Source organism: Fusarium flagelliforme (assembly GCF_020744385.1).
Source record: "Fusarium flagelliforme strain FIESC 12 MPI-CAGE-AA-0113 chromosome Unknown B0J16scaffold_1, whole genome shotgun sequence".
Classification (NCBI taxonomy): Eukaryota; Fungi; Ascomycota; class Sordariomycetes; order Hypocreales; family Nectriaceae; genus Fusarium; species Fusarium flagelliforme.
Genome location: NW_025763503.1, coordinates 4,251,686 through 5,180,301, shown reverse-complemented (window position 1 = coordinate 5,180,301; position 928,616 = coordinate 4,251,686). Strand labels below are relative to the sequence as shown.

Below are 928,616 nucleotides of genomic sequence, written 5' to 3'. Positions count from 1 at the left end.
CGGTTAGTTATTTTAGGGGATACACGTATTTATTCAGTATGTAAGTGTTAAGTAAGAGTTCCCGAATCTTCTTCGTGAGTACGACCTGGTTTCCCCGTGATATCTAGTTTCAGTGGGTGAACCAAGATTCTCCATTCTCGGGGATCCGCTAAACCCCAGTAAACCCTTTTTTTCTTTCTGGGGATGGATCCTGTTAACGTCAGCAAAGTCAAAATTGCAATTTGTCCCAATCATTTTATTCAACATCAGGCATTTTGAATTAATGAACTAAGTTAATGAATGCCAATCCCCTGAAACGGAATGCACTTTTTTACTCCAACATCCTTGGATCCGGGGCCCGATCAATCTTGAGCCTAGCCTAGAACTAACCTCGTAAAGGGAGGTGTATTTCCTGACAACTAACCCCACGAATCATGCAAACGATGTCATAGGCCACGAGGAATTGATTTCCCCTTGGGGCAAGGCGAGGTTAACAAGAAGGCTTAAAGGCATGCTCCGGCTAAAGGTTGATCAGGTCACCGGGGCATGGCAACTTTTACGGTTCGGTTGACAGCAGTAGTGACAGCTGTTAAAGTTGCTGATGCTCAAGCCCACGTGAGTTGTGCTCTACACTTGCTCTGATGTCAGCCATGGCTTGCGTCTCCAGATCTCTCGGCATTCCTTTCGATTCAGGTACTTTGGTGTGCTGAGCTGTTAAACTCTGCAAGTGACCTCGGGACACTACAGTGCCGTAGTTGGCAGAAATGGACGAGAGGGATCGACAGCTATTTTCGGTCGGTTGACATGAATTCCTCTTGCCCGTACATCTCATCAGATGTCAAAACTCACTCACTCAAATATAGATACCGAAAGGAAAAGCACGCAATTGTTATCAGGCGGTGAATCAATGAGCGGCATTAAACACATGCACGAAAGACGGTCAAGGTCGAGTTCAGCTGAATATTGAGCAGAGCATGCAAGAAAGACCTAAGGACCCTCGGTAGGCGCCATGAAAACAAGACCCTTGTTGCATTTGCGTCTGCTTTGACTGTCCTGTTCTGTCCTGTCCTTATGGTCCGTTCTTTCCTTTGCTTCGCCTTCATGTGCGCCATAAAATTCCCCAGGTTTCCGAGAACAGCGCGCGGAGAAATACCCGAAGTGGCCCCCACAAAAGGTTAGGTAGTCTCAGACTCAGCGGGCGGAAGGCTTGAAAACCTCAAAGAGTCAGTCAGTCATGAGAAAGAACCAAAAGATCCCGCGGGTAAAATGTCACTGTTTGGTCGCCATTGAAAGTGGCTGCCTGGTCTGACAAGATTTACAATAGCCGCGTTACGGTCACAATCGGTATAGAGCTTGGAGCTTCAAAATGGCCCTGAAGGAATACCTTGGCTCAACAGTCCAGGCCGGTTGGGTTTGAATAGGCTTTGCAAACACAATTGAGGGAACATTCTTGAAGGTGCGCGTGCTGTACTGTAAAATATGATATCTCAGCTATTAGTGATAAACCTTAGATGCTGGGTGCTTCGAAACATGGCTCAAACCAATACAATGACAGTTTAGAGCCGGAGGGTGTCAGAAAAGTTGACTCTTTCAAGCTGGCTGACAAAGGTTGACAACCATCTATGGCGAGTTTTGGTGATGAGTCTGGTCTTGTATTTCTGTCGAGAGCGGGTCGGTAGTCGACCTTTTTCGTTTCCCCAATGGCCAAAATGCAGGGTCCTTCCTCTCCGAGATGTTTGCCGATCGGTAATTGAGCCACCCCAACTTGTCTTATTCCCGCTCACTCCCCCTCAGAAAAATAATTTATTTCCTAAAATATGATTGGACAGGAACTGATTTTACCCGTGATTTTCTTCGGGGTGTTTTTTGGTCTAGATTTTATCAATATCAGGTTTAGCCTAAACGACCTACAGTTTCCTTCTTTCTTCTCAGGTGGCAGTCTTATTTTTTAAACGTGGTCGACATCTGTCACTTTTTATGGTATTGCCCTTGACTCAGAAGAAGCATTTAGGAGCTGCACCCTGGGTGTTGAAGAAAAGCAAAGTCTTGAAATGACAGAGTAAAGACCCGACGATGCGAAATTCTGTCTCACGCCCCCTTGGGCTCGTCTCTAATTGGTTTAGTGGCGTTTTCTCCATCGCCAGAATGAGATCCTTAAAACTCCAAGCGCACTCATCGCAAAAAGCAAGCAAATACCTATCAAATTGCTCAATGCAGGAAGGGATATCTCTTTAGTTCCATGTGACCTCTTTGTCTTCTCTTCTCTCTTTGCCTCCTTCTAGATTCTACGACTCAATTCGCTATCAAGACGGAGGCAAATTCTTATGCGGAGATGGATAGTCAGTGTCTAAAACTGATCACACGGATGACCACAGAAAATACTCCAGATTCTCCGCAACCGACTAACATTTGATGGGCAATAACTTACGCAACATGTGGTTCTTTTCTGGGGAATTGGACACGTCAAAGCTCTAAATCAATCGATCAATTGATTAAATACGTCTTTATTGCATTACGATTCTTTTCCTGTACAAACGCCATTGACGCTGAAGAAATAGCAACTGCAGTAGTCTGAGCTCAGGCTTACTACTGTACTTACTCTGTACACCCATGATGATTATGCAGCTATTCATGCGGTGCACTGACTGATGAGTGTGCCTTGACGATGAGATGATATACTTTCTTTTCCCCCAGATTAAACGGGAGAGGCGTCGTTGACTCTTCTCTTCTGAGTCGTTCTGATCTGATTCATTCCCCCACACGCAAGGGAGGTAATTGAGGGCAACAATTGACTGGCTGTGATTCAATCTCTGCTACATATAAGATGTCACAAATGACTGATTTCAAACATATGTACAGCACATTATCCAGCCCTCCTTTTTCCTCCCTATTCACTGCAACTGTCTTGAAACAGCCGATTCAATTCACAGACCTTCATCATCATCATCATCATCATCATCACCATCCTCTCATTTTCCTACCAATGTCAGAAACTAGGTGGCGCTTAGCTCGATATCGCCCCGAGTGCGGCTCCGCACGTATAGAGGGCCCTCTCCTCCACAATTTGGCCGTAGACAGACTGGATCTTCGGTCCTTGCCAGCTGACTTGACTGCTGGCAGTGCTTTTGATAGACAGGCACGCAAGAGACCGAGACCGAGGACGCGGAGAAATTTGTCAAGCGAGTTCTGGACTGTCAAGATGTGTCCAGACCAACTACCCAGAGTTCATCTGACCAGATAATATCAATCAATTATTGCAGTAGGTTCGGTATAATACGAGGAAATGCACGTTGGGTTGCTTTTATCATATGTCAATAGTTCAGTATCTTAATCAGAGTAGTAATTTAAGCCATGCGTGGTAACCGAAAACTAAAAAATTACTGCCCGAGTAGAGACGGTATTACTCAGTTCGCAGGTCATATCGCATCGTGGCTTGTCGCTGTAACCCAAGCATCACCGCCTCCGAGACCCTTAATTCCCACTTATGCTTACCTACAGCATCTTACCATCCATACATGGAAACGGTGAAGACGAAGTTTTAGATAAGGGTATGCCCAGGAATCTTCCAAGGAACAAAACCCCCGAGGGTCTTGGGTTTTCTGTAGGTTTGGCCGAGTTGCGGAGATGGTCCGTCTGCAGGTTCAGGTCAGGGGAGATTGGATTGAACAAGAGGTTTACGCGTTCTGTGATCTTGTTAGCGTAGGCACTGGCTCTATTCTCTTTCAACACCCCCTCTTCTCAATATTGCAATGCAACTTCTTAGTCAAGACTTTTCAAGCCATCTCAGCTCCGGTGGTTGGGATTGGTTTTGAATACCGTGTTGACGGGTACGGTACTTGTTGGACAACACCCACTCTTTCTTCCCAATTACACAAGATTGGATGAAAAAGGGTGACACCCTTGTAACGTGAAAAACTCAATGGCGTGTGGTGTCGCAGAGTCAGGCAGACAGACAGAGTATCCCATTGCCAAGTAATCCTTTGTAAAACGCAACGTTTTTTCTCCTTGTTCCTGAAGCGGCTCAAGACGGCTTGACCTTGACTCTTGTATCCATCTGTTGGGGATCTGCAAGAAGTGCTGTACTAAAATAAAGACCAACAGACCAGACACAAAGACAGACGCACTGCCGTATGCTAAAGTAGCTGCATTTGCATCGCATACACAACAACAGTTCAGTTCCATTTTGAATTGACCGCCTGATGAACTAGATACTAGACACTGAAGACTACGGGAATTATCGCAAACTCCCCCATGTTCTTTTTGTTTTCTAGTGACTCATGCCCGCAATTACCGACAGTTTGGGACTGAACATCAGTTACTTTTATTCGCTTCAGTTTACATGTGAAGTTACTCAACATCTCTTAACTCAAGCTGATGATCATTTTGACATGTGCTCACTTTGACTTTGACTCTCAACTCTTGACTCTTGACTCTTGACTCTCCCCCTCTTTCTTACCACAAAATTCAAAGCCAATTGATCAAGTCACGAGCCCTGCAAGACCTGGTCTGTGTCTCGTCTGGGCTGCCACACCAAAAATGAGCCTTGAAGCCTTGAGGCTTGAGGGCTTCTCATCCCCGGTCCAATAGGAATTCAACCTGTCAGCATCAAACGGCCGCTATCAAATTCGGTTGGTTCGTGGTTGTTTACAGGCAGCCCTCAGCTTCTGAAGCCTGCCAAGCATGGCTGATTGTCTCCCTAAAACCCAGCAATTGATGACGTCCATTCTGGGTCATGTCCTGGTTCATTCAGGAACCTTGGAAACTCCTCCGACAACTCACACCTCAACATTCCGAACCAATGCATGTTACCACAACTTTACACAGCTATTACTTCACGATGTTTTGAGAGACTTGCATTGCAGATTGTATAGTATAGTTCCATGGGAAATTTTATTCATGTTTTTGCGGAAACCTCTTTGGTAGACAATTCGCCCTTTTTGCGAGTTTTTTTCATGAGCAACTCGTTTGATCTTCTTTTTTACTTTTCCATTCCAATTCTCCTCACTCTGTCATCTTCAAGATCTTGTGTAGACCTTTTTTCGCTTTGTTCCTCCGCTGCTGACTTTTCTTTTCGCCTTATGCGCTTGCTCGAGTAGAAGTAATCAATGACCGTGTCGTATATCCCGGCCCATGCTCCGCCCCGCTCTCCACCTCGATAAAAAAAACCCTTTCATAGCGAATTCATATCCTCAGGTTGCCCTTTAATATCTTCCCCCGTATGAGAAATACTAGTACACGTGCCCCGAGCCTGGTGATTGGCGAGAAAAGAGCCGTTCGCAGCCCTGATAAAAAAACACGATTTCATGGTATCATAACGTTATGGGTTCCCGCCATGAGTGGTAAAAAAACAATAAAAATTGACTTCAGTTCCGTTTCGCTAAATGAGTTTGTAAAACAAATGCTGCTAACCGCAGCCAATCGCTCAATGCTGATGTGTTGATGTGTTGATGCCTGTCGTGCGCCGTCCAATGCACAATCGTAGTGGGTATAATTGTGTCGGTGTGATGTGGTATAAGGTATAGTATGGTATGGGTATCATTGTTTACCACCCCTTGGAGTGGTATCCGTCGCTGGCCTCCTTGGAGAAGTATTGGTTCCAGCTGCTCGCATTCACGTCCTCGCTCTTCTTCATACAAGGCTTCTCAGGGAATTGCTTCAGGTTGGCCACATCATGTGATGTGTGTCGTCGCTTAAGGACGGCATTCGCTGTTGAGGACTTCTGTTGTCGCTCCCAGAGGAGGTGACGTCGAAGTGACTCAGTCAACTCAGTCGCCAACATGTTACGGCGGGTAGTACGAGGTGACAGCGCAGCTTGGGGTTGGAGATGGTTGGGGCCGGTCATGATGGGCTGAGCAGTAGACCTGGGTACCTCATGAATAGGCTTGAGGCCAGGACCACGCATGCCCTTCATCATCAAGGGTGCCTCATCAGAATCATTAGGCGAGGCACCCAGTGAAGGGCCATGGGCCAGACGAGATCGGGGAATTGCTGATGTTGATTGGGAAGCGTGACCGCCGAGGTTGCGTGCACGATCATTCTGGGCAAGCATGAGAGTAATGAGGGATCGGCGGGAAGTCAGGTTGGGCTTGGAGTCAACTCGCTGGAAGAATCTGTCGTCCATGCTAGACTTGCCACTCTCCTCCATAGAGTCCTCCCAGTCAGAAGAGTCGTCATCGTCATCAATGGCGCTCTCGTCAATGTAGTCGTCGGTGTCAGAGTCCACAGCAGCCTCATCATCAATGGTTCGAGTCATGACATTGTTGGCGAAAGAAGCTTGCTTCTTGCGCGCAGACAGAAGTGAGCCGGGTCGTGGGGAAGCCATGGCGCTCTTGAGGGATCCATCCTCTTCAGATGAACCACCAATTTGGAACACGGGCTTCTTGATGATAGGGATGATGGGCTTGCTGTTGCTAAGACTCTGGTCCTGTTCACTAGACGAACAAGAGCCACCAAGCGCAAAGCGGGCGGGCTTCTTTGACTGCACTACCTTGGCGGCAGGCGAGGACTTGGGCTCGGGGATCGCATCTGATGATTGGGTACCGGAGATGGTTCGAGGAGTAGGGATTTGGGAAGGCGAGAAGCCGCGCACAACAGTGGTGCGGGAGATGCTCTGAGGCGAAGGCTGTGGCGAACCCTCAGAAGTAATGGACTTAGCAGGCGATTGCGACTCGGTAGTGGTAGAACCGGATCGCTCGAATGCAGGAGGGACGGGCAGGGACTCCTTGGCGACAGGCGCAACGTGAGGAGGGGCAGAGAGAGGACCCTTGTCCTTAACGATGGAGACAATCATCTTCTCGAAGTCGTCGGAGCTGATGTGGCGTTCGCGTTTGCTTCGGGTGCTGGCGCAAGAATCTTGACGTCGTACACGAGGGCGGGCAATCTCAAGTGGTGCTGATACTGGTGCGAAGTCGACGGCTTCCTCGTCTACAAGGGAGTCGACACTGCCGGATAGTTGAGGAAGATCGGATATCCTCGACTCGGAGGGGATGTTCTGGGGGAGGGTCTCGGTGGCAGGGGCGGTCTTCTCCTCGTTGTCAACGACAAAGGTTTCTCTTTGCCAAAGTCGCCAGCTGAGGTTCTCTAGTCTTCGGCCTTGTTCAACAGAGTCTGCGCAGCGAGAAAAGACTAGCTGGTCAGCATATAAGCGGTCGACGCTCTCAAGAAGTGACTTACCAGTCCACATGCTATATAAGTTAGCGGGATTGCCAGTGTCGACCTTGTGGATGACGTTTGCATCCACTGTCAAGACGTGAGTGTCTAGGCGATAGGGCATAATGTGTGCTGAGTGTGTCGATTAAGGATTGGTGATAAGTCGGGTTGAAGTTTTATGCAATCGGATGAGATTCGTAGGTAGCCGGCCAAGTAGATCGAGATTAAAGCCGACAATGCGCCAGAGCGTAGTACAAGTTGATCTTCGAGGTGGAGTTGAGTTAATCGCGGGCGGTGAGTTCAGGTCAATGCAAGCGATTTTGGTGGATGAGAGTGATGTCGAGATGGATACTGCCTTTCATGGGGATCCTCGAGTAGACATGTACTGTAAGTGTAAAAGCGAGATCAAGTCGGCGTCTTTGATCCAAAGATCCTTTTACAAAACAAAGGATGTTGGATGTTTGGTGTTAACAACTTTGGTGTATGTGTATGTGTATGTGGAGGAGGACGAACAAAGTCCGGGGGCATCAAGTAGATATTCTGTTTGGGCCTGTGGGAAGAAAGACGGATTGGGGGAAGGGAGTCGCGGTGAATGGAGTCTAGGTAGTAACAAGCACGAGCGCCGCCAGGTTCTAGGGGGTGTGTCGGACCGTAGGGGCGTGTCCAGAGGGGGTGCGAATTATGTAGCGGGGGGCGTCGGATACATAGAGAGGGGGCCTTGAATTAGCGGGTACTACCCGAAAAGCACAAGTTCAAGTCTCTCTCGTCTCTTTCTCTCAGTACAAGCCGGACGTACCGCGGCGCAGTAGAATTTTCGCTGGCAATGGGCTAAAGAGTCCAGTGATTGATTCCAGTGGGGTAGGATCTTGATGTATGTATGTACTCATGTATGGATTGCAGCATGTACAGCGCAGCGCAGCACAGCACAGCACAACACAGAGGCGTGACCAGACGAATTCTAAATGCGGAGGTTAAAGTGTAATTGTACCCAAGTACCAGAGCACTCTTAGAGGCGGTATATTGATCATTTGTAGCTGTAGCCGTATCTTTGTTACCAAGTCAAAGGGATCCATTCTCTCTCCTCTCGGCCAAAAAAAAAAAGAACCTGTCAATGTCATGTCCTTACCAGGGAAGAGGTGAAGGAGCATCAGGGTATCAGAAAACTTGACCGTCAAGTACATCAGAGACGAAATAAGCTGGTCACGTTGCCCCAGCTTAGACCAGTCTCTGGACCATTTATTTCCGTCGCCTCAAATCCTCAATGACAAGTTTTCTGACACAAGCGAGGGAGTGGAGGAGGGAGCAGGCCCTGTTCGGCGACACAGCAGACAAGGACAGGCCTTCTGTCAGGGGAGAGGAACGCGGGTGGAGGTGGCAGAGAGGGGGAGGCAAAAAACTGCCTGCTGACCGTTCCACGGGTCTTTACCTGAAGAGGCACTTGTTCTGCTTGAGCAGCGGGTCACTACATCCCCAAAAGAGTTTGGATCCTCGCGGTCTGGTCCAGTCCTTTTCGGGTTATATCTTGACTACTCTTTTAAGTAACAGGTGGATCCAAGACGGTAACGGAGTGAGCACAGACGAAGGCAGAGCGAAAACGGTCTCTTCTCGGCCTTGGTTTTTAGAGCGGCGTCCCGAACGGAAAAGCACGTATCGGTCTCCGTTTAGACGACGTTCTGGAACGTTGACTTTCCTCTTGGCTCCGTTCCGAACTGAGACTGAATCGGTCCAGAACTGAGGACGACCCTGATTGTTTGCTTGTTTGCCTTGCCATTGCCATAGCCAGGCCCAAAAGGCCCAAAAGGCCCAATCTCCCCCACCTCTTCCAATGCTTTTCCCGCGGATGAGGTCCCCTGTAAGCCGCTGCTATTCATCAGGCCCAGGGACTGGTCTGAGGCCCCATCACGAGTCACGATGGTGAGCGCAGCCTCGCTTTGTTCTGTTCTGGCCCGGATTAACCGCGGTCTTAACGCGCTCAAGACAGAGCATACTCAGACTCGTGAGACTCGCCCAGGAAGAAAGGGTCCATTAGATGCCTCTAGTTTGATATCTTCCAAGGCACATGACGATGGACCCTGAAGGGGTTTTTGTTGCCGAGAATCATGTTCAAGACCCCTGAGCGTTCATAGACATGTTTACGGTGTTTTTGGAATTGAGCTTCAATTCCAATGGATCCCAACCCGGACATCGCCAATGTCGCCTACGTTGTAGCGTCAATTGGTCCGCTTGCAGTTCAGGCTCCAACTTCAACGGCGAATTGACGTGATTCTCGATGATCCGGGATTGGAAATGAGACTCTTGCTAGTGACTCTCGCCCTGGAAACCCCAGAGGATTCGTGGGGATCCGTCCATTGACTTGTCTTGACCCAAAGGTCCGGTGACCCCGTGATAACAACGACCCCCAGGTTTTGCTCCATGTCATCCGCTCACTGTACCTCACCTCGCCTCCGCAAGCGGCCACGGACCTTTGAGTGATCTTGCCTGGCCTGGAAACTCATTTGGTGACAAAGGTCATTAGAAGGTATACGTAGGTACGGTATATTGCTGTTACGGTGGTGGAAGCACAGGCGGGTAACGACTGATGGTTGATGACTGCGTTTCTGCTCTGCGCCTGACCACGGAGCTCTTCCCGACGGGACGGGCTCGAGTTGAGGCACTTGAGGGGTTCTCGAGCTGTAGCCATCCGTCTTCAACAACCCAAATCAGTCGGCCCAGGCGTCGCCTCCGTTATGCCGTGTTGAGGCGTCCGGTATCATGGAAAAGCGTGATCACGGGCATATGCCGAGGAGATCAGACGAGAATCTTGCTGCCGGCTTCAATTGTTTATCCCGAGGTTTCAGTGACGATATGTCTGGGGTACCAAGGTCACCTGGGCTGAAGCTCCTGGATCCTCTGCGCCACTTGTTATTCACAGGCTTCAACTTCACATCCATCGCAATCGCGGGGAGGCAGACTCTCATGCATTGCATCCATTGAAATGAGCCTTGTTTGACCCGTTGTCCTGGGTTAAGATGACGACAATGGCCTCAGCAGGGCCTCAGCTCATGTTCAGGGGCGCTTCTTCAGGGTCCTAACGACTCAGCGCTTGGCGCTCTATGTCACCAGACGCGCTCTGCCGTCCCATCAGGCCAACCACTGCTTCTCAAACGCCATGAAGTGACGACCTTTGACAGCGCATAAAACAGCATCTGCAGCCGCATGACTCTCCTGAAGGACCTCTATTTTCGCATCTTTGGCGTTTTACTCCTCTGCCTGCACCGCCGGGCCGCAATTACAGGGCTTCAGTGGTAGACGCCTCGATGATCTTCGCTGCAATCATGGCAACCTGCCTGTCTCGGTTTTCAACTTATCCAGCCTTTTTGCTTGATGACATGTCAATTTTCAGGGTGCTGACAATTTGGTCGCCCTGGAGTTTACATCACTGCTTGCCTAAGCTACGTTCTTGGGAATTATTGAGACTAGTCCAAATACCATGGTATTTGTGTAATGCCCAGAAGATTCACGGAATTTGTCTCGAACGGTTGTAATAAATCATGGCGATGAATCATATTAGCCTAGACATACAGGGCTGCTGAACCGATATTATTAGCTATTGCCTTGTACGCCCTCACCATCACAGCCACACGAAACTCTAGGGTATGGTAATGAGTAGTTGGACCAAGACCAGATCGCCATTGTGAACCAGCACCCCTTTCCCCTGTGTTGGCGTTGAATTTGGGACTATAATCATGCAATACTTTCGCCCTTTCACTTCGGCGTCAGTTTAATGAGTTGAAGATGAGGCGTATGAGGCCAGCAAGGCTGAGGGTTGCGTTGCGGCATGCTGATGAAGTGAATGGCGTGGTAAGAAATTGCACACGATGCGATGTAGCCATCCATGTTGGAGCCCCCTGACAGTTGATAAATATCGACATCTCGATCGTCTTGGGATGCTCGATCTTGCAGTCAAGCCTGTCTGATTAATCGTCTGCCCTGCCTTGCAGGATCTGGTTACCGTTGCTCTCCCTTGAGCCCCACGAACCGCTGCATGCCAGCCAGTAGCTAAAGTAGCAGATCACGGTAGAACCAGGATGGCGATCATATCAAAATTTCTGGCGTGTCGGTAGTTGGTTGTGTATGTAAATGTGAGGTGAGCCTACATGGGAAAGTGAGGTGACCGTGTCTTTCTAAATACCAAAACACAACCCTTGAGTTAATTTAATATTCATGACCTGGTCAAACACATAAAAGACCTCCTCTTGTCCGGGTTGGTCAAGGCCTTATGACGTCTCATGGTAGGGCGTCGTCCCACCGTGATGCTGTGTCATTGCATCCAATGCCGCCGAAACGTGGACCTCTACACCAAAATAGCATGCGTTATTATTCCAAAAGCTTCGATTGTGTTTGTGCGTGGGAAGAGAAGAGGGTCCAGAGAGAAGCAGGCTACTGACCAGCATAAAGCACCGAGACTAGGAAAGAGGTGAAATAAATTGAATCGTAACATTCAATGAATCACATCATACTGGAACCCAGTAAACCTCGCTAAGCTCACCTTGGTTTTACTGTACCTGTACCTACAGTAGAAGACCTAAAAACAGTGAAAAAAATCACCCCGCGGCGGGCCGATAAGCGATAAGAGCTCTTTTCACACATCATAGCCCTCCACTACTGCGTCAGTCAAAGTCTTGGCTTCCCTGCCCCTCCATCTTATCGTTATCCTATCCTGACCTGCGTCACCGACTGGAACCTCTTGTCTCTTTGCCCGGACCATGAAGCTGGCGCCATAATAATTGGATTTTCCCCCATCCATCTCATCTCTGGTGACACGATATTCTATCAACATCATCCGTTAGAGCCGGCGCTTCTATTCTTTTCTCCTATTTCTGCTGTAAGTATCGCCTTATCCCCCCAATTGCTGCTTCTGTTTCTGTCTTGTACTGTTTCTCATCATATCTTCTCTCTGCTAGACTAGAGTTGAGCTGAGCTATATTGCCCCGCCGCGTTTTTCTTTCTCCGAACGGCTTGGCTATAACCTAAAGTTGCGCAACGCAACGTCTTACCTGATTTAAGCTCTGGCAAAGCTTGATCGATCGACGCCTACCTAAAACCTTTCTTCCTCCGTCATCATCGAAATCACAATCATGGCTCCCAAGAAGAAGATCGCTGTCATGACCTCGGGAGGTGACTCCCCAGGCATGAACGCTGCTGTCCGAGCTGTCGTGCGCATGTCCCTGCACATGGGCTGTGACGCCTACTGTGTCTACGAGGGTTATGAGGGTCTGGTCCAGGGCGGCGACTTCATTCGAAAGATGGAGTGGGATGATGTCCGAGGCTACCTTGGAGAGGGTGGTACACTCATTGGTACTGCCCGTTGTATGGCTTTCTACGAGCGTCCCGGTCGATTGACAGCCGCCAAGAACATGGTTCTTTCCGGCATTGATGCTCTGATTATCTGCGGTGGTGACGGCTCATTGACTGGTGCTGACAGATTCCGAGATGAGTGGCCTTCTCTCCTGGAGGAGCTTGTTTCCAAGGGCGAGTTGAAGGAGGAGCAAATCGCGCCCTACAAGCATCTTAACATTGTCGGTCTTGTCGGTTCTATCGACAACGATCTCACAGGAACCGATGCCACTATCGGCTGCTACTCAGCTCTCGCCCGTATTTGCGAGATGGTTGATTACGTCGAGGCTACAGCTTCCTCACACTCGCGCGCTTTCGTTGTTGAGGTTATGGGACGACACTGTGGTTGGTTGGCTCTCATGGCTGGTGTCGCGACTGGCGCAGACTTTGTCTTCATTCCCGAGAGACCTCGTCAGAATGACTGGCAAGAGGAGATGAAGGTTGTTGTTAGAAGAGTGAGTTTTATGTGATGGTCATGAGCTATAAGACCCCTGCGCTAACGACTTATAGCACCGAGACCTCGGAAAGCGCAAGACAATTGTCATTGTCGCTGAGGGTGCCCGCGACAATAACGGAACCAAGATCAGCGCCGAAGAAATCAAGGACATCCTGGCCGACAAGAGTGAGGGCGGTCTTGCTCTCGACACCCGTATTACTACTCTCGGTCACGTTCAGCGAGGTGGTACTGCCGTCGCCTACGACCGAATGCTCGCTACCCTGCAGGGTGTTGAAGCTGTCAAGGCTGTCCTCGAGGCCACCCCCGAGACCGAGACTCCTTTTATCGCTATTAACGAGAACAAGATTGTCCGTAAGCCTCTGATGCAAGCTGTTGCCGAGACCAAGGAGCTCGCAAAGGCTGTTGACGCAAAGGACTTCGAGAAGGCCATGTCTCTAAGAGATGCTGAATTTGCCGATCAATGGAACTCTTATATGTTGACTACCAACGTTATGGTTGACGAGGAGAAGTTGCCCGAGAGAGAAGTAAGTTTCATATTCAGGCCCATTCTCTACTCCGCTAACTTGAATACGTAGCGCATGCGAATTGGTTTCATCAACGTTGGTGCCCCTGCTGGTGGCATGAACGCCGCAGTACGTGCGGCTGTCGCATACTGTCTTTCAAAGGGCCACGAGCCTCTTGCCATCCACAACGGTTTCGCTGGATTTGCTCGACACCACGATGATAAGCCTCTTGGTGCCGTTCGTCCATTCGACTGGCTCGAGGTTGATGGCTGGGCCAGCAAGGGTGGTTCCGAGATTGGCACAAACCGAGAGCTCCCTGGCGAGTCCGGTATGGAGCTGATTGCCAACTTGATCGAGGAGCACAACTTTGATGCTTTGTTCCTTGTTGGTGGTTTCGAGGCTTTCCACTCTGTCACACAGATGCGCAAGGCTAGGGCGCAATTCCCTTCCCTGTGCATCCCCATGGTCCTTCTCCCTGCCACCATCTCCAACAACGTTCCCGGAACAGAATACTCTCTGGGATCTGATACATGCTTGAACGAGCTTGTCAACTACTGTGACAAGATCAAGCAGTCTGCCTCTGCCACCCGTCGTCGTGTCTTTGTTATCGAGACACAGGGAGGCCGTTCCGGTTATATCGCTACCTTGGCAGGTCTCGACGTCGGCGCTTCGGCCGTGTACATTCCCGAAGAAGGTATCTCCCTGGAGATGCTCAACTCCGACGTCAACCACCTCAAGGAAGTATTCCGAAAGGACAAGGGCCAGACTCGTGCTGGACGTCTTATTCTCGTCAACGAGAAGGCCAGCAAGGTCTACAGCGCAAAGCTGATTGCCGATATCATCCGAGAGGAGGCTCACGATAGATTCGAGAGCCGAGAGAGCATTCCTGGTCACGTCCAACAGGGTGGTGTTCCTTCCCCTATGGATCGTTGCCGAGCCGTTCGTCTGGCCATCAAGTGTATCCAACACCTCGAAGGATACGGACGCAATGCTCACAACCACGTCAAGAAGGACCCCAAGAGTGCCTCCGTCATTGGTATTCAGGGTTCCGAGGTTGTGTTCTCTGGAGTGGAAGACCTCGAGTTGAACGGCACAGACTGGCCCAACCGACGACCCAAGACTGCCCACTGGATGGGCCTGTCCGAGACCGTAGATATGTTGGCGGGCCGTCCCGATTATCCCAAGCCCGAAAAGAGCTTGACAGGGTTGATCGCCAAGGACACAAAACGTGGTCTGTAAGGGAATGGAAGCTACTGGTTGGATATAACGACATTCCTAAGTTTGCACCGCTTCAATTTTCTTACTTCTTTATTCTTAATGATAGCTCAGTATGAATGAAATCAGTTTAGGCGTTCAAATAACGATTTTTTATCTTGAATCTGTACAACAATAGCGATGTTCTCTTTTTATGTACGTTTGGTAATGAAGTTAGTTATAAGGGGAAACAACGACAACAGGTATGTACAATTGGGGAAACATATTGAAGTGTTGATGATCGTAAAGTGCCCACGACAAGTTGAATGTCAACTCTCAACCAGTGCCTTCTGTTTTGGCGAAGGGTTTAGCGAGGGGCATTTACTTGTCAGTATAACTTCGAATAGTATGGGGTCTATAGACATATTCATGCTCAATGTATCTCAATGACATTCTAGAGTTTCTCGTCCACATTTAGCTTCGATCAAGACAAGGGCGAAATCAGTGAGCTGAACCATGCCTGCCAGTTTGTTCAAGCCGAGACGCACAAGTATTCACCTCATTTCTAGGCCTGAAGATCTACTGATACGATTACTGTCTGTCTTGTAGACTTCAGTCTACTGGGTGTCTACTGAAGATGGGACCTAGATCTTGTCCTCAAGTTGATATATCTTGCTCTAGGGTAAGACCTTCGAGTCTGAGATATGGTGCCAGTGAGACTCATTTTGCGGTCTTGAACTGACACAGATATCCAATGCTATCTTATCTCTGTCATTAGAAACAACCCGATATCTATGTTTAGGTAGTCGCAAGCGAATGCCGAGGTATCCAGTGGCGGTGAAGCTCGCTTTCGAACTATTCGCATGCGAGCCGTAGGTCTCTGTCCAGCCATTATTTAACAGCTGATCTTCCAAAACAATCTGGCTCTAGACATCTGAACATACTCAGACGAAAAGCAGAAGTTGGTTGTTGTCGGTCTAAGAAATGTTTCCATGTGTTCCTGCACGCAAAGGAGCATAGAGCCCTTGAGTCTTACTGGAGAGTAGTTATTTCCAGGTCGTCTATATTCACCTTCCTCAGACACTAAGTCTCTGGCAATGAATAGCCTTTCTAGTACTTGAGTAATTATAGAGAGCCGTGTACCGATTGTTCCGAGGCCACTTTCACCCAAACAAGTCATGTACTTTACGTGAGAGAGAGAGGCTGTCTCGGCAGTGTTGTCCCGATTTAACGTCACTTGCATATTAGACTCTATTTGTTCTATGAATAGCAGCGTCAAAGTTAGCAAAAAACGTTTAGACGACAACGGCCATTTCACTTAATGGATGCAGTATGTAGTTCGCACTTCAGGATGGATGGTTGATTAGTTTAGGCAAAGAACCGAGGAATGTCCCGTGTTAATAATATGTGCTATAAAGCCTCACTACCTGGGTAAAATGTGTCCCTAGCTGCAGTGAATGCAGTCAAAAAGAAACCTGCTTTCTCTGCGGTTATATAGGCCAAAAAGCAAAAATACGAATCGGAAGGCGTTGGGATTGCTCCCGCCAGGGCTTGAACCTGAGACCTTCGCATTACCGGATACTCGGAATGAAGTATTAGTACGACGCTCTAACCAACTGAGCTACGGAAGCCGTCCAATTCGATGGTGTTAGCGTTTGAATTTTGTCACTATGATTTGTACTCAAAAACAGTAAGAGTATCTCGCCGTGTAAACTCCTTCCCCAGCTTGGACCTGATGCTTGACATCAAATTTGGCAGGTCAATATCCAGTTCGAAGAACATACAAGACATCTTTCCCTTCTCTAATTCTTTCACTGATACCAAGTTTCGGGAGAACAATCTAGATTAATTCAACACCGCCCAGTTATGAACCCTGTCTTACGCTCTCCAACAAGTACCGGGGTCTGGTCTGGTCTGTGCAGCATGTGACAGCGACAGTGACAAACAAACAGACAGTCATAGAACCTTGGAATAACGGCAGATGCTCCAGGCAGGCCCCGGCGCTGACAGCTGAAAATGGCTGCTTATGAAGTTCAAGCCTAGACGCCTCATCAGGCTCGCAGCGTGGCTTTGGAATTTTGACTTCAGATGGATCAAGTACGATACGATGCGGATGTTCAGGGATTTGATTCTTTGTTTGAAGACCCAGTCCTAGTCGATGACGGCTCGTTTCGAAGCTGAATGCCCAACCCGACGGAACGATATTTTGGACTCTGACTCCATCGCCGATCACAAGGGCAATGATTTGCATGCAACACAATGCGAAAGAGATAGACCTGCAGCAACATTCTCAATGCTTATCACATTCGTCCTCTCTTCGACCAGTTTAACATCGCTACGGTCCTTTTCATTCGACTTGACCGAGTGTGCGAGCGATTAGCTGCAAGCGGGCATCGTGGCGCTGCAGGGGGCAGTTCTGAGAGCCTTGTTCTGGCTTCCGTCTCGCAATGCACTGGACCAAGGACCCAAAGATGCTGGGGTGAGGTAGTGTGAGCTGCTGCACTATTGCGTCAGTCGATCTCCACACCACAGCCTGCTTGGATGCAGGAGAAACAAGCCTTGGAGGGTTTCGACAGAGAAGCGAACAGAAATACACAAATTGAAACGACCTAAAATTTGCCCAACGGATGCCAGAATTACAAGATGCGATGGGGATAAACTCTATAATGGGGAGATGGATCATCAAGAATGGGGCCTTGGGCAGAGACAATTTCGGATCAAAGTTCGTCAGGTTGGCAGGTCTCATGTCCTTTTGGCTGCGCGCTTGACCCTCCATCTGAGGGCTTCGCGTGGGAGAAGGCTCCGTCCTATTGGGCCGCCATGAGAAACTCATTGCGTTTGGGGTCGTAAAGTAGGCAGACTGACTCCCTCTGGTACTTCATGGGTCATTGGATAGGCATACAATCCAGTCTATTGTGGTCAGTTGTTCGGTTGGCCTCTTCGCCAAAGGAGAGGTCTTTGAGGCAGTCAATTTCACGATTCAACACAAGTCGCACATTCAATCAAACTCACCACATGCTATTCGACGAAGCTTCAAAAGAAAGAAAGATCATCGTCCATATTTAGTTCTCCCGTCGCGGACCGCTGCCACCATCCATCCATCTTGCACCGACTCTGTCCCATACCAGGCTGCCTAGATATCATTATCCCCGCTTTTGCCCACTACAACGGCACCTTACCGGGTCTCTTTACTTTACTTAGAAGCAGCGCAGCCAGCAGGTAACTCACTCCGTACCTTATTCAGCCCAGCCCAAGCCCAGACAGCCGAGAACCCAGCCCCTCCATTAAGGTCACGGCTGACACCCTATTGTTTGGCGGGGGGTTCCCTCTCATCATTGCTGTCGGATGACGACGTTTTGCTTTGCTTCCATGTTCCGTCCTTGGTCGTCTGGGGCCTGATTCTTGCGGCGCTTTGGCTTGCGCGCCATTAAACCCACCTGACACTCTCAAACTCTTTTTCTTTCTCTTCCATTCTTCTTGGCTGTTGCTTCTTCTTCTTCCTTCATCTCCTCTCCCCTCCTTCAATAATAAGTATCGCATTCTTTTGGTTTGCGTGACAAGACCTCATTTGAGTCTGAGGCTTATCGCCAGAAGAACCCCGCCTTGTAGTGTGACGCAATAGCTATATCGTGCTCTTTGTCGCAACGCAACCGTCAAAGTAATTGAGTTGGCGCCATCAACATCGCACCAAAGCCAGTACGAACCACCAGGAAACAACCTTTTATTACACCAAATCAAAATGTCCCGTGTAAGGGCCACCGATTTCGAGGAGAGGGATTACTACCCCGCCCCTCGACGATCTGCTCCTGAGGGACTTGACGAAGTCGACTATCGTCGTCGCACCGTTACAATCAGCCCTCCTCCACGAGAGGAGTCTCGCACACCCGCATTTCTGCGAGATGATGGTCGCCGACCCGAAGCTGGTCCTATGGTTCTGCGCCAGCGTCAAGTAGAGACCATCGACCGACACCGTCCCAGAAGCCCCAGCCCAGTTGCTCGCGTTCGAGAGGAGCGCATCATTCGAAGGCCTCGCAGCATCTCACCTAGTACTCACCACTCTTCACACGATCATGACCATGAGCACGAGCACGAGCGTTCTCGCACTAGAGTTTACGAGCGAGAGCGAGTTCGGGAGCCTTCTCAACCACCCCCCAAACGAGCTCCCTCGCCAGCCCGTGTTGTGCGATATGTTGAGCGACCCAAGTCGCCTTCTCCTCCTCCCCCTCCGCCAGTTGAAGAGCGGGAGCGCATTCGCACCCGCATCATTGAGCGTGAAAGAGCACCTTCGCCTCCCCCTGCTCCTAAGCCTTCGCCTCCACCCGCTCCGCCCCAGACTATCCGCGGACCAACAATTGAGCGAGAGGTTATCACGCACTACCGTGATATCGACCATGGTAAGTACATCAAAACCCTAACAGGAAAACAGTTCAAGGCGTTAACCATTACAGGCATGATCAAAGCTAGACCTCCTACACCTCCTCCTCAGCCCAAGCCTCAGCCTCCACCTCGTGCCCCGTCTCGAATCCGAGAGCGGGAGACTGACATTGACATTTCTCTCTCAAGAAATAGGACTGAGGTGGACATTTCTCGCACATCTCGTACTCGATCGCAGAGCCAGGAACGACGGTCCGATTTCCGTGATGACGAGCTCGTGATTCGACGAGAATCCGATTCCCGTCGCCGAGCGCATTCCGCTGCTCCGCTGCCCACACCCAGTGCCGTCGATGAAGAGGGCGACTACCTCACCGGCAAGATTGACTCTCGAGGCAAAATGGGCGAGGCCTGGGGTGGTGCAACCAAGGACTGGACTCTTGTGGACGTTCCGCCAGGCACTGAGCGCATCCGAATGGATGGAATCGGTGGCGGCAGCACCGAGACAAACTGGACGCGGTACAGTGGTAGCAGAAAGAGCAAGTTCATCCCCGAGAGAGATGGCCAGCCTGCCCCAGCCCCTGTGCCATCCCCCAAACCAGCTCTTAGAGAACCCTCTCCTCCCCCAAGCCGTGACACACGAGTCAACGTTTCAATTTACGACCGCGAGAGAGAAATCGACATTGAGAGGACTCGATCGCGTTCTCGACCTGCTCCTCCACCACCCAAGGATATGTGGACCGAGGTTACCAAGGACCTCGTTGTCCGCGAGGCCATCGAGAGCTCAGGATATGAGTATGAGGAGACCAAGGAGTTCTATTATATCATGGACTATCTCAAATACGTAAGTTTGCAGTCAATGTGGATTTTGATCACGATATTAACATGTTCCAGGACGATGTTCTCCGCCTAGTTGATATTTCAGACGAGATCCGACGATCTCGAAAGCAGCGCGCACGAGAGCTTGAATATGAGAGAGAATACCAATTTGATTATGAGCGTGACCGTCACCGACACAGCCACCCTCGCTGGGACGACGTGACGGAACGCGAGACGTTCTACGATAGCCGCCCTCCCCGGGGCTATCTGCGTTAATTTGTTTCTGTTTGCTGGCGTTCTTGTTCAAGGTCATTTTCAGAAGGACAACCGCGTGTTGGATAATGGATACCTCTTGCAACTACAGACATGTTGGTGTCGCGAGTGGGCTTTCAGTTCATGCTGGACAACTGTGGTTGTACGAATTTACGAAATCATATACAGCGGATGAAGTGGAACGGATTGGAATGATATGAAATGAAATGTATGTAGATGCTTGGTTGGTACGCACATTTACGATTTATGACAAGAAATAAACAAATATACGTTCTTAACAATGAATATTGCTCTTGAAACGGTGCTATGTGGTATTCCTGGAACATACCTACCAACCAGCTTAGGTGCAGGACCTTGAGGAGGGGGTGACCTCATTAGTCTCGGCTCAGCCGTCCATGACTGAGGGGTCCAAAAGCCTGATGGACCACCACCAGAAAGGAAAGATGCTACATCAATACAGGTTCTCGATAAGACACTGCAAGGTATATGAGCAAATTCTTGTTTATTTTCTTCCCGATCTATGCTTGAGAAACGACTTGTCCTGTCCTATCCTTGGTCTTTTCTTCCTTCCTGCTATCCGGTTAAAAGCTCTTTGAACATTATTGCAATATTTCACTTGGGACCGAAGAGGACATGGATCTAAATGGGATTCCAGACGGCAGTCAGAAGCTTCGAGGAAAACCGGTACAGTCATGGTTGTTTGTCAATGATGATCATAACCGTTAAAAACATTGAGCACATATGACTTTGAGGTTATCGCAAAATCATGACTAATTCATAAGTGCTCCAATTGTCTTTGTGCGATACAGTCATGACTTTTCAGTATAGTTTTCGGTAGGTACAATGGAAAGATTACGGTCATGACAGATTGTGTCATTTCTGGCTACCCAGTGTCGAACTCAACGTTCCAATCACAACTCACTGCCTAGGTAGGTAATAGAAGAGATATCTTCTAAGGTTTAGGCTACTAAATAAAATAACATAAACGCCCATCTAAACTAACATAAGATAACTAAACTATTTCGTCTCTTATGCTTATGACGGTCAATTCTTCTGATACTGTACCCTGCGGAGTTCCATTTCTGTCTGGTAAGGTTGATACTGGAGTTTAACATGTGACCTATATAGTTGCTGACTAACACAGTGTTACACCAACCTTTGACTGTCTTCCCACCCACTGAGCACGACTTGATTATTGGCCTTTGGTAGATAGCCTGAAAAGACTGTAGAATAAATCTGTAGATGACGCTCCAGATAGCCTGGAATTGTTAGGGATGACAGTATCCTGATGAAGTAGTCCCTCATATTCATTGATGCTGACACTCACTGTAGGTGCTGTGGAGAGCATGCAGCGCCCATCAGCACAACATCTTCTCTCGGTGTAATGATGCATTCAGCTTTCAATGCGACTACGGGGTGATACAGGGATTGAGATTTGGCGAGTGAAAAGAGAACTGTGGGATTGATTTGTTAGTTTATTGGCGAATCTTGGTGATAGCGAGCAGTGTTCGTGTTCCCTCCTGAGGAATCAGCGCGGGCAAGGGAGTTGGAATGTTTACTTCTACTGCGACAGTGCCAGGTAGGTCAAAGAAAAAGCGAGATTTAGTTAAGGATATTGTAAATATTAGGATAGTTTACTCTAAGTTAATACCTAGGCTTCTGTATCCTGGTTATCTTCCGGACCGCCTGAGTATGTCTAGGCGGTTGCTTGATAGATCAATGGGAAAACTACAGATAAGAAGCTTGAAAGTCTACTACATAGACAGCTTATAGGTAATCCGGTCAAGACGTCTGAATAGCCAGGTGGGTAGCAGAAGAACTGTCCTCTGAGGTTTAGGGCTACTATAATAAAGTACCCTAAGTGCTGGTCTAAGCTAGCATAAAGTAACCAAATGATTTCGTCTCTTATGCCTCCGGGGGCTAATTCTTCTGATAACTTGAGGATAGCTTACTCTACTCCGCTCAAGGTAGACGGCTTGTAGTAAACCTAACAGCTCAAGAGGCAGACCAATAAAGAGTCCCCAAGTGCTGCAGGTGTGCGTGCAGTGCAAACCGGCTGCAAGATTTAAGCTGTGGTCACTTCCATAGGTAGTTAGTTATTCACCTGCGATGCCTAAACTCCTGCTCCTGCTCCTGCTCCTGCTCCTGCTCCTGCTCCTGCTCCTGCTCCTGCTCCTTTCCCCTTTCTCTTCACATCCTTACACATAAATTACTTTTTGGGGGTTGGGGTATCTGTAGGCGCATCAGATGAAAACCGTCCCTGCCCTTCGACTACGTTGTCTCCTGGGTAACTCCTAGGTTGGTCGTTGGGGTTTATTTCTCCCTCGTCGCCAGTGCAAGCCGGCTGCAATATCCTCCAGACAAGTTCAAGCTGTGGTCACCTAGTCAGCCGTTCTCCTGCGATACCTCAACTCCTGCTCCTTTTCTTTTTCCTTTTTCTCTTTCTTTCTCTTTTCTCTTCACATCCTTACATACAAACTACTTGCTGGCGGCTTGATTGAATCTTTCATATAACGTTAATTCTCCCCCCCTCTCTCCCTCCTCAAACACAACGTCGACCATCTCGCGCGCCTTCATCGCGTTTTGGTGCTATCCAAAAAGTCTGTCGTGTCTTTTTGGGGACTGGGGCATCTGTAGGCGCATCAGATGAAGATCGTCCCCGCCGTTCGACTGTGTTGTTGCCTGGGTAATTCCTAGGTCGGTAGTTGGGGTTTATCCTCTCTCCTCCTTCGCTCCTCTCACCACATCCTTACATACAAACTACTTGCTGGCGGCTTGATTGAATCTTTCATATAACGTTAATTCTCCCCCTCTCTCTCCCTCCTCAAACACAACACAGGCTGACTCGCGCGCACTCATTTTAAGAAAGCGTTTCAGTACTCTTCCAGTTAGTCACGTGTGGCTTTCTCGGGAGATTGGGCAGTTGTGAGCGCAACAACTGGATTACGTCCCGCCTCTTCGAGCAAGTTGTTGCCTAGATGATCTAGGTTGATCGTTGGGATCTTTGCTTACTTGCTAGCTGTAAGCGGCTGCAAAGAAAAGGAAGGGGGGGGAGGGGGGGGGAAAGAAGAAAGACAATCTCTCCCCCTCTCTCTTCAAACACAACATCGGCCAACTCGCGCGCCCTCGTCGCGTTTTGGTGCTCGGGCTCCTTAAAGTCTGTCGTGGCTTTTTGGGGATTGGGGCATCTGTAGGCGCAATAGATGAAAACCGTCCCCGCCCTTCGACTGAGTTGTTGCCTAGGTAATCTAGGTCGATCGTTGAGTTCTTTTTTCTTTTCATCGCCAGCGTTGAACAGCTGAAACAAAAGACATCTTCTATTCACTTCTATTCACCTCTACCCCTCTTTCATACTCGGTCTCCCTCCTTCTCCATCACAAATCATCACACTTCTACTCTCCCAAACACCATCTATCACTCGAACACTATCATCATGGCCAGTCCCCCGATGATACCTGCCAATGCCCCTGACTGGATCAAGGGGTGGGCAAAAGAGAACGCTGAATTCGTAAGTTTCTTAGCTATCCGTGGCTATTTTCAAACCTCAACCTCGTATGCTGATACGTTATTGCTAGGTTCCTTCAACGCCCCAAGTGCTTCTGAAGCGTCAAGAGTTGCTGAAGCTCCCGTCTTGAAACAAGATGCAGTTCCTTTCACCAACTCGCGAAGCTTTTCTGAAGTGTCATCGGTCCCTCGAGATCCCGCCTATCACTATGCGCCTACCACTCCTCCCGCTGCTGAGACTGCATCAGGTATCTCTCCAGACACTGATACCATCGGTCAACTTGGCGGACCTCATAAAGACTTCGGTATGGCTGATCAGGAATTATCAGAGTCTAGCTAGACGCAGGCTCTGGTTGATCTGAATGATCATGTCCCGCCGGCTCCGCAACTCCCATCTGGATGTGAAAACGAACCAGTTGAGCCAGTTGCGCATAACCCAGACGTCGCATGGGTTGCAGCTGAAGACCAATTGTGCGATGACGCAAAAGTCAGACTGTCTGCCAAGGAACCTGACGTCCTCACTCTTAGAGCGCGAACTTGGAACTGCGAGATGGACAACATATTCTCTCCCCGCAGGGTATCAGAACAATTAATCGCCGAAAGCACAAGAGACGAAATAATTAGGTCACTTTATGCCAGCTTAGGCTAGGATTTAGGCTACTTTATTTCTGTAGCCTAAGTCTTAGAGAACATTTCTTCTGTTACTCACCTAGTCTCCGTCAGACAGATAGCCTGATCTCATATCGACCGGTGGTGAACCTTCTGCTACGCATCATGACAAGCTTCTGGTTGAGCATATCAACCATCAGAGACAGGCCCATTTTGACAAGGCGTCAGCATCGCGTGGTCCCACTACCATCTCGGAATATGCCAAGCGGGTTGCTCAGGACAATCCGAATGACTGGGCTGAATATCTCCAAGCATACCGACAAAAGTTTCTGGAACCCGACATGTTCGCTCTCGATTATGCCAAGAATGTCGAACTTGCTCGCGACTTGCTCACTCATGTGTTGAGAGACAGGGTCAAGATTATTTGCTGCACCCCCATCGCTCTTGAACAGATTGTGAGCCATACCGGCTTGCAAGGGGACTTTGTCGCTATAGATGAAGCCCATCGAATGACCGAAGCTATGTCTGCTGTTGTCATGTCTAAGTGCCCGCGTGCATCCTTCCTCTTGATGGGCGACACCGAGCAATCCAATCCACAGGGCCCAACTAGCCTGCTCGGACGCATGGAGCGTGCCGGTGCCACTCTATATCACCTAAAGTCGAACTATCGATCAGGTTAATAGGTTGACCGCCAAGAGTATGAGAGACAGAATAGTTCAGTTGCTTTATGCAAGCTTAGATATGCCTGTCTGGGAAAGGTTCTACGAGGGTCAATAGATACTGCTAATAAAGTTATCTGCATATCCCACAACGGTTGACAATAAAAGTTTGTGATTGTTGACTCTGAAGAAGGTGAAGTTTGGCTAGTCCCAATATTGAGTGAAGCCCGAGCTGCGGGATGTTGAAAGAGTCTCGAAAGACTTAGAAAAGAGAAAGAAAGCTGCCAAATTGACTCCAGTATCCACGGTTACTGGGCAGCAGAACAGTTATCCTCTAGCCTTTAAGGAGACGAAAGTGAATGGCCGAATTGTAGTTCATACCTGTGTATAATGTCCAAGTTACTTCGTCTCTTATGCTTTTGGCGGACTCGACAGAAGCCCTCTTTGTTACGAGCCCTCAGGGTGTCAGAAGAAATGACCGCTCAAAGCATAAGGGACGAAATAGTTTAGGTATCTTATGCCAGTTTAGACCTGCTCTTAAGCGACTTTATTTTGGCAACCGAAGCCTTAGAGGACAAGTCTTCTGTTACCCACCTGCGAGCGTCCTAATAAACAGACTACACTACGTGATCCAGTTTAGCTGAAACCTCTCTGCCTGCTCCGCAGAGCTGCATGTAGCCAATCCGTTGGTAAAGATATCTTTGCCTCAGTGGTCCTCTCGTAACGAATCTAATCGACGCAGACATCGTCAAGGGCTAGAATATGAATGGGTCTATGGGGGTCAACAAGCGTCAACGGGGGCAAGAAGACAACCCAAGCAATATGGGCATTGTGGAGCTGAGAAAAGAGCCAGCATGGAGGTGTTGACAACTCACGACAAAGCCTATCGACCTTTCCGATAGTAAAACGTTCAAGGTTGCAAAGAGATATCGTTATTCTATTCGGCACTGGTTATGATGTGCATTACATGGCCTGTGAGTCGCAGGACAGGGCGTTTCCCCAGACTGGACCCCTGGAAACACATGGAAGACGAGTAACCAAGACGAAGCGAACAAGGGGCCCTCATTTTGACAAGTCAGCTTCAGTTTAACGCTGCACTATAGCGGCCCAAGATGCGTTGATAAATGAGTTATCCATCAGCGGCGTTGGTTGCTATGGAAGGGTGGACCTATTTACTTTGAAAGAATCAACACAAACAGAGGAAAAAAAAAAATTGGCAAAAAGGGATTTGAGGTGGGAGAAAGGGGTTGTTGTGTATCAGCTAGACAAAGTGATAATTTCAAACATGAAATGAGAGCCGTTAGTTTCAGACCATTTCTCCCATCATTCAAAGGACATGTTTGTGCTGTGCTGTACCTGGATTAAATTCTCTAACCGTCGTTAGCCAGGGCACTGTCGTCTCGTAAACTTAGATGGCCTTTGCTCTGCTCTGTCTTTTCATGTGAGATTGGCGGTACTTGATGTTGGAGGGGAGATACTTGCCGAAGTCAGGCACTGACCCTGCACTGTGCAATGGAAGGTCCAGACCTGTGTCAATTTCCCAGCGTCGCGGGGCACTGTGAAGGATACAGTGCGGTTGCAAATTAAGCGAGATTCTTCCACCTAGCAGAGAGATTATGCGTTCATAGCGGAGGTTTCGTAGCAGATCAGGTGCCTGGAACTAACAGGGCATTCGGGCTTGGAATCAAGATAGACGAGTGGCCAACAGACTTGACGGGTCTGAGAATAAAGACTTTTCATAGGGTGCAGCTTAAGTTTATGAGTCAAGCAGACGATGCTCTCTTTTAGGCAAACGAACTTGAAAACTCCTTTGACGTAGGTATTCGGTAGTTTGCAGCGAAATGGTATGGCCGTCGGTGTGGAGGGGCTCTTTGAAGCTTAAGGCAGTGAATCATTGCTGCAATGATGAGAGACCTCTAGGCAGTGGAAGGCTCTGTTTTTGAAGTAAGCAGATAGAACCTCAGTATAGAACTGAAGCCAATGGAGCACTTTACCTCGAATCCAGGCAGACTCACAATGCTGTACTGTCAAGTTCAACAACAGGCAAAGACGACCCTCCGGCTTGTATGATCAACACTGCACAGTGCTTCACAGTGCATCTCTCTTCAAGTGGCGGTAGCAGACTTCACAGGTGCAAACGTAGGTGCTGCGCTGCGGTTGCCCGACTGCCTTGATTCAGCCTTCAATCCAAAGAGGTCACCTCCATCTTTGCTCTCTCCTTCAATTTTTTGCAACATCAAATCAAAGAAAAATAACGTCTTCTCTTGCAACAAATAAAGCCTTTTTCCCTTTCAAACTCTCGATAAACTGCTTTTTCTTTGGTACCTGCCTATCAAACTCCTCGCCCTAAAGGCAGGCATCAAATCAAACCAAACAAGGCGCCCCGTCCCGTCCGTCGTTTGGCCCGCCAAGCTCGTTCGACCCTCATACCCGTTCTTTTCCTCTCCTGGCCTGAGCCCCCGTCGTGGAAAAAACCCCCGCCTCTCCGCCTCATCTAAACAGTTCTCTCTTCCATCTAAACTTATCGACACGTTCGCCTAACGACCTCAAGGCTCTATTCTTTTCCTTTCTTATTCTTCATTCTCCCACCTTTACGCCTATTTGCGCCTTGATAATCATTATTGACACTCGCCGAAACCGCATGACGAGACGTTCCTAAGCAGTCAAAATGTCGAGCTCAGAGATAAACCAAGTGCTCGCAAATTCGCTTTCGCCTGGTGAGTTTTCCTCGCCTTTTCTCACCGATCGAACCTCTCGGACGCTCGACACGAATTCAATATGCTAATCTGCAACAGATGCGAACCTGCGAAATGCTGCTGAGCAGCAACTCACCCAAGCTGCCGAGAGCAACTTTGTATGCCACCCCTGATCCTCCCTTCCTTTTTCGAACACTGGCTGACGATTCATTAGCCCCTATACCTCGCAACCCTCGTACAAGAGCTAGCAAACGACTCCGCCGATGGCTCTATCCGAGCCGCCGCCGGTATCGCCCTCAAGAACGCCTTCACAACCCGAGATTTTGCTCGTCACCAAGAATTGCAAGCAAAGTGGTTGCAGCAAACAGATGATGAGACCAAGAACCGAGTCAAGGAGCTCACCCTCCAGACTCTGAACTCCTCCAACACCCAGGCCGGCACTGCTGCTGCCCAGGTTATCTCTTCTATCGCCGCCATCGAGTTGCCCCGTGGCCAGTGGAACGACCTGCTACCTTATCTCGTCAAGAATGTCAGCGAGGGTGCCGACCACCAGAAGCAGTCTTCTTTGACCACTATTGGCTACATCTGCGAAAGCCAAGACCCAGAACTGCGCATGGCTCTTGTAACACACTCAAATGCTATCCTGACCGCTGTTGTGCAGGGTGCCCGAAAGGAGGAAACTAACATTGAAGTTCGACTTGCGGCCATTACCGCTCTGGGTGACTCACTCGAATTCGTCGGTAATAACTTCAAGCACGAGGGCGAGCGAAACTACATCATGCAGGTCGTCTGCGAGGCTACACAGGCCGATGATTCCAGGATACAGCAGGGTGCCTTTGGCTGCCTGAACCGAATTATGGCCCTCTACTACGAGAACATGCGATTCTACATGGAGAAGGCTCTGTTTGGCCTTACTATTCTTGGCATGAAGTCTGAGGACGAGGATGTTGCTAAATTGGCTGTCGAGTTCTGGAGCACTGTTTGTGAAGAGGAGATCTCTATCGAGGACGACAATGCTCAGGTCGAGAGCTCCGATCAAATGCGCCCTTTCTACAACTTCGCTCGCGTCGCTGCCAACGAGGTCGTGCCAGTCCTTCTGATGCTTCTCACCAAGCAGGACGAGGACGCCACCGACGACGAGTACAACCTGTCGCGCGCCGCTTACCAGTGTCTGCAGCTGTACGCCCAAGCCGTTGGTGCTACCATCATCAGCCCTGTGCTGCAGTTTGTTGAGAGCAACCTGCGCCACGAAGACTGGCACAACCGAGATGCCGCTGTCTCCGCTTTCGGTGCTATTATGGAAGGTCCCGATGAGAAGGTCCTAGACCCTATCGTGAAGCAAGCTCTGCCCATTTTGATCACCATGATGGACGATCAGTCTCTGCACGTCAAGGATTCGACCGCCTACGCTCTTGGCAGAATCACAGAGGCCTGCTCCGAGGCCATTGACCCCCAGACACAACTGCCCACATTGATTGAGTCTCTCTTCAAGGGTCTACTCAGCAGTGCCAAGATGGCACCATCATGCTGCTGGGCCCTGATGAACTTGGCTGAGCGTTTCGCTGGCGATTTCGGCGCTTCTTCCAACGCCATCACCCCTCACTTCAACAACGCTGTCAGCTCTTTGCTTGACGTGACTGCCCGCACAGACGCCGAGACATCGGTGCGAACTGCTGCCTATGAGGTGCTCAACGTTTTTGTCCAGAACGCCGCGTCCGAGAGCTTGCAGCCTATCGCCTCCCTCTCTGACGTTATCATCAAGCGTCTTGAAGAGACCGTGCCTCTGCAGAGCCAGGTTGTTAGCGTTGAGGATAAGATGACTCTCGAGGAGATGCAGAACAGTTTGTGCACTGTCCTCCAGGCTATCATCTCTCGACTTGACAAGGAGATCATTCCCCAGGGTGACCGCATCATGCAGATCCTCCTCGCCATTCTCAACAGCGTTGGTGGAAAGTCTAGTGTTCCTGACGCCGTCTTTGCTACCATCAGCACCCTTTCGACTGCGATGGAGGAGGATTTCGTCAAGTATATGGACGCCTTTGCTCCCTTCTTGTACAACGCCCTTGGAAACCAGGAGGAGCCCAGTCTCTGCTCCATGGCTATTGGCCTGGTCAGCGATATTACTCGATCCCTTGGCGAGCAAAGCCAACCTTACTGCGATAACTTCATGAACTACCTTCTTAACAACCTTAGAGTATGCTCATCCCCTGCCCCCGCCCCTGAGCTTCAGACATCTAACCAGTTACAGAGTACCGCCCTTGCCAACCAGTTCAAGCCTGCCATCCTGCAATGCTTCGGTGATATTGCTGGCGCTATCGGTGGTCACTTCGAGACTTACCTGTCTGTGGTCGCCCAGGTTCTGGAGCAGGCCTCGACTGTTACCGCTTCTCCTGATGGCCCCTACGAGATGTACGACTATGTCGTCTCTCTCCGCGAAGGTATTATGGATGCCTGGGGTGGCATTATTGGCGCCATGAAGGTCAGCCAGAAGAGTAAGTTAATTCAGTCTGGAGTTCTGTAGCCATTACTAACTACTCCCAGCCCAAGCCCTGCAGCAATATGTGCCTGCCATTTTCAATGTCCTGAACCTCATTGCCAATGACACAAACCGAAGCGAGTCATTGATGCGAGCTTCTATGGGCGTTATTGGGTAAGTCGTCCATGACTCTATTTCTCTGGACTAAACTAACATAAACAGCGACCTTGCTGATGCATACCCCAATGGCGAATTGGTTGATGCTTTCCGTCAGGAATGGGTCACTGCTATGATCAAGGAGACCAAGACCAACCGAGAGTTCCAGCCTAGAACCATTGAAACCGCCCGCTGGGCCCGCGAGCAGGTCAAGCGCCAGCTAGGTGGTACCCAGACTGTTATGGCTAACTAGTCTGGCACACGAGATTCCCAATCTCATGGCGAGCGATTGCCGCCCGAAACAACGATATCCCCTTCCCCCTCCCCCAATCATAGCACGATCCCCATGACCCTTGCATGTATATAGACCCCATATGACACTACAGTAATTCAAATACCCCATCACTACGCTTCACCTACCATATTATCGCCACACGATGTATTCACAATCCCCTTATCACGTCACATCACTACACTACACATCACTACACATTGCAAAATGCACCCTTTTGTCTATTTATTAAGATGCAACGAAGGAATAGAGAAGTCATGTATGCCCTGCACGGATGGAAAGCGGCGGCGATTCAAAACTCATGTAGAGGATAGGGGAGTCAAGGCGGCCGGTTTATTACTCTATTTTTTCTGCTTTTGCGATATTGGTTGTTTCGGCCCATGGAGTCTGTCTTGGATTCCCTTTCAAGTGTTAGGGAAGGTTGAAGACGGCGTACTCGGACAGGCCACTCTTGTGGAACTCGGTGGAATTCTTGAGGAGTGGCTTCAAAACTAGGAGTGTGTAGGGGACTTTTAGAGATGAGCGAAAAGACATGTTGAAACGAAACTTTCCGGACTAGAGCATCAAGTGAGCTCGTCTGTAGCTGTCGATAGTCAAAACAATCGTCGGCTCATATTTCTCGTATTGCGAATCAGTTGATTCTTGCCGTGATATGTTTGTGATGTCTTATAAATGTCTTAAAACGGACACTGATCTTTCTGATCGGATGTCGAGGTCTATTCGGTGAGATACTCTATCCAAACGCCCGGCGGCGATTTAAGTTTATTATCCATTCGTGGGCTTCGTGCTGTTGCGTTATAGTAAAACATCGCGCACAAAGTATGCGACGTTTCCTCTATTCTATTGGGATATCTTCCTTCTTCCTGTCTGCCAAAACTAATGCAAAACCTTTCCATCTGAGTAGACATTCTTCTACACCAGCTGCGACTCCAGTTCCAAGTAAAATATAATAAATGAATAATATGCGTAAAATACTCTCTGTAATAGTACAAATCAATGTTTCGATGTAGACGGACTACAAATGTTCTGCGGGTATATGTGACATATTGTTTGTTGGTAGGCGTCTCGATGTTCAAGATGGAATTTAGTTATAGCCATCAAACACGTTACTTGAAGGCAACCAGTCGTGAGATCCATAAGAGTAAAAGTTCAGTTCGTTCTCGTAGCCGTCTGCAGGAGCGCTGTGCGGTACAGGTGGGATAGCCGCAACTGTTGGGATTGTGGAAGCCAATGGAGGATTGCACTGTGGCGCCATCTGGTAACCTTGCATAGCGCCCTGATCAAATGTTCCCATAACCATGTCGAGATTAGCAATTTCATTGGGACTCATGTACAGCTGAGGCTGGAGCTGATGGGGAGCAAACGACTGATGTTGCGTAATTATCGGCGCTGGCGGTTGATGATGCTGATGGTGCTGGTGGTGCTGGTGATGTTGATGAACTTGAAGCTGATGCTGCTGCATTTGGGGCTGTTGTTGGATTTGAGGCGGGGGGAAATGGGATGGCAGTATATGTGTTGCCGATAGAGTAGCAGATATACCATGCGGAGATGGAGATTGCAGAGAAGAAGGGCCTGGTTCTATGGAACTGGCTTGTCGGCTGTAGATGGATGAAGCAGGCGATGTACCGGAGGACGCGGGAGTTACAGCAGGAATGTCAATTACTGGATGAGGAACAGGATCTCTCCCGTCCGCCATGCCGGTTTCCGATGTAAGAGCGCCAGTGGGATCTTGAGCGAATCGTTCAAGGGCATCTGCCCAACGGGATGCGAGAGGCCAGACTTCTTTGCATTCCAACAGGATGGATAGGGTTCTCTGGTACATCATATGTCCGTCGCGGCTGATGTTAGGGTCTGGGCAGACTGAAAGAAACTAATTAATCCACGTCCCAGTGAAGAGAGACAAATGTACTAACTGCTTGGATAATGACACAAGTATGTGGAAAGAAGGCCGCATGTGTAGACACAGAACGCCGCCATTTGAGCACCAACGCTTTCATCAGAAGAACGTCCCGTGAACTGGGCGTCGATTTGTGTGTAAAGAGCACGGACGTTGGAGAAAAGTTCGTACGCAATTTTCGTGAAAGCTGCCGGTCGTTGTTTGTATTCAGGAGAAAACGTTAAGATGCTGCAAGGGTCAGTCATGGTAGCGTAGAGGAGATCTTAGACTCACTCCACTAAGTAGGGACGCCTGAGGACGATATTGCAAAGGCGTGGTATCATAGTCACTCCTAGATATGCCTGAAAAGTCAATATTTTAGTTTACAGCCGGGAAATGCACTTACTAGGTCTTGTGCTTTCGCTTTGTGTTCACCAAGCGTGACCTCGTTCCATCGATGGTTCTGGGGTAGGCTATTTTCCCAATCGTCGAGTTTTCTTGAGACAGTTGCAAATTTGCTCTCTGGCTCCCACGGATAAGAACTGCGGGTAAAACTAACAGCACGCCGAGTAATAACGCCCCAGAAACCATGAGCTTGGATGAGGGATGCAAAGAGTGACCGGTTGGGATCACAGATGAGTGCTGGGTTACTGATGGACGGCGGAGAGCCTTCAAGAGCAGCTCGTGAAGGAGGTTCTCGCCCCAAGGCAAAGTCATTCTCATTACACGGGAGAAGAGCAGTAATGTCCGATGCAGAAAGAGATATAGGTGAGTGAGGACCCGAGTGTAACTGGTCCTGGCTATGTAACATCCACTAGCAATGATGTTCAGCAAATTTACTGATTCGCAATGTGACTCGAATAACTTACTAGAGTTCGACGAGCAGATTCCCCACGAATTACAGTATCGGGTGTCGGGTCCGCGATGTCGTACGTTTCTTCCAAGTGTAGGCGTAGCGCGGATGCCATCCGAAGAGCAATGCCCATATTCATCTGTTGGTCAGCAATGAACATATCCCTCATCTTGGACTTTGTACATACATGACTTTCGTTCCTGATTCCACTGCCTTGCTGCGCAATACTGAGTAGGTAAAATGCTTGGCAGCTCTCTAACGTGTACTTGGACACAAAGATCTCACTGGGTGCGATGGCTGCCGCACGTTCCATAAAGAACTCAGCTGCTTTCATGCCGGATCCATATCGGGTCGAAAGAGGAGGGCTGAGGCGTGCTGAAATGCTGAGGATGCTAACAACGAGAAAGACGCTAACGGATTGGTGATCTTGAAGAAGGCGTCTCGAGAATTGCTCCTTGGGGATGAAACCAAGTTGAAAGTAATGTCGCGTAAATCGATTCACGCCGTCGATAATTTCTGGCAATGGAGGCAAATGATCCCACTCGCTGGTTGATCTGTTTGAAGGTTTTACGGGGGCGTCAAGAATGTCACGCCGTGCTTTGGCTGGGTCTCGTCGACCTGACTTATCTGCTCGGACACGAGGGTGACGAAAGTCACGATCATGATCTGGTTGACCTCGCTCCAAGAATGTGCTATTGAATAAGTGTTAGCCCGAATAACAAAAGTGCACTTTCGCAGCTTTACCATTCATCGGCACCATACCCGGCCTCAGCACAGGCCTTACACGGAGGTTGAGCGCGATCGTGGATACATTTGCTTCTCATTCGCCGGCACCTATGAAATGTTGTCAGATACAAACAGAGTCTATAAGGAATGAACAAAGTAATTTACCGTCGGCAGGCAATTGGGGCTCGTCGTTTGACGGCCGGGGTAGAAGACTCGGATTCAGCCATATGCCCAGCCGCCGTGCTACGCAGCTGGAAGTTTGAATAGTTCCGGTATAGATGTGCGACTTGGTTGGTATCTGGCGCTCTTGCAAGGGGAGTTGCTGCAACAGGGACCTTAAAAGCTGCCGAAGGTCAAAGTACACGTATTGTGAAAGCCCGTGACGGGGTTCGACCTGTAATAGGCGTATCCCAGTAGTCGTGGAACTGGGGCCTTATACCGCGATGAAGACCAGATTTGATTTAGCCTCGAGCTGTACGATATATGTAAAATGAGCGGTAGATGGTGTGGGAGCGGGAGCGGAGCAGCAGATTAACTGCCGGGTGACAGGCGGACGTGTTGTACACGGTCCAGGCCGGCTTGACAGTACGGGGCGCTTCCGCCTTTTTGGGCAGGTATCAACAGGGTCCTATTGCGCCGGTGTTTGTATGCAAAAGAAGGGAAGGCAGAACAACCAACTGTTAACATGTGTCTGTCGGTGCTTCAGAGCAGCTATGCTAAAGGCGATTGGCTCATAAGACGAGGGGCTCATAAAGTACAGAGTAGATTATCTGTATGACGTTAAGGTAAGTAAGTAGTGATAGAGTGCAGCTTTCAGCAAGTCCTTTGATAGCACGGGCTTAAACTCCTCAGCCCGGTACTCTCGTATTTGCTTCAAGCAGGGTACTTGTAAGTACGTAATGTGCTTCCAGGTCCTCGGTCCGTGTTGAATTTGCTGGTGCAGTTTGAACAATGGAGGGGGGACTGGCGCTTTTGTTCAGTGCAGAGTCGGGGTGGGACGCCAGAAAGAATGGCAGGATATAAGCGGAGACGGGTTGAGACAGCGACGATGAGTGGGCATCACAGCGATATTTGATAAAGATGGATGGATATTGGTAAGTTATCCCCCAGGAACAGGGCACAGAGCGTCTATGCTGCTAGCCGCGATGCAAGTGAAGCCACTGGCGTTGGCACGGTCTTGGCCATACAAAACCCTGGCGAGTAGGTAGGCTATCAGGTTGCAGGCAGATATGGAGGGAGAAAGACGGCGCAAACCCAAAATGATAATTGAGAAAAGTTGGAAGACAGGAGCGGAAGTTTAGGTGATGATGCGCTCTACCTTGTACTAGTAGGGGCATATACAGTGGTAAGGCAGGCACTGCCTAAGCTCGAGTACGCGGTCGCTGCTTCCACATATTCTCTTCAGCATATGGGAAGGCAAAACCAATGGAGGGAGGCAAGACACACTCGAGGGCTCCTGCAGCAAGGCCTAAGACATGTAAATGGCAATTGCACGTTGAGCTATCAAATCATGATTGGACAAAGAACGAGACCGCAACCTAGTGGCCATGAAATGCAAGGGACAGGGATGACGGGAGGGGCCGGTTTTACTTCTTTCATGACGATACCTGTGCGTGCTCAATAAATACTACCTTACGAAAATACATTACCACTATTGTTACCTAGGTAGGTTAGTAGTCTAGTGGTCTAGGTGGAAGGCTAATTGCAATTGTTTCTCTTGCACCAAGGATATATCCATGGGCTCTGCTACGACCGAAACCTACGTGGACAAACAATGCAATATATATCAAACCCAATAGCTGACTATCTTAGCCTTGTTAAGACATCAGCTGTGCACTACCCGCTTAGGTGCTTTCGAACCAACACTTGCAATCTGACGGGTCGTTTCTTTGCTAGCATGCCCAGACTGCCTACATGACTTGCACGTCCCTCCTGCCATACAGATCAACATGGCTAATCTCAACGCTTTCCTGCCAAGGCTGAAAGAACACGACCCTGGAATCCAACTCGAGATTGCGCGGTCGAACCCATGTTCCCACTTTGACGACGATACTCTTGCAGTGCAACACTATATCCACCTCTTGGTCACAGCTGATCCACCGCGGTCTACTCTACAGAACTCACCGACAGGAACTCGGAAGAAACTTTACAGATGCGAAGCGCGAGATCCGAATTGAATCGAAAACTGAAATTTATCGATACCTTGGAAAATGGCGTTCTGTTAGGGCTCCACATGGAACGGCTGCTGTCGATCTAGTCTCAAGCTAGGGCTGGTATTGACTCGCTGAGACTTTGGGGCTACCAGTATCCGGTGACCACAAAATCATGCAGACTTTTCTTTGCCCAAGCCACCGAATCCAATATCTCGAGTCTTTTTGTGTTGTAGACCGATTTTCGACTCAAGTCGCTCAAGTCTTCGTATACGTGTCCAACCACGACTGCTGTGCGAAGATCGTCCTTGCCAAATATGGCGTACACAATCTCTTGGTACTGGCTGTGGGCCCAGCGGACTCGTGCGAGTCATGATGTTATGCCTGTAGGGCTACCACTGCCTGGCTTTACTCATGTATGTATGGGGATGGCCATGGATGGGTGTGAAGAGCAACTACCGGGACCGGATGGATATCAATTCCCGAGCAAGAGCCGCAGATACCTTCCTTGACAAGGTCTGGGTCAGTGGAACGTTGATATCGTCAGATTAGTCCCTCGAATCGCTACTTAGTAGCAGGATCGTAGATACGACAGGACATTGGTGAATTCGAACATGGAGGAAACGAGGGAGGTCCAGAAAGAGATCACAACGTAGCATGCCAATCGAGTAGATGAGTAATCAGAGTAAGTCAAGCACTGGAGCAAAGAAGTCTAGGCCAAGGAAATGAAGGACCGTTTTATTTATGTCTAGGTAGGATAGGTAATTCAGGTTACATCGAAGAGAAATCTTTGTCATACAGCGTCGTATCAACAAAGCAGTGTGAATAGGCATGGATCTAAGAATAAGATGTCCGATCGTCATGTCCATTTTCCTTGAGGTGCTTGATGTGCAACCGGGGTAACCTTGCCTTACCCTGCCTTTGATCCACAACAAGGGCTTGATTCTTAGACTGGGAGAGACATGTAGGCACTGAGTACGTTGTAGCACATCTGATTCGATAGCATACGGTTGGGCAGGGCAAGCTGTGTTAGTGAATATTAATGCATTAACATCCAAACTCACTATCGAGGCCTGCTTATTTAGCTCAGGAAAGATACATACAAGCTAGAAAGGGTCCAGGCTTGATAACAACAAGCAAGGATTATCCTAAGGAAATTCGGGAAAGAATTTCCGAACAATTACACATGCACTTCCCTTGCGAGTCGATGATAGGTGGAAATAGACCGACTTCCCAACCTTGAATCCGGGGACACATCATCCGCATTACCATGGATGGATATCTTTCGGATTGGAAAGCTTTTACAAACACGGAGTACGGGTCGGAAATCGTTAAGCCGTCAAGGAGCACGGAAAACTAATCTCGGACATCAAAACTAGCCGTCCCTACGGTGCATCAGTCGCATCTCACGTGATGCTGTCACGATAAAATTTGCCGACCTAATAAAGATCAAGGTACGCAAAGAACCACATTACCAGAGGTATTGCCTGCCGCGGAGTCAACTATAGTGCCTATACGATGGAATGATGATTGTGATATGTCTGAATCCTAATGAGATCTGCTAAACGATTCAAGCTTAATCAGCATGTTCATAAATAGAAACAATAACGTTAGCGAGATCATGGCCGAGGCTCACGGAGTTTTTTTGCTGTCAATTGACCCCAGAAGTGAGCAGAGATATAAAGAATGTATTATAATAAATTTTATCTGGTATATCAGACTCTGCTTGAAAGTGCATATCGATGGTTGTTAGTAGTGTTGAAGCTGCAGTATGGGTGTCGTGTAGGACGCATGTTGTCAGTTTCACGTGAGTGAGTTGTTGAGCCGCATTTGGCAACGACAGGCTGAGACCACTGCATCAATCAATCGTGTAACTTGGTTTATTTATTGGTTCTCTTTCATACCGTAATAAATGCAGGGTGTTGACCAACCAGAACTTTGATATTCAGAAAGTTGATATCTCAGCCTCTTGTTAGGCTTCACACCGCGGCTATTGTTTGCCACGGTTGCAGAACGGACGTTAGAGAGACCTATTAACGAACAGTGTTACATTAAATAAACTAGTCTAAAAAGGCTATTTGAACGTCTGCAATAACCGTTGCGACGAATAATGTCAGTGCGTTCTTACAGACATCTGATGTAACTCTTACGTAGGCCAAGCAGGGTTTTGTCAACATCGCCAAAAACTCCAGTATTTTTTGTCGAACTGAAATGGCATCATTCGGGCTCTTCATTTGATTTATTCTGCGCAACGATGAAAAATCAGCAGTTTGTTCGGTATCTTTGTTGTTCTGCTGACGGCAACTCCTTGCCCGATCACGGTTCTAATGATATAAGATAATTGAGGCTGCCGCCATAATTCTGTAAAATGGTGTATGTACTAGTCTAGAAAGAATCAAAAAGGATTTTTACAAGCCCATATGCATTGAAACCCAAGATAAATGCTAGAAATCTGCTTGTTTGTGATTCCAACCATATGAATGGTACCCTTTCAGGACTATAGCAGCGAAACAGCAAGGCTATTGTCTCGCAACATGACCCAACCCCTACCCTGTGGCATTACCAAACGTCCTGGATGTATATCTGTCGCTATATATGAACATAAAGGCTTATAGATATGTCTCGCCCACGATACCGCGGCGCTGAACATAGGTCTGCCTTTCTACAACACCCTGATAGCGGTCAAGCATGCTTGATCTCCCGTCATACAAGATGAGAGGAGAAAGAGCCTGGCTTTCTGAATACTGTAAGACGTATTAGTATGTAGGTAAGTTCTCGACTAGAACCCCCCGTTCCCACTGAACTATGAGGATCATGGCATTACTCAGTTTTGGACTTCCATCCACATAAGCTTCCATGCATTTATATACAGATCATGCATCTCTATTACAGGATTAAACGTGTGACTCATAGCTAAGTAACCTTTTTTGCCAGTGCTCAGACTTCCTTCTGTGATAATGACTTGTTACAGTTGGTTAAGTTACTCATGAACACTCGTCAGTAACCATTGGGACGGTATATTACCACCGATTGATCTGAGGTCGCAATATGATAGAGACAACGATTTAATTCGCATGCCTAGGTAACTACCTATATAGATGGATTTCCGAGACAATAAAAGAACATACATGTCCAGCTCAATATTTGACGCTTGATCGATCTTGAGAAAAGGCGTTGTGGCAGTGGAGGCTTGTGATACCGTACAACGAGTGCGTGTCCATACTGTGGCGCACTGTGCACGACTCGCTCCGAAGCCCCTGTCATTATGCGAGACGAGTTTGTGTACTCGTATCCTGACGTTGAAGAAGGCTTCAAATGTGAAAGACGTGGCTTCTTATTGATAAACTTTGGCCAGCCACCTCAAAATGCCGAAATCGCAATGGGATTCGTGACTCAGTGGAGAAACTTTTGCACGCTGCATCGAGTGATCGGCTAAATTTTTCTCCTCACTCTTTCGTCACCTTCGTCCTCAATTCTTCTCTCTCGAATAATATCACATCGCGAGGCTTCTCCTGGTGATAGTTACGAATTGACTTCATCTCTGCCACGGCTTTAACCAGATTCGCTCAGAATTGTCAAATACCGCCACAATGTCTGCCTTGACGGAAATCTCCCTGCCCAGCTTTCAAAAGATTGCTTCCGGCAAAGTGCGCGATCTTTTTGAGCTCCCCGACAAGGATACGCTTCTTTTCGTGGCCTCTGATCGCGTCTCAGCTTACGATGCTGTTCTCAAGAACGCAATTCCCGACAAGGGCAAGATTCTGACCATCCTTTCGGCCCACTGGTTCAAGGTTTTGACGGAGCGCATTCCTGACCTGCGAACCCATTTCATCAGCCTCGATGTTCCTGAAGGTGTTTCTGCTGAGGAGGCCCAGATCATTAAGAACAGATCTATGGTTGTCAAGAAGCTTTCTGTTATCAAGATCGAATCCATTGTGTACGGCCTCCCTCCCATGTCGGAAGCACCCCGCAAAGTCATTTGCTGGACGTGAAATGGCGCACATTGCTCGTGCTTTGTATGAGCATCAAGACACTAACATACTGACAGACGAGGCTACCTGACCGGTTCTGCTTACAAGGAGTACAAGAAGAACGGCACTGTTCATGGTATCACTGTCGAGCCTGGTATGGAGGAGGCATCAAAGTTCAAGCAACCCCTGTGGACACCTAGCACCAAGGCCGATGCTGGAGAGCATGACGAGAACATCCACCCCGACGATGCTTGGAAGGAGGTTGGTGATCGTGAGACTGCAGACCGTGTAAAGGAGCTGTCCTTGAAGATTTACGAGGAGGCATCCAAGTACGCCGAAGAGCGAGGCATCCTTCTGGCCGACACCAAATTTGAATTCGCTAAGGATGGAGAGGGTAACATATACCTAGTCGATGAGGTACTGACCCCTGACTCTTCCCGATTCTGGCCCGCAGCTGGCTACATGCCCGGCCGTGACCAGGACAGCTTCGACAAACAGTTCATCCGAAACTGGCTTACCAAGGAAGGGCTCAAGGGCAAGGAGGGTGTTGAACTTCCCCAGGATATCGTCCAGGCTACATCTGACCGCTACCGAGAGGCTTTCCTCATGTTGACCGGTAAGAAGTTCGAGGATGCCCTTAGCCAGTAGGCGACAGGTACAAAAGCGCGTCAAGAATAAGCTATCAGTATCGTCATCTGAACTGAAGATTGATTTCCAGCTTGATTTCAACGTTGCAACGGCATACGGCTTTACGTGTGATGGCTGATTACTCTGCTCCTCTCGTCTATCTTTGAATTTCTTCACCCCTGCTTGACTTTGCCAGTCGTGGGTTTAGATATCCCTACCCTCAACACCCACATCACAAAATTGCCTTTCTGATCCTGGGAACCATTAGCATTTCCACCACATATGAAAAAGGGAAGGTACCTTTGTAGCCCTTCGGTCACGGTTCTTGGGTCTTGCGTGTACACTATTCGAAACCACCCTGGCTCTTGCGAATGCTCCTCTCGGGGATGCAGAAAAACACCAGCCTGGCGCAATCTTTTGGCGAGAGCGAAGTCCTGATTTAACTCTCCATCCAAATCAATTGAAAGGTACGGAGATAAGTCAATCCAGACAAAGAAGCCCGCGTTGCTTCCCGGTAAGTATTCGATGCCCATGCCCTTGAGCTGCGAAGTGACGTGTCGATGAGCTTGTGCAATCTTTGATCTCGATGAATCCACAAAAGATCGACACCACACTCTATCCTCAAGCATTGCGCTTCCTATGGCCAGACTAGCGCCGGAAGGGTTGTGAAAACGCATCGCTGCCTGGATTGCACGAAGGACTGGTCGACTTCGAGTAATTATAGCGCCTAGACGAAGCCCCGCGGCGCCAAAATCCTTGCTGAGACCGTAGGTGACGTGGAGGAGATCTGGGTCAATGACCCCTGTGGAATCTATTGATAGTATCGAGGTAAAAGGAGTTGCAGGTTCATCGGTATCAAAGACCGAACAGGCATAAATCTCGTCACTTAGGAGATGTAGTCTATGCTTCTGGCAAAACTGCATGATCTTGATGAGGGTCGGCCTAGGATAACATCGCCCTGAGTATCGTTAACCACTGGATAGAGAATGGACGGGCATTTCTTACCAAGAGGGTTATGAGGATTGACGATCAGCACCATCTTGACGTGTATACCAGCCTTTTTGGATCTCATTAAAGCTTCCTCAAACATCTCGACAATATCGTCCTGGAAAGCCTCCTCGGTCTTGTTGTCGGAGTACACAACTCTCACTTGGGATTTATTCCCGAAATCAAGCTCGAACCGACCGTAAACGGGCCTACTGGTCAATACACCATCGCCAGGGTCCGCAACTCCCCACGCAAGGATGTCATGCATTGCAGTAGCGGCACCGACACACTGGATCATATCTGGGGTAATGGGGCTGTGAGGAGTCAAGTACTCGTTGAGATGGGCAGCTAGAGCTGAGGGGAATCGAGAGCCCCCTGCATGGCTACCACGGTACAGAAAGTCCTCGTGTGAAATAGTGACCTGAACTTGTAAGTTGAGGGAGCTTTAGATTCTCGGGTGTATGAACACATACGTTTTGGTCCGTAAATTCCTTGAGCTGGTCTGTCACCAATGCCTGGTGAAATGTTAGTATTCACAGTTGTTACAAAGGAGCATCTTACATTTTCAGCTGTGCCAAACGATATCAGTCCCGAAGGATTATGGTCAGGATCGTAATCTCCCCTTGGTGCGAACCTCCATGGCAAATCTAGCCCACCCACAGCCTCTGTGGCTCGTTGTGACAGAGTGCCCATGGTTTCGTCTGAGAAGTGGAGGTGTATCAACATGGCGAAAGCTTCACTTCAATGATGATAACTTTTCAATAGCGGAGCGAGGAGGGGCTGATGAGTCAGCTCGCTGGGATGAGATGTCAGATACTTGCTCACAGTAATTCTTCGTGCTCTTGGTTGAGATTTCACAAGCTGGGTTGAGAAAACGAATAAGTTTAGCAGGTGAGGCATAGGGTGAATGTAAGTGTAAAATAAACACATCTTTCGACAACAGCATTGTTGATCACCCCAAAGCATGGGGAATTGCGGTATGACGAAACAACCTTGATGGGCAATTCAAGATAGGCTATGGTCGGAGCCTCTATTTTCATCATTTTGATGTTAACCGAAGATATTCTTCTTGTTGACATTGGAACTGCAGTGCTACCAGCTCCTTCCTTCTCTAATATGAATAGCGAGGGTCAGTAGGTACCTACCGGTAGGTAGGTAGATAGATAGGTACATAGGCATGTATAGGGAAAGATCAAAGGCAGCTGTATTCTGCACGCTCCTTCCTTGAAACCTACGAACATCTTTTTGATGCAGAATTATCTCAACACTTTCACCATATTCAAATCCTTTGTTCATCATATTGATGATCATCGAAGACCCATGCTGTTTGTTGCTCGTTGCTTTTTACACTTTACAGGGGGCCATGGCGCGTCTCGCCTACGCGAACCACTTTACGAACGGACCGTTACGATCATGGTGAGCATCTAACCTCCCTTTACATCAATTTGCAACAAATCGTCATGACCCCGTCTGTGGGCGGAGATGCCTACAATAGCACGATGGGTTATGGATATTCTTGCCCATACGACAACAGACTGTGCCAGGAATAGGAGCCCTGGAAAGAATCGCTTTTTGACGCTCTGCAGTCCATCCGACCACAAGGGCAGATAGCAACCAATTGTCATCAATTATTCGTCAACCCAGGCTTCAGCATCAAGGATCATCCAATTGTGCCCCTGCCACTCACAGAGTTCTATGCACAAGCTATCAAGCAGCTTGGTTCTTCGAATTCCTCTTCTAAAAATGTGTGGCAGCTTAACCATACACAATTCAGTTTGACAAACCCAGCTTGGCTGTCATTCTTTAACAAGATTACTTTCGATATAGTCAAAGATTTTGAATTCTGTCATGTTGAAATAGGTTGCCCAAGATTGACTTTATACGGGCCCGGATCTTTCGTGGAGCAAGAGAATAGGTGTGGGTATGATGCTTGGACAGGCTTTCAAAGTTCATCCAAAGGATATGGATTTGAAGGACATGGCACGCAATGCCATGCAATCGCTCTGGGCTTACAGACTCAAGGAAAGCGCCGATGACAAGTGAATTTCTTGGTACATACATCGCTCGATACGCCGCGACCCGACAGAACTCAGCGTTGACATTACCTACGATGACTTCTTATACGAAACCTCATGGAAGACTGCCCCAAGGTGCACAGCAAACGTAATAGCGAATTATCTTTCTTCAACATTTGATGGCAACGAGAATACCATTGATTGGAAGAGATGGTGAGTGCCCGATTAGACGTCAATTCGGAGTGTTTGCATCACAACCTTGCAGAAGTACCTAACTAATATCTCGTACGTGTAAGGCTCAAATTCATTTATGAAGAGACTATTTCAGCTTTCAGCACCAGATCCGACAGTGTCGTAGGCATCAGTGAGTCTGTCAGTAGTCTTTTAGCAGGATCTCTCAAATCTTGGGTCGAAGAAACTATAGACTCAAAGATAGAATCTCAGCAAGCCTGGACCGATGAAGATCTGGACCAGATCCTGGTGTTTATTGAAGAACGAACGGATAGGCCAGACTGAGTCGTCACCAAGTGAGTCCCTTGAACGCGATACACTGATCTCTTTGGCTGATCTTCACAACCTTCAGGTTCCTTCCCAGAGTTGCCGCTAAAGACCAGAGCCCAGCAAAAAGTTGTTTTCTGCACAGACTCCTTAAAAGCATCTATGCACGGAGACACAAGCCAACATTCGCCAATGTCAAGGAAATGTTTCAAAGCATAATCAAAAACAGTGGTGCCCGACTAAGGCTTTCGCCCCTCGCCTTTGAACCACGAGGGCCATATTACGATTGGAACCATAGAAACTATGGTAACAAGCGTAAAGGCGAAGAATTCCTGGATTTCGTCGAGCGTTGCTGTAGCGCTGGTGTCTCTGATGAGCTAGACAGGGTGATAGAAGAAACCTTTAATGGGCTGCTCAAGGCACAGTCTACGTGGATTCTTGTTCAGAACCAGGCCGGAATTATCACTTACACCCTAGCTCCTATCATCCGGATGTTCCAAGGCGGTCAATTAAAACCAGTGCCAGCTTGAGGGAACGTTCTCGAACTATCGGCGCGTATCGTCATCAAATATGATCTTCCTCAATCGCCACACACCAGGAGGGAGTGGGAGTTCAGCCCGCGTGGCTGTCATGCCTGCGCTGATTGCGCAGACATGAACCGGTTTCTAACCTCGCCTACCCAGCTCGTCTGGAAGTTTACGGCACCTGGTAAGCGGAGGACTCATATTTAGCATGCGCTTAAAATGGACAGCTCCATGAGCATCGTCCTAAAACAGGAACCTGATCGAGGCAGGTGTCCCACCCTTACAGTCACGAAGGAAAAGGCTCAACCGTCTCCTATTCTAGAATGGTGGCAACAAACGTTTCGACAGTTGAAGGACGCAGTGTAGCCTCTTGAAGGTGACTGGATGAAAGAGTTTCTCGGAGAGCAGCGTTACCGTGAAATCATTCTTCTAGAGGGCGTAACCCCGTACGCAAATCCTCCTAGCATGGCTGGTACAAGAAGGCCAGCGCCCTAAGACGAGATACAGCTCAACAAGAGGCATTGTACATCTTTGCAGGCATCCGAAACTGGGACTGGACCCACGATCAAACAAGAAGTTATCGTCATCGACGATTAAAGTGCGTCCAATTGTTTGGTGCTTCAGAATCGGTACTGCTGAACAAGAAGGATCCCGGCAATTGTCTGGTTACAGAATGGCATCGTCAACGTCGAACCTTCCATATAACATCGCTTTTTCTTTTTCTTTCTTTTCTTTTGCTTGGTGTGAACCTTTTGTCAACATCTCCCTGGAGACCAACCAAGGTTACAAAGCTAAAAAAACACACTTTTTCAATATCAACATTAAAACCATGACAATATCACTTATTCTTTTATCATTTCTTTTTCGTCATGGTCGACAGAGGCACCTCCATACTTACAAACAGGAACGCGACTGCTTGAAACCGTGACCCCCTCCTCCAGCCTCATAGAAGAAACACGACGTCAACAGGGAAAAGCTTACACGGGCTACAAAAGCCAACATGGAACAAATGTTCGATCCACCATCGGCAGTGGTAGGCATCAGCGATGATGAATATGACGATGATGCCATTGTATCAGAACACCCTGCTGCTCTTGTGATCGAACAAAACGATGGGCTGTTGCAGGCGCTCAACTCAATCGAATCGACAGGCAACATTGCGACATTTAGCCACTATCCCGTATTTCCGAACCCGGGCCTTACAATCGAGGGCGACAACCTTATTCCTCTACCACTCAAAAAAGATGATGCACAAATCATCAAGGCCGCATGCCGCCAGGCGCCCTTTGGCCATGGTGACAAGACCATCGTGGATACATCGGTACGCAACACATGTGAGCTTGACGCATCCAAATTCGATCTGAAGAACCCTGAATGGGCTGCTTTTCTTGATAAGATGCTCCTGAGTACGGCTGCAGGATTGGGCTTAGGAGATGTTGTTGCCGGCCCGTATAAACTTCTCCTTTATGAGTCTGGCTCGTTCTTCAAGCCGCACAAGGATTCAGAGAAGGAAAAGGGTATGATCGGAACTTTCATTGTATGCTTACCATCTCAGCATGAAGGTGGCGATGTATTACTATCATTTGGCTCGCAAGTCAACCTCGCTTCGACTGCTTCTACTTCCAAGTTTGAACTTACAACGATTGCCTGGTTCTCGGATGTGACGCATGAAGTCACGAAGCTGACAAATGGTTATCGCCTCGTCCTTACCTACAAACTCTTCGTTACCACAGATGCCTCTCTTTCCGCTTCCATCGTCTTGGAGGAGACCGAGCGGCTGAAGTACCAGTTGAGCAGGTGGAAACCACGATCATCTGACTCTGACAAAATCATGTACCCCTTGGATCATCTCTACACGGAGACAAGCTTATGCTTGGCAAACCTAAAAGGTCGTGATCGGGCTGTCGCTTACTCTCTGGACAAGATATGTTCGGAGGCTGGATTCTATCTCATGTTAGGTCATACGACCCATGCCCGCACAGAAGAGGATAGCAACAACGCTTACGATGAAGAGGAGCAAGACCATGACACAACATTGAGATCACTATATACTCCCATAGGAGAACAAGTTGCCTCAGGTGTCACCATAGATACCGATGAGATCCTCGGGTACAGTATCGACAACGAGTATCCAGATAGCGAAGACGGGGGTGAATACACTGGCAATGAGAACATGCCGGCTCTGTTCCGCTATCACAAGACGGTCGTCGTGCTTGTACCGAAGGATCGGCTGCGAAAATATCTTTTTGAAAACAGCAGATTCACCAATTTAGGCGCAACAGTCAAAAATGAGAGCTTGGCTGAAATGGTTTTTCAGGATCTTTCCGATAACGAAAATGACCCGTACACGACACAGGCTGCCACGGCCTTCATGGGTGATCTCCTAGGCTCCAGCATAAAACCTACAGGGCCAACTGTCGGACTAATATCGAAGTGGGCATTGAAACTCGACGATATAGCAATATTCCGTGCCTGTATCAGAGCCACATACGCGCCCCTAGATTCTGGGTCGCCACACATCAACGATCCTCTATTGGTTGTGTACAGAAAAGCAGTTAGCGACGAACTCTCAAGCTACCTCGAAACGATCTCTAATGGCCAGGAACAAAGCATTGACTGGAACTACTGGTCAGTTAAACTTAGTCCCGCCGGCATGCACCTTTTACGCTGACACCAGTTTTAGGCTTCAGGATCTTGATCAAGCCAACAACATAGCCACGGAGTTTGATGCCTTTTGTACTACTTTCAAGTCTTCTACAGAACATCAGCCCCTCCTTGCAAGTTTCAAAGCATGGGTAGACCCCATCTGTGATAGAAAGCTGGAAACGCAGTCTCAATGGACCCTTTCGGATCAAGATTATCTTGTCAGCACTCTCAAGTCACGCCGTGCGGACAGTGAGTGGGTTTTACAGAAGTAAGATACCTCGTTGCTCAATCGATACCACGAGACCATCAAATGACTGACTTGTTCAATTAGCTTTCTTCCAATAGCTGTGCCCCGTTTCGATCGTTTCCTTCTTTGGGAACTCTTACACAGCATCTCACAGGAGCGACATGGAGCTTTCAAGAATTCCAAAGAGCTTTACAAATGTATGATCGAACACGGGAGAGGACAGCTGAGCCTCTTCGGAAGCGATATCATCGCCGAGCCATCTTACAGCGATCGTGGCTATGGCTACTGGAATCCTTGCAAAAGGTTTGTTAAGTTGTTGGAAGAGAGCTACATGAATGGCGCTGGGCAAGAAGCCCTGGGATTGCTTGAACAAAGCTGCAAGAGACTCGTCGACGAAAGGCAGACTTGGTCGTCAGTGCACCCTCATGACCTCAGAGCGACCTTTCTCGAGCCTTTGACCATGGCTCTGGAATAACACAGCGTGCCTCCAGTGCCTCCTGTTCAAGATTTCTTCGAGGTTGCGTTAAGAGATGTTTTCCACCGTTCTATCAGGACTCGGCCAGTCCAGCTTAATGGGTGGGCTCACGAAAAAGTCGCCTGTTCTATGGGACTTAACTGCAGTACATGCCGGGAGTTGAATTCCTTTCTCGAAGATCCGAATCAAAAAGAGTGGCATTTCCCAGCCGAGGAGCGCTGGTGACAACACGTTGAGGGTCAATTGAGGGATCCGATCTACTCACTCCAAACACTCAAGGACAGATCGCCGCATACATTGGTGGTGACGAAACTAGGAACAAACTACGATGAGGCATTGCGATTGTGGAATCAAGCGGTTCAACAAGTTGATCACAGTGTCTCCTGGATGAGACGCGACTACCTGAAATGCTTATTGGGCGATGACAAGTATAGCGAGCTTATCATGCTTGAAACACCAAGCCCGGAAAACACTGGGACCAGGAGGCAAGAGGACGAGCATTCTGAACAGCCAGACGCGAAACGTATGCGACCATCGTGACAGATCCAAGGCAAGTTATTACCAGGACAGCGAGTGTCTTGACCAGAGGTTTCGTGGATGAACGTACAGTTGGGGAACTAAATTGGGAATACCAGGATACGATCAAGAATTGACAATTTTCTGTTAATATGCTTTTCGATTTTCGCCAACTCGAATTATACTCAAATTCATGTCTATCGATTAACACGCATCTATGGGAGATGGTTGACTCACTGCATTGGACGCCCATGAGTTGACATCTTTCTGCAAAGGGCTCCTCTTGTCAATTTTGGCTCACGGTTTCCAACAACAGTTGATCGGCTTCCGTAGCTCAGTTGGTTAGAGCGTCGTACTAATACTTCATTCCGAGTATCCGGTAATGCGAAGGTCTCAGGTTCAAGCCCTGGCGGGAGCAAAATAAGTCTCTCAGTGCCTATCAACTATCTTTTTGCATTCTTTAATAAATCTTAAGATCATCTGAGTCTGGCAGTCTTGGTGTTGGGCATGCTTTTTGTTCTTGGGCTTATGAATTTGTCAGAGGTTGCGGCATTAGTAAGAGGAAAGTTTGGGAACCCTGGTACTCAGAAAAACGTGGTCAAGAACGATGGCAAGTTTGTAACAGGCATTTGTATGTCAATATTCTCGTCATAAGGTTAAATGTTTGCAAATCTAGCCCAACTCCAGTCATGCATCGTCGCTATGTCTACCCAAACCCAAACTCCCAAGTAAATTCTAAAGTCAAATGTTGTAAGCTCATGCTTGCAATGCCTCTAGTCCGACTGTGAAGTCCTCTATTTCCATTCCTCTAAATCCTTCCTCCGTCACCCAGGCTCGCCCCTTCTCAGGCGTGAAGAGGGTTTCACAGGATCGGCCTACTACCAGGAGACCCGGTGGGCGACTACCCTCTGTCTCGATAGCCTCAGCAACGTGCTCGAGAGTTGTTCGGATAACTCGTTGATCAGGGCAACTGGCACGCTCGATGACAGCGCAAGGTGTGTTGCGCGGCCACAGAACTCGTTTGCTCTCGCCAGTTGTAGGGGAGACTTGAGTGGGCTCTGGGGGAGGAGGAGGTTGTGCCGAAGCAGCCTCCTCGTTGGCTGGGGCCAATGGCTCAAGCTCGATATGTGTGGTGAGTTCACGGATCAGACCGTTGATACGGTGCAAAGCCATAAGGAAAACCACTGTTCGGCTTGGCACATACTCAGGTGGTGAAGGTGCCTTACCCTTCTTTCCTGTACCAGTGCAGATGAGGATTTGATCGGCGACATCACGCTGTGTGGGAGGGATTGCAGCGAACAAGGGAGCGCTCAGAGCACTGGTGACACCAGGGAGAACAGACACTCTATCACCATAGCCGTGCTGGCGGAAGTAGGCAACCTCCTCACCACCACGTCCGTACACATAAGGATCTCCCTGCTTGAGACGCAAGACAGTCTTGCCCTCTTGGACTCCAGCAAGAGCCATTTCAAGAAGCTCTTCTTGAGCACGATCGGCGTTTCCAGGGAACTTGCGAGCAATTTGAACGGGAGTACGACGGGGAATAAGGTCCAAGACACCAGAAGGTACAAGCTTATCGGCAAGAATAAGATCCGCAGACTTGATAGCCTTGTGTGTAGCCTGTGTAAGGAGATCAGGGTGGCCAGGTCCGCTACCAGCCAAGATAATTGTACCAACACGCTTCTCGGTAGTGCCAGGATCACGTTTGATATCGGGACCATTTCCGGGGTATGACTTGAGAACTGTCTCAACATCATCGTCGGTAATAGCGGCCAGGCGCTTAAGAGGCCAATATTCGCAGACTTGGCTGAGCCATCTCACTCTTCGGTTCTTAGCATCTTCTTCTGTAATAAGGCGGTTGAAGTGGGCGTCCTGGTCGAAAGAGTCGTCGGGGGAGGCGGGGTCGTCTTCAGCCACAAGGGCGTCTTCAGTGTGGATGCGACGGCGAACGTCTCCGAGTCGTGTACAGGCAGCGCCGAGATTTACGGGGAGTGAGGCGGCGATATCACGGCGAATTCGAGAGGCCAGCTTACAGCCTCGACCGTTCGTGGTTACGCCGATTTGAAGAGGACCATCGCTATGTGTCGAAAGGAGGGAGAATGTGCAAAGTTGAGGAGCGTCGACGACGTTTATGGGAATGCGTTTGCGTTTGCAGAGAGCAGAGATATGAATTGCTAATTTGTTAGTTGATTGCATAAAAAGTCAATTCTCAGTAACTTACTCTGAGGGTCTCGTGCCGCCGAAGTGACAAAGACAGCGTCCACTACTCCATCAACCTCCTCGCGACCAAGTGATAGTAGATCTGAATCTTCAAACTGCTTCTTGTGCCGTTGGACACTTCCGTCGTCTATCTTCTTCTGTAGAGCGTAATGAAGCTCAGCACCCTCGGGGGCAATAAGAATTGGCTGTGCGCCAGAACCCAGAGATTGGCCGCATCGAGTCGCAGCGAGTGGGTTTGTACCAATAACGAGGTGGATGTTGCCTCTACAGTTGAGCGCTGTAAGAAGCGAAGTCGGTATTGTTGAATCCATCTTTGATAATTCGAATCTGCTTATACAGAATGAAGGAAAGGAAACAGTATTTGACTCAACCAAAAAGTCAACGACAATGTCGCCATTGCGAGATTCGGCCGACTTATAAATGAGCTACCCTACCATGTCTAGACCCTTTCCCGCACTATTTACGTCCCACCCTTGCTCCTTCCCTCATGGGGTGATGGAAAAAAAAGTTACCCCATTGCCCCTCCCCCTCCATACTCCAAATAGCACTTCTATGATTGGCCTAAACTCACGCCATTTCTCTTTATCGGTCTGTCGGGGGAGACCAAAAGTATCTTCCGATAACGCAATCGCCGACTTCCGCGGGCCGCAAGCGGAGATGTCAGAATTGCGATAGAGCACGTTATTTCTGTGCAGCGATAAGATGATCTGAAGCATGGAATTCCGTGGTGGTGGTTCGTGGAGCGGAGATGCGAAATTCCAGAAAACCATCTGATGTTTGAACACGTGATGATAGGCACCCTGGCCACCACTAGTCATGATGAGTTCTCGTATGATAGTTCATTCGGTGTCATGATGAGCGACAAAACCTGGTTTGCTACGGTCTGCCACCATTGAACATGTATGATACTGTCATAAAAGGCCGATTGATCATTGTTATAATAGATTCTCCTATAAAGGGACGGAAATGGCCTAACTATCCATGATCATCTATTTTATTAACCGCCTACTATAGCCCATTTCCACACACCTATCCGTAATCCAAACCAGCAAAAGAATCAACTCATGCTTACTTACTACAGGGTCAGAAACTCACGATAGCTTCTCCCATCAATTCACAAAAATGCGAAAAAGAAATGCCACGATGATTGCAATCGTACTTATAGGAACAGCCCGATGCGGGGGTCGAACCCGCAACCTTGAGATCGCGTACTCGTAAGAGTCTCACGCTCTACCGATTGAGCTAACCGGGCGTGGCTCTTATTGTTGAGACGGGTGGTCCCTGATAGTATCCAAGAAGCTGGCACAGCTGTAGTGGCATGATCTAAAGTCCAGTCTCTCTACTGTTATAGTTAAAAGCATTCTTCACACAGTCTATATGATTCAATTGCGTTAAAATCATTTATTGTTCGGTGTTGAGATATATCGTCATGTCCAACGCCTTCATGTCATGTCATGTCCGGCCCGTTATCATCCTTTGTACAATATCTATTTTACATCAATAATACACCCGATCCTCAAGGTCGGCTTCTTCTATCAGACTCGTCCGCCAACTCAGCTTCAACTTCCTCGTCCATCTGCTTGGCAATCATCCTCTCCTCCTCTTCTTCCGCCTCCATAATCTCCTGGAGCAGACGACCCTTCTTGTCCAGCTTGTTCCTGCCACGACGCTCGCGGGGTGCGTTCTTCTCGCTGGCGCTGATACCTCCGGGACCCATGGTAATCTCGACCTTTCTTGGCTTCTTGCCCTGCCCAGCTCGCTTACCACCATCGTCGGGACCCTTACCAGCACGGACGGTTCGCTGCACTCGAGTCTTGGCTCCTAAAGCCCAAAGATCGCCCCATCGTGACTTGCGAGCATCGTGATATGCCAGCTTGCTGAAACTCTTGGGCACCGTCCATCGCTCAAGCTTGCCATCCGGTGTGCACAGGTCAAGCGTGACATGGCCCTTTCGCTTCAGAGGAGGCATGATCGCTCGTGGAAGACTCTGCATGTCGGGTTTCTCATCCGAGTTCTCGTATCCCTCGAAAGCCTGCTTTGTCGCTTCCTTTCCGGTCACAGTTCTTTCCTTGGGAACACCACGTCTGATTGCGACGTAACTAAACTCAACCTCACCTTGGTTGTTTGAGCTGCTTCCAAGCATTCGAGTGTAGAACATGGGACGGACGAAGCGCTGACTGAAATGGCAGTAGTCCTTGCGGCCGACACTCTTGCCAGGTGTCTGGTACATGGGGCATAGGCCTTGGTTGGTACAGGGAGCGACAATGTATCCAGGTTCCTTTTCACGTTCGAAAGCAGGGTTGAAATCTTCGGGAAGAAGCTCGGGCTCTCCAGACTGAGGAAGAAGGAATTGCTTAATGACTGTGTCGCGAACGTGAGCCACAGCCTCAAATCCTCGTGGGTGAGCCTTCTCCAACACAATCAAGACGCCGCCATCCTTATTTAGTAGGGTCCAAAGGTTGTTTAGAACGGCTTGTCGGTAGTGGTCCTGTTCTTCTTTCAGGAAAAGATGCGAGGCGATAATAACATCGTAGCTCTTTCGAGCCTGTGGCTTGTCTCCGGCATCGAGACGTTCACCCTTCATCTCTCCTGAATGTTCGTAATCGGGGAGTCTGGGGAGGAAAGTTGTATTTTCAAGGAATGCTTTGGTGCGGTGTCGTAGTCGATCAGAGCCGATAACGACTGTTCGCTTGCCTGGGATCTTGTCGCCCTCAACTTCACCTTTCTCCTTCAGCAAATCCCATTCTGCTCGCACAATCTCATCCCATGCGACCAGGCCTGCGCCACCAGATCCAGCATCAAGAACACTAATTCCACTTCCATCCTTAAGCTTGGATTGGAGCCACTCGGTTCCAACTCGCTTACGGACCTCTCGTAGAGTGGCCATGACAGAAGCGTAGGCCGGTGGCAAGAATCCTGCAAGGAAAGCATCACCCTCAATCTCAGTCATATGTCGCTGATCTGCTGGAAGACCAACTCCATGCATGTTTCCGTTCCTCTTGGCTTCAGGTGTCGCTGGAGATAAAGGGAGACCAGGACCACCGAAAGCACTTTCAGCGGCACTCTTAACGTGATCAAGATGTGTTCGTTGCAAAAGGTCACGAATTGGCATGATCAGTTCGTCCCGTGGCAAAGAAATTTCGACAGGACTATCGTAGAAGCGACCCTCGATGGACAACGGGTGAAATCGGCCAGCCTCGCCAGCTGGTCGTTCGCCATGCTCGTACTCCTCTGGCCAGTATGGTTGTTCGTTCTCTTGTTCCTCCATAGCAAGCTCCTCGGCGGCGGCAGCCTCGTCTTCCGCCTCTTGTTGCTGCTTTTGTGTGATCTTGAAGTCCTCTGAAAGCTTCTGCAGTGCATCGTACTCTCGTTGACTTCTGGCGACCAAATCGACATAGCCCGGGACCTGGTGTGCTAATTGTTCCATTTTCAGATCTGCCAAACCAGCTTCAGGTATCGTCTCGTCCATCTCTTCCATGGTTTCATTGGGTGGGATTTCGTAGGTAATTTCTTCAAATTCGCCCCCCTCTAGCTGTCGCAGAAGAATACCCTCGTTATCCGGTCTGGGAGCTTCGGGTCCCATATCGGCATGCTCTGGAATACCAACATCTTCAGGTCTCGTCTCACGCAATGGCGCTCCGTACAGTCGTTCGTAAACAGCATATTCTTCGTCATTTAAATACCCTTTAGGTAGAGTATCTCGAAATCTTTGCTTGGCATCTCGAACGATTTGTTCAATTTCCTCCGGGGACGCTGGTGTTTCCGATTGAGATTCTTGTCGCAAACATCTTGAAGTCGAAAATGCCTGTGTAATTGCTGCGTTTCTATTGGACTGTGCCTTGAGGAAGGGAGAAATCCGTCGTGAACGAAGTAAATGAGTGGAAGAAGAGTAAAACCGTGAAGATACTGTTAAAGAAGTATTACATCTCGGACAAGCATGTCGAATTCCCCTGGCCGACAACATTTTCGCTATTGTACAAATTTGAGGTATGGAGATGGAAAATTGTCGAACTTCATCAGGACGTTTTTGTCCGAACGCGTCCCCACGTGACTTAAAGTGGCAATTACACTCAGTTCAAGTCCAGCTTATGACTACCTTAGGTAGGAGAAGGCGAATGGAGGATTTTACCAGATCATAGAAATGGAAATGATTGAAACATGGTTATAAAATTACTCCGCTAGTATAGTATAATCGGGCAGCCATACCCGAAGAGATCCCAGAACCCAGAAACGCCATTACCTGTCAATCCCACCTAAACGGTAGCAGAAAGCTTGAGTTCAAGCATAAGAAGCAAAAAGAATGTAGCCCAAGAGCTAGTCTGAGCGGGTAAAAAGTGACTCGACCATTTTTTCGCTCAAGCCATCAGTCAAGCTTCCTGCTGCCTCGAAGCCTGCTTAATCGCCACCCAGATCTGCCAATGTCTTAAAAGAAGATCGCGGAGGAGCTCTAGCACCTCCAGCCCCTTGGCTGGGACCACCAGTGCCTCTCGGTGCTGGTTTTCGGTGGACGTTGAATGGGCTGTTCTCTGCCGACTTGTAGGGGTCAAACTGACAACGTTAGTTAACTGCATCGTTCCAAAGTCTCTCGTATAGCATACCGTAAACAAAGAAACAAAGTATAGTCCAAAGAACGTTATTAAAGCATCAAAGATGCCCTTCAAGTTCCACTGCTTCGACAACGGAGCCGACCGCGAATCACCACCTAGTGTTCTACCAGGAGTCTTGAATACATCGCCAGTAGCAGGGCCGCCGAGCTTGACAGCATTCTTGATTGCCGCTGTCAGAGCAGGGGGGTTGGCGCCCTTGATAGTCTCGATGCAAGTGCCGTTGTGGAAGATCTTGAAGGTCGGCATGGCGGAAACGCTCTGGGCTCGCGCAATACCGGACTGGCTATCGACGTTGACTTTGGCGAAGGCAACCTTCTTCGGGGCCGAGTGCTCTTTGGCAAGAGCTTCGAAAGTGGGCGCGATCGCCTTGCAAGGGCCGCACCAGTCGGCGTAGACTACACGGTGTTAGTGATCATGACGGTAGCCGTGGGGTTCTGTGCACGTACAATCCGCGATAACCACATTAGTGCCTGCGAGGAGGCTACTCCATTCGGATTCGGAGCCGATGCTAATAGGGCCGCTCATGGTTGCGATTTCGTTATTGTTGGATTTGTTTATTTGAGGATGAAAGGCCACATCTGTCGCATACTGCTGTTGGCCGTGACGCTGACCAAGCGCCGGAGTGGCATGTAGGCTTGAGCTGCAATAGGTAGGCGGTGGCAAAGGCGGACTGATTCTGCCGGACAATCAGTTCCACTTTCTCAACTTTTTGTTCAGAGCTAGGTAGGTAACTTCCATTCATGATATCAGATTATTCGACTTATCACCATCAAAATGTCTTACAACGAGCGCAATTCTAAGGTTAGTACATTGCAGCAGTACTACTTCCAATTACCATTCTAACAATTACTAGAAGAGAAAGACCAACCACAATGGTGGTGGCCAGGATACAACATCCTTCAAGCCTTCTGCGACTTTCAACCCCACTGAAGGAGGTCGACCATGGACTCTCTCTGTCGCAATTCCCAGCAGTATTCTCTCAAAGTGTGTAATTGAATCGCAAGGATGTTTTCACTACTAACAAACCCCAGCCTTGCTACTGCCGACCAGCGAATGACCCAGCCCGCGCGAATTGCTCGTGCCCTCGCCGTCTTCTCTGTTGATGAAGTCGTAGTCTTTGACGATTCACCTCCCGCTACCAGACCTCGTCACACAGACCCAAACAGCTACACAGGCGACACCGACCCATGCCACTTCCTTTCGCATATTCTGTCCTTCCTTGAGGCTCCTCCGTTTATGCGCAAGACTCTTTTCCCTCTCCACCCCAACTTGCGACTCACTGCCATGCTGCCCAGTCTCGACATGCCGCATCACCCGAACCCCAGGGACTACCTCCCTTACGCCGAGGGAGTTACTGTTGCTGGTCAGACCAGTACAGGATCCGGTACTCTTGTCGAATGTGGCCTCGACGCTCCTGTCGAGATTGAAGCTGAGATTCCACCCAAGACAAGAATAACACTCAAGTTTTCTGAGGATGAAAATCAATACCCCGAGCCTGTTCACCCTGCTGCACCAAGAACAGAGGGCGGCTACTACTGGGGTTACACTGTTAGAAAGGCCAACTCTCTATCCAACGTCTTCACCGAGAGTCCCTACGAGAATGGCTATGACGTTAGCATTGGTACTTCTGAGCGTGGTGTTCCGGCTTCGAAGGCATTCCCACCAAGCAAGAGAGTCAACTTCAACCATCTTCTTCTTGTCTTTGGTGGTCCCCGTGGTCTCGAGTTCGCGGCGATGAATGATGAAGAGCTCAGCAAGATGGACATCCAGGGCTCCAAGACAAAAGAGCTATTTGATCACTGGATCAATGTTTTGCCAAACCAGGGCAGCCGAACTATCAGAACGGATGAGGCCGTTTTTATTGCTTTAACTTCATTGAGAGGTATTTGGGATTCTAATTAGGTGACTGGTATAGCAATTGATACCCCTGCTTGAGCTTGCCTCCTCCTGTGCCTTACATTAGAGTTAGTATATCAACCGTTCATGATACATACAAAGCCAAAGTGTCTGCAAATGTGCTGTTGTTTTCAACCGCCTGGGCCAAATCTACCCCATCACGTTCCACCATGATTCTGGTGCCCACTGTGCTCAATCCTAAGATCTTCAGACCGGTGCTGCGACCTCGTATACTTAAACTCCTTTCCTGGCAAAACAATGGTGATGTGTTACTGGCGCACGTATCGTTGTAGTTGATAAAGAATGAATACAGCCCTGCGCCATAGGTGGCAATATTGCTCGAGTCAATGATCCTCATCGCCCAACCCATGTTGCATCTAGGATCACTGTTTCCCTGGCAGTCTTTCTTAAAATCCGGATCATGGAGAGCGGACACAGCTGGGAATGGGTACTGGGCCGGAGGTAGTGGTTGAAAATACGCTTGTTCGGTCTGTGCATGGCCAATGTACACATCCTTGGTGTTGACGAACTGATACTGGTACAAAACGTGGTGTTCTGAACCAGTGGCACTGAGCCAAATGCGACCCCTCTGTGCTTCCACAAGCACACCTCGGCCTGCAAATAGGGAAATCCGCTCATACTTCTGATTCTCGAGGTCATGATCTGCGACCCAAAACCAGCAGTTTTCTGTAAACAGTCCCCCAGCATATGCTGTTACGTGAAAGCTCATATAAGCTGCCAGACATCGTGGGTTTATTATGATGTTCTCTTTGATAGCAGGACATTCAGGGACTTGGAGATATGTTCCTGCAAAACCACCTATCCGAGTGTGCACGTCCCACATGCCCGATGGACTTCCGGGGCTGAATAGATTGTACTCGATAAGAACTGCACCTGCTGCTGCTCCCCTGGTTGAGACAAGAGTATCAGACCATTCAATCTGACCAACATCTCCGGGGTGGCCAACTTGAACAATTGGGCGAGGATTGTTGATGTCTCCGAACTTTTGCCCCGTACCCATGATGATCGATGCCAGAGCTTCGCCAACTATCTTAGCATTCGGAGGGATGTAGACGGTATCCGTAACCATGTAGTATCCAGCATCAAGATATGCAATGAGGTTATTCTCTGCTGTGTACTTGAACAGATTGTTAAGTACTTGTGTATCATCATGTGCTGCATCTCCATATGCTCCACTAGCCTTGGCTGAAATGAAGTCCTTGCTCGGAACATTTTCATACTGTGGCTTAGATCGCTCGTAGTAGATATTACGATCGAGAAGGATTTCACTCCGAGGTAATGGGACCGGGTAGAATGCGGTTGCATCGAAGTTGCCCTTCGAATTAGCATAATGTCCCTGAATCTGTTAGTAGTTTTCACGTTTCTAGATGGTAGACCTACCATGATGAAAACGGAATCTTTCCCTGGTTCCAGAGCTGAACGTGCATGATCGACGCCTTCTGTGTCTAGCAGGACATTTTTCACATTCTGAAACTTGACGTTCTCGAAAGCCAAAGACGCTGCACCACTTATAGCCTGTGAGCGGTTGCGTGTTGTAGCGATGGCGATATCAAGATTTTCGAACCAACTGTCAAGCATCGTAATAGATCCAACACTATACGATGCAGGATCCATCTTTATACCAACTCGGCAGTTTTTTAATACGACACTTTTGAAAGTCCATCCCCAGTCCCAAGGCATCCATATCGCGACATCAGCCCCGACGAACCATATATTGCGTGCTGTGAACTGCTGATTCCCGAGAACAGTGGCATTTCCGCCGCCGTAGAAGTACAGGTCATTGAGGAGACCGCCGGATCCCTCCTCAATGAAAAGACCAGTGTGTCTGTTTCCCTGAATGGTCGACAGTCTGAACTCACAACTTGAAATGGACGTTGCTTGCGACGATGGCCAATGGATTCCGATAGCTGGGAACTGAGGGGGCAGCGCACTTGTGTCCAGGACTATGTTGCGAATCTGGCGAAAGAAAACATTGGTTGAATTATATGAAAGAGTTCCGCTGGACAGATAGGGGTTTGAGTCGATCAGCGCAAAGCTTTGGTTGTTGAAGGACGCGGAGGCTTTGATCACAGGACGGTTGGTAGGGTCACCAATGATTTGAGTATAGTACAGGTCAATGATGGAATCGCTTATGAGGTACGTTCTGATTGCATTAGCAGTTGGCATGTAGCAGTTGCTTCTCTGACACTTACCCGGAAGGAATATACACAGTCGCTGGCGAAATTGTGCTTCCTCTGCAGACACCGGGAATGCACCGAGTGCCAGCGCTGATTGCAGCGTTGATCGCATTTGTATCATCAGTGACTGATCCGTTAGCTAGGAGGGTGACGATAGGACATGAAGTAACCTACTTCCGTCACCAACAGCGCCAAAGTCCTTGACGTTCCGAAACACGCGATATTGAGCATCAGGGTAATAGGGGGAAGTGCCACGATGTTCAATCTCCTCGAGCCAGTACTTGCATCTCACGATACTCGCAATAGCGAGGAGAAGGAAGGCTTCGAGCCTCATAGCACAGACTTGATGTGAGGGCTCGGTTGATGAACAGTTCAAGTTCAAGGTGTAATCGCTTCTTTAAAGTATTTTTGTAGTAGAAGAAGGAAGCTTGGAAGTCACGCAGGTCAATAGCCTGGCACTTTGGTGAGAATCGGAAGGAGTGTCCTGTTCTTTATGTACTCCTGCTCTTTAAAAGTTGAGGCTCACAGTTGCACCTTCCTCGTCGTGACTGGCAGGTGCGTCACCAATAACACGACATCAGAACTTCATCCCATCTCCCCTGCATATCGAATCAAAACTCAGTCATTGTCTTATGAAGTAACCTTCAGTGGTGGAACGAAGTTAAAGCAGTGACTGAGTGAGGGCGTCGCAAAGTACCCCTGAACAATACATATATGCATGCAAACCCCTCAACCCCGCGATGTAGTGTCTAACCTTGAATTCATCATATGTATATGCCGTGATTTAGTTACATCACGCAGAGGTACTGGGGAGAATTTCATTAAAAAAAAAATGACCATCACATTGATCTGCAGATGATCGATGTACAACCCTCTAGGGGTAAGTGATTGTATTTGGCCATGCGACAATGTCGCGGCAGTCTTGTTGAAGACCATGCTTTTCTAGTTGAATATCTGACCCTATCCCAAAACGCCATCCGATACGGTCATAGCCCATGATTATATAGTTGTAGTATGGTTTGAGGTGAATGTAGGAGTACAATGATCTAAGTTTAGATCGAAGATTGAGTTGAATCGAGGGCAACGGTCTGTCCAAGGTTTCCACTCGCCATGGCCTTCTCGCCAGAGCGCTTACGGAGAACGTTCTCAATGAAGGCCTCACCAGCCTTGTACGAGGAGCGCACAAGAGGACCACTGGCGCAGTACAGGAAGCCCATATCCAGAGCACGCTTGCGCCACATCTCAAACTCATCGGGAGTCACATACTTCTCTACCTTGAGGTGACGCTTGGTTGGTCGCATGTACTGACCGAATGTGACAACATCAACATCTGCCTTTCGGAGCTCTGAAAAGGGGTTAGCTAGAATCATAGAATCACTGAAATAGAGTTCTTACCCTCGAGCGCGGACATAATCTCACGCTCCTGCTCACCAAGACCAAGCATCAGACTGGTCTTGGTGATGGGACCATCCTTGCCCATAACATCCTTGACGTGCTTCAAGACAGCCAAACTCTGTCGGAAAGTAGCACGTCGGTCTCGCACATAAGGAGTAAGGTCCTCAACGGTCTCAACATTATGCGCATACACATCAAGTCCACTCTCAGCCACAACCTTGACCATATCCAAATCTCCACGGAAGTCACCGGTCAAAGCCTCGACGAGCAATGAAGGCTTCTTCTGCTTAATTCTTCGGATCGTCTCGGCGAAATGGTGCGCGCCACCGTCTGCCAGATCATCACGGTCGACGCTGGTCAAGACAACATATCCCAGACCCCACCTGGCCAAGGCCTCTGCAGTGTTCTCAGGTTCGTGGGGATCCAATGCAGCAGGGTTTCGGTTTGTCTTTACACTGCAGAAGCGGCAACCTCGGGTGCATGTATCTCCCATCAGCATAATAGTAGCTGTCGCAGCGTTCTTATCTGAACCACCCCAACACTCAGAAATGTTGGGACATCGAGCCTCCTCGCAGACGGTGTGCAGTCCCAGTCCTCTCAGATCCTTCTTGATACTCTTGAAGTTATCGTTACCGGCGGGAATTGGTGTCTTGAGCCATTCGGGCAGTCGTGTGATCGTTCGCTTCTTGCCCTCGGGGCCGACCTCGGCGGTCTTGAGAGAGTAGGCCTCTGCTGGTGACAGTGGTTGAGCGGGAGATGAAGTACCAAGGAAATCGGAGAAGTCGGACACTGTTGTATCCTTGAAATAACTCTTTCGTTGAGGTTTGGCGGGCTCGCTGCCGGTCGGAGGTACAGTGGCGAAAGCTCGAAGGGTAGAAGTTGCGCTCAACGCTTTACGAAGAGGGGCATGCGCCCGCTTGAGCGAAGGAGCAAGAGATGCCATGATAACTGTATAAAGAAGGACTAACTCCTTTCCCTCCAAGAAAAATAAGAGAGAGAGAAGGAAGTATATCGGAGGGGTCGTGTGGATATGGAGTAGACTCAACGTTGAGCAAAAGCTGGCGGCAGCTTCAAATGGAACTCAAAATCGCAAATTCGGGGGCAAAGGCCGATGTGACCCGCACACTCCCGGCCGCCGCCCGATATCTTAGCCAATGAGGGACCCGCGCATTATCCTTATTCAGCTCCATCAACTTTTCTCCAACGGAACGATGCGGGGACAGAAGAATAAGAGAATTGCTCTTATACAAGTATCAGAATAATACAATATGGAAGAATAATAGGTTACTATGAGTAGTGCCATTCAAAAGCCTGCATCTCCGGTTATCGATGTATCTACTCATTGTCTTATGGTGACATTATTATAGAAGACACTCTATGTAACAAAATATTTTATACTCCGGACTTTTTTCTTTCACTTACACGCGAATAACAAGGGTCCTCTGACGCCTTTTTCCGTTAGTCATCGGACGTTGAGTTCCATTCCGAGGAACGAGTTACCCGGCAATTGGGGCCTAGTCTGTGCTGGAGACATTCATTACATTCACTTCTTTTTCAAGTCCAAAACAAGTCATTGAGCGTGACAAAGTCTATTGCTCTCGCTACTATCTACTAGCCATCCATCGTGGCTCATCTCATAATCGTGAGCCTGTTCTCATCAGACACTTAAAAATCACCAATCCTCCTTTTTTCGTGTAAATCGTATCACAACCCCTATCCGAATCAAATCAAAGCCATACTCCAAGCTGCAAACCGTCCTCCAGAGGTCAAAGCACATAGGCTACTAGTACCTCGGATCACCTGCGCCGTCGTAAAAAGGGGTATCGCCAAAAAGAGAAGTATAGTAAAACCAGTCCATGCAAGAAGCAGAGTTACTGAAGTGAACATGTATTGTTTCCGCGTCGCCGACGTCGTCCCCGTCTCTTTGGTCATCGACTCTCTTTGTGGCAGCAGAGTTGAGTGAAGAGATGTTGAGTGAATAATAATGGTAAAGAGGGTTTCTACCAGTAGCATACACCAGTTGTCATGGGTAACAAAGGGGGTGATCTCAAAGCCATTGTGGTTACGATGACTACCCTTTGATATCAACAACTCGGGGTAAAAGTGTGCACGGCGCAATCAACGCGCCAGGGTGCATGCTGCTGGAGAAGAAAGAAACGGCAAGTTTTGAAAGCCCGTGTGTGTTGACAAAGACGAGCGCGATGAAGCGTAAGAAGCGATCAAGCTTCTGTGAAGGCAAAGTCCCAAGACTTATCAAGTGTGAAGCAGGCGACAAGTGTCATCCTGCAAGTGGTATCGTGGCGTTTCATCATGAAGAAGTAGGCCGCGCTGGTGGCCAGGGTATAAGGGGTAAATGGACAAGCAATGGAAGACATCTGGTTGCGTCGACATGAGTCGACAGTCGTGAGATCCTTGAAGGGATACTCTTTCCATACAACGCGCGCTTACAGAAGAGCAGCGGCGACCATACCAGCAACACCAACCATGGCGAACTTGCCAACAGCGACGGCAGCTCCAGCGTTCTCGGGGACCTTGGAAGGCTCAGATGAGCCACCAGTGGTACCGGCAGTACCAGTGGCCTTGGGGGTGGACACAGCAGGAGTGGTGTTGTTGTGGTGAACAGGCAAGAAGGTGGTCTTCTCCTCAACGACAGCAGTGGAGAAGATCTCGGCCGAGGTCTCGACAGCAGTGGTGCTCTCACCAGTGGCGGTGATAGTGCGGACCGAAGAGAGGTAGTAGGTCTTGGTCACGACGGCGGTAGACGTCTGAGTAGTGGTCTCATCAGCGAGAGCGAGAGCAGGCAGAATAGCCAGGATGAACTTGGAGAAGTGCATGATGTCGGTTTGGTTGTTGTATGAAGTTTGTTTGTGTGCAAGTGAATGAGTGCTTTCAAAGCTAGCTCAGAATATTGTTGCAAGTGAGTGTAAGTGAGTTGGGTTGGGAACAAAAACAGTAAGATGCTTTGTATCCGGACAGCGAGAAGCACAAGATATGTAGTCAGTGGAAGAAATGTACGAGCGATAGACTCTGCCAACGAAGTCTGTGGACCGAGAAGAAGTTGTTTCGAAGCGTAGAAGGGTGGCCTGTCAAGTTCGGGGGGGAGGATCCATATGAAATACTACAACGGCGAGGGAAAAGCAATTTGCAAACAACACACAGACGGGAAACAACACAGCACAGCTTCATGGTGCATAACATTAAAACCAGAATCCACAGGCTGCCACACCCTTCGTCTGGGGCCAAGGCGCTGGCAGACCAAGCGGAAAAGACGTTTGGTGATGGTGGGATGGGAGGGGCGGACTAGGCCCGAGCCCATTAAACTAGTACTGGTAACACGACCAGGCCCCTATCCCTTGGTTGTGTCCTAAGTACTCGTGACCTAGACAAGGCTACTACTGGCCTGTCATGCTCCTCGAGGGAAATTACAGCGCTTCTCTTGACAGCTTCTGGCAGTCCGACCGAACCAGGCCTGTCAATAACAAAGTGCTGAAACTTGGGCTTGGGCCATGTCTATACCAGACCCTTTATCCAGTCCCTTGTTGTCGCACGTTCTCTCCTTGGACCTCTTTGTGCACCAGAATCGATATTTGAGACTCTGGACGCACAAAGACGGTTTCACCGGGGATCTTTGACCCTGGTTTCCTGTCCCTAGTTCGCGATGGAGCAACCCAAGGATGAACGGACAGGAAAAACTCTGCATTGTTCCTGTTGGCTGCCAGTAAAGAGACGAGCTGACAGAAGAGAAGGTCTTGACCGGTGGCGATGATTTCATCCTGCAGCCCACTAATAAGTGACTGGGAGATGAGGGAATTAAAAGAGAATAGAGAGAAAAAGACGCCGTGTCTTAGCTTGTGCTCAGTAAAGTAGCAGAAACCAATTAATAACGAGTCTGCCTCATCAGTGGCGCTGCTTGCCGCTACTCATGGCCATGAGCCGGTTGAGAAGCCCGTAAGTAGAACAAGGCATTGTCGAATCAAAGGTCGTCTGAGTTGTCTCTGACCAATGTCATCAATTGAGTGACTTAATGACTCTCTCTGTCGTGACTCGTCGGTGCTATACCCATTTCATAAGAAGGGCAAAAATAAAATTTGCATAATTTCCCTCACCGGTGCAGTTGCCCGAGCCCAAGTCGATTGGTCACCCATCAAAAACAAAAAGGAAGGAGCCAGGCACACCCGCTTTCTCGGAAGTGGTTCCTGCATCGCTTGTGCCTGGCGCTTTACCTTAATTGGTCCTTAGCTGGTCTCTCCTCCTCCTTCCTTCACAAGCTTGGAGAGACAAGTAGGCGCCAAGTTGAACAAAAGATCAATTAACAGCGTCGATCATTGTTGTCAACCTTCCTTTGCAGCGGCAAAAGCCTTAATATGACGCTAATGTAGGGAGAAAAGTTAAATGAGTCTATTTTCTTTTGGAAGTTTTCCGTAATTACTTCCAGAGCAAAATCATTGAGTCAGAAGCCGTCAGTCAGTCAGCGTCATACAGGCTGTACCTAATCAAGTCAGGCAGTAGGTGAGCTGGTGAGGCACCGGACACCTACAGTATTACGCGCAGCAGTGGACTCTGACACTCAACAAACTCAATGCAAGGCCTATTCATACTTTGTGCTTTGTGCTTTGTGTTTTATTCTCTTTCTTCTTTCCTTTCTTCTTTTAATTATTCGCTTCGTCTCGGTCAAGCTGAAACTCGCCAATCCTGGTCAAACTCAACGGTTTTTGAAAGAAACCTTGTCGGTGGTAAAATGACATCCATTCTCCTGGTGGACATGGAATAATTAAGCCCCGTCGGCTATGGAATAAAGCCTGACCTGGTCTGGCTGTCACTGAGTGAGTGATCGGCTACCCGCCCCGGATTTGCTCTGATAACCGCATGGTGGTCGTGCTACTGTACGCACTCTAATTGCCGTGCATAACTTCGTGTTTATTCTTCAATGGCTTTATCTCTGCCGTGTTCTTTGTTTCTATTTTGGCCATCACACCGCTCACTGTGCTGGCTTCTCTTTGGTCCAACCATTCTCATCACTGGCCAGTCTATTCTCTCATCAGGCAAAAATTGACGTGGCCGCGCTGTGCAACGCCAACGCAAAAGGATCCAATGCCTTATTGGCATAGCGCTTCTCTGTCGTCCTCCACGAGGTTTTGTTGGATATTACTGGTGGGTCGCGTGTGTCTCCTCGAAGCGGCAGCTTTCCGTGGCCTGCCACCGCTAATGAGTCGGGCCTTGATCCCTGAACCTGGTTCTGCTGCTCAGCCCTGCAAGGGCGGTTTTCACCCAAGACATGCGTCCATGGAAGGCAAGACAATCCATCAGTTAACTTAGTTGCATTGACGTCAAGGTTAGGTTTCTCCGTAGCAACGCAACCAGAAACCAGAAACCAAACCAAACTATTTCAAAACTATCGGCAAACAAAGCTGGTCGATTAAGAAACATGCTTAAGAACGAGGGTACGGATACACTACAAAACACGGATTGTGATGTCAGAACGCAAGCCTTATTTGCTGAGTTATTACAACCAAGTAAGTTCAAACACCTTGCATCGAGTCCGAGCGAGAGCTGGTGTTTGCATCTGCTGCTGATACGAGGTTGCCTTGCATGTTATGACGTTGATGTGTCCCAGTGAGCTGTGAGCTTTAACCATTGCAGCAATCTATTCCATCCCAATCATCCATTATACGCTTTAGTCTCCAACTTGAAGCTTTGCATCGGCCATGCACGACGTCAACGAAGCAAAGTTGACCTTATAGGCTTGACTGGCCTAGATGGACAGCAGGAGAATTGCCCTCTAATGCTTAGGCTATCGAATAAATGAGTCTAAGTGCTTGTCTAAACTGGCATGAATGACCAAACTATTTCGCCTTTATGCTTTTGGCGGCCATTTTTTTCTGACATCCTGCGGCTTACCAGAACCTAATCACTACTGTGGTGATGGGGTGAGCGAGCTCAAGCTTTCTGTCACAATACACTATTTGCAACCGAGCCTTTGGCTGGAACAGATACATGTCATCCAGGCTGGATATACCAAAGCCAGAGAGTTCTTCTGGAAATGCTGTCTGATACAATGGATGAAGTGACGATAGTGTTGACAAGAGGCTTACCCTAGAGCCACGGCGAGATGATGCACTTGGAAGCATTCAACACACTTTCCTTCCAAATATTACCTCCGCATCGTATTCAAGGCAGTTTTGCTTGAACTGTGATAGACGACGATTGCTTTACCACATATGTATTGAGAGGCAAATACAAATCCTTTACGGATACTGAATACATACTATTGAAGCTGCTGCTGGTGGAATATCATGGAGACATGCCTAAAAAGTGGAGAACCAACCGCGTCCACCAAAGCTCGCTCGTGACGTCGCGATGAGCTCCAGCCTCTTTTAGGCAGTTTCTTCAACAATCAAAATCATCAACCCCAGCTCAACGCTTTCTCTCCACAGCCAAAACAGTACCAAACCATTCGCGACGGGCGAAGCGCAACTCAGAACTCGCAATTCTACATAATAAAAAAGCTCTCTATAATCACAGAATCGCCGTCGCAAGCCCATCACAGTCATGACAGACTCACCACCTGCAGAACCCCGAGCTCGCTCAAAATCACCCGCCCCCAGAGACAGAGACGACCGAAAGGGTCGCGAAGACTCATTCCGCGAAAACAACGAGCGTCGCCAGCGCAGAGATCGCAGCTGGTCGCGCGATCGCAACCAGAACCGCGATCGCAGAGACTCTCCTCCACGCAGACCCAGAGAACGATCAAGATCGCCAGTGCGAAAACCCAGAGGCTCAGGTGGCTTTAGATTTAAAGGAGACCGCCGGGATAACGATCGAAACCGCGACTTCCGCAGACGGTCGCCGCAGCGACATCGGGATCGCGACGGGGGCAGGGATCGCAACTATCGCCGAGACGACCGTGATGGTGATCGTGGTGGACGAGATAGGCCTCGGGATGGGGATAGAGATCAACGGAGAGAGAGGAAGGAAAAGAAAGAAGAGAGGCCCAAGCCTGCTGTTGCCCAGGGAGGTGAAGAGATGATCATCGTCAACGTCAATGACCGTCTGGGCACGAAGGCTGCTGTGCCCTGTTTAGAATCGGATACCGTGGGTCAGTTGAAGCTCATGGTTGCTGCGCGAATTGGTCGTGACCCTGGCCAGATTATCTTGAAGCGACAGAGTGAGAGGCCGTTCAAGGATCATATTACTCTTGGAGATTACGGTATCTCAAACGGCGTGCAGCTGGACCTGGAGATTGATACCCGGGACTAAAGGTCTGAGATAAATTTTCTGCATGAAATGAACCAAAAACCAACAAGTTCGAGAAAGTCGTGGCGAGCGATACAGTCGTTTGCATTTGAGGATTAAAATAAACCTATAAAACGAGGTTGTATGATACGCTCCGGCATATGATGGGAAAAAATATAATAATAACTGAACGTGATTTGCGTGTGCAACTATGTATATCGCGCGACGTGAAAGGATCATAAGTCGTTCTAATGATGATACTCCCCTCTCAGCATGACAAACAGACATGCATGCAATAAGAATGGTATACTATAATGGAAATAACGCCTTACAACCGACAAACCATCATAAGAAGAATGCAAGTATCTAAGTCAAAATATTTTCAAGTATGCCAATGTAGATACCCACGATAGCGCCGACTTTTGAAAGAGAAAGAGAACGATGCTAGAAAATAGGGGCCTTCAGGAGAATATCTCTTTCTCATCATCCCATTCCATATCATGGAAGGCATCTGAGTGGTAAGCCGAATCCTTTTCCACAGCAGCTTGTTGTACAGTAAGCAAACCGCTGTTTGGGTTTGAGTCTTCAAGGCGTTGCTGGGATTGGATAGTCGGGGGGTCGCCTACTTCAACAGACTCCTGAAGCTGTGGGTGAGATCCAACTGTTCCCATATTCAGCCAGTCCGAGCTGTTATCATAGCCAAAGTCGTCATTAAACAACCACATTGATCCTTCAATATTGGGTGACTGCAGAAGGTCCATAGACTCTCCTGCAGTAGACGGCACCCTGGAAGGACTGGATTGCACATGTGACAAGCCGCCGGATAATGATATGGTTGCGTCTAAATCGTCCATTGCTGGTACTTGTAGCTGTAACTGGGGAGTTTTCGGATGATGGAGGAGATGTGAGCTCCCATTGTTGTAGGCGGACAAGTTCGCTCTACCCGGCGATTGTTGCTGGTTCCTCTCAGAAAGAGAGTCTTGCAGGGAATACTGGCTGGATGAAAGTTGGGGATGCTGGGGCTGTGACAAAGATTGCAGTGAGAACTGATCAAATGAGTTGTCTCGAACACCCCGACGCGAAGTTTGACCTAATGTTTGCAAGAAGGGCTGGGACAGTGTTTGCGGAACTTGGAGAAACTGTTGATGCCAATTCTGGTACTGGCCAGGTAGTCGCGTTGTGTTTTGCGCTTGTAACTGTGTTTGGTATTGGAATCCGTTATCGAACATTGTACCCTCTAGTTTAACGTTTTCGAGGGAAATTGGATGAGTTGTGGACGGGTATGTATATCTATTAGCACTTTGCTGCTCGTTTCTCTGAACCGCTTCGTAGTTGCCGACATTATATTCTGATGCAGTATCTGGGTATGTCAACGGGATGGGATGACGGTTTGGTCGACGCGTGGATGAGGTCTCAGAAACTGGCTGTCTAGTTTCTGATTCATGAGACTCACGAGAGCTGGACGTATCCCTTTTTATGGAGGACTGAATCTTGGACGGTGTAGAGAGAGAATGTTGGAAGGAGAAATGTTGGCTATGACTAGAAGGCGGGCGTGAAAGAGGTGGCTCAAGAGTTTGAGAGGCATCTGTTGGAGCAGGGCGGCGATTTATGCGAGAACTCGCTTGCTGTCTTGCATTGCGGCGACTATGTTTCCTTGGTGCAGCTCGATGATTTGCCTTGCGTGGCTGCATGTCCCTAGGAGGCGGGCTGGGTGGCTTGTCGTTGGAACAAAAAGTGGTATATAATATGCACATTTTCTTTGGCTTTGGTTGTTCCGCTTTGTAGGGACACAGTGGCCCGGCCAGGTGGTCTTGCATTCCATCTTTATCAAATTTAGACCAGCAACGCATGCAAAGCACAACACCATTATGCCTAGGGTCTACCGGGCCTGAGTCTTTCCACTGGTGTAATGAACTGCATTTCAGACAATTTCCTTTTGCCTTGACAGACGGGCTGTAAGTTTGACAGCTTGCCAAGTATTTGCGAGACGCATTCTTCGGATCGTTTCCACGGACAAGGCCGTGATGATCGATAAGGTGTGTAATGATATGGGACATTTCTTCCTTGCGGTTAGAGCAAGCTGGCCTCTCGATGTTTGAGAACTGGACAGGATTAAGAAGCCAAAAAGGACAGATCTCGCATACATCGTTGAAATCATCATGCGAGAGCTCTTTGTCTGCACGATCAGATAGTGGCCCATTACGTTGTGTTGTTTGCAGACTGGTACACTCAGAACTGAGCGATGATGTGTTATTACCAAGTCGGTGATGTGAACCTCGCATACCCTCGATTGATGTCTGTAGCAAAGGATTTCCATCTGAGGAGGTCACTTGGGCAGGACCAGATATTGATGGCGAAGGACGTCGGCAAGACAGATTGTTGATTTTGGACACATTTCGCCCTGAGAACGTACGTTTGCTGCTTGTCTCATCATCGGCGGATCGGCTGCTCTGACGTTTGGGCGGTTTCTTCGAACCAGTGGATGTATCCGTACCTGTGACCGACCAGTTTGATTGCGGAAGGGATGGACCTAAAACTTGGCTATGGCGTCCGCGAGTCTGATATCCATATGATGTGATTGGAAAAGCTGAGCGGCTTTGAGAGACCGATGTTCCCGAATCCCATCCGCTGTGATAGCCATTGCCATAGTATGTTGTCCCTCGATCGGAAGCAGATGAGCATAAGAGAGGCTGCGCTGAAAACGCAGACTTTGTCAATGACGGCTGGTCGGTCGAAATGGTGTCAATGTTTAGCGTGGCAGGGTTTCGAGAAGCCTGAGTTGTCGTGTTGATGGAAGACTTTGCTGCATGAGCAGATAACGACTTGTTGCCTCCCAGTACATTATCTATATGACCGAGAAGTTTCTGGGTCTCACGTTTGCGTTGAGACGACGATTGTGAGTTGAAGTATGTGTTTTGTGCAGGTCGGGAATTGCCTTGGCCCTGAAGCCATTGCTGAACCGATAAGCTGTTTTCGCGCTCTAGGTCGAGCTCGTCCTCCCTCAACTCCCAGGGAGTAAGGTCGGTCTGTTGCCATGGCTGATAGTCGCCGAGGATGATATCATCAGGGCCGTCAATATTTCGAGAGCCACTCTCCTCATTCAAACCCTGACCTGGGAATGAATCCATGGTGATCCCTGGCCGGGCCCGAGGCCTCTCCCAATAATGTTGCAGGGTGATGAGAGGCGCTTTTAGTATCACCCCGCCTCAAGAGGAACGAAGATGATGGATGTTGGCTTTAACGAGTTTTAAATTAAAGACTGGTGGCGGAAGATTGGTGATGTCTTAACAATCATGAAAGAATAGGGAAATGAGTTGCGAGGCGCAGGGAACCAGATTAAGAGGCCAGGCAATCGAATTGCACAAACGTTGGTAACACATCGCGAGGGTATCTTTGTACCAAATAAGGCTGCGCAAATGCCATCATGATTGGCAGTGGAAGGTTGAAAAAGGCAACCTTTCAAGCGAACCATGCGCATTTTCAACCCCCATGTGATACATCGCCCGGCAATTCGTTCGACACGCGAAAATTCATCTTTGGTACAATTGGGCCCGGAGATTGAGAGAAAATGTGTTAGGAATTTGCATCAGCGGATAAGATAATGGGCTTCCAGAATGGTGAAGTCTTGGGTAAGAAGCTGATTATGATGATGGAAGTGATTACAGTCAGTGGTTCGCCCGATTTGATAGGCGTCGACATATTAGGAAGGAGGGGTTCCAGCGCCTGCCCTGCGCGTTCCTCCCGTTCTGTGGAAGGAGACACCAGAAACAAACGACCAAGGGAAAGATGAGTCAGATTGGGTGTCAATGGAATTGGACCATGTCAAACATTGGGTTTGTGTTCGTGTCTTAGGTAATTATCATAAAATTGAATGTTAAGCACTTGGGCGTTCGAACACAATGACTTGCATATTGTTAATACATGAAGCGACCAATCTAAGGCTCTCTGGATCCAAACTAGTGAGATCAAAACCTGGAGCAAAAGATATCGTACTAGAACGCAGTGTAGGTAGATGAGGCGGTTAGAAATGCAGACGGTGACCGAGCAGGTCAAGGAACAGGGCAAAGCCAAGATCTACGCCCGATCAAGATCGAGGCAAAGATTCTGGTCCAATAGATCCACGAAGCCAGGGATAATTACAGTATTCGTTGGCTGTTAAGGAATAGACATAATTGCTGCTTGTGGAAGCCACCTTTGGAGTGTCTGTGTCTTGGTAAATGCTTCCTGGGCAAATAGTTGATGAATCTTTCAACCGTTCCCAGCTAGGTAGATTGTAGTTAATGAACATGAGGTCATAAATGATCTGGTGTTGTTTCTATCCTCTAGTGAACTCGCTGCTAGATAACAGTCACGGCGCTGTGATATGGACTCTAGATCTGATCTCCCACAACCATCCAGACATGTCTAAACCTCCCAGCTTCGGCAATAGCATCTCACGAACCGCACAAAAAATATTTGGAATGACTCAAAAAGTAATCTTATTGTTTTCTCCAGGGCAGGGTAACCAGCCAGTGATATCATGCATTTTCTATAGTTTAATTGACCTTCTACATCCCAACCTCATGACCCCATTCATCCATAACCATAAACATTCCCAATACCGAAACACCATAATGCAATTTTGTTTTAAATCTAAGCAACCCACTTGCGAGCATTCAAGAACAGTTGGAACCAAGGACCGAATTGACCCCATTCGGCCAACTGGCCCTCTGGCTTCCACGAACCAACATCAGCCATGATGGTTCGCTCAGGATGAGGCATCATAGCAACGACGCGGCCGTCCCTGCTCTTCACACCGGCGATACCCTGAGGGCTACCGTTGGGGTTGAAGGGGTATCTCTCAGTAACGGAACCATAGTTGTCGATGTAGCGGAGGGGAATAAGACCGGAATCATTGATAGAAGACAGGTCACTGCCAGAGGAGAATTCAGCTCGGCCCTCACCGTGGGAGACGACAATGGGGAATGAGGATCCGTTCAGGCCGTTGAAGAAGACAGAGTTCTCGGACTTGTCCTCGATGGTGACCATAGAGTATCGGCCCTCGAATTGTGTGCTAGCGTTCTCAACGAATGTTGGCCAGTGGTCGGCTCCAGGAATAAGCTCCTTGAGTCGGGTCAACATCTGACAACCGTTGCATACACCGAATGAGAAGGTATCGGGACGGTTGAAGAAAGCCTCGAACGTCTTGCGAGCACCATCGTGCATCAAGATGGACTGGGCCCAACCGTTGCCGGCACCAAGAACATCACCGTAGGAGAAGCCACCGCAGGCAGCAAGACCTCGGAAACCCTCCAAGGAAAGACCGCCAAGGATATCAGACATGTGAACATCGACTGCATCGAAGCCAGCAGCTCGGAAGGCGAAAGCCATCTCGGCATGACCGTTGACACCTTGCTCTCGGAGAATGGCAACCCTAGGCTTCTTGACAAGACTCTTGAGGCTGGTCATAGCTGGCAAACTGACATCAGCAGGGTCAAACTTCAGCTTGTAATGCAGACCAGGATCCTTGTTGTCCTGGATGGCCTCGAACTCGGAGTTGGCACAGTCGGGGTTGTCTCGCAGCTTCTGCATCTCGTAAGAAGTGCTGGTCCACCACTGTTGGATCTTGGCGCGCTCCAGGTCAACAATCGTCTTGGATCTGTACTTGACCAAAAGCGACTGCTTGCTGGTGGGGCGGACGTAACCGATAGTCTTGATAAGACCATGAGGAGGACCACATGTGGCGAAGCATCTCTTGAATCTGGTCTCTTCACCTCGGCGGATCTGGAAAACAGCACCCAACTCCTCGTTGAACAGGGCATCGAGCACCTTGTCCTCAGACTCAGCAAGGTCGTCCAATGAGATATCAGCGCCGACTCGGCCGGCAAACATCATCTCAGCGACAGTAGTGAGTAGACCACCGTCGGATCGGTCGTGGTAGGCAAGAACAATGTTCTCCTGGTGAAGCTGCCACAGGGCGTCGAAGTAGTCACGGATGATCTGGACGTCGCGGACATCAGGAGACTCGTCTCCAATCTGGCCAAGAGTCTGGGCAAGAGCAGAGCCACCCATAGCACGGAAGCCCTGAGCAAGGTCGACAAAGACAAGCACAGTCTCGCCAACCTCCTCAACACGGCGAAGCTGAGGTGTCCAAGTGCTGCGCACATCCTCAACCAAGCTGAAGGCCGAGATGACCAGTGACACAGGGGCAGTGACGGTATGGGAGTCAGAGGTCTCCTTGTCCTTCCAGGAGGCCTTCATTGACAAAGAGTCCTTGCCGACAGGAATAGAAACACCAAGCTGGGGGCAAAGCTCCATACCGATAGCCTGGACAGCTTCATAAAGAGCAGCGCCCTCTCCAGGGTGACCAACAGCAGCCATCCAGTTGGCGGAAAGCTTGACGCGCTTGAGATCTCCATTGACAGGACCGGGCTTGATGTCGGCAGCGCCGAGGTTCATCAGACTCTCAACAACGGCCATGCGAGCGGAGGCAGCAGCCGAGATAAGAGCAAGGTTAGGCTTCTCGCCCATGGCCATGGCTTCACCTCGTCGTTTCTTGTCATCGAGACTGAAGCTGGTGAGGGTGACAGCAACATCAGCAACAGGGGTCTGCCAAGGACCAACAAGCTGATCACGGACGGAGAGACCGCCAACGGTACGGTCACCGATGGTGATAAGGAAGTTCTTCGACCCGACTGAAGGAAGGTTGAAAACCAGTTCAGTGGCTTTGGTGACCATCTCGCCGATGTCAGAGCTGCCACATTGCTCGCTGAGACTCTTGACGGCATCGAAAGGTCGGAGGTTCTTCTGGACGCGCTGAACGTCCTTGGAGATTCGTCGTCCAGGAGGGAAAAGGACATCCATGGGAAGATTGATGGGATCAGTGGGAGGTTGAACTGTGGGCTCCCGATCTGTCAGGACAAGCTTGGAAACCCCGCTCTCGTCCTTAGTGACAGCAGTTCCAACAACGGAGAAACCACAACGCTCTCGTCGGCAGATGCTTGTAAAGCGGTTGAGGCCGTCCTTGTTCACGAGAAGAACATATCGCTCCTGCGCCTCGTTGCACCAAATTTGGAGAGGAGACATGGAGTTGTCGGCACTCTCAACTTGTCGAAGCTCGAAGTTGCCACCGAAACCGGCATCCTTAACAAGCTCAGGCAGAGCGTTGGAAAGACCACCGGCACCAACATCATGGATGAAGGCAATGGGACTTTCTGGTCCAAGAGCAACGCAGGTGTTGATCACCATCTGGGCACGACGTTCCATCTCAGGGTTGCCACGCTGAACGCTGTCAAAGTCGAGGTCAGCTGTAGCCTCGCTGCCGGCATTTGAGGATGCAGCGCCACCACCAAGACCAATCAACATGGCAGGGCCACCAAGAACGATGACATGAGCACCCTCCTCGACATGACTCTCTTCCTTGAGAGCATGTTGAGGTCGAACGCTGCCGATACCACCAGCAATCATAATAGGCTTGTGGTATCCCCTGAACTCAGTGGCGTCAGAGCCAGGCTCGTTAGTGAGCAGAGTCCTGAAAGTGCCAGTCAACGCAGGGCGACCGAATTCGTTGTTGAAGCGGGCGGAGCCAATGGGGGCTTCCAACATGATATCAAGACTGGAAGCGTAGTGAGAGGGGCGCCCAATGTCCAGCTCCCAAGGCCTCTTGTTCCCAGGAATCAGGAGATCAGAGACCCAGAAACCAGCAAGTCCAGCCTTGGGTGAAGAACCTCGTCCAACGGCACCTTCATCACGAATCTCACCTCCGCTACCAGTTGCAGCACCTGGGAAGGGGGAGATGGCTGTTGGGTGGTTGTGGGTTTCAACCTTGATGAGAGGCTGAACAACCTCGCGAGTAAGCTTCCAACTTCCGGTAGAATAATCCGGAGCCCAGAAGTTACCCTCATCACCAGATAGGCTATAAATAGTCAGCAATTATGTTTACCCCTTCGCCCAGCATACACTGTGATATAACACTTACACAGCAGCGTTATCCGAGTAGGCACTGATGACATATTCGGGGTTTGATTTATGAGTGTTCTTGATCATACCGAACAGACTGTTCTCCTGGGCAACACCGTCAATAGTCCATGAGGCATTAAAGACGTGATGTCTGCAGTGCTCGGAGTTGACCTGAGCAAACATGAACAGCTCGACGTCGTTCTACTGAAATCAGTATTTGATTTTCAAAGTCGGACTTGTGAGTCATACAGGAGATCGACCAAGCGCAGTGTACTGCTTGACCAGGTACTCCATGTTAGGCTGGTCAAGACCAAGTCCAGCCTGCTTGTTATGGTCCTGGAGTGCGGCCAATGGGCCTCGTTCGTCGGAGAAGATGTCGACCACAACAAGTGGGTTTCGGGTGCCATGAGCGAACATGGTATCGAGGGCGGGGGGTGAAAGGCTGAAGAACTCTGTCATGCGATCATGGAGAACGTCGCGGAAGGCAAGGTCCTCCTCTCCCTTTAAAGATTCTTCAAATTCGATATGGATGACTCGACCTCGCTCGATGCGGTTAACGGTCTTTAGGTCACAGACCAGCGCAATGCTGGTTGCCTTGGAGCTCCATGGAGAAACGTTTCGAGGGCTGACGTAGATATCGATGGCCCTGTCGTTGCTGTCGGCTGACGAAGTGTTTGCGGGCTCCTCAATGGCCTCGAGAATTTTCTTGATGCTGCCGAGAACGGCGGCATCTTCGGTCTCGAGGTCGAGGTAGTATTGCCAGGAGCCCGTGAGCTTGGCAACCTTGACGGGACTCTGATCGTTGATACGCTGCACAAGCTTCTGAATTTCAGAAGCCGTGTAGCACGACTCACCGACCAGAACGTGGTGCATGATGAATGGAATTGGGGGTTCAAAGCAAGATACGCCTTGACGCTTGTACGCCAACGTCCTGTAGTGGGAAGAAAAAAAAATTGGCGGGGTTCCGATAAAGGCGGCAGCATGTCCGGATGCGGGGCAACGTTACTCCGCCGTCAAGCTAACAGTGGTCCAATGCAAGGAATGATCTTTGCAAGTATTCTTGTATGTTATTCATTTCTAGTTCTTTCGCAGCTTTTATTCGTCATCTTTTACTTGAAGGCAGCTTCTGAACTTTCGTGTACGTCCGCCCGAAGTATTTGCAGTTTACCACAACCACAAAGCACGTGCCATCAATTATCTATCATCGCGGGGCAATGGCGGGGGTCCGCGGGGCACCTTGCAGCTATTGTCCCGCCTTGAATGACGGAGGAGCAACATGGATACATGGATCTTGTGGGAGTGAATACCGTGCTGCAAATTATACCTGTTCTACTCTAGACAACAGATATAAAACGCATTTAAACTGTTCTATAAGGCTTACACATGTATCTGTTTTACCTTTACTCTGTTCGTGCAAGTTGCTATAACAAGGCACACCTCTTAGTTACCTTATGTGCAACCCACATGTAGTCAGAAAGCAACAAAACAGAAGCTATTGACACAAGGATCTTAAGATTAAACAAGAATCCATTATAACGTAATGATACAAATACGCAGTAATAAAATTATCTCAAATTCAATGTTTATTGCTTTCTCGTCATAGGTAGGTACGCATTGCCATTCAACGGGAGGTATTATTCCCTAAAAGTCGCCTTTTTACATAGAGAGATGTTTCAAGCAATGCCTACCTAAGTAGAGTGAAGCAAGATTGTTTCCAGCAACCTCGCTCGTTGTAATAATTGATGATGATATAATTGATTTCCGGCTCCAGGCAAGAGGCGATATAAGATATGTCCATATAGATATTTTCCGTCTTCAGTCAATTGCAATCCTGCTGCGTCAGTCGCGTTGCCAGGGCTCATTCTAAAACCAGACGTCACGTACATAACTATAGGTTGACAAAGATCTATGTGATCTAGATTTCCCTGTATTCCCACATTACTCCGAATCATATGAAACACTGTTTCACTTTATGTCTCACGGCTATTTCGTGTGGCTGGGTAACGCCTTTAGCTTTCAGGGACCTAGACCCAGTGCAAAGGCTGCTACAAAGGCAAACAAGCCGTTGCCAGAGAAAGAATGTCTTAGTTGATTCAGGCGAAACGTTACCGCTTGACAATCACAGATTATGCAAGCGGAATTAGAATGTCATTGACATCTTTAACTTCTGACTCTATCTACCCTATAGAATACCTAGAGAATGGATTTTATACTACATAGTAAACGATTATGTTAAATACAAGCATATAGCTTAAGTATTAATCTAAAGAGTTGCAAAAGAGAATATCTTGGGAATTATATGTATCCTTATAAGAAAGCCGGTCATAGTTTTAATTTGTACGTAGAGATAGCATTGCTACGTACCTAGGTAGCTAACGTCGTCTCCGGATTATAATTCAACTTCATGGACGAGTGACTAAGCAAAAAGGCGCAGTGGCAGAGTGGTCTAATGCGATAGACTAGAAATCTATTCTCTTCGGAGGCGTCTGTTCAAATCAGGCCTGCGTCGCATCTATCTTTTTTTACTTTGCGTGTACTTACTCTACTTTTTTATCGTTTAAGGTTAGTTAGATCTGGAGATTGCATCAAATCAACATTAGAGGGAGATGATTAACGTTTAGACGTTATTGAAATCATAGTGACAGTTACACCAGAAAGTAATTTTTAGCACGTTTTTTAAAACGTCCTTAAGTGTAGTAATGTTTATTTTGGACCAAATCGTTTAATATGCAGGCATTGTCTATCTACCACGAAACACAAATCTTCCTAGAATGTAATTGAGATTTCATGGCCCAGAAAAAGCTCGCCACATGTAATGACAACGGTAAAAAGAGAACCTTCGCCGAAACAAGGAAATAGAGTTAAGCTACAGAGCGGGTGTCAAGCGGGTGCAATGAAGCTCCCATTGAGGCGTTAAATTTCCATCAAATAATAGTCTACCCGATAACCGACCGATGGCGCCCCATTGGAGGAGTCGAGTCGAGACTCATGAGTCTCTCGCGTGCCTGGATATGATAACTTGGACAGCTGTCAGAGAGACTTGTAGATGAATTGATTTTCGGGCTCGATAAGGTTTGCACAACGATACTGTACGACAGCTACCTAGCAATTCCGTGGAGTCAATTTGTAATAAGCTAGTTGCCACATGTGAATAATGTAATTGTCAACGGGCGAGATCTGCCGCTCAAGAGGACACAATAAGCCTGGATCGGATAGAATCCCTGGCCGAGACATGGGGCGTGATCGAGATGCTCATGAAGACCATTATGGGAAATGAAACAATCCTATGTGACTCAGCCATGAACCAGGGGAACAAAGATGCTAGAACGCAAATGTCTTTGAAAAGTGCACCGAATTTAAGCGGTTAACCTGACGATCACGTTCCTTGGACCCAACTTTCAGAGTCCAGCATGGGTGCGATCGTCAATCATCAGCCTAGGGAAATGACGGCATCTTGGGATCGGTGATTTTCAGTAGAGGTAGGTATTGTGATGGAACCAACGTGCGCGATGTCGATGGTGAGGAATCCATTTGATAGCCTTTTATGGTAAGTGTCGCAATACAGTTTTCTCAAGATTGTGCCTGACCCGGATATCAACCAATCACTCACTTCCATCATATTGACAAACTCTTTTTCATGACGTTGTCTATCGGATGAGAATAAGTAATCTGATTGAAAATGATATAAAACGGCCGCAAAAGGTTAGAGTGAAGGGGCTTGGCATTCAGGCCCAAATGCAAACTTTAAAGGAAAAGGCAACTCTAACAACCTAACGTGGAAGTGCTTGCAGTCCAGATCGCGAATAAACGCACGCGGTGCCTGGACCATCGACAGCGCCCCCACGAGGCCTTAGTGAAGGTGGATAGTGTGTGGCGCATGTGGCGCTTGCGGCTTGCTGTAGCCGCTTTCACCCAAGACAAACGCAAAAAGACCAGGGCATCCCCCCCAGGCCCACGATCTACGCCTAGCCTAGGATCTCTATCCCGATCGGTCCGGCGCGTTCCAGTCAATAGCTCTAAATCGATTAGACCCAAGATCTCTAAGACATGACCCAATCACGACTCGTCGCATGCAGGTCCCATCCAGGGCGACATTCTTCGGGCCTGGCTCTCCACACAAGCAAGCTGCAAAGATCGTCACGAAAAGCCTTCGCGAGCGACATGAGTCCCCAGCTTCATGACGACATTCCTGGCTTGTCTGGAGCGTTTTTGGGAGGGAATGCGGACGTGTGGGCGAGAACAGCCTATCGTGGAGGTAGCGCACCTGTGAACCATGGCAACTCTAATAGCGACGAAAACAGACAGGCCGGTAGGAGTGGAGGATGAAGCCACACAATATGGCCATGCTAGATGATCGTGCCAATCTCTGAGGTTCTTATAAATGATCATGGTACGTCGGGAATGAAGTTTGGAAGCCTCATACAGATTTTCTTCAACACCAAACTAACCTTGCTAGCTACGTCTCTAGCGACAACTTGCACCATGTGGTTGTCACGAGGGCTGCTAGCCTCTACACTCATTCTCGCCGTTAAGGCCCAAGATGGAATTGAAGATGCAGCGATGCGTATTGCGACTGGTTTTGCAGAGTCTCTCATTCAGCACGCAGTGACCACACTGTCGGGAGAAGCTGGAGGTGCTGGCGATACCGGTGATACTGTGAACGCTGGAGATCAAGGAAATCAAGGGAACCAAGGCCAAGGATTATTCGATGCGAGTCTAATTGACGCAGCCACCGTCACTCATATGGTCGGTGACCAAGCTATAGTCGAAACATACACACGTCCCGGAGGACAACTTTTCCCCGTCACGCTTCTTCCACACCCAAGGATTACGATTGCGCCTACGAGCGACGACCCCTACGAGAGGATTATTCAAGCTTATACTGGTGGCGCCGACGCTACTACAAACCAAGAAATAACAATTGCCGAGCCCACAGGAACCAAGCCTGGCACAATCATCGTCGACGTGCCTGGTTCCGCTTATTCGTCTTTCTCATCGGGCCAAGCTGGCGCGTTGACTATTCCACCTTCAAACGACCACCCGACAGCGACAATTATCTCAGCTTTGCCAAGCGGTGTTGGCATTACCGGTGAAGCCACAAGGACAATTCCTGCGGCAGGAGGTGCTTCGGCCACAGTTGTCATTCAAACACCATGGGAAGACGTGCCACCAAGCACACCTGGTGCCGGCGCCGGCGTTGGCGGTGGTGCTGGAGGTGTCGGCGGCAATGCTGGCGGCAGCACATCCAACGTTTTGGTTATTCAGACCTACACCGGAACTGAGTATATCACCGAGGCCCGAGTTACAACTGTTGCTGGTGCCGGAGGTGATCAGGGCACAGTTGTCGTTCAAGTTCCGCCAGGCAACCAGATCCCCGGCGGTGCCCTTACTATTCCTCCCAGTGGCGACAGCCATTACACCACCATCGTCAGGGAGTACACTGGTGCTGTTCCGATCTCAACACCTATCACTCGCCTTGTTCCTACATCAGGAAATCAAGATGGAACAATTATCATTGAGACACCTGGTAGCTCCTCGAGCCCGACCGGTGGCAGTGGTAACCAGGGTGGTAACTCGCCCGAGAACCAGCCCCAAGTTATCCCACCCAGCGGTGATAGCCCCTACTCTACTATCCTACGACCTCATGCTGGATCTGATGAGATCACTGAGCCCGTGACTTACACTATCCCACCAACTGGTACAAACCCCGGGACCGTTATTATTGAGACCCCGGCCGTCCGTGTTGGACAGTCAGTCATTACTCTCCCATCCGATCCTGGCAGTGGCTATATCACCATCGTCAGACCGCCCTCTGGCACGGGGATTATCACAGCACCCACCACCATCACGATTCCTCCCAGCAACGGTCAACCAGGCACGATTGTCATTGAGACTCCTGCTCCCCAACCTGGTGGTGGTGAGATTACTATCCCTGCTGGTGCAGATGGTTCCTTCATCACAGTCATCAGGGGTCCTACTGGAACAGACGCGGTCAATGTGCCCACCACAATCACGATTCCTCCCAGCAATGGTCAACCAGGAACGGTCATCATCGAGACTCCTGTTGGCTCTGGTGGTCAAACCACTCGAGGTCCTGGTGATCCTTTTACCATTACCAATGCCCCTGGTGGCCAGTATGTCACCGTGTTCCGTCCTCATAGTGGTGATCCCATCTCTGTCCCTATTACCCTCACCCAACCAGGACAGAATGGCCAGCCAGGCACAATCATTATTGAGACACCTGCTCCCACCACTTCCGCCCCCGGTAGTGGACCCATCACTATTCCCGCTGGCGGTGACAGCCCTTATGTGACTGTTTACAGACCTCACTCTGGCAGCCCCATCACCAAGCCTATTACAATCACTGTCCCTCCCAGTGGCGGTCAACCTGGAACCATCATCGTGGAAACGCCTTTTGAGACCCCCAAGGGCCAAAACGCGGTCACTTCAGCGGAGTCGGGTGGTCAACAGATCACTATTCCTCCCAGCAAGAACAACCCTTATGTAACAATCTATCGACCTCACACTGGAGACCCAATTACTGCGCCTATCACCATTACGCAGTCTCCGTCGAACGGTCAGCCCGGAACCATCATTATTGAGACTCCAGCCCCACCAGCTCAGACTGTCACTCAGACTGCTCCAGGTGCGACAGTAACTGTCCAGCCCGATACTCCTGGTGGATACACAACGATCTACCGACCGCACACGGGCGAACCGATTACCGAGCCTATTACAGTCACAACTATTAGTGGTTCCAACGGCCAACCAGGAACTGTTATCATCGAGACACAAGGCCCGATCACTGTTACAGCCACTGGACCCGGAGGCACTGCAACCATCTACACCCCAGGTACAGATGTCAGTACTACAGTTACGAAGACTGTTGTTTCGACCGCTCCGGGTGGTCAGCCAACAACCGTTGTCGTCATTGAGACTCCTCCACCGGTGAAGGTGCAACCTACCTCGTCTCAAGTTACAGGACCAGATGGCTTTGTTACAGTGACGGAGCAGTATACTGGTACTGGCGTGATCACTGCTATATTTACCACTACGGTGATTGCATCCGGAACAGGACCTGGAACTGTCTACATTGAGACCCCGCCACCAGTCAAGTTCGTCCCAACGACAAGCGCTCCGGAAACAACGGTTACTGGCAACGACAACTACGTTACAGTATTCAAGCCATTCCCTGGCCCCGGAATCATCACTGCTCCTATCACCATCACAGAGGTTCCTCCTTCTGGTGGCCGGCCTGGCACAGTTGTTGTTCAGACTCCTGTTTCGGAGAATCCCACGACAACACCTTTGCCTCAGCCCAGTACGACACAGGGAACAGACGGCTATGTAACAGTGTTCCTTCCATTCCCCGGCCCTGGCGTGATCACTCAGCCCTACACAAGAACTCAGGCTCCTTCAGGAGGCAACCCTGGAACTGTATTTATTACTACTCCTGCCCCTCTGCCTGCGACTAGCACTGCTTTGCCTGAGCCAAGCACCACACAAGGCGCTGATGGTTACGTCACCGTCTATCTTCCTTATTCCGGCCCTGGCGTTATCACTCAGCCCTACACGCGTACACAACCACCATCAGGCGGAAACCCAGGAACTGTGTTTATCACTACCCCAGCGCCTGTTGCCCAGACCACTTCCCAGCAGAACCTGCCAAGTACTACGTCAGGTACAGATGGTTATGTGACAGTTTTCATCCCCTATCCGGGACCGGGCGAGATCACTGCGCCCATCACCAGCACGCAGCCGCCTTCTGGTGGCATGCCTGGTACTGTCTTTATTACCACTCCTGTGCCGGCGTTTTCAACTCCTAAGCAGGCGAATGCACTGACCAGCACCTCATCAGGTGTGGACGGGTATGTGACGGTGTTTATGCCTTACACTGGTACTGGAGTCATTACTGCACCAATCACCAGCACGCAGGCGCCTGCCAACGGCCAGCCTGGCACTGTCTTTGTTACTACTCCTGCGCCAGCGTTCTCGACTCCTAAGCAGGCGAACGCTCAGACTAGCACTTCATCAGGTGCGGATGGGTACGTGACGGTGTTTATGCCTTACACTGGTACTGGAGTCATTACTGTACCAATCACCAGCACACAGGCGCCTGCCAACGGCCAGCCTGGCACCGTCTTTGTTACTACTCCTGCGGCTTTGGAGACACCAAATCAGCAGAATGGCGTTACCAGTACTTCTGCTGGCGCTGATGGCTACGTCACCGTATTCCTGCCTTTCCCAGGCCCAGGAGTTATCACGGCCCCGATCACTAGCACTGAATTACCTGCAAATGGTCAGCCTGGTACTGTCTACATTACAACGCCTGCGCCTTTGACCTCTCAACAGGGCGCCCCTACCACTGCACAAGGTGCTGGCGATTATGTGACAGTCTTCCTCCCATATACAGGCCCTGGTGTGATTACTGCGCCTATTACTAGCACGCAGGCACCTGCGGGCGGTAACCCAGGCACTGTGTTCATTACGACACCAGCTGCCCAGACTCCAACCCAGTCTCAGTCCCCTGCGTTGACTACAGACAACTATATCACCATGTACACGCCCTTCCCAGGGCCAGGTGTTATCACAGCCCCCATTACTATTACAAAGCCACCATCTAATGGGCAGCCGGGAACCGTTCTCATTCAGACACCTGCACCAGCCAGCTCCAGTGCTGACACTTATGTCACGGTTTACAGACCATACCCAGGTCCTGGTACTATTGCTGCGCCAATCACCTTGACACAAGCTCCAGCAAACGGCCAACCTGGGACAGTCTTCATTGAGACCCAACCCACAAGTGAGCCTACTTCTACTGCCACTAGTGGTGAATCTGTTCCACCCGTCACTATACCCCCGGAGCCGACTGGTTCGTACGTGACCATATTCAGGCCTTACCCTGGCCCAGGGAAGATCTCGACTCCAGTGACCTACACTCAATCTCCTGCTTCTGGGCAGCCTGGAACCGTCATCATCGAGACCCCCAACCCCGATGCTCCCACAGACATCCAGACAGGCCCTGTTACAGTGCCCACTGGTAGCAATAACCCGTACGTTACGGTCTATAGGCCATACCCTGGCCCAGGCAACATTGATAAACCTATCACAATCACCTCTGTCACAGCCTCTGGAGACCAGCCAGGAACGATTGTTATCGAGACGCCTACTATCGATGTTAACACCAAGTTTGCACCTTCGCCTACTTCGTCGCCTCCCGTCACGATTCCTGCGGATGATAACAACTATGTCACTGTGTATAGACCACACACTGGTTCCCCAATCACTGCACCCATCACTGTCACTACCATTGCACCTTCGGGAGGACAGCCGGGTACTGTGATCATTGAGACTCCAGGACCTGAGTCCCAACCAACTAGCACGGACAGCCCACCAGTTACCATTCCTCAAGGCCAAGATGGATATGTCACAGTTTATCAACCATATCCCGGACCAGGCACCATAACCGAGCCTGTCACTGTTTCTACCATTGCGCCAACCAATGGCCAACCTGGCACAGTTATTATTCAAACTCCTGCTCCTGCATCTTCGGCATCGTCTACTGAAGCGCAGACGACCGTTGCTTCAGCCGTCACGATTCCTGCTGATAACGGTGGTTATGTGACAGTATACAGACCCTTCCCAGGGCCTGGAACTATCACTGCGCCTCGCACCGTTGGTACCGTCGCTGGAACCTCAGGCCAGCCTGGTACGGTTATCATCGAGACACCCGTCCCCCAAGCCACTGCAGATGAGACTAGTTCTGCACCTGCTCCGGATATCACTTCAGCTCAAGGCAATGATGGATACGTCACCATATTCAAGCCTTACACCGGTACAGGCGCCTACACTGGGCCTGTTACTGTCTCCAGCATTCCTCCTGCGAATGGACAGCCCGGAACCATTGTTGTCGAGACGCTTGCTGACCAGGTCCCTACTTCAACCCAAGCTGGTGATAATGCACCTGTGACTATCCCACCTAGCCCCGAGAACTCTTATGTGACGGTCTATAGACCTCATATAGGAGCTGATGTCATCACGGCTCCGATTACCGTGACCACCATACAGGGCGAGAACGGCCAGCCAGGAACCATTATCATTGAAACACCTGCTGCTCAGGCCCCTTCCACGACGGAAGAGAGCACCGGAGCACCAGTCACCATCCCACCTGGCCCGAACAACTCTTATGTAACGGTGTATAGACCTCATACAGGCGCAGATGCTATCACGGCCCCAGTGACCGTGACTACTATTGAAGGTGTCAACGGTCAGCCAGGAACTATTATCATCGAGACGCCCGAACCGATGGCTCAGACTCCAACCTCATCCGATGCAGCTTTGGGAGCGCCTTCAACTGTCCCTCCCAGTCCTGGTGCCTCGTACATAACGGTCTACAGACCGTACACCGGCACTGAGACTATCACAACCCCGGTGACCAGTACTATCGAGGGCACGAATGGTCAACCCGGGACTGTCATCATCGAGACTCCCGTGCCTGCGACTGCGGATACTGGTGCTACTACCACAGGTCCTCCTGGTCCCGATAGCTCATACGTAACGTTCTACAGACCCTACACCGGCACTGAGACTATTACAACCCCTTTGACTAGTACGATCGAGGGCACGAACGGTCAGCCCGGAACTGTCATCATTGAGACTCCTGTCCCTGCGACTCCGGATACTGGTGCTACTACCACAGTTCCTCCTGGCCCTGATAGCTCATACGTAACGTTCTACAGACCCTACACCGGCACTGAGACTATTACAACCCCTTTGACTAGTACGATCGAGGGCACGAACGGTCAGCCCGGAACTGTCATCATTGAGACTCCTGTCCCTGCGACTCCGGATACTGGTGCTACTACCACAGTTCCTCCTGGCCCTGATAGCTCATACGTAACGTTCTACAGACCCTACACCGGCACTGAGACTATTACAACCCCTTTGACTAGTACGATCGAGGGCACGAACGGTCAGCCCGGAACTGTCATCATTGAGACTCCTGTCCCTGCGACTCCGGATACTGGTGCTACTACCACAGTTCCTCCTGGCCCTGATAGCTCATACGTAACGGTTTATAGACCTTACACCGGCACTGAGACTATTACAACCCCTTTGACTAGTACGATCGAGGGCACGAACGGTCAGCCTGGAACTATCATTATTGAGACTCCTATGCCTGCAACTCCGGGCAATGACGCTCCCAGCACTGCCCCGGCTGGTCCAGGTGCTACCTATGTCACAGTTTACCAACCTTATCCTGGACCTGATAAGATCGACCAACCCATTACAGTCACAACTGTCGAGCCTTCGAACGGCAATCCAGGCACAGTCATCATTCAAACGCCCGGACTTGAGACTGGGGGTAAGGTTGTCATTCCTCCAGTTACTGTCGATCCCGCACCAGGTGAACAGTACACCACTGTGTACAGACCTCACACTGGCACCGACGTTATTACTGCCCCGGTCACAGTCACCACTATTGCACCTGCAGGTGGCCAGCCAGGAACAGTAATCATCGAGACTCCGGAGCCAGAGACACCTGGTCCCAACCCTACCGTTACTCTACCTCCTGGACCCAATGAGTCTTATGTAACTGTTTTCCAACCACACACTGGAACTGATATAATCACTGGCCCTGTCGTTCTTACGACTATTGCTCCAGTTAACGGCCAGCCTGGCACTGTTATCATTGAGACCCCTGTCGCATCTGAGCCTGCTTCGACTCCTGTTCCCGCAGATTCAGCTACCGGTGCTGCTCCTCCAACAACTCCTACCTATGTCACCGTCTATCGTCCCCATACTGGCTCTGACAAGATTACGGCTCCAGTCACCATAGCTACCGTAGAGCCCAGTGGTAGTCAGCCTGGAACGGTCATAATTGAGACACCGGATCAGGACCTACCACCAATGACAACATCTGCTGGCCCCGCTGCCTCTTATGTTACGGTCTATCAACCCCATACGGGAACAGACAGAATCACTGAACCCGTCACTATCACGACCATCGAGCCTGCTAACGGCCAACCTGGTACAGTTATTATTGAGACTCCGGGACAGCAAGCGCCACCCGTGACATCTACTCCTGCCCCTGCTTCGTACGTAACCATCACTAGACTTTACACTGGCACAGAAAAGATCAATGAACCGATCACAACTACTGTCCCCCCCCAGGGTGACCAACCTGGTACAGTAATCGTCGAGACCCCTGGGCAACCGCCTCTCGACACAGCTGTCACCACTCCGTCGTATGTTACGGTCACGAGACCTTACACCGGCAGCGATCAGATCACAGCACCCATTGTCACCACTGTCTTCCCTCAAGGTGGACAGCCTGGAACAGTCATTTATGAAACCCAGGCTCCGTTTGTGACTGTTTACCGCCCTCACACTGGACCAGAACAGATTACAGGTCCAGTAACAGTCTCAACAATTGCTCCATCCGGAGACCAGCCCGGTACAATTATCGTCGAAACACCCGGCGCAGGTCCCGCAGTAACTACTACACCACCAGCGCCCTCTTACGTTACGATCACAAATCTTTACACCGGAACAGAGATGCTAACTGAGCCAACTACGGTGACAACTATCCCTCCCCAAGGCGATCAGCCTGGTACTATCATTGTCGAAACCCAAGGTGCTTATGCAACCATTTCGACGCTGTATACCGGTACTGGTGTCATCACTGGCCCAGTCCCTCTTACTACGATTCCTCCCCAGGGAAACCAGCCTGGAACTGTCGTTGTAGGTACGCTTGGATCCTATGTTACGATCACCACGCAATACACCGGAACGGATTTAATCTCTGGCCCAACGCCGATCACCACTATCCTTCCCCAAGGAGACCAGCCCGGTACTGTGGTTATTGCGACACCTCCTTCTTATGTCACTACCACAGTTCCTTATACTGGCGTTGATCAGATCACTGCACCGATCACTGCGACCACTATCCCTCCCCAAGGAGATCAGCCAGGAACAGTTGTTGTCCAGACACAAGCTCCTTTCGCGACCGTGTACCGCCCTCACACAGGACCCGACAGAATCACCGCTCCAGTCACAGTGTCCACCATTGCACCCAATGGTGGCCAGCCTGGTACTGTAATTGTAGAGACCCCCGGCTCAGAGCCTCCTGTTACTACAACACCCCCAGCTCCTTCATACACATCAGTCTATGAGGAATATACTGGCACGGATGACATGACTGAGCCTCGAGCAAGAACTACCATAGAACCACAAGGTGACCAGCCAGGCACCATCATTTTCGATACTCCTGGCGTTCGAATCATTTCTACCAGTGGTACTCAGGCGACTTATACTACTTCCTATCGTCCCCATTCTGGCCCAGATAGTATCACTGCACCTATTACAGTTACTACCGTGGCACCCCAAGGTAACCAGCCTGGAACTGTGATTATTGAAACCCCTGGACCGGCCCTTCAGGTTCCAGACCCCGCCCCTCTGCCCACGTACGTCACGGTCTACCAGCCGCATTCTGGCCCTGATAGAATTACTGCGCCCGTCACGGTTACAACAATTCCTCCCCAGGGCGATCAACCCGGTACTGTAATCATCGAGACGCCAGGATCAGAGCCTCCTATGACAACAGGTTCAGCCCCCGAACCCTCTTATGTGACAGTCTATCAACCTCATAGCGGTCCTGACAGGATTACCGAGCCAGTTACAGTCACTACTGTAGCACCTCAAGGCGATCAACCCGGTACTGTCATCATCGAGACGCCAGGATCTGAACCTGCCATTACAACAGGCCCAGGTGCCGAACCTTCTTACGTAACAGTCTATCAGCCTTATACTGGTCCGGACAGGATCACCGAGCCTGTCACGATCACCACCGTAGCACCTCAAGGCGATCAACCCGGTACTGTCATCATCGAGACGCCAGGATCTGAACCTGCCATAACAACAGGCCCAGGTGTCGAACCTTCTTACGTGACAATCTACCAGCCCCATGCTGGACCTGATAGAATCACTGAGCCCGTCACGGTTACTACAATTCCTCCTCAAGGTGATCAACCTGGAACAGTCATAATTGAGACTCCTGGCTCTGAGCCACCTGTGACTTCAGGACCTGCGGCGCAGCCTTCTTATGTTACGGTTTATCGACCTCACACGGGCGTGGACCAAATCACGGCACCGGTCACCATTACAACAATTGAGCCGCAGGGTGATCAACCCGGAACTGTCATTATTGAGACGCCCGGTTCTGAGCCACCTGTGACTTCAGGACCTGCGGCGCAGCCTTCTTATGTTACGGTTTATCGACCTCACACAGGTGCGGATCAGATCACAGCTCCGATCACCATTACAACGAATGAGCCCCAAGGTGGCCAGCCCGGTACGATAATTATTGAGACACCTGGTTCTGAACCACCGGTTACAGCTACTCCCGAGCCTGCTCCATCGCCTCAAGCCTCGTATGTGACCGTGTACCAACCTCACACAGGTGCAGATCAGATCACAGCTCCGGTAACCCTTACAACGATTGAGCCTCAAGGTGGCCAGCCCGGCACGATAATCATCGAGACACCTGGTTCTGAGCCACCTGTCACATCAGCTGCTGCTCCAGCACCCGAGGTATCCTACGTGACCGTATTTAGGCCTCACACGGGCGCTGATCAGATTACGGCGCCAGTCACAATCACAACGATTGAGCCCCAAGGTGGTCAACCCGGCACTGTGATCATCGAGACACCCGGCTCTGAGCCACCTGTCACATCAGCTCCTGGTCCGGCACCTGAAGCAACTTATGTGACCGTATTCAGACCTCACACAGGTACTGGAACTATCAATGCCCCAGTGACTGTCACGACTATCGAGCCTCAAGGAGGCCAGCCCGGCACTGTGGTTGTAGAAACACCGGGATCAGAGGAGCCTATCACCTCGACACCTGCTCCTTCTTACACTACCATATACGAGGCTCACACTGGTACTGGTGACTTCACTGGTGAGGTTACCCGAACCATCGCTTCCCCCCAGGGTGGCCAACCTGGCACGGTTGTTATCGAAACCCCCGGACTAGAAACTGGCAATAAGGGTGCAAACCCTCCAATGACTATTCCTGCCGGAGATGACAATTACGTGACAGTTTTCCAACCCCACACAGGAACACCGGAGATCACAGCACCTGTGACATTGACTACCATTGCACCCGCGAACGGTCAACCCGGTACCGTCATCATTGAGACTCCAGTGCCCAAGACCGCTGCCAGCAGTGATTCTAGCAACCCCCCTGTGACGCTTCCTGCTGGTGATGATAAGTACGTTACGATCTTCAGGCCTCATACTGGTGCTGATATAATAACCGCACCTGTCACTATCACCACCATTGCTCCCTCTGGAGGACAGCCAGGCACTGTTATCATTGAGACCCCCGAGCCAGCTACTCAGGCTGCACCAACAAGTGCTGCCCCTGAAGATGTGTTTGTGACCATCTACAGGCCGTACACTGGTACCGACCAGATCACAGCACCTGTCACGGTTACGACAATTGCTCCGGTTTCTGGAACAGGAACTGTTATCATTGAGACTTTTGCGCCACAAACTGCCAGCGATGTCTATGTAACTATCTTCAGACCGTACACTGGCACCGGACGTATTACAGAGCCAACCACAGTAACAACCATTGCTCCAGTGGCTGGTACGGGAACTGTGATTGTTGAGACGCCCACCCCAGAGCCTACTACCAACGCCGAGTCTTCTTCTCCAGTAATCACTATCCCGTCACAGGACGAGAGCCGCAATGTGACTGTCATCAGACCTTATCCGGGCCCTGGCGCGATTACGGCCCCTGTCACCAACTACGTCCCCCCGACTGCGGCAGGCGAGCCGGGAACCGTCATTATCGAAACTCCAGTTGAGCAGCCGACGACAGAAGCTCAGCCTCAGAGCCAGCCAACTTCAGCCGCTGCCGTAACAATCCCCCCAAGTGATGGTAGTCCGAACATTACTGTTGTTCGCGAGTACCCTGGGCCAGGTGTTATTACCGCTCCTGTTACTTCGTACGAGCCACCAAGCACACCGGGCCAGCCTGGAACCGTTATCATCGAGACTCCCGCGGCATCTCATGAGACTAGTTCAGGACCAGACGGTAGATTGTCGGAACCTGCTGGCACTAACGTTACCTTCTACACTCTGGCACCACCTGGCGTCAAAACTCCTATAACGAGCTACGCTCCTCCGCAAACACCTGGGCAGACCGGAACTGTTTTCATCCAGACAGTTGCCCCTGAACCTGGAATGAGTGCTGATGATGGAAGGAACGTGACCATCATGACCGATGGTCCAGCCTCTCTCACGGCCCCTCAAACCAGATACCAGCCTCCTGGATCATCCGGTGATCCTGGCACTGTTATCATCGAGACTCCAGGACCTGCCGGTCCAGTTGGCCAAGGCGACAGGAACGTGACCATTATGACCCAAGGGCCTGGTACACTTACGGCACCGTACACGAGATACCAACCCCCCGGGTCATCTGGCGATCCTGGCACTATTTACATTGAGACACCTGGTCCTGCTGGCCAAGATGAACGAAACGTAACTATCACTCGTGAAGGCCCAAGTGCCTTTACCACATACTCACCACCAGGTAATGCTGGAGATCCAGGAACCATCATCATAGACACCCCTCCTGCGCAATCTGCAGAAGTAACCTCGGATGCAGGAGTCACCATTCCTGCCCACGCCGGTAGCCCTAATGTTACTGTTATCAGAGGTGGCCCAGGCAAGGAAGCCACGACGATATATGTTCCTCCAACTGGCACTGAGCCAGGAACAATTATCATCGAGACACCTACCGATGTGGCCACGACTTCTGGAGAGAAGCCTACGTCTGAGGACCAGAAGACAAACGATGAGCCAGCTGTCACTATCCCTCCTAGTTCCAACAGTCCCAATACTACGGTTATTCGACCCTATCCTGGACCTGGCTCGATCACAGAGCCTCTAACCAGATATGTCCCACCGACTGCACCTGGTGAGCCTGGCACTGTTATCATCGAAACCCAAACCTCGGATGAACCAGCTCCTACCACGGCCAACGCAGAGATTACTTTGCCCCCCAGTTCACAGAGCCCCAATGTCACGGTCATCAGACCTTATCCTGGACCAGGTTCAATCACCGAGCCTGTCACAAGATATGTTCCTCCCACTGCTGTTGGAGAGCCTGGAACAGTGATTATTGAGACTCAGGCAACCGACTACGACTCCGACTCAACCAAGGCAGCTTCCAGCGCTCCTACCGAGAAACAAGCAACAAGCGAACCTGCTGGTATTACCATTCCGGCAAATTCTGGAAGCCCCAATGTCACCATTTTCAGACCATACACCGGCCCTGGATCAATTGATACTCCCATCACGAGCTATATCCCACCTGCCAATCCTGGAGAGCCAGGAACCGTCGTTATTGAGACGCCTGCTTCTCTTCAGTCGGACAGTGCTGTTCAATCAGAGCCCGCGTCGACCCCTGGCCCAGCCTCAGTTTCCGCAGACCCTACTGCCAATGACTCCATGGGTGGTTCTACAACACCGATGTCGCCCGTCTCAAGCAACCCCGACGCTGTCACCCTTACACCTAGTGATTCGCGCGATGACTTCACCATCATTGAGCCAAACACCAAGTTTGCAGGTGCCACCGAGAATGTCACGCAGGTTATCCCACCTTCGGATGGAGCTGCTGGAACGAAGATTATCTACACACCTTTGGATACGTCTGACGCATCGTCGCAGGGCGCCACGGACACGGACACCTATGTTACAATCAGCGCAACAGTCACTATTCCGGGAGATCCCTCCACGCGGCCCGGCCTCAAGTCCGATGTTGGAAGCGAGGCGGGTACCACTGGCGCAGAAACTAATGTCATTATCATTCCGCCTAGTGGAACTGAGCCAGGAACTGTTCTTTCACAGACCAGTGTTTATCTAGACCAGACCTTGGCCCAACATGGCAATGTCACCATCACCCGAGCTGCTCCCGCGGGCGTTACTACTCCCTTCACTACCTATTCACCGCCTGCTCATTCTACTGATCCAGGAACCATCATCATTGAGGTTCCTGACCACAACGTCACGATCACCAGAGCCGGCCCACCTGAGATTACAAGAACGATGACAACGTACTCGCCTCCTGCTTCCCCCGGTGATCCAGGAACAGTTATCGTGGAGACCCCTGACTACAATGTCACCATCACAACAGAAGCTCCTAAGACTGTTACCGCTTTGCGTTCGACATATATGCCACCTGGTAAGCCAGGTGATCCAGGTACCGTCATTATCGAGACACCAGTCGGCCCTTACAATGTGACCACCACTCGTGGTGCCTCCATTACAGCACCGTTCACCACCTACTCTCCTCCAGGCTCTCCTGGAGATCCAGGAACTGTCATTGTCGAAACACCCGACTATAACGTTACAGTTACAAGACTGGGACCCAAGACGGCAACTGCGGCATTCACGACTTACTCGCCGCCTGGAAAGATTGGCGATCCTGGCACAGTTATTGTCGAGACACCCGCCGATGCCTACAATGTGACCACTACTCGGGGCGCATCAACCATTACGGCACCTTTCACCACCTACTCGCCTCCAGGTGAGCCTGGCGACCCGGGCACCATCATCATCGAGACGCCCGATTACAACGTCACGATTACAAGACAGGCTCCCAATTCGGTAACGTCGTTGGTCTCTATATACTCGCCGCCTGGTAGCCCTGGGGACCCCGGCACTGTTATCATTGAGACGCCCATCGGTCCATACAACGTCACCACAACCCGAGGGGCTTCATCGGTTACAGCTCCGCTTACGACCTACCTACCTCCCGGACAGGCTGGTGATCCTGGAACTGTGTTAATTGAGACTCCGGAATACAATGTCACTGTCACCAGCGAGGCCACAGATTCTGTCTCGGAGACCGTAACAAGGTATAACCCTCCAGCTACTCCTGGAGACCCAGGAACTGTCGCCATCATAATGCCGAACCAAAAGGCTGCATCAAGCTCGCCAAACCCATCCATCACTGATGCACCTGGGCAAAACGTCACTGTGTATCGACCTGGCCCAAGGACACTCACTGGTCCTGTCACTTCGTATATCCCGCCCGCGAGCAGCGGGGCTAATGGTACCGTTATCATTGAAACTCCTGGCCCTGCGTCTCATTTCAACGTCACCACAACACAGACAGTCAGCACCATCACTGCGATTTACACAACGTATCTACCAGCTGGTGGTGAGGACGATCCTGGCACTATACTCGTGGAGGTTCCTGTTGAGCGAAACGTGACAGTTACAAAACAGGATGATACTGTCACAGCACCTTATACAAGCTACTCGCCACCTGGTACTGCTGGTGACCCTGGCACTGTCTTCATCGGTGTTCCTGCTGATCGTAATGTGTCTGTCACTTCTGTTGTCAGTACTCGTACTGCTCCATACACGACATATTCCCCTCCTGCCAATCGCGGGGATCCTGGTACTGTCGTCGTCGAATTACCCCCTGACTCGAACGTCACAACTACCAAGACAGTCAGCGATAGAACTGCCCCCTACACTACCTTTTCAGCCCCGGCGAACAAGGGAGATCCTGGTACAATCATTGTTGAGGTGCCCCCGGAGCGTAACGTCACCGTTACTGAGGTTATCAGCACCATCACATCTCCTTACACAAGCTACTCATCGCCTGCCAAGCAAGGCGATCCCGGTACAGTTTTCATCGGATTGCCCCCTGATTCTAATGTCACGATTACAACTGAGGTAGAAAGCCGAACTGCTCCTTATACCACTTATTCTCCCCCTGCGAATAAGGGAGATCCTGGCACTGTTATTGTTGAACTGCCCCCTGGCCGCAACGTAACTGTTACAACTGAAGTGGCAAGCCGGACTGCACCTTATACAACATACTCATCCCCGGCTAACAGAGGTGATCCCGGTACTGTTATCATTGAGATGCCGCCAGACAGTAATGTGACGATCACAACTGAGGTTGCCAGCCGTACGAAGCCTTTCACAACATACTCCGCTCCTGCGAATAAGGGTGATCCTGGAACTATCATTATTGAGATGCCGCCAGACAACAACGTTACCATCACGACCGAGGTTGCTAGCCGTACGAAGCCTTTTACAACATATGCTGCTCCCGCAAGCAAGGGTGATCCAGGAACTGTTATCGTGGAGATGCCACCTGACAGTAATACTACGATCACAACCGAAGTCGCCACTCGCACTAAGCCTTACACCACTTTTGCGGCCCCTGCCAACAAGGGGGATCCGGGCACTGTTATTGTGGAAATGCCACCAGACAGCAATACTACGATCACAACTGAGGTCGCAAGCCGCACCAAGCCATACACTACATTCGCTTCCCCTGCAAACAAGGGTGATCCAGGAACTGTCATTGTGGAGATGCCGCCAAACAGAAACGTTACCATTACGACTGAAGTGCCCACTCGAACTGCTCCGTATACGACATATTCCTCTCCTGGTGCACAGGGCGACCCGGGAACCATTGTTATTGAACTACCCCCAGATCGCAATGTGACTGTCACCACCGAGATTGCTAGTCTGACTGCGCCATACACCAGTTACATTTCTCCCGGTAACAGAGGTGACCCAGGCACGGTCATCATTGGAACTCCTCCAGATCGAAACGTCACTACTACGGAAGAGGTCCCTACATTGACCCAGGCCTATACCACCTATTCACCGCCAGGAAGCCGTGGCGACCCAGGTACTGTCATTGTTAGACTCCCACCTGACAGGAACGTAACCAGGACAACTGAGATCGGTACAATTACGGCTGCTCAAACACTCTATTCTCCGCCTGCTACCAAGGGCGATGCAGGCACTGTTATTATCGCATTGCCTCCCGCGAGAAACGTGACAACTACCGAAGTCGTCAACACGATCACTCGAGCCACTACTACCTATGCACCCCCTGCGAACCAAGGCGATCCTGGTACTGTTATTGTGCAGGAACCTCCTGAGACTAACACAACTATCGTTGAGGTTATCCCCACAATCACACGTCCAGCGACTCGGTTTGTTCCAGCCGCCACAAAGGGTGATCCGGGTACTGTATTCATCGACGTGCCTCCAAACCACAATGTTACGATCACAACAACAGTCAGCACTATCACTCGACCAAGCACAACCTTTGCATCCCCCGCTACCGAGGGTGATGCAGGCACCGTGCTCGTGCAGATGCCTCCTGAGTATAACGTTACTACAACTCAGACCGTCCAGACGATTAGTAGGCCAGTTACTCGTTACTCCTCGCCTGCCGAGATTGGCGACCCTGGTACTGTCTACCTTGATTTACCTCCGGAGTTCAATGTTACCGTTACAACAACAGTCCCAACTATCACAAGACAATCCACAACCTTTGCATCCCCCGCTACCCAAGGAGACCCAGGAACCGTCATTATCGAGATGCCACCTGAGTATAACATCACAACAACCCAGACGGTCAGCACAATCAGCAGACCAGTCACACGGTATTCGAAGCCCGGCGAGGTCGGCGACCCTGGCACAATCTATGTCGACTTACCACCGCAGTATAATGTCACCATTACAACAACAGTCCCAACAATCACCAGACAATCCACAACCTTTGCTCCCGCTGGAGAACAAGGCGACCCTGGCACTGTTATTATCCAGATGCCGCCGGAGACTAATGTCACGACAACCCAGACTGTACAGACAATCACTAGGCCAGTCACAAGGTACTCGAAACCGGGCGAGATCGGTGATCCTGGTACTGTTTATGTTGATCTGCCCCCGGAGTACAATGTCACGAGAACTACAACCGTGGCTACAATCACAAAACCATCAACTACCTTTGTTCCAGCTGGTGAGCAAGGCGACCCTGGCACTGTTATTATCCAGATGCCGCCGGAGACTAATGTCACGACAACCCAGACTGTACAGACAATCACTAGGCCAGTCACAAGGTACTCGAAACCGGGCGAGATCGGTGATCCTGGTACTGTTTATGTTGATCTGCCCCCGGAGTACAATGTCACGAGAACTACAACCGTGGCTACAATCACAAAACCATCAACTACCTTTGTTCCAGCTGGTGAGCAAGGCGATGCTGGCACGATTCTTGTCCAGATGCCGCCGGACACCAATGTCACGACAACTCAAACGGTCTCGACAATCAGCAGACCTGCTACTAGGTATTCTAAACCTGGCAGCCCCGGAGACCCTGGTACTGTGTATGTTGATCTTCCACCGGAGTATAACGTTACCCGTACTACTACTGTTGCAACAATCACCCGAGCTTCAACTACGTTTGCCCCAGCTGGCGAGCAGGGTGACCCTGGCACATTTATCGTACAACTTCCTCCAAGTGTCAATGTTACGGTATCGTCAACAGTCCCCACCATTACCCGCCCTGCTACACGCTTTGCAACTCCAGCAACTGTAGGAGATCCAGGTACCGTCTTCGTCGATCTGCCGCCGGAATACAATGTAACTACCACTGCAACCGTCAGCACGATCAGCAGGGCAAGGACAACCTATAACCCTGCCGGCGAACAGGGTGATCCAGGCACTATCCTCGTCCAAGTTCCTCCCGATTACAATGTCACAACAACTGAGACTGTCAGCACAATCAGCCGGGTTAGAACCACCTATAACCCAGCTGCCACTCAGGGTGACCCCAACACTGTTCTTGTACAGGTTCCTGTCGACTATACGATAACCACAACACAAACAGTCAGCACAATCAGCCGTGCTAGGACAACCTATAACCCTGCCGCGGAACAGGGTGACCCGAACACGGTACTTGTAGAGGTCCCTGCCGATTACAATGTAACCACCACCGAGACTGTCAGCACAATCAGCCGAGTTAGAACTACGTATAACCCTGCGGGTGAACAAGGTGATCCAAACACGGTACTCATACAGGTTCCTGTTGATTATACCATAACCACTACCGAGACGGTCAGCACTATCAGCCGCGCCAGAACCACATACATGCCGGCTGGTGAACAAGGTGATGCAAACACGGTCCTTGTAGAGGTTCCTCCCGACTACACCATCACTACAACTGAGACGGTTAGCACTATCAGTCGCGCCAGAACCACATACATGCCAGCCGGTGAACAGGGCGACCCGAATACAGTACTTGTAGAGGTCCCTGTCGACTACAACGTAACGACAACCGAGACTGTTGCTACTATCACCCGCGCCAGAACAACATTCAATCCAGGAGGGACTCAAGGCGACCCAGGAACTGTTCTTGTTCAACTTCCTCCCAACGTAACTACGACGCAGACAGTCGCTACCATTACTGAGGCTACCACAACGTTCATTCCCGCCGGTACTCCAGGTGATCCAGGAACTGTACTTGTCGAGGTCCCTGGTGTAAAGCTTGCGCCATCAGCACCTATCAGTGGCCCTTCAGCTAGTCTTCCTTCCGCTGGTCTACCATCTGCAACTGGTATTCCTCCTAGCTCCATCGATCTTCCTGGCGTAAAGGTCGCATCCTCATTGAGCGACCCTCAGCCCTCTGCACCTTCATCTGGACTTCCTTCTGTGCCTTTGACTGGTGCATCAGTACCTCTCAGTGCACCTTCTGCCAGCTTGCCCTCTGCGCCGGCAGTTAGTGCGCCTTCTGCTAGCCTACCCTCAGCTAGCTTGCCTTCTGCGCCGGCAGTGAGTGCACCCTCTGCCAGTGTACCTACAGTTGGTCTTCCTTCCTCTACTTTACCTGTCGCTGTGCCACCGGTACCAGTGTTGAGTTCCTCTTCCACTATTCAAGCGCCTGCCCCGGCAACCAGTACCAGCACCAGCAGCAAGATGCCTCAAGCTTCCTTTGGCCCAACCTTTGACTGTGATGCTACTGGCAACTCTGCTTACACTATCTCAACCCTGCTCGGCAATACTCTCACCCGAGTGAATCTTATTACAGGTGCCCGCACTGTTATCAAGTCAGGTGTAGGCCCTGGTGGTGTCCTCCTCAATTTGGCTGGTACCACGGGAGCCATCAACAGTATCGGATTCAACCCTCTCGACTACTACATCTATGGTTTCATCAACCAAGGTATTGTTGGTGGTGTCCTCGGTGTCCTCACAGGCACTCCCAAATCCCAACTGATCCGTATCGCTTCCAACGGTGCTTACGAACTGTTGCCACTTACCATTCCTTCGACTACCCTTGATATGGGTGATGTCGATGACCAGGGACGCCTTTGGGTGTCTGAGAGCGGAGGAAAGTGGTGGTCCATTGACCTGAACCCTAAGTCCGCCAATTTTGGTAAGCTCATCAACAGCGGTACATCTGCTACAAACCTTCTCTCTGGTGTTGGAGATTGGGCCTATGTTCCTGGTGGAGGTGATTACCTTTACGCGGTCCAGGCCTCCATCATTGAGAATGGCCTCATGCGAACCAACGTTGTCCGATGGTCACGCACAACTCATGTGTGGGAGCGCTATCAGACATACCCCAACCTCGTCCTTACAGCGCTCAACCTCGTCTGGGGCGCTGTCATGGCAGGTCCAGGTGGCACTCTGTATGCTCAAGAGAACCTTCTCGGTCAGACATGGAAGTTCACTTTGGGAAGCAATGTCAACCCTACAGCCATTCCAGGAGGATCCATCGCCAACTTGCAAGGCGACGGTGCCAGATGTATTGCCCTGGATTCTTCTACTACCATCCCGGCGCCCACTACCACGGCGCCTATTACCCTCACACTTACTGTTCCAAACATTCTTTCACTTGTAACTCAAGTTCTTCCTGGAACCGTCTTGGTACAGGTGCCGACCAAGTCTACCGTGACAACTACACAGACAGTCGGCACGATCACTGCGCCTACAACAACTACTCACATTGTGACAGACCTGGGCCAACCCGACACAGTTCTCGTCCAATTCCCCACTCCCTACAACGTCACGATCACTACAGCTGGTCCTACCACGCTGGCTTCCACCGCTACTACATACGTACCACCTGGCGCGCCAGGCAATCCTGGTACAGTCATCGTTCAGAGACCACCTGTAACTGTTACTACAAACGGTGGTACCTCGATTTCCGTTCCTTACACTACTTACTTACCTCCCGGTGCTAGCGGTGATGCCGGCACCGTGGTCATCGCGACACCTGCTCCTCGTTCCACGTCCTCATCCACCACATCTCGCTCGACTAGCTCTACGTCAACCGTGGCACCTCAAGCCACAGTCGCGTTCAGCTGTGATATCTATGGCTACCTCATGCAAAAGACGGCCCTATACCGTGTTGAAATCGCCACGGGTAAGACAACTCTTATCAAGAGCAATGTCGGTCCTGGTGGATGGATCAACGGTATCGGTTACAACAAGTTCGACAACTACATCTACGGTATGCACATGGACGACACGGGTACCCAACTTATCCGTATCGGTGGCGATGGTGGCTGGACTCTGCTCCCCGCTCGAACCAACGACCGCACCATCAACATGGGAGACATCGACAACCAAGGTCGTTTCTGGATCTCCAACCAGGGCGAGGCCTGGTGGGCCATCGATCTTATGCCTGGCTCGTCAACTTATGGTAAAATTATTCTGAGCGGTACTGCTCAGAATAGTCTTAACTGCGCTGATTGGGCATTTGTACCTGGAGGCGGCGACTACATGTACGCAGTCATGTACGACGACAACGGCACCTCGTCTACTCTGTGTCGATTCAGCCGTACTACATACACATGGCAAACGCTCAAGGCATATGGAAATCTCGCTGGTAACAACTTGTGGGGAGCCGCTTACGCCTCGCAAGACGGTAGTCTCTACGGTTCTGAGAATGCCAGCGGACAGATCTTCAAGTTCCCTATTGCGCCAACCATCGGCACGCCCAAGTTCATTGCGGCAGGTCCAGTATCATCTTGGAACGATGGTGCCAGGTGTATCGACAGTCAATCCCTCTAGTAAGAGGAACTCGATCCCTCATACTTTTTCTATGTATATCCACCACAGTCAGACGCTCGATGTCTAAGACTAAAAGGGAACCAACCCTTATCTCCTCTATTTTCCTATGTTCCCGACAGTCAAGCACTCCAGCGTCAAGAACACGAGTGCTTTGGCACCTGATTTCTCTCCTATGTATAGCGACAGTCAGACCCTCGCCGTCTAAGACTGAGGGGGTCTTGACCTTTATTTGTCTCTTATGTCTGTATAATATGTATAATTAGTTAGTTATTATCGAGATTGCCAGAGTGTTTTTGTACACAAATTGATATTACTTGTTTACTTCAACCTTGACCGCCTCAACGTGACTTCTCTCTGCCGACATAGATATTGGTCTCTATTTTCCTTTCGCCCATGATGTAAGAACATGCTCATTTAATGCCCCATCCGTAGCCTAAATAATGACATGTTTTTACCTCTTCTTTTGCATCATTTCTGCATAATTTGTCTACCAAATTGATCCACTCAATCGATTGTTGAAATACCTTAGTCACTGGCTGGTATTTCCCTCATGTCGTTCTATTTTACCCATCTCCTATACCTTTTCTAGACCATTTCTGAAGCATAACACCTCGATATCATTCATCTTTGGTTTTTCGTACCATAGCCATTGTCATCTTCTGTTTCTCAACTTACCTGGTCATTTTAAAAATGGCGTCCCATTTCCTCCGTTTTCCTGATCTCCCTCCTGAGATACGAGATCGAATTTGGGAACTCGCAATCCGCTCAGACCAACCAGGGGTGCATTACTTCACAATATCCGCCAACGAATCTCGAACACCGTCGGAGGACCTCCCTCATGGAGTGATTCCTGGTGTGAGAATATCTGGTCTTACTCTTTCATCACCAAGTTGGATGGTGAAATCTGTTGACGACATTCCTTTAATCGGAACCAAAAGAAAACAAGAAAAGATTTCTTGGTTCTCCCTGAACCCGTCGACGTGTATGCTCGACAGCGGCCTTTGGACAGCTTGTAGAGAATCCAGTATCATAATACGGAACCATTATCGTTGGAATCAACGGCAAACAGTACGACGAAACACGCGTCTCACGCAACCACTTTCAATGATGCCAGAGATGCTTCGCTTCAGGGATGGCAATTCAAAAGATCATTATACTATGATACGTCCATACAGAGATCTATTCATTCTGCAACCAGACCGGTGGAACTTCATCTGGTACGGCCTGCGACACCACACTCTGGCATCACGACAAGGAGGAGAAGATGGGTTTGTGAACTTGGCCATAGAGTACAATCCTAGTTGGAGAGAATCTGGCCCCGGAATGGTTCAGATGGCGCAAAGGATTATCGAAGCCATTGTCAATACGCATGCCTTCCCTGTCTGGATAATCGATTACAGCATCAAGAAGTCCCATGGTCATGGTCATACTATACCTGGATCAGAACAGAATCAAGATGGCATTGCAGTATTCTACGGGCAAGGCCGTAGATTTGTCCAAGTTGATTCTCGTATGGATATTGTTACGGAGAGAGGCAATGCTACCAGTCATTATCCATGCTCCGAGAGTTTTGTTAAAGACCTTGAAGCCGCAATATACAAACAGTGGGAGCATTATCCTTTGCGAGGCGACAAACACATGCCCAGTCCAACTATTGGCCTCTTGGCGTGCGAGGACTATTGATGGGTGACGCGATCATCTTGAATTCGCTGGGAACGAGGGAGGTCCCGCAGTACTAGCAGCCGCATCATCATATTGAAATTTCAATCTTCTCACAATAATTTGGTGGGCGAATCTTTGTACCGCCTTAGTCTACCTCTCAGAACCCAGGGATAGAAAGAAGCAATCACACCAATCTCACATCGAATTCATCTCCCACTCACAAAAGAACTTGCACCTCAGTGGTTATCCCGGACACTTAGTTCATTAAGATTCGAGACAACTATGTAATTATCAAACGCATTGACCGGTCAAGCATCTTCAACCTCGCTAGGTTACCAGAAACACCTCTTCGGGTGCCCAACACAGGCCATTCGGCCATTCGACGCTTTGATATTATGCTTGAACAACACTATATCAAGCGGACCAAACCGTCCGTTGGAAGGTCTACGCCCTTCATAGGAAGTCCAGGGGCTGGACATACCGATACACTCACTCACTTTCAACTCCATGAGGAAATAATCATCGAGCAGAATTGGATCACACGTACGCCCAGGCTTCTCCGTAATCTTATTGACAGGACAGTGAGTCACAAACAAGGCTCTGTCGGTGTTCTCTCTCATTCTGTACCAGTACATGGTGAGTGTTTTTCAAATACAGTTGTCTGTCACTATCGCAGCGATGCGGCCTGACAGTGTATTGCCTCAACAACGCCTGCAGGCTTTTGCCTCTCCTTTCAGAATCTGACAAGTGTCTTCTTCTCGCTCTAGATGGAGTGAGTATACGCAATATATGGTCATAGTCAACTGATTCCGCATGCTTGTCCCCATCAGCCGCGCAATGCTTCTTCTCGCGATGTGTCGTGCTCTTCCTAGTTCCCTGCCAGACTAGTGAGTTCTCGCCCTACAACATGTCTAGCTTATAGTATTGCCCGAGACGCATCCACTTTAGGCATATCATTAGATGATACAGCGTTCATTGCCCAATGGTCCGCAACACGGGCCTGACCTTCCATGGGGTTGATATCATCAACAGCGTCTGATCCCAAGATGACTAACCCCCACTGCTCGAAGCGTGACGACAAGTACCTAGGCACAGCAATATCTGGATATTGAGGAGAGATAGCTCCGAAAACAGTCAAGGACCCGCCCTCGGTGTCTGTGACGAGGTTGATGAATACCTAGGCGAGACTGGCGGTTGGAAATTTCGCGGATCTTAGCATCGAAGGGCTCACTCTATGGGGTCCAAGAGCTGTCGTAACATTAGATGCCATGGCGTGTCTTGGCAACTCAATAAGGCGACAGAGGCGAGTGACGTTGCGTGTACCTACATCCTATTATAGGACTGGTCATGCATGCAGTCATGCAGGTAAAGTATAGCTGAGTGGCTCTATACTCAGAATGGGATGGTTAGCCGTTGAAGGTGGGCAGGCGGGTTGCGAATTGAAGCGAAGCCATGTCGCTATGGCGATGCGCTATTAGCTACTTAGCTAGATTGGCCGAGTCTAAACAACCCTCGGGCCGGCAAGGATTCTTCAGCATCTTCTAGTTTATTCTTTGATCAGTTCGATGGATTGTGATGTTGCAATAAAGGACCAGAACATTCTTCTGTGTAGAATCTTCTAGTAAGCGGCAGTTGACGACTATGACGTCAATGAGGCAACTCGGGATCATCGCCAACTAAGGCAATTGACGAACACGAGAAAGGTACTCACTGGGCCAAACAGTGAAACACAGTATGAGTACCGCTACATTTAGGCCTCTGTGGCTTATTTGCCAGTGAATAATTCAGTGGGCCGCGCCAGTCAGATGCCCCTAAGAACCGGAGTCACCTCCGGTCGGTTTTTCCGGTCACAATTGGGCTCGTGGGCTGTGAAGGAGGAAACACTCCGCCTGGAGAGAAGGACCCTGAGATCTAATTATTCAAGCCTCCATGATACCCTTTGCAATTCGCATATCGCATCCATGGCTGATATGCATCGTCTGCTAGGGCAATGATGCATTCCCCATCCATCAACAACGTTTTGCTCCACCCCGGAAAACCCTCTCCGACTCAACTTTGACCGCTGAGGCCGGCGTGGTGTCCGTACACCAAGCAGGGGTCGGCCTTATCCAACACGACTCATACAATCGACCAGTGGTATCAGGGGGAACCCCTCCGCTGCCAGAATATTGTACTATAGCCATTCTCACCGCTCACCCGATGCTTTACCTGGTTTGCGGGTACCCGAATGTCCAACGGTCTCCATCTGTCATCGTAAATAAGGGCCAACATCCAAGTCATTAGCTCGAATACGGAGCATCTGGGGCAGAACCCAATGACCAGGTATTGTTTCATCTCGAGATCTATTGCAGGGGTCTGCTTGAGTGTCGCTATCCTCCGCGTTGTATCCGTAAAATGGTCGCAAATGTAATTCACAAGCCAGACAGAAATTCCATTTATGCATGCGAGGCATTGGTTTCCGAATCTTGAGCCGCGGAAGGGGGGAAGCTGGCCACTAACGCAGTATTCTCTAATCCGTTTTGATAACATGATCCCTGCTGGCAGCTGAGAGTGGCTCTGGCCAAGGACTTTCAGATGTACGGGTGTGCCGGCATTAGGAGCCAAAAAAGCGCAAGATCTTCGAGATGCAGCTTTATCTTCCACAAGCTTGCGACCGTGCCTACACACTGGCCCAATTGACTTTTTCTAGGGCTTCAAGAGGACGACGCACTCAAAGTTACGCCACAGCCACCTCGTGGGAGAAACGCTGCCCGTTCACCACTGCCGAACCCAACTGGAGTAATACTGTTGAAGCAATGCATGATTGCTAGTGATGTTCTCTCCTCAGGGCACAAAGGCTGTGTATCCTGTAGTTCTTCCCCGATCTTGAAACAATCTGTCTGCAGTCTGCGGGTGTCATGATCGGGTAACAAAGCCGCAGGGTCAGGTTGTCTCGACGTTCTCGACCTCATTCTCGACTCCGCGACCGGGGTGCCGGTACGGGGGGCTTGAAAAGCTGACTGAAAATCTCACACGTCCAAAAGCCATTCCTTGACAGGGGTAGATGCTCAAAGGCCGTGCACAGAATTCCGAGGAGAGGGACGCAATTAGTGGCCGTATTGAAGATTCGGAAACTTTATCCCTGGTCCCTTGAACCGTGGAGAGTCGTGTCGTGATACCCGACCCTGTCGTCGTACCTGACCTGACCTAACCTGACTTGTGGCGCAGCTCATCTGACGGGGGTTTTACGGTTGATAGCACGTCAATTAATGAACCGTACACTGTGCCGCAAGAGATAAATTTTCTTAGCTTCAGTGCAGCGCAGCTGGGGTAGTATGAGCTGAGTTGGAGTGTGATTTGGCTCCGTTGACTTGAGGACTAGCTTACAGTCAGCCAGTCAGATTCGAGGCATGACGGGACGCCGTTCGATCTACCGCGACAATGCTCCATTTGCGATCGTGGGTCCCGAGATCGTGGGCCACCACAAGGACCCTGACGGTTGTAGCGTCGGGATCTTTTAGTTCAGGTCAACCTAATTCGAAATCGATTCTTGCACTTCGCTGCATCCTCTAACCGTTGGTAGTACAAGACTGCGAAGCCCAACTTTCGATATATAACCACTAGTCAGCGGCGCCATTCCACGTTCTCGCACCGATTCCGAGGACAAGTCCACAGTTCCCGAATCATTGAGACTCTCAAGCACTCGAGTTTTTACTTTTTTGGAGCCTCGTTCCAACTTCCGTCAGGTCCTGAGTCAATGGCGCAAGTGTGACGGACGAGTCGGAGAGACATGTCCGTCCTTTCAGGGCTGATCAACAACAACGGCCCCGTTGAAGTTGTCGGCCGACATCAGCGAACGGGGTCAATGACAATGAATGTCAATGCTTACAACGTCGCTGAAAACACAAATCGAAATCCAAACACCGTTAGAGAGGTAGGCACAGCAGCAGCCTTCGATCTGGTTCATGAAGCAACTGGTTACCTCTGCATAGAAAAGAGCGGGCCCAGGTGAGGTGCGTTTGTCCGTACAGTACGGTTTTTGTAAGCGCCGCATTACGGACCCCGCCTACCATGCGGGTCGAGGAGCAAATGCTCCGGCTCCTTGACTCTCTCATCAGACAAGCGTAAGAGTAGAGTAGTGTTTTCCACCAAAAGTTGCTGCTCGGCGGACGCACAGGATTTTAATATCGCTTTCTTCAAAATGCCTCGTGGTCGCATGCTTTTGTTCCTTTTCTATTTCGTACCTGTACCATCAGTGCGGCACCATCCGAGAGTCGTCATGTCCCTCTTTTGCCACGACTCTTCCAGGTAACGTCGCCGGGGCCGAGACAACCAACCTGACGTGGACTCGTCTTTGCAATTTTTAAGCTCCGGCTGGGTCCCTGTAACCCCCCTAAAGCCCCCTGGATATACTGGACTCACTGGACACACTGGGCCTCGGTGGCAACCGGCAACTACGTCTGTACTCTGTTAGACAGCACATCTGTTTCGACGCCACATTCTTTATATCAGCCCTATCCAGCTACCTTGAACGAGCTTTCTGTTTCACGACGACTGCTGATCCATTCACCGTTATTATATTCCGCCTATGCGAACCGTCAGCTTGTCTTTGTTTCCCCTTACCCATACGCCAGTCTTCAACGTCACTGTCCATGTCGTTGGTGCGGGTCTACCCTTTCTCAATCGACGACATCGATCATCACCTATTCGAACTTTAAGACAAAGCTCGAGCTCACAATAAATGTGCACGCAGCATTCGGCTGCATGCCACGTCTGCGGGAAAGAGTATCTCGTTTATGTTGAATTTTGTCAATTCTTTCGTCCGCCATTGCTTGTATGTCCCCAAGGCATCACATTCCTCAAAAACATGATGCGAGACGGACAGTGTCCAAGTCCAGTCTGTCCAAATAGTTTGAGGGGAGGCTGTCGGATCATGTGATACGTTTGCTATTCAAAAGATCGACAAAGGGTGGTGACTGGAGCCCCCTGTTTTCGAATCGCAAGCAATCCGACCGTTTTTAGAGTTTCTGCCCGGACACTTCAACCTCAACGACCTGATCAATACCTTTGTACTCCGGGACTTCGAAGTCGAATTTCTTGGCGATGGATGGAGTTACAAACCTAATTCGGGAGTCAGTTACCTCGAGCCAACCATATTGTACCGGTACGTACCGTCCGCCAATAAAGTGTCGGCCTTTGAAGTGCTTCACTAGTGGCTTTGGCGCTGTTAGGCTAATAAGTGCAGTAGGCATAAAGGAGCTACCAAGTCCAGACTGGGGCGGCCCATCTTCGATATCCCACGATGATGGAGCATCGACTGATGTGACCGGCAATTTGGTGTCTTGGAGTGCTTGAATCACTGCAGGGAAAGGCTCTCGAACTTCTCCCGAAAAACTAAAACCTAGATCAACGGTCAGACGCTGTCGCCATAAAGCATGAACAACATACCAAAGATCGCATCGACAATATGATCTGTCGAATTCAGTGCAGAAGAGAAATCGTCCACGAAAGGGACCTCGAGGTCTTCGAGTTGTTTTGCGAGTCGCTAGGAATAGGATCAGCGACTTTTCGGCTTCCGGGCATGGAAACGAGACGAGACATGAGGAAAGGCTGGATACACCAATTTCACGATACGCCAGTTGTTGCCATTCAACGATTCCCGCAGAACTGGTAGAAAACAGACGAAAAATGAATTATAAAAAGCGTACAACTGCAAGATCGCGACGTTTTGCGAGACAGGACGGTCCACGATACCGTCCATTGTGAAATGATGGTGAAAACCAGATGAAGCCGCCAACTTACCTGGTAGAGATCGTTCTTGCTTCTTTTGGGGTAGAAGACGGTCGGGCTGTAGCCATACTGTCGGAGATGGCGAGCAGCCACCAGTCCGTCACCACCTAAAGCTCCTTAGTTATGTGCACTCATGAGTTGCTGAGAGACATACCGTTGTTTCCTGGCCCACAAGCAACCAGAATCCGGCGACCACTTTCGAGAGGCTGAAGACGGTACACTGGTGATGTTAGTAGGCCGAATACCGTGGCAGGCTGTTATAGGCCTTGCGAAACAGCCAGAAATGATACAAGAGTGCTCAAAAGTGATATGTAAGACGTAGCCGAGCTATCAAGCAACTCACCGGCTTGAGAGACAGCAAGACCAGCAAGCTCCATGAGCTGGTCAAGTGAGAATGCACCAGTGCTCATAAGCTCCTGATCAAGAGCGGCAGCAGCTTTGGCTCCGAGTGTCTGGAACAGTTAGTAACCAACCTCAAAGATAGCTCTCATCACTTACCTTAATCGCCATTTTGTATTTTTGAATCTTTCAATCTGTGTAGAATCTGATCTTCTCTCGTTAGAATCTCAATGATGACGGATTAGTGGAAGAGTTTAGATGACGTGAAAGCCGCGTGGTTTCTATATGTCGTCAGTGAGTAATGTTGCAAGGTCCAGGGGACTGACATCACTCAGCAGGTTGCTGCTTCCCTCGCTAGATATGAGAGCCACACTATTCCCGTCGTACTCCACCCTTGTCGGCGCACCAGCCACATCGGCGAAACTAGGTTCCGATTCCGATTCGAAATTGTTCCAACCTTCAGGATACTAGCATTTGCCAGCCGATTGCTATTATCGTGGTCGTCAAGTTCCCCATATCGCCGCCATGGTTGTCAAGATCCGTCTCGCCCGCTTCGGGCGTCGAAACCAGCCCTTTTACAACATCGTCATTGCCCACGCACGGTTCGTTCGCCCGTCAATACGCACCAATTGAACGCACCACTGACCACCACCTAGGACGGCTCGTAACTCCCGCCCGCTCGAAGTCATCGGTACATACGACCCGATCCCCAAAGCCGACCCTTACGACACTTCTGGAAAGCTACACAAGGATATCAAGCTCGATAGTCAACGCGCGAGGTACTGGATCGGTGTTGGTGCACAGCCTACGGACACAGCGTGGAGGTTACTCTCAATGGTGGGCATTCTGCCAAAGAAGCAGTTCGGCCCCAAGCAAGACGAGATAAAGGGTGTCTTGAACAAGAATGAGGTCAAGATTCGTTAAGAAGGTCCGGAAAGCTGTATGATATGTATGAAAAGGCATTTCGGGGCGTTGGTTTGGGGTTCGATATCACCCGATCTTGAATGATCAGCAATTTAGAGAGCAGGGTCAACACCAAAAATGATGGGGATCTTTAGCAGGCATTGAGGGCCCGTTCTGCTCGAAAAGAGACTGTACGATATACGTTTGCAACGGCTCAAACCATTTAGAGTCATGTCATTTGTCGCTATTAATAACTACTGTATTGAAGCGCTACCCAATACCATGTCTAAACACGTTTAAGTAGTCTATGGAAAATGAGTCGCTCGGAAAACATGGATAACCAACATATGCCCCCGTCTTAACAACGCCTTTATCCAACATACGTCATCCCGATAAGGCCGTAAGAAAAAGATGATACAGTTTAATGAGTGACAATGAAGAAAATGTTGAGAGCAAGACACACAGACATGACAACAGCTCCGTAGATTGCGAGACCAAGTGCCATTCTGCGTAGGTGATGGTGTTCAATATGTTCAAGGTCCCATCGCCACTTACGGCGCCATCGCCAGGAGTTTCGATTGCTGTGTGTGCTTGCGTTGCTAGCGAGGCTTACACCACTGCGAACGCTAGTTGTGCTCTGCGCCAGAGCAGCAGAGTCTTCCACGTCAGAAGTGGAAGAATCTCCATCAATATCGTCATCCTCCTTGACCAAGCGCTGATGATAGGTGCTATCCGGGTTGCTGATCTTATAGTAGAAGAGGCCAGGAAGAATGAAGCTGATAGAAGTCGACCCTGTGCTGCCAACAAAGGCCAGGACACGATCAAGACTGGTGACTGAAAGAGCAGTCATATAAGCGAAAGTTAGAATAAAAGTGGTGATGACTGCGAAGCGAAGGTCGGACATCGGAGCAGTGCTCCCATGGTCTCCAGCTGGAGCAGTGGGTAGGAGCGGCGTCGCAGTTCGGCCATTGTTCGACGAATTGCGGTTTGGTCGCCATTTTAGGACGGCATCTAATGAAGCACGGCAAGGATGCACTTGCAACGGGACCGAGAACGTAACGAGGACAACGATAGCGGCCTTTCCGATTGTTGAAGCAGCTCCAGTAGGGTCTATTCATATTAGTGGAGGTCCTAACATTCCCAGGGCAAACGGTGAAAAGACTTACACATAGACACAATGTTGCCAACAACGGCATTTCCAAAGGTAAGGTAACCAGTGATAGCCACGACAATGTAAATGGAAGCGGCAGAGCCAATGCTGGAACCGACAACGCCAACAACACTCCTAGGGGAGTTGTCCTTTAGTTCGTTCAGGATAGAGAACATCTGCATAAGTTAGCTAGGCTCAACGACCGTCTGTGATTTACGTACGTTTTGGTGGCAAGTATAAGCAAAGACCACAACGGGCAGAGCGCTCAATGTCTCGACAGCTCCACCCCATTGAATTACTCTGATACTTCCTGGATCGGCATGTTTATCAGATGCGAAGTGATAAATCACCAGCACAATGAGATATCCAATAGAAACCAGCGCAACAATGCTGGTGTACTTTAGGGAGTCCAACCTCCGTAGGAAGCTGAGAGGGATAATAATGAGCATAAACGCAGTGATCCAAAAGTTACGATCAACCAGATACGGAGCGCTATTGGCATTGCTCAAGAAGCCCAACACTACACCAGGCATGAGGTCCCCAATAATAATCATGTATGATACGCCAACTCCAAAACACTTGATCGCAATTGCAGCATCGAAGATAACCGCGGCGTTGGGGTAGGTGATTTGCGACAGGGCAAAGAAAGAGGCCGTTCCTCGTTCGAGATATCGGGCGCATCGAGACTGAAGATAGAGGCCGAAAGCTGCAGTTAATCCAGACCATACGATCAGGATAACACCGAGCATGATTCCCATATGGGACATAACAGAGGGCATGGCAAGGGTGCCAGCTCCAACAACTTGACAACCTATATCAGCACCATACGAGTCGGTCAATGGACGTCTAACATACTTGTGTTTAGCAGATTTACGACACTGCTGATCGTGGTGGCTTGGCCGCCATGGCCGCCATCCTTATGACCGCGACGTCGAGGTCTGGGAAGTCTGTTGTGAGCAACGATGATAATCATAGCCGGTGTCGGCGGGTCTCCTCACCTTGACATGTCGTCGGCACTTCCTGATGCAGAAGCGTTTCCATCAGATATTGTAGAGTAGTTCGTCATTAACGGCGAAAAGATGTAGGGTCGTCGATTGTTCGGCGCGATCGCAAGGAATATAGTGTACTGTATGGGTTTCGAAGGTTGCTTTGTAGGTAGATAAAGTACTGATAGTGTTGATGTCGCAAGTCGGAATGCAGGTATATGCAAGTTCGTTATCGCTGCGTTCCTCGGGATTCAAGTCCGATAAGTTGCTGACTAGGCACGAGGCGGAAAGGCGGAAAGTTGGTAGGCCGGCAGGCCTAGACCGTATTGCGTCAGTCAATCCGATCAGTGAGTGCGTGCTTGCGCTTGCACTTGCACCGTCCCACGGCACAAAGGCCCCTGGAAAACAGACAAACGGTTGAACACTCCGATCACGACAGCCCAGGTCACGAGCGAAGCGCCAACGAGGCTGTTGTGGTTGATAGAGATGCAGGAGGAGGAAGAAACAGTCAGGAGATGGTTTAGTACGAATTCCTGACACAGACTCCTGCCACGATCCTTGGAAATAAAACTATGGGGAGCTGTTGGAGCGTAATGCCGAACTCGTGTAGCCAATAGTCGTGCGCCAAGGAGATGAGATAACCAATCAGGAAGGTTTCTAGACAAGCCATGATCCTGATCTGGGGAATAGCTTCAGGGCTTTCCAGGGGGTTGGACAGCCAGACAACATTGGATGTTCGTCAGAACGTCCTCATGATGGGCAGCGTTTCACAGAAACGTTCGTGAAAAGCACATTCCAAATACTGGCAATCAGATTCTATTTTACCGTTGCACCTCGTCGATTCTCTTTGAACCGACAATGCCAAAACATGTACCATACTTCCCAGCAGATATAATCATGATTCTGCAGGTCTCACAAGTTCATGATATCTCCTTGAGCCCCCTGTTGTGCACATCCCGCACCTCCATCGTCATGTAATCATAAATACTTCGGTTTCTTGGCAAAATCTTAGCAAATTTAGTATATGTTTTCATCTATTAGGCTTCTGATTAGTTGGGTAGGCAATTGGAGGTGCGGGATGTGTACAGCTGGGGGCTCAGGAGATGTACTGTACTGTATCCTCCTGACCCCCCACTTTCGCCCTTGACCGCATCCACTCTTTCATTCAAACCAATACCTTACTTACCGTACCTTACCTTGAGGTCCCGCGCTTGTGCCGCGCGCTCGCTGTCACGATGGCCACCACTATGGACGATACAACTCTCTCTACACTCGATTTGTTGGAGTCGCGACTCCTTCGTGTCGAGCACCTCCTCTATGGCCAGCCCCAAACACCGGCACTGGCCCAGGATCGATCAGCGACCGATCAAATCGGCCAACTGGAGCGGCGCTTCTCCAAGCTCTTGGACAGTTTCCGCGTTTATCATGAGCTCATGAAGATATGTATGTTGTATTAAAGCTTATCACCTGAATCTATGCTGACTTGTCTTTGACAGACCGCGCCCATCCTGATTTCTTTCATGCGCCCGACCCATCAGAACCTCCGTCGCAACTCGACATCGATGCCGTCCAATCCATTGTTCTAGCCTCGGCTTCAGCCTTCCCCGCCATCCTGTCATCTCTTACCGCTATCAAGGACAGTCCGATCCCGGATGTAGCAGAGAGTGCAGCTCTTGTAGCTCTACAGGACCGAATGAAGGCCATCGAGGCGACGCAGGTTGCACAAGCTGCCGAGATAGCAGACCTTCGACAGCGAAGTGAAACGGCCGTGCGAGCATGGTACGAGACAGGAGTCCTCAACAATTCGAGAGCGATGGCGGATATAGAGTCCCGCGTAGAGGTTGTCGAGCGCCAGGTGAGGAGAGCAGAGCGGGAGCAAGAGGCTGAAGACGAGTTATGAAGACATATTTGAAGATACCCTAGAATCGACGTTGCTTGGCAGAGGTCGCCTATCCCAAGACAGTCCAGTACTTTTTTTTATAGCGAATTATATAAAGAACTATATTTTCCGGAACATATATCAGCATAAAGGACTTTGAATGCAGTCCCGAATTGCTCGTGGGTGTCTAGGTCTATCATTTTCTGGGCAGTGATAAGCTCATTATCCTCAGCTGGGCAACGGGTACAAGATTAACCCAGACTAGATGGTTATCTTTCAACCTGTTTCTTTACTTCTCCTCAACCACCCCATAATTCAGGAAATTGCAATGAGTAATCATCGTGTTTCTCCGCTATGGCTTGTGCTTGTTGTTTCTCGCTCAGACCTTTCCTCTCCTCGATTACCAAGTCGAGAATGCTCACATAGGCACTACAATAATTTATGCAATTATTCTTGCATGGCTCAGTTAGTCTAAACTGCCTTTCTTGCAAGGCAACTTTTGGGAGTTATATTGTTTAATTTTACATATAGTTAGGTGGGAGTACAATCTTTCATCTTTTGAGAAGTGATCCTTGTGGTGGTTTCTTTGTTTCTTAACAAACCTTCTCCGACTTTCTTTCCTTTCCCTTCCTTTCCTTTTCTTTGTTACTTTCCCTTTCTTATAGTATGTAGCTTGGCAAGATCATCTTCAATTCATTTCAATTAGTTGTACAAAACAGATCAAATTCAACAGATGGGAGGACGTGCTTTGATCTACTACAAGCATCGGCAGGCCATATCCGCGGGACATGTGATAACACTTATGCTGAGAAACTCAAACGTCATAAAGCTCACAATGGCAGATGTATGAGGTTGGTTTCGGAACATGAGATGCCGACTTGGTTTCACCCTACCTCGTAACCTCATCCAGCATGCGTTTCCTCCACCAGAAAACGAGTCACACCTGTGTTTTGAAACCCGGGCAGAAACAAGTCTTTATCACTTTATCTTGCATACATCTCTTGTGATTTCAGATCTTGTCAAGATGATGTTATCAAGCTCTTCGTTGCCCCGGATATCATCTGATCCATGTTTCAACGGCGTCTCGGTTGCGTCAGTGAAGAAACCTGAATCATAGGGGCTTCAGATACAACCTGAATTCAAAGTGGATGGAAAATGAAATAATCATTTCTACTTTCACTTAAATATTAGTAATACACATGACTTGGTTATCAACTTAGTGTTAAGTATACCGGCAGTTGGAGATAGATCTGGTCACTAGGAGGACAAACTATATATAAGTACCTTAACTTTACGATGTCTTCGTAATCATATCAATACGCTATAGATCGATTTATAGAGAAATCTTTCAATAAGACTATCTCATTGCTGAGTGTTCTAGCTATATCAAAATCCTAAAACGGAGTAAAGCTGTATCAGAAGTGTTTATAAACTTCTACGCAGAACACACTGTTCAAGCTATGACCTGCTTTGCGGTTCTCAATCTGGATAGTATGCATAGAGACTTATCAATCCTCCCCATGGTGTAATCAAGATCACCATACATAGCCTGTGTGTCCATATCAAGTAAACTCTTAGTCGCCGCTGTTGACTCACACCTGACGCTAACTGCATAGTCCAGTTTCACGTCATGTCATGAGGGCCATCGTCTTGGAAACTCACATGATGAAAGACGAACTACAAACATGCTGCAGAATATCTGCAGTTCGCCCTGCATGTTCCTGTTTCTTAAAAGGTACAAAACATCACTTGCTTCACTACGAGCCTCCATCTGCAACAGCCACACTGGGCGAGGAACTCAAATGATCAGCGACGCACCAACGACCGTTTGAACAAGGCCTCAGCCCAAGCTTTTTCAGTGAATGGAGCATTCTCCACAAGCAATGCTGCGCTGTCAGTGTCAATTTCAAAGCCATAACGATCAACCTAGTCGATCTCTGAGAACAAAGACAAGCCACGCGTCGATTCAAATTGACCGAGGTCATCAGTAATACGTACCTTGGTCATCGTAAAGATCGAGCTAAAATGGCTGTGCGATTCGTAGTTGAGTTTTGACGGCTCCAGGGGTAAGGACCCGCTGGGAGGACAGGGGCAGAGGCAGTTTCAAAGAAAAGCCCTGTAGTGACATTGACCTCTGCCTTTCCACGATAGTTACAGGCTCAGGCAGAAGCACAGACTGTGTGCACAACATGGGATGAAAATGTGTTTCTAGGGCTGTGAGAGCCAAGCGGGTAAAGAGGCAGCCGGTCACAAGTCGGGTTCAAGACTTGTAGCGTACTACACCAACTGCTACGGATGAAAGAGTTGCGGTTTGAGATCCATTGGCAGCCAAGCCACAACGAAGAACTAAATCATGATAACCTCATAGAAGACTTGGCCAACGTGACAGAGAGTAGGCGATTACTCATTGCTGCCATAAGATGCGTACAATATGCACTCTGTAGACTAGTTGTCGCATGGATCCATGGCCGAATTAAGCTGTGCCGATCTGACGGAACCGTTGTGAACGATCAGCTGCCGTCACTGGGATCTTATGCAGGCAATCGTGGACCGATAAGCTAAGCCGGATCTTTTGAGAATAAAACGCTCATATATACAATGGATGGGGATATCCATGTTGCTCTCTGAAGGGTCGTCAAGAAAGAGTGAGAAGGCGGCAGTTCATGTCTTGAAGTAGCGCCTCGTTTGTGTTAAACACCAGCCACTCAGTAGTCAAGAAAAATGTCTGACATCTTTCCAAGAGGCGCACGCGAGCAAGAGTCTGGTATGTTAATACGGTATGTCAAGGAAAATATTGGGGAGCTGTGGCCCTGTGCTTGGGCGGCCAGGATTGCAGCGATGAAACTCCCGCGATGGAGTCAAGACCACCTCTTTTGCCCATGCAGCCAGCCAATAGATGACCTTTGTTTCACCCTGGTCAAACTTCAAACAGCACGGGGTTAAAGAGAATCCATCCGGTATCCGCCAACGTTAAATGGATTTGATCTTGCAGTTGAATATCTGGTTATCCTATCGCGAGTCAGGGAAAATTCCTGGCAAAGGCGCCTCTCTCTTTTAAAGTTGGAGATGCAGGTCGGGAGGGTGTCACTGGGCCAAGGCTGGGCGTCCAAGACAGTATCTTGCACTGCTTTATTCATTCCTGTGAATGTCTGGATACATGTAGATAAGTTGAAGGGCATCCATCCATCAAGACAGCTCCAGCTGTTCCCATTTAGTCTACCATCTTACACTCTACTCTTGAGAAAGCACTGCTACGAATGACTTTTATTTACCAACACTCAATACCAATAAATCACGATCGAAACGAAACAACTGCAAAGCATCAAATACTATTATCCAATTCCGGACTCGGCTTCTTAAAGACATCCGCAACATCCACCCTGTCACGGTCACGACAGGACCCCCTTCAAGCCTATTTTGAATTCAATCCAATCTATTTTATCGATAGTCGCCAAAGAACAGACGAAGCGCCACAATTTACAGAAACAGGGGTCGTCGGGCGTCATTTGATTTGCTCAGAGCATTCTGGGCCAGTAGCCGCCTTTCATTTCCCGACCCATAGCTCCAGCTTGTTCCTGGACTGACTGCCCTGAGCCTGAGTTACCGTTACCGTCCATCGGTCGAACAGTCAGTTCAGTTCAGTTCCTGCAGTCTCGACTGACTCCTCACATCTTCTATCACGGCTGTTTACTTCTTTTCCCAACACCAACCATTCTTTTCTCAACTTGCACTGTATCATTGATTGATATATTTGTTTCTTCCTGTTGCACAATCACCAAATACGAACAGACCCTAGCTGCTGGATCAGGTCTTGGCTGTGCTTCAATTCCCCTGATTCCGTGTCCATCCCGTCTTTGCTTGTGACCGCGTCACATAAACTCCGTTACCACCTTACCTTAGGTACCTTACCTTTTTCTTACAGTAACATTTTTACTGGTCTGGTCTGGTTACCAGAAAGGATCTGGTCCTATTCCTATTCGCTACAAGACTGCGGTGGCTTTTGTTCAGCCCTGAGAACTGAACCCGACAGCCACTCACTGGTTGCGCTGTGCTGGCGGGCTGTGCTGCAGTGCGTTGTATTGTTTTTATTACCAACCGCGCGCATTTCTCGCGAGTTGCACAGCTTGTTATTATCATCATTACCGCTTGTTTCTCAAGCATTCTCAACCTCACAACTCATTCAATAGTCTTGCATCACATCAACGCTGCAATACTGTATCTGTATCAAGCACCTTGCAGCTTCTGTGCCCGTTGGTAGACAAGACCCCCTGCCCTGGTCTTTCACTGGGCTAGAGCCTAGACTGGGACTGGACTGGACTGGGTTGCCCCTTGTCTCCGCGTTTTTCCCCCTTCTCACCCGCAGCCATTGCATTTCGCCCATCCAATCTGTCCATTCTCTTCCCATTTCAAACCGTTCCATTCAGTTCAGTTCAATTCAGTCATTTCCATCCACCCTCTCCTTCTTTTCTTCCTTCCCACTGAACCGAACCGCTTACCTTAAGATAATCCTCTTTTATCTCATCCGCGCGGGCTTGGGTCATTCCACTCTTTTTTCTCTTCCTTAACTTGATTCTATTATTACACATTATTTCTGATCCATCGGCTCTACTCGACTTTCTGCGACCGTCGCCTACCGAATTCATACAGACGATCGACACTGATTCGCTTGGCTTTGCACCGCAACGCACCGAAACGGCTCGCCTCGAACACAGCCTCTTCCTTTTTCCATCACATCGCATTTCTTCCGCCGAATGCTCCGGTAGCAATCGAATCTTCGCCATACCTGATTGTCAATCGATCGCTCCAACGAAAGAGAAGCGCCTTCTCCTCTCTCACACTCAGCCTTCATCGCCATTCGGGCTGGTATCATTCTTATGCAATCGTACTCCCTCGACTCTCCCTCGCTTCAGAAGATGGACAACTCAAGAATGTACGGCCAGCGCAAGGGCATCCAAATGAGCAATATTCTTGGCGACCCCTTTGCTCTAGCCACTCTATCTATCGCCTCGGTGCGTCTCTTCCTGGTGCCTCGTCACGACTTGTGTACTAATCTCTCTCTCTCTAGCTTGCCTGGTTCATGACCTTTATTGCCTGTATCTTTGGCAGGATAGAGCAAAACAACAATTCTACGCTTGCCAAGGAGGACCCTTTCCCAACGTTGGCCTGGTGGAGCTGTATGTACAGCCTCTGCTTGATTGTCGGCGTCTTTGTTGTAATCGCAAGTGATGTTGTCCATACATATCACGTTGCTGTCACCGGTTATCTCTCTGCAGGAATTGTCTTGGTCTCGTCTGGTGTTAATTCATTGGTTTATTCGAACCGCGGTGCACGCGAGGCTGCCGCTGCTGGCTTCATTTTGCTCGCTGTCGTTATAGTAAGTTGCGCTTGAGCTTGGATAAGTGCCCGACTAACAGCCTGCAGGTCCAATGGACTTTCTACTTCGGTTCCAGCCCTTCTTCAACTCCCAGAGCTTTCCTTGACTCATTCGCCCTCGCCAAAGAATCCACCACCATTCACCGATCTACGATGAACGCTTATGGCGGTCGCCCCGAGACTTCCAACTCTGTCCAACCTCCCCAAATGTACACTTCCGCCCAGCTCAACGGTTTTGAGAACCCCTCGCCCGTTGGCGGTATCTCTGGAGCACGTGGCTCTGCCGTTCCTCAAAGCTACACCAACTCTGTTATGCAACAACAACCACCGCAATCTAAGCCAGGTCACTCCCCAGGCAACGACACCGCGGTCGTGCCACCTACCGAATATCCTTACCGGGCCAAGGCTATCTACAGTTACGAGGCCAACCCTGACGATGCCAACGAGATTTCATTCTCCAAACACGAAATTCTGGAGGTGTCGGATGTCAGCGGAAGATGGTGGCAGGCACGCAAAGAAAGCGGCGAGACGGGTATTGCGCCCAGCAATTACCTCATCCTGTTATGAGCAACGATCCATGCATGGATTCCCTGGGATACCCGTTTGATGAGACGCGAGATTACGTCCGTCGAACACCGTCAGACCCACGTACGGGCTGCTCGTTCATTGTTTGTCGCATTTTAACGTTTTTAGAGTCACGACTCGGCGATTTGGTTTCAGCACTGGGATGGGAAATATGTTGGATGGAGTATATTTGGGACGAAAAACCTCCTTGTCTTATAAACCGGACCACGACGCCTGCTACAGGCAGTTCTTTCTCATTTTGAATGTCTTGTTTTCTACTGTCTTCACTTATTATTCATCGTTTTCTCTATCATCCTCGAAGAATTCACAAGACGTGAATTGGTCCAAAGCTTACCTACCGCCTCTTGTCTTGGCGAAGGAATGACATGACCGCTGGCAGCGTCGAGTCAAAGGGCTGGTACGGTTGCGAGCCCACACAGGCTACGGGTAGTACAAAGAGTGGTATCTGTAGAGCAGCAGGCAGGCTCCGCTCTGTATGGAAGAGGTTTTACCTTGTTCGCAGATCCGGTGGCCAAGTGCAGATATGAAGAGTACCAAGCGAGCTATAGCTATAACGAGGGGGTGTCAAAGCACTCTCTTTGACCTAGTAAACACGATGATTATTGGAATGCAAATTGAATCTTGCTGTGTTAATCAATTGTGACTTGGGCTAAATTTAGGATCTGCATCTGGCGGGGACCACTGGGTCCTTCGCTTGAGGAGTTTAAGTTTTACTCAGGAACGCGTGGCAGATTCGTGGGAGTAAAAATGGGGTATTGCAACAGATCCTCAACTAGCCTATCTGAGACTAGACAGGTACAGCTCTTGTGCACATTGATCCATCCATTGGACTTCTGCTTTTATCGTCCCGAACTCAGCGCACAATGCTCCGGTCTGCGAACTCCGATCATAGCTTGTCGCTATCGGGATCGACATCTTCAAATGTCAATGGAGCCGGTACATATCCGGTGCCGATCGCATTTAGATTGCGCGTCGATCAATGCGATGCGGCTTTTATGTCTCGGATATGATGCGTCGCCTCCACCAAAGAAGATCTTTGAGCCGCATGAATCCAACTTCTGTCAAGATGAATCTTGGTTGGGGTTGCTTTCCATATCGGTTGTTCTTTATGGTTCATCATCCTTCCAACCTCTTCCTGAGCTCTCTCTCCTTCTGTAGCACCTCGAGCTCCAATCGTTCCACACCGTACCGCAGAGCTTCCTTGCGCTGGCGAACCGCCCGCGCGCGGAGCTTCTCCTCTGTTGTGAGCTTACGACTGCCGGTTTTCTGCTTCTTAGACTTGCTACCATATTCGTCGTAGTTGTCGTCTGGACGCTGCAGACGGCCCTGCTGCAGCTCCGCGCGGGCTTTGAGGGTCTCGATGCGGCGTTCCTGGCGCTCGATTTGGGAGTCTGCGCGGGCGAGTAGCAGAGCGATATAAGGACCTATTTCGTCGCGGAGGGATGTTTCGGCTGCTGTGAGTGTGGGTTGGGGGATGAGTTCGTAGTGCTGAGCTGTGTGAGCGGAAGGATCGAGACATGAGGTAGGTGAAACTTACGCGGACCGTCTTTAGGACGTTGACTAGACGAGGGAAGTCAGACACGCCATTGTCGAGCGTTTCAACGGATGATTCAAGGAATTTGAGAGATGTTCGTAGTGAGGAGACACAGTCGGAGTATGTCGATAGGTGGGCGGCAGCCATGATGATTGATCGTGGGGTGGTTCTGGTGTTGTTGTCGCGAGGTACACTTTGAGACAAATGATCCAATTAATGTGCTGTTGTTTGGAACCCAGTTCCCCTGCCTTCAAGTTTGATGTCGCGTGGTAGTTTCCGACAGAAAGTTATTATGTATCGTCGTTGTCGTAAGTGTCTGCTTGATTGTTTTGATTCGACCTGTCGATGCGGAGCGCGAAAGTTGATAAACAACGGCCAAGTGACGATTGACGCACGGGCCAGTCGCTTAATTGGTCTTCAGCTTGGCTGCCGAACTTCGTCCGATAATAACTTCAACCTCATTCCATCGTCAATACCTCTACTCTTTCAATTTGCAATTCGTGTTATCAATTTGTGTCTCAAGTTCAGGATTACATTAGACCTTATTGTTGATCGCTGAACTACCGGCTGAAGCCTCTCACTGTCATATTCAGTGAATGTGACTTCGAAAGTTGGTCGGCATCATGACCTTTGTTTCGTAAACCAGTAGTTATTGCGCAATACTGACTTTACCCTATATCCATGCATCAATGGCAATATTCGGTAACACAGGCCTCCGCTAGGGAGCGTCTGTGAAATTTGCCTGGTACCAAAATTATACAGGGTTGCAAATTAACATACAAAGATGTTGCTACCGGGTGGGAAAGCTCCATGATAATTTGGAGGTGCTGGCTTTCGTGAGCTGATTACAAACTCACGTAGGGCTTAAAGCTACTTCACCTTTGAAGGCTCGCTTTCAAGTTGTACGGAGTTTCCTTTATTCGCAGAGGCGTGTCCTTGCATCGTTGTGAGGTCCCCATTCTCCTAGAAACTGGTTTGATTTACTGGGATATATCGAGTTCTCCATCTCTTAAGTCTTCTGACACATGCTTTTCCCCCACTGTCTTCTTCACCAAGGATTATGAGATCCTTTCTAAGTTTAGGGCATTTTGACTCTTGTCCTGCCGAGACCTACAGAGTGAAAATGAGCATCTCATTGTGAGACTCAAAAGCCAATGTCGATCTCATTGTTCTTTGCACAATAGGCTTGATGGGCATGTTTGTGTCCCTTCAATATGAGATTTTCAAGCGACCTTTACCAGTCCTACTGGAACTCAATAAACTTGATGCCCTAAGGCAAAGCGTCCAGATAGGGCTCCATTATATCTCCACCCAATGACAGTACCTGTACGTCTTGTTTATAATAGAGCTTAGTTTCCTGGGTCTGGTTGAGACCTTGAACCGATCTATTAGGAAGCGATGTCTTATGACATTTAAAAGCTTCTATAGAGTTTGAATATCAACATGGTAAGAGAAGGGCCATCCTTATATCAGACAACAGCTGATGACAGTCTATGCAGCAGTATTTTAGTAGCGTGTATACTAACCTTTATTGGTGATAATCGATACTTTTTACGACAGCCTCCTATGGTCCATGAAGACGGAGAGCACAAGTTTCCTATCTTTGTTCAGGCCGAGTGGTCACTACACATTCTTAATCATACTTATGTCTCTGTGTCTACTTCGCTCAAACTGCGGGGACAGTCTCGATTATATTGTAACTTGAACGGGTTCTCGTTGCTTTGCAACAGTCTCACTATCAATGAGCCGGTGCTAAGACTTTAAGTTACTCGAAACACAGAACTGGCTTGGTAAATCAGTCAACACATCATGCATATACCATGTTGAATAATGAACTGGCTGTTTGCCGACTAAATTTCAACACCTAGGTTGAAGTATCATACTTAAGTCTCAGCAGATTGTACCTGACGCTCAATCAAAGCAATACATAGCTCTTGGGAACAGATCATGTACCATCACGTCGAGCAAATCCCCGTCTCTGGTCTCAAGTGACAATCTTTGCTATAAACCCAGACAAATCAAAAGAGCGCCACTTATCGACTGGACGTGCTGATGTGCTAGTATACAATATGAGTTGTAGATATGAGTCTCTCATGCCTAGTTTATTACATGTAAGCAACCTCTGGGTTAGCTATTACTATTTCAACAATGTCTACAAGTGTTCAAGCATCTTAGCTACCAAAACTCGTTCACTCCCCATGTAGCATGGTACAACTATGAGAGTCGTAAAGATTTCAAAAACTAGTTAATTACAATTGGTGTCAATCAATTCATGAACCACAAAATTTCATGGCTAGTTAGTTTGCTAAAAGTAGCACAAGGAAAACCCGTCACTGGATGAAAACACTCAAGCACTGGCAAGAATATAGTATTTATGTAATTGAAACAACACTCAAGGAACCATCTGGGTACTGTTTACATTTTCAAGTGTATCCTTGAAACTAGAAAGCTAATTGAAATCACATACGTACCTATTTAATCATAAACGAATTTGCTGTCAAACTATATAGTTATCCAATGTGAATTAATGGTTGCATTTTGAGTTTTACCTACCCTGTATGCTCAAGCCCGTTTCTAAGTTAAATTATGTATTCCTTCAACATTTGCTAACGTTACGCACTCAAAGTAGTAATTCAAGACAATCACGGAGAGACATTAAGACTTGATAAATTTCTTCATCCAAAAGTTATTCAAATATTATAGTTGAGTACCTGTATTGTAGTTCAATTGGAGCTGTTAGCGAAGGTCATGTGACCACAAAGTTGGATGACGAAGGTTTCGGAGCCGGTCCCACTAAATTCCAGCTTGAGCGATGCTGGCCTTGGTGGGGACCTAAGGAAGGCAGGCAGGAGCCTCTTGCGTGAGCCTCGTCACTGAATCGACCAGCTTGGACTAAATAACACACCCCATAGCATCAACACTACATACCACCGATTCTCGAACCCGACTTCCTCAACACCAGATATTACCAAAAACCACGTATCTCGAGGGAATAAAAACGCGAGAATAGCCATAATGTCTGACGGAGTTTTGAAGCCCGAGAAGGACTTCTCGAAGGAGGTCGACCAGCAGCTTCCCGAAGCTGAGAAGCTGGCTGCGGTAGGTGGTTGAGCTCCGAATTGCAAAATTGAGCTTTGGCTGATAGTATCTCTAGTCAAACAACCTTCAAGGCGCCATTGAGAAGCTTGCTGCTCTCGAGAAGCAAACCCGACAAGTACGCCCTTGCGCTCTCGACCCTCTTCTCCGCTAATCCAGTACTAGGCCTCCGATCTTGCGTCGACATCACGAGTACTGATCGCAATCGTCACACTATGTAAAAATGCGGGTGACTGGAGTCTTTTGAACGATCAGACCTTGGTCATGTCCAAGAAGCACAGCCAGCTCAAGCAGGCCATCACCAAGATGGTTCAGACTGTCATGGGCTTCCTCGACGACACCCCCGACCTCCAGACCAAGCTCTCCGTCATCGAAACCCTACGAACAGTAACAGAGGGCAAGATCTTTGTCGAAGTTGAGCGAGCTCGTGTTACAAAGATCCTTTCCGACATCAAGAAGAAGCAGGGTGATCTCAAGTCTGCTACTGAGATTCTTTGCGAGTTGCAAGTTGAAACTTTTGGATCAATGGACCGAAGGGAAAAGACCGAGTTTATTCTGGCCCAGGTTGAGCTATGCATTGAGAGTGAGGATTGGACACAGGCTGCCATTCTCGGCCGCAAGATCAGCACCCGCTACCTCTCACGCAAGCCCAAGAAGACAGCTGAGCAGCTTGAGAAGGAGCAAAAGGAGCGAGAGAAGAAGAAGGCCCGAGGCGAGGAGGTGCCCGAGGAGAAAGAGGACGACACAACCGATCTTAAGCTGCGATACTATGAGCAGCAAATCATTCTTGCCAAGCACGAGGAGAAGTACCTCGAAGTCTGCAAGCACTACCGCCAGGTGTTGGACACAGAAGCCGTTGAGGAGGATTCGGCTAAGCTTCGCCCCGTAGGTCAATCACTTCTGAAGCGCCGATTAAGTTTACTAACATCCACCTCAGGTCCTTCAACGCATTATTTACTTTGTCATCCTGGCTCCCTATGACAACGAACAGCACGATCTCCTCCACCGAATTCACAAAGACAGTCGCAACTCAGAAGTCCCAGCGGAAGCCGAGCTTCTGCGACTTTTTACCGTGCATGAGTTGATGCGATGGCCAGAGATTTCTAAGAGATTTGGACCTCACCTCTGCAGTACCGACGTCTTTGATGTGCAGGCTGGTCAATCTTCGGACGACAAGGCACACCAGCGATGGCAAGATCTCCGAAAGCGAGTGATCGAACACAACGTGCGAGTCATCGCGAAGTACTACACTCGCATCCAAATGAGCCGTCTTACTCAACTATTGGATCTTACCGAGGACGAGACTGAGAAGTACATCAGCGAGCTTGTAACCTCCAAGACCGTTTATGCCAAGATTGACCGACCTGCAAGAATTGTTAGCTTTGCTAAGCCTCGAGATGCTGACGATGTTCTCAACGAGTGGAGTCACAACATGAAGAGCCTTCTGGGCCTCTTGGAGAGAATTGATCATCTTATCACCAAGGAAGAGATGATGGCACGGATTCAGCCTGCCAAATAAGGGTTTGGAGTAATGGATAGAGCGGTTCATCATCACGACGGTATGGGTGTTCTGTATTATACAGGTTAGATAGTCCTCAGGATGAGGATATGTGACATGGCATTCGGTCTATTGAGTCTATCTTTTTATTCGTGTGTTGTAATCTATGTGTATCATTCAACCAGCCCAACCTTACAGCTCCGACTTGGGCTCCTTATCTTGGCCATGCTGCTTGATGAACCCCGCCAATGGTGCTGCCCATTGTTTGTTGACGGGTACGTGATGACCGCCGGGGTGGACAAGTACAAGAGGGTCTTCACAGCGATCTGTCAGTGCACGACTTCGGTTTTCATCAACCACTGTGTCGAGACTGCCCAGAAAGTGAAGCGTAGGAGTCTTGATCTTGGGCTCAAAGCAGAACTGCAGTGAGTCGGGAGTCGCCAAGAAGCCCGAGTAACACACAGCGAACTTGAGCGGGTTTCCAGAGTTTGCCTCCCTCAAGCCTCTCGCCCAGTCTCCTTGCTTGCCTTCTGGTAGAGCGCGCTCTGGCTCCAACGCAGCGGCAACAAGAGCAGCCATGGCACCACCTTGACTAAAGCCGCAAACCGCATCGATACCCTCCGAGTCTCGGATAGCCTGTGCGACGGTAGCCATTCCCTCATCTAACAGGCGGTAGTTGCCTGTAGCTTCATCTTTGCGCCACCAAGCCCAAGTGTCAGGCTGGTAATCCTCGGGCTGTGGCTCCTCAGGAGGTTGATAGCCGGGGATGTCTTCCGGGCTGAGCCGGCTGGGACCCGTAGCGTAAAGAAAGACGGGGAGAAGTGAGATAGGGTTAAGGAGCTTGACGATGGTCTTCTCTAGAGCGCGGGTCTTGGCCCGGAAGAGAGCGCCTGATTGTGTAAAGCCTGGTGAATGTCAGTGAGTGAGTTTTGAGATGTTTATGAGCTAGTCTGAAGAATGACGAATGACATGCATTAAGGCTATGTAATGCTGCATCTCTCATAGATGCATCTTTAACTTACCGTGAAGCATAAGAATCTTGACCTCCTTCTTTCCTTCATTGCCGTTAGGCTTTGATGCTGGCGCAGCAGTCATTGTAGATAAGCAAACTCTGTATGAAGACGAAGGGATTCTAAAAGATGAGGTTCTTCTGGCAGCAGTCGGAATAGCAATTGGTCTAGTGGCAGAAAAGATGCCGATGAGAAGACGCATCTATAAGGGAAAAGACGGAATGTAGCGAAGTGAGGCGGACTTATATCGGTATTGTTGTATGGTTGTTGGCCGTATGAGTCGACGACGTGGAGTGAGTTTGAGTGAAGCGTCAACAATGATTTGTCAGGACAGAGATCATTCTAAGGGCGTCGGGCCGTTGCTTGAACACGACTACACTTCATCCCCACCGCATCAACTTTCGACTTTAAATAGGCATGGTCAAGGCTTGTTTATGATATTCACTTGTTCCATAGATTGAGTTATTCATGAAGATATATTATGACATGCTTTTAATCCCGATTTCATACCCACTGATGTCACTGCATGCATGACGTTAAGACGGATTAAACTTTGTTATATAAAGCGAACCAATTCATCTATATAATGGAAAGAAATAGCCCTGCACGAAAATCACATTAATCACAGAGGAGCAGGACAAAGTAAATCATGTGGCCATGATGATGGACCGCTACGTCCACAAGAGCTTAACAGCCAGTACGTCGCGGTGAGTATTGGGCCTTGATTGATCTTCCTTGCACAAAAATAGAAATAAACCACGGAGCATGATGGCAGATTTCAGAGTGAGTCAAGGGTTTTCACATATCACATAACCAGACTGAATCCTGGCTCCCAGCACGTTCGAATATCCGGATTTTTGAGCGCATTCGTGGTTGTCAACTGCACCCATGGGCAAGTTGTACAGATCGTTGTGTAGGTCAATTAAGCCCCTTTTGCGATTCTATGATACAATTCCATCTCGTGAACCCTAGCCTCGCGGTCGAGCGGATCGATTATGCTTGCTGGCTTGAACGAAATCCCATTTTCCATTTCCAATATCTTAGTGACCACCGGACTTGGCGTTGGGGTTGCGGGGGTCGTTCTTGAACTCGGCGGCTGTTATATATGGTCAATCGTCGTTCTGGGTACTCATTTGATAGGGATCGTACAGTTCATCATGGCGTTCTGAGCGGAGTTGACACCGTAGGCAATGACAACACCTGCATCCTGTGTTAACTGCTGTCCAAATATCATCGACGCATCAATCGAAATCGGGAACGTGGGGGAAGGCTCGAGGGGAGAGCGAATTCGTCGGTCGAGCTGCGCAATTAGACGTACCGGCGGCGAAGAAAGGCCAGTAAGGCTTCACTGTGGGAGGAGTCAGCGGGACAGATTCGCGATGGCGCAGACGGAAGAGTCGCAATTGAACGTACAGAAGGGAGCGTTGAACTTCTTGAGGGGTTGAACACCGAGCCAAGACATGATGACGGATTTCGTGGGTATCGCGGGAGGAAGGTTCGGTTTGATGGACTTGGACGTCGGCAACGGGTGCTTTGAGATTGAGATTGCTACAGAACGAGCCTTTTTCCGAACGACAGACCCAACAAAGCTCCGAGCGGGTTCTGCCGAAGCCGAGCCCGGATCGTTTTCTGTGTGCCTAAAGTTTAAGGCGAGTAATTTTGAGGTTGGCTGAGTAAGAAGGTACGTACTCCTGCCAGAGCTGAGGAACAGCAGGCCCAACCGAACCCCGCATTCTATGGCGCGCTAAGCTTTTACACGTGATGCCTAATCTGGGGTGACATCATCAGATAGCTCCTTGAGCTCCAGCTTTAAGAAGGTAGTGTACGTACTGTTGAACCTTCTTGCCTTATCCCTCTTGTTTTCCTCATAAAATCAGCCTATTTTGCCCTTGTTATTGTCGTACTCATAGAGTCAGTACTCGTCATAAACAATACGACCGAAAAACTCACCTAAAAAGTGCGGGGTGAAGTCAATTATACATTCCTGGGCGTGCAACCGAAAAGCCGTTCCGTCCCTCCAACTCTCGGTTGCCCAATCGTCCTTCTGCTTCGCCCTCCTCATTTTGCCAGGGCAATCTCGACCCAAGACTGTTTTCGATACCACCTTTGCGCTTAAACGCCTACCTTCCCGCTTCTGCTGTGCTCTGCCCGCACCAAGCACCAGCTTTTGATTGCCACCAATTGTGCCGCATCTGACCTTCTGCTTCCGCTTTACTATACTTTCTCGTCTAAATCCTCGGTGTATTTCCTTGTTTCAGCATCTCCCCTGTCTCTCACACGACTCCAAACGTTGATCTCCGACGTTGTTGCTCCCTGAAAGATCGCCCGCATTCTCCCCGCGCCCGTGTCAGCTTTATTAGACACGCATTGCGCCTCGTTCGAATAAAGAGACTTTACACCTTCATTCCTCAATTCCAACCCATCTCCCACCACCGAAAATGCTCAGTCGTCAGTTCGCACGCGCCGCTGCCGTCACCCCGCGCGCAGGTGTGCGAGCTCTGAGCTCGACTGCTGTTCTCAACGGTCGCACACCTTCTCTTGGAGATGTCAACCCTACACACGCAGAGGTCGATAAGTTCAGTCAGAAGCAGAAGGAATTTCGCGAGCACTTGGTAGAAGCACAGAAGAAGCGAGAAGCCAGTGCGTTATCCTCCCATTCGCAGCCAGCTAACGTTCCGTTCGAAAAGTCCGCCGAAGGCTCACAGAATGACCCTGTAGGACGAACCGAAGAGGCCAAGGAGCCCGAGCCATCCCGCAAGGCAGGTCCCTTGACCAACCTCATTTACGGCACCAAGGAGGGTCGCGAGCTTGACGCCCAACTCGAAGCAAGCTTCAGTCAGGTCCTTGCCCGTGGCAAGTACGTCCACTCGATTGTTCTTCACGAAGTCAAGCCTGACAAGGTTGACGAGTATGTCGAACTTGTCGGCAAGTGGTATCCCAAGATGGCGAATGCCCCAGAGAACAAGGTGAATTTGGTCGGAAGTTGGAGGACAGAGGTTGGCGACTGCGATACCTTCGGTATGTATAAGCTCATTTCACCAAGCCTTTTTGTTGCTGACCATTGCAACAGTCCACATTTGGGAATACCAAAAGTACGAGGGTTACCACCAATCTCGACACAACATCACCCACCACCCTGAGTTTTCTGAGTTCGACAACAAATTGAAGGGCCTAATCAACTCCAAGAACGTTTCGCTTATGCAAGAGTTCTCTTTCTGGCCAACAACACCTCCACGATCGCTGGGCGGCATCTTTGAACTGCGCTCCTACACATTGCACCCAGGTAACCTGCTCGAGTGGGAGACACACTGGCGACGAGGCCTCAAGGCCCGCCGTGAGGTCATGGAAGGCGTCGGTGCTTGGTTTGTCCAAATTGGTGACCTTAACACTGTCCACCACCTGTGGCAATTTGCAAACTTGGAGGAGCGCCGCGGTCGCCGCGAGCAGAGTTGGCAGGTTGAGGGCTGGAGCGACACCGTACACAAGACCGTGCCTCTTATTCAGAGCATGAAGTCAAGGATTCTTGTCCCTATGCCTTGGTCTCCTGTCCGATAAATGCTCAACAGTCATGTCGGCAATGTCTTGATGGAAATATCTGGCTAATGGAGCGTTGTTTACCCACCTGAATTTGACATATTGGAACGCACCTCCTGCACGAGATTAGACGTCGTGCTTTTACGTGTTTACTGCATAGTTCATTTCTGTCAAATTGGTAATTCGTTGCGTTTCAGCGGAGGAGCGAGGAAATGTGGATTATGGATGCATGTACAAACGTATTCTCTATTTCTACAATTCAAGAAACAGGAATCACTTCCAAGATTGATGATCCGAATGCCATTGCCCGTAAAACGCCCATGAAATTTCGAAATAAACAAAGTTAAGAAACAATAAGCTGTAATAGTCGCTCTCACAACAACGCCAGGGTATCCAATCAATTTACATGCAGAGCTGCTCACATGGCCTTTCCCCTCACTGCTACGAGTCCACGTTAAGGACCTCAGCAATGTTCCTTCGTGCTTGGCCAAGCATGTGACTCAGGTAACTAAGCTTGGACTGAATGGATATGAGACTCGGATCTGCACTCTCGACGCGCACCTTTTCCCGGACATAGACTTCCTGAATATCATTGCTATCCACGCCAGCAGCCGATGATCCTGGTTCCGGGGTATGGCGGGCACTGCCCCGCTTCGAGCTACCAGTATCAGACCCCTGTGTGTTGTAGCGGAATACAGTGTCCATCTCGTCATGCTCCAAACGGCGGACAGTACCGAATGCTAGGCCAAGTTTGGTACCAAAATGAACATGGGCATGGACGGGCTCGAGAGCACGTAGCCATAGGATTATACAGCTTTCTTGCAGGCCAAGGTAGAAGCTGAGATTTGGTCCAAGTGGCGGAGTAAAGTGGTATGGTGGAGATGAGCACATCTGCCAAGCAGGATCGGAGTCTGTTAGGGGAGGGCCTTTGAGGAGAGCCGAAGACTCGTGGATGGAATCGGCGAGAATGCTCAGAGTAGAGGAGAGAGAGCGAGCGTCCTGTGGTTTGGACAAGGTTATGGCGAGTAAGTCAATGGATTGGTTAAGATGATTGTGCAGAGCATCAAGACCCTGGATATGAATGGCATCGTTATGCGATAGCGAGAGCGTCTGTGGGGGTATCGTTCGAAGCTGGAGATGGATACTCTGCGATCACAAGGCGTTAGCATGCCGAACGAGGCTGGCGCATCATGCGGACAGGAGCATGAGCTCAATGGACAGACTTACGCCTTTTACGATGCGAGTTCCGACACGCGTGAGTGTCCCCTTGACTTTTTCATTGCGCGGCGTGCTCATGACGAGAGTGCTGCCCGGATCGATAGGCGCGAGGAGCGCATAACAATCCTCAAGGCCATGTTTGAGATCGCGACACAGCTCGAGCGTTTCGTTGACGATCCAATCCAACTCGCGCGCCTTATCAAAGTAGATCAGCATGATATCCCGTGTTTTAATTCCTTGGTTTTGCTCGGGTTGCGATGTACCTGGGTTTCGGACGCTTTAAGCCTGAGCTCCTCGGGCGAGATGGGAGGCCAGATTGCAATGGACATGGTGAACGGACGCCTAGCTATTGAATACTGCGCGGTTAATGGTGTAGGCAGCCATCAAGGCTGTTGTTGTTTGGTGGAGTGATGTCGAAGGTATGGACGAGTTGGAGTTGGAGGAATAGCTCGAAAGGGATTCAGCACAGGTGAGCTTTGCGCCTGGAGGTGACGTCTTACTGTAGCGGGCCGTTGATGCGCTAGAGAATTAAGGGTGCATGCGACTGCGCCACATGTGGCGTTCAAGAACTTCCCTTGAATCTTGAGATGAATCTGAGATTCATAACTCAGAAGTGTTGAATGAATTCTTTCATGAAATCAAAATTAACTTATTCTAATCTCATATATAGTGCACTTTGGAAGGTCAAAGCCATTAATTTGGCTCTGCGCTCCTTGGGTACGAAGAGTGACTCTTGTGGTAGTGGGGTGAGCCTATCTCAAGAAACTTTCTCCTTCATGAGATTTCTTTCTTGTAACCATCACATCAATTATTACTCAAAACACGCTAATACCACTGAACCCATTCTCCATTATAAACCGAAAGCCTCAATCCTCCAGGACTATTGAAAAATATCTGTCCTCAAATTACAGACTTTGAGATTGCCTAAGCTCTTTTTAATATTCACCGGGCTACCTGTTACTCATTTCAGGCAACGATATCTCACAATAAACCGACACGATGTCTCCGAATGAGTCTTCAACAGCTCCAAGAAAGGTGTATGGCACACTAAACAAGCTACCATCCATCTCAGAAGGTAAGATTCTCATGACGTGCGACATGCAATAGAACTAACAGTTCTGCAGGCTCCCGTGTCGAAAAGCGCCCCTTGACCAGGCGCCAGCCTCCAGCATCGTCCAAGTCCCGCATCATCTACGTGTCTTCAAAAACACCATTTATGGCCGCTGTCAAGCGCGCCCGTAAACAACTCGATGCCTCACTAAAGACTACCGATGCGGCACCCAGAGGCGCGCCTCTGCACTCGCGCGTGGAGAATCTTAAGAAGACTGCCGGCGGAGCTGTGGAGAGCGCTGTTGTAACAGTCATGGGTACTGGAAAGGCTATCGAGAAGACCCTTGCAGTTGCAGGGTGGTTTGAGCAGGAGGGTGACTGTGAGGTTGAGATCAAAACAGGCACCGTTGGCACGGTGGACGATGTAGTGGCTGAGGGGGACGAGGAGGACGAGACTCGCTTGAGGAAACTCGGGTGCTTGGAGGTACGGATTAAGCTCAAGTGAGGTAGGTCCGCAGGTACGGCGATAAGGATGTAGGTGCACGACATCATGAGCGTGTCGCATCCGATCTACAAGGTCAGTTACCTTGCATATGCAAATCCCTGCTTTACTAGCATTATACTCTTGCTGACACTTTATCTAGAACGGGAAAAGGATACAAACTCCACGGCATCCGAGTCGGAAGTCACGGAAATGCAGCATGATCCACTGGAACGTGGTCAAATCTGACAGTATCGAGATTTGAAACTGAGTCGGCGAAGGAGTTAAAGAAGGGCCTTTTGGACAACCGCCGATCCGGATGATCTGGGTCAGCTTTTCGAGACGGTGATTATGAATCAATCAAATCAGAGGCCGTCTGACATATAGCCAAAGTCCGAATGGCTGATAGGAGTTTGGCGCGATTGGTTTGGAATTATGCATCGAATATTTGACCCAAAATAGCCGCCAAGGAGAAGATGGATGGAGTCTGCTTGATAATCCAGCGATCTATATTTCTCGATCCAGTTAATACATTCAAGCTAGGTAGTGGACAAGGTCAAGATTCTGGGCTCTTGTGATCGTGTGGTATTATTGTTTTGCGAAGCTTGACGCTAAATATATATGATTTTAAATAGGCAGAGGATTTGGTTCATCGTCATACCCCAGAGTGGAAGAAGAGATGATCAAAACACAAAATTTCTACGCCTCTCAATGCATCATCATCCAGTCCTAGTCCTATTCATTCCTTTCCACGTGCCGGTCAAAACTTGACACGGATGATAAAAAATCCCAACTCCTGTGCCCTGTGCTGCGCCGGGGGATCCGCTATCCAGTCATGATCCCCTATGCGATGCTAAATAATTCATCCCGGAGAGTCTCGTCCTTTTGTCTGTATGGAGATTTTATGTAACACGGTAGGCACTGCGTGTCATGATTAGCTATGTTGGTGTCCATGTGAACTGTGAGTCAACGACTTACTCAATAACCAAGTGTTCGCCACGCCAGGCACCACTGGCCACCCATAATCCACAGTTGACAATCTCGGCGTATCGCTTGTCAGAAGTCTTGAAAGTCGCAAACATGCGGAAGCCGTAGCGACGTGGGTCGATATCCTTTGGTGTCTTTGGGCTTAATAAAGTGTCGAGAACATCCGCAGGCCCCGAGAGGGAACCACGTGTGCGCATTTCGAGTCTGGCGAGCTAGTCAATACCCGTCCTGTCACAATGGCTCATGAAGATGATAGACTTACAATGCGGGTTGTTCGTCACTTGTTTGGACGACAAAAGCGCCCTCAACGAGCCTCATGGGCCTAAAACCTCGTGCCTGACCAAGATCATAACCACCTGCCTATAAGCCACACACAACATCCTCCTCAGTCAGCCATGAATTGGTAAAAAGCGCAGGATCCATCAAGTTTGGGGGGTTTAAGGAAAATGAGTACGTACAATGACGCGGCCGTGGCCAAATGATCCGGACCAAACTCCGGCTGCAACGGTAGTGATTTCCTTGGTGTTGCCTGAATCAACACGGACAGCCTCCTGGTTTAACCGGACAGCAATTCGAAAGTCGAAATCAAGAGCCGGCATCGGAAAGGCGAGTCCTGGGCAGGGAAAGTGGTTGAGAGAGCGTTGGCAAGCCTCTTCGACGGTTCTAAAAGCAACCAAATCATAGTCAGCAACTCACCATCTACCAGCAATTGGTGTAATTGGCAAATACTATACTTACTTGCCAGGTCCCTCTCGACACTCGCGCTCAGCCTGAACCTTGTATAAAAGACCTCCATCATTGAAACAGCCGTTTCCATTTCCTGAGTTCTCGCCGCAGAATTGTTGGGCGTGTGTCGCTGGTGTTTGTAATGGTGGTATTCTGGTATCCCACTCGGCGGGTATGTTCTGTGGATATGCCGAGGGTGAGGGTTGTTGGAGGAAGGGCGTAGAGTGAGGCATGCATGTCGACTCAGAGAGGTCGGTGGGCGCGGTGCTCGTCGGTAGTGAGAAGGATAGAGTATCGGTTTCGGTGGCCATTTTCGATGTATTTATTTATATGTAGTGTATTTGATTTGAGTATTTGTTGACTGAGACGCACTCGGGCTGTCTTGTATCGCTATTCGTAAGTTGAGAGTATTGGTGATTTATGATATCATCTGAATATTCTGGTCGATCAATTTGAGTATATATGAGTCTCAGGTCAAATTGAAGAGGTAATCAATCAAGTGGTCGTGGCTATTTATTTATTGAACGGATTGATGGCGGGAGGCGGCGACTAATAAATGGTGCCCCCGTCGGCTCCTCTTTGCTTGGCTTGTGTAAGCGGTTTGTGATGGAGTCCAGTCCGGTCGTGTCGTGTCGTCGTAGTTCCCGAACACCGAAGGCAAAAGTTTATTAATGATATTAATAACTCGTCAACTTTCTTTTTCTGTCGAATATTGATGGTTTCCTGTAGCTAAAGTAAAGAGGCGATAAAAAGACGAAGAGACAAATTGGGAGAGAGGACTGGGACAAGGTAGGATGGAGGGTAAGGTATTTAAATCAACTGAGTCGGGTAACGAGATCCAAGTACAGTACAGCTGGGGTGTATAAGGCGCGCGCCAGATGGATACAATTACATCCATCTCAGTCAGGTACAGCTACAATCCAACAAGGGCGTGGGCAGTCTTGTCATGCTTGCAAATCTCCCGAAGCCGTGGCACGGCTTTAGACCCTGGAGATTGTACAGTCCAGCACTGCACTGCACTATACGGGACAGCCAGCCAAGTCACTGTACAGTACTCTGGAGCAAGTGTGGCTGACTCGACCCGACCTCTGCCAAGAACCCAATTACAGATCAATTCTTTGATTATATCCGCGGCTTTAGAGGGCGCGCCCCCCGGACAAAGGACATGAGAAGGTGGGTAATCGCCGATCCGAGTGGGGATTCTTGTTAATGACAAGACCCGACCGAGCGGACGATTACTCGATTTACAGTTAGTGCACTAACCGTTACTCTTTCCTACAGTACTTCACTGTACATGTACTTTCCAAATCTTGATATCACGAGTCAATCTATAATCGGAAACATTTCATATTCCATACCTGATCGGAAATTCCTAATGTCAAGTCCCTTACAAATGGTGGCAGTCCAAGGCAGGTTCCATGTCTTTGATTATGTATTCGCTGGGACTTTACAGGGCTTAAGTCCGCCAACGAGCGGGGCTTTTCCACTACAGCGCTGTATCCGTACTATCGGCAGCCTCGGACAATCTACAGCAGCCCGAGAGCCCGGAGGTGTGGCAAGCTTGAGCTTCTTAGCTTCAGCTTCAGAGGGCATTATTAAAACATTCTACAGCTCTGAAATGGCTCACCTTCATGTTGCCAATCAACATTGATTTCCAAATGTCTATTCCTTGGAAGTTATTGCTGCTGTGGCTGTTGACAAGTCCGCATCCGTAGTATCGGAGGTAGAACGGGGCTGACAAATTGAATCGTGGGCCAACGTTAATTTAATCGCGTTTTACTACCCGAAGTGGAATTAAGAATGGACATGATGCAGATGCCCCAGTCCCGTCATCATGAGCTGTTCCAAACTGCAGACTACAGACTACAGACAGCCTCCAACTCGTGTGAGATGAGATGATCTACACTCATGATACACAAAATCAACTCGTTGTTTACATTCTTGCCCATGTTGTTTACATTATGCACATCAGAGCTTCTCGAGTGCTACAACAGCTTCCTTCGGCACTGCACAAGATGCGGGGGCCGAGTTGTCATGGCTGGTTGGGCTCATCATGATTACTTTGGTGTGTGCCAAGAAAAGGGCTTCCCCTCCATCAGGCTTGACAGCTATGCATCCATTCAACAAGGTACAGACATCGAAAATAGCGTTCGGTTCGATTAGATAAGAATCCGCGGACTTTCCAGGAGATATGGCGCTCGAGCAACACAATAGATTATAAGCGAAAGGTGACTAAGGTAGCGAAAGAAAGTAGTCCGACCCGCGCGCGCGCCCTATGTAATGCCACAATACCAACAGTTAGAGCGAGTGACATTAGCGTATGCCCTCTCGGTTCGCGGTTCTGAATTCCGAATTCCTCGGAACCTTTAGCTTCGTAGAGCTGTATGTGAGCGTGGTGCTTAAATCTTGACTACAACCTCAAATACTCTCAAGCTGACTGAGGAAGCTTTGTTCGGATTGCTTCTGTGCATGATTGATTCTTATCTCCGTATGCAGTAATCTGCTGAAAAGCATCAATCACTCCTGTGCTTCGTCAGCAAATGTTAGTCTTTCGAAATCACCATGGATTCTTGCTGACAGCTGCTTCTGAAGGATTTGCAGCATTCGACAGGGCATGGAATTAAGTGAGATGGGCAGTTCCGAATTGACCAGTGAGATTTCTCATCAATTGCCGTTGGGATACTACTGTAAGTTGATATGTCAGCAGTCCATGATGCAGCAGCAAAACCAACAGCACTTCTGAACCATTCAATCGGGTTGTCAAAAGACTTGTCACAAATGCTCCAGATGAAGAATTCATTCCCTTTTGATAACAACAAGACTTGGCAATGACTCGACAGCGCCAACCAGTTCACTTAGACATGACTTATTCTGTACTCTTATACTTTCACATGAACTACGACCTCACAACACAGATTTTGGATGACGTCTCTTTAACATCCTAGCAATAATAGTCAATAACACGCAACACACCCATATCGAAATTGCTAAGTGCCGATATCCGTCAGCAATGGAACCAAACAACTCGGCACTTGAGACCGAGAGGCGAGGACTGTAGATTGTTTGCTTGGGTATTCCTGCGAAACACAAACCAAATCGCGAGTCGCTGCCATATCCGCTGCTACACAAGTTCGAGAACTGCCACCAGTACGCCCATGTCATGTCAGAAGCCAAAAACTTCCCTTTTCCTCTCATGGCGACAACCTCAGGGGTGCCAGGACCCCCTTACAAAGTGCTCCGCTCTTTACAGATGATCGTGCACTCCTTTGATCGCCGACACGCAAGCTGGTATCCATTATTTGCAACAGGCACGTTTCGAGAGATGCTGTAACAGAGAAGATCCGCCAATGTTTGGTCTCGAAACCCCTGCTCAGCGCCTGTTTCGGGTTCTTCGACGCAACGCTAGAAAAGGCTTGTTCGAATGCTTGTTCTACCACTTTATTTCCTGACTGGTCGACCAGATATTTCGAGATCAGCCAGGTGAGACGAATTGTGATCCAGGAGGGATGTACGTCGAGGGGAGAGCAGCTTGCGCACCCTGCTGGGCTTGAAGTGTAAATTTGGATAGTCTAGCTCTGAGTAGCAGGTAAGGCTATCACACCATTTTGGTTTCTCTGTGCGTCAGTGAGTATATTTTGATCGAGATGTACCGTAACTTGACTCGAGTCAAATGAGTTGGCGGCACACTGTCATGCCAATTCATCCTGAAGTTTAGCTTGGTGGACAGACGAATTGGTCGAAGCTCAGTAATTTGGTCTCCCTTCTATTTTCCTTGGCGATTTCATCTTCTTAATTACCTAGGTGCTGTCATACCCGTTAAAGGCTAAAAAGTCCGTATTAGTTTAGAGGCGTTCAAGATCCGACTCCCTACCGCGCACTAAAACTGCGGCTTGTACGTTACAGCGTCCATGCGTTCTAAGAAAAGGAGCGGCTCTTTCCACTTGCTGACTCCTTTACAGATCGCGGGAACTCAATGGTGAGATGAAAGTATCATCTCGTTTCAGGGGTAGTTCGACATCGAGTATACTTGGCAATTGCGCGCAAGAGAGCGGGGCATTCCTGTTACTTTCATTGTTAGTTACCTTCTCGAATCTGCAGGTTTGTCGTCCAGTCCTTCCCCATGATACAGTACTGGCCGTGTATCCGACCATTCTCCGTGCTTTCCTCAGGTCAGCGATTGTCCAGTCAGGGTCTCTCCACGTTCCACGTAATTGAGTGCGTGGAGGCGAGACCAGACCCATTTCTCAGATAAATTACCTGGGTACGGATATCTTCTCTGCCTCTTTATCTTCAACATCATCACCCTAACTACTACTGAACAGTACTCACCTACCACATTCGAATACTACACCACGAGCCTAAACTACCTACGGATAGTAAACTGCAGCGGGCACCTACTGTACCTGACCTGAAGTACCAAGATAACGGTCTGTCATCTTGGACCTTTTCGCTTATTGGCTGAATCGATATCCAACATCTCGGCAGCTCCGCTTTGCGACAGCGCCGTTGGTGAGCTTGCTGCGCAGCTACAGTAGCATACCCAAAAATAATTGGATTGCGCCGCGACCTCATTTTGTCCAGGGTCCATCTACAGTCCTTAACTTAAAATCTATTCGCTGCAACGTGCACTATTCTACAGCAAAGAGTGCACTAACTCCCAAGTTCCTGATTGCTGCCCTGCGCTCCAGCTCCACCGTCTCCAACTACGGTACCCCTGCGCATTGGGGATTCTAATTCATCCCTCGCCCGCCTCAATTTGACAGCAGGGAAATTCTCGAGCACATCTTTTTCTGCTTCTTTGCAACTCTGTCGCATAGACTATTTGGCTGTTGCCATTTACTTCTTCTCTTCTTCACTCCAGTTCTTGTCTGGCCACTTTCACTTTCTCTATGCTGCTATAGCTTACTCCTTTCGTTTCACGACTTTCGCTTCCTACCCCTGTCCCTTATCCTGGACACTTCGCTCCTTATCAACGAATTTCCAAAAAAGACAGCGACTTCGTACATACCTGGCAAGACCACAGTCGAATTCCAAGAGCAGCCGTCGCCATGCTCAACTCTCGCCGCGCCATCGTGGCAGCGGTTTTTATACTCACCGTATTCTTCCTTATGACACGGTCTCACTCTTCGACACCCGTCGTTCCAGCTGCTCAGAATGCTGCCGCTACCACCGATACAACCAAGAATGACGCCCCTGCCTCGAACGAAGCCGTGTCACCACCGCCCGAAGAACAAAAGGAGATGGAGGTCAAGGAGCGTCGCACGCGGCCTCGCATCGACATGTCGGGAATGACGACCTATGAGAAGCTCGAATACGCTTATCCTTACGACGTTACCTCCAAGTTTCCCGCCTACATCTGGCAGACCTGGAAGCAGAGCCCCGATCAGGGCGATTTCCAATTCAAGGACCACCATGCTTCCTGGAGAGAAGAGCACCCCAATTTCGTCCACGAAGTCGTCACTGACGACGTTGCTATCAATCTGATTCGCCTACTTTACGCTACCGTTCCTGAGGTCGTCGAGGCCTACCGAAGCCTCCCCATGCCCGTCCTGAAGGCTGACTTCTTCCGCTATCTTATTCTGTTCGCGCGCGGTGGCATCTACTCTGACATTGATACCTATGCTATTCAGAGCTCTGTCAGGTGGTTGCCCGACCAGATCGCTCGCGACACTATCGGCTTGGTCATTGGTATCGAGGCAGACCCTGATCGTCCTGATTGGGCTCAGTGGTACAGTCGCCGTATCCAGTTCTGCCAATGGACGATTCAGGCCAAGCCTGGACACCCAGTGCTCCGCGACATCATTACCCGAATCACTCAAAAGACATTGGACGAAAAGCGCAAGGGCAGTTTGGATAAGTTCCTTGACCGTAACGTTGTTGAGTTCACAGGCCCGGCTGTATGGACAGATGCCATAATTGACTACTTCAATGACGCGCGATTCTTCGATATGTCGCAAAGCAAGGGATCGATTGATTACAAGAACTTTACTGGCATGGAGACAAGTAAGCGAGTGGGTGATGTGGTTGTGTTGCCCATCACAAGCTTCTCACCTGGAGTGGGACAGATGGGCTCAAAGGAGCCTGACGACCCCATGGCTTTCGTCAAACATGACTTTGAAGGTAAGCACTATTTGAAGTTTAAGTCAGGAATCGATTGAAACTAACCCTCATCAGGAACATGGAAGCCAGAGAGCGAGCGTCATATGGGCGAGCAACAGCAGCAAGAAGGACAACAAGCACCCTTGCAGCAAGAGGGACAGCAGCAGCAGCCGCCGGCTGAGCAACAACAACAGCCACCAGCTCAGCAGCAACCTCAGCAATAACACCATGATGCGAGACCCAACGATAACTACAACCATAACCATAACCCATGATACCTAATGTTTTGGCAACGACTTTAAAGATTTACTTCTCCTACATGTATATTTGAGCCGTTTTTCTTTACTTTTTTCTAATGACACGATTTGTGTCCGTCTGATTCTGGGGCTGGTATCCGCATGATAGTGGTTCCTAGCCGAGGTCTGCTGTACTCTGGCAGTTGCATTGCGATGGAAGAAATATAAAAGTTCGAGGGGAACGGTACTAGACTCTGTTTTTGTGTGCAAGGCATCGCATGGAAGTCATTGTTGTTTTTTCTGCGCTCTGGTATAGACCCGCTTAGACCTGATCTTGTCTCATGACAACAGTGCCTACTATGAAGGCCGCGTTATAGCGTGTGGAGGACAAGTTTCCCTGCACCGATAATTAAGAGACAAATGTACAATCATACGACACAATTTGTCAGATACAATCGCCAAATCTCTTCAAGACACTGTATTTTGTGAAGCAAAGTCAGAAGGCTTGACTGGTTGATGTCGAGATAGCTATGCTTCAAGCATGGGTGACGAAAACAAACGGACTAAACATTGACCTTGCCCGTGACCTTTATAACCCACCTAACCAGTATCAACTTACATCGGCTTCATAAGAGCAATCTGTAACATCGCCAGTACTTGTACGAGCATGGCCTTCAATCTCCAGGCATTGGTATAAGAGATTGGGAGATGTAGAACTGTATTGCAGGAGCTATGAACAGATTAGTGACAACCGAACGGAATTAGTAACGGATGAATCTACCTAATTACCGTGATCGACCATTGATTCAGTGATCAAATTCGGCTTAAATATAACCGAAGTGCGTTCCGCGGTTTTGAAGCTTCAACTAGACCAACCAATTCAACGCTAAAAGCTAAAGCCAAAAAACACGGCATTCAAGGACATCCAAGCCGCCCCCACATTTCCCCAGGTTCTGAGCGGCGGCTGTCAGCTACAATTGGACAAAGCAGAGCCGCTGAGGGGTTCGGCCTCCCGCTGCCGCTGTGGAGAGCAACAGCTAACAAGAAGGAGCGATTCTAGGAGCGAAATCAAGGAGGGAAGGTCGTTGCGATGATAGCCGAGGATACATCATAAGGTATTTATCTATCATGGTATCCGTACTGCAGTATGTTTCAACTGTTGGTCCATCTTCAGAACCACTTATAGCACAGACGCTTTTGCATATATCCTTGTTGCTTGACCGGCATCATAATCGGATCGTTTGCTCCTGATTCTGATTCATAACACTCACCTCCTTTAACATATCTTATTCATCTTCACCAGATTTCTCGACAAGGTGGTGGCTCAGTTCACAATGCAGACCGTGATACGACAAAGCTTGAGAAAGACACATTTAGCAACAAGGATATCCTTCAGAACATGTCAACTCAGGCGACTCTCCTCATCTAACCTCAGTATTCGATGGGGTCCTAAAGAAGTACGTCAACTTCATAAGATTAATCTGTTCTAAGAACTAATACATCTCAGCCTCCTCTTTACAATGGAACGATCCCAGAACATTTTGCCTCAGTCGTCTCAGCTCACGGCGACCGCGAAGCTGTCATTGCCCGCTCTCCAACCCCTCACTCTCACGAGTCCACACTAACATACTACGCCCTGGACTCTCTATCCAATGGCCTCGCCCACTCACTCTCCTCACTGGGCGTGCGCAAAGGCCACCGCGTTGCTATTTCTCTCGGCAACGGACCTGAGTTCGCTGCTCTGACATATGCGTGCTTCAAACTCGGCGCTATTCTTGTACCGCTGAATCCAGGATTTAATGAGCGCCAGGTGATAGCGGCGCTTAAGCACTTGGCTGTTGAGACGCTCATTATAGGTGCTGTGACGGATCTGGCGTATAAGCCTGGGCGGGGAAGAAGTAATGAGCATCTTCTTCAGAGCGTGGTGGGGGATGTTTCTGCTTCCAAGATCCAGAGCGAGGCTGTCCCCTCTTTGCGTAACGTCGTGGTATTCGATAACCTCGCAAGCCATCCGGACGTCAAGTTCGACCTCAAGGCGTGTCGAGCTTATACCCCTTATTCTTCGCTAGCCGACGGCTCTGTACAGACAGTGAAACCAGATTCTCCTCTATCACCGAGCGATGTTATCAATATCCAGTTCACGTCGGGAACTACCTCACTTCCCAAGGCGGCCATGCTTTCACATCGTGCTATTCTCAACAATGGTGCTCTGATAGCGCATCGGATGGGTCTTCATGCGGACGATCGGATCGTGGTGCCTCCTCCGTTGTTTCATTGCTTCGGCTGTGTTTTGGGATATATGGCGACCGCTACTACAGGCGCGAGTATTCTCTTCCCTAGTCCAGCTTTCGACCCTGAAGCTACTGCACGCATGGTTGTTGATCATGAAGCAACTGGTCTTTATGGAGTGAACACCATGCTGGTTGCCATTCTCGAAGCTCTCGACCGAGGAGACGTTGTTCCCCACGACCCTAAACATCTACGCAAAGGAATCGTCGCTGGTAGCAGCGTACCGCCATCACTCATGAGTACTTTACATAAACGTCTTGGTCTTGAGGATCTCGTCATCTGCTATGGCATGACCGAGACAGCGCCTGTGAGCTGCATGACTAGTCCGTCGGACCCAATCGAGAAGCGCACCTCATCTATCGGCAAAGTCATGCCTCATACAGGACTCAAGATCGTGGACCCCTTAGATCATAGCAGGATTCTCCCCATCGGTGAACGAGGCGAGCTGGCAGCAGCAGGATACCTGGTTATGGAGGGCTACTACGGTGATGAAGTCCGCACAAATGAGGTCCGCGTACCTGATCCCAAAGATGGAACAATATGGATGTACTCCGGTGACGAAGCAGAGATGGACGAGCAAGGCTACGTGCAAATTACAGGCCGAATCAAAGATCTCATCATCCGAGGTGGAGAGAACATTCATCCGCTGGAAGTAGAAGACTGCCTGCTCACCCATGAAGGTGTTCGAGAAGCCAGCGTGATAGGCGTCCCCGACGAGCGATACGGCGAAGCAGTCGCTGCCTTTATCATCCCTGCGCGTGGATGGACGCCGCTGGATCACATGGAAGACGTGCCTCTAGATAGAGCGGGGGCTGATGAGGCTGGTACCCTGACGAGAGACGGGTTGAGGCAGTGGGTTGCGACGAAGTTGTCCAAGCACCTCGTACCCAAGTACGTTTTCTGGATCGACGAGTATCCCAAGACGCCCAGTGGAAAGGTGCAGAAGTTCAAGTTGAAGGAGTATGCAAAGGAAATCTTGGGAGACGAGGGCAAGGCATAGTGATATATAGCGTTTGTTAATTAATGACATTGGATCTACCTTGAACTGGGCGTTATATAATTCATCACAATGCCAAATGAACTTATTCTGAACTTTCAAGCCATGTTAGCACCACTGTAACAAGAACCGAGATAGTTTAACAAATTGTATTGCCAGCATTAATCGAGGTATCATTCGCATAACTATAGGGCTATCTTTCGTCTGCTGGGCATCCAAGCAGACAAATAGATGATCAAAGTAATTCCCATTCAAAGCCCTTGAAATCATCACCAAAAAAAAAAAGAACTTTTTTTCTGTCTTCGTTGCAAAAGAAGCAATCGTCATCTCTAGTGGCGGCCGTCTATCTTCAGCGGAATTCTCCAATGCAAAAGCCGTGAGGTCTCCAGCCTCGATCGTTCACCGATCATTCTCTACCAGCCAGGTCGTTGCGACAAGAAAAAAAGACCAGGGGAAAACATCCCCTCCAAATGCAAGCCCAAAATAATAAGAAAAAGTCGCGGAAAAGGTTCAAAATGCGAGCATCCTCGGGGTGTGAAACGAGGAATATGTGACGTGGAATGCCGTTAAACTCCCAACTCATTTCTTCATTTAGTCGACCTGCTTCTCACAGCCAATGCGACCCAGCAACTCCTTGCGATCGCTGTGGCCGGGTAGGCTGACTCCAGAACTGCTGGCTTGCTTCTTGACACCTGATCGGCGCTCCCAGTTACGGAGGTCGAGGGCCTCGACACCAACTTCCTCTTCCAAGGGTTGGGCCTCTTCGTAGATGAATTCCTCTTCCTCTTCTTCCTCCTCGCCACCCTCGTCATCGCTTCGGACATCCTCAGCATCGCCTCCCTTGAGCACCTTGATGATGACGCGGACAATCATGGTGAACCAGCCGATGGTGATGGCCTGGAGGAAGAGAAGAGGAGCGAGGAAGCTCCATTTGACAGTCTCGTTGTAGCATACAAGACCCTCAGGGTTGATGAATGGTTCGACGAGATAGCCCCAGCCAGCTGGAGGGTCGAGAGGGCCAACCATGTTGTCATTGTTTCCCTTGAAGCAGCCCGTGGGCATGACTCGGGGGGTGTCGGAGTAGATTGACCAGCAGACCGCAATGTACAAGACGTGGCGAGCGAAAAACCAAGAAAGAACAAACAGACCGAACATGACATCGCAGATCTTCGAGTAACCACAATACTTCAGACACTTGGCAAGCTGTTTTCTGTTAGTCAGGCCATCGATTTTGGCAACCCAGGGCGACTTACAGGAAGGAAGAGGTCAACAACATCCATAATAACAAGGATGAAGTTTCCAACGCGAGAATGGTGGTAGGCGTAGCAAGCAAAGATAAGAGCAGTGGTGATGATATGGTGTGTGAACATCTGCCAATGATCCTTGCGGCGCTCTTCAATGTTAATGACAATCATCTGCTGTAGCCAGAAAGCCCACTGGCACAGGAGGTAGGCCTTCATGATTCCATCGAGCTCGCGGTTGGGCCAGTCGGTCCACATGTTCTCCATGTTCATGTAGTGAGGAGATGTGCAGTAAATGTACTGTATCGATGTCAGTGCATAATTCTTGCTACGTAGCTAAACCCAAGCTTACCACTCCCCAAGGCCAGAAAACGGTATAGTAGACCATGAGCCAAGCCTGCTCGCTGAAGCGAGTCAAGTTCTTGCGGTTGTCGATGCCCTGCCATCTGCCAATGGGCGCGAGGACGTATTCCATGGTGGCGGCACGGAGACCAGTGAAAAGGATGATACAAAAGGTAATAAAGTAGGCATCGTCGAAGCCGATGCGGTACTGGCCGGATTGAGAGTTGTGGTAGCTGAGGTGGAAGAACTTCTGAGTGTAGTCGCGAGCTTTGGGGATGAAAGTCTGGGCGAGGAAGATGAGAGCGAGGAGGTTGAAAGAGAGACCTAAAATAGAGGTACCACGTCAGCTCGAGTTCATCCAAACAAGATAAGATGATCAGATCGGTGCACACACTCGGATGCACCTCGCCATGCGATCAGCCTGTCAAGAAGCGCCGCTATCTGGTAGCGTAGCAGGACCCTGAAAGCTGGACTGGTAGGGATGTAGTGCCACGCGGGGTGCCGCTTCAAGTGCGACAGCCATTCCCGAAATGTCTTTTAGCCAGACTAGGTCCAGAATCTACCCGACCTGACACCCTTACCCTATCCTGACACTTCGACCACCCACGGCATTTATTCGCAATCCCAGGATTGGCAAGAAAGGGGAGAGGCTGGTTGGTTAAGAAAAAAACGTACCGATTTGGTTCTCAACAAACCAGCGCGAGAGATGCTTCCAGGTGCTCTCCTCCTTGCGCTTAAGTCGGCGGACAAGCACCGTCTTGTTACCAGCGGTCTGCATGTAAAGGGGTCCGTTCATGTTGGGCGTGCTGTTGTCCTTCTTAAGTCGTGGTCGCGAGGGAGCACCAGTAGTAGGTGAAGTAGCGACGCTCGCGTTACCATTTGAGGCTGCATGAAGCTCATCTTCTGTTGTTCTAATGACAGTGGCTTCTTGGAGAATGATTCTCTCTTCTGCGACCGGCTTCTCGCTGGTGACAGAAGGGCCGGGGACAATCTTGTCCTCGACCTGCATGACGGGGTCGCTGCTCATGATTGAGCGAGCAAGATTGAAGTTCTTTTCGTGCGTTTTCGTTCGGGCTCGTATAAAAGGCTGCCGTGTCCTTTTCTTCTTTCTTGGCTAGCGAGCGTTGGCTGTGGCTGAACAAGTGTGTGGGCGGAAGGAGGGAGGGGTCCCTATGCTAGGTCCGCGAGTCGGGGACACACAAGATGCAAAATTTGGAGAGAGAGAAGACGATCAGGGGGTACAGTTTATAGAAGAAAAGCCTTTGTTTTGTGTTGCTTTTTACTTTTTTCGTGCAAAAGTATGAGACCGGCGAAAAGATGTAGCGATGCAAGGTAAATCGAGATGCAAGTCCAAAAGTCAAGGCTTCGTTGTCCGTCGCTGGGTTCGCTGTGAGGGTCGCGGTAGGTATTGAAGGTATGAATGATATCGAGCAAAGGCCGTTGGAGTTTACCAAAGCTCGGGCTCTCTTCTCTGGTCCTCAGCTTGCAAGACTGAACAGAACAATGGACAGAGCTGATGCCGGAAGCAATGCGTGAAGAGGAGAAGAAGAAGGAGGAGGAGAGGTGAGGAGGAGAGGTGAGGAGGAGAAAGGGAGAAGTAGGAGAAGGTCCAAGGATCGGGTAGCCAAAGAAAGAAAATGGGATCCCGATGAATTTTGAAGGAACCCCCATGAATGTTTGGCTCTAAAAAGAGATCGGTAGCCCAAGGTTTAGGGGGTAGCGTGCTGTACTGGTGCAGTAGCGGGGGGGCACTCTACGGGGAGTAGTCGGGTGCAGTGCCAGGGTGTCCAGTCCACTGTATTTTAGGTACGTACATCAGTATGTTGAGGGAGGATTGCCCCACAGCGGGCATTACCCAAGGCGGTGAGCAAGCGATCAAGAAGTGAAGTGCAGTGCAGCTGAGCTCCATTGGCTATTGTTGATCGAAAGGAGAAGCAAACGAAGCTGATTCAATGATGGATATATATTCTATTCGCAGTGAAAGATGTGAATACAATGTTTTCTACAGCTTCGCTGATAGCACTTCTATTCGTAGGAGTTTAATTGGCCTTTGGAATTGCTTTTTCAGGTCCTCAATCGCCATGACAAGAATATTTCGTCTTGTTTTATCACCAATCTCAGATCAGATTGGATGTGCAGCATCCTATTTCTTCAGGCGGCGACTACATGCTTTTCTCCAATCCCTGTCACTGCAGCAAGGTAGACCACCTGTTCCGAATAAGAACAAGGTGTGTGGATGTCACCCTCCTTCAGTGCTGCAGAAACACATGGTCTAGCACTCAATCAATTCATTAACAAGTGACAGACAGGCCTGGCTGGTTTGTTCCAAGGAACCTGAATTTCAAAATTCTAGATGGCACTGGACTAAATGGAACGGCCCTAGCTCCAGGGGATGAAGGCGGAAGGCCAAACAAGGGTCGTCCAGCCAAGCCACCGTTGCTCAAAGCTTTTCCATTTCGTTGAGACGGGTTAAAGCGGGAAGAGGCCAATAGGAAGAGTCCATTCTGTAGTCCCCTTATTCCAACTGCCCCTCTCTGTCTTGTTCTCTTATTGACAGCCCAGGCCCTCTTAAGCTTTTAGCTTAGCTCGCTCCCTAGGCCCAAGTACCTAATCTGCGGCGTATACCGTCAGAAATACACTGCACCGTAGATCTCTATTGCCAAGTTACCCCTTTTCTTTTCTTTCTGCCAATGGTGATCAAGCTAAGGGGGAGTAGAGGGGCGGCTGGTTCCCGGAAACCCCTAGTTTTCGCATTGACATGAAGTGAAGAAGAAATAGACAAGGGAAGATATTCCTGTTATAAGATATCATCCTCGTTCGATACTGGCAAATGTTAAGCAATGTACCTGATAGGTACAGTACGGATTAATAGTGCAGCATGCTAATGGAAGCGCTGCAGAAATGTCTACAGCCAGGGAAGAGAAATGCCGCCGCATGGTCCAGGATCAGGTCTTTGTCTTTGATTGTTTTTTTAAGGTGTTCCCCCGCTATATGGAGCTGCAAGCCAGCATTGACTGGGCTGATGATGACTCTCGTGCAATCGATTGGTCAATTCCGCTCATGGATTGCTGCAACCTCGGTAGGGAAGCACGGGCTGGACTTGGGCGAGATGATTTGGCTTGGACCGTCTTCGCTTCTGTTAAGACATTTTAAACTAATTAAAGTTTTGCTTTAATTGATATGGATGTTTCCAAACAACAATCATCTAAATCCGAAGAACGGATAGATTGATAGTCTTGACATCCAATGCAATACGGATATACAGTACGTACATGCAGTACTAGCAGCTTCTAGATCCACCATCGAAACCGTCTCCTCCACCGTCTTTTCAACACGAGACGACTTGATCTGTTGGATTTGTTTCAAGTTATCATAACGAGCTGGACAGCCCCTCTCAGCAAAAGAACAAAGCCAAAATAGTTCATTTAGCCGCTGACAAGGCATAGCTTTCTTGCTTCTCCGCAGATGTCGAGATTTATGCCTCGTCAAGCTCATGTCGTTGCAACATGAATCTCCAGTCTCAGTCCATGGATACCAATTACTGGGCAAGATAACATAAACCTGTGTGCTGATCTGATCTGATCTGCAACCCAATATCACTTGCTGGCTTCAGTACAACGCGCGACTTGCGCATACATTTAGACTCACGCGGAGCAATGCTCCACCATCAAGCGCAGTAGTTTGCTTTCATCACATCCTCGTGCCCCGCAATGCCGCTTCTTTATCATGATATGCCAGGGTAATCTGGCACCGATTGTTGCTATTGTAGATACTTCGATACTTCGATACTTCGTTTGTCTTCCAAGTGCAGCGTTTGACAAGGTTCGCAGGAGAAGTGCAGAATATACGCAGGCAAACCATCTTCAACTCATTCACTAACCCTGGCCTCAAATGACTTACACACTCCACTAATAAGGATTTAAGGATTTCGGTTCAAGTTGCACTTCACTCTCATAAGAACCTGATCGTGCTAAGATCTTTCGGTATAAGACTGGTGATCATGGCCTTGAGTTTGAGCTCCAGTCATTTTAACCCAAATAGTTTCAGCTCTATGCATTATATAGATAACTTCATTTATCATCTGGCGTAATTGTTAACCTCAGTATCCGTACCTGTGTCTGTTGATCTAACTTTGACGTATTGCGTCAAGAGAAAACCAGTGTATCCGTGGAGCTGCATCAAGCTGACGCCATACTTTGCACCGCCACTGGTTCTTGCGCTGCCTAAAACGCCACACCTTCCTCATTTGGTCCCCCACATGACCGACCTGAGCGCATCCCTTGAGCGCCTCGCATCATCGATGGTTGTCCCGAACTTTCCATCAGCAAAAGCACTTCAACCTCGAGGCAACCCTTCTGCAGCCCGCATCATCTTCGTCCTCACCACACTTTCGACCCATCGGTAACCGGAAGATCTATACTTGTGAGCGCAGTTATCGCCATCATGTCTTCCAAGACCAAGTATCAGGCGGCGCCCCAGAGCGACCCAGACGATTACACCCACGCGCCCCCCGCCTACGCTGAGGGTTCTGCATCTCGCGATGAGACACAGGGTCTTTTCGGTGCGCCCCGCGATAGCGAGGATAATCTCCCTGATGATTTCAAGGTAGGGATAGATGATATGCGCACGAAAGTTGATGAGTAACTGACAGTTGCTATAGTTTGGTGGCTCCGTAGCTGAGGCTACTGTCGATATCCGCAACCAGTTCGTCCGCAAGGTCTACACCATTCTCACTGTTCAGCTCCTTGCCACCGCTGGAGTGAGCAGCCTCACATTCTTCAGCACTGGCTACAAGGACTGGATCCAGGGCCATCCTGGTGTCGTTTGGGCCTCGGTATGTTCTCATCGAACCTTCAGAACCGCAACATGAACCACTAACACGACCATAGCTCTTTGGTTCCATGATCTTTATGGGTCTCACCTACTGGAAGCGCAAGTCGTACCCTACCAACCTTCTCTTCCTCTCACTCTTTACTCTTGCCGAAGCCTACACCATTTCCGTTATAGTGTCCTTCTACAAGACGTCCATCGTACTCAACGCCGTTGTCCTTACTGCCGGAATCTTCGTTTTCCTTACTCTTTTCGCCTGCCAGACAAAGTACGACTTCACCTCATGGATGCCCTACCTCTTCGGCGCTCTCTGGGGTCTCGTCATCTTCGGCTTCATGGCCATGTTTTTCCCCTACAGCTCGACCGGTGAACTCATCTATGGCGGCCTCGCGGCTCTTATTTTCAGTGGCTATATCCTCGTCGACACACAACTTGTCTTGCGCCATCACCATGTTGAGGAGGAAATTGCAGCCGCCATCAGCCTTTACCTCGACATCATCAACCTCTTCCTTGCCATTCTGCGCATCCTCAACAGTCAGTCTAACAACTAAGCACTGATGTGTAAAGTTTGACCAAGTCGTGGAGTCAAAGAAATGTCAATAGCTGGCCACTCAATTTCTCTTTTTGTGCCTGTTTTCCAAAGATTGGTATCTCTTTTTGCTTGTTGCCAATGATTTTCCGTTTTCAGACCTGTCAAGGCGTTATTGGAGAAGGATTCAATGTTTTAAACATCCACTGTGGAGGCAATTTTTGCCCTGGTTAGATCGGCCTCAATAATAGCTCAGTAAAGGCATCAATTGCTTTCAACAATTTGAATACGATCCCTACACTTCAAGACTGACATTATGGCCTGTTCTTAAGAAGAATTGGCATACTAGTGAGTGGTATTACAAAAAATATTGAATTTATTTGATATCAGGATTAGAAGGCCACTAGAAAAAAGAAACAATCAAGGTTGTGTCGTCCAACACGGATAACAGTGTATGCCCGACACAAGTCTAATATGACCACAAGATGGCACCAGGACACGGCAATGAGTCCTATCCGCCAGTCACCTGCATGTATCGTATCGTAGCACACGGGTGTCTTCATCCCCAAGATCGTCCCGACAAGCTGCGTCCCTACAACAGCCGCATGCATGATAACTCTCCTCCCTTGAGAATGCTTCTAATCAGGGAGCCGCCCACCATCAGGCTTCCACTGAAAGATGCCTCCACGGCATCTCCACCATCGTTTTGAGAATAGGAGGCCGGGCGGCGATGAAAAAAAGAAAACAACAACTCAATTGTTCAGCAGCAGGGGGAATATTCTCATCGTTCTCTTGAGTCATAGGAGAGGAAAACCAACGCCAGTAATAGACAATAGTCCAACGTCGCATTTTGAAGAACCGCAAAAGACCTAGAGGGTCAAGCGAGAGGCTTAGTTGAGCTGCTCCTCGCCGCCATTGGGCTCGGGTGTGCCAGCGTTCTGGGCAGCAGCCTCTCGTTGCATGCGGGCCTCGATTTCGCGAAGCTGCGACTCGCGAGCCAGCAACTCTTGTCGCTTCTCGTTGATCTCGCGCTGCACCTTGAGTTCGATCTCGCGGAGCTTCTCCTCCTCTCGTCGGAGTTGCTCCTCCTTGAGGCGGACCGACTGGGAAGCGAGGTCCTCGGGGTTCATTGAGCTGTCGGCACTAGAAGGGGTCAGCATTTGTATGTTGTGCTAAGTTTCGGTTAAACTCACTTTCCAGAAGCACCCTCGACGCTCTTAGACAGCTTCTCGGTACGGTAGTTCTCGTACAGGAAGTCGTGGGTGATTTCCTTCAGATCAGCCAAGTGGCTGTGGAGGAGCGCAGATCGAATAGCGAGGAAATCGGAGTGACGAGGGTTGTCAACCTCGACGACACCCCAGGGGTAGTGGCGGGCGCGAACCTTGCGGCCACCGATCTCGACAACATCCTCAGATCCGACAATAGCAAAAGGCATGAGGCCACGGAGCTCGGCGTTCTCCTCAACGGTATCCTCATCGTCCTCCTCAATGTCGTAGGGGAAGTTGTAGACAGGAATGCGGTAGTGCTCAATATCCTCCATAACCAGCTTCTTAGATTCGGCAAGCTCAGCAGGGGTGAGCGAATCGGCGCGGCCAATGACGGGGATAACGTTAACGCGGGGGGCGAGGCGCTTCATGAGCTCGATGTCGAGTTCTCGGAGGCTACAATTGTCAGTAGGGTTGGAAACCGGAGGAAATTCAAGACATACCCATGGCCAGTGGGAGTGATAAAGTAAAGCATAGCATGGACTCGGTTGTCTCTGAATCGAGGGTTACGCTTGATACGGGACTCCTCGGCGAGAATGTCGTCGTATTGTCTCTCGAGGTAGCCAACAATCTCTGAAAAGCTAGCTTCGTTGTCAATCTGGTCACCAAAGCCGGGGGTGTCGACAATGGTCAGAGAGATACGGGTACCCTCCTCATCAAGCTCAAGCTCTGGTCGCAAGTCAGTAACGTGTATGCAACCAATAAACGACGTTGCACCTACCAACGGTAATGGGCTTAATCTTGACACCATCCTCAACGTGCGCGCTGCCAGCATCGTCGGATTCCTTGTGCTCGAGCACACTCTTTCCGCAGAGTGTGTTGACGAAGGTAGTACGGCCTGTCAAATATGAGCTTGTTGTTCATGTTCGATCGCAAGGAAGTGTGCAGTTGCAGCATCTCCCGTGGGGTAACGTACCAGTGCCTGAAGCACCGCAGACCATCAGGCAAAATTGAATACCCTTCTTGACATTCTTCTTTCGGCGGATCATCTTCTATTGGGGAGTAGGTGTCAGCGGGCTGTAACAATTATGCGGCAGACGTGTCAAAGTTTTGATCCCGTGAACCATGTGGAAACGGTAGCTTTATCGGCGAAAGCATCCAACATAACGAACGGGGTCGAAGGGAGGTGGAACATACGCCCATGGACGACATTTTGAAGATCGGATTCGGGGGTGACGAGCTGGAACTGAAGGTGAAGCTGAGCGGCAACGGTAAGAATAGGTCGAGAACACCAAGGTCGAGCAACGACTCAAATCGAGTATGGTTTTGCGGTGGTTGAAGTGGAAACTTGGGGAACCTGAACCAAGGGGAAAATGTTAAAGGAGGCTAGGAGCCAGGAGAGAAGGATACGGGTCGTGTTGGACTTGGTTGCTCAAGGGGTATGGCCAATTTCACACCTGGCCAATCGCTCCTGCGCTGGCATTCAGGGGAAGTGCCTAAGCTAGAGAGCCAGTGTCCATTATTACCAGAGGGGGACGGCAGGTGCACCCCTACAAAATCCACACTTTGCGTGCCCCCGACGCCCTGTCAAGCCAGACCGCCTTCCCGCTCAAGGGACCACTTAGCGGACCCTCACAACCTGAAGCCTTGTTGTGGCGCTTGCTTGCAATCAAAGCTCGTCGTTTCGTTTCATCACGTGAGTGTCTCTGTAACTCTCATTGTTACTCCGGCCCAGCCACAGCATCCGTGGAAGGAACCCATCAGTGGCTGACTGCATCTCGTGGCTGCATGGTACCGTGACGCGGTAAGTTCGATGCCCAGAACAAGTCAAGCAAGAGAGGCATCTTTCTCTTACATCAAACATTGTCTTTTGTATGTTTCCGTTATTTTACATGAAATACTTGCATCGTGATACTGCTTCTCTTATTCTCGATTATTCTTTAGCTCAGTCTTGACCGGCGCATTCCGAACCCCATCTTCTTTTATAATATAAAAGCCCATCGGTTACGCAGGTACCAGCTGCATTCACCAAACAGGTGGATCTGTAAGCGGCATCGGATACATTGGCAACCCTCCAAGCTTTTTTGGGTGTATCAGGCTTCGCAATGCTTTTCTATTTGCAATAACTCTATCCAAATCATCTTCCTTAAGTTTCATCTGATCCCGAACTTGGACGTGAGCAACGGAGGTCTTTAGCCTTACCCCTCCCGGTTCTCACGCCGACCTGCCTTGACCTATACATGTTACAGTACTTGTACACATCAAGTCACTCACCATGAACACACGGCCACCGATTGAGGCTTCGCCCTCAGAAGCTGTCTTATCTGTCTCTTTCAACAATGACGCAAGTTGCTTCGCCGTTGGACTTGACTCTGGGATGTGTGGTAAGTCATACCTGCGATCATTGTGGATGGCTTTACTGACCGTTATGTCCCAGTCTTTCATACCAAGTCAGGTCTTCTCAAAGCCACAAGAGGTATTTATATTCAATCGAACTCTTTTGAACCGTTCTAACAGTTCTGCAGATTTCAATGCCGGCATCGGCCTTGTTCAAATGATGGGCACCACCAATTACTTGGCTCTGGTCGGTGGTGGCAGATCGCCCAAGTTTGCTATGAACAAAGTACATTGAGTATTGAATCTTACTATGACCATGGCTAACCGTTCTCCAGGCTATCATTTGGGATGACTTGAAAGGCAAGGTTGCTTTAGAGATTACGGCTCTCACAGCAGTACGCGGTGTTCAACTTGGTAGAGAGCGTGTCGCTGTTGTGTTGCAAAACAGTGTCCGGCTTTATTCCTTCACCAAACCCCCAGATTTGCTACATATATACGAAACTGCCGACAATATCCCTGGATTATGTTGTCTCTCAGCAAAGAAGCTCGCTTTTCCCGGTCGAACTGCTGGACAAATACAACTCGTTGAGTTGTCGACTGGTAATGTCAGCATCATTCCAGCACATTCTTCTGCACTGAAGGCAATTGCTTTGAGTCCGGATGGGGAGCTTTTGGCGAGTGCAAGCGAAAAGGGTACTCTCATCCGCGTTTATTCTACAAGCAGCTGTGGAAAGCTTGCCGAGCTTCGTCGTGGTATTGATCCTGCAACGATATTTTCTCTTGCCTTCTCTCACTGCGGTACTATGCTCGCCTGCACTTCCGATAAATCCACTCTCCACGTGTTTGACGTGCCTCACCCACGAAAGCCAGGGATGAACCGAAGTCAACAGCTTGGCACTTCAGCAACTGACTCTGGAGATGGGAAGTGGGGTATACTTAGCAAGATTCCCTTAATGCCTCGGATGTTTTCCGATGTGTACTCCTTCAGCTCGACGCATTTCGAGGCTGGAGATGAAGCTGCGATAGGAGGAATCCCATTTTCAGAAAGCGCTGTTTTGGGAACATCCCGACCACCAAAGGGTGTCATTGGGTGGATCGGTGATGACAGTCTGGTGGTCATAGGTGCAGGACATGACGCGCGATGGGAGAAGTTCGTCATTGTCAAAGGTGAAGATGGAAAGCGACACTGCGTAAGAGAAGGATGGAAACGGTATCTGGGCAACACATGAGTCAATAGACGTTATGCCACGGAGCAAGCCGCCGACGGCAAGGAATATGAATTTTAATGTTGGGCAAATGGAACAGGCGTTTGAGTGGTTCAGAATAACTAGAGTTGTTTTGGTTTGTGTAGCGTATTGCATTAGATAGTGTTCTGCTTTAATCATCGCGGCGTCTTGGTGATTGACTGCGACTTCGTCGTCTTGACCTTTTATCGGGATCTTCGTCTCTGCGTCTCTTATGCCGCGACTCCTCATGATCCCTATGTCTGCGATGCTCTTGGTCCCGGTCTTTTCTTCGCTCCCGATGACGGTCGCGATCCTCGCCGTCTTCAGTCCTCTCTCTCCGCCTGTCTCTGTCTCTGCCTCCATCTCGTCTTCTCTCTCGATCATCGTTATCGTCTCTATGCCGACGAGAATCTCTATCCCGGTGGCGCTCCTCCCTGTCTGCGGGACTCTCATGTCGTCTTGATCTATGGTGCCTGTCCTCATCGCCCCCCTCCCGCCGTGATCGATGCGATCTGTGGTGCCTGTGCTTGTCTTTGCGATCCTTTTTATCTGCCTTGCGCCGTGCCTCTTCGACTTCTTTCTTCTTCTCTTCGATCAGGAATCCCTTCATAGGATCGTCGTCATCGTGTTCCTGCATTAGAAGTGCAAGTTCCCTTTCTTCTGGCAGCATTGGTCGTTGAACTTCTTCTTCGCTGCTCTCATCTTCTGACAAAACTTGACCTTCTCGCTTTAGCATCTCCTCCCAGCCGACCTTGAACTCATCTGGGTCCTCATCGTCCCGCGCCTTGTACCGTGCATGATCGACACGAACGAGGCGACCGCTAATATCTGCTCCACCAAGGTTGTCAACCGCCAAGTCGGTGCTTCTCTGGTCCTCATATTTTAGCCATCCAAAACCTTTTGACTTGCCCGTCTCCTTATCACGGGACAATTTTAGCCAAACAGGTTCTCCGAATTGTGAGAAAATCGTAATAACATCGCCTTCTGAAAGTTCGTAAGGTAGACCGCCGAAATAAACGTAGGCAGTGTCGCGATAGTCCGTATGCCAGGAAGCTTCTGGGGTACTGAGCGCGTGTTAGCAGTGTGCAAAGGGTGATTCCAAGATACCGCATTATGTACTCACATTCCATTTTCAATCTCCTTTTTGTTCAGCGCCTGGATCGCGCGTATTTGATTCATTGTGTGGTTTCAGTTGCTGTCGGCGCAACTTTGTGAAGGGTCAAAAATAATTGATGTTCGAAGTCGCATTCAACGTCAGAACCAGTAGAAACATCACTGAAGCTCTGGGGGACCGTGCGCTAAGTTGTAGCGCGCAGTTCTTTCTTGGCGGGACAATTTCCGGACCGAGCTAAATGGACGGGGTAACTTATTGACCAAGTGCCAATGAGGGACGAATTGGTACCTGGCAACCTTGAGCTGGCCACGTTCGGGCTTTTTGATGAAGGACAGCGGTCGACGATATCTACGTACCACAAACCACCAAGAGCGTTGAAACACGACCTTTTACCTGCATCTGACATTATACAGCTGAGATAAACGACTGTCGAGACCAACACCAATTCCACCTGCACTTTCGGGGCTGCTGTATGCAGAGTGGAAGATGCACCAACGGCAACTCTAATCCCCTGTCAACCTCCTTTAATATTATCAAGACCACCCCAAACGCGTATCTACCAGAACTTCGATTCGAGACAGTTCTACCAGCAATCCCAGACCCTAGTTCCGACGGAAACCGATCCATGATCTGAATATTACAGATTCGTCCTATAACAGACTCCCGGCGAGCTCGTTGAGCTAAACACCGGAGCCATGGCCAACAGACTATCGGTGTATACAACGGGTTCAGGTGATTCAGAAGGTCGCGATGGCGAGCAAAAGAAGGATCTTTGGACGTCTATGCTGGAATCCGTCGCAAGTGGCAAGCGACTACCAGAGAAGAACCTCATTGTTCTAGGTATGCAGAGACGAGCCAGCAATATCAACGAGCTCGATTAGCTGATCACGACCCTATGAATCCAGGCGGTACCCCCGAACATCAAAGAGACTTTCTCGAATCTTTGTCCAACTCCGAGTCAAAGCGCAATACGGATCGGCTTAAGATACCACCAATTGCCAACAACTTTGCGCTGGGTTACACATACTACGATGTGCTTGATGCCGACCAAGATGGTTTGTAAACACGCTCAGTATAGCTTCAAGCACCGTACTGACATATTCAGATACCCTGGCACGAGTCTCGCTCTACTTTCTTTCCCAACCATCTACCGAGTTCGCTTCTTTAGTTGCGCCCCTCCTTACCCCAGAGACGATCCCCAACACCTCTCTCATTATCCTGTTGGACTGGTCACAACCTCACCTGTGGTTGCGACAAATATGGACATGGGTTCAAATGATACAAGAGGTTCTCAAGAGAGTCGACAGTGATCAACGCGACCTTATGCAAGAGGTTATGGCGACCTGGAAGGAGAGAGGTCGGGGAGGCGCGGCGACCAATCTCGACGGCACACCATCAGCTACAGCCACTGGTGGCGATGGAGACAGTTCACTGCCTTTGGGACCAGGAGAATGGGAGGAACCTTTGGGCCTGCCACTCTGTGTAGTGTGCCAGAATGTAAGACGCCAACCACTAAGCAAATTGATGATGAGGTTACTAACATAAGCAGGCACAAAAAATGGAGTTTCTCGAAAAGAACCAGGCTTGGAAAGAACCTGATTTTGATAAAGTTTTGCAATACTTGCGAACAGTTTTGTTGAGACGTCAGTTTACTTTGCCATCTACTTATCTGGTCAGGCTGCTAACATTCTACAGATGGTGCTTCTCTGATTTACACTTCACAAAATGCACCCTCTCAGCTACCCTCTCTCATTCATTCCACTCTTGGAATCACATCTCTTCTCAAACGCCACCCACTCAAGCATAATGTTATCGATCGCGACAAGATTGTCGTTCCTACCAACTGGGACTCGTGGGGCAAGATTCGTGTTCTTGGCGGCTCATTTGACGCCGAGCAGGTTTCTAATTCATGGTCTGATGACATCAACACTCCCCGCAAGGATATGCACTTTAACGACGATGACCAAGCAGGCGAGGTGGATGATGCAGAGTTGGAGAAGCGACAACAAAAGAGTGCGATCGCGCGTTATGAGGGTTGGTGCCGTGATCCCAACAGCGGCGGTCTGGCAGTTGTTGAAAATGCCATGCATGGCGAGAAGTGGATCAACGTGAATAGCGACGAGACTCAAGACTTCCTTGCGAAGCAACTCAAGATTCTCGAGGCTTTCAAGGCCAAGCACCCAGAGAAGGCACCCGACAACGCGATCGCTCGCAGCGCCCGTCATATTGAGTATGGCGATGAGAAGAGCATCAGTGAACATATTGGCCCCGTGCAGTTCAACATGGGCGGTATCCAGGTCGACGCCGATGATATGCTACAGCGCCTTAAGGTGAGCCGATCCCGCCATCAATATGTAATGCGTGCAGGGACTGACATGAACAGGATCGCAATGCATTTTCCTCCTCGCCTAGTAACGAAGAGGAGGAAGCAGAAACGCAAACGCCTGCTGCAAATATGGCCAAGGACTTTGACAATGAGCAACTGCAGAGCTTCTTTACTGGTTTGATGAACCGCAAAGGCACAGCAGATTCCCGTTCTTAAGCCAGCCATCAGTAAATAACCAGACTAAAGAAATACTGCTGAGCCATACTTTGTTCACGAGTTAGTTCACCGCATAAGTTGAAGTGCTCGATAAGTGTAATGGACCATGGGGGGGAGAAGGGGCGGTGGCCGATGTAGAATAGATACCCCTGAAATGACAAATTTGATCACATCTCGAATGCGCACATTTGGAACTCTACAGAGTAAAGTGCATATGCGTGGCACCAAGCTTTTTGGTCTGGAGGGTTGTTAAATTATGCTGCAAAAGTCTAGGATTCTCCAGTTCTCCTTCGTCTTTCTGATCCATCATCCCTTTCCTTTAGACCCGGCTTGTGCGAGCTGTTTCTGCTCAGCTAGCCTATTTTAAGTTGTCAACCTGGCTGGCTTGTATGTCACCTTAACTGATGGCTTCTGGCTGCCCAACCTCGCAGTAACAACGCTTCCAAGCATGCCAGGGAACAGCCAAGGGTGTTGCCCAACTTCGACTTCAAATGCATTTATGGTCTGACGAGCCTTGACAGCAAGATCCTCATCTGACAATAAGCTTGCAAGACGGAAAAGGTTAGAAACGCTAACAGCATTCGTTGATGGAAGCGATGAATCCATGCCTTCCTTCAGGCGGAGAATTATATGTGGGCTATTGGCCTTCGTCATGAAGAAAGCACCATCAATATCGTAGAACATGGAAATTTGGGTTTCTGCAAGAATTAGCGGGACGATACACGAATGAGGGGGTTAGTATATCTTACGTTGCAACACATCAGCAAATTCGAGATACTGCTGATTCTCTGTCAACTCGAAAAGATCCAGCAGGCCTTGGATAAAGTAAGCATAGTCATCTGCAAAAGCAGCGTTTCCCCTTCCCCCAGACCATATTCTGTGAAGGACCTTTTCATTGGCGTCCCAAAGCTTCTCTTTGATGCAGGCAGCGGCCCGCTCTGCTGTAGATCGGCACTTTGAACTTTGCTCTGGCTTCAACGTTTTCAACGCAGATGCTGCCTTGCAGAGTGCCGATATCACAAGACCGTTCCATCCCGCAACAATCTTGTCATCTATTGCAGGGCGTACACGCTCTTGTTCTCGCTTTTTCCTCAGGGCAGCTTTTCCTGTCTCGATGTACTCTCGAATCTTTTCCACGGGCGTGCTGAAGTGGTTGCTAAGCTGCTCGGCGGTACTCTTGACACACAGAATATTTTGATCGATAAAGTCGTCATTGGGGTCGAGTTCCTCACCAACGTTTCCGTCCTTCTTGACGTTCCAATACGCCGCCAGCACGGGGCTCATATGGCTATCAATGTCGTCCAGCACAGATTCGAACTCGCGCCATGTCCAGACGTAGTAGGCGCCCTCCCGCTTCTCCTTGTCGCCCTGTCTGTAATAAGAATCAGCTGCCTCAGTTGAGGCAAATCCTCCCTCAGGAAGGGCAATCGGAGACGTGGTAAGATATTCGACAAGCTCCATAACAACGTCCAAAAACTCGTCCTGCTCACCCCCACCGCTTGCCTTCCACGCATCTATATATAGGGAAAGCAATTGCGCATTATCCGTTACCAGCTTCTCAAAGTTAGGGATGCTCCAGTCCGCTGTGACTGAGCAGCGGGAGAAGCCAGTCGCTCCAATATGATCGCGCAGCGCCCCATCGCGGATCTGTCGCAGTGTGTATAAGGTGATTTTGGTGGCATGTTTGCATTCGTCTTCTCCAACAACATCTTGAACGGCCTCGGGGGCTGTCAAGAGTGAAAGCAAAAACGCCATTTTGGGCGGGACTAGAAACTTGGGTGCCAAACCAAACCCCCCATAAACTGGATCGAAGGTGCCGACAATATTCCTGTAGGCTTGTTCCAGCTGATCCAGGTCCAGTTCCTCCGAGACACTTATGTTCTTTGCCTTAGTATCGCTCGAGTGGGTAGGAGGTGGTGCGCCCCAGCCAGCAGGACCTATAGCTGAGGGTGCTGAGATACTCCTTGTACCCAAAGTACCCTCAGCTGCAAATTCCTTGAGCTGAGCAACAATCTCAGTTGCCTCTTTTCGGCATCGAGATTCTTGATCAGTCCAGATGTCGCGTAGTTTCTTAAAAATAGTGAGGGAATCGAGGATCTCTTCGTTACTATCACTGTTGTGGCGGCGTCGTCCTGCGGGCCCAAACCAATAAGTCCCACCAAATACCGGCTCCAGGTTGGGTGTAAGAAACACGTTCAAAGGCCACCCACCAACATTGTGGACGGCTTGGGTATAGTTGATATAGATGGCTTCTATATCGGGACGCTCCTCGCGGTCAACTATGACAGGTACAAAAGACTCGTTAAGTACAGAAGCCGACTCATGGTTAGAGAAAGTCTCAGTTGACATTAATCGACAAACTTGAACCGTTAGCCATTGAAACAGCAAAGCTAATCCTAGGATGATCACACGACTTACAGTGGCATGCCTTGTAACCGATATGGAGGAAAATGAGTTTGTTCTCTTTGCGTGCACGTTCAACTGCCTCATCGTCGAGGAGTTGCCATGCGACCAAGTCTTTAGCATGCTCCTGGATGTACGGGCTGTGGCTGGCGGCTGCACGGTTTTGCAAAGGCGAGAGGGGCTTTGGTAAGCTCGAACCCGACTCATCGCTGCTTACAGGCGTGGAGCGCATGGCTCTCGCAGACGCGGTGAGCTCTGAAGCTACCATGGTGAGTGTCGTGGCGGATGTTGGTATTGGTGACTGGGTTGTTGTAGTCGTCAAGCTGCGCAAAAAGCGACTCGCGTCTACGACTGTGGTGGGGAGGGCTACAGCTGTCCGTAGCTAAAGGCTAGAGGGGCTGGGTTTATTGTACGAATAGCGATAAGGTATCTGATGATGTAAGAGCTCTATGTAGCTCCTACGAGATATTGACAGAGCTATAGCTCGATATGATGTTGTAATGGTGTTGTGGTCGGTATGGGATAGATAAGCGAGACGCATCCATGCAGATGGTTACAGTTGGAAGGTCAAAAAAAGAAAAGACAGTTTGAATTAATAATCACTCGTTAAGGCAGTTTTTATCAATGGGGGAAGCTTCCCGACTTTTGGCTGGAGACGGATCAAAGCCAAGTCACAACTGCCCAGTGGTGAGGCAAAGACAATTCAGCGGGGTCGTTCAGGCAGGTCAATGGCATGGCAGTCGCGGGGCACCGTCGTTTCCGTTTTGGGAAAAGCCGGGATCCTCTTTGCATCGGCTTTCGTGAGTCAAGCATCAGCAATGCCGTGTTCATGAGTCGTGCAGACACGCTTTCACCTCGGTCCAGGGGTTTTATTAAGTGACACTAGAGCCTAGCTACAGCTAACATTGATTCCATAATCCTCCCAGCAATGCCGAACAGTGGATGCGTTTAATGCCTATCAGTTATTGCAACAGTAGCAACGAAGATCGGCATTTACTGGTGGGTATCTGCAAGTCAACTACCCTAGACTTAGAACATACATTTTACAGACAATGTATTCCATGATGTCTATGCAGGTAGTTCGAAAGTCAACGATATACAAGAACAATGTCGTTGCCAGTGCGTGAAGCAAGTGAGTTGGTTGAGCAAAAAAAGGATCTCTTTCATCTGATGTGGTCCAAGATTGTGTTCATAGACGATTCTCAGCCATGATAAAGGCAATGTCGATGACAGGAAACACATATAAGTATTACACAAAACGAAAAGGATACCGATTCATGGTAGAGTCTGTAAACAGTTATAACTCATCACCTAATGCAAGTGATTACTCCGTAAACGGTATGGAATGTTTGTGGAACGTCTCGGGCCAACTACAATTCTAAACCCTATTCACAAGTCTACAAGAACTCAATCATCTTTCCTGTTGATAATTTGCAACATGTCTAGTTTTGATCCATCCGTCGTCAAGGCTGGTGAGAATCAGACCACCATCGAAGAAACAGAAACCCAAGTCAGCTTGGCATATGGAATGGCTATCCATGAACTCGATATCATCCTTGAGTTGGTCAATTTTATCCAGAAACCACCAGAAGACGACTATGAAGCACTCAAATCGTACCGCGACCAGATGAACAAGGACGTCCGGAGGCTACTTGCGAGAGTCAACATCAGCAGCGAGATATTGAAAGCCCGTGATGCTCAGTTCCACTACCACGCCAAACGTCTACGCACCACAGACCGAATTGATCGACTTCGCCTTTGGAACCGAGAAAAGAAACAAGAATTGGAGGCGGCAAGACTACGAGATGGAGAGAGAGGCTTTGAAGCTGCTAGCAAACGACTTGAAGAGCAGAAGCGGGTGATGATCAAGTGCTACAAACTGGAGAGTTTATGGGGGAAAGCTATGCAGCGGGAAGAATCTGCCAGTATCCATGGCGATGACTTGTCAAGCGATTGCGAGACAAGCATGGAGGAATAAGTGTCGGTTGACAAGGTGCTTGCTTTAGTGTGAGGAACATAACGGCATCTTGTTCGGCATAGCGGGAGCTGTCATACTCTGTACGCAGGTACCCATTCAGGAACCAGGGATATCACTTCTCAGTAATATTAGACCTGCGAAAAGAATCTTAACGCGGTTATTGAGTGGGCGTACAAGTGGAATTGACCAAGCACTGACGGGTAGAGATGTATGACATGATACGAGTGAATGCCAGAACAAAACAAGCATAACAGAGATTGTTTCATAAGCCAGAACTATCTCCTCAGGAGACAGAAGAGAGAAATACTGAGTGTAGGTGGTTATGCGCATCATTGAGTAGGGGCATTAAGCTGTTATACCAAGACTGACCGTCATCAGATATTGCATGGACGATGATTGTTGTCAACAGTCGAGTCTCCCTAGTAAGAACTAATATATTTGATAAGACATCGTAGGGAATGATCATGTCCTTGCTTTGTTTGGCTGAACAATGGTTCCTTTGACGTTGTGTTGTTGAGAAGTGCTTTTGATGGTGGATTCTCTTAGACTTGAGTGGACCAGGATATCTTGGCTGTCTCACCCCTCCAACTTCGCATGCTAAAACGGCAACTAGTACCTTATCGATAAGCCGATCGCGGAACCCTTGCAACAGCTCTCTAGGACCAAGAGCTTCGTCTTGGTTGCCTACTTTACTTCTTTCATCCTTTTCATCTATTAATCTCTTTAATATTCATCGACGGATCATGAGCGAACCTACATATACCGTCTTTGTACGGGTACCCATGCCTCGGGGCGACTTTGTTGACCCTCCACCGGTAAGAAGTTCCCCAGATCCGGTCATCTTAAAGGCTATCATGCGCGCGCATCTGAGTAGTCATGGTGAGGCTAACTCGAAGCATGACAGGTGAACTGGGATCCTGTCAAAGATGAGGCTTTATGGAAGATCCTTTCCGGAGCTGCAAAGAAACAAATTGACTGTAAGGATCACACCATTCTCGTAAATTCATTGGAGCTGACTTGAACCAGGGGACGAAATGTAGGTGTCGATCTTCTGTTGCAGAATATCGTGCAGGTGATACTTACTGAGATGCAGCGCCGATCGGTTTGAAGTCCCTGTAGACTTCCTTCTTCAGCAAGTTGCCTGGCTTACCGAACGACATGCTTCGCAAGTTCGCGCTCAAGTTCGCAAAGCTACCGCCGCTGTTCGTGGCTCAGGTCCCTCTCCCGTACCAAGCGGCGAGTCCGCTGGCCCCGGCCATCAACGAACGCAATCCGCCTTATCTTTTCGACGAGAATCGCCCATGCTGCGCGCTGATGTTGGGAGCGGCACTGGCACACCTCTTCATTCATCGATGCGACCGTTAGTCACACGAAATACATCAACCAATACCACAGTCTTGCGTGATATGACAGGAGCGCCGGCATCTCCACGACCAGGTGTTGGATTAGCATCGCGGACTAGCGAACGACGTCGCCTCTCATCTCTCCCCATCGCATCTGTTCCCGCCAAATCTCCCGAACAAGCAGCCCAGCCAGAGCCTTCACCAGAAGAACGAAGCCCGTCACCAGGCCCAGCAGAGGATAGTTCGGCGACATCATCTGATGATGAATCAGTCCCTGCCCAGTCTCGCATCATTCGCCGGCCCCCAAGATTCCAGCAGCCTGAAGGTGGACAATATGATGAGGATGAGGATGATGAATCTGAACCCGCTTTCCAGCCATATACATCTCCTTCCAGCAAAACTTCGGCCCAGGACCTTGGCTCAACTCTTAGGGGGGACGGGCGCAGTTCCGGCAAGCGACATCACAGGAGTCATGGAAAACCTGCTATCCATCAATCCAACACATCCGACTCTTCAGCTAGCTCTGCTGCCATGATACAAAAGCCGGACAAACTCGATAAATCAGCTGAGCAGAGGACACCTGGACCTCTCTCACCACGTCGGACTGCTGAATTGGCCGGACGTAGCCCAGGAAGTAAGAACAGGGGCTACTCTCGCGAAGGCAGCGACGGAACCCCTAGCATGGGTAGCAGTTATAGTGATCTTGACGGTAAGTTCCTTGAACCCTCTCGCTACCACCAAGGTTGCTAATCACACAGTGTTAGATGCCTCTGTTACCCAATCCGCATTGGAGGAAGCATTGGCGAGTCATATGAATAGGGGAGCGGGAAGCCGCTTTAGTATAAGCCAGGCTTTCCGCAGCCGCTATAATCCCAGCTCTAACCAGTGATTGGAATGAGAATTGTTTGTGACATTGTTTTCCTTTGGAGATGCTTATTTGGCATGGCGTTTAGGAAATTCAGGGATGATTGCATGCATCAAGAATGGCGTTTGCTGTAAGACGTAAGCATTGTGTTTTGTTTAATACTGGAGTTGAACATCCCACCTCTACTGTTTGGCAGGGTACAAAAGAAGCAGGTTTTCGATTACGATTAGTGTCTGAAGAATTGTGTATCGTGATTGTCGTAATTCGCTTTGATACACCATACCTAGGCTTGGTGATGCGGCATGTTGCGACCAAAGAGGGCAGTGAGAAAAACCGCTATTTATCCTATCAGTATTTTGTATTCCTGAAATCTGCTGTTCACCTATGCAAACAAACGAAAACGTGAGCACAATCTTACGAGTGTCAGAGATCTGGCGTGCCCGCTGTCGGCTGCCTGCAGCTGCCATGACCCTCTCTAATACTTCTCAGGGTACTTAATCGCAGGCACTGAGAAATTGCGTTCCTTCTCTTCCTCCTCCCTCCATCATACAAATATCTTGATTTTCTACAATCCAAAGACTTCAATCCCTAGCGCGCGACTTTCTTGTTCTTCATCATGTTTCGCCGGCACTGGTCCGGTCTTCCTAAGGATGTCTCCTTTCCAAAGGACCTCGCTGGCCTTGGGTTTGTTACTTCGAGTCACTTCAGAATACACCTCTAATTGTTGTCAGATATTTTGTAAATGACCAAGATGAGGTCCGCTCAATCAAGAACCCGGATTGCTACTACAAGTTCTTCGTCAACAAGAACTCTCGTGTCAACGATCGCCAGAGGTTCAACTTCAATCGTACAGTAACACCACGCTATGTATTAAGTTAGCTTTACTGACTAGATCCAGACGCATTGGAAGATGTCATCCACGAGCGGCTAGAGAAAGAAGGCCTCCAGAAATTCCAACTCCTGCCTGGCAACAAGAAACAGTGCCCTATTTTCTTGAGCCCTAATATCGCCAAAACCGCACGCATTGTCATCATCTTCGGCGAACTTACTCACGGCCTAGGGATCATCGCGGGTCGTGTTATCAACGGACCTGACGGCATTACCAAGGGTAGTATGATCTCTGTTGTGCAAGCACTTGCCAAGCAGCGTGCCGGCCCCGATGACCTTGAGCCTCCGTGCGTGCTCCTCGCCAATATGGGTCAGAGATTCTGGTGGCCCGAGGAAGAGCGCGCTATCACCGTCGAAGATGCCGCGGACATCCCTCTTCCAAGCCTGGTGCATGCCGGCCGAAAGTACAGTAAGGAACTGAACGAGATTCCTGGAAGTGAAACTCCCATTGCCCATATGACCACAGTCCTCAACAAAGTTCGCGACGTGAACAAGGATGCGAAGATCGATATCATCGCCATCGGACAAAGCTGTGAGGTAGCCCTGAAGTTCTTCGAGAACAACGACAACTGGGCTCAATGGGGCCCTCGTTTGGGCGGTATGCTTTTCATGGGAACTGCGTTTCGTGCAGACTCACTCGTCAATGCTGAGTTTCAAGACTTCCTAGCCAAGGTAATTCTCTTTCCACCATCCCCATACTGATCAAAGGCTAACTATTACAGCGTACCCGCGGCTACCTTGTCTCCGATGAACCTCTTGACACTCCCCTGGCCATGCCTGGCGGTAACCCATCACTCATGATCGACCCCCATGGTTGTCCCTGTTTCTCTTCCGGGGATCACCAGTACGTCGAGATGACACTCATCAAGGCTCTTGAGCCAGCGCTCGCCTACTTGCAGGAAGTTGCCTTGAACCCCGATTTTGTGAATCCGGAAATGCCTGTTGCAGAGCGCCTCCCAACTGACATCACGGAAGAGCAATGGAGCGAGCTTCCGGACGAGGTCAGACCCGAAATCGACACTGTGAGTCCCGAGTGGATCAAGGAAGAGGTCAAGCAGCTCAGACGTTGGAAGTACTTTGAGAAGCATGGCGTGGCACCTCCTGAAGACTTTGATGAGGAACAGGACGAGATCTGAGATATGGCCAAGAATTTCGGAAACTGGGCAACGCTGGTTCATTTGTGGTGGAAAGATAGACAGCATCACAAGTTGCTTTATGATACGGTGTTGAAAAAGGGATATCTTGATCACTAAAAAGACTAGAGTCAGGCTCAAGTCTTGAGCAGTAGCCAAATAAGATACACAACAAGATCTTTTGCAGCTCCTAGCGTATACCCGCATTATACATGTTTTTACATTTTTACATTCTTTTACGCTTTGAACAGCGAGGCGAGGTTTGGTCCTGCTGGTGTCAGATCCTCAATAAGCTCTCTCGTCCTGCGCACACGCTCCTTCACCACAGCATCTTCTGCAGTCCATCGGTCTTCGGCATTTGCTGGGGTACCGCTCCAGAAAGAAAAGACACCAGATTGCGTGGAAGCCTTTTCTTGGCGTAACTCCTCCTCTCTGGCGAGCTTGGCGACCATTTTGCCCCAGTTGTTGAGACCTGCGCTCAAGCATTCACGGCAGGTCTTCTTAGCCGCCTTGTCGGCCGCCAGAAGATCCATGTTGCGTAGCTGCTCTTCTGCAACGTCCACACTGTCGCGTGTCCATGACAGTCCGTCGTCCTTTGATGATGAGGAAAATAGAATTTCACCAATCCAGAGGCTCAAAGAAGCCTCTTGACAACGCTCATGGGCGCTACGCCAAGGGGGCTGGGTGCCATCTGGCGGAGGAGGTGGGTAGTCAGCTTGTGAGAAAGTCTTAACCACCTTATCAAAGACTGAGCTAGATTTCGCCTCTAAGCGAGCAGCAAAGGGAGGTTCGTTGGAGAGGTAACGACGGGCCTTGAGGAGGGAGAGATAGACGGGGAGGGCGGCATCAACCTTTCCGCTGCGCGCCTTGAAGTTTGCCATAGCTGTGATGGCATCAAGAACATTTTGAGAGGGCGGTCCGGCCTTCTCGTTGAGAACAAATGTCTTGGGGTTGTAAGGGGGGTTTGACATGTCGACCCCTTGAGTAGCTTCCGCAAGGGCTAGGTTGTACAGAGCCTCAGCGCCCTCAGGCTGCTTCTTGAACTCCATATAGCTGGCATACTCAAGTGTCGCCTCGAGCTTCTGTCGTGAAGTCAAGCCCTTTGTGCCTAATATCTTCATGTAAAAGTTATCGGCGCTAGGATAGGCGACTTCACAGTCCTCTTCGCGAGGGGCGTGGGGTTGTCCTGGGGGAATTGGCGCAGGTCTGGGGTTAGATGGCCCAATGACAAATTCGGGAGGTGAGATAATGTTGCGCGAAAGGTCGCGCACCCAGCTGTCGACATGTTCCGCGCCCTTAGCAGCAAGCATAATAGCCTCAAAGTATCCTCTCCTCCATTCCTCGCTCTTGCCAGAGATATCGCAAGGGTTGAACTCCCCAGCAATCTCCGCTTCAGGATCAACTCTATCCGTAAGTTTCGTAACGCCTTGTCCATCGACCTTTGGGTCCTCCAACCTCAATACCAATCCTCGTGCCAATTCGAAAGACCATGGCCAATTGATCTCGCCGTTCTTCGGATCCTTGCTGTTATTTGAATCCCTTAAGAATTTCCTCGTCATCCATCCCCACTCGTGCGGTGTGGGATATTCCTGTTCCAGCTTCTCTTCATTGACGAAGAACAAAATGACGCCCACACATGCTAATAAACCCCAGAACGAAGCTGTGTATCGGACTGCCAACTTGGCTTCGTGCTTAAGCCATTTTCGTCGCTCAGTGGTGAAGTATCGAACACTATTTGAAGTTACTGGTATCGTGAGGAAAGGGAGATTCGGTCGTGATTTTGTGGTGAGTTGAGTGTGGTGTGTAAAGGTTCGGAGGAGGCATGGAGATCGGGTTCGAAGAGTTGGCACTCGGGATGTGACAACCCGGACACGGCGACCGACAAGCCGAGGACGCATGGCGCCGGCGTTGCAACTAACCCAGCGTTCCCCTTGAACTCGGTCGGTCGTGTTCTCGTTCGTTGCTGATTAAGGGAATGTCGCCAAGATGATGCTATATTGAGTCGCTGGATGATGAAGATCTCAAAGTGACGATATGAAAATTGAGCCAATTGGAATCTTGAAAAGCTGACTAAGGCGGCATATTCTGTGTGCCAAGACTTTTGCAAAAACCGGAGGAAGTTGAATGAGCACATCAACTTCAAGATCTCTTAATTGGAAAGGACAAAGAACATTTTTTGTTCTGCAAGTTTCTTAAAAATGTCCTCCTTCTTGTCCTCGGATATACTTTCAAATCCTAGGTTCCAATTGTTTGCGACAGCAGTTTTCTCTGGAGCTACAGCTGCATCTCTAATACTAGGTTACCAAGCATTGGAGCGGGAAGAGAGAGTATATGAACTCAAGAACTCAATCCCTGAGAATGACCCTAATCTTCAACTCGTACTGTTCCCAAGTCAATGTTGTGGTGAAGTTACTAACTCGCTGCAGTTGAACAACTTTGGTGGCTCATCAGCACCACCAGTGGATAAGGAAGATGCCAGGAACCAAGCAATGGCTCGTCGCGCACAAGCGGGAGACTTCGATGAAGAGCTTATTCTCGAGCAACTAGCACGAAACCGTGTATTTCTGACTGATGAGGGTCTCGACAAGCTTCGAAATTCTTTCGTTATTGTAGTCGGTTGTGGTGGTGTGGGATCTCACTGCACGGCCGCTCTCGCCCGCTCTGGTGTATCAAAAATTCGTCTAATCGACTTCGATCAAGTGACTTTGAGCTCGCTGAATCGCCATGCGGTTGCTACTCTGGCAGATGTCGGTATTCCCAAGGTGCAGTGCTTGGAAAGGCGCTTGATGGCTATCGCACCCTGGGTCAAGTTCGATTTGCGACAAGAGCAGTTCAACGAGAACGTTGCGGAACGACTGCTTCGACCCTGGAGCGAGGGTGGACGTGCCCCTGACTTTGTTATTGATGCTATCGACAATATTGAGACCAAGGTTTCACTTCTCGAGTACTGCCATAAGAACAACCTACCTGTCATCAGCGCCATGGGGGCTGGTTGCAAGTCGGATCCCACCCGCATCATTGTAGGCGATATCGGATCCAGCAAGGACGATGGTCTTTCGCGCGCGACTCGAAGAAAGCTCAAGCTCAAGGGTATCACAAGCGGTATCCCCGTTGTCTACTCCACAGAAACCTCGGGTGCTGGCAAGGCTGAGCTGCTTCCTCTACCCGAAGAGGAGTTCCAGAAGGGCTCTGTCGGCGACCTCGCAGCTATGCCCAACTTCCGCGTGCGAATTCTACCTGTACTTGGTACAATGCCTGCTATCTTTGGTCTTACTGTTGCCAACCATGTCATCTTGAGCATTACAGGCTACCCCCTTGATTACGTCCCTGCTAAGGGTCGTGAGAAGATGTATGAGGGTATGTTGGCAACGATACAGAACTACGAAGAGAAGCTGGCACGTATGACCTTTGAAGGCGATACGGTCGGCCTCAAGGTACCTATCACTACTGGTGACGTGGCTTTCCTTTCTGAGGAGCTGTACCGTGGCCGAAGTGCTATCAGCGGTATCCCTACAAAGCTGGTTCTTATCCGATGGGCGAAGCCTGAGGGCTCCAGTATGACGACCTTGGGCGAGGGCAAGGATACTCAGAAGTGCTCAACAGTGAAGCTGAGGGACCTTGTATTGATGACCAAGGAGGAGGCGACGAGACACGAAAAGGAGATCTTTAAGGGTGGCAAGTCTCTTGAGGATGTGTATGACGCGGAAACTCTTGCCCGCGTCGAGGAGAAAAGGACTACGGCTGAGAAGTATGAGGCCTTCCGATCATGAAAAGGGGCGCTGTTCGAGTAGTGTATATTGATTATAGCTGGGACAAACATGTTAGAGATACATGATCACATCGGATGCTGCCTCAGGGAGCAGCCTGGGATATCTGTTGATATGCTTCACGAATTGACGAGTATTGCAAGACCAACACCTTTTCTACTCAAACTGCCCATCTACGCATTCATTTTAGGAAGCATGATCATGAACTAACATTTCCCGACTCCTTGGTGTCTCCATCTTGCTTCTCCAGGATTCCTTCGAATAAGTCGTGCTTCTGGGGCCATCAGACAACAGTACGCCCCCAACAGAACCCCACGGATATTGGCCCTCTTGTCGATAAGAACATTTCCTTTCGATGCCTCTATCTGATACCAGGCGACAATCAGGATTAAAGTGAGGCTCGGGAGCCAGCCCTGAATCTTGGTGAGGCGGCCCAATTGGCTTGCGCTAATGATCACCAAGAGCTGGCTGGGTTTAGTTTGCGAGATCGACGTCGGCCATGCCATTGAAACCCTGCATATGTTTCAGCGATAATCTGAGCCCCGTGATACGTAACCGGCTACATATTGGCACACCACTGTCCAAAATTCACTTTCAATATTCATCAGCTGTCCTTTTCCTTGTAATTTCGGTGTAGTTTGGTCGAAGGCCTCAAGCCTTAGGATATCGTAAGCTTCGTTAAGTATGACAACACCGTCGATGAAAACTGTAGTCACTTCGTAGCATTCGCATTCGCATCGCATGAACTACCTCAGACAACTGATACACCTCCGAATTCTGCCTTCTGTTGCCTTGCAAGGCTTGTCATGAATAAGGCCCTATCGCGAGTTGTGTACAGTCCGGATGGATTATCATGCAACCTTGAGCACTCAGCATAAGCGGCTATTTACCTACCCTTGACAACGCCCGCTGACTTACACTTGTGAGGCAAGTGTGATCACAATGACTGACCACCAACAGACGTCCGTTCAAATTCCAGCAAATACAACCAACCCTTCCTGATGCTTCTACAAGGCAACAGCATCTTGCATGCATGTCGCCGTTGAAAATGCGACCGGACAGGAAGCCGTCGGGTAGTAAAGCCGGGCAGCAGCATTGAGGAAGGATGCACATGAGCTTGAGCTGTTTGTCTCAGGATGAACAAGTTTTCGAAAACTGTTGGCTCTCACGGCAAACATAGCCAGGCCTTGAGAGGGCAAACCTGTGTTGGGTTGGTCCTTGTGTTGTAGACCGCTATTATGACTCCCAGGTAACTTGCAACAAACTTCAAAGAAGGCATTGATGAGAGCCCGATCTGGGGTAACTGGCGCCAGTTGTCTCGAGATTATATGAGATCTTATCTATGATCGTAAGATGGCAAATGAATCCATTCTTGTAACCAAGATGTCAGTTGGGGGCGTCAGAGCCTCACCTATCAAAAAAGCAAATATGTGACTACTCACCCAGGGCTGAGAGGCCCTCATCTAAATCTCATTTACGACAACTGATGAGAGAAGACGATTTGCCATTCTGCCAGATTCTCAGGGCTCAAATCAACGGCTGCAGTTATCCGCCTTCAATGCATCTGCAGAAGATAGCCCTTACAGCAGCAATATGTCGTTGCCTTACACTGATGCAAGGCGATTTCTGATAGGGATAAGCCATAGATGCGAGAGGTTGAAGATCTGGATCAAAACCACATTATTTGAGATTTCTAGCTGGTAAAGTGCAGAGGAAATATGTCGATAACAAGGAATCCGAACGAAAATGCAACAAACTCGCTGCAGTTTGTTGTGGAGGCTGTCAGAGCTTCATGGTCGTTGGATAATCCGGTACCAAGTGCGTATGCAACACGTTACACCGCTGGTATGCGAGAGTAATGACGCGAAAGCCATAGATGAGCGTGAGGAGTTGAGAGAGACAAGAGAGAAGGGGCTTCGTTAATTTGTTACTGAGAGTATACAACGGACGGCAACTATCCCAGCCAGGTTACACAGGACGTGATTCTCGATGAAATTGTTGCGAATGATAGAGTGAGTGTAAAATTGACACATTGTGATGACCGCAGATACAGTGCCTATATATATGCAACTTGATGCCAACACCCGAGGTACATGAATATGGCCTGACTTTTCTCTTGTGTAACTGTTAAGTAGGGGAGCCTCATTTGCATTTACAACGAGCGACCAGTCGTTCTGTATATCCGAATGCATGCTGTACATACAATGGCGTCGTTGCGTACCTAGGAAAAGGTACGACCAGCACTGCCATGTACCAAGTTGCACCACAGCGAAAATATGTAGCCACGCAAGATGTGTCATTTATGTTAAACATCGAACATGACCTAGGTCATCTGGTCGATTACTATGGCCTGAAATCGATGTGTTACTTTACTCGGAGAACATTATTACACATTCCTCTCAGCCAATGCTTGCCTCGTTCCATGCACAATGTTAAAGCATTACACAAGATACGTTGTCTGTCATGAGACATGATTCTGAAAAGAACGAGTCCTTCTATCGTTGTCACCTTTGAAACAAAGCTCGCTTTGCAGGTAGTACAGACAGAATTGATGGGGGCACAAGATGTCGTTCTGTTTGCGGCTCCAATAAAGCTGCGAACTTGGGAACAAGGCGACTGAGGCATCCAAGTTTGCTGTTTCGTGGATGTACCTGCGTTACAACGAGCCGTCCGATGATTGATCCATATGTATTCTTTATTGACTACATGTCTTGCCGTGAATTTCATTAACATGCCATCGCGGAAGGAGTCTTTCAATATAAAACAAGGCAGAAGAAGGCAAAAGGCCCATTCCAGCTATAAATTGAGCATGACAACCAACAGCACAAGAGGCTTGAAGCTGAAAAACATCTGACACATTATCACATTATGTTTGAACTCTGTATTCCAATTGCTCATGCCATACGAGAGAGGCTGAAGTCTGACGTCTAGATAGTCTAGGACTCTGCTGCCTGTAAGAAATGATGTACTCATGAACGATGTTTCACTGGCCGCCTTGGTGGGTGGTGTGGCTGCGGCCTGTGGGAAAGCATAAAGCTACTGTAAAGGGATGTAAACCCGATATGGAAGACGGGATGACCATGTCAAAAGTTCTTTGGGGTATGGAAATTAGTGGTTGGCTAGCCTCTCTCTTTTCGCAGAAAAGCTGTTTATTAGGCAGACAAACAAGCAATAGCTTTGATCTTACCATAAGGCAACGACCGCGCTTATCGTTGTAGTTCGAAAGGCGGGATGATGCGCGGATAAAATAGTGGGGGCTAACCGAAGAAGTAAGAACAGGTTCCAGGCGAGTTCCAGACAAGTTCCAGGTAAGTTCCAGCGGGAGCTATCAAATGCATATCGGTTACCTCAAGTCCATACCTATGGAACTGCAGGCTATACAATTAACATCCTCTTTGTACTTGTATCTCGCCTTAAGTAACTACCTACTAAATGATATATATAAATGTGGCATCCAAGATTGACTATACTTTTGGTTTCACTGTTTACTTTATTAATAGTAGCTCTTAAAGGCCTTTATATCATACCATTTACCGTGTGCTATATTCTCTCTTTTCCCGCCCCGATGCTCGGGAATGTTGTCGTTCATGCTAGGCTCCAGCCTGAAATAGGGATGAATGCCAGAGTTCTTCTCGGCACATTGCAAGAAATGGGTCGGCAGTCTCAATATGGCGTCTTGGGGCAATTTGCTCGAGCTTCATACAGACTTCACGTATTCGTGCCAGACAGGAGGGGACATCATCACCTAGACCACGATACATAATGTGCAGAAGACGTGGCAATCGTCTCTGGCGGGCCTTAAAGAGGCCCTTCCCCCCGTCTCTGAGTCAACGAAGGCTGCTTCTCCCTTTTCAATCCCCATCTAATCGATTTGAATTGTGCATCGCATCCTGGCGGGCACTTCGGCCGCCGTCAACCGCTTCTGCCTATAATCTCCACTGGGGCGAAACTGCTTCATCATGACTGCTACCTGATCGATCGAAGAGTCATTACAATCACGGGTTCCGTGAAGAAAGGGCCTTGGCTTTCGGTCCTTGCGGGTTGAAGCCTGGCGACAGCGTGCAAGAAGACAATTGGGCTTGGCCTGTTGAATGACAAAGGACTCCGTTGCTCTGTTCAACCAGGGCCCGCAAGCTAATATAGCTGTATGACCCATTTGCCATTACTCCGTTCAAGTGTCGAGAGGAAATGACAAGTCTTTTGGATAACCAGTGGTGTTCCTGGGACAGCAATTGTCTCAATAATGAGGCTGGCTCCGTTGGTCTCGCGAGTCACGAAGAAAAGGGGTTCGTCCCAATCTAATGATGTTAGTGACATTTGATCATGTTTATCAGGCAAAAGCTGGGTCTACCGAATGTCATTGCTCCCAGCATCTCGAGAGGATGGCTCACAGGTAATAATATGATGCCTAATCACAGGTTCTTGGCCTTCGAGTTCAGCTTTGCCGACAGCCGCCAGGTTGTCAATATTTACCCATATCAAGAATATAGCTATCGTTGAAACTGCATGGATTGGTACACACGGAATGGCCGCTCACGATTACGAGCACAGCCATTGCCTTGATTACCAACCGAGCCACCTGACTACGAACTCTTCTGCGTATAGGGAACGCCGTTGTCTGGAAAGTTCGATGCTGTAGCAGAGAGTGAGTACGATGGAAGTTGGAGGAGAATGAGGTTGTTCCCCCAAGTCAAAATCCTATTGACAGCAAGTGGGTTTTGCGAACCATTAGTCAGGTAGGTATCTATTGCTAAGTATTTCTACTTGAAGAGGGTTGAAAATAGGTAGTCAATGTATTAAGCCAACGATTGTCTTGCACTTCCTCTATTAAACCCTTGTTTCCGCCCGGTTCTGTGCTCGATCCTTTCACTGCAAATTTACCGGATTTAGGCGGACCTGTGCGAACCGAAGCAAAATTTATATATAGAGTGCATGGGAAAACTTCTCAAATCTAGATATTCGATTCCATTTTCACAGTCTTGCTCACCCTGTACTCCGCATGACATTACATCACATCACACAAATCTATCACCATTCATCTGCTCTATTTTCTTTCTTTAGTCATTGGGTCTGAGGAACATTACCTATTCCATCTCCCCCCGAGTGGTGTCATACGTTCATCTCACACTAAGCTACGGGCTTGTTTGAGCAATACACATACATATACATGGTTATGTTGTCGTTAAGAATATATTTTTAATCATAATAAAGATAAAGAGGCTATCCTACTGGTAAGTTCTTCCTCAGAAAATGAAAGCGAGATGATGGGGTTTCAAGATGACGGGCGCTAAGGTCACAGCAGCAGAGCCTCATCCCTTCACGATAAGGCAACCGGGCGAACCACTCACCCACTGGCGGCCTATCCCTCAATCTCGTCATATCAAACTTTGCAACAAAGACAAGCATCGTTCTGAGACGTTGTAATCTAAGCGGTAAGTGAATTTCTGCTTCACATTCTTTGCAAGGGATCTACCTCATTGAGTATGATGCTTGCATGGCTTTGGCTTTTGCGAACCACTTCCCTTCATGCCAGATAGGGCAGTTGGGCTCCTCCCACTATTTTCTGTTCTTGCCCCTCTTATGGCGCGTCAACGAAAAATACACCGGGCAGCCTTTGTGGATATCGGCAGCAACAAGATTTCCCTCTTTCCTTCCTTCCCTTATGATTGCTTCCCTTCAGCTAGCCACCCCATTTTCTTTTTGGCTCTTGCGTTGCTGCTTCATATCCACGTTCGCGCTGTGGACAATTGATCAACCCTATCAAAATAATGGATGACTGAGTTTTTTCTTTTCTGTTGCAGACTTAATTCTCTCGTGTGATTTCCCTCTCATACACACCCCTCAGTCTTTGCCGACCGGTCCCGGTACGGTCTCTATGCTTTGTTCCAACAAAGGATGGCGGACATCACAAACAAATGGGTTCGACATCTCAGGACGCAAGACCGACATGATAAGGACAAAGATAGGGACAAGGCAGAGCCTCAGTCCTTTACTTGCGATATCTGCGGCAATGAATCCAAGACGATAGAAGCATGGCGCGAACACGCTCAGGTTGACCCTGAGCACCGTAGCAAGTGGCCAACTCCGCAAGCAGCGGAAGAATACGTTAAAGGGTGAGCTCATCTCCCATCCAACTGGTATGCATCTGCTCACACTTATTCGTATCTTCTCAGTAGTTCCAATAGACCCAACAGTCAGGACTCCAGTAGTAAGAAACGCCGGGCAGACACGAATTTTGGAACCACAGAGGATCAACCTCCTTCAGGGACAACGGCCGATGAGTCCGACAGCCACCGGGATAAGCGTTGCTCACCCCCGCCTGCACCTCCGGCCACCAGTAGTCCGCAGACCAGTGTTAGCCGCAGCCGCGCCCGCAATGACCCCCGGAGCGAGTTCGAGCGGCGGCCCCACAAGAATACTTCAGGTCGGCAGCTATGGTCCGAAGATAATGTCCAGTCAAAGTCAATCAGCCAAGGGCGTGCTGTCTCTTTAAGCTCGCCCCGGCAAGGGCCTCCTTCCAAGTCTAATAGACCCCCTCAACCTACCACGAGACCTTCTCATGCCACAGAGCCTTTTCAACCTGCCACAGGTCCCTTCCAACCTCCAACCGGCGATGATGAGTCCTTGCCAAGAATGATGCGTCAACCAGAGACAAGGCCAATCTCCCAAGACCAGCTCGTCGCGGAGGTTAAGGGTATATATGCCGGACTGGTCATGGTTGAGACCAAATGCATCGAAGTTGATAATGCGCAATCATCCAATACCGATGCCAACTCAAAGCTCAACAATGAACAGTGGCAGGCGTTAATTGCATTGCACCGGACACTACTTCATGAGCATCACGACTTCTTCCTCGCAAGCCAACATCCCTCTGCCAGTCCCGCATTGCGCAGGCTAGCTTCCAAGTATGCTATGCCTGCCCGTATGTGGCGACACGGCATTCATTCGTTCCTTGAGCTCCTGAGACATCGATTGCCAGCGTCTCTCGAGCATATGCTTACGTTCCTGTACCTCGCATATAGCATGATGGCCTTGCTATATGAAACGGTCCCTGCTTTCGAAGATACATGGATTGAGTGCCTCGGTGACCTCGGCCGATATCGCATGGCCATTGAGGATGACGACATTCGTGACCGTGAGGTATGGACTGGTGTAAGTCGCCATTGGTATAGCAAAGCGTCAGACAAGAGCCCTACAACCGGTAGACTATACCATCATCTGGCTATCTTGGCGCGACCCAATGCACTTCAACAGCTATACTACTATACGAAATCGCTGTGTGTCCCTATTCCGTTTTCGAGCGCCCGGGAAAGTATCATGACGTTGTTTGATCCTCTCCTGAACGGCAGCACCACCCGTCTTTCTCCAACCGATGCTTCCTTCGTTCGTGCTCATGGCATTCTATTTTCTGGCAAGTCTAGGGAGCAGCTTCCGGGGTCTATGAAAAGTTTCAATGATGGATTGGATGGCCATATCGCTCGGTCCACCAAGAGATGGTTGGAAGCAGGGTTAGTCGGTATTGACAAGTTTAACGATTTAATGCTAATATCCACAGGTACCACACTGGCATTGCTATGACTTGTTCACTTCTCGGCTATGGTGCCGAGTCCAATGTTCTCATGCGTGCCATATCTAAGAAGCCTGAGGAAACTGACGTTCCCATGGATGGAAGCACGATCCCTGAAAGCACCCCGGACGAGACTTTTAACCTTGCTTTGACCTTTGCCATTGACACAATCGAGATTGTACTTCGTCGATGGGGCGATACCAATACTTGGCCGTTCTTGCATACCATCCTGGTATTCATGAATTACATGACTCAATATCCAGCGGCTATCTCGCATTTGGAAGAGAAATATCCTTGGAAGCTCACTTCTCTGATGCTCAACTCACTACTAGGCTCGCAAGAGCCTGGAAATGAGGTAAAAGGCCAGTTCCACCTATGGCAAGAGGACCAACACCCACGCCCACTGCCAGAAGATTTTGCGTTGCGGGGCTTGCTTCATTCAGAGGACTACTTCCCCAATGACTGGTTCCAGAACGACAAGATTGACGAGGACGAAAAGTACTTTGAATTGCCATCCATGTCGGAAAAACGCAAGGATCGAATTCTATCTCTGGGTTGCAAGATTGCTACTTCAGGCAGCTGGTTGATTTGGAACGAGGACACCTGCAAGTTTACAGTCCCAGACAAATATGACGTTCAACTGGACAACATCCCTGCGTGAGACAGATTTCTGTTTGATGCCATTTGGACCTTCTCAGAATGACCACGTTGCAAGATGCCTGCCAGGGTATTGGGACAAGGGTCATTGCAAGGCTTTCCTACTTACACGGCTCCTGGTAGCCAACAGCGTAGCGTCCGAGCTCTTGAAGGATCTCTTGTCTGTCGCGTGCACTTCCGCGGGTGCACATGTAAATCAAGAACCATGGATACAGTATCGTCAGCATTTTACGTGGTAGAACAAGCCATTCGGGGATCCTTCCGGTCATTCCAACTTTGGCCATATTCTTTCGGACGACTGGGTCGATGATTCCATGGATACCCTTCTGATTCAACAACGGGTGGGTATTGATACTCTGAGCTTCATTGAGAGCTTCTCTTTGTTGAAACCAACATGCTCTTGGATCAAGCTAGATCCTTTGCGAACAGATCACAGAGCATTGCTCAATATTTGGAACCGACACATCTTCAACCGTGGCGGAACGGACTATCCCAATGATGAATTATCACGGATCAGCCCAAGCCACATCAACATGATGCTGCCGCTTCACAAATGGTTATGCAAACTTTCACAAGCAGGTAAAGTGGGATATTGCATCTCCGCGACATGAATACGTTGTAAGCTCGGCTCAGGCGTTCATAGGCTCGCCAGTCGCTATATATTATTTTTCTTGTCTCTTTTTGTACGGTGCCTTCTTGTAAATTTTCAACACCCCTTCGGCCTCAGACTGTCAATGTCATTGGGGCTTGTACATAAACGTTTTTCTTTTGTATGTTTTTGTTTTCGTTGTTTCGAGATCTGTGTCTGGGTGGCTATCTGTGGAATGCTCAGGCGTTGGGGAGTCCTGATGGAAACGAGGGTAAAGTGCATTGTTGATTGTTTAGAAAGATGATGGTGACAAAAGTGTGCACCGGAGGAAGAGGAGAATTGATACCAATAGTTAGTTACCTATACAGAAATAATTGACACATTAAAAATTACAGTACAATGCACTGAGAATGGCATTTCAGACACGAGCGGGAGGGAAGTGGAGTCTCCCGCCCCCGCATCCATTCCAGACACGACACTTGCATTAGGCGTACCGAATTGTCGGGTCACTTGGGGGCCAAAAAAGTGAGACTTGGCCACATTTTCAGGCCTCGTTGGTACCGTAAAGGGTATCCAGAAAATGGCCAGGTCTGAACACAGAAGGTAAAACATGTTTGATTTTTATCAGATGGTTATAATGGCTACAGACACCAAACCAAGTGTCGCATTTTCTATGGAAGCGGGGAAGATGCCGACAAAAAGTCTTGTTTGGTGTTGTCAAATCATCATTGGTCTAGCGCCCGGTGACGAATCGGAAAATAAATGACGTTTGAGCATCTTTATGCATTGATAGCTCTTGACAGGTTGGACGGCATTGGTCAAGTCCAGTTTCAGATAGGTTGGGACGTGTAAGTGGTGTTTATTGGGCTGCTTAGGTGCGATTGGGCATCATAGTAAAGGCGTAATTAGTGCCTGTTATCTACAATTGTTTCTGTGATGGCCAAGGCTCTTTGAAACAATGCTGCCCAACTTATTCCTTGCTAGCCATTTCGGTGAGTAAACGTTTCCCTTGGCATTAATTCTTCTATGTTCTCAGCGAGATGTCGAGATGCTGGTCTCCATTAAGAGAAACTTTGTTGTCTGCGCTAGGTATTGTTCAGGATATGTTAGGCGAGCACCAGACTTTCAGTTGCATTCGGCAGTTGCAAATCATATGTTTAATCTTGGAGGCCTTCAACTCCTGAATGGTTGATCTGGCTTTAGGCTTGCATGTTAAAACCCAATGGGCTCAGTGGTGGCGATGTATCAATGAGAGATTATTCACTGATATTCATGATACCAGAAGACCCGAGGCTTACTTACCATCGAGATAGCATGATGATCAGATGGTTGCAGAAGCAGACACATGTGGTTGTAAGAGAAGAGCTCCGACATAACCCGATTCAGCACAAGAGCTGAAGAAGGAAGGAGGTCGAAAGCTTGTGATATCGTTCAACAAGGAGGCTTAGCTACTAGTCAAAGTGGCATGATAGGATCATAACCTCGTCGACGGTTACGTCCCCCTAGCGAGATGACACCGAGGATCACGATAATGCACATGAAGTTGTATGTAATTACAATCGATCCTCATTGCTCATCTCTTGAGAAACCATACCAAAACGGAAGGTAGTAGCTTAGTTTGACTGTACTGTACAAGATCCTGCAAGCGAGGGATATAGTATAATCGATGAGTAACAGTGAAGGGTGTCGTTGGTGTTTGTGAAGCATTACTGACTTGAGCATGTGATATCAATTCAGCCTTGTATTTGTAGTCATCTCCACTGTGGGAAATGTTGTAGAACTTCTAGAATTTCTAGAAGGCTTCTAAAACCCTTTCTAGAACAATTTTACCGGACGACAGTTGATGCCTGTGATACCTTACAGAACTCCTGCGGTTGCCTTACCCGTAAGATTCGGGACCCGATACCCTGAATATCTACAGATGCGGAATGTCCACAGGTCCGAACGAACAAAGCCGCTTACCCGGTCAAGACCTACGGCTTAATTCCGAGATCCAAGAATTCCGAAAGTCCCGCGTATTTGTTTACGTTCAATTTCAATTACAAAATTGCGTTGACTAATACTCGGCATGGATGATATAAGTGCCCCCAAACATACAAGGAAGGTTAGTTGCCTTGTTGATAACAAATTCTCGCCTGAAAAAGGCAGCCACTATTGCAGCTAGCGACGGGCGGGACAGGCCACGATACCCGCTGGAAACCCATTAACCTGCAGTAGCGAGTGAGCATGTGATTGATCAGCGAATTGAAGTTAAAAATGACTCGTCGTCATTGTGAATTCCAGTTGGGGGTCGAGGCGGTGATGTGGGATCCGCGTAATATTAATGGTGTAAATCGGTCAAATCCTCGTAAAAGGATACCCTGTTCCAAATTTTGTCAAAGCCACCGGATGGCTGTCTACGGTAATCGCGCTTATTTTCTTGCTTTGGCGGTAAGATGTACATGGTGTCTTGGGTGTATCTGAGCAATGACCATGAAGCTGGTCAGAAGTCAACATCCATGTGAATGTTGCTTCATGAGATTGCCATTGAGGCCTTCAAGTGCACATTACCTTTGCAACAAGACTACATAAACAACTGAGTTTGAGGCCACCCAAATATGTGCTGTGGGATCAAATCTAGGGTAGGATTAGTGAAACGTACCTGAGGAATCCAATCAGTGGGTTGTATCCGAGACTTGAGGCCTTAGATAATAAGCTTCAGCCTTCTCGGGCCGTCTTTCGATGGGGAAAAAGGCGCCCGCATAGCACCTTGATAGATGCAGGATCAATGTTCTGCAGGTCTCGATGTTGTATGTCTATGTCACGCGGGACGTCCCGGGACTGAATGACTAGTATGGCTTGCAGACAGAATATGCGCTGTCAGAGTCTGTCACTCATGCGTTTTTATCTGCTGTTCTGAAGCAAGCCATGAGTCGGTCTCATGTGCAAAGCAAAAAGACGGTCTATAGGAAACAGAAGTTCCTATACTGAAGCAGGCAACCAGCAGCCTTAGTATACGACGTCGGTCAGAAGAGGAGATCGAATGGGGAAGCTGAGTCTCAGCCTGTTGAAACCATATGATGACAAGGAGATTTTGGCGTAAAGTCGTGAGCTCAGCATTACATGAGAATGAATCTTCTCTTGTGCAGGTGTGCCGAGCTGAGTTGGTGGGGAGATGTCAAGTTTTTCTGCCTTTTTATCATGGTTCGCTGCTTTGAGGCTCTGCTTTCAGCGAAAGAATGTGGGGGACTGCGTTGATCCTCGTGCTTCTGCCCTGTTTTGTTTCATTGCTGATACAACCCTGGAATCTTTGTATCTGGTTATATAAGTCAGTCAGATCTTTTCAACCTCAATGTAAGACGATACCGTAAAGGGGAAACCTTGAGTAACACCAACACCAATTGGACCATTATAGACGAGATCTCGGGAAACGTGTTCCGCGTCACTCAATATGTTGAATTGTGCGATACCCCTCAATCATCTGCGGCTGAATTGAACTGCGGGCGCCTTATTTAAATGTGACCGTCTGGTGGAGGGGTAAGTCTTACTGCAGAGCCGCAGTGAATCATGCAGGTAGGACATGGATAACGACAACCAATCGAGGATTAAGGCAACGGGTGCCTTCAAGACAATGGACGTCATTGCGCTCGATTAAGTTCCTTGCAGAAAGGCAGGTCAAAAGAGAGGGACCTGCAGCGAATCATTCCTACCTCATTCTTTCCTCAAAGGCAAAGGCTGCATCCTCCATATTAATATGACCTTCCTCCGGTAGAAAAACATAAGATAGGGCAATTGAAAAGTCGGTTCAGCCTTCCTATTTTAATGCTTATTGTAATTCTACTTTGTAACTGTGATGTAATCTGCGCACACTTTTCGAGAAAATGGTAATCTGTGTGTGCACTTTGTCAGGAAGGTGTCAAGGTGACGATGAAGCGATCATCATATGATGTTCAAGTCTGTTCACAAGCCTTAATTGCGATATTCTTGCATGACTGTCAAGGACTATCATCAAGTCTGGGGTTGAAAGTCTGGCCTGGTCTTATCTTCTGAGACCTGCAGCGCCAGGTAGGCTCAGCATGTGATATCAACGTGAAATTTGATCTTTCGACGTGATGCAGTGTCTCTTTGCATGGAGCTCATTGTCATGGCTCAGATAGAGGTCTATAGAGTAGCATTATACCAAGTCCATCTGGTATCGCATCATATGCTATAGAATGCAACATATCGATGGCTAGCTTGGCTATGAAGGAGTCCATCGTTGACTTTCACTTGACGAGTAGTCACCAGCTGGCGATACCGTTCCACACATAGCTTCAACGACATGTTAGAGTAATATCTCCAGAGAGCTACAATCTCCAATACACTTGTATTCATATACACAGGCCAGAACTTGGTATGTAAACATACTCTAAGCATAAGCTTCGATGTGGTGCTTTAAGAACGAGCTTGAGCCCTAAGCAAGCCCACATGGCCACCATTGAACATGGAAACCCTCTTTAATTACTGCCCATATATCTCAGGAACATATATTGGTTTCTTGTGATATTGTATTTATCCTCAAAAGTCCACCAAGTTGTAGTTGTGAGCATCTACCATCCCTTGCCAAGAGCGACTCGATCATTTACTAAGAGACCGGAGACACTAATTTCGGGCATTGCAAAACCATTCAAAGCTTATAATGAGTATCTGTTAGTTGTCTGTTCCATTGTATCTTTATGTAATTGTAGAAGAGGCACAAATATACTGTCGAGTTCACCATGCTGTCACAAGTCATGCTCGTTGAGTGAGCATACAAGTAAACAATAGAACTAATTCTCTCTCTAGCAGCCTTTATGTTCTCCTTCTAGTCTAGTAATTACAAATTTTGTCCTATCTTAGAGTAGTTTCATAAAAGTTATGGTAATTCTTTACTCAGTGACGCCTGGAAGACAATGAAGAACAACCCCTATTAATCCCATACCGGTCTAAAACACCATCAAAAACTCACCATTAATCTCAATAAATATTCGAAATCTCTACTAGTGCACTCTCCGTACATGCTCTTTGATTTATGATTGGCTTTCATCACGACAAGGCTGCCGTGTTCCGTTGGTGTCTCGTTTCGGCAAGGAACGACAAGGAACGACAAGGCTCCGAGTACTCACCAACAGCGTTCCCTCAACACAAGATAACCCACAAGAACAAGACAATAAAGCACATACGACCAAAGCTCGAAGAAAATACGGGATCCCGTCCGCTCTCCCATAGTCAAGCTTCGAAGCGCTGGATTAGTAGTTGGGTCGGTGACGACCAGCGAATCCCCGGTGTTGTATGTATTTCTTTTTTGCCTCTGCTTTCTTTTTGCCTCTTTCTTTATTAAGTTGGAGATTTTTCTAATTATATATTGTTTTCGGGCCTACTCACGTTCTTCCGAGTTTGCTGGCGGCCGGTCTTCGTACATGGTATCTGTTGTTCAATATCACTTTTGCGCCGCTTCTGTGGAGTTTGAGTTCAAAGCATCATACGCAAGTGGTTGTATCATATCAACTCCTAATTACTCTACCTAAGACTGAGATCTTGGTGGTGAACGCTTGGGTTTATCGACTGTTCTTGTGAAGCAGAAATATGGTGGCCTCGTCGCCTATTCGACAAGTCTTGGTCAACTACCCGATATCCGGAGTTTATTGGTCAACGCGGCTATCTCTCATAACTTAGTCTTGATTTGAACGAGGAATGCCTGGTACAAGCGCCTGGTTGCTGTGCTATCATATTGTTTCGCAAACTTTATCCAGACTGAACCCGTTAGCAGTCCCGATTCTGCCAACAGGGCTTCAAGCCATGCTCTTTCTCGGGAAGATATAGACTTTTGTGAACAAGTCATTGGATTAACCGTCTAATTAGACAATACCTTTCCCAGAGAGCTGGTCATACCATCGGAATCACCGAGTAGACAGAGAGCCGTTGACGTTTTTTAGCAAACTGCTCCATCGTCCCGACTCAGTTACCTGTCCGTCACCCCTTTTACTACCTTGGGCCATTCAGAAAGGGAATATATATTTCTTGGTCGTGTGACTCAAGTTGTGGCTCGTTTGAGTTGATCCTACACTCCATGCGATTGGCCATACTTCCGCGCAAGGAGACGACACAGAACTACAATGCCGCCATTACTTGATACACTCACTCATTTGCCTCATATTTTAGCCATTGTAACCTTTCTCTTGTGTTTGGTTGAATGTAGCGAGCCACTCTTTCATTGACGACTGAGTTAATTCTCTGCCAGTTCCGTACAAGGACCGTCAGGCACCACTCGGCTGGACAGTAGTGCCTGCCACGAACGACATTACCATTGAAGCCTTGCGAATGGCTGGGATGGCCGGCGAGGCTTGTATCTCAGGAACTATTTAAACCGAGACTTTCTCCCTTTTAAATACATTATATCCAACAAGCATAGTTGCTGATGGGCAGAATATCGGTTCCCTTCCATTGCTATACTAGCTCAATCACATCATCACCACTCAGGATAACAGTTTATACTGCCTTGACCATCTTTCCTGTGCCCCATTCAACATATCTACCTCTATTACCATTGACATTGCCCTTTGCTCTTGGTCATTCAGCTCGTCGGTCCGAACATGGCTGGTCCACGGCTCCCTCGGGAGCACTGTTACATGTCCCTGAAGTATGTCGAACAAGCAGTCCCATAGTTCTGTGCATGTGTTAACACTCGTAGGAATCAATTGCAAGATTTTATTCAACGATCTTTCTCAAGGTATTCCCCGTCGTACACCAAGCTAAACAAAGCGCAGCCTCCCAAAACACTCATCGAGGTATCGGTCAAAGAAAGAGATGTGTTCCTTCATTGCCATCTCTTGGAACACTTCATCCTCATCAAGTCCAAAGTCAATGCATGGGCAGTGAGAAATGAGGTTGATGAGGAAGCAGCATGGACGTGCTATATCAATGCGAGCATTCGTCGAATGATACAATGGTTTGAAGCATCGTTTTCGGGTCGTGTCGATCTTAACACGCATACTCCTCCGCTCGATGTCCTTCTCGTATGGCACACGTTTCTCCAAGACCCAGTCGAATGGACAGTCTTCGTTGACGCAACTAAACTTGAATTTTCTCGGTGGAATTCCGATGCGTTGGTGAGTCTTGTCGACTTTGTTGTCATACCAGTGTCTGACTCTGTTGTAGTCGAATGCCCTCCAGAGTGATGAATCTGGAGAATTCCATCCCTCATGGGATTGCATGAGTAAAATTCATCAGGTCTACAACGGGGCAGATGTTCTCACCTTTATGAATATGGCGGTCGACTATGTCTCCAACCGACAGGACACTGATGACACTACGCAAAAAGTGATCGATATATTCTACAATAAGCGGATATCACATATGATCACAAGGCCGGACGGTGAATGGAATTTCCATTATAACTTCCATTTAGCTGTGCAGCGTCAATTCGATCTGGCGGGGCGGGTTCTTCAGTTCTCCTGGCATCGGATGCACACGTCTTCTCTAGACAATGAACGCGGATTCAGGCCCTCTGTCAAACGCTACAGGAGGCTCATGACTCTAGCGCAGTGTCTAGGGCCAATCGAAGAGTCGGAAGCAGCTTGTTTAGGCTTCACATATCTCGACATCGATCTTGTATGGAGAACACACATGCTGGCGCCTAGGGAGTGCCGTCGGTTCTGCAGTGACACATTCGGGGGCCTAGTGCTGAACATTCCAAGTCCCTCTCACATTCCCAGGGAAGAGACCGCCTTTCACGATCACACATCTCTGGTATACAAGCAGGCATTTCGGGAGTCGTATGCTGTATGCCTTTGCTGGCCATGCGTCGATGGAAGGCGAACAGCTGGTCCAGGCTCTTGGGTCTTTAAGTGGCTTACAAGGCCTGTATTCAGGAAACGGAGAGCAGTAGAAGTCAACCCTCGTCGATCTGCAGCTGTGAACATTCCTCTCGCATTCACAGGCAAACAGTGTTCCAGATGTGGTTCGCACCCGCGGAGACTCTGTCGAGAGAGGGATATTGCTAGAGGCCTAGAATATGAGCCGCTACTCCTTCAACGCCCTACCTTCCTTGGCCTGTTGAGGGATGTGGTATTCACCACTTACCCAACACCTCCTGACCCGACTGAGCATGCCGCCCCTGCTGAGTCCAGAGATCCAGGAACATTTCTGTTTCGTTCTGCGATCTCACACCGGCACCCCTCACAGTCATCATCCTCATCGACGGGCTCGAAGGTTTCAGAACCAGACATTTGGGACGGTAACATCGACACAACCGGGGAGTCCCACGAAGGTAACCGTCACAGTCCTGTGACCCCTGATCTTACAGGCGGCTCTACATGTTCTTGTCACGGCGATGACGAAGAGGTTCCCCTCAACTACACCTCCGATGAGCGCACGAACTTGTAATACTGTATCAGACATCTCGCGCGGAACGCACATCTACTCCCCGTACCATTCCAGAACCCGGAGTGTGGTTGGGCGGCCAGACTGAGCAGTAAGCGACGAGCCAAGACTGAGACTATTTGCTATGAACGATTGAGTAGCATTGCTGGGGATTGTTGCAGCCGGCAGAGATAGACCTGGAAGATTTTGTGCTAGTTCACGAGCTGGGTTCCTGATATAGCACTCGTGTTTCTGGCCCCAGCTCGTAATAAACGAGCTTGAGTCTAGGTGAAACTACGAAGGAACGTAGAATGTTGACTGATCAAACTATTTGTTTCTCGTCCCACGCATCAAAGATCCAGTCTAAAGTCAATGATGGGTCTTGACTCAGCGCCGTTGCATTTTGTCTGTCAGACTAACAGTCTCGACTCCTGTTCCTTGCCTGTCTTCAACCTCGCATTCGCTGCAAGCTGCATTAGTGTAGGTATATGTGACAGCTGGGGGGCTATAATGCAGTACTTCTCAAAACGTACACATCATTTAAGATCTACATAAAGAGTCTCAAGGGGAATAATCATCGCAACTAGTACTGTAGACTAGCCAACGGTTTAGGTCATCCCCGCCCCTTCTTTCTCTGCTCCCTCACAGGTCCATGTGATATCTGAGACATGCAGGCCGCCGAGGCAGCATCACCACGCATAAGAGCTGGACTATCGATCGGTAGGGCACAAGGCCCGGCCCATCAGCGGAAAGTATCACACACATAAACGTTAAGTATATGTAGAAGGGTCAATGCGTGCCGTGTGCTACATAGCAGCACAGACGGCTCCCAAGGCGCGGTAAAAAGCAATATCGTGCATCTTACCAGGGTAGAATAGAGTACAGTAGTCCTCTGTGTGGGCGGCTGCACCGTTTCATTTCACCCGCAGAGCGTTGCGGATCGGTCTTCTTTTCTTTTGCGTTTTCCCTTTTTCGTTTTTCGTCGTCCAATTCGTGACATGTATCTTTGTACTCCATGCTGACAACGACAGACCGGCAAAAAGCAATGCGAGATGGTCGTACGATGGGGGCCGACGATCGGATATGAATCAACAGGAAGCGACGCACCCGACAAAAGCAAACATCGTCGCTTACCCTTTGGCTTGAACATGGGTTTTCTCCATCAATTTGCCATTGTGATGAGACCTTGTGGCTTGTTCTCTCCTCACGTCCTTTGGTGCTTATGTACGAATTTGATCGTGCCTTTGGAATGTGTCTGAGACGTAAATGTGATGATCGACGGCTATGAATAGTAGTCGGCGCTAAGCATGTATGCATGTATGCACATACTGTATCAAGAAGTTACATCCGGTCCATCACCACATTCCTCTGGAGTCGTCATTTTGATGGCACTCCACAGAATTTTGCCACGCCCTGCCATGAGGTGGCTGGCTAACTAGCAACAAGCCTCAATTGCTGTGGTCGAGATTGCATTGTCTCAAAACCATGTTTTTTCTTTCGTGTAAATGTCTCTGGTTGATAGTGACTGCATGGGAAGCCACATGGAGAAAATCCCAGTACTAACGAAGCAAGGGGGACTCGCTCAACGGTTCCGGAACATACCCGTTGACGGACCGTGGCAATCACAGGTAAACACCGTCCTCCCTTGCCGAGTTGGGATAACCGCAAGAACGTACTGTACATACAGTCAGGCTGTCGTTACGGGCATCGTATTGCAGCAGAAATTATCGGGTCACAGGTCCGATATCCGTTCAGTGTCCAGGGCTTCACCAGGACCTGGCAGGTGTAATTTCAAACAAATATTGTTTGGAAACTTTAATAAGTAACCAAATTCCCGAAAACCGTGGTCGATACTACATAAGTCGGTGGGTTTTGAAACACCAGGATCCAAGTCAACAGGTGGGTTTGTACTCAGGCAGGGTTACAGAACCGTTACCCTTTAGCAAAGGGTATCCTTGAGGCGCTTAAAAAAAAACACGGGGAGCTTGAAGCTACCCCTATAGCTTATGGCAACGATACGCACATAATTCGCAGGTATGCGGCTATGCTTAGACCGGTGAGTGGCTGTTGTTACGGACAAAAGGTGCGGCCTGCAGGTCTTGCCAGTCATGATCCAAGGTCTGAGAAGCTGTCGGTTCTGGCCACGTCTCCCTCGAATGAATCAATGGGTGTCAGCAAGGAGGCATCTGAAATGTGATAGTGCTGAACATCCGAACGTTCCCCATCCCCGATCGTCCCTGCCCTCCCTCCTGTTTGGCCTGCCCTGTCTGTTAGCCTAGTAAGATCAACGTGTCTCCGCCATAATGGCACATCAAGAGATCATCTAAAGCTCCAGTGGGACATCCTCTTGCGCGAAGATGATCCAGTGTGCATCTTTCGAAAGAACGGGTTGGCATCAAGATCATACATCCCCACGCGATCTTTGCCCTCTATGACAGCCCCGGGCCGTGATCCTATTTAGCCGTCAGGCTCAAGTTAATAAAAAAAAACGACACATGACATTCGTCACAGCCACCAGCAGTGTCTCCGTGTAGCATCAGCATGTAATATCCCACTTCAGAAGGAGGATATGTGCTTGGCAACTCATCTGGGCTCTCCACGATTCTCGATCCTCATTGCCATAGGGGAATCCTTGGATTTTGGCAGTGCACTCGTGTTTATTGACTCCTCTGGTCCCGCCACGCCCGGGTAGTGTTGTCATTTGGAAACTGGGACGTCAGTTATCGTTTCAAAGCTGGAGACGCTCATCTGAATCATTACTTGTGATGTTTGGAGCAAGATTCTCGGCGTACAATATGACGTGAAAGGTCACTGTCTTTCCAAAAACGTTTCTCAAGATGTACCCCCTGATCCTGATCCTGATCCTGATCCTGATCCTGCTGCAAAGGGGATCACAGAATGTCGCACGCCCACTAGTGATGCTATGGTAAGCTCAACGGCCCGAGTTTGAGCGTTTGGGGATTGGCAACAAGGGCAATAACTGGAACCGGTTCGAGGAAACTATTCTCAAACGAGCCAGTTGAGGAGAGCCTAATGCAGTGTCCCTGTTCGGTCATTTTCTTGAAGTTGACAGTAAGAACCTTGACATATTCTTCACGAAAACAAGTCGCAGCGCCCGCGACGACTAATCCAAGGCCCTTCCTCAACAGATCAGATCCCGAGTCGGCAAAGCTGGGTTAAGGGTCTGACGTCCCGGCGATCCTTGAGTAATGAACTGATTTGAGGAAGAACAATAACAAAGTTACGACGGGAAGTTCCGGTCATGGAGACCCTTGACAATAAAGGCTTATGTTGCGCTTTATAACATGGGATGAAGTCGATCAAGTTTCCCTGACACGGACCAGAGTTACCCAAAGGGGCAATCTCATCGTCGTGTGGGGAGTGATAACGGTCGCCAGGTTTAGGGGCGCCAGACTCTCGGGCCAGGGATCGAAAGCTGGCAGATGGTAACAGAACAAACTGTAGCATCAAATCTGGAAGAAAGACCAGAACGGAAGAAGCCGTGGTGAGGAAATGAATCTATCCTCGAACCGGGATCCTGCTCGCCATAATGGAGTTAGTAAAGTGGATGAAGCCTGGCGATGATGGTGTTGATGCACTGCTTAATCGGAGGATGCAGACAAGAGGCGTAGTATGTACTCCTGTGCGTGCAGTGCTTCGCTTCTGCTGACTTAACGCTCTGTGTATGTATGCAAACAATAGCCCCAGGTAGAATAGGTACCCTGCCACGATGGCCATGTAATGACAGGTGCTTTGAGTTTGAAGGGGTCTGGCGCTGTCGGTCCGTTAGTCACTGATCAACCTCGGCAGTCGTGCTAGCGCAGCCAATTCACAAGCCAGAAGCCCAGCCGAACGTGGAAGCAGAATGCTAAAGCGGTTCACAGTTGGTTGTTAGTGACTTTAGTCTTGTGAATAAGCCTCAACCCCAATAACGCGCCCGCGTCTCTTTGGGCAGGCTAGGAGCAAGTACCAGAGGCGGAACTTACACCCTCGACAAGTTTAGCAGGTACGCAAGAGATTAAAATCAGGCCATCATGACGAGTGGAGGCAGGGCGGAGGAGGGGTGTGAGGGGCGTGGTGCCGCCAAATCGAGTATAAATCCATCTCGCGTGGCCAGCGCCTTGGGATAGCTAGGCAAGGGTAGCCCCTGCTGATCGCCGCCGTCTCTGAAGATCACTGGAAAATCCTCGTGGGACGGTTGGTGCTTGGGTATTCTTTTCCCAAACAAGATGTCAGGTTGATCGTTTGAAGGCACTGGCCAATTATAACCCGGAGATATCCGTCAGGGTTGTTGATGCAAACGAGTTCATGGGTATATTCGTAGATGGGCATGCGATATGATGCCTCGTTGCGTACAGTACATATGTCGTCGATAAACGTCGAGGCTGCGATGGAAATGCCTAGAAGGTGCTTGCAGCGATCTCGATAGTGGCTGGAGGGCGTATTTCGTCCGAACTTCTTGAGCGGGAGAGGCGGTTGTCAAACAAGGAAGTACCTGATATCGAGCGGACGTGACTGAAGCTGCGAACGAGTTCAGGCAGCATGCTGGTAGAGATTCAATCTGTGAGGCTGTTTCGGGGTCCGTGTTAGTATCTTGCCGTCTCCCAAACTTCGTGTTGTATTGACTTAGTATTGCTCTACCAAGGAGCATCCCATCATGTTTTAGGTTTAGGTATCTGAGCAGGTGCCAATAGAGCCGAAAAAAGCATGGACGATCGTTTTCGATGTCGTAAGGCCTGACTAATAACATAAAGGTGATCCGAATCTCATTTCGCATCAACCCGAGTTGGAGTGTTAGAGGGGTCAATATTGTCCGTCAGCTAAGACAAAACGCTGTACTACAGGAGCATTACTGTAATACAGTAGGGGCTCGCTCCGTCCCCCTAGAGGCCAGCGTTTCAGGGCGTAAGCTCGCTTAATTTTCGGGCGAGACATGGCGTGTCCCAAAATGGTAGGCAAGATGTGGATGTCGAGTGGTCAGTGCCTGCCTCCGCAGTCGAGCGGCATTTCTGCACGCATCTCCTTTTGGTTGTGGTGTTGATGATGGGAAAGAGCTCTGTCATGCATGCATTCCCATGATTCAATGCCGTCTGTACTCTGCGCACCTTCCACAACTCGATGCATGCAATGCACAGAAAGAAGGTGCAATGAGCAGGTTCATCCAATCTCGAGCTGAATTATAGGTACTTCGGGTAGGCAGGTGCTTCCCTCGATTTTGGCTTACCAATGATGCAATAGACTACCGCCTGACACCAGCGATCCACTATCTGTCTGTCATCTCGAGACCGTTTGTTCTCTTTCGTCCTTTTCAAATGACCACCCAGGCAGGTAACAGAAGAATTATCCTCTAAGGCTTAGGTTGCCAAAATAAAATAACCTAAGAGCATGTCTAAGCAGGCATAAACTGGCTAAACTATTTCGTCTCTTATGCTTTTAGCGGTCATTTCTTCTGACACCCTATACCATAGGAGCTGCTCAACACTACCTCGATGAGCCTTGCACGAGGCTGGATGTACCGATCGACGGATTCTCCTCAAGCCAAAACCTTGTTCTGTTATTAAGAAGTTCTGGAAAGGATCCTGGCGAGTTACATGGCCCTTCTTCACCAATCAGAACTCAATCAGCGACCCAGATCCCACCATTATCATCATCCCGCTATGCTTGCCGGTCGGCTGGTACCCAGCTAATTTCGGTACATACGTAATCGGTGTGTTCTGTGCGCTTAGACTAATGCGCCAATTTGTTCATTACTGACCATCAAGTGATAGCTTCCTAGACCCCCAAAACAAATGCCGAATGCGCCCTTAATGAACATTTTGGGTCTCCGCTGATGGAGATTGAGGTTGGTTGGTAGACCGCCAGTAGATTCCCGTCAAACATGAGATTCAGGTGGACCGATTTACATTGTTTCCCCAGCTGATGCCTTGATACCAGACGACACTAACTATGGACGTGCCCTGATAGTATACGACCCGAATACTCAGTCCGGCCAGCCCGTGTCTTTGCCCTATCTCGAATCTCAATATGTCATGCGATAAGGCAGCACTATGCAGGTATCACCGCCTGTGTCTGTATAGACCATATGGCCAAAACTTGACATCGGCGCAAACCCCTCCGCTAGATCTTAGTTAAGATTCTCGCACGTTCATAACATCGCGTCCACCGAATCTCGAATCAAACTCCGCCATTTCGATGGTCTGTCGAGAACTCAGAGACTTAAACGTTTCCAAGTGGGGAGATCTTGAGATCACGATGCTCAAGTTCGAGGCGCTTCAGTCACTCTGCAACTTTCTATCAACGCAGGAATCATAGCTGGAAATCATAGCTGGCATATGATGTCCCGTTGATCATTAGCCATCCCATATCCCACAGACCACCGACGGCTGAGCCGACTGTGTCTCGCAACTGCCGTGGTTTTGAAGATGAGTAGCATTGTCATATGGTCCGGAAAAGGTAATGAGGATCAAGCAGTGCAGGAATTGATGATGACGTCGTTTGGGTCAATGGAACTCAAAAGATGCTAATTCCAACAGCCAAGAAAGCCATGTCGAGCATGTGGACAGCTGCCCGGGATAGGATCTGTGTTGCAGCTGCCAGATAGCACCTGGGAACAGTAAGCAATCACACTGGCCGTAGAGAGATACTGGCGAACCAATCGACCTAGTTGGAAAAGCATGCACAGCCGTATCGACTATGCATATCAGATATCTTGCTCAAATTGTGTCATCATCCAATCCGAGAAAGGCGTTCAGAGGAACTGCTACTCTAGGCGAATGACTACACCATTTCATCAGCATCCTTAGTAAGGCTGCGCTATTCTGCCGAGAACAAGACGATTGTCCCAAAGCTGTGGGCAAATTGACGAAAGCCCTTTTTCGGCCAATACTGCATCATACAATTATGACTCGACCCAGCCGTGGCTTGCAGCAGCGTGGCTGTTAATCGCATGGCAAAAGCAACGAAAGGGACTTGGCACGTGTTGTCGCTTAAAGTTTGACACGCGCGGTCTTGGACGGCTTGTCTTGTTTTGTCTCAGCAACATTTGCCAAGTTTATTATGTACTCACCACCAATTAGTCAAGCTGGATAAATGTTCCTCGAACCGGCAGGTTCAAGTTTTTGGTGTCACTCTGGATTTCAGACGAAACACTTTCGAAGGCCTGACTCTATGGCCAGGGATCTGAAAGTTACACGCACCAGCAGCGATACTCATGACTCGCGAACCGGGAATCTTGGTTGTCGCTCTGAACCAACTGCCTGGAGAAGCCAACAGGCCAGGGCAGGGTAAGGGCAGGGCACTGAACGCTTGGCTTCATCCCCTGTCCCCTCATGAAGAAGCTTGGTCGATCGCTAGCAACTACACACCCACCTCCTGAACCCTACGCCAAGCAATCCCGCCAGTGTAAGCGAGGAAGGGGAGGCGCCCGCTAAAACGACGATCATCCAAATTAGCCTGCTTACCAGTGACGACAGAGGTGAAAACGAAAAGGTCACTGGAAACGTGGCTGCTGCCCAAACGACAATCGCACCAATACCACCACCTTAATTCAGTGCCGGCACGCCATTGTTGCGCCAGCCAACTTTGCTTGCTTCACGAACCATGGAGAATTCATAACGATCAAAGATTTGGATTTTCGGCGTTTCAACAACGTAGTAACGAGGAAATTCCTCCACTGTTGCTCGCACCAAATCGTCGGGATCACTGAAAGCGGCAATTGATGATTGGATCAGGGGGCCATTCGGCGTGATTTGAAACGGCCCCGAGTATGAACCAAGGGAGCGTAGGAATGAGGGTACGGTACTTGGTGACTGAGCGGTCAGCCAGCAAACCGCAGAAATAAAACGATTCCATAGGACCGGCTGCCATATATTGCTCGAAATCTCAATATTTGTCGATTCAATCATCAACATGCAAGAAATTGAAATACAACCCAAATACATATATGAAGAAGCGCTGAGTGTCTGCCAATCAATTTGGACGGGTGTTGGACAAGCTCTGGGGTAAGCGATTGGAAGCATCTGCACCTTCTACACGCAGGATGGCCACAGACGAAACCAGGATGGAACGAGAGTTGAGCACTAAGAACGGTTCTGACACCGAATAGGGAAACGGTGCCCGGGAGTCGCTGCAGCGCGGCGCCCGGGATGGCACACTTGGCCGAGGTTTAGGAGGACGCCCTATCTCGGCCGGGCGCGTGGGAGTCCCGGCGCCGGAAAATGACTTCTGCGTGAGTTGGGGCTAAGGTCGCGACGCACAAACACTACCGCCTTGTTCGGCGAACTTAATGCACGATCCATTTGAGATGAGAGGGTAGAGATTTTGGAGCGGAAAGGGCACGGTCGTTGAGCGCCAGGGGAGAGAATAGTTACGGAACATGTAATTGTCTTCGATGGCATCGACACAGGCAAATGAGACCTCACGAAAGCCATGTCGAGACAGCAGGGATGAAGGTTCACAGCCAGTCGGCATGTACGTACCTCCTCTTCCCTCTGGGTACGTACCAATCTATCGACCGTTTGACCACGGGGCGATCCACGATTATCCTGGCGCATGGCCAAGCCTTCTCGCACACACACTTGCTCGTGGATCTCACTCACACCCACACGCAGATGCGTAGTTGAGTTTCTCCCACTCCCCCCCTTGGATCCGACGTCGACTTGCAAGCCGCCCCTCCCCTGCTCGAGATCACCATCAGAGTCGTCACAGCATTTCCTCTATGAGTGGATACTGTACATGACTGCCGGAACAGTTACTCGACACAAACTCAAGAGGTTAGACCCATCGAGCGGCATCAGGGAACCTCCCGTCAGTATCTTTCAGCCCCTGCCCTTGTTTATCGTCCCCTTTGCGACCCTGTTCCGTTGCCAACGATTCCCTTCAATCCCAGGATTTGAATGCACCGGTTTGGCTCCACTCTCAATTTTGTGACAGCTGCGCTCGAAAGGCCCTTTTGGAGGGGGCGTATGCGCATGAAAACAAGTCTACGGTCCTCAGATCTGATAGACGGGTCTCCTCCACCCTTTGACAGGTTCCTTTCCCACACCAAAGACTTACTTAAGTTCCCAAGCCCCCGACTATTTCACATTTAGCAGGAGCTTCTTATACAACTCTTCATATCGAACACGACTTTGAAAACATCAACAGGCTTACATTAATTCCCATACGTGCCTTTTCCATCACAACATTTTAATACCAACGGCCTTCACCAGATCGACACTCTACTTGTCTTAATAAACTGGTCACCGCCGACTCAACTGCTTCGATTACGTCTACAAGCAAAGTCTTAATAATCCCGAGACAACTTGCCAATGCGTTCCGCAACTGCATCTTATATGCCTAACCACTACACACAACAAGAAACCCGACACAATTTGTATTCACCTCCCTCGCCCCCAATGGAGGAACAAAAGTGCTCTCTGCCTTCCATCTCAAACCTTTTGGGTTTGGCCGATGCCGGCTCACCTACTAGCGAGTCCTCTCCCACTTCAAGACAACACTCTCCTCGATTTGAAGGTTAGTCATATTATCAAATTATTCGCACGCATAGTTGGCTTACGATCAAACAGTTGCCCCTTCACACAGCCGAGGTGGATCAGAATGGGCCAGGTCATCGCATCGAGGACTTCCCCCAACACCACCTATGAGCACAGATACTTCATTCGAAAGTTACAGCTCTCCTCCCAGAAAACACGCCAGCCAGCCATACCAAGGCGCCACTCCAAGGGCATACTACTACGAGACCACCCCTCCACTAGAAGCCGATGCTCAACGTCAAGCACCAGTTCCAAGTATCCCTCGAGCAACGCCTCCCGCCCCAGCTCCTTATACTCACCAGCCTCATCCCGCGACTTACGCCAACCCTCCGCCAGTAGGCGCTTACTACCCTCCGGCTCAGGCACCTACTTCCGCCGCTCAGCCTCCTGAGCTCAACCCATACTACCAGCGCCCTCTTCCTCAAGCATACCCTCCTTCAGTGACCATGCCAGCACCTGCTCCATCAGGCTCCAACCCATGGCAACATCACCACTACCTCAACCCAACTGGTGCTGCTGCTTTCCCACAAAGCCAGGATCGATATATCTGCCCGACTTGCAACAAGGCCTTCAGCCGACCCAGCAGTCTCAGGATCCACAGCCACTCCCACACCGGAGAGAAGCCTTTCAAGTGCCCGCATGCCGGTTGCGGCAAGGCTTTCAGTGTACGCAGCAACATGAAGCGTCACGAGAGGGGCTGCCACAGCTTCGAGTTCAACGGATCGGTGATTAGAGGATGAGGGATTTTGTCTCCACACGACGAGATGGTTAAACGAAGAGGGACGAATTTGAAGAAAAGCTCAGCGGGCACTTTTCCGACCCGACCTGAATGAATCTGGTCTGCAAAGTGTCATGGGAACACTGTAGACCTGTGTATAAAGGACTTTACTGGCTTGGCGTCGCGGATAACTGGAGAAAAGTGGGAGGAAAGGGATATCCACTTTCCTCCATGGCGATAGTTTGTATTTCTGGAAGTACGGTGTATCATGTTTTTACTACTACTACTTATCGGCGGAACTTGTCATTATTTTTTGGGAGAAGCTGTGGACATTTTATAAGGCGCAGAGGTGGAAACCGGCTTGAGAATCTAGCGAAGCATCTTGCACGGCGTTTAGTATTATTTTATTTTCCTCGAGGAAAGAGGATGGATCGACTATTTTGAGTCGAGGCGGGAACGCCAAAGAAACTACAATTCAATACAATGCAGGCCTCGAAGCCGCGAATATCCAAACATGACAATAATCTTTGCTCCCACAAACCGTGATTCACAAGCCGATCCGGATGCATGTAACCTGCTACAGCGCAGTAAATTAGCTCGGGCAAATGCTTTACCGATATTTCTGATATTAGCGTACATTGACCAATGGTGGGTGGAGGAGATGCCGGAGACGGGGACATCTAGACTGGACAGCATGGACATTGAGTGGTATTTTGCGGTAATAACACCGGCTGATAGGGTATACAGGGACAAGATGGGACGGCAAAATAGAGAAGAGGATGGCAACCTTGAATGCGGGGGTTCAATTTGCTTGTGCTTGTTGGTAATTTTGGTTATTTAGGTTGGCTAGGTACTAGGTATGTTGGTTATGTCGGTTTATCGAGTCAAATCAACTTACGAATACATACAGAAACCGTTGGTAGGACTCGGACCCCACGAGAAGAATGCAAAGTGTCAGCAGTTACTATAGTTATGCTGACCGCTGAAGCGATGACCAGGACGCCTCCATCTCTAGCGACTCTTTGACTGGAACTAGGACCACAATCAGAACCGAGCAACAACTGCATCGACAGACAAGATTTATCTACAATACAACAAGTCTGCCTAGTCTGCACTGCATCTGCATTTGCATTTGCACTTGCATCGGCATCTGCGGCGGTAGGCAACTAGACAGGCGGCAGGGCAGGTAAGGGTCTTTGACGCATGAACGGATCATGTCTCACTCATTCAAAAGGGACCCATATTGTCGAGCGAAGTGACGTCGTTGACTCGCGTGTGTTGTTTTATTTGTTTATCATATCATTGCAATGCAACCTTAGGTACAGTACAGTACAGTACAGTACAGTAGTTGACGGATACCCGTTGAAGGACAGGAGGATCCCAGCAGGGCGGCACAGTCTAGTCTAGCACAAGGTCCGATTACGAAGGAATTAAAAACAAAAAGTGCCCCGAGAGATTGGGTCCCTTTGTCGATGAAAGAGTGTTGGCGGAACATGAGCCTGACCAGAAGAGTAGCAAGTCGCCCAAAATGGAATGCGGCGGTAGGGGTAAACCTGGGGTTGTGTTACTCATGCTCATGTCAAGACTGGGCAGACCGGTTCGGGTTGTTACTCCGCCTGCCTCGTGTCTTTTTTGGTCTATGTCCCAGGATAGGAGAGGATTAACATTGACATTGACATCCATCCATTTTGACATCCGCGACATGGACATGGACATGGACATGGACAAGGGCTCAAATGATCGACTGGTTGGATCGTTGACAGGGCACCTGCATAGCGGATGGTACGTACTGGAGATAGATCATATTATTAGGTAGGTATTTTGAGCAACTGCTCATATTAAATTACATGGCTGCATGAGAAGGAGAAAGGATTTGCAGTGATGAATGTAAGCGAGGTGATATAGGACAGGAGTCGTACAATTATTAATGATAGATCTAATGGATCTTGCTTTATCGCCGAAGTTAAGGGATTCCGCCTGAGACATTTGGCTTGCTGGCTGATGTTGGCGCTGATTTACTAGACCTAGCATCCATCCATCCACCATAAAATCCGTCGGGAGAAATAACACGGTACTTTAAAACTGAACTGGGCTGGCCTGGGTAAGGGGCCACGAGGAGGATTCCTAACAAAGGAAAGCGCAGATCTGTTAGTTGACGGAATGTCAACGCTACCTACTAACGTACGCTACGTACGCTACAGTGACTGACTGAGTACTAAGGTAGCCTTGTAACGGCACAGACCATAGTGAAGGAATCGTGGGATCTTTGAGTGGGCGATGGATACTGTACTAACTAATGTCAGAATAGACTTTTCCTTCTTCTTTACGAGCTGGGATGGGACGGAGGAGGCTGAACCGACGTGACCAGTCGGGTTGGGCTGACACGACTCGACTGACCCGACCTGATCTGATCTGATCTGACGATAGCCTCAATCCGAGCTTTTCTGACTTGAAGTGTCCCGTGTACGCGCACGCGTCAATGCACGTGTCACAGAACAAACTTATACACTCGGTGCATATTAATAACACGGCAAACCCGTAATTACATAAACATGCAAAAAAGGGAAATGCTTAGAAACTTGGTATTCTTCTTTGATGCTTCTACGCTTTGACTCTACAGTGTCTGTCTAGAGGTACTCAAGGTTCCCTTGAGAAGCGTTGTCGATAGTACCACGGAGATATTCATCGAGGAGCCACGTTCTCTCCCTGTCTGCAACGGGAGGGAGTGGGGAGCTTTTCGAGTCGAACTGCGACGGTTGAATTGTAACGGGCGCAGGGGGCAAAGAAGGAAAGAAAGACGTTGGGTCAATTGAAGGAATGATGAAAGAACATGGTCCTCTCCCAGGGTGATGCTTGTCTGGAGAGCACCGAAGCTGTGGAAGGGAAGGATGAGATCTATTGTTTACGAACAACAGGCAACGGATACTTGAAGGGTACGTAAGACGCCATTCATATTTTAGGGTAGTGTAAGGTATTGTCAGGGTATTTCTATCGTCGATTCGATTGATTTAGACATGTTACAATAATTAACTGCAAGCTTGGATCAGGACCACGCACGCATCCCGTCCCAAGAGTGAGGATTAACGCCCAGACGTTTGACAATAGTTGCACTCCCCCCAGCCCCAGCCCAAGCCCCGGCTCCGAGGGCGCTTCTAGAGATTCCAAGGGTGCTGGCCTTTAGCGCCTTGACGCTAAACCACAATGGGTGACCAAACTGGGAGGGTGTGTCGCGGTGATCATGATCCCTGGGCTCGCTGGGAGATCCCCGCCCCGCGTCGCTGGGCCACACCCCTCCATGTCCTTTCACTGACTGCCGTAGCGTAACGTACTTTGTACCTCTGTACCTCGATGCTAACTTAGTCCAGATTTCCAATCCACGCCAGTCCAGTCCTAAATCGGGTAGAGAAGCGATGTCATTGGACCTAAACACATGGTCTATCAGGATCAAGCTTGTTCAACAACACCAGGCCACAACAACAACAAACTCATGATATCCATGCTTGGTTTCTATGGTCTTTGCTTTGATTAAAGATGGGCTCTTTTGTTATTGTATGTAGTCAGAAGATCACAAGTTGGCCGAGTCTTCCGAATAATTACTACTTGCACTGATAAATCTTCATCCAAGGTTCGAGGCACTGTGCTACCGTAATTACCACAGATGATCTTTCGCCTTATAGTTCAGACGACAGTGATATCGACGGGGCATCCCTACCTTCTAGCACCTTAGCCTGTTATCTATCGTATTATATCGAGTCGCATCGTGGAAGGTGCGTCCAATCTCATCGGCCAACTAATTTTATGTCTCAGAATTAGGAAGGAAGGGTAAAGAGAAGGAGAAGGGGAAGGAACCTGAGGGGAGAAGGCAGGAGAGCAGGTACCAAGGACTTGTCATCGTCTGATGTTACCTTTGCCGATATTGGTCCGCCGGATCTACTCGTAACTCATCTCACACACGCACGCGACTCCATCACCAACCAAATCTATCCCTTCCAATGCAATGCATGCACTGGAAACTAGTCTACTGTACTGTACTGCACCTTGCAGTATATTCGTCATCGTTTTCATCCTCATCATCACCAAAAACATCATCGTACTCGCTACGCTGCACGCATGGGCCAACCTGTACACAACTGCCGGGACAGACCTTGACAACCTTGATTCCTCTCTCCCACTCATTTTCCTGTTCTCCCACTCTCTCTTGCTCCCCCTGAGATCGCCCACTGATACTCTGATTGCTGCGTCTCATCTCGCGGCCTCTTGGCGTCCCGATGGCGGCAATACAGCAGCCAGGAGGAGTATCACTCCATTCTGTCACCCACTCACGATGGTACTGCAACGGCGGATGCCAACAAGGGACTACCTCGTCTCGCTTCTCATCGAGTCAGGAAACCGTTGCATCTTGCCTTCACCGTCTTTACATTACACTATGATTTACTCCGTGACCAAACTCAGCTAAGCCTCGTCTTGTGTCAGCTGTCATATCGCCTTTGAGCCAAGTTTGGTCGATTCTAGTTTCCCCTTTGGTCTGGTAGATGGACAGAAAGAGGATGTCAGTATTAAGTGGATATGACTTATCACGGCAGTTCAAGCAAAAACAAATACAGCTTGCAGACATGTCACACTTTGCAATAGCTATGCGGTTAGCGAGTCATCAACTTGAGACGCTGGCTGACACGGGGGATCAAAACAGTCACTACCCGTGTGTACGATCATCTGTAAGGCTGTGGACACCTCGTGGGAGATGTGACACAAGGTCTTGTTCCATTCCCTGTTGCACATTGTCGATCTACTACCCATTCTCTTGGAAACGATAATTAATTATGGGATATCTTCGGGCGACTTACTCTTCGTACTTGCACATGGATCTCCCGCGGAGCAAGCACCATGGTCACCGCAAGGCCAATCCACAATCCACAGTCCCTCTCTCCGTTCTTCGCCCAACCCAAACCCTTGATCCATCTCGTAGTACCTCAAACACTCCGAGATCACAGCTGAGGCGTTGAGGGTGGCACATCGATGGCGTGTCCCGCGGGAAACTCCGTTGTCTGTTCTGTCCCTTTCCTCTCAAGGTTATGCCGACGGCTTCTTGGAGATCCACCTGTCCACCGTTGACAAAGGGGCGATTCATCCCTTCTATCAATCAAGGATATTGATCGACAAGGACCCTGTTCCACGAGGGTTTCTATCGCTTCCCTGCCACCATGCAAACGTTAAGCTCCGCCGAAACCCACCTTGCCCGGACTGTCAGACAGCCCTTACTGGAAGCAACTGCTTTTCCGTGATCCCTATTTGCTTTTGCCGCCCAACCGAGCATTATCCTAACGTTCCCCAGCTTCAATCTGACCAGGCTGCCAACTTTCTGCGGCAAACTGACTCAGGAGAGGCAAAGAAACTTTTGACGATACAGCGTCCTGCATGTAAGATATTATCACTAGACAGGGTCATTGCCAGGCTTCTCGACATTTGGTAGTCAGCCTTTGCTTTAGGTCATGTCACATCGTGAGCGCCGTAACGAGTACACTGAGTTCACTGAGTCAAGCTTGATACAACCAGCACTGGAGTTGTGGAAATGAGCTCTTGGATATCCCACACCCTGATCTGCTGGGTCAGTCTGGAAACAACTTGGAAATCGCCCTGCTCTTTCTCGGTCACATTGCCACGTTAGGCCTTGGTGAGAACGGGATCGACTTCGGGAATCGATATAGGTCAGCTGAAGAGTGGTGGAAACTGAACATCAATCACTCAATCTCATCATCTTCGGTTCCCTCTGGTCGGTGTTGCATTACAAACTAGCCCTCATTGGCCTCATTCATACGCTGCAGGTATCGAAAGTCCCATTAATCGGTCATGCTATTGACGGATCTTCCAATCATACCCTCTGGCAAGGGCCAAATGGCATGTCGTTGTGGTTTGCTGCTTGAATCGGTACGTACTCTTTTTGCCCGTTGAGACGCTTTATCATCTTCACATAAGCAGATTTCACACAGCCTGTGCCCCCAAAAAGCAAAAAAAGAAACTAAGCCCTGGCTCATAAAAGGCCCACGCCGAACCGAGGCGTCTCAGGTCTCGGGAGCAGGGGCCAGCTTCTGGTCAAGCGTCCATCGCTTCAAAAGCAAGAAAGCCCGAAATGTAAAGACAAGACGCGATGTTACACTACGCCAAAAGTGACAGATAACCCCTGATCAACGCCTTATACTGCGATCGTCGTCTAGGGCCCATCGCTGGACGTGGTACGTTCTACACGGAGAAGGAAACTAAACTACCACTGAGGTTCCAGTGCAGAAGATAAAAAGCAAACACTATGTAAAATGCCTCGGAGGCCTGTACATACTGATCGAACTATTGTCTCTAGTACTTACGTCTGACACGCATTCTAGGGAATCAAGCTTAAAGCTGTCCCAGGAATTGCTCCAGAACCCTTACGGATATTTGACCCCAGACAAGTAAGCTGTGCGTGCAGATACATAGTACGCAGCACAAGCCTCAGCTAAAAGCTCGGACTGTTTACGTCTTTTATCCCGATGTTCTTTTTGCTTTTTCTTTTTCTTTTTGGTGAGGTTGCTGAAGGGAACGTTTTGTTTCATTCTGCAGGAGACATGGCTGCTCTGGGGATTCCCGCCCGTCTCCCTTTTTTGCTATTATTCTTTTCTTTTTATTTCCCTTTTTGCTAACCGAGCTCGAAATAATAGACTATTGTCTCGGTTGCGTGTTTATTCATCGAACCGACATAGTCCGCTGTTTCGGTTTGAGACCTTTTCCCTGCTCCATTCCTAGCCTCTTTGAACCTCAAGCCTCACAGGAGGCTATCGTCAGGCTGAATCACAGATCTAGTCAGTGCTAGTTCGAGAGTCTTTCGTATTGTAGAGACACACAGTGGATTTATCTTCAAAGGTCGCGATTGGGTGCTTAGACCTGTCTGCACTGGCGTTTTATGTCTCGTGTTAATAGGCGATCGCCGCTACTAGTCAGCACAGGCGCTGGATATTGTATGTGATATAGACTTTAGCTGCATAGTTACAGGTGACGATATCAAAACACCAGACCGGTCAAGAAAGTAGGGACCAGGCAGGATCGTCATGATATGAGTGAGGGTGTTCATTAAGTGATGGTAGGTGCTGTTGACACGGAACGTGATCCCGAAGTGTTCTAGATTAATGTGTTGGTAGCTGTGTTGTTCACGCGCACGTTCGGTGGAGAAGCAAGTTGTCTCAAGGGAGTCTGAGAGAAGGATTGAACTTCGCCGATATGAACTCAGGCTAGAGTCTGAGCTCGAGATAGGACACCTGGGCTGCCCAGAGTTGGTCGAGAGTGTATTCTCACAAGTGACTGTGATCGAAGTTATCAGCGATACCCCGGCCAACTCAAAGGCGAAGACACGGAAGGGAATGAGGGTGTTACTCTAGAATGGTGTTATTAGTATGCTTCCAGTGTGATAGTTATCTGTATACCAACGAGAGCTTCTGTCAGAGGTTATACGTGTTTGGGTGGTGGTCTTCATGTCGCAACATAGAGACCTCTACAATCATGACACTCGCTCGTGGTTCACCCACAATAGCTTAGATACCCTATTCAACTGCTGCGATATGAACTATAAACCATTTAATATCTTATACGACTAGAGAATGTAAATTTACTCTTAGACACAATGTTTAAGACGTACGTGACGGCTCGTTGTGGTGTGATAGGCTACCCTAAACCACAACTTTGGATACATCGACAAGAACGAAATCTCTTGATAGATGTCATGTCATATACGTCGCATCTTTTATGTGATATGTAGTTGACTAGGCTGTGTATGTGTCTTAAAGTGACTGGAAAGCTTGCCATATGTTAGAACATGTAGTCGTTTCGGGCATTCAACATCGCTTGTCGCTCGTCGCCAACCACGCAACGAAACAACACAAGATCACGCAACAATTGCACCTATATTTTAAAGACTCATTCACAGTAGTTCCTCATGTAGCAAGATATTTGAGCTTCTGTAGGGTTCACGATGGATTGGTCGACATAACACGCAGGAAGCCCATTATCTTTAGCGATAACAAGGTATGCGACGATGAAGAGACATGGTAAGTACCGACGAGGATCGCACGGTTATTGCTTAAGGAGTGCAAGATTTGTAGTAGAAGCTGTACAGGAGCATAATTCTTTGTTCAGTTGACGCACGTAAGATCGACCAGTGCCCGTTGGCCCAGATGCAGAAGATGACCCGGAAGTAGAACCAAAAGCATAGGATTGAGAACAACCATCTGCTTGTATTTGAACGACGTATTGAATACGCCATGAAGGAACTCCAGGTGGATAACAGAAGAATTGTTCTCTAAGGCTTAGGCTACCACAATAAAGTAGTTTAACTCCTAGTCTAAGCTAGCATAAAGTGACCGAACTATTTCGTCTCTTATGCCTCCAGGGGCCAATTCTTCTGATACCCTGAGGACTCCTATCATGGCTAAGGGAAGAGTGTCGGACATATCTTCCCACAGGGGCGCAAGAGGCTACATAGACAGCAATGTGTGAACCACGAATGCAGTTGATCGAGAGGTCTAGCTTAGAAGTAGCGAAAAGAAGATATTGGGATCACAACGACGATTCCAGTAATGGACATCTATCCTGGTGGCTATCTGGGGGTTTCTAATCAGCCCGGTGGCCGAGTCAGAGACTTAGGGCTGCACTGCGTTCTTGATGTCATTGGGGAAGAAGCAAATAAAAGACAAGAAGTGGACGGTAAGAAGTAACCAAATCGCAGTTCTCTACCTAGGTAATAAGTCCCAATAGCTCTCGCACGACTTTTCATTCACCAGTCACGGGCCTTACCTTGGAGTGGCAGAGAACTTGAAGGACGAGGACATCTAGTAAGACATTTTAGGGAGAACCAATATTAGCTCTTAGGTTACATATAACTATTACATGTTAAAGTCAAATCTAAACCTGCCGGCCGACTTTTTGAAAGCGGTAGTATTGACAGCCGGAGTCTGGTGTTAGATGCGAATGTCGATGCATTATTACGGATGTGACTATCATAGAGGCACTCCGCATAGTTACAGGTGGTTATATACCATTAAAAGAGACAATGCAGTATTTCTAGCCGTTGTTTGGAGAGGGCAATAGCGAGTATCTATGAAAGACTAACTGTAACTTCATGTCGAACCGAGAAACGACGGAGGAGGCGAACAAGGTCATAAGTCATACCTAAGAACATACCGATCACCGACAATATATATGTAAGTTAAGTTGAATTCTCTCTGACTGAACATTAACATGAAATGAAGATGGTAGCAGGCTTTGGCTGTCACTGGGATGATGAACGAATGTGCTAATGTCTTTAAGTAGGCCACCATCGACACTATTTGAAGTAAGGACCAACCGACTGTTTCTCTTCAGTTAGTTCTCTGGAGTCCAAGAGATATGTGTCTCAACACAGACAAATAGTAGATTATATCAGCATTGTTGATTCTCTGATTCTCTGACCTTGGACTAAATCCTATTTTCCTGAAGCCAAGGAGACGTTCATTTCTTGACTAGTTAGGTAGGCAGGTATGAGGCATAGACATGCCCAAGTCTCTGGAAACGTGACAAAGCAAATACCTGATGTGAAAGCTTGCTACTATATCTAATGTTTTGATGTCATAGGAAAGTGAGTATGTGGTTTCCTGGAACAAGTGCGTCTGAAAGAGTAGCTACAGTCAGACAACCTGAGGTTAGCAGGTAAGTAAGAGGAGCGCATATATAACTGACTTCAAGTTAGCATATCCTGAATGCTACAAAGGAAGATACAAAGGTTTCACAGGAATGGAAGCTACACATACAACTAGCTGCCGTTGTGAATATTAGGAACACAACATATGCTACCTCAGGGGAAGATGTATCTCAAGTATGGAATGTGTTGTACCATACCAATTTTGTTTCTTTATTCTCACATATTAGTGCCCCCACCATCTCTATACAAAATCTATATAGGCGTTGAGGAAACACCTTCCTCTTTCCAAGTTGTGGTATGTTTGAATGCTTGATTTTGTACACACAAGCAATTCAATCACTAACGCAAAGTGAAGTGCCGAAAGCCTGAGACCCCGGCGACAAAATGGCCACCGGCATCATCGCAGAAATCATTGTCACAGTAGGGTGTTTCACCGTAGCAGTCCCCATCGCCACGGCACCCGATACAGTTGCCTGAAGTAGAACAGAAAGGAGCGTCGCCTCCATAAAGGATCAAGCACTCTGAGTTGGTAGAACACTCGACGTTGGGGTCTGTAGCAACGCATGTTCCTGCATCACAGAAGGGAGTCGCCCCATCACAGTCGGCGTTGGTGGTGCATTCGGCAGCAGCTGCCGAAGTAGTGGCAGAGGCAGCGACTGATGAAGTTGGTTCTTCAGTTGTTGTGGTGAGCAATGTTGTGGAAGTACCGAGGGCAGTTGAAGTCTCGGCCGAGGTAGAGAAAGAGTTGATAGTCTCAGTCGAGCCAAGACTAGTGAAAGCCTCAGTAAACGACACACTGACTGTGGCAGACGAGATCTCAGTCGCGGTGGTTTCCACAGTGGTCGTTGTGTAGACGGTAGTAGAAGATGGAGAAGGTTTGCAAGGCCCGGCGCTGACAGCGTTGGCGGCGAGCAACGCCAGCACGCCAGTGAGGAATTGAGTTGAAACCATTGGATGTTTAATAAACGAGCGACAAAGGTTGAATGCGAAACGAGTGACAACAACAACTTCTGTGTCTGTATGTCAGTGGGCGATAAAGCAATTTTATTCCATAGAGTCCCCTAATGATCAACACCCGACCTCGTGGCTTTGGGTAATTTATGGGCCGGGCCGGGTGATGCTATTTAGCACTATTGTATTTGGTATTGGAGCTAAACTGTTAGACTGTTGACGCTGGCTGATAATTGGCAGGCACTGACTACCTTATGGAGAGTTATTTAATTATATTTACGGATATAACAAACATGAACAAAGGGGGTCCAACAATAAGGGTTGCGCTACTCACAGACAGACATCTTGACAAGGAGGAGCCAGTCCGCGGACATGAATAAATCAGATTGTGAGATTCCTGTTTCCTCAGAGCTTTACAGCCGGTTTGATATTTCATTTGTACTAGAAGAGTGAGAAGATCCTGTTTGTATTCATCTGGGCGAGGACGCCACGGCCACAGCCCGTACTCAACTCATCACAGCAACCAACATGATTTAGCTATGGTATGACAACCGGTGTAAGTGATAGTCTAAGCTCTGTCATCGTTAGAATGAGAAACCGTAAAGTAATCGGCGCTGAGTAGATGCTAACATGGAAGAGATTGAATATCTGGACGACATTCACTTTACGTCCGGTTAAACTGTAGAGGATTCTCTCGTCAGCTCTACAGTTACAGGAGTTCAGAGTAACACATTGTGTTACAATGGCACCAAACGCCCTCTACAGGAGCGATTGTAACACAGCAGCCATCTTTAGCGGATCTACGGACGATTGCTCAGCTAAGGAGGACGGAGTTCATGTTCATGGGCGCACACAACAGACAGAGCAAGGGTGGTATTACTTGCAGCGGCAAGCTGCATTTGACATGGATGATCCTTTGAATGTCCTCGTGCCACTTGATGCGACGCAAATTGAGAACAGGCAAAATGTGATAGAAGAAGGATGCTTGGACTCGGAATGAGAGTGAAAGGACGACGGGTCTGACTCTGGGTGATGCACGTGAAGGAGGGGGAGGCACAAAGAGATACGGCAAGATCCCGAGATGGAAAGTATATTGGAACCTGGGCTTCTATGAGATTTCCAACCCAGAAATAGATGTCATGTTGAGGCTGAAGAGGAGCTGCAGGTCAGCGGTAGGTTAGATGCATTATGCAGATGCAGATGTAGATGCGCCTAGTATCTGCATGCACTGTAAGTTGGAATCAATGCATCAACATGGGAAGAATTTGAAGAACGGGTAAATAGATTAATTGACGTTGGAGTTCCTTTCCTCTTGTTTGGTGTGCCAGATGATTGCTAAACTACCAGGGATGTGTGTTTCAACTGGCGCGCGCCACAGATATATCACCCAATAGCCAAGTTTCTGGTCTCATGTTTCGGGGAAGATGGATGCCGATTCCCGGATCGACGGAGCAGAATCGATGTACGACAAAAAAGAGGGAGGAATAGTTTCTTATTGTTTTTGTATGAGACATAAAAGACGAGGATTGTGTGATGATGGATGGTTTCAGGCTGAGTCAACAGGTCTGGATTTATGCACAATACTGAATCTATTGATACTGTTACTTGTATTTGTTATAGAAGTGAGTTGCAGAGATAAGCTGGGCTCAATATCTTGGATCGATAGAGATTAAAGTACTTGCATCTCAACCTAGTGAGTGGGGAGATGGACTGGGGATACACGTGCGCATTACAAGGCTTAGGGCGCCAAAATAAATACTGTCTAAATGCTGATCCAAGATGGCATAAAGTGACTGAGTTGCTTTGTCTCTCCCTGATCGTTAGCACCTACCGATTTTGGATAGAGCTCAAGTACTGTAGGGCTGGTGGTGTAGAGCATATCAAGACCATACAGAGACTTTATGTGTACATTTTATCCCTCATCATTAGTCTGATACTGCTCTGCTATGCTATCCTCTGGCATGCTAAATATCCCGCGGCTTCTCAATTTCATCCCCGCGGTGGCTGCCTCCACCAGCTTGTGGTTCACTGAACTGAACCGAACTGAACATGGATCACAGACTGGGATGAACCCTACATCTTTCGTGGTCAGCAGAGTCATAATGAGAAAGAGGCACAGAAACTTAACATCATGCACGAAAATCTGCCAAAGGAAGCGGTCAATATGACTAGATCTTATGCCAGATTAGTACAGACATGGAAGTTCAACCGAGGTTTTACTGTACTCTTGACCGAGTAGAGACTCACTTATATGGACGGGCCTTGATCCGAGTCCCCGGAGATGATGGTCTTTTCATGTTTCCGCCCGTTTGTCATGGGCAAATTTGCTATGTCGTATGTTTGATTGATGGTGATACAGTCTATCTCGGCAGGTTTTTACCATGATTAGACGCAATCTCCTGACCAGATTTGACCCGACACTCTGATCTTGTACAGACCAAGGGAGGACCTTTGTCTCTTGTTAAAAGAAGCCTCTCTTTTCTTTTGTCTCTCTCCGTCGTACAGCAATGTTCTCCTGCCGTTTCTTTGCTTTTTCTTCTCTCATCCCCCTTCAACTCTTCGACTCATCGAGATCTCTCAACTGTGACTTGTTTCGGAGTCCAGAGACCGTCAAAGTTATCTCACCAACCCTTGGTGACCACTGTTGATGCTGTTACGGTACATTGCAGTACGTACCCTTTTAGACCCGAGTGCAGCTGGTCCTTCAACTGAACACTATTGATCCTGTGGGCGTCTTGTTTGCTTCTTTTACTATTTTGTCTCGTCGTTTCCCAGCTGATCGAAAAGAGTCAAGCCCGGCAAAGCAGGTTGAGAAAAAGTAAAGAGAAGAAAAGAGGCAGCTCTTTGACCTTCTGTGATCGTCATTCTAATGACATGACAGGGAGCTCCAATTAGCGCGCGCTACCAATCGCATGCGCTGGGGAATTTAAGAGCTCCAGGTCCAGGTCCAGCTCAAGCTCCATCAGCGTCCATTCTGTCGGGACAGCATTTTATCAATCAATCAATCAGTCGATCAGAGCAGATCAAATCAATCAGTTGAAGTCATCTTGTTTTTGACCGCGGCTTGATCAATTGACTGCTGAATCAATCAATTGCACGTGCAACTCTACCTAAAGGTCCATCCTACCTTCCTTACGCAAATTGTGCAACCACCTCTCAGTTATCCTCCTTCCCAATCTCATCCACGGGCTGCCCCCATCTTACCTTCCTGTCTATCCCCCTCCCGCTTGCGCCTGCGCTCGCTCATCACGCTACCGACTCAAGACAGTGGAGGTTAGTTTCTTTTCTTCTTCTTATTCAACACCATCACCTAATTAACAAACAAAGACACTATCAATTTAACTACTAATTTATCAAACATCGCTAATATTAAGAATCTAGGTCATCACCTTTCTGGCTCCATCGCATCATCACAGCATCTCGCTTCGCTTTCACATTGCAGTGCATTACATTACATTACATCTTACCATCAAACCGAAGAAACCACCATTTTGGGTCATTTTGGGTCGCAATTCTCATGTAAACACCCTCGTCAAATCATCCCTGCTTCTTTCACCGAAAACTACCTTCCCACGAAACGATACGTACCCGATCCATTACTACTAGCAGCTACCGGCAGTACTGTACAGTAAGGTACTGTATTGCATCCGGCGGCTGCTTCAAGTTCGAGTCCGAGTCCCCCACCCTCCACATCCAAGCCCAAGCTTACCTAATTCCCGTCTTCTTGGGTTCCTCCCCCGATTCTCCAATCACACCTCTTGTGTCTATTCCCCAAAAGAGACCCAACTCCCTCTACCGCTCTCTTTCCCTCTCCTCTTCTTCTTTTGGGTGCTCCGAGGTCTGGGAGCCTCCAGATATACTACAAGCTACTCCGAAATATCACCAAACTCAACTGAACTCGACTCGATCCGACCCGACAAATATCCACTATACAAACTCCAGCTCCGGAGCAACTCAACTCCACCTTGAACCTACACCGATGATGCTCATGATCGTATTGGTCTCGATATCATGATGCTCTGCGCAGCAGACCATTCACCTATTCTACCATCGTCGCATCTGATATCATCCTCACATTCGCCATCATTGTCAATCTTGAATACGTTGCCCTCTCGTGGTTACTCTTATACGCCCTTACCCCTCCGATCACAATCGACACCGACACAGTCGCCTTCGATCAATCGCCTCGACAGGCTCTATTCGGCCTATCGGCCACTTTTCGTTCAACATAGTCCATGTCCCGAGTCGCCGCAGACGTTCTATACACCAAGAGAATCTCGCCCCGCCCGCCTGCTCGACCCATATCGCATCTTCAATCCACCTACTGTCTTGCGACGATTCCGAAACCCAAAACCTTCAGGTGACCCCCCGAACATCGATCTCAACCGCCTGGTCTGCGACTTACCTGGTCTCCTCGTGCCATAGCTAGCAGCCCTTCCAGCTGCTGCCCGCCATGTCTTCACAGGCTGTCCCGGACACCCAGCTAGGGCTCACCAACGAGGAGATCCAGCTGCTTCGCCAGGGGCAGGCGGCACTGGGAGGGGGGTCCAGCAGCTCGCGCGCCGCTAGTCGCGCCAGTAGCCAAGGCCTTCTATTACTTGACAGCACCTCACTTTCTGCATTGGGTCGCTACTTTGATCACCTCATGGCCAGTATCGAGCAGCGTATCAACTACCTGAGTCATGAAGCGCAGCGTTTTACTCAACTACAGTACGATGAAGCCGATGGGATAATTGGTGGCGCTGACGCAGAGATTGCCCGTTATACTGAGATTCTTCAGCAGCTTGATGAGCTCGAGGTGGATTTTGATCGTATCGCTCACATCAAGGAGATTGTCAAGGGTTACAGGTCGAGAGTCGAAAGCTTGGAGCGGGATCTCGAGAGCAGTGGAAGCTCCAGCCGACATCATTCTCATCGGCATTCCTCATCACACCATTCCTCGTCCCATCGCAGCCATGGCCACTCCCACCGTCACGGCAGCTCTCACCGCTCAAGGCACTGAACATCCCCTCTCCCCAAAGACAGCAAATCGTGGTTAGAGACCGCTCATTTACAATTCTTGGTACAGTAAAACACTTAAAAAAGACGAAAAGTTTTAAAAAAGGAAGATAGGAAAATGTTGGAAAAGAGACAAAAAGTCCTGCGCGGGTTACACAGGACCGCCATGCTCATTCTACATCGCGATAAGGCTTTTGCTCAGGCTTAGTCTTGCATCATGATGATACAAAGATCGGGGAGGGCGCCTGGAACGTGGGAATTTTTCGGAAGATGATAAGCCTCACGGCTACAATACGCTACGCTACGTCTACGCAAGATGGAATCGGCCTCGCGGCCTGGCCTATTTTAATGTTTTTTTGTTGTTTTTGTTATCATTCATGTCCTTTTGATTTGGGTTGGATTGGTGCTGCTCGGCGTTGAATAGCGCCCGTTTTTGACAATATGTATGCATATACGTGTGCTTTCAGTTTTTGGTTGATTGCTTCAGTCTTTTTTTTACCTTACTCTGACAAACCTAGTCTTAAAGCTTGCGCACGGAGAAAATACCCCTTTGGATCTGGCTTAGCATTGCAATTTTTACTACAGCATCTTGCTGCGTTTCTTGGAACTGCCGTTAAACCTATTCTCATGATTTGATGTCAAGATCAGAAGGCATGGATGTCCCTGCCAATGACGATGTCCATCCAAAGCCTCTCACCGCAACCTGACTTTTTTGGATCACCCTAACTCGTGTCCTTGCGCAGTTGAACGCCTCGTTTGCACGAGTGGCTCTGGGGTGCAGCGCTGAACACGCATATGCAAGGCGGGATAAAGCATTGAAGATGGGGGAGACGCAGTGATGCCCAACACTAAAGCCTATAGTTAATAGCTGCTTACGTGTGTGAGGAAAAGGGCCGGCCTTGAAGCCGGATCGAAATATGATTTATGATCCGATATGAGGGTAACATTGGAGAAATTGGTCCATTGGGCTTTGGGAAATGAGGCGACAAGAGAATAATAGGTGTAGCAGTTGGGTTCTGGTGTAAGTTGGGTACCTCATGCATCCATTGTCATCATGATTGATTGACCAATGACGCTCTCTTGCATGTATAGACAAGGGTTCATCTGTAAAAGATGATGTAGTTTAACGGTTCATCATCTTATTGGATACTCAGAACTCGATATGTTGATGCGTTCCTATGAGAAGCCTGACACTTGGGGGCCAAATCCATTCCTGACCGCTGTCACTACAGACACCAAATCAAATGAAAGTATTTCTGAGTATCATTGTCTTTTTGTACAACGTCTAAGAGCAAACATACGTAAAAGTAAAAGAAGGAACAATCCAATCCGAAACCCCAAAATGAATCCAATCGCAGACGATTAACGCCCCATGATCATCAAATCAACTTAATCCTCCAATCAATGAATCATGATAACAATGCCAAACATGCTCGTTTATATACAGTAAACAAGTACGCACTTGGACAGAGCATTCATTAAAATAAAGAAGAACCCATTCCATGCAAGTCGTGCCATGCCATGCCATGACATGATCCCTTTGTGTTTCGCGCCCAAAACGCCGATAAGTGTTTTCCATGTTTCGTTTCCAAACCCTCACGTATGAGGGAGGAAGAATGTGCAACGGAATCAAAACGAAAACGAAGGGTAAAAGAGGTATGTAAGGCAAGGGTAATGCAGACCCTGAAAAGCAATATCATCATGCTCGCCTCTAATGCGTGAAAAACAAAACAAACCCATAAAAACACTACTCCTCTTTCATCATTACTTCTTTTATGCGACTGGTAACAGAGGCGGCCTACACCCGGGCAATGCGTCGCTGTCGGACCAGGAAAGGACTCGGCATCTCGTCTCGCTCCGGGTCCCAGACAGCGACTGGCTCGTCGCCGCTTGACTTGCGCTCAGCGCCCATGCGATCCCGGAATGCTCTCTTAGGGCTGACGTTCTCGCCTGTGCTGGGCATGACAATAGCGCTCATGGGGCGTCCGCCGGCACGAGCTTGCTGGAGCTCAACAAGGGTACGGCCTCGAATGTTGTTCTTAGCAGCGACCTTGCCCAAGCCATCGTCTGAGTGGTTGTTCTTCCTGTTAAGGGAGTTTTGGCGTGTCAAGCCTCCTCCGTTTGTGTTGTTGCTCTCAGCCTGGAGATTTGCCGCTGAAGGAATCTTGCTCAGGCGACGAGTGGGTGACCTAGGAGCTTCAGGTTGAGAAACCTGCTTGGAAACGAAGCCCGATGTTGAAGGCTGAGACTTCTGACGGTTAATGGGGGCTGACTTCTGAGAAGTCAAGACAGGACGCGTCTTAGAAGTGAAGGGGTTCTTGGAGGACTTGATGTTGCGCGTAGGCGATGGCATGATGTCCTCATCCTCAGAATCAGATAGGGTGTCGCGAAGATCCCATCGAGAGTTGTCAGCACTTCGGTTGGCATTAACAGCGAAGATATTGCCAGATGTGGCAGTGGGTGCCTTGGTGTTCACGTTGCGACGCGGTGAGAGAGAAAGCGATGCGATCGCAATAGGGCTGGGTGAGTTCATCTCAATATCCATGGGGGTACCGGCGCCCACAAACATTGTTTGCGCACGGCTAAAAGGTGTGCGAGCTGTCTTCTTGGTCTCTCGAGTCGCCTCGGGGCTATCGATGGAGTACTCGGTGAGATCCGTTGTTGAGGGAAACTCAACTTCGCTGCCGCCGAGGGATGAGTGAGGATAGTCGGACTTGGAATCCGACTTGCCCATCGACGTCGCATATTCATCCTCTCGACTGTTAGGTCTTGAGCCGGCATATGATGCTGCCTTCTTCTGCAATTCGGCCTCGACGCGCGCTTGGACTTCCTCCTCGAATCGGTTCTGGAGCTGCTCAATCTCTGCATTGGCAAGACGATCGATCTCGAGGCGTGCCTTGACCTCCCATTCTCTCCGTAGTGATGAGTCCAGCTCCTCTCGGATGTGTTCCTTCTCCCTCTCCATGTTGGCAAGTCTCTCGTTAAGATCTCTTTCCTTCTTACGGAGAGCATCTTCCCTGAGACGAATGGCCTTGTTCAGGTCAACAACCTCCTTCTCCTTCCTCATCAGCTTGACCACTGGTAGGTTCAAGAGTTCCGAAGTGTCGGGTCGTCGGTCAGGGTTAACGCGGAGGCAGTCCTTGATAACCTGGTAAAGTTCGGGAGAGTAGACATCGGGCAAGGCAGGGAACTTGCCATCCTTGATCTTTTGCACTAATTGGAAGTGTGTCTTGGCGTTGAAAGGAGGTTCGCGTGCGCAGAGTTCGTAGATGATGCAGCCTAATGACCAGATGTCGGACTTGAGGGTGTACTTTTCGGCAGCACAGATCTCAGGAGACATATAAAAAGGAGTACCGACATAAGTCGAGGCAAAGTCGTGGGACTTGATCATCTTGGAGAGACCAAAGTCTCCGAGCTTGACAGAGTTATCCTCACCGAGGAAGACTGAGAATTGTTAGCCATGCTGTACCATGAAAAAGAGCATCAGGTTTGTCTCACCGTTTTCAGGCTTCAAGTCACGGTGTAGAATCGTCATGGTTCCAGCAGGAACCTTGGGTCCAGCATTGCCTTGTGTCAAGCCAAGAACATTGGAGCCAACCTCTGGGGGGTCGACACCGTAGTGACACCGGTAGAGAGCCATGACCAACTGGCTGAAGATGCTCCAGACAAAGCTTTCCTGAGCTCTCTGGCCCTTCAGGGCGAGGTCCTTGATGACACGACCCAGATCGCCATTGCCACAGTACTCCATGTAGAGATGCAAGTCCTGACTGACTTTAAGGTGTTCTCGGTGGTAGTAAGCGACGATGTTGGGGTGGCGCAGGTGCGACAAGATCTGGAATTCGGCGTGGAGCTGCTCGCGCTCCTTTTGCGACATGCGGAGGTAGGAGATTTCTTTGCGGCACATGATGAAGCCATCTGTCCTGCGGCGGACTTTGCGGATGATGCCAAACGAGCCATGGCCTACAAGAAGACGGTGAGTTAGAATTGTGTCTCAATTGAGAGTACAAGTCGAGCGACTTGAACAATGGCAATCGCATTGACTGCTCTCGCCTGAATAGACTCACCAATCTTCTCCAACGTTTCGTACTTGTCCTCGGAAGACATGATGAAGTTATTCACGGTCGAATATTGAGCTCAACCCATGCAACCAGATAAATTATCGCTAGGCCGTGAAAGTGTGAATGCGAATGCGACTGTAAATGCAACAAAGAGACGAGAAAGCACAAAGACAACCTGCTTTGGTTAGTAAGGCGATTGGTTAGACAACGTGGAAGATGAAGAAGAGAGGAGGAAGGAGGAGGAGGGAAAAGGGAAGCTTCAAGTAAACGGATCTATTTTGCGTTGTTCGTGCAACTTGCAGCTTAGACCCAAATAATCCCGGCCACTCGTCCCACGGCCTCGGCTCTGATTGGAAGTAAACAGTCCTGCGTTGCTACCATGGCAACCGTGGTCAAAGCTGATCTCAACGGGGGATAGCCCGGTAAGGTCTTATCGATAAGGCTTCGCAGAGTGACGTCGTTCTGTTTTGTTTGCGGGCTTCAGAGACTAGAACTTGGTCTTTCAAATGATAATAAGAAACGGAATTGATTGATGCATTTACTATGTATCACATTAACTGTGCTCTTGTTCTATTTCTCCTTGTATCTTGATGCTTGGAGGCTAAGCTTTGAATAACCCGGTACAGTCCAGGTGGGTTTCGATGTGATCTGCGCTTCAAACGTACAGCTTCCAAGCTTTCACGAGGTGAAAAACAAGTAGGTGACACAAAAACAGTCATTCGGACTTCTGGGATATCTTATAGTCTAGTAATGTCTCCCAACATTGTCGGTACCTTCTATCGTGTTGCGATAGCATATTCAATCTGTGTTTTGGGTTATGCGTATAAGCAGATTCATACTCTGGATAAGTGAATACCACTTCAGCAAATGACTGTCTGGCACGTGAACGCGCGATGGGTCCCGACGCGAAGCTTCTATTCGTGTCACTTACACACAAAGGATGTTGAAGCCGCAGGCGGCGTTATGCCTTTGAAAGAAACTCAACCCGCTTCTTTGTCTGTTAAAATCCTTTCATATTGCCTTCATCTCGTTTTGTGCTGCAGCGCGTCAAACTTCAAGAAATCTAACGTGATCCTCTCTTTTCTCGGCGAGCAGGGTGCATTCCTTTGTAAGCTATAAAGACAACGCATACTCGCCATCATGGCCTCGACGGTGACATACAATGGAGTTGGAAATGCTGAGGGTGGAACAATATTCAAAGATGTCAAGTTCTGGATGGCACAACGAGTACCCCAGAGATCTCGCTGGATAGACCTAATCAAGGTATGTCGGAATCATCCACTGTTCCTTCATTATTGTTTCTAACAATGAATAGCAAAATGGCGGCGTTGTAGTGCTTCTAGAAAAGCAAGCCGATATGCTTATCGCGGATCATGCCAGAGCAAAGAAAGATGCTCCACATGGGTCATATTCGTGGCAGTTCATCGACGACTCCGTCAAGAATGGCATTATACAACTAAAAGATAGGTATCTAATAGGCCCTCCTCCAAATGCGCCGAGGCCTGTAGGCAGTGGCCAGCCCACAAAATCAACTCGTACTCCTTTCACTCGGGAGGACGATGCAAGAATTGCGAGATGGGTTCTACAGCATCCAACTGATCAAAAGGGAAACGAGATCTGGAAAGAATACGCATGCATTGTAGGTTCACTGAATTGTCAGCAGGATCTAAACTAACAATCCTAAGAATACTCGACATACTGCACAGTCGTGGCGCGATCGCTACGTCAAGAAGTTGGCAAATCTCGACAGGGGCGACCTGGAGCGTATGGCAGCCTCTGCACCAGAAGAAACTCTGCCAGACAACCACGATGCAGACCAGGCGGAGCAGTCGCCCAAAGCGGCTGAACAAAACCCGCCACAAGCTGCTGCTCAGCAAATCCCCAAACAGAAACAACGGACTGGTACTCGAGAAGACCGCCGGCAGTTGAGCACAGCACGACAACATCAGCATGAAACACCACTGTCGCCAGCAGGACATCAAATTCAATCTGGTCCAGTCGACACTCCAGAAGAGGACGATGCAAGAGATACATTTTATCGTGACCTCGACGACTGGATCGCTTCCACAGACAGAGACATCAAAAGATATCTCAAAATCGAAGGAATTTCTTTTGAGCTGTTTGACCTCGCGTTAGCTGCTCAAGCCGTCCTCCACGAAATTGGGAGTTGTGACTGGAATAAAATTGCCGAAAAGTTAGGCTTTGTCAGTCCCACCGAGCATATGCTCAACGAACTGCACCTTTGTTATCAAGAAAATCTCGATGACTTTTTGGCTCAAATCCAAAATTTCGAAGACGAACCTGTCCCAGACTCAGAAGCCATAGCCCCTGAGTTGGATTTTAGTCAGGACATCAAATGGGAAGATGACCAAGACGACCAAGACGGTTCGCCGCAAACCTACGAGCGGTCTTCGCCCCCTGTTGTTGCTACTGGCTTGAAACGATCCACAGCGCATCGTCCGCTCACTTCATCTGGCAATGTACATAAAAAGAGGCGTCATCGCTCAGATGATGACACTCCGTCAACACCAGATGCTGACCTGGCTCTCGGAGTCCTTCCCACTCGGGAACCCTCTCCCAGCGCTCGTGTGAGCTCTCAGTGGCTTGACTATGTTGGCGAAAGTGAAGCCTCGCAGCATCTCCCTCCTCTTCCTCCCCAGCAAGACGAATCGCAAGACTCGAGGACAACAGCAGTTCCTCCCCAAGAAACTCGCCAGCAATCTTTGGACGTCGATCCACTTCCAGATAACGAATCACTCGATTCCACGCCAATACCATTCCATCTGAATAAGACAGGCCAGGACAGGCCATCAGCTACGAAACGACGGCAATTACAAACCGAACCATCAAAGGGGAATCGTCACAATAGTTTGACACATGTAACAAACCCCAGGCGAGCTGTTTCCTCGGTCACTCAAAACCAGAGACCGGCTGCTGAAGCAGTGCGGCGCTCTCTTCCTGCCTCGTATAATTCTTCCCGGAACCGGGCCCCTCAGAATCCACCGGCCAGGAGCAGCCAGCCCCGTGATCCGGATAGTTCCAATTCTCGTGAGATTCAAGAACGAATTTCGTACTACGAATCGATGGGATTCCCACGTCGTATCGTTATTGAAGGCCTTAAGCGGACGACTCTCACACCTGGGAAACTGGCTCTTCTTGTTATGCAATACCTCAACTCAGGCCGCGGAGTGCCCTCCCGTCATGAGGGCATATGGACAGATCGTGATGATGAAGACTTACGATTCTCATCGAGCGTGGATTTCGGCCAGTTGCCCGCCGATGACGAGGAGGAACAGGAGCAGGAGCTTGCCCAGAAAGCACACAACCGTCTTGTCAAGAAACATGGCAAGCAGAGGTTTGAATTAAGGAAGGCCTTTCTGGAAGCCCAGACAACAGAGGGAAAGCACGGCGCGAATATTTAGGAAATTTCTCAATGGCTTCGCTCTGTTTCACGGGTCAGAGAAAGAAATGATTGATAGCAACGTGCTACATAGGGATACTAGGAGTAGGCGCACATTGATTACAACGACTTGGGCATGGAAATGGAAATATATACTCCATAAGATATAATTTACGAGGCTTGGCGTAGCGCAGTGCCTATATACTTTGATTCGAATTTTGCAACACATCATTCACAAAATCATCACAAAAGTCGGATCATGACAAGTCCTGGAATGATATCGTGATGAATACAACCCAATAGCTGCCTGTACACCCATTATCTCTCATTGCATGCCTTTCTGGCTCCCCTGCGCGTTTTGGATACGATGCCGCGCTCCTAACGCCCAAAAAAATGCAAATACCAATGCCTTCCGTTTCCTATACTGAGTACTTAAACACCCTTCAATAAAGGACTACCATTTTCTGCCGCCCTTTCATTCTACGTTCAAAACTGGTTTCTCGGTCTCTTGCTCGCATAATTCCATGGTCCAACCCACGCATCCCTCTGGATCGGATGTAATTGCCACTTCCTCCCTCAACGCTGCTACAACTAGCGACTCTGGGTACGTTGAATGGCTGAAAAGTGAAGTATCATGTGCCTCTTTCTAAGGAGCTGGCGGCGGTGGTGGATTCGACTTTCTGATAATCTTAATCTTCGGCCTTTGAGTGAGTGGTGGTGCCCCTGGAGGTGGCGTGTTCGCCGCAGGACTTGCAGATTTGGGCTTCGGCGTCGAGTTGGAATGGGCGTTCAACGATATCTTTCTTTCTGGTGGTGGTTGCGGTGATCCTGCGGGACCCCCAGGCAAAGGCCTTCGTGCCGCATCACCCGATGGAAGTGGTTTCCTCGCAGGCTTGGCCGTAATAGAATCCGACCTGGAGTTTGAAGGAATTAGAGGGTCTCGAGAGTTACCTGACGGCAGAGATGTCCGACCATTGATACTGGGTTTCTTCTGGTCTTTCATCAAGCTGGCAAGGCGACTTGGCGAAACCTTGAGCCTGACCATACGTCTCTTTTTCTTCTTGATACCAGAATCGGCCCCGAAGGGTTTTTCCACCTTCGGACGCTTTGGTGCAGGAGTGTGATGTTCATCCTTGTCTGGGCGAGGTCGCTTGATATTAGATGCAGATGAAGGCTCAGATGGCCAAGAAGGCTTCGAGCCTGATGAAGATGAAACACTTGGCTGTCGAGAAAGAACAGGAGAGGCAACGATAGTATCTCTTTCCTGCTTTGTTGGGCCTGGCTTTGGACTCTGAACCGGAGTGGCAACGCTTGGGCGTTGGGGTGGCACACTCGGTCGCTGAGGGGGAACCGCCTTGTGAGTATTGATCTTTATAGAAGAGGCCTTTTGCAGAGGCGCGGGCCTCTTTGGCTCTGTAGGTACAGGAACAGTGGCAGCAGGTACGGGAGGTGGAAGGGATGGTGCTTGAACGACAGGCTCCTTAGGTTTCGTCTTATAATGAGCCTTGAACTTCACAACCAACTGTGTTTGGTCAGTATTAAAGCTTTTGACGGGATGGACAACTACAATACTTACGCGATTTTGAAGTTGCTGCAGCGGCCGCTCTACTGACCAGGCCTTTGGCAAAGGAATCGTAATAACCCAATCGCCAGCCTCCTCGAACATCATCGCAGCCAAGTCCAGCATGCTTTCCATCTCGCTTCGCCCAAGACTTGGGTGATCCAGGGCTTTGCGCATCGCAATACTATAATGACGCTCGTCGCCGCCGTAGGTTTCCTCCATTTCCCTCCGGAGAGCCTTGAGCGCTGCATCTAGGTTCTCCTTTCTTGCGAACATCTCCTTTCGTGCCTCAATCTCCTGGGCACTATCTTGCACAAGCAAGAGATCACCCTCTTCGTCTTCTGGAGGAGGTTCATTCTTAGTGACCTTGGTGTGCTCCCCGAAAGCGATAGCTGCCAGACCGGAGGCAGAGGCCTCAATGAGTTTGTTTCGAACGTACGGTGATCGATCAGTAATAAGAGAGTATGTCAGGAACGAGAATACTGTCGGGTCCAGCATGGCCCCCAAGTCAATCAGTGCTTCGAACGCCTTGATACGGATAAGATCTCTTGTTCCGTCAAGAAGGTACTGGCCAAAGTCACTATACTTTTTCGGGATCACCTCTGCTTTCATGAGCCGCTGCTTAGCACTGAGGCCAGCAATGGTCCAAACATTTTGGTATGAGTTTGTCCACTCATCTCGGCGAAGAACTCTCTCGATTTGCTCGATAGCCTTGTCTAGGAACTGCTTCTCCTCGGGGTTGGGAATCTTGTTCTGCATAGCAAACCAATCGTCCTGTTTGGAAGGAATAAGGGAGGTCGCAAGAGCTTCCACAAGAGTGGCGATATAGAAATGGTCGGAGAAAGGGTTGTCTTCATTGTTGTTGAAGAGAAGCTGGTCAAGGATAAATTGACGTGCGAAAAGTGGACACTTGTAAGTGTCTGCTTCTCTGACCTGTGCAATGGCCTTGATAATGGCACACTGAACATTGTACTGCTTCTTGTCCGAGAAGTCATTTGGCTTGGGTTGGGTTGTTCCCTTGTGGCAGAACATCTCGCTGAAAGCCTTTATCAACTGTCGAAGGCCGAGGTTTGACAGGTCTTTGATGTTGGCTTGTCTTGGCAGTGCCTCGGCCGCCATAGTTCGAATGCCATGAAAGTAACGGCGATCAACAAGAGTCCTGGTAAGGAAACCTGAAGCGATGGGATGCAGAGGACCGTGTGTGAGATACAGCATAGCATCCTGCTGGGCAACAACATCTCTATCCTGTTGTAGCTGCGACACGTACATGTACGGTTCTAGTGTCCTCTTCATGTCGCAAGACCACTCAAAGTCAGCATCTACACGTATCCACTCGTAAGATTCCTGGTCCATCTTGCGCTCAGTCTCTGGATCCCAATCAATCAACTCCCATTGGGCCTGTTCTTCGGGTGTTTGGAGAACGTCACCCAAACAGTACAGTAGAGTGTCATCCAGGTTCTCTGCGTCCATGCTGGCGCCAACGTTCTGCTTCTCCTTCATGCGTCGAGTCCTTTTAAGTCTTTTGTATTTCGTGTTGTATGGGATTTCGAACTTGGTGGACCTTGTAGCATCTTCACGAATCTCCAGTATGTGCTCGTAGGGAGTTCCATCAGCTTCGTGGATTCGAACAGTCATTGGGCCTGTAAATAATGGCTGTACTTCACCAGCTTTAACACCGGATCGGCGCTCCTTGACAACGCGGAGAAAATCGTCTTTCTCCAGAGGAGGCTTCTTTGCTGTATGCAACTGGATTTGGTTGAGGGTGAGCTCAACGCACAACCTCTTCTTGTTAAACTTCGCCTTAACATCGAACCGAGGACAGCCTGAACCATACACCCACTGATTCCAGAAACTCTCCAGCCGGTACTTTGCTCCTTTCTCGCATGTTGCCCTGAATTTCTCTGTTTCAAGAATGGTAGCCTTGTCGGAAGCCTCAATTTGAACCTTTGTCAGCATCTTTGAGAGGATGCGGGTCAGGCCATGTCCTCCTGAGGCCTTGATGAGCCGCTTATCCAAGATGAAGAAGATCACTGGAGCTTTGAGAACCATGAAGTCCATCTCAAACTCTCCCAAATGAAGATAGGCACCAAGATCATAGAGGGAAGGTCGGTCGACGTCCACCTGAACAAGCTTGTCGGATAGAGTCTTCATCCGGAATCGGTACTCGTTGTTTCCGCACAACTTCTTCATGAAAAGGTCAGTCATGTAATGTGCAATGCCGACAATGAGCCACATGTCATTCCTCGTATTGGGAATCATGTTGATACCAATCCATTGGTAAGCTAATGTCTGGACGATCTTTCTAGTGACGTCGATTTCGGTATCGATAATGTCATCTGGAAATAGCAGTCGATTGCTGATGAAGGCCATAGAGTAAAACGCAACCGTGTCTTGGACCATGTCGTCAAGGAAACACAGCTTGAAGTTGCCAAAGGGGTATCGGGCGAACGTAAATGTAAAGAAATCAGCCGCCATGGTGATGGCTGCTGCTGTGTTGCGAACCCAGTCGGCACGATTCGGTAGGCAATAGGCGTGCACTTTAAGCGCGTTCATGCCAAGCTTGACCTCGTCTTCTTCTGTTCGAAATTCGGAGGACAGATCGATATGCTCAAAGGGTCCGACAGCGAAACCAAGCTTCTGCGAGGATACTTTCTTCTCGGGCTCAAAAGTCATGATCTTTTTGTGGTCATCATCAGGGTCCACTGTCTCCTCCATGAGAAAACCTGAGCATACGACTGACATCTCCCGGAGCTTATCTTCTTCAGCAAGGTTGAGGGCTCGCTCTTGGCCATCAATTTGCATCTTGTCTGGATTGTTGCCATTCTGCTGCGTGGCAAGCGCCTGCTGTAAAGCATCACCTAATGTGCGGGGGTACTTGATCGATATCCTCCAGTCACACCGTGATCCATGGTCATCCACACATGGGAAGATACAAGATGCGGTTCCAGGATGTATTGAGCTTCGGGTATACATATGCGTGAATCGATTATCCAGGGGGTCTACACCGACGAACTGTGTTCCATCCCGCGGGTTATCGTTGACAAAGGGTATTGTGATTTTGTACTGCTTGTTGGTCTTTTCTGCCGGATCAATACCTAACATCGATTTCCTAATGATGAGCCTCGGGCGATCTGGCTCGGCCTTACCGCGCAAGTTCACCTTGAGCGATCGATAGACGGGGGTGCACCCCGCGAACTCTCTATGCTCGGCGGGGACATCTTTCTTTCGGCTGCTGAACAGAGACTGGGCCCGTTTGCGGCGAATATCGTGATGGCCGGCCCTCAGACTCCAGCTTGCGGGATGTGATAGCTTCGCATACGGGTCGTTATAGGTCGCAGTTGTCTTCCGCTTCTGGCCCTCGACGATATCACCATTAATTTCTCGAAGTTCGGCAACGTAGACGTTTTCGGTGTCGATCTCGCAGTCTGCAGCATCCAATACTATATCGTCGACCTTATCGTTAAATGTCACTAGGAAAATGTCCGTTGTTCCCTCAATGCGCTTGTCGCGAAAGTTGACCTCGAGGTTGACTTCTTGCTTGAGAACGAAATACTCAAGAACTGGTCCATCATCCGCAGAAGCTACTCCATCATCTGCATCCAGGAGAGAGTGATTCAGAGGCTCAGAAGCCTGCGGCATGGCAAGGGTAGCCATTTCGACTGATGGTACGCAGGGTATAGGAAAGACGGCCAGAGGGGCCCCTTTGAGCTCGTTTTATGAATGCTGCATCGATAGAAATACCGGCCTCTTGCACAAGGCAGTAGAATGTTGGAACTCGCTGAGTGTATTTGTAATCGGTATCGAATTCGTCGCGCGGTCGCAGGTTTCGTTGGTGGCTTTGGCGCAATCTGAACAGGGACAACGGAGACAATCCAGTGAAGTGCGTCAAGAAGGTTGTAATTAAGAAGGCGGTGTGAAGGATTAACAGAGCAAAGAAGTGAGTTCAGAAAGCCAAAGACTGTAGAAGCGCAAACACGCGCAAACCTAGAAAAAAAAAGACCGTCGGGTGCCTCTCGCCGTGCACTTTGCAAAGAAGGAAGACAGCTCGCGGCGCGTTGCAGGAAGCTTCTGTGCACGGACCACTCATCCGCTCAACTCCCATTCGACCCACTTAACAACTGCCAACATTGATTGAATGACTTCAGAACAATAGATGATAGGTCTTTACAATACTACAACAATACGTGACTTATTACTTGGAGACGGGATGAAAGACCATATCAGTTACTTCCCTGCCAGTGATACAGAATCAGTTCTTTCTTATCAAAAGATTTACTAAATGACCGTTACAGTCGTGATCATCACACATCTCAACCTCCACCAAGCCAAACTCCAGTACCACCAAAAGACGTCACACATCAGTGGCATCAGGATATGTTGCTGTTTGCAAAGGATATTATTTCCATCACTGTCTGATGATAACTACCTATCAAGACCACATAAAATCCACACCCAAAAACTGCAATACCTTTGCTCCTACCAGGACAGCTCGATCCTTCCTTTCCTGAACGCCAAACCATGTATATAACAACTGACTTCCACAGCTTCTTTGCCTTGCGTATATTACAAGCAGCCAAGTGAGTGACCATCACTTCTTGCTGCGTCTTCGGTCCCGGCGCTTCTTCCTCGCCCGGACCTTGAGGGTATCTTCATCACGGTATTCCTCCGGCAAATCAAAATCAACCTCGGGTATCTCAGGTATGGGTAGACCCCATGCCAGTACCTTCCTCCCCGTACGCCTGTTCCTATTTAGAGCGGTATCGCGCTCGTACCTCTTAGTGAAAAACGACTTGAACTCTCTGGGTGGTTCTGGAGGCTTTGGAGCCGGCGGTGCCTTCACAGGACGTGGAGCTCTGGCTGTAGCTGGTTGAGGCGTCGCTTTGCGGTTCTTTGACCCTTTGGAGGCCTTGGATCTCGCCATTGCTTCTTCTTGAAGCTGCTTTGCCGGCGATGCCAGATCGCTGGCATTACTATCATCCGCCTCATCGCCGGTTTCATCTTCACCAACACTCGAGTCTTCCTCGTGCTCTTTCTCGGCTCTGGCTCGATCTTTTTCCATCTTGCGTCTCTTCTCTTCCAAAACATAGTTTCGATACTTGTTCAAGACGGCCTGGCAGCCCTTGATAAAGTGGTTGCGAGCGGGCTCGAACGTCTTCTTTTTTGTTTCTGTTACGCCACTCACACCCATTACTCTTAACCAGTCGTGACCTTGCAGGCCTTCGAGAAGTCGGATGATGTGGTCTTTTTCATGCTGAGCCCGACCTTTTTCAGCATTGCGGACCGATCTTTCCAGTCGTTCAGCTCGACGATGGATCGGCTGAAATAGTTTATCTGGTAAAGGATCTTCGACTGTCTTATTGGACCGTGATTGAAAGAATCCCAAGTCGACTAGCTGACAATCAAAGACGTTATAAAATAGTGCATCGCCATATCCTCGTACGGGATACTCAGTTGCGGGGTTGGGAATAGCGCGTTGGTTGTCTGAAACTGCGCGTCGTGGATCAGAATCGACTATAACTATTGGCGTATCGACATTGAACAGTTCTAAAAAGAAAGGTCAGAAAATACTGCAGTGTAGAGATGGTGAAGCACAGGTGAGCGACAGGAATTTCATTCACGTACGCTGTTCTTTGGGCTCGTTGCCAATCACCTCATCGTAATCGGAAAAATAGGCAGAAAGCTCGCTCTTGAACCTGTTGGCTTCCTGGGAGCGAAGCTTCCGGCCTTGTTCCTTGGTATTGGTATCGCTCGGCTGAGGCTGTAGCCGATCGAGTTCGTGTTTTATGCCATTGATAACTTTACTCTGGTGTTTTGTAAGGGTCTGTTCTTGCTTCGGCTTCGATGTCGCGTTGTCGGTCGAGGTAGGAGGGATGTTTGGTGTCGTCGCACTCGCCACTGTGGGCGTCGCAGCAGGTTGTCGCGTGGGTGGTGGCGCTTCACTGTTGTCGATGTCGGCGACACGGAGTTTTTGAGAGCCCCTCGCGGGAATCTCGACTGTTATACGCGATTTCTTGGGCTTGATCGCATCAAAGTCGCGATCGTGGGCGTCGAGTGCCCTCTTGTTGCGCCCTGCCCCTGACGCTCCTCCTGCTCCTACTCCTCCGCCCTGGGCGTGGGCGAATACGCTTGCTGGGGAGGGCAGGTGGTGGTGCGAGTGATGATGCTGGTGCGGAACTTCAGCGCGCCGCGAGGAACGGGTGACGGAAGCCATTGGAATATGTTGAGATGCCTTGCATGTTTTCAAGGCTGTGTTCCTTTCAATCCGCCGGCTCAGTTTGGCGATGGCGCCTCGACTTTTGATGGGTTTTTTCGATGGGTTTGCTGGGCGCCTTCGGTACGAGTGCGACTGCACGTTTGCAGTCAAATGGAAGCTGAGGTGGGCTCCAGACGGGATGCCCCCTACGCCTAAGCTTTTGTAATGCTGTGTTTTAGGGAGGTGGCGCTGCAAAAACCGCTGCAGCGCATTGATGAGCCCAGCTTACAGGGCATATGCGCGCTAAAGTCACCCAACCTAAAACACCGGGCTAGGCTTCCATGAAACTCGATTCGTCTTTAGACCAACTCCAGCAATTTATAAATATTAAATTTTGGTGCTTTGCCTATCTACACGTCATTGGATTATCAGTCTGGTTGAGCTTCACATAGAAACACAAGCATCAGCTAGCATATTATGGAAGTAGCGACAATGGAGATATAGACTGTGGTTGAGATTGTGACTCCGCGACAGCATACTGGTATGGAAGTGCACCTCTACTAACAGCAACCTCACGAAATGGTGTTGGAATGATTGGCCTATCAACTAACATGATCAGTTAACCTCAAGAAAATGTCTACAACTAGCCAGGCTGGTATTATAATTCGATTGAACTCTAGTATCTAAAAGGATATCATAAAAGACTTTAGGTATTTGTGCTTAAGGTCGTGAATCATAACTCGAGCACTGCTCTATGCTTGGGGTATTATATCAGGAAACAAAAACATCGTACCGCCCACGAACCTTCTCTCACACATGCATCTGTTCGACATCCTCCTTCTGCTCTCTCTTAGCAGCCTGCTTCTCCTCCTTTGTTGGCTTGATGCCGAGCTTCTTCAGGACCTTCTTCACCGGTCTACCCTCTTGTTTCTCCTCCTCTTCTCGTTGGAGCAGCTCTCTTTCCTTGGCTGCGCTCTCACTCTTGTCTCTTGCCTCCTCTTCTCTCCGTGCAGCCTCTTCAGGAGACAAGATTTTGTCTTTTCTGTGTCCCACACGCTGCGCCAAGTCCTTGCCCTTGCGTTTTGTTTTGAGATATGATTCTAGTCCGATGAGTACCACATATGACTTTGAGATGGAGACGTGGCTCATGTCTACTTCTGACTGGCGAAGACTGTGAACAAAGGCTCGGAAATTGCTTGCTGGAGGACGGTAGTGTCCGCTCAACGGAGAGAGGGATGACAGTCTGCCATTCTTGATCTTGATGAGACCAGCAGCAGAAATTCGGCTACCCTGGAGAAAGGACGAATGTTGAAAAGCGCCTGAATCCTTGATGCCAATGTACATTCGAAAGTTTGTGTCTGCGACAAATATCCAAGTGTTTTTTCTGACTGACTTGCGCATCATCTTGTTGAATATTGTTGACGCTGAAATTTGCGACACCTTGTGCATACCCTGACTGTTGTCGTAGCCAGGAGTTGCATACTTAGCCGCCAGATCTGCTTCCCGTTCTGATTCCAGTGAAGATTGGGAACTTGAGCTGCTGATTGATCCCGTATATTGAGAATCCACTGGTTGAGCGGCGGCATTGAAGGCCGGTGTGGAGTCATTCAGAGGCACGATGCCGTGCATGCTATCCTTGAACTGCTCCGTTGTATCAATACGCTCGCCGTTCTTTGCCCAGCATAACCTCCCTTCACTGTCTACCTCAACCAGATAGTACTGACGCTCCTCGCGGGACAGATAGCGGACCTGCTCTCTGTCAAGTCTGTCTCGTGGACAGCCTTCAACCTCAACATTGCGACCCTCGCCATAGTCGAGCCAGTAGAAATAGTTCTCATGTGTATCCGCTTTCTTCCAGACCTCATGGTATCTGCAAAGGTTACTTCCATATCGGTGTTTCTGATCGACCATTTCGAGAAAGTATCGGATACCCATCATGCGAGCTTCGTGCCTGCGATCCGCAGTGGCTTTCTCACGTCGAGCTCGTGCAACGGCTCGTTCTTCGGGCGAGGCATCTTCATCTGAGGATTCTGAGGAGGAGGAATCAGAGAGGAGGTCATCGTGACCAGCTCGTCGTGCGATTGCACTAGCCTTCTTCCATTTCGCACGAGCATTTGCTGATCTATGTTGCGCAACAGCGTCCGCTTCTGGCTCGTCAGCAGCATCGAGTTCGGTTTCCGACTTTGGTCGTGGTCTAGTTGCATTCCGAAATTGCGCTTCTCGCACAGCCGTAACCCATCGTGTGCTTGCATCTAAGCCAAATCCTTCCATTTCTCTTCGTGCGCGATAGCCCCGAAACGTCTTTTGTATAGTGCGGGCAGCTTGCGCATGCGCCTGGTCACTTTGACTGTCTGTCGACATGCTTGCTGCTCTTTCGCGCTGACGCTGGGCTTCGCGCGACCAGCGCCTGCGTTCACGATCTCTGCGCTTTGTTTCTTGTTCGCGCTGCTGTTGAATAGATGCAATTCGTTCGAACTCTTTTGGCGAAGGGGGCCGTAAAGAGTCCATGTATTCTCTTGTCTTAGCTTTGGTCGCTAAAGAGTAACCACTAATAGATGCAGTAGAGGGGGACAATGACGCAGTGCTGACGACTGAGAATTTGGAGTCGGCACGGGTACGGGGTGGTAATTGTACTGGCGATTGTCGCGGGGTCGTCCCCTCCATATTGTCTGAGACTGGTACTAAAACCGGTAACATCAAACAACGTTGTTCTAGAATATCGAGTTGCGTCATGTTCGTGGGGTTGCTTGGATCAAGTGTGGGGGTGGAAACTGAAGTTGGCATAAATGACTGACTATAGATAGAAAAGAAGAATAAAAACTTGCTTGTGATCTAATGCATCATCTCCGAGTCGAACATCTGGCTCTATAATCTGGATTATCTCGTTCTTATACATGTGCTTCTGTCACTGACGCAGGCATAGGGCGATGCCCAGAAAACCAACAAGATCTTGCCCCGGAAGAACGGCACTTGGCAAACCTGTGAGAGATCCAAGATTATTGGCATAATCGTATCCCCTCCGGCCTCTAAACAGCTCAGCCTTGTGTCCCTGCCCTTTATCAACCAAAGTCCCGACGTCTTAAACGGTCTAAGGCTCATTTCGTAAAGTATACGGATGCTGTGCCTATCTTGAAACGTTAAATTCAAGAACCTGGCTATGCCTTGTGGACCCTTCCCCCAGCTACTAACGCTCGTGATTGGCATAAGCGTAAATAAGCATCTAGACTCTGCGCTTGAATCGTCCACCGGTACTTGAAGATATGCACGTACGTACTTGTGGTGAGTTTTATTGGGTCTCTAGTAAACTATTCGAGCCTTCTTTCGTTGACCGTTAGCCGGCTGGGAAGCAGGTAAATAGAACAGGGAAACTCATCTCTTACTTCAATAGATAGATACAAGCATTCATTATTCCTGCTAGGCCATGACATCGCTTCCATAAGACGCTTGGTTTGGTATAGGAGCACTGTAGCTTCGCCGCGACTGTGACCGAATTCATAAAGACTGAAGGGATCGAAATTTCATGCGGATTTCTGAGGCTGTGCTCGACCCCCTCAGTCACGATATCTCAAACCCCTAGCGATGACATGCCGCTGAAGATGCCGCCTTGGCAGACAATTGGTATATATCCGATAATTAGAGTCTTGACTGTTTTTTCTCCATCGGTGCCAGGTCTTGGCAATATCATGGCCTCCCAATGGGCAAAGTCTCATTGTCGCAAGGCTGGCTCTGGTCAACAATCAATATGTTGGACAATTGCGAGACGTTAAGAAGTAGTAAGTCATCCAACTCATTATCATTAATCTTGGTTGCTGGCCTGTGCATGTGTGCACGACCAGACCTAGCAATATATATCGTGTGTACAAAGGGGGCTCATATTCGAGACCGAAAGGTAAACATATGTGAAGAAGAGAATATGCTAAAAAAGATAGTGGCGCTATGCAAAGAGGAACTCTTTGAGTACAGGTGACCCAGAAAACTCGGGATTTAGTAATATGCAACTAATAAGGTCAGTATAATCTTGGGGAAGGGGTGACCAGTATACTCACTTGAGGAAGTATTGTAAACCAGCCCGTCTCTTCTCCAGAAAACGGGGTCGGAATTTGGATATGACACTTTTAGGCGGAAGCGCCGGAACAGCTGCCTCGAACCCGGGGAAGGTCTGAACCAACCGATATCGAAAGTCGTCAAACTCCGAATACCGTTTTCGAATGTTCATATAACTTCCCTGCCGTATCAGTCAGTTTATTGTCAAGCCAAAAACGCCACCACCAGAATGCCCGATCACTTACATTGAGAGTTTCGACACGTATATTCCAGACCACAAACGCTCCGATATTTGTCGCACTACCGTTGACGATGGTATAGTTGACGATCTCAACACTCTTGGCCCAGCAAGCGCTATTGCGATCGTCGTAGTCGCTCGCTTCATTGTCACGGAGGGTGATGGCACCGGCTGGAAGGACAGACTCGGTCGACATGTTTGAGATCGTCCGCTGATGGCCGCCACGTGTATTGAGCCAATATGGTGGGGAGGTCACCGGGGAGAGAGGAGACGAGGTAGAGAGATGTCGTGGGTTATTGTCATTGTTTCGGTCGTGATCGAGGGATGTGCGTGGTGTCTCAAATACGTCGGTAGAAATCGTCTGTGTCTCGATGTTGTCCGAAACCGAGGCGCCGGCGCCCAAAGTGCCATTGCTGGGCACTTGATCTACCGCAGTCGCCATTCAACCATGCGGTGACCACTACAGTTGTGGATATCAAAAGTCGCTGATGGGAGAAAAATGTCGATGCGCGGAAGTCGGGAGTATCAGGTGATGGGCGGCAATGTTAGAGATGAAAGGAATCGGATTGTGAAATATCGAAACAGTGATTCAGTTGATTCAGCTGGGTGATGTTGATGAATGGTCAAGGTCGTCTTGCGAGTCAGGATAATAACAGCCCATGAATTGCAGCCCTGCTTTTTTTCCCTAGTACTGTGCAGTAGTCGATACCTCGGGCGCAAAGATTTGATTATGATCAGTATGTTTAATTGATTATCCAATTCATGAGAAGACAATGATGGCTTCAATAAGAAAGGTGAGCGAGAGATCTAAACAGAGACATGGTTCTTTGAATGGAGGTGGCGATAACTCGTTTCAATTGATGGAAAGGATGGGAGTGATGTCGTGGAAATTCTACCCAACTGTACCTTCCTTTTCCTGTATGGACGGCGCCGTTGACGGGCCGTCCGTGCAGCTTGCCTTTTTCCGGTTGATGGAGGGGCCGGCGCCCCGGTCGATGGTAACTCATAGTCCGTGAGCACAACGCCCCGGTAGAGTTTGTCACCTCTAAATTTCAGGTCATGATCTCTGGTTAGCAGGCGCCAAGGTGTCGGGAAAATTGACCGTTGAGCACGAGGACTGATATAATATGGTCACTTTAAGCAAGTTTAGACCGGCCATTCAATAATGCGATAACATGATCTGGCTCGAGGAATAGTATGTCCACCTACACAATTCCGCTCTCATGCCGCTATTCGAACGAAAGTTATAGCAAATGGTAAATGCTCGGTGAAAGAAGGAAGCAGTTTCGTCAACAGGTCCACGACCAACATCGTATACTTATCACTCCGGAGTTCAGCAAGCCACGTCCGTTCCATGCCGGACAGAAAGAGGCCCGGGTCGGATGCCGAATGTCTAAGGTTCCGGGATGTTGTGGAGCAAGGTAGATGAGAGATGGAAGTATCATGAGGCCCTGGCAGCTTTATTCCAGGCTGCAAACTCTCATGCTATCATGAGACATTGCCATCGGTCCAGACCGAACTGTAAACCCACTCGCAGACTCCCAGTGGAATGCAGAGAAATGGAGAGGCTGGTGGCTGAGTAAGAAATCTCATGGCGTTTTGGCAGGAATCGACTGTATTGGAGAATTAGAATGCTCATCGAGGTCGCCCTCGATAGCCCAGATCGGATACGACATGCTAGTAGTAACTTCGTGATGACCTTGATACGATGCTTGTGCCGCGCACGTCAGTGTCTCGAATTCTTGTCCATGCGGCTAGCCACCCATACTACGTAGATAGAGTTATCCACCATATTTTAAGCATGGGTAAGCATAGATCCTGCAATCACCCTAACTCGACAGGTGTCAAGAGCCAGTCATCACGGATAACAGGATAGGCAGACGATAGGACATTGTATCCGTACTCGATTGACAAATCGAGTCTTGATAACCCAAGTCCCAGGGTTCCCCGATTTTTTTTTCAAATGTCTCAGCCCACAGAAATGGTGAAACCACCTACGATATTGGGAATAATTGGGTGTCTAAATCATGATTCACAGACTTTGGTGTCTGATATCTCATAAAAAGCGTAGCGTACACAGAAGCGCCTCAACAAGTTTGCAATCACGGCACACGCCAAGTGTTTCTCTGGCCGCGTCAGCACCACTGAGGAGCAAAACAAAGATACTCTCAACACCAACTATTGGCGCGATATCAAGCATCATGTCTTCGTCGGCTTGCATTGTGCATTGCGCGGGGTTGAGGAAAAAAGGGTTCAGTGACATGCCCCGCTTACATGCAAGAAATACGAAGGGTATCGGCTGGTCCAGATGCCTAGCACAAAAACAGAGTTACCCTTTACGGGAAGAGTTGGACACCATTCTCGCATCCGAGTGGCCAATTCTCCGTAACGAATCCTCCGACGTGCTCATGGTGGGCTCGTACTTTGTTGTGAACAACCTCAACCACCAACTGGAACGCGTCGTTGGCGTGATTCAAGATGCACTTGTTGGCGTACGATGAGCAAGACCCTCATAACAAATGTGCATGTGCAGCAGTGGGCTCATGATTATGTGGAGTCTTTAGTCGTCCTCGGCCGTTCGCGCCACCAAGCCAAGAAAGATTGAATGATGAGACAGGTGGTTCAAAGGAAACGAGGGAATACTCGCGTGGCCATGAGAGACATGGAACTGATCGAAATGATCACCAAATGTTATCGTAAAATAAGCTGAATGAGATCTCCATTGGGATCTGCGGAAGATCAGAGAGAAAGAGACAGGGCTATTGGGAATCAGATCAATAAAATCGACTCCTTTTAATCGTGTCTGTTAAAACCAAGGGCCCTGGAGATTACAATCATGGAACTTCAGGCCAAGCTCCCCAGACCGCCCTAAAACGCCCAAGCTTCAGCGGCGAGCCGTGCTAGTTGGAGTCGATGTGGCATAGCTTGGAGCGGATGCTAGGATGCTCTGCGCACGAAATGCGCCGAGTGGCGGGCGATATGGAGCAAATAACCTCCCATGCCTGTTGGTATGAAGCTGAGCTAAACCCAATATCGACTTTTCACTGCTGAGGTCCCCTGCTCCCTGCCAAAAGTAACGAGGAAGATTGGTGCTGCTGGTGCAACTCCGTGGTCATGATATTGCCCAGCCTCGGGTCTCGCCCTGAACTTGCTCCAGATCATTTCTCTTAACGCTGTAACGCGGTGGTAGCGAGAAGCTGGGGTCAGGTCTTATGGGTTCATGGCTTACCGCTTACAGCGCTGGTTTGTGGTCTGTGGTATCGTTGATATGTCTCGGACCTCCTCGACCTTTTTCTTCATCTTCTTCCTTCCTCTCCTCAACTGTATTTGATACACTCGCTATATCAGACAGTCGTTAATTCTCCATCTTGATCTTCTATTCATTCTGTCGCTCCTCGTTTAGAATTTGCTACTGTCTACCTATTTGTAAGTCAAACAGCGGCAAGGTGACACTTCCTTCTTTGGTTGTCTTAGTGATAGCCTCTTGCATACCTACCTCTTCCTCACAATCACTTCAATCTCCCCAGTCTAAGAAGAACCGAGCGCCAGTTCTCGAATAGAATAAGACCGCTGACCCCCTACAGAAGCAAACCACCTTCCATCAATATTCATCGTTTGCGAACAGTCGACACGAAACCGACACACATACCTACCAGCATAAAACACGGTCAATTTTCATTACAAACCAACGATACGCCATCATAATGCCTTCTCTTCGAACAATCGTTCTCGCAGCTGCTGCTTCAGCTGTCACCCTTGTCAATGCCGACTATGTGATCGACCCTGAGAGTGTGCCCATCGCTCAACGCCGTGAGTAGACATTCTCCATGTCTAGGACAAACCCTTCTAACAGCAATGCAGGTGTGTGGTGCATGAACGAGAAGGAGACATGCCCCATGATCTGTGAGCAGACTAGTAAGGGAGATGCTAAGGTCAACGAATGTGACCCTGTAAGTCCTGTCTTCAAACTTTTTAATAGTTCGGCATAGACTAACATTCTTTCTCAGAAAACTCTTACATACGGATGTATCTGCAGTGACGGCAAACAGCCCAACATCTCCGAATACTCGCTCACTCTGCCTTTCTACGTCTGCCAAGAATGGGGAAACCAGTGTGTTGAGGATTGTAAGGGCAGCGCCTCTTGTGCTTCCTCCTGCCGAGAGGACAACCCTTGTGGTGCCAGCAACCCTAAGAAGTACAACACCACATCAACAGCTACCGACAGTGCTGCTGTTAAGGCTACAGCTAGTGCCACCGATGACCCCAACACAGTCTATACCGGCACCCCTGGAAGCGAGGATGACGACTCTGAGTCGGCCGAGTCAAAAAAGAGCAACGGTGCTGCTGCCATCGAGGTTGGTCGAACATGGGGCCTGACTATTGTCTTGGGCACCATCTTCACCGGCTTTGCCATGCTATAAGTGCGTAAGAGCATAATGTCGGCTTCTTGCACTATTGCGATGGACGGACATGGACTTCGTGTCCGATTTTTGCATTTGTTCACTTCTCATTTATTGCGCATACATTCCTTGAAAGCCTTGGACGTCTAGGTGTTTGGTTGTCTTTTTGGCGGTACATTATTGGTTTCATGATTTCGATATACTAGGGAACGCCCTCCCGCAGCATTAATAGGGGTAATGTCGAAAGACAGCTAAAAGGAAACGAGTGGTTAGCAAAGGACACAATACAATGTCATTGACTGCTTTCCTGCAGTCAAGCCACCACACTGAGTTGCAACTATTGAATCCGACGTGATCTATCAGCTGTACTATCTAGTCAGAGAAACGTAACCTTTCTTCAGTTTGAGGTTAGGCGCCACCCCTATTGATGAGTTTGCTAACAATCGATTGAGTTTCACTCCACATTCCAGTTCTACAGGACCGTTGGGACGTTCTAGACGCCTCATCGGGCCATCGGATCAACCAAGCCGCCGGTGTACAGTGCTGTTTGCTGACTCGCACTCCAATCCTTCTTCGAATGGCGCTAGAATGGCCAGTTCTCGTATCCATGTTACTTGTTGACAGTGTGCTCACGCGCTCATGAGCCTGAATGGGCATGTGAAAGTCAATGCAGGATAAACGGGACCCATCTTCTCGGCTCTGACGGATGAACACGAGTGTCACATACAGTACCAACGCAAGGCCGTTTATAGACATGCGACTCCTGTTCATTTATATGGGATTAACACTATGAGAGTCCCAGCAAGAGGTCACTCAGCTCTCGAGTCAGGAAAGGGGCTATTGAAAGCCGACAGAAACTATCTCGTTAGCTGTCAGACTGAATTTTTTTGGACCGGTCGAGTTCTAATACGTAAATGAGCCGCTAATTGCCCAATTTTAGACGTCTAATTCCCCTGTAGGCGGAGTCGTCCAGTGGATCTGATCGCTCCTTTACGCATGGGGCGTTTACGACCCAGGGGGCTTGACTGGTACGAGTGGACGATACCTTACCAGTGCGAAAGTCCAAGTTCCAATTTCGAGTCCACGTCCGTCTTGAGTGAGCAGAACCTGCCCCCTTTAAACCTTCTTCAGCCCTCTCTTTTCTTAAAAACAACAAAGCCCTTTGGCGACAATTGTCCATCGACACATATTCTGTATTATAATAATCCATTGTTGCGCACTTCACCGCTATTCTGGGACTGTTTTACTCTGTCTCAGCCCTCCCGATCGTTTGCGCAAATCAGCTCTGTCGCATATTCCTTGGCTTGAAACTCATCTGTCATTGTCGATAAGAATCGCCCGCCTATTGTCAACCTATTTACAGCCCACGTGCTACGCTGCTCGTCTCTTTCAGGGTTACTTATCTAAGAAAGAACCGAGGATCTTCTAGCTCTTGTCCAGTACTGTACCCTGTCACTGCAAGAAATATTCTCGCGCGTGCACGCTGCTGCAGGTCCAATCTTTGGGGGTTTATCGCCGACGCGTTTTCCCTCCTTCTGTTTAAAAGAGACCCCCATTTTGCCCCTCCTCCTCCGGCCCCTCTCTTTTCACCATGTCTACAAGCGAGACTCTCCCGCTCTACAACCCAACGGCCACCGACCCGGATGGTATTGATATGGCTCCTAATACGAGTAAGTTGAGAAGTCCCATGAGAAGCATTCTAACTATTTGGATTGCTTGAGCTTGTGGAAGTGCGCTGGAAGCTAATTGACATGTTCAATAGAAAAAAATGTTGCCGAGTGCATCTCTGATGACGCACTTGTGCACTTCAAGTCATACAAGTACTCAAGTGTCGACATGTCGCCAGTCTCGAAATACGTTCTCGGTCCCTTCGTATGTGCTTCCCCAACCTCGAACTAGTCTATCCGCATTCCTATCGTTTTCCTTGGAGCTTCAGTCGCCAGATTGGCGTAGCGAAAGCAATTCGTCCATATCCTGCCAAGTTTTTAAAGCTCACGATAGCTAACCCGCATTTTGTCATAGTGGAACGCCTCTGTCAACCTCCTGCCACTATGGATCGCGCCCAACATGGTCACCCTTTTGGGTTTCTGCTTCATTCTCATAAACGTTGTTTTCTGTGCAATCTGGATGCCTGATCTGGTTGGACCGGTATGTTTGAACCATTGACTTGTTTGGAACCAGGAACTAATATTGGTGTAGGCTCCATCATGGCTCTACTTCAGTTTCGCATTCGGTCTCTTCATGTATCAAACAATGGATAACCTCGACGGAAAGCAAGCACGACGAACCGGAACCTCCAGCGGCCTCGGCGAACTCTTCGACCACGGTATTGACTCTCTGAACTGCACGCTCGGCAGTCTGCTCGGAACCGCTTCCATGGGCCTGGGAACCTCTACGGCTGGTATTGTCACGGCTCTCTGCCCTTGCCTGCCTATGTTCTTCTCGACATGGGAGACCTACCACACGCACACGCTCTTCCTCGGTTATATCAACGGACCTACCGAGGGTATCCTTATTGCCTGCGCGATCATGATCATCTCTGGAATTTGGGGACCTGGTGTCTGGGCTATTCCTCTGGCTAATGGCATCAAGGACCGCCTCCCCGGCCTCGCTGAGCTCCTTGGTGAGACCAGTTTCAAGGACGTTTGGGTCGGCTTGATCATTGGCTCCCTTGTCTTCACACAGATCCCCTTCTGTGTTCTCAACGTTGCCAAGGCTCGCAGATCTCGAGGAGAGCCTGTCCTCCCTGTCTTCCTTGAGTGGATTCCCATGGGCGTTTACACCGTCTCGATCGCTGCTTGGATCTTCTCCCCTTACAGCACTATTCGATCTGAGAACCACCTCATGCTCTTCTGCTTCATTATGTCATTTGTCTTCGGTCGTTTGACAACCAAGATCATTCTCGCCCACTTGACCCGCCAACCTTTCCCCTGGTGGACCGCCATGCTGTACCCCCTCATTGGTGGTGCTATCCTCGGAAACTTGCCTCGTCTCGGATTCCCTCAAATCAGCGCTCAGTTCGAGCTTTTCTACCTGTGGGCTTATCTGCTCTTTTCCATGGTCATCTACTTCCGCTGGGCCTGGCTCGTTGTCACCAGCATTTGCAACTACCTCGGCATCAACGCCCTCACCATTCCCAAGGAGAAGCAGATCGCCAACAAGGCGGCTCAGGCTGCCAACAAGCTGCATTAAGCCGGAAATAGCCGCTCTGGTTCTTTCAGAACTTGGTTGAAAGCAAAAACGATGCCTGATAGATCGAAGCGATGAATATACTATCACCTAATCGGCATTCTCCTACAAAGGCGCAGCATTTGAGACAGAGAACATGGAAAAATTATCGGTGTCGCAATACAGGCGAAAGAACAAAGCATGATGATGGGCGTTTGGTGTTTACTTAGCGGGTTACCGCATTCTTTTGACGCCAGGATAAAGATCTTATGTCCAGTCAAGAACCTTTGGAGTATAACTTTTAATAGATCTCAACGAGGAGTATGTGTAGATGACAGGGGAATCATGGCCTTTTGGATAAGGCCCGGCTTTGGCGCATAGCACGCGAGTCGAAATTCAATATGACAGCATTATAATCACTTATATTTTATCTCTGCGCTTTTCTTTCCTTCTGCCGCCTTGTGATACGTTACCATGCTAGTTCGCTATGCTCCCGTTCTTGAGGGATGGTGTGAGCGGGATGACGTAGCCTGCGCTAGCTCATCTGTTGATTGAGTTGCTGCGATTACGAACTGATCTTATTGGGAGAGGATATCTTGTTGGATGTTGTTGAGATTCTGATTGGTGTCCTACAACAGCATCTTTCAATAGCCTTTTTTTACGTACCAGATAGAGCTAGTGGGCTTCTCAAATAGGTTGTCAATCAAGAGATTCTATCAAAGAACTCACTAAAGTACCTAGGTAGATTGATCACCTGTGCAAGCAAATCCATAAACACTGGCTGAAGCTTAACACCATCAACTGGCCTAGATCCAGTGTAGACGGAAGCGCAGCATTCTTCCGTCTCCTCTGGCCTTTCTTTACACACGAACTAACATAAGGAAACTTCGGCAGTGTGTGTCCCAAAGCGAGCATGGTTGCTTCTAAAATAGAAGTAATAATTGACATTTTTGGAAACCCAAATGAGTAGGTTCCTAGGTCTTGTTCGGGCATCCAATATCGGTGAGGTTATTCGGCATTTAGCCGTGCAATTATTATCATGGACCAATTAGACTCTAGTATTCAGCCCCTGCCTGTGATTTATTAGAGTGACTGATGTGATCAAGGGTCTTGTGTCTTCCCCGCCATTTAGCATGAAGGAGGCGGTCTCTGCCCACAAGGATGGGCACAAAATTCCATTGTTGTGTCTTGCTATTTGATCTTGTATTACAGTGGCTTGACAGGTATTCTATTGTTCTAACCAACTGATGAGAAGTGCAGACCATCAAGATATAGAATAATAGTACGCTTTGACCTGCTACATCTGGGGTTCCATGTGGTTCGCTCCATACATGCTAGTTCAAGGTACACATTTTTGGCTGCAGCAGTAGGTTTGATTTAGAGTACCACAGCGCTGTCGTCTCCCCCACTTCAGCCGGTCTTGTCGTACCTGTCCTTATACTCATCCCTTGCATGGTCTGGATTGGAGAGCTTCACAACTCCTGACACGAAGCGGTTTGTTTGTTCCAATTGCTTTGTCCACGACATTTACGTTCGCTGCTTCGCCTTGCCGCCAGTTTGCTCGACGTCGAATTACAATCCTTCGGACGGAATGAGCTAGTTTTGCGCCCCACGATAAATCGACCCAAAACCCGCTCCTTGTTGGTTTAAAGTAGTATTTATTGGTGTCCGTCCTTCCTATGGCTGCATCCTCAACAATGCCTCGAGTGCCATCCTCGCTGCCATTCTTTGCAAAGCTACTCCTTTTCGCCTGTCTCCTCGTATCGACGGTTGCCGAGTCCATGACGCTTTCCGACGATGTCCTCCAGAGCATTCCTTCGCCCGGCGACGACTTCGATATCAAGAATGGCAAGCTGCTTGCTCCTATTCTGATCCCTCGTGTCCCCGGCACCGAAGGGCAGTTGCGCACTCAAAAGCACTTTGTCGACTTCTTTACGGAGAACCTTCCTGAATGGACACTCGAGTGGCAGAATTCTACCTCCAAGACTCCTGTGACTGGAAACAAGCAGGTTCCCTTCTCGAACCTCATCTTTCGACGAGACCCCCCATGGGCGCAGAAGGGAGATGTCAGTCGACTTACGCTGGTCGCACACTACGACAGCAAGTACGAGCCGGAGGGGTTCATCGGCGCAATCGATAGCGCTGCGCCATGTGCCATGTTGATGCATGTCGCGAGAAGTATTGAGGAGCCCCTGAAGGCCAAGTGGAACAAGATGCAGAAGGATGGCGATATAGACGATAGCCTTGAGGAGACACAGGGAATCCAAATCATTTTTCTAGACGGTGAAGAGGCGTTCAAGCACTGGACTGATGAAGACTCACTTTACGGGGCAAGGTAAGTCACGGCATGCAATACGGAAAGTGGATGAATTGTCTAACATTGTTTCAAGATCACTTGCTGCGGAGTGGGAGTCCCAGTTCCACGGCTCTCTAGCAACTTATAGGACACCTCTCGACTCTATCAGTCTGTTTGTTCTGCTCGACCTTCTTGGTTCTCCAAACCCTAACATTCCTTCGTACTTTCTCACCACGCATTGGGCGTATAAGGCTATGGCTGGCCTGGAGGAGCGAATGCGACAACTCGGCGTTCTTGAGACTAAGCCCAAGGTCAACTTCATGCCAGAGAGCAACAAGTCTGCCAATCGTTTCACACGCAGCTACATCGACGACGACCACCGACCCTTTATGCAGCGCGGCGTTGATATTTTGCACCTTATTCCAACGCCATTCCCTGATGTCTGGCATGAGATGACGGATGACGGTGAGCACCTCGATCTGCCAACTGTGCGGGACTGGGCGAGGATCACGACTGCGTTTGTAGTGGATTGGATGGGCATTCAAGACTTTATGCCTAAGTTGGCAGGGACTAAAGCGAAGAGGAATGGTGCAGCAGTCACAACGACATCAAGCAAGAGGACGGAACTTTAGAAGACATTGAAGTACATACTCACACCAGTGAGAGAAATGTCGGTGGGTTTCTTGGGCTTGGCTTGGCGTTAAAGGCGCGATGTGATGGGAAGAGTCATGTAATGAATGAATGGTTCTTGTTAGAAATACCGGAGTCAGGGCATCTTTGATCTACAAAGACATGCGAATTTACTCTTTTGGCTGAGTCACATTTGATACCACGTACTTGATCCTTCAACGTCAAAAGGACCCTGAGAAAACGCTCATAACCCTCGTGGGTACCGTACAAGACGGACCGAGGACGCAGAGGCATTTCTTACCGATCAGACTAACATAGAACATCCGAAGTAGACGCCAAAATTGTCCTGATTGGCCGTTTCTATCGTGAACCCTGGCAGCGTCTGTCTAAAGAGGGCGCATGTAGATTTTGGCTTTTGAATGATTCGTTCGTCTCCATGTTTGAGCCCCGGACCGTTTTTATGGAGTCTGGAGAGATAACGAGGTTCGTGATACGTTACGGCCAACTTCCACGACGGCTTTTGCGTGACATACGAGTAAGGTAGTTATCATGTTTGTAATTCAATTCGACGTCGCCTTGTTTTGAGCCATCTTGACTCATTGGTAAGTTTACCTGGCTAGGTAGTTAGTTTCTCTATTTAAATGATAGCTTTTCCCAACTTCGTTCTTTGAAGTCTTGATCCTTTGAACTGAGACATCAACTCAATATTCCCACTATACCTTCATCATGTCGGCCATATACTCTGAAGCCCAGGTCGCCAAGTTTCTCAAGCATCTCCAAATACCGCAAGAATTCTACGTCGACAATGAGCCAATACTAGATCATGCCTTTCTCACTGTGCTGCATCAGCATATGATTGCAACGATTCCCTATGATAACATGACGTTGCATTACTCGTCGCATCGCAACATTACTCTTGAGCCTCAGGCTCTGTATCAGAAGTTTGTGCTTGATGGGCGCGGAAGAGGAGGTTATTGTATGGAGAGCAATCTGTTCTTCTGCTACATGCTTCGAGCTCTTGGTTTTCAGGTGTATCCTGTTGGTGTACGAGTCCGTCTTCGAAAAGATGGTGTTCCTCATGGCGGATATCCTGGGTGGTAAGTTGAAGCTGTGTAATTGCTTTCTTCCAAGTCCTGTTTTCTAATCTGCAAACAGGGTTCACATTGTCAACATCGTGACACTACCTGACAACTCCCGCTGGGTGATGGATGCCTCTTTTGGCGGCGATGGCCCTACAAAGCCCATGCCTCTGGTTGAGGGCGCCGAGTGGCGCAACATGGGAACCCAAGACGCCCGTCTCATCAAGGACTTCATTCCCGGTCAAACAGAGCTCACAGCCGGTCGCCGCCTCTGGATCTACCAATGTCGCAACTCTCCCGATCAGTCATGGACCAGCTTCTACGCTTTCAGCCACTCTGTCGAGTGGCTACCTGCCGATTTCGAGATCTCCAACTGCTACACAGGCACGAGCCCTCGAAGTTTCCAAACACACACCGTTCTGGTTGTGAAGTTCATGCTGAGGGAAAGCAAGACGTCACCGACGGGCGAGGAGATTTATGGAAAGCGCATGTTGGTTAACGACGTAGTCAAGGAGAACCCTGGAGGCAAGACGATAGTGCTTAAAGAGTTGAAGAGTGAGGGTGAGAGAGTGGAGGCGTTAAAGGAGTATTTCGGGATCGAGTTGACGATGGAGGAGAGAGAGGCCATCAAGGGCTTTGAGACTGAGATTAAGAGCGAGTAGAATGCGTATACCATTGGTTATTTGTCTTTTAGGTTGGTTTTTCATAACAGAAATGGATCCTATATTTGTTTGCTCTTGCTCACGGTCAGTAGAGCTGTCTTTTCTATATTTCTAATTCTAGACTGAATGTTCATTAGCAACTGGTGACCCAGATTCGTTTTGCCGCTACCGTGTTCGTGTCATTTCGTCTATTCTCGACTTCTGAGGAAGTAAGATGAACAAAGTACAACTAAATGCGATTTGGGAGTTTGAAGCTGTAAACTTATAGAGCCCTAGAAGGAAAGATCAAGTTGATAAATTCGCAGTGGTTCCTTCTCCATCCAGTCTCTTGCAAGTTACACTTACCCTAAAGTAGGAGCTCGATTCTCATCCCCACTCTACATATAGCTTTGACCAATAAAATAATCCCACTTCCACCACGTAACGCACCTTAAGCTGCGCTACTGTTTCGAGCGAGGTCCATTCTCAAGCTGTCCTGTCCCATCCACTTGGCCTCAACTCTCGAACCCAATCGACCTGCGATAACGTCGATATCATGCGCTTCTCAATCGCATCGTCCCTTGTTTTCTTGACGAGTGTAGCTAGCGCTGCCTCCTCTTGGAGCTTCAAAGATGGCTCTGTTACTGTCGCCTCCAAAATAGGACACGGCGCTACTGCCAAGTAAGCTAGCTGTCCCGTTCCTCCAGAGTTGCCATGATGGTGTTGCATCATGCGGAAGCGATTGCAGAAGAATGCGTGCTGACAGCTCTTAACTGTATAGGTTCAGCAGCCAGAAGCCCGTGGATAAGACTCTTATTCTTGGAGAGAAAGATTCTATCAAACTCTCATTGACTACGACCGAAGGTGACGAGGCGAAGCGTCCTCACCAGGCCTTTGTTACTATTACCGAGTCGACCGGCCTCGAGATCTCCCTGCCTTTAGACATCAAGTCTTCTGGAAAGGGCAGTGTCACTATTGTATGCGATCGCAGAATCCTCCATAAACGACCCAGCTAATCAAGTTCCCAGTCGCACAAGGATCTCCCTACTGTGTTCATCCTTTCGGACGAACCTCTCAAGGCCAACCTCGTGCTGGGCTCCTTCGGCTCCTCCAGCCCTCTCATCTCTCCCATCTTCGACATCGAGATCTACCACGTACCCAACGCTCCTCGTCCCTCATTCGAGCGTCCTCTACGATACGGACCTCGAGCCGAGATCCACCACATCTTCAGGGTCGGCGACTCGAGCCCTCCCAAGATCCTCTCAATTGCGGCCGTGCTTAGCATTGCGTTCTTTTTCCCTGGTCTTATCGTCGCAGTATGTGCATCTACCTTTATAACAAAAAATCAAACTAATATTTATATAGTGGCGTGTGAACGGCGCCAACCTGGACCATCTACCCGAGGCTTTCAAAAAGGCACCCATCTCCCATGCTCTCTTCGGTGGCTCTATTGTCGCTCTTGAGGGATCTCTTCTTCTCTACTACCTGAAGTGGAACCTTTTCGAGGCACTGCCCGTTTTTGCAGGCCTTGGTGTTGTGTGCTTTTTGAGCGGCGTTAAGGCTCTGAGCGAGGTACAGGGTCGCCGCCTCGACCGCAAGAGATGAGCGGGTTGACAAGATATGTCTAAGGCTTAGGTTACCGAAATAAAGTATCCTTAGTGCTGACCGAAACTACCATAAGGTGAATAAATTATTTCGTTTCTTATGCCTTCGGCGGCCGACACTTCGTAAGTGGATTATGAGAAGATACATCTACACATACGAATTTATCTACCCCAACATGAGCTCTGGAGACATGCATGGTGTTGGCAAAACCAGGAACTACTGTAACATCAAACGTTAACGACGGGGGTTTCGAGGGGTAACTTATCTGAGAGGACGATTTCGATTCGACAGCTTAAAATAGATGTACAGTAGAATAGAAGCAAAACCTAGAGTCAAATCTAATGGCTCTGAATGATTGATAGGCTCTAATAAGCGAATTTGTGTCATGAATGCATCTACTTGCTAACTTAGGTATTCTCGGATTAAAGACATGTGAAACCCCTTTGTTTATAACCATTATAATTCCTACACATTCTCACCTGTTCTCATTCACACAAACCAATCACCCTGCAAGATTACTCATATCTCCAAAATGCTGCCCACTCTCATTCCTCCTTCGGCTTTTCCCACATACTCAGCTGTTCCTCCAAGACACTGTTGAACCATTGTGACCGCTCTAGGATAGGAGCATGTCCCATATCCTCCACGATGTGTACAGTAGCTGGCTTCATAACCTTGATAAGTCTCTCGCCGTTGGGGAGCGTGATCATGTTGTCGCGCTTCCCATGCATAATGAGAAGACGCTCAGAACCAACAGCATCTGCTATCTGACGCAGTTGGTCGTCTGACTTGTTATGTAAGGCCGCTGCTGCGAGTTGACACATGAGCATAGTGGAGCTGAATACTTCGGGGTTCCGTTTCTTGGTAAGTTCCTGAGCTTGGAAACGCTGGAAGTTGGATTCGAATAGACGGTATGTTGGACCAGCCTCTGCTGGCGGTGGACCACATCTTGGAGTGACGCCGGGCTCGGGTAGTTCGTCATCATCTGGTGCGACGAGCCACTCTGGTGTGAAGAGCTTGAGCGATGTGTCGACGATAGTGCGCTCCATGGTCTTAGGAACAAGCCAGCCCATGCGCTCTGTCACTGTAGCCAAGAAGCCCGTTGTATTCTGGACACGCGCTGAGGTACAGATGAGGGTAAGGGATTGCAGACGCTCAGGGATGCGAATAGCAATCTCCTGGCAGATCATGCCACCCATGGAGATACCTACGAGGTTGATGTCACGTTCAGCTGTCCAACCAACATGATCAATAACCTCGATGATATCGAGGGCCATGCCGCTGGTAGAATAGACACCAAATGGCTTGTCGCTAGCGCCCATCCCTCGGTTATCAATGATTAGAACCGAGTACTTGTCGCCACGATCATGGCCGAAATACTTTGTTTGACGCTGCCACGAAGTCTTGACGCTTGCTAGGCCCATAACAAGCTACTTATGTCGTTAGTGGACTCATCCCAACCGTTTACTCGAAGTCATTGAGGACGAATGTAACAAGGCAAAAGCGGTAAAAGCGTAATACATGGACGGAGAGATTGAGGAGATTTGACGGAAGAAACGTACCACAAGCTTGACGGGTCCTTCGCCGTGAATTTCCCATGCAATGCCAACTGGACCACCGCGACCTTCGGCAACAGAAACTTTGCCTTGAGAGTGAGGCTCCAGCGCCCATAGGGTAGTTGGGTAGGCTGGGTGGTTGAGGGTCTCCTCAATGGAGGGAAGCGAGCGAGTTCTAGGATGACGCATTGCGTGTAAGTGACCTTTGAAACCACACATGAGAACAAGTGAAATGAAAAAAGAATGCAGGTAAAGAAAATAACAATGTAGTAGAAAATAAGACGATTAGGATGAAGGTGATGATGATGATGGAGGACTCACATGTCAGACGCCATTATAGATACTTGAAGTTGTTTGCTTTTATACCACTGGTTCCTTCTGCGCAAACACGGTTGTGTAGCTCACAGGAAGGTCTGAGCTGAGCTGTCTTGTCGCAAGAAGAGCAACGACGCTGTCGGATAGTATCTGCAGGTTGCGGGTATCGTATTCAATCTAAGAATGTCACCAAACTAAGATAGACTAGCCTACGCGAGGAGTTGAAGAAGATGAGAGAATAAGAAAAGAGGTGATGAGTTTTGCAGTATGTATTGTGATATATCTAACGCAAAAAGCAATTAATCACTTGTCAGGAGCAGTTGGACCAGGGGTCCAAAGTGGAGAGGGGGGGAAGAGAAGAAAATAGCCCGAGATCTCCAGCTATGAATCACAGCTCGTCCCTTTCGTTATTGTGACGTTGTTCCTGACCTCGGCACTAGACTAGGTAGACTAACTAACAACTAACGCCACGTGCCAAGAGAGATATGTAGAGAGATCCGAACAAGGATGCTATGGGCTAAGGCTACTGCAAAGCCGCTCGTTACATTCCAGTCTCTTCAAGATAGTGACCATGGCGAGAATGATGTGGAAAACTCTCAAGCCTCGAGAGAGAGAGCTATATATATATAGTATCCATTAGTCGAGGAGTTTAAAATGTCAGCTTTATGTGCGGTGCATTCATCATTAATCAGTGCTTTGCTGATACAAGTGCATACATAGTTGTGAGAGGATTCGCAGAAACCAATTTGTGATTGATCGTGCCCGCTAAATCTGAAATTATTTTTCATCTCATCATTTCTCACTTGTCCATTTCTCTTTTCTTATATATGGAGACCCCTCTATCGTCCCAGTTCCAACTGAATCATCCACCATTCTACGCACAGTCTCTCAGCCTCCGCCTCAGGGCATCACCAGTCCGATACCACTCAGGTTTTCCTCGTCGAGTTGGTTCTTGCGATCAACACCGCCGGCGATGGGGTTAACACGGTAGTTGAACAGGTAGTAGTGAAGCTGACCATCACCAGCGCCAAACTTCTGCTGCTCGAGGAAGAGCGCGTTATCCATCAGCGTCAAAGCGTTAAACACATCAAACTTGTAGCGCTTGGAGATGATGAGGGCATCGTGCACCAGTTCGTTGAGGCGCTTCTTCAAAGCAGCCTTGTCGAACTTATCTTGTAGAGCCACCTCTGTACCATAGTAAAACATGTATGCCACCTTGATAACGTTGTGCTTGGAGTTACCGATAGCAGTGGACTCAATACAGAAGAAAGAGAAGAAGTCAGTGATCTTGTTGTTCTCATCCTGTGTGGTGCATTAGCATCGGTGCGTGTATGTATCGTTATTAATTCAACTTACCTCAACAACGTAGGTCCATACAGCCTGCTGCTCATTGGGTCCGGTCTTGGGCAGGAACCAATGCAGAGCTTCCTCACGCGTCATTTGTGGTGTCATATCGAAGCGCGTGTTGTAGCGATGGTACAAGTCCATAACAGCCTCGATATCCTTCTCTTGTAGCGGACGTAGACCTCTAATAGCGGTGTCGTCGGGCAGCGCATACTTGCGAACCTGATATTGAGGCTTGCTGTTGGCAGGAAGAGGGCTAAAACCGCACTCGTAGAGCTTCTGCCAGTTAATCGCACGATGGAAGTATCTGCAGGTGCTGACAGGCTTGGGAAGGACCACGCCAGCAGTGTAGAGACCTTGCCAGATACCATCGAGGTTACTGCGGCGGGTGATTTCCTTGATAAGCACTGGTGTGAGACGCTTGCCTCGAAGCTTCTTGTGAATGGCCAGGAAGTTGACCTCAGAGCAAGTGACTACGTTTTCGCGAACTCGCAGGTGAACAGGAATGGCGGAGATGAAGGCGCAAAGCAGACCAGATTGAGAGGCGCGCACACCAACGTGGTATTCCTTCTTCCAGCCAGGAGGCATCATAGCCCTGCACATGTTAGTACGAGCCGTTCTACGATAGTGGTCTTTTCATGGATCATTGGTGAGTACAACTTACCATCGCAGGATAGTTGGCGAGTAGTTGAAGCGGAACATAGCCTCGTCGTCCTCAACGTAGTGCTTGTTGAGAAGCTCATAGACCTCCTTGATCTCCTCCTCCTTTGTCAAGTCCATGGTAACCCATTCGAAACCAGGAATCAAAGCCGAAGGCTCCTTGTCGACCTCCTCGACCTTTTGAATGCGCAGGGGACCCTCCTTCAAGTTGTTATCCTCTCCGAACTTGGGCACAGGCTGCGTCTGCCAAAACTTGTATGAGCCCATATCCTTGGCGTTCTTTCCACCGGCAGCAAGACCAGTCATGATATCCTGGAGGGACATCTTCTTGAGCATATCGGCGGCCTGGTCGGCGGAGGGGTTGTCGCTCTTGGAGGCCTTGGACACCTCCTGGGCGAGGGCCGGGTTGAGAGCGAGGAACTCCTTGACCTGTTGAGGAGTGAGGCCATCGAGGGCCTTGTGGAAATCGGCATCGGTAGGGGCGGACTTTGAGCCAGTCAGAGCATCCTTGACCTTGGAACGCTTCGACTTCTTCTTCTTCTTTTTCTTCTTGTCGCTTGATCCCTCGGCAGCGTGCTCCTCCTCGTGCTCTTCCTCGGATCCGGATTCGGCGTGGTCGTCGGCTTCGGCGTCAGCTTGTGCGATTGCCTTGCCCTTGAGCTCAGCGTTCGTCTCGTCGACGACGGGCTCAACTGGTTTGGACTCCTCGGACATGGCTGGTTCGAGATGGACCTTTGGTGTAGCAGGTGATGTAGGTGCCAACAAGTGTACTTACGTGGGGTGGGGGGTTGAACGAGAGCTCTTTGGTGGGGTAATTATTAGTGGGAGATGTGCGAAACATGTGCCTGGCATCCACTATTACAGAAGTGGCTCTTGGCTCTTCAAACAGTACATGAATAAGCTAGAAGCTAAGAATTCGACAAACAAAGAAGAAAACAGTAGTCTTTTAGCTGAGAACTTAAGTTGGGTTTGGTAAATAGGTTCATGGGTTATTCGATTCTTATGTAGATGCAAGCTACTTGAGTACATCTCAGAGCTAGATGACAATGAAGCCAGCGATATCTATATATGACGAGTGAGCAACTCCTGTGACTGGGTACTAACCCCCGGGAGTTACTGGAAACAGTATCTAGTAGTGTAGAGGTATCTAACCAAGACTTAATGCGAAACTGGATTTCCTTGGTACTTCGTCGATTCAAGCCAACTCAAATGAATCAAGCGATTCGAATGGAGGTACTCCTAGTCAAGATAAGACGTCGAAAACAGATACTCACCCAAACAGCCATAATAGTCATGGAGTTGGATGAGGAACACAACGTGCATGTCAGTTCTGGTTCTACCAATGCTACTCAATCAACTTTCACTTAGAAATAGGCTCATCGTCATTGTTATAAGTCGTCCCATGGAGATCAAAGGCTCTCATGATAGCAAGCGCAACTGGCGCATAGCCCATGATATCGTTGTGACCTATCGACACATTAGTTGATGTCTCAACTTGGATTAATTTTACATACCTCCATATGGGAAAAGTTCTTGTCGGATAATCATGTTAGGTTCGGCTTTCCATGTGGTCACAAATCCATCCTTTCCTTTACGAATGGTGCGTTCTTCTTTCCAAGCTGCAAACTCATCGTCGTCCATAATTCCCACCATCTCCTGGGCAGCGGCTCGGAACAGCTTATTGTCTTCGGTCCATGGGATGTCTTTGTCATTCTTAGCGTGGATCAGATTGAGTCTGAGCCTTGTTTTCGTGTGCCGCACAACATTAGCCAAACGCTCATCTGAACGCCATTTGTCGACGACGAATCGGTGAATGAATCGTATAAGCGTAGGCCACATTCGGAAGGGTGCGAGGACGGGGACAACACCTCCAATACGGTAACCCAACAAGAGATTGGCCAGATCGCTGAAACCTGCAACAATGGTGACTCCAGCGAATTCGACGCCTTGGAGGGCGTACTTTTCGGCGACTGCGCTGACGACGGCTGTACCTAAGCTCTGTCCAAGGAGAACGATGCGACTGGCTGGGATACCTGCGACCTTGGTAGCCCAATCCACAAGTGTCGCAGCATCTTGAATCACCCCAGTCTCAGTAGGTGAGCCTGTGGAGTGACCAAATCCTCGGTAATCAATAGCAATGACATGGTATGAGGAGGTATCGGTCAACGAATGATAGCTGAGTGGACGAATAGCTTGTGCGATATGACCAGCGTTCTGTGTGTGACGTCAGTCGATGCTGCTGACATTTTGAGACAACCACTTACACCGTGAACTGAAAAAGATGTGAGCTGTGAGCGGGCGACAGTATATATGATTGGGACTTACAGTAAAGGACCAGTCGGGATTCTGGGTCTTCTTTTAGTAGGCGAAAAGACTCGGTTTGGGTGAAATCGGCTGAAAACCCTGGTTCCTGGGATTCGATTTTGGCTTCATTCTGAAGATAAAGTGGCAGAGGAAGAATATGCCAAGCATATATCTTTTCTCCATCGGGAGTCTTGAGTGAGAAAGGGGTAACTTGGTTTCCTGATGAGATGTCGATAAGTCGTCGTCATCATCATAAGCTTGATCGCTATATGAGCGATGTATTCAACTTACGAGCGAAGCCCCATCGTTCTGGTTGATTTACATTATTCCATAATAGCGTATTGATTTTGTGAGCGTAAAGAAAACTGTATATGAAATGTCAGTCAGAGAAATACAAGTTGAAACTCCGTACCCTTACTGTCTCTGAAAGAAAGGCGTCATACCCAGCCCAAGAAAGACGCAATACAGACCCAGTGGCGCCGCGACCACTGCAATTACAGCCCGTACAGCGGGATGTAGAGACGTCATGATTGGGCAGGCAATCGCGAGGACAAACAAGCCAAGGAATTTATAAAGAGAAAATGTTTAGGTAAAAAGAAAATAAAAAAGAAATACAGGGATTAATGCAAGTGATATCCCTAACTGTCACTGTCGCAGGATGTACAGTCATCAACTGCAGGATTCTTGGAGGACTGAGGTTGAGCAGACGTTGCTTTGTTCGCGCTAAGCATCGGTGATCAGCAGCGGAACTTATCACGCGGGGAAAATTACGAGTGCATCCAAGTACCCTTCCTGCCCTTGAGGCGCGTCTGATGCGGCTCGGGCTGTGGCTCCACCCCTTGAACAGCAAGAAAGAGCCGCGGACCTGACAACATCTCTGGTTGATGATCTCGATTGCATGGGATTGAGTATTGAGCTGTGTATGATTTATACCAGTGAAGCATTCTCGTTGAAGCCACTGTGTACACAGGCATTTAAAATCAACTGGCGTTATGATTTTCCTTGCTTATCGCTCATCTGGCTCTATTCCATGAATATCACGGTCACTTTTGCGGCGCTTCCAGAAAAAACGGCCGAGCGGGCCTTGACAGGCTGTAAAGTCCCCTGAGCCCCAGCTTCTTATTTGACTCTAGGCGCTGCAGTGCTAGATTCATAGGCCCGCGCCCAGTCCAGAATTGGCAGTGCTTGGCTCCTCCGCCTTTTTTGACCAATAGCGTCTCTGCGTTTACTCTCCATTCTCCATCATGAAGGTGTGTCGGACCTGCACCACTGAGCCTCGGATTTCTGGCCGTGGCTGTTACTTTACTATTACCTTTCTCTTTCCAATGGGAGTCTCCATTCCCATCTTCCATCTTCCACCTCCATGCTCCCTCGACCTGCCCTCGTGACCCAACTTCAGCTTCACGTCACCAACCGATCATTTTTTATGCGAAAATAACCGAATATTAAGCTCTACACGTTCATATTGCATCCAGACGCGCCTTGCATGGTCTTTATATATAATGATTGGCTTCCGCTTTACAGTATAATTTTGTTGCGCTTTCTTTAGTTTGTCTACTGGACGAGCTGTCATATGGAACGAAAGCGCAAATTGCCTGCGCGGGCAGCTGCTCGAGGAGAAACCGCTGCTAAAAAGCGCAATGTTACACCCCGAGAGCGCTCTGCAACACCCGCTGCTCCCCCGCCAGCGCCAGTCCCAGCCCCAGATCCGGAGCCAGAAGAGCCTCCGCCGCCGCCGCTGCCCAAGTCGGTCCAGGCTGGCAAACCGCTCCCTACGGTCGAAGTCGCGCAGCCTGAGGATCTCTCCTCCAAGGAGTATCAGTCTGTTGGCGAAAGGTACGTCGTGTTAGAGTGCGGCATGAGGGAATGACACAAACTAACGCGTGGCTCTAGCGGCGTACTCGCCGAATCGCTCTCACGATCCCGTCACAAATGGATTAGCGAAGGTCTTTTTGCTAAATATTGGACGAAACCGCACAAGCGCAAGGGTGTGCTCAACGAAGACCCCAAGAACCCGCCCAAGGAGACCATGTCAAAGGTCGGCAATGTGACAATCACAATTGAGCCGCATATAATCGAAGCGACGATGTACGTGGTCAAGGATCCAAAACCGAAAGTCCAACCATTACCACAACAACAACCGCAGCAACGCCCGATTATTCAATATGGCCCTCCAAATGGCTCGATGCCTCCACCAGTCGCACCTCCAACACCGACAGCTGGCACCCCCAACCAGAACAAGGCAGCTACGCCAAAATCTGTACCGCCTAGTCCAGGCCTGGGTGCGGCTCAGAGTCCGGCGCAACCACCTCAACCTATTCCTCGGGCTCCCCAAGTTCAGACTGCCTCCCCGTCAACAGCTCAAAAGCCTGGAAATGCTCCGCCATCCAACATGACACCACCTACAAACCCGACCTACCAACAGAGACCACAAGCTGTAGGAGGACCTGCAGCACCATCTCCAACCCCTCCGCCAGTCGGACATCCGTCACCCAATGTTGCTGGGCCGGCTGCACCGATTACAGCACCGGCGCCAGCTGGCCCAATGGCCGCTCCTGCAATGTCTACAGCGCCGAGGCCACCGCCAAATGCTCAAGCACCCGCAGGTGGCCTCGCGAAGCCCGCCCCAGCTCCAGGACCTGCAGCGCCAGGGTCCGCTCCTGCGGCGAAACCTTCGGCAAATGACCCTGTTATTGCTTTGCTCGCGCAGAAAGCATCAGGAGACGCAGAGCTTCGTGATCTCATGAAGAGAGTGGCCGTGGGACAGGCAAAAGAGGGCGAATTGGCGCATTTCCAAAAGATAATTGATCAATTGAATGCGGAATATCGAAGCAGAGGAGGGCAACAAGGACCATCAGCAGACCGACTTTTAGTGGATGGTCGAACGGTACAATATTTCGCTACTGAGGTTCGGACCATTCTTGACATTGTTCTGGCTTCAAACCCCAATCAGAAATCGACCGACTTGCGGCCACCACAAGGAAGTGATCCACTCGTCGTTCAGCTTGTCAAAACTGCCTTGGATGATACAAAGACTCGAGACATGATCCGCAGGATTGCAGAAAGCCGACCGGGCTTCACTGATGCTACAGATCTAAAGGAAATCTTGGATAGGCTGCACCGCGATATGAAAAGTGCGCCACAAGCTTCTGCTCCGGTACAAAATCGACAGCCAGCTCCGAATGGCATGCCAAATGGTCAGGCTAAAGCGCCACAAACTTCGGCCTATCCTGGGGTTCAGGCTCTACGATCCAAGGGGCCTCCACCTGCTCCCAAGCAAGATGTCACGGCAGTGGTATTCGACTTTGGGAGTGGAGATCGATATCTTTTCCCCAAGTTTAGCATCTTGGAATATTTACCTACATCATCCGGCCAGCAAGTCGTCGCTTCATTCCTGATTGTTCGTAAGGGAAGCACGTCAGAATATGGAGGAGACCCCAAACTTGATTATTACCAGCCTGTCACGATACGCCTTTTCACGCAGACTGGTCGCCAGTTGGATAATCTGGCACGAGTTGTTGCTCCTCAGGATGAGGTTCGGCGTTATATGGATGATGTGATGGACAACATGACAAGGGCTGAGTACGTGCTTTTGGCCATGAGGCTTCCAAAAACCTCACCGGATGGCGAGAAGGATGGTACAGCTTCGGAGGAACCCAGAACCAACGGATCTACACCAAAACCCGACGTGGCAACTGAAACAAAGGCGGCTCCGAAACCTGGTGTCCTCTGGATATCCAAAGGAAACTCAGAAACGCCATCAGTGGAAGGGCGGTTGTCTAAGCCTGCTCGGGATGCTGAGCAGGAAGCGGAGGCCAGATATCAGCGTTTGATCAACCAGGTGTCTGCCAAAGATACTGGAGCTTAACATGTCCAGTTCTCTGTGCGGTTCTTTTTTTTTGTATAAACTTATATTTTTTTTATCGGTGCGAATTCATCGGGATTGGGGCTTTGGCGAAGTCGGGAGCGTGGAGTAGGTCATTTTTTCTATATGGGCAGGGGGCATGCTCGTCTTTGTTTTTTTTGTATTGGAATAGATTATAAGGAATCAAACAAGGACTGTACGAGCCCAATCTGGATGGTATATTTGCCTGAAGAGCACTTGCGTGTGGTAACCCAATGTCCAGGTGAATCCGGCTCGAATTGAGTTTTACACACCGCCTTTGTTTGTGGCAAATATCTATCATTATTGCATCTTGTACTGCTTTTCACAGATTCTGCGCCCGTGATCGAACTCAAGGTTTGCTGAGCCTCGCTTGAAATCGCCAGTGACCAAGTAGATACGCACACATGCATCCATTGACAGTTATCCTGCTATCCTTGAAGATCGCTACATTATCATGCTGCGCGAACTTCACATCGGCCATAGATATAGAGTGTGAGGTTGTTATGCAGATAGGTGACTGTCGTCCAAGTACGAGGGGTGATATGAAGCTGTATGCATATCGGCCGTTTCAAGACACGGCGAGAAGTAAAGTCCAACCTGAGCAACGGTCACAAGTGGAATTTTGCCATTCCCGTGGAAACGCCGCCTAGGAGAACTCCGAGGTAGGCTTGAGTCTGATGATAAGTGGCATTTACGAAATGAATGAGAGGAAGGCCACCATTTCTCAAGACCAGGTTGTGGCGAGAACACAATACGTGAGGAGGCCGAATCGGATTGACCACTAGACATGACCGTAAGGGCTTAGTGATGACATCGCAGTTAATATCCATCCAGTTAAGGGAACTCCAGGAAGTTAATTAATCTTGTCGTAATGATAGCCTACCCCTCAGCTCAGTGATGCTTCTATAGTACTATCTTGGATATCATTGACTAGTATTGACCAACAGGGCGCTCCACCAAAGACGAATAGTATTGCTGAAGCGACTAGATGAGATATGGCCTCATGTAAGTGTCATCCACGCCGAGAGAAACAGGTCAGTAGGATAGCCATGAAACCATATGTACCCGAGCAGCCAATGGTTTGGGTGGACCGGGACATATCCCCAATCCAATGTAGAAGAATATTGCGCCATGGCACCATGTGGAAGAGGAGAAGTTGAGGCCATTCCTCATGACCGGCGGTAATCCCGTGGCCCCCTCTCAGGTATAAGTTGGCCCCAATATCTGGTTTGGGACCTTTTCTGTTTCTCTTCTTCGATTCAAAGCTCAGTCAAGAACATCTCGTGTATCGTTTGACTTACTCATCTACTCTCCTAGAGAGCGAGTATCTCATCATGAGGTTTTCTACAACCGTCCTCGTTGCCGTCCAGGCATCGATGGGCCTGGCTCATGCTATTCCGCCTCCTTCTACCAAGTATCTCGACAAGATCCATCAGTGGATCGGAGAAGACCATGAGAAGCGAGGCTCCCTCACTGAATCCCGCAAGAAGTTCCTCAAGGGATACGAGGTGGCCAAGTCGACTACCCGTCACACATTTCTCGTTCCCGAGGACAACGAGTACGAGTCCAAGAAACACCACCACGACAATGAACATGGCACCACAAACCATCATCCCCATGATCATGAGTCTGAAGACAGATACGGCATGAAGAACAAGTATGAACCTCAGAGACATCATGTCTCCGAGAAGCCCCATTTCAAGACGCACCATCCTGAAAAAGACTACAACCACGAGGAACACTACCACCATAGTGAGAGTTATGACAACCCCAAAACAGGACATCATCACAACGACTACAACGACGAGACTGAGTACCCTGGAAAGGAGCACGAGTATAAGAAGGATTATCTGACAGAGGCCTTTGGCCCGTCAGACGATCATTACCGTCTCAACGAACATGATTTCGATAAGTACTTCATCAAGGATCATGACGCCTCCTCAAAAGACCATGAGTCGGACGATATTGGGGATTCTCAGGGAAGTCCCTTCAAGCGATGGACCTCTAAGGGAGACGTGATGGGGCAGTGGTGGCACCCTGGCCAATCTAAGGAGTATAATAGGGATCCCAACAAAGAGCATACTCACTCCTACAAGTATAAGGTGGAACCTAGATTGCCTGACACCACCGGATCTCGAAAATTCAAGTACAACGCCAAGGAGATACATGACCTCAACGAGGCAAAGGAGCATCATTCGCACATGTTCAAGCCTGGTTATCACCCACCTGAGCAGTATGAGGCTGAACTCGAGGATCAAAAGTACTCCCACTTCAACAAGCACGAGCAGGAGAACGACAACCTTCCCTACTTCGACAAGTACCCTGAAAAGTACCTCCCCAAGCAGCCTTTTGAGGAAAAGAGGAAATCCGTCCCCAAGGCAGAGTATGGTGGAGAAGACAACACTCATCACTCTTCTGAGCTCAAGCATGACTATGCCAAGGAACACTACAAGAAGCCCAACTATGAGAAGGAGGATGAAAAGAAGTACGGACCTGAATCTGAAGAGAAGTACCACAAGGAGGAGTACTCCGAGAGGAAAGAGAGCAAGTCTAAGCTGAAGGGATTCTACGACTTCAACTTTGGGCACAACCCTGAAGAAGGAAAGTTCCTTGATGATGAGTCCTATACAACCAAGCATGGTGGTTCAGGCGAGCCTGAAGAGATCGCTTTCAAGAAGTACTACCCCAAGAAGAGCGACAAGGAAGACAAAGAAGGCGACCCCAACACGGCCAGGAAGTATGGCTACAGAAAGTATCATCCTAAGCAGCACAGCTCCTCCCATGAGGAGAAGAAGCATGGCCACAAAGAAGAAGACAAGAAGCATGGATACAAGAAGGTGTATTACCCAACCCAGTATGAGCCGAAGGAAAACACCAAGTTCTATCGCAAGCAGGAGGTTGGCGATGAAGATCGTGACTTCAAGGCGAAACCCCACCACGTGGAGCACCACACACACTACTACGATGAGCCCGGCTACGAGAACGTCGTCCCGGGCTTCATGTGGGCTGGTCCTGGAACTGTAACCAAGACTCCCTGTGCCTCCAAGGAGGGATGTCCTTATGGGCATTGGCATATGTTGGAACCCAAGGACGGCGAGCATAGACGCATTGGAATCACTGGAACCAACATCGTCGTCGAGCCCGACTACTCGAGGCCTGACTACAAGGAGGACACGGTGAACCACGTCTTGCCCGGCTACGAGAAGGTCATCCCCGGCTTTGAGTGGGCAGGACCTGGCCGCGTCACTGAAGTTCCCTGCCCCAGCGTCACGGATTGTCCTCAGGGAGGCTGGTTCATGCTGGCGCCCAGATATGGTGAACATAGACGTGTTGCCATGAACTATCCCAAGGCCACATCTACACCCCATCCTCATCCTCATCCTCATCCTCAGCCCCACTCCACTATGCATTTTCACCAGCCTGGCTATAAGCCTCGCTCGCCTGTCGGATATGAGGGCAGACCGCAGGATAAGGACCACGATGAAAACGAGAGAGAATACAAACTGATCCATCGCCATTCAAGCAGCATGGGGAAGAGGAGCATTGAAGCGAGAACCCCTTGCGGTAAGAAGAAGGATGCAAAGAAGGGGGCCGAGGAGAAGAAGAAGCTTGGCCCCAACAAACCAGTCCCCAGGCTCCCAATGACAGCTTTATTGAATTTTGAAGGACTCAGCGCTGAGAGACGAGCAGAGATCGTGGGGAGGTTCCCCTGGATGGATGAAGAGCTCAAGAAGGAGTTTCCTACATACAAGGAATTGACTCCTCGGTTGATCACTAAACTCAACGAGTTCTGGGCTACACTTCACCAGGACTTGACCGCCAACCAGTTGTTCATAGAACTTATGAAGAGAAAGCCTAAATTCATCGATAGGAAGAGAGCAACACCAGAACTCAGCGAGGAGGAAAGTAACAAGATCGAGGCCCTGTCGAAGCGAGCAGACCCCGTACTCAGCGAAGATCAAATCAAGCAGATCGAGGGATCGGCCGGTTGGCTCCGGAGAATGGCTGCAAGAAAACTCGACTTTGACCCAAAGGTCACAGAAGAACTGGCCACTGCCCGCGGCAAGTTCTCTGCCGATCTTATTGCGAAGCTCAACAAAGAATATGCTCGTGTCATGAGTGATCCCAAATATAAGGATGTCCGCGATACGTACCTACCCAAAGAGAAGAGAGGGCAGAAGAAGTACTACCTCGACAAAGAACAAATCAAGACGATCGAGGATACGAGTCCTCTGCTCCGCAGAACATTGTGCGAGTACTGCGATGTTAACATGAGGCTCACATCAGAACTGGTCAATGCCCCAACCCCGTTCTCTAAAGAGCTTATCAAGAAGCTTAACGTCGAGTATACTCGTGTCATGAATGGTTTCCATTGGTCCCGGATGCGTGAGAGGTTCGTGGATGCCCCGAGGTTCCAAAAAGCCCAAAAAGCCAAAAAGGCTAAAGAAGCCGCAGAGGCGTGCAAAGCCTGCAAAGCCAAAGAAGCCAAAGAGGCCCAAACCTTCTGCAAAACCAAAGAAGCCAAAGACGCTAAAGAAGCCAGAAGAGCCAGAAAAGTCAAAGAAGCCAGAGAGGCCCAAGCCTTCTGCAAAGCCAAAGAAGCCAAAGAAGCCAAAGAAGCCAAAGAAGCCGAAGAGGTCCAAAAGGCCTCCACATTCAATTCGAAGAGATCAGAGCCACAACTCAGCGAAAAGGCAATCAAGAAGATCGAGGGACTATCTTATTCAGTCCGCGGAATAGTTGCCAAGAAGCTCGACCTTGACCCTAAGCTCACAGCGGAACTGGTTAAAACCGATAAGCTGTCTGACGAGCTTATTGCGAAGCTCAATGTTGAATATGCTCGTGTCAAGAGTGATCCAAAATACAACGATATCCTCGAAAAGTTCTTCTCCAGCTCAAAGAGATCAGAGATCCAACTTAGCGAAAAGGCTATCAAGAAGATCGAGGGGTTATCTTCCACAGTCCGCGGAATAGTTGCACAGAAGCTCGACTTAGATCCTAAGCTTACAGACGAACTTGTTAAATCCGATAAGCTATCTGACAAGCTCATTGAGAAGCTCAACGTGGAGTATAGTCGCATCAAAAATGACCCCAAGTACAAGGATATTCTCGACAAGTTCCTATCTAACTCCAAGAGAGCAGAGCCCCAACTTAGCGGGGCAATGATCAGCAAGGTTCAGCGTATGAGCCCAAGGATGCGCGGAATGGCTGCTGAGATGCTTGATATGGATCCCAAGCTCACAAAGGAACTGGTTAACGCTGAGAAGCTTACCCCTGAATTGCTTAAGAAGCTTAATCGGGAGTATGCTCGAGTCCAGAACGATCCTAAATACGCGAGTATCCTCCGAAGGTTGGGATCCATTTACAAGCGAAGAGGAAATGGGAAAGACTATTTCGGATGTTCTGTGGACGATTTCTACGAATTCACCGACCAGTCTTACGAGGAGCGCAAGAAGTGGTTAATACTGAGGGGTACGAAAGAAAAGACTGCAGAGGAGCTTGCCAGTATCGAACGGTGGACGCAAGAAGATCTTGAGAAGCTTGAAGTGGAGTATATACGCTTCAAGGGTATTACTAAGTATAGGCGACTTCACTACAAAAACCCTTACATAGACAATGGTAAAGGCAGGAAAATCAAGCGAGAGAGCGAGACTCCCGGCATCACTCAAGAACAACTGGAAAAGATCATAGGCATGAGCTCTTCGGCGCGCAAGATAGCCGCGCTACAGCTTGGCATAAGCCAAGAGCTCTCAGAGGAGGTGGCCTACGCTGACAAGTTCTCTCCTGAGTTGATTGAGAAGCTTGATAAGGAGTACAAACGCATCAAGAGCGATCCCAAGTATAATGCTGTCCTCGAGAAGTTTGGTAACAACAAGACCAAGCGGGACTCATACCACAAGGAACTCACGGAACAGCAACTTGATAAGATCCTGCACATGCAAAAGTCTGAACGTCGACTGATTGCGGAAACGCTCAATTTCAAAAAGGACTTGGCCGAGGAGTTCGTCAACTGCGAGGAATTCACCCCTCATCTTGTCAAGACGCTCAACGAGGTGTACTCCCAGGTTAAGGGAGGCCGCAAGTACAACAAGCTTTTGGAGTTTTTCAGTGATCACGAAAACAATCATCTTGCAGACAGCAATCATGGAAAGCGCCAACTTGTCCCAAGCACGACGGACATTCCGCAAACTGACCGAGACCCGGACTGGGAAGTGGACCTCAGCCCCCAGTTCAAGTACGCTCAGGCGCTCACAGAGCAGTTCATCGAGAGGTTCGGCGAGATGATTCATGACAAGGTTGAAGGGGCCAAGAAGCAGAAGAAACAACAGAAGGCCACTCCAAGCTTCAATGCAACCAAGGCGCTTGACGAGTTGATCGCCGGTAACAGTAATGAGACAGTGAGCAGCCAGAACGCGACAGACTTGATAGCGCCCCAGGCAATCAGCAACCTGAATACGACCGAGTTGTTAGAGCCACAGGACGCTGCCGGCCAGAACGTGACCGAGATCGCAGCGGATCAACCTGCCAGCAACCAGACTTCAACAGATGGCGATCTGCAAGACAAGCTTGAGCAGTCGAAGAAGAATGGATGGTGCAACGAGTTTCTTGGTGAGCTCAAGGACACTTTGAAGGAGACTGCAAAGGCGGCGCAAGAGGAGGTTGCAGAGGCAGCGCAACAGAAGGTTACAAAAGCTGCAGAGGCGGCGTAAGAGGAGATTGCAGAGGCCGCAGAGAAGGATGCTCAGAATGAGACATAGCGGTTGGAGAAGCTAGAGAAGATGTTAGAAATTGTTTGAAGGGAGAAGGTAAAGGTGATTTGTTAAGTTCAGCTAGCTAAGAGTAGGAGATGCTACGATTCTCCTCGCGTTCGATTCTCTTAGATATGCAATGAACATTAATTGCCTAGATTGACAAAATGTCACCGTGACCTTGTGATTGTAATCTGGGAATAGCTTCAAATCCAACGAACCTCTCAACTTTCAGCTGCTCGGGCCGATCATCTCGCCGATTCACGTGTCAATCAATTGGAACTTTGGAAGGCAGCACCGTCATTGATGCTTGGCGCAAGATAGAGCGACAGGGGAAGGAGCGAATCATTACGCATAGGTACGTACCTGCCCTGTCAGCAAGTTCACCCACCCCCAGATGGAATGTCATGAAATCGTCCAGGCAGGCTCTCATCTTGATCTGATCATATCATCAACAATTGCTGAATTGTTTCAATCAGAAGCCAATAACAGTTCTGAAGTGATGAGAACACAGTGGCCCTTACAAAATGGGTCAGAATCTTTCGGATGAGCATCCGCAACGGCGGTCGCATGAAGAATTAACCCATCAACTTGTCAGTCGCTATCACCATATGCTCCACCGCCAGAAGCAATTCACCATTGACTAACACAATTTAATAGGCTGAGAAATTCAAGAAGAAATGCTTCACTTCTCTCGAATTGTACTCTCTCAGAGATGTCTTCAAAAGTCTTGCAGACCAGCAGGACTCTATCAAGTACCTGAAGGAGGATACCATTGCCCGGTACTTGGAGATACCAGATATTCTCGGCACCTCGCCAGTGATATTTCAGATGGTATCTTACATTGGAGCATTTCCTTTTCTACAGGAAGCACCAGTAGTTCTGGAACTCCAGCGGATGATCATGGTTGTGGTCATCATGACTGAGCGCTACCGGACTGTTTTGGCGCGTGGCTCAGCAGATAGGACTAAGCTTCTATTCAAAAGCTTAGCCGTATTTGACCGCAAGGTATCTGAAGCAGGCTTTCGACCAGATGCAAAGACCTTGGATTCCCCCGAAACAAAAGACCATCATGAAGAGCCCAAGTCGCAAGCAACTGGCTTCGCTGTCGACGCAGCTGGTGAGGATGATGAAGAAGACGACGAAGACGATGATCTTGTCCTGACAGCTTTCGAATTGCTGGACGTCAAGGACGCAGTGGACCAGGGCCATGCGCCAATCTTTCATGGCGCAACAATCCCGACAGACAACTTTCGGAAGCTCGTCATGCTTCTCTTATTGGCGGCCCCGTTGGATCCCCAGGAGAGTCTGTCGATGTATTCACACCGCGTGGTCGGTGAAGAACTCGAAGGTCTTCGCGGAGCTGCCGAGTGCATTCTTGCCTCTTTCGTGAATGCCGAAACGTCGACTGGCATCAAGTACCACCATTTCAGAACTATCATACCTGTGATTTCGCCTAATCTTTTCCGTGGCTTCAATGGTTTATTTGAGCGTTTCCTCTTCTCCCAGAATCTAGACTTTTCTAAACACCAAAATGATACCCCGTCAGCAAATTCACCACCCAAAACAGCACAGCCTCTACTGACCGATACTGGCGATATATTGAACCAGAACACCCTTTCGCAGATTTCACTATTCCTCCCTGGTACGGATCTTTTCCGACGAGTCAGGTTACTGTATTCGGGCAATGATGCGGGCTTCTCTATGGGAAGTTTCCAGACAAAGGTGTTCAACTGGCAAGCCCCTACACTGTTGCTGGTAAGTGGAACGAGACTAGGAGATGAGCCCGATGGTGGCCAGGAGGCAAGCTTCGCAGCATCCCTACCTCCAAAACGTTTCCCTCATGGAAGCAAGTCTGACAGACTCACGTTCGGTGTTTATGTTCGAGAACCTTGGAAACATACCCATCGAGAATGCTTCGGAGACTCTGAAACCACTCTCTTTCAACTAGAACCAATTCATGACGTCTTCCCGGCCTCAACCATCAACAAGGACTATGTCACTTTCACGAAAGCACCAGCACACCATCCTATGTTGTCATTTGGCTGTCCTCACCCACATCCCTCTCAAGCTCACAGAAAGCCCGACATGCTACACCTTGGACCTGTGTCACTATTACTTGACGATTCTTTCGAATTTGGAGTTTTTAACCATGACCATACTTCTCGGGGCGGTGCATTCCATTCAAGTGTAGTGAGAAAGCACGATTTCCAAGACCGTTTCCAGATTGAGAGTCTTGAAGTTTGGGGCTGCGGCGGCGATAAGGAAGCACAAGCTCAAGCCGAGAAATGGGCTTGGGAGGAACGAGAAGCAGAAGCCCGCCGCAAGATCAATTTAGGCTCCGGAGATATAGAGGCTGATCGAGCATTGCTGGAGATGGCAGGGCTGATTGGAGGAAACCGAAGTGGAGGTTCAATGACATAGGGCTACTGCCTTTTTAGAAAGTCCTATACTAAAACTGCTGTCCTGCCTCCATGTTGGGCGCAATGGCATATAGCTACAAGTTGATCGACTTTGAATACTACCACATTGTACGATGAACTGCTCTCAATAACTCGAAAGCAACTAGAATACGTGAATAAACATAAAAGAGCAGCATATTTAGTCCAACATCGCAATCATTGAAGTTGCCTAACTTCAAAGCATGGATCCTTCTTGTATTCGAAGGTGCTATTCATCCACTATCATACATGATGTGCTTCTGCCATAAATCAGCACATGAAACTTTTGTACAAACCTCCCTTATGGCCAATCGTTTGATATACAATCTCAATATTTAATCTTTTCTCTTGGAGATGATCTCGCCAAGATCACCGAGTGAGCTCTTGGGGTTCTTCTTCTTTTGCTTGGCGTTTTCCTCATCCACAACCTCGTCGACAGCCTTCTCGATGCCCTTCTTCTCCTCATTGCTGCCCTGGGGCCACAGACCAATTCGGCTCAGAATTCCTCCATTGCTGGACGTCTCAGCGCCCTCAGGCTTCAGCTCGGTGGGCGCAGCGGTTGGTTGAGCATCCTCGGCCCGCTGAGCCTGGACCTGTTGTCTCCTCTTCTCGAGTCTTGCGCGCATGGCCTTCTCTTCGTCGTCTCGAGCCTCGAGCTCGCGAATCCACTTCTGACGCTTCTCTTCGGCGTCCTTCTGTTCCTGGAGCTGGCGGAGTTCCTTGCTCTTCTCTCGATCCTTCTGGTAGTACATGCTGCCGGCAAGCATGGCGAAAACGGTGAATCCCTGGGCTGCGACACGAGCTCGGAACATGCGGTTTGCCTGCTTTGAATCGCCGCGACGGAGGGCTCGGTAGGCGTTGACGAAGGCAAGAGTAGTCAGACCGATTCCTATATCGCAAAAGCGAGCTATTAGAAGCTATCCCATGCATGACGATCGCTTGAAGGGAATATTACCGAGAGGGATCAGAGGCTCCTCCTTAATCTTTCGAACAACCTTTTGCATAGGACGTTCATTATGGAATTCCCTATACTATCGCATGAGCGGGGACTCAAAGACATAGCAAGCTGGGGTCAATGAAGCATACGAGTCGCCATCGAAAGATGAGGGCATAGGGCCCGGGAGTGAAGGAGGGGCGTCAGCCATTATGTTGACAGACAATGCGATTGAAGGTGTGGGTTCTCAATTGGTAGCTTGGGGGAAGTAAAATCGAAGCTCTAGATAGTGGGCTGAGGATTTACAAAAGCGCCCATGATGGCTCCATTACACAAATCCACCCACATCCGTACAAGCATCATCACTTTTCTCGCTGACGGCGAGCCCCACTTCAGTTCGGAGGGTACGTACCAACAGCTATCGATCGTCTTTCCATGTTTGGTCTAGCTTCTGCTCCATCAAAACCTCACAGCTTCCATCTCATTGCTTCAACTTAAATGTATAGAAGCTTTGTCATCACCAGAAACAACTTATGATTCACTCGTTTATAGCAGTTTCTCAAAGCCAGCTTACCAAAATCCCGATATTCCAATTAACGCGATAATCAATCGAATCAGCACGACATATTCGAAGCCCGCTTCCACAACCACCCGCTTCCCCTGACACGTCTAGCTTTAACATCATGCGACACACATGATATAGCCCACAATGTGGTTGCCGACGCCGTCCGTCGAGAGTATAACGCGGCCACGGCTGGCTGTGGCCGTAGTCTCTGCAGTGGCTGCGCTCACAGCCGGATACTACGCATACCAGGTCCGATCGCAAAGTTTCGAAACCCTGCCAGGTGGTGGTCTGCACAGGAGCAATGCCGTACGACGTCAACGTCGGAGTCGGAGAACCGAAGACGGCTCAAGCTCATCGTCGGAGGCTGCGGGAGATGAGAATGCCAACGCAGATACGGCTCAACCTTTAGGCGACGGCGAGACGATTGTAGAAGGCGGAGATGAATGGTGGAACGACCCGAATTCTTTCCCTGCGAACCAACGAACTGGACATAATATCGTCACCCTTCTCTTTCGTGTCTCAGAAGATAATGCCCGCAGAAACGGATGCGTTCATAGGGGTTGCCAGTGTAACTCCTGTGGCATGGTCCCCATTCGAGGGGTTCGTTATCGATGCGCAAACTGTGCCGACTTTGATCTGTGCGAAACATGCGAAGCCCAGGGTGTTCACATCAAGACTCATATATTCTACAAGATCCGGATCCCAGCACCACCATTTGGTCCTAGACAGATGCAAGCAGTCTGGTACACAGGGGATCCAGATACTTGCAGGCGAACTTTACCCCGCAGTCTCATACCCAAGTTGTCGCAGGATACCGGTTTCGAGAGACCAGAGCTGGAAGCATTTTGGGAACAATGGACATTCATGGCTAACTCAGAATGGAGAGATGATCCTGACGAACTTTGCGTTGCAATGGATCGTAAGACGTTCGAGCGATGCCTCGTTCCTACAGGAGGCTCCCGTCATGCTGAACCAAACCTTATTCATGATCGAATGTTTTCCTTCTACGACTCCAATAACGACGACTTGATTGGCTTCACTGAGTTTCTTCACGGATTATCGTATCGAAAGCGAAAGGATAAGCTGCGAAAGATTTTTACTGGCTATGATTTGGATGGCGATGGATATGTTGACCGAAAAGACTTTTTACGTATGTTCCGGGCATATTACGTGCTTTACAAGCAGATGCACAAGGATATTCTAGATGGTCTACAAGATCAATTGCTTGCCAGCACCGAAGCCCAGCAACTTGTCACCAGTCGACAGCCGCTAAGCAGTCTGTTTGGACGAGAAGGCAGAGTCCCTCCTGGCGACAGCCAGTTCCGCCATGAAGGCAAGACATATCATCGAGACGGCAGCGTTGACATCGCTGATGGATTTGAGCATGTCGTTGCGCCAGATCGTGGGGATACGGCTGCGCGAGGAGATATCTTGACCAACTTATTCGCTTACGATACGGATCGTCGATTTGGTTCCCGAAGGCAGTTCATCGCCAGAAATGACACAGATAGCAACTGGAGAACAGTGCGTCGGATAAGTGACAGCGACGTCGACCGTGCATACTGGGTTACGCTTTTAGAACCGCCGTCAACGCTGGAGGAACTCCCAGGGCTTATTATGGATGCTTTGAACCCAGAGATTGAGGAGCCTTCGGACGACGATGACGATGAAGAAGATGCCACTGACGGTATCAACGGTATCCGCAATGGTGATAATGACACTGGAGGCCCTTCAAGGACGGAAAGTGAAATGAGAGCAGAGACAATCGCCAAGGATCGTAGCCGAGTCCCTAGACTGGATAAGCGAAAGAAAGACATGGCGAGGAAACAACTACACGAGCGATGGCGCAGACGGCAGTTCTATCTTGACGAAGAAGAGGGTGGCTTTGCACCAGATGACTGGGAAGGCAGTGAGGACATTCTTAATGATTTCCGTCAAGCAGATGAGGGATCTAGCAAGGACCACGAACGCCATTCTACGGCGGCACAGAACGGTTCAAAGGCCCGTTTCACCAACGGCGATATGTCGGATGAGGGTTACCATAACAAGACATTTTCACCTAGTAGTGCTTCCGACGACATTCCAAGATGGAGAATACCCCACGCTGAACGGGACGCGGGTAAGGAGATCCTTTACCAGGTTACTCAACAAGCCTTCAATGAATTACTTGATACCATTTTCAAGCCAGCGGAGGATCTCGCTATAGAAGCAGCTGAAACAAAAGATCAGCGACAAAGGTACAAAGATGTACTAGATACCATCGAACTCGGCGACGATGAGAGTGTCAAGCCCACAGGCGAGAGTGACACCAAGGTCAGGTCCGCTACGGATAAGACACTTGAGGAACTCCTGTCTGAGACTGGATATACCATCGCTTTGCCTGAAGGACGAAATGCCGTGGAAATCGATACCACAGTCGAGATTATCCACGAAGACGGAACAGCAGAACCTGCTCCCAAGCCAGAAACCGAGACAGTCGAGCCAGTCTTTGAGGATCGTAGCTACGATCCCACTTTGCCCCAGTATCGGCCCAACACGACCCACGATGCGCCTTCTTCTTCCGCTCGAATCTACTATCCAATTACACAGCCTCTTTCTGATAATTCCGATGGCGATAGCACAAACGATGAAGAAACAGACAGTGCTCCTACATCAGACATGCTACGACATTGGAAACGTCTGAGTATCGCAGAAGCTCAGGCTTCCAAGAGAGGCGGATGGGGCAAGCTAAGTTTCGATGAGTTCGAAGCTATTTACAAGAGCCAAGAGCACCAGGGCAACAGACTAGACTATCTCGGAAGTTGGATAGACTTTTGTATTCCTTAGGGATGGAATAACAGATACGGGAGTTTTTATGACTGGCCGTAGGGGGGCCCCGCGACAATGGGAAAAGGTCACATGGCTTATAGGAATGTTGTACAGCGAGGAGGACGGTAAAAGCGCTATGTACCAGGCATAGGATAGCGATTAGATTAAGAGATGGAATGGTCCAATCAAATTATACTTGTTGAAACTGATGATTATGCTTATTTCTTCCTTCATCATGAACTCGGCTGTCAACTTTCTGCTGTCAAGTATCAAGTATTACATAGATAATGTATGCAACAGACAATGCAATTAAGGTCATGCCAGTATTTCCAGTATTGAGTTTAAGTAATTACTAGATATTGGGTCGGATGTAGTTTTCTCTTAGACCTTTCGTCACATACTTGTAGTCTAGCAGTATGTGTCGTATCATTAATGACTACTGTTGATGCAGTCTTTGACTTGAAATCACAAAGGAACAACAGAGTTGGGTATACCATGATTGAATTAAATTAAGCTAAAACTAGTATCATGCGACCATCGTCACTCAAGCCTCCCCTCAGACCCATTGTCTCATGACCAGCATGCATTTATCTCCTACGCCCCTTTTCCTTCTTAAACCTGCTGTTGCGTAGAGTCGGCACCAGCGAAACCAAGTAGAGCGTTCCATGTGTCGGCAGTGCTCTGGTCGCGAGTTCCCAAAGCCTCAATCTCAGCCTGGGCACTCTCACAAGCTGCAACAGCATCCTCGCTAGCATTGCAGACGTTGGTAAGCTGGTCGCAAATGCGGTTGGTGATGATGTTGGGGTTGAGAGCTTCTTGTTGACCGTCGGCAATGAGGGGGTCTTGGGGAATGAAGGTCAACTCATCAGCAGGGCGACCGTTGAGACCACCGATGCGGGCCATAGTGGGCTGGCAGACACCGAAGTCGAGAGCACCAGCATTGCCGTTTCCAGCATTTCCACCGGCGTTGTTACCGTTGTCGGCATCAGCAGCATCATCAGCATCATCAGCATTGTCATTGCCATTGCCATTGTTGTTGTTGTTACCATTGTTTCCATTGTTGCCGTTCTGGTTGCCATTGTTGTTGCCATTGTTGTTATCGTTCTGGTTATCGTTCTGGTTGTCATTCTGGTTGTCATTCTGGTTGTCGTTGCCATTGTTGTTGTTGTTACCATTGTTTCCATTGTTGCCGTTCTGGTTGCCATTGTTGTTGTTCTGGTTGTTGCCGTTGTCATTAGCGGTGTCATCCTCCTCGCAGTCCTCATCCTGGTTATCATTCTGGTTGTCGTTTCCATCAGCAGGAGCGGTACCGTTGTTGGCTCCTCCGTTGTCTGCACCGGCATCGGCACCGGCACCGGCATCAGCTCCAGCACCAGCTCCAGCTCCAGCACCGGCACCGGCACCAGCACCGCCTCCAGCAGCGCCGTCCTGGCCAGCGAGCTCGATGTTGTCGCCGTTGGCATCAACAGCTTGGAAGGTGCTGAATCCCTGAGCAATCATGACCTCGGCCTGTGAAAGACCCGTAGCATCAAAGGGGGTGGCGACTGAGGCGGCCGAGTTGGCATTCTGGGTGTCGGCGCCATCGACAGCTGGGTCAACGAGGGGGATGATTCCTCGGAGAGCAGCGGTGGCTGGGAGAGCAGGGTCGGCACAGACAAATGGTCTGTCGACAGCCGAAGGGTTGAAGTTGGTCTCAGCAGCGACGAGGCCAATGGCTGCATCGATAACTTCTTGGTCATCTCCAAGCTCATCGATCATCTGATCAGCGATGGTGAGCTGTGATATGTCAGTACATGGCTCTTCCTCATAACTCGAGTTATCCTTACCTTGTCACAGGGGCTAGCAGCGGCAAGCAGAGCACTGGGGATGCTACCAGCAATGGTGGCAGCAGCACCAGGGTCACCGAAAGAGCCATCAAGTGCCTGAACAGCAGCAACAGGTTCCTGCTCCTGTCCGAATCGAGCCTCGGCGTAAGCCAAAAGAGCGGCAAGGATGAAAGTCTTGGAAAAAGCCATTGTGAATGGTTTGTCGGTTAGATAATAGTGAGAGGTAGAGAGGATTGCTTGGAGATTAGAGAGCAGTGAAGCAACCAACCAGCGGTGCAAAAAGAAGGTATTAAAATAGAAGGAGTGGTAGAAGCGAATGCGTTCACAGAACAGCAGAAGAAGCAAGAAAAGACGAAGGTGAAGGAGATGCTGAGAAGAGGCTTGTGTGAGTGATGATGATGAAAAAAGAAAGGATGAATTCGAGGACAAACGCTCTGACTTATATAGATGTTTCCTATTTCAAAGATTGAATAGCTAAATCCGAATAAGCTCGTGTCAATGCAACATCTGGACAAGCTTGAACCCCGTCATGGCGATCACACACAACTTGCTACCATAGAGTTTGAAGAAACCATATCTGTAAGCGCCCTTGACACTCTGAGGTGCGACCCAAGCCGGGACGAAACTCTTGCGAACTGGGGTTCAGGCTTCACTATCGTGGTGTTTTGCAAGATTAGACTATAGCAAGTATGGTTGTATAGATGCTTAGTTGAGATACGCTATAGTCTCGAACATCTTGGCCATGCTAAGTGACAGGCATCCGTCGCAAAAAGGCTCCTCCGACGGTCCGAAGCATGGTAGGTCTCGGATACGCAACTCCCGTCCCCTTTGACGCACAGCAGGTCGCAAAAGTGTAGACTGTGGTCTTGAGGCTGAGATGACTTCTGAGGCTGGTACAATTGAACAGGATGAAATCCGTAGTTAAAAGGCATTTGAAGAAATGCTCAATGTGGAAACCACAAATCACTTCGGATCACGATATTCAATTCAGCCTTTTCGTTGTTGAAAGCAGTCGTTGATACGAAAACGATCGAGTACACCAGTCTCTTTGCTCCATCTCTTTCAACTTCCTGCCAAATTGGTTCTTAGTTGATATTACCGCCTCCTCGTCCAATATTATCTCCGTGCAGCAACTGCGACCGGCAACGAAGAATCCCGATGAATTTGGAGTTTCGGTAAAGGGCCCGCTTCAGGACCCCTGTAAATAGTATAACCATATGTGCGGGAAAGGTGAAACGCTACCGAAACTTTCCACTTTCTGTTTAGGCAACTAGAAACAACATGAAGGTCCCAGAAACGTAGTTGAAGTGTAAACACCACTAAAACTGGTTGGTATGTTTATTGGCGATAGTTGTTCATAACCGATTCGCATAATGCTTTGAATTTTCGCAAGATTTCAACGCATAACTCATTATGCCAGCGCTGAAGATTGTTCAAGTCAGGGAGGTATCTTGTGCAATTGGCAATTGATTCTTTTCTGGCCATATTAAGAATTCGTCGATGGACCAAGGGTTATCGCCAAGTGTTGTTGATGGTGTTTCTGTGGTCGCATACCCTGAACAAGCAACAGATTCGTCCCAAGTTCGTGTGTCATAGTCTTGGCTTAGAGTTTCAAAGTCAAACTTGTCAACCGAACTTGTTTCTGCTGTTTGCAACAAATTCTGGAGGCAGAGCCCCTGTCGTTTTACCCGCAGGTATTCGGTTGGCGTCACACCAACACATTTCTTAAACACTCGATGGAAGTGCCACTTGGATAGTCCAGTTTGCCTCGCCATCTGACTCAAACTTAATCGGACTTCCGTATCGTCCTGTCTCTCTGCATGCTGTTGCACAAAAGCTCGGATCTTTCGTACAGCAGCCTCTTCAGGCATGGCCCCTGCTACCTCAGGCTTGCAGCGTTTACAGGCACGGAAACCAGCCTGTTGAGCCTCATGACCGTTGGTGAAGAAGGAAACATTTGCGCGACGGGGAAGTCGGGCTTTGCAGATAGGACGACAGAATATCTTTGTAGTGCGCACTGCGTAGACGAATAAGCCATCAGCGGTGGTATTCCTTGAGGTAACCGCATCCCATCGAGATGTGTCATCATCGAAAGAAGCAATAATGGTTAAGAATTCGCCAGAGGCAGGAGTATAGTTGTAGCTATCCATAGTGACTCGACTCGTATTTTTCCGGAATTATGCTGGAGGTAAGTATTACAGAGATCGAAGTTGATGTTGACGGTTGCTTCCCATTGATTCGAAGGCAGGTACCGTTAGTGGAGCATTGCTATCAATATGACCAATGAAACAACACGAGAGTAACAGAAGGAAAGCAAGAACAACTTCCATAGTACGGCTACAATATTAATCATCTTCACCTTCCGCCACCATAAACGAATCAATGTTAGGCTTCAATCGTCTAGGCATTCAATACCATTTCTCAAAAGGCCATCTAAACATTATGCATTTTTCCAAAGCATACCCCCACTGCAAGAATCCAACATCCATCAACTTATACATTCATCAAATATGGATACCCTAAACTGGTTCAAGTTTACGTCCAGGGGAGCAGGAACAATGTGAAGATCACCATCTTTATTTCGTCTCGTCTCTATGTGCTCGGACAGTCAATCATACAAGACCAGACCAGACCAGACCAGACCAGAACATACTGTCTGTGCAAGTGATACACACTTTATTTTACGCGCCCAATATGTCATGTTGTACAATTATCCTTGTCGCTGGATCATCCAATCAAGAACCATGATGCCAGACATGAAAGGATTCATGGCGATTGCGCCAACGAACATGCACAAGGCATACTCAGGGACAAAATCAATGCCTCTTTTCTTGGTTGCTTCGCGATGAATTCAGTTTCCAAACGATTCATCTCATTTTCATCAAGTTTATACTCTGGATAACTATCATGGAAGCTTTAGGCGGTGCAGCTAGCGTTGCCCAGTTTGTCCTGCTGTCTCTCAAGTGCGTCAAAGAGACCCACGAAGCTCTATCGACATTTAAAGATGGCCCAGATATTCTGAAACTGCTTTCAGATGACTTCCTACGCGTGCAGGACATCTTAGAACGACTTCATCAGTCAACATCTACATCAGCCGATTCAGCTCTAGATGCACATATTCAACAAAGTATACAGGCTCTTTGTTCAAGAGCAGTGTCACTTGTGAGCTTGCAAGCTACGCCCGGAGACAGTGGTGGCAAGCGCTTCTGGAAGCAACTCAAAACAGTTGTGAGCGAGAGTGATGTGAATCGTGTAAGAGATGAGCTGGGGCAGCTTGTTATCATTCTTAACTTAAGATTATCTGGATTATCATGGTTGGTGCTTTCACCTACATTATCTCTCATCCGACAAGCTAACATATCTACGCAGGAACATAGTTTCTGAAGTCAAGGACGATACGAGACATATTCGGCAGCACATCCAAACGCTGGATATTACGCTACAGTCTCAAGATCAATTACAAAGGGCAACCTTACAGGCTTTCGAGAAACACCTCTTAACCACATACAAAGAGAATCATTCAAATGTCCAAGACGAGTTGTCATCGATTGAACAGAAAATTGAATCGAAAGCTTCCATCTCCATGAAGGACTCGGCCACCTTCATCGCGCAACTAAACGAGCTTAAGAATCTTGTTATCTCAGAAGGCAAAGCGACCAGAGAAGTATCAGCCAGCAGCAATGTCAACAGGGAAGATACCACAAACCAGTCTCCAAACCAGGCTGTGTTGGAGAGCATCGAGCGTCTCTGCACCTTGATCGACAAAAAGCGTGAAGCGGTCGATGTCTACACCGAAGAAGATGAACTCGCAGAATCAGCCATAGAAGATCTGCGCAGCATGATAACTGCTGTTCGAAGCAGGAAACATCTCAGGTTGGAGAAAGAGTTGGACAAGGGGCTGCGTCGATTCGGCCGATCTTTTGGACAGAACAAAATATCTATCAACGCCCAAAGTCAGTTGCCTATCACCCCAAATGCACATTAGTTATTAACTGGGAAGGTAATGAGAACTGTCGAATTGTCGGTCGAGTCCTAAACCAAGACAGAGGCCACAAAGAGGCCGATATTGGAATAGGGAAAGTGAGCTTCAGGTTTCTCAAACGAAAACGGACGAGATTCGCAACAAACCTAAAGAGCTCGACAACATCAAACGAAGGACATCTGACCGATTATATCATGTCACTGACGTTCTTACCCGACAACCGATCCCATCATATGTTGGTGGCTTCCGTAGTAACGAACGAAGTTATAGCAGGCAGCGTCTCATCTATCTCACGTCTGCAAGTGAACAGAGTTCTCCCAAGACAATCTCCAGTATTCACCCTCGTGAAGCAAGGTAGAGTACAAGATCTTTTGCGGATGTTACAAAATGGCGAAGCTTCTCTACGAGACCATGATGAAAGAGGTGCATCCTTGTTGTTTGTAAGTGTGGCCTATACTTAACATCGCACGAGCAGTCTATGATCTGACAAGTCATTTTCGAGTATTCAATGAGACAGCCAGAGATGTGTAAATTCTTGATTGAGCAGGGACTAGACGTTGATCATGTAGCGTTGCGGTGGTCACCAAAAGGGCTCACGTAAGTCAACGCGTTGCTTTTATATACGATTGGATCACTAATAATGCAGGAATTGCTTGAAAGCGGACCACGCGGTTTTGGATTCGCAAATCTCCAAGACGGCTCTCAAGCCCATAAATGCATGCCGCAGGCTACTTTTGACGGCCGGAGCTGACCCAACTTACAAAGTGGGTTTGGAAAGCTTTCTCGAATCTATCGCAACTTATTCGAATGACGTAGTAAGTCACACATCATGTTTAATGTCCCATCTGTATCGTGTACTCAGAAAACTTTAGGAGACTCATTCATTGGTCTGGCAATCTGGACTTATTGCTCCATATGCGTCGTTTCTGGGCTGGCGTAACTACCTTGGCTTGTCACCATTCCAAAGAGCCTGTACAGGTCTGAACATTGACAAAAAGATTCTTGAACGTCACGTAGAAATGGGCGCTGTCATCAACGGCCGGGCACCTGGCGGAGAGTCATGCCTTCACTTGGTATTGGAATTCGTCGGCTCTACCTTCGTTTGCTTTGAACGTCTTTTATTCCTTCTCCAGAGTGGGGCAGACCCTCATGCAAAAGACAACCAAGGGAGATCAGTTTCGGATGTTGCATATAACCAGTTGGGTCTCAGAGATGAGATAGAGGGTAGTTACGGAGACATTTGGGATGCAGCGCTGCATATTTCTGGCTGGAACATCGTCTTGTTTCGTCGCCAAAATCGACGCCGTAAACCGAGATATGACTCGTTTTATACGCGCGAAGATTTCGAGAAGCTGTGGAAAGGAAGGGAAAACGAATGTCCTTATTGGGACGACAAACCATGGCCGCCTTTGGAACCTGGGGAAGAAGATAGCGACCTCGATAGCGACTTCGATCGTGATGACATATCATGCTTTGCTGTCTCGGACTATGATACATCAGAAGAGGAAGATGGATTTGAAGAAGACAGTCGGATACAGGACGCTTGGCCTGATTCCGAGGATGAAGACGGTGGTGCTCTATTATGAGAGCGTCACACAGATAAGGATGTCAGCCAAGAAAATACAAAATGTAGGCAAGGAAAATGTCCCGAATAGAGTTCAACGTCTAAGAGGAAGAAAAAAAAAGACATGTAAACTGTGACCATTAGGTCACAGCCCGCATGACGGGACGCCTTGGCCGGCAATAGTACAAAAGACTAACCTGGTATATAACTTCCAATACCAAAAGGCTATTTACTTGGAGAAAGTATGAATGTGAGTCACGGGATAATGGTATCGAACTTGTTATTTAACTGCACCTCGTTTTCTATATCAGGAATCTCAGTGTAATCAGCTCGAGAAAACAGATGGCAATGTGAGATTACATTCCAGCCTTGCATTGACTTCCCGTTCACTGTGAATTCCAATCCTCCAGTATTCTTCCCAGGACATGCTAGCAAATTTGATCGTACCAAAATCGTCCACATACTCAGAGGCATTCGATAACCTTAATCTCACTTGGGACTTGCTTTCGTTTGCGGCTGCGACAGTACGGGAATATCCGTATCGAGATTATAACTGAGAGGGTTCATGGATTGTCTCGGCGCAGGAGATGGACTGGGAGGTGTCATCTGTGGCAACCCGCCAAATTGATTTTGTCCCCGGCTACCAAAACCTGCGAATGACTCCAGAGGGGTGAAAGGGGGAGCATTACCCATCATACTCATCGGTCTCTCGATTGGAGTTGAAGTTGAGATTGGCTTGAATTCTCCTGCGAAATTCACTGGAGGGGTATGTCCTAGTTGCCCAAGATACGGGATCTGTTGCTGCGAATACGACATGATAGGGCGGTGGATTTGGCTTGTCATGGAAGGTGTGTATTCCAAGCCAGATGTAAAACGACTTGGATGGCTCATGGTCATTGCAGCGATGCTTTCCTCAGCGGTTCCGGTCGAACACTCGAATCGAGCTGTAGTGTGAGTGTTGTTGTAAGTATAACTACGCTGGTTTTCTCTATGAGCCGAGCTGAGTCGCTGTCCGAAGGATAGCCCGTCTGTCAGATCTTTCGGATGGTCATGGAAAGGATCGGAAGCTTGCCCAAAGGCTGTAAGCCCAAATGCAGGGCTCCCTAAAGGAGACCGTATACTTCTTTCTGCCTGTTGTCGCAGTTGAGAGGGTCCTCCTGTTGGATGACTGTGTCCCACCAAGGAGAGGCCAGGTATATTCTGACCCATGGGCGAAGGCATGTGTTGCTGTTGAGGTGTTGTGGAAATTCGTTGCCCACGCGGCAGTCGCCCCTCCTTGGGAGCCTTTTGGATCTGCAGTTGTATCGTGGCAGGGGTGGGGGGCTGGGTAGATGCCGTAGTTGGAATATCTAATCGAGCTCGTTTGTGTGGCCCTTCGATCGGACGGCTTTCTGCTACTTCAGGGCTCAGGATCTGAGGTGTTGCTAGAGCGGGTGCTTCAATCGGCTCATTATCCGCCGGCTGGGTGTTTGTACATTTCTCTGGTTTGGGTGGTTGCAAATTGCAAGCCAGGACAGGAGGCGAATCCTTCTTCTGAGCTTGTTCAATCATCTCAGCAACATCGGCTTGCTCTGGCAACGTGACTTTGTCCATCGTCTCCGAAAAGGACTTTGGGAGTACGTTCCTTTGGATCCAACCAAGCAACACTTGAGCAATCTCATCGCTGTTGGTCTCGAGGAACATCAGATGTCCATTGCCTTCGATACCCACATCCCCAAGCTTGACCCATTCGGTCGTAACACCAGCTTGCATCAGGAATGCCACTGTTGCCCAGTCGTACATAGCATGCGAGCTGGCGTGCGCGGTAAGAACGAAATTGGGAACCTTCTTGAGATTGATAAGCTGCCGGACTTTGTTGTTCACTTTGCCGTTAGCACTGCGTTGCATATAGCATTCGCTCTTTCCATCGGGCGCTACGGCCTTGATCAAGTCTAGAGGATCCTTCGCGGGAGGGTCGAAGCCTTCATGAGGGTGAGTGGGGGGATCATATGTGACGGGTATATCAGCCAGCCCATAAATTCTCATTCCCTCCTGTCTTTCAATAAAGGGACTGTACTCGCGATACGGATTTGCTCCTTTCGGGCATGCTGTCCCAAAAGGAGGTCCCACAGGCTCGACAGCCATGACTCCTGCGACAAGATCGGGCTCAACGTCGGCTGCTAGCCAAGTCATGGTTCCTCCGGATCCTTCTCCAATAAGTATTGACTTCCCGACATGGCGTAGAAGGGCCTGCAGAGCGTTCTGGGCGAGTGACTGTCGTTCGACTTTATTCAGATGTAGCGTGACTAGAGAAGCGCAATACTTGGCAAAGATGGGATCTCCACGTTGTCCAGTCTGTTCTTGATTAGCAAGTGCATAATAACAAGGTTAATAGATATTTGCTTACGCCTGGCCATTTGTTGTGGAGGATTGCCTTTTCGTACTGAAGAGGTATATGGGGCGCTCTCCGTTTACCGGGTGCAGTAAGTGTGGTTTCCACGGCCTGTGCTTTCAATGAACTCGAAGTGACTCCCACGTCTCTATGAAGATAGTGAGAAGTCGTCAAAAAGTTGGAGCGACCCGAGGGAGGTAAGTCGACTATCAACACTTGAAACCCTTTCTTCAGAAAAAACGAGGCCCAACCGGGTTGACCATCTGGCTTGGTCGTCTAGACCTACTGGGGGTTAGTTTCGGCCGGTCTCGAGAAGGTATCGGTTCAGAATTACCTGACCAGTGTGGAAATCCCCGTGGATAAGGACAATCGGATATGGGTACAGCCTGTCGACAGGCTCGAGGCACTCGACATACATCTGGCCCACTATGTTTGTGGCCGTCGCCAGTGTTGCCCCCATTCGCCAGTCGACATTCACGAAGAATGTCGTTCGGCGACATAACGGTTCTTTGCTTTCGGTCGGGTTTTCCATTTCTGATGATTCGTTCATTGTGATTTGAGTCCCACGAAAACAAACTCCTGGATCCGACGAAGCCTGCTCAAGACGCCGAACTGCGACTATGATTGGCAAGGTGCGCGATATGATAGTGAGACGAGATCAGACGAAAACTACCCGGCACAGGTTGTTCCCCGTGCTTGCAGGTGAGAGGTAGAATTCTGTAGACGAAAATCGCTGTGATGCGTGTTGGTGAGGGAGGGGAAATGAAATGATTTTGTAGAAGTGCCTGAAAAGGCAGGCAGTGAAGTAATAATTTCGAGCCGCTATCGGCGCATTCAAAGACTTAATTATGCCTTTGTGATTCTTTGTAGAAACAATATTTGATGCAAGATGACATTTGATCCTAGTTTTGTTCCTGCGCGATTGAGGTGAAAGGGGAACGCCGTGGTGGATGAGGAACAGGCAGAGGGAGGAAAGACAAAGAGGGGAGATGAAAGAGGAGCGTGAATGAAGTAGAACGCACACCAAGATATCCAGGCAGGCAGTTTGTCACTCACTCAGTTCAGAATAATTAACAATGGTCTTTCTGGCTTGTCGCTGCTCTCATTAGCCGTTATGAATCGGTTGGCAGCTCAGTGCCAGTCACGGACAGCAGCAGTTATTGCCTGCAAACACCAGCGAACAATACTTATCAAGTTTTTGTATTTTTCCGGTTTCTATTGTAAACTCTGATTCAATGAGAAATGACCGCTTACCAAGGATACCCAGCAAGTATATCTTCCTTGGCTGTCTATCATGAGGTGACTCCAACCAATCTAACCTTGAAGCCTGGCTTGGATGATCAAAGATTTCGGCACAATCTGTTCATGGAACATGATTTTCTTTTCTTTTGACATGAAGCTATTTGTTTTTCTTATTCTTTAGCAACGGTGGTGGCCCGATAGGTCAAGCGAGACATCCCTTAACATCAGAGCAATCAGCTCTAGCAATTCAACCACACAGCATACGATGTCTCCCACAATAGTCCGTCTTTCCCACTTGCCAGCGCACCAAGTCGTAATCTCCATCATCATGGCGACGCAGGAGCATCGTCCTTCATATCCGGCACCCAACCCTTGGGCCTCTCACTCCCTCTCACCACAAGTCCATAGCCCAGCTTCTCAACCTTCTTAACACTCTGTCTCATCGCACCCATCTTGCCTCTCCAATCCTTGGTAGGCACATCCGGAAGAATCTCAAACGCGCATCCAAGCTCTTGAATATCACCCATGATGTTTCGCTCCCCATTTCCAGCCAGCTCACCCGTCTGGGCTGTCGTGACAGTCGCGAAGCGCATCAGCTCGCCAAAGAGATCGAAGATACCGTACATGTAGTCATTTGGCGTTAGAGCAATCTCCATTGGCATGGCAGCTTGGGCCTGTGTGGGCGTGATGAGGGTTTGGTGGCGGAGGTAGTGTGCGAAAGAGAGGGCCTCGACGAATTCTTCAAGGCATCGGAGAGGAGAAGTGTAGCGGTAGCGGTTGACGTTTTGCAGATCGGGGGCGATACCGCTGAGAAGTTTGGCGATTTCTTCAAGACGAGTGTCTATGTCTTGTTGGATGTGAGGTGGGAAGTCTTTGTTGAGATGCTTGACTCTGTGATATGTGAGCAGACATTCACTGATATTAATCGATAATAGAAGCTCACCTCTGAAGGGTGAAAATACTGAGAATTGGTTAGCATTTGTTCAATTAAAAGTAAAAATCCTGCTTTGGTATCTTACATCTTCTTACTCATCGCCGTAACATCTCGTGAAGCCTTCACGATCCTCTCCCGTCGATCATGATGCTCATCGAGCTCATCGCGAAAACCTTCGAACATATCATGAAACCTCCCCCTAGGTCCAGCCTGCTTCGGCGCGCCCGTGTTCTTAGCACGGGCGTTACCATCACGATCTCTCTTAACTCCTCCTGACATTTTGACTGTAGAAATGATTTCCTTAGTAGAGACGACTAAAGTGAAGCTCTTTTGGTGATGATGTCGGAGGTTGGTTTGAAGGCGGGTCCTGATTTGTTAGTGCGGGCTTGCAGGGATGACGTGAAATTGTTAAGCTAGCTCTCCATTTTTGGCAGTCACCTCAAGGTCCGTCACCTCACAAGCAGGAAGGAACTTCATCGTTTGTAACCTGCCATTGACTGGCACACAACAACAGCTCTGACCACATAAAATTGAGCCAAGCTGAGAAAACCTCATACAGATCGTCCTATCTATAAGATATGGTCTATTAAAATCTCGCCAACTCTGCATACTCGCTCATCTCACGCACATACACCGCCAACTGTCATCTTTCACAATGCCTTCAATAGCCCCATTCTTGCGCACAACGCCGCTCTTCACGATATCTCTCATCTTGCGTCTGGGTCTTCTCTTCTACGGTATCTATCAAGATGCAAACTCAGCTCTAAAGTACACGGACATCGACTATCTCGTCTTCACCGACGCTTCGCGCTTCGTCGCAGAGGGTCTATCGCCGTACGCCCGTGACACATACCGTTACACGCCTCTTCTCGCCTGGCTGCTCCTACCAACCGTCCACTTTCCCGCCTTTGGAAAGCTTGTCTTTGCTGGGGCGGATCTGCTCGCAGGATGGCTCATTTTGCGCGTGCTCAGAAGGCGGGGCATGGATGAGGCTACAGCTGGAGGATTTTCTGCTTTATGGTTGTGGAACCCAATGGTTGCGACTATCAGCACCCGAGGAAGCTCAGAGGGTTTGTTGGGTGTCTTGACGATGGGTTTGCTGTGGGCTGTTGAGAGGCGAAAGCTCAGCCTTGCAGCTATCATTCTAGGAGTGTCGGTTCACTTCAAGATTTACCCTTTCATCTATGCGCCAGCGATCATTTGGTGGATGGACGATGCACGTTTGGGCAAGGAGACAAAACCTGCCCGTCAGCCTTCATCTGTTAAGGAAACAGTCTCAAATTTCTTTACACCGGACCGTCTCAAGTTTGGCCTTCTCAGTCTCATCACCTTCATGATCCTCAACCTCATCATGTTCGCCATCTATGAGACTCCCTTCCTTGTTCACACTTACTTCCACCACGTTACAAGGATTGATCATCGTCACAACTTCTCGCCTTACAATGTCTTGCTGTATCTTACTTCCGCAACACCCGCTCACGCTGCGCCTACGTTCCGCGTCGAATCGTTTGCTTTCTTCCCTCAACTGCTTCTCTCATGTGTTCTCATCCCTCTCGCCCTTGCCAAGCGCGATCTTGCAACATCCATGATGGCTCAAACCTTTGCTTTTGTTACATTCAACAAGGTCTGCACTTCTCAGGTAAGAAGCCTCACTACTTGCTTGACTTCCACTTACTGACATTGATAATCAGTACTTCCTGTGGTACATGATTTTCCTGCCAATTTACCTCCCTAACTCGTCCTTTTTGCGAAATGGCAAACTCGGCATCTCTGCTCTGTTACTCTGGATCGTTTCTCAAGCCGCTTGGTTGCAGCAAGGATATGAGCTCGAGTTTCTGGGTGTTAGCACGTTCTACCCTGGTCTCTGGCTTGCCTCGCTTGGATTTTTCTTGGTCAACTGCTGGATTTTGGGTGTCATCATCAGCGATGGTGCAAGTCAGTCGACTAGATCAACTGTCAAGTTCCACGTTGAGTAGAGGACCTTTAATGTGTGCTGTTCACCTGGACAGCATTAACGGCAGCGGGCAACAGACGTCACTGGTTCACTGTCGATACATATAAACTAAATGCCAAACAATTTATTCACCAATTATAGCATCGCCAGTATCGTATGGTATATGAAAGCCACGTTAGAAGCTCGCTACACTTTATTCCATTCTTCATCATTTTTTTGACAAATCCCAAGCAAATTCTTCTCAAAGCCAAGTCCGCATTCCCATATGTCCATGCGCCCTCAAAACTCCCACCTCCTGGGTATGTGGTTCGATTAACAGCTTACCATTCAACCAAAGTCCAATCCTTCAACGCCTGCTCAAAAATAAAAACAATGATGCGGAACGAAGTAATTCGCGAGTTTTGAGGATCTCTCAAATTCTTTCTCCGTTGCAGTATGGCGACTTATCTGCTTACTGGATGGTAATGCCTGTCGCAAGAGATTGGTAGTTTGATAACTTTAGTGACGTTATCCTCGTCTTCGGAGGTTCGGGTGTGATGACCATTCTTCCATCCTTATTGTATACAATGTTGCCAAATGACTCGCTCAATTCTGTGAATTGGACGTCTGGGCGGACGCGTCCCATCTCGGCTATGATTCTCTCACTCCATACGCCGGAGCATGCACCGTTGCGCATGATGAAGAAGGGGTTAAGAGGTGGAAGCACAGAATCTACAAGTGTGTTAGTCAATGACGAAGGGTCGAGTTACCAGAGAAACGAACCGAGATCAACAAATCGAATCCTCAAGTAGACCACCCCACTGAGCTTTTCCAGTGACCGGATTGCCGACAACACCAGTCTCTCAAATGCATCGATGAATCCCATATCTTGAATGCCGGAACCAGCCTCATGGAAGGCAGTGTTGTAGCGGCAGCAATTCTTGACAGTCAAGTCCAGTGTCTTGAGTCGGGAGTTTCGTGGGTCTGTAGATCGCATGGCTATGTCAAAGAATTGGTGGCAGACACGGCCAGTATAGGCCAAATGCTCCAGTGAGGGCAGTGCTTCGGCCATTCTCGCGCAGATGTGCGTCTTCTGGACAACCTTTGAGTAGAATGGAGGCATGACCCCCTCCCTTCGATAATCGCTCTCAAGGCAAAGGCTTAAATTCGTAATGTGGCGTGGAAGCTGTGGAAGGAACTCGGCCATGGTGATGTAGCTTTTAGACTTCGGTTTACTATACGAACCCTGCCACTCGTAAAGACCTGGTAGCGCGTTCAAAATTGTCGCAAAGTCCTGGTTGTCCCTCATCAGATTCCACTGGCCCCTCGTTACCAGGGTCTGTACCGAGTGAAGTGTCGGTAGCGATTTATAGATAGCTGGGTCGATCCTTTGTTCGGGAAAGTGAAGAACTCTAGGCGCCTTGCGTCGCTCACCTCCTTCCAAAGTCAAAACTCTCGCCTGTGGCAGAGTCTGTCCAACAAACTGGAAAACCTGCTCAAGTGTGCAGTTATTGCCTGGTAGAGTGTATGTCGCGTTGGTTAATCCTTCCATCGTCACTGTAGGCAGCGTCAAACTGTTAGAGAGAGCGACTGGTCCGTACGTAGGTTGGAAAACAGGAAACCAAATCTCAATATGCTTCACATAAACTTGCAAATGCTCATGCATGGCCAAGTGCACCATGGCATCTTCAAGACAATCCACAGTCGCTTTGAGTTTAATATGGCGATAGAGCCGTTGCTGAACGAGAACTCGCCAAACACCACTCACAAGCGCCAGCGCTGTCAGTTCCCTTCTTCTAGAGTGTCTAAGCGCTGTTCCCCAACTCTTAGTGATACACGACACGGCCATCGAACTCCGGGATGTAGCGGAAACTCGATATCCAAAAAGGTGGTCCAAGATGGCTTCATGAACTTCAATCGGCAGATCGTTGAAATTGGTTTCTGGATGTGAGACCACCGGCTCAGCGTCAAGCGAAGCTGTAGAATCTGTCGCAGGGTTCTCATCGGCGCCGTGCGAGAAGCCGCTCAAACAGCATGGCTTGGAGTGTCGTCGATCGGGATGAGGGAAAGGTGTGCTGCTCGGTCTCGTGGGAGGTACAAAATCGGATGTCTTGGCTTGATCGTGAGAAGGGCTGGAAGAGCCAGGAGAGACGGGGTTGGATGCGGTGTTGTGAATGCCGGTTAACATGGACGAAACCATGATGGAGGCGAATTCAGTATCGGAATCCGCATCGTCGTCTCGATTGTCGTTAAAGTCGTTTCTACGTGGTGAATAGCCATCTCGGATAGGCAGAAGGGCAGATGCAGTAATAGAGGTAGGACAAGGCGCACGAGGGCCAGTATGGCCGTCATCGGCGGTGTCCATGGGTTCGCTGATAGAGTCTCCCATATCGATATCGTTATCGGGCTGCAGTTTAAGGTGCTCTATAAGATGCCTCCAAGGCCGGCTCGTATTGCATCTCAGAGGGCTGGAGTTACGTTGACGGTAATTGGCAGACGATGGCACGGCGGTTGTTGGATGATTGAGGAAGGTTCAGGAGGAATAAAATGAGGCGACGAAGCGAATTCTGTTGTTGGCAGATGCAAATGAAGAGGGCTGGAGTTTGAGTCCAAGGTAAGGTAGGGCTGTGTATGTACAGTACGCAGAAACAGGAACCACAAGGGAACGAACGGGAGGGATGGGAAGGAGAACAGGCGACTGGTGGCCTGGACCTTGGGCGTTTCCAGGGAGGGGAAGAATGGGCAGGTAGTAATAAAAAAAGGAAATGTGACGAATAAATACGATACGATACGACACGAGACAAGACCCGATGGGATGGAAACCCCGAAACCAGGGTTGAACAATCAATAATTTTGATTCCTAGGATATCTTATGGAAGGGAAGAAGAAAAAAGAAAGGAAAAAAAAGGGAAGGGGGAAAATATGGATGGATGAGAAGGAATTAGATTGGCATTAGAATTGAGATTGGGGGGATTGGGAGGCGTTGATTAGCACCATCTCTCAGCGCAGAAGAGCCTGAACAGCGCAAATGCGACTTAACTGACTGACGGGAGTGTACCTCTACCTTACCCCTCCCTCCCTCACTTCGGGCAGTTATAAAGTCCTGTGCTGTCCTCTGTCCTGTCCTTGGAAGTTATGGACTGTATGGAAACTATTCTGACCTTGTTTATTCTAACCTACTCTGCCAATTGGAAATACCCCGAACCAAACTTTGTGATGAATCTTTCTTTTTAGTCTGTCACTGCCTAGCCCAGCGCGCGGTTACGTGTAACCTGGGTATGGATGCTTTGTTTATGTTTCCAAAGTGGCAGTGAAAGATCTCGTGTGTGCGTGTGTGATCTCTCAGGTGACGACGTGGCCGTGATTATCGGCATCTTATCTTGAGTCTCAGTACTGCACTGTACTGTAGTATTCCGGTCAACAAACTGCCGCTGCCATTGTCCCAAGATGGATCACATCGTTATCAAAGAACCTAAGTGAGTGGAGGTCGCGTGCTTATTAGCGGCAACGGGGAGTCTTACTCCACTGTTCTGCAGCCTAGGACTGGGTAGAGGATCCATCCATCCATCCAAGACCAAGAGGCAGGCATGTGGAAGTGCAAGAGGAATTTTGCTTGTAACGACGTCTGGGTAACCAGGCAATGAAAGCTAAGCTTCTATGGTAACAAGGAAATTACTATGAGTTCTTTGTCATGTTGATCCCTTCTCATCGTCTGCTCGGTCTTCTCCGTCTAGGTACTGACAAACCTTGGACCTCCACTCTTCGCTGTACTGTAACTGTAACTGTAACCACAACCGCAGCAAAATGCAGTGGACAGGCGATCATAGAGTGGACACCCAAGCCTACATAAGCCGAACAAGAGGGACGCCTCACTTTGTGCCAGCTCCTCAGTCTCAGCCCAGGTTTCTTGGATGCTAATGCACCAACTGAATCAGCAACTTTTATCACGTCATTGGGCACAAGACACCTTCAAACTTTAACTATCAATTCCCAACCTCCATCTGCCCAGTTGTTTTCCAGTCTAGTCTAGTCTAGTCTAATCCCCTCACATTCTCTCTCGTCTAGAAGCAAAGGAACCGCATCTTCTCGCCAATTCTTGACCCCCTGCAAGACCCTGAAGATGGAACCACCTGTTAGCGCCGCGCCATGCTCCATCTGTTTGCTTATTCCCCGTCTCTTTTCCTGTTGACGGGTTATCCGCATCGACTCGCTAGTCTTAGACACTATCGATGATTCATTCCAGAAGCACATTGTGAATAGACAGTTGGACGGAGCAACCAGATGAACCTTGAATCTGAAACATGGCTAATTGTTCTTGAAATGAGTCGATTAAGTCCCATTCTTATTGCACATTGGTCATCGTAATCCCAGACTTGCGCATAAGATTTCGATCTTCGTGGCAGAGTTACCCTATATCGTAACACTGGTCGAGCGTTAAACGTCACATTTTGTCCAAAACAAATGATTTTCCAAATGAAGCTGGGCTTGATGTGATTGACACCATGCTTTCAGACATGTCACGACCCGTATAATTCATGATCTTCATCAATTGCCGATGATCTTCCTGCTGCATGATGATCCCTGTCATAATATTGAAAACTGATAGCGTCTCCATACATGACCAAATGCCGAACCCACCTTCAGTGACAGAGATCACGGTTAGAACATGTGACTACATTGACAACCACCTCACTCAGGAAACTGCGCGCAAGAGTGCCATCGACAACAAAAATATGCCATTGAATCTTAGGAGTTTAGCTACCAACGTGATATTATCAGTTGGTATCACTAGTCGGACACTCAGAGTAGCAAATCCGGGCAAGCTTCTCGAGTAGAGAAGTTCAATGTTGCTGTGATAAGATAAGCTTATAAAGAGTTGACAGCCTATGAAGAAAGACTAATCCCCATCATCAAATCTCTTGACTGCAGTGGCGGGTTATCTAGTTCCCAACATAGACAGCCATTAAGAGACCTCCGGAATATGGAATCGTCGAGAGCTTGAAGCCATTCGCAGAGTCGTTCAAGTAAGCCATGAGATCCTTATAACCCGACTTGGCAGCCTCCGTGTTATCTACCACAACCGTAGCACCTGGCTTCATACGAGGCTGAACCAGCTTAAGCGTAGGCAGAGCCAGCGGGGTCCAAACTATAACTCGATCAGCAACATTTTTCAAACAGAAACTTTTAATAGATAAGAACTCACTGTCGAGAAGCAAGAAGTCTACTTCATCCGGCAAGTCCGCCTTGAGCGTCTCGCGCAAGTCTCCCTCTCGCAATTCAATAAACTTTTCGATATCATCACCTGCTTGACTCCAATACTCGCGAGCCCGACCAGCCTTGGTGGGTTCGTTCTCTGTAGCAATGACCTTGCCTGGCTGCGAACCAGAGTTCTGTGCAACTGCTAGAGCTAAATAAATGGTGCTGAGGCCAAAGGATGTTCCTGCTTCGACGACGAAGCGGGCCTTCATGGAACGTAGCAGGAGATATACGAAGGCACACTTGTCAGGATCAAGGGCGACAAACTTGTCAAGAGCGGTAGATGCTGGGCCATCTGTGCTGACGTAGGCTGGTTCATCGAGAGCTTGCTTGTGGAGATTGCGAAGGAGATCGATGGTCTTTGAGCTCGCGGCTGTAGAAGCCAGAGTCGTCTCGATAACAGAGTAGTCAGGCATTGTGCGTGTTGACACTAGAGGTGAAGTCTGATATTGAAATCAGAGATACTATCCAGACTCGGAGTAAAGGCTGAACTTTATATAATTCAATGATAGCACTGTCAGACAAGATGCAGTGCCTGCTTTGATATTGATATCAAAATGTGGATCGGAAGTCTTGAAGAGGAGAAGAGTTAACCCCGCTCCTCGGCCTCAAGAACACTCATCGGCTTATAGAGTCATTCAAACCCGAAGTCTCCGATGTTGTACCATCCTGTGACTCACTTCGGCCTCAAACTCCACAAGATGATTCCTTGAAAATAAACCCGAACTTCGGGTATTCCATAATACCGACATATCGGTAATGTTGGTCAAGAGAGTTTGATATTCTTGGCGGCGACTTGAGTAGAATTTGTGAATATTGTCTATTGAACAGACTAGAGAACTCCAGGAATGGTCGAGATTCTTAGATAAGTCAATCTCCTGGGGTCACTATATCTCTCCTTTAATCTGACTGGGTGTTGTCAGGAAGCCATTACTCAATTTGCTCTTGTCAAGCGGGACTATGTACTGAGAACGATATATCATCTTGAAACATTGAATAACGATCCAAGATATCTGCCCTTAGAAGTTTTGCTCTTCTTGTAGAATGCGGTCACAATAAACATAGGAAGGTTCCTGGAGAACAGCGAACCAGTCTTTGATAGGAGCACCATGCTTGGTTGGATTGGAGTCGATGCGTTGAAGCCTTTCTGTGACGTTAGTCCGTCCAATGCATCAAATCACTGAAAGATGTGGCCTTGGTTAGTCTCCTTTTGTTGGAACCGCGAGACTGCACCAAGAACCTAAATCGGTCGTCGTAGAGCCGTGACTCGATAGGAAATGCTGCCGCCTGCCGAGAGTAAAAGGGCAGAAACTATCCAGTCATGCCCATCACTAGCCAAAATTGCATTCGTATCTTGGCCCGGTATTTGAGACGCTAGTAGGTAACTGAGGGCATTGGCAAAAAGGGTGACATGGGACAGAGGCGTAATGGAAGCGGCTTGTGGGAGGACTTCCTCGGAGAACTCATTGCAAGAGCGGTCGAGACCATCGCGGCTATAACATTGGCATCTTGGCTTTCAATGCTAGCTCCTATTACTGTAAGAAAATATAGATGTACGGACAATAGACCAGAATTGCGACCTCTTGGCCGAAAAAGGGGCGCATGAAGAAGGCTACGGTTGAGCCTGCCCAGCCTTGAAGTATCACGGTCAAGGCCGCTTCTAGACAAAAGAAAGCCTCGGGACTCAAGGTTGAGGAGTTGTGTGCCACATCGAGCTAGCTGTTTGAGATCTCTTGACGTTATATGTGTCAGTGTCTTCTCCTGTTTCCAGACAATTCATCCAGTTTGTGGAGGATAATAGCCGCCGTATAATCTATTGGCGCGCCTGCCTTTTCGACATAGAAGAAACATTTACAGCGGACTTGGTGTTCCAAGTCACAGGCGAAAGCCGTGATATATTCTAGGATAGAAACCACCTGCTGTTGTCGGTCCTGCGACCCCTGTTCGTCTTGTCCTTCATTTCTCGTCCCTAGGCATAGTCTCAGGTACGGAGTACCCCATATAGACTTGGCACGAAGACATATAGAACTGTGTAGACCAATAGAGTGAAACTATAGTCTATTGAACGCGTATATACTCAAGCCCAGGGTGCTGATGTGGTCTTAATATCCGTTGATCTCCGCCCCGAGCCGACTTAGGGAAGGGAACTGTGACACATCACACGCACGCAATACTAGCTGAAGACAAGTAAACACATCATGTTAATTATGTAGCATCGTTTGACGGGAAAATTAAACAGGTTTACATATGATCGAAACAGCTGCGCAATCACTTGCCGCTTTTCCGACTTCTCATGTCACTTTGGTGGTGGGAATCACTGGGCTTTTTGTGGGCGAAGTTAAGAGGGTATGTTATAGGACAAGGATCACTCTGTGTCAAGTGCTTCTTGAGACGATCCAGACTGTAGAGATGAGATTCTGCAGGTTTCAAAGCGTCATCGTTCTAAAACAAGAAGCCTCGATCGTCTTTGTGAGTGTCTGTTGTGCCAAATTGGTGCATTGTTTTTGTATCTGTGTCAAGATACGAAGAGAGGCAAAAGTGAATGAATGTTGATGGCAAGAACCTGGAAAATGATTTGTCGTCTGAATAAACTTGGCAATCTATTAGACTTTACTCGACGGCTCCACGTTGTGAAATCAGTACGTAAGTTGCTTTTTTGGAGTCGCTCCTTCCCTGGTTCACCACCGTTGACAGTAACTGAATCATGTTTCTGAGAATGGAAGGCAGGTGACGTGACTTCCTCGCTCCCACCTACCGAAGTGCAAATCGCTTCAGCAAGTAAACAAACCATTGAGTTGCAACGCTACTGAAACATCCAACGTCGACAATGGAACAGAGGTTATTCCCGAACCAATTCATCAGTGATCAAGTAACAGTCGCTTCGATTTGCCTTACGTTTCAACGGCGCACAATCCACCCTGGCCTTATCTAGTGTCATCTCGTCACAGAAATACCCGTCTAAAAGTAACGACAGCAGACGAATTCCACTTTAATGCTGGTCTTGTTAGAGAAGGTCGATTTCTCCGAGCTGTCTCAAGATCGCTAATCACCCAGGGCCTTGAGGATTTGCCTTGCTTTAACGTCGAGCCACACCAAATCTCGACGCGAAAAACCCTGCCCTGGCCATCTTCGAGACACTATGGGCCCGTGACCTGCATAGAAACTTACCTATTCTATCCCCGACAGCCCGGGGTTGTTAACCCCCGCGATGTTCATCATCTGGTGTGTTCGGCCATCAGATACCCCTTCAGGAATGTCCATGTCCAGACAGCCCCTGGGTCATTTGTTAACGGTGAGTCTTCCATACGCTAGACCGACTTGACCCTGAACAGATGCAAAACTTTTCTCCGACCAGGACAAACAGCACAAAGATACTGTCTTGCCTTGGACACGTACCACTCCAAATTCGGCCACAGATGGCGTTTGTCACCACCGGGCGCTTGGAGTAAGGGCTGTTTGAACACCAGACGCCGCGTGGTAAAAGCCTTCATGGACCAACCGAATCGACTTGTACCTTGCAGGTGCAGACGCCAAAGACTAGCGTTGCTGTTTCAAACTTGAGATTGACAGGGGTAGTCCAGGGGCTACCAAGCGCCGATTCTTGCTTGGGTGGCTTGAAAGGCGAGATGGGCTTGGCTGGTTTCCAATGGGTGGATACTCGGTAATGATGTGACATTGGGGTTTTGTGTTGGCCGCCAATTGCACTGCATTATCGAGGTTTTCTCCAACGAGGGACAAAACAGTTGTGTTTTTTGATGGCTACGATGCGCAGTAATGTTTCTCGGTGTCGTCCTTGGCTTGAGGCTTGGCCTTGTTGGTGCGGCTTCATCTTGAGATGCAGATATCTGGGGTTGAACTGCAAAGACCAGCTGACAACACAAGCTAGCCAAGATCACGACTATCCTGAGGGAGGCACTTGGTTTTCGCTACTGACTACCCCTTGCTCAGGCCATCAAGATTAGCTCATCACTAATCTTGCCGCTTCAGGCACTGAGAGTACCGAACTGAATTGCTGGCCATCTACCGTAACAGGCGACGCGCCAACTATCAACTTTACAGTGGAGGCGGGTTTAGTTCTCTGCCATTGGTGGTGGTGATTGGGGCTGCCGTTTTTCGGCAACAGTAACGGTTCTTCTCGCCCAACGCTTTGCGGACGAGAGAAAGGGCCGCGCTGTTGTTGCGGGCTACTTCGGTGTTTCTGAGAAACAACAGTCAAACGCCAATCTTCGGTGTACCAATCAATCATGACCTTTGATCAGATGCCCTTACAGTTACAAACGCCGTTATGACTTCTTCAAAGCAAATATGGTTTCGTCCTCGATTCACTGCCGCTATAAGTGTGCCAGATATTTGTCTATATTCAGCTGATTCGAATAAAGAAGATGGGCGAACAGGCATATGCATTGACAAACCCACCTAGAAGAGAAAATCCTGAGGGTTCCAAGGGGTTCTTGGAGTCAGGCACTGGTGTTTGACTTGGCGACTATCGTCGTACATGCTTCTATACACTAATACTAAACAACGCTTGGGGCCCTGGTCCCTGACGCCGAAAGCTTGGGCCCACGGCCCCTAGCGCCTCATCCCCGCCATGGATCTTGCGGCTCCCTCCTGAAGCTTGATCTGAAATATCCAAGCCACCAGTCAGAAGCCTAGATGCTATTGTTGGATTTTCTCCTATTAAACCCACATCTCCCACCCATTGTTAGCTGCTGGACGGCCATTCTCATTCTATTGTTCGGGTTATTCATTGTTCGAAGACTTCTTTTTTGAGTCTTTTATTATTTTCTCATTCTTCCTTTCCCTATTTCCCTTTGCCTCTTTGTACTGCTAGTCAGTGTAAATTGGATTTAATCACTCTCATTTCATTGTTTATCCTGAACAGTGTATCGCGAGTTTGTGAACACTCTCACGACCAGTCCTTATTCAGACAACACGAGAGGAGCGTTGATCGCCTCACTCCTCTTACAGCACTCTTTTATTGCTTTGTTTGCTAATTCAAGGCTCACCTTCCTTAAAATCCGAGTTCGATTTATACTATCGAGTTCCCAACTGAGTGAAACGGCTGGAACCACTTCACATTTCTCTCACTTTAGAACAACTTTTCAAACAACTTCAAACATAAACCGAACATTCAATTCATCATGGCTTTCCTAAAGACTTTCCTCGCCTCGCTGCTCGTTGCGGCCCCCTTGGCCACCGCCGCCCCCACTGGTATCGCCGACTCCCTCGGCGACATGGCCAACGCTGTTGGCAGCGACATTGGTAAAGGCCTTGGCGATGAACTCGACAAGAAGATGGGAATCAGCGCTTTCCTTCGACCTATGCTTAGCAACCCCGATGCTCTTAACATCGTTCCTAACTCATACATTGTTGTCTACAATGACACCTTCGACGAGGAGACTATCAGTGCCAAGGAGTTCTCCATCTCCTCCGCTATCAAGAAGCGAAACCTCAACAAGCGAAGCTCTGTCGGCAAGGCTATGTCCACTACCATCAAGTCCTTCCGCCTCAACACCTGGCGTGCTATGGCCCTTGATGCCGACGACATGATGGTCCAGGATCTCTGGAACTCTGACGAGGTTGCCTACATCGAGGCCGACACACGTGTTCAGCTCAACGCCGCTATTGCTCAAGTCAACGCTCCCCCTGGCCTCGACCGCCTCTCTTCCTCCAAGGCCAACGCTGAGACCTACGTCTTCGACGACTCAGCTGGTGAGGGCATCACTGCCTACGTTGTTGATACTGGTATCAAGGTCGACCACAGCGAATTTGAGGGCCGTGCCACTTTCGGCGGCAACTTCATTAACAATGTTGTAAGTAGAGCCCTGACTGCTTGATTTCCACAAGAAGCATGATATTGACCGAATACAGGATGACGACGAGAACGGCCACGGTAGCCACGTTGCTGGAACCATTGGTGGTGCTACTTTCGGTGTTGCCAAGAAGGTCGACCTTGTTGCCGTCAAGGTCCTTGACGCCTCAGGCGGTGGTAGCAACTCTGGTGTTCTTCAGGGCATGCAGTTCGTCGTCGACGATGTGAAGAAGAACAACCGTGCTGGCAAGGCTGTTATGAACATGTCCCTTGGTGGTGACAAGTCCGAAGCTATCAACCGTGCTATTGAGGCCCTTTTCAAGGCCGGTGTTGTCCCCGTTGTGGCTGCCGGTAACGAGAACGTGAGTCAACATCAACTCCCCAATGTCTCCATCATAACTAACAATCTTTATAGCGGGCTACTTCCCTGACTTCTCCTGGCTCTGCCCCCAACGCTATCACTGTCGGTGCCATCGATGCTACTACCGACGAGCGTGCCAACTTCTCCAACTTTGGTCCTGAGGTCGACGTTTACGCCCCCGGTGTCGATGTCCTTAGTGTTGGTATCAAGTCTAACACTGACACTGCTACTCTTAGCGGTACCAGCATGGGTATGTTTTGCTTTCTAATCTTCCGAGACAAGTCTCATGCTAATATTTATCACAGCTTCTCCTCACGTTGCCGGTCTCGCTGCCTACCTCATGGGCTTCCAGCAGCTCGAGGGCCCCCAGCAGGTTGCCAGCCTTATCAAGAGCCTCGCCGCCGAGAGCGGCGCCAAGGTCCGCAACAACGCCCGTGGCACCACCGACGGCATCGCCAACAACGGCAACCAATAGAAGCAGCATCTCAGCATCAATTAGGGAATTAGGGTTGAGGGAGAGCGACAATTTTTCTTTATATCATAAAACATATTTCAGGATACTTGGATTTAGTTAACCACACATACCTGACCTATCTACCCCTCCTGTGTGTATGTGTGGGATGTAATACAGGGTGCATTTATGAATGGCCTCATGTCATGCATCAGGAGTTTTCATTTTGAAACGAGCGCATTTGTTACTATAGACGGATGGTACGTAACGATATCATAGACCTTCTGAATAACCACTTTGGAATCTCCAAACAAAACGTGATACACTATGTAACAGTTTGACTTTCGGGAATCAGAGATCCCGCGGATTAACAAAGCGGAAAACCGTTCCTGCAGCAGCCCGTGCCTCAAAAATAGCACGATGTAACCTTTGGCGCTAGATACCCCTGAATGATGGGAAGGCCCGTCAACAGCAGATCAGTCAAGGCATGGGTCAGCTATACGTAGTGTCACATCACGTCGCACCAAGACGGTAAAGATGAAACCATGCCCGAACGCATGTCATGCCTTATAAGTTACGCTAGGGTCCCCAAAGAAGGAAGAATCGTCAAACACCATTTTCATGGATATATATTAAAATTTTTACAAGTAGATATTGAAATGTATGCCCGCCACCACCGGCCTATTGCGCTGTTAAAAGTCGCGATAGACTTGTGGCGTTGACGTCGCCTCGCGGCGGAAACCAAGAGCAAGAGATTTAATTTACGCACTTCTTCGGCGCAACCATAGTCATGAAAAGACTAGATTGTAATTTGACATCCGTGCGGGTGTTTTTGGGATAAGAAACAGTCACCATAAGTGTTAGGAACGGGGGACAAGACTGAAATGGCAACGCGGGCTGTATCGCGCGTTGCCGGTAGTATTAACAATAGTGTAAGGCCCAGCACTGCGCTCAATGGGCTGGTCCCATCAAAAAGGACTTGTGCTAAAGGGGGTATGTACGTTAGGATATCGTTAAAAAAGGTAGGTGCCGTGAAAGAAACATAAACAAGTCGGCGCGCATTATACTACAATTCTTCGTGACCCGTGATGATGGGAGTGGCCTTCTCGCCACCCGGTAGGAAAACGCTGGCTTCCTTAAAGATATGATCGAACCTGGCTCCAAAGAACCAAGCGGTACCAAGCTGGAGAAGGAATGTCAGTTCAGTCCGGCTCTAGGAGCAAGAGGATTGCGTACCATGATACCCGCAATGCAGACCAGAGCTGCCATGACAACACCGAAGAGAACAACGGCCTCGCCAGCATCCATAGTGGGCTCCTTGTTTTGTGCTTGGTTTTGCACAAGAGTAAGCTTCTTGGGATCTTGTTTGGGGAAAAGAGTCTCAATAAATTGCTCAATCTATTGTTTGTTAGCAAGGAAAGCTCATGGTTAGAGTCAGATACATACCTTTGCACATTGCGCACTGATGGCAAGGAAGTTGGGGTCGCGGGGGTCGTTCTTCTTGGCGATTATTCGAGCATATCGCTTGAAGACCTCGCAAACGGTGTAGAGGTTTTGTGTGCACTCGAACATGATCTTGCAGGCGTCACCCTTTGTGATCTTGACGTTTCTCTTAAGCACATCAGGGTTGCGGAAGACAAGTTCGAGTGTCGCAATAGCCATACCCTGAGGAATAGCAACGAAGTTGAAAACACTTTGGTCCTTGATGCCAGCCATGTAGAAGAGACACTCTTCACTGTGCTTCAGTGCGTCGAGCACCATGTGGGAAACACACTCAAGAGCCTTAGTTTCTTGCTTGGGATCGAATAAATCTTCCCACTTATCCACGTGCTGGCTCCAGATCTCCTTGGGGTACCATCTTCGACCATCTTGCCAATCCTCGTGAATGTCTCGGATGATGTTCGTCTTCTGGAGGAACTGACCCATCGACTCGGTAAGAGAAGGTCGCTCGGCAAGCTTAGGGTTGGCAAGCTCGGACTCGACGAAAAGGCGTGTTAGACCTTCGCCGACAAGACCGGCAACGTAATGGCAGTACAGTTCGTACTCCTCAATCGTTTGCACGCCGTTCTTAATCATCTCCTCGTTCTCAGCGTAGTCAGCCATACCGTTGCCCATCTTGCGAGTCATATCATTGATGATCTCACGATAGGGGGCCTTGATCTTCTTGAGCTCGGTGATAACGACATCGAAGTGTTCCAACAGCTCCTTGTCCTTCTCTTGACTCTCGTGGAATTGCCAACCGTCCTCTTCCATGGTAATATGGAAGTTTCGCAGAAGGGGAACCTTCTTGCTCAGGGGTAGGGTCATATCATCCTCGATGGTGTCCAGACCACGGAGGCAGAGGTAGAAGAGGGTGATGGGGACGAGGAGTTCGTGGTTAAGCTCTTGAATGACAGCCGCAAAACTGCGACTTGTCAGGTTGAGGTAACGGAAGCATTCTTGCAGCTCTGGTGACTCTGTGCTGGGATCGCGCTCGTGGACGGGATCATGCCAGACCTTCCTAAGGCGCTATTAGTCAAATTCTTTGTAGGCGAGGGCCAGAGCAGTATAGACTTACCATTGAATAATGGACCGGAGCTGGTAAGGGTGTAGGAGGTAGTAGAGGTAACCCATCTTGGCGGCGGCGTGAGGGGGTAGGGGGTTAAGGTAGAGAGGTAAAGGTTGAGCGCGTGAGAGAATGGAGAAACAGTGCACGTCTTATTACAGTCGTGCAGAGTCTTGAAAACGGGAGGTAGAAAAGGTTATATACCAATTCAGTTACGACCAGGTCCCGGAAACGTCTTGTGGTGTTTTTGCTACCACAAGATGATTGGAAGAAGAGAAAAAGAAAGAAGACAGATAGATGTGAGAAGCAAAATGGACTGGTTGACCTCCGCTCCGGATAAATCCACAATATGCAAGAGCTCAATTTCTCACCTTGGACTGTGGATGAGGCTGATCCTTGTAGAGCGATACGAGTGAGGCCCAAGCGCCCCGTTATATGCATTTCCCGTCGTATTCGGATTCTATATCCATTAGCAATTTAGCAGAGTTCCCTACACCCAACTCAATTCCAAGTTAAATTAAGGTAACTTATGCAACAACTGAGAATAACGAAAGATCTTGATCGGATCCCGAGCTTGCTATCGACCGGTTTGTGATATCGATATTGCCCGGATTCTCTTTGACTGCCGGTCCGGACACCGCAGTTTTGACAACCGACCCGAAGAGAAACATCCAAGCGAGCTAACTTTACCCTGGTCAGACAGACCCTGAAAATTGAAACATTCCAAGCATAAACATTTGTCTGTAATGATGTCTTCTGCATCGATACGATTGCTTTATACACATCTTAGCAAGTTCTGTATTTCCTACTGCTGAATGACCCATACTACAAGGAGGATACACTGCTAGACATGTATAATGTATAATACGAAGGATCTTAATGGCTTGGGTCCTATCATATACAGTAGCCTGGTCTGAGAAGCGACCTATTAAGTTTTGAGGCAACTGACAACGGACCCCTATGCATGTAGACGATCCGGCCGCCCTGACCGCCCTCCCGGATTTACCCAAGCACAGTCTGCGCGCCTTGACTAGACTATCTAGCTAGGTTCGTTAGGATTGGATGCTTTCGAGATGGCATTTGGTAATCTCGATTCTGGAAGAGGTTGCAGTGGTCACGGGAAATTACGCTACCAAATGCTTGTCATCTACCACTTGGAAAGAAACAAGGGCCAGTTAGACACAACCCTTGATCGAACTTGTATGCCAAAGCTTTGGTTTGTATTTGTATCATACTGTACTCTGTACACGTTCGTTGATCTCTTAGCTGCCGCTGTCATTCGAGTCTCATATTGCAATGTATATGAGTACATGAACCGGCGATGGAAAGCCAGAGCTCATCGTAACTGACGTACTCTTTCATGAAACCTGTGTCTGTCATGGAGGTTTGCGCTGACTAGAGGTCGTGATAGAGAGCTTGGGATATCACCCGACAGCCATGCAATACAGTTGTGATAAGTAGCTTTATCAGTAAGATTTGCTCGCTAGCTTCAGTAAGGAAGGGTAACCATAATATTTTGTCAACTTTCCCTTTATTTATGGTCTTGATCACTCTTCTTCAAAGTCGTTGTATTCACTTACACCTGGGCCTGTGATATAGTCCTGCCGGAGCTCTGGGTTATTATGTATTATCGGCTCATGAAACCAAAAGACAAAAAAACCCATTATAATTTAAAATTGTGGAAAATCATGAATATGACGATTGGGTATATGTAATTGGATATGCCGTATTGTCACAAGATAGTTTCTTGTTTAATAAGTGTATCCTTGAATGTTGACGTGGTAAAAAGAGGCGCTGCTTTAACTGCCCAGACACTGCCCCACCATTACGTAGACCCTAATGACACCAAGACCCCTCCCTTCTACTAACTCGACCTAAAGCTAGACTGGGCTGCGCTGGGCATGAAGCCTGTAAAGAAGCCCAGAGAAGGGAAAGTTTCTTAGGTCAAGTCAGGTTCATACCAGGAAATTTCCGCCAAGCCAAGACTGAGCGGGCAGGCGGTCATTTTAGGCAATCCGACGCCATCATCAATCGACATTTCCATTTCTTGCTTGTTACAGTGACTGGGATTACTCTTTTTTTCTTCCCTTCCATACTAAAATACCCAAATCACCACCTACCTACCCAAGGTATCTAGTTCATATCCAAATATCAGTCTAGAACCTGGAAACACCATCCATCATGGTTGTCGATACCGCCTATTACGACACCTTGGGCGTCCAGCCCACAGCCACCGAGCTGGAGATCAAGAAGGCTTATCGAAAGAAGGCTATTGTCCATCACCCAGGTTCGTCGGCCTTGCGATTTGCTTACTGCTCCCGAAATTGACCATACGGCGCTCGACAGATAAGAATCCCGATGATCCTACCGCACACGAAAAGTTCCAGGCCATCGGTGAGGCCTATCAGGTCTTGTCCGATTCCGACTTACGAGCAGCATACGACAAATTCGGAAAGGAGTCTGCCAGGCCGCAGGAAGGCTTCGCCGATCCTGCTGAGTTCTTCAGCTCCATTTTCGGAGGCGAGGCCTTCGTCGACTGGATCGGCGAGATTAGTCTCATGAAGGACCTTACGGCGACTATGGACATCACAATGCAAGAGGAGGAGGCTGCTGCCGCTGAAGCTGCTGCTGAAGAAGCCGCTGCCGCCGAGGCCGCTGGAGAGGACTTCCCCGGAACCGAAGAGGCCAAGAAGGAGAGCATGAAGGACCAGGAGAAGAAGGCTGAGGAGAAGACCGCCGCTGAAGCTGAGCAACAGGCTGGCGCGCCTCCCCCGCCTTACACTGCTGCTTCTGTCAGCGACGATAAGGAAACTAAGCCTGCTTCACCTGCTGCTGCTCCCGCGGCGGCCGCTGCTCCTCCTCCTCCTGCCGCTGGCCTCTCTGCCGACGCTCCCCAACGATCCGATGCCACATCACCCACCCCCTCGTCGAGCTCTCGTAACCGAACCCAGATCCCCCTCCGACCTGCATTGATGGATAAGTCCCATGAGGACCTTCTCGACGCCGAGACTAAGCGCGAACTGACAGAGGAGGAGCTTCAGCAGAAGGAGAAGAAGAAGGGTGGCCTGACCAAGGAGCAGCGAGAGCAACTTGCAGCCTACGAGAAGGAACGCGCTAAGATCCGACAGGAGCGTGTCGATACACTCGCCCGGAAGCTCCTCGACCGACTTAGCGTTTGGACAGAGACTGACAAGGGACCCGATGTGACCAGGGCATTCCAGGAGAAGATGCGTCTTGAAGTTGAGAACTTGAAGATGGAGTCTTTCGGTATTGATATTCTGCATGCCATCGGTCAAACTTACGTCTCAAAAGCCTCTGGCCTCCTCCGCAGCCAAAAGTTCTTCGGTATCGGCGGTTTCTTCAGCAGACTTCGTGACAAGGGCACACTTGTCAAAGAGACATGGAACACTATCAGCAGCGCTATCGACGCTCAGCAGACTATGGAGGACATGGCCAAGATGGAGCAGAAGGGTGGCGAGGACTGGACCGATGAGAAGCGTGCTGAGTACGAGAGACGTGTGACTGGCAAGATTCTTACCGCCGCATGGAGGGGAAGCAAGTTTGAGATTCAGAGCGTGTTGCGTGAGGTTTGCGACAGCATTCTGAACGATAAGAAGGTTCACCTCAACAAACGACTAGAGCGCGCACAAGCTTTGGTTCTTATTGGTGATGTCTTTGTCAGGGTATGTCGAAGAATTCCCAACTTTTACTTGATTCTGACTAACAATCTCTAGGCTGAACGATCCCCTGAAGAGGAAGGCGACTACCTGGTGTTCGAGCAACTGGTCGCTGAGGCCGCTATGAAGAAGGATAAAGAGGAGGACCATAAGAAGAAGAAGGACCGCAAGTCTTTCCACAGCCACAGGGACAAGGAGCAAAAGGATAAGGAACCTGCTGCCGCGACACCTTGAGCTGCAGCAAAAGACTGTTAAAACTTGCGATTCAGACAGGATCGTGTGAAAACAAAATCACACAGCAGGGGAACAGGACACCTGCGTGGCTGAGAAACCTCGAGAAGGGTAGTAGATATCAATTTGATGGAGGTTTACTTGATGATTGGCGGATGGACGATGGGTATAGATGAGGACAACTGGCACTGGTTTAGATACAATTTTCATAACGCTATTCCCCCTTTGTTAATATGATCTTACAGCCATTTTGAGCCTTTTCTTGATGAGCCCATAATGGGTATAATTGTTTTCATTCTACATGTCGAGGGGAACATCGATGTGAATGGTCACTCGGTATAGAGGTACACCGCGCGTGTATACAAAGTCAATATGTGATGTGATGAGAGCTTTAAAGTTGAGTTGAAGATTGGAGCCATCTCCTGAAATTCTATGACCATTTCCTATTCTGACTACTTGATTTCTCAATTCCCTCTTTTCCAGTACATGAGAAGACACTATCACAAGGAGCCTAAAAAGCGATCCCCATGGCAGGCTCTCGTTTCTGTAATGTCCTCCAATGATTCCATCTCAGACTCGCCGGTTCTGGCGTGAAAACTTCCTCCGGGGTATCTGTTATACATAGTATGTATTCAAAAGCAAAAACAATTGAAGCAAAAATCTCTGCGACAAATGAAAAATTCAAAAAGTACCCAATTCTCTGAAGGGCGTATGTGTATAATTGTCCAGGCCGATTGTTGTTTTGTGGTGGGGCTTCTCGTGGGAGAAGACGGGCGCATAAGATCGATTTGAAAGGTGGAATTGATGGTGCATAGTCATGGAGCCGCTGGCAAGCAAATCGCTGTTGAAAGAAACAAAAGAAAAACAAAAACGATCGCTTGCTTGCTCAACGCCTATTATGCATGCATGTTCTCATTCCATTGACTTCGTTGATCTTGAGATGGTGTTGTTGTTTGTCGTGGCGCCCTGAGGCTTGGCTGGTGTGTATAGTCGAAAGAAAAGAAACAAATCCGATGTTTTGTTAAATGCGAACTGCCGATCTTGAAATGCTGTAATGGGTATTGAGGCTAATTATAAATGTCAAAGTGGTGTTGAGCGGCACTAATTGCTGTCCGGCTGCAATTCGATGCCACTATCACGATCCTGGGAGTTCTTTTCCCAAGGCAGAGGAGGTTCATCTACTGGACTGCCAGGATCGGTTCCGAAATCGTCAACCTCGGACAGATCTTCATCGTCGTCATCGTTCAGAGGAGGCAATATTTGGCCTCCAAACTCAACGTCTGTGACACGGACCTTGTATTCCAAAGCCTTCTGGCCTTCCTTGATAAGAACCTCAGTCCAGTTGAGGCATCGCTTGATGCTCTGATTGATCTTTTGACTATCGACGAGAATATCGCGATGTTTAGACAAGTCGAGCTGGAGGCGATCCTCGTCCTTCTTCCGTCGCGCCATAGCCTTCTCCATAGCTTTCTCGTCACTGGGATCGAGAGCCTCGGGAGCTGAAATCGAATCAGTTGACAGGTCAGATTCGTCAAGCGAGTCCTCTTCTTCGTCTTCAGAAGGAGGTGCTGAGTCGTCCTCCTCACTAAGATCGGAAAGACTGATAGGGGCATCCGTCAATGCTGCAGAAGTAACTCGGCTAGAGGCAGCTGAAGCAACGGCAGAAAGCCGACCTGACCTGGATAGTCGCCTGAACCGGCGAATCTCGGCCTGCTGCTTCCGCATTTGCCTTTCTAGCGTGCGATTTATAGCTTCGAGAGAGGCATTGGTGATTTCCAAGTCTTGCACCTTTCGTTCCCTTCGAGCATTAGCTACCAGATCGTTCACAGGCTCACCATGGCTGGACTTGGTAGGGCTTTGAAGGTCGGGCTGGGATCCCTCGTCTTGAGTGTCCTTTTCTTCCTCCTCTTCCTCTTCATCACTGATATCCTCAGCCATTTGGAGAATCGACGCCATAGTGAAAGCTGGCTGTATCCCACCAGGGCTTACGGGAGGCGAGAATTCATGCTGCCTTCGGCCCGGCGACATGGGCAGCCTAGGCGAATTAGAGTGATCAAAATTCGGAACACTACCAGCTCTCGCATGGCCTCTCTTTCTAGGGGCCGACTCGATGCTGACCCGTCTGTTGGAGGTGATAGATGCCGGGGGAGCTAATGGCGGTGGAGAAGCTATCTGAGGCGGTGACGCTACTTGCGGTCTGCCGCTGAGTCCAGTTGCGCCAGGGTTCTTAAGAATAGAGGGATTTGGCTGAGCAATCTTGATGGGAGAGTGTGGTCTCGAAGTTTGCGAGCTGATCGAGTGCTCATTTGTTGAGCTGCTGGTACTTGGACGTTTGGACTGGAGTCTCGTGCTGGATGCGTTGGCTGATGTAGGTTTTAGCTCAAGATCAGTGCCATTTGCATAAAAGAACTTTGAAGCTGAAGGCTCGGGTGCGGCATTGGATGCTGAAATATGCGGCGCAGTAGAAGGACTGGTAGCCTTTTTGAATTCCGAACTGGCTTTACTGGCATGGAAGAAGTTGTTCGATTTTTGAGAGCCTAGCGAAGGACGGCCGGATGGTTGTGATGAAGGCGGTTTGTCGCTAGCACGGAAGAATTTGGCATCTGGATCAGCAGGAGATTCAGCTCGAGATTCACTTCGAGACAGAGATTGCCTCCCTGTTGAAGTCCAGGAGTTTCGAGGGTTCCAGCCCTCCTGGTCTAAACTTGGGGTCCCATTGGGAGTAGTAGTATTGCTATTGTGACGGCTTTGTCGACTACCGGTTCGAGGAGTTACAGCACTTTCATCTCGATGAGATGTGCCTGCGGACAGTCCTTGGGTCGATCTTCGAACTAAAGGAGGTGCACCTAACGTAGGACCCTTGGCTGCCGAAGCAATCTTGGGAGTCAAGGGCGTTCGTCCGACCGACTTTGCAGCAGCGGCGCTGAGTTGCGGGGGGCGGTGTCTCGATTCGCTAGGGGCCATTTTGGCGGTAGGAGGTGCGGAACTCGACGAGGTTGAACGAGTCGAGGTGATTGTAGCGGTTACTGAAAGAACATGTTGTTGGTTCGGATCGTGGAAGCCAAGGGATGGCGACGTGCGAGTGTTGCCAGCCGAGGAGAATCGGGGACGAGCCTGAGCCTGAGCTTGTGCCTGAGCCTGGGTCTTTCCGGCAGGGGCCTGGGATCTTGTCTTTGGGAGTGGTTTAGAAGAAGTGACTAGTTTTTCGTTTGTCGAAGGAGTAAGAGGACGTCGAGTATGAGGCTGAGAGGCTGTAAGACCCGGAGATGTAGGACGAGAGGATGACGAGTTGATGGTGTTTAGAGTGCGCATCCTGTCCGGTCCACGAGTTGGGTACAAGTCGGAAACGAGCGCCTCGAACTTCTGGGCGGGCTGGCTCAGGCTGAGATGACTGGTAGCGGGACGGAGCGGTAAACTCTCATTGGCTGTGAGGTGAAACCGAAGCGAATCAGGTTTAGGGGACCTTCAGTAAATTGTGCTGGGCAATGGCCTGGAGCGCCTATGTCGCAGCGCTGATGATCACTAAAGCACTAGTGGTCTCTGGCTAATTAGAGTTCCAGTTCCAGTGTCGAGGCGACCACGTCAAAAAAGTAAACAAACAGCTCGAGAAATCAGAGACAAGGCAAGACCAGAGGCGGTGGGGTCAGTCGATTGTTGGATAAATGAAGTCTGGTGGCTTTCCTGTCCGAGGAACAAAGCGGGGGACGTTTTTCTTTTCTGTCTTGTGCTGCATGCAGGTGAGAGGATCCTGTTTCTGTGCAGCGAGCGTATAGAAATAAAGACGTTGTTCACCGCTAACGAGGAACCGCGGTAGAAACAGAGATTGTCACAGTGGAGGTTTGATAGGTATGTATATAATTGGAGGAGTAATGTCAATGAGGCGAACGCAGGAGGAGAAAAAGGGAAGAGAAGGGAGAGAAGAGTCACAATACGACAAAAAGGACGGAGATGCTAGGGATATTGCTCCATAGATGCCTTGACGAGAGACTAGCGGGATGAACGGATTGTGGTCATTCATCTCAGCCATGGGCAAGGTCAGGATGGGACCATCCTTGCTCAAGTTTCCTGCTCCTATTGCTCTCTTCATGAATCCGATCATGCTTACCGATTTCTGAATATTATTTTCATATGCCTTGCATTCATTTGTATGCCGGGTTACATCTGTATGTCATGCTATTGAAACACGTCTCATATGTGCTTCAATTGAGGACTTTGACTGGCTCTTATCATCACGAAACATACCTGGCGGTCTGCATATGCCATGATAGGTTAGCTGCACAAGATTCAATTGTTTGTCTTTCACAAAGATTCAAATTCTTTATCAACCTGATCATAACTGTAGAATTACCTCGGGACAATAGTTATTCAAATTCCCCTTTCTCATAACCCACTCTTATTACATTCTCATGCCAACCGAGAACATTGATCATGGAATGACCCCTGCTCGTGAGGTCCTCATCTCGTCCCCCGAAGGCCCTGGCCCCTGCCAAATACTTATGCTAGCTCTACGGCTGTCGATCGCAGGTCTGGTGGTATGACTGTGAGGGAACCGGTTTATTAACGTCAACATCGCTGTTATGCTTGAGTTAAAAGGTAATAAGAAGCGGGCGTTTGTTGCTCTCTAACATTTACAGATGAGGCTGCTGCATATGTTAGCAAAAGTATATAATTGGCGTTCTGGAATTATTCTAGCTTTCCCCATCCATCTGATACCCGTGTTATTCACATGGATACCATATTTCGGCTGTCTTTTTTTAGACTCGGGAGGCGTTACAGATATTTGAGGTTCCGAACATGGCTGAAGTTATGCAAAGCTCTTTTCCGAGCGTGTCTGGTTCTATTACAGAAATCACAGATATCGTGTTGACGAGAAAGCTACCATTAGAAGACTTCCATATCTCCTGTTGATACAGGCAGACAGGCTCGTGATTGTAAGAGACTCCGCTAAATATTCCCGGGGATTCGTACCTGAGGGGCACTAAAGGACCCTAGAATTCAAGCTCCTCGACCAATCAACGCCATGCCGTTGCAAGGCTCCAGCTCTGTTTCGGACATCCATTTTCAGCTTGTCGGAAAGTCTGGACTTTTTGCCTCCACCTTTCTTTTTCCTTTGTCCGCTGACAAGTTTAATAATTACAAACGTTGGAGGCGCATCGCAAAGTGGCTCGATGATTCTGCAATAACCATTCCACAACCCACTCTCTCGCCAATCGACCCCAACTCTACAAGTCACCTGGGGAAGAACTTCATTTCGTCCTCACTTTGTTTCATTCTCTTTCTCTTTTAGGAGAGTGTCGTCATGGGTTACATTGGCATATCGCTCATCGTCGCTTCGGTCGTTTGGGTCATGATTCGCCCGCCATCATGGATGCCAGAGCCGCTGCAGGTCCTTCTCCGCTGGAGAGGCGATGGACGTCCCGCTGTTGCAGCTAAGGATGAGGCTGAGGCTGAAGCTGAGCGTGATTCTGATCCCGGACCCCGTATCATGGTGTCGGATCACGAGGTGGAACCGGGCCCTCGACTCCGGGCTCGTCCGGCCGATAACCGTACCACTCAAGACAACGACCAACGCCTCAATCAAGGGAAGGCTACCACTACAGCCACCAGTGCCGCACACTCGTTGAAGACCGCGAAGAGCGATGTTTCGTCTATGCCGCCGCCTCCCCTGCCAAAGGTTGCGCCTCCACCACCGACCATCGCCGAACCAGAGGAACAGACAACTCCCAAGGCTGTCGCATCCAACCCTCCATCTATTGCTGTCCCAAGTTTCAGCCTCGATAATGCTCCTATTGCGCCTAGTTCCCACCCCGCTCCGCGCAGAGACCCCACAGCGCCGGGTCCCGCTCCCGCTCTCGGCCTTCCTAATATGAACCAGTCCTCTATGATGCCTCCGCCTCCCGCTCCGGGACGTCTTCCTCCTCCAACTTCCACCGCCAACCCTCCGGCCGGCCGCCTGCCTACACTATCCCAGTTCCCCGCTGTCAACTCGCCGCAACGAGCTCGTGGTCCTGTCCCGAACCGAGGTCCTCCATCATCTGGTGGTCTTGCGCCGCCGCCGACACACTCTTCTAAGCCCAATAAGCCGAATCGCAAGGTTCTTCTTACCCCAGGACACTCTCCTCTCGACTGGGCTCGCATCTCAGGACCCAATGCCGATCTTCGTGGAGTCGCGCCCTCAACACCATATCTGCGCGTCACTCCCTCCATGCTGAAGCGCATGACGGGTCGCAAGGGCAAGGATGCTTGGATGGCGCTTAACGGCAAGGTGTACAATGTTACACCCTATGCTGACTTTCACCCCGGTGGTGTTCCCGAGCTGATGCGCGCTGCTGGACGTGATGGTACCAAACTGTTTGGTGAGGTTCATCCTTGGGTTAACTACGAGACTATGCTTTCTGCTTGTCTGGTAGGACTCCTTGTCGAGGAATCTGAAGGTGCCCAGAGTCAGATGGATCAGATGGATTAGGCTGTTCGTGTTGAGAGCCAACTCCAAACATAGAATTGCAACAGTTAGATCATTCATAATGCGGGAGAATGAGTTATTGAATGTATTAGACCGCCATCTTTACGCCATAGAAGCTCCTACCGGAACAGATAGATATATATGTACACTAGCTAGAAAGATACCCCATAGAGACCGGCGTCTACCGTCTCTTTCCGAATCGAAACTTGAGCTCATCATCACTGTCACTATCGGCGATTTCGACAGCCCTTCTCGTTGGTCGTGCCCGCTTTGCAGGCTGCTGTCCTGCAGCAGGCTCTGCTGCAGCTCGTTTGCTACCTTGGCTACTGGTGGACCGTGATGTCTGACTTTTTGTGTTGGCTTGGGATTGCGACGCTGTAGCTTGTGCCCCTCTTGTCCGTGTTGCTGGTGCTGATGATTGCTGTGTAACTCGACTGTCCTCTTCGTCACTACTGTCAGACAAAACAGTAGCAACTGTTCGCTTTTGAGGGCGCGTGGGGATAGAAACAGGAGTTGGAGTTGGATCCGTAGGCTGTGTCTCTCTGGTCGATGGTAGGTTTGAATTGCTCTTTCCGCGGGTTGTTTCCTCGTCTTCGAGCCAGTAGTCGTCGCCAACGCCAAACTCCTTTGTCTTGACTTGCGTCAGGGGCACGATAGTCCTTGCTGGCTGTCGTCCTGTCGCCTCGCCCCTTTGTCTAAACTTCTTGAAGTTCTTCATGCCATTCCATTTAGGATTCCATCTGCCATCACGGATGTCTTGTTCCCGGGTTCGGCCATTACTCGGCTGTCGCACTTCTATCTCTTCTACTATGTTGAGTCTGCGAATTTCGGAAAGATCGACATCGTCAGGTAGATTCGCCAGGTCTTCCTTTTCTGCTCGAGCACGAGCTTCTTCTTGTTCTCTGTTCTGAGCAGCCATTGCCAGAATATCGAATTCTTTCTTAATCTTCTTCTTTGGTTCTGGAACAGGCTCTGCTTTTTGGGTCTCCATCTGTTGGGGTGGCTCACCCATGTCTTCGCCTCTCTCTATTCGCTGACGCTTGAACCTTTCTGCTGCAGTCGTCATGCCGTCCATGAGGTCATCTTCAGGCAATGGTGAGTGTCGCCTTTTTCTCTGCGACGAGCGAGTATTGCTAGATGGTTGAGGCTCGGGTGGAATGTCAGGTTCTTGGGAAACAAATAACCCCCCTTCTTCTGGTTGCATCTGCGTAGCAGGCTGATGAGTCGCAGGCTGGGGCACAGGTGCCGGGGCTGGGGCGGGAAGAATATCATCCATATCAATGTCGGGTTCATCATCGAAGCCTGCGAATCGTCTCTTGATGGGTCTCCTAGTTCGCCCTCGTCGAGGCGCGGTCTGTGTCTCTTCGGCTGACATTGATGTCTGAGCTTGCGTGTTCAGATTTTGTGAGCCACCTGATACTTCGGCTTCTTGCTGATTATGACTCTGCTCTGGAGTGTTATGCGAAGACTCCACCTCCAGGGGCCGTCGAAGGATACTCGCATCCTTTATAAGTATTGCCTCTAAGAACTCACTCTGTTCAATAGGGCGATGGTCCAGTCTCACGGACACCGTTCTGAAGAACTCAACATACCAGTCGACGGTTGTTCCCTTGGAGGGCACGAAGCGTACAACCACAACACCTTTACCCTCGCTGCCATCATCAAAAGCGCCAAGGCCTTTCTCTCCAGCGACGCCTTTGACATATTGCACAAACTCATCCACTTGAGTTTCATGAGGTGTAACGTCTCGTAACAATGCCTTGCCGCCGCCATTCGTAATGGGCGCCAACAAGTTGTTGTACTGCACAGGGTCATAAAAAATAAAAGTGTATCCTTCAAAAATGTCTTTTCGTCCTGGGTCCGGAGCATATGTCGAGTCTGGATGTTGTACAGGTTCACCACCTCTTGGGGGCAAATGCTGCAGAGCATCGGGCCAGTTTTTGTTGAAGTCTTGCTCCAAAGGACTTAGCTCAGTGGCTTGAGCACCTTCTGGCAGAGTTCCAGCTTCCACCACGGCATCGATAAAGGTTTCAGTCACTATGTATTTCCCATTTATTAAAGCTTGCAGTCCTTTGGCAGTATTTCGCTTCTTTGAAACGACATGCGTGGTGGAATTGACATATTCGTGTACGATTTTGATATCGAGCTGCTCGAATCGTTCTCGAAGTGTCGCCAGGGGGTCTGTTTGAAGTTCTTTACTGGTAAAAGAGAATGCGAAGATGACTGGTTCCCATGTAATACTGCAGATTGTAAGCAAAGCAACACCAAGGTCGGATGGAACGGGTTACCAAAACTTGTTTGGGCATTTACCCATGGTAAACTCGGCCTTGTCTCCCTCGACCACTTTTTTGTTGCCCTTGATCTTTTCTCCATTGACGACGGTGCCTATTTTCGTTGCCAGGTCCTCGATCGTAAGCGTAGAGCGACTCGAGGGGTTATGCGCCTGGCCTGATTCGACAGGGCTGACTGTGATGGTTAGATGCTTGCGCGAGATGGTGTTGTGCGATATAGCCAATTGGCCGGCTGTTCCACATATCAGTTCGAGGCCATATTCTATAGGACTATGTTCCTTACGCTCTGCTGCTGTTCGCCCAAAGAGATATGTTTTCCCTGGTCGCAACCACAGCCTTCGGCCTAGGGATGATTAGACTAGGTTTCCCAAAGTTGAAAGAGCCCTTTCTCACCGTCAAAGGCCTCGGAATTCTCCAAGATCCACATCTCCTTGCGCCAAGTGCGACGCGACGTCGCTCACAATCCCATAGAAGTTTTTGGCGAAGTAGGATTATGACGTGAGGTTGAGACCGCGAATCTTGCGGGGCGATGGACGCGTTGAAGCAGGCAGGCGCGACGCCTGATCACGTGCCTACCCTGGTGTAATTCATCTGCTTCAATGAGAATAAAGACTGATACTAAAGGACTTCTCTTTACAAAAATGAATACAACCAAGGGGCCAATTAGTATCTACACTATTTTCTAAGGTAGTTAGCAAATGTTCTCTCAAACAGTACACGAGAAGAATCACCCCACACATATTAAGATTCAGCAGTCGTCTTTTTAGGAAACATGTTCAACTGCATAATGGAGCTGTTCTGTGTGTTCGTATGTAGGTCGAATTTCAAGCGACATTTCAAGATGAGGGTATTTCCGGATTCTGGTACAATGTAGCTACCTATACATATGTTCAACACACTTGGGTGATGTCTGCAACTCGGGCTTCATTTCGATGCAGCTCTGTAGTTGACACTCGGCCAGTACAAAGGTGACTGCTAATGTGTCATATCAAGTTTTACGACTCTCGCAAGCCAAGTCATCTGCTCCTTAAGAGAACTGCCATGACTTTCCATGTGATACATTGTTGGGTAATCTCAAGCTGATACAAGTGAGGATCATATGCCATAACGATATGAATGTATGTATATGGACAAACCAATATATTGACTGATACCGTATGCTTATATACTGAACGCCGAAGTTTTGACTCTAGGTCGGTATATACATTTGCTTTTAAATACAACTGATATAAAGTCTTTGTTTGATACCACCGGCAAGCCACCTAGACTTGCCCAGGCTTATAGCATTCAGCCAGCATCCTCTTCCTTCCAACCCTTCTGCTCTTAATGCTAATAGCTCCGCTCGCTTGAGATCTAACCCTAGTAATCTCATCGGGATCGTGATTCGTAGCTCGAGATATCTCGGCCAGCTCACCGATCTTCCATCCACGAAGGAAGAATAGACATAGCCCTCCAGCGATGTACATGAAGCCGACAAAAACTTGGGCTCCGATGTACTTTCCTGTTCCTGCGACGATTTGTAGTGCAATGGGTGTGCTGAATGTGCAGGGCAAGCTGATAACAAGCCATGTCAAGTTGAGTGCCGCAGGGACATCAGCAAGACCGACGACTTCGACTGTGACTGGTGCGACCGTTGCCCAATACGTTCCAGCCATACCGCCCCCGATGATAGTGAAGAAGAGCAACAGACCATATGAGTTGGCGTTAATCCAAATTGCAAAGACAAGAATTGCTGCTAGCCAAGTAGTTCCGCAGGCCATGTTGATGCGTCCCGTTCGATCACTAAAGTATCCGATAAAAGGACGACCAAGGCCCTGTCCCAAGTTAAAAATGGCGCTGACCATGGCTGCTTGCGATGCATCAAGACCGATGAAGTTGGCGTAGTTGGCAAGACTGAAGATAAGGACGACATAGCCCAGCATACTGAACCAACCGTAGCCAAGAAGCAGGACGAATTCGGGGCGTTTGAAGAGACTAAGGTCGAAAGGAACTTGTCGTGAGCCAATGATCTTGTTACGGTCTTTGACAAGGATGGTGCAGATGATGTTGACGACGAAGACAAGGATACCGAGGATCCTGTATGCCCATTGAAGACTGATGTTTCGGATGATTGCTCCCGCTGCCAAGGAGTAAAGAAGACCACCGAGGCCTGAGCCAGCAGCCGAGATACCATTTGCCAGAGATCGACGGGTAGTAAACCACTGAGGTACAATACCAACACTTGGAACAAACAAAAACCCCATTCCAAGACCGAACAAAACACCCTGAGTCAGGAACAGCTGGTAGATCTTGGAGGCAAAGCTAGCACATATCAAACTAGCAGTCTCGAGAATAATGCCAAGGAAAAGAGTCGGTTTCGTGCCGAACTCGCGAACACAGAGCGTAGCAACGGGTGATATAAGCATAGCACAAGCAATACTCAGCGACCCAACAAAGGCGTAATGAAGAGATGTTGCACCAGGGAAAGTGTCGTTCTGGATATAATGCGCGAGAAAGACCCCGTAACTCGAATTGAGACCCCATGTATGAGCGTTGATGATAGCGACACAGGCGCAACATACCCATCCATAACCTCCATTCGGCGGTGGAGGAGGAGCATCGTTTTGAGGAGGGAACATATCGCCATCATGCTTTTCCGAGGTTGACGTCTGTTGGATCTGGTGCGCAGGAGTGATGACATCGCCTTCTTCTGTGGTAGTAGAATCCTGACTCCTCCTCGCTGCCGTCTCCTGGTTTGGAGTCTGGTCTGTCTTTTTCTCTTCAGGATCAGCCATTTTAATGATCAATTGGAAAAAGAGGAGGAGAGGAGAAAAAAAAAGGGACCCAAGTCTTTCTTATTACCCCGGCTTAGAGGATATGGAGAGCCGGAAATGGCGTCCGGATATAAAACGGACCCAGTTTTGATGCATCTTGGCTACAGTCTTTCGGATGACGGCGCAGAAAGCCACGCGGGGGGGCTTAAGCCATTATTAATGATGAATGACCTATCATGAAGTCCTTGTTTCGAGTCTCAAGCCCATTTTCTCGGCTCCTTGATGATTGGCTATTCTGTCTTATAACTTCTCGGCTCGAATCTTGTCTCCTTTTTGCTTCCTTTTCGGGGTCAGTAAGATCTCGGTCTGGGGATAAAGCGGGGGAAAGACATCAAGCTTCAATCTCGGCCGATCAGATCGGCTATTACCCGCTCCCTCATCCGCCTAAGTTATTCTATCCCGACCGACTTATTCGCGGGGTAGTTTAGTAAAGTCAATTAAAGATCGACAGTCATTGCAGTAGCAATTGATTACATATCAAGTACCGAGGCATGAATTGACCAAGGGTGCTACTTATGCATTGTCGTCTGTTATAGGATGGAATCACATCACGATGCTTCACTTGTCACAAGACTGTAGTCTGTACCTATCCAGTTGAGCACGTTCCCACGATACAGCATATCTTCTATCTCATGTAGTCTGTGCTATGAACATACCGTTTATAACAAGCACATCAATGCCCAACACTATTGTCCAAGTGTTCAATTGCTAACAAGACAATGCCTTTGTCGTAGCTCAAATTCGCATAGGATCCCAACTAATATATAAACCCATAGTCTCTCCGATCTCTGTGTGCTTTTCTTTTCGTTCTGTATCATCCTTTCCCAGAAAGCTCACAGAGAGTCTGTTCACTTACCACAATTCTTTTAGGCTTTTTGTTGTTACCCATCACCCTAACGCCGAGTTCATCATGTGGGATTCATTCCTAGATAAGAAGGGCGCTCTCGCCTTGGCTATCGTCCTAATCATCATCTACTTCCCCCGGTGCTTTGGGCTGGTCCTGCACCACTTTGGTCGAGCGAAATACCGTTCGACCCCTCGAACTCAATACCCAGGGACCATCGACCTCTACAAAATCGCCGTCATTCTCCCTGTCGTGGACCACAAGAATGACAACTTATTGTCTACCATCGAAAGCATCCTGATCAATCGCCCCCAACAGCTCTATGTCATGGTCACCGGCCAAGAAGCTTTCGATAAAGTCGAGGCAGAAATGGATCCCCTACGAGAGAAGTTTGGATATACTCAGATCAACGTCGGTCCTGTGAACAAAACTAACAAACGTCGCCAGATCGCTCACGCCTTGAAAACTATCGACCATAGAGTTCATTCTATGACCGTCATTGCTGAACAGGGCACCTACTGGCCTTCCCGCTTCCTCATGTCCGCTTGTTGTCCCTTCGATGACCCTGAAGTCGCTGCAGTTACTGTCCCCAAGCGAGCGCACCTACGACCTTCGAACTGCATCTGGGATAAAGTCAAGGCACACCTCTTCTCCTTCTACTACAGTGTCCAGGCTGAGGATAACCGGGCTGTTAACAGCTTCGATGGCTCTGCTCTGTTTGGCGGCGGTGCCACCCTGGTTCGAACTCACTATCTGAAGGACGATAGATTCAAGAGAGAATTCGAGCACGAGAAGTGGTTCTTTGGACGATCGGGTGTTCTGAAGGGTGATGAGCACTTCTTCTTGAACCGCTATTTCCTGAGTGGTAACAAGCATGTCTACTTCCAGGACAGCCCTGAGGCAACTGTTTCCGTTGAGATGAACACTGTTGGTCATTTCATCAGTGAGTTCCTGCGAGAAACCCGGAACCACTGGAGAACGTGCTGGAATATGGTTATTACTTCCCACTGGCTGCTGATTCGGAGAAACCATGTCATCTATCCTGCCGCAGCTTTCATGACCTGGTGGCCAAACATCTTCTCCTTCGTTCTCCTTGCAGACATTCTCAGTGTGATCATGGCGTTCAACTATGATCTCCTCAACGACGAATTTCTACATGCATGGCTCGCAGTTCATGGCACAGTGCTCGGCCTTCAAGCTATGGTAGGTCTATTCGTGACTATCCGTATGCACCGCAGCGATGGAAGCGACTTTAACATCGTCGTTACCCTCTTGTGCCTACTGCTGAGTCTTCCCTTCCAGTATGCTCTTGAGTTTGTTAAGATCGCTGCTATCTTGACCTTCTGGAAGGCGGACACCGAAGAGCGCGCTTCGGATGACATTGAGACGACTGGCGATAGTGAGCTCCCCTGGAGCTGGGGCTGGGAGTTTGATCATGACGATAATGAATTCTTGAATCCCGCCACTTGGTTCATGATTACAATGGTTGATGAGGATGATGGCATTGAAATGCATGAGCACGCCGAGAAGTAGATCTTCCAGGCGGTTTGTTAGTGACATGCGGGTAATGTCAAACAGGTAAGTAGAAAGAATGAATTGACTACTATTTGGTGCACCACCCTTTCGTCCTCAGTGACTACTATGTTCCCTTTCCAATTATGCCAAATCTCTATACTGTGATTTCACACTATGTAAGAATTCCCATCACAGGGATACCTAGATAATACAAACCTCCAAGAGGATAAATCTTGAGCACTAGCATGTCTCTCGTCTAATAGTTTTCGCTCCAATGTTGTGGTGACAAGTCGCAATATGCTTCCGGGATGAACACACTCAGGAGTGGGACTCGGATATGACGGCAAGTGGCAAGAGATAAGATCTCAGATTTGACAAAACCGTGCTCTGGAAGCATTCTGGGGTGCTTTGCCCCGTGGGGATGGACTCATGGACATGTCTGTGCTTACGGATGTGAAGATCAGCGTTGGATCTTAGATCAAGTGGCATGATTGCGGAACCGATGCCATTCGTAAGGTGAGCTGGACAGTTAGTTCTCAGGGAGTATGGGAGTCTGGGGAAGTGTTGCGAGGATTAGAGAGTGAAGCTTAGCGCACTCCTCTACTACGATAGAACAACAGCAGTGATTGAGTGTACTGCAAAGTACTCATAATAGAACAAAGCGTACAACGGCATGTGTTTGAATCGCCTTCAAGTCCCCTTTACGATTCAACATTCCATCGTCAACAAGGCTAGTTACAGCTACCGGTAACACTCAGGTTGCTGGCCTGGCGAACCTCATTACTAGTATGGTCACAGACATGCTGTGATCTTCCACAACACATCAAGTTCTCAACATCAAGCGGAGCCGCCTCCGCAAGTTAATACTGATTATAAGAGCCCCTCCGTACGTGGTTCATGGCTAAACTTGCCTCTCCAAGTGAACATACTCATGATTACCACGCGTCCTGAGATGGGATGCAGTAGCATCAGCCATACTGCAGTACCACCAGCTCGACGTACTCAGGAGTTGGAGTCAGGGACTCTGCAAAAGTTCACAACTCGCATCGGTTGAGGTTCTTCGATGCCGGTCCATCCGGATACTGGAGACTCTCATGTCGCTTAGGCCAGGGGAACTTTTCTCAGCATCAGACCCAACCAGCGCTTTACGAAATGTAATGCGCGTATTCAGGGGAAGAGCGAGGGCCGAGGTTATGTTCTGCGAGCAGAGTGTCCGCAATGCTTAATAGCGAGTTCGCGAAGTCTTAGCACACAATTCTGAGAAGACCAACTCAACAACACCACAAATACCGCACGGAGAAAAGGAAGTTACCTAAAAGGGATGTGAAAATCTTTCAATTATTCTCCATTGATTACAAAAGGTCTTTATCCAACCGAGGATATCGTGTTATACAAGCACTACCCTACCCTCTGCAAATCAGGGGAAACAGTAGTGGGTTAATGAGCGTCGAACTGCATGCGACCCTCGTAGTGGACACGGATATTGAAATCCGATATGCGTAGTGGGCTGCACTTGTACAGTATTGGACGGCATCTTTGCTGCCGACGTGAAGAGCAGATCTGATCCTGAACAAACTTAGCTCTTCAGGTCAAAGACAGTGGGCCTGTGCTTTTATCCGTTCCGTTTGAGAATGATGAGGTTTTCCGTGATCGGAGGATAACTTTATGAGACTCTCTCTGCGTAGTTTCTCTCTCTCTTCCTGTCTATTGCTTCATATATATTCACAGACACTTTCATTGTAACTTCGGATCCGCAGTTGTCCGCAAAAAGGACAAAAACACAAACAAAAACTGAGTGAATAGAATGCATGGTATTTCCGCCTGCGGAATACAAGTCTCGCCACTGATGGGGCATGGCTCATACGATTCAAGGATTGAACAGTGGGACCTTGTCAGGTTATGATGATGGGGGCAAATTTTGCTGCACTCTGTGTCTGCATTGCCATAATAAGCTGAATGCGTACTGAATAAAGCGATGACGGCTACAGATGAAGCTGATGGTCAATAATGAAGACCAGCTACGAGGTGAGAACAGAGTGTTTCTGTTCAGTTGAATTCAGTGAGAATCAAGGAGTGGCGTCATCAGAAAGTGACTTCAGTTCCTGCAGCTAAGGCAGGAGCTACTAAAAACATGAACGACAGATCCCTGGTAATTGGATGAGATTGTTCTCGAAGGGAAGGTCTGTCTTTGTCTCTGAGATTCTAACGCATAGCGAGTCAGAATAATACTTAACTTCACCATAATCAGCACATCTCGACTCAGCTGCAGAGAAAAGAAAGAAAAAAATCTCTGACCAAGTCTCCGAAAAGAGCCGCTTACCGCCAAGCCCTGGAATGCCGAACGCTATCAGTACCCCTGCTTAGCGGCCAGGAGGCTCTTTTCAGTGAGACTCTGTCATTCGATGGACAGTACCCGTCTTGTAGCCGACTGAGAACCGAGGGTAATTGAATGGGGAGCTTGGACTGTTGTTCTAATTAACCAGACATGCAGTAAACGGCCCTTTTACTCTCGTGTTCTTATACACTGTTAGTCACGTCCACTGACCTTTACACTGTTGGGGCTCAAGTTGAGGCTTGGTTCTACGGTTATTGTTATTCCCGCTCTTCATCCAAGACTTCTCCAAATCATGAGGAGAACCCTACCTTAGACACTACAATTTGGAGAAATCAGCCTTGGCCAATGTCATAACGAAACGCTGTCAATCAAGGGTCTTTCGTGCTCGCCACAGTGATGTAGCGATCATCTTGATTCACTTATCCTCAGTCAAGATCAACTGTAAATCTCCTGTACGGATACGTCGGCGTAATTATGTACTGTACATGTACAGTCGATATAAACTGGGTCGTGACGATATTGGATCTCTCAAGTCCCACTCAACCCTTCGGTCATCGTCCATCTTTCATGCTTGAGACAGAGTCGAAAAAGACAATCGGATAGAATCGGATTCGACCCCAGAATCTGGCATGTCCCCCAGAATTGTTTATTTCAAGTTTAAATTCTCCAGGTTTCTTAATCTGTTTCTTATCTTAATTTTCTGCATCAAAGTCAAGATCTGAAGAGGGGAGGTTTTTGATGATGTTGTCATGGGGGTGGCACAGCTCTTCTTGTTAACCACACCCCTGCTTATTTTCTCCAATTGTCCCTCACAGCCTCTTTTGCTCAGGTCACTCACGTTTTCTCTTGGGTAGTATTTCGGCCGTAGCCGTCGGAGAGTATTAGCAACCACAGTTGCTTCTGCCCCTGCCGCACGCTTTGCATCATGGCTTGCAACTCAATTTTGTAGTGGAAGAAACCACGTGCCCTTCAAGTTTCTTTCATCACCGTAGACAAGTTTGTAGGCACAGATCATCAGCGCTAGGCGGTAATTCCGCGTGGTCTCTCCACGTTGGATCGCCCTGAATTTTGAGCATCAGCGCTTGCTTTGGAGACTATTCTGCTAAGTTGGTGTTTTTGGTCTAAGATCTCGTGGGGTTGTTTCAATGAGATGAGATGAGTTTTGGGTATAGGCCATCTTTGCGGAGAGAATTCTCCGTCTAGTGTTGAAGTGAGCCAAGTTAATATCGCCAGTCTTTGGAGTGCAGTTTCTATGTTGATGGACAAACAGTATGTTAAACAAAGAGTTGTTCTTCTTTTACTAATTCAAATCTTGTAATGGGACCCTCTAAAAGATCTGCTATCTCAGAGAATGATTGACATTCACTTGTCCCAGATACTTGGAACTGGAACAAGTATCCACGATCTTCAACAACTGATCATCAAATCCCACCTGAAGCACTTGCCTCAACCCCATTAATCTTCATCTAGACTATTTGATCTCTGCCGACATTAATTCCCGAATCCTTTTTGATCCCTATACAACCGCCCTTCTTCTCCGCAGAATAAAGGGATCACCCCAGCACTAACCTGCATGCAACACCCTCACTTGACTCTGGAAGTCAATGGCCGAAGGCATCTCGGACGACCGTGCGTATTGTATTTCTAATAGATCATCAAATTGGAAGCTCTCTCCACATTAAGTTGTTTCCCCGCGGGCTTTGATGTTCTCCGGATTTGTTTGTTCTGCTTGTGAGGGTCTTTTGTTTGAGTACCAATTAGATTGTTCAGATTGATGGCCATCTGTTTGTATTTCTTGTTTTATACCGGAGATGTCTTTTATCAGGAGACAATGGACAATCCGGGCCGCTGAGCCTTTTGAGTCACCTCTCACCTCATACTACTACCTAGATAGACCACAACAACAAAGAGATTGTCGTCACAAACAGTCTTGTTTCTTGCTTATTGACTATGTGTTTACTGGAATATATCATTTGTCATGTCTATTCCCCAATTTCTACTGCATCAACCGTGCAGTGCAGTTCTGACTGGGGTACCTTTCTTCTCCCCACGCCCTCTCTTCCCCTCGGGGCACTCCACTCCACTTAGACTCAAGTCACTCCACTCAAGTCTCCATATCACTCCACGGGACATATCCCAGTCCAGGTCCCCAGTCCCCATCCCCATTCCCAACTCTTTTTCCTCTATAAGATATTCTCATCAATTTTTCTTTTGCCCTGGTCCCCTTTTTTGCTTTATAAACCTCATCTTCTTCCCCGTTGCCTTTCTTCTTCCTCCCGTCATCTCTACTCTTTACCTGTGGTTATAGACTCTTTGCTGTACATCACTTAGACGATACATCCAACACATCAAAATGGCTGAACAAAACCAAATGCCCGACTTTCGAAAGTCGTACACAAACGACCACCACGATTCAGACCAGACTCTTGAGCGTCAAACCACCGCTGCTCACCAAGCAGCCCATCCTCATCTCTACGCAAACCCTAACCAGATCCAGGCCGCCTTCGGTGGTGCTCTTCAGCCTGGTCTATGGAAGCCTACAGAGCATCGCAAGTTCGCCAACCCTGCGCCTCTTGGACTGAGCGCTTTCGCTCTTACTACCTTTGTTCTGTCATGCATCAACATGCACGCTCGCGGTGAAACTTCACCCGCTATTGCTATTCCTGTTGCTTTTGGCTATGGTGGTCTCGTTCAGCTTCTGGCTGGCATGTGGTATGTCTCGCGTCCAAACCTGCATTTACTATATACTGACTGAAACAGGGAAATGGCTGTTGGAAACACCTTTGGTGCTACTGCCCTGTCATCCTACGGAGGCTTCTGGATCGCCTACGGTCTCCTCCAGACTCCCACATGGAACGTCCTCGGTGCTGATGGCCCCTACGAGGGTGAGACCGGCTCAGTCATGGGTTTCTTCCTTACCGGCTGGTTCATCTTCACCACTCTTCTCCTCATCTGCACCCTCAGATCCACTGTTGCCTTCTTCTCGCTCTTCTTCTTCCTCGACATCTGCTTCCTTCTGCTCGCTTGTGAGAACTACGCTCATGATCTGGGCAACCACGCCGCTCAGATCGCTCTGCAGAAGGCAGCTGGATTCTTTGGATTCTTGGCTGCTTTTATGGCTTGGTACAATGCCCTTGCCGGTCTCCAGGACAGCAGGTACGTCTTCTCCCTCAACCAATATGAATCTCAGATACTAACATTCTTCAGCAACTCTTTCTTCCAAGTTCCCGTCATCCACTTCCCCTGGTCTGATGAGGGCCGAGCCCACCGCCACCAAAAGACTGAGAGCAACCTGGCTTAGACTAGAGCCTGATCATTTTGCATTTCACGCGTTACGACATGATTTCTTGTAAAAATGGGAGGCATCTGACGAAAAGTTCATTTCGTCTGCATTGAAGGAGTTTAGAAGGTCATTTTCGCTGTTCCAGCCGGCGATGGTCGGCTTTTTGTTTCACAGCCGTTGCTGCTTGGATAAGGCGGCGAGTATAGAGGCTGATGACTATGGATGTTATATAATATGCTGGAGGACGTACATATATTGAAATGATGAATCTCATTGGAAATCGCATTTGAAGTTTCAACAAATTATCATGTGTAGTATCGTGAGATATCCGAGTAAGTGATGCTGTAAATGAAAGCCACATTCACCACCAAAGACCCTTGTAAGCCCTTAGAATACGTGAAGATACCATTAGTCTGAGATCATGGTCCCCGCGAGTTCATTAGATCTGTCACTGCCGATGTTGTGCAGAACCCCCACGTTGAGAAGCCACCGGGACCACAAGGTAATCTTAGCTCAACGATCTTCAGGGACCGTTACGTACGGATCTGCCATCAGTACGTATGTACTTTCAAGATTGTTCGACTTGGACTTCCTTCCATGTTGCTGTCCGCGAGAGCGAACCAAGTTGCTTTGTCCACTCGCCGGTGATCTTGAACGATATCTCGAACTTCTTGAAATACCATAAACGAAACTTCACCAATTACTGTCAACAGGACGATCTTCTCGTAGACGTTTGAGAAGCGTTTCCCACGTGGCTGTGATCCATCGTTCATCCGCCTTCGCCGTAAGTGGGGCCGTTTCAGACCCGAAAATCCGGGACCGGCCGACCAGTGACACCGCCGATGTCCGAAACGCAAGATGGGATCTAGAATCATCATTCCCGAAACTTTGTGAGACTATTATTAGCTTACATATCACTCGGGATTTAATCATGACAGATAGTTTTGAAGAATGCAAACCCCTTTTTTGAGACCGGAGAAACACCATTCTCACTCATCGTATGATGTTCAAAATCGCCTGATCGGGCCATAGCCACGACCATCATGAACAGTCCACCATCAACCAACAGCTGACAACCGCCTCATACAATTGCATCGGCAACTGTATAAAGATTATATACCGCCGATACCGCCCGTGATCACTCCCCGCAATTAATAACCCCAATGCCTCGCATCCTTCGCTGGACAATGAGCAGGCCTCAAATTCTGTTCCTCTCTACCTTCGGCATCGCAGTCGCCCTCACTGCTATGCTCTACGGAAACATTATCCATTCACCAACTCTAACATCAATTCTCTCAAAAACTATGGCATCTCCTCGTCCTGTCGTCGTGGTAGGCTCCGGCCTTGCTGGCCTATCTGCATCGTACGAGGCGCTACAGCGCGGTGCACCATCTGTTCATCTTCTTGATCGCGCGCCTAAGCCTGGTGGTAATAGCATCAAAGCTTCTTCTGGCATTAACGGTGCAGGAACAAAGTACCAGCGGGCTGCGGGTGTGGAGAGCGATACTTCCTTTTATAGCGATTCTGTGAAGTCTGCTGGGGAGAGGTTCAAGCTTATTCAACCACCTGTTGATCGTGAGAGGCTTGTTACGAAACTTACGAGTGAATCAGCCGCCGCTGTTGATTGGCTTGTTGATGAGATCGGTGTTGATCTCAGTGTTGTTGCGCCGCTTGGTGGACATAGTGTTGCTCGTACACATAGAGGCGCTGGGAAGACACCACCTGGAGCGGCAATTGTTATCGCTTTACTCAACAAACTCAAAGAGAACAAGAAGTTCTCTATCACCAACTTAGCGGAAGTCAAGGCACTACTAAAAGAAGGTGAAGCCGTCAAAGGTGTTGAATATGAATTCGAGGGCCAAAAGCACAACCTTGAAGGTTCAGTCTTATTCGCCAGTGGTGGTTTCGCTGGCGATGCAACAGGTCTTTTGGCACGATATCGCCCCGACCTCAAGGGTATTCCTTCAACAAACGATGAAAGACCCGGATCTCACGATATTCTCACTTCTGTCGGGGCTGAGTTGTTAGACATGGACAGCGTTCAGATTCACCCAACAGGCTTCGTCGATCCAGCAAGTCCCAACACGATGCTCAAGTTCCTCGCAGCCGAGATGCTCCGCGGTGAAGGCGGTATTCTCCTTTCACTAAACGGCTCTCGGTTTGTTAATGAGATGGATACTCGTGAGCACGTTAGCGATGCTATAATGAAGCTCCCTACCGCTACTGATGGCGATGGAGTTATCAAGCAGTGGGATATAACCCTCCTTCTTGACCCCGGTGCTTCAGCGGCATCGGCAAATCATATCAGCTTTTACGAATGGAAAGGCCTTATGAAGAAAGTCAAAGTACGAGATCTCACAAGCGCTCAAATCGCTGCTGTGGATAAATACGCCCAAGCTGTCGCCGATAACTCACCAGACGAGTTTGGCCGGACACAGCGAGGAAGATGGACACTTAAACCTGGCGAGACGAACCGAGACGAGGAGATCTACATCGGTCGAGTAACACCTATCACACACTTTACTATGGGGGGAGTTGCTATTGATGAGAAGGCTCGTGTATTGAAGAAGAGCGGGGATAAGCTTGTTCCTATTCCTGGACTGTTTGCTGCTGGTGAGATTACGGGTGGCATTCATGGGGATAACCGATTGGGAGGATCTTCGCTTTTGGAGTGTGTTGTTTATGGACGGACTGCTGGTGCTGAGATTGTTGGTTCGTCGTAGATGGTTAGTTGTGTGTTAACTCACTGTGTGAGGTGCGCCTATTTACATAAATCATGAATTTACCTTTGCCATAACCTTCCGCTAGACATGATCGCCTCTATGCCTTATTGTCGTGAAGATGCAAATTGACTAAACGAAGTCCTGACAGTAGCCAATCGGTATGGATATATGACTGACTAATCGTGCATATATCTGTTGGGTCTCTTGTCTTTCATGCCTATACTCCATCAGTTAACAATAAGTAGCTCACGGTGCTTTAATCCCATTCGTATCGACCCTTGCTTATATTGCTACAGCAATGATTTTCTATGATGGCCAGGAAGAACTAGACAACCTTGTCTGGGACAAAAACGACGAGGATACCGAAGCAGCACAGAAACAACTACGGCTCACCACCTTTTGTCAGAAAGTGGAAGACTTTGTCCAAGAGAAGTTCGGCAAACCTGCGAAGCACATCACGCCGATAATAGTCGGCGGATTCAACGTTCTTTACCGTGTTAGGGTCGAGGGAATGTCGCCCGATGTCATGCTGCGAGTTCCCTGCCCAAGTCTTGTTCCATTTCCTGGCGAGAAGACTATATACGAGGCGGCTACAGCCTGCATGGTTGCAGAAAGAACAGAATTGCCAATTCCTCGTCCCATGGACTTTGGAGACGAATCGAACTTGGGTCCGTTTATAATATTGCAGCGTCACGAGAATAAAGGGAGCATATCAGCTCGGCTAACGAGGCCGAGTGAAGACCCCTCAAGCCCTCATGTTCTGGATCCAAATGCATCTGAATCTATGTTGTACTCTATTTGGGGAAAAGTAACACATTGCTTGCTGCAACTATCGCAACTTACCTTCCCCAAAATTGGTTCCTTAGTTCAGACCGAAGAAGCTACTTATGAGGTAGCTGGTCGTCCATTAAGTCATAACATGGCAGACATGATTCGACTAGCAAACATTCCTCGATCCATATTACCACCTAGAGACAAGATATATGGAACTGCAGATGAGTGGTATACTGCCTTGGCAGAGATGCATATTGCACAGCTTATCTTCCAACATAACGATCTCATCACATCTGAGGACGATTGCCGGAATAAGTATGTCTCGCGCGAACTCTTTCGAAGACTAGCGAAAGCAGGTCGATTATCTACCTTCGGCTTCTCGAACGACAAGTGGTCCCATCAGTCATCCAAGATTTCGCCAGAAACACTATTGCCAGCTCCGTCTAGTTCAGACTCTTTTAGACTTTGGGGGGATGACTTTAGAGCAGGAAACATTCTTCTTGCTGAATCGGATGAGATCGCTGCTCTCATCGATTGGGAGTTTACATACGCTGCGCCTACTCAATTCATTCTTGATCCACCGTGGTGGCTGCTGCTTGAGACCCCAGAGATGTGGTCACCTGGTCTTGAAGATTGGAAGGCTACATATGAGCTTCGTCTCCAGACTTGGCTTTCTGCAATGGAAGAAGCTGAAGCCAATATGTCAGAGTCCCATAAGACTTCTTTACCGGCGCCACTGTCGAGATATATGCGGGAAAGCTGGCAAACAGCGCGCTTCTTCTTGAGTTATGCGGCTAGGAAGAGCTGGGCATTTGATGCTATGTACTGGAACTTTCTTGATGAGAGGTTCTTTGGGGATCGGGATGCCAGTGTTACTAAAGACGATCTCTGGAAGACGCGCGTACACTTGTTGTCTGAAGAAGTGAGAGAGGCAATCGAGCCTTTTGTGAAGAAGAAGAAGATTGAGGAGGGTAGGGAGAGAAAGATCATGGAATGGGATGAAGAGGAGGCAAAGAAGAGGTTTTCTCAACTTCTCTTTGACTAGAATTAGTGTTAGAATAAGAGCCTAGGGGCTATAAGCCCTTTACGATAGTACAGAGTTTCTTTATATTATTTGAGTACGCTCAATGTTCAATCTCGAATGAGATGGTTTATAGACCATAACAAAACAATAATATTGATCCTAAGTATACGCAGCAATGATGAACCTCCTCCTCTATAACATAGTCCATATGCCTACTCCAACTTGAGAGGGTTAGCCTTAAAGAACTCCTCAGGCGTAACAAGTTTACCCCTAGCCCTCTCCTTCGCCCAAGCAACCGACTTCTCCCCCTCAGGTCCGAAGTACCCAAACTCCTCACCCGCATGGAAAGCTTGAACATAAACATCCTTCATAATAGGCAACTTCTCCGCAAACTCCTCAGGAGAAATCTGCTTGTACTTGATCTCCTTACCCCAAGCCTTGCTTTCGATAGCGACTAGCTCTTCCATGCTGTAGAACCCTTCCGCTCCATCAAAGGTAACACCGTCGTACTTTTCTGGCTCGGCGAGGATGGCCCCGACAAAGCTTCCGGTGTTGCTACAGCTGTCGATCCAGGGAATGCGCGTGTGGGGAGCGAGCTGAAGGGAGGTTACCCAGTTTCCCTCGGAGTCTTTTGCGGGTTGCCAGAGAGGGACTTGAGTGATATTTTCGAGGAAGAAAGCGAGACGGACGAAGGCTTTCTTGATGGGGAGGGTACGAATGTACTTCTCACCCTCAGCCTTTGCATCAAAGGGATGGTTAAGAGTGTACTTCCCACCAGAGAGATCCGTGATACTAGGGAGACTGCTAAAGATGATGTACTCAATCCCAGCTTCAACAGCAGTATCAGCTGTCTTCTTGATGATTTCGAACTCAGGCTTCAAATCGGTGGCTGTCCAGGCAGGAGTGGTCATGAAGAAGAGGTACTGGGCGCCTGTGAAAGCTTTCTTCATGGAAGCTTGATCGGCTAGATCGCCCTGCACAACTTCAACGCCGCGGTCTTTGAGAGCTTTGGATGCTTCGGAGTTGGGGTCGCGGGTTATACCGCGGAGGGTGTATTGCTTGGAGAGCTCGGGGTCGTTGAGGACGAAGTTGATGACTGCACCACCCTGTTTGCCTGTGGCGCCGACGACTGCTAGTGTCTTTGACATTTTGAAGTTGAAGTTGGAGGGTATTGATGATAAAAAATTGTTATTCTGGTTGGAGGCTTGAGTGAAGCTGTTGTTCAAGTCATCAAGATGGGTGCTTCGGTTGCCTTATATCTTCCATCATGAAGCAACTCTCAATTGTCGCAATGCCATATATCACAATTCAAACTCCGCGTTGATCCTTCCGCAAAATGACAATCCCAATAAGCAACCATCTGCATCATTAATCCTTCGGTCATTCTCCAATCTCCCGAACCTCATCAATTGACGAATAATATGCCTCCATTCGCGAGGTACTCAGAAGGTCCTTAGGGCTTAGCGCTGTATTCAGTTACTAATGCGCGCTGACACATGCATTGTTCACTGTAGATCAACTCCGCAGCAGCGTTATTCAACGTTGATTTGCATCGGAAGGATTCATCCGATGAGCGGGTAGCGCTGTAAAGTTGCGCCGAGAGGATTGATAAGCTGAAATGCACTTCAATACTTCACATAGACAATATTGATATCGGCTCAATTGTTCATCCTTTTTCGCATTCGCTTCAGACAATCAACATTTGTACGCATCTAATTCATGAATATTGCAGACATTACTGCCCAGCAAGGGCTAAAACATCGTACATAGGTTAATTAGTTGAGATCTCTTCTAAAACAATTCACGCTGGGTAGTTGAATGCCCAAACAAAAACTTTTCTCTTCCCCCAAACTCCATTATGAATCCTGAATATGTCTTCCCAGCTCTGCAAAGTCTCCAACATCTTCTCCCGTCAAATCCCAATCCGGATTGTTATACATAGAGTAACAGTGCTTGTAAAAGTCATCAGGCGGAATATCTGCCATCATCATCTCCTGCTGCGAGTTGGTCTCAGGCATGGGAACCCAGAGATTGGAGAAGTTGTCCCAGAGATCTGTGTCGAGAAGCATGAAGTCTTCTGGGGATGTTTGACCTTGGGTGCCTGGGACCATGTCTTGATGAATGCCTGAGTCGCCGAACCCAGCGGGTGTTGCACCGTTGGGATGGGAGACTCTGTTGGCTTGGGCATCGCCGTTGATGCCTTGAGGCGAAACGTTGACTCCTTGAAGTGATTCAATCTTCTGAGCCATCACCTTCCATAGCTTCTTGACCTCATTCAATCTCTCGCGTGCATACGTGTTGCCGTGATCAGCGAGATGCTGCAATTCTTCCAACGCCTGCGGCAGTCCTGGCTTGGGGTTGATCTTCATGTTCTCTTCGCATACTGAGTCCAAGATTGCAGCAAGAATCATGATGAACGCAGCTGAGAAGGATGCCTCAAAGTCGTAGAAGCCAAAGATTGCTGGGGCGGTGTCAGTAGAGGATTGGCAATGGAATGGGATCGGCTTACCAATCATGTTTCGCTTCCTGAGCGTAGCGACTACTTTAAGCTGCCTTCTTGCGGCTTCAGCACAAGTTCTAGACAGTCTACCGAGTGGCGAAGCATGTAGCTGCTCTCCAGTGGGACCATGACCACTGAGAATTAGCTTTGCAGCATGAAGCATGATCGGTCTGATTGTAAGAATTGTTGCCTATGCAAACGTTAGTATTATCCATGCCGTTGAACTCGGCGTCTCAACGTACCTGGAAGAGCATCAGATGCAGTGAAGCAGTTGTCCTCAAAGACTGATCCCGACCCAGATTATACACATCCGTAACTGAATCAGAAGGAATTTCTTGAGAGATCTCGTAAAGAGATTTGACAATGTCCTGAACATGAGGAATAAAGGTATGTTCCGACTCATCCTCGGGGTTGTAAAGCACTGTTCAACATACGTCAACTCTTGTTCATCCCGATTCTTGAAGTACAAGCAGACTTACCAGCCAAGATGCGCCCTGTCGCTCTGGCGATCTTGATGTTTGTGCACATGGGTCCGACGGGTGGGAAACCAGGAGAGTCAGTGGGAAGAGGGATGTTGATCGCCTCATCTCCTATGCTTGGAGGGTTTCCTGTCGCTGCAGCTAGGCGTCTAAAACGATAAACCATCAGTGGCTATCTTTTTTATCCTCATATTGAGTGACTTACCGTTCTTGCATATAGATTGTCCACCACAAACGGTTATTATGAACTCTCTCCGATTGCATCAAATGCCTCGTTCCGCAGACTCTATGATACTTTTGGGAGATTGCAAGTCGCATAGCTGTGCTGATCTATGACATCTGTGTCAGTTCATGTATCCTCTGTTTGCCTGAATATCAACTTACATAAAGATAGGCCTCTTCTTTGCGATTCATGTTGCCGAGGTAGATAGCGAAAAGGGCATAGATCTCAATTCCAATTTTTCCCTTGAATCGCAAATCAGACAAAGTCGGTACGTTTCTGTGAGCGTACTCGAAGAGAACAACACCTGAAAACTCATCATTGCCCTCAGGGTTAGCATCGAATAGCGTTCCAATCGCAATCATGAGAATCATCTCGAGAACCCATAATGACTCTAGTTGAGCAGGGTCATCACGGTTTTGGTAGAACGCCCACATCTTGTCTGAGAACTCTCGAGCATCGATGTGGTGCTGTGACTGGCCGATGTAAAACAGAGCCGTATCCAACAACCGTTGTGCCTCATGCCTGGGTGGTAGTTTAGGAAAGTCGCTGCTTGAGAGACGCCATGGATGGCTGATGATTTCATTAAGTTGATTTGCCTCAGGGCTTATCCATGGTTTAGCAGTTTGTTCTAATTCGAGACGAGATGAGCCGAGCAGATCTTGAACTCGAGAACCGAACGTGTGACTTGAGCTGAGGGAAGAGCCAGCAAGAATAGCTGTTACGTGTAAGTCTCAGATCAAATTGGATATGAGCATGAATTCGACTTACTAGCGGCAGGTGATGTATGAGTGCCATCATAAGAAGGATATTTAGGCTGGGTTAGAGGTGCTGAGAAGCTAGTAGACGGACGAATGAAGCTGGAAGATCTTGATCTGCTGTGATGAGGGTCTTGTGGAGAAGAATGAGACGATTGTGGGTGGAGGATAGATTCCCTTCTTTGACCAATCTGAGCTGTACCTGAGACCGGGGGTTCTATGATATGTCAGTGTAAGTCAACAGGACCAACAAGTTCTTACATACCAGATGCTCTAGGAGGTAAAGTAGCAGGCAGGCCGTCATAGCCATCTCTTTCATATCTGGCTAATTTACTCTCGAGTTCCTCGATGCGACTAGTTTAAGGTTAGATATGAGATATATAAGCATGATCTTCAGAACTTACTTAGCCATATACATGCGTTTATGTCCATGCTCAGGAACCCTGCAGTCAAGCCCACGCTTGCTACAATACTGACAAGGCGTAGTCCCCGAACACCGAACCTTTTTCTTTCGACATGTAAGGCAGCTGGTTTATGTCAGTCACATTACTTACACAGCAGCATAATAGTGGAGAAATATCAATTCACTTACGCCAATGATGCTTTGCGCGCATCTTTGCCATCGGAGGGCGCCGAGCGCTTCCGAGCCATTGAGGGAGTTATGTCTTCGGCGACGACGCTCATTGATAAGACGAAGTAGCCTTTCACACTGAGAAGCAAGTGGTCTGAGAGTCTGGAAGACTTGACCGAAGAGAAACTGGAGCTGATGGGGGGAAACTCCGAGGGGGACTGGAGCGTTGTTATTCTCTCGGGACAAGTTCCGGACTTTGACTTTATCGCAGATAATCTTCTCCACGCGCTAATCCGCTCACGTGACTCTGTAGTCCCAATATTCCCCAGAGTCGGGCCAGCTCCCGCCCTATGAGGAAGGATTTGATCCACAAAGTGGTTGGAGTAGGGGCTTAGAAGAGTTTATCTTGATAGCTGGTGATTTATAGTGGGAAGCACGGTTCAGGGACCGGTCAGTCCAAGCCGTTGAAGATATCGCGGAAGTAAGGCTGATAACGGTGATTATGACTGATAACTACTGACGACCAAAGTGACAATTCACAAGATGATTATCCTCATTAGTATTAGAATATTTCGATCATATTCTTATGACTGTTCTGTTGTGCTGTTGCTGTTTAAGAAATATATCTCAAGATGACTAACAACTCGCCCGACATCGGACACTATGACCGAGGCATCGGAGATGCTCCCGATCCAAGACACCACCATCCTTCACGAGTCTACGGATGGAAAATAACTAATAACAAAAACGGCTAGCTAAAAAGAAACGTGGAAAATCATGTTGATAGTATTGTAGAATTACACATCCCTATAATCATTTGAGTATTCGATATTGCATTATCAGGGACAATCCCTTGTGTCAACACCAAAATCAATTGACTATATTTTCTCATCTCTTGTTGCATGAGTTATATGTTTTTGCCCTTAGAGCTATAGAAGATCTATGTCTTGATACTCTTATAGCTCTCTGTTAGTTCTAATCTTTGAAAATGAGTTCTTCTCCAACTTCTTGCTTGAACTATCATCACAGACACACCACACAAGATACCTCGTCCCTGATCTGAAGACTGTATAATTTCTAGCAGATCAGACATCGAACTATCCATCTTGTAACAGCCACATTAAGATATCGCCGAAGGGATATATACGCCATGTGCCCGCATGGGCACTTGCTTTTAGGAACGAACATGGTATTCAATCCTCCATACGACAATTCGATACTCAGGCCACCGGAAGCATCACTATCCGAACAATGCCACAATTATAGACTTAAATACGGATACGATAAATAACAGTATCTTTGGCCAAGATACCAATTCCAAAGTCATGTAGTATTCAGCGGCACATGCCGAGCCAAGGTGGTCATTTGGGGTCAAAAGAGGAAGCAATTTTGGACCCCAAAGAGGAATCGATCGATAATGACTTGCTCGTGATTGTATTTTTGATATTCTCATCGCACTCATGTCCTCATTTGGATACATCTCCTGGTTGCCAAAGACTCGGAAATTCTCCTGTGCAGATCCTTAACATGGATCATCAGCAAGCCAAGTCGTTGGCTAACTCAATCAGGTTCTATGAGCCGCTGGCATGCAGCCTAATAAGCGCCCGCAGCCACGCCAAACCTTGAATAACTGATTCTGTCGTTTGTCGTTTCTTTTTCCTTTGTTGGGGGCCGTGAGAAGTCATTTGTTTGCTGGCGGATGTTTGATGCACCAAAAACAAGATCCAAGGCCGACTTACTAAAGGTTTCTGGCTGGTGGAACGTTGCTTTTCTTCGGATGCGTCTCAATACGGTCGAATAGGCTTATCTTTCTGACAATCTACCCATTCAGCGATGAGGTTGTCATCTCGGTTGTCGGGTTGCAACTCTTGAACCTGGTTAAGCTGAGCTAGAGCAGAGCTTCCCCTCAGAAGGAGCTGTCTGCATATAATAGCTGTACAGTACTTGACCTAGCTTGGGTAGCTACAGTCCAGTAGTGCAGAGCTATACCATACCATCACCATATCTCTGATTGACGTCATTGGAACTTTTAATCTGTTGAGCTTCGACAGACGTCAAGTCAAATACTTAAATATCTTGCTTCATCCTCTTCTCCCATTATTATTACTTTTCTTAGACTCAAGAAACATACGCAATTGTTCGCTATAAATATCAAGGCTATCATCATTAGTTGTGTCGCCGTCGCCATTTTCAAATCCTATCCTCCTCTACCTTGAAAGTAGTAGTCACCTTGACGGCACCACTACTACCCTTGGGTCCCAAGCCTGGTGTCAACTCTTCTTCACTGGAGTTAACAGTATCCCTTCGAGAACTCCACGTCGACACCACACCTCTTTCATTTGACGGTCTGCCGAAATGGTTCTTCCCAGTATATCCTGCCTCGCAGTCTCGCCCGTTGCCGTTCAGGTTGTCCTCCCTTGCGAATGTGGCGAGCCCAAAAAGATCGCCCTGCTTGTTGCCGGTGTTTGTAGCCTTTGAAGCTCCGAACATTCCTGATCCCATATGCTGATCCGTGTCTCGCAATTCAGACCGTCCCGATGTCGTTATGCCAAGCTTGCGGCCGATTAATCGAAGCAAAGGCCGCAGCGTTGCCAAAGAGCCGGCGGTGATGGCGAGGCCTCCTTCTGCGGTCGACCAGATGGCGATATCGACGGTTGCCCCTGTTTTTGTTTTGTTAGTTACGATGAACGAATTATGATTGACGGCTTTGGAGTTGGTGGACATACACAAGAAGTCTGGGTTCTTGAAATCTTTGATGAAGGCGAAACGAACGACGACAGCTGCGCTGGCCCTGTATGATGTGAGCTGGTGTACAACAGAATGATAATGAGGGGTTACTGACACGCAAGCCATGGCGAGAAGAGGGATGATAGCAAGCTTCGTCTTCCTTCCCATGTTGAGCTTCGCTACCAAGAAGATCGGCAGGATAGCGCAAGTGAAATCCGAGATGACACTGAAGACGCTGTATAGATATGTGAGGGCGATGATGACATCGGGGCTGACGCAGGAGCCCTTCTGATCGGTGTTCCAGAAGTAGGAGATGGGCCAGCATTGGAAGAGAGTGACAAAGAAGAAGACGACTCCGGTGCAGAGAGTGATGGCCATGGTTCCGTAGAGAATCCATATGTCGAGCTTTCGGTTTGTGATTCGAAGGAGTGTAATGCCGATGGAGATCTTTGAAGCAATCATAGTTAGGCAGTACCATAGATAGCACCACCACCACCAATTCCTTGCTTGCATATAGTCCTTTGGGTCGAGGTCACTTCGGTGACGACCTGTTCCGTGAGTCACTCCACTCAGGGCACTTGTGCAGAATAAGATGAATGTGACCTGGAGTAGCAGTCAGTAACGTGGTATGAATATCGTTATATGAAAGACATACAAGAGCAGCACACATAGCCCAATCGTCAAAGCCAAAGTTCTTCACCATCCGCGTACGGACATAGATTCGTAGTCCACATGCTATCACTGAAGAGACAACTAGTGTGTAGCACACTGCCTGAAGCTCGGGGCCTCTATTGGGGACACCTTCACTCATAATGTCGACTGGAGAAAGTCAACGTTTAAAGGAGAAGGAAGGGTCGCATATGGGAATAACAATAAAAAAGACGAAAAAAAAGGCAGAAGAGAAGGAGGATTGACGATAGACGAAAGGATCCAAGACCGGGAGGAGCGGGCCGCCAGGGAACTGAACTGGAGTCCGTCGCAGATATATGGTAAAGAGAACCGAGAGTCTGGTAGCTTTCGTTTACCTCAGGATGGGGCTTGCCATGAAACCAGCATCTTGGGTCAGTTTACCCCCCTGCGGTCCTTTCACGGAGTCATGAAGACATTATACCGCAACAGGATATTGAACCCACCCGGAGCTTGGCTCATCTGGTAGGGGACCTACGAAACTTATTCTGATCGACTCCGTGCGTACAGGTACCAGGCCTTGGGCAGCGAGGCTAAGGCTACCATTCGCGGGATCAGCATTGAAAGTCCACACCATTGCCTCGGTTTGGGGGGCAACAGACGGGGAAGGCCATTAGCACATCCCGGGACCCTTGGAGACCGGTCCATAATACGAATGTTACAGTACAGTACCGAGTATGTGCCTAGTTACAGCCACATTCTGTAGAAGCTAGAGCAGAAGTGGAATGGAAAACAAGGGGCCCCTCGCCTCGGAGAGAAAAAGAAGAATGAGGAAGGCCCATGTGGGCATTCGCATTAGTCTAGTGTCGTCTGCAGTGCAGTTGAGTTGATATGCAGTCTGTTCGCAGAAGAAATGTCTAGATGGCGCTATAACCAGAAGGAGTTTAAAAAGGGCAAACGCTAACGCTCTTCAGATAAAATGATGGTCAAAGTGTCACAGGAACGTCCAGCCGAGGGACGGATGTTCATTTCCCAAAGGGGAAAGCGAACCATTAGCAACACCGAGACAATCTCCACCACCACATTTTGTTCTTTTTTGTTGAATTCAAGCGTCTTTTTCTTTCGGAGAATACGCTTTGGCTTTGCGTTTTGACTCTATCGATAAAAATGTCATACAGCGCCACTTGAATTGTCTCACAAAGTTCTTCAACTGTTTGTCGATTTAGCGATTTAGCCGCAAGAGACGAACACTTTCGAGGTTTGAGTGATGAACATTAGACTAACACAAAATAGGACAGTAATTATTCTTCTTGGTTAGACTGATCGACTGCAATTTTGCTTTTTGTCCGTCACTGCCGGTGAGTGAGATTGTACCTGCTTGTGCTTGTGCTTGTGCTTGTTCTTCATGCCCAGCTACCGAGCGGGGAGCCGGGGGATGGGCACTCTGTCAGGCTGTTCTGACGCCGCTCTACGCTCAATCAAGCGCCCGCAACTAGAGAAGTTGGGTGCCCAGCCGTAACATTAGTTTAGTTACTGCTAACGTCGACTAGTTTAACGCTGAAGAGTTGACTATGCCTAGTTCACGGCAGCAAAAAGCTTGGTACTGTATTATGACCAGACATTGCAATCAATGTGTTCATGCAAACTCTCAGTTATACTCCATTCATGAGGCCGTGCCCTGTGCATTGACTCTTGGATTCTAGTGCGACATTCGTATTTCCGCCAGGGTCTAGAATAAATGCTTTATTTCCGTTGAGTCATGAACAAGCAGCAAATGGTCCGCAATATGACATGTAGTAAAGACTATATTCTGATACTTCATATGTTATACCTAGACTAGACTATCTTGTTGACATTCGCTCTCTTGGCCAAGCGGTGATGAGAGCCCCTGCATCTCGAGTTCAAACAATCTATCACCCCTGGTCGCCTAAAATCTGGGACCTGATTCTCTGACTTTTCTCCTGACTATGGCCGAACAAAGTGGTGATCATCCCCTGGAGACATATCACCCTGTCGCCGGTTCTATCGCCTGTTCGTCCACTTTACCCCTTCTGTCTTGCAGCATTGTATCGGCAGTGGATAGCGGACGATCATTGCTGTCGTGGCTGATTAGTACATGTACCAAATGATGCACCTAAGACATTGATATCTCGCTATAGCACAGCCAAACCTTGCCTATAGCTTACAATCCATAACGTTGCAATAAAAATGAACAAACCAACGGAATCTCCCCGTCCGCCTTTCCAAAATTGGCTGGCACCGTAATGGCGTGGTAAGGCGGGCAAAGCGAAATTCATACGAAGAGTCTGTCAAATTTCTTTTGTGGCTTGCGATGTTGATCACGATGCATTTTCGTATCCCTTGACAGGTATCTGTAGTCGTATCATTATCACGCAGTGGCTGAAGCCTCTTTTTCTCCCTCTGGTCATGAATTGTTTTAATAGGCCACACAAGTATCATCAAACTTGAAACAGAGTCTCGATCGACTGGGAACGTCCATGTTCATGACATCGCTTATAAACTTTGCAAGGGCGAGCCACGTGTGATGTTCGATCTGTCTCTGCACGAGACGCCACCCCAGGTTTAAGATTTCTTGGTGCCGGCGCAGAGTTACATTTCAACAATAGCTGCAAGCCTCCAGAGAAGAGACAAAAATCCTTCCATGTGACTTTCGGGGAAATTGGTAATGGCAGCGCTCGCCAATTCAGTGTCGAGGCATGGTATTCCGGCTTGGCCGGCTTCACAATGAGAGCAAGTGGATTGAGAAATGTCACTAATCTTTCGAGATGCGACGTTCGCTAAAGATCAATTGCACCGTCAGTGTCGCAACGCTACGGATACACGTAACGGGCAGGACATTTGTGGGCTCGCTCCACCAAGATTTTATGATGAACCCCTTCAACTGATCGCCCAACCGGCGCGATCACGTCAAGCAACCGCTACGCTTCAAACGGTAGTATATTAATACACATCAGGGTCTCAGACAACTTAACTTGGCCGCCTCAACCACCGAGACGTACAAACATGCTGCCTGGTCTGTCTGCTTCTGTCGCCTAAAAATTGGACGATCACCTTTTGCTATCGAGTAGCTACAGTATCTGTGGATCAGCCCATTATTGATCAACGACGGTAAGCTGATCCAATGGCTGTCAGAACCAAGAATTGGGAGGGTCCAGCGACACTGAAACACGCACCCACCAGCGTAGAAACATCAGAACCACCGGAGTGGATTGAGCTGTCAATCGGGTGACGCACCTGGATTTGGATGACATGCTTCCCCCTAGCTCAAACATGACATGTCTGGGCATTGAAAAATCTGGTATTCATCCAATATCTTCCTGTTGTCCAGGCTGTCATAATCTGGTTGTATTTGTTAGCGATATCGTCATTCCCTTCACTTCCTGTCTGGGTTCCCCAACAGTAACACCCTCCAAAAGGCGCCCTTATGCAATGAGTTCTTGAGCGATGAGACAAAATCTGCAAGCTAACGGTGCATGCATACTCCGTACAATGGTGTCACATCAGTTACGCCACTTGTCATACGCGTAAATTTTCAACAGAGACCCTCTTTCATCCACCTGCATCAATGTAACCTTTAATCTGGAAGAGAAAAGAAAGGAAAGTGTCAAGGTCGAGACCATCCAGCCTACCCTATACTTTTCTCAACTAGAATAAGCCTCGGATAAAATCCCCGCAATTGGCAATCTCCCGGAGGCGGGGGAATCGCGGGGGATGGCAGGAGCGACCTCGAAAAAATGAGCCCAGAACGGGATGGTCCATCAGGTGACCGAGTGGGAGGGAAGGAAGGGGGCTAGAGAAGGTCACATTCACCCCCAAAATCTCGAATTTCGAGGTCCAATTCTTTGTTGACTTCTTGGACTTTGTCTTTATGTTTGTCACGATTAAGACGGCCAAGACACGTAGAGGCTGCGTCTCACTTCAGTACGGACAATCTTAGGGGCAGAGACACGTCTAACTCTAGCCGAGGCATAACAAAGGGTCACGAGCCACGATGGCTTCTTCACCCCCGCGACAGAAACGCCGCAAGCCTTCGTGCAAAGAATTTCAATGCACCCACGAAGGCTGCGGGAGGACATATTCACGTGCCGAACATCTTCAAAGGCATCAACTCAATCGTAAGTAATACTCAATCCGGCTGTATTGCAGTACTAACACGTTTATAGACTCCCCCAAAGAGATCTACTATTGTGACTACCCTGACTGCTCATTCACGTTTGTCAGAAAAGATCTTTATGCCCGTCATAAACTGAGACACGAACGGCAAGTCCAGCAGTACGGCAATGGCCGCCTTTCCCAACGGCCTCAAAAGGAATTTTCAAAATTGCCCAGGGAGCGCAGTGAGCGATATTCGTTTAGTGAGGATGGTTCAGCTTGGAGTGATACCCAGGATGAGGGGAGGGAAGAATCAGTGAAAGAACGACAGGATTCAATGACACGACCGCCGATGGAGGTGTCCGGGCTCGACTCCGGCAGCTCGAAGCAATTTGGGATGGAAGGAGGCCTGTCTCGTCAAGATTCTGGCCAGAGGAATGAAATGGGTGGATCAAGCGCCTACTACCGAGACCAGCGACAACTACAGAGTCGCGAATCATCACCAGAAAAACAGAACTTGAGTTCTGTACCCTTTCGGATTGAACAGATGCCACCTGCGGATATGTCTATGCCTCTGACAAGTCCTGAGCTAACCAGCCGCCCGGAACGCGCTCGAAACCAGTCTTTCGCCATGCACAACGGGCTATCAGCGTCGAATACCGAGCACATCAACGTGGAAGAACAACATTTCGGACTTTCTCCATCAAGTACGGACGAATTCACGACCTGGCTATTTACCGGCCAGGGGCTAGGCTCTAATTACAATTTCGTGCCCAGCAACTTCGGTATGGCCGGATACTCGAATAATTTCGGTCAACTATGTACGGATTACACGGCTCAGCCAGGCATGATGGGTAGTTCCTACGTTGAACCGATCAACAGTCTATGGTTCCAATCAGAACCGATGGCCATGGCAACGCCAGTGGTGGATGTATCTCAGTTTGGAAAGAACAGCCTTTCAGAACACAAACGACAAGCACTACTTCACTATATGATGCAACGTTTCAACGAAATTAGCTTGCAAGGAAGCAGATCAGCCGCAGATATCAAAGACGAGATTTTCGGAAGTGATTCTGATGCTGAGAATCATGTTCTCAGTCATATCAACGTCGAACGTTATCTCAACTCGTACTGGGACAACTTCCATGACCAGCTGCCTATTCTTCATCGCCCAACATTCATCCCCGAAACTGCAAACGACTTTCTTCTGCTCGCTGTGCTCATTATGGGTGCCTCGATGGTTGATAAGAAAGGGGAATCACAAGATACCGTGGAGAAAATTTCAAAATTCACCACCTTTGTCTCGTGGAATTTACGTTGGCAGGTTTTCATGCACGCTGACTCCCATCCTCCTGCAAAGCTCTGGGTTATTCAAACATTGCTGATTCTGGAGGTTTACGAGAAAATGAATGCGACTCGTGTTCTTCACGAGCGTGCTCATATTTATTTTCCTACGACTTTGTCTCTCATGCGCAGAGGAAGTGCCTTGACAGGAAAGCAGTCTTCCTATGTGTCCAGAGTCCCAACACCTATGGGTAGCCCCAAGATGGGATCATCTAGAATCTTCCCTGGACCGAATCGGCCTACCTTCAACTCATCGCCTGAGAAGTGGTGGGATCACTGGATCGCACAAGAAGCTACACGACGAGCTGCTCTCGCTGCGTTCATTATCGACGCTACGCACGCTGCTTTGTTCGGACATACGCCCACGCTTGTTATCCATGAAATCAAACTACCACTTCCTTGCGATAATAATCTATGGTCTTCCGATTCACCATCGGAGATCGGCTGTGTGGAGTCAAGTCTTCATGCCAACGGAGTTACACCAATCACTTTTCTGGACGGATTACAACGGACGCTCAATGGGCAGAGAGTGCGAACAAGTCCATTTGGAAGAATAGCACTTCTAGCTGCGCTTCTATCTGTAACATGGCAGATGCACCAGAGAGATCTGGACCGTTCGACTCTCGGGACCGACACAATACCTGGCGTTCAAGAGCGTTGGCGACCGAAGCTGCTTAGAGCTTTTGATTGGTGGAAGAAGGACTACGATGACGGCGTTGCCCATGTTAAGCATGCTGCTTTTGATTGGCAGAGGTTAGGATCGAGCAACAGAGGCGGAAGTGACGACGGGGATGCCATGGAAACACTGGGCACAGTCCTCTATCATCTGGGTCATATCACGGTTTACATCAGCATGCCAGAACTTTGCATCTTTGCTGGCGTCCCCCAGATTCTTGGCAGAACGGTTTCTTCTGTCGATTGGAGGAGGACCGAGGGTAAGATCAAGGAGTGGGTGGCGTCGCCTGGAGCCATTGGTGGAGTCTATCACGCCTTGCAGCTGATCCGGCTTATTCTTCTTCGAGAGGAGCCCAGAAGAGTCATGGCTAGCGAAGCGAGTGGGATGTCATCGGCTTTCTCACCGTCTGCCTACCCAAAATACGATGCTGGAAATGATAAGTTGCTGGTCAGAACCTGGGCTCTATACTATGCGTCTTTGGTGCTGTGGGCATATGGATTTGTGCAAGATGGGAACATCGAACCGTTCCCAGATCATCTCCAGTACCCTTCCAGCAGCATTGGAATCTCAACAATGGCCACCGACCCGAGTATTCCTTCAACCTCAAACCGGGGCGCAACCAGCACCCCTCAGGGATCTGAGCAAACTCCCATGTCATCCAATATGGATTATGACACGCTGAAGCGCGATCGCCACGAAGATCTCCGAACGTATCTGCAAATCATGATTCCTCCCACAATCGACTCCATCAAAGCTTTCCACTTGCACCAAAATCAAGCTGGCGTGGTTGGAAACCGAAACAAGATCATCGGTCTGTTGAGTATTGTCGACGACGCCTTGTCGAATACCGGCTGGGAGCTTCTTTCTGAGGCAAGGAATCGGCTGAAGATGGCTGCGTCTATGATGCAGCAGCCTCGGGAGCCACGGATGTGAGGAGACATATCTATTAATATCTAAAAAGTAATGATTTGTTATGAGTTTGGGATACCTTGGTTTGTACATATTGGGTCAATTTCAGCATCTTAACATAATATGGCATATATTGGGGTCTATTTGATATCTATTTGAACATATTTGAACAATGAACGCATTCAAAAAGGAGACCGTCCCCAGTCTCGTCCTGATGATATTGTGCTTTGGAGCCATGAAGGAAGCAAAATATTCTACCAACTGAGTGTCTTATACGAAGTGTCCAGCAAGACAAGCTATTGACAATCTGGGGCGAATGCGACATGAGAACGACGAACAAACTCCGACTCCATGGTCCATCTTAGTCCGGCCCATACCGAAAGGTTACAGTTTGAGCTAACGGCAGTGCAGCCCGTTAACCGAACAGACCTTCCTCAACTGACAGAACAGAATGCATGAGACAGGTCAAAAAGCTACTGCATGTTGACAATTCAGTCCACCTGATGTCTTGCCTGCAGTGGTTCTCGAATCATGGCGAGTCAGATATGGTTTGACAGTTGTGTTTATGCTTTGGTACCGCTATCTCGGGTCAAGATCGACCGAGCAGCGTTAGACTCAGCGTTTACGGCCTCATCTTCCAATGATGTTTTGTTGTGTTCGGACTGTATTTGGACGAAATTAGCCTGAGTTGGCCGACGCCGCGTACGTGCATTGCGAATGGGGGCTTGCCCTGTCTGTCAAGTCGATATGCAACCCTCCCGTTTTGGTCACGTATGTTGGCAAGGTCTGCTGCCAAGAACAGGTTTTTACGTCCGTTTTACGCGTAAAAGTCTTGTGGGAAATGAGGTTGAAGTCTACCGAGAGTGAAGAGAATGGCGTCAAAGATGCGATAGTCTATGGACGCTGAAGAAGCAGACACTATTTGCCCCCAATTCCTCGAGTGCCGTGGGGGTTACTTTTACAATATAAGCATCAAGATCGTGGTAACTTATTTGAAGGCATATAGCCCGAGCTTAAGACAAGACGACCACGGATTCGAGTGGGTGGTTACATTGAGGAATCATTCGCGAATCATTGGCACAGTTGCATGCAGCGTTATTCATGGGGCCCTGGTTCCTGGGCATCGACTCTTCTCATGATCAAAGTGGAGAGGTTGGAGATCCTCTCGACTGCCCGATTGGAAAAACAACGAACGACAATTACATTTAACCGGAGACTGGGAATAAGCAATAAGCGGGCACTTTGAAGGATCTCTTGACCTAGAGAAATGGTCTAAACCTTACCAGTGATGCAAGAGGGAAAGCCGCTGATCAACACCAGCCGGCTCATCCCCCAGAAAATAACTACCCCAGATTTCTCCACCTCCAGTCTGGGGAGGATAAATCAGATCCTGAATGGTCAGATGCTTCCTTCATCATTATCCGGTCCACTCAGATCGAGGTGATGCATCCTTCGAACAAGCACCCCGCAGAATCTTCCACCAATGGCTGCAGTTGGTCAAGTACGAATAGCTTCAGAGTTCACTAACATGATTCTTCGCGGGCCGTCGATCCTATTTCTTGCAGACACTAACGGGTCTCAGGCTTCAAGGACCAGAGTAGCTTTGCGATGCATGCATGAGGAGAAGCATTCGCATCCTTGCCCGTCTCAATTGAGACGAGATATAACTGCCCATCATGCCCAGTCCAGAACGACATGGGCTGTCCGCCATTCCTTCTCAACAAAGTAGTCCAAGTCATTGAGTGAACGATCATGGCTACTGTAAAGCAGACTGGGGAGATCAATCCTCACATCGAGAGCACCGATGCTGGTCTCGATCATCTCAAGAACGTTGACCTCCACGACAAAGCCCTCGCCAACGAAGCTTTCGAGGCCACCGCCGACGAACACAGCTATGGCGTTATACAAGGTTTCAAAACTTACAAGGCCGCTGCCTTTTGGTCAATCCGTGAGTTCATACCTGCCTGTAGCTGGAGTGAGAGTAACTGACAATGCAGTCATCTCGACGACCGTCATCATGGAAGGTTATGACGTTACCCTCCTAGGTTCATTCTACGGATACCCACGATTCAGAGAGAAGTACGGCGCTTGGCTCGACAAGGACAACGGATATCAGATCTCGGCCAATTGGCAGCAGCGCTTCAACTGCCTGGGTGCTCTGGCCAACATCATCGGCGCCTTGCTCAACGGATGGGCAACTTCTAGATGGGGACACCGCGTTGTGCTCATTAGCGGTCTCTTCTGGCTTTCTGCTTTCATCTTTGTTGTCTTCTTTGCTCCTAACATTGAGGTTCTGCTTGTTGGTCAATTCCTTTGCAACATTCCTTGGGGTATCTTTGCCACGACTGGTCCCGCATATGCCGCTGAAGTTACACCACTGGCTATTCGAGGATACCTCACTGCTTATGTTAACCTGTGTTGGTGTATTGGACAGTTCATCTCTGCTGGTGTATTGAAGGGTCTGGTCACCAACCCTACGCCGTGGGGATATAGAATTCCTTTTGCGATTCAATGGGTTTGGCCTATTCCTCTTGCCATTGCAGCGTATCTCGCTCCCGAGTCGCCGTGGCATCTTGTACGAACGAACCAGCTTGAGAAGGCCAAGGTTTCTCTCGAGCGACTGTCCAACCCCGAACACAACATCAACTACGACAATGCCGTTGCCATGATGGTACACACCAACAAGCTGGAGATTGAAGAGCGGTCTGGTACCAGCTACTGGGATTGTTTCCGCGGCAGTAACCTTCGACGTACTGAGATCGCTTGCATGGGATTCTTGTCTCAGATCACCAACGGAGGCGCCCTCTGCTACAGTGGATCTTTCTTCTTCCAACAAACCGGTATTAGTCCTGAGACCTCATACGGTATCGCTCTTGGCGGAACTGGAATCGCCTTCATGGGAACCATCGTCTCTTGGTTCTACATCTACAAGTTCGGTCGACGAACAATCTGGCTTACCGGCTTCTCATGCCTCGTTGTCATCCTCTGGACGATCGGCTTCCTTGCCTTGCCTAAACAAACCCTATCACTAGCCTGGGCGCAGTCTGTTCTGTGTATAGTGTGGCTTGGAGCTTACTCCATGACTGTCGGTCCAATCATCTACACCGTTGTCGCTGAGATTGGTTCGACTCGTCTGCGAACACAGACTATCGTGCTGGCTCGTTCGACTTACTATGTCGGTAACATCGTTTGCGGAGGCCTGATCCAGCCTGAGATGCTGTCGCCTGGCTCTTGGAACCTCAAGGGTAAAACTGTAAGTCTTGATATGGACAAAAAATAAACAACGACATGCTAATGAACAATGTAGGCTTTCTTCTGGGCTGGATTGGCCACTTTGACTCTCATCTGGGGTTACTTCCGTATGTTCGAGACAAAGGATCGTACCTTTGGTGAGATGGATTTCATGGTAAGTAATCCTATCTCAAAACATTAAAGAAGATGTACTGATACAGTTGAACAGTTCCAAAAGGGTGTTTCGGCACGCAAGTCCGCCAAGTACCAGATCAACGAGAGCGAGTTCTTCATGTCCAATGACAGACCTGCGGAAGAGAAGCGAGAGACTTAGGACACTCAATTGGAGGCCTGATGTTTTGTGCTGGACGAGTTATGAGTTAGTTATGACTTGACTTATTATTAGCGGCTCGCATGACAGTTATTCATTCGTATTTTGATGATGATAGCCAGTGGATGACCGTGACTGAAATTTTGCTAAATTAGCGATGAACCGATGTGTTAGCGCATTGTCGTGGTGAAACACTGGCCCTTGATCAGCGCTTAAATAGGCGAGTCATCAATCTAACGAAGGGTCTACAGCGCTACAACACTCATTGCATCTATTCGATACATAATTATCGGAATGAATACGCTATAGTATGCTATGATGTATTAAGTAATTGGACTTCTGAGTTCAGAGCGTAAAATATAAGCTAATGGCCGTCTACAGGATGCAAAATGACTGGCGAATCTCATCTCTGATGCTCTTCATGGTAGATGGTCAAGTTCTCTAAACAGACCATAGGTCATTCTGTTTACATATGATATCCAGGGCCTTCCCTCTTCCTACCTCTTTGGTCATCTGACTAAATGCAAACACTTGACGGTGTCCGTTTATGATTGCCTTGAAGAAAGCATTGAACTCTTTCAGAGTGTGACAGTTGATGATGTGGCCCAATTCGACTTTAGTCTGGCCAACATCCAGGACCTTTCACTCTTCTAAATTTGCGTTTGACAGAGAGAAAATGCTTGATCATATTTGTATTCTTTTCTCGGCCTGAAACATGCTTTTGTGGTGTCAGTATCGGGTCTTCCGGCTTATAAGACGCGATACTCACCTGGCTGAATGGTCGTCCAAAGCAACAACCAGAATAGATTGACATTCAGGCACCGATTGACTTGCTCATGCCCCCGCGTCTGACTGTTATTGTTCTCGCTACTGCCTGATGGCTCATGGCCTGCTGATTCATGGCACTGTTGTGATATATACCTGCGTCTGGCACAGACTCGCTGGTGTTGTATAACTCGAAGACATTGATATCCCATCGAATTCTGGTCGCATTCCAGGAGAAGAGGTGCTTTCCCGTCTATAATATATACAAAGCTGGTGTCGTCCCCAGCTCGAGCATCTGCCCTCTCCCTCGTAAGACCCTAGTATACTTATAAGCCGAGCACATTGCTAATACTCAAAAGACTTACTCAATATGAGGGCTTCTGTGGGCTGCTTTTTTTGTAGATTGGCATACCGTCGTTTGACGTTGGCCATGAGAAACCACGCACATCCTGCCCCAGTGGTGATGATTGCTTCCAGCTCTTTAGCTTGCTCCAGCGCGCTACCGGACAGGCAAGAATTATCCAAGATATATGAAGTAACGAGATATAAGAACCGAGCCCTCCAGAAGTTTCTTCGCCAATGGGGCTCTCTGCGACGAAGCGTGTGGCTTTGTTGGCGATTTTGCTGCCGGCGTGAGACAACTTTTCCAGAAAAGTAGTAGGAATCTTAATGGACAGGGGCATGATGAAGTGCGAGCGAAGAAAGCAATATGAAAGGCTAAGCAGTCCAAAAGGTGCTTTCTCAAGCTTGGGGTATAGTTCAGTGAGAGGTAGAGACGGGATTGTTTTCGCAGCCTGGCTACGTTGAAGGTATAAGATACTTGGGCTGGCCGAAGCTGGCGCTGACAATCTGGACGTTCTTATGCTCGCAGTTTTTAAATTGAAAGACACCGTGAACTCGATGTCCAGGATGACGAAATCTGTTCCTTATTTGCACTGCTGTGTTGTAGTCGCGCCGTATTGAAGTCAATCATGGCGATGGACGCACCTGGCTCTGTCATATAGTGTCGAGTTTTGATGCCAGGTCCGGTACAGATACGCCATTTGCCAGCGTCTGTACGCTGTAGCCGAAGACAATACATGTTTTGCTTTAGTATAAGCGAATGTTGGAGTGTTCGTAACGAAGTGTGTCCATGTATACGATGGCTTGTGGGATCATTTGCCAGGCTTGATGAAGATGGTCGCGCCAGAGAAATGTCGCTGCTCGTCTGCCACAGATATTTGGCTCCAGTTTCTCTCTTGGTAGGTGAATCTCACCCCGACACACGTGGCTTTCATGTACCAAGACCTTTTCTTGGCCGACAAGAACGTTTTCTGATAGACGGTATCGTGGACAAAGCCGATGTCTCATTGGGATTCAGATTCCATGTCTGACCTTGAGCCTGAGCAAACCGTTCTAGTATTGAACCATGGAAGATCTCGTCTTTAGTATAACTTGCGTTGTATGAGGGAAAGTGAAATCTGGGACTGGTTTCCGTGTCGTTGTTATGAATACGAGAACCACACACTTCAGAACCGGGACTATATACTCATGGTGGGCTGTAGTAAGCCCATCGTTGGAGTGTCGAGCCTGGTTTTAATAGTATATCGAAAATAGTAGTTGCTATTAAGGATGCGACCAGGTGTCATAGAGTAGGGGTCTGGTTCACGCCCAAAAAGAATGATGTACTCTTTATAGACAGAATCCATTAATTTGCTATCATCTGCCTAAACAAGCAGTTATCGCTTGTCTCACTGCATGTATCATCGCTTGACAATCCAACTCACAAATTGTGAGGACAATTGGCATCTCTTGAGTGCAAACACGAAGCACAATCATACCGAAATCGGCATAAAGTGAGTATGCTGATTTGTCCTTTGTGTTAACGAGGTCAACTTGTTATCCGCAGATTACAACCAAACCACAGTCACCGTATGTCATGCAATCTTCTTTGTGCAACTTTTGTGCGGGAGGCAACCCTCCAGTTTGTCTACTATGACTTCATCTCCCATTAACAAAACTCTTTGTTCATTCTCTAAACCTCTTTGAGCAACGGATGGAGCGGCCTCACAGCCGTGCCAGCCAAGAGCCGCCCTCTCCACTTCAAGGGAGAAGACGAGTCCACCCAGTCGCATCTAATTTAGCGTCTTTTGCCCCAGGCCCAAGCCCTTGATGACAATGACAATCCCAGGGCTGCCAAGGAATTCTCCGGCCTCAGCGAAGAATTGCTTCTTACGTAGTGTTTTATACAAATAAGCTGAAAGCCAAAGGGTCAGAGCACAAGTCAAAGGATTGGGAAAGCAGATGAAGTTTTTTGCTAAGGGTGTCTCAACATCAAACTGAAATAACATCAAATGTCTTTGTTCTTGGCTTCGTATGCAGAGATTGGTCCCAAGGAATTACCCCAGCGTCAGATCCTAGCCGCCAACGCATTTGATATTGAGACTGGGATATACGATACATAAACTTTGCTCAGCTCATTAGGCTTTCATCTGCTCTCTAATTGGCTTATGCTATCTGCGTTGTTCCTTGCATAAGTGCCGCCAACCGAGTTATAGTACGTACATATTAGTCAAAGAATGAGTCGCTCAGACATAAACGAATAACGGCGTCGTATCAAATCTAACAGTACGAGGATTCAATGTAGGGATAAGTCTCCATACCCAGCTATTTGGTTCAATCCGCATTACTCATAAAATACGTGGGACTTCATCATTCATCATCTTTTATTGTTTATCGACGATCATATTGGAAAATTACTAGTTGGGCATGAGACAGGAGAAGCTAGCTACTGATAACCAATCATCGCCTGTACCCAAGACATCTACTGCTATTCTTAGCGGTTTAACCATAACTTAGTGGACCAGCGTCGTAAGCATGCCCCTGAAAAACCGGGCACTTAGTGCCTGTCCGGCACGTGACGGCTCCACGCCCGCTGCAACCGAGCGGCCCCTACCTAATCTCACCGCGTTCCGCAAGCAAAACAAAAGAGTCTCTTCTCCATTCTTTCATCTTGATATTTCCTCTCTTCCGTCCATCATTCCCTTTTTGTCGTCTGTCTGTCTTCTCTTTTTTTGGTAGACATTCTCACTTCATCGTCACTCTCTTTTTTGACTACTTTTCCCAATTATACTCACACTCTTTTTAATAGACTTTATAACAGTCTAACGTGGTGTGACCGTGCTCAACGTTGTACCGAATAAAGTATTACATCACAAATCGACCGAGTCTCGATAATCTATATCACAAATCGTCAACATGAAGGTTTCATCTGCTGCCGTCGCTGTTGGTGCCCTCGCCATGGGCGCTGAGGCCAAGAACTACCTTGGTTTCAACTCCGGTGCCACCCTCGCCAACCGCGAGGCCAAGTTCAAGGCCGACTTCCAGGCTGAGTTCGAGACTGCCCAGGGCCTCAAGACCTCCCCCGGCGACTTCAACGCTGTCCGACTCTACACCAACATCCAGGCTTACTCCGAGGATGACCCCATCGAGGCTTTCGAGGCTGCCATCGACACCAAGACCCAGATTCTCCTCGGTGTCTGGACCTCCGGTACCGACTCTATCGACAAGGAGATCAGCGCTCTCAAGAAGGCCGTTCAGAAGTACGGCTCTAAGCTGACCGACCTCATCATTGGTGTCTCCGTCGGTAGCGAGGATCTCTACCGTAACTCCGTTACTGGTGTCAAGAACAAGGGTGGTGTCGGTGTTCAGCCCGACGCCCTCGTCGACTTCATTGACGACTTCCGCAAGGCTTTCAAGGACACCCCCATCTCCAAGGTTCCTCTCGGCCACGTCGACACCTGGGACGTCTGGGGTAACGCCACCAACAAGCCCGTCCTCGATGCCATTGACTTCATCGGTGTCGATGAGTACCCCTACTACGAGAACGGCAAGGGCAACAGCATCGACAACGCTGCTAAGCTCTTCGACAAGGCTTTCGATGCCACCGTCGCTGCTGCTGGTGGTAAGCCCGTCTGGGTCACCGAGACTGGCTGGCCTTACAAGGGTCCCGATTGGGATGAGGCCAAGCCCAGCGTCAAGAACGCCCAGAAGTACTGGCAAGAGGTCGGCTGCAAGAGCCTCTTCAACAAGGTCCCCACCTTCTGGTACAACCTCCGTGACTCCAACCCCGACAACAAGATGAAGTTCGCCATTACCGAGAACCTGTCCACCACCCCTCTCTTCGACCTCTCTTGCGACAAGGTTGACGATAAGGAGACCTCCAGCTCCGCCGAGTCCAAGACCAAGACCTCCACCGCCGCTTCCAAGTCTACCGGCGAGTCTCACACCACCGGTACTTTCATCACCGCTACCGCCTCTGCTACCGGCTCCGGCTCCAGCGATGACGACGAGGACTCTACTGCTACCGGCTCTGGCTCTGCTTCCAAGCCTACCTCTGGCTCTGGCTCCGGTTCCAGCTCTGGTGACGCCTCTGAGTCTGGCTCTTCTGGCTCCGGTTCTTCTGGCTCCGGTTCTTCTGGCTCCGGCTCCAGCTCCGAGTCCGGCTCCGCTGGTTCTGCCTCCGAGTCTGGCTCTGCTGGTTCCGGCTCTGGCTCCGGTTCCGAGACTGGTTCCGGCTCCGAGGCTGCTGAGACCCCCAGCACTGTCAACGCTGCTGCTGGCTTCACCGTCTCCGCTGCCGCCATTGCCTTCTTCGCCATGCTTGCTCTGTAAATGTCCTAAATGGATCCTGGGTTGAATGACGCCCATTAGCGTGTCTTTTATTTATTTTTCTCGCGCCCGAGATCTGTTTCTTGTACTAGTTTTATGGATAGATTACGGATAGACAAATGTTGGCTTATTTTCTAGTATTTTGTGCCTCTCGATAAATGACTGATGCAAACCGTTATGTGAGAATGATTGCGTGGATTCCTAATCGACTTACACGAAGCTCGCAGTTTACTTGCAACGCTACCAACAAGTCAAGTGGACGAGTTCAAGTCAAGTCTACCTACGTAGGCTCTGACTTGCAAGTCAACTAGTCAGTATACTAACATCAGTAATTCGGAAGGTGGACCTATTATTCCCCAGTCAAGTCAAGTCAAGTCAGTCAAGTCAGGGCTTTGACTTGTTCTTCAATTCAAGTTAGGTCCCCCGTGCCTCAAGTCGACTTGACTTGCGTCGTTGGGAGCGTTGGTTTGAAGCACAGACTGATTCAACGTTTATTTTTCCCAGGCGTTATAACCGTCAAACGGCTTGAGCCACAACCGCCTTACGAACTCAATATGGCCCCTGACAACAAAGCTGCAACACTAGAACAAAAAGAAACAATTCCATTACCATTTGCAGATACGTTCAGCAAAAGGAAGGGTCTGGCCGGGGATTGAACCCGGGACCTCTCGCAAGCTATGCTATAGGGTTTTCCCTAAGCGAGAATCATACCACTAGACCACCAGACCGAACAAGTCTTGAAAGACTGTTGAAGCAATCACGTGATTGTTCGATGCTTGGAGATGGCCGAATTGTCGCTTATGTCGGGAGTTTTTGGTGTTGGTATATAGGGTGAGTTGGTTCAGAAATCCATCGTTGGGATGCAGCTATTCATGATTAGAATAACGAGGCTAATCAGATCTTATAAGAATTTATTTAAATGCTTACTTTTCGTAAATTGGTTTGTGAGATTGTAAGCTTGAAGCAAAACAATACAATGGTTGGTTGCTGAAGTACCATTAATTCAGCTTCAAGGTGGCGTTGGCTCCCTCTTATCTCCAAAGACAGTCTGCCTACCACCTTATCACACAGAATAATCTATGCTACTTGATGATTTATGCTATGCAACTAATATAGTAGTAAATACTACACAACATTGTAGACGCTGCCTCACGATGAATTGATAACCTATCGGAAGCCGAACGGTATTTTGTTCCTCTGTAGCCAAGAACAGCAAAATGTCCCGACAGCACGGATTGACGAATAAGCAGCTTCTAGCATGAAGCCTATCAATTGCCTTTTCCGTTTATCACCGGAATTCGTGTCACTTGAACTTGATTTGGGGGCTGTGATCTCAGAAAGGATTATTTCCCTTGAAGATCATCGTATCAGAGCTTCTTATGACGCAATTCTCAATCCTTCTATTCGAGAATTCTGGGTTAATCAGCCTTGCCTGTGACTGCGCCTTGTTCAGCCTTAAGCCATTCAGGTCTCAGGTTGCTATGAGGGGTCTTATTGATGGCTGAGGAAGTTACATGTGACGTTTGCTACCTAGGTAGGTAAGGACCCCTCGTGCTGACAGACGTAGATACCTAGGTAGCTCTATATAAATACCACAATTCTACCATCCATCATATCCGACCATCACCCTCTATACCTACCCGTATCCTATTCCTATTTTTGACATTTAATAATCAGCAACAATCATGGCCGCAGTTCAACTTCCACCCGCGCCCCGCCAGGTCGGCGTCTTCAAGAACCTCACGGCTCAGCAAACCGAGACGCTCGTCCTCAGAGAGAAAGTCATGTCTCTGACTGGCGATAGTTTCGACATCAAGCTTGCCAACGGCCAGCCCATCCTTAAAGTTGAGGGCAAAGTCATGAGCATTTCGGGCCGCAAAAAGGTGTTTGACATGCAGGGCAACCATCTCTTTTCCATCGTAAAAGAGCTCATGCATATTCATGCTACTTACGCCGTGGAAGATCCCCAGGGCGTCAAGATCATGGAAGTAAAGAACAGCTTCAAGCGTAAGTTTTCTCCTCCCAATTAGCAAAGAATTGTGTTCTGACTATGTGTTTAGTTATGGGCTCCAAGGCCACTGCTACCTTCACTTCAAGCGACGGTACCGCTGAGATTTTGGAGATGAAGGGCAATTGGTTCGATTTTGCGGCCGATATCTTTGACAAATCAACAAATACTGTCATTGCGCGCATCGATCGCAAGCTTCTTAGCGGTCGCGACATGATTTTCGGGCAGCAGACGTATGCGCTGATGGTTGCGCCTGGTGTTGACATGGCGCTCATGGCGGCCCTGTGTATCTGCATGGACGAGAAGAACAACGAGGGATAGAAATGGATGATTTGGCGTGTGTGATAGATACCCCGAGAGCGATGATGATGAGAGGCCATAATGAGATGGCGAGGTTTTTGAACGGTCATTATGAGCCCAATTGTGTTGCAGGAATCGCTTTCCTAGAAACCTGAGAAATAAGAATGAATAATGAATTGTATTATCGGTAAATTGCACTTCAACAGGTCTTGAGGATCTCCAAAGGCTCGCAAATTCTAGTTTAAACTTGTCCACCTCTGGCTTAGATGAGACTCTGATGAGTACCTATCCTCATCATTTGAGACGATGGTTGTATGAGCCAAATAAGGCACCGTAAGGGATAGAAGCCAGCATTCTTACATCGTGGATAGATAGCTGCATGGTAAATATGTGCTTCACTCCGACAACTTCGCGGACGGGTAGATCGAGGAAGTCCGTTCGTGTTTAAGAGCGATATAAGAGGGATCAGTTCATGTAGAGAATCCGACAGAGATGAGGCTCTGCCAGGCGAAGATAGGGCTGACTTTTTTCACTGCAAATTTAACCCGCCCCAAGGCCGGAGGATGCGCAAAGGGTCTTGTCTAGGTGTATGGTGCCTCCCCGAACCCTTGATTGCGGCCTCGGAAGATGCGCCGAGGCTTTCCATCACGACATTGCACCATATACCCTCAATGAAGGACGACTTGCAGCAAAAGAAAATGAATTGATATATCGGCTGATTATATCCAGCACATTCTATCAAAGTCCCTTGAATCTTCTAACTCACGATTGGCATACCAAATACGGATACGCCTAATAAATCCTCACGATCCAGACCTCGCACGCCAAGCTTCCCACCGTAACCTACCAAACAACCTTGATCTAAGCATAAACCATAAGCAAGAACAAGCTTTCCCCTCGCAATGCTTATTCTTCGCTTCTACAAAGCTTGAACTTGTATCCCGGCCATGATCAACGTATAGCTACGCTCGTGTATCATGTTCTCTTACTCTCACCGTCTAATGCAGGGTGTGGATTTTCTTTGAGTATGGGGGTTGCGCAAGCTTCATGCATGCGGAAATGGTCCGGGGAGGAAGCAAGCGCCCGTTGAAGGACCAAATTCTTATGAGCAATTAAATGGAAAAAGATACTTGCATGGGCTGGATTACGGAATTGATCACGACTTTGCGCTGCCAAGACAAGAGGGGCTGTGTCGGCACACGTACCTAGGTAGCTCGTGTAATGCCAAGCGTGGGGACGAACAACTCATTCTCGTCGCCTCATGATCATGCTTGTCTGTCCTTTAGTTGGATTTGTCATTCGTATGGAGCAATAGCAAGTAAAGTAGAGAGTTACGGTCACCAACTGTTGATTCGCATTCACAGTGAGTCTTTCGCATGCAAGTGTTCTCAGCTCGTTATGCAGTATAGATGACCCCTAAATCCCGAGTTATCGCCATGGTCGATTCGAATGACATGGGTTACAAAAAACGAGGGTCTTGCAGTTCTTGGCTCTATGTCGATAAGCGAAGGCGGCTACATACATACTTCTCACAGCCACAGTAGACCACTTGAATATACACTCCATTGAACGTACAAGGCAGGCAAGATTTAATACGAAACGTGTTCTGGTATTGTACTACTGAGGTATCAACAAGTGAAAGAAATCCGTCCTTCCGTGCCTCTATGGCTTCAACGCAATCCAGTAGAAATGGACGCAACATGTCGTTATTCGTAGCTCATTTTCAACCCATTTACTCATCCTCATACACCTCCTCGTAGGCCTCCTCGTACTCTTCACGAGCCTCTTCAAGGGCCTCTTCCTCACTACTGCCAGCATCTGAATCGGCAGCATCTCTAAGGGCCTCTTCGTAATCTGCACGAGCATCTTCAACATCTTCTCGGTCGCTGGATGAGACAGAGTCACCGTCCGCATCAGTAGGAGGCAGAACGGCAGGGGGCATATCATCCTCGGGAGGAGCGCCGTAGGGGTCACCACGGGCGGCGTAGGGGTCGTCCTCGGGAGGAGCACCGTAGTAGTTGTTGATGACCTGAGGTTGTTGCTCAGCAGCAGCAGGAGCAGCACTGGCAGCGGCAGCGGCAGCAGCGGCTTCCTTCTCACGCTCCTCGTCACTGTCGTCGTTCAAGGCGTTGGCGATCAGGGCACCACCTAGAGCACCGGCAGCGAGACCACCGGCGGCACCAAGGAGCATACCAGAGTTGCTCTTCTTCTTGTCTCCAGCTTGCTGTCCATAGGGGTTGGTACCACGCTCACCCTCCTGGCCGGGAGCACCATATTGGTCGTGTCCACCAGGAGCGCCGTAGGGAGAAGGAGCACCGTAAGGAGAAGGAGCGCCAGGAGCGCCATATGGCGAGGGAGCACCATAGCCACCAGGAGCAGGTGATCCGTAGCCACCTGGAGCAGGCGATCCGTAACCGCCGGGAGCACCATAGGGCGAGGGGGCACCAGGGGCGCCGTAAGGCGAGGGAGCACCATAGCCACCGGGAGCGGGAGAACCATATCCACCAGGGGCGCCGCCGAAGTCACGAGATGCGTCAGAAGGGTGCGACTCGTAGGGAGGACGAGAATCGGGAGGAGGAGGAGGGGGAGCGTGCTGCGCCTGGGGAGCCTCCCACTGAGTGCGGCCGGTGGCCTGCTCAACGTAGTACCATCGCTGGGAGTTCTGATCGAATTGGGCAGTCCAACCTTGAGGCAGAGGAGGACGATCGGAAGGAGGTTGGTAGCCGGGCTGAGGAGGAGGAGCACCGTATGGCTGTTGAGGAGCGGGAGAGCCGTATTGCTGAGGAGCGGGCGAACCGTAACCCTGAGGAGGGGGAGAACCACCGTAGCTCTGAGGGGGAGGAGCTCCGTATTGTTGCTGGGGAGGAGGAGAGGCGTAGCCCTGGGGAGGAGGAGCACCGTAGCCTTGAGGAGCAGGAGAGCCGTAGCCCTGAGGGGGAGCTCCGTATCCGTTATCGCCGTAGGCACGGGTGTCTAGGTTGAAAGGTTAGCCAACGAAACTATGGAGCTCGACAAACTTGACAAACTTACTATCCTGAGCCTGCTGAGGAGCTCCCTCTTCCTTCTTCTTGTCACCGAACCCAAGGTTCTCAAACTCCTGGGTGATCTTCTTGAAGAAAGACATGATGGATGACTTCGCGATGGGGTGAAGCCTGATAAGTGTTGTAGGTTCAGGGGGGAGGGGAAAAGAAGTAGATGAGAGAATAGAAAGTCAAGAGGAAGAGAGACCAGGTTCTGTTTATATAATGGAGAAGAGGCCTGAGGAAGAAAAGGGAAAGGTATGTGCCACCCGTGCAGTTATCAACAGTCGACAGGACTTCTTGGCAGCTGCCGACAGTGCATGAGAGTGGTGGAAGGAAACGTCTCACTGCTGAGAAGGGAAAGAGCTCAGTGAATATCACCGTAGAATGGATCCCGGCTGCTCCTTGTCAGTGACATAGTGACATACGGAACTAACGGGCCCCCAGTCTTGCGCCCCAGGTACCGACGGGAACAATTTTGTTGATGATATCGCACTTCACCTCCCGTCGCGATTGATGAGCTAGAGCGTTTACCCCTCCATTCAACACCTAGCCTCAATCCCCAGGGACCTGTCCACTAACTTAGACTTCAATGCTACGACGTGGCCAATCAGGTGGACCTTTTTTTGACCCCTGCGGGCCGGTCCGGCGGGGCGCCCAACGTTCAACCAGGCAACTAACTGTTGATAGCTTCAAGCTCGAGCCTCACGTTTTACGACGATACGATGGATTTCATGCTTCATGTTTGGGATAAAGAAATTGGGGGTTTCCCAGTATCAGACGGGATATCCTACACCAAATTATCAGACAGAAAAGCATTCCTGTCAGTTGCCACTACACGGCGCATCGAGATGCCCCGGAGCCGACGGGGAAAAGCATGTGCTCCACAGCAAAGCGTGGAGTCTACGGATACTGAAGCAGAGCAGAGGATTTCCCTCATTTCCTCTGACAGTCGCCTCAAACGCTCATGATACCTCGAAGCGGCTCCCAAGCGCTGCAATACCCGCGCCATGTCCATTGACATAGGCTATAGGGCAGGGAGGAATGGGGCATGGGTATTGCTGTAACATTATTGTGGCGGAGCAAAGATGCAAGCAGTCATGATATGCGATTATGCTGTCCTTCTCATGAAAGGGAGAGGCTGATCAACGGCCGATGCGCATAAGCATTGTTTGAGTTTGATCAAGGGAAGCAACTTGCCGCGTCACTTGTCTTGAAAGGCGAGAGGCCGCCCGTGATATCATCATGAAGAATGAGAGAATGAGGCTGGTGATGAGATGCAGATATCATGGGGGTTTCATGTCGTCTCACGATATTACCTCCCTTGTGACATGTCTGAATGATTCACAGACTCATTTTGTTGTTGACACCTGTCTGACACTGCGGTGAGGGGGAGGGGCTCTTGCAGCGCCAAGAAAAGTCCAGGTCCTTGGCATTACTTCCCCTCTAGCGGCCTCCAGAACATTCACCGTCAGGGGATTTTCAGGGGACTTTGGGCTCTCAAGGCTAGACAATCAGGCTGTGGACGCGTCTTCAGGCAGGGAGTTTCTGTTGCCCCTCCAGCTCTGCCCCTCTACCAAGGCCAAGATGGAGACGTAAGCTTGGCTGCCAAAATAGACGAAGCCCAAGAGCAAGCTTTGAATGGTTCGAGATGACCATATTATTTTGTCGCCTCTGCCAAGAGTCAGTTCTCGGAATCTTCAAGCCGTGGACGTGATTAGCGCCCGCGCAAATGCACTGACGAGAGAGCTCATTGCTGAAAACCAAGGTCAGAATGGGCTTCTTACTGCTTGGCTGACCCATTGTTGTTTCGTTTTTGCATCTTGTTATTGAGATTTCTCGGGCTCCCTCCTGCATCTTTTTTTCTTCCTGTTTTACTGCTTTCTGCGTTGATCAGTTTCTAGAGCATCAGGAGCATCAGTTTCACCAGATAAACACCATGTCCTACTATCCAGGCCAAGGATACAACGGAGGAGGAGGAGGCGGCTATGGATACGGTCCTCCGCCCGGCCATCCTCCCCCCCAGCAATATTATTCTGGACCTCCTCCCCAGCAGCAGCGTTCGTATGGTCCTCCTTCTGGACCTTCTCAGCATCACAATTACGGTCCTCCGCCGGGGCCTCCTCAGAACCATTACGGTCCTCCTCAGCAACATTACGGACCTCCCGGCGGACCTCCTCCCCCGACAAACTACGGTAGTGTTTCCAGAGGCTCTTCCCAAGCCCCCAAAAGATATCCTCCTCCTAATTATCCTCCTCCGCCTCATTTAGATGCGTACGGCTATCCTCTTCCACAAGGTCGACACCACCACGCCCAACACGCTCGATCCGGACCACCTCCCCCCGATGTTCCCCAGCAGTTCGGCCACGGTGCCCCTGAAGGCTATACTTTCCAATACTCCAAATGTAACGGTCGTCGCAAGGCGCTTCTCATCGGCATCAACTACTTTGGTCAGCAAGGCGAGCTGCGTGGATGTATCAACGACGTACACAACATCTCGGCCTTCTTGGTGGAGCGCTACAACTACAAGAGGGAGGACATGATCATCTTGACTGATGACCAGCAAGATCCGATCATGATTCCCACTCGCGAAAACATCATCCGCGCTTTCGGCTGGCTTATCCAAAACGCCCAACCCAATGATGCTCTCTTCCTTCACTACTCCGGTAAGTCAGCGCGCGTTTCATGAGATACTGTACTTTCTAACAATTATTGTGTAGGTCACGGTGGCCGAGTCGAGGATTTGGACGGCGATGAGGATGACGGATTTGATGAGTGTATCTACCCAGTTGACCACGCCCAAGCTGGTCCTATCATCGACGACGAAATCCATGCCCGCGTCGTAAAGCCCTTGCTCCAGGGTGTGCGTCTCACAGCCATCTTTGACTCGTGTCATTCCGCCACCGTCATGGATCTTCCATACGTTTACTCAACCAAGGGTGTTCTCAAGGAACCAAACCTGGCCAAGGAAGCCGCATCAGGTCTCTTTGACGCCTTCAGCGCATACTCTAGAGGAGATCTTGCTGGGGCTGCTAGTTCAGTGTTCGCGTTGGCCAAGTCTGCTATGACCGGCGATGAGGTTTATGAGTACAACAAGCAAACCCGAACATCGCCTGCTGACGTTGTTATGTTCTCCGGAAGCAAAGATGACCAGACATCGTAAGTGAAGCTCACCAATTCGCTAGATTGTTCTAACAATTATCTAGGGCCGATGCCACCATTAACTCCCAGGCTACTGGTGCCATGTCATGGGCGTTCATTTCAGCACTCAAGGCGAACCCTCAGCAGAGTTACGTCGAGTTGCTGAACAGCGTCCGCGACATTCTCGAAGAGAAGTATACCCAGAAGCCACAGCTCTCGAGTAGTCACCCTATTGGTAAGTTCTGTCTTGGTGTTATCCGAATAGGTTACTAACATTTTCCTTAGACACCGACCTCTTGTTTGTTATGTGAGGTAGAGGAGCTGAAACCACGTTTGGGCCATATGTAATTATGTACCGGATGGTTATGAGCCGGCGCATCTGCAGTTTTAATGACAGACTGCATGATTGATGAACGACACGCGACCCGATCCGATCCCAACAGCGAGTGAATGCCTGAGCTTGTGGTGTGACTAACCCGCAAATAGAGCGTCTCTCTTCCTGCGCCAACTCAATCTTGACGCTTCAGACAACAAAAAGCAAAAAAGTGATCAATCGTATCATTTGTATAGGAACAGCCCGATGCGGGGGTCGAACCCGCAGCCTTGAGATTGTGTACTCTAGTAAGAGTCTCACGCTCTACCGATTGAGCTAACCAGGCGGTGCTCTGATTGGATGACAGCCAGGTTCCAAACAGACCTCACATCTTGCAACGAGATCGCATTTTGCTGAACGCTGAGACTGATGACATGTGTGAACGAAGTCGAAGACGCAAATGGTGAAAGCAATGTGCTGAATGATGCAGATGCCGTTACTTGTGATTTCCGGTGCTCGATATTGCTATCCAATGTTATCAGTATACTCTTTGAGTGCCTGCATGATGAGTGGTCTCAAACAGGAGGATCCCAGTGACGCTGGAGTCATTGGGCAGAGGCATTTAGATATGCCAGGTATGTAAGATTCTCGGCTGAGGCGTGATACCAATGGGAATGATCTGTCTTGCCCGTAGGTTTTCACGAAAGTGTAATGCTGTCGAGTTGTCACAGACAGCCAGATTGGAAAATGTGACTTTCGCATTTTGACTTTATTCACCTTTCAACACGTCGCATCACTTCTTTCAACATTTTTCACGCAGACCTCTGTTATCCAAGACTCGCGGTCTTCATTGAATCGACCAAGGAATCGTCCCTGCCCTGCCTTCATCATGGCGGTGATGGCATACATGAAAACTCTACCAGAGGGCGAAGGCCCAGGGCTTCAACTTTTCGAGCACGACATTCTCAGCGACGACTTTCAGTACCTCGAGGTTCTAGACCGGGACACAAGCCATGGACTCATTATCAAGGCTACAACGGGGAGGCGTCTATACGCTATCAAACTGGTCAGTTGAAGAACGTGGAAGGAAATCGGCTCGACATTCTAATTGTGCGGTAGTTCATCACCCACGAAGCCCCCGAGGTCGACTACGACCAATGCTATTCCGTAAATGAAGAAACCGCCTGGGATTGCTGCGATGCATTCGAACGCCACTTCACACCCTTCGAAAAGGAGTGTCGAGCTTTTGGGAGGCTCCAAGACGTGGGCTGCGAACACCTTGCTGTTCGAGCCCATGGCTATGTCAGTGCCACATCGACTCAGGTCAAGGTGAAGTTCGGGTCAATCCAAGCTAGGACTCAGTTTCACGACCTTGTTCAACATAATATACAAGAGCCTATGATGGGTATTGTCAAGGATTGGGTTGACATGGCACCGCACGAGGACGAGGATCTACGACAAGTGCACGATCGACTCTACCAGGTGTTCCACATCCCACAGATGATCGAGAACCTTAACGAACTTCACAAGAACGGGATTGTGGTGAGAGACATACGGGGCGAACAATATGTCAACGGCGTGCTTGTCGACTTGAGCTGCTCCAAAACAGCTCCCCACCCCTACGGTCCAACACTATCCGGCGAACCCTCCAAGTATCAACCTCGCTGGACGTTTGCAAGTCTCGCAGCATGGGATCTCTATCAGTTCCAACACTCTATCATCTGTGGATGGAACAAGCGCGTCGAGTACTGGGTCAAACTACTAGGCCGGCCCCAAGGACTACCCGTGCACTGCCCCTTTGAAGCGTATCCTGTCCCTTATTCTTGTGAAGAGGCTCGGGCTAAGCATGAACGGCCGTATGGTCCTTTTCTACCGCTGCTGACTCTGTTTGAACAGACTCCCTTTTTGGTGAAGCCTGCGCGGTGGGATCCGCTTGAGTGGGAGGCGAATGTGGATGAAGACAAGAGGGTCAAGATTCGCAAGATCACAGGGAAAATCAAGGAAGGTTTTGTGGAAGAAGTTGTTGAGGGCTTGGAGAAACTGAGTTCAGACGTGAGTTGAAAATACAGTGGCAGGTGTCATGAACTTTGGCTTTGCCATTCAGGCAATAGACAGATGTGATGGCCATTTTTGTTTGGATGGTACAAGGCTTTCTGTCAGGTCATAATCTTCATCTAATGCCAAAAGATAAGCAAGCTGGTCAAGGATGTTGAGTATAGTTCTTTGATACTATAGCTTCACAGCTTCCTATTTCTCCGAAAAGGCAAGTCTACTTGTCATAATTACATGGTTTAAGCTTGTACATTCGGACCATTAGTCAATGCCGTTTGTTTATTCGTGCGCTTTGTTTGGATGATCAACACGCGATCCTGTTTCAACATCCTGGCCGAGGTTCCATCGAACCCGTTTCATGCACACCATCTCGTATGCGATAAAGTGAACGCCTCAGTACTTAAATTCAGCATTGGCCGCCATTATTCTCCCAAGTCATCAAGGTCATTCTGCTATTCAGTACCAAACATGCATTCCAAGAGCCTTCTCATTGCGCTTCAATGCGCTGCAGTATCATGCTCTGCCCTCCGACCACCGATTGAAGCCCGCGCAGTAACAGACATCCCCAAAGATTCATTTAACTCTCTTGAAACTTACTGGAACTATCTTTACCCTTGGGGCCCAACTCACAATGGTGGCGCACGCATGGATGAAGAACACGTCTCCGTAACAGACGGCGTCTTAACTCTAACTGCCGAACCAAGAGACGACCAAGAAGATCCTATCCACTACCTCTCCGGCGCAATCCACGCCAAATCAACCTTCACTGTCGCCCCAGGCGGTGGGTACGACATCAGCGCTGAGTTTATCGCTCCAGTGGATAGAGGAACGTGGCCTGCTTTCTGGCTCAATGCTGCAAGCGGGTGGCCGCCCGAGATTGATATTGCCGAGTGGAAAGGTTCCGGCAAGATTTCTTTCAACACGTTTAATACTTCTGATGAGGTTACCGCTTTGGATAGAGATTATCCGAACCCGGCAGAGTGGCACTCTGTTAGGGCTGAGTTGAGGGATGAGAATGGGGCGGATGTGAGGGTTAAGTTTTTCCTGGATGGGGTTGAGCAGACGACGCAGTATGGAAGAGATTATATTGGTGCTGGACTTCGTCTGTAAGTTTGAGGCTGAGAATATGTGACGCAAGTGGCTAACGAGGTGGCAGAATTGTAAACTATCAAACCGAGGGATCTTCTGGTTCGCCTGGACCTACGACTCGTGAGTGTTCCTGTCTACAGGGACCAAGCTACTTGATACTGACTTTGGCAGCAACCACCTTTCAGGTCCGAAACGTAGAAGTCATCAGCCTCAACTAGAAATGGCTGAGGGATTTCGAAGAAACGTTATGATATGCAGGTGAATTTCAAGTCTGTGGCACTATATACACGATCAAGCATACTCTTCATTGAATAGCTCATGTATTTACTTCTTCCATACATATAAATATCAAAGACAAACAAGACTTTTAGTTGACAGGACCCAATAAAGATTTGTGAAATAGGACAGTTTCGGCGTAGAACAACTTGGCATCCCAGATCATAGCATATTCACATACCGCCACAGAAAATTCATACCACTCACCAAACCCGTCAGCCCAGTATACAGGATCAAAATCCCATATCCACTTCCATACCCCCCAATAACCTTCCCCTGCCACGGTTGACCCCTAATAAGAGAACCACTGAGTGGTCCGGAGATGATATTGCCGACTCCCCTACCCACGCAGAGATGACCGTGGACCATGACTGGATCAACATACTCATTCTGATCTTGAAATTTCTGCGTGACTTCCTTCATGATACCAGGCCATATGGAAGCCCAAGAGCCTGCAAAGAGGCCGTACATGATGCAGAAGACGTAAAGAACAGGCAAAGAGGCTGTGAGACCCCAGACCAATAGAACAGAAATGCCTACTCCAACTGCTGATATGAGCATGCATGTAGTGACCGCAAGCTTGTCGCTGAGAGAACCCATAACCATAAGACCGATAGTAGTAGCAATGTTGACCAGAATAACTGTCAGAGCTGATAGGATAGTCGAAGTACCGAATGTTGTTCGAGCATAAGTCGGTAAATAGATGGTAGGCAGGAAATACCCCGTAGCCTCAACCACATTAACCAACTGATGCAGTAAAAACACCCTCGACGTAACGAACCGCATATTCAAAGGCTTCCTATGAATAGTAGCCGAAAGGGGAATTCGGGGTTTGATAAAATACGCCAAAGGTGCCGCGCTTCCAAACAAGATCCCGGAGCAGATCCTCACAGTCGTTTGAAATCCATAGTTCTTTAACAGAGCTTCAAGGACCAAAGGAAGCACAGCACCACCAGCACCAGCTGCGCTCCAGACGATGCCGTAAGCAAAGCCTTTTCTACGGACGAACCATTCGTCGATGTAGAGTGTGCAGGGACAGTAGGCGAAACAGCCGCCTATGCCGAAGAGAATTCCCTGTGTGGCGATCAGTTGGGGGACTGTTGTGCAGAAGGAACTTGTTGCCATGGCGAGGGATGTTACGAAGAGGCCGATGATGGTGAACCAGCGGGCTTGACGGGGGTAGAAGCGGCATATGATTACTACGAAGGGAGCTCCTAGATAGAGCATGCCCTGGACGAGGTCAGAATTAATCCTCTTATGATGAAGGAAATCCTTACGGTAGTGGTAGTTCCGATGGCAGCAATGTTACTGGATCCTGCGAAGGGTTCATTGTGACTGTAGTACTCTTGGAAGACACCAAACGAGAAACCGAAACCTACCGTCACTCCAGTCAGGTTGTGCTCGGGAAGACAGGATAGATGGACTTACCGAATGTTACTGCTTCAACAACCCAACACGCAGCCAAGAAGAGATATGCCTTTCTTCCGCCATCGACGGGCGGCAACGAGAACTCGGCATCCGTAGCTCGAGATTCAAAGCCTTGGTTAAATGTGTCTTGCAGTTGGGCTGTATCGTCGGAAACAGCCCTGTTGGGAGTAACGAGCTCGATGGATGTTTGGGACATTGAAGCTTTATGATTCTTGAGCCAGATTGTATAGGTGCCTGCAGAATGTTATAGCGAAAATCCTTCTTATATATACCTTCACAACACGCCCTGTGTAGTTACCCCAAGCCCAATGCTGACTGCATATCTCCAATGTCTCAAACTTGTTGTTGTACTTGTAGGGCGCACAAACGTGTGCGACATCGGGTGTAAGCCACGACAGGCAATTAATAAGAGAACAGAATGTACTGTAGCATCGGCTTGATGATCCGGTGACTGGAATGAGGTTGATTAGTCGAGAGTTTTGGGCTAATGCAGAGGGCTTGGACTATCTTTCCTTAAGGAAGGCGCTAACGTAATCTTGATATAAAATCGTCAAATCGAATGGTCACATAGAATCGAAAACTAAAAACGTTGGTCTAATAGAATGGTCTAATAGATTAATACACTGTGGCTACTCCAAAAATTAGGTCTGTATGAATCAAGGTCAACCGCGCAAGATAAAAGTGATTGATTGTACATCCGTCAATGGGCTTTTCCACATCTCCATATAGAGAAACAGAAAATCGAAGATAAGAAACTCCAAAATCCATCCAATTCAATTGTCGCTCGCTAATAACATTCTGTACTTTCCTTAGCCTCACACTGTCATCTCTCGAGACAGAATCAAGAGAAAACCACATTCAATCCATCGTTATCCATTTCAAGTATAGCCTTGCTGCTGTGGCTGTGGTCCCATCATAGCAGCGTTATTCTCCATGCGGAAAGTCTCGTATACCTTACCCTGGCTCTTCTTACTCTTCTTAAGACCCAGGTAGGGGAAGAAGTAGCAGGGATGCAGTACAGTAATGACTCCAATAGAGATAAGCATTGCTGCTGCATCAAAGACGAGAAAGAGCGGTTCATTTCGAAGGACGTCTTTCGCAAGAGCGGGGATGGTCTCTGCAATGCTAAGAGAGAAATTAGTTTGGTATCTCCATAGGAAGGTCGGTGATTCTTACCGGTAGCAGCACCGAATAATGATGCAAAGATATGCAAGACCAAGACAGTACACAAACCATCGTGCTCTCTTGGCTTCTTGGATAGTGGCCTCCTCTCGTGCAACAGGGACCTTACCACGTGCCTGGGCACCAGAGTACATGGGAGGAACAGCACCATCCATCAAAGTATCACTATGCTTCAGCGACTGGCTTCGACGTCGAGCATAGATAAGCATAAGCGTACCACAGCACAACATATTAGCAACCTGGAAAGAAACTCCTCCCGTAACAAGAATCTCTCCCAACTTCCTGGTAGTCTTGTTTCCCTTGCCAAGAGTATCCAAAGCCGTCAGTCCGCCGCCAATAACCTGTATAAAAATCGAAATAAAGTCTGTACCAACGAATACAAGAGGGTACAGTCTCGGCTTGATGAGTGACCACTTCGCTCCGTACCATATAACAATGTGTTTAAACGTGACGGATATAGCAGCAGCAACAAGTGTCGGTGCGAGAAGAAGTGTGATGTACGAGATGATGAAGACGTTCTCACGCCATGGATTCTTTGCTAGACTGAAGCGTCCAACATGGCCGAGGACTTCAAAGAGGGTTCCTATGCCGAGCCATATCATGTACGACCATGTTCTGGCCTTGAAGCCCTGGAAGGTCTGAGCTATGAGGAGGAGGGCGAATGTAATGGCGAAGAAGGCCGCCGCGCCATCGGAAAGATAGTCACCATAAATTGTGAATTCGACGGGGCATTTGTCGGAAATCTCGTTGCAGTTGTCGTAGTTTGGTACGAAGGTGTCGTTTGTGTCGCCCATGTTGATTGTGATACCAGTGAAAGGAATTGTATTGCTGAAGAGGGAATAATATGGAATATTCAATATGTCTGTATTTAAGAAAGAGACAAGGAGGTCTTATATAACAAGAGACAAGTAAATAAGACTATGTATAACAAACTAATACGCAATGAACAGGGCTGTGTGACAATCAACTCAGGCAGACTTCAAGGATATCCTCGTCTTTAATTTCCACTCTTCTGCACTGTAACTCATCAGATGTCGTCTAGATAAGAATACCTGTCATTCTGTCAGTGGCTTATCTTCCAAGTCCATGCTATTTCCCTACGAAACATGCAGCAAGTGCCCATCACACCTCAAAGTTGTGCATGAGACTCGTAAGCAAACAGTTAGACAGGCAAAATAACCCGCGGGCCGTCGTCAATCTGCAGCGAGATAAGCACTAACGTAACGTAGTTGGTTGATTTTCAGCCTTGGAGCTCAGCTGGGCATGGGTTGTTCATGCGCAGGGTTTTCCCGTTTAGGTAAAATGTTCGAGGAGAAGATCAGGGGTTCGGAAATATTTCCGTTAGTCTTGTGTGGGTTTGAGGCTGAATCTGGGGAACATTCCTGATGTTCCAAGTGGGAACGCATGTTGGATGCGTATTTGATTTTTTGTCATTGATACACAATGACATCGACCTTGATGTGGGCAATCTCAACCCTCAGAGATCTTAAAAAGCATTTATTAGTATTACGAGAGATAGTTATTCACGAGATCTTGTTGGACTACGCTGCTTGTTGAGAACATCACCACTATGTTAGGTCTGGGTTGTATGCTAAGGAATAATATGTATTGAGAGGAACCTTAATGCTTCTTTCTCGATATAATCTGCTGAGAAAATGTTTAAAATCGCTTATTTCCTGCCTATCTTGGCCCCTTGCAAGATGGTACTTCAACAGGTCAGGCGTTTTATATAGGCTGAATAGCTCATCAACAACCAACAGCTACTCCAGTCTTATCTAAAATTGGAAATTCCGTACAATAAGAAATTAAAAACTAGGTTCCATCGGAATGCCAACAACTGTAAAGTTGGTCCAGGGACTAAATGCATTAGGAAGAATACGCGAGCGAGCAGAGCTGATCAAAGTGGATTGCCAAGCATATCGTTGTTCAAAGTCATATTCCGCGTTCAACAAAACCAAAAGGATCATTGCGCGAGGGCCCGATTTATATTAACCCTTGGACCAATAATATGAGAGTTACAAAAACAAAAGATTCAGACACAGCCTGTCTACAGTGGCTGTGCTTATTATCCCTGTCTTGGCTCTCGTCATACTGCCAAGACCACAGCCATCTAACTCAGACCATAACTTAACATCTGACAAAACACATCTCTTAACTTGCAGATAACACCAAACAAATCAAGGTGTTCAACATGTCAAGTCCAATATGTCCTATGCCGCTGGGCGAGATCGTCCGGGATATGCTCGGCAAAGAAAAAGAAACAAACCCAGTCAAGAAACTCTACAATGATGCTTTCAAAGCTGATATTGGGAGATGGATCGCTGCTTGTGCGGTTATTGGACTTGCGGCGGGTATAATTTCGAAAGAGCCTGGTCAAGGTCTATTAGCTGCTTCAGCATATAATCTTGCAGTTGTAAGCTACATCTTTCATAACGTTTGTTCTTGTTACTGACATCTTGTAGGGAGCTCTTCACTTCTTTGCTCCCAAAATACCAGTCAGCCCACAAGGTCTGACAAACCCCAGGCCGCCAATGTGGTACAGCTTAATATTGGCTGTCTCATCAGCAATGTGGCTATCCGCTCTTGTCGTCATGTTTGTCGTGAGAGAGGATATCAAGGCCTATGAAGAGTCACAGCATGAGAAACGAAGGACGGGCTTTGTTGGAGAGGTTTCAACGGGTGCAATAGCTATGTTGGATAATCTTACTATTGCTTGTGGTTGTTTCGGAGTTTGCGCATTGTAAGTCGTCTTTGAACCCGTGAATGGTCTAGTTGCTGATGTTTGCAGTTTATTTTGCTTATACCAATGGTTTGTTGTTTACTATTTGCATTCGACCAGGTTTACGAAGACTGAGATGAGAGAGGGATATCGAAAGATCAAGAAGATCGATCCACCAAAGGATGAGACTGGTATCGAGATTTAGAATGGAGGATGATACCCAATGTTAACACTGGAGACAGAAAGTGTGAATAGCAATTAAACATGGAGACAAGTTCACTGTTGGAGATGGCCTTCACGCAGGAGGTTAGCCCTTTGTTAGCAGATACTGTTAACTGCTGCCTCTTCTAATTGACAGGCTATCGACAAAGAAAGTCGTAACAGCAGTAAGGAGGCATCTGCCAAACAGATGCTCTCCGACTGGAATTCTAACTATAAATATGTGCAATCCCGACCTTAATATTTCTTCCCAACTCATCATCAATAACTTCTCTCTCAAAGCCTACGCTCTCTGAGTATTGAGGGTTTTGCCGCAGTCATGCCATTCGTAAATTGTACCAAGGGCGCTATCGAGTACAACTACATCTCTCTTCTTCTGGATGATGAAGAGAACCCTAGGGGACCGACCGATGACGATGGGCTAATCGGCCCTTGAGCCGCAGACGCTCAAAGAATCTTCAACAAGTACTTGGAGGACAACTCTGAGGAGTATCGCCGTCTGCAGGGCTTAAGAAAGAAGGTATAGTTCCTCACTCGGGTTCTCTAAACACCCGCTGACCATTTCCGACAGGCCCGGGAGAATGGTCAAGGCGATGGCCACCTCAACAAGCAACGAGAAATTGCAGACCCAAATGACGACGGACAGGTTCAGTCCTCTTACAACATCATGAAGGACATTGCGGATGATCTCGATTGGGAGACAAACGCTTGGACAGGAGTCCCCAACAAACCAGAGAGCCTGCTAGATATGTGCGCTGCCCCTGGAGGTTTTGTTGATCAAACCTTGGCCAGAGTCCCTACCATTCGCCGGGCCAGAGCCATGAGTCTCCCCATCGAGAAGGGCGGCCTCCAAGTCAGACTCAAGAACAAGCATGTCAATGTCGAGCTCCGAGATATCACGATGCTAGCAGGGGACATGGGTATCAAGGAAAAGCACATCCCGGAAAACTTCCCAGATCGGGACAAACTGAATCTATACCAAGTCTTTTATCCTAATGAGAAGTACGATCTCATCTTTTTCGACGGTCAAGCCATAAGCCTCGACCCACCCTCTGCCCACGAGGCAGCACGCCTAACACTCACACAAGCAGCTCTCGGTCTTGAACATGTTAGCATCGGCGGAACGATGATCGCTCTTATGCAAAACCTCGACAGTTGGACAACCTCTGAAATGATCTACAATTTCACATTTATTGGCAATGCGGAATTGTATAAACATCCCCGCCATCATCATATGCAGCCGTTTTTCTACCTCATTACCAATGATGTGCAGTCAGATTATGAAATCCCTGTGGACTTAATCAGGATGTGGAAGAAGAAGTACAGAATTGCGACTTTTGGCAGTGACGAGGCGTGGAAGCAGATAAATGAGTTTACTGAACAATATGTGATGGCATTGTTGCGCCGATTTGGGAAGGCGTTTGTGCAGATGGGGAACGAGATTTGGAAAGCTCAGGCTGATGAATTGGAGACTGCTTCTTCTTGGGTCGAAGTCAGCCGTCAGACATACATGTGTGATTCAGGCTCTCAACAGGAAGAAGTGTCTAGTACTTAAAGAGCGTGGATTGACTAGAACACAATGGAGTTGATTGGGCTAGAAGATAGCATAAGATAGACAATGTCATTTCGCGATCATATTCCTTGCTATAATCTTCCATCACAATACTCTGTCGAGTGAAACCATTTGGTGCACGTCATAGAAGTTCAAGAGGGAGTAGTTCCCTGTTCGTCTCTCAAACAGCTCACACAGTCTCGATTATTCCCAAACAAAGTCACTATTGCTATACAGAGCATGTTTTACAGAATAACTGACCATATAAACTTTGAACCCTGGACCCTTACTTAATGGACGTAGGATGAAACCACCCTCCAAACTTCATGATAGTGGATCCCCTTCCTCTTCCTACTAACACGACATCTTCAGTCCTTAACAACCTCTCCAAAACAAATCGCGTGAGAATGAAGCGCGCACTCCCGATTTTTTAATCCCTAGAGAGACTCCCGAGCGCTTGGCCGATCGGGTTGATGGGACTACGCGGTGCGCCTAAAGACACCGAGCATCGCAAAGAAGCCTTGCTTCGCTGTCTCCGACTGGGATCCGCGCTGCGACAAGACCATGCTGCTTGATCAGCTGCTCTAGGATATTGGCCTATTCATTAAATCGGTCAGCTTACCGAGAGTGTCTCTGTCAATTGACTACTCAAAAGCGGTGACAGGATCTTGTCCAACACGTACCTACGCTGGTTAATTGTGTAGAACATTGATCACTGGACACAGCAGGTATTGTCAAAGAAGGTACTCAAATTCATGCCAAATCAGTTCATCATACAGTATTTTCCTTCTCCTTGTCTCTTAGCATTTTCCCATTTACCCATCGCAATATCCCTTTTTACTCGTCAATGTCCTCCGAAAGGATCCCCTCCTCAACAACCTTAACCTTAACCTTCATTCCCCAAGGCTCATCATCACCAATCCAATTCTTCTTCTTTCCAATCTTTTCCACATCACTAGCCGCTTCTTCAACCGTCTCTTTTGTCCGAGCAGGATCATCCTTGGTCTTCTGTACCGAAATGGTGAGCAGGAGACCCTCCTTGTTCTTCTTCTTGCCCAAGGTGTACGACCACTGTGCAGTGAACACCACGCGCGGCTTCGATCGGTGGATCTTGCCAGCTGGGTAGAGCGCTGTGATGAGCTGTCCTACTCTGCCGAGGTAAGATGCCCACCAGACTTCTTCGGGCGTGAGCATCTCACGGAGAGACTCGCGGAACTCCAATTCGCGAGGAGGAAGCTCACCACCATATCTGGATTCAAGCATCAAGGCCAGCCTGGCTCGGTCCTGGTGCGATACACCGTGAATCGCGGACATGTTACCGACGCTGGTCGAGTACAGCGCAGTCGTCGAAGCGGTTTCCTTTGACATGAACATGTGGAGGTACATCGCATTGGCAAATGAATCCACGACGGGCTCGCCGAATTCTTCCGGAAACTCCTTCTTCTTACCGGGTTTCGGGATCGCGCTCTTGAGCAATTGCTGGATTAGATGTCGCGAGCCTGGCGCAAAATAGCCAGTGGCCACCTCCAAGGGCGAAAGAGCTCGGATGGATGGTGGCAGCTGTCGGAACAAGAAACCCTCCCGCACGCCACCCTGACAGAAGTGGGCCTCTCTGATACCTCCAGGAATGGACTCAGAGAGTACATTTACGAGGAAGGCAACGGCCGGGACCTGAGATCGTCTGCGATCAGAAACGCGGAAGATGTCCTTGGCAGCATGAGCGACATGCTTGAGAGCCTCGGTGTCTTCGAACTGCTTGCGCTTGGCCGTGTAGCCATTGATGATGGAGATGGGATAATAACTGCCATCCGTCTGGTTAAGATAAAGAAGCAAGTATCCCCATCCTCTGAATCCGCCTCCAGAGAGGTAGATGCGGTATCCACCCTCTTTCTTGGCCTTCTCGACCATCTCCTCAGGGATCTGAAGGTTGTGGTAAGCATCCTTGAAGTTGGAAATCATCTCCTGCTCGAATGCCTTGACAGCAGCATCCGCTTCTTCTTTTTTCTTGTCCTGTCGGAGATCATGGAGCTTCTTGGTCAATGCAGCGGCTCCGTATGGGAAACTGAAGCTTCCCTTGGGACTGATGCGGACTTGACCGCCAGAGCTGAGCATCCAGGTAATCTGAGTGCTGCCACCTCCCAGGTCCATGACAAGACCTTCCATGTTGGAAAAGCCACTGGCGATACCAAGAGCGCCAATTTGGCCTTCCTCCTCCTTGGGCAGAAGCTCAACCGTCAGGCCAGTCTTGTCCTTGATGGTAGCCAAGAATTGCTTGGAGTTGACCGCCGCGCGCGTAGCTTCGGTCGCGATAACATGGATACTGTCCTTCTTACAACCAAAGTCGTCACAGATGACAACAAATCTGCTCAGGACTGAGACGACGGCTTCGATAATATCGTCGGGAATGGGAATCTTCTCTCCCGTCTCGGGATCATACTGAGAGTCGTACAACGAGATGGACGCGCGATACTGATACACGGTCGGGAGCATACGGGCCAATGGCCTCGAAAGGTCGGAGATGGACAAACGGATGCCATTGCTGATAGTCGCAATCTCTGTCAGTCTGACTTCTCACGCGACAGTGCAATGAATAGCCTCACCTTCCCATGTCAACAACACCGACTAGCTTACCCTCATGACCCTGCCACGGAGGATGACCGCCCTGGAGATGGGGCAAAGAAGGCTGAGGCACATCTTCGTCGTCGCTACTCTCGGGGCCAAACTCGGCAATTGGGTCAATGATTTCAAAGTCTGAAAAGTCCATCATGGTTCTTTGTTGTGTTGTGGAGGTGAGATTGGAATTCTTAGGTGCTGCTGATGACGGAGCTCCCCCAGTATTTAGGGAGCTTCATCACAAGCTGAGGCCCTGTTTCAGCTACTGACGTACGCCAACCTTATTTGAGCTTGTCCTGTAATCGCACCAGTTACAGTTGAGCAGCGACGCCAGTGCAACGCGTTCAGGGCATGTAATTGGCTGAAGTTAAAGAAGAGCTGAAGCTCGATCGAGCTTATCTGGCGATCGACCATTGATTGACATCTTTGTCTCTCTGTCATCAGCTTATTTACAAGGCCAGGGATTGAATAAGTCAATGTAAAGAGCTTTCCCAATTATCCGTTTTTTATTTTGTTTTTTGTTCTCATCTTTATTATATAAAATATTTGTTGATGGAGGCACACGATCAATTGCTGAGTAGGTATGGAAGGGAGGGATGGTAAACCACCAAGCCATGATCTGCAGTGCCTCCATTCCTCACACATCTCCCTCCTCTAATTCCTTTGTTGTCATCGGAGCCATCTCATCTACTCATGAATTATGAGTAGACAGTAACTTTATCTGCTGTCAATCGTAAGTCACAAGTCACAAAACATTCAATGTTGAGTTCATGAGAACACCAGGTTCATTCGTCTATGTTCAATCTAGATAGCATCTCAGAACGCGAACACTACAAACTCCCGACGCTAGGCAAAACGTATAAATACCTAGCGCTCTGACCCATGATCCAATTTTAGAATCTCAACTTATCCATCGAGGTGACTATCCTGGGCGACCGGCGCGTCGGAACTCGAACCTCTAGCAGCAGCAAAAGCAAGGTACAACTCTGAATACGGACAATCCGGACATTCTGAAGAATGTGGTTTGTGACCGTCATCGGGCCAATTGAATGGAATGATCCTCTTCGCAACCTGCACGAGTGCGTGACGGACATGAGCGTAATAGTCCTCCATTGAACTGGTTCGTTTGTGGAGCATGACCCGGTACTTATGCGTAGGGTCAAAGGATATCACCAGCTCGACCATCCTACAGTCCATCCGTTCACGTATCTTCGATACCGCGTCAGGTTGTCCACGAGCCCAATCACTTAGTTTCTTATGAAAAGGCCTGGCCTTTTCTTTTTCAATCACTAACACCATATCAACCTTCTCTCTAGGGGACCTGTCTTCCTGTTCGAGCATCCGGAGTGCGTTACCCTTACCTGGAAGGACAATTTCTTGCGACTCCAGGTTCCAGATTATCTCGAGAACCCACCGTTGAGAAAACTGAAGCTGCGCCTTACTAACTGTACGGTAGACTTTAGTCTTATCGCGCCGCCGAATCCAGGTGATGTGATGGCGTTCATCGGGTTCTCGAAAGGAGCCAAGTTCACCAGGGTCATAGCGGAATTCATAAGGTTTACCGACAATTGGCCGTTCTAAGAGTTGGTAGCAATATTCTACGTTTAAGAATTGGTCTTCGAGCAGGAGGGCCCATCTACGAGGGTTGTACGGGTGCCACGGATCGAAGATTAAAAGGCTGAGTTCCAGATAGTCGTGGCGAGATGGGTTTACAAAAGCGGTGTTTCGCATGGGGAAGTCCTCAAGGTCAGACTCATTGTCTCCAAGGACAGACTCGTCTTCCTTAAGGTCAGGGGTGAGTATGACCTCAAGATCAGACTTGCCGTCTTCAAGTTCAGACTCACCATCTCCAAGGACAATTTCATCGTCTCCAAAGTCAGATCCATCATGCTCAAGATCAGACTTATCTCGTGTTGGAATCTCAAAGGTTGATCGACCACATTGGATCTGAGCATCCCCCACGTCTTCAACCCAAGGCTCCTTTTCCTCGCAGGAGAATGGCTTCTGGTGGCAGAAGTTTGGCTTCCTCTTCAAGCTGCGGATGGGCGTTGGACTGAACTTGGACCGGGGGGTTGGACCTATTTCATTGTCCTCGATACGGCGGACGGTCAGCGTCTTGTGCGAATTGTAACGCGGCATGATGAAGAACAGATTGAATGATATCAAGAATAAGTTCGGAGTTTAGCAGATGTTGGATAGAACAAGCTTGGGCTGGAGGGAGACCTGTGATCCTGGATAATAGAGGTAGCCATTCTTGCGGTTATCACGTATTTATACAGTGACTTTCTGTGTAACCATAGTCCTACTGATCGAACAAGATGTGTTCTCGCGAACACTGGCCGATGTTCTTCGAACATGTGGACAGAACAATGGCTTGAATCTGGTGTTCGGTTCAAAAACCCCGAACATACGGTTTTCGAGGGTTCGGTTCTTTGTTCCTTTGTCTGAACAGTTGAGTGTTCTGGTAGAAACATCGAACACCTATTATGCCAGGCAGTGTTCTTAAATTGTATACCTTACAGACCTATTATACTATACTCGAACAAGATGAATGTTCAAGAACAGCATTTCGCTACTTGTTCTCATTTTTGCTGTCTATATATAGGTACTGTCAAGCCACCACAAAATCTGAAAAGTAGCAGTTATCACCCTAATACACAAAAATAAGATCGATGATATCTTTTTTGGGTGTGGGATAATTATAATTCTTAATACTATAGTTAGAATCTCTCCTTTTACTGCGGTTGTGGTCAATTGAGCTCATAATGTGTTGTTGCATTATTCAAGCATCACCACCATATATATAGTTAGAGTTGACTATACTAGCAAAAACTATTACCTAAAAGTGCTGGATCTTCTTTGTTCTTATGAATTGTATCATAAGCCACCTAAATGATGCATATTCCCGAGGTGATCAATTGTCTCAAATATCCACTATCATGAATTAGAATTAGTTTTCTCATCGGAGGGGCAAAAACTCAACCACAACCACAAACAACCTCCCAAAATGCCTTCTAAAATCCTCATCCTTGACGGCGGCCTCGGCACGTCCCTCGAGTCTAAATACTCGGTTACTTTCTCCCGCTCAACTCCCCTTTGGTCATCTCATCTGCTCGTGGCAGACCAGCCCACTCTTCAATCATGCCAGGCCGATTTCGGCGCTGTTCCAGTTGACGTGCTCCTCACAGCGACGTACCAGGTCTCACTGCACGGTTTCGCTGGTACGCGCACTGAAGACTTCCCTGAGGGTATTTCTCGTGAGAATGTTCCGCGGTTCTTGGATGACTCTGTCAGCATCGCTGAGCGTGCTGTCGGGGACAAGGGTTGTGTGGCTTTGAGCATTGGACCGTATGGCGCTTGTATGATTCCTGGGCAAGAGTACAGCGGGAAGTACGATGATAAGCATGATTCTTTGGAGGATTTGGAATCATGGCATACTGAGCGCTTGGGAGTGTTTGCCGAGGTTCCTAAGATTCAGGAGCGACTGGGTTATGTTGCGCTTGAGACCATTCCTCGTCTAGACGAGATCATCGCCATGCGCAAAGCCCTTGCAGCAACACCGACACTCTCCAAACTACCATACTGGACCGCCCTTCTCTCCCCTGAAAAGGACCTTCGCATGCCCGACGGTAACTCCATTGAGGCCGCCGTCGAAGCCATGCTTGACCCCGAGATCTCTCCCAACCTACCTTGGGGCATCGGTATCAACTGCACCAAGGTTGACAAGCTGGACAGCTTGCTTCAGATTTTCGAGCGCACTGTTTCGAGCATGTTGGAAAAAGGCAAGATTACGGAGTGGCCTGCCCTAGTGCTGTATCCCGATGGCACCAATGGAGAAGTGTATAACACGACCACACAAAAGTGGGAGGTACCTGATGGTGTTGATACTCAGAGACGCTCGTCTTGGGAGGGCCAGGTTGAAGATGTTGTTAAAGCTACAGAGAGTCGAGGAAAGTGGCCTGCTATTCTGGTTGGTGGATGCTGCAGAGCTGGGAGCGAGGATATTAAGAAGCTTCGGGATCGACTTATCCAATAAACCACCAGTTCATTGTTTCTATTCGTTACTCGTCCAGACGCCATATATGATCATAATCTAATGTTGAAGTCGCCAACATCAATACGGATTGTATCCCAATCCACTTATATCGGCGCTCAACTCCCTCCCCTGCATCATCTCAGCCATAACCTTCCCCGTCCCCAACGACAAACTGATCCCCCATGGCCCATGCCCCGTAGCAACATAAACACCACCATATTTCCCCTTCCGCGTACTATAGCCCTGCCGTAGATCGAAATCCTCTATCCTCGTGATATAAGGCGTCCCCCTCTCCGAAACAGGTCGAAAGCACAGCCCCGTGCGTAATATCTCCAACTCCTCGCCTTCAGTGTCAATTATCTGCTTCGCCAGGTCTTTTAACTTATCGAGTGATGAGTCTATAGGCTTTGCGCCTGTCGCTAATGGCGGTAGGCGTATTGAAGCATTCACGCCGCCGAGCCAAATGTGTCCGTTTGGTCGGGCGTAGATTTCGGGTGAGAACGTATCCATGGTGGTGTATACTGAGTGGAACGTGTCGCCTATATCTTGGGGATTTTGCACCACGAGTGAGTGGCCTGCGAGGCTTATGACTGGTATGTTGATGTGAGACCCTGGGAACATAGATTCCAGAACACTTGGTGTCCAAGCCCCAGCGCAGACCAGTATACGAGTAGCTGGAATATTCGTTTCTGAAGAACAGTCCGTATAGCCAATGCGCACATATGATAGCTCATCGTGGCAGTCTGCGCCTACGAATCGTACAATAGCAGGTTGATATATACGAACGCCTGCCTCCTTGCACTTTTCAAGGAGAAATTGGCATAGTCTCAGAGGGTCACTATATTCATTTATTGTTAGTGACATGTACATCTCACAGACTCGATCGATCACTTACAGAACGGCGGTTCCTTCACCTTCATCAACCAAACTAAGAACATCACCCTTCACACGCTTCAGCCAAGGCGGACTATTCCTATCCTTCACCTCTCCCTTCTCATTCACTAAATCCGCACGACTTCCGCCTTCACTTAGCCAATCTTTTCCTCCGTAATTCTTGGGCTTCTTCCTCGGTAGCTCATAATTCACAGTGACTGATTTGGCGTACAGCCACTTCTCACGCCCATCATACTGCTCTGCCAACTTCTCATGCTCATCAAAGCTCAGAGCTCCCAAAGATGCGAGATCCTCATGGAACCAGTCCCTGGCGAGGAAACCACCAGCGTATCCTGAGGCAGAGGCGAACAGCTCGGAAGATGAGTCAACAAGATGAATTGTTGAACCGGGTTGATGTTGAGACAAATAATATGCCGTTGCAATACCAATGATGCCACCGCCAACGATCACCGTCGAAGCCATCGGAAATAAGGATTATGAATTAAATAGGATGTATCATTTAAGTATCGACAAAGGATCTCAGCTGATGGGAGGCGATTACCAACAAAGCAACCGATGACGTGAGGGACACAGATTCAGGGTAGACAAAATTGAAGCTCCAAAAATTGACCCCTCCAACCCCCACTCAGGTCGAAGCTTCAGTGAAAAGCTGCCAAGCTACGGTCTCATTCCTGATCTTCAACTTCACCAAGAACATTATAATTTGATCATGGCTTCCAAAGTATTCATTGTTACAGGCGCCAGCAAGGGTATTGGCGCCGCCATTGCTCGCTACCTTGTCAACCAATCTCACAAGGTTGTTATCACAGCGCGGTCTTCTGAGCCTTTGGAGGGATTGAAGAAATCCCATCCTGAGCAGGTTCAGTTCATCGCTGGTGATATCGTTGAGCCTCAAGTACGTAACCCAGTCATCGGTCTGTAAGACCAGAACTAATGCTTGCTTAGATGCCTACAAAGTTGGTAGACCTTGCTGTGTCTTCCTTTGGCAAGATTGACGGTCTTGTTGTCAACCATGGCATGTTGGCGCCCAACAAGTTCGCAGACACAAGCCTTGAAGAGTGGAAGAAGGTTTATGACATCAACGTCTTCAGTGGCATTGCCTTGGTATGAATACCTAGCCTTACGCACTTGTGTACTACACTGACAACATTAGGCCCAAGCTGCAATCCAAGAACTACGAAAGTCTAAGGGATGCATCGTGTGGGTGTCATCGGGAGCAGCAACAAAGCAGTATGCCGGATGGTCAAGCTACGGTTCATCCAAGGCTGCCTACAACTCTATCTCAGGTCACATCGCGATTGAAGAGCCACATATCACAAGTGTTGCCATTGCACCAGGTCGAGTCGACACTGAGATGCAAGGAGTTATCAGATCAGGAGGCAAGGAGTCTATGAACAAGGCGCAGTACGACTCATTTGTCGACGCCAAGGAGAAGGGTATCCTGCTCAAGCCCGAACAACCGGGACATGTTATGGCCAAATTTGTCGCCGACCCGCTCAAGGAGCTGAGCGGAAAATTCTTCTCGTACGTTTCACGACATGCTGTGGAATCAAGAACTAACGGTTATGCAGATGGAACTCACCAGAGGTCGAGGCGTACCAGGAATAGACTAGACCTTGGCAGCGTTGGGAACACAAAACACCTGTATATCTCAAGCAATGTTAGCTTATGTCTTTACAATGATGCAGATAGACAAAAAGTAGAAAGACAAATGCAAGTCAGTCGAAAGATGAAAATACGTTTGCTCCACATAGAGTTTCGGATTTAGCATGGAATGTAAGTTTCTTCATCATAGCATTGTGTTTTGCGAGTAAAAAAAGTAAAATATGATCTTACCTGGTGCTCAGTTGTCGCATGCGACAGTGTTCAAGATTCGAACCCAATATCCGAAGCAGCTGCTTTGTCGCATGTTAGTTCTTTGTTCAAACATGTTGTCCAAAGCAAGCGTGCAGTCGAATGTGCTCAGGCTATCGTTTTTATCCGTCATGAGAGTCGGTATTTGATAGTACCAGATAGCAAAGTGCATCACGGCGTATCGAAGGAGGGCAGGATGCTGAAGGGAGTCTTACAGCGTGGGTAAGAGAGTAGCCTAGACTTTGAGTTTGTTAGCGACTGTTTAAGTCGAAGTTCTCAATGGCTAAAATGAAGAGGATCGTGATCAATCAGTTCTTGTCCATTTGGCACAGGACGAAGTCAATCAGCACAGGAGGCTTGTCGAACCTCCTAAGCCTGGGGCGACAACATATCTCCTCATGCGATCAGGTGTAGAGAGAAAAGTAAAAAACTTACCCAGTGAACTGGCGGCTGCACTCAGTGTTGAAAGCATCGCGCAAAGCGAGTGCTTTCGAGGTATAGCAAGCAATATGGCAAGGCGCAATAGACGCCACCATTTAGCATAGCAAAGCCATAGCTCAATCTGAGCTTTTTGGCATGTTTGAGTGGGAGAAGAGGGAAGAGAAGAGAGGAGGAAAGTGTTGATGAAGGAACGAGAAATGGAAATTTTCAAAAAGATGGAAGTTCTGAAATAGACGTGCATGGTTGGTCCGTGCGTTGAAAAAGACGCGCCCCGTGTGGCTATTGAGCCTCCACTACGGGGCACTTGGCCTTGGGACCTGAGGCTTCTGCTTCCATACTGGTGGGTGCTTAGAGAGGTAGGTGCCTAGGGTGCCCACTGCCCGCTGTGATGCTGCCCGGTGATGGTTTGTGCCAGGCTTTCCCATTCCACTGAGAAGGTGCAGGTGGGGTCGTTTTAGCTGCAAGCGCGAAAGCAAAGCAGAGCAGCTCTCAGATACAAAAGAGGCTTGCCCCACCACTCATGGGCCTGAGTAACCATCCGTCTCCTTCAGCCTGAGGTCCGTTCATTGCCAGTACGTTTTTGAAGCTCATCTACGATATATAGAGAGAAGGCCTACGACAAAAACTCAGCGCAGCACAAGCAAACAACACACTTCTTTGACCGAAGCCGACATTACGGGACAATATTATTCTTTCAAGTCACTTTTTGTTCGAATTCTTTCTGTTTGATCAATACCCATTATCGCGTTGCAACCCTGCAAGTCACTGGCACCCAACCGCGTCGTCTTGGTGTATAGTCACATAAACGGTTTCCAACAAACACTTCCAACAACCATCGATTCACAGATTTTAATTTTTATTGAAAAACATGTCTGATCACGAGTTCGGAGGTAAGATTTGACCTTGATTTATTTTGTTTATTTGTTTATTTGCTTCCTGTTTGCACATCTTATTTCATCTGAGCTTGGCCTGTGATGAGCATCACCACCATGATTCACTACTTTGAGATACTATTCTGTGATTCAGAATCCTTCAGCTTCTTCTGGTTAAAAAGGAGACTTGGCTCCGTTCACTTTTGCCTTTCAAACCATTTCATCACATCTACCATACTCATGAAGACCGAGCGGCTTACCCTCATATCGCCATTTTCATCCCAACTATCATATTCAACATTGAATACACTACACCCTTCCCATATCTTCCTATCACTCTTTTCCATCATGCCTCTGCCAGCATCTACCAAGTATTGGCAAAAGTTTGACATCGGGACACTGGGTCTGCTTCTCATTTTTTGTCCAGAGCCTTTGCTAACAATCCTCTCACAGGTAACGACGACTTGTCGCTCCCCAAAGGTATGTTCGCATATTTCCCCTATACCTAAGTCTCAAACTAACATCACTCCAGCTACTGTCCAAAAGATCGTGTCGGAAATCCTTCCCCCATCAGCAGGGGTGGCCTTTGCCAAAGAAGCTCGTGATCTGCTCATAGAATGTTGCGTCGAGTTTATTACTCTTATCTCATCAGAGGCAAACGAAATCTCAGAGAAAGAGGCAAAGAAGACCATCGCCTGCGATCACATTACCAAGGCTCTGGAACAACTAGGCTTCACCGATATGGTTCCTGCCGTTCTCGAGGCAGCAGCCGAGCACAAGGAAGTTCAAAAGGTATGCTCACCTCTGATGATTATGCATTTGCGGCCATTGCTAACTCTTTCCAGGGTCGTGAGAAGAAGGCAGATAAGTTTGCCAAGAGCGGCATGTCCATGGAAGAGCTTGCCCGACTACAGGAGGAGCAATTCGCTGCGGCACGAGAACGCCACAACTAGGAATGTGGACGCTAATGGGTCATATTGAGAGTAGGAAAAGGGCGTCGGGGTATTTTGGCATTGCTAGGCGTTGACGTACAGTACTGGCTGGACTGGACTGGATTAAGCTTGGATGGGAGCGGGCGGGTTGGCTGACTCGTTACTGAATCACTTTCGCTTATAGACCTTTGACAAGGCTTTTGCCATGAGGGAGGTATATGATTTGAATTGCATTGTTGGAATTTCTACCATGATTACTGGTCCCTGGGCATATAGGGCTGTCCCCTGTGATGACTCAACCATGATGTTGCCCAGCCATTTATAGAACGTGTTTGGTGCCTAAATCGGGAGGCTGTGTTGAAAGTTAATGACGTGGTATATATTAACCTTACTGTAACTCAATATTGACATTGTCAAGCTGTTTGTAGTTGCCTGATGAGTGAATCACTTACAGTCATCCTTATCGATAAGCGCCAAAGTGAAAAATGATGTAAATCTGATATCCCCCACCTTGAGGCTTGACTTCCACTACATTTCCCAATCTGCATGCGCCATCAGCACTGTAAAAGTACAAAACTTTTACTTTTACCGTCGCCAAAATAGGTCGCAGACGCAAGAATAAGAATAAGCCTGGACCACGTGTCCCTCGTTGGCTATCTCGCAAAATGGGTCAGGAAGAGTCCTCCATGAGCTACGGCGGCCCGCCCGCAACGCTCACTGAGCGGAGCTTGGCCGCTGTCGCGGACTACATCAAGTCGGGTCGCAGCAAGCGTATTGTGGTTTTGACTGGTGCTGGTATCTCAACTGCTGCTGGTAGTAAGTTAATAAAATGTCAAATATTCTAAACTGTATCTGATTACGGTGTTAGTCCCCGACTTTCGATCGCCTGGAACTGGTCTTTATGCCAACCTTGCCCGTCTCAATCTGCCCTACGCCGAAGCCGTCTTCGACATCTCCTACTTTCGCGAGCATCCCGAGCCATTCTACGTTCTAGCAAACGAATTGTATCCTGGAAAGTTCCATCCGACTGTTTCACATGCCTTCATCGCTCTTCTCGCCCGCAAGGGCCTTCTCCAGATGCTCTTCACCCAGAACATCGATTGCCTTGAGCGCGTAGCCGGAGTGCCCTCGGACAAGATAATTGAGGCCCATGGAAGCTTCGCAAAGCAGCGCTGCATAGAATGCAAGGAGGAATACCCTCAGGATAAGATGGAGAAGCACGTTTTTGGAGGCAAGGTACCTCATTGCGACAAGGAAGGTTGCAACGGGCTTGTCAAGCCTGACATTGTCTTCTTTGGAGAGCCTCTACCCAAGGCATTCGACAACAATACTTTCCAGGTCGCAATGGCAGACCTGGTCTTGATTGTCGGTACCAGTCTAAGTGTCTACCCCTTCGCTGCTCTGCCAGGCATGGCGCAAGAGGGGAAGCCTCGTGTGCTCTTCAACATGGAGAAGGTGGGTCAGCTTGGCAGTAGGTCCGATGATGTGATTCAGCTGGGCGACTGCGACGCCGGTATCCGCAAGTTTGCTGATGAGCTCGGCTGGCGCGACGAGCTTGAGGCGCTGTGGAGAGAGACCGTGGGCGATGAGGAGGCAGATAGACAGAACAGCGGCAGAGAGAAGGAGGCGATTCAAGATGAAGTTGAGCGCTTGGCTGCTGAGGTTGGAGCTGTTGCAATCAATGACAGTGACGAGAGCGATGATACTAAGCAAGAAAGCACGGAGAAGGATGTCATTTTGGAAAAAGAGCCAGCAAAGCCTCAAGAGGGACAGCCCAAGACTGAAGATAGCAGTTCGGACCCCTCCGATACTCCCGCTTCATCATTCACACCCGCAGAAGATGGCACCAAGGAATCACCCAAGACCGAGCAACTCAAGCCAGAGAACCTCGAGAAGATCGAAGCAGAGGCAGCTGAGGTACAGTCCATGGTCACAGAGCCGCCCAAACCACAGCCATCGAAGGAGGAAACAACACAGGCAGACACGCCCAAGGATGGACCCATAGATGCGGCTGTGTCTACGGAGACTGCTCCGAAAGAAGAAGAGAACAAGTCCAAATTCTAAACAAGATATAAAGAACAACAAAAAAGAGACGTTAAGGGAATCAAGGGCTATTGCTATTATCACACAAGCTGCTGGCAGATGAACTAGATGAGCTTTCCTATGTTAGGTCACGACGAAATGCGCTAGGCAAGGTACTACTATATGATTGTATAGATGGTTCGCGTTGGCTGACACCGACGCGTTGTTAGTCTAAAGAAATGTTATGAGATTACAAAGCTCCGGGTAACGTATGGAATCTGTCTACATACAGTGGTGAGACGGCCCAAAAGTTCCGGCATATACGAAATCCTGCCCTACGGTGTATGACCTTGCATTAGTAGCGACGGTAGCCCGCCAACCTTTGTTAGCTGGGATGAAGGATCGAGTGAGATAAGCGAAACGGCAGGAGAATCTCACAATCATATATATAAAAAGGAAACTATAGATAATATGTCGTAAGAAACTTAAAGCCCCTGAGCTTGCTACAAATACGTCATGAGAACATGATATGACCTCGTATCACCCCGCCTCGTATACTCCAAGTTAGTTCATAGCCCAAGCGAAGAGAGGCAACGATAACACCAAAGGGCATTCAGCTCAAAGCCCACTATCAATCTGCGCAGGAATATTGGACAGCGTCCAGTGTCCCCATTGCCTGCACGTCTCGGCCACCACGTTGGGTATACGTAGCTTTTCCACCTTGTCTGGTTCAGTGAGAAACTGCGTCAGAAACCCTGCCGAGACATGCCACGCGATGTGACAGTGAAACGGCCATACACCTGTCGATGCGTGAGCAAATGTTACCATAGCGAGGGGAAGAATTATGAGGCTGAGTCAGGGGAAGACATACCTGGGTTATCTCCAGCGTCGAATTGAATGACAATGTGTCCATTGCCCCGGAGTTGAACGACGTCACGCCGTTGTGGATTGTGTTTGTTGATAATTGTGCCATCCCAGGCACCTAGACCTTCGTGCAGGACATACATGTTGAAGCCATGCAAGTGCATGGGGTGTCTGTCAAGTTCAATGTCAGCTATTGTCGAGAATCACATGCTTCTGTTGTTCCTTACGCTACAGGTGTCTTGTTGTTCACCACCACCCGGACACTCTTCGCCTTGCCGGTATTGATCACGTTCCAATCGTGGTCAAAAGTGTGGTTCCCAAGCTTGCTCAAAAGCAGGGTTGGACTGTTGTAATTCGTCCTTGCAGAGACGCCTCCCAGAGACCAGAGTGTGATGTTGCTGGCATTTTTATACGACATTACATCCAGTTCGATGGTCTTATCAGCTGGAGGCAAGGGTAACTTCATCAGAGGCTTTGTCATGCTCAGATCATCGTTGGCGCAAGTCGCTGGATCAGGTATGTTCCATGGTTTCGATTTTGGTTCCTTTTTGTCGTTCGCATGGTCATAGTAGATTGCTGCAAGAGCATTTGGATTGAAAGCAAGACTGCAGTTGGCTGATATGTTGGCGCGCATCCAATATGACTCCAATTTGCCATTCCCTTTGACCAACACATCGGTACGTTGGCCAACACCAAGGGTAACAACTTTTGTGTTGTACGGCTCAACAGGAATAAAGTCATTTGCAATGACTGTCATGTCATGGCCATCAATGGAGAATCGTTGGATAGCTTCAGAGCTGGGGTTGATAAGACGTAGGCGATGCACTTTGCCCCGTCTGAAGCGAAACTTTGAGATTCCAGCGTTGTTCTTGCAAGGTGATTTATCCCCCGGCTGGACTTTGGAGCAATTGTAGTTCATTTTTCCATTGATGAGATTGCTGTCAGAAAACACAATGCCGGGGGCGCCAGGTTTCATGACATCTTCCACAAGGTCGAAATACTCTTTGTGATACCAGTCGTTCACCATGATGGGACCAACGTCAATATCGTAGTCTTTCTTTTCTTGCGGACCATATATAACCAGGGGACCAAAGAGACCAGCCAGATATTGAGCGGAATAGTGCGAGTGATACCAACTGGTACCATAGAGGTCGGCGATAAAGGAGTATGTATAAGACTGACCCGGCGCTATGGGGCATTGGGTAACACCAGGAACGCCATCTTCCCAGGGCATGTTTTTCTGGAGGATGCCGTGCCAGTGCAAAGACAACCCTTCATCTTTCAGTTCATTGTGAACAGTGACTTGGATTGTGTCACCCCAGTTGGCTTCAATAAGGGGGGCAGGGAACTGTCCGTTCACAAGAATGGTAGACATCTCGTATCCATCAGGCGCTATGTTGGCTCGGTTGACAGTGAAATCATACTTTCGGATGACTCCAGTATGAGGATGATCCTGATAGTAGTTTGTCCGAGTGTTCATGGTACTCCATGGGTAGCCATTGGGAGTAGGGTTGTCAGTGAGGAACGTTGGCAAGTCTGGTGCATCAAGCGTGCCATACGTGGATTCGCTATAGGTATGTTAGCATTGTTCTATACAAGCCATAATAAGTCTACCATACCCATTGGTCTGAAGCTGGGATAGTTGACCTAGAGACCCTAGGCTGAACTCGTTGCTATGAGTGTTCCCCATACTGAACAACTGATGTGCTTTCAGGAGTCTCTGAGAAGGCTGAAAGACAATTTTCAAACATATTTTACGGGAAACAACACCAGTCTATATAGTCCTCACTCTGAGAGGGGGCTTTTCAGTGAGCCCAGCCCTTCCATAGCTGCTGCATGAGGCGCTTCTAACCAGGACATGGTATGTGCCGAAGACCCGCGGGATCAAGCCTCTTCTGCTAAAGACCGGGCGATCGCATTTGGATCTATCTTGAGCTAATGTAGGTTATCAAGGATAAGGTAGTCAGCCAGCTGTAATCCTCACGCCAGGGTGTTGTTGTTGGTGGTGGTGTTGAAAGCCAAAATTTAGTGAGATGGAACCACATGGCAGGACTCAAGTGAGTCAAGGCAACCTGCAAGCCATTGATGACAATACCCACACTAAGGCAAACCTCGTGAAGCATATTATTAGTCCTATCAGGATAAGGATTCATGCTTTCGCCAAATTGTAAGTGTAGGGATGGTCGTCAAGGGAATCCGGGTGTGGCGGAATATCCGCTAAGTTAGTTGCCCCAGCTGTAGATGGATGATATGACACGATACTTCGACTGGATTGTGAAGTTCTCTTGTTTCGTAAATTCGTATGTTAAGATGAGTTTGTCATTTGATGCACGCGGGAGGATATTTGTAGATTTGTAACTAGGATATCCCCAGATCGTATGTGTCTCGACTTTTGTCAGTGGATATTGTCTCAGACAGCACGCTCAGCTTTCTGAGGGTTCAAACAAATCCATGGTCCATGGTTGTGGCTAACCCAATGGCATAGAAGCTGTAAGCCAACCGACCAACAATACGAAAATGCTGATTGTGGTGCCTGCTGACATCCATGCTGTAGCATAGCATGATAAGCCAGTGTCAGCCAACAACACCTGTCGTAGAGTAGGGCGTTGGCGTTATGTCAAAGGACGCAGTCTCCCAAGACTTGACAATTCTTCGAATTGTTTGGATTGAGAATAGTGACACATATCGAGAGATGAAACTTTAACCTCAGCGTCGGGTCGGGTAATATCCCTGGTTGCAATTGGCAACGGCACAGCACGTTCAAACAACAGTCAAGGTTTCAGCAAGGTTTGACGGTTTAACGGCGTAGAGCGGCGAGTTCCTCATCAGGCAATCAACCTCCCAAGCCAATTGTGATCGACCGATCGTAATCTAGTAGGGCAGATAGGGCAGGGAGTCAAACTAAATCCATGTCAGCTTCAACAGGTATTTGGTGCGAACATATCCTGCGACTGCTGCATGAGAACCTCAGAAGGATGTAACAACACAATCATTACTCAAGGAGATATTCTGTCAATGCACAATGTAGTTCAATGTGCACAAGCTGTGAGACGTGAGCGTTGTCTCTCAGTGTGTCTTGAAGAAGAAATTTGTCAGGTAATTGAACTGGCACCAATCGCCAAGAAGCATGGCGCAAATCCTGTAGAGGCAGGATTGCCTGCCTCCTCTTACATATGCAGGAAAGGCTGGCTATTGAGCGCCATCCAATTTCCCAACCAAAAAGGCTAGTGCGAGTAGAGTTTCAGCAGCCAAAAGTTTCCAGCATAACAATATCGCAGCGCACTTGTCAAAAAACCTCGTATCGGCGCCTTGAGGTAGGCCGGCATACTGGGTCGCGTCACGGTGATGGTGTGTTGATCATGTCCTGTCTGCAAATGTAACCTAGACGGTTGATGGGCTATATCGAGCGCCACAGCTCACCCGCCGCCTTTCAGCGATTGCGCTGTAATCTTTGACCGCATTCACAACACAGATACTGAGGTCACTTGAACCCAGCAAACGCAGCGCTCTGCAGAGTCTGCAGGATAACAAAAAATCCTCGCAGGAGTAAGACATTCAGCTGTCTCTGAGTGGACTGTTGCATTATCGGCTGTGGGTCTGAGAGCTTGACAATGAGATTGGACCATTTCGAAATAGTTTTGATATATTTTACAGAATGCGGCCATCAGATGCCAGACTGTACATGGTGAATGTCGAAGTCGACTGGGTATTGCTCTCGTCTCGTATGATCTGTTGCTGATCTCATGATTTCCTCCATGCGGGGTTCGCCATCAGCATTATAGGTCGGCGTTGGGCTCGCATATACATGTCGTGCATTTTAGGGTCGGCATCAGATCGGATGACGCTACCAATTGACATGAAGAAGCTATCATCGCAATTAGCAATCGTGTAAGCGGTTAGGGTTGGACTCTTGATTACCCAAAGGTCGCACCGGACCCGGCCATGTACTGGCCGAGGGTTCTCATAATGCCGTTAGGACCGGCTCCGTATCGGAAGATGTTGACGGTTCCTGGACATCATTAATTATGAGCTTAGACAGCAAGTGCATTGAAGACCGACCAAAGACAAAGCCCATGATGACACCGACAGCTGGAAAATGTCAGATATATTCGAACAAGATTTCTTTCAAGAACTAAGCAAGGAGTAAGTCATACTTCCACCCATCATAGCACCCATCTTGACTATGGAATCTGTTAGCGAATATTCTCTAGATGGTATGATACAAACATACGCTTATCGGCCGTGGAGGGGCCGTGCTGGCCAGCATTGATAGGAGCGACAGGAGGCATGGCGAATGAGTAGAATCGGTAAGCAAAATGCTGGTATTGGAGCCGACTGCGATTTATCCACCGTGGTTGACGAGTTTTGCGGGATTGAACAGCTTGAGGCAAAGCAATTGCTGATGAAGCTCTCTTGCGACGACTTCCTCAAATCCTATGACCTATGAAGCTTTCTGTCATTGGTTGGCTGACCAAGTGGACTAAGCGTTCGGGAAAAGGTCGGTGCGGGATTCGAAAGCACGGATCAACTTCAAACTACAGTGCGTATACTTCCGACGACTTGGACAGTACTGTGAAGAAGTCGTCACGTGGTCTCCTTCGTGGGTCGAGATCTGGCTCCACAGCACGGCTCTAACTCGCAAGAGAGAGTTGCTTGCTCATGTTTTTTTCAGACGCTTTCATTGCGCTTACAAGACTGTCTTGGACATCCTCACCTTTGTTCTCGTGGTGCCTGGGGTTATGCCACCAGTGAGCACGAGCACATGCCAGAGTCTTTTGGGCGTGTGCTCCACTGTGCTCTGTACTCCGTGTGCTTGAGCTGAGGTGCCGACCGGGGGCTCCAAATTTGAACACGCCAACACGCCAAGCAGCGCTTAGCGAGACCTCCCCATACTGTCACTGTTACGGCAACCTCTCTTCAACTCACTCCACGGCCTCCAGCCCTCTGAGAATCATCGCTAGCGACCCAAAACCCTATTCCGACATCGCGAATAACCTCGTGCTTGGTGAGTTAAGCACCCTCTTGGCCGTCGCTGGCCCGGCTCGCCTCTTGACCCCTGTCCCGCGGTACAACGGGGTCATCGCCGATCGTCTATCTTCATAGCCAAAACCTGTTCCCAGCCACGAGCTCATGATTTTTCTTGTTCACCAGCAACGTCAAGCCACACTGAAGCATTGATTCTTCGTGTGTATTTTATTAAAGCTGCAACCTCTCTACAACTGTCGGTTATACAGCAACGCTTCAGTCTCTCACCTGCCGGTGGAGTGACATCGATCCCCTGGGCGCGAGCGACACGTTTCTCTTCCATATCCGGCATCTACATTTAAATATCCCGAAATTGCGTCTCTCGGCCGCAAGCTGCTGAATAGAATCTATCCTCATGACCGCAGTCGCAAACCCACCGAACTTTCCCAACTCAAGAACAGCATGGGGCACCATTAACGGAAATCATCAAATGAATTCAGAAGAAGGTCGAGGTGGTACTGGCATGTTCGCGCCGCGCAAGGGTCTTACTCGGTCCAACTCGTCATCATCTGTCTCTTCAACTTCCTCGAACTCTTCCGCTACCACAGTTGCCTCGAACGGATCCCACGCCAATGGCACTCCTTTGTCGTCGACTACAGATCTGAGCCAATGGTCAGCTAACGGCGCTCCTCGAAAACGACCCCAACCGAAAAACCCCTGGCCTCCAGGGAAAGGGGAATTTCAACAACAGGATATGTCACGACTTCCTCAAGGCAGAGGCCAGGGCATGATGGCGGCACACGGACCTGTGCAAGCCGGTCCTGGTCAGGTTCAGATGACACCTCAAGGCATGATGCGTCCTATGCCAGGTGAACAAGTTCCCTCTGGTCAACCAGTTTTATATCTATTATCTTTGAACGGCACATTTGAAAGAAAAACGATCGCCGTCCCTTTTGCTCCCGAAACTCTCCGAATCGGTCGACAAACAAATCAAAAGACAGTTCCGACACCAACCAACGGTTTCTTTGACAGTAAAGTGCTGTCCAGGCAACACGCTGAGATCTATGCGGAACGAAACGGCAAAATCTACATCCGCGATGTGAAGTCTTCAAACGGCACATTCGTTAATGGGACCCGTCTATCTCAAGAAAACCGCGAATCTGAACCCCACGAGCTACAGACTTCTGACCATCTTGAACTCGGTATCGACATTGTTAGCGAGGACCAGAAAACTGTTGTTCATCACAAAGTGGCCGCCAAGGTGGAGCATGCCGGGTTCATGAGCGCTTCAAGCAACGTTATGGATATGAACTTTGGCGATCTAGACCCTGCCAACGGTGCCATGATGATGCCTTCTGGATCGATGCAGATGCGGGGCCGTACAAACAGTAATGCTTCCGCGGCCAGCAATGGCCGAATGATGCCTAATGGCGTTGGAGGAGTAATGAACATGCAGGCTAACGGCATGCCACAACAACGACCTTTCTTTCTCACCCCTGTTGCCACCGATCAGATTTTAAAGCGACTTGCTGTATGTTTAAATCCACATCCCTCAAAAACTTGATACTAATTTGTCAGAACGAAATGCGCAATGCTCGACTCCAGGCTCAGGACCTTGGACGGACTAACCAGTTCGTCCATACACTATTATCCAAGGATGACCTTAAGGACCTTGAAAAGCCCGAGGGTCTTGAGCACCCTAAGACCGTGCCCATGATGAACGGAATACCCTTCCGGGCTGATCCCAAAGCGCGATTCTCAGACCCCCCAGCACCACCTCCACAGCAACCTCTTCCTGAGAAGCCTGATGTCCCCTCTCTCAAGCGTGGCCCAACTGAGCGGCCCAAGTCAGGACCTCCCAACTCTCCTGTCCGCCCTGACAATCTCAGCCAAATTGTTCAGCTCACCGAAGCGTTGAACAACGCCAAGCGTGACATCGATGCACAAACCGCCCGTATGCTCGAACTGGAAGAGATGCTACAAAAGGAGAGAATCGCCAGAGAGGAGGCAGAGGAGTTGGCTAAACGACTGGAGGAATCGGCTACTGTACACATGAACGGATCGGCCGTGCCCGGAGAATTAGAACCATCAGTTGAAGCGACTGAGGTTTCAGAAGATGACAAGACCGTTATCGATGATACCGAAACCGAGGCTGCTGAGGAGTCAACTCCTGCTGTCGACCCAGCACAGGAAACAGCCGCCGCGCTTCAAAGCCGAATTGACCTGATGGAGACTCAGATGCGAGACATGAAGGAGCAGATGGAGGAGTGGAAGCAGCGATGCGAAACGGTAGAGTCTGAACGCGATGCCGACAGGAAGACGCTAGCTGAGATGGTCGTTCAACTACGTGCTGAGGAGGCATGCCGAGAAGCAGCAGAAGAGAAGGCCCGATCACGTTCAAGAAAGCGAGACGCAGATACCAACGGCGTTATTGCTGGGTCACCCACAGATTCTATTGTTTCTAAGGGTCCCACTGGACATGTTGTCGAGCCGGTTGCCAACGATGAAGCGCCAGACGCACCAACGTTGTCGCGGGCCAGTACCATCACACCAGCAAATAGTGGTGTGCGAGGTCAGGATCAGCGACTCCAAGCCGCACTACCATATGCCTCTATGATCGGTGTTGTTCTGTTTGGCATGGGCTTGATGGCGTACATCAATGGGTGGCAATCTGAGCCTCCGCGCCCCGAGCAATAAGTTGTAGATGTACAAGAAGGGCAGGCCTGTATGAGGAGGAGGAACTGGGGTATATGATGGGTTGTTGATAAAAGGGGATCACGACATTATATCTTTCGTCTTGGAAGATTTGTAACTTTCATGAGCGGTATTTCATAATTCATGGTGCGGCTATCGATTTGGCCCATCAACGATGAGACGATACGAGAACCAGACATGGACATATCCGATCCGAAACACATTATTTTCCTTTGTTTACCGTACTATATATCAACTTCCTTTGTACCAACGGTTAACAGACAACAGCTTGGCATACGAAGCCTCTCTGGTAGGGCTACAAGTACAAGCCTGGTTCTAGTCAGACTTGCAGATACGGCGTTTTTCTTTTGTAAACTTTTCTTCTCGGCAATATCTTGATATCTTGATACATGGGGGCTTGCATCACAAAGGGATAGCGTGTATTACGAGCAGTGGGCTGGAGCTCCCGAGACAGCGTATAAGTCTTTTTTGCATATTTAATTTACTCGCCTGAATATATTGGCTCTAGTTTAAGCAGAAGTCCTTAGTCTCATTGTGTACTTAATCTTGGTTTCTATCGCAGGAATGCTGGCGTGTTGTCCAGCCATTGAGACACTTGTAAAGCATCACTCACTTAGAGTTGAAAAGTCACGTACGTCATTGCACAGTGGTTTGACCTTTTTCGGATCCGAGGTTTTTGTTTGTCTCGGACTCGCTTTTTCTTCCCCAGGATACGGCACACGATGGTCCACTTGCAGGATTGACGCTAACCGCATTTCGTATTCAGATCGGGAGGCTATTGGCGTCTAAGTATTGAATATGTTGTAGATAATGCCGTTTTTACCGCAAACTTATGTATAAAATGGTCGTGGTTCCTTGCAAAGGGCTGTTGTTTCTCATATTTGACAATCATGGTTTCTCTCACTGAAGTCCACCAAACCAACGCTTCGGCAGCTACCAAGCTTCCAGGAGGTCTCGTCGCTGTCTTTGCAGGCGCAACAGCAGGTATCGGCGAGACAGCTCTGAAAGACTTTGCTAAATACACTCTTCAACCTAGGATTTACTTCATAGGTCGCTCTCAGGCAGCAGGTGATCGACTTCTGATTGAGTTGAAAGAGCTTAATCCTGAGGGGAGCTATGTATTTATCAAGAAGGATATGAGCTTGTTGAAGAACGTGGACGAGGTGTGTCGGGATATCAAGAGCAAAGAGAGTGCTTTGAATGTGCTGTTTATGAGTCAAGGAACTCTGAGGGTTGGTGTTGGTATGTTGTTTGCTCCAGTGTTCAGATGTTATCCTTACACATATAGACACTGAAGAGGGACTCCCTCTAGTCACGGGCCTCGCACACTACTCCCGCGTCCGTCTAACACTCAACCTCCTCCCACTGCTCAGAAAAGCTCCTTCTTTACGAAGAGTGATATCCGTCATGGCCGGCACGAAAGAAGGCAAGCTCTTCGCCGACGATATAGCAGGACGCAACATCCCATTCACCAGCATCCACAACTCCCGCGGCCACTTGTGCACCGCCATCACTCTCTCCCTTGAGGCTCTTGCCCGTCAAGCACCAGAAGTATCTTTCATCCATAACTTCCCCGGTTCAGTTGACACAGATCTTATTCGGCCTGGAGATGGAATCATGATGCATGTTATGAAGTACTGGTTCAAGATCAGTATGACTGTTACGAGAAAGTGGCTTCCTAAGGAGGAGTGTGGTGAGCGGCATGCTTGGTTGTGTGTAAGTGGGAGATATCCTGATAAGCAGTGTCAGAGTGAGAATGGTGTTGAAAGTGAGGAGGTTGCGGTCGGTGTCGATGGCGGTAGGGGAAGTGGTGTTTACAGTGTTGATTGGGACGGAGAGAGTGCTTCTGATGAAGTTGTCAAGTCATTGGATGAGTATCGACAGGTAGACATGGTTGATAAAGTCTGGAAAGACTTGGAGACGGAGTTTGTCAGAATTACCGGAGCTATTTCGATCTAAAGTTGCGAGTAGCCAGGTAGTTCAACAATCAATATTAAGCAGCCAACCTTGGCATATTTTACATGGTTCGCCAATACCAATCGACCCCATACCCTCATTAAAGTTCTGCTTATGCTTAGTACCTTTCAAGGGTGTAAATTCTGCGAGCAAGGATAACCTGCGAGTCTAACTGTAGCATCACGCCAGGTTCAAAGTTCGGCTCAGCCGGAATACAAAGTCGGAAGACCTTTACAGGATCCATCGCGAATGTTACTCTTTACCGGGCAATTCATTATCCAAAAAGTCCGATTTCATAACTGCCGTGCAAAAGAATGAATGATGACGAGACTGAGGCTGTGCCGTTGCCGACATGGCCGTGACTTTCTATGAAGGTTGCGATGACAGGTACGTGTGTTCCTACTGGTCCTCCTTGTAGCTGTGCTCTCGACTGAACTGGGGCTAAAAACGGTATGATCAGAGTCATGATAATCGTATGCTTCATGTTCGTATGCTACAAATCCCTGATTTACAGTACAGATATGTAATGAAATAGCTCCTAATGTACTCCAATGGCCGCACTTTGTTCTGATTGTCGCCATTATCAGTGCCGCCTTGCCTTACTCACTCCTAAAACGCCCAAGACCAATTTTCGCAGTCGCCATAATGCTCGCTTTTTAAACATAGAAAGTTATTCCTCCTCACTTAAGCTGTCTCAAAAGACGATCCCTTTCTCTTGATTTCCTTCTCGGGGTCGACACCTCGCTCCCACTCTTCCCTCTCTCGCTTCATGTCTCTCTTGCACCAGTGAATGGTAATGATACCCCAGACCACTGCCCACAGGAAGGGGACAGCCCATGCAACACCGTAGGCACCAGTAGCTGGAACCTGGGGAATGACAGAGATGACGGTCAGGGGAACGGCGAGTACGAGTGCAGGAATGGACCAGAACCAGGATTGCTTGTGAACCATTTCTCGGAAGCGAGGACTGGCCTTGTATCGGGCTGCTAAAGCCTCACGATAGGGTCGGCCACCGAGGGCATTAACCGCGATAACATCCTCAATGAAGTAGTAGACACCTGGTAGAACCTGGAAGATGATTAGCATAGTAATAGTTACTTCTATATATATGGACATACCTTTTCACCCTTGGCAGTGGAGCTGATTCGGAAGGGTGCAGGCCAGTTCATCTGGTGATAAAGAGTGATAAGGAACAGTGTACCGCCGTAACAGTACAGGATGGCCGGAGCAGGCATGCACAGAACCCTCAACCACACATTATGCGGAGCGCTGCCAATGATAAACAAAGCGGTGACGACGAAGATAGTAAGGGTGGACGAGTACGTCAGCATATCGAAGCACCACCGATGATTCGTTCCCAGGGGTCGATAGAACCTGTCCACCTTGATCAATCGGAGCGTACGGAGAGCGAATTCGAGATACGTGGGGCCACCCCAGATGGTTGTCACAATAGCAAAGATAATCCAGCCTTCGACATCGCCAGCGTACTTCATGCCGTAGTATAGAGCGATCGGAACGGCGGATGCGTCGACGAAGACGAAGAACGCAAAGATGAAAAGTCTCCAACGTTTCCAGCCATGATGCCAAGTAAACGGAAGCTGCGGTAGTAGTTGGGGGTTTTCGTCGTAGTACTCTAAGAGAGTTGTTGCTCGTCGTCGATATTCTTTTTCAGTAGCTGCCCGAGAATCATAGTATGCTTCGGCTTCGGGGCGTTGAGCGTATGACAAGCTTCGTCGAGGTGCATCAGAGCTCCTTCTAGGAATTTCCGAGGTTCGTCTACCTTCAGATGTTCGTCGGGGCAGCTCTGCAAAGGCTGAATCGAGAGGTTCGCGCGGTGATATTGGTGATGCAGATTCCTCAGGAATGTTGAAGCGCACGCGATCAGTTGAAGATTGGTGAGACTGCGATGGACGAGTAACGCCGGGTGCTCCGGCTGGTTCTTGTGATGAAAGAGCAGAGTCGGATAAGGGAGCAAGACTGCCCCGTCGTACTTCAGGCATAATGAAGTAGTGTTGTTGATTTTTTTATGATGTTTGAGTGATGGTGATACAAATGGAGAATGGAAATGAAAAGAAGAGGAATGAGCTGGGTCGTAGTAAGAGACGGGACGAAGCTGGACTAGACTAGAGCGGACAGTGCAGTTCGTTCTAGGAAGAATATGGAAATTGGCCCATCTAAGTGGCAAAGTTTAAGCTAATTGTTAGGTGGAGGGGGATATTTAAGAAAGAAGGGTGTAACAACAACAGAGAGCAACGAGAAGGGTAGCCTGATTGTGAGACTGACGTGCACTATTTGGATGAATGTAACAGTGGAAGGGTTCAATGATAGTTTAGTGTTATCAATTATCATTCCAGGGGTATGTGACCACTAATCAGTTGAATTTGATACCTATCGTGCCTGTGATTGAAGCATGACGTTAAAGGATCCATCGGGAACAAGAGGTTTTTCGAGGCGCTCTTTCCCCTTTGGCCAAGGACGCAGCCAAGATTCTGTCAACGCTTGCCAAGCGACGTCATCAACGGGAGTTTATGTGGGGCTGTTTTCAGAGCAGGAGCGATGACTTCACTGATCGTCAAAAAGCTCCGCTTACTAGCAGAAAGCATCATGATCCCCTAATTTTAGAGCCAAGAAGATTTCCAACCAGAACGTAAGCTTAACAAAGAGGTTAAATTTATGTATGACTTGCGTTTCACATGCCATAATATTCACAGGATTTACATAGGTAGTTTGAGTAAGACGGTTAAGTGCTGCTGCATAAGATTATATGTACAGTATCCGTAACTTCAGTTCTAATACACTGACTGGGCTCCACTGCGTCTTCACATGGATACGAGACATATAAAGAAATGCATAGAATCTCTAATCGTTCTCGTATCGCTAACCACAGAGGAAAAAAACAGGCAGTAACAAAATGTGAATGACATGCAAAAGGATCGTCTCTCATCCCTGACAATTACATCAGACCTCAGACTCATGCGACTCCCTTTTCGATACCCTTGTATATTTCCCCGGCTTGGCATTAGATCCCCTGCCTTGAGCAAAGCAATTCTCTGTTTCGGGCCATTCACTCGGTCGAAGATAATAAGGGTCTCTCTTCTTCATCGACAACATTCCGACTGCAGAATATGTTAGCTTAAATCGATCATAGTGTACGAGTATACTTACTAAAGTCAAACGGATCGGCGATAAACATGAACCAATGTCGCTTGTGAATCCACCCAGGACCCATACGCTCCGTCTTACCATCAAAGTCAAGATACTGTCTCTGGTCATAAGGCAGAAACCGTCCTGGGTGAATGATGTTGAGCCAGTAAGTATACAAAGCTACTGGAATACCTTCCAGGACGTAAAACGGCCACTCGCGCTTCATGAGTGCATTACTGTTATCCTCGCCGCTTGAAAGGATGTCCCGAAGCTCAAAAGTCTCGACGGCGCGGAAGACGCAGCGAATAAGAATAAGCATCGAGGTGCCGTAAAGCATAATGAACAACGTTCGAACGTTGGGAGGCAGCATATTGGCCCGCGAACAACGGTGATGAATAACACCAACCAGGGCAATGAAGCCGAGCTCAATTGCGCCTTGGAGAATAACCGCGACTGCCATGAAAGTTGCACCAGAACTTAGACGGTCACTGTCTTGTCGGCCATTACCTGCTGCGATCCATGATGCACCAACAGCAGTAAGCACCTCGACCAATGAGCCGAGAAAGACAAATATGTAGACCACACGGTTCGGGTTGATGATGGAGTGCATGGGTAGGTAGTGCATTAGACGTCCGAGGGTGTTATATTCGGCAGCCGAGTAAATTGGTGGTGCCAGGTAGATGAATATGGTCGATATCATGTACAACGGCAGGCTGTCTGGCTGTCGTACTGAGATGGCACGGAACACCCAGCCGATGGTGAAGAATAGACCGGCGTAAAACATGAAGAATGTTACCCTCCAGAATTTGTATCGGCTATGATTGAGTTAGCATATGCATTCCATGAAGGTCCATGGGGTGGTTTACCTGTTCTGTATAGCATGTCCAATCATTGATACACCAATTATCACAGCAGCAACAATTGGAAGTATCTTGTTGGCATCATAGCCGTAGAGATTGTCCTTGGTCGGATTCGCCATTGGTAGCAATAGTTAAGCAACTCTTTGATGATAGTTGGGAACTTAATCCACTCCCAAGATCTCCTCTTATATAAATACTCCTGTCCATTATCACAGTTCCCTCCGTCATTTCTTTCAGCCATCCTGGCCTGCATCTTCTACATGGCGCAGCCACAGTCGGGTAAGCTTCAACCCACTAGCAGCCCTACAGCGCTACAAATCTACAGTCTGAGTTAGACTTGGCGATTGTCCCTGGCTTAGCGAGTCACAAAGCGTCGCTTATTGGCTATATCTCTAACAGGGGAAACCTAAGTGCTCACTGCTGAAAACTCACAGCGGCAGATAGACACTATTTTCAGTATAGTTCTGGCTGTGTATGTTCTTCGTTATGAGACTTGTCCAAGGCTTAGTTTGAGGGTTGTCTGTCCCTCAGCGCTCAGGGTCACCTTTTTCGTACAAATTTCCTTTTGATCTGCGGCAGAAATGCGTGCAAGGAGCGGGTAAGATTACTTGTTATTGTCGACACAACTTCGCCGTCGGCAGTTGTCACGAGTTATATGACTGTTCTAAATAAACTAGGCACAGTTATGATCATGGAGATTCATCTAGGAACCGACCTTTTAGTGTTTCTGCTCGCTTGGTGTTAAGAGACTGGCCAAGCTACATACCCTAAACCCGAACAATATTTTGGGCGTCCAAAAGTTAAAGGTCACTACAAAATCTTATCAATGAGCTACGATCCTGAACGGCAAGTGACAAGCGCAGTATGGCATGAAAAAGTAAAAGTGAGAGGACGGATTGATAAAAAAAAAAAAGGACCAAAAAGCTTCAATTGCTCAATAATTAATCATTTAGTCCAAAAAGCAAAAGATAACTCCCCCGGGAAGGCTCGAACTTCCGATCTCCCGATTGTCTATGAATAACAGTCGGACGCTTTAGCCAACTAAGCCACAGGGGATAGGATAATTGATAATTTTAGTAACGTTATTTGCTTACAAGTACACACATATCGCTGCAAATGACAGAACAATAACTTTTATCGTTCGCTGGTTCCCTTTCTCATAAACACTCGCATAGATCAATCACGCTCTGCTATGTAGCAACCTTTTGAGGGCTCTTGTTTAGAAACAGCTTGAACTTTTGTTCAGTGATGCTCCACTTTGCCTTCGTCTGTATCCAAGAGAGACCTGTTGATTACTTGCTCAGTGTAGGGAGAGAACATATTGATATTAATAGTTTGAAAAGTAATTCTGCGCTTTTATGATTCTTTCGAGATCTAATGTCGAACTACGGAGGTCTGATGGTTGGAAGTAAAAAGACAAGGTTGGGTATTGGTGTTCTTCGGCGAGTTGAAGAGTATCATAATCATAAATCGTCGTCGTTTTCTAACTCCTCTACCACATCCCCCGTTTCCGATAAAGCAAGATATGGCCAAGATCCAGTAGTAAGTTCCAGTTGTGACATGCGAGTTTGTATCTTGCGCAGAAACCCAGAGTCTTTTCCACCCACGGAATGTAGTACGTGCTGCAATGAATACAGTATATCTCCTGCACCAACAAGCATACCGTCTCCATGGGCAGAAAAAGGTGTACAAGCAACAATATCAAGCATTGCATCCGCTAAACGAAACACTTTGAGTTCCTAATATCAAATGTTAGACTATACTGAGCTTGAAATGTTGAGGGCCTACTTACGATACCATATCCATGTGTCTTGATGGCTGCGTTCGTCACCATTGAAAAAAGTTCAAGCATCTTATGCCCAATCTTGACAGGTAGAAACAGAGAGAAAGCTTCATCATCTGGGTAGCAAGACATAGCAAAGTGGCGAGCGGTATACTCCCATAGAATGAGTCTGATCCACTGGCGCGTGACGAACAAGTCGACTCTTTGAGCTTCACGAGCAGCGTGGTCGTGTGAGTCAAGACATAACGCGGCTTGGTAAGATACTAGTTTTTGTCTTTCGAGTGGCTGCTGGTTAGAAGAAATTGTTGTCAGGTTACTCTCGAGATAGGCGAATAGCCGTGTTAGGGATACGAAGGCTTGTAGACGGCGCTCGTCGGCCATGTCGTCTTGAGTATCTGGGAAGACGTCGATGACTTGGAGAACAGCTTGCAAGCCATGTTGTGCAGAGTATGTTCTAAAAGACTATCAGTACATGGGGAGTATGTAGCAAAGTGATGTTCTTGCCTTTCGGTGATGAGTACAAGCCAGTATATCCGTAACCGGAGCGACTGCTCCGGCTTACTCAAATGATCGTAAGTCTCAGGATAACCAAGCTGCATAAACTGAACCTGCGTGACAGCCTCTCTCAGAAATAAACCAGCAGTACGTAGTTTATTCCCGTTGGAGTGATAGACATGAAGAAAGAATGGTATCAGCGCAGAAGCAATGCTGTGACTCTCACGATAGTCATAAAGCTCTCGTAATTGCAGGCATTCGGTAGCGAATTGGAGAGATGATGTGGTGTTCCGTGGCCCAGCATGCTCAGGGAGTCGGAGTTGAGCTATGGTAGCGGCACACAATGCTGCTGCTAGAGCGTGAGACTCATAATCATCATTGTTTTGTGTGATTTTGGTGAGAACATCTTCGGGGTTGATGACTATCCATATTGACGATACCACTCGTTTGGAGATATCGAGGATGCGCTGGTATTCAGGAAGTGGTATTCGATAAGGTGGCAGAGGTAAAGGTCCGGAAAGCTCGGGTCCATTGCGGGTGGTAATTTGAGTGGCAGAAGAAGAAGGTTGATTGTTCTTGATGCTCTCTTGGAATCTCTCGACCTTCTCTTTTGTAGTCGTTCTCACTCCACCCTTTGGTCCACGCTTCTTCCTTGTCCTTAGAGCCGTGCATTCGATGCCTCTTAGACGACACTCATGACAAGGCTTTCCTTCTTCACATTTCACGCGTCGCAATGCGCATCCATCGCATGGATTCGCGTTTCTGAGCCTCGTTGTCATGATGAGTCAAATTGAGTTGAGGTCAGGAAGTGACGATGTCGAGATTGAGTTTGCCCCACTTGCCACATCCGCTCAGCTGTTTGTTAGTAACGTTGTACGACCGCTCTTATATCGACCATTTGACCTTGCATTGCAATTAGAAATGGAGTCGCTTCACATGAGATTGCAGTCTACTTGTTATGCTAGTTCTTCTTAATACTCATACAAGAACCTCATCAGCTCTTCAGTCATATTAGGTACCTAGGTAATCTTATAGCAAGGACATCATGCCACAAGATCGTTCTCTTAGACTGCTATACCAAGGTGTATAGAAGGCTTAAAGGCACTGCCTACGAGTTCAAATCCCACCAGCTTTCATAATTGTCATGTACAAGGTCACTATTGACATGAACCTATTACCGATATGCTGCTATTCTCATTCTCCGGATTAGGTTGCATTGAGCTGGGTCTCATGACCAGCCAAGAGTGTCCCTTCCGCAAAACGACTCCCTTTCTCTCGTACAGACAGGTTCATCAACCAGAATTTGTCTGATATCGGCTATCAGCCATAAGCAGCTCCATCACAGGCCCAAGCAATCCCTCATCCAAGCCCAAACTCATCAATCGTCCAATCTTCACCGCCGTGGGCTGAGCAGCCTTGACAACTCCCCAGAGCTTCTCCTTGGTCCACATATCCATCTGATAATCCAGAATGAGATCCTGAATGCGCTTTAATGGATCAAGTACACTCAGCTGTGGGTTATCACCCAGGCTAATGACCACATCTCCTGATCCAGATGGGAGAGATGGGAACTCGACTACAAGGCCAGGGATGTTGGGATACTCGTCGATTCTTGTCTTGACGTCGAGAGAACTGTCGTTGAATTCGTTGCGCTTAAAAGCTTCGAACTTCTCGGGAATGTCGGTGATGGAGACGAACTTGATCGTCCATTTCTTGCCCTCTGGATTGAACTTGAGTTCACCCTTGTCTTGGCCGTACTCAAACTTCCAGCCACTGCTGGTATCTGTTTCTTGCTTACCAGAACTCTCATCCACGAGAGTGAACTCGCCGATCTTACCCACAACGACAAGAACTTCTAGGTGCTCGGGATTGTCGCCTCCATTCTTAGGAAAGAGGTTCGCATCAAGAGGAACGATAGCGCCCTCACGAGCAAGAACGGGTAAACCCTTGATATTTCTGAACATCCTGACATCACGATCTCCATCGTAAATGATTCCGCTGAGGATGTCAACATGGCGACCAGGAGGTACCCATACATCGACCGCGCCATGGTTCGTCCTTTTATCGCGTGGCTTCACAATAGGCGCAACCACGAGCTGCGACCCAAAGTGATACTGGTTCGGCTTACTATAAGCTTCATCCCTCTCCGGATACTTCCAGTACAGAGGCTGTACAACTGGCTCATCAAGATGCGTAGAGTCCAGATTTGCGACGTACAGATAAGGAACCAGGCGATGACGGAACCGAAGGAAGGTTTTCATAACCTCTGCAAACTCAGGGCGATACAGCCAGGGCTCTTTGGAAGTGAACAAGCCCATCTGTGAGTGGAGGCGCATGATAGGCGAGAAAACTCCATACTGCACCCAGCGAGTAGCAAGCTCATCATCACGGTAACCTCCCATATGACCACCGATGTCATGACTCCACCATCCGTAACCAATATTGGATGCTGTAGCTGTGAACTCGGGCTGGAACTCGAGAGACTCCCATGTCATGATGCTATCACCCGAGAAACCGACAGGGTAGCGATGACTACCTGGTCCTCCGAAGCGAGAGAAGATGATGGCTTTATCGACTCCATTTTGCTTCTGGTGGTCCAGGAAATGATAGTGGTTAAGGAGCCATAGAGGATCGAGACCGCGCACTCGACTGTACGGACCTTGTTGCCAATCAATCCACCAGAAATCACATCCATCGTTCTCAAGGCTGCGATGAAGCGTGTTGAGGTACGAGTGCATAAACTTTGGATCGACGGGGTTGAAAAGAATAGGCGCTTTGGCAGAAGTATCATGACCCAAGTCCTTGGCCATATCCTCATACTGATCCTCGTGGTGATGAACACCACCATGCGGATGATCATTCAATGTCACCTTGAGCTTCTTATCGTGCAACGCCTTAGTAAAAGCCTTCGGATCCTTGAAGAGCTCTTTGTTCCACGTATATCCCGTCCAACCAGCGTGAGGAATATGATCGCCGTGCACTTGGTGCCAGTCCATATCAATAACCGCAACAGACAACGGGACATTCTCAGCCTCAAACTTGTCCATGAGCTTCAAATACTCCTCGTCAGTATAAGGATAGTATCGACTCCACCAGTTGCCCAAAGCCCAGCGCGGAAGAGCAGGTTGTTTGCCGGAAATGGCGAAGAAAGCTTTCATAGCAGCCTTGTAGTCGTAGCCATAAGAGAATAGATATCCATCAATGCGATCACCGTCTCGTCGCGGCGCCGCAAACCCAGAAGAAGGGTCGAAAAGCATAGACTCGCTATCGTCAAGAACCGAGTATCCAGCCTTGGACAGAATACCAGGCTCAAGCTCACAACGACCATTGACCTCGTCTAGCGTTCTCGCTGTACCTCCAAGATTCTGAGGCGTCTCTCCATATCGCCAGTCAGCGCCCCAGAGGGTGTTCTTGTTGGTAAAGCTAATGACAAGACCATAGCGATCGAAGCGCTTCTTGTTGTAAGTAACATGGAAAGAATCCGCTCTGATTTCAAGCTGATCATTTGTATCGGAGACTGTGAATTTTGGTGTGGGGAATTCGCGATTGAGAGCGAATGTTGATGGGCGATCTTCGAAGACACCATCTTCAGCCCATTCATAGCGGAGAACGAGATCGTTGATCAGCGTGAAGCGCCATTGAGGTCCAGATACAATTGAATCTTTGTTCGCAACGGGTTTGCATGAGATTTTGTAATCCTCCATTTTGTTGAATTATGACAATTAAGGCCTGACTTGAAGGTGTTGATGACGAGGTGATGTACAAGCTGCGGGGTCTTATATACTGCCCAGAGGTTTATATCTTGTACGACTCCAAACTCTCAAGTTTGGAAATGTTGAGATATGAGAGAATTGTTGTGAGGGGATAAGTAAAGTACAGCAGAGACATGCATACAAATACATAGCTCATAGGTAAACGTCATTCCGTCTCAGTCAGATGCATGAGTCTCCGCTCTTGGGAGAATTATTCGGCACAATTGGTCATTCCATTGGTGAAGAGCTGATGCAGCAACAAAGCGAAGCGGTTAGATGGAGTTTGCAGGTTTGATCTCTGCATCAAAGCCATTAAGGTTTACACCATTTAAACGCCGATCTCCAATGCTTATCGCTCGTGTCCCAGGCGTCAGTCAAGAGTTGCAGCATGGATGGACCAATGGATGACCCATCTACAGAACATCATCACAGAACTGTACAGTAGTTGACAGATTCAAATTGAACCAGGGTATCGTCAATTCTTCTCGACAATGTCGTACATACTTGTATGACTCCCACACATCCATTCCACGCCATCTCTTTTCCTCCTACATGCCAAGTATTTGACGGTCTAAACACCTCCATCCATTGTACCTCCGATATCCTATGACTCTTGTCGATGATGTTGTATGTGATTTAAAAGCAAGAAGCAGAATTGCAGCTCTGCAGGAAGCTGCGGGTATTACACAGAACTAAAAAGTAAAGTCACAACACAACAGAAAGCGAAATGATACCGTATGTCATGCCTCTTTAGTTGTACTGCTGCTGGTCGTATTGTTGCTGCTCATAGTGATGTTCACTGCCCAGCTTTGGCGACTTGACGTCCGTGATGGACCTCAAAATCCTGCATTTAGTCAGTACGGTCGCTTCGTAGCCAGATACAAAATGTACTCACTGCAAGTTGCGATCCCTCATTTCCCTATCGAGGGTATCCATTTGCTTAGCTGTGAGCCTAGCCTTACTTATCTATAAACCAGATATGTTAGCCCTGTGCTGACCGAAACGGCGCATGATTTGGATAGGATCGGGGGAGTGCATCATGCAGGGGCTTTCCGCACCGAAGCAAGTGCTACTGAGGAATGGTCATCAATCTCCTCACCTTCTGCCGCGTTTTCCTTGGCAGCAGCGTCGTCGTCGCCCTCGGCAAATCGGCTGGCTGAGAGTCCCTTTGGCTTAGCAACAGCAGCGTTGGCCTATCGCTGTAAGTAAGTGTATTCATAACAATTTGTGCCGTGAAAACATACCTTGGCCTCTGCGATCTCGGCGTCCTTCACCTTAAGCTGGGCCTCGAGGACCTCGACCTTCTTCTCACTGTCCTCAACCTTGGCTACGGTCTCGTCCAGCTTAGCCTGGAGCTCTTTAGCCTTGGTGTTGGCCTCTTCAACAAGCGCGGTCATGCTATCGTTGAGATCTTGGTAGTCTGCACTGGCAGTCTTCTTGCCCGCATCTGCCTCGGCCTTGAAAGCCTCGAGATCCTTCTGAACAAGGTTGAGGTCGTCTGTCAGGCTTATAACCTGTCCCTGAGCGGTGATCAGGTTACCCCTAGTAGCCTCAAGCTCATTTTGGAATGCCTTGGCCTCGGCATCAGCACTGGCCAGAGCATCCTCGTGGAACTTCTTGGCTGTGGCAAGCTCCCTCTTGAGAGCATCGGCCTCGGCACTGTCGGGCTTGACGTTCTTCGCATCCTCAAGCTCAGCAAGAGCAGTGAATCGCTCGGTCTTCTCCTGTGCGTAGAGCTGGGAAAGCTCCTCGACTTCCTGCTGAGACTTCGCAAGAGCCTCTTGGGCAGCCTTCAGAGCAGTCTCAAGCTCAGCGTTGGAGGCAGCCTGTTGGGCAAGCCTGTCCTCCAAGTGGCTGTTGTTGTTCCTGTGCTCAGCCATCATATCCTCGATGGCCTTGGTGTGGACATTAGTCAACTCCTCGAGCTCCCTCTTGGCATCACCACCCTCCTGCTTCATGCGCTCGATAACCTCGCCGTTGAAGGCCAGAAGCTTCTCGACCTCATCAGCATGCTCCTTCTCAAGCTCGAAGCGAGCCATCTCGATGGCCTCCAGATTGGACTCGCGGGCCTTCTCAACTTCGTTCTTGGCGGTTTGAAGCTCAGCCTTGAGTGTGGCCAACTGCTCATCATGCTGGCTATCACCAGCCTTCTTAGCCTGCTCCAGCTCGGCTCTCAAGGCCTCAAGCTCGGCTTCCAAAGACTGCTTAGCGGCGTCCCTGGTAGCTTCAAGCTCAGCCTTAAGACTGGCGATCTCAGCAGCGTGGGCTTCATCGCCAGCAGACTTAGCAGCATCGATACCGGATTGAGCCTTGGCCAAAGCTTCAGCATGCTCCTTGTCACTTGCCTCCTTTTCAGCCTCAAGCTTGGCCTTCAGAGACTGCAACTCAGCAGCATGAGCACTCTCGCCGGACTCTCTAGCGCTGTCAAGCTCCGACATAAGCCTGGCGATCTCCGTAGCATGTGTAGTCTCGCCGGCATCCTTGGCAGAAGCCAATTGACTCTGGTGGCCAGCGACCAGCTTCTCTTTGTCCTCCTCATACTCCTTCTTCATGGCCTCCAAGACGCTAGCATGGGCAGCCTTAAGCGACTCAATTTCCTCAGTGTGGGTGTTGGCACCCTCAGACTTGAGCACCTCAAGTTGCTTAGCATGGTTCTCCTTCAGAGAATCGATCTCAGCGATATGAGCATCGTAGTCTCCGGAAGCGGAGTTCTTTGAAGCCTCAAGTTCCTCAGCATGACTGGCGCGGAGGGCATCGAGGTTCTTTTGGTACTCGGCTTCCTTCTCCTCCAGAGCGGCAACAGCGGTGGCATGCTCAGCCTTAGCGGCTTCAAGAGCTTTGCTGTGGCCTTCGGTAGCCTCGGAAGAGGAAGCTTGGAGCTCATTGTGCTGAGCCTCAAGCTCCTCGTACTTACGCTTGAAGAAGGCATCTCCTCGAAGAGATTCAATCTCAGTCTCGTAATCCTTAGAGATGTTCTTCATTCGCTCCTCGTGCATCTCCTTGACCTTGGCGATCTCATCTTCCTTCTCGGCCAGAGACTTCTGGGCTTCTTCGGCGGCAGCCTTGAGAGATGCGGCTTCCTCTTGAGCCTTAACAAGGTCCTCCTTGGCGCTCGCGAGCTCAGACTCCTTCTCAGACAAGCTAGACTGAAGTTGGGTAATCTGGCTGTTCAAAGAATCAATCTCAGACTTGGCAGTCTGGGCATCATTGTCAGCAGCTTCGAGCTTCGCCTTAGACTCAGCAACCTCGGCCTCGAGAGATGAGATCTTGGTCTTGTGTTCCTCTTGCTCGGTCTTGAGCTTGTCGTCACTGGCAGACTCTAGAGCAGATTGGGAGGAGGTCAACTCGTCAATCTTCTTCTGCAGTTCGGCAGTTGCAGCCTCATGGCTAGCCTTGAGCTCGGCCAGAGCAGTCTCGTGAGAAGAAGCATCAGTCTGGTCCTTGTCGAGGCTCTCCTTGTGCTTAGCCTCAATAGCCTCAATAGCGGAGGCCTTCTCAGCTTCGAGCGAGGTCTTGAGCTCCTCGATCTTGGTAGCGTGCTCCTCAATGGCCTTCTGAAGTGCTTCTTGGCTAGAGCTGAGCTTCTCCTCGTTCTCGGCCTGGGCGGACTCAAGCTGCTTCTTGAGCGAACCGAGCTCGGTCTCGCTGGCCTCCTTAGCGCTAACAGCGGCATCCAGATCAACTCGAAGTTTCGCAAGATCACCCTCCGCAGCCTGAAGCTTCTCATTCGCCTCAGTCACCTGGCTTTCGAGAGCAGCAATAGCGGCTTCGTGCTCGGACTTGAGGGTAGCCATGGCCTCATCGTTGTCCTGGGCAGGCTTGTCATCCGCACCGGTGGAGGCAGACTCATTGCCAATCTTCTCGGTAAGCTCTGCAATCTTCTCCTCCGAAGTCTTGACCTCCGCCTTGAGAGTCTCGATTTCGCTCTCACCTTCTGCCAACTTGGCCTTAAGCGCCTCGATTTCTTTAGCAGCCTCCGCAGAAGCAGCAGGTCGGGCCGTTGTTCGAGCAGCGGCAGTCAAAGATCCAGAAGTAGAAAGTCGCTTGCTTGCAGTAGGTGTCGCACCCGTTGTTCGAGTAGCAGTTGTTCGCGTCGCGGAGGCGCTGGGAGTGGCCGCGGTTCGGCTAGTGGTGGTGCTGGTTCGAGGAGCAGCGGTCGTCGTAGACGCAGGTCGTCGGGTGGCAGTTGTCGAACCGGTAGCTCCCACGGTTCTCTTCTCAGCAGTCTTGGCTGGGCTAGACGCGATAGAGCTCGTTCTACGAGCAGAAGCAAGGGAGGAGGTGGTCGACTTCCTGTCATCTTCGCTAGCGCTCATGCTGGGACGGCTTCGGTGGCTCGACATAGAGGTTGCAGTCGGGGGACGGCGAACAGTTGAACCAGGGGGGCGAGTTGGGGGCTTGCTCAGACCTCCAGGGGCACGAGTGCTCGAGGCGGTGGTGGGCTTGGCAGTCGAAGAGGAAGACGTAGCTCCAGGTCGACGAGTAGCAGTCGCAGAGGCCGCACCAGGCTGCTTGAGAGCTGGCTTCGCTCCGGGGCTCTCCTTGGCCTTCTCCTTCACTGGTGTATCGGGAGACGAAGGAGTCGCAGGAGTCGCCGCCGCCTGAGGGCTCTCGGGCTCGGGCTCAGGCTCGGTGTGGGTAGCAGCATCCGACTGGGAAGCGACAGCTTCGTCATGCTGGACGACGTCGAAGCTCTCGGTTTCAGACATTTTCGCGGGGTTGAATTGGTATTAAAAGTAGTATTCTGAGAGTGGTAGTGTTAGTAAAGCCACCAGCCAAAGATGGGTTGAATTGAGTTTATAAAAGAAGTCGCACGAAAGTTTGTACATCAGCCGTTTCGCAAAGAAGCTCGACTGTTATTCCAAAACGATCGAGAGACAATAGAACAAATCGCCACAAGCTATGGCAAGGGTATGAGCTGATAGGGACTGTGTTAATCTTACCTTGGGGTGGTCTCCTTTTTATCCAGCAAAACTACACTTTGCCGGAAGCTCCTAGTCTAGATAACAAGGAGCAGGGAATAAAATTGATAGATAGAAATAAGGAACGTGAGGAAGAAAGCTTGCAATGAAGCAGACAAAGAAGACTACAAAGACTCCTTTTACTTTCGATATCCGCTAGCTTCCAAGAGAGAGGAGAAGTAGTAAGTAAAAAGGGTGGAAAGAAAGTGGAAAAGAAAGCTGAGCTGTCTTGTCGATGGATAGGACGGGATATTAGATTGCGGATGGATATGGATACGTACCTGACTTAGGTCTGGGGCGGTCATCCATGTCCATCACCTTGCCTTACCTTGTGATCCATGGATCCATCCCAAGCTGTTCCTCCCATTTCCATGGCTTGGAAGCTCAAAGTGGAGTATCACCGACCACTAACATTGCTCAGTCCTTTCGTTAGGGCCCTGATGGACCCCAGTGTTCAGCGGCCGGCCTGTAGCGACCGTTCCAGGGGTTCTGTCCACTGCCCGTCCACTTCAGGGGTCTTTAGGCTACGCGCGGGTGGCTGCCATGCCCTGAGCTCTGTCCAGTTGGTTCCTGACCCAAGATCTAATATGAGGTGGTCTAGGGTGGTTTTTACGAGTGGAAGGATGGACATTACTCTGTGACTAGACATTCTTTCAATGTCTTGGTCCAAGACGATCTTGGACTAGACTTGTAGAATTACTAGTCTCGCTGCTGAGACACTTCGCAGGAGTCTTCTTGAACGTTGGGCAACATCTGATCCTGCATGCAAACGACCCGCTGCACCCTAAACAAAGCACTACTGTATGCAATGCACGGTAATGCAATGCGAGCCACGACCTGGGTATCTTTCAGAAACCCATATAAAGAATACAAAGCTTCGCTTGCCAGGTAAGCCCCATGTTTCTGGTGGTGAGTCAGTACTGTACAAAGCCCAAAGACAAAAGGTCAAGGGGCGAAATCCCTATTTATGGCTGAGTCTATCAAATCTCCCCGACCGCGTAGAAAACGCGTAAAGGTAGCCAAAATAAACCTGATCTGTTGACTTTTTACCACAAATGATCTAGAGCTGATTCGCCGCCTTGCTTGCTTGGGCAAGCGTACTCTAGACATATCACATGTGGCGGAAAGCCGGTTCAACCAATTCCAGAGTCTGTGATCATTCTTGAATATCGAAAAGACCTAATAATAAATCACAACACGGCTACAACAAGTAAAGTAGGCCAAGTATCTAAAGCATCAGCGTACTATACATATTTACCAGAGTAATTATTTATGCGCTGGCGATATTGCTAGTGCTTGTTCCCTATGAGGAAATGTGACAGATAGATGATGCTACGCTGGGGGACTCAATGATGTGGCATGGCGCTGTTGGTAGAAGCCCAACATCAATAGGGAAGCACGAAACAATATATCAAGTTGATCGCTGATGATTAAAACCGGCTTCTTTCCGATCCGGTCTTATGTCATTAAAAGAAGGCCTTGAGCTGATCATGCCCTATTCGCAATCGCGAATTGGGATAACAGGAAGATAAACTCCTAACCGCTAAAATACATACATGAATCTATGTTTACTGGGCATGTCAAGTCCAGCTCAAGTCGTGTAAACCGTATCGTGGAAGCTTTTCCGGGTATCGTAAAACATATAACTCCAACCCCAATAATTCCACATGGTGTTCAGCTTGAATATCAACCTTCCTCCTCCATACACCATCCAGGTGGTCTAACTCCTCTACGTTCGTATTTGTTGCGCATGACCAATTTCAGATATCTCGACCGCTCTCTCATTTCACCAGCGCTTCGACTGGGGAGCATCTGTCGAAAGTTCTCGTAGTTGGGATCGGACGTGGTCCTGATCAAGCCAAGAAGCTGGTCATCTTCCCAAAAATGCCATCCATGCTTTTGGTAGTACAGCTCCGCCTCCGACTGCTGAGTTGCAGCAGGAGTTGATTGGCTTGTCCTAGAAGGAGCGAGCAGTGATTGCTGGGAAGGCCTCATCCCCAATCGTGGTTCAGTCGGTTTGATATTTTTAATTGAGTCAAGGAAGCGCTGCATCTGACGGTCTTGGCCTTCCCGGCGTCGCTCCTTTTCAGCTTCGCGTTCCTTTCGAATAGCTTCGTCTCTTTGCATGAGTACTTCGGGCGGCACCTGAAGCTTGTCAAGGTCTCTCATGGCTTTCTCAAGCCGTTCTTGGAACACGGTTGTGGCAACGTGGAACATGGCGCGGTTCTCTTTTGCCTTGGTCTCTTTGTCACATTCCCTCCTGGGAGGATGCAGCTCGTACCAGCCATTCACCGTCTGTGAGAGTCTATAAGCCCAACCCGCGGCTCGTTCTAGAGGTTCTAACAGATGCACTGTGAACTCCCCAGTTTGCTGCGAAGCTTTTTCACCTTCTAGTGGAGCTCCGCATCCGGCTTCGAAAGTCGTGTCGAGCATCAGCACCAACATAGGTATAATGCGTCTGTGAAGTTTCGTAACGGATCTAAAGCCAATGCTCACATGCTCTGTGCTGGTCTCACGCATGTTGGCATTTATGTTGGCGATGAATAGATCAATCGACTGACGAAGGTTGCTGATCAAGGCACTAAACTGTGTCGCATGTTCGCGCAGATACTCCAGTTGATCAAGTTTTAGAGATTGCGGAATCCCCTTGCATAAATTGTACATGTCGAAGAGTTGAGCCAGGATTCTTCTTGATAGCACACGGTCGTCCGACTTCACGGCTTCGGCTTGTTCTAGAATATCCCCCGCCCATTGTCTTCTTTTCAACCATCCCGCAAGTGTCATTGCGTACATAAGCTTTTGCACGTATGCGCGTTTCAAGCGGGTGGTGGGTATGGAGGCTTCTGTTTGTGAACCGTCAGGCGGCGCATCGATCACAAGCGAGTCTTCAGCTGGATGTGATGCATCGAACTCTAAGTCAACCTCGGGTTCGTCCTCGCTGGAGTTGAAGTCCCATTGACTTTCGCCTTCACTTTGTTCTTCATTTTGTTCTTCCTCCTGTCGCTCTTCTAGCTGCCGCTGTTTCTCCCGCTGCGGCGTAGCGGTATCAGCTCTTTGTCGACCAGATTGGCTACTTCTTTTTCTGCCTCGATTCGTCTTTCGACTATCTCCAACCGGTGACGCAGATGTCTTCTGTGATCCCTTGCCTAGTGCGATTTGGCTCGGGCGCTCCTCGTCTGATTCAGGATGATCGTATATATTCTTCTCGAACTGGGTATTTCTGGATTCAATTGGCTGTGTTGAATTGATTCCTGAAACCTCTGAGCCATGTCCTGGCAATGGATCTCTGGCGTCATCGTTGGGCTCGACATAGACAGTCTTTTTACTTTGGCGTCTTCCCTTTCGTATTTTAGGCCGTAAGGGTTCTCTTTGAGAAGCATCGGACTGGGAAAGTCGTTGCGCTGACTGAGGTGCCTCTGACTGAATTCGTTCAAGCTGTTGCTGTTCCTGTTCAGCCTCTGTTTCGGCCGAGTTTCCAACTGAACCTTGGCTCTCGTTTTCTTCCCTAGTGGCGGCTACGATCGTTTCTTCAGCATCGGCCTCGTCTGAATGGTCAACATGAGCAACGGCTCTGTTGTCGTCCTCAACAGCATTCTCAACACTTGTGCCGGGTCGAAGCTTCGGAAGCTTGTTTTTCACATCGATAACGCCAAGGCTCTTATTGATTTCATAAAAGAGTTCCCCTGGAGGAGCAGCGTTCTTATCATCAACTTCCTCCTCGACCTCTTGATCTGACTGAAGGGGACCCTCTTCTTCTGCAGGCTCGTTACTACTGCTACGCTGACGTTTGGAGGGCTTCTTCTGGGCAGCAACGATGCTAGAGCGACGCTTTCGTGAGGTATCCGTAGGTAACGCAGCAAGAGGTGCATTCCCTTTATTCGATCGTGTGACTCGGCCTTTGTTTGACGAGGTTTTGTCTTGCGATTTTGTCGGCGCCTTCGATCGTTGGCGTGTTTTTCTCACCGGCACAGTATCATCTTCCTCGATGCTTTGCACAGGAACAGAGGATCTTGTTGAATGTCTTCTGGTTCGTTGTGTGTTTTCAGACTCAGCTGTTAATTCAACAGTCTTAGGTCCGGACCGCAGCCGCGCCATGTTGATCCTTTGTTATCGCGATGCGACAACTCGGCAAGGTTTGACGTGCCGTCGCGGCATGCAGACGATTATAGATAACCAGTCTTACAAGGTTATCAGTAAAGATCTGAAAGTTGAGTTTACGTTTAAAATGGGTGATTGTTGGGGCAACCTAATGAAAGTATCAACAAATGTTGTGAAGTTAACAGCTACCGACCACCAACAAGCGCGTTGCGCAAAGACGTGCTACGGGAAGTGGGGCACGGGTGAAGCTCATCGAGGAAACCAACAAACATCTTAACACTGGAAAGATGTTATAGATCCAATTTATTTGATTTAGGCGGCGAAAGTCTAATGCAAGTTCTATGTTATCGAGATTCACACAATATTTAGGCCATCCTTTTGAAACCCGCTTCTGTCGCTAGCATCCAATAGCTTCTTGAGGGTGCCGATTTAATAGCTAGACATGGCAACTTACTACTAACAGCTGACTAAATTCAACCAACATCATTCGTTTCAGCTTCAACCAAGCTTCATCATCCACTCCAGTCTCCATGTCTTCTTAAAAAGTCATTCTATTTATCAGAACGAAGCACTCTTTTCTGCACACAACCGCACCCCTCCAAGATTCGTGACTGCGGTGTCTCACCATCGTCGATATGACGTCCACTGCCCCTCCAAAGCTCAATGCGCTTGAGGTTTTGGACCTGAGCTCCCCGCCAGCCTTTACCAAACCCTCGAAGCGCATCAACGAAGGCCCCGACGTCGCTCGTTTCCTCACAAGCTTAGCCTACCGGGACATTGGCGTCTTCATTCTCCAGCTCAACCGCTCCTTATGTCCTCGTAACCAATCCTCGTCGCCCCTCCCCCGCACCTTTCCCCTCAACTCGAAGCCGCCGACAACACCATCTGTTCAGACCTTACAAGCTCTCTTGGAAAAGATTGGAAGCTTCATCGATGAAGCGCCACCTGATCCTGGTCCTCGACGATTCGGCAACGTTAGTTTCCGCAAGTGGTATGCTATTTTTGAAGAGCGTTTGGATGCGCTACTTGGAGAGGGGCTTTTAGGGGAAACACTTAAAGTTGGCGATGGCAAGGCGAAAGAGGAAGTCTCGAGCTACCTTCTTGGCGGGTTCGGAAGTGTACAGAGATTGGACTATGGAACCGGGCATGAGCTAAGCTTCGTCGCCTTTCTCGGCTGTCTATGGAAGCTGGGCTTCTTCAAAGATGGTGAGCAAGGTGGTGAAATTGAGCGCGAGATTGTCCTCAAAGTTATTGAGCCGTAAGTTGCTTGCTTGCTACCAAAAGGGTATCTCTGACATTCCTAGATACCTCAACGTCGTAAGGAAACTTATCTTGACGTATACCCTTGAACCTGCTGGTTCCCACGGCGTCTGGGGCCTCGACGATCATTCCTTCATGCCCTACATTTTCGGCTCAGCGCAGCTTACACGACCGATCAACGAGAACGAACCGATGCCTTTGGAGGGATCAGTGAAAGGCGCCCCCAAGCCCAGCGACGTTACCAAAGCTGCCGTGGTTGAGGATCAGCGCCAAGTAAACATGTACTTTTCCGCCGTTGGCTTCATCAACGACGTGAAGAAGGGTCCTTTCTGGGAGCATAGTCCGATCCTTTTCGATATCTCGGGCATTCGCGTCGGCTGGGGCAAGATCAATAAGGGTATGATCAAGATGTTCAATGCTGAAGTCTTGTCTAAATTCCCTGTTGTCCAACACTTCCCATTTGGATCGCTCTTCTCATGGGACATCGATCCAGATGCTACAACACCGACCCAGAGTGTCCACATGGCAAATCAGCCGCCAACCATGGCACCTCCAGCACAATCAGGGGCTGGAACAGCCGCACCTTGGGCTCAAGCTACAAGAATGCCCCCATCATCAGGTCCTGGCATTCCCTATTCTCGTATGCCACCACCAGCATCCAACACAGGGTCACTTGCACGGCCACCTAGAGGCGGACCCGACTCAGGATCTACGAGCGCACAGATCACTGTCACCAAGGCGCCGTGGGCCAGGGACTCATAAGAAAATGAGGTGTACGTCAGGGTGTTAGAAAGATTGGCCGCCGAAAACATAAGAGACGAAATAATTCAGTTACCTTATGCTAGCTTAGACTAGTACTTAGGCTACTTTATTCTGACAGCCTAGACCTTCAAGTACAATCCTTCTGTTACCCACCTGACTGGGCACTAGGAGATGTCAGGCGCATATTACGGGAATTTGATGAGCATGATATAGATAGTCCTTTCAACATTAATTATGGAAAAGCGGGTATAGATCTGAAACAAAGCATCGCAACACTTTTCTCTCGGGGTATCCAGCCAACTGCTAGGAGAAAAGGGAATAGACATGGTCAAGGCAAATTTGCCAGGTCTCAAACAACTAAAGAACACATGCCTCTATGACAACAACTGAACCGCACAGCGCAATCTATACAAGCCACCATACATGTCTGTCGGTGATTGCATAATAGAAATAAGTGCCCTAATTAAGCAGAGGCCACAGGGGCAGGAGCAGGAGGAGCAGGGGTATCCTTCTTCTCTTCTTCTTTGGGAGCTTCAGCGGGAGCTGCAGGAGTGGTATCAGCTGCGGCGGGCGCGGGAGCAGCAGGTGTCTCGATGATGGGGGCAGTTGGCTCAGCCGGGGCAGCGGCCGGGGCGGGTTCCGTCTTGGCAGGCTCGGGAACGGGAGCTGGAGCTTCAGTGGCCGGGGCTGCGTCGGGCTTGGCGGGCTCAGTAGCAGGAGCTATAAAAGTCAATTTAAGCTTTTCGAGCTTGTCTTCTCTTTCAACGTACCAGGTGCAGTCTCCACGGTCTTTGCGGGCTCGGTAGTAGCCGCAGGAGCTTCAGGCTTGACCTCAGTCTCGGGCTTGACCTCCTTAGCAGGCTCGGCCGCAGGAGCAGCGGGAGCAGCTACGGGGGCAGGCTCAGCTGTAGCACATATCTGTTAGTAATGAAGTATATGGAATATCGTGCTGGGTGAGATGTACTGGCTGGCGCAGGAGGAGCGGCCTCGGTCTTGGTAGGCTCGGTAGTGGTAGGCTTAGTCTCGGCGGGCTTGGTCTCGGTGGGCTTCTGCTCAGCTGGCTTGGCTTCTTCCTTGTTATCCTTCTTCTTGAAGGCAGCCTTGAGCTTAGCCTTGAAGTTGTCAAGGGCGTGCAGAGCTGTATAGCGGTTGTCAGAGATGTAGTATAAAGCTGTGTATTCAAAACTTACGAATTCCAGGCATGGTGAGTGTTATGAATTAGAAACCGTGGTTCTCTATGCGTGATGGTCAGCTTATGCTCTCACCGAGCTGCGTAAGCCATGGCAGCAGCTGTATACGAAGCTGGAACATGACTGTCATGAGGATAAAGCTCAGGATAAGCTTCGTCCTGGGTAAGAAGAACATACCAGATGGAGCTTGATGGTTGTATTGTGTTAGAGCAAAGATGGAAAGAAAGTGGAGGATGGAGAAAGGTTAAGGATGAAGATAGCGGCGGGAAGACGGGAGATGAAACGACTCAGCCATGGTAGTCGTGCACGACACATTGTTCAAGGTTGGGCAGGCAGTGGGTGACATCCAATCTCAACGGGACTGAAGCATCCTTGTCCAGGGATTGAGAATCTGAGACGTCCACTGAAAAACAAGCATTTTGCAGCGTCACTAGGGGTGGTGTAAGTGGATCCACCGTAACTGGAAGCGCTGCACCCTTGGATGTAAGTCACGGATAAGATCCAAATTGGAGATTATCAATTATGATTACCCCTGGTTCGTGGAAGGACTGAATAGCAAGGGGCGTTTCGTATTTGACATTGCAGTTCATTCATCTACATTTTCAGTCATGATCATGAAGAGCTGAAACTGAAGAGGATACCTGAAATCTCCAGATCAAGGGGTCCAAAGCCAACCCAGAATAAGAGAGACGTGACCTTGTGACATGTGCACCATTGCCGCTAATATTCAAAGTGCCCTGTTAAACTGACGACAGCGTGCATGTTTAGCCGCTGGCCCACTTCTCATCTCGGAGAAGTGAACCACAGCTGACGTCTCAGTGACAAGCAGGCTTTAGACCCTTTCAAGTCAAGACATAATGTTATTTCGTTTATTTGATGGAATGTTCTTTGAGTCCTTCTACTTGAGTGTCGAGCGTCTATTGACGTTATCACGAGTCTGTACGCTGTGACCTGACTTGGCTGATAACGTGCTTCAGCCATTTGTTCCAGACTCGACGATATAACAAAGCCAGGGATTGAATCCAAGAAAAGCAATGCCCCCACCGGTTAAGCTTTCAATGTTCCGTCACTGCTTTAGTGCTGTGCCACGCCAAATGTCGGACCAATCTGAATTCGACGTCTAATATTGTACAGTGCAAAACTATCTTACAGTATATCCAGTTACAGTTACAGATGAGATGGAATCTTCTTTGGTGCGGTTCTCTCTGTCAACCATTGTTCAACAAGCCGCTCCCCGTTCGGACTCAGCTCCATGCTCGGAGACTCTTCCCCAGCTCGTTCAACCTTTACTCTTCTCTTCTGCTCGTTCTCGTAGAAATCAATATCGTCATCCCATAGACCTCTCTGCTTGAGCTCAACCTTCTCGATACTAGACTGCATCATCTCTGCCAGCTCTTTAGCCTGCATCTCCAGACTGTTTCCCCACTGCCTCCTGAGCCATGGTCTACCAGGCTTGTTCGTGGGCGGCGGCGTAGGAAGAAGGTCGTACAGCAGCAATGTCTCGGGGATCTTGAGCGTCGATGTGCGGGGCGGAAACACCAGTCGTGACCTGCGCGGCGCCTTCATCGGAGGATCATTCTCAGCGTGTGGGTTGGCCAGGAGTTCGATGGCGGTGGACTCTTCTTCCGACAGGTGGTAAGACGACGGGACTTTAATTCCAGGGTTGTGAAAGAAGAGGCTTGGGCTCGCAAAGACGTCGAACAAGTCTGCCGTAGATTGGAAGAACGTCGGCAGCATCTGCTTGAGGTGGTGCATGTACGTTCCCTCGCGAGGCCTGTGGTAGGCTCTGGCGTATTTACTAGGATGATTTACTGGGTGGTCTGGAAAGAACATGGTCCAGTTGTAGATACCATTGTATGACACCAGGCCTCGGACTGCAAAAGGCTTGTGCGGTTGTGACTCTGTGAGCGCAAGAGACGTGGCGAGACTGGCTCCTAGGTGAGATCCATAGACGTAGATATCGCGCCTTTTGAGGCCTTCTGGTGAAAGATTTTCCACTAGCCACTGATAGGCGAAGAAAGTATCATGAACAGGCGTTGGCCAGACATCATCAACAGAGGATGAATTTGCCTCCTCTTGATCAAAGGAGTTCCATCGATAGTTGATGCTAGCGACCGGCTTTCCCTGAAGGAATCTGGGTATTGGAGCTGGCTGGCTGTTGGTTGAAGGGGCGGATGGTAAGTAAATGAAGAGGGGAGAGTTTGGCTGTTCAGCGATATTCATGAGGCTTTATGGAAATCGTTAGTCATAATGTTTTATAGTAATTGAGTTCTGGTGACTAACTCAATGCTCACATAGCCAGCTGAGCCGCATCGCACTCCAACACGCTGATGACTCTGATAGCTGTAAAGCCTCTGTGAGTGTCTAGGCAAAGAGCCGATGAGCCGTTTATGACCAAGGCGACGAAGGGCATGAAAAGGAAGGCATCCTTGCATGCTGCTACCGCATTACTGATGAACAAGAGACACGCCGAAACGTGTCGGTGGGATGCTAAATTCTGGTGTATTAGTTATCGTTGAGGCTGATGGTACTGGGCATGACTTACATGATCCTTGAAGGGAAGAAAGAATGACGCGCAGGGACAGGCTTAATTCTTCAACAAAGCAATAACAAAGCCACGTGAGATCTTGAAACGGTCAACGGCTAAATAAGCATCGTTTAAGTAAAGAGTGACGAGAAGAGAATGATTGGCTGAGGCCTTGATATTCGAAGACTTGTAAGGACACAAGATCGAAGACGGGTGGAAAGAGAAAGACTGATTTGGTTGATGGAGTGGAGATGAAGAGCAATTCCTGTCTCCATGCATGTCATTGGCCCGCCTAACTAAATCGGGATCCCGCAAATAGCGACACGGAGATAAGACTTAATATAAGTCAGTTCAGGTTTCCTTCAAAGAAGTAAACTAGAGATTAGAATTCACCAGAGAATTGATAGTTTGAACCTTCAGCACTAACTATAACTTGCCGTCCCTTCCTAGATCCTGCAGATCCTCCACTAAATCAGAGCCGCCATATCCGCGCCCTATTTCTCTAATGTATCAGCCCTAGATTCTCCAAACGCATGAATGACCCTGCTTGTCTCTGACAGGCCAGACCCTTAGTCAAAAGATCTGATCTGGGAAACTTGGCCTAGCTCGTGATTAAAAAACCCGTTTCCACTGCTACTCCCGCCCTTTAAATACCGTATCTGTGGTACGCGACGTCATGCGCTATCAAGTGATTCCCCATCCATCATGCCAAGGGTTCTTTTACTCTTATTTATTGGGTATCCTAAAACGGTGTAACTATAGTCTATTCATGTCCTCTCTCCTTATTCCTAGGAGAGCCTCAACATAAATACCTTATTTTATGTAATGCCCTGTACTCTTCTACATTCAACGTCACGCTTGTCTCGGCCGCTCTAGGCTGCGTAAATATCCATGGACGACGGCGATCTCGGAGACAATATTCAGGAGGAGACTGAGATTATCGAAGAGACTGTCTCTCATGACAAGCGTATAGAAAATGATCAAGCTCATCTCGCACCAAAGTACGCATATACTCTTGTTGCCACACTCTTCATTCTCATCATCTAACTTGCTTCAGCCGCTGGTGGTTTGCCTCATCGGCATTCCCCATGATCGCCGGCACCCTCGGCCCTGTCGCTTCAGCGTTTAGTATATGCGCTCTCGTTCGACCATGGAGACAACACTTGACTCCCGGACAAGACGTCCAGAATGCCGTCTTTGTTGATGATCCCATCTGGCTCACTGTAATCAACGCCATTCAGCTCGCCATGGCCGTTGTCTCAAACATGTTCCTCCTGCTCAACATGACACGGCGTGTTCGCTTCACTATTGCTCAACCGATTACTATCATCGGCTGGTACATCTCTGCTATTCTTCTTATTGCTCTCCTTGGCTCCGCTGCTGGTCCTTTGTACCAGGGGTTCAAACATCCAACCGAAGAACTCATCTGGTCGCAGGCCTTTTACTACGGCATGTGGGCTGCTATTCTCTACTTTGTTGATGCTTCGCTCATGCTGGTTACTTTCTACGGTGCCTGGACTGGCCATTATAACAAGGACTTTAATCTAACGCCTAGTCAGCGAACACTAATGCTGCAGACCATCATGTTCCTCTTCTACTTACTACTCGGAGCCCTTGTCTTCTCCAATATTGAGGGCTGGAACTACCTCGATGCCGTCTACTGGGCAGATGTTACACTGTTCACCGTCGGATTTGGAGACTACACAGCATCGACCACGCTTGGAAGAGCTCTCATGATGCCGTACGCCTTAGTAGGCGTCATCAGTCTCGGTCTGGTCGTTGGTTCCATCCGGAGTCTTGTTCTCGAGCGAGGCAAACGTCAAGTCGATGCCAGAATGGAGGAGAAGAAACGCAGACGACTAGTTCGGCGTATGACCAGGAAAGGCGAGGATGATATGCTCGAACCTATCCGCGATCCCCAACGGCGTCAATCGACAATGCCTCAGGGCGACGAATCAGACAAGAAACTCCCCGCAACAGAATTCGAGCGTCGAAAGAGTGAATTCGAGCTCATGCGTAAGATCCAGGCTCAGACATCATCTCGACGACGCTGGATGGCCATGGCGATATCAACAAGTACCTGGCTTATCCTGTGGCTGCTGGGTGCCTACGTCTTTGTCAAATGCGAAGAAAACTACCAAGGATGGAATTACTTTGACGGTTTCTACTTCTGTTTTGTCTCTCTCACAACCATCGGATACGGCGATAAGACTCCTGCCTCCAACGCTGGAAAGTCCTTCTTTGTCTTCTGGTCTCTACTTGCATTGCCTACTATGACTGTTCTTATATCCAACGCCGGAGATACGGTTGTCAAGTTCATTCGTGATGGAACACTGCGACTTGGAAATGTCACTATCCTTCCTGGAGAAGAGGGCAGTTTCTCAGACGATCTCAAGTACATCATCCACAGATGCACGCTTGGCTTCGTATTCCGCAACCACGAAGAACCGGCAGTACCTCGAAATATCAAGAAATTACCTTCGGCCCAGGATTCTAGCGGTGATGCCGCTGAAGCTATCACCAACATGAAAGAGGGAGAGGACAGTTCGCGCGGACGACCTCGAGATCCTAAAACTGGGAACGACGATTCATACAGTGAACGACCAGACCACAATCGCAACAACTCAACTTTCACCAGTCGAGTCCGTCGCTCGTTATCTCGTATACGAGATGCCCACGAGGAACTACCGATCGGAACCGACTTCCACTTCCTCCTCATCTCAGAGATCCAAGCTCTCACCAAACATCTCAAATCCCAAAAACCGCACAAATACTCCTTTGAAGAATGGGCATGGTATCTCAAACTCATAGGCGAAGACGAAAGTAGCGCCAATACCCATCGCAAAGCCCTACCAAAACCCAAGAATCACCGTCATCAACACCACCACAACAAAAAAACCGATGATTCCCCCGAAGCAGTGCATGGTAACAATCATGACCAGGAACATAATACGACTTGGTCCTGGGTTGGTAATCGGAGTCCGCTTATGGGGAGTCAGGAAGAGACCGAGTGGATTCTTGATAGGCTTATGGAACGACTTCGTGAGTCCTTGTCGGCTGAAGGGAGGAGACAGACCACGGCTGATGCAAGGAGGGCTCTTGGAGCAGGCCGTCGACGGTCGCCAGATGATACCTACCAGAGGAAACGCGGAGAGGAAAACGTTTAATACCCTATTTACTTATGTATATTTTAGGATTTCATTGTTTTCAACAGTAAAATGACTATCCACGCAAGTGAAATCTCAGTGGGCTCATCGCTTTATTCATTGTTCCTATTCTCTTACACTGGGCTGTCGCTTTTATACAGATCGCTTTTCCCATCGAGTATGCTAGTGCCCTCTTCTCGCAGATGATGCTGAAAACCCAACTCATCATGATAATACAACATGTTGTTACAGGATTACACGCCTAGTTATTGCCTCCAAGGACCAGTCGTCGGTTGCGGCGAATAACCTGGTTCAGCCCCTTCTCCAACTTCTCCGTCTCTCGTCTAGCAATGGCCAGTGCGCCTTCGGCATCCTCGACACTCATCAAGGGCATGCCACCAACACCCATGCCAAAGTTCTTTCCACGCTCCTCGCCCGACATACCTGCTGAGCTGAAATCCTGCATCGCTCGTGCTCCATCCGGAGGGCTATAGATGCCCACTCCAGCCGCGGCATCAGGACCGTAAAAATAGGGAGCAAGGGAGTTAAGGCTCGCAGCAGCCGCATCCTTGGTGGGCGACGCACCCTTGGGGAAACCCATGTTGGTGGCTCCCAGGTTAAGACGAGGCAGCACGTATTGGTTGATGTAGCTAAGCGCGTCCTCCCGCTGGAGCTTCCCGATAGGGTCTTGGGATTGAAGCTGAGCAGTAGTGGGAAAGATGTTGGGACGCCCGTTAGGAACAGCCCTGCCCTTAATCAGGGAGAAAGCTCCGCTTCCAGGTTGATGTCTGGGGGCAATGAATGATCCAGGGTTCTCTGCTGTGCCCGCAATAGCAGCCTGCAGTTCAAGGAAAGCATCTTCTTCCTCTGGGGTCAGGCCACGAATGCAGTCCCCATTGGGAGTAATGAGCATACGGCTGCCATCGACATGGAATTGTTTGCGGACAGGTTTACCTGCACGCAGTGCCGCAAGATCGTCGTCCTGAATCTCTCCACACTTGCAAGAGCAGTCCTTACAGTGCTCAGCCTTGTTGGCGTTGCTGTTGGCAGAACTGTAATCAGTACGAGATGAGCCACCAGCAATAGGCTTAAAGAGTTGCAGCTTGTCCACACTGGAAGCCCAGAGAGTATTCTTGATTTCAGCAAAGACAGACGCGGGACCAGGTCCTTGCTTCTCGGGAGTTTCTTGGACTTCAGGGGTTGTTTCCTTGACGGGTGATGGGGGTTGAGGAGCAGGCTCAGGTTCGATCTCTTTGGCTTTTCCCTTGGCCTTTGCTGCCTTCTTTTGAGCAGTCTTGCTCTTAGCGGGCTTCTCTTCCGGCTCTCGTTCGGGTTCCTTAGTGGGTTCTGGCTGAGAAGGCTCAGGACTGGGGGTATCAAGTTTGACAGGCTCTTGCACGGCCGGGGTGGCATCAGATTGAGGTGTCTTGGCAGGCTTTTCCTTCTTCTGCTTCTTCTTTCGTCCAAGAATCGGAGCATGGACTTCTGGCTCAACTTTAGGCGCTTCGGCAATCATCTTGGTCTCCTGTTTCAAGACGTCCTTGCGAGCCTTTCGTTGCTGGCTCTTTGTTGTGGTTCTCACTGCAGCAGATCCGATCCTACTGGGAGGTGGGGAGCTCGCACGAGAGTGTGTGACAGAGGCGGAGACTACCGAGGCGTTGTCACTAACAGCCTCACTGCTTGCCGGTGTGTCTGGTCTGTAGCTAGCAGATACACCTCGTGATGTTCCTGACAGAGCAACGGATGCCATAGTCAGAGCAGGGGATGCGGGAGGAGGTGCTTCTGTCTTAGGAGTGGCAATAACCCGCAGTGTCTTCGGCCCTGTTCGTGTAACAGGAGATGGGGTCACAGTTGATGAAGGTGCAGGCAATGGGGGGAACGCGGCTGCGTTTTCAGGGGTGGGCTTCTCAGTCGTTGCAGGTGACTCGCTAGACTTGGGTGCAATATGCTTTTCGACGTGAGTGTTGACAGAAATAGGCTTCTTCTCGGCCGTTTTGGTAGACTGGGTAGGCTTTGGCGACTCCTGAACCTTCGTCTCTTGTGGCTTGGTTTCTTGCACTTTAGTGTCTTTAGCCTTTGCGCCTTGAGCCTTCTCATATTGAGGTTTCGACTCTTCGCCTGAGCTGCTCTCCTTACTAGCGCCCGCCTTGGCCATCATTCTATCCACGATTCTTTCAGCATTGCGCTTAGCCTTTGGAGTGGGCTTGGACGTTGGCGTTGCAGGTCGGCTCTTGCTCTTGAGTGTATCCAGAGCTGGGAAATCCTCGTCCTGCAAGGATATTCCCTTGGGCTGCTTTGGTTGTGACTCGGTCGCAACTTCTTTCGAAAGCCCGCTCTCGGCTGCTGAAGACTTCAAGGTCTTCTTTACTTCTGAGACGGGCGTTGCCGGCTTTGACTTCATGGGTGACTGATCTGGAGTCAAAGCACCTTGTGACAGACCAGGGGGTGGCATCTTAGGCAACGCTGGTACAAGATTGCTCAATCTTCCATGGCTGGCGGTAGAAGGGGGTCTTGAGATGGGTGGAAGTCCGGGGGGTAGTGCCAAGCCGGGAGGGACCGATTGGCGGCCTTCAAATCCGATTGCAGGGAGAATAGGATAGTCGGAAACCAACGCATCGACAGAGTTCGTAGCCTCGTCCAAAGACGGGAGCTCATCATCTGAACGATAGTTAGCATAGGCTCAGTCACTCGTTATGAACGCAACAAAAGCAAAGCATAACTACACTACGACAACACCACCCCATTTATATACAAGATTTCGGGGACAGGGTCATGCTACGGCGAGCACCATCGTCTTCCACAGGGGGACGAGGACAAGAGGCGATTTGGAGAGAATAGAAGGGTATTGCTATTTCTGACCAATATTACCGCCAAACCTAGGCGGCTGGTTCGACGTTGTTAACATACATAGGGGGCTTGTGGAAGACGATGATGGCTTGCCTGACGTGAACCCCCATACACAGTCGCTCAAGGACTGGCAAGAGTCGGATTGCAAAGACTTGAGATATTCTCATGTCGCCCTCCGTTTTCCCAAAAAAGAAAAAATGACGCCTGATGCAAAGCTGACCTCCCTGAGCTGCGTTGACATTGCGAATGTCTGCTGAATCATAAATGCGTTTGAAACTCGTGTCCCCCTGATGAAGATAGTAGGCACCTTTTTAGCCTTGACCTGATTTCCGAAAAACGCCCCCCTTTTGTGCATAAAGAGAAAAAAGTCGAAGACGGGAGGTCGCCAAGCATTCAGTCTCCCAATCTGAAACTCCAGACAAAATCAAAACTACCATCTTCCACCGTAATTGTTGTTATACATCATATTATGATTGTACCCACCTTGGCTCTGACCACCAAACAAGCCCTGTCCGACTCCAGCGCTGCCTTGTGACTGGTGCTGCATTCGCGCCTGCAAGATACTCGGGTCTGCAAGATCTACTAAGCCACTCCCCCCCGAGGAGGAAGTGTTAGCATGTCTGTGCTTCTTCCCCTTCTTCTTCTGCTTGGAGTTCATGTCTTGGTATGCACTAGGTGTACCACCGTAGAGCGACGGCAGGAGTCCAGGAGCAGGAGCTGGGGTGGAGGTAGAGGATGGTGGGTACTGGTTTGAAAAAGAAGAAATCATGAACTCACGCTTTCCCGCATCGTGGGACTGGTTGTTGCCAGCCCGACTGCGGCCGATTAAACTTTGAAGGAGCTCATTCGAGTTGTCCTTGGGCGCACCGAAGCCCTGTCCACCAAACTGACCAAACATGTTGGGAGGAGTGCCAGTTGACTTGAGGCCGGGAGGAGGTCCAGGCATCGAGGCACCATAGAACTGGTTGCTGCCCTGCGATTGAAAGGTGTTGGGCATCATGGAAGATTGCTGGGCCATGATGCGAGGATTGGCGGAAACCTTGACATTGGCCGTAGAGCTAGCATTGTCATTGGCAAAGCTGAATCTCGACGACTGACGGTTGTGGCCTTGACCCTGGCTCTGGTTTTGGTTCTGGAAAGCATTGCTTTGGTTAGCAATACCAGGTGGTGCATCGGCAAAGCCGCTCTGAGATCGAAGGAACAACTGCTGAGGTGTCATAGACCGAGAGCCAGGATTGCCCGCACTTTGACCAAAGGGCGATGCTCCAGTAAGCGCAGGTCCAAATAAGCCATCAGTGGAAAGTCGTTGAATAGGAGGCTGGGTGCTGCCTCGGCGGTCGAAACCTCTGTTGTCGTTAGAGACGTCGCGGTCCTCGGGTTCACCTCCCAAAGCAAGACTGCCACCGGTTTCGGGTTCTCCTTCGGATGGCTCGCGGGCCTCAGGGCGCTCTTCCTGTTCACCACTCAAACGCGAATCCTCCTCCTCGCGCATAGCTCTGCGCTTCTCACCTCCACGAGGATCAAACAAAGGCGGGTATTGATCTGCTCCAGCATCAGAGAACACTGGCCAGGGGCAGTTCTGCAATGTCTTGAGAATTTCCCTGATGCCACTTTCAGCGAAGGTCTTGGATGGTGCGGGTGACTCGGATGCCGTAGAACGGGAATTAGAGGGTCCAGCCACTGGCTCCTCCGGCTGGGGCTCCTCTTCCTCCAGCTCTTCTTCCTCTTCTTCCTCGACGGCTTCTTCTGGCACCGGCTCGGCAGTTACAGGCTGAGCCATCGAGATAGCAGGGCTTGACGCAGCACCACTAGTGGCAAGACTACCCCTACGGCTCCTCTGGGGGTTACGTGCCCAGTTAGCTGAGGAAGGCAATGCTGACCCATCGGCACCGTTCTCGGAGCCCTCTTTACTAATGGAGCGGGTCATAGGATGAGATACGACCGGCGGCGGCGTAGGGTGAGGAGCTTGTTGTCGAGAAGCGGACCGCGAGCCACCTCCAGGAAGGGGTCTTTGGGAGGCAATGCTGTTCATCGAAGAAAGGTCTTGTCGAGAATAGCTGTCCTCTTCGTCGCCTTGCTCGTGCAAGAACATACAGCCGGGGTTGCTGCACTTTTCGTTTTTAAGCCAGGCTGAGCAGTATTTCGTCGTGCCATGTTGGGCTTTGAGCACTCGGTCGCCGTTCTGTGACCCGTGCACAGCTGTAATACAACGCGTGGCTTCTTCCGGACGTTCGAAGGTAACGTAAATGCCTAGTGACTGGTGCTGGCCATCCGAGCTCTTTCGATTGCTAATCGAAATCTTTTGGATGTTGCCATACTGGCCAAAGAACTCGGGCTTTCGCAACGTCTTGAGTAGTTCGTCTTCGCGCACAGTCGGAGCGAGACCGGTGATATAAACCAAATTCTTTTGGACAACGCGTACGCCGATGAGGTTCTTTCGGTTTTCTTTCTCTGCTTCTCGCTTTTGCAGCTCTTTTTGTCGCTGATCAGTAGCCCGCTTCTTTTGGTTCTTTTGTATGTTGGCACGGAACTCCGCAACTCTGAGGGGTTCGTTAGCATGGCAACGTGGCAAGGAGGGACCATCATACTCTTCCTGCGTAACAACTTTCCACTGTATTGTCTTCTCGTCGTAAGGTCGTCGGCAAGCGGGGCATAGGCCGTTCATGTTATTCTTTATGTTGTTGAAACAGAACTGGCACACCTATAGCTCCATGGTTAGTTAAACGTGGCCGCAACGTCAGCTGCAGCTGAGAGATTGTTGTATTAGTGTCGTACCTGGTAGCCGCAAGGACATGGTCGGAAGTTCCTGTCTGAGAGATCGAACTCCTCGATGCAGAGAGGGCTGTCAAGATGTCAGCTTCGGGCACCTAACATTACTCAAGGAGCAGTGCGCAGAGAGCACCAAAACCCCGAGCGAGCGGTGGAACATACCAGGTATCCTCCTCCTCCTCTATGAATGAATCTTGGGGCGCCATGGTGATAACGTGTGATTATTTCGAAAGGTAGTAAAATGGGAAGATCAAAATACGATGGGCAGAAATGGAAATGTGAGTACAAGGAGAGGAACGGTGTTTGGTATGCATCCAAGGCTGCGGGAAAGTGAAAGATGGAAAACCAAGCTAAGCAATATTGAGCTAGCGCCACAGCAGTATCACGTGCTATGATACACCGTCATCGAATCCGGGGCAATCTGGAGCTCTGATAGGTGAGTACCTCTTATCAGCCACTAGTGGGGTGCACAGAAAGGTAAATCAGTATCGTCGGCTGAACAACGGCAATTCTGTTTCACTGTTCTGCCGCTAAGATTCTCGAGCCAATGCTCGCGGCATCATTACCAACACCATAAGGTATTTCGTCGACGACCTCCTCCATCGTCAATTGGCCTTGAATTGTCACACAACCGGCCATGGCGACCAGCATTTCTCGAAGCCGGGCTTTGGCCTCAGCTCTACGACCCGCGAAGCCTTCCGTCCAGGTCCGCAACGATCAAGCAATCCGCTGCTTGTCCAACACGGCTCGTCAATATGTCGCAATGCCCAAGGAAAGCCCCAACCTGCGAAAGGCCCCTCGCGATCATATCGGCTCCCTCAAGGCCCCAATCGTCAACCCTGCCGACAAGTACCAGAGCAAGTCTGACAACATGCACCGTTATGGTGCCTGGTTGATGGGCTGCCTTCCCAAGTACATCCAGCAGTTCTCCGTCTGGAAGGACGAGCTCACCATCTACATCTCTCCCTCGGGTGTCTACCCTGTCTTCAGCTTCCTCAAGTGTTAGTATGATGCCAATTGATGGCAGAACGTTTACTAAAACTTGACAGACAACACTGCTGCTGAGTTCACCCAGGTCAGCACAGTTACTGCTGCCGATTACCCCACGCGCGAACACCGATTCGAAATTGTCTACAACCTTCTCTCGGTCCGCCACAACTCCCGAATCCGCGTCAAGACCTACGCCGATGAGGCTTCTCCTGTCCCCAGTATCACCGGACTGTTTGACGGTGCCAACTGGTACGAGCGAGAGGTGTACGACCTTTACGGTGTCTTCTTTGCTGGTCACCCCGATCTCCGACGAATCATGACTGACTACGGTTTCGAGGGTCACCCTCTGCGCAAGGACTTCCCCTTGACTGGTTACACTGAAATTCGATACGACGAGGAGAAGAAGCGTATCGTCACCGAGCCTCTGGAGCTCACCCAGGCCTTCCGTAACTTTGAGGGTGGTTCCAGCGCTTGGGAGCCTGTTGGAGCCGGACAGGACCGCACACCCGAGTCATTCAAGCTGCCAACACCCAAGCCTGAGGAGAAGACGGAGGAGAAGAAATAAAAGAGTTCACTCCAAGCTGTATAAGATGTCATTTGTTAGAAATATTACTTTGCTTAGCATCCGACTATCCCGCCCGTGGTGCAGTCGTCATCTGTAGTGTCAACTCGGGATACGCAATACGCTAATCTAGTTACATACATATTCCACAAGGTGTGGACGCGGGTGTTGCACATCATGCTGGCTGACAATGCCGAGGAATGCGACTGATGATGGCGTTACATATTATGGTCCAGGGACCCGTCATGTACCTGTGTGCGGGCAAATAATTGATTGGTACTACGTTAGGAAGCGAAGCTGACAATCATAGACTGATTTGCCATCACTATGTTTTGATGGGAGCACCACATGTCAGCTTTCATCATGTCGTTGTATGCGGCCGTTCGATAGATTCGTGTATACCCCTCCACATATGGGTCCATCGATCTACTAGTATACCTAAGTTATATAGACCTGCGGCCTCCGCCTTTCATAATTTCATTTCCTCTGCTCTCATTATCAATCAATACCTTGTAATATTTGATTTCTTTTTGGTATTTTATTTTCATTTATACCACGATTTTAGAAACGGTATCTAATCAACACTGTCGTTTCTCCCATCATGTCAAGCCCGATCAGCCAAAACAACAACATTCTCAAGTCGAGAAGAACATCTTCAACAGTATCAAACGAAAGTACTCTCAGCAACCACGAAGTCGAATACCTGGCCCTTCGAGATGAAAACTTGTGCTACGAAGACGATGCTGATTTTCATGTCTTCATCGATGCCATGGACCGCGTCGACGAGCTCGTCACAGAAATGACAGCTCAGGGGGGACGAAGACATTCAATGAGTCGCGTATTCAGTGGATTCAAACTACGACGAGGAAGCCAGGTCCAGGATCGACAGCAAGGCTAGACTAAAGTCAAAATCTAGTGCAATTGGCGTTCGCCTTGTGATAAAGCCGCTCTAGCCGTTAACTATAGCCATTGGATATTGGCTTTTTGGGGCTTGAGATGATATCACAACGAGGAAAGGGGTATGTGAAGAATAAGGCGGATTTGCATTGGGAAATTATGTTTTCCTTCGGGCGCGAGTAATGAGGTCTGTGTGTTTTCGCTTCTACAGTATCATATCATACTATCATTTTTTTGGGTCGACGGAGAAAGGTCCCGTTCGTTAGACTTGGCCGGTATAAGCCTCAACTTTAAACTAAATATGCGCAGAATTACATTCCTTACAATACCCATGATGGCCTTTTCAGGGAAATTGATCAACATTTTTCTCGGATTCTTATAGTTTGACAGTTGCCAAGCCAAGCCAAAAGGTTTAAAAACGTTGATGGTGACGAATCCTGGACATGTTTTCCCGAGCCTTGGCTCCCAGCCATTGACGCCCCAACGTTGACATACAATGAGAGATCTCAGGTTGCTAGCAAGGAGTAAAGCAGACGGAAGGTACCGCATATTGCAATCTGGGTGGACGTTATTCCCGAAAGCAAGGAACTCACCAAATACAGTCCGTACCTTACATAGTAAACTACTCAGTAGGGGCAAGCTGAACCTTGGCGGTTTGTGACTGACAGAGCCGCAACAGACGTCTGGATTCTCGAATGCATTTATTTGTCGTTTTTGGTGACAATACGTTTCTGCTTGTCGGGTGGTTCGTGGAATAGTGTCTTGATGCTCAAGCTGGTTCACGTGAAAGTAGTCTCGCCAATCCGATTAAGCCATGACCATATATCGTGCATCAGTAGAATGGAAGTTAAGACAGAATCTTTCCTTTTTATACAATTTTGTGTTTTATTCAGATCCTTTATTAAAGACATCCGTGGTCTAAAAGATAGCTGGTTCTGGGAGACTCGGGCGATTAACACCATGTTCTGGAATCAGGCTGTCTGCCATCACACCTGTGGCCTGCAACTCTCTCCTTTCGACCTCGGTGAATGTCATCAATGTCTAGTATAAAGAGAACTTGTTTGCTTATAGACAGAAGTTGTTCGAGTGTGGTGCATATATTCGATGGAATATGCAGTTGGTGTGTATGACTTCTTCATGTACTACACACGATACCAGAGCCTGATTCTATGGGTAGTCTCACAACCCCCGAATTCTGCCTTGCCAAGTAAACTCATAAGCAGAAGCATATCCCTCCCTCATTTCTATCTCGTACTTTTGTTGTTCATACTAACAAAATACGTCAAGATGTCGCGTAACGACTTGGAGGTGTCTAGCCTGGTCTCTAGCCTGGTCTCTACCCTTGTAGATGAAGACCCTCCACGATCCGAAGTATGCGAGCTCTGTTCCGACTTCTCTGCCCATTCTAAAGATTTTATCCAGGAGGTTGAGTTTATGAGCCAAAACTTCGATGCTTCGACGCACCACTTCAATCGTCCTTCTATAGACGGTTTGGAAACTCCATCGTCAGACACTCAGCAACTCAGAACGACCCAAGAAAGCATTTATTGCGAGCAAACTGTCTACCATGGGACATCTTGCTCTGTATCATCTGCCAGCTACTTCGATCACATTGGCACTAGTTTGCTTGTATAGTCCATATTCGCTGGGGACACCTCGACAACGAGCAGCTAAACCTCCTACAATTTGCGGCCAAAGGCCATGAGACGCTCATCTTGGTGTCTTTAACATATATATTGATGCATCGAATACGTTATGGACTTTTGCTAGACGATGGTGGCGCTCCACTTGGGTTTCTCTCGGCATCATTCAACATCGGCTCTCCAATCCAGCATTTCTTCAGCTGGGAACTATGGGTTCCGCTACTACGATCGAGGGCAAAATTAAAGCACACCAAGAGTGGTACTCATATGATGAGATTGGCTATCATCATTGCTATCATCCTCTCTGTTTCAATCGCACCTCTCTCTGCCATAGCGATCATCCCTCGGGCCGGACTGTGGCAAATCCACAAGCCCATAGGACTGGGCAACGAGACCATATATTACTTCATATCACAGTGGGAAACGAGTTTTGACACGGAAGCTGACTTTTATAGCCATCGAACTCCTTACACAACCTTGGCTGAAATCCTGAGAATATTGCAGCCTGTAATTAGTGACCCTCCCACGACTAACAATTTAAGCAGCACCCGACACATCACCAATATATCTTTCTCTGAAACATATGGTTTACTTGTCTCTCTGACCATGGACCTTCCTCAGCTAAATCGCATTAATACGAGCTCCGTCACAATCGCAACATGTCCAATGGATGGAGTGGCCGAAACAATCGACCGTCCTTGGGACGGCGAGATTCTGATAAAGATTTCCTCACAACGTCCCAGCAGAAGTCCCTTGACAACACTTCAGACAGTTGGGATCCGATAAATGAGTCTACCAAAGCAGACTGATGGAAGAAATTCTATGCAGCACCAACCAGTCGATGGAAACAACCTATTGTTCTTGTTGAGTGTGCAGACAATCACATATTCGGAGATGCCGTTACATTTCAATTTAGCACCGGCATATCTGATAATGAAGTCTCCTTGAACGGAAGACACGACAATGACTTCAAAAGGTTTCTTCGAGGTGCTCGACACAACGAAGGTGTACGTCCTGAGGTTGGACACCTATTTTCGGATCCATCAGACAGCTTCGGGTCTCCCCCTAGTGCATCTATACTGTTTCTTCCGTTTCTAGCTTCTGATATTGGAGAGTTCGAACTTGTCTTCTGTCGAATATATTCTCGAAGGGTCGAGGCTGATATATGGCTCGAACAAGGCAAACCTAGCATGCAGACTCATATGGACTCCCCCTTATTTGACATAGAAGCGCATTTTGGCAATACCCATTCTTGCGGAGGCCCTATCAAGTTCAGTAAAAAGTGGCTCAACTCTGTAACATGAGTCCGACGATCCCACGATACCAAATAATCCCTACAAAGCTATCATCGACTTTTGTTCGTCACTAGATATGGACGCCACTCTACTTCCATGTCTTTCTATATGCCTATCGGTTTACTTCACACATAGCTTATCCAGTATGGGTCCTCTCCGATCGTACCCTAAAGATCGAATCCACGATAATAGTGATCATTCAGAAAACACTCTCCAGTTGTACCACGAGGATCAAACCTACAATAGTATTGATCATCCTACCTCAGAAAGCATTATCGTTCACCGAGAATATTTTATCAACGGATATGGCTATAGCTGGCATAGAAGCCGCACAATCTACTTGGCGTTCTCAGTCTTGTTACTACATGTTCTCATCGTCCTTGTCCATGTGGCAACAGTCCTATGGTCCCGCCATCCATGGCACAGCTCAAGTTGGAGTAGCTTTGGGCAGATGATGGTATTGGCATTACGCTCTACAGCTCTAGAGGGTTTGGGAAGCGTCGGTGCAGGCGTCTCGAGTTCTGGAACGTGGAACAAATCTGTCTCGGTCAAAGTGGTTGACGCCGAGGGTCGCTTGGAGATGATACTCCAGGACGAAAAGGGGGCTGTTTCGCAGAATCAGGAAGTTGACAGTGGAGCTGAAGAAGCAGGTCGCGATACAGGTCTATCTTTTGCACGACCTGGTGTCAAGTATCATTAATGGCATTAACTCAGTATTCTTGTATGAGCAAGGCAGTGAAGATCTGTTTTTGGGCACGATTGCTATAATTAGACACAAGACTATTTTGTATTACATTTATTGATTTTCAGTATTCCTCCTGATATCGTACTCCGGCAGTTCTATCTCTATGAAGTCATATCCTACAGCTTCATACCTCATGTTAATCCTCCTCGTGCTAGCTGGACGAGATCTCACCAGTAGCAAATCTTGACCAATGTGACCAGCATCTCAAGCATGGTTTCCAAGCATGAGCTATATCTTCTCCTCCGTCACACAGTCCGTCGTTTCTTCGAATATAAACGCTTGCCCAGTGCTCCAACATCAGAATAACTCCACCAAAGATTGTTGTAAAGATGAACAGCGTAGAGGAAAGATGGGCTAAGAAGAATCGCGACGTGCGAGAGATATTATCCATGCCGGATCTCATATTCTTCTTTCACAAAGGAGAAAAGGAAATTCAAGAGTGTGTCTTTGCAAGCCTGTTACGCCCCCTCGTGCTCGTCTTCCGGAACTCCGCCATATGCTAGGGCTGACTGAAACGCTGCATGCTGCCATAGACACTTGCCTTGGCAGCCAATGATAGTGATAGTAATATAAAGTTAACATATATAAAGATCGACTCCGCCAAGGAGTTTTCCGTGACTATTTGGGCTGTCACCACATGTCCTCCCGCCCATCATTCCGGCGATCATTTCCAGTGTCGTGGTACTGGTGATAGTATTCTTTGGCTCCCGGCCCGTACCCTTCAGGGTCATCGTAGCTATAGTCTTCGTGGTGATCGTTTCCGTGCTCATCCTCATAAATCTGAGCGTCGTCAACATAATCAACCTCTCCGCTACCTGACTCGCCATATTGCACCGCAGCCTTAACATTAGATTAGCAACATGTTACAAAACGAGAGTTTTGAGTTTTGCTTACCCGGTGATAGTCGAAGTCATATTGATCCATGGCTTCCTGAGCTTCCTGCTCTTCTTGCAATCTCTGTTGGGCCAAGTATTCCTGTTCTTGTTGTTTCCGTCGAGCTTCCTCCTCCAGCCGTTTTTGCTGTGGCGAAATGGGCACATTCATTTGTGGATGCATGGCCTGGACGATAGCCAGGTAGCTATACATGAAGTTGCTCAGGAGGACCTGGCTGTGTAGGGGTCGACGTGGGTTAGCCAGTTTTATGTGAGCCATTCGATAGATCGCTCTCTCTTCGAGTAGAGGAAACCTTGTCCAGTGGTAGTCGACATCAGGAACCAAGGGTTTGTATACAGGCTCCTCGGGGACCTTCAGATGTTGGGTCTTCTTAGAGCTCCGCTCTTTCTCTTCCTTCTTTTTACTTCCGCCAAAGATGGACGAGAAAATGCTGCCGTCCTTGTCACGCTTTGAGTCGCTCTTGCGGTGGCTTTCCTTCTTGCGCTCTTCCTGCAGTCTGCTTTCCACATTATCGCGATCGAGCACAAGACTTTCGCGACCCTTGGGTGCGTTTTTGTCGATTGATGTCTGTATGACGTCCAGTCGCGCGTTGTCCTGTCCTCGTTCGCCCAGGGATTTGGTCTTAGATCTCTTGCTCTCCTCCTTCTCCTTCTTCTTCTCCTTCTCATCGCTGGTACTCTTGAACCATTTCCAAGCGCTTCCTTTACTGGAGCTGGCGTCGTCATCCCTGTCTTTCTTGGATTTCTTGTCTGATTTCCGCTCCTCTTGTGTAAATGTTGGTATAATTGTTAGACTGTCGGTTCGCGTTGAGCCACTGCCGGGGATGAGTGAGGGATTGGCGGCAAGATTATCACTTAGAGATTGACTTTGAGGATAAGAAGATCGAGACGTCTGCTGCTGCGGAGCGGCTTGTTGAGCGTTCTGTCGACTACTGAAGCTCTTTCGGCTGCCGCGACTTGGCTCTTCCTCAATTGGGGGTTCGGGTTCAGAAATTCTATGAGATACCGGTTGAGATTTTGCGTTCTGTGAAGAGGATCGCTTGGGAAACTTCTGTTGATTCTGGTCTTGCATATCCTGATGAGAAGAGGTCTGGATTGCAGGAAGGCTTGGTGATGATCGAATAGGTAGCTGATCTTGGAACGTGTCTGCGGTATTGGCCTCGTTACCGTTGAATTCTTGTGAAGCTCCGTCATAGTGGTCATAATGATCCAGAGACTCTTGGGAGAGCTTCTCAGATCTCTTGGCCTGGTTCTGGCGTGAGTAGTTGTCTGCTACAGGCTCCGACTGAACACGTGAAAGGCCATGACCAGGTGGAGCTTCCAAAGGAGCAAACGTCATGTCCTCACTAGGTTGCTGACGATGTCCAGAACGGCGGGCAAGAGGTCCGGTGCGTAGACTGCCTCCCTTTCGATACGTTGTTCGGGTTGACCTACGGAGACCCATCCCTGGGGCAGCCGGCAAGATCGGCATATCGTCTGCACTGCTCTCAGGTCCACTCGGTGCTATTTGCGATTCCTGAGCAAACTTTTGAACGGCTTTTGTAGGATCCTTAACAAGTTCTTCCAGGCTCAGCTCATGACTATGGCCTCGTGAGCGTTTACGTTCAAGTCGATCAGCACCATCAATGTAATCGACAGAACCGCGATCCCCAGAATTATCTATTTGACGAGACAGCATAGACTTTTTTCGTCTGAGTCCCCCTATTCCTGAATCACCTTCGCTTATGTCGGTATCGGCAGATAGGAATGAGTCACCAGATCTCCGTCTTATGGATTGAACTCTGTTTTCAAGGAACGATTTGAACTCGCCAGGGGCAAGCTCGGGGTGCACTCTGGCAGGTACCCAGAGCAGTCTCGAGGGATCATTTTCATCGTCGTCACCGCTTGGTGCTATTGTCGGCATAGCCATTAAAGACATGGGTGGCATATCGGGGTCCTTGTTATTTCCAACGTCCATCGACAACCGTCTGAGCGCTTGCAAATTACTCAATTCCTGGGCAATGTCATTGGGGTTACCAATGTTGGTAAGAGAGAATTGCGAATCGGCTTGAACATCGCGGAGCGAGAGCGTAGGAGACAACGGCGATTTTGGTCCTTGTTCATATGAGTTGCTTCGCTGGTTTGGTGAGAGCTGATGAGGTCTTTTGGGCGAGTCGCCATTAATGGGAGACGTTTCGTTGGCGGAACCTTCGGAATCAGTCCGCTTAAGCGCTCTTCTTGTATCAACGGATAGAAATCGTCCATCGGGAGGCGGTCGAGGAAGCGATTCTTGGTATGGTGTTGGGCCTCCGATGAAGCTCAGCGGTCGATTGATACTCATAGGCCGACCACTCTCCGATCCATCATCGTCCTCATCGCCATACAAAGTGCCAATAGCTTCCGTGACATGGTGGCTCGGGTCAGAAATGGACAGTTGGTTGGAATGTCCGCGTCTGCTAGCAAAACTGCCGCCAACATCGCCGCGGGGTCGAGATGATGTCTATAGACCGACAACAAACTAGGATCAGCATGGGTGGCAACGACCTGGTAGATCAAGACGAAACAAAGCAACACAACACAAATCACCAAGTACCAGCTACTACGGATGTCGTATAAAGAAAATAGACGTTTGCTAAACGTAAATAATGAGACGTACCATCATCGACGGCTGGGTGGGCCTCAACGAGGCTTGCACGCCCACGATTGCCTGTGTAGTTTCCTGGCTTGGCTTTCAAAACGATACTGGACGTCGGTTCTATGTTACCATGGGCCTCGGTGCACCACGATACAAGCGGCGCAACTGAGTGAAACGTCGATGGCTCGAATGAGAGAGGTTTGGTCACCTCCACGGACGGCGTTGTCGTCAAGTCTGTTGTCGCATGGGGAGAACGTCAGGACGAGCCGCTGATCTGTATGCCCGCCTTCCGTCAAGGTTCCTAGGTAGTGCCAAGTAGTGTGTGATAGCGCTGATTCGAGTCGTTTCGTTCGACGTGATCGAGGAAGAACAAGTAGTCGGTTACAGCTGTTCTTTTGGATTAGACAAAGAGTCGTTCAAGGGAGAAAGAGAGTCGAGATTCGTCCAAAGGTCCAAGACGAGATACAAGTCGAATAGCCCTGGTAAGGGTACCTCTGCAATCAAAGGGACGGTACTTGGACCGGGGCATGAGACGTGTCGAGGTCACGTGGCGGGGCGCTTACAGCGGGTCGTCAGGCGCTATCCCCTTATATCACAGCGCTATCTAGCACTAGAGTTGGCGCCCGTCGGGGTGGTTCAATGCCGCCCAGATGATGGAATGGAACGTGACGACTATTGGGCTCTGGACCTCTGCCTGACAGACAATTGGCTTATACCAGTATGTAGGTGATAGACAAGGAGTACTTAGGTTGGTAGCAAAATCTAATAATAAGTATTCAGCGTCACTGTTCAAGTCGCCTCTAAATCATATGTATCCGTATAGTAGACCTGCATGATACGATCATGTGTCAGGTACCCAAGCAACCTAGTCATTATGGATGCCGCCATGAAGCCTTGCTTGAAGTTTTCTAACTCACTGGGCGTCTGTGCTGGGCTGGTTAATGTCCCTTGAATTCCTCGAATCACAGCCAAGAGTCCGGCGAAGGGTCCTTCCTTGCTTTCCAGAATGAGAGTGACATGCAATCAAATTGATGATTTCCTCAACGATTTAATGGCATTCTGACATCTAAAACTTGTATCTACACATTTCTGGTTTATGTTGTACATGTCGGTCTAACACCGAACCCGTTGATGTAACTCCAGTGCTGCTACATGGCATTGAGGCTAATATGGATCGCTGAGGGGTGTCCATGGTAACAGCGCTGGATAATGCGGTCTTATTAGCAGCCCAGCCCATGATGAATGTCTCTCATTAAGGTATGGCCGCCCGCCTTCTCCGGTCAACAAAACAAGAGTCAACACATACCAGATGACGCAGTTGTAATATGACTATGTCGTGAGCTATAATTACACCATCCTTATATCGGTGGAACAAGTCGCACAGCTCATCACCCGCCCATTGACCTTCATGACTTGACAAACAGTTTTCTTTGACAGGTTGAAATATCTTTTATCAAAACTACCCACTCTGCACATTTAATTCAGCGAGTTGGGATCATACTTCACCCTGTTACTCGATCAGTGGTAGAGAGTGAGGATGAGTTCTTGGAGTAAGGCAGGTATGAAAGAACTCTTTGAGTCAAACAATTCAGCAAACTGAATTGGAGATACTCGCAACTGCACTTATCATCGCTCTATAAAGCCGATCGACATCTTTCACCGTTTTTCTCTTGTATCTCAATTGCATATATACAGAATTTTCAGCAATCTCTTTGTTTATGCGATTCATCATGCCCACATTTTTTTGACGTCCGTGAATGTTGTAGATCGAATACTCATGACTGCATGATAGATGGCATGTGGGTGCCTATCCTTGTCTCAGATCAGCACAATATGCCCAAGAGCCAAGATCGACCCCATGCTTCTTTCTATCGATTTTATTCACGAGTTATATATAAGGTGTGTGCTCCTGCGTCCGGAAAACTTCATAATGGGAAGTTGATTGTGTGATGTTCATACCTGAGATGACAATAGCTAACGTTACACTCTCCAGCGCGGTGTCTACGATCGTCAAATAAGACCCAAAAAAAAAGTAAGCATTCAAGCTTCAACGTTTAAAGCACGATCTACCCCGCTGCTTAATTACATAGCTAATCTCATGCGGGGGTTTCTACCAATTATTGGATACTGAGGTAGGTAGGTGTTTTAACAGCGATGCTTTTTACAGTCTGAGATAAAGTATACAACCCGACAATTTAACAATTAGTGATGATTTTTCGCCTGCGAAAGTCCAAATCAATTCAGTGAATTTGAAAGGTATTTGGGCTAGCTCTAAACGGATGGTCAAAGAAATAATACACTAGAATCATACACATCATCGCATTAACTACATAACCGGAACGTACTGAGCTGTACTTGATATTGACTCAACTCAATTGATGAACGTGAACTTTATAGCGGTTGTAAGTCACTTCCTAGTGAAAGCAAACGGCGCAATAACCGTTATCAGATGTAAGTGAAGCTGGAAGCCGGCTTGTGAATAGTACCCTTATTATTGTTCGCTAAAGCTGTGATTTCATATCAATAATCAATACAGGCATTCAAATATTAAGTTTAAGGACATAGGTTTTTTTCTGTCATATTTGAGATCTGCTAAAATATTGTTGTTTCGAAATGTATTTTTTGCTTTGCATTGTTTAGGGTAGCATCAGTCTCAAAAACGGTGGCTCATCGAGAAACGGAGGAGAATCGTTGAAACGGTGACAGTGCCGAATATTAACCGACTGGAGCGCCATTGAGACAGAGCTCCCCTGGTCTAACTCAGCCAGGTGGACAAGTCTTCGTCACAGGTGGGAGCTGATGAAGCTAAGCTCAAAGAGGTAAAGGCCTTCTCTCCCGATTCTTGGGGCCACCTAGAAATTATCTCTACCTCTCCCGTACAGACAGCCTTGCTACTGCTACCTAGCCCGAGCTGCGAAAATCCACCTCCCCGTGATTGCCTCCCTGTCTTCCATTCCTCATCGTCACCTCTTTTGATACCCATTCATATCCTCTTTCCGAGCTCTATCTCACCAACAGAGCATCCCTTCTCCTCGAACGCGCCACCACTCGAGCACGCGAATTTCCCGACCTATTTCGAGCGCATAGAATCAGTTGATTGATAGAATGGCTGCTGTGAGTGCTACCTCCATGACATGGCCCCTTCTGTTATCTGTGATTTGCCCATCCACCTCCCACTGCCCACGGGCCTTTCCAAACCAGCTCCAGCTTTGCGCTATCTCCAACGACTTGTTACATAGTTTTGGATTGCGTTTGCTCTCCTCGCAGCAGTCATACGGACTCGTTATTTCGTCTGCGTTCTCCCCGCTCGCGTGTTGTTCCGCCGTTGCGCCCCCGTTGGTTGACCTCAACTCTGAAATCCGCAACTCCACGTCACCATGAACTTTCACGAGAACCGTCGATTAGCCGCACGATAGTCATGATGGGAATATTTAGCTAACCAATGTTAAACAGCAGCGACCATACAATAACCCGGGCTCAGGCTACCTCCAGAACGGTGCCAGCGGCGGTCTACCTCCTGCTGGTGCCGCACCACTTTTGCCAAACCAGGGCCGAGTCCTCCAGACTGGTCCCCTAAGAGTTCTGTGCATTGCTGATGTCCGAGGTTGGTAGCCCATCGAGAGTTTTAACGGGTGAGCGCTAAACATGATGATAGGAAACCTGAGATCACTCAACGACCTTGCCAAACAAGCCCGCGCTGACCACATCATCCACACCGGTGACTTTGGTTTCTACGACGACACTTCCTTGGAGCGAATCGCCGAGAAGACACTCAAGCATGTTGCTCAGTATTCGCCCCTGATTTCCGAGCCCGTCAAGAAGGCCATCCAACAAGGCGGCCCAGGCCCAGTCAAGAGTCGGTTCGCCCCTAATGAGCTGCCGCTCTCCGAGTTGCCTCTCCTCATCAGTGGCGAGGTGAAGCTTGATGTTCCTGTCTATACTGTCTGGGGTGCCTGTGAAGATGTCCGGGTGCTGGAGAAGTTCCGAACAGGCGAGTATAAGGTACCTAACCTGCACATTATTGACGAGGCTCGATCGATGCTATTGGAAGTTGGTGGTGTCAAACTACGACTGCTTGGTCTTGGTGGTGCTGTTGTTATGCACAAGCTTTTTGACAATGGCGAGGGCCGCACTACTATTGCTGGCGGCCAGGGAACTATGTGGACGACTCTTCTGCAAATGGGCGAGCTTGTCGACACCGCCCATCGCGTTTACGATCCTACCGAAACTCGCATCTTTGTTACACATGCATCTCCAGCTCGTGAGGGTATCTTGAACCAGCTTTCAGTAACCCTAAAGGCCGATTTCTCCATCTCTGCCGGACTTCATTTCCGATATGGAAGCTCTTACAACGAGTTCAGCGTCAACCCGACTCTCGATCACTACCGAGGCAAGCTTGCTGCCTCCAAAGCTTCTTTCAACGACGTGTGGGAGACTGTCAAGAGCGAGGTGGAACCTGCCATCCAGCAAAATGAGGCCCAGCAGAATCTTCTGAAGAACGCCCTGCAGATCGTCGAGAAGATGCCTACCACTGCTGCCGGCGGAAACCCCTTTGGCGGCCCTGTTGCTGGCCAGGCCTCTCTTGGACAAGTCGATGAGAGTGCTTTCAAGAACATGTGGAACTTCAACCTTGCTGATGCCGCCTTCGGGTATTTGGTTCTCGAGATCCAAGATGGTCGTATCGGCACAGAGATGCGAGCACAAGGCTTCAACTTCTCCCACCGAGGTGCCAAGCAGCAGCCCGGTGCTCCTCCTACTACAGCTGGCCCAGCCGGCATCCCTTCGCCTGCCCCCCCTTCCACTCAATCCAGCGCCCCCCCTCCCGCCAGCCGCCAGCCTTCAACAGTCCAGGCCTCCAAGCCTGCTGTCGCGACTCCTCTGTCCGGCCCACCCAAGCCAGCTACCCCTCAGCCCGCCCCAAGCTCAAGCAGTCCTGCCCCATCCGCCAACAACAAGGAGCCTGAGAAGGCAGCGGCTCCAGCTGGCGCCAATGGATCGGCCCATGCCCCTGAGCGTGTCTCATCCCCTGCTCCCAAGACGCCCGCCTCTGATATCATTGGGCTCTTCATTATGAATGTGAGCACTGAGGAGCAATGCCGCGAACTTTTTAGCGAGGAGGATAAGAACAAGATCCTGAAGGTCGACAAGTGGGGCAACTCCAACAAGGTTGTTCAATTCAAGACGATTGAAGACCGTGATGCTGCCCTGGACCGACTTCCCGACGATGTGAAGACTCGAACCCAGGAGGACCGATCTAAGCCCCTCGTGAAGGTTTTCCAACATCGCGAAAACAAGACATACGCCAGCCGAGGCGGTGCTGGTAACTGGGGTGCCAGCGGACGCGGCGGAGCCACCAACACCAGCGGTTACCGTAGTGCGGGAGGCGCCAGCGACTCCGAATCCAACCGACGCGGTGGTCGAGGCGGCCGGGGTCGTGGCGGAGACCGTGGAGGACGTGGTGGCCGTGGACGTGGTGGCCTCAAGGGAGATACATCATCTCCTGCTGCCGCTCCCTCCACACCCGCCGCTGATTAATACTATACTCAACATCGGAGTGTTATCGTCGACCCTTCGTAAGACCATGGTTTACCACCATGGCCTTGTTACTAAATTTTGCCACTCTTTTCTGGCATTACCTATTTGTCTCCCCTTTGCTTGAGTTGACAAAGGGCGAAAAGACAAGAAAGTCGAGGGACAACTTAAAAACCCTCGTTTTTATGTACCGTGTACCTAATGAGATTTCGAAACCACCAACCTCCATGTCGAGGGTGTGGGTTCTTTAGTTTTGACATGTATGGAGTTCAGTTGCGAAGAGAATTTAAAAATATCGTTCTGGGCCCTGAACGCACGCCATGGGCGTGAATGTGCTGATGATGTTCATGGGAGACGGGTTTCGGGGATAGGGTCGAGGGCGATCTGGAATGAATTGACTTCCTATTTTACACTCCTTGACTCTCGTGATACATCGTGACTGTGATGGACTATTTTACAGACTAAATTACATTGCGTGGATGAGCCACTTTATACAGGCTTCATGCCCTTGTGAATAGCGGCGATGCCACCGGTAAGATCCTCATAACCCTCACCAGCAACAACAAAACCGGCGTTCTTGATCATGTCCCTGAACTCGGTTTGACTAGGGAACCTCTCGATACTCTCCACAAGATATTGGTAACTATCGCGGTCTCCCGCCACGAGTTGACCGATCAAGGGGATTCCCTTGAAAGACCACTGCTTGTAGATGGTGTTAAAGATGGGATGCTTATCAACCTTTGAAAACTCAAGACAGGCGAATACACCACCGGGCTTAAGGACTCTATGAGCTTCCTTCAGCGCAGCAGGAATGTTGGAGAAGTTGCGAATACCAAAGGCAACAGTGTAGAGATCGAGAGAGTTATCCTCGATCTGAGACGGGAGGACTTCTGCGTTGGCCTCTAGGAAAGAGAGAGCGGATTGGTGGGATGCGGGAAGGGCAAGGGAACGCTGGCGACCGACGGCCAGCATGTCGGGGTTGATGTCGGAAATGATAACGGAGACATTGGGATTGCAATTGAACTCGTGGGCGTGCTGAAGGTGACGGAAGGCAATATCACCAGTTCCACCAGCGACATCGAGAATGCGCTGAGACTGTCCAGGGGGGTTCGTAGCACCAGGGTTCAGCGAGGAGATAAAGTAGTCTCTAGAAAAATCAATCGTTAGCACTGTACAAGGTACAAGAGAATAGAGCCCTGTCATACTTCCATAGACGATGAATACCCAAGGACATGAAATCATTCATCTTATCATAAGTCTCCGCCACACTGGTGAACACACCAGCAACACGCTGCTGCTTCTCAGCTTCGGTGACAGTCTCATAGCCAAAGTGGGTAGGGCGATCAGACGTAGGGGTTTCGTATTTCTTGAAAGAGGCATTGGTGGAGGAAAAGGGACGGGCGAAAGTTTGAGAGCATCTTGAAGGGTTCAATGAACGGGAAAAGCCCCGGAGAGCTGTGCGGGAGGCCATTGCGATTGTACTTGGGCCTCGGAGATGCTGGGAAGCTCTGGGTTGAGGTCAGTTCGAAAATCATACGAGGCTGAGAGATGGAAATTTGCTGGTGGGGCATCCGATGTGGCGTTACAGCCTTGTAGCCACAGTGGCTCAGTTCTTGCTGCTGGTTGCGTGACATTGAGTTGAAGGTTGGTGTGAACTTGGCGAGATGTGCTATAAGATTTCGAACTTACCTTTAGACTTCGTCTCCAGTATTTGCAACTGTAGAATCTGATTTACCACGCTTCTCTTGCCTGTGACTGAAGATGGCGCGAACAAAGACGTGCACTTGGCTTCTCAGGAACCACGCGAGACCAGCAAAGACGAAAAAGAGAGCGAGGACGAGAAGTGCGATTGCGACTGCAGGTGAGGAAGCCATGGCTCAGCTTGGATAAAATGAAGTTAAGATACGATAACACTTGGTGTTCTGAAATCAATCACTTTGATAGATGAATTCGTGTATGAGTCGGAATGTTTTGTTTGATTCAGATAACTACCTAGGTTTGGAGTGAAATAGATAGCTTGCTTTGACTGTAAACATATGCTGCTCTCTTTGGTTGCCATGGTGCGTATTATCTGGATGTTTTTGGCAGTGGCAGACAGCCGTTGACAGCTGCACTGACTAGACTGTCAAAGGGTCCAAATTCGGGATCCATCATGACGATCTAGAGTTTATCGCGATTGTGGGGTAATGATAAGGATTGTGGGGGAGGATAAGTCGGGGTCCTCATGGTCAAGGTATCATGGGCTTCATTATCGGCATTCTAATATGACCGACAAGTTAAGATCGACTGCCAAGAATTTGCTGTCTAGGCATCATGGGCGGTCTTACAAAGTGCCCGAGCCATGCTCTTACCGAAAAAGTAACAAGCCTCTAGAGTCAATTGTTGGCTGGCGGTGCCGAGCATCGTCAAACCACGGCTTATTTCGTCTCGGCTCTTACGGTTGGTGTCGGCTCAGGATGACGTCGCTTCCTCGCGGTATCAGACAAGCCAACCCCTCGGTAATGCTCTATGTTATCTATTCTAACATCTTATTGAGTTCTAGCTATTCTAATAAAAGAAAACATAACCCAGGATTCAATTGATCTCTCAACAAACAAGCATCCACATCCATCATGAAGTCTCGAGCTCTGCATCAAGTCGCCCTGAGGAGGGCTACACTTGCCAGAGCACATGTAACACCTCTCGCTCTTCGATCAGCGAGTAGTGTATCGCAGCGACCTAATTCGAACTTTGTTTCTTTCCCCGGTGCATTGAAGAGCGCTTTCACAAGCACGCTCAAATTCGAATCCCCCGAGTCGTACCCTGCCTTGTCGACGTATCGCGTTGTAGACCAACATGGAGTAGTGGTGGATGAATCCTTCAAGCCAGATATCTCCGACGAGGAGGTTATCCGCCTCTATAAAGATATGGTGTTTATCTCAATTATGGATCTGATAATGTTTGATGCGCAAAGACAAGGTCGATTGAGCTTCTACATGGTCAGCGCGGGAGAGGAGGCCGTCAGCATTGGCAGCTCAAGCGTGTTAGATCCAGAGGATGTCATGTTCACACAATATCGAGAGCAGGGTGTTTTCAAAGAGAGAGGATTTACGGCAACCGACTTTATGAGCCAATTGTTTGGTAACATAAAGGACCCAAGCCGAGGACGCAGTATGCCCGTCCACTACGGAAGTAAAGAGCTGAATATTGTGAGTACACCGGATATTAGCACTAAGAAGCCTTGACTAATATGAAGACACACAGCACTCCGTTTCATCACCGTTAGCAACACAACTTCCCCAAGCTTCAGGAGCCGCATATGCTCTAAAGATGCAAAAACTCCAAAACCCGAGTTCCAAGGCTCGTGTGGTTGCGGCATACTTTGGCGAGGGTGCAGCGAGTGAAGGAGATTTCCATGCTGCTCTCAACATCGCGGCTACGAGATCTTGCCCCGCCATCTTTATCTGCAGAAACAACGGTTTCGCTATCTCGACACCTACACTAGACCAATACCGTGGCGATGGTATTGCCAGTCGTGGTATTGGTTATGGCATTGATACGATTCGCATTGATGGTAACGATATTTGGGCAGTCCGAGAGGCCACCAAGAAAGCCCGTGAAATGGCCCTCGAAGACGGCGGCAAGCCAGTCCTGATCGAGGCCATGACCTACCGTGTTTCACACCACAGCACATCTGACGACTCATTCGCCTACCGTGCGCGTGTCGAAGTTGAAGACTGGAAGCGCCGCGACAACCCCATCACACGCCTACGCAAGTGGATGGAGGCAAAGGGCATCTGGGACGAGGCCAAAGAGAAAGAGGCCCGAAGCGCTCTACGAAAGGAGATTCTTAAGGCGTTTAGCGAGGCAGAGCGTGAAAAGAAGCCACCGATTCGAGGTATGTTTGAGGATATGTATGAGGAAATGACAGACGATTTGAAGGCTCAGATGAAGGAGCTCAAGTCCATGATGGACAAATACCCCGAGGAGTACGATGTCTCTGAGTTCGAGGGTGGTAAGGATAGTTTGAACCCATAGGAATAAGGGTAGTAATTTTAGAAGACCAGATACTACGAGATCAAACAAGTAAACGGAAATTGTAACGTCTTAATCAATTGATTGAAGCCTTTATCTCAACCGTTTCTCTTACAACGGCCTAGCTTATGACTGGTTACATGGTGAAGGAGAAAGCCCTGCAAACAACTTGCTGGAGGAAATGATTGGTGTATATATAAGTCTGACTTTGGCTAGATCCCCTTAAATGTTAAAATTAATTTAATGACCACCTTTTAAGGATTAAGGATAATAAGCTTCTTTTAACATAAATCTGCTGTCTGTTGCATACGGTTATTAACATCGCAGGTTCAGGTTTGGTCTTTGTGATGAGGATGGCATCAGTGACATAAAAAGTGGCTTTGTAGATTCATCAAGATTTTGCAAATTTCTAGCCTATAAAGAAAGTAGTTGCTCTGTTCTGGTGACATATTGTATGAACTAGATCTTGAGAACCATTGACTTTTTATACAGTGACTTGAGGCTCTATCATCCGACCGTGCAGTATCCGATGTCGATAGTCTAGTCGCAGCTCTTAGCGTCACCTTTGCAGTGGGTTTCTAGTGGGAGCGTGATGGACGCCACTTTGAAACTAAGCGGGCCGCTCCACAATGCAAGATCCCTCTCTCGCAGCTGCACCTTGATGATGCTTTACGTTAATGGATAAGTTGGTTTGAGATGGATATGTACATCATCAGGGCATGACTGACTCAGGATGAGAATTTTAGTTCAGAATAAAAATGTAAGTGTACTTATAAACTGGAGTATAAAACTATGAAACTTGCTGGAGAAGACACCTCCATTTGTTGGTTACAACTTTACCTCATGATATTGGATCCCTGCTCCATCTTTTCTGGCCGTGCAGCCCTGCCGTGATAAACAGCGAACCACCCTGCCCCTCCCCTCTCTGGAGCCTGGCACAGTGCACGCTTGCCCGCAGTTAAGGAGGTAGAATGGGCGATTCACAGTGCTTTTGGAGTACGTCTTGTCCTACACAAACGCAAGTTGGGTGGATGATAGAGTAGACCCCAACTTTATTGCAAACGTAGCGCTGTAGGTGGCCTTGAGCAAGAGCCTCTCAGCGCCGCATATAGTGGAGTCGACCACCTCACACACGTCAACCGTTCCATTCGTTCGTTACGTTAGACTAGACTCAGGTTGAGGTGCCCATCCATCATCTTCTCTCCATCTCTCGTATCTGTAAACCCAAAAACACCACTTATCTCCTACCTCCTCCTGTCTTGTTCTCTCCTACTCCAAGGGGGCACTTGTTTGATCGAGACCTGTATCCTGTAACTTCAAGTCGTCCCGCATCGCCGAATACCTAAGAGGAACATTCCCCTCACCGTAACTAACCTAACCTAACCTGCCAATATCGTTATTCCGTCTCATCAATTGTCTATCTATCGTCTTTTCGACTCCCGGCGAGAAATCACGACCCCGCCGCGCTCGCGCCCGCCCGCTGCCTTTCTGATGGCGTAGGTCGTCTGGGCATGGCAGAACGAACATCGGCAGGTGATAACGAAGTGCGACTTCCTTCTACCTCGACAACCTCAACTGCCACCTTCTTATCCGCTACCGCCGCTCCAGGTCCCCAGAGGTAGGGCCAACCCTTTTATCCTTCCCCATTAGCCATCTTGATCCTTGATCTGCCACTTCACCTTTTCCCTTTCATTCACTTTGTATTTGTCACCGTCTCGCGCAGCTGTCACCACGTCATTCGTACTTGGCCTCGCCTGTTCAGGTACGGTACGGGACAGGCACCCTCGTCGTCCCAGCACTGACCGACTCTGGCCGCTGCTGCTGCGTTGCGTTGCGTCGCTGATTCACCACGAATATTCGAGACAACAAATCCATTTATCCTTCCGACCCAAGCCGCCGTTTTGCCGTAGTCAATCATTGCCTTCATATGTGTTTGATGGTTCATCTGGTACTTAGCTTCTGGTTGAACTTTATCTTGCAACTTGCAGGTACTGGCTCAGCCTTCGGGTATCTCAAACCTACCATCCTCGACCAGCCAGGACCGGGCGACCAAACAAACAATATCTCTGAAGCACTTGACTTTCGGCCGCGGCTTGTGCTTGTGTTTCCTCTCTTCATCTCCCCTTTCATTCTCCTCACAATACCCCAACGACCTCACCTTTAAACACACTCTCTGCTTTTTCTTCCACATGCATCGTCAGTACAAAGCTTACGACAATTATGACTTCTAGAATCACCAGATCTTCGGCTCGTCAAGCAGCGAGTCAGGCAGCCCAAACCAACGCTTTTGCTCCTGCCGCTGCTGACGTCCCGACCACCGCAACCTCTACCACCCCAGCCTCACGCAAGCGCAAAGGTCTCGCTACTGAGAAGAGCCCGAGTAACGCCTTGCCATCTGGATCTTCAGGTCGACGGTCCAAGAGACAAAAGATCCCCGAAGCCGTTTCACCCTCCACCAATAACAAAAACCACCAGCCTGCACCTAGAGCTAGGCGAAAGGCAAAGCCCACTGAAGAGATGGACAGCCCAGAGTAAGTTTGCAACGCCATCTTACGCAAGTTCGCTACGCGGAAGCAGTATGTTAATTCGTGTTAGCAACGAGAGACCTGGGTCTGCGAATCCCGCAGAATCATCTATTCCATCCGGCTCCTCTAGCCGAAAATCCAGCCGCTCCAAGAAGCCCACTGGATCTACGCAAGGTTAGTAGCGAAGACGCAAGCCTCGTGACATTGTTCAATCGCAGAACTAACCATGACCTCAGAGTCAGTACAAGGCTCGACCCTTACCACACGGAGATCGAAGCGAAATCTCGACAGCGCCGTTGACCAAGATACACCAATGACGGGTACCGACGAGAACAAGGACCCAGGACCCCCGCCGCCTCCTCCCCCTCCCATCGACCAACATCGCGACGACGATAGTGAAGACAACGACGATGATGACGATGAGGAAGGATCACGAAGATACGATGATGATGAAGACGACGACGACGACGATGACGATCCTTTCGGCGGATTTGGTGGCCCTCCAGGCAGTCTGTCCAGCACTTTGAGAGCACTAACGGGGATGATGTCCGGTCTTACATCACGGTTCAGAGAACTCCTTAACAGCCTACGATCAGACGACCTCTCGGTGCAACTGATAGCTCTGCAGGAGCTCTCAGAAATTCTTCTGGTTTCGAACGAAGAGAATCTCTCTGGCCATTTCTCCCCTGATGCCTTCGTCAAGGAACTAGTTACGCTCATGAACAAGGAAGAAAGCCCCGAGATCATGCTACTCGCTTGTCGGTCTTTGGCAAACCTAATGGAGGCGTTGCCTGCCAGCGTTGCGAACGTCGTTTATGGGAACGCCGTCCCAGTACTGTGCCAAAAGCTCCTCGAAATATCTTTTATCGATCTGGCCGAACAGGCCCTGAGCACGCTGGAGAAGATTTCTGTTGAGTATCCTACGAGCATTGTTCGCGAGGGAGGTCTTACTGCGTGCCTTTCGTACCTCGACTTCTTTGCTACAGGCACTCAACGAACTGCTGTCACCACCGCCGCCAACTGCTGTCGCAACATTCCCGACGACTCATTCCCAGTTGTAAGGGATGTTATGCCTACACTTCTTAACGTTCTCAACAGCAATGACCAGCGTGTTGTCGAACAAGCTTCGCTTTGCGTGTCAGGTATAGTAGAGAGCTTCAAGTATCATCCTCATAAGCTGGAAGAACTTGTTAGTGTGGATCTTCTTCGCGGCGTACTCAGACTTCTTGTTCCTGGTACAACCAACATGATTAGCTCTAGCATCCACACTCAGTTCCTCCGAGTTTTGGCTTTCACTGCACGAGCGAGTCCTCGTCTTTCAGCCGAGCTCTTCAAGCTTAACGTCGTGGAGACATTGTACCAGATTCTCACAGGAGTGTCACCACCAAGCGGCACTGAGGACGTTGCCTCAAAGTTGGATAGTGTTGTAATCATGCAGGCCCTTATTCATCGACCCCGAGAGCAAATCATCGAGACCCTCAATGTCATCTGCGAACTGCTTCCCAACCTACCACGCAATGCCGACCCGTCATTCGGGGATTTCGTCGAGCTTATCGCCTCTACAGAACCGCCACACCCAGCATCTGGTGGAGGAAGAAACCGCAGGACTACAAACGAGAAGCGTATCGAACTTCTGGAAGACTGCAAAGACGAAGTCCGCCGCTTCGCTCTTATCATTTTCCCTACTCTGACGGACGCCTTTTCCAGTACGGTTAACTTGAGCGTCCGCCAAAAAGTGCTCACAGCACAGCTGAAAATGCTCTCCAACCTGGACGAGGACATCCTGGTCGAGGCGTTGACTCCTGTTCCCTACGCCTCTTTTCTGGCATCTATTCTTTCACAGCAAGATCATGCATCTCTCGTCATGCTCGGACTCCAGGCTGCAGAGCTCTTGCTTAGCCGACTCGACAAGATTTATCGCTACCAATTCTACCGTGAAGGGGTCTTCCTGGAAATCACCAAGATCGCGGAAGAAGAGGACCCTGTTGAAGAGAAGCCGGAGAAGAGTGTAAAGCCAGAGGGCGAGGATGAACGAACAGCGGATCAAGAGAACGAACATTCTTCAGAACAAGAATCTGAGCATGATGAGGACGATGACGACGAGGAACGCGAATCATCCGACGATGATGAGGACGACGATGAAGAAAATGATAATGAAAATGGCGAGGCGAACAACGACGATATGTCCCCGGTTAGCTCCCGAGGATCTACTGTGTCTCTCGAGGTTCCCCTCGGCCGATTCATCTCTGATATTCGCTCTATGAAGTCCCGAACGCGAGATGTTGCCAAAAAGTTCCTCGAGACCCACGAAACTGAAGGTCACGGTCAAGCGATGAAGGCTAAGGCTACAGCAATTCTTGATGCTCTCTCAGAATTGGCCGGTGAACTTGAAACCTTCTATCTCAAACGGTCAACTGGAAGTATTCCAGCCGATAAAGGAAAGGAGCTTTTTACAACACTTGCGTCGCACTTTGATACAGACGTCCTAGAGAGTGTTACGAGCGCAGAACTTCTCGCATCAGGTCTCGTCCGCGTTCTCCTCGAGATCTTCAGCAATCCTGACGAGGAACTTGCTCGCGCCGCTCAGTCGACGTTCTTGGAAGTCTTCATGGCTTATACAGTGAAGTCGAAGCCAAAAACAGCGACTGCAGAGTCTCCAGCAACCCCCTTCAGTGTCATGATCCACAAACTTCAGGACTTGCTCAGTAGGTCGGAGCACTTTGAGGTTATCACGGTGCATCACAACACATTTGATGGCAACCACAGTAGCCCTGCGTCCATGCTAGGCAAACAGATTAGACTTCGTCTCGTTGCTGATGACGAACTGGAGATCCCTAAACCGTACCGAAATATTATGGTATCGATCCATGCTATTGCAACCTTCAAAGCCCTAGACGACTACTTACGGCCCCGAATCAGTATTACTGAGAGGCCCCGTGGTGCCTCCCGTCGAGACGGAGTTGCTAGAGCACTTGCAGCAATGGCCAGTTCCGCTGGTCTTGCCGGTCTTCCTCTTAGCAGTGCAGCAGCAGCCCGTCTAGCGGCAGCCGACGGAAGTCTATTCTCAGGCGGCCCTCCTGTACCCCCACCTCCTGCTGCTCCAACACCTTCAGGTTCCCGAGCTGCCCGCAAATCGAAGTCACAGGCCGCTCCTGCTACACCAGACCAGTCCGCCGGGCCCTCTCGAGACAAAAGCGCACTTCGCCGATCCTCGCGACGACATGGTGCTGCAAGCACCCCTCCAGCTCCTCGGCCTCCGCCAACTGACGACGACGAGATGCAGGACACGCTAGAGTGTGCTGATGAGAAGCAATTAACTGACGATGAAGACGTAGGAGAAAGCAGTGCACTAGACGCCATTGTTGGGGAGCTTGAAGAAGATATGGAAACCGAGTCCACTCCTGATGACACATCTGCTGTGAACATGGAGGTAGCTACGGGCGGACATGTGACAGCACGCAAAGAAGATGGCACTCGCATTGCGACCCCAACCGGATCTGGAGCACCTACTCGTGCTGGGCCCCCTCCAGCTGGTGGTCACAGCACACCTACTCCAGCAGCGTCATCGTCAAGGGCCATGTCTTATGCCTCTGCTCTTCAGGCTGTGCCCCAAGACTGGCATATTGAATTCAGCCTTGATAGCAAGCTTATTTCTAACGAAACTACCATTTATCGCGCTGTGCACACTTCAGCGTCCAACTCGGATGAGCATCTCGGCCGAAACATCTGGTCGACTATCCATCCCATCAAGTTCAAACGGGTCCCTGGACCGCCACCGGCAGAAACTCTCTCGTTCACTTCCAATTCCGAGGCTGACGGCGAGGATGAGCACGGAATTCCTGCGTCGCTCGCAAAGCACCCTACAACTTCATCAATCCTACGACTCCTGAACATTCTTCATGATCTCAACTCCAACATTGAAGACGTTCTGGTCGAGAAGAAGAACAGCATTATCGGCCTCAATGTTGAGCCACTGTCTCAATTTGTTAACACTAAGCTCACCGCAAAGCTGAACCGACAGTTGGAGGAACCCTTGATTGTTGCTAGTAATTGTCTACCTAGCTGGGCGGAAGATCTTGCTCGTTTATACCCATTCCTCTTCCCATTTGAAACTCGACATCTCTTCCTGCAGTCTACATCCTTCGGCTATGCCCGATCGATGACCAGATGGCAGAGCACCCAATCAGCAGAGGAGAACCGAAGAGATCGAAACAATGAGAGACCATTCCTTGGCCGACTTCAGCGACAGAAAGTCAGGATCTCTCGTCAAAAGATCTTGGAATCAGCTCTGAAAGTTATGGAGCTTTATGGTGCTGCGCAAAGTATCCTGGAGGTTGAGTACTTTGAGGAGGTAGGCACCGGTCTCGGCCCTACGCTGGAGTTCTACTCGACGGTGTCACGAGAATTCTCGAAAAAGAAGCTCAAGCTGTGGCGCGAGGTTGACACAAATGATTCTGACGAGTTCGTGTCCGGGGCCACCGGGCTTTTCCCCAGACCTCAGAGTGAGGAAGAAGCTGGAACACCAAATGGAGAGCGAATTCTACATTTGTTCAAGATGCTTGGAAAGTTTGTTGCGCGATCTATGATCGACTCGCGAATCATCGACCTTCACTTCAATCCTATTTTCTTCAGGATTGGAGATGCCGTAACTGGAGTAAAGCCGTCCTTGGGAGCCGTCAGAATGGTTGACCCGGGCCTGGCCCGGTCGCTGAAAGCCATCAAGCAGTTTGCGTTGGCTAAAAAGGAGATCGATGAAGACCCCAGCCGCACTCCCGCACAAAAGGTCGCTAATACAGAGAACATCACCATCGATGGTGTTAAGCTTGACGACCTGTGCCTCGACTTCACCCTGCCAGGGTACCCGAACATCCAACTCGAGGACAACGGCTCACAGAAACGAGTCACTATCGACAATGTTGATGCCTACCTAGAAAAGGTCATAGATATGACTCTCGGTTCCGGTGTTCGCCGTCAGGTTGATGCTTTCCGTGCTGGGTTCTCGCAAGTCTTCCCTTACTCGGCACTCAGTGCTTTCACCCCAGATGAGCTTGTCACCCTGTTTGGACGCGTCGACGAAGATTGGTCTCTTGAAAGTAAGTAATTTCCCATGCCAGCGCATGTGGTACCCACTAACATATCGCTAGCTCTACTCGATTCTATCAAGGCCGATCACGGCTACAACATGGACAGCAAGACTGTGAAGAACTTGCTCCATACCATGAGTGGATTCAACGCATCAGAACGCCGAAATTTCCTACAATTCATAACTGGAAGTCCCAAGCTTCCGATCGGAGGTAAGTGCCAGCTATGCGAAACTCATGAACGGTATCTAACGTTTTTAGGCTTCAAATCATTGACACCAATGTTCACCGTTGTCTGCAAACCCAGTGAAGACCCCTATACGTCCGATGACTACTTGCCTAGTGTCATGACGTGTGTCAACTATCTGAAGCTCCCAGATTACTCTACTATTGAGATCATGAAGAAGCAACTCTTTACAGCTGTCAACGAAGGCCAGGGAGCTTTCCATCTGTCCTAGATTGGGCTATTTTATGAGATGCTTTACGATACGATGCTATGCACCATCCGTGGCGCCTCGAAAACAAATAAGACTTGTTTATTTTGACGACTTGGCAGGAAAAGCTTCCGTGTTCCCTTTATGCCCTGATGAAACAAAACTACCCCTGCGACGGACTGGAACGACGGAATTAGACAGTGCATTTTGTTTTGTGTTGACAGAAGCACAATATTGCATGGCTTGGGGATTGGCGCAGGATTATTTTTTATGACAATTGCTGGAATGGCATGGCAAACCTTCGAAGTCTTTGCCATGAAATCAAGGGGTGGACGGGGAAGAGAACTTTCAAAAACCGCCCTTAGGCAGAGTAGTCGCAGATGAAATTGTGTATTTGGGCCATGCCTCACCGCGTTGCATAATGAATCAATGAATAATTTAGCAGTTGCGTGCATACACGTCTTGATGATATTTATTAGGTACTCGTGAATTCTTTCTGGCAATGCACCTAACACCAAACTTGCATTTCATAAATACATGACCAAAGAGTGAGCCCATTCATTGCCCTCCTGAAACCGTAAACCAGCCACATAACTAGACAGAAAAGTACAACCCAATAAAACGATGGAAGAAGTCATAAAGGCACCAAAATTCTACAGTCGTTCATCTTCTTCGTCCGAGTCCCAAATCTCGGGTGGAACTCTCGCATCATCACGCAAGAGGCTGTCCGGCAGCATTTGACTCTTTGTCAACAGCTGCGAAGAGCCTGGATTGTAATCGGGCAGACGCAGCGCGGCATCCTCATCGTCCCCGTCCAGTAGACTGTCCGGAAGACCGATGCTGCTAGAAGAGTGTAGTGGAGGACGACGGATGGAAGATGAGTGTTGTTTCTCAGGGGTGGAAGCTTGAGAGACAGTGGTTGCTTGAGAGGGGCGCACGGCAGGTAACTTGGATGCGCTGCTTAGAGGAGGGCGAGAGGCCCGAGGAGTCCGGCGAGGCGGAGGTTTAATAGTTGTGGGGGAGGAGGCGACGTGGGTAGTTGGGGGAGTGGTGTGTTGTTTATCGTTATTCTCTTCCTCGGGAGTTGAGGGGACGAGAATGTCGTCCGAGGTAGGGATTTGGATCGACTGAGCAAAGTCGCTCTGAATTTGAGCTTCGACTTGCTGTGATACGCTTATGCTTGGGGTAGGTGTAGGATTGTTAGCCTGAGGAAGAGGCTGTGACGAGTTGGCGAAAAGATCGACTCTTGCACTGTCGTCTTCATCTAGAATCTGTGTTGGCTCTTCTTGCGAAGCACCCTCCTTGAAGAGAGCATGACGCAGATTCCACAATAACTGGCTAACGATAGCAGGGGGGAAGTAAACGTAGCGGCCGACGTCACCATCGATCCAACCTTCTTCTCGCATATCATCACCTTCGACTGGATTGTTCAGCTCGTAAACTTGGGTGAGGTGGTAGCGCCAAGCTGGGCCTTCGGTTACACGCCCAGGGTCAGCGCATGCCATAAAGCGCAATAATTCCCCGTCGTACAGCCAGAAGCGAACGACCTGTGCAGGTATCTTGAAGTCGAGGATGAGATCAGCCTGGTAACCCTCTAGAACATCGTCAATGATGTCTTGAGTTAGTGGAAGCAGGACATCTGTGCGAGCAGATGCAGGCGGCAGTGATTGCAGCGTGGCCAATGGTACACGCTGAGATTCCAGCGGCTGGGTTTGAGTCTGTGGGAGGGGGCGATGGATGGGATTGCGAACGCGCTTTGCTGGACGGCTTCTGGCTTTGGGTGTTGAAGAGGGGGGAGGGAGTTCTGTATTTCGTGAACTCAGGGGTGGCAGTGATGTGCTTGATCCTTGGCCATTCGACCCAGAAGACTCCTCTGAGGTTATGGACGCGAAGGCTTGTCGCTTAATAGTAGTAACAGTCGCTGGCTGCGCAGAAGATGATGCTCTCGTCATCTCTTCCTCTGATGAAGCAATCTCGCTCATAACAAGCTGCGTTTCAGCACCAGCGACAAATGTGTTGTTCTCGGCGTTTTCATCGCCAAAACCTTCATCATCTTCATCAGAGCCAAAGTCTTCATCATCTTCATCCTCGGAATCAGGTATTTCCAGCATAACCTTCTTCTTACCGCTGCCGGGCGACACTTTCTTCATTTTTGGTGTAGGACTACCACTTCTTTGACTTGCGCCCAGTTCGGTGCTAACGCCTCTGCGCGTCTTGGTTGGCGTCTCCATCTCGTCCAGTCCAGAAGATGTTTCCAGCGGCTCAATACTGCCTTTCGGTGTTCTAGGAGTTTTATTTGGCGAGTCGACGGGCAGTTCCCGTAGAGGTGTACGGCCAGCTGAACCCCAACTATCGGTAGCGTAGGAATCTTGAATAATGCGCTCATGCTGTCGCGGTGTTGTGGTCGTCCGGGGCTTACCCTTCAGCTCCTTAAGCGGCGACGAGACAGCAGGTGACGACATCTTTCTTTTGGCCGGTGATGCTTCTGCACGATCAGGAGGTCCGTAACGATCGAGCATGAGACTAGCAGGCGTTGATGATATGCTTGGCGGCGCGGAAAGCTGACTTGACGAAGGTATCTCAACTGATTTGGCTCGTTTTCCAGGCGTTTGCTTTTGTGGTGTTTGTGGTACAACAGATTCCTCCCGCGGAGCGGGTATATCCGGGAGTGCCTCTTCTGGTCTGCGCTTCAATATCGACTTAAGAATCTTTGGAGTCTTGACGGGCGAGACGTTTTTCTTTTTTCGAATATGCTGCGGGCTTGGACTCGCTGGGTTTGCCAGCCACTGTTGGAATCCATCATCTTCGTCTTCATCTTCAGAATCCTTGATCAGTTCAGTGTGAGCTGAATCGCGGTCGAGGAACTGGGTCAACGTTTGTGTGTGATAGTTCGAACTAGTAGGTGTATCTCCCATAGTCTTACGTCGGGTCGATTTCTTTTCCTTCTTCGGCTTGGGTTGTTCATCGGTATCATCTCCTAGTGTTCGTCGTCGTTTCGTTCGGTCCTTCTTGGCAGAGGCCTTCTTCGAAGTCGCCCGTCGTTTCCTCCCACTCGATACAGGTTCTTCGTCTTCTTCCTCTTGCGGCTCTGCATTCTCGCCCTCTTCGTTTTCGTCGTCTTCCTTGGCAGATCCCATGTCCTCTTGTTCACTATCACTGAGCACAATTGGGTCATGTCCTTCGAGACTTGATACAAAATCGATTTGTGTCAACGTTTGTTGTCGCAGTAATTTCGAGGGCGTCTCTGCTTGTTTCTTGCGATTCTGCTTTCCATATGTTCGTACGACTCTCCTACGCGCCGGGAATTGTGCTTGCTGTTTCGCTGGTGTTGAATGATAGACGCGGCTCTCCGCGGGGACACCGCCCGAACGGGTTCTGGGCGTCATTATCGCGGTTTCCGAGTACTTGGATAGGTTTGTACAATAAGTACAAGACTCAAGTTGAACTAAATCGACATATAAAACATGACATGTTACTCTCGAGTTTGAACTCCGACAGTCTAGGCAGCTTCGATATCGAGGTCGATGACCGGGATGGGACGAGTGGAGCTACAAGGTCCAAGGGCGTTAAGTGGCGTAGCTTAAGGTTCCCAGGATGCTACGTTATTTATCGCGACGCGTCTTGCCGCGTAAAGTGGTTGGATATTAACATCCAATTAATATAACGCGTTAAATCAAATCAGAATTATGCACATCGTTATGCAATGAATGCTAACCTTGGTATAGAAGTGAATAATCAATCCGTCACTCATGCAATATATTGAGATATACCAAAACTCATCCGTCCAACGCTTGACACATCCCTATTTACCACGAAAGGCGCCTCGTTTACTCCACATGACGCATCAAGCACGCCAATAGTAACTATAGTATTCATACAACAGATTCATGTGATCGTATTCCCATTCACTCTATACCCCAGAACTTAGCGGAATGCTGCCTTGACGTCGGCTCGAGGCCATTCGAAAGCGATATCACCACCATAAATGTTGGTTGTCACTGCGCCAACCCGTCTCTCAACTTCTTCGTAAAACTGCTCGCACTCTGATAGCACCTTGATGACCAATCCTCGGCTCAGCGCTGGGTCGTCAGCGTCGCCAAAGTGCTTCTCAACACGCTTGCGTAGTGCTTCGATACCCTTGCGGATTTCCTTGGAATCGTAGTTGCTGAGAACCTTGTTGAAGACCGTCTTGCTGTTCGAGGGTTGCGCGGCAATCGCTGCGGGCGATTTGCCCGATTGTAATTGAGCTTCCATACTCTCAAGGTGCTCCAAAACCTTGCCAAGTGGTCGACGCATCACTGCACTAAGATACAAGTTCATGTGTTCGTAGTACGTCGTGTTAGCCCTGTCCTTCCATTCCTCAAGCACCTCCAATCCCCGGGTGTCCGTCTCTTCCAGGAAATGGTTCATGTTCTCAATCAGTAGAATATGGAAGTTGAGTGCCTCCTTGTCCTCTGGATCCGCAGAATTGGTCGCTACGCTAGCCGAGGGGTTCTCTCGTGCGATGACCATCAGCGAGTCATACATAGTCTTCAGTATACGGTTGTATTCACGATCAATGGTGCCTCGAGCTGCTAGCGTACCGTCAACGCCAACCAGCATGTTCTCAACAGCACTAGTGAAGTGAGGGAAGATGCGAATGAATGCAATAACACCCTTGCGCTTGCTGATCTTGACCTTCGTTTCTTCGATAGCACGAAGCTGCTCGTCGACAAACTTTTTGAACCGAACTTCCAAATGGCCGTGGAGCTTTTGTAGGAGGGTATTAATGTACTCCTGATTAGATTGCCCAACATCGGCAATGTACTTCTCCAAAGTCGCCAAGACACCAATACCTTGCCTAAAAGCTGTTAACGATTTGTGGTTTACCAGTCATTGTGATGTGAACTTACAAAGGATCTTGCCCGACAACCCATTCCATGAGACGTAGAAGTTCTGACTCCATGAACGTAAAGATGACCTCCATTGCACGCAGAATGCGCCTAGCTAAGTCTCGGTCGGGTTCCATTAACCGTGGCCGCCTGAGGTCAGTGCCCGCTCGTTCAAAGGGTGGCGTTGCAGCAACAGCTTCCGGGAAATCGATTTGTTCGAGTGTCGTTGCATGGAAGAAGTCAACAATGAAGTTTTGCTCCATCTGCATCAAAGGGAGTAAGTTATCCAAGACTCCCGAGAAGACTTCGTAAGGCGCATCTTTATTGTCGTCTGGCTTCTTCTCAACCTTTGATTTGTTGCCACCATCTTCTCGAGGAGATCGGAGGGCTCTGGCCAAAGTTCCGCTGCGCTTGACTGTCAGCTTCCTGGCAGTGGTTGCCACACCTCCTCCGTCCTGTTTGTTCTCAACTGCTGATGTGAACAGCAGTTCGGCCTCTTCTCCTGTCAACTTCCTGGCATTCCTACGCCAGTATGCGATGACAGCTTGGAACTCTGTTCGGTATACAGGCTGGCTCTTATCCTGATAAATTTGTATGACCTGGTTCCACTCCTCACCATGCATATCCCGGGCGTAGAGCATAAGAGGGCTGAATTGCCAAAGCGTGTCACGGCCAAGATCGTGATGTGTTGAATCCACCTTTCTCGCCAAAGCTCCTTCCATAGCAAGCTTTGTTTCTGTAAAGGCTTGATTAAACTGTCCAGACATAAAAGCGACGACTCTGCCAATGAACATGGCACTTTCTTGATCATAAACCTGCTTCTTCTCTTGAACAATTCGCATCTGTTTGAAGTCGGGGTTAAGACCATGGCCTTGGTTTGTGTCTGTTGTGACATCCACCACTCCCTGACCAGCACTAGTCCGAGAAGGATCAATCTTGATCATGGCCTTGTAAAGTGTGACGAGAGATGATTCAACATCTTGCAGACCGCGGATATCATCCAGAGGCGCCGATCTAAGGACATCAAGCTCCTTTGATGTGATAGCACAAGTTTCGAGCAAAGACTCGAGTTCCTTCTTGAGTAGCTTCTGGTTAGCGGTCTGCACTTGAAGACCTTGACCTTGAGCTTCGATATATGCAATGTCTTCCGAAAGGGTCTTGTTCTTGTTAGTGAGGGATCATACAGATGATTGGGAATACGTACCGAAAGCTCGACGGAGTAGAGTGTAAGCAGATTGTCTAACTCCTCACACTCAGCCATGGCAACATCGAGCCCTGCTTTAATCGCATCAACACGCTCGTCCTCTTCGCGGAAACGAGCCAGCCAGCCACCGGCTTGGGCTTTGTTAAGTTCACGCTCCAAATCCGTCCTCATGTCTTCTACGTTGCGCGCGCGCATTTGATCGCCCGGAATCCATCCAAAGTAATCCAGCCATTGAGCGAACTCCTCACTCCTTTCATCAAGAATGGAAGGATTGACCCCTAATGACTGCAGGTACTTCATGTCGTTACCCGCGTTAATGGAGCGACGAGGCTCTTTCTTTTCGGGCTCAGTTGGCTTCTGCACTTCCTGTGGAGGGCCGTGTATACTAATCGGCCTGCTCGTTGGAAGAGTAATCTTGACTTCAGGAACCAGAGAATTGCGGTTCGCCGACTTCGGCTGCTCTGCCGGCTTAGGTTGCTCCAGTTGTTTGTCTTCTTCGGCCTTGGGTGTCTCTCTGGGCGTCTCCTCGGGAGTAGGTTGCTCAGATGGTCTTGGGGGTGCAGGCACAACGCTGCTGATGCCATCTGGTCCCTCCTCTCCTACCTTGGTCTTCAGAAGGCGCATACGCTCTCCAGCACCGCCAGGTCTGGGTTTAAAGGCTGTTGCAGCATTTGCTGCGGATGCAGCCTTCCAAAGCGCGCCAGCGATCTCGTTTCTGGACTTTTTGCCTTTAATCATAGGACCCAAGCCAGGTCTTGCTTCTTGACCTGGTTCTGCCGGTGATGCATTTGAGTCTTGGTCGGAATAATCCACCGAACGCTCTCCGGGTGATGGCTCATCTATTGGCTGAGGGGTTTCCTGCTTGGGAGGCTCAGGAGGTGGCTGCTGTATATTTGCGAACCTGGACACGCTCACTGTCATTGGCGAGACATCAGAGGAGCCTCCTCCAGAACCTGGAGAGAGAGCTTGTGCGGGGCTCGGTGTATGACCTTGGGAAGGGCTTGGAACGCGGGCTGGAGCTGGAGCTGGGCTAGCTATTCGAGCTGGCGACGGACTGGGACCTCGAGCTTTTGCAGGGCTGGGGTCTCGAGCTGGCGAAGGGCTCGGTCTGCGAGCTGGAGCTTGTAAGGGACTAGGGGAATCGCTCGGTACTGTAGCCTGCTGGTATGCTGAATTTGGATTTTGAGTCTGAGCCGGTGGGCGAGACGGCGATGATCCTGGTCTGAGAGCAGCAGGTGTAGGCAGTGGCTCCCGTTTGGGGGGATCTGGTAGCCGTCCTGTGGGCGGCGGGTTCGGTTGGTCTTGAAAACTTCCGGTGAACGAACTGTTTGCCGATTTCTGACTTGTATTGTCCATTCTTGGCACGACACGTTCGCTACTGCGAGGTGGAGGGGCCATTGGCTCTTTATTAGGACTGATCAGTGGTGGGGGAACCAAGTCTCGATCCTGAGGACGAGTTGGGTCCATAGGCGGCCGCCTCCTTTCCGGAGGTGGTCTTTCTAGCTGGAGAGGTGAAGGCACTGGTTGCGGAGGACCTTGAGGAGGTGAGAGAATGGCTGGCGGTTGTGACTTGGGCGAAGGCTGAGGTTGAGGAGGTGTAAGGACAGCCGGTGCACGATTATCAGCAGGCTCTCCAAATCTACCATATGATCCTGGTCCGTTGACACCATTGCGAGACCGTGGTGGTAAGCTAGAACCGTCATCGCTCCTCGCAGTGAACGAGGTAGCGACAGAATCCTGACTCTTATTATTCTGGGCCATCCATCGAGGTTGAGGCGGACGTTCCCTCGAAGCACCCGATTCGAAGCTCCCAACAGGCGAAGGGCCAAGGTTCGGGTGCCCTGGGCGGGAAGGAGGTGTCATAAATGAAGGGACATCTTGAGGTCCAGCTGCTGGTTGTCCTTCCCGCCCCTGATTTCCTAGTTGCCCTTGGTGCGAAGGGTGCATTGGGTGTATAGGACGAGGAGGCGCACTCGCATTCTGGCTGGTAGCTTGCTCAGACAATGGAGGAGGAGGAGGCCTGGAACCACCGGTGGCTGGTCGCCTTGTAGCTCCCATAACCTGCTCATACTCCTTTTGCTCAAATCCTGCAAGCTCCGGCGTCTTTCCACCCGTGTACTTTCCATATATCTTGATAAGACTTGCGATAAAGAATTTCTTCTCCTTGTCCGTCTGGGCATGCCAGAAATAGGGTTTTCCGAGTGTCACTTGAAAGCCGGTGTCGCCAGCCCAGTCGCGATGATCTGGCCTGGCCTCGGGGCCAGTGTAAGATTCGATGCGCGTTAGGTCGTCGAGGTTCCATGTCTTGCCAATCGAAAATGTGCCATTTTGGTTTTCTTTGGATTTGTGCAGGCGAACTCGTCCGGATTTGCGCACAGCTACGATTATTATTCGAGGTTTCTGATTTTCAGCTGTCCGCGCTTGAGGTGGAGGAGGGGTCGTAGGATAGGAGCCGTATTCGGTGATTCGGATATGGGTGATGTAGGTTTCGAGAACTGTCCGAGTCTGTCAGTTTGCTGAATCGAGTACAGACTATTCCAATCGCCTAGTTTGAGCGACATCTCCAATCCGTTGAGCTTGGAGCTCCTGCAGATGAAGCCTAGCTTGACAACAGTGTAGCAAGACTTACGGGAACCGTCAACATCCTTCTTGTTGAAACAGCTTTCGATAATGCGGCGCTTCTCATCCTCGAATCGCTCTGCCCTATTGGCAGCAGCTGCTGCGCCGGGGCCACCCCCATTTGCGCGGTCCATGAGGGAGTTCGGGGTAGGGAATCACGCAGAGCATCAAGTTGAGCAAGGAGGCATGTTCGTTTGATCGAGCAAGGGCTAGGCGTCGAACTCTTGCGGAAGCGAAGGATTAATCGAAAGAGCGGCTGCGCAGTATGCGGCGCGTTATTCAATACTGTCGGATCGAGCTGATGGCACGTATAGATTGATTTTGATGTCGTCGTTGGAGGACAAGTCGTCGAGATCGAGGTCAAGTGGCTGGAGGTTCCCTATTTCGAGGTGGTCTCGGGTGGACACCTGCTCCTGCTTAGGCTGCGTACCTGCCTCTAGTGCTCCACTGCAGCTTGAAGTAGGGACGAGTATACGAGTTTCTGTGCTCCAAAGGGCAATTTTTGCACTGACAGTTTTCTTTTAAAGCTGATTCGATTACATCTTTATTATATTATCTACTACTTCTGGTTTCCCTCACAGTTATGTATATAATAAACTATTCATAAAGTCCTACTGGTAAGCCACGTTATCAAAAGTCATGTGTCGATAGCCAATCGATAAGCCACAAGATGAGGTCAGCGGTATCCCAAGCCACATTTGAGAATGGCGCGCGTCAAGCTTCCATCAGATGTTCGAGTAATAGATAAATGCTTCAGTATTGATGGCGTTAAAAACCATTGATTGAAAACATCTTGCAGAGAAATCCTAGCGAGCTCCGGCGATATTCTAGTTTTTACGACTCTCAACTTTCAACGATGACAGACGGTGATAAATACCTAAATAAAAAATACTTTTCTATAGTTGGGCCAATCTATATAACATTTGAGCCGTGTAAGTGATATGGTCTTCCAACCATCAAGAATACCTGGCGACCTACCTACAGATAAACTAATAGCAAGGAATTTGTTGTCTTTCAGTTCTTGCAGGTAGGTTGGTATCAATTACAAGCGACTGAAAATCTTTCGATAAACTTAATCCATTAAAAGACATTACTGATACAGTGTTTATCGCATTCCTTCATTCTAAACCACAACTTAATAGCTCAGCCATTTTCAACGACGTAGTAAAGCCAATTGTAAAAGTGAGTTTATTACTGGTATTGAGTCTAGCATCAACAATAATGTGCCTTTCGATCGTTTACAAACCTAACCTATAGAATCAGACCGTCAATTGGGAGTAACCTCCATTGATCCGTGTGCATAGGACCTGCAATTGATGCACAGTCATCAAATAACCGACAACCGAAAAGTCCAGATGCTGTAATAGTAGCTTAACAATGATGTTTTGGTGTAGCAGTACACTTTTTCCAACACGACGTCAGTATAATTCCCAATTAGGTAATTTCTCAATCCAGCTTCCTTCTAGGAGATCAAGATCCGCTTTCCCCTCACGAATCAATCCGCATCATTGCACCCCCGGATCGGCTTGGGTTCACCCCGCAATCGGGGGTTGGTCCTCCAAGAGCCGAGGTTGTGCATACAAATAAGCTATACTTCCCGTCCAAGCCGTTGTAACCGCCTCATCAGAAGAGCTGAGTGAATCCTTAAAACCCTGGTCGTTGTGTCTATATCTCTGCACTTATACCGAACCTCAACGACAAGATGGTCCCCTCTGTGAGAGTCGTTCCTAATGTATGTGAAAACCCAGGGCAGTGGCGAGTGCTTGATGCCATGTAAATAGCTTCACTTTAAGATAACTTACACCTCACTCTAGGCTGCTAAGCGAGCTACCAGCCTGCTACGCACTATTCAGTATACGCATCCGCCTTCATGTCCTTGTCACTCAAACCCAGGATATCATCAATCGCCACCAACCTTTACCCCTTCAAAGCATGCTCACCAGCGCAAGTATGCTACGCCAACTACGCACCCGGGCCAGAAGGAGTATGCCTTTGAGATGGCTGCTTCATCCATCAGGTTCGGCCCTGGAGTGACGCAGGAGGTAGGCATGGACTTGAAGAACATGGGGGCACAGCGAGTCTGTGTTGTTACCGATGAGAACGTCAACAAGCTAGATGCCATGAGACAAGTTCGCGAGGCCCTCACTCGGGAGGGTATCCCCTTTGAGGTGTACTCCAAGGTTCGAGTTGAGCCAAAGGATAGCTCGTAAGTTGGACTTCACAAACGAATCCCAAGTCAGTCCGCTTACAGTACAACAGTATCAAGGAAGCTATCGCCTGGGTCCGTCCTTATGCACCAGATGCTTTCCTCGCCGTTGGTGGTGGTTCGGTTATGGACACTGCCAAACTCATGAACCTCTACTCAGCGTATCCTGACGCTGACTTCCTCGACTTTGTCAATGCTCCTCTTGGAAAGGGCCGACCCGTTGACAAGAAGCTCACACCACTTATTGCCGTCCCTACAACTGCCGGCACAGGTAGTGAGACAACGGGAACAGCCATCTTTGACCTTGTATCTAAGCGAGCAAAGACTGGAGTCGCTCACCGAAACCTCAAGCCCACGCTTGGTATTTGCGACCCCCTCAACACCAGGACTATGCCAGCTGCTGTCAAGGCCGCTTCGGGTCTCGATGTTCTGTGCCACTCGCTTGAGTCTTGGACCGCCATTCCATACAACGAGAGAACACCTAGACCGACAAACCCCATCCTGCGTCCAGCATACCAGGGCGCGAACCCCATTTCCGATGTCTTCTCATTCCATGCGCTTCGCGATACCATCAAGTACCTCCCCCGCTCGGTGAAGAATCCTGATGACCTTGAGGCCCAATCCAAGATGCTTCTGGCTTCTACGCTGGCCGGTGTTGGGTTCGGTAATGCCGGAGTTCACCTCTGTCATGGTTAGTACATGATTTGTTTTCTTTTTTGCCCCTGCTTGAAACTAATTTGAACCCAGGCATGTCGTACCCCATTTCAGGCCAGAACCCGGGCTACAGTCACGATGGCTACGAGGTCGCTTCGCCCCTGATTCCACACGGTGTCTCTGTAGCCGTCTCCGCTCCAGCAGTGTTTCGGTTCACAGCGGCTTCCAACCCGGATCGTCACTTGGCGGCCGCTGAGGCCTTTGGCGTTGATATCAGCAACGTGAAGCGGGAGAGCGCTGGTGAAGTTCTCGCGGAAGCCATAACCAAATTTCTTGCAGATTTGGGTGACCAGCCCAAGGGTCTGAAAGAATTGGGTTTTGGCACGGAACACATTGAGGCCCTTGTCGAAGGTACCATTCCTCAGGCACGTGTGTTGATGCTAGCACCAGGGTTGTCGACAGAGCTGGAAGCGGAGAAGGACCAGTTACGAAAGCTGTTTGAGAATGCCATGACACATTGATACTCTGATAGATAATAGGAGAAGTGTTCATGCGGACAATGCGATTGCGCGTTGCCGATCGATGCATCGAAGGGATGTCGTACCACTTTATATAACATTTTGATGTACTTGATCTACATATATGGTGACTTAGATCGTGACGAATCGAGTCCACATGGGATTGCGTGGAACGTCCGGATGTATCGATCGACAAGATGGATGAAAATCATGAACGGGAACCATGAAGGAACCATGAAAGGGAGCATGGATGGGAATCATCGGGTAGTTTTCGAGTTAATTGATGTAGTGGAGGCATTGATATTGGATGTTGAGCTTGGATATAATATAAATCTTATTTCCAAGCGCAGGCCAGTCTGAAACTATTGTATACGCTACTAGATAGAGTATCCGCACTAGAGTAACAGTAACCCTTTTTATGCTGTGCAAGGGAATGCTATGCTGGATTTGTGCAACCTCTAACGTTTCGGATGCAAGCGACTGACCGTTTAGAAGCCATATTTCCTTTCTCGTCCGCCGTAACGCAACACAGCCCAGCCTCCCTGTAAAAACTATTCTCGGTAACAGGCGTCATTGGGTGAATCTTGAAAAGTCCCTGCAGGTACAGATCCACTAAAAGATTACTCAATCAGGTAAAAACAAGACGAATCTTGCATTGGTTTGCCGAGAGGGACGGCTACGGCTGGACGCTAGTCCCTTAACAATTTCTCTTAAACAATTTCTCGAACTACTGTTGGAAGCTTTTGACCGAAGCTTTTGGAGGCGAGGAGACGAGATTCGTCAAGGAAACACCAACCTTGATAGTGTAGAATTGGCGAACGATGAGGCTCCAGTTTGGGCATCGGGACCAAAGTCTAGACTATCGATTGCCCCTGTATAATGGAGTTCATAACTCCTTATTTTGTTAACAAACATGCCCTCTCCCTCCAAAATAGAACCGCTCAGAGTCATGAGTCTGATTAGTGTTTTCCGCCGAGTGGGCCGGTCAACCCCGGACTGCCGGTCGGAGCGCCTTCCGGTGGCCACGACGTCTTCAAGTTACATAACAAAAACTTGAGAAGCGGTTTCGCAATGAGCTTCCCAAGAAAGTCCAAGACTTCTAGGCTCGAATGCTCCCTCCTTGTGCCTCCACATCCTACGTCACGGGGCCAATTGGTAGGTATCTTGAGGATTGTACGAGCCGAGATGATCGCTGCTTTTGCCGGACATGGTCAGGTCCCGGTCTTAGTCAAAGTATAGTCGCACTATCGCAGTATTTCCCACCATAACTACTAAACTTCTCCATGATGGATCCATAAGAGTCCCTTTGACCAGATTCTTGTTATAATAACGTAAATCCTGTCCCCTTCACTCATCCTTTCCCCACGAATCTCTCGAGCATCTCCAGTTAAACCCTGTTCTCTTGAATCATAGTCCCATCTTTTCTCCTCCAACACACGCTCGTTTACCATACTAAAACTATCGTCGGTTGAGACCCTGACAGCACCCTGATCCTGCGATATACACACTACTGCAGCTTCAAACTCAAAATTTCAAATGGAAGGCTCTTCAAGGGATATCAAGGACGATCCCGACCTCGAGGTCGGTCCTGAACCACCCAAGCCAACAGTTGCTGGCAATGGATCGGGAAACCCGCCCAGCCCCCAGACCGCTGCTGCTGCTCTCAAGAAGGACAGGGCACGCGTGAGGTTTAACAGCAATGCTGCTGCTAATCCTCCACCAACATCCGCCAATCCTCCTTCTACTCCTCAAGCCCCAGGCGTTACCAGACCCAGACCTTCACTCTTGCGTGGACCCTCTGCGGAAGCTGTCAAGACTCTCTCAGATGCCAAAGATGCCGAGGATGATTCGGATCCTGAATCAAAAGAGGCCATGGTCGCTGCACGAGAACGTGCTCGTATCATGGCTGACAACATTCACAACGATTCATCTGCTATAGATCGAGACTCACTGGAGTCCAGCGCTGCCGGAACACCAGGCTATGACAGCCCATTCAGCATTCCCCTCCAGGATCTCACCGAAGCAGGCACCAGCAAGGATGGTTTCCACAAGCTCCCCTCCGAGGATAAGGAGGGGCATGGCTTGAAAGATGAGGCGTTCAAGCTTGTCCGAGCACACACCCAGCGTTTCGGACCCAGCGCCAGCAGTGGCCAAGACTCGCCTGAAGACAAGGAAGGCAAGGGAAAGGGAAAACAGCATGAAGAGCGAACTTTGACCGAACTAAACGACGGAAACTTTGATGGAGTTCTATACGATGTGCCTGCACCTGAACAGTACCGTGGAAGCGTCCTGTCACAGCTTCTGAAGCTTTACAAGCCTCCGGAGCCATCTTTCAAGGGCACACACCACCGAGCCGCGTCTACTTCCTCTGTCATCAGTGATGGCACTCCTACTGTTCAGGGCACGCCATCTGGAGCCTCTACGCCCAGACGAAAGTGGTACGAGGCAAACAAATCACAGGATACACTCGCAAACCTTATCGAGGCTTCTTCGCGACTTGCCAATCCCACTGATGCAGCAGGTGGAGACAAGGACAAGGCGAAGAAGAATGGAAAGAAACCACAGCGACCAGCCAACCGACGAACTCAAAGTGCGAACCGACTCAGCGGGTTGTGGCAGCAACAGGAAGCACGCATCACTGTTCACATTGCCGAGACTCTGGCCCGACAGGATTACATCATCAGACTATGCCGTGCTCTGATGCTATTCGGAGCTCCCACCCATAGATTGGAGGAGTATCTTAGCATGACAGCCCGAGTTCTCGAGATTGATGGCCAGTTCCTCTACCTACCAGGATGCATGATCATCTCTTTCGACGACAAGTCAACCCACACGACTGAAGTCAGAATTGTCCGTACTGGACAGGGCATTGATCTTGGTAAACTCAAGGATGTCCATCTCATCTACAAGGAAGTCATGCACGACGTCTGTGGCGTTGAGGAAGCGACTGAGAAGCTCGAGAATCTGATGAAGCGCAAGGACAAGTTCCACAAGTGGCTCAGAGTTGTCATGTTTGGACTCATGAGTGCTACCGCTGCTCCCTTCTCTTTTGGCGCTCGTCTGATTGATCTTCCCCTCATCTTCGCTTTTGGTTGTCTTATTGGAGTGCTGCAGCTTATTGTGGCACCCAACTCTGCTCTCTACAGCAACGTCTTCGAAGTGTCTTCCACCATTCTTGTTAGTTTCCTGGCCAGAACGTTTGGTAGTATCAAAAAGGATGGCGAGGAAATCTTCTGCTTTGGTGCACTGGCACAGGGTGGCATCGTCATGTTGCTGCCCGGTTACATGGTTTGTAAGTCAACCACTGGATCTATCTATTGAAAGACGAAATCTAACATACGACTAGTGTGCTCTGCTCTCGAACTCCAATCCCGCGCTATCGTCCCTGGCTCGATTCGAATCGTATACGCCGTCATCTACTCCCTTCTCCTCGGTTTCGGTATCACCGTGGGTGCCGCTCTTTACGGATTGTTCAACTCGGCCCCATCCAACACGACAACCTGTACCGATGCTATGAACCCTTACTACGCCTTCATCTTCGTTCCTCCCTTCGTCGTCAGCCTGTGTATCATCTACCAAGCCAAATGGCGCCAGATGCCTGTCATGGTCGTTGTCTCTTTCGCCGGATACATGGTGAACTACTGGTCAGCCCAGAAGTTCATTTCCAGCCCTCAGATTTCCAGCACCCTCGGTGCTTTTGCTGTCGGTCTTCTTGCCAACCTCTACTCTCGACTCCGACACGGTGTTGCAGCTGCGATTCTTATCCCCGCTGTATTCTGCCAAGTGCCAGGAAGTCTTGCATCCACTGGAGGACTGCTCAGCGGTTTGAAGGTTGCCAACTCCCTTACCAACGCAACTGGTGAGGTTGAAGGAACATCTTCCGTGCAGTTTACGGCGGGCTCGAACCCAGACAGCCTGGTGTTCAGTGTCGCTGCCTCCATGATTCAGATTGCCATCGGTATTGCCGTTGGTCTCTTCATGAGTTCACTGCTCATCTACCCTCTGGGCAAGCGCCGCAGTGCTCTTTTCAGTTTCTAGTCTTTTTTTATGTACAACTCATGTTCAGCGAGGCATCAGCATATTTGTTTTTTGTCATTTCAGAAATTCATCTTAAAAAGTTACTTGTATTTACACAGCATATACAACGATTTGCATTGTTAATCTAAAGCGATAAAATACGGATTCGGTGTTGGTTGGCTTGGCTTGGCTGGTGGCTTCTTGTCTTGGTTTTGAATGGTGGCATGGTTATCATGTATACATTAGATATTGGTTTATGGCTTGTTTTAGCATCAAAATGGGTTTGAACTATTATAGAATGAATGAATGACTGATATTTCTATTCATGGAATTACAAGCCTTGCTGGAAAGTTAGTAGTGATCGTGATGTTGACTCCTATCATCACAATTACCATAACCTGATGCAGGCAATACCCCAACTGCCATCATCATGCGTTGTTAGCACGTGCTTTTTCCACTGGCTTGGACATGCCATTGTTTGTCAGAAGCATCGACATCATAGCTGTAGTATTAGCCTTGGTTTCATTTTCATCGACCGGGGGTGGATACGGTAAACGCGTGTTCTGTTCTGAATGCCGAGTTCCCCGGAATAGCTGGACCGCTGTGCATATTCGATTGCTGCACGATGTAGCGCAGCTGGACAGTAGCATCACGATAGGATGTCATTCCATTCCAGGTCCAGGTATCCTAGGCTTCTTGGAAGACGACGTGTCAAGGGCCTCACTCTGACCTGAACTCCTGATTCGGGGATTCGCATGGTCCAGGACTCTATGTGGGCTTTTCTTGGCTCATATCGACCGGAGGTCCAAAAGATTCCTATTTTGATTTTGCCCACATACCGTCGGTTACCGGCAATGCACTATGATGCGGCGGCGGTCAACAGCGTTTAAAACGGTGGCTTGTTCTCTCGGCCGAACGTCCCCATGTCCATCTGCATAACTTCTCGTATGCATCTCCTGCATAAACCTTCTCCAACAGCACAGCCTTAATAAACAGCTCACAGCCTCAAGTTAGAGCTCACAGCCACATTCTATCAGCTTCTTGGACCAGCTTACGACTGATGTCACTGCTCTCGGCATTAACCTAATCTCTTGATATAGAAACCCAGTCACCACCACTTCCAGTGCGAAATAGTTTCTGCAATACAAGACTCACTCACGATACGATCCAATCTCCTTTCGTGATTTGCTGACCTTGTCGTACATGGTGATACAGAGACGTCGCTTGCTATAAATTACACAACCTAGGCATCGTCACTTACAAGTTGCACTCAACAAGATACATATACCATGGGCTTCTTAAACAGAATAGGTCTGTCGCATGACTCTTCCGTGCCGGATGAGCCTCCGCCTTCATATGATGAGAGCCAAAGCGAGCATCAACAGCAAAGGCCTCCTCCACCAAAGGCAGAGGCATCGTCACAACCTCCACCAACATCACCAAACCCACAGGCATCACCACGACCTCCCCCTTCAGCCGCTGAACCTAGTCAACCGCCTGCTATCCCACGACAGTTTCCACCTTCATTCAATCTCTACTCTGCAGGTTGGCCTAATGCCTCTTTCATCCTTGCTGAGCATCAGCAACAACCTCTCTACCTATATTCAATGCATACTGGTTTTTCAGACGCACCACCAATTATCTTACACTCTGGTCCAGACGAATCATATCAACCACTTGCCTCGGCAAATTTTATGTTTATGAGCCTTTCCTTTGATGTTGAACTCCCTCCGATACCAGGCTCAGGAGCTCCATTGGCTCGTGAACGGGTCGATCCAGCAGGCTCTAGCGGTCTCAGCCCAGCCTTTACCTTTTCTATTGAAGTCGGACCAAACGGAAACGGGCCTCGAGAAACATTCGAATGGAGGCGTTCTAGTGGCCAGGCCGTAGCGAGTCTGGGTGGCTACTATCATGGTTGGAAACTGGTTCGTTTGGCCCAAGGTCCTCCAGGAGGAGGCAATATGCCTTTTGTGCCTGGTGGTTTTAGAGACAGTTTCGGGAATGAGGTTGTAGCAGCCTGGGCTATGGGTAGCGGGAGAAGTCTGACAAAGGTTGCACATTACCAGTTCATGGGGACGGGCTTGACGGGTCTTTTAGGAGAGCGATGGGCTATCATGACGGTGATTACAGGGTTGACGCTGTTCCAAAGAGACCGCAGAAGAAGATAAAGGGGTCACTTTCAGTATTTTATCTTCTTCTTTGTATTTTTTATAATGATATATACCCTCGGAGCATCAGAACTTGGTTGTTGGGAGCATGAGCGACGAAGTCAATGTCAGTTATGCCATCTTAGACTAGGAGGGAGAATAGCAACAAGCTAATCAACAAAGTGTGAATTTCAAAGCCAACGTTGACTATATGTCGGGTATCTCTATTTAAATTTGTCCGCGTTACTGGGTATCAATTTTCGCAAAATTGCGAGTTGCTTAACTAAAGCGAGCTTCCTCTGTTCGGAAAGCCCACGTCGATCGATTCGTCTTGTTCCATTCGAGAACACCACTGTATTATCCGGCAATATAGTACCAGGGGCAATCTTGGACATTTGTGTGATAGTGCAGTTCTTGTAACTTGTTAGCACTTAATCAAGAGGCTTACAGGGAGGTATATTTATATTTACCTTGCCAATTTTAGCTCCGCTTCCTATGGTCGTTCCAGAGTGAACGACGGTACCCTCACCTATCTCTGTCGGGCCAGCTTCAATGGTTGAGCCAGCCTCTATTGTGACATAGTCCCCTAGCGATATGGTGCCTGGCTTCGCAGTATCGAGGTCTGCAGGACGAGCTCCCAGATGCGCTCGTTCATAAACGAGGCAACGGCGCCCAATCAAGATAGATCCATAGTTTGACTCGAATTTCGACAGAGGATGGATAACTGTCTCTGTCTGCATAGTAATCGAGTGTGTGCCTTGGAGGATCGCATCGTTGGAGATTATGAGGGACGAGGAGAAGGCAACCGGTGGTCTAGGACCGCTGCGATCGACAGCAGGAAGAATCGACTTTCTTTTGCTAGACATGTTGGAGGCGTCTCAAGTTATCATCGCAGTTTTTTTTTGTTCCGAAGCGACTCTGCTTTCAGAACGGTACAAAATACCGAAGTGAAGCTTGTATGGTAAACTCACGATAGCGCAGTTGGTGTTGCGATACCGCTGATCGATAACGTCGAATAGCAAGCGACCTTTGGATGATTACGTTATACAAGATTTGCAAGGATCTATGACTCTGTGAATCTCGGAGAGGCAAAACGGGGGCGAAGGCTAGAGATGCGCTTAACAGAATTGATAAAAAGGACTTGTTTAGAGTGGCTTTTTACGTGGAGATTCGAGTCCTGGCTAACGGGTGTGATTAGATAATCGGGTAGTGCATTGGCGAATCACGAGCCCGCTATTCACAAACCACCCGTCACGAAATGGATCTCGCCCGGGAAACTTGAAGTGCCGCATCCTGACGTTCAACCATCTCCAAACCGCCACCCGACAACGATCGAGCACAATGCTGTCCACGAGAACGGCGCCCAAGAAGGCCGTCGGCCTCTCACGGACCGCCGTGAGGGGTCTGGCTACTGTCCAGGACGGTGCCCCGAAGCGAACATACGGAGGTCTGCGAGACCAAGATCGCATTTTCCAGAACCTCTACAACCGATACCCCGTCGACCTCAAGAGCGCCAGGAAGATGGGTGACTGGCACAAGACGAAGGAGATTCTCCTCAAGGGTCACGATTGGATTATCAGCGAGGTCAAGGCCTCCGGTCTTCGAGGACGAGGTGGTGCTGGTTTCCCCTCGGGTCTCAAATGGGTAGGTTTCTTCCACTTTGGTTTGACGGGCCAAGAGGCCGAACCAGCATCAATTGTCTCTAACCCAACGCTCTGCAGTCTTTCATGAACTTCAAGGACTGGGACAAGGACAACAAGCCCCGTTACCTCGTCATCAACGCCGATGAGGGTGAGCCCGGAACCTGCAAGGACCGTGAGATTATGCGAAAGGACCCACACAAGCTCATCGAAGGATGTCTTGTTTCTGGCCGAGCCATGAACGCGACCGCCGCCTACATTTATATCCGTGGTGAATTCGTCGAGGAGGCTGCTGTTCTTCAGCGAGCCATCAACGAGGCCTACGCCGCCGGTCTGATCGGAAAGAACGCCTGTGACTCTGGATACGACTTCGACGTTTACCTGCACCGAGGTGCCGGTGCCTACGTTTGCGGTGAGGAGACTTCTCTTATCGAGTCCCTCGAGGGCAAGCCTGGAAAGCCTCGTCTCAAGCCTCCGTTCCCTGCTGCCGTCGGTCTTTTCGGATGCCCTTCAACTGTTACCAACGTCGAGACTGTTGCTGTTGCCCCTACTATCTGCCGACGAGGAGGAAGCTGGTTCGCTGGTTTCGGTCGTGAGCGCAACCAGGGTACCAAGCTCTTCTGTATCTCTGGCCATGTCAACAACCCCTGCACAGTTGAGGAGGAGATGTCCATTCCCATGCGTGAGCTGATTGACAAGCACTGTGGTGGTGTTCGAGGTGGATGGGACAACCTTTTGGCTGTCATCCCTGGTGGTTCTTCCACTCCCGTTCTCCCTAAGCACGTCTGTGATGACCAGCTTATGGACTTCGATGCCCTTAAGGATAGCCAGTCTGGTCTCGGAACGGCCGCTGTTATCGTCATGGATAAGAGCACCGATATTGTCCGAGCTATCAGCCGTCTCAGCCACTTCTACCGCCACGAGAGTTGCGGCCAGTGCACACCTTGCCGAGAGGGAAGCAAGTGGACAGAGCAGATGATGAAGCGATTCGAGAATGGTCAGGCCCGTGAGCGTGAGATTGACATGCTCCAGGAGCTCACCAAGCAGGTTGAGGGTCACACTATTTGCGGTATGTTTCCCCCCAACATCTAATATGACTTTGTACTGACAATCTTTCCAGCTCTGGGTGAGGCTTTCGCCTGGCCTATTCAGGGTCTTATCCGACACTTCCGACCTGAGCTTGAGGCTCGTATCCAGCAGTTCTCTCGTGAGAACGGTGGTGAGGCTCTTGCTGGTGGATGGAACCACAACGCCAAGGCCCAAGGAAAGCTCGTTTCTCCTGGTCAATAATTGGTGAATAAGGTAGCAAAGGGATATATAGGAAGAAGGGATGAAGATTGATGTGTATTACATCGTTACTTGTGCATAACTACGACTATTAGGTAGATGCCTTGTGTTATATTTACTTATTGTTCAATGGGAGTCTGAGTTGGTTAAACAAACTCTTTGAACCTGCTTGTAGCGTTGTTTGACTTTGTGACTTTGCTTGATTGTTTGACTTGCCTTGATGTGAATTGCTCTCTGTTGGAACAAACATGAGAAAGCCGTAGCGATCCACTAATAATACGCTACTGGACCCATGCCAACACCGCCTATTCAACACTATCTAACCATCTGGGGTCAATAAATTGAGATTTGTTTGCTTGCATTGTAGATATAAATAGGCAGTCAAGAGTCTTTTCTCTTTCTCTATTTCTTCCTTCAACTGCTGTTCTTCATCAGCTTATCAGCCAAGATGGTGAGCACAGAGCACTTCATCAGCTTCGGCACTGATCTCGGTAATGGATATATCTCTCAAAAGATCACCCCTGAATACACCACTAATTATTCTCTAGTTGGTATCGAGCGAATTCTTCGTGGCTTTCAAGCTATCTGCGCTCTCCTTGTCTGGTATCCAGCGCTCTTCGCTCTTGTCGAGAACAAGGTCTCTTCTCCAGTACCCCTCGGCGTATTGGGCGGTCAGATCAACGTCTCGCGGCGCTTCATTCGCTTCTTCCGCTTCTTGGACAGTTTCCGGGCAGGATGGAATGCCTTCGTCGCTCAAGGCAACAAAGGTCTTGATGGCTGGCTCGACATTGTTAGCAAGACGTGCTTCGGCATGTTTGGCATGATGGAGACCATGACCCTCCTTGATCTCTGCGGCATTGAGAACCTACGTATCTTCAGTGTTGAGAAGTTCGCCGAAATCGAATATCAGGGTCAGCTGTTCTGGTTCGCTGGACTTTACACCTCTATCATGGTCTCTGTTATCAGACTGTTCCGTCTTCTGTTTAGCCCACCCGCCGCCGTCACCAAGGAGAGCGTGAGCACCGCCTCTACCGAGGACACGGCCGAGCTTGTCACTGCCGAAAAGGAGGCTCCATCTACGCTCTCTGAGAAGAGCTCAAAGGAGGAACTCGACAAGGAGCGCAAGCGTCTGAAGGACATTGTCGCTAAGCGTAAGGCTGAACGAGGTGCTTATATGCAGAAGCTCAGCAGCGAAGGCTACGTGCTTCTCCGTGGCCTTGTTTCTGATGTCCTTGATCTGCTTCTTCCTGCCTCTACTCTTGGCTGGGTCAATGTCTACCCCGGTACGGTCGCTTCGGTCATGTTCTTCACTACCCTCACTACGGGCTCGGCTGTATGGGATAAGGTTGGATGGGAGCTTCAGATGAAGAAGCAGTAAAGAAAATCATGGGAGGCAGCAGGGTTGTCCTAAATTCGTATCCCATATTTGTTATCTCAAACAGCTATTTCGGGGTGCCATATGACCGCCGATTACATACATACTGCACTATATTCATTTTCCAAGGCTAGTGAAGTCCTTACAAGCATAATGATACCTTGTATCCAAAGCAGCTCCGCTCTTACTCTATCGTGGTAGATATTACCCTCAAATGAAGCAGGCGGGGGAATAGTAGCGAGTCCTTATCCTCTCTATGTTCCTCCTTGATTTGGATGCTTAAACCTCAGAAGACATCGAATCGCGGGGCTCGGATGCCTCATCACGGAAGAGCTCGGGAATCGAGTAGAGGCGGTCCTGCTCCTCCTCGCCCTTGTAGATAGCAATGTTCATCTTACGGAACACGCTGAACAAGTTGAGGAAAGCAATAATCGACTGCATAATCCTGAATATAATGTCAGCATGTAGCCCAAAACGAGATCCATAATTACTTACACCACAGTGATGCTCAACCCTCCCACAACCGCACTTCTTCTGAAGTTGCCGTATGCAAGAGCTGTAACAGAGGGGCCGATGAAGTAGAGAGCGAAGGAAAAGTCGACAAGGCTGACGAGATATGACCACGTCCTAGAAGAGACGGCTCTAGAGGTCGATGTTGTACCGCACATGCAGAACAGACTTCCGATCTTGATATTGAAGTTGTTGCCATTTCCACCGGAGAGGCAGCTCTTGAAGACGCGAGATCCATGCCAAATGGCCATCAGGATACCTCCAGCAGCAAACACACCGGCTGAGGGACGAGAGTGGTAGGGGTCGCAGATGAACGCGATGTCGGTGATGAGGAGGGGGGCTACCAACAAGCGCAGCAACAAGATGAATGAGAAGTTGAGCCTAAAAACAGGCGATTTTCCATCATCACTGTTGGCTCTCTCAGAGGGCTCGAGCAAAGCAGCAGAAGGATCCTCTCTAGGAAGAGGCTGGTAGGTAGCCTGAGAAGATGGGGTCTTGGCAGCCATGGTCCGAACGTCGATTTATGGATCAGTTGTTTTTCGTTTTGAAGGTCAGTTTTCCCAGTCGTGATGGGGCATCATGGTGTTTCTATGCCAGACAGCTGGGTACTTATACAATAGCAGGACGTCAACATGGCGGATTCCAGGGGATATGCTTATCCGAGCGACTTGAAGACTTTCCCTTATAGGAAAGAGCCGAATCCTTCGAACAATAATTATAGGTTGAGAGCAGGGGACCAACATGTTTCGTACGTGCCTACGGATAGCACAGCCTCAACCCCCATGGCATGAGTTTCCATAGCGATGGTTGCACTACTGCAGGTCGTCTATTCGTCAGAACGTCTGCCATGTCTGTTTCGGGTTCGTTTGGTGGATCAGAGTGCGTAAGCTTTTCTTTTATTCGGTCAGGTCAGAACATCCTGTCAAAACAAGACGACCAACAACATCGAGATAATATTAAGTAAATATGACCGTGTAATTCAACGAAATTTTGTCACAAACGCCGATCTTATCGATTGAGTCGTCGCTGGGGATCCTGCCCAGATTTCTATGATTGAGGAAAAGATTGCTCGCTTACACGGCGGTGCTGAGGCTGATTCGACCCTGTAAGGCTTTCTTGGCGCTTATCGCCTACCGGTAACGACAAATCGCCCCGTCTCGACCTGCATTTTCCATCCGTCTTGGAGCAAAGCTGCAGCTACAGCTTGTCTCAGGTGCGATACTCCGCCAGCACTATGGCGGCCGAGTCCAGTGATAACAGTAAATGGCTGTTGACGGGCCTTATCAGTCCGAAACTCCCCCAGACCATTCCACCAAGCCTGCACACGCTGGCGAGCAATTCTTACACCATCCTGCACATATACGCCGTGTAAGTCGATGGAACGTGATGTGCTTTGTTTGTTGACAAGCAGATCTGCGGCTGTCGACGTAGCATGCATCTCATACCGCGATTGTTCCCTCGCTCGCTCTGAGTAGTAACCTGCAGCCTGCCGGTACAGTGGATTGGAAGCACCACGTCTATTCAACGATGCTGCTGAAGCCGCTGCTTCCCGCTTGGCTCGATTGTATTGGCCCGCTCTCTCAGCAGCTTGCGCGTACGCTGACGGTCCAAGGGGAAGAATGCCCGTGCCTGCTGAAACAGGTCTGGCTAGTCTAGATTTATTTCCGCGCGTAACTGTCTCAAATCCTTCCATATCGTCTTCCGGAAGTGGCGTAAGTTGATAACTAACGTCGAGCTTTTGAGTCCACGGGTTCTTAACGAAATGCTTGCTTACAAGCGCTGCGATATCGTCAGGCTCTTGAGAGACAGAGCCCGTGACCTGGACGATTGTCGACATAAAACTCTCTGGAACATTCGGATACTTCTGAGTAAGTTCCTTGGCGTACTTTTTCAGTTCTGCATCTTGGGTTTCAATGCCCAGTTCTATGTATTGCTCCAGAATCTGAACTGCTGTGGCGCCGCTGGCGCAACGTTTGTTATGGTAAATCTTTGAGACAAAATCGAATGGTAGATCAAGTCTATCCGCTAGATAGGCGATCTCATCTTGCTCTATACCCAACAGTTAGCTTTCTCATATACATGATTGACTACAAACATACGCTTCATTGACTTCAAATCATCTGGAGATGGAGAAGCAGTCCCGCTGCTGGAAGACGGAGTTGCGTCCCCAGGAGATTTCTTGCCCTTCTTCCGGTTCTTTCTTTTCTTCTTTGTAACATCTCCTTCAGGGTCGAAGAAAGCATCGATTCCCTTTTTCTCCTGGTCAGTTGATTTGAGGTACTGAACGTTGAGTAGCTCGTCGAGCGCAGTCTGAACGTCTCCATTCGCTCTCTTTAGGGCCTGCTTGATTTCGTACTCCTTGAGCTCACTGAACATTCCTTGAAGGAGAAGAATCTTAATCTCTTCGCTGTCATCGTCGAAAGTAGTGAGTCGCGGGATGGAATATGAGGTGTTGGTGGATGTTGATGTCTGATCACTGGTAGAAGCCTGCTGGCTGCTTGTCTCGATTGTGTTCGCATCTTCATTCACATCATCTGGCGTATTGGATATTCCGCTTGGATTGAACCCACTTGCTTCTTCGGTCGTGACATCTTGAGCGAGGCCCTCTAGCACAGCCTGTGCTGACTTAAATTCTGAAGCATTTTTAAGGTCGTGATCACTAGCGATAGCCACTACGAGGGCTTCGTCCAAAAGTGAGCGGAATTTTTCCTACGATCTCAGGCGTCAGCATAGTCTCTAGCTCTGTTGGTGGCACGATGATTTGTAGATATCCATATCTAAATATCGTTCATTTGATGCTTTTTAAGCCACAACTAGGTATCAACCGATATCACATATATACATATATAAGCCATCGCAGCGATGAGGCACCTACCACCAGCTTTTGGACAAGTTCTTCTGACTCGTTGGGCATGTTGTTTTTCGGGGAGGGGCAATACAGTGAGGGTTGATGTGTCTCGTTCCAGAAAAGAGCATGATATACTTTGACATAGGGAGAGGCCAAAAAACCAAAAAAGAAGAGTCGCTAATTATCAAAGTTCCCGCCGCTCTTTTCTTAGTATAATGACGTTAGGAAATATGGACTCCGAATGACGCATCGAAGAGAGTCATGGTGTTTTTTCAGGCTCTCAACTAGGGGTGGAGTTGGCGCGAGACGCTGAAAAGTATCACGTGCCGTAGACAGCGTCTTGCACATTGTGATAGAGTCACAATAAGATGCTTCACTTCGAGTATTTTGTATTCATTGAGCATATCCTCTCAGAAACCTTTTTCTCCGGCAGATATTAACATTTTACGAATGTATGTCTCACAACGACGTACTAGTATCAAAAAGGCGCAGCGAAGAAGCTTAATTCAGCATGAAAGACAACCAATTCAAGGCGGATTCAATATGATAGATACGTGTTCCAACCGTATAGATTATGTTTGTTCTGTACGAAACTCTGGCTAGCGAATGGATTTTCTTGGTGTTGGTTCATCCTGATCTTGAGTTTTGTTGATATCAATCAACTTTAGGCTGTCCGATAAGATATGACCTAGGCTTACAACGAATTGTCCTCTGCGGCTTCGGACATCACAATAAAATTGCCTAAATGGAAGTCTAAGCTGGCGTAAGGTGATCAAATTATGTGATCTCTTACCTAAGCTATGATATACATAGAACATCACTTTGCCAGCTCATCTTCAAGACCTGACACGACTGTCAAACATGTGAATTCATGCGTGTGTCTAGGGTAAATGCGATCCGTTTCTGGGGCGAGCTGGAATGATTCATGGACTGCAGTACATACGAACGCTCGAGCTTGACCCCGGCTTCAACCCCGGCTTCTAGAGCGCATGAGCACTAAAGCTCAGGATGCCGGCCAATCATAACAACGTCTTGACAGCAGGACCCAATGACGCAGGTCAATCGTGACCTCTGAAGCACCCGCTAAAGGTCGACTAACCCGCCATCGGATTCAAGCTTTCGTACCCGTCACCGAGCTACGACATCGCCGTCCATACCAACCTCAGTTTCTGCCTGAGTCTCTTGTAACTGTAACGGTTGCGCCTTCTTAGCCGACGCGTCTTTGAGTTTCCCCACCATTTGCAGGAACGATTCTCTCTTTTTCGTCCTTCATATTCGCACAATCTATTATGATTGTTTTCCCAGCATCTTAGTTATCGTCATACACTTATCGTCGCATCGTACGTCAAAGTCGGCACTATTCACAAATCGCGACAAACGACTCCGTATCTATCCACCGCTGCGTGCGGCCCCATTACCCCGAGATGCATCAAGGCATCGCATCGCAGCTCGGAGCTGCAGTTGTGCTTTTCGCTGGGCTAGGTTTCGCTGAGCAATATACACCGAAACACGAGGCCGGACGATGCGCTTTCCGTGACCATTGTGGCAAGCAGGGCTTTTTCGGCAAAGAACTTCCATGTGTCGACAATGGTTTGGCCAAGGATCCCGATGAAGAGCTTCGCAATGAGCTCGTCGACCTTTGTGGCGAGAAATGGAGGACTGGGCCTGTCTGCTGTACACTTGACCAGGTGAGCATATCTCAAGCGTCGTGACGACCACCATACTAACAATCGTAGGTCAAATCACTCAAGTCCGAGCTCGGTACTCCAAACACACTCATTGGCTCATGTCCTGCGTGCAAGGACAACTTCTTCAACCTTTTCTGCACATTCACCTGCTCTCCTGACCAGTCTACCTTTATCAATGTAACCGATTCTGTCCCCAAGAATGGCAAGAGGCTCGTAACGGAGCTCGACCAGCTTGTATCTGAGAAATATGGCTCTGGCTTCTACGACAGTTGCAAGGAAGTCAAGTTTGGCGGCGCAAACTCGAAAGCCATGGATCTTATTGGTGGCGGCGCGAAGAACTATACCGAAATGCTCAAGTTTCTTGGAGACAAGAAACCCTTTGCCGGCTCACCCTTCCAAATCAATTTCCCGACAAAGTACAGTGACCCCGAGCTGCATCCTGTGGACATGAAGCCGAAGAAGTGCAATGACGAGGACCCCGATTACCGTTGCGTTTGTGTCGATTGTCCTGAGGTATGCCCGACGCTCCCGGATGTGAAGGATTCCAAGTCTTGCAAAGTAGGACTTTTACCCTGTCTCTCATTTGCTTCCATATTCGTTTACGGTGTCCTGTTATCTACCTTGATCTTGGCCGTTGTTGGGCATATTGCCTATCAAAAATACTCGCAGCATCGTGTCGAGAGGACAAGACTACTCCACGAATCTTCTCATAGCGACGATGAAGACGAAGGTGGCCCGGTTGATACAGAGGCGATGCGTGAGCGCCCAACTAAAAGATACTGGGTCAACGACCGATGTGACAAAGCTTTTTACCAACTTGGTCACGTCGCAGCTCGCTTCCCCGGGTGGTGTATTAGCCTCAGTCTACTCTTTGTTGCAATCCTTAGTATTGGACTGTTCCGCTTCGACCTCGAAAGGGAGCCTGCTCGTCTTTGGGTGAGCCCATCTTCTGCTGCTGCACAAGAAAAAGCCTATTTTGACGAGAACTTTGGACCCTTTTACCGCGCCGAGAAGATCTTCCTTGCGAATGATACCAACCCATCTGGACCCGGGCCTGTCCTCAGCTATGATACACTGAAATGGTGGATCGAGGTTGAAGAGAGTGTCAAGAAGATTGAAAGCCCTGTCTACGGCAAGTACTTCCAGGATCTGTGCTTCAAGCCTTCCAACGATGCTTGTGTGGTGCAGTCTGTTTCAGCATACTGGCACTCCAAGGGTGGGCTGGACCCCGAGTTCTGGAAGGACGATCTTCGTGCCTGCGCAAAGAGTCCTGTCGACTGCCGCCCGGACTTTGGACAGCCTATTGAACCCAACATGATCTTTGGTGGTTATGATGATGACGTGGTGGATGCCCATGCCATTACTGTGACCTGGGTTGTCAACAATGCCCAAGAAGGAACCGATGCTATCGCCAGGGCTGTGGATTGGGAAACTGCTCTTCGCGATCGGCTGCTCGAGGTTCAGGAAGAAGCCAAAGAACGTGGCCTTCGACTGTCCTTCAATACCGAGATCAGTCTAGAGCAAGAACTCAACAAATCGACAAACACAGACGCCAAGATCATTGTCATCAGCTACATTGTCATGTTTGTTTATGCCTGTATGGCTCTTGGTACACCGCTCAAGCATATCTTCCGCAATCCCGCCGTGCTTTTAGTAGAGTCAAAGGTTACGCTTGGCTTGGCCGGTATCGTTATTGTTCTCATGTCCATCGCCGCTTCAATTGGTTTCTTCTCATGGGTTGGTCTGAAGGCTACGCTTATCATTATGGAAGTCATTCCCTTCATTGTCCTCGCTGTTGGTGTGGACAATATTTTCTTGATTGTTCACGAGCTTGAGAGAGTCAACGTTAGCTTCCCCGACCAGATGGTTGAAGAAAGAGTGGCTAGGGCGCTTGGTCGTATGGGACCCTCTATCCTCTTCTCTGCTCTAACGGAAACTGTGGCTTTTGCTCTCGGCACAGCTGTTGGTATGCCGGCAGTCAGAAACTTTGCTGCTTATGCCGCCGGTGCCGTCCTGGTTAACGCAGTGCTTCAGATGACAATGTTTGTCTCACTCCTCTCACTTAACCAGATGCGAGTCGAAGACCATCGTTGTGAACTATGGCCATGGTGGCAGATCACTAAGGCGAGAGTCCACCTCAACGGCACTAATGGTTTCGTTCAGGGGGGAAGCCGCGGATCAGATATGGCCGAGGAGAGCTTGCTACAGGTTTTCATCAAGAACACATATGCCCCACGCCTTCTCGGAAAGAAGGTCAAGCTTGCTGTTGTCACAATCTTCCTCGGGATGTTTGCAGGAGGTTTGGCACTCTTGCCTAAGATTCAACTTGGCCTTGACCAGCGCGTTGCTATACCTGATGGCTCTTATTTGATTCCTTTCTTCAATGATCTATACGGATACTTGGAGACCGGACCCCCCGTATACTTTGTCACACGTGAAGTCGACGCTTCCAAGCGCAAGGCACAACAGGAGATATGCTCGAGATTCACTACTTGCCAAGATCTCTCGCTCCCAAACACACTGGAGCTCGAGCGACAGAGACCTGACGTTTCTTACATTGCTTCACCAGCAGCGAGTTGGATTGATGACTACTTCCTCTGGCTGAACCCCATCTTCGAAGACTGCTGCAAGGAACACGGCAAGACCTGCTTTGCTGACCGCAAGCCAGCCTGGAACACTACCTTGTACGGAATGCCTGAAGACGAGGAATTCATCCACTACCTCAAGAAGTTCCTCTCAAGCCCTACTGGCGAAGAGTGCCCTCTGGCCGGCCAAGCTGCGTATGGTCAAGCTGTTGTCCTGAACTCGGATGAAACTCGTGTCAAATCGACCCACTTCAGAACAATGCATACTCCGCTGAGAAGCCAGGAAGACTTCATCGCTGCCTACTCTGCTGCTCGTCGTATCGCCTCTGATATCACCGAAAGGACTGGTGCAGAGGTATTCCCGTACAGCGTCTTCTACATCTTCTTTGATCAATATCTCAGTATCGTGCCATTGACAGCCGGTTTGCTGTGTGCTGCTGTTGGTATAATCTTCGTTGTTGCTTCTGTATTGCTGGGCTCACTACTCACGGCGCTTGTGGTATCTGTCACGGTAGTGATGAGCGTTGTAGACATTATGGGCAGCATGGCTTTGTTCAATGTATCTCTGAACGCTGTTTCCCTTGTCAACCTCATCATCTGCGTCGGTATCTCGGTGGAGTTCTGCGCGCACATTGCACGGGCTTTCATGTATCCGTCGCGCACAGTAATGGAGGGCAATAGCAATGCCTTCCGTGGTCGTGATGCTCGAGCTTGGACTGCCCTTGTTAACGTCGGCGGATCGGTGTTCTCCGGTATCACAGTCACCAAGCTTTTGGGCGTTTCTGTGCTCGCCTTCACGCGTTCCAAGATTTTTGAGATCTACTACTTCCGAGTTTGGCTATCTCTTGTCATCTTCGCCGCCCTCCACGCACTTGTCTTCCTGCCTGTTGCTCTGAGCATTGCTGGAGGCCAAGGCTATGTTGACCCGGAAAGCGAAGGAACCGCTGCCCAAGACCTGACTGATAGGAGATGGCGGGCCATTAGAATTAACGACAACAGTGACTCGGAGGATGAGTTTTAGTCTTACCGCAACCTCTTTAACCTCTTTCTGCGGCCCAACGTCTCACAGCCTGCTCCGGCCTCTAAGAGTTCCAGCACCGATGATACAACACTACTCAGAACAGAAACTGAAGTGAACAACGAAGGATCCACAGGAAGTTCGTCACATCCCTCTATTTTCTCCCAGCCCGTTTTCGAAGAGGAGCAATCTGATAGTTGGTACACTGAGGCTTCCACTGTGGCATTATGCAGTCACGATGAAGATTTTACGACTGAGAACTGCAAAGAATCGTCAAGTCCGTTACACAACTCCCCCATTTTTCAAATAGACGATATCGAAGAGGAACAACAACTATGGTCGCGCCTATTTGGGCTAAGACCTGGTCCCAGTCGCGAGGCCTGGCGTGCATTGGCAAGCTGGAAGCTGCGCACGAGGGTGCCAATTCGAAGTGGGAGCACAGGGAGGGCGTTACCGCTGTTTGAAGATTGTCAACGGAGTGATGAAGAATAATAGACGTGGCGCATTTCATTTGGGTGTTGATGGCGTTTGTAATGTTGGTTCGGTGTAGATGGTAACGAACTCTTCAGCGATTGCATTTGGATTTCTTATACAATAATAATACAAGCGTTTGGGATGATGCTTCTATTCTAGATGCTGATACCTTTGGTGTGTGCATAGAGCGCGACAATAGGAATTTCTCATCGCTTCCTCAAAAATTGAAAACCCGCATAACTTTACATACATGTGTAACTAGGCAGGCGGCAAGAAGGATGCAAAGAGCCCGCCTTGAATCATCGCATACATGGTAATAAACACAACCACTCCGTAGCCCAAGCTCTGCCTCTGCTTGTCCACGAGGCATGATGCTACCCACCAATACCAGACGGGGTATCCGGATGACAAGCGGCTGATGATTTGGACGTGATAATTGGTGATAGCCAAGATGGCAAGTAGCGTTTGCAATGCAGCGAGGGTTCGCACCAGTAGTCTACATTGTTCATCTGTGCCCACTGTCATGGTTCTGAGGCCCCGAGATGGTTCGCGCACGAGCTCTGTTCCTGACTTAATGAGGATTGTGAGCATGGGTGCTGCGAGGAGGAAAAGAGGAATTTGGTTGGGTGTCCAGTATTTGAGGAAGCCAACGTCCCTATTCATGTTAGTCGTTGCTGTGTTTGTATGGGATGTGGAGGGAAACATACCAGTATTCCTCCTGGACGAATGTGTAGATACTTGGGATACGGTGTCCGCACCAGGGCCTTTGCTCTCCGTCGATATCTTCACCGTTGCAATATCTCATCCAAGCCAGGACTTGTGGTGCGACAAATCCAACAGCTACCAGAAGACCTCCAATAACAGGGGAAATAAGTCTAAAGACTTTGGAAAAAGTGAATCCGTTGAAAAGTGCTAAGAAGCACTTGACAGCTTCCACAGCAAACAAAACACCCCCAAAAAGCCCATTGCTTCGAAGCGTGCAGGAAACTCCATAAGATAGCCCTGCTCCAACAACCGCCAGGTTACGCTTTAGTGAATCAGGACTGTTTTTGAGGCTGATTGCATAGAGAAGATTGCCAATGAAGGACAAGCATGCAAACGGGCTCTCTGCATACGGCGCTGATATAAACAATCCAGCTGGAGAAAGGATATGCACAGCAGCAGCCAAATACGCAAGCTTCCGATCATTGCACAGCACGATAGTAAGTTGATAAAGTGCCAATACAGCAATGAGATGCGAAACATGCGAAATCCCAATAGCGACAAGAGATTCCCAGGTCTGAAGACCTAGTATCTCACAGATACTACGCACAGCAGCAGGCATGCCAATTCCAAAAGCCCACTCCTGCTCATAAACCTTGCCTTTTGTCGCATCGTGCATGAAGTATAGCGCGTCCCATCTTGTAAGACGAGTAGCGAGGGACGTTGGTTTGATGTGGACAATGTCGAAGAAAAGGGATGTTGAAGTGTCGTAGTCTGGGCCTATGGACGCGCCGAGGGCGATGGCGAGAAGGAGGGATTTCCAGGCGGTGAATGCAGTTGTCAGGGAGAGAATAGGATTGGTTTTATAGTCTGGGAGACTCATTTTGGGGGTGAATGAGTGAGTATGTGAGGTTTGATGAGGTGATGTGAGTGAGGTTGAGTGAAGGGCGTGGGGCAGAATATAGGGACACGGTCGCTGGGATCCAGTGATGTTGGCGATGTTGGCTCAATACAGTGGAGGGTTATTAAACCAGCGATTGAAGACAAACTGATAATAGAATGATCTATACGATAATTAGGAAAAGTTTCATGACTATGGCTTGATTCCATCACTTTCAATGATTTTGGTTATATCTCATTTGAGCTGAGCTAAAAGTACATAACCGGATCATCTCATTCTTCTAGCACTACTTCAAAGATCTGTCCGACTATCGTGAAACAGTTTCTTCCTACATCTATCTTACCTCGCGACCAGGATCATATTATTGGAGACTCAAACATTGTTTGACACAATTGCGTATTTTATTCAATATTTCCCAACTCTTAGGAATTATTACACGGCCAGGCAATCTCAAAACTGGAATTCGGTCCTACCCTAATACAATTTGTACTGTTATACCGGCTATCATTGCCCACTTACACGTTTACTCGAGAACGTTCGTTGCCATAATTGAACAGAGATGGAGGCAAGGGGAGATAAAACATCTGTCTCTCGCCTCAAACCAGGGGAATTTCCTCCTCTTATAACCACTCCTCCACTGTCTGCCCCTCACAAACTCACTATCATCGTTCTCCATGGCCGTGGTTTTAACGCTGAGAAATTTCATCCCCCACTCCTGGCATCTCTTTTCTCGAATTCATCGGTATCCTTCCAGCAATCGCTTCCACACGCTCGTTTTGTCTTTCCAACAGCTCCTCTCGCTCGGGCGACCAAGTACCGTCGCTCACTGATTCATCAATGGTACGAAGGCACAGGTGACTGGGAACCTGAAGCACGTGGTGATATGCGTCCTAGCGTGGAACATATCCATAAAATACTCAAAGATGAAATCGAAATGTTGGACGGTGACGCGGGAAGAGTCGTACTTATGGGCTTCAGTCAGGGCGGTGCTATGGCGTTGGTGAGTTGGTTGCTTTGGCAGGGACAGAGTTTAGGTGCTGTGGTTATCATGAGTGGATTCATGCCTCTGGCTGAGACTTTAATGGTTGAGAACGAAGATGGGGATACCTCTGATGATGGGATGTTTGAGACGGAGGAGGACATTAGAACGCCACTGCAAAAAGCCATCGATGAGCTTCGGGAAGAAGCAGAGCTTGACTCTGAACCACCAGCAAAGTCCTTTCCTTTCATAAAAACACCGGTGTTTATGGGACATGGTCAAAAAGACAAAGATGTCGAGTTTTGTCATGGTCAACAGGCAGCTAACTGTTTGGAGCGTATGGGAATAGAGGTTGAGTTAAAAACATATCCTGACATGGCACATTGGTACTGCCCTGAAGAGTTGGGAGATATATCAAAGTTCATAACTCAACAAGTGGGAATATAAAACATTGTCATGGCTGGCATTATCAACTTCACACTCATAATGACGTTCTATGTTGTAAATGTATCATAAATTCATTTCTTCCCAAGGTATTTTAGCTATGCATCTTATTACTTTTCAAACCACTCTAGATCTTCTCACCATCGAGAATAACCTTAGCCTCATCCGATGTCCACCAACTCACACCCTGCTCACCAGGGTAGCTAAATCGGTCCATGCTCTCGGGCTTCATCTCAACACTGTAACCAGCCTCCGTGGGGGTAGTGTAGTATCCATCCTTGATAACAGAGGGGTGGAAGAAGTGCTCGTGCAGGTGGTCCACGTACTCGAGGACGGACAGCTTACCGGAGACAACGACGTAGTCGATTGTGCTCAGGTGCTGGGTGTACTCGGGAAGACCAACACCACCGGAGTGAGGAACGATTGGCACGCCGAACTTCTTGGCCATGAGGAGGACGGCGAGAACTTCATTGACACCACCCATGCGGCAGGCGTCGATTTGGCACACATCGATAGCGCCGGTTTGGAGGAGCTGCTTGAAGATGACTCGGTTCTGGCACATTTCTCCGGTGGCGACGCCAATGCCGTAGGGCTTGAGGGCGTCGCGGACAGCCTTGTGGCCGAGGATATCGTCGGGTGATGTAGGTTCCTCGATGAACCAGGGCTTGAAGTCGGCTAGTTGCTTCATGTACTCGATGGCCTCAGGGACAGACCAGACCTGGTTGGCATCTGTCATGAGCACATTGCCCTTGTCGTAGCCAATAACCTCACGAGCAATGCTCAATCGATGACGATCACGCGCGATATCACCACCAACCTTGACCTTGAAGTGTCGGTACCCGGCATTAAGAGTCTCCTGCAGCAAGCTCTTCATCTTATCCTCGCCATAACCCAACCATCCCGCACTGGTCGTGTAAGCTGGCACAGCGCGGTTGTTAAGAGCCTCTTCAAGACGCTTGCCCTTGGTAGGCTCCTGCTCCTTGAGCATAGCGATAGCCTCCTCGGGGGTAATAGCATCGGTGATGTAGCGGAAGTCGATGCAGCTGACGAACTCCTCAGGGCTCATGTCGGCGACGATGCGCCAGACGGGCTTGTTGAGGGTCTTAGCCCAGAGATCCCAGACGGCGTTGACGACGGCGCCGAGGGCGAGGTGGATGACGCCCTTTTCGGGACCGATCCAGCGGAGTTGGGAGTCGTTGACGAGATGGCGCCATGTTTGACCCCAGTTTGCGACGAGGGAGGAGAGGGTTCTTCCCTTGAGACGCTCGGCGACGTGGTTGATGGCAGCGCAGACGATATCGTTTCCACGGCCGATGGTGAAGGTCTAGAGAGTTAGCCATTATTCGTATATTACAAAGCTACTGAGTGACTTACCATTCCATGACCAGTGTAGTCAGAGTCGGTCTGGAGAATGCAGTAGGCAGAGGAGTAGTTTCCAGCAGCGTTCATAGCATCGGAACCAGTTCCGTCGAGGGAGGTAGGAAAGCGAACATCGCGAGTCTTCCAGCCTGTGATTGTGATTTCACCCATGATTGCGGTATATTATATGTATATTTTTGGTTCAATTGACGAGAAACTCAGTGAAACATGAGAGTCGAGTAGAGGCGGGGAAGGAAGTCGCTCCGAACGCGGGGGAGGGGAAAACGAGGTAGTAGTCGGAGGAGGTTTAATACAAGAGGAGTTATGATGAGATGATTATCACTTGAGGTCAGTGTAGAGAAGAGTCGTAGGAAACAGAATAAATTCAATTGAGGCTAAAATCAAAACAAAGCTGGACTTGTCTACATTTATACCCTTTTCTCTGGTCCTCTTATTTTTGTTCAACTCCTCTCATGAGACCTCACGATGTCCGAGAATGTGGGATAAGAGAAGGGTCGAGATGCCATGACAGATTATTTGATCAACTGTGATTGATGGATAAATCGACTTGCCCCGTTTATTATTGACAAGAAACCCCCATGAAGATGAATTTGTATCATGAGGAAGCGGCAAGTTGTTGCCGATGAATTATGCTTGGGCTTGGACTTGGGTTGAGGGGAGAAGTTGGGGGTGGATTGTGAGTTTTGGGGGTTTATGGGGTATAGACACTGACCAAGAATACTTGTCTAGCACTGTAAAATTAGGGAATACCAAAGTATTGGTGATACCACTCTAACAAGCAGATATCAAAGACCCGCCCCCGCGATAGTGACCCCATCTCTGTACATAAGAACCTACAGAGTGAGGTGTTCTCGGTCTTCCCCCCGCAGGGCAGGGTCTAGTATTGGAGAGTCTGTCTTGTGATCCTTTTAGTGGTTAGATTTGGGGTTTAGCACTGAAAGAGCCAGTGGCCCGAGTTCTGAGCTGAGCTGAGCGGAGTCTAGAATTGAACTGAAATGAACTGGAAATCGTCTGTGCTAGGAGGTCAATGTCTGACCCCACGATATATCCCCGCGATCCAATCTGATCCGAGTCAGTTTACCCCTCACCCTCACTCTGACATGTATAAGTTATACGAAGAGCCATACAACACGAAGATGTTGAATGAATTATATGTGGCTCTTTTGTGTCTAATATTGTTTTTCACGTTTATCTATCATAAGCCATCGGAAGTCAAAGTAATGTCTCAGATATGTCCTACCTGACTGTCAATCTAGTCCTACCGAGTAACGAGCCATTTCTCAGCCACCCGAGAAAGGCATACAGTATCCGTCACAGTGTTGAGAATCTCAAACACTGTATCGATTAATTGACTTCTCGACTCAAGCCTTCTTCTCGTGTTCATCAGTTTTTAAAAACAACAAAAGGTTCCTCAACAAAAGGAACCGCCGAGGTCTTGAATCTACTATCCTGATATGTCCAAACCAAAGAAACCAATGACGATGAGGAATATATAAGACCGAAGAAAGAAAAGAAGAAGAAATTCTCGTGTTCGAGACTCAACTCAAATGCCGCGGTGTAAGGGAGAGCCCAGCAGCAGTAGCTCTGCGCTTCCCTCAAAGACAGACACGTCGAATCGCGTACATACAAATAAACATCCAAAAGAGAGACGGTTTCACTGCATCAGCCAAGGACGGGACAAGCAGGACACGTAGGGTTTCGGTCCCAGCCGGGTCTGACTCCCTTGTCTCCGGTAATCGTGATAATGAGCTCAGGCCTTCTCAAGGGTCTTTTCTACGGATACCTAGGTTGATATTACGCACATGACATCAGTCAAGCTAAACACGCGACGCGCCAGGGCCATTCGGGTTGACAACCGTTTAACTAGGGCACCTTATTTTCTAGTGGTGTTGCCCTTCTGCCCTCTAAGAGACGAGACAGGGTCCTGGTCCTGACTAACTTTGGTAGATTATCACCTCAGTGGCTTCTTCACCGCTGCAGAAATGGAATGCTGAATGTGTGGTGTGTCTGAGTCTTCTGATCAGGTTCTGGAACAAGACCAATAGATGACTACTGTACCTCTGTACCTTAGGTAGGTACCCGAGAGGGTGGTGGATATGAATCTTGTTTTTGTTTCCGTAAAGAGTACCTTACTATGTACTAAGTTGCATCTTGGTCAATCAGTCATTACATATGTACAGCCCTGTATGCCCAGGCTGTTCTGTGGGTGTTCTATGAACCATGGTTATGACTATGACTACCTTAGTTCGCTACCAAAAAGTTGAAAAGTTGCTTCCAACTTGCATTGCATATTGCAGGTCATGATCCCTGTTCCCAACCCTTTTTCTACCCTTCTCCCTCTTAAAGAGCTGGGGCACTCTCCGCTTCAGTGACCCATGACGTGGGTACCTCTTGTATTTTGCTCTCCCTCGTGGTCTCTTGATTGGGGCCTTGTAATCTAACATGCAGGTCTGAAGCCACTTGGGCCAGGGAAGCGGTAAGACCTTGGAGAGTGGTTCAACCCATTCTCGGCTCTACTTTACCAGGTATTATCGAGTTAGTCTTGGTCCAAATACTACGTACCTTGCCTGTAAGAAAGCAGTTCTTGATCTGGTCTGCTGCACATTTGCTTTTTCCCTTCTCTCTGCACTGTCATATAACTTAGATCTATTATCTTCCTATGGCTGCTGCTGCTGCTATATCTGTAAGAATCATCAACCAACGTGACCATCAACCAAAACACACCGCTTCACTCAACGATTCGCGCTTATCCTTATCGCTCTTAACGTTAACGTCTACACACAACTTGAGCGTCTATTCACATTTATTAATGCCACATACTGAAATATCCCATCGCCCATCATGGAGAACAACCTCGGAAGAAGTCACAGCCTAAAGCCGCCGAGGCGCAAACTACAGAAACCCGACCCCAAGCTCAAAAGTCTCAACAAGGCCAAGCGTGGCTCTACCGATTCTCACTCATCTTCTACCATGGCCAGTCTAAGCCCTCAGAGCACAACCTTTCCCTCGCCGTCGCAACGTCAGATGTCGAATGGTGCGCCTGACTTGAGCGACTCTAAATGGGATCATTATCTTCGACCTAAAACTGTTTTTGTTCCTTCACTACCAGAATCTGAGGAGGTTTTTGAACATAAAATGGATTCACCTCAAGGACATCAGCCGGTGCAATATCCCGGCCCCGAGCCTGAACCGAGAGCTTTCTTCAGCCCTCCGCCGCAAAGACAGTCATCTCAGCGTCAGATTCCCGAATTTCATCATTTAACACTTCATGAACACAAGGCTCGGCCATCGCTGGATAGCGCATCTTACCCCTCGACAGCATCAACCACTTCAACATCATCAGCCATGCGCCGTCAAGCAAAGACACCCGTTTTTAGAATTGGTCAACTAGAGCAACATGCCCTTGCGCGCAAAGCAAAAGATACACCAGAAAAGACATCGAGTGTCGAGTTGATCGCTGATCAATACAGCGCTCTTCTCGAATCAAGAGATGGCCCTCCAGCACTGGACTCACAAATACCATCCCGCGCATCGCAATACTCATTCGACGACACTCCTCTCCAAATCCCTCCATATGCAGCAAAGCGATCTCAAAGCATGCGAACAACAAACACTTACTCATCAATGACGGCTGTACCCCGTCAGCTGAGACCCAGACTCAGATCTGCACCTACTCACGATACGAACGTGGCTGCAGTTGCAGGCGACGATATTTACTTCAAGCCCTATTCCCTGTCACCACCACCTTCTCCCGAATACCCGGGAACACCACGGCACTCCTGGACAGACGAATTCAGACCACCGTCATCATCGGGGCACTCATTCCAGGACAACATCAGTCTTCAAATAGCGCTTGATTTACTCACGAGCGAATTATCCTCCGTTATGTCAGGCCGACCCCTGCGCAACGGACAGAATACGGCAGCTTTGCAGATATGGGTCATGATCGAGGCCTACGAACGGCTGCGCGATCAATTAACCAGGCAAGAACCGTCGAACGCGGAGGCGCAAAAAGTTGCGACCATGTTCGATTGCTGGTTGGCATCACTTTACTCTATTCACTCCTCTTTGACGGAGAGCACATTACCCAGCCCGACAGAATACGCAGGCTTGGAAGAAGATTTGGATTAACTTGTTTACGATACCTTGTTTTTGAGTTTCCAATGGACATGATAAACGAATGTTATGCAATTGGCGTTATGGGCGCGGCCAGAGGGATACCTGGCAAGGCATGGATAAAAAGCGGCTGGAAGGATATAGCTGCGGAATGGTAGATACCTGGATGGATTTGCTTTAGTTTACTGAATTTGAATTGATTCATGTTGATCAGCTTGTCTTACGTATTGCTTGATGTATGATTGCTTTTGATATGAGGTCAGTTGAAGGTAATAGCGGCATGCCACGTTTTGAAGATCGTCGACAGGCTTTGGGAAGGATATAAATAGAATTCATGATGATCTTGATGAATTGGCAGAGCTGGGTTGCATTGGAAGCTGATAGTGGCGAACTGATTGACATTCAGCTGGAAGAGTGAAGAAGCGACATGTACTTCATACTAAAGTACATTATACTGCTGACGAGTATCTTGAGAGAGGTGACACTACATTAATACTCGTTAACATTGACTTACAAGAAATATAGTTTGTCCGTTCCTGGTGTTGAACCCTATTTTATATGAGATTTGTCAATGACGTTAGGAGCCGACATCCGGATAGGCACGTGAAGATGATGCTCTGTGCGTTTCGGGGACGAGGACATGGGTCGAAGCGATATCTAGGATGAAGCTGTGTATAAAAAAAACATTTGGGAGGGCAAAAGACCGTGCAGAGAGCTTGAGACCTTCTTTCAAAAGCGATGCTCGCTTGAAAGGGGCCCCGCAGGATTCCCGAAGGGCCGCTGGAGACTAACCGGCAGCAGGCATCCCCGGAGGATAGACATGGAATATTCTCTGTGAAGATTGAAGAGAGAAAGCCCTCTTGAGAGGTCTAGGAAGGATATCTAAAGGGGAATGGTGTGCCTGGGATGACACAGAGTATTAGGGCCCTTCGTTTGTGAAGAGATTCACTTGATATAGACCTGTAATGTTAAACACACAGGATAGTCTACTCTGGATTTTAGTGCTTAAGTATATCTAAGTTATTTTGTCAGTAGGCTTCTATATCCTGGTTATTTTTCGGACTGCCTGACACCATACAATACAGCCTAGCAGGGCTATCACATCGCTTCACATCACAGACCCGGTACAAAATCTTCACTGGCGCGTCCTATCACAGCATGTCAATTACCAACTGAACAAGGGCGAGACGGTGCATTTCCCATTCTGGTTATGACAACTCTGTAGAAGCATTCTATGCAGTAACAGCAACAGCAATCCCCTGTGGAATGGCGCTTGGCTTCGGCAGCCTCCCGCAATTATTGCAATCCAATTGGATAAATTTCCATTCCATGCACACCTGTAAAGCAAGTGTTTTGACATGGAAGTCATGCAACCATTATGATGGCAGATGGCTTCAAGATGGTAGACTTTAGACCTTGACCGCCATAACAATTCTTTCTATACTTGAATATAAGGACTCTAGTGCATGAAACATAAAATGGCTACTGAAGTTGAAGAGTATTTAATCAACTAAATAGAATGCGTCATCCCGTCACCGACTCCCTTGTCTTCCGCCTGATCCTGGTCACCCACTCAAAACCCTTGGGCTCCCCACGCGTATCCGTCTATAGAGACAGGGCTGCCTGTTAGCGTACCTGTAAACAATTCCCATAACGCCGTAGCCTTGCTTTTACTTTCCTTTTGTCTGCTTCAATTCATTCGTTCATTAGCAATTCTATCACCAAGCAAAGAGACACTAGCCACTAGAGACTGCCCTATCACAAAAGGACCCTTTCTTTTGCTTTGCTGCTCCATACCTACCTGTGCCTAAACCAGTCCAGATCGATGATAGCTAATGCCCATCGATCACGCCCCGCTACGGATACCTACTTGTTGCTTTGCCTTGGCTTCTTCTGATACCTAATAGTTGGTAGCCTCGATACGCGACACACGCCCCTCCCCGCTATGGGCAAACACACCACCAGTTCTTCCTCCTCATCCAGCAAACGAAGCCTTAGCCGCAAGTCTTCAGCGTCCTCGTCCCTAGCACAGAGAGTCGGAGACGTCGACAGGGTTGCTGATGATTCGCCGACGCTCCGCCAGGACGTTGCCCTTCAGCCCCTAACATCCTCGTCCTCATCCTCCACCGTCAGGTCCACTGTGACTGTCTCACCCTCACACCCAGTCCAACAAGACCAGGGCCATGTCTTGCCGTATCAGGCTCCGGCCTCTCATATGCCTCTACCATTATTAACTACCTCTGCTACCCCGGTTGCTTCTGCTTCTGCTCCCCCAAAACTTCTCGTCGACGATCAAAATGCAGCTCTGCCGTCCCTCGAACATACCGACACAGATGACAGTCTAGATGCTACGCCTCAACCATCAGACGCCGACCTAGACATGGCTTCCAAGAAGACGCCCTTCTTGCGCTCAGCCGCCGCCCGCTCCGACGCAGCTCCCTACGGCTCCGTATCGCTAACGCCAAGTCGCAATAACTCTCCTGCTGGCAGTGATCGATATGATCCCGATTCTCACCAACTTCGTCAAGTTACCGATACAATGCGCAGCGAGACCTCGCACCGCTCCGGACTCAGCAAAAAGTCCTCCTCGAGATTGTCAGAAGAGATCGATGGCGCCGTCCTAGTTTCTGGCCTCGAGGGCCGCATGGGCCTTGGTGAACCTACACATCCTGCAGTTCTTGACGGCAGCTTGAAGGACGATCAGTCCGAGGACAGCGCATTGCTAGACGACGCTTCTTCCGCTGCCTCAGATACCGAATATCAAGAAAACTCTCCCCACGAGGCCGTTCGCGCTTCGGTTCCGCCCACAGACAACACAACTCTCTCCATAAATACACCGCGCATGTGGTGTCTCTCCGTCATATTCGCCATCCTCGGCTCCTCGACCAATTTGTTCTTCTCATTAAGATACCCCAGTGTTGCCATTACTCCAGTTATTGCTTTATTGCTTGTCCATCCTCTTGGACACCTGTGGGATTTCGTGCTAAAGCGACCCTACGACCCTGAAGAAGAGTTCGTTGACGGTGTGCGAGTATCGTCTGTTAGCGACGATGCGCATAGTTCACATAAGATGAAGAAGCGCACTCGCGTGAGGAGGTGGCTTGCGCAAGGCCGTTGGAACGAAAAGGAGCATACGTGCGTCTATGTTAGCAGCAATGTTGCTTTCGGTTTTGCTTTCGCAACCGACGTTATCGTCGAACAAACCCAATTCTACAATCAGGAAGCTCCTATCGTTTACCAGCTTCTTCTTACTATATCCACGCAAATCCTCGGTTATGGATTCGCAGGTTTAACCCGACGGTTCCTCGTTCGACCCAGCGGTATGATTTGGCCCGGAACTTTGATGTCGGCAGCCATGTTTTCCACACTTCACAAACAGGAGAATAAGCCTGCCGGAGGCTGGACCATCAGCAGGTGGAAGTTCTTCTACATTGTGTGGACAGTATCCTTCCTCTTTTACTTTCTGCCTGGACTACTCATGCCAGCGCTCAGCTACTTCAACGTTATCACTTGGTTTGCCCCCAAGAACGTTGTGATCGCCAACCTGTTTGGTGTTTCCTCTGGTCTCGGCCTATTTCCCCTGACTTTCGACTGGGCTCAGGTCACTTACGTCGGTTCACCATTACTGGTCCCTTTCTGGGCTGCCATGAACGTTATTGGAGGTCTTGCTGTAGTGATGTGGATCATTGCGCCTATCCTCTACTACAGCAACGTTCTCTTCTCTTCGTATATGCCAATCCTCTCCGCGGCTGTGTTCGACAATACTGGAAAGGTTTACGACGTCAGCAAGATCCTTACCTCTGATTTCCTCTTCGATCGAGAGGCGTACCATAACTACAGCAGAGTCTTTCTTCCAATCACATATGTCTTGAGTTACGGTGTTCAGTTCGCTGGTCTATCCGCTCTTTTGACACATACCGCTTGTTGGCATGGTAAAGATATCTGGACGTCTTGGAAACGCGCCTTGGAGGAGGCTCGCGAAGATGGGCAAGCCAAGTACGAGCCCGTAGCAGACTCCCCTGGATCGCCGCCCCGACAGTCAACCGACTCAACCGGTAGACGAATGTCATCCGCCTCGCATGTTGATGGGATCATTAGTCGTGAGGATATCCACAGCAAGCTCATGAAGAGATACAAGGATGCTCCCCTGAGCTGGTACTTGATCACATTCCTCTCCATGACTGCTATTGGAATCTTTGTCGTCGAATAGTAAGTGTGCTTATATCCAAACTCCTGTAATCGATTTACTAACCAGCCTAGCTATCCCGTCCATTTGCCTTGGTACGGACTTCTGCTCGCCCTTGCCCTCGGAGCTCTCTTCTTCATCCCCAACGGCATCATCATGGCTGTGACGAACCAGCACAGCAGCATTTACCTCATCTGCCAACTCATCTGCGGTGTCGTCTTTCCAGGTCGTCCCATCGCCAACATGGTCTTCGTAACATACGGCTATATCTCATCGGCACAGGGTATCAAATTCGCATCTGATCTTAAGCTCGGCCACTACATGAAGATCCCTCCGCGAATTCTCTTCCTGGTCCAAATCGTGGCCACTCTTGTGTCCTCCCTGACCCAGATCGGTGTGCTCAACTGGATGTTTGCCAACATCAGAGGTATCTGCACTTCTGAGGCAATAAACGGCTTCACATGTCCCATCGCTAGAGTCCACTTCAACGGCTCCATTTTGTGGGGAGTCGTCGGGCCCAACGAATTCTTCGGTCCAAAGGCCATCTATCGATCCCTGGTCTGGTTCTTCCCGCTCGGCGCCCTCCTGCCGATTCCTCTGTGGCTCTACAGTCGACGTCACCGCTCAAGTATTCTGCGCAAGGTCAACCTCCCCGTCATCTTTGGCGCCATGTCGTGGATACCCCCTGCAACGGGTCTCAACTTCTCTGTCTGGGTGCTCGTCTGCTATATCTTCAATTATGTTATCAAAAACCGCCACAACGCTTGGTGGAGCAAGTACACCATGACTCTGAGCGCTGCTCTCGATTCTGGTCTTGCCTTTGGTATTGTGGTTGTATTTTTCGGCTTTGTTTATCCTGGGTTTGCGCAAAATCTCAAGTGGTGGGGTACTGAAGTATACAAGCAGGGTTGCGACTGGCAAGCTTGTTCATACAACACCGTTCCGGAGGGTGAGCATTTTGGACCTAAGACATGGTGATATTCTGTTTTTCATGCTGGCGTTTGAACTATGGAATTGGCAAGCATTGCATATAGATTTAAGATTATTATTTGGGAATTACAATGATAGATCGAGGCCATCATTATGGGCATGATTAACAAGATGTTATTGCGATATTATCTTTGATTAGCATCTACGAGCACAGACAGCATGGACAGTTTTGGTTTTGGCTCTACACGAACCAACATAGTACAGTTACGCTGAAAACGAGTTCAAATTGGGAACCCGGTTTTTACGTCTATCGAATGTTCAATCCTGCCCCTTACTTTGCTGCGCTTACGGCAGATTACCATAAAATACAGTTTAATTAGGTCTGTCCTTGTAACCGGCACCGTGCTCTAAACAAGTTCAAACCGTCTATTTCTCAGCTTCCCACTCAGGGTTCTAAAAAGGTTAGTATCCAGAAAGAAATCACGTTTGGGTTATTAAACTTACCTTCCGCAAGATCACCAAGCCCTCAAGGGTGCTGTTGAGGCTAATGTACTCCTCATCTTCAAGCTCCGCCCGCTCACCATATCCAAGCACCACCGGTGTGCTCTGAGTTTGCCAACCAGTAATGGTCTTGGGACGACCAGCTTGGCCGACAACGTCGACAGCCTGACCAACGCGAACGTTGACCTTAAGCGGCTTGAGGTTCTCGTCCAAGGTGACAAGGAAGCGAGGATGCATGGCGGTGACAAGGAAGTATAGGAGGTAATGAGACTGTCCGGTGATAAACTCCTTGGGCTCAATCATGGCGACAAGGGTTGCGAGCAGACCGGCAGCCGAGACGCGGGATAGAACCTGTCGGTCTGTGTGGAAGGGGCTGATTGTCAGAGTTCCCTTACCCATGTGGAGGAGACCCTGAGCAATTCGCACCATGAACAGAGCGTCTTGATCACGGTGGTAGTAGCTGGCAAGTTGTCGTAGCAGTTGGGCCAATCGGGCGTTGTTTGTGCCGGCACCCAAAAGACCCATGGCAAAGATGGCGTTAATGGCAACCTCGGGGTCGTTATCGTGACTGTATCTTGAGAGTGTGTCGTAGACCTTCATTTGAGGGTTGCTGGGGCTGATAAGACCCATGGCGAGAGGCACAGCCTTGCGGATGTTGGCTTCACCATAGTGCATAAGGTGACCGAACTGTCGCAGAACCATTTCTTGACCAATGTCCTCGCCCATTGCCACGAGAGCAATACCGATAACGGCGTAAGCCTGTAGTAGTTCGTCGCCCTTCTTCTCGTCGGTCTCTTCTTGGTGCTCATTGCAAATATGCAGAAGCTCCTGGATCTTGAGTACGGCACCTGTGCCAGCCCAAGCGCAGATCTCAGCCATCACGGCGGTGGACTTGGCCATAGGATGCTCAATAGCCTTGAGGGTCTCAAGGATGACGTCAACCTCTTCTTGTCGGCCAAAGAAGAGAAGACCCAGGCCAAGAGCCAAGAATCGTGTCCACTTATCAGTCAATTGGCTCTTGCGATCGTCGTCCATTAGGGTGGTGACAATAGCTTCGCTAATTTCGGGATGGGAGGAGCCAGTAAAGATGAGACCACAGGACAGAGCAGCCATTGCCGAGATCTGCATATCATAAGAAGAATCAGAGATCATGGGTAGAAGGTGCTCGAGGATGTCCTCCTTATTCGATCCGGCGTATGCCAGTCCGAGACCCATGATACAGGCTGTTCGAATGAGGGGGTCTGGGTGGTGTAGCTTATCGCTATCGGCCAAGAGGGCAACAGCTGGGTCAGAGTCCATTCTCACACCGGAATTCATAATTCCAATAGCAAGCATGGCACCAGCTGAGATCTCGGTCTCAGAGGAGTATGTGTACTTATCGATCTTGTCAAGCCCATTTTCAATATCCCACATCAAGAGGGTTCCCATGGAAGCCACGGTAGACATCATGCCGTCGGCCTTGGTCTTCCATACCCATGTCTCCTTCTCGCCATCAACAAGCATCATCTTATCGTTGCCAAATCCTGCGTTGACGAAAGCATTGACAAATGCCGCTGCAAGATTGTGTCGGGCAGAATCGAGGTTGGTCATTCCTGCGACACGGCTGCTCTCAAGATGGCTCTTGTAGATGTCTTCGGTGGACTTGGGCTCAAGGATGTTGAGCTCCTTGCCTAGTGACTTGAAGTGCTCTGATAGCTTGATGTTGCTGAGAGACTCCGCGATCGCATCACTCTCGTCCGAGTCGTCTTCGATATCAAGAGCTATTCTTTGGCGACCAATGAGGAAGGCAAGCTGCTTCTTGAGAGCAGGGTCCTCGGCTTTCTCGAAGTCGGCCCTAATAAGGTCGATGTCGTGTAGTCGAATCGCAAGGACAATAGCCTGCGCAAACTGCTTGTATTCCATGTAAATATCGTGCGCGGTCTTAAGGAAGGTCTCGTTGTCGGGGTAAGTGAGGAGGTTGACCATGGAGGACATGTACAGGCACACGCGGGCGTAGGTGTTCTCATCCACGAACTTGGGCATCTCCTCGATGATTTCAAGCTCACTCATGAGATCCACTGCATCGGCTTCGGCGTTACTCTTGAGGAAGAGAGGAATCAAGACAAGCGCGAGATCGATCAAATCCTTGGTCTGTTCCTCGTTGTTAATTCGCTTAATATACACCTCGCCAATCTCGAGAGCAAGATGTCTGGTGTACTCGTGCCCCCATGAGCTGATGTCGGATGTAGGTGCGAGGAGTCGGTAATGAAGTGTGTCTTGTCGGTCCTCATCTGAGAAAGTCATGCCGATGACGGAGAGCACATCTGCCAAAGAAGTCTTGTCTTCGCTCTCGGGCCATTGTTCGTAAAGCTTCGTCAAAGTCTCGTAGTGTGGTCGTAGGAATTTCAGGGGCTTTGGAACTGCTGTCATGGATGACGTCGACGTCTTTATCGAGGTCTTCATGGCCTCCAGGGCGGGCTTATAGAGTTCCGAGTTTGACTCCTATACAGAGTTTAGAACGATTCGTAGCAGGTAAATTATATAGTAACTCACAGTCAAGCGCTCAACCATCAAGTCGAGCTCGTTCTTGAGTTGTTGATCTTCCTCATTGAGCTCTTCCTCAGCGGCTGGACCCTAGTCAGTACAACATTGCTTCGCGAAACGGCGGGATCCCATACTCTCAATCTTCTCGTCCTCCTTTCCATTTGTCTGTTGCTTGTCCTTCTTGGCATCGTCAACGGCCTTGCCCTTGCCCTTGTCGGCCGCCTTGGGCACTTCGCTGTCTTGAGCCATGTTGACGTCGACGGCTTAAGCGGTTGTAGAGCTTCACTGAATGAATGGGAGGTATAAAAACAAGTCGGGATATAATTCTCTGTGCGTAACCGAGCTGTATACTCAGTGATCACAACGCGCAAGGTCAATTATCGATGGAGTCGTGGTCGTTGGTCGTCGTAGTTGGAAGGTGATGGAGGGCTGCTTGGCTAAGCTCAATGCTTTGCTGTAGGTAGCTCTGCTGGGTTACGCGAGGCGTTGCCGCCTGGCCAGCCTCATCACGTGCTGCTGGCTCCGAGACCCACATGGTTGTCGAGGTCAAAGCGGTTGTCAAGGTTCGCGATAAGATCTTGATAAAAAAAAATAACCCCACCATCTGAAGAAACAACCCCTCCAACCATCAGCGAACAAAAACGTCAATTAAACACCAAAATCTCGTGGACAGGAAAGCACATCGTGTATTCCGGATTCTCTGAAAAACAACGTCACTATGAAATTAGACACAAAACACATGCGCTACCTCGCCGCAGAGGATTGGCGAGTTTTGGCAGCTGTAAGTACATATACCCTGGTCGCAAAATACAGGACTTCGACTTACACCGGATCATAGGTTGAACAAGGAAGCAAAAACCACGAACTTGTACCCACATCGTTGATCGAGAAGATTTCGCGCCTTCGAGGTGGCGCTGGTAGCGTTCACAGGAGCATCTCGGCTCTCGCCAAAGTCGGCCTCATTGCCCGTGTTAAAGAAGCAAAGTACGACGGTTACCGACTCACATATGGTGGTCTTGACTACCTCGCCCTCCATATGTATGCCAAGAAGAAAGAGGTCTACAGTGTAGGAGACCGAGTCGGTGTGGGTAAAGAAAGTGATATTATGATCGTGGCAGACGACACAGGCACGCAACGAATTCTCAAGATCCACCGACTAGGCCGTATTTCTTTCCGATCCGTCAAGTCGAACCGAGACTACCTCAAAAAGCGACAATCTGGTTCATGGATGTACCTCTCCAGACTGGCAGCTATGAAAGAGTTTGCTTTCATGAAGGCCCTGCACGAGGAGGGCTTACCTGTACCCGAGCCATTTGCACAATCTCGACACACAATCGTCATGTCCTTGATAGACGCTTTTCCCCTTCGACAAATCGCCGAGGTCCCTGACCCAGCGTCCCTGTACGGCGAACTGATTGCTCTTCTCCTTCGACTTGCCAAGCATGGACTGATTCATGGCGATTTTAACGAGTTTAACATCCTTATCAAGGAGAACATAACGAAATCGGAAGAGGGCGAGGAGGTTCTTACTCTGGAGCCCGTTGTCATTGATTTCCCACAAATGGTTTCCATGGAGCACCAAAACGCCGAAATGTATTTTGATCGGGACGTCAACTGCATCAAGCGCTTTTTCGAACGCAGATTTCACTTTGTGCCGACCGAACCTGGTCCGTTCTTTAAACATGCTAAGAAGGCGATGATGAAGGAGGGCCTGAAGAGACTCGATGCTACAGAAATGGCATCTGGTTTCACAAAGAAGATGTTGAAAGATCTTGAAGCTGCTATTAAGGAGAAGGTTGAGGAAACGGCTCAAAAAGGTGACGATGAGGATGAAGACGACGAGGACGAAGATGAAGACGAAGATGGTGAGGAAGAGTCGGACGATCCTCAAGACGGCCAAACATCGGGCGGTCTACTCGGCGCAGATGTCATGAATTCAAAGGACGATGCTCCTGTCGAGGAGAGCATGTCAAAGTTGGCAGTTTAGATACGATGCAATGATACCCATGTTTTACGAGACTCACCTACGATCAATATTCACCATGACCTTCTGTTCTACACATCACTGACTCTGCAAACAATTGAAGGATTCTATGACATTAATAAAGATCTGCTCTAAACGCCTTCGTCTGGTACAAGTGACCCCGAATCTAAGCTACAAAAGCTCATGACATCAAAATCATGGCACGAATCTCCCCAGTGTAACATCTACTTAGACCATAAGATGTTGCACGATTGCTCATGTCTCGATGTCGAGCCAGACGCCTCAAAAAGCAGAAAAGAAAATTGATGAAAAAGCGCGAGTACGGGCATGGCCGACCATAAGAAGTCAGTAGCGAATTGTTGATAGAACTGGGTGTTTAGACTTCCTTCTTGGGTTCCTTCTTGAGAGAAGGAGATGCGTCGAAAGAGGTACCAGCGACAATGGTCTCGGCACGAACGGTCGTGTTCTCACCACATTCGGACGACGTGGGCGTGGCGACTGCGTCATCGGCGGATAAGTTGGAAGCCGTTCTAGTTTCAAGGTTAGATAAACCTCAAAATTTCACGACCCAACAATCCCGCTTCATACCCAGTGGGTTGACGCTGAGGTCCCGCACGTCGATCCGCATCGCTGGTATCAGATCCAGTGTGGTCCGCAGACATAGGACTGGGAAAGCGTTAGCATTGCTGTGAAGAACAAGAAGTTTTGTACTTACGGGCGGGTAATAGGGACTGCCGCTCGTCGGTTTTGTGCATGATGGGGGAACATGGAGCCACCGTAGCCGACGAGAGGAGTACCGTAGGCCCCAATGTTGTACTCGTTGGTTCGGAACTGACGGCGCTCAGCGGTGACACGCTTCAATTCCTTCTGGGCTGGGGTATCGGCATAGCGGATGTTCATGAGAAGACCTTCCTCGCCAACAGGCTGGCCATGAAAGTTGTCGATCACATCATCACAAACGTCGCGATTCTCAAAGCTTGTCTATTGTTAGTGTGGCTCAAACTTCTGATAGGTTGGACATACCGAGCGAAACCAACACCTCGGCTGTTGCCCATGCTGTCGCGAAGAATCTTGCTGGACAAGATGGTGTAGCCCCGGAAGATGACACCAAGTTCCTAGGGAGAGTTAGGATCTCACAGCCAGTTGCGATACTTGGAATGGACTTACCACTTCGGTCAAGGACTTGGGCAGGTTGGAAATGTAGAGGTTGGTCGAGAGTTCGTCGCCTTCAGCCTTGAGGCGAGAGTTGAAGGACTCCTGGTAGGATGTTAGTTTCGGCTTGGCCATGACCCATTCGTTGGGGGAACATACCCGAGCGAAACCAACTTCATATCCAAGGCGGTGAAATCCGCGGATGCACATCTCGGATTGGGAAGCATCGTAAAATTTGGCAAACCCAAATCTTGTTTCGGTCAGCTTTTCTCAGTTGAATGAAGGTTGATGCACAGATAACTTACCCCTTGCAAGCGCCTGTAGCAGTGTCAATGATGGCCTTGGAGGTCTCGACGTCACCAAAACGAGAGGCGTAATGGAACAGCAGTTCATCGTCGGTGGTGGGGTGGAGACCGCGGATGTAGACGTTGCGGTTGCCAGGAATTCGGTTCTCAAGGCTCTGTTCGAGGCTCTTCATATGACCTGCGGGTGTAAAGACGGCGGGTACTGCCTGGGGAACAGCTGGATTCTTTGCCAGGAGCTCATCCAATGCGCGTTCAGAGACAGGGGAAGGCTTTGGCTTGTTCGCAGCCTCGGCATGCTGGGCGACCATGAGCTGGTGAGGTGATGGTGTGGTGTAAGCAGATCGGTCACTGTGAACCCGGGGACCATGCTCGCGAGGGTGCCAGCTTCCATAGAAGGGAGTAGCAGGGGCAGACTCTGTGGTCGAATAAGAACCACGACGATTCTCCAAACCAGGAACATCCGACTGGGTTCGATCACGAGGATTTCCAGCGTTGGCACGAGCTGGGGTGAATGGCATCAGAGGTCCGGGAAGGGCATATGGGCCGGCGTAGCCTCCGTTGATCTGATAGCCAGAATAGTTTGGCTCATTGGGATGGTTCATGGACAAAGGCTGAGCACCCTGCATGGGGGCAAGGATAAGGCCATCAGGGGAAACCATGTAAGGTGGCTGCATGGTAACAGATGCAGCTTGAGGGGCAGACATGCCCATGCCAGTGAGGCTCAAACCGTGGAATTGGTTCATCAAAGCGTTGTGGTCGGCAGACCCGGGGATAGCGAGATGCTGAGGTCGTCGATCGGATTGGTTGGAGAGAAAAGGTGCCGCAACAGTGTTGGATTCCATGATCGTCGTTGAATGAAGATGTATTTTTGAGATATCTGATTACATAGTATGTTAGTCAGTGTTGATCGGGCGAGAAACCAAGACGATAATTGCAAGGCCCAGTGAGATGAAATCCAATGTGAAGCAGAGAGGCAGGTGATGTCTGAGTGTTAGACTTCTCTTACCTCACAAACAACAGATCGGCTGCAAAGAGCAGTTCAAGATGCGAATAATCGGGGATGTGTGAAAATCTAGCTATATCCTCAAGTTAGCTGAAAGCCCATGGGTGGTAACAGAACAGGAAGAGGGTTAAGACTGGAGTATCTGACGAGCTCCAAGATGTATCCGATTTTAATCAGAATCTTGTCCTTGGGCAGTATATGGCCACCTCAAAGGTATTGATCGAGAGACAGGTAGTAGCATGATAGGAGAAGAGAGGAGTCATGATGCAGGGAAGTAAGAGACCGAACGTACCTCGAGGGCTTGGTTGATGGTCAAGCACCTGATGGACAAAGCAGGCTGAAAGAAGCCGATGATGGCGAACTCTGGAGTACCAAGACTGAGATGAAGTGAAAGTAAGTAAGATAGTCCACGATACCGTGCAAGATGGGAACGAAGGAGATTGAAGGATTGGAGGTGATGTTGTGAAGAAGATGGAAGAGGAAGAGAAGAGGAATATGGAGAAGAGGGATATGAGGAGGGGGATATAGATCGGCCGCGAGCACCTACCCAAGAATACAAAAAGTAAAATGTCGGAAAGAAGCACTGCTGCAAGAGGAAGGATGTAGTGTTGATGAATAGGCAAGAATGATGCTTGAATCGATGCCAAAAGATGAATGTAGCTGATGTTGCGCGACAGAAAGTGCCTAACAATGGAGGATGATAATGAGAAAGTGGGATGGAAGAAGAGAATAGAGTTTATCTGGTTGATGATTAGAAATTTAAAACGAAATGCAGAGCGAGAACAGTCATATGGCAGTGGCATCGCCCCATGAAGGAAGGTTTACAGCTGGCAGGAACTGGCAAGAACTGAGAGGTGAGCCCGGATCAGCTACCAACGCAGTGCAATAAGGGAAGGAGGTACGGGCTCGATTTCTTAGTTGTAAGACTTTTTGCCCAAAGCCCGGACATTGAGGAAGGAAGAGGCCTGAAAGCCAAAGTGGGTGAGCGCATCCCCAGCCTAGGTCCGCGTCATGCCTGCCTGCCATTGAGGGAAAGCATTAAAGTAGACCATGGCTCTTACCTTGATGATTATAGGGGTTTCGGAAGCATCCAAAGAAAGTGTCTGTCAGAGGCTCTCAGCAATGGAATGAAAGCGTCGTGTCTGGCACGTATTGCATCAGTAATATGGATGTCGCGATATCTTCCAACGACAAAGAACAGTCAAACACAGGAGTGAAGCTCCTCGGTTTCTGAAAGTACTGCAACTACTCTTTCACTTGGTAGGTAAGTGTCCATACTTTTGTAACTTTGCTGCATATTGGCTCTCCTCCTCTGTCCATCTTTGTTTCCCCTGATGCACTCCGCATTGGCAAACACTCGTCTGCAAACGAAGACTGCCTACTGCTCTCGCCTTGTTACCTTACACTTATACTTACCCTACCCCTGTTCGGCTTGGAAATGCATCGTTCATTACTCGACTAAAGTCGTGAGGTTCCTGTTCGAGACGGGTGTTCTGCATCTCCCGCGTACATTGTCACGAACACCCATACATGAGTAGTCCTGCAAGTCTTCATTTTGCGGGTACTCCTTGGTTCTCTTCAAACGCCAGGCCTGGTTTTTGGGTCAAGAATCTCATGTATTAATGTCGATTTACTGCGAGTGGTTGATTCACTGAATTGCTTTTTTCAGTCGTTTCCATATGGTGCTCTGTATGGTACGTATCGGTGATATGCAGCTCGTTCTCGAATTGGTTGGTGCTGTTTACTCCTGTCGGCCTTGACACCGCACCCTTCCATCTTCTCTCTTGACTCGGTTCAGTCACGAACTGTAAACTGTAAGCTGTGCAGGTGCCAAATATCAACATTTATATTTGGCGGCCTGCGTGGCATACCCAAGCTGGTTACCTGCAACAAGCCACACCATGATCGCCAAGTTTGTTTGAGCTGCATCAAACAATACCATCAAAGTTACATGTGGACTGTAATGCATTGACCTATTAGGTGTCGTCAGATTAGGGCAATATTGAGCCCTCGGTGCAGAAGTACTACTCCCTCCTATCGAGGGACTCCTGGACAACGTGATGCCCATAAGCATTAGTGACTTTTCTTTTTTCATCACTAGTTATGCCTAATGCTGAATCCGTCATGTTTATCCTTTATAGTCATCTGGCGTCTTATTTCTTTGACACTATGGATCTCAAAAAGCCGAGGCGAGGTTACTTTGCGGCTCATTCGCAGCGATTTAAAGTTTTATCCCACATGCTTCTCGAAGCCTTCCACACTTTGGATCCAATATCAGATCACTGCTGTAGTTACTAATCAAAGTGAATTCAATTGAATTCCACATCCTCGGGAATACTTGGTGCGAATGCTGTGAAAACACTCTTGGTGTTACCCTAGCACAAAGGATTGTTCAAGTACCGGGCGGATGATCGGCAACATACCTACTACCAGTAAGGGTTCAAACAGAAAATAGGCATTCAGGGACATATTATACCCCAATTGTTGTCTTTCAATGTAAGTCAAGGTCAATAAAAAGGAAAAACTCGTGTTAGTCATGTCGGTGCAGGGTAAGCATCATGGCTGTCGTTTGATCTTGCACAAGACACTCCGGAGTTCTACAAACACGAGTAGGCTAAACACATAAGTTTTGTACTTGAATAATTTATTTCTGCCTCTTCGAATCTAGCTGGGTCAAAAGGCGTGACAACGCAGCATAACCAATGTCCCGCGGACATGTGACATGTAATTCAACCAACAGTGTAGATGCCACAAACCATTTATCGCATATATACCAGTCAATCCCAACACCAACCCCTCTAGTACCCGCAAGAAAGATCCCGAGTCTACATCATATATGCTCATCAGATATCACCACCATCGTATATAGATAGTAGTGGAGCAGAACGCCGGCCGTGAAACCCGACAAGTCATCGCCACCTATAAACCCAAATGCAGCATGCCGCTCAGCAATGCTTTCTTTTTTTATGACCAAACGTCCTCCTGCAAGCCACTCAGTCAGTAAACGTTTCCCAATGGAATATACGGGGAGCAGCATATAGCCACTACATACCTGGTATTGGTTTGCCGATCTCATGTTCTTCACAATCTCCTCACCCTTAGCCTCGGACACTCCACGTCCTTCGGCAATGATTTGCGCCAAGACAGTGTTAACTTCGCGGGCCATGTTCGCAGCATCACCACAAACGTAGAAGTAGGCCTTCTGGGAGAGCAGGTCGCTGACCTCCTTGGCGCGCTCCTTGAGACGATGCTGGACATAAACCTTCTTGGAGCTCTCTCGAGAAAAGGCAGTGATCAGCTCGAACTTGTCGCCAAGAGCCTCCTTGTATTCCTGGAAATAGTCAGTAAAGGTTTTGAGGATATTGGACTGACATTGGTGACTTACCTGGAATTCCTTCTCATACATGAAATCTTCACTAGCCTTTCGGCAACCGAAGAACAACAGAGTCTTTCCAACATCGACACCATCACGGGCCAGCTTAGCACGTTCTTGGACGAAACCACGGAAAGGAGCGACACCAGTACCAGGACCAATCATGATGATAGGCTTGCCGGGATCCGAAGGAAGCTTGAAGTTGGAGTGGCGAACATGGACAGGAACGTGAATACCGTCGTACTTGTTGCGAGGACCAGTGAGCTCGTATGTCTGACCGAAGGGTGCTGGGTTGGGGTCGCCATTCTGCTTCTGCTTGAGGGCAAAGAGGTAGTTTGTAGCGACACCACGGAAAGGTTCATCTCGGCCAGGGATCTGTTGGGACTCGACGACGGCAGTAATAGAGATCTTCTTAGGCTGGACCAGAGAGGAGGAGGAGATAGAGTAGTAACGAGGCTGGAGCTTGGTGAGACCCTCAATAAAGGCAGAGAAGGGAATCTTGGTCCACTTCTCACCCTTGCTGACGCTGGCGAGGAAACGAGAGATGTTGTAGTAGTGAGGGCCGGTCTTCTCATGGAAATAGTCCTTGTCACTGCCGAGGCGGTTCATTTCAGCCTTGACATCTTCGGTAGGAGCGAAAGCAGCGAGGGTGGAAACAAATTGACGGGAAACAGGGGCGCAGATCTCGAGGTGGTATCGCAGGATAGCATCGTAAGTCGTAGGGTTGGGGAAGGGGACCTTGGCGGTGGGTTCGAGAGCCTTGACGGTGACAACGGTGTGCTGCTTGCCAGAGAGATCGAGAATATCCAGGAATCGGTCAACCTCCTCGCCGGGGTTTGTGGGCCAGATAGCAATGTGATCACCAGTCTCGTACTTGAGGTTGGAACCGCTGATGTCGACTTCCATGTGGAGGCAGTTTCTGTCCTTGGCGGAGAAAAGCTCGTAAGATTCGGCAATAGGGGCAATGTAGGGGTTGTGAGAGTTGAAGGGTCCCTTGGCGGTACCTTCGAGATGCAGCTTGTTGGGTTCACCGAGGTACACTTCGTTGGCTTCCGGGGTCAGGTCGTCACGCTCGTTGATGGCAAAGATGGGCTCATAGACGGCTTCACGCTCTTCCAATCCCATCTTCTTGGCAAGGGCCTCCCACATGGGATCCTTCCAGGCCAAAAAGTCCTCTTCCATAGTACCAGCACCATCATCACCTTCACCAGCTTCGCCGATGCGGTGAGCACCAAGTTTCTCAAGAGCCTTGTTAACGTTTCGGACCATGGAGTTGTAGTGCTCGTAGGTGTTGTTTCCGAGACCGAAAGCGACATAGTTGAGGTTGCCCAGAGCGGGATCGTTGCCCTCAGCGAAGGTAGCGTCCTCACCGGTGATGAACTCGTAGAAATCGACTGCGTTATCGGTAGGCTCGCCTTCACCGTAAGTTGCAAGAACGAACATAACAACGTTGTCATTGGGAACAGTATCAAGGTTATCGAAATCGTAGTCTTCAAGATCGGCAATCATGGTGTTGAGTCCGAATCGGCTCTTACCCTCCTTGGCGAGACGAGAAGCATAGTCTTCAGCAGTACCAGTCTGGGAACCGTAGAAGACAACACAGTTCTTGCCAGATTCCTCCATAGCCTCAACGATGTTCCTCGTGCGACCAGGCTTAGCAGCACCGCCGGCAGCGAAGCCATTGGCGTAAGGGTCCTTGGTGACACCCCATAGCTTTCCCTTTGTGAAGTATGCGATCGTTCCGAGGAAAATGACGCCAAGGACGATAACGTCCAGAGTGTCGAGTTCAGCCATGACGGCTACTGAAGCGCGGGAGCGACTTTGCGGTCAAAGGTGAGAGAAAAGTCCTAGGAACAGAGATCGAAGCCTGTAACGAAGTAGAAACTGCCTGGTTTCGACAGAGTTTCGAGATTTTTCTCCCAATGGTTGTGCTATCACCAATGGTCGTCGGCCGGAAAGGAGGCGGGGGGATGAGGGACAGTGGGATGTGGCGCTGAGCGTCTAAAAAGAAGATGTGCTGTCAGTAACGAATTCGCGCTAAAAGTTTTAGGAGATTAAATGCATGATCCTAGGATTCTCTATCGTGCGAGGCGAATTTGTTGGTGGGACGAACTTACATCAAAGGATCAGCACTAATCTTGAACTTGAGCTACTTGCTCGCAAACTTGCCTCGTTCGACAACGTGTCGAGAGTAAAGTGAGGAGCCGGAACAGGAACAAGTAACAGATCTGTAGAGTGCAGCGCTGTTCAAACGACTCAAGCGAGAAATCAATCAGATAAGCGTTGGCTTCCGCTCTGTCGACCAACCTAAGTGGACACTTCAACGGAGACGAGAAAGTGAAAGGTGGCTACTCCAACCAGAATTCAACGGTTGGTCCCGTAGTTTTATCTTGGTCGGGGGATTTGGATTGAGCCCTTTGGATTTCGGGGGGTTTCTGGGTTGTTGGGGCTCTCTGTAGCAGGGGTTCGTTCAGTGGGTGGTTATGATCTGTAACTCAAGTACCGATCTCCAAGGTCATGAGTTCTGTCTGTCGTTGAAGAAGAAGGAATGAATGATGGATGCGACAGTTGAGCCCTGATCAGTCGTCAAACCCAGAAAAGGAAATAAATCAGAGCAAGAAAAGAGACCAAGTTTGAAACTTGAAGCGGGAATCTCTATATTCTATAGTCTACGGGTAGATGCTCTTGTCCAGAGCGAAGCCGGGACCCCGGAACTAAGAGTCGGCCGTCGTATCATGAGATCTTGCGGCCGACGCCGGCGGGGTCCCGAAAACGAACACGGCCGTTCACGGTTCAGGCTCATCAGTCAGCCTTTCAGGCCCGCCATTAACCATTCATCGCTCACCATCTCCATAGAATTTCCAGTGGGAGATACTTACCGTAATTGACTCCCGGTTGACTCTTTCACTGGCCGCGGCATTCCGGTCAATGAGATCTCTTTGACTACCTCCCCGCGTTTTCCTCCCGTCTGTATGATCAACTAACAGCACGTTAGCTCTTCTCCTCACATCCAAGCATTGGATTCCGAGCCGTTTTCTCCAAGATCCCCAAACCAAATCATTTTTCGTGTCTGCTGATTCCGAAATTCCGCCCCCCCAAATTCATGTGCGGAAATCAATGATTATATCCGCGGCAATGCCTCCAAGTGCCGAGCTCAGATGCCTTGCCTGCTTCAACAACCCCTCAAACTATCAGACACAGAATACAATCATTTGGAAGATCCGCAAAGTCTAAGAAACCACAAAGAACAGTAAGTATGTCACTTGGCAAAATATAGTTACTATTGTTGTTCAAACATGGCTTCAGAAATCCTAATTGGCTTGCTGTTGGCTGAGAACAATACAAAGCCTTGACCTAGTCATGATGCAGTCCTTAACGTAGATTCTATTGAACCGTGCATGTGATGTCAGTTAAACAAACACTTTGTTATCAAAGAAAACGGTCTTACTGGAATGCGGGATATCAACGAGCCCACACTGCGACTCTGTCTTGCATAAATGTTGTCTCGCAAGTGGTTCTTGTAATAACCAAAGAACCATTCTCTTACGTGAACTACCCGACTCCTTCAGCTTGAAGAGTCTCTTCTTGATCATCGCCACTCACTAAGGCAGGTCAAATCACACCGCTGACATGAACATTATCTCACAAAACGCTATCTTTGTGTGTCAGCACCAGAAAATGATAGCATCCCGTGCTTCCAGAAGCTTGGCCGTTCCTTTACCCGCATGCGAGATTGACACCGCCTGTTCCTCTCCGTACGGGATGAGCTGCTATTGGACACTGATTGCTTTTTAATAATGTTCAAACAAACGTGGCCAGTTCTCGACTCATGCAGAATCCTTGGTGTTCTTCCACATCGAGTTGCCATAACCGGGAGGTTCTAGGGTAGGGCGTATTAGACGCCTTCCATTTGTCCCACAAGAGTTCGCTTGATAACCTCCATGGGGACTCTATATTGTGCGCAATCCATATTAATAGCGAGATGGCGAGGTACATACATGATGCCCACCTGAGCTTTCATGCTAACCCAAGGATGGCCTTAACGAGGAGACGAGCTCCATACCATCCCCCATACCGGTACAACGATCAGCATGGAAACAAATGCTGCTGTACTGTAATGTACGTTTGATGGGCATCTGGGTCCTTTTGATCCTTGCTAGGCGATTCAATTAGGCAGGTTCACATCTCCTGACAATTAGCGAGCCATAATCTGGCTCGGACTCTTATGTTCAACCTCAACGAGTCATTCTCGCATATCAATGTCTCGCGGATGAGATCTTGAACCCTGAGCCAAGGGATCACCCAAGCCCCCTTCCAAAAAAGAACCCTATTTGACAGCCGCGAGGTGGCGCGCCAGGTTTCCCAAGGGCCCGTCATCCCATGTCGGTTGATCCTAGCTCCGCTGATAGGCCGCGGCCCTTGCAGATGCTGGCAAGGATGACTGCTGAAAACACTGCGAATCGTCGACCATGTTAGCATATCTGCCATGTGTTAAAGCGCTCTGGTTTCTTTTGGCTCCATAGCAGCCGGGCTCTTAAAGGGTTCGGACAAGCCATACAGCGGGCCGGGCCAATGCTTGGTGGGCAAGCTGACGGTAGCGTCATTGCGCGCCTGTGGTCAAGCCTTCAAAGCCAGTCAGTCGGTCGTGTTCTTTGTTGTCTTGTCAAAAAGACTCCCTCGTATGCTGCACATGCACAGTAGCATCCCTTGTCTTGTCCTGTCACCACAGACCCCGTCTCCGTAAATAGTCAGCCAGCGCTCTTCGCATTCTTATTTTCTTTCGTTCAGTTGCGATACTGACTTTGAAATTGGAGAACCGCCATAGATCATGGGATTGCGATATAGAACTTGAGGATGGGTAAGTCAAAATCCAAAGCTTTTGCAGGTGCCCACTTACTGCACTCTCTGCTTTATGTACTTTACATCAACCCGACCCCTCTCTTCCCGCACCACCTCTAAAATTTGGGCTGTATCGCGGGAATACCTTCGTCATCCCATCCGTCAGCGCAAGGTAGCTTTGTTGATTCGCTACAGCAGAGCTGTCTGTTCTCCCGCCTGCAGTTGGCGTTGACGTTAGTAGCTGGCTCTCAGGCCCTGTCCTCCCGCTTCAAACGTCTCCGCTCCTGTTTCACCAATATCTTCGAACATCTGAGCAAACATATATCCATTGTTGACTAACCCCCTTGTGTGACCCGTAGTGCCGTCGCAGCCGCAGCCGGACCACCTGCAGGATACACTCAGGTACGCTCCCCGGCCTGCTCTTAGACTCGACGAGGAGGACGAAGATGAGAGAAGCTGGGACCGAGCACTACGCCCTGTAGCTTCAGATTCGCCAGTTGCCCATCGATTTGGACATTCGCGAGATTCCTCCGCCGAAAAGATCTCCCAGACACACCAACCCTTGGCCTCCCCACGACTTCACGGACCGCACTCGAGAAGCCCCCTCGGAGGAGTCGTTGAACGAATAATAGATCCCAAGAGTGCGACCTACGGCCATCACCGTCAAACCTCGATCGTACACGGATACCAACATTCAAGAAATGGCAGCTTGGCCTCAACCAGCTCCAGTCCGTTAAGCCCGCAGATGATTGCAGCCGCTGGCGTCGGCCTTGATCGCCCAGACATGCAATCGGTGGCCACCCGTATCGATGGCGACTCTGGCTATCCATCGCGGCCCCCTACATCCCTCTCCGGAAATGTAGCGACCATGGACCGTCCCAATGCTGCCGATGCTCCCTACGGCCAGACCCAACGCAAGCCCGAACGAATGCATAGCAAATCGCGGCGCGACCATACCCCCCACCATTCGCACTCGTCTCGCCATCATAAGGACGAGCAGAAGACTGTTGGCGAATATGCGCTACACGTGTTGTTCACTTCGGTCAGTGAAGCTTTGATTTTGTCAATGCGCGCCGTGGCTGACTTTAATAGTTTATTGCACAAGCAGAAGAAAAGCTGACGGAATGCGTGACTGTTCCTCTCGACCCCGAACCAAACGTTGAACAAGTATGCGGCCCCGGCGTCGATCCGGCCTTCGATCAATTGATTGTCGCTTTAGGCCATATTGCTAGCCCGAAACCCAAAGCATTGATAGACTCCATGATGCTCTGGAGGAAAAGCAAAAGCGATGCCGCCAATGAAGCCCGCAGTCATCTTCAGCAATCTCGGAATGTGATGCCAGGAGGAGCACCCCTTCTTCGAAGAAACACGGAACCAGTGCAGGCTGGAATACCTGGCCAAGGAGGCCCCGATGCTGCATTTCCTAATGGCCCGCCCACTCTCGCAGCAAGACAAGAATTTGTGGCACAAGCTGAGCGTCGGTCAACTGTGTCTATATATATCCTTTGCCGCGTCCTCCTTGAAGTCATCAGTCAAAGCAACCTTCCTTCGATCACTCCCGAAATGGAAGAGAAGCTGGAGAATATCATTTTTGGACAACTCAAGATTGCTGATACAGAGCAATTGATGATGTCACCTCTCAAGCTTGCCAATTGGAACCTCTTTGCCCAACTCCTGGGTCATATGAGTGGTATTAATTTTACCGGAGTTACTAAGAGGTTCATTGAAGACCTTGAAGGCTCTCTTCAGGCTCGAGAACGCGTGGTGAAGAGCCCAACCACATCGTCGCACCCTGGCCGAGACGTTGAGGGGAAGGTAGAGCTTGTGTTAGGAGGCATGAAACATCTGAAGCTCAAGATCTCACCTGAAGAATCCTGGGAACAATGTTGTGATTTTCTCATTTCCCTCGGTCGTCTCTTCCAAAAGTCACATGGACAAAAGATTAAGACAGCTTTTTGTCAGGTGATAGAGATGCTTCTTCTCCCAATTGCAGCAAAGGCAAGCAATAGCCATTTCATGCATCCAAAGTGGGCAGAAGTGCTTGCTGCTGTTGGACCTCGGTTGGCTCAGATGTTCATGAAGCCTAGACATTGGAATTTCGCATTTCCACTTACCGCTACACTTCTTTGTGTTTCTTCTCCCGACAATTTTGGTTCTCAATGGTTGCAGTTGATACTACCTCTGCAGGCCAAGATCAAGGATCGGGCCACCAAGCCTCTCTGCCTTCAGGTCATTTCTCGCTTGCTGTGGACGTTCTTGTATCGCACTAATGAGACCTTTCAAAGCAGTCTGCGCAAGATTGATGAGGTCATGAAACTTGTTTTGCCATCATCCAAGCGAAGCCTGGTTGCTTCCGACACTGCTTGCACCGAGCCTTTGATTCAGATTATTCGAATTGTTGGCTTCAAGTACCCTGAATATTGTTTCAGGAACGTGGTGTTTCCTCTCATCAATGCTGAGCTGTTTATTTCTAATAAGGAGCTGAAGGTTGAGCAGCTGGATCCTGATAGAGTTGTGGTGGGCATTAGAGCCTTCCTCTACATCATGTCAGATCTAGAAAATGGTGAACAAGGACGGCCGCCATTCCCTCAATCTTTTGGAACCCCGAACCATAATTCGCTGCCTGACCGATACCCTGTCTCTCCAGCTATTTCTTCTCCTCGCAACCTTCCTCTGTCTCAGCCAGCAACGGCCTCCAAAGAAGAGTATATATCTCGCCCTGTATTGACACACGTTCTGAGTGACGGAGTCCGGGACTTCTACCTCAAATTCTGTGAGATTCTAGGCAAGATCACTATTATTTGTGACAACACTTTTGGTGGACAAGCGGCACTGGATGAGAAGTTCAGCAGCCCTCTGCCGAAAACACCCATCACAGAGACCTTCACCTTCTCCCGTAAAGACGATCACCAAAATGCTGCAGATCAGAAACAGGCTTTCTACGAACTCCTTCATGTAGCCGTTCAAGCGTTACCTCGCTGTCTTTCTGTTGACATTCCCTTCAATTCCTTAATCAATTTATTGTGTACTGGTACGGCACATGTGCAGTACAACATTGCTGAGTCGTCAGCCAATTCTTTGAAAGCTATCGCCCGGCAATCGCATGCTCAGCAGGTTACTATGGGGTTTGCCCGATTTATTTTCAATTTTGACGATCGGTACTCGACAATGTCCGATGGCGGAATGCTTGGTCATAGCCATATCGAGAACACCTTGCGTTTATACGTAGAGTTGTTGCAAATATGGATTGAAGAGATTAGACAAAAGACCAGAGACGCCGCTACAGACGAACCGGAAGCCAACGCCTCGGATAAACGAGCCATAAAACTTGATCTTTCTAGCATATGGGCAGAGGTAGACCAAGCAGAAGCTCACGGACTGTTCTTCCTTTGTTCACAATCACGCCGTGTTCGTCATTTTGCGGTCACTGTTCTTCGTTTAATCGTCGAATTCGACAAGGCCCTCCGAAAAGAAGCGGCTGAAGACAAAGACTCCATAAGACTCATTGATATTCTTGAGAGAGAATCTAGCAAGGTCATGGACTTTAACGACGAGCAGCTATCTGTTGCCGAACGAAGTCGATTACAACGGGGCCTGCAAAACACCAACAACCAGGGGCCCCTTGTTGAGCTTTGCGCCAGTGATGTCTCTTATGACACAACTCTATGGTTCAAAATCTTCCCCAAACTCATTCGGATGGCCTACGAGAAGTGCCCGTTCACAGTCACTATATGTCGTGATCTTATCTGCAATCGCATTCTGCAAATGTACAAACCGATCGTGTACCTTTCCGAACCTTCACGAGGTCTGTACTACAACAATGAGACCGGCAGTGCTCGGCTCGGGGCAAGGTCTGCAACAACTCAACCTGAAGTAATGGTGGAGCAATGGAAGCTGTACTTGATATTTGCTTGTACTACGCTCGCAGATCCAGGTGCTTTGCCCACGCCGCAAGATCCTCAGCATGTCCGAATGGCCTCCAAGGCATCTTCCAAGGATAAGATCGTGACGGCTCGAATGCTGTTCAAGTACCTAATTCCTCTACTATCCGTATCGTCCGCATCTGTCCGAGACGCCGTTGTCGTTGCTATGGGTTCTATCAACATTCATATCTATCGAACCCTCCTCGAGGAACTGCAAGGCCAGGTTTCTCGGTGCAACGACGAGGCACGAGCTCGGATACATCAAAGGACGAACAGCAACCCCAGAAGGAACAGGAAAATGGATCTTCTTAGAACTGAGATCACCCATGTTTTCAAGCTCACCTCGCATTTTCTCAGCGAGCCGGAGGTTTATAATAACGAGTTTTTCTTGACTACTCTTACCACATATACAAAGGACCTGAAGTTATTCCTCATGGATGGGGAGGTTCAGATGGACTGGGAATTCCAGAAACTCCGACGTCATTACTGTGGTCTTATGGAAGCACTCTTTGAAGGCATCAACAGAACAAAAGATCCGTCCCGGTGGATGACGTTCGAGTCTCGCAAGTCGGCATTTTCGCTCATGGAAGACTGGTGTGGTTTCTCACCAAATCAAAACCAGATTCGCGTCCGTGAAGATACCATGCGCCAGTCGCTGATCGACCAGCAGACGTTGGGTGAGCGAGGCACTGCCACCGCTGCAATGGAAATCGAGAAGAGGAATCTCCGCACTGCAGCCCTCAGTGCTATGTCCGCTTTGTGTGGTGGTCCAATTAGTGTCACAACTGAGAGCAATGTCGTCCTTCAATTCGATGTTCGACGCATGCTTGCTTGGATAGACTCCATTTTCAACTCCGGAAGCGACAAGATGAACGTCATTGGCAGAAGGGCTTTGCAAAATTTGATCATCCATAATCGAGAGGTTCCTTACTTGATGGAGCATTGCATTATGCGATGTTACTTGGCCGAGGTACCTAAGGTGCTGGAAAGTTACTTCACCGTTGTCACACAAGTCTTGCAGGAACATATTGACTATCCTTGTCCCTTCTGGAAGCTACTTGGCCTCTGCCTTTTCACTCTTGGCAACGACCAAAGCGAGATCCGATCGAAATCTGCAGCTGTTTTACGCAGCTTGGAAGTAAGGCAACAGAGAAACTCAAAGATCCAGGACTTTGACATCAGCATTTCCGATAAAACACAGGCTGTCTACAAGCTAGCACAATTCGAGATCTCTACCCGTCTTGCCAAGCAACACACAGAGTTGGCCTTCCACATTTTCTCCGAATTCACCCTCTACTTTAAGGAGCTGCAGCCTGCGGCCCAAAGAAATGTTGTTGCAGTCATGCTGCCCTGGATCCAGTCCATAGAGTTGAAGTTGGATCCAAGCGGCGGACCAGCAGCACCATCTTTCGTGCTTCTAGCAAACCTCCTCGAGATCACTATAAAGTCTAGTGGAGCGCTACACAACGAAGTGCAAGCTCTTTGGCAAGCTCTTGCGACAGGGCCTTACCCAGGGAATGTCCGCCTAGTCCTTGAATTCATCATGCAGCTGTGTCTCGAGCGCCGAGAACAGAACTTTGTCGAGTACGCCAAGCAGATTGTTGTTTTCCTTTCAACAACGAACAGCACGCCTGGCATCAAAGTCGTTGAATTCCTCCTTATGCAAATAACTCCCAAAGCAATGGTACCGAACGAAAAGCGAGATGCGGTAGAGCCACCAGCTGATATCAATCTTTTACCATACTGTGCCGATTTAGCTGAGGCTCTGCCAGTTGGGACCAAACAAGCAGGCTTCTCTCTTGGTCAATTATCCCTGATCCTTCTTGTGGACTTGATGGTATCACCCGTCCATCTCACCCACGAGAACGTCCCGCTTCTTCTTCAGGTTGTCACCGTTCTATGGGATCACTACACGCCGCTGGTTCAGGAGCAGGCGCGAGAGATGCTGGTGCATCTTATCCACGAAGTAGTGATCTCTCAGATTGACGATCAAACCCAGGACGTTGATAAGAAAGCTATTGAGGATCTGATAGACTTAGTCCGTCGGCACGATCGATCCGTCGTATGGGGGTATGAGGATAGTAACGGCAAGGTGGATGGTCACGACAGCAAAGTGCCACCAAGCATGGAATTTCTCACAGCTGAGGTCATCAAGACCTTTGAAATAACATTCCCGGGAATCAAAGAACATTGGGGACGACTTTCGTTGACCTGGGCCACATCTTGTCCAGTTCGACACCTTGCTTGTCGGTCATTCCAGATTTTCAGATGTGTTCTTACATCTGTTGACCAGGCCATGCTTGGAGACATGCTTGCCCGATTGTCCAACACGATTGCAGACGAGGACCCGGAAATCCAGTCCTTCTCGATGGAAATCTTGACAACTCTGAAGACTATTATTATCAAGCTTGAGCCTGACGACCTCCTCAGCTTCCCGCAATTATTCTGGACTACATGTGCTTGTCTAGAATCCATCAACGAGCGGGAATTTCTGGAAGCTGTTGAGATGCTCAATAAATTCCTCACCAAGCTGGATCTGAGCTCGCCCAATGTGCGCCGAATACTTGCTGACGGTCAACCATCTCGATGGGAGGGGATCTTTGAAGGTGTACAGCCTCTACTCCACAAGGGACTGAGGTCTTCACTTTGCTGGCAACCCACCCTCGACACGATAGATAAGTTAGTTCTACTACCCAGCGACGGGCTAGTCGGAGATGATAGGCGTCTGTTCTTCTCGCTACTTGCCAATTTCCCCCGATTTCTGAATGAGCTCGAAAAGCCCGCCCCGGACGACAGTGTTGTACAGACAGCGAGATTGCTTCAGGAAGAAGCGGACAATCAGGGTTTGGCTCTTATCGCCGAGGCCCTGGATGACTTTGCTATGGGTAATACCCAAGACAGCAGCAAAGACTTCCTCATCGAGTTGTGGGCAGCTTTGCGAGAATACTACCTCCCTCAAATGGATTTCCAGATGGTCACCTTTTTGCTCGGCCTTCTCACCAATTCCCTGTCTTGGGTCAAGATTCAGACAATGAGAATCCTTTGTGTGGCAATTCCTGAAGTTGACATGCGCAAGCCGGAGCTTGCTGGGCACGGATCTGACCTGATCTCGCCACTGCTCCGATTGTTGCAGACAGAATTCTGCATGGAGGCACTAGAAGTATTGGACAACATCATGACCATGTCTGGCAATCACATGGACAAGCATCACCTCAGAATGAGTATGACGCGCCCAACCTCGAAGGCGATCCGAAAGGAATATGAGCGTACGCAAAGTCTGTTTGGAATTCCTGAAGCGTCAGGATGGGCCATTCCTGTACCTGCAAAGAAGACTGATGCCACGCGAGCCAATATTCATGCCGCATTCTACACCTGTCAAGGCTCAGAAGGGATGCTTACCGAGACCGCACCGACGCCGGATGTCGAGTTTCATGCCGACGACTTCCCTTACAACTACTTTGGTGCACCAGAGCGAACCGAAACCATGCTATCTGACGAGGGCCGTGGCGATGTCCACGCAGCTGATCTGGCAACCAAACTGGACAGTCTTGACGACTTCTTCGACGAGCCGTCAAGTCCTGCGACCGATGACGATGGCCGGTCATCAAGGACGATCACTGAATACACACCAGAATCATTCGAGACTGGAGCAGAGCTTTACGATGAACAGATTCTTCCCATTCTTCACGAAGCTTCAAACAATACATCTTTCCAGAATGGGTTTGCCGACCGGTCTCCAGGGTTCTCGAGAGAAGCAAGCTCAAATACCATGACACCGGGTGCCTTTAGTGTGATGATTCCCCCAGCGCGACCGGGACTACATTCTAGATCCATAACATCCCCCTCTGCGCCAGCTTCTTATCAACCACAAATAGGTGACATCGTGTCCGATGATGAATACCTAGGAGGTTACTCAGACGCCGACGATGAGCGTCCTGGTACTGGACATACCGAGAGTGCTTTCTACTTGGAAAACATGATCAAACCTGTCACTCGAAGGCCACAGTCGAGAATCAGGCGTGTACCAAGCGTGCGACGAGACGAGAGAAGCAGAGAAAAGCCACCACCTCGGTCGGCATCACGACTAGCAAACAACGTATTCCCACCAGGAATGCAAGAGCATGCTGAAGGAGATATGCTATGATTGACTATGTAGAAGAAAAGGACTGGCTGTTATAGCCGGACTTCTATATTAACGTCGGAAATGTTGTATGATGGGTAGATTTATGCTGCATTGGCGTTGGGAATCTGCATGTAGTTAAACCAAGGGGCTGGACAGGCACCAGCCTGTATAGTACAAAAGCGATTTTAATACAAAGCGACTGAATACATTTGGGTATTTCGCGTATACAAAGCGGTTGATTATTGACGAGAAGTTCAGAAGTGAACTAGCGACCATGGTATGCATGAACAAGCATACATCCAGTGTAACATCACCAAACAACCACTTTGTTCTATTTAAGCTTTTTGATATCATCTAGTGCCGTATTAAATTCTTATGGCAGGAGATCATACCTGGCAGCAGTTTGTGAATGCCATCTCGGTGTTGTTCTAGACTTGCGATGCGATTCGGATTAAATGATATATTGCTTTAGTGCATACACAGAATATGCATCTCATCGCAATACCTAGATTTCATAGCCAAGCAAAGACGTATAAACCGAGATCCTCATGAAATAATGTCTATTTTGTTTCGAGGCTTCCGGAATGCCTCGAGACACACATTCCAGCCATCAAAATGTGCAGGTACAATAGTTGGCTCAAGGCCCATCAGCAAGACCAGGAAGAAGGCCCCCAAACCTTCACAGTTGATATACCCTGAGGCACCCAGCAAAGAACATTCCGATCTTGCGACATTTTTATCATATGTGGAACGGACCAGTTTGAACAAGAACTCAACTGTCTATCGGGGCACACACTACGAATACACAGTCGCCGACACACTCTCACAGTATGGCTTCCTCCTCAAGCGCGTTGGCGGCCAATCAGATCGAGGCATGGACCTCTTAGGCATCTGGACGCTGCCTTCAACTTCGCAGACATTCAAGGTGATACTTCAGTGCAAAGCCGGTGCTCGCAGCGCAAGTCCAATGTACATTCGCGAACTAAAGGGCGCAATGGCAGCAGCGCCCCCAGGCTGGCGAGGCACTGATGTACTAGGCCTACTAGTAGGGGAAAAGCCAGCTACGAAAGGTGTGCAGAAAGAGATGCACACTGCCGATGTGGCTCTTGGGTATGTGTGCTGCACAAAGGAGGGCGAAGTGGCGCAGCTGCTATGGAACCTGAAAGCTCAGGAGATGGGCCTGGATGGAGTGTCAGTGGGTATCAGGTATGGAGAGGACAAGAACCAGCTTGTGTTGTTGCGTGGCGGAGAAATGCTCCCGCTGTTGCAGAAAGTGGAAACAAAGGAGGAAAACGTGGTGGACGTGTCTGTGCTTGAGGCTGAAAAGGGAGCAGTTTGATGCTACGTGTGGTTGAAAGAACCCATGACCACTATCGTGTGGTTTGTATATTGTGTGTCAAACTTGTACTACCACTATTGTCACGATTAAGTTATCTACAAACACTTATAGATTTCAGTTTTATGACCAATGATTTATATTGCCTAAATATACTGCAATAATATGAGCCAAACAGTATATGAGAACGTTATCCAGAAAGTATGTACGTTAACGTTCTATGATGGCTCACGATAGCCAATGACTTCTTTCTCCAAAGAGATTCCTTGATGTGTCATCCTTCCTTCATCAATCGGCCTTCTTCGTCTCTCAGGTCAGGTCAGTTTTCGTATTTATCTGCCGACCTTTGCGATGGCCTTTTTCACTCCCTCAGCGATCTCCTTGAGAAGAGCCTCTGGCTTCTTCGGCTTGGCCTGCTTCGGATGGGTCTTGACTTCAATATCGTCACCGTATCCGAAGGCATCATCGAAGCTGAACTCTCCAACGACAACGTCTATCTCTGTGAGATCGCGGTGTCGCTTCGACTCGTTGAACTTGTCGTACTTATTCTTCTTGACCCGGTGGTACTCGCCACAGAACTCATCCTTGGGCGACTGACCAGGATCCAAGCAGCATTTCCACTAGCCGCCGCTTGTCTGATGGTGAGGTTGTGTCCATCGAGGACTGGGATTGTGCCAGTTTTTGTCCCACTTGCCGGGCTTGGTCTCCTTGAGCATCTGTGACTCAAGCTTCCAGATGGTAGTGAGAAGCTCCTTATATTGCTTGTCGGTAGCCTGACTTTTGTCGAAGGGTAGAATGCCAGAATCAACGAAGACAGGGAACCACTTGAGTACCTGGACCGGGAGGGGAATTTCGTACATGTTGTAGCGCTCAGGATCCTTCGCGGTCTTGGGAAGCATATATGGGAAGTAATCGGTTTCCCAGACGAGTCCATCTGGCGTAGTCGTAATGGAGGATGTGTTATTACTGTGTTGCTTAGAAGGAAAGCGGAGCTCGAGCTGTTCAGAAAGAGTGTCCTTGAATGCCTTCTTCTTGGCGAACTTCTCTTCATCCTTTAGCCAGTCTGCCACAGGACAAGTGTCGGCAGACTGATCTTTCAACCACTGATCATACAGCGAAAGTTCTTCTGTATGGGCTTCTGGAAACAAGTCCTTGGTATCTGCAGACTTTCTCAGGACGGCCATCTGCTCTTCAGTAAGTGGCAAGTGGGCAGTGTCCTTATCGCGTATGAACTCGCCGGCAATGATGCCTTCAATAGTCCCATTGCACTTAGCCACCTTGCGCGACAATGCGGCAATGTTGACATTGTCTTCGTACAACCCTTTCTGGTTTTTAGGACCAACTTTAGGGAAATTGAAAGGTTCATTGGCCTGGCCGAACTGGTATGACTTATTGGCCTTCATTTCTGCCCTATCATGGCGGGCCTGGGCAATCGCATTCATATGTTTGTCGTATTCTTGCTTTTCATCAACAAGATGAGCCATATACTCATGGCGGATAGCGCTTTGGATAGCGATAGGTTGAGTAAAGTTGGTCTCGGTGTGTTCCTCGAATCGATCAATGAGAGCTTCAGGTTCAATAGGCTGAGCGAGACATTTCGGAGTGAAGTTGAACACTTCATCGACAGGGAAATCCTGGTTTGCAGGCGGAGGGAAGCGAGCCCATGTCTTTCGCATAGCCTGAGAGAGATCATTCTCAGGTATGGAGAAATCGATCGTGACTTGAGTTGAAGGAGGGTGTCTGATGGGCTTGAAGCCTCTAGGGACGATGTTGATTCTGGGAGTTGCTTCTACTCCCAAAGTGCGATGGATTTTAGCCTTGGGAATATAAATAGGAGGAGTATGTTCGTCGACTGAAGATACAGCGCATGAGTTTGAGCTGAAGATGGCGTCCTTCAGCTTTTGTTTAGTTCTTTGTATGAAAGACTTTCCAAGGTTTCCTGAAGAAGAGGAAGAAGAGCTCCCTGATGCCTTTTTGTCTTCCTTCTTGGGAGGAGTTGGTCTGTGAGGGTTCTCTACGAGGAGAGAAAGGGGCGGCTGGGCGCATAAGGCCGCAGAAGTGTTCGACGCCATAGCGAAGATTGGTATTGCGTTGTAGATGCTCAAAATATCTCTTTCTGGTAGAATATCTGTAGTAGGAGAAATTTTGGTAGATCTGAAAGGGGAGAAAATTCCGAGTGCGAGAGGAGAGCGGGAGATAGTAGTCATTCGTGTAAGTGAACTTGAGTCGACAGCTGCCACGGCAGTGTCAGTCACTTCTGCACCCACTCCCACTCACGAACAATGCCCGAACAAAGCAAATGTAAACAATAACTCAGGATACTTTCTGCGATGCGATGAATGAATTGAATCTTAATAATGACGTGCATGAACATGCGATGATAAAGATTATTCACCCCTGGGCCAATGGTGGTATCGGAACCCCTTTGGCAGGGTTTAAATGCGAAGCTGAGAAGCAATAAATTCAGCCACTACCAGTGAAAACGAGTAATAAGATATAAAGAGTTCGATTCAAACAAGTTTGGGTTTGCGATAAGAATGCCTTTTGCGGGGGAAGAAGATGGCATGTCCTCAACCTTAACTTAACAGCGAAACTCCTCCCAACTATCCTGATGAGCTGACGACTCCCTCTTGGTGTATTCTCCCTCCCAGTGAATCACGAGATGAAGGACAGATCTCGATGCCATCTGAATGGAAGGAACGAGGCTGCTTTTTGAACCGTTTGCTACCTTGGCCACGAGTCCTGAGTGTACACAAGAATTTCTCCAACAGTCGTATCTTCGGAGCAAACCGGTCCATTCGATCAAAGACTCGTGGTTCGGGTTGTTTTGCAACGTTAAATCGTTAATTGTGACCGGTGAGTTTTCTAGAAACCTTCCCTAAACGCTTGCTGTGAGCTGGTATATACAAAAAGTCCTTGTCCAAACGCCCCCTCCATATCTATTTCCCGCGTTATACATACTGTCACCATAAAAACCAGTCACCGCGGCATGTGGTTCTCTTGTTAGGAGGCCACAGGTCCTACCGTAACCTGCTCTCGGAGCCGTTTAGCCTCCACTGCCCTGTTCTGTTTATCCTGTTTTCTCTGTCCTGCTTCTATTCTTGCGAACTGGCCACGCGCACCGTGCTTGAGCTTTGTAATCATATCCGCAGCCTTGCCTTTGTTCAAGTCTTCAGGCTTTAAAGGCTCTGCCTTGCCGCGCAACTTGTTGATAAAATCAACCTGTCCTTGTGTAGGAGGGTATGTTCGCCACTTCTGGTAACGGTGAATGAATGTGTGCGGGAACATCTTGGCCGCGAAACTATCCGCACCATGCACTGCATCAGTGAACGTCGAAGCAGTGAGAATCTCCTTTGGCATTGCGTATGGTGTTTTGGCAGCACCAGGTGGCAGAGCACGTACTTCTACTGCTCGGTAAATAGGTGCCGACTTGTTGAACGCTTCACTACTGACTCTTTCGATGCGGATATAAGAGCCATTTGGTGCGGAGAGAACAAACTTGTCCCCTCCAACTTGAACCCATGCGTATTGACTGATAGCGCGGATGTGTTTCTCGCCAGATGTATCGGCGATTAGATCTAAAACCGAGTCATAGTCTGTGAATGTGACACTGCCAGATCCGGGTCCGGGAGTTGTGCGGTACGACAAAGGCTGTTCAGTCTTGACATGTTCCGTATCCTTGATCTTGCGCAGTTCGTTCACTGTTGCCCTCTCCACCAAAATGTTCGGGTCAAGGCCGAATAATGTCGGCGTGGTCACAATTCCGGTGTCCAAGCTTGACACAAGATCAATGATATGGCAGTTCTTCTTTCCTGGATGCAGTCGCATTCCTCTGCCAATCATCTGAACAAGTAGATTTCGTGATTTTGTCGGCCTGCCAAGGATAATGCAGTCAATGTTGGGGATATCCGTTCCTTCAGTGAAGACACCGCAGTTGACTAATACTGGAAATTCGCCCCGTCGAAAGGCGTCTAAGGTCTCACCTCTTTCGACTTTGGGGGTTTCTCCGGTTACGTATCTAGCATCAAATCCATGTTGCCGAAATCGATCTGTTAGCTCAACAACGTGAGCAACATCGACACAGAATACGAGTGTTGACTTTCTTCCTTCAGCCTTTGCCATCCAACTGCGCACTGTGATGTCGTTGATTTCGCTAGTATTGACAGCCTTTGAAAGGTCCGAAGGGAGAAAGTCGCCAAAAGCGCCCTGCTTGACCTCTGATAGGTTGGCCTTGGACTCGACTGTAGTGAAAATGACATCTGACAGCCATTTTTTCGATATCATGTCGACATAGTCTTTGTGGTAGACGATCTCATCGATGGCTGCACCAAGCTTGACTCCGTCGAAGCGCGAGAAGGTAGCAGATACACCAACTAAATTTGGTGACTCTGGCCGCTTTTTGTCGAGTCCAAAGTAGCGTAGGGTTTTGAGGTAACCTGGAGCAACGATGTGATGGGCTTCGTCCACCAGTAAAAGCTTGAAGCGAGACGGGTCGAACTTCTGAAGTCGACCTTGTGACGTTATACTTCGTACGCTGGCAACAGTGATATCTGCTGTTCCAGTTGCGTGGACATTTCCCATCTCAATCTCGATCTTTTTATCCGGGTACGCACGTTGGCAGTGGTTTGCTGCTTGCTCCACAAGCTCGCGGCGATGAGCCAAGATTAATGTCTGTTGAGCATCCTTATTTGGCGGTGGAATCCTTTCAATGAGTTGTGTGAATATGACCTTTTCATGGTTAATTAATTGGTCTTGAGATCGAGGAAAGTCTACTTACTGTTTTCCCACTTCCAGTAGCAAGCGATATACCGACTCTCTTATGTCCATTTTCCAGGGAGGTTAGAACTGATTCGATGCATTCTTCTTGATAATCACGAAGCTGTAACTTGGGCAATTCATGAGTATCAGTTGAAGCTGCAATAGGAGTTTTAGTTTTCCTTGCAGCTTTAACTGAAGCGAACGCTCGAAATGTCTGTGGTCTAGCCACAAGGAGATTTCTCACGGTTTTTGGCCGTAAAATACATCTCGGTACAAGTCGTAACATTGCACATGATGAGATGTGCAACGAAAATGGGTTTCGTCTCATTGAGTTGTAGTGAAGATACCTCATGCATCATCGCATGCGCCTACTGAGATGAACATTTGCGGCTAAGTGTATTATGTAAGCACCTTTCACTAACACATGGTACTTGCTCCAGGGTCTCCAGACAGGCCCTTTACAATCTTTAAAATTTCACTGAAACTGTAAACGATGAATTGACAGCCGATATTGACATTTCTTGCCTAATTTCTTAAGCTTTTGGCGATTTCATCTTCACTTGCTCTATCTTTACTCCTTAGTCGGAGTGCTGCCTTACAGTCCCCTGTTACCATGTTTTCATCTTTTCTTAAGCCACTAGATTTCATCAACAAAGCAGCATGGAGTCGGAAACCAATTACGAACCTGTCGAGGAAGGATATGATGAAGCAGAGCACATCGAGGGCTTGAAGTTGGAAGACTTAGACGGAAATCTTTCACCGCTTGCTTACAATCAACAACATGATGCCGACAACGACACTGTAGTATCTGGTAGTGTTTATGCTGAGAGCGACGACGAAGACAACGTGCAGCACTCGCTTAAAAGACCTGCCGAAGATGATTTGCTACCCCGTCAGTTCAAAAGACAAAAGGGAGTGCGCAATGACGGCTATCTGGCTCTTCTCAATGGAGACATCAAGGATGCAGCACATCGTCTTTGCTTTGCGCCTGACGAGGGGGAGTCCGTCTTGCATCCATCCCAAATAGGTCTCAGCTACTGGTCGGTACCAGAGAAACGACTATTCTTTGAGGCCATCGGCCGCTTGGGAAAAAACGACCTTTCAGGCATTGCGTCTTTCATAGGAACGAAGAGCGACGTTGAGGTGAATCAATACCTCGATGTACTCCAAAGAGCTCGACAGTTGAGACAGCAGGCCATCAGACGACCGGCGATAGAGTTTTCTGAAATCCCTGCTGCTGTCGAGTTAAGCCAACCATGCTGCCACGCCTTGGACGAAGCCGCAGATACAATTTCTGTACTTCAGGAACGAAAAGAGGAACTCCGAGAAGAAGGCAAATGGGGAGAATGCTGGGAAATCACTCCAGAGATCGCTCGACAACTCGACAATGGTGAAAGAATTCCTGGAAGCCAGGATCTCCATTTCAAGGGGCTTTTCAACCTACAGGCCTGGCTGAGACTTTCAGATCGCATCTTTATGAATTCGTCTATTCCTAGCGAGAATTGGCATTATATCAACGAGAGTCCGCCATCGATGTGGGCTACGACTTATGATGATTTTCACTCATTGGCCGTTTCTATTACAAAACGGCTCGTCCAGACAACCATCTTCATCAGTATGTCGAGAATCAAGGCCAAAAAGGAACTTCGGCCCACTACCCGCGAAACCGTCAGAGCCCAGGACGTCCAAGCAGCCGTCGATTCATTAGGATTGAGACCAAACTCACACCAGTTCTGGAGCAAATGCGCACGAAGATTACGATTGGAAGTACACGAAGAACCACCCGATAAAGATGAGGAACTCGAAGGCGAACCTCTGGATTATGAAGAAGTTGAGGATCTTCTATCACCACAAGATGAAGACATCGAATCAACTATCGACCCTAAAGTGGAAGAGAGTGGCGATTCTTCCGAGCCAGAATCTTTAGGCGCCGATTTCGAAGAACCACCATTATTATCCGACGAAGAAGATGTCGCCGTTAGAAAAGAAGCAGACGAAGTCCTACAATTCTCCGCCGCCGATTTTCCAGAAACATACCGCAAAAAAGAGGTTCTTAAAAGTCGAATCACGATGGAGCGTCGCCAGGAGCAATACGCCGAAGAGCGCGACCAATATGCAAACTGGCAGGCCGAAAATGAGATGTGGGATCTGCTGCAAAAGAAACCGCCCATCGAACTGCCCAAGATGGCAGAACCAGGCCCCCTGCAGCGATCGAATAGGGATGTGGAAGGTATCTTTCCTATAGGGAGGAATTGGAAGTCCAAGACAAAGTACTACAGCGAGTGGGAGCAGGAATAGGAGTGGATAGCTATAGAGTTTATACTGGAGCTTTGCCAGTTATTGGGTATTAAAGCTAAAGAAGCTTGCATGTTACAGCATGTCTAATAAGAAATAAAACACAAGACTCCCATACGAAGGGTATCTGAACAGTCCCGCCCGATCTTGTATCATGCAGAGGCAAGAAGCACCGCTCAGCGTCTCCTTTTTGGCCTTGCCTTCGCTTTCGTCGTTGTAGGCTTCTGGCCCTTCTTGGCGCCGCGAGTCGACTTGGACACTTGTGTTCCGCTTTCCTCGGCACTTTCCTCTTCGTCGCTTGACCCAGAGCCTTCGCTTTCCCCTTCCTCTTCTTCTTCTTCGGACTCATCATCGTCCTCTTCCTCTGTAGTCTCGGCCTTTTCTGGCTTTTCTTGCTTTTCGGCCTTGGCAGGCGTGGCCTTCTTTTTCTGCCGCGAGGAGCCTCGCTTCGACTTGGGCGCCGGTGACGGGGCGTCCGTACCGTCCTCTGTGTCCTCCACTGAGGTGCCCCGAGTCTTCGTCTCTCCTCTCTTGCGTTTCTTGGCTGGCGAGGGTGGTGGTGATAGATCCAACTGCGCAGGTGATGATGGTGCTTCGCTAGGATCCGCCAAGCGGCGCTCCATCATCGCGTCGAGGAACTGATCCTTCGGAAGGGAAAACTCGTTATACCTATCTTCGGTTTCATCTTCGTCGAAGTTCTCTCGTTCATCAATGACTTCGAGGTTGTAGTATGTCTTAAGCTTCTGCCATATGTAAGGAATGCGCGTGTGTTGATATAGATCAGGGTCGAAGCCGTGATTCCGCAGGTGTTCCGAGATCGCTATCATTCGGAAGTGTCTGTGCATGCCTACAGGTTGCTGTTCAGTAACAGTAAATTCTTCAAGGAGCTATCCACCTACCGGCTGGTTTCCAGCGAATGACACCCTTGAATAATGAAGCCACCTGGTCGTCGGTCCATAAATCATTGTAGTTATTGTCTGGCTCCTGCTCCCTTGTTTCGCTAGAGTCCTCTTGATCGCCGGTCTGGGGAGTGTCGACATCCATCGCATCATCGTCTCGCGCGGGAGTTGGTGTTGCAGCGGTTTGGGTGCTAGTCCGCGCACGCTTTCTGGGTGCCATTGTGGATGTGCTTTTGATCGGAGGAAGCCTGAGGATATTTTTCGTATGCGCTACCCTTTTAGAGATGACTGAGCGTAGAAAAATGGCTTTCGTTGTCTTGTGGTTAAGTATTAATGTCGTTGATAGTCCGAACAAACAAATTTGGAATGATTCAAAAGTTTGGCTGATCGTCCAATTCGATGCACCCTGCGCTAACCTGGTGCTGCTATGAAATCATACCTAGGTACCTAGAGGAAGGTGCGGTGCCCGCCCAGGAAGGTGCTTGGCTCAGCGCATCTTTTAGCGCAAAGAGCTCTGAAACGCGGCTGACTGAGCCGGCGCGTCACGCAAGTGCAGGGGTCATGAGGTCGCGTTAATTGGATTCATTCATTGGGTCTGTACCGTACATGGCAGGCAACTTCAGGCTCAACATTAAAGTCAAGATATGTCCCCGGACACGACGATAACGAATTTGGATGCATATGATCGATGATAAAGAATATGAATGATTCTCAAGAAGACCCTGCAGCTGTCTTTGCGATACCTGACTTCTGGAAGTCGTCAAAATGGTTACATAGCTTGAATGGCGATCCTAATGCAAAAGATCCCTTCTTTTCGCCTGGACTTAGAGGTACTTTGCGTGGTTACTATTCAAGAATTGTACTAATTCAACAAAATTCAGATGATATAGATTCAGATCTGGTCCAGCTGGGCGAAGTCTCTGTCGAACAGAGCGGCTTCTTCAAACTACCCACGCAGTTTGGACTTCAATTGGAGCCGGAGCCAGAGACTGATGTTACCGCCAGTGATGATGGACCGGTTACTGCAGAAAGTGTGCATAGCTTAGAGTTCGAGGCCGATATCTGGGCAAGCACTGATGAGCCAGTCGACAAACCGGCCGAGCACAAGACTTGGGATGGCTTCATCGCGGGCACACCAGCGGGAAGACAGCCGCTAATGGTCAGCGAAGCTGGAGCACCTGTCTACGATGCCTTGCTAAGCTGGTCTGTCGATCCCCTCGACCTCAAAAGTGCTGGAGTACCGGTTGTCGACATCAAAGCCTACCTGTCCTCCTTACTTGCTTTAGCCTTGGGTCAAGAATCAGTGTTTTTCTCAAAACAGGAGGGAGGCCGCTCCTTTAAAACAGCGATCCCCAGCATGAGAGTCACAGGCTATTCCAAGGATGTACTTCGAGGAGTGGAGAAGCAATGCCACAGGTGCAGTTCGATGTTTTTTGAACTGCGCTCTTTTGTCAACTCTACCTATGCAAAACGCACTTCGAAGTGCGGTGTTGCTCTAGCTGGTGCCATAGATCAGATTCTCAAAGACGTCCAGCGATATGTCGCTCTCCATGGACAGACACCTCGGTCTCTCCTAGAGCTTCAGTCAACTGTTAAAGGGCTCCTCGCGATTCTTGTCCCCTTCCAAAGGTTGACCTCCAAATTTCGCAAGGGTTATTCAGACGAACATGTTCTCTCCTTCGTGTTTCACGAGGCATATTCCGTTGACTATGGCGAAGAGCAGCTGCGTGGTATCATGCGTGAAGTTTTGCAACGCGTTTCATCCCCTTGGATCGAGTTCTTAGAAGAATGGATTGGAACCAGGCAAGAACAAGGTATTCCGCTGACGAAGGCCAATGTGGGGGGTAGCAAAGGGTTCATCAAGGTCGACACGGAGAAATATACGGATGACTTCGGCCACGAATGTGAAGATATTGACTTCCGTTTGGACGACAGCAAGATGCCTCATTTCATGCCCTTTGATATTGCCAAGTCCATCTTCGAAACGGGGAAGAATCTGCGATTTATCAGGGAATGCCACCCAGAGCACCCCTTGGCTTCGGCACATATCATCAATGCAACTAAGCCCCCAAAGGTTGGGTGGCTTTACGATTGGGACGCTATTGAAGACCTGGAGAAACGAGTCGCCAAATATCATGATGATCTTTTGCGGGCGATTCGCGACTGCTCACCTCATCAAGAAGTGTCGATGGGACTCGACCATACTATTGGACATGACCACACACTCGCATTTGGTGGCGAGGATGACAGATCAGAAAATCCATTTCTGAGCGCTCTTACAGCACGCATGGATGAACCCCTTCCTGATGTTGTGGGCAAAGAGGATACATTAAGCCAAATCCTCCGCGAACGACTGGTACAATCTGTCACCCGGAAGTCCAAACCTCCTACTAGTGGCTTTGATTTCACACCTCATCCATCGCTTCTTCCGGTACTTTCATTCGGAGGCATTACTTCAGCCCAATCAGAAGTCGTTAACCAAGAAAGTCTTCGATTACTATTCAACAACCACGACTTGCGCAGCCACCTCAAAATGCACCGCGACTTTCAACTCTTCGGGAGTGGCATGTTCCTTAGCCGCTTATCTCACGCCTTGTTTGACCCTGATTTGGAATCAGCCGAACGACAAGCGGGAGTTGCAAGGCAAGGAGGTGTCATGGGTCTTCGTCTGGGTGGCCGAGATACTTGGCCACCAGCGAGCTCGGAGCTGCGTCTAGCCCTTATGGGGGTTCTGACTGAGAGTTTTGATTCGGATAGCGATTTCGCTGTGAACAGGATGGCCAGCATCTCAAGAGACGCATCTGAGTTGCCGGGTGACATGAGTTTCGCGGTACGGGATCTGTCGCAAGAGGAAATTGACAAATGCATGAACCCGGACTCCTTGGAGGCTCTGGATTTTCTGCGTCTATCGTACAAAGCGCCCACTGCATTATCGGGCATCATCACTCCTGTCATTCTGACACAATACGATCGAATCTTCAAGCTTCTGTTGAGGATTATGCGGATGGTTTACGTCGTGAATCAACTGTTCCGGGATGTTAATGCCAGAACTAGTCGTTGGGCTGACCCCGAGGACATTTCATTCCGATTCACCCGTGAGGCACATCACTTCGTTTCTGGAATTACCTCCTTCTTCATGGATGCTGGAGTCGCTATCCCATGGCAAGCATTTGAGGCCAAACTCGACAAGATCGAGGCCGATTTAAAGAACCCTTCTAATACTAAGAGCAACCCTGATAAAGTTGAAAGTCCTGATCGACTACGTGAGTTCCATTCACGAGTATTAGATCGAATCATGCTGTCTCTGTTTCTCCGAAAGAGACAACAGCCTGTGCTGAACCTTCTTGAGGAGATCTTCTCTGCTGTTCTAGAATATGCAAAATTCTCTCGAACGAAAGCTATAGGGAAGAACGAAGCTCCAGACGTGGAGGAGATGAAAGAAATGCAACGTCTATACGGAAAATTCAAGACCAAAGTACAGATCTTTATCACTGTTTGTCGAGCTCTAACAGAAAAGAGTCGTTCCACAAGCAACAAGGTATCAGATGACCTGGGATTGAAGCAGGAGGGCATTGGCGAGGATCATATGGTTGCACAACTTTTGATGAAGTTGGATATGAGCGATTATTATACTAAACACTAGTTTCAAATAGATCCAAATCTTGCAATAAAAATAATTATGTATATATATCCCATCAAATAGTCTTGGACTAAGACCCATGATCATGATCCTGGAGCTCTACAGCTGCACCCCGCCAGACATGACTGGTTTTAGGGGACGTGCCCCTCCAACCCCACGCGTCCCATTGGTTTTATGGTACACTTCACTCTGGGTTTGTAAACAATCATCATAGCAACCCAACTCAATTCATATCAAGATGTCGCGACAAAGCGTAGCAGCGCGCAACTTGTCCCTGACGGAAGAGCTCGAGAGAATCGAGCAGTCGATTACACTAACTCTTCAAGGTATGGCAATTCGTCTTTTCTTTTACAAACATCTCGTTGACAGCTAGTCAAGAAATCGATCGTAACTTCAGCAAGTCGCATCGCATAGTGACGACAAGCATCCTGCCTCTCGTAGAGCAGTATGGCGACCATTCTCGCGCTGTCTGGGAAGCCTCAAAGGTATTTTCAATCGTTTGCATTGAGAAAAGGTGCTAACAATGTACAGTTCTGGAAGCAATTCTTCGAGGCCTCGGCCAATGTATCCCTCTCCGGCTACGAGGAGCTTGCCAACGATGACGAGAGCGAAAATATGGAAGAGAGCACAGCTATGAGAGATGATATAACAGACGATTATACGGCCCAGCATAACGAAGATGTTACCACTGCCACAGGCGCTGAGCAATCCACCTTCCACGCAGAGGATTCCATGCTTGACGACGCAGAGCTCTCAGGAAGCACACCTAGACCCGGAAGGACAAAAACTCGATTCTCCGACATGGAATCGCCCTATGAAGTTATGAAGCGCGAAATGGAGGACGAAGATCATGGCGGCAATAACACCACTGTTCTAGACGACAACGAGGACTCAACTGTCTTGTTCGCCCAGCACACCGCCAGACTGCCCGATATGTCAATGACGCCGCAGGGCCAGCGCGATTACACCATGACCGGCGAGCAGTCCGTCCAATCCCACAAGGATCCCCTCCTGCACCGAATTCTGGACAAGAACTATCGCATCCAGGCTACTCCTCATAAGCCCGCCCTACGAATCTCGCCGCACAAGAGTGCTCAGCCAAAGAGTGATAAGAAGGATACATCAACCTGGGCTGATTCACCTGGATCTTCTCCCGAGATGGCAGTGCCGACTTTGCGCAGTGAGGTCTTCATGTCACCCTACAAAAGCAATGCTCGGCAACGTCTTGCAGCGGCAACACAGGGTCCCCGCACACCAGGTGTTAGTGTGCAGACACCAGCAACAGCTCGCAAGACACGCGATGTCTTTGCTGCTGATGAGAGTGCCAAGGGTAAAGATAAATATGAAATCAATTGGGATAGTGACGAGGGAGATGAGGATATCGATTTGTACGCTGGAATGAGTCCGCCCAAGACGATTCAATTCGCCTTTCCTCCCTCAAAACTCCTTCAAACACCTGGTAAGCTTTTTCATGTTTTTGGCGAAAAGGAAACTCTTACGCTGACATCAATTTACAGCACGCGAAGCAAGTCAGAGAATTGTGGGCGATATCCTTATAGACGCTGGAGCTGATCCGAACTCATCTGAATACAGTCCTTCAATGGTAAAGATGAACGAAGATATCCTCGACGATAGCTTCTAGTGCTACCATTTTGAAATCAAAAGAGCGAATATCGGTGTTTATTTAACGAGCATAATCGCGACCCTCATATATAGCCAAAAGATACCCTTCGCTTTCCATCAGATCTTTGTGCCCAATAAACCCCTTTTATTAACTCGCTGTCTGGATCAGTCTCGTCCAGCAAGTCTCCAGTGCAATCCTTCTACATACAGAATCGGATTTGTGACTTGAGGGCCTGCTCCTGAAGCTTCTTGGCATCGATCTCTGTTTCGTTCTTCTGCTTTTGTTCATCCTTCTTGACCAGCGGTGCTGAAGAGGAAACCGTAGTGATGGATGCAGTTTCAGGGTCAGCCGTCTTATCGCTGCCGTATTTGGAGGCATCAACCTGAACTATGGTGATTATCAGTACAATGTCCAGTGTCAGAATTGTAAGTTATGCTTACAGTTGGAGCCGGTGGGAACGTTGCTGCCTGCGTTGTTGGACATCTTGGTAGGGCTGAAAGGATTCGTGATGTTTTCGTTTGGTTGTATCAGACAAAGTGGATAAAGATTAAGCTTAACAATTGGTATTGTTGGGATAGAGCTGTTGACTGCTTCTGCCTGAGAATGAATTCCACAAGGCGCCGCCCCCAAGGCTTTATACATTTCTTGACTTGATAATATCCTGTATAAGATGTGCTACTACCCTCTACTCTCACGCAAACAGCCACCACCAACAGGAGTCTTGAGTATCCAGGTATCCAACAATTGCGTGACTCGTGACGAAAGCCATTCTGCCTTTTACTAGGGCTGACGAGGGAACAAAGTGAAAGTCCCATGCTGTAGAGGAGGTTAGTAGAATAGCCTACGCGTTAGGGTGCAACCTTACAAGACAAGCGTGCATACTGGATACCACCCTCCTTGCCGAACGCTTTGAGTAATACGGATAGTTAGCATGCAATTGGTATTGGTCGGCCGGGGTACAGCAGATTCCAAAATGAACCTCGTCTGCTTTCTCAGCTTGGGAATAGGCCGGGGACTCATTCCGCTTGACAACACGAACTTGAACCCTTTCGTGTTATTGTAGATATCACTTAATTGATATATTGCTACAACTACATAGGTACTAGGTATGCACAGAAGTTGACAAAGTTTGTAGCCAATGCGTTATTCTACAACACCATCATCGTGTATCTGTTCAATAAATCGCATCATATGTTATTAATTAAGCAATTCTGCATGTTGATGAGACGTTTGATGGTCGTCATTTGGCCGCGTATGATTATGTTGACTGAAACTAAGTTGAAAAGGTCTCGCCGAGACCTGTTCGGACATTTACTTTGAGTCATTCGGGAGAGCAATTAGGTATTAAAGCTTCGTCACTGCCGAGTATGTAGCCACGCGTTAACCCTGCACGTTTGACAGCCGAAAGATCTATACTCAAACGGGCAGTTACTGAGAAAGGACAAGATCATGGAGTTGAGGACGATTGATGTAAGCCACAGATGGCTCGAACAAACTGTGGCGCACGATCCCCACCTGCTCCGAATTTTATGGATCTTATCGATAAGCGGTCACTAGTAGCGCGACTGCTTATCGGACAAATTTTCTAAATTTTTGGAAGTCGAGGCGACAGGCCATGCTAGTTTAGTTGATGGTTCTTCGAAGTTGGTGAAGACAGAGCACGCAAACATGGAGGACCAAGTGCACAAGCCGCATCGCAAGTCCAACAAGGACAAAAAGGAGAAGAAAGAGCATACTGGAGGTGAGTTATTTTGCTTTATACTTCTCTTTTGCGACAGGCGCATACTAACGATCCAACAGAGCGCAATCCAAAGGCCTTTTCCTTTGCTAGACCAGGCAAGCTTCAGAGACAAGCAGCTAGATCGCAAGATGTAAGTCTCTTCTCATTGCCTTCCGTCATAACTCTACAATGCTAACTATCATCAATAGATCAAAGAGAAGCGTCTTCATGTCCCGCTCGTCGACCGATTGCCCGATGAGGCCCCTCCTCGCCTTGTTACCATCGTTGGCCCTCCCGGTGTAGGAAAGACGACTCTGATGAAGTCGCTCATTCGACGATATGCCAAAGAGACGATATCTGACCCTCAGGGTCCCGTTACGGTCGTTACGTCCAAGAAGCAACGATTGACCTTCGTCGAGTGCCCTAACGAGCTCGAGGCTATGGTCGACATCGCAAAGGTTGCCGACATCGTCCTCCTGATGATTGATGGAAACTTTGGCTTTGAGATGGAGACTATGGAGTTTCTCAACATCCTTGCTGCTACTGGTATGCCTGGTAACGTCTTTGGTATTCTGACCCATCTCGATCTCTTCCGCAAGCCGCAGGCACTCAAGGACGCCAAGAAGAGACTCAAGAGGCGACTTTGGACGGAGTTGTACCAGGGTGCCCATCTCTTCTACCTTTCCGGTGTCATGAACGGCCGATACCCTGACCGAGAAATCCATAACTTGTCGCGTTTCCTTTCTGTTATGAAGAACCCTCGCCCCCTCATCTGGCGCAACTCCCACCCTTACTCTATTATCGACAGCTTCCGAGATATTACGCACCCCACCAAGATCGAGGAGGATCCCAACTGCGACCGATCAATTGTACTATCTGGCTACCTACGAGGTACAAATTTCGCCTCTCAGGACCAAAGAGTCCATGTTCCTGGCCTAGGAGACTTCACTGTGTCCAATATGGAGGTCATGCCAGATCCTTGTCCAACACCAAACATGGAGCAAGCAATGGCCAAGATTACAGGAAAGACTGGACGAAGGCGACTTGATGAGAAGGAGAAGAAGCTCCATGCGCCTATGTCAGATCGCAGCGGTCTCAAAATCGACGGTGATGCTATCTGGATTACAAACGAGAAAGGCTTCAGCTTTGACCGGGATGAGGACGAAGCTGATCGAGGAGAGGGAGAAGAGATGATCGTTGGTCTCCAAGCTGAGCGAAAGCTTCTTGGTCAGATGGAGGGCGGTGTGCAGCTTTTCAAGGGTGGCGAGAAGGTTGAGGCAGTTCCTGAAGAGGAGGACACGGGCAGAAAAACACAGCGAAAAGCCAGATTCGCACAGCAAGAAGATGCCGACGACCAATACGATGATGGTGAAGGTCTTGCCAGCGACGACGACGAGGCCGACTCCGATGCCGAAGTCGAGTTTAATGAGGGCAAACTGGGCAAGATGTTCCACAAAGATGCTGACAAGGACCTCGGTGACGATGACCTTGCTTTTGCTGATAGTGACTCGGATCTTGGAGCCTTGTCTGGGGAAGACGAGGTGGATGACGACGAGGAATATGATTCCGACGAAGAGGCAGCAGCGTTGAGATGGAAAGACAACTTGAATGGCACTGCGATGAAGCTTCACGGCAAGAGACGCTCATACCATACAAGCGACCTGGCTAGATTCATGTATGACGATTCACTGAGCCCCGAAGATGCGCTGAAGCGATGGAAGGGCGATGAGGATGAGTCGGAAGAGGAGAACATTGAGGATGATGAAGATGACGACGATTTCTTCAAGAAGTCCAAGCAAGAGAAGGAAGACGCTGTGGAGGATAGGTCAATACCCGCTTATGATTACGAGGATCTAGCTGCAAAGTGGGCTTCAGAGAAGAACGTTGAAGCTTTACGGCGAAAATTCACATCAACAGCCCTTGCCGCAGGCGACGACGAGGATGAGGGCAGTGAATTCGAGGGCTTGGATGATGAGGACGATGAAGGTGATGGCGAATTTGAGGATCTTGAAGCCGACGGCGATGAGAAGCCGGCGGAACCCGCGCAGCCAACCCCTGAGGATATCGAGGCCGAGCGAGAAAAGAACGCCAAGCGAAAGGAAGAGCTCAAGATGAGGTTCGAAGAGGAAGATCGTGAGGGTTTCCTTAACGACAAGGCCAACGCCCGACGGGATGGCGGCGATATCCAAGAGTTTGGCGAGGATGATTGGTACGAGGCGCAAAAGGCTATGATCCAGAAGCAGCTCGACATCAACAAGGAGGAGTTTCAGAACCTCGATGAGCGTCAGCGCTCTGTCGTTGAGGGCTACCGCGCTGGCAAATATGCCAAGGTCGTCCTCGAGGGCGTTCCAGCTGAGTTCGTTAAGCTCTTCGACGCTCGCCGCCCCATCGTTGTTGGTGGTCTCTCCGCTACCGAAGATCGTTTCGGCTATCTACAGGTTCGCATCAAGCGTCATCGATGGCACAAGCGTATCCTCAAGACGAACGACCCCCTCATCTTCTCCCTCGGCTGGCGTCGCTTCCAGACCATGCCCATTTACAGCACCACCGACTCGCGGACGCGTAACCGCATGCTGAAGTATACGCCTGAGCATATGCACTGCTTCGCTACCGTCTACGGTCCGTTGATTGCGCCCAACACAGGCTTCGTCTGCTTTAACTCCATGTCCGCCTCGATGCCTGGCTTCCGTATTGCTGCTACTGGCACAATCCTCAGCGTCGACGAATCCACCGAGATTGTCAAGAAGCTCAAGCTCACTGGTACCCCCGCCAAGATCTACAAGAACACCGCTTTTATCAAGGACATGTTCAACTCATCGCTCGAAATCGCCAAGTTTGAAGGTGCCTCTATCAAGACGGTTTCTGGTATTCGTGGTCAGATCAAGCGTGCCTTATCCAAGCCCGAAGGCCAATTCCGTGCCACGTTCGAAGACAAGATCCTGCTTAGTGACATCGTCTTCCTGCGAGCATGGTACCCCATCAAGCCTCACCGCTTCTACAACCCGGTCACCAACCTGATCGGCTGGCAACCCATGCGTCTCACAGGCGAGGTCCGCCGTGATCAAAACGTCCCTACTCCCCAGCCCAAGAACAGCCAGTACCGTACCATTGAGCGCGAGACCCGCCACTTCAACCCTCTGCGCGTTCCTCGCGCTCTTGCTGCTGAACTGCCTTTCAAGTCTCAGATTGTTGAGACCAGGAAGCAGAAGAATGATACATACATGAAGAAGCGCGCAGTCGTCATGGCTCCTGGTTCCGAGGAGAAGAAAGCACGTGCTCTCATGCAGCAGTTGCTCACTATCCGCAACGACGCCGCTGCCAAGCGTCGTGCTGCAAAGGACAAGAACCGTGCTGCTTTCCAGAAGAGGCTGGCTGAGAACGAGGAGAAGAAGGAGGCTCGTGAGAAGCGGGAGTCCAAGGACTTCTGGCGCAAGAACGGCCGCAAGCGTGCTTCTGCCGAGGAGGGAGGTGGTGGCAAGCGCAGGAAGTAAAGAGAAGAAACTATCTGTCTTGGTTACCTACGCTACGTGGAAGATGGTTAGAAAAGTGATAGATGTATACCTTGTTGGGTTGGCGTTCCGAGAATTAAAAGATCAATCATACTGCATAAAACAAGTATAAATAATTGCTTGACATAGCACAATACTATTTGGAAATCTCGAGCTTCAATTTACCCTCACAGTGACATCAGATTTTACGAACAGAATAATAATAACCATAATTTGAAATAGTGCGCGTTGGCAAAAAGGTCAAGCACCAGTGGCACTTCCTTTCCGCAAGCTACACAGTAACAATCCTAAACACCTAACCTCGAGACACAAACGTACAAAAGCAATCCACGAACCAGATGCTGGGATCCTTCCACCGACGCATTAATCAAGGGTTCTTCTTGAAACCCTCTCCCAGAAACAAGCATCTGTTCGGTCCATCCGTATTTTAGTCGCCTTTCATCAACGTCAACTAGAGTCATTTGTCGTCGCATTGCGTGCTAAGGAATGCTCCCAAAGAAAAACCAATTCACGCCCAGGTCCAATCTGACAATCCTTTGCTCCCGGTTTAAGGAAAGACATACGCCCCAAAATGCTGTAAAAACACATTGTTTAACCTAGGCCAGTTATGCCTCTCTCAGTTCGTGTACACATGGCACATGCTTCGATATGTCGTTTAGGAAGCGAGCATGGGCTCCTTAGCGGGGACAACATCCTCGTGGGGGAGCTCAGGGGCAGCGGTATCGATAGCGGTAGGCTCGTTCAACTCCTCCCTCAAAGCGGCAGGAGTGGGGATCTGAGGAGGGTTTGCCTTAATGGGCTCATCAGTGGGAGCAATGGGAAACTCAGGCTGCTTAGTGGGGACAGCAGAGTTGGAGTTTTGAGGCATGTCGATCTTCTGGCGAGAAGGAGTCTTTCCCTGGAGGAGGTCCTGGACCTTGCCGCTGTAGTCGCCGACATACTGCTTGCTGATGTTGGAAACCTGCTCCATCTGCTTGGAAGCAACGTTCTGGATCTGGGCAGTCTGGCTGTTGATGAGCTCGGAAGCATGGTGGATTTGCTCATCGATGAGCTCCTGGTTAGAGGTGTAGATCAAAGGCACAACGAAGGCGACGGTAGTACCAATGAGGGCAAGTCCCCAGAGGGGAACGAGCTTAACAAGGTAGTAAGAAATGAAAGCAGCAACGAAAGCCTACCGACTGTTAATATCACCAACAAATCCGATTGTTTCTCAAGACTTACAGCGGCGGAAGCAGCGACGTTCTCGGCAAAGATGATTCGCTGGGCCTCAATGACGAAGAAGTTAATGAGCTCGTGGACGTCCCCAATAAGGGCGTCAAGAGTCTCACGGGGCACTGTGTAGTATCGTCGAGGGCGAACCTGGGTGGCCAGACCGTTGTTAAGAACGACCTTGCCGAGGACCTCAGCGAGGATGGTTACACCAAGGACCATCCACGAAGTCTTGAGGGTCCATCGGAGAACATCCAAGTAGCGGGCTGCGAAAATAGCAGAGATAATAGTACCGTATGCGATGGCAGATGCGCCTATTGCGTCATTGACGTCAGCTCAAGCTCAATGTGGTAAGAACAAATATTGACTTACGAGGGTTGTTCCATGACAGGAGCTCGGAGAAGAAGGAGTGGTAGTGAGTCAGAGGCTGACCAGTGGCAGCGGGAGTCGCAGGAGTGCGTCGGGAAGCAGCGAGGTTGGACAGCTCGTTGGAAGCCTTCTGAGTGTGGTCGTAGACATTCTGAGCAACGGGGCCTGAGAAGTGAAAATCCAGTGTCAGTAATAAGCCAAATAGGGTGGATTCTCTAGCGGTGTTCCATACCATTGGCAACAGATTGGTACGCGGCGGCGGCGTCTGGGAATAAAGTCAGTTGTTTTGTTCTAGGTCAGGTCGTAACGAGCAGCGTAGCTTCTACGCCCAAATCGCAAGAGGATACTGTACGGTGTTGTTAGCATATCTGTCCAGATTGTCCCGTGAAAGGGTAGCGATTTCGGATAGCGATAACGTACCTCACTGGTCTTTGTGGTCTCAAGAAGAGAGTTGCCGTTGGCGGCCAAAGAAGAATCAGCCATTTCGACGATTTGGCTTGAAGATTGCGTACGTTAAGAAGTGGTGCGCTTGCGAAAGTACCTGTCGCTGAGGTGTAATGAAGGTGACTCGAGAGTATGTTCTGTAGAAAGCGAAAAGCGGCGTGAGTAAAGGTGGCCAGAGAAATTTTTGGAAAGATGTTTAAAGCCAGGTAAGAGAAAAAAGCGACAAGGGATGCTGCGAGGAGCTACCACGCTACTCCATACAGCAGCTATCTCTCTCTCTTTCTAACTACCTCGCTCGCTCCGGTCCCGTCTCTGGGCCTACGGACGCAGCGCAACGCAACAAACTGCACCGTTGTCCGTTCTGTCTGACCAGCCGAAGAACTAAGGTAGACTTAAGGGGCGGTCCAGTCGGGGGAGCGAGGTGAGTGGTCGTGTGAGAGAAATGGGCATGTCAAGCGAAACGAGTAGCCCCGTCGCAGGACGAGGTCCAGGATATGGGATGGCATGTGAAACGTACCTGAAGAGTGCTGCTACCTTGTGAGATGGTATGAGGTGAAGGGGAGGGTTGTATCTCGCCGGAAATGAAGAGATAAAAAGTCTGTGAGGTTTTTTTGTAGTTTGAAGGTGATGATGAGAGGATGTGAAAGAAAGAGCAAGGAATTAAGTTTGAAGGAGAGGGAGAGAAGAGCTGGGGAATGACGTTTGTACAAGAAGGAGGCTTCTCTTTTTGGAGGGGCCAAACACCAGACGGGACACAGTGACGACAGTGACGCCTGCTACAAAAATCAGGAAAAATCTAGACCTGGCCCGCGGACTGACAGCTCCAGCTCCTCTCCTCTCTTCCAGTGATTGTCTTTTACTGACTGCACTGTACCTAAATTGGTGTACCCCACGTATTATCCATACATTGTAGCATCCCTACCGAGATTTGATTTGATCCGGTTTACCTGCTCAGCAATTCTATTATTCTGTGTGGACCGACGTCTAACAGCGCCCATCGACAGTATCATACAGTGAGTTTGGCAGGCCCTTTGTTCTCTGTTCCATAGGCTGCCAAAACGAAAGCTGCAAGATGGAGCTTGGATCCAATCCATCATCCATGATGCCCGCCAGTGGAGCTCTCTCTAGCTCCAGGTCAGGATGACGCAGTGTTACGCAAATTCTAGACCTATGAGATACCTCTGTCGCACTCTCCACAAGGCGTCATCTGCAGGTACCACCAAGGTCACCTAGGGCATTCACTGCCAAAAACCTCCCGAGCCTGCCTGAGCAGCCCTTCAAGCAGACAAGGTTGATCCCGTCATAGAGCACTGTAAAGACAACATTCCAGGCTCAGCTCTTTTTGTTTAGCATACGGCGGACTAGAAGGAAAAGTTTAGAACCAAGATTGTGGCAGACGACAGTTTGCTGTTTCAAGCACAGCCTATTCTTACCCCGTTGATGTAATGGTCCGCAGAGCTGCATGAAACCAATAAATGATGCTTGCTTTGACGTGATGATCTGGTCACTTTCCAATGCATGTGAAAGTCGCACTAAAAAGGGGGGTTCTTTATCTGGGCTCAAAAAAGAATGGTCCGGCTCAGCCAAGCTGACATGGATGGTTTTCAGCGCTCTAACTCAAAGAGCACAGGCCTATCTTCTTATCATGAACCACCACCACCATGATGTAGCATCAAGAATATTAATAACAATCTACTCGTCCACAAATAGGAGACGAATAAATTATGCATTACTTTACGGATATAGCATACTGCAGCATGAACAAGCCACTATTACGAGACTCAAGTTTGGTTTCATAGAAACATCTTTCCACCCAAATACTTCTTGACACCTATCAAGGTCATATCAAACCGGCTGATCATGCACATCAACAGTACGTACCAATATGATCCGCGATTTGCTTTTAGCTTCGATCCAACAGCGTCAGCAGCCAAGTCTCAAGGATGACAAGAAAAAGCATGTAGGATTATAAATAGTCTTTTCCATTATATAGACTCATATATCTATCAATCCGCGATTGTGCGGCATTCTTAAAATTCTCCACAGAAGCTGCCAAACAAGCAGCACCATCTTTTGACTCCAACTCCCGTGCTAAGTAAACAAACGCCTTGACATCCATATGACGACAGTGATAGCGCCATTGGTGGCACATATGAAAACAAGGAAGAAACAACCATGAGGGGCACATCTAGCCCAGAACAAAACAGTAAAGTCCCAGAGCTTCTCGCCGTGGTCTCCCAACAAAAACGCTCCACTCGCAAAGTCTCATGCTTCCCAAATATGTACAAAGAATCGACAACTTCCATACCAGGTCATGCCGTGTGACCCTATCGTAAATATGACCCAATGCTCGTTGAAACTCAGCCCAATACCAAACGCCTCTTTACCTTCGCCAACCCCAGAAACTTCCTCCAGATCCTGGGGATCCGGCAGTTGTCGACGCCGGCTTCACTGCGACATCGTTCGTAGTGGGTGCCCCATGACCAGTAAGCAAGCTGAAAACTCCCGCAGGTCCAGATTGCGATGTCGACGGTGTGTGGCCTGATACCGACCGGCTCAATCCATGGGACTTGCGCAACGACTCGAGCTTCTGTCGAGCTTCCTCAGCCTCTTGTTTGGCTACCGCCTCTGCCGTTTTCGCCTGTACCAGCTCAGCTAGCAATGCTTCATGTTCGCTCTGAGAAGGCGCAGGTCCTGTTGTTGTCACCGTTGGTACGTTCGTTTCGTGGTTCCGGGGCAACGACGACAGTCTCTTGTTGAACTTGCTTGTAGTAGTTGGCATAGAGTCTGGTTCGTGATGATGCGGCGGGTGGGGGGGTGTGGTCTTGCTTCGGTTGAGCTTGAACTCTCGAAGACCGGCTCCGGTCTTGCTGCTTCTATCCACCTCGACTTCCTTAGTTGTCTCGTGCGCTGAGCTGGCTGACGACACTCGCGACTTCAACCCGTGTATCTGTTTCTCGAGTCGTTGTTTATCCTGATGAAGCGCTCTAACATGGACATGGCTCTCCCGCAGCTGCTCCTTCACGTTCGCCATCTCTTGAGTCAAATCCAAAATCTGGCGGCTCTGTTCTTGTGATTGCGAAGCGGCAGCGGCTAGCTGATTCTTGGCGTAGTTTAGCTCGTCCTGCAGTTGCGATTTCGAAATAAGCATCGATGACTGGCGTTTATCATCCTCGACCTGGAACCGCTGTTCGACGTCGCTGAGTAGGCTCTCTAGGTTTTCGGCAGGGGTAGGTTCTTCTTTAGGAGACTCGTCGTCACTCGACACAACAGTTTCCTTAGGGCTTGATGTTGCAGAGTCATCTTCATCGGCAGCTGGGCTGTCCTCCTTGTCAGGCGAAGCGACAGCTTGTGGACTGCTGGATCGAGAGGACGTCGAATCGGCCTTCTGTCTTAGTCCGTTGAGAAGCGACTGAACCGCCTTGCGATCTTCCTGCCGGTCTTCGCGTTCTCGTTGCAGTTGATTTGATAGCAATGCATGATTGCGCTGTAGTTCGCTCAGAGCGGTCAAGAGGTCTTCAATCTGGCTATGCAAGTTGCGTTCGTCCGTATTCTTGTGAGCTGCCGTTGTCTTGTTACCGACTGGGGTTGAATCGCGTGCATCTTCGGTATTGGAAGAATCTCTAGACATTGTAGTAGCATCTGTGGAAGTTGAACTGGTTACGCTTGCAGAACTCGCTTCCATTGAATTCAAAGTTGATGCGAGGCTCTGCTTTGACGCACTGCGTCGCAGCATACTCGAGGGTCGTGCGGGTGCGCTAGTACCAGGGCTAAGGTTTGAGGATTTATTGTTGTTTGATGCCCATATGCGACCCAGAAAACGGCTAGCTGCGGTAGTTATTTCGGAGCCTCTCACGGGGTTTGTAGCGGCCGTTTTAGAGTCTCGATAGCTCTGTTCAAGGTGTTGCATGTTTTCGGCTGTGACAGCACCTGTCAATCCGACAAAGTCCTGCACAAACTCATCTGCGTTGTAATGGTAGCAATCCCAAAGGCCACGAGATAAAAGAAGCTGCATCACATCTTCCATCTCAGTGCAAGCCAATAGACGCGCCTCGTTCTTCCTCATTAGGGATAGCGCGACTCGCATCAATGTCTCTGAAGCGCCCTCAGCGAATATCACATCGTATATGCGAAACAACATCGGCAAGGGACAAGTCACAGCGAAAAAGCTGAGAAACCATTGAGAGACATAGGCAGGGTCGACTTGTAGCTCATCAAGGTGATTCGACATAACCGGGAGATTTTGGCGCAACAACTCCTTGAATTGGAAAATGCGTACGTGGAGACCTGAGAGATCAGGGAGGAAACACGCCCTTAGATCGTACTGCTCCATGAGGCTGAGATTGTTTGTTAGCCGACGCCACTGTAGACAAGATTAGGGAGGGAAATTGGCAAACTCACCGAACCAAAACACAGAATGCCTGTTTGTCGGGCATATGCATCAGCAATGGGCCGACCAAAAAGGCCAGCCCCTGGCAATAGCCAATCTTGGTGTCGTAGAGGCTGAAGCACTTGAGGACGCGGCCAAGCATACGTTGTCCATCACCCTCTGGATCGCGAAACATGTCTACTCCTGGGAAACTTCTTCCCAGGTCTTTGCCAATTATGACTTCGTAAGGACTAGTCTCGCCGCAGAACCGATCAAACTGTTCTTCCAAATGAGCATCCCGAGCCCCAGACATGCTCTGCCAAACCACACCACGCAGCGGTGGCGGGATACCTTTACGGATCTTATTTGAGAGAAGAGTCGGGAGGCGGGCAGCGGTTTGTTGGTAGTCTTTAACGAGAGCGGCATAGAATTCAAGGTCTGTCATGGGTGGAGGAGGTAGCATCGAATATCGTAGAGCAGGTGGCGTTGGTCCTTGAACCATTTGACGAAGCTGTGCCATCGAAGGTGGACGAGGCCTGCTGACTGCACTACGTTCAGCAGTAGCACGATCGACACCTTGGACTTTGACGCTTTTCGGGTTCGTAGCCAGCTTCGCATTCTCTTGTTCAAGTCGGGCCAATAACAACGCCGTAGACTACGAATGTTAGTATTTGTCGATGCGAGATTCACAGATCACAAACTCACATTGTCTGTTTCTTCATCCTTGGTTTGTTCATCTTCCTTTTGCTCAAGCTGCTCCCAGTTCACCTCGTCTTGATCGTCTGATGAATCGCCATCATCAGCCAACTCGTCTTGTAATGACCGTGTTGTGAGAATTGGCGGTGGCATATTTGCTGTTGGTGACAGCAGGGCTTCGGTATCGATGGGCTCTTCCTTGATCAGAGTATTTGATCCGTCGTCCAAAAGCTCGTCCTTATCGTTCACTAACACGCTAAGCTTGGGTGATAAAGGAGATACGGGAACCTCAACAAGGTCGTCGACTGGGTCTTTGGTCGGTGTTGTTTGATCTGTATCGGTGACCGAGGCGGCTATGGGCGAATCGAGAACCATAGGATCTGGTTCAGAGAGACGAACGGTCACCAAAGAATCGTGGGCCATCTTTGGGGTCTCGGGAGCTGAGTCTCGTGCTATCATGGAGTCTCGTTCGCTAGACGGGGTTAAAGGGAGAGGCTCATGGAGGCTCTCTCTAACTTGGGCGTCCATACCGGCCCGTCAAGTAGGTGGAGAGCTATGGGAGAGTCCTGAAACTAAGAGAGACACGATCCAGCGCCAGCGAACAGACAGGAATTGGTCGTGACAGCGACAGGCGAGACTGTGGTCTCCTGTGGCGTGTTGGTCGGTTTTGTGTATATCGAAAACACAATAGAACAGTGATAACAGGTTCGAAAAACGAGTTTAGAGGTCGAAGGAGGGACCAGCCTGTCGAAAAAACTCAGGTTCGTCTAGGTTGGCTCATCGAGGGGTGGTCCCAGAAGCTGAAACGGAACTCCTAGGGGCGATTGTTGATTTTCGGATTTGGATGGAATCCAGGCCAAACTTTAAGGACAAGCTAATTGCTTACCGTAGCAGGCAGTGAAGGACACGGGGTGTAGTGGCGATGGAGTAACGGATGAAGCACGCACAGAACAGAAAGACAAAGAATCTCAACAATCGAACGAGGCTGGCGGTGGAGATTTCAAGGTTGATATGGATTGTTCTTCACCTACAATTCTCCCGGTAGGAAGTTGAAGCCAGCCAGGGGTAGCCCATCCAATCCATAATCTGGACCCTTGCAGGTGCAGCGCGCAGTAGTTGGTTCGATTTAGTCTTTTAGGTAAGGTACCTGCTGTAGGTACCTGCTGCAGGCTGCCCTAGAAGGTGAGATTTGCACTGAACTGAACCGAAGGCGGGTGCATTGACCTGACTTGCAGGATGCAGCCAGTCACGGTGCGCGAACATGGACCCGCTTCATTTCGCTCATTCGTCAATGTCGTTTTTGACGATCCGCTCCAGGGCCGGTCAAGCGCCTTCACTGGGTTCTAACTGGGCGCTGAATGTGACTGGACTGGATGGCTGTCCGGGGGTTTAGACTGGGGATGGACGGTGACCGCCATGCCGAAGACGGGAAGCATGAATGAGTTCCGTTCTTTTTAATCTCAGCTATTACTACTGTACCTATACCACGGACGCGTCTGGAACAATGAAAGTCAATGAGTGAACGAAGGTCTTTGAAGGTGTCACTGACTTTTGAAATATCGTTAACGATCTAAAACACCAAGCCACTGCAAGACATACAATGTTTTAGTCGCTATAGATAGTCATAGTCCTCTCGATTAGGCATTTTGTTGTCAAGGTGATGAAACTCTTGCAACAGTTTTCATACCCAACATGAAGGGGAATGGGCTGTTTGTTGACTCCAGCGATATCCATCAGATCCATAACATTACTTGGCCAAAACACGGGCCTCACTAACAACGTCAGTGCCTTAGCCGGTGACCAGTCAATGGTTAAGTCATGCATATCCATACTGTCTCTCTACGGACATGCACGAGCTGAAGGCGTCGGTTGTGGCTTTTTACTGTAATGCACGTTTCCGGGTGCCTTGCAGCCCATATCCCTGAGAACCTAATGAATGACAGCCATCCATCCCATCGTCCAATAGATTGAGGCCTCGCACTAACACATCTTGATCAAGGTTTATGGTCTTTTTTAACTTTCAACGATCTGCCTCGCTAATTACAGTCCGTCCTTATTTCTGGAATGAAACGATCTGGTTAAGAGCTGTTCTGGAGCTTTTCCTCCAATTCCTTCCATTCAGGACGTTGCCTTTAGGTGCAAGATTTGAAGAGCACTGCTACTTTCAACTTCTCTTATTTTTATCTCTTTGATGTCCATCCTGAGCCTCTATCGTTATATAACCATAAATACTTACGTTTCTTAGTAAGATATTAGGACAGAAAGTATCTATTTTCATCTATCAGGCTTCTGATTAGCTGAAGGCAATTGGAGGTGCGGGATGTGCACAGCCAGGGCATCAAAGAGATAAAGTGAACCGGTACTAATGCTAACTAATTACAGTATATCTTTCCTTCGTGGTCGATTTGAATTCTTGTCAGGTGGATTACTTCGGGTATTTAGATGCCGGTTGGAGCCATGCTTTGTGGCAATTACTTTATTCATGATATCCTTTTGCTAATCGCTGCGCATTACGTAGGGTGTGATATTCGTCGTGTACATTGTATCGTTCGTCATTCCTTCAAATCGTATCCTGACCATCCGTTCTCGAGGCTAGAGGCTCCCACAATGGGGGTATAGAAGACTCTCTAACGCTCCCTCGTCATTCATCTGCTCATCTGCCCATGGCAGCACTCGCCGAGCTCCTTTTGACATAACGGCAGAGCTGTTCATCATAGTGGCAATCTCGTATGTCCCTCTTATAACCTCCCTCAGCCATCCAAATCCTTTCAATATCCGGCACAAGAACTCGTATATGACATCAGATCCCATACGCTCCCATATCATTAACCCACATAGTGGAATCCAGCAGTAGCTGGTCAGTGTCCAAATCGAAATTAAGAGTGGTAAAGTGCTGAAGAGCATCGAGGGTAGGTCCGCAATAACATCAAGCGAGGGGCTTGAGCGAATCGGTTTGATGTCGGCTTGGTCCCGAAGATAGCGTATTAAAAGGTTTTGGGCCGGTTGAAGGAAGGAATGTGAAGAAAGGTGATAAACAATGTTCTCCGAAAGTTCTTCTTCTATCGGAGAATCATCGTTGGTAACGCTTTCAGACGTATGAATGGCATTGTTGGGTATTGGCTGCTGATCAGCTGCTGGTGGCTTGCAATCGAACGTTGTCTGTGTCCTTTGAGTAGGCACGGCGTTTTCCATTATTGAACCGCCATGTTTTTGTTCGTGGTAAGCGTTCAGCCAAAGTTGGACCCTTGTTTCTGTGTCCATCTGGCGAAGACAGGTAGTTGCAGGCTTCCTCCGTCCAGGGGCATCAAGGATAGTCACGCCAAAGTCATCATTACTCAGAACGAGGAAGGCTCTGGAGGCTTATATGTGTTTAAGAAAGGCCTCTCATTCTATCCTTGAGACCGCTTACACCACTCTCCTTTATGCGCCTCCTGTCGAAAACGTATATATCTGTTACCATATAAGAGCATCAGCCACGTTGTTCCCAAAGCGGAGTAACAGGTGTCTCACAGGGAACCCTCATTGGCACAGACAGCTGTCACAGGCGGCCATTGCAGATGTCTCAACCAAATAGATCACTTTAAATCCGGATTCGAAAAGTCATCCTCGTCAACTCGCATGGTCATTGGTATAATAAAGTTGCTGTCTTGCCGTTGCATGCGGGGCTCAACTTGATTCCAGACGGTATCCGAATACCTGGGACGTCTCGAAACATGGGTCCAAGCTGTTGAAATCGACGGATGCAACGCTGCGTTTACGAACCATCGATGTCCAAGGGAATTGGTCATTACTATAGTTCCTGGGCATGACTGATAGAAAAAGCGATGTGGGCAGTGGATATTAGGAGCAATAATTTCTACAAACCATTTAGTGTAGATAGTTCTCCACCAGACCAAAGTTATATCTCGAGTCACCGATCATAGAGTATTAAGTAAGCATGGTTATACTTTATTACACATGTGTACCGACCGGGCTCCTATTCTTCTATAATTGCATCATGCTTAAGAATAATGCAGGTCCATGCTGCAATGATGAACGCTAAAGTAGTCTTTCGGTTATCTCGCACTTCTTTAGTCCATATCGTGTAGTTAACAATGGATCCGAGCGATGTATTGAAAGACGAGCCCTTGCTCCCCAGCTTGAGGTGAAAGATTCTGTGTTCAGTCGAGTCGTATATTCACCTCCGAATTAGAGGCTGTCTTATTGGTTACCTCCGGTAGGCGAATGAGGCTTGAGTCATGTCGTTTCCATCAAGGCGTGAGTGAGTGGTGAGACAATCAATCACATATCTGCTGCTACAGGTTAGGTCTGGCGAGAGCATCAGAATCAACCGGACAGAATGACTACGTTCAAGCTTCATTTTGCGATGAGAGGCAGATACTCCGATCCATTAAACAATGTCTTGTCACAGCGTACTGTACTCCTCCTTGGAATAATATCATCCGTACTATTGTCCACTGCTCATTGCAGCGGTGTGGCTTGCTTACTAGATAGATCGTGTTCCAGACTACCTCCATCCGAAGTCGTTGGAAGCACTCGGATCCGAAATAGGAAGATGCAATTGATCAGGTGAGAAGGAGAAGAAATCCATTTCTCGTATGAAAAGCATCCCCACATGCGTCTGTTACGGCGGTGAAGCAGTCGGGCGTGGGGGAATCGACATATGGCCGCAGTGATACCACCCTGAACTGTCGCAAGCTACATACAGTCTGCTGCCAATGCGGGAACTGACCTATCAGATAGCAGTCGAGATTAAGGTCGAGCAATGGTTGATCTCATGAAGCGATGAGCTCACGCAAACATACATAACCGGGGTTGTTCTGCAGGTCAAATAGCCCGGAAGAGCTTCCGTGTTGCAAAGCATGAACATGGAGAATATTTTGGTTACTTTGAGTTAGTTAGTCGAGATCTGCGCAACATTGGTCCGTAGTTTGTGCTCGCTCGGGTGAGGGTGAGGGGATTGCGATAGCGCAACGAGACTATCGCGAGGGGTTTATTGGTGTCTGACTCTGGCCCCCCGGATTATAACCTGGAGGAGTCTAACTGCATCTGTAATTGAATCGAGATGGCTTCTGATGAGATGCTGCCAAAAGAATGCAAATGCAAACTTCAAATGCCGCCGCTGTCTGTGTCTGTGTTTGTCTAACGTAACAACAGAGAGACAAACATTATTGCCATGCATGCCTGTTCGATTCGTCTCGTCTCCTCATGATGGAGTGAGTGGATGGTGAGGAGGTCGAATGTCTGCTGATCATGAGATCGGTCTTTCGTTACAGAGGGAGTGGACCAGGGCTCCAGGTGAGACGTCTGGTCGGGTCTGGCTGTTTATTTACAGACGAATGAGTGGATCAACACACCAAAGGCCAAGGTTGTTGCTTATTGCGACGACATGCACAAGGGAAGATGCAGGACGAATAACTATGTACAGCACAGAGCCAACACTACGCCATCATTACCATCATAGCCTACGTAGTTGTCAAGGAACCTCGGTTGGAATTGTGTCGGTGAACAAAGTGAGGTCAGACTGGGACAGGACATCAGCCAGCCTCTTATCTTGAACTTCTGAAGATCTTTCACAGATCGTCCAGCCATAAACAATGGATGCCCATCCACCCTGTACAGCTGCAGCAATGGCTAGCCTTGGCGCTGCGAGTCAGAACAGGCCATGGCTTTTCCCTTTCATCTCCAAAAAGTTGCAAATGGATGTCCACTGTCCACTGTCCCGCAGATGGTGCAAATCTACTGTAAATTAACAGGGGACTACGGACAAGTAATTTGGTGATCCACCTCCCTGTTTTTCTCTAGGTTCCTGTGTCGTCAGTAAAAATCTGCCTGTCTTGGTGGCCATCGTTTTGAGGCTGAAAGAGTGCAACCCAGGATCCTGTCTGCTGTCAGCAACAGTATGTATTTTCTAACTATCATGAGTTACACACACAAGTTTTTCTTCGTCTCCTGACTTCGGCCACTACGAAACCTCCCATCCCTCACATGGTCCTCCAGTCCCGCAAGCCATAAATTTCCTTGGTTTTTCTTCCTCTAGTAGCGCATGTAAGTCGACCGTTCAGTGGACCTCTGACATCCGTCCAAATAGAACCTGGTCCATTGGCGTTACACCCTCAAGATCCTGGAGCCGCTAATCCTCTAGTTCGTTCAGGGGACTTTCCATGTATCTATTGGCTGTGGAGTAAGCGAATAGGTACGTGATACTCGCCTGCTTTAGCGTCGTCTGTCCTCCAAAGACCCAAGGTTCAGTAGCGACAGCGCCCCGGGCCTTGAAGTTTGTCTCCAGTCGCCTCAGTTAGCTTGGACCCCGGGCTAAGCAGATATTGGCAGGGAACATCTTGCTCCTACACCCTCTTCCTCTTCTTCCCTAACTACCAAGATTGTAGAACTCGACTCCGGCAACGGATTTTGTTGTTTGGTTTTCTCTTTTCTTTTATCATACCTGATATCCCCCCCACGCTCGTTGCAGAGATCCTCTTCCTCCCTCTCTAAGCACCTACCTCAACCTCAACCTCTACTGTTCTGTATACTCCGCGCTGCTCCCCTTCATGGCGCGTTGAGTCGACATCAAGCAAGGCGGAAAGCTTGCTCCCAAGTTACCGAATCACCGACCAATGTTTCCCTCTCTGCTGCGACGCCCCAGGGCTGGCCCCAATCGAATCGATCGTCGCCAGAACACAAGTGCTTCCCCTTCTCCAGGCCCTGCAAGACGACGCTATACCTTGGAACGACATGCAACGGCCGATTTCACCGAGGCCGATGACGACGATGCTGATTTTACCCACGACGAAGGCTTGAGGCGTTATCGAAGTAATGACCGACGTACGAATAACGATGGCGATGAGGATGACGAAGACGACAACGACGGAGATAGGGACGGAATGAACGAAGATGGACGACGAAGTGGCCTCCCTGTTCTGCCGCTGTTCTCTGCTTCTCACTTGGGTGCGTGCTATTATTTTCTTATACCACTCGCAAAGTTATAAAGCCTGGTTGAATTTGTACTAACATCACTTATACAGACTCTCTACCAGTGTATAGTATAACACACGCTATTCGAGTTATCATTTCAACGCGAACCGAAACAACGTTATCATGGGACCAGCTTCGATCGCCCCAGGTTTCTCAATTCCTTGTCAAACCTATGCAGCAACAGATTCGCGCTCAGCACTTCAGTCGTGCAACTCTGTATGCTCTCATGATCAACTGCCTCCAGTTTACCAAAGAGGGTGCACGCTATCCAGGCAATGCAGGCATAAGTAGCACTCGTGCCAAGGTTTGCGAATTGCTGACTCTCAAACTTCTGAAAGAGTACAATACCCGGGAGCTCATTGATGCCCTGGCCTATGGCTTTTACCCTCTTCAAGGCCTTCCTGGATCGCAAATACCTACCTCTCCACGGAAATCACCACCTGCCAATGGACTGCCCTTGATTGCATCTCGAACATCAACTCTTGAAGTTGCAATTCGAGCCTCCGCCAAGCACTTGCTTGCGCATCCGTTGGTTGTCCAACAGCTCGAGGCTATTTGGAGCGGCGCAATCACCTTCCACTCGGCTGCCGACAACCTACATCGCGAACCCCCACCGATCAATAACCGCAACCAAAACGGGTTTATAGGAAAGGCAGATGACAGAACTCCGTTACTTGGGTCGTCTGCTCAGAAGGACTCTTACTTTGCTCCGCCAGGGCGTCGTACGGCGTCGCTCTACGACCCTCGACAAGCATCTCTTCTGAAGCTCTCCCGACTTCGAGTTCCTCGATACAGGTCTTTTCTCTCCACAATATCTCTCGCGGTCTTGATTGGATTGTTCCTTGCCGTTCTCGCCGAACGTTCTGTTCAAATTACCGGTTTGGAACTGATTTTCTGGTTCTGGAGTGCCGGCTTCATGCTGGACGAGCTTGTCGGTTTCAACGAACAGGGATTCGAGCTTTATATCATGAGCGTTTGGAGAGTATTCGACCTTGGCATTTTGTTGTTGTTGATTGTCTATTACTGCATGCGAGCATATGGCGTTTTTCTGGTCGATCCCCATCATTGGAACGATCTAGCATATGATGTCCTTGCGGCCAACGCGATTCTTCTTCTGCCGCGCATCTTCAGTATCCTGGATCATTACCAATACTTTTCGCAGCTGCTTATCGCGTTTCGACTGATGGCCGTCGATCTTGTGGCGGTGTTCGTTCTCATTGGAATCCTTTGCAGTGGGTTTTTCTTCTTCTTCACGTTGACGAAAAATTCGTTTGGGGCGAGCGATGTTGCCTATAAGATCTTCCAGATTCTTATGGGTTTCACCCCTGCGGCCTGGGAAGTGTAAGTGTATCAAATCAGAAATTCACGTCGAGAAGCTAACAACTGGCAGATGGGATGCATACAACTGGTTAGGGAGAGCTTTGCTGGTCCTTTTCCTAAGCATTTGTCATTTCCTTGTCGTGTAAGTTACATTGAAACCCACCTCTCAAACCCAAGTTCTTGAACTGACCAGCCCAGGACCATCTTGATTACTGTCTTGACCAATAGTTTCATGGCTATTGCGAGCAATGCAAACGAAGAGCATCAGTAAGTGACTAGTTGGATTAGTAAAAATGAGTTTGTTCTAACTATGTCTCAGATACTTGTTCGCCATCAACACCATCTCCATGGTGAAGAACGATGCATTGTTCTCTTATATTGCTCCCAGTAATATCTTTGCTTGGCTCCTTATGCCTCTTCGATACTTCATGCCGCTGAAGCATTTCGTTTCGCTGAACCGGACAGTGATCAAAGTCACACATTTTCCCGTGCTCTTCTGCATCTACCTGTATGAGAGATATTGGCTGGCCCCCTCAATGTATGAGCCGACCGACTTGGTGGAACATCCAACTCGTGAGCGAACTCGACACATTTCCTTCATGGATCCCGCTGGCCGTGCAGCTATGTTTAGTCCAAGCGTTAGGGTTCGCGAGGAATCAGTGGCTGGCTTCCAGCAGGATCGCGCTCTTGAAGAAGTATTCCGACGCATGCCAGACCCTCTCACATTGAGAACACAGAGACGCCAGGAGAGACGGAAAACGCAGACAGCGATCCGTAACTGGATGGATCAGCACGACGAGAACGAAGCTTCTCCAGGTACATGGCAAACACCAGAGGCTACTATGCCTCCTTGGCAACGACGATCCAGCATGGGCTTTGCTCGAACCACCAACCTGAGGCGCGTTTCAGATGTGAGATCAACAGCGAGTGATCCTGCTGAACTGATATCCAACGCTGGCCAGCCTCTTCGACCATCTCGTTTCTCAACAACTCGCCTGGCCGGTGATCCCGAATACAAGGACCAAACCGATGCGGACGGAGATGACGAACTTGTGACAAATGATGAGGATGAGGACGACCATCATACGAACGCTGCCCAAAGCCAAGTTGCCAGGAGCCACCGAATTAGCGAGGAGGCTGACAGCTACTTTGCACCCAATGCCAACAGCTATGGAAAGCTAGCCTCGTCCGTGAGCTCATCGGGCAAGAGCAAAAACAAAGCACCAACCCCTCGACCTAAGCGAGGCGCGCATAACCGAACGCTTTCTACCAACACAATACTCTTCAATCCCCAAGACTTTAAGCAAGTGTCAAAGGCGTCCTCACTTTCGCCACCTCCTGCTGCCCAACCACGCCCACGCACCAGTGGGCGTCTAGCAACAGGAGAAAAGACCCCGAGACGCAGCTCGCCCCGTCGTTCTATGTATGTCACCAACACCAAGCCTCGACCAGTGATGCCACCGCGAGGCATGACTGAGGCTGGAGCTGTTAGCCGATCGGCCCTTCTCAGCATTGAGCCACGCAACCGACCTAAGGATGTCCGGAGGTTGTCCTCAGTTGACCTGAGTGCTATCTCTGACCACGTCGGAGCGGATCCTATCGGGGCTATGCCAGGCAGTTTTCAGACGCAAATGGCCATGGCCATGATGAAGGACAACCAGCTGCGGGGAGTTGGTGGTAACGACTCGGCTGACCGCGACAGGATGGGAAGACTAGTGTTGGCTAGAATGAAGACCCTGGAGGAGAGTTTCGCGGATGTGATCAAGGAGATGCGAGACTTGAAGAAGTCGTCAACAGTTCCTACAACGCGACGCAATTCTTCAGGAGACGAGGGAACTGCGACACAGATGATCGAAGTAGCTGGACGAGACCGACTAAGAAAGTACACTGTTGAAAGCAATCAACGCAAGGTGGCATCTAAGCGACCAGTTAGTCGGCGAAGTTTCAAGGAGGCTAAGCCAGGCTGGGATGCAAAAGGAAAGGGAAAGGAAGTGGCCTATGAGTCGGACGACGAAGCTGAGACGGACGACAGTCAGTTTCAACGGGGAGGCTCAGTGTAAAAAAGAGACATGGCATGTGTGGGCGTTTTGGCACAGCTTTATTCGTGTGTATGATATATTTTGATGGAATGCATTGAAGGCGTTGGAGCATCTCAGACGACTGATGACCTGGAGGTTGTCGTCGATGGAGTGGAGTAATGAGGTGGTGGTTATACTGTAATTTGACCTATATATAATTATGATGCATTTGTGCTCGAACTTGACTCCAAACTTGACCATGAGACTTGTATTGAACCGTGCTTACTGGGTGAATTATTGGGATAGTGATGTGCGCGTCAAGATGTCGATCATGGTTGTTTGTGAACATAACGCACGATAGGCTGACAACTGTCCATATCTGCAGAAAGCAGACCTGATTTGAGGTTCATGCCAAGTTCGGCCTCTCTAGTAATTAGCTCCTGTCATGTTCATACTTTAAATTCAATTCCTTAATCTCGCCGTGTTAGTGATTTTTGATGGTAGGCTACCCTAAAGCCAGTTGTAACAAGAGCCAGCAATGTCATTTTCAAGCTACCACCGGAGCGTTTTAAGCATCGCTTGGATTTAGTGTCTGTTAGGAATTGAATGACATCCAATGGTTGATTATTCTTCAAGGGGTTGGTTTGTTGCCACTTCAGAGGTGAAGGCTGCATAAACTAGGCAGGCAGCTACTTACAGCGAAGAGACAGATAATTCAATGTTTTCCCAACTTTGCATGCTTTTTACATGTTTGTCTTTTATGCTGATAATAATGATAAACACAAATTACAATACAGTCATTAGAAGATGACGAGTACTTGAGTAAGATCCAATGTATACTCTATAACTAAAGCCAACATGTATATTTCTTGCTAGCTGAGTGGTTGGTCAGACTATGTACTGTAGCATCCAGTAGAGTAGGCAGCCTCAAGGCAACCACCTTCCAGTCATTCAACGCTCAGGCATCAATCTGATCATGAGGGGTAGCTGTGCTGTATGTATTTAGGGAGGCAATGGTAGGCGGTTTTCCTGTAGGGCTGGCTGAATTGTCTGTCTGTCACTGGCAGCCCGTCCGTCAGCCGATCTTCCATTGTCTTTCCTTCCGGAACTCTACGTCTTACATCCCCTCTTCAACAAAAATTCCCTTGATCGAGCAATATTCATTCTTGCCATCTCAACTATAAATATAAACGGTTGCGAAGACTTCATCTTATAAGAACTATATTCCGGTTGCCTGCGCCACATCGGTGTCTTGTCTGGTCGTGCACAGCCCATTGGCACTGCTGTGCCTGTAACTGCACTGCACTTACTACAAAGTCGAGTCAGCCTTGGCATGTGACATATATCAGTTGTACAGTTGAACTGTTATATCTGAGCCCGAATTCGCATCTACACCTACAAAACACAACAAGATACCATCGCATATTATATGTGATTTATAGATTCAACTACCTCAACTGCCTTATAGACGTTCCTTGCATCAACATTCCCGGTGCCCAAGAGAAGGCCATACTATAACTATCATGAACTTCCCCGACGAGTGGCAAGACTATCAAACGAATGGCGGACCAAGTGCTGTGCCTGGTGCCTGGAGCAGCGGCCTCAGCAATCCTTCAGACCAGAACGATAATTCGTTACGAGACAGAAGACATAATCAGCCTCGGTCTACACCAACCAACAACATGATTCCTGAATACACTTATCCTACAATTATGCCCGAGCCTCAAAGTCAGCCTCCGGACAGTGGCACAGTCACTCAAGATGGAAACGAAAACCAGGAACAGAACCAGAACGTACTAGAACACGATCTGTATGACCCTCTTGAGTATCCGTTGCCAGTTCCAGCTCCCATGTCACGTTGGACTGGATCTGCATTCAATAAGTCCAACAGCGAATTATACGGCAACCGTATACCGAGTCTCATGACAGACGACGATCTTGAAAGTTCTCGGAATTTTCAACGCTATCGTCTTCATTCCATCAACTTCGAGCTTTGCGAGGGAGATGTCCTTGTTTTCATTGACTACCCTAACTATCGCAACGACGCAATCAACTATGCAGACTGCAATGGCATTACTTACAAGTCGCAACAATTCCGCGTCCACTCCGAAAAGCTCCTCGAGACTAAATCTTCTGTATTCGACGAAATGCTCCGCGGTACATATCAGTATAAAATCCAGAGGCGACGTAAGATGGTGAACAAGATGCCTGAAGGAATTAAGTATTTGATCGATCTGACGCCACCTTCAGAAGGGGACGACCTGGTATTTCAAATGACTGAGCTATCCTTGACCCCTGCGCTTATCAAGTGGTGGAGGTCATACATTGAGAATGACACCGATATGTGTTTGGTATCCGGCCATGACGATGTCTGCAAGTGCAATAGAACAAAGCCTTCCGAGACTGACGAAGAAATGGAGGAAGACCCTGATCCTGAGCAAGGAAACACAGGAAACTCTGGAAACGTGAATAGCGGGAGGAACGGAGTGAATAGGACCCGAAAACAACCACCACCTGCCACTCGGGTCGAGGTCGCCCTGCAGATGAAGGCCAAAAACGAAAATGAGTTCTATTCGACGCCTGCGTACCGTCATATCCCAGATTACTGCCCCGTCCGCCACAGAAATGGGATCATCAGGCTGCTTATGCTGATTGAGGGCAAAGGAGCCATCCTCGACTCAGCGCCTCGCATGTGGACTCTGGTCAAACTTGGCAACATCTTCGACTGTAGTTCTCTCCTTCGTGATCGAGTCCACCAGTGGATCTTGCATGGCACGAATACCACTTTCATTGAAGTAGCACCCGAAGAGGCTTTGCAAATCGCATTTTCACTTCAAATACCGGAGGTTGCTGAGTGTGCTTTCAGAATTCTCGTCAACGAACTCGCTCTCAAATTGGCCGGTGATGGAAAACACGAGTACTGCAATCAGACGACGATATTTGGCCGAAGATTGGGAAATCTCCCTGATGAGCTTAGCAATACTGTGCAGCATGCAGCTCAGGCATATGTTGCGAGGATTTCTGATATCGACAAAATGATGCGCAACAATCGTCTATTCGATTTCTGGGACATCGATGAGTGGAGTGGACTGCGAATCATTGAACAGCTTCTTGAACAAGAGAACTCACGACTGGCGAGCGATGCACTTGACGCTATCGGTCTCCTTATGGATGCACTGGTCGCCGAGGTCACGGAGCCGTGGGACCACATCATGTCGAATCCTCCGGCTTACAATCATTTGACATACCAGAGTATAGATCAAGACCGATTGACATACATGGACCTGCAGGACTTTGAGATGACGTCTGTGGTGATGCAGAAGTTCAACCGAATTCAGATGGCACTCTGTGCTGCAACATACAACGAAGTAGGTGTGATGATGGACGCCCGAAGATGGAATTCCGATCGGTGCAGACTGCGCAATCACCAGCTCAAAACATTCAAGTTTCTGGCACAAAAAGCAACAGACGCACTTGCCATTTTCCTCGCCCATAATCAAAGGCTCAAGGATGATCCGCTCTGGGCGCGTACCCTTGGTCTCAAAGACTACGAGTACCCAACAGAGGTCTCCATTTCTCGATTCAGAAGACCTATTGTGTCCCTCAACCATCTCGAGGCTGCAGTCAAGGACCTAATTCGCCCGATAACACTCTCGTGGCAACGCAACTTTGAACCGTCGCTCACACTCACCAGACATCTTCTACTCAACTTGACCGACAATGAACTCAAATACCTTCCATTGTGGTGTGGAGGATGCGACGATGGCACGGGAGGTGTCTTTGAGGACCCTATCCCTTCCACTGATATGGGACCTAAAGGGCCAGGACCGAGCTTTCACACGGGTCAAACAATCCCTTCAGCGCCTGCCAGTGTCAGTGGTTCCATGATTGAAGACATGGATGCGCTGCGAGTTTGGGGGAGCTCGACAGGTGCTTCGATGAATGTCCAGGATAGCATTTCGACAGTCTATCGACCAGACCACGTCATTGCTGAAGACGAATCTATAGCCTCGGAATCGTTCACTATTGGTGGATCCGAGTACTCAGATGCCAGATTCGCCCAGCCAGCAGACCACCAAGGCATGGGCGAGGTAATCGACATGCAAGTCGAGACGTTCGATCAACTAACAGACTCCGAGACGAGATCTGTTACTCAAGGTCGTAGTACAATCAACAACGACAGTGACGGTGACAATGACCTGTATATGTGGGATGATGATGGAGATAGTGATGACAGTTCGGATACAATCTTTTAATGACCGACATGGTAGGATTACTTGTTTTGTTTGGCAAAGGAAATGGTACTAAATATAGGAATATCATGATATCAACGAGTAGATGCATTAATAAACGGTCCATATAGCATGAAAACGCGTGTACTGAGGGTATCATTTCTTGTATATTTTCCTTTACCGGCAATGCATGTAAAAACGCTGAACCCTCCATGTTACCAACCCATTTTTATCTAACGCCAATACCATTATCCATCCTATGTATTTTCGTATGTCCATCTTTGAATCTCCTACATACCGCTAACCTCTGTTGAGAGTGTTACCAGCTCCCTTGGGGTTATGGTCCACGAACTCATCCCACTCACGCTGCTTGTACATCTCACGATCGACAGCCTCCATATCATCCTCATCCACCACCTTCTTCTCCTCCACTCCGCCCTGGAGAATGTTGCCCTGTCTCCTCTCTTCCTCGAGGTACTCATCGATGGACATAGTTGGCAGGTTATGTCCTGACCGGAATACATCTCGTGACATCTGATCCCGCGAACCGAGCAACGTAAAAGGTTGGAGCGGCTTGCCCTGCTTAGACAGAAGCGGTCCTCCAGGAAGTGATTGCAGGCGACGCAGAGGCTGGTCGACGCGCGATAAGTGGTCATCGGCGGAGGGTGTGGCGTTAGATGAAGGCCCAAAAGGCCGGGGCGCGTGCCCAAGGATATCGACCTCACGATTTAGTGAGTCAAGAGCCTGAAGAGCAGAATGTACCGCGAAAGTGATCTGCGTCAAGTAAAGCTCCCGCACAAGCTCCTCATCGCCATGCTCAACGTATCGAGGGTTCCGTCGCAACATCTCCAGCTTCTCCTTCAGCGCCTTCTCCGCCCGAAAGTTGGCAATCTTACCATCTCGTCGCGCCGCAGCATCGGTGCTCGCAACTACAGCAAAGCTCTCAGGTTCGTCACGGTATCGCTCGAGAACACGATCGTAGGGCGCTTTCACAAGACCGTATCCGTCTACGGTGGCCAGGAAGCGTTCGTATGCGGCGCGAGACTTTGTGAGGACTTCAAGGCGCTGGTCAGGGCTCTGGTTGGGAGTCTTCTGCACGAGCTCTGCGATATGGGCGTCGAGAAGAAGGTATGGAATATCAGTGGTGGAAACATCCTCGATGCCCTCGTTGGTAGAGAAGAGAGCAAGCGCCGAGATCTTGTCGCGCGCCGAGTTGTAGAGGGAGAGGGCAGCTTCGAGGTCGGAGCGGTAGGCGGGGGCCGTTGCGTCGAAAGAGTTATTTAAGGCATGGCGCTTTTCTTCGGCAGCTTCATAGAGGGAGCGAAGCGATTGAGGCTCTTCTGATGACATTTTCAATATGGATTTGATTGATCGTGAAGATTGTTGGAGGCAAATGAGAGTGAGTGGGTGGATGGAGGGGATGATAAATTAGACCCTTGGATGCTCCTAGAACCCCGCGCTAACAGGGAGGAAGCTCTTATCGATAAGCAAGGTTCTGGTGAGATCGCATTTTAGGTATCTTCCTGAAGACATCACCAATATTGTATTACGGTCCAAAGTTCAGAAACTATTATGAATGTGAATATGATGATGGCATTTTGGCCATCTTTGGATATCAATAAATGGCTAGGCCTGGGCCCTATGTAAAGCAATTGTCCTGCACCCTGTACGCCCCCAAACCATTCCAGACTTAATGATTTTCGAATTGAGATTCAGCCCCCTTTATCATGTCTCCCTTGGATGTTATCAACATGCAGCGATGTATACTCGCGGAACAAAGAAAGAATAGCAAACAATCAATAATCGCGAACAGAATTATCCGACATTCCTGGTATCTCCGGTGCCTCATGGCATCTAGTCTTCATCGTCGTCCATTGAGAAAGGATCGTCGCTTTCCTCTGCTTGGGCTTCTGAAGACTCGTCATCAACGACGATGGGACGTCTGGAGGCAGCAGCACGTCCAGGTCGTGCCCTTGAAGCAGGCTTCGGAGGGGGTGACTCTGGATCGGCCATCTCATCATCGGAGTCATCGTCAAGCGCAGACTTCTTGTTGGCCTTTTTAGCAGCGACTGCCTTGGCTGCTGGAGAGAGAGTGGTTTGTTTGGTCGCGGGACGTGCGGCAACCTTTGATGCGGCGGTCTTTGTCACCTTAGTAGCGGCCTTGGGGGCGGCCTTGGGTTTCGCCGGCTCCTTGCTCTTAGCACCAGCGGGGCGACCCCGAGCCTTCTTAACTGTAGAAAGACCGGCCGGTGTTGGGTCGTCAGACTCAGCACTTGTAGACTTGGACTTGGCAGCGGATGGCTTGGCTGGAGCCACAAAAGGCTCGTCGTCAGAAAGGAAGCTGTCAACGTGATCGTCCTTGGGTGCCGTCTTGTGTGGCGACGACTTGGCGAGAAGTTCGTAGTTAGTATCGTCAGGGCTGTCGTCGTCGAAGTCAAACGCCTTGGCCGACTTAGCCTTGGCCTTTGGAAGGCTGCTGGCGGTGGTGTTGCCATGGCTAGAGTCTGGTCGGCTCATGGCATGCAAACTAAACCTGCCCTTTTCGCTGTCGCCAGCTGGCTTATCAATACCCTTGACCAAGGCGCCAACATCACCAAGCATCTGGTCATCGTCGCTTTCGGAGTCATCATCGATGACTGTCTTGACCCTAGATGCAGCGGCTCGTTTGACTCGTCCGGTGTCCGGTGCCTCGATTGGCGGGGACTGGGATGTCTTGACTGCGGGAGCTGATGACTTGTTGCGGCTTAGAGCGGCGTAGTCGTCGTCAGAGAAGGCATCCGAGAGCTCCATGACATCGGCCGTAGGTTCCTTCTTAACCTTTGGCTTGGCGCTGAACATCTCAGCAAACCGCTGAGCACTCTTTGTCTCTGTCTTGACAGCTGGCTTAGGAGCCGCCTTAGCTGCCGCAGCACCAGCCTTGGGCCTACCACGGGCCTTCTTCTCAGGCTCATACTCATCTTCATCCTTGGCTTTACGGCCACGAGCGGTGCCAGCACCTATCTTTTTCGAAACGCGGCGACCCAAGCGACGGATGTTTGTCTTGATTTCAGCATCGACTGCAAGTTGGTTCTCCCACTCGACCATGAAATCGTCAAGGTCACGACACCAGAGGTCCTTCTCACTGAGAGCGAGAAGGTCCTCATGCTCAGCCTTCTTCTTCTCGATGGCTTGCTTGAGCTTCTCAAGACGCTCGGCGGTCAAAGACCAGATAGGCATCCCGAGAAGATAGTCGTAATCGCGGGCACCACCTTCGGAGTCTCCTTCAACGTCCTGGTTATCATCATCTTCCTCCTCTTCATCCGCTGTCTTCTTCTTGTCCCCTCGAGGAGGGAATGCCTCGTAATCGCGATCGCGAAGCTCCTCCACAAGCACGGCCTTCTTCTTCTTGCCAACAATAAGCTTGTTGTCGATGATTTCCTTGATGAACCTCGCTTGGTTTTGGAGCTTGCGCAAGTCTGCATGGTATACACCCAGCCAATGTTTCTTGCGATCAGTATACATGTCAAGACGGTACTGGTAGAACTCCTCGAGGATGTCTTCTACCTTCTCGTACTTGCGAATTCGGCCACTAGTGTCGAAGGCAACCAAGTTCGAGGTAGCGACTTGTTTGGTGAGCTTGAATCGCTCGAGCACACCCTCTTCCATCACTTTGCCCATGTGCTTTTCGTCCACAGCAATCTCGAAATGAACAGTGCTATGATCGTTGAACTCTTTGTAGTCCTTGATCCAAGAAGGGCCACCTTCGCCGGAAATAATCTTTTCTAGTCGCGCCTTGAAATCGTCCGTCCACGTACGGATAGGCAGCTCTGTGATAACGACCTCGTTATCCTTCTGCTCGTTGGGGTATGCGACACCATTGAACTTGTAGCGATCGGGCCCAGCAGCTTCAGGAGTACCCTTCCAACCACGGAACCATGGCATCATGGTCTCGAAAGGCCTTTCCTCGGAATCGTTCTCATCGAAACGACCCATTCGGCGTTTCAAGTTCTCAACAATGTCTGCAGGGTGGTAGTTGGGGATGGAAGTACTCCAACCTGTGCCAATACCATCGGCACCGTTAACCAGCACCATGGGAAGAATTGGGGCATAAACCATTGGTTCAATCTTCTTGCCGTCTTCATAATGGTGCAGCAGGTTGGGCTCATCCATAGGGTGGAAGATCTTGCGGGCAAAAGGCGATAGTCGAGTGAAGGTGTAACGAGGACTGGCAGCATCAGAACCACCTGCAAGTCGAGAACCGAAGTTTCCACTGGGTTCCAGGCAATTGATGTTGTTTGAACCCACAAAGTTCTGAGCAAGACCGATGATAGTCTGTTGGAGCGACTGTTCACCGTGGTGGTATGCCGTCTGTTCGGACACATAACCAGCCAATTCAACGACCTTCTTGTCTTTGACCAAGTTTCTCTTGAAGCAAGCGTAGATCACCTTGCGCTGACCAGGCTTGAAACCATCCAGAACGGATGGAATGGATCGCATGTTGTCAGCCATACTGAAGAGAATAAGCTCTCGGTTGATGAAGTCAGAGTAGGTGATCGACTTGGTTGAGTGATCCAGGAAAGTGCCAGGGACAAAGTTGCCCAGCCATTCCTTTCTAGCATCTGCCTTTTTCTTGGAAAAGGCCAGCTCCAACAGGTTGGATTCTTCGGGCTTCATAGTCTCAAACTCCTTCAAGTGGTCATCAAGATTGGTGAAGTAGACTTGTGCGTCTTCGTTGGAGCTGGTTCCCAGACCCTTGAAGTACTTGGAATGCCATCGGGTAAGCTCGTTCTTGTGATCGTCCTTCCATTCCTCGTACTCGGGCTGTGTGAAGAAGGACTTGAGCTTCTGGGGCTTCTTGGGGTTGGGACCTTGCCAGACTTTGACAATAGGGGTGATGAACTCTCGGAAGAAATCGGGAATTTTCAGGAGGGAGGGAAACTGCACTTCGAGGAAATTGATGAGCAATCCTTTGATATGACTACCATCGTGATCCTGATCAGCCATGATCATCAGATGACCATATCGAAGGTTCTTTGTATCGGTGTAGGATGTCTTGTGCTTCAGTCCCAGGAATTGTTTGATGTTTTGAATTTCTTGGTTCTTCGCGATCTGATCAGGCGAAGCATCGCGCACATTCAGCAGCTTACCACGCAGGGGGAAGACACCAATGCGGTCAGGATCGAGGATAGCACGACCAGAAACAGCCAAACCCTTGGCGGAGTCACCTTCTGTCAGAATCAAAGTACATTCGTGACCCCTTCTTGTACCAGCAAAATTGGCTTCGACCAGCTTGGCATTGTTCACTCGGGATCGCTTGTTTCCGTCGCTCTTGGCCATCATCTTGTCGGCCTTCTTCTCGGCAAAGTCCAAGATGTTCTGAATAGCATCCGACTTTGCCACCTTCTTGAGAAAGTCGTCACCCAACACGCATTTGCTACCAAACATGCTAGACTTGGTTGTCATCTGCTCCTTGGTCTGTGATGTAAATGCCGGGTTGTCGATATAGCAGTTGACAAAGATGAAAATGTGGTTTCGCAGGTGAGCCTGCTTTAGAGTGTGACCTTTGCGCTTCTTGTTGAGTGTGTTGAGAAGACTTTTGGTGACCTGATCGGCGATGTAATTGACATGTGTGCCTCCGCTTGTTGTGGCGATGGAGTTGACGAACGACACTTGCTGGAAAGTACCGTCTGAGACAGCGAAGCCGACCTCCCATCGAGGATGCGACTTGTCTTTGTCCATCTCTACTGTGCAAGTAGGAGCGCCGCCCTCTTCACTGCTTCTATCCTTTGCAATAGACTTGGCGTAAAGATCGCAGTAAGCCTTGAAGTCCTTGATCTTGATCTGCTCGCCGTTGAGGTGCACCTTGATGCCTCGGATCGTGCCTACCATGTCGTAGACTCTGCGGTACAACAACGATTCCAGATCGTCGTCAATGCCGTTCTCCATACCAAAGCGCTTGAAGTCAGGCTTGAAGGTAACTCGGGTGAAGTCAGCAGTTTTGCTGGCAGTGATCTTGGCCTTGTGGATGTTTGTCATGTTGTTGGTCCATGTCTGCTTGTACCTCTTCCCAGTTCCACTATCTTGACACTCGAGATTAAACTCGGTACTGAAGATGTTACATAGCTTAGCACCGTAACCGTTACGACCACCAACAGTCTTCTTCTCATCATCGTCGAAGTTGGAACCTGCCAACAAATGTCCGAAGATAAGTTCAGGAATGTAAACCTTCTCACCCTCGTGCATGACGATAGGGATACCCTTTCCGTTGTTCTCGACGCTGATGACGCCGGCTTCGCGGTCGATGTTAATCTTCATGTATGTCATTGAGCCATCGCGCTGCTTGTTGTCGGCGGCGTTGACCAGAATTTCGTCGAAAATCTTGTAGAGACCAGGCACAAAGCTGATATTCTTGTACTCCATCAGCTGAGTCTCTTTGTTCAAGACCCATAATTGTTGCTCTGTTCTTTCGACGGAACCGATATATGTGTCAGGTCGCTTGAGAATGTGCTCGAGCTGTGTGAGTTTTTGGTACGTTTCGGTGGCAGTCTTCTGCTTTCCTGATTTGGCAGGTTTGGCAGGGCTGTCGATGGCCATATCATCATCCTCGTCCTCCTTCTTTTGTTTCTTTGCCTTGGGCGTAGAGGTAACGCTCACATCGTCGTCATCGCTTTCTGGAGTAGGGCGCTTCTTGGGCGCGGCCTTTGTTTTGAGGGTAGACTGAACCATCTTCTTAGGCGCGGCCTTTGCGGCAGCCTTTTTAGGCGCAGCTTTGGGTTTCGATTTCTGTAATAACATTTTAGCTTCACTGTGCAGTAGTATTTGCATGTGCAGGGATGCCGGTGATGTTGCTTAATGTAGTTCAAAGGTTGAAAGAAAACAGGAGGCTGCAATGCGCGTTGATGAGGAGAAGCGGGCAGGCAGGCGAAAGCGAACATGCAGTGAATATGCAAAGAGGGGTCAAAGGAGGATGTTACTTACGGTTTCGGGGACGAAGCCATCGGACTCGTCACCCATACTGAACATAGATTCGTCGGAATCCATTTTGTTGGTGCTTGGTGGGGGACAAAAGAATCTGACTTGAGGTGTCCAAGCAATATGTAAGGAGGAAAGTGTATACAAGGGTTGAAATGATTGACAAGCTATAAACAATGGGTTGGTTAGTAAGGGACAATAAAAGCGAGCAAAGGGTATTGCTCGCGCATAAAGTCGCGAAGACGAAGTTGAACAAGAAAAACCAAGACGTGTCAACGCTAGACTTCTCATGAATAGACAAAACTAGATTGTTGTTGTGACAATCCAGGGTCATTGTGTGTAAACAAATCTTACAGGGGACGCGACTACGGCGGCCCACTGGCCAGACCGGCCGATGTGGGGCCGTGTTTTATGCCTCAGGCTGTAAAATGAACGCCAAACCACGTGATATAACACATGATCTTCTATTCTGCACTTGGAGCCTCACCTTCCCTCTTGCTCGCTGCGTTGCCATTTATCTCTACCTAGGTAAGCATCTAGAGGGAATGCTGTTTATCATTTCAGCTTATTTCTAAAGAAGCGTTGTACTTGGCTTGCAACACGTGTCTGCAAAAACGTAGCTGTTTGCTTTCATGTCACATCTCCACTTACAGACGGGATGAACTCCAAACTCTCATCATGAAGCGAACTCTCGGACTGAGTCCTCTTCATTCCTGGAGCCGATTCAGTTTGATTAAGTGCGCCAAAAACACCTACAGGAAATAAGAAGAACTAGCAAACCTGCACTGTTGCCTCGTTTCATTTGCTCTTCGGCTCGTGCCATACGTTCCACGAGCTTGCCAGATTAAGAGCTTTCCCCATGGAGATTACGGCAACTTGACAAGTTCCGAGGCCGGCCCTGCTCTGATCGCATCGTGGTCGTCTATTGCCCGAAACGAGCCTGTCAAGCTCGAAGTCAGACATGCACCGGGCTCAGACTGGATTAGCGGGCCGAGTCAAGATGTGCAACTTGAAGCGGAGGAAGCTCTCTGTCAAATATACCTGTGTCGCCGTGGGATGGGCCTTCAACTCTTGCTTATTCTCCTGGTAGCACCGTCTTCGAGATTAGCTTGTCTGAGGCTGGTCGCGTCACCAACGGGGGTCTTCTACCAGGCATCTACTATCGCCTTACTGCCAGGTTAGCTTCAGTTCCGGCTACAGTACCACTGCCTCCATTGCAAAATTATGTCGGTGGTTGGCTTTTTGACTTGTACCTCAGCACGTCCATTGATTAATAGCCTGTTCATGTAATGACGATCTGACCCATGCTGTTGTATAACCGATGCGGCTCTTGCTCCGACATGCATCTATGATTTATTATCTACAATCGCTTCGACTTGGGCTTCGCAGCACTATCATATATGCTCACAGGCACGGTCTTCATCTCTCGAAGCAGCCGCTCAACAGAACACGGCGACATATGCCGCACCGATGGGGAAAGGGGAGTGGTAACACTGGATGAATTCGATGCAGGGAACCGCACTGTCCCTTTCTCTGCACCTGGTGCAAAAGAAACGCCAGCTCGCCATGGCCTCCCGCTGTCCTACCTCGCTGAAATCGTACAATCTTCTGAAACCAAATACTGAGAATCAGGAAATCACTAACAGACTCTGATACCGATATGGACGATCCGTTGTTTCCGAATTCGTCAGAGCTCGGTCCGATAAAGCTGGGTGGGAGATCAGATACATTGTTCAGCTTGCAAAAGAGGCACGGGTATCATGCGCAGTTCCTAATCGGGATTGTCTAAATACCTAGACAGTGCTGAATAGATCCAAACTGCAGATAGCAACGGTGTTCAAGCCAGAAATGTCAGATCCCGCTCTTGGGCCCTGCTTCCACCCTTTATATGCCCCAAAAGGGGCAGTTGTCGAATCACAACCAAACCCAGATAGTGTATTCAGTGGAAACCTGCAAAATATGAGCAGAGAACCCGACTCCGGAAGTGTGTCGCAGCCCGAGCCGTCGGCTGGTCGCGTTAAGTGTGATGAGTTTGGCGAGACGATGTTGACGGGCCTGTCAGGGGCCTCCGGTCCGCAGGAGTGATTGTGGCCCAGGCCAAGTGATGAGAAAAGCAGAAGGAGGCTCTGGCATGCATGAGCGACGCATCTTGCATGTTAAGTTGTGTAGTCATACTGCGCAACTTCATGTTTTGAACGACACGACTCCTAATCATATCCAGGACATACAAAGATTTGGACGTATAGCACCTTGATCAGAGTACAGTTGCCTCTTGCAACCCGGTAGCCCACTAAAAAGCTGAGGGGCGGGCGTATCAGGCATAGGCTTGTGTTGCCTCTCGGGGATTTTTCTTGTGCCTGTACGCCAGAGAGCCCATGGAGGTAACGAGGGCAAGAAGCATGACAGGTTGTTTACAGCACCGCAAAGATGGACATCTCAAGTGGAATACTTGCAGACCGACTTCTGGAAGCGCCATCGAACTCTCACTCAACAGCGTATTGTCGGTGTAGTATGCAACGGCTATGTACAGCTCTGTTAAGATTGGAAACCTATCCACGGCAAGCCGGAGCCACGTCATGATGCCTCTATTGACCTTCGGCGCAAGGAGAGGGGTCTGATAGGACATCCGGCAGTGTCGACTAGCAGGACGGGCCAGCGAGAGGAAGAGTATTTACTCTAGCTGTCAGTTGTCATACTGACACGTGGGGGCGACTCGAGCAAGTCTAGAGGAGCGCTGAGATTGACCCATCTCTCAGTAGCAACAAGACCGCCGTTCTTTGTTGTACAGACATAAGGAAACAGGCTGGGGTATAGACTCTCTGGACGATGTGGCATGCAAGCACCCGCGTGTACTTCTTTTTTGCTTTGAGCTCGTGGGGCGGTTTCAGACAAGGTAGAGCAGCCAATTCGTCACTGAGTCGTTCTCTGTTGCGGCTCAATGCTCAGCTCCTGGCTCTGGCTTTATGAGCGTACCAAGCACCAGAAGGATGATCAAAGAGAGACGAACCGCAATATACTCAAATAATCTAATAGCCGTGATGGGCCTTGTCGAGTTTAGGGCAGAGTCTATGAGGTATTGTGGGAGTGTAACGAACAACACGGCGTAATGACTGGTCTATCCACGCCCAATAGCTCCAAACTACACCCCCTGTTGCAGCTCTGCCTTATGGTCCTCCTAATGCGGAGGGAAAGTCTGGGGGGCATATGAGAGCTGTTTGATAAAGCGGAACCCAGAACTCACACGCAATTCTCCTGGACGCCTGGGGCAAACCGTAGCGGCGGGACACGACGTATCTATTCCTCAGATTGTCTTGAGCCCTCGTCCTTGCACTTGAACTCAAGACTCCTATTTGAGTCCAATCTCTCTAATTATATTCACGCGACCCTGCTCCGACATCGTCCCGTCATCTATCACTTGGTGGCTGTTCCTAGTATATACTAGCACCAGGCGGTGGAAGCTCGTAAACAGAGTTCCTCCCCCTTTGGAAGCCTGCGTTAATACCCAAGGAACAAAGGAAAAGCAACAGAGACTGTCGGGCTAGCCGAAAAAAAGCGTGACCGACTTTTGAAGTTGCAGATTCCCAAACGGCGTTCGCAGGGGAGTCAAACCGTCCTGGGCTTCTGGCTGGTCATCATCCATTTTTGGTACACGCAGACATATCTGTCTTCCCCGGACTTGTTTGCCAAGCTGAAGAGTTACTTGAAAGGCGAGGAGTTTTCACCTGCTGGTGTGTTGCTGCCGTCTGTCCTTCCCTGCAACCCAGAAGTAGTTATATCACGGCTTGTCCGCTGTGCTATCCAAACCACTTGACCAAGCCCTCTCCTTACAGCCAACCGTGGCCTGCTGCATCCCGAAACCCTCCATTTTCACCCAAGAATACGACTTCTAATAAGTTGGCAAACGTTACCGGTTGTCATCATGTTGTCCCTCAAGGGTCTCCTAAATCCAGCTCCCCAAGGAGAGAATACTTCCTCCTTCTCCCAACCAAACTCCCCACCCGAGTTTCCACCAGCTTTCAACAACAGAATGCCCTCGAACCAGCCACAGGGACGTGTCCTGATGTCTAGCGATAGAGCTGGATTCAAGGACGCCAACCTGACCAAGTCCAAGTTACGCGGCCAGGTTAGGTTTCCCCCCTACGAGCGCCTGGACGAGGTCTCTTTACAAGAGATCCGCAGACACCGAGTGACCCCTTTTGGATACATTCACGAAGCCTGCCTTCATATTCCCTATAATAGTGGCAAAAAAGACTTTTTCGAGAAAACGGGGCGCGAGAGCTTCGAGGGTAAGTTGTTGTTCATGATGCTCTGTCACAGTTTACTAACAAAAACCTGCTAGTTTTCAAATATGAGTTTGTCTCTCTTGAGAATGGCACTGAATACGCTATCATGTGGGACTATAATATCGGACTTGTTCGAATGACCCCTTTCTTCAAGTGCCTTGGTTATGGGAAGGCAAGTTGGAACAAAAGGTTGTGGCGCTGGACAAATACTGACTGGAGTAGACCATACCTGCAAAGATGCTAGGCCTCAACCCAGGTCTGAAAGAGATCACTCATAGCATTACTGGTGGTGCTATAGCTGCTCAAGGTACGTTTATTCTCGATAGACGCCTAGTTGCTCTTCTGACCAGTTCCTACAGGTTATTGGATGCCATATCAATGCGCCAAAGCTATCTGCGCAACATTCTGCCATCCCATCGCGGGTGCTTTGATTCCCATCTTCGGCCCAGATTTCCCAGCTATTTGTATTCCTCCTGGCACGCCTGAGTATGCTCGGATGGTCATAAACCGACAGATTGTCATCGACGCTACTCAGGAAGCCGATACTTGGCGCATGCAAATGAGTACAATCCCACCAAAGTTTCCAAGTGCGACAAGCTTTCCTAGAGACGATCGAAATGCTCAGCCAATCTATCCCCCAGACGAACGCCGAAACAGACACCGACCACGTCTGTTTTGTGATCCATCATGGGCAATGGAAGACCCAGACCGCCATTACCTGTCGGCCCCCGACTCAGCCTCAAGTACTGGATCAGGTCTTCCTGGCTATATGGTCACATCTAGACCAGGTTCCAGCTGGACTTCTACAAACCGAATCACCCAAGAAGCGAACCCTTGGGTCACTGCCATACCTGGTAACCCAATTTGGCGCCGTGAATCCAATACTCTTCCTCCCGTGGATCGACTCAGCCAAGAACCACATCTTTTGCTCAATGCGATACCTCGTAACCCACTTTGGCCTAAGCGGCGCTTTGAATATGAAGATTCGGAATATAACTATAGAAGGAGCGTCAGTCCTAATATGAGCATAAGCTCTGCCATGATGGCCGCAACTCCTGAAGCAAGCCCCATGAGGCAGCGAGTCGCTCGAGGACCAACAAGCGCAGCTCATCCCGCCCGGCAGGACGCCACTCAGCAGGACGCCGCTCTGCTTCTGTTGAGTCTCAGCCATCAGGAACAAGTCACTCCAGCTTCTAATGCGGTTGCCTCGCCTCCCAGTATCTCCGGGGAAGACTCTACCGCAGATGAGGGACATCGTCGCAGCAAGAGAAAACGAGGCGTTCAGCCTTGAAGACGACTGAAAAGAAAAGGAGTTGAAGGAGTGACAGGAGAAAAGGGTTTACTGGACTGGCGTTTTGCTTTTCAGGGATATATGACCACAGCGAATAGAATGGGATAGCTCAGGCGCCTTTACACTTAATGCTTATCATCACTGTTGTCATCTCTTACAGTCTGAGCCATATCACGGCGGCATATAGCATTGTCAAAGGGGGAAGCGAGGATTGGCGACCCAACCACCATTAGTTAGCGGCGTAGGCATCATTGCAAAACACATATACTTTTTTTACTTTCTTGATCTAGGATCAGCTCGCCTGTCCCTTCTCAGCTGCTCTCTTCGCCTTGTGCTCCTTCGTCCAGGCCTCAGCCTTATCCTTGGGCACAACAAAGATTCTTACAACCTCATCCACAACCTCAACCTTGCCGGTTCCCAGAACCTTGAGCAGCGGCACTCGCTTACCCATCTTGAGCAAACCGCCCTGAGCAGTCTCCACAAACGCCTCCACGCCCGCAGTCGTATAAGCACCCTCCTTGTCCCACGGCAAAGGAAAGATGTAGCTCAGGTGATCCTCAAGCGAATGTGTCTCCTCAAACGCCTTAACGAAATCGGATTCCAGGTGGAGAGGGTAGAGCAACACCGTTGGGAAAGCAAGCGTGCTGCGAGGGTCATCAGGGTCTGGCAGGAGCGCAATGCCCGCGTCTTCCATCTCTGGTGGTTGAGATGTTGTACGTGTGGGAATGTTCCTTGCTCGCAAAGCAGCCTTGATGAGCAGCGCTCGTCGCTTCTCCTTAGCTTCGCGCTCTGCTTCCCTCTTTCGTCGTGCATCGATTTCCTTGGCTCGCTTGATGATATCGTCTGCCACAGCTCGAAGCGATGCGTTTGACTCGTCTAGTGAGAGACCACGAGCACACACATCATCGGCCTCCTCGATGCGATCCACAGCAAGAAGAGCTCGAGCACTTCGGAAGTAAGCTTTGATATTGCGAGGGTTGAGGCGAAGCGCTGCAGCACAGTCTAGCCAGCAGCTGCGGTAGTTCTTGACAGAAAGATGGCAAGCCGCACGGTTGACATACAGCGCCTCCAGAGTCTCTTGCTGGTTCTTAATCTCCTCCTCCGTATCAATCACACCCTCCTGGTTCTTGGTCTGCTCTCCCCTGGCGCGCTTGCGCTCCTCGCCCGCAAGAATAGCAATACCCTTCCCGTAAAACTCCTTGGCATCAACGTAGTTCTTGATCTTGAAGCATTCGTTTCCGCGTTCCTTGAACTCTTGGCCGTTCTCAAGAGGAGTACCCTCGTAGGCAAGGGCCTGCAAAGCAGCGATGTCGTCGTTCTCCTCACTGGCATCAAGATCTGTCATGAAGAGCGGCGACTTGTTGAGGTCCTCCCATACTTCATCCACAGTCTTTCCACTGGCGATAGCGTGCGCCGGTGGAAGTTGGGGTTTTGTCTCTTCTGCTGCGCTGGGTTGAGGTTCTGGTGCAGCCTGCTCTGGCTCAGAAACCTTCAAAGTCTCCTCCATCTTGTCGGTAATCTCCTCAATATGCATTTTTGTCTTTTCTTGGCAGATTGCTCTGCTATTCTTCTCTATCCCAGAATTTTGTTGTGTTTCTTATGCCTCAGTTGTCATTGGTGGGTCAATTTTGAGGTGAGCAGCTTGATGTTGCTAAAATTTGAGATTCTCCAACTTTTGGTGGGTGGCGAAAATTCTATTGGGCATCAACCATCTATCACGACTCGGCATCTAGTTAAACCATGGCTTGATATACTTGAACCAGCAATACAGAGATTGGTTACTACAATAATAGTTCTCGTCCATAAATCCAGACTTTCATTTATTGATATGCAAGAACACACTATTTCACTTGGAAAGATCAAAATATTTTAACTGTTTCTATTTCTACGTCTCAGTCTAAAACTCCAACCGCCTCAATGTACCATAGCTCGTTACATCAAAACCATTTTCATGACCAAGACGCGCACCGGCGACTTTCCTTTTGATGACCAACTCCAGCTCCTCATGATAAACCAATCCAGCCCAAAAAAACGCTTGACCTGGGGATATATACATAAATTCATAAACAATGGCCGTAATAAAAGCAAACCTTCTACCAGGCTCTATGCATGCAAATCATAATAAACCAAAACTCCGAACTAATGTGGTTGTCATAACGAGTAACACGCAATATTAGTGGCTCGTAAGAAATAGAGTCAAATATAGAACAAGAAAATGCAAGATCGTTCAAGTACGTCTGAACTCATCGGGTCGTAAGTCGTCAACTTCTTAGTCCGAGTCATAGAACTCAGTCTCAGTGACGGTGACAGTCTGCTTGCAAGGTAGGGCAGGAGCCTCTTCAGAAACCTGGTGGCAGCGCTCACGAGGGACCGAGAAGCACTGGATGGCTCCAAAGATAGCTGCAATAGCACTGCCGTACCAGGCCAGGGCAGAGCAGTTGGACTTGCTACCAACAGCCCACAAGAATCCAGCAATAGGAGAGGCAATCATTCGGCAAGCGGCGCCAGCACTGGCTGCCAAACCGTTGACCCTGCCGAGAGCACTGGCGGTAGGAGTGGCCTCCTTAATAAGGATCATCAGGAGAGGGTAAAGGATAATGGAGAGAATGTTGCGAACGATGAGGCAACCGTAGATGGCAAGATACATAAAGTCCTCAGGGACGAGGAGAAGCATGGGCATCAGAATGTAGATGATTGGGTGGAGGACAGTGACGACAATGAAGAGGCGGTAAGTTCCAAGCTTCTGAACAGCCCAGGGGAAGATGAAGATTTGGATGAACAGAGCAATACCGCCATCGACTGCAAGGACCATGCCAACATCGCGCAGAGTCATACCAAGGCCACCAGGAGAGTAGAAAGGGAAGAAAGAGGCACCCTTGAGCATTTCAGCTGCCTCAGCACGCTTCTCTTCAAAGAAGATGGGGAGAAGATGGTCGAAGGTCATGGAGTGGTAAGTGAAGATGGACAAAGCAACAATGAAGCCCACGACACGGGGGTTCCAGGCCTTGGTTGGAGTAGCAGCCTCATCCTTCTCGTTCTCAATGCAGAGAGCATCCCAGTCCTCGCTGGAAATGTCACTTGGGTTCTCAATGGCACCATAGGTCTCGGCCTGGACCTCAGTCACCATTCTGCTGTTGGTAGACAGCATCAAAGGGGTTTCCTCAGTAGGACGGTACTCGACAACGGGAACATGCTCAGTCTGCATATCAGGATGGGTTTCCTCCAGGAGGAAGAATCCAAGTACGATGCTGACGAGTAGCAGTCCAGCGCACATGAGGTTGGGAAGCAAGTAAGGATAACGGTCGAAGAGGCCGCCGGCAGGGAAAGCTCCAGGCCAAGAATCGTGAGGGCTGGCAAACATGCCACCGATGGAGGGTCCTACAATAGTTCCGATACTCCAGATGAAAGGCATAATGGAAAATGCACGGGCTGTGATAGGCGAATTAGTCTACGCGAAAACATGCCATGCAAATGATCTAAACTTACGTTCATGCTCAGGCTTGGTCACCAGCTCGCCAACCATAGTTTGAATGACACCAATGTTTCCGTTAAGAAGACCACCAAGGGCGCGGCCAAACAAAGCGACACCAAAGTTGGGAGCCATTCCCACCATCAACATACTGAGCATCGTACCGAGCGATCCGATGATCAAGACGGGCTTTCGGCCGATTCTGTCGGATAGAGCGCCCCAGTAGGTGCCCATAAGAGCCTCTGCGAGGGAGAAGGCCGAGATAAGAATGCCCGAGTAGAAGGATGCATGTTCCTCGTTACCGATGTGGAAGTCTTTGACGAGAGCCCAGGCATAGGGAAAGATTGACGTCAAGGCGATAGGCTCGGCGAGTCGAACAATGGCTTTTACAAAGTTAGCGCATGATGTTGAAGCAAGCAGTTGCTACACTTACCGAGCAGGAAGAGCTGCATGGCCGGGAAGGCATCAGGGTCACGAGGACCGGTACGAAGTATAGCCATGGCTTTGATGGAAACCGTTGCAAGCTGGATTGGAATAAAGGCCTGGAGTCGAACTCAATCAAGAGGACAGCGGCTGGGTTTCACGATCAAACACCCAAACTTGAAGGAAGTGGCGAGTCAACGAGATATAACACTTGGAAAGCAGGAGCGTTCGTTGACTTGGTGGCAATGCGAAGGATATGGACCAAATGTTGTCGAGACGACAGTATATCCGGACAGCAAACGGACAAGACGAAGGAACTTTGTTGTTGAGATCTCGCGGGTGGAAAGTGGCTTGCTGTTTGGTTGCTTGGAGTGGTGGAGGAGCAGCCGAGGGTTAGTATGGCTTCACGAAGAAACTCTCAGCAGAATCACGTCAGTCAAGATGGAACAAAGACTGGATTGGACTGGACAATAGAGTGATTCAGGCTTGAAAGCAGGAGAGAGTTAATTGAACAAGTGGAAAAGTTTATCTCGACGGAAAGAGGGTGGGAGACGAGATATTTCTACACGCGGCGAGTCGCAAAGGCAAGAGCAGGAGCAGGAGCAGGAGCAACCCGTGTAAGTGCGGCGGAACCTTTTTGGTGGAGACAAAGCAAGAACCGAGACCGCAGTCAAGTCAAATCAAGTCCAGCTAAACTTGGAATAAGCCAAGTCAAGCCCCAAAGGCCCTGGCCGATAAGGTCGACTTGGCGGAGAAAAAAAAAGAACCTTGCCCTGGTCCTGTCGCATCGTATGGGTTGGGTAACAGTTAGAAGCTTCGTTTGCAGCATGTGGGGCGCGCTTCGCTTGTCCTTGTTGCTGGGAGTTGCATACACCATCAGCCATGGAGGAAATTTGGACCAACAGATGCAGACGACAAGTCCGAGAGAAGGAAAACTCTATGGTAGAACAACACCGGGCGCGGTCGGAGTGAGACAAACCTTTTGCCTGATCTTCCACTTCGACGTCGTATTTGTGTCAGAAGTTGAACCAGAGATAAGTATGTCTCTGACTCTGAAATGTCTCTGGTGTTTCCGTCCACAGCCGCGTGGAATTGATGCGGACTTGCCTCTCTCGATCTGATCGATGTTTGTTTCTCTGGTCTGAGACATTCCTCGTGCTACTGGTGACTGCAGACGTAAAGTGTCTCGTGATACAGAGACAGAACTCTACGGATTATCGCAGCAGAATGCCCGGACTATCGGCAGGCAGGTGATCACCTTGGACATCAGGAATGGATGGAGCCATCCACTGTTAGACCAGACCGATGGCCATTGCTTCACATTCACGGTCACAGTCACAGCCATTTGGTGCCGCGTCCTTCCTTGTTCTAGCTTTGGCTTGAGAGGGGGACGATGGAGGGGGATGGAGGGGATCCTTCGGGAGCGTCCTGGATTTTGCATGCAGCTAACGGGAAAAGGCCTCTTGATTGGGCGGCTTGACCGAGGGTGGTCTGTGTGTCTACCACTCGCATGCATGTCGATTGCCGGTGGGTCAGCGCCAGAGCTTCTAGCGTATGACTCTATCCAGTATGTGAGATTGTCCGTATGTAATGATTGGCCAGCTGGACCCGCCACTGGAATTAAAAATTCTCACTCCTGGTCGTTGCATTCGTTTTCCTCGGAGCCGATGACCGGGGCTGCGATTAAGCAAAGAGACGACCTGTGAACACCTAATTATTTTCGTAACATCAACTTCCTAAGCGCTGTGCAACGACTCAAGCCACGGCTTGGCTTGTGGACACACTACTCAAGCTGCCGCATCTTCCATGGTCCTGGTCATGGTCAAGGGCTGCAAAACACCAAGCCGAGCTTATCGTGACGACTACCTCAGTGAAACCGAGGCAGACGTTGAATTACATATACTCAGAGATACAGCGTCGTGACTAATTATGACGAAATTATTCGAGATCCTCTCCAGAGTTTCTCATCAGTATTTCATGCCCCCTTGTGTATCGTATCCAGCTCATCTCTTCTTCGTACTCAGAGCCTTGGACAGATCCCAGTAATCCAGATGGTTCCATGCCTGCAATGCAACTCAACGGCCAGCCAGGTCCGTGCTTGAGGCCACGGTAACCCTGACCCTGTGCATTGCCGGTGGAGCTCCGCTACTGGTGGATTCAGTAACAAACATCAACAAGTAGCAAGGCACGAACAGATGCGGCTCAACAACGTCAGTGGCAGATTGGGTTTCAGATTCCAGAATCCATGACAAGAGTAGTGATGGTTAGGGTGCTCAGACAGATTTTGGGTGCCTGGGCATCATTTACATCAGCGGCGCGCTACCAACCGTCGATACTCTAGAATAGAATCCCAAGTCAACAAACCGACCCTGAAGGAAACGTCCCGAAGACCGGATGCACCCAGTCAGCGGATAAGGGGACCTTGAGGCTAAAGCACAGAGATTAGGCGGCTCAGGCTGCAGGTCATTTGAAAAGGGAAAAGCTGATATCGCTGCAACGTGCGACTTTAGGCCTGTTGGGTTTGGCGTTGGACTCTAGCACATTTCTTCATTTCATGGTGGGAGTCTGTGCGTCGACGCCCGCTGTTTCCATCTGAGACTCAGTCAGGTCAGTGACTCTCCATCTTGCAGAAACTACGGTTGACATCCACCCTCCCTCCATCATCTTTTGTCAACTTGTGGCACCTCCCGTTCATAACACACACCACTCTGTCAATTCCCCTTTGCCAACCATCGTCATTTTCTCCATCTGACCCTCAATTGCATGTCACTCGATTGAATTCGGCATTCTGAATGCGTTCAAATCTTCAAATACCATTGCAATTCTTTTTTTGTTTCAGTCTTGATGGTTGGATTAGATAGGGTGCCTGTGCGCATTATCTCGCAGATCATTCATGATTGTCTGACTCTGGCCCGTTGTTGTGCGACCCACCAGTTATTGACCTGCATCAGCCAGCCAGAATGAATGCTTCTCAGGCCACAAGGCATCTCTCTACTGCAATCATGGTTCCATGCAATTCGAACTCCATCGCCGATAGTGGTCCGTACCGAGTAACCACTGCAGCCAGTCACTCACTTGCTCATCTCTTTGCTCTACCTTAGCTCAAAGGTAGCCCAGGCTCTGGTGGTAGTGCGCGCGACAGACCCAGCCACAACAGGACAGGACAGAACAGGACAGGACAGAACAGGACAGCAACACAACGCCCACCGCCTTTTCCCAATGCCACCTCCTTCACTTGCATCCAAGGCATGATGTTAATTGCTAGCAGCCGATAACTAAAAGCCTTAGCATTCGAATGCGGGGGATGAACGCCTCTGAGATCGCGTGGTCTATGCCTTTATGGCTCTCTCTCAAACTTGGCCTCGTGCTCTTGCAGAGATTCTGTTCGTGTCATTGCGCTACGCATTCAAACCCGGGACTCAAAAGTGGAATGGAAGTGTCTGGGCCCACTGTCACCTTGGACCGGACAGGGACCTCCTGCACTAAATTATCCACCGCATCTCAGCGTATGCATCTAACGAAGCCGCTAAAAACTACTTGCGCTAGTTCCCGCCTTGTCCTCTGCTCGACTCCACCAGTCATAGTCGTGGTGGGTCTATTTTTCCCTATTTTCAACGACACACCATGAACACGGCTGGCACAACGGCATTAGGAAACACAGTTGCTGGCTGATCTATCAGAGTGATACAGACTCCTACATGATAAAAACTGGCCATGATCATCATCACGAAAATCTTGCCCAACTTCAACGTCCTCAACCCTTTTTTTGCCCAAAGTTGGACAGATTATCGACTCTCACGTGTCTTGTCGCTGTGCCTTTGAACAGTCGGACCATCGGCTCGCTCACCGACCCGAAACGCGACTCGTGCTCCCAGCCTGGCACTTCCTAGGACTTCTCTTCTCAAAACGTCCCGATGGTCCGCAACTACCACTCCAGGTAAAGCTCATGAACAAGGGCATATGATCCAGAACCATTTTATCTAGGGATATTAGATAACTGATCGGACGTTAATACAACCTCCCCGCACTACCAACATGGCTTGTCTTGTGAAATGTGGGGTCATATCCCAGCATGTTTTTCCCCTCTCGTAAGTAAACAAAAAACAACAGCTTTTAGCGAGGTCTGGCTTGAAACCCACTATGGAGACTATCCCGAAAAGCTTCATCCGACGACTATGCCCCTCACTCATGATCTCGACAAGTGAAGAATAACCGCTCGCCATTATCACATGCGCGAGAGTTAATTGAATCAGCATGGGCAACTGGCTGCACTCAATATTGATTGGGCTTGTCTCGCCTATCGAGCACAGAATTTCTGCTCATCGTTGCAGCAGCAGCAGCAGTAGGTTTATCACACACTTACACTACTGATGCATCCTGTATGTGACCTCGCAAACGGCCTCCGAACCGTCGTAGCATCAGCACAACATGTCTCAGGCTGACGACAACCATCAATTCGCCTGCGATCCCCTTGGTCCCTTAAACTGTCTCGCTCTCGGCACCCAATGCAGCTTACCTGACCCCTCATTTCTGGCCTCAGCTGCAACCTGCATCAAACATGGGCAACCAAACAAGACGATGGCACCGCACCATCTAGATCCTTATCGCTTTCAATGGAACGCTGTTGTTTGCCAATTCGAGCTAAAAGCGGGCGCGATAAGATGGTGCCCTGTCTACCGCAGTTGGTCTAGAGCCAGGTGATCGGTCGGCATTCCAGTTGTTAGCTTGTGACAGCCAGTAGTGGCGAGGGTGTTGAAAATTCGCCATCGTCTAACATTTGGATGTGGCGTTACGTTGGATATATCAAATGGTATATATCATATATCGTTGTAGTGAAACGATAGGCACAGGGTTTTGGCGTACTGCTACATATAAGCAGAGGCTTGCTCTGCATAATTCGGGCCGTCAGCGTTCACCCGTTGCGGTTGATGTGACACCTCTTTTGCCTTGCTATGGACTGCAATACCTAATGTGATTCAGTCCAGTAATGACACGATATAATGTGGTTCTTTAAGGACTCATGAGCTTGCTCACGATAAGTGGTTGCTTCAATGGGTCGACACAACTTCCTGTCTTCATCCGAGTATCGGCATAGGCAGAACAGTTGATGCACTGAGCTGTGTTACAGTATTGCAATAAGTAGGTAGTCACGGCTCAATGCCTATGCTGTGGCAAGACATGCTATCAGGCTATCTGCATGAAATCCCAACAATCCATGCATGGATGTTCATCTACATCGCTGTTGTAATTCGAGGTCTATAATCCACTACTCTTACAGTTCCTCGTCCCATTACTGGATACCCATCTCTTTCAATATCGCCTTATACCGCTCCGCCTCTTCCACCATCTCCTCAGCACTTCTCGGTTTTCGATCCTCATCATCAACTCTACTCAGTCCCCCTCCGGGCTGTGGTCTGGCACCCATCTCGCGATCCCATAACGCCCCGCCGACATTACCTTCCTCGCCCGCAAGCTTAACATAGACGGCGTCCGGGCTTCCCATATCCCCCGCCGTTCGCGGGACAACGTGGACATGCACATGCGGCACCGTCTGTCCTGCGTCGGCGCCGTCCTGCACAGCGACCGAGTAGCTTCCAGCTTCGGGCTCGGGGGTGCGGAAGTGAGCGCGCGCTAGGAGGCGTTGCGTGAGCTGCACCGTCGTGAAAAGGTCTGCCGTCTCGGTAGGCGTCAGGTCTGTTAGACGCTTGTGTGGGTTGTGCGGACAGACAAGGACGTGTCCGGGGATGAGAGGCTTGAGGTTGACCAGTGCGAAAGAGTGTGGTGTTGTGAGAAAGACCTGAATGGTTGTCAGTATGGAAGTGAGGTGCATCTTGGAGATAAGATCACACACTTGATTCGTCACCTCGAAGGGTCCGAACTTGATGGTTCGCCCGGCTGCTCCGGCTGCAGTCATGATGCCTCTCGTTATCACTGAACGACTCTTTACCGATGCCCAAGCCTTTGACGTAAGCATGCTCCAATTGGAAGGAGATGTCGAATTCTGAAGATGCGGTTGAGCAGTCTCGATTAAAACACAGATATTGCGTGATCAGGGCCTATCTTTGCGATTGAAGTCGGTTTTTACTGCGGCTGAAGTGGCCTCTCAATCATGTCAAGAAGAGGTTGACCTGATGTCATGCACGAGTACACTTCCTCTTCAGTGAGAAGTTTAGAGCCTGCCCCACATCTTTTGAGCCAATTGTCTAACACTGCTGGAAGCTTGTAAATACTTGAAAGACACGCTGTACTACACATTCTAATGAAACATTGTATTTAAGATGTTCTTTGTATTTCCTGAGTTGCTTCGTGTATCTTATTCTAAAACCCCCAATACTCCAGAATGGCGCCTTAAGCTATTGTACAAGTGACTATCAACCACGGTGAACCAAGCACTTCTGTACTGGATTTTAGACGTAACAGATGATCAAACAAATAATCATGACACAAACAATAAAATATCTACTGGATGCGAAGTTGGTCCTCCTCATCTATGGGAAGCTGATCGCTTGACAGTGCAAAGGCTTCATTCGTAGGATTGAGAGGCTCACGTTCCTCTTCTGGTTGTCCATCCTCCCATATAACTACCTCATGTCAGCATTTGTTATCACCAGAAAGAAAAGATGATGTGTTACTTACCATGGGGTCGTATCGTGAAGCTTATTACCAGAGCGACTCCAAATACACTTGCTAACAAGACGAATATAGCCTGGTTGAAACGTCCAGCCGTCAAGGCGAAGACTCCGTTGAAAATGACTGGCCCGAAAACACGTGCCAGAGCATGTAACATACCAATTGCTCCAAGAAGCTGACCGACCCTCTCAGAAGGGACATGTTTGGTGATGATGGCTTGACCGGTAGCACTACCAAGGCCACCAAGAGCGGTAACCATGCCACTCGCAACAAACACTCCGGAGGAACGGGCAAAGACATAGCCAAGAGATCCAGCAACATCCGATACGAGAGCAACTCTAAGAACAAGGATGTCTAGGCTGTCTGCTCCGTTGTTCTTCTCGACAGCAGCGACGCCTGACTCGCGACGGCGACGAGCTGCTGGGCGAGTGCGACCAAAATAATTGATGATAGGGAAAATACCCATTAGAATTACCACCCGAACGAACGACAGCAGAGAGACAAACTTGGACTTGTCCAAAGTATCCCAGTGATACACGAGTCCAGTGTAGAGAACGATGACGGCACCTGCCGACATGCTCGCTCCCAAAATGATCGTGTCATCAATAGCAAGGGCAATGAGGTTTCGACGAAGAGCAGGCGAAGTTCCAGGGCCCGTGGGCCACAGAATCTTCAACGGTGCGAAGGGGTTTGCGTTCTGGAGGGTGGCCACCCAGGAAGCTGAGACCTGCGACCGCATCTCCTTTTCCTTTTGATGCTTTTCTCGAGCAATCGACTGCCTCCTCTCGGACAAGGACTCGGGAACAACGAGCCAGACGAATAGCATGAACGCGATGTGGCATCCCATGACAACATAAAAGATGGAAACCAGACTACCCGTCCACTTGACAAAATATCCACCGAGAAGGGGACCGAACGCAAGGCCTGCGAATAGGCACGCGTGCATATAACCCATGAAAACAGCACGCTTTGAAGGAGGGGTGCAATCGCTCGTATAGGACTGAGACATGACGCTGCCAGCTGTGAAAGATCCCGTCATACCATCAAAGATGCTGCCAAGAAGCAACCATCGATAATCAATAGTGTCGGGGTATTTGGCGACTAGGATAGTGATGAACTCATTCAGCACTCCCCCTACAGACGCAAGAGCCATAAGTCGTGTTCGGCCGTATCGGTCAGACAAGTGACCGATCTTTGGCGCGACAACTGCACTCAGGACACCAGTGAACAAACCCATTACCAACAAGAACTTGGCCGAGTCTGCTGAGACCTCTGGGATCTGACATTGAGGATTATCCGTCCCCAGTAGAACAGGCATAAATACTTTGTCTGGGTTACGGCTGTGTTGGTCTGCGAAGTATTGCTTACAGACGAGATCAAGAATCCTGATCAAACAACTTGGTGAGCCACGATTTTGTCTACGTTGAGGAGCAAAGCTTACAAGTCAAGTTTCGGAACCACCACGCCTCCAAATGCGAGTGTAAAGATAACATATGGACCGAGGAGCCAATAGACCTACAAGAAGGTCAGAACCAAACGACATAACTTTGTTGACCATCTATAGGCATACCGAGGGTTGGCGCCACCAGGGCAGGCCTTCAAAGTCCTTCAAACCATCCCAAGCGGGAGTATTCGATGATGTTTCACTAAGTCCATCTTGAGATTCTGAGCTGCTGGGCAGCAAGTGTGTGGCTTCGTTCGCGATCGCGGTGTCTTCCTCGTGAATGCTATCGTTCTTGGCCATGATTTCTAAGCTTTGGACGTACGCGCGCGCACGTTCTTTGTTGCAACTATATCGGCCGGCTCGGTTCGGGTGGGAGGTGGATGCTGCGCGCAGCAAAAGGGTATAGGCCTATAAAGCCTATGTAGGTAAAATGGATCACGATAGTCGCTGGAGCATCGCCAAGATGGTTTCAAGAGATGGACAAGATTTGGAAAGCTTGGGGCAGGGGTAATAAGTCAAAGACTGCCAGTCGAGTCGCATGTTTCAAAGCGAAAAGGTTGTGTCGCTTGTCACTGGAATGAGATAAGTGTGACGATGAAGAGATCAAGGCATTAGGATTAATAATTGATCTAAACGCCTTTAGGGAGTTGTCTTGCGGATACATGATGAGTCCAACGGCTGGGATGGTGGTGGAGGTGGAGTCGGGAACCCATGCCATGCCATTGCAGACCATGGTCATGGCCATATGGAGATAAGACACGATCGTTTGGATGTCTGATAAGCCATGTTTTTCTTTTTTACTTTTATAAGCGACAGTTGTTGACTTTTTACTGGCCTTTCGTCCGCATTGATTTATGCTGATGAGTTTCATGATTCAATCATTATGAAATGATTCGGTATTGTTTCGTCCACGATGTGAAAGTTGCTTTTTTCCTTCTGTAACAAGCAGGACAATAATGAATGACGCATTGTCTGGTTCTCTGCATACTATGCAGCTAGGATCTGGCAGTATCTGATAAGCTAGAGCTCCGCTGGCGTGGCTCGTGGTCCTCCAGGCTCTCTCGTTGGCTTAGCGTGATAGGCTACAGCGCTCAACGTGTGCTGTAGCATCGGACTCGGGCTCCGCAAAGTCCGCAAGCTACGCTACAGGACAACTCCATGGTTTCGCGCGCGGCCTGGAGTTGATGGAGGTTTTGATATTATAAATCCAACTCGTCCGTTTCTATGACCGCAAGTTGTCTGTCTATATATTGACTTAATTTAGCCTGCTTACTCCCCTCTTCGGGTTGTTTCCAGTCCATACAATCCGATTTGATAGAGTCCAAGATAAGCGCTATCTAGCAGCTACTTCCAGCACCCATCTTCGACAATAGCAATGTGATCCATATGGAGCTTGTCCCGGAGCTTTAAAGCGAATATTACGACGATCAGGCACTTTTCACCAAACATCATGATTGGCCTCCGGTCTGAAGCAGATATGTCTGGGACGTCAAGTCAGAGAGCCACTCCATAGCAACAGGTATTAGACGAGAAAATAATATTAGCCATTCACGATTCCACCTGAATCTTATCTGCAGCCTATATTTAGGCCTTATTTTTTCTAGAGCTTTAATGCTCCCCAGTGAATCTAATCAATATCATGATGAATAATGCGATGATGGGTGGTCTCTTGACTGTTCGCAACTGTGGGGCCATAGGTAGCTTAAGATAGTCCAATCACGAGCTCCTTCTGCATGACTCAGCAATTTTCGCGCGCTGCAGGCAGTTCGACCTTGGATATTTTCAAGAAAGCGTGTTTCGCAGCTTAGTTGAGGCTCCATCGCATTCAACCTCCATACAACGCGCCTTCATCAAATACCATCACGATGCCCGTCGTCAAAGGAGGCGTGTGGACCAACATCGAGGATGAAATCCTCAAGGCTTCCGTTTCCAAATATGGACTCAATCAATGGGCGCGTGTTTCGTCACTGCTTGCGCGCAAGACGCCTAAGCAGTGCAAGGCGAGATGGAACGAATGGCTCGACCCCAGCATCAAGAAGATCGAATGGAGCAAGGAGGAGGACGAGAGGCTCTTACATATGGCCAAGATCATGCCCACTCAATGGCGCACAATCGCCCCTATCGTCGGTCGAACTGCGAACCAGTGCCTCGAAAGATACCAGAAGCTCCTTGATGAAGCCGAAGCCAAAGAGTCATCTAGCCTCGGGCTGACAGGCCCTGAAGGCGGCGAGACACAAGCGCCCAGCGCCGATGATGTTCGAAGATTACGACCCGGCGAGTTGGACCCCGATCCTGAGTCGAAGCCTGCGCGACCCGATACCATCGATCTCGACGAAGATGAAAAGGAGATGCTGAGTGAGGCTCGTGCTCGTTTGGCCAACACACAGGGTAAAAAGGCCAAGAGAAAGGCTCGAGAGCGCCAGCAAGAGGAGTCACGTCGTCTTGCTGCTTTGCAAAAGCGACGAGAGCTCAAGACAGCTGGTATTAATATCAAGGTCACAAGCAGGAAGAAGGGCGAGATGGACTATAATGCCGATATTCCTTTCGAAAAGAAGGCTCTGCCCGGTTTCTACGATACATCAGAGGAGCAGGCCCAGAACGAGGCGCAACGCGCAGCCTTCGATCCTCGAAAGCAACAATTAGCCAACAAGCGCAAGGGCGAGGGCGAGGAGGACACCGACCGAAAGCGAAAGAAGACCGAGAAGGATGGATCGTCAGAATCATACAAGGCCGCGCTGAAGGCTGGCCAGCTACAAAAGCTTCGCGAGGCCGAACAGAGCAGCAAGCGTCGTTCATTGGTCCTGCCTTCTCCTCAGGTCAGCGAGGGCGAGTTGGAGGACATTGTCAAGATGGGCAGAATGGGCGAGGCTGCCAACTTGAGGGCTCGTGAGAGCGAGAACGATGCCACCCGCGGACTGGTTAACACATATTCTACCCTCAACTCGGCTACCCCTATCCGCACACCAAAGGCTCCCGAACAAGAGGATCATATCGCCAATGAGATCAGAAATATCCGAGCGCTTAACGACACAAACTCGGCTCTCCTTGGTGGCGAAAACACTCCTCTGCACGAAGGCGCTTCTTCGACTGGCTTCGACGGCATCACTCCTCGTAAACAGACTATTTCTACTCCCAACCCCATGGCAACGCCCATGAGGGGAGATGGTATTGGAGCTACACCTGGTCGACCAGGACAAACACCCATGCGAACACCCAGAGATACACTATCTTTAAACCAAGATGGTGGCATGTCAATGGTTTCTGCTACACCCAGAGATATAAAGATGAGAGACCTCGCTTTGCGCAACCAGCTTAAGTCGGGTCTTGCATCGCTTCCTAAACCTAAAGATACTGAGTGGGAATTCGACATTCCTGACGAAGAGAAGGAGCGTATGCAGGTCGATGAGATGACAGAAGAAGATGCTGCGGAACGAGATCGCCGGGAGCGAGAGAGACGGCAAGTAGAGGAGGCCCTCGAGTTTCGAAGACGAACTCAGGTCATGCAAAAGAACCTTCCCAGACCTGTGAAGGTCGACCTGTCAAGTCTGTTGAAGAAGGCTAGCAGCATCACTGATGTTGCCGAGTCTCTTATTGCCAAGGAGTCGGCGAATCTCATGGCTAATGACGCCATGAGGTTTCCTGTTCCTGGCGGCCAAGTTAGTGGCGTCGCTAAGCCACTACAGCAATTCAACGACGATGCACTCGCTGAGGCTCGTCTGTTGATCATGTCCGAAACGAAGCCCCTACCCAAATTCGAAGATATCCAGACTGCCTTTGAGTCCCGTGCAAGCAGTTCGCTGCTCCTGGGTCTAGGATGTTATAATGACGATGAGGAAGAACAAGGGGCAGCTATCAAGAGGGCATTTGAGGTAAGTTCACCATAAGGACAGAGTTTCAGGCATCTACTAACTATCTCCCAGGCTGTTCAGGACTCTATCATGGATTCCGCTGAGGAAGGCGCTAAGCTCGAGAAGAAGTTATCCCTTCATCTTGGCGGTTACCAGAAGCGACAGAAGATGCTTCGCGAGAAAATGGGCGATGCGTCTGATGCGCTTGAGAAGGCACGTGTCGCCCTGACTGGGTTCAAGACGCTTGCCATCTCGGAGGATGTCGCTGTTGAACGACGTCTGAGTGCTTTACGCGAGGAGGTCGGCTTTGTTAACCGACGTGAGAGAGAAGCACAGGAAAATTACAGAAAGGCCAAGGAAGAGTTGGACACACTCATGGCAACAGGAGTCAACGGGGTGCATTAATCGGTGTGTATTTCATGATGTATAATAAATAAGGACTCAATCAAGGCTGGCATGCTGGGGTCTAATCTAACAATCTGGTTCGCCAGGTATTTTCACGTTTGTAAACTCACGATATTCTTTTATCCTCCTCTTGACTCACTATCATTTAACTATGTGATGCCATGTCAGTGATCTATTTGTGCTTTCTCACACCCAGTCGAGGCAGCTTTATAGGTGCAACAATAAGAACAGACGCCAATGCCACAACAATGCAGCAAATGAATGTAAGTCGTAGAGCGGCCTCGTAGCTCAAGATGACCTGTTCGCGATACTTGGGCTCGAGCTTGATGATCTCCTCGACTGATTCTCTTACGCAGCGGATGACCTCGTCACGGTCTTCTCCAGTTACGAACTGTTTCAAGTAATGAACCAGTGCATTCTGCACAACGAGAGAGCTGCTCGCCACTCCCAAGACTTGGCCGAGACTGCGCCAGAGCATGAGTGTGCTTGTCACGACAGCTTGCTCAGACTGGTCAGACGCCGCGAGAATGGCCATGAATGATCCAGGGAACTGGAAACCTTGACCAATGGACGACGGTAGAAGGATAAAGAGGTAGACCCAGGAAGGCAGATCGCGTTTGAGTAATGCAAGACCAATTGTGCCGATAAGAGTGCAGATGGTACCAATTTGAACGGGCCACTTCAACTTTCCTGTATAGGTGACAGCGAATCCGGTGAATGTGCCTGTTGTAGACGCAGCGATGGTTGGTATAATAAGCCGCAGGCCAGATGAGGTAGCAGTTGTGAGGAGAACTGCCTGGAAATAAAGAGGACTGTTCCAACACGTTAGCATTGAGTTGAACAGCGTGATTCATGCATACTACCAGTCACGGGCAGTTGTGTATGCGAATATGGCTAATTAGGAGAGGGTTGCAGGTAGAAGTTCCATCGCTTGCTGACAGTCATGGAGTCGGCGATGCGACAGGCCATGCGCAATTAATGCTCTTTCATATATGACAAGGGGACCCTTCACTTACATATTGAACAGAATCGAGTTTGCAATGAGGGCGGCAATTGCGTTCGAGGCAACAATGTTCGCTCTCGGGGCCTGGTGGAGGAGATGCAAGGGCATGATGGGTTTGTGAACCCACGACTCAACCCAGAGGAACAAGGGGAAAGTAACGGCGAAGGACACGAGACTCGCAATGACAAGGGGATGTGACCCTAAGAGTTGTTAGTTCATATTCTAAGTTCAACGCGAATGTGGATTGACTTACATGGCATAACATTGCCTCCAAGAGTCTATACCAAGGTGGACAGGTTAGCACTATACTTTCTTTTAGAGCCACAGGAGAACCTACCAGGCCCAAAATCACGGATGTGATGGCTGTAGTCAAGAGCAAAGAGCCCCGAAAGTCGAACTCTTTGAGGGCCTGCCAGACACTCTTTCTCTGTCCCTGAATACCCAAGTCATCCGGAATCGCGATCCACGCCACGACCATACAAATTAAAAGTGGTGGAACCTGGATACCAAACTCCCATCTCCAGCCGAGAGAATCTGCAATGTAACCTCCAGTAGCAGCACCTAGAGAGGATCCTACACCATAGTTCATGTTGATATATGACTGGTAGGCACCACGATTCTCAATTGGAACCAAGTCGGATACGATAATCGAACCTAGTGTCATCACACCTCCAGCACCTATTCCACAGAAGGCTCGGCTGATGATAAAACTCTCAATGCTACCGGCAAGAGAAGACCAAGTGATGGATACTGCGAAGATACCCATCGCTCCTACGAAAAGCGGCTTTCGGCCCAAAGCATCGGAGAGACGGCCTAGCAGAGGCTGGAAAGCAGAGGATGTCAGGAGGAAAGCGGTCGAGAACCATGAGGCAGAGTTGGAAGCATTGAAATAAGATGAAACAACAGGATGAGAGCTGGCCATGATAGTACCATCAAAGCATGATATAAAATAAGCAGCCAAAATCTGTGAGAAGATGAACCAAAAGCGTGTAGGCGATGTATTGTTCAAGAATGGCGAAGGCGGAGTATCAGTCGAGATATTCGATCTTCCCGTAAGAGAAAGACGGCGGCTCTGGTAACGAACAAGAGGAGTCTCTTCATTGGGCCCTTCATCATCCAAATCCGTTGAGATCTCACTCTCATCGTCGTCTTCGGTTATCAACCCTTGATCCTCCTCGTCTGCACCACGATGAAGATAATGGCTAGCCTTATAGGAGGAGGGCCTCAGCATAGCACTTTCCAATGACTCGGGCTGTAAAAAGTGAGCACCGGTAGTCAAAGATCTCGAAAGGGCCTCGAATTCTGTTGGATCAACGACATCTTGGTCGCTTTCACTACTCCGAGAGTTGGTCCGGACCGGAACTGGCACCGGAGCGGGAGTGGGGGCATCCGAGACCGGACTGGTCTTTTGCGGACTCATGACTGCGGCTGAGTCTTTCGTATGAGACCTATAAGACGAGGTTAAATATTAAAGAGAGAGAAGTGTAAAAAGAAAGAAAGGGAATAACAGAAAAGATAAAAGGCTTTAAAAAGGAAACAGGCTGGGAGACAAGGAGTTGAAGAAAGAGTGGAGTCGCTGTCGTGATCGCAGACTTTTGCAGCCCGGTCCCAATCCAGCGCGATTATAATAGCAAGTTCGCCCCGCAAAGCTCCACGCCATGCTGACCAGGTACTTACAACCACAACTTCCTATAAGAGAATGGCTATCTAGAGGGTCAAGGCATCGATATCCGATATCTCTCACTCACAAGCAGTTTCTCGGTGTGAGTATTAGTGCGAGTGTGAGTGTGAGTCGAAGGTTGCCGAAAGCCATACCGTATTGCGTATTCCCGGCAACCTTCACCCCACACAAGGAAGAGTCATCTGCACCCGCGGGCTGCAAGTGGTTGAACTAGAGGGGTCGCTGGCTGACTGGCTGAGTGACTGATAGGCTAGATAGTTGTTGTCTCTTTTGACTTCATTTCTATATTCAACTACCTATACGACAGTCAGTATTTGTCAATTAGGAAGTTGAGATCAAGATATAGACGCACATACAACCTAACTCGCGAGAATGATTCTTATGTCTATGAACGAAGTCAGTCATAAATAACATCTTTATCTGATAATACCCCCTCTTCCCCTCAAATATTTACCCCGGCTTACAGCCATCCATGCTCCAGCGAACTACCCCGGCATGAGGCCCATCATGTGTGACTGATCAATTACCGAAGCGGTCCAGCCGCCCCCCAAACACCCCAATGTATGCAACCCTCCAACTCGAACGCATTCTACTTCTTTATCGTCTTGCTCTGCGATGCTGCAGCCACAAGTATTCCCGCTCCTGTAACGCCTCCGTCGTGACACGGGCTGAGTACGACTCTCAATGGGCTCTCGTTACCGAATCGCTTGCTCAAGAGCTGATCGAGAAAGTTCTGGCAGTCCTGCAAATAGTCCTGAAAGTGAACGATACATCCTCCTGTGTAGCCCACGCCAAGTTCATAGTCCCGTTCCAATGTTTGTGTTCTGTCCTTGGGAACTTCGCCAGCCAAAGTCAACAATGCCAATGTTGCTGCAGCTACAATACCAGCTGCTCGGACCTCAATGGCTTTGGCAATGTGATATAGTGCAGCAGCAATATTTTCAGTCCATTCAAATGGAGGTGCCCCTGATGATTCGGGGAATTCTTGCCGCAGGCTGTACACGAGAGCCGATGGTCGGAGAGGTCTAAAGTGACTCAGGAATGTGGTTGTGAGGCTGTGTCGTTGCAGCAGTGCCTTTGGTAACGTTTCTGCAGCAATGCCTAAGTGTTCCGTCAAGTAGTCCACCAACATGATTCGTCCCAGTTCACCCAGATATCGACCGGAAGTTAGATACTCCAATGGTTGGAAGCTGTTCAACTCGCCTTGTTTATCGAGTGCTTCGTCCCATTTTGTGACCAGCCCAACCTTGTGCATGGGAGGTGCGGTGCCGTTTATGCTCCATTCAGTGTTGATCGCGATCTTGACATCCTCTGCTCGTTCTTCTGGTCGGGCAACAACACTAGGCGGGCGTTTGGATGAGTTTAGTTGGCTCAACTTTAGGGGAATCGTTGCGTTACAGCCAGTACCTAGAATCAAACCCATACAAGCACGTCGGTTCTGAGCTTCATCAAAGTTAAAGATAAAAGAGACCAGTGTTGATACTGAGTCGTTGGCGATTGCCTCGACTCGAATAGGCGGTAGCTCTGGTGTCTTTGCACGGTTGTATCCATCGGTAAGTCGGTCACCTAGGTCTTGATCAGAGGAGATTGCGAACCCTTTCCCCATTTGCATGATTTTAGCCTGCGATATCGAATGCTGTACCATAGGAAAGCTGAAAGTTACGCCAAGTGGCATTGGCTGGTCGGATTGAAGTTGTAGCGTTTTGCAACCATCTTGGACGACTTCGGCGATGCATTTACCAATCCAGAGAAAGAGGCTGTCGGGGTTTTCGTTCTTCAGGTGCTCGTCGATGGGCCATGATTTTTCCAAAATTCTCCTGACTTTCCTTGTAACAGAGCTCTCCCCGGGTCCGTTACTTATATCTCCGTTGGTTTGGTCAGACGTAGCAGATGACGCGGCATCGTTGCCGAGTTGGACAAAACCCACTCTCAAATTCGTGCCTCCTCTACTTTCATGTTAGCTATATATAGAGGGGTGAGAAGATCAGTTCTTGACTAACATGTCAATGGCCAGGTGACTTTGCTTATGTCAGTCCACGGTTTGCAAATCTGGTATCCATGGAACACATTAAACTCACCATCCTTTCCTTCTCTTGGCTTCTGGTCGCAGAATAGCCTCAGAAATTGGTGTTGGTAAGAACTGGTTCTCAGAGTCGCTGGCAAGCTTCTCGAAGGCTTCAAGAAAATGTTGGGATAGTTCATCGATCTTGTCAATATCGACTGACAAGGGCTCTAGGAACTCATCGATTGATAAAGAGGAGCTCATCTCGATCAGCGGCGGAATACAGTCGAAATGGCGGGTTGTTGATGTGAAGGTAGAGGTTGCTAAACAGTTTTAGAGTATCATCATAAATGATCGGCCCTTGTAGATATTGTGTTGATTCTAGTGAGTAAAGGAGGTAGCTGTTCAGGGAGTTCTTGGATGGTCAAGGAAAGAACCAGGCTGAGTTTCTTATAGATAGTTTAGGCAGCTGCGAGGCAGGGAAATGTTCTGAGAAGCAGCAAGTCTGGAGCTGTGTCAGAGTGTGAATCCAGTTTCGTGAAGGAAGGTGCAGGTTAGGTTCTCACGTTGGGGTTCCAGGGCAGGCGCTAATCAGAGAAGACGCACTCTGATGTAATGACAAAACTCCAAGTGGTTTGGCTTTTATGAGCTGTGCACTGAGCTTAATTATTGTTTCGATACTTTACCGCGATGAAGAGATTGTTTTCGTTGTATCATCACATCTCATTCATGCATCAACCAAAGAAATCGATCGATATCCAATATCACACGCCATTCACCTGCGGGGTCAGTTTTACAGCCCTCCAGCTGTGTTGGGAAGGTTAATGCCCCGCTATCCCCCTGAAACGGTAGACTTACAGCACCACATCTTTCTGCTGATCGTCCAGATTACTCAATCTATGGATCCTGATTCATGGATCTTTGCCCGAAGGGAATCAATCAGACGGAATAAAGTTGCAGAGAATCAGTCCTATCGAATCAATACATACAATCTAGGTATCATGTTGAGTTTGGCCATATTGACCGCATCACACAGTGACATAGCTCATCTCCTAAAACGGCCTCCCTAACCAAACTCGGATAAACAATCCAGCCGCATGTGATGCGCATTCAGCTGCCTGTCATAGCTAACGACATCTCCTCCGCCTCCCGTTTCACCCCTGGCCTCTATCAGATACTCATCTTAATTTATCATCAACCAGCAACAGTAATTCGTTATGGATGAGAAACGACCCTCTCAAAGAGTCATGTCACCGCTTCAGGCTCGCCGCAGTCGCCCTGCCATGACACTAATCGTCATGGCTATCGTGACATACACTTTCTGGATATGGCAACCCTTCAGGCCTCTCATCGATGACGAGCCTTGGGTCAACATTACACATTCCGACGCTCAAGTTACTGATAAACTCGTACCTTTAGAAGCCCATATCATGAGCAAATGTCCTGATGCCAAGGTAAGATTGGTTCCTGGGTTGTGAAGTTTGTATCATATGCTCATTAGTTACTAGGATGCTCTTGAACTATTGGTGCTACCTGTCATGCAGCGCGTCCATGATAAGGTTAACTTTACTCTATCTTATATCGGCCGGTATGTTCATACTCAAACACATCCCTCATGTCGCGACTAACGCATGGCTCTTCAAGACCAACCGCCAACGATGGTGTCGACTGCATGCACGGCCCTTCGGAATGCATGGGCAACATCATTGAACTCTGTGCCCGCGAGCTTTACCCCGACCCCAAGATCAACCTCGGCTTCATTATGTGTCTAAGTCGCGATTACCAAGATATTCCCGGACGATCTCTCGTCGAAGACTGCGCTCTCGAGTCTGCTATCGATTTCCAGCAACTTAACGATTGTGCTGTCAAGGAGGATGGCGCTTATGGTTTGAGTCTCTTGCGCCATAGCATTAAGAGAACCGCAGACGTATGTCGAAACCGACTAACTAGTAAGAACGTAGGCATACTGACAGTTGCTAGGCCGGTGTTACCAAGAGTGCCACCATTCGTCTCAACGGCGAAATTTATTGCATCCGCGATGGTGGCGAGTGGTCCGACTGCCCCCACGGCTCTGGCGTAAACGACCTCCTTATTGCGATTGAGAAACTTCGCCGCCAGTCTTAAGTGGCTCAAAGATTTCAGTCCACAACTCGCTCGCCTCTCCTAGCGTATAGCTCATCGCGATGCCATCCATACCCGCCTCGTCGTCTCCCGCCATCGCGCCCAGCGTCTCCATGATAGTTTCCAGACCGACCGCCTTGCCCGTCGCTTGCGTTGCCCCCGCCTCGAGTTGAACGTGTACAACATGGATGTGGAAGTGGTAATAAGTCGGCTGGTAGTGGACGTAGAGCTTGAGCTGGTCCGGATCGATGGACGGATATGTCTGGACGGTGGCGTCGATGAGACGGGCCTTCATGTGCTGTAACCAAGGGATGTGCTTCTTGCGGAGATCTCTCAGCGACCAGATATCCCGTCGCTCAACCAGCGCCAGTAAATGCAGCGCATCGAGCGTCTTGCGATCCCAGTTGAGATCTGGTAGCATGAGGAAGCCTTCGTCGCCAGCCTCGCCCAGCTTTGTTCTGTAGATGACATCTTCCACCTCCTTGCGTCCTTCGATAATGTTGAATACCCAATTGAGTCTTCCTTGTTCCCTCTTGCTAAGCATATACGGTCGAATATGGTCTTTGTAAATCTCAGGTGTCTCCGTAACGAATCGCACACCCTGCTTGCTGTACTTCTTGATGTGTGTCTCCGTGCATGGGTAAATAAGGTTGATCTTCAGATCGGCAAAGAAATCAGAGTCGTCTGGCTTGGTCGTCTCGGCACCGCTTCGACCCATGAACCAGTGATAAATGTCGTTGGCACCCAGGTTCTGCACCCGTGCGAGCTGAGCAGGCACATCGGCGAGGTATTTCTGAGAGGTAGGAAAGGGAGCGCGTTCGAGGATCAGAAGAGCTGGGTTTTCGTCGATGTTTCCGTAGAGAGAAATACGGCGACCTGCTTGATCTAGAGAGCTTCCACATCAACTCAATGAACTAGAGAGAGAGGTCTGTAGAGGTCTTGTACCTTGGTTAAGAACACGATCGAGCTTGAACTTGGGCACCAGGGCCTCTGCGTTTGCCTTGACGTCAGCCATTGTTGATTGGGATACTTCTAGTTGGCAAAGAATGGCGATAAAGATGAAGAAAGAACCACGAATTCCGCCCCTCTTTGCAACTCAACGGATTCAAGGTGAAGCACCCCGCGGTGGGGCTTATGCATCTGTAGCCAACTCCACAACGGCAAGTCGATCGAAGCATTCCAGTCACAGCAGATCTAAAACAACTTCGAGACAAAGACCCTTAGCACTCCCGACTGGAATTTTATTATTCAACGTCACTTCTCAGGCCATGTATTGACATAAAGGAATTTGGTATATCATCAAAAGTTAACTTATTTACAATATCGCTAAACTAAGTCGTTAGACGTCATCGTAGCCTGTGATGAAAGTGCTCTATTGAACATAATCGTCAGAAACTTGACGTAAAGAATGTGGTGGTGGCTCCCCATCGTGCCTCAAAAATGCTATTATTGCATGCTCGAATGACCCATGCAGTACTTGAGCGGCTCAGGAACCGTTCAATCGCATCATTACTCGACCTACTGTCGGTCTCGGTCCTCCAAAACAACAAGCCTGAGTGCTCACACCGGGTATATAATTCAGCGCTAGATTAAGGACATCAGTCCCTCGTAATGTTTCGGGTATTGAAGAGAGGAACAACGGCGGAACGAAGATGATATAGAAGTTGATCAGAAGCTGAGATATCTAGCCAGCCATGGAGCATGGCAAGTGATATTCGATACTGCAAACGGAGATGTCCTTCAAGTCTGTGCTGCTGATGCGAACAAGAATGCCAAAAAGCCAAGACGCCGTAAACAATGCACCAATAACGCATCCCTTCCAGGACCATGTTCAAGGTAAAGAATTCAAGGGTGTGTTCGTCATGATGAGAAGGCGTTGAAGTTGGATCCAGATTCCGTTGATCCGTCGCCGTCAATTGTCTTTCTCCAGTGTTCTGGTCGACAAACACAAACCAGAGGGAACGCCTTGATCTCGCCTTCTGCAGCCGGTGAGCTGTCCCGGCGACCCGACGCGTTCGAGACGCCACTATCGCGTTGAGCTTGTCGTCGAGTCTCCCATTCGTCTGCCCGGTCATTGAGCATTACACCAGTCGCCCAACCGTCGTCCCATATGCCCACAACCTTGAGCATGTCGCCGCGATCCAAGGTAAACTCGTCAGCTGCCCGTGGCTGGTACGCCCAAAGAACGGCGATCTTGTCGCCGGGATGAATGTCGTCCTGAGAATAGTAGTCCTTGAAGAAAGGCAACTGTTCTGATTGTTGGCTAGCAACGCCCTGTGGTGACGAAAATCCCCCAGCGCTAGATGGAGATTGCGGTACAGAGCTGCCAAGGGCCGAGTTGCTTGATAGAGATCCTTGTCGTCGGGGTCTTGCGGGTGGTGGTCGAAGGATTCCGCCTCGGTTTTCGGACGAAGGGGGGCTCGAGGTGAATTCATCTGAAGAAGAGTGATCGGCGCCTCTTCGTTGATAACCCCCTACGGCAGCCATCCCTCCTCCCGTGACTGATGAGGTGTCGCGATGGTGAGAAGGTGAATCGCCGGAGTGGCCTTCCAGGGCAGACATGCGTGCTATACGTCCACCAGGAAGAACTTCATATCCTTGAGGAGCGGTCGAGTTTGTGGCTTGCGCCATTGCTGTTGGGCCTTGTCGGGCAGGCGAAGGTTGGTTGAAAATACTGCCCTTGGGGCTGCCGGGTCTCCGTTTTCTCCTTAGGCACAAGAGCAGAGCCAAAGCAAGCAAGCCAACTCCTGCGAGAGCTCCAATAACGATCCCAGCAATCGCTCCGCCGCTTAACCCACCGCCTCCGTCCTCGTCGGTCTCTTCATCGTTTCCGTCTGCAGTGCTCGATTCAGTCGCCGAAGATGTTGGGGATTCGCGAGAGAAAGTGACGGTGGGGGCTATTGATGGCAGCTTTACATCCTTGCAACGATCCTCAGCGTTAGAATTGTAGCAGCAGGTGTCGGTCGAATTAAGACCGCTTGAGCCACAGTAAGAACAAAGTCCAATGGTGCTGTTACCATAACCGCAGTTCTCCCCCTCATTGTCAATCGCCTTGATGCACGTCGAGGTGTCCAGTGAGCCTCCAGGAAGAGCACAGTTAGTGAAGTCTGCCCTAATCAGCGGCAGAAGACCGTCTGACGGGTTCGAACAAATGCTATCGTCTGATGTCAGATAGACCTCGCTTTGGGCGAAGTCAGCACAGTCATCGGCGCACAGGGGCCGAGACTGCTCCTCAGAAAGACCGCAGGGCTCAATGGAGTTTTGAACTATGGCATTGCACAGTACACTTGTTGTGAAGCGAGCATACAAGTCGCTAGTGTTAGTTAGATCAAGGTCCTTGCAACCAAACAAAGACTGATATCTGGGAGATGTAAGTATTTGACTGTCTTGGGAGCAGCTGTGCGAAGTAACTTACTGCCTCTGCACATAGTCTCTCTCGACAAAACCGGAAAGCTGACTATCGAAAGATGCTGTGTCCGAAACGTATTGCAAGAACGGGCTGTTCCCCCAGTCAGTAAGAACTCCGTCTCAAGACCTAAACAAAACATACTAGAAGTTACGAACGTCGCCTCCGGTGGCAATAGAGGCAGATGTAAATGCCGGGCAGGCCTTTGAGCCCTTCAAGGAGATACAATCCGCATCCTGAGCTGAGACCAACATGGGTGAGGTAGAGAGTAAAGCGAGAACAAAGGTCTTCGATGTAATATGTTTGCGCGATTGGCGAGCCCGCCGAGGGCCCGCGCTTTTCCAGGACGCATCCATCTGAGCGGTTGAGATAATGGTCCTAATTCGACAGGCTAATGCAGAAATCGGTGATATCTTGAGCTTCAATAACACCTAGGTCATGGTCGTCGGGATAAGAACTTGCGATGAATGCCTGGTGAGTTCGTGGGAGTCGGGTCGAAAGAGTCCTGAGTGGTTGATACGGTGGTCGGTGGAGAGATGTTGGGCGGTTAATAATCGTAGCCAAAAACTGCTCTCCTGAGCAAGCGAACGAGTGAATGAGTGATTGACTGATTAGTTAAGGTTGATGAGAGAGTCGAATTGTCGATGCGCAATCGATTTCGTGATACGGCAAACGATGGTAGCAGTTGGTTGAAAGATTAAATTACGATTAATTTTCCACAATTGGAAAGAGCGAATGTCGTCAAGGGAATTAAGGAAGGTGAGCGATTGGTCCGTGAGGATTGAGTCGGTTTCTCTGAAGCAGAGTAAACACGACGAGTTCTTTCCCGCCTTTGAGTTGTCGCTTCGAGCTCGAGTTGATTGAGCGTGCGTACGATCGAAGGGGAACCAAGCGATGAGACGCACACAATGGCTGGGCACGAATGAGGAAGGAGGAAGGGGGGAGAAGAGGAAGAAAAGAGAAAGTCAATACAAGCGAGAAAAGATCCCGGTAAAGTCAGACCCAGCTGTGGACGCGACGCTCGGGCTGGTGGTGAAGAGAGTTGACCTGGATGTTGGTGTTGGGATGGAGGCCCTGGTCGAATTATTAGGGGAGGTACCTGTTAGGGCCCTGCTTGTGTCTGGGGTCCGTGTACGGTCAGGTCAAGTCAGTGGGAAGGAATAGGCCAAGAGAAGAGAGGAGAGGGAAGAAAGAACCCGATCCGAAGATAGAAAGTACGAAAATAATTACAAGCGCCTGGTGTTTGACCCCATGCTCTGGCCCAAACAACTGACTGGAGGGAAATGGCGATAGCCAGGGTGAGCCGAGCTATTCTAGGCCCAGAGAGGAATAGTTCAGGGCCGGCTCGCAATAACGGCCCAGTCTTGGAAGTACCCTTTCCCCGTAAATTGTATGGCAGAGATACCTTTCCCGCTCAGCTGGGACTAGAGGTGTTTAATCTTGCGGAACAGGGATCAAACGGAAGCCGAACAGGGTCCAGGTAGCGTCATTATACCCGTCCACTTAGATAACATAACGCCTTGCATAACCTCTGTCTCTCTGGCTAAACATCACTGTCGGGTCTTTCTTTTATCTGAGCTTCAAAGCTTTGACGATCAATTACCACTGCCTTGGATCTTAATTTGTAGTGAAAGTCAAGTTAATCAAGTCTGCAAGGAGGCAGCCTTTTCAATAGTCGCCTCTTGCAATAACATCTTGTCTGCAAGTCATCGTCATTCTCTCCCCCCCTCACAGAAAATAGCAGCAGATCGTGACCCATTTCTAGGCTTGACTCAGATTCATCTTTTTGACTTTGCTATTCCTAATTGCGTTCGTCTCCACGTGTGCTGATAACCAGCCCGAGACTCACTAGACTAAAAGGTAGCTTATGAAGCTTGCAGCCCAATGAGAGCTGTCGGCGTTTGTTTTGACTCTTGGGGGGACTAAACAACCTCCTTGCATAGAAGAAAACTGTCGCTATTACATTGCGCAACCACGCACAGCAGTGAAAACAGGTTTTGATATCATTTGACGAGGTCTTTTTGTTTCTTGCTACTATTCCGTCGGCCCTCTAAATGTTTCCCTCTCACACATGATACACATTGTATGCACAAGAATGAGGAGTAAACAAAAACTTGGCGATGGAAGCAACCACATGAGAGAAGAAAATGAAACGCATCGGATGCAACCCTCTCACCGTTTTAACTTGTCATGCAGCCACAAGAATCTCGGCCGACTGTTATTGTTAGAGACTGGCTGCTGAGAGGCTGAGTTTCTGAGACAACCCCCAGTTCAATCTTACTGCTATTATTGCTTTTTGCGCATCATCGACCAGATGTTCATGTGCAGTAATATAATTTAAACTAAGTCATTTCCTTTGCGGTATAAACTGCGAATGTTTTCTTTTCTGTATCTACTTATCCTCAAACTCAAAAATCGCTCAGCAAGACAGTTTCAAGTCTACATCGCCGCTCAGCGTAACATTGTGAAGCTTAGCCTGTCCATCATCCTTACTACTTGTGCCTCTTGCGTGCTCTCCGGTCTACCGAGGGTCCTTTTGATAGTGGAGCGCAACTCAATTGTGCGCGGTAGCAATCAACATACACAGACGAGCCTGTAGCCTTGTGTTATGCATTCTGAAACGCATGAACATAATGCAGTTGGGATGAAGAGTCCGAGCTTTACCCCATGAATCACGGGTTTCTACAAGGCCGTTCTCTGAGCAGTGTCAATCAAGCTAAAGATAACTTCTATTTACCATTTATGCTCTGCACAATTGTTTTTTGGGTTCCTGCAGATGCAATTTCCCAACCCTTGTAAGATCCCTTGCCCGTTCTTGGAGCGCGTTTCACTCGCTTTGTCATGCCACGATGCTACCTTGTCCTCTGTTGCTGTCCCGTGTGCTAGTGAACTATTAGCTGCCACTACCGAGCAAGCGAAGTGAGCTGAGAGTTGGGTCGTCGATCTACTCACAGAGCTGAGGAGTTTAGGGTATGCAAAAGTGGTAGTCGTGAGCTTAAGAGACGAAATATTTTGGGCATTTTATCTAAGTCTACGGACGCCGAAATAAAATACTAAATCATAGCCTAACTAAGGATAAAGTGACCAATTTATTTCGTCTCTTATGTTCTTGCCTGCCTATTTACAAAGACTCACCGTAAAGCCGCCATAGTTCAGGATCTATCGGTACCGACTCGACCTCGGCCAGCATACAGCAAATCTAAGTTAAGATCTGAATCTTGACTCTCTTCTTGACTCTCCTCCTCTGAAATCTCCTCAGGACTCCTCTTAGGACTCTCCTCTAGATTCTCCCCTGGAGTCTCTGCCGCGGTCTCTTCTGGAGCACTGTCTGGGGCCTTTTCTAGAGTCTCTTCTGGATTCCCTTCTGGAGTCTCTGGACGCTTCTCGGGACTGTCCTCTAGACTCTCCCCTGGAGTATCCTCCATGGTTTCGTCTTCCACGGACGTGATCTCTCTGCCCTCTAACATTGAGGCGATGTGTTCCGCCATGCAAGACCGGTCAACGAACTCGTGGGAATGGGCCCTGCTGATTGTTAGCAAGCAATACATAAATAGGTGGGTAGGGTAACAGAAGAATTATCCTCTAAGGCTTAGAGTGGCAAAATAAAGTAGCCTAAGTGCTAGTCTAAGCTAGCATAAGGTGACTCAATTATTTCGTCCCTTATGCCCTCGGCGACCAATTCTTCTGACACCCTAATGAGGTACGTGGGTTGACTTACAATGGTAACTGTCCGCTCTTCCATTGATATTCATCTCTAGGGCGCGGCATCATCTCAACAAGCGCGTTGTCGACCGTATAACGGCCTTCACCTGCGAGTCTCGCAAGTCCGGCGCCCTTATCAGCGAGCATATTGCCAAGGGTTGCGCTTCGAGGCACCCAGTGAAACTCGGTATGCACGCCAGCTTCTTCGAGCTTTTTGATCTTGAGACTCACATCTCGCACTATCTTCCCGCTCTGTTTTGACTTCCTCAGTAATTTGGACATTTTATGATTTGATAAGTCTCGCTTCGCATCTCGTAGAAGTATCAGTGAAGGCTGAGAGTCCGTGTATACTTCGAAGATCTGCAGTGGGACTTCGTCCTCTGTCTTTCTTTCAACGAATTGTACTGCGTATTCAAGAGCAAGACCGATAGCCTGAAGCTCTGCGATGCTGACGTGGGGCTTTGTTTTTTTCGTTACTGTTGGTCCTCTTGCTGTGATGCGCACCCAGTTGAGGCCATCCCAAAATGCAACCGCCCATCCTGCTGCGGTGCCTTTTTGGGCTGACGCATCAGTCCAAAGGACCAGTCGTGACGCACTCGTAGGCTTAGCCGATGCACAACCGGCACGCCTGAAAGCTTCATCTCGATGGTTGATAATGATTTCTGGTTGAATACATGGCCTCGTCGTGAGATAGGCTGGGACATCGGCGGCGGTTTCTGGAACATCTGGGACTTCGTTCCGCTCAGCAGCAGAATGCTTGATAGAATGAAACGGTGGTCTTGTTAGAACATGCGGGACTTTGTTCCACGCTGCAAAGGCAGTCTCAAAGGCTCTCTGGAGTCTACTAAAGTAGCCTTGGTCTGCATAGAGGTCCGTTATAGGTTCCGGAAAGTTGGGCACGACGGGCATGATATCGGGAAAATCGAGCGTCGAGAGTGAAAATGTAAGCGAGGAATATTTTATCTCGACGGGTGATGGAAGGAATTTTCCTTCCTTCTCAACAACCTTTATGCATTTATTGACTTTGTTCCGTATGAAGTTTCTCTGATTTTGAGTTGCGTTGACGCAGTATCGCTGAGTGTATTATTGAACTCGTAACGATACTTACTGGGTAACGGACGAAGTATACTTCAAACTTTAGAGCACAAAACAAGATGGACTAGTCTAAGTGGCATAAGGTATCTAAAATATTTCGTCACTTAGGCTCTCAACGATCAATATTTCTTACAGCCTTATGAGTGCTTCGTCGACTTTTGTAGCGGCACACATAACCTTGCGTGTAAACTATGTGTCTGCCCAAAAGTTTAATGGATTGACTCACTATACTTATATCCTCCCGCAGAGAACTAGACTCTTATGGAATCTTGTTTAATGTATTTCCATGCCAGTCCAGTCAGTTAGAGATGAGTGACAGTACAAATTCCAGTGTTATGTTCTCTACCTTAGGTCCCCGAGAGCATAAGAGATGAAATAATTTGGTTACCTTATTCCAAGTTAGACTACGTAGTATAATTTAGGCTACTTCTAGGTATATACTTGAGCATTTGCGTCTTATAAAAGACCTGCCTTTAGGTAAGTACTGTTTCCTGCAATCAAGGCTGTCTGAATTAATCGCAACTTCCAAATTGGTAATAACCTCGTTGAGCCGAGGTACGGATATTTTGTGCCCGGGGTAGTCTATATCCGGCTCCAATTCGTCTCCATGTTTCGTCAACACCATTCAACCTCACCAAATCAACAAAATGGCAGCCCAAGAAACGGCCAAACTTTTTACTCCAGCCAAAGTTGGCAATGTCGAGCTTAAGCACCGAGTGGTGCTGGCTCCTCTGACACGTCGACGTGCAGACGAGACAACCGCAGTCCTACCTGATTATGCTGCCGAATACTATGCCCAACGCTCCTCAGATGGCGGACTTCTTGTCTCTGAGGGTACTTTTATTGCGCACGAGGCTGGCGGTATGTCTCGTGTACCAGGGATCTATTCGCCTGAGCAGATTGCGTCATGGAAGACCATCACCGATGCTGTTCACGTCAAAGGAGGCTATATCTTCTGTCAACTCTGGGCCCTAGGGTAATCTTTACAGATATCTTTCCAACTTACTAGAGGATAAGTACTGACCATGTCTTCAGTCGAGTCGCGAACCCCAAGATTGTGCCCAATGTCTGGAGTGCCGGCTCAAAACCCTTCGATGTTAAGGGCACTGGGTCTTCGGAGCCTCCTCCCAAGTTTACGACTATGACTGAAGCCGATATTGATCGATTCGTGGGACACTATCGACAAGCCGCGTTGAATGCCGTCGAAGCTGGATTCGACGGTGTTGAACTTCATGGAGCCAATGGATACGTAAGTTTTGGTATAGCGTATCTGAATACTTCAGTCGACTGACATGGCATATAGCTGATTGACCAATTCGTGAGTACACATAGCGTCGGTTAAAGAGTAATCGCTAAGAACATGATAGCTTCAAACCAACAGCAATGACCGAACAGACTCTTATGGCGGCAGTCTCGATAACCGATTTCGCTTCCCCTTGAGAGTCCTCAACGCTGTCTGCGATGCTATAGGCCCTGAGCGCGTCGGCATTCGAATGTCGCCCTTCTCTCGCTTCCAAGGCATGCGTGAGGCCGATCCTCTGTCCGTTTTCGTACCGTGGGCAAAGGCTATCGTCAATTCTCAGCCATCTCTGGCGTTTATTCACGCTGTCGAGCCACGAATCGAAGGAGGAAGTGACTCGGCCGACAATGTCCCAAAGACAAATGATACTCTTGAACCCATCCGAGAGGTTGTCAGCAGCACGGGAGTCAAGTTCATCGTCGCAGGAGGATTTACTCCCGAAACTGCTATCAAGCACGCAAGCCAGACAGACGATCTTGTAGGCTTTGGACGTTACTTTATTCGTAAGTCGCTTCGTGGGAAGGTTGTTGTGGACAGGCACTGAACTTTATTACCAGCCAACCCGGATTTACCGGCGCGAATTCAGAATGGTTGGCCGTTGACCAAGTATGACCGCTCGCTCTTTTATACACCTGATAGAAAGGGATATACGGACTATCCGCCTTACAGCCCTACAGCATCTAGACTCTGATGGACAAGAACGCGATGATTTAACTAGAGCCTGATGGAAAGCGTTTTGTATGACGAATATGAACAAGTGCTCTGGCATCAGAATACTTAGACATTAGATCCCCAAGAATATAGATACAGTATTTGTGATCATGATGAATCATGATTTCTACAACTACAAGATATGCTGAATAGGCTTTTTTCTCTGTGAACCACTAACCACTACCACATGGCATAGGCTATTGCATAGTTAGCTTCCTCGCGATAACCATAACCACGCGCCCCGTCGGACAAGTAAACGAGATAAATCTCCAGACCGAAATTCGTCTAGAACAAAGACTAGATTAAAATATTGATTAAGTTGAAGAGATCGGACAATTTCTAATGACCCCCCTTCGCTATCAAGTCCAGCCCGTTCACCCTAAAGTCTCTAGCTCACCAATCATGTTGGCCTTCGCTCCTTTCGCGCTCAAGGGAACCTCCGACATGCCGACTTTCGACATTGCCTAAAGAGGAAACTAGCCAAGGGCGATCTCCCGGCGGTTTCGCGACGCCGATGACCGATACCGATATTGATGCTAAGGGTCTGGTCTGGATGCAGACAGAAGATGGATGTTTCACTTATTGGTCAAGGAACATGACATGCATTCGAGTATGTATGTAGCTTAGATACCTATATAGGATTACTGATATCCTGATCATCATGCCACTTCTTGTTCACCATCGAGACGAGTTCTGATCCCCAACTTGTACACTGCTACTGAATGTGTATCTGATCATACCAGAGACTCAAAATGTCGTCACAAAATCCAAACAACATGCCTCAAGGCCCTCCATATCTTCCTCGCACAGCTGGCCTTGGCGGTCGTCCAACGCCCTCGGTCGACGATCCTATCAGCGGTGTCATGCTGGGTTTCTTCGTTACAGGCGCCGTCCTCAACATGACTATACTCCAACTCAACCGTCGACGCTCCCACAAGTTTGTCCTCTCTGGCCTCCTTTTCGGTTTCTGCATGGCCCGAATCACTGCAAATGTCCTTCGTATCGCATGGGCTTCCAACCCCAACAACTCGAGCCTCGCCATCGCCGCCAATGTCTTTACAAACGCTGGTGTTGTTCTTCTATTCGTCGTCAACCTTATCTTTGCCCAGCGCATTCTGAGGGCATATCATCCGCATATTGGTTGGAGCAAGCCTGCTTCGTTGGCTTTCAAGTTCTTGTACTTTTCTGTCGCTGCGAGTCTTATTATGCTCATTACTGCTGTTGTCTACAACTTCTACACCCTCAACCCTCACACCAAGCAGCAGCTTCGTGACATTCAACTCACCGGCAGCACCTTTCTCACCATCCTCGCATTTCTACCTCTCCCTATCGTCGGACTCTGCTTTGTACTTCCCCGAAAGACAGCCATGGACAAGTTTGGCCAGGGTCGCATGCGCACCAAGATCCAGCTTCTTGTCTTCACCACCATTCTCCTGACACTGGGCGCCTCGTTCCGAACCGGAGTATCTTTCAAAGTCCGTCCGATCAACGATCCAGCATGGTATCACAGCAAGGCATGCTACTACTGCTTCAACTATGTCATCGAGATCATCGTCGTCTTCTCATATGCCCTCTCGCGATTCGACCGCCGCTTTCACATCCCCGACGGCAGTCATGCGCCTGGCGATTACTCTGGCAAGAAAGCCCCTCAAGATCCCATGTATCGTGTCAATACCGAAGAGGAAGTCTTTGGCGACGACGAGCGACCACAAACAGCAGAGCAGAACCAGCAAAGGCAATGGCAATGGGCGGCCGGCCTCAAGGAGGAACTTGACGAGGAGACTGTATGAAGTTGATTCTTATTAAGACAATGTTACACGAATGTCTTATTTGTACCACCAAACAAGATTGCGGAGGTACATGTGGTCATGGAATCTTGTACTACTACTGTTTTGTAGCATGAAGATGATCGCTGGGTTGCGTGAAAAAACAAGCTGCATATTTAGATTAATGAGCTGACGCCACTCATATGATTAATTAGAGCCTCGGATGGTTCAATATAATAAAGATAATATATCCGCCCGGAATCAATACTTGCCTATTTTAGCCCATGAAACTTTTGTGTTCGTCTATGTCCTTAATATTATCCGTTCTTAGACCAGTTCTCAAATGCTCAATCCCAACATATATAGACATCACAACGCGAAGAGCAAGACTGAAAAAATGATCATGCATGCGTGTTTCTTTCTCTTACAGCGCGGAACTCAAATATGCGTATCTAAGCAGTCCTGAGACGGAGCGCCGCAACGTAGTCTACCAAACCCTTCCCAGCAAAGGTATAGCCGCACCAATGCTATCGTGTCTTCGCCGCGATGTTCGGGAATTTGCCATGAGCAAAGATGCTATATCCGTACAATTCCTGCGCCAGAGCTTTTTTGTTCGTTTGGGAGGTTCGTCGTATGGAATCGTACAAGGCCGAGCTGCAACATCCTTGAGGCTGGCGCAGTTGCCCCAAATCTTGCAGTTCGACATTGGCTGGTTCGAGCTTGGCCAGACGTGGGTATACGTGACGAGATTAGAGGAAGTAATCGGGAGTCCCTGTGATGACTGTCAGCTAGATCGGATAGGCTTCCGCGATAAATAAAGACTTACGCCTTGAGACCATAGGCTCGCCGGCTCTAGGGCAAGGGTCAAATTGCAGGCTGCACTTAGTTAGCTCATCGAACTGTGTTCCGCCATAGAATCGAACATACAAGGTGTACTTCAAGTGCTCGTCAATTTCCATAATAGCGGCTTGGTTACCGCATCGGTAACAGTAGTTGGGTGCTGCATCATGTTAATCTTGCGAAAGCCGTGGCGCATCTGAAAGTTCTTGACAAACCTGAGAAAATAGTAACCACATTACGGTCTTGAGACCAGTTATAACCCTCCATAACCAGCTGATGAGCTCGCGCAATCAAGGTCAAGCCGTTGTTATGGTTGAAGGCTTCTGAGATATCCTGACCGAATGTGTACCCCGCACCTCGAGGAGAGATTCCCCAGCCGCATCGGTCGTCGGGGTCTGACCAGAGAAGATCACACATGGGACCCTCGTGTGGAACTTCCTGGATACGGTCCAGAGCTCGGATGTTATCGAGTGTGTCGATGCTAGGGGAGAGACCGCCGTGAAGACAGAAGATCTGGTTGTCGATCAAGGCAGTGAGGGGAAGGTAGTCAAAGAGGTCGGTGAAGTACTTCCAGACATTAGCGTTTCCGTATTTGCGAAGACACTCGTCGTAGAAACCGTAGACCTGGGTGATCTGACGGGACTCGTGATTTCCTCTAAGAATGGTGATTCGCTGAGGGTATCGGATCTTGAGGGCGACGAGAAGGGTGACGGTCTCGACGGAGTAGTAACCTCGATCAACATAGTCACCTATTCGTAGTAAGTATCGGCTGCGTAAGGTTGTAGGATGGTTGAAGCGTACCCATGAATAGGTAGTTAGTGTCGGGGTTGGGTCCACCGATCTTGAAGAGCTCCATCAAGTCATGGAACTGGCCGTGGATATCACCACAGACGGTAACGGGGCATTTCTGGCGACGGGATTAGCTTGAGCATCTTGGCCAAGCGGCGCATGTCGACAACATACCACTGGCTGCACGTTCGACTCTTCCTGTAGAACTTCTCGGGCCTGTATTGCAGGTCAGCATTCGGTCGCCATCACGCGAGGAGCGTTGAAGCTTGTTGATTGATGCATGGTCGTCGTTGTTCGCGACTTAACGGTCGTGTGCATCACATGCACAACAGCTCCATCGCGTCCTGCCGAATTGACATCCTGCTCACCTTATCGCACAGTCTCTGAACGTCAGCTTCGGCCAACTGCTTGCAGGACATCAAGCTCTCAATCCAACCGTCGAGAGTGGGGATAGTAGTGGGCTCGAAGTTAAGCACGGGCGAAGCTTCAGCAGGCGCTCGCCCAACATCCTCCATATTGGTGTCCATGGCTCAGCGGTATAAAAGTCGAGTATCGAGATGTGTTGATTGTGGGAGTGAGGTTGAAATGACGTTGACGTTGGATGCGGTCACGCCTGAATCGCGAGCGGTGGGGCACGAGGCACAAAGGCGGCGGTCGTCAGGGGAGGAGGAGAAAAGGGAAACAAGGGAGATGAGATAATCAATCAGCTACCGACACCAGCAGTAGCAGCTTCTGTCGCTATAAAATCGATCTATCGCGGACGGGAGAAGAAGGCGTAAACAGAAGCCCAGGACGGGAGAGGGCGGGCGAGGCTCGTTGGTGAAGAATTTTTGGTGGGCGTTTGTTAGGTGATAAGTTAGATGGTGATGGGGAGCGAAAGGAGGAGGGAGGGATGGATGATGTTGGTGGTTGCCAGCCTGGGCCAGCCTAGCCAGCCTAGCACGCCTGGGCCTGGCCTGGGCCGCTACCTTCCATTAGCTGCACCACCAGCGCAGCAGCGCTGTCTCCATCACAGCTGGAATTGGAGCATCGTGTGGCGTATTATAGCTAGGTACCTCTATCTATGGCCAAAGCTCTATTGAATTAAAAATAAAACCAGGTATTTTACTGATAAATTTATGCCCGGCTATGCCTTTTGAACGTACAAAATCAACATCGTACAGTTTGTACTCGATCAATATTACTGCATCGACCTAACGCTTGTCCATTTCGTCATTATCCAAGGCCCCTCGGTTGCATCAGAGCTTACCTCAAGCGGATGTGGCTTACAGGCCAACATAACATTACAACATTAAACAGCCATGTTTCATTATATCAGCTTCTCAATACTAATCATATCATGCATAATTACTACAATGGCTCTCCAATTCCAGCCTGGGTATTGTCATACGGATGATCCCTCATTTCATCGATGCTGACAAGGTAACCAAAATGTTGCCAATCAGCATCGCCAACTCATAACTTCAACACCTTGTGATCGGGTCATTTACGATAATCCCAATCCCACAGAAGCTTCCTGCTCAACTGGTTCAAAGACCATCAGGTTCTTTCCGACCATGTTTTCAAAGTCTAATCCGACTTCGGATAGCAACTTTGAGTGCTCCTTTGCCCTCTCCAAACACTGCGTCCAGACTTGGCCTCTGGGCTCCGTACTACTAAGCTGGCGTGCTAGAATGACATTAAATGCATCGACCTCTTCCTTTGCCCACTTGACGCATACACTCATCATGGGTGGTGGGAAGCAGGACTGAAAGCATTGTACGGTATTATGGATGACCATAAAGTACACAAATGAGAGCTCCCAAATGTACAGATGCAGATCTCCCTGGAAAATGCATTGCCTATGACAAGTCAGTGGTGATCCCTTGAGACGTCCTCCAATTCTACTCACCTAGCTCGTTTGTGAATTGTGCTGCTCCTCGCCGCTAGATACGACTCTCGGGCGCTATCCTCAAAGCCAAGCCTCGTCAACCAGCTGACGTTACGTCTCGTCTTTGTATTATTGTCGTGTGTCAGCTCAAGTTCACGGACAATCATGTTGACCAATTTGACACATCGTTCGTTGACTTTGAAGTTGATGAAGTCTTGAGCGATCGCATGGTTCTTCAGTCCGCGAGCAATTGCTTTGAGTTTCTCAACACGGACAACAGCATCTTCGAACCTCTGCATTGCAACGTCGATATCGAGGTCATCCATCTCGCTTTCAACCCAACGCAAGTTTTGTTGCTTGCCATCCACCTCAATGAGCATATCCTTGATGTCTGATAGCGTCGCAAGAAGCTCTGTCTTTTGCAGGAGACCTGGATCTCGAGAGGCAAAGTAATTGATGGTCTCACGAGCCTTATTGTTAGCCTCCATCTCCGATCGAAGGCCCTTGCGCAGCTGCTCTATAGCCTTGCGCACATTAAGGAGCAGCTGTTTCTTTTCGGGGTCTTGGGGTTTCTCTGTCCGATAGATGAAAGATTCCTGACCAACACCTCGCACCATAATAGCGTCCGCAAGCTTATTGCGTCCGCTACTTGATGATTCTCCAGTGCTCGACATGTCCACCACTTCCACATCCAACAAGGGCCAGCAGCGATCCGCCACCAACTTCATCATCGGCCCTCGTGCGTCTGAACTGGGCGCATCTGCCTTTCGCTTCTTACGCGATGCGATAAGAAGGTGATCGTTGAGCAGAAAGATCTGCATTGCTCTGCGTGACTTGTATGTGGCATTGTCGAGCTCAATCCAGGGGCCGGCGTCTTGGACAACATGTCTTCCTGCCGCATTAGGGAGGAACTTTTGCGATCCCTCGACGCCCTTATACAGGGCCTGCATTTGGGAATTCCACATTGCGCTTCTGTCGGCAATAGACGTGCGCCTATCTCTTCTGCTACTGATGCCAGGGGCAGCCCCCAAGTCACTCGGCGTAGGCTCATCACTTTTCGCTGCAGCAGCTCTCATAGCCGTCGTGTTCACCTTGAGCTCCGACATGAAATTCTTTAGGTTTCTCATCTCGCCCTTGAGTTTCTCGGCCTCCTTGCTAATTTTGATAAATTGTGTTCTGTTCTGCATGACGCTCTGTTGTAGATCCATGCCTACACGTGTCTTGACTTTGCGCAACGAATCTTCGAATTCGCGGATTTGATCCTCAGTCGCATCGCTCAGAGCCGCTTGGACATATCGATCTGGCTTCAGCTTAGGATCGCGCAGGCCTTTGATATCGACAACTGGAGCAACGCCAGGTCCTGAGCGTGACGGGGGCGGCCTGGAAGCGGCAGCGCTCTCCCTGGACTCGTAGTTACCCAGTGAGGGCATCTGTGGCATCGGGGGTGCTGCGCCATTGGGACCAGACGACGGCTGATTGAATCGTGTGGAGTATCGTCGCTTAACAAGGTCCGAAGTCTATCGAGTAGTGTGAGTATGGCGAAACGGGAGATGCGTTCTTGAATCATCTTACCTTTCCACCAGCCATCGGAGGGGGACGCGGACGAGGTCGAACTGGAGCTTGTTGACTAGGATCTGCATCTGGGAGAGGTGGTGTATTCGATGCATCTTGAGGAATAGGACTTGAGATCTGTCGAGGCGCGCTGATAGTTGGCCTCTTCTTTCTCCTGCCGCTGCGAAGCGATATCTTGTTGCGATCCTCCATGTTGGGCGAGTATTGAAGCTTGGTAACAACGTTGGACAAATAGGGCGACGGAGGTGAGGTGGAATTGGTAATAGAGATATACCGTTGAGCCGTCAATTAGGAGAGTTTATACGATAAGGTGCAACGATGTCTCGAAACAAAACAAAATGCTGGTCTGGCCTTGAGCGCCAGCCAAGCTCTATCATGAGGTACGTGTAATAGTCGAGGCTCCGAGCTTCAGTGAAGCAGCCACTGGAATGGGGTGCATCAGGAGGTGGGGGTACGTACCCAGCCTCTCAGCCGCATTGGTGGGCTTAGCTGGACCTTCAGATGAATGTTTGTTAGTGGACTGGTGACAGAATTTGTTCAACGAATTGAGGCTCAATATATCATATCAATATATACAAAAAAGAAAGCTAAAGATAATGCTACATATATCAAACGCAACATTTAGTATGTTAGTCTTTTCATCGACTTCTTGTCCCTTGGCTTGTGTTCAGAGGTTATCGTTATCTATCAACCCAAGGCTTCGAGTCCATTGATAAGATCTGATACGTTAGTACTAATATCAGAGCACAATTTTAAAGGTTCAATATTTAATTATAAGACACTATAAGAAACTCTCTCCGATCATAAGAGTGCCAAGTACTTTTAATACCATAATCAATTCCTATGAAATTTTAGCTATTTATACACATGCGTGGCTATGATGTATGATCTATGGCAGCCCACTTGCCAGGGAAGCTCCCACTCTCCCAATCGGGTTTAGGTTCACATCATGTGCTCCATTGCTAAAAAATTAGGAAAGCAAGCAACGTCTGAAAGCTTGCTGCTCGCTCCCGACGCTCGAGAAAAGCGAACTCATCTAATTGACGACGTAATATCCGCCGTCACCCAATCTCCGACGTCGCCAGACAACACCTCGAACTCCGAGTTTGCCCATTGTCGTAGTGCAGTGGGAGTGTCTTTGGTCTTCTGTTTACTGAGTGCGCTCCAATTCTCCCACCACCTCCGCACTCGCACCCGCATCACCATCCCGCCTCAAAAATGGTTCAGACTTCAGCTCTGGTGACGGCATCCGTCGCTACCGCCGCCGCCGCCATTCTCGGTATGACCGCGCATTCATCACGTCCTATAACTACGAAATAGCGACTTGCACTACACAACGATGCACATTGGCTAATCACGGATACCCTTCGAATAGGTTATGCTGCCTACTTCGACTACCAACGTCGAAACCAGGCCGAGTTCCGCCGAAACTTGAGGAGGAACGAGCGCAAGCAGGCCCGCGTCGCAAAGGAGGAGGCCGAGGCTTCTACTCAGCAACAACGCCAGAGCATCCGCTCCAAGGTCGAGGAGGCAAAGGAGGAGGGTTTCCCCGCCGGTGTTGAGGAGCGGGAAGCTTTCTTCAATGAGCAGGTTATGGCTGGAGAGATGCTCAGCCAAGATCGTACGGATACCGTGTATCAAGGAATTGTTTGCAATTTGCTGACTGTTGTTTTACAGCTACCAAGACTCTTGAGTCTGCTTTGGCCTTCTACAAGGGTCTTAAGGTCTACCCTGCTCCTGGCGACCTGATCCGAATTTACGACAGCACTGTTCCCAAGGCAAGACCGATCTCAAAGTTTGATCTATTGAGAAGCAACTGCTAACACCTATACAGCCCATATTAGACATCCTCGCTGAGATGATCGCATACGACTCATCTCTCGACATCAGATCCGGTCCCGCCCCCGGTGGTATCAATCTTTCCGACATTCCCAATGTTGGTCTTGACTAAAGAGGGATAAGACCTATCCGAATTTCCTCTCCGCTCTTGGCACATATATACCCAGACGTTGGAAATGATTGAATTAATACCCTCCCTCAAAACCTGTACCATGGAAAGCTTGCACATTGTCAAAGCTTTCCGAACAAGAAATGTCTAATGGAGACCTGACGGCCTTCAATGTACCATAGTTTCGCTCTTCCCACTTCCATAGAGCTTTGTGTAAACAGATGTACGTTGAAATGAATGAGTTTAGAAACAAAGAATGCTGGCAGCGTTTCGGCAAACATCATGAAGTTATTATTCTTTTTCAATTCGAGCACCAAGCTGTGTTGATGTCATGTAAATGCCCTGTGTCCATCGAATCGAAATCTCTGAAGATTGGCTGCATTTTCTTCCGAATGGAACGTTCAAATTTTGAATTCGTACTTAAATCATTTATTTGTATAGGGAGACTCATGATGCTTCAATCTTTCGTCCCTTTCTGTCTACTCGGTCATCACGGGGATCAAAACCTCCGTTACCCCACAAAGCCCATTCGGGAGTTGGTGCCCCCATGTACTCCTCTGGGGTAAAGTTGCCAGGTCCACGCTCCTCAAGAAGCTCGAAGAACTTCTTATAATCGATCAAAGTATGCCACTTTCCATCGACGTAGAATCTCTCACTGGCCAAGAGAATACAGCAACTGTGTGCGTGCTCAGCAGCGATGCCGTATTTCAAACCCTTTTCCTCCAGTCTCTTGTTGAGAGCCTTGACAAAGTCACAGACCTCCCAGTAGAAGGGAACATTGGACATGCTCAAGCCAGCATTAGATGAGGTCGATGTGCCACAGTATGTGACACCCTTGACTTCAACGAAGCATGGCAAACCTTGTTCCACGAGTCGGGCGTATCCCTCAGCCTCTTCCTCAACGTTGAAACCCTTAACGAGTGTCAGGCGGAATACTGTTCGGTGGCTGAAACGCTTCTCACGAAGGATATCAAGGCAACGGTTAAAGCGTTCCCAGAAGTCTCGGTGAAGAGGCCTGTCGATTTTCCGTAGTGACTCCTTATCAGCTGCATCGATGGAAACGTAGAGTTGAGTCACAGCCTTGAGGTCAGCGAGCTGATCAGGGTGCTGAGCGTTACAAACGAGGAAGGAAGAGATACGTTCAGCATGCAACATGCCGAGGAACTCGTTGATGTAAGGGTAAAAGATAGGTTCTCCGACGAGTGATAGAGCGCAGTGTCTGATCTGCATAGCTTCAGCGAATCGCTCAGCTCGCACACCAGGCATACCGCGCAGCATCTTGATCTTCTTATAATGGTTCGTCTTGACACCATCAAAGATAAGCTCAGGGGGATCTACAACCCATCGCCATGTGGTTCCAACTGGGTTTGTGCCGTGGCGCCAGCAGAAGACACATTTATTGGAGCAGGACAGCGAAGGCGTTGTTTCCATGCATTGATGACTCGCGATACCGTAAAACGACCATTTGTAACAGGAGCCACGTCCACGGAGAGCTGACTTTGTCCATCGACATGTCTTGACTCCGGAGTGGGATCCGACAATGGCGTAACCTTGCTTGGTGAGTGCTTTGTATGTAGGCGATTCCTCAGCAACCATCTTCTTGGGTCCTTGAGGTACTGATTTCTTGGTGGAAGAACCATAGTTGGTAAAGTCAACAGCGAGAGGGGCTTTCTGAGTGGTCGAGCCGTCATCTTTTCGGATCATGCGTCCAAGATCCTCGACATCGTCGAGATCCCTTCCACCCTTTGTCTTTTTACTGGTAGCGTCGTCCTCGATGATGACTTCACCATCGTCTTCGTCTTCGGAAATATCTTCAACGTCGCTTTCTTCAGCTGCTCCACTGCCAGGAAGTCCCTCTCCCAAGTTTCCAGTGCGGGCAGCATGTTCAATAACTTCTTCGATACCCTTGGCCCATTCCTGTAGACGCTGTTCATGATCGCTTTGCATATCGCCCATTCCAACAGGGTAAGCTCTCTTGCGAGCAGTAAGCTTAGCCATCCACTTGTCGACTTCCTTTGCTTGGAAACAGAAACCGTCCGCCTCGGTAGGCCAATTTTCCTTGTCGCCGAAACCGAAAACAGAGTATCCCAATAAGCCCGACAGAGGTGCGGTATCAATTCGGAAGTCATGATGCGTCTCTTGGAGATGCTCGAGGAAGGTGTCATTGATGGTATCGATGTTGTAACTGGGAATCAGAAAGAGGTAGAAGAGGTCGGCATCGACATGCGCCTTGTAGGGAGTAAGGAAATAATCATCGAAGTCGATCTCAGTAAGGTCTCGGGTTTCGGGCTTGAGAAATTGTCGACCTGACTGCTTGGAAATCTCGTCCAACTTTCCTCCCAGCTCTTCAACATACGCTTGCGCAATCTTGGCCGTCTTAGTCGTGATGGAAGAAAAGAAGACAAGAGGTACGACAGGTCGGGTGACGTCCTCTTCTTCCTCAGTTTTCTTTGATGGTTTCCTGGCTACGCCTCCCTTGATTCGTCGAGGACCCTGGGATTTGGTATTCTTCTTCTCTTCGGCTGGCTCGATGATGGGGGTCTTTTCTTCGATCGTGACTTTGGGGTTAACTTCTTCGACTACGATCTTGGGCGTGAGGGGCTCTTCGTAGGCCTTCTTGGCGGGCTCCTCGTAAGCCTTTTTGAAAGCAACAACTTCTGTCTTTTGGCCATTAAATTGGAAATAGAGTCGGACAGCGACGAGGATGACACAGGTGGTTAAGAGAATTGGCACTCGGTGGATATGCCAGACATCCACCAAATCTACAAGAGTCAGTCAGTCAGCAGCATATTCTGTTTTGCGATATGCGAATAGAAAATTGAAGACAACTTACCATCGACAAGCGAGTCGAGGCGCGAATGTGACGATTGATTTGTCCAATCCATGATGACGATCAGCCTGAATTGAATCAGCCAGACTGCCACTCAGGATTTTACAAATGTATGAGAGTTGGTTGGTGAAGACCGCACAATCAATTGATAAGAATTCATTCTAAGAAAAATAAATTGCCCCGCGCCTCCACCTCCAGCCTTAAATCATTCTGGGAAAAATTGCCCCGCGGTAGATTTTGTAACTTACAGTACTCAGTCTTGTACTACTATGACTAATCCTTGTTCCCTTTCATGTAAGTGGTTCATGAGTGTTCTTAGTTCTAATCTTGTCTAGGTATCTAAATTATTTTACAACTGTAATTCATAAATGCAGAGTTAAGAAGATCTTCTAAACTCTTCTATCTGATCCGGCAGCTTGTGACTTTTCTCGAAGGTCCTTTAAACATGGTGCATGGAACATTTCTCCTGTAATCGCCAGCTTGAGAGTTCTACTCGCAACGACAATCCACAGCAATACCACTGCGAGCGAGATGATCTGTCAGAAGGTTAGCATGTCAATCCAATAACTGAAAAGAAGCTTTCGTACCATAGTAGCGACCTTGAAGAAATCGCTATCAAGATTCTGTGCGAGAGAATTCGAGCACGTTGCCAGCACACCGAGCGGAAACGTATAACCCCAAGCTCCCAAGTTGCGCGGCACACTTGGCATCATGGCGATGCTAATGAGTGCGAAGGATAGCCAGACAAGTGCAAATCCCCACATGACGATACCAAAGAAGACTCCAAGGACATAGAGCATCTCACCAGCTCGTGCAGCTACTTCACCAAAGGCATTGCTCTTGGGAATAACATGCATAGCCACCTTGCCAAGCTGCTGAATTCCAAACCCACCTTGTCCAAGTGGTCCTATCGGCAGGAAGACACTGACAATCACCTCCTTAGGTGGGATTGAATGGATGGTGAGTCGATGGAAGTATAGAGCCAGTACAATAGCCGAGAACGACTCTCCGATGCCCCAAAGGACATAAGATGCGATCACTGTCGTCAGCGCATGGTGATGATTGGGGAGCTCCTCTGCGACTATGCCACCTGTTGCAGCTGCAACTACAGCCGGCACGATGGGAAGTAGTAGAGCCGCAGTGATGTTTTCCAGGCCAGGACGATGGCGGTGCATGACGATAAAAGGCATGCTGACGCAAGTAGCGACGGAAATCCAAACATCGAACCACCACAATCCCCATGCTAGGTAGATGACCCAGTCACCCCAGTGCTTACAGCAGAACACCATCATGTTTATGATAGCTATGTAAATGTCAGCAATTGTATAAGTAGCGTCGCTAGATGGAACTTACTTGCAAGCCCCATAGGGAAACAGCCGAGGAATAGAGACTGGCCAGGATGCGAGATCATGGCAAACCAGATGGTTGGGTACAACGTGTATCGAGCAATGGACATGGCTGTAAAGACTGTGAAGAGAACGACGTTCAACCCAAAGAAGATATAGGATATGTACTGAAGCCATATCGCATTATATGGTAGATTGTGCAACAGTATAGACACTATGCCAGTGCCCATGTTGACTGCAAACCATCTTTGTAATTCGTGTTAGTGACTTGTGACGATCAATTGGTTGTCTCACACTTACGAGGGCGTGAAGTTGCGAATGACCCTCCTCCAACCAGTTTCCTCCTTGCACGGCAGAGTTGACTGGCATGGCTTCGGTGTAAAGCCGCTGCATGCCGGTTGGACTGTGAGTGTGCCGGTAGAAGTCGTCGAGTTGTTACAACCAGACATGCTGAGTGTAGACTAATGTATTCAATGTGTGACGTGAGCTGCTGATCGATGTAACTACCAGACGCTAACAAGGCTTAGAGGATTGTCTGATTCAAGGGTTCAAAGAGAGCTATTCCAAGGTGTCAAAAGACAATGAAGAAACAAATTAATGGTTTAATTATATGTATTCAGCAACAATTTGCAAGTCAAGATCAAGATCAGGAAAATGCTTTATTAATATTCTCTGTAAGTCGCAATCGTGGCGGCCATGGCTAATTCGTTAGCTAACTGGAACTCAGCACCGAGATCCGCTAATCGCCTCTTCTGAAGAACGCCCGGGCTCCACTTGGAGGCTCAGTCGGTAGTGGTAGATAGTGGGTATACCGCCCAAAAGAAAAATGGTCAACGATTGAAAAGTTTTATAGATAGAAACTTCATAGAAGACTCTCCAAATAGCCCCATCACAACCCTTGAAGTTTTCCTCCTAAAAATCATCCTAGTCTCAATCTTTTTATCGTACCAACAAGGTAGATGCCAATCGTATACCGCAAGATACTATTGACAAAGAGTTTCGGGGGTTTTAGCGTCGTCTTATCCAACCAGCTCGCTTCAAATCAGCTCACAGGACCAGCCTTGGATCGCCGACTGAGAGCTCGCCGACCCAACTCAACTCAGCCAAGTCCGTCTGTGCCTCCCGTAAGATACAGTATGATGTCGGTAGCAACCCACGACCCACATCAAAGATGCGGTGATACAATCTGCCGTCTTGTCAAAGCCCGGGTCTGACCCATGACAATCGAGTACGGACGGCCACACACGTAGTGAATCCCCGCCTGGCGGTCTGGTAATAAGGAGTCGTATCGTCCTCTTACTTATTAGAACCCCTTTCCCTTTGAACAATTCCAAGTAAAAGAGTATCAACAATCTTAGTACTCAGACGTAACATCCATCATAAGCAATCATGGCTATCGGTATCTTTTCCAAACCAGCGCTGGGCATGGACCACAGTGGGATTCCCAGCGTCGGTCCCTGCCAGCGTAATCGATTCGAAGAACTCGTCGTCCGCCTCAAGGATGCTCTTGGCCCATCATCAGGGTTGACTTCGGACGACGTGGATGTCAACTACCTTCAACAACTGATGGAAGGCTACGATAGCTCCGATAACCAATGGAGTCGATATGCCTTTGGCGATAGTAGCAGGGGATACACCCGCAACCTCGTCGACGAGGGGAACGGCAAGAGCAATCTGGTAAGCCCCTATACAAGTCAACTTTGACCTGTCCCAGCAGTGACTGACATCTTGTATAGCTCGTCCTTGTATGGTCCCCAGGAAAGGGGTCACCAATTCACGACCACGGAAAGGCGCACTGCCTGATGAAGATACTCCGCGGCGATCTGACCGAGACTCGATATGCTTTCCCAGAAAACAACCAAGAGGAGGAACCAATGCAAGTCATAGCCGAGACAGTGTATAAGTCGGGCGAGGTAGCATATATGAGTGATGACCTTGGTCTGCATCGTGTGTCCAATCGCGGCAGCGACTTTGCTGTCTCCTTGCATTGTAAGCAACCCCCAACTCAAACCACGACACTTGTCGCAGTAACTAACATGCAACTTTGCAGTGTACACTCCTCCAAATGTAGCCAAAAAGGGATGCCATATCTTCGATGAGAAGACCGGGCGAAAGAGTCATGTGCCGGGCTGCCACTACTACTCAGCATATGGGCGGCTGCTCAAGGAATAGATGAAGTGGGTATGGCTTCAACAGCCAGATGTTTGATGAGAAACGACCTTTATGTTGTCCACTGGTGGTTCATCCAGATTGTTTTATAAGCAGGTAATGATAGGCGGAGGATATCCATAGGCCTTAGGTAATGCGTGGTATTAGTATAGCATGGCATAATATAGCATAGAATTGACAGACTGCCTTGATCATGAAGAGACCCGCATTCTGTGCAAAGGGTGAATAATGATAATGAACGATTATGAAGGAGGAAAAGAGGAATCGACTGACTCTTGCTATATTGATGGCTCTTGTCATGGCATGGAGCGAGCACGCAATCGACGCTTTGTCCCAGAATGGTAATTGAGTCTGGGTTCGCCATACCGAGCCGTACCGACAACCGACTACACAATCCCAGCAATGACTTTAATACAGAATATTGTGTGGGAAAAGAGCTGGTTATTCAGCAAAAAGTAAATGTCATGTTTATTGAATTGTTCAGTGGAATCTATGATTTTTCAGCGAAGAAGATGGATGAAGTTGGGTTGTCCCGATACCCGAGAGGTTGACATGATGGCATCGTGCAGTTCAGTCGAGTAGGAGGAGCCTTACAAGCAAAGGGTAAAGCATTTCATAGACCTTTATTAACCAATTACCATACGACATATAGAATATCAATTACTCGAAATCCTATCAACCCGCCTCGAAGATACATTGAGTTGTCTTTGTGAGCCTCCACTGCTATTGGCCCCCAGGCCCCTTCAGCTTAATGGTGTAGTGCTTGCACCATAGGTGATCTCTGTCGAATCTACGGTAACTATTGCGATAACTGTTGTTCATGCCTACAGTTACATATGTGCCTATTTTATCGTAGCTCACATCTACACTACGTCAGGTCTATGCCATCACTGTTCAATACTCGTAACTCGGCTGAGGATGGGATGTTTGACCACCATGATCAATTATTTCCCACCACTCAAGCAGTGCTTCAGCTCCATTCGAGCGCTACTAGTTCCTCCAGGACCTTCCTGACCACCCTCAATACCCCGAGCTTCAGAAGCTGTGACTATTATTGCATCTTGAAGCCATAACAAGTTCTGTGCTCAACCCCTCGTCGACTTATGCGCCGTCTCTCTACTGGAGCGCTTCAGCAGCGGCAAGGGTAGTCAAATCAAGGCCCCGAGATCGACAATTAAGCTACCAAATGCTAGTCTCTAATCGGAAAGAAGTTCAAGTTAAAAACACCGTTTGTTCAAATCCCCAGATTGATCGTGTGTGGAGAGGTGGGTTGATCGTCGTAGATGCAGGTGAGGACTCGTGATGACATCTGATAATACTCGGGATATTGCTTCATCACTGTTCATACTTGGTCTTGTGCAGGGGTAGCTTGCGAGATGCTGAAAGTAGGAAGAAGCGTCCATCCTGGTGAGTACCTCGGCGATGAACAGGATACATAAATAGCTACGTTTCCAACATCAAAATTCACTTGAAAACAATCCTTCTCTAGCCATTGACATCAAACTTTATGAGAATTGAGAAGCCAATATGCGTGCCTTTACAATCCTAGCCACTGCTCTCTCGGCGTCCCTCGTTGAAGCTGTCCCTGCTCACAAGTCTGCCCAAACTGACTATGCCGGATACCTCATCTCAACCTTTAGTGATCCAACTCCACAAGTCCAATGGCATCTATCAGATGGAAAGTCAGCATCAAGCTTCAAGTTTTTGAACGGCGGCAACCCAGTCTTAACAAGCAACGTCGGCACCAAAGGCGTCAGGGACATTTTCCTTGCCACGAACAGCAAGCGCTCTGAGTACTTTACTATTGCCACTGGTACGTCGTCTGAAGATATGCACCTGATCATGGGACACTTCACTGACGGTTCTTGGAATGAATAGACCTGGATATCAATGCCCCGGGATTTTCGTGGGATTGGGCTACGCGGAATGGAAGTCGGGGTCTTGTCGTTTGGTCCTCCAAAGACCTTGTTAACTGGTCGAAGCCTACACTCAGGATGTAAGAAAACGAGGCCATCTTGGATTTAGGCACTCAGCTAATATCTGATAGCATCGAGACTCCCACTGCCGGCATGGCATGGGCACCTTCAGTTGTATGGGACGATGCCACCAAGCAATACTACGTCTTCTGGGCATCGCGACACTACGCTGCTTCGGATACCCAGCATAAAGGTGAAGCGACTCTCAACAAGATTAGGTTCGCTACCACCAAAGACTTTGTCAAGTTCAGCGCGCCCAAAGATTACCATGCCGTCAGTGGTACTGGTCTAATCGACCAGGAGTTCCAGTACCTCGGCAAGCCAGGGCATTTTGTCCGTTTCCTCAAGAACGAGACCCTCAACCAAGTTTATCAAGAGACCACAACGACTGGCCTCTTTGGTACTTGGACTCGTGTACCTGGATATGTGAGGCCCGAGTCTCCGCTTGAAGGACCTGGTTCATTTGCCGATCTTAACACTCCTGGACTGTATCATCTGCTTCTTGACGACTATACTCAATATGTACCTTTCCAGACCTCAAACATCTTGTCACCAAAGTGGGAGAAGTCGGATTTCCCTAACTTTCCCAAGGGTTTGAAGCATGGTTCTGTAACTCCGCTTACCAAGAAGGAATATGATGCGGTTGCTGCCAAGTATGGCAAATAAGCGGTAGCAAATGGTGCACGCAGTAGCTGTGCAAGAGTAATAGCAAGAATTCACGGCTCACTTGAGCAATGTCTTCGTTTGTATCGCCAAGAAGCAAGATAAATTTGTAAACAACCAACTTCATGAACTCAGTTTATCTGATCCGGATTAAAAGGGATCAGTTGTCATCATCGTTCGAGTCACCTATTCCCCCCTGTTTACTCACGTTCATCTTGCCTTCGCAGCAAGACAATATTTTAAGTAGTGCTACCAATTTACAAATGCTTTTCATCCATGGTTTCGAACCACTCTGATAGGGAAAGGTTTCGATCTCGGCTTGTGTTCTTTTCTGCACTTTATATTGTCTGCTTGTCTTTGTTGAAAGCTAATTTGACAATCCACCGAACTTTCTTCTTCTTGCAGGGCTTTGAAACATTGCAAACCCTACAAGGCCTATTTCTTTGAGAGGATATACTCTCACTCCAGGCATTCTTTAATGGAAGTCGACCTAGGTACTACTGACCTACACTGCCGAGGTAGTACCTAAAGCGCTGTAATACAGGCCAACCCACGCTACTGATGAGCTACTGGACGCATAACAAATCATAGCCTTCAAATTGATCACAATTAGTACATCCATTTTCTCGATGCTGTAGAGAGATTTGTAGTATACCAGTATTCTATCTGTCGCTGGTGAATGCTTACGTTAGCCGGTAATGCGGCGGTATCCGACGGTATGCGGGGTTTTCTCATCTCACCAATTGCTTCATCTCATCCATAAAGACAGTAATAATGACTGGCAAAAGAACACAAGATCAAGAAATTTCTACACAAGAACCACAGATTTCAAATGGAGCGACACAAAATGATAATGAACCTTCCAAAAAGCGACGTCGTCGCATCCTCTCTTGCGATGCCTGTCGACGACTCAAGACGAGATGTGAAATCGAGTATGGCTCAGATACTTGCTCAAGATGTCGAAATCTGAGGATTACCTGTTTAAAAAGCGATGGCACTGAGAATTCAAATGGATCTAATGAGGCAAACTCGAATACGGACCTCGTGAAAAGGTGACTTCTTTCTTCTGCTCCTACTGACAAAACACTCTTAACCTTGCTTTAGTCTTCATCAAAAGGTCTTGAATCTTGAGAACTCGATGCAAGAGATGAAAGACCAATTAGCAAAACTCCAATCTCAGCCTCAGAGAGAACCGGTAGAACCACAGAGGGAGCAACAAATCATCTCACCTGCAGTATCAGCCAACAGTCATAGACAGGTAGTTGACCACGTCGAACCGGCTGACCAACATGTTCACGCTGCTCCTGCTGAAGTCATCAGAAGGGTAGCTTGCCAGGTAGTGGGAGACTTCAGAAGAGCCTTTCATACTAAAGAAGATGTTGTATCAATAGGCATGCTAGATCCTGCGACTGCAGACTCTCTAGTTAAAGCGTAAGAACAAATACTTTCTCCAAGTCGACGCTTACTCACATCATTATAGTTTCATAAAGCGACGTCGACATGTTCTTTTCATAGACAGCGAAAGTGATTTGGTGACACGAGGGACTCTAGTCCAGACTTCACCGTTTTTACACGCCGTGTGCTGCACGCAAGAAATGAGATACACTCACCGGAACCAAACAGATGCTTTGAAGCATAGACAAGTTTACGAACATGTGAGAAATATGCTGGGGCAGGTGATGATGGCAAGTCCTTTGCACCTGGAAGAAATAACCGGTGTTCTTATATCCACGTTATTCGTAGGGTCGCCATCAGTAAGATTCTGCTGTGTTCCAACATCGGGTTGCTCCTAGCTAATTAGACGTTCAGTTCGAGGCAGAGTATGTCGATAGCTGGCTGTTAAGTGGTCATTGTGCCCAACAAGCCATGTTATGCATCCAATTCTCGGACATCATCAAGCGGAATAATGCTGGTACTTCAACAATGATTGATCTTCGCTCGATACGGCTTTGGGCCAACGTATGCTTGGTACACTTACAGTAAGCTGAGCCCATTGGCTTTCCTTGGTGACTCGGAAATGCTAACCGGTCGGAAACAGTTGGTCGGCTACAACAGGAAGACCATCGATCCTGCCAGGATCCTACTTCAGCCAGTGCAGGAATTTGCTCAACTTTGAGCAGGCGACCATGCGCGATGCCATGTTGATTGCCGAGGTCTCTCTTTATTGTACACTCCAGAAAAATGTATGTGGGAAGCCTGATTTTGCCAGTGATGGGAGTTGTGAGCACTTTACAATCTGGAAGCAGAAATGGGGATATCTTCTTGGTGAGTGCTTCGATACAATGCTTTGACGTGAGGCTTATAGTTACTAATGTCTATCAGAGTTACCTACCAGTCTTGTCTTGAATCTCAGCTATTGGATCGCCAATCTAATCCTCGCCAAACGATCTCTAGATGAGATCGAAGCTCGAGCATTGAGTGCTCCTACACCTATCTCTCCGCAAACATCCCGCAGTTCTACAGCACAATTTCAAGCCATACCAACAAAGGATCTACAAGACCATGTATACGAGCTAAGCTTTCGAGTGGTTTTGGCTTTTGTGGCCATTCCAAGCTCGAGCTCGGGAGATTTGCCAGAGTTCCATTCCCTCTGCGTCGCCTACTCCATGCTCATACTATGCCAGTACGACGAGTTGCCTCCTTCGATACCTCACGACGAACTTTTCTCTGCCTTGACCGAAGTCAAGCGTCGCTGCAATGACTATTCTGTAGCGGTTGAGTTTAGTGCTGAACGAGCTTTGGAGAGGCTCAGGGCAGATACTCAGGCGCTTGATACGGCAAATTCGGTGAATCAAGAGGCGCAGTTTGGTAGCCATGCCGGCCATTCTCAGAATGCAGGCGTCGGTAGAGCCAATGTGAATATCAACGAGGTTGGGCTCGATAATCTCGACTTTTTCTTCAACGGAGGGTATTTGGACATTCTAGATATTGACAACTTTCTTCTTTAGTAGGTAGCATCCATCAAATATCCATAAAATTGTTTTCTCAAAAGGGTATAATCTTGAAGTTCGAAATATAATTACATTAATCTTGATCATCTTCCAAACCATTGCTTTATTCTCATAATCATAGGCGTCCAATACAGCGCATCCAAACTGTCTCTCAAATAATGATTGAACCCATACGTGGCAGCGTTTGCAAATCCAACAAATTGCGTCGATGTATTCAAAGCAGCGATAGTCGTTTCTGAGACAGGCGTCCCTAGTGCTTCGAGTAGTCTGTTCACGAGTCCTGGCGTCCAGAGGAGGACGTACATGAATGGGTATCCGTTTAGTAGCATCATTCTTTTGATCTCGACTTCGACGTCGCGGGTGTTTCGACGCTGAGGAAACTCGCTGGCGTTGGTTTGGAGAACATTGGTGTTTTCTTGTTGTGAGATTGGTGTTTCTTGAGGAGGTTCAGTGTTAGTGACTTCTGCATAAACTAGATCTGATCCTCTCTTTGACGATGTTGGTCTGTGGCGGATGGATCTACCGTTGTATCTGCTATTGCTAGCTTCGCTCTCACCTCGTATGTCATCTCGGATTTCCTCGATCTTGTCTTGCTGCAGGTTGTTCCAGAAACTCTTCCTCTGGTCAAACATAGTTGGCGAATTTGGAGCAATGTTTGGTTCGAAAGTATCAAGCTCCGTGTCATTCTCCTTCATCATCTTAAAGCCCATCTCTTTAGAGCCTTTCGAAAACATGGTGTTGGTGTTTTGCGTTGAGAACGAAAGAGTTCGTCGTGTCGTTTTGTTCCCCAGGCCGAGGTGTCGTCGAAGATAAATCCATATATAAATGTAGATGACGATAGTCATGAAGATGACAAAGAGGCGCCAGCCATGTGTCATGCCATATCGTAGGTCAGGCCGAGTCGATGATATCCAGCACCAGTTGCCCCCAACTGGCTTCATCTCACCCGCAATGGTAGGGATGAGACTTGTGATGACTGGCATGATCCATATTGCGCCACAGATCAAAACCTTTCTTGTTTTTGACGTGGTGGGGATATACAAATAGCGAGTTACTGTGAGAAGAGTCGTCACAGAGATTGCCAGTACCGAAAAGTCAGCTGCTGAAACTGAGAGTTGTCCGATAAACCCATTGACAACACATGGTGTTCCTTCCTTGAGTTCCCATGTATTAAGGTATATAATTCCAGACACTGAGTTGTTGAGAGTATTAATGAATTCTATTACATGGTTAGTCTCGTTGCGATATTCAAGGTGAGTTTACAAACCAGCAACCATAAGGTTTAGAACAAGTACATGGCGGAAATTTTGAAGATGTCGACGATATATGACAAAAGATATCAAGACACAAGTCGTTGCTACACATGACAACAGACTACCCGCCAAGGTGACAGACGATATCACCTTGTCGACCTTGTCTCCCATATTGGGCAGTTCCTAAGGTTCATACTAGAGACTGGCAAACAAAGTTTAAAGGGAAAGAGCCGGACGAAAAAGAGAGGTTGAGTTATATTGTCTGAGTGTTTGTATTTGTAGGTTTTATCCACTCTGTAACAAGGGTGAGACCGGGGAGCCCAGTCTCCGTATAGATTAATACGGGACTAGTCTCGGCGTCCCCATGATGTGAAGCTCAAGCCATTATCGTGAGTCAGCAGATGGAGGATCTACATACTCAGAAAGAATTGTTTCCTTTAGTATGAGAGTACAGTTTGAGATAGGAACAGTTTATTAACACGGCTTTATTCTCAGACTATTACCATAGGCCAAGAGAAGATCCCTTTAGACGGTCTAGAAACGGTCAAAATAGAGTTTAAACATGATACAGACTATCCTTAAGCGAGTTTTGTAAAGCCTGCCAACGCAAGGATACATCCATCCTCGTGGCTATACTTACACGAAAATCCACAAATAAGACCCTGACAACAAACTCTGACAAGTCCCTTTGACCGGAGATCACAGCTCTTTTGGGCTCGGATATCTTTGTCGTAGCGTGGCCTTACAGGGCATCTTGAGAGTTGGGACGAACGAATTAGGAAATGAATTCGGATTTTAGACAGAAGATCTTTAGCCGGAGGCTTAACTCCCGAGGAGCATGATACTACGAGATTGCGTGTTCTTGTTTGGGTGCGTCGATACGCGGGTAAAGGTGAATAACATGGATTCGCTTACTTCATCGAAACTACCATGGCTTGGTCTAGAACTGAATAATATACGGAGGGCTGAACAGGCACATTGAATGGTGGGTATTTTCTTTGTTTGTTTCCTTACGCGGAGACATTATTTCCTTTCTCTAGCTCATATCCATTAAATCCATCCTTCATACCTTCTTCGATCACCTCGTGATCTTATCACCCTCTCAACCATATAGCTCTCTCGCAACCTCATAACTGTTAATAAACTCAATCTGCTCTTTCCTCCAATCATCATCTTCCACCCAATTCTTCGTAGCATTGAGGACCATGTTCTTGGGCTTTGACATATCATACTTGGGCCACTTGGGCAAACTGCCTTTCTTTGATCCCTTTGGATTAGGATCAAGGTTGTTGACGAATCTCACATAAGCTTGGCCGATACTATTAGCCAGCTCAGCGTGACTATCGTATTGAGGGCTTGGGCCGAGAAGACCGGATATATTCTGGAAACTGAACGCCACATTATCAAAATGTCTGACGCCATCCCATTCCGCTCTCTGTGACCATCTTTGATCGAAACGATAACTGTACACAGATTCGCCAGCCTCTGTGAATAGCTCGGCTAATTTGCGACGTCCAGATATCATGGCAATATCTCCTCCTATAGCACATGCTCTTCGACCTTGAAGATTTCCCTTTTGTCTTGAACAATCCGTGATATGATACGGTGGCTGATGGCAAGGATCGTCTGGGTAAAGCTCAAGCAATTTTCGAATCGTCGGCGCGCTGAGTGCATAGTTTCTCCATCTATAAGCTTCATAGAAAAGATCTTGTTCCGTGTTGGCGACTCCCACGCAGAATCCTTCGTCAGTGTTGGCTCCAATTATGCTTGGCACCGAAGAGAATTTATTTTCTCGTATAAGTTGGCTTGGATAGCCAGTGAGGTATGTGCCGTCTATCAAAGGATTCCAAACAAAAGAAGGGCGCGCTTCATATAAGGTCTTTTCGTCTAGTCCGCGAAGACAGGCCAGTTGATCTTTTGCGTTCCAACAACCAACTGTTCTTGTGAGATTTTCAAAAGGAACGGTGTAGTAGCTAAGATCATGAACCTAATCGGATTAGTCAGTAAATATCAAACGATGAGATAGATTCCATACCTGAGCACCCGTAATTCCTCCACTTTCGAGAATGGCTCCACGATACAACTTCTCATCCTGCCCATCAAAGCTGAACATATGATACGAAATAGACTGGGCTCCTGCACTCTCTCCCCACACAACTACTCGATCTGGATCACCTCCAAAAGCTTCAATGTTCTCCTTAATCCAACGAAGAGCGAGCCTCTGGTCCAAAAGGCCGGCATTGGCGTTCCCTTCTTTCAGAAGATTGAAATTCTGTAGGAACCCCCACATGCCCAGTCTGTAGTTGAAACTGACGGCTAGGATGGGTTCTTTTATGTCTTGACTAACTTTTACTATGCCAGAGAGGTTATACTGAGGATCTGCTGAACTACCGGCAGATAGGCCACCGCCATAAATCCACACGCTGTGTCCAGTCAGTTTTGTCATATCAACACTCTCTAAATTTTACAACGTACAGAACTGGTAGGAGCTTCTTGGGCTTTCCTGCTGGTCTGATAACATTTATCGAGAGACAGTCTTCTGACATGGTCCAGTTCTGCGAATACTGCATACAGCTGTCCCCATATTCTGTTGCTGTACGTTCTTCGTCAAAGGAAGCGCTCAGGCTCTGTGGCCACTTGAACCTCAGGTCTCCTGCAGGTGGCTGAGCATAAGGAATTCCGAGAAAGGCATCTTGGTTCCAGTTGGAGATGTGTTTGCCGATGTATGTTCCGTTCAGTGTCTTGGCCTTGGGTGAAGCTGCACTGACGACTTCAGTAAAGACAGCAAAAAGGAGAAGATGAAATATCGGAATAATTTTTAAGTTGGCCATGACGGCTTACTGGAAGGAAACGAGAGTAGTATCAGTCCTTCTAAAGCTCCAAGCATAGTCCTGAGTGGTGGGCGGGACTTATAAGTCCCGTGTTCTCTTCATTCTATATGCTGCAAGACTCTGAACCTGTTTAACAAAACCATAACCACGGCTATCTAAAATGGTCATCTGGCTTAGCGGTCTGATTATTTCCACCAACGATGAGCCATGTAGTAGCACTGTATTTAATGCAGTTACATTGCCTTTCCCGGAGGATACAACCTGGGATGGATTCAGTACATTCCCCGCGTTACTAGCATGGGATGCGTCGATCTGGGGTAGTACCTTCGATTTAGAAGTGGTCGGAGTTAGTCCCGTATGGGAAGGAGATCATGGTCTCTAGTCTAGATGTTGTATTTATTGACAGAGCAGGTTCTTTGAAACTCTTCAGAACTCTTCGCTATAAACTGCTTTGGTTCATGTTACTCAACCATTTGAAAAGTCCATTACAGACATTTTGTGATTGACACTCCAGACTAGCTGCAAGAACAAGAAAAACAGTTCGTCGTTCTCTTCTCGCTAATAATGCACTGTCTTTAGGCAAATTGTCGTGGTCAGCAACAGCACTAATACGACCCTGGCCATCTGATATTCAGCCGGCAAAATCATTTCCCCACCAATCAGCATCCTCTGTTTAAACAGAATCCAACCTCATGTCCGTTATACTGGTGAGTATTTGCCGACATATTTGCCAACTTATGCACATAGCTTGAAATTGAACTTTACCAGCCCCGTGACAACATTCATAGTGTTCTTCCTCTTCAAGTAATGGAACCCATCCAGCTTCGCCCTCTGCTCTGCCGTTCCAATTCCGAGCTGCTCCAGAACTTCAGCAACCACTGCATATAAAATCTCGAGACTTCCATCCTCGATCTTTACAGCAATACCAAGCGGGCCTTTTGCTCCAAGACGTCGAGTATCTTCAGACTCTCGAATACCTAGGCCGTAACAAGCATCCGCGCCAACCTTGCCGAACAGCTGGCCCTTGTAGCTATGCATAAGATTGGTGCAGAAACGTCCCGTACCACCTACTTGTTCGGAATGTTGTGCCATGGCGTTGAAGACGCGGGCGAGGTTTCGAATCCTCTGTGTTGTTGATGATTCAGATTTTTCGACGTCATCAGCTGCTGCTGCGAAGATTGCAAAGGTGCAGCCCATATCATAGAGAGGATAGGCTGGCGCTGGGAGATTGCAGCCATCAACGCCCCATTTGACTTGTTTCGGATCAAGAGATAGTTCTTCCACGACTCTCTTGACCTCACGTTGCATGGGATGGTCCAGCTCATGATAGTTGAGAACTTCAACGCCTAAAGCTTCGGCGCCCGCCATCATAGCAACATGTTTTCCAGAACAGTTGTTGCAGATGCCCGTCGGTTCAAATCCAGCTTTGATCCACGAACGATTCACTTCCTCAGAGACTGCTGGATGACCACCGCACTGAAGGTCTTTCTCCTCTGCTTTGATCTTGCTGAGCATGTTCTTGGCGCGTGAGATATGAAAGTCTTCACTGTTGTGAGAAGCACACATGAGAGCCAAGTCAACGTCATCGAATCCGTACTTCTCCATGGCGCCGGTTTCGATGACAGCTACGGCTTGAGCTGGCTTGGCTGCTGATCGAGAAAGAGTCATTCGAGAAGGGTTTCCAGCTGAAAAGAGGACATTGCCCCTTGTGTCCGTTACAGCAATGTGTACGCCGTGGGTGTTTTCAATGATGCCACCTCGGTCTGTGACTACACAGTCTCGGTCTAGCAAAGAAGTTCGAGTCATATTGGGATGAAGTATATTGATCGTTCGATGGGTGTCAAGTCTTTGGTCTTTGTTTAGCCCAAATCATTTTGATGGTAGCAAGCAGCAAGATCTTATAAGTTGGTTGAAGAGAATAAGCAAGAAGGGGATTTGCTCTTCCCCTTGTGTCGTCCAATCAGGCATTGCCAGTGGAGGTGAGTCAGAGCAAGGGCGCATATGGAGTCTTCCTCTGACAGTGAAAGGAAGGTGCTTGAGTTTAATCTCGAAATATTACCTGAATAGGACCATAAAAACGTCGACAAGCCTTGTTGGGTGATATGATCTACTATGACTCACAGTAGCAGCGAATCAGAATTGCCGTATCTTGACTCAAGAAACTTTGGTTGACACGACCAACAGATCTTGTCGGGGATTAGACGGCAATTGTGCAAGACAAAATGGCAGTTGAAGGCTTCGAGAACGGGTTTCTCCATATCGGCATATGCCTTTCCACGACAAAGAGAGGCATTGAAGTGCAGGTCTCCTATTTTTAGATCTTGTACACCGAATCTCAGGAAGTGCGAAAAGATTGCCGATCATTGATCATATCATTCGTTGAACCATGTCACTCAAGGATTGATCTTCGACGAGTACCCAAGCTCAAGATTGTTCACATGTAGAAGTGTTCTAATAGGGATCGACCTCAATGGAAAACAATTTTGTACTGAGCTGCGGCTTTAGGAGGTCTCTGATGACAGTTCACTTAAAACCGCAAAGGTTGTCAATTGGTGGTGGAGTTAAAATGGAGGCAGGAATCGGAGACTTTTTGGTGTCGTTCCTGGTTCCAACGGTCGGTTAGTGAGTTTCAGCGGTGCGCAACACTAATCCCCCACCAATTCCTGATATACGAGCCTCCCACGTGACCTTGTCAGCTGTCACGTATTGTAACTTTGCAAGACAGGATTCAACTAAAAATACAGCAAAAATGACGGGGCATTAATTATCAGCCTCTGATATTAGATTTGACAAGGGGAATAACCTCAGAATGCCAAGTAGATAGACAAGACTAAACTTATCTGGTAAAACCCCTTATTGCCAGTTACGTTACCAGCCACACCCACTACGTCACATCATGGCCTTGATCCCTGTCGGCGACACAGAGAAACAGGATTCTAGACCCGTCGATACCTGGCAGCGTCGTCTTTATGACGATTTGCACGTCAGCCTCTATTTCATCTCGATTCCTGTTTGCGGAGGGAAAGAACTGTTATTTAACTTTGTATCGTATCTGGTGGTGGAGTTTCTTTATCCTTCTCTCAACATCTCTTCCTCTACCACCTCTTCAATCCAAATCACCAGACTTTAGGACTCTCCCAATCTCTCCCAGGCCATCAACATGTCGTCATCTGTATGTACCCCTCCAACTCTACTACAACCCATCGCACAGCCACTAACAATACCCCCAGACCGAGCAGAGAAGCGATCTCGAAGAGGATCAGGTCGAGCAGGAGAAGCCCCAGCGCAAGACAAAGACCAAGAAGTCAAAGGGCGAGCGACGCAAGCGACGCGCCCGATTCGATGACTACGATGACGAGCAGGACAACAACCAAATGTCCCAGAGCAACTACAACGCCCAGCAACAGCAGATGCAGCAGCAACAAATGCAGCAACAACAACAGCAGCAGATGCAGCAGCAGCAGCAACAGCAGGGCGGCGGTGGCGGAAAGAGTGATGCTCTCAGTCTGCATCTCGAGTTGAACCTCGAGATTGAGATTCAGCTCAAGGCGAGAATCCATGGTGATCTCACCCTGTGTCTACTGTAAGTTGTACTGGTAATTGACTTTGCGATCGTCACTAACATTCCACAGGAACTAAACACCCCGACTTTATTATTATAATGTTCATAAGCACTACCTATGAATGACACACGACTGTTGGAATTATCACGGCGTTGGGGTTTATGACTGGATTGGCATTTCCTAGCATCTATCTACTATATACACATACACATGTACCAAACAATTCTCTTAGCCATGTCTTACATCAAAGACATGGCATGGCTATTTTATATACTTATTTATCTGTCAAAGGCAATTGAAGTCAGAACTAGTGACGGTTAAAACGCTCGGTCGCAAGCTAATTGTGAAGCTATCTCAGATCCGCGATGCTAGCTCCCTGCAAACGTCGCACGGTGATCAACGATCAACTAGCGCTGTCAAAGTCCCCATTGAATTGAAGATCTTGGCTTGGCTCGCGCTCACCAGCCACGTCAGCCATCTTGTCATACACACGACTCCACTGTCGACATCGCGTCACGATTACTGTATTATGGTGTTGACAATAACTTGGCAGGACAATTGATGATGCAGATAAGATATCGATAAGAGATAATCTACGTGAACTCTCATGCTGACTATTTACCCTATACCATTCCATGCAGTATTGTAAGTTTTTTACAACAAGAACTTAAAGTGAGTTAAAACAATCAGTCTGCAATGAAGCAGTCCATTTGTTCTCTCTTACGCCAAATAATATATCATCCCATATCGAATTCAGACTTCTCTTGCTTCTATGAGGTGCTTTGGGGGTGTTTTGCTAGAAGGAATTCGGATACTGACTGAATTAAATAGAGTATATATTGCCGAAAGAGACCTTGTATAAGCTTTGTTTATCAGTTTGGGGATATACGCGCCAACTTTCATTGATCCATTCGTGATTCTTGAGACTCGCATTTTTCTTACAACGACCTGAGTTCTCATTACAGGGCTACATGTTCAGAGCTTGGAGTTCAAGATGGCGAATCGAGTTCTTCAACTTGGATGGATTAGAAAATATCAAAGATCATTCTTGGTACTCCAGTTTGGTCAATGGTTGGTATCAACAGATTTTGTTGGGTCCCAAAGGGAAGTTTAAACACAAGACCATCAAAGCATTACAGACATTCGTTGGTACCATAGTAAAAGATATTGAATATCCAATGGTCACTTTTCAGTCTACAATTTAGTTTTCAAACGATTCAAGAGGCTTTCCAGGAAGAATTCTGTGCGTTCGAAACTGTAAATGTAAAGATAGGCCCGACATAACAGAAGACAGTTAATGCCCTATCAAATGACAGCCAAAGCTCGAGCAGGTTCTGGCCATAATGAAGGCAGTTCTGAAGTGGCAGGTCAATAGTCTTATGGAGGAGGATTTCAAGTAACGGGGCTTAATGAAAGCCATTGAGCTTGAAATTCAAGTGGCTGAGGTGTGGAATTGATCTGATATGCAGACAAGGTTGACTCTGTGGGGAATGAATGACAACAAAATGTGGATTCCGTACTTATATGCCGAAGCTGAACACGAAAGACTTTTCTTGTATTTGCTTTTTACCAGATCTCGGTGACCATTCTCTTCGGCATGTCACGGTACCCTCGGGCATCTCCAGCGGCTGATGATAGAGAAACAAAAACAAAAATTTAGATCTTCAAGTCGAATGATCATTGCATATTCACCGCTTGAGGGGACTCCATTTACACACCTAATTAGGAAAGACATTGCAAAGTGGGAGATCTGGCCATGTGTCTTAGAATCCTGTCATCTCCGATACTGCATAGACCCAAGGATCTCGTCCGGATCCGATGCGGGTCACACGGGAAGAATGCAAGTCATGCGGAGACGGGAAGATCAAAGAGGCCTGACCGAGTGGATATTTTGTAGTTGAGCATGTCAAAGTGCGAGGTTGATTGGAAGAGAGCAAGGTCAAGGGTTTTTGAGGCTGAGGTCGAGGCCGAGAAGCTGATACTCGATACAGGTAGTTAATCAGAGATTCAGTATCCACTGACTAGACAGACTCCATCAAATTGACGTTTTTTTTGATGTTCAGCGCTGAAGTGCAAAGTGAATCCATTCCCGTCGCCCTTGGTAAAATGTTGATTGACTCGCGGAATTTCTCGGACTACAGGAAATGTCTCACTCATCTGTGTGTCACGCATAACCGCTCGTCCGAGGTTACTTCTGGAACCTTTGCCGCCCAAAGAATTATATCTCTCTAGACCCTAGTCCTTGTCCATTCTCTTCTTCCCCTCGCCCACTCTTTAAGGTCAGTGTTGGAGGGTTACATGATCTACCTTGCCTTCTCTCCGTTGACAGCTACCTTACTGTAACAAGGGGCTTTACGACGTGAAGGAAACAGTTACAGATCTGCGAGACAAAGAGTGTCGCACCTGAACCAGATTGACGAGAAAATCGAAAGGTTTTGGAATATCCTCATATGTTTTTTCTTATTCTAAAACAAGCAAAAGAATTCCCATTGAATCTTACTCTTTTCCTGCCTCCTGATCTTTTCGTCTCGGGTGTGTTTTGCTGAGGGTTTCTGAATTTAATGATCTGACAACAGAGCGAGGCGGGTAGATGCATGTCCCCAGGTACTGAAGGCAGTTCTCGAAGTGCATTGCAGGGGATGCTTGGCCTTGCAGCCCTACCTGACCTTGTTCTTTACCAAAGGCTGGTCCTTGTCTTTGAGTTGGATACAGCGGCATTTTTTGGGACCGGATGGGAAACCGGATGCACGACAACTCATCAACGATATTCTTGTAATGACAGCGGCTATTGCCTGGTCGATCATGATCAGCCTGAAATAAGATCCAATTGGAGTGTATGCCGATAGTAGATGCAATATTCATTACAGTATCATTAAAGTACATTCTTCAGACCTATAGTACAGTAGTTTCCCTTCATGATATGATGATACGTAGCCCAACGCCAGTAAACAAACACGAATCAGAGATGCTTGCTATCAAACATCCTCGACTGTTGGCTTCCTATACGAGCCTGCCTCACTCATGGAGGGATTCTTGTTATGCCTCTTGTCCTTGTCCTTTTCTTTTTCCTTTTCCTGCTCTCCTCCCCAGACGGAGCTCGCCACAGTGGCATCCTCGTCATTGTTTGTACTCTCATTCATCTTCTTGGCCAGTGAGAAGATAGAAAAGTCCTGGCTGAGACTGGTCAGAATGCTACCATCAGAACCCCCCTCACTCTTGGTAGGGCTGTCAATGTTGAGGCGACTAAGAGCATCGGCGATGCGTTGGCGCTTAGCCTCCTTGGCCTCTGGATCGAGGAAGGTCGTCTTCTTGATCTCGGGAATCTTAGCAGGAGAAGGTGGCTCAGCGCCAGGATGACGACCAGTTGCGATGAATTCGGCCCTCTCAGCCTCTTCCTTGGCGGTCTGTTCCTGGTGCTGCTTCATCTTCTCGTCAACCGTCTTGGGCGCATTGGGATCAGGTACAGGCTTAGGTTCCTTCTTCTCACGACGAGTGAGCTCTACTTCGAGAACACGAGTGCCCATAGCGACTTTTGATCGTAGACCATCGTCATCACGATCGTAGTACAGGGCCCAGATGCCAGGGAGTTCTTCTACAGCGCAGAAGCCCTCCCAGCCTTCACATGTCATGCGACGATCTTGCTTGGTGCAGTCAAAGGGACCAGTGATGTGGCCTTCAGTGTCGGCGCGAACTCCGTACTTGACTTCGTAGGTGTTCTTGTCAACATAGATCCAGTTCAGGAACGGAGGGTCGTCGCTGATGGTAGTGACCAGACCCTCGAACTCTGCATCTGGGAAAGGAAGGAAATATCCTGAGAACGCATAGCCTTTGCTGATGTTGTTCTTGGGATCATGATTGTAAAGAGGATGCTCATTGGCAATGTAGAGCTAAGATATGAGTCAGTGATGTGTTAGGAAGAGTTGATGATATCAACATACCTTTGAATCTTTCAAGACGACCAATTTGTTGTTGATATCACGGCTTCTGATAGAAGGCTTGACGCAAGAGACAACGAGGTTGCAACGTCGACCACGATGCTCCTCTCGCTTCGACTTGCTCTGACTCTGTCGAATCGCTTCCTGCGTACCCAGCATAGCGGGGCAGACAGTAAGAGCAAGGAGCATGGGAATCGACATGATGACTTTGTCTTTGTCGTCCTTCTGAACAGCTTCTTTGAGTTTATCGACTTCTTCCAATAGCTTTTGTTTACAGACACCACTTAGGAGTTGCTGGAGCTTGCTTTCGGTTGAGTCTTGTTCTTGTTGGGGCTGGGAAGAGAATGAGTATGTTGAATCAACGTTGGGAGACGAGGATGAAGGGCACGACATTGAATGTCGCCGGACAGGTGGCGATGTTAACGGTGGCAAGGAGAAACCAAACAAGGGACATTCAGGCTCTCAGGGTAGTGAGTGTAAGGTTTGAGGTTGGGATGGGTTGAATGCGAGACACGCCCGATGCACAACGTGGAGAGAGGGGAGTGTTATTCCAGGATGCTATAGGTAATCTCTGAGCGAGAATATACAAAGACACAATATTATATCGGCTACAGATGTATTGTACCAGAATACCTAGAGTATAGAAGAGAATGTAGTAGCTGGATGGACACCCTGTACCTACCAGCCAAGAATACAACACCAGGATAATTGCGTGTCATACAGAAAGGACTGCCGGTGTTTCCCGACAGAATCATGCCATCTTTGTTTGATGCGTGCTACGTTGGAGACTTTTTGAGTTGGGATCAAAAAAGAAAGTATGGTTAAGGGACCTTGATCCCTGTCTATATCCGACGCGACTCTCTGAATCGAGATTCTATACTACTAATGTGAAACATAACTCAGGCACGGGTACCCCTGTCAGCAAAATGCCACCGTCGTCCTAAAACACGACCCTTGAGGACTACTAAGCGAGGCGAATAAGAGAGACCCTTTCTATAAACGCCCAATTCAGGCATGTTGGGTTTGAATAGCTAAACGAGGCTTTTGTTTAGTTGAACGATAACCAATTGAGTTGATCGCATAATTAATTGACTGAAGATGCCCTCTTGGCAGGTGATTGAACCGGCTATTTTCCCGGTGCTCGGCACAAGAGAACCTTTGCATAGCAGCCACCGGCTGTTCCCGTGTCTACAGATAGTTACAGGTACTAACCATGTCTCGTTTCTCAGCTCCAATTAACTAACTCTCAACTACCCTTGTTTCCCCAGGACAGGATCTGTAACTAGCGTCGCCACAGCACACGCCAACATCGGATGATAACTCTAGATATGTGTAACTCAAAGGGCCCCTCTCAAGTCCCTGTGTGTTGTTTCTGTAACTAGCCTCGACTCTTGTGGATTGTCCCTTTTGTTGAATGGCCTTATCTTGAATGACAGCCCATTCCCCATACCGGATCGGAATACCCGTAACAGGTGAAGCTCCCCTTGCGACCCTGAACGTCTAGCCCTAGATCCTTACAGCCTGAACACTGGGTCTAGAAACTGTCCTTTTTGTTCTCGAATTGCGGCTGCGGCTGCGGCTGCGGCTGAAGTAGTCTCCAGTCAATCTTTTCCACCTAAACATGGACATGGCCATCAGCATGGGTGGCCTTGCATGCATCGCATGATATCGTGGAGCATCAGTCTAGGCTCTTGATTGGAAGTGACCCCAGAATCTCAACCTCAGCCATGCGCAGTAACCCAACTCTATTTTACAGATAACCTGGACCTAGACCTAGTAGCTCAGTGTGAGACCGCATGAGTTGGACTTCAGTACAGACAACCTAGATGGACAACTCATCAATGACCTTCCATTGCATCCAATACGGATATGCCGGATATTGCTTCTGTCACTGCTTCAACAGACTGGGGCCGGATCAAACCTCTCTCGTCTACGGTCCCTCGGCATCGGGATGTTTCGCAATGAAGATCATACTGCAACGTGCAGTGCAGCATGGATCTAGACTCAGATATCGCAACTCTAGACTCAGTCAACAGACACAAATGTCACCCCTTGCTGGGGCCAAATCTTCTATATAAGGTGGCCTCTCCATCGCCTTCAATCCAGCTCATCTCATCAGCACTCACCATCCAATCCATTCAACAATCATCTACTTGAGCCTCAGCCTCGACCATCTTCACCACTCCTTCAACAAACAACCAACTTTGACAACTCTTGTCCAACACCACCCAATCCCACACAATGTCTGCCCCTACTTCGTAAGCAATCCCCTCTCCAACTCTCTTCTTCACTCTACACTTCCCTCCTCCATCGCCCAACCATGACTTCTAAGTCAAAAAGAAAGTCTCAAGACTGACTAACTTAGCACTGCTTCTCCCCCTCCTGCCTCTGAACTCCCCTTTGCCAACCTTCCCTCTTCCCCTGCTCCTGGTCGCAACTCGACTACCGCGTAAGCACACTCTTCAGTATGTCATTAAGCAATTCGCTAACCATCTTGGCTCTTACAGTCTGTCCAAGCCCGCCTACGCCTCCGACTCTGACTCCGACGGTCAGGCTCGAGGTGGTCGCCGCAGCCAGAAGCAGCAGTTTGTTGTTCCTCTACCCACCTCCACCGGTCTCTCTCAACCCGCTGGTCAACTGCTCAAGGGTGCCACCGACGAGAACGGTAACCAAAAGTCCGCCGCTCTCCTTGTCGGTATCAAGCTCGACCTTGAGGCCGAGGTCCACTTGACTGCCCGAGTCAAGGGTGACATCTGCATTGGACTTTACTAGACGATCGATACTTCATCTTCGACTTCTTATTGGGTTTATGCACTCAGTGATTTGGTCGCGGGAAACAGGTTGATGGCCATGTTATGATGACGAATGGGATACCTCAACATGCCTAACTGTCTGGACGGGCTGGCAAACGAATCGGGGTGTTAAAAATGGATGGATTTTCTTTTACTCTGGACTGGGATATAAAATTTGTAGCTGGCATAATGATAACATTTTGCTACTATCTTTTCTCTCTATCGACTGCTTTGTGATGTGATTGAATGGACTTTACCACTGAGTCTTGAGCGATCAACTAAGGATTTAAAGCTCTACCAAAAGGTATAAGATAATCCGAAAAACATTAAGAGATTTACAGAAATCTGCCCATTAAGCTATATTCACCGTTGATAGAAACATGGTCGCTAACGGTGATTGACATGTCCCATGTCGAGCCAAGACTTGGCATGTTCCTTTCCAGGGTCTGTAAAGTCAGCAACCGAAATTCTCAGGGAAAAGGTTGCAACGGTCGCTCCCATCCAATCGTCACTCTTGGATCATTCAAGAGTGGAAATAGTTTGCTATAATTCTCCGAGAGATCGTAAGATGATAGCCAGATGTGGTATCCGCTGCGCCGCGACCCTGCGTAAGGAGAGTATCGAGTTCAGATGGCTTTTACAAGAGGTTGCAGCGAATATGAGTGAAATCGTATGTCGTTGATCAGATCTTGGTCCCTGCAGATTGGTTCGTTGGCCGAATTTAGTTGTCTGATGGTTCAGGGTAAATGACAGAGAAGCCATTGACATCAGATGAAATCCCGATGAAGTTTGGGGAGGTACACAGGAATCACTGCAAGTGAATGCGCTGTATCGTGGTTACTCGATTGAATATCTGGCCAATCATTCAAGAATAGGTGAGAGAAGTGAAGGTCAAGCACTCATATCGCTTAATCTAACAGTTGATGTCGCTGAAGGGTGATACAGCTTAGGTAGGTAGACTTAGACGGAAGGACAGGATTGTGGAGACATAGAACAAACTGTACCTGAGCTTGTTTGACTCCCGTAACATATCAACCCGAACAACGAAGAAGTCTTGCACGCAGAGCAGCCATTTCATTCACTATCATTCAATTTGATTGCATTTCAAACAGCTATTAATGTAGTGTTGCTATTTAAGTTCAAACCGGGTTGTCTGATTGTTCCGCCACCGGCTCAAAGAAGCAATTCCAGGTCCGCGACGCGCCAACGGCAGGTACGAAAGTGCAAGAATAAAGGGAAGGAAGCTCTCCACTTTCTTCAAGCTATCACAGGAAGGAAGCAAAAGCAACTCCCTCTTTCCTTCTCTTTTTTCAACATTTCGCGATTTTGTGACGTCGTCAAAATGCCGAAGCGCGCGCATGACGTTGTCGACCTTACAGGCGACGATGAAAGTGAGACGCGTCAAAAACGGCCCGCTACCGGTTCATCAAGTCAGCGCCAACACCAAAGCTATCCTGGACAAGGTGGAACCAGCGTCTATGGCGGTTCTTCATCACAAAATGTCCCTTCATCTACTGCTGAACCAGATTATCTTGACCTGACTCAGGATGACGAGGGTCCTCCTCTTGAACTATACGGAACATTCCGTATGTTGCATTCCTACGTTATACATCATGACATGTTCTGACATTATACAGATGGAAAGATTGTTGGCGTTAGATATTACGCAGGCTACGCATCACCAGGTGGTATGTTTTTCGCTCTCTCGACCACATATTAGACACTCACAATTACACAGAAGCTGTTCTCTGCAAACGAGAACCCAACAACCAGGTTCGTGCTACCCCAAGTGGTCTCATTCTCTGTCAATATGGCGACATCATTCTAGGTACTGAACATATCTAACCTGCTATAGTACGATAGCAATGCTATTCGGGTAGACAACGTCCTTGGCCATCAGATCGGCCATATCCCGCGAAATGTCGCGTCAAAAATCGCCCCATATGTGGTAAGGCAAACAACCCATTGCGCACGTTGAACAGCTTCTGTCTGACATGAAACTCAGGATCGCGGCGATGTCGTCCTCGAGGCCCAGCTCACGGGCGAAAAGGCTTTCTATGACTGTCCAGTTAAGCTCTTCTTCTATGGGCCTAGCGACCCGCAGGAGCGCTCAAGGATTGAGGAATTACTCAAAAAGGATAGGCTAGTCAAGGTGACGGAACTCAAGAACACTAGAAAGGAAGCTGAGGCCCGCAAGAAGGCTGCAATGGGTCTAAAGAGCGGCACCTCGACCCATGGAGTTGGTGATGCACTTGCTGTTCCTCAGAAGCCAGAGATCACCATGGATAATGTGCTCCAGAACAGTGAGGCTGTTGAGATGCGCAAAGGTGGTGATGCTATCAAGTCTCTTGCGATTGGTGAGGATGAGTTGGAGAAGATGTCAATGGCTGAGCAGCCCGAAGACCTCAAGGCACAGCTTTTGCCATACCAGCTACAGGTATGTCCTGTCGCGATAACGCATGGACTTCACTGACTTGTTGAAGGGATTGGCCTGGATGACTGCCAAAGAGAACCCCCAGCTACCAGCCGAGGGTTCCAAGGAGCCTGTACAGCTCTGGCTGCAGCAGTCTAAGAAGAAGTTCTACAATGTTGCGTCTGGCTTCGTAACAAGCACCGCACCAAAGCTGCTCTCAGGAGGTATCCTTGCCGACGACATGGGCTTGGGCAAAACTCTGCAGATCATCAGCTTGATCCTGACTGGCGGCAAGGGCCCAACCCTCATCGTTGCACCTGTCAGTGTTATGAGTAATTGGAGCCAGCAGATCAAGCGACACATCCGTGGCGACAAGCAGCCTAACATACTTACATATCATGGCAGCGAAAAGGCGACAGCGAAACAGCTCCAGACTTACGACGTTGTGATTACCAGTTATGGAAGGTTGGCCAGAGAGCGTGATCAGGGTGTGAACAGAGTCTTGACCTCGCACCACATCAAGTGGCGCCGCGTGGTTCTCGATGAGGGTCACACTATTCGAAATTCCAGTACAAAGGTGGCACAGGCTGCCTGTGAGATTAATGCAGAGTCTCGCTGGGTCTTGACAGGAACCCCAATGTGAGTTGCGCCCTACTTAAATGATATGCAAGCTAACCTAGCAGTGTTAATTCGGTCAAGGATCTACACTCCCTTGTCAAGTTTCTTCACATCACCGGAGGTATCGAGCAGCCTGAAATCTTCAATGCGCAAATCAGTCGCAGACTGGCTTCTGGAGACAAGGGCGGCGAAACGCTTCTTCAGGCGCTCATGCACGACCTTTGTCTGCGTCGCAAAAAGAATATGAAGTTTGTGGATCTCAAGTTGCCAGCCAAGAAGGAGTACGTCCATAGAATCCCATTCCGAAAGGACGAGAAACGCAAGTACGATGCATTACTGTAAGTTTGCAAACCATGATCACTTTGGATCAAATGTTGACAAAGAAATAGGGACGAAGCCAGAGGCGAGCTTGAGCAATGGCAGGCAGGCTCCCAAGCCGGACAAAGGGGACGTTTCCAGAACGTACTAGAGCGCCTGCTTCGCCTTCGACAAATGTAAGACCACGCCTTTGACGCCATTTGAGAATGTACTAAGTAAACTAGTTGCAATCATTGGACTCTCTGCAAAGAGCGTGTCAGCGATGTTCTTAATCTACTCAACGAGCATGAGGTAGTTCCCCTCAACGACAAGAACCGTGGCCTTCTTCAAGAGGCTCTTCGTCTGTACATCGAAAGCCAGGAGGAATGCGCAATCTGCTACGACAACCCGAACGACCCTGTTATCACAACCTGCAAGCATGTGTTCTGTCGAAACTGCATCTCTCGCGCTATCCATATCCAGCACAAATGTCCTATGTGTCGTAACAAGCTCGAGGAGAGCAGCCTTCTCGAACCAGCGCCTGAAGACCCTGGCGAAGAAGAAGACTTTGACGCTGAGTCGCAGAGCTCCAAGACGGAAGCGATGCTACAGATTCTCAAGGCAACCATGCGAAAGGAAGGATCCAAGGTTGTTGTTTTCTCTCAATGGACGTCGTTCCTCAATATTGTTGAGGCACAGCTGAAAGCTGAGGGAATGGGCTACACACGTATCGATGGTAGCATGAAAGCGGACAAGCGTGACAAGGCCATTGAGGCTCTCGACAACGACCCCGAGACACGTGTCATGCTCGCCAGTCTGGCGGTCTGCAGTGTTGGTCTCAACCTCGTAGCTGCCGACACAGTCATTCTCTCTGACAGCTGTAAGTTTCTCCGTTGCTGTATTCTTGAGTTAGCTAACACCAATCTACAGGGTGGGCTCCTGCCATCGAGGACCAGGCTATTGACCGCGTTCACCGACTGGGCCAGACCCGTGAGACGACCATTTTTCGCCTCGTCATGGAGGGTTCGGTGGAGGAGCGCGTGCTTGATGTACAGAGCGAGAAGCGAGAGCTGGTGACGAAGGCGTTCCAAGAAAAGAACACCAAGAACAAGAAGCGCCAGAATACACGCGCAGCAGACATTTCCAAGCTGCTCGGCTAACAAGCCATGATTTGGGTGTTTAGGACAGGCGTTTGATTGTAGATATCCGGAATGGGGCTGCGAGAAGGGCGTTATTACACGCATCGTCATGAGTTCAGAGCTGCGAGCCTACCGCGCTCTCTCAGTAGGAGTTAATGTTACTCGCAGAGTCTATACTCTCTACAATTGGACTTTGTTTTTGCGACGAATATTTTCCAATTGATTGAGTGCTATCATGGCAGGACTTGCTTACGGATACCTCTTGGGCGCCGTAACATCACAGTGTAAGGTTCTCGGAATTCTAGAAAGTCAAGACATGGAATGGCATTTCTACTCATCAGTCGTTTATGCAATCTAGCTATGTGTATAGAGTACAATGGTGCTGTTTCTACCCGCCCAGCAAGGGCTAGTATACATAAAATATCGTCACACTCATAACAAACTCCAGTCCACTAGCTGCTTAATGAAGCCATCTAGCGTAAGCCCATCTGATACGCTCCAGCGCCCTGGTCTGCAGCTGGATTCCCTTCATATTTGATAGGTCGTCAAGATCCTCGAGGAATTCCCTGCCAATCTCACGGGGCATGAGCTTGTCGACAAGGTTTCTGAGAATGTGAACTTCGGCGAGCAAGAGACCATGATCCTTGTACGAGAGAAGATTAGTCTCTGTAGGTCGGGCTTCAGATAGAATGCGGTCCACATTGCGGAGAACACGGATGGCCTTGCCAGCCTTATGGGTTTGACGCTGTCCAGATCGTCCGCCAAAGACACCACGAAGGTATTGGAATATGCTATACGAGACGAGAACACCGGGAGTAAGACCAACGAATCCGAAAACAAGTTCTTGGCTCTTGAGAAGAGAGTCAATGCCAGTCATAGCAACCTCAAGGTCGACCTTTGTCTTCTGGACCTGGATGAGGAGGGATCGCACGAGATCTCCACGGATCGTACCCATGAAAGGATGTCGGAGATCTTTCTCAAAAGCTCGCAGCACAGGGGTAACATCGCCTTCAGCAACCTTGTGTCGGATATCATCAACTTGAATATCAGTCAGGGTGCTTCCATCTTCAGTAGCGAAGTATGGCTTATCGAGAGCAAAGTCAACTACCATGCGCTCAAGGCTCTCACGGTCGGCCTTGAGGCTGTCCCTGCTCATGATTGCAATCTCGCTGGTCTTGTCGTGTCGAATAGTTGAAATAACCTTCGAAGTCGGTTCGATGACCCAGTTAAACCAGAAATCCCGGATAGTAACGCCGAATCCAACGAACCATTCAATGATATCAGCTTTTCGGTTAACCAAAATGCGTAGGACAGTTGTTGAAGAAAGAAGGCCAATAATAGTAGGGAGCCAGTAGCGAACGAGAGCACCGGGTCGACCGTTTTCCCTCGCCAATGCCTGCATAGCAGTGAGATGCTCAGGAAGAGACTTATCAATAATGGTGAGTAGTCGTCGAGCCAGAATAGCTGGTCGATCCGCGGTGGTGTTACCGTCCATGTGAACGGAGAGCTCAGGATCCTCCTCGACGCCAGCAAAAACCTTGTCCTCAAAATCGCTGATGTTAACATCTAGAGTAGAGACTTCTTTCAAAACCATATCGATGAGTGCAACACTGCGCTCGACGACACCCTTAAGATCGTGGTGGTCCTGAAGATCAGCCTTATCGTCATCAAGCCCAAATTGGAGGCCTTCATCCATCAATACACCAAGACCACTGGCTGTGATTTCCCGCAGTTTCTTCAGCTGCGCCTGCTTGCGTCGAGCCTCTGAGCGAGACAAAGCAACCGGTGACAGGACTCTGCGTTGAATGTTGGCAATTGACCGTTCCCGGATACTGTCTTGCACAATGCCATAGAATTGAGACCAGTGTAGCGAAATGTTTGATGTTGTAGAATCGACGAGTTCGCCCGGAGCATGGTGAAGAGAACCTGCCTGAGCCCGTAACTTGGTAGCAGTGTAGACTTCCTGGGACCAAGCCCAGACCCTTAGAGGAGACGTCTGAACAGCATAAAGACTACTATAAGAATAGGTCCCCAAGACTTCATCCCAGTACCAAACATCATCGTTGAGAGGGACGATCTGATCTAGGAGTGTGTTGAGAATAACACCATGGAGTTGAATGGTAGCTTTGCTCACGAGAAGCCATTCCAGCTCATTCTCGTAAGGACTCTTGGCGTCATCGGACTGAGTTTCGTTCACCGAGATGTTTGCAGGGGCAGGGATTTGAGATGAGATAAGAAGATCTTTGATACGCCAAGCCGGTAGAAGTGGTTTCGAGGACGAGGTAGTACTCAGTGATTGAATGGTGCGAAGCAAGTGATCGAGACGCGGAGTTGAGAAGGCATTAGCCACAGCAAAACCATGCTCTTCAGTCTCTGAGCGTTCATCTTCAGAAGTTGCCTCGGATAGAACTGGCAGACGGTCGAGGTAGGCGTCAAGCCGCCGCACTTGACTACAGGTACGGTCAGTGGCTTGTAGGATTGGAACAGTAGATGAGGGCAGGAAGCACGAAGTTTTAAAGGTCAGGGGATAGAGAAGATCAAGGCTGGGCAGACGAACTCAGAGACAAGCGTCATTGTAGGACCAAGGATAAGCTTGTTTAGATCTGATAGTTACGAAGCCAATGGCTAGAGCACCGCATCAGTCAGCAAGAGCCCGGCTCGTAAGATAAAGCAACCCTGTGCGCGAGAGATGAAACGGGAGCTTGAGCTCCAGAAAGTCGGTGGAGAGCTCGGCAGGTAACCCCGGACGGGCGGCGGACTGTAACGGCGATTGCGGCAGTTTGCGGCAGTTTGCAGCCGGGAGGTAAGCGCCGAATCACGGGGAACACGGACAGTAAGCTCGGAGGCTGCGCAGCCGCTGGACAGGGCGGCAGGTCGCGTGCGGATGGCGAGGGTGAGAGTGTGAGTGCAAGCTTCTCGAGAGCTTGTACAAGCTCAACATAACACGAATGCGATGCGGGAGATGAATCAAATGTGGGGAAACAGGCTATGGCATGATGCCACACGTCAATCCAGGTCCATTAAAATCAAGCAAAACTGTTGGCTGTCGTAAAAACGGAAGCTGAATCAAACAGGGTAGAAACGCAATAAGGCTGTTTACCCATCATATGACTTTGCACCGATCAATTGCACTTCTCTGGGAAGGAACGCACAATGTAATGCATAATAATGACCTTGATACATGACGTGGTGTTCATGGGGAAAGAAGGTGTGAGTGGGTTGGGTTGGAGTTGCTCAAAGTGTCCTGGCTTATTCGTATTCGGATCGCCTTGTCAGCTATCGCCATCTGGAACTGTCCAATCACGTGTAATAAAATTGTTCTCAAACAACGGGATTGCCTGTGAGTGCCCAGATATGTATCTTATTGCATCGATAAAGATGCAATGCTGTCATTGTCCGTTCTATGCAGTCAGCTATATGCCTATGTACTCTACGTTTATGGCAGACTTTCACAGGCTTTATTACATGCAGTTCAGGGTATCCGTGTTGATGAGGGTTGTGTCTGAACGAACGATTCTCAAATATGTTTGAAGCTATGTGATTGTGCTTAATTAGATCTCGAATATAGTCGAAATTTAGGGATATCTAGACTATAGTAAAACTACATGATAACCTATACTGCGAACTTAAGAGCCCTCCGTTATGTACATCTCGTTACAATTTCAGACGGAGGGAGACATTAGATGACTCGTATTCGGTATCGCGTTGAGACGTCGCTGGGAGTGAAGGCCACTAACCCCAATTCAGTATCAGCATAGTACTTTTTCAACAGCCGGACAATAACGAAGAAGTCTCTGATCGCACCATCTAAGACGATTCCATTACAAGGGGTTTAATTGAAATGTAGTGGAGGTAAACAATCGATTAAACCCGCTATTAATCGCACGAGTTTAGGAACGAAGACGAACGGGAGAGGCGTAGAGGATGAGAAATGTTCTATTCTAAACCGAAAACGAGGAAAAGAGAGTTACGCTGTGCCACGCGGAACAAGGCGACAAATCTGGAGTAAGGGGGTGTTGTATGACCCAGCAGATCGGAATTGATAATCGGATACTTCGCCCCTCGACCTGATCGGCACTCAAGCAGTGGGTATCTATTTAACGAGTTTTTCTTATCGCCTCATAGCGCTTTACCAATAACACACCACTGTCCCCGATTTCTTGACGTCGAGAGAACCCTGCCTACGCTTCCAGGAACTTTCCCATCGAACGGTCGGCAATACATGGACTAAGATGAGATCCTAGGCTCGCAGGCCCCTGTGCCAATATGCTACCATACAGGACGCATTGAATGTAAACATCACCTGTTATTATGAGGATACGGACAGACCTGTCGCAGGGATACTGCAGGTACTCAGACAGGACGGGAACAACAGTTACTCGATGACTTCTAGATCAATTTCACGTTGGTGAACAAGATTGAAGATGCACCAATCAGCATTTGTAGTGGCAAGTGCATCAGGCCTAATTGAGATCTTCACCGCCCTCAATCGCAGAAACTAAGCCGCTGTAAAAAAAGAGGCGGACAGTGCCTCTAAGCAGCCAGCCGACCTCTAGTCATTGAAGAAGAAAAGATTGAACAACTACCTACGGAGACAAGGACTCTCGGATGGTCCGACCACTTCCTTAAAATTCCCGTAACATCCCCGCGAATTCGATAGATTCACATACGATTTTCCTAGGGGCGGTGACAATCCTCTATCGATTAATGTTGGCTTTGACTGCTTAACTGGGCCCGGATACCGGAAAGACAATCTGGTTGTGGCCTCATTCTGGAACCATTTCTAGCTGCCATCTGCTATCGAGGCTGCCGAGTGCACGGGCCAGAGAAAGCTCAGGGGTCCTCTGATGTGGTTGGCTGACTACCACAGGGTTTGGAGATTTCAAGTTCCTGATTCGGCTTAGTTACAGGGTGTGTGATGGCAAATCTGAGGTGCAATTTTCGCGACGGTACAGAGTACGTACCGATGCAATGCGAAACGGTGCAAGAGCTGGGTGTCTTTGCTTTGCTTTCCTGCTGTAAACTTCAATCTGTACCCTAACGTATCCGTAAAGTTAGGGACGCTGGGCGTGTGGCCAAGCCAAGACAAGGCCCGCTGCCCACCATTTTCAATGGGGACCCCCCTTTGAGATTCTTTGGGCCGGGCGATCGAGGAAATGATAAAACCTCCCCAACAGCCACCGTCTTGTCTCCTTTTTCAACACCGCCATCGCCATTGTCGACCTTTCCCTAATAACAAGAGCCGCCTTCTTCGAAGACTCTTGACTTGACCTGGTGCCTGTTGGTGTCTTTCTTCTTTCCCTAGAGGCTTCTTCTTTACTATACTTTGTCATAAGTTAACACCGTCACCATGGATGCGCTGTGAGTATCCCTTATATTGCAATGCAAATTGCGCCAACGGCTCAGAACACCTTCTAATATGATTTACTACAGAAACGCGACCACTTTCGCGTCCTTCAACCAGACCAAGGACTACTTTGTTGTCCTTGAGGAGGTTTCCAAGTACAATGTTCAGCTCAACTTCGCCGAGAAGCTTTGGGCCGTATGTCCACCCGATCCCTATCGCGAAATACAAACACCAATACTAACAACCAATTCAGGCTTGGTACCTTTGGATGCAGAACGACACTCTCGCGACCGGTATCATGAGTTTCGCCCTCCACGAATTCGTCTACTTCGGCCGCTGCATTCCCTTCATGCTGATGGACTACATCCCTTACTTCCAACAATTCCGAATTCAAAAGCAAAAGGTTCCTACCCTCAAGGAGCAATGGGACTGCGCCGCCATTGTTCTCATCAGCCACTTCACCGCCGAACTTCCTCAGATCTGGTTCTTCCACCCCATCGCTACCTACCTCGGTATGGACTACGGTGTGCCTTTTCCCCCTATGTGGAAGATGGCTCTCCAGATCGTTCTCTGCTTCATCATGGAAGATGCCTGGCACTACTGGTTCCACCGTGCTCTGCACTACGGTCCTCTGTACAAGGCCATTCACAAGATGCACCACACCTACTCTGCTCCTTTCGGTCTCGCCGCTGAGTACGCTTCGCCCATCGAAACCGCCCTCCTCGGAATTGGTGTCGTCGGCTGCCCTGTCGTCCTCCTTGCCATTACTGGCGAGCTCCACCTTGTCACCATGTACACCTGGATCACCCTCCGTCTTTTCCAGGCCATCGACTCTCACAGCGGCTACGACTTCCCCTGGAGTCTGCGCCACTTCCTCCCCGTCTGGGCTGGTGCCGCTCACCACGATCTCCACCACGAGAAGTTCATTGGCAACTACTCCTCCAGCTTCACCTGGTGGGACTACTGCCTAGACACCGAGGCCGGTGCTGATGCTCACAAGCGCCGTCGCGAGAAGAAGCTCGCTGCCATCAAGGCCCAGAAGCAGCAATAGACTGCTGTAGAGAAAATCCGGCACACCGACAAATAATCGATTGCGGTGAATCGAGTCTGGCCATGCCAGGATTTCACGACCATAAATAAAAGAGAAGGGTGTTGATCATGATGGAGACTTAGACCGGTCGCTCAGCAGACATGCATCGTCTGCATTGCTGTACTTGCGACTCGAGCATTCGCACGGCGTTTGGGATTACTAAGAACGACTTTTTACGCTTGCATATACAACCATTGCCCTGGAGAGGCTTTTAGACATATTTAATAATCAACTTCGTTCTTGTCTATGTACTGGCTCGTATTAGTGAATGTCATCATGGCACCTTTCATGAGAGGTGATGGCCTGTGTTTGTATCAGCCTTACATGTATCTCTCCTTCGGGATCGATCAAGGTTACAAGGGTGAAAAACGCAACTCTTACGATACACTGGAAACCGTTATGACCATTGACTTGAACAATCAACTCTCCCGATTCGGAACAAAGCTTGGAACATGGCTTCTCAATAAACCTCCAACTTCCTTTATGATCTCTTTAGGTAGGTATATACTGAAGTCTTCTCTTGCCCCAGCCGGTCACCGCAACTCATGATGACGGCCTGTGTAATTCAAAACCTTATCATGAAAGCAAGCCGTCATGTTAGCCGACTAATTCATTCTACCTGCCTGCTCTTTGTACTTGTATGAACATCATCTTGAAATTTAGTAAACAACACTACAGTACAGATTGCCGACCTGTATCATATTATTTACTCTTGGGTGTGCAGCAATCTCCCGCTGCTCCAGCTGCCTGGTCCGCTAAGCCACGAATTGCACAGCTTTGATCTCCCGTCTCGGCCGTAGATGAGGTCTCCGGCTCCGGGGCCAGTTCGCCTAATTGTGCTGCGAGAGTGTCACATTGTGCAGCCATCGTGATGTCCTTGTCTGAAAGACCAGCCGGGTTGTGCGTTGTCCAGCGGATGAAGGTGGTATTATAGACCTTGTTTCTTTATGAGCTATCAGGGATGGCTGGAATACAGAAAGATACTCACGTTGGACCATTCTGGGTGATGGTTCTTGATCTTACATTGAAGAGAAACTCCTGTCATGAAATCCTGTGCTGTATTAGCCAGCATGCTCATACCTTTGGCTCATATTTCCCGACTACAGAACACCAATACCTCACACGACTGGAATTCCAATTAGCTCGCTAGACTCACCCATGTCTTTCCAAAAGTCTTAAACTTGAACTGCCTTTCCAGAGCTGTGCCATCCTTAGCCAGTGTCCAACGTCCACCCTCGGAAGTGAGTAGAGCATTCAGCGCCGGCGTCACACTCGCGGCGTCAGTACCAGCAGAGAATCGTGGCTGGGCCATGGTCGATGCAAAGCGGAATAGTGATGGAATGCGAGCTGAGGGCTGGAAAGGGCGCATGGTAGGGCGCAATCAGTGAAGCTTGCTGGTGATAGTGGGTTGGTTGATGAGGCTGAAAGGATTGGACGATGAGAGGCAAAAATGGAGTGAGAGGCAAGATCGAGTGTACTTATTTCTCAGCTTGTTATAGGTGGAGCGACGTGTACCCACTAACACATCCATCGATGATCTGATATATATAGATTATGAGGTTCTCTTATACGTTAAAGAGTCTTCGGGTACGCTACAGAAGTCAAAAGTCGAATTTACGCTTTTGAAAGCAGCCTGAATGTTTCGATTGTCTCTTTTGTAACTCTATTGCCTATCTAAATGGTTACTGTCGAGTTGTTACCAGACCATTAGTAGGTAGGTCTCAAGTCTACCAAGTTCGATGGATGTACATACATCAGTAGCACTTCACTGCTACATCTTGCATGGCGAACCGATTGACAATTTTCAAGATATGATGAATGGAATCAAGTAAGACCCCATGCGTTCCTACACGACAGATGCTGCTGAGTACCCGATACAATGGAAATATGACGGCTAGTGCACACCCTCACAGGATATTAACAAACGCCTATGTACAACGGGTAAAGTAACAGGTATCTAAAGTTAGTCATTGCGTCCGTCGGCGGTGATTATAACTCATGATGGAAGAATCCCCCTCTCTTGATCAGCCCGTATAGCATCTTCTACTTACACCACTCCCACTTGTATCTCGTGCATGTTGGGGGCCGGAAAGCTCGGAAGAGGCACTGGATCTATTGGGTAGCTCTAGCGAGACGAAAGAACTTGAAGAGGTTGAATATTTGGAAGCCACAAGTTGACTGTACGGGATCAGAAGGATCTCAAGGATGTGGTAAGATGGCAGCATGGACATCGGTTTCTATGAGGCGTGGAGCTTCGGCGACCTAGACAAACAAGTCAGCTAAAACATTAGTCGAAATCAGAAGCACGTTGAATCCCGAGTAAGCGCTCTTGTATGCGTGCATAATTAGGCATCTGTAAAATCTCTTGTTCGATAGAAGTACAATATTGAGTTAAAGTGGATGTATATCTGTGGCGCTTCTTAATCAGGCACTTGGGACTTTGTGATTTCAGCCCCTGTGATATGCCGGAGTCAAAGGAATTTGTGCATGGTTCTGCTGCGAGATTTAACGTCACATTATCCTTTTTTATACGCCAAGTCAGATCAAACCATTCCGAAGTCAAAAAGCCATGATAGCCATATTTGGACCATTGTACTCGTAAGTGGGGCTGTCGTACACGCACATGAGGAAGGTACAGTAGGCGCAGGTGCAGGTGCAGGTGTTCGGTGGTCCTAGCTCCTTGCCTTAGGCTGATTCTTGTCTCTTGTCCGCTGACAAATATTTTCCCTACTGCAACAACGTTCCCCTTCTTGCATCAGTCAGCAAATCCATCCAATCTTCTCACCCGAGCCCATCGTTTATTCCCATCGCGTCAAATAACAGATTGGCCGGTGTCGGAAATAGAAAGAGAGATAGAAAGAAGGGGACTGGGGTATTTTCTTGAGAAGGGATCGTCAATCTGAAAGCCTCTCAACAAATTCACATTGGCCCGTATCAGTTGACGCGTCTTTGTTACTCGAATTGAGGCTTCACCAAGATTACATTACGGCTGAGACAGTATACCTGACTTCGATTCCAAAACGAACCAGTTCGCGCGTGTTTTGAGCTTCCCGCACGAGCCGCCGAAATCGTCGTCAGCACTGAAAGGTTCGTTTTAGTTGAGAACCAGAAACCAGAACCAGAACCAGAGACGGCTTCGAGTTCCGTACGTGCGTACAGTAACAACGCCCATCCGCCATCAGATTGCAGATTGCAGAAGCGAGCAAGCGACAAGCGAGCGATTGACCAAATCAATCTGTCCAGCTAGACCTATCTAAGCCTAGGTTAACCTAGTCCGTCAAGCAAAGCGGAGAGCAGAAGCGTCCCCGGCCCAGCCACGCCATTTTCCGACTTGATCACCACTCACACGCTCATTCAAAAGGTCTACGGATCCAGGTTACATAATCCATCTCTCTTCCACCGGCCTCTCCTCACTCGTGCTCCGTCAGTCAGCGTCAGGTCCCCCCTCGTCGCAGTAATAATCATCGCCCTGGGTCACTACTACTTGGATGCTGAGTCAGACTCTCCCCCAGAGCTCAAGCATGCAGAACTCCTCAGCAAGCGGCGCCAATAATCAAGGTTAGTCAAGACAACTCTTTTTTACTTTTCTCTTTCCTTTCTTATTGTGTCTCGTCTGTTTCCTTGTCCGAGCGCGTCTTGGTTCCTGTTCTGAAACTAGGAATCTGTCTATTATCTATACTACACTACACTGCGCCTCACTTTGGCCTTGGTCACTTGCGACACTCATAGCGCTCCTTGTATCTCTCTACCGTCTGAATAGCATCCTTGTCGCGTTTTCGCGCAACCCGATATACAATACACTTATAGCTCTTTATTTTCATCACTTGGACACAATACCCATTTTCGGCGCTTTCGGTTCCGCTTCTGCTTCAATTACCGTTGACGTAGCTGTTGAGCGCATTGGCTAAAACCGACCCCTCCAAATAGAGCAGCATCTGCGCGCACAGCTCGAGCTCCTCAAGAGCCACGACGCGACAGGCTCATCCTCGCCGACCTCTCCTGCTCCTCGTGATACCCGACATCAACCTCTTCAGCCGGCTCCTGCGCGGCCGTCGAATGGATTCGATCATTCGCTCAATCCTCAAGATCAACCCCGAGCTATAGCCGTCAAGAGCGAGGTCGAGTCTCACATCCATCCTGAGCTTCGCGCCCGAGCCAACAACGCACCTACCGCAAACATGATGCCCATCGTTCCTCCATCCGGGCACAGTCCAGGCGCATCTGCTGGACCTTCGACCGCTCCAATTGCCCCCGCGCCCCCGCCTCATATGTCGCCGGACGATCATGGTGAAGGTCGCAGTAAAGCCAAACGTGAACTGTCCCAGTCAAAGCGCGCAGCGCAAAACAGGGCTGCCCAGGTAAGCTTCTAGACTCTGGTTCAGTCCAGTGAGATCGATCTACTACTCGTCGAGCTATTTGACCAACAATTCATCAATAGAGAGCGTTCCGACAGCGAAAAGAGGGTTATATCAAGAAGCTGGAGCAGCAAGTACGCGAACTCAATGAGATGGAACAATCTTTCAAGTCACTGCAATCCGACAACCATTCGCTGAGAGAATACATTGTTCACTTGCAATCAAGGTTGTTTGATGTGACAGGCGAATATCCCCCGCCTCCTCCGAATGTTGACGTTGCTCAACCTACACATCAACCATCGGCCCCGGCCCCTGCACCAGTTCCGGCGCCCGCCCCAGCGCCAGCTTCGATTGCTTCTGCCCCTCCCGAACCTGCACCTACAAACTCCGCCGCCGGAACACCATTGGAAGCTGTTGCGCAGGCCGTTGCGGGTCTCGCGGCCCAGGAACAGATCGAGCGTCAACAATACTCTACGGCGCACGAATAATGAGTTATGACAATGTACGTCAAAGGCTGATCTTTGTTTGTGGTGACAACAGCTCACAACATCAGATTGGGTGTCTGAAAACATCCAAAAAAGAATCTGCAATTGGTCTACTGAGAATGAGAGCGATCGAGTTTGAGCAGCACCACAAAGAGCCGAATTGATTCCAAAGAACACGACGATAGTAAGAAGGTGGTTTTGATATCCAAGATGGTGTATATTTTGCGACGCTCTGACAGAAAGGCACAGTTTGGAGTGAAAAAGCTGTGCCACGCCAACCAGTGTTCTAGGCCGCATGGAACTCATGCGTGATGGCGGATACGTCAGTTTTTATGGTGTTTTGTTCTCGATGAATCTTCTGGCTTGTATGAACAGGCACACATGGAGTGTGGCGAGTCTGTCAAGATCATGCTATAGAGGGACATCTTCCATTGAAGGATGACAGGATAGAAGCAGATCAGTGTTAATAGTGGGAGTTAGGGGTTTCGGTAGCAATAGAGGGTCTTGTTTTAACATACTCCTGGTGTGATCATTATGCGGATGGAAATCCATTGGTGTTTAAGAGGGAGATCAGAAATTCTGTGTATTTTGTGTGTATTTATTGAGAGAGTCCATCCACAGTTTGATATCATCGTCGTCGATGACTGACCAATAAGCTTACACTGTGACTGTCCGACCGTCCGCTGATGGGCCCTCTCTGAATTGTCTCCGCATAAGATAAGCCGCTGCATTAATTACTTATCCTTCATCACTCTGCAATACCATAAAGGTTGAGATCCAAGTTGAAACACTCGACTTATCTTGCGACCTACCGGCATTATCAGATCAATGATTTGAGGCTTCGCTACAAAGACTGTAATTGGTGGCTTTAAGATCACACTTGACAGATAATGCTAGATAGATTCCTGAAAAATAATAAGAACAACATCGACTATCCAGAACCACAGTACATTGGCTGATTTGATGCTTTCTGTAATGGAGGATATCAGTCACGTGCGTTGTTGGTCTATTCAAGGTTATAGTGAAAATGCCTTTACGCAGTTTCCACTAACATCCGTAACTTGGAAGCTGTGTCAGATTCATTTGTCACAGTCGTCGCCCATTCTAACTCATGGAGGACCACCGTTCCCAACCAGGATCTCATAGAAAAAGGCGTGAGAAACCTATTCTCAGTTGTACCTTCTGCAGAGGACGCAAGTAAGTCTCGACTCGGACAGAAAAGACTTGGTATTGATCTGTCCTTGTGGTAGGCTTCGATGTGATAGGCAGTCTCCATGCGGTGCTTGCGCACGAAGGGGCAAGCCAGATGAATGTACGTTCACTTGCTCTGAACAAGAGCGTAAGGATGCAGTGGATTATAGGCCTCATAACAGGACGCAGAAAGCGCGCCAGAGGATCGCTCGTCTTGAGAATCTGGTGACGGAGTTGAGAGATAGGACTGTGAACCCGAACCAGAATTTGGACGACACACCTCTCTTAAGCAATGACTTGGTTCGTCCAGACCCTCCTCTGACAATACCCCCAATAGCCGGTAGTATGGGGAATTTAAATCTCACAGAGGAACGGTCTGTGTATACTGGTAGTTCCCATTGGGCTACAATCCTGGAGGATGTAAGTCTGGCCATATCTGCTGGTGACTTCTTAATAACAGGATTCTAGATTCAACAGCTCAAAGATGACCTCTCTGATGGCTTTTCGGAGAGTGTCGATGGAGCGTCTCCCCCTTTTGATGGTTTCAATTATCAACCGTCAGCGCCGAGAACGTTTCTACTCAGTAGTGTTAGCTGTTTTTCGACGGAACAGATATTGACCATGCTGCCTCCTCGAAGAATGGTTGATAGATATATCTCACAGTATTTTAATACATTTGACTCAAGTAGGTCTTTGCTCCCCATGTTCTGAGGTCTATAGCTTACCTTGCATATCAGTCTTTCTACATCGAGGCAAATTCCTCGCAGAAGTCAGATTTCTCCAGATACCACATGCTATGCAAGCTAACCTCATCCATAGTATGCAAACTTCTGGGTTAACCCCTCAGCCACGCCTATCATTTGGGTAGGACTACTCTTCAGCATTATGAGCATGTCCGCATCTATCCAAAAGACAGAGTTAGGAGCCCATGACCCATCTGCTCAAGAATTGCAGGCAAGTCTTGAAACGTTCAGAACGCTAACCATCCACTGCTTGGTTGCTGGTGACTATTTACATGCTAGCGGCTACGTCGTCGAGACGCTGATGCTGCATTTTGCTATTGACCAGCATGCCAATATTACCACACACATGGGGAGCTGGGTTCTCATGGGCGTCATTATCAGAGTTGCCATGCGTATGGGTCTACATCGCGAACCATCACACTGGCCAGGCATTCGGCCTTTGCAAGCTGAGCTTCGGCGACGGGCTTGGACATTTTTGTATAGCGTCGACTTCTTCACCAGTACCCAGGTCGGACTGCCACGCATTATCAAGGACTCTCAGTGCGATACGCGCCCGCCTTCGTATTTACTGGACAGTGACATCAGTACTGATAACGACGCTCTCCCACCCGAGAGGCCATTCTCAGAACCTTCCATGCTGGCATTCCATATCAAGAGACATGGTGTTATCAAAGTAGCAGCTGAGATATACGATACTACTGAAGCAGGACCCCCATCGTTAGCTGTAGTTACCGCCCTCGAGGCCAAGCTTCAAATCGTCGTTGATGCTTTGCCTGCTTGGCTCAAACCAAAGCCACTTGAAGAGTCAATCGCAGACAGCCCTTCTATTATACTTAACCGCATGATGCTGGATATCATTGTTCAAAAAGCCATATATCTCCTCCACCGGCATAGCTTTATCAACAGTTCAGCCGGAGAAGATAATTCCAGGTCTCATGAAGTATGCATCGGGGCCGCTCTAGCAATTCTAGAGTATCAGCGACGCATGAAGGAGGAGGCTCAGCCTGGAGGTCTCATGTACGCCATTCGATGGAGAATCTCTGCACCGCTTAACCACGACTTCCTCCAAGCCACCATGATGCTGTGTCACTCTTTGAGTAAATACGATACAAGACGTGCTCTAGATAGGCGAGAAGATATCTTGCAAGCTTTGATTGTGGCTAAGAATATTTGGGAACAAAGCTCGGACAGGTCGACTGAAGCACAAAGGGCTATAAAAGCCATTTCAGTCATGCTGGAACAGGATCGAAAGACTTCGGTTTCTCTTCCAGTCCAGTCGTCTGGTAAGAAGTCTTAATCGATTCTTCAAACATTGATCTTGCTGCTAATCATCATGTTGATAGTTCCTGAGACCTCGTTCTTTGGGCCAGCGGAAAATACTTTCGATGTTTTCGACAATACTTTCGGTCAAACTATGGCATTAGACCCGTCATTTTTCTCAGTCCAGGATGATATGCCGACATTGAGCAGTGTTATAACTGGATATATGACTGACACAGTTGCGCCTGGTCTTTCGGGTTCATTATTCGAAACCATGAGTTGAATGGAGTCTCTGTTAAACTATGAGTCAAATCGTAGGGATGTGAGTGTTTGAACAGTTCCGAAGTCTTCCTATAGCATCGCCACTTGGTCAATCCAGGAATCAATCGTGACTTTGACTGTCAAAGTCTTGGATAACGTGGATGTAGGAATAAAGAATGCGAATCATTATCGAAGTGGGTTGTTGGCCCCATATTCACCCGGAAGGCGGCGCTGCCCCGGCCTAAATTTGATCTGCCCTGCCCCTGGAAACTTCCAGGATAGGTGACGAACTTATCGATAAGGCTCTGGAATTCTAACGATAGGCGGTAGTTACGATGTCGATAGAGCGCTGTGCTTGTCTAGCTTCGTTTCCATCAGACTGGCTTACAAATCGGCGTCATATCACCACCATTGCAAAGTATCGTGTTTTCAAACTATTAGTTTCTCGATTCTTGCCGGTTCTGTATTGTCATTCTTTTGACGTGAATTGCTGAGACTATTCGCTTGTTATTTCCCCGAGAACGCCGACTTGGTTCCCGTCTTATTCCTTGAGGGACCTTAATTTTTTGGCCGCCACACCCGACCGACCACAACGACATTCTTTTCGACACTGCCAGTGGCGCCATTCAATGTCAAGCGATCCCAACGATCAACAGCAGTCGGCTGCGGCCGCTTCTGCTGTTCCTGCATCGTCAGCTGTAGGAGGCTCTGCTGAGCCGCCCAAGAGGATCCCAAAGGGTGTTGTACTGGGTCCTGATGGCAAACCGTAAGTTTCATAGTGACAGACGCCCTGTAAATGGAGCCTGGTTTAACTGACCCCGTCTTAGATGCCGAAACTGTACTTCTTTCTCTGCATGGGCTTCTCAAACCAAGAGCACTCTCAAACAAGATGCCGCAGCAAAGGCTCAGCGTCCTCCGTCAGAGTGTCCTCCGGATGTTGAGGTGCTAGGCAGGAGTACCTGGACACTGCTTCACTCTATCGCAGCCCAGTACCCCGAGCAGCCATCTACTGGTCAGAAGTCAGATCTTCTGAGCTTTGTTGGACTATTCTCCAAGCTCTATCCATGCTGGGTATGTGCCGAGGACTTCCAGGGCTATCTCAAGCGTGAAGCGCCACAGGTCAACAGCCGAGATGAGTTCGGCAAGTGGCTGTGCGGCGCTCACAACGACGTCAACCGTAAGCTTGGCAAGCCTGAGTTCGACTGCTCCAAGTGGGAGGAGCGCTGGCGCACAGGCTGGAAGGACGGACGGTGCGATTAAACTGTAGCTGTCGCTGTTCTGGCCTGAGCTGAAGTTAAGGCTGGGCTGGCTGCTGGATCGACGGTCGGGCCGGGAGCTTAGCGCGCATACCGATATAAGATCAGTCTCGACTCATTTTGGTTTCAAAGAACAGGGGGCCTTCGGTGTGCGGTGTACGATTTTGGGAATGACATGATGAGCCGTTAGACGTTGTGTGGATACACGTCGTGGGTGGCCAGTGCCGGGCCGATGAAGCGGCGGGATGGCAACGACATTGGCTGCAGACATAGAAAGAAAGGATGCACAAATGGTTTCAATGTCGACAAGCGGAGCATTGGAATCGCCGATTCTGTATGATTTAACATGGAACATGAGCTGTATAGTATAGTGTGGGTAAGGGCTGAAGCGAGGACTGCATAGAATCTCATCTCAGGATTGTTTCGATATAGATGTATAACAATTTTAGAACTTAGAACGTAAAACTATACCATCAGTTCATAGCTCACCCTATACCCAGTGAACGCTTCTGATTAAAAGTTAATTTGATATCTCGCCGCCAGTTGCGGCTCCGTGAATATACTGAACAGCTAACCCTGTAGGCGAGGTTGATATCGAGTCAGATCAGGACAGCTCACGTATAAGCCACCACGATGAATGCAGTTAAATCCAGGAACCAAACAAGAGTAGTATTTTTCAGGGACCTGGTCTCGCCAGTCTCGCTCTTTAGCCTTGCCTCGTGCTGTCGTTTCGACTCGACCCGAGCACCCCTGCTATTTTCGGAGAACTCCCTTTAGGCGCGATAAGAATGATCTGACATGACAACGCTGTACAACGCAACTACCGGTCCGCTATTTTGGCAAAATACCCAACAATGAGCTCGAACTGTATGTCCTACGGTGTTGTACTGTACTGTAAGGCTAGGACCAAGGTGGTGTATGGATAGATTTCCAAATCTCAGGTTACCTTACCCTGCAACATCCCATCTCGCAGCCAATGCCTGTCATCGCCCCTCTGAATCCATGGTTTATTCTCGGTCATCAAGAAATAGTTATCATCGTCCCGCAATTATAACACCATAATATTTAAGTGTTGAGTATTATTCCGACGGCAATGAGCGGAAAGCATAGGAAAGAAGAGGCTTGAACGAATAGATCGGATGTCGATAATAGAATATAGTACGGCGTGAAGCCAAAGGGCCTTTTACGGAAACAAGATCCTTGTCATGAGTCATCCTAAATATTTATCGCCATAATAGTTATTGTATGGCCTTTTCTTGATCAATTGAATTGTCAATGGATGAGATGGTGGTTGTTTGAGATATTTTTCTCGGTGTAATGTATAGTCATCTCTTGCCTCAGCATGACTATGCATACGTAGTCACTGACAATCATGAACGTAACGGTTGCATGCAAGATGCAATGCAATGCAACGCGTTGCTTCTCACTACCGCAATGGACAGGTTATCCGATGATATGTTTAAATTGCACATGGCAGACCTCAGTACTGTACGTGTGTTGTTTTTGAGGCTATATTCAAGGTTGTTGATTCATGGACATCCACCACCATGGTCCAGGTAAGAGAAAATACATGGTCCATGAATCTGATGCGCAGTTGAACCCCCGTTGACCTGACCTGTATCAATTGCTATAACGTAGTGTAGTCTAGTCTATTGTAAAACAACGCCATTGTCCATTCCAAGAAGTGAGGTGAGTGTAATTCTTTACGGCATGGCCCCGGCCGGCGCTCGGCCGCACAGCTCCGGACTACCCGGTCGATGAGACTTCAAACACCAGGAAAAGGAAAAGGATGGAATGGGATTGTGGCTAGTGGAACAACTACTGTAGAATTCTTATCGATAATTATTCCACTCTGATTTTGGCATGTTTCTTTTCTTTTTTTCATCATCTTGGCAACATGGTCCCGTAAATAACCCCCTGTTGAAGAAGCATCCGATTTCTCTACAAGAGGTCCACTCATTCTGTAGCATTGACAGCAATACAGCCTAAGCAATGTTTCTAGATGTTCTTAGACCCATTCACCTTCCAAGTCTGCCCGATTGGGAGGCCCCGTATCAAGGCACATGGCATCATATGATTTTCTTGCTCGTCGCAGTTCACCGGGCATGAACAGTCTACAGTGAAAAGTCACAGTGAGGATACGGGAGAGATACAGAGCTACTGCACCTACTAACCGTAGGCGTCGTTAGTGGAAGAGCCGCCTGGGTCTCCCGCTCAGTGGCGCTGAAGAGGAATTACATCACCATCACATCCATTTCACTGAGTTGTCGACCTGATGCTCACCACTTTAATTTTTTCCATAGCATAGCCCGTTCAGCCTGTCCAATTAATTCCATGGACCGCTACTCACATCGCGGTTTCGGCCGCTAGATTACGGGCGCGAGCGATAAAATATCGTGACTTTGACCTGAGAGTAACGGTCAAACAGTAACTCAATTGATCTTTTTGGCTTATGCCCGTCTTGTCTCCCTGACAGGTCCGATTACACTCTGGGTCCAGGATCCAGGTCTGGGCTGGGCTCATCGGATTATGTACAGTATGGTCTTATTTTTGGGCAATTAATCAGATCAGATCAGATCAACCCATTTGAGGTTTGGGATTCAAGAGGGAGCAAGCAGGGGTCTCCCATTGGTGACATGTCGAGTCTACACCCAATTTTCTGGTGTTGCTGCACCTGTACTGTATACGCCTCCACTATTGGAAGCTTCAACTGAGGTGCCTTCCTTGATACCTACTACTTGTGGTGTCGTCAACGGAAGGTACAGAGTATAAACACCTTCCTTCCCCCTCCTCTGCCGTGTCTTCTCTTCCTTCCTCATCATTCCATCGATCACTCAATCAATCTTCTACCAACCAATTCCATTCCTCTTTTGGTTGTCTTGGTTACTTAACAACCCAGACATCTTACCTCCTCAACCAACCAACCTATAAATAAGCTTCGAGCTTCTCACCTTTACCTTTACCCCTCCAACCTTATTTCACCTACTACCTACCGAATAAACCGCAATCATGAGCAACAGCAGCCTCCAAAAGCCCATTGATGTGGCTGAGTACCTCTTCAAGCGACTCTACGAGGTCGGCGTTCGATCTGTTCATGGTGTTCCCGGCGACTACAACCTCGTCGCTCTCGACTATCTTCCTCAATGCAACCTCAAGTGGGTTGGCAGCGTTAACGAGCTCAACGCTGGTGAGTTTCATCATGACTTCACTTTATGTGAATAGCTTCGCCATATCACAGTTTACTGACAACGACTCACAGCCTACGCTGCTGATGGATACGCCCGTGTTACCAAGATGGCTGCTCTCATCACCACCTTCGGTGTTGGTGAGCTCTCTGCCATCAACGGTGTTGCTGGATCTTACTCTGAGCACATTCCCGTCGTCCACATTGTTGGATGCCCCTCTACCATCTCTCAGCGCGACCAGATGCTTCTTCACCACACTCTTGGCAACGGTGACTTCGATGTCTTTGCCAACATGAGCTCTCAGATCTCTTGTAACGTTGCCAAGCTCAACAAGCCCTCCGAGATTGCTGAGCAGATCGATACTGCCCTCCGCTCTTGCTGGCTCCGCTCTCGTCCCGTTTACATCATGGTCCCTACCGATATGGTCCAGGAGAAGGTTGAGGGTGCCCGCCTCGATACTCCTATCGACCTCTCTGAGCCCCAGAACGATCCCGGAAACGAGGACTTCGTTGTCGAGGAGATCCTCAAGGCCATGTACGCTGCTAAGCGCCCCGTCATCCTCGTCGACTCTTGTGCTATCCGCCACCGTGTTGTTGAGGAAGTTCACCAGCTCATTGACAAGCTCGACCTTCCTGTTTTCGTCACTCCCATGGGCAAGGGTGCCGTGAACGAGGACCATCCCAACTACGGCGGTGTCTTTGCTGGTGACGGCTCTCACCCTCCCCGTGCCCAGAACATTGTCGAGGATTCCGATCTTCTTCTCACCATTGGTGCTCTCAAGAGTGATTTCAACACCGCTGGTTTCTCCTACCGCACATCTCAAATCAACTCAGTTGATTTCCACAGCACACACTGCAAGGTTCGATACTCCACATACCCCGGCGTTGCTATGCGCGGTGTCCTCCGCAAGATTATCAACAAGGTCGACCCCAAGCAAATGCCTGCTCCTTCCATTCCTGAGGTCAAGAACGAAGTTGAGAAGAACAACGACGACTCCGAGACCATCACACAAGCCTGGTTCTGGCCTCGCGTCGGCGAATACCTCATTCCCAACGATATCGTTGTTACTGAGACTGGTACCGCCAACTTCGGTATCTGGGACACTCGATTCCCTCGTAATGTCACCGCCCTCAGCCAGGTTCTCTGGGGCAGCATCGGCTGGTCTGTTGGTGCTTGCCAGGGTGCTGCTCTCGCTGCTAAGGATGCTGGCAAGGACGGCCGAACAATCCTCTTCGTTGGTGATGGATCTTTCCAGTTGACTGCCCAGGAGCTGAGCACCATGATCCGACATGGCCTCAAGCCCACAATGTAAGTTTTGATTACTACTCAGATATCAGTTTCTGTACTAACTTGGGTCTCAGTTTCGTCATCTGCAACGATGGTTTCACCATTGAGCGTTTCATTCACGGAATGGATGCTGTCTACAACGACATCAACAACTGGAAGTACAAGGATCTCGTCAGCGTCTTTGGCGGCGAGAAGACTTGTAAGACCTTCCAGATCAAGACCAAGAACGAGCTCAACGAGCTTCTCACCAACAAGGACTTCAACGCCGCTGATTGCTTGCAATTCGTCGAGCTCTACATGCCTAGGGAAGATGCTCCTCGCGCCCTCATTCTGACCGCTGAGGCCAGTGCCAAGAACAATGCCAAGAAGCACTAAATGGTTACAAGACTTTGATAGACGGGGTTGGAAAACGTTCATGGTGAACTGATATCAGGATTAGTGTCCGGTTGCATTGACCCTCTGGTCATCTTTCTTTTGGTTAATTATAATGATTTAAATGGTTTATAGAATGGGGGATGATAGTTTATGTTTTATGTATATCAAATTGAAAAGCGATTTTCTCAACTCAATCAATGGTTCAAGATGATCTTATACACATTCTGTGAAGTTTGAGCATAAGCCAAGATTTAAAGCATACGGTTCTGCTCACTGGCTCTTATACATGCACTCATGTTTTTAATGATCTGACTTTAATTGACACATAGCCAGAGAACGACTGAACCTGTCTATGTTATTAGTTTTAAAATGCTGTCACAATCAAAAGTTTAACCTTATGGTGATATGTCCGATGCTCGATTCTGAAGGTATAAGAAGGACCACATCGGCACACGTGATTCGCCCGCGCCAAAATTCTCCACGCGTAACGACCTCTTTCACTTGGCTCAAGGTACTTTAAAAGCGACATCAAGACTCAGTTTCACCTTAATTTCTGGCAATACTACGGTCATCTCGATAACGATCCATCTTCATTATCACCTGCCATCCGTCAACATAAATTATCATCATGAGCGACGGCGCTGGCAAGCGAAAGCAGGGCCCTGGTGGCAATGGCCAAGCCTTCAAGAAGAGCAAGGTAAGCGCAAGGGCGAGCCATTGTTTGCAATTGAAATCTCGACCAACCTTGAGAGGCTGCGGAATGGCTTATTTGAAAGAACTAAGCTAATATCGGTCAAAGGGAGGCGCTGGCGGCAAATGGCAGACAACACACCAAAAGGCCAAGAAGACTGAGCAGATGGAGCTAGGGAGAACCTTGGAGATCAACGATGCCGGAATTTGGGTAACTTACGCGAGAGGCATGAGAGGTAAAGCCATCAAGGAGTTCAAGACCCTTTGCGATGAGGTATGTCACTCGCCCACGACGCCATATTTCTTTATTGTTTGTCGATAGACATGATCGCTTAACTAACCTTGTTCAGTACGGCGAGTCGTTGTTTGGAGTACAAGCTCCGAAAGAAGACGATGAGGCCGATGAAGAAGAAGAGCACGATGATATCGAAGCTTCAATTGAGAAGGAATTGGCCAGTATGTCACAGCCAAAGCCCAAGACGAAGCAGACATTTACGCCGATTGGGACCGGCCTCGACTGTGTCTTTTTTATGAAGACGGTGAAGCCCATCGAGCCTCTCCAGCTGGTGACCAAAATTTGTCAGGATGCCAAGGACTGTCCGGACCCGATGCAGCGTAAGACCAAGTACGTCAACCGCTTGACACCCGTCTTTGACACAGACAAGGCTACCGACAAGGGTATTGAGCGTGTAGCTCGAACTGTGATGGCGTCGCACTTTGAGCTCAAGGAGGAGTCAGGAGACGATGCTCCTCAGGTGGAGGCAACTCCTTCAAAGGAAGAGGGTGACGAACCTGCGGGCTGCACGGTAAGTTGACGACATGATTCGCAAGCAATGTCGTCTGATGAATCTAACAATCTCTTTTCAGTACGCCATCAGGTATAACATCCGGAATCACACCGCCTTCAAGTCGAGCGAGGTGATCAAGAAGATTGCGGATTTGGTCAGTCCTAAACACAAGGTCAATCTGAGCAATCCCGACAAGGTGGTATTGGTAGAGATTTTCCAGGTAAGCGGCCGCCCCTCCCCTCGCGTATTCCACCTATCGCTGTGTCACATAAAACTAACTAGCCTTTGAGACGTTTTGCGGAGTCTCGGTTGTCGATGGCAAGGAGAGCGAGGAGCTGAAGCGTTACAACTTGAACGAGCTGTACAAGGCCTTGGACCAGAAGAAGGAGAGTAAGCCTGCAGCCAAGAAGGAGGTTGCGGAATCAACATAAGCTTTGAGCCACTCGCGTATTGAAGGGCGTTTTTGTCCGTTGTGGTTGATGGCAGCAACCGGCTTACTAGACGAGCTGAACGTTTTATGCCATGGTCACACAACAACCGTCCGATTCGCGCGGATCAGTTAAGTTTCTATATGGTGTGGTGGTAGACTACATCTAACGTTCTATCCGTTGCTTGAAGGTTTTCCAGAGCATCTGCCGAGATGGATCTTCAACTTCCTCCATGCTGGGCTCGTAAGGCATCCACTTGGGCTCATCATGGGATATGGTATGGGGGTCATGGTTACAACTCATCGGGGAGTAACAACACAGCTCCCCGATTTGAAAGGTTTCGCTTCGAAGAGGACGAGAGGATAATAGCTTACGCGGTCACGGAAGGATCGCCGCCGCTGGATTGGCATGTAGGGGTTGAATGAATGATCATATATCGAACCGGTCAATAGACAAAGTTTCAACGGAAAGCCGAAAAAGAACGGGGGTTCCTGATGCATCCCTTGAAGAACTTTTGTAGCTCCTCTAGTCTGGGTCTCCAAAGCTACTACTACCCAAGAGCTAGGATGGAGATATGTATGGGGGCCCTCTTTTGGCGCACGACTAAGGAGATTGTTGTCCAGCCCCGGCTTTGTTGCACACGTACAGCACACGGGATGTGTGGGACGTGTCGTAAGGCTAGGGAAGATGACCGATGGGGTAGAGAGAAGAGATGGGATTTTACAGAGGTCTTTTTGGTCATATGCTTACGCGCGCAGATATGCGTGCATATTCGCACATATATACGACATTGAGGTTTCAGAGGGGGGCATATTGAGGCCCTCGTATGTAATGTTATGTTACCAAGACGATCTCTTGGTACATATACGATGAGCCAAGACTGCTGATCTGTTTTGGTGTTTCTCTTCCCGCTGCATTTCCAAATAATTAGTGAAATTAAAAACGGGAGTGGCTTGAGATCTCTTTAGCTATTGTGAATTCTGATGGTCAACTATAACTGTAGATGGGATTCAAGAGAGTAGGTACGTTACAAAGGGAGCGGGACTTGACAGGGATGGTTGACTTGGCGGAATGCGATCCAGGTCAGCTTCGCTTGTTGTGACCAATCATAAATTTCCCGACTCGCTTCTCGATGCACGCCAGAGGCATGGTTCATTTAGAGTCTGACATTCCGCCGTCAGTTTGAGAAGAAGAGGAAGAGGTGAGGAAGTTATGAAGAGTTGTGACGTATTATCGACCTTTCTATCCATCTACTACTCTAGTATATCCATGGTATCCAGCTATGAATTATAGAAGAGACTCAAGAATACAGTGACTGTAGTGAATATAGTGAGTAAAGCTCTGATTGGATCTCGCTTCCAGTGCGGTTCTCGTTCCGATCCGTGTTGGGTATGGCGATATGTCTTATGTCAAATAGACAACAAACAAACAAGCACAAGAGATTACCTAGTATTAGTTAGTTACAACGCTGTAGCTGTAGGGCTGTTAGATCTGCATAACTAAACATCCACGTCTTTTCGGGTTTCCGATCCTTCGATGCTTCTACTGCAGTTCTTCGGAGGATATTCCGTCCTTGTGTCTTGGCATTCTGCCTCTACTGGAGCGTGGTTCGTTAAGAAAAGGAGAGGCTTGGAGCTAAAAGCTGCAAGCGTTTGCCTGGTCGGTAACCTCAGTCTATACTCTTTTTCAATGACGCCTCGCTTCGGCTTCACCGTTCTGGCGGGACAAGACTGTTCATTTACAACACATACATACATGCATCATACATACAGTCGGGTTCTTACATATCCATATGCTTAGACGGTGAGAGTAGGAAACAAAGACAAGGTCAATGTCAGCTGAGATCAGATATTGACCCAAGCTTTGGTTCATCATAATCAGGCAGTTATTGTTTTGAAGAAACAGAGTATTAATAACAATGCTTGGTTGGTTTGGTTTACTGTACTGTAGGTACTAAACAAGGGATGGCAAAAACTCTCGCTACGTCAACCTGTAACATTTCTTCTTCCCTCGGTTCTCTATTCCGCCCTCTCGTCAACCGTTTCCCAGAGCTGAACCTGCTGAGGTACCTTTGCTACAGCTAAGCTCAGCAATTGACCAATCCGCCACTGGCTAAACCATCGCATTCCCATATTTTCTCGCTTCTTTGCTCAGCAGTGACATTCTTCTGGTTCTTTATCCCTGTCTTGTCCTGTTCTCTATTCCGCTCTTTTCTTTTCTGTGGTAAAATGCAACATCGCCAACCATGATTTCTCGGTCCCGACAAGATATGCTGGCGCTTGGCTCGCTACATGTTTATGCTCCAATCCATACCTACCTTTTTCCTCGATGTTCTTTCTTTATTCCTATTTGAGATTTGATTGCCCAACTTGTCATTCTATTCGCTGGCTTCTGCATACGCATGAGGCGTTCCAAACATACCTTGTTCATGTATTGCAGCTACCTTCTTAATTAACATTAACATCTCCATCCTTTACAACCCACCTTTCGATACTATTTCTTTATATGACCCGTTCAGACGTTTGTTTCATAGAGTAACCTCTCCGATTATCTATCTCCTGACACCCTCCTGCATCAACAACAAAACTACAAAGAAACCTTGTTTAGACACTATCCTGTCTTTATATACATCCCCATTCACCTCTACTCGGTCTCATTCTGTGTTTGCACCATCACTTCTACCAAGCATGAGTCGCAATCATCATTCTAACTCGGCTTTACTCTAACAAACTGTCAAACTCGCAACAAGCCGAAACTCATTTTCATGGGCCACTACAAAGTCCCCATCCTCGACCTACCAACCATCACCTTATTATAGCCGCCACTCGTCTTATTCTATAACCAAACATTTCGTTTCTCGCTTCACCTACCCATATATACATACGCATATATACCCGTCTCCTTATGACTCGACCGTCGTACCAATGCACCCTTCGGGACGACGGCAGTCTGCCCCTCATGAGCCATTGTGTTGCCCAAAAGAGCTGCAACCTTGTACATGACAATATCCCCCGTTCGGCCCGAGACTTGATCTCTTTTACTGAATCCTCCTCAACCGCCACTACTTCTACTTCTACCTCACCTCTCATCCCCATGGCGGCTGCTCCGCCAGAGAGTTACGTCCTTTCCCTCCTCAGCGGTATCAATCCTCGTCTGGCGGTAAAGGAGCTCGAGGTTGTCCCTTCAGCTCGATTTCAGCGTCTTTATAATGTCAAGGTTGCTGAAGGACCAAGTCTTTTGCTTGCTTTACCTCCACCTGCAGTTATACGTCTGCTGCGTTCTGAAAAGTCAACACTTGGCTCAGAAGCTGCTGTGTTGAAGTGGCTTTCTTCTGTTTCTAGGGAAAAGAAAGTCTGTTCCAGTTCTGGAGCAAAAGATTCCATGAGCAAGCCAGCTGGAGCCGCACTGAGGAGTGAGGCTTCTGAAGATTTATTAACCGGATATCTACCTTTGCTCGTCAGGCATGAGTCCATTAGCGGTACGTTACCGGTTGAATACACTCTTATTCGACCAACGCGAGGTACACCTATATCCTCTCTTTCCAAACCTCCAAGCTTCAGTGAACGAAGAGCCTTGGACTTCCAGACCGGTCAACTCCTCCGTCGGATAGCCAGCCAGGTTTCGCCAACAAGAAAGTTTGGCATTGCTGCCGATGTACTTTCGGTCCCTCCCTCAGCCGTTCGTCAACCACCACGGCGCTTTGAGGGAAACTTGAGCGATTCAAAAGGTGCTGAATCATGGAGAGTAGCTTTCCATAGCTTGATGGAATCTGTCCTCCGAGATGGTGAAGACTTGACTATTATGCTCAACTACAAGAATGTTCGGCATCAGTTTGCCCGATTTGCGCATCTACTTGACGCAGTGACAGAGCCTCGACTAGTTGTCGTGGATGCTGGAGAAGACTCAAACACGCTGGTCCACCGTTCTTGTGAGATTGGGAAGAAGTCCAGCACTCCGACCGAAGAGTTGAAAGCAGTACCACTGTCGAAATTGACGCGAATGACTCCAAAGAGACAGGATCTTATGGGGAAAAGGCGGCCAGACTACAGGATAGTTATCCAGGACGATATTAACGAGAAGGGAGACCAAACGATAACAGACGGACTATCTGGAAAACAAATCGAGTTAACGGGTCTACGGCAATGGAGCAACTGCATCTTCGGCGATCCCCTCATAGCATCCATCTTCAGCAAAACACCACTACCCTCGGAAGACTTCTGGCGGGGTTTCGACAAGCCACTCCCAGGCCAAGATACCGCATCACCCAATATTATCGATGACAGGGAAAACGCACACATCCGCATCCTACTATACGAATGTTACCACGCGCTGGTCGCTCTTGTGGGAGAATACTACAGGCCGCAGAACGACAGCAGCAAGAAGGAACTTGCGGCGCGAAAGCACCTCAGCAGTGTGTTGGCTCAGCTGGAGGAGCTTGACGATATGGGCCGTCAGCGGCGTAGACGACCTAGTGGTGAGATGTCGCCCGCGAAGAGGCCGCGTTCTGGTCAGGAGAGTGAGGACGATAGTGAATCTTGATGAGATATGACTATAACGCTGGCTGGTAACCGAACGTTGCCAGCCAGTGGTATCACTAATACACGAATACATAAATATGATACTTCTTACATTAGATTTGGTCCATTAAGTCCGTGTCTACGTAGTTTCTTCATATGAACTCTGTCTCTATTCTGTGCTGATCAAATAATCCTGAAATGATATCAACAAATCAAGCCTTTCCCTTTCCCTTTCCTTTAGATGAGCTGCCACCTTCTTCCTCATCATCATCATTCTCATCATCCTCATCCCGAGGAAGTTGGAATCCCATCATACCCAACAAATTTCCTGTTGGCCCGGCCATACCAGCCTGGCTCTTGAAGCTCTCCAGCAAATTCTTCGCCAAATTGTAGTCAACATCTACTTCCTCTTCACTATCCTCATCCCCTTCCTCTTTGATGTCTGCCAGGCTGCTCTCTCCTTCCTTCTGGTCTGTACCTTTCAGACGCGGTTGCTTCTCGGCAGGGTCGAGCTTGAGGGCACCGTGTTCGTTGAGCTCAGCTTCAAACTCTGTGGTGAGCTTCTGAATTTCTTCGTCCTCTTCATCCAATACTGGTGGCTCAGGCTTGACAGTGGTTTTCTTGGACGTGTCAGCGTTGGAGTCTGTAGATGGTAGACCCATCATCTCTCTCATCATTCTCGCAAACTCCGCCTCGTCGAAGCTCACTTCCTTATCCTCAGACTCGCTGTCGTCGTCAAAGTCATCATCTTCGTCATCATCATCATAGTCCATGTCGTCAAGTTCTGCGCCGTCCATACCAGCGCTATCATCATTAAGGAATGCCTCGAAACGTGATACGATTTTCCGGAGGTCAGATTGTGTGTTGGCATCACCGAATCCTGACTTTGCGCTGGAGGCGTTGTTTTTACTCTTTCCATCCAGTTCCCGCTCAAACTCCTGGTAGTCGATGTCCATCCAAGCTTCGCTGTCGTCGCGGTCGGAATCTTTCCATGTCTTGATCTCCTCGTCTGAAGGGAGAGCGTCGTTGCCGTCTTCTTCCAAATCCTCAAGTTCAATAGCAAGCTCACGAACAACTCTGTTCTTGCTCTTATCTGCCTTTGCGGCCAACATTTCGAATCCACATGTGAGCTTCATGCCAATATCCAATCTCGCCATAATTTTGTCCGTCTCGCCTGAGGGCGCCTCTTTTTGCGCCTTTCGAAGCACATCACTCCAACTGGGTGGGGTATCAAATCTCTGGGACCGCAGTTGGGCGAAAAGCACTCTGCTGAATCGGACGGATGTCGTGATGAGATCTTGTGGCGGAAATGTTAGCGGTCCTGATGGTGAGATGACACGTTTCAGAGCAATAGGGTCTCGAAGGTAGAAGGTTTCGACTGCCGGCGCAACTGATTTAGGGAGCGAATGAAGGACGTATGCCAGTTTTCTTGGTATAGTAACAAGCGAGTGGTGAATTGATTCAGCGATCTGTGCTGGGTATTTTTCTAGTCGATAGAAAGCTTCAGCTTCAACAAATCCTGAATGGACAAGAGCATCACGCTTCGTTTTGAGGATCTCGACCGCTTCAGGCAGCTCAAGATTCCGTGTCTTGAGGCTCTCTTCATCTTTCACCGGAATGAGAAAGAGGCTCCCTTTGTTGATCCAGGTTCGATTGTTGTCGATCTCTGGGTTCAACCATCTCGGGAGCACATTTGCAGCTTCCACGAGAAGGAACTCGCCATCAGTGTCAAACACTCGGATCCAGAGGTTGGGGTGAGATTTGGACAGTTCTCTTAGAATGTATACAATGAGCCATTCATCCTCAACAGCATCACTGTAGTCAGTTATGCCTTGAAGATACACCAAGCCTGCCGCGCCAGTCAGCATATTGTAGTGGAGTTTGCAACTTGTACACGTACCCTTCTCATTCTTGAGCGTCAGGTTAAACTCGTCCTTTTGCCATATGTAATCTTTTGTGAGTGTCGTAGCTAAATCTATGGCCGACTTTCGAATATTCTCGATTTGTGATAGCTGTTTTCTCGCGTCTAATTGAGAGTCGAGAAAGAAAAGTAGATATTCCACACAATTATCGGGCAGGTGGTTTTTGAACTCTGACTCTTCTGCTTGACCTGTTTCTTGAGGGACCTCTTCCTCTTCTATGATTGCAGATCTAAGAGACATGATCGGCTTGACTTTGTTCGAGATTGTGTTGAATGTCTTGTCGGGGGAGATGTTGAGGCAGCGATTTTATATAGGACAACTACCGGGTAAGCTAGGAACCTGTCTTCACTAGGTACCTAAAGTAAAGAGTGATTCTAGCTCAGCTACAGAAGTACGCCAAGCCTATCACAGTTAGTATCGACTGCCCCACTTGCACTACACGCTCGTCACGTCCTACCTACGCGTAGAGTGGAAGGCAGGCAGCTTCATTAAGTTGTCCATCTTCCTAATATCCTTTGTAGGAGAAAGTGGCGTTTACTTACTCTACGCTCTTTACCTAGGTACAGCCCGCATACCCTCATTAACTGGAACCTGGTTGATTCAATAGTCTATGATCAACTTTCTTGTCAGGTTCCCCAACTAAACCTCCAATACTCATTCTTTAAGACGTCGCAAGGCCGTGCGCATCTTCGCCATGGCGCCCACCAAACGATCGCGGCGCGACGCTGAACAAGACGATGATATCACGGATGTACGACAGGCGCGGTCAAATTTTGGGAGGGATGATGCTGTAAGAAATATGCAGAAACGACCAATCAGTCACATTGTCTAACAGTCGCAAAGAGAAAACGCGCCAGGGTCACCCTCAATGGCGAAAGAAGAATGGAACGAACCCCTCAACGAGAAGAGACACCAAGCGACGAGAGCGAGGAAGACGATGACCGCCGAACGAGAAACACACCCCCTCAAACGCAATACGAACTTATGCGAGATAATGGCTTTAAACATCTCGAGTATGCTGACTGGGATGACCAGCAAGCAACTCAAAAGCTGGCCCAGCGGAGTAATATCGTGGGAAACAATATGGTGTCTGAAAGCGGCATCATCGAAAGCATTACCTGCTTCAACTTCATGTGTCACGAACGATTGCACGTTGACCTCGGCCCGCTTATCAACTTCATCGTAGGAGAGAATGGAAGTGGTAAAAGTGCTGTTCTTACAGCCCTAACACTCTGTCTGGGTGGCAAAGCCAGTGATACCAACCGAGGAGGAAGCCTCAAGTCTTTTGTGAAGGAAGGTACTGAACAAGGAAGCTTGGTCGTCAAGCTCAAGAATGCCGGCTCCGATGCCTATCAACCTGATATTTACGGCGAAACAATCATTGTCGAACGTCATTTCTCTAAATCCGGCAGCAGTGGATTTAAGATCAAGAGCGCCAACGGCCGAATCATATCAACCAAGAAGCAGGAGGTCGACGAAATTTCAGAATGGTATGCCCTGCAGATCAATAATCCCCTGACCGTCCTGTCCCAAGACAACGCGCGACAGTTTCTCAACGGTGCATCACCAGCCCAGAAATACAAGTATTTTGTCTCTGGTGTGCAGTTGGAGCAGTTGGACAACGATTACAAGATGTCGCAGGACACACTCGATAGGACGCTCAACCTCAGAGATGATCTGAAGGAAAAGATCGCGCATGTCAAGAAAGAAATGGAAGAAGCCAAACGTTTGTCTGAGACGGCAGACAAGAACAAGTCATTGCGTGAGAGAGGACGGCACTACATCAACCAGCTAGTTTGGTCCCAGGTTGTGGAACAAGAGCGAGCGCTTGCTGAATATGAGAAGGACATTGACAGACGAACCCAAGCCATCATCGACAAGGAACAGCATTGCAACATGACGACACAAGAGCTTGATCAGGTTGAGGAGAAGCTCGCAGAACGTCAACAAGCCAAGGAACTACTCGAGCAAGATCGAGAATCGTATGAAGAGAGCATTGCCAAGGCGACAGAAGCACATCGGGAGGCAACAAAGGACGAATCCGAGCTGCTCATGGAGGAAAGAGACGCTCACCAGCGCTTAAAAACAATCAAAGACGACATCAAGGCATGCAAGTTGAAAATCCAGGAAGAGGAACGTCGACTGAGTCAATCAACTGGAAACGCTAGAGCTGAAAAAGACAATGAACTCGAACAAGCCCGAGACAAGGAATCTTTGTTGAGGCAACAAATGGAAGAGATACACAACAGCCTTCCCGACCTTCAAAGGCGGCTTAGCGAAGCTGAACAAGATTCGAAGAAGCTTTCGCAGAGCAAAGAACTCAAACGCAAAGATATTGTTTCTGTGGAGCAACAAATTCGACAACTCAAAGAAAAGACCGGAGGGCGTTTCGATGGTTACGACAGAGAAATTGGCGACTTGGTTAAAGCTATTGAGAATGAGAACGGATGGGAACAGAAACCCGTTGGACCTATCGGAGCCCATATCCGACTATCAAAGCCCGAATGGTCAGGTATTTTGGAGCGAACTCTCGGCGAGGGACTTAATGCATTTGTCGTCAGGAGTAAAGCGGACCAAACAAAACTGACAAACTTGATGCGTCGGTTCCGCCTCAGGAAACAACCTCCGATCTACATTGCCTATGGTGGCAGAATCGACACAAGAAGCCAGGAGCCCGATCCAGCTTTCGACACCATTCTCAGGGTTCTTCAATTCGATGATGATATTGTCAAGTCCCAGCTCATCATTGGCAATCAAATCGAAAAGATCATCCTCATACGTGATCGAGAGGAGGCTCAGAGAGTCATGGTCGAAGGCGTCCCTCCACGCAATGTAGGAGCTTGTCTCTGCTTCCACGACGGAAGGGGAAAGCGAGGATGGGGTCTAAGGCTCACCAACCGCAATGGCTCAATTGGAACGAGTCCAGTTCAACCATACAACATGCGACCCCGAATGCAAACCGATGCTGGCCAACAAGTTGCGATTCAGGAAGAGAATCTCAAGCATCTGGGGCAGGAGATGGCTCAGATCAACCGAGATGAGCGCCAGGCGCAGCAAACGGTTCAGCGGTGCAGGACAGAGCTTGAGAATCAACGCAAAAGCAATAAGAAATACGAAGGTGATCTTCGCCGAACCCAAGCTGATATCGAGCGTATCCAGATGGAGATGGATGCGTTCGAAGGAGTCGATGATAGACTTAACATCCTGCGAGCAGAGCTGGAGTCAAGGCGAACCGACGAGGAGTCCCTTGGCAGTCAGTACGGCGAGATGGCACTGTCAAAACAAGACCTGAAAGCCAAAACCGAAAAGGCTCGTTTGAAGCTCGAAGAAGCAAAGAATGACCTGGAGGATTTCGAATCCAAAGTCCAGAAAGCATCCTCAAAGATTGCTACTGCCGAGAACATGAGGCGAGTTACTGTAGCGAAGAAAAATGATGCTTTCGAGGCGGTTGATATCGAGAAAAACGAAAAGCGGCGCATCGAGGAAAAGAGAGACCAGAAGGCACAAGAAGTGGTCGATTTCACCGAGCAAGCGAGACAGACGGCACCCGAACGCGTACACATTCCGGACACGGAGACATACGCCAGTATCGAGACAAAGTATACCAAGATCAGGGAACAGCTCAAGCAACGAGAGGCCCGTCTTGGAGCCACTGATGAAGAGATACATGAGCGGTCCGCTGAAGCTCAAGCCCGATACGATGATGTTATGAGACAGACCCAGGACTTGGATGACACTATCACCGCCCTGAAACGTGCCATCCATAGCCGTCTGGTGATGTGGCGGCAGTTTCAGCGACAAATTAGTGCACGCGTTCGTATCCAGTTCAATTATCTTCTCAGCGAGCGAGGTTTTCGAGGTAAAATTGATCTGGACCACAAGAACCATAAGGTCAATATCCAGATTGAACCTGACGAGACGCGCAAAAGCTCATCCGGAAGAAACACGAAGACTCTTTCAGGTGGAGAAAAATCATTTTCGTCTATCTGTATGCTGCTGTCAGTTTGGGAGGCAATCGGCTCGCCTATTCGATGTCTTGACGAATTCGATGTGTTCATGGACAATGTTAATCGTGCCATTAGCACAAATATGCTGGTAAGCTGTCAACAACCCAAGGCGAGAAGATGTTTGAAGGGCTGACATGATAAATCCATAGGTTGATACAGCTCGTCGCTCAGTTTCGCGTCAGTACATTCTCATCACTCCCAACGCCATTGAAGGTCGGGCGAAGCTGGACAAGGACGTCAAGATCATTCGGTTAGTATCCCTTGACAATTTCTACACAGCTATCATTTATTAACGATACCTCTCCCAGACTTACGGATCCCCGACAACGAACACTTGACGATTTCCAATAGACACATTGTACGCGATATTCTTTCTGGAGTTAGGCGTGAAGCGGACCATTGGTGGGACACTGGTAAACAAAAGCATGGGTGAGCTTTGTGGAGTTATTGTGTGTGATACCAAAGAACTTTGTGATTGTTCCATAGACGGGACAGTGTATAAATGACATTACAACTTGTGCCTTCTGGGGCTTCTATATTCATGGATGGTGGTATACGTAGATCTTACAATACTTTTACAAATTTTCATTCTCCTTCGTTCCGCAGACAACGGCCTCTTTAGACCCGGACGCCCTTACTTCTTAGTATGTTGACGCCAGCACTGAGCGTGTATCCGGCCCATTGACCAAACGATCCAACCATGCCGCCAACTGACTTGACCTCGCCTAATCTGCGCTGAAGGAACTGTCTTGTCTCAACGAAATCGGGGGATCGATCGTTGGTCATGAAGAGCTCGCTTGTGCTGTAGATCATAGATAGAGTGGCCCGCTTGGTATACCATGAGGGATCGACGGCCTTGTCGCCAGCAAGGAACCAAATTTCATCGGAGAGCTTGGCGAGCTCTTTTATAGACTCGGGAACGTAGCTGGGCTGAGCCATAACGGCCAATGCCTGCAAATCAGGAATGTCAGTATTTAGAGTGTCTCGCGGGTTCGATATGCATCTTACCTCTTGCCAACGGCCCAGAATCTCCTTGTTACCCATAAGTCGCTCCCAAGTCAATGATTCTACTCTCGCTGCAACACCTGGCTGGTCGCTATCGGGGAAAAGCTCCTTGCTACGAGCTGCCAGAGCCTCGCGTTGGGTGATAAGATGATATCGGATCAGGCCAAAAGCACCGTCAGGGATGACGCTCGCACTGATGTCGAGATAACCAGCATCTCTTGCGCCGCGACCAAGGGCCTTCTGGGAGAAACCGAGCTCGGGGACATGCTTGTAAGCAGCAGTGAGGATAGACTTTTCAGCATCGCCAAATGGTCCGGGTGGTGGGGGATGATCGTATGAGTGGAAAGGTCGACGGGAGATGAGACCCTGGGTCAGCCTCAAGGCGCGCAAGGTTGATGCTGATGTTCTGGGGAGGGCTCGGCTGGAGGCGGCCATTTTGAGGAGAAGTCACAAGTATCGTACTGTATTGAATATGACGAACGACTTCACATGGAACGACCCTTTTTTTGGAGTTGACGTTTGCGATTTGTTCCAGATGCTGGGTAGCCTTCCTCCAATCACAACCGTCTAATGACTCGGGGTGGGCCACGGCGGATGAGCTCGGGCCACCCCGGACTCTGAAGACCGTGACGGCGCTTTCGCTCCGTTCCCTGCACGGGATCGGCGGTTCCATACGACTACAGCATGTGGTTTCTCTAGAATATCAATGTAATGTTGTAATTTGCGGTGTAATCGTGATCTAGTTTACGGTCTAGGTTGATCGCTGAACAACTAAAATACCTCACACCCCAGCTCAACTGTGAGCAACGAGTACCTAATATCGTACAACAGGTGGTATTGGACAGAGAACAACTCTTCCAGCACGACATATCAGTATGGCGGGGCTTTGGTACTGCGTGCTTTCAGTCACTCTATCGCATTCTCTAGTGATGTGTCTGATCTGATATGCTTGTAAACGAGAACCCCCCATGCTATGGTGTCCTAGACCAAGCCTTGTCTCACTAGCATGGATCTGTGGTTCACAATCTTCCGAAAAGCCCTCGACTTCCGACCCAAAGTATATCTCGCAGCATTAAGTCGTAGAGTCCTACCTAATCCGCAGGATTACCGTATGTTGCAGGCAACAAGAGCTGGTATCAACCTGTTCCAATGCAGCCACCATGTAGATACAGGCCTACAAGTCTACTCTTTCACAAAGTCTGATATTTAATCCTGGTCTTTTACCTGACTACCTCGGAGTGAGCGGCGACACAGCAGGCAGCCTGAATGGAAGTGCGTACTTACTCCACATGGAATGCTGCTAACGGCCTGAGCGTCGTTAGACGCATTGCCAGGGATCCGTCAACAACCTTGATGATCGGACCTGACATGAACCTATCTGCTTGCGATTGTTGGTAAACCATCATGTTGCTACTGTACGGTGTCAGTGCGTTATGATACCCGCATCAAGCGGAAGACTCTGTCGTTCCAGCGACTTGTCCAACGATATCCGATAAGTCCGAACACTTGTTACCGACAAACGTGCTAAAAAGAATGGCTTCTCTTATTACTTGTTCTTACCAGGAAGATATGCCTGAAAACGTGATGAGACAAAGCAGTTAGCAATCCTGATCCTCAATGCGTTGAAGAGGGGCTGTCAGCGGTAATGAATCCGCTATTGGTCGACTTCTTTTACGACTTGCAGCGTTGGCTGTTGTGTAACAACGACTTTCTTTGTAGCGAAATCAAAGGTGTGGACACAACCCAATCACAGTTCTTGTTGCATACATTCAGCTGTGCATGCTATGCTTGACTAGACACAGTTTCGAATTCGTTTCGGTAGACTGTTCAACTAAGCAGGGTTCATTCTTGTGCGAAGTGTAGTAAGTGGGTGATACCTTGGAAAAACACGGGAGAAGCGGCATTCTATTGGCTTCTCCCATGGTTTTGCTTCTGTAAAGTTGGTCAACGATGGAAAGTCATGGTCTCAGCCTTGTGATAAATGTAACAAGCTCGTTTGTTCCGCACCAGACATCAGATGCGATGGTGTGAGTCGGGATGTGGGTGGATTCACGCTGCAGATCTGGAGACGAAGAGCCTGAAATCAACGATTACCCAGCACGACAGATCCCTGATCTGTTGCTGCAAATACGCATCTGCTTGTTCCTGGCGCTTTACTAGTGCACTCTGGCCTAGCAGATGCTTAAGACAGCCCAATAATCGCTCAAGGAGAGACATGCTAGGCTTGACTGTGAAACTTGGCGAGCCTGGCTTAATGCAAATTCGACTACCGAAGCTGGGCCATGGGCAGACGGAGTTCGATGAGTGCTGTGATATCCGATGGTAGTGCAGAACGCTTTGATGCGCGAACCCTGAAAGAATGCGGGCGAGGGTATCAGCAGTTATATGCGTATGCACTATCAAGCCGTTTCCAGCACCCTGCAGAGCTGATTGATGATTGATCATTGAACCAACATAAAGTTAAGTGTGAAACTGAGGTCTGAACCTTCAATAATAGGGCATAGAACAAGAGACCAGTTCCGTATAATTTAGGCTGCAAAACTAAGTACCGAGACATGATCATTTTCACTTTCCTGGCTAAGGCAAGAGCCCGTGATCCAACGGGAAGGGAACTGTAGCGCTGCGTAAAGTGCAAACTGCACCTTCCTTCCATGAAGCTCTGATACCATTGGGAAGCAGACCATGATACCTGAGGCCATTGTACCCTGTCCAGTAAGCGCGTGTGCAGAGTGGCCTCTGTAGTATTAAGGTTACAGTTCGACAGGTGTCTGCATTTCAGAAGCCAATATCAAAGCTACAGCAGTCTTGTTCTTAACATTGTGGGCTGTACCGTATACAACAGGCTGGTAACGTAACTTTCATGGCACCTCGTGTTATCATGCTCATGTCCGGTAAGCTTCAGAGTGGATCCCATCAAGCCCCCGTGTCCCTGGTTCCAACCCCCGTCTCGTGTCCTCATTCGTCGCCTGGTTCTTCCTCATCTCTCGCCCAACGCGTTCTTTTCTTTTTACGACACATGAAGAGGGAGTGAGAGAACCTTGAAAGTCAGCACTAAAGAGCCACAGACATCGGAAGCCACAATTGCCATCCTTCGACCATCGTTTTCCTATCGCTGTCGTCTCCTCAAACCCCCTTGGAAGCGCCAGAACCCGACACTCTCCCCGTCCCTGGCGAAAGAAAAAAGTAGTCAACCTGACCATCCCATTCCCAGAAGCTGGTATCTGGTACCGTACCACCACGCCGCACGCCGAGACCCTTTTCAGCCCAGCCCAGTCAGCCAGCCAAGCCAAGCCCGCGCAACTGGACTGTGTGATTAATTCGTGGCCTGCATACGGATACAAGTGCTTGCTTGCTTTAATCGCATCGCATCGCAGCGGCTTGTCTTGTTTTAGGCCTTGCTGTCCAGGCACCTTATTAGCCTAGAGTACTGTACCTTGACTACTGTACCTACGCATTCGTCACCCCCATAGTTACCTATCTTCCGCTCATCGATCGCTCGCCCTTCTAATATCCCACCGCGAAACGTGGACACCTACGGCCCGTCTCCGCTCCCCTCCGCGACCTACCCTTCCTAGAAACTGGTCGCGCCAGTTCGTTCGTCTGCTGTCCGAACTCGCACCCGTCACTCGTCACTCACAATACCAACCAACTTACCTACCAACCTACCTTATTACGCGACAAGGACACCCACCCCATCCAAAAGGGACTTTTCTTTCTGTACATCCAGAAAGACAGAACAGACAGACAGACAGACGTACTACACACGCGTCTATTAAACCGCAGTCACAATGGGTATGTTGTTGATATCTTTTGCTTGAAACCTCTTATCTTGCTCTCCTGTCGTGGGCGAACAGCGATTGCTGCTCCTGAGGTATACTACGATGGCTAGCCGTACGCTCGCGCGCCTGCGAGGCAACGTGCGGTGCGTGCCGGTCTTTTGTCGTCTTGACCTTGTGCAGTATCCATTGTCGTCCTTGATGGCTCCTCGAGGCTCGGCGACTCTGCCTGTAGTTACCATGCCCCAACCCATCCATCTCTTCCCGAGCCTTATTGGGCCCAACCCAACTCATGATCTGAGCCTCTTGATTTCCAGAGCCTGAGTACAACAGATCTTGAGCCTGCCTGCTGCTGCTGTGTCTTGCATTGTTGTTGTATCTGCGCATGCGATCCCACTCCTTGGAGTGTCTTCATCAATCAATGTGATACCACCTCTTGCTTGATGCAGTCTCGGAAGTTCCCCAATCCACTCCAGCAGAACCCTTCCAGCCGTCTCTTCTTTCTCGCGTCGTCCTTCCCCATCCATTCATCGCATTGCATTATCGAGCCCCCTTACCTGCATCTCCCGCCAAGGTCCACCCGGCTCCCACCACCCCTCCACTAGAGAGGTTGACCTCTCTGCCTACCTCGACCAAGCTACCCTGACTCCCTGCTATTTCAAACACTCTTTCTCTCTCTCACCCTTTTTCCTTATTGCGCATCTTTCGCAGAGTTTCTGCTCTTTCTTGACGTTTTCGGTTTTGAAGCTCACCTGTCTATAGCTGATACCGGTGATACTTATCGACCAGTAAGTAAACTTTAATTCATTCCTAGCTTCCCCAACCTCATTATTCAACCGCACCTGCCTGTTGAAGTTGCCTTGTTGCTGCGCAATTACTCTCGCCATGCCGAGCTTGTACGCTTCCCCGCGCCAGATCGTGTTGCGGCCTCTGCTCCTCCCCGCTTTGTTCGTAGGGACACTGAGCGCAACTTGAATATTTGGAAGGAGCTCTCGGTAGCTCCATTCATCCGAAATCGGCCGTCACGGCGCGCTTGGGTTGTAACTTCCTATTATTCTCAGTGCCTTGGGCAGTCGCTAAGAAATGCTGCCACTATTCGCCACTGCCTGATTTACAAACGAGCACTGCGTTGGAAGTGGCAGCAGCCTAGGAGGGGCAGTGAATCAGCTTCATCCGCGCGCGCAACCTGGATTCTACCCGCAATCTCAATTCATAATCCCCTCTTTCTGCACAGCGTCGGCGTTTTCATTTCACGAAATCAAGCTTTCGCCATGGCAACCTCACTCGTACTTCGCCCAGCTAACAACCTCCAGCGTGAGAGGTCACGATCTCCTCGCAGACGCTCCAGATCCCCCGAACGATCACATCGACGCCGCTCCTATTCCCCCCGCAGCCGATCAGGAAGCCGGGACGACTATCGACGAAACCGTGATCGCTCGCCCATGACTAGCACAGGCGCACCAGGTGGAGGACCAAGTGCAGGATACGGAGGACAGGCCCCTCACCGATCTTACGAAGAGCGAGTCGTCGCTCGAGAACAAATGATGAACAACATCCGCGAATCGTCCCAACAGGACCGCCGAGTCTACGTCGGTAACCTCTCGTACGATGTCAAGTGGCACCATCTCAAGGACTTCATGAGACAGGGTGAGGCTTTCAACGCCGCGGAACGCAGGTGGAATACATGGGACTGACGAAATGGTATAGCTGGAGAGGTGCTCTTTGCCGACGTGCTCTTGCTTCCCAATGGAATGTCGAAGGTGGGCTTCATCGCATGATTTTTCTTTTCCCTTGGCAGGTTTTCTTTTGTGGTTCTTCATTCCCTCTAGCTTTTGTGGATGGTTGGGTTGACGGGTGGGACGTTGTCCTGGGTTAATTGTAGGGATGCGGGTAAGTCAACTTCCTTTCATTCTCCATGGACCTGACTAACAGCTGTATAGAATTGTGGAATATGCTACACGGGAGCAAGCCCAAGCGGCTGTTGCCCAACTGAGCAACCAGAACCTCATGGGTCGCCTAGTCTACGTGCGTGAAGTAAGTAGTAACGACTTCATACTAAACATGGCCATCAAGCTAACAGAGATACAAGGACCGTGAGGCTGAGCCTCGGTTTATCGGAGCCACTGGCGGAAACCGTGGCGGCTTCGGCGGCGGCGGTGGTATGCCCGGTCATTTCAACCCTGGATATGGCGGTGGTGCCCCCGGTGGTGGTGCTGGTGGTGGCGCCGGTGCCGGCCGTCAGATCTATGTGGCCAACGTTTGTTCAACCCCGGTTTGTGTATACGTGATGGATAAGTGTTGACATGCAGTAGCTTCCTTTCAACGTAGGCTGGCAGGACCTGAAGGACTTGTTCCGTCAAGCTGGTATGTATTATTTTCGCCCTCTTTCGAACCCATGATCCCGTGGGGTTGGAATCTAACCGTTACTTAGCCCGAAACGGCGCTGTTATTCGAGCCGACGTTCATATCGGACCCGATGGTCGTCCTAAGGGATCCGGTATCGTCGTCTTCGAGAACCCCGACGATGCCCGCAATGCCATCTCGCAGTTTAATGGCTACGATTGGCAAGGCCGCGTTATCGAGGTTCGTGAGGACCGCTACGCCAGTAGTGGACCTGGTATGGGCTTCGGTGGCCGAGGCGGCTACGGTGGTGGCATGCGCGGAGGATTTGGTGGAGGATTTGGTGGTCGCGGCGGTTTCGGCGGCGGACGTGGTGGCTTTGGTGGTGGCTTCGGCCGTGGAGGATTTGGCGGAGGTGCCCCTGGCGGACCCGGCTTTGAGCCTCCTGCCAGCTCCGTCCCTCCTAACCCCTTCACTGACTACGCTACTGCCGGCGGCGATAGAAGCGAGATCATCTATGTTCGCAACGTAAGACTTACCCCCCTGTTATCCAATAGACTCACTACTAACCTGATATATAGCTGCCCTGGTCCACCAGCAACGATGACTTGGTTGAGCTCTTCACCACCATCGGAAAGGTCGAGCAAGCGGAGATCCAATACGAGCCCAGCGGTCGCTCTCGTGGCACTGGTGTTGTTCGCTTCGACTCAGCCGACAACGCTGAGACTGCCATCACCAAGTTCCAGGGTTACCAATACGGCGGTCGCCCTCTCAACCTGAGCTTCGTCAAGTATCTTAACCAGGGCGGAAACGACGTCATGGACACAGATCCTCATGGAGGTCTGACTCAGGATCAGATCATGTAAGAGAAGGATGATCATGGACACTGAACTTGGGTTTTATGCAGCAACGTTCCGTTACGGTCATGGTCAACTTTTTGTCGGTGGAGGCGCCTTTTCTTTTCGCTCTTCGCATCTTTTCCTTTTATATCGGCTTGTTTCTTTTCTGGCAATTTTCGTTTTACACATGAGCAGCAAAAAGCTGGAGGATATCAACGGCGGAATCTTGACGTACGGGTATGCGGTCGAATTCATCATCAGGGATGTATCGACGCTTTATCCTCTAATATGGCGAGGAAGTTGTGGCGACAGGGATCTTACTATGGGCTTACCAAACAGTACCGACTTGTCCCACCTCCAGCGCCTCGACAATAGCGAGCGGTTTTAAGAACAAGGTTGCTCATTGTGTCAATGAAGGAAGGGACGACTGCTCGAGCTAGCAGCCTCATAGGAGACTGCATGGCTCTACTTAGAATGTATCTCGAGTAATCATCCGAAGGTTTTTAAGAAGAATGATGGCAGGTGGTCTTGGTGAAGGGGAAGAGCGTAGGATTCGTACGGACATGCATGCGTGCTGGCAACTTGCGTCGACACAGTCAGCTCGCTGGCTGTCAGTGAAGGTAAAGGACTTTATGATTGAAAGGTGAATGCCGGCGTTCGGGAGTAATCTGGGCTTGATATTGTCGCAAGTTCCGAAGAATGACTAGTAGGGCCATGGTGTTGAGATTTATGGCGAGCTCGTTCGCTATGGACGAATGGAGCGTCCGCAGACCGGGCCGCCATGTACCTTGAAGCTATGTATGATGTGCTGTGGGATAGAAACATGATGGTGACAAAAGCTCACCCTGAACCGCAACCCACCTTTGCTGTTGATTCATTGACGTTGACTTAGCAATCACCAGTCCCACAGAATGGTTTTGACATGGCAAGTAAGACTGTCAGTCTCAACCCACTCGTAGGCCTGGGAATAAGGTGATATGTCTTGGGCAGCGGACTCCGCCTTGATCGTGATCCGCAGTGCCGAGGAAAACGTGCGCAAAGGACAAGAGTGAAGCGGTCCAGAGAAACAAAGAGGTCCGATAGTCTTCGGCGAAACATTTCCAGGAGGATTGCTTTGTAAGTTCTGATAAACCTGAGGGCTTGTCTCATACGAGGTGTAAAGCTCGTGGCCATTGATTTTGAGGGATGTGGATGAGTACCAAGCCGGATGTCCAACTTGCCGTCTCTAAGGACCTCTTTGATCGACATGTGCCAAGCTGGTAGTCATTCCTCCGCAGAGGACTGAGCTCCCTTGCCCAATGCCATATTGGGGTAGCTGTGAGGAACTTTCCTCACAGCATCGTACAATTACCCTTTGACTCAGATGAGCCAATGATATGTGGCTCCATTTAAGCTTCGAAATAAGCTTGTCTTGCTGATCACCCTGTGCCGGGCTGTGCCCGCAGTTGGCGCATTTGTAGATCCCCTCCTTCTTGTCGCCAAGTACTCTTGGCGAATTGTCTGTCTTCCAAAAGTAGAACATTGAGTACCTGAAGTAGTCTTAGCATCTTGGAAGATGGGGTATCGCGCAAGGGCGAGTGCTCGGCTGACGATTGATGTTATCGCCAATATCGACTCGATTCAACATGACCTGGAAACTATGTCCACAATAGCACATTGTCCACGAATGAAGACACACATCTCAGACTAGTAGCCTACTTTTTAAGATTCTCAACTTGGTGTTTGGTACATCCTAAAATCTTGGCGCCGTGTGCCGTGTGGCTGTGAGATATGTTAGCTCAACACCAAAGTGCTTGGTGAGTCAACCTAGTTAGCATTGCAAGCAGAGTCACTTAGGAACACTCTGCCAATTCACAGCTTGGCCCGTATTTTGTTTGCGGGTGAACGAATGCTTGAGGTGCATCCCCCTACATTGTTTGATTACACTGATGCATCTTGCACACCCAACTATCCAACTTGGCGGCATTGCTAGTACAAATCTTTGGTGGATGTTACCGTCGACTAGTTAGATGCTCGACAGGGGCTTCACGATACTCTGGAAGATTGGTATGATGACGTTGTATAGACCGTACCAGTGAGTTGTCAAGATGTCTTGACTTTGATATATCTATAAAAGACGTGGCTGCTGGTCACTTTCTATTATTACCGACAGCAGCATCAGCATCAACTCTCACATCAATTCTACACTACACTCTACTACACTATCAAACATCCATTCTTTCATAACTTTACTCCAAAGCAAATATGAAGTTCTCTCTCGTCGCCGTCGCTCTCAGCACCCTTGCTGCTGCCTCTCCTACTCCTGACATGGAGCACGAGAAGCGCGTCCTTGGCCTTCTCAAGCCCAAGAGCAGCGGTGTTCCCTTCACTTTCACTTCTACCTGGGAAGTCCATGCTACTCCTGACCAAGTTGTCAACTCCGACAACGAGTTCACTGGCGGACTCAAGGGAAGCAAGGGTCTCTTCAAGTTCGGCATCAACTCCCACGAGGACATCATCTGCTACAACATCACCCTCTACGGCTTCCGTGGAGATTTCCAGTCTCCCGCCAACACTGCCACTCACATCCACGAGGCTCCCAAGGGCAAGTCCGGACCTCCTCGGTAAGTCTCAATAGTCGGAGAAGCATGCGATGATACACAAGCTAACTCCAAATCAGCATTGCCTTCCCTAACCCCGTTGGCGACGAGAAGAGCCGCAACGCTGTCGGCTGCCTCCAGGGACCCTTCCTCACTGGTGTCATTGTGGACGGTGAGGACACCGGCGTTGGCTTCAAGGTTGCCGAGATCGAGAAGAACCCTGCCCAGTTCTTTGCCGACTCCCACTCCAGCCTTGCTGTCCCTGGTGCTTTCCGAGGACAGCTCAACACCGGCAAGGTCTGCTAAAGGCTTGACCCCCTTTTCCGCAATCAGCACAACAGCTTAATACGCACACTTTCAAAATAACCGAGAGAGTCCCTGCTCTATTTTGTTTATCTTTTTTATGTATTAATAATTGGTAGTCAGGGCGGTTTGGTGGTCAGATAGGACATCGTGTAGGATGATAATTCATTAATCGATGATATAACCTGAATCTTAAAAATGCGAAAATAAACAACCGTGAAATTCGATCATGCTGCAGCCTTCTTCTTCTTGGCCTTGGCCTTCTTCTTGCTCCTGTCTCTTGGCTTCAGGGCTGTCATGCCTGTCTTGCAAACGTCGGCATACCGCACGTAGAATGCTTCCAGGTCATCAGGGTTCACGACTGTGGACAGCTTGACCTTTCCGGAACGGTCTCTCTTGCCCTTGCCGTTTGACGCCCTGATAATGAGGGGTAGAGGCTTGCCAGGGTTGAGATCTGGTGAAGGTTCCTCTTCTGAGGGCTTGGGAATGTCTTGACCGTATGTGACTGGAACAGTATTAGCAGAGATAGCCAGCATGGCAAGAGTTCCACGTACGTCGTTTTTGGCTCAGGTAGACTGAACCATGATCGCTGCCTTTGCGGTGATTGAACAGCTCACCCAACTTGGCGAAGAACTGGCATGATGTCAATAGCACACTCTTTTGAAGACACTTTGCGATCTTGTTAGACGCATATAGGAAAGAGTACATACTTCGTCGTGGCTCATATGAGCTTCGGCCATAGTGATGTTGAGATATTAGCTACTGCTAAAGCTGATGTATATCGAGAGATGAGTGTTGAGTGGGATCCAGACATTAAAGCGACTTGTGCCCCGCCATCACATCGAGTGGCTCATGTGTGGCATGGCTTTGGCCCAACGCTAACTCTAATTCGACAGGCGGTGAGTCTTCAGTGACTGTGCTTCCGATTGAGCCTACTAAAGTGTGCTGATTTTCTGCCGGTCAAATCTTTGTTTCTGAAATATCTTTTCAACATTTGATAGCGACAGCAAAAGCAAATTCGAGGCAATTTAGATCGAAAAACCTCTTCGGAACTCTTCCAGAACTTCACCAAGCTCCCTTTTTCTGATTTGCGACAGCTCACTGTGAAGATATCGTTAAAGTCGCAAAACCTCTCTTTGACCGCCTTCTGGATTAGGAATAAGTGCTGTCAAACATCAAGCGGATCGCTGCTTAAAATTCCATTTTCACCTACAGATTCTGCTCCAAGCGCAACAAGAGTGCTTGTTCATTCGCGCATCTCATAAACACAATGGCGTCTACCTTAGAGCTTCAGCAGAAGCTATATAAGCGCATGGGCCTCGATGTTCCAGAGCCTAAACCTCAAAGAAACGGACGACCAAAGTCTAGTCATCAGCTTTCTCGAAAAGAGCAACGAAAGGCACAGCGAGTGCAGAAGAAATCTCATGTATACACAAGACCAACCCAGCAGCGACCACAACCAACACATCATACTCAAAAAAAGCCTACTGGTCCACAAAGGAAGCCACAGAATAACAAACCCCAGCCAAAGTCTAAGCAAGTCAGCGAGGATGAAGACGATGAAGACGATGAAGACGATGAAGACGAAGACCTTGGAGATATGTCGTTAGATGAGGATGAAGATGAGGACGAGGACGAGGACGAGGACCTAGATGATTCTATGGACGAAGATGAGGAAGACGAAGACGACGAGAGTGAAACGGAAACCAAGTCTCAAAACAAGAACGCCAAGAAGGGCGTTTCAAAAGCTGTGCAAGAAAGACTTAATCAAGACGATGCTGAAATTGAAGCTTTCGAACGGAAGCTGGGCATTAAGAAGGGGCGGAAATCACTGCCCCAATCTTTCAAGGAGGACGGCCTGGGCGATCTGTTAGGCGACCTCAGCGGCGAAGAAGATTTGAGCGACAACGACAATGACAACAAAAAGAGGAAGAGCGAATACGACGAATGGCTAGCATCGAAGCGAAGAAAGACTGCGGAACCTCCAAGCCGAGCCAAGGGTCTTAAGGGTGATGATCTGGATATGAACGAAGATTCCGGCGATGAAGACGATGACCTGGACTTAATGGATGAGGACGACGATGATGGTGGTGACTTTGACGACGGCGAATCATTTGGTGGTTTCGACGATGACGATGCTGGAGATGACAGACCAGCCGAACCACGACAAAGAGAGAACCCATATGTGGCTCCTACTAGCGGCGTCGCTGTTGCAAAATATGTGCCTCCCTCACTACGAAGAGCTGCAAGCTCAGATGATGAACGCAAAAGTCGACTACGAAAACAGGTGCAGGGTTTAATCAATCGTCTTACAGATGCGAACATCCTGTCCATTGTCAAGTCCGTCGAAGAACTGTACCAGAATAACGCCCGTGGTGATGTATCAGATATCATTACAGACGCGATCATGGCACAGATTTCCAAGCCAGAAACTCTTCCCGACCAATTCTTCGTACTCACTGGTGGTTTTGCGGCTGCTACCTACCGACTAGTCGGATCAAGTTTCGGCACAGTCTTGATTCGCCGTATCGTGGAAGACTTTAAGGGTCATTATGAGCAGGCCAGTAAGGAGCTCAGTGCCGAGTCAGCAATTCAAAAGGAAGCTTCGAACATCCTGACGCTTCTAACACAGCTTTACGTGTTTGAAGTCGTCACTTGCAAGATCATCTTTGACTACATGGAGAAGCTTCTTAGCGATCTCAACGAGATCAACGTGGAACTTCTTCTGCGAATTTGCCGTATGGCTGGTCGAATGCTGAAGCAAGACGACGAGCGAACGTTGAAGCACGTTGCTGGCGTTCTTAACCAGTCTGTCGCAAAGGCCGGTTTCAATAACATCTCTGCTCGTACGAAATTCATCGTTGAGACCATCACGGACCTTACAAAGGGCAAGCGCAAAGCTAAGGGCCTGGACTTCACAGTCGTCTCAGAGCATGTGCAGCGTATGAAGAAGCGACTTGTTGAACTCAAGTCTCAGGCACGCCGGTTGAACGGTCTTTCCCCCTTGGCCGTGGGCTTGGTAGACATTGAGGAAGCCGAAACACGAGGCCAATGGTGGTTGCCAAGTGCCAGTGTACCGAGTACCCTGATGGACAAGAGTAAGAAAGGGCGCACATCCGATACTGAGATGAGTGATCATGAAGATATGGATATCGTGTTGCCTGACTACCCGAAGAAGGCACGTGCCCAAGGTCTGAACGGAACAGCACAGATTGCCATCTTCACAGCTCTGATGACTGCATCAAATTTCGAACATGCCTACAGGCAATTTGTCAATCTAAAGCTCAAGAAGGATGACCAATTAGCCCTTGCCACTGTGTTGGTTCAGTGCGCGGGCAGCGAGATGCAGTACAATCCCTACTATGCTCTTGTAGGTGGGAAGGCCTGCATGCTCAATAGCAGGATCCGATTCGCCATCCAGGATCGGTTGTGGAAGATCTTCAGGAGTCTTGGAGAGTCCATGTTTGGAGAGGCCCCTGAGGAGGATGAAACAGCTGATGCTGAGCGTATGAAAGACGAGAGGCGCATAACTAACGTGGCCAAATTCTACGCGGACCTTGTTGCTGATGGAACCTTGAACATCGCCATCCTCAAACCCCTAGAACTTCCAGAGACAAACCACTGGGCATCGACGTTTGTGCAACTATTCATCATCGCTCTCATGAAGGAATGCCGCAGCAAGAAGAAGGAACCCGAGGAAGACATCAAGCTGGAGAAGATCTTTGGAGCAGCCCGAGATCTACCAGGCCTAGCTGCCGGAATCCATTGGATGTTGCGAAAGAAGATCCGGAAGACAAAGTTGATTAGTGCTAAAGAGTTGAAGAAGCTCGAAGGGGTTATCGAGAAGGCGCAGATTATCGTGCGACCTACAGCAATAGAGATCTAGGGGAGGAATTTTAGCTGGGTCATATATATTTACGATGGGCAAGAGTCATAGATATGCCAGGAAAATAATACTATCGGTCCCCTCGAGCAATTTCTATCGTGAATCCATCACGGCTATGTTCTGTATTCAATCATCTCAATGAGTCGGTGACTTGTTCCGTAGGCGGCTCTACCTGTCTATCGTGACGTCGGTAACCCGAAGGCAATTGACGTCCGTGGCCGGGTAGGAACGGGACAGGCCGGGATCTCGGGGTTGTATGAGGCGGGACAGCCTATCGTTGGGGAGAAGTGTTTCGGCGTTGGTTGGGACAAAATGCCCGAATTGCCAGGCATAAGCTACCTAGGTAGTGTGAATCGTGAACCATACCAGGGAATAGTTCCAGAAGTTGGGTAAATGGCGGTTTGCGATTCGATAGCCGGAAATATAAGTCCAGGCGGCGGGTTCCTTGTAACGCCTAGCAAAAGCTTTACAGGGCACGCGCTGCGGAGGTGAAGGCCTGCCGCTACCGTGTCTGGAGGTTGATTGTGGCTCCCTCACCGAGATGAAAGCCAATCGTGTCGAGGCATTGGGTGACCCTCAGGAAAAAAATTACCTGACGAGCCCGGCTTACAGTACGGGGTCTTTGCCGAAAGGCCCTGCGAGATACTGCCTCCGTGCTGTGGTTCACTGGATATTGCCCTGTGCTTTTATTTTAGTCTTGAGACGGGCGAGCTTTGTTGCGGTAACGTAACGCCTCAACCTCAACCTCACTCACCCTTGCCTCTCGTCGACTTTTTCTACCTCGTCCTCCCCCTTCCTCTCTCCACAATCTGTCCGTCCCCAATTGCACTTCCACACAACCCGCATCATGCTTTCCAGTCGCTTAATATCACGAGCCATTGCTCGCCCTGCTTTCCAGAGGTCTACGTAAGTTTATTGCAATGCGCTCTGCGACGTTTGGTCCAAGGACGTGGTTTATATCAAACCTGCTTCTTTCTGTTGGGCCAAGTCCGTCATCGACGAAAAAAAAAGGCTCGTCAACTAACACGCTTTTTTCTTGTTCACTAGGCTTCCCAGCGTCGTCTCTACCCCTTCTCTGTCGCGATTCAGCCGCGGATATGCCTCTGAGGCTGGTATGTTACCTCCGAGCTCATCGGAGCACGACCCCGAACAACCCGCTGACCGGAATTTCTTGCAGAGGAGAAGGACCTTGTCGTTATCGGTGGTGGCGTTGCTGGCTACGTCGCTGCTATCAAGGCTGGACAAGAGGGCATGAAGGTTGGTTTCACTGTTGATCTCGAATTTCAAATTTGGGGGGTGCATGAGAGGAGAGCAATAACTGACAATATCTTTCACGAATATAGGTTACCTGCATTGAGAAGCGTGGCTCTCTCGGTGGTACCTGCCTGAACGTCGGCTGCATTCCCTCAAAGTCTCTCCTCAACAACTCGCATCTCTACCACCAGATTCTCCACGACACCAAGAACCGCGGTATCGAGGTCGGCGATGTCAAGCTTAACCTCGCCAACTTCATGAAGGCCAAAGAGACCTCCGTCTCCGGTCTCACCAAGGGTATCGAGTACCTCTTCAAGAAGAACGGCGTTGAGTACATCAAGGGTGCTGGTTCTTTCGTCAACGAGCACGAGATCAAGGTCGACCTCAACGAGGGCGGTGAGACCAGCGTCCGCGGCAAGAACATTCTGATCGCCACTGGATCTGAGGCTACCCCCTTCCCTGGCCTCGAGATTGATGAGAAGCGCGTCATCACCAGCACTGGTGCTATTGCCCTCGAGGAGGTCCCCGAGACCATGACCGTCATTGGTGGTGGTATCATTGGTCTTGAAATGGCCTCCGTCTGGTCGCGACTTGGCTCCAAGGTTACCATCGTCGAGTTCCTCGGCCAGATTGGTGGCCCTGGTATGGATGCCGAGATCGCCAAGAACACCCAGAAGATCCTCAAGAAGCAGGGTCTCGAGTTCAAGCTCAACACCAAGGTTGTTAGCGGTGACAAGTCTGGCGAAAAGGTCAAGCTTGAGGTTGACTCCGCCAAGGGTGGCAAGCCCGAGTCCGTACGTATACCATGCTTCGAGTTGTGCAACTGATTCTGACAAATTTCCAGATTGAGTCCGACGTCGTCCTCGTTGCCATTGGCCGACGACCTTACACCGCTGGCCTTGGCCTCGAGAACATTGGCCTCGAGGCTGACGACCGTGGCCGGGTCGTGATCGACTCCGAGTACCGAACCAAGATCCCCCACATCCGATGTGTTGGTGACTGCACCTTCGGCCCTATGCTTGCCCACAAGGCCGAGGAGGAGGCCGTCGCTGCTGTTGAGTACATCAAGAAGGGATACGGCCACGTCAACTACGGTGCTATCCCCTCCGTCATGTACACTCACCCTGAGGTCGCTTGGGTCGGCCAGAGCGAGCAGGACCTTAAGAACCAGAACATCCCTTACCGAGTCGGAACCTTCCCCTTCGCCGCCAACTCCCGAGCCAAGACCAACCTCGACACTGAGGGTATGGTCAAGATGCTTGCCGACCCCGAGACCGACCGTCTCCTCGGAGTCCACATCATCGGCCCCAACGCTGGTGAGATGATTGCTGAGGGTACCCTGGCTCTCGAGTACGGTGCTTCCAGCGAGGACATTGCCCGAACTTGCCACGCCCACCCCACTCTCGCCGAGGCCTTCAAGGAGGCTGCCATGGCCACTCACTCCAAGGCCATTCACTACTAAACAATGCTTGAACAGTCAAGATAGTTGGATAAGATGCTGCATGCCAACAGCTTCAAATATGTCGATTGGTAGCAGTGGGTCTCTTCTGTGCCCTTTGCGGCGAGGAACAAACACTCTTCAATGCATACACTTGGAAGGGCGTCTGTAGTCGCCGAGAACATACCTAAAATATACACAGGGTCAAGAAGAGGCCTCGCAAGGATAGTGCGAACGGGATAGAGCCCGGGGCGTCTCGGACTCTGGGTTGTGTAAACTAGTAGTAATTTCTGTCTGTTCAAGCATGATGAATGGAAACCACACGGCAAGATGCGTGGCCTGCGTTTGAAAGTTATTAGTTGAGTCCTTGGTGGATGAACAGTCAACAATGATAGAATTTTTATGTCACATTGTGCTTGATACTTTGAATGCTCAACCCTGGAGAGTTCTCTGCATGCATTCCCGTGCTGATAGCACTTATTTATACCAGTTAAGAGAGTGTCAAACAAATGCCATGAGAAGCAATTAGATAACTGGCTTGTGTCTGTCTCATGAAAAAAGGAGAACCCAGACAGAGCCAGGGTTACCTCGACCAGTTATTGTAGTAGTAAGAAGTTCGAATACGAATTCGAGAATATGAAGAGCTCTGTTCCTCCTCCGGCATACATACAAGAGCACACTAGCACGCAAAGCAGTACAGGGAGCTTTGCAAGGTTGGTGTCGCAATCGAAAGTTTCTAGAGAACAGGACATGCGATATCAGCTCATTTTTGGCCGGGGTCCCATCTCGAAGTTTGGGAGCCTAGTTCTCTTAAACAAGCGTGAGAGCGCGAACAAATGACGGCTATCTCGGATATGTTGTAAGCAAAAGGGAATACGATCCCAGGGACTGTTGGGGCTTATATTGGCAATTCACGTCTGAACCACTATGCATACTTTTGTATGAGGATGGGATGGTTGATCAAATGCAATAGGGCCAACTCTCAGGCACTTTTGCTTTCTTGTCGATCTTCGTTGCTGCTTTAGACTAGGGGGAACCGTAGCGGTTAGCTGAACACGGGGGTTCTAGATCAGGTACTTGCCCTGTCAGATGGAACAACTAATATATTCTTCAGCTGTGCTGTTTTTAGTTCATAGTCTACGACAAAGAAAAGATACCTACCTAGGTAGATGTACTGAGGAGGATTCAAACCCACCTCGTTCCCTCGTTCCCTCTAGTCGTGAGCTTCTCTTATTACCAATTCCATGGATGTATAAGAATGTAAGGGTTGTCATCCTTTCCACCGAAGTTCAGAGCTATATTGAATTGCAGCTGTCTCTTCATAGTGGCGGGGTAACTCTTGGCTCGCCTAGACCCGCACTATCCCTTGCGTCCCCGCCGTTACTAAGAGGAAGATCGAGCCACCTTTTGGAAGAAACCTCCGTAGAATGGATCCTCGATTCCCTGACTCCACCACTATTCGTGCTAGAAAACAGCACGCAACTCATCCGTTGCCAAACACTAAACTGTACCTTTCTTTAACATGCGGTGAATTAAAGTGCATTTGATTCGTCCTTGCTATGTTTATCTACCCCTTTTAAACCTTTTCTTTATTCAGCTGGGCCTCGCCTTTTTTTCTCGCTCTCTATTTCCTCGATAGCCCCGGAACAAACTGCTGTGTTGCGCAGCAGTGTCCTAACACATTCTTTTTTTTGGTTTCTTGTTCCTGGATCGAACCACAGCTATGGCGCATAGCTCTATCGTTACAGGCCTGCCGGTCACGGCTAGTAATGCGCCCGAAAGAACACCAAAGCTCATGAACCGAGACGATGTCGAAGCTCTTATTGCGGAAGGCAAGCATATCACCATTTTTCATAACCAGGTAATCAAGATGGATGCTTGGATGCCATACCACCCAGGTGGTGACAAAGCTATGCTTCACCTGGTTGGAAAAGACGCCTCAGACGAGATAGATGCGTAAGTTGGTCTCTATCAATTGGGAAACATGGGCAATTCTAATTGTTTATATAGTCTCCATTGTTACGAAACCCGCCAGCATGTACTGCGTTATCGTATCGGCCGAGTCGAGGGTATCTGGGAAAACCTGCTACCTCCCATCCAAGGCGGCGTCTACCGTACACGCAAAGAGATCGAACAAGCCAATGCCGAGGGGGATTCGAATAAAGATCACGATTCAAGTGTGCCGTCAACACGGGTCCCATCACCGGTTTTCGACGAGGAAGTTACAGAGGGCGTCCGGCAACGAAAGGACGAAAAGAAGAAGAATGGAGCTCGAGCGCCTTCAGTATCCTCTGCTTCCAGTGTCGACGAAACCGACACGGATGGCATGTCCTACCTGGATACGATTACCCACGAACATATCCGTCTCGATCTCGAGAAATACCCTCCCCCCGACAAGGGGACACAAGCCAGAGTTGCTTCCAAATACCGTGAGCTCCACCAAAAGGTTTATGACACAGGGCTTTATAACTGCAACTATAAAGCCTATGGAATCGAGATTCTTCGATATACTGCGTTGGGTGTTGGTTCGGCAGTCTGTCTGCGTTATGAGTGGTACGCCCTGAGCGCTTTCCTTCTGGGCGCTCTTTGGCATCAGCTCTCGTTCACCGTCCATGATGCTGGCCATATGGGTATCACCCATAACTATCTTGTTGATTCTTGCATTGGAGCCCTGATTGCCGACTTTATGGGAGGTCTGTCGATAGGATGGTGGAAGCGAAATCACAATGTGCACCACGTTATCACCAACGCCCCGGAGCATGACCCTGATATCGAACATATGCCTCTCTTCGCTGTTTCCCACCGCCTTCTTGGAAGTCTGAGATCGACATACTACGAGAGAGTTATGTCCTACGATGCTGTAGCCAAGGTTCTGCTTAGGATTCAGGCCTGGACCTACTATCCGCTGCTTGCCCTTGCCCGTTTCAACCTCTACCGCCTCTCTTGGGATTTCCTTCTCATGGGTCGAGGTCCAAGGAAGGGCCCTGGATTGGCTATTTGGTGGCTCGAGATTATCGGACAAGTTTTCTTCTGGACGTGGTTCGGTTATGGCCTTGTCTACAATATGCTCCCTGACAACTGGACTCGATTCTACTTTGTTATGATCAGCAATATTACGGCATCGCCCCTCCACGTTCAGATCGTGCTATCTCACTTCGCCATGAGCACTGTCGAACTGGGCCCTCAGGAGTCTTTTCCCCAGAGACAGCTTCGAACGACAATGGATATCGACTGCCCCGAGTGGCTTGATTTCTTCCATGGTGGTCTGCAATTCCAGGTTATTCACCATCTCTTTCCTCGTGTGCCCCGCCATAACCTGCGTGCTACACAAAAGCTCGTCCAGGACTTCTGTAACGAGGTCAACATTCCCTACGCGCTATACGGATTCGCCAACGGCAACCAGCAAGTTATTGGAAGGCTGGCCGAGGTGTCCCGACAGGCGGCGATTCTTGCCAAGTGTCAACAATCTATCCAGAACGGAGATCTTGCCCATCACTAGACAAGATAGGGTGAACAAATGGGCATGTGCTTTTGCGCATATAATTTGACCGGTCTACATTTGCGATGTTTTCAAAGGTTGGGCATAGAATAGATCAAACCACTTTTGGTGCTGGATCGCTTACTAGATAGATTGATGAGTCTATGAAATGATTTCGCACTACCATACCCGTCAACGATCGTGATTCTGTCTCAGATGTCGAGATGTATCACTATTACGAACCGTGATTTTCGCCTAGGTTGGAAGCAAGCTTTATTCTGTGCGAGACAGTTCATGTGCAGGTCTTAGTCTAGAAGTTCATAAAGTCCGGAGTTGTGAGACTTGAGGATGAGACTAACAAGAAGTGCCTTGCTTGTGCGATTTACGGTACGACCAGCGGGCATCGGCTTTCTTGCGGAGCCATCTCGAATTCAAGGCTGGATAATCACAATGGTGTTGAGGTAACATGTTCTGTCTGGCGCGTCGAGCTCTGTCCCATTCCTAATAGTATAGCCAGATTAGGGACAACGCCAGCAATATAGTCCAATTACTTTCGTTCTCAACGTCTTAGTAAGCTTCAATCAAATGTTTGGGGACAGATCCAAGCCATGTTCTGATGAGCTCAACCTTTGCTGAAGCTCCGACATTGAGCGCATGAACCGGGCTTGCCGCCTATCACATGGGCCAGTCGTGGCAGTTGAGTGACGTCGATGTGTCGCACGGGGTCCTGTATGATGAAGAGGGGCCAAGGACATGGGAACTGTTTATTCGTGGACGCGTGCAGATTTTGAGAACGACATCTCATATCTGCATTTTCTCAAAATGGTATTGTTTCCTGGGGATGGGCTTGGTGAGATGCAAGACTGGAGAGTGTTTCGGCGCTACGAGAGTGCGACATGAACCCAGATCGTCAGGTTGGAACCAAATGTGAGCAAGGGTATGCCGACATTGCCTGTTTCTGGTATTCTTCTGCATATAGTCTCTGAACAAGTAGACTCACAGTTTGGTATGAAGGACAAAAGTGTCCAGAAAGGGAACTACCTCTAACTAGACGCGTTCGTACGTCAGATCACGAGCACGGAGTACAAAGTCCTGAAGGAGGGCGTCACCCAGCTCTTGAAGCTCGTGGGGCATTAGTGGGGGGTTGGCAGCTTTCCTCCTTCCCTGTCCAAGTTACCGTACAGTGCGTGCTAGTCAGATTCCCCTGCTCCATCTCAAACGAACCAACCACAACCGCTTGGAACCTAATTCCCACGACGACAACACTTCAACTCTCTTTCTTCTTAGCGCTCATCTCTAACTACAGCTTCAACTGTCGTCACGTAATAAACAGTTTACATCAGTGCCTTCAGCAGAAGCCTACTTCGTCGCGGCCAGCGGACGATGTGAATGAGCCGCAGCTATGGATGCCAACATCCAGCGGGCCCTCAACGATAAGCTCTACGACAAACGCAAGATTGGAGCTCTCGAGTATGTCCCACTTCTCATACCGCCTTTGCGCAATGCTTCAAATTTCTATGTTGATGGCCTTGAAGACTTGCTTCGAGATCGAGGTTAAGGTTGCACCTCGGGCCGATGACTTACTACTTCACTGCGTCTTCCACCCTAGCGGTTCACTTGTTAACATTTCCTCCGTAGGCTTGAACGTGTGATTCGAGATCTCGTTAGCGTTAAGGACTACCAACGCGTTCACGATATTCTCGAGCAGCTATGTAATGAGTATGCCTACGCTGTGCACCAGCCTCATGCAAGAAATGGCGGTTTAATAGGCCTGGCTGCCGCCGCTATTGCTCTCGGCCCAGTAAGTTTCACTTTCTAGGAACTCTTTCAAAAACACAAAATAAGGGAGCTCGCTGTGATATCATACTGCAACTATGCGCCTTTCCACCGTCTCTAACCTTCGAGTTAGGAACTACCTAGATACCTCGCCAAGATCGTTCCTCCTGTCCTAGCATGCTTTACCGATCAAGATGCCAGAGTCAGATACTATGCTTGCGAAGCCATGTACAACATAGCAAAGGTTGCAAAAGGAGAGATTCTGGTGTATTTTAATAGCATCTTTGATCAGCTTTGCAAGGTATATTCTCACACTACATCCGGATTTTGAACAAGGAGGGGGTTGCTAACTATTCTGACCTTCTCAGCTTGGTGCGGACTCAGAGCTATCAGTCAAAAATGGAGCAGAACTTCTAGATCGGCTTGTCAAAGACATAGTATCCGAGTCTGCTGCTTCATATGTGTCCATCCTAGAAGCACCGCCCGAGTTTGACGGCGATGACAAAGTCTCGTTTGGGGAAAACTCCCACTTACCTACCGCATTCTCTCTACCTCGATTCATTCCCCTACTGAAGGAGCGTATATGGGTTATTAACCCATTTACTCGTCAGTTTCTTGTTGGTTGGATCACTTTACTCGACTCGATACCTGATCTGGAGCTCGTCACATATCTACCGGATTTTCTTGGGGGCCTTCTCAAGTTTTTGTCAGATCAGAATTCCGATGTGCGGGTCGCTACGCAGAACTGCCTGGATAAATTCCTGAACGAAATCAAACGCATTGCCCGTATCAAAAAGGGAATTTTAGAAAGCAAGCGATCCAAGGAGGGTGCTAAGCGGAAAAGACAAGACTCCATTGACAGCGAATCCATAAACCCAGATTTTGAGGAAGGGGATGAGCTCGACTCCGACGCTGCATTGGATGACGACGACGATAGTAGCGGAGAAGATTGGATTCCCGGGCAGGATGTTGAGATCAACTACAAGGAAATCCTCCAAATTTTGACTGCGACGTTGGATTCACCACTGGGTTAGTTGACCTTTAACTTATTTTGAGCATGGCTAACACATTGGCAGAGGAGGACTGTCTTCTCGAGTCCCTACGATGGGTTGTAGAGTTTCTTGATATTTGTCCCGAAGAGGTTCTGCCATTCACTCCCAAGATTCTTGCCCATATGCTTCCAGCTATGGCTAGCACCAAGGAAACTATCCACCAGGCAGCGACTCGAGTTAATACTTGTCTAATGGACTATGTTGTTTCACTCTCCGATGACTCTGAGCTGACACAGCCACCTCCCGCACAACCGCCCCAAAACTTCTCGACTTCTCGATTGCCCGTCCCTGGAGAGAAGGGGCCTGATGGCGTAAACAGCAATCGGGTATCCTTATCGAGCTCCAAAGATTTGGAATTCCGTAGTCCTACGCCTGCGCAAGGTCGTTCGATATCTACCCCTGTTGATATCAACATCACTCAAACGCAAGCCGACCTGGACTATGCCGCAGCTGTCAATTCTCTCACTCTCCTCTTCCTCAACGATCATGAAGCTACCCGGGTGGCAGCCCTGACGTGGCTTATTATGTTGCACAGGAAAGCTCCTCGAAAGGTACTTGCTTTTAACGACGGCACGTTTCCGGCGCTTTTGAAGACATTGTCAGATCCATCCGATGCTGTTGTAACCAAAGACTTGCAACTTCTTTCGCAAATTTCTCGGAACACGGAAGATGACTACTTCGCCAATTTCATGGTAAATCTGTTGCAACTCTTCTCAACAGACAGAAAGTTACTTGAGACTCGAGGCAATCTCATTATCCGACAGCTCTGCTTAAGTCTGAGCCCCGAGAGGATTTACAGGACATTGGCCGACTGTATCGAGAAGGAAGAGGATGTCGAATTTGCCAGCATAATGGTACAGAATCTTAACAACAACCTCATCACTGCCCCTCAACTGGCCGACGTTCGGAAGAGGTTACGAAACCTTGAAACCAGGGTAAGCAAAAACCAGGATGATATCGTCAAATTGGAGAATACTAACAAGTGCCAGGATGGCCAAACACTCTTTGTAGCTCTGTTCCGATCATGGTGCTATAACGCTGTGGCTACATTCTCGCTTTGCCTGCTGGCTCAAGCTTACGAGCAAGCATACAACTTGCTGCAAATTTTGTAAGTGCTGTAGAGATCCCGTCCTATCCCCAGCTAACGACTTTGACTTAGCGGCGAGTTGGACATGACAGTCAATATGCTCATCCAGGTCGATAAGCTAGTGCAGTTGATTGAGTCACCCGTCTTTACATGTAAGCTTTTGCTCTAGCCGAAGTTCAAATTAGATGCTAATTGATAATCTAGATCTACGCCTACAGTTGCTAGAGCCCGAGAAGTATCCGTACCTTTACAAATGCATGTATGGTATTCTGATGCTTCTGCCGCAATCTTCGGCGTTTGCTGCACTCAAGAATCGACTCAACAGTGTCAGCTCTATAGGATATCTACATACAGCACCTCGAGCGTAAGTTTTCAGATTATTTTCGTGGCAGTCACGACCAAGGAGTATTCGTTATTCTGGTTTACATCTGCAACTTTCCACAACAGCATGCTGACGCTTCAATAGTGCCCCAGCACCTACAAGTAGCTCCAATTTTGACAGGCCAAATCGGCTCAAAAGCAGGGAAGAAGGGAACATACGTTGGGTTGAACTTCTGGAGAAATTCAGAAGTGTCCAGGAACGAGCGCGGCGCGCGCAGCGTCAAAACAACATGGATGGCGACGAGATGCCAACAATGGGAGTCAGTGAGCTTCGCATCGGCGACGGAGCTGTAGACATCAAGGGCAAGGAGACGCGCGGCGTTGGCCTACAGTCGATTCCTCAGAAGGAACCAACACCTGCTCCTCCAGTACCAGCGAAGAGGATAGGCTTGGGCAGACAGTTTGGACGATTGGGAGGCGCAGTGGCAGGTAAAGGCCGACGCAATCAATAGAAACTGCAGGAAATTTGGTTATATAGGTATTCAGCGTTATTTTGCCTGTGTGTCAACTTGCCGCGCAAGTGGAGTTGACGGTGTTGGTATGTCATTAATGTATAGTATCGAACCAAAGATCAATGGAGACAATGTCAGTGTCGTCGTTTAACCGGACTCTCACGCTCCACTAAACCTTCGAAGACGGCATCGCGTTGTGATTCTATAGAGCGAAGTTCTTGTCGCAGCTCTTCCAACTCTGCTCTCGCCATGTCTGGATTGCTTGGTAATCCTTGAAAGACGGCCAGTTGGAGGTCAAGCTCTTTCTTCTGTGCCAGAACTGATAGATACTCTTGTTCGTCGCGAGAGAGGTCGGCAATGGTTGGGTGCGAAGAGTTGGAAGATGCAGCAAGTGAAGCAACCTTGTCTTGGAGCTCAGGGAGCTTGGTGGATAAAGCCTTAATCTTGCGCTGCATTTCGAGGTTTTGTTTGGCCAGATGCGCCGGAGGCTGGTAATCTTCGCTTTGGAGGTCTTTGAGTATGTCGTTTATGCGAGCTGTTTCCTCGTCAATGTGCTTGTGCAGAACCTCGACGCGGGCCTTCATTTGTTCTGCATCATGTATGCTTGATTGAAGCTGAATCATTCGTTGACCCAACGTCTCTGGCTCCGGGAAGGCGACACCAAATTGCAGCGCTATGCTTCCCATGGCATCAAGAGCTGTGTGTCCATCAGCAGGCAGGTTGTGTTGCACAACTTCGATCAGGCCCTCTCGTAACGGCCGACTCTTATTCTCGATCTTAGCTTCGGAGTCGGTGAGCTCCTGTAATGCGGTGGCTTCAGCTTTTGCGACCAAATTACGCTCCTCGTCCGCGGATTCATTCACAGATGCCAGAGCGAGTAGGGCCTTGAGCGTATCGTTATTGCGCTCGAAGGAAGGGACCGGACGAGGGTGGAATTTCGAAGAGAGCCAGGCGTCTATATATGACCAGTCGCGGGCGGTGGAGGCAGCGATGCGAGCAACTGAAGGAGAGAAGATGGCCGAGTCTTCACTGAGTAGACGGTGATGCGCCATGATGGAATGCGCCACGCAAAAATGTGAAATGGGTGTTGTTTGTCTGGACTTTAGAGACGTATTTGGTACGGCATGCTGCACCCGGAGTTGTATGTAAACAAATTGCGAGATTCAGGGTCGTGACCAACCTAAAGTGGTGACGCCACAGCACAACAAGCCCAAGCCAGACGGCTGCCATCAAAGTGGATGATCACCCCTGTCCCCCTTGCACTGTATGCGCAAGATGATTCGGCCCCTTTCTACACTAAGCTTATAGCGCCCGCCGCTAATTCCTACAGCACCATGGAACCTACAGCCTGGAACTGCGCCCGAAATTCCTAGCACCTGCTAGTTAAGTACTTGTGGCCACCTATTACAATTGGTGGAAGGACGTGTACCTTATTGACAGATACCAACTTTCCCTGTTCAGTCAATCGGAGGCACTTGGCCTTGTTGGCTTCTTTGTGAATAAAGTTGTCCTCTTTGCTCTCGACTGCGACTTGCATTCTTTCCCTTCTATCGAGTATTCCGAGTCCCTCGCTCAATTAAATTCAGGTTCTTTCATTTACTACAATCGTCGTCGCATTAATTGCCGCCGACTATTGCAACTATTAAGAAGTTGATGTCTGGCTTATAGACATTATTCACCTGCGACTTGCTTGCCCTTCAACTTCTCTTATACTTCGAATCGACCCAACTCCTTCGAAATGCATTTGAACCTTGCTGCTCTGGCAGTGGCCGCTACGACTTTGCTCGCTTCGGCCAACGCTCTTTCGCCTCAGGATGTCCCGGCCGATCTTCCTGTTTCGCAGCTCCTTACCACGGCGCAGTCGCATTTGTCTCGTGGCGAAACTAACGAGGCTCTTGTGTACTATGATGCCGCCATCGCTCGCGACCCTACCAACTACTTGACTATTTTCAAAAGGGCCACCACGTACCTCTCCTTGGGCAGAACTTCGCAGGCGACCGATGATTTTAATAAAGTGCTGTCGCTGAAGCCTGGCTTCGAGGGCGCCCACCTTCAACTCGCCAGGCTGCGTGCCAAGGCAGGAGATTGGGCCGCCGCAAAGACGCAATACGGACTTGCTGGAAAGCCTTCTAGCTCTGCTGAGGTCGTGGAGCTCGACGAAGCCAAGCTGGCCTACAGTATGGCTGAGATGGCTGGCAAAGGCGGGAAGTGGGATGAGTGTGTCAGTCATGCTGGTACGGCCATCGTGGTTGCGAGTCGATCCCCCCATCTGCGCGAACTTCGAGCGCATTGTCGTTTCGAACTTGGGGATGTCGAAGAAGGCATGAGCGACCTGCAACATGTCCTCCACATGAAGCCTGGTGATACCAGCCCGCATGTTGTCATCTCGGCTACCTCGTTCTATGCGTTGGGTGACATGGAAAATGGTATTGGGCAGGTCAAGAAGTGTCTTCAGTCTGATCCAGATTCCAAGGTCTGCAAGAAATTACACAAGCAAGAGAAGAAGCTCCAGAAGGCGATCCAGAAAGTCCAAACCCAACTCGGCCGATCTCAACCTACTACAGCAGGCAGGGCGTTGGTTGGTACTGCTGATGAGCCTGGTCTGGTCCCCGAAGTTCGACAACAGGTGGATGAGCTGAAGAAGAACAAGAGCATCCCACATAATGCACGCACACAACTATTGGAGCTCTTGATAGAGCTCACTTGCCAAGCACAGAGCGAGGTAAGACTCACTGTTGTTTCGCTTCTCTCTTGGGTCGCTAACAGTCATTCTAGTCAAATCACAAAGACGTCGCCAAGTATTGCGACGAGTCGTTACAGCTCAACCCCGACTCATTTTGGGGTCTGCTCCATAAGGGTAAAACTCAATTGAAGAGTGAACTATACGACGCCGCTATTGCAACCTTCCAAAAGGCTGCTGAACTTCGACCCGAGCAAAAGGAGAAGGTCAACCCCCTGCTCAACAAGGCACACATTGCTCTCAAGCGCAGCAAGACAAAGGACTACTACAAAGTCCTTGGTGTTGAGCACGACGCCGACGAACGCCAGATTAAATCCGCCTACCGTAAGCAGTCTAAGATCTTCCACCCAGACAAGGCGGCCAAGCAAGGTATTCCTAAGGAGGAGGCCGAAAAGAAGATGGCTAGCATCAACGAGGCATACGAAGTGCTTAGCGACCCTGAATTGCGAGCGCGCTTCGATAATGGTGATGACCCCAACTCGCAAGAAGGTCCCAGGAACCCCTTCCAGCAGGGCAACCCCTTCGGCGGTGGTGGACATCCTTTCATGTTCCAGCAAGGTGGTGGCGGTCCCAACATCAAGTTCCAGTTTGGAGGTCAAAACTTCGGCTTCTAAGTGCACTCAATGGATTTTGGATTTATTGCAGATGAAACTTTCAGACATTCTTTTACAGCGAAAGGGGTTCGAAACATTGCTTGGAGTGGTAGAGAGCATTGCCATCCAAGAATTGACTATATATATTCACAAGGATGTGTCTCTTCTTCCGGAGTACTCTGGGGTCGTGGCGTGGGAGTTTTAGTAGTTCCTTCTCTCAATTTCATTCCATATGAAGTTCTGCCATACGCACAATTGAGACAATGCCAACTTTCAAGCACTTCTTGATTCTCAATCACTAACTGCTTGCCTTAACACAATTTTCCTACAACAAACCGAGGTAAAACAGACTCTCGTAGCTTTTACAGGTCACACTTGCTCTAGATCTAGCAGACAACATAACAGAATGTCTATTGCTACCTTGGGAGCACTCGGGGCAATCACCCTCGGCATTCAGACATCGAGAAGCAGGCGAAAACATTGTCACTTATGGAACGCTATATCGCGACGGTGAACGGCACTATTTGGGAACAAACGTCAACTGAGGCGAGGGACGGCGCAAGCTCGCACTCGCCAAAAACCAGCGGAAGGCTGAAGCATGCATGCTAGTATCTTGACATTGACAAAGAACTCGCAAAACTATCATGACACAATCCACGCCGTCTAGCTGCGCAAATGAACACCGACACTCCCTCACCCGTTTCCGATCCTTTGTCGCCGCTCTTGTCCGTTTTGTTCGTAAGAAATGGTGATGTTTCGTTATGTACACGATCCGTTGCTATTTGTCCTGGGCCTTGCTCAGCCTAGCCTACGGGAGAGGCAATGCTGATCTGCAAAGTCAGTCGACATTCTTCATGTAAAGAATGCAAACCGAGCCAGGGAAAGCGCCGAATCAAAAGGTAGTTAATGGGTGAGCAAACCTCATGGATATGCCATCCTCGTCGCCAAATTTTCCAAGTTTTTACCTCCATTATTTTTCACTCTCAAGTCTATACTCTGCATGAACTGAGCCGTCATACTTCAATGATGGGATTGATTTCTACACTTGGTCAAGAATTGATCGCTTTGGTGATTGATGATTTCGGGGGCAACACATTCAGGCAGCGTCGTTTCGCTTGATGAAGTAAGACCTAGCAGGGAAATCTGATTAGCTTTGGGCGAGACAATAGAGCTATCAACATACTTGGAAAACTCATAAGCTGACCAGCAGATGGCTGTGCTGGGCATTGTAGTGACAATACGAGGTCGGACACCCTTGAAGAAACCCGAAACGCCAGCTCTTTGGTATAACAGCCGGCATCCTCCAACAAAGCTGTTGACATTTCTCACTTGGGGATCGGTCGACGTTCCACGTGTTTGAAGCATTGTCTTGATGACGTCCATGGGAGTTGTAAGACCGGCAGCAAATCCACCAGCAACAGCGCCAGCTAAGCAGTGTGTCATGGGGTCGTAAGTCTTTGCGGGGTTCATGGCGGTAGAGATCGACTCGTATGCGAGGAACTGGAGGGCCGTGAAAGGTACTGTCATGGACAGTGTCGTGGGGTAAGAGATGTAGAAAGCTCCTAAGCCTTCCGACCTATAGACATACTTGGCGCAGTCAAACATAGATCTGTACATCTTGCTCGAATTTTGGATCTGCATACGTTGCTTGATAACTGCAAGGGTGTCAGAAAACAAAAATTTGACATGCTAGAGGTGAGGCATAAGCAGCATACCATCGAAAGGATTCATGAAAGCATCACTAGCAATAGTAGCGGCAGCACCACTGGTAGCTAAGAAAGGCGAAGTCAGCAATGAAGTTGAGCAAGCATTGGCGCGAAATGTATTTACCAGCAGCAAGAGGATGGTGAACACCCGCCTGGTTTCCACCCATAGCATGTTTAACTGCTTCGTAAGTCGCAAAGTAGACGGCGTGTGCAGGTCCTGGGAATTGTTAGCGATCATGCAAGATGGGCCAAGCTAGTTCGAATTCTAGCATGACGTGGTTGACTTACCAGCACCAACGATGACACTGGACATTCCGCGCCATAAGCTGAAGAAACCCTCGGTGCGGGCGATTTGAACAGTATTGCGGATGACACCTGAATAGGCGGGAGTGTTGCTGGGGTTAAGTATCTGCATTCTCGTCTTGAAGCGTGTCAGATGGCTGTTCAATGTTCACAGAGAATGGGAGGAACGAACTTTGATCGCATCAATCGGATACATGGCAGTGTGCTCCTATGCAAACATGCAAAATTAGCCATGCGTGTTATGGAAAGTCCGGGCAAGTGAAGCATACTGCTATACCAGCAAAGGCACCTGCTGCCATGTTCTGCAGCAAAGAGAAGTTGGGTGGCAGAGATTCATAGCTGCGCAACAAATGGTCAATCTCAAGCCCCAAGTAGCTATATCGAATAATGCTCACTCGTAATCCTCGACTGGCTCTGCACTTGGCTGGGCCATGGCGGCCACAGCTTCCGATGCTCCGCCGAAGGGTTTGGTCTCGAGGGCCGCCAGATTGGCGACTGGAGGGGGTATCGAGGTAATTGCGCTGTAAAATGGACGGCGATCGAGTCGTGCCGGATGTCGAGTGGGCTACGGTGTTTTTTTCCTCGTGAGAAACGGACTCGGGGTTTCGGAGTTGTTGGGTTGCGCCTACGGATGGTCGCCGCGAAGAGGAACGATGACGATGTCGATGCTGATATCGAAGTTGATACTCGAGATAAAGGCCCAGGGGCGAAAATAAGGCCTTGCACTTGCCAAAGCCGAAAGTGCCGCGCGAAGTCGTCGATATATCCGGTGTTTTCTTCCCTTCCCAAACCTACTCGGTGTATTCAAACAGGCTAATCAATGAACAATCTGCCTCCGGGTTGACGGTTATAGAGAGCAAAAGAAAGAAAAGCGCAGCCGAGCGGAGGCGATGGAGCAAAAAAGTAGTTCAGAGGGTTGGCGTCTTGTGCTAGGTTAGACTGGCTCTGGCTTCTGGCTTCCAGACGGGAAAAACTCCAGGTCAGGTAAGGTACCGATACAGCAGTTTAGTAGCTGGAGCTACCTGGTCTGTCCTGTATCTAAGGTAGAAAAAAATAAATTCTGGGGATGAGAGATGGAGCTCCGTTTACGGCCTCGGAGTCCGGACAAGAGCTACCTAGGGACCAAGACCTTGGATGTACCTTTTGGGCTAATCTTTGGTAATAAGCTACATACATGTCTTGCTGTTTCTCTTTCCCCTCCTTCCATTCTGATTCTGATTCTGATTCCAATTCTTTCCCCCTCCCCTCCTCTAGCGTCCTTTTCACCTCAAACGTGCGCTTGCTTGCCCTGTAAGTATCCGTAGACTAGACTGAAGCAGTGGAGGCTACCAGTCAAAGTCCATGTTATCGCTCATTTCTCTGTGGTAATTGTCCCGCGGAAGTGTCTTGATAGCTCCATATCTTATCAGTTCACTTAATGCCAAGGCATAGCGGTAGTTGTGTTCGTAGCCGTTACAGTTTGAGGACATATTTATTTTTACTTGTCAAGTATCATCCAAAACTCAATGCCTGAGAGTTATGGTGTTTGTACAAAATAATTTCAACGACATCAGTGCTGTGGCTGCACGATTCTGTGAAAACGACTGAAGCATGTCTCGGATCCTCTTATTCCTCTGCCAGGGATCCATCCATATCCATGGATATCATGGAACCTTCCGACCCTCTACTATTCGTTGCTTCTCAGCCTGGATTAAGTATGGTAGGTCACACAACGACTTCACTACAAACAAGAAGTTTGAAATTGCATGGATGGAACATGACCAAGTCCCTTGCCGGTTGTTATACAGAGAAACCCGTCCCATCGGTTTCCAGGGCAGGGTTGAGTAGGTGTCAAGAACTCGTCGTTTGTTGGGCATGTCACACAACTGCCGGGAGTGAGATCTAATAAACATGCAAGTCTCCGGACAAGAGATTGGCAGTGGATAGAAAATACCCGCCCTCACTGAAGAACCTCCCTCATGCGTTATTCAACTACCTAGAAACAAACAACATATTTGGGTTGGGGTAAAAGATTCCACATCACCCTAGGTACTCTGTAGACTACCCTGACTTTCTATGCGCGAAACATTCGCTTAATTCAGATTAGGTAGAGAACGAGGGTTGTTCCTCTCACTGTGAGTGGCGCTGTCAGAAAGTAGCTCAGCTTGGCTGCATAGGTCATTTGTGCCTTCTATGGAACTTTTATCGTAACAAGCACCAACAATATAGACTTCTTCCAAAGGTGCTCAGTCACTGAGAATAGATATACAATGTATCATAAGCACAACCATCAACGTATAACTCCCACTACTGCTCAGCCTGACTAGAATGTCGCAGTACCCAAAGACCGGGGCATGTACAAGGGTTATTTGCGCACGATGAAATTAAGTTATCAATCAGCAACGGGATCCATTATCCGTAATCAATCAGTCCAGTCCAGTCCAGTCCAGTTCCTTCTTGCATCTATTATTACTCCACTACTACTACTTGAGTCTCACTACTCTCTTGCTCCTTAATCACCATGGAATGTACATGGTCATGGTCATGGTCATTCAAATAGTTGGTCGATCTCACTCACAGTTGGTTGTCATCACCATGACACCCTCTGGTTGTAATATATCATCACCAAGTGGTTTTGAATCAACATTTCCATCTACTCGCGCGTACGATAGGCCATGTGGTATCGACTACAAGTGTTCGATGCCGACGTCGGCGCTTTCACCCCGTCAGATCCGGTGGCCAGCGAGCAGCGACACATGTCGCACCTCGGAATCGCAGCTCCGAGCCGGGCCTTCGTAAATACTGGACACCTACTTTAGTGAATGCTCTATGTATTTGCAAAGTGACACCGATGGCAAGTCAAGTTGGTGAGGCATTCTGTTTATTCTGTTGCCTACCTATATGAACTGCTTACACGACCTGCCAGTGCCGGTCATAATTCTGTTACCCAAATGAATTGAGGCCAATCTATTCAAGCATGTGCTCTGAATTTCTTGGCATCAATCGAATGAATCCGCCCGCGATATACAGTAACCAGTCTAGAAAGAATAAACGCCAATAAGATCAACCTCCGTCTTGGGAGGACTAGGGTATTCTGGGACTGATGACTTCCAACAAGCACCGTGACGCCAATGCCACTTACCATTCAAGAACAAACAAACCCAAAAATGAACACGCTTCAACTCACACCATTCCGCCACCTCGCCGAGGCCTTTGAGTCTGTTGAAGTTGATAAATGAGACCAAGCACCCCTGCTTCGGGGTCTTCAGTGTTGGCCGCGCTATTCTCTCGAGTCACTCCTCTTGCTGGCGAAGTTTCCCATATCGATTCACCCAGCGCACCTCCTGGTTCATACAACTCGTCGTCTTCCCCATTTCGCCTAGAGGCGCTGGCTTCAGTCTCTTCGATGATTTGGCTCTCCCCTCGATATCCTCGTGGGTACCTTGACGCATACAGACTCCGTGCAACCGTATTACCCCCAGGAGGCTGATGATGCTGATCTAGTAGCATCGACGCCATCGGAGAAGGCTGGGGCATCGCTCCAATGCGTGCGCCTCGTCCACCAGGAGCTCGACTTCTGTTGCGTCCTGTCTCTGCTCGAGCAATATGCGAGCCCTGCATGTCTGCTGCCAGTGTAGGAGACCCGAGTCCTGGGAATGACGGGGGAGGGTGGAATGACGGTTTCGGTCCGGGGGGGAGATGGCCAGGAATGCCAGTCTTCGGGTTCGCTGCGTAGTTATCGAGGAATCCGTAGTAGGACGCTGCCATCTTGCCGTGTTTTGTAGAGTAGTAGTCCTCACGAACATCTGGGCGAGGCCCCTGGGGCCCAGTATTGCCGGGACCTTTTTGAAAGTCAAATACAGCGAACGAGCAGACATAACCGAGTCCATCAACATGGATTGTGAATTCTCGGAAGAAGTCAATGATCTGATCACTGCACTTGGGGAGTGAGAATAGCAATAGCATGGGCGTTGTGATGATTCCCATCATTTCCTCCAGAAATATGACCACTTTCATCTTGTAGAGCTCTGAAAACTCTTGTTTCACCTCGGCGCTATGAAGCTTGTTGCGCCAGTGATCCGGCACATATCGCGTGTATTCAATGACATTTCGCAGTGCGTATTCCGGATTGAAAACCAAGGTCTCTTCAGATACCATACCACGAGTTGTTGCCCAGATGGCAGCAAAGATACCCAGATAGAACATCACAGGCCTGTCTTTGGTGATCTCGAAACTCAGAAACAGTTCGGAATCGAGAATGGATCCAACTGCCAGGATGGCTGTGATTGCGCCTGACATGAATGCAATGCTTTTGGCGACTTCTTCGGTTATCCTCTTGGGGAATTGATCAATGTATCGAGTTGCAAATGGGTATGACATATGCAACCGCTCATAGAATATATGCGGTAGCTCGTTAAATTGTCGAAATTTCCATTCCGCCAAAGATGTGTACTTTCGCGCTGCAGCCTGCTTAGGATCCTTTTGGTATTCCTATTACACATTAGCTTTTCCGTCGGTTATTGAAGGGACTGTTCACTAACGTAGTAATACGTGAAGAAATAGACAAGGACTACATATGCGAGCACAACCGGTGCAAACAAGAGGTTAAGGAACCCAGCAAATAAGAAGCGCTGTCTTAACTTCTGGCTCAGCAGACGTCTACGGTCCGGACGAAGAAAGTCTTGCTGGACCTGTCCAAGCTCGTTAAAAGCCATATCGAGGATACAGTATTGGAGATACCATTCCATTGTCTTGGAGAACAACTGGCGGCCCCGCAGGAAAGGGACCGGCAGGGACAGGTCCAAGATATCCTTGTTGATCATCGCTATAAGATAGTTTTCCTTGCGCATTAGGCGATTGGCAATGTCGAGTGCATCGAGCCGTTCCTTAGACTGGCTTCCCATGAACTGTCGCAGTCTCGGTGAAATATTAGTTGCAGTTTTTGGGTTCTCTTCGCGGAGCGCCATAATACGGCCTACCACGTCCTGCCACGAGATAGTCTGCATGTCTTGTTCCGGGATCTCAAGGAGGTAGATATAAAAGTCTCTGATGTACGTGAGACGACGTATCTCCACGAAGTATTGAACACACTTCCAAATGAAGAAGAAGGTGTAGAGCCAAATTGTGAAGTTCCACAGACCGGACATTTTTCGAGTGCATTGCGGGACGATAACTTCATGCAAGGAGTGACTTTTGGGAATTTCTGAATAATCGATGCACTGACTGAGAAAGGTGAGTAGTACAGCAACGAAAAGGGTTTCCCTGACATCATAGGTTAGCTCTTGACAAGCCACATTACTGAAACCTAGCACACTCACAGAAGCCACAAAGCGTTTGTGGAAAGGATACACCAGAGTCCTCCACCCTCGTAATAGTCGTAAACATCGCGCATGAAGCTGTCCAGGTTCGATGTGTTGACCCATCTCCACAACGCCTTTTCTCTCGGATTGTTCATCATACCGCCCCCGGCAATCGGTCTTGGCTGTGGTCCTGTAGACGTACTGTATGGGTCTTCCTGGTGAAGTAGTTGTTGTGCGGTCGCCGCTTCCCACTGAGCCCTTGTCCGTGCCGACGACGGTCCTGCACTTGCAGGCGTCCGTGGGTTTCCGGAACGAGCTGCTCGCCTAGGAGGCGATGTTGTATGTGGGTTCGTCATATCTTTTGGTTCCATTAATAGCGAGGCAGGTACTTCGTTATCTCCCTCGTCGTCTTGTTGATGCCATCGTGGTGGCGATCCCCCAGGGCTTCGAACATGCGCCGTCAGTTGAGGGTTCGCCTTCCCTTTGCCTTTTGGACCCGGCACTGCGCTTTCCACTGTCATACGACTATCGCCAATATCAAGTCCTTCGGCGTGAAAGTCTTCGAACCGGTGACCAAGATTCTCCTCATCGAGACCGGGGTCGTACTCGGGGTCTTCTCCAGAGCGTAGCTGTTGGTAGAACGACTGCGCTCCCCTCGAAGGGGATTTGGTCCGAGAAAACATATCCGAGGTCATCAAATATTCGGTAATCCGATCAAAGATGAAGAAGGATGAGCATTTCGGTTCGGTGTCGAGATTCGATGACGGTAACTTCTTAGTACGGGTGCCTACGAGAACGATAACGATCTTAATCAAATGCTGCGTGATGATACCAGGCTTTGGGAGATTCTGCAGAATCAAAATACAGTTCAAAATGGGTCCTAGGAGTCGAGAAAGTGTCAGTTTTGATATAAAGGTAAAACGGGTGGTCACAAGGGGATGAATCACGATAAGCGTGACCTAGAGCACATGCCTAGGTAGGTATCTAGAGTAACGAGCGGGCTTGGTTGAACCTGACCCCGGCTTAGACGAATGGAGTTGTGACATACCTTTTGGACTTGTATTATGAGAGAAAGCGACTATACAAAGAACTCCTAATAAACAGACAGATGACTGGAAGTTTAATAGTAGGTAGATGTACTGTCCAGGCATCACCGGCTCCTGGTATGACGCTACAGAGCGGTGAGAGGTTCTGCCAGACAAATACCGATAAGACCCCCACGATTGGCTGACCACCGCCTGCCTTATTTGGGGTCCACTCACGACACCGTTGCACTCAGCATTGGATGTTAGTTAATTAGTACCTACCTGTCTCATTAGCGATATTCATCCCTCTTAATCATTCATCTTGAAATAACATTGTTTGTTCACATATTCCATGAGATATTCGACTTCTATTCATGGGCTTGTGTGAAATGGAATAAATCTTGTCACAGCAAGAAGTTACCGTTACTTCAACATCCGAACCTCCTTCAGCATGGCTCCTTCAGATCACTCTTTGTCACTAAAGAGCCTTCCTTTGAGAGACAATCTCAGTTCCGGCATCTCTTCTGCAGATGGCTACCCGCAACCTCCAGCTACTCCCAAAGGCATCACGCCCCTCACCTCCAAAGTGACGAGTGTCCTCTCGACGACACATTCCGATGCTGAGTTCCGAGACGCCCTGTCTCTTCTTGATCAACGTGGGATTCAAAATGACGCCGAGACTCGTCGACGTGTTCGCTTAGACTTGCAAAAAGAAGTCATTGACAGTAATGGCGAAGTTATTGCCGAATTCGGGCGCGTAGCAGAGGTGGGTTTCAATATCTTACAAAAGGATTTATACCAACCTGCAAATAGCAACTCAGGCGCATTAAAACAACTATCGACAAGCTCAACAATGGGTATGATGAAATGAAAGGCCAAGTTGTCGAGGCTCACAGGCAAACTTTACCGGCACTCTCTGAGGCATCTTCTCTGCTAGAGCAAAGAAGGCAAGTTGAGGTCAAGCAGGAACTTCTTGGGGCTTTCAGAAAACATTTCATTATGTCTGACAACGAAGTCGCTGCTTTGACACAAACGGCTGAACCGGTTGATGACCATTTCTTCGACGCTTTGAGCAAGGCGAAAAAGATTAGCAAGGACTGCGAGATCCTGCTCGGTTTTGAGAAGCAGACACTAGGACTGGAGCTTATGGAGCAAATGTCGAAAAACATCAACCTCGGCTTTCAAAAACTCTACAAGTGGATTCAACGGGAATTCAAGACCCTGAATCTTGAGAATCCACAAATGAACTCTTCAATCCGTCGGGCACTCCGAGTTCTGGCTGAGCGACCGTCGCTCTTCCAGAACTGTCTCGATTTCTTCTCTGAAGCTCGGGAAAGAATCCTGTCGGACTCGTTTTACACGGCACTGACTGGTACTTTGCCGTCGGGAGCTGAGGATCAATCTGTCAAACCGATCGACATGTTAGCACACGATCCATTGCGTTATGTTGGAGATATGCTAGCCTGGATCCACTCAGCTACTGTCAGTGAACGAGAAGCATTGGAAGTTCTCTTTGTTGCAGAGGGGGAGGAACTTGCCAAGGGGCTCAAGTCTGGACGAGATGCCGAGATATGGCGGCTTGTTGCTGAGGATGACGAAGCTGAAGCTGATTTCAATGCCCTCAAAGCACTAAATGATCTGGTTGATCGGGATATTTCTGGCGCTGCCCGAGTGCTTCGTCAACGAATGGAGCAGGTAATCCAAGCAAACGAGGACACCATCCCGGCCTATAAACTTGCAAACCTCATCAACTTCTATCGCATTACTTTTCAGAAAACACTGGGCCCCAACTCCAACTTAGTAGAGTTAATCGGAGGTCTGGAAACAGAGGCGCTACGTCAATTCCGAGCACTGGTAAGGGATCACATTGCAGCCCTACAGGGTGAATTTCAACATGCCCCTTCAGACCTTGGTCCGCCTGGCTTTCTACAAGAGTCCCTCAAGCAGCTCAAGGCTATCACCAAAACCTACGATTCCTCGTTGTCTGCTTCAGAAGATCGAGAAAGCGAGTTTGAGAACGTATTAACAGAGGCTTTTGAACCGTTCATGGCCGGTTGTGAGAACATGGCCAAGAACATGAATGCACAGAATGGTGCCATCTTCCTCATCAACTGTTTGTCTTCGGCAATAGCATGTCTAGAACCGTTCGAATTCACGCAACGGAGAACCAAGCGGCTACGTGAGAAATCAGATGAGCAGGCCAAAGGGCTCATCACCAGTCAATACCACTTTTTTCGAAAAGGCTCCGGGTTGGATGCCATCTTCTCCAAGTTGGAGGAAGACGACGATAAAGATGCCACCTCTTTGGATGAGAAAGCTCTGGCTCAGGCAAGTCAAACATTGGATGACTTCTTGCCATCGGCACTTATGGACGCTATGGAGAACCTGAAGCATCTCCAAGACGCCAAATTGGCCCGGCAGATCACTGAGGAAGCGGCCGAGCAATTCTGTAATGACTTTGAGCAACTAGAGGAAGTGATAACAGAGGGTGATGACGAATCCGTGAACTCTGAAGAAGAAGATCAAGGGCTGCGGTCTGTGTTTCCCAGAACTACAGCAGAAATCCGCGTATTGCTTTCCTAAACTACCTACCTACCTGGCAAACTCCAGCAAAATTAATACCCAAAAGCTAGTTAAGCTTCCAGATATAGATCTGCAAATGCGACATAGAAGCTAGATGGTTATGATATACTGCATTAACGAACCCTTTACCAGACGCTGCTCTACTGTGTGATCGATTTAGATATCAAAAGTGATTCGCCGATGTCTGTTCATTGCGAGTGATTCAGCCTCTTTAACAACATCTTCACAACTTCTCTGCATAACTGTATCTTGGAAGCTGTTGGGGCTGTTTGAGGCTGAATCTCAGCTATGGGCCTCCAACTGTCTACCTCCACCAAAAATACCCCGCCACTATCGGATTGCGACAAGGGTGGGCGGTGCGAGTCTGGACTACGTCACCGCCTGCCCAAGTTTACCTGCTATTCCATGTTCAGACACGCAGGAACGATCAACTTCATCACAAGCAACTACCGTCGACAAGGAGAGCAGAGTCTTGTGCTCGTTGTCTATTAACACAGATTTTTCTACTGACTCCAAACACGTCTACAAACGCGAGGCTCTCAATTGCATTCCCTGCGCGGAGGCATTTGCTTGTTAACCTAGTCACAAGCCTGTTTGTACCCACCCATACCCCAGCAGAACCTGCTCGCCAAAAAGCACAGTATCACGACGATCTGTAAGAGTCGGCGGACTTGAGCGCAGCGCGTGCCAGTTTCTGGGCTACTATGGTATTGGCCTGTCGCCGGAGCCATGTTACGGAACAGGGCCCTGGCTGTTCTGCAGAAGACCTACGATGATAGCTATCTGAGCTGCTCAACTGCCATTTACTATGAAGGCCAGGTAAGGCTAAACAGTTGCGCTTTTGTCAATCGAGGACTGATCGCCAATATGAACAATAGGGAAGCGAAGCTGAGGCAATGCGACACTGGAGAGCTGCTTTGGATCAAATATACGATTACAACGCAAATCGGGCGCCTCCTTCGTACAGTCCGCGTACAGATACCGAGAAGGCTTTACAAGAGGCTCTAAAACAACTCGAACTACAATGCAAAGAGCGAATCGATCTTCTCGAAGCTCTCCGAGTATCACGACAAGAAGATTCAACGCTTACACCTGGCAAGTTGACAAAACGTCCGGGTCTACCTGAGGGTAGTGGTTCTCTAGGACAGGGCACAATTACTGCCATGCAATACTCGGAGCTTTCAAGGCCATCTCTTCCGCACCGCCCATCGCAACCTCGCCGCACATCGTCAGAGCTCGCTACGGTTGATGGCCCCAGCACATATCTCGATCCAAACCTTCTTCCTCTGCCGCGATCTGCTTCACCTGGAGGGCCTGCTTTACCCCCAAGACCGAACAAGACGTTACGAACACCAAGTCCCGAAAAGCACACTATGAGAACCACCTTGCGCCCCGGGAAACCAGGGGAGAAGTCTACTAAGCCACGCAAACCATCAAAGCCTCTCGCCGAAGGCTCAAGCAAGGCTGCGACTTTGGCATGGAGTGCCCTGGGCTCTAAAGATAGATTTACGAGAGGAACCCAATCGGAACTCGCTCCAGCTACTGCTAGCCCTAGTTCCCGTACGTCTCTGGATCAAACACGCAGGCCAGCGCCAACGCAGTGGGACAGTCACTCACGACGACTTGTTGTACCCCGGGATCGTGATTTTGATGGAGATTCATCAGGAAATACCCGACACTCGGATGAATACTGCTATTCTCGCCCATCGATGTTATCAGTGACCGCTGCTTCCAGCGCGCTCAATTCTTCGTCATACCAGGACTTGCCCTCCTCGGATGCCTATACCGGCCGAAGTGAGCGGCCACCGAATCCTTTCATCGCTTCGCCGTCGCCTCGCAAGGTCTCTAGACAAGAACTGGCTAATGATATCGAGACTGCTGATGATTCTGGTGAGGGCTCAGAGCGGAGAAGCGCTTCAAACAATATTCCAACTAGGAGTTCAGCAGCGAGACGGCCCACAGGGCCTTTGAAGCCTGCAAAGGTCAATTCCGAGGCTCTAGATCGCTCCCGAAGGCGCGGTCGTAAAACCCGACAGGCTTCGATTTCCAGCACATCTGGCGATGATACAACCCGGCGAGATTCAAAGCCACGCCGTGTTAAAGAAAAGGAAGCTGCTATAGAAGCTGGCTCACAGGAGGAAGATTCGGACGCATCTGAGGCAGACAAGAGCCCCGATGATATGACTGAATGGAAGAACAAGAAGAAACAGATACTTAAGAACTTACCTCCAGGGGTTGACACTGCAGCTGCCAAGCAGATCTTGAACGATATTGTTGTTCAAGGCGACGAGGTCCGTTGGAATGATGTGGCCGGTCTCGAAATAGCCAAAAATGCTCTTCGCGAAACTGTTGTGTATCCATTCCTACGGCCTGATCTATTCATGGGCCTTAGAGAACCCGCCAGAGGCATGTTACTGTTCGGGCCACCAGGAACTGGAAAAACTATGCTCGCGAGGGCTGTGGCAACAGAGTCCAAGTCTACTTTCTTCTCGATCTCAGCCAGCAGTCTAACAAGTAAATACTTGGGAGAGTCGGAAAAGCTAGTGCGAGCTCTATTTGGTCTGGCTCGAACATTGGCACCCAGCATTATTTTTGTTGACGAGATCGATTCGCTACTGTCTCAACGGTCAGGTTCGGGAGAACATGAGGCTACTATGAGGATCAAGACAGAATTCCTCATCCAATGGAGTGATCTCCAACGAGCAGCTGCTGGAAGAGAAACGACGGAAAAGGACAAGGAAAGGGGAGATGCCAATCGGGTTCTTGTACTAGCAGCAACAAATCTTCCTTGGGCAATTGACGAGGCAGCGCGAAGGCGATTTGTACGACGGCAATACATTCCGTTGCCCGAACCAACAACTCGTGAGACGCAGCTCCGAACTTTGCTAGGACAACAAAAACATGACCTTTCCAATGAGGATATCCTCAAATTGGTTGAAATGACGGACGGTATGTGATCTTTCATGGATCAAGGAAAAGGAATAAACAGCTGACCAATATCTACAGGGTTTTCGGGCTCAGACATCACAGCGTTGGCTAAGGATGCAGCCATGGGGCCATTGCGGTCTCTGGGAGAAGCATTGTTACATATGACGATGGATGAGATTCGACCAATTCAGCTGCTTGACTTTCAAGCAAGTTTGACAACAATTAGACCCAGTGTTAGTAAAGCTGGCTTAAAGGAATATGAGGATTGGGCTCAAGAGTTTGGAGAACGAGGTGGATAGATTGCACTATGTCTTTGTATACAGCATGCGACCACAAGGCACAGGTACATTATACACTCAGGAGTATCATGGAACAGGACCCAACAGTAGATATTGGGGTCTGGGTATTGGAGTTGTAAACGGGCTGGATGTATAGTATGTCATTTTATATGTTACAAATGGTACAGTTGGTTTGAATGCCCCCTTTTCGCCGTGTAGCTCTCCTCGATATATCATACAGGGTCTGGCTATTGGCTCAGCCGGTATATCCCTATCATGCCTCATATAGGAACTGCCCAGCATTATCCATTCCTATTCCACCATCAGAGATAGCCGTGATCATGTGTCGTGATGTAAAGTTTTGGTAAGTTCAGTCGACATCGCTTGCTGAGGTCTCCGATTTGCGTTTTTGTTGAGCCTCCCAGGCCAGGCGTCTAGCTTCCCTCGATTCGTTTTCCAGTCGCTTCTCTTCCTGTCTCTTGTTCTCCTCTTCTTGTCGTCTCGCTGCTCTCCGCTCATCCTTAGCAGCCTTCTTAGCCTCATACTCCGCTATTCTCTCCTCCATTGTAGGCACAGGTGGGCGTTTATGCGCAGGAACCCCGTGGGCAGCAATTATTTCTTTGATAACATGGCGCTTGTGTTGGGAGGTTGGCCATCCGGGGACAATAGAAACGACATCGCCAGTTCGTAGGGATGAATTCGGATCGTGGACAAGGTAATGTTTGGGGTCGGCGAACCACTGGTAAGAATATGTCAGCCCATTATACCCATTTTTGTATATACCGCATCAAACAGGGTCTCTCACCTTGTTGACAATCTTATTCCACTTCTGGCCGCCGACTCGAACCTTGACAGTCTTTTCCATAAGACCAGCAGAGACGACGACACCATGAAGCTCGTGCGTAACGCGACGCGCGGCCTTGGCGACTTGGGAAGACATGGTTCCGATGCCTCTTGTCTTCAATTGAGTATGTACCCGAGTGTCTAGGAGGCCTGAAGCGTCGGCGGTCGATTGTCTTGATGTGATGCTCAAATGTTGGATCCCCAGCTCGCAAAGGCTCACATCTAAAAATTGGTGGCCAATGGGATTTGAGTATGCTGCTGTAGAGTGATTATGTAAGGTTACTGGGGGGTTGCGCTCGTTCGATTGGCTCGAAAGACCTCACACGACTCACGATATCCTCACGCATGCAAGGTCTAGACGAATACTGTACAGATTATTGAAGTAACTGGTAGACAACAGATGGTTTATGGCATTGATACAACGCTGGTATTCTTGGAGGCATGTCCCGAATAATAAGATGTCTATTTCCCATACTTTCCTACTGATAGTACGTACATGCTCCGAAAGGCCGTCCGTCCGTCGGGGACCGGGACCCGCAGACTGTGCGTGGATATCGGAACATGTGGGGGCACTACAAAAATTTGGCTTGGCCTGAGGGTTCAACTAACACCTTGTCAGTCGAGGGACCATCCGTATCCGTATCTACCACCTGCCGCTTTTTTCCCTTAGACGAGATTTAATCCTTCCTTACCTTCTTCGCTTGTACGCGACAAACATTCTCTCGAAAACAAACGCAAACATCTTCGTCTGACAGTTGAATTATTTCGTGGTCACTGATCCATATATTTCTACTTACATTACTGTGTGGCTTGCTTGAGACAAACTCGAGCTACCAACGTCAAAACTTTACAAACCCCCACTTCCTCTTTATTTTTTTCTTCTCTTCATCATGTCTTCGCCCGAGCGTCGAACTGCTGGAGTCAAGCGACCTCGTAAGAACCAAGAACACGCAACGCCTGCCACAACTCCAGAGCGACCATTGACATGTCGGAAACTATAGGCACTCAGTCTCTTCCTCCTCCCTCGCTTCCTCAGTTGGTTGCCGAGCAGAGCACACCCATCCCTCCCACCGACAAGGACTCTCAGCGCCTGATCGTTGTCCTGTCCAATGCTAGTCTTGAGACCTACAAGGCTTCTCACGGCGGTACTAGCCGCAACCGTGAGGATAAGTACTCTCTGCTCAACAGCGATGAGCACATCGGTGTTATGCGTAAGATGAATCGGGACATTAGCGATGCGCGTCCCGACATCACCCATCAGGTTTCAACTCTGAATTCTTGAGTCGGCATTCAACATGCTGACCATTTCTCTTAGTGTCTACTGACCCTCCTGGATTCGCCCATCAACAAGGCTGGCAAGCTCCAGATCTACATCCATACCGCCAAGGGCGTCTTGATTGAGGTTTCTCCCTCAGTCCGTATTCCCCGAACATTCAAGCGCTTCGCCGGTCTCATGGTTCAGCTTCTGCACCGCCTGTCTATCCGCTCCACCAACTCTAACGAGAAGCTGCTCCGGGTGATCCAGAACCCCATCACCGACCACTTGCCGCCCAACTGCCGCAAGGTTACTCTGAGTTTCGATGCGCCGTTGGTCAAGGTTCGTGAGTATGTCGAGTCTGTGGATTCCAAGGACAGCATCTGCGTGTTCGTCGGTGCTATGGCCAAGGGTGAGGATAACTTCGCCGACTCCATGGTGGACGAGAAGATTTCCATCAGCAACTTCTCTCTGTCTGCCAGTGTTGCTTGCAGCAAGTTCTGCCACGCTGCTGAGGATGTCTGGGACATCATGTAAGACCCATCCATCCTCAATAACGTCGGCGAGGGACCGAAGTTGCGAAGGACGCCAAATGCCGGCTCGCCCAACGGCGATACAACATCGTCGCTGGGGGCAGAACGGTTCGGCGGTAACTTGGAATGCCTGGGGTGTTCGCTGTCGCTTGTTTTTGCAACCAAAACATGGGGCGTTCAACATCGGGTCCAAGACGTGAATGTCGTCTTGATGGGCCATTTCAACCTGGTCCACACTTCCCTCTTTGTTCTTTCTTTTCTGTTGCTCAGCGAGTCTGCTCTGTTTTGCTTCTTACTATTTGAGAGCTACCATGTCAAGTTGATTCTGGATCAGACATGCACGTCTTTACTACTTACCGATCTAATCAAACAACATCCCCTGGATAAGATGACATCTAGGTTATGTTTGAGATGAGTTGGGGATACAATATGATTGGGCTCGGTACTTATGGAGTATTGTGGTAGCTTTGAGGGCATGGCAGGGTCATGATCGGGGTGGTCTGATTCATGGCTGGACAATTCACCGCGACACCAACATGGACGGACGGACAGACAAGTCGCTTGACAGTTAAAGGACAATATGTATATGTTGGAGGATAACGGGATGGGAAGTATTCCATAGGTAGCGAATAAGTGCACACACGTGTGTCACCAAACAAACATCAACCAGGCCCTGCATCCAAACCAAACACGTCTCCGAGGTTGAGGCCACCAAGTGAATTAAGCCCGCCGCAGCCGCGAATGCGCATGCGCATGCGGCTAGAATGGGGTTGGTGTAGCACCAAATCGCCCCGCACTCTGTTGGTCTCGTACGTCCAAAATTACCGACGATAAGAAGAGAAGAGAAGGAAGTAAGGCGAAGAGAAGTGATGGACGAACACATGGCAGGCGTGGAGACATGATGGAGGATTACGCCAGTACAACACTCACCTACCTCAAACGCCAAGATGGTATTTACCACTATCAACTGTCACATATTAGAAGGAATTATTTCTTGGATGTAGTATCTGTAGCAAATAGGCGGGCCGGTTTCTTTCATATTTTGATTGATCAGATCATTGGTGGGTAGGTAGTAAGCTGGGGAGTTCTCGGCGCGATGACCCCACGCAGAGCTGGAAAGAAAATATCGGTGTTAAATATCCATCATGCATCGAAGGATCGAAGAATGGAAGAATGTTCGGCTAGGAAGGAGACGATAACCAGGAGGTTGGTTACAAGTTTGGGCCAGGTCTGAGCTCTAGACCGCCAGGCCTGGGTGATATGCACATGCATCGCATTATGCATTCCACAATTTAGGCCTCCCCGAAAGCGATCCGGTTACTATAATGGTCATGTCGTCGCTGGAGTATTCATTCTGGTTGTAGACAAATGCTGTCGCGAGAGAGCAGCAAGGGCTTCGTCCTAAATTAACCTCTCAGTATGAGAAACCTAACAAGACTTGGAAATTCAGAGCCCCGGTACAGGCCGGGGGTGAGTGCCGGTGGATGTACGGTGGATCAAGCCGGCGGCCGTGAGTCCAGCCGCTGGGCTTGACGTGGTCACGCATCGGTGGCCGGGAGTCATTGGGCCAATACGGGTATCCACGAGCTATTCTCCGATGATCGTACAGTATAGGAGAGGACGCAGAAGTCATAACTACGACAGCACACTATGTTGAGAGGAGAATAGCGCGTGGCCCTGGATGCCCAAAAGCAAGACTCTGGTCAGCCATGTGGTAGTCATGGCCAAACAAACAATTGGCATGGGCGGGACGAGCACAGGAAGGAAGTCTATGCACTGCATTAGTTTAGCTGTTTCTGTAGTTAAATATAAAAGAGACAGCAAGTTTGAAATGCTCAACCAGGTATGTACAGAGTCGAAATGTGTCATTGCTACTAACCTATCAGTGTCTACTCTGTATACTGATCCGTATGTGTACCTAGATATGTAGAGGTAGGTTATTGTGTATTTTCTAGTGCTTGTATTCCACTGTAACTTGTACTGTCACGAGGGAATTCTAAACCAGGGAGGACAATACAGGAAGCTCACATAAGTGACTGATGAAACAGTAGGTACTGTAGTAGGGTAGGTAGGTAGCGACAAGAGGCATGGAACTTGGCTTGGCTTAGTACTGTAGCTGCCCACCCATTCACCCACCCATTTATCGCACCATGTCGACTGCCCCTTCCTTCTAGCTGCAGGTACCGAGTTAGGACAAGTCCTTACAAGGATGGCACATGATGTTCCCACAACATGCGTACGGCATGTTTTATTCAGGTGAAGAGACGGAATCTTGGTCTTATCACCACCAAGGTCTGACTCAAAGAGCAGTGGGTGAATAGACTCAATTAATTCACTAATAACTAAACACATGCTATCCGTTTTTGGTTCAGAATTTTGAAGGGTTCAGGGGTGATCATGAGCGGGTGCTGCCGGATGGCGCGGGGCTAGTGGACCGGCTCTTAACCCAAGACGGCAATGTGTACTACGTGCCTACCTTGACTCACACATGTCCAAGTCTAATAATGCACAAATGCATAATTTTACAGCTCACAACACAGAAATCCCCTACAGCTACAGATCTCTATCGAATTTAGGTCTTGTAGTCGCTGTGATTTCATTTAGCATCCATGCCATGGATGATATAATGGATGTGAATGGATCCATGTTCAAGCAACTTGGATGAGAATGAACCAGGGCATGTCCAGTATTTTTTAGCATCCATCTACCCCTCTATGGTAGCATGGCTGTACTGGGCTGGGTCCAAGAGGGTCAGATGTCAACGAGTCACAGAGCCACTGTCACAAGAGGTGCAGAACTGGGTCGTTGACTTGTTATGAGACGCAGCGGGAGGGTTGGCTGAGACGAGACACCTGAGCCATCCCATCAGTGAGACTGAACTCGTCGTGGCTTGAGAGAGAGCCTGGGTCAGGTACCTGCTAACATTAGTTCAGTTAGAACCCGCCCTCACGACACCATTCTGAGAGGGCTCCCGGCTGATCTTCCTTTTCTTCTCTCTTCTTTCTTCGCTTCTCCTCGAGTCCCTCTTCTTTTTCAGTCTTTAGAGTCTCTAGTCCCCGGATTCTCTGAGCAATTGCAGCAATTGCTTTCAGCAGTCAACGAGACCAGACGAGACAAGACGGTGTTTCCCACTGGACATTATTGTCTGTCGTCTTCGCTTAAAGCGCCTACCTAGGTACCTACGGTATTCAGCTCAGCGACCTTGTATTTCCATTTATTGTCAAATACCTATCCATTCTGCCCAAGTCTGGAGACTATCCTCATATTGACTCATTCGTCTGGAATCACGAGGGTTGTTCTCAGTCTCGGGTACCAATCGATCTTTGTGTACCCTTGATTATCTCGCATCTTGAACCTGGGTATTCCATCTTGACACAAAATTGGGCGTCAAGCATCAGCAGCAGCAACAAAACATAGCAGCAAGCAAGCGAGGAATTGACCGACTAAGGAACAGACAACTCACCACCCCGACTTTTTGTTAGGCCACTCCAGAGGACGGACCCATTTGATCCCTCCCAGTCCTTCTTTTCGCACGACACTACGGATACTTCACCTTGCCTTACCTTACCTTAGCTCGCCAACTCATTCACCTCATCTCCTGTCAGTCAGGCTCAGGGCACCGAATCGGATTCTCTACGCCTTGGTTCTTGCCTTGGTCGCTTCTCAATCCCTACCATTTTATTCTCGACCGCCTTCTCTCATCCACTCCGCCACCTCACCTGGCCAACTATTTGCTTGCCTCGCTGTACTTGTTAATACTCCTTGGATCATTCTTCTTTACGGCTTTTCCCCTTCTAATTCGTCTTCTTTTTTTTTTTCTTCTCTCCTTTTTTTAATTGCTCCTTCCCAAGCTGGGGTTGTTGCTCTACTGCTTTGTTTCATCATTACTCATCATCAGTCTTGACCGATATTCCAGTCTCCCCACCAGCCCCCCGCCTCTCTTTTACACGCACTGCTCGACCAGTCAAGCACGAGCAGACCATTTATTTGTTTTCTTCCTGAGTTTTTTGGAGTTCTGTAGTAACTCCAAAAACTTTCGGCCAAGGCATCCGAGCGGGTACCTCACAGCAGGCAGCCGATCGGAAGTTCCTGGCTATTCCACAGACTCTATAAGAGACCATGACGGTACCGTTTGTTGAGGTGTCGCATCTGGCATCGTCCTCGTCTTTCTACTCAGCCATTCTTCAGATAGTTGGCTTGCGATTCTTGAACGAATCTCGGGATCCAAGTTCATCCGTCGGGACTGTTACTTACGGACTTACAGCTGGCGTTACCAAGACTGGAGGCAAGCATCGCCAAGCCCTGACCGACGGACGTGGAGAGGAAATAAAAGGACCCCAGCCAGTACTTCAAATCCGTGAGGTGTCTCGCCCATTCGATCCCGTTAGGAATTCCACCGTTGTCATTGCGGTACCATCCCCCGGACAGGTCGTCGACTTTCACGAGACCGCTCTTACCGCAAATCCGTGGCTGGCCGTCCAGACCGATGGTGACCCAATCTATCCCGGCGGTCCCAGCCCCAAGCCTCGTCTAGGTATTGATGGCGGTGAAACTCCAAGGCGAGCAACAATTCGTGACCTTGACGGCAACACTATCCAGGTCGTCTACCGCCAACCTACCTGTCCTCGGGATTATTACGGTCGAGTAGTCGAATGGACTTACGACGGTGCCACTCATTCGACTTATACAACTACAACTGTCACAACTCGTAAGACTCATACCAGGAATCGCTCCTTATCACAGCCACAGCTTCAACCTGTCGCTTCCGCTCGTTCGTCCTCCTCTTCTATTGATGGGCTTCCACCCTTCCAGCCCCGTCAATCTCCCGCCAAACACGGTCCTAACACCGTCACAGCTGCCGAGATGGCTCAACGTGCCGCCGCTCAACCCGAGAAAGAAGACGAACCGGTATCTGTCTCTCCCCGCCAGAGCTCCAACAACAACGGTCTCAGTACCACTACGGTCGTGGGCGCCATTCTTGGAGTTGCCGCTGCTGGTGCAGCTCTCACATACGGTTTCGCAAGTCATGCGGCCAAGGAACGGGAACGAAAACCCAGACAGGAATACGATGCCCAGGCTCCCCAGCTCCCCCGACGTTCGACCTTTCCCGAGAAAGCCCCAACGCACAAACTGCACACTGACGACCGCCGACCCGTATACGGCGATTACCCTCCCAATGCTTCGCACTACCCTCCACACCCTTCGCAGTTCCCTCCTAATGCCTCACAATATCCCCCCAATCCTTCGCAGTTCCCTCCTAATGCCTCACAATATCCCCCCAATCCTTCACAGTTTCCTCCCAATGCCTCGCAATATCCTCCCAAGGCATTGCCCTATCGAGGTCATGGTGGCTTCCCACCCCCAGATGTGTACCCAGAAGGCTATCCATTCCAACACAATATGCAGAATGACTACGCGCCTCGCAAGATGTCTCATCACAACTCATACCCACCTCGTAATCTAGGGTATACAGAGGAAGATAGCAGTGAAGACTCTCCGGATGAGCCACCGCCCCGCAAAATACAGTATCTTACTCAGGAGCCCTACAACGAAGAGAACCCGTGGGCCTCTGACCCTCGAGCCAGGAGTAGGAGCAGGAGCAGAACCCGCAGTGTAGCCAAGAGCACGGCTAGAAGCGTTGCTGCAAAGAGCGCTGCTCCAAGCACGAGGACTGTTACAAAGAGTACTGCAAGGAGCATTGCTGCTTCTCGAGCTCGATCGCCGAGTGAGGCCCCTGATGAAGGGTATGAGACGACCCGAAGTCGACGTCCATCAAGGCAACCCGAAGACGCTTATGACTATGTGGAAACACGCAGTCGTCATACTTCAAGAGCTCCCGATGATGACTTCGAGCCACGGAGTCGTCGTACATCAAGACCTCCACCTAGTGACGTTTACGATAGGCGCAGTCGCAGGTCGTCACGACCACCTCAGGAAGAAGGCTTTGAAAGAAGCCGCCGCTCGTCAAGACCCCCTGTGACTGAGAAGCCTCGAAGTATGCGGGCACGAAGCGAGGCAGGCGTCAGCCGTAGCAAGTCTGTCGTGTTGGCCGATGATCTTCGAAGCGAGGCGCCTTCCAGTCGAAAGTACGACGATCGCGACCGCCAGAGTCACGCAGGTTCCCGGCCACCCAAGTCATCGCGATCAGTTGTTCGTGGTCATCGGCCCACGTATGATGATGAGCGAACATATGTTTCCACTCGATCACGCCCTTCTTCGCGAGCTCCTCGTCGATCGTCGCGTGCTGAGATGGAGGATGATATCATGGAAGCCCCAGAGGTACCCGAGGTGCCTGACGCCCCCGAAATCCCTCTGGACCCCAATTTCTACGATGGACCTGATGATATGATGCCAAGGAGTCAAGCCCGAAGCCGGTACGACACTCGAAGGGCCAGTGGACCCGAATACCAACACATGGGCTTCCCAGGCAAGCCTCCTCAAAGCTACATATCTGCTCGGGATGTCAATCTGCCAATGAGTGGCGTTGGGAGTAGTCACGCTGATTGGGACGACGACATGGTCAGTGTTGCTCCCAGCGACAGTATCAGCTGTGTCGGGATGAAACCAAGCAGGCGGAGCCGCAAGATACGATAAAGATATACGATGACGACACAATGCGATTTTCCACGAGCGGTGATTAGACGACATGATTGACGAGTTGATGGGCAGATAGAAAGCGACGCACGACTGGTTTAACAGAATGAGATGGAGGAATGGGCGGTACCTTGGTTATGCATTTGATATGGAGCTACATGAGTTTCTTGTTGAGAGTTGGGTTTCGAGCCGACTTGATGTGTTTTTCGTTTCTTCGGCATCGGAGGAGGCGTTCTTATGAAATTACTGGTATCTGCTAAGTTCAAGGGTGCTATTTTCCGGCCCTTGAAGAGCAGTGACTTTGCATTCAACATTTCTACTTTCCTTGGGTAAATTGCATTGGAAACATAGCAGTTTTGTTTTATACCATGAGCTTCGGCTATGGTACGACCAGACATAGGAAAGGGGTCATTGGAGAAGAAAGACATATATACTGGAGGAAGCACTTTAGAAAGACACTACAAACACACAATACAGAAAGAGGGCATGGGCACACTGCAGTCTATTGCCGCGTTATTTACCGTTCTCAACGAGACCATATCCTCGTCGCACCTCATGCTGAGTTAGTCCAAGAACCCCTCACTCAATATGCCGCAATGAGGATGCAACCCACTTGTGATACTCCAATATCGTTGGTGTTGAATGTGGGGGTCAAAGTGGACGGAGTCACAACAAGATAATCCTCGAGTCTTTGTGTTTGGTAAAATGTTACTGTAATGGGATTGTTCCGACGTCCGGGTCTAAATATCGTCATCTCTCCTCTTTATCCTTGCCTTGTCCAGGACGTGATAGCCTCAAGGAGGTTAGAGGGGAAGAATGACAACATTTAGCCCCGGGATTCGGAGAGAGTAGAGTATTGGTCAATCAACAAACTTCCCCCAAGTTACCTTACCTTACCTTACCTATGTTAGTATCCTTGACGAGTCGAGTCAATTGTCCCACTAGACTAGTATCCTGACCTAGGATAGTTCTCCAGATTTGGGGCCTAATCCTCTGGCTATCTATGGCTCATACAGTGCTGTCTGTACACGTACAGGGTCTCCTCCGGTTCTCGGCCATTTTTCTTCTTCATCCAACCACAACGCCACCAATTCAAAGAAAAAAGTTGTTCTGGTTGTATGCACCTATATAAAACTTATTTTCCGAGATACCAGATCTTAGCAGATACAGATTAAGTTTTGTCTATCTTTCTTTATCTTGTCCCCTCCACTTATCTTTTTGTATTCCCGTCTTCATAAGGATAACATCATGCCTGTGATTGACCTGGGCGAGTCTATTCCTCCGGACACAGCACATGTGAGTTGATCTCTGGAATAGGAATATTAAAACACATTTACTGACCAAGTGCGCTACTATAGGCTGTTAGTGTCTCCCTTCCAACTTGGAAGGCTAATGTTGGATATGAAGAGGGTGAAGACTGGGTTGTGAAGCGTATGACAACAGGCTACCCTCGGTGAGCCATACCTCATAAACGATTATCCATGTCATTCTTACTTACAATTCGCTATCAAACAGTTTCTTTGTTCACAAAGGCATCCAGGCTTTCGCCACAGAAATCGTGGATCGTTATGGCAGCCCTGGTCAGCAGGCTATGCTCTTCCCTACATCGCGAGTAGCAAAGCGATGTCTGGATTTCATCGTCCAGCGAATCTCCCCTGAATTGGCGAGCCAGGTTCGAATTATTGACTTCACTCTTGATAAGTCCAAGGAGCTCTCGCCTGTCTTGAAGAAGCTCACTTCCACCATCTCAGCCGTGATTTACCCCTCTGAGGTATTTCCTATTGCGAAGCAGTTCTGGCAGCACACTGGTGAGGGCACTTCCAGCAGACGTGCCGAGTTCTGCCATGGCCTCTTCAAGGATGATCTTCTCATTCCCACGACTCGCACATGGACTCCTCCTGAGGCTGCCCAGAACCGACCTTTCCGCGGCCCAAGACGCTACACCCGTCCTGGTTCAATCGATGGTGTCTCTTCTCCAGTGCCCACGACACCCAAGCAACCTTCCCCGGAGACCCCTGTGGAGTCGATTGAGAGCTCGCGGTTCCTTGAGGAACGTTTTGGTAGAAACCTTGACTTATCCATGGTCGAGCGTGCCAAGTCTGCAATTCGCAGACGTATTGCGGGTGCTATGGCTCACGAAGTAGACATGAACAACGGTCCGCTACCAGCCATGACATCCAACAATCGCGGTATTCCCAACCTCGAAGAGGCAGACGTCTATCTTTACCCTGCTGGCATGAACGCCATCTTCAACGCCCACCGTGCTCTGCTCCATGCGAGAGAGCCAGCCCAGAGTATCAACTTTGGTTTCCCCTACGTCGATACACTCAAGATTCTCCAAAAGTTTGGTCCCGGTTGCCTCTTTTATGGACATGCGTCGCCTGAAGACCTTGATGACCTAGAGGAACGACTAAAGAAGGGCGAGCGATACCTCGGCCTCTTCTGCGAGTTTCCTGGAAACCCCCTTTTGACATGCCCTGACCTTACTCGCATCCGTAAGCTTGCCGATGAGTACGATTTCGCAGTTGTAGTCGACGAAACGATAGGCACATTTGCCAATATCAACGTCCTGCCGGCTGCAGACATTGTCGTTAGCAGTCTGACCAAGATCTTCTCGGGTGATTCAAATGTTATGGGTGGAGGTCTTGTACTTAACCCTGACAGCAAATATTACCGCACACTCAAGACAACCATGGCGGAGATTTACGAGGACAACTACTGGCCCGAGGATGTCGTCTTCATGGAAAGAAACAGTCGCGATTATGAGTCTCGAGTGGTACGCATCAACGCCAACTCTGACACCATTTGCGAGGTGCTACGAAACCATCCTCTAGTCAAGCGAATCTACTATCCCAAATGCAATGATTCCAGAACACATTACGAAAAGGTCAGACTCCCCGATGGAGGATACGGTGGTCTACTGTCTGTCGTGTTCCAGCGTAAGGAGTATGCCCAGGCCTTCTTCGATGCGTTACCCCTCGCTAAGGGGCCCAGCTTGGGAACCAACTTTACCCTGGCATCGCCCTATGTTCTCCTGGCGCATTACCAGGAGCTGGACTGGGCTGAGTCATTTGGCGTCGACCCTTATCTTATTCGTGTCAGTGTTGGATTGGAAGAAACTACTGAGCTTGGGGGTATATTCACGGACGCTTTGAAAGCGGCCGAGGCTGTCACAGTTACAAACTGATATCAGATGAAGAAATAATAAAAGTGCCGGGTTACCTCGCACTAGATTCTATTTGTCTATGTAGATGATGCTATGTGCCATTATACGAAGGTGTAATTTACCGCATGCTAAGGAACTGGTTAGCCAAGTCCATCATGGTTGACTGTAGATAGAGATAGTGAGGAACTTACCTGGCCTTTTCACATTGCCAATTTCGAAGTCTATGATAATTCTAAATCGCTTAATAATGCCGTGATAGTAATGGTATTCGTGTCGTGTCGTGTCGTATCGTATGCCAGAGCTTTCAAGAGCTCACATTATGCAACACTCCTGGTGCACATAGCCAGGTCCGTAATCCTCAATACCACGCTCAATCTCATTTGCCCTCTCCTTTTCTTTGACTTCCTTGGCAAAGTACTTTTTCATGTACTTCTGAAGTTCATAATCGAGGTTCATGGCGGAAGCTTTCAGGACAACATCAGCCCTGCATAGCGGGCAATGCTTCTCCTTTCGGCGCTGGATCTTGATGACGCAGCGGATGCAGAAAACATGCTGGCAGTCTAGACGCACGGGCATGTATGCTACCGAGAAACAGACAGGGCAAAGATAATCGTTGAGCTGGGGGACCTTGGAAACAAGCTCTTGAGACATTTGTGCGCAGACGTCCCGAGCAATAGTGCCCGCTAGGAGCTTGTCGGAGTGTACCACGGTAGGAAACTTTCTTGCGACGCCTAACGCTGTTCGTTTATCAAATTCTGGTAGAAGGTCAATACTGTAACGCAGCATGTCTAGTCCTTGTTCTTATTTTACTTACTCTTGAGGATCTTCGCAACAGCAGTCTTGTTAAGCTCCTGGAACTGCATGTTCTTGAGAAGAGATGCATTCAAGTTGATGAAGCGAGTGAAGGCCACCTTACTCTCGGGGAGCTTGAAGTCCTGAACCAGGTGCTGCTTGGCAACCTGGTCCTGGAACCACTCTAGCTGCTTCAAGGCTTTCTGACTTGTACGGTGACCATGATCCTGCTCGTGAGTAGCGAAGAAGATCTCAGCGTCCAAGTAAAGCTCAAAGATTTGTCGCCAACGTGCCAGGTCAGTCCTGGAAAACCGTTTGGGCTTCACCACTTGCTCGACTTCTTTTCCAAGTGCAACGATCTCCGAAGTCATGGTCTTCTCTTCCTCTGATTGCAAGGCATCCAGATGGTTCACATCGCTCTGGAGCATCTCGAAGAACTCGGCATCGAAGGTGAGAGGGACTTCAATAATTTCGTAGGTCCCCGTGGTCGCATCGGCTGTGGTCAAAGCGGGCGAAACTTGGTCGGAACCATTCTGGGGAGTTTTGACGGGGGGTTCGTTCTGCTCCGAGTCGATTGTTGGTTCCTTGGAGATGTTGACCTTCTCGTCGGCGAGTGAAATGGCGAGCTTCTCATTTGCTTCGTTGGTAAGTGCATCGATGGCTTCGGCGGACGGTACGACGGCAGTCTCCGTGACGGTATCGGGTGCTGTGGCGTCTTCAACAACGTTCAAGGTTTGCGATTTGTCGGTTGACTGCGAATGCGACCATTGGTTCTGGGGCAGATTAATGGCAATCTTGTTGAGAAAGTCGCGCGAGTTGGGTGCAAGCGAAGCATCAATAGGTACGCCATCCTGAAGATGGACCTGGACGGTAAGTTTCGGACGCAGATGTGAATCTGTACCGTCTGTGGGAAAGTCAAAGTCAGTTTTGATGCGAGGGGGAAACCGTTGGAGGTACCGGGTTCATACCGTTGAGCTTATACTTCAGAGCCACAGGGGACGTTGCGTCGGGGTTTAGAAGCTCGCGTAACGTCTCGGGGTCAAGACCGAGTTCATGCAGCTCTCGGGCGACTTTCTTGAGACATTTCTTGAGTTGACTGTAAGGAATTGCATGATCAACCCAATGAGCGGGAAAGTCTGTATATTTTTGGTCAGAACAAGATACGATACATGAATAAGTCTCAATTTGACTTGACAGTGTATTTAAATCAAGTCCATGATGGGTGGTTTAGACAAACCTTGAGCCCGAAGAGATTCTTTAAAATCGTGACCAAACTTCATGGCTGCCAAACTGATGCTGCGCCGAATTCGAGGTCTAGTCTATTGGCATGAGAGGCACGCGACCAGTTGCAGTATTAGGTAGGTAGGCGACAGTCGGTGGCAAAAAATGCCTGCCTAGGACAGGGGCTGGAAATACTCGACAGGGAAAGCAATAAAGAGGTCTAAGGCTTGGAGAGCATAATCACAAAGGATTAATATGTCGCAAAAGGTGACGGGAGAGAAGAATGTGTGTGGGAAGGAAGGAAAAGATGGTGAGGGAGGAATGAATGAACAATAAAAGAAAAGAAAAGGAATCAAGTCACGAAAATGCGCCGCGTGAACGGACTTGGGCTTAGGCTGGACCTGGATCTGGATCTGGATCTGTACATGAAGGAGGAGGAGTATTGATTGATTGATTGAGTGACTGACTGACTGATTGATTGACCTCGTGGGTGGATAAAAAAAGATCGATCTCGACAACCAGGGTATGTACTTTACTCGATTCAGACTCGCCCACGTATAGTAAATATCGGCAACTCAAATCCTGTACCGATTTCCATCATTTTCTTCTTTTATTCCCTGAAAAGTACGGATAGACGTCTGTAGAGTGGATTCTCGGCAATGTCGTGCCGGCAAATAGTAGAGTTAGAGCATCTCAACTACCTTGGTACAGAGGCATGAATCAGACGACACGAGTATCCAGCTTGTCAGTCCATTTTCGCTGACCGAAACGAAATTCTCAAAGATGAGTCGAGACTGGGGCTGATTTTTTGTCTCTCACATTTCTATTGGTTCATTCTGCGGGCCAAAAATGGTCAGATGATTGATTGATTAATTGATTGCTTCCGCTGATGATGCAAATGTCCTCAAAAGGTAATGAATGAATCCAAAAGAGCCAAGTCCAGCTAAAGAACAATCACAGTCATAGTACCCTTAAGCCACTTACTGTATGTACAAGACCAGGGCTGGAAGCTATCACGAACTCTGTCTGTGCTCTGTCTTTAGCTCGATGATCACCAGTGCAACTAGTTCATTCCATTCAACCTCGTGTGTGATATGCGCTTCGTTATTGGCGCATGAGAATTGTCCTATACAGGACTGTACAATATTCCATAGTAAATCATTGATGAATGCAGAGATTTTTCTTTAAAGCAGGAGCCTTGGTTTCATAATTGACACCGCAATTAGCCTCGTTCATTCGGTGGTGTTGTTCATCTCATAATGGCGTAAGAACTGCATAATGCATTGATGGGAAAAGGGAAAGTCGCTGTTGATCATGAATTTCTATCCATGCACTGTAAGATAAAGTGACAACCAAAAAAGACCATTGACATTGACAGAGAGAGACCCTTGTCATTCCGACTGGAACCTTAAAGACAGAGAAATTCGAGAAGTTGTAATGGTGGCAGGTAGGTAAGTAAGAAGACAGAAGACGTCACATACAGAATCAAACTTGTACCAAAATAAATCAAGTACTACAATAAACATCCATCGGTCAACATATGAGTAGCGATATTGCTTCAATGACTCTTTATGAATCATACGGCGTACAAGCAAAATACCCGCTCGAATGCAGCGAATGAGCTTACATGATTTTGTAAATTCTAGAAAATCAATAGAAGCCCATCAAATAAATAGCGGAGATAAATATTTTGCCCCGCGATGCCCCTCCTTCCACACAGCTTCCTTCAAGTGACTTATAGAAATAAATTACTGCTCCAGATACAAGCCACCTACCTATTCAACTATACTGTATTTCACGGCCCCGCGTTGCTCTACCAAGTAACCATGGGTGCCCAACAATCTTCCGAAAGCTCCAATGCTGGTGGCCCTACTCCTGTTGCAAAGACATGTTACTACGAACTGCTAAGCGTTGAACGCTCAGCTACAGATGACGAGTAACCCCCCTCATACTGAGCTACTTTCTGTCCTGTCTCTTGTCACTGACAGCCCTCACACAGGATCAAGAAAGCTTATCGCCGAAAAGCTCTCGAACTTCATCCCGATCGCAACTACAACGATGTCGAAACTGCTACACGCCGTTTCGCTGAAGTACAGACCGCTTACGAGATCCTGTCCGACCCGCAAGAGAGAGCATGGTACGACTCGCACCGAGACGCCATCCTGAGCGGCCAAGATGCTGAAGAGAACGGCGGAAATCCCACTACCTTCCGAAATGTGCGACTTACCTCCGCCGAGGAGATAATGAGCTTGATCCGCAAGTTCAACGCCGCTGTACCTTTCGACGACGAACCAACAGGTTTCTATGGAATTTGCAGGGAGACATTCGAGCATCTGGCTTTGGAGGAGGAGGTTGCTGCGGACAACGACGACCTCGATGTACGAGACTACCCAACTTTTGGTTCCTCAGATGACGACTATGAGGATGTTGTGAAACCCTTCTATACCGCATGGGCTGGCTTCTCGACAGTCAAGTCGTTTGCTTGGAAAGACAAATATCGTCTCTCTGACGCCCCTGATCGCCGCGTGCGTCGCTTGATGGAGAAGGAGAACAAGAAGATGCGCGACGATGCCATACGAGAATTCAACGATGCTGTCAACTTCTTGGTGGGCTTTGTACGAAAGCGCGATCCTCGATACATTCCCAATTCTCAAACACATGATGAGCGACAGACTTCACTGCGCAATGCTGCTGCTGCTCAAGCCGCTCGATCGCGCGCTGCAAACCAGGAGCGCATGGCTTCTTTTGAAGTACCCGAGTGGGCGCAAACCCGTTCTGACGACAATGGAGCAGAAGGTGATTTCTCCGAGTCTGAGGAGGAATCCGAGGTCGAGATTTTGGAGTGCGTTGTGTGCAACAAGAATTTCAAGAGCGAGAAGCAACTTGAAGCACACGAGAAGAGTAAGAAGCACATCAAGGCGGTCCAGCAACTGCGGCGACAGATGAAGCGCGAAGGTGCCGAGTTGCAGCTTGACGAGATATCATCACCTAGTCAAAAGACCGCAGGCAAGGTCGACCAGAACGAAGACGTCGAACACGAGAAGAGTACGAAAGACGCTGCCTCAACTAAGACTTCCCCTGTTGATCAGGCGGCGCCGCCTGCAGAAAATGGTTCGTATGAGTCAACACCTGCGGATTCTGCGGACGCTTCAGACGACACCGATTATGCACCAAGAGACGTTGTCGAAGAGAGAATAGCTTCCGCCAATAAGTTCGAGTTGGAAGATAACTTAAATAACGAAGACGATTTGTCTGCATCTGTTCAAGATTTATCTGTCGACGAACCAGCGCAAGGCAAGAAGGTTGGAAAAGCGAAGGCGAAGCGTGACAAGAAGGCCGCAGCTGCAAAAACACAGCAGGAGGCTACAGTACGTTGATTCTACTGTAACTTCATTGTTATATACTCACAAATATCACAGCCCGTGTGCGGAGTCTGTGGGGAGTCGTTTACTTCCAGGACCAAGATGTTCGCGCACATCCGTGACGAGGGACATGCTGAACTAAAAACAGTAACTGGTGGTGGTAAGAAGAAGAAACGATGAGCGATCTCGCACGGATGGGATACGTTCCGTGTGCTATCATCTACCGCGCAATACGAATGCACCGATTCGAGCTACAGCCGCCGGACGAGACGCCCCTAAAAACCATTTCGATGCGTCGAGGGAAGATTGAACTTCATAAGAAAATTCGTTCATGTCAATTTCATCGTCTATACCAAGGACACAAGCCTACCTGTCCAGTAAAACCGGCTGCATACAAATATACCAAAACGCCGAGCCCTATACCCAACCCAACCCTATGCCTCATGAATGGTATCCGCATCATCATCGCTCAACGTTTCAACTTCATCAATGGCGCTTTCCCGGCCCTCGCTTGAGCCTCCGAGAACTGCGTTTCGCTCGGCTATATGTATGATTGACTTGCCTTGCACATGCTTAACTCTTCGCTTCAACTCCTGCCAGTCGTCTTCATTCTGGATCAGGAATCCTATCAGCATGCTTGGGTCCATCTCACGGACATGGATGCGACGCAGCCGAGGGGTGTGGCATGAATCGATTTCTTCGCTTGTATATTCAGCGGGATCTTCGTGGTATGGAAGAGCTGGCCGTGTATGGTGAGGGTCAAGATAGAAGAGGAAAGATCCTTGCGCGCCGATAAAGTAGTGGGACGAAGATGGACGACCGCTGCGCCTTGTCAGTACAATGGATGCGTGTGATGGGAGGGTAGTACTTGCCCTGCGATTCCTACAGATTGCGGCATTTGAAGAGCTGCAATAAGAGCTTCCCAATATACATGTGTGATTTTATCAATTCCCAGTCGAGTTCCTACTAACACAAGCGTGGGGTGGAAATCTTCGCCTGACGGTTTCGCAATCGTCATAAATTCGTCCTCGTAGACATCAGGCCCTTCACCCGTGGAATAGACTCTGATTGAGGATTCATGGGAGTTGGTCAATGCCCTGTAAGCATATCTGTCAGTTTGACCTTAGCTGGTGGGTGGATGATTTGCATACTGTATGCAGCGGGCTGTCGCTGAGGGCCCGAACCACTCGCCAGGATATTTACCACAAGCGCTGGCGCCATGCCGAACGAAGCTATGGATAGAGTAGGGGGCTCTCGGGTCGTCTGCGAAGTCTTTGAGTATGCGACATTCTTCTTCTATTGATTCTCCCCTGCGCCAATCTTTCATATGTTAGGCATGCGACAGAACTATGTGGTCGGTACTTGAACTTACCTCTGCCTAAGCGAACCATGGCTATGGCGTTTGCAAGTAAGCTTTGTCCTGATCGTATCATACATCCCCATCCACTATCTGAAGAAAACGGACTCTGATCTCCAAGTTGAGATTTAAGTCTCATGGATAACGACAATGCAGATGTAGCTTGTGGGTTCGTTGATCGGGGTATGGGCTCGAACTCGGATCGGTACGTCATCCATATCTTGGATTCGAAGTCGTTTATAAAGCCATTTGGCCATCCTCCGTCGCTTGCCGGGTCATCGTATGCTAGTGATGATGAGAAACTGCTCGATGTCGAGTCTGGAGGTGTGGCGGGTGCATTTGTTGGTGGGTTGGGCGGTCGAGCTATTTCGGGACCTTCTTGAGCTTCAGCTTCAGCTTCAGCTTCCACCTTTGGCGCCGATGGAGGAGTTTGTGGCTCGTGGTCATCGTCTTTGGGGATCTTCCTATCGCTGATCCGATAGGAGCGTCCTAAACACCAGACTGGTTGATCGTGGGCGACATCGTTGGTAGGCTCAGGGTCCCAGAACATTTGCACGATTCGTCGATACGGTCCTAGGTCAACGTTGGCCATGGCTCTTTCCATGTTGACAGGCAGTTGTAATATATCAAACTACCATCTGCGTATCTATTTGTTTGGATGGATGTAACCGAAATGACATAAGTACAGGATATACAGGCGGTAATAGTTCCTCAACAAAGAGGCAACTTTGAGGTTGAGAGGCAGCAGACAGTCAACCTAAGGCAGCCTACGGGACGTGGGCAGATGGGCAACAGGGTCCTGACTGCCTCTAGCAGCAGTTCAGTGGGGAGTCAGCTGGGGCCGGCGGGCGGCGGGGGATACCAACAGCTTGTGACTCTTAGCGGGAGGAAGTGGAGGGCCCCAGGGATGACAGAAAAGGTCGATAGTGAGAACACGGGAGTCAATATTAATCAGTCTAGTCGACGGGCTGTACAGCAGAGAAGTGGTTTAGTTATCTCTTCTCCTATCATGCCCGAGCTTCCCTTTCTGATACCCCCTTGGAGAGGGAGAGACCGCCTGAGGTGGGTTTTGCGACAAGAGTGGGACTCTTACGCACGCGATATGGAAACAGGTGCACGGGCCACTCGTGATACGCCTCGACGTCAGAATCTCGGTATGAGATGAAGAGCTGAGCTCGAGTTTTTATAGACAATCATAGATGGAAATGGCTCATTCAAGATCATATCTTAATCGGTATATGACTTTACACGTAGAGCAACGCGTTTTTCACGATGGCTAACCTTACTGGAGACAATCTTACAAAGGTGGTATGATCGAATAAGTGTAGGCTATCTCATAAGAAAGTTCACCAAGACTCATGAAGAATGCAGCAAAAAACAGTAAACAGCAACACTTAGATGATACGTGGTTAAGGAGTCACCAAAAACAGAAGGAAAATTCAAGTGATGAGTCTCAATCAGATAAGCGACATGATCGGAAGGAGTCAACACAAGATTGGTTGAGAAACGTGAATATTGATTTTCTGATGTCCGGTTGCTCTTTCCCACCCTATACCAACAGAAGCCGTGATGATGATTCACGGTACGTACCGCAGCCCGCAACTGCCTGCTGATCCCTGTTCAGTTTCAAACACTAGACTCGCCGAACATGGGCATGCAACGCCACATCGCCTTCACTGTAACACTATCCTAGGCTTCCATGACACTTATCGATAGAAACCGGAACTCCACCAAATTTCTTCCGGACCAATCCACAGACTGGCAGCAAAGAAAGTCCACGGCGGGGTGACTCGCTTGTTTGCCATCGACAAAGCTCTGTACAGTACTGATACCCGTCCATCAAACAGCCCAAATTTTAGGGCGCTCGACCTATCTGTATATTAACCACTGATCGCCCCATCCCGCTGTTACAATTGCGCATCATGAAGCGTGCCTTCTCCTAATCACTATGGCTAGAAACAAGAAGGGAGCTCCCGCGCCCCGTGGCGCAAAGAACACCAGGGGCGGCCGAGGAGGTCGTGGGGGAAGAGGATCTTTTCGCGGTCGTGGAAATTATTCATCTACGCCACCACGAGTCAATTTTATCAGAGACGAGAGTGGTAAGGGCTACTGAGATGTCGGATTGGCGACGCAGAGCGCATCGCCGAGCCAGACGTGCATGATTGAATTAAGCAGAGTTAACACGCCGCAGTTGGATTTACACTCGCCGACGAAGCCCGCTCGACCTCGCAACATGATCACTCAGCTTGGGGAAATTCTAGCTTGCGGTTACGACCAGTCACTTTTGTGAGCGCTGGCCCTAGTGAACCGCTGAAGTTGCTCGAGGACATCATCGACGAGGGGAATCAAGAGCCAGAAACAACCGAGATAAATCAACAAGTCGAAGAAGAAGCCGACCCCTACAGCGAGCAAGAGGACGCCGATGGAAGCGGAGAGGATGAGCTCATAGGACCGGATGATTTGGAGGAAGCTATCCAAACGAAAAACATCCCCAAAGATGACACACCTGATGCGCCATGTTTTTTCTTCGATCTGAAAGGGGATCAATCGCAGGAAAGAGAAGGTAAACCAACCGTGGAAATACCCGACCGACCTTCCTCGAGAAGCAGCACCTCGAGCGACGAGGTCATACTTTTCAAGGGTCGAGGCGCCCCAAGGAAGCCCGAACCTGCACCTGAACCTGTTATCGACATGGTGCAGATGCAAGCAGAAATTCGAGTTGTTGAACAAGCTATCACCACCGAGCCTACACCCTCGGCACCATCGCCAGCACCCGAGCTACCCACAGAACTAGCACGGAATAAGAAAGCTACGAAGAAGGATAAGAAGCAGAAGCAGCGTGATAAGCGCAAAGAAATCGATCGTGTGAAAGAAGAAGAGGATGCCATCCTTGCCGACTACATTGCTAACTTGAAAGAGAACACTGATGTGGACGAGTACTTTAAAGAATTGATTCAGGGGGGGATGGTTTCGGATGATGATAGCGAGATGTCTGAACCACTCGACGCCAACGGCGACGATCAGAACGAACCCGACGAGGATGAGTCGGACGAAGAGTCAGAGGAGGATCTCGAAGCCACGAACAGAGACGACATGCCCAGCGAGATTGACGACGAGACACTGGCCAGATTGATTGCTGGCCATGAGTTGGGCTATGACCTTGGGATGGATGATGTAAATTTTGGAGACTCTCTGAGTGACTCAGATTCGGAATTCGATGAGTCCACCAAGAAGACAAAAGCGCAGCAAATGCTTGTTGATGATTTCGACGTGATGGACTGGGATCGTCCTAGTCTGCGCCCACGCAAGGGCAAAGAAGCGAGAGCTCAAATCAACTTCAATCTATCTGATTCCGAATTGGAAGCAACGCTCCAAGCGAGCTGGAAGACCGACCGACTTAAGAAGTCGGAGCGCAAGAGACAGAGAGAGGAGATGCGTGCCCTTGGCATGCTGGGCAAGAAGGCCAATCCCGATGATCTTCGCGTCAAATATCCAGATGGAATGAATATGGAACAAGTTGGAGATGAAATGCGAACATTTATGATCAGTGGAGACGACCAGTAAGTCCCCTTCCCCCCTAGCAAAGCCAATGCAGTTAACTTACACTTATCAGGCTCATTTTGCCCCCGATGGACAACCATGCTCGCAAAATAATACACGAGCTAGCGAACAAGTTCAAGATCAAGTCGAAATCGATAGGTAAAGGCGACCAACGAAGACCGACGCTATATCGAACAGGACGCACACTCCCTTTTGTTGAAGCAACATTCGATCAGGCCTTTAACCGTGTCAACCGGAAATATCTCCCACGTCTAGATAAGAAAGGTAAGAAAGGCAAGCGACTGCCGCCCGTTCGCGGCGGGACCTCTGTCGCAGCTGCCACATACCAGGATGGTGAGGTTGTTGGCGGTGCAGCACCCGAACTTGGCGTTGAGAATCGTGGAAGAGCTATGTTGGAGAAAATGGGTTGGAGTATGGGAACGGCGCTGGGCGCAACGGATAACAAAGGCATCATGCAGCCTGTGACGCAGACAATGAAGCGATCCAAAGCTGGTCTGGGTTAGATGTAATGATTAGAGTCGAATAACATTCACCAGCACTGCAAATAAGATTGTGAGAGTTCGATTGGAAGGCAACACATGTAACAATAGAAAGGATTGGGACGCAAAGCTAATGTGCACGAATTCAATTTATCGAGACCCTATTCTCGATGTTTATTGTACAACCGCGAACCCCGTTGCCCGTGTGTGAAGACATTGCCCCCAGGATAAAAAACAAAACCATCCGTAACGCATTATGAGGCCCCTAAAACAGGGCTGGATCCCCGTGAAACCTCAGATTCATGACACCCTGATGCCACGCGTGAAAAACCAAATGCCCAAAACAAATCAAGCTATCAAACCACCTATTTCGTCGAGGAAGAGTACTTGGTGACAGCCTTGGTACCCTCAGAGACGGCGTGCTTGGCAAGCTCACCGGGGAGGATGAGACGGACGGAGGTCTGGATCTCTCGGGAAGAGATGGTAGACTTCTTGTTGTAGGCGGCAAGCTTGGAAGCCTCAGAAGCGACACGCTCGAAGATGTCTGAACCAGAAGTTAGAACACGTAGACCAAGTAATAGACCGAGTAGACATACCGTTGACGAAGGAGTTCAGGATGGACATGGCGCGGTTGGAGATACCAGTGTCGGGGTGGACCTGCTTGAGGACTGAAGATAAAGTTAGTATGACGCGTTTGGATGCGACACGCGATAAAGCGCGATTGAAAGCGGATTGGAACTTACCCTTGTAGATGTAAGAAGAATAAGTCTCCTTGCGGGACTTGGAGCGCTTCTTCTTGTCACCAGAAGCAGCGGTCTTCTTGCCGGCATCCTTCTTCTCAGGAGCCTTGGAGGCAGTAGCGGGAGCCTTGGAGGCGGGCTTCTTGTCAGCAGCCTTGGGAGCCATTTCGAGAGATTTGAGAGGTTTGGTGAAAAAAGAAGTTGAGTGGTTGATTGATTCGGTTGAGTATGAACTCGTAGTTGTGGTAATGCGAAGAGATGCTGTTGTGAGATGGAAGTTGATGGCGAAACCAGAAGATCGGGGGGTGGGTTGGGTTTTTGTAGCTGGGCGCGTGTCGGTGTTAGCGGGTTACTGATTGCCTGGGGGGCGTGCGCACGCGTGCTTGCTCTTAGCGGCTGGTGGAGGTGATCTGGGCTGGGCTGCTGGGGAGGGACATGCCAGCCCCTCTTTTCCGTTGCTGCTGGTGAAATAAAAAAAGGATGATGGTTCTTTTTTTTAATTGGCCCCGTTGTCCCTGCCAGCTTTAAATCGTGCCCCGCTACTTCCTTTCCGTCATCTTTGATGCAAGCAAGCATCTGCTTTTTCGCGTCTAGTAAATCCATACACTCATCGCGACTTGCTCCATTCATTCAATTCTCTCCTTCCATCACCATCACCCACACACGTCCCGAGCTCTCGCGTCTCAACCCGGGTCATTCTTCCTCTGCGCTTTCACTTCTTTCCTTTTACATATCACTTCACTTACCTATACATGCTTCCAGGTTGTAACGTATTGCTTGAATGGACTTCTTCTATCGTAGATATCATATAAAATTGTCGTATTGATCGTGTTTCGCTCCATTTTGACGTGATAATCCTTGAATCCACAAGATCTGAACCCGTATATTAGTTAGACATGTAACAGCTCTGGACCCTCTGCACAAGCACAAGTCCGGCTCTCTATCCCTGCTCTGCGTACCCGCGCTCTCATCAACGCGTCCGCTCCGTATCCAAGACTCCGGACTGCGACCCGTCTTTGCGGCGACGCATCACCACTCGGCTTCCGGCTTCGAGATTCCAGAAGCTCCCGTTCCGTTGATTCTCTCCACATTCTCCAGCCGTACGAGTACCGAAGACCGCGTCTCGTAGGGCTGTTGGCTCCGTCGTTGTCGTCCCTGAGACAGATCTCGACGAGATCTGATATCAAAAAGCTGGGGAAATCAATTTGTGGACCATCTGCACATGCTATATACGTCACAGCGCCTTAATCTGGGGTTCAAGAAGCCAATTTGAAGTTCATTCGTATCTAAAGTACTAAATTTGGAGAGATTTGAGGTCATATACACCATAAAGTGGTGGATATGGGTCAAGTTCAAGTAGGAAAAAAGATGCAAGATGTGCCTTGACATGTCAAATATGATTCAAACCTCAAAAACCGAATGAATTTCGGACCAAAATGTATCAAAAAGAAAGGTCAAAGTCCAGACCAAACCAGAAAAATAACTTCAAACGGACCAGGTGGGTGAATCAAGTCCAAAAAACCCACGTAAAAGGAGTCGACTGAGCAACAACTGAGCAACCGGACCAAAACAGCTCAAACGAGATGAGATGGACGTGGTCAAAGAGCACAAACCTGGGAGACTCAAAGTACCGGAAAAGAGTACTGATTGTGAGTGCCCGACGTGTCCTCCAATCATTAAATCGCTCTGGACAGAGGAAAAAAATGAACACAGGAAGAAGATTGAAAACCCAGGGCGAAAAAATCTTGTGGTGCGGGCAGGGCAAAAACAAGAGCAGAATAACGCGCAAGTGATCTGGGGAGGGAAGAAGGCAGCGCGAGCGCGAGGGCAAAGAGGTCCCCAGTCGGTTTTATTATTTCGCCGGGGGAGTAATTGGAAGGGACCCAATTATGATGCGAGCGCGCCAGGGGGGTCGATTTTATTTTTTAATGCACAGCTTGCCTGCTCAATTTTGCCACATCCGGCTAGCGCCAAAGCGCGTTGCTAGCTGCGAGTGATCTGGGATCAGAGCTCTGACGCGCGAAAAGTACTTAACCTCTACGTCCCCCGCCAACGTTTATCTCTTCCACTTCTCATCCACCAATTGTCATCACAACCAAGCTCTTCGACACTCTCATCCATCTCACAGTCTTTCAGACTCATCTACTCACTTTTTTAAACACAACCCCCCAAACCACACATCTTTCAAAATGACTGGCGGCGGCAAGTCTGGCGGCAAGGCCTCTGGTTCCAAGAACGCGCAATCGTAAGTCTTTACCTCCTTTCGACTTTAAAACGCGCCACCCTGGTCGCGTTTTCATTTGATCTCAAGCTCACATCTATCTCCAGGCGTTCTTCCAAGGCTGGTCTCGCTTTCCCTGTTGGTCGTGTCCACCGTCTCCTCCGAAAGGGCAACTACGCTCAGCGTGTCGGTGCCGGTGCTCCCGTCTACCTCGCTGCCGTCCTTGAGTACCTCGCTGCCGAAATTCTCGAGTTGGCTGGTAACGCTGCCCGCGACAACAAGAAGACCCGTATCATCCCCCGTCATCTTCAGCTCGCCATCCGAAACGATGAGGAGTTGAACAAGCTTTTGGGTCATGTTACCATCGCCCAGGGTGGTGTCCTTCCCAACATTCACCAGAGTAAGTTCATCGCGCTATCCCGCATTCTACTCGTACTAACGCACTTCATAGACCTCCTGCCCAAGAAGACAGGCAAGACTGGTAAGAACGCGAGCCAGGAGCTGTAATCGGGTCATTTGGTTCTGTTTTTCCATGCGATGGCAGGTTGTTTCGGTTGTCATGACAAAGGGGTCACGGTTTAAGGGTTTACACGGTTGCTTTTCATCAGTTTATTCGCGCGTTAGGGTTGTACAATAATCCCCCACGGCTATGGTCATGAAATAAGAATACTTCAAATATCAACTTTATCTTCCAATTGTGATGTTTCGCATGCAACTTGAACGACAAGCCATTGTCAGTGCCTAAAGCCATTGTACAACAGCAACCAATGCAACATCTACGCGCTCTAGCTAATCACAAATGTATGGTCGGAAAACATGGGGCATTTGAACGACAACACTTCTGCTGTTGGCAAATGCACTTCCAGTTTAGGCACACTTGGCCATAGCAATCAATGGAGGTCGCTGTCAATTTACATCGTCGCAAGCTATCGTTTTCCGTCAAGTGCGTAATGTGACCGATTGGTCGACAATATGATTGTTTGCTGATTCCGCATCGGTATTTATTTGGTTGACCAAATTTCATTTGATTCATGCTACAAACCCTTCGAGTTGATCCATATCCTCTATGTACATATATCTCCTTATACGGCCCAAATGATCCAGTCTCGTTTTTAGTGTCGGTTGACGGGGTGCGGGGGAGCTGTCCAGTTATCAGTTTCTGGGTTGCATATGGCCGGGGCCTTGTAGGCAGATACTCACGGTCGAGAACGGGTGATGGGAGGTTTCGCTCGTACTTGGAACCTGCAGAATGATGTTAGCATGCTGAAGAAGTTCGCCCGCATATGCTTGCTGGTGTACTTTACCTCCGGGGGCTGTTGGAGGAGTGTAAGGATCGGGGTGCTTCCAGCTCTCTAGCAGCTTCTCCGTCTCGGTCAAAAGAGCCTGTATAGCAGAATAAGCTCCTGTTTCACCCTCCAATCGAAAACCATGGACTAACCCTTTGATGCCGGGGATCGGTGACATTACGATTGGCCTCGAATAGTGAGCGAATATACAGAGCCTGGCCACGCCACAGGTGTCGATGGACAGCCCAATCCAGCGCCAGCTTCAATGAGCGGCGGTAGAGCGATCTGGAGTTGATGCGAGTTAGCACATGTAGCTCGGAGGACACGGCAATCGCTGGCCTGGCGGGTTGGGAGGAGGTGATTGTTACTGACAGAGTAGCTCGTCGCGTCGACATGGTTTCTTAGGTGGTGAGAGCACGCGTGACCGGGCCCAGTCGAGAGAGGCTCCTCGCTATCGGGCAATTGGTCGGGTTTCGCGGGGATATCTGCCGTCTGGCGTTCGCTCGAGGGATTCGTTGTTGCGCTGGCCGTCTTGATGGAGGTTAAGGTATAACGAAGAATGCCGACAATGACGGCAAAGATTTGGTGCCTTGATGCCTTGTTCCGATGTATAGCCGGGCAAATGTGCCTACCCTGCACGCTGTTACAGGTTGACAGATCTGGGACAACTTTACAACTTTTCTGTATTTGGTGAGCAAATGATATATTTTAGATTTCAGGAAGCTTGCAGTATCTGCTAAATACTTGGGTAGCTGATATCGGATGTCTGCAGCAGTATATTCGTGAACTGTGAATGATGCGACGTACATCTCATGCCTCAGTACGATACATGAACTCCAATAGATAGGACGGTAATTGTACTGCCACTTGGACGATGTCTAGTCTTTCATATTCCACGCAACATTAGCTATTGGACATACAAAGACTCCGTGAGCCTAAGAACCGATAAACAATAAGCTGGAGCTGTATGATTAATTGCGGTTATTACAACAAGTGAATTAGTTTTATGCAGCACCTAATTGGCCAGCCTGAGAGCTGTCTGGTAGTTGACAGCTTGGACCTGTCCGGGGTAACTCCCGACACTCCGACAGTACACAGGACGGTGCTACAGAAAAGGTGTTGATAGTTACATCTACTATGCGACAGCGAATAATTTAGAAATTTAGATGAGTGAGTCTACTGATATCTGAATGCATGTCTACATGTAATCAATCATATAAGCTAGACGGAGAATTTTATTTTCTGTTAGAGGTTGTAACTTATTTCAGTTGTAGTAATCACCAATTGAAAAGAGTATTGATAGCGTGACATCGTGTATCTCAAGGAGCCTCAGCACAATATCTGATGCTTGATTCTCTACTACATCAGTGATGGTGGATGAGGACAGTACAGATACAGATGGATGTTTCTGCCTATGAGCAAGAACATGCACAAGCATTCAGCGAGAGAGCGCGCTGTTAATAAATCTATATCGTCCTGGACGCTCGGCATATGGCTTGTAAGCAGGCGTTGTTTGATTCCTTTGACTGCTAACATTTGTGTAAGTTATAGAAGCAGACATGCCTTACAGAGACAAGGGTGAGGTAGCTGAGCACTGATTGTTAGGTACGGCAGACCAGTAGAGAGGGTATTCTCCTTGGGTGGGGCAGACTCCGCACACCGCATTCTATGCCCCTCCGTAGTATACTTTGCGCACTGTGACCCAAGCGATACACCACCACCAGTACACTGATAGATATATAAGACTCTAATGCTGATAGCAAGGTGTCTCTTCTTCTTGCTAGGTCTCTTCTTCTTGCTAGGTCTCTTCTTCTTACTGGCGAGTTATAGAGACACAGCTAGCTGTGCCTTTATGATGTGTTATATAAGCTTGATCAATGTATGGGATCGTAGTAACGTAGCTTTAACTTAGACCTTTTAATTTAGCAGTTAATATTACAATTAAAGCTAATTAAAGCTATTACTATATTATCTATTTAAAATAAACTAAATTAATACTTTAGATATATTCTTTAATAATAATATATATAATAAGTAAGTATTATAGTTAAGTAAGTATTATACTTTTCTTTCCTATATTATTACCTATATTTAATTAATTAGTTTTTAACTATAAATTATATTATAATCTTTAATTAAAGCTAAAACCTTTCTTATACTTTAAGTACTTTAAAATAATCTAAAATTAAGTACTTAATATACTATAAAGATATATAATATCTTTAAATATAAATTATATTATTATTATAATAGTATTTAATTATAAAGTAATTTTACTTTAAATTTATAAAGATTATTTAATTTAAAAGAGTAAATAAAAATTTAATTTATCTTTAACTTAAACTTATAAGGATTTTCTTTATTACTATATTTTATAAGAGAAATAGCTAATTCTTTACTTATTAACTATAATATATTACTTATTAGTAAATACTAAGCTTATAACTTTATAAAATAATAACTAAAGCTAAAGATATATATTTTTTATAAATATAACTATTAAAAAGCTAAATATAAAGATCTAACTATTATTTATAGCTAATTTAAGCTTATATAAAATATAATTATAAAGTATAATATTTAACTAAGTAATATCTAGAACTTTAATAAAATTAACTTTATAATAGGCTTTATATAATTTAAAATAGCTATTATAAGTATAAAAAAGTAAATACTATTAATAATACTATTAATAATACTTAATTATATATATTAGCTAAGGTAATAGTAAGAGTTAAGGAAGATATATAACTTATTATATAACCTAGATTAATTAAACTACTAAAAAGCTAGTTATTATTTTTAACTTTAAGTAACCTTAACTTTAACTTTTATTAATAAATATAGTATAAATAATATATAAATATAATTCCTTTTTAAAACCTTATATACTTAAATTTTTCTTCCCTTAAAATACTATATACTACTAAATTATTATAGCTTTATTATATTATACTATATATAATTATTAATAGTAAAGTAAGTATATATAGTTTACTTACTTAGTAAAAGTAATAAACTAAAATAAGTAATTATATTTACTTACTTTCTTATAAAACTTTCTTTTCTTATTAATTAAAGTTTTCTTTTATTATTAAAATACTATATTACTTTACACTAGCTATAGCTATAGTTAAGGCTAAGAAGGTTATATAACTTTAGTCTTATAGCTAGATTAATTAAGACTATAGCTAAAGTAAGCTTAACTTTAACTTTTTATTAATATATAAAATATAAATATATTTTCTTTTAAGAAACCTTAAATACTTAAATTTTTAGTTCCCTTAGAATACTATACTTTAATTTTATTATAGCCTATTTATATAAGTAATTATTATTTTTACTTACTCTTTTAGTTTAATAAACTATATATAGTAATTAATTTAATAGTATAAGTTAATTATCTTAAAAAACTTATCTTTATTCTTATTAATTGAGAATCTAGCTTCCTCGACTTCCAAGTTGACCCCTCGGGCAGGTCAAATCGCGGGCTCAATCCAATTGGTGTCGCCCACAGCCACTGAACTCTAAATATCGCCAACACACCCACGCGCACATAAGGCTGCTGTGCCTTGCGCAGCAGCCTTCCCTCCCTCCCTTCCTCCTACAACGACCCCGGTCTGCCAAGAGACAGTAAGTCAGCCAACCCCCGTCGCTCCGTGTCGCTAACCTGTTTCGTAGCCATGGAAATCCCGGCCAAGCGTTGCAGCATTATGCCCATAGAGGACTACTACCGTGACGATGGTATACGCCTGGAAACCACAGAGATCGAAGCAGCCCTGGAGCCGCTGAACTGGGCCTCAGACATATCACAGGCCGCCTTGGACTTGGTCCTCAATCCCGCTTCTGACCTCCTCACACACAGGGTCAATCTAGCTGCCTTCGGCTGCAAGCTTCTTCGGCTGATCTGGCAAGACGCAGACGCAGACCGCGCCTTGTTCCTGATCACCGAATTGATGGCATTGGAAGAGCTAGCTAGGAAGATGGCCGCGAAAGAAGACCTCGATGAGAACGAGGACAAGTTCCTCGAGATGATCAACCCGCGCCGCTGGACTGACCGCCATATGTGGTTCGTCAAACTGGAAGAGCAGGTGAGGACGACGGTCGCCTACATGAACAGGCCATGACCGGCGTCATGGTCTGAGACCACGAGTGTACGATGAAATCGGAGTACGGCGTTCTGGGGGGAAAAATTCGGGCGTTTAAGGTTTCTGGAAAGGAGACGTGTTCGCGTTCTGTGCTGTGTTAGAGAAAAGTTAAAGTCAAGGTCGCCTCAGCCATAGTCTCAATTGATCCAGCCACAAGACCGAAGTCACATGACCTTCTCAGCCTCAACCACAGCCACAGCTGGCGTAAAGCAACGCAGTGTTTCAACAATGAGGATTAATATTAAGGAAATAAACTAATAGAAGACTATATTTTATATAAGGTATAGCTACTTTAAGTATAATATTATACTATTTAGCTTAATAAATACCCTAGTAATATTCTAAGTATATATTTACTAAGTACTTACTAACCTATTAGATATATACTATATTACATATATAGATAATATTCTTATATTTTCTAAGACTAAAGAGCAATATATAAAGGATCTTAAGGAAGTTCTTTAAAGACTTTACATAGTATAGCTATATATAAAATAGTTAAAGTATAAGTTCTATAAATAATAGGTTAAATTCCTAGGGTATATTATCTCCTTTAAAGGGGTAGAGATAGATTAATAATAAGTAGAATCTATTAAAGAATAAAAGGTACCTATAATATTTAGAGATATTTAAGTCTTTCTAGGATTTTATAACTTCTATAGAAAGTTTATTTTAAAATATTTAAGTATTATAGAACCCCTTATAGTATTACTAAAAGGAAGTTAAAATAGAAAAAAGACTATAAAGTTCTATTAGTTAAAAGCAGCTTAAAGTATATTCTAAAGACTAAAAGATACCTTTTACTCTATAACTATTCTCTAATACTAGAACCTATTAGTACCTATAAGAGTAGAAACTAATACATTAATAAAAGTAGTCTTAGAGATCTTAACCTAGCTTATAGAAATATAATAGTAACCTATTACTTACTAGTTACAGAAATTAATAAATACTAAGTAGCACTAGGCTATAGGCTAATAAAAGCTACTAGCTATTATAAAAAGCCTAGAACACTAAGGATACTACCTTATAGGACTATTAAAGAAATTCCTTATTTTAACTAACTATATAGCCTTAAAGGGTATAGTTAATACCTTAGTATATAACCTTTATAAAAGACTTACCTATTAGGTATACTAATTATTAGTATTTAACTTTAATATTAAATATAGGCTAAAAGTAAAGAATCCTACTAATAGCTTATTAAGAAGACTAGACTATATAAAAGAAGAGATTTCCTATAAAGATATAGTACTTATATTAAAGAAAAAGCTTAAGTTATAAAGTAAGCTTTTAGAAACCCTATAGGAAAGGATTATCTAACTAAAGGGTAGATTAAGAGTAGTAAAAGTATATATTTAAATAATTAAGGAAGTAAAAAGAGATTTTCCTTCCTTTAATAAATAATAATATAATTATTTTATTTACCTAGAATATATTTATATAGCTACTATTACTAAAAGAGCTAAGTACTAGCAGTAAGTACTATAGAAGTTATCCTTAAGTTAAAGGTATAGAAACCTAATAGAAGCTAAGGTTATTATTCTAAAGTAATATATCTTACACTAAGTTATAAGAAAGCTTATAAAAGGTAAAATAGTACTTACTATAATACCTTTAATAAAGTTTAAGATATTAGTTTATAAGCTATAGATTAAAGACTATTATTATTAAAAGATTACAAAGAAGTACTATATAGTAGCTAAAAAGTATAAAAGTTACTTAACCTATAAAGACCTATTTTAGTTTAAGAATAAGATTATAATCCCTAAAGAAGGTATATTATATATAGAGATTCTATACTAGTACTATAATAACCTAAGAGTAAGATATATAAAAGCTTATAAGATACTTAACCTTATAATAAGGAAGTTCTACTAAGAAGGTATTACTAATAATATAAAAAGCTATATAAGAGAATATTAAATCTATTAAAGTATTTAAATCCCTAGATATAAGCTATATAGGTATCTATAGTTACTACTATTACCTTTATATTCCTTTTAAGAAATTAATATAAACTTTATTACTAAACTACTATAGAGTAGTTACTAAAATAGTAAAATATATAATATAATCCTAGTTATTATATATAGAAAGATAAAGTATACTCTTTTTATCTTAATGTAAAAGATATTATAAGCTATAGAGTTAGTAGCTATATTATATAAGCAAGTAAAGTATAAGTTTAGAACCCTAAAAGGTATTATTAGTAATAGAGATAAATTACTTATAAGTAAATTCTAAGAAGACCTAATAAAGAAGTAAGAGACCTATTGCTAACTCTTTACTATTTACTACCTATAGATAGATAGTTAATCTAAGAGAATATACTAAACATTAAAGAAATACCTTTAGGTATATACTAGAAAGTTACTAGAAAGATAGGTAGTAATACTTAATAAAGCTATATTTATATATAATAATAGTATTTATACTATAATTAAAGTATCCCCTATAAAAGTACTATATAGATACTACCCTAGATATATAAAATATATTCCCTTAAAGATAAAAATAAATATATAAGAAGTTTAAAAGTAAATTAAGACCCTTAGTTAAATATATACTACTACTAAAGAGTATTAGTAAAAGGCTATAAAATTGTAAGCTAAGTACTATAATAAGAAATATATACTATATAATTTCTAAGAAAAGTAAAGTATTAGTATTATAATAAAGAATTAAAGATTTAAGAATAAGAAACTAGTACTATAATTTATAAAGGTAAAAGTACTATAATAAGTTAGAAAATAAGTATATTAACTATAGCTTCCTTAAATCTATAAGAGAATATATAATATCTTCTATATTTCCTTATTAGAACTATAAACTAATAGCTAAGTAGGTATAAATAGACTACTAAATATAGAATTAAAAGATAAGCCTAATAAATAGAAAGTAAAAGAGATTATTAGCTATAAGGGTAATAAGTAAGACTATTTTTACCTTATTAAATAGGTAAGCTAGTTAGTAAAATATAATACTTAGGAACTAGTAGAATATTTAGAAAATATAAAGGTATTAGTTTAAAAATACCTAAAAGTTATAAAGAAATAATATTATAAGTAAAATAATTAAAGTTTAGGAATTAGTTAATTAATAATTCTATAGGTATATCCTATAAAGAAAATAATAGTAAAGATTTACTAATATAATAGGTATATCCTATAAAGAATAAGTATTAACTAAAAACTATAGCTATAATTAATTACTAATTTTATTAAGAATATAATATCCTACTAAAGAGTAAAAAAAAGAATAATAATTAGTTCTTAGTATACTTCTTATCAAAACCCTTAGGTTAATTATACTTATACTTTATAAATAAACTACTAGTAGTAGCTAATAGGAAGGTAATAATAAAAGTACTAAGGGTTATAGAGTTATACTTATAATAAAAGAAGTAGACCTTAGGTATAGTAAAGAAATAGTAGTTAGTTAAAGGAGAAAATATAGAAGTATTCTCTTAAACTATCTTTAAGTTTCTATCCTTATCTATATTAAAGTTATTATTATTATTAAAGTTATAGGGGTCTTTACTTATAGACTAAAAAGGGTTATAAGATAACCCCTTACTATTAAAATAAATAACTAAAGAAACTAAGAGATAAGTTTTACAGTAAGTAATTTATATAAGATTCTAAAGATAATAGTATTAAGTTAAGGAAAGCCTAGTATAAGGTAATATAGTAATAAAAAGACTTAAGAGTTATTAAGTAGTAAAAGTAATAATAATATTCCTAGGATAATAAGTAAATAATAAAGGGTTAGTATAAGAAAGAGAATACCCTAGGGAAATAATCTTATCTTTAGAATTAAATACTAAGGAAATAGCTATAGAAGTTACCTAAGTAAAGCCTAGTAAAGTATTAGAAGCTAAAGCTAGTATAATAGATAAGGGAATAGCTATTTAAGTATAAGATATATTATTAAAGTATTATTAAACCTTTAATAAAAAATAAAGAAGGTAAGTAATAGAAATTACTTTATTTACTAAGTTACTAGAGTTTATAGTATAAATATCTATATTAATAGTATTATTACAAAAGATAAGTAAAGTAATAGTATTAGAGTTATTAATATTATTATTAATAATAAAGGAAGTAGTACTAGTATTACTTTTAATAATACTATATTAACTAGGTATAGCCTAAGTAGTACCTTAATAAAGAAAGCTTTAACTTATAAAACAAAGGATATTTTAGGGAGTAAGGTTACTAGCATTAATGTATTACTATATAAGAAGGTAGAATAATAGCTTTAATTTAGTATAAAAGTTCTTACGCTTAGTTTTACCCTCTATAGGAGTTTTAAATATAGTAGCTAAGTAACTAAGCTCTATAATAAAGGTATTAGCCTTAAGGTATTACTAAAAGTAAGGTAGTTTAATGCAGTATATAAGTAATTTTACCTAGTTAATAGTAAATTTAATATTAACCTAGACTATATTAGATTAAAGAAGGGATAGTAAAGTACTAAGATAATATATACTCTAGAGAATCTTAAATAACTTTATCTTACGTAAAGCAGTAAGTTCCTAGGCTATTATAACTAGTGTAATACTAAGAGAATTAGCCTAGGTAGTATAATAAAGGTTAGTTAAAACCTTATATAGTAATTTAAATATAAAGGTAATTTTATTTATATATCTAATAATATATCTATATTTTACTAGCAATAGAAAATAAACTATAGAGATTTTATAATATACCTTATTCTAGTATACCTAAGTAATACTAAAAAGTTCCTTAGGAATCTATAAATAGTTAGTAAAAGATTAATAGTATACTAAAGTAAAATAAGTACTTATAGTATAGTACTTTTAGTATTAATCCTTACAGTTAATATAATATATATTAGAGTTATTAATAATATAAATAATTTAAGGGTTATAATAAATTATCTTAATATATAGAATATATAGTCTATTACTAAGAACCTAGTAATAAAAACCTAAATATTTATTATAGATAAAGGTATATAAAGCTTAGGAAATAGGCTTAGAGAGTAATATAATAGGTAATAATAGGTATAAGGTTATTATAATAGTAAAGAGAGAAAAGGAAAAAGAAAAGTATAAAAGAAGAAATTTCTTAAGTTAAATAGTAGTAAGTAAAGACTAATAGCTACTAGGTAATTACTATAGTAATAATTATAATAATAATCTTAATAGCTACTAGTACTAATAGCTACTAATACTAATAGCTATAATACTAATAACTACTATACTAGGTAGCTACTACTATAAAAGGCTATAACATAAGAAAATAGAATATATTATATAGTAATAAGGAATAACTATAATTAATACTATAAGAGGTTAAAGGTATATATTTAAGAATAAAATAATAGAATAATACTATTATAAATAGATTTTAGAGACTAGAATTATAGGAGGGGAGATAATTATAATAATATTAGGATTAGCCTAGTAATATACTAGAGGAAGGTTAATCTAGCTAAACCCCTAGATTAGAAATCCTAGTTAAGCCCCTTTAAAGACTTAATAAGTTAAAGTAACTATAATAAATATAACCTACCTATTACCTTAGATTACCCTAACTACACCTACTACTTACATTTCCTAGCCCCCCGCCTAAATACTATACGCAAAGGTTATAACTATTCTACGGTTATACTAGTAAGAACCTTACTATTAAAAGCCCTAATTATATTATTAACCTAATCTTCTAGGCTATTAAGCTAGAGCTTATACTAATATTCTTTAATCCTTTTAAGGAAAAAGGTATTATCTATTATATATAACTAGGCCTTTATAAGCCTTTCTTTTAAGCTTTATAAAGCTACTAGCTTCTTTTTAATCTTCTTTTTAATATACTATATAAAATTACTATTACTTAGTATATTACTATAGACTAAAAGAAGCTTATAGCTAAAAGCTACTAGCTTAACTAAACTAAAGTTATCTTATATAATTAAATTAAGCTATTATAATAGCCCCTTAAAATTATAGTTTAGAAAAATCTTTTTAAGGTTATTAGCTTTTACCTATAATTTAGGGTTAACCCCTCTAGGGTAGGTTAAAGTATAGGCTTATTTCTATTAGAGTTACCTACATTAATAAAACTCTAACTATTACTAATAAAGCTATACGTAAAAAAGGCTACTATATAAGGCACAGTAGCCTAGCCCCCTTCCTTTCTCTTACACCTATACCTCCTACACTATTACAAAAGCAGTAAGTTAATTAACCCTTACCCTTAGTCCTATATTACTAACCTAATCTATAGTAATACTAAATAAATACTATAGTATTACCCTAATAAGTACTTAGTACTATACTTTTAATAATAAAAACCTTAATAAGCTAAGTATTAAGGTAGCCCTTAAACTATATCTATTTAAGTACTTAGAATACTAAGTAGTAAAGAATCTAGGGAAAGATATTAATAAAAAGGTAGCTTTAGTAGCCTTTAGCTATATACTTTTCCTTTTTATTTACCTTACTATAAAAATATAAGCTCTTTTTATTAAGATAATAGTATTAAATAAACTAGCTATAAAGCTAAAGTCTAATACTAATCTAAATTATAATAAAGAATAGTTCCTTAATAAGGCTAGTAATAGGTACTATAATTACTAGTTCTTTAATCTAGCCTAGTAAGTAAACTATATAATTAACTACTTTAGTACTTAGAAATACCTATAGCTTAATATAATATAATTATAATAGCCTTATTATAGCCTAAGACTATAACTTAATAATAATTTAGTAGTATATAGTATTTTAAGGGGGGAAAAATTTAAGTATATAAGGTTTTAAAAAAGAATTATATTTATATATTATTTATACTATATTATTAGTAAAAGTTAAAGTTAAGGTTACCTAAAGTTAAAAATAATAACTAGCTTATTAGTAGTTTAATTAATCCTAATTATATAATAAGTTATATACCTTCCTTAACCTTTACTACTGCCTTAGCTAATGTATACAACTAAGTGTTATTAACAGTGTTATTAATAGTAAGCTTTTACCTATAACTACTTAAGCTTATTAATATTATTATAATTCTAAAAAGCTAGCTTAATCTTTTTATATAATAGGCTAGTATTAAGGTTAATATATTAATAGAAGATCTTAGCTAGATCTCTTTATATAATAGCTAGTATTATAGGTAAGCTATAATAGTTAGTAATATATAGTAAAGGGAACTAAAGTTAATTAACTAACTCTTATTATATTAGGTTAATTAAAGGTTAATTAAGAATCTAGCTTCCTTAACTTCTAAGTTAACCCCTTAGGTAGGTTAAATTACAGGCTTAATCTAATTAGTATTACCTATAGCTACTAAACTTTAAATATTACTAATATACCTACTATATATACATAAGGCTACTATACCTTATATAGTAGCCTTCCCTTTCTCTCTTCCTTCTATAATAACCCTAGTCTACTAAGAGATAGTAAGTTAGCTAACCCCTAATCCCTATTACTTTATATTACTAATCTATTTTATAGCTATAGAAATCCTAGCTAAGTATTATAATATTATACCTATAGAAAACTACTACTATAATAATAATATATACCTAAAAACTATAGAGATTAAAGTAACCTTAGAGCTACTAAACTAGGCTTTAGATATATTATAAGCTACCTTAAACTTAGTCTTTAATCTTACTTTTAACTTCCTTATATATAAAGTTAATTTAGCTACCTTTAGCTATAAGCTTCTTTAGCTAATTTAATAAGATATAAATATAAACTATACCTTATTCTTAATTATTAAATTAATAGTATTAAAAGAGCTAGCTAAAAAGATAGCTATAAAAGAAAACCTTAATAAGAATAAAGATAAGTTCTTTAAGATAATTAACTTATACTACTAAACTAATTACTATATATAGTTTATTAAACTAAAAGAGTAAGTAAAAATAATAGTTACTTATATAAATAGGCTATAATAAAATTAAAGTATAGTATTCTAAGGAAACTAAAAATTTAAGTATTTAAGGTTTTTAGAAAGGAAATATATTTATATTCTATATATTAGAGAAAAGTTAAAGTTAAGGTTACCTTAGCTATAGTCTTAATTAATCTAGCTATAAGACTAAAGTTATATAACCTTCTTAGCCTTAACTATAGCTACAGCTAGCGTAAAGCAATATAGTGTTTTAACAATATATAAATAACTATATATAGTATAATATAATAAAGCTATAACTTATTATAGCCTAAGACTATAAGTTAGTAATCTTTAGTAGTATATAGTATTCTTAGGAAGGGCTAAAGTTTAAGTATATAAGGTTTTAAAAAGAGATTATATTTATATATTATTTATATATTAGTAAAAGTTAAAGTTAAGGTTACTTATAGTTAAAAATACTAACTAGCTTTTTAATAGTTTAATTAATCTAGGTTATGTAATAAGTTATATACTTTCTTTAACTTTTACTACTACCTTAGCTAATATATATAACTAAGTATTATTAATAGTATTATTTATAGTATTAAAGCTTATTTAAATTTATAAATAAATATATAATATTTTCTATATTTCTTTAATAAAACTATAAACTAATAGTTAAGTAAATATAAATAAGTTATTAAATATAAAATTAGAAAATAAACTAAATAAATAAAAAATAAAAGAAGTTATTAGTTATAAGGGTAATAAGTATAATTACTTTTACTTTATTAAATAGGTAAGTTAACTAGTAGAATATAGTAATTAAGAGTTAGTAAATTATTTAGAAAATATATAAGTATTAATTTAAAAATACTTAAAAGCTATAATAAAATAGTAATATAAGTAAAATAATTAAAGTTAAGAAATTTATTAATTAATAATTCTATAGATATATTTTATAAATTAAATAGTAATAAAGATTTACTAATATAATAGGTATATTTTAGTTATTAGAGTTTAGTAGCTAATATATAATATATACCTAACTTATTAAGATTTAACTTTACTAGAAGAGGTTACTATTAATTATAATATTAAAGATAGATTTAACCTAAGACTTATAGTTTAAAGAGAATAATAAATAGGTATATTTTATAAAGAATAATATTAAGTAAAACCTATAGTTATAAATAATTACTAAATAATTTAATTAAGAATCTAGCTTTTTTAACTTCTAAGTTAATCCCTTAGGTAAGTTAAATTATAAGCTTAATTTAATTAGTATTACCTATAGCTATTAAACTCTAACTATTACTAATATAACTATAACTTATATATATATAAAACTACTATACCTTATATAGTAGCCTTTTTTTCCTTTCTTTCTTTTATAATTACTTTAATTTACCTAAAGATAGTAAGTTAATTAACCCTTAATCCCTATTACTTTATATTACTAACTTATTTTATAAATATAGAAATCCTATTTAAGCTTATAGTTAATAAACTATATATATACTATAGTATTATATTAATATAAAGCTACTACTATATAAAGTATATTTACCTTAGCTACTATTATATTAAGAATATTAAAGCTACTCTTAGGTAGCTTTTAAAGTCTTTAAAGGTAGTAAAAGTAGCCTTTACTTTATAGCTAGATTTTAGTATTAATATATATCTAGAGAAAGTTAAACTTATTACCTTTAGCTATAAGATTCTTTAATTAGTTAGTAAAAATAATAGTATAAAAGAAAATCTTTACTAAGAAAGCTAAGGATATTAGAAAATTTAGCTTATAAAGTTAATAAAGGTAAATATATAAGCCTTAATAAAAATTACTTTTTAAATAAGCTAAAGATTAACTATATATTTTAGTTTATTTAATTAAAAGAACTTATAAACTTTATAATCTATTACTTTAATAATTATACTAAGTAACTAACTATTAATAAAATATAGCCTTAATAGGCTAGTTATAGCCTAAGATTATAAGTTTATAATAATATATTAATATATAAAGTTTTAAGGGAAACTAAAAATTTAAGTATTTAAGGTTTTTAAAAAAGAAATATATTTATATTCTATATATTAGTAAAAAGTTAAAGTTACGCTTACTTTAGCTATAGTTTTAATTAATTTAGCTATAAGATTAAAGTTATATAATCTTCTTAGCTTTAACTATAGCTATAGCTAGTATAAAGTAATATAGTATTGTAATAATAACTAATTAATTTAAAAATATAATATTTTACTAAAAAGCTAAAGAAAAAATAATAACTAGTTTTTAATATATTTCTTATAAGTACTTTTTAAATAAAAATACTTATATCTTATAAATAAACTACTACTAATAGTTAATAAAAAGGTAATAATAAAAGTATTTAAAGCTATAAAGTTATACTTATAGTATATTATTTAAGACCTAAATATAAAAAAGAAATAATAGTTAATTAGTAAAGAAAATAAAGTAATATTTTTAAAAATCTATTTTAATTATCTATTATTAATAATAGTAATATTATATATATTATTAAAATTATAAAAATCTTTAGCCTTAAAGTAAAGATAATTATAAGATAATCCTTTATTATTAAAGTAAGTATATAAAGAGAAAAATAAAAGTTAAATATAGTTATAAAAAGTATATATAAGACTTTAAAGATAGTATTATTAGGTTAATAAAGGGTTAGTATAAGGGAATATAGTAATAAATATATTAATATATTTATAGGTAGTAAAAGTAATAATTATACTCTTAAAATAATAAAAGCCTAATAAAGAAATAAACCCTAAAGCTAGTATAATAGGTAAAGAGATAGCTATTTAAGTAAAAGAAGTAAAGTTAAAGAACTATTAAATTAATAAAAAAAGGAAAAAGTAATAAGTAATAAAATTTACTTTATTTACTAAATTACTAAAGTTTATAGTATAAGCTTTATTATTACTAAAACTACTATAAGATATAGCTAAAGTAGTAATAGTAAAATTATTAATATTATTATTTATAATAGTAAAGGTAATACTATTATTACTTATAGTAGTACTATATTAACTAAGTATAGCTTAAATAATACCTTAATAAAGAAAAGCTTAGCTTATAAAATAAAAGATATTTTAAAAAATACAGTTTTTAATATTAATATATTACTATATAAGAAGATAAAATAATAGCTTTAGTTTAATATAAAAGTTCTTTTACTTAGTCTTACTATTTATAAAAGTATTAAATTTAATAGCTAAGTAACTAAGCCTTATAATAAAGATATTAACCTTAAGGTATTACTAAAAGTATAGTAGTTTAATATAATATATAAGTAATTTTATATATTTAATAGTATATTTAATATTAACTTAAACTATATTAAATTAAAGAAAAAATAGTAAAGTATTAAAATAATATATACTTTAAAGAACTTAAAATAATCCTTTATTTTATATAAAGAAATATACTCTTAAGCTATTATAATTAATATAATACTAAGAGAATTAGCTTAAGTTATATAATAAGGGTTAATTAAAACCTTATATAGTAACTTAAATATAAAAGTAATTATATTTATATATTTAATAATATATTTATATTTTAATAGTAATAATAAAGAAATAATAAAGAATTTATATTATATTTTATTTTAATATACTTAAATAATACTAAGAGGTTTTTTAAAGATCTATAAGTAATTAATAAAGAATTAATAATATACTAAAGTAAAAGAAGTATTTATAGTATAATACTCTTAGGATTAATCTTTATAATTAATATATTATATTTTAAAGTTATTAATAATATAGATAATTTATAGGTTATAATAGATTATTTTAATATATAAAATATATAGTATATTACTAGGACTTTAGTAAATAAAGCTTAACTATTTATTATTAAAAATCTAGCTTTCTTAGGTTTTATATTAACTCCTTAGGTAGGTTAAATTATAGGCTTAATTTAATTAATATTACCTATAGCTACTAAACTTTAACTATTACTAATATAATTATATATATATAAGGCTACTATACCTTATATAGTAGCCTTTCTTTTCTTTCTTTTTCCTATAACTACCTTAATTTACCTAAAGATAGTAAGTTAATTAACCCTTATTACTTTATATTATTAATCTATTTTATTAAGAATCTAGCTTCCTTAACTTCCAAGTTAACCCCTTGGGCAGGTTAAATCGCAGGCTTAATCCAATTAGTGTCGCCCACAGCCACTGAACTCTAACTATTACTAACACACCTATGACCCACGCGCACATAAGGCTGCTGTGCCTTGCGCAGCAGCCTTCCCTCTCTCCCTTCCTCCTACAATAACCCTGGTCTGTTTTGTAGCTATGGAAATCCCGGCTAAGCGTTATAGTATTATACCTATAGAGGACTACTACTGTAATAATGGTATACGCCTAGAAACCACAGAGATTAAAGTAGCCCTAGAGCTACTAAACTAGGCCTTAGATATATTATAAGCTACCTTAGACTTAGTCCTTAATCTTACTTCTAACCTCCTTATATATAGGGTTAATCTAGCTACCTTTAGCTATAAGCTTCTTTAGCTAATTTAGTAAAATATAAATATAGACTATACTTTATTCTTAATTACTAAATTAATAGTATTAGAAGAGCTAGCTAGAAAGATAGCTATAAAAAAAAACCTTAATAAGAATAAAGATAAGTTCCTTAAGATAATTAACCTATACTACTAGACTAACTACTATATATAGTTTATTAAACTAGAAGAATAGGTAAAGATAATAGTTACTTATATAAATAGGCTATAACTAGTATTATAGTCTAAGACTATAAGTATATAATAAAATTAGAGTATAGTATTCTAGGGGGAAAAATTTAGGTATTTAAGGTTTCTTAAAAGGAAATATATTTATATTCTATACTGTATTAGTAAAAAGTTAAAGTTAAGCTTACCTTAGCTATAGTCTTAATTAATCTAGCTATAAGACTAAAGTTATATAACCTTCTTAGCCTTAACTATAGCTATAGCTAGCGTAAAGCAATATAGTGTTTTAATAATATAATCTATTTTATAAATATAGAAATTTTATTTAAGCTTATAGTTAATAAACTATATATATATTATAGTATTATACTAGTATAAAACTATTACTATATAAAGTTTATTAACTTTAGCTACTATTATATTAAGAATATTAAAGTTACCCTTAGGTAACTTCTAAGATCTTTAAAGGTAATAAAAGTAACTTTTATTTTATAGTTAGATTTTAGTTTTAATATTAACCTAAAAGGAATTAAACTTATTACCTTTAAATATAGAATTCTTTAGCTATTTTAGTAAAAATAATAATATAAAAAAAAGTCTTTACTAAAAAAGCTAAAAGTATTAAAGGATTAAGCTTATAAGGTTAATAAAGGTAAATATATAAACCTTAATAAAGGTTACTTTTTAAATAAGTTAAATATTAACTATATATTTTAGTTTATTTATTTAAAAAAGCTTATAAACTTTATAATTTATTACTTTAATAATTATAATAAGTAATTAATTATTAATAAGATATAGCCTTAATAGGCTACTTATAGCCTAAGACTATAAGTTTATAATAATATATTAATATATAAAGTTTTAAAGGAAAAAGAAAGAACTATAAATTTAAGTATTTAAGGTTTTTAGAAAGAAAATATATTTATCTTTTATATATTAGTAAAAGGTTAAAGGTAAACTTACCTTAGCTATAGTTTTTATTAATTTAGCTATAAGACTAAAGTTATATAACCTTCTTAGCTTTAGCTATAGCTATAGCTAGTATAAAGTAATATAGTATTTTATTAATAAACTATTTATTATATATAAATGTATATTATATACTAGTTTTCTTATTAATTATATTACTTAATAAAAGTAAAATAACTAATTTCTAGTACTTTTAATAAGTATATAATAAATAAGTTTAAGTATAGCTATAGGGTATATAATAAAACCTTATATCTATAGAAATAAAAGGCTAGAAATTAACTAGCTATATTTAGCTATTTTTATTATCGTTTATTTTTAAAAAAAATAATATTAAAGTAAATAATTAAAACTAACTTATAAGTAAGTATATTTTATATATAATATCTAATATATAAAGCTAATATAATTATAAAGAAAATATTAATAATAAACTAACTAAGCCTATTAGCCTATATAAATAGCCTTTTATTTAGAAAGCTATAAATTAATATAATATTAATATATAATTTAGTTTAATATAAAAAGCTTTAAGCTCTTATAAATAACCTATAAAAGCTATAGAGTATTTAGTATAGTTTTATTTAGTAAATATATAAAGTCCTTATATATAAAGCTATTTTTAAGTATAAGGTTTTATATTTTCTTTACTTAATTACTATAGATTAGGTCCTAGGGGTATAAGTTTAGTAATAGTAGCTAATAGCTTTACTTAGTAAGCTTAATAAAAAGAAGCTATTAACTATAATTAAGAAAGCTATATTTAACGAATATAGTATATAGTAAATAAAGCTAAAGATAATTATAAGATAAGTTAAAGATTATATTATAAAGTAATAGAAATCCTAGGATATCTAGTAATAGTAACTTAAATAAATCTAGTATTAGTATTAGAAAAAATAAGAAACTTTATTAATTAAAAGTTTAAAGTATAATAAAAGGAAAATATAGGTATAATTATATAGGGTTTATTATTAGTTAATAACCTATTAATTAATAAGGTTATAGGAATAATTTTTCTTTTACTTTTATATATAATATAATAAATAGTATTCTTAATAATAATTTTAACTAGGGATATAAAGGTATATAAAGCTTAATAGATAAGCTTAAAAAGTAATATAATAAGTAATAATAAATATAAGGTTATTATAATAATAAAGAGAAAAGGAAAAAAGAAAAAGTAAAAAAGAAAAAAGATATTTTATATTAATAGTAGTAAATATAGAACTAGTAACTACTAGGTAACTACTATATTAATAATTATAATAATAATCTTAATAGCTACTAGTACTAATAGCTACTAATACTATTAACTATAGTACTAAGTAATTACTACTATAGTAAGCTATAACTTAAGGAAAAATAAAGTATAATATATAGGAATAAAAAATAATTATAATTATAGTTATAGGAATATTAAAAGTATATATTTAAAGAAAAAATAATAAAATAATACTATTATATATAGATACTAAAAACTAAAACTATAAAAGGAAAGATAATTATAAGAATATTAATATTATTAAAATACTATATTACTTTACGCTAGCTATAGCTATAGTTAAGGCTAAGAAGGTTATATAACTTTAGTCTTATAGCTAGATTAATTAAGACTATAGCTAAGGTAACCTTAACTTTACCTTTCTCTAATATATAGAATATAAATATATCTTTTTTCCAGAAACCTTAAATACCTAAATTTTTAGTTCCCCTAGAATACTATACTCTAATTTTATTATATACTTATAGTCTTAGACTATAATACTAGGTTTATTTATAGCCTATTTATATAAGTAACTATTATCCTTACTTACTTTTCTAGTTTAATAAACTATATATAGTAATTAGTTTAGTAGTATAAGTTAATTATCTTAAGGAACTTATTTTTATTTTTATTAAAGTTTTCTTTTATAGCTATCTTTTTAGCTAACTTTTTTAATACTATTAATTTAATAATTAAAAATAAAGTATAGTTTATATCTATATTTTACTAAATTAACTAAAGAAGCTTATAGCTAAAGGTAGCTAAATTAACCTTATATATAAGGAAGTTAAAAGTAAAATTAAGAACTAAGTCTAAGGTAGCCTATAATATATCTAAGGCCTAGTTTAGTAGCTCTAAAGCTACTTTAATTTCTATAGTTTTTAGATATATACTATTATTATAGTAGTAATCCTCTATAGGTATAATACTATAATACTTAGCTAGGATTTCTATAGCTATAAAATAGATTAATAATATAAAGTAATAGAGATTAAGGGTTAGCTAACTTACTATCTCTTAGTAGACTAGGGTTATTGTAAGAGAAAGGGAAAAAGGAAAGGCTACTGTATAAAGTATAGTAGCCTTATATATATATAGGTTATAGGTATATTAGTAATATTTAGAGTTTAGTAGCTATAGGTAATACTAATTAGATTAAGCCTACAATTTAACCTACCTAAGGGGTTAACTTAGAAGTTAAGGAAGCTAGATTCTTAATAAGAATATTAAGATTAAACTAATAATATATTAAAGGAAAGTTAATTTAACTAAACCCTTAGATTAGAAATCTTAATTAAGCCCTATACAGAACTTAATAAGTTAAAGTTAATATAATAGATTAAACTTACCTATTATCTTAAGTTACCTTAATTATACTTAACTCTTATAATAAGCTTAATATATAAAGTAATAGGTATTTACTTTTAAACTTATATAACTAAGATTATTTAAGGAATTAAATATAAAAGATATAAGGTTTTATATTTAAAGATACTTACTATAATAAGGATTTTATTAGTTTAGTAAGTACTTTTTACTCAAATATATTATAGTTTTAGTTAATCTTTAGATTAGTTTTTAAGTACTTTATACTATACTTAGTTATATAAGTTCCTTAGTACCTTATTAATCTCTAGGTTCTTAAATAAAAAGCTACTATATATAGCTAATAGGTTTAATTAATTAATTATTAGTATATACTCTATAATTAAGTTAGCTTTATATATTTAATAGTAGGTATAAAATTTACTTACTTATAAGGGTATTTTAATTAATAATTACTAATATTTCTTTCTAATTAAATAGAAAATTAAAGATCTATTTTATTAGCTATTTTTAGCCTTTTATTTCTATTAATTTTAGGTTTTATTTACCTTATAACCTTATAATAAGCTTTATATTAATAATATATTATAAATTACTATAAAGTTACTAAATTTATTACTTACTTTTATATAATAAGAAGTTAATATATATATAAATATATATACTTAACTTATTTACTATTATATTACTAAGTTATATTATAGTAATAGCTAAGCTATAAAGGCTATATAATTTTAATTATATAACTTAAATTAATTAAAAGCTATAAAGTTTTTTAACTTTAAGTAATTAAACTTTACTAATCTTTAATATAATAAAATATAAATATATTTTTCTTTTAAAAACCTTATTTATTTATATTTTTAATTACTTAAAATACTATATACTAATATTACTATAAACTTATAGCCTTAGGCTATAATTAGCTTACTAAAGCTTTTAATTAACTTAATTAAAGTATATAAATATTATATTTACTTACTTTTTTAGCTCTTTTAATTAAAGGATATTATTCTTAATACTATTATATATTTTAAGCTTTAATAAAAATCTATTTTTACTATAACTTATGTTTTAATTTATAGTTAACTTATAAGCTAAATTCTTTAATACTTTTAGCTTTATATTTAAGTTTATCTATTACTTTTAATCCTTTATATATTACTTTTAAGGGCTTTTTATAAGTACTTTAGTTATCTTTACCTTAATAAACCTTAGTTTAAGTAACTAAAGGGCTCTTATAATTACTTTCTTATTAAAGTTTATATTCTTTAAGGGATAATATTAAATACTTACTAAAGTAATACTATAGTATTTATTTAGTATTACTATAGATTAGGTTAATAATATAAAACTAAGGGTAGGAATTAACTAACTTACTGTTTTTGTAATAGTGTAAGAGGTATAGATATAAGAGAAAGGAAGAGAGCTAGGCTACTATGCCTTATATAGTAGCCTTTTATATATATAGCTTTATTAGCAATAGTTAGAGTTAGAGTTTAGTTAATATAGGTAACTTTAATAGAAATAAGCCTAAACTTTAACTTACCTTAGTAAAGTTAATCCTAAATCTTATTAAAATATTTTATTAGTTAAGGTAGTTATAGAGAGTAAAAGTATTTTAAAGGTTAAAGTAGTTATAGAAAGAAGGAAAGAATAAAAGATTACTATATATTATATAGTAACTTTATATATATATAAGTTACTATATTACTATTAATAATAGTAAGGTTTAGTAGTTATAATTAATACTAATAAATTAAGCTATAAGTTAACTTACTAAATAGGCTATCTTAACTTTAATAAATATATAAATATAATACTTAACTTATTAAAATCTAACTTTACTAAAAGAGATTATTATTAATTATAATATTTAAGATTAATTTAACTTAGAACTTATAGTTTAAAGAAAATAAAAAAAAGAAATCTTTTTAATACCTTATATCTTTAGTATTAATTTATATTTCTAGGTAATAGCTTATAAGTATAAAGAATAAGCTTTTATTTATAGTTATATTTAGTATATACTAAGTATTTTTAAGTAAATTTAGCTTTATTATTTAGTTATTTTCTATAAAGTATTATAAGTAAAAGCTTAAGAATCTAACTTCCTTAACTTCTAAGTTAACCCCTTAGGTAGGTTAAATTATAAGCTTAATCTAATTAGTATTACCTATAGCTATTAAACTTTAAATATTACTAATATATCTATATATATATAAGGCTACTATACGTTATATAGTAGCCTTTCTTTCTTCCCTTTCTTTTACAATAACCTTAGACTACTAAGAGATAGTAAATTAGCTAACCCTTAATCTTTACCTATTACTTTATATTACTAATCTATTTTATAGCTATAGAAATCCTAGCTAATTATTATAGTATTATACCTATAAAGAACTACTACTATAATAATAATATATACCTAGAAACTATAAAGATTAAAGTAACTTTAAAGCTACTAAACTAAGCCTTAAATATATTATAAGCTACCTTAGACTTAGTCTTTAATCTTACTTTTAACTTCCTTATATATAAAGTTAATTTAGCTACCTTTAGCTATAAGCTTTTTTAGCTAATTTAATAAAATATAGATATAAACTATATTTTATTTTTAATTACTAAATTAATAATATTAAAAAAGCTAGCTAAAAAGATAGCTATAAAAGAAAACCTTAATAAAAATAAGGATAAGTTTCTTAAGATAATTAACCTATACTATTAAATTAACTACTATATATAGTTTATTAAACTAAAAGAGTAAGTAAAAATAATAGTTACTTATATAAATAAGCTATAATTAGTATTATAGTCTAAGACTATAAGTATATAATAAAATTAAAGTATAGTATTCTAAGGGGACTAAAAGTTTAGGTATTTAAGGTTTTTTAAAAGGAAATATATTTATATTTTATACTATATTAGTAAAAAGTTAAAGTTAAGCTTACCTTAGCTATAGTCTTAATTAATCTAGCTATAAGACTAAAGTTATATAACCTTCTTAGCCTTAACTATAGCTATAGCTAGCGTAAAGTAATATAGTATTTTAATAATAATAAGTAAAAGCTTAGTATTTAATTTTATTTATTTACTTATTTATTTATCTAAAGGTAATAAATAGTAATTAATCTCTATTTTACCCTTATAATATAGAAGATTTCTACTTAAAAGTTACTTATTAAGAATCTAAGTTTTTTAACTTTTAAGTTAATACCTTAGGTAGGTTAAATTATAAGCTTAATTTAATTAATATTACCTATTGCTACTAAACTATAACTATTACTAGTATATTAACTTATATATATATAAGGCTATTATACCTTATATAGTAGCCTTATGTATTTTTCTTTTTTCTATAATTACCCCCTTTTTATATATATAGGAAGTTAATAAACCTTTATTAATCTATACTACTAATCTACTTTATAAATATAGAAGTTCTAACTAATTATTATAGTATTATACCTATAGAAAACTACTATTATAATAGTATTATATGCCTAAAGCCCTTAATAGTATTACTAATAGTATTATTAGATTATATTACTATAGATATAATTAAAAAGTTATAATTTAAGATTAACTCCTATTATTAATATACTATATTACTTTATATTACCTATAGCTATAGTTAAGGCTAAGAAGGTTATATAAGTTTAGTTCTATATCTATATTAGTTAAAACTATAGCTAAGGTAAGCTTAACTTTAACTTTTTACTAATATAGTATAAAATATAAATATATTTCCTTTCTAGAAACCTTAAATACCTAAATAATTATTTCTTAAAAATACTAGTTTCCCTTAGAATACTATATCTAAACTTTATTATATACTTAATCATATAATAAAGATAATACTTTTTCTTAATAAAGTAATTAAAAATAAAGAATATTTATTATTCTATTTAAACTATAAGTCCTAGGTTAAATCTATCTTTAATAATATAATTAATAGTAATATCTTTTAGTAAAGTAAAATCTTAATAAGTTAGGTATATATATTATATTAGCTACTAAACTTTAATAATAGTAAATATAAAATATAAAATATAATATATAAAGTTAAAATTAACTATTAAATAAACTAAAAACTATATTATAGAATAATAAAGCTTTTATAACTTTTATTTATTATAACTTAATATATTAAATTATAGTATTTTAAAAATATAGAAACTTTATTTAAAAAGTTAAAAAGTAAAAGTTATTTATATAATTATTTATAGTTTTTTCCATAAATAATATTATTAATAATATTTTCAGGTTATATTACTATAAGTATAATTAAAAGGTTATATATCCTTATTTAATTTTCTTATTAAATTATTATTAATTTTATTATTAATTACTTATAATATATATAATAAGTAAGTATTATAGTTAAGTAAGTATTACACTTTTCCCTTCTATATTATTACCTACACCTAATTAATTAATTTCTAACTATAAATTATATTATAATCTTTAATTAAAGCTAAAACCCTTCTTATGCTTTAAGTACTTTAAAATAATCTAAAATTAAGTACTTAATATACTATAAAGATATATAATATCTTTAAATATAAATTATATTATTATTATAATAGTATTTAATTATAAAGTAATTTTACTTTAAATTTATAAAGATTATTTAATTTAAAAGAGTAAATAAAAATTTAATTTATCTTTAACTTAAACTTATAAGGATTTTCTTTATTACTATATTTTATAAGAGAAATAGCTAATTCTTTACTTATTAACTATAATATATTACTTATTAGTAAATACTAAGCTTATAACTTTATAAAATAATAACTAAAGCTAAAGATATATATTTTTTATAAATATAACTATTAAAAAGCTAAATATAAAGATCTAACTATTATTTATAGCTAATTTAAGCTTATATAAAATATAATTATAAAGTATAGTATTTAACTAATTAATATCTAGAACTTTAATAAAACTAGCTTTATAATAAGCTTTATATAATCTAAAATAGCTATTATAAGTATAAAAAAGTAAAGAAAACTAAAGTTAGTTTAACCTAAAAACTATAAATAAATTACTATAATTTTAGTAATTAATATAAAAGGTTAATTGATCTTACTATTTATTATTAGCAATTAATATATAGGTATAATACTTTTACTACCTAGGTATAACTTTATCTAAGTATAACTTTTTAAGTACTTTAATTAGCTAAGCCCTATATTTATTAGTATACCTTAACCCTTCTTCTTTAATTTATTATTCCTTCTATAGTTCCTTATATATTAACTAATTAGCTAATATAATTACTATTAATTACCTTTATTAACTACCCTCCTAATAAAGCTTATACTATATTATAATTATATATATATTATTAACTATTACTTTAGTATTATAATAGTCTCTATATATAGCTAAAGCTATAACTTTAACTCTAAGTTATTTTATACCTTAAAGCTACCTTAAAAATATACCTAACTTAGTAGTTAATATATCTAACTTAGCTAATAATATAACTTTTACTTACTTCTTCTTATAAATCTACTACTACCTTATTAGTATTATATTACTTCTTAAAGAAGCTAACTAATATCTACTACTAGTAGTATACCTAGTATTACTTAATTCTATAGTATTAAAGATATTAATATATTAAATAATATCTTTATTATAATCCTTAATTAATTCTTAACTATACTATTACCTTATTATTTTATACTTAACTTATTATTTAAGCTTTAATATAATTATATAATAACCCTATATAATAACTTTCTATATAAAATATATTAAGATAATATTTATTAAGTACCTATTTTTAAACTAGAAACTAATCCCTTTTAAGACTTTCCTTATAACTTATTAAAAGTAATATTACTATTTATAGTAACTAAGGAAGACTTTTAGTATACCTTAAGGCTAGTTTAATATATTATTAGTAAAGAGTAAAGGTTAATAAAAAAATCCCTTTAAGTATTTAAAAATATATATAAATAGTAAAAAAGATAAAAATAGTTTCCTTTAAATATAAATAAATATAGTTTACCTTTACTATATACTTCTTATAAAAGTTAATACTTTCTAGTTTTTACTTTTTCTTTACCTATCTTAATTAAAAGCTTTCCTTTATAGTAATCTAAGTCTTTACTTTTAAATAAAATACTAAACCCTTTAATCTTAAGTAACCTAGTTACTTTAGCTAAAGCTTTCTTTAATATAGTTAATATCTTTATAAAAAAGTATAGCTTTAGTATTATTTAAAGGAATAAATATATATATAAAGGCTAGGTAATATAATATACCTTTTAGTATAATCTTTTTAGGGACCCTTAATTAAATAAAAGCTCTAGTTTATAATAAAAGAAGTTATAAAAATATAAATATAAGTAATAAGTTATTACTAAAGCTTAAAAGGAAAGTAAAAAGCTTCTTTATTAATACCCTAAGCTAAAATACTATATCTATAACTATCCTTTAAGTAAAATACTATTAGTTTATTTATCTTATTATTACCTTACTTTCTTTATTAAAGTAACTATTAAATCTACTAGCTAATATATTAGGATCTAAGTATAAGATATATAGGCTATTATTAAAGAATAATATTTTAATTTAATATTTAGATAGTAGAATATTTATAATACTTAGGCTTTAGTAACTTAGGAAAAGCTTATAAGCTACTTACCTACTATTATATTAATTAAGCTTTTTAATAAAAAAGAAATTCCTTATATTATAAAGTAAGTACCTAATAAGCCTAACTACCTTTTAAACTTAGTTTAGATATTTTCCTACTATATCTAAATATAAAAGTAGTTCCTAGAGGTTATTAGCTTTAATAATATATATAATATAAATTACTTTAAGCTCTTACTTTTCTAAGTAACTAAATAAATTTACCTTAGTATAGTTTTTAATATTACCTTTAGACTTATTAATAATAAGTAATAAAAAGGATTTTAGTTTCTTATAAAAAGTATTTTTACTTTTCTATTAAAGTACTTAATATAATAATTAGCTATTATTATTACTAACTTTAATAACTTAATAAAGGCTACCTTAGATAACTAATTTTCTAAAATCTAATAATAGCTTTATATTTACTATATTAACTTAAATATTTTCCTTTAGTTAAAGTAAAAGTAGCTTAAGAACCTAGAAAATAGTAATAGTTTAGATAATAGTAAGGTAAATAAACCTACTAAGCCTTAAGCTACTTTTACTCTATATAATTATATACTTATATCTATTAAAACCTTCTTTAAGGTTCTTTATACCTATTAAAGTATTCTTTAGATATAAAAGTAAATTCTTTTTACTAAGATTAAAAAAGTATATAATAAAGTATAAATTAATCTTTACAAAGAGTTTAATAACTAGTACTTTATTTTATAGTATCTTTTTAATACTTATATACTAGTATATACTTAATAGGCCTATTGCTTTATTTATAAATATTTAAACTATAGTATTTATATAACCTTAGGTATAAAGGTAAGTAATAATAATATTAAAAGCTACCTTTTAAATAGGATAAGCTATCTTTATAAGTTAGTAAAAGTAATATAAAATATACTATATAACTAAGAATATAACTTTAAAGATACTTATAAAAAAAATAAAATTCTTTAAGATTATAAGTTCTTTAGTTTAAGCTTTAACTACTTAGAAAAGCTTTAGTTTATTATATTATTAAAATATCTAAAGTTTATTAATATTTAATATTAATAAGTATATAAGGTATTACTTACTAAAAGGAATTTTAATCTTAGGCTACTTAATCTATATATAAATAAGTATTTTATTTTAACTAAGCTTAGTATACTATACTACTATATAATTTACTTATATATATACTTTATATAAGCTTTTATAAAGTAAGATATTTACTTTTACTAGTAACTTTATAATATATTATCTTAAGATCCCTGTTATAAGATCCTTAATCTAAAGATTACTATATCTCTTAGAGAAAGACCTAAGAATACTAAGTAAAAAGTACTAGTAAATCTTATACCTTTAGTAGTATCTTAAGGAAGTAATTAGGCCTTTATATCTTAACTATGAGTATCTTAGTCCTAAGTACCTAGGTCCTAAAAGAGAAAGTATAGTTATTTACTTAAAAGTTAGAATAAGTTAACTTTAGTATAAGAAAGTAGGAGCTAAACGGCTTATAATATAATTTATATTAGGGCTAGAAATACTATAGGTATATATATAAGTAGGTAAAAAGTATAGGTAAGTATATAAAAAATAAGAAGTTAATAGAAGTTAGTATAAATAGATTAATATAATATATTAGTTAAAATTAAAGAATTTAAATTTATTTATATAAGTATAAAATTAATAATCCCTTTAGTATATTATTTATATTAAATTAAACCTAGTAATAACTTTTTTTCTATAGAGGTAGTAGGATTATTAGGTATAATTATACCTTATAGGGATTATAAGAGTAATAATAAGGTAAGATATTTTAAACTAATTAAAAGACTAGAAAAGTTATACCTAGATAGAGTTATACCTAGGTAGTAAAAATATTATACCTATATATTAATTACCTTATCATTAATTTAAGTTAATATTACTTTATAAACTAATACTAAAAATATAACCTTTTTAATAATTAAGTTCTTATAATAAGCTAAAATAAATAAATAAATAATAAGCTAGGTTTTAAATAGCTAAAGTACTGTAATTAATTAATAGTAAAGAGATTAATTAATTTTAATTACCTTTTAATTTTTAATAGTTATAAAAGTTATTACTTAGTTAACTTTAAGAAATATTATTAAGATTATAAGATTATTATACTTTATATACCTACTTATATATTTTACTTACTTTAACCTTTTAATATTAAGTATTTTTTAGTACTAAAGAAGACTTATAGTTAAAAAATAAAGTATTTAATTAAATACTTTATTACTTATATTTTAAAGATTAAATCTTTTCTTACCTTTTATATTACTTTTTAAACTACTTTTATAAAAAGTAATATCTAAAGGGCTTTTAAAAAAACTAAACTTTATTCTTTTAACCTAAAAACTATTATATTAAAGCTTAATATATAGCTATAAACCTTAATACCTTCTAAGGAAATAGCTAAGCTTTTCTTTCTTTATCCTTTAAAGACCCTAAAGATAATAATAAAAACCTAATCTTAATCTAAATACCTTACTAAGTAAATTAAAAGGTATTATAGTAGCTCTTTAAAGTTAATTATTAAGGCTTTATATTATCTTTTTAAAGAAGCTAAAGTAATAATATATAAAGTTACTTTACTAGTAATAAAAAATAAAGAACTTTAATAAGTAAATAAAATACTAACCTAATACTATAAATAAAAAAAAACTAAATTATAAAAAAAAAGGTAATAACTATATAAAAAGTATAATAAGTAATAAATTAAATATATATTAATATATAGATAATAGTTAAAAGATTAAAGAATAGTAAATAAAAAAGATTAACTAAATTAAATATTTAATACTATAGTATATATAATAAAATTAGATATAATATAAAAACCTATAAGATAGTTTTAAAGGTAGTTAAAGAAGAGTATAGTAAGTAATTTTAATTAATTAAATAAATTATAAAAATCTTATTATATAGATAATAAAGGGTATATAGAAAAGTATAATACTTACTTAATTATAATACTTACTTATTATATATATTATATATAGTTTTAAGTAAGAAGAATTAGTTATATAACCTTATTAATTAATAGTAATTACTAACTAAAAAGATCTTATATAACTATATAAGTAATATTTACTTTTTAACTTTTTTAATAAAGTTTTTTTACCTTTAAGATATTATAGCTTAATTTATTAAGCTATAGTAAATAAAAGCTATAATAGCTTATTATACAATAACATAGTTTTTAATTTATTTTATAGTTAATTTTAGCTTTATATACTATATTTTATTTTCTGTAAGTAGTTAGGTGTAGTTAGGGTAATCTAAGACGATAGGTAGGTTATATTTGTTATAGTTACTTTAACTTGTCAGGTTCTCAAAGGGGCTTAACTGGGATTTCTGATCTAGGGGTTCAGCCAGATTAACCTTTCTCCGGCGCATCGCCGGGCTAATCCCGATATTATTACATATTCTTTATCTTTAATTACTTTATTAAAAATATTTCTTCTTTTATTATATAATTAAGTATACCTTAGTTAAGCTTAGAAAAAAAAACCTTAAGAAGTTATTACTTAGCTTTTATTTCTAAAACTTACTTATTAAAATTAATAAAGTATAAGACTATATAGCTAAATATAGCTACTTTAATATAGATTTACTTTATTTAGTTTATATTCTTAAGTTAAATATACCTTAGTTCCTTTTAGCTTTAATTACTAGAAATTAAAGCTTAAAGCTTTTTATATTAAGTTATATTTTAATTTAATATAATATAAATCTTTTAGTCTTTAAGCTTAAAGCCTTTAGTATAAACCTAAAGGCTTAGTTATTAAGAATCTAGCTTCCTTAACTTCTAAGTTAACCCCTTAGCTAGGTTAAATTATAAGCTTAATCTAATTAATATTACCTATAGCTACTAAACTCTAAATATTACTAATACACCTATAACCTACGTATATATAAGGCTACTATACCTTACGCAGTAGCCTTTCCTTTCTCCTTTCCTCCTATAATAACTCTAGTCTACTAAGAGATAGTAAGTTAGCTAACCCCTACCTATAACTCTATATTACTAACCTATTTTATAGCTATAGAAATCCTAGCTAAGTATTATAGTATTATACCTATAAAGGACTACTACTATAATAATAGTATATACCTAGAAACTATAGAGATTAAAGTAGCCTTAAAGCTACTAAACTAGGCCTTAAATATATTATAAGTTACCTTAAACTTAGTTCTTAATTTTACTTTTAACCTTTTTATATATAAAGTTAATTTAATTACCTTTAGCTATAAGCTTCTTTAGCTAATCTAGTAAAATATAGATATAGACTATATTTTATTCTTAATTACTAAATTAATAGTATTAAAAGAGCTAGCTAAAAAGATAACTATAAAAGAAAACCTTAATAAAAATAAAAATAAGTTCCTTAAAATAATTAACCTATATTACTAAATTAATTACTATATATAGTTTATTAAACTAAAAGAGTAAGTAAAGATAATAATTACTTATATAAATAGGCTATAATAAAATTAAAGTATAGTATTCTAAGGGGAAAAATTTAAGTATTTAAGGTTTCTAGAAAGGAAATATATTTATATTCTATATATTAGAGAAAAGTTAAAGTTAAGGTTACCTTAGCTATAGTCTTAATTAATCTAGCTATAAGACTAAAGTTATATAACCTTCTTAGCCTTAACTATAGCTATAGCTAGCGTAAAGTAATATAGTATTTTAATACTAAAAGGCTTAGTTAATAGTAGGTTATTAATATCTTATCTATAATTAAGTAAGCTTAGTATATTATTTATTAGATATAAAATATACTTACTTATAAGTTAGTTTTAATTATTAGCTTTAATATTCTTTTTTATTAAATAAATAAAATAGATATAATATAAGCTATTTTTAGCTTAATATTTCTTAGATATTTAGGTTTTATTTACCTTATAGCTTTATTACTAACTTTATATATTAATTATATAATGTTATATTATAGGATAAATAGATTTATTATCTACTTTTACTGCTCTTAGTATAATTAAAATAATAACCTGTATAGACTCTGATTTAATTAATACACTAGCTAAAGTTAGCCTTTAACTTTAGCTTACTTTATCTTTAACTTTACCTTTATAATATAAAGTTAACTCCGCTAGGGTAAGTTAAAGTATAGGCTTAGTTCTATTAAAGTTACTTATATTAACTAAACTTTAACTATTGCTAATAAAGTAACTTATATATATAAAAGGCTACTATATAAGGTATAGTAACCTAGCCCTTTTCCTTTCTCCTATACCTATACCTCTTATACTATTACAAAAGTGGTAAGTTAATTAACCCTTAATTCCCTTAGTTCTTTATTATTAACCTATTTTATAGCAATAATAATTAAGTACTATAGTATAATACCTATAAGTAACTATTACTTTTATAATAACTTATATCTTAACTATAAGTATATTAAAAGAGATTTTATATTACTAATACTTAACCCTATATAAGTATAAAAGGCCTATATCTTAAAGTAGTAAAAGAATAGTATTATATATAAAGTTTAACTTATAACCTTTAGCTATAGATTTTTCCTATAATAGTATTAAAACTTAAATAGTTATAATATTAAAGGTATAAGTTTTTTACTTAGTAAGCTAACTATATTACCTAACCTAGCCTTATAGCTAAAGATATTACTATTATACTACTAAGTTACACTATAGTAGTAGCTAGGTTATAAAGGCTATATAATTTTATTTATATAACTTAGATTAATTAAAAACTATAAGAAGTTTTAACTTTAAGTAATTAAACTTTATTACTTTTTAATATAATAATAAAATATAAATATATTTCTCTTTTAAAAACCTTATTTATTTAAATTTCTAATTAATTAAAATACTATATATTATTATTATTATATACTTATAATCTTAGGCTATAACTAGCTTACTAAGGCCTTTAGGTAATTTAATTAAAATTATTAAATGTTAAATTTACTTACTTTTTTAGCTTTTTAAACTAAAAGATATTATTTTTAATAAAATTACTTATTTTAAGCTTTAGTAAAAATCCCTTTTTATTATAACTTAGGTTTTAATTTATAGTTAGCTTATAAGCTAAGTTTTTAATACCTTTATATTTATATCTAAGTTTACTTACTACTTTTAGTTTTCTTAAAATAATAATAAAACCTTATAACTAAAAGTAATTAATTTAACTCTTTAATAGTTAATATTAAATTAAAAGCCTAGCCTTAAGGTATTAGCTACCTTTATAATATTTAAGTATCTTAGTAATAGCTAAGGAGCTAATTTAATATATTATATTTATAAATAGTTTAAGTATAAATTATCTTTTTAGTAATATACCTTAATAAGTATATTACTATAGTAATTAAACTTAAAAAGTATTATTATAAAATAAGTTAATAAGTAATATAGTATAATAGAACTAAGAATTAATTAAATTACTAAGATATTTTATTAGTTAATATAGTTATAGGAAAAAAAAGTATCTTAAAGGTTAAAGTAATTATAGGAAAAAGAAAAAGATAAAAGGCTACTATATCTTATATAGTAGCTTTATATATATATAAGTTATAACTATATTACTATTAGTAATAGTAAAGTTTAATAACTATAGTTAGTACTACTAAATTAAGCTATAAGTTAACTTACTAGATAGGCTATCTTAATATTAATTAATATATAAATGAAATAGCTAAAGATATAGTAGTTACTATAACTAATAGAAAGGAAATTCCTTAATTACTTTACTTTATATAGTTCTTTGCTTAAGTAGCTAAAGTTATAGGTAATAATTATAACTAAATACTTTAATAATATAGTTATAGTTTATAATAAAAGGCTAAGAAATTAAGAAATAAGCTAGCTTATAACTATAATTAAGTACTATAGCTATATTATTATTAATAGTAAATAAGTAGAATTTTAAAAGTATAAGGTATAAGAAAAGGAATATATATATATCATTTATATTATATTTATTAGTAAAAGTTAAAGTTAAGGTTACTTAAATTTAAAAATAATAACTAGCTTATTAGTAGTTTAATTAATTAAGGTTATATAATAAGTTATATACCCTTTTTAACCTTTACTACTACCTTAGCTAATATATATAACTAAGTATTTATTATTAAAACACTACATTACTTTACACTAGCTATAGCTATAGTTAAGGCTAAAAAGGTTATATAACTTTAGTCTTATAGCTAAATTAATTAAAACTATAGCTAAGGTAACCTTAACTTTAACTTTTCTCTAATATAGTATAAAATATAAATATATTTCCTTTTTAGAAACCTTAAATACCTAAATTCTTTCCCCTAGAATACTATACTTTAATTTTATTATAGCCTATTTATATAAGTAACTATTATCCTTACTTACTCTTTTAGTTTAATAAACTATATATAGTAATTAGTTTAGTAGTATAAGTTAATTATCTTAAGGAACTTATCTTTATTCTTATTAAGGTCTTCTTTTATAGCTATCTTTTTAGCTAGCTTTTTTAATACTATTAATTTAATAATTAAAAATAAAATATAATCTATATCTATATTTTACTAGATTAGCTAAAGAAGCTTATAGCTAAAGGTAGCTAAATTAACCCTATATATAAAAAAATTAAAAGTAAAATTAAGAACTAAGTCTAAGATAACCTATAATATATCTAAAGCTTAGTTTAATAACTCTAAGGCTACTTTAATCTTTATAGTTTTTAAATATATACTATTATTATAGTAATAGTTCTTTATAGGTATAATACTATAATACTTAGCTAGGATTTCTATAGCTATAAAATAGATTAGTAATATAAAGTAATAGGTAGAGATTAAGGGTTAGCTAACTTACTATCTCTTAGTAGACTAGGGTTATTATAGGAGGAAGGGAAGAAGGGAAAGCTACTACGTAAGGTATAGTAGCCTTATGTATATATAGGTTATAGGTATATTAGTAATATTTAAAGTTTAGTAGCTATAGGTAATACTAATTAAATTAAGCCTATAATTTAACCTACTTAAGGGGTTAACTTAGAAGTTAAGGAAGCTAGATTCTTAATAACTAAGTATTATTAATAGTATTATTAATAGTAAACTTTTATCTTTAAATATATAAAATATATATTTCTTTTAGTTTCTTCTATTAATATTAACTTTTAAAATTTCCTAGCTTTTTACCTAAATACTATATATAAAAGTTATAGTTATTATATACTTATAATCTTAAGTTATAACTAATATAATTATTCTATAGTAATTCTAATAAGAACCTTACTATTAAAGACCTTAATTATATTATTAACTTAATCTTATAAGCTATTAAGCTAAGGCTTATTTTAGTATTTCTTAATTTCCTTAAGAAAGTAATTACTAAGCTATATATATAAATAGGCTTTTATAACTTTTTCTCTTAAGCTTTATAAAGCTATTAGCTTTCTTTTAACTTTCTTTTTTATATACTATATATAATACTATTCTTTACTATTAATTAAAAAGAGCTTATAGCTAAAGGCTATTAGTTTAACTAAACTAAGGTTATTTTATATAACTTAGTAAAGTTATTATAATAGTTCTTTAAAATCTTAATTTAAAGGAATCTTCTTAAGGTTATTACTATTTACTTATAATTACTTAACCTTATTAATATTATTATAATTTTAAAAGGCTAGTTTAATTTTCTTATATAATAAATTAACTTTAAAGTTAATATTTTAAAAGGTAAGTATTAAAACTTTTCATATAAGTAATATTATAGGTAAGCTAAAATAGTAAGTAATATAGAGTAAAGGGTAAGTATAATATATATTTATAGATTTATAAGATATATATACTAACCTAATAAAGGAACTAGGGTTAATTTATTAACTCTTAGTATATTAGATAATAAAGTATTTACTTATTAATTAACTAAAGAGTAGCTTATAATTTAAGGTTAACTCCTTTAGGGTAGGTTAAAGTATAGGCTTAGTTCTATTAAAGTTACCTATATTAACTAAACTCTAACTATTACTAATAAAGCTTTAACTTATATATATAAAAGGCTACTATATATAGTATAGTAACCTAGCTCTTTTTCTTTTTCCTATACTTATACTTATATCTCTTATACTACTATATAAGTAATAAGTTAATTAACCTTTAATTCCCTTAGTTTTATATTACTAACCTAATCTATAGTAATACTAAATAAATACTATAATATTACTTTAGTAAATACTTAGTACTATACCTTTAATAATAAAGACTTTAATAAGTAAATAGTTATAAAAGCCCTTTAGTTACTTAGATTAGTTTCTATTAAGGTATAAATTACTAAAGTATATATAAAAAACCCTTAAAAGTAATATATAAATAAAGAAAAAGTTACTTTAATAACCTTTAGTTATATACTTTTTTTTATATTTACTTTAATATTAAAAGATAAGGCCTTTTTAATAAGTAAGTATTATTAAATAAACTTATAATAAAGCTTAAGAGAAATAAAGCTTTAATTAATAAAAAAGAAAAATTCCTTAATAAAGTAAGTAAAAATAATTACTTATTTTAGTTTATTACTTTTACTAAGTAAGTAAACTATATATATACTTACTTTACTATTAATAACTATATATAGTATAATATAATAAAGCTATAATAATCTTATTTTAGCCTAAGATTATAAGTTAATAATAATTTAATAGTATATAGTATTTTAAAAGGGATTAAAAATTTAAGTATATAAGGTTTTAAAAAGGAAATATATTTATATATTATTTATATATTAGTAAAAGTTAAAGTTAAGGTTACCTAAAGTTAAAAATAATAACTAGCTTTTTAGTAGTTTAATTAATCTAGGTTATATAATAAGTTATATACTTTCCTTAACCTTTACTACTACCTTAGCTAATATATATAACTAAGTATTATTAATAAAATTTAATTTATAGATATTCTTTTTAATTTATTTTTTAATTTTATATAATTTAATATATTTATAGTTAAGTTTATATAATAGTTATTTTATTTTAATATTTCTTATAGATAAGTAAATTATATTTTCTTTCTTAAAGATTAATTTTTTAATCTTTTTCTTATTATAGTATTAGTATATTTTATTTCTTACTTTCTTAAGTTTCTTCTTTATTTACTTATAAAGATTCTTAAGGTTATTTAACTTAAGTATAGTAATAAGATTAATACTTAATAGTTTTTATTTATTATAGTAAATATTAAAGATAAATCTAAAATTAATATAAGCTAAAGTTATTTTTATACTTTTATTATATACTATATTATAAGTAAACTAGGTAATAAATAGCTTTTTAACTTAATTATTCTATTTATAGTTAATATAGTAGTATAGGTACTATTTTAGTACTTAATTTATTCTTTTAGTTTATTTATCTATCTAAGGCTTAAATACTATAAATAGTTAGTAATTTAATTTAATAAGTACTATAAATACTTACTAAAACTTACTAGTAAATATAGGTTTTCTATTTATAAGAATTTTTATTAGTACTTTATAATCTTAAAATATTCTATTATAAAGAATATAAGCTATTTAGTTTATATTAGTTACTTCTTAGTAAAGAATATAATAATAAAATTTAGTTAATTAATTTACTATAACTAATATACTATTATAAAAGATTTTAATTAAAGGTTCTTTAAATAGTAATAGTTTAGTAATAAAATTTATTATAATTAAATCCTATAGTTATTAGGCTACTAGTAATAGCTATAATTTTCTAAAAGGCTTATATTATTATACCTTAGTCTTTATATATATATTATATTTCTTAATTACTTCTTTTATAGTCTTTTTACTTTTCTTTTAATTAAAATATTTTATAATTTATTTTTATATTTTTACAATACCTTAATAGCTATATAGAGAATATTTATATATATTCTATACTAAGTTATATTATTTATTCTTTAGTATATATATTTTTCTATTATATCTTTTTATTTTAGCTTTATAGCTAATTAAGTTCTATATGCTATATTTAATTATATTATCTTAGATATTTATTTTTTATTTCTTACTTTAATTCTTTTTCTTTCCTTATTACTTTATAATAAGTTCTAGTACTTAGGCTTATTATATAAGCTTAAAATACTACTTATTATTTATTTTAAAAAGTTATTTCTTTATTTTAATTATTCTTATATTAAAGTTTAATTATTAACTAATTATATTAGCTTTTTTATTATTAAATCCCTTATAATAGATAATAATAAAATTAAACTTATATAAATACTTTATATATTTAATTTATCTTTAGTTAAGTTTTTAAATAGTAGTAAAATAGATAATATTCTTATAATCTATATATATTTTAACTTAGTATTTACTTTCTATAATATAATATTTAAATTCTTTAAAGTAATTAAAAATTACTAAAAACTCTTTATTATATATAAGGTAATTAAGTTTTACCCTATATAACTTATATAAGTAAAATATAATAAGGTATAACTTTCTATTATTATTTTATTATTTAATTTATCCTTTTATTATAAAGTTAAATATATTAGTTTTTAGTTTAATTTCTTATTTTAAATTAAATATTACTAATATTAGTTTACTAAAAATAGATTTCTTAAGTTATTTAAAAGCTTCTTAAGCTTTATTATTCTAAGTAAAAGGTTAATTTTTCTTAGTTAACTCTATAAGTAGGTTAATAATCTTACTAAAGTCTTTAATAAATTATTAATAGTAGTTAGTAAAACGTAAAAAGGCTTATATTTCCTTAATATTATTAAAGGTTTTTTATTTTATTACTAAAGAAATCTTATCTTTCTATATATAGATCTTTCCTAGTATAATAATATATTTTAAAAAGTTTACTTCTATAATATAAAAGTAATATTTCTTTAGCTTAACTAATAACTAAGTATCTTATAATATCTATAAAATCTTATAAATATATTTCCTATATTCTTTTTTATTATCTAAAAAGATTAAAATATTATTAAGATAATATATTATAAAGATATTTAACTACTATTAATAATACTATTAATAATACTTAGTTATATATATTAGCTAAGGTAATAGTAAAGGTTAAGGAAAGTATATAACTTATTATATAACCTAGATTAATTAAACTACTAAAAAGCTAGTTATTATTTTTAACTTTAAGTAACCTTAACTTAAACTTTTATTAATATATAAATAATATATAAATATAATTCCTTTTTAAAACCTTATATACTTAAATTTTTCTTTTCTTAGAATACTATATACTATTAAATTACTATATACTTAATAGTTATTAACTTATAATCTTAGGCTATAATAAGGTAGTTATAGCTTTATTATATTATACTATATATAGTTATTAATAATAAAGTAAGTATATATATAGTTTATTTACTTAGTAAAGGTAATAAACTAAAATAAGTAATTATATTTACTTACTTTCTTAAAGAACTTTCTTTTTTTATTAATTAAAGCTTCTTTTATTTTAAGCTTTCTTATTAGTTTATTTAAAGATACTTACTTATTAAAGAAACCTTACCTTTTAGTATTAAAGTAAATATAAAGAAAAAGTATATAACTAAAGGTTACTAAAGTAACTTTTTTTTTATTTATATATTACTTCTAAGGGTTTTCTATAAGTACCTTAGTTATCTTTACCTTAATAAACCTTAGTTTAAGTAATTAAAGGGCTCTTATAATTACTTACTTATTAAAGTCTTTATTATTAAAAGTATAGTACTAAGTACTTACTAAAGTAATACTATAGTATTTATTTAATATTACTATAGATTAGGTTAGTAATATAAAACTAAGGGTAAGAATTAAGGATTAACTAACTTACTACTTTTATAATAGTATAAGAGGTATAAATATAAATAGAAGGAAAAGGGCTAGGCTACTATACCTTATATAGTAGCCTTTTATATATATAAAAGCTTTATTGGTAATAGTTAGAGTTAAAGTTTAGTTAATATAGGTAACTTTAATAGAAATAAGCTTATACTTTAATTTACCCTAGAGAAGTTAATCTTAAATTATAAAGATATTTAAGTATTATTAAAGTATATTATTAATTATTTATTAAAATATTATTAGTATATTTATAAGACTAAAGAGTATTACTATATATTTAAATAGTTTAAATTTAGTTTAAAATACTATTTTTTATTTATTTCTCTCTTTAATGTATATTAAGTTATATACTTCTTTTAAATCTAATACTATAAAGATCCTTTTTCCTTATAGTTAATTCTTAAGTTTTATTATAAGTAAAAGTAAAGTTTAGTTCTTTATTATATATATATTTAGTAGTTAATAATTAATAATTAGCTTATTTTCTTTATTCTTTTTCAATATAAAAAATATAAATAACGCTACTACTAAGTTAAATTCTTTAATATATTCTTTCTTAAGTATTTTCTTAATATACTTCTTTTATATTTATAGTTTTCTTTAATTTAGTAAGTAAAGTTTCTATATAAATAGGTTTTTATTTATTAGGTTAATTTTATAATCCTACTAACTATATTCTAAGATTTCTATTTTAAGTTTTTCTTTAAAGAGATTATTATATTTTTATAATATTCTTTTAAAATATTCTTAAGTTAATCTTAGCTTAGTTCTTTATTAGCTTTTTCTTTTAATTAATATTATGTACTAAAAATACCTAAAACTTATATTTTAGTTTTTATACCTTTCTTATACTTATATTATACTTCTTTTAAAGGTAATAGATATTTCTTTCTATATATATATATACTATTTTCTTTAATTTAAGTTAAAGATCTTTTATTATTTATTATAATTATTTATATATAACTATTTAAGTTATATAAAAGTATAACTTAGCTATTTATTTAGTTTATATATAGGTTTATATTTTTATGCTATAATATTCTTAAAATAATATTTACTAATTCTTTTAATAAAATAATATTAAAATATTCCCTTTAAATCTTTCCTTAGATATATATATAAAGATAATTAATCTCTTAATTTACTATTTTATTATTATATTTAAAAAGTTATTCTTTTATATTAATAAGTAAGTATAATAGTTATTTCTTTTTCTATAATAGTATTAGCTTTATAACTATTCTTAGATCTATAAAGTTTTATTTTACTTTATTATTAACCTATATATCTAGCTATTTTCCCTTAATTTAAACTTATAGTACTAGGTAATTAAGCTTATTATCTTATATAGCTCTTAAAGTACTTAGTAGTCTATATCATTAACCTTATATATTACTTATTTATAGCTTTATTATAGATAGTATTTATCTTTTTCTAAGTTACTATAAATACTAGTAATATAAAGTTTATTTACTTTCTATATATATTCTACCTTATTAGTATCTTTTAATTCTTTATTACTAGTAAATATAAGAGCTTAGGAAAATACTTTCTCTAAGTTTATATACTAAGATTCTCTTTTTACTAGGTATTTATATTTTCCTTATATAAGTTCCTTAAACTCTTAGTTAGCTTCTTTAATTATCTTTAGCTATTACTAGATATCCTTTATAGTTTCTTATTACTTAATTTCTTATTAGTAGTAAGCTAAATTAAATTATAGTTTTACTACTTTAAGGTTTTTATACTAAGTATATACTAAGTACTTTATTATTTCCTTAGGTATATAAGGTTTATTATTTAGTATTCTTAGAATTATTACTAAGAAATAATTATTATTTTTCTTAGCTTTTAAATAATCCTTATACTAGTAGTACTTATATAATACCTATAAGATCTTATTATATTCTTTATTTATAAGTAATATTTAAATATTATCCTTAGTATTAAACTTTAGTTCTTAGTATAAAGGATTTATTACTTTAGCTATATAATATACTTAAATATATAATTTTTCTATTATTAAGGTATTATAATATTCCCTTAAGAATTAAATATATATATCCTTTAAACTATAATATATTCTTAATCCTTATTTATTATAAGTAAGCTAGTAAAGTTTCTTTTATTTATTTTTAGTTACTTTATTTTATTTATAAAAGCTTTTTACTATTACTTATATAGCTTTTTCTTTATATTCTATACCTTAGGTATACTATTATTACCTAAGTTAGCTTTAATATACTATATTTTATTTTACTAATACTAATTTTTCCTTTTATTTAAGCTTAGTTTATATAGGGATATTATTAATTTCCTATATAGTTCTTATAGCTAGTTCTTATACTAATAGTTATAATTAAATAAAGGCTCCTAGTAAGAGTTATTTTATAGTTATATTATATCCCTTTAGTACTTCTTTAAGAATCTAGCTTCCTTAACTTCTAAGTTAACCCCTTAGGCAGGTTAAATTACAGGCTTAATCCAATTAGTATTACCTATAGCTACTAAACTCTAAATATTACTAATATACCTACTATATATATATAAGGCTACTATACCTTACATAGTAGCCTTCCTTTTTTCCCTTCCTTCTATAATAACCTTAGTTTACTAAGAGATAGTAAGTTAACTAACCCCTATTACTTTATATTACTAACCTATTTTATAACTATAGAAATCCTAGCTAAGTATTATAATATTATACCTATAAAGGACTACTACTATAGTAATAGTATATACCTAAAAACTATAGAGATTAAAGTAACCTTAAAGTTACTAAACTAAGCCTTAGATATATTATAGGTTACCTTAGACTTAGTTCTTAATTTTACTTTTAACTTCCTTATATATAGGGTTAATTTAATTACCTTTAGCTATAAGCTTCTTTAGCTAATTTAGTAAAATATAAATATAAACTATACTTTATTTTTAATTACTAAATTAATAGTATTAAAAGAGCTAATTAAAAAGATAGCTATAAAAGAAAACCTTAATAAAAATAAGGATAAGTTTCTTAAGATAATTAACTTATACTACTAGATTAACTACTATATATAGTTTATTAAACTAAAAGAGTAAATAAGGATAATAGTTACCTATATAAATAGGCTATAATAAAATTAAAGTATAGTATTTTAGGGGGAAAAATTTAGGTATTTAAGGTTTCTAAAAAGGAGATGTATTTACATTCTGTATATTAGAGAAAAGTTAAAGTTAAGGTTACCTTAGCTATAGATAATAATTTAATAGTATATACTATTTTAAGGAAAATTAAAAATTTAAATATATAAGGTTTTAAAAAGGAATTATATTTATATATTATTTATATATTAGTAAAAGTTAAAGTTAAGGTTACCTAAAGTTAAAAATAATAACTAGCTTTTTAATAGTTTAATTAATCTAGGTTATATAATAAATTATATACCCTTTTTAACTTTTACTACTACCTTAGCTAATATATATAACTAAGTATTATTAATAGTATTATTAATAGTAAATAACTTAGTATTATAATAGAAATTCTTTAATTATATTAATAAAAACCTTATTATTAAAGACTTTTATTATATTATTAATTTAATTTTCTAAGTTATTAAGCTAGAATTAATAAAAGTATTTTTTAATTTTTTTTAAGAGAAAAAGTATTATATATTATATATAACTAAGCTTTTTATAAGTATATTAGTAATAGTTAAAGTCTAGTAACTATAAGTAATATTTATTAAATTAAGCTTTTAATTTAACTTACCTAAGGGATTAAGTTAAAAGTTAATAAAGTTAGATTTTTAATTTTTAAAAACTAAATCTAAGCTATACTTAATTAGGATTTATTTAACTAAGTAATATAGTAGGAATAACTAATATAGTGTAATTCCTAGAAACAAGGTGCGTTCTAGGGTTACCAAGTTTTAACAACTACTATTCAAGACCTCTGCAAGCTATACAAAAGAAAACAGCACCCCCACTAGGTAGGTAGAGCCCCTAAAAGCCTTCTCCACAGGCACTCAAGTTAGTTGTTACAGCCTTGTCTCACAGTTGTCATCCTACATATCAACACCATCATGTCGATTCCAAATGAGGCTTTGCAAAAGGTATGTCTCCAAATGCTTACAATAGACATGCGAAATACATCGCGTAGGCTATCGCTTGCTAGTAGCTATGCTAACCACGCCTGTAACATCTAGCTTGTGCGGGAGATCGAAAGCCAGGCTTTCGTAGCCCAGCAGCAGATCGGCCTGGCCCGTACACAAATGACTTCCAAGCAGCGTGAGCAACGCCTTGTCAAGCTGACCATCAATGAGATGGCTAGTCTTCCTTCCGATGCTGTCGTTTATGAAGGTGTTGGAAAAATGTACGTACCCGCCAACCCTTTCCTCGCGGTCCTCTTCATCATTGATCCCTTTGTCCGATGTCTGACTGATGTTGTGATATCTTGCAGGTTTGTCTCACTGCCCGTGGACTCTCTTCGGCAAAAGCTTGAGGGACAGACGCAAACTCTGGAGGGCGAGGTGGACAAGCTCAGTCAGCGGTTGCTGTATCTGGAAACGACACACAAGAATAGCCGCGAGCACATTGAGCAAATGCTTCGTACCAAATGAAGTTAGCACCAGCGAGAGTTTCAGATCAGACTAGGTAGCGCCTACCCAATATCATCTCAACGATACTGAACATGTGTTCTATCCTGGCCCGTGTCAAAATGTCTCGTTAACAAATATAGCCCGGCGGCACGGTTTCAATAAGCGCCTGCCTACATGTCTTCCCTTCTACTGCGTTACCAGCCCTACTGCTGCGCCCCAAGCGACCATTTATGCTTGGTCAAGTGACCGCCGAGGCCATGAACGCTGGTAGGAGATGCATTATCGTTTCGGGATGCGATCGTCTCGCACCTGTAAGCCCCAAAGTATAGCGCCATCCCCAATAAGGAGGGTCGCCTTGAGGAGTCACGATAGCTCAACCGATAGACACCTCCATGAATTTGCGGCGGTTACGGTGCATTGATATCAGTCACAGTGGAACCAGGACATAATTTCTATCATATCATGAGATCAGTTCTCACCACTCACCGCTGCTCCTGCTTCTGGGACGAAAAGGCCGCCACGTTGTGCGACGTACCCGTACCTGCAACCTCCAACCCTATTACTGACTGGTGCTGACAGGCGAACAGACAAGGGACCATGTTCGGACGAGGATTAGGATCCGGCCCCCACTGAGTTTCAGCCCCCGCCCCCTCTTCTTGTAAGGCCAGCCCTACAGCAATCTGGTAAGCGGTTCCCTCCGAACGACGAATGATCCTCGATGTCTATTTATCAGCCGCTGTCGCTTCTCCTCCTCCTTCGCTCTTCTTCCTTTTCTGCCCTCTTTGCTGACACCCGTCGTTAATTGTTTATAGATTCTAACTGTATACCTACCTGGCATAACACCCTTGCTCAACTTCCCTTTGGCCAGCTACTGTTTTACTTCCAAAATGAGTCGGAGTAGCTATAGTTACGATGAGGATGACTACGACATCCGTTACCAGAAACGAGGGCCTTCTCCTGGTATTCGCTATGTCCAGAGCCCCCAGCGTCCTTCAAACTACTACGACGCTCCTCCAGGCCCCAGCTACCTTGGAGCCGACCGTCTTAACATCACGAGTGTACATCGATCCAATTCCCGCTCCCGCTCGCGGGACTATTCCCGTACGAGAGACCGTCGCGCCAGCAGTCCTCCAGCCCCAGTTCCTGTGATTATCAATAATAAAATCTACAATGACTTATCTTCTGATGACGAGGATGATCGCAAGCAAGTCTCACGATCGTCTCGCCGTCGGCGCTCACGCTCGCGATCATCACCATCCCGATCATCTAGGTCTCGGTCTTCTTCATTTATGACCCGAGAAGAATGGGAGGCTGAGAGAGCTCGCAAGGAGCTTGAGGATTTGCGCCTTGCCACGTCGCGCGAGAAAGAAGAGCGAAAACTGGTTAAGCAATACCGCGATGAGTGGGAGGCCGAGCAAGCACGCAAAGATCTTGAGAAGAATAGACTCGCTAGCTCGCGTGAAAGGGATGAACGACAGCGTGAAAAGGACGAGCGACAGCTAGTCAAGGGATATCGCGAAGAGTGGGAAGCGGAACAGTCTCGTAAAGAGCTTGAGAAGATGCATCTTGCCCATGCCCGAGACGACGAAGAGCGGCGACGCTTGAGAGAGTTTCGAGATGAAGAAGAGCTCAAGCAAGCTAAACGCGAGCTGGAGAAGATCAAGGGACGCAAAGCTCGTGCGGATGAGGAAGACCGCATCAAGAAGGAAATTGAGCTGAAGCGGCTCAGGGAAGAAGATGAGGCCGCAGAAGAGAGACAACGCCGCGAAAAGGAGGCCAATTCCGCTGTTGAGGATTACAAGCGGAGGGAACTTGAACGTATTGCCAAAGAGAAGAAACTGAAGGACCAAAAGGAGAAGGAAGCCGCTGAAGCCGTTCAACGCTACAAGCAAGCGGAGAAAGATCGCATAGCAAAGGAGAAGGCTGATCAAGAGGCGAAAGACAGAGAATACCAAAAGCGCCTCAAGGAAGACCTGATTAAATCAGGACTTGATGACAAAGCTATCGAGGCCATCTTGAAGAAGGAAAAGATCAAAAAGGAACAACAGCCACCACCTCGGCCACAGCCTCTTCCACATCACGCAATGCCGGGCCCATCTCACCCATATGCTCCAGTCAACCAGATAGCTACTATTCCTCCTCCCCCTCCTGCTCCTCGCTCGGGAGGTCAAGTCGCCCGTCCAACTTACACACGCATGGCTCGCCGCCATCTTTCTATAGAATCTTTGCGCGAGTTTGGTGTCGAATTCGATTTTGATGCGGTATGTAATCACCTCGTGGATATTGTCCAATCAGCCCAGCCCACACCTGGTACAATGAACTAACTTTACTGCTAGGATCCTGACTACGTACTGATCAGACGCTGGGTTCCTGAGTGGGAACAAGATCAACTATGGAAGCACACCAAGTTGATCCGCGAGAAGCGAAGTAAGATGCTCATGGTGGAAGAGAAGCGACATGGAAGAGATGAGCCTGAGTTTGAGTGGGTGCGCAAGAAGTCGGACAAATCAGACAAGCACAGCCGTCGCAGGAGTAAATCACCCTCGCTTCTGATGTATCTTGCAGGCGTGCGCCCGGCCTAGGGTTCACGAGAAGAATTGCTGACAGCGGGCGGTATGTTTTACATTATATCAGTTGAATAAAAGTGGTCTACTGTTTATCTGTTGGGGGGAGGTTTTGTTACAGTTGTTGTACACGATATACATTTACTTTGCTCCAGCTCGACGGATCAATTCTTCGTAAACGGTCCAGGCCAGTGCCGAACTCATAGCTTTGCGACTCATTCGTAACGCTAGGCCATCCCATAATGACCGGACGCCCTCCTGCGTCACCATTTTATACCAGGCATGCCATATGTTCCGGTACTCCAGCGGCTGCAATTGAATGCGAGTTTTCACGGCATCAAAAGGGTTTGAAACCACCGAACATGCTGCGCCAGCGAGCATAGCAGAGGTGAAGTTGACTGAGCTAGCCAGAGTGGCCTGCATCCTGGTTTGCCCGTCGCCAGAGATGACCGGTTTGGAAGCAAGTGCTCCAAGCCGTGACTTGAGCATCTCATAAAACAATACGTACATGCCAGCGTATGGTGCATCTCGCAGTGCTGTAGCTCCGAACCCCGAAAAGAAACCGCGCCAGCCGTGGGTACGGCGTATGTCAACAGCGGCAGTCATAATCGAAGGGTAAGAGTAAAGACTGGACTCGAAGCGAACCTTGATCACAGTCAACGGCATCAATACAAAGCCAGCAAACGTCCTTGCAACAGCACCGGATATGAGGTTGCCTGAGTTCGTCAAGGACGGAAGCACCGATGAACGACCTTGGGTTTGTAGGCGACGACCCAGAACGCCTGTCTGGTGCGCATGTTGACGGATGGCGTTCAGCGACGTAAAGTAAAGAGCTGATCCAAACCCTGTCCTAAGCGCAGATGGAACAGTGCCTCTCCATAACGACTGCACCAAGCTTGAAGACTTCCTTAGATCGCGCAGAGTAGCAACCAATGAAGAGCTCCTAGATTGCTGTACTCGTGTCTTGAGAAGGTCCAATGGCTGCAAAATAACAGCAGAGGTCACACCTGAGCCAAGACCAGATATGAAATGACGAGCTATGAACATGTCAGATAATGAACACCAAGGGCGGTCCGCGCCGAGAGGATAGGTTCTCGATATCAGACCTTGAAAACAAGGCATACCTGAATTGGCCGACCGCGAGGACCTTTTCTCGGTCACTGGGGGGGTTACAGCAGCATCATCGTGTTGAGATGACGAGCTAGCAATTGAAATGCCCATGGCTAGTCACAGACTTGAGCCACAAGTGAGAGGGATTGAGTGAGTGACATGACGAGATAAAATCGGACTAGAGAGGACAGACCCCGTTGAAGTAATGGGCCCCGCTTTGATGCATCTAGCACGTGTTAGTAAAGCATAGCCATGCCATGCTGACTTGAGTATGTAGATTGATGTGCTCAATTTGCGCCAACGCCACCGGTACCGGTACCGGTACCAGCCTGGCTGCCCCGATAATCGCCTATGACAGATTCAAGACGTCCAGCTAAGAGACGATGGCGTTTGACGAGTTCAACCCATTCAACAACGCCGATCGAAGCGAGGAGCATGCCGAAGTCGGCTCCCAGCCTGCCCAAGCTTCCCGCGCAGTAAAGTACCTGTGTCAAGATGCTCTCCCTTGATGTTTGATCTTTCACAGTGGGAAGGTAAATGCGCAGAGTTTCCACAAGCATCTCGACCATATGCAAAGGGAAATTGGCCATCGGAGAGGGCAGGGCTCCCAAGGGGTCGTTGCTGTCGGATGTCTGGGAGGAGAAGCTTGAGTTTATACTCTTGAACACAGACACAATACTGAAGCTCTGTTCTCGGAATATCTCGATGAACCTCTTCAGGTAGCGTTCCGTCTGTTGGCCGCCTGACCATGTGCTAGCGGCCTTGTCCTTTCGAAGGCGTTCCTCGTCTGCCAAATCACGCAAAGGCTCCAATGCTTCCAAAGTCGTCAAGAGCGTAGATAGACGACAGACCAAAAACACAGCTGGAAGTGCGTCCTCTGTTGAGGCGTCAGTAACCAGGTCGGGGACGATACGCTTCAGCCAGCCTATCGTTCTAATAGCTGCAGCCAGTTTGAGATTAGGTGCTTTAAGGGTTCCAATGAGGTCTGCTGCCATTTGTCGGATAGCAGCATCGGCCTCTTCCATTACTGAGATTACAAGCGGTGAATCTGGATAGAGGGAAGCTAGACGTCGAACGTGTGCGTAGAGCTCAAGCGTAGTGGAATGATTGACTGGGGCAGTTGAAACGGCAGAAGAGAGAAGCAAAGGCATTTCCATGACATCGACTAGTCGTTCCGAGTTTCGAAGGAGTAACAAAGCCTGCTTCCTTCGCGCGAGCAGCTTGCTGTCGCTGGCCTTGCCAAAGGCCGAGGAGAAGTGTTCAGCCTGCGCATCTAGACGAGGTACTGCTTGAACGAGATCGGAAGCTCGCTGAGCTAGAGCCGGGAGGGAGTCTTTCAAAGAAGCATGGCTGGCTGCTGAATCGACGATAGGTTTGTGGGATCTCTTCGACAGGGCCTGTACGGCGAGGAGTAGCGAATGCGAAGTCTGGGACAGCACTTGAGGCTCTGATGTCTGCAGGAAGCTGGATTGCTGTTCGGCAAGATATGTGAGATAGTCTAAGGCAGCGGGATCGTTCTTCTGTTCGGGAGCCAGTAGGTCCCTTAGAGCCTCTGCCATGGCTGAAGGAAAGTCGTGTCGTTACGTGACACGATGCGATGCGGTCGATCTTCAATGTTTGGCTCGATCCAAATGTTGGTAGACCAAGTTTACGCGACAGGAAATAAAAGGTCAAATACGCCTTGGCTTGGAGATGCCGCCCTTTCAGGGTTCAGCACAAAACCTATAGACAGTGGTTGTTGAACAGGTCGAGGATGATCTGGTGTTCTAAAGAGTGATGTGGCAGCTGGATTGTACCCGTTCTGTACAGTGGACTAAAGGGAGCTCATTTGATCTGGTGGGGTGTCCTGGCAAACGGTGCCTATGACGGTAGCACCCGACCCCGACGACGGGCTGTATTGAGCTCCCTAGCCACCTAGCCGTGTACCTGAATCTCAACGTCTGAGCACTGGAAATAAGACCTATCAGAGCACTAACAAGTGTTACTTTACAGACAGCCCGTGGGGATCTAAAAGCGCAGGGACCCTGCGGACCCTTACCCGTGGCTGTCCCACGTGAGCTTCCCCAACAGACGTGACCAAGAACCTCCACTAACTAACTCATCATGGTACTGAAGCTTAGTAGGTTGCCTTAATATCCATACCAGGTATCATTACCATGAAAGCTGCACACTAAAATTACTTGCGCCGCATTGCCTTGGTCTTTTGTTATAATTCTTGCCCCATCCACATTCTCTGGTTCGGCCTGGCCTTCTTCTCCTTCCTCTATTTTCGCTTGCGCCTTCGAGAACTCAAGACTATCTCGGCTGAAAACCCCCAACCTTATCCTCAACATCTACGCTCACGATCCTGCCCATCATGAAGGACCCATTCCCTTTGCCACCTATTGCGTGGCTGTCGGAAAAGACACAGCCATGGGCCGATTACTTTGACCTTCCAACTCTGCCGTTGCACATTCACGAAGTCTTCGCCGCTGCGTTGCTATACTCGGTCATCTTTTGGCCAATCTCACCATGGATCTCAAACCTTTTAGCCCCGGATCATTACTCAAAGCTGTCCCGTAAGCGACGTCTCAACTGGGATGCTCACGTTGTTTCAATGGTCCAGAGCTGCCTGATCAACGCTTTGGCTATCTGGGTCATGTTCGTCGACACTGAGATGAGTAACATGGAATGGGAGGAGCGCATCTGGGGCTATACTGGTGGCGCGGGCTTCATCCAAGCCCTTGCGGCAGGGTACTTTCTCTGGGACCTCGTGGTTACAAGTTTGAATTTTGATGTCTTCGGCGTGGGAACACTCGCACATGCGGTTGCTGCGCTTCTTGTGTACTCGCTCGGGTTTGTATGTCTAAATTCAACATCTCCCATTTATCATATTATATATACTAATATACTCCAGCGCCCATTTCTCAACCACTATGCCTGCGTCTTCATTCTCTGGGAACTTTCTACCCCTTTCCTCAATGTTCATTGGTTTATGGATAAGGTCAACATGACCGGTTCCAAGGCACAGTTGTACAATGGTTTTGCGCTCCTTTTCACTTTCTTCTCCTGCCGGCTTGTATACGGAACGTACTCTTCTTTCCGTGTCTACCGCGACGTCTGGTCTGCCATCAATGTGAACCCCGATATGAAGACCCTCATGATGCCCACCATGTCATTCGCACACCCAGACTCTACAGTACCTATGTGGATCGGAGTTGCTTATCTGGCAAGCAATGTTACGCTAAACAGCCTGAACTTCTACTGGTTCTTCATGATGATTCGCGCTGTCCGAAAGCGCTTCGAGCCGGCCTCGGAATCACAAGAGAAGGTCGAGGAAAGCCCTCTTACAGAGGCTGAGATCGACTTTTCTTCCGTGGCAACAGGACCATCCAAAGTCAGTGGCGGTCGTCGTCGCAAGGCTTGAACGAGATAGGAGCAGCGCAGAAGCATACATCCACACATAGCCTAACCTTGTCATTTAGCTATGTGTCGATGACAACATCTGCCTTGATGGTCGTCTGCCATGGTCCGGTCATGAACCCGGAGGCATCGGCTGACCAAGACTTGCTTCACTCGCTGCTTCGATCACTGCGGAAAGGGTCAAATAACACCGGCGGCATCCGCAACGTAATACTGGATTCGCAGTCATTGGAGACTACAGCTAAGGTTGGAACTCGCGCCAAGTTACACCATCGGGTGCAAAGTGTAAGATGGGTTTCATTTAAAGATTCTCTTGCTTTCTTGTCTGTGATTCCTTGTTTGGTTTATCTATCTAACGAGCAACAATATTGGTGTGAAGGGCGGTCGCATGTTTAGAGATCAACAAATGGTTTGGCATAAACTTATAGATTAAGATGAGAAGCAAACGGATCCGGCTAAGCCGTGACCAGTTATGAATATAGTACTATTACCCCACGCTCGACTCCAAGGCGGCCTTGTCTGGTAAGCCTACACATGCATACAAGATGTGAAGATATGTGTCCAGAGTGTTTTAGAGTATTCGCAAAATTACAAAGTGACGTGCCACCAGCGACCTATTGTCGCATGCCTTTCTTGGATCAGAATCCGAAAGGATTCTGGGGGGCTATGAGAATGTCAGCATCTTGTAACACAAAAGGCATTGGACCATTAACTTACTCGCTTGCGACAGGTTGGCCCTTCGCCCAGTTGCTTGAGGAGCCAATTTCTTGGCGTCGTTCGTCACGCCAAATCGAACAGGAGGAGGCGGCCCAGTTTGTTGTGGTTGCAAAGGCTGAGGGGCTTGTGTATTGTTGATGCCACCTATGTTGCCCATGTTTGACATTCCCGTCGGTTGAGGGAGCAAGCCAGACATACCGGTTCGCTGTGGCTCAAGAGCAGGCGGAAGGTAGCTATTAATGCCCCCTGTGGGAGCTCCGTACATGGGTTGGGTGGCGGGGAACGATGGTTGGAAGCCAGTAGGTTGAGCTTGCATCGGCATAAATTGGTTCTGTCCTGGCATTCCTGTCATCATCGGCTGCATAAACTGACCAGCGCCGGTTTGGAAAGGCATCTGTCCGGGAGCTTGCTGTCCAGGGAATCCAGTCATGTTGGGCTGCATTTGCTGAAGGGGCTGTTGTTGCTGCATTTGAGCTGTGTATTGCTGCTGCAAGCGAGCCTGTGTGAGATCGCTCAGGCTCTGGCCAGGAGGGGCAACCTGACCCTGTAGAGCACCTGTCATCTGAGGCATCATGGGAGGAGGGGCAAACCCGCTAGGCTGAGCTGACTGCGGTGCTGAAAGGGGTCGCTGAGGTGGAGGTGGGACAAGAGAGCCCTGGTTAGGAGAAGCTTGTGGCGGAGCAGGGCGCTGTCTCGCCTGCGCAACAGATGTAAAGAACGACGGAGTAGCCCCGCCAAGGGCCTGCGATGTGGGTGCTGAGGATGTTGGCTGGGCAGAGATAACGGGTGCCTGGGTAGTTGACGCTGATGGGGCTGGTGCCGGCTCTGTCCTCGTGGGTTCGAGTGGTGTTGAAAGCAGAGATAGCTCTTGCATGGAGCCGGTCAGTGCTGGGGGAAGAGGCGACAAGGGGGCGGGCTCAGGGGCGGGCTTCTGGCTCGGCTCAGCTGGCGGCTGCGATGGCGGTGTTTGTTGCTTGCTCGGCTTTACATCCCAAGCATCGTCGTCAAAGCCGGTGTTGGTTGCCTGGCGAGATTCGGAGTTCTTGTTGGAGGGGCTTGTCGGTTGGGACGATTTCGCATTGTCTTCGCCAGGCTTAGATGAATCGCCTTGAGAGAAAGCACCAGCATCAACAACATCACTGGTCTGTACTGCTGGTGCAGGGCGGCCTTTGCGAGTGTTATTCCTTAATGCGCCACCGGGACCGGAGAACAAGCCTCCCTCGCCATCAGCTGCATCAGCAGCGCCTCTCTTCCCACCGCGACTGCGGCCGTACTTGGCATCCAGAGTACGCATGACTTTTATAATATCACCCTCGCGAATTCCAAGCGCTCGCAATGTGGTAGCATCAACATCAGGGAGTACGCTCTCGTCCATAGAGTCCTTGACAAAGGCTTGTGCGTAACGCTCGCACAGGCCCACGGCGACCTCGCAGGAAAGGAAGAATTGGAACCAGTCGTAGTCGGACTTCGGATCTTTATCGATAGTCGCACCAGCTGAAGGACTGCGTTCTGGCGATTTCTTTTCGGCAGACCTAGCTCGCTTGACATCCGCCAGTGGTTTGTCGTCTTCCAAGGAGATACCTGTGAAGTTTTCAACATACTCTAGATCTTCGCGTGACATCTTTGTGATAGGGACAGCAATCTTGACACCGTTCATCTTGTGCAAATGGATCTTGCCGTCCTTGAGTCCGAGAAATTGGGCTTCTACACTGAAAGATCGGGATCGGTCGGTCCAAGTTCGCACCTTGGACGAGTCTGGCTCTAAAGGTTGAAGTTAGCAAACCAATGGAGGTCGGGTTGCTCGGTATCATATACAGAGCGCGATGTTATGCGGGCACTTACTAGACTTTGATCGGCTTTGACTTCCGCCATCGCTTCGTCCATTCTCTCGGCGGCTCCGCTGTTGTCCCGAATTACTACCAGTTTCTCGTGCCGTGAGGCTACTGCCTCGTTCAGGGAGAGGCATTCCCGGTCCTACCTGCTGAGGTTCTTTGCCAGCCTGTATGGCTTCCTTCGTCAATCGAATTTCTTCGAGACGGTTTTGTTCGACAAGCGACTTGGCCGAGTTAACACCGCCGGATGGTGGTGTGGCAACAGAGCCTGTAACTTCAATATAGCTGCTAGGGACCACTCCCTCTTTACCATTCTTGAGCCGGCGGACTTGCCACCACTCTTCACTCTTGGTGTCATCGAGAACAAATACATCGTCGCCAACCGCAACAGTGACCTCGTCGTCGCCCTGAGCCATAAAGTCATAGAGAATCTGACCTTTCTTAAGGCCACCGCCGCTGCTGCTCCCTGATGTTCCTATAATTGAGTCGCGCAGTCCCTCGAATCGAACGGCACCAGCCAACTCGCCTAGCATACTGACGATCTCTTCCGCGGTATCTTTTGCTCCGGCGTGGAAGTCGACACTCTTGCTCGGGCGGACAAGCTCCATGAAAACATGCTTTCCCTCTCGGGAGTAATGGGTCATACGGTCAGCAGTCCATTCTTGAGAAGGTCCATCAGAAGCATGCTCTGGCGCAACCAATATAATACCTGTCAGAAGATTGATTCCGAGAGTCGTGGGCATCTTCTTCTTCTTGCCCATGACGGAAATCATTTCATTGATATTATACATGTGGAAACCACCAGGGGTACGCTCAACATCTTGACGTCGGTCCGGGTCCCTGCGATCCTGCTGAAAGCTCCGTGTATGTATAGGGGAAGGAGGTTCATCATAGGTAGGCGAAGGCGGCGCTGGCACCCTTGGTCGGGCTGGTAGTGTTGGTGATCGCACAGGCGGGTCCTCGACTTCAGGGGGTTCACTAAATGTAACGGATGCTCGGGGAGGCTGTCGCGGAGCTGCAGGTTGCTGAGGTTGCTGGGGTTGCTGAGGCTGTTGAGGCTGTTGAGACGTTGACCGGTTGTGCATGACTCCTGCAATGGCTGCAGCAGGGTTTGGAGGGGGAGACGCGGTATCGGTCGGTAGGTCCGGAGTAGCCGCCTCTGGTTCGGGCTCAGAGATTGAAGCTGCCGGCGGTCTAGAGGGAAGCGCCGGTGGCGGCGATGGCAGAGGAGGTTGAGCAGTTTCGGCAACTGCTCCCATTTCGATGTAATTCGAAGGAACGAAACCATATTCGCCGTCGAGGCCAGTCAGGATCCAGTCAGGATCCGACGTATCGTAGACGTTCAGAATGGCATCCTCGTGAAACGACAACTCCTCGTCGGTTTGACGCGTATAATCGAAAAGAGCTCGAGCATGTTCTACGGGTTGGGCCTTGAGAAAGAAAGAGGACTCTTTAGTACCGTTCTGTAACATTTGACAGACTCTTGAAGCCAACTTACCTCCTCGACATAGTTACCAGGAATGAGGCCGGTTGGCTCCTCCTCGTCATCGGCGCCGGCCTTCTTCTTTGCTTTCCACCAACCGTCGTCTCCATTCTTATCTAGAACATAGAGCAAGTCGCCATCATTGATGGCGAGCTCACCCTCGGCTTGGGGCACGTAATCGTAGAGAGCCCGGTACACTCCTAGAAACCCCATCTCGGAAGGTCGTGAATTGACTCTGTCGGCTGCACCGTTCCGTATGTGCTTCGAAAAGGATGACCTTCAAATTAGTAGCAGAAAAGAATTAGGGAAGGATTGGGAGGGGCTGGTAGAAAACAAAACGCGGCGATGCGATGCGATGCGATGCGATGCGAAGTGACGCAGTGCGTCGTTTGTCTGAGGAGCAAGCAAGTAACGACTAGGTCGAGGCAGGTATACCGTCCATACTGTACCTCCCCCTGGTAACCCAAGCTAATTAAGCCTAATTAATAACCTGGCTCCACTACGTGTTAATTAGGAGGTAGTGAATCAGTAAGTTAGAGTCCAGATGAACAGCAAGCTACGCTGTATATGTATCAAGAAGTTATACTGTTAAAAAGTATGTCACCAATCGTCCGTGTATATTGCAATGATTCATGGTACATATCTAAGTATATCCTACCATGGCAGGATAGCATGTAGTGGGACAACTCGATGCGGTCTCTTCAACTCGGGTACAGGCATGGGTTAGGTGTTGTTTGAATACCACAAATAGCATCGAACCTGTGTGAATTCCGTCTGTCCCCTTTATCTACAGCAGGTTGGGTTGGGCTGGAAACTCTCCGCAAAGCAATACCCTGCCGGATAACGTCAGCTTTCTTGGAAGTGGGTGCCAAAATTGACGATTGCTACCCTGCACCCTGCACCCTGCATCAAAGTTCAAGCTTCAGGATGAGACGTAGGCTACAGAGTACAGGTTCGAACAACGATTGTTCATTCAATTGATGTCCGCTGGATAACCAGTCCTGAATTTAAAGACTCCTGTATTGATTAAAGGATTTATTCCATGATGACCATCTATATCCAAGAGGGCAGCATAAGATTTAACCCTAGGTGCCAGATCCGAGCCGAACAATCTATAAAACAGAATGGTATTTCCACGCCTATACATATAACATAACGAACCGATATCTCGATGGGATTCAACTGCGCATGATGCCCGGCACGGCAGCACTACTAATTTCGTGGTACCGTTGTCTAAACAAGTATTTTCATGCAACCCAGCAGTCCAATTCTTTCAATCAGGCCAACATCAGTAAGGTAGTTAGTCTATTCATGGTACCCTAAAGTCACTGCATAATCCAACCATAGCCGTGTGAAATCAAGATCAAGTCTCTGGACCGAAAACATCGTCTGCAATGTCCCGGTCATCACCGGCTTGGGCCAGGTTCCGCATGCTGCCAGTACGATGACCCCGAGTGAAAATGCCTGGAAACATTCTCGGATCGCTTCCTGAAAGATGGTGGTCTGCCATGGCATCACTGGGCCACGCCTGGTCTCTACTAGCTGACAATCCAATCTGTGACGCAACCTTCGTGATTTGATGGCCGGCCGGTGGGGACATCTCAGGGTTCGCAGCCTCCCTGCCTGTCGATAAACCCGTGCCAGCAGCCTGGCTAGTCATGGATGCCACTGACTCTGACATTTTGTTTTCGTTGCCACCAGTTTGTGCCGAAGGCTCACTCGCAGCATTATATGTGACATATTTGGATAACCTAAACCCTACATGTTAGTACCTTCACACAAGTCGCAAAAAGGGGGAAGTATTCGAGCGTTGCACTTACACATCTCGTTCTTGCATCAACGTAAAGTAACGGAATTCTTCTCGGCGATCAGGAACGTTTGTCTTGACCATGGCGTTTCCTTCTTTCCCTGGCTTGTTACAGCCACGTCCCAACCAATGCTCTTTGATGGCCAGCTCATAGCCACTTTGCTTGACTGAATTCTTGGCCAACTCACACATGTCGACTGAGTTAAGCTTGTAGATTTGCGCCGCAACAGCATATTCCTCGATTAGGGGTTCCTTGGTGAAAGCGAATTGCAGAGGGTCATCCGTGGATAGAGACACGTTGAGTCCCCTCTTGAAGTACTGGTGGAATGGATTTCGTTCGTATGCTAGGAACAGAGCATTGTTACTCAATGGCGACATGGCGATGCCGATCTGATCCAAGTAAAAGATGTACTGGAGAAGTGGCACTTTGCGAAGGAGAAGTCCGTGACTAATGCTGTGGCAACACAGGGCTGCAACAGCCAAGTGTTCGCTATCGCCAGCCTCTCCACAGTGAGGTCGTAGAACAAGTGTATTGAATCCTCGCTTCCTACGCCAATAGTTCAAGGATACCAGGTTAGAATAGAGGTAGTAGATCCAGTAACTGTAAGGAGGATTCTGCTTAGTATCCCAGACCTTGGGCACAGGAAACTTCTTGAATAAGCGGCGCTCCACCTTGCTTTCATCGTCGACACTGTCAAATCCAATGACTCGTTGAAGGAAGATGTGTAACTTTGGGTGGCTTGACGGGTCCTTTGTAACTTCGAAAAGGGGCTGGAAAACGTTCTTAACCACCTGTTCAAACGTCTCCATCAAACCACTGGCTTTGTAGACGTCGTAAAGGCGGGGTATTTGAATGAGCCATCGAACGTTGTGAGAGAAGAGTTTGTTGTCGACAACCCAGGCGGCGAGCTTGTCCCATTCATCTATAGATTTGCCGTAGATGGAAATGCGCCACTCTACCATTTGGTACTTGCTTGATTCTAGATCAGAAATAACCTCCTTGGTAATCTCGGCAAGGTAGCGGCCGTGAATAAAATTATCCGTCTTGAGGAAGATGGTTCGGAGACGAGATTCCCCAACCGGGTTGTATTTTAGATTGAACTTATCGAACCGATGAAATGAATCAGTGTGAGCCTAATGATGTTAGTAGATAACCCCAAGATATGCCTTTTCAGTTCAGAAGTGAGTCTTACATGCATATCCAAAGTATCTATGCTCAGGTCGTAGGCAGTCAAGTTAATGCTAGCGAAGACCTCGGCGAGAGTGAGATGCCGCCCATCGCGAAAGAGGACAACTTCATTGGGAAACTTCTTCATCTTACTTTTGATGAAACGTAGCAGATGCTTCTGATTCATACATGCAGAATGATGAACGTGAGTGTCAACCTTTCGGACATTATAGAAGTCTCTGTGAGGAACCTTCTTGCTATCGGCTGTCTCCTGGTACTCGTTCAGAAGGACATATAAGTTGAATTTACCCTCAAGGTACTGGAGACGTCGGAATGCAAAACTTTTGCTGGGCCCATCGGATGACACATCCAGGATGTCGTCCAGATCCATGTAGAACTCCCTAATTGTAGGGACCTTGATCGCAGGCGCATGCGCATCATCGTTCTCAAAGACCTGGTAGACTCCGCTATCATCCAGCTTGTACGAACGCCCATCAGTCCCTGGCAGAGGCAACACATCCGCCATGTCAAAATCTTCTCCGATATCCTGGCCTGGCTTTCGCCTTCTTGCCGATCGCTTGCTCTCATGGTGATCCTGCGGCACATCCTTGGATGCGGGTTCGGATCCTGTCTTGGCCCCGTTCGCACCAGTGTTCTCCTGGCCCGGTACATGCTCCGCGGCGTTTGTTGCTTGCCTTGAAGATTGTTGCCATGCAGGTTCAGGTGGAGGGGGGTAAATTTCCCAATCCGGACCGTCTCTTGGGTTATCGTCTGGACCCTGGTGAGAGAGCGCGATGTACTTGCGCCTGAGATCCAAGATCCTCTGGATGTTCTTTGAGATTGCACTCAATTCCGATGTGATATGAGGCTCAGTGTCGAAGAGACCACCCGAAGGCAGGCCGTTACTGGATCCATCGGGAAGTCGAGGGTCTTGGGCCACCTGACTAGCATGTGGAAATGCCGAAGAATCGTTTGATGGAAAAGGTGCATGCTGCGTTTCTACTTTTGTGGGCGATTGAGTGAAACCCGAGGAGTCAATGGCAGGATTTGGCATCTCCAGACCTGGAGGTAAAGAATCAACTCGGCGACCACGCGAGTCTAAGACCAGAGAATCGGCACCATACTCAGTCGCAGGACGAGAACCAGAAGCGAGAAAAGGACTTTGAGGAATTGACTGAATGCCAGCCCCACCACCGCTTCGCGCATCGGCCTTGTTTCGGTGGTAGAAGTATTTTGCGTCGGTTTGGCTCATCTGGCGCTCAGCGACAGGATCATAAAAGGTAGTTCGCTTGGGCAAATCGCGGAGGAGCATGCCATCTTCGAGCTCCTCAGCATCGTCGCCGGCATGTGAGCCAGCATCAGATGCAGCCTCTTTGTGCGAGGCGCCATGACCGGTTGCACCAGCATCTCTAGTTTCGTCTACCTCCTCATCTGACTCCCTGGCTCGCACATCGAGTGCGGTTGATTCGCTTTCTTCAAATATAGGAGCGCCTGTAACATTGGCTTGGTCAGCGGACTCTCCAGTTTCTGCAGTCGTCGTCCATCGTGATATCAGATTGGCGTAGCAGAGGAGGGGCAAGACGAGCAGTGAGTTACGTACCAGGCATGGCGATTCCTTGCTTCAAGCCTTGAAACAAAGCTTTTTTTCGAAGGAAGAAGAACTGTCAATTCTGGTACAACGGAAGCTTTCTTGGGCAGGTGTCTAGAAAGGGCTGCTTAGGTCTTGAGAGCTTGCCCGCAGTAAGAGAAGAGACGATGGCAAGCAACGCAACAGCCCGTGAGAATGATAGTGGAGGTGAGGTATGGAGGTGGTACCAATAAGTGACTAACTCCAGGTACTAACCTAGGGAAGGTACAGTATGACGGTGTGACGCACCAGGGTTTCTAGTGGATCATAGTGGGACAATGCGTCGGTAGAAGTTAGGTAGAAATGAACTAGGCCCGTTAAGGCATCTACTAAAGGTATCTGGATTGAACTTCTAACTTGACTGCTATTGACTCTTACCACATGGAGGAGGTGATGCAAATTCTCCAGATATTTTTCTTCCCTTTTAATGGAGCGAGGTACGTATGGCTAGGTACTCAGAGTGCGACCAGGTGAAAATGAAGCGAAGCGTCAGAGATCATACACAGGGGCGTAATTGCATAGGGCAGTACAAACATTAGGGTCATTGGTAGAAGCATTAACCCTTGCCTTACAGGATAAGTATGCGACGGAGAGGATGCAACATGAACACATGCATTTCTCAATGATTCAGCTCCACTCAATTCGGAACCTGGGAGGTCTCCCGCGAACAAGGTCTGTTTCCGTACCCGCAGCACCGGGTCAAGTCCCTGGTCTTGATGAAACGCCATATAAGTGACAGACAGGTTCTACAACAATGTAAACCAAATTGATCATCGAGGGGTAAGAACTTTTTCTGAATTATATGTTAAGGCGAGGTGTGGTTAAAAACTTCCGTTGAACAGAAACCTGGAGACCTGTACAGGTAGCAGTCCAGCGTATACTCAATGTTGTTTGAAGTAAGCTTTCGTATTAAGGGTAGCTGGTACGTGACCGAAGTGCTATGAATCAGGTCAAATCTTGGACCAGCTCATAGCAAGACTGAATATGAAGAAAGTTGATAAGAATAATGAATGTGGCTGCAGTATACATACTCCATCTAACCGCACCTCTGCATGACTATTCACGAAGTTGAAGCGCCTGATCAAATCCCTTCAGTCAGTGGCATTCATTACACCTCAAAGGCTGAATGCCTGTGGAATTTCTATTCTATTTTCCAAACGTACATCATGCAAGGTTACTCTCGGGTTTCGGGCCTTATCATGGGGATCAGCAACGATTAAAATATCGCAGTCGGTATAGAGGGACATTCTAGACTTTTCGCATATGAGTCTTTCAGCTTTCCTTGCTTGTTGGTATACAGCGCGAGTTGCAACCCCAACCTTCTCATGGGCTACGAGCCCAGCAGAATTGACGGACCCGCCTCTCTTATTCTAATGAATCTTCCCAAACCAGATACGCCATCTAAGCCTTGTATAATTCGTCGCAGCAGTGTTATGCATGGAAGCGGTAAAAAAGAAACTCTCTTAGCTTGCTTTGTGATCTCTGGCAGGGGCGTTCTTCTCGGCTGGTACTTTCTTACGCGACCCGACTGTATACAGTCCACCAGCGCTGAAGACTATGATGGCACCGAGTAGAGTACCGGGCGCCAGCTGATTTCCAAACAACCAGATGCTCAGAAGCAGACTGACAAGCTTTCGGATATTGAGAACGATAGTGACGGTGAGAGCCGTTGATGCAGCGGCCAACAGATTGACACCACGAATACAAGCGTACTGCGTCAAGACATTTATGACGAGGAAAACGATTTGGCTGGGAATCGAGATCTTGGCGACTGCGGAACCAAACATCCCCGGTAGCTGGATTGGAGTGCTTGTCATCAGATGAGAGAATGTCCGAAGCATGGAGGGAGCAAAGGGCAGAAACAGCGGTAGAGAGAGCGCATGGGAGTAAAAGAGGTTTTCTTTCCACTGAGGGCCGTACTTGGCGTAGGTTGCTTCAGTGTAAAGTCCCATAATAGCAGAGAGAACCTGAGCAACAAAGAGTATTAAGAGTCCAGTGCTGAAGGCTGGGCGGCCACTACTCTCACTTGTTCCCTAATGTTTGATAGGAATTAGTCCCGTAATAGACTTGCCATCAGACAGATAGAAGAACGTACCTTGGCTTGAGCATCAGACCATGCGGCCAAGATGACGCCGAGCGTCAAGAGAAAGACAGCGATTACCTGGGTTCGGGTATATCGCTTGCCATAGAGGTAACCCGCCGCCATAGTCGTAATGCTTCCGCCAGATCGAAGGATTATATGAACTGGTACGGAGATATCGTAGCTGAACGCATGATTGTTCAAGAGATTGATAGTAAAGAAGAGGACAATGTTGAAGATCCAGCGACTGATGGGGACCTTGTTTGGTGTAAGAAAGAACCTGCTTTTGGTGTCAAACTGTGCAATGAAACCCGTCACAGCGACAAAGAGGAATTGAACAAATGTCAGAAGGGTTCCTATATATGTGTTAGTTGGCTGCACTGCGCTGTTGTAAGCAACATAACGCTGGGATAGGTTCCATACCACTGGAGGGCTCAAAGCTAGATAGATATTCAAGTCAGCTACACGGGCTTGGCTGGGTCAAACAGAAATTATCAAACAATTGTCGAAAACTCACTTAACGATGGCCTCAAGAGCGTAAACCTAAGTCAGTTAATATTTGATCGAGTTCTGTGTGAGACAACTCCTTGGTGGGGGGTCGGATAAGTGATAACGTACATTGGAGCAGCATCCTCCAAAGATCAAGCTCAACATCACACCAACTGTAAGTAACGAGGGTCCGACATCATGAGCCACTAGCTTGGCGATGTGCTGCGCTATCGAAGATCCGGAACCGCGCTCGAGGTCCCCATTAGCCGACTCTCGCAAGGCGCTGTCGCGGCTGACCGAGTTCTCAACGACCGTCATGTCGGCGGCAGCTGTCCTCTTACGGAGGATATGAGAAGGGGTTTCGGTCGCCATAACTGTGGGATGGGAGCAGGGACGTGTAAATAGTAAGAGAAAAAAAGGAGCGACAAGCCGTATCCCTCAGCAAGCGGCTCTGCTGACAAAAACAGAAAAACAAAAAAAGGAGCGGCTGAGTCGAGCGTACGGTACACCCACTGGACTGGATGAGATTTTACTAGTACCAATTGCCCTTCTGTCCTTGGTATTGTTGCAAGAGAGCCAAGAGTAAGTGACGAGAGTGAGACAGGCAGGGATGGATAGCTGGAGGATGTTTACTAAGGTAAAGACCAGATAAGACTCGGCACTGACCCGCATCAATTGAGGGGTACTGTTGTACCTGCATGCCCACCAGACTTGACCGAGCTGAGCTTGTACTGGATACGCCGCGCTAGTTAGTGGCTTTAACCAAATCATATCTTTCCAACCAATTTGGTACCTAACGCCAGTACTTCTATATGGATGCTATTGTACAACATAATGGCTCCATCTGGAAGTATCATGTTCAATGTAAAAGTATCGTGGGATTCTACAAGTACAGGCAGGCTTGGGTCGACCTCAGATTGGCTTGGGAGTAAAGTGACTGTAATGGCACTGGGTTTGAACTCTGCCCTGCATCAACTTGAACTAGGTACTTTCGTATATATCTCTCCCTTGAACCCACAGGCCAAACACTTAATCACGCTTGCGTGCAGTTTATACTTTGATCACTTCTCAGGTATGGGTGACATTTCTTTAATTCTCCTCTTTGTGGTTTCTGCTACACGTGGCGACCCAACGCCGATCCATGCATTCGTTCAATTCCATCCCATGTGGCTTCTCCCACTCATTCATTCGCTCGCTTCGTAGATAATGGTCGGCTGCTTCACTTCTGACTTTGCTACTGAATCGGCGGACTCATCAAGGGCACCCTACAGCTTTGTTCTCTTCCACGAAGCCTTCGCGTCATGCACTGTCGACGCTCTCTGCTTCGCTTCTGAATATCGTAAGTTGCATCGGGTCGCACGATCATGCCCTGCACCGTTGGCATGACATGTCATGCCCGAGCAGAACTAGGCCAATCCCTTTGGTGACGATGAGGCAACCCATGCTCTTGCTGCTTCGACTTCCGCCACGCCCTTCTTCGCTAAAATGCCCACGAGATGAACGCCGCTATCATGGTCTAAAGTGCTGAGAAGACAAATAGCTGTTCCACCGTGTCAGTAAGTTCTATAGAATTTAGAGCTGTTCTTTTTGGCTTCACTTACATTGTTTGTGGCCGCAATCGCAATACTGTCCTCGAACGGATGCCAGCTCATGTGCAGAATCTTTTTGTTAAAATCGATCTGGTCCGCGTCTGTCTCCTTACGCATTCGCTGGCCCTGACCACCTGGACTGCCAGCTCTGGAGCCACCCTTCTTGCCATTGGTCGCTGTCGGGCTCGTCGACGAGTTGATTGGTGTGGGTACCCCGACCTTCTTGGCCTTGAAAGCAGACTTGTCTGCCTGAAGAACGACCTCTACCTCCTTCTCAGGGTCTGAGGGATAGATCATGAAGTTGTTGTTGTAGCTTCCTGTCATAACATTCTTTGCGTCGCCAGAGAAAACGACTTCGAATTTGTCAAAAATGCTATCGTTCTCATATGTGTCACACAACCGTGGTCGGAGGTGCTCGTGAATCGGTATCGTCTTAACAGGCTGTCGTTCCATGTTGATATCCCAAATTTTGACAGTCAGGTAGTCACGAGATAGAATGTATCGGCCGTCGTGCGAGAATCGAACATCAGAGATGGAAGAAATGATTTCGGAGAAGAACGATCGCGAAGAAGGGTCTTCTTCTTGTTCAAATACTGCAGTAACAGGTTAGCAAGTGTCCAGGCGCAGGAAAGTCAACGCAAATAGGATCCACAGACGTTTGGCGTGCTGATCGCACAGAGCGCTCTCTCGCATATCCGCAAGCTTGATAGTACCCTTGGAGCTTGCGTACATGAACCAGTTGCAGCTCATAGGATGGAATTCGGCAGCTGTGATAACTTCGGTGAGTTCTTCCATGTTAGCGGGCTTGATATCAACAATGTTGAAGCTCTGATCCTGAATGTTCAGGTTCCAAAGGTTGATTCGTAGATCATCACTGCTAATAAAGGTCTCCCCGTCACTGTTAACTGAAATGCTGTTGATGTGATAAGCGTGTGCGTTGGCGTATGTTCGGCGTGGGACGGCGGCGACGACTGTGTCATGGTGCGTGAGCCGAGGTAGCTTCAGGTCGGCAGCGTTCTTGAATTGGTGAGCAGGTAGAGGTTTAGGAGCGCCACCACCGCCAGCAATACTTCCAGGCGTAACATCGTGAGAGAGATTGTTCTCGGCCACGACCTTGAGCGACTTCTCAAAGACCTTCCATAGCTTGATCGTTTTGTCGTTGGTAGAGAGCAGATAGTGCGAGGCGTTCTGTCGTCTGCACCACTTTATCTTATTGATCTTTTCCTCGATCTCGAGTGACTTTAGGTAGTCGAATTCGGGCTCGTGAGACTGAAATTCGGTATGAAACTTATACTCGCAGGTTTTTTTCTGCACAAATCTATCAGAACGATGCTACAGAATCACCAGGCCAGTCGTGGCCAATGCACGAGGGCTTGGTTGGATGGTGACGTACCGTTTCGTTTCGTTCGAAAAGCACTACCCTACCGCCCTTGTCGCCAGTAGCGAGATAGTTTCCGGTATGATCGAATTCAACTGTAGAGATAATGTCGGCTGTACCAGAGCAAGAATGATGGTTAGAATAAGAAGACGACGAAACGGGTTTCAAGGAGGCAAGCGGTGATGACATACCCTCGGTGATATCTTCGACATCGCCCTTGTCACCAAAACACCTGTGCAGAAGAGCTCAGTATCGGTCGTCCCAGTAAGATAAAAGGCTTGAAGCCAAAGAAAATAGCCAACATACTGTGTGAACTTCCACGTAGGTGAGTTCGCTTCGCTATCAACCATCTTGGCGAGCAGCGAGGGCGGGGATTAGGAGGGGTTGTGGTTGGAGTTCGAGGGAGGCAAAGGTCAGACTCGATAGCTGTGGGAATGGCGGGGCCAAGACGGAGGGGAGGGAGGATTGATCGGAGTCGAGAGTTTGGAGGCGATAAAAGCTCTCGACTTGAACGAAGCGAGAGGTAAGGACGCGAAGGGATTTGAACAGCGGCACACGACAAGTCTTGCGGTGGGCGGGATAGCGTCAGGCAAGGCAAGGCAATGCAAGGTAAGGTAAGGTGGTTGAGTGAGTGGGTGGAGGGCGGTGGTGTCGTTTTGGATATCGTCTTTTTGTCGGCGCCGCAGTGGGGTCTAGCAAGATATCGCCGCTGTGGTCTATAAAGGAACGTTGGTCCAAAAATAATTTACTGTCGAGTGAAGTCGACGGGTCGAAATGAGTTGAGTTGATGGGGGGAAGAAAGTTGGAGAGAGCTCAGGTCTAGACAACGATGGATGTGTATGATGTTGAAAGGTCGGCAGGTGTCCAAGGCTGAAGAGAATACCTAGCGGTAATGACGGGATGGTGCGGACGTGGACGTAGACGCAGACATAGGTAGGTAGACGTGGGCGACGGAAAGAGCAGAAGCAGAAACAAAAGCGGCGGCCTAGACAGCGAACCAAAGAGATGAGGGAGGAGACAGTGAGTGGAGGGGCAAGGCTCCTTAGGTTGGTAGCGGTAGCGGTAGCTGGTTCACTAGAGTCTGTGCTATGGATGCGCTATGCGGGCTGTTTACCTCTCCACTGGCGATGGATGTAGAGCTGCCCGAGCTGAACCGCCTAGTAAGGCGCCTATACAATGCTGTGCCGTAGACAGCAAGATTTCTCCCCCATTGCATTTGTTGTTTTTATCTCAATATACAAGTAGTTGAGGTATCTATAGATCTACGGATACTGACTGAAGTGGTGGTGATGATGTGAGGTGGGGTCTATATTTGAGAGGTATAGAGGCGGACAAAGGCACGTATGATGCTATATCCAAGATCAATTGAGCTTGAAAGGAAAAGTTTAGGCTACTTGGTTGCCTATGTATCTAGTTTGTTTAATTGAGTTGAAAAGATAAACACTAATCTGATGCTTTCCGCACCATGAAAGCATAAAGAACAGGGGTCAGAATATGTGATGAAATAGAAAGTGACGCAACGAATTGCCAGGTGCAGTACTGCACTGTACTGTACCTAGATATGGTCTATATCTAGGGACTATCTCAAGGCAAGGCAGAGTCAAGCTTCTTTGATCCTTGATCAAGTTCGATTTTGGGTTGGTCTGTTCTGGTCTGGTCTGGTCTGACCTGGCAGGCCTGGCATGACCTGGTTTGGTTTGGGCTTGGAATTGAACTTGACTGCCACTGGATGGCGGTTGAGCAATGAATGGATACGGGGACACGGGTGGATCTTAACCTAGATACCTTAGCTTAGTAGGTTAGTAGGTTATCTTAGCATAGAAGCAAGGCAAGGTAGCGACCCGACGCGTTGTCGCCTTTGGGCTTCGGGTTGGCAGTGTATGGTGGTTTTGTTTTGTGCCCATGATGGCATGACGTGAGTAAAAGCAACACCTCACAGAACAGCTAGGTAGGGTCGAGAACCGAAGCTAAAGCTGTTCAACAGTACAGAGCAATCCCACCTGAGTTAGAGGCTTGACGCCACCAACATCCCAAGATCGATGACTTAATATTATGCTTCTAGGTACAGTATCAAGCTTGAGAAGGCCTGAGGAGCATATTGTTATTAGCCATAGTTCAGTCTCCATCTAGGCCAAGCTACAGTTCCTATTCTCGCCAGTATATATACATAAATATCTAGGTTTTTAATTATGTAGCAGCGAAACTGTAAAGAATCGACCACCCAGTCTATGTCTTCGAAGTCAGTGTGCTGACTACAATCATACTACTGTTCTTTACAAGTGGTTGGACTCATGAGATCAACAGTTCCACGCTCAGAGTTTCCAGGATATGTAGGTACTTTGCCTAATGTTTGAACAGCTCTGAACCGGGTAAAGGTGCAAGTTACAGGAGCTGTAGCTTTAATCAGATCGTTTCCATGTATCGAGCTACCTTATCTATGTGCATGAGGGGCATCGGAGCTTAACCCATCAGGGACATCCGATGCCCACCATAAAAGCCGAGCTGATCGGCACCCGCTCATCCGTCCGGGGCCGATTTGACATGTGCTCCGGTTCAACTTCAGTTACTGACCAACATTGACATATATATCATATCTCAAATACCCTCAAAAGCGCATTATAAAGATACCGTACCACTAAAATTCACTTGAGAGGCATCCGTTCAGGCTACCGCGACAAGATGAGCCATAACAATCAACCACCACTGGAAACGCATACAGATGAGAACGCATCTCTGAATTCTAAAGGCAAAGGCAAAGGCAAAGACACAAACGACGAGGAGTCAAGCACAATCACTGGCAGACTCCAAGCCTCTGGCAGACTAGCTCTGAATGCCTTTGGGACTGGCCCAGTTCTAAGTGGCCAACAGCCGGCGACCAAAGCTAGCACAAGCGGCAGTAACAACATTAGCAGAATCACATCAAGTTCGGGAGAAGCATCTTCACATAAACTACACTCCTCTGTTCAAGGGGAAACACTTCGTTCAAAGGCAAACTTGGACTCTGGAGTTTCAGCACAAGCATTCGATGATTTTGTCAGTGCCGACTCCACCTTGGACTACTACGATGATAAGCCCACACCAAATGACCACCGTTCAACAGATGTATCAGTGTCAAAGGATGTCTCTGATCAAGAAAAACGAGATGGTGCAGCCGTAATCAACCTACTCGATGGTCCCTCGGATGAACTTGATGCAGTTTTACTTGGTGTCCAAGAGGACGATGAAACTCTTACACCAGAAGCAGCGGCCAAACTTCGAGAAGCCCTCTTCCCTACGAACTCGACATCTGCTGGCTCTGGGTTGAACGATTTATTAAACTTCAACCCTGACTTTCTGAACCAGCTAGGAGCCGAGGCAGAGCTTGAACGACAGCTCTACCTAGGCACACAAGATACCGACGAAGCCAGAAGCAATTGGCTACAGCAATGGGGCAACGTGCTCAACGGGTATACCGATTATGTTTGGGGTGATTTGGAACCGTTGATAGCTGAGGCCCGAAAGGAAGTTGAACAGACCAAAGCCCGAGGCTCTAACGATGCATCGGAGACAAAGGCGCTGGAGCGATTACGACAGATACTTGCACATGTGCGAGGGTTTTGAGGACAGACGTGTACCTAAGGTTCTGAACATGAAAGCAACGATTTCTTATAAGATTGTAGGTACATATGAACTTCAATTGCCCGTATAGGTACTTGGGAAAGAAGACTAATAAAATACCGGCGTATATAATAGTTCACCTAATTGATTCATTATTGGTAGCATAATGTAGTAGTGGAGCATAAGTTGCTGAGCCAACTAAGCTGACCAATGACATCATTCAGATCTTGGTCTAAACCCCAGCTCAACGCTTCTTTCCATGTTCGTACTTGTCGTGTTGCCCAAGGAAACATGGAAACCCTTGGGTCGAGTCTTCAGTGACGACCCCACTGACCGATATCATCCCGGACCCCTTGCTAGAAGCTTGGAAGTTTACAAGGAAGCATCCATATCCTACCTAGTCTAAAGGCAGGATTTCATTGGGGTTTGTTTGCTTTTGACAAGTTCGAACCTCCATCTTGTGCTTCTCACATGCTTAAAACAATTTGACCTGCAGTACAACGGCTTAAGCGCTCAGTCTCTCTCCGCCTCCAACTCAATACCTTACTTTGCCTACCTGCCCAAGGTCCTCTGTGCCTGTGTCTGTGCCAGTGTTGGCAGGCCCTGTCAACCATGTTTCGTTATGGCTCGTACTTGTTGCTCGGCTTTGTCGCAGCCTCAACATCTGCGCAGAATATCCCAGAGGTGCCAGCACTAGCGACAGCAACTGCGACCGCGACTGCGACTGCGACATACTATCCCGCCTACATTCCACCTGCGTCGGTCATCTTCAAGCGGGACGATTCATGTCCCGCCAACACATTCCGGTGCTCTGAAGAGCTTGGCGAGAGGTTCCGTGACATTTGCTGCCAAAACGGCCAAACATGCGCTGTTGATTCCGATGACGAACCAGCATGCTGTCCCTCTGGGTGAGTATAATCGTCCAATTTCATATCTGGGCGTGTACTTCGATGAATGGTGAGACTAACGCCTCACAGCGCTGTATGCACAGGTACAGCTCCAGCTTCGGCCACCGGCACAGCAACTGCTTCGCCATCCTACGTTCCGAACTCATATTTCGCCTTCCCATACGCCGCGGCCACTTTCGAGAGCGAGGCTGCATGCACATCAGCGGTTGATGCTTGCGAGAAGAACTACGATCAGTGTGTCAACTATCTAGGAGACGGAGGTCAATATGGTGTGACTATCGTCGTGCCTGGCGGTGGAGGCACCACCGTTGAGGGCGGTGGTCAGGCTTTGGGTTCTTCCTCTGCAACGGCTGTCTGTTCTAGCTTGAGTTCCCGTGCATGCGGCAACGTGTCTAATGACGACTGTTCGGATTATGGAAACGATGCTTCGTCCTCCAACAGCCGTGGCTTGTGGTTTGTCAGTCTTGGCGCAGGTGTTGCGTTGCTCAACGCACTGCTCTAAAAGTCGTTGGCGCTGAGATGCAAATCACAGACGGCCACCATATATGGATTATGAGCTGTTGGGTCGGCTGTATTCAAATCTGCCTCTGACCCTGCGGCTCATGCTTTCAGAACGAGGCAGGCCTGAGGAGATGCTCACACAGACAGCATTGACTTGACGCCAAGAGTGGACGAAACCCATTTTACGAAGCATATTATGATTGCCCCAATCTGATTTCTCGAGGGCTATGAAGCGTGCTTATCATGTTGTATATAGGATTGCAATTGGACCTGGATTAAACGGTCGACACTATATATATTTGCATACTATTTTTTTTTTTTCACCAAACATCCCCTTACTGTGGCCCACAAGATATACTCAATTGCTCTTCGTGAACTCATATGAAAGACGCATTGTGTCCATGAGAAAGGCTTTTTTGTAAGCCGCTTGTTAAGGGTGGCTCAACCCCATACCTAACAATCCAATACTCTCATCCCGAAAGGTTCATGACAGTTGATGGACAATAACTATTTGGGCATAGCGGTCTATAGTTAACAATATCATCGCCGCAGCACTTGTAGAGCAACCACAAGGACAACAGAACGTGTTGTTCGTACCGTTTCTGTAACGTATCTTGCTGCGTAGCCTTCGAATGGTCCGATGCATCCTTCAGCTTAACTCAACTTTATATGATAGGTAGTTGACATCAGGCAGGAACAATAGCTGATAGTTGAACTCATTTGTACAAAGTCGATCTTCCACCCACACAGAAATTAACGTGAGATTACCCCTACCAGCAACTGCTCAAGTATTTGGTGAGATTATGGCTTCCAATATATCCTCGATGGAATCTCTGGTACCATTTTCACCCTCGTTCGATTCCACTTCATCTTCGTCGCCGAAAGATTCGTTTAGAAACAGCCGTGCTGTCACCTCTGCTTCCTCCAACCGTTCCGTCTCTGGTGGGGATAGGCCAGCACAAACTGCTCCTAAGTCTTCGTTCTGGGCAAGCAGCTGGGAGATACTTTCAGCACGATCGACGACGGCACTAGGTACTCCATTCAGAGCTGCGCATCTGCCTCCAAAACTTGACGTACTGTGGCCATGCTCAAGACTGAAAAGATAAGTGACTTGATCGTCTAACAATGCCGCCTCCCAATCCAGTCTTACATCCATGTGCGCGATTCGGAGGCCGCTCTGATGGTTCAAATAGCTATTCTCGAAGATCTCGTGAAAGTGTGTGGCAGCAAGAAGGCGAGGACAGTCAGGTCCAAGTGACAGGTAGTGGTCCAGCAATGCGGCCAGTAATCCAGCACCGTCGTCACCATTCGTTCCCTTGCCGAATTCGTCTATCAGGATGAGGCTTTTTGGTGTGGAGGCCCTTGTCGATAGAGCAGCTTGCTTCATGTCTCTGGCAAACGCACTCTCGCCCCCAGTCATACTCTCCCTGGGAGAAATACATGTGAGAATACTCTCGGTGAGCCCAATAACGGCTTGAGTAGCTGGTACAAAGCTGCCAATATGAGCAAGATATACAATGATAGCCGTTTGTTTTAGATACACGCTCTTGCCCGAGTGGTTCGGACCCGTGAGTATCAATGCTTGAGGCGAGTCATCTTGCACCTCGGCCGTGTCTTGGGACCCTGTAAAGAGGTGGCAAGAGTTGGGAACAAAAGCTGGCACAGCAAGTTCCTGCAAAGGATGACGGCCCTCATCAATATGAATTACACTTGCTTGCACGACCTGTGGTGCACGCCAGTTGTACTTCTCAGCACCAAGAGCCAGCGCAAGTATTGCATCAAACTCCCCACACATGTCCGATGCTAAAAGCAGAGCTTCTCCGCGCTCCAACACTCTGCTGGCCAGTCGGTGGATAATTTCTACCTCTCGATCTGTGTATATTTAGTTTCTGATATCAAAGCGGGAATGGGCACATTACCTCCAATCCGGCAGTACATGTCTCCATACTCTTCATCTAGCTCTCGCATGTAACTGTTCTTGTAGCATACTATGTCGTCTGCAGTGAACATTTTCTCCCATCTTTCAGCAGAAGTGCCTTCTCCCTCATAATAGCCGTTTCCAGTGGCAGGGTTCGGTTCCACTGCTATGAGAAACCCGATTTGAGGTAAGAACACGCAAGACTTGACATGCTTACACGCCCACTCTGGCAATTCGCGATGTATGTGGTTGACGACTTCTGTTAATAAACTTCCCATGCCATCGTACTGTCTTTTGAGCTCGTCTAGTTGAGGGTCGATTCCAGCCTTTACAGATGACCGGTGACGTGCTTTAGATTGCTCAAAGTCAATTGTTTTGTTAACCATGTCTCCGACAGCTAACATGCTGGCTGGCTGGAGACTCTCTATCACCTTGGTAAAAAGTCTTAGCTCGGGCTTTCTAGCTTGTGCTGTATGGAGTAACCTACTTTTTGGAAGAGTACCGCCTCGGAGCCACCGTTGAGGGATCCTATCAGTTCTCTGAGTGTCAGGGCCTGTGTCGTGAACTTGTGGATTGTTCCCCATACGCCCTTGTCGAAAGACTGCCCAGAAGACGGAAATTCGATGCCTTTCCTGAGCTGTGCGAATGTAGCATGTAAGTTTCGAAGCTTACGGAGAGTTGAAACTAGTTGTGGCAGTTTGTCGGCATTGTCAGGCTGCAGTAATACTGCAATCGACTGTTGCCTTTCTGAGATAACGTCGATTTCCAACGAGGGCCGGAGAAATAGTTGACGTAATGTTGCTCGACCCTGGGGGGTGCAAGCCAGGTGATGAAAAAGACCATAAACGGAGAGACTTTCTTTCGGACTGCCCTGAGTTGTATCTGGTCCCCATGCTTGAGTGTTGGGGTGCAGTTCAGTCTGTAGAATTTGTAGTGATAAGAGAGTATCACTACCAACGTACATATAAGACGAGAGAGAGAACATACGAATGTCAATGACTCGGAATAGAACGCCGGCTACTTGACCATCTGGGAGAAACCCAGCAGATCTCCGACGAAGAATGTCACCCAGCAAGGCACCAACGCATCCTACCTGGGTCGGGTCAGTGCTATCAATATACAACTGCGCTTAACTCACCGAGACTGGACTATTCATGTTGATACAGCCTCCATAGCGGAGTGACCGAAACGCCTGTGATTCAGGCTGTGGATGCCCTGGTATAGATTCTTCGTTGGTTGCATCATCAACACCCGTCGAAAATACAATACCGGTAGGTAACAAGGCTTGAGAGTTAAGACCTGCGAGCCGTTCCTGTGCTGTTTCGATAGAGAATTCAGAGGACTGCAAGCCTCGAAAGATAATGCCCCCTGAATTATCTTTGCTCACCGTCGGTCAATATTCCTACGATCAGGACAACACGCGAAATCACTTACCTGTTGGAGTAGTGAGTTTCTCGAGGTGGTCCCAAAAACTTGTGGGAGATCTTGCCGACACAAGAAGACTGCTCGGTTGAGCATGGGTAAGAAATTGCTCTGCGATGTCTAAAGAAGCTGTACAGATGTCCTCCGACACCTGAAGGATACCGTTTGTAGTGGAAAAGTATGCGCATCCGATTGTAGAATTGTCTTTCATGTCCATAGCCATAACGATTTCATGTTGCACCGGCTCGCTGCTACTTCGTGGGTTCTCTTCTTCTCGAGAAAGGGGCGATCCAGGTATGTCCAAGCCATTGGCCATCGAATTGCGAGTGGTGGGACTCGAGCGTAGTAAGGAGCCAGGTCTAGAAGAAAGACTGAAGATGCTTCCAGGTGCCGAAGTGCGTCCTTTCCTGGAGGTAGAGCCTCGTCCCCGGCCCCAATCCCGACCCCGACCTCGACTTGGGCTACTCGAGCTAGAAACACTCGAACCTGACGTTCTATTCATTGTGGTCCTTTCAAGACAGAAAAGATCAGTCCATCAATATGTGAATGATTGGTCAGGGGTGGAGGAAGGAGGAAGGAGGAAGGAGGGACGGCGAGCTGGAATCGAAGAAAGGATAACCAGATTGATCGTGGCGAGACAAACCAACGTACTAACGTCGGGTAGTTGCCGTCCAAAGGGTAGACGATTGGTACTTGGTTTCTGCGATTTGGGAAGGTTCTCGTAAGCACTCCTTCTTTCCATACCTAGTGGACGGGTAGTCGGGGAAAGGAGAAGGATGCTAAAGTGGCAGGCACAACCCGGACGCTTCTCAGGATCAGAAACCCAGCTGTCAATGGGGAGACAATTCTCAATGGCATCCAAGTCCAATTTTTAAGGTATATCGTTGTTTGAGGCAGGGGTCTTTTATTGCACGAGGCAAGAGTTGCCTTCATCCCATCGGACAATCGGCTTTTATCTGTATTCGTGACTTACATACCCCCGAGCAGTCCAAGGCCCCATCGTTTGGTGTATCACTATCGGATATTTGCATCACTACGTTTGTGCTGCATCATTGAAGAGAGTAAGGAGTGCCGCTGTGTACCTAATACCTAGGTACCCATTACGGTAGTATGTATTATACCTCAGTATCCAGTACATATTGTATTCGAGATACAAACTGTGGCCTTTACTTCTCCTCCGCCTTGACCCAGTTCGCGAACTCGCGTCGCTGCTTGCGAATATCGATAAACCCAGGTCGCGTCTCCAGAATGCTAAAAGGATTCCCGCGGTAGTCCTTCTCGACCTCACCACTTCCAGTCGTAAAACCAGCCTCTCCTTCACGCTCAATCTTTCCAGCCCATTCATGCCACTTGATCGGTCGAAGCTGCGGTGTTCCCATAACCAAGCCCAGAACGACAATCAGTGTCGCTACTAAAGCTTCAATGGAGATATCGATTGGGAGGGAATGTGTTGCGAGCGGCTGCGGCTGGCCATGGTGCACCGCTGTTGATGAGATGACGGAGTGCTCTTGCGCAGAGTAGCACCTGGGACGACGGTCAGTTTGTGGATTTTAGCACGGGAGCACCGAACTTACGCGTGCGCAAGAAGAGCAAGACCGGTCACGGTCACTGTTTTAGAGATCCAGGTCATACTGCGTCGAAATCGGGTGGCCTCTGATAGGGTGTGTTAGGACGCCTTGAAGACAAGTCGTGGCTAAAGGTGCGATGACATGGGTGACCAAAATAGATATGACTAAGCTTCAGAGATGTCTCCACTAATACTAACAACTCAACTCAACCAACTGCATGTTATGTTCAATGACACCAAAGTTCACCTGAATAAATGACTGGAGGGGGCAAGTATAATTATCATGCTAAGCTGTGTAAAATCAACAGGCTAGATCAGTAGGAATTCATCGAGCCTCCCATATTCCTGTTCCTTCTAATGATGCACCCAAAACAAAACCCCTGTCTAAAATAACGAACTCGCTCAATACATTGTTCCCAGGTATCATGCCCAGAATCGCCTGCCCAATACTCAAGGAAATGTTTTTTACAAAAGTCGCTCAAAGGCCATCACTAAAGACCCTGTTCAGTCTGCGCATACCAATCTTCAAAGTGGCCGGGTTCGTCCATCACTTCAACTTTCCAGTCATCTTTGTTTCCCTTGAGGTAAGCGTCTTGCGCTGTGGTGTCTTCGTAACCACCCATCACGGGTATCAGGTCATGGTCACTCTCCATAATCCAACCTTCTTGTCCAAAGGGAGTTCCTGTGTGAATCCCTTCATACGTCTCGTATGGAGGACCTGGTACGAACAGGGGGGCTGCGGCATTATCATAGGTTGACACGGCAGCACCATAATAGTCGTGGGTGAATCCGTCCAAGCCATGGGTCGAATACTCGAACTCCCCAGGGGAAGCGGCTCTGCTGCTCATCTCGTTGCTGACATTCAAACCGTTGTACTGACGCATGGATATCTCGTATGAATTAGGTGCCATCTGATCATACGGCAAGACAGAAGGTCGAACATGGGATGGGTAGGCGTGCATGTCGTGGTAGGGAGCCATTGAAGGATCTACCATCGAGTTGCCAACAGCATCATAGGCAGTGGAAGAGGCTTCGCTCAGTCGCGTAGCATGCCGGTATCTGGACCTGCGCGCTGCACTGGAAAGCCCTCGCCCGCCGTTCCAGTCCGAATCGTTGCCCGAGTACTCATCATCGACATCTCCGTCACGTCTGGCTTTTCTTGGCTTGGAAGGCGTGAACTTGTATCCAGGGTGTGCTCGCTGATGATTCACTCGCTCAATCCTGGCCCACTGGTCGAATGCCTCTTTGATGTGCGAGGGCTCTATGCGCCATCCGGCACCGCAGACTTTCGACACGTGTTGATGGTTGTTTTGAGAGCACTCTGCTTTGGCAACTTCCTGATATGCCTTGCGGTAAAGCATAAAGGCGTTCATGGGGCGTTTGATCTGACCTTCTTTCTTGTTACTCGAAGTTTCGGAGAGTCTTTCTTCGGTAGATCGATTGATAAAGGTCTCGATGTTAGCAACGTGGATGTTGGGGTGGTTTTTAGCAGCTTCAGAAAGGGGCCCTGAAACTAGATTGCTCGTGTTGTTGGCTTTCTCTGCACGGCTTCTCTTCTGCACTCGACCACTTCTTACTGCTGGCGACTTGGTTGTGAGTGGCTTCTTCGCGATGCTAAGTCCACTGCGGGTTGTGATAGCATCACTGGTCGAGCAGGGCGCTGAGGGTGATGCTTCAGGAGTGTATGGTAGATGAGTCTGCCAGGTCAGTGACATGTTTCTTGCGATTTGCTTATACCACTTACGCTGTAGCCAACTTCGTCAGGCAAGGGCCCATATGGGTGGCTGGTGATACCCAGGCCTCCAGCATAACCTGTCTTCAGTCGTCCAAGGTCAGTTTGGCCACAGCCATCGAGATATGTTAGACTTACAAACGAAACGTCGCTTCTTTGCGAGTAGACTGTGGACGGCTCGTATACCGAAGAGTCATCCTCACGGATGGGAGTAGAATATCGCGTGGCATATGAGTAACCAGCGAAACTTTGTTCGGGGCTCATGGTGCCTGGAGGGTGCGAGATATGTGAGTCCATCGTGGACGTCGGCTGTTGAGAGAAGCCGTCAGAGGACGATGGGGGCGTTGGAAGTATGTGTTGTTGCATGTCGTAAGCCTTCTTCCACTGGTTGCAATGTCGACCAGGGTTAAAGATATTACAGCGAGGTCAAAGTAGTGATTTCCAGATCCGCCTTGACAGTGATGAAGTTGATATCAGCCAATGCTGAAGAAAATAACATGAATCTCGCAGTGAAGCACAATGTAGATGGAGAGTTCAACTCTGTCTTTTGACAGTATCTATGTTGGTCTTATTTGGTCTGAAGATCGAATACCCAGTAATGTCCTTTGTTAGGTTTCTTTGAGCTGTCGCATGTGGTTTTGTATGCACATCACATCAGGGAACAGTATGATACCCTAGACTTGTCGACAGCGCCAGGACCATGCCCACAAATAGACAAGCAACGTCTTGATTCAAAGGCAAGCGGACAAGACGACAGTCATTCCTGGAAACAGACCGCAATGCGCACCGTTGCCCAAGGGGATTGACCTCTCCAAGCTGCATCTTGATATGTCGTTGGCCAACCATCCATCCACCACACAACGCCCGGGCCAGATTGAAGAAGCACGGTCAGAATAGAAGCCCTACGGGTTTAAAAGATAGGCCCGCTTGGCGTCCAGCCGCAATCCATTCAATAGAACCAGAATGTCATACTTTCGATTGTGCTTCCCTGCGCCGCTCTATTTGCATGCCGCTAGTTCAGCCATGGCGCATTCCTTTGACATACACATCCGGGGGGCCCCCACCTCTGTCAACTGTCATCCCAACTTAACCTCCGAACGTGTTTGATAAAGACGGGCACTCATGTTGATACTGTAGGTAGATAGTCCGTCTGCCTGTTTCGACTCGTGATATATTATCCATATTGCTGTCCTGCTTATCCATCGAGGCACATTACCTGCTCTGGTTATCTTACAATCCCTGCCTGATGCATCGCTGTTTTGTCTTTCTTGTTTGGTTTGTTCTCGTCTTGTACTGCTACCTACCTCCAAGCTTGTTGAATGAGGGGCTGCAGTATGTACGTTTGCTCCAAGTGCCGGATAGCTGGGACCACACAACCATTCACGGCCTTGCTGGTCTGCTGGTAAACGTCTGTTTGATGTCGCGGTAACCGAACATCTGACCAACCAAACAGTCCATAACTTGCCCAGCCTCATCAATCCCTGTCCTAGCCTGGGTCTGTTGGTCCTGTTTCGGTAGATCATTCTCTTCCGTTAAGACTGTTCTGTTCTGCCCTGACGTCCAAAAAAGAAACATGCCTCTTTTTCTCCAAAGCTTTGACCATTTGTTCCTGACCACACCATCCATATTTACATGGCATGGCGTTGCTAGTAGACACCCTATTTTCGGTATAGGTTCGGCCATTCGCGTCTCGCGTTACTGCAATGTGCTCAACCAAAACTTCTGTTGGTCGCTCAGTTGCCTAGTCTAATCCTGAGGACGACATTAGAATTCATACAGATACGGTTAAGTCTCATTTTGTCGTGCTTGGGCCAACGTCTCGTCTGAGGCCCCATGACAAGTGATTGCTGTCAATACAACACGTCTTCCCAATAAGAGCAAGAGCTCGATTTTCTCGTTAATGTGCGCCTGGTATTGGCTGCAATAGCAATGCTGTTAGAATAGCGCCCAAAACATCCATGTCATGCCTAAATGAAGCTTAGGGAACTTGTTGATGCAGCTGTGGCGTTTTGCAACATTCTTGCCTTACCAAATTTCTGTTTGGGGTTCTCATCGGTTTTCGAACGGTTTTGGTGGCTCCGAGTGTTTGGTTGGCGGTGTCAAAATCTGATGCTGTGGGGATGGCGATAATGCTACTGGAGGCAGTATTGGAGTGGCAGCCTTGAATCGGTTGGACTTGGCAGAATCCATAGGACGAGGGGGCGAGTGTTTGGTTGGAGAAAGTCCAGCAATAGAAGGTATAGTGCCATTCTGTTCGTGTGCCGCTCGATATATCTCTCGACTAATTTGAGGTGTACTCAACGCTGACTCAACTGTCTTGTCCCCTTGGAAACTGTCGATGCCCTTGCAAGGGCTGGGTGTCCGGAAAGACGTCATTGGACTGGTCATAGCCGCACCGCCTGATGGACTGCCCTGGAAGCTAGCATCCAGCTTGACAGGTGCCGGGATCACCGGTGTCATCTTGGGTGTGCCAATCAGCCCCTTGCTTGGCCCTGAACGGGCATCAGCGTCAGTCATAGTATCAGAGATACCGGCGCCATTGACACTAGTACTAGGGGCAGAAGTCAATGAGGTCAAGCCATCTTCAACGTTATTGTTGATCGTGTTGTGGGTTTCATCTGGTGCCTGGTTGACATTCTTAGACCCTTCCCCATTGATAAGCGAACTGGTGTGTCCCAAAGATCGAGATGCGTCTGGCTGTGTGCCTGAACTGGATGGGCGGTTGAGTTTCAATTTGATTGTTGGTCGGGGCCGTTTGGCTTCTTGCTCACGACGGGTACAGGAAGTACAGATGTAGTGAAATTCTGGCTGATCAGCTGCTTCTTCACTTAGTCCCATACACTTGCTGTGCTGCCAGATATTGCATCTTTCGCAAGCTACACTGTGAGCCCCGTCGTCGACTTGACCATGGAGACCGCAGATGCAGTCAAAGATCCAATCTTCCTCCTCATCCTCTAGCTCTTTCAAAGCTTGTTTGTTTCTCTCGATCTCTACTTTGAGGCGGCGTTCGGAGGCTCGCCCATTGCTGTTGGAAAAGTTCTTGCTATCCTCAGAGAGTTGGGCAAGTTCTTCCTCGTGCTGAATTCGCCGCGCTTCGCGTTCTTGTAATCGCTGTTCCCGTGAGACCATCCGTTTATCGCGCTCCTGTTCCATCTTGGCTTGCGCCAGCTCTTCTCGCCGCCGAGTTGATTCTTCTTCTCGCCGTTGTCGTTCCTCTTCCCGACTTTGTTCATCATGTTTTTGTTGTTCGAGTTTTCCAGCGATTCGGCTTGATCGCTTTGCGTTCGCCATCTTGACTGCATTTGCTAATTCGCGCTCTCTCTGTAATTCCCTTCGCTGTCGTGATTGTTCTTGCTTTTCCAAGATTGGAACGAGGTGTTCCTCTAGTTGGTTCCGTAGAATCTTCTCATTCTCATCGCGTGTCTTCCGAAAACCTTCAACAATGGCTCGTACGTCTTCCAAGGTTACAGCGAGACATTCCCATGTCATTCCGCCGAGACCGTCGTCTTCGGCTGGTGACTCATCTCTTGTCTCTGGATCCGGTTCGGTCGCTTCATCCTCAGCATTCATAGTACTGCGTCGTCGTTTACTTGCACGTCGGTTACCATAAGACACTCTTGACTTTTTGGGTTTGGCTGGTTTATTAGATGCTGGGGCTTCGGTAAGCCGGTATATTCGGTTATCGTCGAGCACAAAGTACGTTCGATCGCTTGCATCCCAGCCGTATGGCTCTATTCGCTACCCGAATGTTAGTAAGTGTTAGGGGATTCCGTCGAATTGCACTTGCCCAACTTGTTTGCTCGGCGTCTTTTTGCTCTTCCATCTTGTCTCGAATGCGCTCCGGGTGGATCATTACCCATTGGGTCAGTTGTTGCATCACTTTAATCTGAGGCATTCTATGTGAGTCTCCCATTCTTATGCGCGCGAGTCATAGACAAAAGAACCAACCTTTGTAAAAACATCGAAATCGTTGAACTTTAGTGGTGCGTCGGCGGAACCAAAAGGGTTGTAATTCGGCGATCGGTTTGAAAATTGCTTGCGCGCTTGATCGTCAAAGATTTCGTGCCTATGGTCAGTGGTCAGTAAGACGCTTTCCCTGCCAGCTCACGGAAACATACGTTAAACCACGATGCGACGAAACGAGTTTGAGAAGGGCAAGGGCAATGTCCGTTAGCATAGTCGAATGTGGTTTCAGGCACTCGACCTCGATTTCCTGGGAGTAAAGTAAGCATTGATGGGTATAGAAGAGAGAAGCCTTAGGCTCTCATCTATGGACTTACCTCGACATCGATGGCCTCATCGATTTTCGCAGCCTTGCCAAAGATATAGATCCATTGGCAAAGATTCGCAAACTGCCACATATTTCGGATTCGATGCTGTAAGGAAAGTTCGTTCTCGCCATCTTCTCCATCGGCGGCTGCGAGCGAGCGTTTTCGAGACGGCATGGTGGGAATCTGTGATATCGATGTAAGGACGATATTCAGTCGCGTCACAAATGACAGAAGCGTGTTTAGGGCGTTTTCGAGGTCGCGAAAGGATTAAATGTGGCGCAGTCCGCCACAACCACATGCCACTTGTAAGGTTCAAATGCAGCTTACGACATTCACTTCAGGGGACCTCAGTTCTCCACACTGTAGCAGAACCTAGTTCTATAAAAAGTAGCACATACCTAGTATTCCACCACAGAGTTACAGAAGCTGCTGTATGTACAGTGCGTTAGAGCGGCTGTACTGTCACATCCCGGAGTCCTTGAGCTCTCAGCACTCCTGAGAAGTGGGAAGGATGCAGCGAACTGGCTACCTCTTCTCTTTCCAATACAAACTATTCATAGTATAAACGCTGCTCACTCTTTGAAGCATTGAGGATGCTCTATTGCGGCGACTGCCCTCATAAACCCAATCCTTCTTGACATTGGACCTTATTGGCGATTATCAATCCCCGTTCGTTGGTCCATGTCTTCGAATTCTTGGGATCAAGACGGGCGCCCTGCGCGGCGCCCGTCCATCCCTCTTCAGAATATGGATGGATCGCATGTCGACAACCAAGAAACCCAGGCCGGCCTTTTCCAACGGCGGAGGGGTTCACCTTCTCCTTCCGATACTCCTCAGATGTCTGCTAACGCTCCTGGTATCTCGACGTATTGGGATCAGCCCTATGATCACTTTAACGATGATATTGGCCCAGGATCTCCCATAGATCCTATGGCTCTGCAAGCTGCTTTGCCCCCCGGCATGGACCGTCACCAACCAAGTCCACCACTGCCCTCGACGCCAGTTCGAACCTACGATCCTCCTGCTCCATACGTTGAAGATGCGCCGAGTACCGATTACGCCGAATCCGATAGGGTGCCGTTGACAGCTGGTGCTGAGCCCATCTCCCGTTCCTTATCCACCAACAACTTGGACAACCGGAATCGAGATAGTTTTCAGACAGTAGCGAGCTCAGAGAATAGCCCTACGCGCGGTCGCAGCACAAGAAGTTTGGGTGAGGATTTGAGAGCCAGCTATGGATCTACTCGAAATCGCAATCTTGGCGCATCTCTCAACCCGAATGAGTACAGAAGGTCCAGATCACCTTCTACGTCGGGTGCCTTGTCGCGCGCGGGATCTATCGTGCGGGCAATGTCACAGCGTGTGGTCAATATCAGCGGAGAAACCGAGGTTGTTGATCATAGGGCGTCTAGGCATCGCTCTCGTTCGCCTGTCGGGCATAGCCAAGACAGGAACCGAGATACCGGTAACTCGATATTCGCCGATACTTCGTATCAGCCACAATTGGGTCGTTCCTCCAGCGAGAAGTCTACAGGACCTCGCTTCAATGTAAGCGAAGCTACGGAAGCAGAGCTACCAAGGCCACCTCTACCAAACCCGTTGAAAGGAAAATCCCTGGGGATCTTCTCACCAAACAACCCTTTACGGTTGCGTCTTTGCGATCTCTTGGTCAACCCATATACCGAGCCTTTCCTGCTTCTCTTGATTGTCTTACAGGCAATCCTTCTTGCTGTTGAATCTGCCCCAAATGTGTTCGAGACAGGTCGCCCGGACCGTTGGGGCAAGCACCCCATTGATTGGGCCATGCTTGCGCTCTTCATCATCTTTACTCTAGAGATCATATCGCGCGTCATAGTGTCTGGGTTTGTACTTAATGCTGCAGAGTACAGCACGATCGATCGCAAACGTGGAATTCGCGCGGCCATTGCGGATCAGTATCGTGCAGTCTTTCAGCCAGAACGAATGAAATCGGTAAAAAAGGCGTCGCAATACAATCCCGAACCATCAGCAATCTCTCGTTCCTTCACGACCTTTATGCAAGGTCAGCAGGCCTTGCCAAGAACCCTAGAAGAACACCAGAGGTTCCAACTTGCTCGCCGGGCATTTCTACGACACTCCTTTAACCGTTTCGACTTCGTTGCTGTCGTCTCGTATTGGATTACTTTCTGCTTAAGCGTTTCCGGACTTGAAACGAAGCATGACCTGTATGCATTCAGGATGTTGAGCTGCTTGCGAATCTTGAGATTGCTAGCGTTGACGAATGGTACTGCAGTGAGTACATCGTGTTCTGTGAGATGTATGGAAATAAACTTACAAATGTCAGATTATTCTTCGAAGTTTGAAGAAAGCGACACCTTTACTCGTACGTGTTGCCTTTCTCATCACGTTTTTCTGGTTGCTCTTTGCCATCATCGGCGTGCAAAGCTTCAAAGCCAGTCTAAGTCGGCAATGTGTTTGGCTAGACCCGCTTGATCCTACAAATTTGGATGCTTCCTTCACACACGATGAAGGTTTCTGTGGTGGTTATTTGAATAACCTCACAGGTGATACCATGCCTTGGGTTAAGTTCAATACCTCGGACTCCTTAACCGATCTCATGAATGGAACCAAAGAAGGGAAGGGATTTCTATGCCCTCGAGGTTCCATTTGTCTTCAACAGAGCAATCCACACAACGGGACTGTCAACTTTGACAACATTTTCAATTCCCTGGAACTAGTGTTCATTATCATGAGCGCCAATACTTTTACCGATCTGATGTATATGACGATGCGCTCGGACTATTTCCAAGCTGCACTCTTCTTCGGTGCAGGAACCATGATCATGATGCTTTGGCTGACGAACTTGCTTATCGCCGTCATCACTTCATCCTTCCAAGTTATCCGAGAAGAGAGCAAGGCTAGTGCGTTCACGATCAGCGAAGAACCACCCGTGCAATCTCGTGTTGATGAAAGACTTCGTCGCACATCATCTTTGCAGCGTGTCTACCACAAGACCAGGGCTGTCTGGATTCTTGTCATCACATTTGGGCTTATATGCCAGGCTTGTCGTAGTGCATCTATGTCGACGAGTCGAGCACGCTTCATCGACACCGCAGAAATAATCGTAACAATTCTCCTCGATATCGAAATGATCATTCGGATTGCCACTGACTGGAATCATTTTCACAAAAGCTGGCGGAACCTGTTTGATCTGGGACTCGCAATCATTACCTCCATTATATTGATACCGCCTATCCGCCACACCAGAGCATACTGGTGGTTGACAGTCTTCCAAATCCTTCGAGCTTACCGCATTGTCATGGCAATACCCGTGACACGGGAGCTCATTCTACTCGTTGTTGGAAATGCTGCCGGTATTGGGAATCTCATGTTCTTTGTCTTTCTCATGACCTTTTTGGTGGCGATTTTTGCTTCACAATTATTCAGGGGTCAGATACCAATGTACAATGATGGTGAGCTCAATCGCGTCTCGTTCTTCACCATTTATAACTCGTTCCTTGGCATGTACCAAGTTTTGACGAGTGAGAACTGGACAGACATTCTCTATAATGTCACTTCCTACACACGACATAAAAACACTGCCTGGATTGGAGCCATCCTCCTGATCGGTTGGTTTATTGTCGCTTATTTTATTCTCGTCAACATGTTCATTGCCGTCATCCAAGAGAACTTCGATGTGTCTGAGGATGAGAAGCGGCTGCAGCAAGTCAAGGCTTTCCTTCAGAGGCGAGATCTTGGTGCTTCTTCCAGCAATCTGGCACTCTCTACTATCTTTGGGTTCTCGAAACACCGCAAGAATAAAGACCCCCTCGACTACGGGCCTGCAACGGTTGAGATGCTCCTCAAGGATGCAGTAGTCCGCGAGTTTCTGGACGACCAGATGAACCCAAAGCCAGAACATCACGCACCTATAAGAAGTGCAACCACACTTTTGGGAGGGGAAATCAAGCCAGGGCGTCTTTCCGCTCTCTGGAGGAGGATCAAAGAATGGTTCAGCGATAGAGAACCCAATCCGTTTTATTCAAGTCTACGATTTGATGGTGCGAACGAGACCTCAGACCCCCGACAAATGGCCGAGCAGGCTATGTCTGCCACGATGAGCCGAAGAAGAGCGCAGCGAGAGTATCTTGCCAAGTATCCCAACTATAATAATTCGCTGTACATCTTCACACCCAATAACAGCTTGCGTCGACTTTGTCAACGGCTCGTTGGCCCTTCCCGTGGTATAGAACGAATCGATGGCGTGGTACCTGATACTGTCCTCTGGTATTGTTTTACCATCTTCATCTATACCGCGATTGCGGCCATGGTCATCCTCGCATGCGTTACCACTCCTCTCTATCAGAAGGAATATCAAGAACAGCATGCGTTCAGTATTAGGAATTGGTACATCTGGACTGATATGGCCTTCGCAGTTGTTTTTACGGTAGAGGCTGGCATCAAAATCATTGCCGACGGTCTCTTGTGGACCCCGAATGCGTTTTTGCGCAGTTCTTGGGGGTTCATGGACTCTGTTGTTTTAGTAACCCTTTGGATCAATGTTGTTACGCTTCTCATCAACGATGGTGCTATTTCCAGAGCGATCGGCGCATTCAAGGCTCTTCGTGCTCTTCGTTTGCTCAATGTGAGCAATAGTGCTCGAAACACCTTCCACGACCTCATTATTGTTGGTTGGTGGAAGATTTTGGGTGTAAGTTACTATCCCAACGTTTACTGCTCATTACTAATCACATTTCTCAGGCTGCGTTCGTTTCTTTGTCTTTGCTCATCCCGGCTGCTATTTATGGTCTTAATCTATTCAATGGCTTGCTGTTATCTTGCAACGATGGCGGCGACGGAATCAAGACTATGGACAACTGCTATGGAGAGTTTGAGAGCACGCCGTTCAGTGATGACTGGCCAATGCTTGCCCCCCGTGTTGCCGAGAACCCTTTCTTCAGTTTCGACGATTTTGGCTCGTCTTTGTTCATTCTCTTCCAGATTGTTAGTCAGGAAGGATGGACAGACGTATCCTTTGGTGTCCAGGCCATAACTGGCCGTATGAAGCAGCCTGAGGATCTGGCGTCGCAAGGCAATGCTGTTTTCATTGTTATCTTCAATCTGTTGGCAACCGTCTTCGTTCTCACGCTGTTCATCTCTGTGTTCATGCGTAATTATACTGAGCAGACAGGCGTGGCATACTTGACAGCGGAGCAGCGATCATGGCTCGAGTTACGAAAAGTCCTTCGTCAGATCTCGCCCTCAAAGAGTTCATATGATGATTCTGAAAAGAGCTGGAAGAAGTGGTGCCACAAGAGGGCCATCGAGAAGAAGGGCAAGTGGTATCGAACAATTACCGGCATTCTGGTGCTCCACTTGATTGTTCTTGTTTCAGAGTTTGCGGACGAGCCATTGTGGTGGACGAGATATCGCGACTTTGTTTTCTTCGCCTTCATTGTGGCCTACGTCGTCAACATCGCTATTCGCATCATTGGCCTAGGTTGGGTCCGGTTCAGACGAAGCTCATGGGATCTCTATTCGCTTTTTATTGTTTTTGGCGCATTCGTTTCGACCTTTGCACTCCTGATTTCGGATACCGAGCTAGAAGCATACGTCCAGCTTCACAAAGTTTTCTTGGTAGCGATCGTGCTATTGCTTATTCCCCGCAACGACGCGCTAGACCAATTGTTCAAGACGGCCGCAGCAAGTCTGACGGTTATTGGTAATTTGCTCGCGACCTGGCTGGTATTCTTTCTTGTCTTTGCCATTGCAATGACTCAAGCTTTCAGCTTGACAAGGTTTGGTGAAGAGACAGACGGGAACATGAATTTCAGAACCGTACCCAAAGCTCTAATTCTTTTGTACAGGATGAGTCTTGGCGAGGGATGGAATGGAATTATGGAAGACTATGCCGGCATCGAACCACCACTTTGCGTTGACGAAGATAGGTTCTTTGACAGTGATTGTGGCAGCAAATCATGGGCAAGGATTCTTTTTGTTGCGTGGAATATCGTCAGCATGTATATCTTTGTGAATCTGTTTGTATCGCTCATTTACGAGAGCTTCAGTTATGTCTTTCAACGCTCGAGCGGCATGGCAGTTGTGGATAGAGATGAGATACGACGGTTCAAGGAAGCCTGGCGCAGCGTGGATCCAGCTGGCACCGGATACATCACGAAGGAAGCTTTCCCTCGGCTACTCGGTGAGCTATCAGGCGTTTTTCAAATGCGCATCTATGACCCCGAGGACAGCGTTCACTCGATCTTGGAAGACATCCGGGACGACGTGAAACTAACACACCATTCATCGATTGCAACAACCAGTGGGTTCAGTGGGATCGACTTGAACAAACTCAACGCACGGTTAAGGCGCATTGACTCGGAAAAGGTTCGCCACCAGCGTCGACGATTCAACACTTTTTACGAAGAAGTTTTGGTGTCGGCAGATCCGGATAGGGGCATCTCTTTCACGAGTGTATTGATGATCCTGGCTCACTATAACATCATCAGCGATAACAAGAGCTTGAGGTAAGCCTTTCAACCCAGACTGTCGCCTTGTCATCTGTTCTAACTGGAAGCGCAGGCTTGAGGAGTTTCTGAGACGGCGAGCACGTCTTCAGCGAGTAGATGACCAGGTCCAACGCGGTGTGGTCTTGGGCTTCTTTGACACTTTGTAAGCTACCAAATTTGAGCCTCTAGACACTCAGTAAGCCACTTACACGACTACAGATATTACACACGGCAATTTAAGAAGCATATGATGCGCAAGCAATCAGCACGCATGACCGCTGTGCCACAGCTGAATATCCCGGAGATCATGGTTGAGAACGATGTGAGTGACGATGGGACTGGCGGGGCAGCGCCAAGATCTCCCCTTTCACCAGCCTCTCGCCCGTCGAGCGTCGACGCTGGAGAGCCACGCAACTGGCTGGGATCTGTGGATTTGTCGTTGCATGATACATCATGGATTCACCCCCTCAGCTTCCCCAGAGCTGCACCTCCATCACCAACAACACCTGCACAACCTTCGGCTTTCAGCTTCGAGATTGAAGAGGACGACCCTCACGACTCCCAACAACCCATCACCCAAACGGCAGCACCAGCACCTACGGGACGGGAAAGCAATCATCTGGACCCAATTAGCCCCGTGCAGGTCCGAGGAATGCTTGACGATTCGATATGGGGCGAAAGTATTCGCCGAAGCGCTACAGTCAGGCAGACAGAGAACAGGCCCACAGACGGCCACGACAGCTTCCACTGAAGAGGATTTTAAGGGGTGGAAACGAGAGGGGAGGGATGGAATTTCTAACCCTAAACCAAGACGGGATGAGAATACTGGGCGGCGTTTTTCTACTTTATTTAAAATGATGAAACAATGTGGTAATGCATTAAATGGAAGCCATATTCAGGACGATGGACTTAACTCATGGCATAATTCAAAGCTGGGTAGTGTACGGCGTTGCAGGTCAGTCAATGTTAGAGGCTTAGAGCAAAACGGAGACCTAGCAGGGTGTCCCTGGGTACATACAACAGTTTGTCGATCAAAAATAGACATTTACTGGGTAGGTACAAGTACTACTGTAGTAGTTTTTTCATGCACAGAGGGGACAAGACGGTATCTGCGCAGTCCGTGCCATGATACGGATACGCAACGGCCAGCTAATCATCCAACTGAGCCTGTTTGATCGACCAAAAGAGTGCATCTGCCTGCGACAAAGGATCCTCTGCAGTACATCCATTATGAGCGGAGTAGCCGTTTCAGCCGCTAGTCACGACGTTGAAACCATCCGTGCGAGCGTACGGATACTGCACTGCACTTACAATCCCTGGGTCGCCGTTCGCTTGGCAATCCTGACACAAAACGACAAGGACGGTCGTCCAGGTTGATCTTTTTCTGGGTCTGTGTCGGTTGTCAAACTAATAGATAAAAGACACGACATCTTGCTCTTTGTCTGTGACTCTGACTCTGTCTATCTTTGTATTCATTCAAGGAAGCACCTACCTACCACTCGTTCAAGAGTCCTCGATAGGAATATACAAAAGGCTGTGCCTCTATTTTCTTATCACTTGCACTCGTTCACTCTTTCAGAATCTGATTTATACGCCAACTGCTGGACAAGTTGGGCATCTTTACACGACTACGACACACTGTTACGATCATTATTATTACTATCACGTCTAATACGCACTTCAACATCTGAATCTGAACTCGACATAAAAAAAAACATCACCGCAAAAATGGTTCAAAACTCCCGCTTCGAAACCATGGCTTCTCGCTTCTCTCCCTCTCGTCTGCGCAACTCCCTGCGCCGCAGCTCATCGGCCTCAACTTCTACGCAAGCCTCTTACTCGTCCACCAACACTACGAGCTCATCTGCTGCCGTCACAATCAACAGTATCATCTCTCGTCAGCCTTCTCTGTTGAACCTGGAAGCTGAACGCAAGAGCTTCGGGAGCGAACTGAGTCTCCTTGAGCCCAGGCCCATTGTCTACTGGGGCAGTGTGGAGGAGCGTATGGGATAGTGTCGTATGACTCAACACAAGGGGTCACATTCTAATGGTTTCTACGTTTAAGGATTGAGAGGGAATTTATGAGGACAGGCGTTTGTGTGGTGTATATGGTTTGGTTATTATTCAATTCTTGCCGAGTTACTTTTCGGTATGGCATCTAGATAAACAGTCTTGCCAAACTTCAATTCCAGATTCAGATTCGGATTCAGATTCAGAACTCCTCAAACTTTTGCTGCGTCTTTTCATGTTGGAGGACTAAAATGTCCGGTTTCATAATCATTAATGTTGTTGTTCCCTTGTGACGGATATGCAGGGGTGCGAAACGCATGTCACGGCCCACAAAGACCCCTGAATAACTCGCGTCGATTTCGACGTGTACCGTATTGTACAGTACTGTATGTAAGTATGATACCACTTTTGATCGACACTCCCAAAGTCAGTGCCTCGTAATGTAACTCTATTGTAGTCGTAGAGCGATCTCGATCGTGGCTATGATGCAAGCAGGTTTCGGTCGCGGTCAGATCGCTCAAGTCTGCTGAGGTGAAAGAATACAGCAAAATGCTCGTCCAAGATTCGATAGTGATGCATGCCACGGGCGGTCGGACGGCATGAAAATTGTATACAGGGCCAACGTGCTATGTGTGATTCAATGGCACCCCACGAAACGCAGGGGAAGGATCGATTGTTTCTTGGCCTACTCGGCTCCGTCACAGACGGACGGATAGTCGGTCGAGGGTTCACAATCCTGGGGGCGGGGCAGTTTGATTGTCGACTTGATGCTCAACGAGAGCAGCAACGCCATGATACAGACTTCTCGTCAAGAGCCAGACGGCACTTGTGGCCAGAGCCAGAGTTACAGCCAGGAAAACCAGCACGGTAGACCTCATCTGAAAGGCCTCGTCTGCTTCCATCTTCATAAGCTTCTTCTGCTTGCTGTGATAATGCCAGCGACCATGAGCATCGTGATCCTTGTGCCCGATATGATGATACGGCTGGAGAAGCCATTGAGGCATCCATCTCGCCTGTTCACTGCCCGTGGCGTAGAAATTATTGCGACCGGCAGTGTGACGCAAATCGACCAGGAGAAGCGAGACGAGGAAAACCGTAATGTTGATGGGTGTCATGACGAGCTAGATGGTATCCATGTTAGTATCATTTCGTTTCATTTCAACATGATGAGACATCTTGTCTCTTGCTTGCTGTAGCAGAACCTCAAGAGATGTCTTCACGATGGAAAAGACCTACAGAGTATAGAGTTGAAGGCTGGTTACCAGCATTTTCAGGTGGAGGGCCAATCTTGGCCATGATTGTAGATGTGAGTATAATGAAGTATAACGAGCGTCGACAGTCTCTTGGCTCAGTGGTGCATTTATTAAGATTCAAATGCAAAGATCAAACAAAGCCTGCCCGTACAGAAGAGATGCTCTTGCTGGTCTACTGTACATTGACTTAGGAGGCATTTGTGCATAAATGAGTGAAGAAAGATCTGATGCGCTGAGGGTACTGTAGTTACGTAGCCGCCCTAGTGAGGTCATCGCCTGGTCCAATTCCGACCCGAGCCTCCCGATCGTCATAAACCCCTCTAACTTCACTGCACTGCACTAACTTAGCCTCCAACCACAGACATCCTGTTCCTGGATCAGCTATTAAGGAATTATGTACCGTGAAAAAGAAGTCCCAAAAACCAAAAGAACGCGCCAGCTATAGTACACCATCAGCCTGCTCAGCCATGCAATTCCATGCTGATGGATGCTAAACTACCTCGTTTTCGCTCTCAGCTCCGTCCAAGCCACCATTTCACAGCAATCAGGTCATCAATCAGCCTCGTTCAACACGACGTATGCAGCGCCGATCTCAAGCCCAAGCGGGTACAGCTCCATGATCTGCACTGACGTGAAGAACAAGGCTAGAAGGAAGACGAAAAGAAGGGTTTCATAAAGTTCCGATAGGGATGTCTCATTACAACAAAACTAAAATGGCTTTTACATGCAGCCATACGTTGTTATTCATTCCCTCTCTTGACTTGACCTAACCTGTATCATATCCACCCAGCCGTTGATTTCCAGAGCGCCGTTTGCCAATATGAGTCCCCGCCTACCGGTACCGACCTATGCATGCATTCCAACGCCTTCATCTCTATCCCAATACAATGGTCCAGTTGAGATCGTCTCCATTTATCGTGCGTTGTGAATATCCAGCACAAGGATGTCCTCAGCGCCAATTCGGGTCAAGTTGTCCATAACTAGGGCGATCTTCTTCTTTTCAACCATGGAGCTCACAGCAACCCAACCCTCCTCGTCGAGAGTTGTAACTGTTGCCGAACGCTTCCCAGGAGTGATGTTGGTCGCCTCGGCCAGACGGCTTCGCTCGACGTTGTATTGGCAAAGAACGTAGCTCTTTGCGGTAATAACACCTCGGATGCGCGAAGTGATGAGGTCGATAAGCTCGGGGTTGGAGGGTGATTTCGACTTGATGAGCACAGCAGTAGAGTCTACAACAGTGTCAATGGCCTTGAGGCCAGCAGCTCGCATCGTCTCTCCAGATTCTAAGGGGTTATTTGTTAGTCATTGTGCTCTTTCAAACAGCGAGGCAGAGCCGATGCCAATCACGTACCAACAAGATCGACAATACCCTCAGCAACACCAAGAGCACAGGCAGCCTCGACACTGCCGCTCAGCTCAACAATCTTTGTGCGCATCTTGCGGGGTGACAGCTCGCCATCAGTAACATTGCCCTGCTCTAGCTTGAGGAAATAGTCGGCAGCAAGGTTAACGAAGCTGGTTCCGATGGTCTTGCCAATGAGGTCCTCAGGGGTCTTATACTGGCCCTTCTCAGGGACCTGAACCTGGAGCTTGCAGCTACCAAAGCCCAGTTCCATAACCATGTCAGAGCCAGCAACCTTGTCCTCGGTGGAGCTCATGTCGACTGAGCTGCGTCGCAGGTGGTTGTAGGCGCGAACTGAGGCATCGTGCTCCTGAACTTGGTCCCATCCAGTGATACCAAGATCACAACGGCCCTCACCAACAAAGGTGGGAATATCGGCGGCGGGAAGGAAGATCAGAGCGATCGGCAGGTTCTTGACAAGGGCAATATCGAGGCGGTTCTCGCGGCGGAATTGGACGTCGGCGCCCTCGAGGAGGTTAAGTGTAGCAGCATTGAGGCGACCCTCTTTACACGCATTAGCATGGCTAGCATCTTTGTAGGTGGAAGAGGCAACTCACTCTTGGGGACAGCAAACAGAAGGCGACCTTCGAGACTGGAGAGGATTTTACGTCAATCAGCGTCTGGTGAATGTCGATTGCTCAACTATCAAAACGGGGCGGACCAACCTGTTGACGAGATCCATGGCGGACTAGATATTATAGGTACCTGGTAGGTAGTAGTCAGAGTATGTTTTCTGTAGGATCAACTTGAGTTTGAATTAGGTAAAAACAGAGGTATGCAAAAGCAGTCGGGGAATTTATTACTGTCCACGATGACTGCTAATAACTCCGACTGCGGGGCTTTCACGTCAAGACGATGGCGGGGCTCAGAACGTCGGTTGGGGAGCATGGACGCTGAAGAGACCTGATTGGGGCTTCCAGCTCTAATCAGGTACCACTAAAGCAACCTAAACCACCACTGACGCAGACCGCCCGACCATCGGGGTCAGGGCAGGATTGAGGCCCGTCCCACCAATTGTAAGACACAGAGATAACACGATGCGCTGTTGAGCGAGAGCAGAGCCACTTGGTGTTTGTTGAGTTTACGAGTAAAACTGCCTGGAGAATAATTCAATTGAGAGACTTGTTGCATGCATGCAATGTCATTGCAAATCTGTTCGATGAAACCTCAATTGATGTTTTAATTGACTTTCGATACTCATTAGATTTTTAACCTTCAGTTTATTAGCCAAGCAAACTGGACCCTCAATATATGCGTCTTATCGATACAGAAAGTTGGGTAGGTTACAATAGTTCCAGTAGTTCGTTCGGTTCGGTTCATCCGAAGTTGGTCCGCAATTAACGTTGACATGGGTCCAACAAAGGGGAGTCGAAAAGATATTGCACCGAGTCGAGATACAATACAAAAGGTCTTGAACAAAGACTTGTACTGTATCGCACCTCGACACTTGGCAATTGGATCGAGTGGTGGTGGGCCTCCTTGTGCTACGCATGTGAGACAGCCATGATGTAGTGTACACTACAGTACAGTACAGCTCAGCTCAGCTCAGCTCCGGTGGCTTGCAACATTAACAGTTCTCTTGACTTTTTCCTGCTTCATATGTAGTACGTACAGTTATGTACTGTAATGATGCGATGCGATGTGATTCACGCTAGTTAAACCCCGAAGACCCAGTCCTTGTTCAAAGTCTCAGTCTTTTTCTTTTAATGTGTCTAGCTTGGTTCTGTCTTGACGTCTTTTCAGCTTGGAATCGGCTCTTGTCTGACATGGAGGCTTCCCCCGTTTAGCTCAAGTCTCCTATGACATCGTGGGCGTTTCTGTACAGTAACAGTCTAGTGCTCGGGGACGCCTAGAAATGTTATCTCTATCCGAATACCTTCCTTCCATACCTTAACCATTGCCTTGGGATAAACTGAAATCAATGTGGCGTGGACGGGGAACAAAGTTCAGCGACCATAGGTACTAACTACTAACCTAGAAGAAGCTGGACCTGACCTGACCTGATCTGACCTGACGGGTCCGAGACTCAGGTCGTCTTAGTAGCCCCAGCCCAGCCCAGTGGATGGAGGGAATTGAGACCCTTTTTAGCGCTCCCGGGCCGCGCCACTTGGGAGCTAAGACTCCCCCATTTACACTTTACCTTCAGCCGGGTTCTGGGTTCTCCACCGACTGACTTATTTTACCAGACTCACCTAACCTAACCTCACATCATCACAATACCTACTACCTTCTTCTACCTACATCGTGTACTATACTCCACCGTTACGTACTGTCATTGTACAGAAGACATCGCAATCGTCGGCCTCTCCATTTGGTGGCTTCGCCTCTTGGCGCTTTTGTCTGGCTTCTCCTCACCACTTACATAACCGTGTCTTTCTGCCTACATATAGCTGGTACTTGCTTTTTTGTTCTTCCTCTACATCCGTACTACATACTATCTACCTTCGATATACCTATCTACTACTACTTATCTCCTTTGTTTTGCTAGGGACGAACCGAAAGGGGGACCGACCGAACGAACGAACGAACGAACACACTGTAACGCAAAGCGAAGCAGCTACTCTTATAGCTCGCCTTGTCCTCGCAACCTCTCCTCTTCGCTTCGTCCTTCTCAAGATCGTCCATTCATTCTCCTCGCATATCTACCTACCTACCTATACTACATATCTAGCCACTTGCTCGTATCTACATATATTAGCATTTATTCTCGCTTTCGTCGACCGCTTTCGAATTCGCAGCCGAAGTCGCAATCCGCAATGAACTCTTCTTATCATCCGCCCGACATGTCCCAACGAATGCCCGGCCCTGGCTATTCTTCCAGCATACCACCAATCCACGCATATCAACAACAGCAGCATCCACCACCATCTCTGCCACCACCGAATCAACATCATCATGCTTCTCATGCTCCTCCTCCGCCACCACCGCCGCCCTCTCACTCGATGCCCTCGCATCAACACCACGCTCCTCCGCCACCCCACCACCATTCCCAACTTCCGCCTTACCCTCCAGCCCAGTATCAACAGCCTCATCCGAGTCAATACTCTCGCTCTCACCCGCCTCCTCCACCTTCACGCCACGATGAACCTCCTCCGCCTTCTTCAGAACCGTCTCCCAACGACCCACACGACAAGCCCAAATACGAGCCACCAGCATTCTCCAAGATCGAAGAAGGCACAGGCTTGAAATACAGGTATGTCACTCATGGTCCCCCAAATATTTTCTCGGCTAAACCAGCTTGATAGCCTTGATGTGCAGCAGCAACCCATACGCGCGCGAATGTGCGGTTTTGGCGATAAGGTGCGTTTGCTTCTCCCCCATAACTTGGTGAGTTATTCTCACAATTCTGTCATAGGACCGTCGCCCAATTACACCACCTCCGTGTGTTCGTCTCGTCATCATAGACAGCGAGACGGGAAAGGAGGTCGATTACAAGTATGTTGCAGCTTATGCAGAATCTCAAGCGAACGGGTTCCGTACTAATGCGATAGCTGTAGTACCCTTGACCATGGCATGTTTGTGCTCTCAGTTGATCTTTGGGACAAGGATGGCATCAAAGAAGTGAACCTTGTTCGGTCTTCCACCGGGCCAGGCGCTATAGCGTCCTCAAATACCTACTCTTACTCAACCCTCGAGCCTGGCACACCTTCATACCAGCAGCAAGCACTTCCTCCAAGCCGCGATGCTGGTTATCCTCAGAGCCAAGGAATTGGATATGGGCAAGAGTATCCTCAGTCGGTGCAACAAAGCTATGGACAAGGTTAGTCAAGCCAGAAACGATAAATTGCGCAAACATGTCGGCATCTGACACAAGAGTAGCACCATCATACCCGTCAAGCAGTTCTTACGGCCCGCCTCAGCAATACTACCCGCGACACAGTGGTTATAACGCCGATCCTCCCGCTCCGCCGCCGGGTGCCTCTTTCCGTAATGGCTATGGCCAAGATCAAGCCGCGCTTACACGAATGGCCGTGGTGGGAGGCCAGCCTCAGGGAATGTTCACGCGGAATCTTATTGGGAGTTTGGCTGCAAGTGCATTCCGTCTCAATGACACTGAAAAGAAAGCAGGCATCTGGTTTGTACTTCAGGACTTGAGCGTTCGCACTGAGGGCACTTTTCGGTAAGTTGGACAACACCACGAATGAACGAAGGCCATTTTCCATATTAATATTGATTGTTCAGATTGAGGTTCTCGTTTGTGAACGTCGGACGTCCTGGCGGGCCTGGAGGCTTGGGAGCTAACGTCAACCAAGGTCGAGCACCAATTTTGGCCTCATGCTACAGCCAGGACTTCAGCGTGTATTCGGCCAAGAAGTTCCCTGGCGTGTGCGAAAGTACACCTTTAAGTAAGACTTTTGCACTACAAGGCATCAAGATTCCCATCCGCAAGGATGCAAACATCAAGGGTGAAGGCGAGGACGAGATAATGTATGATCAGAATTAAAAAGACTTATGAAAGCTAGGCGGTGGCGATGGGAATTACCCCTTGGCGCTGAAACCGTGTCAAGGTTGAGCTATCAGGTTCGAGTCGTTTAGAAACATTATACCCGCAAAAGATGGAAACACCGGGCATGGCATACCTAGATGATAGGGCTATAACATCCATGGAAAGATAAGCATGGCTCGTTTTGACTTTTGTTCAGGATGGATTGTCAATCGGTTAATGGTTAGATAAAGGGGACCGAGGACTTTCCGCTTTTAGGCCAGGCTACACGGTTGCAATCTCACGCAAACTGATGAGGAGGCGTTTTGAATTAATCTTTTATTGCCAGGCGTTGCCTTGGATTTGCCATCAGCGTGTCCATGTATGCAGAAGTCAAAATAGGGAAGAGGGACCTGTAGTCCCATGACAGGATGGAGAGGGCAACAGTCGAGAAGAAATCTCATTGAGAGCTGGTATGTATTACTGCAATTGCCCGAGGCAGGGGTCCATGGAGCAAACGTCATCGCACTTAGACAAGCGTAGACACTATTTTCAGGGTCTCGGTGATCAACATGGGACAGCCCTACCCTGCTGAAGCCTCAAGGTTACCACGAGCCAATATTTTGCGGTCATAGGGCTTAACCTTGGTAGATAGTGTCAGATCTTTTCCATGGCTGGTTGTGAGCTACCAGTTTAACCCGATCCGCCGTCTCGGTGCACGCCAGTACAGAAACGGCTACGGATTGCATGAACAGTTCCAGTACTCGGGACCCGGCGAGAGCGAATTTGGATCTGTAAGTTTCCTGCTGGGATTCGATTCTCTTGGCGATTGAGGGGAGAGGGGAGCTCGGCCAAGCTAACCTATTGTTTACTTGGCCGAAGACCTTTCCATTGAGTTGATGAGTGAGATTTCATGGCTAACCCTATTGGCTCAGGTACCATACTGTGCAACTTTGTGTGAGAAAGCATATATGCGCTTGTGCAATTATTGGTCAGATGAATCAAGACTTTTCCCTTTCCGTGCCTGTCATATATTAAGCTGAAGGTGTCGAGATATGACGGGCGAATGATGTTAAACTGTTGCATCAAGTGGTCCTAACCAGGTCACAACATATAAGAAGCAGAAAGGAGAAAGAAAAAGCTTGTATTGACTTCGTACATGTCAAGTACCCTGCCAAGACCTGGGGCAGCACGAGACCATCAAATTTCATTACGCAACCAAATTTACGTGACTGGACATAGCTTCTTAGTGCAGAGTTCAAGTGGAACTGGCGTTCGGGTACTTGAATCTACTTGTCCTAGACTTGGTCGAGCTTTAACTGAGCCTCATCTTTAACAGACATGGGTGGGTTGAAAGTAAAGTGCTTTTGGTATGTATTTGAAAAGAGAGGATGGTATCTCGACTGAAGGGCATAGTTGGAGGTAGATACTTCAAATCAAGCCCAACCATCGTCCAGCTGATCACCTGCACAGGTTCGCCTCATATTTCTTGTAAAAATTCTCAGCCCAGCTTCGGACCGGCCTAACGTACAGTATTGGATCCATGGAGCACAAGGCCTGGCCAGACTAGGCCATTGGATACCTTGGACCTAACTTACTGTAGTACCTCTTTGGCTGGGCGCAGCGGTTCCTGGCATTTGGTGGGTGGGAGGGCGAAAAAAAGGGCGACTTAGTACGTTAGTGGTCAAGCACCTATAGAATTTTTTTTCTTTCCCCTGTTTTGTTGATCATGGGAACACATCCTTCTCTGTAATGTAGACTACCTTGGTACTAAAGACAGGGCAGGGGACGAATAACGACATCACGAGGACAGACTTGGCATTGAGTTAAAAAGTGTCACCATCGCCGCCTACAACAATCCATTCATTCGTACTCTGACTATTTACTCATTTATTTACCTACATACATTCTTTGTCACTGTAATTCATCGAGGACAATCTTTGATACACATTGATCCTACAACCCCTCACTCAGGCAATATCAATATACTAGCTTCACCCGTCCACTCATCAGGACAACTCCTAGTTATCGACATTTTCTCTTTCACCAATTCAACAACCATCACTACCAAAATGCTTTCTTCTCACGGTCGAGGCGGCGCTGGCAACATGGCCGACTCAGCCACCACAGAAAAGACCGACCCCAGCCAGTTCCAAACTCCAGTCCTAAAGGGCTCCGTTGTCACCACCGGCCGTGGTGGTACAGGCAACATGGCCAAGAACGATGATCCTCGTGAGACTCGCAAGCGCCAAGACGTTGAAGCGTACGTTCTCCTCCCTTCCTCGGTCTTTCTGGGGAGACTCACTTGAACTTGTTCACTAACTCAAGAGAATAGTGTACCTCGTCGCCCTTCCTACGGCACCCAGCATTCTGGCCGGGGCGGTGCTGGAAATATCTTCAAGGACAAGGAGGTAGAGCTCACCCGAAAGCCCAGCAACGAAGGTGCCATCACCGACGATGAGGAGCCCAAGTCTGCCACTTCTCCAACTGCTGGCGAGTCATTGGCTCAGAAGGGCAAGAACTGGCTCTTTGGCAAGAAGGCGTAACTTGAGAGCTTCGGCCAGTTCTGTCGTCCCTCGTTCGGATTTTAACCAACGTAACGAGTGTTTTTCATCTTCTCACTATTATTGGAAATGGGCTTCTTTTCACAGCCTGGTGTTTTGGCGCCTTTGACATTGAATCCGAAGAGGGTTCTGGCTACTAAGGAAAGCCATTTATGAGACAAAATGGGGTAACGGGAGGGCAGAGGATAGATATAGTACTTAAAAAAAGGAGGGACCGCGAAGATACCACGATACGAAATCAATTATATGCAAAAAGAATCACTTTTCTTCAATATTTTGCCCATGCCGTTTTACCATGTTACATATTTTTCGTCATCTATTCTGCTTTTTCCGGTTCCAATTCAGCTCATGTCTACTCCCATGAGCTCCTTAACACACATCTATGGTATCTCGTAATACTCGGAACATGGAACGAGGTGGCGTTCTACCGTTAGTTCTTCTTGGTGAGACGGTGGATTTCCTCAAAGTAGTGCTTGAGGTGATCAGGGTTCACGCCAGGTGTAATTCCTGCTTTGATTAGCCGTCGTTTCACTTTACTTCATATCGTCGACCACATACCGTGTCCAAGGTTAGCAATCCAGCCCTTGTTTCCGACCCAGAAGCCTGCGACCATTTCCTCAACGGCCTTTGTAATGGCCTCCTTGGTACCGTACAGTACACCAGGGTCGGCGTTGCCTTGGAAGACGATGTCGCGGTCGCCTCGAATTTTGACGGCCTCCTTGGGGTCGTGCAGCCAGTCCATGCCAACGACGTTGTATCCCAGGTTGCAGGCAGAGTCAAGTGCGTACCAAGCGCCCTTGGGGAACACGGTCATGGGCACCTTCTCCAGGCCCAGGCTCTGAATCTTAGCAGGGAGCTTCTCGGCAATCTGCTTGAGGTAAGGCTCAGAAAACTGACGGTATGAGGAAGGACCAAGCTCTCCTGCCCACGAATCGAAGACCATTACGAGCTAAGAAAGCGACATTGTCAGTTATATGCTGCCGCTCCATACTCTTTGAGGCTTCTTACCTGGGCGCCAGCCTTGACTTGCAGAGCCAGATGCTCGACACAGATATCAGCGATCTTGGCAAGAAGCTTCTTTGACTCCTCGGGATACTTATAGATCCATGTCTTGACCTGCGCAAACAGCTTGGTGCCTCCGCCCTCGACCATGTAGCAGAAAAGTGTCCAGGGAGCTCCACAGAACCCGATCAAGGGCACCTGGCCCTCGAGCTTCTGGCGTGTCAGTGTGATAGCGTCATAAACGTAGCCCAGCTCAGCAGCGACGTCGACGTCCTTGGCGAGAACCTGGCTGTACTGTCCGTCATCGGGGCTCTTGAGCGGGTTCGGGAAGTGCGGGCCCTTCTTGTCAACCATCTCAACAGTCATGCCCATGGCCTGAGGGATAACGAGGATATCGGAGAAGATGATGGCGGCATCGATGAGGCCTGCGAAACGACGGACAGGCTGGAGGGTGATTTCTGTTGCGACCTCGGGGTCACGGCAGCATTCGAAAAAGTCACGGTTACCCTTGGCTTCGTGATATTCGGGGAGGTAGCGACCAGCTGTCAATTGAACCAGTTAGATGATCTGACATGCCTTCGCTCTCGGTTCCAAGGGTCATTTTACCTTGTCGCATAACCCACATGGGAGGACGCTCAACGGTCTGGCCTAAGTCGCAACACAGCAAGTCTCAGCACAGCTCTCTCATGATTCCAGCAACCAAGGCGCGGATAACCCACCCCATGCTGTGCGAAGCAACAGGTCGTTCTTGAGAGGCGCGAAGTCTTGTGTCATCGTGGTTGGTAGTATTCGGTAGGTGACGAGGAATTGGTGTAACGGCTCAGGAATAAGTGCTCGCAAGTTACAGATTGGGGATCTTTAAAAAGAAGTTCCAGTTTAGCTAGATATGGAGACTACGACTACAGTCCATACCTACCCAGGATTACCCCGCCAAGCAACTGCGCATTTGGAATCACAGTGGAGGGGTCCTTCCATCTGTCGGTAGCTTGACCGAGCTCTCTCCACCATTATTGGCTGACTCCACTTCTTCACTGAAATGTCGGCCTTCGGAACTAAGGACGGACCGACACGTTGTCATCATGGGCAGGCAAATGGAAGTTGCAGCGCGTAGATAGCTTCATTCGAGATACGAAGCTTTAGATGCCCACCACGTCAGTCTTCACTCAGAGATAATCTCCGACAAATTCACCACTACAGCTACAATTATAACTACTGCTACCCATCAATATCCGCAGCGATGCCTTCCGAACGCGAACTTCAGATCAGTCCAATCGTCCCCGAGTCTATGATCCACAACACAAAGGTCAGCTATCCTTGATATCCTTCACTTCTAACTTATCCTCTAACATTTTCCGCGCAGGCTCTTTCCAACCTAAACAGTCTCACTGCTTCCCTCTTCGGAGTCACTGCTGGAGTCCTCGGCCTCGAGTCCTATTACGGTTTCCTCGTCTATATCGTCTTCTCCTTCATCACCACTTTCCTCTTCTACGTCCTCAAGGTTGCCCCTGAATCACTTCCCAAGGGTCATGCTCCTCTTGATCCCTCGCGATACTTCCGAGGACTCTTCGATTTCTGGGTTGGTGGTATCTTCAATGGTATCTCAGGTTTTGTCTTGACGTGGACTTTATTTTATGGATTAGTCAGGGCATAGGTGGACGGTATTTGAAGTTTGCATGTATCTTTGGCGCCTTTGGAGTTATGATAAGAGATATTTTTACGACCATGCGACGTCCTGTAAACAAAATCATCATTAAATATGTAAAAGCAACAACTGTACAGCGATATAAGTGAAAACAGCCTCTGATAACAAAGGCACCGTGGAAATTACACACGCTTGAACCGCTAATCCACGATCTCAACAACGTTACCAATGAAGCCCTCTAGCCCAGATTTATCCTGACTCCCGCCTTCTAACAATATGACCCGTGAACCCATCTCGATCCACTCTCGATGATGCAAAAGCTCTAATCCCATCTCAATGCCGCCTCTGGGCCGGTCGCTCTCATCTTTAACATTGTTCGTGTCAGATTCGTCGTTGAGATCAAAGATCTCTTCTGTCTCTGTGTCCTCGTTACTGACTCGCCATTCGCTGTCCTGCCGAGATATTCGGCGAATGCGCGCTACCGTTCGAATGCTAGCAATATATATGTTCACAAAAGAGCCGACGGCCAGTGTCTGAATGTCTGGATCCTCGAAAACTGCCGTGAATCCGCTTGCAGCTTGCAGCTTCAACCCAGTGTCGGCCATATGTTTAGACGGGATTGCCAAGATCATACCACGGCGAATGCGAGGGATCTCAGTGATACCGGCGTGATCTGTGTTGCCATTCTGGGGGCGATTCGAGAGTGGTTTAACGCTGAGACCGATGGATCCGGCCTGCCCAGCTTCAAGAGTTGAGACCGGGAGCCTCAGATTACGTATGCTAACGATCTGAGCGTCATGCCACTCTCCCGCAATTGCCGACGCAGATATAGCATTCTTCATGGCAACACGAGCCAACTCTGCTGATGAAGGATGTGATATGGACAGCCCATAACTACTCGGCGATTGTCTGCCCTCTGGGGTTGACTCCCGAGGCTCATCGTCGTCAGGTGGGAAAGGTCCAATAACAATCTTGTCCCCGATGGAAAACTGCCCAAACCTGAGATGTCCCGATACGACAATACCTGGGTCGGCCTGCTTTCCGGAAGCATTGTTCAGACTACCATACGATGCCGGTAAAGAGAAGGTGTCATCGATGTGGAACAGACACTTCGGCTGTTCTGGATTCAATGCCATTCCGACATAATCACGAGCAGTTGGTGTGGGTGGCAGCGGTAGCTTTTCCAAGAGCGCGTGCAAAAGACCGATTCCACTTCCCTTAACTGCGCTCGTGAACGCTATTGGAACAACTTCCGTTGGGTTTCCACTCTCTGAGATTCCCTTCAACAAGTCTTTCACTTTAACAGAGTCGTCATCAGGTACTCTACTTAGGTCACCCCATGCCTTCTGATCAGGCCGGAGGACTTTGGGCACACGCCCAGCGTCTTTGACAGCTGACAAAATCTTGTTAGTGATTTTGTGCGCACTCGTCTTGGAAGCGAGATCCATCTTAGTAACGACAACTGCCAAAGGAATACCCAGTTTGAGAGATAGAGTCAGATGTGCTTTGACAAGATCAACTCCACCCGCTGAGACTCCCAGACCATTGGACACTCCATGGGTTTTGGTAGCTATTGCAGTATCATCAGCCGCCAAACACAGAATAATCCAATGAGGAGCCCAGTTCATCAGACCACGAAGGACTGTGCGCCGATATCTTGGGTGACCTGCAGAATCTGACACAAACACTAAACGACCACCCTCGGAACAGTTGTGGATATCGACCCAGGACTCGATGTTTCCATGGCTACAGTTGAGGATTGACTGATCTTTGTACCCAATGAGCTCTTGTGCTATCGAGCTGGTAATTCCCGTAACCATCTCGTGACGATGTTTAAGCAAATTGAGTCGACTATTACCACGACCATTATCCAGGACGCCTGTTGACAGTGTCCCCAGGAGACTCGATTTGCCGGATGTTGTAGGCCCAGTGAAGGTAACTCTTAATTGCGGCGTTGTCGAGCTGCCACGGCTGGGCACAGAAACTTTCTCTGCTGCAGACTGTTTGTTGGTGTCTATGTCGTGTTCTCCATTCATCTCATCTATTAAACCCAAATACGGCATGACAAACGCTTCGGCAACCCAGAGCTTGGCACTCCTGATGGTTTCGTCAGGTGAGATCTCGGTACTGTTGATGAAGTCTGTAGCCTCAGCCCATTCACAGTGGCCAACAACGACTCTCCGGCGAACATCGACAGTGCAACCTAGACTGGCGGCCATTACTCTCAAAGTTGTGATACTCTCTTCCAACTCGTCCTTTGTAAGTCCAACCAGCGTGCCATCGTCTGCGACACCTATTTCGTACAATGCACCTCTAGACTCTTCCAAGCCGGGGACCAGCTTCCTGAGTTTCACAGGAGCAGTGAGATCGACGTTGTCGTCCGGAAGCTTAGGGAGCACCAGTTCCTTGGAGCTGGATGAGTGATAAGGAGAAGACTGTTGTAGTCGCCACAGGAGCTGGGTTGTCAAATTCTCAAGCCTTTGTTGTCGAGGCTGACTAGAAGCAGCTGGAGAAGGGACCGAGAGCTTGAGTCGCCCATGGCGCGACTTGTTTGTTGTACTCATGCTTTTGAATACTCTTCGTGGTCGAAGAAGCAGGTGGAGCTTATACTCCGTGGGTCCGTCTTGCGGCTCGGCTTGAAGCTTTGTGACTCCATAGTCAGATAGCAATCCGGAATCAAGCCGCTGGGCTGATTGAGAGGTTTCTGGGCCCAGATGCTCAGATCCGTCCTTGGCCAGGTCACTGAGCTGCGTCCAAGGAGATGAGACCCTGGGAGGATCCGGATCATAAGTGAAGACAGACATAGCTGCCCTGGTAGTAGCAAAACGCTTCCAGGAGACTGAAAAGGTGATAGACAAAATTTGATGTTGGGGAAATACTAAACAGATCTTTCAAGTTAAGATATCGATAACAATTGGAGCTGTAATAGATATGATACTAGGGCAGGATATCCAATAACGAGGAAGGGGAAGGCGTGGTGTACTTGAATTATCATCTTGTTAATCCTCAAAGGAGTATTGAGAGCTGTAAGAAGAGTGCAGTGATAATGAAGCGATCACGACTCTAAGGAAGGGTAGGTTGAGGCGGTCAGTTGCCGGCTCAGTAGACGTAAAGCATGACGTCGATTGTTAACGCAGAAGTTGTGATGAAGGATGAGAGTTGAGACTGTGAATGACGAAGCGCATAAAGTATACGCTTTTTGGAGTTGAAATAACTAATGTGTGAGATAAAAATGGATGAACTCAAAGTCAAAGTATTGAATCGGAACCTGGAGAGTCAGAGGTGACGCATCGGCGAAGCAACCAATCATGAGAGTTTGACAGGAACCTGGTGTGCCGTGATCGCCTCAATGGTCCTGAATTTACAGGACAGTTGATGTCTGTAAGTTCATTGTCTCAGTGGTGGATTTCGGTGGAGTCGGCAGGGGTCTTTAGCGGCTGCGGCCCCAGATGAACCTCAGGAATAAGACCCATCCATGGATTGAATAATTATTATTAGTGACAGCAGTTTGTAGCTTGGTGGATATATATTTGAGGTTTGTTTGTGACATTTTAATCCGTTTTCATGATTTATCTCAGTTCTTAACTTCATCAATTTCTGCCAGACTATCTTCCTTCTGAAGTACCACTACATGACTCATCGGCAGAGTTCTGTAGATAACCTTCCAACTTCTCTCACCCAAAGTTATCATCGTTTTAGACTAAACACGTGACATACAAATACCCTCGAAGTGGTCATCGATTCAAGTCATGGAGATTAGTGGCAGTGTTTGGAACGCGGATATTCTACTGCAGACAAGCGTCGAGTAGAATTCCACACTGGCATCATCCATTCATATCGAGTTGAGTAACACAAGTTTACAACGACATGCTACCAGCATATAATAAGTTTACAGCATAAACCTCCTTGGGTTGACGGGCTGAGAAAGATTCAAGATCCACCGTGCCTCCTTCACCTCAGACCCAATTGTTCCTGATCGATTCTGCAGCACTGATTGAATGCCCATTCCAGAGCCCTTCTAGAACACGGAATGTGGAATGAGATCCTTCAATCCAATCACCAGCCAGACCCCACCTATGAAACCATATTGATACAGAACAGTATGGGAGTTTAGCTTCGTGTTTGTTTAGGAAAAGCCCAGCTCGTTTTGATCAATGCGAGCTTCTCTTAAAACCAATGCTAAATAAAGTGCATCTGTATTAGTCGTATGATAGATACCCTACAGTAAATCTACGGATAGTCTGACCAAAAGTATGTACACGCAGCCGCCACATGCTGACGCATTGAGAGCTAAGCCACTTGCCCAATTGATGCCTATACCTGAGTAAAGCAAAAGTGTAGTCTCCGCAGTTGATTATTACTTTTGTAGTATCAAATACACAGACATGGTCACTGCTGAAAGACCTGAATCACAATGTCAATGACTGACTGCCGGTGCCCAATTCGACTAAAGGATTCAGGGACTTGCATGGAAGGGAGGGGTTCCAGTTCCAGATTGCGGCTGCTACACTAGACCTGAGATATGGATCCATCTGCGGATGGGTCCCAGCCCAGGCGACAGACAGGCGCTTACTTGTTGGGCGTCTTAGGTAACTTTGAATACCGGTATTGCATTGCATGACATTGCATAAGTCCCCTACAAACCCAAACCTTCTCTCAGTCTGGGCCTGACGAGCGCCTGAACCATCCCCGAAACGATGCTAGAATTGAATGGATAGGCACGCCACCCATGACATCCAAGGAAACCTAAAGGTACAGCACCTTAGCAGATACTTTGTACCGTGACGGGGCAGTCAGGTACGACCAGTGGAGGACAGGACACCGCCCCCAGGGTCCGCTCCCCCCACCAGTAAGGCAACTAGGTAGGTAACTTCCCATCGGTCAGTCCAGTCCAGTCCTCTAATAAGTCAACGCAGCCCATTCTCGTCTCCTTTCAGCTTCTGACATCCATAATCCTCCTTTTTCCATCTCCTCTTTCAGTAACACGAATAGTCATCACGACAATAACCCGAATTCCCTTCGTATTCAACTCCGTCAACAGAATCAGCCATGAAGAAGTTTGGCTTTGGAAAGAAAGGCGATGATGGCGACGACGCCAACCGCCATGCCCTATTCGGTCGCAAGAAGTCATCTCAGTCCTCTTCCTCCGAGAACCCCTACGCCAAACAAGGCGGCAAAGACCCCTACGCCGACGATGCGAAGTACGCCAACGTAACTCCTTATCAGCAAGCACGCGCTGGTTTGAACAACGGCCCTTCCCCGGCCCCTCAGGCTCCTAACTCCTATGGTGCTCCTCCTCCCGCCCAGGGACAGCCCCCAAGTGGTTACGGTGCTGATCGATACGGATCCGGGGGCGGTTATGGTGGAAACCGATATGGTGACGCTCCTTCTCAGAACCGACACAACAGCCCTGCTCCATCTGCTGGTGCAAGAGGCCCAGGCGGATATGGTGGTTTCGGACCTAGTGAGCCAGATAGCAACCGTGACAACCTCTTCGCCGGCGCTCAGGAGCGGCAGGCCCAAAAGCAGCAACCCGCCAACAACGATCCGCAATCAGGGGCCACTGGTGGCTCTTACGGTGGCTATGGCGAGGAGCGCCAACTGACCGCCGAGGAGCAGGAAGAGGTTGAGTACCAATCCATCCTTGCAGAGAAGCGACAACTTCAACAGGAGAGCGCATCTTCGGTCAACCGCTCAGTTCAAATGGCTCGCCAAGCCAACGAAGTTGGTCGTGCCACCCTCGCTCGTCTGGGAGCACAGGGAGAACGACTTAACAACACCGAAAAGCACCTCGATCTGGCTGCCAACCAGAACAAGATTGCCCAGGACCGAGCTGCTGAGCTCAAGACCTTGAATGGCAGCATGTTTGCTGTCCATGTTAGTAACCCCTTTACCTCCAAGCAGCGTAAGGCCAAGGCAGACGAGGAAGTCATGAACCGCCACCGGTCGGAAAGAGAACAGCGGGAAGCCACTCGTCGTGACGGTTTCCAAGCCAACCAGCGCATGGAGGGCAATTTCAGAGATATCAACGCCACTGGCCGACCACGACAGCAACCACGCAAGAAGGATTACGGAAAGTTCAACCTCGAGGATGAAGAAGGAGCCGACGAACTTGAAGACCAAATTGACGATGGCATCACCGAACTTGAAGGCCAAGTGTCCATGATGAATATGGTCGGCCGAGCCATTGGAAAGGAGGTTGACACGCAGAATAAGCAGATCGATCGTATTATGGTCAAGGCAAGTGGTTTCTCTTTGTTTCGAATATTCTGGATTTATTACTAACCTCGAGAATAGAGCGACACTGTTGATGATGCTACGAGAATGAACCGAGAACGCTTGGCACGTATCAAGTAAGGACTCATGTACAATATGATGATACATAGAAATGTTATTGGGATAGGGAGAACGAAAGCTCGGATCTAATTCACCCAATGGAGGTATTTACACTGCAAAACGACAAGACCAGCTTAAACTTGGTCGAGGCTATAGCGTAGGCCACTGCAAACAACGCGCTCTGGGAGTGTTACAACCGTTATTCATGCAATAAACTTGGCGTCATTTATATTTGACTCACATAATACTAAGTACTATGCTGTATATCTGATGAGCAAATGACTTCCGCGCTCATGACCAAAACTGTTGGTGCTCCTGTTGGTTAGACTTGTTTCCATGATGGGTGAACTTATATGCCTATAAACACAGTGTTAATGTTATAAACACTGTGGTCTCACTTAAACATGCATGAAATTTTCTAGAGTAAAAAAACACCCCAGACTTCCACGAACTTGTAAGACGGACAGATCTACCTTGGACATAATGGCGACCGACAATATCTCTGGACCTCCAGCTAAGAAGAGAAAAACAAAGTCAAAGGACCCAAATGCTGTGACCGTCGGAGGAAAAGTCATTTCTCTTGAGGGTTACCTCACAGCGCCCTCCAAGCCTAAAGCAGCAGCAGCAGCAGCAAAAGTATCGACAACACACGACGAAACCGCTGAAAAGACAGAAACCACAGTCACTGTGGCGGAGAAGAAAGAGACCATACAGCACAAGACAAGGAGGGAACCCAAGGATCGTCAGGCAAAAGGTCATTATAGCGAAAAAGCACGAAGTCGAGAAGACCCCAAACTGCTTAAAACTCGCAAACAGCTTCCTATCTGGCAGTACCGTGAGGATATTCAACAGGCATTACAAAACAACAGTGATGTTCTCGTCCTAGTGGGTGAGACAGGTTCCGGTAAAAGTACGCAGGTCCCTCAGTTCCTTTACCAGGAGCCTTGGTGTAGGCGCCAAAGGATCAAGATCGCTGGATCGGACGAAGAAATTGCTGTCGGGGGCACGATCGCTATTACGCAACCCCGACGAGTCGCTGCGACAACACTGGCCCATCGAGTTGCTCAGGAAGCCGGCACGCCGTTAGGGAAAGGCCGATCAGATGGCCTGGTTGGTTATTCGGTTCGGTTCGACCATCAAGTGCCAAAGGGTTCGCGGATCAAATTCTTGACCGAGGGTATGCTGCTGCAGGAACTGTTGCGCGACCCTAACCTCAAGAATTATAGCGCGATCGTGGTCGACGAAATCCACGAGCGAAGTCTTGACGTTGATCTTCTGGTCGGTTTTCTGAAGCAGATTCTTGCCAGCGATCTGTCTGGCCGCGGTGGCATCCCTCTTAAAGTTGTCATCATGAGTGCTACAGCGGACGTGGAGGGTATCCAGGAATTCTTCAAAGACATCCGCCCTAAGACGAAAGATGAGAACACGCTCCAAGTTCTCAAGATCAAGGGACGACAATATCCTGTAACGGTGTACCATGAGCCGCGCCCAGTACCCGATCTTCAAGACGCGCTTCTCCAGGCGATTTACAAGATCCACTTGCAGGAGAAACTGCCTGGAGATATTCTTGCTTTCCTGACAGGCCAAGAAGAGATCGAGGCGGCGCAGAAATTGATTGAAGAATACGCTGCGACATTGGCCAGCAACGTCCCCAAAATCAAGGTCTTCCCGTTGTATGGTCAGTTATCGATGGATGCGCAACGCGAGGCCTTCTCGCCCGTCAAGGCCTCATTTACTCGAAAGATCGTGCTGGCAACAAATATTGCCGAAACATCGGTTACTGTACCAGGAGTCAGATATGTGGTGGATTGCGGAAAAGCAAAGGTGAAGCAATATCGAACTCGTCTTGGCATGGAATCTCTCCTCGCAAAGCCTATCTCGAAATCATCTGCTATCCAACGAACTGGTCGAGCTGGTCGTGAAGGTCCAGGTAAATGTTTCCGGCTGTACCCAGAAACGGCGTTCAAGACGCTGCAGGATTCTGATCTCCCGGAAATCCTTCGCAATGACGTCCTGGGAGCCGTGTTGACTATGAAGGCGCGCGGAATTCAGGATGTTTTGTCATTTCCTCTCATGGATCCTCCGGAAACAGAAGCAATCGAAAAGGCACTGATTCACTTGCACTTTCTTGGCGCTTTGAACGACGATGGAACCATCACCAAGACTGGCGAGACCATGGCCCGTTTCCCTATCTCTGCACCTATGGGAGCTGTGCTACTTGCTGCTGCTGATCCCGAATTTGATTGCGTGATTGAAGTCATCGACATCATCTCTTGTATTACATCTGGAGAAGACATCTTCCTGAGTATCCAGTCTGAGGAGGCACAGGAAGAGGTTGAGACCTACAGAAAGGAGCTCCAGCGCCGTGAAGGAGACATCATCACATATCTCACGACCATTCAGCAATACACAGCCGAGAATGCAGACAGGGTGAATTGGTGCAAGCAACGAAAGATCAACATGCGAAATATGAGGCAGGCTCTGAATATCCGAAGGCAGCTTCGCGGTCTGTGTCTAAAAGAGAAGCTTTTGGATGAGGCTCCGCCAGCTGATCCCCAGCCCTTTGTTCCGATTTCGCCAGAGCGTGCCGAGCAAGTCCTCAAATGCTTTTTGCGTGGGTTCGCACTAAAGACCGCGATGCTCGCCCCCGACAGCTCTTATGTCACGGTGCAAGGCAAGCACGTTGTGGCCATTCACCCCGCCAGCGTGTTACACGGACAGAAGAAGGAGGCCATCATGTTCCTGGAGCACGTTTATACTAATAAGAACTACGCCAAGAAGGTCAGCGCGATCCAAGCAGTATGGATTGCCGAGGCATTGGAAGGCAGATAGACGACTAGTTGCTCCGAGTCTGACAGGTGTATATCATCGTATTAATGAGTAAGGAGTTTGGAAAAATACTTTCAATCAAGCAAGACGGTTACAAGATTAGCTCATCTCAGCACTCTCCGAAGCAGGGAAGCTGAAGGCAAAAAATATACATAATGCCAACCTAGTTGTACAATGTCTCTATAAAATGTATACATCCATGCGTCTATGATTCCTGCTCACCACCCTCTTTGCCCCTGTTTTGAATGGCCTGCATCAACTCGTATAATTGTTGTATTTGTTCATCTTTCATGGAGTTAGTAAAGGTCTGCTTAACGACATTCATTCTTACTCACCACTCATTTTTGAGAGCTTCTGCTCATCCAACTTATCACCTACCCACTGGTCACCCTCAATCTTTTGAGCATACATCTGCCACTCAGTCAAGAATCCGATCTGTCCCTTGAGTCAACACCTCTCTTATCATAGTTCCTCTTGAAATGACGTACCAGATGAGCTGGGTTATCAACCTTCCTATGCGCCCTGAACTCAGCCTTGATGTACTCGTCTCCGAGCAGTCTCATCTCAGCAGGCAGATGCTTGCGATGAGCACGGAGGAGTCGTCGATACAAGGGAATAGGAGGGAGAAGGGCCATAGGGTTAGGCTTCAGACCGCGCTGGGTGTTGGCGGCTGATGCGAGCCTCAACAAAGATGGGCGCATTTTGAATGGTGAGTTGAGAGGCTGCCGATGATACGAAGCTACGAGTACACGAGAGTTAAGAAGCTCAATTACTGTGGTGTTGACAGCGAATGAAACGAGCGGCCGAAATTGATGACGGACAGAATCTCGAAGACTGACTTGACTTTCACCTCAAGCCCCACTACACAGTGCACACACTCACTATTTTTTGCCTACTTACCTCACCTTGGCTTGAAGCACTTCACAAGTGACAAAGTCAAGACTCGTTATAAACACCAGCTACCATGTCTTTCTCATTTGGCTTTACGGGCGATGACATTTCTGACGACGAACAGAATTCTTCCACCGTCAAGCCCACGGCTCCCGCTCCTACAGCCACTGGAAGCGCATTTCCTGTCCCAGGAAAGCCTCAACTTCCACCAACTATCCACCAACTATCCGATCTTCTCGCCCAACAGCCCTCAAAGATTGCCTATAGTCTTCTTGACGTGACCCTTGACGATGGAACTACTGTGCAGTTGCCGCGAAGAGAGCTGTGGGATGTGAGGGTACAGCTCATGGCTGAAGAGGAGGATGTTGCTGGAGCGCAGTCTGAGGGTCTGGGTAGTCATGATGTGAAGACGGGTGTTTATGAAGGTGGCTTCAAGAGTTGGGAAAGCAGTGTTGACCTTGTCAAGGTCCTGGCTTCCAACAAAGCTATCTCTACGCTGGAACAGAAGGCGTTTCGAGTTATTGAGGTAAGTGAAGTTGTTCATGTATGCAGTGTGTTACGTCTAACCCTATATCAACAGCTTGGATGTGGTACTGCGTTGCCATCTTTGGCCGTATTCCATTGGGCTATGACCTCCAAAACAGACAGGAAGCCCCTGTCTCTGATCATGGCCGATTACAATCCGTCAGTCCTCCAACTGGTCACTCTCCCCAACTTCATTCTCTCATGGGCTCTCAATAACACCCAGCTGCCCGCCCTTCAAGAGGCCTTCTCGATCGAGGGTGAAGTCGAGCTTGGCCCTGATGTCCTCGCTGCCTTTCAAAAGTTCCTTGAGGAGTCGCAAATTACACTTTCCTTTGTTTCCGGTGCCTGGTCCCAGGAGTTTGTGGACCTCCTCTACACTCTACCCTCAGGAAACGGCCAGCCAGTGAGCACATTACTCTTGGGCGCAGAGACAATCTATTCTCCATTTGCGCTTCAGGCCTTTCTCGAAACACTCTTCCTGGTCTTGGAGAGGGAGCGAGATACGGAGGGCAGTGAAGCAGGCGCTTACGTTGGCGCAAAACGTATGTACTTTGGCGTTGGCGGTTCACTTGATGATTTTGTTGATAAGGCACGACAAAAAGGTGCCAAGGTAGAGCAACTGAGGGAAGAGTCAGAGGGTGTCCGGCGTGGTGTCGTCCAATGCCTTCTCGGGTCTACATAATGTCAAATCAAAGTCAAACAAATCAATTCTTTCAGGTCATGAGAATTTATTCTTGAATTCTTCTCCTGTTACTCAAGGATCAGATACTGACTCCTCAAAGCAGTATGGGTATATACCGTTCCACTTAAACGCCAGTGCTCACCATCTTATTCCAAAGCATCTTGTTTTCAAGTGCTGTCGTAGCAACCAATTTATGTTATCAATGCCCCATCCACCACCAAATTTACTTGTTCTTTTTGAACTTCTCGGCACATACCGGGCAATACCACGTCCCATTGGGCTCGCTCTTCAGGCCAACGCATGACCAGTGAAACCACTCATACGGACAATTATCGTTGTCGCACGCAACCATATCGCCGTAGCTAACGTTATGGCATAGGCAGTACTTCTTGTCGTCGCCAGCCTCTTCATCGTCTTCGTCAGCATCCCCTACGATGTCATCGCCGTCCATGTCTTTACCATCGGCAACAGGCGTGCCCCTTGACCGACCGTCGGCACCATCTTCTTCTTCCCCGCTACCGCTGTCCACATCCGAAAGTTCACTATCGTTCGTTGGCGCAGGCGAGTTTCGGTTCGAAGCCTTCTTTACTCGCGACAGATTGGATTTGTTGGGCATCTTCTTTCTTGCTCCTCCGGTTGGTGTACCTCGACGTCCGCTTACCATCCCCGCCGACTTCACAGAGCTTGCTCTAGGGCCTGCACTTCCTGCTCTTGCAAGACCAGATCCTCCGGCGACACCTCCCTTAGGGGTGCCTGGACCGAGTGAAGAATGTCTTGCTAAGCCGCTCGAAGCAGTCGGCAAAATGCCCAGACCCGGGTTTACACGTGGAGCACGCTTAGTTGCAGGTCCCGCAGAACCCTCTCTTTGTCTGTTCAAAATAATGCTGGCTGCAGGCGTTGCAGGGGCGGATGCAGCGTGCTGCTGGGTCTGTGCATGTCGGACGTTTGGGTGGTTCGGGAGCCGAGCGAGTGCGGGATTGGAAGAGGTTTGCGCGGCGGCGAGAGGAGTCGATGGGCCGGCGGCAGTCGTCATGTGGCTCGCTGGATTAATGGCGCGGATCGAGGGGGCAGTGTGGTTTGCCGCGCTTGGTCGGAGTAATGATGGGACGTCGTCTGGATCAGTAAATCCAGGCTCGCCTCTATCGTACAGCTGTTTTATTTGAACATCCAAATTTCTTAGATGCTTGTCCATCAGAAGTTGCATCTTCTGATGCAAAACAATCTTTTCCTGTGACAGCTGATCGGCCCGGGCATAATTGTCGCGTACTTGTGATCGAAGAAGCTCCTCCTTAGGATTTGGCTCATGGCTTCCATTGGTCTTGATCCATTTTTGAATCTTTCCGTCGCGATCCTCGATGATACGTATGCACTCGTTGTATTGGCGGTCTTTGTCGGCAACCTCGTTTTGAACAAACTGGATCTCTTCGGGTAGGTTCTGGACTCGATTGATCCAGTCTTCGAGGATTATGCCGGGATCGAGGGTCTCGGCTTGAGGCATCCTCTTGACGAAGTCGATGGACAAATCGTCTCTAGGCATGATTGTTAACGATGAGAATGCGGCGCGCTAATAGAGAAATGCGGTTGCGACAAGGTCGAAGCCTCCAAAAAGAGTTCGACGGGTAAGACGGGTGCGTAGTGCTATACCGTCAGACCAGTGAACATATATATATGAAGATGAAGAAGAGAGGAAAACAGGATGAGTATGCCCAGTCTTTAGGCAGTCAAGACAAGAAAGGCGGGACAGAGCAAGGACAAGGACAAGGAGTGGCTTTCTAGAAGATGCAAGGCAAGTGGTCCCATGTAACGGGCACAAATGCCCGAAGCCAAACGGGGGAAGAAAGAGCAGGGGAGTGAGGAATTCTGGCTATCGCGAGCCTACAAAGCAATGCAGAGTCAAACGGCAAAGCCAAGCAATGCAATGATAGGTTCGCTTTGGTTCGAGACCAAATTCAGATTCAATCAAAGAAGAACGCGGAGAGCAATCGACATGAATGACTCGGCTCGGCTCACCTCGATACCCACTTGCTCGCTTGTCCTTTTCTATTTGAGATGAAATGAGATGAGATGATATAGGTAGATGGATGACTTTGAGTTGGATTTTGAGAGCAGTGGAAGTCGTGGTGCTCTATTTTGGTTCTGCTTCTGCCCAATCTAATTCGAGCAAAGCCAAGGAAGAGCTAACCCAAGCAGTAGCCACGGATATGTTGGTTCTTTTTTGGGAGCGTTTCCTCTTCTTTGGATGAAGAATAGGAAAAAAAGGTGGAGGCGTGAGGTTGGTATCCAGCACTCTAATAAGTTTCATCAAGAATAATTCACCTAAGGAGGTCAAGTGACGTCCAGTTGGATCAACCTCACCAGCCTCCTTCTCAAAGGCCGCCACATGCTGCAGCCACAGGTTTAACCTATCATGGATGGATTAAACCTGATCGGGTATAGACAGGTTGGATGAGCCGCTAAATTGAAGGAATCTGCAGGCGGTTCCTGGCAATTTCATCCAACAGCAAAGTATCATCAGGTCTCTGAAGCTGTGACAGTTGGTGATTCAGTGCACTGACTCCACTGAAGTACCTGAATCTACTTTGAAAGTTTAGGCACCTGTCCGCTACCCACTCCCCACAGGGTCTAAGGACTTCAGCGTAGCTTGCAGTTGCCAACCGCTTGCATTTGTCCATTTTCGACTTTGGACATTTGAAGCCATCCGTTTTACCAGCTACATCTACATCAACTTTAACCCACGCCACTCGATCGCCAACTGCCTGTGAGGAATCTGATTAACAACGTCATACTAAATATACTCTTGATCGAGACTCTTACTTCTCACGCCCGCGCAGTTTGCGAAACCGGCTTACTCATCCACTCAGTCATCCATCAACCAGCTGCGTTGTGTTCTACATTACATCTGAATCACTCATCAAAGGACCATTTATACTTCTTCAACCATGGATATAGACTCTTACAGGTATAGGGTGCCCAAGCCCAACTATCTTCCTCATATACCAGACGATGACCGCGATAACTCCATCGTGGAAGAGTTCACCAATACTCCTCTGGGTTTAGCAAGCGAGATGGACAATGCCAAATTTTACAACAAATGCAAGCGTCTTGCCGAGGAGTCTGGTATCACACGGCCCAAGGGGTACAACGTATCTTTTCATTGCAACCCAGATATCGAGGAGCATCACTTTGGTGTCACGCATCCTATGAAGCCCTGGCGGTTGACTCTTTCCAAGAGTCTTATTTACTCTTACGGCATGTCCTTCGCAATGGACAATTACATCTCAAGATCAGCCACATACGAGGAACTCGCCGAGTTCCACTCTTCGGACTACTTGGATTTCCTCGGTACAGTACTACCTGAACCAGTCCCTCGAGATCTCGAGAACCAAGGAGTAGACTTAAAGTTCAACCTGGGCGGTTCTGATTGCCCTCTCTTTGATGGTCTCTTCAACTATTGTTCCTTATCCGCTGGCGGATCTCTTGATGCAGCCAGGAAAATTTGTTCCAAGCAGTCTGATATCGCTATCTCCTGGGGTGGCGGCCTCCATCACGCCAAGAGGTCTGAGGCGTCCGGGTTTTGCTATATAAACGACATCGTGATCGCTATTCTCCAACTCCTTCGCCATTATCCCCGAGTCTTGTATATCGATATCGACGTACATCACGGCGACGGAGTGGAAGAAGCTTTCTTCTCAACCGACAGAGTCATGACTGTCTCTTTTCACAAATACGACCCAAACAACTTCTTCCCCGGTACTGGCGCTCTTGATGACAACGGCCCTAAGAGCGAGCACAACCCGGGCGCTCACCACGCCTTCAATGTACCTCTGAATGATGGTATTACTGATGAACAATACGATCATTTGTTTAATACCGTGATTGGCAAAATCGTTGAAAAGTTCCGACCTGGCGCCATCGCTCTACAATGCGGTGCTGACTCTCTAGCCGGCGATCGTCTTGGTCGCTTCAATCTTCAGGTTCAGGGGCACGGAGCCTGCGTCAAATTCTGCAAAGACATGGGAATTCCCATGATTCTCTTCGGAGGTGGCGGGTATACTCCACGCAACGTGGCCAGGGCATGGACATATGAGACTAGTATCGCTATCAACGCCCAGGACAAGATCAACCCCATTCTTCCCGAGCATGCCCCATGGCGCGACCACTTCCGACAGGATACACTTTTCCCTACACTTGAGCAAATCCTAGGCGAACCAAGAGTGAACCGAAATCCTCCAAAACGCTTACAGGAAATTGTGCAACATGTTACTGAACAACTTCGTTTTGTGGAGGCAGCTCCAAGCGTTCAGTTCCAAACGATACCTCCCGATCTGGGAGGCGTTAGAGATGATGTCGAGGAACGAATCAAGGAGGAGAACGAGGAAAGGCGAGATGAAGTCCGCAGAGCACGAGAGGCTGCGGTGGGAACTGCTATGCAGCTCTAGGACCATTCAACATCCGAGTCCCTCAGTCCCTATATCCCTATATAGGGCTACAGTGGGTCACGATCCTAATAATTAAAGACGCCGTTCCAGTCCTTCTGAAAGAACACACGAGCCGCTTCTTTTGCGGAGTCCGTTAAGCTTATTTGGACTGTCCAGCTGGATCAATCAACTGAAGGTTGCCGCATTGTTCAAGGACGTGTTCCTTGGGCAAGGATTCATTTTAATCTCCCGTCGCATGGTGCTCTGCTGACGCCCCACTATCGCATCTTCGACCTTGCCATATATAGGTTTGGAAGCTGCTGTTCTCTATTCTGTATGGCTGCTACGAAGACCATGAAGGATTGCGTTTGGAATCGCGGCTGTGCCCATGCATGGCATGTTCACAGAATCCTCCTAGACTCGGCTCATAATCATGAGGATAACCTGAAGCAGCGAGCTCAACGCCAAGACGCAATCGTCCCGTCAGGATATTGACAATGATGCCTTTAGAATAACAATGAAGTAGCCCGCCATTGCCTGTGCTTTCGTCTTGCATCGAATATACCTTGTCCAGTACAGTGACTCTGATCTCACCCATGATATCCACAGCCCCTATCTAGTATCATTTTTCACTGCTTACTTCAATCATCAATTTAAAATCTTTCACTCAACCATTCAATATCTCATCTTGTCTCTGCTACTACAATTGATCATCGCCTATCATGGTAGCTCTCAACTGGATTGTAGTTTCTACGTTAGCTCTTGCTGGCTCTACAAGCGCTCGCCGTAGAGGCGAGTGTCTTGTTGCTGGTCATGCCAAAACTTCAACTGTCAACGCAAGACCTACGACCACTTCTGTTGCCCCGTTTCAGCTATCCGACTTCAAACCCGGTGCTGAATGGGAAATTGTCCTCCATCAACCCATCAAGCACGATAGCGCCGCTGATTTGATCCCAACTGCAGCTAAGGTCTGGGGTGTGGACATGGCACATGCTCGCGATCATCCGGAAATGATTCCGCTTCTCAAGGTATTGATCATCTTCTTATACATGGCAACATAACTGACTATTCAAAAAGAGCGCAGGAAAGTTTGTCATCTGCTACTTCAACGCTGGTGCTGTGCAGTCTTGGGACGAAGACAGGGACCAGTTCCCCAAAGCGGTTGTCGGTCATTCTCTGGCGTATCCGTACGATGGTGAGGAGTGGTACCTGGACGTCCGCGATCCAACTGTGCTCAAGCTTCAGAAGGCACGCCTCGATGTTGCTGCTCGAATCGGCTGTGATGCTGTAGATCCTGATAACGTGGACGCGTGGCAGCAGGACGAAGAAGATCCTACAGGGTTCAAGCTCAAACCGTCCGACTATACCAACTACCTCAAGGGACTCGCAGAATATGCCCACTCTATCAAGACTAAGGGTAGCAATTCCCTTCTCGTCGGCCAAAAGAATGCCCCCGAGATTGCCGAGGACCTCGTTTCGACACTTGATTTTGCTGTCCTCGAGTCTTGTCGCGGCACCACTGATCCTGACGAGGAGAATTGGCCTTTCTGTGAAGACTTCCAGATGTATGTTGATGCTGGCAAGCCTGTGCTGCAGATCGAGTACCCTCCCTCTGTTGAGAAGTCTGGCAAGCTCAGCTCGTCTGATAACTCTTACTATTGCACACCCAAGGATGAGGATAAGGGCTTCAGCAAGATCATCAAGTGGGCTTCAGCTCAGTTAGATGGCTGGGGTCAATACTGCGGTCAGGAGCCATTTCGCACTCCTGTTCTGAAAGAATAAAAGGTTTATTCTTAACTCTGATGGAAAGTGTATAGAGCCCAGATAGGATTGGATATACGATGAATGACCCCAAGTTGCAGGCAGGCAAATACCTACTTAGGTATGCAACGCGAATAAAAAATAGCAGTGTCTCATCACATCTCATTACTGTAGCATCCACACAGAACCTCGGTGCTTTCCTCTTGGCAGAAATCCAAACATTAGCGCAGACATCGTAACCAAACTAGAAACCTGAACGTTCCGGTCTAGCTATGAAATTTCACTTGGCGATTTGAGTGATGGTGACACAACGATATATCCTTATATAGTTACAAAACATATTCACTGTGGCAATGTAGAGCTTGCTGCGCTGGTTGCCTCAACGATATAAATCAGGGAAGAGGCGAGGGGAACAATAATGGACGTGATAGTTCTAGGGACTCGGCATACAATATCCGTACGGTCTCAATAGTTACTGAAGAGAGTAATACGTTTGTCTAGTCAGATAAATCTAAGAGCGAAGGTGAAAAAGGTAGGCTATGGCAGAATCCTTCAATTGGTGTAGTCTCACAGCCTTAGGGATAAGGGTTGCTAGGTGGGTGACAGAAGACATCTATGAGAGAGTTAGGAATCACTAAGAGACTGTTTTATTATGAAGGCAACTGAAAATCCACCAGCCATCAGGTAGTACGAAAGAAAAAGGGTACATAACTGAACGGATCTGCTTGTATTGTCGACTTTAACCACCCGCCAGGGTGTCAGAAAAATTGGCCGCCCAGAGCATAAGAGACGAAATAATTTAGTCACTTTATGGCTACTTAGACTAGCACTTGGGCCACTTTATTTTAGTAGCCTAAGCCTTAGAAGACATTTCTTCAAGCAACGAGCTTAGAGAATCGATGTCTCTCTTATATGATTCTCGCGCAAATCTTTCGCTTTCCTCCCGACGGATTGGGTCATCCCTCAGCTTCCGAGTCTCAGGACCCCATGATCCCCGTGCAAGGTCTAGATGGTATTTGCCTCGCCAGTCGAAATCACCGTGAGATGAGAGCCAAGGTGGAATATATCCCTCGTGAAAGGAGATGTATCCGTCATACGGCAGCAGAGGCTTCTTTCCCTTAGAAAAGCTGGACCTGCATATCGACAAGACAAGAAAGACTCTGCTTAATATCCTGAAAGACTTGATCCCATGTCCCCGGATATATGTAACTGACATTGTCGTCCCCCGGGTTTTTGCGACCATCAACGGTGTTTGGCGCAAAGAGCCAATCGTGAGTACGCAGTCCCCAAGTATTCGCGGATTCGTCCCTAACAGTGAAATTTCTCAATATCCTGCAATCTTCAAAACGCAAGCGTCGCAAACCGGTTTGAGCCAATACCCAGTCCAGATGATGCCGATGGCTGATGACGAAATTCCCTAGGATCAAGGTTCTGAGGTGCGGAAGCATGAGATCACGGCCATCGAAGTAGCCTGGAGCAGTTCCCCAATGTTGTCGGAAACGCAGGTTCAGGTAGGTAAGCTGGCTCGACAGCACCGGAAGAATGGCTGTTTGGAGGAAGGGCTCATATGTGTAGCGCTCAGGCCGGTAGAGGTCAACCTCAAAATGGTCACCTTCCCAAAGAGTCTCCTCTATAATGTAAAGATGCAACTTCGCAATGTTCCTCATGACATTTCTGGATAGCTGGGATACACACAAGTCCTGCGACACCAAGTTCTGCAGATTAAAGATGGTAAGAGATGAGATTGTGCTGTTTTGGAGGTTCGTTGCACGCTTGTTGATGGCTGCGAACACCGCTTCGAGGAATCTCCGCCGTGTGCCTGGCATTTCTTTAAAACCACCGGCTTCGTCCAGATCGATGAAGGCTTCGTCGTCGTCGTCGTCGATCTCACCATTGCCATTGCGTCTTCTCCCAAGGCAGCTTTCGTGAAACCGAATGCACAGAGACGTAATATTCGGCAACTCTATCAGACGATCCATTGCTGATGTAAAGGCAGGGAACGTCCCTTGGTTCCACTGCTCATCATCAATGTCTCTGTACCTATCCGACGGTGCTGTGTTGATGATTACACATCGAGCCGCTTTCTTGGCAATAGGCAGATCTATAATGCGATTCCATGATTCGAACTCTTGATCTCTCCATCCTCCTCCCTGCTTATGTTTGAGACTGATGGTACTGTAGAGGTGTGGCGTGATGATCAGATTCCACAAGCGACAGACACGCCGTGCTTTGCGAAGGTTGTAGATTGGATTATGAGTTACGATATCATCGTGCGAAGGGCGGCGAGGCTCGGCGAGTTTCTCAAAGACAAGTTTTAATATTTCCTGAGGAAGATTGTTGATATGCATTCTGCCTCTGACAAGACCCTGATGCTAGCTCGTTCCTCGCAACCTAGAGACGGCAAAGTCGCCTCTGTGCATCTCGCTAAGTCTCGCAGAGACAGTCCCTCGCCGGAGGCTCGCAAGGGCGTTATTCCTCCCGTCGCTGAGGCTCGCAGAGAATGTGGCTTGTAGGGAAAGGAAAGAGCCTCTATTTCAATGTAGCTAATGGCTGAACGTTTAGATTAGATCTAGCTAGGCACCTAGGTAGGTAGGTACCGGATGGCTGAATAGGGCCCACTTTAGTTGGCCTCGTTAAAGAGGCAAAGGCACCTTTCACCACCAGGTGGGTAACAGAAGAATTGTCCTCTAAGGCTTAGGGCGCTAAAAATAAAGCAGCATAAGTTCTCCTCTAAGGTAGCTAAATTATTTCGTCTCTTATGCTCTTGGCGGCCAATTCTTCTGACACCCTGACGACTACGTTCATCTGTGACACCTTATAGTCGGCCTTCTAACAATGTTCGATAAAACCAACATTTAAAACAGTATCTCATCGCTATGTTTTGCATACAGGAGTCCAAAAGATGAAAAGACAAGACAAAAAGCAGAAAGAACAAAAACATACAACAGCGGGGATTCGCTGGTCGTCACCGACCCAACTACTAATCCGCCCCTTACCAGCTTGACTATGGGAGAGCGGACGGGATCCCGTATTTTCTGGTAGGTATGGTCGTATGTACTGATAGTTCGAACTGTTTAACTCTATATTCCTAGGTTCCTTAGATGGAGGTAGGTATAAGAGAACTCTCGTCTGTCGACACTCGGATCTACCTAAGCGCACCTGATCCATCGTCTCTTTTCAACGAAGAATCTCATCAAATTGGTTGCTGCAAGATCATTGTGATATGCCTGCCCTGGCCTTTTGTTGCATCTTGCGAAGCTCCATTGCTACAAAGACCACGAGCGCAACACCGATGGCCAGACCAATAACCAGAAGCATGATATCAACAGGCACTGGGTTACCGTTAAAAGTCTGGTGGAAGAGGACGTCAAGACCCGACTGCGAAAAGTTTAGGAGGCCAGATAGACAAATAATAAGACCATAAACGGTTCCAAAGGTTCGGAAACCAAATACCTTGGCACTGTAATCCGACACGGCAGTGTAGTAGAACGGACGGTACAGAACAAAGAGGACGATTCCTGCATAGGCCGCCCATTCGTAAGGCAACACACCCAGAATACCGATGAGCGTACCGCATGCTACCAAGGCCGACAGCACGAGGACGGTACTGACATGGTCGAGAGCTGTTCCGATAAAGGGGATTGCAAAGATACCACCAGCCGGGAGGGCAACGTCAAAGAAGGTGTTTATCCTCACAGCGCGCTCGTGATCGCCAAAGATGGCCTCGTACTGCGGTCGGATGGTGGCAACAAAGAAGTTGATACGCGTCATCTGCACGACGGTGAAGAGGCAGATAAGTATGAACCAAGGAGATCGAATTTGATCGAGGACAGTACAGTCGTGGAGAACTCCCCAGACACCCGATGCAACATGCTTCCGTTCCTTGGCCTCGACTTGGTCATCTCCCTTAGATGATCCCAGAAGGTTCTCAATGTCGTGTACCACGGCTTCTCGTCGTTCTCTTTCTTCACGGCGCTCGTCGCGGAGCAGAGCCGTGTGCTCATCGATCTCTTGCTGAGTGCTCGTAGTCGAGTGAACGACAATGTTATCGTCGGCATCGGCAGCTTGGTCGACAAGTTCTCCAACCGTCTTGTAAGATTGTCCAGGCATGATCAGAATCTGGCTGATGAAGATTATAATTGGGACCACCAAGTAGACAAGAAAGAAGCGGTGCAGAGTGAAGGCGCCGTCTGTGGCATTGTATATAAGACGGTAAACAAGGAACAATGCGCTTGAGGAGTCGAACGCGCCAGTCAAAAGCGCCAGAATGAGCCCCGAGTGTCGCGGGAAGGCATTAGAAAGCTGGAAGGATGAGATATAGGTGAAAGGACCTCCAAGAGCCAAAAACAGATACCCTGGTAGCAGACCATCGAATGGCAAAGACCGAGCATATGCCATAAGTAAAGTGCCTATGGTTAGAAAGAGACATCCTAATAAGCCACAGACGCGAGGGCCATAATTGTCGAGGATTGCGCCTACGGGCAGAGCTGCAACATTGGTGCCAACAGCAGCCACTGTGAACATCAAGTTCAGCCTGATTTCAACGCATGTGTCGTGCGGATCATCAGAGATGGCGCTGGCATGACCAGTCGGGCTCTGATATTTGGTGATTTCACAGATATCAGAGTATGCGCCTTCGAGCTTGAGAACAGGCTTGATAGCGGCATAACCAAAGACTGAAAATAGCATTAGCCAGATGCTGAGGATGGATGGATGGATGACAAGATACTCACCTATGCCTGCAGCAAATAGACAGTGTACAACGGCAGCACCAATCTGGACTGTTCTTACACGTTAGCATTCCCTCTACCTTTACCATCCTTGACAAGTGGTAACTTACGCATCCTCTTCCACTGAGGAACCTCGAAAGCCCCGACAGTCTCTGCATGCTGCTCATCAGGTCTAAGAGATGCGGTTTCAAAGTCCTGCGGCACGGGATTAAACGTCAACCGCCGAACCCTCAGACTCGCATCGCTGCCTCTCCTCTCAGTAGAAACGCCATATTGACCGGGTGGAGCCGTCAGCGTCTCAATGCTTTGAACTCGGTTCAGCGACATTTTGTCGATGTCGATTTTCAATGTCAAAAATCGCAGGAACCTAACAGCTCTATCAGGTCTGAGCCTAATAAGAAGAAGGCCTTGGCTGGGTATTTAAACATGCACCGGGTAAAACATTGTGTGGAGTCGATGACGATGAAAGATGGGATCATGATGCGCCACCAGACGGCAAGCCGCAGTAACGCTTCTTTAGCGGCAGAATCGACTTACAGGCAGGCACTTATCTTTTATCATTGCCTGAATATTTCCAGCGTGACTGGTTTTGTCACTTAACAGATACGACGCTGAGCTGCAGCCAAGCTTTGAGTATCCAATATCTGTTGAGCCTCCCCTCTCCTGCTATTGCCGTCTGCCTCTTGTCTCGTACATACCCCGCGTATGTGCATTCTTCATCTCCTTGCTTCATTTTTCAATGTCTGGGCGACATCAATTTGCCAATCTCAGCCGGCATCACCACCCTCCTTCATCTGAGATGACGCTGGAGCGGCACACGAGAAGCAGCTAGACGTGGGAATTGGTTCCGGCTGAGGGTCACATGCAGCATCGATGCTGCGAGATGCTCAACTCTGGTTGGCAGTCCGGGTTTAGCTACCTTGGTGCCTCCCTAGGTACGTTACAGCGCAGAAGTACAGTAGCTTAAAACAAGGTACAATACAGGTACCTATGGAACCTTAGTACTTGAGGAGGTACCTACCGGCGGCTGTGGCGTCTGGGGGAGGCGAAAGTCTAAAGTTATCCCATTCAACGACAACCTCGAATATTAAATAGAGCGCTTGTATCACGGAAGACAATAAACGTAGAGGAATACAATTACCAAAAGTTAAAAAAGACACTATACACTATCCAATTCAAAAGACATTACATAGACAAGCTAAGCTCTAAGAGGGGCGTCTTATTCCAGGACCCAACGGTGTCAACCACCGGATGTTGTTGATGCTCCGAGAGATTCTCCCATCGCCCTCTCATCGGGGTATAAAACGCCGTGCGGGCTCCTCCCAATGCAAAAGAATTCGCAATCGCTGGCTGCATATGTCCGTTCCGTCGCCATACAGTGATTCAAGGCATAGTCGATTCGTGACAAGTCCAAAACGCAGTATATGGAGTACGTGCTGACATAAGAAATTTAATGCAAAAATTGCCGGTAAAAGATCCGGAGAACAAGATTATCACCAAGACTGGCCGTCGAATTGACCTTCAGTCCCTTTGGTTATCCATCCAAGATATTTTAGCCAGCCTAAGAGGGGGAGGAGCCCCGAGCGCACCAGCAATCGAACACTTTGTTAACAGACTCAACTGATGTTCCACTGCTCGCAATCGTCCGTGGCCTGCGGCCGAAAGGTCCTGAGCTCTGCCGCCCAGAATATTGACAAAGAAGTTCCAAAACGCACATCTTACTCGACAAGTAAAGTTACTTTTGATCTTAGAAGTATCGGATAACGGCCTTGCCACCCTTGGGGATAGTGGTCTATGAATAAGTTAGCATCGAGCTCGTTTGGTGTTAAGAATGTGACTTACTGTGCAGCCGGATCCGCCGGCGCTCCACTTGCCGTTGACGTAGGAGCACTTGGAGTTGACGTCTCCCGTGATCTCGATGTTGAAGTCAAGCTCGGCGGTGCTGGTGGGCAGGTTCTGGAAGATGGAGATGTAGGTGTTGCCATCGGCAGCTTGTCCAACACCAAGAACGACAGGGGACCAGTTACCGGCATCCTTGCCCTTGGGGCTGTCCCAAACACAGGCGTCCTCAATGCTGTAGCCCTTCTTGTTGACGTAGTATTGGGCAGAGGTGCCGGAGCCGTTCCAGACGTAGTACTTGTCCTGTGCAGGGTTGCAAATGTTGACGGAGCTACCAGCGCTGGCAAGAGCGGGGATGACCATGTTCTCAGTTCCGGGGTAATCGGTTCGGCAAGTGACAACATCCTCATCAAGGTCGTTCTTGATGGAGACACCACCGACACCAGCATCGCAAAGAGTGTCGTAGCCATCTCGGGTCAACTCAAGCTTTCCGTCCTCGTTACAGTAGAGTCCACCGACGGACTCCTTGTCGGCACCCTGGGCAGAGGGCCATTGAGTCTTCTGGTAGCCAGCAGGGCAGGCATAGGAGCACATAGCTCCGGGGGTGCATCCATCACCCTTGATAGCGGTAGCAATCTTGAAGATGCTCTTGGATGAGAGGCTGAAGTCAGGAACGTATTGGATACCAGACCAGCCACCGAGCTCGAGCCAGTCAAGAGCAACGGCACCGTACTCAGAGGGGAAGGTGTCGCAGCTAATAGTGCCGCTCTCGAACTTCTTGTCAACACCGGAGCCAGTGCCGGTGAAGCCAGAGCTGGAGCCGCCGGTCTTGGGCTTAGAAGCCTTGGGCTTGGAGGCAGCAGGCTTGGTGGCAGCAGGGGCCGAGTAGACAGGCTTGGGGACATCAGCAGAGGCCTCAGCGGAAGCCTCGGTGGAAGCCTCAGTCTTGGACTCGTAGAACTGAGCGCCGACCTCCTGCTTGTGCTCCGAAGCCTTAGCGGCCTGAGCAGCAGGGGTTTGAGGAGCGGCGGGGGCATCGTAGGTAGGGTTAGACTCGCCAACAATGACGAGGCTTCCTCCATCAAGACCGGCCTTGGCAGCGTTGATGTCGATCTCCTTTCCGGCAAGCTCGTAGACGGTTTCGGTAGCACCAACGACGACCTCGGTGACAACGTCAGGGCTGCGCTTCTCGATCTTGGAGCCAGCATGGCGGCGAGCGTGCATGTGGTGGTGCTGGTGGTGCTGGGCGGTGGCGCCGGCGGCGAGCGTGGCCGCAAGAGTGTAAGTGATAAGGTTCTTCATTGTGACGGTATGTATCGTGGTCCAACTATAAAATCTAAAGTCGCGGTTAGCTTTCTGAGTTCAACGGCTGCCATACTAAATCTAATATATGATCCGGTTCCCATCACCAGGTGGGCCAAGTAGCTAGGATGCGGCATATGCCAATAGAGCGGTCAGAAAGACGTGGGTGTCGCAAGCGTATAATTGCTGTAGTCCTGTGGTCGGCCAAGTCGCGGTTCGTTGATTCCAATCCCTTTGAGATTATTGATCTGGTCTTCATCTTGCATCTGATCAGGTCGGTCAAAGTTCATGGCTGATTGTCGTCCATCAAATTGATCCTCCTCTTTATTTTTTCGTTTATTGTTTTGAGTATCGTTGCGTTGCTCATAGTGCCATCGCATTGAGACTCTCATCTTCCTTCCTCGTTGGTGTCCTCATGGTATCTCTTCCCTCAATGGACGGCAATTTCTTTCGGGAACTCGACGGTTCCTTATCATGCAAGATTCAGCAACTAACCTTTTCTTGAAGAATGGCTTAAAGCAAGATCAAATCCGCCGAATGAAGTGAGTGACTGCTGTAAAAGCGAACGTGGTAAGGCAAAAGGCCAAAGAAAAAAACAAAAACAGATGGATAAATGAGTGTGGAAGAGAGTGAGTAAAGATGAAACTCTCAGTTGGTAAGTAAAGAGCGCACGACGAGAGCAAAAGGAACAAAGCGCCTGGGGTCGACGGAGACGAAAGGGGATAAGAATGAGAAGAGGCCCAGAGTCTTGACGGGGGACCAGGGACTGGGGGAGAAGGGGAGGCCTGGAGGGGGGAAACTAACAAGGTAAGGAGCAGGGGGTAATTAAGTCCAAGAGAAACTAAGGCAGGGACCCAGGAGAGATTAACTAACATCAATCCACCATGGATCCGAAAAAGCAGCTCAGGTCAGGTCAGTCAGATCATGAATGCGCACCCGGCCAATGTTGAGACCTGGGATGAAAGCAGGCCTTGCGCGGCATCATGAAGTGAGACATGATACCAAGGGAAAATGCCAGAAGCAGTTACTTGTTCCTCAAGCGGCCTAGTATCAGTTCCAGAGTGAGTACGGGTATGTACGGATACGCTGCATCATGGTTTCCTTGGCTCAGTCAAGGGAGTGTCTATTTGGAGACTTTTCCAGACCGTCAAGGGGTGACCGTCTACCAATTCCAGGGGAGGTCGGGAGATTTCCAGGAGAAGGAAGTTCTAAATCTAAACCTAAGAGACTAGACGACGACCTCGACTTCGCAGGACCAACGACAGTCCAGGGGTACCTGACATGATTAATGCGAGGCTACAGTTAGGGAAATTCATGCCACGCCTCCTATTGGTACTAGTGTCCGCTAGATTTATGACTGCCCAGTACGGGGAGATTACATGCCTAGCACGCTTTGTGATTGGATAACTGTAATTATCACAGCTCGTGGTTGGCCAGTGTTGACCTAAAGAGCCCCCTTGTTTTGTTTTGTCCTGTTGGGTGTTCCTCCCCCGTCAGTTCATTCAATTGCTGCTGGACAATCCTTCCATCTCAATTTCAGCAAGCAGGCGCAGTAAACACACCTGCCAAAACGAGTCACATTTTCTGCCAACAGGCAGATCAGGACAGGATAAAGGGAATGAAGGAAGGGTCAATGCTTTCATTCATTGTAGGTGGATTCTTTGTCGCTCTTACCCAAGAGGTTGTGTCGAAGCAAAGTACAGAGTACCTTTGTACCGGCGTAATGACATCCTCCAGCAGTTCCATGGATCGACAGGTCCGTCCATGACCCCCTATCGCCTCTACAGATACCCTACTTTGATATCAATTGAGACAATATTAACCAAGGTCTCTCTTTTGGTTCCTTGGCCCGCCGCTGGTTGCATGCACCTTACGTACCACGCATGGCTGAGCGCACATTGAAGACTTTGTTTGTTTGTATGTGAATATGAATGCATTGTCATTCGGATCAGCTCATTTGCCCACCGTTGCTGTCGTCGTCATGGCATAAATTGCGATGAGCAGATAGCTCCCCGTCTTGACTATTCTGGACTTTTGGATCAACTAACCATGCAGTCCAGCTGCTAACTCTGGCTCTGGCTCCTTGCAATAAGGGAACCAATGCTTGCGACGACGCAATCTATACCGCTACTCTCTCGTTTCTTTCGCAACATTCGGCCCTTGGTTAAAACAAATACAGTACTCTGTACATACAATTAGTATGCTGAGTACGATACGGCACTTCGTACAGTAGCGGGTCCTATACGTACCCGAGCTGGAGCACAACCCCCCCTTTCCACAGTCTGACCGCGACTCGCCCAGGATTACCAAGATGGCTGGCCTGTCTTGGTCCTCGGGTGGCTTATGCTCAGTGGCCTTTCATGTGTGCGTCCTAGACTATCGATCGAGCATGAATCAGATCTGATCTTCGGTTGCTATGGGTGGAATCATTCACAATCGACAGATTTTTGGTCAGAGTAAACATGTCTTTGCTTGCGAAGCTCATTTCGGCACAAGTTTGCAAGAGTTAGCAGATTTCACAGGGAAGAGAATCCCATGAAGCGCTGGTTCCCGGATAATATTCCAGGTTCGTCCAAATTATTCAGGGGAAGCCAAAAGGCTGCACATTGCTTTCGGATAAGTTGCGCTACCGGCGATACAGTTGTGCTACATACATGACTGCGGTCAGTTCTGTTGTGAATCTACTTTTGGTTGGCCGTTAACCATTTCGGAGTAGAGGCGTGAAAGTGAATCCAATCACAGCAACGAATTGTTTCAACAAACTTAGGTACTGTATCTTAATAGCCGCCAGCAACAAGCAGGATCTCCTTTAGTGCGATCTACCTCTAATTGCCGTTGTCAATAACGTCTTCCGCTGATATAATTGGACAATGTTTAATGAGGCTTATTGATGAACTCAAGCATCAGTGACTCTGATTCTTAGTCTCATGACGCTTACTCGCCCGTCAACAATCAACCGCATTCTCGGCTTTTGAATTCAAGCGCCCAGACAAAGACGAGGACAGAGACAAAGACAAAGCAACAGAGACAAGTTAAGTCGGCATTGCCGGTTCTTGACCATGATCTTCCACTCTATCCGTGTTATATCTGGTATTCGCCAAGCCAGAACTATAGGAAACGAAAATGTCAAACTGTTGGCATCCAATCGTCTACCGTCGGCAACACTGCCCAAACTGCTCTTAATCGGTTTATTTTTGTCTCTCCTGACTCTTCAAGCATTGAGGGACCAAGAAGAACATTCCCACCCCTGCCTTTTGTTAAAATGTCTTTGATGCCCCTTTTGACAACCGCCCTAAGTCTCGGAGAGGCTTTCCAGTATGCGGCTAGACAGGCAGGCATGGTTAATTGATTGTTTGTTCAATTGACAAGCACAATGAGTTGTTGGTTTGGGCATGTCCTTCCTCTGTCTCTCCACTTTTCGTCGTCTCCCTTACATCCATACGTACTACGACCCTCGGATGGATATTTGAGGTTCGGCAGCACACGTCAGCATCTAATTTTATAATCTCTTGGAACGATTGCTTGTGGCTGACCGCCGCCGCTTTGTTTCAGTCTGTTGCAGTGTCTGTGTACCGGCAGTACTGTAGTAGGTCTCGTGCCGCCGCGTGGGCTGACGATGCGAGGCTTTTGGAACCGTCTCTCGATAGGTTGTTTTAGTAACACTCGACAAGTGAATTCTATAATCTAGACCATCAAAAGCACGTTTGACACATGCTTCCGGGTTTGTAGGTACCGTTCTGTACCAGCCGATGTCTAGACGGTCTTACTACAAGATAGTGTATTGTCCCAATGCCGGATGAGGGTGGAGATCCAAGTCCAATCGTCTCATATAGGACGGAAGTCACGTAGTATGCCAATTCCACTGAATACATCTTGATCTTGACTCTGGTCACAGGCCGAGGCAAGACATGATGATATGTTTTATGTTTCTTCTCTTCTAATTCATCACTCCTATGTTCGGTCTAGACAAGCGGTTACATACTCCGTAGGGTAGTTACACTTTGACACATGGAATAGGCAAGATCCTGAAAGTATTTGTCTTTAGTAAACTCAAAGTCTGAACCAATAAGCTTCTCCGAATCTGCTTCCTTTTTCGAGATTGACTTGTCTCGGCTTTCGGAGCACTCTCTATCTTCTTACATGCAAGGAACCACAACGTATCGTCACCTCAATCAACACCAACAAAGACTGTCTTCTATATTCCCAGATAGTTTTGAGCAATTGTATCAATTCAACTCAATTTATCTATGAATCCCTCCAGAGCTGCATTACCAATCACCGCTCACACTAATGACTTCTAAATACCCTGTATACAGCCATTGCAACATCGACGCATATATTGACACTCATCGAAAACTACTCAGTCTCTCGTATCAAGACCAAGAGGGAGACACAAGCATCTCATAAAGCTCCTTTACTCTTTGGGTCTCCAATGGCAGAATAATGCCAGTTTACAAAGGTTGGGACCTGTCAGTAATGTTGGCTCCGCAGCAGCAACCAACTAAGGTGCGAAACACTGTCAACAAAATAACCTCAGTCAACTGACAGAATGAATACATCCCTCAGTCAACTAATCAGATGACGACTCAGTCACAAGAATGTTGACATGAATCAGATAGATTAACATTGTAAGTCAGTACCATAAGGCTAATAAGTGGCTGTCAAGATGGTGTATCCCAACTAAGACAACCTGCAACATCTGACGACCAGGACAACGGCCCTGCATAAAGAAGAAATGGAGGAGGGGAAGAATTTCAGGAACTCTAGGGGGTCATCACGACTGGAGTGGTACTAGCAATAATTGTTGTAGATGTCACAGTATGCGGCCCGCAGTGACTCAGATTCGTACTTGATGGAATGAACACTTAAAGCCGGCCAGACCTGCGTTCCACCAGCACTGCAAGACGACGGACTGGCGGACTCCATTTCACAGACTGTATTTCGAGTCAACCCTGACTCGAAATGTTCGACATGAGTTATAACAGGTCAGATTATGGCCGTCGTAACATCATGGCCTTAGCCTACGAAGAAGAAGATCACGGATCAAGAACTAAGACATGTCGACAACCACCGACCAAGAACAGAGTGAATCGGTTATCAATGCTAAAATGATGAAGTTGGATCATTGGGCATTCACACTGGTTGTTGTAGATCGTGTAACTGCTCGGTGGATTGTTCTGGTCATCAGGAGACTGCTGGTGCAACAATACCGAAGATGCTGCAGCACGGCATGCAATATCAAGCCATGGTACTTTGGTGAAACAGGACTGATTGGATATCCCAGAGAAAGAAGGATGGATAGGACTGCTGTGATTTGTTTGTCCATGGTCAAGCTGTGAATATGTTGATTCGTTACCCTACAGCTATCACCAGCAACGCCACAGTTATCCAGGAAACTTGTCAGCTGAAGTGAAGTGGGCACTATCCAATCGACCACAATACAGTGACCATCTTATTTTGCTTACGGACACTGTGTTTTGTGCAACTGCAGTTTGAGTACGGAGTAGACAGAACCACGAGAAGCCTCGGAGGACATGATGATCCAAGCAAATTGGCACTTAGATCAAGGTGGAATAGATTGGGAGATCAGTGTGTGCCGAGACAAAAATGTCGTGTCAGTTTGTTGAAACCCGAACACAGATGAAGTCAGTAAACTAACAGCCAATGTAGCAGATCAAATGCCAGGGTATGACATAACTCGATAAGCGCGGGACAAGACAAACAAGTAAACCAACGAACGGAGCTCCATATTCAAACTGCGAAGTGTGGGAGACAAGACGAAGAGGAAGCTCCGGGAGCTTTGACAAGCGCCGGGCGAACCCAATTGTTTCCGGTGAACCGAAGCCCAGTGTCTCACAGCCACAGCAACATGTGGGCGGGATGATTGTGATCACTGTGACGTTAACGGTGAAAACAGCCGCTAGAGCCTTGAGAATTGGGAATATACTGGCAAGATCAGCGCATAATATACAGCCTTCCGAGGCACGTTGATGGTGGATGGTTCGCTAGATGGTCATATTAGACTTGGTAACTGACTTATTGTTTAATATGAGATAGCCTACCAGGATACGTTTATGAGGATATCAGGATAGGGGGTAGAATTGACTGTCGATGAAGGACCTGTCGCATCGAACTTACAGTAGAACAATCACTCTGTACAAGAGTGGCGTACACTGTGGCGCATCTCGATTTGACAGGACCATCGAAACTTCCAAGTTTTGATTCATCATCATCAGCCTCTCGAACACGAGATGTAAAGGTCGTCTGGGGGAACACAAAAAAGGTAGTTAGTTATCTGTGACGACGGAAGTGGCGGAGCAGGGGGCTGGGCCTACGAGCTGCTAGGATCAGCCACACCATGATCAAATCATAAACCAGCGAGTGACAGCAACTCCTAGTCTCTCACACACCTGAGCCAAGCATCACAGGGGGTGCCACAATCTACTTGATGGGCCAGGTTCATGGATCTGAGGCCCATTTTCTGATGGTCGAATGCACCGCCACCTTTTGGCTCACCTGAGGGAAGTTAAACAAGGATTGGTTCAGCTTTATTGCCCCCGGCCCTGAACCGATCTTCCAGGATATATGCTCGTGGTTCAAACGTACAAAGTAATAGTGCACAGATTTGGATGAACCTTCAGCTGGGGCGTATCAATAAACGGCACTGTTGTACGGATAATTGTTCGTCTAGCCCACTGGTGTCGATTGCTTGGGAGTCCGAGAAGGCAGTTGCGTATGGAGCTAGCTGTGATCAATGTTAGCAGTATCCTGGGCGCATGTCGCCTTCCTAGGGAACAATCGAATGCTATAACCTCCGGCATGGATATACTGGGTGGGTGATGGGCAAGCCCTTATCATCGCTGCTGGTAATGCCCGTTACCTGTTTTCTCAACCTTTTTCGTTTACTGGCATTCAGGTTCACTCGATCCGCCTCTCAATCTGCGATATGGCAGTGACATGCCGCCTCGGCCGCGGAACCTGTTTACAGTACCTGGTCGATTTGCAGGACCCTAAGGCAGGTAGTCAGTGGGTCATCAAAGACTAGATATGTACTCTTCAATAAAGTACCGGCATGCCCCATGTCGACCTGAGAGGGAGGCTAGAGAGAACGGTGGCAGAAGCACTTGTCGTCATTTCCGCCCCGACGGGAGGAGGGTCTTCAACTGATTGAGCTTCTTCCCGTTTCCCGTCGTGCCCGTCCATCCTTGCGGAGACATGCTCAAAATGATCCCCAGACTGCCCTATGAGAGACTGGTATCTCGCCACCCAGCTTCTACAAAGCCAGGCTGACTGTGCGGAAAGCTTGCCAATAAAACCACCGTCAATGATTGCCCCTTAGGATCTCGATTGCAGACGCACTCTAAACAACCTCTCAATGGACCAAAGACGGAGCCCCCTTGGCTGACTGGCTGACCATTTCGATGTTTCCCCCCAGACCAGACTGCAGGGAATAGCGGTACCTGACGTCGAAGTACCGTGAAACAAAAATCAGTCATTTTCAGTTAGACCTTTCCCCTCACGTTTCTAGCCCGTCGCTTCATGCCAGAAACGTAATCGCCTCTCCCACTTCTGGCCGCTTTTGCCCTCGTCGACTCTTTCTTTGGGTTGTGAACTATGCGTCGTTTCCTCCTCCGTTCCTAACCAGGCACGCGCTGCAACTGTTCTTTGATCCCACTGGCTGGCGCGTCTTTGGCGTGCTTTGTTGGGTTCCTTAAATGAAATATCGGGCAATCCTAAATGGATACTGTACTGCTGTAGAGTAGTAGTAGATATCTGGTCCATCGTTCTCTTTATCCGTGTATAGTACTTGCTGTTGAAAGAACCTATGTCAGCTATAGTTGTATGTTTCGAAGTTCAGTCTGCGTCCATACAAACCAACCTTGTGTACTACCCACTGTAGCTGGCAACTCTTGTTCCTGGAAATTGATGCTGGAATATTATCGTCCCTCCCATTTACGGACCCAAGAATTTAGGTCTGGGTGAGAATAATTAAGAGGTACGTACCTGCTCGAGGTCGATAGGTGACAGGGTGGTACCTGCCGACCAGGTTTCTGGCACGATCCCACCTGAGAGACAGTGGAGGACAGGCCTTTTTGGAAGGAACCAGCCCGGCAGCTGTCAACAATCCACTGACACACGCCCACTCACACGTCCACTGCTCTTTCCCTCTTACGTACCCCACTCGCTCAACCCGCCTGCGCAGTAAACCAATCAACCACCGCCATCACTCACTTGCCCACTTTCAGAGGCCCTCACTATTGCCTGTCTTCGCCTCGCATCTCTCTCATCGGCCGCCTTGTTCACTTCCATACTTCCCAGCAGTACGTCTACCTACCTCTCTCTACCTTGCACCAACTTCTCCGGTGCTACATCGTCATTACCATCAACCATCCTCACGGTGTAGTTGACATTTATTCTTCAAACTAACTTAAACTGTTCTTTCTGCACGCTACAGAAGGTTCGTCGAGCCTCATTCTGTTCTTGCATTCCTCGCCTAAGCCACCCACTGCCCACTGCGTAAATCCGCACAGCCCACTCAGTAACTGGCTTGACTTCCTCACTCGCCTTTTCAACCTGGGGGAAAAAATATCAGCTCTCGCCACGTTCTCCAGCCACACATTAATCTATCACGCCCCGATATGTGCCTTTGGCCCAAGGCTGTTGCGACATCGAAATCTCGAAATTGATCGCATGTTGGAACCGGTTCACTTTTGATTTTTCCCAATTACCTGGCTTACGGTTGCCTCTATGGCATCAGACGCCTCCGCCTTCACCGCGATCGACCCCCCGCCCTCAACGCGCACAGAGGTGACCCCTCCTGCTATCATCCCTTCAGAAGACGCTGCTATCAGGCTACTCAAGCGGCCTCGTTCGCCGTCTCCTTCATCGCCGCGCTCTCTCGCCGCGCAGTCACAGGGTCTCTTGAGCCTCGGATCACCTGCCAAGTCCGCCCGCCTGGCTCTCGCGTCCAGCCTTTCCCCGACGCCTTTGACCGCGGCGGCTGCCCTTGAAGACGAGCGCCGACGACGCGAAGCCGACGAAAACGACGACGGGACACGAGGCCCAGCGCCCACAAGCGATAATCCTGGTCACAGAGTCCTGACTTCCCTCATGTCTGGAGGTGTTCAGGCTATGAGCCGTCCTGTTGACGCGCCCCAGCTAGCACCGACTGCAGCCATGGACCCATCACCAAAGGCACAGAATCCTGTGTCGCTGGCGCAAACCGCGACAAGTCAAGTTGAAGAACATGGCGCGACGAGCCCACAAAGCACCAACAGTCTGGTCGGTGTACCCGTCACAGAGAGTCCAACTCCGATGGAAGTGGATGCACCCAAAGTTGATTCGCACCAACAGCAGCATCAACAATCATCGCAACAAGTAGTCGGGCAGGAAGAGAGACATCAGCCTGGATCGCTGTCGTATCCTGGCTCTCTTCAGGCTACCGGTAACTTGACGGAAACTCCGACTAGAGGCATGAGCTTCCCGATGCCAACACCAGGCCAGACGTCCCCTACTTCATCGGGCTCCAAGAAGCACAAATGTCCTTACTGCAACACGGAGTTCACGCGCCATCACAATCTCAAAAGCCATTTGTTGACCCACAGTCAAGAGAAACCTTACGTGTGTACCGACTGTCAGATGCGCTTCCGCCGTCTTCATGACTTGAAGCGACATGGCAAATTGCACACTGGCGAGAAGCCTCACGTATGCCCTAAGTGCGATCGAAAATTCGCTCGTGGCGATGCGCTTGCTCGTCACTCCAAGGGTGCTGGTGGCTGTGCAGGAAGGCGATCTAGCATGGGCAGTTTCGTTGACGACAATGATCTAGAGAACAGTATTGCTGAAGCTGAGGATTCAGCTATGTCTGGACTTGCATACGATAACCCCGAGGAAGAAGAGCTGAGACGTCAGAGCTTACCAAGCATCACGGCTCAGCATGTTGCTGGAGCGCAAGCTGATGGCTACGGCGCGCATGCTCGAACATACCCTCCCCCAGGCCCGCGACCTGGAACCGGGGGCCTTTACCCCCCTAATGTTAACCAAAACCAGGCGAACTCCAACTCATCCCAACCCGTGGCTAACAACATCGCTGGCCACAACGCTAACGGTGGGATCTCGTCAGTTGCGGCGGCAAATGCCAACATGTACTCCCAAACTGGCATAACGGAAAGCCCTAAACCATTGAGTCCTGGAGTCCAGGGACACGAAACCAATAATTTGGCGCGTCAACGTTCGCCCAGCTTGACGCAACAGCTGCAACAAGCACAGTTCGGACGACGAGCCTCGGATCTGCAATCACCGCATAACTCACAGTCTCGACCTAAACTTCCTGGTCTCTCACACCCCGAGTTTGCGGCGCCAGGTTCGGCCGGGTTTTCTCACACGCGGAGTGGGAGCGGCGCACAGTCTACCAACGACAGCGGAAACATGTTTGCTCAGAGCGACCCTAGCGTATGGGCATATGTTCAGACGTTGGAGGAGAAGATCAAGGCGCTCACAGATAAGGTCTCGACCCTTGATCATGAGGTTGCAGACCTGAAACAGCAGATTGAAACGCGCGACGCAGCGGCAGCTGCAGTCGCCAAGGTGTGAGAGGCCAAGCGTCGTCACATCTAGTCGTTATAAAGCAAAGTATACTGAGACGACCGTGATTATTTCTTTTCTTTCTTTTTTGCCTTGGGAAGTATTTGGCATGGTGCTCAAGGAGGCGTTTGTGGGACATGGGAACCTGCTTTCTTTCTTTTCTTCATTATTTGTCTGTCTCTGTGGATGGTAGGGACCTCCACGTCAAAAGAAAGGGTACGGGATTACGACCGGCTTGTGGACTTTGCCTTGTTTCCTCTTCCTTGTACCATATTGTTTTTGCTTCTTGCTCAGATAGTGTGCCTCAATGGCAGCAACCATTCCTCCATCAACATGGATGGGTGGAAAGAGTTGTGCAAAGTGAAGAGCTTTGTATATAGAAAATCTATCTGGTTGAAGGCCACAAAGAACTGTACAAACCAGTGTCAAGGGTACTCTGCAAGCGAGCGATTGAATGATACCTTGAACAGCTAAACGAAGCGTATGGTACCCTGGGCTTGACACATTCGTCTTCTGAAAAAGTGAGTTTCAATTTGATTATGCCGAGGCTCAACTGGAATTTGAAGTTTCAGCGAGTAGGTAGTTACCAGTAGGTACTTAACGTAAGGGTGGATATACACTGTGTAAAGCCTCCCTGGCAAGGGCAAGCGGAGCTCCTGTCCGAGCGATGGAACAGCTTGTGATTTCACGTGTCAAATCAACCTACAGAATCACTCAACTTAGGTACGACGTCATTACTGATAGCTTAGCTTTTGCATAATACAACGCGAAAGCGGTCCAGGTCCACCTAAAGACAAGAACATGGCGTTTAATGCCCGTGTCATAGTGACCGATTCAAGAGTCTTCTTGTGATTTTGCCTTTCCCTCGTCTCGTCATTCCTTTCTTTCTCTCTTCTTATATCAGTCTGTGACGTGGCTGTGTATAGCCAACCAGTCTTCAGTCCTCCCCTACCAGCTCTGACTTCTTCCTCTTTACCCCTCCACATCGGAATATTTCTTTTTTATCTTGACGCTGTACCAGAATAAGGAAGGTAGCCGTTCTAACCATTAGACGCTGCGCACCATGTCGAACATAGAGGGCGGCATTCCCACTAGCAATGGTAAGTCCGCTTTATCATATCCAACCCTGATCTCATGGTCTGCTTGACTGTGGCTCAACGGCAGCGCGAACCTGGAACCTGGGAGCGTCACCATCAATCAATCGCTTACCTGAAGAGTTACTAATGAGATCCAAAAGGCGTGCACCCGTCAGAGTCAAATGAAAAGGTGACGACAATTCCTAACCCGGAAATCGACCAGTCGGCTGCGTCGGAGCAATGGCAAGAACAACATATGACCAATGGAACCGTACGTACCAACTCTTGCATCAGTTATCAAGCCATATGAACTGACAAAACAATCGCAGAATGGTCAGGAGCGACCTCGGATGCCAGACCGAGATTTTGACTCCAGCATCTCTACCAGCAACGCTGATTTTGATGATTTGATGCTCTCGACTAACGGCGCGTCCAATGGTAAGCCCAATGGAGCGCCGAATGGAACCTCCAACGGTTCAGCGAAAAGCTACGCCGCTGTTGCTGCCGAAGCGGACGACCAAGATGGCAAGAACCAAGATGCAGATGATGCTGAAAAAACTTACGCCGACGTTGTCGCAGACCGAGATGCGAAAGACAGCAGAGGCGGTGATGACTGGACCTACCCCAAGCTGCCTATCACCGGCCAGTCCCAGGATCGCAAGACAGCCAGTTGGCGCGCTGGAGGAATTCGCTTCGCGCCTCTACGAGTTCCCATGAGGAGACGCTCGCAGACAGCAGCCGTCTTGTTCCATTGCATGTCCATCGCTACGTTGGTTTCGGCCTTTTGGTTGATTTGTGCCAACCCTCTCGCTTGGCCTATCATTATTCCTTACCTCATTCATCTTGCTCTATCAACTGCTGGTACCAACGGAAATCTGACATACCGCTCAGAATGGGTGCGAAGTCTGAAGTTGTGGAAGCTCTTTGCAGGATATTTCCCTATGAAGTTGCACAAAACACATGATCTACCCACCGATAGGAAGTACATCTTTGGCTATCATCCTCATGGTATCATTTCTCATGGCGCCTTTGCCGCCTTTGGCACTAACGCCCTTGGATTCCGTGAGCTCTTTCCTGGAATCACAAACACATTGCTTACTCTGGACTCCAACTTCCGCCTCCCTTTCTACCGCGACTATATCATGCTTCTTGGTCTCCAGTCAGTCTCGAAGGAGTCGATCTGGAATGTTCTCTCCAAGGGTGGGCCTAAGAACGACGGTCAAGGTCGCGCTGTTACTATCGTTGTCGGAGGTGCCCGCGAGTCGCTCGAAGCTCAACCTGGCAGCCTCCGTTTGATCTTGAAGAGCCGCAAGGGTTTTATCAAGATGGCACTTCGAGCTGGAGCCGACCTTGTTCCTGTTATCGGATTTGGCGAGAACGATCTTTATGACCAATTGAGCCCCAAGACGCACCCGATCGTTCACCAGATCCAAATGATCTTTCTCAAGGTCTTTAAGTTTACTGTCCCAGCTCTTCATGGCCGCGGCGTGCTGAACTATGACGTCGGACTTATGCCATACCGCCGCCCAGTCAACATCGTGATGGGACGGCCTATCCGGGTTGATAGAGCTCACGGACCCCAGCCAGCTCAGAATGATATCGACGAGCTTCATGAACGCTATGTTCAGGAGGTCGAGAAGCTGTGGGAGACATACAAAGATCAGTTTGCAGTAGACCGCAAGGCTGAAATGGAGTTCATTGGTTAATTCTCTTTTGTAATGGTTGGAAAAGTTCTGGACGATTTATATATGGATATCTGGGTTAAGGTTGCATTCAACTCTGGATGGATAGGGTGCTTATAGCTGAGCAGATTGGCTTCATGAGCCAGCTTTCTAATGTCGTTTGTCTTTGGCTATTTGATGCGCGAGCTGAAGCTGCCAATTAGTGTATGGCTTCAAATAATCTTTATAATCGTTGTGCACGTTGGTTTTCTCAATTAAGACGGCAATACCAAATAACATGTAGAGAGAGGTATTGCACGTGACTGCGCGCTGGTGTTACAAGGAGGAAGCGCGTTGATCGCGTCACACAGTGCACACCCTTGCGGACCCTTTCCAACGACGCTCTTCCCACTCAAGTCAATAAACAGATCATTCGTCAATCAATCAATCGAATAAGTTGGCACCAACGATATCGTTCAATAGGCCAACTCAACTCAAGCTTAACAATGCCCCGTACCTCCCTGCGTAAAAAGCAGGCAGTTAGCTATAACGAAGATCGCGACGACGACGAGATGCCCAAGCCAACAATAGCCAAAGCCGTTGCGGCCGTTAGCAAGATCGTCGAGAAGGCCAATGGAACAGTCTCAAAGGTAGCTGTATCAAAGGCCGTTTCTACCAAAACTTCCACAAAACGAAAAGCTGAACCAGAAGCCGAGAGTGCAGCTCCAGCTCCAGCTCCAGCGGCCAAGGCGACCAAGAAACGCAAGACCAAGGCTAAAGACGAAGATGCGACGCCCCTGGCAAATCGAACAGCCGTCTCTGAACTCAAGCCCGCCATGCATATCGGTGCTCATGTCAGTGCTGCGGGAGGTACATACATTTCGAGCCCGGCTATTTTCGCTTCTTACTGACCATCTTTCTTCAGGAGTTCAAAATTCTGTTACAAATGCCATTCACATTGGCGCAAACGCCTTCGCACTCTTCTTGAAGTCGCAGCGAAAATGGACAAACCCACCCCTCGATCCTGAAGCAAAAAACCAGTTTATCTCATTATGCAAAGATCATAGCTATAGCGCGAACGAGCATGCTCTCCCTCATGGTTCATACCTTGTCAACCTGGCACAGGCCGACGAAGACAAGGCGACCCAAGCGTATACCTCCTTTGTCGACGATCTTCAGCGCTGTGAGCAATTGGGTATTCGTTTATACAACTTCCATCCAGGTTCAACAGGTGGCGATACAAGGTCTGCAGCCATCGGACGTATCGCGGCGCAGCTCAACAAGTCGCACAAGGCTACCAAGACGGTCATTACGGTTCTTGAGAACATGGCAGGGAGTGGAAATGTCATTGGTTCGACGTGGGAGGATCTTAGAGACATCATCGAGCTCATAGAAGACAAGTCAAGAGTGGGTGTCTGTATAGACACATGCCACGCATTTGCAGCAGGACATGATTTGAGGACACCGGAAGCGTTCAAGAAGACGTTTGATGCCTTCAACGATGTTGTGGGACACGAGTACCTGAAAGCTTTCCATCGTGAGTTTTTATCCCTTTTGTTCTATAACTATAGCCAGTCACTAACAAATATTAGTCAACGATAGTAAAGCGCCCTTCAACTCCAACAGAGACCTCCACGCCAATATTGGCACAGGCTTTCTTGGACTCCGTGCCTTCCACAGCATCATGAACCATGCACCTTTCGCTGGCATGCCCATGGTTTTGGAAACGCCCATCGACCGCGCTGGTTCTGACGGCAAGTCCGTTGAAGACAAGCAGGTCTGGGCTGACGAGATCAAGCTTCTAGAGCGACTTGTTGGCATGGACGCTGAGAGTGACGAGTTCAAAGAGCTCGAGACAGAGCTACAAGCTAAAGGCGAGTCGGAGCGAAACAAGATCCAAGATCAAGTTGATCGCAAGGTAGCAAAGGATGCCAAGAAGGGGGTGAAGAAGGGTGGAAGGAAGAAGAAGGGCGAGACGGATGATAGCGAGTAAAAGTCGCTTGGCTCGTATGCATAGCGTCTGGGCGCCATGTGTTGTGTATTAACAGGGTTAAACTGTGTAATTTTAGACCTACGGTTTTATATGTATCTATCATAATATGTGCTCTTTGAACAAATCCGAAGACTACTGGCCAGGCGCTAAAGTAGATCTCAAGATGGTCCAGACATTTGATCACCTTGGACGACTCGCCGAAATTCTCAAGACGTCACTGGGAAGTCGCTTCATACATAATGTCATATAGTTCGTGCTATAAACCAATATCGCAAAGGTCATCTATTTATAAAGTCTTCTCCATCGAAGGGGTATTGCTCATGATGCATCTCACAAAGAACTGAAGCCCAAAACACGCATTTAATGCTCCGAGAGAACCAACGCCCTCCTACCAATATCCAACGCCGGGCCACAAAGGGACAGTAGACAACCAGCCTGTTACACTCACTTCCGATTCTTGCCAAACGTAGCTTCAAGTTTACCCATGATGCTCTTAAGGCCAACACCTCTCTCGCAGTTGGCTTCTAGCCATGTCTCCATCCTTTCTCTGACACTCTTCATGGACTTGAGTACAGGCATCTGGCCGCCCTCCTCACCACCAGCTGCTGCTGCCACCCCTGGGTTGAGTAGAATCTCGAAGCAATCAGACCACAGATCAGTTTGCCAGTAGCGCTTGAGACTCTCACGAATTTTGTAGCGTCGACCCGACTTGCCTAGCCCACCTTGGTCGCAGCGCATGGTTTCGATATATTTGCCGAATAGGAGTGTGTGGATCGTACCTGCGAGTCCATGGTAGTCGATCTGCCATGTCCAGGGCCGGCCCTCTCGCATTTCAGCACAGTCTTGTGCGCTAGTTTTCCAGTCGGCGATGAACTCGACCTCAGGGACAAAAGCACGCATGTCGATACCGCGCCCGAAGTCAATAAGCACAATGCCACGAGATGACCATCCACCGCTGCCATCAGCTTTCCATTGGCTCGTCAGAGATTCGTCATCCGACAATGCATCCAAACGGAGGAGACAGTTGTCAGCCTTGAGATCTCCATGCATAACGCTCTTAGAGTGTAGAGATTCGACAGTCCGTAGAAGCTCAATGGTGAAGAACATGGCCAGCTGCTCGTCCATAACTGCAGATGGTTCAGCTCGGAAGAAGTTGACAACATCTAAGAGGGTGCCGTGTGGATGATAAGGCAGGAAAAGGAAGGCCTCATCTTGGTAGAGGTGCATCTCGTGAGCATAGGATAGTGAGGCAGAAGCACGATGCTGGGGTCCCAAGCGAGTGTGAGCCAAGCGCATCATGTGGAATTCCCATGGTGTAGGGGGGTTCTCCATCTTGAGAGCCTCGATCTCGCTCCGGTGGTTGATAGCAAAAGCTCCTTTGCCCATCGTAGGGACTGCATTCTCATCATTCTCGTCAGCTTCCGGGGCGGAGTTTTCGACAAGGTAAACAGGGGCAAAAGCTCCGGCTCCCAGTTCCTTTTTAATCGTGTAAGTAGAGCGAATTTCAGGGAGCTCGATCACCACTTGGGTAGAGATAGACGACGTTCTCTCGCCAGACTTGCTTGCCTTGGTCAGAGCCTTGGCGAACTTCCGGATCTCGCCACCTCTTTCATACTTCTCATCGCGATGGTCATAGAAGCCCGAGTAGGAGCTCAAAGGAGGCAGCATTTTGGCAATGATTTCGGACCGAACCACCTCATCCACAGGGTTGCACTGTGTGTCCTTGATAATAGGCCCCTTAGGTGCGAGAGGTTTCGACGGGATCGACTTTCCAAGAGGTCCAGCGGACTTGGGAGCCAAAGGCACTGACATCTTCGGCGGTGAGATGACATCGTTGACTATTCCTCGAATAGGGCTACTAAGAGCTTCGAGGTCTGAGTCTTCCTCGTCCTCCTCGTCGATAGTCATGGAGCTTTCTCTCTTACAAGGTGTCTTGTATTCGTGACGCTCTACTGTCACGTCCAAGGACACTTCGGTCCTTTCTGTGATGGGGGTCATGAAGGGTAGTCGATTATTTGCCACCTCGGCCGGGTCCCTATATGGCCGGGTAGGGGGTTCATAATCCTCTGGCGGAATTGGAACGAAGGTTGTGCGAGGTTGGGGAGGGAAGTCCTCTGAAACAGGCGTCCCGAGTTCTTCATCTTCATCTTGTTCTTCGTCTACTCGCGAGTGGATATCAGTGTTGTCGAGAGCTTTGGTCGAGTCCTGTTCATGCTCTGGAGCGGCGGTATCGATAAAAGCAGATACCTGGGTATCATTGCGTTCATCTCCATCCTCGTCTCCCTCTCCATCGATGTTAGGAATGTGTCTTCGTGTCGAGAAGTCTGACCACTCGCTGATGCTTTTCGCATCTTCATCATTATCGTCGTCGCCAGCTTCACTGGGCTCAATCTGCCTCGTGGTACCCGTACTCTCAGCATCAGTCGTGTAATTATCATCGCTCTCATAGTCATCCTCATCTGCGCTTTCCTCCTCCTGACCAGTAGGTTGCAGAGGTGCATTGAAAATATCATAGATATCATCAGTGGCAGCTTTGGTGTGAAGTGTCATTGTGGGCTCAGATGTATTCTTCTTTTTCAGCTTTGGTCTGGAGGGCGAATCAAGCTTTGCCTTGACTGTTGAACGGTTAGATTGACCTGTAGTGCTTATATGAGCTGACTTACTGATTTGAGTCTCATTGACTTCCATCATCTTTTTCTTCTTGCTACCCCGTGGGGGCCTAGGTTGCTCAATAACCCTGCCGTTCTCATCATATTGCACGCTGTCCTTGTGGATTGCTAATTTGGTGGAGGAGTCCTGATGAATAACGAGTTTATCGACGGGATCCTTATGAATAGCCATTTTGCCCACAGGGTCTGGGCGAATCATCAATTTGTCACCAGAATCTTTATGGATGGGGATTTTGTCAACAGGATCTTGGTGGATCATCAGCTTCTCTCCCAAACCCTTGCTAATCTCTTCAATTTCAAGAGGAGCAGCAGGTTCAGGGACGATGCTCTCGTCAATTGACTCTTCTTCCCAGCAGTGACCGAGCCATCCTCGATTAGCAGCGATGATCTCCTCGAAGCTCAGTTCAGTGCCAATCTCTTCAGGAGTCGGATATATAGCGGCAAGGTCAACAAAAACACGCTCCTTCTTACCAGTTTGTGGGTGTAAGGAGATCTGATGTTTTGACGGAACAACAACGATATTCTGTATTTGCGAAAGAGACTATTCAACCATAACAAATCATAACCATACATTAGTCCTATGACCATCAACATGTGGACGAGTCAGGGGAAAGAGGATCAACTTACCTGATCCCTAAACACCGACATCTTTGGAGCTGCGCTCTTCTTTCCACCAGCTTGGAGCGTCTCCCCAGCCCAAGGCTTAGCCTCCATGGCATTTTCTTTCTTGCGATCCGCTAGTGAGCCAATACTATCCCAACCCTTTGATCCGGCGCCCATCGATGACATGGCAGAAGGTTGAGCGTCGCCATCAGAGAAAATTGCCATCTTGGCCTTTCCAGGTTTGGCTGCTCCGCCACTTGATGTTCTTGAAGCTTGAGGGTCTGCCGCACGAGCAGCAGCAAAAGGGTCAACTTTGGCAGCAAGTGCTGGTCGCATGGTGGGTAATGCGGGAGACGAGGGTTCGTTCATAACATCTGGCTGCTGAGCGACACGCTCCTCAAATTCTTTAAACTTGCGCATGAGGCGCGGCACAGGTCGAGCCTCTCGCTCGATGCCCAGCTTATATACCTCTTCGGCTTGTGCCCATCTACCAGCACCCTCAAGCCAAGCAGCATATTCCTCGTAGAATAGGGCGAGAGACTCTCCTATTCCATGACGTGACAGAAACATGTACGTCTCACGTGGGGCCTCGGAGAAGAAGTGGATGTAGTAAACCCATAGTTTGAGGTATCGAGGATCGTTCTTGTATTGTGCTGACCCGATAAAAGTCTTTGTTGCGCGCTCAAGCAAAGTGTGAAGTTGTGATTGTGGTGTTGCTTGTGCTGAGGGGTAGGCGTCCAGTGTCCATCGCACATAGCGCTCGAAGACGTCGAGGGGATCGTCCGATTCGTCTATATTCTCGACTTCCTGCTCGAACTCGGCTCGAATGCAGTCGTTGACATTGCGGGTATCCGAGGGTGTGGGTGTCGACTGCTTGTGAAGAGGCGATGGGGAGTAAAGCTCGGCGAGCTTCTTTGCTGAACGACCGCCTGGCAAGGACTGAATGTTTTCTTTCTGACCTTCGATTAAATCGAAGTCGATGAGGTCTCCTGAAGATGACATGGTGGGTTGTATCTCCTCTAAAGAGGTGTTTATCTGTGTAAAACACTCTCAAGATCGGTCGGTGTGATTGTGGTTGAAGAGCTAATGATTTAAGTGGGATGGTCGCATAATGTTGATATTATCGATGCGCCAATGAGCTTGTTGCTGTAGAAACAGCCACTTGTGGCTGCAATGGATGACACGAGCCACAACAGATTCAACCGTTATCGTTCTTTAAAGCACAGTAAAGTAAAATATAGTCACATAAGCGAACAATACACATTGAACTTCAATCAAAGTTTTATTAATTGATCAGTTGGCTTTTACTGTTTTTGCCTCTATTACTTTCAATTTGCCGTCCTGGTATATGGTCCCAGCGTCCTGGCTGAAGACCTCAAGGCATCATTATCATCACAAGGCTTTTTTGTTCCACATATCCATTTGTCCCCATTTACAGGTTAACAGACTTGCGGAAGTCCTTACCAGGGTAGATAGCCTGGTCACCGAGCTCCTCCTCAATGCGGAGGATCTGGTTGAGCTTGGCAAGACGCTCAGATCGGGCGGGAGCACCGGTCTTGATCTCACCAGCACGGAGACCGACAGCAATGTCAGCAATGGTGACGTCCTCAGTCTCACCGGATCGGTGAGAGACCATGACACCCCAGCCATCGGCGTAGGAGTCCTTGGCAGCCTGGATAGACTCGGTCAGAGTACCAATCTGGTTGACCTTAAGGAGGAGAGCGTTGCAAGACTTGAGCTCAATGGCCTTCTTGATGCGGAGAGGGTTGGTGACAGTCAAGTCATCACCGACAACCTGGATGTCCTGGGTCTTGGAGAAGTAGCTCCAGGCCTCCCAGTCGTCCTCAGCGAAGGGATCCTCGATGGAGACGATGGGGTACTTCTTGCAGAGCTCAGAGTACATGCTGGCGAGCTCCTCGTAGGTGATCCACTTGGTAGGGTCGGAGTCGGGGTTCTTGAAGTCAAGATCGTACTTCTTCTCAGACTCCTTGTAGAACTCGCTGGAGGCGACGTCCATGGCGATCTTCATCTGGCCAGTGTAGCCAGCCTGCTCAATGGCATCGGTAATGAGCTCGAGAGCCTCCTCGGCGGTCTGGATATCGGGAGCAACACCACCCTCGTCACCGACGTTGCCAGCGGACTGGCCGTATCGCTTCTTGGCGAGACCCTTGAGGGCCTGGTAGACCTCAGCACCCTGGCGGAGAGCCTCGGTGAAAGAAGGAGCATCACTGTGGCCCTGTTAGTCACCTCTAATGATGGATGGGAATTTCAAGGCACATACGTGGGGACGATCATGAACTCCTGGAAGGCGAGGCGGCCACCAGCGTGGGAACCACCGTTGAGGACGTTCATGAAGGGAACGGGAAGGACGTAAGGCTTCTTGGTTCCGGCAAGGTCAGAAACGTGAGCGTACAGAGGAACACCCTATGACGATGTTAGCGGAATGATTCAAAAGCGTGAACGTAGTGTTGTATGTTCGAGACTCACCTTCTCAGCGGCACCGGCCTTGGCGACGGCCAGGGAAACACCAAGGATGGCGTTGGCACCAAGCTTGGTCTTGTTGCTGGTACCATCGAGCTCGTTGAGGAAGGCATCGACAGCGGACTGGTCCTTGACATCGAGGTTCTTCTCAATCAGAGCGGGAGCAATGACCTTGTTGACGTTCTCGACGGCCTTGGTGACACCCTTGCCGTTCCACTTGGACTTGTCACCATCTCGGAGCTCGCAAGCCTCGTGCTGGCCTATATTATCATGAATTTAGCGATTGCATTGGGAGAGTTGACGAGTACGGTCGAGACGAACCGGTAGAGGCGCCAGAGGGAACGATGGCACGGTGGAGGCCAGTCTCGGTGACGACGTCAACCTCGACAGTGGGGTTTCCACGGGAATCGTAGACGGAGCGGGCGAAGACCTTCTTGACAGCCATGTTGACTTAGTGTGATGTTTTTCTAAGTGGGTTGATGAATTAGTAGTTTGCCTTTAAGAATAAAAGGTAAAGGATGAAGGTGAGAAAGAGAGAAAAAAGAGGAGAAGGAGAAGAGGAAGAAATTATATAGTAGCCAGTGCGTAGAAGGTTCTACCGATGGGACGGCCGGCGCTTCAACGGGCAATGCCCAAGTAAGGTAGCAAGCATCCATCCATCCATGATGAGCTGAGCAGTGCAGAGCAGAGTAGTGCAATGCTGGGCAAAGCAGTGCCAGCGCCAAAGTCAATGCCAGTGCGCGTCACCCAGTCAGTACCTACAGTAACCAAGTAGGTACCCAGCTGGAATATGCCTCAACATTGCGCAGCGGCTGACTGGTTATTGTTGCTCATCACAACAAACCAAACCAAGCCAAGTCGAACCAGCTCCTAGGAATTTTTGGTGGGGGTTTTCTTCCAATCGGTGAGGGAGGGGTGGTAGGTAAAGGTGGAGGAGGGGTTGGAGGGGGAGGGGGGGAGCTCGAAGCTAAGGTTGTTTTGCTTTGCATTGCTCTGCTCCAACGTGCTGTGCTGTACTACCCATGCTATCCAATTGATGGGCATAGATGCTTAAAATGGAGGTGAAGGGGAGGTGAGGGGCATTGATAACAGCCGTGACTGTTTTATCATCCAGATTGAAACTTACCTTAGGTAAAGTGTTTATGTATCAGACACGATTGAAGCCAGCAGAAACCAGTCTGGTAGGCGAGTAAAGTATGTGATGATAGAGGATAATGGAATGAAGATGAGAATAGAAGAGGAAGAAAAAAGGAAGGCTACAGGAGGGGAGGACAAAGTGTTTATTTATGAATAGATAGTTCCTGGAAGGCAGAGGAAATCTGTCGATCGCTACTGGCAAACTCTCTAGGTACAGTACCTCTTCTCTCTAACCCAGTCAGCGGTCGACACGAGAGAAAAAAGAACATCAACCATGTACCTGCCTACCTCCTACGTAAGGAAGTCGCCCTCCCATCTCAACTTGGATGTCCTCCATGGATGTCTCTCACCAAAATTTACAAATTACCTGCGAGGTGGGGCATTGATTGACGTTGGAGGGGTGAAAATGATCTCACAAAATCTCACCCTTGACCAATTCAACCAGAGCCTAGAAGAGGGGTCCAGGTCCAATTCTCCCCTCCCCCTGGACTGGTTCCATCGCCTAGATCCAGCCCATCCCACGCCCACCTTGCCAGAAGCCACCTTAATGGTTCGCCGCTCACCTTGAGATCCATATTACCTTTACTTTACAGTAAACGACAGACAAGATATAATGTCCAGGGTCCTGATTTAGCATCGGACTGGTAGGCCAGGTTAGACCAGACACAGAATGGCATGGTTTTACTATCGAGCATCCATTGGGAGTCATAGACCATGGAATGGATATCGATATGGAAAATCACCCTCTACCGTCTTAGCAAATTTCACGCCCGCCGACGCAGGGCCGCACCGAGACCGAGACAGGCAACGAAAGACAATTTGTATCATGATGATCACAGCCCACTGTAACTCGTCTAAACACCATCATTTGTGTCTCCACGCACATATCGTGTTTTACAGTCCGCTCAGTCACTCTAAATTGCTGTTCCAAGTTGTTATGCGTAGTATCATCTCCACGTACCGAACTCAATTACATACAAGTTTCCTCTAGACCACGCTTCGCTCCCGTTGATTCCCGGCGCTGCGGGCTCATCTTGCCCGTCGTGCCGCATCGTAACCCCAGGCTCGCCGTGCCGGCTCGAGGACGTCTTCCGGTTGGACAGTCCTCTTCTCGATCGGGAGCCAAGTCAACAAGGTACAACAACGAGAACGACACAATGCCTCCGCAGTCCCGGAAGGCTGCATGTAGTACCTATTAACAAGGTATATGACGGCAAGGCAAAATCACCAAGCGCCTACCTGGCAGTCCTGCCCTGGGTAGCCTAGTCTAATTGGACTGCAATTATTTGCTCTCACAGGCTGAGAGTATGTCCAGGCTTCCTTCGAGTAAATGATGTCCTAAATGCCGCGCTCGATTGTCGGTCAAACGATCAAAGTCGGCCGATGAAGGTGATATGTTCTGATAAACATGGATGCAGATGGAATGATCTGAGTCCGTGCCTATCAGCATCTCATGAGAAGCTGCATTGCGGGCCAACAATAGACCCGAGCTGTCCCACCCCCTCGTCTATAGGTGGACGATGGACGTTTGATCGCTTGTACTGTACCGCCGAAGATGTGGTTTGATACTCCAAGAGCACGGTCTTGCTACGGTGTATCAAACATGATCTGACTGCAGATGGCAGCATCTGCAATTAGCCCGACAGAATCATGCGTTGTTGGCCCGTGGGTTTTGTATGGTGGGTATCCACGAAGCGACAAATCGAATTCATATCTATCTTTATCGTTATCGACATACTATGCCATCCTTCCATTTGACTGAGTAACCCTGGTTCACATAATTCAAGATCATAATGCTGCCCACCCGAAACGCCGTTTGTAGTCCTTCGCCAGATTTTGTCTTTTAGAAACGTTCCTTCATTCTCGCCGCAACCGTTCGGAGGTTGCCGTACACCTTGCCGGGTGGCTTTCCGAGAATCAGACTCACGACCGACTCGCGAGCAAGGTGAATGTTTTTGAATCCACCCAGGATGTGAATCTTGCTGTCGGCCAGAATAATACGTGTTCTGCTGGCATTCTCGATGGCAAACTTTGTCTTTCCGTCCTTTCCAGCAATTCGTCCAATCGCACGGGCTTGGCTGTCACCATGCATCGTTCGTACATCCTTGATCTCAAAGCTCTGGATGTAAAGGTCGTCAAGTCGTAGCAGCGCGATGGCATCGTCCACATCAAAGCCTAGGGTGAAAGCCTTGACGAAATCCTCTCCCTTCTGCAGCGCTCCGGACTCGGTAGTGTGCTTTGATGACCTCAACTCGACTGTCTTTCGCTTAATGTTCATTCGGCATTGCAGCTTGAGGTGCTCAACCAGAGGCGGGTAGATAGAGGTCCATGATTGCTTCAGAGGTGTCATTCGGTGAGGAGGAATAGGAATCTTGCGCGTCTCGACTCTGGTAACAGGATCCTAGGAAAGATGTTAAAAACATGAAGAACATATGATAGCGCGAGGGTCCTCACGATGTCTCTGGCGGGCGCAAATCGAGGTCGTCCCTCCTCATCAATTTGCATACCATCTTCGTTGCTCTCCTCCACGGGCACGAGGACATTCGCATCGGCAGATGAATCAACAGGCGCGTCTAACAGGAAGTCCTCATCGGTGTCTAGATCCCAAGTTAGAGGCGGCGATCATGATCCAGTTCAGAATTTTTTTCTTACCTTGGACTGGGAGCTGGACATTGTTGTCGAGCGGGGCTTCCTCAGCCTTTTTCAGTGCGGTAGGCGCAGGCATTTTTTATTTTATCTGAGAGATATCCCGTGAATATTTACGGGTTGGAAATGCAAGAGATGTTCTTCACGAAGACCCTTAAAGTTCTGTCACAAAAAAAAATCAACGAGGTCAACCGCACTTTCAAGGGTATCGAAGGACTTGTTGGTGGGGGGCGCTCTCGACTTTCGACCGCACCGAACAAAAATTTGTGTGGCTTATCAGAGCTTATCGATTGGCTCGCTGCTTGCCATCGGCTAGGCGCGTCATGGAGTGACTTTTCCTGCCCGGACCAGAAGCATGGAAAGGTTCAGTTTGGTTAGGTTAGCATGAATTAGTCTAGTCTAGCATTCACATTCACAGGGCAGTGACGGAATCTGTTGCTCACTACCTACCCGTCTTCGTCCTTCTTCCTGCCTTCGACTCCAACTCTTCCAACCTCAAGCTTTTCTTGCTTGCTTGCTTGCTTACTTACTTACTTACTCTTTTCTCGCCATTTCCAAGCTGTTCGTGTCTTTTTGTTCTTCAGCCAGGCACCATGATGTTGGAATGATGGCCAAGGGTATCCCCTCTTCTGTAATCGGGCGCTGCTTGGGGATCGCATCCAATTCTCCTCCGGCAATATTCGCTTCGATATCCCGACGTACTGTCGCAGAAACTAGTCCAAGATGGCCACTGTTAATGACGCCTATTGTTCCCTCCAACGTTCGACTAAATCACACCCAGCGACAATATCAGAATTTGAAGCAATCCACTGACAATGATGTGCCCATAACGCCGCTATCGCTATTGCGCCATACCACCAAGCCTCGGAAACTTTTCCCCGGGCGCACAACCTCTTTTACAGTACAGTCCTCAGTCTTGTACTCATTTGGCTCGATAGTTTGGCCAACGATTCGTCTTCAACGTCGGCTTTACAGTGGCAGAGGTAGCAGCAGTGGAAATGGACCAAAATGCTCTTGTGGCAAGGATATCACAGATATTCCCCCCACCCCAGCAAGAACCACAGAAAACTTGAAAAAAGTGAAGCCATCGTCACTAAACGAGGCAAGCAAAGATGGCCAGACTGGAAACCAAGGGTCTACAGGAGCAGACTCTGAGCCAGTTTCTTACATGTCGTACCTGCACCTGCCGCGGATGCCGCATCGGCCTACAAAGGACGAACTGCTTGAGGCTGCTAATGGCTTCTGGCAACGACTCAAGATTCGTCTAAAATGGGTGTCAATCAGAAGTATGAGGCCATGGAACATCGATGAATGGGGTGCTTTTGTATCATGGTTCCTTTTTGGTCATCTCGCTTGGATTATTGTCGGAACAACAACGTTCTTCTCGCTAATTATCTTGTCTATCAATACCGTTGTGGCCCAAGGTATGAACATCTGTTGCATTGGGCAGGTCTCTTGCGTTGAATAGCCCCCTTACTAACGAGAAATAGAAACACTCGCTCAATGGGTAGGTGACTATCTAACCCAATCCGCCGGCGTTACCGTTGTCTTCGAGTCTGCTATTGTCCCCAAGTGGCGGGATAATGTCATCTCTTTCCGCAATGTGTTTGTCTCCCGACGACCGGGGCAAGGTAATGTTTCGTCCGTGAGTAAGGGCTCATCAGATGCTGCTGCAGAGGCTGCCGCTGGCCGGAAAGCAGAGGCGCCTGAAGTTGAGGACGACGGCAACTATACTCAATTCGATGTTACGCTATCGACCGTTAACGTCACGCTTTCGTTCTTGAACTGGTGGAATGGCAAGGGTTTGCTCAAGGATGTTGAGATAAAAGGCGTTCGCGGTGTCATTGACAGAACATCGGTGACCTGGCCGGTCGAAGAGGTCGACCCCCTATCGTACCGCCATAAGCACCAACCTGGAGACTTTGAGATCGAAAAGTTCAAGATGGAGGACCTGCTACTCACCGTCCATCAGCCGGGCGGTTTCCGACCATTCTCTATCAGCATATTCTCTTGCGAGTTACCTCAACTCCGAAAACAGTGGCTCTTCTACGACTTCCTTTCAGCCAACCATATGTCAGGGTCTTTCGATGGCTCACTGTTCACGATCCATCCCCGGCAAGTCCATGGCGTGGTGCCCAGTGGTAATGGTGATCCAGAAGCTTCGGTTGGCTTCGGCGATCCTAAGGCTTGGAAGAAGTTCAGCCGACTCCGTATTGATGGATTGAAGATTGATCACCTCAATCGTGGTGTAGAGGGACCGTTTGGTTGGATCTATGAGGGAAACGTTGACATTGTCGCCGACGTTATGTTCCCCGCTGACACCGACGAGAGTATTACCAAGGTCATGGCCGATTTCTATGACCAGCTTGAAGAGATCGTCGACACAAACAGGCACCGCTTCATTCGCAATATACAAGAGCAGGGGCCCGCCCTCCTTACATCGGGACATCTTTCAGACTCAACTGTTGACGCCGACGACGAGGAGCCTACCGACGAGCCACAGATGAGCGAGGACGACCGACGATACCTCATCATGGATCTTCGGATTTCCATGAACGACGTCAAGGCCGCTGTGCCTCTCTTCACCAAGGACATGTCCTATGTCAACCAGGCGCTGGTTCGGCCTATCGTTGCCTATATTAACGCCAAGAAAACGTATATTCCGATCAATTGCCGTATTGTGAAGCGGGCTAGCGATTTCGATGGCAGCTGGTCTATCTTTGACTGTGGTCTTATGAATGACATGTCAGCAGAGACATACGATGCGTTCGCAAATGATGTTGAAAACCAGCAGAGCCGTGTGAGACGGTTCAAGAAGGTTGGCTTTTGGACCTTGTCTGTCGCTGTCCACGCCCTCTTCATGGGCATGGCGGGTAACGTGGTATAACTGCCACAGACGAGCCGCTGTTCTTCAATCTCAGTTGCTCGCGAATCCTTCGAGTATACGATCTGATCAACGATAATGTGCAACTTGTATTTTTATGGACGTTGTTACAAGACAACGACATTTGTAAAGGCAACAGAGGCGTTTGGGGGTTTATTTCACGACACGATTGAATGTTACCGGCGTTCATGGGATTTTATATATCCATGACAAGATTTCGTCCATGATTCTACTCAACTCCTTAATGTTTCCAGGGAGCAAAATGATGGGCAGGTGGCCGAGATACCCTTGCTGGATTGGTAATGTTCACAGAAGACGAAGTAGTCTAAATATTCTCTTACAGACAGATATACATGATATATGAGCTATTTTCACTATCTTGGCATTGCCCTCTATTCGGGTGTGACTGATACGAATGCTATTCCAGCTTTTGACTACCCCATCGCCGTGAAACAGAACACTCATCAGACTTGATATATCCATGTAGCAAAAAGTCTTTTGAAGCAAACAAATTCTCATCTACTAACGCTAAGTCCTTGTGTAGATCTCTAATACCCGAAGCGCATGAAAAGTGCTGGCACGACAGTGCTTCGCCATCTTCCTGTACATAATCTCAAACGCTCTTCAATCTTTTGCGCAACAACCACTTTTATATGCATGCTGCCTTTCCCTCCCTCTCCTGGAGCACGCCCTCAAACTCTATTGCGTCTGCCCTGTCCTGTTCGAATAATTGAGAGTGTTTCAAGGCGACGCCGTGCGACTATTATCGTCGCGTCTGCGTCGATGGCATGCCGGTTGGCAAGCAGTTGGACTGGAGTGGGAGTACACAAATCGAAGCTGGGCGCGGCGGGTCGGATAGGGGCGAGAGATCTCGTTTTTGTGTTATCGAGAAACATTTCACATAAAGTCATCACTGGAGAAAATGTCAGCTTAGCGAGTTATTCGACATGATGTGCAGTTACTCACTCTCCAAAGTCATCGTTGTCGTCATAAGTAGTGGTGTCCGCGACGTTAGCACGGCCAGTGACGAGGGAAGTCTTTGTCTTGGCAGCCTTTGTCTTCTTGCCGCCCTTGTCGGCGGCCTTCTCCTCTCTCATCTTCTCGTTGCCCAGGGCGGTCATGGTGCTGGCAAGTTTCTTGATCTGTTCGCTGTTCATCTCCTTGGCAAGGGCCTTGGTGAAGTCCTGGAGGAATAGGAAGTAGTGGGGGTTCTTTGCGTTGGCCGAGATGAGGGGGGTGATGCTGGCGCGGAGGGTCTCGAACTGAGCCTTGGTCTTGGGCTGGAACAGAGGCAGCTTGGAGATGTCGACGGTCTTGGTAGGGTCGTTGGCATCGACAACAACGGTAGCAGGGCGAGACTTGGCACGGCCGGCGCTGATTCCAATATCTCCGAACATATCGGCAGCATGAGCAAGATCGGCCTCTTGCTCAGTACGTCGAAGTCGCTCGCGCTTTTCGGACTCGGTCTCCTCGTATTCCTCATGGTCATCGGCTTCAGCCTTTTGCTGAGCACGCTCAGCTTGATGCTCGGCGATTCGCTGACCCTTGGGCTTCTTGGCAGCAGCGGCGGCGGCAGCGGCCTTCTTCTTAGCCTCCTCGGCCTTGCGCTCCTTCTCACGTTCAGCATCGGAGTCGTCGGCATCCCACGAGTCTAGAACCTGGAGAAGAATCTGTGTCAGTCGAGAAAGGGAGTGTACGGCGAGCTTTATGAGGTAACAAGCCAAACGAGACAATGTCAAACAAGACCAAGACTTACATCTCCATCATCCTCTTCATCGTCAAACTTGCGGCGGGCGGCAACGGCGGCGGCACCAACGGCAGGAGAGCCGGAGGAAGAGCTGTCATCGCTGTCTTCTTCGTCTGTAGAAGCGCCTTGTTAGCAAAGATGTTGTTGCTTGTCGGGTAAGGGCCTGTCATGGTCAAGACAAGAGACCCCGCAAAAGTCCATGTTTCGATAAGACATGATGATAATCTAGACAAGGAGATTTACGTACCCCACTTCTTAGGAGGCATGATGGCGGTCGGTCGGTTGGTCTTTGGCCGTGATTTTGCGGGAGTGAAGTTGTTGGTAGTGGTTGAAGTTCAGGGCGTACGAATGTGGTAGAGGGAAATGGAAGTTAAGTTTTGTGTGGTGCCCAAGGTTGTGCGCCTGTAGGCAGGTTAGGTAGTAGGTGTGGGTGGGTGTTTGATGCTGGACTGGCTACGGTACAAAACGGGTCGATGGATGGATCTTGGAATGGAAGGGAACAAAGGAATAGACAACGAACGAAACAGGGTTCTACGCAGACACTCAGATTAGTTTTGGGTTAGTACATATACATCCATATTCACGCTGACCAGGTACTATAGTAATTAACTGTTATAGCATGACACCTAAAAGTGTATACACTGTAGTATCTATGTATCTCGTCAGGCACAAAAGTTCACAGAAACCCGATGGAGGGGTAAATCAGTGTCAGTCAAGGAGGGGCAGTTTTTTTTTTTCTTTAGCCTTAAAATTTGGCGGTATTTTTTTAATTTTCCATCAGGCTGAGCATTGACGTCAGCTATCATACAGTGAGTACCTGAGTACCGGACTGGGCATGTAATTCAGCGACATTACTGGCCATCTTTTAAATATTTGCTAGGATAATCAAGACATGTGGCTTGGTACCAACTTATACTTTTGTCCTTTCCATGGCCCTTTCCTTTAATATCCATTCGTTTACTGCACGGTAAAGTGAAAACTTCTGAGTAAGCTGTCAAAGATTTCGAGGATCCTTGCTTCTTGTACTATTATAATGAATCTATTTAACTCTTCTACATGTAAGTTACTTGCTCACTCACTCACTGGGGCTATTCTTCCTATTATTTTGGCGTCCAATTTCGATTCGATGTCTGAAGAGCCGAAAGCATGGGACAGGTCTCGCATTTACTTACCCTGTACCAAGAACTCATTGGATAGTAGTCACGACCTCTGCCCCAATGCAAAGTACGTCCCTTGGTATTCATCGGATCATTGATATGGAATCAAATTGTATTTGCTCCCTGTTTGTGGCTGTTCCTAAAATGTACCTCGTCGTCATTTCTCAGTGGAAATCTTGTCATATGTGCCACGCAGCAATCATAACCAGGAATTCAAACTGTACTATACTTCTTGATCAAAATTCATAAGCGTAGATATCAGAGTCATAAACCGTATGTTCATTATCTTACTGTTTCATAAGAGAACAACTTCACTATTAATGTCAGTCCCTGCTGCATATGATCAGGAACCAAAGGTGCAAGTCAGGTAGGATCTGAATATTTGCGGTCTCCAGTTGTACGAGGATATACAAAACAGATGACCATTACAGTCCCGCTGATTCACCTCAGTATCCCGAGAAACCCCTTATCGAAAGTGAAGCTTGGGTCTTGAATATCGAGAAATCCCGATGTGTTCTCATCCATCAATATCCGAGTCGAGTCGGGATCTAGAAAATTCATGACAGCAAAGAATAGGCCCGTTTACAGCACGTGCCATGGACATGTTTTGAGATACTGTACTGTCGTTGATGTCAGATTATGAGTGATTCCCAAGACTTCCTCGTCGTCCAAGTGCTGAGATCCGAGTCCTCCCGATGGATTTTGACTCACGTGGCAGCCGCAACTTTTTGAGCCGCAAAGAAGATCCCGATTTAGGTTCTCGGGAACGTCTTTCTAGCGCTTCCAATTACAGCGGCTCGTCTGTCGTGCTTGGTTTGGTTAGACCCAAAATTTTAGTTTTAGTTACCAAGTTAGCGGGCGGACAAGGTGTGCCGCATACGCCGCACTCTCTATTTCCTAGTCCTCACCTTGGGGCGCCTCATCTTCTTTACCCGGTCTGTCTTCGTAAGTCTTTGTAACCTTCTCCGTCAGCAATTTTTCAGCCGAATGCATACGGGTCAGTAATACTGTCCATAGGTGGCACAAATGTATAATCTACTTGCTTTAGCTCGGGTCGAGGTGAGAATGGCGTCTGACATGCGGCCAATGCTTCTCCGAGGGTTTCCATAGGATATCTATCTAGGTATATAAAGGCCTGGCAGTATCTTCTCAAGTAGAAAGGAAGTTTTATATATCATGACATCTTGTGTATCAAACATTCATCTCTATCATCCAGAATAATACATTCTTACACACAACCAGTCTGAAGTCTTACTCTTCCTAATGTTGTCAACCCAGCTTCATCATAACCAAGCTTCGAGACAGGCAGCAAAAGCTGCAGCTCTTGGTCTTGTTCGAACAGTATCATCCTCATCATCCCTCTCAAAGACTCCTGCTATCCTTCGGGTCGGCTACTTTGCATCCCAGCAGCACCGACTCTTCTCTTCGACACCCAACAACCAGCTTCGTGACTTCTTCCCTGTCAAGGAGACACCGCACATTCAAACAACCAGACCAGCATGGCCACACGAAGGCTACACATACCAAGAAATGGTAGCCGTTGAGCCTGCCCACCGAGAACCAAAGACTCTGGGCGACCGGACGGCATGGAAGATTGTCCGTGTTGCCAGATACTGTATGGACAAGGCAACAGGCATGGACCGGGATCAGAAGTCGGACAAGAAGAAGCCAACTACAGCTATTGAAGCTCAGAAGCCACTCACCGAGGCACAATGGGTAAGTTGTATATCATACTCGATACCTGAAGTTATCTAACATGAACCAGTTGATCCGATTCATCTTCTTAGAAAGCGTTGCTGGTGTCCCAGGCATGGTCGGTGGCATGCTGCGACATCTCGGCAGTCTAAGACGCATGAAGCGTGACAACGGCTGGATCGAAACTCTCCTCGAGGAGAGCTACAACGAGAGAATGCACCTCTTGACATTCATGAAGATGTGCGAACCTGGTTGGTTCATGAAGATGATGATCATCGGCGCCCAGGGCGTCTTCTTCAACAGCCTGTTCGTCTCATACCTCATCTCGCCCAAGATTGTCCACCGTTTTGTTGGTTACCTCGAGGAAGAGGCTGTCCACACCTACACTCGCTGTATCAAAGAGATCGAGGATGGCAACTTGCCCAAGTGGAGTGACCCCAAGTTCGAGATTCCTGATATTGCTATTCAGGTATGTATTGACAACACGCATGGATCAGTAATACAGACAACTAACAATGAGTTCAGTATTGGAAGATGCCCCAGGAGCACCGTACGATGAAGGACCTGATTCTCTACATCAGAGCTGATGAGGCAACGCACCGGGGAGTCAACCACACATTGGGCAACCTCAACCAGAATGATGACCCAAACCCATTCGTCAGTGAATTCAAGGACCGAGAGCCACCTAAACCGGCACTCAAGGCAGCTGGTTATGACCGAGCTGAAGTTATCTGAGGATGGCTGGTACTACAACTAGAGATACCAGACAAAGGTCTATCGAGGTTCAGTTCGAGACTTTTCTGGAAAGTCATATCATTTGCTACAAAGTTGGAAAAAGGAGAATGAGCACCGTGTGTATAGCTGGCATTTGCATATGATACCACTCGGGAATGGCGTTAAAACTGCATAAGGGACAAGGGAGTTTGTGCTTGGGTTTCTTAGAAGTGTTGGTATTTATTGGCGTTTTAAGCAGGGAAACTCTACTCTTGATGGATTTTATGGAGTATCGGGATAAAATGATAATGGCTAAATTCGAGTGGTTATAAATTCAGTTTTCTACTGAGTGGACTGGAGATGACGAGACTTGGAACCAGAAGCGTCGGTCTTACATGGATATGATACTACTACCAGGGAAAAATCCATGAACCGACAAGTTCGTGTTATTCCATCTGACATAATCTATTATCTTTGTCGCGGTCAGATAAGCTTCTCTGCAGTATGAACCGCATCAGAAATCAACGTCAGAATTTACAAGTTGCATTTACAACTGCTACTGTAGGTAAAACAAAAATCTGCCTTGCGAGGATCTTCAAACGCCAAAGGAAGAACTCGGCTGTCACCGACCGGGACGGGGACTAGGACCAGGATCAGGGCAGGGGTAGATAACAAAGGTACGTACATAGTATAAGCTGAAGTCCGAATATGATCTTGTCATCATCATCATCATGTACTGTATCAAAAAACACAGCCTTGGATTGTGGGGGTCGGATCGTGGGCCGCGTATAAGGCTGGGTGGCAGTGTAAGACTCTCCATGAACTGTAAGTGGTAAGTTCAAGTCGCGCTAGAAGCCATCACATCTTCCAGAGGCAGTGCAAGAGGACGATCCAGGAACAGTGAGTGTCTATTATAAGGTCTGACGAATGTCATACGTATGATGTGGTTAGACTGATTGCCATACCAGCCACCTGATGGAATGTAAGTTTATCTCATTGCGACGGTGATCAAGATGCATGGTTCAATGTGATTCAATTTGTTACGCCTATAAGCAACTTCATTATGTACCCTTGTATGGGACAGGCTGATTCGACAGTAACAAGCGCGCATCAGAAATTGATGACAACCAGGACAAAACAGCTGACATGAAACTTGACACTCTTGACACAGCATAGAGATAACTCTCCCTAGGTAGGTTAGGTCTAAATAATTAGTAGAGTTAGCAGGAAACTTTAATGACAAAAACATCCATCTACCTCTGCTTTGTAGTTACCTATGGATAATCATATTGGGTATAGATTAACAACTGTTAGTCACATAGAAATCGTGATTATGATGATTCCTCTAGATCAACGTCCACAGGTAAGCATAACTGTAGACAAATATCATTTGTGCATGCAAAAGTGCCGCTAATTAAATGGCAAGTTCGGTATTTAGATAGTGCTGATGCTCATTTACCTAGGGCCACCAATCCCAAACAAGCGGGATGACTACGTATGGGGATGGGGACCACGGGGGTCCATGTTTGATGCATTGATTCAATAAAGTTTCTGATATTTTCTGAAAGAAGAGAAAATAAATCTCATCAGAATTAGACACGAGTTGAAAATCAAAAGTTGCAGTTCAACTGAACCAATGCATTGTTTAGAGTGCTCATCGTAGCATCCATTTAGCGATATCATGATTGTCTTAATCCTCCATATGAAGCGAAGCGAGTCTGCCTCGCTTTAACCGATCGAAACGATCCGGTCCTGACATCGTTTTAAAATTAGCAAGACCTTGCTGATCTGATTTGACTTTATTGGTTCGATAGATATTGTTCCTGACCCGACAGCCCGAGGTATCTTGAGGCCCCATCTGTTCGACGTGTCTGTCTCTGCACAGCCTCGGCGCTATTGTTCGACTTATATGGATGTAGGTACTCTGTACTGCATGTGTTGTTAGTAATCAAGCCCATCATTTCATTCATACATTTCTTAGAATACTTGCCCGTTTAGACTAGGTACCTAGGTAGATGTTGTACGTAAGGTACAGACAGACCCCATCTGCATGAGCCAGCTTCTATTGGAATTCTGGACGAACCCTAATGGATGGAAGGGACCAGCCACAAGGACCCTAGGTTCCGTTCCAGCGGACAGCAGTGGAGGTGGGTATACCTAGTATAGGACCTGCAGTTAGTTAACCGCCCGCCATCTCCATTCATAGATTCTCTCCTCTCTTCTCCGTCTTACTCATTTATCATCCACTCGTCTTTTTAAACACAAAAAGATCACAAAAAAGGTAATCGACCGGGCTAGTAAATTGTCAAATGTCTTGGCGGGGGTTTACTGCCTTACCGACTCTACTGTACCACACACCCCAGGTCCAGGAGCATTGACCGACCTGGATTACCTTAATTTTACCCGCCCTGGACCTTTACCTAAGGTTCCCTTACAGCACGTCCAACTAGAAGCCACCTCAATATTACTAGTAGCATACCCGTCGCACATCCAATCCCACCTTTCGGTACCTAAACTCTCTCTACTCTCTCCACCATCATCTATCTGCGCGGCCGACCCGACCTAGCCCAGCCCAACCATACTTCAACACCACAGCAGCATCAACAAAGCCTCGTCATACCACTTCTTTTCTGCGTCGCATTTTCTCTTCCATTTCTCTTCTGAAAATCTATCCCGCTCTTTTCCTGCGCGCTTCACAACCCCCTCCACGCGTCAGCTGTCGTGATAGGACGCTCCCCCGCCCATTGCATCACCCTGTGAGCGCACAGCCCCCCCGCGCGGCATCGCATCGCCACGGTGCCTGAAGGCTGACTGCCTCGTCCGCGTCGTTTCGTTCCGTCTTGGCTTCGTTTTGCTTGCGTTTGGGTTGCCTTTGCTTCTAAACTCGGCAACATCATGGATCAACAAGCTCAGGCTCGCGGCCGGTCGCTTTCGACTGGTCATCATCAGTCTCATATAAACCACTCTCACTCCCCGTCGCCTACGCCCTATCAACATAACGATCCATCCGTCGGCCTTGGTCTTACACTCGATCAGTCCGCCCAACAGTCCTACGAGTCCTTCAGTAACTCTGGTTTCCTGAGCCCTCAACAGTCGCCTTCATTTCTTCCACCTGCGCATCAACAGCAAGCCAACTCTTTCGGCCAGGCCAATCTATCCGACCCCGCTATTCTCGACCACAGTAACACCTCGCTGCCCTTCAACAACCAGTCTCAGGCAGCTTACCTGTCGCCCAACCTGAACGACAACGATTTCTCTCTCTTCCCGAGTACCAGTGGCCAGAGCGACCAGTTCAACGCTCCGCTGTTTGACCAGTCTACTTTGAACCCCAACGATATGAATACCATGGCGGCGCAAGGGCATCACTCGCCCACCCCTCCTCACTTGTTCCAGCATGATGCTCAACAGCCTGGTTCTGCTCACCAGTCACCCGCATTTAACCAGCATCAGTTCTCATCTCCGCCCAGTCACTCGCGACATGCTTCTCTTGGACCTGCAGATGCTCTTCTCCCAAACCAAATAGCAGACTGGAACCGACCTCAGTTCCAGGGCCACCGTCGCACACCATCGGAATACTCAGACGTCTCATCCGTTGCACCATCACCCAATCTTGTTAGCGCCGAGTCTTTTGAAACTGATATTGGCGGGCATTCACCTGCCCATCGCCCTTCAGATGGCGGTTTATACCAGGAAGTGTTGAGCATTGGTAACTTTAGTCTCTCCGATCCTCAGGTCGGTGGTAGCCCTGGACACCAGGGCCGTAGTCCGTCCCATAGTCCCGCCATTAGCCCTCGCATTGTTCCTCAGCAGATGCCCGACCTGAACCAGCTGAATCAAAACAGCTTTGGTTTGGCAGCTCCTCACAACCCATACGGGATTCCCTCTACCTACCCCGATGTCAATGCGCCCGTTGAGGCTTTCCCTAGCCTTCAGCCATCAGGTGCCGATTTGTCGTCAATGGCACCTCCCGCCATCAACATTGATTTCGCACCCACTAATGCTAAGCAAGGCGCTTTTGATCAACCCAAATCGCGTATGGATCAAGATTCTTTGACCCCCCCAGACAGAGGTATGTCGATATTGAACATCTATTTGTTGAAATTGTTTAACACGTCTCAGGTCGTCCAAGATCCCGTCCTCGTGCCGTGACAGACCCTTTCCACCAAGGCGGCGGCATGATGGGTCGCCAAAACAATGCGAACATGATGTCGCCTTCTCTAGGTGCCGACTTGTTAGCACGCCCAGACTCTAGGTCTCTGTCGCCTCTTGATAGGCAAGCGGGCACTTCGCCCTCCCGAAGAAGACAGTCCACATCGGCGGTACCCAACAACGTCATTGCCCTGCGACTGGCAGACCCTGAGTACCAGAATAACCAGGACAACGGGGCTGCCAAGCGAGTTCAGAAGCATCCTGCCACTTTCCAGTGTACACTATGCCCCAAGCGATTCACCCGTGCTTACAACCTGCGCTCGCATCTAAGAACACACACCGATGAGCGTCCTTTCGTATGCACTGTTTGTGGAAAAGCATTCGCCAGACAACACGACCGCAAGCGTCACGAGAGTCTGCACTCTGGAGAGAAGAAGTTTGTTTGCAAGGGCGATCTCAAGGTGGGAGGCCAATGGGGCTGCGGCAGGAGGTTTGCCCGTGCCGATGCCTTGGGTCGTCATTTTAGATCCGAGGCAGGCCGTATCTGCATCAAGCCTCTGTTGGACGAAGAAATGATGGAACGACAACGACTCTGGCAAGAGCAGAGAATGCAGCAAAATATGGCACAGAGCATGGCGGCCGCATCCAGTATGCCAATGGATGGCCCCGTCTATCCTATGGATCCTTCAGGCAACCCCATGCTCCCAGCAGCTCTTCTGGCGCAGTACCCTGCACTGGCCCAATTGAATTGGTCAACTCCTGATGTAAATTCCGGCATGGAGGACGAAGTCAGTGGACGCTCATCGTTTGATGCCAGTGACTACGACGAAAATGAAGACGGCGGATACGTGAGCGGCCCTGGAACAGGGTTTGGCGAGGGTGGCATGGGTCAAGGGTTCGGTGAGATGGGATATGCCAGTGATTTTGGTGGCCGATGATGTGGGCTCACTGATGGAGGGATGAATACCCTGTAACGCGATCAATGTCCTCTCTTCGCAGAGCACTTACGACACATTTTGAAATCCTTTGTTAGCAGCGTTTGGTCTTTTCTTCTATCTCTATTTTGTCCCTATTTCATGGGGTTCCAGGTTTTGGATGGCGAATATCCTATGGGCAGCTCTAGATGGCATGTGGAAACTGTATACTGCGGCCACATCAGCGAATTTTGATGACTACTTTTGTATACTTCGGGAGGTTGGGCATAGACGGTACGCGCATAGATACCAATACGAGTCTGTTTTTATACTTTCTTCAGGAAATAAACGAGCGAGAATAATCGGTTAGTTCATAAACCTGGCTTCAGTCCACTCGATTCAGTCCAAAATCATGAGATGTAGATGCAGTTTTAATGCGGATGGCTTTGACCTTCCATATAACAGATCCCGGAGGGATGCATGGAGATTTGGAAAATGTGCTAATAATTTACTAGCATCTATGCAAATCATGCATGAGCAGATACTGACGTCTAGATTTCCTCTGACCAAATACTATAACCGATCACCCCTCTCTTTTGATATCTTAATAGATTAGTGACCCAGGAAAAAAGAAATGTGAACATGACTCCGAACCCAATAATGACAGTACCAACGCCGTGCAACAGCTCCCTTAACCATTTCCTTGATTCACTTCCCATTGAGCCCGGTCGTGCCCTCGTGATTCGCAGCATGTCGTGATATAATCCCCGAGTTGATCGGATTCGTCTTAGGACAAGTGATGATGCATTGGCAATGTTCCAAAGTACTCTTTGAATGTTGCTGCCATGAAGTTCTCGCAAATCTCACGATGAACCGTTACACACGACTCTGTGATGAAGGGCATCAGGAGTGAATTGGCTTCGAGCAGAACTTGTTCGTGGAGTTCAAACTCGTCCCCTTCAACCGTCGCCGTACTGCCTGATGCCGTACTATCCGAACCTGCCGGCGATATTGGTCCAGTAGCTGATCGGCCGCGCTGCTGCTGGCGCACTTGCCACTGAGCTCGGACAACAACGCCCACCGGGGCTTTGGCCCTTGAGCGAAGACCATCGGGGATAACTTGGAAAATGGCTCTGTAGGTAATCGTTTTGGCTAGACCGGGAGCAAGGTTGACAAGCTCCTGCATCTCAAAGGCGCGGAAAGTGTCGTCAAAGGGCCCGAAGAAAGGGTCTTCGGCAGTGTCTGCGGGATCTGCTGGAACTTCGTCCAACTTGGTCACAGTCCGATGATGGGCAACGAATGGATCAACGGCCTGCAGGGCAGCTACCACAGCGCCGGGAGGGAGAGTACCCGGTACAGGGACGGATATGGTGAGAAGTTGAGTTGTACGCATCTTTGTAGGATGTGGCTGGGTGCTGTAGAGAGCTTTCGGATCCCTCTCGTTTGGTGTAGGAAAGGAGGATAGGATGATGAGTGTGGATGAGTATCGTTTGGGTAGATGATGGTCGGTAGAGGCTAATGATTAGAAGTTGTTGGTATTGGTGATTGTAACAGTAGCGATGTCGATAAATTTATCTTGATGAGACATCCAAAGGCGTACATGATGATTGTCAAGGATAGGACTGGCGATAGTTATTCCATCCGGAGTGACCGAGGAGAAGGAGTCCAGAGATAGATAGAGTAGTGATCTGAATAAGCTTGTCGCCAAAGCTCTCCTCCTGGAAGATAAAGAATCGATGGTTGGGCTTTATGAGAAGTTCTGATATCCAAGGAAGAGAAAGTTGAAATGGTCGAGAAGAGAATGAAGATGTTTAGGTCTGCGCCTCACAGATGCCGCTGCTACTAGGTTCTGCCGTTTCGTTTCCGTTCCGTTTTCCTTTTCCCTATCCCCCTTGACTTGGCCTTTGTCGTTGAACCGGGAAAGCCTGTGAATCCGACGACAAGCGGAGCAGAGCGAGCAAGCAGGAAGCACGGAAGCGGATGTGCACTGCGCTTCTAATGCATGCACGAGGTGAGAAGCGAATAGGCGCCCGCGCGTATCGGAAAAGGGAACAATTTAGGTAGTTGAATAACCCTCCGTCTCACAGGGTTTTGCCTGCTTATAACTCTGCCTCTTTTGTTGGTTGGCTGCGCTGAGATGCACTTTGCGCTTGGGTGAGCGGGAGCGACAGTAAGATGATGAGTAACAAATGATTGCGTTGGGTGAGTTTGAGTTGAGTCGAGTTGAGAGTTGAGACGATGGGCAGGTGAGTTGAGGCTAAACCGAATGGTGGCTGACGGAGTTAAAAATATACTGTACCTGCACCGTATAGTAGCCCTGAAGGCGGGGACAGATTGGAAGGGTTGGGTGGCTGATGGGGCACTGTTACAGTGAGTGTACAGAGAGAGGAGGTCTAGACCATCAGAACCGAGGAGAGAAGACGACGGGAGACAGACAAAAAGATGGGAAGATCTGGATGTTGCTTGATAATAACGTGGGATGGAAAAATTAGTCCCGGCTTTTACTTGCTATTAAGACTGATTTTTTTTTCTTTATCTCCATAAAGACGAGACAAGTGTCGCTTCACTGTACATGTTGGTAGGTGTAGACATCCAGGTGAGTTTTAGTTAGTACCTAATCTGCTAATCTACTAACGTTTAGTTAAAGCTTGCTAGTGCGCGGGGAGTCTTTGCTTTGTGAGAGCGATCCAACATATCATGCCATCTAATTAATGTATGTAGAGACAAGGTTCAGTTGCAATTGATCAACGGATTAATTAACTTGATTCATTGAGTTAATATTGTTAACCGTGCGCAGCTTCTTTATTGCTCATGTAACCGAGCATCTGTCTAGAATTGCTTCTGATTATATCTGTTATAGGTAGTATAGAGATGAATCAACCAAGTATCATCAATCTCTGGTAACGAATGGATACAGTTCCTGTTCCAGTTATAGTTACAGTTGCAGTTACAGTCGCAGTTACAGTCCCCTCAGCTATGGAGGCTCGGAGGTTATCCATCTCCATATCGAGGCGCTTGTCCGGCTCTACAGGGCTGTCTGCTTCCGAGACCCGGAGGAACCACCTGCCAGAACGAGAGAGTGTGGTCCGAAGATGAGGGAGGCCAAGGCAAAAGAGACTGAAATCATGAGCACGGTCGTTATTATCCTGGGGCTCAAATTGAATTGACTCCATCCGATATAAGTTTGTGTTGCAACGAGTTCGTTAATGAATCCTCTCTAAAAAAACAAAACAATAACGAGCACGGACACTCTCTTGAAAAAGATCAAAGCAGAATGGAACTCGTCTTATACGCTACGTACATTATCCGTATTGGCAAGTAAATGGTAAATCGAAATCTCAAGACTAAAAATGATCTGCCTCACTTTTCAATAATTGGAGACAACAGCTAGTCATCGCTTTTCACCTTTCTTCTCCGAGACCAACTCCACGGCCCAATCCCGGCAGTTGTCCGACTCACTCACTCATCATAACTTACCATACCATGGTATTACGGATACCATGTAGTATAATTATGATCATATATGTGTGTTCAAATACGGTCATCCCGTGAGGCAAGTGAATCGTTATCTGACAATAGATTCTTCAGTCTGCTCTCAACGGGGAACCTCGAGATGGATCTATCCATGTATCTTAGTACCTGTTACGGATAATCAGTACGTAGTATCTATATCTAGCCGCACTAGACCCTAAAACCAAAGTCATAAGGCTTCTTAAAACGGGAGAGACATGGAAACACGGCCCGTCCTGCAGACAACAGGTCCAAGAGTACCCTGCCCTAGAATGCGTGAACTGACATTCTTTCATTCTTTAAAGATACATCGTACTAAATTTAACCAAGTCAAGTCAAGTCAAAGCTGAGACAACCTCTGGCTTGGGTTGTTGACTTAGTCTCGGGTGACTTAGCTGCAGCTACCATAGTCAGGAACCAGCGCTCTCTCGAGAACACTCACCTACAGAATTGCATCAGTCGCCAATGCATGGCATAGCATAGCATAGCATTGCAGTGTCTTCGGTTATGACTGACTTACTGCGGCTAACGAGGCGATAGGAACTAATTAACATTCCCAACATGGGTCGTTCGCTAATTGCCGGCTTGGCCATTTCCCATCTTGGGCAGAGATTCTCGGCCAGTTCAACGCTCCGGTACGGTTTTAATTCCATCGTTTTCTCTTTCCTTTTCTTTTCGTCGACAATGGCGTCTGCTCTCAGGTCTGACCGCCATGGGGGCGTTAGGCTGATTGGAAGAACGATTCTTTTGTTTTCTGCGGAGTGACATCCACCACGAACCTCACTTATTAGTACTCTGTGGTCTGTCTCTACAGTACAGACAGGACATGTATGTAGGTAGTCTGAGTGTGCATGAAAAGCGGCTCCATCAAGTCGTTCGACGGCCCACGTACGTACACGTCGCTGGCGTCGTCGTCAATCCCGACCCATACGAAGCAAGTGGCATGAATCCCATCGAATCTGCGGGCTTTTTTTGAACGAGGTTTCGGCGCATGGCATGGCATGGCATGGCGTAGGCGTAGGGACGGGAGCTGGAGGCGGTGAGAGTTCTGGCGATGCCTATTCGAGCCAAGGTCTGGGATGATGCACAGAGCTAAGGCGCAGGGTCTTCAAGAGCAGGGCTGGAGGGGCATCACATCGGCAGAGTCTGAAAATGATACCTCGATGTCGTCTTATGGGTTCGTTCGTTCAAGTTGTCTTAGACCTCGAGAATTATCTCGTGCTTATTCCCCGGCAGTATCTGCATGTATCAAAACCCGGCAACAAGAGAAGAGTTGACTGCCTCTGGGAGATGAAAGTGTGTGTGCTTGCCAAATAGCGTAGAAAATACCTCAACTCAAGGCTTGACAGCGACCATCGGACTAGGTATCGAATACACGCAGCTTCCATCATAGAAGGTAAAATGGCTTGACGACCTCTATCCAACTCTAGCTCCTTCGGGCCATCTCATACCCGCTCCCCCCAAATGTCATTAGACAGAATCTGGTGATCTCTGTTCAATTAAGCGTTAGTAGTCGTCGTGGGAACCAGATATCACAACAAGTCACAGTCCCGGCTGAGATAGAACATGGAAACCTAGAAGACGCGGGGCACGGGAACGGGAACGGGAACGGATCGTTTACAAGGGCAGTCTTGCAAGCTGAGAGAGAACTTGCCTTACCCTCCCGTAGTGCTGCAGTACGGTACTCTGTGTATGTACATTGCTCTTCTGCATGTGTTGGTCCCATCCTTCGTGATGGCATGGCATGTAGAGAAAGCTGGAGTTGTCCTAGTGAGACATATCGTGTGCCCTTCGCCCTCGTCTCTGAGCTTGTAGGCGATGAGAAGATGCCACACCATGTCTCAGAGTCGAGGTTGATAATGTATATTGCCCCCCTCGTCATGTACAAAGATCGAATGATCGGACCATTTCCTATCCAAACACAAGTGCAATGGAAAGGGTCGATGCTGTATAATTTTCTCTTTGTACGACGACCCGTGAGTCAATCAATGTTCATGTCTCCTGTTGCGATAGGTATCATATGCAAGAATTGGGCGCGCATAACGGGTGGCTTTAGGCATTGCAACCCTTCCTCTGCTTTCATTAGTGGAATGCGCATGTGAGATTCAGGGTGGCTGGGCTCGATGCTTCATTGGGCTTCACCAACACGTACCTCAAAGGGATCTAACCCAAGCACGCGTTGACGCTGCGGCCTGACCTTGCAGACGTGCATCAGTATCAACGGACTCTTGCGTGGTTGGTCAAGTTAAACCGGATCGAGTGGATCGGACGTGCATGTGCAACGACACGACATACTGATGGTGTTTACTTGAGTATCAATCGGTGGAGGTTTTCAGGCGTTGACGACATGGAAAAGTGACCTGGGA

General features: G+C 47.7%; 287 protein-coding genes and 7 non-coding genes across 294 annotated transcripts; 151 read left to right on the top strand and 143 right to left on the bottom strand.

The window, feature by feature from the left end:
* Positions 1–5,470: 5,470 nt before the first annotated feature.
* On the bottom strand, positions 5,471–7,675 carry B0J16DRAFT_31596 (uncharacterized protein). Its single transcript, XM_046125285.1, has 2 exons — positions 7,153–7,675; positions 5,471–7,104 (listed from the first exon to the last, which is right to left on the bottom strand). Exons 1-2 carry the CDS (start codon positions 7,250–7,252, stop codon positions 5,522–5,524), a joined length of 1,683 nt encoding a protein of 560 aa, XP_045989614.1. The 5' UTR covers positions 7,253–7,675; the 3' UTR covers positions 5,471–5,521.
* Positions 7,676–12,245: 4,570 nt separating this feature from the next.
* B0J16DRAFT_352719 (phosphofructokinase-domain-containing protein) lies at positions 12,246–14,703 on the top strand (the record flags this gene model as incomplete). Its single annotated transcript, XM_046129269.1, has 3 exons — positions 12,246–12,959; positions 13,015–13,485; positions 13,537–14,703. 3 exons carry the CDS (start codon positions 12,246–12,248, stop codon positions 14,701–14,703), a joined length of 2,352 nt encoding a protein of 783 aa, XP_045989613.1.
* A 1,491-nt stretch (positions 14,704–16,194) lies between these two features.
* Positions 16,195–16,289, bottom strand: B0J16DRAFT_t17. The gene has a single exon. It is a non-coding gene; the product is annotated as a tRNA-Ile (tRNA).
* Positions 16,290–18,298: 2,009 nt separating this feature from the next.
* Positions 18,299–20,202, top strand: B0J16DRAFT_31471 (uncharacterized protein). The gene is made up of 3 exons (XM_046125203.1): positions 18,299–19,052; positions 19,107–19,873; positions 19,924–20,202. The coding sequence occupies exons 1-3, from the start codon at positions 18,398–18,400 to the stop codon at positions 20,122–20,124; spliced, it is 1,623 nt and encodes a 540-aa protein (XP_045989612.1). The 5' UTR covers positions 18,299–18,397; the 3' UTR covers positions 20,125–20,202.
* Positions 20,203–23,386: 3,184 nt separating this feature from the next.
* Positions 23,387–24,914, top strand: B0J16DRAFT_391698 (uncharacterized protein; the record flags this gene model as incomplete). The annotated part of the gene is made up of 2 exons (XM_046131949.1): positions 23,387–23,930; positions 24,463–24,914. Coding segments are annotated over 2 exons (996 nt in total), but the record flags the coding sequence as incomplete, so codon positions are not given.
* A 2,489-nt stretch (positions 24,915–27,403) lies between these two features.
* B0J16DRAFT_31422 (armadillo-type protein) lies at positions 27,404–30,597 on the top strand. The gene is made up of 6 exons (XM_046125175.1): positions 27,404–27,610; positions 27,689–27,747; positions 27,804–29,783; positions 29,838–30,081; positions 30,131–30,239; positions 30,288–30,597. The coding sequence occupies exons 1-6, from the start codon at positions 27,562–27,564 to the stop codon at positions 30,472–30,474; spliced, it is 2,628 nt and encodes an 875-aa protein (XP_045989610.1). The 5' UTR covers positions 27,404–27,561; the 3' UTR covers positions 30,475–30,597.
* A 619-nt stretch (positions 30,598–31,216) lies between these two features.
* Positions 31,217–34,414, bottom strand: B0J16DRAFT_279504 (uncharacterized protein). Its single transcript, XM_046123869.1, has 8 exons — positions 34,134–34,414; positions 33,987–34,076; positions 33,430–33,934; positions 33,259–33,381; positions 32,796–33,203; positions 32,684–32,751; positions 32,427–32,638; positions 31,217–32,373 (listed from the first exon to the last, which is right to left on the bottom strand). Exons 1-8 carry the CDS (start codon positions 34,193–34,195, stop codon positions 31,598–31,600), a joined length of 2,244 nt encoding a protein of 747 aa, XP_045989609.1. The 5' UTR covers positions 34,196–34,414; the 3' UTR covers positions 31,217–31,597.
* A 5,013-nt stretch (positions 34,415–39,427) lies between these two features.
* B0J16DRAFT_31370 (uncharacterized protein) lies at positions 39,428–40,813 on the top strand. The gene is made up of 2 exons (XM_046125143.1): positions 39,428–40,055; positions 40,167–40,813. The coding sequence occupies exons 1-2, from the start codon at positions 39,709–39,711 to the stop codon at positions 40,735–40,737; spliced, it is 918 nt and encodes a 305-aa protein (XP_045989608.1). The 5' UTR covers positions 39,428–39,708; the 3' UTR covers positions 40,738–40,813.
* A 76-nt stretch (positions 40,814–40,889) lies between these two features.
* Positions 40,890–42,429, bottom strand: B0J16DRAFT_314281 (pyridoxal phosphate-dependent transferase; the record flags this gene model as incomplete). The annotated part of the gene is made up of 4 exons (XM_046125179.1): positions 40,890–41,674; positions 41,722–42,124; positions 42,177–42,218; positions 42,265–42,429. 4 exons carry the CDS (start codon positions 42,427–42,429, stop codon positions 40,890–40,892), a joined length of 1,395 nt encoding a protein of 464 aa, XP_045989607.1.
* Positions 42,430–45,243: 2,814 nt separating this feature from the next.
* B0J16DRAFT_391682 (uncharacterized protein) lies at positions 45,244–48,648 on the top strand (the record flags this gene model as incomplete). The annotated part of the gene is made up of 5 exons (XM_046131948.1): positions 45,244–47,368; positions 47,424–47,654; positions 47,778–48,044; positions 48,114–48,302; positions 48,357–48,648. Exons 1-5 carry the CDS (start codon positions 45,741–45,743, stop codon positions 48,646–48,648), a joined length of 2,607 nt encoding a protein of 868 aa, XP_045989606.1. The 5' UTR covers positions 45,244–45,740.
* Positions 48,649–48,931: 283 nt separating this feature from the next.
* Positions 48,932–51,269, bottom strand: B0J16DRAFT_279496 (tetrapyrrole methylase). Its single transcript, XM_046123868.1, has 2 exons — positions 50,846–51,269; positions 48,932–50,798 (listed from the first exon to the last, which is right to left on the bottom strand). Exons 1-2 carry the CDS (start codon positions 51,153–51,155, stop codon positions 49,381–49,383), a joined length of 1,728 nt encoding a protein of 575 aa, XP_045989605.1. The 5' UTR covers positions 51,156–51,269; the 3' UTR covers positions 48,932–49,380.
* B0J16DRAFT_t43 lies at positions 48,948–49,042 on the top strand. The gene has a single exon. It is a non-coding gene; the product is annotated as a tRNA-Ile (tRNA).
* A 744-nt stretch (positions 51,270–52,013) lies between the features above and the next one.
* Positions 52,014–52,096, bottom strand: B0J16DRAFT_t16. The gene has a single exon. It is a non-coding gene; the product is annotated as a tRNA-Lys (tRNA).
* A 264-nt stretch (positions 52,097–52,360) lies between these two features.
* Positions 52,361–55,976, bottom strand: B0J16DRAFT_257151 (mitochondrial small ribosomal subunit Rsm22-domain-containing protein; the record flags this gene model as incomplete). The annotated part of the gene is made up of 4 exons (XM_046123139.1): positions 52,361–54,750; positions 55,299–55,392; positions 55,443–55,846; positions 55,898–55,976. 4 exons carry the CDS (start codon positions 55,974–55,976, stop codon positions 52,361–52,363), a joined length of 2,967 nt encoding a protein of 988 aa, XP_045989604.1.
* A 217-nt stretch (positions 55,977–56,193) lies between these two features.
* B0J16DRAFT_279490 (putative RNA methyltransferase) lies at positions 56,194–57,470 on the top strand. The gene is made up of 3 exons (XM_046123867.1): positions 56,194–56,252; positions 56,305–56,435; positions 56,483–57,470. The coding sequence occupies exons 1-3, from the start codon at positions 56,226–56,228 to the stop codon at positions 57,351–57,353; spliced, it is 1,029 nt and encodes a 342-aa protein (XP_045989603.1). The 5' UTR covers positions 56,194–56,225; the 3' UTR covers positions 57,354–57,470.
* On the bottom strand, positions 57,433–59,879 carry B0J16DRAFT_391678 (pectate lyase superfamily protein-domain-containing protein; the record flags this gene model as incomplete). Its single annotated transcript, XM_046131947.1, has 4 exons — positions 57,433–58,704; positions 58,749–59,511; positions 59,561–59,672; positions 59,720–59,879. The coding sequence occupies 4 exons, from the start codon at positions 59,877–59,879 to the stop codon at positions 57,433–57,435; spliced, it is 2,307 nt and encodes a 768-aa protein (XP_045989602.1).
* Positions 59,880–60,402: 523 nt separating this feature from the next.
* Positions 60,403–62,002, bottom strand: B0J16DRAFT_279487 (uncharacterized protein). Its single transcript, XM_046123866.1, has 2 exons — positions 60,941–62,002; positions 60,403–60,890 (listed from the first exon to the last, which is right to left on the bottom strand). Exons 1-2 carry the CDS (start codon positions 61,881–61,883, stop codon positions 60,598–60,600), a joined length of 1,236 nt encoding a protein of 411 aa, XP_045989601.1. The 5' UTR covers positions 61,884–62,002; the 3' UTR covers positions 60,403–60,597.
* A 1,166-nt stretch (positions 62,003–63,168) lies between these two features.
* On the bottom strand, positions 63,169–63,912 carry B0J16DRAFT_31291 (uncharacterized protein). Its single transcript, XM_046125085.1, has one exon. The coding sequence runs from the start codon at positions 63,772–63,774 to the stop codon at positions 63,385–63,387; it is 390 nt and encodes a 129-aa protein (XP_045989600.1). The 5' UTR covers positions 63,775–63,912; the 3' UTR covers positions 63,169–63,384.
* A 3,385-nt stretch (positions 63,913–67,297) lies between these two features.
* Positions 67,298–68,415, top strand: B0J16DRAFT_31283 (ubiquitin-related domain-containing protein). Its single transcript, XM_046125079.1, has one exon. The coding sequence runs from the start codon at positions 67,490–67,492 to the stop codon at positions 68,195–68,197; it is 708 nt and encodes a 235-aa protein (XP_045989599.1). The 5' UTR covers positions 67,298–67,489; the 3' UTR covers positions 68,198–68,415.
* Positions 68,416–71,537, bottom strand: B0J16DRAFT_31282 (uncharacterized protein). The gene has a single exon (XM_046125077.1). The coding sequence runs from the start codon at positions 71,299–71,301 to the stop codon at positions 68,635–68,637; it is 2,667 nt and encodes an 888-aa protein (XP_045989598.1). The 5' UTR covers positions 71,302–71,537; the 3' UTR covers positions 68,416–68,634.
* Positions 71,538–72,526: 989 nt separating this feature from the next.
* On the bottom strand, positions 72,527–77,037 carry B0J16DRAFT_329485 (CobB/CobQ-like glutamine amidotransferase domain-containing protein). The gene is made up of 3 exons (XM_046126333.1): positions 76,361–77,037; positions 76,131–76,312; positions 72,527–76,067 (listed from the first exon to the last, which is right to left on the bottom strand). The coding sequence occupies exons 1-3, from the start codon at positions 76,982–76,984 to the stop codon at positions 72,806–72,808; spliced, it is 4,068 nt and encodes a 1,355-aa protein (XP_045989597.1). The 5' UTR covers positions 76,985–77,037; the 3' UTR covers positions 72,527–72,805.
* Positions 77,038–78,538: 1,501 nt separating this feature from the next.
* On the top strand, positions 78,539–78,620 carry B0J16DRAFT_t44. The gene has a single exon. It is a non-coding gene; the product is annotated as a tRNA-Ser (tRNA).
* Positions 78,621–88,989: 10,369 nt separating this feature from the next.
* B0J16DRAFT_329482 (uncharacterized protein) lies at positions 88,990–89,384 on the top strand. Its single transcript, XM_046126332.1, has one exon. It carries the CDS (start codon positions 88,995–88,997, stop codon positions 89,211–89,213), a length of 219 nt encoding a protein of 72 aa, XP_045989596.1. The 5' UTR covers positions 88,990–88,994; the 3' UTR covers positions 89,214–89,384.
* Positions 89,385–97,972: 8,588 nt separating this feature from the next.
* On the top strand, positions 97,973–102,326 carry B0J16DRAFT_329477 (uncharacterized protein). The gene has a single exon (XM_046126331.1). It carries the CDS (start codon positions 98,003–98,005, stop codon positions 102,020–102,022), a length of 4,020 nt encoding a protein of 1,339 aa, XP_045989595.1. The 5' UTR covers positions 97,973–98,002; the 3' UTR covers positions 102,023–102,326.
* Positions 102,327–102,712: 386 nt separating this feature from the next.
* On the top strand, positions 102,713–103,705 carry B0J16DRAFT_391666 (uncharacterized protein; the record flags this gene model as incomplete). The annotated part of the gene is made up of 1 exon (XM_046131946.1): positions 102,713–103,705. The coding sequence occupies one exon, from the start codon at positions 102,713–102,715 to the stop codon at positions 103,703–103,705; it is 993 nt and encodes a 330-aa protein (XP_045989594.1).
* Positions 103,706–108,641: 4,936 nt separating this feature from the next.
* On the bottom strand, positions 108,642–110,119 carry B0J16DRAFT_31194 (NAD(P)H-hydrate epimerase). Its single transcript, XM_046125018.1, has 7 exons — positions 109,952–110,119; positions 109,797–109,905; positions 109,608–109,673; positions 109,466–109,560; positions 109,112–109,208; positions 108,836–109,064; positions 108,642–108,784 (listed from the first exon to the last, which is right to left on the bottom strand). The coding sequence occupies exons 1-7, from the start codon at positions 109,961–109,963 to the stop codon at positions 108,682–108,684; spliced, it is 711 nt and encodes a 236-aa protein (XP_045989593.1). The 5' UTR covers positions 109,964–110,119; the 3' UTR covers positions 108,642–108,681.
* A 154-nt stretch (positions 110,120–110,273) lies between these two features.
* On the top strand, positions 110,274–110,930 carry B0J16DRAFT_329468 (ribosomal protein S16 domain-containing protein). The gene is made up of 2 exons (XM_046126330.1): positions 110,274–110,394; positions 110,449–110,930. The coding sequence occupies exons 1-2, from the start codon at positions 110,318–110,320 to the stop codon at positions 110,714–110,716; spliced, it is 345 nt and encodes a 114-aa protein (XP_045989592.1). The 5' UTR covers positions 110,274–110,317; the 3' UTR covers positions 110,717–110,930.
* B0J16DRAFT_279470 (transmembrane amino acid transporter protein-domain-containing protein) lies at positions 110,931–113,392 on the bottom strand. Its single transcript, XM_046123865.1, has 5 exons — positions 112,844–113,392; positions 112,701–112,783; positions 112,067–112,647; positions 111,862–112,021; positions 110,931–111,805 (listed from the first exon to the last, which is right to left on the bottom strand). The coding sequence occupies exons 1-5, from the start codon at positions 112,909–112,911 to the stop codon at positions 111,117–111,119; spliced, it is 1,581 nt and encodes a 526-aa protein (XP_045989591.1). The 5' UTR covers positions 112,912–113,392; the 3' UTR covers positions 110,931–111,116.
* A 674-nt stretch (positions 113,393–114,066) lies between these two features.
* On the top strand, positions 114,067–114,731 carry B0J16DRAFT_314263 (uncharacterized protein; the record flags this gene model as incomplete). The annotated part of the gene is made up of 2 exons (XM_046125178.1): positions 114,067–114,274; positions 114,328–114,731. The coding sequence occupies 2 exons, from the start codon at positions 114,067–114,069 to the stop codon at positions 114,729–114,731; spliced, it is 612 nt and encodes a 203-aa protein (XP_045989590.1).
* Positions 114,732–119,638: 4,907 nt separating this feature from the next.
* Positions 119,639–120,650, top strand: B0J16DRAFT_258079 (uncharacterized protein; the record flags this gene model as incomplete). The annotated part of the gene is made up of 3 exons (XM_046123166.1): positions 119,639–119,719; positions 119,776–120,084; positions 120,132–120,650. 3 exons carry the CDS (start codon positions 119,639–119,641, stop codon positions 120,648–120,650), a joined length of 909 nt encoding a protein of 302 aa, XP_045989589.1.
* Positions 120,651–121,547: 897 nt separating this feature from the next.
* Positions 121,548–122,552, bottom strand: B0J16DRAFT_31128 (DASH complex subunit Spc19). The gene is made up of 2 exons (XM_046125002.1): positions 122,206–122,552; positions 121,548–122,156 (listed from the first exon to the last, which is right to left on the bottom strand). Exons 1-2 carry the CDS (start codon positions 122,347–122,349, stop codon positions 121,785–121,787), a joined length of 516 nt encoding a protein of 171 aa, XP_045989588.1. The 5' UTR covers positions 122,350–122,552; the 3' UTR covers positions 121,548–121,784.
* A 2,519-nt stretch (positions 122,553–125,071) lies between these two features.
* Positions 125,072–126,903, top strand: B0J16DRAFT_31029 (PCI domain-containing protein). Its single transcript, XM_046124955.1, has 4 exons — positions 125,072–125,301; positions 125,357–125,416; positions 125,464–126,183; positions 126,236–126,903. The coding sequence occupies exons 1-4, from the start codon at positions 125,218–125,220 to the stop codon at positions 126,815–126,817; spliced, it is 1,446 nt and encodes a 481-aa protein (XP_045989587.1). The 5' UTR covers positions 125,072–125,217; the 3' UTR covers positions 126,818–126,903.
* Positions 126,904–126,914: 11 nt separating this feature from the next.
* On the bottom strand, positions 126,915–128,233 carry B0J16DRAFT_329459 (serine hydrolase-domain-containing protein). The gene is made up of 2 exons (XM_046126329.1): positions 127,819–128,233; positions 126,915–127,701 (listed from the first exon to the last, which is right to left on the bottom strand). The coding sequence occupies exons 1-2, from the start codon at positions 128,006–128,008 to the stop codon at positions 126,989–126,991; spliced, it is 903 nt and encodes a 300-aa protein (XP_045989586.1). The 5' UTR covers positions 128,009–128,233; the 3' UTR covers positions 126,915–126,988.
* Positions 128,234–128,846: 613 nt separating this feature from the next.
* B0J16DRAFT_378385 (ATPase, F0 complex, subunit J) lies at positions 128,847–129,268 on the bottom strand (the record flags this gene model as incomplete). The annotated part of the gene is made up of 4 exons (XM_046130918.1): positions 128,847–128,902; positions 128,956–129,006; positions 129,125–129,154; positions 129,220–129,268. 4 exons carry the CDS (start codon positions 129,266–129,268, stop codon positions 128,847–128,849), a joined length of 186 nt encoding a protein of 61 aa, XP_045989585.1.
* A 976-nt stretch (positions 129,269–130,244) lies between these two features.
* B0J16DRAFT_314257 (uncharacterized protein) lies at positions 130,245–131,361 on the top strand (the record flags this gene model as incomplete). Its single annotated transcript, XM_046125177.1, has 2 exons — positions 130,245–130,824; positions 130,877–131,361. The coding sequence occupies 2 exons, from the start codon at positions 130,245–130,247 to the stop codon at positions 131,359–131,361; spliced, it is 1,065 nt and encodes a 354-aa protein (XP_045989584.1).
* Positions 131,362–131,625: 264 nt separating this feature from the next.
* On the bottom strand, positions 131,626–133,068 carry B0J16DRAFT_329450 (RAVE subunit 2/Rogdi). Its single transcript, XM_046126328.1, has 3 exons — positions 132,822–133,068; positions 132,568–132,753; positions 131,626–132,486 (listed from the first exon to the last, which is right to left on the bottom strand). Exons 1-3 carry the CDS (start codon positions 132,885–132,887, stop codon positions 131,782–131,784), a joined length of 957 nt encoding a protein of 318 aa, XP_045989583.1. The 5' UTR covers positions 132,888–133,068; the 3' UTR covers positions 131,626–131,781.
* Positions 133,069–133,557: 489 nt separating this feature from the next.
* B0J16DRAFT_378382 (Rpp20 subunit of nuclear RNase MRP and P-domain-containing protein) lies at positions 133,558–134,113 on the top strand (the record flags this gene model as incomplete). The annotated part of the gene is made up of 2 exons (XM_046130917.1): positions 133,558–133,633; positions 133,683–134,113. The coding sequence occupies 2 exons, from the start codon at positions 133,558–133,560 to the stop codon at positions 134,111–134,113; spliced, it is 507 nt and encodes a 168-aa protein (XP_045989582.1).
* Positions 134,114–134,575: 462 nt separating this feature from the next.
* B0J16DRAFT_30930 (uncharacterized protein) lies at positions 134,576–136,301 on the bottom strand. The gene is made up of 5 exons (XM_046124904.1): positions 135,815–136,301; positions 135,535–135,739; positions 135,339–135,436; positions 135,068–135,280; positions 134,576–135,010 (listed from the first exon to the last, which is right to left on the bottom strand). The coding sequence occupies exons 1-5, from the start codon at positions 136,111–136,113 to the stop codon at positions 134,992–134,994; spliced, it is 834 nt and encodes a 277-aa protein (XP_045989581.1). The 5' UTR covers positions 136,114–136,301; the 3' UTR covers positions 134,576–134,991.
* Positions 136,302–140,612: 4,311 nt separating this feature from the next.
* B0J16DRAFT_30917 (nucleotide-diphospho-sugar transferase) lies at positions 140,613–142,189 on the top strand. Its single transcript, XM_046124901.1, has 2 exons — positions 140,613–141,922; positions 141,977–142,189. The coding sequence occupies exons 1-2, from the start codon at positions 140,851–140,853 to the stop codon at positions 142,123–142,125; spliced, it is 1,221 nt and encodes a 406-aa protein (XP_045989580.1). The 5' UTR covers positions 140,613–140,850; the 3' UTR covers positions 142,126–142,189.
* A 984-nt stretch (positions 142,190–143,173) lies between these two features.
* B0J16DRAFT_279436 (uncharacterized protein) lies at positions 143,174–145,514 on the top strand. Its single transcript, XM_046123864.1, has 2 exons — positions 143,174–143,594; positions 143,645–145,514. Exons 1-2 carry the CDS (start codon positions 143,472–143,474, stop codon positions 145,424–145,426), a joined length of 1,905 nt encoding a protein of 634 aa, XP_045989579.1. The 5' UTR covers positions 143,174–143,471; the 3' UTR covers positions 145,427–145,514.
* A 368-nt stretch (positions 145,515–145,882) lies between these two features.
* Positions 145,883–148,142, bottom strand: B0J16DRAFT_30877 (TLC domain-containing protein). The gene is made up of 4 exons (XM_046124888.1): positions 147,682–148,142; positions 147,017–147,330; positions 146,677–146,964; positions 145,883–146,626 (listed from the first exon to the last, which is right to left on the bottom strand). The coding sequence occupies exons 1-4, from the start codon at positions 148,031–148,033 to the stop codon at positions 146,015–146,017; spliced, it is 1,566 nt and encodes a 521-aa protein (XP_045989578.1). The 5' UTR covers positions 148,034–148,142; the 3' UTR covers positions 145,883–146,014.
* Positions 148,143–148,777, bottom strand: B0J16DRAFT_30876 (uncharacterized protein). Its single transcript, XM_046124887.1, has one exon. The coding sequence runs from the start codon at positions 148,675–148,677 to the stop codon at positions 148,252–148,254; it is 426 nt and encodes a 141-aa protein (XP_045989577.1). The 5' UTR covers positions 148,678–148,777; the 3' UTR covers positions 148,143–148,251.
* A 2,672-nt stretch (positions 148,778–151,449) lies between these two features.
* B0J16DRAFT_259352 (inhibitor of apoptosis-promoting Bax1-domain-containing protein) lies at positions 151,450–152,387 on the top strand (the record flags this gene model as incomplete). Its single annotated transcript, XM_046123209.1, has 3 exons — positions 151,450–151,611; positions 151,667–151,840; positions 151,896–152,387. 3 exons carry the CDS (start codon positions 151,450–151,452, stop codon positions 152,385–152,387), a joined length of 828 nt encoding a protein of 275 aa, XP_045989576.1.
* A 728-nt stretch (positions 152,388–153,115) lies between these two features.
* Positions 153,116–154,896, bottom strand: B0J16DRAFT_30842 (Septin-domain-containing protein). Its single transcript, XM_046124878.1, has 6 exons — positions 154,768–154,896; positions 154,547–154,622; positions 154,352–154,468; positions 154,074–154,299; positions 153,559–154,026; positions 153,116–153,508 (listed from the first exon to the last, which is right to left on the bottom strand). The coding sequence occupies exons 1-6, from the start codon at positions 154,780–154,782 to the stop codon at positions 153,256–153,258; spliced, it is 1,155 nt and encodes a 384-aa protein (XP_045989575.1). The 5' UTR covers positions 154,783–154,896; the 3' UTR covers positions 153,116–153,255.
* A 949-nt stretch (positions 154,897–155,845) lies between these two features.
* Positions 155,846–157,136, top strand: B0J16DRAFT_378375 (WD40-repeat-containing domain protein; the record flags this gene model as incomplete). The annotated part of the gene is made up of 4 exons (XM_046130916.1): positions 155,846–155,954; positions 156,008–156,046; positions 156,096–156,193; positions 156,243–157,136. The coding sequence occupies 4 exons, from the start codon at positions 155,846–155,848 to the stop codon at positions 157,134–157,136; spliced, it is 1,140 nt and encodes a 379-aa protein (XP_045989574.1).
* A 74-nt stretch (positions 157,137–157,210) lies between these two features.
* On the bottom strand, positions 157,211–158,365 carry B0J16DRAFT_30862 (uncharacterized protein). Its single transcript, XM_046124882.1, has 2 exons — positions 158,257–158,365; positions 157,211–158,197 (listed from the first exon to the last, which is right to left on the bottom strand). Exons 1-2 carry the CDS (start codon positions 158,310–158,312, stop codon positions 157,285–157,287), a joined length of 969 nt encoding a protein of 322 aa, XP_045989573.1. The 5' UTR covers positions 158,313–158,365; the 3' UTR covers positions 157,211–157,284.
* Positions 158,366–158,942: 577 nt separating this feature from the next.
* B0J16DRAFT_391648 (dynein light intermediate chain-domain-containing protein) lies at positions 158,943–160,983 on the top strand (the record flags this gene model as incomplete). Its single annotated transcript, XM_046131945.1, has 6 exons — positions 158,943–159,087; positions 159,153–159,302; positions 159,353–159,744; positions 159,797–159,890; positions 159,943–160,577; positions 160,631–160,983. The coding sequence occupies 6 exons, from the start codon at positions 158,943–158,945 to the stop codon at positions 160,787–160,789; spliced, it is 1,575 nt and encodes a 524-aa protein (XP_045989572.1). The 3' UTR covers positions 160,790–160,983.
* B0J16DRAFT_30801 (uncharacterized protein) lies at positions 160,954–163,844 on the bottom strand. The gene is made up of 3 exons (XM_046124862.1): positions 163,208–163,844; positions 161,539–163,149; positions 160,954–161,487 (listed from the first exon to the last, which is right to left on the bottom strand). Exons 1-3 carry the CDS (start codon positions 163,458–163,460, stop codon positions 161,153–161,155), a joined length of 2,199 nt encoding a protein of 732 aa, XP_045989571.1. The 5' UTR covers positions 163,461–163,844; the 3' UTR covers positions 160,954–161,152.
* Positions 163,845–164,630: 786 nt separating this feature from the next.
* On the top strand, positions 164,631–165,170 carry B0J16DRAFT_258140 (uncharacterized protein; the record flags this gene model as incomplete). The annotated part of the gene is made up of 1 exon (XM_046123171.1): positions 164,631–165,170. One exon carries the CDS (start codon positions 164,631–164,633, stop codon positions 165,168–165,170), a length of 540 nt encoding a protein of 179 aa, XP_045989570.1.
* A 743-nt stretch (positions 165,171–165,913) lies between these two features.
* Positions 165,914–169,402, top strand: B0J16DRAFT_352682 (uncharacterized protein; the record flags this gene model as incomplete). Its single annotated transcript, XM_046129268.1, has 8 exons — positions 165,914–165,985; positions 166,075–166,147; positions 166,281–167,255; positions 167,666–167,670; positions 167,971–168,062; positions 168,110–168,225; positions 168,277–168,938; positions 168,989–169,402. 8 exons carry the CDS (start codon positions 165,914–165,916, stop codon positions 169,400–169,402), a joined length of 2,409 nt encoding a protein of 802 aa, XP_045989569.1.
* A 116-nt stretch (positions 169,403–169,518) lies between these two features.
* B0J16DRAFT_30741 (uncharacterized protein) lies at positions 169,519–171,485 on the bottom strand. The gene has a single exon (XM_046124824.1). The coding sequence runs from the start codon at positions 171,295–171,297 to the stop codon at positions 169,636–169,638; it is 1,662 nt and encodes a 553-aa protein (XP_045989568.1). The 5' UTR covers positions 171,298–171,485; the 3' UTR covers positions 169,519–169,635.
* A 7-nt stretch (positions 171,486–171,492) lies between these two features.
* On the top strand, positions 171,493–173,316 carry B0J16DRAFT_329424 (uncharacterized protein). Its single transcript, XM_046126327.1, has 2 exons — positions 171,493–171,777; positions 171,826–173,316. Exons 1-2 carry the CDS (start codon positions 171,598–171,600, stop codon positions 173,167–173,169), a joined length of 1,524 nt encoding a protein of 507 aa, XP_045989567.1. The 5' UTR covers positions 171,493–171,597; the 3' UTR covers positions 173,170–173,316.
* Positions 173,317–178,817: 5,501 nt separating this feature from the next.
* Positions 178,818–181,549, top strand: B0J16DRAFT_30458 (uncharacterized protein). Its single transcript, XM_046124730.1, has 3 exons — positions 178,818–179,279; positions 179,340–180,674; positions 180,722–181,549. The coding sequence occupies exons 1-3, from the start codon at positions 179,062–179,064 to the stop codon at positions 181,392–181,394; spliced, it is 2,226 nt and encodes a 741-aa protein (XP_045989566.1). The 5' UTR covers positions 178,818–179,061; the 3' UTR covers positions 181,395–181,549.
* Positions 181,550–188,569: 7,020 nt separating this feature from the next.
* On the top strand, positions 188,570–190,744 carry B0J16DRAFT_391630 (uncharacterized protein; the record flags this gene model as incomplete). The annotated part of the gene is made up of 3 exons (XM_046131944.1): positions 188,570–188,616; positions 188,668–189,085; positions 189,135–190,744. 3 exons carry the CDS (start codon positions 188,570–188,572, stop codon positions 190,359–190,361), a joined length of 1,692 nt encoding a protein of 563 aa, XP_045989565.1. The 3' UTR covers positions 190,362–190,744.
* Positions 190,745–199,389: 8,645 nt separating this feature from the next.
* B0J16DRAFT_297211 (uncharacterized protein) lies at positions 199,390–201,107 on the top strand. Its single transcript, XM_046124454.1, has 2 exons — positions 199,390–199,850; positions 199,904–201,107. Exons 1-2 carry the CDS (start codon positions 199,646–199,648, stop codon positions 200,608–200,610), a joined length of 912 nt encoding a protein of 303 aa, XP_045989564.1. The 5' UTR covers positions 199,390–199,645; the 3' UTR covers positions 200,611–201,107.
* Positions 201,108–201,117: 10 nt separating this feature from the next.
* Positions 201,118–201,995, top strand: B0J16DRAFT_329357 (uncharacterized protein). Its single transcript, XM_046126326.1, has 2 exons — positions 201,118–201,774; positions 201,823–201,995. The coding sequence occupies exon 1, from the start codon at positions 201,381–201,383 to the stop codon at positions 201,612–201,614; it is 234 nt and encodes a 77-aa protein (XP_045989563.1). The 5' UTR covers positions 201,118–201,380; the 3' UTR covers positions 201,615–201,774; positions 201,823–201,995.
* Positions 201,996–210,349: 8,354 nt separating this feature from the next.
* Positions 210,350–211,358, bottom strand: B0J16DRAFT_30274 (uncharacterized protein). Its single transcript, XM_046124652.1, has one exon. The coding sequence runs from the start codon at positions 211,234–211,236 to the stop codon at positions 210,625–210,627; it is 612 nt and encodes a 203-aa protein (XP_045989562.1). The 5' UTR covers positions 211,237–211,358; the 3' UTR covers positions 210,350–210,624.
* A 4,331-nt stretch (positions 211,359–215,689) lies between these two features.
* B0J16DRAFT_314236 (uncharacterized protein) lies at positions 215,690–216,238 on the top strand (the record flags this gene model as incomplete). Its single annotated transcript, XM_046125176.1, has 1 exon — positions 215,690–216,238. The coding sequence occupies one exon, from the start codon at positions 215,690–215,692 to the stop codon at positions 216,236–216,238; it is 549 nt and encodes a 182-aa protein (XP_045989561.1).
* Positions 216,239–217,656: 1,418 nt separating this feature from the next.
* On the bottom strand, positions 217,657–218,073 carry B0J16DRAFT_30165 (uncharacterized protein). The gene has a single exon (XM_046124608.1). It carries the CDS (start codon positions 217,935–217,937, stop codon positions 217,713–217,715), a length of 225 nt encoding a protein of 74 aa, XP_045989560.1. The 5' UTR covers positions 217,938–218,073; the 3' UTR covers positions 217,657–217,712.
* On the bottom strand, positions 217,923–220,566 carry B0J16DRAFT_30141 (kinase-like domain-containing protein). The gene is made up of 3 exons (XM_046124589.1): positions 220,299–220,566; positions 219,733–220,194; positions 217,923–219,678 (listed from the first exon to the last, which is right to left on the bottom strand). Exons 1-3 carry the CDS (start codon positions 220,336–220,338, stop codon positions 218,033–218,035), a joined length of 2,148 nt encoding a protein of 715 aa, XP_045989559.1. The 5' UTR covers positions 220,339–220,566; the 3' UTR covers positions 217,923–218,032.
* Positions 220,567–221,234: 668 nt separating this feature from the next.
* B0J16DRAFT_329340 (TRF2-interacting telomeric protein/Rap1 C terminal domain-containing protein) lies at positions 221,235–223,925 on the top strand. The gene is made up of 3 exons (XM_046126325.1): positions 221,235–221,555; positions 221,608–221,931; positions 221,978–223,925. Exons 1-3 carry the CDS (start codon positions 221,433–221,435, stop codon positions 223,712–223,714), a joined length of 2,184 nt encoding a protein of 727 aa, XP_045989558.1. The 5' UTR covers positions 221,235–221,432; the 3' UTR covers positions 223,715–223,925.
* B0J16DRAFT_367066 (uncharacterized protein) lies at positions 223,926–229,269 on the bottom strand. Its single transcript, XM_046130114.1, has 2 exons — positions 225,269–229,269; positions 223,926–225,214 (listed from the first exon to the last, which is right to left on the bottom strand). The coding sequence occupies exons 1-2, from the start codon at positions 228,905–228,907 to the stop codon at positions 224,339–224,341; spliced, it is 4,515 nt and encodes a 1,504-aa protein (XP_045989557.1). The 5' UTR covers positions 228,908–229,269; the 3' UTR covers positions 223,926–224,338.
* A 372-nt stretch (positions 229,270–229,641) lies between these two features.
* B0J16DRAFT_329338 (something about silencing, SAS, complex subunit 4-domain-containing protein) lies at positions 229,642–231,861 on the bottom strand. The gene is made up of 2 exons (XM_046126324.1): positions 230,876–231,861; positions 229,642–230,797 (listed from the first exon to the last, which is right to left on the bottom strand). Exons 1-2 carry the CDS (start codon positions 231,462–231,464, stop codon positions 229,842–229,844), a joined length of 1,545 nt encoding a protein of 514 aa, XP_045989556.1. The 5' UTR covers positions 231,465–231,861; the 3' UTR covers positions 229,642–229,841.
* Positions 231,862–235,296: 3,435 nt separating this feature from the next.
* On the bottom strand, positions 235,297–236,340 carry B0J16DRAFT_30054 (Phox homologous domain-containing protein). The gene is made up of 3 exons (XM_046124568.1): positions 235,736–236,340; positions 235,493–235,671; positions 235,297–235,444 (listed from the first exon to the last, which is right to left on the bottom strand). The coding sequence occupies exons 1-3, from the start codon at positions 236,168–236,170 to the stop codon at positions 235,381–235,383; spliced, it is 678 nt and encodes a 225-aa protein (XP_045989555.1). The 5' UTR covers positions 236,171–236,340; the 3' UTR covers positions 235,297–235,380.
* Positions 236,341–239,432: 3,092 nt separating this feature from the next.
* B0J16DRAFT_259837 (uncharacterized protein) lies at positions 239,433–240,149 on the top strand (the record flags this gene model as incomplete). Its single annotated transcript, XM_046123224.1, has 3 exons — positions 239,433–239,538; positions 239,590–239,678; positions 239,736–240,149. The coding sequence occupies 3 exons, from the start codon at positions 239,433–239,435 to the stop codon at positions 240,147–240,149; spliced, it is 609 nt and encodes a 202-aa protein (XP_045989554.1).
* Positions 240,150–241,256: 1,107 nt separating this feature from the next.
* Positions 241,257–243,733, top strand: B0J16DRAFT_329328 (CDP-alcohol phosphatidyltransferase-domain-containing protein). Its single transcript, XM_046126323.1, has 4 exons — positions 241,257–241,798; positions 241,891–242,000; positions 242,151–242,276; positions 242,328–243,733. The coding sequence occupies exons 1-4, from the start codon at positions 241,720–241,722 to the stop codon at positions 243,318–243,320; spliced, it is 1,308 nt and encodes a 435-aa protein (XP_045989553.1). The 5' UTR covers positions 241,257–241,719; the 3' UTR covers positions 243,321–243,733.
* A 751-nt stretch (positions 243,734–244,484) lies between these two features.
* Positions 244,485–246,471, top strand: B0J16DRAFT_279382 (peptidase family M28-domain-containing protein). Its single transcript, XM_046123863.1, has 2 exons — positions 244,485–245,631; positions 245,687–246,471. Exons 1-2 carry the CDS (start codon positions 244,976–244,978, stop codon positions 246,222–246,224), a joined length of 1,194 nt encoding a protein of 397 aa, XP_045989552.1. The 5' UTR covers positions 244,485–244,975; the 3' UTR covers positions 246,225–246,471.
* Positions 246,472–246,775: 304 nt separating this feature from the next.
* Positions 246,776–248,253, top strand: B0J16DRAFT_329325 (arylamine N-acetyltransferase 2). Its single transcript, XM_046126322.1, has 2 exons — positions 246,776–247,319; positions 247,378–248,253. The coding sequence occupies exons 1-2, from the start codon at positions 246,949–246,951 to the stop codon at positions 247,961–247,963; spliced, it is 957 nt and encodes a 318-aa protein (XP_045989551.1). The 5' UTR covers positions 246,776–246,948; the 3' UTR covers positions 247,964–248,253.
* A 143-nt stretch (positions 248,254–248,396) lies between these two features.
* Positions 248,397–249,891, top strand: B0J16DRAFT_279378 (Oligosaccharyltransferase subunit Ribophorin II-domain-containing protein). The gene is made up of 4 exons (XM_046123862.1): positions 248,397–248,623; positions 248,724–248,919; positions 248,971–249,258; positions 249,308–249,891. Exons 1-4 carry the CDS (start codon positions 248,499–248,501, stop codon positions 249,545–249,547), a joined length of 849 nt encoding a protein of 282 aa, XP_045989550.1. The 5' UTR covers positions 248,397–248,498; the 3' UTR covers positions 249,548–249,891.
* B0J16DRAFT_279373 (Alpha/Beta hydrolase protein) lies at positions 249,892–251,786 on the bottom strand. The gene is made up of 3 exons (XM_046123861.1): positions 251,425–251,786; positions 251,110–251,278; positions 249,892–250,977 (listed from the first exon to the last, which is right to left on the bottom strand). The coding sequence occupies exons 1-3, from the start codon at positions 251,436–251,438 to the stop codon at positions 250,093–250,095; spliced, it is 1,068 nt and encodes a 355-aa protein (XP_045989549.1). The 5' UTR covers positions 251,439–251,786; the 3' UTR covers positions 249,892–250,092.
* A 55-nt stretch (positions 251,787–251,841) lies between these two features.
* Positions 251,842–254,194, bottom strand: B0J16DRAFT_29942 (Glycylpeptide N-tetradecanoyltransferase). The gene is made up of 3 exons (XM_046124536.1): positions 253,427–254,194; positions 252,775–253,357; positions 251,842–252,720 (listed from the first exon to the last, which is right to left on the bottom strand). The coding sequence occupies exons 1-3, from the start codon at positions 254,134–254,136 to the stop codon at positions 252,319–252,321; spliced, it is 1,695 nt and encodes a 564-aa protein (XP_045989548.1). The 5' UTR covers positions 254,137–254,194; the 3' UTR covers positions 251,842–252,318.
* Positions 254,195–254,329: 135 nt separating this feature from the next.
* On the bottom strand, positions 254,330–256,412 carry B0J16DRAFT_329318 (Alpha/Beta hydrolase protein). The gene is made up of 6 exons (XM_046126321.1): positions 256,145–256,412; positions 256,018–256,091; positions 255,748–255,945; positions 255,687–255,694; positions 254,937–255,636; positions 254,330–254,889 (listed from the first exon to the last, which is right to left on the bottom strand). Exons 1-6 carry the CDS (start codon positions 256,252–256,254, stop codon positions 254,783–254,785), a joined length of 1,197 nt encoding a protein of 398 aa, XP_045989547.1. The 5' UTR covers positions 256,255–256,412; the 3' UTR covers positions 254,330–254,782.
* A 632-nt stretch (positions 256,413–257,044) lies between these two features.
* Positions 257,045–259,774, top strand: B0J16DRAFT_329316 (uncharacterized protein). The gene is made up of 2 exons (XM_046126320.1): positions 257,045–257,562; positions 257,620–259,774. The coding sequence occupies exons 1-2, from the start codon at positions 257,300–257,302 to the stop codon at positions 259,592–259,594; spliced, it is 2,238 nt and encodes a 745-aa protein (XP_045989546.1). The 5' UTR covers positions 257,045–257,299; the 3' UTR covers positions 259,595–259,774.
* Positions 259,775–259,955: 181 nt separating this feature from the next.
* B0J16DRAFT_329315 (uncharacterized protein) lies at positions 259,956–260,299 on the top strand. Its single transcript, XM_046126319.1, has one exon. It carries the CDS (start codon positions 260,017–260,019, stop codon positions 260,260–260,262), a length of 246 nt encoding a protein of 81 aa, XP_045989545.1. The 5' UTR covers positions 259,956–260,016; the 3' UTR covers positions 260,263–260,299.
* Positions 260,300–260,946: 647 nt separating this feature from the next.
* B0J16DRAFT_279365 (uncharacterized protein) lies at positions 260,947–266,546 on the top strand (the record flags this gene model as incomplete). The annotated part of the gene is made up of 3 exons (XM_046123860.1): positions 260,947–263,518; positions 264,287–265,017; positions 265,513–266,546. The coding sequence occupies 3 exons, from the start codon at positions 260,947–260,949 to the stop codon at positions 266,320–266,322; spliced, it is 4,113 nt and encodes a 1,370-aa protein (XP_045989544.1). The 3' UTR covers positions 266,323–266,546.
* A 250-nt stretch (positions 266,547–266,796) lies between these two features.
* B0J16DRAFT_29880 (TLD-domain-containing protein) lies at positions 266,797–268,907 on the top strand. The gene is made up of 2 exons (XM_046124508.1): positions 266,797–266,954; positions 267,022–268,907. The coding sequence occupies exons 1-2, from the start codon at positions 266,889–266,891 to the stop codon at positions 268,783–268,785; spliced, it is 1,830 nt and encodes a 609-aa protein (XP_045989543.1). The 5' UTR covers positions 266,797–266,888; the 3' UTR covers positions 268,786–268,907.
* A 1-nt stretch (position 268,908) lies between these two features.
* Positions 268,909–270,139, bottom strand: B0J16DRAFT_29876 (hypoxia induced protein conserved region-domain-containing protein). Its single transcript, XM_046124505.1, has 3 exons — positions 269,889–270,139; positions 269,758–269,828; positions 268,909–269,691 (listed from the first exon to the last, which is right to left on the bottom strand). Exons 1-3 carry the CDS (start codon positions 269,945–269,947, stop codon positions 269,138–269,140), a joined length of 684 nt encoding a protein of 227 aa, XP_045989542.1. The 5' UTR covers positions 269,948–270,139; the 3' UTR covers positions 268,909–269,137.
* Positions 270,140–270,218: 79 nt separating this feature from the next.
* B0J16DRAFT_329311 (uncharacterized protein) lies at positions 270,219–273,409 on the top strand. Its single transcript, XM_046126318.1, has one exon. It carries the CDS (start codon positions 270,446–270,448, stop codon positions 273,125–273,127), a length of 2,682 nt encoding a protein of 893 aa, XP_045989541.1. The 5' UTR covers positions 270,219–270,445; the 3' UTR covers positions 273,128–273,409.
* A 186-nt stretch (positions 273,410–273,595) lies between these two features.
* Positions 273,596–274,214, bottom strand: B0J16DRAFT_329310 (uncharacterized protein). Its single transcript, XM_046126317.1, has one exon. It carries the CDS (start codon positions 274,010–274,012, stop codon positions 273,722–273,724), a length of 291 nt encoding a protein of 96 aa, XP_045989540.1. The 5' UTR covers positions 274,013–274,214; the 3' UTR covers positions 273,596–273,721.
* A 2,106-nt stretch (positions 274,215–276,320) lies between these two features.
* B0J16DRAFT_29854 (metal binding domain of Ada-domain-containing protein) lies at positions 276,321–277,134 on the bottom strand. The gene has a single exon (XM_046124494.1). The coding sequence runs from the start codon at positions 277,083–277,085 to the stop codon at positions 276,369–276,371; it is 717 nt and encodes a 238-aa protein (XP_045989539.1). The 5' UTR covers positions 277,086–277,134; the 3' UTR covers positions 276,321–276,368.
* Positions 277,135–277,758: 624 nt separating this feature from the next.
* B0J16DRAFT_329304 (uncharacterized protein) lies at positions 277,759–280,717 on the top strand. The gene is made up of 6 exons (XM_046126316.1): positions 277,759–278,249; positions 278,305–278,888; positions 278,936–279,357; positions 279,420–279,514; positions 279,564–279,732; positions 279,790–280,717. Exons 1-6 carry the CDS (start codon positions 277,843–277,845, stop codon positions 280,501–280,503), a joined length of 2,391 nt encoding a protein of 796 aa, XP_045989538.1. The 5' UTR covers positions 277,759–277,842; the 3' UTR covers positions 280,504–280,717.
* Positions 280,718–280,775: 58 nt separating this feature from the next.
* B0J16DRAFT_279351 (uncharacterized protein) lies at positions 280,776–283,372 on the bottom strand. Its single transcript, XM_046123859.1, has 3 exons — positions 283,187–283,372; positions 282,868–283,128; positions 280,776–282,815 (listed from the first exon to the last, which is right to left on the bottom strand). The coding sequence occupies exons 1-3, from the start codon at positions 283,310–283,312 to the stop codon at positions 280,971–280,973; spliced, it is 2,232 nt and encodes a 743-aa protein (XP_045989537.1). The 5' UTR covers positions 283,313–283,372; the 3' UTR covers positions 280,776–280,970.
* Positions 283,373–284,137: 765 nt separating this feature from the next.
* On the bottom strand, positions 284,138–285,390 carry B0J16DRAFT_329302 (Translin). The gene is made up of 3 exons (XM_046126315.1): positions 285,114–285,390; positions 285,038–285,055; positions 284,138–284,985 (listed from the first exon to the last, which is right to left on the bottom strand). Exons 1-3 carry the CDS (start codon positions 285,305–285,307, stop codon positions 284,421–284,423), a joined length of 777 nt encoding a protein of 258 aa, XP_045989536.1. The 5' UTR covers positions 285,308–285,390; the 3' UTR covers positions 284,138–284,420.
* A 90-nt stretch (positions 285,391–285,480) lies between these two features.
* On the top strand, positions 285,481–287,098 carry B0J16DRAFT_367045 (PIG-M-domain-containing protein). Its single transcript, XM_046130113.1, has 2 exons — positions 285,481–286,667; positions 286,720–287,098. Exons 1-2 carry the CDS (start codon positions 285,684–285,686, stop codon positions 287,002–287,004), a joined length of 1,269 nt encoding a protein of 422 aa, XP_045989535.1. The 5' UTR covers positions 285,481–285,683; the 3' UTR covers positions 287,005–287,098.
* Positions 287,099–287,433: 335 nt separating this feature from the next.
* Positions 287,434–289,326, bottom strand: B0J16DRAFT_257274 (uncharacterized protein; the record flags this gene model as incomplete). Its single annotated transcript, XM_046123143.1, has 2 exons — positions 287,434–287,693; positions 287,745–289,326. The coding sequence occupies 2 exons, from the start codon at positions 289,324–289,326 to the stop codon at positions 287,434–287,436; spliced, it is 1,842 nt and encodes a 613-aa protein (XP_045989534.1).
* A 2,368-nt stretch (positions 289,327–291,694) lies between these two features.
* B0J16DRAFT_279338 (S-adenosyl-L-methionine-dependent methyltransferase) lies at positions 291,695–292,780 on the bottom strand. Its single transcript, XM_046123858.1, has 2 exons — positions 292,165–292,780; positions 291,695–292,107 (listed from the first exon to the last, which is right to left on the bottom strand). The coding sequence occupies exons 1-2, from the start codon at positions 292,631–292,633 to the stop codon at positions 291,902–291,904; spliced, it is 675 nt and encodes a 224-aa protein (XP_045989533.1). The 5' UTR covers positions 292,634–292,780; the 3' UTR covers positions 291,695–291,901.
* A 4,126-nt stretch (positions 292,781–296,906) lies between these two features.
* On the top strand, positions 296,907–299,133 carry B0J16DRAFT_367042 (peptidase S8/S53 domain-containing protein). The gene is made up of 4 exons (XM_046130112.1): positions 296,907–298,030; positions 298,089–298,391; positions 298,445–298,640; positions 298,696–299,133. Exons 1-4 carry the CDS (start codon positions 297,359–297,361, stop codon positions 298,863–298,865), a joined length of 1,341 nt encoding a protein of 446 aa, XP_045989532.1. The 5' UTR covers positions 296,907–297,358; the 3' UTR covers positions 298,866–299,133.
* A 312-nt stretch (positions 299,134–299,445) lies between these two features.
* Positions 299,446–301,708, bottom strand: B0J16DRAFT_359977 (isoprenoid synthase domain-containing protein). The gene is made up of 4 exons (XM_046129674.1): positions 301,399–301,708; positions 300,288–301,341; positions 300,078–300,239; positions 299,446–300,024 (listed from the first exon to the last, which is right to left on the bottom strand). Exons 1-4 carry the CDS (start codon positions 301,452–301,454, stop codon positions 299,908–299,910), a joined length of 1,389 nt encoding a protein of 462 aa, XP_045989531.1. The 5' UTR covers positions 301,455–301,708; the 3' UTR covers positions 299,446–299,907.
* Positions 301,709–303,281: 1,573 nt separating this feature from the next.
* Positions 303,282–305,549, top strand: B0J16DRAFT_329295 (X-domain of DnaJ-containing-domain-containing protein). The gene is made up of 3 exons (XM_046126314.1): positions 303,282–303,673; positions 303,733–305,069; positions 305,121–305,549. Exons 1-3 carry the CDS (start codon positions 303,568–303,570, stop codon positions 305,295–305,297), a joined length of 1,620 nt encoding a protein of 539 aa, XP_045989530.1. The 5' UTR covers positions 303,282–303,567; the 3' UTR covers positions 305,298–305,549.
* A 592-nt stretch (positions 305,550–306,141) lies between these two features.
* B0J16DRAFT_29762 (uncharacterized protein) lies at positions 306,142–308,863 on the bottom strand. Its single transcript, XM_046124468.1, has one exon. It carries the CDS (start codon positions 308,604–308,606, stop codon positions 306,396–306,398), a length of 2,211 nt encoding a protein of 736 aa, XP_045989529.1. The 5' UTR covers positions 308,607–308,863; the 3' UTR covers positions 306,142–306,395.
* Positions 308,864–310,418: 1,555 nt separating this feature from the next.
* On the top strand, positions 310,419–311,849 carry B0J16DRAFT_29753 (uncharacterized protein). The gene has a single exon (XM_046124464.1). It carries the CDS (start codon positions 310,594–310,596, stop codon positions 311,758–311,760), a length of 1,167 nt encoding a protein of 388 aa, XP_045989528.1. The 5' UTR covers positions 310,419–310,593; the 3' UTR covers positions 311,761–311,849.
* On the bottom strand, positions 311,850–314,539 carry B0J16DRAFT_29752 (uncharacterized protein). Its single transcript, XM_046124463.1, has 4 exons — positions 314,442–314,539; positions 314,332–314,391; positions 314,046–314,280; positions 311,850–313,997 (listed from the first exon to the last, which is right to left on the bottom strand). Exons 1-4 carry the CDS (start codon positions 314,473–314,475, stop codon positions 311,939–311,941), a joined length of 2,388 nt encoding a protein of 795 aa, XP_045989527.1. The 5' UTR covers positions 314,476–314,539; the 3' UTR covers positions 311,850–311,938.
* Positions 314,540–315,176: 637 nt separating this feature from the next.
* Positions 315,177–316,942, bottom strand: B0J16DRAFT_329288 (major facilitator superfamily domain-containing protein). Its single transcript, XM_046126313.1, has one exon. It carries the CDS (start codon positions 316,820–316,822, stop codon positions 315,311–315,313), a length of 1,512 nt encoding a protein of 503 aa, XP_045989526.1. The 5' UTR covers positions 316,823–316,942; the 3' UTR covers positions 315,177–315,310.
* An 829-nt stretch (positions 316,943–317,771) lies between these two features.
* B0J16DRAFT_359972 (uncharacterized protein) lies at positions 317,772–319,238 on the top strand (the record flags this gene model as incomplete). Its single annotated transcript, XM_046129673.1, has 1 exon — positions 317,772–319,238. One exon carries the CDS (start codon positions 317,772–317,774, stop codon positions 319,236–319,238), a length of 1,467 nt encoding a protein of 488 aa, XP_045989525.1.
* A 4,228-nt stretch (positions 319,239–323,466) lies between these two features.
* Positions 323,467–325,115, top strand: B0J16DRAFT_297118 (GPR1/FUN34/yaaH family-domain-containing protein). Its single transcript, XM_046124453.1, has 3 exons — positions 323,467–324,267; positions 324,316–324,711; positions 324,763–325,115. The coding sequence occupies exons 1-3, from the start codon at positions 323,909–323,911 to the stop codon at positions 324,854–324,856; spliced, it is 849 nt and encodes a 282-aa protein (XP_045989524.1). The 5' UTR covers positions 323,467–323,908; the 3' UTR covers positions 324,857–325,115.
* A 662-nt stretch (positions 325,116–325,777) lies between these two features.
* B0J16DRAFT_329283 (FAD binding domain-containing protein) lies at positions 325,778–327,647 on the top strand. Its single transcript, XM_046126312.1, has one exon. The coding sequence runs from the start codon at positions 326,002–326,004 to the stop codon at positions 327,559–327,561; it is 1,560 nt and encodes a 519-aa protein (XP_045989523.1). The 5' UTR covers positions 325,778–326,001; the 3' UTR covers positions 327,562–327,647.
* A 158-nt stretch (positions 327,648–327,805) lies between these two features.
* B0J16DRAFT_297113 (phosphotransferase) lies at positions 327,806–329,428 on the top strand. Its single transcript, XM_046124452.1, has one exon. It carries the CDS (start codon positions 327,860–327,862, stop codon positions 329,378–329,380), a length of 1,521 nt encoding a protein of 506 aa, XP_045989522.1. The 5' UTR covers positions 327,806–327,859; the 3' UTR covers positions 329,381–329,428.
* An 89-nt stretch (positions 329,429–329,517) lies between these two features.
* Positions 329,518–330,644, bottom strand: B0J16DRAFT_391603 (uncharacterized protein). The gene has a single exon (XM_046131943.1). It carries the CDS (start codon positions 330,505–330,507, stop codon positions 329,572–329,574), a length of 936 nt encoding a protein of 311 aa, XP_045989521.1. The 5' UTR covers positions 330,508–330,644; the 3' UTR covers positions 329,518–329,571.
* A 571-nt stretch (positions 330,645–331,215) lies between these two features.
* Positions 331,216–333,967, bottom strand: B0J16DRAFT_352636 (uncharacterized protein; the record flags this gene model as incomplete). The annotated part of the gene is made up of 10 exons (XM_046129267.1): positions 331,216–331,820; positions 331,869–332,049; positions 332,102–332,280; positions 332,339–332,487; positions 332,544–332,668; positions 332,723–333,276; positions 333,330–333,533; positions 333,582–333,670; positions 333,721–333,843; positions 333,909–333,967. 10 exons carry the CDS (start codon positions 333,965–333,967, stop codon positions 331,216–331,218), a joined length of 2,268 nt encoding a protein of 755 aa, XP_045989520.1.
* Positions 333,968–335,940: 1,973 nt separating this feature from the next.
* On the bottom strand, positions 335,941–337,891 carry B0J16DRAFT_367031 (uncharacterized protein). The gene is made up of 4 exons (XM_046130111.1): positions 337,270–337,891; positions 336,730–337,217; positions 336,614–336,678; positions 335,941–336,547 (listed from the first exon to the last, which is right to left on the bottom strand). The coding sequence occupies exons 1-4, from the start codon at positions 337,423–337,425 to the stop codon at positions 336,078–336,080; spliced, it is 1,179 nt and encodes a 392-aa protein (XP_045989519.1). The 5' UTR covers positions 337,426–337,891; the 3' UTR covers positions 335,941–336,077.
* A 3,087-nt stretch (positions 337,892–340,978) lies between these two features.
* B0J16DRAFT_29664 (fungal-specific transcription factor domain-containing protein) lies at positions 340,979–344,464 on the top strand. Its single transcript, XM_046124445.1, has 2 exons — positions 340,979–341,377; positions 341,426–344,464. Exons 1-2 carry the CDS (start codon positions 341,254–341,256, stop codon positions 344,305–344,307), a joined length of 3,006 nt encoding a protein of 1,001 aa, XP_045989518.1. The 5' UTR covers positions 340,979–341,253; the 3' UTR covers positions 344,308–344,464.
* Positions 344,465–345,790: 1,326 nt separating this feature from the next.
* B0J16DRAFT_29659 (general substrate transporter) lies at positions 345,791–347,789 on the top strand. Its single transcript, XM_046124440.1, has 3 exons — positions 345,791–346,231; positions 346,281–347,536; positions 347,591–347,789. The coding sequence occupies exons 1-3, from the start codon at positions 346,036–346,038 to the stop codon at positions 347,714–347,716; spliced, it is 1,578 nt and encodes a 525-aa protein (XP_045989517.1). The 5' UTR covers positions 345,791–346,035; the 3' UTR covers positions 347,717–347,789.
* A 706-nt stretch (positions 347,790–348,495) lies between these two features.
* On the bottom strand, positions 348,496–349,293 carry B0J16DRAFT_314194 (uncharacterized protein; the record flags this gene model as incomplete). Its single annotated transcript, XM_046125174.1, has 3 exons — positions 348,496–348,563; positions 348,615–348,927; positions 349,057–349,293. 3 exons carry the CDS (start codon positions 349,291–349,293, stop codon positions 348,496–348,498), a joined length of 618 nt encoding a protein of 205 aa, XP_045989516.1.
* A 2,284-nt stretch (positions 349,294–351,577) lies between these two features.
* On the top strand, positions 351,578–353,398 carry B0J16DRAFT_297094 (glycoside hydrolase superfamily). The gene has a single exon (XM_046124451.1). It carries the CDS (start codon positions 351,848–351,850, stop codon positions 353,261–353,263), a length of 1,416 nt encoding a protein of 471 aa, XP_045989515.1. The 5' UTR covers positions 351,578–351,847; the 3' UTR covers positions 353,264–353,398.
* A 499-nt stretch (positions 353,399–353,897) lies between these two features.
* Positions 353,898–353,988, bottom strand: B0J16DRAFT_t15. The gene has a single exon. It is a non-coding gene; the product is annotated as a tRNA-Pro (tRNA).
* An 851-nt stretch (positions 353,989–354,839) lies between these two features.
* On the top strand, positions 354,840–355,873 carry B0J16DRAFT_29606 (tubby C-terminal-like domain-containing protein). The gene is made up of 2 exons (XM_046124430.1): positions 354,840–355,267; positions 355,321–355,873. Exons 1-2 carry the CDS (start codon positions 354,946–354,948, stop codon positions 355,587–355,589), a joined length of 591 nt encoding a protein of 196 aa, XP_045989514.1. The 5' UTR covers positions 354,840–354,945; the 3' UTR covers positions 355,590–355,873.
* Positions 355,874–357,300: 1,427 nt separating this feature from the next.
* B0J16DRAFT_314191 (uncharacterized protein) lies at positions 357,301–358,692 on the bottom strand (the record flags this gene model as incomplete). Its single annotated transcript, XM_046125173.1, has 2 exons — positions 357,301–358,541; positions 358,599–358,692. The coding sequence occupies 2 exons, from the start codon at positions 358,690–358,692 to the stop codon at positions 357,301–357,303; spliced, it is 1,335 nt and encodes a 444-aa protein (XP_045989513.1).
* Positions 358,693–360,527: 1,835 nt separating this feature from the next.
* B0J16DRAFT_391587 (metacaspase-1) lies at positions 360,528–362,256 on the top strand (the record flags this gene model as incomplete). Its single annotated transcript, XM_046131942.1, has 4 exons — positions 360,528–361,254; positions 361,309–361,747; positions 361,795–361,964; positions 362,015–362,256. 4 exons carry the CDS (start codon positions 360,528–360,530, stop codon positions 362,038–362,040), a joined length of 1,362 nt encoding a protein of 453 aa, XP_045989512.1. The 3' UTR covers positions 362,041–362,256.
* Positions 362,257–362,303: 47 nt separating this feature from the next.
* On the bottom strand, positions 362,304–362,388 carry B0J16DRAFT_t14. The gene has a single exon. It is a non-coding gene; the product is annotated as a tRNA-Lys (tRNA).
* Positions 362,389–362,785: 397 nt separating this feature from the next.
* On the top strand, positions 362,786–364,249 carry B0J16DRAFT_29488 (kinetochore Sim4 complex subunit FTA2-domain-containing protein). The gene is made up of 2 exons (XM_046124401.1): positions 362,786–363,108; positions 363,162–364,249. The coding sequence occupies exons 1-2, from the start codon at positions 362,932–362,934 to the stop codon at positions 364,101–364,103; spliced, it is 1,119 nt and encodes a 372-aa protein (XP_045989511.1). The 5' UTR covers positions 362,786–362,931; the 3' UTR covers positions 364,104–364,249.
* Positions 364,250–364,562: 313 nt separating this feature from the next.
* On the top strand, positions 364,563–365,401 carry B0J16DRAFT_258133 (concanavalin A-like lectin/glucanase domain-containing protein; the record flags this gene model as incomplete). Its single annotated transcript, XM_046123170.1, has 3 exons — positions 364,563–365,200; positions 365,251–365,303; positions 365,355–365,401. 3 exons carry the CDS (start codon positions 364,563–364,565, stop codon positions 365,399–365,401), a joined length of 738 nt encoding a protein of 245 aa, XP_045989510.1.
* Positions 365,402–365,480: 79 nt separating this feature from the next.
* B0J16DRAFT_279283 (major facilitator superfamily domain-containing protein) lies at positions 365,481–367,411 on the bottom strand. Its single transcript, XM_046123857.1, has 3 exons — positions 366,888–367,411; positions 366,737–366,834; positions 365,481–366,689 (listed from the first exon to the last, which is right to left on the bottom strand). Exons 1-3 carry the CDS (start codon positions 367,081–367,083, stop codon positions 365,622–365,624), a joined length of 1,362 nt encoding a protein of 453 aa, XP_045989509.1. The 5' UTR covers positions 367,084–367,411; the 3' UTR covers positions 365,481–365,621.
* Positions 367,412–367,765: 354 nt separating this feature from the next.
* B0J16DRAFT_314186 (RTA1 like protein-domain-containing protein) lies at positions 367,766–368,863 on the bottom strand (the record flags this gene model as incomplete). Its single annotated transcript, XM_046125172.1, has 2 exons — positions 367,766–368,012; positions 368,064–368,863. The coding sequence occupies 2 exons, from the start codon at positions 368,861–368,863 to the stop codon at positions 367,766–367,768; spliced, it is 1,047 nt and encodes a 348-aa protein (XP_045989508.1).
* A 1,293-nt stretch (positions 368,864–370,156) lies between these two features.
* B0J16DRAFT_29476 (uncharacterized protein) lies at positions 370,157–371,142 on the top strand. The gene is made up of 3 exons (XM_046124396.1): positions 370,157–370,482; positions 370,532–370,809; positions 370,858–371,142. The coding sequence occupies exons 1-3, from the start codon at positions 370,261–370,263 to the stop codon at positions 370,991–370,993; spliced, it is 636 nt and encodes a 211-aa protein (XP_045989507.1). The 5' UTR covers positions 370,157–370,260; the 3' UTR covers positions 370,994–371,142.
* A 430-nt stretch (positions 371,143–371,572) lies between these two features.
* B0J16DRAFT_391582 (uncharacterized protein) lies at positions 371,573–372,562 on the top strand (the record flags this gene model as incomplete). The annotated part of the gene is made up of 1 exon (XM_046131941.1): positions 371,573–372,562. A coding segment is annotated over one exon (990 nt), but the record flags the coding sequence as incomplete, so codon positions are not given.
* A 646-nt stretch (positions 372,563–373,208) lies between these two features.
* On the bottom strand, positions 373,209–375,385 carry B0J16DRAFT_329260 (Ppx/GppA phosphatase family-domain-containing protein). The gene is made up of 2 exons (XM_046126311.1): positions 375,160–375,385; positions 373,209–375,098 (listed from the first exon to the last, which is right to left on the bottom strand). The coding sequence occupies exons 1-2, from the start codon at positions 375,324–375,326 to the stop codon at positions 373,397–373,399; spliced, it is 1,869 nt and encodes a 622-aa protein (XP_045989505.1). The 5' UTR covers positions 375,327–375,385; the 3' UTR covers positions 373,209–373,396.
* A 693-nt stretch (positions 375,386–376,078) lies between these two features.
* On the bottom strand, positions 376,079–377,383 carry B0J16DRAFT_391579 (uncharacterized protein; the record flags this gene model as incomplete). Its single annotated transcript, XM_046131940.1, has 1 exon — positions 376,079–377,383. Exon 1 carries the CDS (start codon positions 377,309–377,311, stop codon positions 376,079–376,081), a length of 1,233 nt encoding a protein of 410 aa, XP_045989504.1. The 5' UTR covers positions 377,312–377,383.
* Positions 377,384–378,125: 742 nt separating this feature from the next.
* Positions 378,126–379,217, top strand: B0J16DRAFT_329257 (Homocysteine S-methyltransferase). Its single transcript, XM_046126310.1, has one exon. It carries the CDS (start codon positions 378,180–378,182, stop codon positions 379,206–379,208), a length of 1,029 nt encoding a protein of 342 aa, XP_045989503.1. The 5' UTR covers positions 378,126–378,179; the 3' UTR covers positions 379,209–379,217.
* Positions 379,218–379,286: 69 nt separating this feature from the next.
* B0J16DRAFT_314180 (FAD dependent oxidoreductase) lies at positions 379,287–380,564 on the bottom strand (the record flags this gene model as incomplete). The annotated part of the gene is made up of 2 exons (XM_046125171.1): positions 379,287–380,046; positions 380,104–380,564. The coding sequence occupies 2 exons, from the start codon at positions 380,562–380,564 to the stop codon at positions 379,287–379,289; spliced, it is 1,221 nt and encodes a 406-aa protein (XP_045989502.1).
* A 134-nt stretch (positions 380,565–380,698) lies between these two features.
* On the top strand, positions 380,699–381,909 carry B0J16DRAFT_29429 (uncharacterized protein). Its single transcript, XM_046124387.1, has 4 exons — positions 380,699–380,997; positions 381,048–381,206; positions 381,256–381,626; positions 381,674–381,909. Exons 1-4 carry the CDS (start codon positions 380,812–380,814, stop codon positions 381,708–381,710), a joined length of 753 nt encoding a protein of 250 aa, XP_045989501.1. The 5' UTR covers positions 380,699–380,811; the 3' UTR covers positions 381,711–381,909.
* Positions 381,910–382,870: 961 nt separating this feature from the next.
* On the top strand, positions 382,871–384,570 carry B0J16DRAFT_329252 (histone-fold-containing protein). Its single transcript, XM_046126309.1, has 4 exons — positions 382,871–383,287; positions 383,723–383,749; positions 383,802–384,061; positions 384,115–384,570. Exons 1-4 carry the CDS (start codon positions 383,266–383,268, stop codon positions 384,220–384,222), a joined length of 417 nt encoding a protein of 138 aa, XP_045989500.1. The 5' UTR covers positions 382,871–383,265; the 3' UTR covers positions 384,223–384,570.
* A 176-nt stretch (positions 384,571–384,746) lies between these two features.
* Positions 384,747–386,661, top strand: B0J16DRAFT_297067 (DHS-like NAD/FAD-binding domain-containing protein). The gene is made up of 2 exons (XM_046124450.1): positions 384,747–385,017; positions 385,070–386,661. The coding sequence occupies exons 1-2, from the start codon at positions 384,867–384,869 to the stop codon at positions 386,263–386,265; spliced, it is 1,347 nt and encodes a 448-aa protein (XP_045989499.1). The 5' UTR covers positions 384,747–384,866; the 3' UTR covers positions 386,266–386,661.
* Positions 386,662–386,754: 93 nt separating this feature from the next.
* On the bottom strand, positions 386,755–388,894 carry B0J16DRAFT_29295 (multicopper oxidase-domain-containing protein). The gene is made up of 4 exons (XM_046124346.1): positions 388,707–388,894; positions 387,315–388,655; positions 387,095–387,258; positions 386,755–387,023 (listed from the first exon to the last, which is right to left on the bottom strand). The coding sequence occupies exons 1-4, from the start codon at positions 388,775–388,777 to the stop codon at positions 386,842–386,844; spliced, it is 1,758 nt and encodes a 585-aa protein (XP_045989498.1). The 5' UTR covers positions 388,778–388,894; the 3' UTR covers positions 386,755–386,841.
* A 1,934-nt stretch (positions 388,895–390,828) lies between these two features.
* B0J16DRAFT_378300 (reactive mitochondrial oxygen species modulator 1-domain-containing protein) lies at positions 390,829–391,376 on the bottom strand (the record flags this gene model as incomplete). Its single annotated transcript, XM_046130915.1, has 5 exons — positions 390,829–390,952; positions 391,006–391,096; positions 391,147–391,176; positions 391,242–391,268; positions 391,319–391,376. 5 exons carry the CDS (start codon positions 391,374–391,376, stop codon positions 390,829–390,831), a joined length of 330 nt encoding a protein of 109 aa, XP_045989497.1.
* A 1,091-nt stretch (positions 391,377–392,467) lies between these two features.
* B0J16DRAFT_391573 (uncharacterized protein) lies at positions 392,468–395,238 on the top strand (the record flags this gene model as incomplete). Its single annotated transcript, XM_046131939.1, has 2 exons — positions 392,468–393,583; positions 393,631–395,238. The coding sequence occupies 2 exons, from the start codon at positions 392,468–392,470 to the stop codon at positions 394,747–394,749; spliced, it is 2,235 nt and encodes a 744-aa protein (XP_045989496.1). The 3' UTR covers positions 394,750–395,238.
* A 352-nt stretch (positions 395,239–395,590) lies between these two features.
* On the top strand, positions 395,591–397,059 carry B0J16DRAFT_329244 (uncharacterized protein). Its single transcript, XM_046126308.1, has 2 exons — positions 395,591–396,009; positions 396,056–397,059. The coding sequence occupies exons 1-2, from the start codon at positions 395,658–395,660 to the stop codon at positions 396,724–396,726; spliced, it is 1,023 nt and encodes a 340-aa protein (XP_045989495.1). The 5' UTR covers positions 395,591–395,657; the 3' UTR covers positions 396,727–397,059.
* Positions 397,060–397,307: 248 nt separating this feature from the next.
* B0J16DRAFT_29264 (uncharacterized protein) lies at positions 397,308–398,819 on the bottom strand. The gene is made up of 2 exons (XM_046124338.1): positions 397,842–398,819; positions 397,308–397,791 (listed from the first exon to the last, which is right to left on the bottom strand). The coding sequence occupies exons 1-2, from the start codon at positions 398,721–398,723 to the stop codon at positions 397,408–397,410; spliced, it is 1,266 nt and encodes a 421-aa protein (XP_045989494.1). The 5' UTR covers positions 398,724–398,819; the 3' UTR covers positions 397,308–397,407.
* Positions 398,820–399,575: 756 nt separating this feature from the next.
* B0J16DRAFT_409427 (uncharacterized protein) lies at positions 399,576–400,965 on the bottom strand. Its single transcript, XM_046133084.1, has 3 exons — positions 400,734–400,965; positions 399,889–400,682; positions 399,576–399,839 (listed from the first exon to the last, which is right to left on the bottom strand). The coding sequence occupies exons 1-3, from the start codon at positions 400,844–400,846 to the stop codon at positions 399,682–399,684; spliced, it is 1,065 nt and encodes a 354-aa protein (XP_045989493.1). The 5' UTR covers positions 400,847–400,965; the 3' UTR covers positions 399,576–399,681.
* A 734-nt stretch (positions 400,966–401,699) lies between these two features.
* Positions 401,700–401,783, bottom strand: B0J16DRAFT_t13. Its single transcript has one exon. It is a non-coding gene; the product is annotated as a tRNA-Asn (tRNA).
* Positions 401,784–402,022: 239 nt separating this feature from the next.
* B0J16DRAFT_279250 (uncharacterized protein) lies at positions 402,023–403,834 on the bottom strand. Its single transcript, XM_046123856.1, has 3 exons — positions 403,015–403,834; positions 402,520–402,964; positions 402,023–402,466 (listed from the first exon to the last, which is right to left on the bottom strand). Exons 1-3 carry the CDS (start codon positions 403,782–403,784, stop codon positions 402,191–402,193), a joined length of 1,491 nt encoding a protein of 496 aa, XP_045989492.1. The 5' UTR covers positions 403,785–403,834; the 3' UTR covers positions 402,023–402,190.
* Positions 403,835–403,965: 131 nt separating this feature from the next.
* On the bottom strand, positions 403,966–406,879 carry B0J16DRAFT_329239 (glycosyl hydrolases family 31-domain-containing protein). The gene has a single exon (XM_046126307.1). It carries the CDS (start codon positions 406,707–406,709, stop codon positions 404,298–404,300), a length of 2,412 nt encoding a protein of 803 aa, XP_045989491.1. The 5' UTR covers positions 406,710–406,879; the 3' UTR covers positions 403,966–404,297.
* Positions 406,880–410,271: 3,392 nt separating this feature from the next.
* B0J16DRAFT_29251 (uncharacterized protein) lies at positions 410,272–411,684 on the top strand. The gene has a single exon (XM_046124331.1). It carries the CDS (start codon positions 410,550–410,552, stop codon positions 411,360–411,362), a length of 813 nt encoding a protein of 270 aa, XP_045989490.1. The 5' UTR covers positions 410,272–410,549; the 3' UTR covers positions 411,363–411,684.
* A 1,225-nt stretch (positions 411,685–412,909) lies between these two features.
* On the bottom strand, positions 412,910–416,133 carry B0J16DRAFT_329235 (uncharacterized protein). Its single transcript, XM_046126306.1, has one exon. It carries the CDS (start codon positions 415,811–415,813, stop codon positions 413,405–413,407), a length of 2,409 nt encoding a protein of 802 aa, XP_045989489.1. The 5' UTR covers positions 415,814–416,133; the 3' UTR covers positions 412,910–413,404.
* Positions 416,134–416,141: 8 nt separating this feature from the next.
* B0J16DRAFT_29209 (rotamase PTPA-1) lies at positions 416,142–418,068 on the top strand. Its single transcript, XM_046124312.1, has 2 exons — positions 416,142–417,074; positions 417,121–418,068. Exons 1-2 carry the CDS (start codon positions 416,452–416,454, stop codon positions 417,836–417,838), a joined length of 1,341 nt encoding a protein of 446 aa, XP_045989488.1. The 5' UTR covers positions 416,142–416,451; the 3' UTR covers positions 417,839–418,068.
* Positions 418,069–418,301: 233 nt separating this feature from the next.
* On the bottom strand, positions 418,302–419,041 carry B0J16DRAFT_378290 (uncharacterized protein; the record flags this gene model as incomplete). Its single annotated transcript, XM_046130914.1, has 4 exons — positions 418,302–418,558; positions 418,609–418,743; positions 418,803–418,976; positions 419,029–419,041. 4 exons carry the CDS (start codon positions 419,039–419,041, stop codon positions 418,302–418,304), a joined length of 579 nt encoding a protein of 192 aa, XP_045989487.1.
* Positions 419,042–420,195: 1,154 nt separating this feature from the next.
* B0J16DRAFT_352612 (uncharacterized protein) lies at positions 420,196–421,463 on the bottom strand (the record flags this gene model as incomplete). The annotated part of the gene is made up of 2 exons (XM_046129266.1): positions 420,196–421,255; positions 421,312–421,463. The coding sequence occupies 2 exons, from the start codon at positions 421,461–421,463 to the stop codon at positions 420,196–420,198; spliced, it is 1,212 nt and encodes a 403-aa protein (XP_045989486.1).
* Positions 421,464–422,293: 830 nt separating this feature from the next.
* B0J16DRAFT_29171 (uncharacterized protein) lies at positions 422,294–424,843 on the top strand. The gene is made up of 2 exons (XM_046124295.1): positions 422,294–422,556; positions 422,613–424,843. Exons 1-2 carry the CDS (start codon positions 422,447–422,449, stop codon positions 424,720–424,722), a joined length of 2,220 nt encoding a protein of 739 aa, XP_045989485.1. The 5' UTR covers positions 422,294–422,446; the 3' UTR covers positions 424,723–424,843.
* Positions 424,844–424,963: 120 nt separating this feature from the next.
* On the bottom strand, positions 424,964–430,523 carry B0J16DRAFT_257443 (uncharacterized protein; the record flags this gene model as incomplete). The annotated part of the gene is made up of 7 exons (XM_046123148.1): positions 424,964–427,359; positions 427,769–427,824; positions 428,010–428,265; positions 428,326–430,088; positions 430,137–430,219; positions 430,324–430,390; positions 430,480–430,523. The coding sequence occupies 7 exons, from the start codon at positions 430,521–430,523 to the stop codon at positions 424,964–424,966; spliced, it is 4,665 nt and encodes a 1,554-aa protein (XP_045989484.1).
* Positions 430,524–430,773: 250 nt separating this feature from the next.
* On the top strand, positions 430,774–432,357 carry B0J16DRAFT_329226 (uncharacterized protein). The gene is made up of 2 exons (XM_046126305.1): positions 430,774–431,318; positions 431,367–432,357. Exons 1-2 carry the CDS (start codon positions 430,955–430,957, stop codon positions 431,870–431,872), a joined length of 870 nt encoding a protein of 289 aa, XP_045989483.1. The 5' UTR covers positions 430,774–430,954; the 3' UTR covers positions 431,873–432,357.
* On the top strand, positions 432,358–433,128 carry B0J16DRAFT_329225 (uncharacterized protein). Its single transcript, XM_046126304.1, has one exon. The coding sequence runs from the start codon at positions 432,471–432,473 to the stop codon at positions 432,765–432,767; it is 297 nt and encodes a 98-aa protein (XP_045989482.1). The 5' UTR covers positions 432,358–432,470; the 3' UTR covers positions 432,768–433,128.
* B0J16DRAFT_29128 (uncharacterized protein) lies at positions 432,874–433,423 on the bottom strand. The gene has a single exon (XM_046124280.1). The coding sequence runs from the start codon at positions 433,313–433,315 to the stop codon at positions 432,980–432,982; it is 336 nt and encodes a 111-aa protein (XP_045989481.1). The 5' UTR covers positions 433,316–433,423; the 3' UTR covers positions 432,874–432,979.
* A 616-nt stretch (positions 433,424–434,039) lies between these two features.
* B0J16DRAFT_29115 (uncharacterized protein) lies at positions 434,040–435,256 on the top strand. The gene is made up of 2 exons (XM_046124273.1): positions 434,040–434,137; positions 434,189–435,256. Exon 2 carries the CDS (start codon positions 434,506–434,508, stop codon positions 435,193–435,195), a length of 690 nt encoding a protein of 229 aa, XP_045989480.1. The 5' UTR covers positions 434,040–434,137; positions 434,189–434,505; the 3' UTR covers positions 435,196–435,256.
* Positions 435,257–435,487: 231 nt separating this feature from the next.
* B0J16DRAFT_29106 (uncharacterized protein) lies at positions 435,488–436,502 on the top strand. Its single transcript, XM_046124271.1, has one exon. It carries the CDS (start codon positions 435,781–435,783, stop codon positions 436,402–436,404), a length of 624 nt encoding a protein of 207 aa, XP_045989479.1. The 5' UTR covers positions 435,488–435,780; the 3' UTR covers positions 436,405–436,502.
* A 577-nt stretch (positions 436,503–437,079) lies between these two features.
* Positions 437,080–439,662, bottom strand: B0J16DRAFT_378284 (uncharacterized protein; the record flags this gene model as incomplete). The annotated part of the gene is made up of 2 exons (XM_046130913.1): positions 437,080–437,289; positions 437,344–439,662. The coding sequence occupies 2 exons, from the start codon at positions 439,660–439,662 to the stop codon at positions 437,080–437,082; spliced, it is 2,529 nt and encodes an 842-aa protein (XP_045989478.1).
* Positions 439,663–442,850: 3,188 nt separating this feature from the next.
* On the top strand, positions 442,851–445,891 carry B0J16DRAFT_359941 (uncharacterized protein). Its single transcript, XM_046129672.1, has 3 exons — positions 442,851–443,070; positions 443,410–443,560; positions 443,612–445,891. The coding sequence occupies exons 1-3, from the start codon at positions 443,062–443,064 to the stop codon at positions 445,489–445,491; spliced, it is 2,040 nt and encodes a 679-aa protein (XP_045989477.1). The 5' UTR covers positions 442,851–443,061; the 3' UTR covers positions 445,492–445,891.
* Positions 445,866–447,211, bottom strand: B0J16DRAFT_359940 (UbiE/COQ5 methyltransferase). Its single transcript, XM_046129671.1, has 3 exons — positions 447,178–447,211; positions 446,694–446,996; positions 445,866–446,635 (listed from the first exon to the last, which is right to left on the bottom strand). The coding sequence occupies exons 2-3, from the start codon at positions 446,957–446,959 to the stop codon at positions 445,978–445,980; spliced, it is 924 nt and encodes a 307-aa protein (XP_045989476.1). The 5' UTR covers positions 446,960–446,996; positions 447,178–447,211; the 3' UTR covers positions 445,866–445,977.
* Positions 447,212–447,965: 754 nt separating this feature from the next.
* Positions 447,966–449,602, top strand: B0J16DRAFT_409414 (thiamine diphosphate-binding protein). The gene is made up of 2 exons (XM_046133083.1): positions 447,966–448,676; positions 448,732–449,602. The coding sequence occupies exons 1-2, from the start codon at positions 448,101–448,103 to the stop codon at positions 449,503–449,505; spliced, it is 1,350 nt and encodes a 449-aa protein (XP_045989475.1). The 5' UTR covers positions 447,966–448,100; the 3' UTR covers positions 449,506–449,602.
* A 1,983-nt stretch (positions 449,603–451,585) lies between these two features.
* B0J16DRAFT_29057 (uncharacterized protein) lies at positions 451,586–457,578 on the top strand. The gene is made up of 5 exons (XM_046124260.1): positions 451,586–452,033; positions 452,098–452,201; positions 452,264–457,120; positions 457,172–457,321; positions 457,370–457,578. The coding sequence occupies exons 1-5, from the start codon at positions 451,723–451,725 to the stop codon at positions 457,564–457,566; spliced, it is 5,619 nt and encodes a 1,872-aa protein (XP_045989474.1). The 5' UTR covers positions 451,586–451,722; the 3' UTR covers positions 457,567–457,578.
* Positions 457,579–457,996: 418 nt separating this feature from the next.
* B0J16DRAFT_329211 (uncharacterized protein) lies at positions 457,997–461,054 on the bottom strand. The gene has a single exon (XM_046126303.1). It carries the CDS (start codon positions 460,926–460,928, stop codon positions 458,196–458,198), a length of 2,733 nt encoding a protein of 910 aa, XP_045989473.1. The 5' UTR covers positions 460,929–461,054; the 3' UTR covers positions 457,997–458,195.
* A 203-nt stretch (positions 461,055–461,257) lies between these two features.
* On the bottom strand, positions 461,258–466,647 carry B0J16DRAFT_279215 (exocyst complex component Sec3-domain-containing protein). The gene is made up of 4 exons (XM_046123855.1): positions 466,247–466,647; positions 463,618–466,112; positions 462,435–463,570; positions 461,258–462,382 (listed from the first exon to the last, which is right to left on the bottom strand). The coding sequence occupies exons 1-4, from the start codon at positions 466,368–466,370 to the stop codon at positions 461,467–461,469; spliced, it is 4,671 nt and encodes a 1,556-aa protein (XP_045989472.1). The 5' UTR covers positions 466,371–466,647; the 3' UTR covers positions 461,258–461,466.
* Positions 466,648–467,497: 850 nt separating this feature from the next.
* B0J16DRAFT_329209 (iron-containing alcohol dehydrogenase-domain containing protein) lies at positions 467,498–470,025 on the top strand. Its single transcript, XM_046126302.1, has 4 exons — positions 467,498–467,968; positions 468,051–468,442; positions 468,496–469,133; positions 469,190–470,025. Exons 1-4 carry the CDS (start codon positions 467,939–467,941, stop codon positions 469,615–469,617), a joined length of 1,488 nt encoding a protein of 495 aa, XP_045989471.1. The 5' UTR covers positions 467,498–467,938; the 3' UTR covers positions 469,618–470,025.
* An 838-nt stretch (positions 470,026–470,863) lies between these two features.
* On the top strand, positions 470,864–473,985 carry B0J16DRAFT_329205 (uncharacterized protein). Its single transcript, XM_046126301.1, has 2 exons — positions 470,864–472,906; positions 472,961–473,985. The coding sequence occupies exons 1-2, from the start codon at positions 471,151–471,153 to the stop codon at positions 473,650–473,652; spliced, it is 2,448 nt and encodes an 815-aa protein (XP_045989470.1). The 5' UTR covers positions 470,864–471,150; the 3' UTR covers positions 473,653–473,985.
* A 21-nt stretch (positions 473,986–474,006) lies between these two features.
* Positions 474,007–474,408, top strand: B0J16DRAFT_329203 (uncharacterized protein). Its single transcript, XM_046126300.1, has one exon. The coding sequence runs from the start codon at positions 474,100–474,102 to the stop codon at positions 474,358–474,360; it is 261 nt and encodes an 86-aa protein (XP_045989469.1). The 5' UTR covers positions 474,007–474,099; the 3' UTR covers positions 474,361–474,408.
* A 313-nt stretch (positions 474,409–474,721) lies between these two features.
* On the top strand, positions 474,722–476,004 carry B0J16DRAFT_28836 (uncharacterized protein). The gene has a single exon (XM_046124175.1). It carries the CDS (start codon positions 474,921–474,923, stop codon positions 475,797–475,799), a length of 879 nt encoding a protein of 292 aa, XP_045989468.1. The 5' UTR covers positions 474,722–474,920; the 3' UTR covers positions 475,800–476,004.
* Positions 476,003–476,644, bottom strand: B0J16DRAFT_378274 (trimeric LpxA-like protein; the record flags this gene model as incomplete). Its single annotated transcript, XM_046130912.1, has 2 exons — positions 476,003–476,191; positions 476,249–476,644. 2 exons carry the CDS (start codon positions 476,642–476,644, stop codon positions 476,003–476,005), a joined length of 585 nt encoding a protein of 194 aa, XP_045989467.1.
* A 410-nt stretch (positions 476,645–477,054) lies between these two features.
* On the top strand, positions 477,055–478,932 carry B0J16DRAFT_329199 (uncharacterized protein). The gene is made up of 3 exons (XM_046126299.1): positions 477,055–477,422; positions 477,500–478,487; positions 478,539–478,932. The coding sequence occupies exons 1-3, from the start codon at positions 477,120–477,122 to the stop codon at positions 478,706–478,708; spliced, it is 1,461 nt and encodes a 486-aa protein (XP_045989466.1). The 5' UTR covers positions 477,055–477,119; the 3' UTR covers positions 478,709–478,932.
* A 221-nt stretch (positions 478,933–479,153) lies between these two features.
* B0J16DRAFT_352597 (peroxisomal biogenesis factor 11) lies at positions 479,154–480,083 on the top strand (the record flags this gene model as incomplete). The annotated part of the gene is made up of 2 exons (XM_046129264.1): positions 479,154–479,196; positions 479,254–480,083. 2 exons carry the CDS (start codon positions 479,154–479,156, stop codon positions 480,081–480,083), a joined length of 873 nt encoding a protein of 290 aa, XP_045989465.1.
* Positions 480,084–480,221: 138 nt separating this feature from the next.
* B0J16DRAFT_28849 (uncharacterized protein) lies at positions 480,222–481,236 on the bottom strand. The gene is made up of 2 exons (XM_046124182.1): positions 480,576–481,236; positions 480,222–480,525 (listed from the first exon to the last, which is right to left on the bottom strand). The coding sequence occupies exons 1-2, from the start codon at positions 481,094–481,096 to the stop codon at positions 480,360–480,362; spliced, it is 687 nt and encodes a 228-aa protein (XP_045989464.1). The 5' UTR covers positions 481,097–481,236; the 3' UTR covers positions 480,222–480,359.
* Positions 481,237–481,633: 397 nt separating this feature from the next.
* B0J16DRAFT_28847 (uncharacterized protein) lies at positions 481,634–483,613 on the bottom strand. The gene is made up of 3 exons (XM_046124180.1): positions 483,466–483,613; positions 482,690–483,299; positions 481,634–482,639 (listed from the first exon to the last, which is right to left on the bottom strand). The coding sequence occupies exons 1-3, from the start codon at positions 483,502–483,504 to the stop codon at positions 481,714–481,716; spliced, it is 1,575 nt and encodes a 524-aa protein (XP_045989463.1). The 5' UTR covers positions 483,505–483,613; the 3' UTR covers positions 481,634–481,713.
* An 869-nt stretch (positions 483,614–484,482) lies between these two features.
* Positions 484,483–488,854, top strand: B0J16DRAFT_28824 (sterol-sensing domain of SREBP cleavage-activation-domain-containing protein). Its single transcript, XM_046124166.1, has 2 exons — positions 484,483–485,126; positions 485,175–488,854. Exons 1-2 carry the CDS (start codon positions 484,863–484,865, stop codon positions 488,730–488,732), a joined length of 3,822 nt encoding a protein of 1,273 aa, XP_045989462.1. The 5' UTR covers positions 484,483–484,862; the 3' UTR covers positions 488,733–488,854.
* Positions 488,855–489,350: 496 nt separating this feature from the next.
* On the bottom strand, positions 489,351–490,846 carry B0J16DRAFT_28829 (GPI mannosyltransferase 2). The gene is made up of 2 exons (XM_046124169.1): positions 489,911–490,846; positions 489,351–489,858 (listed from the first exon to the last, which is right to left on the bottom strand). Exons 1-2 carry the CDS (start codon positions 490,786–490,788, stop codon positions 489,462–489,464), a joined length of 1,275 nt encoding a protein of 424 aa, XP_045989461.1. The 5' UTR covers positions 490,789–490,846; the 3' UTR covers positions 489,351–489,461.
* A 147-nt stretch (positions 490,847–490,993) lies between these two features.
* Positions 490,994–492,232, top strand: B0J16DRAFT_359929 (Alpha/Beta hydrolase protein; the record flags this gene model as incomplete). Its single annotated transcript, XM_046129670.1, has 1 exon — positions 490,994–492,232. Exon 1 carries the CDS (start codon positions 491,366–491,368, stop codon positions 492,230–492,232), a length of 867 nt encoding a protein of 288 aa, XP_045989460.1. The 5' UTR covers positions 490,994–491,365.
* B0J16DRAFT_296992 (enolase C-terminal domain-like protein) lies at positions 492,190–493,983 on the bottom strand. The gene is made up of 2 exons (XM_046124449.1): positions 493,604–493,983; positions 492,190–493,553 (listed from the first exon to the last, which is right to left on the bottom strand). The coding sequence occupies exons 1-2, from the start codon at positions 493,757–493,759 to the stop codon at positions 492,357–492,359; spliced, it is 1,353 nt and encodes a 450-aa protein (XP_045989459.1). The 5' UTR covers positions 493,760–493,983; the 3' UTR covers positions 492,190–492,356.
* Positions 493,984–496,450: 2,467 nt separating this feature from the next.
* On the top strand, positions 496,451–497,740 carry B0J16DRAFT_261088 (uncharacterized protein; the record flags this gene model as incomplete). Its single annotated transcript, XM_046123263.1, has 1 exon — positions 496,451–497,740. The coding sequence occupies one exon, from the start codon at positions 496,451–496,453 to the stop codon at positions 497,738–497,740; it is 1,290 nt and encodes a 429-aa protein (XP_045989458.1).
* Positions 497,741–499,513: 1,773 nt separating this feature from the next.
* B0J16DRAFT_28764 (OPT oligopeptide transporter protein-domain-containing protein) lies at positions 499,514–503,088 on the top strand. The gene is made up of 2 exons (XM_046124139.1): positions 499,514–501,934; positions 501,986–503,088. The coding sequence occupies exons 1-2, from the start codon at positions 499,671–499,673 to the stop codon at positions 502,887–502,889; spliced, it is 3,168 nt and encodes a 1,055-aa protein (XP_045989457.1). The 5' UTR covers positions 499,514–499,670; the 3' UTR covers positions 502,890–503,088.
* Positions 502,862–506,380, bottom strand: B0J16DRAFT_28758 (armadillo-type protein). Its single transcript, XM_046124136.1, has 4 exons — positions 506,000–506,380; positions 505,875–505,948; positions 503,346–505,823; positions 502,862–503,294 (listed from the first exon to the last, which is right to left on the bottom strand). The coding sequence occupies exons 1-4, from the start codon at positions 506,112–506,114 to the stop codon at positions 503,268–503,270; spliced, it is 2,694 nt and encodes an 897-aa protein (XP_045989456.1). The 5' UTR covers positions 506,115–506,380; the 3' UTR covers positions 502,862–503,267.
* Positions 506,381–506,475: 95 nt separating this feature from the next.
* On the top strand, positions 506,476–507,989 carry B0J16DRAFT_279184 (RIO1 family-domain-containing protein). The gene is made up of 2 exons (XM_046123853.1): positions 506,476–506,646; positions 506,704–507,989. The coding sequence occupies exons 1-2, from the start codon at positions 506,584–506,586 to the stop codon at positions 507,850–507,852; spliced, it is 1,212 nt and encodes a 403-aa protein (XP_045989455.1). The 5' UTR covers positions 506,476–506,583; the 3' UTR covers positions 507,853–507,989.
* A 236-nt stretch (positions 507,990–508,225) lies between these two features.
* Positions 508,226–510,148, bottom strand: B0J16DRAFT_296983 (uncharacterized protein; the record flags this gene model as incomplete). The annotated part of the gene is made up of 7 exons (XM_046124448.1): positions 508,226–508,379; positions 508,438–508,515; positions 508,565–508,825; positions 508,873–508,964; positions 509,017–509,106; positions 509,161–509,251; positions 509,307–510,148. The coding sequence occupies 7 exons, from the start codon at positions 510,146–510,148 to the stop codon at positions 508,226–508,228; spliced, it is 1,608 nt and encodes a 535-aa protein (XP_045989454.1).
* A 3,125-nt stretch (positions 510,149–513,273) lies between these two features.
* Positions 513,274–515,476, bottom strand: B0J16DRAFT_378260 (uncharacterized protein; the record flags this gene model as incomplete). The annotated part of the gene is made up of 3 exons (XM_046130911.1): positions 513,274–513,291; positions 513,362–513,640; positions 513,695–515,476. The coding sequence occupies 3 exons, from the start codon at positions 515,474–515,476 to the stop codon at positions 513,274–513,276; spliced, it is 2,079 nt and encodes a 692-aa protein (XP_045989453.1).
* Positions 515,477–518,536: 3,060 nt separating this feature from the next.
* Positions 518,537–526,588, top strand: B0J16DRAFT_314133 (cell morphogenesis N-terminal-domain-containing protein; the record flags this gene model as incomplete). The annotated part of the gene is made up of 3 exons (XM_046125170.1): positions 518,537–518,540; positions 518,881–519,563; positions 519,614–526,588. 3 exons carry the CDS (start codon positions 518,537–518,539, stop codon positions 526,586–526,588), a joined length of 7,662 nt encoding a protein of 2,553 aa, XP_045989452.1.
* A 511-nt stretch (positions 526,589–527,099) lies between these two features.
* Positions 527,100–528,075, top strand: B0J16DRAFT_329172 (uncharacterized protein). The gene has a single exon (XM_046126298.1). The coding sequence runs from the start codon at positions 527,124–527,126 to the stop codon at positions 527,904–527,906; it is 783 nt and encodes a 260-aa protein (XP_045989451.1). The 5' UTR covers positions 527,100–527,123; the 3' UTR covers positions 527,907–528,075.
* A 108-nt stretch (positions 528,076–528,183) lies between these two features.
* Positions 528,184–528,486, bottom strand: B0J16DRAFT_391555 (uncharacterized protein; the record flags this gene model as incomplete). Its single annotated transcript, XM_046131938.1, has 2 exons — positions 528,184–528,396; positions 528,447–528,486. The coding sequence occupies 2 exons, from the start codon at positions 528,484–528,486 to the stop codon at positions 528,236–528,238; spliced, it is 201 nt and encodes a 66-aa protein (XP_045989450.1). The 3' UTR covers positions 528,184–528,235.
* Positions 528,487–528,523: 37 nt separating this feature from the next.
* On the bottom strand, positions 528,524–529,975 carry B0J16DRAFT_378256 (uncharacterized protein; the record flags this gene model as incomplete). The annotated part of the gene is made up of 1 exon (XM_046130910.1): positions 528,524–529,975. One exon carries the CDS (start codon positions 529,973–529,975, stop codon positions 528,524–528,526), a length of 1,452 nt encoding a protein of 483 aa, XP_045989449.1.
* Positions 529,976–530,906: 931 nt separating this feature from the next.
* B0J16DRAFT_260773 (P-loop containing nucleoside triphosphate hydrolase protein) lies at positions 530,907–532,947 on the bottom strand (the record flags this gene model as incomplete). Its single annotated transcript, XM_046123257.1, has 2 exons — positions 530,907–532,631; positions 532,681–532,947. The coding sequence occupies 2 exons, from the start codon at positions 532,945–532,947 to the stop codon at positions 530,907–530,909; spliced, it is 1,992 nt and encodes a 663-aa protein (XP_045989448.1).
* A 186-nt stretch (positions 532,948–533,133) lies between these two features.
* Positions 533,134–534,992, top strand: B0J16DRAFT_329168 (uncharacterized protein). Its single transcript, XM_046126297.1, has one exon. It carries the CDS (start codon positions 533,322–533,324, stop codon positions 534,957–534,959), a length of 1,638 nt encoding a protein of 545 aa, XP_045989447.1. The 5' UTR covers positions 533,134–533,321; the 3' UTR covers positions 534,960–534,992.
* Position 534,993: 1 nt separating this feature from the next.
* B0J16DRAFT_409391 (chromatin modification-related protein EAF7-domain-containing protein) lies at positions 534,994–536,300 on the bottom strand. The gene is made up of 2 exons (XM_046133082.1): positions 535,856–536,300; positions 534,994–535,803 (listed from the first exon to the last, which is right to left on the bottom strand). The coding sequence occupies exons 1-2, from the start codon at positions 536,073–536,075 to the stop codon at positions 535,133–535,135; spliced, it is 891 nt and encodes a 296-aa protein (XP_045989446.1). The 5' UTR covers positions 536,076–536,300; the 3' UTR covers positions 534,994–535,132.
* A 173-nt stretch (positions 536,301–536,473) lies between these two features.
* Positions 536,474–539,540, top strand: B0J16DRAFT_329166 (Spc98 family-domain-containing protein). Its single transcript, XM_046126296.1, has 2 exons — positions 536,474–536,685; positions 536,737–539,540. Exons 1-2 carry the CDS (start codon positions 536,544–536,546, stop codon positions 539,496–539,498), a joined length of 2,904 nt encoding a protein of 967 aa, XP_045989445.1. The 5' UTR covers positions 536,474–536,543; the 3' UTR covers positions 539,499–539,540.
* Positions 539,541–539,706: 166 nt separating this feature from the next.
* B0J16DRAFT_28650 (DASH complex subunit Ask1-domain-containing protein) lies at positions 539,707–541,392 on the top strand. Its single transcript, XM_046124103.1, has 4 exons — positions 539,707–539,821; positions 539,874–539,980; positions 540,027–540,954; positions 541,013–541,392. Exons 1-4 carry the CDS (start codon positions 539,734–539,736, stop codon positions 541,135–541,137), a joined length of 1,248 nt encoding a protein of 415 aa, XP_045989444.1. The 5' UTR covers positions 539,707–539,733; the 3' UTR covers positions 541,138–541,392.
* B0J16DRAFT_378250 (uncharacterized protein) lies at positions 541,319–541,602 on the bottom strand (the record flags this gene model as incomplete). The annotated part of the gene is made up of 2 exons (XM_046130909.1): positions 541,319–541,506; positions 541,560–541,602. 2 exons carry the CDS (start codon positions 541,600–541,602, stop codon positions 541,319–541,321), a joined length of 231 nt encoding a protein of 76 aa, XP_045989443.1.
* A 1,129-nt stretch (positions 541,603–542,731) lies between these two features.
* On the top strand, positions 542,732–546,643 carry B0J16DRAFT_28630 (uncharacterized protein). Its single transcript, XM_046124091.1, has 3 exons — positions 542,732–542,860; positions 542,920–542,990; positions 543,049–546,643. Exons 1-3 carry the CDS (start codon positions 542,788–542,790, stop codon positions 546,328–546,330), a joined length of 3,426 nt encoding a protein of 1,141 aa, XP_045989442.1. The 5' UTR covers positions 542,732–542,787; the 3' UTR covers positions 546,331–546,643.
* A 360-nt stretch (positions 546,644–547,003) lies between these two features.
* Positions 547,004–548,409, bottom strand: B0J16DRAFT_378248 (Reticulon-domain-containing protein; the record flags this gene model as incomplete). The annotated part of the gene is made up of 5 exons (XM_046130908.1): positions 547,004–547,519; positions 547,570–547,871; positions 547,930–548,091; positions 548,159–548,191; positions 548,352–548,409. The coding sequence occupies 5 exons, from the start codon at positions 548,407–548,409 to the stop codon at positions 547,004–547,006; spliced, it is 1,071 nt and encodes a 356-aa protein (XP_045989441.1).
* Positions 548,410–550,343: 1,934 nt separating this feature from the next.
* Positions 550,344–554,429, bottom strand: B0J16DRAFT_329157 (rab-GTPase-TBC domain-containing protein). The gene is made up of 3 exons (XM_046126295.1): positions 553,445–554,429; positions 552,772–553,394; positions 550,344–552,707 (listed from the first exon to the last, which is right to left on the bottom strand). Exons 1-3 carry the CDS (start codon positions 553,961–553,963, stop codon positions 550,754–550,756), a joined length of 3,096 nt encoding a protein of 1,031 aa, XP_045989440.1. The 5' UTR covers positions 553,964–554,429; the 3' UTR covers positions 550,344–550,753.
* Positions 554,430–556,027: 1,598 nt separating this feature from the next.
* B0J16DRAFT_314122 (uncharacterized protein) lies at positions 556,028–556,627 on the bottom strand (the record flags this gene model as incomplete). The annotated part of the gene is made up of 1 exon (XM_046125169.1): positions 556,028–556,627. The coding sequence occupies one exon, from the start codon at positions 556,625–556,627 to the stop codon at positions 556,028–556,030; it is 600 nt and encodes a 199-aa protein (XP_045989439.1).
* A 3,160-nt stretch (positions 556,628–559,787) lies between these two features.
* On the top strand, positions 559,788–564,257 carry B0J16DRAFT_28536 (uncharacterized protein). The gene is made up of 5 exons (XM_046124048.1): positions 559,788–560,383; positions 560,461–561,751; positions 561,801–561,872; positions 561,929–561,997; positions 562,050–564,257. The coding sequence occupies exons 1-5, from the start codon at positions 560,053–560,055 to the stop codon at positions 563,788–563,790; spliced, it is 3,504 nt and encodes a 1,167-aa protein (XP_045989438.1). The 5' UTR covers positions 559,788–560,052; the 3' UTR covers positions 563,791–564,257.
* Positions 564,258–565,177: 920 nt separating this feature from the next.
* B0J16DRAFT_28528 (uncharacterized protein) lies at positions 565,178–568,120 on the top strand. Its single transcript, XM_046124046.1, has one exon. The coding sequence runs from the start codon at positions 565,272–565,274 to the stop codon at positions 568,002–568,004; it is 2,733 nt and encodes a 910-aa protein (XP_045989437.1). The 5' UTR covers positions 565,178–565,271; the 3' UTR covers positions 568,005–568,120.
* Positions 568,118–569,456, bottom strand: B0J16DRAFT_329150 (TAP42-like protein). Its single transcript, XM_046126294.1, has one exon. The coding sequence runs from the start codon at positions 569,328–569,330 to the stop codon at positions 568,281–568,283; it is 1,050 nt and encodes a 349-aa protein (XP_045989436.1). The 5' UTR covers positions 569,331–569,456; the 3' UTR covers positions 568,118–568,280.
* Positions 569,457–569,526: 70 nt separating this feature from the next.
* On the bottom strand, positions 569,527–575,237 carry B0J16DRAFT_329148 (DNA topoisomerase). Its single transcript, XM_046126293.1, has 2 exons — positions 574,938–575,237; positions 569,527–574,742 (listed from the first exon to the last, which is right to left on the bottom strand). The coding sequence occupies exons 1-2, from the start codon at positions 575,220–575,222 to the stop codon at positions 569,835–569,837; spliced, it is 5,193 nt and encodes a 1,730-aa protein (XP_045989435.1). The 5' UTR covers positions 575,223–575,237; the 3' UTR covers positions 569,527–569,834.
* A 3,613-nt stretch (positions 575,238–578,850) lies between these two features.
* B0J16DRAFT_352575 (uncharacterized protein) lies at positions 578,851–580,505 on the top strand (the record flags this gene model as incomplete). Its single annotated transcript, XM_046129263.1, has 4 exons — positions 578,851–579,217; positions 579,271–579,386; positions 579,437–579,521; positions 579,574–580,505. 4 exons carry the CDS (start codon positions 578,851–578,853, stop codon positions 580,503–580,505), a joined length of 1,500 nt encoding a protein of 499 aa, XP_045989434.1.
* A 267-nt stretch (positions 580,506–580,772) lies between these two features.
* B0J16DRAFT_329145 (uncharacterized protein) lies at positions 580,773–582,245 on the bottom strand. The gene has a single exon (XM_046126292.1). It carries the CDS (start codon positions 582,037–582,039, stop codon positions 580,798–580,800), a length of 1,242 nt encoding a protein of 413 aa, XP_045989433.1. The 5' UTR covers positions 582,040–582,245; the 3' UTR covers positions 580,773–580,797.
* A 529-nt stretch (positions 582,246–582,774) lies between these two features.
* B0J16DRAFT_378240 (major facilitator superfamily domain-containing protein) lies at positions 582,775–584,474 on the bottom strand (the record flags this gene model as incomplete). The annotated part of the gene is made up of 3 exons (XM_046130907.1): positions 582,775–583,934; positions 583,992–584,357; positions 584,408–584,474. The coding sequence occupies 3 exons, from the start codon at positions 584,472–584,474 to the stop codon at positions 582,775–582,777; spliced, it is 1,593 nt and encodes a 530-aa protein (XP_045989432.1).
* Positions 584,475–585,167: 693 nt separating this feature from the next.
* B0J16DRAFT_329142 (uncharacterized protein) lies at positions 585,168–585,601 on the top strand. Its single transcript, XM_046126291.1, has one exon. The coding sequence runs from the start codon at positions 585,189–585,191 to the stop codon at positions 585,516–585,518; it is 330 nt and encodes a 109-aa protein (XP_045989431.1). The 5' UTR covers positions 585,168–585,188; the 3' UTR covers positions 585,519–585,601.
* Positions 585,602–589,246: 3,645 nt separating this feature from the next.
* On the bottom strand, positions 589,247–590,649 carry B0J16DRAFT_329138 (HIT-like domain-containing protein). The gene is made up of 2 exons (XM_046126290.1): positions 590,249–590,649; positions 589,247–590,194 (listed from the first exon to the last, which is right to left on the bottom strand). The coding sequence occupies exons 1-2, from the start codon at positions 590,369–590,371 to the stop codon at positions 589,688–589,690; spliced, it is 630 nt and encodes a 209-aa protein (XP_045989430.1). The 5' UTR covers positions 590,372–590,649; the 3' UTR covers positions 589,247–589,687.
* Positions 590,650–590,818: 169 nt separating this feature from the next.
* B0J16DRAFT_28466 (major facilitator superfamily domain-containing protein) lies at positions 590,819–592,855 on the bottom strand. Its single transcript, XM_046124029.1, has 4 exons — positions 592,598–592,855; positions 592,469–592,542; positions 591,034–592,412; positions 590,819–590,978 (listed from the first exon to the last, which is right to left on the bottom strand). Exons 1-4 carry the CDS (start codon positions 592,769–592,771, stop codon positions 590,857–590,859), a joined length of 1,749 nt encoding a protein of 582 aa, XP_045989429.1. The 5' UTR covers positions 592,772–592,855; the 3' UTR covers positions 590,819–590,856.
* Positions 592,856–594,336: 1,481 nt separating this feature from the next.
* B0J16DRAFT_257058 (pre-mRNA splicing factor component-domain-containing protein) lies at positions 594,337–596,724 on the top strand (the record flags this gene model as incomplete). The annotated part of the gene is made up of 2 exons (XM_046123133.1): positions 594,337–596,340; positions 596,392–596,724. The coding sequence occupies 2 exons, from the start codon at positions 594,337–594,339 to the stop codon at positions 596,722–596,724; spliced, it is 2,337 nt and encodes a 778-aa protein (XP_045989428.1).
* A 172-nt stretch (positions 596,725–596,896) lies between these two features.
* B0J16DRAFT_314111 (major facilitator superfamily domain-containing protein) lies at positions 596,897–601,674 on the bottom strand (the record flags this gene model as incomplete). Its single annotated transcript, XM_046125168.1, has 9 exons — positions 596,897–597,536; positions 597,741–597,927; positions 597,981–598,005; positions 598,065–599,175; positions 599,405–599,416; positions 599,476–599,590; positions 599,765–599,793; positions 600,002–601,357; positions 601,487–601,674. 9 exons carry the CDS (start codon positions 601,672–601,674, stop codon positions 596,897–596,899), a joined length of 3,663 nt encoding a protein of 1,220 aa, XP_045989427.1.
* Positions 601,675–602,487: 813 nt separating this feature from the next.
* B0J16DRAFT_28355 (uncharacterized protein) lies at positions 602,488–603,789 on the top strand. Its single transcript, XM_046123994.1, has 3 exons — positions 602,488–602,864; positions 602,919–602,998; positions 603,055–603,789. The coding sequence occupies exons 1-3, from the start codon at positions 602,628–602,630 to the stop codon at positions 603,488–603,490; spliced, it is 753 nt and encodes a 250-aa protein (XP_045989426.1). The 5' UTR covers positions 602,488–602,627; the 3' UTR covers positions 603,491–603,789.
* On the bottom strand, positions 603,194–604,674 carry B0J16DRAFT_28346 (HIT-like domain-containing protein). The gene is made up of 2 exons (XM_046123989.1): positions 604,477–604,674; positions 603,194–604,416 (listed from the first exon to the last, which is right to left on the bottom strand). The coding sequence occupies exons 1-2, from the start codon at positions 604,544–604,546 to the stop codon at positions 603,500–603,502; spliced, it is 987 nt and encodes a 328-aa protein (XP_045989425.1). The 5' UTR covers positions 604,547–604,674; the 3' UTR covers positions 603,194–603,499.
* A 717-nt stretch (positions 604,675–605,391) lies between these two features.
* Positions 605,392–607,293, bottom strand: B0J16DRAFT_378232 (uncharacterized protein; the record flags this gene model as incomplete). Its single annotated transcript, XM_046130906.1, has 3 exons — positions 605,392–606,892; positions 606,947–607,030; positions 607,082–607,293. The coding sequence occupies 3 exons, from the start codon at positions 607,291–607,293 to the stop codon at positions 605,392–605,394; spliced, it is 1,797 nt and encodes a 598-aa protein (XP_045989424.1).
* Positions 607,294–610,456: 3,163 nt separating this feature from the next.
* On the bottom strand, positions 610,457–611,610 carry B0J16DRAFT_329118 (uncharacterized protein). The gene is made up of 3 exons (XM_046126289.1): positions 610,696–611,610; positions 610,546–610,637; positions 610,457–610,491 (listed from the first exon to the last, which is right to left on the bottom strand). The coding sequence occupies exons 1-2, from the start codon at positions 611,546–611,548 to the stop codon at positions 610,630–610,632; spliced, it is 861 nt and encodes a 286-aa protein (XP_045989423.1). The 5' UTR covers positions 611,549–611,610; the 3' UTR covers positions 610,457–610,491; positions 610,546–610,629.
* A 745-nt stretch (positions 611,611–612,355) lies between these two features.
* Positions 612,356–614,054, top strand: B0J16DRAFT_359905 (uncharacterized protein). Its single transcript, XM_046129669.1, has 5 exons — positions 612,356–612,710; positions 612,770–612,983; positions 613,038–613,052; positions 613,102–613,537; positions 613,592–614,054. The coding sequence occupies exons 1-5, from the start codon at positions 612,382–612,384 to the stop codon at positions 613,723–613,725; spliced, it is 1,128 nt and encodes a 375-aa protein (XP_045989422.1). The 5' UTR covers positions 612,356–612,381; the 3' UTR covers positions 613,726–614,054.
* B0J16DRAFT_329116 (uncharacterized protein) lies at positions 614,055–615,737 on the top strand. The gene has a single exon (XM_046126288.1). The coding sequence runs from the start codon at positions 614,498–614,500 to the stop codon at positions 615,533–615,535; it is 1,038 nt and encodes a 345-aa protein (XP_045989421.1). The 5' UTR covers positions 614,055–614,497; the 3' UTR covers positions 615,536–615,737.
* Positions 615,738–615,897: 160 nt separating this feature from the next.
* On the bottom strand, positions 615,898–617,833 carry B0J16DRAFT_28261 (Metallo-dependent phosphatase-like protein). Its single transcript, XM_046123971.1, has 7 exons — positions 617,509–617,833; positions 617,315–617,356; positions 617,153–617,258; positions 616,567–617,100; positions 616,439–616,511; positions 616,338–616,387; positions 615,898–616,283 (listed from the first exon to the last, which is right to left on the bottom strand). The coding sequence occupies exons 1-7, from the start codon at positions 617,665–617,667 to the stop codon at positions 616,261–616,263; spliced, it is 987 nt and encodes a 328-aa protein (XP_045989420.1). The 5' UTR covers positions 617,668–617,833; the 3' UTR covers positions 615,898–616,260.
* A 340-nt stretch (positions 617,834–618,173) lies between these two features.
* B0J16DRAFT_329113 (exocyst complex component EXO84) lies at positions 618,174–620,969 on the bottom strand. Its single transcript, XM_046126287.1, has 3 exons — positions 620,583–620,969; positions 619,032–620,527; positions 618,174–618,981 (listed from the first exon to the last, which is right to left on the bottom strand). Exons 1-3 carry the CDS (start codon positions 620,772–620,774, stop codon positions 618,627–618,629), a joined length of 2,043 nt encoding a protein of 680 aa, XP_045989419.1. The 5' UTR covers positions 620,775–620,969; the 3' UTR covers positions 618,174–618,626.
* Positions 620,970–621,800: 831 nt separating this feature from the next.
* On the top strand, positions 621,801–622,533 carry B0J16DRAFT_378226 (mitochondrial outer membrane translocase complex, subunit Tom20 domain-containing protein; the record flags this gene model as incomplete). Its single annotated transcript, XM_046130905.1, has 4 exons — positions 621,801–621,861; positions 621,958–622,203; positions 622,260–622,351; positions 622,417–622,533. The coding sequence occupies 4 exons, from the start codon at positions 621,801–621,803 to the stop codon at positions 622,531–622,533; spliced, it is 516 nt and encodes a 171-aa protein (XP_045989418.1).
* A 410-nt stretch (positions 622,534–622,943) lies between these two features.
* B0J16DRAFT_28255 (uncharacterized protein) lies at positions 622,944–625,498 on the bottom strand. Its single transcript, XM_046123966.1, has 2 exons — positions 625,364–625,498; positions 622,944–625,292 (listed from the first exon to the last, which is right to left on the bottom strand). The coding sequence occupies exons 1-2, from the start codon at positions 625,413–625,415 to the stop codon at positions 622,978–622,980; spliced, it is 2,367 nt and encodes a 788-aa protein (XP_045989417.1). The 5' UTR covers positions 625,416–625,498; the 3' UTR covers positions 622,944–622,977.
* Positions 625,499–625,660: 162 nt separating this feature from the next.
* B0J16DRAFT_329109 (voltage-dependent anion channel) lies at positions 625,661–627,318 on the bottom strand. Its single transcript, XM_046126286.1, has 4 exons — positions 627,007–627,318; positions 626,714–626,952; positions 625,948–626,663; positions 625,661–625,896 (listed from the first exon to the last, which is right to left on the bottom strand). The coding sequence occupies exons 1-4, from the start codon at positions 627,153–627,155 to the stop codon at positions 625,750–625,752; spliced, it is 1,251 nt and encodes a 416-aa protein (XP_045989416.1). The 5' UTR covers positions 627,156–627,318; the 3' UTR covers positions 625,661–625,749.
* A 690-nt stretch (positions 627,319–628,008) lies between these two features.
* Positions 628,009–628,903, top strand: B0J16DRAFT_28232 (RmlC-like cupin domain-containing protein). The gene is made up of 3 exons (XM_046123959.1): positions 628,009–628,383; positions 628,443–628,695; positions 628,757–628,903. Exons 1-3 carry the CDS (start codon positions 628,096–628,098, stop codon positions 628,876–628,878), a joined length of 663 nt encoding a protein of 220 aa, XP_045989415.1. The 5' UTR covers positions 628,009–628,095; the 3' UTR covers positions 628,879–628,903.
* Positions 628,904–630,402: 1,499 nt separating this feature from the next.
* On the top strand, positions 630,403–631,517 carry B0J16DRAFT_314099 (glycosyl hydrolase; the record flags this gene model as incomplete). The annotated part of the gene is made up of 3 exons (XM_046125167.1): positions 630,403–630,688; positions 630,754–630,871; positions 630,923–631,517. 3 exons carry the CDS (start codon positions 630,403–630,405, stop codon positions 631,515–631,517), a joined length of 999 nt encoding a protein of 332 aa, XP_045989414.1.
* Positions 631,518–632,277: 760 nt separating this feature from the next.
* On the top strand, positions 632,278–634,537 carry B0J16DRAFT_366946 (uncharacterized protein). The gene is made up of 6 exons (XM_046130110.1): positions 632,278–632,566; positions 632,619–632,945; positions 632,995–633,268; positions 633,324–633,493; positions 633,553–633,779; positions 633,837–634,537. The coding sequence occupies exons 1-6, from the start codon at positions 632,289–632,291 to the stop codon at positions 634,460–634,462; spliced, it is 1,902 nt and encodes a 633-aa protein (XP_045989413.1). The 5' UTR covers positions 632,278–632,288; the 3' UTR covers positions 634,463–634,537.
* B0J16DRAFT_279102 (Alpha/Beta hydrolase protein) lies at positions 634,515–638,549 on the bottom strand (the record flags this gene model as incomplete). Its single annotated transcript, XM_046123852.1, has 5 exons — positions 634,515–634,880; positions 634,989–635,700; positions 637,013–637,705; positions 637,754–638,141; positions 638,194–638,549. The coding sequence occupies 5 exons, from the start codon at positions 638,547–638,549 to the stop codon at positions 634,549–634,551; spliced, it is 2,481 nt and encodes an 826-aa protein (XP_045989412.1). The 3' UTR covers positions 634,515–634,548.
* Positions 638,550–638,925: 376 nt separating this feature from the next.
* B0J16DRAFT_329100 (L-asparaginase II) lies at positions 638,926–640,613 on the bottom strand. The gene has a single exon (XM_046126285.1). The coding sequence runs from the start codon at positions 640,353–640,355 to the stop codon at positions 639,285–639,287; it is 1,071 nt and encodes a 356-aa protein (XP_045989411.1). The 5' UTR covers positions 640,356–640,613; the 3' UTR covers positions 638,926–639,284.
* A 1,096-nt stretch (positions 640,614–641,709) lies between these two features.
* Positions 641,710–642,136, top strand: B0J16DRAFT_378218 (uncharacterized protein; the record flags this gene model as incomplete). The annotated part of the gene is made up of 2 exons (XM_046130904.1): positions 641,710–641,721; positions 641,780–642,136. The coding sequence occupies 2 exons, from the start codon at positions 641,710–641,712 to the stop codon at positions 642,134–642,136; spliced, it is 369 nt and encodes a 122-aa protein (XP_045989410.1).
* A 2,951-nt stretch (positions 642,137–645,087) lies between these two features.
* On the bottom strand, positions 645,088–646,440 carry B0J16DRAFT_366941 (uncharacterized protein; the record flags this gene model as incomplete). The annotated part of the gene is made up of 2 exons (XM_046130109.1): positions 645,088–645,999; positions 646,051–646,440. 2 exons carry the CDS (start codon positions 646,438–646,440, stop codon positions 645,088–645,090), a joined length of 1,302 nt encoding a protein of 433 aa, XP_045989409.1.
* A 1,717-nt stretch (positions 646,441–648,157) lies between these two features.
* Positions 648,158–648,875, top strand: B0J16DRAFT_28183 (uncharacterized protein). Its single transcript, XM_046123955.1, has 3 exons — positions 648,158–648,305; positions 648,413–648,496; positions 648,555–648,875. The coding sequence occupies exons 1-3, from the start codon at positions 648,289–648,291 to the stop codon at positions 648,817–648,819; spliced, it is 366 nt and encodes a 121-aa protein (XP_045989408.1). The 5' UTR covers positions 648,158–648,288; the 3' UTR covers positions 648,820–648,875.
* A 1,171-nt stretch (positions 648,876–650,046) lies between these two features.
* Positions 650,047–653,547, top strand: B0J16DRAFT_28162 (SNF2 family N-terminal domain-containing protein). Its single transcript, XM_046123947.1, has 10 exons — positions 650,047–650,425; positions 650,477–650,527; positions 650,578–650,612; positions 650,695–650,787; positions 650,845–651,276; positions 651,323–651,891; positions 651,936–652,208; positions 652,260–652,364; positions 652,413–653,047; positions 653,098–653,547. The coding sequence occupies exons 1-10, from the start codon at positions 650,182–650,184 to the stop codon at positions 653,325–653,327; spliced, it is 2,667 nt and encodes an 888-aa protein (XP_045989407.1). The 5' UTR covers positions 650,047–650,181; the 3' UTR covers positions 653,328–653,547.
* A 219-nt stretch (positions 653,548–653,766) lies between these two features.
* On the bottom strand, positions 653,767–655,945 carry B0J16DRAFT_352556 (ATP synthase regulation protein NCA2-domain-containing protein; the record flags this gene model as incomplete). Its single annotated transcript, XM_046129262.1, has 2 exons — positions 653,767–655,751; positions 655,921–655,945. 2 exons carry the CDS (start codon positions 655,943–655,945, stop codon positions 653,767–653,769), a joined length of 2,010 nt encoding a protein of 669 aa, XP_045989406.1.
* A 2,391-nt stretch (positions 655,946–658,336) lies between these two features.
* Positions 658,337–659,990, top strand: B0J16DRAFT_329089 (fatty acid hydroxylase superfamily-domain-containing protein). Its single transcript, XM_046126284.1, has 3 exons — positions 658,337–658,667; positions 658,740–658,848; positions 658,907–659,990. Exons 1-3 carry the CDS (start codon positions 658,657–658,659, stop codon positions 659,702–659,704), a joined length of 918 nt encoding a protein of 305 aa, XP_045989405.1. The 5' UTR covers positions 658,337–658,656; the 3' UTR covers positions 659,705–659,990.
* A 378-nt stretch (positions 659,991–660,368) lies between these two features.
* Positions 660,369–661,215, bottom strand: B0J16DRAFT_28140 (pterin 4 alpha carbinolamine dehydratase-domain-containing protein). The gene is made up of 3 exons (XM_046123942.1): positions 660,900–661,215; positions 660,732–660,794; positions 660,369–660,679 (listed from the first exon to the last, which is right to left on the bottom strand). Exons 1-3 carry the CDS (start codon positions 661,110–661,112, stop codon positions 660,446–660,448), a joined length of 510 nt encoding a protein of 169 aa, XP_045989404.1. The 5' UTR covers positions 661,113–661,215; the 3' UTR covers positions 660,369–660,445.
* A 2,049-nt stretch (positions 661,216–663,264) lies between these two features.
* B0J16DRAFT_378211 (uncharacterized protein) lies at positions 663,265–664,586 on the top strand (the record flags this gene model as incomplete). Its single annotated transcript, XM_046130903.1, has 3 exons — positions 663,265–663,301; positions 663,671–664,101; positions 664,182–664,586. 3 exons carry the CDS (start codon positions 663,265–663,267, stop codon positions 664,584–664,586), a joined length of 873 nt encoding a protein of 290 aa, XP_045989403.1.
* A 1,108-nt stretch (positions 664,587–665,694) lies between these two features.
* On the top strand, positions 665,695–668,060 carry B0J16DRAFT_378210 (fungal-specific transcription factor domain-containing protein; the record flags this gene model as incomplete). The annotated part of the gene is made up of 6 exons (XM_046130902.1): positions 665,695–665,780; positions 665,834–666,194; positions 666,243–666,459; positions 666,512–666,543; positions 666,594–667,800; positions 667,861–668,060. The coding sequence occupies 6 exons, from the start codon at positions 665,695–665,697 to the stop codon at positions 668,058–668,060; spliced, it is 2,103 nt and encodes a 700-aa protein (XP_045989402.1).
* A 351-nt stretch (positions 668,061–668,411) lies between these two features.
* Positions 668,412–669,389, top strand: B0J16DRAFT_28105 (ERV/ALR sulfhydryl oxidase domain-containing protein). Its single transcript, XM_046123925.1, has 2 exons — positions 668,412–668,804; positions 668,866–669,389. Exons 1-2 carry the CDS (start codon positions 668,668–668,670, stop codon positions 669,296–669,298), a joined length of 570 nt encoding a protein of 189 aa, XP_045989401.1. The 5' UTR covers positions 668,412–668,667; the 3' UTR covers positions 669,299–669,389.
* A 2,671-nt stretch (positions 669,390–672,060) lies between these two features.
* Positions 672,061–674,352, top strand: B0J16DRAFT_28051 (thiamine diphosphate-binding protein). Its single transcript, XM_046123905.1, has 3 exons — positions 672,061–672,481; positions 672,554–673,787; positions 673,841–674,352. Exons 1-3 carry the CDS (start codon positions 672,304–672,306, stop codon positions 674,139–674,141), a joined length of 1,713 nt encoding a protein of 570 aa, XP_045989400.1. The 5' UTR covers positions 672,061–672,303; the 3' UTR covers positions 674,142–674,352.
* Positions 674,353–674,528: 176 nt separating this feature from the next.
* Positions 674,529–676,155, top strand: B0J16DRAFT_28039 (uncharacterized protein). Its single transcript, XM_046123900.1, has 5 exons — positions 674,529–674,838; positions 674,941–675,105; positions 675,182–675,637; positions 675,699–675,839; positions 675,910–676,155. The coding sequence occupies exons 1-5, from the start codon at positions 674,770–674,772 to the stop codon at positions 676,048–676,050; spliced, it is 972 nt and encodes a 323-aa protein (XP_045989399.1). The 5' UTR covers positions 674,529–674,769; the 3' UTR covers positions 676,051–676,155.
* Positions 676,156–679,140: 2,985 nt separating this feature from the next.
* On the top strand, positions 679,141–680,586 carry B0J16DRAFT_314082 (uncharacterized protein; the record flags this gene model as incomplete). Its single annotated transcript, XM_046125166.1, has 1 exon — positions 679,141–680,586. One exon carries the CDS (start codon positions 679,141–679,143, stop codon positions 680,584–680,586), a length of 1,446 nt encoding a protein of 481 aa, XP_045989398.1.
* A 90-nt stretch (positions 680,587–680,676) lies between these two features.
* On the bottom strand, positions 680,677–682,794 carry B0J16DRAFT_409347 (SGT1 protein-domain-containing protein). The gene is made up of 2 exons (XM_046133081.1): positions 682,465–682,794; positions 680,677–682,413 (listed from the first exon to the last, which is right to left on the bottom strand). The coding sequence occupies exons 1-2, from the start codon at positions 682,724–682,726 to the stop codon at positions 680,777–680,779; spliced, it is 1,899 nt and encodes a 632-aa protein (XP_045989397.1). The 5' UTR covers positions 682,727–682,794; the 3' UTR covers positions 680,677–680,776.
* Positions 682,795–682,954: 160 nt separating this feature from the next.
* On the top strand, positions 682,955–687,014 carry B0J16DRAFT_359893 (P-loop containing nucleoside triphosphate hydrolase protein). The gene is made up of 4 exons (XM_046129668.1): positions 682,955–683,276; positions 683,330–686,581; positions 686,643–686,743; positions 686,802–687,014. Exons 1-4 carry the CDS (start codon positions 683,181–683,183, stop codon positions 686,842–686,844), a joined length of 3,492 nt encoding a protein of 1,163 aa, XP_045989396.1. The 5' UTR covers positions 682,955–683,180; the 3' UTR covers positions 686,845–687,014.
* Positions 686,978–688,218, bottom strand: B0J16DRAFT_28008 (COQ9-domain-containing protein). The gene is made up of 2 exons (XM_046123885.1): positions 687,502–688,218; positions 686,978–687,444 (listed from the first exon to the last, which is right to left on the bottom strand). The coding sequence occupies exons 1-2, from the start codon at positions 687,931–687,933 to the stop codon at positions 687,112–687,114; spliced, it is 765 nt and encodes a 254-aa protein (XP_045989395.1). The 5' UTR covers positions 687,934–688,218; the 3' UTR covers positions 686,978–687,111.
* A 4,327-nt stretch (positions 688,219–692,545) lies between these two features.
* Positions 692,546–694,480, top strand: B0J16DRAFT_378202 (uncharacterized protein; the record flags this gene model as incomplete). Its single annotated transcript, XM_046130901.1, has 8 exons — positions 692,546–692,921; positions 692,982–693,034; positions 693,157–693,164; positions 693,215–693,308; positions 693,364–693,531; positions 693,587–693,638; positions 693,706–694,142; positions 694,196–694,480. The coding sequence occupies 8 exons, from the start codon at positions 692,546–692,548 to the stop codon at positions 694,478–694,480; spliced, it is 1,473 nt and encodes a 490-aa protein (XP_045989394.1).
* Positions 694,481–696,599: 2,119 nt separating this feature from the next.
* Positions 696,600–697,450, top strand: B0J16DRAFT_27859 (uncharacterized protein). The gene is made up of 2 exons (XM_046123844.1): positions 696,600–697,056; positions 697,113–697,450. Exons 1-2 carry the CDS (start codon positions 696,698–696,700, stop codon positions 697,336–697,338), a joined length of 585 nt encoding a protein of 194 aa, XP_045989393.1. The 5' UTR covers positions 696,600–696,697; the 3' UTR covers positions 697,339–697,450.
* Positions 697,451–697,562: 112 nt separating this feature from the next.
* On the bottom strand, positions 697,563–698,075 carry B0J16DRAFT_314076 (signal recognition particle, SRP9/SRP14 subunit; the record flags this gene model as incomplete). Its single annotated transcript, XM_046125165.1, has 3 exons — positions 697,563–697,840; positions 697,890–697,968; positions 698,046–698,075. The coding sequence occupies 3 exons, from the start codon at positions 698,073–698,075 to the stop codon at positions 697,563–697,565; spliced, it is 387 nt and encodes a 128-aa protein (XP_045989392.1).
* Positions 698,076–698,573: 498 nt separating this feature from the next.
* Positions 698,574–701,487, top strand: B0J16DRAFT_329041 (uncharacterized protein). Its single transcript, XM_046126283.1, has one exon. It carries the CDS (start codon positions 698,606–698,608, stop codon positions 701,219–701,221), a length of 2,616 nt encoding a protein of 871 aa, XP_045989391.1. The 5' UTR covers positions 698,574–698,605; the 3' UTR covers positions 701,222–701,487.
* A 354-nt stretch (positions 701,488–701,841) lies between these two features.
* On the top strand, positions 701,842–704,243 carry B0J16DRAFT_27806 (uncharacterized protein). The gene is made up of 5 exons (XM_046123825.1): positions 701,842–702,127; positions 702,269–702,333; positions 702,399–702,478; positions 702,565–703,269; positions 703,320–704,243. The coding sequence occupies exons 1-5, from the start codon at positions 702,069–702,071 to the stop codon at positions 703,935–703,937; spliced, it is 1,527 nt and encodes a 508-aa protein (XP_045989390.1). The 5' UTR covers positions 701,842–702,068; the 3' UTR covers positions 703,938–704,243.
* A 1,305-nt stretch (positions 704,244–705,548) lies between these two features.
* Positions 705,549–707,741, top strand: B0J16DRAFT_27767 (fatty acid desaturase-domain-containing protein). The gene is made up of 2 exons (XM_046123814.1): positions 705,549–705,869; positions 705,924–707,741. The coding sequence occupies exons 1-2, from the start codon at positions 705,637–705,639 to the stop codon at positions 707,410–707,412; spliced, it is 1,722 nt and encodes a 573-aa protein (XP_045989389.1). The 5' UTR covers positions 705,549–705,636; the 3' UTR covers positions 707,413–707,741.
* An 813-nt stretch (positions 707,742–708,554) lies between these two features.
* B0J16DRAFT_27726 (vacuolar protein 14 C-terminal Fig4p binding-domain-containing protein) lies at positions 708,555–712,206 on the top strand. Its single transcript, XM_046123799.1, has 9 exons — positions 708,555–708,861; positions 709,030–709,192; positions 709,301–709,468; positions 709,536–710,196; positions 710,244–711,154; positions 711,209–711,327; positions 711,379–711,458; positions 711,511–711,670; positions 711,773–712,206. The coding sequence occupies exons 1-9, from the start codon at positions 708,794–708,796 to the stop codon at positions 712,137–712,139; spliced, it is 2,697 nt and encodes an 898-aa protein (XP_045989388.1). The 5' UTR covers positions 708,555–708,793; the 3' UTR covers positions 712,140–712,206.
* Positions 712,060–713,312, bottom strand: B0J16DRAFT_27735 (uncharacterized protein). Its single transcript, XM_046123804.1, has one exon. The coding sequence runs from the start codon at positions 713,189–713,191 to the stop codon at positions 712,274–712,276; it is 918 nt and encodes a 305-aa protein (XP_045989387.1). The 5' UTR covers positions 713,192–713,312; the 3' UTR covers positions 712,060–712,273.
* Positions 713,313–713,777: 465 nt separating this feature from the next.
* B0J16DRAFT_27704 (uncharacterized protein) lies at positions 713,778–715,645 on the top strand. The gene is made up of 2 exons (XM_046123786.1): positions 713,778–714,861; positions 714,915–715,645. The coding sequence occupies exons 1-2, from the start codon at positions 713,878–713,880 to the stop codon at positions 715,491–715,493; spliced, it is 1,563 nt and encodes a 520-aa protein (XP_045989386.1). The 5' UTR covers positions 713,778–713,877; the 3' UTR covers positions 715,494–715,645.
* A 923-nt stretch (positions 715,646–716,568) lies between these two features.
* Positions 716,569–717,914, bottom strand: B0J16DRAFT_260525 (mitochondrial carrier domain-containing protein; the record flags this gene model as incomplete). The annotated part of the gene is made up of 8 exons (XM_046123253.1): positions 716,569–716,602; positions 716,656–717,127; positions 717,188–717,244; positions 717,303–717,395; positions 717,467–717,599; positions 717,654–717,689; positions 717,751–717,820; positions 717,877–717,914. The coding sequence occupies 8 exons, from the start codon at positions 717,912–717,914 to the stop codon at positions 716,569–716,571; spliced, it is 933 nt and encodes a 310-aa protein (XP_045989385.1).
* Positions 717,915–720,643: 2,729 nt separating this feature from the next.
* On the bottom strand, positions 720,644–723,455 carry B0J16DRAFT_261134 (autophagy protein Apg9-domain-containing protein; the record flags this gene model as incomplete). Its single annotated transcript, XM_046123265.1, has 3 exons — positions 720,644–721,951; positions 722,002–722,722; positions 722,779–723,455. 3 exons carry the CDS (start codon positions 723,453–723,455, stop codon positions 720,644–720,646), a joined length of 2,706 nt encoding a protein of 901 aa, XP_045989384.1.
* A 615-nt stretch (positions 723,456–724,070) lies between these two features.
* B0J16DRAFT_329027 (oligomeric Golgi complex subunit 6) lies at positions 724,071–726,605 on the top strand. The gene is made up of 2 exons (XM_046126281.1): positions 724,071–724,551; positions 724,599–726,605. The coding sequence occupies exons 1-2, from the start codon at positions 724,237–724,239 to the stop codon at positions 726,366–726,368; spliced, it is 2,085 nt and encodes a 694-aa protein (XP_045989383.1). The 5' UTR covers positions 724,071–724,236; the 3' UTR covers positions 726,369–726,605.
* A 3,116-nt stretch (positions 726,606–729,721) lies between these two features.
* B0J16DRAFT_409334 (uncharacterized protein) lies at positions 729,722–730,620 on the bottom strand. The gene is made up of 2 exons (XM_046133080.1): positions 730,380–730,620; positions 729,722–730,313 (listed from the first exon to the last, which is right to left on the bottom strand). Exons 1-2 carry the CDS (start codon positions 730,512–730,514, stop codon positions 729,945–729,947), a joined length of 504 nt encoding a protein of 167 aa, XP_045989382.1. The 5' UTR covers positions 730,515–730,620; the 3' UTR covers positions 729,722–729,944.
* Positions 730,621–731,046: 426 nt separating this feature from the next.
* On the top strand, positions 731,047–732,313 carry B0J16DRAFT_27590 (Alpha/beta knot methyltransferase). Its single transcript, XM_046123720.1, has 2 exons — positions 731,047–731,678; positions 731,733–732,313. The coding sequence occupies exons 1-2, from the start codon at positions 731,403–731,405 to the stop codon at positions 732,207–732,209; spliced, it is 753 nt and encodes a 250-aa protein (XP_045989381.1). The 5' UTR covers positions 731,047–731,402; the 3' UTR covers positions 732,210–732,313.
* Positions 732,314–736,324: 4,011 nt separating this feature from the next.
* On the top strand, positions 736,325–738,799 carry B0J16DRAFT_352537 (uncharacterized protein; the record flags this gene model as incomplete). Its single annotated transcript, XM_046129261.1, has 2 exons — positions 736,325–737,359; positions 737,498–738,799. The coding sequence occupies 2 exons, from the start codon at positions 736,325–736,327 to the stop codon at positions 738,797–738,799; spliced, it is 2,337 nt and encodes a 778-aa protein (XP_045989380.1).
* Positions 738,800–739,637: 838 nt separating this feature from the next.
* On the top strand, positions 739,638–742,148 carry B0J16DRAFT_27494 (pyridoxal phosphate-dependent transferase). Its single transcript, XM_046123690.1, has 3 exons — positions 739,638–740,095; positions 740,158–740,252; positions 740,315–742,148. Exons 1-3 carry the CDS (start codon positions 740,048–740,050, stop codon positions 741,984–741,986), a joined length of 1,815 nt encoding a protein of 604 aa, XP_045989379.1. The 5' UTR covers positions 739,638–740,047; the 3' UTR covers positions 741,987–742,148.
* A 1-nt stretch (position 742,149) lies between these two features.
* On the bottom strand, positions 742,150–744,037 carry B0J16DRAFT_391496 (RING-14 protein; the record flags this gene model as incomplete). The annotated part of the gene is made up of 4 exons (XM_046131937.1): positions 742,150–742,737; positions 742,776–743,661; positions 743,726–743,893; positions 743,995–744,037. The coding sequence occupies 4 exons, from the start codon at positions 744,035–744,037 to the stop codon at positions 742,278–742,280; spliced, it is 1,557 nt and encodes a 518-aa protein (XP_045989378.1). The 3' UTR covers positions 742,150–742,277.
* A 1,767-nt stretch (positions 744,038–745,804) lies between these two features.
* B0J16DRAFT_314060 (uncharacterized protein) lies at positions 745,805–747,520 on the top strand (the record flags this gene model as incomplete). Its single annotated transcript, XM_046125164.1, has 3 exons — positions 745,805–745,914; positions 745,978–747,346; positions 747,398–747,520. The coding sequence occupies 3 exons, from the start codon at positions 745,805–745,807 to the stop codon at positions 747,518–747,520; spliced, it is 1,602 nt and encodes a 533-aa protein (XP_045989377.1).
* Positions 747,521–747,774: 254 nt separating this feature from the next.
* On the bottom strand, positions 747,775–749,301 carry B0J16DRAFT_259833 (uncharacterized protein; the record flags this gene model as incomplete). Its single annotated transcript, XM_046123223.1, is given in 4 exon segments — positions 747,775–748,162; positions 748,180–748,437; positions 748,492–748,660; positions 748,713–749,301. The coding sequence occupies 4 exon segments, from the start codon at positions 749,299–749,301 to the stop codon at positions 747,775–747,777; spliced, it is 1,404 nt and encodes a 467-aa protein (XP_045989376.1).
* Positions 749,302–750,231: 930 nt separating this feature from the next.
* Positions 750,232–752,848, top strand: B0J16DRAFT_366910 (uncharacterized protein). Its single transcript, XM_046130108.1, has 3 exons — positions 750,232–750,796; positions 750,889–752,257; positions 752,311–752,848. The coding sequence occupies exons 1-3, from the start codon at positions 750,646–750,648 to the stop codon at positions 752,759–752,761; spliced, it is 1,971 nt and encodes a 656-aa protein (XP_045989375.1). The 5' UTR covers positions 750,232–750,645; the 3' UTR covers positions 752,762–752,848.
* B0J16DRAFT_329002 (histone H2B) lies at positions 752,849–753,818 on the bottom strand. Its single transcript, XM_046126280.1, has 3 exons — positions 753,481–753,818; positions 753,334–753,405; positions 752,849–753,281 (listed from the first exon to the last, which is right to left on the bottom strand). Exons 1-3 carry the CDS (start codon positions 753,641–753,643, stop codon positions 753,103–753,105), a joined length of 414 nt encoding a protein of 137 aa, XP_045989374.1. The 5' UTR covers positions 753,644–753,818; the 3' UTR covers positions 752,849–753,102.
* Positions 753,819–755,530: 1,712 nt separating this feature from the next.
* Positions 755,531–756,380, top strand: B0J16DRAFT_328998 (histone-fold-containing protein). The gene is made up of 3 exons (XM_046126279.1): positions 755,531–755,722; positions 755,806–756,098; positions 756,150–756,380. The coding sequence occupies exons 1-3, from the start codon at positions 755,667–755,669 to the stop codon at positions 756,203–756,205; spliced, it is 405 nt and encodes a 134-aa protein (XP_045989373.1). The 5' UTR covers positions 755,531–755,666; the 3' UTR covers positions 756,206–756,380.
* Positions 756,381–756,504: 124 nt separating this feature from the next.
* B0J16DRAFT_328996 (NADH dehydrogenase 1 beta subcomplex subunit 9) lies at positions 756,505–757,596 on the bottom strand. The gene is made up of 5 exons (XM_046126278.1): positions 757,357–757,596; positions 757,137–757,269; positions 757,003–757,081; positions 756,899–756,940; positions 756,505–756,839 (listed from the first exon to the last, which is right to left on the bottom strand). The coding sequence occupies exons 1-5, from the start codon at positions 757,377–757,379 to the stop codon at positions 756,811–756,813; spliced, it is 306 nt and encodes a 101-aa protein (XP_045989372.1). The 5' UTR covers positions 757,380–757,596; the 3' UTR covers positions 756,505–756,810.
* Positions 757,597–800,474: 42,878 nt separating this feature from the next.
* Positions 800,475–801,767, top strand: B0J16DRAFT_27318 (Prefoldin). The gene is made up of 4 exons (XM_046123627.1): positions 800,475–800,762; positions 800,817–800,885; positions 800,979–801,145; positions 801,233–801,767. The coding sequence occupies exons 2-4, from the start codon at positions 800,856–800,858 to the stop codon at positions 801,390–801,392; spliced, it is 357 nt and encodes a 118-aa protein (XP_045989371.1). The 5' UTR covers positions 800,475–800,762; positions 800,817–800,855; the 3' UTR covers positions 801,393–801,767.
* A 491-nt stretch (positions 801,768–802,258) lies between these two features.
* B0J16DRAFT_378175 (uncharacterized protein) lies at positions 802,259–803,953 on the top strand (the record flags this gene model as incomplete). The annotated part of the gene is made up of 2 exons (XM_046130900.1): positions 802,259–803,632; positions 803,708–803,953. The coding sequence occupies 2 exons, from the start codon at positions 802,259–802,261 to the stop codon at positions 803,951–803,953; spliced, it is 1,620 nt and encodes a 539-aa protein (XP_045989370.1).
* Positions 803,886–805,244, bottom strand: B0J16DRAFT_27315 (mitochondrial carrier domain-containing protein). Its single transcript, XM_046123625.1, has 2 exons — positions 805,060–805,244; positions 803,886–804,972 (listed from the first exon to the last, which is right to left on the bottom strand). Exons 1-2 carry the CDS (start codon positions 805,154–805,156, stop codon positions 804,077–804,079), a joined length of 993 nt encoding a protein of 330 aa, XP_045989369.1. The 5' UTR covers positions 805,157–805,244; the 3' UTR covers positions 803,886–804,076.
* B0J16DRAFT_328980 (Dor1-like family-domain-containing protein) lies at positions 804,952–807,003 on the bottom strand. The gene has a single exon (XM_046126277.1). The coding sequence runs from the start codon at positions 806,602–806,604 to the stop codon at positions 805,333–805,335; it is 1,272 nt and encodes a 423-aa protein (XP_045989368.1). The 5' UTR covers positions 806,605–807,003; the 3' UTR covers positions 804,952–805,332.
* A 76-nt stretch (positions 807,004–807,079) lies between these two features.
* Positions 807,080–808,852, top strand: B0J16DRAFT_328978 (TLC domain-containing protein). Its single transcript, XM_046126276.1, has 2 exons — positions 807,080–807,884; positions 807,942–808,852. The coding sequence occupies exons 1-2, from the start codon at positions 807,402–807,404 to the stop codon at positions 808,449–808,451; spliced, it is 993 nt and encodes a 330-aa protein (XP_045989367.1). The 5' UTR covers positions 807,080–807,401; the 3' UTR covers positions 808,452–808,852.
* Positions 808,853–813,014, bottom strand: B0J16DRAFT_296812 (uncharacterized protein). Its single transcript, XM_046124447.1, has 4 exons — positions 812,495–813,014; positions 811,007–812,426; positions 809,165–810,925; positions 808,853–809,111 (listed from the first exon to the last, which is right to left on the bottom strand). The coding sequence occupies exons 1-4, from the start codon at positions 812,690–812,692 to the stop codon at positions 809,086–809,088; spliced, it is 3,405 nt and encodes a 1,134-aa protein (XP_045989366.1). The 5' UTR covers positions 812,693–813,014; the 3' UTR covers positions 808,853–809,085.
* Positions 813,015–813,432: 418 nt separating this feature from the next.
* On the bottom strand, positions 813,433–817,262 carry B0J16DRAFT_359871 (uncharacterized protein). The gene is made up of 4 exons (XM_046129667.1): positions 817,055–817,262; positions 815,480–816,945; positions 814,300–815,420; positions 813,433–814,230 (listed from the first exon to the last, which is right to left on the bottom strand). Exons 1-4 carry the CDS (start codon positions 817,059–817,061, stop codon positions 813,843–813,845), a joined length of 2,982 nt encoding a protein of 993 aa, XP_045989365.1. The 5' UTR covers positions 817,062–817,262; the 3' UTR covers positions 813,433–813,842.
* A 914-nt stretch (positions 817,263–818,176) lies between these two features.
* On the bottom strand, positions 818,177–820,287 carry B0J16DRAFT_27124 (UAA transporter family-domain-containing protein). Its single transcript, XM_046123571.1, has 5 exons — positions 819,780–820,287; positions 819,679–819,704; positions 819,585–819,601; positions 819,177–819,517; positions 818,177–819,114 (listed from the first exon to the last, which is right to left on the bottom strand). Exons 1-5 carry the CDS (start codon positions 820,020–820,022, stop codon positions 818,545–818,547), a joined length of 1,197 nt encoding a protein of 398 aa, XP_045989364.1. The 5' UTR covers positions 820,023–820,287; the 3' UTR covers positions 818,177–818,544.
* A 722-nt stretch (positions 820,288–821,009) lies between these two features.
* Positions 821,010–823,313, bottom strand: B0J16DRAFT_27115 (WD40-repeat-containing domain protein). The gene is made up of 6 exons (XM_046123569.1): positions 822,924–823,313; positions 822,809–822,849; positions 822,633–822,730; positions 821,896–822,547; positions 821,252–821,832; positions 821,010–821,190 (listed from the first exon to the last, which is right to left on the bottom strand). The coding sequence occupies exons 1-6, from the start codon at positions 822,965–822,967 to the stop codon at positions 821,167–821,169; spliced, it is 1,440 nt and encodes a 479-aa protein (XP_045989363.1). The 5' UTR covers positions 822,968–823,313; the 3' UTR covers positions 821,010–821,166.
* Positions 823,314–825,151: 1,838 nt separating this feature from the next.
* On the top strand, positions 825,152–826,456 carry B0J16DRAFT_27099 (uncharacterized protein). Its single transcript, XM_046123566.1, has one exon. It carries the CDS (start codon positions 825,297–825,299, stop codon positions 826,215–826,217), a length of 921 nt encoding a protein of 306 aa, XP_045989362.1. The 5' UTR covers positions 825,152–825,296; the 3' UTR covers positions 826,218–826,456.
* On the top strand, positions 826,402–827,737 carry B0J16DRAFT_27096 (uncharacterized protein). The gene is made up of 2 exons (XM_046123563.1): positions 826,402–827,122; positions 827,192–827,737. Exons 1-2 carry the CDS (start codon positions 826,827–826,829, stop codon positions 827,622–827,624), a joined length of 729 nt encoding a protein of 242 aa, XP_045989361.1. The 5' UTR covers positions 826,402–826,826; the 3' UTR covers positions 827,625–827,737.
* A 670-nt stretch (positions 827,738–828,407) lies between these two features.
* B0J16DRAFT_391440 (muts domain V-domain-containing protein) lies at positions 828,408–831,465 on the bottom strand (the record flags this gene model as incomplete). The annotated part of the gene is made up of 5 exons (XM_046131935.1): positions 828,408–829,495; positions 829,543–829,972; positions 830,029–830,634; positions 830,680–830,909; positions 830,976–831,465. 5 exons carry the CDS (start codon positions 831,463–831,465, stop codon positions 828,408–828,410), a joined length of 2,844 nt encoding a protein of 947 aa, XP_045989360.1.
* A 499-nt stretch (positions 831,466–831,964) lies between these two features.
* Positions 831,965–832,633, bottom strand: B0J16DRAFT_328963 (magnesium transporter). The gene is made up of 2 exons (XM_046126275.1): positions 832,538–832,633; positions 831,965–832,487 (listed from the first exon to the last, which is right to left on the bottom strand). Exons 1-2 carry the CDS (start codon positions 832,591–832,593, stop codon positions 832,130–832,132), a joined length of 414 nt encoding a protein of 137 aa, XP_045989359.1. The 5' UTR covers positions 832,594–832,633; the 3' UTR covers positions 831,965–832,129.
* Positions 832,634–832,756: 123 nt separating this feature from the next.
* B0J16DRAFT_27030 (uncharacterized protein) lies at positions 832,757–834,772 on the bottom strand. The gene is made up of 3 exons (XM_046123540.1): positions 834,401–834,772; positions 834,275–834,346; positions 832,757–834,227 (listed from the first exon to the last, which is right to left on the bottom strand). Exons 1-3 carry the CDS (start codon positions 834,626–834,628, stop codon positions 833,022–833,024), a joined length of 1,506 nt encoding a protein of 501 aa, XP_045989358.1. The 5' UTR covers positions 834,629–834,772; the 3' UTR covers positions 832,757–833,021.
* A 1,539-nt stretch (positions 834,773–836,311) lies between these two features.
* On the bottom strand, positions 836,312–838,707 carry B0J16DRAFT_352523 (uncharacterized protein; the record flags this gene model as incomplete). The annotated part of the gene is made up of 5 exons (XM_046129260.1): positions 836,312–838,000; positions 838,050–838,148; positions 838,211–838,328; positions 838,381–838,475; positions 838,543–838,707. The coding sequence occupies 5 exons, from the start codon at positions 838,705–838,707 to the stop codon at positions 836,312–836,314; spliced, it is 2,166 nt and encodes a 721-aa protein (XP_045989357.1).
* A 250-nt stretch (positions 838,708–838,957) lies between these two features.
* Positions 838,958–845,959, top strand: B0J16DRAFT_26973 (Ion transport protein-domain-containing protein). The gene is made up of 5 exons (XM_046123519.1): positions 838,958–840,804; positions 840,857–843,223; positions 843,274–845,039; positions 845,095–845,184; positions 845,241–845,959. The coding sequence occupies exons 1-5, from the start codon at positions 839,215–839,217 to the stop codon at positions 845,770–845,772; spliced, it is 6,345 nt and encodes a 2,114-aa protein (XP_045989356.1). The 5' UTR covers positions 838,958–839,214; the 3' UTR covers positions 845,773–845,959.
* Positions 845,960–847,615: 1,656 nt separating this feature from the next.
* On the bottom strand, positions 847,616–848,761 carry B0J16DRAFT_26961 (uncharacterized protein). Its single transcript, XM_046123516.1, has 2 exons — positions 848,268–848,761; positions 847,616–848,152 (listed from the first exon to the last, which is right to left on the bottom strand). The coding sequence occupies exons 1-2, from the start codon at positions 848,325–848,327 to the stop codon at positions 847,760–847,762; spliced, it is 453 nt and encodes a 150-aa protein (XP_045989355.1). The 5' UTR covers positions 848,328–848,761; the 3' UTR covers positions 847,616–847,759.
* B0J16DRAFT_26960 (uncharacterized protein) lies at positions 848,762–850,490 on the bottom strand. Its single transcript, XM_046123515.1, has 4 exons — positions 850,352–850,490; positions 850,244–850,278; positions 849,636–850,190; positions 848,762–849,567 (listed from the first exon to the last, which is right to left on the bottom strand). The coding sequence occupies exons 1-4, from the start codon at positions 850,366–850,368 to the stop codon at positions 849,197–849,199; spliced, it is 978 nt and encodes a 325-aa protein (XP_045989354.1). The 5' UTR covers positions 850,369–850,490; the 3' UTR covers positions 848,762–849,196.
* A 1,979-nt stretch (positions 850,491–852,469) lies between these two features.
* B0J16DRAFT_314038 (velvet factor-domain-containing protein) lies at positions 852,470–854,130 on the top strand (the record flags this gene model as incomplete). The annotated part of the gene is made up of 6 exons (XM_046125163.1): positions 852,470–852,879; positions 852,932–852,986; positions 853,042–853,121; positions 853,184–853,446; positions 853,506–853,806; positions 853,869–854,130. The coding sequence occupies 6 exons, from the start codon at positions 852,470–852,472 to the stop codon at positions 854,128–854,130; spliced, it is 1,371 nt and encodes a 456-aa protein (XP_045989353.1).
* A 1,687-nt stretch (positions 854,131–855,817) lies between these two features.
* B0J16DRAFT_328946 (uncharacterized protein) lies at positions 855,818–856,936 on the top strand. The gene is made up of 2 exons (XM_046126274.1): positions 855,818–856,372; positions 856,445–856,936. The coding sequence occupies exons 1-2, from the start codon at positions 856,182–856,184 to the stop codon at positions 856,653–856,655; spliced, it is 402 nt and encodes a 133-aa protein (XP_045989352.1). The 5' UTR covers positions 855,818–856,181; the 3' UTR covers positions 856,656–856,936.
* A 167-nt stretch (positions 856,937–857,103) lies between these two features.
* Positions 857,104–858,449, bottom strand: B0J16DRAFT_378156 (Uroporphyrinogen decarboxylase; the record flags this gene model as incomplete). The annotated part of the gene is made up of 5 exons (XM_046130899.1): positions 857,104–857,180; positions 857,232–857,622; positions 857,682–858,217; positions 858,282–858,323; positions 858,395–858,449. 5 exons carry the CDS (start codon positions 858,447–858,449, stop codon positions 857,104–857,106), a joined length of 1,101 nt encoding a protein of 366 aa, XP_045989351.1.
* Positions 858,450–858,670: 221 nt separating this feature from the next.
* On the top strand, positions 858,671–859,422 carry B0J16DRAFT_26880 (Rab5-interacting protein-domain-containing protein). The gene is made up of 2 exons (XM_046123494.1): positions 858,671–858,978; positions 859,036–859,422. The coding sequence occupies exons 1-2, from the start codon at positions 858,913–858,915 to the stop codon at positions 859,324–859,326; spliced, it is 357 nt and encodes a 118-aa protein (XP_045989350.1). The 5' UTR covers positions 858,671–858,912; the 3' UTR covers positions 859,327–859,422.
* B0J16DRAFT_328941 (uncharacterized protein) lies at positions 859,406–862,571 on the bottom strand. The gene has a single exon (XM_046126273.1). The coding sequence runs from the start codon at positions 862,119–862,121 to the stop codon at positions 859,518–859,520; it is 2,604 nt and encodes an 867-aa protein (XP_045989349.1). The 5' UTR covers positions 862,122–862,571; the 3' UTR covers positions 859,406–859,517.
* A 1,630-nt stretch (positions 862,572–864,201) lies between these two features.
* On the top strand, positions 864,202–865,895 carry B0J16DRAFT_328939 (uncharacterized protein). The gene is made up of 2 exons (XM_046126272.1): positions 864,202–865,557; positions 865,615–865,895. The coding sequence occupies exons 1-2, from the start codon at positions 864,367–864,369 to the stop codon at positions 865,672–865,674; spliced, it is 1,251 nt and encodes a 416-aa protein (XP_045989348.1). The 5' UTR covers positions 864,202–864,366; the 3' UTR covers positions 865,675–865,895.
* Positions 865,896–866,098: 203 nt separating this feature from the next.
* On the top strand, positions 866,099–868,643 carry B0J16DRAFT_328938 (P-loop containing nucleoside triphosphate hydrolase protein). Its single transcript, XM_046126271.1, has one exon. The coding sequence runs from the start codon at positions 866,137–866,139 to the stop codon at positions 868,483–868,485; it is 2,349 nt and encodes a 782-aa protein (XP_045989347.1). The 5' UTR covers positions 866,099–866,136; the 3' UTR covers positions 868,486–868,643.
* Positions 868,644–869,285, bottom strand: B0J16DRAFT_409300 (acetate non-utilizing protein 9, mitochondrial). The gene is made up of 3 exons (XM_046133079.1): positions 868,971–869,285; positions 868,818–868,917; positions 868,644–868,767 (listed from the first exon to the last, which is right to left on the bottom strand). Exons 1-3 carry the CDS (start codon positions 869,181–869,183, stop codon positions 868,688–868,690), a joined length of 393 nt encoding a protein of 130 aa, XP_045989346.1. The 5' UTR covers positions 869,184–869,285; the 3' UTR covers positions 868,644–868,687.
* Positions 869,286–869,365: 80 nt separating this feature from the next.
* On the top strand, positions 869,366–870,618 carry B0J16DRAFT_328936 (uncharacterized protein). Its single transcript, XM_046126270.1, has 2 exons — positions 869,366–869,899; positions 869,954–870,618. The coding sequence occupies exons 1-2, from the start codon at positions 869,447–869,449 to the stop codon at positions 870,578–870,580; spliced, it is 1,080 nt and encodes a 359-aa protein (XP_045989345.1). The 5' UTR covers positions 869,366–869,446; the 3' UTR covers positions 870,581–870,618.
* A 73-nt stretch (positions 870,619–870,691) lies between these two features.
* On the bottom strand, positions 870,692–872,597 carry B0J16DRAFT_26820 (inhibitor of growth proteins N-terminal histone-binding-domain-containing protein). Its single transcript, XM_046123480.1, has 2 exons — positions 872,591–872,597; positions 870,692–872,218 (listed from the first exon to the last, which is right to left on the bottom strand). Exon 2 carries the CDS (start codon positions 872,115–872,117, stop codon positions 870,804–870,806), a length of 1,314 nt encoding a protein of 437 aa, XP_045989344.1. The 5' UTR covers positions 872,118–872,218; positions 872,591–872,597; the 3' UTR covers positions 870,692–870,803.
* A 789-nt stretch (positions 872,598–873,386) lies between these two features.
* Positions 873,387–875,177, top strand: B0J16DRAFT_26812 (uncharacterized protein). The gene has a single exon (XM_046123475.1). It carries the CDS (start codon positions 873,520–873,522, stop codon positions 875,017–875,019), a length of 1,500 nt encoding a protein of 499 aa, XP_045989343.1. The 5' UTR covers positions 873,387–873,519; the 3' UTR covers positions 875,020–875,177.
* A 430-nt stretch (positions 875,178–875,607) lies between these two features.
* B0J16DRAFT_26814 (glycoside hydrolase superfamily) lies at positions 875,608–876,917 on the top strand. Its single transcript, XM_046123477.1, has 2 exons — positions 875,608–876,026; positions 876,076–876,917. The coding sequence occupies exons 1-2, from the start codon at positions 875,721–875,723 to the stop codon at positions 876,778–876,780; spliced, it is 1,011 nt and encodes a 336-aa protein (XP_045989342.1). The 5' UTR covers positions 875,608–875,720; the 3' UTR covers positions 876,781–876,917.
* Positions 876,918–877,476: 559 nt separating this feature from the next.
* Positions 877,477–879,323, bottom strand: B0J16DRAFT_328930 (uncharacterized protein). The gene has a single exon (XM_046126269.1). It carries the CDS (start codon positions 879,105–879,107, stop codon positions 877,878–877,880), a length of 1,230 nt encoding a protein of 409 aa, XP_045989341.1. The 5' UTR covers positions 879,108–879,323; the 3' UTR covers positions 877,477–877,877.
* A 205-nt stretch (positions 879,324–879,528) lies between these two features.
* Positions 879,529–882,271, bottom strand: B0J16DRAFT_296774 (major facilitator superfamily domain-containing protein). Its single transcript, XM_046124446.1, has 3 exons — positions 881,600–882,271; positions 881,493–881,540; positions 879,529–881,435 (listed from the first exon to the last, which is right to left on the bottom strand). The coding sequence occupies exons 1-3, from the start codon at positions 881,814–881,816 to the stop codon at positions 879,973–879,975; spliced, it is 1,728 nt and encodes a 575-aa protein (XP_045989340.1). The 5' UTR covers positions 881,817–882,271; the 3' UTR covers positions 879,529–879,972.
* An 811-nt stretch (positions 882,272–883,082) lies between these two features.
* B0J16DRAFT_26772 (uncharacterized protein) lies at positions 883,083–884,954 on the bottom strand. The gene is made up of 2 exons (XM_046123457.1): positions 883,332–884,954; positions 883,083–883,281 (listed from the first exon to the last, which is right to left on the bottom strand). The coding sequence occupies exons 1-2, from the start codon at positions 884,628–884,630 to the stop codon at positions 883,237–883,239; spliced, it is 1,344 nt and encodes a 447-aa protein (XP_045989339.1). The 5' UTR covers positions 884,631–884,954; the 3' UTR covers positions 883,083–883,236.
* Positions 884,955–892,895: 7,941 nt separating this feature from the next.
* Positions 892,896–895,312, top strand: B0J16DRAFT_26684 (uncharacterized protein). Its single transcript, XM_046123427.1, has one exon. It carries the CDS (start codon positions 893,379–893,381, stop codon positions 895,221–895,223), a length of 1,845 nt encoding a protein of 614 aa, XP_045989338.1. The 5' UTR covers positions 892,896–893,378; the 3' UTR covers positions 895,224–895,312.
* A 593-nt stretch (positions 895,313–895,905) lies between these two features.
* On the top strand, positions 895,906–898,256 carry B0J16DRAFT_328913 (diacylglycerol acyltransferase-domain-containing protein). The gene is made up of 3 exons (XM_046126268.1): positions 895,906–896,314; positions 896,452–896,561; positions 896,620–898,256. The coding sequence occupies exons 1-3, from the start codon at positions 896,278–896,280 to the stop codon at positions 897,994–897,996; spliced, it is 1,524 nt and encodes a 507-aa protein (XP_045989337.1). The 5' UTR covers positions 895,906–896,277; the 3' UTR covers positions 897,997–898,256.
* Positions 898,257–898,307: 51 nt separating this feature from the next.
* On the top strand, positions 898,308–900,201 carry B0J16DRAFT_409290 (xylose isomerase-like protein). Its single transcript, XM_046133077.1, has 3 exons — positions 898,308–898,821; positions 898,877–899,488; positions 899,544–900,201. Exons 1-3 carry the CDS (start codon positions 898,458–898,460, stop codon positions 899,942–899,944), a joined length of 1,377 nt encoding a protein of 458 aa, XP_045989336.1. The 5' UTR covers positions 898,308–898,457; the 3' UTR covers positions 899,945–900,201.
* Positions 900,181–904,307, bottom strand: B0J16DRAFT_328906 (Mad3/BUB1 homology region 1-domain-containing protein). Its single transcript, XM_046126267.1, has 3 exons — positions 903,241–904,307; positions 902,608–903,154; positions 900,181–902,559 (listed from the first exon to the last, which is right to left on the bottom strand). Exons 1-3 carry the CDS (start codon positions 904,216–904,218, stop codon positions 900,389–900,391), a joined length of 3,696 nt encoding a protein of 1,231 aa, XP_045989335.1. The 5' UTR covers positions 904,219–904,307; the 3' UTR covers positions 900,181–900,388.
* Positions 904,308–904,648: 341 nt separating this feature from the next.
* On the bottom strand, positions 904,649–906,142 carry B0J16DRAFT_257648 (enolase; the record flags this gene model as incomplete). The annotated part of the gene is made up of 4 exons (XM_046123155.1): positions 904,649–905,444; positions 905,498–905,640; positions 905,704–905,957; positions 906,019–906,142. The coding sequence occupies 4 exons, from the start codon at positions 906,140–906,142 to the stop codon at positions 904,649–904,651; spliced, it is 1,317 nt and encodes a 438-aa protein (XP_045989334.1).
* Positions 906,143–908,498: 2,356 nt separating this feature from the next.
* B0J16DRAFT_328899 (Pre-rRNA-processing protein PNO1) lies at positions 908,499–909,936 on the bottom strand. Its single transcript, XM_046126266.1, has 3 exons — positions 909,487–909,936; positions 909,289–909,431; positions 908,499–909,235 (listed from the first exon to the last, which is right to left on the bottom strand). Exons 1-3 carry the CDS (start codon positions 909,557–909,559, stop codon positions 908,678–908,680), a joined length of 774 nt encoding a protein of 257 aa, XP_045989333.1. The 5' UTR covers positions 909,560–909,936; the 3' UTR covers positions 908,499–908,677.
* Position 909,937: 1 nt separating this feature from the next.
* On the top strand, positions 909,938–912,744 carry B0J16DRAFT_278953 (mitochondrial distribution and morphology proteins-domain-containing protein). The gene is made up of 2 exons (XM_046123851.1): positions 909,938–910,904; positions 910,971–912,744. Exons 1-2 carry the CDS (start codon positions 910,085–910,087, stop codon positions 912,365–912,367), a joined length of 2,217 nt encoding a protein of 738 aa, XP_045989332.1. The 5' UTR covers positions 909,938–910,084; the 3' UTR covers positions 912,368–912,744.
* A 328-nt stretch (positions 912,745–913,072) lies between these two features.
* Positions 913,073–914,696, bottom strand: B0J16DRAFT_26481 (eukaryotic translation initiation factor 3 subunit J). Its single transcript, XM_046123373.1, has 4 exons — positions 914,359–914,696; positions 914,121–914,224; positions 913,331–914,022; positions 913,073–913,277 (listed from the first exon to the last, which is right to left on the bottom strand). Exons 1-4 carry the CDS (start codon positions 914,375–914,377, stop codon positions 913,262–913,264), a joined length of 831 nt encoding a protein of 276 aa, XP_045989331.1. The 5' UTR covers positions 914,378–914,696; the 3' UTR covers positions 913,073–913,261.
* A 1,743-nt stretch (positions 914,697–916,439) lies between these two features.
* Positions 916,440–917,999, top strand: B0J16DRAFT_26458 (alternative oxidase-domain-containing protein). Its single transcript, XM_046123365.1, has 3 exons — positions 916,440–916,984; positions 917,034–917,432; positions 917,489–917,999. Exons 1-3 carry the CDS (start codon positions 916,532–916,534, stop codon positions 917,696–917,698), a joined length of 1,062 nt encoding a protein of 353 aa, XP_045989330.1. The 5' UTR covers positions 916,440–916,531; the 3' UTR covers positions 917,699–917,999.
* Positions 918,000–920,408: 2,409 nt separating this feature from the next.
* On the top strand, positions 920,409–922,958 carry B0J16DRAFT_26428 (uncharacterized protein). Its single transcript, XM_046123349.1, has 2 exons — positions 920,409–921,746; positions 921,797–922,958. The coding sequence occupies exons 1-2, from the start codon at positions 920,573–920,575 to the stop codon at positions 922,762–922,764; spliced, it is 2,142 nt and encodes a 713-aa protein (XP_045989329.1). The 5' UTR covers positions 920,409–920,572; the 3' UTR covers positions 922,765–922,958.
* Positions 922,959–923,441: 483 nt separating this feature from the next.
* Positions 923,442–924,476, bottom strand: B0J16DRAFT_26423 (uncharacterized protein). The gene is made up of 2 exons (XM_046123347.1): positions 924,341–924,476; positions 923,442–924,255 (listed from the first exon to the last, which is right to left on the bottom strand). Exon 2 carries the CDS (start codon positions 924,131–924,133, stop codon positions 923,528–923,530), a length of 606 nt encoding a protein of 201 aa, XP_045989328.1. The 5' UTR covers positions 924,134–924,255; positions 924,341–924,476; the 3' UTR covers positions 923,442–923,527.
* Between the last annotated feature and the right edge of the window lie 4,140 nt (positions 924,477–928,616).

Bases quoted from the DNA above. Each gene is read 5' to 3' on its own strand.
- B0J16DRAFT_31596 (XM_046125285.1), bottom strand. From the start codon at position 7,252: ATGCCCTATCGCCTAGACACTCACGTCTTGACAGTGGATGCAAACGTC. The intron at 7,105-7,152 runs GTAAGTCACTTC...CTGACCAGCTAG, and splicing joins CTTATATAGCATGTGGACTG to TCTTTTCTCGCTGCGCAGAC.
- B0J16DRAFT_31471 (XM_046125203.1), top strand. From the start codon at position 18,398: ATGTCCCGTGTAAGGGCCACCGATTTCGAGGAGAGGGATTACTACCCC. The intron at 19,053-19,106 runs GTAAGTACATCA...TAACCATTACAG, and splicing joins CTACCGTGATATCGACCATG to GCATGATCAAAGCTAGACCT. The intron at 19,874-19,923 runs GTAAGTTTGCAG...AACATGTTCCAG, and splicing joins TCATGGACTATCTCAAATAC to GACGATGTTCTCCGCCTAGT.
- B0J16DRAFT_31422 (XM_046125175.1), top strand. From the start codon at position 27,562: ATGTCGAGCTCAGAGATAAACCAAGTGCTCGCAAATTCGCTTTCGCCT. The intron at 27,611-27,688 runs GTGAGTTTTCCT...AATCTGCAACAG, and splicing joins CGCAAATTCGCTTTCGCCTG to ATGCGAACCTGCGAAATGCT. The intron at 30,082-30,130 runs GTAAGTTAATTC...AACTACTCCCAG, and splicing joins CATGAAGGTCAGCCAGAAGA to CCCAAGCCCTGCAGCAATAT.
- B0J16DRAFT_279504 (XM_046123869.1), bottom strand. From the start codon at position 34,195: ATGGCTGAATCCGAGTCTTCTACCCCGGCCGTCAAACGACGAGCCCCA. The intron at 34,077-34,133 runs GTAAATTACTTT...AACATTTCATAG, and splicing joins GCCCCAATTGCCTGCCGACG to GTGCCGGCGAATGAGAAGCA. The intron at 33,382-33,429 runs GTATGTACAAAG...GCTGACCAACAG, and splicing joins GAATCAGGAACGAAAGTCAT to ATGAATATGGGCATTGCTCT.
- B0J16DRAFT_31370 (XM_046125143.1), top strand. From the start codon at position 39,709: ATGTCTGCCTTGACGGAAATCTCCCTGCCCAGCTTTCAAAAGATTGCT. The intron at 40,056-40,166 runs GTACGGCCTCCC...ACATACTGACAG, and splicing joins ATCAAGATCGAATCCATTGT to ACGAGGCTACCTGACCGGTT.
- B0J16DRAFT_279496 (XM_046123868.1), bottom strand. From the start codon at position 51,155: ATGGATTCAACAATACCGACTTCGCTTCTTACAGCGCTCAACTGTAGA. The intron at 50,799-50,845 runs GTAAGTTACTGA...CTAACAAATTAG, and splicing joins GGCGGCACGAGACCCTCAGA to CAATTCATATCTCTGCTCTC.
- B0J16DRAFT_279490 (XM_046123867.1), top strand. From the start codon at position 56,226: ATGTCTTACAACGAGCGCAATTCTAAG. The intron at 56,253-56,304 runs GTTAGTACATTG...AACAATTACTAG, and splicing joins ACAACGAGCGCAATTCTAAG to AAGAGAAAGACCAACCACAA. The intron at 56,436-56,482 runs GTGTGTAATTGA...AACAAACCCCAG, and splicing joins CCCAGCAGTATTCTCTCAAA to CCTTGCTACTGCCGACCAGC.
- B0J16DRAFT_279487 (XM_046123866.1), bottom strand. From the start codon at position 61,883: ATGGCATCTCTTGCTCCTTCGCTCAAGCGGGCGCATGCCCCTCTTCGT. The intron at 60,891-60,940 runs GTAAGAACTCTA...ACCCCTTTTCAG, and splicing joins GATTATGTCCGCGCTCGAGG to AGCTCCGAAAGGCAGATGTT.
- B0J16DRAFT_31291 (XM_046125085.1), bottom strand. From the start codon at position 63,774: ATGCACTTCTCCAAGTTCATCCTGGCTATTCTGCCTGCTCTCGCTCTC.
- B0J16DRAFT_31283 (XM_046125079.1), top strand. From the start codon at position 67,490: ATGACAGACTCACCACCTGCAGAACCCCGAGCTCGCTCAAAATCACCC.
- B0J16DRAFT_31282 (XM_046125077.1), bottom strand. From the start codon at position 71,301: ATGGATTCATTCCCAGGTCAGGGTTTGAATGAGGAGAGTGGCTCTCGA.
- B0J16DRAFT_329485 (XM_046126333.1), bottom strand. From the start codon at position 76,984: ATGCACCACGTTCTGGTCGGTGAGTCGTGCTACACGGCTTCTGAAATT. The intron at 76,313-76,360 runs GTATGACTCACA...TGATTTCAGTAG, and splicing joins CTGCGCTTGGTCGATCTCCT to AACGACGTCGAGCTGTTCAT. The intron at 76,068-76,130 runs GTAAGTGTTATA...GACTATTTATAG, and splicing joins TACTCGGATAACGCTGCTGT to CCTATCTGGTGATGAGGGTA.
- B0J16DRAFT_329482 (XM_046126332.1), top strand. From the start codon at position 88,995: ATGTCACTACCACAGTTCCTTATACTGGCGTTGATCAGATCACTGCAC.
- B0J16DRAFT_329477 (XM_046126331.1), top strand. From the start codon at position 98,003: ATGCCGCCGGAGACTAATGTCACGACAACCCAGACTGTACAGACAATC.
- B0J16DRAFT_31194 (XM_046125018.1), bottom strand. The intron at 109,561-109,607 runs GTATGTCTCTCA...AAGGAGCTTTAG, and splicing joins TTGTGGGCCAGGAAACAACG to GTGGTGACGGACTGGTGGCT. The intron at 108,785-108,835 runs GTACGTACCGGT...CTCCCGAATTAG, and splicing joins CGACACTTTATTGGCGGACG to GTTTGTAACTCCATCCATCG.
- B0J16DRAFT_329468 (XM_046126330.1), top strand. From the start codon at position 110,318: ATGGTTGTCAAGATCCGTCTCGCCCGCTTCGGGCGTCGAAACCAGCCC. The intron at 110,395-110,448 runs GTTCGTTCGCCC...ACCACCACCTAG, and splicing joins ATCGTCATTGCCCACGCACG to GACGGCTCGTAACTCCCGCC.
- B0J16DRAFT_279470 (XM_046123865.1), bottom strand. From the start codon at position 112,911: ATGACGAACTACTCTACAATATCTGATGGAAACGCTTCTGCATCAGGA. The intron at 112,784-112,843 runs GTGAGGAGACCC...CAGACTTCCCAG, and splicing joins AGTGCCGACGACATGTCAAG to ACCTCGACGTCGCGGTCATA. The intron at 112,648-112,700 runs GTATGTTAGACG...TAGGTTGTCAAG, and splicing joins CGTAAATCTGCTAAACACAA to TTGTTGGAGCTGGCACCCTT.
- B0J16DRAFT_31128 (XM_046125002.1), bottom strand. From the start codon at position 122,349: ATGGCTGCCGCCCACCTATCGACATACTCCGACTGTGTCTCCTCACTA. The intron at 122,157-122,205 runs GTAAGTTTCACC...CACACAGCTCAG, and splicing joins ACGTCCTAAAGACGGTCCGC to CACTACGAACTCATCCCCCA.
- B0J16DRAFT_31029 (XM_046124955.1), top strand. From the start codon at position 125,218: ATGTCTGACGGAGTTTTGAAGCCCGAGAAGGACTTCTCGAAGGAGGTC. The intron at 125,302-125,356 runs GTAGGTGGTTGA...TAGTATCTCTAG, and splicing joins AAGCTGAGAAGCTGGCTGCG to TCAAACAACCTTCAAGGCGC. The intron at 125,417-125,463 runs GTACGCCCTTGC...ATCCAGTACTAG, and splicing joins TCGAGAAGCAAACCCGACAA to GCCTCCGATCTTGCGTCGAC.
- B0J16DRAFT_329459 (XM_046126329.1), bottom strand. From the start codon at position 128,008: ATGCGTCTTCTCATCGGCATCTTTTCTGCCACTAGACCAATTGCTATT. The intron at 127,702-127,818 runs GTAAGTTAAAGA...GACATTCACCAG, and splicing joins CAAGATTCTTATGCTTCACG to GCTTTACACAATCAGGCGCT.
- B0J16DRAFT_329450 (XM_046126328.1), bottom strand. From the start codon at position 132,887: ATGTCCATTGCAATCTGGCCTCCCATCTCGCCCGAGGAGCTCAGGCTT. The intron at 132,754-132,821 runs GTACATCGCAAC...TACTTTGATAAG, and splicing joins TTAAAGCGTCCGAAACCCAG to GCGCGCGAGTTGGATTGGAT. The intron at 132,487-132,567 runs GTAAGTCTGTCC...TTGTGATCGCAG, and splicing joins GAACTCGCATCGTAAAAGGC to AGTATCCATCTCCAGCTTCG.
- B0J16DRAFT_30930 (XM_046124904.1), bottom strand. From the start codon at position 136,113: ATGGCCACCGAAACCGATACTCTATCCTTCTCACTACCGACGAGCACC. The intron at 135,740-135,814 runs GTAAGTATAGTA...GGTTGCTTTTAG, and splicing joins TGTCGAGAGGGACCTGGCAA to AACCGTCGAAGAGGCTTGCC. The intron at 135,437-135,534 runs GTACGTACTCAT...TGTGGCTTATAG, and splicing joins TTGGCCACGGCCGCGTCATT to GCAGGTGGTTATGATCTTGG.
- B0J16DRAFT_30917 (XM_046124901.1), top strand. From the start codon at position 140,851: ATGCTCAACTCTCGCCGCGCCATCGTGGCAGCGGTTTTTATACTCACC. The intron at 141,923-141,976 runs GTAAGCACTATT...AACCCTCATCAG, and splicing joins CGTCAAACATGACTTTGAAG to GAACATGGAAGCCAGAGAGC.
- B0J16DRAFT_279436 (XM_046123864.1), top strand. From the start codon at position 143,472: ATGCAGACCGTGATACGACAAAGCTTGAGAAAGACACATTTAGCAACA. The intron at 143,595-143,644 runs GTACGTCAACTT...AATACATCTCAG, and splicing joins TTCGATGGGGTCCTAAAGAA to CCTCCTCTTTACAATGGAAC.
- B0J16DRAFT_30877 (XM_046124888.1), bottom strand. From the start codon at position 148,033: ATGAGCAGCGACCCCGTCATGCAGGTCGAGGACAAGATTGTCCCCGGC. The intron at 147,331-147,681 runs GTACGTTTTTTT...CCTCTATTTTAG, and splicing joins GTTTGTTGAGAACCAAATCG to GTCTCTCTTTCAACCTCCTC. The intron at 146,627-146,676 runs GTAAGTCGCCCT...AACAGAAAACAG, and splicing joins TTGTTGACCTCTTCCTTCCT to CTTGCCAAGTGTCTGAAGTA.
- B0J16DRAFT_30876 (XM_046124887.1), bottom strand. From the start codon at position 148,677: ATGGGGGTTCCTTCAAAATTCATCGGGATCCCATTTTCTTTCTTTGGC.
- B0J16DRAFT_30842 (XM_046124878.1), bottom strand. The intron at 154,469-154,546 runs GTACGTTACCCC...CATATTTGACAG, and splicing joins CTGCGGTGCTTCAGGCACTG to GCCGTACTACCTTCGTCAAC. The intron at 154,027-154,073 runs GTATGTCTTGAA...TGACAATTGTAG, and splicing joins ATCACTCCCACTGGCCATGG to CCTCCGAGAACTCGACATCG.
- B0J16DRAFT_30862 (XM_046124882.1), bottom strand. From the start codon at position 158,312: ATGAATCAAATACGCGCGATCCAGGCGCTGAACAAAAAGGAGATTGAA. The intron at 158,198-158,256 runs GTGAGTACATAA...ACACGCGCTCAG, and splicing joins AAGGAGATTGAAAATGGAAT to TACCCCAGAAGCTTCCTGGC.
- B0J16DRAFT_30801 (XM_046124862.1), bottom strand. From the start codon at position 163,460: ATGGTAGCTTCAGAGCTCACCGCGTCTGCGAGAGCCATGCGCTCCACG. The intron at 163,150-163,207 runs GTAAGTCGTGTG...TAACGGTTCAAG, and splicing joins CGGTTACAAGGCATGCCACT to TTTGTCGATTAATGTCAACT. The intron at 161,488-161,538 runs GTAAGATATACT...TAATTCTTGCAG, and splicing joins ATTTGCTGATGTGTTGCAAC to AAACCCAAATTTCCATGTTC.
- B0J16DRAFT_30741 (XM_046124824.1), bottom strand. From the start codon at position 171,297: ATGCGTCCTCGGCTTGTCGGTCGCCGTGTCCGGGTTGTCACATCCCGA.
- B0J16DRAFT_329424 (XM_046126327.1), top strand. From the start codon at position 171,598: ATGTCCTCCTTCTTGTCCTCGGATATACTTTCAAATCCTAGGTTCCAA. The intron at 171,778-171,825 runs GTACTGTTCCCA...AACTCGCTGCAG, and splicing joins ATGACCCTAATCTTCAACTC to TTGAACAACTTTGGTGGCTC.
- B0J16DRAFT_30458 (XM_046124730.1), top strand. From the start codon at position 179,062: ATGGCGGACATCACAAACAAATGGGTTCGACATCTCAGGACGCAAGAC. The intron at 179,280-179,339 runs GTGAGCTCATCT...GTATCTTCTCAG, and splicing joins GCGGAAGAATACGTTAAAGG to TAGTTCCAATAGACCCAACA. The intron at 180,675-180,721 runs GTTAGTCGGTAT...TAATATCCACAG, and splicing joins AAGAGATGGTTGGAAGCAGG to GTACCACACTGGCATTGCTA.
- B0J16DRAFT_297211 (XM_046124454.1), top strand. From the start codon at position 199,646: ATGCGTTCCGCAACTGCATCTTATATGCCTAACCACTACACACAACAA. The intron at 199,851-199,903 runs GTTAGTCATATT...ACGATCAAACAG, and splicing joins ACACTCTCCTCGATTTGAAG to TTGCCCCTTCACACAGCCGA.
- B0J16DRAFT_329357 (XM_046126326.1), top strand. From the start codon at position 201,381: ATGCGGGGGTTCAATTTGCTTGTGCTTGTTGGTAATTTTGGTTATTTA.
- B0J16DRAFT_30274 (XM_046124652.1), bottom strand. From the start codon at position 211,236: ATGGTTTCAACTCAATTCCTCACTGGCGTGCTGGCGTTGCTCGCCGCC.
- B0J16DRAFT_30165 (XM_046124608.1), bottom strand. From the start codon at position 217,937: ATGATGATATTGCTTTTCAGGGTCTGCATTACCCTTGCCTTACATACC.
- B0J16DRAFT_30141 (XM_046124589.1), bottom strand. From the start codon at position 220,338: ATGTCTTCCGAGGACAAGTACGAAACGTTGGAGAAGATTG. The intron at 220,195-220,298 runs GTGAGTCTATTC...GTCTTCTTGTAG, and splicing joins CGAAACGTTGGAGAAGATTG to GCCATGGCTCGTTTGGCATC. The intron at 219,679-219,732 runs GTGAGACAAACC...AACAATTCTCAG, and splicing joins TGACTTGAAGCCTGAAAACG to TCTTCCTCGGTGAGGATAAC.
- B0J16DRAFT_329340 (XM_046126325.1), top strand. From the start codon at position 221,433: ATGGCCTCGACGGTGACATACAATGGAGTTGGAAATGCTGAGGGTGGA. The intron at 221,556-221,607 runs GTATGTCGGAAT...AACAATGAATAG, and splicing joins GCTGGATAGACCTAATCAAG to CAAAATGGCGGCGTTGTAGT. The intron at 221,932-221,977 runs GTAGGTTCACTG...AACAATCCTAAG, and splicing joins GGAAAGAATACGCATGCATT to AATACTCGACATACTGCACA.
- B0J16DRAFT_367066 (XM_046130114.1), bottom strand. From the start codon at position 228,907: ATGGCTACCCTTGCCATGCCGCAGGCTTCTGAGCCTCTGAATCACTCT. The intron at 225,215-225,268 runs GTAAGTATTGTA...GACCAAACACAG, and splicing joins TGCAGCAACTTCAAAATCGC to TTGGTTGTGAAGTTCAAGGC.
- B0J16DRAFT_329338 (XM_046126324.1), bottom strand. From the start codon at position 231,464: ATGGCTTCCGTCACCCGTTCCTCGCGGCGCGCTGAAGTTCCGCACCAG. The intron at 230,798-230,875 runs GTACGTGAATGA...CTTTCTTTTTAG, and splicing joins CAACGAGCCCAAAGAACAGC to AACTGTTCAATGTCGATACG.
- B0J16DRAFT_30054 (XM_046124568.1), bottom strand. From the start codon at position 236,170: ATGGCGACTGCGGTAGATCAAGTGCCCAGCAATGGCACTTTGGGCGCC. The intron at 235,672-235,735 runs GTAAGTGATCGG...CTGATACGGCAG, and splicing joins TACGTGTCGAAACTCTCAAT to GGAAGTTATATGAACATTCG. The intron at 235,445-235,492 runs GTGAGTATACTG...TGACCTTATTAG, and splicing joins GGTTTACAATACTTCCTCAA to TTGCATATTACTAAATCCCG.
- B0J16DRAFT_329328 (XM_046126323.1), top strand. From the start codon at position 241,720: ATGTCTACAAGCGAGACTCTCCCGCTCTACAACCCAACGGCCACCGAC. The intron at 241,799-241,890 runs GTAAGTTGAGAA...CATGTTCAATAG, and splicing joins TGATATGGCTCCTAATACGA to AAAAAAATGTTGCCGAGTGC. The intron at 242,001-242,150 runs GTATGTGCTTCC...ATTTTGTCATAG, and splicing joins AATACGTTCTCGGTCCCTTC to TGGAACGCCTCTGTCAACCT.
- B0J16DRAFT_279382 (XM_046123863.1), top strand. From the start codon at position 244,976: ATGGCTGCATCCTCAACAATGCCTCGAGTGCCATCCTCGCTGCCATTC. The intron at 245,632-245,686 runs GTAAGTCACGGC...CATTGTTTCAAG, and splicing joins GACTCACTTTACGGGGCAAG to ATCACTTGCTGCGGAGTGGG.
- B0J16DRAFT_329325 (XM_046126322.1), top strand. From the start codon at position 246,949: ATGTCGGCCATATACTCTGAAGCCCAGGTCGCCAAGTTTCTCAAGCAT. The intron at 247,320-247,377 runs GTAAGTTGAAGC...ATCTGCAAACAG, and splicing joins CATGGCGGATATCCTGGGTG to GGTTCACATTGTCAACATCG.
- B0J16DRAFT_279378 (XM_046123862.1), top strand. From the start codon at position 248,499: ATGCGCTTCTCAATCGCATCGTCCCTTGTTTTCTTGACGAGTGTAGCT. The intron at 248,920-248,970 runs GTATGCGATCGC...TCAAGTTCCCAG, and splicing joins GAAAGGGCAGTGTCACTATT to TCGCACAAGGATCTCCCTAC. The intron at 249,259-249,307 runs GTATGTGCATCT...ATATTTATATAG, and splicing joins TCCCTGGTCTTATCGTCGCA to TGGCGTGTGAACGGCGCCAA.
- B0J16DRAFT_279373 (XM_046123861.1), bottom strand. The intron at 250,978-251,109 runs GTACGTTTCTTC...CGACATAAGTAG, and splicing joins AAGGACCCGTCAAGCTTGTG to CTTGTTATGGGCCTAGCAAG.
- B0J16DRAFT_29942 (XM_046124536.1), bottom strand. From the start codon at position 254,136: ATGTCCGAGGAGTCCAAACCAGTTGAGCCCGTCGTCGACGAGACGAAC. The intron at 253,358-253,426 runs GTAAGTTGTACT...TAACATGTGCAG, and splicing joins TCGCCAACTATCCTGCGATG to GGCTATGATGCCTCCTGGCT. The intron at 252,721-252,774 runs GTAAGTTGAATT...TGCACCACACAG, and splicing joins TATGGACCTACGTTGTTGAG to GATGAGAACAACAAGATCAC.
- B0J16DRAFT_329318 (XM_046126321.1), bottom strand. From the start codon at position 256,254: ATGACGTCTCTACATCCCGCTGTACGGGCTGTAATTGCAGTGGTCGCG. The intron at 256,092-256,144 runs GTAAGGGTACGG...TTTCATATACAG, and splicing joins ACGCCTTTCTTTCAGAGACA to TTTTCTTTACGCTCACAAAA. The intron at 255,946-256,017 runs GTAAGTTGAATA...ACATCTCATCAG, and splicing joins AGAACGATGGGGCTTCGCTC to GAAACCAAGTTACCCCTTTC.
- B0J16DRAFT_329316 (XM_046126320.1), top strand. From the start codon at position 257,300: ATGGAACGAAAGCGCAAATTGCCTGCGCGGGCAGCTGCTCGAGGAGAA. The intron at 257,563-257,619 runs GTACGTCGTGTT...GCGTGGCTCTAG, and splicing joins TATCAGTCTGTTGGCGAAAG to CGGCGTACTCGCCGAATCGC.
- B0J16DRAFT_329315 (XM_046126319.1), top strand. From the start codon at position 260,017: ATGCATCCATTGACAGTTATCCTGCTATCCTTGAAGATCGCTACATTA.
- B0J16DRAFT_29880 (XM_046124508.1), top strand. From the start codon at position 266,889: ATGGGTCAGAATCTTTCGGATGAGCATCCGCAACGGCGGTCGCATGAA. The intron at 266,955-267,021 runs GTCAGTCGCTAT...ACAATTTAATAG, and splicing joins AAGAATTAACCCATCAACTT to GCTGAGAAATTCAAGAAGAA.
- B0J16DRAFT_29876 (XM_046124505.1), bottom strand. From the start codon at position 269,947: ATGGCTGACGCCCCTCCTTCACTCCCGGGCCCTATGCCCTCATCTTTC. The intron at 269,829-269,888 runs GTATGCTTCATT...GCGATAGTATAG, and splicing joins TCATCTTTCGATGGCGACTC to GGAATTCCATAATGAACGTC. The intron at 269,692-269,757 runs GTAATATTCCCT...TTTGCGATATAG, and splicing joins GGAGCCTCTGATCCCTCTCG to GAATCGGTCTGACTACTCTT.
- B0J16DRAFT_329311 (XM_046126318.1), top strand. From the start codon at position 270,446: ATGTGGTTGCCGACGCCGTCCGTCGAGAGTATAACGCGGCCACGGCTG.
- B0J16DRAFT_329310 (XM_046126317.1), bottom strand. From the start codon at position 274,012: ATGGCCCGCATCGGTGGTCTCAACGGTCGCCCTGCTGATGAGTTGACC.
- B0J16DRAFT_29854 (XM_046124494.1), bottom strand. From the start codon at position 277,085: ATGGATAGCTACAACTATACTCCTGCCTCTGGCGAATTCTTAACCATT.
- B0J16DRAFT_329304 (XM_046126316.1), top strand. From the start codon at position 277,843: ATGGAAGCTTTAGGCGGTGCAGCTAGCGTTGCCCAGTTTGTCCTGCTG. The intron at 278,889-278,935 runs GTCAGTTGCCTA...TTAACTGGGAAG, and splicing joins AATATCTATCAACGCCCAAA to GTAATGAGAACTGTCGAATT. The intron at 279,733-279,789 runs GTAAGTCACACA...AGAAAACTTTAG, and splicing joins CAACTTATTCGAATGACGTA to GAGACTCATTCATTGGTCTG.
- B0J16DRAFT_279351 (XM_046123859.1), bottom strand. From the start codon at position 283,312: ATGGGGGCAACACTGGCGACGGCCACAAACATAGTGGGCCAGATGTAT. The intron at 283,129-283,186 runs GTAATTCTGAAC...CAGTAGGTCTAG, and splicing joins GGGATTTCCACACTGGTCAG to ACGACCAAGCCAGATGGTCA. The intron at 282,816-282,867 runs GTAAGCAAATAT...AATCAAGAACAG, and splicing joins TCCACAACAAATGGCCAGGC to ACTGGACAACGTGGAGATCC.
- B0J16DRAFT_329302 (XM_046126315.1), bottom strand. From the start codon at position 285,307: ATGTCAGGAGGAGTTAAGAGAGATCGTGATGGTAACGCCCGTGCTAAG.
- B0J16DRAFT_367045 (XM_046130113.1), top strand. From the start codon at position 285,684: ATGCCTTCAATAGCCCCATTCTTGCGCACAACGCCGCTCTTCACGATA. The intron at 286,668-286,719 runs GTAAGAAGCCTC...ATTGATAATCAG, and splicing joins ACAAGGTCTGCACTTCTCAG to TACTTCCTGTGGTACATGAT.
- B0J16DRAFT_279338 (XM_046123858.1), bottom strand. From the start codon at position 292,633: ATGCCTGACTACTCTGTTATCGAGACGACTCTGGCTTCTACAGCCGCG. The intron at 292,108-292,164 runs GTGAGTTCTTAT...ATCGAGTTATAG, and splicing joins AGACTTCTTGCTTCTCGACA to TTTGGACCCCGCTGGCTCTG.
- B0J16DRAFT_367042 (XM_046130112.1), top strand. From the start codon at position 297,359: ATGGCTTTCCTAAAGACTTTCCTCGCCTCGCTGCTCGTTGCGGCCCCC. The intron at 298,392-298,444 runs GTGAGTCAACAT...CAATCTTTATAG, and splicing joins TGGCTGCCGGTAACGAGAAC to CGGGCTACTTCCCTGACTTC. The intron at 298,641-298,695 runs GTATGTTTTGCT...TATTTATCACAG, and splicing joins TCTTAGCGGTACCAGCATGG to CTTCTCCTCACGTTGCCGGT.
- B0J16DRAFT_359977 (XM_046129674.1), bottom strand. From the start codon at position 301,454: ATGGGTTACCTCTACTACCTCCTACACCCTTACCAGCTCCGGTCCATT. The intron at 301,342-301,398 runs GTAAGTCTATAC...ATAGCGCCTTAG, and splicing joins CTCCGGTCCATTATTCAATG to GAAGGTCTGGCATGATCCCG. The intron at 300,025-300,077 runs GTACGCAATCCT...TTCCTTCTCCAG, and splicing joins TCTGCATTGCGGGTATCATG to CTTGGTACCGCTTGGTTCTT.
- B0J16DRAFT_329295 (XM_046126314.1), top strand. From the start codon at position 303,568: ATGGTTGTCGATACCGCCTATTACGACACCTTGGGCGTCCAGCCCACA. The intron at 303,674-303,732 runs GTTCGTCGGCCT...GGCGCTCGACAG, and splicing joins GGCTATTGTCCATCACCCAG to ATAAGAATCCCGATGATCCT. The intron at 305,070-305,120 runs GTATGTCGAAGA...AACAATCTCTAG, and splicing joins TTGGTGATGTCTTTGTCAGG to GCTGAACGATCCCCTGAAGA.
- B0J16DRAFT_29762 (XM_046124468.1), bottom strand. From the start codon at position 308,606: ATGCGCACTCTAAACACCATCAACTCGTCATCCTCTCGTCCTACATCT.
- B0J16DRAFT_29753 (XM_046124464.1), top strand. From the start codon at position 310,594: ATGGGTTACATTGGCATATCGCTCATCGTCGCTTCGGTCGTTTGGGTC.
- B0J16DRAFT_29752 (XM_046124463.1), bottom strand. From the start codon at position 314,475: ATGTGGATCTTGGAGAATTCCGAGGCCTTTGACG. The intron at 314,281-314,331 runs GTAAGGAACATA...TATGTGGAACAG, and splicing joins TGGGCGAACAGCAGCAGAGC to CCGGCCAATTGGCTATATCG. The intron at 313,998-314,045 runs GTAACCCGTTCC...TACAATCTGCAG, and splicing joins AAATGCCCAAACAAGTTTTG to TATTACATGGGAACCAGTCA.
- B0J16DRAFT_329288 (XM_046126313.1), bottom strand. From the start codon at position 316,822: ATGGCTGATCCTGAAGAGAAAAAGACAGACCAGACTCCAAACCAGGAG.
- B0J16DRAFT_297118 (XM_046124453.1), top strand. From the start codon at position 323,909: ATGGCTGAACAAAACCAAATGCCCGACTTTCGAAAGTCGTACACAAAC. The intron at 324,268-324,315 runs GTATGTCTCGCG...TGACTGAAACAG, and splicing joins CAGCTTCTGGCTGGCATGTG to GGAAATGGCTGTTGGAAACA. The intron at 324,712-324,762 runs GTACGTCTTCTC...AACATTCTTCAG, and splicing joins GCCGGTCTCCAGGACAGCAG to CAACTCTTTCTTCCAAGTTC.
- B0J16DRAFT_329283 (XM_046126312.1), top strand. From the start codon at position 326,002: ATGCCTCGCATCCTTCGCTGGACAATGAGCAGGCCTCAAATTCTGTTC.
- B0J16DRAFT_297113 (XM_046124452.1), top strand. From the start codon at position 327,860: ATGATTTTCTATGATGGCCAGGAAGAACTAGACAACCTTGTCTGGGAC.
- B0J16DRAFT_391603 (XM_046131943.1), bottom strand. From the start codon at position 330,507: ATGTCAAAGACACTAGCAGTCGTCGGCGCCACAGGCAAACAGGGTGGT.
- B0J16DRAFT_367031 (XM_046130111.1), bottom strand. From the start codon at position 337,425: ATGAGTGAAGGTGTCCCCAATAGAGGCCCCGAGCTTCAGGCAGTGTGC. The intron at 337,218-337,269 runs GTATGTCTTTCA...CTGCTACTCCAG, and splicing joins GGGCTATGTGTGCTGCTCTT to GTCACATTCATCTTATTCTG. The intron at 336,679-336,729 runs GTCAGTAACCCC...CACATCATACAG, and splicing joins CTTCTCGCCATGGCTTGCGT to GGCCAGCGCAGCTGTCGTCG.
- B0J16DRAFT_29664 (XM_046124445.1), top strand. From the start codon at position 341,254: ATGGCTTCTTCACCCCCGCGACAGAAACGCCGCAAGCCTTCGTGCAAA. The intron at 341,378-341,425 runs GTAAGTAATACT...ACACGTTTATAG, and splicing joins TCAAAGGCATCAACTCAATC to ACTCCCCCAAAGAGATCTAC.
- B0J16DRAFT_29659 (XM_046124440.1), top strand. From the start codon at position 346,036: ATGGCTACTGTAAAGCAGACTGGGGAGATCAATCCTCACATCGAGAGC. The intron at 346,232-346,280 runs GTGAGTTCATAC...CTGACAATGCAG, and splicing joins CGCTGCCTTTTGGTCAATCC to TCATCTCGACGACCGTCATC. The intron at 347,537-347,590 runs GTAAGTCTTGAT...TGAACAATGTAG, and splicing joins GGAACCTCAAGGGTAAAACT to GCTTTCTTCTGGGCTGGATT.
- B0J16DRAFT_297094 (XM_046124451.1), top strand. From the start codon at position 351,848: ATGAAGGTTTCATCTGCTGCCGTCGCTGTTGGTGCCCTCGCCATGGGC.
- B0J16DRAFT_29606 (XM_046124430.1), top strand. From the start codon at position 354,946: ATGGCCGCAGTTCAACTTCCACCCGCGCCCCGCCAGGTCGGCGTCTTC. The intron at 355,268-355,320 runs GTAAGTTTTCTC...CTATGTGTTTAG, and splicing joins AGTAAAGAACAGCTTCAAGC to TTATGGGCTCCAAGGCCACT.
- B0J16DRAFT_29488 (XM_046124401.1), top strand. From the start codon at position 362,932: ATGGCGGTGATGGCATACATGAAAACTCTACCAGAGGGCGAAGGCCCA. The intron at 363,109-363,161 runs GTCAGTTGAAGA...ATTGTGCGGTAG, and splicing joins GTCTATACGCTATCAAACTG to TTCATCACCCACGAAGCCCC.
- B0J16DRAFT_279283 (XM_046123857.1), bottom strand. From the start codon at position 367,083: ATGTCCCAAACATCCATCGAGCTCGTTACTCCCAACAGGGCTGTTTCC. The intron at 366,835-366,887 runs GTAAGTCCATCT...GAGTGACGGTAG, and splicing joins TGTTGAAGCAGTAACATTCG to GTTTCGGTTTCTCGTTTGGT. The intron at 366,690-366,736 runs GTAAGGATTTCC...GACCTCGTCCAG, and splicing joins CCATCGGAACTACCACTACC to GGCATGCTCTATCTAGGAGC.
- B0J16DRAFT_29476 (XM_046124396.1), top strand. From the start codon at position 370,261: ATGTCAAGTCCAATATGTCCTATGCCGCTGGGCGAGATCGTCCGGGAT. The intron at 370,483-370,531 runs GTAAGCTACATC...GACATCTTGTAG, and splicing joins CAGCATATAATCTTGCAGTT to GGAGCTCTTCACTTCTTTGC. The intron at 370,810-370,857 runs GTAAGTCGTCTT...TGATGTTTGCAG, and splicing joins TGTTTCGGAGTTTGCGCATT to TTTATTTTGCTTATACCAAT.
- B0J16DRAFT_329260 (XM_046126311.1), bottom strand. From the start codon at position 375,326: ATGATGGACTTTTCAGACTTTGAAATCATTGACCCAATTGCCGAGTTT. The intron at 375,099-375,159 runs GTGAGGCTATTC...TGCGACTATCAG, and splicing joins GGTGTTGTTGACATGGGAAG to CAATGGCATCCGTTTGTCCA.
- B0J16DRAFT_329257 (XM_046126310.1), top strand. From the start codon at position 378,180: ATGCCTTCTAAAATCCTCATCCTTGACGGCGGCCTCGGCACGTCCCTC.
- B0J16DRAFT_29429 (XM_046124387.1), top strand. From the start codon at position 380,812: ATGGCTTCCAAAGTATTCATTGTTACAGGCGCCAGCAAGGGTATTGGC. The intron at 381,207-381,255 runs GTATGAATACCT...TGACAACATTAG, and splicing joins TCTTCAGTGGCATTGCCTTG to GCCCAAGCTGCAATCCAAGA. The intron at 381,627-381,673 runs GTACGTTTCACG...ACGGTTATGCAG, and splicing joins CTGAGCGGAAAATTCTTCTC to ATGGAACTCACCAGAGGTCG.
- B0J16DRAFT_329252 (XM_046126309.1), top strand. From the start codon at position 383,266: ATGTCTGATCACGAGTTCGGAG. The intron at 383,750-383,801 runs GTATGTTCGCAT...ACATCACTCCAG, and splicing joins CGACTTGTCGCTCCCCAAAG to CTACTGTCCAAAAGATCGTG. The intron at 384,062-384,114 runs GTATGCTCACCT...AACTCTTTCCAG, and splicing joins AGCACAAGGAAGTTCAAAAG to GGTCGTGAGAAGAAGGCAGA.
- B0J16DRAFT_297067 (XM_046124450.1), top strand. From the start codon at position 384,867: ATGGGTCAGGAAGAGTCCTCCATGAGCTACGGCGGCCCGCCCGCAACG. The intron at 385,018-385,069 runs GTAAGTTAATAA...TTACGGTGTTAG, and splicing joins TATCTCAACTGCTGCTGGTA to TCCCCGACTTTCGATCGCCT.
- B0J16DRAFT_29295 (XM_046124346.1), bottom strand. From the start codon at position 388,777: ATGGGGAACACTCATAGCAACGAGTTCAGCCTAGGGTCTCTAGGTCAA. The intron at 388,656-388,706 runs GTATGGTAGACT...ACATACCTATAG, and splicing joins TCCCAGCTTCAGACCAATGG to CGAATCCACGTATGGCACGC. The intron at 387,024-387,094 runs GTATGTCTTCCC...ACGCATCGACAG, and splicing joins CGACGCTGGAGATAACCCAG to GTGTATGGCCGTTTCACTGT.
- B0J16DRAFT_329244 (XM_046126308.1), top strand. From the start codon at position 395,658: ATGGTTTCTCTCACTGAAGTCCACCAAACCAACGCTTCGGCAGCTACC. The intron at 396,010-396,055 runs GTATGTTGTTTG...TTACACATATAG, and splicing joins AACTCTGAGGGTTGGTGTTG to ACACTGAAGAGGGACTCCCT.
- B0J16DRAFT_29264 (XM_046124338.1), bottom strand. From the start codon at position 398,723: ATGCCTGAAGTACGACGGGGCAGTCTTGCTCCCTTATCCGACTCTGCT. The intron at 397,792-397,841 runs GTATGTCCATAT...ATCATCTTCCAG, and splicing joins CCACTGCCAAGGGTGAAAAG to GTTCTACCAGGTGTCTACTA.
- B0J16DRAFT_409427 (XM_046133084.1), bottom strand. From the start codon at position 400,846: ATGGCGAATCCGACCAAGGACAATCTCTACGGCTATGATGCCAACAAG. The intron at 400,683-400,733 runs GTAAACCACCCC...ACTCAATCATAG, and splicing joins GGACATGCTATACAGAACAG to CCGATACAAATTCTGGAGGG. The intron at 399,840-399,888 runs GTAAGTATACTC...CATATTCTGCAG, and splicing joins CGCCGATCCGTTTGACTTTA to TCGGAATGTTGTCGATGAAG.
- B0J16DRAFT_279250 (XM_046123856.1), bottom strand. From the start codon at position 403,784: ATGACAACGAGGCTCAGAAACGCGAATCCATGCGATGGATGCGCATTG. The intron at 402,965-403,014 runs GCAAGAACATCA...ATAGTCTTTTAG, and splicing joins CTTGTACTCATCACCGAAAG to AACATACTCTGCACAACATG. The intron at 402,467-402,519 runs GTAAGTAGGCCC...ATTTGATATTAG, and splicing joins AGACACATGGATATGGTATC to GAACTCAAAGTGTTTCGTTT.
- B0J16DRAFT_329239 (XM_046126307.1), bottom strand. From the start codon at position 406,709: ATGGAGGATTACAAAATCTCATGCAAACCCGTTGCGAACAAAGATTCA.
- B0J16DRAFT_29251 (XM_046124331.1), top strand. From the start codon at position 410,550: ATGGCCTCATCGTTGTCCTGGGCAGGCTTGTCATCCGCACCGGTGGAG.
- B0J16DRAFT_329235 (XM_046126306.1), bottom strand. From the start codon at position 415,813: ATGGCGCGGCTGCGGTCCGGACCTAAGACTGTTGAATTAACAGCTGAG.
- B0J16DRAFT_29209 (XM_046124312.1), top strand. From the start codon at position 416,452: ATGACGTCCACTGCCCCTCCAAAGCTCAATGCGCTTGAGGTTTTGGAC. The intron at 417,075-417,120 runs GTAAGTTGCTTG...TGACATTCCTAG, and splicing joins GTCCTCAAAGTTATTGAGCC to ATACCTCAACGTCGTAAGGA.
- B0J16DRAFT_29171 (XM_046124295.1), top strand. From the start codon at position 422,447: ATGGACGACGGCGATCTCGGAGACAATATTCAGGAGGAGACTGAGATT. The intron at 422,557-422,612 runs GTACGCATATAC...AACTTGCTTCAG, and splicing joins CAAGCTCATCTCGCACCAAA to CCGCTGGTGGTTTGCCTCAT.
- B0J16DRAFT_329226 (XM_046126305.1), top strand. From the start codon at position 430,955: ATGGCGACCAGCATTTCTCGAAGCCGGGCTTTGGCCTCAGCTCTACGA. The intron at 431,319-431,366 runs GTTAGTATGATG...AAAACTTGACAG, and splicing joins TGTCTTCAGCTTCCTCAAGT to ACAACACTGCTGCTGAGTTC.
- B0J16DRAFT_329225 (XM_046126304.1), top strand. From the start codon at position 432,471: ATGTCAAGCCCGATCAGCCAAAACAACAACATTCTCAAGTCGAGAAGA.
- B0J16DRAFT_29128 (XM_046124280.1), bottom strand. From the start codon at position 433,315: ATGCGGTACCTTCCGTCTGCTTTACTCCTTGCTAGCAACCTGAGATCT.
- B0J16DRAFT_29115 (XM_046124273.1), top strand. From the start codon at position 434,506: ATGCATCGAATACGTTATGGACTTTTGCTAGACGATGGTGGCGCTCCA.
- B0J16DRAFT_29106 (XM_046124271.1), top strand. From the start codon at position 435,781: ATGGACGCCACTCTACTTCCATGTCTTTCTATATGCCTATCGGTTTAC.
- B0J16DRAFT_359941 (XM_046129672.1), top strand. The intron at 443,561-443,611 runs GTTGGTAGCCCA...ACATGATGATAG, and splicing joins GTGCATTGCTGATGTCCGAG to GAAACCTGAGATCACTCAAC.
- B0J16DRAFT_359940 (XM_046129671.1), bottom strand. From the start codon at position 446,959: ATGGCCTCCCGCACAGCTCTCCGGGGCTTTTCCCGTTCATTGAACCCT. The intron at 446,636-446,693 runs GTATGACAGGGC...TGATTTTTCTAG, and splicing joins GGTATTCATCGTCTATGGAA to AGACTACTTTATCTCCTCGC.
- B0J16DRAFT_409414 (XM_046133083.1), top strand. From the start codon at position 448,101: ATGAAGTCTCGAGCTCTGCATCAAGTCGCCCTGAGGAGGGCTACACTT. The intron at 448,677-448,731 runs GTGAGTACACCG...GAAGACACACAG, and splicing joins GAAGTAAAGAGCTGAATATT to CACTCCGTTTCATCACCGTT.
- B0J16DRAFT_29057 (XM_046124260.1), top strand. From the start codon at position 451,723: ATGACTTCTAGAATCACCAGATCTTCGGCTCGTCAAGCAGCGAGTCAG. The intron at 452,034-452,097 runs GTAAGTTTGCAA...AATTCGTGTTAG, and splicing joins GAAGAGATGGACAGCCCAGA to CAACGAGAGACCTGGGTCTG. The intron at 457,322-457,369 runs GTAAGTGCCAGC...TAACGTTTTTAG, and splicing joins TCCCAAGCTTCCGATCGGAG to GCTTCAAATCATTGACACCA.
- B0J16DRAFT_329211 (XM_046126303.1), bottom strand. From the start codon at position 460,928: ATGACGCCCAGAACCCGTTCGGGCGGTGTCCCCGCGGAGAGCCGCGTC.
- B0J16DRAFT_279215 (XM_046123855.1), bottom strand. From the start codon at position 466,370: ATGGACCGCGCAAATGGGGGTGGCCCCGGCGCAGCAGCTGCTGCCAAT. The intron at 466,113-466,246 runs GTAAGTCTTGCT...AGACTCGGACAG, and splicing joins GAAGGATGTTGACGGTTCCC to TTCTCGAAACCTACATCACC. The intron at 463,571-463,617 runs GTACGTATTCCC...AACAAGAACAAG, and splicing joins TCTACTCCGTCGAGCTTTCG to ACCCTTTCGGAAGACATTGC.
- B0J16DRAFT_329209 (XM_046126302.1), top strand. From the start codon at position 467,939: ATGGTCCCCTCTGTGAGAGTCGTTCCTAAT. The intron at 467,969-468,050 runs GTATGTGAAAAC...ACCTCACTCTAG, and splicing joins CTGTGAGAGTCGTTCCTAAT to GCTGCTAAGCGAGCTACCAG. The intron at 468,443-468,495 runs GTAAGTTGGACT...ACAGTACAACAG, and splicing joins GTTGAGCCAAAGGATAGCTC to TATCAAGGAAGCTATCGCCT.
- B0J16DRAFT_329205 (XM_046126301.1), top strand. From the start codon at position 471,151: ATGGAAGGCTCTTCAAGGGATATCAAGGACGATCCCGACCTCGAGGTC. The intron at 472,907-472,960 runs GTAAGTCAACCA...ACATACGACTAG, and splicing joins GCTGCCCGGTTACATGGTTT to TGTGCTCTGCTCTCGAACTC.
- B0J16DRAFT_329203 (XM_046126300.1), top strand. From the start codon at position 474,100: ATGCCATTGTTTGTCAGAAGCATCGACATCATAGCTGTAGTATTAGCC.
- B0J16DRAFT_28836 (XM_046124175.1), top strand. From the start codon at position 474,921: ATGGGCTTCTTAAACAGAATAGGTCTGTCGCATGACTCTTCCGTGCCG.
- B0J16DRAFT_329199 (XM_046126299.1), top strand. From the start codon at position 477,120: ATGCTGTCCACGAGAACGGCGCCCAAGAAGGCCGTCGGCCTCTCACGG. The intron at 477,423-477,499 runs GTAGGTTTCTTC...AACGCTCTGCAG, and splicing joins TCCCCTCGGGTCTCAAATGG to TCTTTCATGAACTTCAAGGA. The intron at 478,488-478,538 runs GTATGTTTCCCC...CAATCTTTCCAG, and splicing joins TGAGGGTCACACTATTTGCG to CTCTGGGTGAGGCTTTCGCC.
- B0J16DRAFT_28849 (XM_046124182.1), bottom strand. From the start codon at position 481,096: ATGGCTGCCAAGACCCCATCTTCTCAGGCTACCTACCAGCCTCTTCCT. The intron at 480,526-480,575 runs GTAAGTAATTAT...CATTATATTCAG, and splicing joins GGGTTGAGCATCACTGTGGT to GATTATGCAGTCGATTATTG.
- B0J16DRAFT_28847 (XM_046124180.1), bottom strand. From the start codon at position 483,504: ATGCCCAACGAGTCAGAAGAACTTGTCCAAAAGCTGGTG. The intron at 483,300-483,465 runs GTAGGTGCCTCA...CTGAGATCGTAG, and splicing joins AACTTGTCCAAAAGCTGGTG to GAAAAATTCCGCTCACTTTT. The intron at 482,640-482,689 runs GTATGTTTGTAG...TGTTGGGTATAG, and splicing joins TGATTTGAAGTCAATGAAGC to AGCAAGATGAGATCGCCTAT.
- B0J16DRAFT_28824 (XM_046124166.1), top strand. From the start codon at position 484,863: ATGCATCAAGGCATCGCATCGCAGCTCGGAGCTGCAGTTGTGCTTTTC. The intron at 485,127-485,174 runs GTGAGCATATCT...TAACAATCGTAG, and splicing joins TCTGCTGTACACTTGACCAG to GTCAAATCACTCAAGTCCGA.
- B0J16DRAFT_28829 (XM_046124169.1), bottom strand. From the start codon at position 490,788: ATGAGTCTCCCAGACTATAAAACCAATCCTATTCTCTCCCTGACAACT. The intron at 489,859-489,910 runs GTATGTTTCCCT...TAACATGAATAG, and splicing joins TTCGTCCAGGAGGAATACTG to GGACGTTGGCTTCCTCAAAT.
- B0J16DRAFT_296992 (XM_046124449.1), bottom strand. From the start codon at position 493,759: ATGGGTGAAATCACAATCACAGGCTGGAAGACTCGCGATGTTCGCTTT. The intron at 493,554-493,603 runs GTAAGTCACTCA...CTAACTCTCTAG, and splicing joins ACTACACTGGTCATGGAATG to ACCTTCACCATCGGCCGTGG.
- B0J16DRAFT_28764 (XM_046124139.1), top strand. From the start codon at position 499,671: ATGGGCAAACACACCACCAGTTCTTCCTCCTCATCCAGCAAACGAAGC. The intron at 501,935-501,985 runs GTAAGTGTGCTT...TAACCAGCCTAG, and splicing joins GGAATCTTTGTCGTCGAATA to CTATCCCGTCCATTTGCCTT.
- B0J16DRAFT_28758 (XM_046124136.1), bottom strand. From the start codon at position 506,114: ATGGCTCAAGACAGCGAAGTGCCCAAGGCGGCCGACAAGGGCAAGGGC. The intron at 505,824-505,874 runs GTGAGTTACTAT...AACTCTGTATAG, and splicing joins TGATGGTTGAGCGCTTGACT to GAGTCAAACTCGGAACTCTA. The intron at 503,295-503,345 runs GTAAGTTTAATA...TAACCTTTTTAG, and splicing joins GCTTGGTGATCTTGCGGAAG to AACCCTGAGTGGGAAGCTGA.
- B0J16DRAFT_279184 (XM_046123853.1), top strand. From the start codon at position 506,584: ATGAAATTAGACACAAAACACATGCGCTACCTCGCCGCAGAGGATTGG. The intron at 506,647-506,703 runs GTAAGTACATAT...ACCGGATCATAG, and splicing joins ATTGGCGAGTTTTGGCAGCT to GTTGAACAAGGAAGCAAAAA.
- B0J16DRAFT_329172 (XM_046126298.1), top strand. From the start codon at position 527,124: ATGTCTATTTTGTTTCGAGGCTTCCGGAATGCCTCGAGACACACATTC.
- B0J16DRAFT_329168 (XM_046126297.1), top strand. From the start codon at position 533,322: ATGGAGTCGGAAACCAATTACGAACCTGTCGAGGAAGGATATGATGAA.
- B0J16DRAFT_409391 (XM_046133082.1), bottom strand. From the start codon at position 536,075: ATGGCACCCAGAAAGCGTGCGCGGACTAGCACCCAAACCGCTGCAACA. The intron at 535,804-535,855 runs GTAGGTGGATAG...AGCAACCTGTAG, and splicing joins CATTCGCTGGAAACCAGCCG to GCATGCACAGACACTTCCGA.
- B0J16DRAFT_329166 (XM_046126296.1), top strand. From the start codon at position 536,544: ATGATAAAGAATATGAATGATTCTCAAGAAGACCCTGCAGCTGTCTTT. The intron at 536,686-536,736 runs GTACTTTGCGTG...AACAAAATTCAG, and splicing joins CTTTTCGCCTGGACTTAGAG to ATGATATAGATTCAGATCTG.
- B0J16DRAFT_28650 (XM_046124103.1), top strand. From the start codon at position 539,734: ATGTCGCGACAAAGCGTAGCAGCGCGCAACTTGTCCCTGACGGAAGAG. The intron at 539,822-539,873 runs GTATGGCAATTC...CAGCTAGTCAAG, and splicing joins GATTACACTAACTCTTCAAG to AAATCGATCGTAACTTCAGC. The intron at 540,955-541,012 runs GTAAGCTTTTTC...ATCAATTTACAG, and splicing joins AAAACTCCTTCAAACACCTG to CACGCGAAGCAAGTCAGAGA.
- B0J16DRAFT_28630 (XM_046124091.1), top strand. From the start codon at position 542,788: ATGGAGGACCAAGTGCACAAGCCGCATCGCAAGTCCAACAAGGACAAA. The intron at 542,861-542,919 runs GTGAGTTATTTT...ACGATCCAACAG, and splicing joins GAAGAAAGAGCATACTGGAG to AGCGCAATCCAAAGGCCTTT. The intron at 542,991-543,048 runs GTAAGTCTCTTC...TATCATCAATAG, and splicing joins AAGCAGCTAGATCGCAAGAT to ATCAAAGAGAAGCGTCTTCA.
- B0J16DRAFT_329157 (XM_046126295.1), bottom strand. From the start codon at position 553,963: ATGGACGCCCAAGTTAGAGAGAGCCTCCATGAGCCTCTCCCTTTAACC. The intron at 553,395-553,444 runs GTGAGTTTGTGA...TAACATTCGTAG, and splicing joins AGGATGAAGAAACAGACAAT to TCTACGGCGTTGTTATTGGC. The intron at 552,708-552,771 runs GTGAGTTTGCCA...AAACAATCTCAG, and splicing joins GCATTCTGTGTTTTGGTTCG to CCTCATGGAGCAGTACGATC.
- B0J16DRAFT_28536 (XM_046124048.1), top strand. From the start codon at position 560,053: ATGTTTCCCTCTCTGCTGCGACGCCCCAGGGCTGGCCCCAATCGAATC. The intron at 561,873-561,928 runs GTAAGTTACATT...TGACCAGCCCAG, and splicing joins ATTTGTCATTTCCTTGTCGT to GACCATCTTGATTACTGTCT. The intron at 561,998-562,049 runs GTAAGTGACTAG...ACTATGTCTCAG, and splicing joins AATGCAAACGAAGAGCATCA to ATACTTGTTCGCCATCAACA.
- B0J16DRAFT_28528 (XM_046124046.1), top strand. From the start codon at position 565,272: ATGAACTTCCCCGACGAGTGGCAAGACTATCAAACGAATGGCGGACCA.
- B0J16DRAFT_329150 (XM_046126294.1), bottom strand. From the start codon at position 569,330: ATGTCATCAGAAGAGCCTCAATCGCTTCGCTCCCTCTATGAAGCTGCC.
- B0J16DRAFT_329148 (XM_046126293.1), bottom strand. From the start codon at position 575,222: ATGAGAAGTCTAGCGTTGACACGTCTTGGTTTTTCTTGTTCAACTTCG. The intron at 574,743-574,937 runs GTAAGTAACATC...ATGTTATTACAG, and splicing joins ATGGCTTCGTCCCCGAAACC to AAATCGAAACCCAAAGCTGC.
- B0J16DRAFT_329145 (XM_046126292.1), bottom strand. From the start codon at position 582,039: ATGCATATTGAGGAGATTACCGACAAGATGGAGGAGACTTTGAAGGTT.
- B0J16DRAFT_329142 (XM_046126291.1), top strand. From the start codon at position 585,189: ATGGGTTGGGTAACAGTTAGAAGCTTCGTTTGCAGCATGTGGGGCGCG.
- B0J16DRAFT_329138 (XM_046126290.1), bottom strand. From the start codon at position 590,371: ATGCTTACGTCAAAGGCTTGGGCATCGGTAAAGAGTCGTTCAGTGATA. The intron at 590,195-590,248 runs GTGTGTGATCTT...ACAACCATTCAG, and splicing joins CCTTCGAGGTGACGAATCAA to GTCTTTCTCACAACACCACA.
- B0J16DRAFT_28466 (XM_046124029.1), bottom strand. From the start codon at position 592,771: ATGGCCAAGAACGATAGCATTCACGAGGAAGACACCGCGATCGCGAAC. The intron at 592,413-592,468 runs GTAAGCTTTGCT...TTGTTTGATCAG, and splicing joins GTGGTTCCGAAACTTGACTT to GATTCTTGATCTCGTCTGTA. The intron at 590,979-591,033 runs GTAAGTAACACA...GACATGAGGTAG, and splicing joins CTTCACGATACGACCCCATG to TTATATGGGAGGATGGACAA.
- B0J16DRAFT_28355 (XM_046123994.1), top strand. From the start codon at position 602,628: ATGGATGAGAAACGACCCTCTCAAAGAGTCATGTCACCGCTTCAGGCT. The intron at 602,865-602,918 runs GTAAGATTGGTT...ATTAGTTACTAG, and splicing joins GCAAATGTCCTGATGCCAAG to GATGCTCTTGAACTATTGGT. The intron at 602,999-603,054 runs GTATGTTCATAC...TGGCTCTTCAAG, and splicing joins ACTCTATCTTATATCGGCCG to ACCAACCGCCAACGATGGTG.
- B0J16DRAFT_28346 (XM_046123989.1), bottom strand. From the start codon at position 604,546: ATGGCTGACGTCAAGGCAAACGCAGAGGCCCTGGTGCCCAAGTTCAAG. The intron at 604,417-604,476 runs GTACAAGACCTC...GAAGCTCTCTAG, and splicing joins CGATCGTGTTCTTAACCAAG to ATCAAGCAGGTCGCCGTATT.
- B0J16DRAFT_329118 (XM_046126289.1), bottom strand. From the start codon at position 611,548: ATGCCCGTCGTGCCCAACTTTCCGGAACCTATAACGGACCTCTATGCA.
- B0J16DRAFT_359905 (XM_046129669.1), top strand. From the start codon at position 612,382: ATGGCAGCCCAAGAAACGGCCAAACTTTTTACTCCAGCCAAAGTTGGC. The intron at 612,711-612,769 runs GTAATCTTTACA...CCATGTCTTCAG, and splicing joins TGTCAACTCTGGGCCCTAGG to TCGAGTCGCGAACCCCAAGA. The intron at 613,538-613,591 runs GTAAGTCGCTTC...CTTTATTACCAG, and splicing joins CTTTGGACGTTACTTTATTC to CCAACCCGGATTTACCGGCG.
- B0J16DRAFT_329116 (XM_046126288.1), top strand. From the start codon at position 614,498: ATGTCGTCACAAAATCCAAACAACATGCCTCAAGGCCCTCCATATCTT.
- B0J16DRAFT_28261 (XM_046123971.1), bottom strand. From the start codon at position 617,667: ATGGACACCAATATGGAGGATGTTGGGCGAGCGCCTGCTGAAGCTTCG. The intron at 616,388-616,438 runs GTATGTTCGATT...AACTAAGTGCAG, and splicing joins GAGCACTTGAAGTACACCTT to CCTGCAATTTGACCCTTGCC. The intron at 616,284-616,337 runs GTAAGTCTTTAT...CAGTCATCACAG, and splicing joins CGAGCCTATGGTCTCAAGGC to GGACTCCCGATTACTTCCTC.
- B0J16DRAFT_329113 (XM_046126287.1), bottom strand. From the start codon at position 620,774: ATGGAGGATCGCAACAAGATATCGCTTCGCAGCGGCAGGAGAAAGAAG. The intron at 620,528-620,582 runs GTAAGATGATTC...ACTACTCGATAG, and splicing joins CTCCGATGGCTGGTGGAAAG to ACTTCGGACCTTGTTAAGCG. The intron at 618,982-619,031 runs GTGAGTAGAATT...GACTTGTCATAG, and splicing joins ACAATTCACAAACGAGCTAG to GCAATGCATTTTCCAGGGAG.
- B0J16DRAFT_28255 (XM_046123966.1), bottom strand. From the start codon at position 625,415: ATGGATTGGACAAATCAATCGTCACATTCGCGCCTCGACTCGCTTGTC. The intron at 625,293-625,363 runs GTAAGTTGTCTT...TGACTCTTGTAG, and splicing joins CCTCGACTCGCTTGTCGATG to ATTTGGTGGATGTCTGGCAT.
- B0J16DRAFT_329109 (XM_046126286.1), bottom strand. From the start codon at position 627,155: ATGTCTGGTTGTAACAACTCGACGACTTCTACCGGCACACTCACAGTC. The intron at 626,953-627,006 runs GTAAGTGTGAGA...CGAATTACAAAG, and splicing joins ATTCGCAACTTCACGCCCTC to ATGGTTTGCAGTCAACATGG. The intron at 625,897-625,947 runs GTACGAAAGCTT...ACCTTCTGACAG, and splicing joins TCTTCAAGGTCGCTACTATG to ATCATCTCGCTCGCAGTGGT.
- B0J16DRAFT_28232 (XM_046123959.1), top strand. From the start codon at position 628,096: ATGGCTATCGGTATCTTTTCCAAACCAGCGCTGGGCATGGACCACAGT. The intron at 628,384-628,442 runs GTAAGCCCCTAT...CATCTTGTATAG, and splicing joins GGAACGGCAAGAGCAATCTG to CTCGTCCTTGTATGGTCCCC. The intron at 628,696-628,756 runs GTAAGCAACCCC...GCAACTTTGCAG, and splicing joins CTTTGCTGTCTCCTTGCATT to TGTACACTCCTCCAAATGTA.
- B0J16DRAFT_366946 (XM_046130110.1), top strand. From the start codon at position 632,289: ATGACTGGCAAAAGAACACAAGATCAAGAAATTTCTACACAAGAACCA. The intron at 632,567-632,618 runs GTGACTTCTTTC...ACCTTGCTTTAG, and splicing joins AATACGGACCTCGTGAAAAG to TCTTCATCAAAAGGTCTTGA. The intron at 633,494-633,552 runs GTAAGCTGAGCC...GGTCGGAAACAG, and splicing joins GTATGCTTGGTACACTTACA to TTGGTCGGCTACAACAGGAA.
- B0J16DRAFT_329100 (XM_046126285.1), bottom strand. From the start codon at position 640,355: ATGACTCGAACTTCTTTGCTAGACCGAGACTGTGTAGTCACAGACCGA.
- B0J16DRAFT_28183 (XM_046123955.1), top strand. The intron at 648,497-648,554 runs GTAAGCACACTC...TGGCTCTTACAG, and splicing joins GGTCGCAACTCGACTACCGC to TCTGTCCAAGCCCGCCTACG.
- B0J16DRAFT_28162 (XM_046123947.1), top strand. From the start codon at position 650,182: ATGCCGAAGCGCGCGCATGACGTTGTCGACCTTACAGGCGACGATGAA. The intron at 650,528-650,577 runs GTATGTTTTTCG...ACAATTACACAG, and splicing joins AGGCTACGCATCACCAGGTG to AAGCTGTTCTCTGCAAACGA. The intron at 651,277-651,322 runs GTATGTCCTGTC...GACTTGTTGAAG, and splicing joins TTTTGCCATACCAGCTACAG to GGATTGGCCTGGATGACTGC.
- B0J16DRAFT_329089 (XM_046126284.1), top strand. The intron at 658,849-658,906 runs GTATGTCCACCC...CAACCAATTCAG, and splicing joins TCGCCGAGAAGCTTTGGGCC to GCTTGGTACCTTTGGATGCA.
- B0J16DRAFT_28140 (XM_046123942.1), bottom strand. From the start codon at position 661,112: ATGCGCCCTTTCCAGCCCTCAGCTCGCATTCCATCACTATTCCGCTTT. The intron at 660,795-660,899 runs GTGAGTCTAGCG...AATACAGCACAG, and splicing joins AGACTTTTGGAAAGACATGG to GATTTCATGACAGGAGTTTC. The intron at 660,680-660,731 runs GTGAGTATCTTT...TAAAGAAACAAG, and splicing joins ATCACCCAGAATGGTCCAAC to GTCTATAATACCACCTTCAT.
- B0J16DRAFT_28105 (XM_046123925.1), top strand. From the start codon at position 668,668: ATGTCAAGCGATCCCAACGATCAACAGCAGTCGGCTGCGGCCGCTTCT. The intron at 668,805-668,865 runs GTAAGTTTCATA...ACCCCGTCTTAG, and splicing joins CTGGGTCCTGATGGCAAACC to ATGCCGAAACTGTACTTCTT.
- B0J16DRAFT_28051 (XM_046123905.1), top strand. From the start codon at position 672,304: ATGAGCAACAGCAGCCTCCAAAAGCCCATTGATGTGGCTGAGTACCTC. The intron at 672,482-672,553 runs GTGAGTTTCATC...AACGACTCACAG, and splicing joins CGTTAACGAGCTCAACGCTG to CCTACGCTGCTGATGGATAC. The intron at 673,788-673,840 runs GTAAGTTTTGAT...CTTGGGTCTCAG, and splicing joins CATGGCCTCAAGCCCACAAT to TTTCGTCATCTGCAACGATG.
- B0J16DRAFT_28039 (XM_046123900.1), top strand. From the start codon at position 674,770: ATGAGCGACGGCGCTGGCAAGCGAAAGCAGGGCCCTGGTGGCAATGGC. The intron at 674,839-674,940 runs GTAAGCGCAAGG...TATCGGTCAAAG, and splicing joins AAGCCTTCAAGAAGAGCAAG to GGAGGCGCTGGCGGCAAATG. The intron at 675,106-675,181 runs GTATGTCACTCG...AACCTTGTTCAG, and splicing joins TCAAGACCCTTTGCGATGAG to TACGGCGAGTCGTTGTTTGG.
- B0J16DRAFT_409347 (XM_046133081.1), bottom strand. From the start codon at position 682,726: ATGTCTCTTAGATCTGCAATCATAGAAGAGGAAGAGGTCCCTCAAGAA. The intron at 682,414-682,464 runs GTACGTGTACAA...CTGGCGCGGCAG, and splicing joins GACGCTCAAGAATGAGAAGG to GCTTGGTGTATCTTCAAGGC.
- B0J16DRAFT_359893 (XM_046129668.1), top strand. From the start codon at position 683,181: ATGGCGCCCACCAAACGATCGCGGCGCGACGCTGAACAAGACGATGAT. The intron at 686,582-686,642 runs GTAAGCTGTCAA...ATAAATCCATAG, and splicing joins CCATTAGCACAAATATGCTG to GTTGATACAGCTCGTCGCTC. The intron at 686,744-686,801 runs GTTAGTATCCCT...TACCTCTCCCAG, and splicing joins AAGGACGTCAAGATCATTCG to ACTTACGGATCCCCGACAAC.
- B0J16DRAFT_28008 (XM_046123885.1), bottom strand. From the start codon at position 687,933: ATGGCCGCCTCCAGCCGAGCCCTCCCCAGAACATCAGCATCAACCTTG. The intron at 687,445-687,501 runs GTAAGATGCATA...CCTGATTTGCAG, and splicing joins TTCTGGGCCGTTGGCAAGAG to GCATTGGCCGTTATGGCTCA.
- B0J16DRAFT_27859 (XM_046123844.1), top strand. From the start codon at position 696,698: ATGAAGTTCTCTCTCGTCGCCGTCGCTCTCAGCACCCTTGCTGCTGCC. The intron at 697,057-697,112 runs GTAAGTCTCAAT...ACTCCAAATCAG, and splicing joins GGCAAGTCCGGACCTCCTCG to CATTGCCTTCCCTAACCCCG.
- B0J16DRAFT_329041 (XM_046126283.1), top strand. From the start codon at position 698,606: ATGGCGTCTACCTTAGAGCTTCAGCAGAAGCTATATAAGCGCATGGGC.
- B0J16DRAFT_27806 (XM_046123825.1), top strand. From the start codon at position 702,069: ATGCTTTCCAGTCGCTTAATATCACGAGCCATTGCTCGCCCTGCTTTC. The intron at 702,128-702,268 runs GTAAGTTTATTG...CTTGTTCACTAG, and splicing joins CCTGCTTTCCAGAGGTCTAC to GCTTCCCAGCGTCGTCTCTA. The intron at 703,270-703,319 runs GTACGTATACCA...ACAAATTTCCAG, and splicing joins AGGGTGGCAAGCCCGAGTCC to ATTGAGTCCGACGTCGTCCT.
- B0J16DRAFT_27767 (XM_046123814.1), top strand. From the start codon at position 705,637: ATGGCGCATAGCTCTATCGTTACAGGCCTGCCGGTCACGGCTAGTAAT. The intron at 705,870-705,923 runs GTAAGTTGGTCT...TTGTTTATATAG, and splicing joins GCCTCAGACGAGATAGATGC to TCTCCATTGTTACGAAACCC.
- B0J16DRAFT_27726 (XM_046123799.1), top strand. From the start codon at position 708,794: ATGGATGCCAACATCCAGCGGGCCCTCAACGATAAGCTCTACGACAAA. The intron at 708,862-709,029 runs GTATGTCCCACT...TTTCCTCCGTAG, and splicing joins CGCAAGATTGGAGCTCTCGA to GCTTGAACGTGTGATTCGAG. The intron at 709,469-709,535 runs GTATATTCTCAC...TGACCTTCTCAG, and splicing joins TCTTTGATCAGCTTTGCAAG to CTTGGTGCGGACTCAGAGCT.
- B0J16DRAFT_27735 (XM_046123804.1), bottom strand. From the start codon at position 713,191: ATGGCGCATCACCGTCTACTCAGTGAAGACTCGGCCATCTTCTCTCCT.
- B0J16DRAFT_27704 (XM_046123786.1), top strand. From the start codon at position 713,878: ATGCATTTGAACCTTGCTGCTCTGGCAGTGGCCGCTACGACTTTGCTC. The intron at 714,862-714,914 runs GTAAGACTCACT...CAGTCATTCTAG, and splicing joins CTTGCCAAGCACAGAGCGAG to TCAAATCACAAAGACGTCGC.
- B0J16DRAFT_329027 (XM_046126281.1), top strand. From the start codon at position 724,237: ATGGCTCCTTCAGATCACTCTTTGTCACTAAAGAGCCTTCCTTTGAGA. The intron at 724,552-724,598 runs GTGGGTTTCAAT...ACCTGCAAATAG, and splicing joins AATTCGGGCGCGTAGCAGAG to CAACTCAGGCGCATTAAAAC.
- B0J16DRAFT_409334 (XM_046133080.1), bottom strand. From the start codon at position 730,514: ATGTCTTCCCAAGTCGCCAAGGCCGCGCGTCGCGTTACGCACGAGCTT. The intron at 730,314-730,379 runs GTGAGAGACCCT...TATTCTTACCAG, and splicing joins GGAATAAGATTGTCAACAAG to TGGTTCGCCGACCCCAAACA.
- B0J16DRAFT_27590 (XM_046123720.1), top strand. From the start codon at position 731,403: ATGTCGGAAACTATAGGCACTCAGTCTCTTCCTCCTCCCTCGCTTCCT. The intron at 731,679-731,732 runs GTTTCAACTCTG...CATTTCTCTTAG, and splicing joins GTCCCGACATCACCCATCAG to TGTCTACTGACCCTCCTGGA.
- B0J16DRAFT_27494 (XM_046123690.1), top strand. From the start codon at position 740,048: ATGCCTGTGATTGACCTGGGCGAGTCTATTCCTCCGGACACAGCACAT. The intron at 740,096-740,157 runs GTGAGTTGATCT...GCGCTACTATAG, and splicing joins TTCCTCCGGACACAGCACAT to GCTGTTAGTGTCTCCCTTCC. The intron at 740,253-740,314 runs GTGAGCCATACC...GCTATCAAACAG, and splicing joins ATGACAACAGGCTACCCTCG to TTTCTTTGTTCACAAAGGCA.
- B0J16DRAFT_366910 (XM_046130108.1), top strand. From the start codon at position 750,646: ATGGCTAGAAACAAGAAGGGAGCTCCCGCGCCCCGTGGCGCAAAGAAC. The intron at 750,797-750,888 runs GTAAGGGCTACT...AACACGCCGCAG, and splicing joins TTTTATCAGAGACGAGAGTG to TTGGATTTACACTCGCCGAC. The intron at 752,258-752,310 runs GTAAGTCCCCTT...TACACTTATCAG, and splicing joins ATGATCAGTGGAGACGACCA to GCTCATTTTGCCCCCGATGG.
- B0J16DRAFT_329002 (XM_046126280.1), bottom strand. From the start codon at position 753,643: ATGGCTCCCAAGGCTGCTGACAAGAAGCCCGCCTCCAAGGCTCCCGCT. The intron at 753,406-753,480 runs GTAAGTTCCAAT...CTTTATCTTCAG, and splicing joins TTCTTCTTACATCTACAAGG to TCCTCAAGCAGGTCCACCCC. The intron at 753,282-753,333 runs GTATGTCTACTC...CTTCTGGTTCAG, and splicing joins CCTGAACTCCTTCGTCAACG to ACATCTTCGAGCGTGTCGCT.
- B0J16DRAFT_328998 (XM_046126279.1), top strand. From the start codon at position 755,667: ATGACTGGCGGCGGCAAGTCTGGCGGCAAGGCCTCTGGTTCCAAGAAC. The intron at 755,723-755,805 runs GTAAGTCTTTAC...ATCTATCTCCAG, and splicing joins GGTTCCAAGAACGCGCAATC to GCGTTCTTCCAAGGCTGGTC. The intron at 756,099-756,149 runs GTAAGTTCATCG...CGCACTTCATAG, and splicing joins CCTTCCCAACATTCACCAGA to ACCTCCTGCCCAAGAAGACA.
- B0J16DRAFT_328996 (XM_046126278.1), bottom strand. From the start codon at position 757,379: ATGTCGACGCGACGAGCTACTCT. The intron at 757,270-757,356 runs GTCAGTAACAAT...CATCAACTCCAG, and splicing joins TCGACGCGACGAGCTACTCT to ATCGCTCTACCGCCGCTCAT. The intron at 757,082-757,136 runs GTTAGTCCATGG...TCTGCTATACAG, and splicing joins CCGATCCCCGGCATCAAAGG to GCTCTTTTGACCGAGACGGA.
- B0J16DRAFT_27318 (XM_046123627.1), top strand. From the start codon at position 800,856: ATGTCGATTCCAAATGAGGCTTTGCAAAAG. The intron at 800,886-800,978 runs GTATGTCTCCAA...TGTAACATCTAG, and splicing joins CAAATGAGGCTTTGCAAAAG to CTTGTGCGGGAGATCGAAAG. The intron at 801,146-801,232 runs GTACGTACCCGC...GATATCTTGCAG, and splicing joins TATGAAGGTGTTGGAAAAAT to GTTTGTCTCACTGCCCGTGG.
- B0J16DRAFT_27315 (XM_046123625.1), bottom strand. From the start codon at position 805,156: ATGGGCATTTCAATTGCTAGCTCGTCATCTCAACACGATGATGCTGCT. The intron at 804,973-805,059 runs GTATGCCTTGTT...ACATGTTCATAG, and splicing joins CTCGCGGTCGGCCAATTCAG to CTCGTCATTTCATATCTGGT.
- B0J16DRAFT_328980 (XM_046126277.1), bottom strand. From the start codon at position 806,604: ATGGCAGAGGCTCTAAGGGACCTACTGGCTCCCGAACAGAAGAACGAT.
- B0J16DRAFT_328978 (XM_046126276.1), top strand. From the start codon at position 807,402: ATGAAGGACCCATTCCCTTTGCCACCTATTGCGTGGCTGTCGGAAAAG. The intron at 807,885-807,941 runs GTATGTCTAAAT...AATATACTCCAG, and splicing joins TTGTGTACTCGCTCGGGTTT to CGCCCATTTCTCAACCACTA.
- B0J16DRAFT_296812 (XM_046124447.1), bottom strand. From the start codon at position 812,692: ATGGGGTTTCTAGGAGTGTACCGGGCTCTCTACGATTACGTGCCCCAA. The intron at 812,427-812,494 runs GTAAGTTGGCTT...TTCTTTCTCAAG, and splicing joins CTGGTAACTATGTCGAGGAG to GCCCAACCCGTAGAACATGC. The intron at 810,926-811,006 runs GTAAGTGCCCGC...TTCAACCTTTAG, and splicing joins TCAAAGCCGATCAAAGTCTA to AGCCAGACTCGTCCAAGGTG.
- B0J16DRAFT_359871 (XM_046129667.1), bottom strand. The intron at 815,421-815,479 runs GTAAGACTCACT...TAACATCATTAG, and splicing joins TAGATACTTTGGATATGCAT to GCTCACACTGATTCATTTCA. The intron at 814,231-814,299 runs GTAAGTGCAACG...TGTAGGGTTTAG, and splicing joins TTGATGCAAGAACGAGATGT to GTTATCCAAATATGTCACAT.
- B0J16DRAFT_27124 (XM_046123571.1), bottom strand. From the start codon at position 820,022: ATGGCGACCGAAACCCCTTCTCATATCCTCCGTAAGAGGACAGCTGCC. The intron at 819,705-819,779 runs GTACGTTATCAC...TAACTGACTTAG, and splicing joins TTGGAGGATGCTGCTCCAAT to GTTTACGCTCTTGAGGCCAT. The intron at 819,115-819,176 runs GTACGTTCTTCT...ATCAAACATTAG, and splicing joins GGTCTGATGCTCAAGCCAAG to GGAACAAGTGAGAGTAGTGG.
- B0J16DRAFT_27115 (XM_046123569.1), bottom strand. From the start codon at position 822,967: ATGGTTGATAGCGAAGCGAACTCACCTACGTGGAAGTTCACACA. The intron at 822,548-822,632 runs GTACGTCACCAT...AGATTTGTGCAG, and splicing joins TTTTCGAACGAAACGAAACG to AAAAAAACCTGCGAGTATAA. The intron at 821,191-821,251 runs GTAAGTGAAGCC...ACGGTGGAACAG, and splicing joins CGATTGCGGCCACAAACAAT to CTATTTGTCTTCTCAGCACT.
- B0J16DRAFT_27099 (XM_046123566.1), top strand. From the start codon at position 825,297: ATGAGCCATAACAATCAACCACCACTGGAAACGCATACAGATGAGAAC.
- B0J16DRAFT_27096 (XM_046123563.1), top strand. From the start codon at position 826,827: ATGTTTCGTTATGGCTCGTACTTGTTGCTCGGCTTTGTCGCAGCCTCA. The intron at 827,123-827,191 runs GTGAGTATAATC...AACGCCTCACAG, and splicing joins CCAGCATGCTGTCCCTCTGG to CGCTGTATGCACAGGTACAG.
- B0J16DRAFT_328963 (XM_046126275.1), bottom strand. From the start codon at position 832,593: ATGACCTGGATCTCTAAAACAGTGACCGTGACCGGTCTTGCTCTTCTT. The intron at 832,488-832,537 runs GTAAGTTCGGTG...CCGTCGTCCCAG, and splicing joins CTTGCTCTTCTTGCGCACGC to GTGCTACTCTGCGCAAGAGC.
- B0J16DRAFT_27030 (XM_046123540.1), bottom strand. From the start codon at position 834,628: ATGCAACAACACATACTTCCAACGCCCCCATCGTCCTCTGACGGCTTC. The intron at 834,347-834,400 runs GTAAGTCTAACA...GGACGACTGAAG, and splicing joins AAAGAAGCGACGTTTCGTTT to ACAGGTTATGCTGGAGGCCT. The intron at 834,228-834,274 runs GTAAGTGGTATA...CTGACCTGGCAG, and splicing joins CTGACGAAGTTGGCTACAGC to ACTCATCTACCATACACTCC.
- B0J16DRAFT_26973 (XM_046123519.1), top strand. From the start codon at position 839,215: ATGTCTTCGAATTCTTGGGATCAAGACGGGCGCCCTGCGCGGCGCCCG. The intron at 843,224-843,273 runs GTAAGTTACTAT...CACATTTCTCAG, and splicing joins GTTGGTGGAAGATTTTGGGT to GCTGCGTTCGTTTCTTTGTC. The intron at 845,185-845,240 runs GTAAGCTACCAA...ACACGACTACAG, and splicing joins TTGGGCTTCTTTGACACTTT to ATATTACACACGGCAATTTA.
- B0J16DRAFT_26961 (XM_046123516.1), bottom strand. From the start codon at position 848,327: ATGGCCAAGATTGGCCCTCCACCTGAAAATGCTGGTAACCAGCCTTCA. The intron at 848,153-848,267 runs GTAGGTCTTTTC...GATACCATCTAG, and splicing joins AGCCTTCAACTCTATACTCT to CTCGTCATGACACCCATCAA.
- B0J16DRAFT_26960 (XM_046123515.1), bottom strand. The intron at 850,191-850,243 runs GTGAGTTGCCTC...ATGCGTGTAAAG, and splicing joins TCTGTTTGCTGTCCCCAAGA to AGGGTCGCCTCAATGCTGCT. The intron at 849,568-849,635 runs GTACGTGATTGG...ATAACCCCTTAG, and splicing joins GGGTATTGTCGATCTTGTTG to AATCTGGAGAGACGATGCGA.
- B0J16DRAFT_328946 (XM_046126274.1), top strand. From the start codon at position 856,182: ATGCTTTCTTCTCACGGTCGAGGCGGCGCTGGCAACATGGCCGACTCA. The intron at 856,373-856,444 runs GTACGTTCTCCT...TCAAGAGAATAG, and splicing joins AAGCGCCAAGACGTTGAAGC to TGTACCTCGTCGCCCTTCCT.
- B0J16DRAFT_26880 (XM_046123494.1), top strand. From the start codon at position 858,913: ATGCCTTCCGAACGCGAACTTCAGATCAGTCCAATCGTCCCCGAGTCT. The intron at 858,979-859,035 runs GTCAGCTATCCT...TTTTCCGCGCAG, and splicing joins CTATGATCCACAACACAAAG to GCTCTTTCCAACCTAAACAG.
- B0J16DRAFT_328941 (XM_046126273.1), bottom strand. From the start codon at position 862,121: ATGTCTGTCTTCACTTATGATCCGGATCCTCCCAGGGTCTCATCTCCT.
- B0J16DRAFT_328939 (XM_046126272.1), top strand. From the start codon at position 864,367: ATGAAGAAGTTTGGCTTTGGAAAGAAAGGCGATGATGGCGACGACGCC. The intron at 865,558-865,614 runs GCAAGTGGTTTC...CCTCGAGAATAG, and splicing joins TCGATCGTATTATGGTCAAG to AGCGACACTGTTGATGATGC.
- B0J16DRAFT_328938 (XM_046126271.1), top strand. From the start codon at position 866,137: ATGGCGACCGACAATATCTCTGGACCTCCAGCTAAGAAGAGAAAAACA.
- B0J16DRAFT_409300 (XM_046133079.1), bottom strand. From the start codon at position 869,183: ATGCGCCCATCTTTGTTGAGGCTCGCATCAGCCGCCAACACCCAGCGC. The intron at 868,918-868,970 runs GTACGTCATTTC...CTCAAGGGACAG, and splicing joins TTGATAACCCAGCTCATCTG to ATCGGATTCTTGACTGAGTG. The intron at 868,768-868,817 runs GTGAGTAAGAAT...ACTCCATGAAAG, and splicing joins GAAGCTCTCAAAAATGAGTG to ATGAACAAATACAACAATTA.
- B0J16DRAFT_328936 (XM_046126270.1), top strand. From the start codon at position 869,447: ATGTCTTTCTCATTTGGCTTTACGGGCGATGACATTTCTGACGACGAA. The intron at 869,900-869,953 runs GTAAGTGAAGTT...CTATATCAACAG, and splicing joins AGGCGTTTCGAGTTATTGAG to CTTGGATGTGGTACTGCGTT.
- B0J16DRAFT_26820 (XM_046123480.1), bottom strand. From the start codon at position 872,117: ATGCCTAGAGACGATTTGTCCATCGACTTCGTCAAGAGGATGCCTCAA.
- B0J16DRAFT_26812 (XM_046123475.1), top strand. From the start codon at position 873,520: ATGGATATAGACTCTTACAGGTATAGGGTGCCCAAGCCCAACTATCTT.
- B0J16DRAFT_26814 (XM_046123477.1), top strand. From the start codon at position 875,721: ATGGTAGCTCTCAACTGGATTGTAGTTTCTACGTTAGCTCTTGCTGGC. The intron at 876,027-876,075 runs GTATTGATCATC...CTATTCAAAAAG, and splicing joins AAATGATTCCGCTTCTCAAG to AGCGCAGGAAAGTTTGTCAT.
- B0J16DRAFT_328930 (XM_046126269.1), bottom strand. From the start codon at position 879,107: ATGCATATCAACAATCTTCCTCAGGAAATATTAAAACTTGTCTTTGAG.
- B0J16DRAFT_296774 (XM_046124446.1), bottom strand. From the start codon at position 881,816: ATGTCGCTGAACCGAGTTCAAAGCATTGAGACGCTGACGGCTCCACCC. The intron at 881,541-881,599 runs GTAAGTTACCAC...GTGTAAGAACAG, and splicing joins TCCTCAGTGGAAGAGGATGC to TCCAGATTGGTGCTGCCGTT. The intron at 881,436-881,492 runs GTGAGTATCTTG...TGCTATTTTCAG, and splicing joins TCTATTTGCTGCAGGCATAG to TCTTTGGTTATGCCGCTATC.
- B0J16DRAFT_26772 (XM_046123457.1), bottom strand. From the start codon at position 884,630: ATGAAGAACCTTATCACTTACACTCTTGCGGCCACGCTCGCCGCCGGC. The intron at 883,282-883,331 runs GTAAGTCACATT...ACTTATTCATAG, and splicing joins CCGGCGGATCCGGCTGCACA to ACCACTATCCCCAAGGGTGG.
- B0J16DRAFT_26684 (XM_046123427.1), top strand. From the start codon at position 893,379: ATGGCATCAGACGCCTCCGCCTTCACCGCGATCGACCCCCCGCCCTCA.
- B0J16DRAFT_328913 (XM_046126268.1), top strand. From the start codon at position 896,278: ATGTCGAACATAGAGGGCGGCATTCCCACTAGCAATG. The intron at 896,315-896,451 runs GTAAGTCCGCTT...GAGATCCAAAAG, and splicing joins CGGCATTCCCACTAGCAATG to GCGTGCACCCGTCAGAGTCA. The intron at 896,562-896,619 runs GTACGTACCAAC...AAACAATCGCAG, and splicing joins AACATATGACCAATGGAACC to AATGGTCAGGAGCGACCTCG.
- B0J16DRAFT_409290 (XM_046133077.1), top strand. From the start codon at position 898,458: ATGCCCCGTACCTCCCTGCGTAAAAAGCAGGCAGTTAGCTATAACGAA. The intron at 898,822-898,876 runs GTACATACATTT...ATCTTTCTTCAG, and splicing joins TCATGTCAGTGCTGCGGGAG to GAGTTCAAAATTCTGTTACA. The intron at 899,489-899,543 runs GTGAGTTTTTAT...AACAAATATTAG, and splicing joins GTACCTGAAAGCTTTCCATC to TCAACGATAGTAAAGCGCCC.
- B0J16DRAFT_328906 (XM_046126267.1), bottom strand. From the start codon at position 904,218: ATGTCATCTTCAGGAGACCTCATCGACTTCGATTTAATCGAAGGTCAG. The intron at 903,155-903,240 runs GTAAGTTGATCC...ATGGTTGAATAG, and splicing joins TGTCGGTGTTTAGGGATCAG to TCTCTTTCGCAAATACAGAA. The intron at 902,560-902,607 runs GTAAGTCAGCTC...ACCGTTCAACAG, and splicing joins AGTCAATGAGACTCAAATCA to TCAAGGCAAAGCTTGATTCG.
- B0J16DRAFT_328899 (XM_046126266.1), bottom strand. From the start codon at position 909,559: ATGCCTGCGCCTACCGCACTGAAAAAGGCTGAGGAAGCCCCGCTCGAC. The intron at 909,432-909,486 runs GTAAGAAAAAAA...CTTGGGATCTAG, and splicing joins TGTCCAGCTCCCAGTCCAAG to ACACCGATGAGGACTTCCTG. The intron at 909,236-909,288 runs GTGAGGACCCTC...CATCTTTCCTAG, and splicing joins TTGCGCCCGCCAGAGACATC to GATCCTGTTACCAGAGTCGA.
- B0J16DRAFT_278953 (XM_046123851.1), top strand. From the start codon at position 910,085: ATGATGGCCAAGGGTATCCCCTCTTCTGTAATCGGGCGCTGCTTGGGG. The intron at 910,905-910,970 runs GTATGAACATCT...AACGAGAAATAG, and splicing joins CAATACCGTTGTGGCCCAAG to AAACACTCGCTCAATGGGTA.
- B0J16DRAFT_26481 (XM_046123373.1), bottom strand. The intron at 914,023-914,120 runs GTAAGTCTTGGT...ATTCTTCTCCAG, and splicing joins ATGAAGAGGATGATGGAGAT to GTTCTAGACTCGTGGGATGC.
- B0J16DRAFT_26458 (XM_046123365.1), top strand. From the start codon at position 916,532: ATGTTGTCAACCCAGCTTCATCATAACCAAGCTTCGAGACAGGCAGCA. The intron at 916,985-917,033 runs GTAAGTTGTATA...AACATGAACCAG, and splicing joins CACTCACCGAGGCACAATGG to TTGATCCGATTCATCTTCTT. The intron at 917,433-917,488 runs GTATGTATTGAC...CAATGAGTTCAG, and splicing joins TTCCTGATATTGCTATTCAG to TATTGGAAGATGCCCCAGGA.
- B0J16DRAFT_26428 (XM_046123349.1), top strand. From the start codon at position 920,573: ATGGATCAACAAGCTCAGGCTCGCGGCCGGTCGCTTTCGACTGGTCAT. The intron at 921,747-921,796 runs GTATGTCGATAT...AACACGTCTCAG, and splicing joins TTTGACCCCCCCAGACAGAG to GTCGTCCAAGATCCCGTCCT.
- B0J16DRAFT_26423 (XM_046123347.1), bottom strand. From the start codon at position 924,133: ATGCGTACAACTCAACTTCTCACCATATCCGTCCCTGTACCGGGTACT.